The sequence below is a fragment of the Bacillus rossius genome, chromosome 16 (assembly GCF_032445375.1).
Source record: "Bacillus rossius redtenbacheri isolate Brsri chromosome 16, Brsri_v3, whole genome shotgun sequence".
In the NCBI taxonomy this organism is placed as follows: domain Eukaryota; kingdom Metazoa; phylum Arthropoda; class Insecta; order Phasmatodea; family Bacillidae; genus Bacillus; species Bacillus rossius.
Window position 1 is genome coordinate 3,051,874 of NC_086343.1, and position 1,104,151 is coordinate 4,156,024.

At 40.2% G+C, this 1,104,151-nt stretch overlaps 40 protein-coding genes and 1 non-coding gene across 65 annotated transcripts in view; 21 read left to right on the forward strand and 20 right to left on the reverse strand.

Moving 5' to 3' along the window:
• The first annotated feature begins 8,560 nt into the window (after positions 1–8,560).
• LOC134539864 (uncharacterized) lies at positions 8,561–19,093 on the forward strand. 5 transcript variants are annotated; one of them, XM_063382200.1, is made up of 7 exons: positions 8,561–8,828; positions 9,853–10,064; positions 11,698–11,990; positions 13,222–13,365; positions 14,915–15,076; positions 15,804–16,030; positions 17,949–19,093. In XM_063382200.1, the coding sequence occupies exons 1-7, from the start codon at positions 8,773–8,775 to the stop codon at positions 18,022–18,024; spliced, it is 1,170 nt and encodes a 389-aa protein (XP_063238270.1). In that variant the 5' UTR covers positions 8,561–8,772; the 3' UTR covers positions 18,025–19,093. The 5 variants fall into 5 exon arrangements, with proteins under 5 accessions (XP_063238270.1, XP_063238272.1, XP_063238273.1 ...); XM_063382202.1 differs by having other exon boundaries at positions 8,561–8,703; XM_063382203.1 differs by having other exon boundaries at positions 8,561–8,703; positions 9,902–10,064.
• A 190-nt stretch (positions 19,094–19,283) lies between these two features.
• On the reverse strand, positions 19,284–28,278 carry LOC134540281 (uncharacterized protein DDB_G0290301-like). The gene is made up of 3 exons (XM_063382938.1): positions 28,232–28,278; positions 25,313–28,176; positions 19,284–19,315 (listed from the first exon to the last, which is right to left on the reverse strand). The coding sequence occupies exons 1-3, from the start codon at positions 28,276–28,278 to the stop codon at positions 19,284–19,286; spliced, it is 2,943 nt and encodes a 980-aa protein (XP_063239008.1).
• Positions 28,279–48,540: 20,262 nt separating this feature from the next.
• On the reverse strand, positions 48,541–79,105 carry LOC134539861 (lysosomal alpha-mannosidase-like). 4 transcript variants are annotated; one of them, XM_063382193.1, is made up of 17 exons: positions 78,588–79,105; positions 73,834–73,936; positions 72,701–72,782; positions 70,470–70,655; positions 68,823–69,025; positions 67,095–67,249; positions 63,631–63,764; positions 62,010–62,220; positions 60,159–60,352; positions 59,456–59,664; positions 56,607–56,800; positions 55,654–55,834; positions 53,771–53,885; positions 52,375–52,627; positions 52,094–52,291; positions 50,024–50,164; positions 48,541–48,875 (listed from the first exon to the last, which is right to left on the reverse strand). In XM_063382193.1, the coding sequence occupies exons 1-17, from the start codon at positions 78,669–78,671 to the stop codon at positions 48,633–48,635; spliced, it is 2,886 nt and encodes a 961-aa protein (XP_063238263.1). In that variant the 5' UTR covers positions 78,672–79,105; the 3' UTR covers positions 48,541–48,632. The 4 variants fall into 4 exon arrangements, with proteins under 4 accessions (XP_063238263.1, XP_063238264.1, XP_063238266.1 ...); XM_063382194.1 differs by lacking the exon at positions 78,588–79,105 and adding an exon at positions 78,504–78,584; XM_063382197.1 differs by lacking the exons at positions 48,541–48,875; positions 50,024–50,164 and adding an exon at positions 50,174–51,132.
• Positions 79,106–81,369: 2,264 nt separating this feature from the next.
• LOC134539850 (integumentary mucin A.1-like) lies at positions 81,370–91,415 on the reverse strand. Its single transcript, XM_063382157.1, has 2 exons — positions 91,143–91,415; positions 81,370–85,183 (listed from the first exon to the last, which is right to left on the reverse strand). The coding sequence occupies exon 2, from the start codon at positions 85,171–85,173 to the stop codon at positions 83,737–83,739; it is 1,437 nt and encodes a 478-aa protein (XP_063238227.1). The 5' UTR covers positions 85,174–85,183; positions 91,143–91,415; the 3' UTR covers positions 81,370–83,736.
• Positions 91,416–95,705: 4,290 nt separating this feature from the next.
• On the reverse strand, positions 95,706–96,933 carry LOC134540185 (uncharacterized). The gene is made up of 2 exons (XM_063382751.1): positions 96,749–96,933; positions 95,706–96,245 (listed from the first exon to the last, which is right to left on the reverse strand). Exon 2 carries the CDS (start codon positions 96,231–96,233, stop codon positions 95,799–95,801), a length of 435 nt encoding a protein of 144 aa, XP_063238821.1. The 5' UTR covers positions 96,234–96,245; positions 96,749–96,933; the 3' UTR covers positions 95,706–95,798.
• A 57-nt stretch (positions 96,934–96,990) lies between these two features.
• Positions 96,991–106,718, forward strand: LOC134540186 (zinc finger protein 235-like). Of its 3 annotated transcripts, none has more exons than XM_063382755.1 (6): positions 96,991–97,086; positions 98,400–98,534; positions 99,750–99,863; positions 100,830–100,910; positions 102,366–102,461; positions 103,203–106,718. In XM_063382755.1, the coding sequence occupies exons 2-6, from the start codon at positions 98,448–98,450 to the stop codon at positions 104,106–104,108; spliced, it is 1,284 nt and encodes a 427-aa protein (XP_063238825.1). In that variant the 5' UTR covers positions 96,991–97,086; positions 98,400–98,447; the 3' UTR covers positions 104,109–106,718. The 3 variants fall into 3 exon arrangements, with proteins under 3 accessions (XP_063238825.1, XP_063238824.1, XP_063238823.1); XM_063382754.1 differs by lacking the exon at positions 96,991–97,086 and adding an exon at positions 97,127–97,276 and having other exon boundaries at positions 103,203–104,205; XM_063382753.1 differs by lacking the exon at positions 96,991–97,086 and adding an exon at positions 97,283–97,581 and having other exon boundaries at positions 103,203–104,205.
• A 3,010-nt stretch (positions 106,719–109,728) lies between these two features.
• On the reverse strand, positions 109,729–111,674 carry LOC134540209 (uncharacterized). Its single transcript, XM_063382798.1, has 2 exons — positions 111,533–111,674; positions 109,729–110,141 (listed from the first exon to the last, which is right to left on the reverse strand). The coding sequence occupies exons 1-2, from the start codon at positions 111,539–111,541 to the stop codon at positions 109,806–109,808; spliced, it is 345 nt and encodes a 114-aa protein (XP_063238868.1). The 5' UTR covers positions 111,542–111,674; the 3' UTR covers positions 109,729–109,805.
• Positions 111,675–112,109: 435 nt separating this feature from the next.
• LOC134539830 (E3 SUMO-protein ligase PIAS1-like) lies at positions 112,110–129,824 on the forward strand. The gene is made up of 12 exons (XM_063382128.1): positions 112,110–112,362; positions 115,038–115,204; positions 116,726–116,906; positions 117,818–117,971; positions 119,724–119,851; positions 120,305–120,406; positions 121,328–121,568; positions 122,826–123,054; positions 124,383–124,506; positions 126,408–126,450; positions 126,969–127,178; positions 129,325–129,824. The coding sequence occupies exons 1-12, from the start codon at positions 112,339–112,341 to the stop codon at positions 129,420–129,422; spliced, it is 1,701 nt and encodes a 566-aa protein (XP_063238198.1). The 5' UTR covers positions 112,110–112,338; the 3' UTR covers positions 129,423–129,824.
• LOC134540062 (putative uncharacterized protein DDB_G0271982) lies at positions 117,986–119,632 on the reverse strand. The gene is made up of 4 exons (XM_063382521.1): positions 119,627–119,632; positions 119,001–119,083; positions 118,493–118,637; positions 117,986–118,009 (listed from the first exon to the last, which is right to left on the reverse strand). The coding sequence occupies exons 1-4, from the start codon at positions 119,630–119,632 to the stop codon at positions 117,986–117,988; spliced, it is 258 nt and encodes an 85-aa protein (XP_063238591.1).
• A 12,929-nt stretch (positions 129,825–142,753) lies between the features above and the next one.
• On the forward strand, positions 142,754–148,708 carry LOC134539868 (GPN-loop GTPase 2). Of its 2 annotated transcripts, none has more exons than XM_063382213.1 (6): positions 142,754–142,844; positions 143,012–143,186; positions 143,964–144,169; positions 144,283–144,397; positions 146,310–146,505; positions 147,124–148,708. In XM_063382213.1, exons 2-6 carry the CDS (start codon positions 143,066–143,068, stop codon positions 147,422–147,424), a joined length of 939 nt encoding a protein of 312 aa, XP_063238283.1. In that variant the 5' UTR covers positions 142,754–142,844; positions 143,012–143,065; the 3' UTR covers positions 147,425–148,708. The 2 variants fall into 2 exon arrangements, with proteins under 2 accessions (XP_063238283.1, XP_063238282.1); XM_063382212.1 differs by having other exon boundaries at positions 142,759–142,844; positions 142,972–143,186.
• A 4,992-nt stretch (positions 148,709–153,700) lies between these two features.
• On the reverse strand, positions 153,701–202,650 carry LOC134540282 (protein MTSS 2). The gene is made up of 14 exons (XM_063382940.1): positions 202,064–202,650; positions 193,818–193,879; positions 190,995–191,068; positions 183,436–183,520; positions 182,386–182,477; positions 180,333–180,631; positions 177,997–178,311; positions 176,608–176,724; positions 175,611–175,779; positions 173,495–173,860; positions 172,591–172,730; positions 170,955–171,063; positions 162,423–162,542; positions 153,701–160,925 (listed from the first exon to the last, which is right to left on the reverse strand). Exons 1-14 carry the CDS (start codon positions 202,133–202,135, stop codon positions 160,441–160,443), a joined length of 2,505 nt encoding a protein of 834 aa, XP_063239010.1. The 5' UTR covers positions 202,136–202,650; the 3' UTR covers positions 153,701–160,440.
• A 5,598-nt stretch (positions 202,651–208,248) lies between these two features.
• Positions 208,249–217,117, reverse strand: LOC134540235 (uncharacterized). Its single transcript, XM_063382850.1, has 4 exons — positions 216,809–217,117; positions 213,530–213,709; positions 209,603–209,704; positions 208,249–208,577 (listed from the first exon to the last, which is right to left on the reverse strand). The coding sequence occupies exons 1-4, from the start codon at positions 216,950–216,952 to the stop codon at positions 208,428–208,430; spliced, it is 576 nt and encodes a 191-aa protein (XP_063238920.1). The 5' UTR covers positions 216,953–217,117; the 3' UTR covers positions 208,249–208,427.
• Positions 217,118–222,561: 5,444 nt separating this feature from the next.
• Positions 222,562–233,924, reverse strand: LOC134540188 (RNA polymerase II transcriptional coactivator). Its single transcript, XM_063382757.1, has 4 exons — positions 233,807–233,924; positions 232,028–232,099; positions 229,812–229,995; positions 222,562–222,997 (listed from the first exon to the last, which is right to left on the reverse strand). Exons 2-4 carry the CDS (start codon positions 232,085–232,087, stop codon positions 222,915–222,917), a joined length of 327 nt encoding a protein of 108 aa, XP_063238827.1. The 5' UTR covers positions 232,088–232,099; positions 233,807–233,924; the 3' UTR covers positions 222,562–222,914.
• LOC134540187 (uncharacterized) lies at positions 225,904–229,799 on the reverse strand. The gene is made up of 2 exons (XM_063382756.1): positions 228,417–229,799; positions 225,904–228,058 (listed from the first exon to the last, which is right to left on the reverse strand). Exon 2 carries the CDS (start codon positions 228,045–228,047, stop codon positions 226,536–226,538), a length of 1,512 nt encoding a protein of 503 aa, XP_063238826.1. The 5' UTR covers positions 228,048–228,058; positions 228,417–229,799; the 3' UTR covers positions 225,904–226,535.
• Positions 233,925–242,419: 8,495 nt separating the features above from the next.
• On the reverse strand, positions 242,420–246,892 carry LOC134540064 (large ribosomal subunit protein uL13m). Its single transcript, XM_063382523.1, has 4 exons — positions 246,681–246,892; positions 245,965–246,088; positions 243,481–243,635; positions 242,420–242,700 (listed from the first exon to the last, which is right to left on the reverse strand). The coding sequence occupies exons 1-4, from the start codon at positions 246,702–246,704 to the stop codon at positions 242,467–242,469; spliced, it is 537 nt and encodes a 178-aa protein (XP_063238593.1). The 5' UTR covers positions 246,705–246,892; the 3' UTR covers positions 242,420–242,466.
• Positions 246,893–260,144: 13,252 nt separating this feature from the next.
• Positions 260,145–276,242, forward strand: LOC134540371 (mucin-2-like). Its single transcript, XM_063383058.1, has 3 exons — positions 260,145–260,184; positions 270,152–274,297; positions 276,053–276,242. Exons 1-3 carry the CDS (start codon positions 260,157–260,159, stop codon positions 276,097–276,099), a joined length of 4,221 nt encoding a protein of 1,406 aa, XP_063239128.1. The 5' UTR covers positions 260,145–260,156; the 3' UTR covers positions 276,100–276,242.
• Positions 276,243–277,143: 901 nt separating this feature from the next.
• Positions 277,144–291,483, reverse strand: LOC134540373 (alpha/beta hydrolase domain-containing protein 17B). Its single transcript, XM_063383060.1, has 3 exons — positions 290,360–291,483; positions 282,368–282,500; positions 277,144–279,868 (listed from the first exon to the last, which is right to left on the reverse strand). The coding sequence occupies exons 1-3, from the start codon at positions 291,004–291,006 to the stop codon at positions 279,785–279,787; spliced, it is 864 nt and encodes a 287-aa protein (XP_063239130.1). The 5' UTR covers positions 291,007–291,483; the 3' UTR covers positions 277,144–279,784.
• Positions 291,363–306,803, forward strand: LOC134540372 (peptidylprolyl isomerase domain and WD repeat-containing protein 1). Its single transcript, XM_063383059.1, has 13 exons — positions 291,363–291,802; positions 292,777–292,879; positions 294,024–294,220; positions 295,319–295,406; positions 296,263–296,368; positions 297,336–297,554; positions 299,710–299,828; positions 301,208–301,400; positions 302,278–302,414; positions 303,147–303,244; positions 303,956–304,144; positions 305,291–305,442; positions 306,531–306,803. Exons 1-13 carry the CDS (start codon positions 291,688–291,690, stop codon positions 306,672–306,674), a joined length of 1,860 nt encoding a protein of 619 aa, XP_063239129.1. The 5' UTR covers positions 291,363–291,687; the 3' UTR covers positions 306,675–306,803.
• On the reverse strand, positions 305,680–333,403 carry LOC134540283 (protein gone early). Its single transcript, XM_063382941.1, has 17 exons — positions 333,333–333,403; positions 331,666–331,963; positions 327,180–327,285; positions 323,729–323,887; positions 321,096–321,244; positions 320,616–320,678; positions 316,855–317,043; positions 315,941–316,068; positions 314,183–314,286; positions 313,264–313,391; positions 312,793–312,888; positions 312,099–312,280; positions 310,589–310,702; positions 309,693–309,921; positions 308,989–309,084; positions 308,311–308,387; positions 305,680–307,991 (listed from the first exon to the last, which is right to left on the reverse strand). Exons 1-17 carry the CDS (start codon positions 333,401–333,403, stop codon positions 307,895–307,897), a joined length of 2,286 nt encoding a protein of 761 aa, XP_063239011.1. The 3' UTR covers positions 305,680–307,894.
• Positions 333,404–339,102: 5,699 nt separating this feature from the next.
• LOC134539965 (multiple inositol polyphosphate phosphatase 1) lies at positions 339,103–359,362 on the forward strand. 2 transcript variants are annotated; one of them, XM_063382359.1, is made up of 10 exons: positions 339,103–339,310; positions 339,829–339,999; positions 341,676–341,810; positions 342,816–342,991; positions 343,083–343,208; positions 345,136–345,286; positions 346,030–346,130; positions 355,662–355,771; positions 356,526–356,735; positions 357,478–359,362. In XM_063382359.1, the coding sequence occupies exons 2-10, from the start codon at positions 339,834–339,836 to the stop codon at positions 357,638–357,640; spliced, it is 1,338 nt and encodes a 445-aa protein (XP_063238429.1). In that variant the 5' UTR covers positions 339,103–339,310; positions 339,829–339,833; the 3' UTR covers positions 357,641–359,362. The 2 variants fall into 2 exon arrangements, with proteins under 2 accessions (XP_063238429.1, XP_063238428.1); XM_063382358.1 differs by having other exon boundaries at positions 339,121–339,272.
• An 8,025-nt stretch (positions 359,363–367,387) lies between these two features.
• Positions 367,388–374,264, forward strand: LOC134540423 (uncharacterized). Its single transcript, XM_063383162.1, has 3 exons — positions 367,388–367,541; positions 368,216–368,413; positions 373,321–374,264. The coding sequence occupies exons 1-3, from the start codon at positions 367,497–367,499 to the stop codon at positions 373,396–373,398; spliced, it is 321 nt and encodes a 106-aa protein (XP_063239232.1). The 5' UTR covers positions 367,388–367,496; the 3' UTR covers positions 373,399–374,264.
• Positions 374,265–427,298: 53,034 nt separating this feature from the next.
• Positions 427,299–430,161, forward strand: LOC134540460 (ras-related protein Rap-2c). Its single transcript, XM_063383229.1, has 3 exons — positions 427,299–427,393; positions 428,616–429,054; positions 429,850–430,161. Exons 1-3 carry the CDS (start codon positions 427,299–427,301, stop codon positions 430,159–430,161), a joined length of 846 nt encoding a protein of 281 aa, XP_063239299.1.
• Positions 430,162–444,112: 13,951 nt separating this feature from the next.
• On the forward strand, positions 444,113–481,509 carry LOC134540284 (glycine receptor subunit alpha-4-like). Its single transcript, XM_063382942.1, has 10 exons — positions 444,113–444,137; positions 447,783–447,879; positions 459,131–459,216; positions 466,133–466,200; positions 470,876–471,099; positions 476,016–476,098; positions 477,185–477,337; positions 478,430–478,628; positions 479,370–479,820; positions 481,309–481,509. Exons 1-10 carry the CDS (start codon positions 444,113–444,115, stop codon positions 481,507–481,509), a joined length of 1,587 nt encoding a protein of 528 aa, XP_063239012.1.
• Positions 468,689–468,768, forward strand: Trnal-uag (transfer RNA leucine (anticodon UAG)). The gene has a single exon. It is a non-coding gene; the product is annotated as a tRNA-Leu (tRNA).
• Positions 481,510–484,237: 2,728 nt separating the features above from the next.
• LOC134540401 (uncharacterized) lies at positions 484,238–498,171 on the reverse strand. 2 transcript variants are annotated; one of them, XM_063383114.1, is made up of 5 exons: positions 498,127–498,171; positions 494,676–494,763; positions 491,140–491,268; positions 489,336–489,428; positions 484,238–486,430 (listed from the first exon to the last, which is right to left on the reverse strand). In XM_063383114.1, the coding sequence occupies exons 1-5, from the start codon at positions 498,136–498,138 to the stop codon at positions 485,472–485,474; spliced, it is 1,281 nt and encodes a 426-aa protein (XP_063239184.1). In that variant the 5' UTR covers positions 498,139–498,171; the 3' UTR covers positions 484,238–485,471. The 2 variants fall into 2 exon arrangements, with proteins under 2 accessions (XP_063239184.1, XP_063239183.1); XM_063383113.1 differs by having other exon boundaries at positions 491,140–491,313.
• Positions 498,172–504,161: 5,990 nt separating this feature from the next.
• Positions 504,162–521,665, forward strand: LOC134540285 (sphingomyelin phosphodiesterase 4). Its single transcript, XM_063382943.1, has 13 exons — positions 504,162–504,277; positions 506,290–506,589; positions 508,673–508,775; positions 509,231–509,432; positions 510,409–510,610; positions 511,086–511,198; positions 512,180–512,308; positions 512,349–512,535; positions 514,453–514,614; positions 517,231–517,452; positions 518,917–518,994; positions 519,652–519,849; positions 521,185–521,665. The coding sequence occupies exons 1-13, from the start codon at positions 504,251–504,253 to the stop codon at positions 521,578–521,580; spliced, it is 2,319 nt and encodes a 772-aa protein (XP_063239013.1). The 5' UTR covers positions 504,162–504,250; the 3' UTR covers positions 521,581–521,665.
• Positions 521,666–524,473: 2,808 nt separating this feature from the next.
• LOC134540444 (ankyrin repeat domain-containing protein 13D) lies at positions 524,474–552,864 on the forward strand. The gene is made up of 13 exons (XM_063383195.1): positions 524,474–524,763; positions 531,051–531,186; positions 532,523–532,647; positions 533,575–533,620; positions 534,259–534,402; positions 539,299–539,479; positions 539,956–540,181; positions 541,616–541,744; positions 542,422–542,572; positions 544,321–544,482; positions 546,980–547,080; positions 547,492–547,580; positions 550,138–552,864. The coding sequence occupies exons 1-13, from the start codon at positions 524,665–524,667 to the stop codon at positions 550,385–550,387; spliced, it is 1,839 nt and encodes a 612-aa protein (XP_063239265.1). The 5' UTR covers positions 524,474–524,664; the 3' UTR covers positions 550,388–552,864.
• A 2,039-nt stretch (positions 552,865–554,903) lies between these two features.
• On the reverse strand, positions 554,904–561,333 carry LOC134540445 (arylalkylamine N-acetyltransferase-like 2). 8 transcript variants are annotated; one of them, XM_063383201.1, is made up of 2 exons: positions 561,270–561,333; positions 554,904–555,595 (listed from the first exon to the last, which is right to left on the reverse strand). In XM_063383201.1, the coding sequence occupies exon 2, from the start codon at positions 555,593–555,595 to the stop codon at positions 554,957–554,959; it is 639 nt and encodes a 212-aa protein (XP_063239271.1). In that variant the 5' UTR covers positions 561,270–561,333; the 3' UTR covers positions 554,904–554,956. The 8 variants fall into 8 exon arrangements, with proteins under 8 accessions (XP_063239271.1, XP_063239273.1, XP_063239274.1 ...); XM_063383203.1 differs by having other exon boundaries at positions 561,183–561,314; XM_063383204.1 differs by having other exon boundaries at positions 554,904–555,617; positions 561,183–561,310.
• An 855-nt stretch (positions 561,334–562,188) lies between these two features.
• LOC134539978 (serine/threonine-protein kinase fused) lies at positions 562,189–587,487 on the forward strand. Its single transcript, XM_063382384.1, has 12 exons — positions 562,189–562,438; positions 566,370–566,483; positions 567,460–567,605; positions 569,526–569,705; positions 571,355–571,499; positions 573,170–573,266; positions 574,144–574,243; positions 574,671–575,292; positions 577,867–578,069; positions 580,843–581,027; positions 583,668–583,855; positions 585,948–587,487. The coding sequence occupies exons 1-12, from the start codon at positions 562,328–562,330 to the stop codon at positions 586,011–586,013; spliced, it is 2,157 nt and encodes a 718-aa protein (XP_063238454.1). The 5' UTR covers positions 562,189–562,327; the 3' UTR covers positions 586,014–587,487.
• Positions 587,488–596,933: 9,446 nt separating this feature from the next.
• On the reverse strand, positions 596,934–951,449 carry LOC134540286 (uncharacterized). Its single transcript, XM_063382944.1, has 22 exons — positions 951,294–951,449; positions 950,597–951,263; positions 876,951–877,134; positions 852,229–852,352; positions 823,151–823,294; positions 809,055–809,255; positions 733,865–733,933; positions 691,372–691,481; positions 682,383–682,597; positions 622,384–622,522; positions 618,248–618,353; positions 605,908–605,931; positions 605,794–605,817; positions 605,680–605,703; positions 605,604–605,627; positions 605,490–605,513; positions 605,414–605,437; positions 605,338–605,361; positions 605,224–605,247; positions 605,148–605,171; positions 604,925–605,095; positions 596,934–597,125 (listed from the first exon to the last, which is right to left on the reverse strand). The coding sequence occupies exons 1-22, from the start codon at positions 951,447–951,449 to the stop codon at positions 596,934–596,936; spliced, it is 2,694 nt and encodes an 897-aa protein (XP_063239014.1).
• Positions 694,054–699,553, forward strand: LOC134540268 (uncharacterized). The gene is made up of 3 exons (XM_063382926.1): positions 694,054–694,153; positions 694,857–694,998; positions 699,385–699,553. Exons 1-3 carry the CDS (start codon positions 694,054–694,056, stop codon positions 699,485–699,487), a joined length of 345 nt encoding a protein of 114 aa, XP_063238996.1. The 3' UTR covers positions 699,488–699,553.
• Positions 704,222–716,495, forward strand: LOC134540095 (U-scoloptoxin(16)-Er9a). 2 transcript variants are annotated; one of them, XM_063382574.1, is made up of 4 exons: positions 704,222–704,337; positions 708,902–709,040; positions 714,611–714,787; positions 715,066–716,495. In XM_063382574.1, the coding sequence occupies exons 1-3, from the start codon at positions 704,223–704,225 to the stop codon at positions 714,741–714,743; spliced, it is 387 nt and encodes a 128-aa protein (XP_063238644.1). In that variant the 5' UTR covers position 704,222; the 3' UTR covers positions 714,744–714,787; positions 715,066–716,495. The 2 variants fall into 2 exon arrangements, with proteins under 2 accessions (XP_063238644.1, XP_063238643.1); XM_063382573.1 differs by having other exon boundaries at positions 714,611–716,495.
• On the forward strand, positions 769,329–779,069 carry LOC134539975 (cuticle protein 19-like). Its single transcript, XM_063382372.1, has 4 exons — positions 769,329–769,407; positions 773,124–773,305; positions 773,929–774,150; positions 778,732–779,069. The coding sequence occupies exons 2-4, from the start codon at positions 773,288–773,290 to the stop codon at positions 778,942–778,944; spliced, it is 453 nt and encodes a 150-aa protein (XP_063238442.1). The 5' UTR covers positions 769,329–769,407; positions 773,124–773,287; the 3' UTR covers positions 778,945–779,069.
• Positions 786,469–796,046, forward strand: LOC134540005 (cuticle protein 19-like). Its single transcript, XM_063382423.1, has 3 exons — positions 786,469–786,512; positions 791,746–791,895; positions 795,611–796,046. The coding sequence occupies exons 1-3, from the start codon at positions 786,501–786,503 to the stop codon at positions 795,851–795,853; spliced, it is 405 nt and encodes a 134-aa protein (XP_063238493.1). The 5' UTR covers positions 786,469–786,500; the 3' UTR covers positions 795,854–796,046.
• Positions 951,450–989,874: 38,425 nt separating the features above from the next.
• LOC134539912 (allergen Tha p 1-like) lies at positions 989,875–1,002,888 on the reverse strand. Its single transcript, XM_063382260.1, has 2 exons — positions 1,002,576–1,002,888; positions 989,875–990,473 (listed from the first exon to the last, which is right to left on the reverse strand). The coding sequence occupies exons 1-2, from the start codon at positions 1,002,772–1,002,774 to the stop codon at positions 990,289–990,291; spliced, it is 384 nt and encodes a 127-aa protein (XP_063238330.1). The 5' UTR covers positions 1,002,775–1,002,888; the 3' UTR covers positions 989,875–990,288.
• A 6,771-nt stretch (positions 1,002,889–1,009,659) lies between these two features.
• LOC134539910 (hatching enzyme 1.2) lies at positions 1,009,660–1,029,239 on the forward strand. The gene is made up of 5 exons (XM_063382259.1): positions 1,009,660–1,009,799; positions 1,013,177–1,013,353; positions 1,020,891–1,021,193; positions 1,023,329–1,023,462; positions 1,029,061–1,029,239. The coding sequence occupies exons 1-5, from the start codon at positions 1,009,676–1,009,678 to the stop codon at positions 1,029,205–1,029,207; spliced, it is 885 nt and encodes a 294-aa protein (XP_063238329.1). The 5' UTR covers positions 1,009,660–1,009,675; the 3' UTR covers positions 1,029,208–1,029,239.
• A 9,612-nt stretch (positions 1,029,240–1,038,851) lies between these two features.
• LOC134540025 (rRNA N6-adenosine-methyltransferase METTL5) lies at positions 1,038,852–1,039,821 on the reverse strand. Its single transcript, XM_063382460.1, has one exon. The coding sequence runs from the start codon at positions 1,039,819–1,039,821 to the stop codon at positions 1,039,171–1,039,173; it is 651 nt and encodes a 216-aa protein (XP_063238530.1). The 3' UTR covers positions 1,038,852–1,039,170.
• Positions 1,039,821–1,044,328, reverse strand: LOC134540026 (SOSS complex subunit C homolog). Its single transcript, XM_063382461.1, has 3 exons — positions 1,044,151–1,044,328; positions 1,041,671–1,041,780; positions 1,039,821–1,039,979 (listed from the first exon to the last, which is right to left on the reverse strand). Exons 1-3 carry the CDS (start codon positions 1,044,179–1,044,181, stop codon positions 1,039,821–1,039,823), a joined length of 300 nt encoding a protein of 99 aa, XP_063238531.1. The 5' UTR covers positions 1,044,182–1,044,328.
• A 10,112-nt stretch (positions 1,044,329–1,054,440) lies between these two features.
• On the forward strand, positions 1,054,441–1,075,048 carry LOC134540009 (vesicular glutamate transporter 2-like). 5 transcript variants are annotated; one of them, XR_010076380.1, is made up of 11 exons: positions 1,057,094–1,057,228; positions 1,058,969–1,059,195; positions 1,061,602–1,061,832; positions 1,063,433–1,063,517; positions 1,064,546–1,064,766; positions 1,065,044–1,065,190; positions 1,066,438–1,066,570; positions 1,067,604–1,067,759; positions 1,069,114–1,069,199; positions 1,069,333–1,069,532; positions 1,073,163–1,073,243. XR_010076380.1 is itself a non-coding variant. In XM_063382428.1 (10 exons), the coding sequence occupies exons 2-10, from the start codon at positions 1,059,040–1,059,042 to the stop codon at positions 1,073,373–1,073,375; spliced, it is 1,428 nt and encodes a 475-aa protein (XP_063238498.1). In that variant the 5' UTR covers positions 1,054,441–1,054,530; positions 1,058,969–1,059,039; the 3' UTR covers positions 1,073,376–1,075,048. The 5 variants fall into 5 exon arrangements, 3 of the variants coding, with proteins under 3 accessions (XP_063238498.1, XP_063238496.1, XP_063238497.1); XR_010076381.1 differs by having other exon boundaries at positions 1,057,096–1,057,228; positions 1,069,393–1,069,532; positions 1,073,163–1,073,236; XM_063382428.1 differs by lacking the exons at positions 1,057,094–1,057,228; positions 1,069,333–1,069,532 and adding an exon at positions 1,054,441–1,054,530 and having other exon boundaries at positions 1,073,163–1,075,048.
• On the reverse strand, positions 1,074,393–1,081,458 carry LOC134540287 (histone-lysine N-methyltransferase PRDM9-like). The gene is made up of 4 exons (XM_063382945.1): positions 1,081,375–1,081,458; positions 1,079,770–1,080,031; positions 1,077,873–1,078,655; positions 1,074,393–1,074,397 (listed from the first exon to the last, which is right to left on the reverse strand). Exons 1-4 carry the CDS (start codon positions 1,081,456–1,081,458, stop codon positions 1,074,393–1,074,395), a joined length of 1,134 nt encoding a protein of 377 aa, XP_063239015.1.
• A 10,773-nt stretch (positions 1,081,459–1,092,231) lies between these two features.
• The window catches only part of LOC134540288 (steroidogenic acute regulatory protein-like), a 19,905-nt gene continuing 7,985 nt past the window's right edge, over positions 1,092,232–1,104,151 (forward strand). Inside the window, exons 1-7 of the mRNA XM_063382946.1 lie at positions 1,092,232–1,092,513; positions 1,093,284–1,093,439; positions 1,095,821–1,095,978; positions 1,098,739–1,098,819; positions 1,099,975–1,100,052; positions 1,101,045–1,101,098; positions 1,103,103–1,103,235. Of these exons, the coding sequence (XP_063239016.1) occupies positions 1,093,343–1,093,439; positions 1,095,821–1,095,978; positions 1,098,739–1,098,819; positions 1,099,975–1,100,052; positions 1,101,045–1,101,098; positions 1,103,103–1,103,235 (601 nt within the window). The 5' untranslated portion in view covers positions 1,092,232–1,092,513; positions 1,093,284–1,093,342. The remainder of the gene's footprint in view (positions 1,092,514–1,093,283; positions 1,093,440–1,095,820; positions 1,095,979–1,098,738; positions 1,098,820–1,099,974; positions 1,100,053–1,101,044; positions 1,101,099–1,103,102; positions 1,103,236–1,104,151) is intronic.

Sequence of the window (1,104,151 nt, forward strand, 5' to 3'; positions counted from 1 at the left end):
CGCACAGTATCATGCCACCAAACGTACTAACGAATCAGTCCCTGGGACACATCTAGAAATCACGTAGAGTCGCCGGAGACACGGGCCTACGTGCCACTAGCCCAGTATAATAAGTATCGTGTAATAGTTGACGCCGTCGTCGGTGCTCCCTCTGAGAGCACAGGCCGTTATGTGTCCTCAACACCTGATCAGTGCTGTGCCACGAACACGCAAGTGCATGCAACGTAGTGCAGTGCCCTGAACGGCGTGACGTCAGTCCCTGCCTCCTACGTGTGCAAGGCGCCCGGCCGGGTGTGATATTGCGCAACTAGGTAGTCTGTGTACATGCATTTGATAAAACAATCAAAACTAAAACTTTTAAAACAGCCAATAATTATTGTTAATCAACTAATCATTTTGTAAACTAATATCGTTCACAAAACTGGCCGGAATCACCTTCCCACACTCGGGAGTTTCCCGCGGATTTCCTCCCCTCCCTGGCCCAGTTGCCTGGGAGAATAGTCAGTAGCGATCCAGCTCTCACCAGGGCCGGCAGCTCCGCGCACGGGGGGCATTCATCTTTCGCGCCAATCTCCACATTTAGCATCAATAGGTAACTATCTTCAAATCTTTTATCATCAGCTCCCCGGTCGGCCCTAACCGGCCGTACGATATCTCGTGCGGTCTTTCGTTAAAATGTGTGACTCGCCACCCAGTCTTCCCGGTGCTATGTCAGTCTAATTATTTAGGCGGCCCGCCGTGGCGCTTGCACCTCACACTATTAAAACTCCCCTCTGTGAACTAGTTCATCGCCCACTCGAAGCGGCACTGTGCCAAACGCGAAACAGAGTTTAATAACGATTCATCACCTAGGATGTGCAACGGTCGCAGACGAGATATCGCGCCGGATTCCGCCGCGCCCGTCCCCAGCTTAACATGGCCCTCGCCACCACGCGGACTAGCCGCCTTTGCGTGACCACCTGAGTGGGACACTTGATCTCCACCCCGAACTCGAGACTAGCCCTTAGTGACTCTGTGTAATATTTCTTAGTTAAGTGTACTGATATACCCAGCCGTTTGTGTACCCCATGTTACGTCCCGCACAAACAACTACGTGTGCAGAAAGGGCTTGCCGCTCACCCGAGCCTTCGTCTGCGTAATTCGCCGGGTTACCTACCTCTCTTAAAGTACTAGCCGCTGGGCTACCGAGCGACCGTAAAGAGTACCGCCAGTTAAGGGTGGTGTAGGCTGAGTGGGGTTCGACGAGGATGCGGCCAGTCGCGTGAGAGTGCCATATGTAACGTGGAGAAGTGTAATGTGTGCGACGTAATAAATCTGTTAAACGTGCGTGTGTGTTTTCTCTAATACGGTGACCTGGGAGGCCATAACAGCCCGGGGGGCCCTTTGCCGACGCGTCCCTGCCTGCAGCCACGAGGCCAGGAACCCCGGCAATTGACGTAGCGGTGGAACTGATGAAGAGGGAGCTACGCCCGCACCTGAGGGGGGCCGTGGACAGGGAGCTCGAGGACTTCGTCCAGCTGGCAAAGGAAATCGAGCGGGACCTGCACCTGTCACCGCGCCCGCGGGACACCGCAGCCCGCCGATGGGGGGCGTCCCCGCCACACACGACAGCCCTGGAAGATGCTTGGGCGGTGGTGCCGTACGTGAACCCCCCTCTCCCTCCCGGCACCACCCCTCGGGGGGGCGAGACGAAGGAGAGAGGGGCCACGACGCCACCTGCCACACCGCCACACAGCGGGCCGCGCGCTAATCCGCGGGCAGATGGACAGCGGGACCGGCCCCCACGGTGCCGCTGCTGCAGGGAGGAGGCCAACCATTGGCACGAGGTGTGCCCCACCCGGGCCGCGCTGCGGCAGGATCGCCTTACCAGCGCGACGCAGCCAGGAAACGCCAACTAGGGAAAAGGATACTGGTGGGCTACTGCTCCTGGATCACGGCCAGCGCATCACTTACAAGGCCAGCCCGCACAGCACCACCGCCGCCCGTCAGACCAGGCGGTGGTGCCCCACAGCACCCGTCAGCGCCCTGCACCATGTCGTCGGCGAGCGGTGCCGCGTCACTGGGGCCCCCGACGCACTCAGCACCACCTGCGGGGCCTGACCGAGCACCATCGCCGCCCGTCAGATCAGGCGGTGGTGCCCCACAGCACCTGTCAGCGCCCCGCGCCGGGTCGTCGGCGAGCGGCGCCACGTCACTGGCACCCCCGAAGCACCCAGCACCACCCGCAGGGCCTGACCGAGCACCATCGCCGCCCGTCAGATCAGGCGGTGGTGCCCCACAGCACCCGTCAGCACCCCGCACCGGGTCGTCGGCGAGCGGCGCCGCATCACTGGCGTCCCCGACGCACCCAGCACCACCTGCGGGGCCTGACCGAGCACCATCGCCTCCCGTCAGACCAGGCGGTGGTGCCCCACAGCAACCGTCAGCGCCCCACACCGGGTCGTCGGCGAATGGCGCCGCGTCACTGGTGCCCCCGACCCACCCAGCACCACTTGCGGGGCCTGACCAAGCACCATCGCCACGACTGTGACGAGCGGGGAACAACACGGACAAGCTGATGCGGGTGCCCGTCCTGCTTAATGGTCAGCCCGTACACGCCCTGGTGGACACAGCGGCGAGCCACACGTACGTCGCTGCCCACCTGGTGCCCATGGCGGACCTGGAGCAGCGGGAGGAAGGCGTCCAGCTGGCCACCTGGGGAGCTAGCACGCTCACGACGGGGCGCGCCCAGGTAAGGATCGCCGTCAGGGATATGTGTAGTCAGACAACAGCCCTGGTGGTGCCGGAGCTGTGGGACGACCTGATCCTGGGACTACCGTGGCTCGTCCAGGAGGATGCCGCCATCGACGTGAGGGCAGAATACACGTCGGGCGTCAGGGGCGGAGGACACTCTACAGTGTCAACCAGAGGGGAACAACCCCGCCAGCCCCCGCCATCACCCTAGCAGACTTACAGAATGAGGTGCCCCCTGAGTACAGGAACCTGTTCAACGAGGTGCTGGTCCAGCAAGCGCAGGTGTTCGCCGGCGCGGACATGCTGCGGTGCACCACAGTCACTCAACACTCCATCCCGACACGACTCCATGAGCCCCGCTTTGTCAAGCCCTTCGGTTTTGGACCCAGGGAGCGGGAGGCGATTCAAACACAGATCGCGGAGATGTTGCGGGACGGGGTAACTGAACCGAGTGAGTCGCCGAACAATTGCTTGGTAGTGATGGCCAAGAAGAAGGACGGGTCACTCCGGTTCTGCGTAAATTTCAAGCCCATTAACGCAGTCACCATCCCGCCCCACCACCGATCATCAACATCACAGATGCCCTAGCCGGGTTGGGGGAGGCAGGCATATTCACATCGCTGGACCTTAAGTCGGGGTACTGGCAGGTGCCCGTCTGTCCCGAGGATCGGCCGAAGACGGCCTACACCGCGCCCGACAGGCGCAGGTTCCAATTCTGCGCCATGCCGTTCGGGCTGATGGACGCCCCCGCGATCTTTCAAACCACGATGGTGCGCGTCCTGGACGGGTTCGTAGGCACGTTTGCCGTGGCCTACCTGGATGACGTCATCATCTGGTCGCGGACGTGGGAGGACCAAGCGATCCTGATAACACAATCCAGATGGGATAAAATTTCAATCCTGTCTACATGAGCCAAGTACCCCACTCCTTGCATTAAAGGTATGTTATAACCATCCAACTCTTCTACCACACCATTCTCTTGACCTGTATTTATACTGCTTACCTTATTTCATGCTAATGATTTCTCCTGTGTCTGTTGCAGAAGGCGGCAGGTGGACAATATCTTTGAATAAATAATAAATGGCCACCGTGCGATTAAGTTTCAATGCCTAGTCTGATTCGTCTTCTGCTCTCTACGTACTTGGCACGCAAAACACGACCCTGGGTGATGCTGTGCCTTTCGGCACCGCAGCAGTTTGCTCTCACCCGGTGACGAGGTCGGACACTTTGGCACCTGGGACCCTTAATAATATATTGCTATCACCCATGTAGACTCAATAGAGTAAGTTTCGTAATTTCATTTTTATCTGTGGCCGGCCTCAATCAGCCTGGACCGAAACAATTGACTATGTAATCAAATTATTTCGACCTTTTGGGACTCATTTTGCTTATTACATAAATTTTTGTACTTAGTCGAGCCACGAGATGTGGATCCGACCTCTCATGGCGTGTACTTGCCGTGAGGCTGTCTATTTAGGCCCGCACAGGGCTGCCTTCGGGCTGAAAGTGCAAACAGACTTAATTACGATTCATCCACTTATGATTTTGTGGCAGGCCAAGTACTATCTACATCTTCACCAGCCTGTAGGGGCCTACTGCTCGGGCTTCAGATCGGAAGCAGATTCTTCTCTAAAGTAACCATGGATCAGACTATTGATGAGCAGTATTTTTGTACAGTTTGTCTTTAAATTGCAAGTGTAATTTGATTGCCAGGCCTTCAGCCTGTGGCCTGGACAATTCTTGGCACCTATGATCTTTTGTATTTTGTTCTATGGTTAGGTGAGCCATGCAAAGTAGTTTATTGGGTACTTAGTAACTGCAAACGTGTGAACTTCAATCGTTCTAGGTGTCCGAAATTCTAATTAACAGTCTACGCTGCAAGCAACATTTCAACATTCTGATGTTTTTATTTATACAGACATTTTTTGTTACTGTCATCCTATGCGATGTTCTCTAGTTTCTATACTCTGCGTAGACCACTCTACATCCTCACTAGGCCCTGACGTCGTCCGACCGAAGGCCACCCTAAAGCCCGACCTGCAACCGCCAGTATTCAACCCCGCTAACGGAACGCGCCCCTAGCCATGGCCCACCCGAGTCAGGCGAGCCACCAGCAACCAAGGTAGAACCTGGCCCCACCCAAATAACCAAACCGTCATTTCAACCAACCACGTTATAAAAACAAACACAGATTATTAAACAGTATTACGTATTAATTTAAAGTTGGTTGACGAAAGTGCGACGTAGGAGTGCCTGGGCACTCATGTGTGTAATACGTCGATACGTGTGTGAGTGTCCCCCTGGCGGCCTTCTGCCTGAATTAGTCAATGAAACCATATGACATAATTATTCATCCCTCGTGTTATGTTATTACCCCCACCAGAGCAATCCGGCAAGAGACGAACAGTCGCTGGTGTGACGTTAAATTTAAATGAAATAATTTCTAAATATAATAACTTCAATTTGTAGAAGGGACGAATGACCTTGATTCAGCTTTAATAAATAATGTAAGATTTTAACGCCCTTAAATTCTATTATTAAAATATCATATCAGAAACTAACGTAATGAGGTGAACCCTGGCGCGAGGGCCACCGAGCCTCGGCCGGGCGCCATGACATGACGCCAGTACAGCGCGACTCGTGGACCGGGGCGGACGCACGTCCCACGGAGAGACATCATCCTTTGTCCACACCGAGTTCACTTCTGGTAAATATAGTCACTTCTTAATTAAAACCTCTTTTTTACTAATCTCTCCGTGCGTACCCGGTCCAATTTTCGGTCCAGGACCTAATCCGGCCGCATAAATTTAAAACCCCCCCTGCACCACACTTGGTCCGCGGGGTAGGTTCAGCATCCGGCACAGGCCGTCTCCCGAGGAACAGAACTTTAGTTAACATCAGTCGCTCCGGCACTGACACCACCCGTAAGGGAATTTTGAACAAATTTAGCTGCGGTCCGCGCGCCACTACCGTGGACGCGAGCACCACCTCGATACTTAGACTTATGGGATTGGCCGCCTCCAATCACCCTCATCCCTCGTGTGAGTAACCAGGCTCAGAAACGCCTAGTGCCACGCTAATACGTAACATTCATAAACTTGTACAATGCACCTCCACGTAACATTCGTAAACTTGTGCAACACACCTCCACGCAACATTCATGAACTTGTGTAACGCACCCTCGTGTAACATTTCTTTTGTAAACTTGTGCCACGTTTTTATCGAGTAATTTTCAAACTCATTGTTGTGTAATTGTGTAGTTTTTGTATTTTTGTGACGTCACCTGTTGTACGACGTGGCGTGTAACCAACGGAGTTGCACCCGAACCACAGTCGCCTGAATAAATGACGCACGTCATTTATTCCCTCATTTCAGCGTGTGATTACTTAACCCTACGATTCCCAACCACCGCTGAGTAGGGAATTCCTTAAACCCACGCAACATCGCCGACGGTCCTAGTGGGCCACGCAGGGCAATCGACCCCACGACTACTTACCGACTAGAACCAGAGCTAGTTTGGCGCCCACCCGGAAACATTACATTCACAGCAGCCACCCACGCTAGGAACCGCACCGGGACTCGAGCCCGAGACCCCGGACGACGGCAGCCCTTAAAGTCCGGCAGTCGTTTCAGTCGCTCATATGAATCTCAGTCACCACTTAAGACACGGTGCCCTGGGACGAAACTTTGGCTCTCGTATGAAAGTGGGTACCTAGGTGATGAAATAGCACCAAGTAGAGGGCTGTTATGTGTAATTAAACATTGACGTCGTCTGGCCGACGACCACCCCAGAGCCCGACCTGCACCCGCCAGTATACGCTCCCGCTAACGGAACACACCCCTGGCCATGGCGCACCCGAGTCAGGCGAGCCGAACAGCAATTAAAGGCAAAACCGCGGAAACCTGAGTAGACAAGAGAAGAACCGTACCCATTCCTCCTGGAACATTAAATTAGGATTTTAGCGACAATAAAATCTCTTCCAGACACACCCGTTTGGAGTTTAGCGTAATGAGGTCACGCCTGGCGCGAGAGAGGCCGAGCCTCCCTCGGACGCCATGCCAGTTCGGCAGTTCAGCGCAGCTCACGGACCGGGGCGGACCTACGTCCCACGGAGAGGCAACATCCTTTGTCTTCATCGAAAGTAACGTCCGGTAAATATAGTCACTAATTAACAGAACCCCTTTTATTACTTAACCTCTCCGTGAGTACCCGGTCCCTTTTTTCGGTCCAGGACCTAATCCGACCGCATCAATTTAAAGACTTCCCGCACCACACTTGGTCAGCGGGGCTGCTCTTCAGTATACGGCACGGGCCGCCTCCCGCAACTTACAGAACTTTATTTAAGGTCACGTGCACGGCACTGACCACAAACCCGCAAGGGAACTTGGACAAACTTAATTGCGGTGCGTGTTTCACCACAGTGGGCACAACACCCGCGCCGAGACATTTGCATACGGGATTGGCCGTCTCCAACTGTCCGCCCCCTTAATTCAGTGTATTTTTGTGTCCCGTATTTTGTATTGCTAACTTACGTTACCCGAGTAACGAGTGCCACGTAACTTGTGCGCGCCCCCTTAATTCAGTGTAATTTTGTGTCCCGTATTTTGTATTGCTAACTTACCTTACCCGAGTAACGAGTGCCACGTAACTTGTGCGCACCCCCTTAATTCAGTGTATTTTTGTGTCCCGTACTTTGTATTGCTAACTTACGTTACCCGAGTAATGAGTGCCACGTAACCGGTGCGCGCCCCCTTAATTCAGTGTATTTTGTGTCCCGCCTTTGTGTGTTACGAAATTACGTTACCTGCGTACCCAGTGAGACGTCTGAGACGTAACAGCGTCCGAGGCCACGTAACGCGGAACACAAACAATACGGCGCCACGGAATAACGAGTAAACCCCCCCCCCCCCCCCGGGGACCTCTGTAGAGTGTTGTATTGTGTACGACTCGTTCCTATGAATAAAAGGTACGACACCACCACCTCAACTCCACGTCTCTTATTTAAAATCATCTCACGCAACACCGCCGCCGGCCCTAGTGGGCCACGCAGGGGCACATACATCCACGACCCCAAACTCACGACTAGAACCGAGCTAGTCTGGCGCCCACCCGGACAATACGTAGCAAGAACCGCCTTTTCCCAATAGGAGCCACACCGGGACTCGAGCCCGAGACCCCGGACGACGGCAACATAATAGCACTATATACTCTTAATTCCTTTTATAATGACATCCTGAGCGACCTATAACTCAGGGAGTCCTTGCTGAGAAGTTCATCCGTTTTTCCCAGCCACGTGGCTAGTCACTCCCCTCCGAATCCGCTAATTGGCGCTCCTGGCACATTCGACAGTTCATTCACAGGAGAGTGCTTCTTTATCCTTATGGCAGGCTCTATCAATAATTGATGAAATAATAAAATCTATTTTATTATATTGGGAATTTTCGTCAATGTAAATTAAGCTAGAACTTTTTTCTATTTAGCATGGGGTGGAATGTTTTTTAGCTAAAATTAGTTTGGAAATGAAATTAAATCAATTAACAACTCTAATGTGTAATATTTCTAATGTTTTAAAATGTTTAGGTAGGTATATACTTCGGTTTCTTCTACATGTAATTTTTGGTTGGACAGGTTTCGTTTGGCATGGCATACTTTAAAATAATGTTATTGCTTCTTAATTTTTTTTTGCAATAGCAAAGAAAATAAGTATTGTGAAATTTATTTATTCCTTTGAAATACAATTTTTTGGTGACATTCAATATACTTGTGATATTCAGCTGGAGGCCACGGATGAAAGATAATAGTTTCCCGCTATTTTTTTTCCTGGTGGAGGGTGAGAATGATTGTTGTGCCTTGAGTCGAGTGCTGCTGGAGGGGTTGATGTGTGTGGCATGCAGGTGGCGGACTTGGATGTGGTTGCAGATTGTTGGACGAATGTTTTAGAAACATAATTTTCTTAAAAAATTATACAGGTATTATTTTATAATTTCTTTATTTTAAATTGTCTCTTATTGCAATTCGTATCTGCAGAAGGCTGCGCAATGGCGACCGTTACCGTTAATAATTTGCGCGGGAAGGCCAATGTTTTGCCGATTTGGTAAGGTTTTATTTTACGCTTCTTAAATGAAAGAGTATTGGTTTCGTTAAACTGTATGAAAAAGTTTGTACATTTGATTATTTGACTTGTCGGCTGCTATTAGTGGCATGTACGCGGTTAATATTTTCATTTTTGTTTTTTATTAATGTTATTAATGTCATGTAATTTGTTTTCAATACCATAATGAAAGCGGAGCTTAATATTTTGAATAATTGTACTAATTAGTACGTAATGAGTATTGAAACTTAAATTTAATTTGTTCATGTTCATCGGCTACAGGCCCCAACAAAATTCATTTATGCCAAATATTTGGATGTTTTTATTGTGCATCATTCAAAAAACGAAAACTGTGTGAACTAAAGTATAATTGCTATTTGCTCAACCACACTTATTACAGACTTTTTGAAGTTTTGATAAATTCCTTTGGAATATGTTTGTAAGTACTTACAGTTGTTCCCCCCCCCCCCCCCCCCCATCCCCCCTTCACACCTTTTTGTTACACACCCATGAAATGGAGTGTACATAATCGTATTGTTTTATAAATAATTAAAGCTTCTAAGCATTGTACATTACTCAAATTATTTAAAATGCTTCTAATCATTAAAAATGTGGATGCTCTGATTGAACTCACTTAAAATGAACCATCTCTTGTGCATCCACATTTTTAAGGGACTTGCCCAGTCAGGGATGTATTTGCATCGGAAAGGCAAAATGATGAGAGTGACGCTCGTTGCTTCTAGTGCGGTATCGCCTCGAAGCGCAAGGCAGTGAACTGGCGCGCAGTCTTCTCGTCACCGTGGGACAACTGTGAGATCTGTGTGGTAACCATAAGCTTATATGGCACAGAAATGAAGATAAAGTTGTCATGCAAGTTTCTTGAGTACTTTCATGAATCTGTATGAGGTGTTCCCTTGGTTACATTTCTATGAATTTAGAGAGCCAAAAATAGCAAAGAAAAAATTAATTAAACCAACAAATTGGACATGAGTTTTATTCCTGCTCATTTTTCTCTCTATGTCGGTAGCCTCGCAGCCTCTGAGTGTCTCGTGATCGCCGCCGCGTCTGTCTGGCAGCCGCTGCCCGCATCCTCAGCCATGGACAGCCCATCCAGCGACATCCAGAACGTGAACCCGAACAGGCGCGCGACGCGCAGTGCGCTGGCGGAGATCCCGGCCCGCCTCGGGTCGCTGAGCGTGCGCGACAACGGGGCCGACTCCCCGGTCATCGCTGCCACGGGTGAGCCGCTGCCGGGCCCTGCTAACATGGGTATCATTTAAAAATTGTCGTGGTTTTTAGCGTTGGCCCTTTTTGGTAGCATTTTTCAAGGTAACAGCTTCCCTTCAGTGTAAATTTTTTACGTCGCTTTGTGATTCGCTTAGTCAGTAAATTGCTTCTAAGAATTTTAACAAGTGGTTACATTTTTTTCTAGTGTCCTGAAGCAAATGTTTCAACAGCATTTGCTGGGAATGGCACAGGTCTGCTTGGGAAAAACAGGGCTTAAGTTAATCATGATTCTTCTGTACTAAATACATATATTTTTTGTCAGTCAAAATAGGAAAAGACAGCCATCTTTTGACCACCTAGCTTGCAAGCTTCAAAAAATTTTTTTGTCTCCATGTGGTTGGTTTGGTACCTTAACTTTGGGTACTTTTTGACGTCTATTTGTAGAATGGTGTTATTATTATGACAGTTGTATTCTCCCACATTAAATAATCTGTTATGTTCTCCCAGTGGTTATAGACTTGTATTTTATGAAAATAATACCATAATAGTTAGACTTAAGAAGGTACGGTTTATTTTTGAGTGTTTGTAAGATGAGTGCATAGAATACTAGAAGAGGTGAAATGCTAACTGAAAGGGGTGGTTAAAATTGGGCATTTTGGTCAATTTTATTTAGAAAGAAGGGTAAAGTTGTGATGCATTTTATATAAGAAATAGTGTGCAGGAAGTGTGAAAAATCTTTCTTTAAAAATGGACTTACGTACAGTACACATGGCTTGACTGTAGCAGTGCCAGAATAGGAATTTCGTCGTTTTATCGAACATCATTAGAATTTTCTTTAATAACGAGGATACCTATTGTGAACTGTAACCTGGTAGAGAAAGGGAAGACTTAATAAAATGAAAACAATAACGAACTCTGGGCATACTAAGAATGCTGTGAGTGCGGTCATGTGACCTAGTGGCCAAGTTCAACAGCCGGAATCCACCGGTAAAAAAAAACTGGCTGCAAGCATCTCAATGGTTTCGGGTTGCGGAATGTACCGGACTATGCAATCCCGGGTTTAAGTCCTTCCACTCCATTCACGAATATCACTGGCCAGTGGGTTCAGTAATATTAGGTGACAAAGCTGGTGACTGCTAATTAGCACTGATGCCAACTGACCAGAAGAAAAAAAATGCAAGGATCACTGAAACCAATTTAGCTTAATGCAGCTTTGAAACCTTCTCCTAAACTAGAGTTTATTTCAGTGAAAATATTTATTTTGAAGTTGGGTGGGTTCGTACGAGATAAAGGTACGCATTGTAACAGGGTCGCTACTGGTATTTAAAAACCAGGAAAATTTTGAGGTGAGTTAAAAGGTTCAAGGTGGAGGAGTGCTATGAAAAAGTCAGGAAAACGAAATGGGGAAAAAAAAGAGGAAATTTTTTGCCATTTTAGTTTTGGTCGTTCATTTTCCATGCTGATTGATACAAGTGGAAATGCAGCGTGTTTGTAGCCACGGTGGTCTGTACTGTGCAGGGTCGGCCGTGCTCTATGTCTGTATTCACGCGACGTAATCCACTGTTAAAGGTTATAGTCGGTCGGTAAAGCGGGAGGTTGAGCTGAAGTGGGGCCTGCCTGAGAGCGCCGGTGCGGGTGTCGGCAGTGACGAGCCAGACCAGCGGGCTGTGGAACCTGAGCGTGAACGTGCCGTCGGCGTACCTCAGCCCCTCGCCGTCGCCGGACGAGCTGGTGATCCAGCAGCGGGGGCGGCGGCGCGCGCCCGTCACCTGGAGCCCCGACACGGACGACCGCAAGGAGGAGCGCGGCAGCCGCACCCCGGTCAAGGCCAGCCCCTCCAAGAGCACCATCGTGCTGCGCAGCACGCCGCGCAAGCGCCTGCTCATGAACGAGCCGCGCGAGCTCTTCTCCTCCTCCACCCCGGAGAAGAGCAGGAAGGTGGGCTGCCTCTCCCGTGCTCCCGCGCGGGGCGGGGCCGTGTGTCTGTGTTCCCGCTCCTGGACGACTGGGCCAGGATCGTGCCACCCTGTACTACAGACAGGGGCGAGGCTGGGTTTCCTTGGAGCATGCCACCTTTTACTACTAACAGGCTGTCCACATTCTGGAAAACCAGGGGGAAGTCGGTGAATTTACTGGGAAACCTGGAAAAATTAACGGAAATTCCCCAGTGATAGTTGTTTGAAGGGGAAAATATGCTCCATGCTGTCATCACCCTGACTTTTTTTATGGTGTTTTAGTGTTTAATCATACACACTATAAAATGGCAAGGTCAGGTACTGGGATGGTGGAGGCTAATTTTTTTTTATTTCTTTCAAAAATTGCTAATTGGGTTAGTTACTTGAAAGAAAATAATATTCAGGGAAATTTGTAATTTTGGACATGGAAAGTCATGGAAATATTTTAGATTTGATTGGAAACCATAATAATTTCCTGAAATTGGTATTAAATTGAATAAATATTTAACAGACAGTAATATACAAACACACATGCATGTGCATGTATGTGTCCGTAAATATATAGCTCAACCTTGTCTAAGAATTTTTTTTTTACTCACCCAAATCTTGGGGTATATGGCTGAGGCTTCTTGGCATACTAGTTTGACACGCTACAGTGGAGGGTAAACCGTGATCTAGGTGTTACACAAGCTAGACAAGCATTAAAACAATTTTCTCTTAAATAGCTGAACATTTTGTATCTTGGTGTGTACTTTTCAATAAAATATAAATATTTTAGACTGTTTTTAAAATAATGGTAATTTTTGTTTTCCAAGAAAGTGTGCGAAAGTAGTGGAATAAAATAACGGTGTGACTATTATGCGATAGAACCAGGCGCGGCTCCAGAAGGGGGGCAGTGGGGGCGATAGCTACTCCCGAGACCAATTTTTTTGATTAGTGTATATTCATGTTTACTTAAATATTTAATTTTGTATGGAGCTACTAAGGTTCTGTATTTGAAACCCGTAATTTGTAAATACCTAATATTCCGAGGCCAATATCTGACCGCTTTCATTTTTTTTTGCAACTATGACCTTACTTTGTGCGATGGATCCTCCCGTAAAGTCATCCTGAAGCCGCCATTGGATAGAACACGGTATCTAAATTATTTTAGTGAATTGTTGTCCGGGCACGGGGAGGCCTGGTTGTGACGGGACGCGGCGTGTTGCCCGCAGCTGTCGCCCAACACGAAGAGGAGCCGGGTGGACAGGCCGGCGGTGCACGCGGGGCCCCTGCAGGCCGCCCTCAAGGGGCTGTCCCACCAGCAGCTGGTGGACCTGGTGCTGCTGGTGGCGGACCACCACCCGTCCCTGGAGCAGGTGATGCCTCGCGCCGTCTCGCCCCTGTGGCCAGCCTCGGCTCTTTCACACCAATTAATTTGGTCTAATTCCAAATTAATAACAATAGCTTGCTCATGATAATGTTTCGTGTGATTTACCAGAACCAAAAAATTATATACTAATCAATATTTTATCATTTAAATTATCTGAATACGTAAAATACTCCTTTAAATTAAAATAATTAGTGAAATATATTCAACATTTAAAAAAAGAATTCCTATTCCTGTGGGAAATTCCTGACTGTACTGTAAATCCCCATTCTGTGGAGGATCCTCCTCCTGTGAGGAAATACCCTTTCTCCGTTCTGTGGGTTAAGTCCCGGTCAGATGTGCGGATTTAACGGACTTCGGTTCTTCGATGTTGTCAACTTTTCTGGTTCAACGTTAGTGGCATATAGTGGGATGTTGTATGGCTTTCATTTGTGCATGCTGAGAAGCAAAAATAACTAACGTAATACGAAAACCTGGTTCAAACAAAAAAAAATTATTTTGTTTTTGCATTAAAAAAATTAAAAAACTTTTTTTTTAACCCTGGTTGTGGATAGAGATTATAGTTTCCCCGCATAGTATTTTCTTGAAAAATTTTCCAGTAATTCATAACCAGAAAATTTTGCAAAAAGTTATACTTTAGTCAACACACTCATAAGTGTTATTTTTTTTATAGACAAACAGAATCAAATAAAACATTTGGTATTTGTTTACCACCTCGTCAGGGGTGTATGTGTGTTAGTGAGGCGGGATGATAAGTGTTACGCTCGCTGTTGCTTCTAGCGCGGTGTCGCCTCTAAGCACAAGGTGCTGTGTCTTCTCGTCGTGTGTAGGACTGTGAAATATAAACAGTGCATGGAAATGTAGATAAATGTATAATGCAAGTCCCTTTAAGTGCTTTCAAGAATCTGTACCGGTCATTAATAAAGCATTTCACCACCTCCATTCTACTAGCTAAACACACTAAATAGAAAAGTCCAATGTATATGTCATGGAGTTTACAAAAGAATGAGGGTCTATTAATATTTAATACTTTTGGGAAGAATTTCCATTAAAATTTGGTGGAACTAAAGATTTTTTGAATTCCTTTTTACATTAATTTTGTTAATAAGTCTGGAAAGATTTCAACAACCCCATTAGTTTTTCTTCACTTTTTGAAATGGTTAAAATCGAGATTGGAGAGGATGAAAGGTGTTATAGGGAGATCAATGACGAGTGTGTGTAGATGAAATTGGCCGATTTCATTGAATAAACTCAAGCCTAATTTCAGTGTGTTAAATCACGTAATTTTCGATGCATTAAACAATCCCTTTTATAAGTGCTCGTGGTTCGATAGCAGCCATTGGTGCGTTAAGAGAACTATGGGCTGATCGTTGGAAGACATCTACATTACCAACAATAAAGTTGATCTGAAGGTTGAAGAATACAATCACAGCCTTTGGAAGGTTGCCAGACGTATCTCCCGGCCAAGCGCGGGTGTGTGTCGGAGGCGGGCCTGAGTGTATGTCGGAGGCGTGACGCGAGTGCCCGCCTGCCGGCAGGAGCTGCGGGAGAGCCTGCCGACCCCCGACCTGCGGCCGCTCGAGGACCGCCTCAACGAGCTCAAGAAGAACATCTTCAAGTCGCTGCCGAGCAACCGTCTGGTGTCCAAGAGCGACTCGCCCGCCTACAACCGGGCCGCCACCCACGTGCTGTCCTTCAAGGTCGGTGGCCGGTGGTCGTGTCTGGCCACACGTGGCATCACTTTGTTCTCCAGGACTAAATATTTAACTAAACAACATTTGGAGATATTGTTCAGGTCTGAAATTGGTAACATCTGAAATACTGAAATAAGACTTAATTTTCTCAAAACACTGTTATTGTAGATTTTTTTAATATATACCCATTTGACTGGAGGAAAAAAAAATTCAGGTTTTCCATTTCGTTTGTTGTTTGATAATCAGTGGGAACAATCATTTGCGCTCATTCAAACTAGAAATCGGTAGCAGCATTCAGTATCGTTATTTCAATATTGGTACATTAAATTAGAGTTAAACTTTTGGGTTTTTTTATGTTTTGATTTAACATCTTGTCAGTGAGGGCATGAAGAATTGGATAAATGCCATAAACATCAGGCGTATTGTAAGGAATCACCTCTGTATTTTCTTCAGGGTGATTCTGAGGAATCCCATATCAGTCAGGAGGATATTGGCACACTTTTAGTTAAAGTTAACATTAAACTGTTGGGGTTTTTTATGTTTTGATTTAACATCTTGTCAGTGAGTGCATAAGAGATGGACAAATGCCGCAAACATCAGGAATTACCTCTGTATTTGCTCCAGGGTGATTTTTGAGTAATCTCGTTATAAATCGGTCAGGATCCGAACCGAGAGTCGTCTCGCTTGGTCTCGACCGTCGAGCTGCAGCGGGGCGGGCGCGGCGGTGTTGCAGAAGTGCCTGATGGAGCAGGGCCGCCAGCTGGCCGAGAGCCAGCACTGGGAGTCCCTGATGGACTGGGTGCTGCTGGCGTGGACGTACGTGCGCGGCACACCCGTCTGGGACAGCCAGCCGCACAACAACGCCCGCCGCCAGTGCTTCAAGTTCCTGGCCGCGCAGGGCATGCAGGCGCTCAAGCGGGGCGCCTGGACGCCCGACCAGCTCGACGCCCTGGAGGACAAGTGAGTCCCCGTCGCCGGGGGGCGTGTTCCCGGGAGCACGTCTATACTTTACTGATCACCGCACAGCTCTTTGAGTCGGACTATTAATGTGAAAGCGTTCAGTATCTGGGCCGTTACTGCGCCTGTCCCGTCTTTGGAAGCGTCCCATCTTATGGAACCTTCCGCCCTGGAGGACAAATGAGTCCCCCCGCCCCGTTACAGGGCGTGTGCCCGGGAGCACAGCTCTTCGAGTCGGACCATTCGTGTGAGATGGAACCTCCATACTGCAGAATTCTGGGAGGGAAATACACACACTCCCTTCTTGACTTTGTTTTCGCTCTCATGTATTTTTAGCCCTTTTTTCCTTGTGGCTTGGAAAGTAAAGAGTTCAAAAAACGTAGTCCACTTGATTTACATATGCTATTTTGCGTGATTTTCTGTTTTCTAAATTGCATTATAGTTTCAAATCATTGGACTTGACCTTGAAAAGCTTCTAGGGAACCTAACTCAAAATTTATGCTTGTAGTAGCACAACTGAGCACTCGTAGACTCGCAAGATGAGTCAATTGATAAAACCCTTAAAATTGGCAAACTTGCCACCAAGAGCTGTGGTTAGGGGAGGAAGCTGTACTTGCCATTTTTTGTTTTTAATCATAGAGTTGATTTTTTGCAAGATACTAGTGGAATAACTTTGAATACTTGTTGCGTGTTAAAAACGCTGTGTATTGTTTAGTTTTGGGTTGCGGTCCCATGAAAACATTTAAAATGGGTATTTATATTGCACAAATGACTTAACCTCGACAGCAAATGATAGTATAAGGCGAACCTATGATGTATGCAATGTAAAATATTTGTAACCAATTGAATATTCGTTATTTCAAATTGAGAATTTACTTAAAATTATTTGTACATACAGTGGAATCTCAGTACTAAGTACTTACAGGGACCTCAAGTTTTTGTACTTAGTACTGAAAGTACTTAGTACTGAAACATACATACATATCATCTTTACAAAGAGAAAAAAAAAAAATTAAAAAATACAAAAATAGCGATATTGTAAGATACATTATTTTTTAGCCAACATCTGACTTCAGTTTAAACATTGGTGTGTATGTATAATTTAAGTTTAGTTACTTTTAAAAAATGTGTTATTTCAGTTTGTTTTTGAGCTTGAATGATGCTCTGTTGAACTAAATGTTCTATCTCATATTATGTCTTCGCAACTGCGACTTGCTTTTTTCCTTTGTCTAGTTCTCTGAGTATTTCCACTTTTTCCTTAAGCGTGAATTGCTTTCGTTTCTTTTTATCTCCATTTATCTCATTTTGCAGCACAAATACAATGCGGTGTCTAAATAACATAACCTGAAAATAAACTCAACAATAACAATAAAATATCCCGGCACAGACGTCAAACAGTATATTAGCGTAGCATAACACTATTGTCTAAATAATTAATACTACTCTCAAAATTCCATGTTTCGATGTATCGAATGGTGTTGTGTTGCTCACGTCGCATACTACGTATGGTATAATCTATGGTAGTGCGCGCAACTGTTTGTAACTTTGTTTTCAGGGTTTAGAGGTTAGATAATACGTTGTGGTGGTATTTGTGTATGTTTGTTCTACAACATTAATCATTTAGCTGGAAATTTATTTACCAGTTTAAGTAAATTTTGGTGTAGTAATGCCACGCTACGAGTAGAATTTATACGTTATAGTGAAAATATGATACTTTAAACTGAAACCATTTTGCATGGTGAAGATACGATTTTTGGCGGGGACTTAAAAAAAATACGTTAAAGTGAAATATACTTTATAATGAGGTACGTTGTACCGGTATTCTACTGTATTTGAAAATTTGAATATTTGCACAGGCCTGGTGTTGTTGGATCTGTGGAAGGCACACAATGAATGATTTGTTCCGTGTTCGCTCGTGCAGGCTGAGTCGCTGCAGCATCGACAGCGAGGACATGGATAGCTGCCTGAAGCAACTCACCGTCATTCGCAAGAAGTAGCCCCGCAACTCCGTCGTCGTGGCACACCTGAGCTCACGTACAACTGGCCGGGGGAAGGGAGGCGGCTGCCTCGCGATTCTTGCAAGTGCCTTGTCCGAACTGCCCCCCCCTCCTCCCCCGAACCCCTTCCGAGATATCCCGTCGCTACTTTCATGTTGCGTGTTCTGTTATATTAACAACGCTCTTTCCGTGAAATTCCCGACTCTTTACACTTAGCAATCTTTATCCAAAGATTGTGGACGGTGTATTTTATTATTTTATTCTGAAATGTGTGTGTGGCAAGAGAGTGCAGGGAATTCTAATTTTATTCTATGCATTGTTTTTAACTGCAACAATTTTTTTTTTTAAATTATTAACTTGTATTTTTTGCTGTGACTGTATTGTTGAGTGCTGAAGTGGTGAGTGTAACTTATTTATGTGTTGGTTCTTCCGACTGAGGAAGTGATGTGTCGTACAGGGCATGCGGATTTGGGATGATACCACGCAGCCTTGGCTGGTGTTGCAAAATTTGAACGAAACTTACATTTTGTAGCTTTTCGTTTGCATGCACTCTATATTTGTTCTTTGTTGTTTACTACAAACAATATGCATGATTGTTTTTAGTGTAATTTTATGTTTTATTAGTGATGGTATTTTTTTAATTGACTTGTGCACGCGCACCGAATATCAAAATATATTTTTGAAACTTTTTATTTAGTGCGAATAAATAAATCTTGGAATCCTACGAAATCAAAACCATAGATACCACCTCAGAATTAATAATTTTATATGTGATTTAGTATGTCTGTTGAAAGTTCTCTGTGAAACATGCCTCTTGATTCTTCACTAGAGTGGTAGTGAATTGAATAGTCCATTTCCGAATAGATTAGTTCTCGAAGAATATTTTTGTACTTCCAGAAATGATTGTACCATTTTGTTTGGTGGTAATGTGTACATACAAAAGTGACTGGTTATGTAAAAAAAAAAAAAAAAAAAAAAAAAAAAAAAAAATTATGTATTTGCAGCATGGAACAGTATGTATGATGACAATTTGTATTGAGGAAGAATAAAATGTGAAACATTTGGCAAATGTTTGGAGTGTTATTCTGTAAAAAAAAAAAAATCACCCAACAGAAATGGTAGCCTGTAGGTAAAGTCAAGATGTAATTACGAGGAGGGGGAAAGGTACCCGGTTTGGAAGAATGCAAATGGAACGTGGCTGATCCCAGCTCCGCATGTTGAAGTTGTCGATGACTGCGAGGTAGCTGGTGGTGGCCTTGTCACTCGTGGTCCAGCCACCCCCGGTCGGAACCTGTCCCCAGCGGCGCTCCTGCTCCGTACTCATTATTCAAGAACAAAAGTTTATCTTGTAATTCGAACTCATCCCAGGGAAATGGTGAAGGTGGAGGGGATGGGGGTTAAAGTGTCCATGGGCTAGATTGTATTAAAATTATTTAGAAACTCCACCTATTGTTTTTTTTTTGTTTGGGAAAAGGTGGGCTTGAAATAGGTTGGGGGGGGGGATGAAAATTAGACTAGAAAAATTTTTGCAGCTGGAATATGGTAAACAATAAGGATTTAGAATATTTTTCACAATTTGTTTTGTGTGTAGTTCTCCGAAGATTGGAGCTATCAAAAAAAAATTCTGTATTTTGAGTTTGACTCATGCTACTGGCCTTGTGGAATGTGAAAAAGGGGGGGGTGTTTGTCTGCAAGCCCCCATTTTCACAGAGAGATTAGACAGTTATGGCGTTTGCACTGAGATTCCAATGGGTCTTTTTTTTTTATAATATAATGGTAACATTTGATGTTGAAAGCTCTTTTTTCTAAGACAAAGAACGTAATTTCCATTGGCTGTAGGGTGGTAGACAATGTGATAAATGCAGTGTTATTAATATGACCATGCTGTGTGAAAACTTGAATTGTTTTGTGTCTGCTGAGATCTAATGTTAATGGCAGTTCAACTTCTGTTGACTTCACATGCTTTGCACAACTCAGAATTCAAATAACTTGTTTATCCATTTATTTTTAGAACAATATTTACTCCAGGTGACTTCTTCAAGTTAGTGACTCAATTAAAATGTGTGGAACATAGTTTCTTCATGCACTAATGGTAGTGGCTAGTGCCAATATTTATGATGTTATAAAAATAATTTGATTTTGTCTTGTATCATCATTAAAAATTATTTAAACAGGTGTCATAATGTACTACATGTTAAGCACAATTACATTGATCAACTGTTTCAACAGGTGATAGAAACTTAAAATTTGTATATTAAACAATATTACTACAACTAATATTAAGGACAAGTCCAACAAACATCTGCAACTAAATCATTCAATAATAAAAATTATGCAATGTCAAAAACCCGAAATCATTATACATGTACATTTTATTGTGATTTAACACCATGTTAATGATGGGTTAAACTATTAGCGCCGTTAGTTCGCAGGCCACCGCGATCTTCACTAAGCCAACGGAGAATGAAAGTAATTTGCCAGACCTATATGTATGATCGTGATCCAATGTGACCACTAAAACTCTAACTGTAAAAAATAATTGGGGTGGTAGCATTGCTCCGGGGGTCCACAGATTAAGTTTATGCACAAAGTGGACGAGTGTCTGGTAATGAGCTAGGCAGGGTGGAACTAGCCATGGCGCACAGGGGAAATAAAGGTGAAATGACTATGTAGCTGTAGTTAGCTGTCAAAGTTGTACAAGGTTCATGGTGGTTCTTGGCGGGAAACTTGTCTTAGACCGATTTTTATACAGGCAATGTTAAAGGAAGAGAAACATACTCAAAATACAAAGTTGGTTAAATAACCAACAACTGACACCAGGGGCGCACATCTGTGGGATTCTCAAGTACGACCCAGGGAAATGTCAGGGGTTTTGGGGGGAGGGGGACTACGTGCCTGAAGAGTTTTGCAAGTGGGGTTAATCGTCACGTCATCTCTGGATATGGTGCTTGCATGTTGTATACTGTCCATATTTTGGCCTACAAGCATGCAATAAGCAGAAAACTTTGAAATACAAGGAAAGTTTTCCATAAGACAGTTTTGACATCAAACATGTTTCACAGTCATGCTTTTTGCAAGTGCAGGAAGATAAACCCCCCCCCCCCCTTTTTTTTTTTCTTAGTTAATTCTTTGAAGTCTTGTTAATTCAAGGGGGAACCTGCCCCCCCCCCCCCCCCCGGATTTATTCCCATGACTTTCAAGATAATAAATGTCTACAATGTTTACAAAGCAAAAAAAAAAAAAGTATCCATCGAGTTTTTGTACGGGAATCCTTTTCACAGACGAGAGAGCCAAACCTCCAATCGTCCATCTTCGGTTTTTTTTTTGTTCATTGTAAATAAATATGGTGGTGTTGATAATTAGGTTAGGTTAGCTACATTATAAATACTTTAAAACATTGTGGACGGTTGATTTGGTTAGGCTAGCTACATAAAAGATGCGGAAAAAAAGCATGAACTTCGGGGAACTTCGGGTTTTGGTTTGTGAAAAAGAAGGCTTCCCAAGAGTTATGTAGTCGGGTAAGAGTGAGCAGGAATATTTTGAATTGTTGGCAACACTGCGGGGAAATTTGGTTATGCCTCATTGCCATCGGCTGTCGCCGATTTTCTTGGATGTCATAAGGTAAAACATAATTTTACTACTTTGTATGCAAACGTAAGACTTTTAATATAACATCTAACGTATGTTTACTTTTTTTTTTGCTTGACACTAAAGAAAAATACATAATAGTAGCTAGACGACATGAGTCCGAGCTCATTATCTGCACTGTGCTGGCACCTACATACGTATGTAGCAATTCAATAAATCATCAAGCTATTAGCCACCCTGCGTATTCATGGCTTCACAAAAGTTATTTTCGTCAATGAATATTTAAAATCGTTTTTAATACAATAAATATTATTTTGTAGGTTATATTATATTTATAAGCAATATAAAACGATTTTTAAAATTAAATAATACATGTTTAACCTTAAATCTTATGTTATATATGATTATAAAATTAGAACAGCTAGGTTTTTACAGAAGCTTTTGCTCTCTGAAATGACGCCGTATAAATGTCAACGCAGACACAGAATAAACAGTTTATTCTGTGACGCAGACTTGAAGATGCTTAGAGGAAATTAGAAGCAGGGAAGAGTATGAGATAAAGGCGCTAGAGAGGTGGGGATCAACGAATGTACATAGAGAAAAAGATTAAAAGCTGTAGATTCTTTTTCTTTTCTTATACTCGTTTCAGTCAATTTTATTATTAGGAACAGTACACGTATCATGTCATGTTCATAAGCGGGTGGAAGGGAGTAAACCGATTTAAAAAAAAGCCTGAGAAGGGGGTGATTCAAGTACATACTATGCCTAGTGACAATATACGTGTAAGGTCCCATTGGCACGCAGTCTTGTATGAAGTGTCTTGCAGGGTGTCCACAGTTAGTACTTTCGTACTAGATCTAGTAATTTTATAAATTTTTTAGCGGTCTAGTACATTTACGCTCATATCTAGTACTTTTTTCTTTAATATAATAATATTACAGTAACTCCAATATGTTTTATTATTAAGCGTAATTATTTTTAAAAACTTTGGAATTTATGTGTGAGTGGTGTGATATTTAAGTTAGAGCATGTTGCAATGTCATTACTTTCTAAATTGTTAAAACCATAACAAATTATAATCTAGTCGTCGGTCTAATTAGCAAACCTCGTAACTCCACTTATTGTCAAAAATTGGTTTTTGGTACTACTATATACTCAGTTATGTGTTCTATTACCATTCCAAATATCATAACAATAAACAATCCCTATGGGCTACAATCCTATTTTCAGAAAACCTCTTATCTCCAGCTGTCGATTTCCTGCATATTAGCATACCTCGTAACTCCATTTTGTTAGTAAACAACCACAGTGTTATTGTTGGACTGTCTATTAATTGTTTTTAAAATAATATTCTAGTTGTTTCGATATTGTTTGTACGTATGGAGCAGGTACATTTTATTATTATCTCACACTTTCTATTGTCCATCGGTTATTTATGCATACAAAACACTTATTGCAATAAATTATACTTTTCAAACTTTTGTAATACAGGCCATAATATCAAATGTTTTTGGAGGTAATGTCTAAACTATTTTATACGATTTAGCTATCCATTCTTCATTTCAGAATGTCAAGAGCCAAGAATGATTTCGGCATGGATCTCATGAGTACCCCTTGTAGAACATCATACATTCTTTACGATATTGGCACTTTCATTGTTTTCTTTTACTGTTTTCGATTTGAAAGCCAAAGATGGCTTCTGTTATCTGTGGAACGAGACTGAGAGGGGCCTTGGTTCAAATGAGTTTGCTACAATAATTTGCAACTTCATCTTGTCGCAACTACCTTTGAGGAACGATGCCGACAAATTGATACTGTATAGTGATGGTTGCTGCTATCAGAACAGAAATGTGACTCTCGCCAATGCACTCTTACAGATATCGGTGACAAAGTGGGGAACAATAGAGCAAAAGTTTCTGGAGGTCGGACACACACAAATGGAGGCAGACTCCATGCACTCGAATATAGAAAATAAGCTGAAAAACAAGACGATTAATGTTCCAGCTGACTACATTGCAACTTGCAGGGAAGCACACACAAATCCACGTCCATATGAAGTTCATTAATTGACTCACAGTTTTTTTAAAAAATTTGGTCATGCTCAAGTGTATAGCTCTATCAGACCAGGCTGAATAACTGGGGATCCATGTGTTACCGACATCAGAGCCTTCAAGTACACTCCAGATGGGGTTATTTCCTACAAGTTGGGTTTCACAGAAGAGTGGAAGAACTTGCCTATTCGCAAAAAGAACATTACTGCCAAGCCATTTGATAGTTTGCCAGCACTGTACACTGAGAGGCTGAAGATAAAGAAAACTAAATACGACCATTTGCAGTCCCTGAAAACAATTATGGAGTCAGACTATCACTTATTTTATGATAGCCTTCCTTTTCAAAACTGAAGCATTGATTTTCTTAGCGGTAATTTTTTTTCTTCCAATTTGTTGGAGTAATATTTATTGCCTCATTTATCAGTATTTAAAAGCTAGTTTTATCTTGATGTTCTTTCAAACGAATTCATAGTCAATGTTGATTTTATGTATTATACAATATTGCTGTTGTGTATTGTATACTGTCCTTACTGTTCAATATCGGAAATAACCCTTGTATTGTTAGAGATACTTTTTTATAATACACGAATAAATTTGGTGCTATAACTATTCATCTCAAAATTGTTCTAATATCAATATTAAGTTTACGCCAATAAGATTTATATCTTATCAAACCTCGTATCTCCATATTTAGTTTGAATTTATGATTGTAAAACCTCGTAACTCCATTAAAAAAAGGTTTAATAGTTAAAAACTGACACAGAGTTTATTGACAAACGTCAGGGGGTGTTTTAACTTCTATGTGATGAATTAAACACATATTTAGTACAAACAAAAAAGTTATTCAGTTTTTTGCTTCTCTTGTAAAATTTGTCTTCAGGGAGTTACGAGGTTTGCTAATTAGACCGACGTAGTACTCTTTTTTGAAATCTAGTACTTTTTCTCGCCTAAGTTGGTACGATATATTTTTTACTTGTGGACACACTGGCAAATAGAAGGAAATACTGAAGAACAGTCTTCATTATTCTATGGCACCAGGAATGTGTAGTAAAACGACAGCAGTGTTTTCAGGCCCGAGACATCCAGTGCCGTCATTGTTGAGAGCTGAGCACTGATACCGTTATTTTCGCAAGCCTAATTATTCACCGAGTCTAATATTTTGTAAAAATACATAAGAAGTTCGATGTATAACTGTAATTTTCTTTATTTGAAAAAAAAAATGTGTTGCAATGAAAGTATCCAGAATAGGTTTAATAATACAAACTTGAACTGGCTGTTCAACAGTTCAAAATTTTGTCACAGGTTAAATAACATAAATTACCAATAGCACTATCATAAGTAACACATTGCCTAAAATATAGTAGGTATTAACTAAAAAAATCTAAAATTAAAACAAAAATATTAAAAAAAAATCAAAAATCAAATTTTTACGAAAATTAAATATTAAATTAATCATTAAAAAAAACAAACAATATTTAGATAAATTCAAATTCATTTATTTAAGCACTATAAGATAAAAACAGTTTAACAGCTTTACATAATTGAAAAAAAATATTGCACAAAAAATTATATAATATTTATATTAGTTAGATTAAATTATTTATAAGAAATTTAAAAAAAGTAGTTGGGGGTTTGCCCTTGAATGTTGCCTTGTCCCTGGTTGTTTCCTTGTCTAGGGTTGTTTCCTTTTCCAGTTTTTTTTCTAGAGCTGGGGGGGATGTCCTTGTCCTGGGTTTCCTGGTTGTCCTGGGTTGCCTTGACCTGGGTTATCAGGCTGTCCTGGGTTTTGCGGTGGGTTTCCTCCTGGTTGTCCTGGGTTCTTCCTTGAGCTTGGGGGATGTCCTTGACCTGGGTTACCAGGCTGTCCTGGGTTTTGCGGTGGGTTTCCTCCTGGTTGTCCTGGGTTCTTCCTTGAACTTGGGGGATGTCCTTGACCTGGGTTACCAGGCTTTCCTGGGTTTTGCGGTGGGTTTCCTCCTGGTTGTCCTGGGTTCTTCCTTGAGCTTGGGGGAGGTCCTTGACCTGGGTTACCAGGCTGTCCTGGGTTTTGCGGTGGGTTTCCTCCTGGTTGTCCTGGGTTCTTCCTTGAACTTGGGGGATGTCCTTGACCTGGGTTACCAGGCTGTCCTGGGTTTTGCGGTGGGTTTCCTCCTGGTTGTCCTGGGTTCTTCCTTGAACTTGGGGGATGCCCTTGACCTGGGTTACCAGGCTGTCCTGGGTTTTGCGGTGGGTTTCCTCCTGGTTGTCCTGGGTTCTTCCTTGAGCTTGGGGGATGTCCTTGACCTGGGTTACCAGGCTGTCCTGGGTTTTGCGGTGGGTTTCCTCCTGGTTGTCCTGGGTTCTTCCTTGAACTTGGGGGATGTCCTTGACCTGGGTTACCAGGCTGTCCTGGGTTTTGCGGTGGGTTTCCTCCTGGTTGTCCTGGGTTCTTCCTTGAGCTTGGGGGAGGTCCTTGACCTGGGTTACCAGGCTGTCCTGGGTTTTGCGGTGGGTTTCCTCCTGGTTGTCCTGGGTTCTTCCTTGAGCTTGGGGGATGTCCTTGACCTGGGTTACCAGGCTGTCCTGGGTTTTGCGGTGGGTTTCCTCCTGGTTGTCCTGGGTTCTTCCTTGAACTTGGGGGATGCCCTTGACCTGGGTTACCAGGCTGTCCTGGGTTTTGCGGTGGGTTTCCTCCTGGTTGTCCTGGGTTCTTCCTTGAGCTTGGGGGATGTCCTTGACCTGGGTTACCAGGCTGTCCTGGGTTTTGCGGTGGGTTTCCTCCTGGTTGTCCTGGGTTCTTCCTTGAACTTGGGGGATGCCCTTGACCTGGGTTACCAGGCTGTCCTGGGTTTTGCGGTGGGTTTCCTCCTGGTTGTCCTGGGTTCTTCCTTGAGCTTGGGGGAGGTCCTTGACCTGGGTTACCAGGCTGTCCTGGGTTTTGCGGTGGGTTTCCTCCTGGTTGTCCTGGGTTCTTCCTTGAACTTGGGGGATGTCCTTGACCTGGGTTACCAGGCTGTCCTGGGTTTTGCGGTGGGTTTCCTCCTGGTTGTCCTGGGTTCTTCCTTGAACTTGGGGGATGTCCTTGACCTGGGTTACCAGGCTGTCCTGGGTTTTGCGGTGGGTTTCCTCCTGGTTGTCCCGGGTTCTTCCTTGAGCTTGGGGGATGTCCTTGTCCTGGGTTACCAGGCTGTCCTGGGTTTTGCGGTGGGTTTCCTCCTGGTTGTCCCGGGTTCTTCCTTGAGCTTGGGGGAGGTCCTTGACCTGGGTTACCAGGCTGTCCTGGGTTTTGCGGTGGGTTTCCTCCTGGTTGTCCCGGGTTCTTCCTTGAACTTGGGGGATGCCCTTGACCTGGGTTACCAGGCTGTCCTGGGTTTTGCGGTGGGTTTCCTCCTGGTTGTCCTGGGTTCTTCCTTGAACTTGGGGGATGCCCTTGACCTGGGTTACCAGGCTGTCCTGGGTTTTGCGGTGGGTTTCCTCCTGGTTGTCCTGGCTTCTTCCTTGAACTTGGGGGATGCCCTTGACCTGGGTTACCAGGCTGTCCTGGGTTTTGCGGTGGGTTTCCTCCTGGTTGTCCCGGGTTCTTCCTTGAGCTTGGGGGATGTCCTTGTCCTGGGTTACCAGGCTGTCCTGGGTTTTGCGGTGGGTTTCCTCCTGGTTGTCCTGGGTTCTTCCTTGAGCTTGGGGGATGTCCTTGTCCTGGGTTACCAGGCTGTCCTGGGTTTTGCGGTGGGTTTCCTCCTGGTTGTCCTGGGTTCTTCCTTGAGCTTGGGGGATGTCCTTGTCCAGGGTTACCAGGCTGTCCTGGGTTTTGCGGTGGGTTTCCTCCTGGTTGTCCCGGGTTCTTCCTTGAGCTTGGGGGATGTCCTTGTCCTGGGTTACCAGGCTGTCCTGGGTTTTGCGGTGGGTTTCCTCCTGGTTGTCCTGGGTTCTTCCTTGAGCTTGGGGGATGTCCTTGTCCAGGGTTACCAGGCTGTCCTGGGTTTTGCGGTGGGTTTCCTCCTGGTTGTCCCGGGTTCTTCCTTGAGCTTGGGGGATGTCCTTGACCTGGGTTACCAGGCTGTCCTGGGTTTTGTGGTGGGTTTCCTCCTGGTTGTCCTGGGTTCTTCCTTGAGCTTGGGGGATGTCCTTGTCCTGGGTTACCAGGCTGTCCTGTGTTTTGCGGTGGGTTTCCTCCTGGTTGTCCTGGGTTCTTCCTTGAGCTTGGGGGATGTCCTTGTCCAGGGTTACCAGGCTGTCCTGGGTTTTGCGGTGGGTTTCCTCCTGGTTGTCCCGGGTTCTTCCTTGAGCTTGGGGGATGTCCTTGTCCTGGGTTACCAGGCTGTCCTGGGTTTTGTGGTGGGTTTCCTCCTGGTTGTCCTGGGTTCTTCCTTGAGCTTGGGGGATGTCCTTGTCCTGGGTTACCAGGCTGTCCTGTGTTTTGCGGTGGGTTTCCTCCTGGTTGTCCTGGGTTCTTCCTTGAGTTTGGGGGATGTCCTTGTCCTGGGTTACCAGGCTGTCCTGGGTTTTGTCCTGGGTGGCCTGGGTGGCCTGGGTTCTGCTGGTCGGTCTCAGAGTACGCCTGGGCCGGTATGTGCCAGCTCTGAGCGCACTGGAGCGCCAGCAGCACGACTAGAGAGAGCACCAACACTCTCATCATGTTTCCTGAAACAGAACATGTGATCACGTGACCACTTTTGTGTCATTTTCTCTTGAGTACATAGTGCTTTATCCAAATTTATTTCACTAGACACAAAAAAATTTAGCCTTGTTAATTGAATAGTTTCATATATATTTGTTTCGTGTATTGAAAGTTAATGAAATTATGAATTGTAGACAGTCATATATTTTACTTGCGGTTAACTATTAAGTATTCAAAAAAATACATTGATCTTTGATAGCAAGGGTAAATCATTTAGCTTATTAATAAATTTTAAATTTTTTTAGTAATTTAGGTTAGCTACGCCAAATTATAATTGTATAGTATTTGACAAATCAATTTGTCATATTATTTTATCCTCTGTTGAAATTTTGTTTTGTTAATCTTGGATTGACTGATGTGATTATGAATTAATAAAGCAATACGATGTTATCTACGATAATTAATTTTCTTTGTTTTTAATTGTATTAAGTGTTTTAGTTGTTTAAAATTACTAAATTATTATTTTTTGAATAGTCTACACTATTGGAATTAGCTTGCATTTATCTCAATCTTAGGTTTTTTATTTTTGCATATTTGTATTGTTTTAATAAGTTATAGCTATGGTTTTTAAAGACTTTTTAGAGTTAAATTCTTAGCACGTTTTTGTATTTCCTTACCTAATTGTAACAAATGCATAAACAAGTTGTAAGTAAAAGTTATTTATTAGTAAGAAAGAATTTTATTTCGGATGATATGCGAGAGTATTTTTTACAGAATGTCATTGAGAATATTATTAATAAAAGCAACGACACTAAATGCACAATAACACGATGGCGTGATGCGAAGATGGCGCAGCGGCAGAAAAATATGGCGTTAGTGCGAATAAGTTTCAGGGTTTCTACCCAAGCGACAACTGAAAATACGCAATTGTACATAATATATATCTTGCTGTTACATACGCGCCAAATATAAGAACAATACATGCAGTTTTGTTTAAGGCCCTGCCGCTCTGTCAAGTTTTATCTTCCAACACCTTCCAATATGGTGTGTCAAATAAAGTTGGAGGGGTATGACGTCACTGAAAAGTCACCAGCACAACCATGTTTGTTTGACAAGTTGGATGACGAGTTTCCATAAAATATTTCGCATACTTATGGGATTGGTTCTAAAATATGTTTGAATGTTGGATGCAATCGTCAGATCAAAAAATCGCGCCTAGTGAAAATGGCAATGACACCCGTTTCCTCTTAACGATTTTCAAAATGGCGAAGAGCCATGGGCGATTAAAGAGGTTATAAAAGTAAATTAACTAATATAATGTTGAAAATGAATGTTGTGTGAAAAAAAAAAAATAATATTTTATGTGAAAAATTGAAATCATGTTTTTATAACTAGCGCTCCTTGTATCGATTACTGAAAACAAGATGGCGGCAGTGCCCTCTAGCTGACCATGTGTGTTAACTAGCGTTCCTGCAAGACCCTTCAGTGCTTTCAAAGAATCTGTCCCGTATGTTTTCATTTCTAAAAATTTGTCTGGAAACACGCGCTTTAGCAATTTTTCTCTGATAAAAATACAGCTTAAAACGAAAAATACGAAAATAGAATTACTAATCCGCCCTGAGCGTATTCATAAATGCCTTCCGTAAACAGACCCCAACTTGATATCTTGAGCAGTTTTTCAAATTGCGTGGTATTTTCTGGAGATCTGCACACCGCATGTGTGCCCGGGTAGGAGGAGCCTTCAAGTCACCGCGGATGAGCATTTACCTCTTATAGCATAGAGTAGGAACACGGAATCCAGCCTGCTAGTCAAATATACTGAGAAATGGCATAACTTCTACGGTATGTAATGCTGCTTGCAAGTGTGCGCGCAAGAAACGACAAAATATGGTACGACGCTCCTGTGATAATTTAGTTCGATAATCTGAATCTTTTTCCTAAAAACAACCAGGTATTAAATATATCAGGCTTTTATGTGGCTGTGTGAAAGTGTAGATCCATCATTATTTGCCAAAATATGTTCAATGCTAGGAATACTTACCTTCTTTTATCCTGTCAGATATTTATTGTACTGAATTCATTGCAATGAATAAATTAACATTCATGGGTACAGGCAAAATATTAAATATCTGGTATGATTTTCACCAGATTAAGAAAGATCCAAGACATGAATATGAATTAACACGAGTGAAGACAGAGAGAACCAAGCTAAGAATAGTGTGGTGTTGGACTTACCTTTTCCGGTACACAGAAATCGTAAACTAAAGATGTCGGCTGTGGCCAGGTTACAACCTTATATAGGAGGGACAAGCCACTTCATCCTTTGTTTCGCCACAAAGCCACTTCATCCTTTGTTTCGCCACAAAGCCACTTCATCCTTTGGTTTCGCAACAATTCTATCTCTCGGGGGCTCTCCAGAAACTAATGAAAAAAACCAACGATATCTCTACACAAAAGTGTTAGACTTTGTGGGTGTAATGTGCGACCTTCTTTAATCCATCCTTTTTATTGATTCACTTTTTTTTTGTTTCTATGGGAAAAAAAACACTTTATTTCACAAAGGCTGATTTTCCCTTTATATTTATCAAAATGTTATAAACACAATTTAAGACAAGTAAACTGCTTCTGTTTTTCTTGCAAACTTACCTAAATCTGAAATAAACGTAATTTTAGGCCTGAGACGCACTTAGATCTCTCTATAAATCGGACCCCTCCTAAACATAATATACTTTTATTAAAAAAAAAATTGGTGGAACAGACGTTAGAAATCATTTATTAGTGAAAATTAAAAAAAATATTCTAGATCTTCATTCAGTGAGTTTTAGTTTAAATCATCAGGTACTAAATCATGTTATCCAAGACTAAAAAAAATCTTAACAGTTGATTTATATTAAATAAGAATTAAATAAAAAAATCGTTTTTAAAAAGTTTTTAAAACGGACTAAAAAGTATAAAATAATTTATCCTAGCCCCGTAAAGATTTATAAACTCATACAGATTATCCTAAGAATATGTGATTGTTGATTTTTAACAATTATGAATTAAACTGTAAGTTTTAAATCGAAAAACGTGGTGCTCATGTGATAGGTAGGCTATTAGCAAGGAGTGTAGGTAGTAGCTGTCTTTGAGAAAACCCACACAACAGTTCATATCATTTACAGTGCAATAAAATTGTTAGTGAACTATCATGCATCTTTTGTCTATTGCATGCACCCCCACTTTTTTCGTTTTAAATCTTGCAAGTTAATTCATGCGTGTTCAAAATCAACAATCACAAATTCTTAGAACAATCTGTGTGGGGTTAGGAATCTGCATGGGATTATTAATATTTACGGGGCTAAGATAAATTATTTTATACTTTTTAGTCCGTTTTTTTGACGTGACGTCTAATAAATCGATGAACGCCGGCTTCACGCACGAAAAAGTGTCCCGTTACGCACATTGTCCCGTTACGCCGTGTCCCGTTACGCTCATTGTACGCTTGCGCCGCATCTATCTCTCTTCCACTCGATTGGAACAACCATCGATTTGATTTTTTCGAGGCACATTAAACATGAAACACTCCCATTCGTTTCCTACTTTTCCTACCATCGTGGAAGTTAAATAGCAAACATGTATAAAAGTTATAATTAAATAATCTGTTCGTCAAAGTAATAAACATATTTTAATTAATGAGTGCAAATAAAAGTAAATGTATCAATTAAATTGTAGATTTCATTTCACTCCTTCTTTGTATCCATACAAAATAGTGATAATTCAATAAAAATGATTCAATTTTATTCATTAAAGTATGCAATAATTTCATCAATGTTTTGTTATGACGTTATCACGTTAAACTATCGTCCGTAAACCGACTTTACAGACAACCAATATATTTTTTTTTTTTCAAATTGAGGTCTCCCACAAGGGGAGGATTCCTCTCCAAAAATTCATCTTTATTCACAGTAAAAAGTGCAAGGAAGAATGAAAACACATATACATGGCCTGAAGGGCTTCAGGGCGACAATGTTTATTGATACGTATGCACAGATGTAGCTCCTCCGACGACGCCATTACTGCGTGGCGGATGGTGGCTGGCTGGTGGGGCGAGGCCCTGCTGATGAGTGACAGCACGGTGGGGCGGTGTCGATCAGGGCGCAACAACAGGGGGGGGGGGCAAGGGTATATTGCCCCCCCCCCCCTGAAACCTTGAAGTGGGGGCAAACGGGGGGCAAAGAAAGTGCTGTGTAATCAATTTTTAGATAATAAAACTGCTTAAATAGCACCATTTTCCACCTTGAAATACAAATTTTTTTCCCGGGGGAGGACCCCTGGACCCCCCGCTTCAATAGGGGGGATCGATGATTCTTTATAAAAAGGTATATTGCCCCCCACCCCCCTTTAGAAATTTAGTTTTTGCGCCCCTGATCGTATCGTTACGTTACGCGTTACTTCTGATACCTCATTACATGCTATGTTATGTTAGAGCAACGAATCGAGTCGTATTGCGTACGCGTACAGTATGACGTCGCGGCGCGGCGTCGCAACATTCGTAATTTGTAGAACTCATACTTATACAATACGTACCAATCTGCGTAAGGTTAATTTTTTTTTTTTTTTTTTTTTTTTTTCGCTTTTCCGTATTTTGAACCAGACTTGTGTTGAAGTCATTCTAAATTTAATTTGATTTAATAGGTAAAGTGAACTGTTCCATATTACGAAAAATGCAGGTAGCGAAATGCATTCGTGTGTAACGTTTCGTTACTCGGTACTAGATGGCGCACCCGTTACTCAGTTCCGAATACATACGTTTCTCTACAGATCTACGTAAAAACTAAATGTGTTTGGGAGGGGTCTGGGCTTGGGAGAGACTCTTAATTGCGTCTCAGGCCGAAGCCTATACGCTCTAGGCATGCAGGTTATGAACCATGCAGGAGAGGAAGCATGCATCATGTGCTAGGAGGGGGATTGGCCAGCCATGGCAACGTTTTAGCCATGACCAACTCCCCCTCACAAACTAGACTAGACTAAAAACTAGGTAAGTTGGGCCCAGGTAAAACCTGCACAGACGCAGGGGAAAAAAACCCCTAGGTACTTACATGCGGGATGCAAAGGTTTCATGGGTTAGTAACAAGCAGGTTGGTTACGGGAAACAGAGGGATGGATGGACCATGAAAGAAGATTTGGGCAGAGTAGAAATAAACTACCAAGAAAAGGGCGGGAATCTGGACATTGCTGTCCGCATTTCATTGGGTGGCACTGGTGTTTTTTTTTTTTTTTTTTTTTCAGGGGGAGACTTTCGTCGTTTCCCGCCAGGCTGCCAGCCAGCCTATACCTAAACCTAAGTATATAATCACCAGGTAACTGCTTATCGTAGTATGCTTCGACCATGTCACGCGTTGCCACCTTGCAGACCGCCCTCTACGCAGCCGGAGTACGTTTTTTCCCCCCTGTTAACCAGGGGGCTCTGCGCAGCATGGTATCTATGCCAGGTGCATTGCTTGTTGTAGCACTCTCATTGGCCCGAGGCCCGGCGAGGTGGTCACGGCGAGAGTGATGCAGTCGTGGGTTGCAGTTGCCTTCTCGGGCAGTGCGCACCACGCGCAGGTCGGGAGGAGTGTACTGTCACACGGTCAGACTGCGGCGCGGGTCAAATGGAACCCACAGTGGCCGCATTCGTGCCACCAACTACAATTATTACCACAAATATACAGGGCCGGTGCAAGGTAAATTGGCGCCCTAGGCGAAAAACCTTAATGCCCCCCCCCCCCTCCCCAGACCCCCGCCGGACACCGCAAAAAAACTTTTCCTTTCCTCAAATTACATCACGTAAGCCTAAGATTTTGTCAACAATCACATGTAAGCAGGCTTGTATTTTTTTTTGTTTTTTACTTATTACATATCATAAACAGGTCACCGTGGACTTTAAATAATTACTTATATCAATATAAACATTCCAAACTGTTACAAAAATTCCATTTTCATCTAGTTTCAATAATCGTTAAAACATGTTGTATCAGCTGTTATGTGTCGTGCTGCGCCGCCCCCAGCTACTTGGCGCCCTGGGCGGTTGCCTGGTTCGCCTGTGTGGACGCGCCGGTCCTGCAAATATAATCAATAATTATGACAAGTTTTGATTCTCTTTTTTATTTTTTTTTATTTTTGCAAGTCCACGAAATAGTGTTTTTGACGTGATAACGTCTTATAAATCGATGAACGCCGGCTGCACGCACGAAAAATGTGTCACGTTCCGCCTGAGCCGAGCGTGCAAGAACCGGCCAACCACCGTGCGATAAAATCTTCTATAATATCAAAACAGGTTAAGGCGGGCTTTTTAACTAATTGTTCGTGATTATATTTAAAAAAAATATTTAAATTAAATTTGCAAAAAACTGTAAATGATATTTGAAAATTAAAAATGTATGCAATTTTTCATCAATGTTTTCTTATGACGTTATCACGTAAAATTATCGTCCGTAACCCGACTTTACAGACAACCCCTTTTTTTTTGTAAATATTATTACATTTGTATACATTCTGAAATGAAAAAAAAAATTACCAACTCTACACACCAATTACACTAGGCAAGATGATTTTGTATGTTTCTCTGATCTTCAGTGTTCCTAAAGGATTTTTTTTACGTAGATTCCAAATCTGCATTCCGTTTTTTCCTATCACGTACAGTTTTTTTTGCTAATTGAGAAAACATTTTTTTTTATTTTAAAGTAAATTGTAGTACTAAGGGAATTTTCATTGCGAAGGGGAAATTTTATTTCGGTAAGAGGGAATACTTGGAAACACTGGCTTAAGAGGGAAACAGTAATTCATTGTTTACATGCTGTAGTGTAGTGTTATATTTGAGAAATTAGTTCCCATAAGTGTTTAAATAACCCAAACGTGTTCTGTTATATTTGTGGTAGTTATGTAACTCCTAAGCAAAGATAAGACATCAGTAGTTTTGTGAGAAATGTCTATTATGCTTACTTCGGCATAAAGCTTCGTGATCAAGACAACATCTGGGCACCGCACAAGTTATTTCGTACATGTGTCGAGGGACTGAGACTGTGGAAAAACGGTGCAAAAAAATCAATGCCCTTTGCAATTCCAATGGTTTGGAGAGAGACACAAAATCATACTAACGACGGTTATTTCTGTATGGTTAGAGTTCAAGGTCATAACGCAAAATCTAAGAAGGACATATAATATCCGAACATTCCTTCAGCCATACGACCATTTATACATTGTGAATCTCTTCCTATCCCTGTTCCAACCTCCCATTCTCGAAAATGTGCTACAGGAGAGCAGTTCAGAAAATGATTGTGATAATGCTGATGATTACAAGTCCGAAGACAATTCTGCGCCAAAATTATTCACTCAAAATGAACTTAACGATTTAACTCGTGACTTAAATCTGACAAAGGATGCTGCTCAATTGCTTGGATGAAGATTGAAAGCAAAAATTCTCCTACCACCTGGAGTTTCGTTCTCTTGGTATAGGACTCGAGAAAAGGAATTAATAAAATTATTTAAAAAAGAGACTCTCTTATTTATTGTTGTGATATTGGGGGTTTATTGAATTTTTTTAACGTCACTTACAATCCAAGTGAGTTGGAGGTTATTTCTAAACTCGTCAAATAGTAGTCTCAAAGGTGTAATTTTACATAATGGAAATTTCGTTGGTTCATTACCCAATGCGCATTCAGTACATCTCAAGGATAAAAATCTCAAATTTCTGATAAAATGCGTGAACTATGAACAACATTCTTGGAAAATTTGTGGTGATTTAAAAGTTGTTGGTATGCTACTTGGTCTACAATCTGGCTACACAAAAAATCATTATTTTACTTGTGAATGGGACTGCAGAGCCAAAGACAAACACTGGAAGCACACAGACTGGCCCAAAAGAAAAATCCTAGAACCCGGTTCACAGAACATAATAAATTTACCTCTTGTTCAACAAAGCAAGGTACTATTACCTCCTCTTCACATTAAACTCGGATTAATGAAGCAGTTCACTAAAGCACTTTCAAAAGAAGGCGACTGCTTCTAGTATTTGGTAACAAAATTTCCGAAAATATCTTATGCGAAAATGAAAGAAGGTGTCTTTGTGGGACCGCCGATCAGAAAATTAATGAAAGTCAGTATGTTCGAAAATAAAATTAATCACGTAGAAAAAAACCTGGGTTTCTTATAAAGAAGTTGTGGTCAATTTTTTAATAGCAAAAAGTCATTCAGAGTACGACAGAATGGTTAAAGAAATGTTGAAAAATTTCATGAAATTAGGATGTAACATTAGTGTGAAACTTCACTTCTTACGTTCACATATTGATTTTTTCGCTGAGAATCTCGGCGATGTCAGTGAAGAACAAGGAGAACGTTTACACCAGGACATAAAAGGACATGGAAAAGGGAAGGTGGTATGTAAAGACGATGGCGGACTACTGCTTCATGCTGAAGGAAGACAATCGAGGAAGATAAGTTTCAACCCACGTCAGACAGATCTTGAAGTGAAATCAGCGAAGACGACGAATTAAATTGTAAGATACCATTGTGTTTTCGTAACAGTCATAGAATTTTAAAGTGAGTATAATATATTGTACTATTGTCCACTGTAATGTAAGTGCATTGCAATTTAATACTGGGTTATAAAATACACGTCTTTCAAATGAAACTTAAATAAATTGTTCACTGTCCAAAAATTAATTTACTTAATGTCATTTAGTTACCCCTGGTCTGAACAAGCGTTTTGGGATGCTAAATAGTGCATAACTTCATTAATACTTCGTTTATAATTAAGATTGAAGCAAATAATTTATATAATAATGTAAATGAATCATTAAAGGTGAAACCAATAAAACATATCACGTTACATGAGATAAAATTGGTGAATGGTGATACAGGAAAAGTAAAATCATATTTGACATCAGCATATAAAATACTTCTAAAATCACATAACAGTCTCAAAACATCGTTCCTACAAATGCTATGTGAAGTATCTGCACTTGATAATGCCCGCCTAATGTTTGCAATTTGATTTAACTTAGGTGACAAATACATTTCTGAATGACTGAAGAGCGTACCCGAGACTAATATGTGGAGGTACTAGCTATTATTATTAGTATCAGTATTTGTGTTAGGTATAGCGTATGCATGCATTTCGGACAAAATTACAAATAGCGTGCAATGTATTTTATAATGGGACCATATATTAGGTACAGGTCCATTATGTGCAAACTTCAATACAAATGAAAAAAAAGCATTTTGGTAGATGCAGCAGGATTTAAGTCAAAGTATTTGTTTCGTCCGAAGTCGTTTAAATGGGGAATTATTTTAAATAAATGTTTTTGAAGTGAAACTCCTTAACAGCGTGTATGATAAGTGGCGTCGATGACGTCATTAAAGCATATCAGAAACTAGCATAATGCTCAGAGCTTCATGGAAAGTGTACCTCATGAGATATTCCATTCTTATATTTATTATGTTTATTTGCTTATGTTTTAAATACTATATGAAAATTTAAATTAATTTAATGAACATTATTTAAAAAAAAAAATATTTTACGAATGTAGTTTGTATCTCTCTCTCTCTCTCTCTCTCTCTCTCTCTCTCTCTCTCTCTCTCTGTACGGATAGTCACTAATATTAAATGGTAAAATCTAATGGTTAGTAATTGTTTAGCTAAAAAAATACTTTAAGTTGTTCGCCAAAAATAAGTGTTGCGTTTTACTCATAGTAAGTGATCAGCATTTCAAAATATTTTTTTAGTTTACTTGCAGTGTTTCAAAACAACAGTAAAAAAAAAGCGGAAAACAAAATGAACCCAAGAATTAAATAAACATTGTTTCATCTGTTATAACTAAATGGCTGTATTCATTAATAAAATGTTTTAAGGAGGCTATAATATTATTTTAACAAGTCCTCTCACCTTTACTTTCATTTAACTAACAATGGTGCTTAGACAATACCAAAAGTTATGAATTGCTTTGTTAGAGCAGCTAAAGATAAGACCAGTTTAAGTGGTGAATGTAAGTGAATAGCCCCCCAGAGCCCTCTGTTTTACACTAATAACTTCAAAACTTATATGAAGATTTTTTTTTGTTAATCCACAATATTGAGTATTATGACTTCTGGGGAATATGGGCCTATAGATCTATATCTGTTTCCCCCCCTCCCCCCCAAGAATGTTTTAAGTTAATTATTTAAGGGTTTCTAACTGTGCGAGAAAAAATATTTCGTCATTTCAACAATAGAGGGAAGGACCTTTAATTTTCTTTCACGATGTGAATTGATGTAACTTTATGGCGAATTATTAAAATTAAAAAAAAAAATTCTTGGGTAAAAAGCCCACGGCAAAATTGGCCCATATTTCACTGAACTCCTCAGTTTCTGTGCTGCAAAGCTTAAGTTTGATACAAAATACAGGGCACGAAATTAAGATATATATATATTTTTTTCGTGAATAAAGGGATGTGTCGTGTACCATTGCGCAAGTACATGCCAGGTGGAACAGAGCGAGATATATGCGATATCGAGTAGAGCTGTAGCAAACCGTATGTATTCGTTACTGAGTAACGGGTGCGCCGTCTATATACGAGTAACGAAACGTTACACACGGCTGCATTTCGTTACTCGCATGTTTCGTATGTTTCACGCATGCGCGCGCATATTCGATGAATTTACGTTACAAAGAACGATGTTTGTTTATTAAGTAAAGCATAATTTGGAAATTCGTCGTCCAAGTTTTTTACTGTTTATTAAAGGTATTGTGTGTGTGGACAAAGTTTGAGATTGGAACAGAAACAACGAAAGAAAGTATTTTTTAAATTAGAAATATGTACGTTTTTGTTTTTTATTATCGCGAATTTTAACGTTTTTTTTTATTATCTTAAAAGAGATAATACAATAAAGCCGCTTTAATGAGATTTGTTTCTTGGTTAGCAATAACTGTTAATTATCAAATATTGTTAATTGTATATATTATATTTATTATTATTTACGCGACGTCATACTGTACGAGTACGCAATTCTACTCCATTCGTTGCTGCAACATAACATAGCATGTTATGCGGTATCAGAAGTAACGAGTAACGATACGATAGTAACGAGTACTGATTGATATAGTAACGAATACATACGGGTACGCTTTTTTTCGTTACTTTTACACCTCTAATATCGAGTGTGCCCCCGTGTGACCGTCCCTGGTTTTTCCCGAGCACCTTCTTTTTATCTTCGAGTCATCTCGTGAACACAATGCGTAGATAAACGTTCTTCGCGTTGTTTGTCTTGCACCACCGCTGGGAAAACTTCAGCGATGCTCTGGAACAATGCTATCAGTTTCCAGTCCAAAGTGACAAAAATGCTCGAGATAGGAGTCGCCGGGAAAGCGTGAGAACATTTTAATGCGCCGCGAATTCAAATTTTTTTTTAATCATTATCCTCATTACTTTCACGATAACACAGTTTCTCACACTTCTTAGCCATTTTAAAGTTCATTGAAGCAATTTTCGGAAAACTTCCGATATCGGTTGGGACGTACACACATATGTTGGAGTAAAAACTCAATATTTTTTTTCGAGGGTGCTCTGCGATACAATACACGAAAAGTTGTCTGAAACTTTGCAGAAAATAAGGTTCTAGTAAGGCTGGTGTTTATCGGTGTCTGTTTCAATTAGTCCGCTCCATTGACGATTAGAGGAACATCCTTCACTGATTAATACCGGAAACCTTCATTTCACAGACGAAAGAGCCACATCCGAAGTTCCCCGAAGTTCATGCTAGCTTTTTTTTTCCCGTTATATCTCATTGTATAAACCGGTGTGGCATTAAATTTTGCGGTCGATTAGGATAGATTAGCTACATTATAAATACTTAAAAACATTGTGGATGCTTGGTTATATTAGGTTAGTATAGCTACATTAAAAATACTGTAAAATCATTTTATGGTTGCTTAGCAAATAACTTTTTAATATGTAGCTATCCAGGGCTAGGAAACCGTTTACATGATTCCACAGTATCTTATATGTTGCTATCCTAACCAAATCAACCGTCCACAATGTTTTAAAGTATTTATAATGTAGCTAACCTAACCTAATTGACCATTAGTTATCATGAGTTGAGGGCCGGTGCAAGGTTAATTGGCGCCCTAGGCGAAAAACCTCAATGCCCCCCCCCCCCCCCTCACCAAGCCGGACAACCCAAAAAAAGTTTTCCTTGCTTCCAAATACATCACGTAAGCCTAAGATTTTGTCAACAATCAAATGTAAGCAGGCTTGTGGTTTTTTTTTTTACTTTGTTACTTATTACAAATCATAAACAGGTCATCGTGGACTTAAAATAATTACTTATAGGAATATAAACATTCCAAACTGTTACAAAAATCCATTTTCATCTAGTTTCAATAATCGTTAAACATATGATATGAGCTGTTATGTGTCGTGCTGCGCCGCCCCCAGCTACTTGGCGCCCTAGGCGGTTGCCTAGTTCGCCTGTGTGGACGCGCCGGCATTGCATGAGTTACAATGAACCAAAAATTAAAAAACCGAAGATGCACGATCGGGCGTTTGGCTCTCTCGTCTGTGAAAAGGAAGGCTTCCCGATTAATACCTGCCAGTTTGAAACCTGATATCTCTGACGCTGGAAAACTCGAAGCTCATAGACAGCGCTCTATCGAGGTTCTAGCCGCGAGCTCTGGCACACACAGCCCGCAGCCTCATGGTGTATAAGTAGGGACCGGAAAAATTGTCACGTTCCGCCTGAGCCGAGCGTGCAATAACCGGCCATCCACCGTGCGAGAAAATCTTCTATAATATCATACAGGTCAAGGCGGACAAATTTTTAACTAATTGTTCGTAATTATATATTTAAATTAAATTTGCAAAAAAACTGTAAAAAATATTTGAAAATAAAAAAGTATGCAATTTTTCATCAATGTTTTCTTATGACGTTATCACGTAAAATTATTGTCCGTAAATCGACTTTACAGACAACCCCCCCCCCACCTTTTTTTTTCCCTCTGAGTAGTTGTAGTTTGCGCTTGTGAACACGCGAATGCTGCGATCACTGATTCTGTGACTCCCGACTTCATTAGAGTGGATTCCTCCCTCCCCTTACCAGGCCCGGATTTACTGCCTGTGGGCTCAGCCTCTAAGGGCTGGGGGGGGGGGGGGTATATTGAGTATCCCCTTCCAGTGAAGTAGTGTGTGCCTCTTGCCTGGGTCTGGGTGGGTAGTTTATTTTAATTGACCTTACAAAACTCATATTTTTTTTATCAATTTTCTATTTCGAAAAAAAAATAGTTTGTTATTAAACTAGAAATTTTAACCAAACAGTATTTAGAGGTTAAGGAATTCAGTGACACCAAAACCAATGAAAATAATAGAAAATTATTTATGCAGAAGAGTTTAGTTCGGGGCAATTAATCCACACAAAACAACTGGACACTATGTCGACGCGTATTTTAAGAATATAAGAAGATCCACATCGCAGTGTCCTGTGGTGCGGGCCCCCATTTGTGGTGCGGGCCCATAGGCTACAGCCTGGATAGCCTGCGCGTGAATACGGCCCTGCCTCTTACCCCCTCTTCATACAAGAAGCCCCTCACTGAAAAAGCCCGCTTGCGCTTGCGAAATCATGACTGTGAAAAGGGCGTTGATAAACGCAAACGTCAAAACTATGTACCATGGGAAAATTTCTGCTTGTTTTAAAGTTTTCTGCTTATATTGCATGCATGTAGACCGAAAATACGGGCAGTGTAAATAAAACACACGAGCACCTTATCCAGAAATATGACTTGTGTCGTTTTGAAACACATCATTGAAGAAAATTTTTCTGCGCGACCACGTATCAGTGAAAGAGATGAAAAAATAGTGTTTAAAGATCAGAAATAATTGCATAACTACCTTAGTAGGCATAATATGAAATTCATTTAAGCTATGCTGGATATATTTCGCTGCATGGAACGTGAGAAAAATTTTAATAGATCATTTGGAATATTGGAGAACATATAGGATATTATGAACATTATGTTCTTAAAATGTTCCAGGAGTCTTGAGAAGTTTCCAAATCATTTTCAGAATAAATAGGTACTTTGAAATCTACCTACCCCTGTTTGCTGTACAGAAAATTTTATTTTTAATCACAAAAGGTTTGAGAAGTTGTTTTTGAAGAAGTGGGGAGAGGGTTTGGGCCCTGGGTAACCTGGAAAGTCCTGAGGTCATTGACCTTTACGGATCGAACATTTCCTTTGGCACACAAAAATGCTGACTTTCTGACGTCGACCGTGAATTAATCATTTTGTCTATCATCAAGAATAAATTTAAAGTTTATTAAAAGCAATTGCAACATCGGTTATCTTATCTTTCTACGCTTCAAAATTAGTTCTTTGTTGTCCCTCAGTATTTATAGTTATTTCTATTTATTCAGCGGTTGTGCGAGATGACAGCTAAAAAAAATTGATACCTCTGTATTGTAAGAATAATTTTTTTATGATTATTGGTATATTATTCTTTATTTATAAACTTCTATTTATAATGTGAGTTTTGTTTTTTAATTCAAATCCCGAGCACCAACAAAATAAATATTTTCAGCCTATGCATATTGTATTACTAGCTGCCCGACCCGGCTTCGCAGGGCTATACTAATGGAAAAAAATTAAGCTACATCTCCCATTTACAGTAATGGTAAATAAAAAAAAATCAGTGAAAATTTACTACAATGCTGTATAATTTACCGGAGAGAAAATGAATAGCACCGATGGTTTCCCGACTCGTGCACGCAAAGTACAACTGATGTACCCGTACTTCGCTACGGCAGTCTACAGGCAGATCACTCTTGCGCCGCTCATTATACATGCCCCTCCTTGTGGGTACGCCACTGCCGCGCGATGCCCGTTGCCATGGAGACGCAGAAGGCATGAACAATGCAAAATCCTGTTCTCATGCAGACAAAGTACCCACTGTTGCCTGGTTTTAACCACCCATGGGATCTAATTTTCGGAAAATGTCATCCTGCGTAACATAAGGTACATTACTGTGAAGTTTCAAGTCTGTAAAATATATATATATATTTGAAAAAAAGGGCAATTTATGATATTTAAAGTACCCGCCAAAATTTCAACGGTGATGAGGACTGCACTAACAATGAAATAGTCGTTGCCATAGAGACGAATGAAGCATCAACGAAGCAACAGCCTTTACCATGGTGATTTCCTACCAAAAACTGGAAATTTTGATATATTACGTCCCCTTAACTTCCCTTGGGTTCGGATTTCCGCAGAATCCGTTCTTAGTGAGCGTCTACATCACAAAATGAGTAACTATGATAAATTTCAAGTCAATCGGGTGTATAGTTTTAGAGATCTTATGATGAGTGAGTCAGTGAGTGGTATTTTATCCCCTTGGGGGTAGAATTAATCAAAATCCTTTCTTAGCGGATGCCTACGTCATAACATCTACCTGCATGCCAAATTTCATCCCGATCCGTCCAGTGGTTTGGGCTGTGCGTTGATAGATCACTATGTCAGTCAGTCACCTTTGAGTTATATATATTTAGATTAATTGTTTATAGCATAACTATGAAACTAATCCTTAATCAGTCTATGGTCTCTATCAAATTTGGGCATCATAAAATAATGATGTACGAGTGCACCAGTTCGTAATTCGAAATGCCAAATTTTAACGCGTAATAGTACACGATATGCATCCGTACATATCGATATGCATACACGTGGCGTTTGCCTAATGTGCGGTATACATATATACATGTATATAACTGACATGTAATAATATGTAGCACGAAAAAGACAAATCACATGCATGCAATGCAAAACAAATTATAAAATGAAGTTAATAATCGTTTCAGCTGATAGTTTTCGAATTAAAATCGATACACGTATCCGTAAGGTTCCCACCCACGGTGCTACCCAGGTAGGTTTGCGCTTAGAGCTGTGACTGTTGTCATGTTATCAGACTGTACTCAGACTGTCTCAACTCAACACGCGAGGTGATGGTTTTTACTATTTATGTAATGAAATAAAATTGAAATGTGTACTACCATTACTACACTTTCTAACACAGTTTTGTTGCACCACGATAGCGTGATTTGCGATTGGTTTTTTTACAACTTTATGGAATGACAACTTATCTTTGGTTTTCAATTTCAGCGAGTATTGTTTAGCCGAAAGTGCCCTTTTAAAAAGTGTACTTCATCTACCGAGCCAAACAAAGGGAATCGCACACAGCAGAAAGATAATAATTATCTAACCTTTATTAAACGTGACAATATTATCGTTAGCTGATAATGCTAAATAATCTAATTAAAGTTATATTCTGTTTTACAAAAAAAAAAAAAATATATATATATATATATATCACACAAAATACAATTTCTCTCTCTCATTCGCGCGCGCGCACACACACACACACACCATTTTAAATTAGGTATGTGTGTATGTATGTATGTGTATATGTATATAATAACAATAAAAAACATTTACACTGCATCAAGACATATTTACTGATAGAATTATGTTATATAATATGATGAAGCAGGTTGTTTTGAATAATGAGTATTGATATTTTTTTATTTGGTTTAAACAAATAATAACCTTGAATACGCATAGCTAAAATCCACAGTGAAATAACTGAAGGGTCGGGCTGTTGTTCCGCACTATAACCGAGACCAGTTGGGATTCATATCTCCCCTACAACTGCCCAGTTAAGAGTTGCCGGACTTGTATCCCGACAAAATTAGTTGCTCGTAATGATTATCTCTATAGTACCTAAAAAATTGGTTGTCTGTGAAGTCGGTTTACGGACGATAGTTTAACGTGACGTCATTACAAAACATTGATGAAATGATTGATCCAGAAGAAAATGAAATATCATATTCGGCCTGAGAATGAGCCGTAATAGGTTTTTGCAACCAAACCAGTTAGGCATTAAAAATATATTCTTTGAGGAAGAAATTCTTTTTTTTAATTTTTCTATCTTTTGTATGATAAAATCTACCTCTGCATACTTTTATGAATAAAATTGAATCATTTTTATTGAATTATCACTATTTTGTATGGATACAAAGAAGGAGTGAAATGAAATCTACAATTTAATTGATAAATTTACTTTTATAGTCAGCGATGCTGACCGCACGGCCACGAGGCCATATTGGAAACAATTATTGTTTCAGATGTTATATATATATTTATAAAAATGTTATTTTGTGTTGTGGAAGTTTTAAAAACGTATGTAGTCCGCCATGTTATTTCTTATAGTGGTAGAATTATAGGGAATTAATAACCGTACCGATTGTGGTGAAAATCGGTGGACGACCGTTAAATTACATAATATTAATAATTCAAACGACGAAAATATGATTGAAAAGTCAAATCGATGGTTGTTCCAATCGAGTGGAAGAGAGATGCCACGCATTCGTACAATGAGCATAACAGGACACATCCGTAGTGGGACATCCGTAGTGGGACAATGTGCGTTACGGGGCACTTTTTCGTGCGTGCAGCCGGCGTTCATCGATTTATTAGACATTGTCACGTCAAAAAAAAATCGGTGTACAAACCACACGTTAAGACGTCACAAACAAAACGCGCTCAATTTCAGAATTCAGAGTTTGAACGTTTGGTCACGGAACTGGATTTTGTTGTTCGACAAAAAGAAAAAAAGGCTTCGACATCAGCAGTACAAGAAGTGTGTGGTGATCATCCAACAAAAATTAATTGGTTGTTAAGAACATAGCGTAATGATGATAATAATAATCCATAACCGTGATCGTATGTCCAACTCACACCATTATAAATAGATTTCTCACAAAAAAAATATTTGTGCCGTTATAATGAGGTTTTGAGACAATTTGGTCTCTCAGTCGATCCAAAATCAGCAGTTTCCAGCTTCTGCTACCACGAGTCCTTCCTAGGCCTGGCCAGGGCTTATCCCTTTCGTACGACAACGTGTTTAACGATATTCAATCCATGTAATCCAATGTGTTTACACACATGAATAATCTTCAAAGATTAGATCAAAAGAAAATGGGAAAATATTTATTGAAAGTCATATACACGCTCCAAGTACTCGAACTGTTTCAGTTATTATGTGTTATTCAATAAATATACATATTCTTAGATTAGTTTTTTAAAATATTATTTTTAAAATTGAAACTTTATCGTTAAAACTTTAAATTAAATAATTATATTATATGTTACTAAAACATTTAAATTATTTTTTAACTTACATCAATGTTTTATGTCTTTATTTTTATTTTACCAAACAGGACTCAAAAAATAATACCCAAAAATCATTTAGAGTTTCTGAATTATATACGATTGCTACAGAAACCCTTAAAAAAAGGGGGTCCGAATTGACAGAGTTATGTTTGCAGTCCTGTTGGTAAATGAATAGGCCAATGTTGGTATCGCGCGTATGGCTCCAAACAGCTGGCGAGTGGTCTGTGTCGTCATCGATGGAGTCACATCGATGAAGTTACGCGGATTCATTTCACTACGGGAATCCTTTTTCACAGACGAAAGAGCCAAACGCCTGATCGTGCATCTTCGGGTTTTTTTTGTTCATTGTAAATAATTTGGCGGTGTTGATAAAAGGATATTAATGGTCAATTAGGTTAGGTTAGCTACATTATAAATACTTTAAAACATTATGGACGGTTGATTTGGTTAGGACAGCTACATAAAAGATACGGAAAAAAAGCACGAACTTCGGGGAACTTCGGGTTTTGGCTCTCTCGTCTGTGAAAAGAAGGCGTGCCTTTCGCTGCAGGCTAGACCAACTTGTTTATACACTGTAGAGCATTTTTATAAGCTTTAAAGGTCAATCCTTTGGCGAGTCACACGTGATTGGGTGACCATGTATTATTGTTGACAACTGGCCCAAGTTCCTTAAGCGGCGTGTTTACACACATCAAGGTGAAGCAAATGTATGTGTGCTTCAAGTCTACTTTGCTCTCACTCGTCTATGTATACATATATATGAAAGTGTGTTCGTAAAGGACGGGGTTTGCATAATGTATTGAGGAGAATCATGCAAAGCTAAAGCTAAATTAAATTTTAACTCATAAGTTTTTATTTAAAACGATTTTATTTTCATATAAATTATTGACACAAAAACACATAAAAAAATTATAAATTTATTTTCATGTTATCTAGCTTCTTGTACCAATACACAGGATAAAGAATGTAATTGCTGGGAGTAAATAACTTTGTCGCGTCGAATGAGGACGGTTAGAATTATTCTTCTTGAGCCCATGATATAATATCCAAACGAAATAAAAATAACTACACTGGGCCAATAAGAGATATTTTACCCCCTTGAACATACAATCGTTTTTACATGATGATTCAAAATTTTTTATGCAAACTTCAGAGGTGTATCAGGCATCCAGAAACAAATCATTGTTCAAATAGAACACAATGTCGGCAACGCAGATGTCTGATGGTGAGGGATCCACTGACTGCATGGCTTTGTCGATACAGAAGTGCTGTGTGATGAGTTATATGTGAGACAACGCAATTTATTTTCGCTACCCTGTAAATTGTCTCAAATTTGTCAGTTTTCCAAGTAGTACCAGCGGTTTATATATTTTACTGCCACTGTTGATCTTTGTTCGTAAACAATAATTACGTGATGCTTTGCAAGTGTCAACTGGGAAATGGTTCTACTTTCGAGATTTGGCAAAATTCAGACAAGTTTCATTCCACAGGCTATAAATGAAATGACTGTACCACTTAATCCTATATCGGCGAAGTTCGCGCCACAAATAATCCAGCAACGACAAATTAGACTCCCTCATTATCTCTAGCAGTCACCCTTTGCGTTTGCGACTCCACGTACTAAAACAACCTTTTTCTATATGCCTGACATAACCTTGAAGTTTATTTGTCTTAGGACTTGAGAATCATCTTATCCGTATACGTATATGGCCTTGGCTATGTGCTCCAAAAGCGTGGAGAGTCCATGGAGGGAATCAGGGTCTCAAAATTATTGTGAAGGGATATAGAAGATGGAGTAGTGGTATTCCACCCACCAAAGGTACCAGGTGCTCATGACTCAGGAGTGGTGGGGAGGTGAAGAGCACAGGAGTCCACCTACCGAGGGTATCAGGAGCTAAGGAGTGACAAGGAGGTAGGTAGAGTGGAGTCCCACTGAGGATATCAGGGGATCAGGAGTGGTGGGGATGTAAAGAGAACAGGAGTCCGCCCACTGAGGATATCAGGATATCAAGAGTGACAAGGAGGTAGAGCGGAGTCCCACCAAGGATATCAGGAGATCAGGAGTGGTGGGGATGTAAAGAGAACAGGAGTCCGCCCACTGAGGATATCAGGATATCAAGAGTGGCAAGGAGGTAGAGCGGAGTCCCACCAAGGGTATCAGGAGCTCAGGAGTGGTGAGGAGGCGGAGCACTGGAGTCCTGGTGCGCCACCCACAGGACGAAGGTCCTGATCTGCGCGGGCGCCAGGCACACGACGAAGGACCCCTGAGGCTCGGTGGCAGCGCAGGACCTCCCGCCTGGACGTCCTCCCGTCCCCCGCCAGTCCAGCCGCCGCACGTCGGACAGCCACTGGTTGCCGTCCAGCGTCGTCTCCCGCACAGAGGTCACCTCCACGGTCGAGAGCAGGTCCTGCACGACCAATCAGCTCCATCGGACAGCGGCTCGGTTAGGACAGCTTCTTCCTCCCCAGGCACCCTGGTTACAGTCCTGGTACATCCACCCTCATTCCTTGTTTACATGGCTTCCTGTAGGTCGCCTATTGGCTCGATTCATTTCCCACTACTCCAGGTCAGTATTAATGCTCATTGTCAACAAATGCACTTATTGAACATCATCATCTTATTCAAAATGGCAAAATATCGTTGGATTACTGCGTAAAAGTATTTTAATGAAAACAATAAGCCAATGCAAGTTAGCTGGTGTGTAATAAAAAATTATGAATATGTTCCGGGGAGGTCCATCCAGGAACAGAAGAGGTTTCCTTCAGATTGGTTACTACAAAAAAAAGGTTATCAATAAATCGAATGTACCAACTTTTGCAAAGAACCCAACATTATTACAATTAGTATTGTTACGAGTGGAATACTGGTGCGGAAAACGATAGCCAAATTTAATAACGGAAGTTTTATTCTTAGCTAATATTTATACTATTAATTAAATTAAAACAATATGAAGAAGACATATTGGGGACCAAATTTATTTTCAATTCTACGATTTAATTTGATAATTATGTACATACATATGTATTATTTTACTTGTATTTCTTTATCTTTTTTATATATTTTAAAATGTATTATTCCATTTGTTTGGGCACACCAGGGGTCCTCGTCCTCTTGAGTTCACTGTCCTCCCAGGTCAACCTCGCCCATTTGATACATCTGGAAAGTTCTCGCTGCCCTTCGAAGTGTCGCGTCATCAGGGTCAAAGCTCCGAGAACAATGGCCACTTGACGCGGGCGGGGCCCTGGAAGCTTGCCGAACCTACCGAGCAGGTAGAAGGTCGCCCGCTAATCGGATTACCGCCGGTCGGCGAAGGGCGGGCGCCACCTGTTCTGCGAACCTCCCGCCGGCTGGCCAGCCTCGTCACTGGGCCCCGTCGTAACATTATTATATTTCTAACACCTCGACCGAAAAAAAAATGTAATTAGTTATCCGTGTTTATAACATATCACCTCGGTGGCACACGTGCTCCTGCCTACGTTGGCAGCATTGATCTGCCCGGTGTTAGTCAGCATCATTACGCCAAGAGTGATGTTCTGTCCTCGCTCGTGCGCTGACCTTGAGGTCGACGGTGACCTCCCCGGAGAGCTGCTCGTCGTCGCCGATGTGCTCCAGCCGCAGCAGCAGCGAGTCCTCCCTCCACGGCTCCAAGCTCAGCACCTGCACGCTGTCCGGCAGCGGCGTCCTCAGGCCCGAGAACTGGACAACCAACCAGAGCACCTACGTTCCGCACGTGATCAAGACAAACATCCACAGGGACTCAGCTATCCTTCCTCAGGCCCGAGAACTGAACAACCAACCAGAGCACCTCCGTTCCGCACATGATCAAGACAAACACCCACAGGGCCTCAGCTATTCGTCCTCAGGCCCGAGAACTGGACAACCAACCAGAGCACTTTCCCCGTTCTGCACATCAAGACAAACACCCACAGGGACTCAGCTACCCGTCCTCAGGCCCGAGAACTGGACAACCAAACAGAGCACCTCCGTTCCGCACATGATCAAGACAAACACCCACAGGGACTCAGCTATCCGTCCTCAGGCCTGAGAACTGGAAAACCAAACAGAGCACCTCCGTTCCGCACATGATCAAGACAAACACCCACAGGGACTCAGCTACCCGTCCTCAGGCCCGAGAACTGGACAACCAAACAGAGCACCTCCGTTCCGCACATGATCAAGACAAACACCCACAGGGACTCAGCTACCCGTCCTCAGGCCCGAGAACTGGACAACCAAACAGAGCACCTCCGTTCCGCACATGATCAAGACAAACACCCACAGGGACTCAGCTACCCGTCCTCAGGCCCGAGAAGTGGACAACCAACCAGAGCACCTCCGTTCCGCACGTGATCAAGACAAACACCCACAGGGACTCAGCTATCCGTCCTCAGGCCCAAGAACTGGACAACCAAACAGAGCACCTCCGTTCCGCACATGACCAAGACAAACACCCACAGGGCCTCAGCTACCCGTCCTCAGGCCCGAGAACTGGACAACCAAACAGAGCACCTCCGTTCCGCACATGATCAAGACAAACACCCACAGGGCCTCAGCTATCCGTCCTCAGGCCCAAGAACTGGACAACCAAACAGAGCACCTCCGTTCCGCACATGATCAAGACAAACACCCACAGGGCCTCAGCTACCCGTCCTCAGGCCCGAGAACTGGAAAACCAAACAGAGCACCTCCGTTCCGCACATGATCAAGACAAACACCCACAGGGACTCAGCTACCCGTCCTCAGGCCTGAGAACTGGAAAACCAAACAGAGCACCTCCGTTCCGCACATGATCAAGACAAACACCCACAGGGACTCAGCTACCCGTCCTCAGGCCTGAGAACTGGAAAACCAAACAGAGCACCTCCGTTCCGCACATGATCAAGACAAACACCCACAGGGACTCAGCTATCCGTCCTCAGGCCTGAGAACTGGAAAACCAAACAGAGCACCTCCGTTCCGCACATGATCAAGACAAACACCCACAGGGCCTCAGCTACCCGTCCTCAGGCCCGAGAAGTGGACAACCAACCAGAGCACCTCCGTTCCACAAATGATCAAGACACACACCCACAGGGCCTCAGCTACCCACTCGAAGAAAGAAATAATGGGTGTGTGTACATACTCATGTATACACGCATTAGACATTATACTTGGCATAATATAAAACTAACTTTAATTTTTAATGTAAATAATTAAAATAAATAAAACGAAATTTAAATGCTAAAAAAAATTATTATGTTGAATGTTCGTTATCATTAATAATTTTAATTATTTTTTATATATATATGTTATTTTTTTATTCATGATGCAAATAAAATTAACACTTGAAAAGGTTTATAAGCACATATTATAACACTAATATTAACAATAAATAAGGTTTTTAATTAAACGGACCAGTATTTAATATAAATCACTAAAGTATAACATTTAAAAGCAAATATATAATTTTTATTTGTATGTAACTTATTTTTCATCCTGTAAAAATTTCGTTGCATGGTGCACGCGCATTGTAAAAATTCGCTCTGTTAGCTGAAAAGTGAAGCGCCATTCTGTAAGTTCTAGGGCGGGCCTGTAAGGTGAGAAGAGAAGCGGCGTTCTGAGGGTTCACCAGTGGGTGGGACCGACCTGGTGCTTGTGCGCCGGCGGCCAGGCGCCAGCGGGCGCGAGGAACAGCCAAGACCTCAGCAGCAGCTCCTGGGACAGCAGGCGCTGCCTGGAGCCCGACGCCCCTGCCAGCACGAGGTGGCGTCCTCTCGCCGGCCGGCGGTCGTCCAGGCGCTCGCCCAGCCCCATGCCGTCGTCGCGCAGCAGGCGCCGGTGCAGCTGCGCACAGGGGTTTGGTCGCGGTTGGCACAAATAAGGCCACGCAAGAAGCAAACTGGCCCACGTGTACAGGGGGGCCTCACCATCAGCTCGAGCTGGCCGTCCCGCAGGCTGCTGCCGCCCTGCGCGCGGTCCACGAGCACAGCGAGCCCCTGGCGGGTCGCCTCGTCGCGCACCTCGATGCGGCTGGTGACCGGGTAGTAGTTGCCCGCCACGGGCTTCGACCCCCGCCCGCGGCCACGCCGCCGGATCATCATCTCCCGGCCGTTCGAGTCGGTGCGGAACTGCCCACCGCTGCGCAGGTCCGTGCTGAACCGCGAGATCACATCCGTGCCCCTGCAGCCCACAAGACCAGTCGGTCTCCCATCAGCTGAGCGCTTTCCCAACACACCCTCACCCTCACAGCCTGGAGATCATATCCGTGCCCCTGCAGCCCACAAGACCAGTCGGTCTTTCACCAACAGAGCACTTTCTCAGCATACCCAACCCTCATAGCCTGGAGATCATGTCTGTGCCCCTGCTGCCAAATAGACTAGTTGGTCTTCCACCATCCGAGCACTTGCCCAGCATACCTCACACTCACATCCTGGAGATCACGTTGGTTCTCTTGAAATACTCTTTAAAGAATGGTCTCTTATAAGCTGATCACTAAACAAACATATATTACAAAGGCTACCAAGGCACACTACATTGGCCTCCTGGAACACTTTCTACTGTGTGGTATCTTGTTAACTGAGAAATTATCTGAAATGTCTTAACCACACAAGTCTTAGTAAGACGGAAGTTCTCATCTGATCTCCCTGAAATGGAGCAAGTTCTTTGTCCCTCGCAATTTGAACACTAAATTAAAATTCCTTATTCTCACAGTTTTGCTTGGAGATCAAATCGGTCCTCCTGAGATGTATTCTACCACTTGATGTCCTCAGTGATTACTGGTGAGCTGAAGAAATCCGTGCTACTGCTCACTCCACACTGTACTGTTTTACTTTGCGGCAGATGTGAGAGCCATTGTAAAGTAGTACTGCATTTGGCTACACGCCATGCGTGAAATTTTTCCCTTGCTGTTTGCACATGAATGTATATTATTTGTGTATAAGCTAAGTATACCCAGGTAGATGGGACCTGGCTCGTGCTTCAAGAGTGTACAGTCTCGAGAAAGTCCAGCCCACTTAGATCACAGATGATTTTCCTGTAATACTAACACTAATCTAACATTTTCTATTTGGTAGGGTTTTTCTCTTAGCAGCGAGCTCAAGCAAGGAAAGCCATTTCTAGCGCCTCGTTCAGATTCCAGACAAAAGGTTATATTTGATTTTAGTTGTCTTCCAACATTAGTGTCACATAATATCAGCACGACTGTTGAATATTATCTTGAACACAAAATGTGATGGACTGTTGCAATGGGGACAGAACAAAACTGAGAGATGTGACAAGAGTGTGGCTGGTGGGATGGACTCTGCCGGCCCGACGGCGACTCACATGGGTAGCGGCCCGACCAGCCACTCGAACTCCACGTAGTCCTCGTCCTTGTAGATGCGGATCACCTGGCTCGCCCACTCGCTGAACACCTGGTGCACCTCGTCCACGATCTCGCCTGCGCATTCACGCCAGACTTATCTGCATACCAAGTTATGTATGTGTGTATGAGCTACCACTATGGTAGGTGTCAAACATTTCCATCAACATTGTATCATCTGATGCTTGGTTTTAGTTGCATACACTGTGAATCAGGGGCGAAACAACTAAATTTCCAAGGGGGGGTCAATATACCTTTTTATAAAGAATCATCGATCCCCCCTATTGAAGCGGGGGAGTCCGGGGGTCCTCCCCCGGGAAAATTTGTATTTCAAGGTGGAACATGGTGCTATTTAAGCAGTGTTATTATCTAAAAATTGATTACACAGCACTTTCTTTGCCCCCGTTTGCCCCCACTTCAAGGTTTCAGAGGATGGGGGGGGGGGGGGGCAAAATACCCATGCCCCCCCCCCCTGTTGCGCCGCTGCTGTGAATGTAGACACTCAAAGATAGGATATCGCGAGGAGATGGGTCCATCTTGAACTTGAAAGCAAAGGCAATGAGTATTTATTGGTGGACAAGAAGAATTGCTGTACCCTCTCCAAGAACGTGCACATCGGAAAAGATAATTAGCAAGAGAGGGCATTAGGGCCTTGTACTTTTCCCGAAAATATTTTCAGACCAGCTGCGTGTTAAAACTTTGTAGCATTGTCTGTGTCAAATGGATGGCTGGGTTTATTTCAGGTACATGTCTACTGTCAGCACAACAATCATAGTCATCCAGTGCGGAAGCACGGCCAGACAAATGACTTCTCTTGCCGATGGTGCCCAATTACAAGGAAACAATCTCGATTGCAGACTAATAAGCGATCAGAATATTTAATGAAAAACACATACCCATTAGAATCAGATAGTGCCGATTAACAAGAACAAAAAGGTTCTCGCTAAGAAATTAGCCAATGGAAAAGAAAATTTTGGTAGAGCAAACAGAAAGCTTTGAATTTTAGCCTGACTCCAAACGAAATGCAAACACTTTATGTAGAAGAAATCACCACGGGCAGTTTTCCAAGACGTCTGGGTAAGGTAGCGAATAAGCACTGCCTTGATGGGATACAACTGTAACCTGACTCGCGGGCCGTATTCCAGAACATGTTGGAACCGAGGGGGATTTCAGTGTGCTACACGTACCAATATGGCGGCCGTTTGTTTACAAATGCACAAGCTTTACCTGTAATGGAGTTTAAATTGGAGCTAAATGTCAACTCATATCATTACATTTGTATTATGAGGATTCGTTTTTGGACGTTTTAATAGATATAAAGATAATAACCAGTGATATTTCGATCTAATTTTCTTCCGAATAGCTTAACTACAAACGCTAATAAAAGCAGGATAGAACAGCTGATGCAAATATAAACAAACGTCCGCCATATTGGTTATCAATATTTCCAGTCTTCAATATTAATTGTTGTACATAAATAAAACAAAAAAAAATGTGGTTAGTGCAAGCTGACGAGTTAAAAAGCGACGACGTTTATGCATTGTGCATCCGATGCACGGCTAACACTATAACTTAGCGATAGGCATAATTTTTTAACTATAGTTATGTATTTATAATTATGCTAAATTTGGGACGAGTTCAAATGACGAGCAAAGCTTTCGATCTTGAATAATTAGTACGACCCTAAACATTTCCTAACGTTCTTATCTACGAATATTCACTCATAACGAGCGCGAAAGTCACGTGTTTGCTTGGATGATTTAGGGTGTACGTGCGAGGCAGAAGTGGGCGATGCAGCTGTTTGAGGTTAGGAACGCCAACAATGAGCCCGGCGAGGTGGACGCACCCTTGTATACGGTGTAGGTGGCGCCGAGGCCTATGGGCGCCGCCTGGCGCTCGGGCCGGAACACGTAGGCCCCGCCCAGGTCGCGGTAGTACATCAGCTCCTGCCGCAGCGCCGCACTGCTGTCGCCGCTCACGAGGCGGCTCGCCAGCCCCGAGGAGGCATTCAGCTCCAGCCGCAGTCCCTGTGGGTGAGGCATGCCTCCCAGGTCACACACGGTCCCGTAAAGGCTATCTCTGACATAATTTACAAAAAATATATATCTTTTCAAAAGTATAATCTTATCTGATTTTAAAGAGTATTAATTTTCTTTAAATTTGTACTTTTTATGAATGTTACGAAAAAGTGATGTCTATAAGTATATCCTAACCTCACTTATATAAATATATTTGAAAGCACTCTCGGAAAAATAGTATAGACACTTTCTCCGTCACTAACATTCACAATAAATAAATGTTTTTGATGATATGGGCCAGTGTTAAAGCATTAATCACTAAAGTATATGATTTGAAAGTAATGCACAGTTTTCATTTGTATGTATGTGTCAATTATTGTTGGATGCTGCGCGCGCATCGTGAATATTATATTTTTCACGGCGCGCCTGAAGGAGTGTAAAGTTCTGTGTCTCGGTCTTCGGCTACGAGATGAGGACATGGGCCCCCACATTCGATCACGGGCCCTGGACCCAGGATCGGAGACGCTCCCCCCCCCCCCAAGGTTCAATTTTACAGTCACGCGCTACATTTATAATTGCATGGTTATTTCTCACCTACACTCTTTTTAGAATGTCATTTAAACTGAAAATACAGGGTAAAATTATGGTTACTAGTTTATAAGTCCAAACTAAGCTTTATTTATAAAATATTCAATATGTTTTTCTCGTTTGTGAACAATTGACATAGTTAAACATGTGAAAATGAACAGAGCCGTGGACCCAGGGGCCGCCGGCCACTCACGGCGTGGCCGATGTGCGTGTCCCGGGAGGCGGCGGGGGCGATGCCCGGGGACAGCTGCTGCAGGCGGTAGGCGCGCAGCCCCAGGGGCGGCAGCCGCGCGCGGAACACCAGCTCGTGGCTGGCCCCGCTGCGCCGGCGACCCGCGGCCAGCAGGGCGCGTGGCAGGGGCACCAGCTGTGCTGGCAGCTCGCGACCTGCCGCCAGGGGTCAGGCCAGTCCTCGTCACCTGGCGGCCCTGCTCGCTTGCTCGCGTTACAAACACCGCGTATCTGTTGTGGTTTATTTGCATTAGCAAATGTGAATTATTCTGCCTGTGCTATGGTCTTGAAGCATTGTATATACCTATAAATATATTATAATTTAATCATGGGCGTCTGTGACACGTAAAGTTTGGGAGGGACACAAAATAAATGTATTTTTTTAAATGCTAGTACCTCCGACGAGTTAAGTATAAAATGTTTGTTTATTTTCAAACTATGCTTTGTAGGTATGTAACGACAATGATGCGCACGAGGAATCACAAAACCAAATTAGACAAAACAAGCAAATTCGTGTGTTCTCATGTTGCAAATATACTTACAATACAAAACCCGGACCCGGAATTGAAGTAGAATCTTTTAAAATGATGTTTAGCGTGGTTGATAGACGGGAATTGTGTTTCCAAATTCCTTTTGTTACGTAGTTTCCGCTCCCGCATCTAGAATTCGCTGCCGGAGTAATTACGTCGACTTTTGAATCATTTGTTTAGCAGCTCAAATAATAGACTATATAATGAAACGGCTCCGATAAAAAAAAAAAACACTTGAAAAAAAATACGAAACCCCGGCTTTGGACGTGATTTTCATCAAGGCATTTTATTAAAATATTGCTCATCTTGTTAAAATTCATTAGGCCTAATTTGTTATTAGACTAACGTGTAAACTGTCGTAACATTTCCGAACTGTTTTGATTTGTAGGAATCTTGTATCCAAGGCACCGGTAGATCGATAAAACCATTATATTTAGCAAAAACAGTCCTAGATAAAGACTTCATATAGTTGCTATAATTGGTAGGTGTAGAGTGGATAGCTTTGAGTTCCAAGGTTGATAAGTTTTAAATTTACCAATTGTATAGATGGATTTTTTTTTCTTTTTGTTCTGGATAGGTTAAAGTTTCCAACTCTTATAAAAGTTAGAGAACATGTCATGCATGCTATCTTTGCGAGATAAATTTCATGTAAATACCTCCACGAACCTGATAACATGGTCCCCACGCCAATTGCCCTAAGTAAACAAGTCACAGAAGGTGTTCAGTAGTGTTATTTTCTTATCGATACACTAGACTTGTGTCAACAACACAGGACAAAATCCGCACTGACAGTTGTAACGTATCAACTCAGTTGTTTGTAACTGAGTAATTGAAAGTGGCGATAAAATTTTACTAACACGTTTCATGAAAACATTGAGAAAACAATCAGCTGGTCGCCAAACGACGTGAGTGGATTTAAATAAAACACTTAATTTTTTTCCATACTTAAAATATTTACGAACGGTCCCTCATAATGTCAGAGCAGCCCAAAACAGCGTTAAGCATTGCAGAGGTATTCACCACAAAGATAACATAATTAGTAAAAATTAAAATAATAAGACATCAACACTGGAGCGCATTGTCCTGGAACGAGGAAATCTTAATTTAAAAATCGATGGAAAAAATTTCTCTAATGTCCAAAAAAATATTTGTACCTATAGGGGACACGTTGAGCTACATTAGCTTTGATAAACAAAGTCTTGCGTATTGAAAGAATAAACATCATTACCTTTTCAGATTATCGCTTACTCTGGAGTGTTACATGACTAGAGACCGGAAAAATCCGAAGATTCATTTCGCGATAGTCTGAAATTCACACACGTATACCTTTAAGCTGCTTTTGCTATTGGCTCACTGTTCGTCTGGGCGACTCTGGGCCAATGAGAAACCCTCAACTAAAGAAGTGACGTATCACGGGCAATACCAGTTGAGACGACTCACAAGTCAGCAGCCAACGAACTGACGTTATTTTCCCGAGTGTACAGAGGACTGTGTAGACTATCCTGGAGGTCTTCGAAACCGCGAATTTTTCAGAAACCGCGAATTTTTCAGGTCCCTAGTTATCACGTAAAATTATCTTTCGTAGACCGACTTTACAGACAACCCCCTTTTTTATCGCGGAAAATGCCTTCCCCCTTAGCAATGTGGAAGCGGTGGACAGGGAAGGGTGGGGAAGGGAGGGGAGAGGTTTGGTACGAGTTGGAGGGAGGGGAGAGGGTAGGTACGGAAGAGGAAGGGAAGAGAGAGGGTAGATACGGTAGGAAAAGGGAGGGAAGCGGGTAGGTATGGTGAGGAAGGGAGGGGAGACGGTTGGTACGGGTGGGGGGGAGGGGAGAGGGTAGGTACGGATGGGGAAGGGTGGGAAGAGAGTAGGTACGGGTGAGGTAGGGAGGGGAGAGGGTTGGTTACGGGTGGGGAAGGGAGGGGAGAGGGTAGGTATGGGAGGGGAAGGCAAGGGAGAGGGTAGGTACGGGGGGGAAGGGAGGGGAAGGGTAGGTACGGGTGGGGAAGGCAGGGGATAGGGTAGGTACAGCGAGGAAGGCAGGGGAGAGGGTAGGTACGGGCGGGGTAGGGAGGGAAGAGGGTAGGTATGGGTGGGGAAGGCAGGGGAGAGGGTAGGTACTGGCGGGGTAGGGAGGTAAGGTGGTAGGTACGGGTGGGGAAGGGAGGGGAGAGGGTAGGTACTGGCGGGGTAGGGAGGTAAGGTGGTAGGTACGTGTGGGGAAGGCAGGGGAGAGGGTAGGTATGGGTGGGGAAGGGAAGGGAGAGGGTGGGTACCCACCGTCAGGGCCGACGACGCGGCAGGCGACCGGGCCGGCGACGGGCAGCCTCACGTGGTGCGCAACGGCGCGGCTGAGCGGGTTGTAGACCGCCACCACCAGGTCCTGCCCCGCCTCGCCGCGGCTCCACGCCTCGGACAGCTCGCAGCGGGACTCGTTGAGCAGCAGGCACGAGTCCAGGGGCGCCTCACTCCCCGCTCCCAGCAGCCGGCTGTGCACACACTCTCAAACACTGCCGTCCGTGACGAGCTACCAGCCTGCTGAGCTGGTAGCGTGTTGATGTCCTCGGCTGACCGTGAGGTCCCAGGTTTCGTTTAAGAAAAGTCGTGCATGTTATTTAAATATGACGTCGAGTTGAAAATGATAGCCATGGTTATAGTAACTTCTTGGAAATACTATACATATAAGGCATGTCAGCCTATAAAAGGGACGGGAAAGAACAATAATGTTACCCACTGTGAGTAACAATAAATTTTATAAAATAATCTTTGTGTAACCTTATGTAGGTAAGTTGCTGTAATTTTCTCGTTCTGTATATATTTTTTCCTTTAAATCCAGGAAGTGGTTGGTACCCACCCCACACGAATCTCCCCTCGATATGTCTCTGTCAGCTCTCCCTTAGAGTGGTTGGACCCAAGATGGCGGCTCTCCGACTCCAGCTCTGCCCTAGAGAGAGAGAGAGTGTGTGTGTGTGTGCACACGTACTTGAGGTTGCGGCGGGCGACGCCAGAGGCGGCTCGTGCGGCGGCCATGAGGCGCGCCTTGTAGTCGGCGGCCACGCGGCGCCGCGCGGTGCCCGTGATGGCATCGTGGTGCTGCATCACGCCCATGGCCTCGCGCAGCGCGTCCAGCTCCCCCCCTCCTCCCGCGTCTCCCAGCGCTGCCAGCTGCTTGCACACCTGCGCAGCGCACAGTCCGACAATCTTCACCCAGATAACAAACTGATATCCGTGCGGGTACCTATACGCAGGGTCTGGCAAAAATTCGCGTATTCAACGACCTCCAGGATGGACTCCCACGAGCCTCTGCAAACGTCACCTGTTCATTGGCTGCCGACTCGTGAGGCGTCTCAACTGGGAGACTCGTGATTCCATACTGCTTCGACTGAGGGTCTGTAGTCGGCGTTCAGGCCTCCAGGTCAACGGTGAACCAATAGCAGAAGATGCACGAAGGTGTAGTTATTTGCATTTCAGCGTGTCGCGAAATGAACCCGCGAATTTTTCCGGTCTCTACCTATATGCGCCCGTTACATGGGGACTGTCAACAGAAGTGAAAACTTGAAACTTTGTTTTTAAATGTGTAATATGACATCATTTCTACTTCAAATGTACGTAAGAAAATGATTTTGGTATTATATCAGTACGATGTCAGCATGATATAATTTAGCCTTACGTAATTTTTTTTTTGTCACATGAGATGTCAGTGGTATGTAAAATTACGTAAAAATTCATTACCTAGGTATGACTTACCAGTGATGTCAGACCTAGGTCATGTATTGACGTGGTAAAATTAACTTCACTTTCTGCTATTACAGCATGTCGGTGATGCGAACTCACAAGATTTTTACCCATCCAACTGGGTGGGTAACTGCTCCCTGATGATGGCGACTGCAATGTCGACCGAAACTTCGGTGAATTATTTCGCCGAGGACGTGGTTGCCGGCTTCTTCAGACAATGGTTTGTGAAAGCCCGCGAACATTATTAATGATTCGTAGAGACAGGAAAAATTCGCAGATTCATTCGGCGATATGCTAGAATTCAAACATGATTTTGCTATTGGCTTACTGTACATTTTGACAAATCTCAACCAGTTATAAACTCTCCCAAAGAAGGATCGAATCACCTAAAACACCAGCTGAGACGACTTACAAGTCGTAAGCCAGTGAACTTGCGTTATTTGCCCAAGTGTACAGGGGAATGTGAAGTCTATCCTGAAGTCCATCTAAACCGCGAGTTTTTCCGGTCTCTAATGATAGGGACCGGAAAAATTCGCGTGTTCAATTACCTGTAGGATGAAATCCATAGTTCAACCTACACTCAGTCAAATGTCACCCACTCATTGGTTGCTGTCTTGTGAGACGTCCCAACGTAGCAGCCTGTGATTCGATACAGCTTTGGTGGGGTGTTTCTCATTGGCTCAGAGTCATCCAGGTGAGTTGTGAGCCAATAGCAGAGGCAGCACTGAGGTATAACTATTTGTATTTTAGCCTATCGCGAAATGAATTCGCGAATTTTTCCGGTCTCTAGTTAGTGGAAGCACACGGACATGATTAATGATTGGTAGGGACACCTGTATTTCGCGAATACATTTCGTGTCAAGGTATTATACTAAATACTGTAGCTTTTCTCCGGTGGTTATTTGGCTGAGGTCGGTGAGAGGTGTCGTCCCGCTCTTAACGGGGCCAATGAGAATGTGGTCACCGTGCTGCTGCACCCTCACAATTTGCCATGACTCTTAGAAAAAGCTACAGTGTTTTGTGAAATACCTTGACATGAAATTAAATCGCGAAATACCGGTGTCCCTACTAATGATTGGTTGTTGTTGTGTTGGCGCACCTGCAGGAAGCCGCCGGCCAGGCGCTCGAGGTACTTGAGCGAGGGGCGGGACGAGTAGAAGCCGGTCCAGTACTGGTCCTCGGCGCTGGCGTACGGGAAGAAGTCACCGGAGTGCGCGGGCAGTTGGGGCGAGGCGTCGTGGACCGCCTTCACGTAGCAGTCTGGGGTCGAGTAGACGGCGCGCACTCCCTCCTGGCGGGCGTTCACCAGCCTGCCGGCCCGGGGGACACACGTGTCTGCAGGTCTGGGGCATGTGTCGATTTTATTGAAGGCGTTTTGCCTAATTTTAGGCAAATCGCCGTTAGGTAAAACGTCTTTAGGAAAATCGCCGTTAGGCAAAACGCCGTTTGGCAAATCGGAGTTAGGGAAAACGCTGTTAGGTAAATCGCCGTCTTACAGAAATCCGTTAGGGAAACGCCGTTATACAAATCGCCTTTAGACAAATAGCCGTTATCAATTCGACGTTAGGCAAAATGCATTTAGGCGAAATGACTTTAGGCAAATCGCCGTAACGAATTCATGTTTAGGCAAACCGCCTTTAGGCAAATCGCCTGTTACTCCAAGTCTGCAGCTGCTCCCGCGTCCGTCCTTCGAGACCTCTCCGAGCCTCGACTCTCCGCGGACGAACCGGCGGGTGGAAAAAACCTCCAAAAACCGTCAGCAAGACACCTACAGCCGGCGAACTTCACTGTCTTATAACTAGCAACCTGAAAAAATCCCGGTTTCGATAACCTCCAGGATAGTCTACTCGGTCCTCTGTACACTCGGGCAAATAACGGCCAGTTCGTTGGCTGCTGACCTGTGAGTCGTCTCAACTGGTATTGCCCGTGATTCGTTACTTCTTTGGTTTGAGGGTTTTCTCATTGGCCCAGAGTCGCCCAGACGAACAGTGAGTCAATAGCAAGAGCAGCTTAAAGGTATACGTGTATGAATTTCAGACTATCGCGAAATGAATCTGCGAATTTTTCCGGTCTCTACTTATAAGTAGGGGGCAGGCATTTTTCGCGAATATATCTGAACATCTATTTACACTGCAACAAAGGTATACCTGCACCAGAGGTTCCTTCCTTGTGATTGGCGGCTGTCTGCGAGAGAAGTCGTTGCCTTTTTTTGACCGAGCCACTCAGGACGCGTTCGCTTCCGCACTGAATTACTGATATTGGTTTTTTTAACAATCGAAATGTACCTGGAAGACATTCACCCAATCACGAAACACAGACGATGCTTGCACTGTTTTAATTTATAACAAGGCTCGAAATATTTTCGCGAAATATGCATGGCCCTACTTATAAGTGGACCGGAGAAATTCGCAGATTCATTTCGCGATAGTCTGAAATTCATACACACATACCTTTAAGCTGCTCTTGCTATTGGCTCACTGTTCATCTGGGCAACTCCGGTCCAATGAGAAACCCCTCAACCAAAGAAGTGACGAATCTCGGGCAAACCAGTTGAGACGACTCACAAGTCAGCAGCCAACGAACTGGCCGTTATTTGCCCCGAGTGTACAGAGGACCGTGTAGACTATCCTGGAGGTCATCTAAACCCGCGAATTTTTCAGGTCCCTGCGTATTCGTGTGTGACGCAAGAGGAAGGCCGCAAGGCGGAACTGACTGCTCACAGGACGAGCTTGTCGATGTTGCGGTAGTAGCGGCGGGCGTCCATGTACGTGAAGTCGTTGCCCATGGTGACCATCACGTGGTTGGTGGCGAAGTAGCGCGCCTGCTCCTTCACGTAGTCCAGGAAGGACTCCACCTGAGGACACACGGACCGCTCTCAAGTCCGCAGCGACTTCTCAGGAAGGAACAGGTAACTAACTGCTCCCTGGTGATGGCGACCAGTGGCGGATCCAGGATTTTGGTTTGGGAGGGGCTTGACCCAGCTGAGGCTAGGCTTTATCAAGGCAAACACTAAAACAATAGTGGACCCAGATGCTTTCGGAGGGGGCTTGAGTCCCTTAGCCCCCTCTCTGGATCCGCTACTGATGGCGACTGCAATGTCGACCGAAACCGTCGGTGAATTATTTCGCCGAGGACGCAGGCTACAACCCAGAAGCCAAGCTACTTGCTCGTTAGATGTCACACATCTCTGGCGAGTACTGGGAGACTCTCTCGCAATTTTTTTTTTTTGACGTGACAACGTCAAATAAATAGATGAACGCCGGCTGCACGCACGAAAAAGTGTCCCGTTACGCACATTGTCCCATTACGCTGTGTCCCGTTACGCTCATTGTACGCTGGCGCCGCATCTATCTGTCTTCCACTCGACTGTTTATGAAGTGAAGTGAAAAATTAATGTCGTGTTCACTGCTTATTACAACAACAATTTCGGCAACAAAGGTTAATTATTCTTGCATTTTAAAAATCTGATTACTAGTATAATTTCGAGTATTTATTCTTTTATTATTAAAATAAAAATGATTCAGTTTTATTCATAAAGTATGCAATCATTTCATCGATGTTTTGTTATGACGTCACGTTAAACTATCGTCCGTAAACCGACTTTGCAGACTAAAATTTTTTTAAATTGTGAATTTGAATTTTAAATATGTTGTTCAGGCAAACAAATCTTTCCATTCGCTGCTTATTGTGTCATGCGTTCACACGCGTAATCGTCTCGTCCAGTCCGTGGTGACAACTGGGGATCCAAACCCACCTCCTTCTAGCCCTCGGCACGCACGGCTTGGACTTCGTACCCCCTGCCCCTCCCCGGGGGTTGGCTGATCACTAGAGACTGGAAAAATTCGCTGTTTCAATGACCTCTAGGATAGACTCCACGATCCTCTATGTACTGGGATAAATTGCACCTGCTCATTGGCTACTGACTCGTGACACGCGTTACTTGGGATGCTTGTGATTTTATACTTCTTTTGTTAAAGGTTTTTCATTGGCTTAGAGTCCTTCAGATAAGCGGTGGTCCAATCACTGACTCAGCATAAAGGTGTACGAGTTTGGAGTCTAGCCTACCGCGAAATGAATCCGCGAATTTTTCCGGTCTCTACTGATAACACAAGAGCACGATACAAGTCTTGAAACTACGCTCATGGCTAGAGACCTGAAAAATTCGCGGATTCATTTCGCGACAGGCTGGAATCCAAACAGTCTGCCCTTCTGCTGCTTCAGTGATTGGGGCACAGTTTACCTGAAGGACTCTGAGCCAATGACAAAAACTTCAACAGAAGAAGTATCGAACCACGAGCATCACAGTTAACAGGTGTCTCGAGTCAGTAGCCTATGAGCAGTTGTAATTTTCCCGAATGCATAAAGGTTCATGGAGTCTATCCTATAGGTCAGCGAAATCGCGAATTTTTCTGGTCTCTACTCATTGCTGGAGCCCCCAATATCTCTCTGATTCACTGGCTACCAAAGTATATTTGAAGCACCTATACATCTGCTTCATGTTCGTGATTGGACTACAGTGTTCTTGACGACCCTGAGACAGTTGTAATCAAAGAGAAGAATTGTTCACCCAATCACGTGCGACCCGCCAAAGGACGTGACCAGAGACCGTAAAAATTCGCAGATTCATTTCGCGATAGTCTGAAATTCATACACTTATACCTTTAAGCTGCTCTTGCTATTGGCTCACTGCTCGTCTGGGCGACTCTGGGCCAGTGAGAAACCCTCAACCAAAGAAGTGATGAATCTCGGGCAAACCAGTTGAGACGACTCACAAGTCGGCAGCCAACGAACTGGCGCTATTTGCCTGAGTGTACAGAGAAGACCGTGTAGACTATCTTGAAGGTCAAAGAAACCGCGAATTTTTCAGGTCCCTAGACGTGACCTTTGAGCACTCTGAAAAGGCTTGATTATGCACAGGCAGTTTGAGTCCATCCTGTGGTGGGATGAATCCGCGAAATAAATTGAGGCCCTATTAATGTTATCGCATTTGTTTAATATTAAAACCTACCACTTAAACGACCATTGTAACTGGTGTAAGGAAACTGTAACATTCAGTAATTGGAGTTAACGTCGAAGTCAGGTGGATAACCACGTTGTTGAATGAAAACATGAGCCTCGTCAGTGGTGTATGTGTGTTATTGAGGCGGGATGATAAGCGCGACGCTCGCTGGTATTACAAGCGCGGTATCGCCTCTAAGCGCAAGGCTCTGAACTGACACGCGGTCTTCTAGTCGTCACAGGATAACTGTGAAATTTGAGCGGTGACCGTAACATTATATTGCGGGGAAATTAAGATAAAGGTGTAATGCAAGTCCCTTAAGTGCTTTCAAGAATCTGTACTGGTTGTTTTACGTCTAAAAATTACTCTGAAAACACGTGTTTTAGCCATTTTAACTCTTCTAAAAATACAGTTTAAAAACGTCATCCGAAATCAAAAGTACTTTTCGGCCCTCAGTGAACTCTTAAATGCTTTTCCGTAAGCAGACCCCAACTCGGATATAATTAGTTTTGTAATCGCGTTGTTTTTCCTGAAGCTCTGCGCACCGTGTGTGTGTGTGCCCGGGTAGGCATGTCAGTCGAGCACCGGCAGTTATCTTTACCTATAGGGACAGGAAAAATTCGCGTGTTCAATGACCTCTAGGATGAACTCCATAGTTCTACGTACACCCGGTCAAATGCCACCCACTCATTGGCTGCTGTCTTGTGAGACGTCCCTACGTAGCAGCCTGTGATTCGTATAAAGCTTTGGTCGGGGCGTTTCTCATCGGCCCAGCATCATCCAGGTGAGCTGTGAGCCAATAGCTAGAGACCGGAAAAATTCGCGAATTCATTTCGCGATAGGCTAAAATAAATTATAGTTATACCTCAGTACTGCCTCTGCTATTGGCTCACAACTCACCTGGATGACTCTGGGCCAATTAGAAACACGAAACCAAAGCTTTATACGAATCACAGGCTGCTACTTTGGGACGTCTCACAAGACGGCAGCCAATGAGTGGGTGACATTTGACCGAGTGTACGTGTAACTATGGAGTTCATCCTAGATGTCATTGAACCCGCGAATTTTTCCGGTCCCTAGGTATAACTATTTGTATTTTTAGCCTATCGCGAGAAATGAATTCGCGAATTTTTCCGGTGTCTACGGTGAGCTGTACAACGGAACCACTGGGGACAATGGCGCTACCACGGCCTCGGCGTTCCAGTCGCCGATGTCCGGGTCTGAGCACAGAGGGTCCCAGCAGCAGCGGGGCGGCGGGTGGTAGTGGTCCCACAGCACCGTGGAGAACAGCTCCTCCGCCCCCTGTTGCCCCTCCGCCCCCTGTTGACCCTCCGCCCGGCCTGCAACACGCGCACCGCGTCCTCAGGGCTGGCGCGTCCACACAGGCGAACTAGGCAACTGCCCAGGGCGCCAAGTAGCTGGGGGCGGCGCAGCACGACACATAACAGCTCATATAATATGTTTAACGATTATTGAAAACTAGATGAAAATGGATTTTTGTAACAGTTTGGAATGTTTATGTTGATATAAGTAATTATTTAAAGTCCACGGTCACCTATTTATGATTTGTAATAAGTAAAAAAGTAAAAAAAACAAAAAAACACAAGCCTGCTTACATTTGATTGTTGACAAGATCTTAGGCTTACGTAATGTATTTTGAGGCAAGGAAAAAATTTTTTTGGGGTGTCCGGCGTTAGAGGGTGTGGGGGGGGGGGGGGGGCATTAAGGTTTTTCGCCTAGGGCGCCAATTTACCTTGCACCGGCCCTGCGCGTCCTTCACCTCCCGACCTCTCCCATCTTCAACAGCGCAGCGGGGACGCACCACAACGCCGAAATACCACAACGCCGAACGTACAATAACGCCGAAAATCATAACGCCGAATGCCAAATTGACCGTAACGCCGACAGCTAGAAAACTGCTGTGAACCACAACGCCGAAAAATGTCATTGCAGGACTGCCACAAAGGTTAGGTGAGGTAAGGATAGCACACAAATTCATTCAAATGTTATTCAATTTTGCTCCTGTGACACCCCCCCCCCCCTTCACCACAGCAACATTTTTCGGCGTTATGGTACACAGCAGTTTTCTAGCTGTTGGCTTTGCGGTCAATTTGGCATTTGGCTTTATGGTATTCGGCGTTGTGGTATTTCGGCGTTGTGGTAACGACGGTTATAAAAGATGAAATAAATACAATTAATGTTGATATGAATGTCGCGTTTGAAATATTTTTTTTTGTAAATAGTGTTTAAGAAGTTTAAAAATCCAGGAAGAACATCATAACAAATGTTTATATATATCGACATACGACCACCCAGGAGGAGGTATATCGACAGACGACCACCCAGGAGGAGGTATATCGACAGACGACCACCCAGGAGGAGGTATATCGACAGACGACCACCCAGGAGGAGGTATATCGACAGACGACCACCCAGGAGGAGGTATATCGACAGACGACCACCCAGGAGGAGGTATATCGACAGACGACCACCCAGGAGGAGGTATATCGACAGACGACCACCCAGGAGGAGGTATATCGACAGACGACCACCCAGGAGGAGGTATGTGGACTGTCGACCACCCAGGAGGAGGTAGGTATATGGACTGACTGTCACCCAGGAGGAGGTACATGGACTTACGCCCACCCAGGAGGAGGTATATGGACTGACGGTCGCCCAGGAGGAGGTATATCGACAGACGACCACCCAGGAGGAGGTATATCGACAGACGACCACCCAGGAGGAGGTATATCGACAGACGACCACCCAGGAGGAGGTATGTGGACTGTCGACCACCCAGGAGGAGGTAGGTATATGGACTGACTGTCACCCAGGAGGAGGTACATGGACTTACGCCCACCCAGGAGGAGGTATAGCGACTGACGGTCGCCCAGGAGGAGGCACACGGCTCACCCTGGTCGCCGGCGCCCCACAGGAACTCCATGCCGCGCGCCGTCTCGCGGGCCAGCTTGTCGCGGTAGTCGATGCGGTTGAGCACGAGGCCGTCGAAGCCCATGAGCGCCAACATGGCGGCGGTCTGGCGGGAGTGGCCGAAGGAGTCTATCTGCCAGCCGACCCGCGGCACTCCGCACGGGCCCAGGCTGTCGTTCAGGCGCCTGCGCAGTGCGAGCAGCCTTCCTGTTCCCTCCGGTGGTTCTTCTGGTTTGGTTAACATAACCAGGGGTGCAACAACAGGGAGGGGGCAAACGGTGGCAAAGAAAGTGCCGTTAAATCAATTTTTAGATAATAAAACTGCTTAAATAGCACCATTTTCCACCTTGAAATACAAATTTTCCCGGAGGAGTACCCCCGGACCCCCCGTTTCAATAGGGGAGATCGATGATTCTTTATAAAAAGGTATATTGCCCCTCCCCCCTTTTGGAAATTTAGTTGTTGCGCCCCTGAACATAACCGTATCTGATTGCTTATAAAATCTTTTTTTTTCTTCCAAAAAAAGTCATTAATTATTCGTTTCTATGTTTTTAAAGGTAAATATTTATGTCATGTCCTAGCATGTATACATCTTTCGATTATACCTTTTATATGTAGCCTGTTCTTAAAAGCTAAATTTTTTATAGATCATTCATAGATTAAAAAAAAAATTAGGTATATCAAAACCCCTGAAAAAAAATAATTTTTGTATGGTTATAGATAAACTAAATTTTTATTGATTTGATTAGTTTGGTATCAAAAATAAAGAGTTATAAGACAACGTCCATACACGAAACCGATAGTCCATAACTGTCCACAACATGGTTTCACGGACTTACTTAAAAAAAATTTCCTTGAAGTTCATAATAAAAAACATTAAAATAGGACGTGTTTTGAAGAACAATGTTTAATAAACAATGAAATATGGTTATGTATTGAATTAATACAAATGATATGCAAGATAACGAAATAAAATAAGCATATTAACGTAGTATACTACACTCCTTAAGGCTCTGATGTACCCGCTCTACTGGGTTATTGCTGTTTCATCTCCATGCCGTCGTGCGTTATCCGGGACGCTTCTTTCCTTTCCCCAGGTGGACTCGCCGACGCGTGCCTGAACTGTGCTCTCATTGGCCGCACCTCATGCTGAAGAGGGTGGAAGAGGGTGGAAGAAAGCCGCGCGGCTAGACAAACCTTTCAAAGGTGAAAGTAATTGGTCGAATTCGTCGCAAGACGATTAGGAGCAATACGAAATGGTGGCGAGAATAAAACTATATGTATGTGTTCGTGTGTGTATATGTATGTATGTGTGTGTATATATATATAATTTAACAGTAAAAGGAAAGTTTGTTTGGTTAGGTGGAGGATTTTAATCTTTACCAATATTATAAGCAACAAATTTTAAAGTGCTATCGGCCAATGTGACAACCATACTTGTGTTACTATCGTAGGATTCCATTAGCGAGAGTCCATTATAGGTTTTAACTTGCTGCTGGAGTCATTCCTTCGTTGAAATAATGTTGGAAATATTCCTTCGTTTTTTTTCTAATTCTTTAAAAAAAACTGCAAGCTTAGCTACTTGGCATTGTTGAGGTCTCTCGACGGCGTGTGGGTCGGCGGCGGTACCTGAGCCCCCAGCTGAAGTTGTCGATGATGGCGAGGTAGCTGGTGGTGGCCTCGTCGCTCATGGTCCAGCCGCCCCCGGCCACGTGCAGGCGCCCCGCCTCCACCAGGCGGCGGTAGGCGGCCCGCCTCCGCGCGTCCTGCTGCCGCCACCACATCCACAGGTAGGCCGTCTCCACCTGCACGAACCTGCCCCCGGCGGCGCCACACAGTCACTGCGCCCGTTCCCACGGCCCCCCTCGTTCCATCAGGGGTTCACCCAGCCCCACCCTTGTGGGGGGCATGACCCCCTCCATGCCAGGACCCTGGACCCAGGGGTCCACCCGGCCCCACCCTTGTGGGGGGCATGACCCCCTCCATGCCAGGACCCTGGACCCAGGGGTTCACCCAGCCCCACCCTTGTGGGGGGCATGACCCCCTCCATGCCAGGACCCTGGACCCAGGGGTCCACCCGGCCCCACCCTTGTGGGGGGCATGACACCCTCCATGCCAGGACCCTGGACCCAGGGGTCCACCAGCCCCACCCTTGTGGGGGGCATGACCCCCTCCATGCCAGGACCCTGGACCCAGGGGTCGACCCGGCCCCACCCTTGTGGGGGCCATGCCTGTTCCGTACTCATCTCTCGCCCGTGCCCCATGGAAAAAGTATTTCATCCTCGTTTCTGACGAATCAACCAAAAAACACTGATACAACTGAGTTTTATTATCTATAAACAGAAGCCTGGACACCAATTTCCCATATTTACAACTTCAGAAACGACAAACATCCAAACAAACTTTCATCCCTTATTTAACTCTCTTAGGGGAAGTATTTTCAAAAATATCCTTTCTTAGTGCTCGCCTACGTTATATAAGGAACTCTTGTGCAAAATTTCATTTTGCCAGTAAGTGTGAGTAAAATATGTAGATTCAGGAAGTGTGTTATGAAGGCTAGTTGTAATAACAAATATTCTTTAGCTATTATGAGGCTACCCAAAAAAAAGTTTGTGTTAGAGTATGAATGTATGGGAAGGAGGTTTTGAGTTTGATAGACACTGGAGCTAATTGTAGTTTCGTGCAACAAGAAATTCTGGTTAAGTTGGTGAGAAAAAGGAAATATCTGGATTTTTTTTTTAACGAAAAGGGATGAAAATATAACATACTACAACAAAAAAGGCTTGTGTACATTTGAAAATAGAACATTTCTCTTCGACACGAGAGTTTTGATTAATTCCTAACCTGAATTAAGAGTTAAGGTTTGTTTTGGATTTTATTTTAGGGAAAATCAAGCTATCATTTATTCAAAAGAAGGATTTTTGAGATTATAATTTAATGAAAAGGTTACAATTGAGTTGCAAATGAATAAGGAAAAAAAGGAAAGTTTTTTTTTTGTTGGGGGGGGGGGGATGGAAGGGCTACAATACCATCTATTAGAAAGTTAGTTTCAGCAAATTCAAAAGTTGAGTAAAATATGATGTCATTACTATGAAAATAGGAAATTGTACAATTATGCCTTATAGCATAACCAGCATGGATGACAATCCTGTAAAATGTAGATCTTACTAATGTGTTCTCCCCCCTTCCCAAATGTATGTAGGCCCTATTTCATAAGGTTGTTAAAGGATTAAAGGTAAATTATATGATTGTTCCATCCACATCTAATTATGGTCCTCAGGTTTTTTAAATGTTAATAAAAAATTGGGGTAAATACCGTTCGGTTTTGGATTACAGTCTTTTAAATTAAAAGATAAATTTGGAAACAACTTCCATGGCTCTTTTTCCATTTATGCCAGCCTGTAATGATTGGACATCGGATCACGTTTGCTGCTCACTGATCACTGCTTACTAAGTTCAATATTGATTTTAAGCATACAAAAGGAACAGATAATTTGGTTGCTGACACCTTATCCAGGATGTTCGATTGCGAGGAATTTGTGGAACAAAGTGATGGCGACAGTAGTTAGTTATAAACTTGTAATGTATTAAGGGAGTTGCCACAAGGATTCACAAATTTGGAGGAGTTGCAATCTGAGGATGAAGAAGTTAAGGAAATAATATTTAATTTAGGCATAGCGAGTACAAAAAAATTTATAGATGAAGGAGGAGTTTTGTGTTGGGTTAAAGATGGGCAAAGTAGAAGTTTTGTTCCAAAGGAGTAACGAAAATGGTGGCTAAGAATCATCATGATTTGTGTGTAGGAGCACATGGAGGTTGGATAAAAATATAGATAGAATTTCACGCGAGGGTTATCTTACCTTCTGTCTGGGTTTTCTTGTAGTGCTTCGAAAACGGAATTCAGTATGGCGGAAACATTCGCATTGTGAATGAAGTTGCGCTCTGAAAGAATAAAAGTAGATATAAAAAGGCATGATGTCATGAGTAAGGGCGAGGTCATATACGTTACCTCTAAAGGAGTCTAACAGTAAGAAGAACACAGTTTTATTCTTAACGTTACTTAAAGCTAAGTGTGACTATATATGCATGGGAATAGACCCTTATAAGGGGGGGGGGGGGCTGTTATTGAGAAGCCCTTAACCGGGGGAGGGGCGAGACAACTTTCGTTTGTAAAAGCAGAACAGGTTTGATAAATGTAAACGTCAGTAATATATTTCATGGGAAACTTTCTGTATATTTTAAAGTTTTCTGTTTATTGTGTGCATATAGGCCAAAATATGGTGAGCAAACAAGTGTTCATGCAATAAGTAGAGACCGGAAAAATTCATAGATTCATTTCGCGATAGTCTGAAATTCGTACACGTATACCTTTAAGCTGCTATTGCTATTGGCTCACTGTTGGTCTGGGCGACTCTGGGCCAATGAGAAACCCCTCAACCGAAGAAGTGACGAATCTCGGGCAAACACCAGTTGAGACGACTCACAAGCCAGCAGCCAAACGAACTGGCATTTATTTGCCCGAGTGTACAGAGAAACTGTGTGGACTATCCTGTAGTTCATCGAAACCGCGAATTTTTCAGGTCCCTAGCCAATAAGCAGAAAACTTTAAAATAGACAGACAGTTTCCCATAAATAGGGACCTGAAAAATTCATGGTTTCGATGACCTCCAGGATAGTCTACACGGTCCTCTGTACACTCGGGGCAAATAACGGCCAGTTCGTTGGCTGCTGACTTGTGAGTCGTCTCAACTGGTGTTTGCCCGAGATTCGTCACTTCTTCGGTTGAGGGGTTTCTCATTGGCCCAGAGTCGCCCAGACCAACAGTGAGCCGATAGCAAGAGCAGCTTTGAGGTATACGTGTAAGAATTTCAGACTATCACGAGACGAATCTGCGAATTTTTCCGGTCTATAAACATGCGGTAGTTTATATCAGCCCCTTCCACAGTCGCTGATATGCGAATGAGAGAGAGAGCAGGGCGGGGGCTGCACTTACGCCCGAGGTAGTACTCCTCCGGGGTCTTGAGCCAGCCCACGTCGTCGTGCGAGTGGGGGATCACGTGGACGTTGAGCGCGCCCTCCTGCACCGGGTGGCAGGACTGGCAAACACAGCGCACACGCACGAATTTATATAATTTACCGATTGATTCGATCTATTCGTGTCCTCGTTCGATACTATATCGATACAGAAATATTAGTTTTACATAAAAAATATTAATTACAAAAAAAATGGGTGCGTGTACTTTAGGTACGCGCGTGAGAAGTTATACTTCTTTGGCATCATTAAAAAATAGTTTTTAATTGCATGCAAATAATTCTCCAAAGTAGCGTTATTCTCCATGGGAGCGTTAAACGTTTAACGCAACCTTGTTGGAAGTCGCGTTAGAAGTATAACTTCAATAAATATGGTGGAAAGTCCTAAAAGAGGCTTAAGTTCATCTACTACCAGCCTCCAGTAAGCCGATGATGACATATTGGCCACCATCTTAGAAATTCGTAATTATCGTGTGTGTGTCACCGTGGTACCACACAATGTCGCTCTAGCTACACTTACACCTGTACCTGCACAACGGTACCGCGACGGACCGACAGACAGTGCACAGCCTATACCGGTGGACCTAGAGATTTGAAGTCTGAAGGAAATATTTTTGAGAACCCCAGGATTGCACTGAAGAAGGATTTTTTTTAAATCCCATCCCTAAGGGTATGTAAAGCTTGTACGAAAAAAAAAAATTAAAGTAACGATGATACAATTTTGTAAAAGTACTCTTCAAAAGAATTAAAATAACGTTACATAAATTTTTTTTTTTCAAATTTATCTCCAGAAGGAGATAAAAATTCCAATTTTTTGGTCGAAAATCATATTTGGCAACGAGTGTTGCATTGTTGATGCTTCACTCGTCTCCATGGCAATGGCTATCGCATTGCCAAAGCATTCTTCATCTTAGCGGGGTGTTAAAGATGAAAATTTCCCCCCCCCCCTTTTTTTTTCTTCAAGTAAATGTCCTACAATCTTGAAACTCGACAGTGATGTTCCTTACGTTACATGACCTTCAACTATGGACGAGTTTTCCCGAAAATCAGCTCCCAAGGGTGGTTTGGACCGGGCAACGCCTGGTAATTCAGCTAGTTGTGAATAAGCAGGGAGAACGAGTCATTTATGGAACTTTTTCAATGTTACACCCTTCATCCCCCCTCCTTCATCATATTATTCCCTTTCCCCTTTCCATTTCACTCCCTTCACCGCCTCCTCGCCTTATAAGGGAATTGGGTTTGTTTCCCAGGTCAAACATCTATTGTTTATTGTTTAACATCATGATAATTTACCACATTTACTAGAGGGTTGTGTGAAATATCTGCATTATCTTTTTTTCATCCTTTCAACAGAATAATATCTAACCATAAAAATGGTACCACTACACAAGTCCAACCATCTTTCGAAAATAAAATTCTGATGCTCATTTCGGTAATGCTGCGCCTGTAAACCAATAAAAAATTATTAAATATTAAAAATAAACATTTTAAAATAATTTGGCTGAATTTACAGATTTTCAATATGGCAGCTATTGATACGTATTCCCTTCCGCATTTCCCCTTCAGACCCTTTTTGTCCTCAAGATATTCGTCGACCGGCTGACAGTTCCACAAACTTATACGAACGAAAATATAACAATCAAACCACCCAAAATTTTAAAACAATAGAACATTTTGTAAGATTTACTTTCCTGACATGTTGTCAACCTAAGTATAACCATTTTATTTCATTCTCTATTTAACTAGCAGTTTTTTTTAAACGATTTATTTCAAGAGTTCTGATGTATTAGGTGTATATGTATGTTCATGTGTATTGTATATCGTACATATATGTATGTGAGTGCTGAAATCTTCATCTGTTACAACATACATATTACTGGTATAAATTAAAAAAAAATTTACCATTACGATTAGAGACAGGAGATAAATTACAGTGCATTACAGCTACAGTACGTATTACAGTACGCATTACAGCTATGTACAGTCAGTCGCCTGGAACTCATAGCGTTTACTACTCCAGCATAACAGGCTATGTGGTCAGTGTGGTAATATTGTTGGAACTTGCGGGTGGTAACGTCTGCATGATTACATGATATTGTGCGGCCATTTTCTTTTCTTCAGCTAATTGTTGCGCCATGTTGGTTAGACGACCAAAACATTGGCTGAAATGTAGTGATTGCATTGTGTAATCAGTTTTAATTAACTGTTTTTTTATGAAAGTGACTGTTTTTAACGACGAAGATTCTAATTAATGCTTATTAACAATCATTTGACATTATAAAACACCATTTCCGCAATGTTTTGAGCGGAATAATATGGCGACGGTGAGGTTAAAGAGTGACTTCAATCACGTCACAGCACACCGTCTGCTGACAATTCCTGACTCCATGGTTGCAACATACTGGGTCGCATCATCATTGGAAATCAGCTTTCGTCTCTCCACAGCTGATAAGTCAACACAATGGTGGGTTCTTCTGTTTGTCTCAAGTAATGGATCTAGTATTTTTTAATTTTTTTTTACTGCCAGAAATAAACATTCCACTTACACTAGTCATTCTGCTATCGGCCTGTTGAGTACGTAGCGCATGGTTTCGAAATGAGACAATGGAGTGTTGCGAAATTGATCACGCGGAATGCTGACGTGACCTTGAGTTCTTGCATGACGCGTGGTTTTCCGTGCTGTCAGGTACAAGTGGCAGGCTACCCGTGTAGCAGTTGTCTGTATAGATGGGCTAACGATTGAAAAACTTAAGAACAATAACCTCAACCTGTACCTACGTCAATGGACGCGTGGTTAAGTGAATACCGCGTATATCCAATTCATGATTTACTTGGTGGTCGTGAATTCCATCTAATGCAAACGGGCGAGAATGCAGCCATATGATATTAGCATTACTTTTGTATTTGTAGACATTTCGGTTATGAATCGTTGTTGACTAATTATTTGGCCAACGTAATCTTTTTTTTTATCTGTGGTGCAATTGGTTATCTTTCTACTTGAAAAAACCAGACAGAAAAAAAATTGCAACATTTCAGCTCGCAATATAGAATTCATACACAAAATTCAGGATCACAAATATTTAACTTTAGTATGAAAATACTATTTCATGCAGGGGCGCAACAACAGAGGGGGGGGGGCAAGGGTATTTTGCCCCCCCTCTGAAACCTTGAAGTGGGGGCAAACGGGGGCAAAGAAAGTGCTGTGTAATCAATTTTTAGATAATAAAACTGCTTAAATAGCACCATTTTCCACCTTGAAATACAAATTTTCCCAGGGTAGGACCCCCGGACCCCCCCCCCCCTCTCCCTTCAATAGGGGGATCGATGATTCTTTATAAAAAGGTATATTGACCCCCCTTTGGAAATTTAGTTGTTGCGCCCCTGATTTATGATATATCATGTATTCCAAGTCACCATAAAATTTATGTAAAGTTAAAACATGTGTTAATTAATTGTAAAGACATTTTCATTGACTCGTATAATTGCTAAAATTTACCAGAAACACATCAATAATAACGAATTTTCGAAATCATGAAACAAAATAAAGATCCAGAACAGAGATATTTTTATATTTTCGGACGATTTCATGTTAAGTATATTATCTTTTCTTGCTAATCATTCCGGATTTCCTACTCCTTTCGTACCATATCATAACATACTTTCCCGAAGGAAATATTATTTTGCGCCAACAACTCATTCTACTGTGCTCTGATTGGTGCTCCTCATAATTCTTAAGGAACAAATAAAATATAACCATCTGTATTATAACTTTTAGTCAGCTTATTACTTTAGTCCACGTTTCAGTAGTTTTTATTAACACGTTTTTTTGTCTCCATTTGAGTTATTCTTATAACGTTTTAAACGTGTCGTATTCCAAAAAAAAATAAAAAATCTGAAGTAATGTCACGTACAAACAAAATGGAACGCGGTTCCGAAGCTAACGGGTGTAGGACTTGCAGAGCAGCCGTGGAGCTAGTGCTCGGGTGCAGCGCAGGGTGTCCACAAGGAAAAAATATTTCGTACCAACTTAGGCGAGAAAAAACTACCAGATTTGAAGAAAAAAAAAGTACTAAATTATAATTTGTTATGGTTTTAACAATTTAGGAAGTTATTATGACATTGCAATGCTCGGACTTAAATATCACACCACACACACACACATACATTCCATAGTTTTTAAAAATAATTACGCTGAATAATAAAACATATTGGAGTTACTGTAATATTATTATGTTAAAGAAAACAGTACTATATCTGAACGTAAATGTACTAGACCACTAAAGTACTAGATCTAGTAGGAAAGTACTAACGGTGGACACCCTGGTGCAGCGTGTGAAGTGCAATCACGCGCACGGGCTGTTGCGCAACAGGCCCTGACCCCTGACCCCGGGCGCCGCCCGGTCTTGTGGCCGAGTCAGCGGTCCGTCGACAACCCCCTCCACCACGTCACGTCCCCTCCCGACCCCACGAGATAACCTCCGGGAGAGAGCACCTCGTTGCCCTTCCAGCCATCAGGGAAGGGGATGAGATCGCGTTTTAATGTTATACGTCTTCAGGCGCGAGAGTGCATTTTTACGATGCGCGCGCAGCATGCAAACAAAAATTGACAGGATGAAAATAAAACAACTATACCTTTAGAAAATGGCAGCGAAAACCTGTGATCTTCATTCGTCTGACTTTCCTTGAGCCCTTACATCGAGCGTGGTCGAGACTTACTGCGTATCCGCAGGCGGAGTCGGCTTCCGCTAGCGCGCTCTGCAGGGAGAGCAAGATGGCAGACACCACCAGTAGCGGCTGCATGGCGGTGCTCTTCACGGAGAGACTGCAGCCACAGCGTCTCTGCCGGGGAGTATGCTCTTCACGGAGAGACTGCAGCCACAGCGTCTCTGCCGGGGAGTATGCTCTTCACGGAGAGACTGCAGCCACAGCGTCTCTGCCGGGGAGTATGCTCTTCACGGAGAGACTGTAGCCACAGCGTCTCTGCCGGGAAAGTATGCTCTTCACGGAGAGACTGTAGCCACAGCGTCTCTGCCGGGAAAGTATGCTCTTCACGGAGAGACTGCAGCCACAGCGTCTCTGCCGGGGAAGTATGCTCTTCACGGAGAGACTGTAGCCACAGCGTCTCTGCCGGGAAAGTATGCTCTTCACTGAGAGACTGTAGCCACAGCGTCTCTGCCGGGGAAGTATGCTCTTCACGGAGAGACTGTAGCCACAGCGTCTCTGCCGGGGAAGTATGCTCTTCACGGAGAGACTGTAGCCACGAGAGGGCTCGTCGCTTGCTGACGCTGCGTTGTCGGTGACCCCGCGGCCTTGACCGCGCGGGACGTCTCCACGTTTCGATCTTCATGAGGATTGTGCAACCTCATGGACCAGAGTCACAACTCACAACAATCATAATTAGAGACTGGAAAAATTCGCGCTTTCAATAACCTCTATGGTGGACTCCTTAATCCCCTACATAATCAGGAAATTACCACCTGCTCGTTATAGGTTAATAATTAGAGAATTTTAAGATGGTGGTCAAGATGGCAGACAAGATGAAAGTTACCACGATGGTCTGGTAATAAACACTATAATAAAATATTAAATTATATTATAATAAATTAAATAAATATTTTAGTATAAAATTAATTTTTTTACATCGTCCATGGATCTAACCGATAACTGGAATCAGTCGGGTCAGTCACTTAATGAGTCGTTGTTTGATTAATTTTTCCTTCCGAATTCTAGGTTAATAATTAGATATTTTCATGATGGCTGTGAAGATGGCTGACAAAATAGCGGATGTCGAGGTAATGAATACTACTTCACTCTGGCTGGTAAAAATTAAATTAATATGGTGGCAGCACTTTCTAGCAAACTAAAATAAAATACGGCCGCCATGACATCATACTGGCTGACGTATTATATGCACTCATTTAGTGCTGAAAGGCCAGTCTGCCGGTGACCTCCAAGGTGGAAGGATCCATTGCCATTTTTATTTTGTCCTCCCTGTGTTCGAAACCAAAACTCCGAGCTCCACGATGTATGTGTGCTTTATAATTAAAATTTTATTAAAATATTTATTTTTTAAAAAATTTTAAATTTTCTCGATTTTATAGCATAATAATTACAGATTTTCAAGATGGCGGCCATAACTAAAAATGCAACAATGACATCGTGTTTCAAAATGAAGGGGAAAATGGCGGAATGTGTTTTATTAAAATTTAATGATATATTTTTTATCATTAAAAAATTTTCCCAAAAATTTTCTGATAATAATTACAGTTACATCATAATTCAAAATGGCGGACAGTTTTAGAATCTAATATGGCGAATAGCAAAATGGAAGGTGTGACATAATTCAAAATAGCGTAAACCAAGATGGCGTATCCTATATGGCCGCCAGGGTCAAGGTAAAAGGTCAAGGTCATCCAATATGGCTGTCGTGACGTCACAATCCAAGAAGGCGTACACCGCCATCACCACACTTTGACTCCAGCTGCTGGAGGAACTGTTATATACTATGTACTCTTGGCCATGTTAACCAGTCATTGGAACTGCATTAATTTGCTTCAACCAAGATTAAAGTTATGCTTATTTGCGCATTTGTTTTAGAATTCAAATTTCGTAAGTATTTTTGCTATGTTTATCATTTATGCTGTAATTTTGTGTGGGTGGACGTGTCAGAAAAGAAATGTGTGCGTAAAACGTGACTAAACTGATCAGTTGGCCAATAACAAATTCATCGGTTTTTTATCCTTCTTCTTTATCTTCAACTACCTCTTGGCGATTGGCTTGACCATGGATGTGCGATGTAACGTTTTTAATAATCTATACATATCAATGCAGTACCTGTATCAGTTCATCCTTTACGTACTTGAAATTTAAAATAAAAATGAGAACGAAGTCGTGTGTTGTGCTGATCCGCGGAGGGGGGGGGGGGTGGTGGGGGGAGGAGGGGGGGGGGGACCTCTGTGGCCACTCATATCCGTTGGATCCGCGCGTGACTGCAAGCAAGTGCTGACGCAATCCCTTGTCGTGACTACATATTACACCGTGGTCAATCACTGTGTTTGTGCGTGTGCTCATCTTCAAGTCATCGGACGTAAAACTCATAAAATAAAAAAAAATAAAAAATAATGATATTACTAGGAGGGTATCATAGTTCATTTCGATAGTTGAAAAAAAAAAAGTGGGTGATAGAGAATAATTTCCCACTTTGCTTTCAAAAAAAATTTTTTTTCCCATTGTAAATGGGAATTATTTATATATTTTTTGCGGATTTTTTTTTCTTTGTTTGTGGGAAAGTTGTTGTATAAACAGCCGCCCCCCCCCCCCCCCCCCCAAACCAAAAGCCTTCTGTGGGTGCCTGGACATTAATTTCTTTAAAACAGGAACACGCAAATAGGAGAAATGAGTGCTAACGAGAAGGAATAGTAGTGGTCTGTCGCATGGAACTGTTACACTACATCGGAATCAGGATATCCGGGTCAAAAACGGTTAAGAGAAATAAATAGTCTAAGTATAATATATTTATTCACATAAATTTTCAGCTTGTTAAGATACAACTTGTGATGAAACTTTAAAAAAAAAAATTGTATGTACTTAATAACGTTTACCTGAAACAAATACATACGTTCAGTGTTAATTTCATTCTTAATAATACAACTGTATAAATACTGTTAACAGTCACTATTTTACAGTTTAAAAAAGGATTATTGATATTTACAATTGGATTTAAAAGGAAAGCCAAATTCTCAATACAGAGCTATAAAAAATATTATTTGAATTTATACTCCTAATTCAGGCTGTCACGATGTTGACACAGACGCGAAGCTACCTGCTATTCGTGGGCTATAGCGCATTTCATTTTTGGATTGCAGTGTGCATTTAAGTGTGCATTTACTCTCTCTTTCTTGTGCACGATTTATGCCAAGAGCGTTATCAGTATTTAATTTTTATTTCTAAGGAGTCGTAAACTAAAGAAGCCATCTTGGTTTCAACTGTTTTTTCAACATTTTTTTATGTCATTGAATATTAAAATATTTGCTTTTTTTTTTTTAGCAGAGCACACAATTTAATGGAAGGCCTTGTTATTAAAAGTTTCTAATTTATTAGTACTAATTTAATTGTTTTAACCAAGTGAAAGACTGCAACAACTAGTTGCTTATGTAGAATAATAAACTCATTTTTAGCATTGGATTGATTATTTTTTTCTTTCAGAATAACTACAAATGAAATAATATGTACTATGAATATACGATGTTTTATGATCTCAGAAAAATTAACAAATAGTAAAGTTAAAAAAATATATCTAAACTTACTATGCATTATTGAAGATGATAAACAAAACAAGGTTTTTTATTTTTTATTTTCCGAAGTTGGATAGTATGATTGTTGTCGCCATTACTCTATACTGCAATCTAAGCGTGGGACAGACCATAGTGTCAGGCCCACTTGTCTGTGTTCATGTCTTTGTTCGTCGGTATGTTGAAAACAAGCAGGAATAAGCATCCGAGGTCCGAACCATGATCGTGTTATTCCGAACAAGTCGACCGATATGAGCACGAGCTGCAAGAATCCGTGGCGCGTCGCGCAGTAGTGGTGTAAGCATGTAGGTCTGAGCAGGTTCGCAGGGTTCAGGCATGCCTGTGTTTGACGTGTGTGACGTCTTTGCAAAGAGCTCGGCGTGACTCGAAGAAAGCGTCGGTGGGTTCAGGACGCAAGGGTTGCGTAGAGACCGAGTTGAACGGCTGATTGGAATCTTCATCGAGGTTGACATCGCGCGGTTGCAGCATCAGTGAACTCGGGCGCTGCAGGCGGGGTTGTCATTGCAGGCGGCGCCCCTGGTGGCCGCTGGCTGAACTGCACCCGCCAGGATCCTCCCGTGGCAGACTACAGCCGAGCTCTGGCTGTTCCAGAGGGCACAGTGCCACGCACTGTCGGTCATAGAACAAGAAGTGCGACTCTTACAGTGGGATCTGAAGCCATGTTTTGCGCGACGCGCTATCTGTCGGGTAGGCCTGTTACTACTAGCAAAAAAAAACTACTTGACGACTAATTGCTTAGTAGAAGAGATTTAATCTGGACCAAAAAATTAATTTTGGTTTGTAATTTTAAAAAAAATTGTAAATATCAGTCATATTTGGCTACCAAAATAAAGTGAATTAATTTTTAACTGGTTTGTTTTCCTGATAATATTTGATGCATTGCTTCTCACGTTCATTGTAGCTATATTAGAAATGTATTATGAAAGCTATTATCTAGAGGATGAACCAAAAAATACTTAAAAAAAAATAGGTCCCAATCTCGGCAGTTAGAGTTTCTCCCCGATGGGTACAGTTGCAGGGGAAAAATTATTTGAGGGAAATTTGCATAAAAAATGGTTTGATAAAGAATGGTTGTCCGACAAAACGGTTGATGGGAGATATTGAACTCCGTTACAGATGCATAGAATACAATTGTTAAAGGGAAATTGCAAGATGGACAATGCATAAAGCATAGTTGCAGGTGCCATAGTTACACTAGGGGGATAGTTTGGCGGAGAATTGAAGTCTTTAAGAATTTTTATTGGGGATTTTTGTCTCAGTTACAGTTGCATGGGTGATTGTTGTCTTAAATACATTTGATTGGAGGAAAATTGCATGAAGGATTATTGCATGAGATAAATTTGTAGAGGAAAATTGCGTAAGTCAATTGCACCGAAGACCATTACATGAGGGACAGACATGGCATTAGTGACAATTGAATCGGGAGTAATTTCATGAGGGGGCAGTTTTGAGTTTAAAAAAATTGACGGAGTAGTTGTTGGGAGACAATGGTCTGAGATACGGTTCTACAGGGAAAAAAAATTGCCTAAGGTTTAATTGAATGAGACAGAATTTCATGAGGGACAGTTGCACGAGGGACAATTACATGGGGGACAGTTACAGGAAGGACAGCTGCAAGGGGGACAACTGCAGTGGGGACAATTTCCTGAGAGAACATTGATTGATATACATTTGGAGCGACAATCGTTTGTTGTACTATTGGCTTTAGCACTATTTCCTGAGAAACAATTACAGGGGGCACAATTGCATGGGGCACAATTGCATGGGGCACAATTACATGGGGCACAATTACAGGGAGGACAATCATTAGGGAGACAGTTACAGTTGGAACAATTGCCTAGGGGACAGTTTGTTGAAGGTGTAGGAATGGTGGTTGAGAGTTGGCCTTCTGGTGAAGTAGTTGTTGAGGGAATTTCTTCAGTGGAGTTATTGTCTATGGAAAGTTGTGTTGAAGAATCGCTGTGTATCGGAATGTTTGTAGAGGATTGGTCGTCCAGTGGAGGAGTTGTTGTGTCAATGTCGCCTAGGGTAAGGTTTGTTGACGGTTGTGTGACTACAAGGATGCTATTTGTGGTTGTGGTTTCTTTTGGTGTATCAGGCGTGGTACTGAGGCATTCGATTGTACAATCGCATATGCTATCGCTTGTTGAAGGTTGAGTGACTGTAGGAGTGATGGTTTGGTTTGTGTTTTCTGTTGCATTAGTTGAGGCACTGTTCAGTGCGTCACAGTCGCACGGGGGACAAATCGTCGTTGAATTGTTGCCCAGATGAGTTGTTTGCGTGGTGTGGTATCCGGAAGGCGTGGTTGTTGAGGCAGGGCCGTCCTGAGGCGTTGTTGGGGCATGGCCGTCCTGAGGCATTGTTGGGGCATGGTCGTCCGGAGGCGTTGTTGGGGCATGGCCGTCCTGAGGCGTTGTTGGGGCATGGCCGTCCTGAGGCGTTGTTGGGGCATGGCCGTCCTGAGGCATTGTTGGGGCATGGTCGTCCTGAGGCGTTGTTGGGGCATGGCCGTCCTGAGGCATTGTTGGGGCATGGCCGTCCTGAGGCGTTGTTGGGGCATTGTCGTCCTGAGGCGTTGTTGGGGCACGGCCGTCCTGAGGCGTTGTTGGGGCATTGTCGTCCTGAGGCGTAGTTTCTGTGGGGTGTTGTCCTGTTGTGGTAGAGTTGTCTTCGCAATTTCCATTGTGGTCACAGCCGGGGTTACAACCTATCTGGGTGCAATCGCTGCCGTTGTGACCGTTGTCGTCGTCGTCGTAGTACAATGCTTCCGCAGGGAAATAATGGTTCCGTTGTTTGTGCCCTGGGTGATTGCCGCGCGGGTTGGATCTCCTGGCCGGCGGATGCGGGTCCTGTGGATGGTCGGCGTGTTGGTCGGCGGGGAGGGGGGGACCAGCGGCTCCCCGGGGACTGCGCATGCGCCGTGCCGAGGTGCCGGTGGTCGCCAGCGCGCCGATCACCAGCAGCGCGACTAGACTCGCTGCGCCTGACATGGCGGCTCCGCTGCCGGGGAAACAAACAACAACAAAATTGGTTGTCTGATGTTATGTCATTTATAATTTCATTTACCCAAGTGTATGTCTATGTATATTTGTACCTCTATTTAATTGACACCTAACTGTGGCCTACATGATATCAGCACATACCATCGGAGAGCCACATAAGTAATATCGATTTTTCTACACAGTTTAACACAGCCCAACGTGTTACATGTATGTTTATCTCCATAGAAGTGGGGCCTATATATATATATATATATATGTATATATATATATATATATATATATACACTGACATATAAAGTGTGTGGGTTTATCTCCATACAAAAGTGTAAAGTCGGTTTACGGACGATAGTTCAACGTGACAACGTCATAACAAAACATTGATGAAATGATTGCAACCTTTTATGAATAAAATTGAATCATTTTTATTGATCTATCACTATTTTGTATGGATACAAAGAAGGAGTGAAATGAAATCTACAATTTAATTGATATTTTACTTTTATTTGCACTCATTAATTCAAATATGTTTATTACTTTAACAAACAGATTATTTTAACTATAACTTTTATACATGTTTGCTATTTAACTTCTTCCAATCTGTGTTATTCTGTTGAGGATAGGACGATGATAGGAAAAGTAGGAAACGAATGGGAGTGTTTCAAAAGTTTAATGTGCCTCGAAAAATTCAAATCGATGGTTGTTCCAATCGAGTGGAAGAGAGATAGATGCTGCGCAAGCGTACAATGAGCGTAACGGGACACAGCTTAACGGGACAATGTGCGTAACGGGACACTTTTTCGTGCGTTAATCGATTTATTAGACGTCGTCACGTCAAAAAAAAAAAAACAAGTATTGCTCCAATAAAGTTCTCTAACCAAGTGCGCATACATTGATCCGACATTTTAATCTATTATAAATCACAGGGTAGAATAAAAAAAAATTATAAATTTTAAGCAAATATGTCATTTACATCACTTTATAATGCAGTTGCAAACAACACTTCACGATTTTTTTTTCACGGAAAATAAAAATCAAAGGTATTGCTTTGAATAATGTTGAGGTTTTTTTTTTTAACAAACTAGTTATGGAAGGTTGGCTACTCGTTGTCGCCGGTTTGGTCCGGATTCACAGGACACCGCAGGGCTTAACTACACATGAAAGTGACGCAAGTGGGAGCTCCAGAGGGCCAACGGCTATCGTTATCTCGGTTTATATACTTCCATGTTTCTGTTTTCCCTTTCAATTATACTTTTTATGCGCGTTATTGAAAAAAAATATGAGACTGTGGTGCGACTCTAAAGATCACTTCATTTACATTTGATTAACTATGAACTGTGCTACGGCCTAGTTTATAGACTAGGCAAGCACGCAAGATGCAATATGTTCAGCAAAAACATTATAAGCTATGCTGGTGTAGAAACTACGCAAGCCCCGATAACGCAATGCAAGTATTTTTCAAATTCCAAATTTATTGCGTTTGGCTTGTGTTTCCGACGGCCATGTTTGAAGACAAGTGTTCCGAAAACTTGGAAGTCGCAGACTTTATTTTCATTGCTGTCCACGATGTTATTTTTATTCTATACACCATGTTTAAACTTGTTAAACTGTCACATCGTGAAAGAAAGTAATACTTTTAACTTAAATTATTGAGAATCTCTTGGTTTTTTTTTTATTTTATAAATTCGTTAAAAATTCCTAATAAACTTATTTAAATGTATATGTTTTTCATTCTTATTATTAATACCAGTCAAATATAAAGTTAAAAAAGTTTTAAAATTCTTTACTTTATTTAAATCTTATATAAAATATACGAGGGCTATCCGTAAAGTAAGATCTGTTTGGTCATTAAAAAAATTAACTCGTGAAAAAAAAAAATTTTTTTAGTTTTGTTATACTCCAGACCTATTTTTTTTACATTTTTACAAAGTTGTCATTTAGTTCAAATAACTTTTCGCAACGCCGCGTTAGTTTTTTTTTTTTTTTTTTTTAAAAAAACACTCTGCATAGAAGTTCGCCGCCTGGAATTAAAACCAGTTGATGGTCGTATTTTTGTAATGTTTGTGGTAATTGTTGACCCACGTTTCATTAAATCAACCAAAACAACGCCCTTTTCGTCACAAAAAAAAACTGTAGCCATCATTTTTCGATTCGAGTACGGCGGAGATCGCTTAAACTTTTTACGGGATGTTTACTAAGCGCCTGTACTTAGGCTACGCGCATTACGTATTCGAAGTCCGTGATGCCTATGGCCGAGGCGTCTATTTCATTCCCCTTAGCTAGCGGTGGTCACCTTTAACACCTAAACTAAACATTATAGGTGCTGGTCATAAATTTAATAACTGTTTATTTCGATAATGTTTCTGATCTCTAGTTTTAATGTACGTTGCTGGATAATAACTTTCGAATTGTATTGCAGAGCTTTTTAGTCATTAGAAATAATATTTTAACATCCCTAGTGGAGCAGTTTTACAAAAAATAATCTACATATGTATAAAAATGAATGTTTATTTGTCCCTTACGCGTTCTTAAATCATTCATCGGATTGTAATGAAACTTTGCACACTTGACCTTTGAAACACGAGGAAGGTCGCTGATTCCGATAAAGCTAATTCTTAAAGCAGAATTTAATTACCCTTGATGCTATTTCGCCATTTCATTGTTAACGCATCGTTCATACGATCTCAAAGAAATGTTGCACCCTTGACCTTTGAAACACGAGGAAGGTTACTGTCTAAGTGAGATAACGTACACTATATGGCGCGCAAGTCGTACAGGATAACTACCAGTAAATATTTTATGACAGTTCCTCTCTTCTATTGTCCGTATAATAATGGTGGCGCACGAGTCGTATCCATGGAGGCAGTGACGCAGCCAGGGGGGGGGGGTTAGGGGCTCAACCCTCCCCCCCCTAGCTCAAAATCTTTAATTTCTTATTCATCACTCAAACAAATTTCATATTAAAATTAATAAAATGTTTACCATTACATTATTTAAATTTAAGAACCGAAAACTGCTAAAATAGCACTATTTTACACCTTAAAATCCAAATTTTCCCGGAGGAGGACCCCTGGACCCCCCGTTTTAATACAGGGGGGGGGGGGGGGGCATGCTTCTTAACACCCCCCATACACAAATCCTGGCTACGCCACTGCATGGAGGTATTAATCTATGGAGCGGGTGGGTGTCTGATTTGAAGTGGAAGTCAACGGGAAGCCTTCATTTCACAGACGAAAGAGCCACACCCGAAGTTCCCCGAAGTTCATGCTCGCTTTTTTTTCCGTTCTATCTCATTGTATAAACCGGTGTGGCATTAAATTTTGCGGTCGATTAGGATAGGTTAGCTACATTATAAATATTTTAAAACACTGTGGATGGTTGGTTATATTAGTTAAGTACAGCTACATTAAAAATACTGTAAAATCATTTTATGGTTGCTTAGCAAATAACTTTTTAATATGTAGCTACCCTAACCAAATAAACCGTGCACAACGTTTTAAAGTATTTTTAATGTAGCTAACCTAACCTTTTACAATGAACAAAACAAAAACCCGAAGATGCACAATCGGGCGTTTTGCTCTCTCGTCTGTGAAAAGAAGGCTTCCCGGAAGTCAACTGGTTATCAATTGGATAGCAAAACAAATCGTAGCTGTACAAAGGCGTATACGTGTGAGAGAGAGAGCGAGAGGGGGGGGGGGTGAATTCAATAATTAAAGAAATAAATTGATGTAGAAATAACTGTGAATTTTTACAAACTGGTTCTTTTACTATTTTTCAACATGCACCCCACAAATATCAATACACTTGTCTCAATGATGAATTAGTTTTTTTATACCTGATGCAAAGAAGTGTTTGTCTTTTTGTTTGAGCAACTTTACCACAAATTCCTTGTGCGCTCCTGATTATTCATCTTAATATTTGGTTGGTTTTCTCCGTGTGCTCCTGGTTATTCCTGGCGAGACTTCTGCTGATATTATACGAGTGAATGTGGTTATTTATGATAAATAAATGTCTTTATGAAACATTTTTTTGCTTGATGATTCATGCAATTTTATTCAGAATAACATGTTATTAGTGAATTTATGTTACCAAATCAGCACTTATAATATATTTTTTTCCAGGTAGAATTCTAACAAAAAATCATTACTAATTTAAATAATATTCCTATAACACTATCATGCAAGACGAACTTCCTTCCCCTTGATGTCTTGCGAAGCCCTCCTCTTGCAATCGTGAGTGAGCATCCCGCATCCCACATAAAACACCGACTGCCGGTACGACATAGCATGTTGCAAGAATCGGGACTACTTGCAGCAATTTATTTGCATGAGATAAATTAACTCTCGCTGTTGATTGGATCTATTGTATCCAGTTACAGCCTTGTATGCTCGCATCATCTTAGCCATTGTTGCCATGTAGCCTGGTTGCCTTGCAGACTTGTAATCTCCTAGACTTGTAGCTTCGTATCCAACTTCGTAGTCCTGAAGTCTCGAAACCTTTTGCCACGTAGCCTCGTAGTCTCGTAGCTAGTTGGTGCCTCGTAGACTCGTAGTCTCATAGTCCTGTTGCCTCGTAGTAAGAATTTTTTTTTTAATTTTATTGGGATTGGAAGTGTTTTGTTAATTTTTTTACATAAATTACGGTGATCGAAACTAGGACAGAAATCAATTAAAACATCAGTTAATTAATAAGTAATTTTTTGATGAATTTTGGAATTTTTCCCGAATTTCTAGCTAAATAATTACAGATTTTCAAAAAAAATTGTTGTTTCAAATATGGCGGATGTGGAGTCATCTAAAATGGCCGCCGAGGTCCTGATCATAGTCAATGAGCGGCGGACACGCCCGAACATGACCGATTCCTCACGATTGGTAAGCCATAACTGAGTAAGCCACCATGCCATAGTCCCATAAGAATAACAGGAGGCCCGTATAGGCTATTATACACTACTTATACCTTTAAAAAAAAAAAAAAAAAACTGAATGAATCATTGAAACGCATGGCGGCCATTGCCTAATTTCCAATTAATATATGAACTGAAGTAAATACCCGGTATAATTTTTTATCCGCACTGTTAGGTCTCTTATAATGTTTTAATTGTGCAGGTTTTATAAACTTTTAATTTTTAGTGTTTGTGCCTAATAATTGCGTGTTCACAGCAACCACGGAGCTCGACATTGTGAAGTTGGCATTCAGAGACCCACAGGGCACGAATGGTCATTTATGTTTTCCAATTGTATTTCGGGTGCCGTAGTGTGGAGTTAATGAATAAATGTTTATTTTTAGAATCTCTTTTATATTTTGGCACTGCGCACCCTTTCATATTCCTCACCCCCCTTTACACTTGGGCAGTGAAACACTCCTGGGTGTTACCTCTACAAGTGTAACACAACAATCGACAGATGTGCTTCACGTGCAAGACAACTTCATCAGTAAATCGCACGAGACTAATTACCAAAGCATATATAAAAATGTCTGGGCATCAGGGGCGTAGTAACCGGGGGGACAGGGGGGACGTGTCCCCCTGAACTTTTTCGGTGGAGGGGACTATCCCCCCCTCCCCCCCAACTTTCTAGACCGTAATATTTTTATTTTATAATATTATTCTGCCCAACTTTATTTGTAATTTCTTCACTATCAAACTTTGTCTTAAGGAAACAATAATAATTTTAACATCGATGTATCCAATTGTTAGATACAAAAACTGCTTAAAAAGCGCTATTTTGCACTTTTAAAATCAAAATTTTCTGGTGGAGGACCCCCGGACCCCCCGTCTTAGTAAGAGGGGAATGGGTTTACATTACATCAAAATCATTATTTGTCCCCCCCAACTTTATGAACACACTACGCCAATGGGTATCTGTAGAGGATTCCTTACCACCTGCCACGGGTGTTAAAAAAGTACTAACATTCCAATAATTCCACAGTGAATAAGTTTTGAATAATATGGAGTCCCTTACTTTTCTGACGAGCTGAGTCCTGGGCAGACGCGCAGCTAACAGGAACTTCCAACCCAATGGAAGTTCGCGTGCGGCAATTCGTCTTACATACTTAACTCGTTGCACCTTTTAGCATTTGCCTCCTGTTACAGCCATAAAAATGTAATAGGCCGCACAGTTAAAAACGGAATAAGTGGCATCAGTTACGGCAGTTACTCTTTTACACGTTTAACGACTTTGCTTGGCGGAGTCGCATTTCGCTCGCGGCCGCGCGTGAAGGGAAACCATTTACAACGCGGAATTCTCCCTCCCTCTTCCCCTCTCCAAAACTAGCTTTGCGTGCGCACCGGAGTACACGCAAGAGAAGGTATCAGTGACATATATGTTTGGTCTCTTCTAACACATTTATGTTCCACTTGTTGCAACATGGAGAGGAAAGTATGTAACCAACACAAAAAATATAATCCCTCATATTCGACCGCCAACGACCAATGCGATATCATGTAGCCTACAATGGGACATAAAGAACTATTTGTGTTGGTCTGACTGTAGTTTGCAGTGGTAATGGTAGTCCAAGTAATAGCCCCTGTCTTGTGCGCATCGTTTTACCTTGAGTCACAATGCCGCGAGGGCATGAAAAGCTCATTAGCCAATGAAACACAAGGTCACCGTGACGTAAACTCGACAAAATACGCGCCCCCTACGGTAAATTTCTTGGACGTACTCTAAACGAAAATTTTTGCTTGGAAAAATTACATTGGATTGCGGCTAGAGTTTATGACACCATGTTGTGTAGATAAATATATGAAAATGGGCGCCACAGCAATTCAAATTTTTGACGGTTATCTATATGACTGTAAATTTTTCAAGCAAAGTGGTACAAGATTTAAAACAAGTTTTACCAATTAATGTTGAACAGGTTTTTGAGCGAAAACGTGGAATGGTGTTTCTCTGTTTTATTTATTTTTTTATTCTAGCTATGTTTTCAAACTTTTTCCCCGAACATGCTCACAGTTTACTCATGGTGGTTATGCTGCTGCCCTTCTGGTTGAACACGAAACTTCCAAAACCCACCTGAATGCTGTAATTAATTTTGCAGGACACCATAAAGAAGTATTATCAACTGACACAAGAGGGAGATGTAACAAACTCCTGGCGAGAAGTTCTCAGGAAATTGATAAGTGTGATAGTTTTTATTAGAGAAAAAAATCAAAAACTTCTGTCTCTGAGAAACGATAACTACCTGGGACTTGATTTTCAGATATTTAGAGGAACACGTCCGTGTTGAAATATTTGTACCTAACATTAACGCATGATTAGGCCCACAAAGCTAACGATATATTGATAGCCATTGATAAAGACTTTGGTGTTATCCGTGACAAACATTGAAGAACTTATCTCTAAAGTGTATCCGGATGTGGCCAATATCCATGAATAAAATTGTAAATGGGTGTGTGATAGGTCAATTTTAGCTGCCAGGAATATAAGCGTTGACGCCATCAATGACAAAATAATTTCTTAACTACCAGGCGACGGCGTAAATTACCCTCAAGATTTTTTAAATTCATTTAATCTGTGTGGACTACCCCCGCATTCGTTGAAATTAAAAATTGCCATTCCAATTATTATATTATTACGTAACTTTAGACCACCAAATTTATGTAACGGAACCAGACTTCAAGTGAAATTTCTTAGAAACAATGTCATAGTAGCTATAGTTTTGACTGGGCCAGAAGTTGGGCAAACGGTACAAATACCTCACATTCCGATAATACCCACATATTTACCATTTAGTTTTAAAAGGTTACAATTACCTGTGAAGGTATCGTTTGCAGTCACTATATATAAAGATCAAGGACAAACTTTTAAAGTAGGTATGTCAGAATAGATTTGAGAGAAAACTGTTTTTACTACGGACAATTATATGTTGCTTATCTAGATCAGGTTGCGGAGAAAAGAGAGAGAGAGTGTGTGTGTGTGTGTGTGTGTGTGTGTGTATATATATATATATATATATATATATATATATATATATATATATATATATATATATATATATACCAGTGGCGGATCCAGGGTTTTTTTTTGTTTGGGAGGGGCTTGACCCAGCTGAGGCTAGGCTTTATCAAGGCAAACACTAAAACAATAGTGGACCCAGATGCTTTTGGAGGGGGCTTGAGATTTTTTGACGTGACGTCTAATAAATCGATGAACGCCGGCTGCACGCACGAAAAAGTGTCCCGTTACGCTCATTGTACGCTTGCGCCGCATCTATCTCTCTTCCACTCGATAGGAACAACCATCGATTTGACTTTTTCGAGGCTCATTAAACTTGAAACACTCCCATTCGTTTCCTACTTTTCCTATCATCGTCCTATCCTTAACAGAATAAGTTAACACAGATTGGAAGAAGTTAAATAGCAAACATGTATAAAAGTTATAGTAAAAATAATCTCTTTGTTAAAGTAATAAACATATTTGAATTAATGAGTGCAAATAAAAGTAAATTTATCAATTAAATTGTAGATTTCATTTCACTCCTTCTTTGTATCCATACAAAATAGTGATAATTTAATAAAAAAGATTTAATTTTATTCATAAAAGTATGCAATCATTTCATCAATTTTTTGTTATGACGTCACGTTAAACTATCGTCCGTAAACCGACTTTACAGACAACCAATTTTTTTTTTCTTTTTTAGTTTTAAAGTCTTGAATCACACCTGAAAAAACTGTGTTGGAACCTGTCTCTTAACTGTACATTAATTTTACTTTTAATTTTTTGATGAGACATAACAGTACAATCTTAGGCAGGTGCCTGATAATGGACATAAATCTTGTGATTTCATAAAGAATATTCAGAGCTTAAATATTACTAGGATAATATTTAAAGAATTTATATAATTGTGTAGTGTAATATTTATAATTCTTTTTTAATAAAGGCTAACTTGTAAATAATTATTGTTGTTTTGATAGCTTCATTTGGGTTTCTTGTAAATTTTCTAGCTGGATTATGCTCCTTAATTTTTTGTAGGCTGTATGATAATTTAATTTCTGAGCAGACATCTAAATTAAAAGCTAGCTGTTAGCACATTGTATTGAAAATATTCTAGACAATGATTCTGGTGCACAGCAATAAAGTAAAGTGCAGGGATATAATTTTTCATTATATTGTTATAGCATAACATATACATTAATGCTGCTTTAATATTTGTTACAGCATTGATTTCGACATATCCTGGTGCACCAGCAAATGGAAACAGAAACGATAAGATTTTATTTTATAATTTCTTATGAATAAACTTGTGCTGGTACATAGCGTATACTCTATTACTCCGAGGTTTAGGGAAACCTGCCCAGTTACCGGGCTTGGTGAAAGTATGAAAAAATGTTCTTCTTACTCAATATGGGACTGGGAACACTCTTAGGACTCAAATTCAATCCCCATGATAGGTTACTGCAAATATTTCTGTTTTGGTGTTATTTCTTCTATATACATTTCACATGATGCACACAGAATCAGGCAAGCATTTCATCAGTGTCACACTCTAAACAAGCCCTCTCAGTATTTCAACAGATGGGCAAAGCATACATTCCAACTTACACAGTGACATTTCGAAAAAAAAAAAAAAACTTTATAAAAACATGAAATAAGCAAAATAAATAAATTTAATTAAATCCAACACTTTGGGCTTGGTTAGATTTTTGTTGCTCTTGTTTCAAATTTTCATTAATACCGGTATATATTTTGATACAAGAGTCTATAGATATCTAGTTGTATGGAAATACACTGATGTGTAAAAATTAAATGCAAATTCAGGGTGTTATAGTGATGAAATTAACACATCAACTCATCCCTGACTTTTAACAGTTAGAAGATAATTTGTGGTAAACATATAATAACCAGCAGCAGGGTGGATTCTGGGGAAGGGGGGGGGGGGGGGGAGTTACGGGGAGATAAATTCCCACCCCCCTAAAATTGTTAAAAACATGCGAGAACACATGTTATTTTGGTGGTGCAAGGTGAGCTGTACACCACCAGGAATCACAAACTACAAGCATGTTGAGAATGATTATGTAAATGTCCAAACCCCTTTTTGTTGATGTTAAGTTTTTTGAATACAATTTTTTTTCCCTTCAAATCCTTTCCCGAAGTAAATTCCTGTATTCGTCACTGACCACAAGTACATGCAGAATTTCACTTCAGGAAAAGGGGGGGGGGGGGGGGGAATAGAACCACTTTGCCCGCTGTTTGCTTTCAAATTCTTTTCTTTTGTTGGTGGGGATGATAGGTTTTAGTAGATTTTTTTAGATTTAGGAAAGGGAGGGAGGGGATATATATATATATATATATATATATGCCCTTATCTCCCTACCCCCTAGCATAAGCTCCTGATAAAAACATTTGCAACAAAACACAAATAAAAAGAACTCTTAGTATACGTAAGAAGGCCAGTATTTACGTATATAATGACATACTCTTGCTGTGCCTGGGACAAGACATTTGTCTCGCAAGCATCACAACTCATCAGTTGTTATCAGTGCCTGCTGCAGTGGGTTCGGTATGAGTATATAATACAGTATATTTTTATAAATAAATATATTTGAATTTTATACATCACAGGCAGGTAGCTACTTTGAACAATCTGTACAATTTTAACATCTAGCGCGTTTTGTTTTACGTTTTCGGGGAACTCTCCTCCGCGCTGCCACACTTGGAAGGCTTGTTCCGGAGCACCACTCGCTTGTCCGGCATGTCTTTCAGCTCCAGCTCGAGTCTGTACACGTCCCAGGGCTGCTCGTGGGTCTCGCGCTCCGCCCAGAGGTGCAGCGTCCCCTTCGCGGCCGGGCCCTTCACCGGCACCTGGAACTGGGCGCGCGTGCCGTCGCAGAAGTTGGTCCCGGTGCTGCCCAGGTTCAGCCGCCCGTCTCTGATGGGCTCGCCGAACAGCGACACGGCCCCCTGGTTCGCGCGCAGCTGCTTCATCGACTCCCTGAAGAAGTCTGACTTCTTGATGCCTTCTTCGATCTTGTTCCTCATGAAGTACCCCGACCCCACCACGAAAATTCCTCCGTAGGCCGCTATCTTGGCTAAAGTGGTATTGGAAACCATTACGACTGGCACCTACGACAAAACAATAGAAGTGATTAGTTCATAACTATTTGACATTGTCTGGTCACTCCCGAAATTTACGAATTGTAGATTTTAAAAAACTGTTAACAAAATGTGCAACCTCAGTTGTACGAAATTTCTTTCAAAATTGAAGAAAAAATTATTAATTTGTGTTCTAAAAGGCTCATTTATACTCCTCTCTATACAAAGTTTTGTACAATAATATAGAGGCTGGTATGGCTGTTTATGATCATAAGGAGGACTGAAGGACGGGATGTCCTGCACAAAGAAGTCCATAGAGGAAGAGGAAATCATGAGGGAGTGGCGTGGAGGTCGGAGAAGGAAAATAACTAATTTAATGTGACGACAGGGAAATATTGGAGGTTAGGGATGTCAAGGTATTTAGGTGGGAGATCTCCTTGCCACAGTAGTAGCACCTCAAATGTGAGATGAATAGAAAAAAAGTTAGTTTTTGAAAAGCGTTTGCGTTTGCTATTGCTTTAGAAGATACTAACCTTAATTATGCTGCCGACGTCCGTGCCAAATATGCAACGTTCGCGACGCACTTTTAAAAACTATCATAGAAGGTTTTTTCTACAATATTTGCTTTTAATATATAATTTTCGATTAAATGTCTAGACAATTTTTTTGGTTTTGTTATAATTAATCCTTACGTTTTTAAATAAACAAATCGTCACTTGTTTTTATCAGCAAATGGAGTAGGGAAATAAAATTTCACAAAATTTGTTCAATCTCTATATTTGGTAGTACTGCAGAATGGAGAGAGTTTGTGTTTATTTATTTAGAAATAGAAAAATAAAAAAATATATATAGCATTTGAATGTACTCAAAGGTAATTAAATAATCGTGAAATATCAATAAAATAGATTAATAAATTAACCAAAAAAGTTACATTTAAGTTATTAAATTTTCGCATTACGTTTCAGTTGATAAAAACGGTTCTGGTAGATACTCAGAGTGATTTAATTTTTTTTTCCTAGTCTTATGTTAATCTAAAATTGTGCGGCAAGGGTCCAGGTTAGGTGAAGACCTAAGAGTTTTTCAGGCTTATAAACTATACACCTTACTCATGCTGGGTTCAAACCATGCGGGAAATGGCCACGTGCATCTTGTGGTATTGGGATTCATTGGTCCGTCACGGGAGCAATTGGCGTCTCTGTGCACGTTGAGATCCCCTGCGAGCCTTCGCCGACGAAACTGCAGGGCACCGATCTTCATCGTGGGCGCCTGCCTTTCACTGCAGATTGTCAGAGTAACGGCCCCACCGAGCCGGCCAGTGGTCCGCGGATTGCTATTGGTTATTCGGCGAGGTCGCTGATCTCACTAGGTTAGCTTGCAGATCACCCACGCACTGCCAGCCCTCGGTAACCCAGAAGGTCGCAAGGCAGGGAGAGACTGTTACGCTCTCCGAGAGACAATAGCCAGCTCTCAGAGCGAAAAGATCTGGTTTCTGCTTAAATTAGGGTTGTTTTTTTTTGGGGGGGGGGGGGGGGAGCTCTGCTCAGTATCGATTGTTAAAATTATGAAGTTTTTCTTTGTAAACTGGTATGGTGTGGGGTTTGAAACTTGCCTCGATTACAATTGCATACATAAATGTAAATTGTGGGCTTACAACAAATAAGGATGGTGACTGTATAGTTTTAGGGCTATAAGAAAAATTAATTGAAAATTTTTTAAAAATATATAACCACCTCTCCCTTCCATTCCCCTGTCTTTTGTTCTGAAATGTGTTTCATCTTTGTGGAACTGGTGTGGAAGGCACACTTGTCTACCTGCTGCCTTTGTTGTTACTAATAATTATTATTTACCGATTTTATCATTGTTAAATGTAAAAGAAAGGAACAGGAAAGGTGGTGGTTTAATAGTTGTATTTTAGAAGCATGTTTTACCAGGTGTTTGCAAAACTTAAGCAGCACCTAAGAACACAATTTAGGGTTTTGTTGGAAAAACCCCTGAACTCCAAAATTGCCTATAAGGCTGACAGGAAATCAGAAAATCTTTCAACCATTTCTTGAAAACTCCTCCAACATTTATCTCCATCTTTTATCGCCCTGTATGAAAGGATGGCAGTGAAATGAAATAAACTGCAAACCATTGTTAGTGTACATGTTGTGCATAGTTTTAAAAAATATTGTTTGTGTTTAGTGGCTGGCGGAAGGGAACTTGTGACGAACGGAAAGCCACGGCACCTTGATGGATGCTGGCGGGATGACCTCACAGCCGCGGCTCACCGTGAAGCGTGAGGTCGAAGCGGAGATGCCCGCTCGGAGTAGCTGCAAGGTATAGCCGTTAATAAAGTCGACACTGCACCTCTTTCAGTGAGGCAGTAACTATGGGTCATGTTCCAGCCCCTGTTGTCAGGATGCAGAATAGTTTATTAATGCTGGTTTGCAGCTTTCCTTAGTTCTGGACAACCATTTCCTACAGGTTGACTGATCGCTAGAGACCTGCAAAATTCGCGGATTCATTGACCTCTAGGATAGACTCCACAGTCCTTTAAATACTCGCGAAAATGACACCTGTTCATTGGCTACTGACGCGTGAGACGTCTCAACTAGGCTGTCCGTAATTCGGCACTTTCTTGGTTTAGTGTTTCCCATTGGCTCACAGTTCCCCGGATAAAATGTGGGCCAATCGCAGAAGCGGTACGAAGGTATAGTTGTTTTGATGCTAGCCGATTGCGAAATGAATCCGCAAATTTTGCATGTCTCTACTGATCGCTCTTCACTTTGATTCAGGGTTGGGAGAAAAAACCAAACAACCTGGTTTGATTGATTTATTGATTGATTGATAGATACACTTGTGGTTGGGTTTTTTTGGTTTAAGCCAGCTTTTTTCATTACATTAGTTATTTTAGTTCTCAGCATTCACAAATGAAAGCCATACAACATCCTGCTTTCTGCCACTCATGTTGAACCAGAAAAGATATACGTAACATCAAAGCACTGAAGTCCGGAAAATCTGCACATCTGACTGGAACTTAACCACAGGAAGGGTATTTCTCCACAGGAGGAGGATTCTCCCTAGAATGGGTGTTTCCCACAGAAAGGGGATTTACAGTATAGTTAGGAATTTCGCACAGAATAGGAATTAACTATTTAATATTTTTAATTTTAGTGGAGTTATTTAGCTGGGTATGCTTGCAACTTATTCAGATAATTTAATTGATAAAAATGTGATTAGTATATAATTTTTGGTTCCTGTAAATCACAAGAAACATTAATGAGCAAACTTTTGTTACATTAAAAAAATTAAGATATTCTATTTAAAAATACATTATTAAAAAAAAAAATTTATAATAAAAATTCTTGGTTTAAACTTTAAACCATTATGGTTTAAATCATCCACTCCAGCTTTGATTAATGAATTTTTAGATGTAACGTTTAATGTGTACTACTTAGGTATTCTAATATTGTGCTTAAAATATTTTGAATTGATTTTTTTTAGCTTTCTGAAGTGATTAATCATGGTGTGGTGCCTGTTTGCTGTTTTCAGAATGTGTGTGGCGGTCCTACAGAGAATGGAAACTTACATTTTGCGTTTGTTAAGTGGACCCCCAGTGTCGACACTTTGCACGAGTCGTTGCCACTCATAAAATGTGAAAGAGAGGTATGGTCATACAACAAGGTTTTCTTTTTTAATTTTTCAGAAGATGGAAGCATGGAAGCTGTTTTGGTGAGGCGGTGGGTTCTTACAGGGTATACCTCCGTTACCCCTACCAATGCATCGTAACTTTTCCATTGCATGTTTTACTGTTTAAATGTCTTCGATTTTGAAGAGAGACTAAATCATTTATTCCTTTTGATAATGAGGTTACTGAGTGTACGCTATGGATCATTTAAAGTGTGATCACGGCAGTAGTTCCTGGTCCTGGGGTGAACCCTGACCGCCCACTCACTGGTTAGGATGTCTCGCTGCTGGCCCTACACTCTGCTCGAACCAGTGTTTGCGTTGTGGGAAAAGCCATCTGTGGTCCACCAGAGGTACTGAGCAAAGGGAAGCAGTCGAGAGATGTGAGAGGATAACGTTTTCTGTGACTTGGACGAAACTGTCATCTTGCTCATATTTTGGTTTAATTTTCATAGCAATTCTTAATGTTCTGTAGTTTCTAAATATGCTTCTCCTCCTCTCCTATTCCTCCTCCTCTTTATCCTCCTCTTTATCATCTTCTTAATATCCTCTTATTCTCCCTTTTCTTTCTCCTCATGCTACACCTATTGCCCTTCCTCCTATTCTCCATCCTCTTCCTCCTTTTCTTCCTTCTCATATTCTCCTTTCTCTTCCTCCTACTCATTTTATTTCCCTCCCTCATCTTCTTTCCCCCATTCTTCCACCTCCTATTCATCCTCCTTTCTCCTCCTATTCCTCTTATCTTCCTCTAATATCTCCCTTCCTACTCTTTCTCCTGCTATTCCTTTTACTCCTGCTCCTTTTCTTATTCTTCTTCCCCCTATTCCGCTTCCTCATATTCTTCCTCTTCTTCCTTTTACTCATCCCCTCCTCCTATTTCCCAATCACTTCCTCTTCCTCCTCTTCTTCATTCATCATTTAATGATTGTTTGTTCTTCATTGAAGGATCCGCTTGAATGTGAGCCGGAAGATGCAGGCGGCTGCGACACCCTTGCGCCAGTCTCGTGCAAGGACAATGTGCAGCAGGTACCGGTACTACCTTACTATTCATGCAATAAGTTTATCCTTCTATACTGCTGAAGACTAGGGACTAGACTTTATGGATTTATTTCTACCACAATTTAGTTTTTAAAACAGGAGATTTTGCTGTTATTGTTTTTATTTTTATACATTGTCTTTATTCATTTTAAAAAAAAAAGTTTTTTATTCAACAAATATGAATCTATAATATTTATTAATACATATTTTACTAAAATAGTCTTATTTTGATTTGACACCTGATGCACTTATACAGTAAAGTCAATAGTAATAAGTATGTCTAGAACAGAACTACAAAGGAAAATAAAAATTTATATGAAAGTTTTGTAGGTTTTAAACATGTGCCATCATTAATGTAAAAAAAAATTGTTATTAATGTAACACATGGAATATCAAAAAATATAATTTTAATTACATTCAGTGATTTTTACCATGATAAAACATTAAATTGAGTTAATTTTTGTCAAAAGGCTGATTGGTTTCATGTTTTTAGTTAAATTTTGGGCCAAATAGTGTATTAAGGCCCGTCTACAATAGCAATGTCCTAAATGTGTCCGAAGGACACTCGTCGCTGATTGGTCCACGTGACCCTCTGACGTCATGCGTCAAGTGGGCGAAGGTCCGAACCTACGTGGTCCGAGGACATTCGTTAATTTGAACTTTTTGTCCCAACCTGTGTACTTCGGACACAGAAAAAGAACATAACACTCGCGATTTTTGAATTTCCGGTTCCTGTTTGAAAACGTGGTGTTTGTTTTTGTTATTGAAGGAAATGGAAGGTGTTGTAAGTCAGTTATAACTTACATAAGTTCAATCTCAAACTACAAAGCATCAAAATAATAAACAAAAACATTTGGTTTGGCACATTTACTGCGCTCTGGTGACAACTTTAGAAATCAATACATTCGGACATCGGACATCGCAATTGAGGACAGGGAAATTTTCGGTGAGACAATGTGACGTCACTCACATTCGGATAAGGACACGGACCACGCACAGGTTCGGACTATTGCAGACGGGCTCTAAAACTCACATTTTGGTGTTATATGTAGTTTTGACAAGGTTTGTGGTGTTAAGTTGCATCGCAATTCACCATATAATCTTGTCCCTACTTATGGGCCAAAATCATGGAGGTGAAGTAATTCATTTGGAAATAATTTTTTAATTAAAGCTACAATGAATTTAAATTTTCATCTCATTTACAAATTATTTCAATCAACAAGTCATCTCCACATATATTCACTTTAATTCAATATGTTCTTAGTTTAATTTTATTCTATTGTGCCCAAAAAAGGCACTTCAAAAAAGGCATTTGAAATTTATTTCTGGAAAGTCAGGGAGAGGTCAGGGAAATTGCATTGCAGATTTGTGTGGACAATCTGTTAATTTTTTATGAAGTTCCTTTGGTTGTGTTTATCTAACTTTGTCAGTTCTGTGCTGAAGGACCCGCTGGAAGCGTCGGTCAAGTCGGAGCCGGCAGAATCCGCGGGCGACTGCGACATCCCCGCGCCCGTCGTTTGCGAGGACCTCGCGGAACAGGTAACCACCGTGGTTCTCTGGGATGCTGCGGTACAGTCACCGCATCTTCACGCTTTCCAAGTCAATTAGCCGTTAGTTCACTTCCGTCATCAAGTGGAACTGTCAGATTACAAATTTTGTAAATTTTTAGTATTTATTGCATGGTCAATTTAAATTGGGACAGGAAATTATATATTTCTTATGATTAATTAACCATGCAATATTAATTTGCAACAGACCATTCATTTTGATTTTTATTGCATACTGACGCGCAAATGACCGTATTTACCTGCAGAAGAGTTGCCCTTTCGTGTGGGTCGCGCCTATAATTTGGGTCGTAAAAATCCAACTTTTTTTTGCTGTAAGGGTTGCCTTGAAATATGAGTCGCATCAAATATCTGTCTTCAGTACAATACAAGTGAAGTTTTTGTTCGTGTTATTGGTGCTTATTGGTGTGTAAGGAAAACCAACACAAGAGAGTTATTTACACACATACTCAAGAAACACCGGTATTATAATATTATTTTTTTTACCCAAATTAATAAACTCGCACTACACTATTTAAACCAAAAATAGGCATAAAATGTGCTACCCATACGCAGGTAAATACGGTACATTTTAAGCATCGTTCTCTCTATTTCTGTTGCTCTTCCTCTCACACACACTGCTGTCAGAAGAATTTAATTGCAGCACCGAATGAAATCTCTATTTTTTTTTCATACCTACTAATACATATAACTTTGATTACTAATTATTTTTCAGAGTATGCTCTCCGAGATAAAGGCTGAGCAACGGCTCGAAGGCAGACACGACAGTGCCGCAGCGCGGAGTCCCGGTCGCGTGGCCCTCAAGAGCCGTCCTGTGCACAGACACCCGGGACAAGTTCGCGGTCGTCGCGCGAAGAACGGCACGGCGATCTGGGCCGGCAACGACTGCCCGAGCTGCGGGAGGGGGTTCGCGGACCGGCCCAGCTTCAAGGAGCACCTGGTGACCGCGGAGTGCTGCTGCGCGGGGTGCCGCGGCTGCCCCCCGCGCGCGGAGCGTGCCGGCGGCGAGGGGCAGTGGTGCTGCGAGATCTGCAGCGAGTACTTCGACCGGCAGTGCTCGCTCGCCGCGCACATGTCCGCGCACACGGGCACCCGGGTGCTGTTCTGCCGGCTGTGCGGGCGGCTGTTCCAGAACAAGGGCAGCCTGCACGCGCACCTCCGCGGCCACCTGGGCGAGCGCCCCTTCCGCTGCAACTACTGCAGCAAGGCCTTCGTGATGAGGAGCCCCCTCTCCAAGCACGTCAAGGTCCACCTGCTGTTCGGCTGCGACCACTGCGGCCGGGCGTTCGCCCGCAAGGAGCTCCTCATCGACCACATCCAGGGCCACTCGGACGACGGCCCGTTCGACTGCGACTACTGCGGCGAGTCGTTCGCGCGGAAGGACGTCCTGGCCGGCCACATCGGGGTCCACGTGGCCGAGGGCCCCTTCAGGTGCGGCTGCTGCGGGGAGAAGTTCCTGCGCAAGGAACTGCTAGCGGAGCACGAGAGGGACTACTTCGAGGAGCGCCTCCTGGCGAACCTGAAGGTGAACCGCTTGCACCCGTGCCGGCAGTACGGCAAGGGCCCCTGGGCGCGGCCCGAGTCGGAGCGCCCGGTCCCGTGCAAGGCCAGGTTCACTTGAGGCGTCGCTGCCCCCCCGGCTCCTGTGGCGGGAATTGTATTGTTTATTTCCCACTGTGACAAACTTCGCTGTCCCGTTCTTCAGTACAAATGCTATGTTTGGGGGTGGGGGGGGTGGGGGATTTTTTTTCATTCGTGTGACATGCAAAATTTTAATGTGTGGTCATCTGGTCAGTGGTAAACTACTCTATTATAAATTAATGTTTGCATTCTATGCACTTTGCGTACTTGAAAGTTTTTGTCTTTATTTTTGTACTTAGTAATTTATTTATGTATTTATTCAGTTTGTTGTTAGCTTTTGCAATGTTTTTTTTTTTTTTCCTTTAGTATATCATTAACAGATTTTTCCCAGTTTTACACTATTTTATAAAAAAAAAATTTATGAATGTTTTTTTGATATATATATCTGTGTGTGTATGTGTGTGTGTGTATATGTATGTGTGTATATAAAATAGGATGTTGGGATGTATGATGTTGATTAATTCCGACACTGTTTGACCGATCACTGTGAAAATTGGTATGCATGGATATTTGAACACGGAGAATACTTTCATAACATCCATTTTGCTATAACTCGCCACTAGATGGTGCTGCAGCGCGTCAACTTCTAAACCGTTCAACCGATCGCCATGGGTAAACAGAAAATCATAGGTCTGAGACAAACAAACAGCAGTTGTGTGCCATTTCTCTATGTCCACCACACTGTCTTATAGCGCTATCCGTTTTTCTTTAACTCGCGGACAGTATATCACCCTGTGTTCAGCCCGGGCAAGGACTGCTACTGCAGCCAGTACTTACCTAATACAAAGTGAATTGTTTATTGTGGCTTTGTAACTGGAGTTGTGTCTGCGGTGTTTCTACAACCAATGCAGTGGTTCACCAAACATTGTTATAGGATTCTTCGTGTCACTACTTTGAACAGAATGCCCTGAAGATTAATTTGATTGGTTGTTCCAGGTACCAAACAAATGGAAATGTATGCTCATTGCGTTAAAGTCAGAGTGGTCGTGCCCGTCCTTTTTTATTATCTTTGAATGATTTGTGCAATGGGAGTGCATGACTTGATAATAGCTTTTGGACATACGCCATTGCTAAGCACATGTATGTCTGTAGAAGAAAACTACAAAAAAACACAAATGACAACAGCAATTTTTTTGCTTAATTTGCGTTTTTGTCGTTTGTGTTTTTTTGTAGTTTTCTTCTACAGACATACATGTGCTTAGCAATGGCGTATGTCCAAAAGCTATTATCAAGCCGTCCTTTCTTACAGCAACTGTCTATCATCCTTAGTTTTCGGTTTGAACTTTAATGTACGATCTCTCTCTCTTTCCTATGAATCATCTCTGCCAATAGGGTCCTCCTTGTTTGGGAATGCTCTGTTGCTAGATACATACCATAGAGCACAAACATTTAAGAGACACTTTATAAAGTAATTAAAAAAAAATTTTTTTAATGTATCTGAAACTTTTTTTTTTGTAATTTAAAATTGGAATACTTTTTTCTTGTTGTATTTCATAGAGAGTGTCACAGCAAAGTTGGTGATAGAAACATGAGCTATATTCTGCCATTTGTTCTGATGTCATGTTAGTAATTTTAAATGCTTTAATTGAAACCTAACAAATGTACAAATGTTAGCCGATTTTTAATTTCTGAACATTTCTATTTTTAAAAAATTGTTTTAATTTGTTTGTTTTGTGGTTAGCTGGTGCTAAAATTAACTTATTTAAATGTCTTTGAAGTTGTATGACTGTAAACTATGAAAATATGTTGTAAAGGTCACAAAAGTTAGCAAAAAAAATGGCCGGAAATTGTCTGTAATGGTGCTGAAAGTTGAAAAACTTTAATTTCCATCAGCCTTTTTTTTAACTTACAGCTCGTTTTTAAAGCCTCATTTGAATTCATAATTGCATATTTAATATAAGCAAACTGTCCACTTTATGATGTGGTAATTATCTCTCAAATGCTTTTAGTTTTCTAACTTAAAAATCGGCACGTTCCTGTGAACGGTAGATTTATTTTTTGTTAATTTCAGTTTTACATGTTATTTACAAACAAACTGCTTTGAAGTAAAAATGATGTAAGACAATTTTATTAAAAGTTCTGAAATAGTTTTACAAGGTACGTACTGAATAAATACAAATTTCTAGTATGTTATTTTCACAGTTTAATCATAGGCCATTTTGCACTGTGTAAGGCATTAGTGATTCGGTTTTGGGCTAATACTAAATCATATTTCACATGCAGAAAAAAAAAAACGTAACTATATAGACATTGATAGCAAGAGTATCTTTAGAAAATCCTAATTTGTTATATCTTTTTATTTTTTTCCCATTTTGTTGAGACACTGTATTGGTGCCTAGTAGCCACATAAAAGTGTGAAATATTCCACTAATGCTTAGCAATTTGAAATTATTAATTGCAATAGTGATGTGACAGTGTCAAAAAAAAATTATTATTAATTTTGTTAATTTTATAATTTTATGTAATTGTATTATTTTTCAAAATTTTTTTGTTATTTAAAAATTTTATTACAATTGTGAAATCTTACTTAATGCATTGTGATTAGTGAGAGTAACAATTTTTTTATGTCTAATAAAGGGTTGTCAGTTTACATATTTGTGATTTCAAGCTGTTACAAACCATATTGTTATTATGTATGCAATTTAAATCGTTAATTTATGAACTTAAAAGTTGATATATAGGAAGACACAGTAAATTTAGGTATCATTAGACTATGAAATGAGTACCTGAAAATAGCTCCGTTATTATGATGGGCACCTCTGCAAAGAATAGAAATGCCCTATAACAACTTAGTAATGGTAGCTTCAGTGAGATACAAAGTGTGCTATGGCGTGAATTATTTATGAACACAAGGAAATTACGTATAACATGAAATGGTAAATACTCTTGACGTATTGACAACAATATCTTCTACAGCTTTGATGATAACAGGATAAGCTCAACGAATGAAACCACTGCGCTGCGAACACATAATTAGCAAACCACTATAGGCCTTAATAGTAGTGAGACACAGCACCCTTAAATCAACTGTGTTGTGACCAACGTTTGCGGAACAAGCTGTGTGCTGCGTGCACACACTGTCAGTTGATTCTACAAATTATGTGGCAACAAAAGCCAGGAATCATACAGAAACTGACATTAAAGCAGATATTTACAACGTTCTGGTTCTCCATTATAATGACTACTAAAAGTTTATGACACAGCTTGCCTCGCCATACAGAAGGAGACTAGCCACTAAAATTTTACCATGTGCATATTAACGTTGCGTAAATAAAATTGGCGAACTTTAACACGACTTTGTGTTACAATCCTAAATCTTAGTTACAGTAGTATGTAGCTACGTAAAAATTATACATTCAAATTTTCTGTAGGCAAAAAAAAAATACATGAGCAATATTATATTTTGCTCGGATTCACGTATTTACAAGTTATTGAAAACATGACGTGTTTGCAACATTAGAAACGTTAATTCCATTAATTGCCTATAAAACTGAAATGTGTGGATGCAGTGAGAACTATGTATCTGTTTCCGAGCTGATCCTTTTCTCTATCCATGTCCTTCCATCACTGCTCCATTCTCATATCTTCTCTTTCCACCATCTGTAATGACCCCAATGTCATCCAGATATTAAGCCTTAATTAATCCATTCATTAATTTTTAGTTTGTAGTAACATCTTGTTTCAACGTGGCACATCTCTTTCAACGAGAATCAGGACTTGTTACAAGCCAAATTATGTGTAAGTAAAATTATTGTTAGATATAAATGTTGGTTATATATTTATAATTTAGAATACATTATGAAAGTTTTTAAAGACCCATGAATGTGCTGTATTTTTATTTTTAGAATATTGCTGACAGTTGAAGAATTTTTTAACATCTATATAAGGTAGAGGTAAAAGTATATACAGTACCATATTTACGGGAATATAATGCTAAGACTTTTAGCAACGTTGTGGAAACTAAAAGTGGAGGTCGCATTGTAAAGGCAAACTTGTATCTTGCCACTGGGAACAGCTTGGTTGGTAAACTGCAGGCTCTGCCTGTCAACTGCATCACTTGTGCCACTCTAGCCCGGGGCTTCCTGGACGTCTGCCCAGGCGTGACACATGAGAGCTGCAGGGTTCCTCCTGCTTCTCTGTGGCTCCTGGGAGGACGCCCCCTCCCAGACGACCTTCAACCACCGTGTATAACTGCATTCCTTGCTTCCTGAACAGCACCCTTTTTAACTACAGTCATAACACAACTACGTATATTTTATTCTAACTGCAGTTTGGTGTTTCAAAAGAGACCATATATATCAGTCTACTGACGAAAGTGGCATCAGAAAAGGTCTAGTAAATATTGATTAAATTTAATAATTTTCAAGTGTCATGTATTTGCATTGCAATTTCCAATAAAAAAATATTTTCATTAAACTCGCAATGAAAAATTCTACGGTTGCATTATATACATAGTTGCATTATTTTGGGGTGTATGTTTTTGACGTGACAACGTCTAATAAATCGATGAACGCCGGCTGCACGCACGAAAAAGTGTCCCACTACGGATGTGTTCTGTTTGCTCATTGTACGCATGCGTGGCATCTCTCTTCCACTCGATTGGAACAACCATCGATTTGACTTTTCAATCATATTTTTGTCGTTTGAATTATTAATATTATGTCATTTAACGATCGTCCACCGATTTTCAGCACAATCGGTACGGTTATTTAAAAGTAATGTTGAAAAATCAAATACGTTTTGAACCAACAATGGTGTTTTACAGTTACACATAATAATTCAAATTACACCCGGGATCTTTTGCACAATGTTTTAAAAAATATTGTAACACATTATAAATAAGTTTGGTATATTTGGGATGCGTATTTGTTATAAAATCGTGTTAATATTATACCACTACTGTGAACAAAGTTTTTATAAACTATATATATAACATTTGAAACGACATTACCTTAGTATGGCCTCGTGGGCGTGTGGTTAGCGTACCTAACTCTTTGTCTAAATGTTGTCGGTTCGAAACCCGGCAACTGTGAAATTTTTTTTTGTACTTGTAAAAATAAATATGGCGCACGCAACATTTCAAAAGTAATAAATATATTTGAATTAATGAATGCAAATAAAAGTAAATTTATTAATTCAATTGCACATTTCATTTCACTCCTTTGTATCCATACAAAGTAGTGATAATTCAATAAAAATGATTCAATTTTATTCATGAAAGTATGCAGAGGTAGATTTTATCATGCAAAAGATTGAAAAATTAAAAAAAAAAACTTCCTCAAAGAATATAATATTTTTAATGCCTAAATGGTTTGGTTGCAAAAACCTATTACGGCTCAGTCTCAGGCCGAATATGATATTTCCTTTTCTTCTGGATCAATCATTTCATCAAAGTTTTGTTATGACGTCACGTTAAACTATCGTCCGTAAACCGACTTTACAGACAACCATTTTTTTTTCTTGCTAAATGTTTTGTAGTATATTATTTGTGTACTAGAGATAAAACCTTGAGAAGAGAATTTTTCTTTTCTTTATATTGTAAACTATGTTAATGTAATCGCAAGATGATGTACTTGGTTTATATTAATTTGTAATACCCATTCAAGGTTAGTTTTTGTTTATTCTAATGTATATGTAGTATAAATTTTCAATACACTTGCAGGATTTGCATGTAGAATCATCGTGGTGATGTTTGACACTGCCGATGCTGGCAGTTGACGTGGAAATGGGTTCGGAGGCCCGGGGCGAGCAGTGGGCAGTCGCGACCGCTGACGTGGTGGAGCCAGTTCTTGGCGGAGACGAAGCGCGCCCGCAGCGAGTCGCGCCAGAAGCGCGCGAGCACGCTCGGGTTCAGGAAGACGTAGAGCACGAGCCCGACGGCCAGGGGCCAGGAGAGGGACGCGACCCAGCCGAGCAGCGGGGCCAGGAACAGCCACGTGTACAGCGCGGTGGTGGCCGCGACCGCCGCCACCAACACCTCTGGCAGCAACTGCTCAGTCGGCATCGCGCAGCTCTGCAACACCGCCACGACCGCCCTGCTCACGCGTGGTGTCTTTCCCGAGAAGCATTTACAAATATGTTGAGGGTGGATTAGTTCTTTCTTCTTTCTCTATATTCTATTTTTAGGAGAGTCTGAAGGGCAGGGCCGGCGCGTCCATATAGGCGAACTAAGCAACCGCCTAGGGCGCCAAGTAGCTGGGGGCGGCGCAGCACGACACATAACAGCTGATACAATATGTTTAACGATTATTGAAACTAGATGAAAATGGATTTTTGTAACATTTTGGAATGTTTATATTGATATAAGTAATTATTTAAAGTCCACGGTGACCTGTTTATGATTTGTAATAGTAATAAGTAAAAAAGTAAAAAAACACAAGCCTACTTACATTTGATTGTTGACAAAATCTTAGGCTTACGTGATGTATTTTGAGGCAAGGAAAAATTTTCATTTGGGTGTCCGGCCCGGGTGGGGGAGGGGGGGCATTAAGGTTTTTCGCCTAGGGCGCCAATTTACCTTGCACCAGCCCTGCTGAAAGGCTAAAACATGTTTTTCTAAATATTTTTTTAGGCATGTACCCAGTACAGATTATTATGGTTCCCCCTCAAATCCTCAGTTGTCCTGTGCTCAACGAGAAGACTGCACGTCAGTTAAAAATACTTGCGCTCAGAGACGATACCGCGCTACACGTATCAGCAAGCATTGCTCCTATCACCCGGCCTCACTAACGCACATACACCTCTGACTAGGGAGGCACCTTAATGTCTGGAGAACTCAGAATTGTTAGAAATTATTATTTGAAAGTACTTATACTATAGCCACTAAGACAGATGAACAAAGCGGTGAACACCATGTGATTCGCGTGCTACAATCCCTGAGCCGGCCAGACAACGACTGGCGCTACACCGGCGGCTGCGCGCCTCCGAAGGCCGCGATTCCCGCAGTGCGCGGGGACGTTTCAGGCTGGCTGTCAAGGCGTAATCGCACAGTGGGTAATTGTAAGTATCATAAAAACTATGAAGAATGTTTAAATTGTAATTAAAAATTACTGATTAACAAGAATAAATTAAAGTCTGTTAACTATTTACGGCGCAGGGATATGCATGGCTCCTACGGAGGAACATGGCGTTTCACGTGATTAGCAACACGGGCGCCTATCGATACATCGGCCGCTGTGCCGTTTCTCTCAGTGCACTCCACTACACCCAGCTGCTCCCGGGGGTGCGTTCGTCACACACACACCATACTCCTGAGAACATGGTAACGTGGGTGGCAGTGGGAAATAACGGTTTAGGAGTGACTAGGTGGAGCACCGACAGTGTCGTCAAATAGTAAGACAGAAATTTTTTAAAATAAAAGTCATTTCTTATATTTTCTTGTTTATCTGTAGGCTACCTACTTACATTTTCCATTTCTTTGCACGGCAGAATGTACTATCATACAATAAATTGTTGAAATTTCAATTTTGTAAACTTATAATTTATTTTAAATGACTTTTAAAAAAAATCCAGTATTTATTATTTTCTATTTGTTGATTTTCTGGTCACAGATATATACATTTGGTCTATCTTGTAATGATAATATAATAGTGAAATATACGAAACCAAACCCATTTTTTTATTAAGTGCATCTATCAAGATATTTAATTAGATATTTTTTTTTATTTATCATCATTCATACATTTCACTTGTGTAATGTCACTTCTGAGATTTAACTAAAATGAACGTTTACTTGTGAAATTAAACGGTGGTCACTTAACATAATACCAAAAATATTTATTGGGTCTTATCATCTCAACCCACCTTTTCCATTCCTAAATTTTTTTTATTGTTAGCTTCATAAGATAGAATTATAATGATATAATTATTAGTTATTAAAAAGAATTATTGGGTTACTGGTTTTTATTTTTCTAATAAATTATACTTCATTCTAAGGTTTTAATAATGTCATAGAAGTAGTTTTCCATAGAGTATGTATAATAATGATAAACTTTAAGGGCTTTATTTCATTGCAAGAGAAGCCGAGTAAAATTGTTGTGGTTTCGTAATGATTTTATATACATAAATGTTACATAGACATTATTGTTTTTACTTTTTAAGATAATTGTTTGTCCTACATAATGGTGGGAATGAATTTGTGGGGTTTGAATTCTTTTTTAATTTATTTGAGAAACTAACCCGATTCAGAAAAGTCATCCCAAATCACAATAATGGCCGATATAGAAAAATTGAAGGTAGGTAGTGTGTTTTTGATGTGCTTATGTATACAAAAACTTCATTTATCTTACCACTGCTAGCAGAGCACTTGAAACTGTTTGACATTTGTGATTAGAAAACAACCATTGAATGTCATTGTGTTCGTGTAAGGTGGGTTACTAAATTGGTTTGATTGTGCTGATATAAGTTCTTGAAAATGAAACAGATTTTTTGTAATGTGGAAAAGAATAGATTTAACATCTCGTGGACATCAAGGTTAAAAGATTATTGTAGAACCATAATTATAATTCGGTTTTAGCAAATTATTGTTATAAAGTTTTTAATGTTTGGAAGATTGCAGGTTCAGTTTTATCAGCATTTATTTTATGTTTGTTTCGAAGAAACTTTGGTGGTTCGACAATTTTCCATTACGTTTAGGAAAATATTTATATATCATAAGTTGACTCTTTTTTGGGTCAAGTTCACTATATGATACCAATACTTATTCTCTGTGGGATTAATTGTAGAACTTCCAGTAGACCCTACTTTAAAACTTTTCAAATTAAAACGTTCTACACAGAATACGCCATTCAAGCACTCAAATTGATTAAACAAAATCTGAATAACTATAATAAAAATGAAAACATACACACAATACAAGAAATACATACAAGTTGAGGATAACCCAACATAACAGCTCACTCTTTAGAAAAAGTCTATTTCACTTTGGTCTGAAAATGTACAACAATTTACCTAAACAAGTTACTTCTGAAACTGATATACATAAATTTAACAATAAAATAAAATACATTTTTGTAAACCAGTATCTATATAGTGTACAAGAAATTGAAGAATATATCTTGAGCCTTTGCAAGTACAACATTAAATTTTCCACTTAAATTAATGTGTTTAGCTAATAACCATTACTCTAGTCTGCTCTATGAAGTGTCATGTGAACAATAATTGCATGATTGTAAAGTTCAATCATTGTGACTGTATAGATAGTTCATAGTGTATAAAATAATGCAAGTGAGTGAATTTTAACTGATGTGAACTACGGTGACTAATGTGAATAGGACTAGAAATGGACAGATTGATTTAATTGATCTAATGTTCAACAAACTCTGCTCATTAATACTTATTTTAATTGTTTAACATAATATCCATTATTAGAAATTCGTAATATAACTTTAATGCTAGCTAATGTATATATTGTACATATATTAGAAATAGTGTATGTAATCATTTACCAATATGTATTTCATAAATTTTGTGACCATGTTGTTCAGAGAGCCACTGCTCATCAACTGAGTCTATTGGGTGCTAAGGAAATAAATAAATAAATAAAAATACCAAAATAGCGCAGTGAAAAGAAAAAAATGTTTGATAGTGTAAGTTTTGGAGCGATAGTAATAGTTATGGTACAAGGAGGAGTGAATAAGTAGAATTGGATATCCTTATAAAGTGAATAAATAACTAAAAAATTAGAATTAAGTAGGTACTAAGAAATTTATTTGATATGTGTAGTAGTCACAAGAGAAGAGCAAGTTCAAGTTTATATTAAATTAATATACCGGTGCAGTGTAGAGGAAAGCTTCGGTTTGTGTTTTGCGATGTAGAAAAAGTTAAATGAAGGAATGGAAATTTAAGGACAGTGAACAATTATTGCCATAAAGCCAAAAAATGTAAGTGATTTTTTATGGTTTCTAAATGTAATCATGGAAGTGGTAAAACAGGGGAGAAAGTTATGGGGAGGGTGGTCAGCCAGCAAAGAAAATTATACGTTGACATTGTGATATGGTAGGGATGTTGATAATTCGTCAACTATGCTCTGCTGAAGTAATTATGACCTATATGTTATCACATTTGACTATCTAAAAACTGAATTCTGTAAGTTAAGAAATTAAATAAAACTATTTTTTGTAATATTTTATTAAGTACTTTTGCATATTTTTAATCAGACACTACAATTTTATTAAGCATTAAACATAGTAGTCAGAGTAGAAAAGTTGTTTCTTTAGAACGATGCCTTTGGTGGATACTTAAGAGTCAATATCCCTTCTAATTAATTTATTTTGGATGTTATAGAAAAAGTAGCATGTGAAGTATTTGCAAGCAGAGGAAGCATTGAGTTCCAAAGTTTGCTAGAACACTTTACTGTTTAACAATATAATACATGTAGAATTTATGCGCTAAATCATAAAATTTCAAATTGCTTCAAATTTGTGGAGGATTTTAAAGCTATGCTTTTCACACGCTATACCTTGATAGTACGAACAAGGACATAAGTGTCAAAATTTTTCTTCGAAATTGTATTACGTGGAATGGGACTGGATACTTGGATTTAACGTGATTAAGATGTGTGTTGGGATTAAGGGTGGGTTTTTATGCCTGCAGTCGATTAATCTCTCTTTAAGCTGTGTGTCTCGCCTGTTAAACTCCCTCTTCCCCCACTACACCCTTTCTCCTCTCATCGCGCTCTACCGTGAGTCAGCGTGTGGTCCTTCCATCTCTCATTCATGAGGACTGGCACCCCGAACATGTGCACTCCCAATGTCGGCAACAAGCACGTAACCACTGCACTTCCCCACCTTCCAGTGCGCTGTGTCGTTCCAACAATGAGAGGTGGCAAGCCATGTTTGCTGTCCTTCAGATGTCTAGATGTATTCATTTTTACTGTGTGCTGCTTAACTGCTGTTTTTCTGTTTTGCAGAAAATGGTTCTGAAGTTACCGCTCAGTGATCTACAAACTATACTGGACTATGCAGGCCGCAGGAAAGTCGGCAAAAAGAGAGATCTACAGGCGAGAATTATCGGGCTGCTTCATCAGCCACTGGCCGGAAGAGTCAAGAAGAAGATAAAAGAAGTTTTTGATTCCGTGTAAGCATGCAAATACATGATGTAGGTTTTTCATGCCATGGTTTCGCCCACCTCCGCTCTGTAGGCTGTTGCGATGTTTAGCCGAAAGTTATCAAAAGGATAAATACACATAGCATCACTGACAAACCTTGCTGTGTTTCCTGTACAACCTTGTAACCTGGTTAAGTAGATAACGTGACATAGTGTCGAGGCAGTATCCAACTGACAAATTACACAGACTTAATCCTCACATTAAAGATCGGGTACTTTGTAATTAGTTTGGCAGCGAATGTGGGTATGAACTCACTCGCTTCAACTTTGGAAATCAGGATTTGATTCCCGGCAGATACTTCGCAGCTGGAAAACATGGCTGACGTTGCCAGGGACTTAGTGGTTTTATCGGGGTTCTGCTGTTTGCACCACCAATTTATCCCGTTATATTACCATTTTCATCTCGTCGGCTCTCTTCGTGTCTGATGCCCTTGATGCAGAGTGCGACTTGTTTGTACCGCATGGTCACAGAACTTATGAATTTAGCTAAAGCAGGGCTGAGTTTTATGTTGGAACCATAATATCGAATACTTTTAGGGTGTATGTATTAAGATTTCAATATTGCAAATTTAGGGAGTAGTGAATTTTCAGAAGTTTGTTTCTTTCTGATGTCACTGATCTCTGTTGTTAACTGCAGTGAACATATTGCAAGCGGTGCACACTGCAGTTTTGTCTATACAGTTGCAGGACTTTTTTTTGCCTAAATATATTAGTTTAAAGCAACTTTGAATTAGTTAAATACATACTGTCTTTTTTTTACACACCCTGTTAAATTTGAACCACTTTTAATTATAGAAAGCAGGGTTAGCTGATTTAAACTAGAATGGCTTAACCATAATTTAAATCAAGTTTTTTTTAAATTTGATTATATACTAATCAAGAGCTTACAATTTAATTATCTGAATAAGTTGTAAATTATACCCTGCTAAATACTACTCTTAAATTAAATTAATTAGTAAATTATAGTCAAAAGTTAGAAAAAAAGAGGAAAAATATAAATTTGTTATTTTTAAAAAAAATCCTATTTTGTGGGAAATCCCTAACAACTGTAAATCCCCTTTCTATGGAAAATTCTCCTCCTACGGGGAAATACCCTTTCTTTGTTTAAGTCCCAGTCAGATGTTGTATTATTCTTATTTGAACATGCTTAACCAAAATAACTAATGAAATATAAAAACCTGGATTAAACAAAAAAAAACTTTTATACAAAAAAAAATGTTCTGTTTTAAACGTGTTTTTTTTTAACAAGGAAAAAAGTATGAAAAATTATAATTTTAAATTCTTTTTGAGTCCAATCGTTTCAAACTAAACAACCACCAGTATTTTAACAATTAAAAAATAATTTAATATTGATGACTTCAGAGAAAAGATTTTTGTGTGTAAATGTTTTTGAAACTACTACTTACTTGGGAGAACACATCTAGCAGCGAGCTGAACTGCCGGTAAGCGTGCCTGGGTGTGGGGCGAGGGGTGATGCGTCGACCCTTGCAGGCAGTGGCGCGACAGGCGGGGGCAGGACAGCGACGAGGAGGACGAGGATCCGGACTTCGGCAGACCGTCCCGCTCCAAGAGCAACTTGGCCCCGTTCCTCGGGCACCAGCAGAGCTCCTGGGATGACAGCATCAACATCTACAACGCGTACAACATGCTGATGGACCACCAGCGCAAGTCGGTACGCTTGCTCTCCTTACCGCCGGGAGGAGGCCGTGGTTGGTCGAGAGTAGGGATAGACGGCGGTGTCGTGTTGGTGCTCGTGTCTGGATTCATTTGAAACTGACTTGATGTAAGCTTTTGGACATACGCCATTGCTAAACACATGTATGTCTGTAGAAGAAAACTACAAAAAACACAAGTGACAAAAACACAAATTAAGCAAAAAAATTGCTGTTGTCAGGATATAAACACCACACAAAACAGCAATTTTTTGCTTAATTTGTGTTTTTTGTAGTTTTCTTCTGCAGACATACATGTGTTTAGCAATGGCGTATGTCCAAAAGCTTACATCAAGTCATGCTCTCCCATTGCACAAATCTTTCAAAGATAATATCATTTGAAACCACTTGGCTTGTAGAGTTTTGAAGCGTTGTGTTGACGGACTACATGACAAAATAATGGAAAAAATGTTGCATTAAACAGTTTGATAATTTATTTATGCGTTTAATAATTTAAAATTTTTTTTTGTTTGGTTTTTGTAAAAAAAAAACTGCAGTTCATTAAAAAGGCCATTTAAAATAACTCCAAAAAAATATATAATGTAAATATGCTGTTCGCTGTCGTGTTATACTCAAATGAGAATAATGTTTCACAATGCTGCTGGTCCGTGAATGTTTTACTGTCTCTGTTGTCAATACAGTGTGTTTGCATGTTGCTTAAAAATTTATTAAAATTACAGGAAGAAAGTAAGCACTTAATCTCTCAAAGATGGTATGAATCATTGGTTGTGCAAGTTATAGATTGTTGAGGTGGATATTATTTTTTATACATATATGCGGCATGGAACTATGACATGTGGTCATGGTTTAAAGTGTTGACTGGTTGGTACGGAGCGCTCGGCAGGTGTGTGTGTTTGTTCGTGCTCTGCAGAGGTCGCCACGGGCTGGTCTCTACCCCTACCCCGGCTACATTCTGGACAAGCCGTCGTTCCCGGCGAGCGCCAACAACACGCTGCCCAACATCGAGCTGAAGAAGTTACCGTTCTACGAGCACCTCGCGGTGCTGCTGGAGCCGACCACGCTGAGTGAGTGCCAGCTGCTACGGGGCGTCCCCCCTCGGGGACTGCCGTGTGGGAGTGAAGGGCCTCTCTCTCTCTCTCTCTCTTTTGCTCTCTCACACTCTCGCTCTCTCACACTCTCGCTCTCTCTCTTTCACACTCATGCCCTGTTTCTCTTTTGCTCTCTCACTCTCTCGCTCTTTTGCTCTCTCACACACTCGCTCTCTCTCTCTCACACTCATGCCCTGTTTCTCTTTTGCTCTCTCACTCTCTCGCTCTTTTGCTCTCTCACTCTCTCGCTCTTTTGCTCTCTCACACACTCGCTCTCTCTCTCTCACACTCATGCCCTGTTTCTCTTTTGCTCTCTCACTCTCTCGCTCTTTTGCTCTCTCACTCTCTCGCTCTTTTGCTCTCTCACACACTCGCTCTCTCTCTCTCACACTCATGCCCTGTTTCTCTTTTGCTCTCTCACACTCTCGCTCTCTCTCTCTCACACTCATGCCCTGTTTCTCTTTTGCTCTCTCACACACTCGCTCTCTCTCTCTCACACTCATGCCCTGTTTCTCTTTTGCTCTCTCACTCTCTCGCTCTTTTGCTCTCTCACTCTCTCGCTCTTTTGCTCTCTCACACTCTCGCTCTCTCTCTCTCACACTCATGCCCTGTTTCTCTTTTTCTCTTTTGCTCTCTCTCGCTCTTTTGCTCTCTCACACTCATGCCCTGTTTCTCTTTTGCTCTCTCACTCTCTCGCTCTTTTGCTCTCTCACTCTCTCGCTCTTTTGCTCTCTCACACTCTCGCTCTCTCTCACACTCATGCCCTGTTTCTCTTTTTCTCTCTCTCTAGCTCTTTTGCTCTCACACACTCGCTCTCTCTCTCTCACACTCATGCCCTGTTTCTCTTTTTCTCTCTCTCTCTCGCTCTTTTGCTCTCTCACTCTCTCGCTCTCTCTCTCACACACTCATGCCCTGTTTCTCTTTTTCTCTCTCTCTCTCTTTTGCTCTCTCACTCTCTCGCTATTTCGTTCTCACATTCTCTCTCTCTCTCTCTCTCTCTCACACTCATGCCCTGTTTCTCTTTTTCTCTCTCTCTCTCTCTTTTGCTCTCTCACACTCATGCCCTGTTTCTCTTTTTCTCTCTCTCTCTCACACACACACACACACACACACACACACACACAGACACAGACTGACTTAAGCGCTGTCCTTGTATCTGCACGCGCTGTTTGCCAGATGTAATGAGTGTTTTGAAACGGAAGGTATTGGATATTGTTCATTTATTTATCAAGTCAACATTACAATTTTCGTACAAATTTTCTATTAATAAATGTGTGTGTGAATTATTTCTTGTTTCAACTTAAAAAGAAGTTAAACCAACCCTTAACTTTTATTTAGTTAACACAGTGGTTAGCGAATATCGTGTTATGGATAATGTTGTTAAAGAGAAGATGAAAGGTAGTGACCGGACTGGGATTGGAACCCGTGACACTCAGAAATGAGAAGCCAGTCTTACCACTGTTGCCACTTTGCTCCAGTGATGGTTGTCTCACATTTCTTTATTTTCCTTTTGTTTCTTCATTTCACCACTGCTCCGCCCCAAACTCGTCTCGTCCTCCGATAACAAGACAGTTTCCTTGATAGACTGCTGCCACGCACTGAAGCCAGTGTGACCCTACTTTAGTGTGTACTGCCATCAGATGCACGATATGCAACGTTAAAAGATTTTGTGTCCAGCACAACGCGGTATTCCGTAAAACGTTTCGCGGCAGAAATGTTTTCTCTCAGTTCCCAGGAACAGCAGGCGACTCAACGAGGCAAGTTTCCACTTTTACCTCACACCTCAGCAAGCAACTGATGTGATCTCTTCGTTCACTATCGAACAAGGATTCACGAAAGCAAATTACGTTACTCAGGTAAGCTGAGATTTTATGGAATCAAATATGTTTGAGGGGCAATTTTTTTTTTTTTTGTTCTGTGTAATATGTGTCGCAAACTTGCTAGGATTTTTTGGTCCAGGAATATTGTCGGTGCTGGGCAGGATAGGAAATGTTGGTTTGGAAAAAATTACGAGCGGGAAAATATCATTCCTGCGGTAAAACAGGATGGAATTGGGAATTGTTGGAAATGTAAAAATTCAAAAATTCCTCTCATTTTACGAAAGCATGTATGTGTTATTTTTAAATTAGTGATGGAACATGGATAAGCACAGTAAATTATTACAACCTGCTAAATAACACACAGTAATGCAGAGAGATTTAAATTTTATGATATTTGCAAGAATATTTGTGAAAACCCTCACGTCTGAAATAGCTGTGAAATTAGCTTGTGTTTAAAATGGCAGTGTTTGGTTTGTGTGTGTGTGGCAGGTGCAGTTGAGGTTTTGTCGGCTGGAGACGTTCGACCAGCACGACGACTGCTTCCCGCCCGGAGTGTCGATGCGAGTCAACGGGAAGCTCTGCACCCTGCCGGTGCGTACTCTGGCGGCACCGTCGAGCGGTCTGCTTGCTGAGAACTGCACACGTGCACTGGAACCAAAGGCTTTTCAACTAGGTTGTCTGAAGATTGCATACTTAAAACATTCGATGGATTAGACCATGCTCAAAACGTAAGGCGGAATGATGGTAGTGAAGATAGCGGTAATGTTTGTCAACACAAAGACATTCTTAGAAACTGTAAAACGTTCGTGATGCATTCAAGATGTCCTAGGTTCTAATTGCTTGCGATTGAAGCCAAATTCATTGCAGTTTGACCTGTGGTTTCTGTTATGTTTCTAGGAGTTTTTTTTCTACCAAAAGCCTTTGCCAATTGATTCCGTTCATTCTCTTTGCTTCTTTCTGTCTCTAATGTCATCAAATGCATAATTCATGCTTGTGATGGCAAACGTGTGTTGTTGGAATTGTGTTTGTAAGTAATTTTTTACTTGTGAGCCATGTTGTGTTTCTTGCTGATACTTGTAAAAATGAATTGAAACATATTTGTAATGGTCTGGGCCAGTATTATACATCCATCACTGAAGTATAAGATTTAAAATCACTGATATATATATATATACACACACACACACACACACACACACACAAACAAACAAACAAACAAACCCCAAACCCCTTATTTGCACTTTTCATGAGGACAAAGTAAAAAAGTGTAATAAAAATGGGAACTAAACAGGAACTGAAGAATATAGTGCAAATAACGGGAAAACGTAAATAACGGTAACATAAATAAGGGTTTTCACTGTGTGTGTGTGTATATATATATATATTATTTGTATGTTATTTTTCTGTCCTGTAAAAATGTGATTGCATGGTGCCGAAAGAGTTAACGTGGCGGAGGGGTGTCTGTGGTGGAGCGGGGTCAGAAAGTGGCGAGCGAGTGAGTGTGTGCGGCAGGCGGCGCCCCCCGCCAGCACGGCGGGCGTGGAGCCCAGGAGGCCGCCGCGCCCCGTCGACCTGACGCCGTACCTGCAGGCGAGCGCGGACGCCGCCAACCGGCTGGACGTCTCCTGGAACCCCCTGTACGGCCACGTGCACGTCGTCACCGTGTCCCTGGTGCGCAAGCTGACCGCGCAGCAGCTGCTGGAGCGCCTGCGCGCGCGCGGCTTCCGCGAGGCCGAGTACACCAGGGGGCTCAGTGAGTGGCTCGGCGCCTGAGAATCGGAGTGTTCTAGTTCAAATAACTATGAATAGCATGACATAGAACAAGATAATATCGGTCTTAAATTAAGAACAAACATTTTTATGTGCGTACACGTGTGTGGATATAGTACAAATGAATACTAATATTAATTTCGTGTCCATAGCATAAAAAAACCTAAAAAGTGGGCATAAGAACACTCCAGTGCTCAGGCGGCGAGGTGTTGGCGCTTCCGACGCGCAGTCTTCTCATCCTGCTTGCCGTAACCATAACATTATGTGGCGGAGGAATGAAGATACAGGTGTAATGCAAGACCCTTAGGTGCTTTCTTCGAGATTCTTTACTGGGTGGTTCATGTCTAAAATTTATCCTGAAAAACACACTTCTCAGCTATTTTTTCATTCTCTTAAAAAAAGGCAGTTTCAAAACAGAACTTCCCATGCACCCTCAGCTCATCTTGAATGCGTATCATTAAACATTTAAGCCACGTGGAAGTTGTCCGCCTTTCACTAAGAAACAGCGGAACTTGTGCTGTGCAGCATTGCCAATTTCTGAACGAGCTCAGCGTTTTTCAAAACAATTTTCGAATAATTTTTTGAATAAAAGAATTTAGGTTTTTTTTTTTTTTTTGTACTTGATGAGGGAGAAGATTTTATGGTTTTATTTTAGAGCCAATTTCATTTTGAAAACAGGAGATTTCTGTTTTATGTTTCTATTGTTATACTTTGTCTTATTCATAAAAATAGTTTATTATTCAACAAATATGATTTTAAATATTTATTATAACTTATTTTACTAAAATAGCCTCATTTTGACTGACATGTGACATTTATACAATAAATAAACATTAATAAGTACACCTTTGGCGGTATCCCATTTAAGGGTTCCTTTTAAAAATACCCAAGCTGACGCTGACTTTTGAAATCTTCTGTTTCACTTCTGGGTATCTTGTGCGCACCTTTCTAGTTCATGATCCGTGTTGTGAACGTAACTTTTTTATCAAGTGGAAAACGTAAAACAAACACATTATATTCATCGCAATGTGACCCAACGTCTTCCGATGCAATAAATGGTGAAACTGTTATACCATGGAGTATGATTCCTCTGACGCAAAAGTCAGTTTCGAAGTTTGGATTTTCGTGTTACTTGGGTTTGAGGCCAACGGCATAAAACTGATGTTAAGTACGTTTTAGAAGGTTTTTGCTGTGTGGGTTTTCGGCAGTGGCGTGGAGTGTGCGGTGTGCGTGTGTGCAGTCAGGGCGAAGATGAGCGGGGAGGGGGAGATAGCGGCCACGTCCCTGCGGCTGTCCCTGGCCTGCCCCCTGGGCAAGACACGCATGGCCCTGCCGTGCCGCGCCAACACCTGCTCCCACCTGCAGTGCTTCGACGCCGCCGTGTTCCTCAGCATGAACGAGCTGAGGCCGACGTGGCTATGCCCCGTGTGCGGCCAGGCGTGCCCCTACGACGCGCTGCAGCTGGACGGGTGAGGGCTCCGCCCCGGTCCCGGTCCTTCGTCGTTCCCGGGACTGCTTTATTGGTGCTTACTGCGTATCAATAGAGCAAGGAGGGAAAATGGCACTTGTCTACTGATGTGAACCACACACTTTGTAATATACTATAGGGTCCTGCTGATCGGACCAGTCTCGTCCGAACACCGGTTACACCAGGCGGGGATTTGAAATGCACGGTGGTTTGTTTTGTATTTTAATATTCTGAATTTTAGTCACAAGGATGTTTTGTTTCCTTAAAACCTACATCGGTTCACTAGTTGAAAACTTTGGTAGTATTAAAACTAAAATTAAGTTGTTGGGTAAGTTCAATTGAGGGGAGTGGGAGCAGAAGAAGAATTTATTTTTTTTAATGTATCAGCCATTAGAAACTTGTATTACAAGCATTTCAAGGCATATTATATTTAACCCGGCCTTTCTGGTCCTGTCCCGTCTAGTCCGGATCAGCGGAAAACTTGTGTTTTTGTCGTTCAATCGAGATTAGGAAAAAAAAACAGAAATTATGTCTAATTTGTCTGTAAAGTCAAAAATAAAAACATTAGTAATGTTCGCAGGCTTTCACGGCCATTGTCTGAAGTAGCTTGGCTTCTGGGTTGTAGCCGCACCCTTGGCCAATAATTCACCGAGGGTGTGGTTACAACCGAGAAGCAAAGCTACCATACATCATTAGCTTTCACATTTTTAAAAAATATGTCTTCGGAAGTGATTTTTTTTACGGGAAAGCATGTTGAATGAAATTTTTTTTACTGGTGTAATCGTCACTATGTTTACAGTTTTTTCTTCTTTTTTTTCTTTCTTTTTTTATGAGGATATGTGTGCAAAATTGATGTAATGTATTTAAAATGTTTTATGTTAAAAAAAGAGGAAGATGTGAATAGAAAGCCTCAAATCTAATTAATGATGCTATTGCAAAGCTATTTTATCTATGCATTTATAAAACCATTACTATATTTTAGCGCGGTTTAAATTCAGTTTATGATTCATGCTACACTTCCTAATTACACATTTTAGACACACGTCTTGTAAGCAGAAACAAATTAGCCAGGAACAAATGAGTGTAATAACTTGGATAAATCAATGTTAATAAGAGGAATCATAATCAATTGTTTATTTCTGGAGAAACGTATATATAAAATTAGGCGCCCAATTTCAATAAGTAAATATCCCACGTTCTACACTGGCAAATCCAAAAATTAATTAATTTATCGATTAAAATAAATGAATGAAGTATCATGTGGTGGTGGTGTGGTCGTGGACAGCCGCAGACAGCCGCGGTCGTGAGCGACGTGTGTGCTGCCCGCAGGTACTTCCACGAGCTGCTGTCGTCCGAGGCGCTGCCGGCGGGCGTGACGGAGATCCAGGTGGACGAGCAGGGCGCGTGGTCCCCGTACATCAAGGAGGACCCCCAGGTCTCCTCCTCGAAGCCGGTGAGCTCTCGCCACCCCCCACGGCCTACTGCCAGAACAACACTGGTGAACTTACTACTAGCTCGCTGCAGGAGAGGTGTTGATGGAGATTAATAAACTGACTAAAACGAGCTTCCATTGCGCAGCTTAGGTTCCCCCCCCCCCCCTTCCCTTCATTGCGACAGAGAATTGTCACTCCCCTCGCTGTCGCAAGGAAGGAAGGGGGGAACCTAAGCTGCACAGTAGAAGCTAGTTTTCGTCAATTTTTAATCTCCATCAAAACCTTTCCTACAGCGAGCCAGTAGTACAGCAAGTAAATATGTGAGTGGGAAAAGTTTTACTTCTCCGATACCTACATGCGTGTAATAAAAAAAATTTACGCTGTGGTTTATGTGTACAGTAAAATCCCACATTCACGTTCTCTGTATTCACCTTTTCCCCGCTATTGATGTTTTCTATAGGTCTCATTTTTGTGCCATTAAATGTAATGCAATACTTTCCCTCAAATTACATCACGGGCATTACTTTCTTCCAGCTATTCACGTTTTTGTACACTTATTTATAAACTGGTTTTTGTTTTAAGGTGTTCTCGCACATTACAATTTCCTACCAAATACAATTAAATGTTTTAAATGTTTCAGACAAACAATTTTCTTCATAAGATTTACGAGTTTCTTATTATTTCCCATGTAAGAGTACCCAAAAATATAGTATCCTTGTTTGAAACTTGTTTTTTAACATTTAATCCATTATTTTTTAGGATATTAAAATTTACTGATATGTAAATTCTCTTTCAGACACTTTTTTGACTATCTGTGCCATCGCCACTTGAGAATGTAGCCAGCGCAGGTTAACATCGTGGTTGAGTTGAAGCACGCACATGTTTACTATTGATATTGATACTCGCTAATTGCATGTGGGGGAGCACTCTTATCTCGTGCCAAGTGAACTGTATTTGATAGTCCACACTCTTTCGTGGTTAGTGTTAGTCGATGATAGTTAATCAGTACGCTACGTTAGTTCTGCCTTGTGTTTGGGTCATGTTTTTGTTGTCGTCTATTTACATTATTTTTAACAAATCTAAATATATTTAAAGTACAAATAAAACATGTAAATTTCTCTTTGAGGATAAATAACGTAAACAAAAAAAAAACCTACATAAAAATCAAAGGTGGCTTAATTGACGTGTACATATCCTTACTAAGCAGGTGCAAACACTGCATTTTTAAGTTACAAAATAATCGTTTTAGGTATTAACACGAAAACTTTGCTTGAATGGTTAATCAGATTAGGTTAGAATAAATGTTATGTTTTCTATTAACAAAATGCTTTCTTAATCTGGAAACGTAATTTACGACTTGTTTATTGGATGGGCGCCTGCCAACATTGTAAGTTGTACAACTAGCGACTGGCTCGGCCTGGCATGCACGAGGTGGACTGGACTCGGTAGCTTCTGGCCTTCCTCACCAGTTGGATGTCGTCGTGTAAACATTGGCTTAGCACACATGCGTGCATGGACAATATATTAAGGAAATATTAATTTTTGTACATTTATAAAAAGGCTTAAGGAAAAAAGGCAATGTAGGAAGCGAATACCTAACTATTACGGAAAGGGTAAGCTGTCATTTTTTGATTGTTCATATTAAAATAACACAAGGTCCATTGCCATTGTGTATGCATGGAAATTAAAAATTTTTGTGAATGAAAAAGAGCACTACCTTGAATCTATGACTGTTCTACTTAAAAAAAATTCCCTAATTAATTGGCATTTTTTACTTCGAACCCGTGCTAATCGTAAAGCGATACTTCGAGAGGCGGGTGTAATTTAGTTTTTGCTCAAAAATTTTAGATTGTGGTTCACATTTTTATCTCAACTGTTTTAAACTTCTTTATGAACCAAAAAAATATGTTCTCTGTTGCAGGCTGAGGAGTTTGTTCTGGAGGAAATTGCTTTTGATGACATTGGTGAGTAGCAGGTGGAATTCATTTGTTGGTTTGAACAACTGATCCCGTGAAAATATTCTTACATAAATGTGTCAATCAGTCCTTTGGTTTTTTATCACAACTTGGTGTAATCACATTTCCATTCTTGTACTTTTATTACAAATACGAAACATTTTTTTTTTCTGTTTTATGTAAAACAGCACACACATTGTGAAGGGAAATTAGTTTTTAAAACTTTCTTTTTGTTATAAAAAACACAACTTCATAGTAATAATTTTATTGTGTGTTATTTAAATTTAAAAAAATTAATAACGCAAAATTATTCAAAGTTTCTTACTAATTGTTTACAGTTTTTTCTTTCATTGATTAATTTGTAAATCTAATGTAATTAAAACAGGTTTTAAGAAGGAATAAAGGTTGTGTGCAATTAAGTGATGTAGTCTGGAGCACAAAAGTAATTTTTATTTTTAAAGTTGTCGGGAAGTAAGCAAAGCGATGTAGGTAGGCACTTACAGCTATTTTGTAAATGTGGGTTTTAGAAGTCATCTCGATGAAACCAGTCTCAAACAAGAGCAAAAAGCCGAGTCGCCCTGAAATATTAGTCGATCTCACGAACAGCGACTCGGATGAAGAGACGAGTAGCAGCAGTTCCGATGAAGAAACGAGCAGGAACTCGGAAGAGGATCGGCCGTTGACGGAGCTGATCAAAGTAAAGTCCCAGCCCAGCACGTCAACAGAACCAGTTCCAGGTATTGCATTTCATTGGTTGGATTGTGTCGAATTTATTTCAAGAATGTCATGGTTCTCAGGTATCAAAAAAGTAGAGGATAGCATAGCATATTCGTTCAAAGATTATGCTCAAAAGAATGTTTATTCTTACTGATTTGGTTTGGTTTTGATGAAACATTTTGTTGGCGTCTTATTGCATCTTAAGCTTATGGTCCACAGTCTGCCATCACCGCCACCATTTTACCTCTTTCGCGCTTTCTGTTTTAGTAGTGAACTCTGTTTTGTTTATTTCTAGGGCAGTGCGGTGATGGTTTTTATTGGTCTGTTCGTTTCTGGTACACTTTTACATCAAGAACTTTGATTCTTGGTTCCGGTTTCAGATCTTATAAGGAAAAATATCTTGATGAATCACAAAATATAAGTGAGGTTAACTATTTCATTGTTTGCTCATTAAAAACAATCCAAAAACACAGAAGGGCTAGTAGAAAATTTTTTTAAATATTTATTTGCACTTACTGTGCAAAACCTAATCTTTAAAAATGTATTTACAAACAAGGTAGGCAGTGAAATACGTAACTTTATAATTTGGGAAGCTTAAACGATTTAAATATGTTACTAACCATTAACCTGTGGGCTCTCACAAAAACACTTATAAAAAAATACACAAAGATAAATACTAAAAATAATACAAAAAACTAAGTTCAAAGTAACTCGAGCGTGCCTCCCTAAAAAAATGCTAATTAAATTACTAAATGGTTTTAGTGATAAAACAAAAATATTAAAGTTCCACTTCTTCGCATAAGTTCACTTTGTGGGTACTTCATTCTTCTACCGGTAACTAAAATGTTCGTTAAAACCAAATCTTAAATGTTCTGTGGGACTTGCTTCTCTCAATTATAGCAGTTTGTGCACTTTTGTTTTATATGTATAGTTACTACAATTTTTTTTTTTGTGGTTCAAATTTGCACTTTTTATTGATGTGTATTACAAAACTTAGGAAAGTTCTTTATGCTTTTTTGTTGCAAAACCTTGAAAAGTCGTAGAGATAACTGGGAGAATCTGGAAGGAATTTTGTGTATCAAAAGTGGCCACCCTAATTTTAGCATTTGCCTGGAGTGAACACAGAAATCCATGGAGGTAAAGTGTCTCAAGTGCCACAGCAGAAGCAAAAGTACATTTTCCATAGAAGTTGTAGGAGGGCTTCGTCACTATATCCTCACCCTGTCATTTCTGTTGTCACCAAGGTGGAGGTATGTTAATATGTGGGTGGTTTTGAGGATTGCAGGTGTTGCTAATGTCGCTGATAATATTAATTTTGTACAAAAATCCTTAGTGTGGTTGGTGGCGTGGGATTGAATCATCATCTTACAAGCCCATCACGAGGTTAGAAAGCGGAGGCCTCTGCTATTAGGTAGAGGTCAGTTAATAAATAGTGAAATAAATAAGCAATATATGCTTTAAAATAATTTTTTGACGTGACAACGTCTAATAAATCGATGAACGCCGGCTGCACGCACGAAAAAGGTTCCCGTAACTCACATTGTCCCATTACGCTGTGTCCCGTTATGCTCATTGTACGCTTGCGCCGCATCTATCTCTCTTCCACTCGATTGGAACAACCATCGATTTGACTTTTTCAAGGCACATTAAACTTGAAACACTCCCATTCGTTTCCTACTTTTCCTATCATCGTTCTATCCTTAACAGAATAACACAGATTGGAAGATGTTAAAAAGCAAACATGTATAAAAGTTATAGTTAAAATAATCTATTTGTTAAAGTAATAAACATATTTGAATTAATGAGTGCAAATAAAAGTAAATTTATCAATAAATTGTAGATTTCATTTCACTCCTCCTTTGTATCCATACAAAATAGTGATAATTCAATAAAAATTATTCAATTTTATTCATAAAAGTATGCAATAATTATATCAATGTTTTGTTATGACGACATCACTTTAAACTATCGTCTGTAAACCAACTTCACAGACAACCAATTTTTTTCTAAGTATGCTAGGTCTCGTGGAGGCTACAATGGTAGTGTTGCCAGCGAGATCTTACCATCTTCAATTCCAGCAGTGTGCTGCGGTGCAGATGGCAACACAGTGGAACTTGTGCAAACCCAAGCATATGCCTTCGCAGAATGAGCTGTGTTTGTTCTCAGGAGCTGGAGATTCCCAGGGTGAGTGGGGCGTTGGGCGGCTGCAGCCGAGAAGCAGTGCCGCGAGTGATTCGTCGGTCATACTGATAGACCTGACCTGAACACTGGTCGCGCCGGCAAGCCTGGCGCAAGTGGCGGTGTTGCCATCCTGCTCTTCAGCCCGATGACTTTTTTTTATTGGAGGTCCACAGAGAAGAGATCTAAATGTGCAGTGTGTGATGGGAATAATTACTGTTTACAGTTTTCCATGTACTTGTTCGGTGGACACATTGACCAATCAGTAAATCCCATTGAATTTTATAAAGTATCTGTAAGACTGGCGTGATTGTGATTTTATAAAGTGGTTGTAAGCCGAGAATGAAATCAGTTTGAAAAGCATCGTCAGCTCAGTGACTTGCAAGCACTGTGTCATTTGAAAATTGTGCGGGACGTCCTTAAAAACATTCTCTTGATGTTGAGCACCAAAGCCGAAATGTATTAAAGTGAAAACAAATTTTTCATTATGTTTAGTGTCGTCATTATTTTTCTCTAGCAGTTGGCCAGCCATGCTCAAGTGCCACGTTTATTCATGAAGCAATACGTTGAGAGTTGTGCACAGGCTATGTTCATGTTTACACCTTATTAGTCACTGTTGTATTTACTTACTCAAAAATGATGTGTGGCTGAGTATAATGCAACAACATACTTGTCAGTCGAGGCATAAGGCTCTATGGAGTGGCAATCACAATTCAATGAATAGCACTTGAAAATTCGTTAAATTAGTACTACATTTATATGATATTTATGACAACTATTTTAGTGCTGCTTTTGTCAAGGTGATTTGCGTTGCCTCTTTTGGAACAACTAGCGACAGTTTGCAACTGGCTAGCAGTCACATTGAAGAGGAGAAAGTTGTGTTAAGGGGAGGGGGGAAACTCCCCTCTTCCTCACCATTCAGTGTGTTTCCTGTCCCATGTGTCACACACGTACTGAGATTCAGTAGTCTGTAAACAAGTGTGGTCACCAATGCCTTAGCAGGCTTGGGTGGCCGGCGATTAGCCATAAAAAGGAGGGGGGAAGTCGCTACTCAATTTATTTTTATTCCTTTTCTCATTTTTTATTTTTACTTTAGGATTTTAACCTGCGCTGTGGTAATAATAAGCAGAAGGCATGGTGGAAAAATATTATTTTGATTTGTTGCGTGAATAAAACCAACAAATTATGTAGAGAAACTGTTTGGGTGGATGGTGCTGTAAGACAATCGTATGGCGCAGTGATAAATGCAAGAGTTCCAGCAGTTACGTCACAAATCCCTCGTTGCAAGCAGCACATGATGCCTATTCCCGTTATGTGGATGGCACGGAGAGAAAAAAAAAGGGGAAATTGACCAATAGCAATAAAATACAGCCAGACAAAAGAAACACCATGCTGAGAGATGGGTGAGTTAAAGAAGAAGAAAAAAAAAGTGTTGTGCAGGAAAGGATTTTTTGATTCAGGAAATCTTAAGGCGGAAATATCTTTTTCCCTCAGAAGACATGAACTGGATCTGGGAAAATAATTATTGGAAATATACGCCACCTGCCAATTTGGTATCTTGTATGTATATTTATTTTTAAATATCCTTATCCACAATAAAATATAAACTAAGATGTGAAATTATTATAAATAACTTAAGATTTTTTTTTGTATTGTTTTTGGTACACTTTTTTCTTGAGCAACAAATTCCTTCTCTTAAGTGTAGGGTGATGATCTAAGTGCCGTATCAATCCAGAAGTGCTACAGTAACCTGTTTTAATAATTTTTTGACAGTCTGATTATCATTCTTAAATCATTGTACCTTGTGTTTTAAGTTTTAACTATGTTTAGTCCTGTCCCTTTGTTTACATTTAATGTAGTTAATTTATTTTTTTTTCGCCTAAAAAAAAAGTTCAAATTTTTTATGTTCTGCCCTGTTTATGCCAGATGGTAGGAGTTGGTGTGCCACTTTTTAGTACTTACCGTCTGCATGATTCAGCAGGAATTATGTTAGTTTTTGGTTGCATTTAATTTTTTTATGTTTGTTACATGCCCACCAAAAGTTGGGAAATGTATTAGGTGGGCACAACATAAAAGATACAAAGACACAAAGGCAGTGTCGGCATTGCCAGCGGGCAAGCCCTGCACTCTGGTTGGTGCCAGCTGCCGCAGGTCTGTACAGAAGTAGACCTGATCATTTCAAGATATCTGTGGGAGTAGTTCTGGTTACATAAACTGTTACCACAAAATTTAAAATTAAAAAAAAAAATTCTACTTACAGATGTGAGTATAGACTATTAGAAAACAAATTTTAAGAAATAAAAGACAAAAATGAACATTTGGTACCAACTTTTATAAAAGATGTTATTTTTTTAGTATAATTTTTTTGCATCAATTTTAGGTGTGTGCACCGATTTTTCACGCCACTTTGTGTTTTTACTCAAAAACTGCACTGTGTATTGTCTAGTGAAGAATATGGCTTAAAAGGAAAATGTGCAAAAAAAAAATTAGTAGTTATGTGTTATTTTATTGAGTGTTTTCACAATGTTTAAATTGGTTTAAGACCTATAAAAACATACAATAATTTTATTGTACTTCGTGCATTTTGGCAAAGTTCAAAACTTTATTGTGCCACAGTGGCCAAAATTGCTAACATTAGGTAATACCATGTTGTTTGGAGAATGATAAAGAATTGTTTATTATGGCTCTGCATCAACCACTCCCAATTTCCAACTCTGACGTAATAACACACGACAACGATGGTTGCTTCTGTTGCAATTGACCATAAAGAATAATTGCTTAAATTTACTAGCAACAAGCTTTTGTCAAAGCTCACCTGTCCAAAGTTGGCTTTTATTTTTGATACTTGATGATAAGAAAATATTTTCTTCCTAGCTGAGATTTATCATTTCATGGAAGGCTTTGGCCCAAATACATAACATTTTCTAATTTATTTGTAGCTGTAAAAGCCATATTTTATATTTATTTAATAGATTTTAGATTTTATTAAATTGTATACATCTTACAGGCACCATGTTTAACTGTTAAAATTCGTACCTTGCCTTAAACATACCGACTAAATAATCCTTATCTAGGAAGTGGTTTATTCTATTGGCCACTTACCATTCTTATTAAAACCACTTTAGGCACTATAAACAAACGTACATAGCTACATATTCTTTGTCGCCAAACATTACCTGGCTGCCTTCAGACTTACTGTGTGTAAGCTAGCAAACAGGTGTTAATGGCCATATGTCAGTCAGTCAAAGATGTCTAGAAGCACCATTAGCAAGTCAAATGTAACGTTCAACTTTAACAAATCAAACTTTGAATGACAGTATTATGAGTATTAAAATTCTATGTTCTTGGCTGATTATTTCGTCTTGACCTCTCACAATTTTTAAGGTTGTGTCTCAAATCGCAGGCGATGATATGGAATCTCAGTCTTTTACGAGATTCCTTAGTGGCCTCCGTGGTCTTGCTTCAAAATTATATTTCTTTTCAATGCTCGTATAGTTTTACATCATTTCCAAGATACTTGTAGAAATTATATAAAGGGTTTTTGTGTAAGCTAAAAAATATGTTTCATTAGTCTGTTTTGGAACATTTATGTGTAATCATAAAAGTGATTTAATATCCTCTACAAATGAAGCCTAGAATGTTCCACCATGTGCGTTGTGATTGCATTTCCACACCATTATTTTGGTTTTATTGCATTGCCTTTGATGTTTCACTACATAAGCATTGTATATTTTGTTACTAATTTTTTTGTCACATATACATATTATACACATGATATGTATTTTATTTAAATGTCAGGAAAGTATTTGTTATTAAAAATTTTGACTGACATATTGTATCATAGTCACTAGTGGTTTGTTTTATGTTTCCGAAGCTGGGTGGTGGATAGCAAGATTCAGTTGATGGATGACTGAAATACGTACTTTATTCAAAGAATTAAAAAAAAACTATAAAAATTAATTTCAAATTTTTGTAGGTATTTTTACTGTTGTTTGGATCTTTTAAAACCGTATGACATAACAGTCCTGTAGCCACATTTACTTATTGATGTCTGCAAGCAAATCATAGTACACTTTTACGACAATATTTTTAAAAAAGAAAAGGTGTTTATGTTTTATGTGAATCTGCATTAATGTGCTCTTGCTATGTTCCGTATAGGCAGTGTGCCGCTGTTTCAGGCAAGACGTGTGTGTCACTTCCTTACGCCTGCACGCTGCCGAGGCGATGTGGCGGAAGAATCGCCACGAGCCAGTACCAAACCTTGTCTCAAATGTTCTAGTGAACTTGACTATAAATATTTTCAAACAGAACACATTTCCTTTAGCTTCGCTTCACAGACACTTATAGCCTGACACAATCAATATAAAATATTTTTGTACTGAACACATTGGTACAGAACATCGCTAACAGCATTTCCTTTTGATTCAATCATTTTTCAGATTTTAATGACATAGAATTTCGTATAAAAATGAACTATTTTTTTTAGTGTTTGCAAGATAAAGTTTTGTTATTTGAACACGGACTTCATGAGAGACAAAGGCCTTGGGGACAAATAATTTTGTCAGACCCCTCCCCTTTACTCTTATATATGTATCACTTTTAGAAATATATTAAAAAAATGAAGCAAAAAGTCTGCAAATGTTACCATTATCATGACTGTCTTTCAACACTTTTAATGATATTTTCTTTGAATTTTTTTATATGTTATAATTATAAAAGTATAATATACAAAATATATTTACTATTCAAAGTGCTTGTTAATTTTTATGTTGGTAAGGTGAAACATTTTCAGAGAATGTTGCTGGATGATTTAAGTCTACAGTCTCCAACTATTTATATTCAGTGTGAAACTGTGAAGTATCAAAGAACAAAAACTGCTGAAAATTAAAATTTAGTGAATTCAAGCATCTTATTTTGTGATTTGTTGTGTGACTTTACTTACCATCCCTTCAATATCCTTACTGTTACGTAATCCTTTGGACATACTGTATCTGATATCTCATTTCTATTATTTTCTTTTATCTCTTCTGTACGGATACTGAAATTTTATTTTAACACTGTTGTGCTCTAGCTATCTTGTTTAGCAACTGCGCTACTAAAAGTGTTGAAAAATTAAGCCATCTATCTGGAAATACTGTATCTATTGTGTAACAGTAACGGGAAATAGCATCGAGGTTAACTTTGGGAAGTTGAAATGTTATGCTTTTTACCTATTAGTACTAATATAATTACTAAAATATAAAATAATAGGTAGCTCTGAAGGCCAATTTGTTTTTAACATATTATTGGTTGAATTACAACACTTGTAGGATGCATCATAGCTTACTGGTTCTTTGAGTCATGTAAAGCAATGGTTGGTTGGGTTATGTATGTGTAAAATTCTTTGATATAGTGTGAATGGTATGTTTGGTTAGTTTAGTAAGGCTACATTTTAAATTGATAAATTCAAACCAAACATTTAAAATAATTAAAATTTAATATTCTAAGAAGAAATTTGAAATAAAATCACATTTTTATTTCATAGAGCAATCTATATGTAGTATATATTTATAGACTTGGTTTGATAATAAAGTTTTACATGGGCCTGTCTTTGACAGAGTGGTGGTTAAGTGACGAACCTCGGTCGGTTGCTTTGCTGGTGATAGGTTGGTTGCTGGCTCGGCATCAGCTCTGTGGAAGAGCAGTCTCGCACTCTGAGGCGGAAGTGGACCGTCCGGCCCATTGTGGCTGACCGAGGATGCACCCGCTCTGAAGAACTCCACTGAAAGACACTCTTGGTCCTTGCTTTCAGCTTCATGACTAAACAAACAATGCTCAAAAACAACTGAAGCGAATGAGTGATTATAAAAGAATAAACAATAGCTGACAAAGTGCCCCACGCCCGCGTCTGGCCCTGGCAGTGGCTTGGATGGGACTGGAGACCAGGGCGCCACTTCCGTGCATGGCTGCTTTCTCACCTGTTTTTATTGACTGGAATTAATGAACATTTTTTTTTTTTAATTCAATCATAAACTGCATATTACTTAACCCTGTGCTCGTCGGCGTACGGGTTAAGATTTTGATTATTTAGTTTTTTAATAGTTAAACCACCTTTTAAGGTGCCGTCGTCCGGGGTCTCGGGCTCGAGTCCCGGTGCGGTTCCTAGCGGGAGTGGCTGTTGTGAATGTATAGAGTCCGGGTGGGCGCCAGACTAGCTCTGGTGCTAGTCGGTAGTTGGGTCGTGGGGTCGATTGCCCTGCGTGGCCCACTAGGACCGTCGGCGGTGTTGCGTGGGTTTGAGGAATTCCCTACTCGGCGGTGGTTGGGAATAGCAGGTTTAAAGAAGCGTACGCTGAAGTGAGGTAATAAATGACGTGCGTCATTTATTCAGTCGACAGTGGCTCTGGTGTAACGTTGTTGGTTACACGCCACGTCGTACAATAGGTGACGTTACAAGATACAAATTACACAATTACACGCAACTGAGTCTGAGAGTTACTGAATTACCGTAGCACAAGTTTACAAAAGGAATGTTACACGAGGTTGCGTTATACAAGTTTACGAATGTTACGTGGAGAGATGCGTCACACAAGTTTACAAAAGAAATGTTACACGAGGTTGCGTTATACAAGTTTACGAATGTTAAGTGGAGAGATGCGTCGCACAAGTTTGCAAAAGAAATGTTACACGAGGTTGCGTTGCACAAGTTTACAAAAGAAAATGTTACACGAGGGTGCGTTGCACAAGTTTACAAAAGAATTGTTACAAAGTCACTAATTATTCCGTATTATCGTGTCCCTAGGCGTTTCTGAGCCTGGCTGCTCAACGAGGGGTGAGGGTGATTGGAGGCGGCCAATTCCGTAAATCTGCGTATTGAGGCGGTGCTTGCGTCCACGGCAGTGGAGCGCGGACCGCAGCTAAATTCGCTCAAGAGTTCCCTTACGGGGAGTGTCAGCGCCGGAGCGACTGAGATTAACAAAAGTTCTGTCCTCGGGAGTCGGCCCGTACCGGATAATGCACCGACCCCGCGGACCAGGTGTGGTGCAGGGGGGGGGTGTGATATTTATGCGGCCGGATTAGGTCCTGGACCGAAAAGCTGGACCGGGTACACACGGAGAGATTATTAAAAAGGGGTTTGAAGAATGACTATATTTACCAGAAGTGAACTCGGTGTGGACAAAGGATGATGTCTCTCCGTGGGACGTGCGTCCGCCCCGGTCCACGAGTCGCGCTGTACTGGCGTCATGTCATGGCGTCCGGCCGAGGCTCGGTGGCCCTCGCGCCAGGGTTGACCTCATTACGTTAATTTCTGATCTGATAAGTTAATAAGAGAATTTAATGATGTTAAATTCTTATATTAATTATAAAGGCTGAATCAAGGTCATTCGTCCCTTCTACGAATTGAAAGTTATTATATTTAAGAATTATTATGTTTGAATTTTTACGTCACACCAGCGACTGTTCGTCTCTTGTCAGATTGCTCTGGTGGGGTTAATGACGCAACACAAGGTTTGAATAATTATGTCATAAGGTCTGATTGATTGATTCAGGCAGAAGGCCGCCAGGGGAACACTCACACGGGTATTGCTGTAGTTACACACGTGAGTGCCCGGGCACTCCTACGTCGCACTTTCGTCAACCGACTTTAAATTAATACGTAATACTGTTTAATAATTAGTGTTTGTTTTTATAACGTGGTTGATTGAAGTGACGGTCTGTTTATTTGGGGGAGGCCGGGTTCTACCTTAGTTGTTGGTGGCTCGCCTGACTCGGGTGGGCCATGGCTAGGGGCGCGTTCCGTTAGCGGGGGTGAATACTGGCGGTTGCAGGTCGGGCTTTAGGGTGGCCTTCGGTCGGACGACGTCAAAGGCGAGCGCCAGGCATCACGCCCCTATAACCCAGCGGGACTTTTCGACACTTGCGGTGATATATGGACCACATTATGAACTAGGTACATGAATGCCTTCAGTAGTTTCTAGCATTTCGTCACCAGGGCAAACCATTGCTTGGACACCCTTGTTCCTCAGGGTCTTTACTTAACTTCACTCAGTGCGCCATCTATTGACTTCGCCAAAAACTACACGACTGAGCGGCCATGAGTTCTAGAGCACCAACTTCAGGTTGTGGACCCATCCACCCTCATTTTTTACTGACCATCAAGAAGTTACTCCTTTAACTAGGTGGGGCAATCCTTCCTCAGGGGCTGTCTGTTCTTGGGCACAGACTTAATAAACTAGGTATCTCACTGTCCGTTTATGGAGTTTTCTTCTTGAATGTTCAACTGAAGAACTTTTGTTCCGACATGTAGTCTATTAATAAAGGAGTATGTTGGTATTTATTTATTCTTCCCATGTTCATTTGTGGTTTTCGGGTGTCTTCACTATCCAATAATGGCATAAATTCAGTGTTACACACCGGACACCGCAAAAGAAATTGATTTTGTAACTACAATAAACAAGCATATTATGTGCCTACAAAGAGCGAAACTACAGTTTGGTGAGGGTTATGCGGGGTGATGAAATGTACCGGGACGCTGCTGGTTTGTCACCTAGGGACCTATTCTTCTGCTACCGGAATTACTGTCTAGTTTCATTCCAATGGACAACTAAATGACTATTCTTGAAATTGCTATAGTGGCTATCATAATCTATGTTATCGGGTGGACGAAAAATCTCTACGGAAGTGTGGCAATGCTGCCATCACTGTGTGACGAATAAAATCACATCCAGTTACACAACAAAATTTTGGATAGGAAATAGCCATCTCCAATCTGGAGGGAGGGAGGTCTGTAGATACTTGCAAGTACTATACACAGTCACTAGAGGATGGACAGCTGCCAAGACAATGGAAGGATGCAGTGGTGGTGCTTATTTTCAAGGGAAGTGGAGGTAAGCCAAAACCAGAAAATTTTAGACCTGTCAGCCTAACGTCGAGTGCAGGGAAGGTGATGGAAAAACTGATAGTGATGTATATGGTAGGAAAATTGGAGAGCTGCAATGGATGGATGAGAGGCAACATGGCTTTAGGAAGGGTTTCTCCTGTGAGACACAGATGGCTGGACTGCTGGAGGACTTGGAGGCAATGGATGAGAGCAAACAGGTAGACACATCTTTATTGATTTTGAGAAGGCGTTCGATAAAATGCCACCCAAAAAGGTGATGGAGAAGGTTGATAGTCTGATAGAGAACAGTAGGGTAGTGAATTGGACAGGGGATGTCCTGAGGTATTGGAGACAGCGGGTGAAGGTGGAAATGGAATGGTCACTAGAGGGGGATGTGACATCATGGCTACTGCAAGCGAGTGTTATGGGGCTCCTGCTGTTCCTAATCGTGATGAACGATGTTGGGAGGCAAGTATTACTAGTAGAGTTAGGTGCGGGAGTGGAATGGGATCAAAAGAAAGTCACTGGATGTGAAAAGAAGAAAGTACTTGAGGAAGAGGCTTAATAAATGGATTCATAAGGGGGGGGGGAACTCCTTGCCACTAGGTAAGTGTATCAATCATTCACTAAAATATATGGGCTGGAAATTAAGGCTTCTTTTTCTTTGTTTTTTCCCACAAACCAGTAGCAGCGCTACGGTGTCCGTTTTCCACACTAAACACGAAATAAGTAATAATGTTAGGCATGGCAAAAGTTACAGTCATAGAAGTGCATACAGTAAATATTTGGTTGTTGTGTTTGTGGGGATGTAATGAATTTCGTAAATGAAGATATTACCGTTCCATCAAATGTAAAAATTGTTGGTGTTAAGATTAATGGAGTTCACACTGACATTGTCATAAACGAGTTTAGGTAATTACGCTGAAAGCTTTTTTGAGGCAAAGTACTTAAAAGATTGTTAATGCCTATGCAAGTTCTGCGCTACAGTTTATAGTTAAATAATATTTCTTCTCTTGTTCTTATTTCGTTTGCATGGTTTTTGCCAGAAATTGTTATTTTGATATTTTTTAATTTCACTTAAATGTGGTCTTCGTGATAGAAATAAAGTTACTAAAATTCTGAGATTTGTATTACTAGTTGTTGATAAAGTTACTTAACAATCCCATTTAAGTATGTGAGTAATTTTGAAGGAAAGCCAATTTGCTGTGAAAAATATTATAAAAATTCCAAAAATGTTTATTTTACTTCCTGCCATGTTTTTCAATAATTACCTTTGAGGTTACTGTAATACTTCAAATAATTTACCAGTAATTGACTATTTTATACGGTATGATGTTTTAGGTAGATTAAAAATAGTGTAAAATTGAGTTTTTGTTAGGTTATAAAATACCTGCTCACTATATGCTGTAAACCTGCACTGTGTTTGACATTGACTGATGCTATAATTATTATATTTTAATTGTTTTTTTCATGTTAAGGCACCATGTAAATGCTTCAAAATTGTGTTCAGGGGAATACTTAGTTATATATGTATATTTTTTTATTAATTTACAAAATTTTAATTTATTTCAGTGTCAAATTGACACACCAAGTTTTATTAGTTCTGAACATTCACTGAGAAGACTTTGAAAAACCTTGACAACACCTGGAACAAACCTGGAACAAACCTGGAATGGCCTCCCGGTCACATGAAACCAGTGTAGAGTCGGCAGTGGGCTGGTTTGGAAGAGAGCAGTTACCCCCTCCCTCTAAATACATTTGTTTTATTTTGAAAAAAAATGTTGTTTTTTTTCTTTTTAGCTTTATTTACTATTAGACGTTTTTTTAGGTAGGAACCTAATTTAGAAGGAGACTGACATTTTGCCAGAAAAATTTATATTCAGAAAATGGTATTTTTGAATACTACAGATTTATCCTTGAAAAGAGCATTTTGAAATTCCTACTGGATTCTGACACTAGCAAATACATCCGCGGTTCCCGGAAGGTGTTCCGTGAGTGAGGACAAGTGTCGTATGAAGCAGGCACAATTGCTGTCAAATATCTTTCTGGAGTTCGGGTTTCGCCCAAAGAAAAGTCTATCATTGTGTTCCCTGGCCGAAAAAAAATTGGGAACCGCTGTTATACACCACACAAGTATTGCTGACTTCAAGGCTGTTCTCCACTATTAAGTTTTGTAGGAACCAGCCTTTTTATGGCTGTTTTTTTTTCTCTTCTAAATTCCAAAGCAATTTAAATGTAGCTGACTAATTTTACCAACCTTTCAGTTTTTGTTATTATCTCTTCAAAACAAACTTCACCTTGGAAATTAAATGTTTTAAATTAAATTTTCTGTAATCCAGTCATTCATTTAAGTGTAATTGACCAATAAATATTGAGCAAGACATTATAAAATTCACTATTCTGTGCTTTGATACAAAAGTGGATAGAATTAAAAATATGTTTACTATGGCAATGTCGAACGTGCAAGAGATCAATTTCGCCAAATAAAAAGTTCAAAACTCATGAAATATATCACACAAAATACTGTAAATGTATGAAAAACAATAATTTTTTGTACTTAAATTATATAAAAATGTTTTTACTCTAAAACATATTCAAACTAAGGTAGTAAAAAAATTTTAAATGAACTTACTAGTAAATTTCCTGAACATATTTATTTCCTATATATTTCCTGCACTGGCTGCTTACAATTTCCGACACAATTGGCAATCAATCGCCTCAACGACATTCTCTCTCTTGAACATGTTCTATTAGTGCACCAATGTAAACACTAGTTTTAAAAATTGCGTTGTTGATATGTTATTAAATTCTTCTGATATAGCAATACTATATTACGAAATAATCACAGATGATGAAAGTTACGCAATAATATTATATATTTTTAATTTCGTAATATTTTTTCTTTGGAGTTGTCGATTAGTCAGGGATTTCCCACAGAATAGGAATTAACTATTTAATATTTTTAATTTTAGACGGGTATTCATCTGGGTATGATTTTATTCAGTTAATTTAAATGATGAGATCTTGATTAGTGTGTGTCTATATATATATATATATATAGACTATATATATATATAAATCTGCTGTTCCTGTAAATCACAAGAAACATTAATGAGCAAACTTTTGTTGTTATTAGATTGGAATAAGACCTTTCATTAAGAATACATTATTTAAAAAAAAAAAATTGGCTTTTTTTTTTTTTTTAAATTAAAAACCCCTTTTGTTTAAACTGTGGTTTAAACCATTCTGGTTTGAATCAGTCAACCCTTTAAAAATAATTTTCCCCCCCACTGAAGAGCAGTATACTGTATGTGTAGCAGCACAACTGGGGCGGAGTGCGTGGTGTGTAGAGGACGGCCGACTGTTGCAGCAACTGCATCCTCGTGAACGTGTCTCAGTGCGGGAAGCTGGGCACCTTTGTCTCCGTGGCGAAGGAAGGGGCCAAGCAACTCAACGGCAGCGAAGTCTACAGCGTCAGGTCGGTGGACCCGACTGTCAGTCACTCTCTCACGACAGACGTGGCAGTATGGTCCATTCTAGCTAGTGGGATCGTTTTGTAGTCTGTCACCAGCTACACAAAGTTGAATTTGAACGTGACCTATCTTAAAACTGATTCTAATCGCATGTTGATGAGTAGGCCCTTGACCAGAAGAAAGTGAAGATTTGATAGGTTGTACACATCAGAGTTGTGCACAGAGGCTATATATAGGACCTCCAAGATTATACCTGGGTACCAACTTTCACTGCACATGAATTTCAGGTGCAATTTCGGGTAGTGGCAGATAGTGGAATTTTTTTTGGGAAAAGGAGATTTTGAAGAAAAAAAAATTGTTTTTTAAACATGTGTGGAAGTATTGTGTTAAGAGTTTGTAGGTGGTATTACTCTTACTGAAAACATGGAACGAGGTAAAGTATGCCAGAACAATTTTTATTCGAAAACAAGCAATTGACTAGAAACAAATTCTGCATAATATTGGAGCAGCTCCAATGCTTCTCAAACGTATTTTGTAAAGTAAAATTTTGAATAAGAATTTTGGAAATGCATTTTCCTGTTGTACTTCCTCGGAAGCATATTCTGATATTAATTTCTAAGTGTTTTTGCAAACAATTTTTTTTCCTATCACAGTATTAAAAAGTTTAACTTTTTTTTTGCATTACATATACTTTTATAGACTGCCTTGTTATTAAAAGTGACTGTTACAAATAGTTCTACCTGTGAAATAATAATTTTTTTTTTCTATCAGAATGACTATTTTAATAGTACATACTTTCAATAGACACTATTTTATGGTCTTATGAAAATTAATTAAATAGTAATTGTAGAAGAAAAAATATTATAACTAGCCATGACTAACGATGGTATACTTGTAATGGCGGCAGCGTGGGGCAGGCCGGAGGGACCGACGGTGAGGCCGGTTGCGCTGTCCCCAGGACGCTCCTGGGGCGGGACAGCGTCGCGCACCAGACGGCCGCCCGCTTCCTGCACGAGCGCACGTGCATGACCAAGCCCGCGGTCTTCTCGCTGGACGTGGCCGACTGCAGCGCTCGCTCCTTGAAGGCCCTGGAGCGCGTGCTGCTGCAGCACAGGACGTGGTGAGCGTGCCGAGACAGCACGCACACCGCGAGCTTCCGGCGCGAGCGTTCCCCTGTAAGTCTGACCTGCACGTCGAAACAGACGTAAATTAATCATTGGCATTGCCATGGAAGCATCTTTGATAGGCCAAATCATTTTGAAGTTCAAATTGTCCCTTCTTGTTGTTCTCATTATGCTGCAGTTTGCACGGTTGTCGGACTGATTGTGTCGCCGCTCGGCAGCGGGGCAGAGCTCACGACTGCGTGTGTGCGCGGTCCGGCGGAGAGCGCCGGGAGATGGCGGCAGTGTTCGGACAGCTGGTGGTTGGACCGCCGGGCAGCGGCAAGACCTCGTACTGCCGCGCCATGGGCGAGCTGCTGCGCCGGCTGGGCCGGAAGGTGGCCATCGTCAACATCGGTGCGTACCGCTGCCGTCTGGGCGTTCGCGACCTCATCCTTCGTGTATCGTGTGACTGTTTTTTACTTGATTCAGACTTGCGGTCAAACTCGCAAGCAGCTGGTTCGGGATGACGCTAATTTGATAATTTTATTTTAAATGGATCTTCTAAACCTTTAACATGTATACCAGGAGCACGTCACAACTGAAATGTCATTTGATAAATTTAAAGGTGTTTTGTTGGAATAGCAATGATGGGTACCGCTTCATAGTCATAGCTAAGGATTTCCCTGTACATAAAAGGCAGTTACAGCTGTGAGCTTCGTTCACTTCATAGTGCTATATTCGTGAAGAATGAACTTGGGCATCTCTAAATTTGGGAGCGGCAGAAATAACAATCAGCAAGAGTCATGCTTGACTTTTAACAGGTCGGCTGGAAACGTCTGCGCGGTGTAGGCGTTCCATGTGACGCAGCAGACGCAGCCACAATGAATCACGTATATGTCATTTCTGGAGCCACCACGCATGCGCTAGGAACACTAGCGAGCGCTGTGGTTACCACCCCGCCTCACTGACACAAATACATCCCTGACGAGCCGGTCTCATTACTCTCTGATTCATTTATCAATTTTATTTTGGTCATTTTATTTTAAAGGTTGAGTCAAGTAAATGGTATTCTTTTATGTCAGGTAAATTAGTAGTCTGTTGTCTCCATCACTAGCAGTCGGACCGCTGGGCGGTGCTGCTGTGCCGAGCGTGGTGATGCGGCAGTGCAGTGGCGTGGTGGTGTGGTGGCAGACCCGGCCAACGACGACCTGGTGTACGAGGCGGCGGCGGACATCTCGCAGCTGGTGCGGCTGGAGGAGGTGATGCAGGGCCTGAGGCTGGGCCCTAATGGGGGGCTCGTGTACTGCATGGAGTTCCTGGAGGAGAACGTGGACTGGCTGCTGCAGCAGGTGGCCCAGCGTCGGGACCACTACTTCCTGTTCGACTGCCCCGGCCAGGTACCTCTCCGCTCGTTCCCTTCTCACTCGCCGGAGCTGTACGTCGCGCCTCCCGTTCCAGGTCATGATTTTATTTATATCGACGTAATCTTGGATCGACTTGGTGTCCGCAGGTTGAGCTGTACACGCACCACAACTCGGTGAAGAACGTCATGGAGAAGCTGTCGTCTTGGGGCCTCCAGCTGTGCACGGTCCACTTGGTGGACGCTCACTACTGCAACGACCCCGGTACGCTCACTACTGCAGCGACCCCGGTACGCTCACTACTGCAACGACCCCGGTACGCTCACTACTGCAGCGACCCCCGTACGCTCACTACTGCAACGACCCCGGTACGCTCACTACTGCAACGACCCCGGTACGCTCACTACTGCAGCGACCCCGGTACGCTCACTACTGCAACGACCCCGGTACGCTCACTACTGCAACGACCCCGGTACGCTCACTACTGCAGCGACCCCGGTACGCTCACTACTGCAGCGACCCCGGTACGCTCACTACTGCAACGACCCCGGTACGCTCACTACTGCAACGACCCCGGTACGCTCACTACTGCAACGACCCCGGTACGCTCACTACTGCAGCAACCCCGGTACGCTCACTACTGCAACAACCCCGGTACGCTCACTACTGCAACGACCCCGGTACGCTCACTACTGCAACGACCCCGGTACGCTCACTACTGCAACAACCCCGGTACGCTCACTACTGCAACGACCCCGGTACGCTCACTACTGCAACAACCCCGGTACGCTCACTACTGCAACGACCCCGGTACGCTCACTACTGCAACGACCGCGGTACACTCACTACTGCAGCGACCCCGGTACGCTCACTACTGCAACGACCCCGGTACGCTCACTACTGCAACGACCCCGGTACGCTCACTACTGCAGCGACCCCGGTACGCTCACTACTGCAACGACACCAGTAAGCTTCCCCCTGCCGCTCTGAACAGAAGTTGTAATGGTGTCTACTGCGAAGTTTCTTGCATAACCCTGTTTTGTTTGTAGTTGTATCTCGGCCACATTATATTCAAGAAATAATCAATGATGATTTAAAATTACTAAAAATATTGTGTTTTATGTTTTTTAAAACTTGCTCCACCAAAATAGGGGTAAAAAACATACATGCTGCATTTTTACGGTAAAATGACTTTTAATAAATTTGTCTTTAGCAGATACATAAAAATAAATTAGCGGCCGAGTGTTCACAGCTGACAGACGTGTGTGTGCGTGTGGCTACTGGCCTGCTTGGGCCTATGCTGAAATTATTCTGTTTTTAATTTATCTATATGGTGAATTGTCAACGTTAATTCATCACTGCAAGAACAGCAGGATTTTAAGGGGTTTTCGTTAGCCCATGAGTATGCTACAACTCTAGGTTACTGCGTGAATATGTTTAAGTCACCTGCCAAGAAAACAGTATCTGGATCAGTTACCAGCTGGTATGACCACTGCTACCAACCTTATTACGTTTCTAAATCCTATATGTAATAAAGTCACACGAACAGGGGTCAGGTGGTTGTCCGCTACTTTGATCTTGCGAAAGCTTTTAAACTTTGGTTTAAGAGGCCACTCCAGTGTTTCAGGGGCAGTACGCGACCTGCTTTAACCTCATAAGATTCAATGCTATTTTCATTTTGCTTATAACTTATTAACAAATATAATTTTGAAATGATGCTTGCTTGATATGTAAGACAACGATGCTCTTATCAAAGCCCCTTTCTTCAAAAACGTGCATAAATTATGGTTCAAACCTAGACAATACACTTATGCATATTAGTAAAGATTAGAATAAAACCACAATTTATGCATGTTTTTGAAGAAAGGGCTTTGATAAGAGCATCGTTGTCTTACATATCAAGCAAGCATCATTTCGAAATCTATATTCGTTAATAAGTTATAAGCAAAATGAAAATAGCATTGAATCTTATGAGGTTAACGCGGGTTGCGTAGTGCCCCTGAAACACTGGAGTTTCCTATTAAGTGCCAATTTTGTAAAGCGGTTCTCCAATTACATACCTTGACAACGGAATCTGTTTTTTTTTGTATCTATAAACAACTGTAAGTACTGGTGTTCCTCAGGGTGGCACACTCGTCGACGGATAGGGGATGACGGCCGTGCGTGCTGTGCGCAGGCAAGTTCGTGTCCACGCTGCTGCTGTCGCTGTCCGCCATGCTGCAGATAGAGCTGCCCCACGTGAACGTGCTCTCCAAGGTGGACCTGGTGTCGCAGTTCGGGGACAAGCTGCAGTTCGGGCTGGACTTCTACACGGAGGTGCTGGACCTCGGCTACCTGCTCGAGGCTCTCGACGACGACCCCCGCACCTCCAGGTGCGTCGCTGCCCCCTCGCATCGCTAGGGCCCGCGAGACACTGTAGCTTGATCGTGTTCTGTTCCTGAGACACATTCTTGCCTTGCTCGTCTTCGTCACAGTAGTGAAGTTACTTTGGTTACATGTTACGCCCATAGAAGTACAGAACCAATACGTTTTCTAATGTCACATGCTCGGCTGCTCATGATAGCCACCAACAAGGTGTGCATTTATTGTACCTGTTTCAGAATGCCAGCGTAGTTCAAGCCTGGTGTCAAAAGTGTAACCGAATAATAATATTTTTTTTTTTGTTAAATTATTTTTCATATTTACAACCACTAACCATATTTTCTGTTAGATTGCTTGGAATATGAAGTATGCAGGAAAGCTGGATTATATTGTGTCGTATTTCTATCCTATTCGTTGCCTGTTTGCAAGTTCTCTTGCTTTACGCACGGCCTACGCAGAGAGTTGAAATAAGTGATAATTTCCTTCATTGTAGAATTCAAGTGAAGATCTGACTGTAGCACAAGTACTCCTGGGTTCGGTGCTTGTGGGAAGATGTATGCGAGAGATGTATCGCAGTGTCGGGACCAGCTGTGTCTTGTGGCGAGGGAGAGCAGGAGTGTCGCCCGCAGGTTCAAGAAGCTGAACGTCGCGCTGGTGTCGCTGGTCGAGGACTACTCGCTGGTGTCGTTCCACCCGCTGAGCGTGCGCGACACGGACAGCCTGCTGGCCCTGAGGAGCGCGGTGGACAGGGCCAACGGCTACATCTACGGCTGCGGGGAGGAGCGCAACATCCACGCTCTGTTGTCCTGTGCCGTCGGGGCGCAGTACGAAGTCGATCGGTCCGGCAAAGTACGGGACATGGCGGAAGATTATGATTCTCGTGGTGATAACGATGGCGACGGCGAACTGTTGACACATAACGGGCGTTAATATTCTTGAACTGTTTTTTTATTATTGATTTTGCTGAATTACTTTCATATTTAAAACTAACAACATTTTGTGTTAGAAAATTTAAAATATTTTCAAAAATAATCCTTGAAGTATGCAGGAAAGCTAGATTATATTGTGTCATATTGTTCTCCTAGTTCTTATATTCAAGCAGGGTCTATGAGTTAAAATAAGTGATCCTGTCTATTGTATATATTTTTTTACCTATACCATTCCTCAAGGGAGAAATGATTTCATGCTACTATGTCTTGTAATTTTTTTTCAGTTCTTCAGTAAAAACTATTACGCCCTTTACAGTAGTACCCAAATTCTTAGTACATACTTGTTTTCCTGTTCTCTGCAATTTAATTTATACTGAGAACCAAAACTTTAATAACTCTACCTTATAAATCCTTACAACCCAACTTTTCCCAGTAAAAATACAGCAGACTCCTTGCTAAACGTTGAGGGCATAACTTACGTTCGCTCATGGCTTTTTCCCGTTTCATGGAAGAGTGATGTCATCTAGTCACAAGAAAAAATTATGTAAGCAATAATGGAAGTGTTAAGTCTCCATATCACATGCCATGTTGGTATTTTTATGTATATGACTTTGCTTTGTTTCAAGGACTGTTGCAATAAATTTATCTCACTCGCCCTCTATCTATAGTGGTAGAGGTGGGTTTTTGTTCCCAGTAAGAACCCAGTTGGAGAACACACCCTTGCTTTCAATGCAGTGTCTGAGTTTACGTTTGTTTGCATGTTTTTTTTTACGAACTTAGTTTTATTCTGAGTTTGATGAAATTTTTTACACTTAACATTCAAAGCAAGTAAAATGTCATTGCCTACATATGATTTCTTAAAACTATCCCTGATTACCTGTGCCACCCAATGGTATTTTTGAGTTCCTCTCATTCTATTTGATGACTGCTAAGAATATTGCAATATTTTGAGTGACTTAGTGATCCAATAGTTCATGTTTTTGAACAGTTAGGTGAGCTACGTTTAAAATTATGTTAAATGCTAGGTTAGCTTAAGTTAGAAACGTTAAACATACTAATAGTGTTTTTTTCGGGACAGTAGTACTCAAAAATACCATTTTCGTAGTTTTAAATTTGTATTCTAGGAAAAACTATTTTATGATGTTTTTACAAAATCAGTTACAAAATAAACAGTATAAAAAATTCAAGTTTGAAGTTAATTATTTTTCATTAGGCAAAATCAGTACTTAAATGTTTGTAGATTGCAAAAACTTGTTTTGATCATGAATATACGGTTTTAATATAATTGTGTGGAGTGTAAATTATTTTCTCAATGACAAGTTTCCAAATGACGAAGAAAATCTTTGTCTATATTGCCCATTGTTGGGGAATTACAATTTGACGGGTGTTCTTCACACTGTCTCTCCAGCCTGTTTCCTACACTTCCCTACTGCAATAGTGCTCAAATGTTGCATGTTTCAAGTAATTGTGTAGCCTTACGTGAAGTTCTAAGCAGTGTTCGAAAAAAATACCACCTTAATAATTAACGTTTTGGTTGTTAAAATAATGTATCTATGTTGAAGGCAGCTCCGTAAAATTCACCCCAGTAGTAGTGTTTAATAACAAATTATGCAAAAAAGTTTTAAATAACAAAATTGTGTTTTTCAGTTTTATTAAATTACTGTTATATATTCTGTAAATGCAACATTGTGAAAAATAATTATATCACCTACACTTAAAATGAACGGCTGGTTAAAATAGTTACATTTAAAATACTAAAACATTTTGACAGTTTGTTAGGATTGGTGAACTACATTTAAAATACTGTAAAAATGATTTGAATGGGTTGTTAGGTTTTGTGGGATTAAAAAGCTGTAAAATACTGCATTTTCAGATTGTAGATTGAAGAATGTTACATAGTAAATTTACAAAATACTGTTTTATAGCATCTCTAATCATTGTTGAAATATTTTAAATCAACTGTATAGGTAGTATAATAAAATTAGGTCAATACTCATGTGGGTATTAAGAAGGCTAATTAATAATCTCCCAGATAGCATTTATTCAGCCATTTTACTCTTATTCTACCAGGGAGTTAGAAACAAGGAGGAGGTGGTTACCTAGTTCAAAAGTGTTCAACAGATGGCAGCACCTGCCAAAAATGCAGCGCCAAACAGCATTTATTCAGCCATTTCATCCTCATTCTACCAGGGAGTCAGAAACAAGGAGGAGGTGGTTACTTAGTTCCAAAGTGTTCAACAGATGGCAGCACCTGCCAAAAACAGCGCCAAACCACAGCATTTATTCAGCCATTTCATCCTCATTCTACCAGGGAGTCAGAAACAAGGAGGAGGTGGTTACTTAGTTCCAAAGTGTTCAACAGATGGCAGCACCTGCCAAAAACAGTGCCAAACCACAGCATTTAGTCAGCCATTTCACTCTCATTCTACCAGGGAGTCAGAAACAAGGAGGAGGTGGTTACCTAGTTCAAAAGTGTTCAACAGATGGCAGCACCTGCCAAAAAACAGCACCAAACCACAGCATGTAGTCAGCCATTTCATCCTCATTCTACCAGGGAGTCAGAAACAAGGAGGAGGTGGTTACCTAGTTCAAAAGTGTCAACAGATGGCAGCACCTGCCAAAAACAGCACCAAACCACAGCATGTAGTCAGCCATTTCACTCTCATTCTACCAGGGAGTCAGAAACAAGGAGGAGGTGGTTACTTAGTTCAAAAGTGTCAACAGATGGCAGCACCTGCCAAAAACAGCACCAAACCACAGCATGTAGTCAGCCATTTCACTCTCATTCTACCAGGGAGTCAGAAACAAGGAGGAGGTGGTTACTTAGTTCCAAAGTGTTCAACAGATGGCAGCACCTGCCAAAAACAGTGCCAAACCACAGCATTTAGTCAGCCATTTCACTCTCATTCTACCAGGGAGTCAGAAACAAGGAGGAGGTGGTTACCTAGTTCAAAAGTGTTCAACAGATGGCAGCACCTGCCAAAAAACAGCACCAAACCACAGCATGTAGTCAGCCATTTCATCCTCATTCTACCAGGGAGTCAGAAACAAGGAGGAGGTGGTTACCTAGTTCAAAAGTGTCAACAGATGGCAGCACCTGCCAAAAACAGCACCAAACCACAGCATGTAGTCAGCCATTTCACTCTCATTCTACCAGGGAGTCAGAAACAAGGAGGAGGTGGTTACTTAGTTCAAAAGTGTCAACAGATGGCAGCACCTGCCAAAAACAGCACCAAACCACAGCATGTAGTCAGCCATTTCACTCTCATTCTACCAGGGAGTCAGAAACAAGGAGGAGGTGGTTACTTAGTTCCAAAGTGTTCAACAGATGGCAGCACCTGCCAAAAAACAGCACCAAACCACAGCATGTAGTCAGCCATTTCATCCTCATTCTACCAGGGAGTCAGAAACAAGGAGGAGGTGGTTACCTAGTTCAAAAGTGTCAACAGATGGCAGCACCTGCCAAAAACAGCACCAAACCACAGCATGTAGTCAGCCATTTCACTCTCATTCTACCAGGGAGTCAGAAACAAGGAGGAGGTGGTTACCTAGTTCAAAAGTGTTCAACAGATGGCAGCACCTGCCAAAAAACAGCACCAAACCACAGCATGTAGTCAGCCATTTCATCCTCATTCTACCAGGGAGTCAGAAACAAGGAGGAGGTGGTTACCTAGTTCAAAAGTGTCAACAGATGGCAGCACCTGCCAAAAACAGCACCAAACCACAGCATGTAGTCAGCCATTTCACTCTCATTCTACCAGGGAGTCAGAAACAAGGAGGAGGTGGTTACTTAGTTCAAAAGTGTCAACAGATGGCAGCACCTGCCAAAAACAGCACCAAACCACAGCATGTAGTCAGCCATTTCACTCTCATTCTACCAGGGAGTCAGAAACAAGGAGGAGGTGGTTACTTAGTTCCAAAGTGTTCAACAGATGGCAGCACCTGCCAAAAAACAGCACCAAACCACAGCATGTAGTCAGCCATTTCATCCTCATTCTACCAGGGAGTCAGAAACAAGGAGGAGGTGGTTACCTAGTTCAAAAGTGTCAACAGATGGCAGCACCTGCCAAAAACAGCACCAAACCACAGCATGTAGTCAGCCATTTCACTCTCATTCTACCAGGGAGTCAGAAACAAGGAGGAGGTGGTTACCTAGTTCAAAAGTGTTCAACAGATGGCAGCACCTGCCAAAAAACAGCACCAAACCACAGCATGTAGTCAGCCATTTCATCCTCATTCTACCAGGGAGTCAGAAACAAGGAGGAGGTGGTTACCTAGTTCAAAAGTGTCAACAGATGGCAGCACCTGCCAAAAACAGCACCAAACCACAGCATGTAGTCAGCCATTTCACTCTCATTCTACCAGGGAGTCAGAAACAAGGAGGAGGTGGTTACTTAGTTCAAAAGTGTCAACAGATGGCAGCACCTGCCAAAAACAGCACCAAACCACAGCATGTAGTCAGCCATTTCACTCTCATTCTACCAGGGAGTCAGAAACAAGGAGGAGGTGGTTACTTAGTTCAAAAGTGTCAACAGATGGCAGCACCTGCCAAAAACAGCACCAAACCACAGCATGTAGTCAGCCATTTCACTCTCATTCTACCAGGGAGTCAGAAACAAGGAGGAGGTGGTTACTTAGTTCAAAAGTGTCAACAGATGGCAGCACCTGCCAAAAACAGCACCAAACCACAGCATGTAGTCAGCCATTTCACTCTCATTCTACCAGGGAGTCAGAAACAAGGAGGAGGTGGTTACTTAGTTCAAAAGTGTCAACAGATGGCAGCACCTGCTAAATAAACACAGCATTTGTTCAGCTATTTAATTTCATTCTACCAGGGAGTCAAAAAAAAAAGAGGAAATATTTTTTTTATTAACAAATAGCATCACTTGCCAAAGAAATAAGCTTCTAACCAGATATATACATATAAATATATACTTATAAATGCAGAAGAGATAGTATATTAGCTTTAAATTACTCGTTTTATAATTTCAGAATTATGCTTGAATATATGTGGTATTTATTGCTAGTCCTATCCATTCTACCAAATTAGTCATAAGCTTAGATTTTTACCAATTAATTTACTATAAAATAAGACAGTACCAGCTGTTTTTCTTGTTAATCAACTGATGGGTTTTCAGCCCTGCAGTCTTCTAGTGTGTGTTTGAACAGGGACAGAACATGATCGACGTGGCTCCTGGACTCAACGCTGAGGTCCTGGGTGCGATGTGCAAGGGCACAGAGACCTCACTGACGCCCCACGTGCGTGCTGCCACTCCACTGGTGATTCTGGGCTCCAGTGGGGAATAGAACCACTTTTCCTCACTGTTTGTTAGAAGGAATCTATTGTTTAGGACTTCTAGTTGGGGAAAGTGTTGATAGATCCCCTACCTTGCCCTACATTACCTGGTCCTGGCCACTGCATGCACTCGCTGCCACGACGACCTGCATGGCCAGCGTCGTCGTGACACTTGACGGACCACTCAACTGGCCCCGACTGATGACGTAGGAGCCAATCCCTGGTCTTAGAGTGGGTAGCCATGACTCGGTGGGAGAACTACTGGGTAGGGATGACGAACATGATGCTCAGTAAGTCAATTATATCTTACTTGTGTAATTTGGCCTCATAATAATCATTTACAGGAGTTCTGAACTATAACTGATAAATTTTACGTTTTATTATTGCGCTAAGATTTAATATCCTGTGCAGAGTTGAACATTTTGTTCCTTCTTACAATAGAAAAATTGAGCAGCAAAAAAAAAGTTTCAAGTCACTTCATTGAAGTGTCTTTCGTTTTAAGTTGCAAATGAGTAGTATGAAAGAACTTTACCTTTAGCTCATTTCCATATCAGTGGCGTAGCCAGGATTTGTGTATGGGGGGGGGGGGGGGGTGTTAAGAAGCATGCCGCACCCCCCCTCTTATTAAAGCTGGCGGTACGGGGGTTCCCTCCCCCACGAAAATTTGGATTTTAAGGTGTAAAATAGTGCTATTTTAGCAGTTTTCAGTACTTAAATTTAAATATTGTAATGGTAAAAATTTTATTAATTTTAATATGAAAATGTTTGAGTGATGAATAAGAAATTAAAGATTTGGTGCTAAGGGGGGGGGGGGAAATTGAACCCCTAACACCCCCCCCCCCCCCCCGCTACCACTCTGCTTATCATTCAACTTTAATTATTGCACTATTTAATGAATTGGCCAAAATCGTGGACTTTGTAACGTTCCATGTTTCTTCTTTCACTGTGCGTGCGTGCGTGCGAGCATCCAGCACGGCGTGAGCGACATGGAACGGACCGGGTCCCGGTGCACGGGGAAACCAAGCACGTCGCAACACGGGCGACGTCGCACCTCGGGAGTAGAGTCCGTGCTCCGTGCCACCTAGACTTAGTGGTGCCTAATAACTTTAAGACTTCCGCTAACGAATCCCCCCGCTACATCACACTTGCTGGTGGCCCTAATAATACATTAAAATGAGTACTGCGAGGTTGTGCAAGCAGCTATGTAATGTGAATTTTAAACTTTCTTGATTGTTAAATTTTTCAGTATGTACGCTAAGTTAGCAGTTGTCACACAATGCAATGATTCCAAAAAAATATATGTTTGCCACGGTGGTTATTTATAATAGGTAGTACATATTATTTCATAATGCATTAGTAAATTTTTTTGTAATTTAATAAGGTTGAGATGAAATAACAATTCTTTGCCATTTATAAGTTTACTAAATACATAATTTTTGCATACAATTTTTTCTTAATTACAAAATTCAGAAATACAACTACCTGTACCTTCAAGTTTAACACTTTTACTCGACACTTCAAACACAGTAGCTGACCAATTTTATACAACTGCCAATGTAACACTACAACTGGACAAGCATCAAACAATTGGATGTGTGCAGGCAGGTTGAAACAGTATTGAAAGATTAATGTAAAACAATAAGCAAAATACTTTAACCAAATTATGGCCTTTAATTCCTCTCCACATCTGTGATGTAATAAGTCTTTGACAAACCTTACATTTGACTGGTATTCAAAAGCTAGACTGTTTGAAAAATGAAATATTTAAAAGCATTATGGAATAACAGAAAAATTATGTCCCAACCAAAAAAATAATGCATCAAACTTTTCCTCCTCTTTACAATACTTGTACTGATAACTAGAACCAGTTTTTTTTTTATTAACTGGATCAATCAATATACATTAGACATACAAATTTTGTTCAGTCACCTACACCTGCATTATGAACTTGTAAGTTAACCTTCGGAAAAAACAAGATTAAACTCTCTAACCGGAAATCGGGTTGAGCACTCAACCTATCGTCTGTGGTAGCAGCGTACCTCACGCCCTCTTTCTGAATCCTTCCTTCCGTCGAGAGGTGGCAAAATATCTCAAGATCAAGCACAAAGTACTTATTCAAGAGGAAAAGCTTAAGAACGGAGGATTTAGGATAAATGGGATACAGCACAAAAAATTTCATACTTGCACTAATTTCACATTTCAAGCCAGCAAACAGTAAGACCCTGTTGTAAAACTCATTATTAGAACCCGTTTTTGAGGAACGGTGAAAAATGTGTGTCGAAAAAGCAAAAATTTCGTTTTAAGCTTGTAGGGCTGCATTTCTCTTGGTGAGCACTGTATCCTACTACAGACCTGTGAGCCTGGTAACCAACTATAACGCTGCTCATCTATGCACTCTGTCTTAGCATCTGTTATTTTAACTTGGATTTGCGCCATTTCAGATATTGCTACAATGCCTCAAAAATCTTCAAGTACATCCCTTGAGCATCGACACACTTTTGCCAGCGGCTTTTCCACGACTCGAAGGCTCCCTGGTAGGCGGGTTGCGGAAGGTCCTTAAGGGTAGCTTCTTTGACGGCACTTAGGGTCGCATGGCGGTGTCCTTTGAGGAAGGATTTCAGGAAAATGTCTGCCGGTGCCAAGTCGGAACTGTGAGGGGGGTGGGGGTTGTTCCGTCAAGACCTTTAGGACGAGTTTCACGCAGATCTTTAGCATCGCCAAATTTTCAGTGTAAATCTTATCAATGCCAATTTCATCTGCGACCATACGCACGCGTAACCGACCGTCAGAATTCAGGACTTCACGCACGCGTTGAATGTTGTCGTCGGTTCTTGACGCCGACGGACGTCCAGCGCGGGGCTCGTCACTTCACAATCTCTCCGCCATTTTTGGAGAGCTTGCGACTTAAAACTGCAGTTTGCGACAAGCTTTCGTCCTTGAACACTTGGCGAACCATGCCCAACGTCTTCATACTCGATTTTCCCAGCCCAACACATTTAGCGCTTACACCAAGTCACTCGACAGGGTTCCATCAAGAACATGATCTAGCCTGAACGAATGCTCGCAGGTTACTGGCGCTTAGCTCTTGTTGAAGGTCACACCCCCCTCACCACCACCACCAAACCTGAATGGTGTGAGCATGCTGCTACGTACAGTTACGCCATGAAAAAATTAAGTCCCCATTCTCCACCAAATATTACAGCATACTGCATATACTGTAAGTATAAATTTCCACATTTAACTCTATATTTTTAAATGCAATGTCTGATAACCCTACCACTGATAATAATTCAATATATAACTTAACGTGCTAGCTTTTGGGAAAAAATTTCTTTGGCTTATGAGGCAAAAATTTATAACCAGGTAACTTTTACTATTCACACTGTAGAAAATCAACTTTGCTGACTCAGAAGGATATTCGGTTATTCTAAAAAAATGGCTCATTCCAGAAAGATTTTAAAATGGTCAAATACCGACACCTTTTTTTTTCTTTCACATATATATTTTGTAAGATAGATAACCTAATTTCAAATTACTTTCAGTACTGTTATAATACATTCCTAATATTTAAAAACTCAAATATTAAATTCAGTTAGTCTGTGTAAGAAACTGACAGTGAAGATAACAGTTTAGTTATTTTTGTCCTAACCAGGCCAAATGCTATAATTTTTTGGAACATGAATAGGTAACAGTCACATTTAAACAGATTGTGTTTTAAGATAGTCATGGACATAAACTAGGAGTGAAAATTTAGGTTATCTGCATGCACATCACTAATACGAAAAACTTCCCCCCCCCCCCCCCCCCCTAAATATTTCTAGCCCTCGCAACTCAAGCCACAAATGTCAGCTTTGCTGGGAAAGTCTATTAAGCAAAATTAAATTTCGCTATTCATTCCAACATCGTCTGCTCTAAACGATTACAATGTACAAAACATACCTATACGTGCAAACTTGAGCCAAGTTAATCTTGATTAACAAAATGCAATTATTTTGAACAGTTTTTCTTAAATTAATATTGACTATCATATCAGTCTTCCATTTTCCTAAGCTACATTAGTAAATATATACACATTGAAGAATATAGTTTTAGCTTTCTCCAGTATGCAAACAGATTGAGTTCATGTAAAAATAAAAGCATTTTCCTTTTGGTTTTCAAGTAAAGCCAATAAACCAGATCAAAACATTACATTTTTTTAAAGTTTTAAAACATGCAAGTTAATTTGTACACAGCTTCAACCTGCCTTGGTTTATCACGCTCCATGGATCACTTATTCACCCGTCAAGCTTACACACAATTATATTAAGTAGTTGCTTACAAGTGTAAAGTCATCTTAAATCACTTAAACACACACAATACTGAAAATGGGAGGAAGAGGATACATTGCCAAACTCATTAAATACACAATATAAGAAATACGTAGACACAAAACGTGGATACAATGCAACTGTATCTTTACGTTACTGCACTCAATTAATTTTATACATACGTATCTGGAAAAAGTCCTCATTTATAATTTTTCTTCTACAATACCCAGACCCTTGGAAATATTTATATTTCAGTCAAACAAATGTTGAATCTGGAGGACAAAAACAGAGAGATGAATCAACCCACTCTGAAACTGTGTCTGAAAAAATAAAGCTTTGGTGTTTTAATAATCTACTTTGCACATTCATCTCTCACATTAAATTTACTGAAAGGGCAAGGAAAAGGCACAAAATATATACATATATATTGCTGTCTGATTTTTGCTATAACTTTTATAAATTACCTTTGGATTGTATTTCCTTCTCAAGAATAAAAATTACACTGAAACAAATTTTTAACAGAATACAGCGAAACACCATTGTTACGACCCTCTCACGAGAGTGATTGGCCTGCGTTGCTTCAAGGAAAGTTTTGTCTAATAATAAAGGCAAACAAGTGGTACTTGACATTCCACAAAAATTGAAAATTATTGACAAGTTAGACATAAAATATGACACCGTAAAATATGGCCATATTTTGGTATGTACATATTGCAACATTTTTTTTTGTAAAATATGTCTAACAATAATACCTATTACGTTCAACCTTATACAGTGTTTGTCTAGATAGTTGGGATAAACATTTGTTTCAAAATGAAAAGTTTTTTTTATGACTAAGAGCATTTTGGTTATCCAAGGACCCCTAGCCAGCCATTACTGCAGCTAATTGGGAGTCTACTGTACCACAGACAAAATAAGTACTATAAATTCAAGGGTGCTACGATAACCTTTCGCATAGTTACATCCTACCTGCTTACACGAGGGATAGGGGAAATGGTTTGTGGGAAGCAATTTATTTAATTTTTCTTACACTAATTCATAATATTATGCAAAAATCAGACCAGCCCTCAGTCCTGTTCTAAGTGAAACAACAGTAACAAATGTGAACTGCCTCCTAGCTGCCACCTACTTATGTAAACACACTGAAGTAAAAAAATAAATAAAGAACTCTCTTAAGTTGCCAATAAATTACTCCCGATACCATAAACCCACAAAAACACACGCAAACTAACAGCAAAAAGTGATGCATACACACTTCAAACACGTTGATTTCCCAATACCTCAGTACTGAACGGCAAGTTTAAAAGTACAGTAATTACCGGCATATAAGGTGAGAATTTAGCTTAAAGCTGCTACTAGCCTTACTTCATCACAGGTTGTACTGCGTGATGGTGCTTACGTCACTTTCGCACACAGGATAATGAGGAAGAGTTATTTTAGAACGGAATGACAAGTTCCGAGTCTTTATGAACCCTCGTATTTATGCTTCACAACCTCCACTTGTGCTGCAGCATTTAAAACCAAGCCAGTGGAAACTGATCTGCAGTCTTTTATTTGTTTAACGGAACTGTGGTCAATAAGCTACCCTTGTCTCTCTGCTAGAGCACTTTCCCGCCATCACTGCTGCCCAGCTCCGGACTCTAGTCGAACAGCGAGCAAAACAAGTCTTATCATTATTCCCTCATACATTGCTAACCAAATTTCTTCACCCTGCACGTGTATAATAAAAGCTGTGATACTTCTATTCCTTGGACCATCTTATGTAATTGTGCCAAATTATATTTTCAAACCGTCATTACTGAAGAGGTGACATTCGTCTTATATGCCAGACACTACGGTAGCACAGTTATTTCCACTCAAAATCTGGAAATAAATTTTTTTTTATTTTATTAAATAGCTCTTTACTTAGTACTGACAGAGCTCACAAAAACGGGTTGTTTGAATACAAGAAAACATTACCCATATTATCCATTAATAATGTTCAAGCTACGTAACTCTACTTAAAATAAACTGGTTTACAAAAAAGAAAGACATTAACATTAATCATAAACTAAAAAATTTAGGTTATATTTTTCTTTATCTTTGGTTGACGTAACATTGATAGTAGTTTCAGCACTGAATAACATTTGCTACACTCACTTCAGTGGGAAGATGTGTAACTACCAGCCACCACAAGGGCCTTAATTGCTATGTTGACCAATCACAGTCTACCTCACACATCTTACACTTGCATTGCCACCAGTCAAGAGAGAGAGAGAGAGAAAGATGAGAGAAGCGATCTATAGGTGTATGTATGCTAGAAAGATAGGACCTTAAGGATTTAAGTTCCCAGGTGCATGTTGGCAGCTACAGATAAGAAGAGAGGTCGTATGGCAACAGCTGGACTTCAGGACCTGAAGACGTTTCTTAACAAGATATTTATTGAAATAAATATATAAATGTATCCTGTGATTGTCAGAATTCAATGAAATTATTTCCCAATATGTAGATTAATTCGATGAATGAAACAGAACACAATAGGCAGTTATAGAACTACTTGACAATCATTAAGTTTCAACAGACAAAACTAGAAAGATGTCTAGAACATAGTTTGTGAAATTTCCTGGCGTGGGGGGGAAACTGTGAACTGTACACCAAATATTTGAGAATAGATCACACGCAAACCTCTTTAAATGCTCAAGTAACTAGCATCGAAAAAATTTCAGTAAAATGAAGAGGAAAAGAATTTGTCTCCTGCTGATATTCTATGCGTGCACAAAGACTAAACTTTGCGTTATGAACTGACCTCTCTTGGGTGACTGGTATACCAGAACTCCTGACCATATAACCATTATATCCATGTAAACAATACTTATTACCTACACAAGTGCTGCTTCTCGCTTACGACCTAACTATGACTGTCACAAACGCGACTACACCAAGACTTACTTATTTATGTACATACAACAACAGTCCACAAGTAGTAAATGGAAAGACATGCAAAGGCTACACGTAATATATATGCATATGAACAGAACATTAATACTGAATGTCTTGAATGGTAGGTACTCTTGCTAGGAATATGTTGCTACCTCGCTACACTCCAGTCTCAAACCGAGGTCTGAGAACCTCTCAGCCCGGCTCCCCATCATTGGTATAATAATATGTGTCAATTACATCCCACAAGCTTTCTGAATGAAGGATCACGCAAGTGAGTGAACACTCGCCCTGGCAAGAAATGAAGTCTCGTACGATATTCGGCGACAGCCTATAGAACAAGTGAACTGAAAGTCTTACAGCACGGATGTTTCTGTCACTTCGAAACAAGAGATCTCATTTGTTCCTCTTCGACGTGGTTTGAGGAACCAAGAAGAAACGTCGCGTGGTACGGGAAAGTGTTGAAACTGAAGAGTTCTCCCGTGCGTCAGCCTAACATCAGCGGATGCGCGGCGCGGAGCGGTCGTTGACGGCGCCCGTGCGACGCAGCGCGGTGCCGCGCCTGATCTGGTCCATGAGCGACTCGTGGCACAGCACGGGGTCCGGCAGCGCGCGACTGGCCGCCCACAGGCGCACCCTGGCGGCGCGGCTGCTCTGCTGCTGCTGCTGCGCGGCGAGCCTGGCGCCGAGGGCGTGCAGGAAGCCCGTGTCCTCGGAGCGGCGCCGGCGCGGCGCCCCGGGGCTGGCCGGCGTGTGCCTCAACTCCGTGAGCGTGCGCACGGTGTCGGCCACGCTCACGCCGGCCGCCGCCGACTCCAGCAGGAAGGCCGGGGGAGGGGGCAGGTTCTCCGGCACGGCCATGGGCGACGCCTGGTGCTGGCGCAGCGAGATGGAGGACGTGCGCCTGACGGGCGGCGGCGGCTTCTGCCCCTGCACGGAGCCCCGGCGCAGCAGCGCGTTGTGCATCGCGCCGCACGGGTAGCCTGCACACGTCGCTCCTTCACTTCAGCTCGGTCCCCGCTCACACGATACAACTACGTATTCACTAATAATAATAATGCAAACATACAATATGACTCCCTACAACAGCTGGTTAATGAAACTACTACTGTAGTCTTCAACTACAAGTATCTACCAGTGCACAAGCATACACTACGTGAACTTACCCTGAACACTGCTCTTTAGTCTCTTTAAGTTGTTACATACTTCCTCTCATAGAGAAAAGACAGTCTAATGGCATACACACAAAAGTAATTACATAGGATTCTCTGTCCACCAACAGTTGCAAAACGGCAAGAAATAAATAAACGGCAATTCACACTACAAGATAATCTACTTTAGCAGAAAAAAATGGAGATCATCAGTAAGACTTTAGAAACCTAACACCTGACATCAATAATTACTATAAACTAATTGTTTAAGTTCACTAGCTATGCAACAAATAGTAAACCTCATGCGGAATCCAACAAGAATAAAGCTTGGAACCAGTGGCTACAGCGACGATATTACCTCAAGGTACTCGCAGATATGAACGGCCTGGATGTGTGATGTCATAAACAAAGCCCTAAAATTAATAATTTTCCAAAGCAGCAACCACAAAAAAATATTCCTTATAGTCACTAGCAAACACACCATATCTGAAATAAAATCAAGTGGTCTAAACAAAAAATTCTTTGTACAATTACAGCAAAACCTTGTTAACCAGTGCTTTTCACAAAAACTAGAACACTAAGTTATTGCAATCATGCATTTAAATAAATTTGTTTTCACAGCCCCCACTCAAAATTATCATTGCATGCAAAACACTATAGAAAAAGGGCACTGTCTAATGGGGTTCAAAATGATGCAAGTACAGTATAAATTTCCCTGAATTTTAAACAATATTTCCGAGGGTCCTTCAAAAGTACATATACTATAATGATACAAATATGCTCCATTACATAAAAATTAATTTAATAATTCTTTTATGTGTTTTATAGAAAAAAATTATTTTTTTTTATAAAAGTTATAGGTTGAAAATATTAAAATAAATCTAACACACTCATCAAGGCTTTACTGTAAACCGTCACTACAGTGGAAATACTACCAAGGTAAAAGTCATGCAATAAACCACTACCATCACCCAAACCCTACTAATCAGCAAGAACCACGAACCATCGTTGGGAGCGGGAGGGAAACAATGAAAAAAAATTTAATTGAAAGGATTTAGCCTGTTTTTTTTCTCGATATTGGAAAAAAAAATGAAGCGAATACATAAGAAAAATTATAAAACTGTAGGGACGTAATTTTCACTAAAGCAAGTTGAAAATTGAATGTCATCCTGGAATTATTTTCGGAATCTTCATTTCATTTTGAAAGTCCAGATGAGAATGTAATACACCACGAATGCGCAGTGCTGGCGTGTGTGCAGTCAGGCAGGGTGTACCGGCACAATGGATCGTGGTCCCGGCGGCTACGGCTACGGCTACGGCTACGGTCACCTGCGGCCGAGAGGGGACGCCGGCGCGGGGGCCCAGCGGGGGGCAAGGCCGGAGTCCCAGAGCGCGGCGGCGTGCGACACTGGCCGGCGCTGCCCAAACTACACACACTCAACACCACATCTGGGGCGCGGGGTGCGGGCAGCGAGCAGGGGGGGGAGGAACGGAAAACCAAACAGAAAAACACCAAACTACAGTGCGTTATCGCTACCACGCAAACACAACGGCAACCTCCTTAACACACCACTTCACTGCGATTAAGACGGAAACCCACGACACCGATCAAAGTTTGCATTTCCTGTCATGAATGCAAGCAAAATAATAATTTTGATAAACTTGATGAAATCCAAAAATAAAATAAGAACTTTTAATGTTTTGGTTTGTACAGTAATTTATGCATACATTAATTCGAAATAACAAAATATCCAAACCTGTCAGTCTGTGTTAAGGGGATTGGTGCACCAGCATCGTATTATAAAAAACAATATATTTGTGAATGATTCAGCTGCTAGAGAAGATTTGAACCATTCTGGTGTAAAATTTATTTTTTTATTTTTTTATTTTAATTAGATTATTGCTGATTTTCGGGAATTTTTTAAATTCAAGCTTTATTAAAAAACTATAAAGAATTCAGTGGTAAAACTTTCGCAGATAAATTTTCAGACACGGGAGATATGACTGTGAGCATTATTTTATCTGTAATCATTATTAATTTAACGTATTTACAATTTAAATTTTAATAAATGAGCTGCTACGAAATTGCGTGATATTCATTTGCGAATTTAATAACATTCGCGTTTTCATTTGTAATTCAAACGCCTACATATCTGTCGGCTGAATGATTGACTTTATTTTAGTCTTTAGCTTATTGCAGTCGGACCTAAAGTAAAAACGTAGCTGTAGATGTTTGAGCCGCGTGCAAGCTCGGATACGAGAAATTATGGAGCGCGCTGGACAGTAGTGACACCTTGCGACAGTTTCCCGAACTTGTTGCAGCCCGTTCCCACCCTGCCACAGCTGTCTGCTGTTTACGAAGGGGAGACGGGATTTCGCGTGAAACTGATATGAAGTCAACGTATTCATTTTCAGTAGATAAGAGAACGTGTTTGGTCTAGCTCGGCGTATAATTGAATGGTTATTCTCTGTTATTATTGAGCACAGTGATTTAGCTAGATGTTTTTTGTTGTAATCGTGAGATTTATTCAGGAATAAAATGCCGAAGAAGCAGAGTACACAAAAGAACAAAACTATCGAAAGCCATTAGAGCGCTTAGAAAAAAGAATAAAGAAAGATAAGATATTATTTTATTATAGCTTTTTTTGCCATACATTTATTTTTCAGAGTTGCGTATGTACAACGCGATGGACGCGATGCGACAACAAAAAGATGTGTAAAATTGTAAACATGTTTTTTTTTTCCAGCAATACGTGAACCATTCATAAACTATACTCAACATGTATACGTATAATTACGTTTGAATTTTTTTTATGAGAGGCATCAATGTTAACAAGTTTTTTAAGCCACAATAGACTTTTTTCAGAAAAATAAGTGTAGCAGAAAACACTCAACATAGTCTCACACAAAATCAGTTTACATGAATGCAGTTTTAAGAAGTAAGCTACGTAAATAATAGTTAAACATTATTTAATATCTGCTGGTAACGTTTCGAAAGTATCAGCTTCGCCTTCATTCACGAACAATATTCGTGAGCTTATTTATTTATTTTGCTGGCGTTTCGTTGGTGACTGTTAGGACTGCAAAATTAGTAAACATTTTTCACCCTATCCTGAGTTAAATCTAAGTGTGCGCGGTTAGATGAGGACCTAGATGTGTCTCATGCTTACGCCTTTACACTCTACTCATGCGGGTATTAACCATGCGCGTAAGGGCGCGTTGCCAATGACCTGTACGATAGTCTCAACAATCCTCTACGGACTCGAAAAATGTCACTTGCTCATTGGCTACTTGACTTGTGACAACTGTTTGTTGTAATGCCTGTGATTCATCGTTGATTTTGTTGAGAAGTTTTCAGTGATTCAGATCCTCCCATTTAACTGTAGCCGAATTGAAGAAGCAGTACAAATGTTACATGCTTGAATTCATAGCGAATGGAAACCACAAATATTTACTGATGTAGTGGTTAGTAAAAAAAAATATTATTCGTATCGCGTCCATCGCTTCGCGCCATGTTGGCTCCTATATTATATGGATTTACAAAATATAACGATTCATTTACGACACTTAAGATAAGGTGTGTAGGATTTTAAGAATTCACTTGAATTAATATTTAAGAACATATTTCAGGATAACTTGTGAAGACGCTCGTACAGACGGCACCGGTTGTGATGACTCATTGTTACCAGAGCAGGTATATACGAAGTGGCATGTGAAACCTCAACACAACTCGAAAATCACTAAGTGTTACATTGAAATGTGTCCGCTACAAATGTTCAGGAATTATAATTTTGAAATCGAGTAGAAATATTCCTGCAATTAGCATTAGGTATATTTTAATAGACATTGAAAGCGAATCATTACGTAGCTTCAAAATCCAAATACCAGAATACAGATAGTCTGTAACAAAACAGACCTCACCGACTAGATATGGTCCAGATTGTTAATACTAACACATTTGAAAAAACTGACCAGTTACTGAATATGTTTAAAATTTTTAAACCTGTTTAGATGATTGGTGATGTAATAATGTCTCTTGGAAACTACATAAGATTTTAACTGCTTTTATTTCTCCATAAATTCGCAAATCACCATGGCGGCCATTTTACGATCACGATTTAGTTCTTAAATTTTAAATTAGTTTATTTGTTGAGAGCCTGGTACAATGTGTCTGACCACTAAAGCGATCCGAGCCGCATAGTGTATACTACTGCGAGGTTGCTGAAGTAGGCTCGGGACGGGACGAATTTCGCTGTGAAGAAACAAAGGTTTTTAATACATGTAAAATTATCCCAAAGCCGAAAATTTGTACAGTAGTAGAATGAATATTTCTTAGTAACACGTCAAACGTTTACCGATGAAACCTTGTGATCACACCAATAATGAGCAGTTGAGTCCTTAATGATAATTTCTACAATGATCCACAAAAATGTTTCGTAAACTTAATAACTTTAATACTTTTTTAAGTCGGTTCTCATTATGACACCAATGTAATTTAAAAGAATGCCCTACATGGTAATTGTGATAAACACCTCAAAGTTTAAACGTCATATTATTAAATTGGTAATTTTAATCATAAAAGGTAAGAAAAAATATATTTGTATAGAAATTTGACTACATGTTACATAAATTAAATATGTTGAGCGTAGCGTCAAAATCACTTCATAAATATTGTCTGTGTGTGTGTGTTTTTTTTAAAGGTTTAAATGTGTATATTTTGAGTGTCTGGTACAATAGTCTGACCACTGATGTATTTCAAGCTGCGTAGTGTGTGTGCAGCAGTGTTAAAGTCGCTCGTGCTGGGACGTTTTTTGCTCCAGAAAACTAAGGTTTTTAATGTATGGTAATTCCAGACTGAATTTTACTCTGAAAGAATAAAAGTTTCCTAACTACAAGTGATTTTTGCTGCAAACGTAGATAAAAATCTTCCAGGATGCGATTTGCCTAGGTAAAAGTGTTAGTATGATAAATTCTTTAATTTCTAAATTATTAATAAATAACAACAATAGAACTTCCCAGAAAGTTGTGATAAACTGACGATATTGCGCGAGTAGCAGACCCGTACGTGACTACAGAGAAAGGCTATTTTCCTTGACCGTTAGGATTTCTGGGACAAACACCCTCTCACAGCTAGGGTCATAAAATACGGTCAAACTCTTGCAAAAACATCCACCACCGCTCTTTGCCACTAGCAATTCAACGAAGTAAGCTAGGCGCAGCACTCCAATGAATTAACTTAGAAAAAAAATTACTAAATATGTAATTCTATCAATACATTTTACAACACAACTTATGTATTATTTATTTTCTGGAAAAAAATAATATTATCATCCGAATTATGTTATAAAAGTGACAAAACTCAATAAGTACATTTACGGTGTATGGTTTTCTTCAATTGTTATGTAGTAAACTAATTTTATACAATGAAATATATATATTATAATATAGGCTACATTAAAATTTTGCATAGTTCTGATCGAAAATAATATAGTGTACTAGCTGCCCGACCCGGCTTCGCACGGTTGTATTTATGGGGGGGGAAAATGAGACCAAATCGAATAGCACCGATGGTTTCCCGACTCTCAAGCACGCAACGTTGTCATGGAAACGAAGTACCCACTGTTTCCCGGGCTTAAACACCAATCAACATTGATAATCAGTTTATTATTAATTATAAATTATTAAGACTATTAATCGAAATAAACACTACCCTATCTCTCAAGTTGGAAACAATTACACATAAATGCCAATTTTCATCGAAATCGGTTGACTTGGTAAAGAGTTCACTGGACCTTTTTAGAAATCAGATGTAGTTAGTAATTGTCTTCTTAATTTGAATAATTTATATCACTTTCAAATCCCGACCGACTTTGTTCTACCAGTGTATAGTTATTTACCTGTATATATCTAAAAATTGGTGGTCTGTATTTAATGAGTGATGAGGACTACACTAACAATGAAATAGTCGTTGCCATGGAGACGAATGAAGCATCAACAATGCTACAGCCGTTGCCGTGGTGATTTTCTGCCAACTCATACATACATCACATTAGAAAACTCTAAAATTATCAGATTAAGACCATTAATCGAAATAAAAACTATCCTATCTCTCAAGTTGGAAAAAATTACACATAAATGCCAATTTTCATCGAAATCGGTTAAGTGGTTTAGGAGTCCATTGAGGACAAACATTGTGACACGAGATTTATATATCGTCTGTCATTTGTAAGAAGGGGCTAACTACAAAACATAAACTTTTCAGGAGAGCAGAAAAACAAAATGAGCACACTGTAATGCATCACTGTATTTTAATTATTTATGGTTAGCCCCTGTCATATCTTAAAAACTATTAGAGATACAGTTATCCCCTTCTTACAGACCATGAAGGATGAAAGAAAACATGTATTTCTGCAGTTAACTCATTTTCAACAAAAATGTAAGATGGCCCCTTCTTACAAATGACAGACGATATATTAAGATTAGAAATAAAAAATAATTATATTTTTTGGTATTAAAATCATTTTGAATAATAAAATTTTTGTAACAAAATACGAACACACATATATATAAAACCAGAGGTCCTCTAGAATTTTGATTTACAAGTTCCAAGCAGAAATTGTTTATTATTAATTTTATTGTATCAAAAATCATTCATATAAGAAAAAAGAATATGTATATCTCAATAGATGTAACATGAATACACCATATCATATGCATTAAATATATTTTAAGTAATCCGTAAATAAGACTAAGTTTATTGAGTGTCGCAGTACGCAGCGTGTTTCAAAGCCCGCCGGCCGTGAAAGATCAGTACGGCCGCAGTACACTGCAACGCTCGGGCAGCTTTAATGAGGCAAATAATTATGCTAGACTCTTTATAAATATACTATCTTAAAGCTAAAAGTATAATTAAAAAACATTAGACATTTTTTCGCATTGGGCTCTTCAAATCGGTGTAAATCGTATTTTTATCTGGGTGGCAAAGATAAAAAAATATATGTCGTGAATTAATCGCTTTATATCATATCTTAAATATTAAAAATTTATTTATTTTCTAACATTAATGGGTGTATTACAGTTTCTAGATTATTTTGGTAAGTTTACGGACAGTCAAAATTAAAAACTGTATAAATGGGTAGCATTTTAATGGACTGATGCAAGTTGCTGTCACCTAGGACTTAAATGCAAATTTTCGGTGATAACGTACAAAGTCTACAGCGGTAAACTTTCTGTATGTTATTAAGCATAGTCAACTCTACCACAGTACAAAAATTCAGCTTTGGACAAATTTTCCACAGGTTTGTGCATTTTTAAGTCTTGGTTTCCTGGAGTAACACGAAAGTCTACGCGGGGTAGGGCGGCTACCTGATCCGAGAATGAAGGATAGGGTGAGATGGGAAGCGAAGATAATAGCTGGTTATCGCGGTTCGCTTTCCGCCCGTGTTGGAGAGAGAGAGAGAGAGAGAGAGAGAAAGGCGATATTGTGGAAGACCTTCGAAAGATTCCCGCTAGATGGCAGGCCTCAGAGCTGCGACCTTCGACAACCTCCACCCACAGAAGCTCTCTCGCCACTAACTCGCCAAATCTAACCCGCTAGCTTATATACGTGCTGGCTGGCCTTACAGTAGTAATAAACAAGCATTTATGAAACACTTAAGCTCATTTCCAACAAATTCTGGCGAATGACTGTTTTTTGTCCTGCACCAATCCCCTTAATGAGGTTTCGCTGCAGCATGCACAGAAACATCACACACGCACACACTACTGACTACTCTAAGGCACCTGAAAGCACTCCACCATCTAGTATTGCTGCAACGATATGAAATACTGAAAAACTTGCATCTTTCAGCTATGCAAAGCTTTTTACACCCCCCTCCTTCACTACCACCTAATTTTTTTGAAAAATAAAATTACTTTTCATTGTGTGCACAGAATACATCTCGTAAACTGAAAAAACATCCAATATTTAGTAACTATTTTTTTGTAATTGTGCATTAGTGTGCAGATCATAATAAAAAAATTGTATTCATGCATACAAATTACAAAACTTTTTTTAGGGAATAAATTGTTGGATTTTTGAATAATAACAGAGTTCAATAAACACAAAAGCTAATACCTTGCAAATGTCCCTTTTATCAATGTTATTTTAATAAAAATAAAGCAATTCTAAGCAAGCTTATGTGCAAACATGCATTCTTGTTAGTAAATAGCAATAGGTAACTACATAATTACTACCTTTGATAAAAGTCTAAATAATAATAATAATAATAATAAAAATTAAACTACTCTAAATAAAATATGCTGAAGTAAACAAATTTTTTCTGAATGTGCCAGAATATTTTGTAAACCAATATGCATAAGTAGAAAGAGTTTTTTTTCCATACTAGCTAATATTTTAAAACTGAATTATTACTTCTTTTAAATGAATGAATTGCAGTGTGTGAATTTATGTTGACTTAAGATCCTGATTAATGTGACGTGAATAATGTTTTATTTTGTCAATAACAACATTATAGGAGTTATAAGTCAGATTCCAGATCCTCACAAAGTTCTAAAAAATTTATATTTTTTCATCCCTGCAAGAAATTCATCAAGTAGCAATATAATGAAATAAGGTTACATCATATTAAATGTGCATATTAACATTGAAGCATCCTTTACAATGAAAACTATGCAAGAAATTATGCACACAGACGAACGACTAAACCAGAGATAATTAATGGAAAATGTTCAGATTCTGGAACTACCTATTTTAATTGAAGAGCCTGCTATTTAATATGAACAAATATTTCATAATAGATGCAGGCAAACCCTCACTACAATTTAAGTTTGATTTCTGTGGACAGACAGCAGGATAAAACATAGTTTACTAATGGGAATGAATCTAACTTTTGCGGGGAAAAAATAATAATGAAACCAAAATTTTGAAGATAAGACAAGTCTTTACTTCCGAGAGAAACTAAAGACATTCAGAATAATTTGAGATGATTCAAATTCGTGTATGGGTGCTGCGACGTATTTCACATTTTGAGAGGTTAGTAACTGTTATCAGTGTGAATAATATAGAACTATCCACAATCATGAACACACACACATGCCAGCCCCGGACAGCAAAATTTATTTTATTTATTGAAGTGAAACTTCTTTGTGTGCAACTAAGAGTAAAATTTAAAATTTCAGGGCCGAAATTTAATGCAACGTTTTCGTGAAATATTGTTATGAAATGTTTCAGACACGAAAAGGTCAGAGCATAAGTACTTGGCCAAAGAGATATAAAAGAGAGCACTATTCTATATACATTTCTGAGCTGTTTTCATTCTCCTCTTTACGCAATGATTCGTCCCCTGTCCAAAAAAAAAAAAAAAAAAAAAAAAAAACTAAGAGAGATAGACGAATGAAAGAATAAAACATAGTGTACACATACGTTTGTTCCAGAAGATAATAGGTATCATGTGCAGTCAACTGTGAATGCCATGAATTTTATACTTGCTACCAACACGCTCGCGTTCCTCCTTGTTCAACCAGCAGCGCAGAGAGCGCTGCTGATACAGTCCCTGCATTTCTCGCATAGATAGCGCTACCTGTTATGGATTTTCACATTTCGTTCACAGATTTGGCATGTTCCAAATAACAGAATTGTTTCAAGGAAACAGTAACACGCACAGTTTTTTTTTTCATGATGTATTTCAAAAAGTGAGTAATATTAATTTCGAAAATTGTCTTATTTCTCTCTTTCTGCCATTTTAAACCTTTATGACATATACTTTCAAGAGTCGAGGTTTGGATTGCCAAAGAGGATTCACTTCCATCGCGTGCGGTGAGTTACATGCGCCCTCATGCCTATCAACAGCCCAGGGCTACCTTCTGCGTGGGCGGCGTCGTCCGCGGGGATCATGGTCTGGCTGCCGTAGCCGCTGGACGACTCCACCGAGCTCTCGCTCGTGCTGCCGTCTCTCTCCTGGCCCTCCGCCTGCACACGGCACCGCACCAGCGTCAACGCAGCGGCAAGACGACATTCTGCCTGCGTGCGTAGACAGTGGCGTAGCCAGGATTTGTGTATGGGGGGGTGTTAAGAAGCATGCCCCCCCCCCCCCACCACCACCGTATTAAAGCCGGGGGGGGGGGGCGTCCTCCCCCGGGAAAATTTGGATTTTAAGGTGTAAAATAGTGCTATTTTAGCAGTTTTCGGTACTTATATTTAAATATTGTAATGGTAAAATTTTTAATATGAAATTTGTTTGAGTGATGAATAAGAAATGTAATTAAAGATTTGATGATAAGGGGGGGGGGGGGGGGGGGGGGGGGAGGTTTTGAACCCTTAACCCCCCCCCTCCCTGGCTACGCCCCTGTGCGTAGACATATTCTTCAACTATGTAACTAAACCGTGGGTACACGAGCAGGAGACACGGAGCAGGCAGAAATGTCCGAGTCAGCATGGGTCGGGCAAACCTGTTTACTGCTGGAGTATAGTCACCATGTACGAGACACACTGAACACCTGCTTCGAGAAATTCCATATCGCTACACCACACATATGGTTGTGTTATGTAACAAGCACACAATCACAGACATGATGTTTCACATTATGGGATCAAGTGTATCTGACTAGATTTTAACAGCTCAACTAATTAACTGGAGCATTTATTATTAGAGCCATTAAAGCCTACAACGTGAAACAAGTTTTCCCTTTAGTAAAAATCTGAGTTGGACCCTGCCGGGAACGTGACCCGGATTGTCTAGGAGGGAGGCCTCGACGAAAACGGCCCACAAAGCAATAATACACATTCGTAAGAAATTACCAAATTTCTAATTTTCTACTGGCAGGACGTCCACACAAAAATGTATAAAAATTTGTTCTTACTTTTCCAAGATTGAAAATCACAAATTTAAAATAATTTACTTATTTTACAAATTCCTGAAATAAAGACAATGCAGCCTCCACCATCCCTACAGCAGTAATACATACTTAGTTCAAACAGAACCTCGCACACGCCATTACACAGCATGTGTGTGTGTGGAACTATGCACTAACACACAATCGAGAGGAGGGGATTTGTTCAGTCTGAGCTATTACGGACTCTAGCACTGAATTACCATGACTTTTCAAGGTTTCAAAGTACGTAAATTCCCTGACTTCCCAGAAAGTGGACACTCCCCGAATGATCACTCTTCAAAGCAACTGTAAACTGAGTCAGCTGCAGTGGCGGATCCAAAGGGGGGGCACGTGCCCCCCCCCCCACCTGAAAAACCAGTTGTCTGCTATATTAATATTGCCGACAAAAATATGATTGTTTCTGAAACCAAAAAAATATTTTAATACAATTAATGAATTTCTTGTAGAATCATAAAATCTGGTGGTTGGATGTTATGTGTAGTGTGAGTAGATTAAATACAAATTTAGTAATTTTAAGACATTTTTTCTCTGGCTTCTCTGAAATCGTAGAGTGCTCCCCTCCGAGGTGAACCTCTGGATCCGCCACTGGTCAGCTGCGAGGTACCTTTTCCGGGGCGTCGGGAGGGGGGCCGGCCGCCGTCAGCTCCGGGGGAGGGGGAGGGAAGGCCATCTCCTGGGCCTTGCTGGCCGCCAGGCTCGCCAACTCGTGCATGTTCACGTACATGGGCGGCTGCGGTCGCTCCCCTGCAAACACACCGCACGCACCGGCTGGTGTCTGCCCCCTCGAGCCGGGCCTACCCTCAAGGGAAACTCCTCCAGCGACCACCGTTACTTACCCGCGGAAAGGTCGCCCCTGCTACGGGTCACACCTGTCATTTAAGCCATAAAAAACCCAACACTTTCTCTGCAAGGGATACAAGTGAAGTCTTTGTCCCGTTGTCTCAGCTTAATAAATACAGCACTGGTGTCAACCCTCTGTCCAATTTTTGTCCGCTTTCTGTGCTACGTTATTATAATTAGGTAGTATTCTTGCCCTTACCCTGCCCCCTCGCCAATACTTTCTTTATGACCACTTCTAAAAACAAAAAGACAAAGAAAGCTACTATTTTTTTATACCAGTGCATCCCTTCCCGGAAAAAAAAAGGCAGTAAGCTAACCTTTACTTGTCTATGTTGTTTTTTCATTCTTTCTTCCTTCACTTCTGTGAAAGTTTTTTTCATTTGATTGTTGTTATTATTTTTGAATTTATTTGAATTTCTATGGTGTCTAACACTTAGGCTCTCAAGTTGCTGCTACGTACACGTTCCCAAAATTCCAATAAATAAACATATTAAAAACCAGCGCAGGATGATTATTCACGCACACACTCAAAGACACGCTGTAATTTTAATTTTGAAAAACTCCCACTGGGGTTGCCGCTGAACTCTTTTTGAACTACGAATCAGCATAAAATGTGTGGCCCCATGCATGGTTCGAACGCCGGTCGTTCCGGGAGAACGCACGCTCACCCTTGTGGCCGGGGTGGTGATGCACGTGGTGGGGGTACGAGTGTTGTTGTTGTTGTTGTTGTTGTTGTTGTTGTTGTTGCTGCTGCTGTTGCTGCGCCTTCAGCACGTGGCGCAGCGGCGTGGCCACGCCCATGTGCGGCCCGGCGGGAGCCTTGTGGGGCACGGACGGCCGCTCCAGGGAGGAGCACCGCTCCGGGATCGGCGGCCTCTCGCAGGCCAGCAGCGCCGCCGCCGGCTGCTTCTGCGCGGGCCCCCTGCCCCCCGCCGGGGGCCCCGCCGTGGGGCTGGCCGGCTGGGAGTGGCACGCCTCCGGGGCTTGGAACGTGTACACGGTGAGCGGCGGGCGCTGGTGTCCGTGCTCGTACGCTGCCGACACACGCACGGTTGCCTTCACTGTGGCTGCAGCACACACACGAGTCCTGTACACACACTCACTGCATGTGAGCATTTAGAGATAGGATGAGACTGCGCAAAAGAAAACTGCGGCCGACGTCAACCGTGCCTACAAACACGTGACCAGGTTGAATGGCCAATCGTCATCGAGGACCTACGTAAAGATTTTGGAAAAACTCTTTTTTTTTTATCCTATAAACGTAAGGAGGAGTAACAGAACTCAACTTGTACATTAAAACTGCTACAGAATCAATTATTTCTTCTAGTATTTGTACATTTCTAGTAACGATATCTACAAACACTGCAAGTGTCAAAATACGTTTTTTTCCAAACAGGCCTAACCTTTGACTCTGCAGCAGCTCAGCACACCCCTATCATATGGCAGGGAAATGAAGATGAAAGGTATAATTCAATTCCCGTAAGAGCTTCAAGAATCACTACCAGTTGTTTCGTCCATGAAAATAATTTTTATCTGAAATCTCATGTGGTTTTGTCATTTTCACCCTTCTAAAAAATATGTTTTAAAAACTAAATCCAGAAACCGGACTACCCTCAGCGTTTTCTTAAAATGCTTTTCACAAACACCACCACCACTCGTACAGCTTCAGCAGTTTCAAATTGCATGACTTCATCGGAAGCTCTACACACACCGTACGTGTGCCCAGGTAGGGAAGGGCCTTAACTCATTCAGATGCTGTGACATTACATACTAAACATGGAGGTATTGAAATAAGTGTTAATTTTTCTCAAGAAACTCTTTTCAAATTCTTCAAAATCACGGAGCTCTGATTTTTCAAACATCATTACTTAAGGGGGTGCCTCCCATTTAAGTTCAAGATTTTATATTTACAGTAATTACAGATAAACTTGTAGACTTTTTCAATTGTTTCAACGTTCACGAAATGAAAAATATATACAGCGCATCCTTTTGCATAATTAGCTGCCAAAGTTACATTTTTAATGTTTTTGGGCTGTATAAATAAGAATTTAATTTATTACAGTACTGAAACTTTTTTGGTTTAACTGCAATGCCATTGGCTACTTCAAGAAATGGTTTGAATTTCTTACAGAAAACATTAATTAATTTCAACCGACATTTCAAAATTCTCAAATTTGTTACGATCCTTGACAGCCAAGAAGCATGAAATCAGTTTTTGTGATAGAAAATATATAAACCATATCACGAAGTAGCCAGTGAGTGGCATTGCAGTTAAATTTAATAAAAGTTTTCAGTTCTACAATAAATCAAATGCTCCTTATTTGCACGACCCAAAAATGTTAAAAAATGTAGCTTTGGCAGTTAATCATGCTGAAAAGTATGCGCTGTATATGTTTTTCATTTCGTGGAAGTTAAAGCAATTGAAAAAGTCTAAAAGGGCGTAGCCAGGATTTGTGTATGGGGGGGTGTTAAGAAGAATGCCCCCTCCCCCCGTATTTAAGTGGGTGGCCCGGGGGTCCTCCCTCGGGAAAATTTGGATTTTAAGGTGTAAAATAGTGCTATTTTAGCAGTTTTCGGTACTTAAATTTAAATATTGTAATGGTAAATATTTTATTAATTTTAATATGAAATTCGTTTGAGTGATGAATAAGAAATTAATTAAAGATGTGGTGCTAAGGGGGAGGGGGAAGGGTGGGTTTGAACCCCTAAAACCCCCCCCGGCTACGCCCCTGGTGGTCAACACAAGTATGAAATCACGACCCGAGACGGGCTGCGAGCACGCACCCGAGGAGATGGTGTGCGGGCGCTCGCTCATGATGGCGCTGGCGGCTCGCTCGAACTGCAGCGTCTCCTGCAGGTTGGGCCAGGTGGCGGTGGTGGGGGGCAGCGCTCCGCCCGCCCCCGTCCCGGCCGGGGTTCCCCCGGAGCCGGCCCCGTGCTCCGACGCCTGCAACTGCCCCGGCTGCTGCGGCCTCAAACACTCACCGGTCCGACGATTTTAAATTCAGAAATTGTGTAAATCCTTTGGAAAGTACTAATTTCGTAAGAGTTCACATGTCCTTCATTGGGCACCTTGCTGATGCTAATGTTCTATCGCAGTTTCCTATTAAATTAATTGGTAAATACTTGTACTAATCCCCGAGGTTGGTACAGACTAGACCCAGATCATTTTACTCTGGAAAAGTTATCAAAAACATTTTGTGTGTTTGCCACCAACCAGCACTGTGGGGAACATTGACAACTTTGTTATAAATACCAAGCATGACGAAAAATCCAACTTTATTTAAAATTCATATTCAAAAGAATAAGAACTGTAATATTGAAAGCTGATTGAAAGTTTTAATGATTTACATTACACATTTTATTGACTTTTGTAACCTACTAGGCATCTTGTACACGGTACAATGTAAAAACCTACATAAATATGCCAATAAAAATATTTGCTGTCTCCATTCGTAAGTCGAAACTTCATTGCCTGGAGCTTTCAGATCTGCATCCATGCATCAACCCTGTATGTAACAGTGATCACTACAAACGTTAAAGTATGTTCTGCCCTTTGGCATGTCTCACACCTGGAAATAAATTGTCAAGTCAGATCCGCCACACATTGAAAAACTGAACAGACTGATAGACAACCCATGACGCTAGTAGAACGATGTGATAAGTACCAGTTAGTGCCAAATTAATAAATTAAACAAAAAGCTGGTTACAGAAATAAAGATAACATAAAAATTATAAAAGAGAAATTAAATATAAACAAAACAAACAAAAGAAAAGATACCTGCAGCTCGCTGTGGCCACTGCGAGGCCGCACAAACAACGCGTCCTGAGACGTGAACCCAGAGTCCTGGGACGAAATGCTCGATAGTCGTAGAATACCGATTCCTTGTCGAGGTCGCTACCGTAACAAAACAAAATGTAGAATACATAAAAAAAAATATAAACACACAAAACAAGCACAAGTTAAGAACAAAATCATTTAAATGAATAATAGGCAAACAAGGTAAAAAAAAAAAGTCAATGAAACAGGAATAGTTTTGTAATTGCACTGTGAAATAAAATCCTGTCCTTTGTCTACATCTGTTGTTTTCTTACACGCCTTTCCTTAGACTGTATTTTTCACACAGATTGTCCAAGAACTGCCATTTAGCAGGTGGAGTAGGAAGAAAGCACTGAACTGAGGAATTTTAAATCTCATTCTTACTAGGTATTCAAAATCAAAATTTGTATTTGTGAATAATTTTATATTCGTATTAAATTCAAACTAAAAAAAACTAACATTCGCACAGGCTTAGTTGAAAGTAAAACTTTCTGTCAAATGTGACTCAATACAAAAAATATATATACATATTACAAGAACGAGAAAGGAAAGATAGTGAAGATGGATAGGTGTAGAAAAATGGCGAAAAGTTAGGGTTAAGTAAATTGGTGGGAGGGGAAAGTAGTGGGTGGGGAACATCATAAGTGGGGAAAGTCATAGGTGGGTAAGTGATTGGCAGGGGTGTGGTGGGTGGGGAAACACATGGGCGGGGAAACTAATGGGTGGAAGTTGTTGTGGGGTGGAGTTGGTGGGGGAAGTCATGGGTGGGAAAAGTCATGGGTGGGAAAAGTCATGGGTGGGGAAAGTCATGGGTGGGGAAAGTAATGGATGGGGAAAGTAATGGATGGGGAAAGTCATGGATGGGGAAAGTCATGGACGGGGAAAGTAATAAGTGGAGGGAAAGTCATAGGTGGGGGGAAAGTAATGGGCGGGGAAAGTAATGGGCGGGGAAAGTAATGGGCGGGGAAAGTAATGGGTGGGGGGAAAGTAATGGGCGGGGAAAGTAATGGGTGGGAAAAGTCATGGGCAGGGAAAGTAATGAGTGGGGAAAGTCATGGGCAGGGAAAGTCATAGGTGGGGAAAGTCATATGTGGGGAAAGTCATGGGCAGGGAAAGTCATGGGTGGGAAAGTAATGGACGGGGAAAGTAATGGGCGGGGAAAGTAATGGGTGGGGAAAGTAATGGGTGGGGAAAGTAATGGATGGGGAAAGTAATGGACAGGGAAAGCCATGGGCAGGGAAAGCCATGGGCAGGGAAAGTAATGGGCAGGGAAAGCCATGGGCAGGGAAAGCCATGGGCAGGGAAAGTAATGGGCAGGGAAAGCCATGGGTAAAGGAAAGTTGTGCGCACCTGCGAGAGGGAGCGGTGCCAGTGGTGGTGGTTGGGCGAGTGCTGGCGGGACCGCGTGCTGCCGCTCGACGAGCTGTTCAGGCTGCTGATGCTACACATGCTGGACTTGCGGGAGCCCAGCGAGCCGGGGCTGCCCGGCGGGGACCGCAGCTGCCAACCCCCCTCCCCGCCCCGCATGTCCGCCAGCACCTGCTCGCTGGCCGGGGGCAGCACGAAGGGGTCGGCCGCGTGCTTCTGCACCTGCTCCACCGCCTCCTGCAGGTGCGACAGCTCCGAGAGCATCGCCACCCTCCTCGTCCTGGCGACACACACGCACTGCGACGTGAGGCCCGACGTCACCCGCGGCCAGTGGCGCGGCCAGGATTTGTGTACGGGGGGTGTTAAGAAGCATGCCTCCCCACCCCACCCCACCGTATTAAAGCGGGGGGTCGGGGGGTCCTCCCCCAGGAAAATTTGGATTTTAAGGTGTAAAATAGTGCTATTTTAGCAGTTTTCTGTTCTTAAATTTAAATATTGTAATGGTAAAAATTTTATTAATTTTAATATGAAATTTGTTTGAGTGATGAATAAGAAATTTTATTAAAGATTTGGTGCTAAGGGGGGCGGGGGGGGGGGGGGTTTGAACCCCCCCCCCCCCCCCCCCCCCCCCCCCCCCCCGGCTTAGCCCCTGATCGTCGCAGAACATTACTTTAGAAACATGCTGCACTGGTGAGAGACAACTCCCTGCAAGAACAAACCAAATGTCGCAGCACATATTGCACTGCTCGGTTATGATCTACAGCCAGAACCCTTGAGAACATACCGTGTTTTATTGCATAGTCGTCGCACCATTGTTTTAGGGCGTCAAAAATTGTAAAACAAATTCTTGCATAAAAGTCACTTGATATTTTTGGTCTCGCTGTTGTTAGATCTCAAGTGCTGGTTATTGGTAGTAAACACGATGGGATAAAGCACAGTGGAACAGCATTCGGTTTTCAAGTTGCTTCCAGGGAGTTTGGTAGTTGCAATGGGAAAATACAGTAATACAATTGCAGTAAAACTTGTTTAAGAAGTACCCGCCGAATATTTTCAATTTTTTGGTCCTGCCTTTTTCTCACTAAGATATACGTTATTTTTTTCCATGTAAGAAGTTGCCCATGAACTTTTCAAAGTTTAAATCTATTAGTCTTTCGGATATTACCACTTATTTAATTAACAGAAATGTGCAGTTGTCTGAAGTGTAAATTTTTTTAAAAAGATTTTTGAAACGTAGTAACCTTTATGTGTTCGTCTTTGCCGCCGCTGTGTATCGCGTATAAAAAAGGTAGCCAGCGCTAGATGGCACCATTCATGTTTGGTTACGTTAAAGACAATACAGTGTGCACACACGTAGTCGAATATCAGTATCTCGCTGATTGCATCCAACCCGCACGCTCTGTCTAGTGCGGAGTAAACTACATTCGACAGCCCGCACTCTTTCGTGGTTAGTGTGTACTACGATGATAGTTATGCTTTTCAAGGTCAAGGTTTTCATTTTTCTATTCTAAGTTGAATGAAACATGTTTATGTTACATGACTTATTCAATTGTTTGGCATGCTTTTGCATACACTACTTTCTAATTAAACGTCCTTTCCATGCAATAGGTTTTGCTTTTATTCAAAACTTTACCTCAAAAAAAATGTTTTTTTTTTCCCCCGCACAAAAATTGCATCCCTACTTTTGAAACTTGATTTCAGTAAAAAACATGCGACGGTTTCGCGATGGAACACGGTAGGTACTCCAACAAGCTTTCAAAATCTATCTCACGGTGCCATATTTTAAAATTCATTTAATGTTCCTTCAAAAAATATTTGGTCACCAGATATCAAAACTGCTTTTCTAGTAACGGTAAAAAAAAAGTCACACAAAATGTTCACGATTAATATCACTTGCGTAACGTTGTACATGTAAAAAATTAACTTTTGGTAAAGATCAAATAATAGCTGCTAACTAATTATTATAACGGTTAAATTCCGTTTATATTTCTGTTTACATAGCAGGACATAGTGGAATATCTGTAGATCTTACTATTTTCTCATTACATATAGCTGGTACCGTAAAACGGGATGAATAGAAACAGCGGGATGAATAGAAACAGCGGGGTGAATAGAAACAGTCTGCTAAGAAGGTATTTATGAATAAAACCATTAATTTTTAAGCCTTATATTTTTAAAGTAATTTGCCAACATTGTTAGGAATGATTTTTCATTGAAGATTTAGTTTTTATGAATCTCTAAATGGACCGTTTCTATTCCACCCCGCTGTTTCTATTCACCCCGTTTTACAGTATTACATCTATTTAAGAAAAATGTTCCACCGAACGGCAAGTGCGAGAGAGCCGCTGCGATGGCGATGGTGACGGGACGGGGGGATCGCTCACCATGACGGGCTTCAGGAAGGCGACCAGCAGGCAGTAGCGGCTGCGCTCCTCGACCAGCGCGGCGCGCACGGCCTGCTTCTCCGTCTGCTCCAGCAGCTGGCGCTTCTCCGTCACGTCCTGGAGGCAGCTCTCCACGCGGCGCTCCAGCTCCCCCCCCTTGCCCTTGCGCGCCTTCTTCTGCAGGCGCAGGGTGTCTGTGGAGCGCTTCTTCAGCTCGGCGCGCGCCCGCTTGAACTCTGCAACCACCCGCTCCGCCTCACTCCCAGCCCCGGAGATCCACTGGATCACATCACACGCCTCCTCTTCCTCCATCTTTCAACTATTATTCCGACGTGACAAAGTCTAGTAAATCGATGAACGCCGCCTACACGCATGAAAGAGTGTCCCGTTAACGCTCATTGCACGCTTGCGCCGCATCTGTCTCTCTTCCACTCGACTGGAACAACCATCGATTTGACCTTTTTCGAGGCACATTAAAACTTGAAACACTCCCGTTCGTTTCCTACTTTCCCCATCGTCGTCCTATCCTTAGCAGAACAACACAGATCGGAAGAAGTTAAATAGCAAACATGTACAAAAGTTATAGTTAAAAATAATCTCTTCGTTAAAGTAATAAACATGTTTGAATTAATGAGTGCAAATAAAAGTAAATTTATCAATTAAAATGTAGATTTCATTTCGCTCCTTCTTTGTATCCATGCAAAAATAGTGATAATTCAATATAAATGATTCAATTTTATTCATATAAGTATGCAATCATTTCATCAATGTTTTGTTATGATGTTGTCACGTTTAACTATCGTCCGTAAACCGACTTTACAGACAAGCAATTTTTTAAAATATATCTGCTGATTTGGTGAAGTGACCCTTGAACAAAAACTACATTCCTTAACATGACAAACAAAATGACTTTTCGTCATCTTGCAAAATAACGACAAACAAAAACCTCGTGGAAGAAAACAGTCATCGTAATGATTATGGTGGTACTCTGTTCATGATACAGTGCAGCCCGCAACACTTCAGCCAAGGAATTTATTGTCCCTTGATTTCACAAGGTTTGAAGACCACTGCCTTAAACATAGCTATGTACACACACACACCTGTTCTGACCGCAAATTTTATTATTTGAAGTTTTTAACACTTTCTCTGGGAAAAGAAAAGCTTGGCACAAATCATCCACATTAGCTTGAGCGCTAGCTGCCTGACACATTCTCCAAGTACACTGTGATCTTGGATGTCCCGTTGTTACCAGTCTGCATCATAGCTGTGCGGCATTAGGCTCAGCTTTCAGATTACAAAAAAAAAAGTACAGTAGAACCCCTCACATCCGACCTTCCCACAACCGACTCCTCCGGATATCCGTCCTAGTCTCCGTGGTTGGCGAGCCTGTTCAGACTTGAAAAAAAAATGACGCACCTACATGTTTTTGTGTCGCAAACTGTCAGTTCAGCCATGATTGTTGGCGTAGAATGTGCTCGTACTATAATCTTGTGCTGTTCTATGTTTTTTTAACGTAACGTATTGTATTGTGGGCAAAAAAAAAAGTGGAGGGACACTTCCGCAAAATCAAAGACTGACCAAACTGAAAAAAAAAAAAAAAAAAACAACATTACTGAATTCTTTAAATAAGGCATGCTCACGTTGTGTTCATCTTCTCATTTATAATTTAACAAAAGTAAATGTTTCAAATATATACAGCAATATTTTTACAAATAAAGTTGTATTACTATACATACTGTACAGCTGGGAAAGGTGTTTCTTTTTTTTTGCTCCTACGTATATCCAACCTTTTTGGCCGTTCCGACCACGGCCCGGTCCCGCCATGATCGGACGTGAGAGGTTCTACTGTGTTGAACAGTGACTGAGAAGAAGAGTATCTCTACTGTGCAGGAGTTTGGGTGGATGATTCCTGGTTGCGCCTCACGCCCCGTGCGTTCCAGCTAGTCAGAACGCTGCCGAACGCTGGCTTGGTCGGGGGCGGGAGACGCACCTTTGGCGTGCTCCTTGTCCAGGTTGACGACGGCCTTCTTCCAGTCTTCCAGCTTCTCCTGCAGCGGGATCACCAGGCAGTCCATGATGGCGCTGCAACACCGCACGCATGCCCCCAGCATTACCGATCCCGCTTCCTACTTGCCGACAATCTCCCCGAGTTACCACGGTTTCCAACGCACCTCCTCATCCGACCGAGTTTCCCGTTCCCCAAAATTTTCCATCCGCGAGAACCCGTCAATGTCGTAACAGAACTGTTTACACGGTAACAAACATCTTGGAAAAATTTCCGCAAAGTGATGTTTATCACGTCACACTCCCGAGGTCCCAACGCAAGACGGGATTCGGTCCCACGTACGAAGAATAAAGCTCCCCTCACAGACGTTTGGCCTGCCAGGGATTGCACCAAAAAAAAAAAAACTGTAACCAATTACGATACGCGCGAGACAGTTTTACGGATTAGCGACCTAGGGCGAGCATTCGTCTGACCGTTTCATTTAGATTCCCTGATGTAAGATACATTTAGCTGGCCATTCCCCGGTTATTCCTGGAATTCTAATTTTGCTGACCATTCCAAGTCTTCCCTCATGCTTGGCACCCTGAAAATCAAATTACGAACCGACAATCAGTGGCGGATCCAGAGGTTCACCTCGGAGGGGGCACTCTAGGATTTCAGAACAGCCGGAGAAAAAATGTCTTAAAATTACTAAATTTGTATTTAATCTACTCACACTCACTACACATAACATCCAAACACCAGATTTTATGATCCTACAAGAAATTCATTAATTAAATTAAAATATTTGATTGGTTTCAGAAACAATCATTTTTGTCTGCAATATTAATGTAGCAGAGACAACTGGTTTTTCGGGGGGAGGGGGGGGGGGGCACTTGCCCCTGGTGCCCCCCCTCGGATCCGCCACTGCAGACAATATTAATTTTGGTGGTGCTACTTCCGTAATGACGAAACAAATAATCGAAGCCTGAAACCATTCATTTCCCATCTCGAGCTGCATCTGGACAGCCTCCAAGACCGCCTGTACCGACGCACCTGGTGAAGGTCTTCATCCGCGCCTCGACAGCCTTGTGTCTGAGGCATATCCGCGTGAGCGCCGTGCCGATCTCCTTCGTGGCCCCTGGAACAACCGCACGGCACGGCTAACACCCACCCCGCAGGCAGCGGCAGTGTCCACCTCCGAGGTCAAGCTTCTCCGCTTTCCTCCACAGCTGCTTCCTTGAGAGCAGACACACTTGTACGAGAGGGCCAGAGGGGAAACAAACTACCTCGGCGGGCCAATATAATTTATTACAAAGATATAGATAGAAAAAAATATTTTTTTTTTAAAATATGTTGTGGAAAGTTACAGTTAAAAACACAGCATTCTGATTCAACGTCACACGTTTTTTTAAGTGCCATATTGAAAAAATCATAAATATCTCTCAAATACCCACTACAAAAAAAGCTAACAAATCATAACATGTGATACTGAGTCAAGAAAGGCTGTGTCGTGATGTGCCTACAGGCTGGGGCCGGTGGTGGGGGGTAACCACTAGTGTGATGCATCTGGCTCGCTATAGCACAGCCATCTCTACTCGAGACTTCAGCGACCACTGTTGTGGATGCTCCGATGCCATTCCACTAACTTCTTTTTTTGTGTTCAGAATAATTGCATTACTGTTTTCAGTAGACAAAGCTAGGGACTCCTGGGAACATTTGTAAACAATGTGTGTAGGTAGTCGTCACTCAGAACTGTGTCAAGGGCCGAATCACACCACTTTGGAGGCCGGAACCAGCCAACGGACCGTACTTTGCCCACCGTTGCTTGTTGTTCGTTTTTTTTTTTACATTAATTTTTATACCCTACATTTAACGATATAATTTTTTTACACAATAGTATGAGACATGTCAAAATATAAGTTAAATGTTATATACGTATACAAAAAGTAGACATTAAAGTAAAAAAAAAAAATTAGGAACAAATATAACTACAAAAAATAAATACAAAATTTACACCGATAAAAATTAAAACAGTAATACAGATACAAATATATGATTTGCAGCCAAAAATATATCTAATTATACACACATAAAGTTAAAACAGTAATACAGATGAGATAAAGAATGTCAACACTGAAATAGTATTTAATTAACAAGAAGTTGCCCTATTTAGATATTCTGTTGTGAAAAAGTAATGTTTTTGCAGTCAAAAGTTTCCTTTGATTGTAAAAAAAATTATTTCTAAGTTTATGCATTAGATTATTGAATAGTTTCTCTTCTTAAGCATTTAATTTATTAGACTGGCACAAGCCATACAACATGCTGACTAACGTCTGCTAGTATTGTCTACTTATTTGTTTAAATTTTTTTTAGTTATTCATAACTTCATGACTTTTATTTAGAGAATCAAATATAATTTTAATGTATTATAAACAATATTTATTCATAATAATTTTAATGTGTTTACACCATAACAGTGACACAGATATTTCTTTTTTGTTAAATTGTTACGTGTTATAAACTCAGTTATGTTATAACTAGGGACAGGAAAAATTTGCGGGTTCAATGACCTGTAGGATGAACTCCATAGTTCTACGTACACTCAGTCAAATGTCACCCACTCATTGGCTGCTGTCTTGTGAGGCGTCCCAACGTAGCAGCCTGTGATTCGATAAAGCTTTGGTCGGGTGTTTCTCATCGGCCCAAGAGTCATCCAGGTGAGTTGTAAACCGATAGCAGAGGCAGCACAGGTATAACCATTTGTATTTTAGCCTACCGCGAAATTAATTCGCGGATTTTTCCGGTCTCTAGTTATAACGTGTTTAAAAATATGAAATAAAACAAGCAAAGTATTTATTTATTTATTTTTCGGCCGTTTCTCATCGGCCCAGAGTCATCCAGGCGAGTTGTGAGCCGACAGCAGAGGCAGCACTAAGGTGTAACCATTTGCATTTCAGCCTATCGCGAAATGAATTCGCGGATTTTTCCGGTCTCTAGTTATAACGTGTTTAAAAATATGAAATAAAACAAGCAAAGTATTTATTTATTTATTTTTCGGGCGTTTCTCATCGGCCCAGAGTCATCCAGGCGAGTTGTGAGCCGATAGCAGAGGCAGCACTGAGGTGTAACCATTTGCATTTCAGCCTATCGCGAAATTAATTCGCGGATTTTTCCGGTCTCTAGTTATAACATATTTAAAAATATGAAATAAAACAAGCCAATTATTTATTTATATTTAGGGTGTTTAGTTACAATAACATTAAGATAATCACACACACACTCGGGGTGAGTGACCACGGAGGTTCGGAGGTCTCGCTCTCCCTAGCACCTGGGCCTCGCACCGCCCACGGCCGAGGGACAGCTGTCCGCTCGTGGGTGGGTGCGGACACTCGCGGCTGGAGCAGCGGCAATTGGCTTAACAACGTGGAAGCACCGTCCCGCGGCCTCGCCAGCGAGAGCGAAGGTCCGAGGGGGGGTCAGGGCCGGCGGCTATATTGATCACGCGCGGCACAACGAGCAGCGACACAGACTCCCCCCGTTATTGCCCAATAAAGCGAGAGATTTTTCACGACTAAATTTAGCCACTTGGGCCGGCACCGTGCTGAAACTCACCCGTGGAGAGGAGTGTCCGGCGAGAGTCAGTGGCCTTGGCACTTGAAAACGAATCGCAACTCGTCAAACAACAATTTAAAAAAAAATTTAATTTAATTTAATACAACAAAACATCCCAACATCTTTCCTGGAGAACATATTCTCCACTTATTTATTTACTAATAATTTTAAAGTTTTTTTTTTTGCTGTAGCAGAAACCCTCTCTGCCTTATTTATTTCCCCGAGGGCATGGCTTTAGAGTAGTCCTATCACTCCCTCCCGTACCAGCGACCTGGGTTTGATCCCCGGTGCGGTAACAAAAGGATTTTTCGCAAGTAGAAATCTTTCCGTCAAAATTTCATTAACACCTCCGCCATTCGTCGTCATCTCAAACAATCTTTTTTTCCCAAGTGATATCAATCCATTGAACCATTCACTCATTTCCCCCAATGGTTTTAATCCAACAAAAGGGGGAAAAAAAAAAAAAACTGTACCTCAGAATGTTCTGGGTCAGAGTATTGTAACAGGGTACAACATTTAGAATTATTAATGGTCGTGCTGGCTTACGACTGTAAAAACAATTAAACTTTATCATCTTTAATTAACAATTTGGCTTTTGCTTAGCACATAATATAACTTTAAAAAATGCCTAATAAACCATGCTAAATTTTCCTTAATACTTCATCAAAATTAATGATTCTAATGAGGAAAAATAAACAAATAGACAAAAATTAATGTTTTTGTTATAAAATAATATTTGAAAACATTTTTGTAATTTTTTTTTGTCATTAAGGCAGTGCCATTAAAGAGGGAGCCATTTATTGACAATCTGTTTAACTAACATGCACGACAGCTGTTGAATTTGTTTTTAGATTCTTTATGCAAGAGAAGTCTATCACGTGAATAAACCAAATTAAATCAATGTTTCTTATCACACGTTATACCCATATACTTTTATAACTTAATTAATTTACCTTTTTCCTTCCATTAATTTACAGCATTTGTAACATTACATTATACTTCCCTAACCTCAATAACATTGATTTGCAGTTTTATATTTTTACTCAAGCTTGCCTTTCCAAATTACGAGAAAATAATTTTCGATAAAAGCAGACTTAGCTATGGCCGTTAATAATGCAAAAGGTCAAACGCTTCAAAGGGCAATATTATATTTACCAAAAAACTTATTTTTTTAACATGGACTGTTAGTTGTACATGGCTTTTACAAAAATTCATAATTCAGTGATACTAATTTTGTGTTAAAGACACAAAGCCAAAAAGTAAACAATGATCACATTATTACTTCCAACAATGTTTTCAAAGAAGTTCTGTAAAGTAAAGAATCTGCTTTCTAATTGATTTACAACTCAATTTAATTAATAATTACTTGCATTAACTTATTTTCCAATTATTATATATTACCATTCGGTGACCGATCAAGATAAAATGCAAATTATCCTCACAGGTCAACTAGTTTAAAAAAAATTAATGCAGAAAGTAACCCAAAGTTTTGAAACTGCGCGACTTCCAACTAGGTTCGTGGTGCCCGTGTGTAGGTACGACTGATCAAGAGTCCTGACCGCCCTGGGCTAATTATGAGGACGCACCCCCGCCAGGTGTATATGTTAAGGTCGGCCTAAACAGTAGTATATCAGTTTTGACTTTGTTTACTAGTGTGAAAATTTTAACAAGGTTCATACTACCTATAAAAGTTTTCAGATCGATCTGCAAGCGAAACTAACGTTGTCCTTTAATCTGCACGACATTCAACCTTAGGGTGGCAAACTATTTTTTTTTTTAGCGGACCGTACATAAAGGCAGAGCGCCTCCAACGCATTATACGACCAAAATCGTGGCAAGTGACTGCAGGCTACCAAGTAGAAAACCAAATCCATGTCGTGTTTTGGCCGCATGACTTGTACTGGCTGCAATGATGCTAGATTAATAGTGCATGCGGAGACACAATTTAAGGCCCCCTCCCCCCCTGATCCTCGCGCCCTAGGCTGCAGCCTAATCAGCCGAAGGGTTAATCAGGCCCTGGCTGGGCTGGTAGATGCATCGCGCTACGGAGACGAGCCCGCCAGACAGATTGAGACAGACGGGAGCCGTGGGCGGGAGCACACCGGTGGGTGTCGAGGATGTCTATCGTTAGACAACACAATCACCACTTCCGGCATCACACCCGTCGCCGCGCGATGGATCTTCGATGCTGGCCCAGCATCCTCAATGCTTCTCCTCTCCAGATGAACATGGTTCGTACCCTCTTGTGCAGTTCAAAAACTAAGGAGTTTTACCACCAAGTAGCGGCAGACCACCATTTGTGACATCAGAAAATATCTCATGAAAACAATCTTAAATAGTTAATGCACAAAAAAATAATTTTGTTGGTTATACCAATACAGATACGCCCATATTTGTCCAGTCTTATCTCTGGAGAACTTATCTAAACCCGGCGCAGTGTCTATTTATGCCTGCTAATGGAGCAAAAAAGTACCAGACAATAAAAATAATATATATTACTGGGGAAAAAAATTTCCATGGGAAATGTTTTTGATATCTAACCCCCCCCCCCCCCCATATGAAAAAAAAATTAACCAATAAAAAGCATTCAGCACTAACCTTTTAATTATTCACAAAGTCAAATATTTGAGACATAGTAAAACTAATCCTTTGCTAGCCGAGTTCTTAGAAATTGTTTTTTTTTTCAAAGACTACAGGATACATAATATGAAGATCCAAATTGATACAGAAGAGGTGAGTTAATCTCAGAAGTCTCATTTTCATTTAGAAACAGTTACGCAAGTCAATATTATGTACATAAAAAATATTTAGAAATAATTTACGACAGGGTGTCTTTAGTACATGGTGAACCAATTTCAGGACTTTTCATGAAATTTAAAAATAATTTTCTTACAACCCTTTTATATCAGAGTAATTTTTGTATATCATAAACAAAATTAAACTCAATACAAAATAGATTAACTGTTTTCAGGAAAGTGTATGTTTAGTTTATCAAGATAAAACCTTTTCCAAAGATATTTCCACGTGATTTGAGTGGACAGACCTTGGATAATGTGTGTGTGGTGTGTAAGAGTATAACAGTATCATAATAAGAATTTTAATTATATTTACATATTATTCTATTTAAAACCATACTTAATATGGTTTAGGTTAATATTTAATAAAATTTTATATATTTTGTAATTAAAATTATATTTAATATGTTTTAGATCAGTATTTAATTATATTTCAATTTTTTTATATTAATACATTATTTTTTATTGTTTATGTTAGTGCTAAGGCATACATGCCATAACTGCACCAAACAAGTCAAAATAAATAAACTGAAGTGATGTGTCAACAACAAAACGCAAGTTGGCAAAGGACTGCAAGGAAATTTAATTTTCATAACAGTCCAACTCCATAGCTGTTTATTTGGGGACCTTATCAGGACCTTTTGTGACCAGCCATTGTTACATAAAAAAATCATCACAATTATGGTGAATTCTCGGAGCTCTTCAAAAGCTACTACAAACTCACTCTAACCACAACTCCAAGGCAATCTCTACTACGCATTTAATTAATTTAATGTTAGCAAGGACTATTTTATTATTCACAAACAATTAAAATATAGCCTAAGGGCTTTTAAAAGCCAAAAGCAATATAAGGACTCACGAAGGCCTCAACACCACACATACTGGAAACCAAGGACTGTGACAACACTGCTCCGAACATTACAATGCAAACAGTACCAGTAACCTCACTAAGTGCTTACTATTTACCTTACGCGTAAATCCTTAATGATTTTCAAATTGAAATATTATGAAAAAAATATATACTGGATATTTTTTATTTATGAGAATTACAAGACTAAAAGTTAAACATATCATGTGAACACTAAACAAGTCAGCTGGTTGCAAAGCCCGCTGAAGAGTCAGTTTCACATGCCACGTCAGTAATTCAATTCCCTTGACATTAATATCAGTTAAAAACTGATCCTGTGATTTTTTTTTCCCATGACTCTTGGAAATTTGTTGTTCGGACACAAATTTTGTCGCCAGATATTCACTAAACGTTATTTGCGAGCTTAAAATGCCACACAGGTGATGAAACTGCACACATTCGAGGTGACTTTTTTTCCACTATCAGGTTAACACTTCGTATACAGACACCGTGGTTGAGTGGTTAGATGAATTATTTTCGCTGTGTTACTTTTTTACGCATACCAGAGACTTTTCCTTGTTACCAGGGCCATCGTGAATGAGAAAAAGGGGAGGGGGGCGGCAGGAGGGAGGTACCAAAATCCCCAGCGACAAGACACTGGGAAGGGGGGGGGGGGGGGATCGACAGAGGTTCCTGGTTACATTTCAAGACTTAAATGTGTGGATTTCCCCTGATAGCAGGACGTGAATCACAAGTCTGGATACCTCAAATCCATGTGATACGCCCATATCACGTTTACAGGTGTGGCCACGGTAAATTTATACAAAATCCCGGCTGGTTCGAACCTGGATTTTCCTCGCACATTGCCGTAGCCGGCGGGTTTTCTCGGCGTACTCCCGTTTTCCCCACCCGCTCAATCCATCGCTGCTTCAGGCACGGTTGGATCCTGTGAGCATCAGCCCCATTCCATCCATGAGGACCCTGCCTGAGGCGGGAAACTACACGAGGAATTTTCTGGTGACAAATTAAGTGACAAAGCAAAAATGGACGGTGTTATGTAAAATTGGTTCAACCCCACAAACATTTTCAACTGAGTAAATTGAGCTCAAAGTTGAACACACAATAACCGGTATTGTGGCAGTGCGTTGAATGTTTGGTCGCAAGATGGCATAGTAGCAAGGAATGTCCGTTAAAAAAAAAATTTAGCTTAGTTAAAAGTGTCATTTTACCTACACAATTATTTCAATAACTTTTTTTTTTCCTTTTGTTGGTTAACTAATTTGTGCATAACACCATCTATACAATGCAAGAGAGGCGTCTTGGTAAGTTTCCAAAAGACGACAGCAGAGACGGCTCACCTCGGGTGTTGGTGGCTGCGTCCGCTATCTTCTGGAAGGCGTCCAAGTAGCTGGCGATGGCCTGGATGGCAGCCCTGCAATCACACGGGAGCCGCCCGGCTGCGATGTTTACACGGCTCCGGGCAGACAAGCAAACACTGCAGCACACGTGTGCCGTCACGCTTCTGCCACGTGGCCGTGTGGCGGCGATACACACACAGACACAGCACGGGTGTCTTGTGTGGACCGCTGCCGGTTCGTGAAACAACCTGCTACCCTCACATTACATATCAATTATACTAACTCTCTCTCTCTCTCTCTCTCTATATATATATATATATATATATATATATATGATTATGTGTCATTTGTTTATGTTTTGTTTCTCTATTTTTGGACATATAAGTGACAGTTTTATCACTTTATTTTGTGATTTATTCTTCAATATGAGGTTTGTTCGATGTATATGATATATATATATATAGAGAGAGGGGGGAGAGGGAGAGAGAGAGGGGGGGGGGAGAGAGAGAGCATCAATTATCCAAATACCCAGCAACGCAAACATAAGTTAACAAGAGCAGTCCAGTCAGCAAATTCAGATTTGTGTGTCACGTAGCTCAGCTAGCGGTTGGTTCTGGTGCGAGATTCAGCTGCAAATAACAGTGTCTCAGCTCTGAAGCAAAAGACAATTTTGTACTTCATCCCCAGGAAGCTTTCTATGATGTATGTACCATTACTGTTTTATGCAAGGTATATATTTGTAAGATGTGTACTACAAAATATAAACTTTTTTTTGTGTTTAGTAACAGTGTTTCTTTGATTCGTATGTATTTTTCCTGTGACACTGGTACTAATTTTTTTTAGTAATTTATTGTTCATTCTGTCAATTATCAATTCTCAAATAAAAAAAACTTATTGTCTCTTATGACTTCGGTGTTTCACGAGACGTTCAGCCATAATTATTAAGTCAGGTGTAGTTGCCAGAGCGTGAAATAATACTTATCTCCTCCCGGCGTGTCAGTCCGGAGTCTGTTGGTAAATATAAAAAATGGCAAGGTATGAAGAAGATGATAGTGTCTCCTCACATATATGTAATAAAATATCTCTCACTTTCCCTCGACCCTAATTTCAACTAATTTGCCCTATTTTTTTATTACTAAATAATAAAAATATTTTTCAATTTTCTGAAAGAAATAAAGGAAATCCTGCTTCTTCCATACCCATCACTGGACTAGCTATATTACCATTTATACATTTCTCTTTATATTTAACATTTTTATTGATCAAAACTAATAAAAAAACAATACCTACAAAAAAAGTAATAATGCTATCATACATTAAATTAATAAACAATATTTATAAAGTCCTTGAATTCTCATTTTATACTAAAACATCATCTGGAAAAAAAAGCTTCACAATATTGTGTCCTATTTTTGTTGTCCAATTCTATGTACTTTGTTTTGATTTCATGTCTGTATACCAATGTGTTTTGTCCTTAAGTACAGTAGAACCCCTCATATCCGACCTTCCCACAACCGACTCCTCCGGATATCCGACCTAGTCTCCGTGGTTGGCGAGCCTGTTCAGACTTGAAAGTGACGCAAACTGTAAGGTCAGACGTGATTGTTGGTGTAGAATGTGCTCGTACTATAATCTTGTACTGTTCTATGTTTTTTAACGTAACGTAACGTATTATGGGCAAAAAAAGTGGAGGGACACTTCCGCAAAATCAAGTTTGGCAAAACTGAAACAAAAATACATTACTGAATTCTTTAAATAAGGTTTGCTTACATTGTATTCATCTTATCATCTATAATTTAACAACAGTAAATGTTCGAAATGTATACAGCAACATTTTTACAAATAAAGTTGTATTACTGTACAAACTGTATAGCTGGGAAAGGCGTTTTTTTGCTCCTACGGATATCCGACCTTTTGGCCGTTCCGACCATGGCCCGGTCCCGTCATGGTCGGATATGTGAGGTTCTACTGTAGATATATATTAAAGTTTCATTTTGATTGTAATTGTATATCTGTATTTGTGCCCATCAAAGGCATTCATGTGATAGATAAGAATGTTACAATGATATAAAAAAATTTAATAGCATTTGCTGAACTTATACAAGCACATGGCTAACATTCGCCAAACTTTTGACTACCTATCCTAAGCAGATTGTACCCCTAGACCTATCCCTTATACATATTAAAAGTGAAATGTAAAAAAAAAAAATATACGTTTAAAAAAAATTGAAATTTTTAATTATTTAAGATGCAATTTTCCATATTTATACATATATTCATAAAACATGCGGATGTTGAGTACTACAGAGTAAAACCATTAGGTACAAAAAAAACACAGGCAAAAAACATTATATACATAAAAAAATTTAAATAACATTTTACCAAAACAGATAAATATTCTTTCATCTTAAGCGAGTAAATATTATTTATATAAGGTGGAAATAAACACAATGGGTGACCTAACTCATCACTTCGCACCAATTAAAGAACTAACTTACGTAAAATTGAGTCGTGTAGTTCCAAAACTGGCCATCTCCCTCAGGACAGTTTCGCGAGAAATCTAGGGAAAACTGTTCACTCGATTCCATGATGCGGCATTCAAGACGGTTTGTTAAATGAATATGGCTCGCTTTTGTAACTAACTGCTCCTTATTCACTGCGGGTTACCGTGGAATCTGATTTTCTGGAACAAAAAACTTTTTTTTTTTTGCGGAAATGGCCGGTTTTGGAAATTATTTCTCCGTGTCCATTAATGGATGATTGAGCTCATGGTGAGGGTGGAAGCAGTCGATCGTGCGCGGGGGGCAAAGGGGACAGACTCACCGCAGGCAGGTGTGCAGCTTGGTCGCCTTGGCCACCAGGTCCTCCCACAGCGGGGCTCCGTTCTGGAACAACACCCCCAGTGAGCGACAACACCCCCTGCCCGCTCCGCCGGCCCCACGAGCCAGGGTGTCCACAAGGAAAAAAAATATTCTGTACCATATTAGGCGAGAAAAAAAAAGTACTAAATTATAATTCGTTATCATTTTTAAACAATTCAGGAAGTTATTTTATGACATTGCAATGCTCGAACTTAAATATCACACCACACACACATACATTCCATAGTTTTTTAAAAATAATTACGCTTAAGGGGCCCGCCTCGTCAGGGGTGTGTGTGTGTTAGTGAGGCGGGATGATAAGCGCGACGCTCGCTGGTGCTTCTAGCGCGGTGTCGCCTCTAAGCTCAAGGCTCTGAAATGGCGCGCAGTCTTCTCGTCGCCACAGGATAACTGTGAAATTTGAGCGGTGACCGTAACATTATATTGCGGAGAAATGAAGATAAAGGGGTAATGCAAGTCCCTTAAGTGCTTTCAAGGGTTTGTGTGTGTTGTTTCATGCCTAAAAATTACTCCGAAAACATGGGTTTTAGCCATTTTAACTCTTCTAAAAATACAGTTTAAAACTTTAATCCGAAATCAAAAGTACTTTTCGGTCCTCAGCGAACTCTTAAATGCTTTTCGTAAGCAGACTCCACTCGAATATCTTGACTAGTTTTCAAATCGCGTTGTTTTTTCTGAAGCTCTGCACGCCGTGTGTGTGCCCGGGTAGGCGGGCCCCTTAATAATAAAACATATTGGAGTAACTGTAATATTATTATATATTAAAGAAAAATGTACTAGATCTGTACTAGACAACTAAAAAACTTATAATAGTACTAGATCTAGTAGGAAAGTACTAACTGTGAACACCCTGCCCACAACACCCACCCCCCCCCCCCCCCTCGGGGGCCCTCTCATGTCCGTCACGAGCCGGGGCAGACCGCTAGACCCTCGGACCAGCGCGTCCACACAAACCTGCAGTGAAGTTTTCCTCACCATTTTTTTTGAAGTTATGCTTCATCAGGTGCTTCATGGAAAATTATGAGAACAAATTTTTTACTACGCACATGCAACATATATCGTCACGATGAAAAAAAGGCTCTACATACAAATAAAAAAATGACGCTTGTGCTTTTAAACGATACACATCAGTTGTTTATCGATATGCTTTTCGGTTTTGTCGCAATTAACCACACATAATCTTGTCCCTACACATTATACAAGTATCACCTGAAAAACCTCTCTCCAGAAATCCATTGAAAAACATGAGAAATATGTTTATGTTCGAATCACTGACATTACTTTTTTTTTTTTTAAATTCTGTTTCAGGTGGGATCTCACCTGCCCCTTTTTCCCCCCTTCATTTTCTCATCATTACTAACATTTATGGGCTACATCTGTAAAAATTAACAATGTAATTCTCTAGGAATTTAAACAGATATTTACCAAGTGCTGTGTAACGGGCGTAATAGGGTGCACTAGCGCGACTTTTCACAGCAATTATATAACACTTATTAAACGTATCTTGAAACAGCGACAGTTATGACAGAATAACAAATGCGAGATAATTAACAGTGTTCAATTTACAGAACTAATATATGTATTTTCTCGAAAATACGTATTTCATATACGTAGCAATAACCACAGCCATGCGTTGAACAATTTTACAATATATTTTTAGTAGTATGTATACTATACACTAAAATATACTAAACTTCATATTAATTTTCACGAAATGACATTACCTAGCCCCCTGCAATAAAAAAAAAATATTTTAACGAATGGTTCAAGTACTTTAAAACTTCTTTAACTGCAGTTTAATTATTTTGTTTAATTCTGTCACTACTTTTAACACTTGTTTCTATGGAGAGCTAGGGGATTTTTTTAAACTTTTGCATAAAATTCTGTACTTTTGTATAGGAGTAGAGATCTCTACCATACCTACAAGTAATGACGGGAAAAATGGAAAAAAGAAAATCAACATGGCGTGTAAGACACAATTTTTTTTTTTTTACATAGGTACGGAGATTATACACCAGCTAAACTCAACGCAGAGACGGTGCATTTCGACAAATTTAATTCTCTACCAATGTTGTACCAGTATCTTTGCACGACAAGTTATTTACTTATCGTAATGTATATCAAACTGACAAGCCCTATATTCTGTGAACGTACTGTTCAAAAATTGAATCTATTGGGTGCAAATTAAAAAAAAAATAAAAGATCCCCGGATGACGCCGCACACTGAACCAAGTGGCAGGCGCCAAGCGGAGGTCAGAGCGGACGCTTGCGCGGGTCACCGTCTGCTCGCACGCAGTTGTCTCCGGCCGGGGTTAAGGCCCTGCTCCACACGCCACGTCTGGGTGGTCCCACGTCTTCACCAGGAGATATTCCCAAACAGGACCACACGAGTAAAGCACTGCAACATGCTTATTCTTTGTGGCCGATTTACAATTAAATGGTACTTTTTGCTAATGCTATCTTAGCTACTTTTTCAAAACAAGAAAAAAAAGCTTTTTTTTTTCTATCTAAATTTGTTTAAAATGTCATTAATTTGTAAAAATAACCTTTGTAAAATTGCCACACGACGACTGAACTTACACTGACAGTTTTCAAAATAATTGTAACACTTGAAAGAATCCAAATCCTGCCTTCAAGTTTTTCCAGTGACCTGACTCATCTTTATATTCATCTTCGGTTTGCCTGGGACACATGTGCATGTACAATCAAATATTTTTTTTTAATGTATGTTTGTCACTTAAGACTCAAGTCTGTTGATTTTTTTTTCTTCCCATTTTCTATCATCATCATTATTATTTAAAGGCTATTTCTGAAATTCCAACTCAATATCGCCCTTACATTTTTGTTGTTCTCTAACAAATATTTTCAACGGATATTCACTAGGTGTAAGATTATTCGTGTAAAAAAACAGTGCAAGTGATAAATTACAAAATCCTGGACAACTTCAAAATGCAAGCCTAACACAATAATTCATCCAGTTGATTCATGAATTACTATAAATTAAAACCTGTAACTTAAATGTTAGCAAGCTTATTGCACTACCAATTTTTTTCACATAAAATAAATATTCGAATATTTTTTTTGTGGTTTTGATATAAAAATGCACGAACTAATTTTTTTTACAAACCAGAAATAATGTATTATTTGTAGGTATTTGTATACATTGTTTTCAGACATTTAGAATGCAAATAAGTTTTGAATAAGTCGCGTAAAAATGCTGATTTCACAATAATGGGCGCTGATTTACGAAATGGTGGATCGCGGAGGTCCGGCCAGCCATATGTGCAGAGTCGTGAGTCATCGCTTCCTGCAAGCCGCCACATGATAGCCGAGCACGGCACGGCACGGCGCTATCAGCAGCACGCCCCGGCCAGCTGTTGTGCACACGTGGCCTTGGCTCACGTCCCAGCGCTGACGCTGACCGCACAGACAGATGACGACACAGACCAGTGATAACTGACTGGCAGTCCGCGGGCCACATCCAGGGCCGGTGACGCTGTCGCCTACTAGCCATCTTTGTTCGCACACGCAGAGCATGAAGTCAGCTGACAATGTTATGAAACGCAAACAATGTATCGTTTCATGCCACTCCTTGGACTTAATTTAATTTTGTCAAGTTTTCCTTTGCAGTACCTCTTATTTGACTTACATTTTATTTTAACAACAGGTGATCCTCCTATTGATGTCAATGAGACATTTAAAAAAAAAAACCTTACAGCCGATTTTATATCCATATACCCAGAATCAAATTTTGCTGCAGCCAGGTTTTGTATTTTAGTTTTCAGCCAATGACTCATCATTAAATACTTGTATCACTTTCAGAACTTGAGTATGATTGTTTCTTACTTAATTCTAAGAGGCAAGAAGTGCCAATTTTCATTCCATCTTCAATAGTATCATTAAGCTTTGTCATATATATGGGGTGACATTCCTTAAGTTTTTAGTTACCCAATGCCTGTCTTTATTAAAAGGATTGCCAAAATATTTACCCCACGGTTAATATATTTGTATGGTATGAACTTGCACAGAGCACTTGAAACATGAATCATGTCACTGCTTTAACTCCTGATAGGTCCAGTTGTTACATTTACCATAATGAAACTATTTTAAAACTATTTAGACCTAACTTTTCTCATGTACATAAATATTTATGGTATAAAGGAGAATCAATTATTAAGACAAGTTTAAAAATAAAAAAAAATTGGTTGTCTGTAAAGTCGGTTTACGGACGATAGTTTAACGTGACGTCATAACAAAACATTGATGAAATGATTGATCCAGAAGAAAAGGAAATATCATATTCGGCCTGAGACTGAGCTGTAATAGGTTTTTGCAACCAAACCATTTAGGCATTAAAAATATTATATTCTTTGAGGAAGAATTTTTTTTAATTTTTCTATCTTTTGTATGATAAAATCTACCTCTGCATACTTTAATGAATAAAATTGAATCATTTTTATTGAATTATCACTATTTTGTATGGATACAAAGAAGTGAAATGAAATGTACAATTTAATTAATAAATTTACTTTTATTTGCATTCATTATTCAAATATATTTATTACTTTTGAAATGTTACATGCGCCGTATTTATTTTTACAAGTACAAAAAAAATTTCACACCTGCCGGGATTCGAACCGACAACCTTACAATTAGAATATAGCACTGCTGACCGCTCAGCCACGAGGCCATATTTGATAATTGATAGTTTCAGATGTTATATATACATTTATAAAAATTTTGTTCACGGTAGGGGAATAATATTATTTCGTTTTTATAACTCGAATTTATAACTCGATTTTATAACTCGATTTTATAACTCGATTTTATAACAAATACACATCCCAAATACACCAAACTTATTTATAATGTGTTACAATATTTTTTAAAACATTGTGCAAAATATCCCGGTTGTAATTTGAATTATTATGTGTAACTGTAAAACACCATTGTTGGTTCAAAACGTATTTTAATATCCAACATTACTTTTAAATAACTGTACCGATTGTGCTGAAAATCGGTGGACGATCGTTAAATTAGATAATATTAATAATTCAAACGACGAAAATATGATTGAAAAGTCAAATTGATGGTCGTTCCAATCGAGTGGAAGAGAGATGCCACGCATGCGTACAATGAGCAAAAAGGACACATCCGTAGTGGGACACTTTTTCGTGCGTGCAGCCGACGTTCATCGATTTATAAGACGTCACGTCAAAAAAAAAAGATAAGTTTTTATGATGTAACAAGTCATGACATAGCAGAATTTCCACAAGCATTGATTTTCATAAAAAAATAATTTCAATATGATACCATTGGAAGACCATCAAGAAAAATTTGTATACGACTTACTAAAGAGATTTGGTATAAAGAAATTTTTTTTTTTATGAAAATTAAAAATTTTGATTTTTGTTTTTATAAAAAATAACCAAATTGAGTCCTTTGGAAAAAAATATAAAGTAATATGATACTCTCAACTTATATGTGAAATTAAAGCCCTTGTAATTCTAAAGAGAATGGTACAAATTTGAGCTTTCTAGGACAAACTGTTTTAGAGTTACATACATTTAATATTTCAAAATGTTTCTATAAACTATTTTTTTTTTTTCAAAAATTATAGATCAAAATAAAATGTCAAAACAATTTTTAACTTTGTATTTTGGTCATACTGATGATTAGAACACAATCACCAAATATGATGTATTTTGAAAACCTCAAGGTTTAATATAATTATTATCCTAACTAATAAGGTTTCCAGTGTATTTTATTGGTAAAAGACTTTAAACTTTTGCCCTACTTCCGTGGAAAATAACACATTGAAACAACTATCTTGAAACTCAACTGGGCCTGCCGTACCCAAAAGCGAATCCAGAATGATGGTCAGGGGAGGGCCAGATTAAATTTTCTAATACAATTTTAGTACATTTACAATTGAAATGTCTAGTTCATTTTATTTGTGGTTTTCAAAACCATCCTGTTATCTACAGCAGCGGTGACCAATTTTTTTTTAGGCCAGGAAACCCTATGATCGGCTTTTCTTTTGGTGGAGCCCCAACTCCTTCAAAGAAAGTTATTTGACAATAATTGTGACTGCTTTATATGACACTATGACACTCGTCCCAACTTATGGAACCCCTGTGACCCTGCCTCGAGACCCCAGGGTTCCGCGGGAACACCTTTCAGGAACCGCTGATCTAGAGTAGGCCTACTGCAGTCAAATAATACTTAAGTAAGTTTGAATAACTATGATAAGGAATTAAAATAAAATTTAAAATTACATAGTGTTTGAGGGGGGTGGGAATGGCACTATGCCCCCCCCCCCTCCCCCCGGGAATCAGCCTGTGCCCATACCACCAGATGGCACAGTGGAAAAAATAGTCAAGTGTTTCATATTTTGTGACTGGTGCATTAAGATATGTACTTCATCAAAATACAACTTAAAAATTTAATATATTGAATGGGTAAGTTGAAAACGGTACAAATTAAAAAAAAAAATTACAAACTAAACTGAGATAGCCATGTCATTCTTTGAAGTTTTCTACATCAACTGTGTAGAAAAAAGGAACATTTTCCTTACTTTTAAGTCAATGCATCAGAGTTGGGGGAAAAAAGCAAATGGGTTGAGACAGGACATATTCCAGGAATAGGTATTTTTCCTTTTTCAACTCAAAAGCTGCATTAGTGCAGGTGATAACCACTACAGTGTTTCATCAGACAAGCTTTTGCGTCTTATGTTTGATGTTAACAGTAAAATGAACATTGTGATCATGATCATTTTTTTTATTCATCAAGTTAATTAAGTTTAACCCGAATTATTAGCGTGATTCAACACTCAGATAGTTAAAAAAATTGAGTCATGGCGAACCCAGACATAAAATGGGGAAAGATAATAAAGAGTAACACATCAGGGAGAAGGAAGAATCAGCAAGACATTGAAGTGAGGAGTTTGTAACTTCTGCAGATGTTAATGTTCCAGCCGAAAATTTCTGGTCCAAAATGTAGGGTAAGAGAAAATGTATGGATGGTTTTTGTAATGACAAAAAGAAAAATATTATTAAAAACCTATAAAGTGGCAGGCCTAAAAATGATAAAGATACGTTTTTGATGAGCCTTATTGAGAGCTTTGATGTTGCGACACACACGCCATCGAATGACCACTCAAAGCAATGTTAAGTTCTCTTTCACGTATTTTGCACTGAAAGGCACAAGTAGATTTGAAGTGTGCCGGCAGGCTTATGTTAGCCTTCACGCAATGTCACACACAGTTGTCATTAGGCTGACATGACTTTTGGCAATTGGTAAGACTCCCAGTGATATGACAGGTAAACATGAAAACACTGTTAATGCTAATCCAACCCCTGTTCTCCGGAAAATAAGTCAAGCATATAGATTCATTTCCAAAATATACATCCCACTACTCTTCTACACCTGTTACCTATCTTGATTCTCTGCTTAAAGTAGCAAAAACGCACAAACTTATCATCCCGAAATTTCCAGATTTGGAGAATAACGTATTGGTTTTACTTGGACTGAAAAAAAATGGTTTATAATTAAAATTCAACATTGTATCTATATTCAGAAAAAGCTCTTGTCAATTCACAACAGAGAACATTTATTTGGAGCATTGTGCATACTAAGATCAAGTTAAAAATATCTACATTTTGAGGTAATTATTAAAGATTATAATATATTAAATAATTCCCCCCCCCCCCCCCTTGTATAAATAGTTCAAACGAAAAATACCTCAATTTTGAGGAAACCATTTAAGTTTATATATTTATTTTTATTTTTTCCGTGTTACAAAATTTTATAATTAAGGTTACTGAAGTGATACACATTGTATTCATAAGCTAGCTAGGTTTAATAGCGTTTTCAGTCAAGTCAAAATAGAAGGGACTTGAATCATTTTCAATATCTATTTTTAAACTGATACGTATACAGAAATCACTCATGCCAACATTATAGCACCAGCTTAATTGATCCAGACCTACTGGAATACAGGTCAGCTGTTGACCTCGCCAATTAAGTAACCAAAACAAAAACACGTACACAAAAAAAAACATTTCCGTTCAACCACTATTGCTAGTTACAATGATGCAAGAGATAACACTTAAAACACGTAAAAAGAAAAAAAAGCAGAATAACGAAACAATTGATGCAGTTTATAGACTACAGAAAATATCATACCTTCATATCCGTTATTATTTGCTGAAATAAACCTCCCAGCGCACTGAATTCCCGTTCAATATTTCCTTCCATATTGTAAAGATGTGTGCTGCAATCAACACTAACCAAAACAGACTTCGTGCCTCCAAAAAAACTGAATTTTCATTTGGGTATGTGACATTTAAACTTTTCTGAGAATCGCGATTACAGAAATACCAATGAATGTTAACGGCTCAGACTTTCTACTCCTAAACCTTTAATTACGAGAGTAACGATGAGCATACGGTTGTAAACGTCAAATTACACGTTCCTTGAATTATGAAAAATCACAAAACATCTTATCACCGACTTGAGACGAATGGTTCCTGCCTGCAAAATGATGTATTTAAAGGTAACAGCTCTTCAACATAATGATTGACGAATGCCGAGGCACAGACCACCGAAAGAAATTACTCTAACGTATTTAACAAACACCCTGCACACATTAGTTCCTCAAGATTCACTTCACTGAACCGAATCGACCTCCACGATTGAACTTCATAATAATCTTTCTAATCATTACCCCGAACAGTAAACATAAGCCTAGCACTGCTCCACTTACACACCAATACACCCCATAGAGGAATAAATCGTAACGAAAGGAATTGAACGAACTAGAGATTACACACATAGAAGAAATAAAAGGGTAGAGTTGAGATTTCAGAATAATAAAAAAGCCATATTCAAGTACTAAATAATATTTTCAGTTCTATAAAATTATTGCCTCAAACTATTATTTTTTACAGCAGAATAGAATAGAACAAATAGTATCAAAATTTTTAAAATCTTGTCACCATAATAATTGCGTTGAGCTAGCTCAATATTATCAATTTTAATTTTATTTTGAAATAAAAATAATAAATCAAAAGGCTGGATTAATAATTTATATATAATTTAATAACATGTGTAAATGTAATTATGATTAATTAACATGTTATAAAATATATTTACAAGATATACACGTGATGTACTTTTCACATAAGAAATTATGTGAATAATGACATTCATGTTAACATTAACACCATACCTCCTCGGCACTCAATAAAAGCCCAGGTCCCAGCCTTGTCTTGTAACCAGTCCAACTGTTTACAGTTATATTATTATTATTTTTATTATTATTGTAACATTAATTGTATATTTCATGAGCCAATATTATGTATTTAATTATTTTATTGTAAAGAGGACAACCAAAGTATAACAGATATTACACATCTTATTGCCAGAGACAACACACTTTTAACTTCAAGGGTCTTCTAATAATTATTCTTTGGAAACTTTATTCATTTTGTCTGAGTTCGATACTCTTACACGCTAAAATCCAAGTTTTATTTCACTATGCAGTTAATTTGGTTTGCTGATAGCTATAGCTCCTTGCTTGCTAGGGACTGAAAGTAAATAGTTTGAAGGAGGAAGGAAGAAAGACCCCATCGCCATCTTGCAGCGGTAAGACGTTTCTCGGGCTGGGGTGAACCAAAGCCTTGGTTGCCGCCCAAGGAATTGAAGATTCGCGTCATCCGCGGTCGTGTACTATCTAGAATTCTCCATTCTACGAGTTGGGAGAATAGTTCTGGACTGAATAAGTCTTAGATAGGGAATATCGGCGACATCGAGTGCCAACTTCCGCGTCGGTCCCGTTTCGTCCTGTAGTGGTTCCGGACGACTGATGTCAGCGCCAGCTACGATCGGCCACGACGATTGGTGAGACCAATCCAAATTAAATCAGACTTTTTAGGACGAGAGGGAAGTCGATTCTTCAGCCAGACACCCGGCTACCTCAGATCTTCTGTAGTTCGCCAATTACAGCTTACAGCGTCCAGTGTTCCAGCGTAGCAGCAGACCACCTGCAGGTCCTGGGAAGAGAGCCTCAAGCCTCCAACAGCGTATAGCTAGACCCGGCATGGTATTCAATGTGTTCCAGTGACGTCATTTGCATTTAATTACCGACACCTAGGTTTTAACAGAAGTTAACATACATTTATATTTTTTTGGTTGTTCTCGCTTAATTACATGTTAACAGTAACTTCACGCCCATATTCAAGAACCCATTTAAACCATATGTTTTCCGGCTCTTACTATTTCATTTATAACAAATGTCAGTTAATTATAAAAATGACCTGGACATAAGTAATGCAAATTTCCACTAGTCACACAACAATACCAAATTTCCTTTTGATAAATACTCTCTGGACAGTAACACAGTGCAGTGACGTGCTAGCTGGATTATCAGTCTGGTAGTCAATCCAGTAGCACGTTCCTGATATCTACTGCGAAGAGGGTAGGCGCCAAAAACCCCGCAAGAACACACCAAATAAGTTAGTGGTGAACACACCATATTAGTTCAGAGTGGCTACCACAACTTGTGGCCAACACACATACTCCAGAAGCAGCAGTATTAAGCCACAGTGGCACCCATTATCGTGGGGCTTATACAGTTGGCCACACACAGAAGCAGGATTTAAGTCACAGTCTTCACTTTCTGTCACTGTCGGAGTGCGCCCAGTTACACCAGATACAAACTCCACTGTTCTGTATGTGTATGTATATATGTGTGTAAGTGTGTGTGTAAGGGGGGGGGGGGGGCATGTTCTTTAAAGCCCCAGATCAGCTAAATGGATGGCGAAAAATTTCAAGTGTTACTATGAGTGTCGTTTCCAGCCATGTAGATAGAGATTGGCAGCGTTCCTGGTTCTGATATTCGAGGAGCTGGCAGACAGGTGGTGCTGTCTAATGTATATCCATTCGCCAGGTTCGAGTGGGGTAAGTGAATAGTCGGTTGGGCCAAAAATTGTGCCTGCCATTGCCTTACCTGGTCTCTCTCCACTTCTATTTCCATCCGTACCTCCATCCTTACTAGGGCATCTGTAGCAGCTGCTGCTACCTGGTACTCTCCAGGAAGCCAGATACTTACAGAAATGGAGTTCAGAAGTTGTGTTGGTGCATCACCACAAACAATAAAATATATTAGGTTTTTGAATGTCCATTTGTAATGGTCATCTCCCAGATGCAGTCGGAGCTGGACCTTGATCTCCAGGTTCCTCCTGTCCATGAGTTTGGCCTGAAAGGGGTAGGTAGAGGTATTGTGATGGTCAAGATCCCACCGGCGACAGTCATACTGTCAACATTTCCCGCTGAACTGGCAGCTTTTATCGGTCAAGAGCACTCTGACGAATCTGTAGCGAATTAAGATCGCCTTGTCTAACAGGGCCGCAATGGTCCCTGCCCGTACATTAAAAACTGGGAAGGCCTCCACCCATCTGATGAATAAGAATGTGACTATTATTCCAATAAACAGCTTTCCCCTAGTGGTACTGAGGTAGGGCCATATAATATCCAAGGTAATAGTGTTTATTCAGGGGCAGAAGGATGACTGAAGGGTTGTAGTTGGTATGGAATACCTACTAGTTAAATGGAGACAGAACTTTTGTAGAAGAAAAAACTTATATCTCATGTCACATCAACAGAATTTAAATCATTCAGTAGCACTAACCAAATGTAAAATAAAATATTTTTGCAAAAAAAATTGAACCAACATTAAAGGTCAGGCACGGTCTTGAGAACATTTCTATTGCTCCAGCTAATTATTCCAGTTCTGGGAGTTATAAGGAAAGGGGGTCTATAGCCCCATCATCCTTCTTATAGGACCACCGCTTTACCTGGCTGCCATCGAGCTGGTTTCGAAAACTATACAACACATGCAACACATACTAAAGTTAAAGAACAAAGTTTTAAAATACCCCCTTGACAAAGTACACAACACGTAAAAAAAAAATTCATGGCTGCATGGCTGCTAAGTGTGTTAGAAGAGAAACTTCACAGGTTAAAACTGGTGAAGTGTGGAATTTAAAACACTGTTGTCAGTTGGGAGACCCATCAGCGGATGCAGCTGTTTGCAAATTCCAAATTCATTTCTGCTTGATTAAGTCCAGTTGGTCGGGACAAGGATGGATATCTTCTATGCTCCTAGGAGACAGGGGAACTCTATTCTGTGGTGGAATTTGCTAGTATCTCAACTTGTGTTCGAGTGATTTGAAAATATGTGTGTGTCGAGCCCGATGAAGACGTAGATGATAATGATGAGAGCAGGAGGGAGTGGAATTTGTTACCTTTGCCGTCCGCCGCAGTCTCGTGTTCGAGGTCGGGCGCAGGTCCTAGCGGGGTGGCTGGCTTTCTTAGAGATTTCTGTTCCGGGAGGGCGCCAGGCTAGCTCGGTGTCTAACCGTGTGATGGTCGTGGGTTCGTTGCCCCAGCGTGGTCCGCTAGAACCGTCGGCAGTGATGGAATTTGTTTCCTGAATAGGTTGGGTTGTTTAGGTTAATTTACATACACTGTTCTGGTTGTTCTACGGGTCGCACGTCGCGCACGGGAGGTACGGGGTGGACGTTTTATTGTTCACGATTTACACTGGTTCATTACATTGGGCGCGAGGTCTACTCGGCGGTACATGACTGCCAGTGAGGCGTTGGAACACGTAGAAGTTTTGATTACACTATTATTACAATGACACTTGACAAAATGGCACTCTGTGGTGCTTTTACGTAAACGATTACACTGCACACGTTATCTGAGAGGGACACCTGCGTGCCTCTACGTGTGTTTACTTATTAAGTCCTCACGCCAGTCGCAGTTGAGGGAGAGCTTTCGATTAGCATCGGCTAATCTCGTAATCGGTAAATTGCGACGCGCGGGCCCACCTGTGTGGACCGCGGCTCGCTACTAAATTAAAAACACGTTTAAGCTTGGATGTAGCCTGTGCCTGTGCACTGGGCGATTAACTAAAGTTCTGGGGTGGCAGGAGACGGCCCATACCGTATACTGCACGGCCCCACGTAATGCTTTGTGTGGGGCGTGTTAAATTGATGCGGCTGGGATAGGCCCTACACCGGAAAAGGACCGGGCGCACACGGGGAGTATTTAAAAAAAAGGTTTTAGTTGTGACTATAATTACCAGATGGACGTTCGGTGAAACAAAGAGATGCTGGCTCCCCGTGGGACGTGCGTCCGTCCCGGTCCGCGAGTCGCGCTGTACTGGCGTCTAGCCCTGGCGCGAGGGGAGGGGTGAGCTCCCTGTCGCGCCAGAGTTTATAAAGTTCCGTTATTCGTAAAAATCTATATAATTAACTAAATTTAAGTGGCTCTAAATTCACATAATAAAACTTAATGATTAATTTAATATCTATATATGTTTTAGAATTGACATTTAATAAGTTTGTCTAAAATAAGTTTGAATATTAGAGTCAAGCTGGAGACTGTCTGTTTCTTGATAACTACTCCAGTGGCGAATGATAATGCTAATTTGGGGCGGTTTGCGTTACGTCACACGTTTCACTACTGAATTTAGGCTGAAGGCCGCAAGGGTTGCACTCACAGCTGTTTTAGTAGGAAGCTACACCTGAGTGACCCGGGCACTCCTACGTCGCACTCTATTAATTAGGGGCTTTTGTTTGTTTTTGATTACTTTATTATTGTGTGGGGAATTTTGTAGGCACGGGGAGTGCGTTGCATGCGTAATTAAAATGGTTCGCTATTCTCTACCTTGGGCTGCGGTCCGCTCACTTGACTCAGGTGGGCCATGGCTAGGGGTGCTTTCCGTTAACGCAGCCGAGTACTGGCGGGTGCAGGTCGGGCTTTGGGGTGGCCTTCGGCCGTACGATGTCACCTTGTGTACCACAATTGAAGGCATCGCATGTTTTATTAACTGATTTTACCTACAATAGTTAAAACTTATGTTACACTTTAAAATAATGTGTCTATATAGTTCACACTTTTAAGTGAGTGACTATATCTTTCAACACGTTGTGTAATCATAATACTAGGAACAAAATTACACTTTCACAACTTTCGTTTGCTGGCCAGCTAGTTAGGTACTGTATTTGTTTCGGAACCAGGTAGTACTTCAGTTCTGATTTGAGTCATCATGCCCATTTTTAGCAGCTTTACATCGAACCTCAATGACCTGCAGTCCTGCTATGATCGACTACGTTTCTAGAACGATACAATACCACCCTGCATCGAACATCTAACCTAAAAATTGTCACAATGGCACAATATCATAACTGAGAAATTGTAAATAAAATATAATTTATTTCAAAAACACTATAGTTGTGTAAATAAATATTGAATACACAAAATGTTTCGTCAATCTCAACTTCAAGTTTTTTATAAACATTGTAATATTTTTATTAGCATTATTTACAGTATAATTAAAGAAACACAAATATTGCTTTCAGATATAAACAGGACAAATACGAACAATAATTCGTCTCTGACAATATTAGTAGAAATCGATAATCTTCCCTGAAATGTCATGTTGATCATCACATGTTATCGATTTAAGTGCAATGAGTCTTCAAATGAAAAACGACTTCCTGGGAGGCGGGGGCGAGTCCCCATCCACGCGGCTGCTGGCCGGGAGCTCCTCGTCGTCCCGTCGCCGGTACATGATGTAGGAGGCTGTAGCGCTGACCATCAGCAGAACAGCGCCCACCAGTCCCAAAGGCTGGAACAGACACAGGCATGGCTAGGGTTGAGCTGGAGCCGCAATGTCACGATCAATCTAACATGACAAATCCGATTAGACATCGTATATCGTTCCAGCACAAAATAGTTAATAGCGTAGGGTCGCAATACCACGACAATATTAACTCAACGAAATCTAATATGGTTGTTGGACAATCATTTCAAAACAAATGCGTCCGTAAAATGCATTATGTAATTTGTCAAAAACAATTTAGGACCTATATCAATATTTTATTTCATGTTGATTACTGAAATGCACAACAATACAAAATTTAGTCGTGTATAGCACAAAGTGAAATTTTTATTTTAGATATAAGGAAGCAAGCTATAGATATATTGATAAGGGACAGAAAATAATGATGTAAATAACAGTTGAAGTCACACTACAAATGTAAAAGTGTACCTAGATGAAAACGAAATTTCGTTTTTCTGCATAAACATTTAGGTATATTATATATATTATAAATATTTATGTTAAAACATTGAAATTTTCTTTAAGTATATTTACACCAAATCACTTTATGTATAAATTTCTTATACTAACATATTCCGATGCAACTTTAGAGTCGTGATTAATTTTATTAGGTGCATTAGAAATGCTTCATAATGATTGGGTTTCTCTCAAAACAAATTCTTGGCTGCCCTACTGCAATAAGAAAAGTAAAATTATCGTAATTAAAAATGTAATATTTCTGCGACATTACTGACAATTGAATGGACTGTTTATGCGGTAGGTTGTGTGGTTATATAGGAGTCAGAGAAAAGGTCATGAAGGTACTGCGAAGTTGAATTGATGGTTTGCTTTTCCCCTCACCTTTTACAATGTGAAAATCTAACAGCATCTGAATGCTGTTATATTTTACCATCGTTTCATTGGCATGGCTATAGAACACGGAATATTTGTTAGTATATAACACACATCTCAACAATCATTTAGATAGTATTAGGTGTTTAATGCACTTCACAACAGAAAACGCTTGTATTCATTGTGAATGAATTACTCACCCCAAGGATGACGTGGTGAGTGTCATTGCTACTGCACTGTACCATGGTAAGGATGGAGATGACCGCCATTAGCACGGCTTCAACCACAGTCAAACACACATCCTGGATTAGTAAATCACAGCGACACATTAGGTAAATGTTCATCGGCTCGATGTAGGTATTATTTTAATTTTATTTATTTATACATCTCATTTTTGTATAGCCATATATTACACTAAAATATTTATTTATAAAAAAAATGATTTCTTTTACAAATAAAAGCCAAACAATAGAAAAATAAACATCATTTAGACAAATGACTTAACCAGTATAAGCTCACACTTAAGTTAATAAACTTAAATTTGATTTACAAAAAAATATATATGCTACAGTGGATTACATTAAAGTTAAACAAAAAAACTAATTCATCATTTAACTTTAAGATTAAAACATTTTAACTTCTTACAGAAAAACGTTTACCACCAAAGACCCGACTACAACAGTCTGAACCTGTGGGCAGTCTGTGTAATCTCAATGTGAATGATGTCACATTATCGAATGGAAAATGGCCCATTCTACAATTGAAATGTAAGATATATTCCAGACTGTCACCAAACCAGTCCCTGTTAGGTAACAAATAAAATCAACCGTTTTAATAAACTGTGCCCTGCACGGGGCTAGGAAATGAATTCAATGCATTCTAGCGGATGTTTGGCAAACATCGATACCGTAAAACGGGGTGAATTGCAACAGGAGTGTGAATTGCAACAAAACATCGGAGTGTAATAATATCCTTCATGACGAAAAAACATATATCTTATGTGGTTTCTCGAATTCATTTTCATAATATACATAAAACAGGGTACCTAAAAAAATAATTTCCAATATGGCACCCGAATATTCCTTGGCGTGGCATTAACAGAATAAATAAGTAAAAATATATTACTTTTCAAAGAGGAAATAACTTTATCTAGAAAAATATATTCCTCGTGTTAAGTTATATATTCAATGGTAAAAAATTATTCTTAGTGGTATCTTGTCATGATATTTAACTTAGGGAAACAACGTTGGAGGCTATTTAAATAGTTGAGAATTTTTTTCTGTAAAGTTAATCAAGCTGTCTAAAAGTGGGGTGAATTGCAACAGCTGTTTGTTGTGTGTGTTTGGCTAGAGGTTATGTCACAGGGTATACAATGTTAGTAATTTGATGTGTATTGACATCATAACAATAGTAAATCAGTGTAACTCGTTTCTCTAGTGTAATTATTGTTAAAATGCCGCGCGTTTATATTCGTGATTCATGCAGCAGACAATATAGAAAACATTCACAGGAAGTGTTGCAATGTGCAATGAGTGACATTGAAAAAGGCCTAGTATGCAGTGTCAGGAAAGCTGCTTTGAAATACAACCTTGACCATACAGTGCTTTCGCGATTCATAAAAAAGAAGAAAAAAGGTGAGACAATACGACAGATTGGAGGACAACAGGTTTTACCTCCTGAAGTGGAGACCCTTATTGTCGACAGGTTAGTACAGGTGAGCGAGTGGGGTTATCCAATGGATGGCTATGATTTACGAATGATAGTAAAACATTATTTAGACAAAAGTGGTCGTCGTGTGAGCAAGTTTGCAAACAACATGCCTGGGAAAGAATTTGCTAGGTTATTTTTGAAACGACATAAGGGTAGACTTTCAGAGCGCATGTGTCAGAACATCAAACGCAGCAGGGCAGGCGTTTCCTATGATGAATTGAAGCTGTATTTTTCCCATCTTGATATATCACTATGTGATGTTCCACCATCCCACATCATAAATTATGATGAATCTAACCTACAAGATGACCCTGGTAGAAAGAAAATCATCGCAAAACGAGGAATTAAATATCCAGAACGTGTTGTCAATCACAGCAAATCTGCAACATCTGTCATGTTTGCAGCAGCAGGTAATGGTGATGGCCTACCACCCTATGTTGTTTACAAGGCACAACATTTATATGAGTCTTGGACAGTAGGTGGACCAAAAGGAGCACGTTACAACAGAACCATCTCTGGCTGGTTTGATGCCTCTTGCTTTGAGGATTGGGTGTCGGAAATTGCAATAAAATATTGTAACAAATTAGGACCTGGGAAAAAAGTCCTAATAGGGGACAATTTGTCATCACATCTCTCTCTTGACACCATTCAGAAATGTACCGAACATGATATTTCATTTGTCTTTCTTCCAGCCAATTCAACTCACTTGACACAACCTTTAGATGTGGCATGTTTTAGACCACTGAAGATGGCTTGGCGTACAATACTAACAGAATGGAAAAAAGGTCCAGGTAGGAAGGAATCATCAGTTCCAAAAACCACTTTTCCACATCTGTTGAAAACACTGATGTCCAAGATCGAACCTAACCAGAAGAAGAATGTAGTATCAGGCTTCAGGAAATGTGGAATTATTCCGATAGATGCTGAGGCAGTTCTTTCTCGTTTGCCTAACCACAGTCTACATTCTAGAGAAACCAATGGTGCTGTTGTTGATGACGTTGTAGTAAACATATTGCAGTCAATGCGGTACAATGACCTACCAAAACAACGTCAACAAAGGAAAAAAGTTCAAGTCGTGCCAGGTCGAAGTGTCAAAGGAATGGATTTTTGTGGTGATTCGGAAGAAACTGATGATCCCGAGGAGTGTGTTGTGCGTGATATATCAGAACCAATCACTGATAGAATAGAAGAGTTGATATCGGAGTCACCATCCACATCCCTAGAGACATTGGCACAACCTCACGTGATGCGAAATGGCAAGACATTTAAAAATGTTTCTAGTGTACAGATTGATTGTGTGAAAGAAGGAGACTGGTTGCTAGTACAATTTCTTAGCCAGTTTTATATTGGTGTGGTGCAAAAATCACCAGAACAAAAAGATGGCATGTTTCAGGGGAGTTTTTTGAGAGAGAAAAAAGTTCATTCTAAAGATCTCATTGGTGGTGGTCTTTTTGTGTACCCTCTAGTCTTAGATATTTGTGCATTTTCTTTTTCTCAAATTATAGGCAGAGTGAAACCTCCTTCTGTCTTAAGAAGAGGAGTGTTGAAATTTTCAACATCATCAGAAAAGTGGAATCAATAAGATGTGGCTTGAAATCTGTGTTAATTTAGATCACAAAATTTGCAGCTATATATAAATGTAAACAAGTGCAATGCGCATTTATTTTGAAATAATATGTTAACTTGTGTAAATTAGGCCCTAATGTTTTGCTTTTTTTTTTAATTCTCTTAAGTTTTAATGATGGTAATGACTTGAAAATAATTTAATAAAAATCTATTCATGAATGTACTGTTGCATTTCACCCTTCCAGATGTCTTACTAGCAACATTCATAACAAAAACACTGTTGTTGCAATTCACCCCATTCGGGAGGTGAATTGCAACAGCAAAAAATTTATTAATTTATAATACTAATAATTTTAATTGCCGCATATACATTATAGATTTAGAAACTACCACCCAAGATAAGACTATAAAAAATATATATGTTGGCAACATCATTATATACCAATGAACTTTGAGATTACAAAGTTTAAAATTGTTGCTATTCACCCCGTTTTACGGTACATTTGCTAAACCAAATATCCTACAGATAGCAGTACGAAAATTAAATGGTGTAATACATATTACCTTCCTCTACCCCCTCACTTTTCTAACCCTCGCAAGGTGCTTGACCCGTACTCAGTGGCGTAGCTAAGGTGACTGGCGCCCCTGGCCAGAACTGAAAATGGCGCCCCCTCTTGGATTAAAAGAGGATGGGGGGTTCAGTAACGCGAAAACGTCGCGGCGGCGCACCCTCCTGCTCCGGCGCCCCTAGTGGGGGCCATCCCTGCCACCCGCTTGCTACACCACTGCCCGCACTATAGTAATCTGAATAAAGGTGGATAATGCATGTGCTAGCCGAACAAGGAACTCACAGTAAGGACCCACGGTTTGGGGTTGATCTCGGCGAGGCCCAGCACGAACAGCAGGTAGAGGCCCATGTTGAGGGCTGCTGTAAACAGGGACCCAGTGGGGTACACCCAGCCGTACCAACTGGCCGTGTTCTGGCACAGAGTCGACGATAGGAACAGCGCTGCATCCGTGGTAAGTTCCGCCTGCTCCCATCACACACCCAGGCAGGGCTTACAACTCAACAAAATAACAAGTTCAACAACGACATTTGCAAATAAACATTTACAAACTATGCAAGATGGAGAAAAATAAATCAATGTCAGCAAAGCATTCGAGAGGGATTGGCTAAAAGGGGAGAGGTTACAATTCATTGGGGCCTGTCAATTTTCGAGAATTTATTTTATAATGGTTGAGTTTACCCTATGTGGCGAATGCCATACCATAAACGATGCTAGTTAGTGCTCTGCCGAATTTTTTCCAATGACTCGGCAGGCAGCTTCTGGGAAACCAAAGCTTTTTGGGTTCCAGAGGAAGAATGCCAAATAGATATAAAGGTAGCACTATGCTATATACATTGCTGGGCTCGTTTTTGTTCTTCTCTTTGAAGGATGATTCATTCTCCTACAAAAAAAAATTACCGAGGGAGATAGATGAACAAATAAAAAAACAGTGTGTGTGCATATGCACTTGTTTAAGAATATATATATATATATATATATATATATATATATATATATATATATATATATATATATATATATATATATATAGGTATCCTATACTGTCAAATGTGAATGCCTTACATTCTATATTTGCTGCCAGCGTGCAACTATACAATTCGAAACTGTAAAACATTAGAGAAATTTCCTTCATCTGTCTTCTTTTCATAAATTTTTTTTTCCCGCGAACATCTACTTGTGAAATTGTTATTAGTATTTTAATTTTGAAAGCTTCTTTTCTTATTCTGTTTAATAGTTAAATAATAAGCGAAAAAATGAATTAGCGTGGAAAAAAAAAAAAGTAAAATCGTAAACATTATGTTTGTATCTTTAGAAGTTTTCGGAACACCAACACATTCAAAAAGCGTTAACACAAGCCGAAACGCAGGAAACTGAAAATTGGCGGACGCGATCCGTTGTATTGTTGTCGAAGGGTAAGGCTGCATAATAATAATAAAAGCGAGCGCACAGCAGGTTATGCGCACGACCTGTGCGAAGTCAGTTCACAATTGAAATCTTACTGTTTATTTCAGTCAATGAAATTTCGCCATGTATCCGACATCTGTTTGCAGTGTTAGTAAGTAACTATATTTACTAAGTTACGAAATTATTATCATGTGACGACTGACCAGCATGTTATGAGCACAGTCCCCCCCCCCCCCCCCCTTCCCAACTTATAAATAAGGGTTATATACAATTTTTAACTAACCATTCTAGATTCTACCAACGAAACGTTTTTTAAATTTATTATTTTTGCTAGTGACTCATAAGTAATAGCATTAATTAATTTATAAAGCGGGAGTTACACCTGCGCATTGTAATATCTCAATCATGTCTTGCCACAATATTAATAATACATATAAACAGTTTTCTAGTTCCGCCAAAATGGCTTCTTGCTCTACGCTCATTGCTTGTTGCGCCATGCGTCCGTAATAGAAATAAAACATATTCACTTCCCTTCTATGCGCACAACCGTCCTATGCGCTATTGTGAATCAGTAGGTTCGAAACCATGGCGGTCAAATCTTACAGTTACCGTTATTCTATCAATTGTGCTCCCGGCTACAGTCGAGGCGATGACATCACCAGAGCGTACCGGTAACGGAAGTGTAGCACACAGGTGGACAAGTAAAATTGCAACGATCAGGAGCATGGCGGGGGAGGGAGCTCAAGAGTGGGGAGCTCGATGGCTTGTTTACATTGTGGCACACTGCCGTACGTGCGCACTCGCATACTTTTTCACGTGATTATGCCTTTATCCGCGTCGTGCGGTGCTTTTAATTTGTATTTATTTATTGTTTGTGTAGTGTTGTGTTAAAAATGACGGACGTTAAAATGGGAAAAGGAAAATTAAATACCTTTTCTAATTCATGAAAAACTTTAAAGATTTTACTGCCACATAAGTATAATGATGTGATCCTTAACAGAATAACACAGATTGGAAGAAGTTAAAGAGCAAACATGTATAAAAGTTATAGTTAAAATAATCTGTTCGTTAAAGTAATAAACATATTTGATTTAACGAGTGCAAATAAAAGTAAATTTATCAATTAAATTCTAGATTTCATTTCACTCCTTCTTTGTATCCATACAAAATAGTGATAATTCCATAACAATGATTCAATTTTATTCATAAAAGTATGCAATCATTTCATCAATGTTTTGTTATGACGTTGTCACGTTAAACTATCGTTCGTAAACTGATTTTACAGACAGCCAATTATTTTACTTGATTTTATATATTTAAGTACATTTGGGTACAAATAATTTTATTTCTATTGTATCGAGTGATTTAATAGGTTTCCGACTCATTTCGGTATATGTGGATTTATTTCATTTCCATTTGTATCGTTTAAGATTATTTCGGTTATTTCACATTAATATGTTCAAGTAGATAAAAATTTTCCACACATTTCTGTCCTTTCCTTTTGATTTGTTTCGTTACAACTCATGCATTTAATCATTGAAATTCGTTTCCATTAAAATACACTTATTTCGTTATAAATGGGTTCTTTTGATGTTTTTTTTTTTTTTTGAAACTTTATTGTTGAAATGGAGGTGCGTGTCGCTATGTTGGGGGTCGTCCATTAATCACGTGATGTTTTTTTTAGCAAATTTTTAACCCCCCCTCCCCCTAGTGATTTGTGGTGAGGTTTCACTTACAACCCCCCTCCCCCCCCCCCCCCCCCAATAAATCACGTGTATTTTTTTGTACAAAATATTTTTGAAAATTTCAGAATATTATCTTTAAATTCAGGTATAATCTAATTTAATTCTGGGAAATTAAGCACAGTGATAAAAATGTGATTATTTGTGATTTACGCATGTATTCGGCGCCAAAATCACAGTCTTACTGGCGACTGGCAAGCCGAGCCGGGTGGTTAATGTTGCGACGGGCGGGGATATTGTTGCCTGGCTACGGCGAGTCAAGGTCACGCGTCGCTTTTCGGTTTAGTAGAAATCGGCCGAAAAAATAAATACACGTGATATATCTCTACACCCCCCTCCCCACCCCTTTTCGAGCCTCACGTGATTAATGGACGATCCCTTTGACGAGGGCGGCTAGCGGGCAGGTGGTACTCACGACCACCAGTATCTTGGCGACGGCGGGCAGCGTGTGGTAGTACTGGCTGCTGGAGTACTTCCTCCTCAGCCTCAGCTCCTCCAGGTCCCGCGCACGGGTCCTCCTCAGCTTCTCCAGGAACATGGTGCTGCGCCTGGCCGTCATGACGTGGTCTGATTATCGCCACTGCCCGCCCGTAATCAGTGCTCGCGGGGCAGTCGTCGCCAGATTAGGCCCGCGCCTATCGGCCAATCGCCGTAATCTCTCCCGAGCAGATTGCCTTCGGGTCCGCCGTCAGCCAAGCAAATCAACCGAGCGGAAGATTACAACAGCCTGGCCCTGTCCGTGTCATCCTACTATCAAGTAGTCGCGCGGGAAACTGCCCAAACCACAATTGTAATGTCGGATGTCCGAATCTCCTGCATTCTTGAGTAGGTAGTCAATAGAGTGTAGTAAATGTTTTTTGATTGTTAATTTTTTTTTTGACGTGACAACGTCTAATAAATCGATGAACGCCGGATGCACGCAGGAAAAAAAAGTGTCCCGTTACGCTCATTGTACGCTTGCGCCGCATCTATCTCTCTTCCACTAGATTGGCCTGTGCGTCCGAGGAGAAGAAAGACAGCGGCAGCACACAACTTACATCTACACGTGAACTGTTTCGTCGACTGGTTATAAAGTGAAGTGAAAAGTTAATGTGGTTTTTATTGCTTATTACAACAACAATTTCGGCAATAAAGGTTTATTATTCTTGCATTTTAAAAATCTGATTACTAGTAAAATTTCAAGTATTTATTATTTTATTAAAAAAAAAAAAGATTTAATTTTATTCATAAAAGTATGGAATCATTTCATCAAAGTTTTGTTTGACTTTGTCACGTTAAACTATCGTCCTTAAAACGACTTTACAGAGAACCAATTTTTTTTTCAAACGGGAACAGGAAATTTCACATATTGTAAGTGTTCTGTTGTTATTTTAAGGTACCAAAGAACAGAGATTGGGCCAAAAGGTTCAGTTTGACCAGTGTATTAGGACCATCGCCCACACTACGCATGACGTCCGAGGGGTCACACGGACCAATCAGCGATTACAGCTTCTGACAACGCAAGTGGTTTATAAAGACTGGGATTAAAACGACGCTACAGCGCAGCACGCAACCAACGCAATAAACTACTCACAGGCGTTTATAAAGCACGCAGTTCGCAAAACATCACAAGCCTACTTCAGGTGTAAATCCGTAGAAAATACAATTTAACCCTGGGCTTTCTTTTATGATTCATTTGTATCACGAACACGAAAATAGGTATAATTGTAAATAACTAGAAGCAATATAGCAGACAGGAACATAGCTTGGTGGGGCTAGCGACACCCGAGATGCAACTGGCTGTGTTTCACGTAGCGAACACAGCGCTCTTGAGCGGTCGAAGCTGAGGTCACCTAAGTTAGACTGTGGGCGTTTGAAAGTCACGCACGCGTTCTTATCGCTAAAAGAAACGTGGCGGGCAGTCTGATGACAGACGTGCGCATGCGCACATCACACAACAAAGCACGTGTCTTTACGGACGGCAGATTTTGTTGAAATGGTCTTGTGATGCCGCACATCTTTCAATTTGATAGGCCTACTAACGGAACATCATCTCAATAGACTACGAAGGCGTATAGCCCACGAAAATCGAAAACTATTGTGTTTGCCTCAAAACTTCGGATTATTCAAATTAATTTATCCGATTGGTACATCTAGTTCAAATCGAGATTATTATACCGGGGTTTATTAACTAGGCAAGGATCACGACGCAATAACGCAAGATATTCACTGTAGTTTATAACGGCCCCTCTACAATTGCAATGTCCCAAGTTGTGTCCGACGGACGCTGATCGCCGATTGGTCCACGTGACCCTTAGACGTAACGGGTGGCGTGGATGATGGTCCGAAACGCACTGGTCAACTGGAAATTTTTGTCTCAACTGGCGGGTAAACTGCAAACAGACGGGATTACTATTTGTAGTGCGCTTGGAATTCATTTATTAGCATTTAGGTTTTCCTTAATATGATAAATAACTATTGCTTAACTATCACAAGTCAAATGAATATTCAAAATAAGACTGCAATGCATGAAAACAAACAAGAACTATCGGAAAAACACCTATTTTGGCATACTATATATACTCAGGGGTGCCCACAAGTGGGGGTAACGACGCAGACTGAGTCATTAAAATTTCAGGGGGGGAGGGGGGGTTGTCAAAAGACGAGAATATATATATATATATCATTTACATACTTATAGCTTCTAATGTGAAAATACGTTTCTGGTGCTTTGATAATTGAAAGGGATCTTGTATATCAAATTGGCAACCCCACACTTTCCTCAACAAAAGCAGTTTGGCATCTGTCGGTTCAGGATGGTCCCTATCCCCGCTTCGACAATAATTGCACACACGCATATGACCAAAATTACTATTATTAGAAAGTTAGTTTTAATTAATGCAAAATGTGACAAAAGGTAATACTAAAAAAGTATATTATTATAAAATCATTGAGAAAATAGCACAAAAAATTTCGGGGGGGGGGGGGGGGGGAGAGAATGGGGGGTGAGTCATAGTGTTTGGGGGGGGGGGGGGGGGGGACCTCTGATATACTGCGTCCTAGTGACTACTTTATAAATCAGTGGATTCGGACATCGCATTTGTGATATATGTCAGTTTTCATTGCAACAATGTGACAGTCATTCACATTTGGAAGACCGTTCACCAGGTTCGAACTGTCGAAGACGGGCCTTGAAACACCCAAAAACTTTAAATTTTAAAATGGTATAAAACTATTTCTTCGCCCGGGCTCCTTTGTTAGGTCGTGGTCATATTTGCACATAACTTAACTTTTCGCAACACCAATTCAAATACCGTACGGAATGAGGATACACAAAAAGTTGATAGTTGGGGGATGCTTGCGTTGGGTTTCTGCGTGCTGCGTGGTTTATAAATGAGTATTTGAAAACATTATTTAATTTTTGTGTTCCTTCCAACAATGACATGGCTGGAGCACCGACTGAATGGCGGGCGTAACAAGATACGGGGAAAAAAACTCCAGCTCACCGCAACATCTGAAGGGTTGTGGAAGTGGTGGTAGGGAGGGGGGAGATGGATCGGGGAGGGGGGAGATGGATCGGGGAGGTGGGAGATGGATCGGGGAGGGGGGACATGGATCGGGGAGGGGGGAGATGGATCGGGGAGGGGGAAGATGGATCGGGGAGGGGGGACATGGATCGGGGAGGGGGGAGATGGATCGGGGAGGGGGGAGATGGATCGGGGAGGTGGGAGATGGATTGAAGAGATAGAAAGTGGGGATAGTGGAAGTGGTAGTAGGGAGGAAGGAATACATGGTTCTTTTATTCGGAAAAATATTAAAAAAGTCATCACCAGACATGCGTTGGTGTTATAATTTCATTGCACATAGTGGTATTTTTTCTTGCAGTTAGCAGTGTTATTTCCCCCAAATTATTTTGCACTTTTATAATGATTTTAACTTTTCTTTTTAAAATACCAATAATAATTAGTATGTAATTTATACTGCAATACAGCTTAACACTAGTAGCAGCAGTATAAAGCGGCAAATATGTCCAACAAAATGATATATATAGTGAATAAAAAAAAATTGCATTACTGTACATTATTCTTAAGAATATTTTGGAGATTTTATTTGGTAGAAAGTAAACTGTTTGAGAAAGAACCAAATACTGAAGTTATTTTAAATCTTTAGGAATGTTATTCAGTAAAAAAATTATAAAATCTTTTTACTGTAGCCGGCAGTTATCTTGGCGTGTCTCAGCACGGGGGTGTGGGTACAGCGGGACCGGAGAAAGAAGAGGGGGTAAGCAGGCGACACGTAGCCGAGAGCCGTGTAGTGGCTGTTAGGAAAATATCGCCCTTCAGTGTATACCCGAAAATGGAAGGCGAAGGTGGCAGCTCGCAGAGGTGCGGTAAAGTGATACATAGCGGATAGCGGGAAATAATAAAAACTGTCATGCAGTGTTGTGATGAAGCGAAAAATAAATGTCTGCTCAATCAATTATCACGGAAAGAGAACTTCACACTTAAATTAAACAAATCATATAATATATATGAGGTTTGAAGGTGATAATATGCTTTCTAAAGTGGAAGTACAATGCAAATTGCATTTTCATTTATAATAAATAATTGATTATAGGTGCATTAAAATATAAAGCCACACATATACAAGCATTTTTAAAATGCCATTAACGTTGGTAGTCAGGTGTTTCCTTAACGACTGACATGAAGTTAAAGCAGCAAATATAACATAACAAGCTCCATGTTTACTTAAATGTACATCCAGCGCTAAATGGAACGTTTTAGGTACGGAAACCGGAGAACAATAAGGGCTAGACTGGCTCCTGTGTCATCAACTGTGAGATAGCTTTCACGCGGAGAGCTACAATTGCGTAATGTTTTGGTCGTTTGCTTTTTCTTGTAAGACTTTTGTTTTAATTAACTTTGAGAACACAATGAATTGAGAAGCATAGTTTTAAATTTATTTTACATACTAAGTGACCTAGTTATTTAAAATAAATCGTGTCTGGTTTTCGCTAGTTACTGAGTTAACATTACAATTAATTTTGGTTAGCATAATAATTAGCAGACTCCGTAAGTATATTTAATGGGACAAAGTAAAACGTTGCAGGTTTAGATAATAGTTTGTTACTTTTCCTGACAGATGAGTACAAATATTCGAGCACAACCACTGCAATTTACACAATGTTACACTTATGTAATACAAGTACAATTCATAGGATTTCTCACTTTTGGTTTGGTAACCCAGCGCTCTTAGCCAAAAGGCCTTACCGCCCTGGGGTCCCCACGGACATGGATACAGACTTACGGTAGTGTAGGAAGTCACGCGCCAAATGTTTTCTGTTCTGCTAGTACAAACCTGGCTGCTGACCTTGACAATAGGGTATTGCTTTCTCTTCGCCCTACCCTCCCCTCCAGAAAGGACTGGGGAGCTCAGACGCCAAGATATCTGCCGGGCATAGTACTAGAGGCTTGATGTACAAGTAATCCCTCTATCCATCATTCAGGAGACCAGCACACAACTGTATGACAAGAGCAGCCTTTGCTTTGGGGTGAAACTAACCTCAAAATGAGGTAGGTGGAGAAATAAAAATAGCGATCTCCAAATTTGGCAGGATCACAAACACCTTTCCTAATGACTTTTGTTTTATATTTCTTAAACAGTTCATACATCCTGTGTTCTCACTTCTTTAGAAGGCTGAGTCACGATTACAGGATTAATGATTGCCAACAGGTATTTCACTGCAATAATAGCTCAGATTACTTTCTTTTATACACTCCAGTAACAATACATTCTTTAGTTACAATTATTTATAACCATAATATAAATCTAAACCATGTTAATAAATCAAACGAACAAGAATAAAGTATCTACACAACTACAGATATATAAGAAACTTCTTAGTCAATGGTCGCTCAATTTTTGTACTCAATTTACCATTTTAATCAATACACCAATTTTACAGTTTTTGTGTTTCGAAGAGACGTCTCAGTATTTATTAAAAAAAAAAAGTGAAAAATTTGAGTTTTCTTCCAAACAAACCCTGAAGATCGCATGATTTGTGTAATCACATCAGGAGCAGCAAGGCTAGCCATTTTGTGAAATGAACTCTGCAACAAGCACAGGTACAAAAGGTCGAATCAAAGTAGACTATCCAGCCATTCAACCAATCAAAAATGTACAAACAAATTATGTTGGCATATATTTATTTATTTCCACTTACAGTAATTACAAAACTTAAAAAATTCTAAAATTGAGGAACTAAAACAGGAAGAATTAAATTTTTAATAGAAAAACTGGCATTGCTTTAAAACACTCATTTTACCATTGTATATTTTTGGCATGAACTTTTATATCTGCAGGCCAAATGATAGTAAATTGTATATTACCAGGGAAATACTTGTGTGTACGTATCATTAAAAGTAAACAAGTCTACAAACACACACAACAACCGAAGCACAACACAACACAACACAACACGTCGACATATTTTCACAATTTCTTCAGTCCCTCACATCACGGAGAAAATTTCTTTACAAAGGTTAACACTTCTCTTTCACGGCATCGTCTACTTCACTGATAATGTTCTTTAACTTTTGCCACTGAGACGTCGACAAACTGATACCTGAAAAAGAAAACAATACAAAAATATTTTGCAGCTATCTCTTACTTTAAATCTTGCATAGTTTACAACAGCTATATAGACAAACTACAACATTTTTTAAAATGCCATACAACCAATAATTTTATTCAATTTTTTTGTCAACATTTTATTTATATAGAGATCCTGTAATTTTATCATGATAGCTCTCTTCCATTTTATGTTCCATCACCAATTTTGCAAGCCAATAGCAGTAAAAAAAAAACAAAAAAAAAAAAAACAAATCACAAACATGTTTTTCATTAATTACTTATTAGAATTCATGAGACATTTACCACTCATGAATATTATTTAGTATATGTAGCCAAGACAAAATCTGTGAAGTGACAAAACTACAGGAACAGCTATAAAAACAAACAATGTAATACCACAAAAAAGAAATATCCTACATGGCATAAAGGACCAAGCCTTAAAATACTGTGTTTTCTCGTATAATCGTCGCACATTTTATTCTAAAATCAAGTTTGAAGAGTAGGGGTGCGACGATTATGTGGGAAAAATGTTATTTCTTAGGTAAAGTTATTCATTAAAACAAAACCCATTCATGGAAAGCACATTTATTTAAAAATTGAATTTTAAAAGAGCACACCAAACAATTTAAATTAATAATTCATACAACAAAAACCTTTCTTCAAATTTAAATAGAAAAACAAAATCTGTGACGTGAACGCAAGCCACTGAATCAATGACATGAACTAACGCGTAACAGTGGTAGTACACACTTGCCACGAAAGAGTGCAGGCCGTCAAATGTAGTTAACTCGGCACCTGACAGAGAGAGTGCGTTGCATGCAATAAACGAAATATCAATATTCGACTACGTGTACGCGCTCTATACAGGAAGCAACATAACCAAACACGAACCATGCCAACTAGCGCTGGCTACATGTTTATAAACAGTACACCGCGGCGACGCAGACGATCAGATAAAGGTTATAACGTTTAAAAACTTCTTTAAAAGAAAATTTACACGTCGGACAACTTCGTATTTCCGTTAATTAAATAAGTAAGTGGTAATGTCCGAATAAATGTTAGATTTCTAATTTAAAATACACCGTTTTATACGGAAAAGATACCTACACAAAGCGCTCTGAATCTAACAGCGGGACCAAAAACAACATGAAACGTTTACGCGATAAGTTTTTTTTATCAAAATTTTGACGCCCTAAAATATGGGTGCAACGATTATGCGATAAAAGAGGGTAACGCAAAGTCTACATGATTATTGGAAAATCTAAGATATACCGTATTGGCCCGAATATAAGGCGACCCCGAATATAAGGCGACCTGCAGTTTCAGGAGGCCAAACAAATGTAAAAATAATTTTTGGTAGAAATTAATGTGAAAATTCATTAGACATACATTTTGTGTTGATAAATCGTTTTTGCATTTATGTATAACAATTAATTTATATTTATCACTTTACTTATTTAAAATAAGTTTGAATGGCCTACCCTAAAAGTCAAAAGAAAACAATTAGAAAATATTTACACTTTTAAATATTACACTAGAAATTTTTTCGTGTTTACTCTAATGAAGCTGCATAATTGTCATCTTCAGAGCTGTTTATTTGTCTAGAGCTCGTTCCCCGCCGTTCCACCCATGTGTGATTGTTGATTTTTCACAGTTTACTGTATCTACGAATTTAAAATTTTTACAATGGCTATTAATCACTCTTAAAATACAGCATTTAACTTTCCGTTTGACTTAAGCTACGTATTACCACAGAACAAGGTGTATTACTATTTAGTAGTGTGTTTAACGTAAAAAAAGCAAACAAATAATGCATCTTGCCGGAACAAAACAAGTGGCTAGCTGACATGATGAAGCATACGGCCATGAATAACTTCGGTTACGTGACCGCGTATATTTGTCCATATTACTCTCTGACAGAGAGAGTCTGTTCTATGAATTTGAAAGAATAATCTATTATAATTATGAAAGGTTTTTACATAAATAAAGAGTGGATTATTAAAATAGCTTTTGAAGCAACGTACCAAATTCCTGTTAATATGGCGTCTTCGAGCGTGTTCGGCAATGTTCGTTTTACAACAAAGAAATATTGTGGAAAGACAGTTGGCAGCCGTGAATTTCCATACATTACATCCGAAATGTTTGTAAACGTAAACAATCGTTCTGAAAATAACTGTGATATTTTAGTACAAATATTTCAGTTAAAAATCTGAAGATAAATTACCGTAAATGTTAACACGCGATTGTACACAAAGTACAAATATGAATTGTGAAATAAAAGGTTGCCATTTTGAGATGCTTCAACATTCACGTTTTTACTCAAGAACAAATATTTTAATTTTCAACTTCAAACAATTGTAAATTACTGCAATATTAGGTGGATTTATTGTTTTTACCGTGTGAGGTAACAAAGTTTTAGTTACAGTCAAGTGGCCTAACTTTGGTCCACTTAACAGGATTTTGATTGTCCCAAGATTGTGAAATAAAAAAGTGGGCTAAATCTGTGTAATCATTTAGTCCATATATTGGAAAGGAACCAATTTTTGGAAACGTATCATGTGTTAGATGAATATAAATATTTAAAATGTTGATTTTTCTGGTGGAGCAAAGTTAACCAAGTCAGTGGTGTAACTTTGCACCATATTTTTATTTTGCTTTTATTTAACATGAAAAAGGTGGCTATTGCTGGAGAGTATAACTTTGCTCCACAAAGTAGATATTAATCTACACATATAGCTTACCATTTGTGCCAAATATCAAGTATTTTGTCAAGTTTTACCATAATTTTCGTTCAACAGTGATGATACAAAAAGTGAAAATGTATTTTCTAGATCTGTTTATTAATAGAAATAAATTTTGTAGGGTTAAATGAAGATGTTAAAATAAAACCATCACACATAATGTGTTACAATATCTCTATTTGTCAAAGTCTGCTATTTTATAACATCTGACATGACTTAATTGGTTATTGCATACTGTACAGTACATGCAACATGTTGGAACAGCTTTTCATATTTTTAAAACCACTTTTGACAATAGGAGAGGTTCATTAATTTTAAAATGTCCTCGGCCACTGACAGGTTCAATGTTACAAGGAGGTATCTTACAAATAACATCACAAGCTCTGTAAAAAATTTCATCTGGATGATCTGGCCAGCGCCAGTATCCACCAGATGTAGCCATGCATTTGACTTTGTACAAAAGTTCATTTTCTTCTTCAGCTATACATGTTACTGTACCAGGAAAAGTATGGCCATCATACACTACAATTACATAGTCATTAACCTTATAACCATCTGTGCGATTAATGACTACAGTACTGGTTGTGATTATAGTGTCACTGGTACAATCTTCAATCAATACAGTAGGGCTAGCATATTCACAGGTACTATCTTCCATCAACACAGTAGGGCTAGCATGTTCACAGGTACTATCTTCCATCAACACAGTAGGGCTAGCATGTTCACTGGTACAATCTTCAAGTAACATAGTAGGGCCAGCATGTATTGTTGATGACACACAAACGTCAACTACGTCCCGACTTTCTGAAGTACTAGTACATGGAATGTGCTCGCCTTCCCTAGGCCTATTTGGTTTGATAACCTTACATCGTCCTGGAAACTTCCGAACACCACCTCTAGTTTTTGGTCCTGAGCGCGCACACAGAATTTTTTGTCATAGAAAGTTTCTACTTCTTCTACTGATACACTCCTGCCAGGTTCAATAGGTAGTTTAAACTTTCTTGATCGTTGAACCTTATCCAGATCAGAAGAACGCACTTCTGATATGAATGATTTGAAACATTCACCTACATTGTCAGTTATCTGCAATGCTTCTTTAGCATATTGCGGCAATTTTTGGATAACCTTATCTTTATCTATGGGATGGATACCAGTTGTTAAAAACCCTTTCACTAGGTTACTTGATGCAGTTGGTTCACCCATATCTAGTGTAAACTTTAGAAGCTGACAAAAAAGTGATTTTGGAAGGGCAACACAACGTTTTCCTTCTCTGGTTTGTCTCCAATCATACAGGATTTTCCTCCAATTAGACTTTAGCGACGAAAAATATGCCACATCTAGAGGTTGGAGTAAATGAGTGGAATTGGGAATAAGCATGACGAAAGATATATTGTTTTCAGTACATAACTTTAAGGTTTTCAAAGTCAAGTGTGCTGACATGTTGTCTCCGATTAACACTTTCTTGCCTGGATGTTTCAAAGCAAAAGGAAGGAAGTGGTTCTCAAACCAATCGTCGAAGACATCCTGATCAATCCACCCATGAAGTGTTACATTTAACCTAGTGCCTGGTGGAGCACCCTTCAGCCAGTCACTCCATTTCTGTTTCCCTTTCAGGATAACATAAGGAGGAAGAAATTCTCCTAAGGCATTTCCACAAAACATTGTGGTAAAACAAGACTTTGTGCTATTCAAAATCAGTTCAGGGTGGCGCGACCCTCGTCGAAAAAGAAGTTTTTTCTTACTAGGCACATCATGGAAACCTGTCTCGTCATAGTTATAAATGTTACAAGGTAGTACACCCTCAATTTCTTTTTCTAAATGCACAAAGAAATGTTTTACCATGTCTTCACTGACTTGAGCCCGGGATCTTGAGATATTACTTGCGAACCTTTGACCTAACTCAGCTTTGTGACGCTTTAGAAACAGTCTACCCCAATCCACGCCTGGTAAATTGTTTTTAAACTGAGGCACTTTAGTGTTTGTTGAATCTAAGTAACCTTTTACGATAAAGCGCACATCACACATTGATAAAGGCATTCCAAATTCACTGCATGTTATAACATGGTTTACAAAACTCTGCTCTTCTATCTCGGTAAACGCCTGAGGCCTGCCTATTGCTTTTTCGTGGCATCGCTTTAACTTGTTGCGAATTGTGTTCCTTGGTATACCATACTCTCTTTCTGCTTGGCGATGACCAATTTTACCTGCTTTGATATCCTCTAATACCTGCTGTAGAACAGCATCAGTATATGATTTATATGGCCTGGTACCAGGTAACTTCTTTTTCCTCAGCTCAGACATTGTACAGTCTTCTGTAAACAAATAATACAGTACAATAAGTAATATTTTGAAATCACCGCATTTACAGTTTCAATCACTTAGGCCTAAATTAGCATTCTTTGTACCGTAAATACAGTATCTTTTTTACAATATTTAAACATTAAAATAGGCTGTGAAAAGATTTTGGTTTGTATCAAAATATTAGGTTTACAATATAATATTTGGTAAATTACACAGTCACATAGGCCTACAAAACATCTCAGAAACACAAATTGTGTGTAACTTTGAGCCGGGGCAAAGTTGCCCTGAAATGTTCTGAATTGAAGGTAAGCATGCATTTGTATTATTAGTAATTTTTTCATTATTTGTTATTCCACTTTATTTACTTACCATTAAAGTGTTAACTGTGAAACAGATGGTGCTTTTTAAGAGGTGTCTCCTTGACCATCACCCTAAAAACACTGACAACTTTAAAACAACAGTCAAAATCAACTAAAAATCACAGTTGAATTCAAACATATCTTAATATAGATGAGAGGACTTGTCTGCACTACTGCCAACTTGACAGGAAAAGTGAAATTTCAGAAATGTTTACAAAAAAAAATTTCTCTCCACAGAATAAAGAGATATTGTTAACTGTCTTTTAAAACAAAAGAAGCTAGTGGAGCAAAGTTACACCCACTGGCACAAAGTTGCCCTACATGACTGTAATATAAAAAATCGTGAACGTTTTGTTAAACAATGTTTCTACTGTAGCTTTCAGCTTGGAACTAATGTTTGCGGTTCTGACGTCTTGGGTGCGAAAATAAGGCGACTTCCAATTTTTGCATCTCTCGTTTATGTAAAAATGGTCGCCTTATATTCGGACCAATACGGTATTTTAATCAGACACTAAATACCTAAATCACTTAAAATAGCACTGGTTCAGCCCAGACAATGGAATAAGGTTCCATCAATACCACTAGACCATATAAAATATTTTATTTTTTATCAGAATTAGATATGGGTTGGTCCCAGTTCTCGGTTCCGTCTATTCTCAGCAAATTAACGAACGAGAACTTTACATAAAATCCCAGTACAGTAGAACAGCTACACCTTTGTGTCAAATAACACTGGCAATTAACATGCATACATATAAAACTACTTATATATAATGTGCAACTACCAACTGAAATGAAGATAGAACAAAAGGCTGCAAGAAATTAAAATGTAGCGACTTCAAATTTACTGTTTATTTAGTAACTTTTCCATGACTTCAGTGCCCGGTCCTTCAATTTCTTTATGTAACTTCCGTGACTTGTAGCTTTGAATATATATACTGTATAGAAGTCGCGAGTGGATAGGATTTACTCTACGTTTTTCAGAAGCGTATGATGAGCAGCTTGGGAACTTCACCGCTGCAGTGCGCTGCCGTAACGCTCTGTATCGTCTTAGGTTGTTATTTACACGTTAGAGCGCAGCACTGTCGCCCGCTGTCATTCCCCGCACCCCCCACCTAACATTCACTGCAGCTCAAGGTCGTTCAGCGGGAGGGGGAAGGGGTGTTTGAAGAGTTCTCGACACTTGTCCGCTAGGGACCACCACAAGTCGATGCCCTAGAGATGGTGGCGATTGCGGCGGTGAACTAACCAACTACCTCAAAATTGTATTAGAAATTTTAACCTGGGCTGGCGACTTCTATACAGTATATATATTCAAAGCTTGCAGACTCTGCGACGATCCGTTAGGATTATTACAAACACCTTTTCGGGCCAAGCTAAAACGGTATTTTTTCCAAGTATGTACCTTTCTTCCCCGGCTTCATCTCGCCGTCGGCCTCGTAGTACTCCCGAATGTCCACGAACACCTTGCCCCGGAACTCGCGCACCTTGACGAAGCGCTTGTTCTCGAGCGGCCAGGACGGCTCCTCGTCGTCCTGCTTCTTCGAGACGGACGCGTTGCTCTTGGGCTTCTTGGACGGGGGCTCCTTCTGCGCGTCGCAGCAAGCAACCACACCCATTTGTAATGAAATAAGGAGCGTTTTAACTGAATCGAATTACGATGATTAAATGCTCGAATTGTAACAAAATAAATCAAAGGAAAGAACTGAAATGTGTGGAAATGTTACCTAACTGTACACATTAATGTGAAATAACTTAAATAAACTGAAACGATACAAATGGAAATGAAATACATCCACGTATACCGAAATGAGTCGGAAACCTAATACAACAAACGAAATACTCCATTTACCCCGAAATGCAACTGAAAACATAAATTCAATCAGCAATTTGACACACACACCTTAACTAAAATTACAACAATTTTTATCTTTTACTATGGTAGCATTAATTTTCTACTAAAATAAAAGAAATTGGGAAAGATTAATGTTACGTTGCTTGATCTTGCATATTTTACTAGCAACAAATTTTTACTCTAATGAAGTTCGCACATTTTCTTAAAACACAAAATTTATAAAAGTAAAAACGTTTGCAATCTATTTAGTACATACATTTTGATAAAAATTTCATATAAATTACATTCATTTAATTTAATAATTGTGTGTTTGTGATATGAGTCAATAATTTAATTAAGCTGTTACATTTTGATGCTTTATGGTGTATTAACTTGTGTTTCTGGTGTTACATGGTATACAGTAGAACCTCGATGATACGTTCCCGTTTCATACATTTTCCCCTGTCATACGCCGATTAATTTTGGTCCCGCCGAAAGTACTATATTTACAATGGTTTACTTTCCCGGAACATACACTTATAAAATCACGAATTTCCCGTTTCATACGTTTTTACAAAGCGGAAAAGTCATAAATTCACAAATTTTTTTGTTATATTCCTCCTGAAAAAATATGTTTTAATGCTTTTATTTTGAAAAACGTTCATGGTTTACCTTTGCAAACGTAAGAAAATAACTTTATCGCACCATAGATATGGATGGCATCAGGAAGACTGTGCATCTATGGCCAGCACCAAGCGAGACTAGTGGCGCAAATTAGCAATGATTATGAAAATGGTCAACGCGCTTTACCAAGGCACGGATCTCATATTTTGTGCATACATTAATCTTTGAACTGAATATAGCCGTTTGTTATTGTTTTCATATGATCGGATTTTTTTGTATTGTACGTTTCTCAAGTTAACATTTTATTGAAAATTGTTCTGTTGCATAAAGTTGTTTGTAAAATGAAACAAACAAGCAAAAATTTCTGATTTTCTTTTTACAATAGCCTAATTTTTTTAATTTCTATTTTAGGCTTGGTGACCTTTCCCCCCTCCAAGAAAGGACTGCTTTACTTGGTTATGGACTGTATTTTACATTTCTGGTGGTTTTATTATATGTATATATAATGATGAATTCATATCTTTCATTAATATAATGCAATTATTTACACATTATGTATTTAAGTTTAATCAATTATTGTGCTGGTATGCTAGATTGAAAAAAAATCTTATTATTGCCATTCCCTTTTCATACACTTTCCCGCATCATACACCATTTTTGTGCCCTCCGTTGAAAAGTGTATGATAGGGGTTCTACTGTAGTGACATGCTTTTCACTTTTATTGCAATCCACCATATAATCTTGTCCGTACCCATCATCATACATGGTTGAGAACCGCGTAGTTGTAATATGGTATTTTTTGAAGAAAAAAAAAATCTGTCCTTTCTCCTGATAATTTTAAATCCATGTTGGACTTACACCTAACAGTTTTCAAGAAGTAAAGTTTACCATGAAGCAAATTTGTCTTTCGCACCTTTACTTTAAAAAGTGATTTTTTGTTTAAACAATTTTTCCACATGAAATAATTTTACTCGGTTAATAAATATTTTTTATTCAACAATAACTTCTACAGCAGGTGTGAAAATAGTATAGTTACTTTTTCAGTCTCTCAAAATATCCTGTGCCTCGACAGAACCATACATTTACTGTATTTCCTATGAATTTTAAATAGAAAATTGAACAAATTCAAAGCACTAATTGCCAACTAAAAACAACATACTTACATCGTCAGGACCTGAATCTGAGGAAGAGTCAGACTTCTTGGGCTTCTTATCTTTCGGCATTCTGTCTTCCGGCTGAAAAATACAAGTTCTGGATAGAAATCTACATCCATACTATGTATCGCGAGTATTATTTCAATGAAAAACAGCCTGTCCACTAACAGAAGTGTAGGATTAAAACCCATCCAAAAGACAGAGTTGGAAGCAGAAAACTAAGCATACCTTTAACTCCCCAACATTTTCTTACCTCGGAATAAAGATCTAGGTTTCTAAACCAAATTTACTATATAAAAAAAAAGACAATATTATTGTTGTTGCCAAGTACCAATACCCAAGTCTCGGTTGCTGGTAATTAAACAACTGTCGCTAGATGCGACTACTTTAAACTAATAGTAAAAAAAATATCACAGCTTTCTTATTGTTCCAATGTATTATTTTTGCAACAAAGAAGTAAATCAGTGATTTTCCACCCCTTTCTGATTTGCATTCACATTTTCTAAAACCCCATGGTTATTCTGTGTACACTTTTTTTTTTATTTGTTGAGGCACTAGTTGTGAATTTTTTTTTCCAATGCGACTAGTTCAAAATTGTTTATTGTTAATTATTTCTAAAGATTTCAGTTGATATTTCAGTATTATTTTGACCCACACATTGAGATGGGAGACAAGAACCCATCAAATTGAATTCTCTATTTGCACATTGTTTGGTGGGAGAATAAATTTGTGATCATTCGTAACAGATTCAGGGGTTTTGTACAATTCTATTTTCTGATGGCCGGTGTGTCTGTGTCTCGTTATGTGAGGCAGAATGAACATTGGCATAGTCTGCAAAATTTAATTATTTTGGGTACCTCACAGAATTCCAGTCTTGCCGAAGTTCTGGACGATCAAGAACGTCCATTTTCTTCTCACCGCAAAAATCAACAAGCCTTCAACATAGTTGAGTGTTCACAGTTAAAAGTTTTTTTTTAAATTTAATACCCAAGACTTGTAAATTATGTTGGCCATTTTAATTTAGTATATTGAAAATCCTGTACACTTGATAAAATGGCAGACGTGTTAACAGTTACATTACATACAAAACTATTTTAATTATTAAAAAGTAGTGTCAAGAGAAACACACAGCTAAAATGGAACTAATATTATACTGGATTGAATATATAACTATAAACATTATGCAAAAAATTAAAATGTAACACACTTGCTTTCCTGTCTCAAAATAACCACCACTACGATTAGTAGACCTATAAAAAGAAATAACTCCGTAGTCTTTATTTTCTTAGCAAAAGCCTCTAGATTAGAAAATTACAACATAATTAAAATATATGTATATTCTGAATCGTGCTCTACAATAAAATATGTAAGGCTAAAGTATATAATACCATAACCAAAAGTTAGTTTCATAAACAAAAGTTATTTTGTGCTAAACAAATCACGCGCTACTTCAGAGGTGGTCGTGACGTCAACGCCGCCATGTTGGTGACGTCAAAAATAACGTTAATGTATCGCGTTTTTACCAACACCCCACATGGTCAAATTACAAACACTCACTAAACAATTTTAAAACTAACAATTCCCAAATTAAAAAAATATATAACTATCCAAACTATAGTCTATCCAATACCCTTGAAAAAAATCAATCTAAAAAATGAAATTCACTTCTGAACCAAAAATCGAATGTAGAGTTAAAACTCTACAACAAACTATTAAATTATATTATTCTTACGAGTCAGACTTTAAGTAACTTCTATAAATTCTGTTACGGCAGTTATGTATACTTACCTTAAAGAATTTATTTCAAGCTATTAAATATACCGGCACGAAAACTCAACGAAACGACCAAATGACGAAAGAACAAGTAGCGAGCGAAAAGAGTGAAGGCGGGCAAATATCATTTGTCGTAAGTACATCTTCCGTACTACCTTTGGCTAACTAAAATATACGTCATTCAAAACACAAGAAAATAATATTGTAATGTTAATATATTCATATTTATATTTATAAAAAAACCAATGTAATAATTACTTAATTTTAATTAAATTAATCTATTCAATGGCATTTAACGTGTTGCCGTATGGGTTGTCTCGTGGTTGAAGAAGATTGATAGTGATGCCTGGTGAGTTCTCAGAGGGATTCAAGCCATTTAGCTGGAGGGGGCAGTGGTTCGTTGCTAATGAAGGAAAGTAACTCCAAATAGATTTTAATTTGTTACACAAAGAGATGGCACTTTTCTAGTTGCTAACGCAGCACTCAGCCTGCATCGTGTCGTGCATGGGCAGAGGACCCTTACATGCACGTTTCCCACGTAAGAAAAAAATAGCATACCTACATAATTTCCTTTTAACATAATAGGTTTTTAACACTAAATATTGCAAAAAAAAAAAGTGTGTCTTTATTGGACAGAACTATAATGGTAGACTTGCCATCGCCCGGGTTCTCGTGTTCGAGACTCGGCGGTGTTCCTAGCGGGAAGGCTGTTTTCTTGCGGGGAAACGTGTCCGGGAGGGCGCCAGGCTAACGCGGTGGTTAGCCACGAGGTGGGTCATGAGGTCTGAAGGCCCCTGCGTGGCCATAGGCGTGCGCACGGTAGGTGCCACAGGTGCCTTGGCACCACCATTAGGGTTAACGTTATTTTGTTTTTTACAAGCAGAAATAATACATACTTACAAAAATCCGTATTATTTCCAAAAAAAAAAAAATATGTTTTCCAATCGTGTCGAGTTACAGATATGTGCTCATAACACTATCAGTATATCAATTATCAATAGAACCAACTATACACACGGAAGCAAGCCAGGTGCAATTACTTGTGTTGTACACGCGGGCTGCGGCTACGAAACTTATGAAAAGTAAATACTTCTAGTTCTCCTCGAATTACATAGAATGCGCGCTCGGTGTCCACTGTTCACTCCACTCGGCAGGCGCACGGAATAATAGCCGCCGTCCGCCAGGATTTATTTAATAAAAGAGAGAGAGTTTAGTTAGTTAAAAGGATAGGCTTACTCGATGACTTATATGCAGTCGCCGACAAAACATTTTTGGTGTATTCCAAAAGTTAAAACTTTTGCCCACTCTTATATGTGTATTTTTATTATTTTCATATTTTAGGTATGTTACAAAAACTCCCTTGATTTGTTGATTTTAAAACTTAACATTTGAGAATGTTTTTTCTAGCATTTATTTGGCGTCTTCAGAAAACATGTAAGTACAGTTTTTCAAAGCCACCAGCATGAATTCCGTGCAAACAATTTGTGCAATTTACTTTATGGCTCAACAAAGCTTAAAACTGTAATTAGTTTAGTAGTTTTCCTGGTGATTATAACGTTCAAAGCCATAATTTGTCATAAAAAATGTTAACATTTTTACATCTGTGTATTTAATGTTTTTGTTCGGAAACACCTTAAATAGCACCATTTTGTCCTTTCAAATCCAAATTTTTCCGCCCCCGCTTTAGGCTCGGGGTCCGTGAATGACAGGGCTGTTGTGTAATCTGGCACCACCAATACTGAAGTCCTGCGCACGCCTATGTGCGTGGCCCACTAGTAATGGCGGCGGTGGTCGTGATGTTAGGGGTCCCTAATGCCTGTTGCACCACTGGCCCTATACAGCATAGGACGCTGATCCCTAACTGGATTGGGGAGATTTGCAAATAACGTACACGGTTTTGCACTATCGTTTACACGTTGCACACGGAGTGTGTGGAGTGGATGCTTAATTACGTAGTAGTTACACTTGCAATTACATTCACACGATTTCCCTACATAAAGTACACTGTCATTATACACTGGGCGCTCTGACGCGCCGTCATTAAAGTTACATCCTCACGCCAGTCGAGGTTGAGGGAGAGAGTTTGATTGGAGTCGGCCAATTCCGTAATTTGTGAACGGCGACGCGGGGGCCCACCTGTGTGGACCGCGGCTCGCTATTAAATTAAGTAAAGTCTTCGATTAGATGTAGCCAGTGCCTGTGCACTCGGCAGTTAATTGAAAGTCTGGTATGGCGGGAGTCGGCCTGTGCCGTATATTGCACTGCCCCGCGTACTGCGTTGTGCGGGGCGTGTTATGTTTACGCGGCTGGAATAGGCCCTACACCGGAAAAGGACCGGGCGCACATGGGGAGTAATTAAAAAAGGTTTCGAAGTTTGACTATAGTTACCAGATGGAAGTTCAATGAAGACAAAGGATGATGTCTCCCCGTGGGACATGCGTCCGTCCCGGTCCGCGAGTCGCGCTGTACTGGCATCTGGCCCTGGCGCGAGGGGAGGGGTGAGCATCCTGTCGCGCCAGAGTTTCTAAAGTTCCGTTATTCGTAAAAAAATATATTAATAACAAAATGTAAGTGGCTCTAAATTTACACAATAAAACTTAGTAATTAACTCAATATAAATATATGTTTTAGAAGTTAGATATAACAAGTTTATATCAAATAAATTTGAATTATCAGAGTCACACTGGAGACTGTTCGTCACTTGATGACTGCTCCAGTGGTGAATGATAAATGATAATTTTGGGCGGTTTTAATTAAGTCACATATTACATTATTGAAATCAGGCTGAAGGCCGCAAGGGGAGCACCCACATCTGTTTTATAAAGTCTATGCATATTTACTCGTAAAAAAATATTTATTCTGGGATTTAAAATGTGATTCCTTATGGGATATCCCAGTTTATTTGGGATCTACATTTTTAACACTCCAACTTTTAACTGACAATTGCGGCAAAGTTACAAGTTATTGTTATTCTTTAAACTAATACAAATCTCCCAAATAATTAGAAAATTCAAAACTTTACCCGACGTTTAAAACGAAATAGATTTATAAAATAAATACCCACACATATACAAAATTACCATTAAACATTATGTTAAGACTGAATTCTACTACTACTACTAGCGCCGTTAGTTAAAAGGTCGCCGTGAGATTCACTAACCTGACAGAAAATAAAGGGGATTTTTTTCAGACCTTGCCCTTACCAACTCTTAAGCTGGGTTTACGATTGATTTCCTTAAGAATTATAACTTAACATCGAGCACACGATTAAGTCAAAACTACATTTTCCAGTTTATGATTGAAATATAAGTCGTTAATTCTAACCAATCACAGCACAAAACACATGGTCGGCCATTGTTCGAAACGGAGAAGCAGGTTTAAAATAGGTTATTGACAAATGGGATATCTATTTTTCGAAATGGATGATGTTTACTAATGACAAATATACGATTTCTAACCCAAAATACTGCCTCGCTCGGTCCAATAATAAGACATAAACTTTCGGTTGAAAGGTTCCGGTTTGTTGTGATTGGTCGCTTCCCTTAAGTCTTAACGAAAAATATGAAATATAACCATTTGTGTTAAGTCTTAAGTCATCATATGGTTCGCACTCGACCCGTCAAAATTCACACACGACAATCATAAACCATTCCACTAGTTTACATAGAGTCATATGGTAAGTACACGACTAAGTCTTAAGTCTTAATTCTTAATTTTCAATTGTAAACCCACCTTTAGCTCACCTACTCTGTAGCTGTGTTCTATGATCTGTTTAATTTGATGGTCTGTTGACGAGACTGAGGAAAGAAAAACCAATGGCTGGTGGAAGCATGGGTTCCGTGATAAAAAGTATTATCTACGATCCTTTCAGATGGCAAGTAGTTTTATATTGACTATTTTTTTATTTTTATTTATCGGGGTGGGTATTGATGAGAGGAATTGCGATGGGGGAAGCCTATAAGTAGGAGGGAAAACACCAAGAAGGTCTTTCCCACTTCATTCTTATTTGAGGTGTCACACGTTATTTGGTATGCGTCATGTTTATAATTTTAAATACACCAGAAATGTGCAAAAACCCAACAATCCTTTTGAAACGTGATTTTATTAAACAAGGACACCAACCGAACGTCAGTAGGTAACTGCTCCCTGATTATGTTGACTGCAATGTCGACCGAAACGTCGGTGAATTATTAGCCAAGGACACTGCTACAACCCAGAAGTCAAGCTACTTTCAGACAATGGCCGTGAAAGCCTGCAAACGTTATTAACGGATTGGCTGATTTGCACATTTATTAAAAACATGGTAAATATGTAGTTGAGCGGTATTTGGGGAAAAAAAATGTTAAAAATCCGAAAATACCTTTATTAGACGCTCTTCAACTTCCTCTTTTCATTAAAAGCGGCGGAGGTAAGAAATCCCAAATACTTTAGGAGATATCGAAATTTTAAATTTCATCATATGTAGTTGAGCGGTATTTGCGAAAAAAATTGTTAAAAGTCCGAAAATACCTTTATTAGATGCTCTTCAACTTCCTCTTTTCATTAAAAGCGGTGGAGATAAGAAATTCCAAATACTTTAGGAGATATCGCCGTTCTTATTTTGCATACAAGACCTGTGTTTATCATTCGACCGTCGCCATTTTTTTATTTTGCCGTGTGTTTGTGAATGCCTAATTAATGAAAATGGTCGATTAGGTCAGGTCAGTTACATTATAAATACTTTGAAACTAAGCATACATTAGAAATAATATGAAATTATTACAATGGTTCTTTAGTTTTAAAGTATTTATAATGTAACTGACCTGACCTAACAAACCGGGACAAAGGATGAACAGAAACAACTCACGTAAAATGTTTTTGTTTCTTATTACTTGCGCAACAATAAAAAATAAGACTTTAAAATTAGAAACGTTAAAAACTCGCCTATTGTGAAAGCCACATGAACGCACTGCTATAATTGTGATGAAATTTAAAAATTCGATATCTCCTAAAGTATTTGGAATTTCTTATCTCCGCCACTTTTAATGAAAAGAGGAAGTTTAAGAGCATCTAATAAAGGTATTTTCAGATGTTTAACATTTTTTTCGCAAATACTGCTCAACTACATATGATGAAATTTAAAAATTCGATATCTCCTAAAGTATTTGGAATTTATTACCTCCGCTACTTTTATTGAAAAGAGGAAGTTAAAGAGCATAGAATAAAAGTATTTTCGGATTTTTAACATTTTTTTTCCGCAAATACCGCCCAACTACATATTTACCAAAAACATTTGTTAAATGGTTTCCATGAGACTATAAAGTGTTGTACCTGTAAAAATTTTTTTATTAAATTAAGAACATATCATTTCATTTTGCTTACAAGTCAAATCATTAAAAATATACAGTTTTGAATGTTTATGAGAGAGAGGCTGATATGAACGTACCATGCAGTTTTGAATGTTTATGAGAGAGAGGTTGATACGAACGTACCATGATAAATCCTCCATTCATATCTGCCTGAAATCTAAGGGGCAAAGATTAAAGGGAAAAAAAGAAAAATGTCTAGTTAACAAATTTACCTTTGCGGGAAGATAAAACCTATGTTACTAAAAACCAAAAAATTATTATTTTTTTAAAATAATTTAATAATTGAAAGCTCTTTAACTTATTACTACCACAAGCTAATAAATAATTAATTACATGTTTTATGATTCGTAAGATATGTGACTTTTGAATTGGCTACAAAAACCTATTATTTTTATACATATTAGAATAAAAATATGCGTGATGGTAAAACTATTTGATTTTGTAACAATTGTACAAATTCATGTGATCACAGCATTTAGGTACACAAGTCATCACGTAACATGATGATGTAACAATAGGACTTCCGCTGGGCATTACAGCATCATTCATTTGGATGTGTTACATTGCTTTGATGTTTTATAGGCAAGTATTGTAAAGCAAAACCACAAGAGTTATAATATAACTAAATAAAAAAAAAAGGTTCTTCCAATTTTGTGTGTGTCTACATATTCATATGCCATTTACAATTTTATTTTGTGTTAATGCAGTACTGTTATATCATAAGATATTGATTTTGTTTTCTTCCCACCAGGTCCGTTGTGAAGAGCGTGGCAATGTTTGCCGTAGGCGTGTACATAGCCCAAGAAAGTGTAGGGTTCGAGTTGATGCCATCGTCAGTGCCGCTGGCGTAAACCTCTCGTGGAAATGAGTTGAAACTTCTGTCAACTGTACCAGTTTGTTTGTTTGTCATGTACCATGTTCACTGTTGCTAATAAAAATGTGTAAATTCTAATGTTTACGAACCTTGAGTAATTTATTTTAGGACATAAATTAAAATGTTATCAAGGTAGAAAATAAAAACCTTATTTTCGAAGCCTATGTCAGGGTCACAAAAGTCATGAAAAAGTCCCTAAATAAGTAACAATGGTAGCTATGAAACCTAAATTACCAGCAGCATTTTGTTCATTTGAATTTTGGTTTTAACCTATCACTAAGGTGATTATTGTCACATTTTGAAATTACATAGCTTGGAAAATATATATATATATATATATATATATATATATATATAAATAAAATCAAACAATATTACTATCTTTGTTAGTTCTCAAGTCAACACATGATTTGCACACATCTTGTCGAAACAATAATAAACCATTTCACCCTCTTAATTTTCGATCTTAAACCTACCTTTCCTTCATTAACCTTGAATTATGTTGTTTTCCTCTGATGAATTATTTGTTTATAAGTAACTTCTATAACTTTGCTCAGTCTGGTTAATAGTCCTTATATTTCAACTGAACCAAAACCTATGATTATTTATCATATTTTCCTGCGTATTGGTCGTCGCAGCTATAATTTGGGTCGAAACAATCCAACCATTTTCACCATTACGGTCGCCCTTAAATATGGGTAGCACCATATATCTGTTTTCTGTAGAATTCCAAAGATACAGGTGAAGTTTTTGTTCCATCTCTGAGCTTATTAGCGCTTAAGAAATACATTAACCGTCAAGTCCTTTTTTTGTCTGCTTTCTGTGTTACTTTGTTACTTTATTACTGTACCCCCCCCCCCCCCCCAAACCATAAATCTTTACAACCACTCATAACACATAACATGTATGTATATTCTTTCCTGGCTATTGTAATTTTTGTTACCATGTCCGTTTTCCGAATTAAAAAAAAGGCAGCAAGATACCCTTTCTTGTCCATTCATTTTATAAAAACTAGTGCACACGTCTCTAGGTGGGGGGGGGGGGGGGGGGGGGCTGCAGGAACGTAAAAAGTTTGTGCTTTGAAGTGCGGCTTTCATAACCCTAATGATGGCTGCAATTTTGTCATGGAATGCTGCATTTGAAAGTTGGAAAATCTCATGGGGAAAAGGGAGGGGCGGGGGGGCAACTTTGGGACCCAGTTGTGTCTTAATCACCTGTTGACATAACCATATGAAGATTGTGTACAGTGCCAGTTCACCGACATTCAAACATTTAAACTGCGAGGGAGGAAAAACCATCTACACTGCTACATGGCCACACACACGCTCTTGTTGGATTGTTTTTTTCCCCTCCTCCAGCCAAATGACAGCCCAGCCCACAGACTTAAAATATCAGTTGTGTGTATTACTCTCTCTCTCTCTTTCTTGCACAGATAATATAATATGGTAAACTATTTGACATGCTAAACATGTATGTTACCCAAAATGGCGCTCTCTCTATTGTGCAGCAAGGTCTGCAATTGTAAGAATGGAAAAATTAAGTTAAAAAGTAATTTCTTGTGGTCCCACATTTCACCCATCCGCAACATGCGTTAATCAGCATCAACTAACCTTCTGTTAGTTACAGTAAAAGAAATTTGAGTTTGCAAGTGAGCTCATGATTTGCGATCCGCTCGTGCAAGTCGCAAGCATTAAACATTAAAATAATGGATTATTTAGTATGTATGTAGCTGAATAAACATAGAATATGTGTTTCATAAATTATAACACACACCCCAAGTGTACCAGAAAGTTGTAAGAAGCACAGTATGTGTTGCCTGCAATACCCGGGTTATCTCTCAAACAGACTGCAGATCATATGGTGAATTGTGATGAAACCGAAATACCACCGAAAATCATGTCACAACTCCATTAACATCCAAATTCAAGTTAATACGTCACAAAGTACTGAAATGCAATTTAAATCATGAAACTAATCAGTATTTTCAATCCAAACTTAACTCTAATGACAAATACGTAATATTTTACATATTAAATCCAATGAAATTATTTGTTTAGCACGACATTATTTGTACCACAAATGAGACTGAAAACATTTTTCAAACACAGAAATACTTAACAGATTATTTTTTTTTTCCCGAAAAGTTAAGATATTCATATTACAAATCATTAAAGCGAAAAAGTTCATCTTGTATCAGTCAAAACTACTCCTATTTTGAAGAAATTAGTATCATGGAACATTTAAGTAGTATATTCGTTCAGTAACGTGCTATCTTTTTTTAATAAACAGATTTCATAAAAAAAAAAAAAAAAACAATACCACCAAAATCTTCTGTTTTAAAAACAAAAAAATCCTGTATCTAGTGATGTATTGTTTAACACTATTAACCAAATAAAAATGTTCTGCGACGTGGTAACAAATACTTTTACTGAAACACTATATACATTGTTCGTTCACGGCATGACGTAGTCTTTGGGCCAGTCGACAACCTTGGGGAAGGTCTGTATCTGCTGGTCGCTGTACATGTCGAGGCGGACCGGCACGCGCCGTGTCTGCCTGATGACGCTCGTCACGTTCCCCAGCACGTCCGTGGGCACCTGGTCGTCGGCGTAGACGTGCAGGCGCTGCATGGTGTGGCGGCGCTGCAGGTTGCCCACCAGGCTCGCGTACACCGCCTTCCACACGATCTGGAGCCCACCGCCACCCGCCGTTTGGTCCAGTTCCGCAGTTAGCGACCACGGTGGGCCCTTCAACATTAATCTAACAAGTTGTTAGAGAAATCCAGATATTTAATTTTTAAAAATGTTGGTCATTTAATGAAAACCACTTGGTTTAAACATGGTTTAAATCAGCCAAACCTGCTGACACGATTTTCAGTATCATTTTGTTTTATTGCAATACACCATGTAATCTTGTTCTGATCAAATTTTTTTTTTGAATTAAAGCTTTAAAGCAGGCTCATTTATAGCACTAGGAACCACCTGCATTTACAGTCGTTTTATAATTATTGTTACCAATTGTGTTTCAAAAGTGAAATAAGTTATCCCAGGTTCTCTGCGGCGACGGTGTGCGTGTCCGAGCTAGAGCGCGAAGCATGATTCAACACTAGCGACACTAGTACTAGAGCGATACTACTAGCACACTAGTGCAGTAGCAACACTAGTACACTCGTGACACCAGTACATTAGCACGCCAGTATACTAGCAACATAGTACACTAGTGAAACCAGTACATTAGCAACACTAGTAAAGCGACACTAGCACACTGTATATTAGCAACACCAGTACACTAGCAACACTAATACATTAGCAACATTAGTACACTAGTGACACCAGTACATTAGCAACACCAGTATTCTAGCAACACTAGTACACTAGCAACACTAGTACACTAATACATTAGCAACACTAGTACACTAGCACACCAGTACACCTAGCGACACCAGAACACTAGCGACGGACTGCTACCATGGTGGGGTCCTTGTCGTGCAGCTCCCACGCCGGCGTCCACGTCGCTCCTCCGGGGAACCCCGTGTGGTGGAAGTACACCCTCTTCCTCCACTCGTCCCCCGGCAGGGCTATGTCGCGGCTGTTGATCACCACCACATGGTCGCCGCAGTCGTCTGCAACACACGGCGGCGGAGTCCACCCCGCTTCGTTCATCTTGACTTGAGTTCAACCATGGTTTAAACCAAGTATTTTTTTTATAAATTAACCAATTTTTTTTATAATGAAAGGTCTAATTCCACTACAACACAAGTTTGGTCATTAATGTTTCTTGTGATTTACAGGAACAAAAAATTATATAGCAATAAATATCTCATCATTTTAATCATCTGAGTAAGTTTGAAAATCATACCCAGCTAAAATACTCCTCCAAAATTAGAAAAATATGAAATAGTTAATCTCCAGTACACGCAAATCACTCCTCTTGTGGGCAAATACCCTTTCTGCGGCCAAGTCCCAATCACAGATATGCAGATTTGTCGGTAGCACGGCCCGTGCTATATGCAATGCCCCTACCAGCCCACAGAATGTACCGTAATAAAATTATGATTGTAGGGTGGTGAGTTGAATATAGTGTATGCAGTCTTAATTGCAATATCACATAATGAACACATACAAATGCAAGAAATTAAAATATTATTATTATTAATGGAAACAAAATATTTACTTTGAAATCTCAAAGAGGACATACGTGTATAATTTCGTATAATATTAAAATTATTAAGTTTAAGTAGCAATATGTTTACATGTAATTAATGTAAAATAAAGTATTCAAATGAGCTTCCCTTGAATGCTTGCTAATAATTCAATATTTTTAAGTGTGAATTTCTGGGTTATATGTATCAGCATTACGACAACTGGCCCCCTGTCCCCTATAGTGAATGGTTCTCTATCGTGACGTGGGCACCGGCTAGCATGAAAACTAAGGGATTGAAAAGGGTACTCACCATGTGGCTTACTACAGGGAGCCAGAACAGCGACCCCAAAGGGTGGTTTTCTTTTAAATCTAACTTCCATAACCAAAACAAAACATGAGCAAATGACATAAAACCTTTTTTTTTTGACGTGACGTCTAATAAATCGATGAATGCCGGCTGCACGCAAGAAAGTGTCCCACTACGGATGTCCCACTACGGATGTGTCCTTGTTTGCTCTTTGTACGCATGCGTGGCATCTCTCTTCATGCTCATTGTACGCATGCGTGGAATCTCTCTTCATGCTCATTGTACGCATGCGTGGCATCTCTCTTCCACTCGATTGGAATGACCATCTATTTGACTTTTCAATCATATTTTCGTCATTTGAATTATTAATATTAGGTAATTTAACGATCGTCCACCGATTTTCAGCACAATCGGTACGGTTATTTAAAAGTAATGTTGAATATTCAAATACGTTTTGAACCAACAATGGTGTTTTACAGTTACACATAATAATTCAAATTACACCCGGGATCTTTTGCACAATGTTTTAAAAAAATATTGTAACACATTATAAATAAGTTTGGTGTATTTGGGATGCGTATTTGTTATAAAATCGAGTTATAAAAACGAAATAATACTATTCCCCTACCGTGAACAAAATTTTTATAAATACATATATATAACATCTGAAACTCTCTCCTATCGAGCATGGCCTCGTGGCTTAGCGGTCCGTGGCGCTATTTTCTAATCGTAAGGTTGTTGGTTCGAATCCCAGCTGGTGCGGAATTTTTTTTTTGTACTTGTAAAAATAAATACGGCACACATAACATTTCAAAAGTAATAAATATATTTGTATAATGAATGCAAATAAAAGTAAATTGTACATTTCATTTCACTTCTTCTTTGTATCCATACAAAATAGTGATAATTCAATAAAAATGATTCAATTTTATTCATAAAAGTATGCAGAGGTAGATTTTATCATACAAAAGATAGAAAAAATAAAAAAAAATTCTTCCTCAACGAATATAATATTTTTAATGCCCAAATGGTTTGGTTGCAAAAACCTATTACGGCTCAGTCTCAGGCCGAATATGATCTTTCCTGTTCTTCTGGATCAATCTTTTTATCAATGTTTTGTTATGACGTTGTCACGTTAAACTATCGTCCGTAAACCGACTTTACAGACAACCAATTTTTTTTTACAAACTGCAGTACTGTACAGAATTTGAAGTTAAAAAAAAAGCTAAAATATTTTCAGATATAATTTCTACATGCAACTAGTAAGCTGAGGTTAAACATAAAAAAAAAACAAAACCTAAGTTAGCACACGCCTGTTGGAAATTAAAGTTGCGTGACTTCCAGCACCACTGCTGCTTATTTAGCGACTTTTTCATCACTTCTGTGACCAGTCCTTCGGTTTGCTTACTTATTCATGACTTCTGAGACTTTCGGAGACCTGTAGAGACCCTGCTTGGTTTATAATTTAAGCAGCAGAGTCTAACCGCCTACTACTACTCACTCAGAGGGTGATAGATGGGCTTGTTTATCCCCATCAGCACCTTTCGTATCTTCTGGGCTGAGTCGAATGGATTCTGCCACGTGGCATCATATATATGCCACACCCTGGCGAATGTTGCCCAATGCTGCAAAACACAGGGGAGATAAACACTGGTGCAGCCCAACAAAAAAAAAAGCAACCAAACTAAGGTCATGTACTAAACCCCAAAACAAAACGTGGCTTTTGACCAGAGAGCAGGTATTTTTTTTGTCAAGGGCCATTAAAAATACTATAACAAGAGATCATTTGTTAGGTTGTTAGCTACTTTTTATATTGGTAATTCCTAAGAATTCGTTCCAACAATTCTAAAGTATTTAATGAAGCCCAACCACATGTCAAAATTCTTAAACACAGACTATTTTAAAGTATTTTGAATGTCGCTAACCTAACCAAAACCAACTTTAATGTAGCTAACTTAACTAAACATTTTCACAGTATCACAGTATGTGTAATATGAAACTTAACCTAAGGACTTGTTAAAATTGTAAAATAATGGTAAAGAACTATTATTAAGAATGTCCAGAAGAAAAACAAAATCATTGTTATTTTACATCATTGTGTGTCAGGAAAGTGGCTCTCCTTCAGCATTACCCCTTTAAATAAAACCAAACGTTATTTTTGTCCATGTTAAAGAAACAACAGCATACTCCTATCCCCCTCTGCCAACATCAATTTACCTGGACTCGTTTTATACTGCTCATTTCTTTTATAATTAGAGCATTAATTTGTGTTTATATTGGTCTCAAATTCAACTCCAAACTTTCTTTTAACCGCCACCACCAAGTAAGCTTCTCATCCCCTTCACGGCGAGTTAAGAAAAACACAAGATGAGAATTAACCACAAATGTACGAAGTAAACACAACTATTTATAAACAATACTCTCACACAGTGTTGCCAATATAGTACAAACAATAGGAGTACATTTACCTCTACAATCAGAACTTTCGGGTACAAAAGGTTCTTAGTTCATGTGTCATTCAAGTACGAACTAAAAAAAAAAAAAAAAAAGATTAAAACTAAATATTGCTGTCTTTAATATAAATATCTAGTGACTAGAAAAATTCGCAGTTTCAATGACATCTAAGATAGACTCTGAGTACTCAGGGATATTACACCTTCTCATTGGCTACTGCCTTGTGACACTATTTTAACTGGGACGCTTGAGATAGTTTAACAGTTTATTTATTTATTTATTTTATTTGCACCCAATAGATTCAATTTTTGAACAGTATATTATTATTACTTAACCTGCAATTGGGCTTTCACCCGGTGGCAAGAACTCCCACTCACTCCCCTCTCCCCCCCCCCCCTCCATCAGCTTTCTCCTCAGCTCCCTCCCATCCCTGACCTCCACCATTTCCTCCCCCAGCCCATTCCACTCCCTCCCCGTCCTCACCAGGAAGGTGTTCCGCCCTCTCTCTGTCCGCCTCCACACCCTCTGGAGCTTACATCTGTGGTCTCTTCGTCCTCTGTACTCCCCTCTATGTACTTTGCTTCCCAATTGCCCCCATCCCCCTTCCCCCTTCAGCACCTTGAACATCCTGACCAACCTTTCCACTCTTCTTCTCCTCTGTAACGTTTCCCACCCCAACTCCTTAATCATTTCCGTTGGGCTATGTTCACAGAATATAGAGCTTGTTAGTTTGGTATACATTACAATAAGTAAATAACACATAAAAAGGTACAAGACCAAACCTGTGGCGTAAAAAATATTTTAGGAAGCAAATGACTATTTTCACCAGCTTTTAACAAATACATGAAAACAACGAATAGGAACTCTTTTATGCCAGATTTTACCAGCTTTAACTTTGTAAATACTTTTTTTCTGCAGGACCTACCATTATCTTACAATATATATCTAGATATAAGCAACAACAAAAAAAGACACAGTTTTTGTCTTTAATTTTGCTCCCATTAAACAACCCAGGGCTTTTGGTACATTCATCTCCAAAAACCTCCAAAAATAGCCTAAAAGTAAAAAAAAAGTGAATACAGTCTTTCTGGAAACCATTCCTTGATGTTACTTAATTAACAATTATCATTCAATAGTTTAAGAGTAAGTACGATCAGTAAGAGGGAGGGGGAGGTAGATTAATCGCCTCTTCCTCTTGGGTTGGTCACTGCTAATAAGGCACCCGAGCCTAAGGCAGTGTCCGAATTCACATGAAGTATTATGTAATTGTTCCCAGAAGTGATATCACAAGGACTGGTCGAACTGGAATTGAAGTACCAATGTATTCAAGCATGCAAGTGAAAGAATCTGAATACTTCTTGCATTTATACTTCGAGTTGAAAAACATCGCCTTTTCGAAAAGAAAAAAAATATTGTAGGTTACCTATATTTGAGTATTTAAAAACTATTAAATTATTCTCATTTAATATTTGGATGGTATTAATAAATTAAATAAAAATGGAATATTTAAACATGTTTATAAGGAAGTTTCAACGCAAACACATGCACACATACATAGGTACCGATCGAACTACGAAATAAAGGTAATATTATAAATTAAATAGCAGTAAATTCGTATGATACTTTTGAAGTGTTGTAAATTACTAACTTCAGTTAGACATTGAATTTACAACAAAGTTTATTCGTTGAAAAAAAATTAAAAACCTATTCGAATGGCTATACTGTTTGAAGATGCCAAACTTTGAGCTAGCCTGTATTCATCAAGTATGCCACAAGGGCGAGTGAAGTATGCAAGGTTACAAGAACACAAATGCATATTTCAATTCAACTTTTGTATGGCTCGGTTGTAAATATTGTCCACTAGCCACTATTTTGTTATATACACTCATATCCACAGGGAACCTCCGCATGCTAATATTGGACATGAACATAAGTCATTTAAAGATGTGTCTGTCGTCTGAGTTAGATTAAATAGACAACCTTAGATGGACCATATTAAGCACAAATACCTTACATGCAAGGTACTGAATAGGTTAGTATTGACATTGAATATATATATATATATATATATATATATATATATATATATCCAATGGTATTGATGTGTGTATAGACTGATTTAATATCATTGTATTCTCAGTAATTGAGCTAGAACAATATTTTAGCACACACTGATTACTAATGAATGTTAAATTTCATATACTAAGGTTGTGTTAACAATGGCGAATAAGTGAAACTGACATGTCGCAGTGTCACTAAAGATGCTGGGAATATGGTACCTAGCGATTTTAACTGCCAAACTGGATTCCAAAGTAAAGGTGAAATGTACACATACATTCATTCTCGTTAAGGCTAACGTGATTGCTGGCAAGCCAGGGTACAGAGCTTGCCAGCCGGATCTTCTCACGGTGCCGTGAACGTAGGCAACGTGGTTGTGTGGTGGTTCCAGAACACATATCTACAGGACACACATTCTAGGAAGCGCAGGGGCGAGTCCACTCTTTTATCGGATGTAAGTGTGTGCCCGTGCGCTGATTGGTCGTGGGCGTGGCTTAATTTCCTCCTCCCCCGCCCACCACATTGTTCTTTGCATGAGGGGAGGGACATTCACGCGCAGGAGGCTATTCTTAGTCCGGAAAGCCACGCCCCCAGGACCCTTCCCGTGGCGGGTGGCCCATACAGCGACGCCGACTTCCCACGGGAATGCGTGGCAACGCCCCCGGGAGCTCGACAAAACCGCGAGCTTTGTGGCAGATACAACCAGGGAAACAGGCAGGACTGGGGACCGGTCCTTTAGTGGTCGTTTCAGTGGCCGGCGGGGTTAAGGGGCACGCAGATCCTGTTCGCGGAAGGTCGACCGGACCGCTTCGGGGCAAATGTCACCTGGTTGGGCTGGCCGTCGTCGCGTTAGAACAGCCTGCTAAAATTGGCTCGCAGCTAGTGGCGCACCTTTACCACATACCCATGTTAAAAAAATCAACAGTTCACCCTAGGCAATGGGAACATGTTTTAATTCTTGCTGAGGGTTTCCTTTCGCACAAAGGTTCAAAGCAAAATAACCTTCCAAATCTTGGTGGGCTCCGAAACATGGTTACAACTATGCTTGGGAATGGTGATTCGTTTCAGGAAAATTCTACCTTTTGTTACACTTCCTTGCACACAATTATAACCATCCTCTCTTTGTTCGGCAACAGATTTTTCGGGAGGGGCTATCGTACAAAGAAGGATGCAGTTGTAAGAAATTACCTAAAATATAGATTAGACTAGAATTAGAATACTTTCAAAATAATGATTTCAAATACTAAACTTTAGTACTTTCACAAAATGTTTCGGGGAAGTAAAGTTTAAAACATGAATGTAAGTATTTAAGTAAACATACCTACATCTACCCTCTAGAGTAAAAAAGAAATAAATTCGGACTCGGAAGAGGCTATCGCTAATAACTTCCCTACATAACTTATATATATTTTTTGGAGACGTACTTGCTGTTTTGATTGGAAGATATATTTTTGATGCTTTATGGTTGCGTAAATTAATCTCTTTATTTTAATATTTTATGTTAAATTATAATTGTATACACAGTAAGGAGGAACAACACATCTACTATATTTGTTTAGTATAAAAGATAAATGCGATACTAGTAATAAAACACATACTTGTAAATTTGTTAGTGGGTTATTCAGTGAACATTTTGAGCACAGGTGAGTAAGGCACGGAGGCTAACATACGCCCCCTCCCCACCTACTTCACAGTCCAGCAGTAGTTCCCGGGACGCTCAAGGCTAGCGGGACTGTTCTTGTTTGCTGTTCGAACCCGGCAGCTGAACTTTGGCGCGGCGCGGGTCTCTGTGCGAGGCGGAACTCGTTTCAGGCGTGAGGCAGCGACATTGTTGCCTCGTGTGCTGCAGGCAGTGGTGTCGGCGTCCGCTGCGAAAACCACGCACACCTCACGTGCGGAGAAAACTTGTGATGTGTCCAAGTGTCATGCCATCTCAGAGTTCCCGCGCTTTTGCTTCACTCTCACCTCCTCCCCCCCCCCCCCCCTCTCCACGAAGAGTCTTCCCTGTCATAGCTAAAAATTTACCGCCCTGTCTCGTTGGTCCATAGATATAGGTATATCAACACACGCCATTACCAAACACACATTTCAACAAGAAAACACAACATGCAGGATTCACTATAATTTATTTTCCAGCACCAGGGCGCGTTTAATCGACACGAACTCATCTCCTGATAGGGTGCTTGTATGTTGTACCCACTTCTCATATTTTGGCCTATATGCATGCAATTAGCAGAAAACTTGGTAATATACAGAAACTTTTTATTTATTAACACAGTTTTAACGTTTACGATTATCAACCCTGTTTCACAGTCACGCTTTTGCAAGCGTTAACGGGGCCCCTCAATGGGGAGCTTCTTGGGTCGGGGGGGAGGGGGCTGCCCCCCCCCCCCCCTTCATAACTGCGCTCGTGTCCTGCACCAAATATGTATAGTTAACATCTTCAACAAAACAGCGAATGTTTTTGTACTTTAAGAAAATATTATTTTAGTTAACAGTTGTCAAGAAAGAAATAGTTTGTAATATTGCAAGAATTATTATTTTTTAATTCGTACAAAAACATTGTTATGGTTATTTTTGCAAACATGAAATACGTTTTTTGAAACAATACTGAATATTTCTTGTCGAGCTTACAATAATTGGCGCACAATTTTCAATTTTGATTGATGTTTCATACAAACTTAAACTGTGCAAAATGTAATCTAATATTCCAAGATTGGACCTTTTTGTTTTGTTTTAGTATGCATATTAATGTGGGGAGTTAATACTGGAAAGCTATTTAAAGAACGGTTTGCAAATAACTTAAACTAATGTAGTTACTGGAACGCAACACAATGCGCAAATTCCCGGGCAAGTCTCAAACCCAGTTTTACTGCGAACAATTTTATGTAGCGATATTTGGAAATGTATGATGTGCAAATAACTGCAAGTTTACATAGTTATTTCAGTGCCATCTACTAAACGTTATGTAACCAACTGTTCCGGTCTGGAAGGGGGAAAAAAAAAAAACGAATGTATTATTCTTTGGTAAAAAATTGAAACGAAACAATGCATTAATGATTGTTATAAGGCGAAAAAATTAATTTATTGAATTTTATTCTAATTTATACAGTTTTTTTTGTATCCCTTACGTGTGTGACTAATATCAGTTAAAACCGTATGCTTATTGATGACAAACGAATATATGATTAAAATACATACCGGTTGTAAGCAATTAAAGATAGGTAGTGTATAGAATGAGAAAGTGATGATATTGTCTTGTTACTAAAATATTGTTAACTTCCCTGATTTTTCCAGGTTTTAAGTCTTATTTACGCTGTGCGTTTTCTGCCAGTCAGTGTTAGAGATTTATTAAGTATAAATATATATATATTTTTTTTAAGTTTTTCTTTATGGTATGCAATTTTACGCCAACGACCATTCAAATTAACTTATTATTCACATATCTTCTTAACGATACAAACATTACATATACGCCACCATGATATCAATTAAAACTCGTATTCCTTACCAATGCTTAGATCATTTTCAAAAGAACCCATGTTCGATGTTGTAATGATGACACGACCACACTAGATGGCGGCTATGTTAGAGCTTCGTTGTATGTCCAGACTGTCGAGTGACAGCAGCCCAGAGGACATCGAGAAGATTAGAGAACAGAGCATTTACTGAAGGATTGGGATTAGTTGGGTTTGGAGAGGAAGGGGGAGGGGGGGGGGGGGTTGTAGGTTAGTCATGAAAAATATATCTCCAGCTCACGGCAACGTCTGTAACATCGTCTTCATCCTCATCATCTACATATTCGTCATATTCAACATCATCATTATCAAAAAATCACCATAATCATCAAAAGGTATTCATCATCATAATCATCATGTTCATCATCTTTATCATAATAATACAAAATAATAAGCGCCATATTTATCATCAAATCCACTATCGTCATTGAAATTAATCACCATCTTTATCAAATAATCACCATAATGATCCTAACTTATTCATCATCATAATAATAAAAAAGGGGGGTTGTCTGTAAAGTCGGTTTACGGAAGATAATTTTACGTGATAACGTCATAAGAAAACATTGATGAAAAATTGCATACTTTTTTAATTTTCAAATATTATTTACAGTTTTTACAAATTTAATTTAAATAATTTGTTTAAATATAATCACGAACAATCAGTTATAGAAATTAACTGAAATCAAATCAATGTCAATAAATTGTTTATTTGAAATGACGAAATTGGACAAATAAATCAAAATTTTTAAATTTCTGCTTTTAAAAAGTCCGCCTTAACCTGTTTGATATTATAGAAGATGTTCTCGCATAGTGGTTGGCCGGTCATTGCACGCTCGGCTCAGGCGGAACGTGACAACGAGTCATGCTTTTTTTTTTTCGTGCGTGCAGCCGGTGTTCATCGATTTATAAGACGTTATCACGTCAATAAAATCCACCGTCAACATTATCCAAGAATCACCATGAGCAGCCTCAACTGATGCATAGCCACTGGACATGACAGAAGTGACTGGTCGGCTGGCCAGAGCCGCGCCGTTGCGTCACGCGACCTTTAGCCCGGCCCGAACGCCGCGCCGGCGGGGGACAAGTCCCCCCCCCCCCCACCCCTCGCGGACCATCCAAGGCCCCCCGCTTTCTCCGGGCGGCTGTCGCCCCGCCAGACGCGGGTTCGACCCCAGCCTCCGTCCGCCGAGCTCCGCTGCCGGCGCGCCCATAGAGTCGGGCATTGCCAGAGAGACGCACAACCTCACCGTCGCCATGTTGTACCGCCCAAAACATTGTGCAAGTCGTCCTTGATAACGTCTGACGATGGTCATTAGGTTTGAATTAGAATCTCCGTCGTAAAAAAAAAAAAGGGAAAATTTGGATTTTTAGGTGTAAAATAGTGTCACTTAAGCAGTTTTCGATACTTAAATTTAAATATTGTAATGGAATTTTTTTTATTAATTTTTAATATGAAATTTGTTTGAGTGATGAATAAGTAATTTAATTAATGATTTGGTGCTAATGGGGGGGGGGGGTTGAACCCCTACCCCCCCCCCCCTTGGCTAAGCCCCTGCCAGTGCCCTTGATTATACGAAAGCAACCGCACATTACGAAGATCTCTGGGCAATTTGCAATCAGAGTCCTTCCGACAAAATTTACGACACGATATGTTTAAAAGTTCGGGACTGGCCTGTCGTTGCGAAACGAGGTCTGTTTTCTTGAACTTTCCAAAACTTGCAGGCACGATGAAATCACGGCCCCGCGGATGGCCAGCAAGACATCGCGTCAGAGCCGAGTCTTTGGCAACCTCCTTGAGCCACGCGAGTCACTTTCTAGTTGTTTTTTTAATTGCCAAGGAATTCTTCTTCGCTTGTGTTGACTCGTCCAAAAATTATTCCCCTGTCACGACCCTGGTTTGCATTTTCAGACGGCTATAATTTTTTTTCGCGGTAATAAAATAATCACTATATAAATAATAAAAAGCGTACTTTATTGAACTTTGAGAAACCTTACTCTTTAAGTTAAAAAAAAAAACTGTGAAGTACCTACTATGACAATGACTTAATTATCTCTCTCTCTCTCTCTCTTCAATATCCGCTGAACACAATTTTGTTATTTTTTTAATTTAATTTTTTTTTAACAAGAAATGCAGGCAAGATTTGGCAAGCTTTTGCTTTTATCGTAAGCCGTCTCCAATCTGCATTAAGTGATGAAAACGAATGGGCTGATAAAAAAAAACTTTAATGTGCACAATTTTTAACGTACTGAGACCCAATGAAAGAAAAAAGAAATCGAATAACATGTTTATATAACATATTTAAATCTTGGCGGGCCAAGCGAGGGCCATTGCGTCAGAGCGCCGGGTCGGCACCTCGTGGTTCGGGGACTCACAAGTCACCTTCAAACATAACCTTTCTGCAACACATTGGCGCTGCTGGGGTTCTTGGTTCCAATCCCGGATGATGTGCTTTTGGTGTCCCAGTAACTCCAATATTTGTAAACCGTTCGCTGAATACCCTTACAGTATTAATAAGCAAAATTAAACAAAATAAAGTCAATTTATTTTAATAAACGACTATCTTTTCCATTGTTTTAAATATATCATGCTTGAAACGAAACATCAATAAAAATATAAAATTTTGTTTCAATTTTTTGTAAGAAATACTCAGTGTTATTTCAAAGTACGTATTTCTTATATGCAAAAATAATAATAGCCATGGTTTGTACAAAGTTACAATATCCATCTGGTAGTATTACAAAATATTTCTTGGCAAATGTTTCCCAAAGAAATCTTTTGTAAAAGCATATAAAAGTTTTTTTTTTTCTTCTCTGTATGGCGTTTTTAATGAAGAGGCACAGGAGCTGAAAGACTCCATACTGGTTTGAACAGATTCTATGCCTTAAAAAATCTTTTAACGTTTGGTATTGATGATTGGCCTTCGTTGAGACAGAGAGCACACACTAAGAGACCTTCAAAACCGTAGCGTCTATTGACAGTGTAAGTAGGTCGTATGTAAATGGGACTCCAGTGGCAAGTTCAAGTTTGTGTTGTCGTGGATTTGGCTGCTATCTTGGATTGTGACGGCACGGTGGGAATTTCGGTGTCAAAATGTCCTTCGAAGTCCAAAATTTTTAAAAAGGCAAACCTTTTCCCCCATATTTTTTATATTTGTCATATTCGCTAGTACTTAGTTTGTAACGTTTGTTTTGTAATTGCAAGTTATTTTAATTTTCTTGGCTATAGGTTTTGTTAAGTTATGTCATATACGTTTTGTTTCATCAATTTATATGTTAGCTAATTTGTTAACATTCATGTGGTTAAGTGGAAGGAAAATAGGTGCTCCTTAACTTCGCCACATAAAAAAAACATTAAAATAAAAAAAAATGGGTGCGTGTAATTATGTACCCATGTTAGAAGTTATTCTTACATGGCTTAATAAAAAACAAAATTAATTTTGTATGCAATAAATAATATACTAAATAAAATAATGAAAGGGCTGGAGTGATATTAAAAACACGGTTGGTAAAGTATAAGTTCAATAAAATTATAATATTTAAATACGTACATACTCAGTATTCAATATTAATATAAACACCTTTATAAAATTATTTAATTTAGTAAAGTAATCGAAATAAATTTTAATTAGTAATGAAAGTCAATATAATTGCTGAATGTTCATACTACTTTATTTATTTTCATTATTTATTAAATGGAAATGTATTAATTTATAAGGCAAATAAATTATACTTACGGGAACATAACCTCACTTATATCAATACACTTGAATATTTTATAAACCTAATTTCTATTACTAACATTCACAATAAAAAAAATGTTTTTAATTAATACGGAGCATTATATATTACCAAACACTGAAGTATATGATTGAAAAGCACATATATAATTTTAATTTGTAAGTAGCCTTTTTTTCAATCCCGTCAAATTTTGTTGCAAGGTGCACGCGCATCGTAAAAATCATTGATGTAAGCTTTTTGACCCCCATTGCACAAATCTTTCAAATATAATGTAAAAATCATTCTAATAATTTTTGTCGTAATGCGCCTAAATAATTATTAACTTAAAAAAAAAAAACGCAAACATTCTTACTGGCATAGCCCAAGAGCGGGGGCCGTTGACTAATCCATTAAACATTTTGAAACTTCGGGACGTGTGACGTGAAGCGATCCGTTTACCTTCGCTTTTGTTTCTCGGTCGACCGCCGCAGACATACGCAAAGTAACGTTTGGTTTATAATCTACGCTTGAACGCAAGAACACAATATTGATAAGTTCAGAAACCACATTATAAAGTACCGATTTATAAACTATAAAAGGCGCAATAACTCAACTAAAGGATTATTCAAATGCCAACTTGCTTGCATTTTGGCTTGTGTTACGTAAGAAAGTAGCATCCTCGTGGGATAAGCCACCAACTTCTGGTCGTATCTGCAAAATTGAAAACAATGTAGAAGCCACTGAAGTTGACAAGATCGACGACATTGATGAGGCTCTGACTCGAAAATGCGGAAACGTCGTGATAAATTATATGGAATTGAGATTGCTTGCGTTTCGACCGCCATATTTGAAGAGAAGTGTTTCAAAAGTTTTAAAAGACGCATACGCTATGTGTATGAAGCCCACTATGTTATATTTTTTTTATGATATGCATCATATTTACACTTTTTTAAACTTTTTTTTAAAAATAACAATTGTAAAATCAGATTATTTGACACTTTATTTTGTTTTCATGATAAATGTCAAAATAAGCCCGGGGGAATAAATTTGTTTTCTGCAGTTTTACAATAATTTCAAGTTGTAGAGTTGGCGACGTCTTGCGACCGGGATATTCTTTCGTGCTTTGGTTGCGCGTTGCGTTGTCGCGACCTGACGTCGCGTCCCTTGTGTGGTTTGTAAACCCGGGCCAAAGCGCACTAATCGGCTTCCTCCTCCGCCGAAGGACGCCGCGTCACCTTGGTCCGTGCGACAACATAAACACAGAGAGACACGAACCTTGGACGGCGAGGGGTTCGACCTCACCTGTCTTCGAACGGGCCCGGTGACTCCTTCACACGCTGCTGGACTCTCCGCTTGCACGTAGAGGCGTAACTGCATCAGGAGAACCACCAGTCGTCGCCCTTGGTGCCTCGACTCGCTCTCACGAGAAATCCTTCCGCCGGCAAAAACACCGTGGCGTTGTTTCCTACGTGTTTGGTGTCTTCTCGCCTGCGCTGCGCTGCTCTGGACTGATTATACTCTGGAGACTTCAACGCTTGAGTAAAAGCAGAACTCTCGCTTAGTTCAACATGATCAGAAGAACCATTACATTTCGATTTAGTTTTTGTGAAATTAAAAAAGGCAACTGTTTAATTTACTAACGAGCTGTTTATTCATTGTCTTTCTTACTTAGTTTTTTTTTTTCAATTTAACCAGGTTTTCTGACTTTCAATCATCATTTTGTAATACTAGTACAGCATTATTTTCACACCCGCGCATACCAGTGTAAAGTTTATTTTTGAAGAAGTTTTTACGAAGTTTTTCGAGTTGAAGTGTTTTTTTCTAGTAAAAATATAGCAATTTTTTAAATTTTCAAATATTTCAACTTATGTTGGACAAATTTTGAAAGTTACTCTGAAGTTTGAAAAACAAGATTGCATAATCGGATTTGTTGTAACACTAAGTATATAGTTAGGCGGTGAAAAGTTTAAGGGGAAAAAAAAGTTAAATATCTCTTGAAGGAAGAATTTCTCAAAAACAGGTTGGCAGTGCTTTTTTTTTCTAACTGTACATTTGATCCCTAGAGTTTGGCCACGAGTAAATGGGACGATCTGTGTTTGAATCGGAAGGCGAGTATTAGCGGTGAATGTTGGAAAACAAGAGACGGGGCCAGACCGAGGAGCGGGCGAGGGAGAAAGCGAGGCTGGTCGCCCAGGGTCAAGAGCTGGGGTATTCCTGACACACGCGCGCAGGAACGCGACCGACGCACCAAGGCCCTGTCGCGGGCCCCAGGCGGGCCCCACGCGCGCCCAGGTCCACCCGAGTCCTTCCTGGTCGGCAGCGTCTTAGCCCTCGGCATGCGACATGTCTGGTGAGAGTGTTTCTGTCAATGCTGCCAAAGTCGAGGAACGGAAATGTGTAACAAACACGGCGCTGCCGTCTGTGGCGGAGGACACAAACCATAATTCACGAAGTCAAAGGTCAAAAATGGTTAGTATTTTAATACTTTTTTTTTTTTGGCTATAATCAGGTCCAAAGCCGGGAAAGCCATGAAATTACTCTCCCAAATGCCGTATACCGAGAGCTATGTTACGTGTATATGTACGTTGCAATGTGACGCGAGTTTGGAAGCTGCGGGAGTATTCGCAAGCGATTGGCTGCGACAGTACCCGCCCCTCCATTATCGCCTTCCCCCTTCCTACGGGAGACGACGGCCGCCAAAACCCCCTGGAGCCCCTCCCTGCCAGGCTGGAGTCTGCGCACCTGGTGGCGGGAAGGTAGGGCGGCTCGTGCGCATCGCCTCCGTGACGTCACCCGGAGTCCCGCCGCCCAGCGCTGTCCGCGGACTCTTCGAGAAGCAACCGGAGCTGCCCGACTGCCCGCATCACACATCAGGACACACCTATACTTGGAACACAGGGCATTTTTGATCTTTAACGCCCTCTTATCCCACCCTGAAGGCTGATTTTCGTACAATCCTTTCTTAGTTTATGTCTATCTGGAAAGAAAAAAAATATATAGCTATATGCGTGCTAAATTTCCAGTCTTTAGGTCTTATAGTTCCTGATAATTCGTTACGAGTCGTTGAGTGGTTTTTCGCTTCATATAAACTTTACCACCTCATGGAATTTCCAAAAAAAATCCATCCTTAGAGGGAACGTGTTCTCAAAATTCAAATCTCAAGTCCACTTGTTTACGCCGTGCGTTGTCCGTCCGCCAGTCGGTGAGAGTTTTTATCAAGTAGATTTATTACGTGCTGACTTGACCCATTGTTAATGCTTCATTGCTTTATTCCTCTCGCGTTCTCCAAAGTTCAGTTGTATTGATTATTTATTTTTGGTCCCAAAATTTATAAAATTGACTATATGCATATATAAAAGACACAATTAATTTTACACCAATTTTTTGGGCGGTTTTTTGGAATTTTAACATAGTAGCCTAATCGTCCATTTCTGACTATTCCGTGCAGGAAAATAAAATACAGGACATTGCGGCTTGTAAAGACCCATTTGAAGACAAACTTTAAACTAAAACTTATAATGTATTAATGATGTATAATACTTTATTACTTCCGCTTTTATGCTTAAACTTAAATTTTTTACAGATTGAATTGTCACATGGTTTGTGCAAAATGCTAATATGGATCTAATTGTTCTACTTTTTTCCGTGTAAATATTTGAGTTCCTGGTAAAAACATCACATTTTATCCGTTAATCAGGGTCGTCCATCATCTAGGTGTGTTATATATATGACGGGCGGGACGCTCCACGTGACGTCAGCCACCGACACGAGCCCACCTCGGCTCCTCCCACCACTGGGCGAGGAGGGACAGCTAGCTCCTCAGCGCCCTTGCAACACGGGTCGGCGAAGCGCCTCCCCTCTCCTCACCTAACGCACACGCACCGCGACTCCTCTCTTATAACTTAGTGACATAACCGCGCGGGCCGGCACTCCGACTGCGGCCATGTGGGGACGAGGGATCCTGCTCGCAGGCAAGTAGCACCTACAGCGCATGCGCGAGCCCACGCGGCCGCCATCTTGGATTCACACCTTCTCGAACATAACCTCAACTCCAGGGTTACACATTGCGGTTAGGAATTGTCAGGAGATGGCATGCCGTGACTTAAGCTGGACTTACATCCGTCCGTTGCGTCCGTCACCCGTCCGTCCGCCACCTGTCCGTTCTTCAACAAACCGAACGATTCATAATGAATCACACTTCCGTAAAATACTTTTCCATTTAACGCTGCTAAAAGAATGTAAAACTTAAATACTGGTAAAAATTTATCTTGTGTGTGTGTGTGTGTGTATATATATATATATATATATATATATATATATATATATATATAGTATTAATGATCATGAAATTAACCACTTAATAAATGATTAAACTCATTTTTTTTCGCTCTGATATTTATTAAAATACTTCCAATTGTTAAAAATATTTTTTAACATATGTTAATAACATTTAATGGAAGCAGCTAAACAATAAATAATCATACTTAAAAACCTCTTAAGGTAGTGAAGGATGCCGGCAATAGGTACCGTGCTGACATTTTGGAGGTTATTTCACCCGTCTGTCCGCCGAAAGTTTTGACGGATGGAATTTTCCGGGCCATCTGATTGGTTGAAGGTAACGTGATTGACAAGACGGACGGATGAGACAGATGATTGTGAGTCCAGCTTTAGTTGAAGTCACTTTTTAACCTCGCCATAGCCATATTGTTCCGCCCAAAACATTGTGTGAATGGTGCTTGTTAACGTCTGATGGTTAGTAAGTATGGATTAGAAACTCCTTCGTAAAAAAGTGTCCCTTTTGATTAGAAACAAATTCATGTAAAACTGTTTCCACAATGCAAACACTACACTTCAGCCAGTGTTTTGGGTGTCTAACCAATATGGCGTAACAATTAGCGAGGAAAAATAACGAGTTTACACACTGACCATGTAATAATGCAGGTGTGGCCACCCACTTCTATGCATCTAACACTGATTTGCATATACAAAAGATGCATCTGGGACCAAATGCCAATAAAAATATCAAAATTAATAATTTAAATAAAGGTAAAATTTCGGCAAAACTTAAGAAAAATATTATAAAAACCTTTGAAACGGCAGGGTCTTTTTGCTCAATATGTATTTTCTATCCTATTTTCAGTTTGTATAATAACCTCTACAAATTATTCTGTATATTTATGTAGATTCTGCGCCGTGGAATAATCTTGAAGTACTATAATGTTTTTTTTTTTAATGAAATTAATATTTCGTAACCTTGAAATGCAATCTCATTGGCTGCCAATTGTTACGTCTCCGTGCACTGTGGAAGCAGCAGACGTGATAGTAACACCTTCCGGGATATCCGTCTACGTTTCCGTGCCACTGGAGAACGGGCTGGCTTAATAACACTAAACACTCGAATACCGGAAGACTACCATAATTGAATTATTCCGCCTGGCCTCTTCGAAAAAGGCGGAAAAGTACCATAACGGAAAAGTGCCATACGTCCAATCGACGAAACGGAATTCTGCCATATTTTCTTGCACCCTCCATGGAATGAGTACAGCAGCATTGCCCTCGAAGTACTAGTGTATAGAATACTCGGTAGCTAGCGCTGTCAACCCTCTAGCTGTTTTTCAGGTTAACTTTAAAGATTACAGATAGTGCTTCTGATGGTGATAGTTGCAATAACAAATCATATCCAGATCGCGTACGAGAAGAAAGAAATGTGTCCAAAAATGTTTTATAGGTAGCACTCTATTCTTGTTACGACGATTAAAAAAAAAAAAATACATGTGGTAGTACATAACTAGTATTTCATTCTGACAAAATTTCTTATACATTCTACGGAATGAGGAAAACGGCCTTACTCGTAAATTTGTAATGCAACTAGCTTCATAGAATTGACATTTTTGCACACTGGAATAATTGAAGTAATTGGATACCATTACTTAATGAGTGCAAATCCAACGGAAATATTCAAGGATTATCTTATATAATGTCTTCATTATTAGGGTGATTGAACACAAAAATTCAGATATTAAGGTTTTTAATGTCTATAATAAATTATTTAAAGTCTACAAAATGTATTTTTAAGATTCCGAAATTCGAGGGAAATATTTTTGTGTAGTGTAGTTTGTTACCACAGGTCAAGCAGCACAGGTGCTCTAGAGGAGACATAGGCTCGTACATCGAATGTTGGTGGGCTTAGCACAAGTTTGCAGTCTTTCATAAATAAACTGTGCTAAAATTTAAGTAATTTTTATATTACGAAATAAAAAAAAATACTATGCGTAGCATATTCTGCTTCATTAAAACTGTCAGATCAAATTAAAATTAAGTTTTTTTGTGCGTTAGGCCTACAGCACCTATAAACGAATTATGACATAAAATAACAACAAAAACACACATAAATGCGACGAAACACGAAACAACACTACACACAGATAGATAAAGTTCATGTTAACCAATTTGTTACTTTGGTTTTCACAAAAATCTTAAACCGAAACTAAAATGGTGTATACAAAATAAATATGTATATTACAAAAGTTTTACAAATGAATATTTGCAGATTATTCCAAAGGAGTTAATTATATTACTAAAAATGTTTAAATTTAAATTTAAAATTCTGTAATCGCAAGTTGGAATTCTTAATCCAAACCGAGTCATTATATCTGAACCAACAAAATTGGTAATAAAATGTATATAATAAAAAGTGCATCACTGATCGAACGTCTAATTAATTGAAAATGCAAATAGGTTATATATGAATGTAGCATATTCAAAATAATTTAAATGCCTGAAATTTTTAAAAAATAATTTAAGAACTTTTTCTGCTTACTTTTATTAATTCTTTTCTAATTAAAATCATTTAATGCAGAGAAAGTTTTAAATTTAATAAGACCTAAAGATCTTCGTTGGTGAAAAAAAAAAAAAAAGCGTGGCATCCAATATAACTCAAAGGTCTTAAAAGAGGACACCACGTTTACTGTCATTACTTACTATGTGATAATTCTGATTAATTAAATTAGTGTTTTGACTAAATGCTATCGTATTTCAGAGACGTTTGTTAACTTGAAAACCAGATCCGGACAGCTGAAATATCTTGCTGAACAGTTTCACAAACATAATTTCCCAATTATATATTTTTTCATCAGCATCTTTTCTTGATCAATTCTAATTACAGTTGGAATATCATTTATTAAATATTAGAGTAGTTGAAATAAACTACTACTGTGCGGAACACATAATACCATGAAATTGCATTTGCAAATTTGACTGAAAAGCGTCAATTTGTAAGAAAATTAAAACATATATACCACACATTGCTTGGCGAGGCCTAAAATTGATAATTTTTTAATCATAAGATTATGTTGGAAAGTATCAAAAGGCTTTGCTCATGTTGAAATAAATAGAATATTTTATTTACATCTGGATTTATACTGGTACACACACACACACATAGGTATATATAAAAGCGTGTGTTAAATATATTCCTGATTGAAAACTACGTGGTTTTACAGAAATAATATTTTTAGGAATAAAATTCATGTGCCTATAAATATTTTTTCGTCAAAAACTTCTAAAATACTACAAAACAAAGGTTTCTGACTAAAATTTAACTGTCCATAATACTTCCAGAAAATATATACCGATAAATGTTTGAACACACAACATCGGTATACAACCACTCACTGACTGATATACATTTTATGTTCAAAAGCATTTTTTTTTAAATGTTTGTTTGAGCTTTAATTATAACATGTTGGAATGATAATGCTACAGTTACTAAAAAAACTAAAACGCTACAAAACTAAAAAGAAAAAATAATATATATTTGCAAAACTCCGTTCCCCCGGAGAAACCCCCGGAATGGCCACCGCATGGGGAGCCCAAGAAAAGAAACGGGCTCCCCATTTGGAAGCCACCTGGAAGGTATTTTTCTGTTCCACCCACCGTTTCTTTTGGTAGCCTGACTTGTTACAAGGGATTGTATTCCTACCAGAGAAAATGCCACCATTTTATCTGGGCAATCCGCCTTGGAGGAGCCGGGGCGCGAACCCGGGTCCTACAAGTCACAAGGCAGGCGCTCTACCCCAGAACCAGAGTGGTAGAGCGACGATCGGCAGTCTTCTTAACACTGACATGATGTTATTCGACGAGTTTACTGTAGTTTCGTGTGTCATTAACACGCGCAGTACGTGCAGTAACATCTAACCACGGTAACGAACAAATTTATGTGTTCTTACGTTGTTCGTTCAGCATGAATTATGTAATTTCATAACAGTGAAATATAATTTGTATAACTAGTCTGGCATTTTTTTAAATTGATTTCCTGCAAACAAACTTACGGTCCCGCTGTACAATAATTATATAGAAATATAGACTAGTAAAAACATATGTAAGAGCTTGCACTGTCGATGGTAAAGTTATTTTGAAATAAATGTTAGATATTAAAAGAGTTTGTTTGGTTAAAATATGTATGTGCTTACAAGCATGAAGTTATTGTATAAACATTTTATTTATTTGGTTTTAAAGTCACAGAAAAAAAATACTTTTTTTATATTACTTTTGGCTTACCGTGCTTAACATGCACAGCTAATACTGGAAAACTATTCAAACAACTGTTGGCAAATAACTAAATATTGGAGGTACTTGGGGCAACACGAAGCATAAATGGTAACACTATTTTGTAGTGATAGTTATTTTCATTTAAATGTACAAATTAACAAATATGTAAGTTTCCATGAACATTTCTGTTCCATTTACAAAGAAAATTTACTGTGCACAACGGCAAACAGAATAACTCAACGATGAAACTTAACAGATAAAAATTGAAAAAAGAAAAAAAAACCGGCTATATAGAGATGCACAAGTGAACTCAGCGATGTGAAGAAACAGTGATGACAGCACAGACGAACTCCGCAAGCAACAGTTGAGCGAAAAAACAGATATTTTGAAAACCACAACGATGATAGCGCAGACTAACACAGTATATGATTCCTAAGAGAATAGTTGCGGCGTTTCGGGAAAGATATCTATTCCCTTCTTAAGGCACAAACAGACTGAAGTTTGTCATGACATACAGTTTAATTAGTAATGGCGTATGTCCGAAACTACATTTTTAATTAATTTACCTATTATTTAAAATTTTGTTTGTCAGTGAAAATTTTATTTAATGAACAACACTGAATTTGTTGATATTCACATAGATACTGACTTTCTTTAAACAGATTTGTGTTTTGTTTGTTTTATGTGTAGATATATTTGTTTACACTTCTGTTAACAAGACACAGGTATTAGTGCAGAGAAGCTTATTCAAAAGAGTAAATTGTTTCTGTAACAATAAGTATCAAGAGCGTAGTAAAAAAAGGAGGGGGCAGGGGGCGGGAATTAGGGTTGCCAGATTTATTTAGACAAAGAATTTTATTTTACAAAAATTACAATGGCAGGAATTTCAATAAGTACTTAAGGGATCGTCAACCAACCTAAAAATGTATTTTCAAGCATTATCTTTGTAAAAGAGTTTCCGGAGGAGGGACTGGCTTCTGCCCTCCCCTTCCACAAATACTGTCTACACCCATGGTAAATGCGTAAACAAAATCGCATGTAGTTACACGCACTAGTACACGGTATACTCGAAAGACGTGAATTAAAATTTTGGAGACCGTATAATTTTTGATAGTTGTAATTATAATATTAGATGTCAATAATTTTTCAAGACATGTGATGATAACCTACATGGAGTACTATAGTCTGAAACTATGTATTTGTACTGTTATGCAATAATCGTACACTCACGCCTGTAGATACGAAAACTACAAGGCAATCTGAAGATGAGAAAAGATACACTTTCAAAGTTTATGGACCGAGTCGTAAGACTCTATATTCGTATTCCAGAGAATATAGGTTCAAATTCCAACTGGTAATTGTCATATCATTTTGACGTGAAACGTCTTAAAAATCACAGCGAAACATAGGGGTACCAGAAAAAGTCTTACGAAAAGGTCTGTATTATCTTGCTTTAACATTTTCCTAACTATATAGGCTTCGGCCTGAGACGCACTTAAGTCTTCCTTACCTACACCTCCCAAATACAATTATTTTTAATTTAGGTTTGGAAAAAAATTTATGTTGAGTGTAGCTCACGACTCAGATGTGATAGCGCGGTGATTCGTGTGATTGTGTATAGAGAACTGACAACACAGATTGTACGTCCACCAAAAAACATTAATTTTTATATTATGCCTTCGGTATCTCATTTATCATATCACAGGCCAATGTTAAACAGAATTTGTGTACTGTATGTCGAGAGCTAAATTGTTTACACATAAAAAATAGTGATGCTCGACTTTAAGAACTAAAAAAAGTTAAATATTTAAGTCCCATAACATTTTTTTTTGACGTGACAACGTCTAATAAATCGACGAACGCCGGCTGCACGCACGAAAAAGTGTCCCGTTGCGCACATTGTTCCGGTACGCTGTGTCCCGTTACGCTCATTGTACGCCTGCGCCGCATCTATCTCTCTTCCAATCGACTGTTTATTAAGTGAAGTGAAAAGTTAATGTGGTTTTCATTGCTTACTAGAACAACAATTTCGGCAATAAAGGTTAATTATTCTTGCATTTTAAAAATTTGATTGTTGGTATAATTTCAAGTATTTATTCTTTTATTATTAAAATAAAAATAATTCAATTTTATTCATAAAGTATGCAATCATTTCATCAATGTTTTGTTATGACGTTGTCACGTTAAACTATCGTCCGTAAACCGACTTTACAGACAACCTTTTTTTTTTTCAAATTTAAAACACAATTTATCACATTTTGGGATAAAGAAATTCACTATCTCAAACAGTGAGTTTTATTTTACATAGAGTACAAGATTATAAGTGTTGAAAGATAGCGACTGTTAGACCGCGGAGTACAAAAGCAAAAATGTCGTAAGGCTGGGTTCACAATTAAAAAAAAAAATTTGTTGTCTGTAAAGTCGGTTTACGGACGATAGTTTAACGTGAAAACGTCATAACAAAACATTGATGAAATTATTGGTCCAGAAGAAATGAAATATAATATTCGGCCTGAGACAGAGCCGTAATAGGTTTTTGCAACCAAACCATTTAGGCATTAAAAATATTATATTCTTTGAGAAATTTTTTTTTTTAAATTTTTCTATCTTTTTTATGAGAAAATCTACCTCTGCATACTTTTATGAATAAAATTGAATCATTTTTATTGAATTATCACTATTTTGTATGGATACAAAGAAGAAGTGAAATGAAATGTACAATTTAATTAATAAAATTACTTTTATTTGCATTCATTAATTCAAATATAGTTATTACTTTTGAAATGTTGCGTGCGCAGTATTTATTTTTACAAGTACAAAAAAAAATTCGCAGCTGCTGGGATTCGAACCGACAACCTTATGCTAACCGCAAGGCCACGAGGCCATTCTTTAAAAGCAATAGTTTCAGATGTTGTATACACATTTATAAAAATTTTGTTCACGGTAGGGGAATAATATTATTTCGTTTTTATAGCACGATTTTATAACAAATACGCATCCCAAATACATCAAACTTATTTATAATGTGTTACAATATTTTTTAAAACATTGTGCAAAAGATCCCGGGTGTAATTTGAATTATTATGTGTAACTGTAAAACACCATTGTTGGTTCAAAACGTATTTGAATATTCAACATTACTTTTAAATAACCGTACCGATTGTGCTGAAAATCGGTGGACGATCGTTAAATTACATAATATTAATAATTCAAACGACTAAAATATGATTGAAAAGTCAAATCGATGGTTGTTCCAAATTGGAACTTCCAATGGAACAGTGGAAGAGAGATGCCACGCATGCGTACAATGAGCAAACAGGACACACCCGCAGAGGGACATCCGTAGTGGGACACTTTGTCGTGCGTGCAGCCGGCGTTCATCGATTTATTTTACGTTGTCACGTCAAAAAACATAAGCAGGCCGTGCACACGACCTATGTGAAGTCGGTTCACAATTTAAATCTTACAGTTTATTTCAGCCAATGAAATTACGCGATCTATCCATCTGTCGGCAGTGTTAATAAGTAACTATATTAATTACCAAATGATTATCCGGTGACATCTGAACAGCAATTTGTGGGCACAGTTTTACGCAGGGTTATATAAAATTTCTAGCTAACCATTTTAATAGCGATATTTAATTTGTATTTATATATTTTCCTGGTGACATAGTAATATAATAAAGTATTTTTTAAAGCTGTGATCTAACCTTATAATTGAAATATTTTGACGATTTCTTGCCACAATATGATTGATAAACATAAACAGCTATCTAGTCCCGCCAAAATGGCTTCCTACTCTACTCTCAATGGTTGTTGCTCGGAATTATTTTTAAGAGTTCTACTTTAACTTTCGTGTCCGAGTTTCGTATTAAATGGGTACTAATAGCCCCCACCAAATATTCTACAATATTTGCCCCCACCAAGGAGTATAGAAGTAGAGAGAGATTTCACTCCCAGGTTGAACCTATTTCCTTATTTTTTTCTCGGATAACCGCCACTATGTAATGTAAAAATACCAACAACCAGCGTGAAATAAACCACGCAAAAATTTATTTTAAATACTTATTTTATTAATGCATAATGTTAAATTATGGTTTTAAAATAGTTTTGGAACGTTTTTTTTATTTAAGTAGGTATTAAATGCATGCAAAAAAAATTGAATTCAATGTTATTGTTTAAGAAAGAAATTTTGTTTGTCCCAATACCGCAGGATCTATGGCCCATAATGTATAGGATCTTAGGTGTAATTTATATTCCAGATTGATGGAAATATTTTAAATTACAACCCCCCCCCCCCCTCCCACTTCCCAAAATTTTTAAAAAATAGAATCTTTCGGAGAATAACTTAGGTTATCATCTATCCATCAAATTAATAACTTATTCTGAAGTCCAACAAATATACATAACCTAACAACACCATGTTTACTTGTAGATTGTCAAATATTTATTTTCAACTAAATTTTTCATATTCTTCCAAAAGTTTTCTTCTTAACTTTTTCCATCTCAAATTTTTAAATAACTCAAAGTAAAACCAAATTGCATTCGTTTCAAATTCAAACTTTAACAGTTTTAAATTTTTAAATAAACAGTGACACCAACACCTACATTCAAAATATAAAATAAATAATGTATTTAGCATGAATGATTTTAAACAAGTAAATTAAAGTATATTTCGAAAATAAAATCAGATTCCTTCATCAAAGTCAAATTATTCAACATAAAATTATTTAGTTTAAAATAGCTTTCTCATTTTGGCACAAGTCTCTTCCACAGTCTTCAGTAAGCAATCGTAGGCCCTATCTAGTGACTATCCCCTGGCCCCCACAAGGATTAGTCTGGGTGGACCCCTGGGTCCAGGGCCCTGACCCAGCTCAGCTTTATTTAAAAATATTTAACTATTATAATTTTTTACAAACTAGAAAAAAACACATGGAAATTTTTTTTAATACAATGAAATTTTAGAAGATTCTACGCCTACAGCTAATTTTATTTTTTCTGTAATTATTTTCATTTTTTTATCTCAGTGTGAAATAAATATACATACTCGCTGTGGTTATTTAAAAGTAAAATAATTTTATAAATAAAGCTTAGACTGGACTTATAAAATAGTAACCATAATTATACTCAGTATTTTCAGGTTAAATAACATTCAAAAAAAGAGTGCAGGTAAGAAATAAGCCATGCAATTATAATGAAGCACGTGACTGTAATTTTTTTTTGGGGGGAGGGGGGGGAGGAGGGCGTCACCGATCCTGGGTCCAGGTCCCGTAATCGAATGTGCGGGTCATGTGGGTACTTATTACAAAATAATTACACTCGGTGGATAAGGACAGTTTTGCAGTTCGCCTACTCCAGTATTCACCCTACGTCACACACTGTTGCGCAGGACTGCTACTGCAGCTGTGCAGCCATGGAGACGCCGCCGCTCTGTCCAACAACAGAAGGAAGATATTCCGCCGGAACTCCTCGCCGTACTTCCTGCCCTCCGGGGGCGACACGGACAACGACGTGATCTCCGTGAGGTCCGAGGTCCACATCCACCCCAACGGCGTCCACCCTGAGGACTGCAAGGACGATGCCCGTGCGGAGGGGTTCCAGCAGCCTCTGGTGTCGTCCACGACCGCCCGGCCTCTGGGGGTGTCCCTGGAGTACCCCGGGGTCACGCCCCGGTCCTTCGGGGTCACGGTCACCACGACTGCCACGGTGAAGAAGGGCCGTCCGGCAGTCCTGGACTACTCGACCGTGGACATAACCCCGAAACCAGGCGCCGTATTGCCTCTGGAGGGGCAGAGCTTTCTGGGGGACTCGGCCTTGCTCCACGCATTCCCCACGCTGGGGTCGTTCGGAAATAGGTTCCAAAAAATAGACCCCTTCGTTCCAGATGTGCCGCCCGCGATCGGACGGTACCCGGCAGACATCGCTGGCTACCCGATACCCCCCTCTTCGCTGGAATTTTATAATCTTTCTCCCGGCTCCTACAGAGAACCGCTACCAACGTTTTTTGGGAACACCAATGAGCAAGCATATCGCGGGTCTTTCGTTCCTTCGTTCACAACGGGCAGGCCATTTATAAGCACAATTACGCCAAGCCCTATTCCAGTAGGATACCCTAAAATTTCCCCGGCAGTTGGTTTCAGCTATCCAACAACTACTGTGATTCCTACGTCATCAACACCAAGTCTGGTCGAAAGCACAACCACGACACCTGTCGCAACAGGCTACCCTAAAGTAACCCCATCTGTTGAGTTTACCTACCCTTCAACAACACCAAAACCCTTTTCTTCAACATCTACTTTCACGACTCCACAACCTACTATTAGCACAGTTACTACTTCCCCGTCTATAACAGACTACCAGAAAGTGACACCATCTGTCCAGTTCACTTACCCTTCAACCACTGCAAAACCAGCTTCGCAGTCATCATTCATACCTACTTTCACCACACCAAGACCTACTTTTAGCACAACTGTAACCCCTTTAGTAACCGGATATCCTAAAGTCTCTCCATCAGTTGTATTTTCTTATCCTACTCCAAGACCAGCTTTACCATCTTCGTTTGTACCTACTTTCACTACACCCAGACCTACTTTCAGCTCAACTGTAAGCCCTTTAATAACAGGATATCCTAAGGTATCTCCATCAGTTGTGTTTTCTTATCCTACTACTCCAAGACCAGCATTCCCATCTTCGTTTGTACCTACTTTCACTACACCCAGACCTACTTTCAGCTCAACTGTAAGCCCTTTAATAACAGGATATCCTAAGGTATCTCCATCAGTTGGGTTTTCTTATCCTACTACTCCAAGACCAGCTTTTCCGTCATCATTTGTACCTACTTTCACTACACCAAGACCTACTTTTAGCACAACAGCAAGCCCCTTAATAACAGGATATCCTACGGTATCTCCATCAGATGTGTTTTCTTATCCTACTCAAAGACCCGCATTCCCATCATCGTTTCTACCTACGTTCACTACACCAAGACCTACATACAGCACAACAGCAAGCCCCTTAATAACAGGTTATCCTAAAGTTTCTCCATCAGTTGTGTTTTCTTATCCTACCACTCCAAGACCAGGATTCCCATCATCATTTCTACCTACTTTTACTACACCCAGACCTACTTTCAGCTCAACTGTAAGCCCTTTAATAACAGGATATCCTAAGGTATCTCCATCAGTTGGGTTTTCTTATCCTACTACTCCAAGACCAGCATTCCCATCTTCGTTTGTACCTACTTTCACTACACCCAGACCTACTTTCAGCTCAACTGTAAGCCCTTTAATAACAGGATATCCTAAGGTATCTCCATCAGTTGGGTTTTCCTATCCTACTACTCCAAGACCAGCATTCCCATCATCGATTGTACCTACTTTCACTACACCCAGACCTACTTTCAGCTCAACTGTAAGCCCTTTAATAACAGGATATCCTAAGGTATCTCCATCAGTTGGGTTTTCTTATCCTACCACTCCAAGACCAGGATTCCCGTCATCATTTGTACCTACTTTCACTACACCAAGACCTACATACAGCACAACAGCAAGTTCCTTAATAACAGGATATCCTACGGTATCTCCATCAGTTGTGTTTTCTTATCCTACTCAAAGACCAGCATTCCCATCATCGTTTGTACCTACGTTCACTACACCAAGACCTACATACAGCACAACAGCAAGCCCCTTAATAACAGGATATCCTACGGTATCTCCATCAGTTGTGTTTTCTTATCCTACTCAAAGACCAGCATTCCCATCATCGTTTGTACCTACGTTCACTACACCAAGACCTACATACAGCACAACAGCAAGCCCCTTAATAACAGGATATCCTAAAGTTTCTCCATCAGTTGTGTTTTCTTATCCTACTACTCCAAGACCAGCATTCCCATCATCGAATGTACCTACTTTCACTACACCAAGCCCTACATACAGCACAACAGTAAGCCCCTTAATAACAGGATATCCTACGGTATCTCCATCAGTTGTGTTTTCTTATCCTACTCAAAGACCAGCATTCCCATCATCGTTTGTACCTACGTTCACTACACCAAGACCTACATACAGCACAACAGCAAGCCCCTTAATAACAGGATATCCTACGGTATCTCCATCAGTTGTGTTTTCTTATCCTACTCAAAGACCAGCATTCCCATCATCGTTTGTACCTACGTTCACTACACCAAGACCTACATACAGCACAACAGCAAGCCCCTTAATAACAGGATATCCTAAAGTTTCTCCATCAGTTGTGTTTTCTTATCCTACTACTCCAAGACCAGCATTCCCATCATCGAATGTACCTACTTTCACTACACCAAGCCCTACATACAGCACAACAGTAAGCCCCTTAATAACAGGATATCCTACGGTATCTCCATCAGTTGTGTTTTCTTATCCTACTCAAAGACCAGCATTCCCATCATCGTTTGTACCTACGTTCACTACACCAAGACCTACATACAGCACAACAGCAAGCCCCTTAATAACAGGATATCCTACGGTATCTCCATCAGTTGTGTTTTCTTATCCTACTACTCCAAGACCAGCTTTACCATCTTCGTTTGTACCTACGTTCACTACACCCAGACCTACATACAGCACAACAGCAAGCCCCTTAATAACAGGTTATCCTAAATTTTCTCCATCTGTTACTTTTACTTACCCTACAACTTCTGTGAAGCCAGTATTCTCGTCAACACTTCTTCCGAGCCCAAGCCCAACACTCTCAACTTCAACGTTTCTACCCACATTTTCAACAACTGAACAGTACCTCACCAGTGGCTACCCCAAGGAATCACCTTCTATTCCTTTCGATTATCCTGCGAGCAAACTTACTAGCACTTCCCCAGCTTCGACCGCGTACACTTCTTCGTCAACCACAACTCAAAGGCCGGTGACAATATTTACAACAACAACCACAAAACCATCTGTCGAGACAAGCCCTGCAGCGACGTTCACGGAGAAAACCACTGCCTCAGGGTACCCCAAAGAAGAAGAGCCAGCAGTCGCCTTCTCGTACCCCACTTCGCCTAAACCTCCGTCCATAATCGTCACCTCTACCTCTGCGCCGATCGCACAAGGCTTCGACGGACAGTCTGCGTCCATATTGGTGGAGCACATCCCGGAAACAGCAGCGCCGCTTCTCAGCAACCGTTTCCTGGCGGACTACCAGCAGGTGTACGGCGGGAACGTCCACGGCGTCCCTCCGGCCGTCCAGAACCTGCCCGACTACCCGGGACTCCCCCCGCTGGATTTCGAGTTCAGGCACCGGCACACCGTCGGCGGACCCACGGCTGCCCCCGTCATCTCCGTCCAGAACAACAGCCCCGGGCAGACGAACGTGCAGGCCTTCGTGAACAGCGGGGCCGGCACCCAGTTCTTCTCCGGCTTCGCCCAGGAGGAGAGGGGGCCTCAGTCCTCGCAGCACCGCCACGGGCTCCAGAGCGCCGGGTCCCTCGTGTCGGCCGGCTACCAGGGACCTCCGCCCGGGAACGTGCTCGTCGGAGACTCCTACACGAGCTACCACCACGGTGAGTTGAAACCGACGGGGAACGCGCACCACCTAACTTACGTTATCTATGAGTTCTTCTAGTGCTGCTGATGACCGCAAAGGGTCCGGATTGGAACCAAGGTAAATCGAGGCCATTTATCACATGAAGTTATATCGAGGTTAATTAAGGCCTTGAATATATATAGCCTATATATAATGTATAGAAGTTGCGAGCCCAGGTTAAATTTTCTGGCCGGTTTCGCAGAAGAATTGTTGTAGTAGGAAGCTCCATCGCAGCGATCGCTTCAATCGCTCGGTATCGACAGCGTACGCCCCTAGCGATCTCAGGACGTACTACGTTAACCAGCCAAGTCAGGCCACCACCCTTCACATTATATATATTCAATGATTAAGGGGACATCATCTTGGATTTGTCCATCTTTTTGCCAGAATTCTAGTTTTGAACTATTCAACCAATTTTTGGCATGACATGCGAAGTGGGGAGGGGGGGTAGCGACGGCACTTGTAATCCGGCCAGGCACGCGTGGCATGTCTTACGTCAGTGGCGGCACGAACCTGGCATCGTGGTCTGGTCTCTCGCGTTCGAAACAATATATAGTAGTACACAATAAAAATTATAAAATCTTTTTGAAAATTAAGAACTACCTAAAAGATACAAGAATTTTATCCAAAATTCACGAAATAGTTATGTATACCTAACTCTGTACAATTGTAACAAACTTTTAAAATTACAAAGTATATACAAATAAAGTTTAAACATTAAAAGTGCTTCAGATTTTTTAGAGCCTTTTTGGGTCCTTGGTGGTGAGTGCCGTGTGCTCGATCCCAACACCCCCAGCGTGACTGGCTCCTAAGCACCGGGCCTGCACAGTACGTAACTGGTTTAAAAACTCGCAAATCTCGTACAGAGGCGGCCCCAGACTTGGCAAGACCCTGGGTCATTTACATTTACGAGGCACTGATATTTCGGCGAGCCTTACCGGGGGGAACCAGGTTTACGGAACAGCCCCGCAGAATAAAATGGCTCGGAGCCCCCTCCTAAAAAAAAAAAAAAATTCGAAAAATAAAAATCTTTAAAACAACTTCTTCCAAGCCAACCTGGAAAATTAATTTCAACTATGGTTTTGCTGATTTATTTTGAGAGACTTTTATCATTACAGATGCTTCTGCAGAGAGATGCTGGCACGGGCCACTCTTGCCAGAGCCCTGGGCGGTCTTCCTGTTGCCTTGTCCCAGGCATCCTGCCTCCTTGTGCCCGTGTGCCAAACCACCTGTTTTACCAAACTTAAAAAAAAAAACTTTATTAAAACATTACAAAAATATAAAACGTCAATCTGAAAATTTTCGTACAAAGTTTTGTTGGTTTATATGGATTTTTGTACCGTTTGTTTTTGAAGAAGAAAAATAACTATAAGTTTATGCAAACATTTATTGCTAGTATACATTATTGTCTTTGCAATTTAAAATATCTGACAGGAAAGTCAAAAAAAATAAGACCTGGTAATAATTTGAAATGATAAAATTTGCAACCTTTCACTTCTCTTAACGTTTGGTGGCCAATCGTTTTTGTGAATAATATCTCAATTTTAAAAATGCTAAGCCTACCAAAAACTTTAATTTACAATGCTGCAGAAAGATTCAAAGTGTTTATAGAATGAAAGCAGTGTTAAAAAAAAAAGTGTTAATCTGACTTCTAACAAATTATGCACAAACACAATGAATTACTCAACAGTAATGTAATTTTTTAAAACTCCTGCGTGGTGTTGTGTTCTAGGCGGCCCCGGTGGGAAAAAATGCTTGGTCTGCACGGATGCCAAATGAGTTCACCACGTGAACCACGAGTGGTAACCCGCAGAGCAGTCATTTGTTTGACTAACAAACGTATTTGCTTAAATCACATGTCTCTGTAAATTCTAACTTTTTTTGTATATTTTGTTACAAAATAAAGTGTTGGCTTGCACGGACTCCATTTATTTTTCCTTCAAAAATTTCCTTTTAACTTGCAATGTTAAGAATTACTTTTTCTGCCTAAAAACTTAAAAGCAGAGCTATTTGATTACTTGATCTGCCACAATCAACAATATTGTAGCAGAGACGTATGTCGATTATTGATATTTGAGATAACGATAATAAATATTAAGATTTAGAGTAAGTTTTAAGTTTATAGTAGTTTACCTGATGTGTTGCTATGGCTGTCTGGTTAAATGGAAAAGATAGGAAAGAGAAAGCACACAATTATCTTATATTGCCAAAGAAGATTCACTTGTCACATGTACTAAGTTACACGCACTTGTATTTTTATTTATTTTTTTAAATATTAATTTAGAATTTTTTTTATTATATGAAACATGCACGTATACGAATGCAGCATTGTGTAAAAATTTCAAAGCAATCGGTATAGAACTTTCAGAGATTAACTATTTTGTGCAAATGAACACTTACATTTTAATTGATATATTTTAATTATAAATTTTTTTATTATATGAAACATGCACGTATACGAATGAAATATTGTATTAAAATTTTTAAGCAATCAGTGAAAAACATTTGGAGATAAGCTATTTTGTGCAAACGAACATTTTCATTTTTATTTATATAGTTATTCAGAAACTATTCCTGTTAATTCATCATAACAGCTCTCTAGCATTTAATGTTTCTTCAAAAATTTTGTCACTAGATATTTATCAAGTACGGTACTATCCAAGATCTGTAAAAAGTAGAGCAAGCGTTTGAAGTTATAATCCTTTGCGTGGCAGTTTATGACTAACAAATATTGTATAGTGAATATTTTATGACAAAATGTTTTCATATGCATATGAGAAAGATAAAGGAATTGTTCTTATTAAAAAATGAAAATAAAAAAAATTTATCAATTGGTGTATACACGTAAAGCTTGAAGAAAAAAAAACAAAAAAACAAAACATCAATCATTGACACAAAAAAAAAATTCTTTCCAACATTAACAGAAATGCTTCCAAACATGAAGCAAAAAAATAATAACCACACATATCATTAGCACAAAATTTAATAATCCTGAATAAGCCTACCTGTACATTTATTAAATAGGCTGAATATTATACAAATGAATATAAAATACAAAACATAATATGATTCAGATTATACTTCCCACACAAGAATAAAATATAAGGTGATATACCATTTTCAATATTCTTAAGATGCTTTATCCTAGTGTGGTAACCCAAAAAATTGAAGCAATTTATACAAGGATCACTTTGTCTGTGCAGAGGCAGACTACGTAAAATATGTTATACGTTCCAACAAAAGGTGATAACAAGCTCTCGGACCTGGAAGTACCGCCGACGCCCCGCGCAGATGTGCACTCTGTCAGCTGTCGACTGTGCCTAGGCTACCGCGCCTCCGTCCACCCCGCAAGCCGTCCAACTAAAAACACAAACTACGCTACAAGAGGATAAAAGACCCAAAGTTCATCGCTACACACCAACATGTAAAAAAAAAAATGGCTCCACGCGCCGTCAAGAGTCGCGAACGTTCCAAACAACGTGGACACGCTAAACAAATCGTCACGTGAACCAATGATTTTTTCTTTAGGAGACTCAAAATTCACCTACCGCTCCCCACACACGAAAACTGAGGTGCAACGCTCACCGAATTAATATTGCGTACGTATTTACATTTCTGTTTCAGCCCGAGATAAAAATAAATCTCGCACGGCCATAAATCAACAGATTTTCATTCTTTGATACCATAAATAAAGAGTTTAAAGAAAAATTACGAACCCTACTATTAAGGGAAGGTAGCCTATTTAAGGTGTTTTAATTATACAAACATATAAACAATAAAATGACAACATAATGTATGTCAAAGTGCTTAAGGCATACATGGTTACAATGGACCAGTATCTTATAGATAAGAGAATTGGCATCGTATCGGTCCGTCAAAATATTTTAGCTGAGATTTGACGTTTAAATTTCATAAAAAAAAAATAACTGTAAATTAACATACAGTTGCAAAAAAAAAATTTTCCTGCCAAAAAATTTATGATATAAATTTTCAACAGCTGACACAGTGAGTTCACAAAATAACAAATTTTATTTTAAAAATAGTCATGAAGCACATGTGTAGCGAAAATAAATATATCATGTGAAATTCAATAATTTCAACAATATTACATTCACAATACATGTCTTTTTTATATTTCAAATGTATCAAAATTCTACCAACTACACAAACAAATTCTTTTACGTAATATCATACAACATAAAAACTCACGAATATAACAGATTTATTCAAATATTTGAATACTCCGCTGTCACCATGGGCTTCTTGAAAAATTTCTTGCAATTTTATTTTCCATTAAAAACTAACAATTTCAACACATCAGTTTATCAACAAACAGACTCGTCTTAAAAATGATTGTGTTACGGCGACACCGTAAAATTACGGCATTCCTGCAAGATACAAGGTAACAAACTGTTTCAATATTCCTAAAACTTAGTTAACATACTAGCATACAAGAGACGCTTTTACTAGCGTCTCTTGTGACGGAACAAGCATCGCTCGCTTCCGCGTTTCTTATATAAGTACAACATTCGAATCAGTTATAAAATCTTCAGCATCTGAAAAAAAATGGAGGCAACCACTAGAATACGAGGCAATAAAATTTTTGTGGGGTGTCTCGTGTTTTTAGGCTGAACTAATCTGATTGGCAAGTCTGTTTCAATCCTAGTTTCAACAACACATAGTCCTCCTGACACCAGCGCCCCTACTAGACATCGTCACACCCCATAGCGAACCCTGAGCCCCTAGCTAGAACATGGGCCTCCCAACGTTATCAGATTGTCCCGTCAGCAGGGACTTCCAACGTCAGCACGGACTCTTGCCTCCCAACATCAGCAGTCCTACCAACATCCGCAGGGACTCCCAACATCAGCAGGGACTCCCAACGTCAGCAGTCCTCCCAACATTAGCAGGTCCTCCCAACATGAGCAGGGACTCCCAACATTAGCAGGTCCTCCCATCAGTAGGGCCTCCCAACATTAGCAGGTCCTCCCATCAGCAGGGCCTCCCAACGTCAGCAGGGACTCCCAACGTCAGCAGGGACTCCCAACGTCAGCAGGGACTCCCAACGTCAGCAGGGACTCCCAACGTCAGCAGGGACTCCCAACATTAGCAGGTCCTCTCGTCTGTAGGGACTCCCTACGTCAGTAGGGACTCCCAACATCAGCAGTTCTCCCAACACAAGCACGTCCTAACATTGGCAGGGACTTTGCCTCCCAACGACAGCCAGGTCTTCTGGATGTCAGCAGGACCTTCCAGCCTCAGCAGACTCCACAGCGGATCCCGCCGCCGCCGGCTAGCACGTGGTCTCGCGCGGCAGGTCGCACGACGCGGGCTCGCCCGACGGCCCGCCGTCGGCCGCGGGGTCCGGTGGAGGGTCTGGTGGCTAGAGCAGCTTCTCCGTGACGGAGCTGGTGGTGGCGGAACTGACGGTGTGCTCCGACTCCTCGCCGGCCGGCAGTAGCTGTCAGTTGAGCAGCTCCACGCTCACAAACTGCTTCAGGCGCTCCAGGTACTGGGAGTAGAGCTCCACGTCGTTGTGGCCGGCCCCCTGGAAACACACGGCTCCCGTCGGGTTCCTCTTCCCCGACAACACAGCGCACTGCGACGGAGCGACCACGTTCCCCCACCAACAGCAGAAGAAAAAACTTTTATTTAACAACTAACATGTGTTCCACAGTGCTACAATATGGAGTGGAGATCCCTAGATCGTTCATGTCTCAAGCGTGAAGACGAAGGTGTGCAGGAGTAACACCTAGGGACAGATTGAGACAGCAAGGAAAATAATTGTCCTCGGAATTGATTAACAGGTGAGATGTTTTCTTTCCCCCAAGATAAGAAGAACCGAAGATAATCGAGATCGGAAGACGTTCCGAGCCTCGCTGAGGAGGAGGCTCCCGTGCTGCCGCTGTACAAGACCAGAAGACTTGACAGCTGTATTTCAAACGCTACTCTATTATTAAACTTCCATTTTATATTTTAATACATATCTCTTAAGGACTGGGCTAATATTTTTAAATCTTCATGATACGCATGTCTCTTTGGAATTGCAGGGTCAATGATAAACGTAAATATATTTAGGATTACATTCGTACAGTACCCTGGAACATTGTTTACTACTATTTTCGACTTATTAAAACTACCATTTATATAATGATATTTTTCATATGTTTACATTTTTATTTATGTCACGTAAATTTTCTGTTTTGCTTATGAATCTAATTGTTTACATTTATACGACTCTGAGTTTGTTTATTTCTTTCATATGAATTTATTTCACATCATATTTTCCAATTTTCGTTTTTACAACATTTTCAAATGTCATGATGTCGGCGGCACGGCGTTCAATGGTTTCCAACGGTTTGAGTGTTTGAGCGTTAGGCCTGTTGCATCATGGGAATTGGAATGCTGGGGTCCATGGTCTTAAAGTAAGTTTGTGTTACATGCACTGTGTCTGTCTGTACCAGGACCAAAACATTGAAATTTTGTGGTTTTCGCACACAAATTTGTGTGCAACCAACAACCCAAGGAATAAAGTTGTGTTGGTGACAATTCTTCAAGTGAATTTCGTCTGTGCTACGCTGTAAAGTGCCTTTTCAGTGGACCGTGTAATCTTCAGCATCCAAGGTAGGCCATCAAGGAAAATTGTTGATAGAGGTGTGATGTACATTTTAGTTAAGTACAAGTTTTCAGGGGTGAAAAGCCTGAATTTTCCCTGAAATTTGCTTTGTACTTATGAAATTGACAAATTTTTAATAATTCAGTGATTCTAATCAGTGCAATTACGTATTGTAAGACCAGTGGTCTAGGATTTCATCAAAGACTCACAAATTAGACTGAGTTTTAACCAGGGTATTTAAGTTATTTTTCTGATTTAACCCCCCCCCCCCCCCCCCCCATAATATAATATATTGTCCTTTGAAACTATAAATAATTTTCCAAGTGAGGACTCTTGTTTTATGGTATAGGTATTTTATTAATTAATAAGGAAAATATATGTGACAAGTTTGTCACTTGGTACTACAATGTGTGTATTATTTAGTATTATTTAATTTTTATTAATAAGTCCAGAGTCAAGTAATATTTAATGTTTAATCTATTTTATTGTTTCCGAAAGACTAATATGTTAAGAAAGATTATCACTTATTTAGTTGTAAAATAAGTATTGGTAATTTTCGCTACAGTGTTAATACAGTGAGTGACCAATAGTATAAGTATTTTTAGTACTATTTTGTTACAGTTAGTATTTAATAAAATGACGTGCACATTAATATTCCAGTATATAATAAAATCAACATGATAGGCATGCATTTTCAAATCAAAAATAGTGTCTATAGCAAATATTTGCCAAGCCCAATATTTAATTTACGGCATTAATTAAATTGCCAGCACCTAAATTAATGTAGTGCATCTCAGCTAATATTAAACATTTTTTATCAACTTCTGACAGTCATGCATGGCAACAACTGTAAAAAAAAATTCAACTTAAACACATCCTTAAAAGCCTTTTCCAGCTGCAAACATACTACCACAATAACTTCTATATTTTTAATGCCTTCTGGACCAAAAGTAAACAAACTAAAGTTCAGCAAGAGTTCAAAAAGGATTCAGATCAGCCGGGACACACCGTATGCACGCTGTACGTAATGCTACGTTGCGTGCGTCCCTCAAGGCTAGCTTTCTCGGCCATTACGTTAAATCTTGAGAAATAATCAGTATAATATCTTTTTTTTTACTATTTGAATGACTCTGTGACAAGCTACACAAAAAATTCAGTGCATCCCAGTAGGTATACAGTGCATACCAGAATACAGTGCTCCATGACTGGTTTGCATTTTCCAGTTGATCCGTTCACCGATTCTCTTAAATTTCATTTAACGATGAAAATGGGTTGTCAACTGCACACGTGAATTTGTGACGGAGAAAAGCAAAATGGTTTTAAGACATCCAGTTTGGTAACCAATGCATCTACGTCCAGGGTTCGGCAGACGCGCTGCGCAAGCACTACAGACTAAGACAGACTACAAGGCGCGGGGCGCGGGGCACGTACGTCCACCCAGAGGGGCTCGACGGCGCGCGGACACCTCTCGTAGATGGCCAGGCCGTGCGAGAAGTCTATCACCTCGTCCTCCGTGCCGTGGATCACCAGCACGGGCGAGGTCACCTTCGGCACCTTGTCGATGCTGCAACACACGGCCACGCGCCTCGCACACACTCGCACGGACACTGAGGCGGCCACCGTGGCTAGCTGCGTCTTGGCTTCTGGGCTGGAGCTACTGGAGCTATGCTATCGAGAAGGAGGGCGGGTAGAATCCTCGTGGCCAGGAGAAAGGGGGAGCGAATGGCTGGATTAAAATTCTTTTTTAATGCACGTGTTTACCCTGATAGTCGGACAAGCATTACAAGACTAGTTGCTAATAAAATCCACCTGGAAAAACTACAAGTTATAAAATACACGCACATCATGTGTTTACAGTTACGACCACAGTATAACATTTTTTTTAAACTGTGGGGGGGGGGGGGGGATGGTTTGAAAAAAAAAATGGGTGCGTGTAATTATGTACGCGTGAGAAATTATACTTCTTTGGCATCATTAAAAAATAGTTTTTAATTGCATGCAAATAATTAATTACAATAAAATAATAAAAGGGCTGGAAAAAGATATCAACACATTCAATAAAGTTCAGTATAAATTTGAAAAATTAAATAAATAAAATTTAGAGAATAATAAATATATATATGACATAATTTGTACTAAATATTATAAGATTCTTAATTTTAAATATTTATTATTGATTATTTAATATTTTAAAAGAAAATAAATAAATTTAATAATAAATTCAAAAATTTAATTTAAGTTTATTCATTTTTTAAATATTTATTATTTTCTTAATTTAATATTAACTTTACATTTTTATCATAAGGTTTTCATTAAATTTTTTCATTTATTTTTATAAATATTTATTTATTCAATTTAATAATAAATATTAATAATTAATATTTTAATTTGATGTTCAATTTCAATTTTTATCATAAATCTTTTATTAAATGTTTTATTAAATTTATTTCTTTATTTTGTAAATATTAAATAACCAATAATAAATATTTAACATTAATAATTTTTAGTATTAATTATATTATATATTTTAATTTATATCAATAAATAATACATACGGATAGTTAACGTCAATTATATTGGAGCAATTGAAAAAGTATAAAGGCACAATTTTTTTTACTAATATTTACGAATAGTAAATAATATTAATCAAAATATTCAATTTAAATAACTACTGAATATAACTTATTAGAACATATATAATGTGCACTTGTATGAAACTAAAACACGTGTTGTGAATGTAGAAACTAGAAACATGTGGATAAATATTATAAATATGAAAAAAGTTATCAGAGGCGACGAGTGTGCCAACATACACGTCTAATAGAGGTTCTATTTCTATTTTGTTGGTAGCTTTTTTTCGATTCTTAATGACCGGTTTAACAGGCAGCTTCAACCTATTAATTTTGTGTTACAGTGATGCGCGTGCATCTTAAAATTTCACTCTCATCATTTTTTCATAACGCGCCTAAAGAAGTATAACTCCAAAAATTAAGTAATGGAGCCATTTCCGTGAAAACGACGGCGTTCCTGATGTTTCGCCTCTTCAACGGCAATGCACACCATTTCTCTCACGGACACGACCCAAGCCCAGAAGCTACAATAACACAGTTGGCAACTCTGGCTACAAAAGCCTACGATCTAGGACCACTCTATTTGGGCAGCTAAAAAATCTGAAGACCTAACAGTCTCACAAAGTTTAGATTTTGTGAAATTATACTTTTCAACTGAGCAGAAACTGTCATTTTGCTGGTATATAACACTCGTTTGTTGGCTGATCTAATGTTCCATCACAACAAAAAAGGCATAAAAACAGTAAAACTACTGGGAAGGGGAAAGGGAGTGTATAGTCTATACTAAGGAAAAACTCTTCAAAATACAAATGGACCCACTTGAGAATTGTACAAGGGGGTTAAATGACGACACAAGCTTGACTCCACCGGGAATTAACCCCAGGTCACCTCCTTGGTGCGAGCACTCTAACCTCTCGATCATCGTAAACACCCCCCCCCCCCCCCTTTTTTTCTTTTCCATGTTCACCTAAAATAGTCTTAGCTAACACATTTAAACATACTAAATGGCAGAGATTTGGAAAAAAAACACGTAAGAGCAATGTTTAAACTATAACAGCTTTCATAAAGAACGAGGAAAATTTTGCCACCTACAGAGTGAGATCATCTTCATCTTATATTTAGTAATATAATCTGCCAGGGAAATAAAACAAAACCAACATTATATATATAATATATATATATATAATATATATATTATATATATAAAGCAGAATATCTCATTGTTATCAAATATCCTCCCCTCACCCTATTAAAAAATACTTTTCGCCTGGTTTTTGCTCTCAAGAAGTTATGTTCTACTTTCAATTATTTCCTCAAAAAAGAACGAAAAATTACTTCAAGTTCAACTTGTAAAGAGCGGCCTCCATGAGTGGTCTAGCATTAATTTTTTTTTGGTGATACGTCAGAATCCCTCCCAATCTTATCAGCACAAACATAAGAACCCCAGCTTTTTCGACTGAGTTGCCTGATTGCCATCACAGATAGCACGGCTGCAGGGCTCTCGTTAAATAAACACGCAAACAAATATTTCATTATCTAAAACCACCTATGGTTCTGCTGTGAGTGTAGCCAACCAGCAAACTCTAAATATTAGGAATAAAAGTAAGAAAATGCACTAAACACAGTTAATAACTATACCTATGTTTGTATTTTTTTTTATTGATTGTAACACAAATATTCATTCACTGTAAAACAGTCACTGTTGGTGCCTTCTTACCATTACAAAGAGTCACTTCTACAAATTAAGGCCAGTTATTAAATTCATCATAGCTCGTAGCATTTATAAGTATATAAAATTTTCTATAATTTTTTGTCACATTGTATTTTTGTATAAATGACTTTTCCATCGAGGTAAGATTATACCGCGAGTAGAGATAAAACTAACAATAAAATACATTTCATAATCCCAATGTAAAACTTATTACTATTTTATTTCTTTGTTTTGTAATTAAGTAAACTTTAGACTATAGAATTTTTTTTATTTTTCTTGCTTTTTATAAATATGCCAGAAATGACAAAAAAATATCAATTCTGTGAATAAAATTTTTAGCACACTAGTCTAGTAAATAAAAGCAGTTGGTATTTGATTCTAATCAGCAAAGATGGCTAAAAAATTACGTACAGTACAGTGAAATCTCACAAGAAAATTAAATTTGGATTTTCATTACAGTACCTAGGTAGTTTAAGGATTTTTAATTCACATTTGTAATTTTCCAAAAAGACAGTACGGTACTAATAAAAAAGGGAAATATTATTAAGATTCAATTGTAAAATATAAAACAAAGCTATCTTTATTCTACTTGTCCTACATTTCCGCCAAACTTGTATGATGCGCTAAAAATATTCAACTAGCTGCGATAAAAATTAACTAACCTAAACCCTAGTCGCTTGTAAAGCAATCAGCTAGTAAGTTAATATCTGCTGGGGCATATGCCCAGGAACCAGGTCCTAGGTGAAGACCACGAGAGATAGTTGCGGCCGCAGATAACGAGAAGCCATATTAGCTTGTGGTTAGGGCGGCCGACCAACAAACAGGAAGGAAGCCACTCAAGTGCTTACGGGCTATTGAAATACACAACTCAGCGAATAAAGTGCTCGTACATAATATATATATCAGAGTTGTAAAAACCAGATTTCTTAATAACAATAATAATAATAATAATAATAATAATATTAATAATAAAAACCACACACACCCACCACCACCAAACAACCTGTTTTTTATTTTTGTTCAAACAAACTTTTTTTTATTACATTAGTTATTTTAGTTCCCAGCATGTTCAAATGAAGGCCATTTAACCTCCCGCTCTCTGCCACTCATGTTGAACCAGAAAAGTTATATCATCAAAGAACTGAAGCCCCGGCAATATCTGCACATCTGACCGGGACTTAACCACAGAAGAGGAATTTACAGCACAGTCGGGGATTTTCCACAGAATAGGAATTTTTTAAAAAAAATAATAATTTTTTTTACTGTCTACAATTCACTAATTAATTTAAGTTTACAGGAACATTTAGCTGGCAATAATTATATTAATCAACAGGAAGAAAGCATAGGAAATCAAGTATTTTGTTTTTAAAGAACTTTAATACAGCAAGGAAAAAAAAAAGTTTCCTTCAAATTCACTGGTAGCTTGTACCTGGCTCACATGAGGAATAAATATATACTATTGTTTTCCTATTTCTCGACTGAACTTAAAAAAAAAAAGATCAATTTTTCTGGGACAAGTTTTGATTCTGGACGAACTGTACGAAAAGGGTCGATGCGTTAGCATCCTCACGAGTGTTTCTGTCCGCCTGCTTATCAGTTAACTGCTGCCCCCCCCCCCCTTCCCGCTCCCCGCACGTCTGTAACGACCAACTCCTCTTCGTTCTGGTTCCCCTCCAATCTGCTCCACTTCCCTTCCTCCCACACCACAGTCTTTCCGGGATGTTCTCGGCTCCGTCCCCACATCACCACACGCCAGATTCCATCTCCACTCGGCCATCCGAGCCAGGGCCGCAACTGGGGGGGGGGGGGGGGGGGGGCAAGCGGGGCATACGCCCCGGGCGCAAAGCTGTGGGGGCGCCGAAATCGCTTGCATTGTAATTCCTTCCTACTACAACTGGTAACTGGTAAAAAGTTATTTAAAAATGCATGCCAGGAATGTCTAATCTGATTTACAATACAACGTCTCAACATAGCACCATTTTTCCGTGGGAGGTATGGTGTGGTATGTGCATAAAAGAGGGGGGGGGGGAGGGGGGGGCGCATGAATCCATTCATGCCCCGGGTGCCAGAGACTCTAGTTGTGGCCCTGATCTGAGCACACTCACATTATAAACCAAGTAACAAATAATACATAGTTTAAATATAGCGGTGAAAAATCCAAAAAAATAAAAAAAATGTGATGAAACAATATCCAGAAATCTGGCCTATTTCTTTTATTTATACTTCTTTAGGGGTGTTACGAAATAATGATGAGTGAATTTTTACAATGCGAGCGTTACCATACAACAAAAACTGACAGAATAAAAAAAGGGATACATAAAAACAATATATATATATATATATAAATGCTTTTAAATAATGTACTTTAGTGATAGATATCTAATACCTACTGGTCCGCAAAATAAAAAAATATTTACTGCGAATAATGGTGATAGAAATTGTGATTATAAACTTTTTTTCAAGAGTATTTATGTAAGTGAGGTTATGTTCTCACATATATAATTTATTTGCAATTTAAATTATTACACTATTATCTTAATTAATTAGAATAAACATTCAGCGTATTTATTGATGTGCATTATTAATAAAAACTTATATACATTATTTTCATAAATAAAATAATTTTATAGGTACACATGTTTATATTAATATTGAATAGAATATTTATATATATTTGTTTTTGATTTAACAACCTTATTCATAATATCACTCCAGTTCTTTTTAGTAATTTATTTCTATTAATTATTTGCATGCAAAATTACAAGTTTTTTTTATCACGCCAAGTAAGTACAACTTCTAACGTGCGTGCATAAGTTTATGCAAACAATTTTTAAAAATATTTTATTTGAGTGCGAAGTGCCGGCTAACACCGCGACCCGCACCGACAACGGTCACGAGCAGGGAGTTGGAGGGGGGCAGTGCATGTCGAGAGAGGGGCAGACACCACCCTGGGAGACCCTGGGACACCATCCGCGGCGCAGACGGCTAGGATCACCCCCGCGACCCCTCGAGTGCCAGCCAGACTCACTCACTACACGGTTCGCGCCCTCTTGTGCCATCAAACCTGCGTCCAGGACCATAGAGAGAGAAACCAAGGACCCTTGAGGCAACATATTATCAGGCCCCCCCCCCCCCCCGACAAACCCCACAAAAAATATCTAAAGACTGTAAACATTAGCACTGCCATAACTATGAGCACTATCTGTGCATATCACATTACTGGAGAGTCTTTCCAAGAATTCTATTAATATACATGTGATATTCATCTTATCAGGGCAAACCTAAACAATTTAACAGTTTTGAAATTCAACCGGAGTCCCTGGGAGCCTGAGCTCCAAGGATTTTGCTCTCTCTCCCCCTTTTTTATTCCCCCACTCCTTGGTTGGCCTGTCTGTGTCAGTTTATGTATGTTTTTAATTTTTTTTTTCAACGTGCTTCAAACATCTTGTCCAACGCAAGGTCATTAGCGACAGATTAAGTTGAACAACAAAATTAAAGGGAATTCAGAAAGGAATGGACAGCAAGTATTTTTGCCCGGGGTGACGCAGGGCAAAAACGTGAAACCTGAGCTCGATAATTGTTCCGTAACACGTATCAAAGTCTATCCCTTGTTCGTATGGCATGATTCTGTACGCATTGACCCTGAGTTGAATTACATCAGGTCTTGTGGAAAGTTTTTTTTTGTGTATTTAACTATTGATTATAATTCATTTTCATGTCATAAGTTTTTTGTTGTGTCCAGGATCTTTTGATGTACTAAATTAAAACAGCAAGCATCATGTAGCACACGATCAGGCCATCAATATCAAGGGATAAAATTGGATAGGCTACGTGATTCGGAACAAAATATTTTTACCTTTATTCCTGTGCCGTAAATTTGTAGGGTTACTGCTTGAAACATTAAACATGCATATAAATTTTCCCACAAGCGACTAATAGAAAGATAGGTTTTACCGATTCTATTTCGATGCACTTTTTTTTACTTTTAAATACTAGGTACATGGTTTCACCATATATAATCCTTCATGTTCCAATGATTAAATAAGTTATGGGGTACATTCACATACATTCATACTGATAGAAAAAAACCTTTAAGTAGCTAGTTTGTCCTTTATAAATCTCATTACTAGCTTTAATTTAGACAATCAATATCATTAAGTTTTAACTCTACCCTTCATCTTGCGCATGCCACACAATACAAAACTAACAAATACTAAGCTTAAAATCAAGGTACATAGTTGTTCAAGGAAGGGAACATGAGAAAACCAATTAATTATAGGGCATTAAGATATTACAAGTAATTATAGACTCTGAAATGATTCTATTCCCCAATATTTGTTTATGTTATCGCAAACATCCCACCACTTTCTTGTCCGTACAAGGATATTCAGCTCCACATTCACAACACTTTCTGCACATGCCAGAATATTGTTGAAAATACACTAATGCAACTTCATGAGATTTCAGATATTTTGGAATTAATAATATTAATAGTTTTAACTATTTCATTTCCATTTTTCCCCCCAATGATTTTATATTGATATTTCTTTATTCAAAATTTTGCTAAATATAATTTTTAATTTGTACTGTAAATGTACACTATTATCTCAGGTTTTTTTAAATCCTTACTTTGTTATCTTCTGAAAGTAGCAACATTTGATTGGAAGTACCAAACTTTTAATTTAGTTTGTAAAGGCAGTACTAATAATGGTGCATTTTATGCTAATTTACGATACAATGTCTGTGTGAATCTGTGTGATATTTTGAAGTTATTTTAGTATTTCACTGTATTGACGGCAAGTTGCATTACAAACAATTAATGTGCGCACATGCCATGCTGATTCATTATACCTCTGAAAGAGGATAGATTTTGGGTTCACCTTGCGATCCTGTTTTGTTTTTTAATTATGTATCATTTTTCCTTTTGTATTTCTGTTGTTAACAGTCTGCAATTATTACACAAACAATTAGCAATTTTTTCCCCCCCTTAGAGAAGGTTACTACTACCCTCAACAACCAGATTGGTGTGTAAAATTTACCAAACCATAAGGGGAAAACATACACTGCCTCGAGTTTTATTATGAATTGTGTTCAAGACAGCTATGGGTACCACTACAGTGTTGGGATTGGCAGTTTAGTTACCTAGGAAAGGCATCAAAGAACCACGTCCTCTTCGTGTTGGGAAAAGCCACTCTCATGCCAGACATGAGCGGGGAGTGGAGTATCACCGCTCCTACTTCGTACCGCGATGCAAGGTCCACCGTGGGCACTGTCCCAATGCTCTGGCCGTACAGGATAATGTTCTCTGGAGAAATTCCGTACCTCGTGCGAAGCGCATGCCACGCAGCGTCTATGTCTGCGTACAAATTCTTCTCGGATGGCTTGCCAGTGCTCACACCATACCCTGAATAATCATAGCTGAATATGTTGCAATTTATCCGCGACCCCAGGCCCAGGTAGAAGCTGCTCATCTGGCCCAAATCTACGGCGTTGCCGTGCGAGAATAAAATGGTAAACCGCGCGTTCGTGCTACATCTGACGAACAAACACGCAATGCGATTTCCCCGAGAGGTCCGTGTGAAAAAACCTTCAATGTTCTCTTTCTCGCGATCCGAATACTGCCATTCCGCGCGTTCCGTCAGATTCAAGCTAAATTTCGATCCAGTCTCGTCTGCTTGGAAATTGTACGTGGATTCGGGTGGCAAAAACGCCAGTTTGGCAGCAATCCGTGTTGGACATGGAGGACAACAAAACAAACAGCACAATTCACTTAAACTCAGGCCGTTCATAATGAACTACTGCCTCACTGTAAAAAAACAAGCCTGAAATATTTCCACCTTCAACACTTGGTAATAAGTCAGCGCCCATTCGCATTGACAAAAACAATAACTCTTGAGTCATCGGACATTTGAGTCAGCCATAGCAAACTGTACATTTCGATTCACATAACATCTAACATGGACTCGTGAACGTGGCTTATGTCCGTACAGCCAGAAATACGGAAAGAAAACACAAGGAAAATGTCTATTCCTTTCCGCAAATTCACTTACATTTCACGCATATTTTAAATATTTATTAATAAATCATACTTATCGTAAAAAGTGACTACATTAGAAGCTAAAAAGTCATTAATGAATTTGCACTTATATTCAAAAGTCAAACGAAATTGATTAAAACAGTTAATTTGTGTAGATACCGACATTTCAATAATATATTTATCCTTAAACTTGTGTTAGTTATTTAAAATGATTAGTTACAAAATTATTGGTGGTTGTTACTAAGGAGAAAGTTTCAGGGTAAAGATAATAACCAAATGGAAGATAATGAGAGATTTCAGAGTTTGAGATTTCAACCGCTAGGTTAAAGTGACAGGAATTAATTTTGTTTTGGATGCTGTTGAATGAAATCACAGAATAGAAAATAGTTATTGTTGTTATGAATCCTGTGTTTACATTCGTTATTGCTTGAGGATGTCAGAAGCCACCAAAGAAAAGAGACGGCACGAAGAATCAGACAAAGATGATTCTTCAGATTCCTGGGTGGGTCCATTACCTTCTGAAGCTGCAAAACCTAAGAAGAAGAAAGGTACGAAAAAAAATAACCTTGCTAAACATAATTTTTAAAATTAAATTTCAAACACTGGGTTAAAAATGGATTGAATTGAAATGCAGTTGGGCGTCAGAGTAGTGGCAGAAAGGTTTCACTTTACCTTATTAAACTTCCGCATATCTGCAGTGAGGCCCACTCAAGTTCTGCAACCCCTGCGCGTCTCTCCCTGCACCCCCCCCCCCTCCCTCACCGACACCACGTGCCCCTCACATATCCTGCTGACATCCCCATATACTGGAGCCACGTACTCCTGCACTGCCCTAACCCGGGTGGCGTCGGTTAAAAACCCCGCCGACGATAGCAGAGTTCCTAGTTGTTTCCGACGGAACTTGATCGCCGGGTGGTTCATGTGACCCTCTAACGACATGGTAGTCCGAATCTCCCTGGTGCGAATACATTGGTCAACTTGTACTTTTGGTTCCAATCTGGGCGATATTCGTATAGCACGGCTTTTCCGTTTAAAGTAACAATAAAACTCTTAAAATTTTGTCTTTATATTCCTACTTGTTTCAGAGAAATCACATTTTTGTTGCTTACATTACAATTCCTGTACACTTACATGGCTGCAGTCATTTTTTTCTCTAATCTACACCTCAACCAAAGCAATGTAATCAGAATTATTTTAATTGAAACTTCACACATTGTTTCTGTAATTCATTCTGGGATAATTGTATTGAACAACCTTTACAATATATAGACTATAAATGTTAACTTCGGAACAAAAACAACTTTGTATTACATAATAGCCATACTTGTGTCCTAAACAAGTTACTTCGCTCTATATGTAAATGTTAACTTTGGAACAAAAACAACTTTGTATTACATGATAGCCATACTTGTGTCCTAAACAAGTTACTTAGCTCTATAGGTAACTCTTGTATAATTTTCAGGACTTTGTGTTAATGAATGTGAATATTTGTGTTAACGAGGACTTGCTGTGTGCTGTGCAGTGTTGGCTCATGAGCAGTTGTACCTGGACCACCTGCCGTGCGCGGAGTCCTACGAGCGGAGCTTCATGCACCGGGACGTGGTGACCCACGTCGTCGTCACCAAGTGAGTGGCCCCGCCGTCCCCCGTCCACCACCTCTCCTCTTCTCCGTGCTGTCACGCCCGGAACACTGTGGAAGTAGTGCTTGGCCGTGCCCGATGACGGTTGGTACAGCTGGACTCGTGATGATCCGTCGCGTCCATCCGTCGCCCGTCCGTCCTTCAGCAAGTGAGAGGTTCACAATGATCTGCCCGTCCGTCAAATAATTTTCTGTTTCGTAAATGCTCACAGACTAGAAGGCTTAAATAGTGGTGAAAATTTATCTTCTATAGATATATTAGACTGACAATCATGAAAGTTAAGCACCTAATAAATTGTTTGACTCATTTTTTATTGCTCGATATTTCGGTTGTTAAAAATATGTTCAGATTTAAGTTGAACACATTTTATATTAAAGCAGCCAAATAAATAAACACACTTAAAAACCTTTTAAGGTAGTAAAGGACGCTGGCAAAAGGTGTATTGCTAACATTTTGAAGGTTAGTTCATCCGTCCATCCGTCCGTCCGTCCGTCGAAAGTTAAAGCTTGGTAAGGTTTTCGACGAGTGGATGGATGGAAGTTTCCGGAGCATCTGATTGGTTGCTGGTCACGTGATTGACAGACGTATGAGATGGATTATTGTGAGTCCAGCTTTAGTATGAATTAGAGTCTCCACCGTTGAAAACGGTCACTTCCACAAAAAAGAGTCATTCAAAACTGCGTCCAGTTTGGCGTCCGACCAACGTGGTGTAGACCTTGAGCTGGACCGGGCTACCACGTAATTAGACGAGGCCACCCCCTGGGTGTAGACCATCGCCACGCATGCAACACAAGAGATGAAGGCAGTGGCGTAGCCAGGATTTGTGTATGGGCGGTGTTAAGAAGCATGTCCCCCCTGTATTAAAGTGGGGGGGGGGGGGGGGTCCGGGGGTCCTCCCCCGGGAAAATTTGGTTTTTAAGGTGTAAAATAGTGCTATTTTAGCAGTTTTCGGTACTTAAATTTAAATATTGTAATGGTAAAAAATTTATTAATTTTAATATGAAATTTGTTTGAGTGATAAATAAGAAATTAATTAAAGATTTGGTGCTAAAGGGGGGAGGGTTGAACCCCTAACCCCCCCCCCCCCCCTGGCTCGCCCCTGGATGAGGGGGAACCCCCGTGGTTCCAGGACGGAGTTCGTGGTGACGGCGAGCTGCGACGGCCACATCAAGTTCTGGAAGAAGGTGGAGGGGGCGATAGAGTTCGTGAAGCACTTCCGCAGCCACCTGGCGCCGGTGCAAGACCTGGCGGCCAGCTGCAGCGGCCGGCTGCTCTGCTCCGTGTCCAGCGACCAGTCCCTCAAGGTGTTCGACGTCGTCAACTTCGGTGCGCCGCAGTCTCGCCAGCCCCGGCACCCCGCCCTTCCCCCTTCTCCCTCCCCCCCCTTCCGGCACACATCTGAGAGTGCTGCTAGCATACCCACGTCGATCCGAGGGACGGCCCAGTCATGCATCGTCAGGAACATTCGTCTAACAAGACTGTCCCAAGGTCTAGGTGGTTCCAATACCTGAGGTGCATTATTTTTGGCTTTATTTCTTGGAACCTTTAAGGGCGAGCGTGCTCGGAGGGACTCCCTTTTCATCACTGTACATGTTCGTTTCATATTGCAAATATTCACACCCGCGAGCACGATCCATGCCCCGGTGGTTCGCAACCCACTGTCATCTCGGAGGTCCCGTTGCCTGACGGGGGAAGAATCATACATTATGTTGCCTCTAGCATTTCTTGTATATTCGTCACGTGCCCACCGCAGTGCAACCCTCTGTTTTCATACCAGGTATCAGGGTTACGATGGTACTTGTCGTAATAAAATTAATTCTTAATACTTGATGTATTACTGGTGTGTCGAATGTAAACTAGTATGGAAATTATTCACGTTGAAGTAAGTGAATATTTTTTTTTTCATCAAGTTGAAACGTATCCCTTAGTTTTCAGTTTTTCGAGAAGTAATGGGAACATGGATTAAAGGATTTGATGAAAAATTTTTTTTAAAAATTGCTTTATTGTTTTTTAGTTAAGCTTAGTGTGTCCTGGTTCACATACCGGCATAACAGGACCTAATAGGCACATGAAAGTAATAGGTTGCTGACTTGAGTCAATCAAGCGTGTTTTAAATTGTTTACAATTACATAGATAATCAGTATTTCTCAAGGGCACTCGTTGGTTGTGATTGTGAATGCTGAAGCATCACTCTCACGTTGCAGTTGTGAGTGTTTGACGACTTTCCCAGGTGTGGGCAATGCCCTGTCGTAAAATTCAGTTGCACGAAAGATTAAAACGAACCAGCCGACTGAAATTGTTATGAATTAAAAAAAATGGTTGATTATTGCCGTTGTTCTTGTCATTAAGAAATTACGTAGACATAATTTTCTTGTTCTTGTGCTGATGTTGGACTTGTTGTGGACTCGTGGGCGTGTTGCGCAGACATGATCAACATGATGCGGCTGGACTACTCGCCGTACCGCGCGGAGTGGGTCCACTCCCCGGGCGACGCCATCTCGGCGCTGGCAGTGTGAGTACGGCTTGATTGTATTTATGTTATTCCCACTGTGAAAGTTTTTCCAGCTGTTGTTGGGTGTGGTACAAATTTATAAATAAACTAGCAGACCCTGCCACGTGTTGCTGTGGCTGAGTGATTTAGAAAGGATTTAATAAACAAAATGTTTATAAACTTAAATTATAAAATTTGCAGGAAAGGTAGAATTAATTAATACTTACAAATTTGATGTACTCTGATTCTCTAGCTAATATTATTTGTTTTATTATTATATCTGTAGATTGATGGCTGAAGATAGATATCAATAATTGTAAACACGTGAGAAAAAAATCAAAAATAATACAAAAAAAGCGAGGTTACGTAGTACATTGATCAACGAAAATGTGCACAACATGGAGAAAAATAAAATTTGAATTGAAACGTAGCGCCATCTATGAGATATTTATGTCGGACAGTACAACAATTGTCTGTAAAAAACTGATTTAAGGCGCCATCTGTTTGAGACTTATGAAACTTAGGATTAATAACACCAATCAACATTGATAATCAGTTTATTATTAATTATAAATTATTAAGACCATTAATCAAAATAAAAACTATCCTATCTCTCAAGTTGGAAAAAAATTACACATAAATGCCAATTTTCATCGAAATCGGTTGACTCGGTGAAGAGTTCACTGGAAACAAACATCAGGACACTGGATTTATATATAAATAAATAATTTGGATATATATTTAAAATATAAAATTTATAAATCGAATATCGTGGGGCATGACTCATCTGAATATTGTTTTCTCTCTTTTAACAGCGTTCTGTTAAAGTTGTTTGGGATGTTTGCGTCTTTGAAGGCGACCACCTTGTCTGTCGCAGGTCTGACGCGGGCTCGCACAAAGTGTACGTTTACGACGGGCAGGGATCGAACGTCCCTCTGAAGGTGTTCGACAAACTCCACACCAAGCCCGTCGTCCTCATCAAGGTAACGACCGCTCACGTCCGCGCTCGAAGCTTAGCGAGTCGAGTAGATTCGGAGAGAAACCTCTCTTTACCACTCGCAGGTGCACATCTTTGTCATCTCTTGAGATAAGATTTTATGGTTTTATTTCTAGGCCAATTTATTTTTTAAAACAAGAGATTTCGAAGTTGAAGTTTTTATTTTTTTTTTATGAACTAAGTATCTTTATTCATAAAGATTTTCAGCAGATACTTACTTCACCAAAACAGTGTAATTTTTTACTGATACATGATGCACTATTACAATATGATCATTTTTTAATAAGCATGTTTAACTACTTGGAATAAAAAGAATGGCAAGTATTTGTGTAACGACAGTTGCAAGATCAAAAAAAAAATGTAAAATTATTTCTATTATTCTTAGTACATACATTTTGGTACAAATTACCTGCTAAATAAAGAACGTTAATTTGAATATAGTACTGTATTAAAATATTAGGTTTTTGTGTGTTTGAGTTAGTACTTGATTATACGTGCTGATTATTTTCATGAATTTTGTTGCAGTTCCGTGCTCTGTGGTTTATTAACTTTTATCTCTGCGTCACATGGTGCTGTGACATACTTTTCCATGTTATTTCGGTTTTTCGCAACCCACCGTGTAATCTTGCCCCTGTGTTTATAATGTTTAATCTGTAGGGACACCTGTATTTCGCAAATACATTTCGTGTCAAGGTATTTCACAAAATACTGTAGCTTTTCTCCTGTGGTTATTGGCTGAGGTCGGTGAGAGGTGTCGTCCTGCTCTTGACGGGGCCAATGAGAATGTGATCGTTGTACTGCTGCACCCTCACAATTTGCCATGACTCTTAGGAAAAGCTACAGTGTTTTGTGAAATACCTTGACATGAAATTAAATCGCAAAGTACAGGTGTCCCTAGTAGTCTGTGATTGCGAACCATGAAACGCATCGCCTCGGGTTGTCTCTACCCGCAGTACAACCCGGTGTTCGAGGCCGCGGTGTCGGTGGACCAGGCAGGCATCGTGGAGTACTGGACCGGCCCCAAGACGGAGTACCGGTTCCCCAAGTGCGCGCGGTTCGACTCCAAGCTGGACACGGACCTGTTCGAGTTCGCCCGGGCCAAGACCTTCCCGACCGGCCTGAGCTTCTCCCCCGACGGGAAGCGGTTCGCCACGCTGGCCGGCGACAGGAAGGTACCCGTGTTGCGATCCAATCATCCGAGTCAAAGCTCTTCAACTGCTCCTGCCGAAACTGTTTGGTTGCAGCATACCGTAGGGATGTGCGAGTACCCGATATTTTCGGGTACGGTTCGAATCCACAGTTACCCGAATCCCGAATCGTTGTACGTACATGGATTCGAACAGTATTACGAATATTCACAAAAGTTATAAATTAATTTATTACATCTCAAAAATATTAACAGTGAAAAATAAAATTAGGCTACTATTATGTAAGTATTTATAATATGATGTATCAAAGAAAGATATGTAAATTAAATAATTAACACAGTGACATTAAAAGAATTTAGAGATTTCGAGAGCTTAAACTATAATTACGAATTTCGTCGTATAGCAAACTATAAACTAAAAACAATTACATACCTACAAGAAAAAAGTCTTGGCTATTTATTGGAGAAGAAATTATTTTTTATTTTGTTTGCTGAAACTGAGATTTCCCTGTGGCGTGCAGTTTATTACGATTGAGTTGGAGAATCGAATATGTTTTTGTTTTCATATTTTAATGTGTTTATTATTAATTAAGTTTACATAATTATAAACATTTCAATCTCAGTGTAATAAATAATTGCCAGTAGTTACTGTTAGAAAAAAGAGAACACACATTATTTTTAAATTAATCGGTTATTTTTAATTATTCTGTGCTTAATATTCGGAGTCGGATTCATATCTCAAATATTTCCAGAGATTCGAATTGGATTCGAACCGAACTGAAAATCAAGGATTCGCACATCCCTACAGCATAATAAGCTAAAACAATCCTAAATTTTATTTTAAAGTGTACTTCCTTGAAGTGGTGATATGTGTACTGCTTTGTCGTCTCAAAGATTACATGGAAGAAGCAGCCACCGAAAGACACTGTCAAGTATTCAGAGGGTCTTAGGGGACAAGATTTTATGATTTTATTTCTAGTACAATTTCGTTTTTCAAAACTGGAGATTTCATTGTTATTGTTTTTATTTTTATACGTTTTGTCTTTATTCATTATAAAGAAAGTTTATTATTTATCAAATATTAAACTACAATATTTCTTAATACTTATTTTACCAAAAAAGCCTCATTTGAATTGACAACTTATTTAAGACGAGACAATGCAATCCGGACACGTCACCAGGAGTAAACCGAACTAAATGAACCAAAATTAAACTCAAAATCAAAAAGGTTAAACAAAAACGTAACTCTTGTCTCGCTAAATGCCCTTTCCAACTAAAGGCAAGAGTGAGATTAGCATTTCCAATGCAACATATTTAAAACTTTATATGTATTTTCATTCTAAATGTTTGAAAACTATATATTCATATTCACAAATGCCTAAAATAAAATTCTGCGTTAGTTTTGTACTTTATGTTTATTTATAACCAGATTAAAAAAACTTTAAATTTTAAATTTTTCTGATTTAAGAAATTGCATTGCCTGGTACACCCCCCCCCCTCTTTATTTTCCACTTTATTTCACCTCTTTTTGTATTGGTTTCATGTATATTACTCTCGTTTTTATTTTACTGTATTTTGGATCAATTTTTCTTGGACTCTGTGAAGCAAGGAAAAAAAAATTCACTTTATGTTAAAATTTGATTAGAAAAATATTTGATATTCATGAATATTGTGATATTTTATTCAAAATTGGAGTCGAATGAAAAAAAAAACGGAATCCTATAAAAAAAAAGGGGGTTGTCTGTAAAGTTGGTTTATGGACGATAATTTTACGTGATAACGTCATAAGAAAAAATTGATGAAAAATTGCATACTTTTTAATTTTTCAAATATTATTTACAGTTTTTGTTTGCAAATTTTTATTTAAATAATATGTTTCAAATATAATCGCGAATGATTAGTTTAAAAATCCCCGCCCTTAACCTGTTTGATATTATAGAAGATTTTCCTCGCACGGTGGTTGGCCGGTTCTTGCGCGCTCGGCTCGAGCGGAACTTGACAATGGTCAATGAGTCGTGCTTTTTCGTGCGTGCAGCCCGGCGTTCATCGGTTTTATGAGACGTTATTACGTCCAGAAACGTAATTCGAACAAATTGGGAAAATGTGAGTTGGAGCAAGTGGGTTTGAAGCAAGGCCGCGGGGGGCGTGCCGTGTCTCCAGCGGACGTTGTGCCCCTCCAGGTGAGGGTGTTCAGTTTCCTGACGGGCAAGCTGAGCCGGGTACTGGACGAGTCCCTGCAGCGGTTCTCCGAGCTGCAGCAGGTGCGCCAACAGCTGCCCAACATGGAGTTCGGTCGCAGGTGAGGTCGCGTTGGTGGCTTCACTGCCCTTGTTTGAGTCCTGTCGTTCCAAAACTGTGGCCGTCTCCCTCAGGACAGTTTTGCGAGAAATCGAGGGAAACTGTTTACTCAATTCCATGATGCGGCATTCAAGACGGTTTGTTAAATGAATACGGCCGATTTTGTAGTTAACTGCTCCTTATTTGACTGTGGGTTACCGTGGAATTTGATTTTCTAGAACAAAAGCCATTTTTTTTCTTTTTCTTTTTTTGTAGAGAATGCCGGTTTTGGAAATATACGACTCATTTGTTCGTTTATTTGTAACACGCCTATCAACAGTTGGACATGACGGGTCACAATGGGCTAACGCGGAGTACAGCTGAGGGACAGTCTTCTCTTCTAACCCCTAGTTGCTCTAACAACCACCCTTCCCTCTGCGTTGAAACAACCCCCCCACCTTGTGACAGGCACTGAAGTCTTGCGGAACGGCCAAATTACACTACTTTAACTTTAAAGATGGGCACAACATAAATACAGATACACAATAGACAAAACATATGACTAACTGACAGGTCTAACAAAAAAAAAAAAACAAGACTATGTTGGACACTGTAATGTAGGGCAGGCACTACCCATGAGAGGTACCTCCAACTAACAATACAAAAAAAAAGACACAAGACAGGCATTCCTGTAAATCTTTCATAATCATAATAGCAGATCTTTTCATTCATTCATTCATTCATTCATTCATTCATTCATTCATTCATTCATTCATTCATTCAATTTTTCTTAGAAAATTTATTTTTGTTGTTGTTTGTGTTGTGTTTCACCTGGTGTTTATTGTGTCATTTTTTTTTTTTTTTTAAATGTATGTGCCATCAACGTATGGAGGCTGGTCTCGATCGCGAGCAGACTTCTTCAATTTTGCGTTCCTCCGCCGGAAAAACGAAAAAATTCATTTTTCTCCATCCTCTGCGTCAGAACGTTCTTCTCGCAGGACCTACACGTATTGGCGGCCAGCTGCCCTTTCCTATCAGTTTCTTTTATTAAAAACTGGCACTGCGCTGCAGTCGGCGAGGAATTCGTGCGGGAGCTGAAGAACGTAGAAAGCCGGGCTCCGAAGTGCAGCGTTCGAAGCACCAGCAGTGGCTGTTAGTTTTTGTCGTGGGATCGTGGGTCACTGCCTTTAAGAAGAATAGGTTCTACATGTTCACCAGGTAATTGTATCAGTTCTTAGCGCTGTACAATGTTAACTGATGGGGTAGTGGTTCTATTTTTTTTGTAAATTCTTTGTCAGCGTGCGTTCTTATTTATGCATTTAAGCTCTGTTTGCGGACTGTCGGAACGCACGGGCGGGGGGTGGGTTCTGGGCGAGCGAGACGACGACGTGTGCCCCGCAGGATGGCGGCGGAGCGGGACCTGGAGAAGTCGGACGCGGTGGGGCTCGCCAACATCGTGTTCGACGAGAGCGGGCACTTCGTGATGTACGGGACCATGCTGGGCGTGAAGGTGGTGAACCTGCACGGCAACAAGCTGGCCCGCGTCCTGGGCAAGCCGGAGAACCTGCGGCCCCTGCAGCTGGCGCTCTACCAGGTGGGTCAGCCCCCCTCGCTGGAAGCTCCATTCCTGTTCTGCAGAGCGAGTCTCGCGTCACACTTTCAATAATATTTGCACAGTCGAATCGAATATTGCAAATATTGTTCTCGGCGAAGTTTCATAAAATACAGGATTGAATTAAAAAAATTCAAATTTTGAATTGAATATCACATTCTTCACGAATATTTGATATTTTTACAATTGAATTTTAACATATAATATTTTTTTTTTTCCGCACACTTGACAGGAGTCCTAGAAATATTGATCCAAAATATAAAACCCGATAGTAATATACATGGAACCGTAACAAAGAGGTGGAAAATAAAGGAAATAGGAAGAAAAAAACCTGATGCTGAATTTTTGTTAAACCAGTAATTTTTAAGTTTGAAAATAATAGAATATTATTAATAATTTTAAATCATAATCACTGATTATTTATTAAATATAAAACAATGTGTGAATAATGTTGCAGGAAACAAATCTAAATTTGTTTACAAATCATCTTAGCCTCATGCATTTTACTTTTTTTTTTTTGTGAATGAGTCTGACATGGTAACAAATAATTTGTAAAAAATAATTCAGTTTGAAATGTTAAATAAAGTATCAAATTATTTTTGAAAATCAGATTTTTTTCTAGTACTAGCAGACCTAATAATAAGTAATTTTTTTCTTATTGTGTGCTAGGGTCATATTTATTTTCATGTTTAATAGAACTTGCTGTGTTATTGCATGGGTGTTGCACCATTGTAAGAGTGCATTCTTATTGGAATATGCAATATGGGTATTAGTTAATTATTGACTATCATGGTCTCTTACTAAACTTACTTGGCATAGTTTGTAAACGTGCCTCCTAACTTACGTTATTTTCACACAGGGTCGAGCAAGAAGAACGAAAGCTGCTGTTACCGTTGAAATGGAAGCGTCAGAAAATCCAACGTTGGATTCGATTCAGTCAGACCCAACCCTCTTCTGCACTGCCTTCAAGAAGAATAGGTTCTACATGTTCACCAGGTAATTGTATCAGTTCTTAGCGCTGTACAATGTTAACTGATGGGGTAGTGGTTCTATTTTTTGTAAATTCTTTGTCAGTTTGCCTTTTTATTTATGCATTTAAGCTCTGTTTGCAGAGAGTAGACGTGCCCCCTTGCCATTCAAATTATGAAAATTTAATATTTGAGGAAAAATATAAAAAGTAAAATTCAGAAATTCAAACACCAACATTCTAATCTACAAGAACTATCAATCCAGTTTTGTGTTTGGCACTGGCTAAAGTGTCGTTCAGAAAACATTGTGACAAATAAAAAGAACTCTTCGTATCCTGAACATGAATCAGTTTCAAGTATTTGGCTTTTAAGTTCTTATTCGGAGCATCGAAAAAGATACCACATATATCATAAATTAAGGCATAATAGATCAGAAAACTAACATATCGAGACTATACTGTGGATTCAAGGGAAAAAAAAACCTGGTTCACGCTACATAGTTGATTCACTGTAAAAATAATTCTCTTTCATTCTCCTCCTTTGATCAGTGACATAAGCACTGTCACATAAGATAATCTGTCATGTACAATGTGTTGCAGTTTCCAGTTCTCTAATCTGGGCAAAAAAATTTTCGTCTTGTATATTTCATCATGTAATTACTTCCGAGAAGTGTTAAGTTGCTCCGGCATCACTAGCTGTCTTTGAGGAACAATATGATGTACATATGTTATGTTGCACATTAACGAATGGTTTGTAACAGGCGTGAACCTGACGACACCAAGAGTCAAGATGCTGATAGAGATGTATTCAACGAAAAGCCTTCCAAGGAAGATATTATATCGGCTACTGAAGCATCAGGTAAAACATTAAAATTCCCACATTATTTAATTCTTAATTTAAATATTATGTTTTTTTTTCAAGGTTTGCAGTTTAGCTAGAATTACAAAAACTACAGTGCTGTTGTACAATATGTTCTCGGCTATGGTAAAAGGGGTTTTATAATGGTGTTTGTAGGCGAAATCATACCATGAGAGTAGATGTAACTGAAAGATGCCATCTCGGTTTCAACCATTTTTGTTCAAAAGTTTTTGAATCAGTTAATAATAAAAATTTTGGCTCTGTTTCATTACAGAAAATAGGTAATTTAATGTGATGCCTTATTATTATTAGTGATAGACTGCTACAAATAGTTGTATATTTTAATTTTTCTTTCATCTGACCGATTAGAAAATTAAAGTCACTTGCATTCCTATTAATAACAAACTCTTCAGGTAAGTCTTCATCAGTACGTACTTCCTTCAGACTGCAATTCATCTTCTGGTAGCTTCAAAACTGCTGCTACTTTTGATTTCACTTTACTTTTGAAATCAGCTATCTTTCTTTTACCATACTTATATATTCAAAATAAGTTTAATAATACTGTCGATAGACACTAGTTTATGGTCTTCAGAAAAAAAATCAAACTTGCTGTAATTAACAATGGTATACTAGCTGGGTGCTATCAGTCTGGTAACAGTGGGTGCCTTGTGCTGTGCACTGCGGTCTAAACATGCCCGTGTTGGTCCTCAGGCATGCAGCGCCTGTACGAGAGCGCCGTGCTCCACACGACCCTGGGAGACGTGCACGTGAAGCTGTTCGCCAAGGAGTGCCCCCGCGCCGTCGAGAACTTCTGCGTGCACGGCAAGAACGGCTACTACAACGGGCACGTCTTCCACCGGGTCATCAAGGGCTTCATGGTGCAGACGGGCGATCCGACCGGTGAGCAGCGGCCGTCACCGACACGGGCGGTAGATTTCCAGGGGGGCCAGGGGGTAGGGGCCCCCCCTGGAATCAAAAAGCTCCTGTCTGAAGGGGTCCACTTGTGCTGGCATAATAGTAACTGAGAAGTTGGAATCATGAAGGGAATCCCGCGGGAGTCCTGCAGATTTTCGCTCATGCTACATACACGCGGTTGCCTCGGCCGCAGCAGAAGTTACTGTGTTGAATAAATATTAAGGGGGAAAGACAAAGGACACCAGTGCCGTTTCTTACGCGGAAATAAGCTGAGACACAGGCCGTAAAGACCTCACTTGAATCCTACTGGAGACAGTTGTATGGTGCGACTCATGTTCGAAGGCAACCATTACGGTGAAAATGTTAGATTTTTTTGGCCCAAAATTAAGGGTGGGACCCATACGAAGGGACAACCCTTCGGCGGGTATACACTGTAATTATTTACTCGTTCAAATAATAATGTAAATGTGCGTAAGGTACTAACAGAACCGTGACAAGTACATGTGGCTTCCTTCACTTGTGTAAAATGTGAAGTTGATTTTACTGTTAATGATCCACGGTGTCCTTCTATGGTGTTGCAGGGACATGATTAGGATTTCAGTTCCCTTCAGAACCTAAGAAGTGCTATTCTATGCTCGATCTGAAATGAACAATGCAAGGTAAAGCATAAATAGTATATGAAGTGCAAATTTAAAATCTAAAAGGGGGTTGTCTGTAAAGTCGGTTTACGGACAATAATTTTACGTGATGACATCATAAGAAAACAGTGATGAAAAATTGCACACTTTTTAATTTTAAAATATTATTTACAGTTTTTGCAAATTTCATTTAAATAATTTGTTTAAATGTAATCACGAACAATTACTTAAAAAGCCCGCCTTAACCTGTTTGATATTATAGAAGAGTTTCTCGCACAGTGGTTGGCCGGTTCTTTCATGCTCGGCTCAGGCGGAACGTGACAATGAGTCATGCTTTTTCGTGCGTGCAGCCGGCGTTCATCGATTTATAAGACGTTATCACGTCAAAAGTAACCTAATTTGTGTGTGTGTCACTGTGGGGGGCGGGGGGGAGGGGAAGTGGTTGCATCCTCAGGGCCGCCCTCTTGCACGGTCGTTGGTCTCCGTGCCGCAGGCACGGGCACGGGCGGTGAGAGCATATGGGGAGGAGAGTTCGAAGATGAGTTCCACTCGTCCCTGAAGCACGACCGGCCGTACACGCTAAGCATGGCCAACGCTGGCCCCAACACCAACGGCAGCCAGTTCTTCATAACGCTGATACCGACGGTAGGTTCCCCGGCAACAGCGTTCGGACGTTTAGAGCTTGAAAACTTTTAGTCGCAAAAATATAACCTTGTTTTATCGCATAATTGCAGCGTGTTTTATGCTAAAATCAAGTTTGAAAAGTAGGGGGTGCGACTCTAATGCTAGGAAAGTAGTTTTATCGAGCTAAAGTTAAGTCATAAAAACAAAACCTATTGAGCAGAATGTAGGTATGTTTTATTTAAAAAAAACAGAGTATACAAAAGCATGCCAAACAGTTTAAATTAAACAGTTTTGAAACAACAACATATTTCGTTCAACTTCAAAAAGAAAGAAAGAAAACAGTGACCCAGAACTAATGCATAACTATCGTCATAATACACACTTACCACATAAGAGAGTGGGTTATATTCAGATGTAGTTTACTTGGCACGAGACGAAACATGCGCATTGCGTGCTATCAGTAAGCTATCAATATCAGTACTCAATTACTTGCATGCTCTCTATATACGGGCATCAACATACCCAAACATGAATGTTGCCAACTTAGCGCTGGCTGCATTTTATGCGGTATACAGTGGCGATAACTTAAGTTTTATTTAGGCTTGTTTAGAGTAAAGAATGACTATAGCACTGTACTGAACTAAATCACTGTTCCAGCAAAACCTATAATGCTGTGTTTAAAAAAAAAAAAAAATATGTGTAACTATATTTCGTGGGCGTACAAGGAAAACCCACTAAGTCCATAAGATATTCATATGACAAAGTCCAGTTTAATGTGTATCATGACAAGTTTATTATATGACAAGTATATTACATATTGTGTTAGATTAAACATGTTTCAGTACTGTATATATTTTACAATATTTTAAAAAACCCATATGAATATAAAAATCTCAATTTCATTATATGGACATAAAGGGTTTCCCTTGTACGCCCACGATTTATTTTCACACGTGGGCTTGCATCTCTGCTTGCTGAGGATTAGTTATGTTCAGATCATTTTTAAAATCAAAATGTTACGATGACACTTAGATTAATTGATAAGCTGCAGATAAGGCAGGGCGCGCTCGGCGCTGGAATATATTGTCTCGTGCGTGTGTTGCGCGCAGCCGTGGCTGGACAACAAGCACACGGTGTTCGGGCGCGTGGTGAAGGGCATGGAGGTGGTGCAGAACATCAGCACAGCCAAGACCAACCCCAAGACGGACAAGCCGTACAACGACATCCAGATAGTCAGCATCAGCCTCAAGTGACCCGTCGCTCGTCGCTCTCAACCAGCTCGTCAAGAAATTTCTTTTTTTTTCTTTTCCAAAATTTGGTTTTAAATTTTTTCTTTCTGTATCTCATCACATAATAAAGATTATTAATATTTTTTACCAGAATGGGTTTCAGAAATTTTTTTTAATTAAAGCCACAGATAAGAAAAATAAATACATAAAAAATCTTATTAGCAGGACTTAAGTATTGGGATAGTACATTTACTCATTAAATCAATCAATATTTTTATGCTGTTAGAAAATTTAATGAGTGATTTTTATATTGTGCATTTACTTACACAATAATTAAAAACTATGATTTCATATTTTAGTTTGGCTACCTTCGTAGTTCTAAATAAATGAGTTCAAAATTATTAGTGGGTACACTAAAAATTAAGTGGATTTTAACTTAAAAAATTGTTTATTTCAAACTTTTACATTCCTTGAGTTGATGAGAAATGACATTGAACCAATTTCCTACGATGTTAATAAAAAATGCAGAATATTCCAGAATGTTTTCTTTTTAGACCAGAAATACCTTGTTGTACAAAACTAAGTTCTGTGACTGCATTGCTTTTGTGCGTACAGATGGTGCCTCTTCCATAGATTTTGAGTCTGTTTCAGCCCAATGAAAACAAACTTTTATAGCCAAAAGTACAACCAATAAGTAAAAGTATTATCGTAATTCAATCCAGACATGGATTAGGCTTGTGGACTTGTAATATTTGAGACTACATTATTGCTTTTAGTAATTAGGCTCTTAAATCTGGCACATTTGAGACCATAGCTGCCAGATTAGCAGTTTTGCTGGATTATCGAATGTCAATTTAGTTCTAACAGGAATACCAAAGGAAATTTATGTATATTGTACTCAAACGAAAACTGACAGTCTAAATAAATACCTAGTGAAACGTAAAAGCAGGCCTGCGCAGTGGTGCAGCCTGTTAGTTTAGGTCAAAAAACACTCAAATCCACCAAAAAAAAAAATTACAGATGAGAGTACCTAGATCTAAGCTGGATTAAGGATAGTCCGGAATAAAGAACGCAGACTGTAAGTATGTACTTTTAACTTTCAACTAAGCAATGATCACCTGAATGATGTACCAAAACACACCTTTTCGACACTGGAGTAAGTAACTGGCAACCACATAAATCATGTGGGAATAAAAAAAAATATATATCTTTACATATTTAGCTGATGAACATGGCCAGAATTCCTACAAAATTCTTTTGCACTTCTGGGAGGTAGAATATTCTTCATTCTTGCATTTGAAAGTTTCTGTAAACTCTCTATTTTTAAGCAATAACTCCAACCTGTGAACACATGAATATGCTTTTTAATAATAATAGTTTAAAGAAATACCAACTAGGTAAAAAAATATTAATATTAATTTTTTACAATCAAGCTACTTTCAATTTACACATCTAAGTGGTTTTAAAAATTTTAATCAACAATTTTTAGTACAAGTAAGTGAATGTTTGATATATTAAGGATAAAAATTTCAAAAAGTACACGCAGAACTTTCTATACCTATACATACAAAGCATTAATCAACATAAATTGAAAGCTGCATCTAAAAATTAGTAAGTTTTGGCAAATATATTATTGTTATGAATGTAACACAGCACTTACATGTTCTTCTCTGTAAACTGGAAAGTTCCTGTATTTCCAGAATATTCTTGCCCGGACTCTGGCCTGGAGCATAAACTCTGGAACGATAGAGAAGAACTTAGTAGTGCTATAGCTTGATATCATAGTGCAAATACAGGCAGCAAGAACTGTAAACTTCAGTACACTTTGAAGATGAAATGGGTTGCACAAAAAAATATATATTTTATTTGCAAAGGAATCAAAAACTATTTTTTATGTAAAAAAAATTTTATCACGTGGCCCGAAATTTGCCAATTGTACTGCGCATGCGCAAAGCTTTCTTCGCTGCCAAATCAGAAAGAAAAGAGAATTAAAATACTCACATTTATTCATTACTTTCAATCTGTCAATTTTTATTAAGGATTTTTTTCAAAGGTTTCTTATTGAAATTTACGAACCTTTAAGAGACCTTGTTCAGTTAAAGACAAATTAATAAGGCGTAGGAACCCTCTGTTGGATAGGAAATGTTCACCATTTAGATGATTTAGAATGAGCTTAGGACTCAAGACAGCACTGGAATCTCGGATCACGGACTGCTTCGGGCAGACGGACAGAGGGTTTCATGCACCGTACACCATTGTGCGTGCAGAAGAGACTTATGAAGATGGTTGAAGATGCCATGGTGTTAGTTGGGCAATATCTCACCTTGTCTCTACTAACCTGCGCATAGGCTACGAAGAAAAGAGCATCGTCTTCAAGATTTTCCAGTGCTGGCTGATGAATGTGATCTAGCTGTTGAACCGCCTTAGTGCAGGCCTAGAACAATATATTATTATGTACTTCCAACACTTAAATGATATCTACTGCCTGAAAATGTCAATGTGTCAATGTGACATATCTAGACTTTAAATACTGTACTACTGGCAGTCCTCCCCCCCCCCCCCCTTCCCCCCAATAACACTCTCTGGAACTAAAAAAAATAAACTGTAGCAAAAACACCAAATAATCTACTTCATATCCTTGATGAATTACGAAGATGAGTAATATGTGTTGAGATCGCCTTTTAATGAGCCTGTCATGTTTTTAAAAACTTTCGGACTTGCCATTAAACTGGGCAGTAAGTAGTCCATACCACTATAAACCCTCCAAAAATTGCCCGTTTGCTTTTAGTATTATTTTGTATCTAATTTCCCAGAAGCCACTACACTACACTACACATTTACTTTTTCTTTCAATATGTGTTTGTTAATTGTGATAAAAACATTTTTTTAGTGGAATTCTAATTCTTGCTAATCAAATTCGATGTTCATATTCGAGAATAATTTGGTATGTATTTGCATTCGTAACTAACACAGATAGACACATGACTAGGCGGGCCCCTTTGTCATTCATTGCGAGGTGGTGAAGGCACTGTTGCCACTCACGCGAAAGGCCAGGCGGAGGGCAGCCGTCTCCACCAGCAGACGCAGGGCGGCCCGGGGCGCGGCGTCCAGGCACTCCTGCGCGGCCCTCGCCAGCCGCGCCGTCGCGTTGCCCACGGCGCCGTGCGCCCCCACCAGCGTGCCGTCGCTGGCGTGCAGCGCGTCCCACGGCAACACGGCGGTCACTGCCGCGGCCGCCAGCTGCGCGCCCGCCCGCCCGTACAGCACCGCCCTGGGAGCACACTGCCGTGAGACCTAGCACGGCCTTCTCCAGCCTCGCAAGGCAGCCGAGGCAGTGATGTTGCCAGACAAGTTCTCGGGGAAAAGCCGAGTAACCCCAGACCGAACCGTTGCCACGGTGCTCAGCATAGTGACCCTGGGTGCATGGGTGCCCGAATTTATAAAAAGGTTTTTAAAAAGGTTAAAAAAAATCCTTTCAAGTTCACTGTTCATCTGGGCGACTCTGGGCCAATGAGAAACCTTCAACCAAAGAAGTTCTGAATCAAAGGAATGCTAGTCGAGATGACTCACAAGTCAACAGCCGTAGAACTGGTGTTATGCCCGAGTGTACAGAGGAACTGGGCAGTCATCCTGAAGGCCAGTGATGGTGTGAGTTTTTCCGTCCCTACTTACAAGTAGTGCAGTGTCAAGTGCAGATCACATTTACAGTTTAGTCCATTATAACATTTAAGAGTTTTTTTTTTTTTAACAAAAAAATACAAAAAAAATATTTTAGTTAAAATAAAAAAAATTAAAATAAGGAATACGTTAGGAATTGACAAAGTGTGACTGAGAGAGTTAATACACCACAAATTAATGAAATGCAATTAAAATTCATGAAACTACTCGGCGTTTTCCTGGTGGATGGGACCTCCCAGCAAAGGACCGTCGCCACTCACGGGGGGTAGCCAGGATGGAAGTCCGGCGCCACCAGCAGCCTCTGCGGAACCACCACCTTGTTGGACGCTGGCACGTAGGACACCGCGTCCACGTCGGTCATTGCAGACATCCACCTGGGAACAGGAACACTCCATCACTGTCTGTCCATCACCGTCCGTGAACACTGTAACCGCTCCAACTAGTACTGCCCGTCTTTGCTCCAGAATAAATACAAATGTCACCGTGCTTTCAGAGCACATGCTAATTCCCTTTTAAGGCATATCAAGAAGTAGCCTAATGAAAATTGCAAAATAAATTCGTCAAGGACATTGTTTTATGTATTTTGTTTTATATTGGGGTACTCAGTTACTGATATTTAAGAACATAATTGTTTTTTATATATTACTAAATAATGATTTAACAGGAGCTCTAGAACTGACCTACGATCGCAGTCAAGAGCGTATATGAAAAATTTCATCTCAGGGAGGAAGGGGGTGAGAGGACAGAACCTATTTGCTTGCTGTTTGCTTTCAAATTCTTTCTGTGCGTTGGTGGGGAAACAATTTTTTTATTCTTAGGATTTCAGGATGGGGAAGGGCCCATTTTCAAAGTAACAGGCAAAAAATAATAAAAAAATTCCTAACAGATGAATAAACAAAATAGTAATTCAAGTTTATTAAATTTTAAATATTTGATAGGTATTGTTAAGTCAAGGGTGCAACCAAAATTTCATGCTAATAAAATTGCAATTTCAATCATTATTTAATTACATATAAAAACAATTTTGTTCTTAAATATCAGTAACTGAGTACCCAATACAAAAAAAATTACATAACAATGTCCTTAGTGATTTTATTTTGCAATTTTCATTTACTTCTTGATATGCCTTTAAAGGAATTAGTACCTGCTCCGAAAACAGGGTGACTTTTGAATTTATTCTTGAACAAAGACAGAAAATACTAGTTGAAGAAGTTACAGTATTAACAGACAATCATACAAAACAAAAAAAAAAAGTATTAACTATCGGTAGTTCCACCTGTGATGTCAATGAAATTTAGCATTGAATTCATTTTTGGGCATGACCACAACTGTAATAATATTGTCAATAAACACTATTACATGGTCTCGGACGATATGTTAATGTGCGATTTCTGGCTTAAGGAAGGTAAAAGTAAAACAAAAAAAAGACTAGAGGAACATAACCCATGAGCAAACATTAAAATTAAAGAACCAAAAACCCCTCAATACATAGTTAAAAGATAAAATTCCTCCCAATACCAAACCTATATGAATTACTGAAGAATACGCAATTAAATCACTTTGGACGAAGACAAACAAGACTAATAAATAAACCATTTAATAAACTAATTCTAATTCATATAAAATTGTGAAAAAATCCCAGAAATAATTAAAAAAGAAAAAACACGTAATAAACCATAACCCCACCCCTAATTTAAGCAAACAATAAATATCGCAACGGCACAAAAATCCGCTGAAAGCAATATGGCCTCTTGTCCTCTCTGGCCTCACGTGTCCTCCTCGGCCGGCGTCAGCAGCTGCGCCTCCTCCGCGGCCCGCAGGAACGCCGCGCCGTACCGCACGTTCTGGAAGAAGTTGTTCCTCTGCACGGACAGGTCCGCGTAGTGCTGCTCCAGGAAGGCGTCCGACTGCAGGCGTGCCGGGAGGCCCACCTGCAGCGACATGGCGTCCACCTGCCCCCGGGGGGGAGACGGCCGCCGATCAGAGTCCCTCCGCTATTCAGCGCTTCGTGTGTTTCCAGAAATAAAACTGGTAGTTTTCCCCTCAAAACAGACAATTTTTCCCTCGAAACAGGGAAATTTCTAGGGATTTTGAGTCATTTTTGAGGAATTTTGAGTCTTTTTGAGTCATTTTTGAAGAATTTTGAGGAAATTAGAAACCAAGATGGCCGCCGTGATGTCACAATCTAAGTTGGCTTCACAGCCTAGAAGCCTTGGCGAGAAAATACATTCATGTACTACTTTAAGCCAACCTGAAAAGTAAAATTTGATTACGGTGTATCTAATTCATCCCGAGATATTCCAACACATGTGCGTTGGTGACGACAAGGAACGGCGCGTAGCCAGCGAGCCCGATGCTTGCGCTTGCTTCGCCGTGCGTCGGACGAGCGCGCACAACTGCCCCGGGAGAGAGACTACACAGGAAGGACGGGAAACACCTATCACAGGGTCCACGCCCTCCTCACCTTGTCGAGTGCGTACCGCCACATCTCGGCGTAGAAGCTGCTGTCCCGGATGGCCTCCTTCAGGACGGCGTGGACGTTCTCGAACATCGCGTTCACCTGCGGGGGGCGGGCGAGCGGACCAATCAGGCTGACGGGGAGCGCCAACAGCGAGGACACAGCGTTCACCATTTAGAGTTCAGTAAAAAAAAAAAAAAAAAAAACTATGAATAGATTATAAAAAGGGTTTTAAAACAAAATTCACAGATAGAGGGGATAGGAAATGTGTAGGACTTAAAATGCAAGAAGTATTGTCATATACCGTCCACTAAATAACTTATACTCGACTCTTGGGCTGTGTCAAACAGCACCAGCCAAGTGCTAATTAGTTAGCACACAATTATGAAGCTGAATTAACAAAATTCTTCACGAGCACAGCGTGCGGTGTGCTCGACGCGACCACTCGCCGGCCGGGCCAGGAAGGGACTCACGCACCGCCCGCCCACCCGCGCTCCTGGTCTCCGCCGGGACGCTCCCGTCGTGCAGCGCGGCGAGGGCCAGCCCCATGTAGCGGCGCAGCACGCGCACGCAGGTCAGCCAGCGCGGCGGCGCCTGCTTCCTGCCTGCCGGCACACGTCACTTCTCCAGGAACACACCACGACTACACACAGGGGCGCAACAACTAAATTTCCAAAAGGGGGAGGGCAATATACCTTTTTTTTATAAAGAATCATCGATCCCCCCCTATTGAGGCGGGGGGTTCGGGGCTCCTCCCCCGGGAAAATTTGTTTTTCAAGGTGGAAAATGGTGCTATTTAAGAAGTTTTATTATCTAAAAATTGATTACATAGCACTTTCTTTGCCCCCACTTCAAGGTTTCAGAGGGGGGGCAAAATACCCTTGCCCCCCCTGTTGTTGCGCCCCTGACTACACAGAACAGCCATCACTTCGGCAGCATTCACAACTCTCGTGAGAATACTCACTAGGTACTTGGAAACATGCAACCTAGAAATGTCGTGGCTCAGAACGTCGTAACTTAGAACTACCACAATTTGGAAACGCACAACTCAGAACTGTGGGGCTGTGCCGGGACGCACGGCCGTTGGTTTAACGTGAAACGTCTACGTTTGCGAGTCGCTCCTAGTGTAATCTTCACTCGATACGTCCAGTGATGCAGGTACAACAGTGGTCAGCGTGCCGTGGCAGACTTACGCCGCTCCGGAGGCAGTCTCGCTTCGCTCGACGCCGGACACTGGGGTACCTGCCCGCGGCCCGTAAACTCCCGACTTTCCAGGTGCAACACCCTTGCAAGAACACTACTCGGCGTCAGAGACGACTACACAGAACTGACTGTGAAGAGCTGAACACAGCAACTATCTTAACTATTTGAAGTGACGGAAGACGGCAGACAGCACCTGTCAGTTCCTCCTGGAACAGCTGGACGACGGTGCGGTAGGCGGCGGAGAGGTGGGGCAGCATCTGCGACGCGTAGTTCCACATCATGTAGTTGTTCAGGACCCTGGCGGGCAGGCACAGGCAGGGCGGGCTCCAGAACACCCATGGCTACAAGGCACCTGTTACTGTACGGCTTGATTATTGATGTGTAACATCTCAGCTCTCGGCATACAGCATTTGGAACGGAAATGTGTAATCACGGAGCTGCCATCTGTGGCAGTGAATTTTCAACAAGATGGAAAGTATTTTTATAAAATTTCTCATCAAAAATCAGGTCCAAATCCGGGGTTTAGTATTTTTTTTGTCGTTTTTGATGTATCGGAGCCGTTTTCGATACATAGTCTGCTAATAAAATGATTCAATAGTCGACGTAGCTGCTCCGGCAGCGAATCCTAGCTGCGGGTGCGGAAACTATGTGTGATTCGAGTCCGTAAATACAGTTAAAACACAATTTACGTATATTTGTCACGCTTGGCATTATTTCCAAGTATTCTGCATTAAATTTGATGTCCGATTTTCGTATAATATTTGTGTTTGGTGCGCGAGAACACACGAATGTGCTCGTTACCGAGGTTAGATGTTACACATCTCTGGTGAGTACTGAAAGACTTCGCTCACTTTTTAAAATATTTATTTTATATGACATGACTTTTCTGATAATTTCGTACAAAATTTTACACCTTAAACAGATCTAATATATGAGGGTGTCAGGGAAAGAAATTTATTTTAAACATAAGTAAATTGTGTTAAAAATTTTTTAGTGAATTTTCGTTTGCACATATTAAGAGAATTCATATAGTACTAGTTTGACGATTTTTTTTTGTTCTCTCTTGACTGATCTTCTGGACACAGATTCTGATTTCTTGCAAGCAGGAACTTGACGGGCTTCGTCATGAGAGTTTTCTCAGGGAGCTCCTACTCACTCACCGCTGTCATTCTGTAATTTACACCCCCCCCCCCAAAAAAAAAAAAAAAAAAACAACACACTCGAGCATTCCAGAAAGCTGTCCGGAAAAGCTTGGACATGTGTTCGTAAGTTCCCTGTCCCGGACGAAGGAACACGAGAACAGCTTGTAATGTACAGCGTCCTACAAGAATGTCTCAGTTTGTGGTATGTCATAACAGTTTAATTTAGACTATCTACAACAAATCATACATAAAAATTGAAAGTAAAAATAATCTATTATTTTTTTTACAAATGTTTAACTTTAGTTATACGGCACACATCTAAACTAAAGTCTAACTCTTCCCACATTTTTGGTTAACAATTCTGTGTCTCAAACCTGGAAAATCATTAGGTTATGGCACAGTAGACACAATCTTTTATAAAGTTCCAAAAGAAAAAAAAATAACATGGCGTTTTATGTCAGGTGAACGTGAAGGCCAGCGAAAAAAGAGCTCTGTACAAAATTTTGACTTTTCTGTACCTATATTTATTTATTTAAATAAAGACATGAAGCCTTTGATTCATTAATTCATTCATTCCAGATGATTTAAGGGTGTGTACACATCAGGTGTGAAAAAACAATGTGATGTAAACCCCTTAATCCTAGCTTTACATTTAACTGTATGTACAGTGTATAACAATGTGTATGATTTACTGCAACTACTCTGCACTTGATAACTGAAGCACTGGTGAAAAAAAAGACACACATACTTTTGTATTTAAAAGCTATTTAAATAAAATATTTTAAAACTAAAGTCTTGTGCACACTTACTCTCTGTCAGATGAAGTTAGTATATTTGATATCTGAGTTAGATATGAAACAGATGTAGCTAAAACCACGGTGGAATCTTCAATTCGGGCATTTGGGTATTTCGCTGAAATAATGTCGTGAAGTGGAATCTGAAAGGAAAAAAAAAAAATTTCATTTAATGTCTTACCGTTTTTTGAGAAATATCCAGAAAAACAGAAAAGTTTGACATTTGACCTTGAATAACATTTTTTTTAGCACACATGGGATCTATGGGGGCTTTTGGCACTTTATTTCTACTGGTGTACCCAAGGTCTCTACCAAAATTCAGCTGTCGGAATTTTTGAAGCGAAAACTTCTTTAGCAGCGTTGAGCGATTTTTGGTAGGGGCAAAATTTATGGGTTCGCGTCACCGACATGCTAGTGACGTGTTGCGCCAGACTGACGAATCGCAGCAGCCTGTGTACATGTATACGCATACATACACTAATACATCGTAAATAATCGACTGTATCGTGTGCGTGTTGGACTTTTTTTGTAGGATGGGTAAAATCATGTAAGTTCGCATCACTGACATGGCTGTGGTAGCAGTAAGTGAAGTTAATTTGACCATGTGAATACATGACCTAGGTCTGACATCACTGGTAAGTCATAGCTAGGTAATGAATTTTTACGTACCACTGACATCTGTTGTGACTAAAAAATGATGTAAGGATAAATTATATCATGCTGACATCTTACTGAAATAATACCAAAATCATTTTCTTTATGTACATTTGACGTAGAAATGATGTCATATTACACATTTAAAAACAAAGTTTTAAGTTTTCACGTCTGTTGACAGTCCTCATGACGCTGTATTGTTATTTTAAGTGTGTATTTTGGACCGGACCAGGAGTGATCCTTGCCGCCGGGTGACGACGAGGACAAAGACTCACGGAAGGGGCCTTCTCGGCCAACTCTGCCAGGCTGAGCCGGTGCAGCACGGGGCGGTCGGCGCGGGGCGTGGCCTCGGCCAGGCGCTTCTCGAAGTGGAACACCTCCTCGCCGAAGGAGCTCGCGTCCGCCGAGGTGGCGCCCAGCTCCTGCACGGCGTTCTGCAGGAAGCGGCGGTACACGGCCTCCGTCTGCGCACACGGGCGGTCCTGTTCCCTCCGTGCGACACCCGGCACCTTGCGGTGCTCTCCTAGTGCTGGGAGCGACACCCGGCACCTTACGGCGCTCACCTAGCGCTGGGAGCGACACCCGGCACCTTACGGCGCTCACCTAGCGCTGGGAGCGATACCCGGCACCTTGCAGGGCTCACCTAGCGCTGGGAGCGACACCCGGCACCTTACGGCGCTCACCTAGCGCTGGGAGCGATACCCGGCACCTTACGGCGCTCACCTAGCGCTGGGAGCGACACCCGGCACCTTACGGCGCTCACCTAGCGCTGGGAGCGATACCCGGCACCTTGCAGGGCTCACCTAGCGCTGGGAGCGATACCCGGCACCTTGCAGGGCTCACCTAGCGCTGGGAGCGATACCCGGCACCTTGCAGGGCTCACCTAGCGCTGGGAGCGACACCCGGCACCTTGCAGGGCTCACCTAGCGCTGGGAGCGATACCCGGCACCTTGCAGGGCTCACCTAGCGCTGGGAGCGACACCCGGCACCTTACGGCGCTCACCTAGCGCTGGGAGCGACACCCGGCACCTTGCAGGGCTCACCTAGCGCTGGGAGCGATACCCGGCACCTTGCAGGGCTCACCTAGCGCTGGGAGCGATACCCGGCACCTTACGGCGCTCACCTAGCGCTGGGAGCGACACCCGGCACCTTGCAGGGCTCACCTAGCGCTGGGAGCGATACCCGGCACCTTACGGCGCTCACCTAGCGCTGGGAGCGACACCCGGCACCTTGCAGCGCTCACCTAGCGCTGGGAGCGATACCCGGCACCTTGCAGGGCTCACCTAGCGCTGGGAGCGACACCCGGCACCTTACGGCGCTCACCTAGCGCTGGGAGCGACACCCGGCACCTTGCAGCGCTCACCTAGCACTGGGAGCGATACCCGGCACCTTGCAGGGCTCACCTAGCGCTGGGAGCGACACCCGGCACCTTACGGCACTCACCTAGCGCTGGGAGCGACACCCGGCACCTTACGGCGCTCACCTAGCGCTGGGAGCGACACCCGGCACCTTGCAGCGCTCACCTAGCGCTGGGAGCGATACCCGGCACCTTGCAGGGCTCACCTAGCGCTGGGAGCGACACCCGGCACCTTACGGCGCTCACCTAGCGCTGGGAGCGACACCCGGCACCTTGCAGCGCTCACCTAGCGCTGGGAGCGACACCCGGCACCTTGCAGCGCTCACCTAGCGCTGGGAGCGACACCCGGCACCTTACAGTGCTCACCTAGCGCTGGGAGCGACACCCGGCACCTTACAGCGCTCACCTAGCGCTGGGAGCGATACCCGGCACCTTGCAGGGCTCACCTAGCGCTGGGAGCGACACCCGGCACCTTACAGCGACACCCGGCACCTTGCAGGGCTCACCTAGCGCTGGGAGCGATACCCGGCACCTTGCAGCGCTCACCTAGCGCTGGGAGCGACACCCGGCACCTTGCAGGGCTCACCTAGCGCTGGGAGCGACACCCGGCACCTTGCAGCGCTCACCTAGCGCTGGGAGCGACACCCGGCACCTTGCAGGGCTCACCTAGCGCTGGGAGCGACACCCGGCACCTTGCAGGGCTCACCTAGCGCTGGGAGCGACACCCGGCACCTTGCAGCGCTCACCTAGCGCTGGGAGCGACACCCGGCACCTTGCAGCGCTCACCTAGCGCTGGGAGCGACACCCGGCACCTTGCAGGGCTCACCTAGCGCTGGGAGCGACACCCGGCACCTTGCAGCGCTCACCTAGCGCTGGGAGCGACACCCGGCACCTTGCAGCGCTCACCTAGCGCTGGGAGCGACACCCGGCACCTTACGGCGCTCACCTAGCGCTGGGAGCGACACCCGGCACCTTACGGCGCTCACCTAGCGCTGGGAGCGACACCCGGCACCTTGCAGCGCTCACCTAGCGCTGGGAGCGACACCCGGCACCTTGCGGCGCTCACCTAGCGCTGGGAGCGACACCCGGCACCTTGCGGCGCTCACCTAGCGCTGGGAGCGACACCCGGCACCTTGCGGCGCTCACCTAGCGCTGGGAGCGACACCCGGCACCTTGCGGCGCTCACCTAGCGCTGGGAGCGACACCCGGCACCTTACGGCGCTCACCTAGCGCTGGGAGCGACACCCGGCACCTTGCAGGGCTCACCTAGCGCTGGGAGCGACACCCGGCACCTTACGGCGCTCACCTAGCGCTGGGAGCGACACCCGGCACCTTACGGCGCTCACCTAGCGCTGGGAGCGACACCCGGCACCTTACGGCGCTCACCTAGCGCTGGGAGCGACACCCGGCACCTTACGGCGCTCACCTAGCGCTGGGAGCGACACCCGGCACCTTACGGCGCTCACCTAGCGCTGGGAGCGACACCCGGCACCTTACGGCGCTCACCTAGCGCTGGGAGCGACACCCGGCACCTTACGGCGCTCACCTAGCGCTGGGAGCGACACCCGGCACCTTACGGCGCTCACCTAGCGCTGGGAGCGACACCCGGCACCTTACGGCGCTCACCTAGCGCTGGGAGCGACACCCGGCACCTTACGGCGCTCACCTAGCGCTGGGAGCGATACCCGGCACCTTACGGCGCTCACCTAGCGCTGGGAGCGACACCCGGCACCTTGCAGGGCTCACCTAGCGCTGGGAGCGACACCCGGCACCTTACGGTGCTCACCTAGCGCTGGGAGCGACACCCGGCACCTTGCAGGGCTCACCTAGCGCTGGGAGCGACACCCGGCACCTTACGGCGCTCACCTAGCGCCGGGAGCGACACCCGGCACCTTGCAGGGCTCACCTAGCGCTGGGAGCGACACCCGGCACCTTACGGTGCTCACCTAGCGCTGGGAGCGACACCCGGCACCTTGCAGGGCTCACCTAGCGCTGGGAGCGACACCCGGCACCTTACGGTGCTCACCTAGCGCTGGGAGCGACACCCGGCACCTTGCAGGGCTCACCTAGCGCTGGGAGCGACACCCGGCACCTTACGGTGCTCACCTAGCGCTGGGAGCGACACCCGGCACCTTACGGCGCTCACCTAGCGCTGGGAGCGACACCCGGCACCTTACGGCGCTCACCTAGCGCTGGAAGCGACACCCGGCACCTTACGGCGCTCACCTAGCGCCGGGAGCGATAGGTATACCAAATGCTGACTGGGTAATGTCAGAAACACCAAATGATTGATAACTTTAGTTTAACTTGATAAGTTATATCGACTGACAAAACTTACAACACCTTACGGCTAGTGCTAGGAGAACAAGTAAACACAGGTTTACCCGGGTTCACTTAGCATTATCCATCTCTGTTGGGTGAAGACTGAATAGTCACTAAAATAAATCTGAATCCGGCATTTACCCGTGTACACCTAGGTATACCCAACGCTGACAGGGCAATGTTATAAACACCTAATGATTGATAACTTTAGTTTAATTCGATTAATTATATTGACTGACAAAACATACAATAAAATTATTCAATAAACTATCTAATTTGTAGCACGTTTATTTTAAAAGTGAGTAGGAGGTTCGCTCTACTGAAAAACTGCCTGATATGCGTAACATTGTTACTCACCCGGTTGTCATGTTGACTGTAGTAGTAGCTCCTGTCTGGCAACCCAAGGCCTGCTGGCGATATCTAAAACAAAAAATAAAATTATTAAAAAAAAAAAAGTGAGTCTTTCATTACACGCCAGAGATGTGTATCATTTAACCTCGGTAACGAGCTAATTCATGTGGTTCCATGTTGCAAATACACTTATAATCAAAACGCGGACACAAAATTTAACATAAAGTAATGCCGAGCGTGATAAATATAAGCAAAATGTGTTTTCTACTACATATAAAATAAAGATAAAATTAAAAACTTGTTTTTTTAAAAATAGAATAAATTAAGTTCTATCCTTGAAATATAAAAAAAAAATTAACACGTCACGTGACCGTGTCGATGACGATTTACATGAATTTACTCCCTATCCAAACCTTCCTATAGAAGTTATCACTTAAAAAAAATCCCGAAACACAACCGGGCCCCCTCGCCCCTCGACCGGCTCACCTGCACGATGGCCCGGGAGGGTTGCTCCGGGTCCGGCACGACCGCGACCTGGAAGAAGGGGCTCGCGCCGTGCCGCGCGTGCAGGCTGACCAACTGCTCCCTGTAGCTCCACGACAGCACGGAGAAGTCGCGCAGCACGCCCCAGCCTCCTGCACGGCCAACACATCCCTTCGCACACACCCAAACACCTGGGACTTCTGGGTTTCTTGAACTGCACATGTGTGTAACTGTTCTCTAAGAGGCCCGCCTACCTGCGCACACACACGGTGTGCAGAGCTTCAGAAGAAGACAAGCGATTTAAAAACTGCTCAAGATATCCGAGTGAGATCTGTTTACGAAAAGCATTTATCCACTGAGGTTGGCTTGGTAGTTCTGAATTTCATTTTTAACTTTTTTGGTTAGGAGTGAAAATGGCTAAATCGTGTTATTTCAGACTAATCTTTTATACATGAAGCATTCAGTAAAGATTCTTGAAAGCACCCAATCGCCTTACATTACACCTTCATCTTCATTTCTCCATCTAATGTTATTGTCACCGCTCAGATCTCACAATTGTCCTGTACACGACGAGAAGACTGCGCGCCAGTCCAGAGGAGACACCGCGCTAGAAGCACCAGCGAGCGTTGCGCTTATCATCCCGCCTCACTAACACACACACATACACCTGGGTGTTATATTAAATTAAGGGGTACTAACTGAAAAAAAAATGATATACTGGTTTTAAATGTTTTTAGGCCTTGACCATTTTCTGTTGTTCGATTTTCAAAAACTTGGCTTTGTTTTTAAGTTTAATTAAATAGAATGCCTGAAGTTTAAGGTCGCTAGCTGCGACAAACATTTTCCCTAAAGTCGACGGAGTTAAGTATTTAAAACATTTAAAGATTCTGAAGCCAATATGATGTCTTTTAGTTCCTTCATCTTCCCTTAAACTTTTTTTTCCCCATAGACGGATATTGTAAGCATTGGCGTAGCTGTGTTCATAAAGTTGGGGGGGGACAAATAATGATTTTGATGTCTTGTAAACCCATTCCCCTCTTACTCTGACGGGGGGTCCGGGGGTCCTCCACCGGAAAATTTTGATTTTAAAAGTGCAAAATAGCGCTTTTTAAGCAGTTTTTGTATCCAACCATTGGATACATCGATGTTAAAATTATTATTGTTTCCTTAAGATAAAATTTGAGAGTGAAGAACTTACAAATAAAGTTGGGCAGAATAATAATATAAAATAAAAATATTACAGTCTAGAAAGTTGGGGGGGACAGTCCCCTCCACCCAAAACGTTCAGGGGGACACGTCCCCTCTGTCCCCCCCGGTTCCTACACCCCTGATTGTAAGAGTCTTGATGCAACAGGTGCTCAAAGTGAAGCCAGACAAAATTACCAATGCCAGGAAATGACCGGAAAATGGTTGTTTCTAACATGATGGTCAAAAAGGTCCACTTCCTATGAACAAAACTGGAAAGAAAAATAGTCTTTCATATATGACGCAACAGCTCTATTTTCTCTCCCGTCTTAGCTTCATTCGTCCCCTCCTCTCTCTGCGATAATCCTGATTTAAGAAGCCCGCCTAGCCAGGGGTGTATCTGTGTCATTGAGGCAGGCGACGCTCGCTGGTGCTTCTAGCGCGGTGTCTCCTCTGGACTGGCGCGCAGTCTTCTCGTCGTGCACAGGAAAACTGTGAAACTTGAGCGGTGACAGTAACATTATATGGCGGAGGAATGGAGATAAAGGTGTAATGCAAGTCCCTTTAAGTGCCTTCAAGAATATGTACCGGTTGATTTATGCCCAGTATTTACTCTGAACAGCCGTTTTTAACACTTCTAAAAAAATACAGATTAGAAACTTGATCCGGGAAAGCCAACTACACATCAGTCCCCAGCGTATTGTTGTAACCAGACACCAGAGGGGTGTGTCCGGTGGGCAAGGCACGGGAGTGAGTGCTGACGACATGGGCGTCGCAACCGGGGGGGGGGGGGGGACACGTCCCCCCCCCCAAATAATAAAAGTCTTCAATTTCGTCCCCTCCAATAATATATTTACTTTCGTAGTTATATTAATAATATGATTTCTGTGATACAACCCATATGTTGCGCATGGTGCATTTAATCCAAAACGTGGTGATGTGAGCACTTTTTTTAATTCGATCTTCGTGTAAAATCAAAATCAGGTCCGATACCGAGGAGAGATACTATAACAACAGTGAATATAATCACTTTATTACTTACGTTTGTGTACATACATGTGCGAAATATTCTTAACACTGCTGCGGCATTTAAGTGTAACATCCAGGTTTCTCCTGATGTTCAAATTAATGATTTTGTGTGGTTTTAGCACCAGCAGATATGTTAAACTGTTTTTTTTTTTTTTTACAAATTTGTTCTCTGAAAATATTTTTTTTATAAATGAGAAATTATATATTGCAACCAACTATAATTAGAATATTTAGGAAAGAAAAATGCCTAAGAACCATTTTTTTTTGCATCTTCAAACCGCAAATTTTCCCGGGGGAGGATTCCCGGAACCCCCCCCGCTTTTTTTTTTTCTCCCAGGGGATGGATATTTCTCAACAACTAAATCAATTGCAGTCCCCCCCCCCCCAAAAAAAAAATATATATATATCCTTGCGACACCCACCCAGCTGCCGGACGAGGGCTCGTAGCGGGCGGTCGCCGTCCGCCTCGACTGCGTCCAGCGCCACGCACGACTCGTAGAAGCGCCTGGTCTTCCAGGCGACGGCGCGCGTGCGGCCGGGAGGGACCGCCCTGCTCAGCAGCCTCTGCAAGCGGGCCTCGTCTGTCGACAAGCACACGCTGCTTCCAGGGCCGGTGCAAGGTCAACTGGCGCCCTAGGCGAAAAAACCTTAATTGCCCCCCCCCCCCCCCCACCCGACCCCAACCGGCCAGAACACAAAAAAAAAAAATTCCTTGCCTCAAAATACATCACGTAAGCCCTAAGATTTTATCAACAATCAAACGTAAGCAGGCTTGTGTTTTTATTTTTTTTCCACTTTTTTTTTACTTATTACAAATCATAAACAGGTCACCGTGGACTTTAAATAATTACTTACGTCAATATAAACATTCCAAACTGTTACAAAAATTCCATTTTCATCTAGTTTCAATAATCGTTAAAACATATTGTATCAGCTGTTGTGTGTCGTGCTGCGCCGCCCCCAGCTACTTGGCGCCCTGGGCGGTTGCCTGGTTCGCCTGTGTGGACGCGCCGGCCCTGGCTGCTTCCAGTGTCTTTCCGGTGCACACACGCACAGAACAAGCATTAAAACAAAATACTGCTGTCTTACGTTCTTCAAATGATTCGCGCAATGGGGATTTTTTGATTTAATGCAGTTTTTTTTTTTTTGGACATAAACCATTGCAGTTTTGCACCGTTTACCATGGAAAAATTAAAAAAAATATATATATATATATTATTTGCGGAATTTTTCCACGACAAACGATGCAAAACTGCAATGGCGTATGACCAAAACGCTGCTTTACCTAACTATCGCTGTCTTCTTTAATACATATATCATAAACACTGTTCTGGTTAAATCTCATAATAGCGTTACAACAACATAAAATTCTATAGTTTAAATGCAATATTGGATCTTCAGCTATGGCCCGTGCTTAGGATCTTAAAGTGTGTCTTGCGTGTTTGGATTTGGGAAGGGGAAGGGGATGGGGGTTGTAAACGTTCAATACTACTATTCCAGCCACAGAGATAAGAAGTAGTCCATCTGCATGTGAAAAATCGTATTTTTAGGTTAAAGGCTGGTATATATATTGTTATTATTACTTCTAATATAAATATAGCATCATAAATTTGCGTTGTATTAAATTTTGTTTTTGCCGAGAGACATTTGTTAAACTGATTTCACCTTCCTTCTGTTTACTTGATATTACATGCAACATTATGCTGTAGTTCTCCTGAGATACTTAGAATTAAATCGTACACGAGGTTGACAGTTCGTTAAGAATGGTTTCTTACCTAATTGTTATTTTCCATTCCAAGTGAAAATTGTTCAGTATTTGAACATCACAAGCACCCAGTATTAAACCCAGGTAGAGGAATTCCCCGATTGGGGTTCGAACCCGGGCCCTTTGGCCCGTCAGCCAAACACGCTAACCACTGTACCAAGAGTGCGGACGCTAACTATCTTCACTTGATACATGCATTGAATATATATAATATATATTCAATGATACATGTGCAGACTTCAGAAGACACCATTTTCACAGAAATACTTAATGTTTTTTTTTTGGTTCATGTAATCTTATTGTTCAAAGGAATTTTTTTTATATATATATTTAGCGCATATTTCCCGTTACTTCATCACATGCCACAAATTTTATTTTCAGCTGTACCGAACATAGGTATATGATATATAATAATAGTTATACAAATTACATGACTAATTAATATATTATGTATGGCCCTGGGATTAGTTTAAAAATGACATGTGGCCCTCGAAAACTGTTAAGTTGGCCTTCACTGGGCCACGTCCTCCGTAATAATCTCATTATAATTTTTTTTGTTTACAAAAAAGGCCTGTGTTAATAAAACTGAAACTCTGTCACAGTCGAACAGTGAAATAGAGCAATCGAACTAGTATAATATATGCAGGTTAAGTTTGAATAACGTAACACTTATGTTAATATTACTTTGAGCCGACCTCCTGTAGACGAGTTTCCTTCGGAGAGAATGTCTGGGTTCACAGTTGGTCTTGTTGACTATGAGCAGGGCAGGGATCATTTGTATGGCTTTATTTTTAGACTAATTGCGTTTTTAAAACAGAAGATTTCGGTATAGTTTTTTTTATTAATTATCTACATTCATTAATATAGAATATTTACTAACAAATATGACACAAGTTGATTTTGACTAATATATCACTATTAAAATATAATAATTTTTAATAAGCACGTTTAACTAATTGGAACAATCTGTGTGTTTGAAAACGGTACCAACGCCGCAACGTAAAAAAAATAAAGTTACAAGATCAGGAAAATAAAAATTAAAAAAAAAAAAAACTTCCAATCTATTTAGTATTTAGTACAAAAATTTGGTACGAACTTCCTGGTAAATAAATAATGTAATCTGTATTAAAGGATTAGGTTTGTGTTAATATTTGATTATAAATGCTGCTTGTCATGATTTTTTTTTCTACATTTCGGTATTATATGGTGTTTTGGCTTGCAATTTCTGTGTTTCATGGTGAATTAGCACGTTTTTCACGAGCAATATCACAGCTCTCTGTATCGGGCATTAATTTCGTGAATGAAACGGAAGTCGCATGGAACGGGAATGCGTAACAAACGGTGCTTCCATCTGTGGCGGATGGCGCAGAATAAAGTTCACAAAGCCAAAGGGAAACCTAATCGAAAATCAAGTCCAAAGCCGGGTTTGGTTTGGTAATTTTTTTAGAAGTTTTATTTTCGCTTTTATCGGTGCCGTTTCGTTATATTGTTAAAAATTTCGGTGTGGCGGATGCCGGGACTGAGTGCGACTTTCGTCAAGACTTGTGGTCTGTTAGTCACGCTCGGCATTGTTGTTTTGAAGCGCACTGCGTTGAACCTTTGAATATATATACTGTATAGAAGTCGCGAGTGGATAGGATTTACTCCACGTTTTTCAGAAGCGTATGATGAGCAGCTTGGGAACTTCACCGCTGCAGTGCGCTGCCGTAAAGCCCTGTATCGTCTTAGTTGTTATTTACACGTTAGAGCGCAGCCCTGTCGCCCGCTGTCATTCCCCGCACCCCCCACCCATCATTCACAGCAGCTCAAGGTCGTTCAACGGGAGGGGGAAGGGGTGTTTGAAGAGTTCGACACTTGTCCGCTAGGGACCACCACAAGTCGATGCCTTAGAGATGGTGGCGATTGCGGCGGTGAATTAACCAACTACCTCAAAACCGTGTTAGAAATTTTAACCTGGGCTGGTGACTTCTATACAGTATATATATTCAAAGGTTGAACTTGGTGTCCGAGTGTTCGCGACACCGAGGAAACACGAACTCGCTCGTTCAGGGAGGGTTGCGCGTGACGTGACACGTCTGGGGCACTCACACACTCACACTCACACTCACACGAGTCGACGAGCAGCTCAGGAGCCGAGGGCGGACTCCCGCCGCACGCGAAGTCGCGGAACTCCAGGCACGGCTCGGCTGATGTCCGGTCCATCGCCCGCACCACCTGCACAGTGTACTCTGTGTACTCTATGTCCTCTGTGTCCTCTGTGTCCGCCGCAAGGAGGTTGCAAGCAAGTGTTGGCCGCGCCGTGGGCTTCGAGCGACGGGGAAGCCTTCATTTCACAGACGAGAGAGCCAAAAACCCGAAGTTCCCCGAAGTTGATGCTCGCTTTTCTTTTTCCGTATCTTTAATGTAGCTATCCTAACCAAATCAACCGTCCACAATGTTTTAAAGTGTTTTTAATGTAGCCAAACTAACCTAATTGACCATTAGTACCATCCTTTTATCAACACATTTACAATGAACAAAAAAAAAAAACAAAAAACGAAGATGCACGATCGGGAGTTTGGCTCTCTCGTCTGTGAAAAGAAGGTTTCCTTCGAGCGATGCTTCCGACCAGGGGAGCAAACGGTTGAAGAGACGAAAATGGATCTCTGACCGAATTGAATTTTGTTTTTAGGTGTACGGTAGTGTCCCTAGAAAACTGTCCAGTTCATTGTTGACAACTTACCACTTTCCTGCTTGAGAAAAAGTCCTGAGTTCAACCTCGTTGTGAAACAAACAAAATTTTTTTTGGTGAAAAAAAAAAAGCAACCTCTCAAACAATGGCGGATACATGAATTTTTGTTTTCCAGAAGGGATTTAAAAAAAATTGGAAAAATGGTTAGGGTACGTGTATTTATGTCCGCGCATTAGAAGTTATACTTGCTTGGCATAATAAAAAACTAACACTAATGTATATTGCAAAAAATTAGTAGAAATAAAATAATAATAAAATTACTGGAGTGCTATTATAAATACCATAACATTTTTAATAAATACTCAGTATTCGATATTAACATAAACATGTATATGAAAAATTATTTAATTTAGTAAAAAAATATAGATAAATTTGAATTAATAACGAAAATCAATAAATATGCTGAATATTTATTCTGATTTAGTATCCTTAGTTATTTATTAAATAATAATGCAATAATTCATAATGTAAATAAATTATACATACGAGATCATAACCTCCCTTACATAAATACACTTGAATGAATTAACAAGTTTATAAACACAAATTCTATCACTATTATTCACAATAAATTAATGTTTATTTTTAATTAGATGAACCAGTATTCAATATCAGTCACTAAAGAATAAGATTAAAAAGCAAATTTATAATTTTTATTTGTATGTAGTTTTTTTTTCTATCCTGTGAAAATTTTGTTGCATGGTGCGCGGCTGCGTATTGTAATAATTATCTCTCATCATTTAGTTGTATCTTAGGAATTGACAAAAGTGTGACTGTTAGGGTTAAGCCAATGTGGAACTTAATTTTGACGACGTTTTTGTTGGTTGAACAGCAGCTGTGGCTTGCTTACGCCTGCCGGAGGCCTCCCTTGGAGGGCTGTGGTCGCGCTAGCAGCCACGCAGCCACGCGCACCAGCCGAGGTCAGCCGAGCAGAGCCGAGCAGAGCCGAGCAGAGAACAGTGTCGTCTTCCCTTCGGCAACCCGACCCGGGGCACACACGCGCGTCTCGCGCTACGGTCTGACTCACTCACACAGCACGTGGCGTTCATTGTTGTCACATCCACCCAACCCGGCTTGTTAACATCAAATATATCATCCAAGTTATACGTCCTTAGATGCGTTATGAAAAAATGATGAGCGTGAATCTTTACGATATGAGCGCACCGCGGAACAAAATTTTTACACGATGAAAAAGGCTGCATAAAAATAAAAATTGTATATGTGCTTTTAAATCTCATACTTTAGTGATTTATATTGAATGCTGGAATATATAAAAAAAACTTTATTTAATATGGATATTAAAGATAGAAATTGTGTTTATAAACTTTTAAAATGTATATTCAAGTGTATTTATAAGTGAGGTTATGTGCCCGTATGGATAATTTATATGTAGAGACCGGAAAAATTCGCGGATTCATTTCGTGATATACTAACATTCAAACAGTTATACCTTTGTGCTGCTTCTGCCATTGGTTCACTTTTAATCTGGAGGACTGAGGGCCAATTAGAGACGCTAAATCATGGAAGTATCGAATCACAGGCTACCCAGTCGAGACGACTCACAAATAATCATCCAATGAACAGGTGACATTTTTGGAGGCTATCCAAGAGGTCATTAAACCCGCGAATTTTTCCTGTCTCTATTTATAAGTCATATAAATAGGGACCTGAAAAATTCGCGGTTTCGATGACCTCCAGGATAGTCTACACAGTCCTCTGTACACTCGGGCAAATAACACCAGTTCGTTTGGCTGCTGACTTGTGAGTCGTCTCAACTGGTTTGCCCGTGATTTGTCACTTCTTTGGTTGAGGGTTTCTCATTGGCCCAGAGTCGCCCAGACGAACAGTGAGCCAATAGCAAAAGCAGCTTAAAGGTATATATGTACGAATTTCAGATTATCGCAAAATGAATTTGCGATTTTTTTGGAGATAAAGATGATGTATTTCCGTTACGTTTCCTTAGAAAAATAGAATTTTATTTCTTTTGATGAAATACGTTTAAAAAAAAAAAGTATTTCCAAAGTTCATAATTCACTTTTAAAGATGAATTTTTGAAGTACATTTTAAAACATTTTCAAAGTAAAAATGTTTCTAAACTCTTTTGTGCTAGGCATATATCTGGCAACAGAGCACAATGAAACAAGTACAGCGCTAATAGCAGATATAGTGTACTGGAAAAAGAAAGTAAAAATCCCATTTAAATTCGCACTGCAATCTATAAGAAAGGGTCTCGCTATAGATCCGACCCCAGCACTTAACGCCACATCATACGAGTACAAACAGTGCCATAAACAGCTTTTTTTTTTTATCTCTCCCCCTTTTGGTGGGAGCGTGGGGGATGAGTGAGACTGGAAAATAAGAAACATTTAAAATTTAACACTTGTATTAAAATAAAAAAAACTGACGTTACATTAAGACTAGAAGTTCAAAAATCACATGCAAATATTTATAACTAAAACCACAACAAACTTACGACATTCCTTCGTGACGAGCAGATAGCTGGAAAAGTCCTCGCATGAAATTCCACTTGTAGAAGTGCTAATAGGTTGAAGCTGTCAGTCCTCGAAAGAAACAGGCATGGCGTAAATGATCAGATTGTGGAAACTGTCTTATAGTTTGTCATCGGGCTTGATAACGCGGTTTCTCACACGGCGCAAATATTGGCGGAGTTGTAACAGTTCACCTCGCATCACCCAGAATAACAATATTGTCTTCACTGATCTTGATGTAAGCTTTTGGACATACGCCATTGCTAAGCACATGTAGCCTATGTCTGTAGAAGAAAACTACAAAAAAACTAAAAGACAAAAACACAAATCAAGCAAAAATTGCTGTTGTCAACAGGATATATACACCACATAATATTCAATAACAGGAATATGGTCAACAAACAAAGAAAAACAAAGAAAAATGGACTAAGAGAACGAAAAAAACTCCACGAATGATTAATTGAACCCCCCCAAAAAAATCCAGCACAACAGTTGAAACGAGACAAAAACACAACAAAACGAAAAAAAAGAAGAAAAAAACGATACAAACACAATAGTTTTGGTTTTTTTTTTGTAGTTTTCTTCTACAGACATACATTCATGTGCTTAGCAATGGTGTGTAGGTATGTCCAAAAGCTTACATCAAGTCATGCACTCCCATTGCACAAATCTTTCAAAGATAATGTCTTCACTGATGTTTTTGGAAAAATTATTTCTCCCAACTTCGGGGGTATCACACCCTTTATCTGTGACCGATGCGCATCACGGCCGCACAAGCCCATGCCTTTTCCCCCAGGCAGGGTGCGCAACAACCTAAATTTCCAAAAGGATTTGTGGGGAGGGGGGCGGCAATATACCTTTTTATAAAGAATCATCGATCCCCCTATTGAAGCGGGGGAAATTTGTATTTCATGGTGGAAAATGGTGCTATTTAAGCAGTTTTTATCATCTAAAAATTTATTACACGGCACTTTCTTTGCCCCCACTTCATGGTTTCAGAAGGGGAGGGGGGGGGGTAAAATACTCTTGCCCTTGCCCCCCTGTTGTTGCCCCCCCTGCCCCTGGGGGCTGGGGGGGACATAAGTCACGAATAAGGGTTTCCCCCCCTTTTCTTTGGTAACCCAGCGCTCTTAGCAATAAGCCCTACCGCCCTGGGGCCCCCACGGGCGTGGATGCGGATACGCAACCAGGAAGAGTGTTAGAGCTTTTGGCTATGCAAAGGGACTGAGGCTACCCATCCCAGCATATGCACCACCTCCGGCCCCCCACTCCACTCAGCTAACCAGAAAGTTGGATGCTCCCTTAGCCCTCCGGAGTTGTCAACACTTCTGGCGCCTACCACCTGGGGGGGACAGCAGGCCGAGGACCACTGACCTGCGCGGAGGCCAGCAGGCAGGCGGGGGTGCGGCACACTGGGGTGTCCTCCTGGTGCGACCTGGCGGGCCAGCAGCACAGCAGCACCACCAGCACCACCGAGGCCAGCAGCAGCCCCAGCACCGCCAGCTGCCCGCCCCTGCCCAGCCGGGTCCACTCGGCCAGCGCCGCCCTCCTGGTGGCGCCGGCGTCCATCAGCGCCTCCCTCGCCTCGGGCGCCTTGTCCTCCGCCGCCTCCTTGTGCGGCTCCATGGCGCGGCTCCCCGCGTATCCGCTCAAGACACCCAACACCGCTACCCTGCAATCACACGTGCCTGCCTTCTTTTATCTGAACCACTTTACCGCCACCAACCTACCAACTACCATTACACACTCCCCATTTTCACCACTTCTTTCTTCACTCTTAAGGAAACAATAATAATTTTAACATAGATGTATCCAATGGTTAGATACAAAAACTGCTTAAAAAGCGCTATTTTGCACTTTTAAAATCAAAATTTTCCGGTGGACGACCCCCGGACCCCCCGTCTTAGTAAGAGGGGAATGACATGACATCAAAATCATTATTTGTCCCCCCCCCCCCCCCCCCAACTTTATGAACACAGCTACGCCAATGGTAATACTCACATTGTTTCAGATACTTTTCAGAAACATTCCTATTGTATTACAATGTTTATGAAGTGTTATACAGCTGTGTCTTACACTTAGTACTGTATGGGTGTGAAGCTTGTTGAGTTAGGAATTGTCAAAATATGGCCTGCTGTGTCTTAGAATTCTCCCTGCATCGCCATAGTCAATATTTGAACCACCAAAATGGTGCTTCACTTTGCCTGGTGATGGATAATATCTATGAATTAGAATTTTGAAGTGAAATCATCTTTAGCCGCGTTGAACGATTTTTGAAGTGAAAATTTATCTAACCTCGTTGAGCGATTTTTTTTATTTAGTTAATTATTGAAGTGAAAACTTCTTTAGTTGAGTATCCTTTTTTATAATATTTAATGAAATGATTGAAAGTACAAATGATCTAGGTATTGTTGTACTAAACGTAGATAATGGTGCTAACAATGAAAATAAAGTTCCTTAACATCTATGTAAATACAAATACAGAGTATTAATAATATAACTGTATAATAATTATTATTTCAATTAAGTTGTATTGAAATTTTGCACTGGACTTGTGCAGCCTACCATATGTTTTGATTAATAAATAAACTATATGAAGATGTATATCATTATTGTTCGGAGTACCAAAACATTTGAAAACCAGACTAATGTTAATAATTTCAATTTACAAATTAATTAGAAATTTTAATTATTTTGACTATAATTAAATTAAAAATTCAAAAATAAATTCAAAATTGATTTTTATTTGTTGACTTTTTTTGACTGACTGCTACTTTACTACAATGAAATCTAAGCTGATGTATACACTGTTCCACACAAGTAAACTTAGAAGCCTTTTAAAGTACCACATATATAAATAGCATGATTTTAATATATTGTATGTTGAAATGGTTGTTATTTAAGTGCACCAGATTTACTTATGGAACGTGTTTATTCTAGTTGACAGGGCTCTTGATTAATGAAAGGAAGTTCCTGGGTTCGATTCCCAGGCTGTAGTAATTTATTTTCAAAGGTTCGGGGGCTTGATTTCCAGCAGTTACATCATCTCTATGCTGTGGAAGACGATGGCGAATCTTCGCATAATCGTCACATCAGATCTGCCCTTGTTCATGTCCCTGGATAACCACAGTCTCCAAGCTGATCATTCCATCATATGCTTCGGGCGGGATTCCCACAAAACTTAGAAATTCAACAATTAGAACAGCCATATCTAGGAATTCTTGAATGAATTCACATAACTTAGAACAGTCATCAATTAGAACAATCATTACTTAGGAACACATAACTAAGAAACATCATAACTTAGAAAGTTATAACTTATAAATATCTCGAAATAGAAACACGCGACTTAGATCAATCACAACGCAGAAACACATGTACTAGAAACTCGCAACTTAGAAACATCATAACTTAGAACTATCACTACCATAGAAACACACAACTTAGAACTGCCATAACTTAGAAACACACAACGACGAAACACACTACTTAGAAAGTTATAACTTATAACTAGGGGCACGCAGATTTCGCGAAAAGATTTCGGGACTAGATGAAAGTTATAACACTGTAGCATCGTCTGTGTTTCGTGGTTGGGCGAGTTCCTCCCAGCTACATATCGATTGTAACAACACCAATCACAGTGATTCAGTGCGGAAGTAAACGCGTCCTGAGTGGCTCGGTCAAATAAGGCAACGACTTCTCTCGCAGACGGCCGCCAATCACGAGGAAGAAACCACAGGTGCGGGTATACCTCGTTGCAGTCTAATAAGTGTTCAGATCTTTTCGCGAAAAATGCCTGCCCCTACTTATAACTGCTTATCACAACATAGAAACACACGACTTAGAACAATCACAACGTAGAAACACATAACCTAGAAACTCGTAACTTAGAAACATCATCACTTATAAACACGACATAAACTTAGAAATTCATGATTTGGAACCGTCATAATTTGGAAAATTCTATTTTGTGTGTTCCTAAGTGATGGCAGCACCCCGCTTCGAGCCTCACTCCTCCAAGTATGGTCTCGCCCGCCTGGAGTGCGGACAGCCCTGCCCCAGCAGTCTCCCCGCCTGCGCCTGGAGACAAGCTGTGTCTCTAGAGCTTAAGGTACCAGCTCCTGAGTCGCTTGGGTGCGCTCCGGTGCACTTCGCTCGTGGCGTGAACACAACAAGAAGGCTCTCCTCCTTGCGTCACGTAAATCCGTATATTGTCACGGCGCGGATCAAATAAAACACGAAAACATAAAACGTAGATAAATACTAAACACAATGCATGAAGACCCCATACTTTAAAGCAGAAGTGTTACGGTTGACACTAAAAAATCTAAGACGTCCTGTCTTAAAGTAACTCACCACAAAAAATATCCACATCTTCACACAACAAAAGGGGGGGGGGGGGGGGGGGGGGAAAGTAGCTTAAATTTTTTACTTCTCGAAAAAAGTTAAGAGTACCTACATCTTGTACAAAAGATCAGCTGTGTAGCAATTCTCGTGGACCCTTGAAAGTGAAAAAATATAGCTTTAGTTCTTCCCACTGCTCCAAAATTCTGCGTACAGCTGGTTTAATTGAAAGCTTAACAGACTGCACAGACTTTCAAACTTTTAGTGGCTGTTTCTAGCAATTTATCGTCTCATGCATCTTTTTGTATTCTTGTCTTTTGAAACAAAACAAAAAAAAAAAAAACATTGTAGGTTTCCCGTACAAGAAACTTTGTTTCTAGGCATGGTTTTTACCGAGGCGCGTGAAACCGCAAGTTTTAGAGAATGACGTATGCAACGGATCAATACCAAATTTTTTAAAACAGGTTTTCTCTTGAGTAGTTTGAAATTTGAAAATACCATTATTTACTCTGGTCATTACAGAAGCTTTATCTGTGCCAATTACTACCATATTAGCGATTGTAATTTTGTGATATTTTAAGGAATTAACAAGAACAGCAGCCAGAGGCGAGCTTGAGAAATGCTGGTATAATGGTTTGGTATTTTACACTATAGTACCGTATAACAGTTCCTAGTGTTTTTGAAATTGATATATTTGTGGATTCATCTGTTAGTACACTGTATTTTTGATTACATCTATTTTCAACCTCTGATTGTGTAAAATATGGAGTCAAAATTTCACTTATAATGTTAGTACACTTTGTACGATGTAATTGCATATTTTAGCGCCCTCATCACTAGAAAACATTTTTTTACACTGTGCGCCTAAATTATATACAGCTAAAAAAGAGCACTGTTTATCAATGAAAAAAGAAAGGATACCTTCCGCTCTGCTTGATATTCTAACCGTAGTTTTCGGGACAATTTTCATTGGTAAAATGGCTTGAATTTTTTTTAATCAATTTTTTGTTTATGCTTATTAAATTTCGAATGTTTTCTAATATCTCTCAGTTTAGCATAAAACTCTGTTACACATTTTTGACATCTTACCTTAGATAAGTCTCAAAAGACTGGTTTCAGCCACCCCTTGAATTCAGGCTCTGCTTCCCACATATCTAGATATTTTTGAACGTACTGATCCTTTTTCCGGAGTAAATCCATTATTCAAGCCACAACACAAGTTTGAGCAATTAATAATTACTTAAAATGAATTAAAAAGTGAGAGATCTAGAAGATATAAGTACTTAGTGTATAATAGTTGGTCCGGGGTCTGGGTTCCGGGTGTAGGAGTGGCACAGAAGTTCGCCATATTGGATGACCTTGACGGCCATATTGGATCTGTTGGATACACCATCTTTTAATCGAGCGCCCCACTCACTAATACTGCACATTTATTTATTTATTTGTATTCCATTGAGCTTTCTTTTGGTAGAAACATAAGGCTATGGAACATGTCATTTACATATTTACAATTATACATTTCGTTACGCCCACCATCTTGGATATGTATGATGTCATATTTGCACTTTTTATTACGACCGCCATATTGGATTATAGAACAATGCAATTTTCATTATGGTCAACATATTGAATTATAATAAAATGTCCGCCATATTAGATCTGATTTCATAGCCACTTTTTTCGATTCTGACATCATGTTTGCCATCTTGTTTTCGTCTGCTGGAGGCCTCCAGTATTTTATGGGGTAAACACCCTAAAGGTATACTACTAATACTCTTAGAGTCTAGAGGTTTGTTTTACTCACAGTCTCTTTTGATCCCTAGGGTTGTAAGAGTTAGGAGCAAATTAATCTAGGTCAAACGAATTGGTAACTCTCATATATGCGAAGAGAACGACTTGGAGTTTACTTATTTATTTTTTACCTTTTTTACATGGCACAAAAACAGACCTCTTAAAAAATACAATTGCGAATTAAGATTCGTCTAAAAGTGAACTTGCTTAGGCAATACCTAATATCGTGTCAGAAATAATGAGAGCTTAATCAAATTATGTTGTATGCTTTTCAATGTAAGATCGTCAAAACCAATATATTTCACATAACATTTAGTAATGAAATAAAAACATGTTGACAAAATTACTTTATTCAAATATCATGATTTAAATAATGCCAACATCATTGTAATTTGTAACTTGATACATAAGTTATATGAGGCACTGACATTGAAAGGGAGGTAAGTGCCATTAATGAAATTTTTCAGGAGAAGCAATAAACCATCTAGCCATAAAATGACAATGAATAGGAGGTAAGGGCCATTGATGAAATTGTTCAGGAGAATAAAAAAACAAAACAAATGAGGAGTATAAATTGAGACAAAATAAATATATAGATAAATTTACATATAAAATATATATAGAATATAAATATAGTATATTGAATATATATAATATATATGGAATATAAATATATATAGAATATAAATATATAATATATAAATATACATAAAATATAAATATGTAGAATAAATGAATATCGACATGCAGGTTTTTAGGAGCCAGCTGCCCTGTCTGAGGGACTGAACTGTCGTTTCAGACACACATGTAGAATGGTGACAAATATTTATTACCCTTAGTATTTAAAAACTAAACGAACATTTTTGAAACATTATTTACAAATGTCTTGATAAAATTTGTGGTACTTTTGGTCCATGTATGGCAGCATCTTCAGAAGATACTTCTTTTTTCCTTCATTGAGTGACAGAGATTTTTCTTGCATGTGAAACTCACTTATGTCTTTAAACTTACTGTACTTTCCCTTCTTGAAGATGATGATGTTCTCCCAATTTTCCAGCTCATTGAAGCTCTGTTTTGTTTTTATCTTGGGCAGATCTACCTCAGACACTCTTATCCAGGATTTCGAAGATATCTTCAATGAAATTGTGTTTATGAAATTGTCACATGCTTTTCCAACATCAAACAAATCACTTCGGAACCACGATAAACGGTTTTTGAAGTCTTGATTGAATTTATTCTGGCACCATACACTTACAAACCATCTTACTTTTTTCAATCACACCAAATTCGCGATCGCAAGGCATATAAGAGTGTCCAGAGACCAAAAGTTTTAGGTCAATTTCTTTAAAGTGCCCAGGATTCTTTCCACGACCATCTTTGAATACCACATAACCTTTCTTCAAACGTGTCAAAAGATTTTCATTTTTATTTTTGGTAATCATGAATATCTCTCTAAATGTTTTGTTGCACACCAGTATGTTTCCACCTTTTGATGGAACATTTTATGTTGCGGATGTTTGTCTTCTACTTTGGGAAGCATCGTCATATTTACCGTGACGCCTCCGTGATATGTTCGTCAAATTAATGCGACTCATTAGATATGTACCTTGTGCTTCTGGTGTTAAACTGCAAAACTCAGAATGAAGAATCCGAAAATCATTCGTTGTAAGAGAATGACACTTGTAGCGACATTTGCAACTGGCCTAAAACAAAAGTGTAAAAATCTGTACAGTTGACTGTTACTTATATTTGAATACAATACAGTGGAACATACGTACAATGAATAAAACAATATTTCCCTTACACTTACCTTATTTGGTAAACGGTAATCAGTTTTCTTTCGTGCCATCTTCAAGTGAAAGGTAAACATGTAAACATACGGTATTGATATCATAGATAATGTAACAAGGAAGATGTCACATTAAACGTAAACAAATCGGTATCACAGATAATTAATAAAGTAGGTGAACGTGTAAATGTCATAGATACCATTATAAATACAAACAATAACTGTGGCATGGAGGTTATTGCTTGTTAGTTGTGTTATGGCACTTACCTCTTTCTCTATGCCAACTGTAATGGAGTTACCTCAGTGTCTCTTTACGACTAATTGAATACAAATAATGAAACGTCATAGGCACTTACCTCCTTTTCAGAGTTATTGGCCTTGTGACTGGAAATGATTTCCTGGGTAAATGTCATTTTGGTAAAAAATGGCACTTACCTCCTTTTCAATGTCAGTGCCTCATATATTTCCCTAAAAAATCGCAATATACTTAGCATTTCGAACAGCAAAGAAGTAGATGATCTTACCGAAACCACCAGCAGACGCCTTGCCCTCGCCACTCTTCCTCGAGAGGGCATGACTTGAGTGACCTGAGAGTATCTTGCTCTTTCGAGTAAAACTGCCTTCCGCCATACTTTTACCGGCATTTAAAACGGGCAAGGCGCCCCGAAAGTTCGAGTAAAACAAACCTCGTGTCTCATCTCGAAGTGAATTTCCCAAGTTGTGCCCTCCTCTTAGGTTCTACCGAAGTTGCACCCAACGACCATACCTGCGAGAGGCGAACTTCGGCAAACTTCGGAATTGTTCGAGAATCCAAGTTACACGAAGTTAATTATTCGATTGTTGCGAAAAGACTTTCTGAAAATACTTTCCTGATTTTACATATTGTTTTGTTCCCGCCAAACAGATGATGCGCATTGTTAGCGAAAACATTTTTCTGCGAATAATGTGCAAAATAATTATTGTTGTTAAACAATAGGAATTTAATTCCTTGCTGTTCTGCTACATAATATAGGATTTTTTACAGCGTGTATATTATGTACAGACTACAGACATTACTGTAAGCTCGTTTTGTAGTTACATTGTTGTAAATTTAAGGTAGGTATGTATGTTATAGTATAGAATGGGGGTACCAATTAGGTTCGGTCTTGGTATAATAACAGCAGTAAAGGGTTGGTTAAGTTAGCGATATTTATAATTCTGTATAATCGTCAAAATGCATAGAAATTTTACAATTGGGTTTATTTATTTCTACTGGATTTTGGAAATTATCGGTAGTTGTAAAGGGCTTTAAAGTCAAGGATAATTATGAGATTTACTAAACCAAAAACATGTGAATATTGATGGGTAATTAATTACATAGCTCTACATTATTTTTGGGTTAGGTCGAAATCTAGATACTCTGAATCATCAATATTGTTAATTTTTTGGTGGGAGAAAAAAAAAATGTAGGGGAAATATGTTTATACATGTGTATAAAACTCAAGGTGACATTGGTTAGAAGTTGTGATTCTTACCTCGATCACCGAGGCTCGTATTTATGTGGCATGGAGGCTAGTGTCGCTCAAACCAATTCGTTGGCTTGAAAATGAAATTTTTATTTGATACTTTGACAGATGCGATGGAGTGGATGAGCAAGCTCGTAGTGTTGGTACTGGCGTGCAGTCCAATGGAGAGTTTGAGCGAGACGGACTTCTGCCACAGCAAAGGGATGAATCTCCATCACTTGGCTACGAAAACTCCATACCGCTTCGTAAGGCATGACGACTCCAGCACTAACTACCCAGGTAGCTAGTTTGTTGGAACATGAATTTATTTTCTGTGCATGCAAGGAGCTAATTGTGTGTGTTGAAAGATTATTGGTTATAAAAATATCATGCACTTAATTCAGTTAAAGAGTATAACTCTTAAGACATCACAATTTTAGAAAAACTTGAGTTAAATATAATGTTGCTAAAATTATTATTTTTATATTATTATGTTTTTCCTTTTCTTCCATGAAATTAAAGTAAGTTACTTAGAGCAAATGACAATGATGTGAATTATATGACAAAAAAAAATATTGTTTAATGCTTGGTTGTTTTGTGAAAATCTATACTTTTAAAGGAATTGTGGATAATGTTTAAGTAATGTTAAGTTAGGTAAAAAAAAAGAAGTTTATTCCCGCTAATCCATTCTAGATGGGACTTGAACATGTTTAGATCTTGGAAAAATTTGGAGCAATAGAATTTGCTTTAAAATGCACGTAATACAAGCTTTAGATGGATAAAACTATAAAATTTGTTGGTAATATTCTTACAGTGAGGCTTTTCCATGAAGTAATGGTGAAATTCAGAAAATAGTCAATTACGTTAAGTAGTTACATTAAAAATACTTGAAAACAGTCTGAACGGTTGGTTGGTTTAGTATAGCTACATAAAAAATAATGTGAAATCATGTGAACGGTTGGTTAGGATAGCTACATATAAATTGGTAACTCATTAGCAACCATTGAAAATATTTTACGGTATTTTTTAATGTAGCTGTACTAACCCAACTGTGAAGCAAAGTCCCACATAAAATATCTGTCATAATTCTTACCCATATTTCACAAAAACAATATTTACTTTACAATAAACCTTAGAGTTTAATTTTATACAATAATCTTGTAACAGTCCAGTAGATTCAGATGAAATTGTGCTTTAAAATACGTAGTCTTTACTACACTGCTCACCAATCAATCTTTTCAGATTGAGCTAAAACTTCCAACTAAACATTCCAAACTAAGAATGTATATATTTTTTAACATTTTTTTTCGCAAATACCGCTCAAATACATATTTACCAATACAGGAACGCCTCTAGTGTTTTAAAAAAGTATTTTCTGAATTATATTATTGTTTCATGGAAAAGCAGCGCTGTGAGAATATTACAAATTTTATATTTTTCTTTATTAACAGTACTTTTCGTACAGCTTAATTTTTGTTTTAATAATACTGTGTACATATACATGAGTTTTTAATCCGGATTAACAGGATGTCAGGATGAGCGGACAGATTAGTGGGACTTCTGTGTTTTATTTCTGTTTCTCGTAAGTTCTTTAAGACAGGGTGGATCGGAATGTCATTTGCCTCAAGTGTCATCATTGTTTTGGGGGAACTTCGGTCTAGTTTTGTTTAATATTTTACAATATATTAATTTTGTAATGCCTATAGGCATAGAGGCGGGGAGGGAGGCCATAGCATGGCAAGGATTGAGGAATGGTATTTGATTGCGCAACAACATTGAGTCAGTGAGCAGTGGCAAAAACACCGCGCCACAGAGGCTTAAGAGATGCGGCGATCCTGACGCTACAATTTAAACATACAATATATGCAATATATTAATAAAATATTTTACAATATTTTAATATTTTTGTTTAATATTTTACTGTTTTTGTTTAATATTTTACTTAAAGCATGTTTCTGTTGTTTGGTCCCTCCCAGACTGCGAGCCCGTGCGGGCGTGGATGATCGTGAGGCACGGGACGAGATATCCGGGCAGCAAAGCCATTCAAAAGATGGTGCATTCTCTGCCGCTGCTCCGGAACAGAATACTAGCTGCTAATAAAGCTGGGAAAGGTAAACATATTTGGCTTGTAGTCCAAGAGTCATTATTAAGGCATATGGATATTATAAACCCAGCCAACTATGAAACATAACTACATAAGACAATGCTACAGAGTTTTAACATACCCCTGATCTGAAAATCTTTTTTTTTTTTAATTGCATGGCCTTACTTGGTGGACTCTTAATTATGTGTCATATAGAGATGTGAGTGGGGAAATTTCCTGGAAATACATAAACCCCATATTTTTCTGGAAAATAATTTCTTTTTCCGATACAAACGTATAAGGTTTGTCTGGTAAGTTTGTATAAACAATTGGAAACGCTTGGAAACAGTGGGTAGGAGCGCCAGATTGGTCTGTCCACTCAAGTTTATGACACATTATGTCTTTCGTTACTACCTAATGACTCCCTTTTTTTTTTGTTGATAAAATGTGTTTGTTACTATGAAAGTACAACTGCTGGAAAATTTTCCGGTTAGGCAGAAAATTTTCACCAAAAATACTTTTCTGAAAACAGACATCTCTAACATTACTTAAAGCCACATTTCCTGAAAACTGACATCTCTAGCGTCACTTAAAGACACATTTCCTGAAAACTGACATCTCTAGCGACACTTATAGCCACATTTCCTGAAAACTGACATCTGTAGCATCACTGAAAGCCACATTTCCTGAAAACTGACATCTCTAGTGACACTCAAAGCCACATTTCCTGAAAACTGACATCTCTAGCGACACTCAAAGCCACATTTCCTGAAAACTGACATCTCTAGCATCACTTAAAGCCACATTTCCTGAAAACTGACATCTGTAGCGTCACTGAAAGCCACATTTCCTGAAAACTGACATCTCTAGTGACACTTAATGCCACATTTCCAGAAAACTGACATCTCTAGCAACACTTAAAGCCACATTTCCTGAAAACTGACATCTCTAACGACACTTAAAGCCACATTTCCTGAAAACTGACATCTGTAGCGTCACTGAAAGCCACGTTTCCTGGGATGTGTGGTGGCAGGGTCGCTCTGCCGGGAGGAGGTCTCGGCCCTGGAGCGCTGGGCTTGCGGCGTGGAGGAGGCGGACGAGAAGCGCCTGGCCCACGAGGGCGAGGACGAGATGCTGGAGCTCGCGGAGCGGTTCCAGCAGCGGTTCCCGCGGCTCTTCCCCGGCGACTACCGCAACGACACCTACAAGGTCGGAGGCCCCCACTGTGGCGGTGCATGCGGTCTGCTCGGGGCGCGCGCCTCGGAGCTGAGCTCTCACGTTGTCTGGTTCTCCTCCGCAGTTCAAGCACACGGCGACGCAGCGGGCCGGCGAGAGTGCCCGCTACTTCACGGTCGGCCTGTTCGGGAGGCGCGTCAGCCGCCACGTCTGGTTCCCGGAGGCCCTGCACAGGGACCCCATTCTGAGGGCAAGCAAGTTCACACCATCGGCTTACATGTGTGCGAAGACTTCTTTTTTTTTTTCCAATTCAAATCAAAGTCGGAAAACGAATGCTGAATTTTGAATGTTGAATCCAGCTTTTGACATATTCTGCTCTAAGATTTTTGGAATCTTCAAAGTTTTTTTTTTTTTTAAATTTTCCCAACGATTAAGACAAAGAATTTTATTCTTTGATTTGGTTTCGACTTTAGCTTCGCACACCCCTAATATTTTTGTTCTTGTAAAACTAGTTTAGTGGTATGTACTTTTTACTTTTGTTATGTTTTTTCCTTGTTCATTTGTTCGTAATTACTATGTAACCATTGTCGTTCGGCAGTGATATGTAACCAGTGCTGATTTGAGCTATCCTAGCATGCATCAATTAAGTAAAATGATACTGAGTCGATAACAAAATATTTAAAATAAATTTTAGGAAAAATGACAAATAGTTTTTAAAACGGAAAAAAAAAGTAGAATAAAGTGATTGAAGAATTGTGTGAGAGTGAAAAAGTGACTGATGATTTGAGGATGATTGAGAAAGTGAGGATGGAAATGTGACTGAAAGTGAGATTAAAAACACAAGTTAAATACGTAGTGTGTGAAAGGAGGGTACCATATTTACGCGAGTTTGGGTAGGGTATTTTATGTCAATTTTTAGTGTAAAAAAATGTACTGTGATCCATATGCAAATTTTGGGGTAGAAAAAAATTATATTGTACTGTGTGGTTGAATATGCGTAAATAACTAACCTATGTTGGTTTTTAAAAAAATATAACTCCATGAGTAAGAGTAAATTGTTTAATCAAATTATCTCAGCGGTCAGTCGCGTAAAGCTCTGTGAACAGCGCAGTTATTATACGTGTGCCGTGTCATGGCGCCGGCAAATGACGCGTCTGCTGCTCTATGAGGAAGAGGAGAGGAGGGGAAAATCTAAAAATATAAACCAGCCAGAGGGCGAGAGCAAGAGTGTGTGAGTATGTGTGTGCGTAGGATAGAGAGAGAGAGAGAGAGAGAGAGAGAGCAAGAGAGAGTGAGCATGTGTGTGCATAGGATAGAGAGAGAGAGAGCGCAAGAGTGTGTGTGCATGAGGCCATATGGCAGTGTTGACTGTTTTCCCTCCCTCACTTCTTTGTAAATGTCCCGTGAACTAGCACCCACACAACGTGTCTGTCTTGACAGGTGTTTATGATGCAACTGTGCCCAATCATCAGTGTTTTCTTTGAATGAGATTCCCCCACGCTTTCAACTGAACATACCAAGACAAAAACTGCAGCCATCGCTGTTGTTTATAAGAGCACCTTTCACATTCTTCCAACCTCTCGGTAAACGTGCTACTGACAAAGAGTAGCCTCTCTCCTCTTCTTTCTCCGTGGCAAAGGGATAGGTAAAATAATAAAATACAATGGAGGAAAGGTAAACAACTGTATAAAAAAATAGCAATCTTTTCCTTTGTCTTGTTAGGAATTGCGGGAATTGGATGTAAACAAAGAAGTGCAGAGGGTATATGCCAGGTCATATTTCTTACATACCAATAAGCTGAGAAAAGGAACACTTCACTTCTATCCACGGAACTCTAGTGAAGACATATATGGTGCTGCGATTCATACACGGGTGACCTTTATAGTGAAAATGTTAGATTTGTTTTCCCGAAACTAAGGGTGAGATCCATACGAAGAAATTTTCTGCAGGTAAATATGTTAAAACATAAAAAGAGAGAAAGGAATAGAGGCTCTTCACACACACTGTGATAGACATATATACTAGAGAGAGAGACTTGCAGAGTTCATATATGCCATTTGATTTGTGAAGTTGGATCCTTTTTTTATCATGGATGCTAAAGCCACTCATTATTTTCCTTAAATAGCTTAAATAACTTCCTTAAGTAGTTATAGCATTTTTTCATCAATTTTTTGTAGTTCTACAAGGCATGTCCTCGCTGGAAGAGAGAGGTCGACAAAAATCCAGATTCCGTCCAGGAAAGAAATAAGTTTGCGCGGGGCCCTGAAATGAAGCAGTCTTTGGAAGAAATCCGAGCCCGCCTGGGCTTGGATGCTTCTCTTGAGTTCGGTGAGTACTGACTGCTTGCGAGCCAACCACAGCAGAGTCGAGTCCAAAGAGGTTTTTAAAAAAGTAAAGAGTTAAAAAAATAAACAAGCCAAGCAGTCTTGATCATTGACTTCATCATAGTTTACCACAGTCTCACGTCATGCCTCAATTTACCAGCCTCTCTTTCCATCCATGCTGACCCTACGGTCTGGTTTTTCAGGTAACTGGGAAGGAATTAAACTTTGCACTTCTTGTTATAGTCCTTTGAGGGAAAAAGTTGCATAGCAAACCAATGTGATAAGATTTAATTGGTGTTTAATTTGGTTCAAAATTGCTCCTGAAGTTTCTGAAGCATAGGGGTACCCAGGAGGGATGTTTTAGGGATTCAAACACCCCTCCACCCCAAAATAAAGGCAAGAAAATTTTGAATGCTCATGTCATTCAAACTCATTGTCTGAAGTTTCGCATCGAGCGAATGGCGAGATAACGTCACCGAACAGCCCAATTGGTAAGCAAACCTTAAATAAAGTCGAAACACAGTGGTTGGTTAATGATTGGTCAGTCTTAATTCTCAAATCATAATTGGTCTATGTACTCAGCACAACTCAACTTTGAATATGTTTTAGATATGCTTGACAGAAATGGGCATCGGGTGGCAGTAGTTATTGCAACAACTGCGTTTTAATTTAGAACGAAACTACATAAAACTGTGAAAATATGAAAAAAAAATTGATTGATGTATTTTGTATTGTCCTCTTGACTAGATGACGTGCATCTGCTGTACGTGACGTGCAGTTTCGAGACGGCGTGGGACAAGCGACGGCCGTCTCCATGGTGTGCAGCGTTCTCGGAGAAGGACCTCCAAGTGAGTGAGGAGCGTGTTCCAAAAACAGGCTTGCGACACTTCCGGTCACTTCTCGACCCACGCCAGTTCTGCGTGGTCCTTTCACAATGGCTCAACTGCAAACCCAGTGCGAATTGACACTAAAGCTACGGTGTGCCCAAGAAGCTTTCTAGTGGCCGGTGATTCTCCTGTGTTAGCGCACTTGTTGAAGGTGTTGCTGCCATCAGAAGGAAATATAAACCATAAAAAATTGGTTGTCTGTAAAGTCGGTTTGCGGACGATAGTTTAACGTGACAACATCATAACAAAACATTGATGAAATGATTGCATACTTTATGAATAAAATTGAATCATTTTTATTTTAATAATAAAAGAATAAATACTTGAAATTATACTAGTAATCAGATTTTTAAAATGCAAGAATAATTAACCTTTATTGCCGAAATTGTTGTTGTAATATTCAATGAAAACCACATGAACTTTTCACTTCACTTAATAAACAGTCGAGTGGAAGAGAGATAGATGCGGCGCAAGCTAACAATGAGCGTAACGGGACACAGCGTAACGGAACAAATTGTGTAACCAGACACAGCATATTATCTTTGAAAGATTTGTGCAATGGGAGTGCATGACTTGATGTAGGCTTTTGGACATACGCCATTGCTAAGCAATGGCGTATGTCCAAAAGCCTACATCAAGTCAGATACAGCATAACTGAACAATGTGTGTAACGGGACAATTTTTTGTGCGTGTAGCCGGCGTTCATCGATTTATTAGACGTCACGTCAAAAAGTAAATACTCAATTAGCAGTTTGAACTTAGAATCTCTTATGGTGCTGCTGTCACTAGGTTGTTGAGTCATCAATAGTGTACACACTCAAATATTGTGTTGGTAAAATATATAAGGGTTTATTTTTTTAATCCAGGGATTAAAAGCTGATTTTTTTATTTGTAATACAATATATATTTCTAGCCAGTTTCATGCATATTCAAAACCACGAGCACATCCAAGGTATGAATCCGGTGCGGAGGCCATTTAGTAAATAACTTAATTTCAGTTTTTCAGTCATATTTGTGAAAAAAATAATGAGTTATTCAGCTCTGGGTAAGACTGTTGGTGGTTGGAGGAGAATTAATTTAATTTAACATTTTGATTAAATGTATATTTTAAGTTATGTACGTAGTGGTTGATTTGGAGGGTATGCTGTGAAATTATCATAATTTTATAGGGGTTATGTCTGGAAGGGTTTTTTATAATGGCTTTATTTGAGCCTATGTGGTATTAGTATTAAGGAGGCTTTGCTAAAGATTTTAATTTTGCTTAATAGTGTGTTATTACTAAAACAGATTATTGATCAGTCACACACTCTGAACGTCTTACTATGTCATCGAGTGAGAACTATATTGAATAAATAAGGAAATGACTATGTTGACTATTGTGCATGGTATCCTTTTATTTTGTTCTTATGTTTGCACATTTTCCAAAAGAATCACAGCTACACATTGAGGGCTGATCGCGCATTGCCGGTGATTTCGAGATGTTAACTATGGGCGCCACCACGTGGAAGGGCACGTGGACCCGGCGGAGTCTCTCACTCAGGGCGTGACGTAGCCCAAGTGGGGACGAGTTACCAGCCCTTTCTATCCTAGCTACCCAGACCTGGCCCGCTCTAGGCGTCGGGCACGCCACACTCCTAGACTCACTCACCACGTGATTAAATAAGTACTCACTTTATATTTATTCTCCAGATTTAATTTCACTAACACGTCTCTCTACACGCCCGTTACACGTTACACATTACACGGTTAAAAAGCCTGAGGCACGAATCGGTTTAGGTGAGGGCATGGTCCACACACGTGGCCATGCTGCAAAGTATACTTATTACACGGTGATGAAAAAACTCGACTGAGACAATTAATTAATTAAACAGCCCGCTGGCCGAGAGCTGCCCCGAGGATGACGAGCGAAAGAGATTCAGAAATACTTAACGAGACAGAATTACTTGGTCAGTGCAGAACAAAGGTGAAGTCCCCGGGGTGCTGGCGCGTCTGCTCTCGGTCAGTGATGAAGATGGACTGGGGTGAGCTCATCGCTCGCAGGTGGCAACATGGCGCCCTTCGCGCCAACACAATTACCGTTACTGTATTCTACGACTCCGTGCCCCGGCGAAAGTTGAGTAAATTACAGATAAACATTAAAAATATATAAAAATTACTGACAATGGAAAGTTTGTTACTATTTACTTATTTAATGATAATTCATATAAAAGCATTCCTATCCTCGTCCAAGTCCGTGCCTGTTCGGGTCCGCCCGGGCAACGTCTATAGTTATTTAAGGTAACTTATTTAAATTAAAGAAACACAAGTAAACTACACAGCACTGGGGCGAAGATGGATGAAAACAACAAAAAGGCTTACAATTAATATTAACATAGCAATTTTAGGGATCGCCGCACTGCTTCTAAGCGCCCTCTTGTGGTAGTTCGTGGCGCGCAATTCAAACACACGACTACGTACATGGCGGTACAAATGCCGGGGAAGGGGAGAGGAATGTTGAGGAAACGGAGACTGACTAGGCTCATGGGGCGTAGCCCCGGCTGACGTCAATTGCCCCCCCCTCGAATAGCCGGTCATGTCGACGTTTCCGCTGGGTCGCCTGTGGGCGTGGTCGCCCCCTTATCAACAACAGCTGTGCTTCCTCGCGATCCCTCGGGGTCGTAGCGTGTATCGCGGAGCCGGAACTGGGTCTTGTGACGCCCGGTCTCCCCTCTCTTCCCGCGGTGTTTCGTCTTCCTGCGGTTCGGTTACTGTCACCCTGAACGTGGAGTCTGCCAACGAGTAATGCAGCGGCCATAATGGCTCGTCCGGCGAACCCGGCCTACTCTCTACTTCCTCCGGCCACCTTATCAGTGGTTGGGATGTCGACTGGCCCTCCGTCACTCCGGGCGTGTCCCTGAGAAATCCCCTGAAAGGCGAGACGTCACTCCCCGAGTCTTCGAACAGCCGCCTCGGCCGGACATCTGTGACTGCGAGGGGCGTCGCCTGTCCCGCCCCCAGGTCCGGGAAGCCTCTGAACCCGCCCCCGTCTGTTGGGGTGGACGTGACCAGCTGTGCGGCCGCCCTCCCGTCTGTCTCGTCCGCCGCCTCCGTCTCTCTCTGCCGCGTCCCTGCTCCGTCACGTCTCGTTCCCGTCTCTTCCGCCCCGCCCGCCGCCTCCGTCTCTTCCTGCCCCGTCTCCGCCTCGTCCGCCGCCTCCGTCTCTTCCTGCCCCGTCTCCGCCTCGTCCGCCGCCTCCGTCTCTTCCTGCCCCGTCTCCGCCTCGTCCGCCGCCTCCGTCTCTTCCTGTGCCAAGCGCACATCGTCCCGGTGATATTTCGCGGCCCGGCCTGAGGGTAACTTTATCACGACCGCCGTGGGCCCCGCCTTGACCACCGCCACCGGGCCAAACCACTTTGGCGCCAGGCCGGCGCAGAAGTTGCGTCGGCCGGAGGAGAGGGGGTAGAGCCTCGCGTAAACCAGCTGGCCTGGTTTCAGTTCAGGGGGCGGGCGGGTCGTCTCGGGTGTGCGTTGTGCTTGGTAAGCTGCCTGGTTACGTCGCGCCCTATCGTGCGTCTCGGCCAATCGCCTCAGGCGTCCTTCGGGGCTCTCTACGTCCGGGTCCGTTTGTTGTTGCCGCACGTGATATTCCCCGGGGAGGGTGAGGTTCCGCCCCTGGACCATGGTGGCTGGTGTTTCGCCGGTTGCCGCGTTCACCCGTCGCCGGATGCAGTACAGAACGTCCGGGATGTGCGTGTCCCATTGGGCGTGGTCATCCGCGAGCCTCAACCGCAGTTGAACCTTCACCTCTTGGTTGCGTCGTTCCGTGGGGTTCGCGCGGGGGTGGTACACGGGGGTGGTGTGTAGGATTACCCGCCATTTTCTCCCCAGCTGCGCCCACCGGCGCCCGACAAATTGGGTGGCATTGTCCGACAACAGGACCCGGGGGTACCCCCACCTAGGAAAAAACTCCGTTTCCAGGCTGCGTGCAATGGTGCCGGCGCGGATGTTCGCCAGGGGGTAGGCCTCCACCCAACGCGTGTAGCAGTCTGTCACCACCAACAAAAATCTTTTCCCTCGGGGCGTGCGGGGATATGGTCCCATTAGGTCTATGGCGACTGTATGGAATGGCTCGGTGGGCTGCCTGGGTACCTGCTGGGCTGCCCCGTCGGTGCGGCGCGCCTTGTGCCTCTGGCAATGTTTACATCTCCTCACGCAGTCCCGTACAAACTTGTTTACCCCTGGCCAGTAGAACTGTTCCCGCAGATCGCGTCGCGTCTGGTCTGCGCCGGGGTGTCCGGCTAGCCTGTTCACGTGATACATGTCAAACACCTCCCGGCGGGTGGCGGCTGGCGCGAACGTCCGCCATTGGCCAGCTGTCCCCTTAGGTCGCGCCTGCAGTGTCCCGTCCAATACACGGTAGCCTTCACATTCTCCGCTCCCGCAACGGCGCACGATCTCCTGTGTGTCTGTGTCCGTGAGTTGGGCCGCTCGCACGTAGGCGTCTAAGTCATCAAGCTCCGCGCCTGGCGGTAATGTCGGTGTGACGTTAAGGTTTAGGGCACACAATGCGGCTTGGGTTGTCGGGGTGCGCGGGGTCCTGGGTATGCGCCCGCTGGGTGGTGGCAAAAGCTCCTCCCACTCCGCATCGTCACAGGCTGTGACGGTGACGTCCGGATCTCGCGACAGCTCGTCCGCTAGTTCGTTCTGTTTTCCCGGTACATGCTCGACTTCGAAATCTAAGGCCTGTAGAAGCATGGCCCAACGCGTCAGCTTCGAACGTCGCCCCTGCATCGTGGCCAGCCATTTGAGACATTGGCTGTCAGTTCTCAGTACGAATTTCTGCCCCTCCAGGTGTGGGCGGTAGCGTCTGAGGGCCCAAACTACGCCTAGACACTCACGCTCGTTCACGCTATACCGCTGCTCGACGTCGCCGAACTTGGCGCTTGCATATTCAATCACCCGAGGCTCGCCGTCGTCGCCGAGTTGTAACAGGATGGCCCCGATGCCCTTCTCGCTCGCGTCTGTTTGTACGATCAGGGGTCTGCCTGGGTCCAGCCGCGCGAGTAAGTGGCACTGTTGAAATCTGCGTTTTAGCTCGTCAAAAGCGTTCTGGGCTTCCACGGTCCACCTGAACGGACGTTTGGGTGACAGCTGTTCTGTCATCGGCGCCGCTACTACCGAGAACTCTGGGACGAAGGCTCGCAGCCAGTTAGCTAGCCCCAAGAACTTTTGCAGTTGCTTGCGCGTGCGTGGGGGCTCCTTGTTGATAATTACACTCAGCTGTTTTTCCGTGGGTCGGTTTCCGTCCGCGTTAACCACTAAGCCCAGGAAATCTAGTTCTGTGGTCCCCAGGTGGCATTTTTCGCGATTGCATGTCAGACCATGGCTCGCCAGGCGTTCCAAGACTAATGCTAAATGATGCGCATGTTCTTCCCACGTCTGAGACCAAACAATTATGTCGTCCAGATACGCGGCCGCAAACTTGCCCGAGTAGTTGTCTAAGACCCGTGTCATCATCCCTTGGAAGGTAGCGGGGGCGTCCTGTAGGCCGAATGGCATCGCGCAAAACTGAAATCTCCGCCCGTCTGGGGCTGTGAACGCCGTCTTGGGTCGGTCCGCCGGACGTATCGGCACCTGCCAATACCCAGATTTTAGGTCGAGGGAAGAAAATATCTTGGCGTTACCCAGGCCTGAAAGTGTGTCGGCCATGTTCAGCAGGGGGGGTGGGGCATTAATTGTCACTCTATTGATAGGTTTGAAATTGACACAGAAGCGTAGTTTCCCGTCTTTTTTTTCTGCCAACACGACCTGGAAATTATACGGACTTTCGCTAGGCTCAATTATCCCGTCATGCAACATGTCCTGAACCTGGTCTAGGATGGTCTGTTTACCAACGTGGCCGTAGCTACCGGGTGGGATAAACATTGGCTCGTGAGGATGGGTCGGGATGGCATGCTCAGCTATGGTGGTACGTTTCAGCGGGTCCGCGGACGCAAACACATTACACTGATGATCGAGGACCTGCTGGATGGTAGCACGAAACTCGGGGGGAACTCCGTGCTGGAACTCGTCGAGACTGACCTGGTTTACTGCTGGTGGAGTAGGCTTACCCAGCCCGTGGATGGTCCGCCGCCCCTGGGTGCCGACGTGGACGCAGCCGGCCCGGATGTCGATGGCTGCGTGCTGCTCGTAGAGCCAGGGTAGCCCCAGAATGACGTCATCACGTAACTGCTCCACCACCAGCGCCGTCGTGACGGACCGTTGGTCCCGCACGTCCACCTCCAGCGTCGCGACGCCCTGGGTGTAGCAGGCGTCCCCCGTGGTAGCCAGCTGGAGTTGGCCCGGGTGGTACTCGAAGTTGTCACGGCCAATCACGCGTGCCGCCACACAGTTGTGGCTGGCGGCGGTGTCAACAAGCGCGTGGACTGCGCGCCCGTTGACAACCACCGGAATGCGCAACAGGTCGGCCTCCGCCGCTCCCACGTGACCCAGGAGAGGCCCCGCCGCCGTAGGTCTGTTGTTGTTAGGTGAGGCGGGGGAGGTGGGCTGTCTTAGCGCGCCGCCCCCTGCCGTCCGTTTCCCGACGGCTGCTGCGCCGCGAAGTCAGGCCGGAACTTGTTCCTCACCGGGCAGTTCTCGTGCCAATGGAACGTGCCTGGTGGACACGTGTGGCACTGAGGTGGTGGGCTGCCGCCGGTAGTCCGTCTCCGCCATGTCAGCTGCGCGTGGCCGCTCGGTCCGGGTTCGTCGCGCCTAGCTTGGTCTCGGGTGGGCGCCGTGTAGGGCACCAGCGCCTTGGTGTCGGCGGGCGTCGTGTCTTCCTGCTTGGTGCTCAGGGTGGCGTGGATCCTGGTCGGTCTGACAGCTCGTAGGTCCTGCTCTAAGACGCGCGCCTGTTGGACGAACTCCTCTGCCGGACGCCGCGTCATCGGGCGTAAATACGGGCGAAATTCCGGGCGCATCAGCTCAACTACCCGCTCCAGCACTCCGGTAGGTTCTTCTCCGGGAAACAGCCGCTTGTACAGACGTATTTTTTTCATGATAAACGCCTCCGCCGCCTCCGTCGCGCCTTGCTCGAGACAATACAGCTCCGTCCGCACTCTCATCTCTGTCTTCACGTCCGCGAATCTGGCCTCGAACAATCTCGCGAACTCGGTCCACGGCATGTCATACTCCTGGACGATCTGCCACCACGTCTTGGCGTCGCCTTTGAGCGCGGTGCTCACCCTGTTCGCCCACTCACACTCCGGCACTCCGTAGCGATTCAGGCGTTCCCGACACGCGTGTACAAATCTCCGCGGATCGTCGCTGGTTCTGCCCGCAAATTCCGGTAGCTCCACGTGTCCTATGAGAGGTACCCTGCTCCGTGGTGTGTCGGCGGCGTCTCTCACCGGGCTGCGGCCTGACGGGCCCGCTATTCTCACGTGGTGGCACCACTGGCACGTGTACCACCCGTCTTGAAAGGAGATTATTTCGGACTTCGCGAGACACGCCGTGTGCTTGAACGCGCGACAGTTCCGGCACCAGCCTCCCTCCCGCGTCTTGCCCTCACACTCCGCATCCGTGCACTTCCCGTGTCCCGCCTCAAACTGATCCGCCCGTTCTGCCTGCTCGTGGTTCGGCTGCGCTTCATACTGTCCTACGCACACGCACGTGTCCGTCCACGAAGAAATCGCCGTCCCGCTCACCTGGCGCGGTCGCGCGCACATAACACAATATAAGCTATTCTTTTGAAACAACTCACTTGCCTTAATCGCGCCCGGATTTTTGTCAAGTCCGTGGTTGTCCGACATGGTGTTGTGGTGGTGAGGCCGGTCGATTGCCCCTCTTCCCTTCGCTACGCGACGCGACGCGGATGGCGGTACACACACACACTGACCTGGCCCGGCTGCTGTTGTCGCGAGGAATGCGGCCACCTGGCTGCTCGCAGCGAATTCCTGGAAGCGCGCGCCCGGCTGGTCACGTGGCCGGCGCGCCAGAGTCCCGCTATGCGCTCCGCGCGAACAATAGTTCCAGCGCGAACTTTAGTTCCGCGCGCTCCGCGTAACAACCGCCTATCTCACACGCTCGTACAGGTCTGGTTTTCGCGGAAGATGTAACTCGCCCCACGCTCTTGGGCGCCATTTGAGGGCTGATCGCGCATTGCCGGTGATTTCGAGATGTTAACTATGGGCGCCACCACGTGGAAGGGCACGTGGACCCGGCGGAGTCTCTCACTCAGGGCGTGACGTAGCCCAAGTGGGGACGAGTTACCAGCCCTTTCTATCCTAGCTACCCAGACCTGGCCCGCTCTAGGCGTCGGGCACGCCACACTCCTAGACTCACTCACCACGTGATTAAATAAGTACTCACTTTATATTTATTCTCCAGATTTAATTTCACTAACACGTCTCTCTACACGCCCGTTACACGTTACACATTACACGGTTAAAAAGCCTGAGGCACGAATCGGTTTAGGTGAGGGCATGGTCCACACACGTGGCCATGCTGCAAAGTATACTTATTACACGGTGATGAAAAAACTCGACTGAGACAATTAATTAATTAAACAGCCCGCTGGCCGAGAGCTGCCCCGAGGATGACGAGCGAAAGAGATTCAGAAATACTTAACGAGACAGAATTACTTGGTCAGTGCAGAACAAAGGTGAAGTCCCCGGGGTGCTGGCGCGTCTGCTCTCGGTCAGTGATGAAGATGGACTGGGGTGAGCTCATCGCTCGCAGGTGGCAACATGGCGCCCTTCGCGCCAACACAATTACCGTTACTGTATTCTACGACTCCGTGCCCCGGCGAAAGTTGAGTAAATTACAGATAAACATTAAAAATATATAAAAATTACTGACAATGGAAAGTTTGTTACTATTTACTTATTTAATGATAATTCATATAAAAGCATTCCTATCCTCGTCCAAGTCCGTGCCTGTTCGGGTCCGCCCGGGCAACGTCTATAGTTATTTAAGGTAACTTATTTAAATTAAAGAAACACAAGTAAACTACACAGCACTGGGGCGAAGATGGATGAAAACAACAAAAAGGCTTACAATTAATATTAACATAGCAATTTTAGGGATCGCCGCACTGCTTCTAAGCGCCCTCTTGTGGTAGTTCGTGGCGCGCAATTCAAACACACGACTACGTACATGGCGGTACAAATGCCGGGGAAGGGGAGAGGAATGTTGAGGAAACGGAGACTGACTAGGCTCATGGGGCGTAGCCCCGGCTGACGTCAACATATAAAAAAATCATGCAATACTTTCTGTTGGAGAAAAATATATTTTCAGATGTCATTTCAAAATTTCTGAGCTATTATGGATTTTGTTTTGTAAACAATTTTTTTAATTTAATTATACCATATGAATGACTATAGCAGCATTAATTTTGAGCAAGCTAAAAAAACCAAAATAAGCAAAGAAATGGAGTAGCTTAGATATTGTAGCCATTCTAAATGTGTTCTGAATTTTCTTGCATAGTTTTGCTGGAAAGCAGGTTATTTCACAGGTACGTATGTCTTTCAGGTGTTTGAGTATTTTGAAGATTTGGAATACTACTGGATTGATGGCTACGGTTTTAACCTCACGTACAGACAAGCATGTCCTGCTATCAGGGATATGATGAATTATCTCCAGTAAGTGGTATATTAATTACTTTATTTATATTTTTAGATTCTGTATTTGTACTTAAAATAGTACTAAATTGATTTTTAAATTGAGTTATGTGAATTTTGTAAGAAATAGTGTATTATCAGTTAAAGCTTCAATAAAAACTCTAGCACTTTTCTTCTTTTCTTCAAAAATATTGACATATCTGTCAATTATTAAAAAAAAATATAGAAAAAATTTGTAATTTTGTTCATAGAAAGAATAGCAGGGAAATTTTATTTTCTTTATTTGTAGGCCTGTGCAAACATTTGAATTTTCAATAATCAAACCAAATACTTTATTATTCGTATTTGATTTGATTTCGAAGCCAACACTTTGAAAAAAAAAAAAAAAAAAACCTAATATTCAGTCATTTACGAATAGGGCTATGTGGGATCCCGAAAATCTGGAAAAATTTCGGGTTCACGGAAGATTTTATCGTTTCAAATTTTTTTTTTCTTCAGATCTACATCATATTTAACTGCATGCTAAAGCTGCTCACTGTACATTATTTTTGAACCCATATTATAGAAGTTTCTTCACGCATAAATAAATTTGGTATTAATATCGCACAAATGAGTTAAACTCGCGAGGTATACTACTTATGTTAAGTATTCGTAAGCAAACAAATTACTTGTTGTTTCGAAGTGTTGGTACGTAGTCGTATCTGAGAACTGGAGTGTTCGCACAGGCCTGGTGTTGTGTGCTGTGCTACGTGCTGTGCTACGTGGCGTCCCGCAGGACTGGACGGACGCCGGGCTCCCAGCACTCCCCCCGCGCCGTGGTGTACTTCTCGCACTCGGGCAGCCTGCTGAAGATCCTGGCCCACCTGGGGCTGTATCGGGACGGGCGGCCGCCCCGGCACGACAACTACCGCCTGATGGGCGAGAGGCGGTGGAGGGTGTCGCACATCGACGCGTTCGGCACCAACCTGGCGTTCGTGCTCCTCAGGTCAGTGGCGATCCTCGCCGGAGTGTAGCTCGCACTCGACACGCTCAGGGCCGTCCATGGGGCTGGGGGGCCGAGCACATATTTCAGTTCCGGGATTTTTTTGACACGTAACATCTTAGCTCTCTGCATATTGCATTTGGTACGAGTAATTTTCATCAATGGAACGAAACTCCAAGGAACGAACATGTGTAACCGCGGTGCCGCCATCGGTGGAAGCCTCGCAAATCCTTGAAAAGACGTCGGACCCTTGAGATTCAACTTTATTATAGTATTGCTTTCACGAAAATCACATAATTTACACGGTACATAGATATTAAAAAAAAAATGGGTGCGTGCACTTAGGTATGCGCGTGAGAAGTTATACTTCTTTGACATCATTAAAAAAATAGTTTTTAATTGCATGCAAATAATTCTCCATGGTAGCGTTAAACGTTTAACGCAACCTTGTTGGAAGTCGCATTAGAAGTATAACTTAAAAAAAAAAATAAGCCTTTATTATAGTAAAACTGTCCTTTAATACATTATGTAATAATTGGAATAAGTAATGACAAATTGAAAATTAGTACGATAGAATCTTGGCATCGCAACCCTTAGTTAACGTTGAAATGTAGAGATGGTGCATGGTTCATCATACTATCGAGTCAGAAAATTGCTAACCTGCATATATTGAATGCAGTGGAAGATAAAAGGATTTTGTGATGAAGTTGTTACTGGAGCGTGCGGTGCTGTGTTGTGTCGGCAGCTGCGGCGGGGAAAGCCGGGTGCTGACGCTCCACCAGGAGCGGCCGGTCGCGCTGCCCGGCTGCCCGGCCTCCGGGGGGCACTGCCCCCTGGCCGCGCTGCTCCACACGTACCACGCCAGCGTGCACGCGTGCGACTTCGAGGGCATGTGCCGCGACAGCTAGCGCTGCGCCCGCTCGGCGTGGCTCTGCCGGCAGGGGGACAGCGACACACCCCAGAGGATCAGCTTATGATTAGTATCTGAATGGGGCTGTTCCGATACGCAACACTCGAATAGGATATTGGCCGATATTCAGCTCTCGGCCAATGACAAGGTATCGGGAAAAATAAATATTTAGGCAGATTTGTTTTCAAAATACTTGTTATTTTTTTGTTTTTTTGTTTTCTTGATTGTTGTTTACCTCAGAATCTCTTTGCTGCCTGATAATGGAAACCAACTAGTATTTTATTTTTCAAAGGCAAATCTTAAAAATTGTACAGAGGCTAACTATGAGTACACCAGAGAATGTTCGCCTCACAAATATGTGATGTAAAGTTTTTTACAATGAGCTTGCTTTTATTTTAGTTTTAATAATAAAATTATGGTATTCATCACCAACAAATTTACAAAAAAAATTACGTTTCAACTACTACTTTAATGTGTGGCCAGTAGTTATAAATTTTGGTTTTAGTATCAGGTGGTGTCGATATCGAAACAGCCCTAATTTTAAAATACAGTAGGGTCTCGATTAACTGAGTTAATGTGGACTGCGACAACCTTTGATGAGAAAAATCTCGAATAACACTAGTATAATTTGAAAATTCTCTTGGTTTTCAGTTGGCCGAGTGGCATCATTTTTCAGGGTAGCATTTCTCCAGCTTTTCTTAAGTGAAGATCCTCCCATGTCACTTCATGATTATCTTAACCAGTGAACTGCATCATTGAGGTTAATTTTATGAAGGCTTTCGACAACGGTCAGACCAACTAGGTCCTCAATTGGTCTGACATTCTTTGCCGGAAATGCCACTTTAAGTCCACTCGTATATAATGAAACTTCGGTTAGTTGAATCTCGGTTACTCGAGATTCTGTTGTACTTATGGTTAGAAATAACAAATAGTTACTCGCGTTCACTGTATAGTAAAAACTCTTTAATCTGGCTCCGTTGGGACCACAGCCACGCCGAATTAGTGATTCTGCCAGATTATTGAACATCAGTAAAGTTTAAACAGGAGTACCAAGTAAAAATTAATATACGGTGTAATAAGTATGTAAAATATTTTTTGTAAGCGTGATACGTAAACCACATTGTGATCGAAAGTGCTGTATTCTAAAACTAAGCTGACATGTTCCGACTTTGATCGTAAATTTCTATTTATTAATTAGTTACAGTATTTGGTTGTTATCTTCTTTTGTTGCATGGAACTGTGTTAATGTTGAAATTTTACAGAAAATTTTGTTTGCCATCTTAAAGCAGCTTTGCTAAAATATTTCTTACAATTGTAAACCAAGGTCAAACAATGTTTTTACAACAGTCGAACAGTGCAAATGTTTACAGCAATTTCTTTTTGTTAGAGCTGAACTGATTATTAGTTGTTTGTGTGTGTTATCATTTTCAGTGTAAAATTGATCAGTATTATTGTGAAAATGTGAAGTGTGTGTTGGTTAGTGCTGTTAACAGGGACTAAGATCTCGTGAGAATCACGACTAAAATCTGGTATCCATGTCAAAAAAATATATTAAGGCTTAGCCTTGGCTCAGCCAATTTCATAGGCTTTAAAAATGATGATCCTAAAAGCATAATGTAGAAAAGTCTGTCCTAATTAATTCTAAAAATAATTTTCGTGCCTTGATCTTGCCTGTATGTATTAAAATATATATTACATTCAATAAAATAGTTTAAAAAAATTTACTTCTTTTTTTTTTAAATTTACAAGCATGTGTAATGACTAACTTTTTAAATTAAATTGGAAAAAGAAACCTAAATGACTTTCATCTTTCACCCATTTTAACTGTTAAAGGTGTTGAACTTCTTTGAGTCCAGGAGGAGAAATTTTTTTTTTTTTTATCATATTGTTCTAATAAACTACTGAAACAAACACAGAGTTTATGAAATAAAATAAGGTAAGTGTGTATTTAAAATATTTAAGTGCTGTATACAACTGTGAAACTGGAATATCTAGGGCATACAATAGGTTGTTTGAAACGAATTAAATAATTAATTACCCTTCAATTCTGATGTGGGAGACACCAATTTGAGGAACCGTTAATCATTAGTACGTAAATCCTCTTCACAATACGCTATACATTAGGGAAATTAGAGACAGTTGCTTGTACTTAAAACAATTCTATCATGAAGCATGCGTTATGCTAGTTTCTGCATTAAAATTATGGAAATGCATGTCACAATCATGCCTTTAATGTAATCTTATCAAAGAATTTTGCTTTTTCATCATCCCTTGCAAATCAACCCTTTTTTCTCTCCCCCAACCCTCCTAGTTTCTCTGTTAGCATATACACATGTACGCATATAGACATATATATGAATATATATGTGTATATGTATACATGTGTTTGTACAGATTGAACCGCTGTTGACCAGCCATCTGCCGTTGGACTCGGTGGCACGTAACGCTCAGGAAGTTGTCTGTTGGCGCAGGCGCCATGTTTGCCAACCTGCTTCCGGGCCAGCGCTGCGACCTGGGACCAGTCAACACCTCAACGACCTCGCCGACAGATTCTGTCCATGTGTGCGGTGTGGTGGGAGGGAGGGGCCCTAAGTGAGGGGCGGTAGCCCCCCCCCCCCCCCCCCCATCAACTCAACACCCACAATAACCACTAGAAATCAAACACATAAACTGGAGTGATCATAAAAAATGATCTATTCGAACCAGCACCTGACATTTGAATTGATTCTTTGTAAAAAAAAAAATGTATTTCTAATGGTAGGTAGGTACTGGTTGAAATCAACTACTGTAGGCATGATGTCATAACTCATAAGGTGTTAAAAATAGCATATTAAGGGGCTATTATTTTTTTCTTCTTCTAAATTTTAAACTCTCCATTAATCCGAGAGGTATTTATTCAGTGACACTTGAAACCCGCCGGGCATTCACCCCTCCCAGCATTCAATTCAAAATTTTAAATTCATAAGTCTTTATTCATGCTTTTTTTTTTTACACGGATTGTACAATAGTAGTTGGTACTCCAGCACTCAGTGCTCTTTTACCAAAGGACAAAACATATTTTGTTAACATTGAACCTATTCTCACATATACATACATTTACATTATTTACATGTTGTACAGGACAATCTTGAAGGCAAATTTTAAAAAAACCTTTCAAGCTGGCCAAGAAGGGAGAGTGCAATCCTGGTTGCGTGCGAGCGACAAGCTGTGTTCCGTTAACCAACCAAAGACACAAACGCACAGCAAGTGCAGTGTGTGCCCAAATTCTGGTAAGTCATGGAATTTCCCCAGCGATAAGTAATTTAAGGGGAAAATGTCATACTCCCAGTCTGACATCACCTAGACTGTGAAAACATTACCCCCCTCCCCCTCACATTGTGTTAGTGCATTGTCACATTTACTATAGAATGGGGTATTCAAGGTTCTGCGAGGTACGAAAAGCAAGAATGATTGTGAAGAGAGAAATTGGTCAGTTATAGGGGGTGGTGAAGGCTGGATTTTCTTTGTCTTTAAGAACATTTTAAAATACTAGGTAAATTACTTTTAAAAAGTAGGGAAATATTATTATTCTTGACGACCCCTTACTGTATTGGTCCGAGGTTCTGACATAGCCAGAGTAAACTCTAGAAGGAAAGGGTTGGGGAAAAAAAGGGGATAAAACATCTTATTAGGCAGAATTCTGGAACCTTGCAGTTATCGGTTCATATTTTGGGAAGCTTAAGTCTGAGGAGGCTTTTTTTTTAAATGACATATCGCTGATGGTGTGTAACAGTAAAGTTTAAGAATTCCATTAGCTATATTCTCATGATAAATCCTTAGGTTGTAGTTCCTGTGACTTCTCACAGGTGATACAGTGTCTGTAAGTCGTAATTAGTTTTTTTTTTTCTTTCACAGTGTTGAAATACAGACAAACATTCCTTGAAATAAACATTTAGAAATTTGTTCTTGGTACATATTTTATTTAATTAAGTTTTTTTTTCAAATAAAGATCGCAGGTTTTAACGGCCATTGTTTGTATTTTCTTGGCTTTTGGGTGCAGGCAGAGTCAGGTAATTGTCTTGTGATGTTTCGGCAGTTGTTGCAGCTGCCATCATCAGGTAGACTTAGTCTACCGAAACGTAGACTAAGTCTACCTGATAATGGCAGCTGCAACGACTGCCGAAACGTCGCAAAGACAATCACCTGAACACGGCCTGTACCCAGAAGCAAAGAAAATGCACATTTTTTTTTCCCCTCTCACTTGGGAAGAGTGACTCGGACCCGCCTTGGCTCAACTCTTGTTATGCACAGCTGGCAGCTTCGCGCCTGGTTAGGTACAGGCCCCGGTGATCGTGAGCAGACGCCCCCTGCTAGACATCCCACAAAACATCCTGTGGCTGTTGTCGTCGCCTCTGCGGCCCTGCCAGGAATACTCTTCTCTCGGGAGCATGCTGGCGGGTTTTGGACTGCAGGGAGCGCACACAGCAAATTTTAAACTATCATTCTGTTGATCGAACGACTCAAAGCATGCGTTACAAACTACGCATAAAGTTAATCACGACGTTTTTCAAACTCCACTTAAAACAAAATATTCCACAACATGCAAAAAACACAAACGCAAACCTCGCCCATCTTTCAACTACTTCTGCCTTCTGAATTTAAAGATAAATGTTCCAAAAAAAACAAAATTTCAAGATGCAGACTTTTGTGAGTAAAAGATTTAAGATTTTATTTCATCACACAGTAAAATCAATTTAACGCTTTTTAAATCAAACAATGTTGTAGAAGAGCCTACTTCACACTGGCTCGTTCTACGTTGACACGGAAATATGCTCACGGAACGGATAACCTACTATGGCACGCAAGCGGACACGGCCCGTACTAATTAGATTGGCAATGATCTACTCTTCCGCTTACGTTACGTATTCCGCGCGAGTATTTTCCCGCGGTGGTGCTTTTTAATGACGTGAAAAATTGTTTCTAGTACAACAATACATACCTAGCGTTCTATCATTACTTTGTGGTTTATTTTTATTGTATAGGTAAATCATGAACGTTATTTGTTGTCAGATATCTATTTTTTCAATTAAATGAAATTTTCGTTAGGTATCGTGAAGTTCAAAATCTATATCATTGTTTCCGTGTACTAATTCAAGTTGTAGGGTTTGTTATGTCTTAGGCCGGAATTACAATAGCCCGTCGCCTCTGTTCGCCCGTCAATCACGTGACCCGTAGCCAATAAGATGGCCCGGAAAATTCCAACCGTCCATCCAAAGCTTGGTAACCTCATACTTTTGACGGACGGACGGACGGGTGAAATTATAACCTCCAAATGTCATTTAGCTGTTTGCGTGTTAAATAGTAGTATATTAGAAGGTATTGAAGTTTGTTTCATTGTTAGGTTGCTTATTATTTCTTAACTTACGTTTGAACTCATTTTAAAAGCCGTTTTTTGAAACAAAAATGGCCTGAGTCACAGGAGTGTATTAATTACGCACGGTTAACACTGTAAAATAAATACGAGTGAAAAAAAAAATCGAGTTAAATGAGTTATAAGCATTTAGTTTACATGATTGTTTAACTAATATATAATTACGTAAGAGAATTTTCCCCCAAAATTTTAAGTTTTCTTAACAGTTGTCAGCATTGAAGTGGTAAAATACTATGACGGACGAGCAGTGTGTTGTATATGACTATTTCTAACTCCATGGTTGTATATCACCCGCCGACCTCCGTAGCGTGGTTGGATCTTGAGTCGGATGCACACCAGCTAACGATGCGAGGGGTTCGGGGTTCGAGTCCCGGGTGAGGCATGGGCTTTAATCAAATATCGATACATGTATGATAACAAAAGGCCTCGACAAAGTACAGTCATCTATTGCTGCTTGTGGGCGGAAGCCAATAAAAACCAATCAAACAATTTTAAGAAAAACACTTAAAACATTCGTAAATCACTCGCCGGCTAATGGATGGACACGACAGGCTATTTTCATTCAGGCTTTTATGACTAGCGTGTTTTATAAATTACCGTAATTTGAGCTCTTCAGTTTCTTGCCAAGTTTAATAATTCAGCCAAACATCTTCAAACTTATAAAAAAAAATAACGCAGGCTAATTTCAAAGAGATTTTTACACGCTTTCGGCGCATCTGGAAATTCCATTTCTCCTTGGCCTACGGCGCAGGCGCGGGTATCTTTCTCGAGGGAAGCCTTATTTCACATACGAGAGAGCCAAACCACCGATCGTGCATCTTCGTTTTTTTTTTTCATTGTAAATAAATATGGCGGTGTTGATAAAAGGATACTTTGGTCAATTAGGTTAGGTTAGCTAAATTATAAATACTTTAAAACATTGTGGACGGTTGATTTGGTTAGGATAGCTACATTAAAGATACGGAAAAAAAGCATGAATTCGGGGAACTTAGGGTTTTGACTCTCTCGTCTGTGAAAAGGCTTCCCCCTTTCACGAGGCGTGGCCAGCGCTACCTACCAGCGAACTCTGGAACTAAGATGGCGGTGCCGTAATTAACTGGAATCTTCGGGAACATCTGGCGGAACAGCGCGGGCGTTGTTATTCTCGCCGCGCTCGCTTTGTTTACGTTGTTTTGTCCGCACCACCGCCAGCCGCGAAGACCAGACTGACCGAGCGTTAAATAAAAAATAAAAAAAAATCTCGAATCGGGAGCGCCTCCGGCAAAGTAGGCCATCCTTTGAAAGCCCGTCAGCTGTTTTTTTTTTGTCCTCCCAAGTATTTTAATCTACGTTATTCTTGCACCGCGCGGGTTCGAGTCTTGCGAACGCAGATCAGAGGACTGTGAGATGGAACACGGCTGTCGAAACAAAATTTCTGGCATCTTAAGGGCCCGCGCCCACCCGGGCACATACACGCGGTGCGCAGAGCTTCAGGGAAAACAAAGCGATTTCAAAACTACTCAAGATATCCGAGTGGGGCACAGTTACGAAAAGCATTTAAGAGTTCGTTGAGGGCCAAAAAGTACTTTTGATTTCCGATTAAGTTCTTCAACTGTATTTTTAGAAGAGTTAAAATGGTTAAAACGCATGTTTTCGGAGTAATTTTTAGGCGTAAAACCACAAGAACAGATTCTTGAAAGCACTTAAGGGACTTGCATTACACCTTTATCTTCAGTTCTCGGCCATATAATGTTACGGTCACCGCTCAGATCTCACAGTTATCCTGTGACGACGAGAAGACTGCGCGCCAGTCCAGAGGAGACACCGCGCTAGAAGCACCAGCGAGTGTCGCGCTTATCATCCCGCCTCACTGACACAGATACACCCCTGACGAGGCGGCTCGCTCTGCAATGTGACGGAAACTTCAGACGGATCACAGGAACAGAGATTCTACGTTAGCACGCAGACGGAGATGGCCCCGCACAAGGAGTATAGAAGTAAATATAGTTTCCACTCCCATTTTAAATATGATTCCTCATTTTTTCTCTGAAATCAGTCACTAAACGACTCTTGACACTACCAACCAAACAGCATAAAACCAAAGAAATTTAGTTTTGTCCTGAATAATATCAGGATCTAGGGCCTTTCAATTTTGCTCGGGTTCAGGATCTAGGGTTATAAACGTATATTTATGTGTTTTAATAAAATATCGTCTAATTTGTTTTGTTGTGTCTTGATATTCATGACAAAAAAATTAAAGAAATTCGTAAGATTTTTTTTAGAGCTTAAATATTGTGTTCGTTGGTCTTAAAGAATGTTAGGTTAACATAGTTGTTCCACAATTCATAACCATCATTGGCACCTAAAAACTCTATATTAAATTACATTAAGGTCCATTTAATGCAAAACACACAAATTGTATTTATTTAAAGTGGTAGCTATAAACACGCAAATAGGAATGTACAATTGGTGCCTTCAAAGAATCAACTATTACATTCAAACACACGTGGGCCCACAAAACTTAACATAAACGTTGGTATTAAAAACACATTAACCGAGATTTCCCCTATTCTTTTACAATTGTAGTGCTACATGCAAAACTTTATAACAGATGTGTGTATAACGTCTGTATATTTGTTATCCTTATAAACTAAATGTAAACAAAAAAAATTCCGAAAATTGTTATTTTTCTAAGCTCTGCACATATTATTTTCTTTTAAAATTTATATTTCAGTGTATAAAAAATGTTCACTTAGAGGTTAGCATGTTCTGAATAAGTAATATGTAAATATTAAAAGACGTGACTTGATGTAAGCTTTTGGCATATGCCCAAAGCTTACATCAAGTCATGCACTTCCATTGCACGAATCTTTCAAAGATAATATTAAAATACGTGTACCTTAGTCTTACGGTGTCAACCAGAAACAAGGCAAATTACCCGCCAATGAACGCAGTGCGTGAGCGGGAGAGGGTGACGTCATAGCAGTGACGTGGCGGCCGGCAGTTCCGGAAACTGCCGTAGTTTGTTTACGCTCTCGGCGGTTTCCTCCAAGCCGCTGCCAGGCGTACCACAACTACCGCGCGCGCCCGAGGATTACGGGGCGTGCTCGCGCGGAAACATCGTACCGCTGGACGCCGTACCGCAACTTGCTTCCCTCTCGTTATCAGAATAGAACCCCGCCGCTTTCGTTCGAAAAACTGAACAGTCATGAACTCGATCTCAGTGTTTGTTTCCCCTCGGAGTTCGCTAAGCTGATGGTACCCAGTTAATGTATATTCCTTTGGAAAGCAGTTGCCAAGAAACAGTTTGTATTGTAACTTTGTACAACACATACAAACATTGCTATGGTTATTTATTGCATTTATGAAATACGTCTTTAGAGATAATACTGAGTATTTCTTGCGAAAATTAGCCCATTTTAATGTATGTTTCAAAGAAAAATATTAATCGAATATTCAATAATTCCAGTTGATTTTGTTTTGTTAAGCTCATTAATGTGCGCTGTTTATACCTACTGGAAAGCTGTGTTGGAAACGGTACTGGGTCAACACACGGCATGAATGCCCGGGTAAGAATCTGAACCCAGCATTACTGCGAACACAATTATGTAGCGGTACAGTATCTGTAAGGTGTAGATTTTTGAACCATTTACAAAAAAAAAAGTCGGTTTACGGACGATGGTTTAACGAGACGTCATAAAAAAACATTGATGAAATGATTGCATACTTTATGAATAAAACTGAATCAATTTTATTTTAATAATAAAAGAATAAATACTTGAAATTATACTAGTAATCAGATTTTTAAAATGCAAGAATAATTAACCTTTATTGCCGAAATTGTTGTTGTAATAAGCAATGAAAACCACATCAACTTTTCACTTCACTTCATAAACAGTCGACGAAACAGTTCACGTGTAAATGACTTGTAATTAATTTTAAAAAAACTGGCGTTTAGCCATAAAGTTTAAATATAATTATGAACAAGTTTTCACATAAATAAAACTGTAATCAAATATCTATCATCGATTATATGAATCACCATAATTTTTTTTAGTCAATTTTAACATAACCTATTATTACTGCACTCGCCGACAGCGTAACTGAACAATGAGCGTAACGGGACACAGAAGTAACGGAACAATGTGCGTAACGGGACACTTTTTTTTCGTGCGTGCAGCCGGCGTTCATCGATTTATAAGACGTTATCACGTCAAAAGAAAGACCATGCGGCGGAAAACACTGGTGTGCGCGCTGGTGGCGGGGGTGGTAGGGATGGTAGGGGAGACCGGGAGACCTGGAGGACGGTACCGGTACCGGGAAACCGGCGCGTCGCGGCGAGACTTGGGTACCCCCAGTAGACGGGCGGGCCTCTTCAGCGGCGGTCGCCTGCTGTCCCCCGGAGCACCGCGGCCCATGAGGCGGTCCTGGGAGTGCCAGCAGGAGCACACACCCCGGGGCAGCCATGGCGCAGGAGGCCTCGCCGGTCGTCCAGGACCCCGCCAAGTGGGTGAGTCCTGCCTGCCGCCACACAGCTCCGCGTCCCAGCGGGGTCAGCCTTCTGTTCACAGACGAGAGACCCAAAACACGAAGTTACCCGAAGTTCATGCTCGCTTTTTTTTTCCGTTCTATCTCATTGTATGAACCGGCGTGGCATTAAATTTTGCGGTCGATTAGGATAGGTTAGCTACATTATAAATACTTTAAAACATTTTGGATGGTTGGTTATATTAGGTAAGTATAGCTACATTAAAAAAAAAAATTTGTAAAATCATTAAATGGTTGCTTAGCAAATACCTTTTTAATATGTAATCTATCCAGGGCTAGGAAACCGTTTACATGATTTCACAGTATCTTTAAAGTAGCTATCCTAACCAAATCAACCGTCCACAATGTTTTAAAGTATTTATTATGTAGCTAACCTAACCTTTTACAATGAAAAAAAAAAAAAAAAACCGAAGATGCACGATCATGCGTTTGTCTCTCTCGTCTGTGAAAAGAAGGCTCCCCCCCCCCCTCCGAGGGACAGATCTAAGCAGGAACAGCAACCGTAAAAAAAAAAAAATTGTTTGGTGAGATTTTTTTTTTCTACTTGGTATCTGCTTCTAGTCGCGTGATAAAATTGTGGGAAGGGCAAGTGAGGCGACAGGGAATGGTGACAGGGGGGGCGTGTGCCCGGGACAGGACACCACCAAGGAGGAGCGGCGCAGCACGGGCCGCTACGTGGTGCTGGTGGTGGTGGTGTCGGCCTGCGTGCTGGGGCTCTACCAGGCATGCCTGCAGCACAACGCCGTGCTGGCGGGGCTCATAGTGCCGGCGCTCATCATGGTCATGTACGTGGCCTGGGTGCTCTACACGGCGCGCAACTCCCGGTCGCACCAGGTCAGTATACTGTCCCGGTACCAACAACAACACAACATAGAGGTGGGTTGTTACAGCAATTTTGGGTATTCGTTCCAACCTGTTACTGATACTGTATCAGCTCCAGCAGTAGCGATCCCATAAAGCAACAAGGTATCAGCATTCTCGTTACAGGTCACACATCCTCCGTGCCGTCATCACCAGCGTAAAAAGATATCAGTTTTCTCTTTCCACGTTCTTCGTAGTCGAAAAAAGGTATCGGTGTTCTCTTTCTACGCCTTTCGTAATCGGAGTCTTCAATCTTTGCAAGGAGCACGCACTGCGCACTGAGCGTACTTTGATGAGAAGCCTAAGATGTACATCAAGCTCTGTCCCTGCCCGAACACGCCCGAATATTCACCTTCGGCCAACTTCGGGATTTGTTTCATTTTTTTTGCGCAGAAAAAAAAATGAATTCAAATATTGAAAGTGGTCGGTTAGGTTAGCTACACATTAAAACACTTTAGAACACTATGGACGGTTAGTTAGGTTAGTATAGCTACATTAAATTAAACAGATATATATATATATATATATATATATATATATATAAACCCGAGGTTGGCCGAAGGTGAATTGTTCGGGTGTAATCGGGAATGGCAGAACTTTATGTGCATCTTAGGCTTCCCCTCTCCCTCCTTGCTTCCGTGCTGGCCAAGTACCAACTGCGCACATCAACAACACAACACCAATTACACAAGCGCGGCTCCAGAAGGGGGGGGGGGGGGGCGATAGCCCCTCCCGAGACCAATTTGATTGATTAGTGTATATTTATGTTTACTTAAATATTTAATTTCATATGTTAAAACTTTTATCTCATCAAAAGTTGCATGGAGCTACTAAGGTTCTGTATTTGAAACCTGTAATTTGTAAATAATATTCCAAGGCCAATATCTGACCACTTTTATTTTTTTGCAACTGCGACCTTTCTTTGTGCGATAGCCCCTCCCGAAAAGTCATCCTGAAGCCGCCATTGCAATTACATTGTTAAAAATGAAATATCCAATTAAATTATAAAACTATGCGTCATTCTTGTAAGAAATACTCACCAACCATTGTTGCACAAAGTTACAATATATTTCTTGTAGTATTAAAAAAAAAACCATTGTTGCACAAAGTTACAATATATTTCTTGTAGTATTAAAAAAAACCACTGATTAAATTTTTTTTTGTAAAAGTACAGAAAATGTTTATTTCCCCCCCCCCCCCCCTTGTGTATCATGGGGTTTCTGAAATAAAAAAATAATGTTACGTGCGACTTATTTATCATGTATAGACTGGTGCACGCATTTGAAGTTGACGGTGACCACTGGTTTGTTTCAAATAATATAAGAAGTATTTAAGACCAGTTAAACTGTGCGTCCGAATAAAGTTTTATCGGATATGGTTCTACAACCACCGCAAAACTTGTCACCGTCATAAAAAAAAAATCTCATTGAATTAATTGTTAAGTAATAAATATAATTCCCACACATTTTTTGTTACGTGTTTTTTTTTTTTAACTTATTCTGTTTCCTGATGAACCTGCAGCTAAAGTTTGTTGAATTCAGAATCAGCCTGTATAGGTACTACAGAATAAAGATGAATTTTGATGCAATGATTAAATGTTTTTCTTAGAGAAAAAAACGGAATAAAAAAATATTTATGGGTTATTCAATACACTTAAGTAAAGAAATGAATAAAATAAGTATTTTTAAAGAATTTTTATCAAAAATGAAATGGTTTATTTACCTACATAAAATGATAAATGTTATTCAGTTACAAGCTCATGAAATATTACTTTAAGAAGAAATTCATTTTTTCCCCTGAAAAATCCCATTTTACAAGACTTTGGATTATTTATACTATAAATTGTTATGACTTGTTCTTAAATTATGCTTAGATTATGGAAAGAACTAATAATAATAGCAACGATAACATTAAGATGGGTTATAGCTGTAACCTTACATTGTTGGAAACATAGGTTAAGAAAGTATTATCCATATAGTCTGAAATATAATATCAGTCATGCACGATTCTTAATTAACAAATTAGCACCGAAAAAACCTATCTTTATTACAGAACGAAGGCAAAAACACGACTAATCAGAAAATTTTGGAGGTTAGGTAAATCTGTGGTACAAAACTGAAAACTCACTCAGCTAATTGTTGAGAATTTTGTAAGATGGTTAAAACTAAAAAAAAATATATATATATTTTTATAATAAAATAAAATAATTTAATTTTTAATATTGGACTATCTTTTCCATGTTTTTAAAAAAAATATGATTGTATAAAACACCAATACGTATGTAAAGCTATGCAATTAACGTAAGCACGACAAGAAAAATGCAGTAGGTAATGTTAAAAAAAAAAAAAGTATTTCGTATGTGGAAAAATTACGATTAAAATTTTTGACGTGACAACGTCTAATAAATCGATGAACGCCGGCTGCACGCACGAAAAAAGTGTCCAGTTACGCACATTGTTCCGTTACGCTGTGTCCCGTTACACACATTGTTCCGTTACAATGTATCCCGTTACGCTCATTGTACGCTTGCGCCGCATCTATCTCTCTTCCACTCGACTGTTTATAAAGTGAAGTGAAAAGTTAATGTGGTGTTCATTGCTCATTACAACAACAATTTTGGCAATAAAGGTTAATTATTGTTGCATTTTAAAAATCTGATTACTAGTATAATTTCAAGTGTTTATTCTTTTATTATTAAAATAAAAATGATTCAATTTTATTCATAAAAGTATGCGATCATTTCATCAATATTTTTTTATGACGTTGTCACGTTAAACTATCGTCCGTAAACCGACTTTACAGACAACCAATTTTTTTTGGGGGGGAATTGTTTTCCAACAGAATATTTTGTAAACGTGCACAACTGTTTCTCCTGTCCGAGGCGCGAGCGAAGTTACGCCCCGCGCGCGAGTTATCGTCGCCAGGCGCCGCGCTCATTCGAAACATAATAAAGTTTCTAAAACGATGTTTGGATCCGCGTGGAAGTTGGCCTTCCCCCCAATCCAACACTGCTCCCCCCTTCTCACCCATCCTCCAGTCGACGTTGTTGCCTGCCGCGCGGATCACCAGCATGTCATTAAAGATGGAAATAGAACGGAATAATGCCTCGTTTATTAGTCCCCCCCCTATCCCTCGCGGACACCCTGAATCCACTGCAGTTTACACACCCGCCGCAGTTCAGACTCGACGAGCTAAAATAAACCGCAAGTGAAGGTTAGCCCGTAACGTTGCTGGACGCACAGGAAGAATCCAGTAATTCCCTCCACATCCTTCAACTCTACACCGAGAGGAAGGTTTGATTGCCTCAACAAAATATTTGTTTGTATACGGCGAAATAAATATATTTTGTTAATTCAAAAAATATATTTTGTATTAGGAAAGATTCTGTTGATCCAACAAAATGATTTTGTCAACTCAAATGTATATCTGGTTAGGTGTAACAAATCATTTTTGTTACTTACTGAGTTTGGTTGAGCTAGCAAAATATTTTTTTTCCACCAAGTAAATATTAGTTTCGGCGTTTATAAACAAATATTTGTTTGATTCAAACAAACCTTTTTCTCTGTGTACCTTCTTCCCCGAACCAACTCTTTGGTGTTCCGAAACAGCACGACGGGGCTCTGAACTATCGTGATTCAGGTGAACACGTTTAACTTTTTCCGTGCAGTTACACACACAGTCTGAACGTGTGTTTTTTTTTTTTTCGTTCGAGGCCATTACTCATTCAAACCTGAACAGGTTCAATTCGTTATCTTTAAAACAATTCTGGTTGAGTGCGGAATCCAATACATACTTGGGGGGGCATAAAAAAGGTCTTGGGCAATAAACTGAAAGTAATTTCGACGTATTCACAAATTAAAATTTCACCTGGTATGCATTCCATTTGTTTTGCAAGATTCGGTTCTTAGGAGGTTAATTAATTTAATTAAAAATGGTCATGAACAGTTTTAGATAGGCAAGCTATCATAGGCGTGTTTATAAATCAAAAATATTTGATAAAAGATGGGTCTCATCTGGTTGTCAGGTGGGTGAAGGTCGATCTCCCACGGGCTCTGAGACTGCCTGAGGCGGACTGACGGACGCAGTTTACTCAACTCGGCCTCTGGACACGTTCTGAAACCCGGGCTGGAGTTGCTTCGCTCGTGGGTTCCCGCAAGCGTCGAAGGCGGAGGGAGATCCCACAGACGTTTCGGTCGACCGTGCAAGCAACATCTTCAAGGGTAGCTGCGGACACGCAGACGGCGACCGCAAAGTCACCCGAGACGCTGGGTGAAATCTTCGTCTTCCAACTCACAAGCCAGGCAACCACGAACAATGTTTCAGTTTTTTTTGGTAACTTAGTATAGGTTAAAATTTACATAAATATGGAGAATCTGCAATGATAATTTTTTGACGCCACAACGTCTAATAAATAGATGAACGCCAGCTACACGCACGAAAAAGTGTCCCGTTACCCACATTGTCCCGTTACGCTGTCCCTTTACGCTCATTGTACGCTTGCGCCGCACTCTTCCACTCGATTGGCACAACCATAAATTTCATTCATAAAACTATGCAATCATTTCATCAATGTTTTGTTGTGACGTCACGTTAAACTATCGTCCGTAAACCGACTTTACAGACAACCAATTTTTTTTATCTTGTTAAATATTTTAGGTAGTACACCGTTTTGTCTTGTGTTTACAAGAGAGAGAAAAAAACATATTCCTGTAGGAATGTAGGCCCACTTTCTCAAATGTCTCATTAATGGAAGAACTTATGGCAAACGAAAAAAATGTATACAAAATCTGCATTGCTAGTTGTGGTAAAGCACTCTAATATGTGTAATCTAAGCTTTTAGGAAAATAAACCATTCATTTTTTGTTGTTGTTTGTTCGCAGTGGCTAGCGGCCGCCATCATACGGGAAAGAGCACCCAACCAGAAGTCTGACAGCCAGAGCGGCGAACAAGTGGTTTGAGCTTCTTCGAGAGCCTTCCAGAGTCTCCTGTGGTCTTCCTGTGCCTAGCTGTGCTTTCCTGTGTATTATACTGACTTATAGTGCCTTTCTGCACCGTCCACTGTGTGCCTGGCTGTGCCTAACTCCGGCACAGTTTACGCCATACGTGCCTTACCGCACCATTGGGCCATTCCAACACCTTCACTTGCACTTTAGTTCTTACCAACATCTTTCCTGTGCTTTACTGTCTCATGCCGTCATAGATTTTTACAGTGCCTTTTTGTTCATTATAGTCCCCGACTGCGTGCGATGTTCTGCTGTAGACAAGAACACTCACTCCCACAGAACCGCATTAACTTTACGTTTAACCGACTTGACCATGCAGAAGGATTTAGTACAATTTCTACAGCTGTTCTCTAATGTTTTATAAAGTAAAGTTTTTACTTCTTTGAAGAGAAATTGTTATTTTTATATGTGTTGCCTACATTCCAATTGTTCTAAGGCCCATTACACAAGTAAAACAAACATCTTGGTAGACCAATTTTTTCCCCCCCAGTATTTACATTTTTATTTTAAATTGTTATATTCGTCAGCTCTTGAATACTTGATGAGTGAAATGAAAATTTCACCCGAAAGAGTTGGTTATGGGAGGGTAAATATTAGTTCAAGAATAATTTTGACCCACTGTGAACATTTAGTTACGTGCCCTGCGAAATGATTGTTATTTGTACAATTGAATTGTAAAAAATGTATTAGTATGTAATTTTTTTTTTAAAAATGTGACCTGTAACAATTGATTATAAGCATTTTGTTTTATTTAGTTGTGTAGATGTTCAAATGATGTGTTAAAAATATAATATATTTAAAATAAAGTTCTTAAACCATTGTCCAAGAATTTTAGTGTAAAACATATGTGTGCATTGTATATCTATGGCAATATTCACATTGTACAATTTCTATCCAGTACCAAACAACTGAGCACTTTCCCCTCTCTATGGTTACACTGGGAGAAATTTCTAGGGACAATGAATTCATAGACAAAAGAACATGTATAAAATCTAATAAAATTAATGATATCTTATTGGGTTTAATAAATTATCAATATATATGGTCATACACTAAAAACAAAATTGCCAGGTACTTTTAGTCAGCGATCCTTGAATTCGTTTTTCTTTTTAATAGTTTTTTTACAATATAGTTGATACGATCAAACTTTTGAGCCACATGGGAAAAGTAAATGCAATGCATACAAACTTAACACAGCTGAACGCGGCGTTCTGTTTTGAAAAGTAACAATAATTTTAAAGTTTTTTTTTCACTTTATTTTTTAAGTGTATGCGCATGTATTCTTTAACTACTGCTAAGAGTAATGCGTGGTATTTTTAGTTTATTTTGTTTTAATGTAATGAAACTTAATTACGCTGGAACGTTTACACGGTTAGTAGTATATAACAGTCGGAGCTGGACCAGGATCCAGGCTGTGTGAGGTGGGGTCAGTGACCGACAGACCTCTGACGTAACGACGGCCATCTTTGTGTCAAATATTTTCAAAATTCCTCAAACATTACTCAAAATTCCTAAAAAAAATTCCCAGAAATTTCCCTATTTCGAGGGAAAAATTCCCGTTTCGAGATAAAATTTCCCAAAACGAGGGCCTGTAATGTCGAAGCCCCATTTGAGAGGGTAGCCACTGACATTGCTGGACCATTTCCCAAGATTACTATGGTAACTGGTGTATCCTGGCGGCCACTGACTATTCCAGTAAGCAACCAGGAAGCCACCGCACGTGGATGTACCCGTCGACAACCTCATCTGCTGGAGCTGCACTCAGACCGAGGCTGCAATTAAAGAATCGACCAAACTCGAGGAGCGTCGGTTACTGGGAACGAATGAACCAGGACCACTGCCACAATCCTCAGGTGGATCACCTTTGCGAAGGTTGTGGCTGACCATCAACAATATTGGTGAATCATCACAGCCAGTTACTTCTGATCGCATATAGGAAGAGAACGGAAAAATTCGCGGGTTCATTTCGCGATACGCTGAAATGCAAATAACTGTACCTTCATGCAACTCCTGCTATTGGTTCACTGTTGACCTGGAGGACTGTGGGCCAACTATAGACCCTCAGTCGAAGCAGTATCGAATCACGAGTCTCCCAGTGGAGACGCCTCACGAGTCAGAAGCCACAATGAACAGGTGACGTTTGCCCGAGTGTGCACAGGATCGCGGAGTCTATCCTGGAGGTCGTTGAATACGCGAATTTTTCCAGTCCCTACATACAGGGCGGTATCTTACAATTTGCTGCCTATACGAACAGGTTGTGGAAGTTATCGACCGCCCGTTATTGAAACAAGCCAGCCAGACGGCTGCCCCCTGCGCGGCGGACAGACTGCAACCGAGCCGAGCGTGGCGGCGAGGCGGGACGGTCTACCCTGGCAGGCGCAGTATTTAATGGCCCGGTCAGGGGCGCGCGCTGCCCATCAAGCATGCACGCGACACTCCCGCGGGAGATAGGTCGCTGTCCGCTTCCAGGGATTTATCTGCGGGGAGTCGCGGTGGTTTTTTTTTGTTTGTTGCATACATCGCGGTCTCGGAGGTCGGGACGCCTTATCGAGCCGAAGAACCTTCCCCCTCCCCTCCCCCTGCTGCTGTCCGCCGTCACTCCGCGGGCAGGTTCCCTTTCTCGCTTACGTTCAACTGTAAAACATGTTTTCAATTAAGTATTGTGACTGATATACGGTATTAAAGAAACCGAATCAAACCAAACAAATGAATAATAAATAAAAGAACTATTCACAAAAATTAAATAATTAAAAATACTGCGACTGACTTTTAAAGATTAAAACCGTAATTAAAAAATTGACATAATTCAGAAAACTCAGAATAGCCTAAATAAAATTTTTAAATTGGCCTGGTGGCCACAGTATGTAGCTCCTTATATGTAAATATTAAATATGCAACTCATAAAAAAGGGGGGGGGGGTTGTCTGTAAAGTCGGTTTACGGACGATAATTTTACGTGATAACGTTATTTCAAATTTTTTTAAATTGCTGCTTTTAAAAAGCCCACCTTAACCTGTTTGATATTATAGAAGATTTTCTCGCACGGTGGTTGGCCGGTTTTTGCACTTTTGGCTCAGGCGGAACGTGAAAATGAGTCATTTTTTTCGTGTGTGCAGCCGGCGTTCATCGATTTATGAGACGTTATCACGTCAAAAATTGTCGAAGCATTTTGTATGAATCTTTGTGGAATAAATATAAAGCGTCATTGGCACTATTGTGCGGCCATTTTGGTGTGTGCCAAACAATGGTTAGGAAGGTTAAAAAAACAGAAATTGAGCGTTTAAAGTTAAGCAATGGGGATCTATCTTAAACACGACCCGCGAGTTAGGTTACGGTCGTGTACCAACAAGGCAGTTCTTATTCGCTACCTCACCATCATATTAATATTGATTTTCATCACCGTTATCATCATAATCATCCGTAGCATCATCCTTATCATCATCATAATCATCATATTATCATAATAATCATTAATAACCGTGAACTAATTTTGGGAAAGATTTTCGAGCTTAAAATAAAGCTCGTTTTATCTTTATATCCGTGCTCCGCGTGGACTTCGAACCCTGAACCTCCTGCGTCGAAGGCAAGATGGCGGCCGAACTGGAGGCCGCGGGGAAGAAGGGCTTCGAGACGGCGCAACAACGACCCGAGAACAAAACAGAGAAACCCTCTCAAGAAGTTACAAGTCCCGGAGCTCTGTGGGGTCTCGTTTCAACTTATTTAAACACCCAGCTGCGTAATTCCACCCTTGTTTTTAAGGACTTTCCTAGTTAATAATCATGAGTATTTTACACCTCTTCCTCTTCAGAATTACTTGAGAGGAATTCTCTGTGTGTCTAATTAACCATGATCAAAGTTATGGGCAAGGTTTTGTTGGCCTTTTCCGTTTTCAAAAATAAGCTTAAGTTGCTTATTTATTTTAACATACAGTAATTATAACGGTACTAAAATTTGCTGTATGAAAATGCGACGAAGATATCGTTCACATTATTATTATTATTATTATGTGCACATTATATTGTAAAGTTTAAGAAACGTACTTAGTACTGCGTATTAAGAAGGTAGGTAGACATGTTATTTTCTAAACTTGTTTTAAATTTATGTAAAAAGTAATGCATGTGTGTTTATGTATAATATGTTATTTTTTGTTGGCATGGTATATGTTCCGGAGCGTTTGAATACATGTGTACTCAAAAGAAAATATTGAATAAATAAAATATACACCAACCTAAGGTTTTAAGTTTAATATTAATCAGGATACTAACATATCTTTAGATGATTCACGTGTTCCCACAAGACCCAAGTCCTCTAGCGTATGTGGCGCTGCTCAGGACTGTTATGTGGGGTTCCCTTGCAAATTCGAGTGTTTCTAACAAAATTGTGATCACGGAACTTATTTATAACCGATCTCATTTGAAGCACAATTGTCTTATATTGTTATTCACTATATTTGTTTGCAGTTTTTTGTCGGTATGACATTACGTTTCCCCATTAGTTAAAATTTTCGTATTTCCAACGTTTGTGATGGCGTTTTGCGAAGGTGTGTTGTATGTTAGCGAATGCAATGCAATATTGAAATATTTCTAGTTAAAAAATATCATTTTTCTAGTTAAGTAAATGGGTTATTGAACTAAAATTTCTCTAGTTGTTAGTCCAGCTCATAAATTATTTCTAAGAAAAACATTATTCGAATCTGTTGCAACGTTCGGACGTGATTGGAAGATGATAAAATTTTATAATTTCTGAAGTTATAATTATTTAGGCACGTTATGAAAAGAAAATGACGAGAGTGAATTTCCACGAAAGGCACCATTCAGCCATACAAATAAAAATTATATACGTGCTTTTAAATCGTATACATTATTGATTGAAATTGAACACTGGTTAATACCGTTAAAAAATGTATTTATTTGGAATATTAATGTTAGGAATTGTGTTTATAAAATTTTTAAATAACATAGTATGATATATTTGTTTATATTTTAAAGCACGTTAATTAAACAATGTTTAAAATGACACATGTATGATAGTTGGTTGTTTGTAGTGCCTTGTTAATCTATCAGCGACGGGTGGAAGCTGTTAGTTCGTAGACACAAGGAAAGCCGTGGAGGTGGCAAGCCTGTGGTGGGGACCTAGATCCTGGATGCCGGGTCCCAGGGACCTAGATCCATATCTGGGGGGGGGCGGAGGTCCCGACGAGGCCTGGGGAGCTGTCCGGGTGCAGGTTCGATCTGGGACAAGCACCTGGTATCACCTATCGGCGCTGCTGCTGTCCCTGTTCGGGAGAGCCCGCCCCTGAGGGGGTAGACTGTACGGCCGTACACCGGTGTGTTGCGGATTGCTGCACGCTACGCCCGTCCCGCTTTATAGTTAGAGACCGGAAAAAATTCGCAGATTCATTTCGCGATAGTCTGAAATTCATACACGTATACCTTTAAGCTGCTCTTGCTATTGGCTCACTGTTCGTCTGGGCGACTCTGGGCCAATGAGAAAACCCTCAACCAAAGAAGTGACGAATCTCGGGGAAAACAAGTTGAGACGACTCACAAGTCAGGGCCGTTATTTGCCCCGAGTGTACAGAGGACCGTGTAGTCTATCCTGGAGGTCAGTGAAACCGCGAATTTTTTCAGGTCGCTATGTATTAGGCCTCTACAACCTGCAATTTCAAATATTTTGATTCCGCTTGCAATGAATATTCTGTGCCAATTGTTTTCGCTTGACATGACATAGTAGGTACTTAGCTTTGGCGTGTGAACTGGTGTGGTTATCAAGACAGTTGTAGTCGCCCGAGCTGAATAATAAGTTATTTCCTCGCGGTGCTCACAGACTGGAGCCTGTTAGTGAATGTGTGGTTGCAACAGGTTATAGAGAGTCTGTGAGATGTGATTTATGCTTTCACATGCCAAACATTGTGATAAATAGTAAATTTTTTTCAAATTATAGCAAAATGGAGGGGGAAAACAAGATGGCAGGGCCTTACACCCCTTAAGTAACTTGGTCACAGAAAAAAACACAACTAAAAGTCAGTCATGGGGACTGTCGACAGAAGTAAAAACTTAAAAATTTTGTCTTTTTAATGTGTAATATGAAATCATTTCTACGTCAAATGTACGCAAGAAAATGATTTTGGTATTATATCACTAGCATGTCGGTGACGCGAACCCATAAGTTTTGCCCCTACCAATAAAAACTTTAAAACTAGAAGAAATGAAGTTTTTTCATTGAAAGCATAAAAAATATTAACTTAAATCTACAAATAATCAACATTTTCTCTAATAAATCAATAACCTGACATTTGAACAAATTCACATCGTAAATAAATAAACAAAAGAAAAAACATAACCTCAACTTAACTACCTACTAAAAAATATCCAATTCTCGCAATATGTACCACACAATAACGTTAAAATTTCCTTGGAAAATAAAGATAAAATTAAAAACTTGTAGCTTTAAAAATAGAATAAATTAAGTTTTATCCTTGAAATATAAAAAAGAAAAACACGTCACGTGACCATGTCGATGACGACCTACATGAATTTACTTCCTATCCAAAACTTCCTATAAAAGTTTTCACTTAAAAAAAAAATGCTGTATGAAATTTGGCCAGAGCTCAGCGCAAGCTAAAATACGTGATCCTTGAAGTAGATTATTTGAATCCAGCGAACGCGCGCGAAAGCAGGGGAGGGAATTTTTTTTTTTCGGATTTCCCGGCAGAGCTTAAATCGCTTAAGGCGGGAATGAAGGAATTTTTTTTAATTATCTTCGCCGAAACCACCTGTTTGTGAGTTCACGGAGCCAGGAGGACGGCCAATCGTTAAGCCCTCTGGGCTGATTGCTTATCTGTACTCATTAAGGCCTCTCGCGCGATGACATTAAAGCCTTCGCCTGCTGCGGTTCTGCGCAGGAAAACACATGTGACTGAAATTGTGTCTTGTGACAACTATTAATACAAAAAGTTTAAATAAACATTTTTTACATCTATATATTATGCTCTGAAATTGTTTGAGATAGTAAAAAATAAAATATCGTGAAGTTACACAAAAATTGGTTAAGTTAAGATTCTTGAAAGCTCGTGTTTCATAATATCTTAAGTAAAGAAAGGATGTGGAAAGCATTCTTTTTCTTATGGACGTGTGTAAGACAATAAAAAGTTGTTAGGTACTAACAGTTTTATTTCGCTGTTGATAGAGGAAAAAAAAGTTTATATTTATGATGGTGACAAAATTTTTTCATACACCTACGTTGTTTTGATCGGATTTTTTAAAAATATTTTTTTTAAACCTTGCCAGCAACAAAACCAAATATAAATGTTACAAAATAATTATGCAGTCTGTGTGAAAAAAATTTAAAATTATTTATTATTTAGAAAACATGAATATTTAATAATAAATACTTTTGCTTTTCGCCAGACAACTCTATATCTACAACCAGTAGGTAGTTTATTCAAAGCGTACGAATTATTAAAGTAAAGCAAGGCAATCAAATTATAACTAGTAGTCTATTAGATACCATAAAATGAATATCTTTTACTATAAGCTGAAATCATATTTTGTGTACAGTTTAAATTTTTTTAAAAGATTTTTAATTAAAAAAAGAATAATAGTTATATTAAAATAATTAATATTTTTACTATCTATAGTAATTTAAGTGATTTTTTTTATTTTTCATGTTATAGGAGGCATTGTCACCAGTTTTGGACGACGCAGCGATCCGACTAAGTGGACATTCAGGTCGCCAAACTGAATCATGTTTCCCCGTTGATTTTCCCGTTTTCCCTCCAGGGAAGCGCAGGGTTGGTTTTCTCCATGAGTAGAGACCTGTAAAATTCGCGGATTAATTTCGCGATAGGATAGAGTCCAAATACTTTTGACATTATTTTGCTCCGGTGATTGGGCCGCAGTTTATCTGAAGGACTCTGGGCCAATGAAAAATCTTTTAACAGAAGAATTAGCGAATCACGATCATTCCAGTCAACAGGCGTTACGAGTCGGTAACCAATCAGCAGATGTAATTTGCACGAGTGCATAGAAGATCATGGATGGAGTCTATCCTTTAGGGATTTGAAATCGCGAATTTCACAGGTCTCTAACCACGAGCCACGGCCATCCGCGCACAAGAGTTGTTCTGTCACGACCAATAATAAAAAAAAACTAAAAACAAACTGAAGCAGAAATTAATAATAATATATTTAAAAAAAAAATGACCACGCGGTGCAAACGTACGTACGTGGTCCAACCCTGAGCGACCGCCGGAACGTGTTGGGTGTTCATTAGCATAGCTGGAATACCGCGCGACCACAAAACAAAAAGAGGGACAGAGGTAAAAAGAATTAAGGGGGTGGCGCAGGGCGCCTCGCCGCGGAGCTTGAATGAGGAGGGGGAGATAGGAGGAGGGGGAGGGGGAGCCCCGGGCGCGGGAGACTGCCCGCACGGCGCGTGCGCGGCGGCCAATCACAGCCCGGCGCTCCCCTCCCCGGGGGACGCAGGGTTGCTAGCCCGGCAGTGACGCGCTACTCCGCTCCAGCCAGCACAGAGCACCTGTTGGCGCTGCAACCCGCCAGGCTGCCTCGAGACCCGGACAGCAGGTGAGAGCACCCTTAAGAGCTGCTGTTCCCTGCAGACGTGTCTCCTCTTCGGCGACCCTGGGGAGGGGGAGACGGGACGGCAAAACCGCAATAAACAGCGTTTTTAGCTTCGAGAAGAAAAAAAAAAGGAAATTGTGATGTAGACAAAAAAAATTGAAAAAAAAGGGGGGGGGGGGGGGTTTGTCTGTAAAGTCAGTTTACGGACGATAATTTTTACGCGATAGCGTCACAAGAAAACATTGATGAAAAATTTGCATGCTTTTTTTAATTTTCAAATATATTATTTACAGTTATTTTTGGCAAATTTAATTTTTAATAATTTGTTTGAATATAATCACGAACAAAAAGGCTCGCCTTAACCTGTTTGATATTAAAGAAGATTTTTCTCGCACGGTGGTTGGCCGGTTCTTGCACGCTCGGCTCAGGCGGAGCGTGACAATTTTTTTTTCGTGCGTGCAGCCGGCGTTCATCGATTTATAAGACGTTATCACGTCAAAAACCTCTTTTTTCAGCAGGAGCATATTGGATTTCCCGAATGGAAAAAGTTGTTAGAAAATAAAACAGTTATTGTATCTGTTAAAAAATAACATACATACAAATAAATAGAAGGTACATTTGAAAATTTATAAATAAGAATGATGCAAAAAAAAGTTGAGATATTTTGTTTGAATCAAACGAATATCTGTTTGTGCATCACGAAACAAATATTTAATTGCTGTAACAAAAAAATGTTTTGTTGGCATAACCAAAGTTGTTGAGTGACAAAACTGAGTTGTTACACCAATCGAAATATACAGTCGCTTTGGCGAAATCATTTTGTTGGGTCAGAAAAATCTTTCCTACTGCAAAATGTTTGCTTTAATCAACAAGATACTTTTTTTTTCGCCGTAAACAAACAAAAAATTTCTCAGTGAGCTGTGATGCGTGAAAGAATGGCGTGTCAGAATTTATATTTCGAGGTTATCGTGTCTAAAATTGGGGGCGTAAGTACACTTTTTCGCAGTTATAAAAAATTTTTTTTTCGGTGTTAAAACTACAAAATAATACTTATATACGAAACTATAGAGTCCATTTTTATTTAAGGGTTATTTATAAAACGTTTTAACTTGAATATGTTTTTATTTTTGCCATAAGTAATTATTTTTACTTGAAAATAATTGGTGACATAACAACAAATGCAAGGGAGATATGGAATCAAAATTTTAGAAATGGATTTCAAATAAAAATAAAGACGAAAACATGGGGGAAAAATGGAGTGTGCTACTAATCTCATAAAATTATTTATAACGAAACATCATTTTATACATATAATAGAAACATTAATTTATAAAGTCGGCGAATAGTTTGGATGCTAGGTACTTAGGTGTTTTACGACACAGCTATGAGCAAAAATTAAAAATAAGCAGAAAAGGTGGTTTCCTAGGCCTAAGTGGAGGCCGAGTTGTTAAATAAATGAGTCAGTGCCAGTTAAGAATGTTGTTTCATGTGAGCTTGACTCAACACCACGACACCCAGCACCGTGCAGCCTCTTGAAAGTTGGTGAATAATGAAGGTTGACGTAAAACAACTTCGCCATTAATCGCCTTCACTTGTTAGAAGTTACAGTAAATTTACAGAATTTTCAACGAATAACTCACCTCGCAAAAAAAAAGAAAAGTTCCTTGTAATTTTGTATAACTGAAGTTTCGTAGATGTTTCGAGTTATGGTTTTTTAAAGAATGTTTTTGCAGCAGTCTTAAGTGGGTTCTCCTAGTCAGGGGTGTACCTGTGTTAGTGAGGCGGGAAGATAAGTGCGACGATCGCTGGTGATTCTACTGCGGTATCACCTCTAAGCGCAAGGCTTTGCACTGGCGCGCAGTCTTCTCGTCGAACAGAGGACAACTATGAAATTTGAGCGGTGACCGTAACATTAGATGGCGGAGAAATGAAGATAAAGGTGTAATGCAAGTCCCTAAAGTGCTTTCAAAAATCTGTACCAGATTTTTATGCCTAAAATTACTTTGAAAACATTTTTAGCCATTTTAATTCCTCTAAAAAATACAGTTGAAAAAATTCCTTTAGGCACAGTCTATAGGCGTAGGTAGCTTTAGGAGTACCTGTTTCTTCTGGAAATGTTTTAGAAATTTCTATAAACTACTGGAACATTTTAAAACTCAATGTACATAACGTTCTACATGTTCTCCAATATTACAAAACGATTGACGGAACATTTTCTCATATTCCATGCAGCGAAAATATCTTGAATGTTTTTAACTTAATGCTTCCAGCATTAAATAGCTTAGAACGAATTTCATATTACGCCTACTAAAACGTTATGCATTTTTTTTTACCTTCAAACACTACTTTTCATTCCTTACACTAATATGTGGTAGTATAAAAATTGAATTGAACCAAAGTTTAAGAAAATATTAAGATGGTTGAAAATAAATTTGAACGAATTCGATAATAATGAAGTTTTTATTTGTTCGTTTTGATTGTTTGATAGTTCGTTTCATCAAGAATTGTTTCAGCCAAAATCTTTAGGTAAAGTTAAGGAGTTTTACAAAATTAATATGAAATATTTGATACATCTACTAAAAAAATAATGACTTTTTTGACTTTATACTCTTGTTATTTTCACCCATTACAGTAATGGTCAGTTACATAAAATTTACTTTATAAAATGGTTTTCTAAAATATTAAAAAATTGAACAAAAATAAACTTTAGATAAATTAAATGGTAGAGAATTTTTATTTCGTTTTTTATTTCAACTTCAAGTTTCTTCAACCTCTTGCAGTAATGGTGTGTATTATAAAAAAATTGTTTCAGACAAAAGTTTTAGATAAAAAATTATTAGGTTTACAAACAATGTGAATGGATTTGATGGTATGCCTGCTAAGGAAATTATTAATTTATTTTTGAATTTTAACCCCTTTTCATCCACCGCACGCAGAAATGTTTGGTTTAATCAAAATTTATTTAAGACAAATGATTTTATAGTAATTATAAGGTTTACAAACAATATTTGCCATTCAACCCTTGTTTATTCCACCCATTGCAGTAATGGTTGGTCGTATAAAAATTAATTCAAATGAATTTTGTAGATAATAATGTAAGTTTTTACAATAAAACAGAACGGATTTAATAGTGTGCATGGCACGGAAATAATGATTTTTTTTAAATTCTATGCCTTTAATTTTACAACCCCCTGCAACATTGGTTGGACTTATACAAAATTGTTTCAGACAAAAGTTTTTGAAAAAAAAAGTGGAAAGTTTTACAAAAAATTTGAACGTATGTGATAGTGTACCTACAAAGTGAGTTATGATTTTTATTTTTATTTTAACCCCTTTTTCTTTTCAACCCCTTGCGGCAATGGTGTAATCATAAATTGTTTCAGACAATAATTTTAGATACAAATAATAAGATTAAAAAACGCGAGCGGCTGTGATTTGGTGCCGGATTACTAGGGACTGGAAAAATTCGTGGTTTCAATGACCACTAGGACAGACTCCACGATTCTCTTATGTACTCGAGCAACTATCACCTGGTCATTGGCCACCGACTCGGGACACCTGTTTACTGCGATTCTTTATGATTCGATACTTCTTTTGTTGAGCGTTTGCCATCGGCTCAGAGTCCTTCAGGTAAATTGCGGTCCAATCACTGACGGAGCATTTTAGCTAAACGAGTTTGGATTCCAGCCTGTCTCGAAGGGAATCCGCGAATTTTTCTGGTCTCTACGGATTAAAAAATGAGCTGAATCATGGAACGTCGGATGAAAGTCACCACCCTCCCCCCCCCCCCAAACGGGCCGTAAACACTCGTTCCGAAACAACCTGCACAACTCCGTTCATTCCGCGGTGTGCTCCGGCCCGGGTGGGGAGGTGGGGGGGGGGGGGGGGTTGGGATAATTATCGCAGTCAGCTGCCCGCTCCGTGGACTGCCGGCGCCCAATTGGCGGTCGCTTCCGTTAAAAGCCAATTGGCGGGCGTGATTGGACGCCATGTCGCTCGCCGCGCCAATCGCGTGAGCGACGGACAAGCCGCGAGAACACTGCGCTGTTGAAGCGTGTGTGTGTACAGCGTGTCCCGCATCTCCACACCGAGCCGACAACAGTTGAAAGGCCAGCGCATTACGGCTCTGAATTTAAAATGAAGAAAGAAAGTCTTCGTTTCGAGTTATAGGTATAGGGACCTGAAAAATTCGCGTTTTCGATGACCTCCAGGATAGTCTACACAGTCCTCTGTACACTCGAGGCAAATAACGGCCAGTTCGTTGGCTGCTGACTTGTGAGTCGTCTCAACTGGTGTTTGCCCCGTGATTCGTCACTTCTTTGGTTGAGGGTTTCTCATTGGCCCAGAGTCGCCCAGACGAACAGTGAGCCAATAGCAAGAGCAGCTTAAAGGTATATGTGTATGAATTTTAGAATATCGCGAAATGAATCTGCGAATTTTCCAGTACCTACCTATAACTCCATTTCGGCCAAAAGTGGACATGTGTGGTGTTTCTCAAATGACGGATTCAATTCCAGGGAGCCCAGAAACCCCCCCCCCCCCCCCGGTATCTACGCCCAGGGGATGACTTCAATAATTAAGCTCATATATGAGCGTCGGGGACTCATGTTTCGCGGTGTAGTTTCTGCACTAGCCGTCGCTACTTACACCCCCTCGCCCCCTCTGCCACGGGGAGCGAGGAGATAAGATAAGGGAGGATAAGATAAGACAGGGAGACCTGCCCATGGCCTCGGCCAACCATCTGGCGGGCGAGCGACCTCTATCGATCACCGCCATCGGCGATAGGTCGATAGGTCGACCACACGGACGCGGGTCGACCTGGGCTCGTCGCAGATGTGCGACCTCAGGTTCCTTACCGTCGGCTTCACCAGGTCAGGGGCAAAGTAAACGTTTGTTTTTTTGTAAATATTCGTGTGAAATTACAGATATTTGTAAACTTTTACATTTGCAAGAAGACAATTTTATCACTAATACTTAGGGACCTGAAAAATTCGCGTTTTCGACGACCTCCAGGATAGTCTACACGGTCCTCTGTACACTCGGGGCAAATAACGCCAGTTCGTTGGCTGCTGACTTGTGAGTCGTCTCAATTGGTATTGCTCCGTGATTCGTCACTTCTTTGGTTGAGGGTTTCTCATTGGCCCAGAGTCGCCCAGACGAACAGTGAGCCAATAGCAAGAGCAGCTTAAAGATATGAATTTTAGACTATCGTGAGACGAATTTGCGAATTTTTCCTGTCTCTATTCATAACATCCTGTCTGATCTCCTTCCTCAGAGGACCTATATTCATCGGTGAAATATTCAATCTTACAGCTTGTAAGGGCTCCTGTCTCCTTGAAACAACCCAAATTTTCGTCTTATATTAAAACCAACTATTTCAAAAGCATCATTTTTTTAGAAGAGTTTTTTTTTACATTTTATCGTGTGTCCCTACCAGCAATACAATATCATATTGGGAAAAGGGGGTTGTCTGTAAAGTCGGTTTACGGACGATAATTTTACGTGATAACGTCATTAGAAAAAATTATGAAAAAATTGTATACCTTTTTAATTTTAAAATATTATTTACAGATTTTCTAAAATTTAATTTAAATATTTTGTTGAAATATAATCACGAACAATTAGTTAAAAAGCCCGCTTAACCTGTTTGATATTATAGAAGATTTTCTCGCACGGTGGTTGGCCGGTTCTTGCACGCTCGGCTCAGGCGGAACGTGACATTGAGTCATGCTTTTTCGTGCGTGCAGCTGGCGTTCATAGATTTATAAGATGTAATCACGAAAAAAAAAAAAAAAACAACGAAACACACGAAATTGTATGACCGTATTGCGACTGACATAATATTTAAAAAAAATTATAATGTATCGTGAAAAATCCACCACAATAGAACAAAAATAGTTACACGTAAATGAATAAATCCGAAACAAATAGTCTGTATGAATGTTCACCGAACAGCGACCTCACACGAACGACCGAACGGAAACGTTTAACCGGAGCCGAGCGGTAGGCTAATTGGCCGTTGTGTTTCTTGGTGATTGGCAGAGAGCTGTTCGGTTCGTCTAGTCCCCGACTCCCCCCTCCCTCCACCCCCCCCCCCCACGCGCGGACCCTTCCAGAGACTAATTCCTGTGTAAGGACTTTTCCAGCACTCTGGCGTTCGGTTCGAGTGCTTCACTTTGATCCTCCTGACTCCAGGCGCGTTAAGGGGGTGCCTCCCATTCCAGATCAAGATTTTATATTTACAGTAATTACAGATAGAGACAGGAAAAATTCGCAGATTCATTTAGCGATAGTCTGAAATTCATACACATAAACCTTTAAGCTGCTCTTGCTATTGGCTCACTGTTCGTCTGGGCGACTCTGGGCCAATGAGAAACCACTTAACCAATGAAGTGACGAATCACGGGCAAACACCAGTTGAGACAACTCACAAGTCAGCAGCCAAACGAACTGTCGTTATTTGCCCCGAGTGTACAAAGGGACCGTGTAGACTATCCTGGAGGTCATCGAATCCCGCGAATTTTTCAGGTCCCTAATTACAGGCCTACCCTGTATTTTCAGGTTGAATAACATTCTAAAATGAGTGTATGTAAGAAATAACCATGCAATTATAAATGTAGCACGTGACTGTAAAGTTGAGGAGGGGGAAGGGGGCCCGTAATCGTATGTGGGTGCCACGACACTCGTATATCTGGAGCTCTGCGCACCTACTACTAGCGCCGTTAGTTCGCGGGACTGCCGTGAGCTGCGCTGGGCCGGCGGAGACGCGCCGAGGCAAGGGACAGGAAGATTTAAGTTGGCTGACCTGTCTGTACGCCCATGCTTGTGGGGAAGCCTTCTTTTCACAGACGAGAGAGCCACACCCGAAGTTCATGCTTGCTTTTTTTCTCTTCCGTTCTTTCTCTTGTATAAACCGGTGTGGCATTAAAATTTGCGGTCGATTAGGATAGGTTAGCTACATTATAAATACTTTAAAACATTGTGGATGGTCGGTTATATTAGGTAAGTAGCTATAGCTACATTAGAAATACTGTAAAATCATTTTATGGTTGCTTAGCAAATAACTTTTTAATATGTAGCTATCCAGGGCTAGGAAACCCTTTTTCATGATTCCGCAGTATCTTTAATGTAGTTATCCTAACCAAATCAACCGTACACGATGTTTTAAAGTATTTATAATGTAGCTAACCTAACCTAATTTACCATTAGTTATCATGGGTTGTCCAAAATAAACATTCACGGAATATGGGGCCTTCCGAGAATATTTGTGGAAGACAAAGACTTCCTATATTTTATACGGTATGAAAAAATATACAAATCCACGAAGAACGTTTCTTCAATTAGGTATTTTCCTCTAAAAACAATTACAAACAAATACCGTTGCCTTGTTTATGGTCTTTCCTTTTATCAACACCACCATATTTACTTACAATGAACAAAATAAAACCGAAGATGCACGATCGGTAAAGACCGGAAAAATTCGCGGGTTCAATGAACTTCAGGATAGACTCCGATATCCTCTACACACTCGGGCAAATACCAACTATACATTGTCTGCTGACTTGTAAGTCGTCTCGACTGGGTGGCATGTGATTCGACACTTCTATGAGTGAGGGTCTCTAATTGGCCCTCAGTCCTCCAGATTAACAGTGAACCAATGGCAGAGGCCGCACTAAGGTATAATTATTTGAATTTTAGCATAACACGAAACGAAAATGCGAATTTTTTCAGGTCTCTAGCGATCGGTAGAGATTGGAAAAAATTCGCGAGTTCATTTCGCGATAGGCTAAAACACAAATAGTTAAACCTCAATGCAGCCTCTGTTATTGGCTCACAACTCACCTGGGGGACTCTGGGCCAATGAGAAACACCCAACCAAAGCTGTATCGAATCACATGCTGCTACGTTGGGACGTCTAACAAGACAGCAGCCAATGAGTGGGTCACATTTGACCGACTGTACGTGGAACTGTGGAGTTCATCCTGGAGGTCATTGAACCCGCGAATTTTTTCAGGTCCCTAGCGATCGGGCGTTCGGCTCTCTCGTCTGTGAAAAGAAGGCTTCCCGTGCTCGTGCCGGCGCGAACAATGGCGACGCGGCGCGTCACGTGACCCACATAACCCTGGCTCTAAGAGAAGATGAGGCCTGAAACAAAGGAACATCGTCGCGCACTGCGCATGCGCAGACCCTGTCGAGCCTTCCTCCACTGCGAGCGCGCGGCGATACGTGCTGCAGAGAACAACTACCTAACAGTAGGTAGAGACCTGCAAAACTCTGGTTTCGATGGCCTTCAGGATAGTCCACACAGTCCTCTGTAAACTCGGGCAAATAACGCAAGTTCATTGGCTGCCGAATTGTAAGTCGTCTCAACTGGTATTGCCCCGAGATTCGATCCTTCTTTGGTTGAGGGTTTATAACTGGTTGAGATTCGTCCACAAGAACAGTAAGCCAATAGCAAAATTATCTAAGAGGTATATGTGTTTGAATTATAGCCTATCACCGAATGAATCCGCGAATTTTGCAGGTCTCCATCCATAGGGACCTGAAAAAATTCGCAGTTTCGATGACCTCCAGGATAGTCTACACAGTCCTCTGTACACTCGGGGCAAATAACGCCAGTTCGTTTGGCTGCTGACTTGTGAGTCGTCTCAACTGGTATTGCCCTGAGATTCGTCACTTCTTTAGTTGAGTGGTTTCTCATTGGCCCAGAGTCGCCCAGACGAACAGTGAGCCAATAGCAAGAGCAGCTTAAAGGTATATGTGTATGAATGTTAGACTATCGCTAAATGAATCTGCGAATTTTTCCGGTCTCTAGCTATATAAAACATGAGGATATTATTATTTATGTGACCGTACGTACGTGTACATAATTGTAATCTTTGTCAAGAAATTACTAATATTGCAGTTTATCGGTGAAAAAAAACTAGTAATATTTCTAGATACAAAAGGTTGGTTAGAACAGTTTGTTTGGATACAACTATAAGTAGGGATGTGAAATTGTAAAATGCTCTACTTACAGCTATATACATATATTGATGGTTATTTTATTATTAAAAAAACAGTTTTTGCTGCGTTTGATTTTCGAATTTTAAATCCAGAATATCTAACCGTCAAAGTAGCCCTGGTAGAATATATGACCGGTAAATGTAAGTCACGTTAGATGTTATAGGTACTTACTTGACGCGGTAAAAAAAAATAATAAAAAAAATAAAAACTTGTTTAATTTGCATGAAAAAAAATTAATATTAATAAAATAATAAAATGAATGTAGTTCTATTAAAAATACGGTTGTAAAGTATAATTTCACTAAAATAAAAAATAAAAATTAATACTCTATTCAATTAAAAAATTACATTTGTATGTAATTAATTATTTAATTTAGTGTTATATTCTATATAATTTTAATTAATAATGAAAGTAAAAACGTTGAATGTTTATTCTAATTTATAACTGTTATTCATTTAATAAAAAATATATATTTGGAGAAAACTTATACATACGGGAACATAACCTCACAAGCACTTCCATGAAAACTATTAAACCCTCTACAGACACACCCTGCTAGCGACAATGGAAGCTTTCAAGCAACCTGACATCGTTATACATACGGGGACATAACCTCAATTACATAAATACACTTGAAAAATGTTTATGAACACAATTTCGATCACTAATATTCACAATAAATACAATTGTTTTTTAATTATATGGACCAGCATTCAATATAAATCACTAAAGTATATGATTTAGAAGTACATATATAATATTAATTTATATTTAACTTTTTTTTATTTCGTTTTGTGGTGTGCGCGCATTCGTTATTTTTTTCATAACGCGCCTAAAGCAATATGACTTGAGAAATAAACAAAGCACAGACTTGTCCTCTGCGGCAGAAGTGGGGTGGGGGCGGGCTCGCGCTAGTGCTGCGCCAATGGGAAGAGGTCTGCGCGGGCGTGGCGGAAATTGCCGCGGCGTCACGCCTTATCGCCGTGGCTTCGGCTGATAACCGCAGCGGCAATATCCGGCCGCGACTAGCGCCGCCATCTCCCCAAGGTGTCCACAGTTAGTACTTTCGTACTAGATCTAGTACTTTTATAAGTTATTTTAGTGGTCTAGTACATTTACGCTCAGATCTAGTACTTTTTTTTCTTTAATATAATAATATTACAGTAACTCCAATATGTTTTATTATTAAGAGGTGCCGCCGGCCACCGCGGGAGTTCCGGAGGTATGCTAATTCAGCGAAGAGGGCGGGAGGACGCTTCCTTTGCGGAGAGACGGGTCCGTGCGAATGTGTGACAGAGTGGCGCGAGACTAGATGTATGTGTGTGTGTGTGTGTGTTTGTACACGCCCGCGGGGTGAGGGGCGAACCACTGTTCAGCCCAGCTCCAGTGAGGAGTGGGAACTGTGTACTTGACATATTCCTTACTCCTTATATCCCACACTGGTCGAAGAGTGCGATATAAACTTATGAACTCCTCCCAAAAAAAACTTTATTCTTAGAGACCGGAAAAATTCGCGGGTTCAATGACCTCCAGGATAAACTCCAATATCCTCTACACACTTGTGCAAATGCCAACTGTCCATTGGCTGCTGACTTGTGAGTAGTCTCGACTGGGTGGTCTGTGATTCGACACTTCTATGTGTGAGGGTCTCTAATTGGCCATTGGTCCTCCAGATTAACAGTTAACCAATGACAGAAGCCACACAAAGGTATAATTATTTGAATTTTAGCATAACACGAAATGAACCCGCAAATTTTTCAGGTCTCTATTTATTGTAATTATTAAAAGACACGATGATGCGACAACAGACAGCACACTCGCTGTGGGCTCGGGGCGAGCATGTCGGAACCTGCCACACACTGGCGATATGCTCGGTCCGGGGCCCGGCTCGGAGGGAACTGCCATCCGACGGCGAGCCGAGCATGCTCGGTCTGACAGAGACCGAACCAGACCACACACTGGCGGATATATGCTCGCCGAGCCAAGTCAGCGAGCAAATCCGCCAGTGTGTGGGGCGCTTTAGTGATTTGTGAACAGACGTTAAGTGTGGTGATTTAATTAGTAATGTGAAATATTAGTAACAAATAGAGACCGGGAAAATTCGCAGATTCATTTCGCGATAGTCTGAAATTCATACACATATATGCTTTTGCTATTGGCTCACTGTTCGTCTGGGTGACTCTGGGCCAGTGAGAAACCCTCAACCAAAGAGGTGACGAATCTCGGGTAATACCAGTTGAGACGACGCACAAGACAGCAGCCAACGAACTGGCGTTATTTGCCCCGAGTGTACAGAGGACCGTGTAGACTATCCTGGAGGTCATCGAAACAGCGAATTTTTCAGGTCCCTAGTAACAAATAAAACTGTATTAAAGTAATTGGGATAGCCTTAAGAACCCTTTTACCCCTCCCCCTTCCTCGTATCAGTATATACCTCTGCAGCCTCCAACAACACTTCTTTCGTTAAGTATTATTTTTTTCTGAAAGAAATTGAACCATATCACATAGAAGCCAACACTAAAAACTTAATTGCCAAATAAGAAAATAAAATGAACCAACAATTATTGTGTATGTCCAAAAAACATGTTCTAAAGCTGGTTTTGTGTAGCTGTGTTGTTAATCGTCTCTAATGGACTGTGTGACAACGTCGAGGAGTTGAGTTAAGCCTGAAGAAAAATAAATATACAGCCCTTCCCTCTACAAACATTTCACTCCTGTTCAAACCCCCCCCCCCTTCCAGGGCACCAGAAATTCCAAACCCCTCTAACACCAACTCACCCCTCTTCGCCAAAACTTGTGTCGCGCTGAGCCAGGCCTGCTCGCTGGTCGCCGTCATTTAAACACACGAGGGACTTCGGTCCAATTTGTTCCCTTGGGTTGGTGGTGGGGGGGAAAGGTTCGTGTGCTGTTAATGCACGAGAAGTAACGAGGAGAAGGGGAAAAAAACTTTTCGGCGCTTAAAAAATTAATTCGCCCGGGTTTATATTCGCGAATGGCGATAAAGATTTATTAGGGTGTGTGTCACGTTTCAGGATATTATTCTATATTTATATTTACGTTCCATACGCAGTTAAAAATTGCCAACTTTTTTTTCTCTCGAGTGGCTGAACTTTCACAAAATGAAATAAATAAATAGCCTAAATACATACATCTATATAATTCTTTTTTTAAATAAAAAAAAAGCTGGAAAAGTGGCCTTTTGAATCGTTTTTTGTGCAGTAGTATGGATAACGAGAATGAAATGGAATAAAAAAAGAAAACAGGAAATTATTTGGGAATATAATTTTACGATTAGCACTCAATGGCGTATTTTTTTTATAAAGAAAACACATGCTGTTTAACATATTCAAGTACTTTTACAAACACAAATAATTATCTGGAACAAGTTACGAACATTATTTTACACTACCCACGAACTCAATAGTAAAATTGCAGAATTTATTTTCAGCTATGCAGGAAAAAAAAAACAAATAATAAATAGTTTCAAATAAAACGTCAGTTTTTTTTCCCTGTGTAGACTCATCGGCCAAGACGTGGTTTATGTCTACTTCGAGTTTCGTTTGTGCCCGAGTAGACCATCGCAATGGCTGCCGGGCAATATAACGCGCCGGCCCATGAATATTAATAGTCTGGTTAATGTTTCATGAATCCCAAATGTATCTGGGAGTCCCGGCAAGTTATATGTATTTTTTTTTTCACGGCAGGGAAACTCATTTTGCAATCAGGCGCTCGCTCACGCATAAACGCGTGACGTCAGCGGTGGGAGTGGTATCATCCCCATCAGCAAGGGGGGGGGGGGGGGTTGCGATGAAACGTCCCGAACAGCATTACCAACTTATGAATACCTCGGCGAGGTCGAAAGCGTTCAGTAAGCACATGCAAATAGCTCAACCGATGGATCCGTCCGAAAAAGCGGTTGCCATTAACGCAGGTTCGCAAAAAAATATTCCAGAGCTATTGTCGACTGTACTTCACCATACGTATAAAATATAATTGAATCCTTTATTACTGAAAAAAAAAATAATTGAGTGATAAATACTAACACATTACAAGCTTGATTAAATGCTGCAAATTAAAAAAAAAATTATTCTACTAGGATCTCTTAAATCTTAAAATATACAGCTTTATAACAAGTTATACTTCTATAGGTGCGTTATAAAAAAAAGAGATGAGAATAAATTGTTACGATCCGCGCGCAACATACAACTGATGGGATGATTAAAAGAATAGCGTATTATATGTGCGTTTAAATAATATGTTTTAATGATTGACATTAAATACACGTCTATTTAATTAAAAATATATTTACTGTGAATGTTAGTGATATCAATTGTTTTTATAAACTTTTATAAATGTATTTTCAAGTAAGTTATAGTTACAAAAGTGAGGTTATGTTACCGTATGTATAATTTATTTGCATTATAAATTTTAAATTATTACTCTATTTATTACTAAATAAATTAATAAAATTAATAATTTAGAATAAATATTCATCAGTGTAATATCAATTATTTATAAAAATTTATCACGATTATTTTACGAATTAAAAAAAATTAATTATACACACATGTTATTTTAATATTGAATACAAAATGGGGTTGTCTGTAAAGTCGGTTTACGGACGATAATTTTACGTGATAACGTCATAAGAAAAACATTGATGGAAAATTGCATACTTTTTAATTTTCAAATATTATTTACAGTTTTTCCTCAAATTTAATTAAAATAATTTGTTCAAATATTATCACGAACAATTAGTTAAAAAGCCCGCCTTAACCTGTTTGATATTATAGAAGATTTTCCTCGCACGGTGGTTGGCCGGTTCTTGCACGCTCGGCTCAGGCGGAACGTGACAACGAGTCATGCTTTTTAGTGCGTGCAGCCGGCGTTCATCGATTTATAAGTAGAGACCTGTAAAATTCGCGGATTCATTTCGCGACGGGATAGAGTCCAAATACTTTTTACATTATTTTGCTTCAGTGATTGGGCCACAGTTTATCTGAAGGACTCTGGGCCAATGGAAAAATCTTTAACAGAAGAATTAGCGAATCACGATCATTCCAGTCAACAGGTGTTACGAGTCGGTAACCAATCAGCAGATGTAATTTGCACGAGTGCATAGAGGATCATGGAGTCCATCCTTTAGGTATTTGAAATCGCGAATTTTTCGGGTCTCTATTTATAAGACGTTATCACGTCAAAAAAAAAATGTTCTGCTGTAATGTTTGTCGACGGTGAAAAAAGGCGGTAATTCAGCCATCCACTCCCGCATTGTGTCTCGAGATGTTAGCAAAGACACGCAAGATAAAGGGTTGATGGGGTGTTGCGGAGGGTGTAGTGGGGGTGGAAAAGGGCGGGGAGGGGGAAAGACTCTCCAGACAAACAGTAGCGAGACGACGAAGCAACAAGTGCGTAAATCTGACCCTCCTCCTACTCCTACTCCGAGCCGGGGAGAAGTTTTCCTTCGCGCAGCAGGGGAAGCACTTCCTCTGTCTTCGCGGAGGAATATAGTTCCTTCCCAAGTTCCGCCAGCACTCCCGCTAGAGACGTCGCACGAGTGTTCAGACACAAGATTGCTTCAAGCAGGCGTTACCACTGCACGATAAAAAAAAATTGGTTGTCTGTAAAGTCGGTTTACGGACGATAGTTTAACGTGACAACGTCATAACAAAACATTGATGAAATGATTGCATACTTTTATGAATAAAAATGGAATCATTTTTATTGAATTATCACTATTTTGTATGGATAAAAAGAAGGAGTGAAATGAAATCTACAATTTAATTGATAAATTTACTTTTATTTGCACTCATTAATTCAATATGTTTATTACTTTAACGAAGAGATTATTTTAACTATAACTTTTATACATGTTTGCTATTTAACTTCTTACAATCTGTGTTATTCTGCTAAGGATAGGACGATGATAGGAAAAGTAGGAAAAGAATGGGAGTGTTTCAAGTTTAATGTGCCTCGAAAAAGTCAAATCGATGGTTGTTCCAATCGAGTGGAAGAGAGATAGATGCGGCGCAAGCGTACAATGAGCGTAACGGGACACATCGAGACGGGACACTTTTTCGTGCGTGCAGCCTGCGTTCATCGATTTATTAGACGTCACGTCAAAATAAAAGATTCCTTCGGAAACCATCTGCCAAAAAAAAATAGTTTTTAATTCTACGAGAAACATATTGTAGCTTTGTACAAAACGTGGCTTATGTTTATATATGTGTAATACGTTTTTTCAAGATAATAGCAAGTAATTCTCACGAAAATTAGCGCATAATTTTATATTTTAATTGATATTTAATTCATGCATAAATTTATTTTTTAACCATGGAAAAAGATAATCCATTACCATTATTAAACAATTTTTTTTTTCATATTTTGTTCTATCATGCTTATTAATGTTATTCAGGGAAAGGTATAAAAATAATTTTAACTATTGGAGGTACTGGGACAACCAAAAGGCGTAAATTCCCGGGTAACAATCAGAACCCATTATTACTGCGAACACATTTTTGTCGTGAAACAGTCGTTTTTATGTAAATGTACAGATTTACAAATATACGCCATTACAAAAAAAAACATGAAGGTATAGTTATTTGCATTTCAGCGTATCGCGAAATGAATCCGCGAATTTTTCCGGTCTCTAGCTCAAACATACAATTTGGTAAATATCTGGTGAGAAAATTTTGTGACCAACAACGAACGCAAGAGAACCATGAACAAACGTACAAGTAACTCCTTTAATTTATAGCGATGAAAAGAAAATTAAATTAACAACTCGGGGTGCGAGAGAGAATCTTCCGACGCGAACATTCTGCGTGCGCAAGACGAGCACGAGAGAAATAAATTGCGAGGGAGAAGACAAGTGGGCTTACTTCGTCACAAGAATAACAGATGGCGCTGCGGCGCTGTGACGTAACGAGGTGACGGGGAAGGGAGGGGGGAAGATTAATGGTCGCGAGCCAATCGGAGAGCGGAACACCTGGGAAGGAAAATAACGTCCGGAAATTACGGTCTGGGAAAATAACCCTGGAAACTCCGAGTGCCCGTGTGACAGCTTATTCCAAGTATGTTACAGATAAACCGCTTACACCGAGAGGAAAGTTTATTTTAAACATTAAATCCTTGCTATACAAACTGTGGGAAAATGATAAACTATGATAAATATAAATAAATTAATGGATGCATCTTGAAAAATATAATAATATTACAAAGACACGGTATGAAAAAAATTAAAGTCAAGGAAATAAAAATAATTAAAATGTTTAACCTAATATATATTTTAATTGCGCTAATTTGTAAACTTTTAAGTGAAGCAACCTGCAAGCCATAATAACTTGCCCGGTTAACACGCACACAATTTGAAGAAACATGTGCGAATAATGCTGAAGGAGAAATTAAAACAGATACATTTCTCCCTTAATGTTTTTTTTCTTTTTCAGTGCATATTACCGGATACATCTTTAATTTTTAATTCGCCCTGGATTATGATTTAGTCGGGAATAGTATTTTTATTTCATTCCAGTCCGGAATTACACTATGTAAATGTATCTAGCAAAGGTCTTTATTTAATTAAAATGTTCCCAGTCTATATTTTAAATTATTATAAATTTCAGTCTCCAATAACTGCTTTGCCAACCACCATTATCCTTCATCTTGTAGGAATATATTGTTATTGTTCACATAATATATGAAAAAAATCCATTTTCATTATTTATACCGTGAGGAGTGAATTAATACAATACAACCTTTTTAACCACGTTTTTTGACCGTTAATTCCATTAAATATTTTAATATAATTGTAAATAAATTGTTTCTGTCTCTGTATTATCGCAGTACATAAATAATGGAGTGGCTTGTTATCAATAGTGACCGACTATTACAAATAGTTTCTCTTGTGAGGTGATAATTATAAATTGGTGTTTTCAATTGGATATTTTTTTACTTTCAGAATGTATACATTTGTAATAATTAGAGACCTGAAAAAATCGCAGATTCAATTCGCGATATGCTAAAATTCAAATAGTTACACACCAATGCTGCTTCCGCCATTGGCTCACGACTCATCTTCAGGACTCTGTGCCAATAAGAAACACTCAAACAAATCTGTAACGAATCACAGGCTACTACGTTGGGACGTCTCACACGACAGCAGCCAATGAGTGGGTGACATTTGACCGAGTGTACATAGAGCTGTGGTGTTCATCCTAGCGGTCATTGAACCCTCGAATTTTTCCGGCCCCTAGTAATAATAATGTGTGCATGCATGTAAGAATGCGAGTGTGCAAGTGTGCGAGAGTGAAAATATGCTGCGTCATTTCCACCTCTCCCCTGACCTATTCACCACTACCGGTTCCCTCACCACATACCTAACTGTTCCCCTCCTCTACCTAAATATTCCCCTCATGCGATATGAATTTTCGCACTGCTCTAAAATTGTAGTCAGAAAATAATATTAACTTCAAAAATATAAAAACTTATTATAATTATCGATAATATTCTTACAAGTGGATAAAAATGTTCGTAAGGACAGCCCAATTAATCGTGTACAGTTTTATTTGCTACTATAAATTCACATTAATAATTTAATCATAATACTTAAAAACGTCCTATGACCAATTACTCGCACTATAAAATGTCTGCTCTCAAGTCACTCAGTGTGTGTCAAGTTCCGCAGTTCGCACTCCTCACTGGAGCTGGGTTCGACAGTGTTTCGCCTCTCACCTCGCGCCTGTCCACACACACACACACACACACACACACACACAGTCTCGCGCCACTCAGTCGTACACGCACTTCACTCAACTCGCCCGAACGAACTCTCGAAATTCCCGCGGAGGCAAACACGTCGCCGCTTTTATACCCATGACAGTCTTTCTGGAACCGACTGGAGTGGTTGTGACGTGTCGCGTCATCTCGAGACGACACGACGCTCGAAGCATCCAGAATAGCGACATCTCATTCTCGCCACTCCACGAGGAATTCCCAGGCCGCCAAGGGATAGATAACAGCGCAGAGGAAGGGTGCCGCGTGGTCAGGGGGGGCCGCTATAATCCCCGAAGGTATGCGCGTGACGTCAGTAGCCGCGCGCCCCCCGCCAGGCGCCCACCTTCGTAACAACGTGGAAAAAAAATAATGTTCGCAGGCTTTCACGGGCCATTGTCCGAAGTAGCTTGGCCTCTGGGTTGTAGCCGCGTCCTTGGCGAAATGATTCACCGACGTTTCGGTCGACATTGCAGTCGCCATTTGCTGAGTAGGTATAACTGCTCCCTGATGATGTGGCGAATAATTCACCGACGTTTCGGTCGACATTGCAGTCGCCATCTGCTGGGTTGGTACTGCTCCCTGATTATGGCGACTGCGACGTCGACCGAAACGTCGGTGAATTATTCCACCAAGGACGCGGCTACAACCCCAGAAGCCAAGCTACTTCAAATATGGAAAATAACATTTTTTAACAACAACAAGCCAGACGGTACATATTAATCTGGCAACGCTGGGCACAATCTGCTCTGCAGCGAAGTGCAGGGGAGCTGAATTGTTGCCCCTTGGATGGGCAGCAGTTCAGGATTTTTCTGACAGTGGTTAGTTTAGTTTAGGTTAGGTTAGGTTAGGTTAAGTTTGGTTAGGTTAGGTTAGGTTAAGTTTGGTCACTTTACAAACTAACCACTCTTAGAAAAATCCCGAAGGGCTGCCCACCCAAGGGGCAACAATTCAGAAAACCTTTCAAAAACACTACTGTCAGAAAAATCCTGATGGGCTGCCCTTCCAAGGGGCAGCATTTCAGTCGCCCCCGCAGTCCAAGCGTAGTGTGACGGACTATAGGCGCCGCTCGCTTCAGACGAGAGGTCGTCTGACGTCATTAGCTTGTCCGCTGAAGTGTTCGTGACGCACCATGGGTGCACCGCGCGTGGCTGGTTGGCGAAGGGGAGGGGGGGGGGGGAGTCGCGATTATTTATGGACGAGACCCGCGTACACGACCCACTGCACGCAGATGAATGAACAGTCGCGGTTTTGAAACCGCGACGGGGGCGGAACAAAAACAAAAACAAAACACGTCCGAAATCGCCAAAAATACATCGGAACAACGTTCTACGCGGGAGGCGGGCGCCTGTCGTGATTTGTTTTGTTCGGCGCGCGAGGCATTGTTACTCCGAAGGTAATTGATGACGGCGCTCGTCGCACCGAACATTATTACTATGGGAACAACTGAAACAACGACAATACTTTAACAATCTGCTGATAGCACACCACACATTAATAAATGGTTAGGTATGTCTCGATTAGGATATTAGTTCAACATTACTCTCAGGTTTATTTATTTATTATTTCTAACCTCGCACGTGTCTAAATATTTAATGTATATTGAAATGCCAGACGTGTTTATCTATTAAGTACTACATGGATCTACCTTGATCTACTTTTAAGTATGTAATGTACTTAAAAATACTTTAGGTATGTACTTTTGCATTCAAAAAGGTAAAATTTTCTGAGACTGGAGCTCGCCTAGATGCATTTCAGTCGAAGCTTTTTTTTTCTTTATTTCCTCAAAACTTCACCATCCTTAAAAGAGTTTTCATTTCTGAAAGGTTACATGCAATTCAGTAAACATATTATAAAGTAGTAAATGCAACCGTGGCAACGACAAAGCTTTTTTTTATAAATTTTTAAAGTTTGAAACATTACAAGGTTTAAAGTAGGTAACGTGTTGGGCTTCTGATATTGGACCAATGTATGAAATTCCAAAACCACTTTCAAAACTCCGAATCAACTTATATATTTTTTGAATACCTACCTAATAAACGGCCACGACGTGGAAAAGATGTTTAAAGGCTTAAGACATATCTGGCATCGGACCCAACATCGAACACGTTAGCATGATTGCTGGCTGTTGGGGAAGTTGGGTTCTCTGACAGGCCAGTTGGTTTCTCTGATAGGCCAGTTGGGTTCTCTGACAGGCCAATTGGGTTCTCTGACAGGCCAGTTGGGTTCTCTGATAGGCCAGTTTGATTCTCTGACAGGCCAGTTGGGTTCTCTGACAGGCCAGTTGGGTTCTCTGACAGGCCAGTTGGGTTCTCTGACGGGCCAGTTGGGTTCTCTGATAAGCCAGTTGGGTTCTCTGACAGGCCAGTTGGGTTCTCTGACAGGCCAGTTGGGTTCTCTGACAGGCCAGTTGTGTTCTCTGACAGGCCAGTTGGGTTCTCTGACAGGCCAGTTGGGTTCTCTGACAGGCCAGTTGGGTTCTCTGACAGGCCAGTTGGGTTATCTGACAGGCCAGTTGGGTTCTCTGACGGGCCAGTTGGGTTCTCTGATAAGCCAGTTGGGTTCTCTGACAGGCCAGTTGTGTTCTCTGACAGGCCAGTTGGGTTCTCTGACAGGCCAGTTGGGTTCTCTGACAGGCCAGTTGGGTTCTCTGACAGGCCAGTTGTGTTCTCTGACAGGCCAGTTGGGTTCTCTGATAAGCCAGTTGGGTTCTCTGACAGGCCAGTTGGGTTCTCTGACGGGCCAGTTGGGTTCTCTGATAAGCCAGTTGGGTTCTCTGACAGGCCAGTTTGGTTCTCTGACAGGCCAGTTGGGTTCTCTGACAGGCCAGTTGGGTTCTCTGACAGGCCAGTTGTGTTCTCTGACAGGCCAGTTGGGTTCTCTGACAGGCCAGTTGGGTTCTCTGACAGGCCAGTTGGGTTCTCTGACAGGCCAGTTGGGTTCTCTGACAGGCCAGTTGGGTTCTCTGACAGGCCAGTTGGGTTCTCTGACAGGCCAGTTGGGTTCTCTGACGGGCCAGTTGGGTTCTCTGATAAGCCAGTTGGGTTCTCTGACAGGCCAGTTGGGTTCTCTGACAGGCCAGTTGGGTTCTCTGACAGGCCAGTTGGGTTCTCTGAAAGGCCAGTTGGGTTCTCTGACAGGCCAGTTGGGTTCTCTGACAGGCCAGTTGGGTTCTCTGACAGGCCAGTTGGGTTCTCTGACGGGCCAGTTGGGTTCTCTGATAAGCCAGTTGGGTTCTCTGACAGGCCAGTTGGGTTCTCTGACAGGCCAGTTGGGTTCTCTGACAGGCCAGTTGGGTTCTCTGACAGGCCAGTTGGGTTCTCTGACAGGCCAGTTGTGTTCTCTGACAGGCCAGTTGGGTTCTCTGATAAGCCAGTTGGGTTCTCTGACAGGCCAGTTGGGTTCTCTGACGGGCCAGTTGGGTTCTCTGATAAGCCAGTTGGGTTCTCTGACAGGCCAGTTGGGTTCTCTGACAGGCCAGTTGGGTTCTCTGACAGGCCAGTTGGGTTCTCTGACAGGCCAGTTGGGTTCTCTGACAGGCCAGTTGTGTTCTCTGACAGGCCAGTTGGGTTCTCTGACAGGCCAGTTGGGTTCTCTGACAGGCCAGTTGGGTTCTCTGACAGGCCAGTTGTGTTCTCTGACAGGCCAGTTGGGTTCTCTGACAGGCCAGTTGGGTTCTCTGACAGGCCAGTTGGGGGCAGAACAAGGCGAGGGCCGGGGGATGTCACGTGGGAGTGATATCTCTCCAGCCACGAGTGAGACGGGAAGACAGCGCGAAGGGAGACGGCAAAAACACATACGCGTCAGCCACAACTTCTGACGGGAAGACGGATGCCGAACTCCCCTGCGACTTCCAAGTTCTCAATGAAATGTGAGCATGAGTCCGGAGTTGCAGGGTATCAAGCCGAGGGCTGGAAAGACAAAGAGAGCTGGCAAAACAAACACGCGTGTCTACTTTGTCTCAGCTTATCGTCCGGACATGACTCCATCAGTCTTTCTGTCCCAAGCAAAAAGTTTTTTAAATTTGCAGTCACCGAGCAAGATAGTTCACTTCAGAGGCCCCATTCTTAACGCCGTCGGAATAATTCCGCTAGCGGAATTGCTTCATTCCGACAGATATTTGGTAATGGTTAAAGACCTGAAAAATTCGCGGTTTCATTTCGTGTTATGTTAAAATTCAAATAATTATACCTTAGTGCTGCTTCTGTCATTGGTTCACTGTTAATCTGGAGGACTGAGGGCCAATTAGAGACCCTCACTCATAGAAGTGTCGAATCACAGGCCACCCAGTCGAGACGACTCACAAGTCAGCAGCCAATGAACAGTTGGCATTTGCCCGAGTGTGTAAGGATATTGTAGTCTATCCTGGAGGTCGTTAAACCCGCGAATTTTTCGTGTCTCTAGTAATGTTTTTTACACACTACGTACGTCCCTAAATTTACCCTCAATGAATGTTTTCTCTTAATGTCCTATCCTCTGCTAATAATATTTTTAACCAATTTGCGTAATATTTTTTGTTCATAATTAATTGGCAATCATATTTCTTTTATTATGCATAGGCATTTAAAGTATTTTGATTGTTGTGAAAGAAATATTAATCAATCATCATTTTGAACACTCGCTAGCGGAATAATGTATCGGAATTACGCCACAAACTGTCGGAATTATTCTGCCACCTCCTTTGCTGGAGGAATCACGATTCCGATAGGGTTTTGAGAGTTCGTTGTTTTTATTGGGACTTCGATTTGTTCAAAATGGACGCTGTGTTATGGTTATGAAATACTTTAATATCGCGTGGATGGTTGGTTAGGTTAGGTTAGCTACGTTTGAAACCAGGTATAACTTATTCACAATTCTTATATTATGATATGGACAAATTCAGATATAAATACGCGACGTGATATAGTAGGCAGGCCTATCACAAAGTCGTAGATTGTTTGTTTTAAAGGTAATTTATTTCTAAAGGAAACAAAAACATTATTTATATAAACTCATATGGGATGTGTTTAAGAATATGCCCAATTTACTGTATTTACAAATTGAATCACGAGTGCCATTCCAAACTTTAAATTACGAAAAATAGCTTGTAATTGAACTACAATTTAAAGTAGACGAATATTAGATTTGTTTCTGTGATTGGCAATGTCAGTTTCTTAAATATTAGGTAACGAAAGTTATAATTACAATTTTTTTGTTACTCAATATTTTACCTACTGTGCTTGAAAAATATTGAAATTTTCACTGTGTAGAAATTTGATTATTTGTTGTGTTTTGTGATAAGTAGGTACTATTACATAGTTTCAGCATAACATAATTCGTTTTTCACACTAAATATTGTAAAAAATTGTGAATAGCTAATGCGCTGGCACCATAAACTATGGTGCACTCGTAAAGTTGTCAAATTCCAACTTCAAAGGTGTGTCATAAGTCTTGGATATCTTTTCATCTGAATGTTTTTTTTTTTAGGTGACGTCTAATAAATCGATGAACGCCGGCTGCACACACGAAAAAGTGTCCCGTAACGCACATTGTCCCATTACGGATGTCCCACTACGGATGTGTCCTGTTATGCTCACTGTACGCATGCGTGGCATCTCTCTTCCACTCGATTGGAACAACCATTGATTTGACTTTTCAATCATATTTTCGTCGTTTGAATTATTAATATTATGTAATTTAACGATCGTCCACCGATTTTCAGCACAATCGGTACGGTTATTAATTTCCCGCCTACCACTATAAGAAATAAACATGGCGGACTACATACGTTTTTAAAACTTCCACAACACAAAACAAAATTTTTATAAATATAAATATATATATATATATATATAACATCTGAAACAATTGTTTCCATAATGGCCTCGTGGCCGTGCGGTTAGAATCGCTGACTACCAATCCAAAGGTTGACGAATCGAATCCCGGCCGCTGCAATATTTTCATTGTTGTACTTGTAAAATTAAACACGGCGCGCGCGACATTACAAAAGTAATAAATATATTTGAATTAATGAATGCAAATAAAAGTAAATTTATCAATTAAATTGTAGATTTCATTTCACTCTTTCTTTGTATAGCAGTATTATTGTTACTATTGCTACTGCTGTTACAACGACACGACGTAATTAGGCAAAAACCCTGACATTAGGAACATCCGTCTGACGTTTTACGACAAGCAGATCAAGTGTGGCATGTACGTGGCGGACACCCACCCCCCCCCCCAAAAAAATTTTTTTTTTTTTAAAGTTCTATGCTTACGATGTGATAGGTATAAAATGTTCTAGACGATAAAAAAAATAATAATGGAATTGTAATAATTGCAATCACCCAGCATGGCGGGGATAATAAAGCTCAGTTATAACACACCCTCGGTGAATGAAAAATAAACCACCCGTTGAGTTCTTTTTTTTTTTTTTATTATTTTCCTTCACGAAGAAGTTTCTTCGCGGATCTAAAAATAAAATGAAAATAAATAAAGCGGCGAGTGACATTTTTACTCCCGCTGAAATCTAATATGATTTCACTTGCTAATGCGGGCGGACTTTTCCTGGCGAGAGTGAATGAAGCATGGTCCAGGGGTGTTGGGAAGGGGAGGGGAGGGGGGATTTGTGATGTAAATGGCGCGACGCTGAGGCTATATGGGTGGACGGTAGAAGGATGGGGGGAGGTGAGATTCCACCCCCTTTTAAGCCCCCACTAAACTCCCGCCCCCACCCTTCTCACGCAACGACGGTGTTTCCAATCAGCTCAGTAAATATTTACGAGGTCGGCGCCAGGGGATGGTTTAGAGCAGGGGTTGCCAACGTTTTAGCAACGGCGCACCTCTCAAAACTTTCTGTAAACGTTGGTGCACCACTAGGCACCAGGCCTGCGTAATGTTTTATTTAGTTTTAGATATAATCGTTATTTTGACGTGATAACGTCTTATAAATCGATGAAAGCCGGCTGCACGCACGAAGAATTGTCACGTTCCGCCTGAGCCGAGCGTGCAAGAACCGGCCAACCACCGTGCGAGAAAATCTTCTATAATATCAAACAAGTTAAGGCGGGCTTTTTAACTAATTGTTCGTGATTATATTTAACCAAATTATTTAAATTAAATTTGAGAAAAGCTGTAAATAATATTTGAAAATTAAAAAGTATACCATTTTTCATAAATTTTTTCTTATGACGTTATCACGTAAAATTATCGTCCGTAAACCCACTTTACAGACAAACCCCCTTTTTTAATTTAGGAAATAATTAAATGTCTACTGCAAAATGACAGTTTTATTTATAACACATAACTCTGAAAACAAAAAAAAACTAATAGACATTTATTCAAACTGAACAATATTATATTAAAAAAAAAACAAATTTAATCAATTATTTCAAATTGAGTCGAAAATTCAACATTCATAAAAAAAATCAGTTAATTATAATGGGAAACTTGTTGCTGTTTGTTCATTATCAATTTTTTTTATATATCAGGGTCTGTGGAACATATTTTGACCCTTTAATTACCTACTCATCAACACTGATTCTGTTCTTATGTTTATTTTTAATGTTCCACCTGCAATGTTGCCACGTACCACCGATGGCAGGGTCGGTGCAAGGTCAATTGGCGCCCTAGGCGAAAAACCTTAATGCCCCAAACCCCCCCCCCCCCCCCCCCGGCCGGACACCCGAAAAAAATTTTCCTCGTTCAAAATACATCACGTAAGCCTAAGATTTTGTCAACAATCAAATGTAAGCAGGCTTGTATTTTTTTTTTTTTACTTTTTTACTTATTACAAATCAAAAACAGGTCACCGTGGACTTTAAATAATTACTTATGTCAATATAAACATTCCAAACTGTTACAAAAATCCATTTTCATCTAGTTTCAATAATCGTTAAACATATTGTATGAGCTGTTGTGTGTTGTGCTGCGCCGCCCCCAGCTACTTGGCGCTCTAGGCGGTTGCCTGGTTCGCCTGTATAAACGCGCCGGCCCTGATCGGTGATCACTTCAGACCGTATTTTATCGTGAAGAACCTGCTTTCGAAGTCTGTCGTATGGACACTTTTCTTTTTATACCACATTATCGTGCATTTACCGTACGTTTTCATAAAAACAATTCTTCGTTAATTTACGGTTTGTTAATATTTTTTTTTTTTTTTTAGACGTGACAACGTCTAATAAATCGATGAACGCCGGCTGCACGCACGAAAAAGTGTCGCGTTACGCAAATTGTTCGGTTACGCGCTGTGTCCCGTTACGCACATTGTTCCGTTACGCGGTGTCCCGTTACGCTCATTGTATGCTTGCGCCGCATCTATCGCCCTTCCACTCGACTGTTTATAAAGCGAAGTGAAAAGTTAATGTGGTTTTCATTGCTTATTACAACAACAATTTCGGCAATAAAGGTTAATTATGCTTGCATTTTAAAAATCTGATTACTAGTATAATTTCAAGTATTTATTCTTTTATTATTAAAATAAAAATGATTCAATTTTATTCATAAAGTATGCAATCATTTCATCAACGTTTTGTTATGACGTTATCGCGTTAAACTATCGTCCGTAAACCGACTTTACAGACAACCAATTTTTTACTCGGACAGATGTTTTAAAAAATAAAAACTATAATTCATGTTAGCAGTTCCGGGAAAGGGCTGAGCTGGGAATTCGCGTGCGCGAAGCGACGCCACGCAGATCTGGTGCTTGGGAGACAAAGGCTTATAGTCTGCGGCTAAGCACGTCGTATACCGGGACTGCCTGCGACCGGGCCCGTGGAATTACGACCTGCTAGACCTTTTCCCGGGTTCCCGCCGTTAGCTATTTACGACGTGACCCTGAATGCCACGTGTCGAATATGGCGTCGTAAAACTCACGCGACGACGGCGTAACTCAATAGGATATTATTAAGTTAACAGACAATAATAAAAAAAATCCGTAATAGATATCCCTACTCGTCCCTACTTTAAAATCATAAATGAGAAAGTGTGTTTGTCATTCTATCACACAGCGACGATGATTTTTTTTTTTTGCATATAGATAGGGCCCCGAAAAATTCGCGGTTTCGATGACCTCCAGGATAGTCCACACGGTCCTCTGTACACTCGGGCAAATAACGCCAGTTCGTTGGCTACTGACTCGTGAGTCGTCTCAACTGGTATTGCCCCGTGATTCGTCACTTCTTTGGTTGAGGAGTTTCTCATTGGCCCAGAGTCACCCAGACGAACAGTGAGCCATTAGCAAGAGCAGCTTAAAGGTTATGCGTGTATGAATTTCAGACTTTCGCAAGATGAATCTGCGAATTTTTCTGGTCTCTAGTTATATATATATTTTTAAAACAAAGCCAAGCTTAGAAAATACGGACACTGAAACGTTTGGAATATGTTATGGGTAGAGACCTGTAAAATTCGCGATTTCAAATCTCTGAAGGATAGACTCCACGATCCTCTATGCACTCGTGCAAATTACATCTGCTGATTGGTTACCGACTCGCAACACCTGTTGACTGGAATGATAGTGATTCCCTAATTCTTCTTTCAAAGATTTTTTCATTGGCCCAGAGTCCTTCAGATAAACTGTGGCCCAATCACTGAAGCAAAATAATGTCAAAAGTATTTGGACTATATCCTACCGCGAAATGAATCCGCGAATTTTACAGGTCTCTAGTTTTGGGCAAAACAATTCTGTTGAGACCTAAAATGGCGACTTTCTGTCGCTATCTCGCCTCCTTAACTTAAGCGTCTGGAAGTCTGAGGACGGCTTTGTGAGGTGGAGTCTCGCTGGGTCCAGAGAAGACGGGAGGAGAGAGAGAGAGAGAGAGAGAGAGAGAGAGAGAGAGAGAGAGAGGAGGAAGAAGATTTACGCAGCGACGGCATGTTGTGGGAAGAGCAGGAGAAGAGGTTTTTTCTTCTATCCGGGGGAGCAAAAACCGTGGAGCTGCGCTGGTGAGAAGCGTTGTTCTCAACCTCCCCTCTCAGATACCAGGAGGGGGTAGTAGACTCCGGGGAAGAGAGATCCTCGGTTATTCCGTGCGAGAGCATGTTCGCTAACCGTGGGCGAAGGGGAATAATAAAAAGGGAGGGGGCGTAACTGTTTAGTCAGATTATGGCCACTATATATATATATGTGTATGTATGTATGTATGTATGTATGTATGTGTGTATATATATGCGTGTGTGTGTGTGTGTGTGGTTGAGAAATTCCAAAATAATAAATTAACTTGATGTAAGCTTTTGGACATACGCCATTGCTAAAGCACATGTATGTCTGTAGAAGAAAACTAAAAAAAAAAAAACACAAAAGACGAAAACACAAATCAAGCAAAAAATTGCTGTTGTCAACAGGATATAAACACCACATAATATTCCATAACAGGAATTTGGTCAACAAACAAAGAAAAACAAAGAAAATAATATTCCACAAAAATTCATAAATTAAGTTTCAAATATGAGGAATATACACACTAATCATTAAAAATAATAACATAAATATAAGTAAAAGAATATTTACGAACACTCTAGGTGTTAAGAAATTACGGAATGGTGCATTGTTTGCAATGACAAAATATTATAATTTTGAATATTTTTTTTGCCAAATATTTAAATTATTTTTGGAAGCAATGAAATAAGAATGGCTGCAAAACGAAGTCTTGTGTGTGCTTTGCTCGTGTGTGTGTGTGTGTTTTTTTTGCTCTAGAAACTAAGGGTATGATTTTCAAGCACTCAAACTTTGTGGCTAAGCAGTTTTTTTTAATATCTGAAACAAAATATAAAGCGCTTTAACGTAGTATTTTGGTTGTTCTTTAATGAAAAATAAATAAACTTAAACTTAATAATGTTAATATTCCCATCAACAAACGACCGCAAAAAATTATAAGTTTGCTAACATTTAGTAGAAAATTCTAATAGAAAAATGATAACTAATTTGTTCGTTTAAAAATTTTTTAAAATTAATTTGATCATATATAACACTAAAAGTAAAAATATGAAAAAGTATTCGTTTAAAGGTATGTGAGAAAAATAACGTTTTTGTTTGTTTAAATAAATATTTAATTGTGTCTTAAAATAAGTTGATTTTTAAAACACTACAATTCAAAATAGTATGTAAGTAAAGAATGATAAATGTTTAAGAGAATAATATGTTTTTGTTTGTTTAATTTTTTTTGATTTCTAATGAATAAGCTTAGTTAATTAAGTCCAAAGTTATATTACCTATTAGGTACCTAATGTTAAAATAAAGGCTGATAAAATATATAATTTGCCAGGTTACCTTAGGGAAAAAACTGAAGTATTAACTTTAAAAAGGAGTAAGAAGATACATTTTGAAAAAAATAATAATAAATTAAATTAATAATATAATAATTTTTGTAGTAGTTAATGTAATTTTCATATTAAAAAATATATAAATAAAATACATGTATAATATATATAATTTTTTTTCTGATATTCGTATTCGCAAAATATTTGCATGAATTTTGCGAATTAGAATGTCCAGAAATACGCAAATATTCGCGAATGCAAACGCACATATTCATTACACCTCTTCTCCATAACTATGCCCTCGGCTTCTGGTTAAGAATCATATAATTAAAACTACTTACTAATTTTTTTTTGTTAAGACCACATCCGATTAAATCATGAAGTTCCCGACGACTCAGTTTGTTAAGAAGGAGTTCTAAACTTTATTCCACCGGCTGTCGGTCAAAAACATTAAATGTTTAAATCTCCAGAGTTAAATAAAAGAACCTAATCATGTAGTATATAGTTTTTTTTTAAATCAACCATTTGTGAGTTTACAATTACCACAAAAATTTTCAAAGTAGTCATGATTACTGCCGACAGAAGTGAAAACTTAAAACTATAAACAAATAGTTGTTCTATTTGGATTGTCAAATTAATTGTTTGATCTTAAATTAAAACTTGTAAACCAAAGTAACTATTATTAATATGGACAGGAAAAATTCGTGGGTTCAATGACCTCCAGGATGAACTCCATAGTTTTACGTACACTCGGTAAAATGCCACCCACTTATTGGCTGTTGTCTTGTAAGACGTCCCAAAGTAGCAGCCTGTGATTCGATAAAGCTTTGGTCGGGTGTTTCCCATTGGCTCAGAGTAATCCAGGTGAGTTGTGAGCCAATAGCAGAGGCAGCACTGAGGTATAACTATTTGTATTTTAGCCTTTCGCGAAATGAATTCGCGAATTTTTCCTGTCTCTAATTATTAATATTAATAATAGAATTAAGAAAATACAAATATAATTAAAAATAATAAATACTAACTTTGTAAAATAAAATTGTGTATCATTAGGAATTTTTTTTTGATAAAAATCAGAGAATTTTTCGCAATGTTTACGAAAAAATATTATCACACAACAAATTTGTTTTATCACGTTAGTAAAATAACTCCTAAATTACTATAAAATAAGCATTGCATAGTAATTGTAGGTATTAAAAATAAATATGATGTTCTTAATTTTTAGGTTATATTGCTACAAAGACTCCGTTTTCTTCGTTATTCAAACTATATATCTATATGAGAATATCAATATATTTTATACTCACTTTTTACTGCACAGTAATCGTATACTTAAGATTTAAAAGCGCAATAAGTAAAGACCCGTGAATTTCGCGGATTCAATGACCTCCAGGATAGACTCCAATATCCTCTACACACTCGGGCAAATGCCAACTGTTCATTGGCTGTTGACTTGTGAGTCGTCTCGACTGGGTGGCCTGTGATTCGACACTTCTATGAGTGAGGGTCTCTAATTGGCCCTCAGTCCTCCAGATTAACAGTGAACCAATGACAGAAGCAGCACTAAGGTACAATTATTTGAATTTTAGCATAACATGAAATGAATCCGCGAAATTCACGGGTCTCTAGCAATAAGTTATACTAATAGGAACATATATAGTGTTATCGTTAACACGTCACGTGACCATGTCGATGACGACTTACATGAATTTACTCCCTATCCAAACCTGCCTATAGAAGTTTTCACTTCAAAAAAAGTAATCTCATACCACGGAAATTCCTTTCGATAACCGGTAACCGTTTCTCTTCGCGAGTTTTAGGTGAACACTATTTTTTTTTTTCAAACTGCGGTTGTAAATTACGGTTCATTTCAACTGGAGTTCGGTCGCCGCTGTCGGGGCAACTGATCGCAGAGCTGTTCTTCCGAGCTGGTGGGCTGGCAGTTGGCTGCACTGCTCGCGCGCCGGGAAGCGTGGGCTGGCAGTTGGCTGCACTGCTCGCGCGCCGGGAAGCGTGGGCTGGCAGTTGGCTGCACTGCTCGCGCGCCGGGAAGCGTGGGCTGGCAGTTGGCTGCACTGCTCGCGCGCCGGGAAGCGTGGGCTGGCAGTTGGCTGCACTGCTCGCGCGCCGGGAAGGTGATAAAGAGCGTCATCAATCGTCGCTGGGAAAACAAAAAAAAACCGTGAATGTAGGGGGGGGGGGGGAGCAGGAAAGTTTCCGAGATAGGGAGCGACGCTGAGCGATCGACGAGACGGCCGCGTGTATATAAATAAATGTATGTATGTATGTATGTGCTTATGTACGACGACCATATGTCTGAACGTTCGGAAACTCAACGTTTTTCTGTACCCCACAATACACTCGCCGACTACACTGCCGTCTATGAATAGAGACCAGAAGAATTCGCAGATTCATTTAGCGATAGTCTGAAATTCATATACACATACGGTATGTGACATTCCTTTAAGCTGCTCTTGCTATCGGCTCACTGTTCGTCTGGGCGACTCTGGGCCAATGAGAAACCCCTCAACCAAAGAAGTGACGAATCACGGGCAATACCAGTTTAAACGACTCACAAGTCAGCAGCCAAACGAACTGGCGTTATTCGCCCCGAGTGTACAGAGGACCGTGTAGACTATCCTGGAGGTCATCGAAACCGCGAAATTTTCAGGTCCCTACGTATAGCAGTCTTGGGAAGGACTTGCACCATTATGTAGTGTTAAATGCTCTCAACTTATTTTTACCTGACTAACCCCCCAGCTGCAATGTCGCCGTTGGAACCCCGACGCACCCTGGATGTGCGCGCGCCAGAGACCTGCGGTCCAGCGAGGATGGTGATTACAGCAGCAGACTTCCCTAATGACATCTTCCATCGCACACCACCGCGCGCCCCGTGTGCGCTGGTGCGGAATATTAATAACAATCGAGACTAATTCCGAAAGTTATTCAACCGTGGAAACATGACCCCTTGATCTCTCTTTCACAATTAACACTATAGAGTTCAAACGATTTCACAAACAGCCCACATTTGCTTTTTTTATAATTTTTAAAGATCACATTAGTTTAATTTTGGCTTTATTTGCTCGTGCTCTTTATAAGACCTAACACAAACTGTACACATGGCGAGCATTGGGTGAAAACAAATGAGTCTAGAAATTTGAAATCAATATGAGAAATTTAAACATATAAATGAATAAAATTAAGTCAGTGTTTTGGAAATGAACAATAAATACGCCATCAACTCGACAGTAGTTTGAAACTTTTTCCTAGAAAGTTTATTTTCTGTAAAACAAATTTTTTTTGTGAATCGATACCAAATGTATATTTTTAATAAATTGGACGTTGAGACCAAACCACACAATATATTAGTGAATGGATACTATTTTAACTAATTACTTACACGAAATTAGTGTCATTTATTTCGTCTTTAAGATAACAAAAACATTTAAGGTTAATATTAAAAAAAAAATCACTTTCGGCACAGCATACAGGCGTGGGTAGATTTCGAAGAACTATTTATTCTGGAAATACTTTGGTAAATTTGATATAAACATTTTAACATCTGGTACATTTTTAAGAACTTAATGCGCATAACATATTTATGTTCTCCAATATTACAAGAACAACATTTAAAAAGAACGGGTTAAGACTAGGCCTACTGCAAAAAAAATCACGCTCATTTCTTCTACGTGCAAGTTATCCTGTGTATATAATAAAAAAAAAAACAGCATAATTCGAAACCTAAAACGAGGCGTAGATTCTGCGAATACACATTTTCGTGGAATTACGAAGAGCTTTTCGTTTATTACAGGCCAATTAATAGAGACCGGAAAAATTCGCATATTCCTTTAGCGATAGTCTGAAATTCATACACGTATACCTTTAAGCTGCTCTTGCTATTGGCTCGCTGTTCGTCCGGGCGACTCTGGGCCAATGAGAAACTCCTCAACCAAAGAAGTAAAGAATCTCGGGGCAATACCAGTTGGGACGACTCACAAGTCAGCAGCCAACGAACTGGTGTTATTTGCCCCGAGTGTACAGAGGACTGTGTAGACTATCCTGGAGGTCATCGCATCAGGTCCCTAGTGATAATGAACGCTGGGGGCTCGGTCGGCGCCCTAACGACAAAGCGTGCCGAACCAAGGGATGCCGGATGAAAGACCGCCAGTGTGGACGGGAACCCGGGCGAAGCAGGTATGGGTGTGGATGCTGGAGGGTGTTGGTGTAGAGGGCTCCTGTACCGCGCGTGCTGTAAGTGCCGTTACCATGGCGACCGACAGCTTGATCACAGAGACGCTACCCCCACCCTTCACTTCTCACCCCCCCCCCTCCCACTCCATGGGCAAGGGTCTCACGTGACCACACCTCTCTAGTTTTAGGTGCTGACTGGCAGCGGAGTGAGTGGTCAGCTTTGAATATATATACTGTATAGAAGTCGCGAGTGGATAGGATTTACTCTACGTTTTTCAGAAGCGTATGATGATCAGCTTGGGAACTTCACCGCTGCAGTGCGCTGCCGTAACGCCCTGTATCGTCTTAGTTGTTATTTACACGTTAGAGCGCAGCGCTGTCGACCGCTGTCATTACCCGCACCCCCCACCCATCATTCACTGCAGCTCAAGGTCGTTCAACGGGAGGGGGAAGGGGTGTTTGAAGAGTTTGACACTTGTCCGCTAGGGACCACCACAAGTCGATGTCCTAGAGACGGTGGCGATTGCGGCGGTGAATTAACCAACTACCTCAAAACCGTATTAGAAATTTTAACCTGGGCTGGCGACTTCTATACAGTATATATATTCAAAGGTGGTCAGTGTGGCCGCTCACCGCCAGGGGCGCTTGCGTCCCTGGTCACTAAATCCAGCCCTGTATAAGATACAGAGCGGACTACGAGTCCAAGTGACCAACCCCCCCGCATGGTAGACTCTCTTCCACTCTGTCCAACTCTCCATCCAGACCATCCTCTGTCTCCTGTATGCTCCTACACTTAATGCATGCACCCCGCATGACAGTGCCTAGGGTTTTCCCTGTGTCTGTGCAGGTTTTACCTGGGCCCAACATATCTCTAGTTATAGTCTAGATTTATGAACATGGCGCCAATCGTTGCCATGGCTGGCCAATCCCCTCCTAGCACATGATGCATGCGACCCTCTCCCTGCATGGTTGATCCCAGCATGACTAGGCGTATAGGCTTCGGTCTGAGACGCAACTAGGTCCCTCCCCTAACCCGGACCCTTTCCGAATACACTTAGTTTTTAGTTAGGTTAGGAAAAAAATTGTGTCCACACCTCGCCAGACCTCTCCGAGAGAAAGCCTAGCGGTCTTCAAACCATTCACTCAGAGGGGAATATTGACTTAATACAATTTCCTGGGCAAACAACTTTGAAGTTTTGCACTGCTCGACACGGAAATAATAAATTTAAAAAAAGGGGGGGGGGGGGGGGTTGTTTATAAAGTCGGTTTACGGACGATAATTTTACGTGATAACGTCATAAGAAAACATTGATGAAAAATTGCATACTTTATAATTTTCAAATATTATTTCGCAGTTTTTCTCAAATTTAATTTAAATAATTTGTTTATATATAATCACGAACAATTAGTTAAAAAGCGCGCCTTAACCTGTTTGATATTATAGAAGATTTTCTCGCACGGTGGTTGTCCGGTTCTTACACGCTCGGCTCAGGCGGAACGTGACAATTTTTCCTGCGTGCAGCCGGCTTTCATCGATTTATAAGACGTTATCACGTCAAAAAAATATGAAAATTAAGAATTAAAAATGAAATACAAATCCACAGAGAAACATGCCTAAATCAGCTGACGTCAAACAGATAAACCCCAACGATGAACCTAAACCGGTATTGCACGGACAACACAACAGACGAAAACATTCAAACTTAAATAACAGACAGCACAAGAATTAAAAAAAAAAAAAAAACATTTTACCTTAATGCTGCTTCAATGATTGGACCTCTGTTAATCTGAATGATCCTGAGCCAATGAAAACACTTAAAAAAAAACAACTAATAATCACGAGCATGCCAGCTAACAAATCTCACAAGCTAGTAGCTAGTGAGCAGTTGGCATTTGTAGTTCATCCTAGAGGTTATTTAACCCGAGAATTTTTCCATTCCTTAGTAATAAACCAAACACGTATTTTAACCAGATTATACAATCATATATTAACATGTGATTCAAATCCAATTTTTTTCTACCCATTATTCCGCGAAAAAATCTTAGCTCTAAATATAAATATATTTGTTGATTCATAATTTTTTTTCAACACTGCAAAAATTCTGTGTTTTAAATTGAATTTTAAAGGAATAAACATGTGCCCGACGGGAAAGTATTTTATCCTCATGTTTGATGAATTTTCACAAACGCTTATACGACTGACTTTTGTTCTTATGAACAAAAAGCCTAAACACCAATTTCCGTATTTCTATCTTTTAAAAAAAAATGACAATTTTCCATACAAACTTTAATCTCATATTTAACCCATTTAGGGGATGAATTTTCAAAAATACTTTCTTGGTGCTCATCTACGTTATATATATTGTCAAATTTCATGCTTTTCTAGACCCATCGGTTTAACTCAGTGTTAAGAGTTGTGTTAAGTAGATAAATCGCGCGTAGCACTTTCCTTTACAACCCCCTACCCTTGCCCAAATAAACAATAAATTAAAAAGCTGGCTACATCACTTGAGTTCCCTTGAGTGAACACGTATTTTTTTTGGAGTACAGCCAGATGCCATGAAAAAAAAAACAACGGTGATTCAGCATCTCTTTGTTGATGGTTTTCGCGCTTCACAGCAGCTGAGCAGCTGAGCAGCTGCAGCTGCGTGGGAGACAGTCCGGAAATGCGCTGTGAAAATGCTTTCTTCCGCGAAGCGCGGGGGCCTCGGGCCGAGGAGAAAGGAGAAAGGAGAAAGGAGAAAGGAGAAAGGAGAAAGGAGAAAGGAGAAAGAAGGGAATGAATAGAGACGAGAGGAGTTATTACATCCCGGCACACACGCCGTCGCGCTTTGTCGTAGGGCTTAGGAGAAAAGGAAATAAAAAAATAAAAAACCCTCCAAGCATTTCTCCGCTCCGACAATGAGATGTTGTGAGTTTTCTTTACTAACTGCGGTTCACAGGTTTTTTTTTTTGGTTGCAAGAATTATGAGGCGGTGAAACGCTACAGGACTTTTTCCGCACTTTTTGTGCCGCGAGCAAGTTAGCCCAATCTTAAAATGTTTCGAACAGTCAACAATTTTTTTTCTACTACGCTAACCAAGACAGACTATCAATTTACTTTATATACATAATTTAAAATATAGTTATAGATATATAAGAACTAAAAAAAAACATCAGTTACAGTGGGTTGCAGTCAGCTGAAAATTTACCAACTAAAGTTTGTCAGGAAACATATTCGTAGTATTTATATAAAAATAATTGTCAGTTTGTCATATTCAAAATTATTATTTTTTTGCCAAATTTTTAGGGACTGAAATAATTCGCGGTTTCAATTACTTCTCGGATAGACCCACAATCCTTTGCCTAGACGGGCAAATTCCAACAGCTCATTGGCTAACGATGTTGTGAAACCTGTTTACTGCGATGAATGTGATTTGATAATTCACGTGTTGGAGGTTTTTCATTGACTTACAGTCCTTCAGGTAAACCTTTTTTTCCCAATCACTGAAGTGGCATGAAGGTTAACTTGTTTGGATTCTATCCTAATGCTAAATGAGTGAACGATTTTTTTCCGGTCTCCATAAATTTATATTAGCTTTCCTTATAGATAGAGACCTGTAAAATTCGCGGATTCATTTCGCGATACGATAGAGTCCAAATACTTTTGGCATTATTTTTAGAGAGCCGTGAATTTCGCGGATCCAATGACCTCCAGGATAGACTCCAATATCCTCTACACACTCGGGCAAATGCCAACTGTTCATTGGCTGTTGACTTGTGAGTCGTCTCGACTGGGTGGCATGTGATTCGACACTTCTATGAGTGAGGGTCTCTAATTGGCTCTCAGTCCTCCAGATTAACAGTGAACCAATGACAGAAGCAGCACTAAGGTATAATTATTTGAATTTTAGCATAACACGAAATGAACCCGCGAAATTCACGGGTATCTAAAATGCTTCAGTGATTGGGCCACAGTTTATCTGAAGGACTCTGGGTCAATGGAAAATCTTTAACAGAAGAATTAGTGAATCACGATCATTCCAGTCAACAGATGTTACGAGTCGGTAACCAATCAGCAGATGTAATTTGCACGAGTGCATAGAGGATCATGGAGTCTATCCTTTAGGGATTTGAAATCGCGAATTTTACAGGTCTCTACTTATAGAGTATTTCCATAAAATAATATCTTGGTTATAAAATTTAATTGCCAAAAGGATTTTTTTAGGTTTGAAGTCAATTTTACTGGCTGCTATGTGATATGGTTTAATTTCTTTCACAGAAAAAATATTTAATTTTACTTCACCTTTTAAAATCATCAGCATTTTTATGATATTTAAAGGCTGAATAAAAGTGAATAAATATTTCCGAAAGAATTTTAAGCCTTACCACGCAGTAGCCATCAGCATTGCCTTTAAATCCAAAAAATTTCATTTCAGGTATTCCATTTGGTTCTTCTTGTCCATATTGCACAAAAATGTTAAAAATTTAATTTTTCCAGATTATTATGCTGTAATTATGCACTTTATAATTTTTCTTCTTACTCAAAAAGTCTACAATTTAAACAGTGTTAAACGTAAAAAAAAAAGAACAGGAACGGAAATAAATCCTTATCACTTTACAAAAATGGTTAAAACATTCGCATATCAAATTATAATGCATTATAATATTAGACTATATTTCACATGAGAGCGGCGTTTGTTATTATAAAGTATTTTAGTAAAAAAAATAAAACTGCATAAAACTTATTTTGAGTGCTCTAAAACGACTAAAAAAAAATCATGATTTCATTTATCATTAGTAATGAGATATCACGTTTCAAAGAGAAAATCCGAGAAGAGTGTGGTGTGTATTATGTACGTCTTCCGCACGATGTTAATTAGTCACTGGATCCTCTAGTAATGCACTTTGTTACTGTCATAATAATTTATGGAGAGTCTTAATGGCTGCAAAGATTCCATGCATATTATATTCAGGGGATTATGAAAATTTAAAACAAGGAGGTGCCGGAGAGAATGAAAATAGTCATGTTACTTATCCAGGCGAGTTTAATGAGAATTAACGTATTTCTGTATTTAGATATAAGAAAATGTTTTTTTTTTTTTACTTAGTTGGACTTATACAGTACGTTGACAAAATATATAAAATATATATGTATAAAGCGTCAGAATAATCCCAAAATTGCAATTACGGGCAAATAGAGGTGCGGAAATTTCGCCGGTACATTTGGTTGCAATCTACAATACCAAGATTCATGTTCTTTCGCTGGGTTCGCGATTGGACCGCAGTTATTAGGACACGCCCCTCTGCGACCACAAGCCAACGATGCCCAACTAGGGGAGGAAAGTAAGCGAATCAGTAGGGACCTGAAAAATTCGCGGGTTTCGATGACCTCCAGGATAGTCTACACAGTCCTCTGTACGCTCGGGCAAATAACGCCAGTTCGTTGGCTGTTGACTTGTGAGTCGTCTCAACTAGTTTTACCTGTGATTCGTCACTTCTTTGGTTGAGGGTTTCTCATTGGCCCAGAGTCGCCCAGACGAACAGTGAGCAAGAGCAGCTTAAAGTTAGACGTGTGTGAATTTCAGACTATCGCGAAATGAATCTGCAAAATTTTCCGGTCTCTACCCATTTTTTTTTGTAGCAGAACAACAAATACAAGAGAGGCATCGAGTAAAAGTTTTAGAACTATACGTTAAAAAAAAGTAAAGACGCAATTATGAGAAAAAAAATAATCAAAATGGCGACTAGGATCAGGCTTCATCAGCTCCGGCCTTCGCGCGCGGGACTCTGGGAACTAATAAACCGTTATTACAACACGAGCTCATTAAGTTCGTCTGCGACCCTCGATCACTACAATTCCGAGCCTCGCCCTACGCCTTGCCCGCGATATTAACTTCCGCGCTTCCTTCCGCACGAGCCAGCCACGTGATCCGCTGTGTTACGAGCGGCAGAATTATCGAGCTAGAGACACGATTACACAGCGTGTCCATAAAAGTATGACCCGGTTATAATAATTTGAATAGCATCAACTGAATGATCTGTAGAGTGTTTTTATTTTAAGGTCAAAATTAAAGAGTAGCCTTAAAAGTTTCAAATAAGAAGAGACCTGAAAAATTCGCGGATTCATTTCGCGACAGGCTAGAATCCAAATAGTCAGGCCTTCTGCTGCTTCAGTGATTGGGCCACAGTTTACCCGAAGGACTCTGAGCCAATGAAAAAAACTTCAACAGAAGAAGTATCGAATCACGAACTACACAGTTAACAGGTGTCTCGAGTCAGTAGCCAATGAGCTTATGTAATTTTCCCGAGTGCATAAAGGATCATGGAGTCTATCCTATAGGTCAGTGAAATCGCGAATTTTTCCGGTCTCTACAAATAAGCCCATGCGCGAGTACTGCTTTTTTTTTTTGTTTTCTCGCTTGCAGCGCGTAAGAATGGCTCTTACCCCAATTAGTAGAGGGTGGACCTGTAAACTTCATTTGGCAACATGATGGAGACCCACTCTACATTTTAATACTTTTGTTCTTAAAAATATTTGAACTCCAAATTTACGCGACGTATTCACGATAAAAAAAATTGCAGTAATGTGCCTACCCAGACTGACCTCCAATTCCCACTGCCACCCCTCTCCCCTCCCTCCCAAACACCTCCATCCTCCTACCATTCTACTTTCTTCCCTCTCGATCACCTCTCCAACCCCTCCCTCCTTTTTCACCCCTTCTATCTCCCTCCTTTCCAACTCCCTTCCCCTCCCTTCCCACTCCATTTCCTCTCCCTTACCAAACCCTTTCCCCTCCCTTCCCGCTAAACCCTTCACACTCCCTTCCCCCTCCCAACCCTTAATACTGCCTTATTCATCCATCCCGCTCCCTTTCACCTCATTCCTCCTCCCTTCCCCTCCCTACCCAATCCCTTACCAAACCCTTCCGCCTTCCTTCACCCTCCCTTTCCCCTCCATTCACCTTCCATGTGTGCCGGTGTGTTGTCGCGTGGCGGTGAAGACAGGGGAAGAAAGGCAAATCTAAACACACAAAAAAAAACCTGTACTTTTACTGCATATTCCCTAAGGAAACCAGTTGCCAAGAAATAGTTTGTAATACCGCGAGTAAGATATTGTAACTTTGCAAAACAAGTGGCTATGGTTACATTTGCATTTATGAATATTACTGAGTATTTTTTACGGCAATTGGCACACAAAATATTATTATTTTAATTTGTGTTTCATTCAATCATGATAGGTAATATTTTAAATAACTGAACATTACTTTGTTTTTTTCACGCTTGATCATGTGCGCAGTTAATACCGGAAAGCTATGCAGGGAACGGTTTACAATATTGAAGATAGTGAGACAACACAACCCAGTAGGTATTGCTGCGAGCAACTATTTCGCGGTGACGCAGTTGTGTTCATGTAGTTGTAAAAGCTGTAACTTTACATGAATATTTCTGATCCGTTTACAAAATTAGGTACTTACGTATTGACGCCACCCAGCTGCAGTTTTTGGCGGTTTTTAAGTGCCGCCAATCTAACCCCTAAAATTTTTCAATACCTGTGCATTGCTGCTGCAGTCGCAAAAAAATTATTTACCCGTGTATGTTTGTGTGTTTGTTTTGATGAACTTTATTCAAATAATGTGAATGGTAGATTAGGTAAGGTTAGCCACATTAAAAAAAAATATATATAAAATATTTATAATGGTTGCTTAGGAATTACAAATTTAAGATGTGGCTATTCTGACCTTCGGAATCCTATTTATCAGAGTTCATATGGCGACAGCATCAGGCGAAAGAAAACAGAGACTTTTTTGAATCTACGTTAAACTCTATAACGGCCCATTTTCAACCGAAATCCTATTGACTACTTTGTTTTTAATTATTTTTTTTTTAAATTTTTAATATTTTTTATTTTTAAATAAAGTGTTTTATTTTATGATTTGTCGCAAAAACTTTTAGGTGTAGATTGGCGGCACTTAAAAACCGCCAAATCAGTAGGTGGGTTGCGTTAATACGTAAGTACTAGGGACCTGAAAAATTCGCGGTTTCGATGACCTTCAGGATAGTCTACACGGTCCTCTGTACACTCGGGCAAATAACGGCCAGTTCGTTTGGCTGCTGACTTGTGAGTCGTCTCAACTGGTGATTGCCCGAGTTTCGTCACTTCTTTGGTTGAGGGTTTTCTCATTGGCTCAGAGTCGCCCAGACGAACAGTGAGCCAATAGCAAGAGCAGCTTAGAGGTATACGTGTACGAATTTCAGACTATCGCGAGATGAATCTGCGAATTTCTCCGGTCTCTAGTAAGTACACGAGATTAATTAACAGTATAGGGAGTCAGAGAGAGAGAGGAGGGGTAGAGAAGGCCAGAGGTCAGACCACGCCTGTTGACTCAAGCCCGGAGCCCAGGGAGCTCTCTTGGGTCGTTGGCACAACCCCGGTCCCCCCCCCCCACTCCACCAGGTGAGAAAGGTCAAGGAAGTGCGCGACCCCAGCGCACACTCGACGCACCCGGCGCGGCTGCACTCAAGTGCACTTTGACCCGGACACCTGCACGAGAGAGACTGGAAACACTCCCCGGGTCCACTCGCCTCCAGGACGGACTCCGCAGGTCCTCGTATTCCTGGGTGGGAGTCCACGTGTTCATCGTTAGGGAACGGAAAAAAAAACACGCAGATCATTTCGCGATAGTCTGAAATTCATACACGCATACCTTCAAGCTGTTCTTGCTATTGGCTCACTGTTCGTCTGGGCGACTCCGGGCCAATGAGAAACTACCTCAACCAAAGAAGTGAAGAATCTCGTGCAAACATCAGTTGAGACGACTCACAAGTCAGCAGCCAAACGAACTGGCGTTATTTGCCCCGAGTGTACAGAGGACTGTGTAGACTATCCTGGAGGTCATAAAAACCGCGAATTTTTCAGGTCCCTAGGCATAAGATAAAAGGACAAGTTGGAATGGCTGTCTTGGTGCAAAACATCTTCACGATAAATCAACACCTCACATCTACATACGCCATGTTTTGTTGCAAGGTACTTACGTGTCTGCCCTAAAAGGTGATCGGAGCCCATGAATACTTCCAGCATCTCCCCATAGCTCGTAAAAAAACGTAGTAACCGTTGGTTTTTTTTCCCGAGTATCTGCCAATAAGGTCTTAAGAGGTCGTAACATTCTGCGTTTATTGAAAACTGTTCGTGTTGAAGTTAAAACGTAATCTTCGTCTTCTTTTTCTGGCTTACCGAGGGCGAATTTTATGAGCTCTTCACCTGCGATATTGAAGAAATCTTCCTGCTAGAACACCGAAGCTTGTGACATTCATTGGTTTCTTGGTAGCTTTAGTGGGTCGTCAGGCATCAAAGTTTTTTTTACGAGGATGGACAACATAATACCGATTATTCGATACATTATTACAGCCACGATAATTCAAGGATGCATTTCACTACAGACTAAACACAAACTGCTTATACATAGGGACTGAAAAAATGTTGCATGTTGAATGACTAGGGACCTGAAAAATTAGCGGTTTCGATTACCTCCAGGATAGTCTACACAGTCCTCTGTACACTCGGGCAAATAACGCCAGTTCGTTGGCTGCTGACTTATGAGTCGTCTCAACTGGTTTTCCCTGTGATTCGTTACTTTTTTGGTTGAGGGTTTCTCATTGGCCCAGAGTCGCCCAGACGAACAGTGAGCCAATAGCAAGAGCAGCATGTATCTGCGAATTTTTCCGGTCTGTATCAATGACCTTTGGCTGTAGGATATAATTCCCAATCCCTTGTGCTCTCGTGTGAAAGTCACACGCTCATTGGCTACTGGCATGCAAGACTTATAAAACTGGGGAGCATGTGATTGGATAATTCATTGGTTGATGGTTTTTATCATCGGCCCTGAGTCATCCGGATAAACTGTGAGCCAATAGCAGAAGCATAAAAAAATATGTATACCTATGTTTGAATTTCAACCCATCAAGAAATTAATCTACTGTACTACTTTTTTGCTGTATTTATATTATCATTACTAGATACCTGAAAAATTCGCGGATTCATTTCGCGACAGGTTAGAATCCAAACAGTCTACCCTTCTGCTGCTTCAGTGATTGGGCCACAGTTTACCCGAAGGACTCTGAGCCAATGAAAAAAACTTCAACAGAAGAAGTATCAAATCACGAACTACACAGTTAACAGGTTTCTCGAGTCAATAGCCAATGAGCTTATGTAATTTTCCCGAGTGCATTAAGGATCATGGAGTATATCCTATAGGTCGGTGAAATCGCGATTTTTTTTTCCGGTCTCTAATCATTACCATAAGTGAACAGCAAAAATATGATAATAATTATATATATATGTAAACGTAAATAGTAATCCAGAATGTATAAAACAGTACTAATACTGGTCTTAGAAAAAATCATTAAATAGTCAAATAAAATAAATTTAACTTATTGTAATTTATTGTAATGAGAATGTGGGTTCGGACGCGGCAGTCCAAGCGGTGGGGCAGAACCGCAGTGGTTTGTTTACTCCGTGGACGGGAGTCCTTGGACTGGGCGACGGGGCGCGAAGTGGGGGTCACACAGGCGCCCCTGGCGGCCGGTCGATACATTACCGCGCGGAGCTTGCTCGGCCGAGAGAGAGAGAGAGAGGGAGTGAGGGAGGGAGGGAGGGAGGGGGAGGCACGGGTCCACGCCGAGATGCGCTAAATATAGCCGCTCCCAGAGTTCCTCCCCCACCACCGACCCCCGTCTCCTTCACCGAGGCACGTGACGTCTTCGGCGAGGTCTTCGCGAGCAGATCCCACAGAGCAAGGAGGGAAATAAAGAAGTGCGACTCTTACAGTGGAAACTGCAACCATGTTTCACGCGACATGTGTCGCTATCTGTGAGGCGGGCCCATAACTAGAGACCGGAAAAATTCGCAGATACATTTGGCGATAGTCTGAAATTCATACACTCGTACCTTTAAGCTGCTTTTGCTATTGGCTCACTGTTCGTGTGGGCCACTCTGGGCCAATGAGAAACCCTCGACCAAATAAGTGACGAATCACGGGCAAACCAGTTGAGACGACTCACAAGTCAGCAGCCAACGAACTAGCGTTATTTACCCGAGTGTACAGAGGACCGTGTAGACTATCCTGGAGGTCATCGAAACCGCGAATATTTCAGGTCCCTAGTGATGAACCTGCAGCACGAGGTTTTTTTGGTTGAATTCAGACACACTCTGTATACACGTTCTTTGAATGATTCTTGCAATGGGGAAAATTGATTTAAGAACGTTTGTGGACACCAGCCTTTGCTGGTTACACTGTAGGCCTATGTCATTATAAACCTCAGTAACGGACATTTAAAAAAAAATAATATGCTAACACACAGAAAACAAGCCAAAATAAGCCAATCTGATAAAAAAAAAATTTTTCACGAAAAATACCTACTCTTGTGCATAAGTAGACACGGGAAAAAATTCGTGGATTTATTTCGTGATATGACAAAATTCTTCTATTGGTTCACTGTTAATCTGGAGGAGTCAGGGCCAATTGAAGACCCTTAATCAAAGAAGTATGGAATCACGTCACCCAGTTGAGACGCTGTATACGTAGGGACCTGAAAAATTTGCGGTTTAGATGACCTTCAGGATAGTCTACAAAGTCCTCTGTACACTCGGGGCAAATAACGCCAGTTCGTTGGCTGCTGACTTGTGAGTCGTCTCAACTGGTATTGCCCGAGATTCGTCACTTCTTTGGTTGAGGGGTTTCTCATTGGCCAAGAGTCGCCCAGACTAACAGTGAGCCAATAGCAAGAGCAGCTTAAAGGTATACGTGTATGAATTTTAGACTATCGCGAGATGAATCTGCGAATTTTTCCAGTCTCTATTTATATGTCAGCAGCCAATGAACAGATGTCGTTTGCGCGAGTAGGCAGAGGATCGTGGAGTCTATCCTGGAGGTCACCGAACCCGCGAATTGTCCCAGTCCCAATGTCCCAACGTATAAGTGAGAGTGAACTGTGAAACACGTGAACACGACAGCAGTGCAGTTGCGTGTGCGATGTTGTCCGCAGGGTGACGGGGGGAACCATGAGGAGCGGACATTGAGCGCCCGCAGCGAGGCGCCATGAAGGGGCGCCACCAGTTCAGGCGCCGCTTCAGCCTTCAGCCGTCCTCCTTCCTGAAGGAGGAGCCCGAGGACGACCCCAGGCACCTGGCCAGGTAACCAGCGCGACATTCCTGCAGGCATTCCGCATGGCCAGATAACCAGCGCGACATTCCTGCACGCGTTCCGCATGGCCAGGTAACCAGCGCGACATTCCTGCAGGCATCCCGCATGGCCAGATAACCAGCGCGACATTCCTGCACGCGTTCCGCATGGCCAGGTAACCAGCGCGACATTCCTGCAGGCATTCCGCATGGCCAGATAACCAGCGCGACATTCCTGCAGGCATTCCGCATGGCCAGATAACCAGCGCGACATTCCTGCACGCGTTCCGCATGGCCAGATAACCAGCGCGACATTCCTGCAGGCATTCCGCATGGCCAGATAACCAGCGCGACATTCCTGCAAGCGTTCCGCATGGCCAGATAACCAGCGCGACATTCCTGCACGCGTTCCGCATGGCCAGGTAACCAGCGCGACATTCCTGCAGGCATTCCGCATGGCCAGATAACCAGCGCGACATTCCTGCACGCGTTCCGCATGGCCAGGTAACCAGCGCGACATTCCTGCACGTATCTGGCCAGGTAACCAGCGCGACATTCCTGCACGCATTCCGCATGGCCAGATAACCAGCGCGACATTCCTGCACGCATTCCGAATGGCCAGGTAACCAGCGCGACATTTCTACAAACATTCCGCATGGCCACAGATGTATGGTTGAAGTTATTGTTGGAGATGCTACCAAATTTTAGGAAGTAACCATGTTTTAACGTTGCTGCTGTATCTGTGTGCAATGCAGGTATTAATAGACCTACCATGTATAGGGATGGGATTTCCTCTTGCATGCCCACCACGGGGATATGTTAAATTCATGTTTCGGAATGTACCCATGTTTTCACGTTGCTGCTGAAACTCTGTGTACAGCAGGTAGTACTAGGCCTACCAGGTATAGGTATGGGATTTCCTCTTACATTCCCCACCACGGGGATATGTTAAAATCATGTTTCGGGATGTACTCATATTTTCAAGTTGCTGCTGTATCCGTGTGCAATGCAGGTATTACAAAACCTACCAGGTATAGGTATGGGATTTCCTCTTACATGTCCTTCACGGGGATATGTTAAGTGCCGATGAGATCATCGTTCACTGTTTGGTTGTACGTATCTTCATTACTAACTGATGCTATGAGAAGTAAATGTAAGAGGTTGTGTTTGTGATAAAAAATACCAACAGTAATTTGAAAAGTACTCAAGTTGGGAAAGCGACGTGTTGTCGCAGGTCCGAGCGCCACGACCAGTCCCACCAGGCCGGGGTCCTCGCCTCAGCCGCGCCCACCACAGCGGCCCGCCACAAGATCGTCGTCCTGGGCGCAGCCAAGGTGGGCAAGTCCTCGCTCATCACGCAGTTCCTCTACGGCACCTTCTCGCCCAAGTACCGGCGCACCATCGAGGAGATGCACCACGGAGACTTCAGCGTGGGCGGCGTCAGCCTGCGGCTCGACATCCTCGACACGTCGGGCGACCACGAGTTCCCGGCCATGCGCGCGCTGTCCATCTCGTCGGCGGACGCCTTCGTGCTGGTGTACGACGTGACCGATGCCGCCAGCTTCGAGGAGGTGCGCGCGCTGAGGGACCAGATACACGAGACCAAGAAGAGCACCGCCGTGCCCATCGTGGTGGTGGGCAACAAGCTGGATCTGGCCCCCGAGTCCCGGGAGGTAGGTGCCCTCCAGCAGTCTCCAGGAGCCCGTTCTGTGTTTATACTGTTCGGAACCACGTGGATGGTGACTGTTATCCAGTAGCACATAGGAGGTAGGTGCCCTCCAGCAGTCTCCAAGATCACGTTCTGTGTTTCTACTATTCAGAACCACGTGGATGGTGACTGTTATCCAGTAGTACATAGGAGGTAGGTGCCCTCCAGTAGTCTCCAAGATCACGTTCTGTGTTTCTACTGTTCAGAACCATGTGGATGGTGACATTTATCCAGTAGCACATAGGAGGTGTGTGTCATCCGGTATCCTGTTAGTGGTGCTTGTCATTCAAGGGCATTTTGGAGATTTCTGATGTACAGAATCATGCGAAATGTGTCTTTTACCCAGTATAATATAGGTGGTAGGTATCCTCCAGTAAACTATTTATGGGATGTGCTATCCAAGAGCATGCTCTATGTTTCTGTTGATTCAGAACCACATGGATGGTGACTGTAATCTAGTAGAATATAGGAGGTAGGTGCCCTGCAGTAACCTGTTGGTGCTGTGTATCATCCAAGGGCATGTTGGAGGTTTCTTTTGTTCAAAACCACAAGAAAGGTGAATATTGTCCAGTAGCTTTAAATACTGCATGATTTTGGGTGTTTACCAGAAACATATCCAAAGTAGCATATATGAGGTGTGTGTTGTCCAGTTACACATGGAAGATATGTTACATCCTGAAGCATATGGGAGGAATGTAACATACACTAGCATGTAGATGAAGCCCTAGCTAACACTGACCTTACCTGGCGGCTGTTGCAGGTGGAAGTGGACACGACAGAGTCTGTGGTGACTGTCGACTGGGAGAACGGCTTTGTGGAGGCGTCGGCCAAGGACAACGTGAACGTGACGAAGGTGTTCAAGGAGCTGCTGGCTCAGGCCAAGGTCAAGTACAATCTGAGCCCGGCCCTGCGCAAGAAGCGGCGCCAGTCCATGGCGCGACACTCCATCTCGGAGGGCGCGCACGACCCTTCGGCCTCGCACGCCATCCCTTCGCCCGCCCAGCTGGAGCACCTCGAGCAGATACGCGAGCGGCACAGCGGCAGCAAGCGCAACTCCTGCATTCTCTCGTAAGGGAGTGCAGTCTTCCCAGCTATCTTCCACTCCTCCAGTTGATGATTGTCTTTTTGGGATCAGAGCATGCTTTACATTTTCGGAAGACACGTCAAATACAAGAGCGCACAGTGGCAGCAGATGCAACTCCTGCATTCTCTCGTAAGGGAATGCAGTCTTCCCAGCTATCTTCCACTCCTCCAGTTCATGAATGTCTTTTTGGGATCAGAGCAGGCTTTACATTTTCGGAAGACACGTCAAATACAAGAGCGCACAGTGGCAGCAGATGCAACTCCTGCATTCTCTCGTAAGGGAATGCAGTCTTCCCAGCTATCTTCCACTCCTCCAGTTCATGAATGTCTTTTTGGGATCAGAGCAGGCTTTACATTTTCGGAAGACACGTCAAATACAAGAGCGCACAGTGGCAGCAGATGCAACTCCTGCATTCTCTCGTAAGGGAATGCAGTCTTCCCAGCTATCTTCCACTCCTCCAGTTCATGAATGTCTTTTTGGGATCAGAGCAGGCTTTACATTTTCGGAAGACACGTCAAATACAAGAGCGCACAGTGGCAGCAGATGCAACTCCTGCATTCTCTCGTAAGGGAATGCAGTCTTCCCAGCTATCTTCCACTCCTCCAGTTCATGAATGTCTTTTTGGGATCAGAGCAGGCTTTACATTTTCGGAAGACACGTCAAATACAAGAGCGCACAGTGGCAGCAGATGCAACTCCTGCATTCTCTCGTAAGGGAATGCAGTCTTCCCAGCTATCTTCCACTCCTCCAGTTGATGAATGTCTTTTTGGGATCAGAGCAGGCTTTACATTATTGGAAGACACGTAAAATCAAATACAAGAGTGCCAAGTGGCAGCAGATGCAACTCCTGCATTCTCTCGTAAGGGAATGCAGTCTTCCCAGCTATCTTCCACTCCTCCAGTTGATGATTGTCTTTTTGGGATCAGAGCAGGCTTTACATTTTTGGAAGATACGTCAAATACACAAGCCCACAGTGGCAGCAGATGCAACTCCTGCATTCTCTCGTAAGGGAGTGCAGTATTCCCCAACCTCTTCCGCTCCTCCAGTTGATGATTGTCTTTTTGGGATGAGCGCATTTTTCACATTTTCGGAAGAAGCATTAAATACACAAGCAGCCTAGTGGTGTCAACTGCAATTTATGTGTTCTGTCTACTGTAATGCGGGCTTGCTCACTTACTCCCTTATCTTTCAGTTACTTATAATATTTTTTTATATTAGAGCAGTTCTATACGTATTAAATTTTTGGGGAGAAGGGTACGTCAAAACAAATGTTCGAGCAGCATGATGGGATCAATAGCAAATCCTGCATCTTTTATTAACATAGTATGGTCTTTCTCACTCACTTCGTATATTGCAGTTACTAGTTATAATTTGAATTAAATTTACATCTAACGATTTCAGAGATGTTCAATACACCAAATTTGCCAGCGGCATTGTGGCAGAAATAACAACTCCTGCAATTCCTGTTAAGGGAATGTTGTCATTAAACTTACATCTAGTCCTGCAGTGACTGTTCGTTATTTTGAAATGAAGCTTCATAATTTTTTTTTACTATATTTACTTGCCAAATTTGAATATTTTACATTTATGTTTTTTGATTCAGATATAATTATTTAAAAGAAGTGTACTTTTTTGGTTTATTATTTACCTGCAGGAGTTTTTCCTTCTTTACAAATGTATTTTTTTCTTCATATGCTAATTAAGATTTCAAAACATTTTTATTGATCGAAGCCATTCGTACTTTCAGTATTCATGCAAATGTTAACTGTTTGTAAGCGACGATGAATGGATACAATTTAAAAGGAAAATACTCCGAACATGCTGCATTTGTTCTGATGACAAGTTTTTTACTATTAGAGTGTCAAACTGAAGTGGGAATACTATTCTAATTATTGAGATAGGTAGGCAGGTTTATATTGAGTGAATACCAGTACTGACACATTCTGCATTATATTTAGAATAATTCTGAAATAATTCGTGTTATTTTTAGATTTTTCAATGCCACTTCAGTTCTTACATCAGCAAGTAAGTTTCTCTGCGCTCTACTTTGTAAATATAAGAACGACTTTTTTGTTTGTTCTGTATGGTATGCTAAGTCATGTGTGAATGTCAATGATAATATAAGAAATAAATTTTTGTGTGGTTTTGTCATTTTATTTCATAATATTATGAGTAGTGTTCATGATAGATGAAGAAATATTTAGTCTTATAACTTAGAATAAATGTAGTTTAGAAATATAGATAGATAAGTTAAAGTGAGTGTATTTCACTATACACTAGTCCTGCTAAGTGTTATATTAATTTAACTTATACAAGTTATATATGTTAGGAAAGTGATTACTGCATAAAATATATCTCTTAAATATTGGCAGTGTTTTGTGTAGTAAAATTCATAACTTACTATATACATACATATATTAAAGCCAAATTTCAATTACTGTTTAGATAAAGCAACTAATTGGTACGAAATATTTTCGATAAAGTGTTCCTCCTTCCTTTCAAAACAATATACATGAATTTTGACTACGATTGGAGAATGAATGCCTATAGAATTTATTGTATAAGACTGAATAACATATTCCGTTCTGTTCCTCTGGATAAATAATTTATGAATGTTTCTGCTATAAGTTTCTGCCCAGCTTTACACAAAAAACTGACTTAATTGTTTATTTTTTCCCCCTAAACAGTCGCTTAACGGATTATTTTCTTTCATTATTTTCCACAAAGAGCGGGGGGAAATACTTAAATAAATTTAGCGAAAATTAATTAGCTTAAATGTTTTTTTATTTTATTTAACAATAAACATTGATAACAGTTTCCGACATTTTAGCAAGTTTAAATAATATAAAATTAAAATACAACAGACATGAAAGAGCGCGCGTAACATCGACAGAACATCGCTGTCAACCGTAAAACTACTTTAAATAAACTTTAATGCTCGGTCATTTAGAAGAAAGTTGATTTTATTTTAATAATTTTATGTAATTTATAAGTTATACGTATATGCATGTTCTATAAAATAAAGAAGTAGTTTAAAAATTTTATTTTAGTATATTTAGCTGAACATGTGTGTGAAACCTGGATACTATGAAAATACTTCACATGCTATGAAGATGAAAATTGTTTCAAAGTGAAATTTAGAAAAAAAATTTTTGTGTTTTATATATGACTACAACAGTATCTCGGATTAAAAATTATAAGGATATGTGTAATTTAATAATGAACTTTTTATTGTAATTGTTAATTCATAGTCACGCCATTTTAATGAATTCATATTACCTTTAATAACGTTTTTACTACTATTTAAAAACGAAAAGTATTTTCGTAAATATTTTTATCTGAGGACCAACATATTATTGACTGATAAAACTTTATAGTTTGGCTTCTAGGCGTTTCTGTAAGTAAGTTAATTCGTTAGTTTACAGTATTCCTTACTATTTTCCAAAAGTAACATATTTTCTTTATATCTTCAAAGGAATTACTTTAAAAAAATTCAATGATTGCTCACATAGATATAAGTTTTATAAACAGTAATATATTAAATAAAATGTTTAACAGGTTTAATAAAGCTTTTTATCATGGCAAGAATTTCGAAAAACATTGTATCATAAGTCCAATTAGAAATCTTCCATGTATTTTGATTTTAATGCTAAGTGATGAAAAAGTGAAAAAGCTATATTTTAATAACGTTACTTACTTAAACACTACCAACGAACTTACTTAATAAAACATACTCATAAAATATATATTTAGGTAAACATTTTCATAATAAATAAATATCAATCCTGATGCTCACACAAGAGACTTACCTAAAAACTTACTAGTTCTAATGATAAATATGTGTATATTGTGCTAATCCATATATAATAGAATGTTGGCAAATAGGCATAAAATTGATAAACTTCGACACCGTTTGACCAATCACCACGAAAGTTGGCACATCGAAGTGGATTTTCATGGAGAATGTAATTATGATATCTAATTTATTTTTTTGGAACTTGCCGCTAGATGGCGCTGTTTCACAACTTCTCAACAGTTCAACCGATTGTCATAGCCTAGAGACCTGCGAAATTCGCGGATTCATTGACCGCTAGGATATACTCCACAGTCCTTTAAATACTCGTGGAAATGACACCTGTTCATTGGCTACTGACGCGTGAGACGTCTTAACTAGGCTGTCCGTAATTCGGCACTTTCTTGGTTTAGTGTTTCCCATTGGCTCACAGTTCCCCGGATAAAATGTGGGCCAATCGCAGAAGCGGTACGAAGGTACTACTGGCTCGCTGTATGAAAGATTTTGATGGAGATTAAAAACAGACGAAAACTAGATTCTACTGCGCAGCTTATGTTCCCCCCTTCCTTCTTTGCGACAGAGAATTTCCGTCACTCCCCTCTCTGTCGCAAAGAAGAAAGGGGGGAACCTAAGCTGAGCAGTAGAAGCTAGTTTTCGTCAGTTTTTAATCTCCATCAAAACCTTTCCTACAGCGAGCCAGTAGTATAGTTGTTTTGATGCTAGCCTATCGCGAAATGAATCCGCGAATTTTGCATGTCTCTACCTCATAGGTAAACAGAAAATAATCGGTCTTAGACGTACAAACATCAATTTTATGTCATTTATCTGTGTACACCCCACTGTCAAATAGCGTTATCCATTTTGCTTTAACTCGCGGGAAATATATCAGCCTGTGTTCAGCCCGGGCAACGCCGGGTACTGCAGCGAATATTATTTAATGTAACAGTTTAAACGAAACGCTTTTATGTGTACTGAACATTCTGGGACATTAATTTTTTTTTTTTTAACTCTATAAGTGTACCAGTATTCCTGCTACTGTCGCGGTGAATATTATATTATTCCACATATAAAATTTCTAAAAAATATATTTTTAAGCTTTATGGTTTATGAGCAGTTGGCATTTGCCCGAGTGTACAGAGGCTCGTGGAGGTCATCCTAGAGGTCATTGAACCCGCGAATTACTCCAGTCCCTACTCAACCCTGAAGATGTCTGCTGCAATTCAGCGCGAAACGTCGGCACAATCTGCCATTTCGACGCTGCTCAAACATCAAAAGCCATAAATAGTTTTGATTTGGAATTAATTATTTTAGAGAACTTTTAATTACCCCACGATGTTGCCAATATAATTTAATACATCTCAAAAATCATTTATTATAGACTCTTGCTCAAAATGTTAAAATTTAATTTTTTAAGCTAATATTACAAAAAAAAATAAATAAAATTGTAACCTAAATGGCTTTAGAAACCTGCAAACAACGGAAATTAATTATATACTTATATTTATAAACTATGAAATTAATCTTTTAAACTCGTTTGTAAGTGGTAATAATTGACTTTGGTTATCTGTTGGTAGAAAATATAAATGTTCGTATATTCAACAGTTTCTAGTTATTATCCAGGCGATAAACCCACAGACATAAACTCGTACAACCAAATTTTACAGTTTTGTTTGTGAAATATTTTTCCTGAGTTAAAAAATCAACAAGGAATACTCTTATCGATATTGGTGTTTAATTGCAACGAAACATTGTAATTCACTTGAAAATGTTGTTAACAAAATATCAGAAATATAAATTTTTTCATAATTTTTTTAGTCTCCTGCCTAATTTTTTTTTCTTTGTATGTACTAAATTTAAGAAGACTAAAAGTTACTAAACATATAAATTAAATTGAGCATTGCCTTCTTAGACCTATTATTTGAATTAAGGATTTTATATTAGTCCAGGGAATGTGGTTGAGATAAAATATAGCGAAAAATTATTTTCCAAGAAAAAAAACATGAAACACGTCCTCATACTCCACATCTGTTTTCTTTGTGGAAATAGTTCCACAGATAATGTTCTATGTTTGTTGTAAAGGTAGTGTCAAGTTTAGTTGGTTAGTGTGATAAGGACAATCATAAAATACTGGATAATGTGGTACTTTAAGGAACGGTATTTTTCTGAATTACTCTGTCTACATCATAAACATACTTTTTTCTGGTTAATATTCCTCAGTAAGGAACCAAATAATTAATTTCCGTTTCAAAAAAATATTTCTGTTAAAATTCACAAAAGTGAATTAATAGCTTAAAATTTCATTCATTACATCCTAAATTTACTGTTCGTAGAGATCCTCAGCATATTTTATTACACGTAGGGATGTGAGTTTATTGTTTATTTTATTTTTCCTAAAATGTTTAACATCAAACAAGTAAAACACTTTATTTCAAGATTGTACACAATATATCCAGTACTGGTTTAATGCTTTATACGTGTCAATTATATAGCTGTATTAAAAATAAAAGAATTTAGGTAATGTAAAACAAATTTAAGTACCGTGTCATTTTCATGTGTATGTCATGAATGTTATGAATATAAAAAATAAAATTGTTAATTTAATTGTTTTGTGGCCTCGTCGAATCATTCATTTGCAGTTTATTTGTGCATAAAATGTATTTATTTCGGAAATAAATAGTATGCATTTGTTTTACCTTTGTTATCATCATTATTTCTCCATTCGACAACAACCATGAGTGATTGAGACCCAATTATTTTTCGAGAAAACTCCTTTCCTTCTTAATAATAATCAAATGTTAAAACTAGAAGTTGAAAAAATGCGCAGATTCATTCCTGGATATGTTAAAATTCAAACTTGTATACTATTTTGCTACTTCCGCCATTGTTTCAAATTTTAATTTTCAATTTTTCAGAAAGTTACATATTTTCTTTATATATTTAAAGGAATTACTTCAAAAAAAAATTATATGAGTGTACACAAGATATAAGTTTTTAGAAACAGTAATGTAGCATATAAAATGTTTAACAGTTTTAGATATTTTAATTGCTGTGAACATAACAATGAAGCACAAATAGTCGAAAGGAGTGAATTTTCGAGAAAGAAAAATCACCCTTATTTGGCATTAATTTACTTTTTCAAAATTTCTTATGGATATTATCAAAATGCGCATTTTAAGTTGGCGCGACGACCTTTCAAAAAAAATGTTTACGCCGCAAGAAAGGAAGGTTTTTTTTTGGTAGTAAAAATTAGAGAGGCGTACCTTCGAAATGGATCTCTTAAGGGTTGTTTTTGCTTCCCTCAGACATTAGCGAGGAGAATGTTTAGCCTCTTGTTATTTTTATTTTTTTTTTACCTCAGGGCAATACCAGCCACGAACGACCCAGTGTTTTTTTTCCTCTAGAGAATAACAAGAAGGAAGAATACATTAAAGATAGCCGTTAGCGAGATGGGGCCGTGTTACAACCGCCAACATTTTTGCATTAAAGATTGTAAGAGGGATGTAGTATTCCGTACGTAACTCGCTCCACGGTAATATTTTTATTTCGTGTTTCAACGTAACAAAGCTAGCACAGAGGGACCTAAAACATAGTGGGCTACCACTATCGCTCATAATTAGGGGCATGTTTGAAAATGGGCAGACAGTGTTTTCGGTAGCTGTATGTATTTATCCAGATCAACCAATTAAAAAAAAAAATCATAGATTTTCTTCATTTTGAGTTTTTGCCATGTACCGAAGATGATTGAGCTCGTTTGAAAAAAATAACCATTTACTTCCCATGATTCTAAGCGGTGATTTTAAAGTAAACTTCAGTACTTCGGAAGGTGAACCGCTGATAACTTTCTTGAAGAAGTGAAACGTGTAGATGACTGACTCCAAATGGCACCGTTATTAACGCCGTATTCCCACGATTCTTAAACACACTACAGTCATAAGTATGCGTATCGTACTGCAGTTACCATAAACCAATTGTTTCATCTCTACCGCAAATCATGCAGCCGTGCTCCCCCCTCCCCCTTTACACACCCCCCACCCCCCCCCCCCCCTCGGATTCTCGAGGTCGCCTCGAAGTAGGGCAAGTGATTCCGAACAGTCTCTTCGAGTCGAAACAGAAAAAAAAGTGGGGTGGGGGGGGGGGGGGGGGTTGAACACTCCCCACTGCATACATTTCGTGCATAAATTTCATTGAAAAATTCGGCTGGTAAGTTTGCCACCACGGCAGTTACTTCCAGCCGCTCTGCATACATAGTGCGGGCCAAACGTTTGTGTTAGCTGCGAGGTTCACAAATAATATCCTTGGGCGCGGCGTTTTTACTTCGAGTGCATAGTGGGTCATCATCCGGAAGTTTACGATTCACATAGCCTTCGGTGCACAACCGAATTCTTGTATTCGTGTATCTTCCGGATTAATTTATTTTTGACGTGACAACGTCTAATAAATAGATGAACGCCAGCTGCACGCACGAAAAAGGATGACTCATTGTCCCGTTACGCTCATTGTACGCTTGCGCCGCATCTATCTCTCTTCCACTCGATTGGAACAACCATCGATTTGACTTTTTCGAGGCACATTAAACTTGAAACACTCCCATTCGTTTCCTACTTTTCCTATCATCGTCCTATCCTTAACAGAATAACACAGATTGGAAGAAGTTAAATAGCAAACATGTATAAAAGTTATAGTTAAAATAATCTGTTCGTTAAAGTAATAAACATATTTGAATTAATGAGTGCAAATAAAAGTAGATTTATCAATTAAATTGTAGATTTCATTTCACTACTTCTTTGTATCCATACAAAATAGTGATAATTGAATAAAAATGATTCAATTTTATTTATAAAAGTATGCAATAATTTCATCAATTTTTTTGTTATGACGTTGTCACGTTAAACTATCGTCCGTAAACCAACTTTACAGACAACCGATTTTTTTTAAATTTGGTTTGAGGAGGGAAGGGGGGGGGGGGAGAGAGAAGGGCGGATTAAATGCAAGACATAAAGGTATCAAGAGACGTAACACAGATACTTAATCAGTTAAAAACGAGAAAAAATATTGATTTGAAAACTTATTACGTATCTTTTGTTACGTCACTTGATACTCTGATTGTCGAGTCCTGTTCATTCGCGAGAGAAGCTGTTAAGAGTGTGGCGGCGACTGCGTTTTTGCGCAGGCGCGTGCGTTAACAACGGTTAGTTACACGTGAAGTTCAAATATTCCCCACGAAGACTTGTGTTCGGGCATCATCCATAGGTACGTAACAAACGGCATGTCATTATAAGAGTTGAAACGTGACCTATGTTTGTATCCGCCGGTCTGTTCCGAGTTCCGGGACTTTTGGCCTGCACTATAGAATGAAACTCAAGATTCCTGTGGTTTTGGGAAAACCTAACCTGTACTCTCGCATCCGTTCACTGGCACTTTTTGACACCTCTTTTGGCGTTTTATTCCAACGTTCGCTTTGATAATACTTCTTATCCGCTTCTGCCTTTTTATTATAATTTAAGCCTTATGTTAATTCACGATCTCCAGCTGAATAAAATTAAGGAACAAACATACACTCTAATCGAAAATAAATTAGCCTACACTTATGAAATGTATCTAACAGTCTACAAGTCACATTTCAAATCACAGTGTTCAGACATACCAAAAATGAATTACACTTATAAATTAACCTCTCAAGTCTATTAGTTTTTTTTTTACATTTATAATTGCGCAAATCAATAACTCTTTTCCACGTGGATAAATAAATTGTAGATACTTATAATAAAAGAAATATGGTAGCATGAATCGTTAGCCGTTACGAAAACTGAGGAGTGGACAAACACAAGCAGCGTTACGGGAATTCTGTAGCATCGCTGCTGCGTCATTTCTACCTCTGCCCTGCCGTCTCCCGTTCCGGCCGTTACATTTAGCATATAATTATGTAGAATTATACGGTACGTACCTATCCTCTCCGCTTTGTCCTCTTCCCATTCGACCGTTAGCACATATGTTGTAGTGGCGTCGCCGCTGACTCACTCTCCTCCTCTGCCGGTTCCCCCAGCCACGGACCTAACTATTACCCTCGTGCGATATGAATCTTCGTAACGCTCGAAAATTGTTGCCCCTTCAAGTATTAGAGCCCTGATTCTTTTATAAAAAAAAAAAAATTCTAAATACTAAGCATACTAAACCAATCATAAAAAAATTGATAGATTAAAAATATTTGATTTATGTTTTTAAGGTAATAAATAGTTTTAAGAGGCAACGTGCCTGATTTTAGTTTCCTCTAGTTTTATTTTTCGCTTTGGAAAACAGGATCCATTGTTGCGCCCCGCTCTCAGCCAGGCAGATCGCCGTGTTTTCCTTGGCGCGACTCGTGCTGCTATCTAGCGGCGGACGGTGGAACCTTTTCCAGCAGCTGGCGGAGGCGTCGTTCTAACCGCCAACGGCTTCTCTGCCCTGCAAGAAAAATACGGCGCAGACGCAACGACGACAATGTTTTGTGGCAGAGTCATGGCCCCCACAAGGGTGGGGCTGGGTGGACCCCTGGGTCCAGGGCCCCGTTTATTTTTAAATGTTTAACTATTATAATTTTTTACAAACTAAAAACAATTTCTTTTATCCAATGAAAATTTAGAAGATTTTACACACCTACAGCTAATTAAATTTTTTGGTAACTATTTTCATTTTTTACCTTAGTGTGTGAAATAAATATAAATACTTTCTGTGGTTATTTTAAAGTAAAATAATTTTATAAACAAAGCTTAGTATGGACTTATAAAATAGTAATCATAACTATACCCTGTATTTTCAGGTTTAATAACATTCTAAAAAGGAGTGTAGGTAAGAAATAACCACGTAATTATAATGTAGCGCGTAACTGTAAAATTGGAGGGGGGGGGGGGCCGTAATCGAATGTGGGGCCATGGGCAGAGTACTGGCAGTAGTGTTAGAGTTATGAATATACAAACATAACGTATATACATATTTAAAAAAAACATTATTTTTATTTTCTATTCCTATAATATGAACCCATTTGCAAAGTATTTTGGAATGCTTGGAAAATTATTTCTAGGGTCATGCAATTTATCGCGAAAAAAAATTCCAGACCAGCTATTGTGTTAAAACTTTGTAAAATTGTCTGTGTCTCGTGATTGGCTGGGTTTATTTCGGGCGCGTGTCTATCGCCAGCGCACCAATCACAGCCATCCAGTGCGGACGGCCGCCAATCACAGGTGGGCAGGTCTTATTGCAGACGTGAAAACCGTTAAAATGGCATTTTTAGGGGCTATTATTTTTCACGTTTTGAACTTCCCATTTATCTCGGAGGTGTTCCATATCACTCTAAATCTTCCAATCATTCGGAACTCCCAATGATCGAAGCTGGGTCCGTTTATGAATACATTGCAGCTTCGTTAACAAAAATTAAGTTTCCAAGCTCTCTTTCGAGGTATTCAGCCGATGCTCAGACTGAACGCGGTTTGAAATAAAGCATACCTCTGTTGAATTCGCTCGTTCGCGCAAGTATAACGTCGCGTCTTTGTTTCAGGAGAATTAACGAAGTTTTTTACTTTTATGTTGATCTCTTTTATGTTCTCGTACTGTTTGGGTAAGTTTTTTTTTTCTGGTGTCGAATAAAAATAAAAATAAAAATTTAAACGAACCACTTTTCAAAGCATATTCCCCAGTTTTGTTTCATCTTTGAAGCACAGCCAGAAAAATTTTAATTCAAAGCGTGTGATGTGTCTTCAAAGGAAGAATAAAAATTTATGTTTCTCTCGCAGAGTTAAATATATCACAACAGAAATATTTCTGTGAGATTTTTTTTCTGTTAAACTTTTTTTTTTTCATTTGAGGCCCAATTACACAAGTGTGTGTGTGTGTGTGTAGTAGAGTCTTTGCCAAATACATGCATGTGTGTGTGTGGTAATGAGAATGGCGAATCTTTTCGTCATAGCCTGTTCTGTCTTGTATGACTGTAGCACGGTCCTGGTTGTTTTTTTCTAACAGGTTGTACTCTGGAACCACCGGGAGAATATAGCAAAAACATTTAATGGCAGCGACCAGGACCGTCATAATCATCACCCCAGCCCACGAACATGGAACTTCGACCCATGGAATGCAATACGGAAGCTGTATTGAGCGCTGCGGCTTGTTACTTTAAAAAAAATGGGGGAAGAAGTAATAAAAACCAAGCTGACAGGAGGTAATCCCTCATGAGCGAAGAGTGTGTGTGTATGTGGGGTGGGGGGTTTATGGCGTACAGCTGGACGCTGCTGGTTGAATGGGTGGAGTCATTTGGGCTTAACTGTGCTGGCATGCACGGCCAGCGCCTATTGACGAGGGGCCCAGCGAACACGGATACGATACAGGATGCTTGGAGCTGCCTCCGTCTATCTCTCTCTCTCTCTCTCTTACACACACACACACCTTACTCAAAAACTCCGAATAAGCCCGTGTGTGGGCTCACGTGAAGGTAGTTATGCGAGCGGGTTGGTGAATGCTGGTGGATGGGAAGGGGGGGGGGGGGGTAGAAATTCAATATCAACACTCGCAAGTGACACGTGTCACCAACAATCATGCTGGCACTTTTTTTTCCCCTCCCTTCATTCCTTTGCGTACAACTTTATTCTCTCGGTGCGTAACCGGTGATGAATTTCCTCTGATATATACGCAGGGCGCTCGTTTATTATTATTATTTTTTTAGCGAATTACGTCACGACATGAGTGATTATTTGTGTGTCATGGAAGAAAATATGAAGGACAAAGAAAAAAATGTGAAAGGAACACACAGAAAAAGATAACAAGCAAAATTCAGACGATGTCAAATGTTAAGTGCATAAACAAAAAACTTTCATCTTCTTGCGTTTCTCAAATGAATTTGTTTCGAAAACTTTAAATAATGCAGACGTTATGCATGTAGAAGACTGCTATTTTATCTTTTTCACACGCTACCGCGTTTACGTTACTAAACTATGACACAGTGAAAGCATATGCCGCTTTCAAAACAAATCATTATGAATTTTACACCTTTTCTCAGAACTATAAAACGATTACTACTTATGAAACGAAGTAGGAAAATTGACATCGAATAACGACTGCAGTATAACAAACTTGCAGTGTTGAGGGATATATATATACATATACACACATATTAAACCAAAAAAATGCCATATTGAGTTCAAAAGTTTGTATGCCAAACAAATTTTCATCCTTTATTATTGAAAACTTGCATTCGTTGAAATATAGATCACACATAAAGAGATTTAAAAAACACATGTTTTTTATTTACATTTTTATTACAGATGCCATTTACAAAACTAAATTAAACACTAAACGCCACACAGACTTACAGCATTTTCAACAACCAGTCATTATTACCTTCTGGAATTATACGGTATGCCTATAAAAAAAGATGTCCCAGTTATAGAATCAACTGTAAGCGTTGTGGATGGAGTTTTGGTTCAAGGTTACAATTAAAAAGTAACTAAACAATTGTTTTCTCGCTTGCAGCGCCACCTAAGCTAAATGGCTACTCCTGAACGAAAAGCGTTTCGTGTTGTGCAATTTACTAAGAGTGAATATGTAATTTCAGTTCAACGTACGTTTCATTTAATGCTTGATTGTGATCCCCCGAGTGACGTAACTACCCGCCGATTGTCGCGACGAGACAATATTTTGTCACTGGCCTCCACGTTCACTTTATTTATCAAGCTTGGCATTATTTTAAAGAATTCTGCGTTAAATTTTGAGTCCAAGTTTTGTATTTTTAGTGTATTTTCAACATGAGAACATATGCATTTGTTGTCTACCGAAGTTAGATATTGACACATCACTGGCGAGTAATAATTCTCCGGAATTGTTAAGTACGGGAAGAATTGTACTTTATGTCGGATGTGAGCCGTATAACTTCAGGTGTACATATTGAACATTTGTAAGAAAAAAATAGGCCAGTTTACCTCCTATTTCATGTATGATTGTTGTAAAAAGTATAAATTAAACTGTTACAATATACCATTGAATCTGGGACATTATTTTATGGACACACCGTGTTAAATTTCATATTATGATTTAACGAAGTTTTAAAAATGAAAGTTACAAATTTCTTCTAATGTAAGAAAAATTTTTTAAATCATGTTGGTGTCTTTCGATTCCTCAACCGTCATGCAAGCACATCATGAGCACGGAGGTAGAAAAGCGTTGACAAGAAGAGATTCAGTTCACTCGATCGTTGCTGAATGCTTGCTGCTGGTCTCTCTGCGACGGCAGTGAATGGACGAGTGGAATTCAAGTGAAGGGACTTGGAGATCTGCTCTTCTTTTGCGAAAGGTCTTCGTGGATGTCGAGAGAGCTACAATGGGATAGTTTACTACCGTGACGCGAACTCGGAACTTGGCAATCTGCCAGTTTATATCTATTCGTGCTCCTCGTACGATAAAATCTTTTCCCAATACACAGGCATGTTCCAAAGAGGTTGCATGGTGGCCTTTCGATTGTACGCTGAAATGGCTAAAAGAACAATAAAATGTGATCGGGAGTTCATCCCCCCCCCCCCCCTTCCTCAAGGACAGCAACTTCACGTTGTAGTGGTCAAAGCACCCAGCAGGGCTAACTAAACCTCCCACAAACACTCCCTCATATAAACATACTTTAAAATGTTTATAAACATAATTTATATAATTGATATTCACAATATATAAATGTTTTAATTATAATAATTTTCAATTATTCATCAAAGTATAATATTTAAAAACACGTATATAATATTTACTTGTAAGTAGTCTTTAAAAATGCTGTCAATTTTTAATGTTTAACATCTCAACTCTCCGCATACAGCATTTAATTAAACGGACATGTGACATCTGTGTCAGATGGCAGTGGAAAATTTATAGAATTAACTGTTTAATTATAATAAAATCCAAAGTCGAAAATCATGCCCATACCCGGGGATTTAGTATTTTTTTTTATGTCTTCGTCGTTTCTACCGACTTTCTTTACTAAGTTTACAATTTAGCGCTGCAAATGGAATAATTCGATAGTCGACGTAGCTGCTTCGGCAGCGAATTCTAGCGGCGGGTGCGGAAACTACGTGTGATTAGCGTCCAGAAATGTAGTTGAAATCACAATTTACGTATATTTATAAAGCTCGGCATTATTTTAAAGAATTCTGTGTTAAATTTCGAGTCCAAGTTTTGTATTTTTAGTGTATTTGCAACATGAGAACATATGAATTTCTTGTTTACCGAAGTTAGATGTTACACATCACTGGCGAGTAATAATTTTTTAATGTCCTACATATTTGCTTCCCAAATCAACTACCAGAAATAAACACGTGTGAATAACATCTTATCAGTGTTAAGAAGACTGCCGATCGTCGCTCTACCGCTCTGGTTCTGGGGTAGAGCGCCTGCCTTGTGACTTGTAGGACCCGGGTTCGCGCCCCGGCTCCTCCAAGGCGGATTGCCCAGACGAAATGGTGGCATTTTCTCTGGTAGGAATACAATCCCTTGTAACAAGTCAGGCTACCAAAGAAACGGTGGGTGGAACAGAAAAAAACCTACCAGGTGGCTTCCAAATGGGGAGCCAGTTTCTTTTCTTGGGCTCCCCATGCGGTGGCCATTCCGGGGGTTTCTCCGGGGGAACGGAGTTTTGCAAAAATATATTTTATCATCCCTACACGTATACTTATTTTTTATTCAAGACACTTAACTGGCTATTGTAACGAAAACATGTATAAATTAATTCTTTTATTTAATACAATGTTTGAAAAAAAATCAGTAAATTGTATTCTAATTCGTTAATTGATTAAATTACTAATTGAAAAAAAAAATATATTCATACGGGAACCTCATACATCATCAGACGTTATCAAACACGATCTCAGCAATATTTTGAGCGGAACAATATGACGATGACGAGGTTATAAAATGACTTCAACTACGTCTTTTAGTAGGGTTTGTCAACGACATATCGATAATAATCAAAGTTAATATCGAATGATTATACCTACGTATGTGCGATGTACGTTCTTTTCGGATTAATTTTATTTAGGTGAGGTGGCGCTCAACCCATTAACTTTTTGACGTGATAACGTCTTATAAATTGATGAACGCTGGCTGCATGCACGAAAAATTCTCACGTTCCACCTGAGCCGAGCGTGCAAGAACCGGCCAACTACCATGCGAGAAAATCTTCTATAATATCAAACAGGTTAAGGCGGCCTTTTTAACTAATTGTTCGTAATTATATTTTTACAAATTATTTTGATTAAATTTTGCAAAAATACTTTAAATAATATTTGAAAATTAAAAAAGTATGCAATTTTTCATCAATGTTTTCTTATGACGTTATCACGTAACCCCCTTTGTTTTTCTTTACATGAGTTGGAGCTTCACCTCTATGTATCGATTTAACTAGTTAGACTCGATAGTATCGATAGAGTTCAAGTGTTGTATGGTGTCTTGTTGTTAGTGACCGGAAAAATTCGCGGGTTCATTTCGTGATAAGCTGAAATGCAATGCAATAACTATTCCTTCATGCAACTCCTGCTATTGGTTCACTGTTGACCTGGAGGACTGTGGGCCAACTTTAGACCCTCAGTCAAAGCAGTATCGAATCACGAGTCAGCAGCCAATGAACAGGTGACGTTTGCCCGAGTGTGCACAGGATCGTGGAGTCTACCCTGGAGGTCGTTGAATACGCGAATTTTAGGGGCAGGCATTTTTCGCGAATTTATCTTAACGCCTATTAGACTGCAACAAGGTACCTACACCCGCACCAGAGGTTTCTTCCTTGTGATTGGCGGCCGCCTGCGAGAGAAGTCTTTGCCGCTCAGGACGCATTTTCTGCCGCGATGAATTACTGTGATTGGCGTTTTAACAATCGACATGTACCTGAAAGAAAAACTCACCCAATCATGAAACACAGACGATGCTACAGATGTTTTAACTTTCAGCTAGTCTCGGAATCTTTTCGCGAAATATACATGGCTAGAGACCTGAAAAATTCGCGGTTTCGACAATCTCCAGGATAGTCCTACACAGTTTTCTGTATACTCGGGAAAATAACGCCCAGTTCGTTGGCTGCTGACTCGTGAGTCGTCTCAACTGGTGATTTGCCCGGAGATTCGTCACTTCTTTGGTTTGAGGGTTTTTTCATTGGCCCAGAGTCTCCATTACTCATTAGGAAAAACCGCTTAAAGGTGCATGTGTATGAATTTTAGACTATCGCTAAATTAATCTGCGAATTTTTTCCGATCTCTATGCATGGCCCTGGCGAATTTTTGCCAGTCCCTACTTGTTGTTGTTGTAGGTCGGTGTACCTACACACCGCCCCCCGGGGCTGGAGGCTTTGAATATATATACTGTATAGAAGTCGCCAGCCCAGGTTAAAATTTCTAATACGGTTTGAGGTAGTTGGTCGATTCACCGCCGCAATCGCCACCATCTCCAGGGGCATCGACTCGCGGTGGTCCCTAGCGGACAAGTGTCGAACTCTTCAAACACCCCTTCCCTTGAACGAACTTGAGCAGCAGTGAATGATGGGTGGTGTGGTGCGCGGGAAATGACAGCGGGCGACAGTGCCGCGCTCTAACGTGTAAATAACAACCTAAGACGATACAGGGCGTTACGGCAGCGCACTGCAGCGGTGAAGTTCCCAAGCTGCTCATCATACGCTTCTGAAAAACGTAGAGTAAATCCTATCCACTCGCGACTTGTATACAGTATGTGTATTCAAAGCCGGAGGTCGGCGCGTGAATGGACGAGGGGGTGGCTTGGACGGGTCGATGCCAGGGGGTTGGAGGGGGTGGGGGCAGGTTGTTCGTGACGCCCAGGCGGTGCCCCGCCGTGCCGGCGTCCCGACGCCGCCCTCCAGTGCCGAAGACGCCGCGCCATGGGCTCGACGGCTCGCCTCGCCCTCTGCCTGCTGAGGTAGCTACTAGTGCCGGGGGGCTTCGCGACACTCGGCCCCTCTCGTACCGTCGGACACGCGATAGTCTTCGCGAGTTCGTTCCGCGTCAAGGTGTTTCACAAGGGGGTTGTCTGTGAAGTCGGTTTGCGGACGATGAATCTTTACGTGATAACGTCATAAGAAAACATTGGATAAAAAAAATTGCATACTTTTTTTTTAATTTTCAAATATTATGTAATCACGAACAATTAGTTAAAAAAAAAAAAAGCCCCGCCTTTAACCGGTTCGATGTTATAGAAGGATTTTCTTCGCGCGGTGGTTGGCCGGTTCTTCTTGCACGCTCGGCTCGGGCGGAACGTGACAACGAGTCATGCCTTTTTTTCGTGCGTGCAGAAAGCGTTCGTAGATTTATGAGACGTTATCACGTCGAAATTTTTTTTTTTTTTAACTGCAGCTGTTTCTCGTTCTTGTTGGCTGTGTTCGTTGACAGGTGTTTCACCCGCCGTCGACGCACCGGGAGAAAAGTTTTGTTTGTCAACTCGACTTTACATTTTTTTTTTGTTAGGTGTTGGCAAACAAACAAAAAAAAAATTGTTATGGCAAGTAAGTATTTGTGTAAACAGATGTTCGTTTCGTTCGAACAAACTTTTTTTTTTTTTTCTCTCTGTGCGCGGGACCGATGGGAATGTGGCAACCGTACGCAACTCTAGGGAAAAGCTGGAGTTGTTCTGTGAAATACCTTGACGGGATGCGTGATCACGGAAATGAAGGCTTCCCTGGTGATCACGTGTCGTCACACACGTGTGTTCAGTTTCGTTATCGTCACGTGATTTCCGGCTCCCAGTGGAGGTCTTGCATCTCCAGTTGCAGTTGTTCAAAGCGGTGTTTCTCAAAACATCGCGGCGCTAAGATGCGCGACGAGATCTCCAAGATGGTGGATGAGAAAGTGTTTTTATTTTTTTGGAATCGTGTGATTTTAGTAACGGTTTCTGTGTTGAAGACGTCCAAAAAGGAAACCACTGGAATGGCTCTGCAGGCCTGCAGCTCGCGCTGTCTATGTCAGTGTCACGTGTCTTCTCTTTGACGTAACGGCGAGACACCGACTCAGGTCCGATCACACTGTAGATTTTTTTTTTTTGGTTGTAAATTGAACAGAAATATTCACGTAAAATTACATATATTAGTAAATTTGCACATTTTCATTAAAACACCTGTATCATTACAAAATAGTGTTTTCGTAGTAACACCGGCTTCGGTTTTTTGCACAGGCATTTATGCTTTTTGTTATCCCAGTACCTCAAATAGTTAAAAGTAGTTTGTAAGCCCTTCCCTGCATAGCTTTATAAAGCATAATAAAGATCCCAATTTATTAAATATTTGATTACCTTTTTCGTGGTTTAAAAAAAAATATGCTTGCTGAAATATCAATTAAAAATTATGTGCCAGTTTTTGTAAGAAATGCTCAGGATTATACATGAGTATATACCGTATGTGTTGTACAAAGTTACAATGTCTTTCTTGTAGCATCACTAATTTTTCTTGGCAACTGGTTTCCAAAATAATATTTTGTAATACTAGTACAGAACAACTGTGAAATTAAAGCGGTGACCGTTACATTATATGGCCGAGAAATGAAGATAAAGGTGTGATGCAAGTCCCTTAAGTGCTTTCAAGAATCTGTACCGGTTTTCATACGCCTAAAAATTACTCTGAAAACATGCGTTTGAGCCATTTTAACTCTTCTAAAAATACAGTTTAAAAACTTAATCCGAAATCAAAAGTACTTTTCGGCCCTCAGCGAACTCTTAAATGCTTTTCGTAAGCAGACCCACATTCGGATATCCTGAGTAGTTTTGTAATCGCGTTGTTTTCCCTGGAGCTCTGCGCGCCGCGCGTGTGCCCGGGTGGGCGGGGGACTTAAGGCCCTTCTCCACCCGCCTGCTCGACGCAGACTCCAGGGGGCGATAAGGTCGACAGCGGCTCGCGGACACACGGGCCGGTGGCCTCTACGCGCAGTCAGGCAGGGCTTCGCTCGCCGTGTTGGCTCGTCGCGTCCACCTGTGTTCTATCATGTCGTGTTTCTGCAAGCACATCGTGTGCTGCTTGTCACCCGCTGTCGTTTACGTTACTGGGCTACCACTGAATTATTACCAAGTCCGTAACTGACTTGTATAATTTGCGGCCTCTCTGACCGCCTTTTTCGGGATCCGTGCGCAGCTTGAAGACCTCAGCGGGCAGCCTTTCGGCGTCGATGATCGCAGGTGCGGGTCGTGGTCACCGCATTATTCACGCAGCCGGTTGAGAGAAGACTCTGTGGAACTCGTGCTAGCAGCCTGCTTATATACTCGCTGCGCTCCATACTAAAACAGCGAGGAATATTCTGGACATCCTGAATCGGAAACGCGGCTCGGAAACTTCCGACCACGTCCACGTGCTCCGATCAAAGGCGATTCGGCACGAGTGGACCCGAGGATCTGCTATCCAACGCGCATCAATTGAAATTCGCGCGCCGAGTCCGTGCAGTGTATGGCGGGTGGTATCCCACTAGCCCGCAGGGGCGAGTTTCCTCGTTACGCAGTACCAACCTGCGTAACAATTTTACAAATTGAATAATGGAATAATCTTATCAAATTAGTGTATTGTCATAGGTCCTCGATAAATCTACAAAGTTGGAATGAAATCTGGCTGTTTGAAGTGGGTCAAAATCGCACCCAAAGGAGTCGGTTACAAACATACAGGTGAAGCTAATATAAAGCGTGTAAAAATAATCACGGCACTGACGAATACAACGGGTTGACAACGATGAGACGTTAAAAAAAGCACACATACTTTTTGCGCCGCCACCCATTAAAATTGGCTGTCTAAGTCGTAAACGTTGCTTGCCACAATCACGCGCAGACAGCAGCAGGAAACAACCGGGCATTTTGAACTATTAGGAAATGCTCCGATAAAACCCCGGCATTGGAACTGATTTTTTGGACAAGGAATTTCAATTAAATACTGTCCATCCCGTTAAAATTCACTAAACAGCGAACGGTTTACAAGTAAATTTAACTATTGGATGTACTGGGAGAATCCAGTATTACTGCGTAGTGATGCAGATGTTTTCATGCAAATGTAAACATGTGCCAATATCTTTGTAAATTTACGTGTATATTTCTGTTTCCATTTACAAAAAGAAAATTAAAAAAAAAAAAAAAAGAAAGCCAGTGTGCTCTGGAGACCGGAACTGTTCTACGTCCGTCCCTAGTCTATGGTTCTGACGGTTGGTGCGAGGAGGCTGCGTGTGATTGGTTTGCAGGCCGCCATATTGAGTCGCCCGTACCCCGGCAGGCCGCCATCTTGAGTCGCCCGTGCTTCTCTCGCCCGGCACTTGCACGCTCTCTCACTCGCCCAAGACGAGCACGGGACCAGCCAACTGCCAACTGCCAACTGCACTGCACTCGCACCTGCCCGCCACCATGCAATGTACACTCGCCAAAACTTACTTGTAAATAAAGCCTCAATGTTTATGCTATTGCAATTTTTTTTGTTTGTTAATTTATTGGTTATGCTTGAATGGCACTAATCCCCACACTGTATGCAAGATTTCTTTTTTCCCACAACAAATGGTTTTTATCACGGCAAGCAGCATTTGTTGCGGCACGATTAATTCACGGATTCATTTCCCTCCAGACCTATCTATTTTCACAAATAAAAACGTAACTTTTTGTTCGCACAAAATAGCTCTTCTCCGAAAGTTCTTCACCAATTGCTTTGAAATTTTGACTCAATGTTACATTCAAATAGGCGCGTGTTTTTTTATACATATGTCACACCTGTGACAGGTAAAATATACATTAAATATAGCAAGAGTGGCATATATAGAAATATAGAGAGATGTTTAGATATAGGTATATAGAGAAAAGAGATAGAGATATATACAGGGATAAAATATATAGATTGAGAAAAATAAACAGATAGAGAGATACAGAGTTATACATAGAGAGATAGGTAGATAGATAGAAAATTAGAGAGAGATATATAGTGGTACTTTGTATATAGTGTACCTACTTCAAACAAATTACAAAAAATATTTATTTGGGCATTTCAACGCATGAAGGGCATTAGCTAGTAAAAATAAAACCTTTTTAAAGTGCTCATTGATCGATAACAGTTACTTATTTCGGTGATTAGGTAACCACTTCTCCTCCTTCTTTGTAACTTGCTCAGGGTCGTTCAAGAGTACGTAGTCCAATCATCAAACTGAAGCAGATGTATATGTTATTCAAGTCTACTTTGCTAATCAAGAAATCCGCGAAATATTTTTGGCTCTAACATTTGTTGAAATATGAACCATTGAAAATTAACGCTACTATGTCATTAAAAGTAAAGGTAGTAACTATATTTGTAGAGAAGTTAAAGGCTTTTGCTAGAACGTAAAACTTGTGTTACAAGACAACGTATTGTAAGCTTAAAATGTATAATACGAGACAAAGAAAGGCATTTAATACATTTTATTTAAATGTAAAATAAAACATGTTTGCGCATAATGGGCTTTAAACCATGAACTCATTGCCGTAAATGTGGTACAGTGACTACCACTTGCAATTCCGAAAAAAAATTGCTTAAAAAAATTTGCCATATTTTGTCCAATAACATAAAAAAAACATTTATGCTATTATTTAAAAATGCTGCAATAATACTTTCTTGTCGAAGATTGTTTAAATAATTGCTTAGCGAACCATCACTGCTAATAATTGAACTGTAAAAATGTTACTTGATATATTCGAAGAGAAAATTTTATCTTTAAGCAGTTCACAAATAAAATATTAGTTGACTAGTGTCGTATTTTTCAGGAAAAGTTTTGCAATTGCTAATAAACAAATTCGGTGAATATCGATTCGCGGCTTGTAGATTCACCAAAAAACAAACTTTCTAAATGTATCTACAAAAATTATATATATTTAGACTAACTACTGCTACGTGTCATAAATTTGATGTCGAAAAAAGTAGGATAAAATATCTAACTATCGAGTTTTTTTCCTAGCCTAAGTTGTGCTAAGTGTACCGGGTTGGAAGGGGTCCGAGTTGTAGAAGACTCTGAGTGCGTCTCAGGCCAAAGCCTATACGCCTAGTCTGCATTCAGCGGAGTTGTCAGATCTGCCATAGAAAAGCCCTAGCATCCACGCAGCATCCAGCCATCGAGTTCGAGCTAAGAACTGGCAAATAAACAACTCATACTACTTATGTCGAAAGCATTGCCAGCGTAATTATACGCTGAAAATGTTTTTTTTTTGTTGTTGTAAATGGAAGTGATATTCATGGAAAATTACAGATAGTTATGAATTCTTACATTAACAAGAAAACAACTGTATCACTATAAAAAAACGTTCGCAGTAATACTGGCATTTATGCTTTGTGTTGTCTCAGTACCTCCAATAGTTAAAGATGTTTGTAAACCGTTCTGCGAATAGCTTTACAGTAAACATTGTAAAACAGAATAAACTCAAAATTTTGAATATTAAATTATCTTTTCCACAGTTAAAAAATTTTTTCTTAAAATAAACATCAATTAAAATATGAAATTATGGGATATTTTTTGTAAGATGTTATCAGCAACATTTCGTAAAAAACGTATTTCATACATGCAAAAATAACCATAGCCACGTGTTGTACAAAAAAATTGGTTGTCTGTAAAGTCGGTTTACGGATGATAGTTTAACGTGACAAAGTCATAACAAAACATTGATGAAATGATTGCATACTTTATGAATAAAATTGAATCATTTTTATTTTAATGATAAAAGAATAAATACTTGAAATTATACTAGTAATCAGATTTTTAAAATGCAAGAATAATTAACATTTATTGCCGAAATTGTTGTTGTAATAAAACAATGAAAACCACATTAACTTTTCACTTCACTTTATAAACAGTCGAGTGGAAGAGAGATAAATGCGGCGCAAGCGTACAATGAGCGTAACGGGACACAGCGTAACGGAACAATGTGCGTAAAAGGGACACAGCGTAACGGAACAATGTGCGTTACGGGACACTTTTTCGTGCGTGCAGCCGGCGTTAATCGATTTATTAGACGTTGTCACGTCAAAAAAGTTACAATATATTTCTTGTAGTATTGCTAACTGTTACTTTGCAACTACTTTCCGAAGTAATCTTTTGTAAAGGTAAAAAAAAAGTGGTGGGACACAGAACAGTACTGTCACTGGCTTCTGGAACGCTCCAGTATCTGTTCCGTAACGTCCTATCTCCAGGTGAACTCTCGCTGTTCATGGTCTACGTCACACCTGTACTCCCGGGGCAGTCCCTGGCATGCACGCCAACCTGTTAAAACCATTAAGCAAAGTGAGGCTGCATCGCTCGCCTGCTGCCGCCAACTTCAACAGTTGGCCAAACTGTTGCAAACATGGCACGGCTGGGAAACAGCTCGCTTTCGGAACATAACTTCCCGGAAAGTTCCGTCCAAAAGGAAAAAAAATAAAAAAATTCACTTGATTCTTTTCGAAAAAAAAAAAAAGAAAAGAAATTTCTCTCGTTTCCTAGTTATCGTATTTAAAATCCATTTTAATAATTTCAGCAGTACAGGAAGGACTCAAGATTAACTACAGGAAAAAAAAGCAGAGAAATGCGCAGCTACGTCGACCGTATTGAATCATTTTATTTGCAGACCCAAAATTTCAAACTATATAATAAAACGGTTGCGATAAAAGCGAAAAAAAAAACCTTGAAAGGGGGAAAAAATCTAAAATACTGTGTAAGTTGTTAAAATTCATAAATCAGTAAATACTATAAAGTTTCCCGTTTCCCTTGGGCTTTGCGAACTCGGGTTTCGCGACATCCACACTGCAGATGTCGCTCGTACATACGAAACGCCCGCTCACCCAGAGCCAAGACAGTCTGACGATGCGGGCGCACCTTCGGCTCGGCTGCAGGCAGTGTCACGTGACTGCACGATGGTGGAGGGGGGGCCTGCAGAAAGCCTCGCGTGTGATTGCCATCAGCCCCTTGGCTGCCCTGAGCAGGGACTGGGGGGGGGGGTGTAGGGGGGAGGGGGCTGGCCGTGGCCTGACCTTGCACCCCCAGCACAAGGGCTGGGCTCGCACGGGGTAGCTTGTCGCGTGCGCCTCGCCCCTCCCTCCCCCTTCCACCCTCCTCCGACTTCCCCCCCTCTCCAACCCGACATCTTGTTCCCGCGAGATCCCCCACAACGCCGAACGTACAGTAACTCCGAAAACCATAACGCCGAATGCCAAATTGACTACAACGCCGACAGCTAGAAAACTGCTGTGTACCACAACCCCGAAATACATTAACGCCGAAAAAATGTCATTGCAGGACTGCCACAAAGGTTAGGTTAGGTAAGGTTAGGCTATGTTAGGTTAGGTACACAAATTCCTTCAGTATTTTTTTCATTTTTGCCCCTGTGACCCCCCCCCCCCCCTTCCAAGCAGCAACATTTTTCGGCGTTACTGTATTTCGGTGTTGTGGTGCATAACAGTTTTCTTGCTGTCGGCGTTGCGGTCAATTTGGTATTCGGCGTTATTGTACGTTTGGCGTTGTGGTATTTCGGCGTTGTGGTGACGACCCGATCCAAGTTGCCGAGAAAAGTATTGAAACTTTGAGCTACGCATGGCCACGGTTATATTTTCGCACCCGTGAAATACGTCCCCCCCCCCCCACCCCTTTCGAGACAATATTAAGTGTTTCTTACGATAATTGTCGCGTAATGGAAATCCATCCCTGGGAAACGGTTCAAAGAAATAACTTTTTAACAAATGGAGGTACTGGGACAACACAAAAACCTTGAATGTCCGTGTAAGAATCCGAACCCAGTATTACTACGAACACTAATTTGTACAGATACATCTGTTTTCACGTAAATGTACGAATTTACAAATATCTGTAACTTTACAGGAATATTTACGTTCCATTTACAAAAAAATTACAGTGTGTGTTGAGGACTGTTGCCGGCTGCTCTAGCGACAGTCTGCGGCGTTGCACTTTTCGTTACGACGGACTGGTTCACACCTCGGATACTGACTGTGGCGTAAGCCCCTTTAAACATGTTATTTCATGCTCCTTGAAGGACTGGAAGACAATGAAAAAAAATTGTTGTCTGTAAAGTCGGTTTACAGACGATAGTTTAACGTGACGTCATAACAAACATTGATGAAATGATTGCATAATTTTATGAATAAAATTGAATCATTTTTATTGATTTATCGCTATTTTGTATGGATACAAAGAAGGAGTGAAATGAAATCTACAATTTAATTGATAAATTTACTTTTATTTGCACTCATTAATTCAAATAATATTTTTATTACTTTAAGGAAGAGATTATTTTAACTATAACTTTTATACATGTTTGCTAATTAACTTCTTACAATCTGTGTTATTCTGTTAAGGATAGGACGATGATAGTAAAAGTAGGAAAGAATGGGAGTGTTTCAAGTTTAATGTGCCTCGAAAAAGTCAAATCGATGGTTGTTCCAATCGAGTGGAAGAGAGATAGATGCGGCGCAAGCGTACAATGCGCGTAACGGGACAGTATGCGTTACGGGACACTTTTTCGTGCGTGCAGCCGGCGTTCATCGATTTATTAGACGTCACGTCAAAAACTCCTGAATATGATATTTAACAAGTAATGCGGAATATATCTTGGCATTGAAATCCAACGCAAATCTCTCAAGTCTTTTGTGATGAGACACACTAGTCTGGCTCATAAGGCGATGGCCTGTTGCCTCATTCATGAGATTCAAGTTGTTTCGCCAAGTGGTTCGGAAAAAAAACGTTATGGTCCAGGCAGTTCCATTTCATCGTCTCGTATTTCTTCGTATAGCTGTGCGAATTAAGAACCATTGCTTTATCCCACTTACATTGTTTTAGTTTGAAACTTGGAGACGCTCTTCTGAAATTTAATATCGATGGCTTCTTGGCGAGGGGAAGTGGAAGGGGAGGATACAGTCTTAGGTTGACGAATTCTTTCTTGAGTTATTGCTTCGAGTTGGGGCTTTTTACTTCTGTCTTCACCTATTTTCTGTTTCTCTCCTTTCCGCAAACTTCCCTGATCGATCTGCTCAGAGTTCTCTCTCTCTCTCTCTCTCTCTCTCTCTCTCTCTCTCTCTCTCTCTCTCTCTATACAGCACATCAAATGCCAACAGTTTCAGCAGCAATATCGTGACCTCCCCCTGAAACAGTTTTGCTCAGCCTCCTTTAAGTGTTTTTATTTACCGAGTTCGTTTGTTCACCATACGCAAGAGTATTTATTGCTTTCATTAAAGAAAAATTCATTAATTCTGTGTCTGTGTTAAAGTAAAAAGTGTTTGTTTCAGTTATCCTATTTGAATTATTCAAATAAACGTTAAAAATTACTTAAACAGACTGGACTATTTTTGTCTTAAACAAATCTTTAATCAAACTACCTGCAATGTTTTTTAAACATTACTGCCAGTGAATGCAAACGTAGAAATACGATTTTTTTTTTGCAAAATATGACAAGTTTTGCTTTAAAAAACTGACTTGCAAATGTTATTTCTCTTTATGCACTTTGAACAAAACGTTTTGTTATTTTTCGTTTTTTTCGAAATCAAAGTACCAGGCAAATAATTACTTAAGTCTAAATTATATTTACTGACTATCAGTAGTATATAATAGTTCCTCCTGCTACAGGCGCAGAGCCTGTGGAGCCGAGCGCCATTTTGAAATTATGACGTCATGGCCACCAGCTTGTATGATGTTTACCTTGATATTTGACCCCGATGGCTATTTTGGATCTGACGTCCTGGATCCCTTAATTTTTAATTATGAAGTAACATCACCCATCTTGGATTGTAGAACATTCCGCCATCTTGGAATTGAATGTCCCACTCTTCAACGTTGCATTTTTCATTACGGCCAACATCTTGAAAATCCGTAATTATTAAGCTAAAAAGTGGTTGCGTCGAAGGAGAAGCTTTCACCAACGTTTCGGTAGACTTTGCACTCGCCATATTCAGGGTATCAGTTACCCACAGACCAAGGAACTATGTGTTAACAATAAATGGTCAAGGAATTAGTTTTAAAATAAAACGTTCCGCTACCCATACAGTAAAAAAGGGCGGAGGTCGTTCTGTTTTTGACTCAATCATTAGCATGGCAAAGACCTGGTTAGGATACGGTTGCAATGGATGCTTGTTCTGAGGACAAAATGTTCTGACGAGCTCGCCAGAACAATCAAACAGTGCGAATGAAATGGAAGTGTTTACAACTGCCTGAAACCAGCCCTGCAGATTACACACGAACATGTAAGAACTGGTTGGTCGTTCAAACCAGTTTGGTTTTTCTCATTTAGTTGTGACGTCCACGTGCTGACTGTAGGTTAGTCAGTGGGTCATAACAATGGATGTAGAAAAATTAATAAGTCTTGTATTTGATAAATTGGATATAAGCAAACTTGTATCAGAACACGCCCGAAAATAACCACTATGTTTTGGCGAACAGATCTGAGCTGTTCTAACGAATTCATTTTCGTCGTAATGGGCATCCTCTTGTAGCCGTAGCCTGAAGGAAGGGCATCCTCTTGTAGCCGTAGCCTGAAGGAAGGGCATCCTCTTGTAGCCGTAGCCTGAAGGAAGGGTATCCACTTGTAGCCGTAGCCTGAAGGAAGGGCATCTCTTGTAGCCGTAGCCTGAAGGAAGGGCATCCTCTTGTAGCCGTAGCCTGAAGGAAGGGTATCCACTTGTAGCCGTAGCCTGAAGGAAGGGCATCTCTTGTAGCCGTAGCCTGAAGGAAGAGTATCACTTGTAGATTGAAGGAAGGACATACACTTGTAGACTGAAAGAAGGGCATCACATGTAGCCTGAAGGAAGGGCATCACTTGTAGCCGTGGCCTGAAGGAAGGGCATCACTTGTAGCCGTGGCCTGAAGGAAGGGCATCTCTTGTAGCCGTAGCCTGAAGGAAGAGTATCACTTGTAGACTGAAGGAAGGACATACACTTGTAGACTGAAAGAAGGGCATTACATGTAGCCTGAAGGAAGGGCATCACTTGTAGATTGAAGGAAGGACATACACTTGTAGACTGAAAGAAGGGCATCACATGTAGCCTGAAGGAAGGGCATCACTTGTAGCCGTGGCCTGAAGGAAGGGCATCACTTGTAGCCGTGGCCTGAAGGAAGGGCATCACTTGTAGCCGTGGCCTGAAGGAAGGGCATCACTTGTAGCCGTGGCCTGAAGGAAGGGCATCACTTGTAGCCGTGGCCTGAAGGAAGGGTGCTGCTCTCTGTCGCAGCGGCTGGTTGAGCCCCGAGAGCTGCCTGGGCGCGAAGGAGCTGTACGACCTGGACGTGGACTACAACAAGAACGTGCCTCCCCCAGGTGAGTGCCCGGACAACACTCTGCTGTGAGGACAACACTCTGCTGTGAGGACAACACTCTGCTGTGCTTGCTCACAAGATCCCTCGGGACACCACTTGCCAATGAACAGTTTGCAATGCTACAAGTAAGATATTGTAACTTTGCGCAAATCATGGCTGTGTTTTTTTTTTGCATATTTAAAATACTTTAAAAAAAAACCCAGTAATACTTACGAAAATTGACGCATAATTTTATATTTTAATCGAGGCTTCATTCAAGTATGATTTTTATGAACCAAGGAAAAGATAATCTAATGTTCAACAATTGGGCATTTTTTGTTGTGCATGCGCAGTTAAATTTTGAAAGCTTTTAAGGGAACGGTTTGCAAAAAGCTTTAACTTTTGCACGTAATAGGACAATACAAAACATAAATACCCGGGTAAGAATCTAGACTGTGTCTAGAGCTCTGTGGTCCAATCACCATCTTGATGCATGTGTGTAAGTGCTTAAATTCTACGTTTCTACATAATGCATTTATTAAATATTCGTGTCAGTAACTGAATAGAAAAAAATTTCTTTACTTTTACAAAAGATTCCTTTGGGGACCAGTTGCCAAGAAATAGTTTGTAATACTACAAGAAAGATATTCTCATTTTGTACAACACTTGGTTATGGTTATTTTGGCAAATGTGAAACACGTTTTTCGAGATAATACAGAGTATTCTTAAGAAAATTGGCACATTTTTTTTAATACGGAAAAAATATAATCGAATGATTATTAATTGTACTTCATTTTGTTTTATTATGCTTATTAATGTGCGCAGTTAATACTGGAAATCTATTCAAGGAACGGTTTGCAAATAAGTTTAACTATTGGAGGTACTGGGAAAAGACAAATCATAAATGCCCGGGTAAGAATACGAACCTAGTATTACTGCGAACACTGTTTTGAAGTGATACAAAATGTACAAATATACAAATTTCTGTTATTCCATTTACAAAAAAATTGCATTGTTTATTCAGTTCTGATACACTGAGAGAGTAAGAATAGTTATTTAAGGACCGCATTTCTGGACCACAATCCATGTAGGCCTAGAGTTTTTGTTTAGGAATATTCACGTGTCGGGTTTTTGATGCCACACGATAGCGCCCGCGAAATACGATTTGTCGGCGGTAATCGAGTTGGTCAAATCAAAAATACTACACGCACTGAATACCTACTCTATATGACGTTTGTTATTTTTCTGTGAATTACTGATCTGGCATCCCTTCAATTGCTTTATCGGGATTCACGCTATTTTTTAATTTCGCAAGCAAATTTCGGGTACGTGACCTTTCAGGGAGCCTGCTTCGCTCGATCGACCGAGCAATATAATGTCACGGGTCAGACATGAGACTTTGCTGAGTCGCCAAACGAGCTGTTTAACATCAAAAAAGAAATATTATATTCTACGGAAATTCTTTGGTGGGGTCTACAGCGACAAATAAATTTTGTTGTGGTCACAAAAAAAAATTTACTGAAACTTTTTTACAGTCGGTAATGCAATATCAGAGTCACAAGGTAACGGTAGTGCCTAGGCAACGGAGTTAACGTGTGTATTTATGTAACGAATATAGTTTAATGTATTTTATTCTCCTTTTTGAAGATTTGAATGGAAACAATTTTACAGCTAGTTACAGGTGGCCTTTACATACTTTTTCAATACATTTTATATTTGGCATAAATTTGCATACTTTCGCGTACTTTCGCAACTCGTACTTTGTAACTATAAACTATCAAATCTGGGATTATATCCCTTGTTATCATTGCTTCAAGGTGTATAAACATTGAAATTTGAGTTATTATCATATTTTACTAATAAAAAAAACCTGCTGATGACATGTGTTCATTGGCTGCTGCTTTCTCTCCGGGTAGCGCGCGAATTGGTCAGATGATTTAAAGTTTTTCCACAGACTATTTCGAATAACCCGATATGCAATGACAAGAGGCATTCAACTGTACACACGCTTTCTATTGAATTTCATCAAGAGCATCTAATGATAATATTCAATTCTTACTCTTAAGGAAACGTAACTGAACGTCTCATCTTGGTTTCAACCGTTTGGACTTATTTTTTTTTAAATATCGTTTAATATTGAAAATTTTGGCTCTGTTTGACCAGCCTATATATATATATATATAGTTACGCTCATCAATCACTGACTCTGTAACTCCAAAGATATATGTATACCTTGGAGACAACCGTATAATGAAGCACAAATATTAGCCCACTTCATACAGATGTGTATAATATGGAAGTGTAACAATAGAGTAACATTTAAAATACAGCTACATAAGTGGAACACGCCTTAATTATTAAAATTAAAGTGTTCGTTGTATTCATGATTTTTCAACGGGTGCCTAGACGCCTTACTACCTCCTATTAGTACATAACGATTGCAATAAATTGTTATGATTGTGACCGACTCCTATAAATAGTTTTCTCCTGTGAAATAGCCATTACTAATACTGTCATTGTATTAAAAATTATAAAATAAAACTTCCTATGATTATGGATAGTTAAAGACCTGAAAAATTCGCGGATTCATTTCGTGTTATGCTAAAATTCAAATAATTGTACCTTAGTGCTGCTTCTGCCATTGGTTCACTGTTAATCCGGAGGACTGAGGGCCAATTAGAGACCCATCACTAGAGACCTGCAAAATTCGCGGATTCATTCGGTGACAGGTTAGAATTCAAACACATATACCTCTTAGATAATTTTGCTATTGGCTTACTGTTCATCTGGACGAATCTCAACCAGTTATAAACCCTCAAACAAAGTAGGATCGAATCACAGACAAACCAGCTGAGACGACTTACAAGTCGGCAGCCAATGAACTTGCGTTATTTGCCCGAATGTGTACAGGGGTATGTGCAGTCTATCCTGAAGGCCATTGAACCCGCGATTTTTTTTCCGGTTTCTATCGATAGCATACAAAATGATTATTTAGATGTTAACAAACCGGGTGTTGCGGATCTGGCGAGGGAACAGAGGTTGCCATCAGCGAAGCTAAGGAGATTCCAGGACCGGGTTCTAACCGGGCCTAAGCCCCTGAACCAGGGTAAATCCGTGTTCTTCTTTTATTTTCTTCGCTCCTCTGTTGTAAACTTCTCGCGTTCGGAACGCGAACTGCGGGGAGCGGCGCGACCTCGGGGCCAAACCGGATTCCAATTCGTGTCCCAACTCCACCCCCCCCCCCCAACTCGGAGTCGACCTCGTTAAGGAACCTTCAGATCGATCCGCCGCCACCCCGATCAAGTTCGGGGGTTAAGATTGTTTTTAAGCAAGGAGAGGGGGAGGGGGGAAGGGAATTTGATGAGGTTTTCTTCCCCGAAAACGGGAAAATGCGAGAGCTGAACTTGACCATCTGGTCTGTTTCGCGAGCACTGGGCCTAAGTTTTATCTCAAAATCCACGTGAGTAAGGATCGCAAGCTTTCGCGACTGTTGTCTAAGGTTGCATATCTTATAGGTTCCTACCACTTGAAAAAAAAAATACTGACAAAAATATTATCCACGCAAGGATGATAAAAACAATTGTGAAGTTAATTGCATATATTGCTTTGGCCTTAAACACCCCGAACGATTTATGTGAAATTTAATGGTATTCTCTTTGTGCAATATTTTTTTTCTAAATTTTGACACCAAAGAATATGGATTTTTTTTTAAAATATATGTTGGTTACTGATACATATATATAGCGAAATATTTATAATGGTAACTGTAAAAATGTCCATAACAATTTAAGCCTGTCTTTCACAGCACTCCTCAAATAAAAAAAAATAAAGTTACATACAGAGCTTTTTTAATATTGAACTATGTTATAAAGGCATTCACCATATTTGAAGGCCAAAAATTCAGTGCTTTAAAATGTTCCGCTTCGTAGCTGAAAAACGCCTACCCTTGACATTATCATAACTTTCGATCAAAAAAACACCTTGCCGTGGATTCGAACCGCCTCGCGACCTTGGAGGTTAAAATTAAGCGGCGCCGCTCGCCGCCGTGTGTGGCGGGTTGCGGAAGGCCCAGGCGCGGCGGCGATGACGTCACGGCGCGAGGGTGGGAGTAGTGTTGGTGAAAGGGGTGAAGGAGGGGAGGGGTAAGCTACTCCGCCTGCGCGGGTAGGCAGCCCCGCGGCGCGGTCGAGCGTTGCGGGTTGCGGGACCGTGCAGACGCTGCCCCCACCACCCTCCTCCAGGGGCGCACCTTGTAGCAGGAGGGTGGTCGAAGAGGGGGGGGGGGGGGGGGGGTCCTCATCTGCAAGTCAGAGCAGAGAGATAAGCGGGCCCCGGTGTCCTTGCCTTGGCCCGCCCTATCCCTTATTGTCCCGGGGACTTCCACACGCCTTCTTCGGCTGCAACCCCTCACTCTAGTCTCTCCCCACCCCTTCACCCGGGGCCACACGCGGTGTGCAGATCTTCGGAACAATCCACGCGATTTGAAAACTGCTCGAGATGTTCGAGTGGGGCATGTTTACGAAAAAAAAAGGGGGTTGTCTGTAAAGTCGGTTTACGGACGATAATTTTACGTGATAACGTCATAAGAAAACATTGATGATAAAATTGCATACTTTTTTTTTAATTTTCAAATATTATTTACAGTATTCGGGAGCTGTCAGCTCGTTGATTACATACACTTCGCAGTTGCATGAAGAAACCAGCCAGCTTCGAAACGAATTGTCGAGTGTTTGAAATGTGGTTGGTTGAAGTTATATTTACCTGCTGCTCTCTGGTCATTATACTTTAATGGTTTACAAATTGCATCAGCTAATATTACATTTGCTCTACGATTCATATATATATATATAAATAACTGCATGTTTTATGCTTCAAGTAATCCTTAAGCTTAAAATTAAAAAAAGTGCGTTTTTAACCATAAAAATTAATACTATAAAGGCAACGTAAGCAATAAAATATTTGCAAGACATAAAATATAAATTTAGAATGTATGTAAAATTATAATGTAAATCAAAAAGCGAAATAAAATTTCACTTGCATTTTTTAAAAAGCGTTTGTTAAGCTATTGCTCAAAATATCGTTATCGTGTTCTCATCAAGTTTGGTAGCTGCGACACACTTTTTTTATTTAGTAGGTGCCACACCATTTATTAATTCAGTTACTTTTACTTCTTATTGTCTTATGCTAATGGTCTACGTTGTACTGATGCGAAAGAATAGATGAATAAATCAACGTTTTTAATTCGTCCAATCTCTGAAGCGCTTTTAGAAAACTGTAACACACTTAAAAAAGAAATGTTTAGCTTGAGAAAATAATATTAAAATGTTATAGATATATTTATAAACAAAATAATTAAACACTTGTTATGACAACTAATGTGAAGGGGGGGAAAAGATGAAAAATATGTTTACTGGGGATTCATTCTAGTATAACGGCGTTAATAATACATTTTAGGAATATTTGTTATTATAGATAAAATATTACATTTATTTTTCATTATAAAATTCATTTAATAATTATTTTTTTATAACAAATTATTTTATGAATAATTCTCAGTCTGTCGGAAGGTTTTTTTTTTATTCGTGTTTCGTTGCACCTGATCTGCTATGCGCTGACAACCTTCATGGATATTCAGTAGTAGTGAAATCTTTCAGACGCGTTTCAGCAGAACGAGAGGCCGTCAATTTTTTTTCGTCAGCGACGCTTGACGGTACATGTACTAGCCTAGCCGAGGGTGAGTGCGTCACGTGACCTCCTTCGCCGCCGCAGCTAGTGCGTCACGCACTCATTGACGTCACCACCTGCCGCAGAATGTCTCCCCCCCCCCCCCTTGCCGCTTGCACGCACCCCTGCGTCAGGACCGGAGTCGAGACTGCACACTCTTGTTTGTAGGTCAATCTCGCTTCTCGAACGGCAGATTTCAGCGTTATCGTGTGTTCAATTTTATAAAGTCTATTTATCCAACAAATATGGGAACAAAATGTTTCTTAATGCTAACGTATTTCAACCAAAACTTAATTTTTTGTGGCGATATACAACTCATATTTGCAATAAAAAAGTAATTGTAATTTTCATGCTTAAGACAGACCATCTCTGATCAATAAAAATAGATCAGCGATCATTTTTGTGTTGGAGAAATGTGCCAACATCAGGAATGTCAAAAAAAATTAAGTAACTAGAGTAAAAATAATATATCAATTTTGTCCACACATTTTGGTACGAAAATTATTCTAAAATACATGACATTAGTTGGATTCAATAAATTGAAAATTCAAATTTATTTAACTTATTTTGTTTTGTTATGCTTATTGACGTACACAGTTAAAAATACTGGAAAGCTCTAATACTCAGGTACTGCGACAACACGAAGCATAAGTCCGAACCCAGTAGGTATGGCTGCGAACATTTTTTTGTTAGGGTTACAGTTCCTTTGGTGTAAAGGTACAAATGTACAAAACCTGTGATTTCACACACTGGTGGTTTCAGTTACGTTCACAAACACACGTCGCGTTCACAGGCTTTCACAGCCATTGTCGGAAGTAGCTTGGCTTCTGGGTTGTAACCGTGTCCTTGGCGGATAATTCACCGACGTTTCGGGTCGACATTGCAATCACCGTCATCAGGGAGCAGTTACCTGCTGCCAGTTGCCAGTATCTTGGCTCCTGGGTTGTAGCCGTGTCCTTTGGCGAATAATTCACCGACGTTTCAGGTCGACACTGTAGTCGCCATAATCAGGGAGCAGTTACCTACAGCCAGTTACCAGTAGGTAACTGCTCCCTGATGATGGCGACTGCAATGTTGACCCTAAACGTCCAGTGAATTATTTCGCCTAGGATGCGGCTGCAACCCAGAGGCCAAGCTACTTCAGACACTCATCACATTGTACTCGTCGCCAGAGTGACTCGGAGGGCTGGACTGTGCTGCTGCTGTGTTCCCAGGCGGAGTGACGGAGGTGGCCATATCGCTCTTCATCAACCGGGTGTCGGCGGTGGACGAGAACAAGGAGGTGAGTGGCTTTCCTCGGGTTTCTGGGTTTTCCGTGACCGGATTGGCTCAGCTCGATGACAAATTTTGGTACTTAAGTATTAACGCCACCGCAGCTACCTTTTAAATATTGTGGACGGTTTGTTGGGTTAGTATATAGCAACATTAAAAATACTGTGAAATCATGTGAACTTTTGGTTGGATCAGGATAGCCACATCTTAAATTGGTCATTCCTCAGCAACAATAATAAATATTTTATAGGTTTTTTTTTAATGTAGCTATACTAACCCAACCAACCGTCCACAATATTTAAAGGTAGCTGCGATGGCGTTAATACGTAAGTTACCCAAAAGTCAGTGCGTGCTGGTTGCGTCTGTGCCTGCCGGGTGATGGAAACCTGAGGCTAACTCTTCACTGTGAAACTCTGTGGGTCGTTACCACAACGCCGACAGCTAGAAAACTGCTGTGTACCACAACGCCGAAATAACAACTGAATGAATTTGTGTGTGTTTCTTAAATGTACCTTAACGCCGAAATACCACAATCAAACCTAACCTTACCTAACCTAACCTAGCGTAATATAACCTAACCTAACTTAAACTAGCCTATCCTATTCTAGACTAACCTAGTCTAACCTAACCTAACCTTTGTGGCAGTCCTGCAATGACATTTTTCGGCGTTAGTGTATTTCGGCGTTGTGGTACACAGCAGTTTTTTAGCTGTCGGCGTTGTGGTCAATTTGGCATTTCGGCGTTGTGGTAACTCGGCGTTGTGGTGCGTCCCCAAACTCTGTCCATTGACTTGCGTAGGCAGTTGGCGGTCCGCAAGTCGGACAGAGCGGAGGGGACCTTGTTTTCCGAGTTTGATTCAGATGTTGGGCTCTGGATCAAATGAGATTGGAAAGACGAATCCTATTCTACCCTAAAAGGGCGCAGACGTAGGAGGGGAGGTGGCCTTCGGGCCAGAAAAGAGTGTACTGGGATGCATGCCGCGATTGTAAAATGGGCGTATCTACTTCCCCGGTTCTCAGAACCCATGCCCGGTTTGGACTTTTCCGAACTTGGACGTGTACATAAAAGGTTTGCTTGTCTCCCAATCGGATTATGCCCTGAGGGTATCAGTTGCCGAGGCTGTAGATCAGCGGTTCCCAACCGGTGGGTCGCGGACTCACTAGTGGGGTCGCGGAAGATGTTACAGGTGGGTCGCGACTCGATCCTAAAACTATCAGAAACCATCGAGTAAACCATCAGAGAAGATAAGAAAAAATCGAAACAAATCGAAATGTGTGCAAACACATATGTATTGTTAAATAAATAACTGTTTTGCTACAAAATTCTTATATTTTGTCAACCATTTTCAAATCAGAACACAAATTGTTTTTCAATAATCAATCGGTATCTTAAAATAAAGCATATATATTTATTTACAATATTTTTTTGGTAAATTATATATATATACATAAGGAAGGGATACGATGCAAATAAGGTTTCTTATTACATCCCCATGGACGATAGACCGTGAAAAGGTGGGTCGCCAGCTGAAAAAGTTTGGGAACCACTGCTGTAGATCGTTTGCATATGCCGTGCTGGGATGCACTTGCGGTGAGGGAAGGGGGTCTCCTCTGAGTCAACCACAAGTCAGCCGAGAGTGGTCCAGAGGACTGATGCTGGGACGGGTTGCCTCCCACTCCCTCCTCAAACACCACCGATTTGCGACGAAAAGGCAACTCAGTTTCCCTGCGCCTCTAGGGAGCTTGTGTAGGTAGCGACCCGGCGGGAAGCCTAAGATGTACATCGAGTTCTGTCCCTGCCCGAACACGCCCGAATATTCACCTTCGGCCAACCTCGGGGTTTATTTATATATATTTATATTTCTCTGTTTATTTTAATGTAGCCATACTAACCTAACCAACCGTCCATAGTGTTTTAAAGTGTTTTAATGTGGGTATCCTTAACGACCACTTTTAATAATTGAATTAATTTTTCCTGCGCAAAAAATAAAACCAATCCCGAGGTTGGCCGAAGGTGAATATTCGGACGTGTTCGGGCAGGGACAGAACTTGATGTACTTACATCTTAGGCTTCTCGTGATCCGACAGCCCTCAGCGGAGTTGCTGAACAATTGCCGCATCTGCTGATTGACTTGTGCTGATAGTAGATAGTTATTTTTCATTACACTGCTGTCTACATGATGGGTCAGGATTCGACCGACCGTCTTCGAATGCACGTCCAGATTGAGAAAATAAGTCGAAAACAGACATTACTAACCTAAAGTCTAAAGTGATTCCCAAGACATGTATACGGCTTTGATTTGGAATTGAAAAACTACATATCTAATTGTAAATTATAGAGAAAGTAAATTTAATGTTAAAAAATGAGCATCCAGATGGTCTACAACGACCACAAAACCTGTCCTGTTATTTCAATTAAATCAATTTACGACATAAATAGATACAAATGGTACTACTTCTGATAAATCTGTTTAAACTTGTTTCATAGATCTGGCATAAGGTAGCGTGGCCGAGCGGTCTAAGGCGCTGGTTTTAGGCACCAGTCCGAAAGGGCGTGGGTTCGAATCCCACCGCTGCCAAACAACATTTTTAAACAGTTATCGTTAAAATATTTAATGTTTAGTGAATTTTAACAAGATTATGTTTTTTCTTTGTTTGTTTTTTTCGTGCTGCAAACTGCGGTTGTTGGTGGCAAGCAAAGTTTACGATTCAGGCAGCGAATTCTAGCGGCGGGCGCAGAAACTAAGTGTGATTCGCGTTTAGAAATTTTGGTGCGTAGCTACTTGGAAAAGCAAATATTTTATTGATCAGTATATTTATCAAGTCTCGGAATTATTTTAAAAAGAATTCTACGTTAAATTTCGTGTCCGAGTTTCCTAATATAAGTTTATTTTCAACATAAAAAAAACACGAGAACACATAAATGTACTCTTTACCAAAGTTATATCTTTGCATATCGCTGGCTAGTACTGAAAGGATCTCTCAAATTTCCTCTATTTTTCTATCACTCTTTTTCCCTCTTTCTTTCTCTATATTTCTTTATTTTTCTCTCTTACTCTTTCTTTCTCTCGCTTTCTTTTTTATATTTCTCTCTTTCTCATTCCTTTTCTATCTATCTCTTTCCATATTTCTCTCTCTCTTCTTTCTCCTTCATTTTCTCTCTTTATTTTTCTATATTTCTTTCTTTCTCGTTATTTTTACATCTTTCTTTTTCTATATTACTCCTCTTTCTCTTTCTTATTCTGTCTTTTTTCCTCTCTGAGGTAAACGACTCGTGCGGTCGATTGTATTCGGTGCTCGCCTCGGCGAATTAAGTGGTGTTAAGGCCGCGCGCACGCGAGCCAAAGGAAGCCGCCCCGCTAGACCACCCTCATTTGCACATTCGACCTCGCCAGTGCTGCTTACCACCCCCCTTCCCCCCCCCCCCCCGCCAGGGGACCTTGTCCCTCACGTGTCCCGCTACACCGGCGTTCCCAACCTTGTTCGGGTCACGGCAAGCAGACCACGAACTGCTACAATCTGCATTGACGTGTACGAGTGTGTGTGTGTGTACACAAGTACACAAATACAAAACGCATGTTACGTTTTAACCTCAGACTCAGTCGCTGCCCGCTAAACTCGTGGCTTTTGTTAGTTCGGTGTTTTCCTGTAATTTTTGTTAGTCATGTTCGGCGATTAAAAAAAGTCAGTTTAGAAAACAAATGATATAAAAATTATGTTATATCACCCTATCCCATTTTTTTTCCTCATATGCCCATCCCCCCCCCCTTTTTCTCTCTCTCTCTGCCTTGCCACCTCCACACTCAAAACACTCACTCAGTGGGTGTTTTATAAACGCGATCTCACTGGACATATTCTTAAATATAGTAGATGGGTTCCAAAAGAGATCCCACTGGATGTGTTTGCGAACGTGGTGGGTGTGTTCTAAAAGCGATCTCACCGGACATGTTCCTATATACGGTTCGGTGGGCTCCAAAAGAGATCCCACTGGATGTGTTCGTAAACGCGGTGGGTGTGTTCTAAAAGCAATCTCACTGGACATATTCCTAAATACAGTAGGTGGGCTCCAAAAGATTTCCCAATTGATGTGCTTGTGAACGCCGTGGGTGTGTTCCAAAAGCGATCTCACTGGACATATTCCTAAATACAGTAGGTGGGCTCCAAAAGATTTCCCACTTGATGTGCTTGTGAACGCGGTGGGTGTGTTCCAAAAGCGATCTCACTGGACATATTCCTAAATACGGTAGGTGGGTTCCAAAATAATTCCCACTTGATGTGTTCGTGAACGCGGCGGGTGTGTTCTAAAAGCGATCTCACTAGATATAGTCCTAAATACGGGAGGTGGGTTCCGAAAGAGACCCCGTGAACGAGATGGGTGTGTTCAAAAAGCAATCTCGCCGGACATATTCCTAAATACGGCAGGTGGGTTCCGAAAGAGTTCCTCCTGGGTGTGATCTAAAAGCGATCTCATTAAAAATGTTCCTAAATACGGCAGGTAGGTTCCGAAAGAGACCCCGTGAACGCGCTGGGTGTGTTCCAAAAGCGATCTCGCCGGACATGTTCCTAAATACGGCAGGTGGGTTCCAAAAGAGTTCCTCCTGGGTGTGTTCTAAAAGCGATCTCGCTGGACATGTTCCTAAACACGGCAGGTGTGTTCCGAAAGAGACCCCGCTGCGTGTGTGGCAGGAGATATCGCTGGACGTGTTCCTGAACGTGCACTGGAAGGACCGGCGCGTGCGCATCGCCTCGGAGGCGCTGGAGTTCATGGAGCTGACCTGGGAGCAGCGGCAGCTGTTCTGGATCCCGGACCTGTACATCCGCCAGCTGCGCGAGATGCGCGTGTTGTCGCTCTTCCAGGAGATGACGTCACTGCGGCTGTACCGCAACCAGACCATGCGCATCAGCATCGGGTACGTGTCTCTCTCTCTCTACCGACCTCGGCTGTGCCTTTCTTCTCGCCGTCACTGCTGTTCACCCACCGTGTTCACTCAGTTTTGCCTTTATTCAGGTTCAAAATTTTTCATAACGTAATATTTTGTAGATGATAACATTAAAAAAATATTGGGTGTCTGTAAAGTCGGTTTACGGACTATATCGTTTAACGTGACGTCATAACAAAATCATTGATGAAATAATGATTGCATACTTTTATGAATAAAATTTAATCATTTTTTATTTTAATAATAAAAGAATAATTACTTGAAATTATACTAGTAATCAGATTTATTAAAATGCAAGAATAATTAACCTTTATTGCCTAAATTGTTGTTGTAATAAGCAATGAAAAAAACATTAACTTTTCGCTTCACTTTATAAACAGTTGACGAGACAGTTCACGTGTAGATGTAAGTTGTGTGCTGCCGCTGTCTTTCTTCTCCTCGGACGCATAGGCCAATCGAGTGATAGAGAGATATATGCGGTGCAAGCGTACAATGAGCGTAACGGGACACAGCGTAACGGAACAATGTGCGTAACGGGACACTTTTTCGTGCGTGCAGCCGGCGTTCATCGATTTATTAGACGTTGTCACTTCAAAAAATATTTTTTTCATGTGTTAGCTAGCTGTGGAAACTTATCAAATCAATTTTTAGCCCGTAAACATAACAGAACTACTCAGGCGAAAGTTTCATTCATGAATATTACCTTGATTATTTTATATAAATAGCAAAAAAACACTTACATTGACAAGCTTGATATAATTACCGGTGCTTTTATATGTGGTTTCTGAAGAAATATTCTATGAATAATAACATGCAATGATCAAACACGGCGGGTTAAATAGAGCCTGAACATTTATTCCTATAAATAAATCAAGTTGGGTATTTTTGATTCGTTGTCTGGTTGCCAATCGTACATTAAAATAATGCTAGTTGTAAATAGCCACGCAAGTAATCGCAATCATGAATTCTTGCCTAACGTTTTTACAGCTGTAAGAAAAGAAAAGTGAATACTATCTGTCGAAGCAAAAATGCAAGAAAGCCATCGAGATAAATGTATAGGAATTTCTCTTAAATGGTAGTAGTGACGAGGAAGTGACATAACCGACATGGCTTTGAGGGAGGGAACCTTATTGTCTCGTTTTTTTACAGAGGTAAGAGATCACAAGAGCGTGAATCGATGCTAGTGGTGTTTGAGAGAGAATTGACACAGTTAAATTACATCACTGTCTTTCCTGGTCGTTACACTTTACGAAATTCTCTGAGCGCTACCCTTTTCTTGTATTACCTACACCACCTTTTCGTTATGCTCTGATGTCATCGCCTCAACTGACCTTACCAATTTATTTTAAAATAGGTTTCTCTTAAAAACAATTGGTGAGATAACTTGCCTCCCACAGAGGCGTGCTTCCTATTCCTGGCTCACAATTCTCTGTATTCTTACACTCGGAATGAAAAAAGGCAGGCTCCACTCTTGCTCAAAATATGTTTTACATTCCCCTCACAACACACGTCCATTGTGATGAAATAAACACAATGCATTACGTACTTGGCGCAGGGCAGGGATTATCTTTCCTGGGCTGGTTTTTTTATTTTTATTAACTGTCATATCCGAACTCCTTTTTTTTTTTTTTTTTTTTTTGCGGGGGGAGTTTATGGATCGGGAGATCGTAAAACTCTGCGATTGCCGACTGTAAAACAGTTTCTCGGCCGACTGGTGTGCCGTTTTCGTTCTTCGACTGCGTGGCTCTGCCTCGCGAGACCTGGCTTGAAGCTGCGGATAACCTCGCGAGCAAGGAATATAGTTTGCGAAAGTCTCGTTGTATTTCGCCCGTTACGACCCCATTTCCGTTTTATTTTTGTTGGTAGTGACTTTAACTTGCTAGCTATCCTATATTATAAGCTTGTAAATACCCACAGTGTGAAGTATAGTGAGGAGAAAAAATTATTAATGATATTTTTTTTTGTTAAAAACTAAATCAATATGGTAACAATTTATAACTGTAATTGTTAGTTAATTATAAATATTCACACGATTTCAGCATGGTAAAGAACCGTTCCAAGCATTAATCTGAAGCTATCTTGCGCGAACATGCAGGAAACCGAAATCAGGAGTGCTGTCACGAATTAGAACCCAAGACCGTTAGTCTGTTAGCTGTCCAGATAGTCTGTTAGTTGTACATAGTTGCAAATGAAAAGATAATTTATTGCCACACCTAAATCCCAGGGAATATCTATTAGAATTTTAGATCCCTTGAAAACCTGTTGCCGAATCATTTCTTAAAATTTCTCATCGAAAATCAGGCTCAAATCCTGTGTTTGGTATTTTTTTTTTTCAAGTTTTTATTTTTTTCGCTTTGATCGTAGCCGATCTGCTAATCAAACGAGTCGATAGTCGACGCAGCTGCTCCGGCAGCGAATTCTAGCGGCGGGTGCGGAAACTACGTGTGGTTCACGCCAAATAAATGTAGTTTTTAAAAATAAAATCACACAATTTTCGTACGTTTGTCACGCTCGGTATTGTTTCTTATCGCGAGTGCGTTCGCGACGTGAGATCGCGCGGGGGATGTTTCTCGTCAACCGAAGGTGTGTTTCGCTTGTGTCGGCGAGGCTGGAACACGCGCTAATCACCGCGATTAAGCCCCTCGTACCTGGTCGATGGGCCGGGGGGAGGGGGGAGGGAGGGAGGGATGCGTGTTCTCACGGCCCGGGACACGCCCAGCCAGCCGTCCAGAACCCGCGACGGGGCAGCAGCCGCCGGCCCGCCGCCCAATTTGTCAGCATTAGCAATATGAAGGAACACGCCCGATAGCGCGGACGTGACGCTATAAATAGCTCATCTACCCTTCACCCCCCCAGCAACCCTCACAAACCCCCCCCCCCCCAAAAAAACCTTTCAAGGCCTTTCGCCATCGCCAGCCACGCCCTGTGGCGGGTCTCGCATGGATGCGCAGAACTTCCTTCTTGTCTTCTGCGCATCACGCTCTCATTTACCAACCACATCCTCAGTATCGATACTATCGAGTACTCACCGTAAATGAAACACCAATATTATGAAAATTTAATAATAGCAAAATAACAATAATTACGCTCCTAACAAAGGCATTAAGATATCAGAACGGCCTGGTGACAGATAAATTTATTCTTGAAAAAGCACAACAAATACCAGTCTAAGTATAGTATTTTCTGCATAACATCTATCGAATTTCAAGCATCATAAAATAAATAGGTCTTCTTTTAAATTACAATGTAACACCTTGCCCTTATTCGAGAGTGAATTCATAGTTCTCCTAATTTAACTGTAATGTTCTAATTGGATTACCATTTAAATACACCAATAACCTTCAAAGTTATAAATAAATTTAACCTTCATGCCTTAGTAAATTTATTACACCATTTAATTTACAATTTAATACAATATAAAACCCATAATAAAAGAAGGTAGTTTTACTCATATATAAATTTACACTTTGTTACCTGAATTCGGCCACTTTAGCTAATGAGACGATGATCATTATCTGCTAACCTTCAGATGGGCAAACATTTACACGTTCGTTTGTTTACTTTTTTAATATGAATTCTGTATATCCCACATGATCTTGGGCTCTGGAATACTGAACAATTCCCGTTAATGCGTTACATATATATATATATATATATGTAATTTTATTAAATCACAATAAAAATTAGTTTGAGATTAAATATACACTCGTCAACTAAATTCACATAAACCACAAATTACTATCACTTTACTACCAGTGAATGAGTAATCAATGACTAGTGAAACAAAATCCATGCAAAATACTAAACCAAAAAAATTGCATCACAATTCGGAACACACTTTGAGGTAATTTATTGTGTTTTGAAAACAATTTTTAAACATCATGTTATCTTTCCCATGGTTTAATAATCTAAAATTATGCGTTTATTTTCTTCAGCGCGACAAGAATAGGTAATATTCAGTATTTCATACAAGCAAAAATAACCAAAGTGTTGTGTTGTACAAATTTGCGATGGTAATAATCATGTAGAACTACAAAATATTTCTTGCAACTGGTTTCCGATTGAATCTTTTAAAAAAAAGTACAAAAAAAAATACTTTTTCTTCTGTAGTGAATTATTTTCAATAAACTTATTACGAGTACCCGTGTACCCGAGCATAAGCTAGTTTGAGCCCCTGCTAGACGGTGATACTGTCCCGTTGTGCTTTCCTGCACGACGGGACAGTATCACCTTATAGCAGGGGCTCGGACCCGCATGTGTTCAAGTACTCGTGTAGCCGAGCACAAGCTAAAATGAACCCCTGCTGTACAACGATACTGTCCCGCCGTACTCTCCTGTACGGCGGGACAGTATCACCATCCAGCAAGGGCTCGGAGGCGCATGTGTCCGGGTTCGGAAGCCTAAGATGTACATCAAGTTCTGTCCCTGCCCGAACACGCCCAAATGTTCACCTTCGGCCAACCTCGGGTTTATTTATATATATTTACATTTCTCTGTTTATTTTAACGTAGCTATACTAACCTAACTAACCGTCCATAGTGTTTTAAAGTGTTTTAATGTAGCTAACCTAACCGACCACTTTTAATATTTGAATTCATTTTTCCTGCGCAAAAATAAAACAAATCCCGAGGTTGGCCGAAGGTGAATATTCGGGCGTGTTCGGGCAGGGACAGAACTTAATGTACATCTTAGGCTTCCCGTCCGGGTAGCCGGGCACAACGTAACGAACTTCAGCGCACAGTCCTTCCGTGAATGTCCTCGGCAGTGATTCCCGCTGGTTCACATTTAAGTTCCGTTGGGTTTTCCGTGTTTGCGGCGAATCCAGTCGGTGGTCGCCGGTCGATGTTCATATTCCCTTTCCCCCCCCCCCCCCTTCTGTGTTCCAGGGCCACCGTCATCATCAAGTGCGACATGGACTTCGTGCTGTACCCCTTGGACGTGCAGAAGTGCAAGGTGGACTTCAGCAGCTGTGAGTGCACGTGACAGTCCTGAAGGTTCAGTTTCATCCTTCACGTCACGAGTAGCCAGAGAGCTTTCAGATCTATGATAAAGAAATACGTTTTCCGACAAAGCCTACGTACGTAAAAACGGTTCATTCAAACATATATAAAGTTGTCATAGTTCATGCAAGGGTTCAGTATAAATTGTTCTTTAAAGTTTTTTAAAAGTAAATTAATTAACACTTACTGAATAAATAAAAAAATTACATCCGGTACCGTGATGCATTATTTAATTTCAATATGAGGTCAAAATTAAAAAGTGTGTGATAGCCCAGACATAAAATATACTTTAATAGTGTGACATGTTTTTTGAAACATACTTGAGGTAATCTGTCCAAGTGTATTTGATGGATAAAATTGGAAAACCATTTTTCCGTCAAATACTAACCCTTCCCACTCTTTTGTCAAATATAGTTGTGAGACGACTATTTGACAGTGTAGCCTCTGCCGAGGTCTAAAACTTGGATTTAACATTCCCTTTGCATCATAAACATCATACTGAAAAAAGCAAAAATACATGATTTGATGCATCGTTCACCCCTCTACCGTGTCTAATACCTGATTTGATGCATCGTTCACCCCCTACCATGTCTAATACCTGATTAGATGCATCATTCACCCCCTACCATATCTAATAACTTATTTGATGCATCGTTCACCCCCTTACCATTTCTAATACCTGATTTGATACATCGTTCACACCGTTACCATGTCTAATACCTAATTTTATGCATCGTTCACCCCTTTACCAAGTCAAATACCCGTTTTCATGCATCTTTCACCCACTTACCATGTCTAATACCTGATTTAATGCATCTTTCACCCACTTACCATGTCTAATACTTGATTTAATGCATCTTTCACCCACTTACCATGTCTAATAACCTGATTTTATGAATCGTTAACCCCGATTTCATGTATAATACCTGATTGTATGCATCTTTCACCCACTTACCATGTCTAATACCTGATGTGACGCATCGTTCACCCCCTACCATGTCTGATGTGACTGTGACGCTGGAAGCGGCGGGAGCAATGGGGGTGTCTGCCCGCAGACAAGTACACCACGAGGGACATGGTGTTCCGCTGGCGGGGAACCGCCCTCAGCTTCCCCAACGACTTCGAGGAGGACGGCTACCGCCTGCCCAAGTACGTGGTGTCCTTCACCACCGACAAGGATGCCGGCCAGCAGGTCTTCTACGGCGAGGGTACGCTACCGCCGCGGTCCGCTACCGCCGCGGTCCGCTACCGCCGCAGTCCGCTACCACCGCAGTCCCCTACCGCCGCAGTTCACAAAGTTATAACAAAATATGAAACTTACTCCGGGTATTAAGGGCCCCGCCTACCCGGCCACACACAGCCTTGGGTTCAATAGGGGTCATATTGGAACAAAAAACCACGTGGCACGACGCGGGTAATCTACCTAATGTCCCGGGACACACACCGGGTCAGCGCTGCAGAAATGTCGCCTTAGGACAGTCTTCTCGTCGTCGCAGGACAACTGTTGGAACTTGAGCGGTGACCGTAACATTACATGGCAGAGAAATGAAGGTAAAGGTGTAATAAAAGTCCCTTAAGTTTCTTTCAAGAATCTGCACCGGTTTGTTTTTACGCCTAAAATTTTCTCTGAAAACACGCCTTTTAGCCAAATACAGTTTGGAAACTTAATCCGGAAACCAATCTACTTTTCGGTACCTCGGCGAATTCTTAAACGCTTTTAGTAAGTAGAATCCACTCCGATGTCACAAGCAGTTTTGAAATCACTTTGTTTTTTGACGTGATAAGGTCTTATAAATCGATTAACGCCGGCTGCGAGCACGAAAAATTGTCACGTTCTGCCTGAGCAGAGCGTGCAATAACCGGCCAACCACCGTGCGAGAAAATCTTCTATAATATCAAACAGGTTAAGGCGGGCTTTTTAACTAATTGTTCGTGATTATATTTAAACAAATTATTTAAATTAAAAATTTGCAAAAAACTGTAAATAATATTTGAAAATTAAAAAAGTATGCAAATTTTCATCAATGTTTTCTTAAGACGTTATCACGTAAAATTATCTTCCGTAAACCGACTTTACAGACAAACCCCCTTTTTTTTAGTTATAAGAGGAACGGCAGATCATGCCGGCATGCCAGAAACTTGAGTTACTGGACAGTTTAAATATTTTTTTTCCGACAAAGTTGTTCATGAGGTACTTGTATTGCTGAACGCTTCAATACTAAATTGTAATTGCCAGCATGTATTCCAGCAGAGAGACTACCAGCTAGCAGCAGGGGACAGAGTCTGTGCTGTCTGTGCAGGCAACCACTCGACGGCGCGCATGCACATCACCATGAGCCGCGAGCTGCGCAGCTACCTGCTGGAGAGCTACCTGCCCAGCTCGCTGTTCGTCATCATGTCCTGGGGCAGCTTCGTGGTGATCCCTGAGATGGTGCCCGGCCGCATGGTGCTGCTGGTCACCACGCTGCTCTCACTGGTCACCATGTTCGACACCGTCAGGTCGGTGCGCGCGACCCTCTGCCACGTGCTCCCGGCGTGATCTTCCTGCTCTTTCCCATCTCCGCCATGATCCTCTTCATCATTTACACTCTGCCACACGCTCCCGCATGATCTTCCTGCTCTTTCCCATCTCTGCCATGATCTTCCTCATCATTTCCACTCTGCCTGGTGCTCCCGACGTGATCTTCCTGCTCTTTCCCATCTCTGCCATGATCCTCCTCATCATTTCCATATCCACCATGTTGATTATGCTGTCTCTGAACAATTCTTGCAATGGGAGATACTGAACGTAAGAAAAGACAAAACGATTAAAAAAACACACAAACACATAGATAACATCATACTATCAGCTGATGACGAAATGTTGCATCCCAAAACCACAAAGAGATGTCCATGGTAGGAATTCGGCAAGAAAAAAAAGGAGAAGTATAGACCAACACAGTGAGCTGACAATAACATGCAGTAAATACAGACAGACAGAATCACACAGAGGAACCCAATGAAAAAAACTAAACATATTATCTGGACAAGAAAATCATGACAGAACAGATGGACACAGTAGGATTCCTAAGATATTGAGGGCTCAGACCTGGAAGGGCTATATGAAAACTAAAAATAAGGATGTTTAGGAATAATTAGGCACACACATACTACTACACTCTACGGGTTAGAGAAAAGGGTACTAGAATTTAGAGGGTTAATTGCGAGTAATTCCCGGATGTTTTTTCTCCGTGCCCGCAGGAATAACTCCCCCAATGCGCTGGAGCTGAAGTGCATCGAGGTGTGGATCATCTCGTGCACGCTGTTCGTGTTCTTCGCGCTGATCGAGTACTTCGTGGTGCTGTTCGGCATCCGCTACGACAAGCACTGGCGCCACAAGAAGAAAGACCTGGAGCGGGCGGACAGCGACGCCGCCGGCGCGCCGAGCCCCAAGCGGCCGGCGCTGGGGGACGTGGTGGCCGCGGCTGCTGCGGCTGCTGCGGCGACCGGCAACAACAACCACCACCACATGGGGCGGCACCACCCCTCCTCGACGCAGCTGCCGCCGCTCGTGCTGCACCACCGGGTGGGCGGCAGCCGCATCGACAACCTGCGCATGTTCGGAACCAGCAAGGTCGGCCCGCAGGACGATGGGGCGGGCAAGGACACCGCCGCCGCTACAGCCGCCCACAACCGAGCTTCCATGGTCGCGGTGAGTACCCACATCTTCACTTACTCCTTCCGGGTGTACCACAGTCTAGATGAAGGGAGAGGATACCTGCTGATCTCGAAAAAATTCTTTTTCTCCACTTCCTTCCCAGTCAACATGGACGCAAGCAACCGGGTGTACCACAGTCTAGATGAAGGGAGAGGATACCTGCTGATCTCGAAGAAGCTCTTTCTTCACTTTCTTTCCAGTCAACATGGACACAACCGGTTGTGTCATAGTCTAGATGTAGGGAGAGGAGAACTACTGATCTCTAAAAATCTGTTTCTCAACTTCCTTCCCAGTCAACATGGATGCAACCGGGTGTTTCATAGTCTATTTGTAGGGAGAGGAGAACTACTGATCTCAAAAAAGCCTGTTTTCACTTCCTTCCCAGTCAACATGGATGCAACTGGGTGTTCCATAGTCATTTTGTAGCGAGAAGAGACCTACTGATCTCGAAAAGGCTGTTTCTCAACTTCCTTCCCAGTCAACATGGATGCAACTGTGTGTTCCAAAGTCATTTTGTAGCGAGAGGAGACATACTGATCTCGAAATATGTTTTTCTTTGCTTCCTCCCCAGACACAAAAACACAACTGGGTGTTCCATATTCCTGTTGAAAGGAGGGGAGACCAACTATTCTCCAAGAAGGAAAGAATATCATTCATTAACTCTTTAGATGTCGGGGATGTACCGATTGTTCTAAAATTATGATCAAATTGGTCTTAGAATCGTACAGAACTTGTCAGTAACCAGATGACAGAGAAAGAAACTGGATTCATTTTGCAAGGGAATGGAATCTAATATTGATCCATTTTGATTGTTTTTTTTTTTGGTTTCCCCAAAATTACTCCTAACAACTCGTTACTAAAAGGCTATGACAGATTTCTTCCTCCTTATTCTTGACTTGTGTCGTATCTAATAGCTTCACTGTCTGTAAGACGGGAGGCCAAGATTAATAAACTTACTTAAGGTCACTTTTCCGTACTTCGGATCGCTGTTAGTTTTAAAGGATATTGCTATACTATACTTCAGCTAATATGAAAGGTACTTGCTTTCTGGGCTATAACATATGGAAATTAAAATTTTGTCTTTGTGGCTTTGTGGTCAGATCACTTGCCTCTCTCATAGACTATCTGGGTTCGAGTCCCCGTGTGGTCTAACCCGGAATTTTCGCAAGTGAATAGAGCCTTCTTTTTATCCCAATGGTACTGCTGTTTCCCCCAGTTATTTATATGGCCAAAGCCCTACCATCATATCATTATTCTTAATTAGATTTCATGATCCCCATGCCGACAACATTAAACCCAATTCATTCATCCCGTGGATGGGTACGACGCCTGACGAAAGGGTTGAGATGTTGTGCCCCCCAGGCACTGAGACTTGTAGTTAGGGTTGTTTCAGTTGGGACAGGATCCCGAATGTTGCAGGAGACCCGCGTGATGACACAGCGAGGGACCCCTGCAGTGAGGACAGGGTCCCGCATGTTGCAGGAGACCCGCGCGCAGACACGGGCGAGGGACCCGGCGGCCCGCCGCAGGTTCCAGCTGGCGGCGGAGCAAGTGGTGCTCTACTGCGGCTCCCAGCGGGGCATGCTGGACCAGGTGTCGCTGATACTCTTCCCGGTCTGCTTCTTCCTGTTCGCCATCGTCTACTGGATATCATACGTCAGCGAGGCTAACCTGCAGCTCTAGCCGACCCCGCTCGGCCGGGCGCTGCCCGCCGCCTTCCCCTGGCTGTCCTGCATCCTCAAGGCCAGCTCGTGGACTTGGGTGGTCCTGGTCTTAATTCCGTTCGAGGACAATCACTGAAGATCCTTACATCAGCAAGGCCAGGGTCCGTTCTTAGATGTCACTGGTCTACAAACAGCTCGCTACCATCTTCGGGACGTCCTATGTATAAAGTGTCAGGGTGTGGTTTTCGATCTTTTTGGTCGACTTACAACAGCAAGACTAGGCTTTTACTTATCTCTTCTTGGTCTTCATGCTGCTCTCTGATATCTTATTAATTTCCAAAAAAAACAGTGAGGCCGAGCTTGGACTTTGCTCTTCCAGACCTCCATGCTGTTTGTTCCCTGCCATATTCTAATATTCAATAACAATGTGGTCGGACTTTAACATAGATCTTCCCGATCTTCGTTCTGTTAGCTGCTATGTTCTTGACATTTTAAGTGAAAAAGCCAAGGCGTGGGTTTTTCAACTGTTCCTCTTTTTTCGATCTGTTCGATATCACCTATTTGCTAACATAAACAGCAGGGTTAGGCTTTAACGTATCTCTTCTTGGTCTTCGTGTTGTTTGTTCCCATCTTCTGATGTCCAATAACAATGTGGCCTGGCTTAAACTTAGCGACATTCTAAGTAAAAGAGCCACGGTGTGGTTTCTGACAGTTCCTCTTTATCGATATGTTCTCTGCCGATTGTGTTTGATCTACAAAAGCAATGCCATGCTTAAACATTGATCTATAGATCCTTCTCTTTCTGTTTGCCACCATCAGCAGGACATCGTGCAGTGCACTGGAAAAGCTGAGGAATTGGTTCTTCTTGATCTAGCTGTTCGTTTCTGGGTGTCTACTTGATGTCCAATATTAGCTATGTCAGGCTGTATTTACATCGTCGAGAGAAAAAAACTTCGAATACAATTAACTGGCACATTCTGTCGGTGATCTAGCTCCAAAGACCTAAGTAACAAATTACTAAAACGGCGGAGGGGGAATTATATATACATGAAGCTATTTCGTAAATCTTCACCGATATTTAAAATGCCATGTTCGAATTCAGCTAGCAATCTTTTTAGTGCTATTTACTACAAAGAAAATTGAGCTTATAAATTTTTCTGTAAACCATATGCCTTATCACATGTACACCAAGTTTATGAACTCTTTCCTACTGGGTGTAACTAGCCAGACTTGTGAAACAGATATTCTGAAGTGAAAATTAGTTTACTAGTGAGTATGAATGGTGTATGAAGATATATTATGAGGATATAAAGTGCCTGTTGAATTAATTATAAATGGGCGGACATGCACTACTTTTCAATGAGGCCTACTGTAACTGTACAAATTACTTTAAATGTGAATATCATTAAGTATTACATTGTGATAATTTTATCTGCGCATTATCTTATTTGTAAACGTTCTTTAGCTATGAAATAGTTATTTTCTATGTTGCAAAAATTTAGTTATTTCTATACATGGGACATATACTATTGATTCAGTTTTTTGTTGATTAGTTCTCTCCAACTTAAACACTATTCTGCCATTATCGCTTAGGCCTATCACTTCATAAATTTCCTTCAGAAATATATTTTTAAATATTGTAAACTAAAATATGTAATATGACAATTAATTTATTGTATTTCAATGTAGTTAGTGAAATAATATACATAGCATTGACATAGACTATCTATGTGGGATGTAGTTAGGCGATTGTTTTAAAAATGAATGTAGTTTTTTTATCTCTGAGGCAATCTTATAAAGTGAAATTCCTGGTTCTATCATAATTGGATTTTATCCTATTCAACTACATTCTTCTACAGTAGTAAATGAATTTGGGAAATCATTGCTTTGAATAAATAAGTTTAGCTCACTTATTCGTAAGCCCTAAAAACATAGGAAAATAAGTTTTTCACGTTTGAAACATGTGTTTTATAGCTATTATCTATCAACACGTTATTATGATATTATACATAACATCATGTAAATATTAATTATACCAAAAAGTGCCAAATAAACTAGTACAAGATATGTCAATTTGTTAAATATATTATATGGATTTTATGAACTCGCATAATATAAATTATATCATAATCTGCATATCATAGATAGTTAAATTTTTGTAAAATCTGATGCAATCGTTTTCTTGTTAAAAAAAAAACCTGTTGTAATTAATTATTTTGTTGGGTTTAGTAAGTTTGATGCATTCAAAAGGTTTTCTTTACATGTCCTACTTAATAATAGTATTTTGTAATCTATAATTATTTGTCATTGAATTACATAAATGTCTTCAACTGAAATATTGTATTTTATTTTACCTTATTCCAAAAGATCTTTTCTGTAGTATATAACTTATTTCTTTATAAGTAACCTATGTTAAAATGAAGATTTTTAGCATTTTAATAATTGTCATTTTCTCAAAAAAAAATTCCTCTTTTTCGATACAATAATAAAGCTTATTATCGTTCATCTTTGCTCATTTATAAATTTTGAATATAAAACAAAACATTTTAAGGTGTGGTGAAAGTATTTCTATGTGGTGGATATTATGACATGCATACGAGGGGAAAAAATCTTAATCTTAGTATGTTTTTTTTCTCAACGATAGCTACTCACTACACTCCTTACTATAATATGGAATATAATATTTATATTTATATTATTATGTATTATATGAATATAATAATTCAACATTCAATAATTAGACTGTATTTTGATTTTATTATGCTTTATTAGTGTGCGCATTTAATACTGGTGATCTATTCAGGGAATGGTTAACACATAACTTTAAATATTTTAGGCACTGTTACAACACAAAGCATAAATGCCCGGGTTAAAGTCCGAACCCAGTATTACTGCAAACACTATTTTGTAATGGTACAGTTGTTGCCATGTACATGTACAAATTTACAAATATCTGTAATTTAAAAACAAATTGCAGTGTACTATCAAGTGACGTGCCAAAGATACTTGCTGCAATTTTTACATTAATATTTTTCTCTAAATTAATGGTTTAAGTTTGTTTTGTTTCCTTGATACATTTATGTCGCACTTTCAATCAACGAGATTTGCTACTTGAAAAAAAAAATACGCGAAGATACACGTACCTACACAAATATTCGGGCGTTCAAGGAAGTATTTGTGAATCGTAGGCTGTCCGCAAGTGAAGAAAGGGCCACACCACTGCTTCACCCAAATACACTTATCACTATACTTATAACATGAAACTCTAACACGAAGTTTATCATAGTAATATTAAAAATAAATATTATTAATAAATAAGGTTATACGTACGTATCAGATCGTTTACTATCACAAGGAAAGTATCAGATGGTTTACTATCACAAGGAAAGTATCAGATGGTTTACTATCACAAGGAAAGTATCAGATGGTTTAATATCACAAGGAAAGTATCAGATGGTTTAATATCACAAGGTAAATATCAGATGGTTTACTAGCACAGGGCAAGTATTAGATTTTAAGAGCCCGCCATGAGCTAAAAAAAAAAAAAATCTATGTAAGGACCTTGCCTGCCATGTGCTTAGACTGTTGAAACGTGTTTTGAATTAGTTATTGTCCTCAAAAACTACTAAAAAGTATTAAATATTGTAAACTTACGAAAACTTCGACAACAGTATGGTATTTCTAAGGCAATACAGATGTTGGAAACATTATATTTTGAACGTTTCATTTTAGTCAGAAATTGTATTTTTTTTTTCATTATATTAAAGCATACTGAATGCATGCATACTAAACTATAATAGCTAACTGCATTTAGCTTTGTCACTGGATAAATCTGTGATATTTAGTTTTAATATAACTTAAGGGTATACTGTTTAAAAAAAAATTATGGCAAGTGGGTGACAGCTGTTACTGCAGTTTGCATCGGAGTTACCGCTTTAAAGTTGAAAGACTTCCAGGCAATGTGTCCTTCTCGACCATTCATCAGGTCTGTACCGGTGAGAGCGCTGCCGGATTACCGCGGAGACCATGCCTTCTTTCCCCGAGCTTCATGGTCGTGGTGGGGTAAGCAGCCAAGGTCACCTTGGTATAGCTCGCAGTCTGCGGCTTCTCCGTCGCAGTGGTGGGGGTACCCTCCGAGGTGACCTTGGAATGGCCCGCCCCCTGAAGCTTCTCGGTCGCAGTGGTGGGGGTATCCTCCGAGGTGACCTTGAAATGGCCCGCCCCCTGAAGCTTCTCGTTCGCCGTGGTGGGGGTACTCTCCGAGGTGACCTTGGAATGGCCCGCCCCCTGAAGCTTCTCGTTCGCCGTGGTGGGGGTACTCTCCGAGGTGACCTTGGTATGGCCCGCCCCCTGAAGCTTCTCCGTCGTCGCCGTGGTGGGGGTACTCTCCGAGGTGACCTTGAAATGGCCCACCCCCTGAAGCTTCTCGGTCGCCGTGGTGGGGGAACCCTCCGAGGTGACCTTGAGGGGCTCCCCCGCCTGGGGCTTCTCGTTCGCCGTGGTGGGGGTACTCTCCGAGGTGACCTTGGAATGGCCCGCCCCCTGAAGCTTCTCCGTCGTCGCCGTGGTGGGGGTACTCTCCGAGGTGACCTTGAAATGGCCCACCCCCTGAAGCTTCTCGTTCGCCGTGGTGGGGGTACTCTCCGAGGTGACCTTGAAATGGCCCACCCCCTGAAGCTTCTCGGTCGCCGTGGTGGGGGAACCCTCCGAGGTGACCTTGAGGGGCTCCCCCGCCTGGGTCTTCTCCACCGCGAAGCCGTCGGCGCCGAAGCGCACGCAGTCGAAGGACACGACGAGCAGCGGTATGCCCTGCAGCTGCGCCTCCAGGTTGATGCAGGCGTGCACGTTGTTTCCCTCGAGCCGCACGTCGTAGAGGCGCGCGCACAGCATCAGCAGCGGGAACTGCGGCACGGGCACGCAGATGGGCGGCGGGTTGCGACCTGCCGAGTACACCAGGTACCGTGTTGGGGGACGCACCGCAACGCCGAAATGCCAAATTGACCACAACGCCGACAGCTAGAAAACTGCTGTTTACCACAACGTCGAATTACCACAACGCCGAAATACACTAACGCCGAAAAATGTCATTGCAGGACTGCCACAAAGGTTAGGTTAGGTTAGACTAGGTTAGGTTAGACTAGTTTAGGTTAGACTAAGTTAGGTTAGGCTAGGTTAGGTTAGGCTAGGTTAGGTTAGGCTAGGATAGGCAAGGTTAAGTTAGGTTAGGTTATATTACGCTAGGTTAGGTAAGGTTAGGTTTGATTGGGCTATTTCGGCGTTAAGGTACATTTAAGAAACACACACAAATTCATTCAGTTGTTATTTCGGCGTTTTGGTACACAGCAATTTTCTAGCTGTCGGCGTTGTGGTCAATTTTGACATTTGGCGTTATGGTATTTCGGCGTTGTGGTAACGACCCCCGTGTTGCCGACTGCACTGCACGCCGGCACCGCTCGGCCACAGCTGTTGCTATTACTACAATGATATATAACAAGTAAGTAGCTAGCACGTATTTTCAACACACCTTTACTATCTTCACTTGTAACTACGTAATCAAATCTTGGAAGTCGACACTAACCTACTGCGTATTGTCGTATCGATTTTAAACTTTGGAAGTATACGTAACCCGGATGACAGTAGGGGGAGGATCATAGGAGCAAAAAAAAAACTATTATCAATTGTAACTATGTAAGCAAATTTTGGAAGTATATTTTAACCTACTTCCTACTTCTCATTGTATCGATTTGAAACTTAAGATAAGATAAGATTATTTTTTTTTACATTTTAGTTCATACAACAAAAAGGTATGTTTGTTTAATTTTTTAAAACATAATTTTATTTAGTACCTGGTGACAAACTTTTTTTTCTTCTGTTTGGGTATTTGAAGCTCTGGGAGATTATTACATACAACAAAATAAAATTATGTTGAAAAAAAAATGTTTTCCTTTTAAAAAATATATTTTTTATATATATGACAATTTGGTTTGCAGTATTTCATACAAATGAACTAAAAATAATATATTAATTTGTTATTGACATCGTGGTTTTATGGACTATTAAAGGAGATGAGTTGATAATGAAGCACTGATGGGACAGGACAGGCTCAAGGCAACGTGGTGAACGTGGAGGCCAGCTCTGCCGTCTCGACCATCAGGGTCTTGGACATCCAACCACCCTCGCATCGAGACATTCCATCCTGTTACCAAATAAAGTTTACAGGGGGGTGGGAAGAGCCATTCTCTCAATGTAGGTGGCGCTGCAGGCGAGAAAACAACAAAGCGATTCTCACTAAAACTGTTTGAGTTGCTCTTCGATTGTGACCTTGAACCAACAATCTACAACGCTCACAGTTGATACTAATTGAATATTTAAAACTGGGACATTCTTTTCATGTGCGTCCTGTGTCTGGTGTCGTCGAGTCATACAGGGACGTCGGAACGTTTTCATGAGTGGGGGGGGGGGGGGGGGCGAAAATATATATCACATTTACTTCAGTCCTAGAGCGGAGGGTCGGGGGGGGGGCCTCCCCCGGAGAAATTTGGAATTTCAGATGCAAATTTGTGCTATTTAATGAGTTTCCGAACCAAAATATTAAATATACCATTCCAAGAATTTGAATACGTAGTATGTATTAAATATGGATTAAAATATCGTGGGTAGTGAATGATAAATAACCTTAACCCATGTGATCTACCCCTCATCTTTCGGTCTTGGAATTTAATGTCTATATATATATATATATATATATATATATATATATATATATGATTTTCTAATTAATGTGATCACCAATGCAACGTTTGTAACTACTGGTTGAGAAAAATACTACTAGGACCAAACATTTATTCTGGGAAAAGGAGGGGGGGGGGGGCGAAATGCTACTCTCGTCCCCCCATGCATAACAGCACGGGGGCGACTCGCCCCTGCTGCCCCCCCCCCCCCTGTTCCGACGTCCCTGGACTCATATTAGGCTTCAGAGGCAGAGTTTACCAAGGTGACTATATGGTGGCCGGTGAAATGTTGCAAGCCTCTGCCGAGCTTCTTGACTGAACTATGTTGGAACGCAATAGTTTGGTCCCTAAGGCGGCCAGAGGTTTACTAATCCATGTAAATTTTTACCGTTTCACCAACACGACCACACGATTATATGCCTGCGCGAGTGTCGGCCAGAACTACCTGTTTCGTGCACTAATGGGCTAACTACCCCTGCATGTTCTGTGTTCCCAGGGGTTCGTAGGAGCGGCTCGCACAGCTTTGCACTACACGCCACACCCGAGTTTAACTAGGTCACTTGCAAATACAGCACACTATCAAGCCTCTAATGCACACCAACATGACACTACATCACGCCAGCTAGCCGATCTAGCTGGTGGGGAGCTTCACTCCCCCGCCGAATTAGGTACACGTAACTTTTATAGCATTACACAGCCTACCAGCGCACACACAGGCCCGTGTGCCAAACCTATCCCACAAGACACGCACCCGCGCCGTCGATTCAAGTGATTCTTCACCAGTGTGGGGTGCACCTGATTTACTATGCACTTAGCGAGTTGTAGAAACTTCGGTTTCTGGCCTCGCCCACGCTTACTGCCCCCGGATGGCAATATGATGAATCGGCGGCGGCGGCTGCGGCTCGCCACCCAACACTCTTGTGGGGACGAGCCAGATGTGGACTGGGCCCACATGGCTACCCGGGCGGGCATTCCATTGGCCATTGCGTCAGCCAGAGAGCAGTGCGATACAAGCGCTGGGTGAACAATGGTGTGCTCTTTGCTAAAAAAAGTTACCGCTCTTACAAATATAATCATTACGTAACATGCTGGTTTCAAAAAAAAAATATTTGACCTGAAATCTGTTGCTGGAACACTGTTTTGTTGTTGAGGTAAACTTTCATCTTCATGGACAGGTTACTTGGGTCCACCGACAGATTGAGACAGCCTGTAAATAGAAAAAAAAACAATAAAACAACAGGAACATTTGGACTGGTTGTTAACTCCATGATCTTGTACAACTAAACATCAGTCTTGAAGGTATATTTGGTTATCACCGGCGCCACAACTGGAAGGTCGTAAGCTCTGACAATTATTCACGTGTCGCCTTCTCTTGTTACAGCGAAACTAAAAACATGTTTTTTTTTCGGCGTTGGTACATTTTTCTAACACAGAAATATTTGCCAATTTATTTGTATGGTTCATAATAGTTAAACATGCTAAATGAAAATTATTATATTTTAAAAGTTCAATGCATATTAGTCTGTAAAGTTGGTTTACGGACGATAGTTTAACGTGACGTCATAACAAAACATTGATGAAATGATTGCATTATTTTATGAATAAAATTGAATCTTTTTTTTTAATTATCACTATTTTGTATGGATACAAAGGAGTGAAATGAAATCTACAATTTAATTGATACATTTACTTTTATTTGCACTCATTAATTCAAATATGTTTATTAATTTTAACGAAGAGATTATTTTGACTATAACTTTTATGCATGTTTGCTATTTAACTTCTTCCAATCCGTGTTATTCTGTTAAGGATAGGACGATGATAGGAAAAGTAGGAAACGAATAGGAGTGTTTCAAGTTTAATGTTCTTCGAAAAAGTCAAATCGATGGTTGTTCCAATCGAGTGGAAGAGAGGTAGATACGCTGCAAGCGTACAATGAGCGTAACGGGACACAGCGTAACGGGACAATGTGCTTAACGGGACACTTTTTCGTGCGTGCAGCCGGCGTTCATCGATTTATTAGACGTCACGTCAAAATGTCACGCAAAACATGGCCTCAGTTTCCACAGTAAGAGTCGCGCTTCTGTATCGCTCCTTGTTCTACGCGCGGTGCTTCCAGCTCTGTTCGTGGTTGTTGCTGGACTTGACGGATTGCAGGGAGAGCACCGTAGTTCCTTCTAACATTCATTTCCCTCAGAACAGCGCGCGGACCGCTGGTCCAACCAGAAACACCGAGACCTGGCCACGTTTCGCTCATCCACTCACGTCGTTGGTTGCCTGATCAACATTTCATCTGAATATATATGGCTCAATGCACTCACATGGTTATCGTTTTCCATACCACACAAAAAATGTTAAAAAATGCAACTTTGCCAGCTAATCATGCAAAAATTATTAATTATTATCATTTTTTTTCATTTTGAAGGTGTTTGACCACTTGTATGGGAAGCCTTAAGATGTCCCTCAAGTCCTGTCCCTGCCCGATTACATTCGAACAATTCACCTTCAGCCAACCTCGGGTTTATTTAGATATAGGTATTTATATTTCTCTGTTTATTTTAATGTAGCTATACTAACCTAACTAACAGTCCATATTGTTTTAAAGTGTTTTAATGTAGCTAACCTAACCGACCACTTTTAATATTTGAATTAATGTTTCCTGCGCAAAAATAAAACAAATCCCGAAGTTGGCCGAAGGTGAATTGTTCGGGTGTAATCGGGAATGGCAGAACTTTATGTACATCTTAGGTCTCCCCACTTGTGTATGTGGCCAAAAACCAACCAAAAAAAACGTTTAAACGTAAAAAATAAGATATTGTCCTGGAACGGTATGTTCTCCCTCGACGACGGAGATGTTGAATCCACGCGCACCGACCGTCGCGACACAAAGTCCCGGGGCTCCGCGTGACGTCACTCACCTCTCTGGCTGAAGTTGAACCGCTGGACCAGGATGGTGGCGCAGCAGCCGCACTCCCTGGTCTGGCACGAGCAGGGCTGCCTCTGGAAGCGCAGTCTGTCTGCGCCGGCGGCCCTCCGCGTCGCTGCGACTGGAGCAGGGCCCAACCCCCTCTCTGCCTCGTCTACTCCTCCGCCTAGAGCGGCCGACACAGACCACTCCAGCTCGACCACAAGACAACACCAGTGTTGCCAGACTGGCGGACCTCGTGTGACTCCGCCACATCCATCCACCAGCATCCCGCCACAATCCACCCGCTACCACACACTCCAGAACCATCTACACCCGGACGCAACAGAAACGTGTACGCACAAGACACAAAACAAGAGGTAACACGCGACCGGTCGTCACCACAACGCTGAAATACCATAACGCCGAATGTCAAAATTGACCACGACGCCGACAGCTAGAAAACTGCCGTGTACCACAACGCCGAAATAACAACGGAATGAATTTGTGTGTGTGTTTCTTAAATGTACCTTAACGCCGAAATACCACAATAAAACCTGAAGTTACCTAACATAACCTAACCTAGCGTAATATAACCGAGTCTAACCTAACCTTTTGTGGCAGTCCTGCAATGACATTTTTCGGCGTTAGTGTATTTCGGCGTTGTGGTGATTCGGCGTTGTGGTACACAGCAGTTTTCTAGCTGTCGGCGTTGTGGTAAATTTGGCATTTCGGCATTGTGGTGCGTCCCCACACGCGGCCTGGGACTCTTTGCGAGCCCCCCTGGATCGACGCCACGGACAGGCACAGACAAGCACAGACAAGCACAGACAAGCACAGACAAGCACAGACAGGCACAGACAAGCACAGACAAGCAGTGACGACAGTGTCAGTTCCACCTTTGAATATATATACTGTATAGAAGTCGCGAGTGGATAGGATTTACTCTACGTTTTTCAGAAGCGTATGATGAGCAGCTTGGGAACTTCACCGCTGCAGTGCGCTGCCGTAACGCCCTGTATCGTCTTAGTTGTTATTTACACGTTAGAGCGCAGCGCTGTCGCCCGCTGTCATTCCCCCCGCACCCCTCTTCCATCATTCACTGCAGCTCAACGTCGTTCTACGGGAGGGGGAAGGGGTGTTTGAAGAGTTGGACACTTGTCCGCTAGGGACCACCACAAGTCGATGCCCTAGAGATGGTGGCGATTGCGGCGGTGAATTAACCAACTACCTCAAAACCGTATTAGAAATTTTAACCTGGGCTGGCGACTTCTATACAGTATATATATTCAAAGGTTCCACGATGCACTGGTCGCCGACTGTGCTGTCCGCGTTAGCAACTGATCTCAGCCTTCCCCACGATCACGTGCGCCCTCATGAGCTCAACCCCACGGGCTTCTCCGGCAAGGGGGAGGGGGGACATGGGGGACAATTCCTCCCCCCCCCCCCCGATATTTGTAGAGAACGGAAAAATTCGCGATTCATTTCGCGATAGTCTGAAATTCATACACATATACATTTAAGCTGCTTTTGCTATTGGCTCGCTGTTCGTCTGGGCGACTCTGGGCCAGTGAGAAACTCTACAACCAAAGAAGTGACGAATCACGGGGCAAAACAGTTGAGACGACTCACAAGTCAGCAGCCAACGAACTGGCGTTATTTGCCCCGAGTGTACAGAGGACTGTGTAAACTATCCTGGAGGTCATCTAAACAGCGAATTTTTCAGGTCCCTATCCATTTGTATTTTATTCATACCGTCTTCATGTTTATAAAATACGTGTATTTACAGTGATAGCATACAGTAGTAGATCAAGGCGTCAAACAAAAAAAATAAAATAACACATGAAGCATAGTTAGAAAATGAACACAGACATTTTATACTTATCTCGACGGAGGTACTGGAATTTAAATAAATAAATTTATTTCATGCCCCCCCCCCCCCCCCCCCCACAAACTTTATGTGCCAGAGACGTCCGTGCTTACTCTTACTTCATATCGACGCACACCTTATCTGACATTGAACCACGTGACACCAAACAACGTAAAATAACTTACATCCATGCATTAAACGTAAAATTGCATACAAACGAATTACAAATTACAGAAATCACTGATGCATTGAGATCCGAAAAATTCGCGATAGTCTGACATTCATACACACATAGCTACCTTTAAGCTGCTCTTCTTATTGGCTCACTGTTCGTCTGGGCGACTCTGGGCCAATGAGAAACTCCTCAACCGAAGAAGTGACGAATCTCGGGGCAAACACCAGTTGAGACGACTCACAAGTCAGCAGCCAAACGAACTGGCGTTATCTGCCCAGAGTGTACAGAGGACCGTGTGGACTATCCTGGAGGTCATCGAAACCGCGAATTTTTCAGGTCCCTACTAATGCATCATCTACCAAATTTAACTTACAAGTTAAGTACAGCGCGAACAAAATAAATCAATTTAAAACGTGATTTAAGTCGTTGTGTACGGCTGACAGTGCTGATAGGTAGAGACCGGAAAAAATTCGCCTGTTTCGTTTCGCGATTGGCTAGAATCCAAATTCGTTTAACCTTTCGCTGCCTCAGTACTGGACCACAGTTTGCCTGAAGGACTCTGAGCCAATGGACACCTCTGAAAGTAAGAAATATTGAACAACGGGGCTTGCAGTTAATAGGTGGCTTGGGTCAGTAGCCAATGAGCAGTTGGTATTCGCCCGTGTGCATAGAAGATCGTGGAGTTTATCCTAGAGGTCGCGGAAAACGCGAATTTTTCCAGTCCCTACTAATATGCTAAAATATCTTAACATATGTTATTTGAGGAGAATGTAATTAATAACTGATTATAAAAAACGGGGGTTGTCTGTAAAGTCGGTTTACGGAAGATAATTTTACGTGATAACGTCATAAGAAAACATTGATGAAAAATTGCATACTTTTTTAATTTTCAAATATTGTTTACAGTTTTTTTTGCCAAAATTTAATTATAAATAATTTGTTTAAATATAATCACGAACAATTAGTTTTAAAAACCCGCCGTAACCTGTTTGATAATATAGAAGATTTTCTCGCACGGTGGTTGGCCGGTTATTGCACGCTCGGCTCAGGCGGAACGTGGCAGTTTTTCGTGCGTGCAGGCCGGCGTTCATCGATTTATAAGACGTTATCACGTCAAAAAGGCTATGGGTAGGGGCAGGCATTTTTCGCGAATAAATCTGAACGCCTGTTAGACTGCAACAAGGTATACCCGCACCAGCGGTTTCTTCCTTGTGATTGGCGGCCGTCTGCGAGAGAAGTAGTTGCCTTATTTGGCTGAGCCACTCAGGATGCGTTTGGTTCCGCAATGAATTAACGTGATTGGCGTTGTAACAATCGACATGTACCTGAAAGAAACACACCCAATCACGGAACACAGACGGTACTACATTGTTTTGACTTTCAGCTAGTCTCGGAATCTTTTCTCGAAATATGCATGGCCCTAGCTATGGGTTTAATACTGCTTCCTTATCCATCTGTTTCATGAATCAAGTAACCCTGAACTCGACCGTGTTCACTGGCTCACCTCGGTTGCTCGAAACAGCCGCTCCGGAGGTTCTCAGCAGCACCGACACAGCCACAGCCAATAGGAGCGCAGTCGGCCACGAACGGTCCTGCAACAGCGACTTGTGTAGGTCACATCCGCTACAGCGCCAAACTGCGTGCAAGTCCGTCATGGTAAGGGTGTTTGGTTGCCATGATTCCATTGTTTGATACTTAAGGGTAGAGACCGGAAAAATCCGGAGATTCATTTCGTGATAGTCTGAAATTCATGCACACATACCTTTAAGGTGCTTTTGCTATTGGCTCAACTGTTCGTCTGGGTGACTCTGGGCCAATGAGAAACCCTCAACCAAAGAAGTAACGAATCACGGGCAATACCAGTTGAGACGACTCACAAGTCAGGGCCGTTATTTGCCCCGAGTGTACAGAGGACCGTGTAGTCTATCCTGGAGGTCAGTGAAACCGCGAATTTTTCAGGTCCCTACTTAAGGGTGTGACTCCCATTTCAGGTCAAGATTTTATATTTACAGTAATTACAGATAAAATTATAGACTTTTTCAATTGTTTAACTTTCCACGAAATGAAAAATATATATAGAGTGCATACTTTTTGCATAATTAGCTGCCAAAGTAACATTTTTAACGTTTTTGGGTTGTATAAATAAGGAGAATTTAATTTATTGCAGAACTGATTTTTTTTTTGTTTAACTGCAATGCCAATGGCTACTTCAAGAAAATGTTTGAATTTCTTTCAGAAGATATTAATTAATTTTGCCTGGCATTTCTAATTTTCCAATTTGATACGATTTTGACAGCCAAGAAACGTGAAATGAGTTTTTGTGATAGAAATGTAAACCATATCATGAAGTAGCCAGTGGCATTGCAGTTAAACCAAAAAAAAGGTTTTAGTTTTGTGAGTCATGTTTAAAGTTGTTGAATTTTTTTTAATAAGGTTATTTCCAAAAATATTCTTCATATTGTCCACAAAATAATGTCCTAGTTTCAATAGCATGTTATAACAGTTTTATTTAGACTATTTACAACCACTCTACATCAGAATTGAAGGTTAATGAATATAGTTTTTCTTACAAATGTACAATATGTGCACCTTTAGTTATACAACAATTCTTTCCATACTTTGGTTAACACGTCCGGAGAATGGTAGCAATAGCCTCTTCAATTCTGTGTCTCAACATATCATTAGTAGGGGCAGGCATTTTTCGCGAATAAATCTGAACGCCTATTAGACTGCAACTAGCTACACTCGCACCAGAGGTTTCTTCCTTGTGATTGGCGGCCGCCTGCGAGAGAAGTAGTTGCCTTATTTGGCTGAGCCACTCAGGACGCATTTGTTGCCGCCATGAATTACTGTGATTGGCGTTTTAACAATCAACATGCACCTGAAAGAAACTCACCCAATCATGAAACACAGGCGATGTTACAGTGTTTTAACTTCCAGCTAGTCTTGGAATCTTTTCGCGAAATATGCATGGCCCTAATCATTAGGTAGCGGCGGAACGTAGACACGATCTTTTATAAAGCCCCAAAGGTAAAAAAAAAATTCGCATGGCGTTACGTCAGGTGTACGTGGAGGTCGTTTCGAATGGCCTATACCATCGGCGGATATTTTTTGCCACTCGGGGGATCACAATTTATAAACTTAAAACGGAACGCACGTTCAATTTAAATTACAGATTCACTCTTAGTAAATTGCAGTGGCGGATCCAGAGGTTCACCTCGGGGGGGGGGGGGGGGGGGGGGGGCACTCTAGGATTTCAGAATAGCCAGAGGAAAAAATGTCTTAAAATTACTAAATTTGTATTTAATCTACTCACACTACACATAACATCCAACCACCAGATTTTATGATTCTAAAAGAAATTCATTAATTATATTAAAATATTTTATTGGTTTCAGAAACAATAATTTTTGTCAGCAATATTAATGTAGCAGACAACTGGTTTTTCGGGGGGGGGGGGGATTACTTGCCCCTGGTGCCCCCCCCCCCCCCCCCCCCCCTTGGATCCACAACTGATTGCAGAACACAAAACGTTTACACTCAGGAATCGCCATTTTGCGTAAGTGGCGCTGCAAGCGAGAAAACAACAAAGCAGTACTCGTGCATGCGCTAATCTAAAACTGTTTGAGTTACTCTTTGATTGTGACCTTTAATCAAAACTCTACAATGCTTACAGTTGAAACTATTAAAATTTATAACTTATACATTATTTTATGGACTGTATTGTGTACTAATAACAAAATTGTTTGAAGTAAAAAGTATGTATGTACATGGGATGAAATGATGAAAAACTATTGTAATTAGCTATGTTAGTTAGTGAGAACTCAAATGATAAGAATTTTAAAAGGCTATTCATCAGGTGTATGCCAGATATGTGCGCTGATTTTTGTTGGGTGTGTGTACTTATGTTCGCTCGTTTAAGTTATGCTTGCTGGGCGTAATAAAAAACATCCTTAAATTTTGCACGAAAATAATTAATAGAAACAGATAAATAAAAGGACTGGAGTGATATTACAAATACGTTTATAAAATAACATTTAATCGAATTTAAAAAAAAAAAAATAAACCTGCCAACAGCGCTTTCCAAATTGTTTAGTTTATATTTTGTTTACTTCAGTCGTGTTTTAATTTGGTAGAATAATCGAGATGGATTTTAATTTGAATTATTTCTTAAATAATGTAATAACTTATAGTTGATAATACAAATAAATTATACATACCGGAACACAAGCTCATATTAAAAAAAAAGTTTATAAATAAAATATATATCACTAATATTCACGGTAATTTTTTTTTGAAAACAGCCAAACAATTAAGCGAACTTCAATACCTTCAAATATAATAATATTTGACACTCAAAAGTCTAGCAGACGTGAAGTTGAAGTAGCTTGGCTTCTGGGTTGTAGCCGTGTCCTTGGCAAATAATTCACCAACGTTTCGGTCGACATTGCAGTCACCATCATCAGGGAGCAGTTACCTACTGTACCTACCAGTAGGTAACTGCTCCCTGATGATGGTGACTGCAATGTCGACCGAAACGCTGGTGAATTATTTTCCAAGGACACGGCCAAGGGCGCCCATATGAAAGTTTGTAAAAGGGGGGGGGGGCAGAATTTGTAGGGGGATGGGAGACAAACCATCACAAATGACAAAAAAAATGGCCAAAAATGTCCTTAAAGGACTCAAAATTTACCCAAAATGCTCAAGAACGCCTAATTTTTTTTTATTTGCCTGAAAGCTAGGGGGAGCCACGGACCCACCCTGCCCATAGGCATGGGCGCTCTTGGACGCGGTTACAACCCAGAAGCCAAGCTACTTCAGACAATGGCCGTGAAAGCCTGCGAACATTATCAAACGTGAAGTTTGCCAAAAATTTTGACGGACGGACGGACGGATTTAACTGATGCGGCCACCTGATTGGCTGACGGACGGGGGGGGGGGCGAGACGGGCTTACCTCGGGGTCCATCGTCGCCGGACGACGCGCGGACTGCTACTGCCCGCGACGGGAGGGCGGGCGAGGCCATGGAGGACAGTCCCCGTGCGTGCGGCGACCGCTCAATGAGACCACGCCGCAGCGCGCGGCAGCAATCATCCCGGGTTACCCGTCCACCCCTGCATTCCAGTCTCCGAGCCCCGGCCACGCGCGCGCGCTCGCTCGCATTCCGTTACCCGCTGCGTGCGCGCCCGTGCGCGCCGACCGAACCTTCGCTTCCGACACCTTCCAGCACGTCACGTCACTAGCGCATCCGTGTTGGACGACGTGGGGTTGCCATCGAACATATTTTGCATACAGGGTGGATTCTAAAACGTGTTGGATGCCGAATACAATCGGTAGGGACCTGAAAAATTCGCGGTTTCGACGACCTGCAGGATAGTCTACACAGTCATCTGTACACTCTGGCAAATAACACTAGTTCGTTGGCTGCTGACTTGTGAGTCGTCTCAACTGGTATTGCCCGTGATTCGTCACTTCTTCGGTTGAGGGTTTATCACTGGCCCAAAGTCGCCCAGACGAACAGTGAGCCAATAGCAAGAGCAGCTTAAAGGTATATGTGTATGAATTTCAGACTATAACGAGATGAATCTGCAAATTTTTCCGGTCTCTAACAATCGGCCGTTCGAAATCGTGTCTAGCAACAACGACACTTTGTAATGGCGAAGGACACATGGGCATTTATAGAGGTTATGAAAGTGGAATAACTAAAATGGTGTTAATATGTACCTATGTCGTGTGAAAAAATTTATGTTTCTATAAAGTTAAAAGATCTCTGAACATCCGTTTTTATTATGTAACAAATATTATTGTGAGTTAAATTTATATATGTTCGAAAATTTAAAATATGCACAAAAGTTGAGACGAAACTTAACACGAGAGAGAGAAAGTTAGAGTGATAAATTAAAAAAAAAAGTCTTTAAATAAGAAATGACATGATAATTTGGAGTGAGACCGAGCCTAAACTGCGAGCACTAATTTCGTTTTGTAAGAGCTTATCGCTACAACAGCACCGCCCCTACACGAGCATGGTTCACTGGCCTGTTGTGTTCACTTAACTGTTGGGTTAACTTAACTAGTCACCCGTTGGGTTTACTGACCTGTTGGGTTCACTTAACTGTTTGGTTCACTTAAATCTTGGGTTCGTTGAACTGTTGGGTTCACTTAACTGTTTGGTTCACTTAAATCTTGGGTTCGTTGAACTGTTGGGTTCACTTAACTGTTGGGTTCACTTAAATCTTGGGTTCGTTGAACTGTTGGGTTCACTTAACTGTTGGGTTCACTTAACTGTTGGGTTCACTTAACTGTTGGGTTCACTTACCTGTTGGGTTCAATGAACTGTTGGGTTCATTGACCTTTTGGGTTCAATTAACTGTTGGGTTCACTGAACTGTTGGGTTCACTCCAAGTCCTCTGCTCTCTCTCTCTCTCTCTGGTTGATATCATCTGTCCACGGCCTGCAGCCTGCGCGAGAGCGGTGCTGGAATGGCAATCGGCGACGGGCGCGACGCAAATAAATAACTTGTCAGATTAACATTACACTGACGAGCTATCCACAACCATTTGTGCGGCATAACCTTCGAAATGTTACAAAGAAATTGTAATTTACTTATAATTTGAATCATGTGTCATATTCTTGGTACCTACCTTTAGAAATTTTTTTCGCTTTCGTGGAAATAATATTTATTACAACCCAATAAATTAAATTAGCTAATTAGAAGTATTTTATTGTTGTCGAACTAATTTGGTTAACGCTATCGCCTTCAACAAACGTGTGATGTCAGCGGGACAAAATTCGCTAGGCAAAGTTTTGATTGGCCGATCGCATCCAACATCAAACTTATTTTAGAACAGTCCCACATTCAAAATATTTGATGAAAACTCTAGTCATCCAACTTGTAAAATAAACATGGCTATGCTAGTGAATTTTTCGGTGACTTCATAGCCCTCCAACTTCCTTTTACAAGGTGTTGGAAGAGAAAATTTGACAGCGTGACAGGTTTTCTACGGACAGCAACTATTTTAAAACTAGGGAAACGCCAATTAAGTCCTCAAATACCATCAAATCTTAGTTTTCGAAAATTTTATTTTCAAGGAAAAAAAATTTAGAAGAAAAATATTTCAGGAAACGAATTTCAGAAATTAAATCAACAGCACCTGTGTAGTTGTCAAAGACTTAGGTAAATTATTTACCTGTACAGGAGATAAAAAAAATAAATGTTTGTATACGCCACTAGCTAAAAAGCTCTGGGAATGTTTGTTAATCACTTCAGGAACATTTTTATTTCTGTTCTTAACATGTAAGCAATATTTAAAAAATATATATATTATTACTTCCAAACTTAAATTTTGTGTTTTTACTTATATTACTAGATACGAATTCTAAGAACTCTTCACTCTAAAAAAAAAAAAAAAAATGTGCTTTTACAAGGGAAATTCTTGGAAACCCTGTTGCCAAGGATATTTCCAGAGCCTTGCAAAATCGCACATGGTACAAAGCTCTGCCTTGTAGTTTTATAAGTAATATCATTAGCAACAGGGTTTCCAAGGATTATCCTTGTAAAATATACAAACATTTATTTCAGTGTTCTAATACCGGTAATCGAATTTCATATTCAGATATTTTTTTTTAATTCGCTGCTATCCATCACTACTAAAAAAAATACTCATAATCGCATTTGATGAACCAGCCACACGAGCCCTCATTTAGAAACACGCTGGCCAACTCATCATTTTATTCCGCTGGGGATCCAGCGATACTGGCACAGTTTCGGAAGTAGTTTAAGGGCAATCAGTAGCTCGCAGCTGGTCGGATGAGGCTTGTTACTTCCGCCACGCCTTAGTTACCGCTACCTCCATTGCGTGGACCGACCTTAATACCGCGCGCTATACTGACTCCCTGCCCCCCTCTTCTTTGTCCGACTGTGGGTCGAGTCAGGTGCGGCGCTTTAAGGCGGTGGCTAGGGCGCCGCGCCGTGGTTACTGATGAGCTCTTCGCTTCATTCGACGATGCAGTTCCAGTTCAAGTTCACAAGGTTTATTAACACCAAATATACACTAGCAATACAAAACAGATACAAAATTACATTCATGCCTCAGCCTGAAGCTCTTACACGAAAACAAAATTAACGTATACACTGAAAAAGGAATTACACAAAATAAAGCTGCCTAAAAACATGAGAAAAACCACGGAAAACCCACCAAATAATTTAAGAAGTAATTAATAGAGAGTGCAAAAGCACTGAAATATAAACAAATGTATTGGTGCATAACTTTAAAAGAACAAGACAACTAGCCCAGGAACAATGAGGATAAAAGCGGGAGAGATTCCGACATAAGACTAAATAACAAGGCGAGAAAGAACCCAGACGATGAAGTAGAGAGAGCGTGGGGCTTCTGGTACAGATTCTTGCACTCTATCACTCCGGTCTCGTGGTGGCCATCTTGCTTTACTGCAATTCCATTTTATCCCTTAAAAAAACAGCTTTTTCTACATCCCTTAATTTAAGTAGAGGGAATATAAAGCTTTAACACAATATCTTGCTCCGTCGCTCCACACTCTGGTGGTTGTCATTTTGTTCTCCCATCATTCTATTTCCAAAAAAATATATATATCTCATACCGCATAATTTTATTCGACACATTAGTAAGAGCCATGTAAATTTTTTTTTAACAAAGATCCTCATTCTCCAGCATTCTACTCTGATGGTGGCCATCTTGTTTTCTTGCCATTTCATTGCCCAAAAACATCTTGTTCCACATCCTTTCATTCGACATGGCAGTAGAGAGTGTGTGAGGCTTCCAGCACAAATTCTCGTCCTCATTCTACTCTGATGGTGTCCATATTTATCTTCTGCTAGTCCATTTCCTTCCATTATATATAATGGAAGGAAATGCACTAGCATGAGATTATATATAATATTATATATAAATATTATATATATTATATATATAATATCTTTCTACATCCCTTTATTTGGCACAACAGCAGGAGAATTGCAAGGTTTATGGTACAAATGCTCATGCTCTACCATTACAATCTGATGTTGTCCATTTTGATTTCCTTTTTACAACCGCACCAGTAAAAAAAAAAACACATTCTCTCTCCTTCTCACTCTCGCTACTTTTCCACCATCTCTCTTATGGAATTAGAGAAAAATATGTTTCATGTTAAATCAGATCTAAGTGGGGGAACTAATGACCACTTTACTCTGCCAAACTTTCTGTCAATTGGCTTCAAAATTTAATTAATTCAATAAATATGATAGTTTGTGATGTTATAAAGATGTGATTGTTCTATGATAATTTGTAGCAGGCATATTCACATATTATATATATATAACTTTCCTTATAATGGCCGCAAATGTGATATTCTCACATTTTCCTTACACCCAGAAAAAAATGGACTTTGATTTAAATTGCCATGCAGTGATATTTGACCTTTTTTATATTTGGTGGCATCCCTGATCGAGTTTGTTCTTTTGTATTTTAATTTGACTTTTAACCACTTAAATTCTAGGGCTTTGTATCAACTTTATATTCCTACTTCAACTTGCAGGTTTTGTGTTTACTTGTTTTTTCGGTGATGGGTTAGTGTTAACCCTGAGTTTGTACAACAATTAATAAATACACTCTAGTATGTATGTGTATTTCCATCTGGTATTATTTAATTAATTTTCTATTTCATTCTAGTTTGACGTATCCAGAAATTCATGTCTGGAAGCAAACAATCAAAAGAAGAGCTGGCCCTTGGTTGTCACACTTGTTGCCCTGTTTGGGTGTTTTCTCAGAGTGGAGAGTGCTACCTACTACCTCCTGACAGGTGACGATGTCAGGACCCTCTCTTGCTCCCCCAACCCTGAGTCAATTCACAGAATTTTTACCTCCCTTTCAGAAATTGCTCAATTTATTAAAATCCCACCCCTAGCTCAATATTCTCCCTGATTTACTAAGCAAGAATCCATTGTAGACGATAGAACAAGAAACTTACTCTAGACTTGAAGGTTTGAAAAGGTACATTTGTTAACCTAGTACATATTTTTTTATTATTAACAATCTCTTTGTCGTACCTCTATGCCCTACTAATATGACATAATTAATTTCCCCTCTGTTTTTCTCAAACAATCAGAAATCCGGTATCGTAAACCAGAGGTGCCCACCCCCCAAACACTATAACTCACCCCCCCTAACCTAATGATGCGCCACCCCCCCCCCCCCTCCCGAAATTTTTTATGCCATTTTCTCAATGATTTACTCAATTATTTTATAATATTATACTTTTTTAATATTATATTTTATCACATTTTGCATTAATTAAAACTGGTTTTATAATAATAATTTTGGTCATATCAGGTAATATTTCCATCCTGAACAGACAGATGCCAAACTGCTTTTGTTGAGGAAAGTGCGGGGTTGCCAATTTGATTTACAAGATCCCTTTCAACTATCAAAGCACCAGAAACGTATTTTAACATTAGAAGCTATAAGTATGTAAAAAATATATACATTTTTCTCGTCTTTTAACACCCCCCCCCCCCTGAAATTTTAATGATGCAGTCTGCATCGTTATCTCCCCTTGTGGGCACCCCTGCGTAAACAATACTTTACCAGAAGTTATAATGGCTACGTCAACCAACGTCCGTAGCGTAGTCGGATGCACACCGACCGGCTTACGGTGCGAGGGATTTTGGGTTCGAGTCCCAGTTAAGACATGGGTGTTAACTTACGTACAGATATTTGATTGATGATGTAATAATAAAATGGCTTGACTAAGAAAAGGCATCAAGTGCTGGTTGTGGGAGGAAACCAATAACCATTCAACCAATTAAAAAAAAAACTGGTTGTGTCAATACCGCCACAAGAGTCTAATGATACTAAAAACTCTTGTCATTTAAATACGATAACTGTAGTGTTTATGATCAGTTTCGGAACATGTCTTATTAAGCAGAGAATTTGAATTTTCAGTTGGTAGTTGTGCTGTGTTCAAATATTTTGGTTGGTGGCCGGTAAATAGTTTATCATTCGAATGGCTTGAAACGAGTTTTATCGTTGTTGCCTTTTTATATGTTGAGATTTTATCTCTGCTGATGACTTCTCCCAGCGAAGGAATTGATGTATGTCAACATATAATTGTAGTGTTTTTTTTTTTTTTTAAATTTAGTTATTATTGCACTGAGTTGAAACCTGTGAACAGTGCTTTCCAAATTGTTAAGTTTATATTGTTTACGTCAGTCGTGTTTTACCTAATAGGTTTTGTTTTGCTTCTGTTTATAATTTTTTTAAACTGTTAATCTGCGTAAATCTAACCTCTGCTTCATTGAGAGTGATCTGGTTTCAAGCGCAGGTTAAACCTGCATACTTGCCCAGTTTTCTCCCCCGTTAAGTTTTAAAAGATACTTATTTTATCATTGTTCTGGATTTATCGTAGAAATGTTCAATGAGGGAGAAAATGAAGCAAGTATCCAGGAGTACCTCAGTGCTCGCCTCACTTAGCTATAGGAAGAAAAAGCAAAGTTAACGCAGGTTCGAAATAACATGTAAAGGGTAATATTTCCGTATCACCTACCCAAGTTTATTCCTTCATCCTGATTGCATGATCGTCGGTAAATTGTTCCCATAAAAAAAAAGTATATGAAATTCTAAATGGTGTTTCTGAACAGTACAGACGTTCCACTACCTTGAAAACAGCATTTCAAAATTAATACTCATTTCTAAGAAATTGCCATCTATAGGTTACCATGGGTAGTCTGTGCAGTGACGTGTTGTCATGTTGTGTTTTATTAGCATTGCCGAGACTGTTTTCCACTAGAAATTGGCCGATTGTTGTCGCAGCTCTACTGTTTACTTAATACTAGCTGCAACCTGATCCTGTGTTCCTTAGGTATACAGCATAGCTGATACTGTTTTAAAAAAAGACGGGGATGTTTAATTGTCCTATGGTTATCAAGAGATCCTTAGCAAAGCTGAAACTGTTTAATAAAAAAAAAATGTTTTATGTCAGTGTATATTACGTCCAGGGGTCAATACTGTTTTCCACTTTATTTGTTTTTCAACCCTAACTAGGCTCAACTAAGTTGAAAATTCAATTAGGGTGGCAAACAGTCTTGGCCGTGGCCGTAACGTACTGATATTAAATATCCCTGACTTTTTGAAAACAGTCTCGGCTACCTTGTATCCCCAAGGCTCTCTGGAGAGCCACGGGATCAAGTTGCAGTGAGTATCAAGTAAAAAAAGTAGAGAGGTGACAACAATCAGGCCAATCTCTTAAAAAACTGTCTCGACTACTCTAATAAAAAAATGCACAGCATTGCGACGGCCGCATATGCTACCTAATGTAACACAAAAAACTGCAATTTCTCAGAAACCAGTTCAATTTTGAAACTTTGTTTTCAGGGTAGATAGAGGAACGTCGGTAGTGTTCAAAAAATAAAATTTGGGATTTTATATATATATAAAAAATAGCTAGGCCTACATCACAATTTACCTGATTGTGTATATATTGATTGGCCAAACAAAAACTTGAATATCACAATCCAAACAAATTTTCAGGTATTTTCATAATTAAGTGATATCACAATACAGTACACTCCCAATTATCCGCGAAATTAAGTGGCAGGGCCACCGCGGATAGTGAAAATCGTGGATCATCCGCAAAAGAGCCGAAAATGGGAAACAAAAAAAAGAAACATTAATTTTAACTTAAAAAAATCTAAAAATTTATGTACAGTAATAAAAGTTACAATTAACAGTAAAAAAAATTGAAATGGTGCTAAAATTTCAGTATTTTACTAAATAATGCAACCGTACGACTAGAAACAAATCGCGAACGGAGACAAAAAAATAGCGACGCATGCCAGCCTACTGCGCGAGTTCCGAGAAGGGCCTGTTGCGTTTTACTGTATACTGCAAAACGTTACACTCGTCAGTAAGAGTTCAAATTTTCTCGCTTGTAATGAAATACAGATTTACATAAGTGCTGTATTTTTTTCGTAGCATGCGCGGATAATAGGGAGTTTACTGTACTTACACATTGGTTATGTCCAGGATTTTTCTATGTGATAAAATAAAACGGCAAGCCTCGCCTGCCACGTGAACCATGGATGGAGGAGAGGAATGTGGTCTCCAGGCCTGGCTGGCCGAGGCGGCTGGCCTGCCGCTGAGGCGACGCTGCGCCGAGGTGGGGCGACTCCTGGACGAGTGCCGGGAGCGGGACCTGGAGGCGCTGTTCCCCGCCGTGGTGGGCGACGTGTTCGGGGCGGGCGGCTCCCGCGACTGGGGGCTGCGCTCCACGCTCCGCAAGTACGCGCCGGCCGACTTCGACGCCCTGGTGGGCCTCCTGGGACCGCAGGGCCCCGTGTTCCGGGCCTGCTACCGCCTGCTCGCCAACTGCTACCTCAAGTACCAGTTCCCCCTGGCGTTCCTGCCCGTGAGTGGCTCGCGTGGGGGCCCGCCTGCGCCCGGGACCGGGTTGAGCTCCCAGGACCCTCCTACCCTGACAGGACGAAAATTACAATTCTCTTGTTATTAGAATAATCATTAGAAAACATTACAAGTAATGCAAAAAGTACAGTTCACATTTACAGCCATGTCCACATTAATTTTTTGGATTCTTTGATTTTTTTTTTTTCTCGTGGATATGGAAAAAGTTGAACGTTAATTGAATGGATGGGGGGCCCGAAAAAATTAAATTGCCCCTGGGTCATGTCGATGGCCCTGCATGTCGATGGTTTTTGTTTAAAATTATTCAATTGTTTGCCCTAATTAGTTTAATTTAGACCTAATAAACATTTTAAATAAAATGGAGGTTGGTACAGATATTAAATAAAATATAAAGGTTTTTATTTTTTTCTTTTCTTTTTTTTTTTATTTTTTTCATCAGAAAATACAAGTGTTTTCATGCAATGGTATCGGACACATCACGTATCACAGGGTTCGTACACCTCCTTAATAATAAAAAAAAAAAAATCCTTAATCTGTCTTAAATTGATTAAGCACCCACAAAAGTCCTTAAATTTCAGTAGTAATCCTTAAATATTACTTTTTAAATGGTAGATTGCAACTAATGGATAAATGTGAGAAAACAAGAGGACTTAGCAGCAAACAATACTTTTTGTATGGCCAGTACAATTTTGGGTTATGATATTAAATTTTATATATATATATATATATATATATATATATATATATATATTTATATATATATATTTTAACTTTTCAAGTAAATATAATTAGTAATCATAGTAAATGGTTGGGGTGTAAAATTCAGATACACTGCTTGTGCTAGATGTGTTCCAGAGATAATTCTGGACAGTAGGGGCTTATCTGAAAGAGTGAATCAACCAACTAAATTATTTTTTTGTACTTTAACTACTAAAAATTGTTTGCTTGAGGTACATTTGTGATATTACAAATGGTTTTGTTCCTCTTGATAGTGATAAAGGCGAAGTAAAGGGGACCTTAAAAACTCTTTAATTTTTGATAGCACAAGCAGGTACGAACCATTTATCAGTAATTACTTACAATAGTTTTATACAAATAATACAAAGACATAAAAATAAAACAGTATGTGATTGTTATATTGATAATGCATGTTCTGCACTACATGATAAATGTTAAGATAAGCCTGCCATTTCTTAAGCTTTTTCTCTGCATAACCAGCAGTGTCAGTATGGACTATAAACTTAAGTACATGTGTAAGTAGGTATTCCTAAAAGTAAAAACACTAGTTTTTTTCTTCAACTCGCATCCTTACATAGTGAGTGTACATACGTATATACGTACGTATATTCATGCGAATATCTAGCATGGACTTTTTTTTCTTCTATTGGTTGAGAGAATGCAGTCTCTCTTTCTCATGAATTTTTGCCATGCATGCTTTATCCATGCAAAATACCAGAACAGTAAGTAACTCCAATGAAAATAAAATCATGCCATAAAAATGTTTTTCGATTTAATTTTTTTTATGCATTCAAGAATGATAGTTTGTAGGCGTATATATGTTCATTTTATGTTTGATCGTTATTTTCTGAATATTATTTGCTTTGGACTTTATTTTACTTATGGCTACCTCAGAATTCATTCTTCGGAAAAATGCTTTCTAGAGTTTGGTTGCCAAATTGCGATGATAATTAATTTTGTTGATTTACTGCCATTTTTATAATTATTTCATGTATTGACATGAGGTGGATACAGGAAGGATGATGGAAGTCTTGTTGAAGATCCCCTTCCGAAATAAAATTTTGGGAATGAGATGTAATTAATATCTAGATACTAAAAACTTAGTCTACATATTATATTCAGGCTAATTTATTAATAGTTATACATCCATTGAATGTAAAAATAGCCCAATAATTACTTAAGAATAATTTTATCCGTTGTATAACCTACCCATGGGTTGGGAAGAGGGGAATATCACCCCCCCCCCCCCTTCATAATTCTCTATCTCTCTCTCTCTCTCTCTCTCTGGATTTGCTTCTGTGTACCGAGCAGTATTTGTGTCATTTTTCCAGCCGAAAATCAAGAAACTCATTGAAGATGGCTCGGTTCCCCCGTTCTACATGGACAAGGTATACGTCGACCATCAGACCAGGATGGTGGCAGCTCTCCAACTCAGTATCCTTATTGTGCATCTACCTTGCATCGTTGGGGGGGGGGGGGGGGGGGTAATAGGTATCATTTATAAGTGCTTAGCGTAAATGATCGTCAACGTAATAAAACTTTACAAAAGATATTTTCTAAAATTTGAGCCTTCTAAGTCAGTTGGCAATATAAAAAGTAGGAAAATCATTACGACGGACGGACGTACGAATTGTTAGGTATTTTTTTGGTCGTAAATATCACTATGTAGTCTTTTCTAAGTTACAATTGAAATACTGTTTTAAAAAAAAAGTTAAGGTAGAATCTGGGCCTAAAATTTACTAAGTTTTTTATTTTACAAAAGACGTTAAAATGTCAAGAAAAATAACTTTCTCTCTGTGAAGTTGGCGAACGAGCCCTGCGTGAGTGTGTGTGTGTGGGGAGGGAAGGGGGAAGCGTGGCGATGTTCCTCCTGAACGGCGAGCGCGCAGACCCGCTGGAGCTGTACCTGTTCCACTTCGCGCACCGCCTGGTGAACCCCTGGCTGCAGCGGCCGGACGAGGCGTGGCGGCAGGGCGACACGCCCTACGCCCGGCTCCTCGAGGAGTACCTGGGCCACCTGCTGCCGTGCGAGGGCCCCGTGCAGCCGTGCCCGCCCCGCGCCGTCGCCCCGCTCCACGTCTCCCCCGCCAGGTTGTCGCCCCGTCAACACTTGGATCACCTCTACTGTCTTTCTGTCCCGGCCGGTCCGGCTGGATGAGGCTCAACTGTACCTTTGAATATATACACCGTGTAGAAGTCGCCAGCGGATAGGATCTACTCCACGTTCTTCAGGAGCGCGTGATGAGCAGCTTGGGGACTTCACCGCCGCAGGGCGCTGCCGTATAACGCCCTGCATCGTCTTAGGTTGTTATTTACACGTTAGAGCGCAGCACTGTCGCCCGCTGTCATCCCCCCGCCCCCCCGCATACCCCCCACCCATCATTCAGTGCAGCTCAAGGTCGTTCAGCGGGAGGGGGAAGGGGTGTTTGAAGAGTTGGACACTTGTCCGCTAGGGACCACCGCGAGTCGATGCCCCTAGAGATGGTGGCGATTGCGGCGGTGAATTAACCAACGACCTCAAAACCGTATTAGAAATTTTAACCCGGGCTGGCGACTTCTATACAGTATATATATTCAAAGACTGTACCGAGTGTTGTGCGTATAAAACAGGGGGGTTGTCTTTAAGGTCGGTTTACAGACGATAATTTTACGTGATAACGTCATGAGAAAACGTTGATGGAAAATTGCTTACTTTTTAATTATCAAATATTATTTACAGTTTTTGCAAATTTAATTTAAATAAATTGTTTAAATATAATCACGAATAATTAGTTATAGAAATAAACTGAAATCAAATCAATGTCAATAAATTGTTAATTTAAAATGACGATATTGGACAAATATTTTAAATTGCTGCTTTTAAAAAAGCCCGCCCTAACCTGTTTGATATTATAGAAGATTTTCTCGCACTGCGGTCGGCCGGTTCTTGCACGCTCGGATCAGGCGGAACGTGACAATGAGTCGGCGTTCATCGATTTATGAGATGTTATCATGTCAAAAAATTTTGTTGGACCAAGTTCAAAACTGAGATGAAGCAACGGGGGGCTGTGTGTGTGTGTGTGTGCAGGCCGGCTTCGCCCCCCAGCCTGCTGCGGGCGTCCCTGCTGCTGAGCCAGGCGTCTCCGGCCGGCGCGCGCCGCCCCACCTCCCCCATCTCCGCGCACCCGGCCGCCGGCCGCACCGAGATCTGGCGCAGCGAGACCGCCGTGCAGGTGTTCATGGACTACTGGCTGGGCTGCGACGCCGGGGACTCCCCGCCGGCCCTCAGGGTGTGTGTGTGTGTGCGTGCGTGGACCGCCCGGCGCGGGTGCTCCCGTTTCAGTGGCGCTTATAGCGCGGTGTCTTTACTTCGTGCGTCGAGCTACTTAAAGATCTGAATAGTAACCATGTGTGTGCGAGCTTTATGGGAAAAAAATTTCAATCAGCATGAAGTTATATACATATCTGCAAAAATTCGTGCTTTTAAATGTGACCCATAAGCAGGGACAACCCTTCTGCGGTAACTACAGTATAAATATGTTCGACTCCGCCATTCGGCGTTCCGCTCCATATCGTTGTTCTTTTTTTTTTGTCGCCCTCCGGGAGTTAAACTTTAGTTATGCTCTGATGACTTCATTGACCTCAGCCTACTTTGATGGTTTGTAAGATTCATCTCAAAAAATTATTAATGTGGGATTTGCAAAGTCAAGTGAATTTTAACTTCGATGAGTGGCCAGCATTCTTACGACAGGTTGAATGTTCCAGGGCTCGCTGCCGTGCTTGGAGCACGTACGCATCGTGCGGCACTTGATCAAGTACCTCCATTATTTCGCCAACAGTGCCTCCGACGAGGTGACTGCCCTGAACGAGCTGAAGAGGTGAGCTTCGATTTGGTCCTCTGTCTAAACTTGATGTGGGGTGGGTGTTTTAGTGCGTATGGGGTCGTCCATTAATCACGTGATGTTTTTTTAGCAAATTTTTAACCCCCCCTCCCCCCTAGTGATTTGTGGTGAGGTTTTAGCCCTTTCCCCCCCCCCCCCCCCCTAATAAATCACGTGTATTTTTTTGGTACAAAATATTTTTAAAAATTTCAGAATATTATCTTTAAATATAGATATAATCGTATAATCTAATATAATTCTGGAAAATTAAGCACAGCATGTATATTCGGCGCCAAAATCACAGCCTTACTGGCGACTGGCAAGCCGAGCCGGGTGGTTCATGTTGCGGCGGGCGGGGATATTGTTGCCTGGCTACGGCGAGTCAAGGTCACGCGTCTCTTTTCGGTTCAGTAGAAATCGGGCGAAAAAATAAATTCACGTGATATATCTCTACACCCTCCCCCTCCTCCTTGTGATATTTCGTGATTTTTCCCGAACACCCCCCCCCCCCCCCCCCCCCTCCTTTCGAGCCTCACGTGATTAATGGACGATCCCTATGAGACACGGATACGCAGCCCCATTGACAGAAAAATGTCCAATAAACTAACATTTTAAGGTAAATTCATTTATTTTTTCCTTTTGAAATAATTGTCAAATGGACTTGGCATTCGTTAAAATATACAGGTGCGCCACGGATTGTGCCATGTTTAATATCGTTTTGGTGAAAGTTGTTGGTCCCATATGCCTTTCTGATTATCTTTCTTCAGAAGACTTCTACTATTAAATTTAATTTATATTTCATTTTGAAAACTTGCCAACTTTTAAATTCTGTTTAGTTTAATCGGTGTCTGGACAAGCAGGATGTGGATTACTGGGACTCTACTATGTTTTTTAAGGTATTTTATTCTTGTGATGAACATGCAGCTGAAGATACTCGGTCAGATCCTGACTCGTCCTGCACGTGTCCTGTGCTCCCAGGATCATCCTGCCGTCCTGCCAGGGCAGGATCTACTCGTTCCTGCGCTGCACGATCCAGCAGTGGCCGCTCGACTCCTCCTTCCGCCTGATCCTGGAGACCTGGCTGAGCTTCGTCCAGCCGTGGCGCTACGCGGACTTCCGCGCCCGCGCGGGGGCCGGCTCCCCCTCCCCCCCCGCCGCCGCATCGCGCGGCGGACGACGACGACGGGCCGGGCGCCGTCGACGCACGCTGGCTGGGCTTCGTCGCGCAGAACCTGCTGGCCTACACGGCCGTGTTCCGGCAGCTGCTGCCACGCTTCTCGCGCGTCGACCTGGCCATGCCCAAGAACGCCTACATGCTGTACCGTGTCACCAAGGTGGGCGTCACCTCTGCCTGCGACCGCGGTCCCTCTCGCGAGATCAGTGTCGCCAGATAGATTCCACCCCGCACGGATACGTTAAAATTCTTTTTTTTTTTTTCTCTGTATACGATTTATAGGGCTGTGCATATTTCGCGAAAAGATACCGAGGCCAGCTGAAAGTTGTAATGCCTATACGCATTGGGACGGGGTGGGACGCCATAGCATGGCAAGGATTGAGAACAGGTATTAGTAACACTACAACAACAAATTTTTAACAATAATAAAGTTTTAATAAAACCAAACACTTTTGCTGTGTGTGTGTTAAGCACTTCAAAAAAACCATATTGGTTTTTTTTGTTACGTAAATGATCACCTTGTTATTTATTTTTGTTTAGTTTTATTAAAACTTTATTACTGTTCAAATTTGTTGTTGTGTTACAAATACCCGTTCTCAATCCTTGCCATGCTATGGCGTCCCACCCCGTCCTAATGCGTATAGGCATTACAAAGTTAAAACACTGTATCATCGTCTGTGTTTCGTGACTGGGCGAGTTTCTCTCAGGTGCACGTCGATTGTTACATACACCGATCACAGTGATCCAGAGCGGAAGCAAACGCGTCCTGAGTGGCCCAGGGTCAAACAAGTCGACGACCTCTCTCGCAGACGGCCGGCAATCAGATTGAACTATCCGGTGGTGCGGGTGTACCTTGTTGCAGTCTAATAGGCGTTCAGATTTTTTTTTCCGCGAAAATTGCCTGCCCTAACGACTTATGATTATGATAAGTTTTAATGTACACATTTTTTTTTTAATTTTACAATTTTTATTTTATTTTCCTATTTACAAAAAAATAGTGTCATTTGACATTATTATTTTTACAGTATTATGGTGTCTGGAAGAAAAGCTATCAATTATAAATAAACACCGCTCATTATTTCACAGTTGGTCACTATTAAAACCAAGGTACAGTATCCTATTCAATATATGTTATGGTCAAAAACATGATCTTCTGTACTTTGCCAGCGTCACCCACGATAGTAGGGGCGTGTGAAGTTTCATAATCCGTTTGGAAAAAAAATTTCATAAAAATTAAATAACTTAAAAAAAAACTTCCCGAATAACTGTTCAGTGTAGAATACAGTAAAAATGTGTGTACAGGTGAAGAAAGTCACTAAAAAGGAAACATAAGACAATTAAGAAAAAGTTCCGATATAAACAGTAATTGGTGCTGAAGTCATTAAAAAATTTTCCCAGCAGTGTTTTTACTAACTTGCTTCATTTTTTATAGTGGGGTATCTGCCATTTAGTTGGGTAACTGACTACTGTGTTAACTGTTGATTAGTGCAGTATCTGCCTATTAACGGGGGATTGCCAGATTAGTCAGACTTAAATATTTATAGTGTTTACAAATGAAGTTTTTTTCACGTATTAAAAATAAAAATCCAAATTCCTATATTGTGCTGTAGGGGAAGAATCAACCATCTCCTATTCAGAAGCCATCGGAATCTGTAAAAATGGCCAATTCCAGAATTGAAATCGACCCTGCGCTAATTTTTATCCAAACAAGTTTTACAAAAAAAAAAAATCTTTGCTAAAGTTCACCTCTTAGCAACAATTTTTTCCAGAACTGTGAAAAGTGTGTATTTTTTAAAAATTTTAATATAAAAAGATTTTGTTTTTAATTTAACCCTTCACAGCATTGTTAATCTGTGAGTGAGAATTGGGGGAAATAAGGTCAGTGGTTCGGTGGGTTTTCTGGGCGGTACTTCCATTTCCCCCCATGAATGCATTCCTTCACTGCCACATGCCGATCACTGCTCCCCTTATCTTCTACGTAGACCTGGATGTGTGTGTGGAATGTTAAGACCCTGCAGTTTGTGCGGTGTTTGAGCTGGTCGAACGGAGACTGACGGCGTGTGACCGGGGCGGGCAGGTGTTCTCCCAGCCGGGGCTGAGCCCCATGGTGGCGGAGGTGGAGCGGGCGCTGGAGGGCCAGGGACACAAGTGGTCGGCCGTGGTGCGCCAGCAGGCCCTGGAGCTCGAGGGACCCGCCTTCGTCTACGAGCCCTTGTTCTCCGCCAAGATGGCAGCGCAGGTGGGCGACATATCCTAGCCGAAGAGCCTGCGATGCACGTTCCGTACTGCACAGACCCGAACAAGCCCGAATATCTACCTTCGGCCTTCAGTTTTTTTGTTTATTACTTTACAAAATTGTGGATGGTTGGTTATGTTTAGGGACGGTGATTTTTAGTTTTTGCTAAATAGATGCTAAAATATGCTAAATTATATTTTTTCCGCTATAAAATGCTAAATCTAGACTATTCCGAGATAAATGCGAAATCAAGGTAAAAAACGTAGATTCGTCTTCACTCTACACAATTTATTTACCGATTGTATTTTGTTTTAGTTCAGTATCAAAAGAAACCATCATTTTATGGCGTATTCAGCACAAGTATCTTATTGTCACGTCATTCACAACTACTATTGTTCGTAAATATTGAATGTAGAATGGCCATCCGTGCCTCGCGATTGTAAACAAAGCAAAGAACAACTAGCTGGAAGATTGTCCGTCATCTTGCAGAGTACAAGTGTTTAGGCCACCATATTGCGACATCTCTGCTTCGTTGCGCTAACAATTGTAAGTCCCATTTTCTGACTGTGTTTCACGTGAAAGCCGCGTTCTTGTGTAGTCTGTGGAATGTTGCGTGTTTACAAATACGTGCATACTCGTGAATGTGTTGTATACTGTTATTTCTCGTGGTAAAAATGGGACGAAACGTCATTTCCATTCGCAATTGCATAAATGTTATACGAAAGTGATACAAATATTTTAATGCGCAATTTTAATTTATGTAATCGCCATCTGGAATGGAAAAAAAAAGATTTACTTGAAAAGCACATTAAATCTGAGGGACATCAGACTGCAAAAAAAAAAAAAGATTCACCGAGAAGTCGGTTGAAGAAAAAAAGTCGGTAAAACGGCAAGCAACGGTTTCTTTTTTAAAAATATACTTTTCTTCAGTAATGTAAAATGAGAGAATTGGCTAAATTGTGTTTTTTAAATGCTACAAAATGCTAAATTTCAAATTCAAAATGCTAAATGTCATTATTTTAAATGCTATAAATCACCATCTCTAGTTATGTTAGGTTAGTGTAGCTACATTGAAAATACTGTCAAATCATTTTAATGGTTGTTTAGGAATTTCTAATTTAATATGTAGCTATCGTGACTTAACAAACTATTCACACAATATCCCAATTTTTTTTTTAATGTAGCTATACTAACCTAATTAACCTCTTATCTCCACAAAATGTGTTAAATAAAGGAAATTTTGTAGCACGAAATAAAAGTATTGCCGATTTTTTTCATTTTTTTTTTTTTAAGGAAGAGGGACTAGTCGAGATAATTGCCCCTTCAACATTAATAATCAGTTCGTTTACGTATCCATAAATTCAAACTATGCCTTCAACCTTGAATACTCGTGTTAATATTTTGAGTCTACGGAAAAAAAAATTATCCCGAAGGTAGATATTCGGGCTTGCTCAGGTCTGTGCAATATACAGAATGTACATCGTTGGCTTCCCGTCCTAGCACACTCGGTCCGTTCTTACCGTCGCCAGAGATGTCAGTTTTCCACTGAAGTATTTTTGCGAAGCTTTTGTGGTAAAAAAAAAAAATGTTAGCAGGCTTTCACGGCCATTGTCTGTAGTAGCTTGGCTTCTGGGTTGTAGCCGCGTCCTTGGCGAATAATTCACTGACGTTTCGGTCGACGTTGCAGTCGCCATCATCAGGGAGCAGTTACCTTCTGGTAATTTATAGGAAAATTTTCCAGGTCGTATTTTCACAGAAACGAATATTTAAATCTGATAGAACTTTTATAAGAACACTACCTGAAATACCCGGCATTGCCCCAGCTAAATACATCTTAATGTATGGAACATCACTAGCGAGTTTCAAGTCTGTAGGACGTACGCTAGAAAAACTGGAAATTTTGATTTTAAAGTCCTGTTTATTGCACAATTTCGGGGCATCAAGGCTCTCTCTCTTTCTCTTTTATTTCCCCCTCCTAGCATTCTAAAGTACGTACTATTTTTAGTTTCATATGTCACACCCATGCCTAGAGGTTTAATGCAGTAAGAAGCAGAGTGACCGTAAGTGGCATGAGTGACATGGTTTGGATGCGAAGCGCATAGTTTTTCAACCAAGCCTCTGCCTAGAGCCCAGTTTGCACGACCCAAAGGGTTTGGAATTGGAGTGAAAAGTGCAAAAAACGCCAGCACGGCTGGTCATTTTGGAGATTTATCAAAAATATTTAAATAAATAAAAAAAAAAACGAAAAGTACAGGTAACGACTTTTTATTGCTCTGATGTAAATTTTGCAAAACCATTTTTTGTATGATTTTTTTTTTTCTAAATTGAACCGTTTACAAACATGTTAAATTTATAAATATATATTTTTAAAGGTGTGAGAATCTAACTTTGGACTAGATATTTCTTGATATCATTTGATTGTTACAAATTATTGAGTAAGTAGTATGATCACGGTGGTTCTGGAACTGGTGCCGGTCGGACCGCCATCTTGGATTGCGATGTTATGGCCGCCGATTTAGATTATGCATATGATGTCATGAAATCTTCCCCACGCGGTCCGTTCTGGTTCGGTGAGGGATTTGGGAAGTGTCGAGGGGCGACCGGGTGACGTCCCTACAGGTGTGCCAGTTCGTGGCGAAGGTGCAGGAGGCCCAGCGGACGGCCCAGCGCCTGGCGCGGGCGCGCGAGGCGGAGGCCCTGCGGCGGCCGAGCGGCCTCTCCGCCTGGCTCCGCGAGCTGCTGCTCGGCCGGCCAGACTCGGACGAGTACTCCGTCGAGGACCGCAGGAAGGTGCTCACCTACCTGGACCTGTCCCGCCACCACCTGCTCGCCATGTTCCAGGTGAGCCGTGGTTAGTCATTAACAAGTTTTGAGGATCTCTCCTATTTGATAACCCAGCCTTCATGCCTAACAGGATTTTAAGGCTGGGGCCCCCATGGGCTTGGATGCGAATACGCCGCATACGCAACCAGGAGGGGCGTTAGAGTCGTTAGCTATACACAGGGGCTGAGGCTACCCACCCCAGCATATGCACCACGGTTAGTCATTAACAGATAAAGACACAATATTCAATTTTTTTTTTTAATTATATTTCTCAAAATCCGCCTTCGCCCCTCCCAGAAAAGGTTTGCGTACCCGCCAACTAGTCGGGCAAGACTGGCAGCTCGTGTTTCAGATAAGATGCCCATTGCTTAACTTCAAAACGCTTGATTTCGTTTTTTTTTTTTTTTTTTACATCCTAACCATTGTTTGGCACACGCAAAAATGGCCGCACAATGGTGGCCAATGACGCTTTGTATTTATCCCGCAAAGACTCGTAGAAAATGCTTGGACGATGTTTTGACGTGATAACGTCTTGTAAATCGCTGAACGCCGGCTGCAAGCACGAAAAAGCACGGCTCGTTGTCGCGTTCCGCCTGGGCCGAGAGCGTGCAAGAACCGGCCGACCACCGCGCGAGAAAATCTTCTATAATATCGAACAGGTTAAGGCGGGCTTTTAAACTACCTAATTGTTCGTGATTATATTTAAACAAATTATTTTAATTAAAATTGCAAAAACTGTAACTAATATTTGAAAATTAAAAAGTACGCAATTTTTCATCAATTTCTTATGACGTATCGCGTAAAATTGTCGTCCGTAAACCGACTTTTTTTTTAGTCCAATTTTGTTTTTAAAACAGAAGATGTCAGTGTTATCATTTTTATTTTTTGTGAATTCAGTTTCCGTTATATCTACTCAAACCAAAATAGTGTAGTAGTCCAAGAGCCCTCATTCAGCTTGAAGTCATCGCTTTGGAGCTCTGTTCAGATCCATGTGACGTATGACGTACAAAATCCCTCGTAAACATTTTTATATATATATATATATATATATATGTATATTATTTTACAGTTTTAGTTTTTATTAGTAATGGTCATTGTTCCAAATAAAGATTTCTTTTCAACAGATTATTTTTTTGTTTATACAGTAACAAGAATATATACTCAACTGCACCCTTCAGAATTATTTTTATCTGAGAGGTAGGTGAAATTGATTATTACATCCAATTCGTCAAAATTAGCTTTTAGGATTGCAAGAAGAAAATTACCTCATTTTATTTTTGTGCTTGATGGCTAAGTATGAAATATGTTTTTAGTTTCATTAAAAAACTTTTAGTGTAGTAGTAGTGGTAGTGTTAGTGGTAGTAGTTGTAGTTGAATGATGGTGAGGTTGGAACCAAAATTTTAATTTAAAAAATCATATGTGAAAACAAATATTTAGAGCATATTAAATGTGATTGTTTGTGGTAATGTTTCTGCCCTCAGCTAGATGCGTCGCAGGTTCCAGACTTCGGGGACGCAAGCCCGCTAGGTTCTCCAGGTTGTGATGAGATCTTCCGCACGGTAAGTACTTCTCTTGTCACTCCAGCAGCGCTGCACATATTTTAACCACGTTATCTTTCTGGCATTATGTTACCGTAGAACCCAAATCAATGATCCACACTTTTCTCAAGATGAATAAATTACGTAAGTGCTGAAAAGGAATGTATAAATGAAGAAAAACAATTTCAAGTTGGTTGGTACTTGTTGGTGTGAGTTATTTAAAAAAAAAAAGGGGGGGGGGGGTTGTTTGTAAAGTCAGTTTACGGACAATAATTTTACGTGATAACGTCATAAGAACATCAATGAAAAATTGCATACTTTTTAATTTTCATATATTATTTACAGTTTTTGCAAATTTAATTTAAATTATTTGTTTAAATATAATCACAAACAATTATTTAAAAAAAAAGCCCACCTTAACCTGCTTGATATTATAGAAGATTTTCTCGCATGGTGGTTGACCTTTTTTTGCACGCTCGGCTCAGGCGGGACGTGACAATTTTTCGTGCGTGCAGCCGTCGTTCATCGATTTATAAGACGTTATCACGTCAAAAAAAAAAATGTTTCCGATGCCAGTAGTAGGTATTGGAACAACACTAGATAGGTATGTCCTGTATGATTACTGATACTTCGTGGGTCCTGGGTATCGGACGCTGGTTTGATCCCTGTGCCCTCCAGCCGGACACGAGCGCGCGATGGTCGCCGGACGGCAGCGGCCAGCGCCGCGCCAGCCCGCGCATCTCGCCGCCGCGCGCCCGCCAGACGCCGGCGTGCCTCGGCTACGAGGGCGACCCAGACCTGCAGCCAATCAGGAGCTTCGAGATCGCCTTCCTGGTGCGCTTCCTGTACCAGGTCTGCTCCAAGATAAACGAAATGGTTCGTATGCTCGGAACGGGCTGATGTTATCACCTTGGACACTGAAATCATGTTAGGATTTTTTTTTTTTTTTTGTAATACATAAAAAATGAGGATCAAATACTTTCCCATCAGGCACATGGCTAGTTATAAAGTCTGAGGTATGTTAAAAAAAAATCTTTCTTCCTTTCAAATAATGTGAGTAAAACAGTAGTGAATGAGCTGGTCATGAAAAGCATATTGCCCTGTAGTTGTAGTCTTGCATTGAGCAGGGCAAAACTGTTCCATTGTGGGAAACATAAAAATGTTGCTGCCATGTTAAATTTTTCTGATGCACAGAAACGGTCAGCAATTTCAGCAGAATTATTTAATCAGATAATTACATGTAAGTAACTAGTAACTACCTTTATTGAAAGGTTGCCAACCTAACTGAATGTATACCAGAGCGTTTAAATTTATTGTGCTGTAAATTTTCTTAACTGGGATATTCTTAATTGGATTTCACTTCAGTATGCTACATAGTAAGAATGCTAGAAATTTGTTGTCGGTGATCGACAATGCGAGCAGATGTTTTTCTGCTGAAGGAAAGTTACTGCCCACGTATCGTACAAAATAAAAAAAACTGCAGGACATACACCATTGCTTGTTAATGCTGGTTTTCTTGCAAACAAACCCAGGATTTGTCTACAAGATGAATACTAATATTGACTGGATTTCTGTGTGTGTATTCGTCTTGTATCCTAAAGTTATTTTTTTTGTGACAACTAGCAATGGTGTATGTCAAACAAACGTGTTATTTCAGTCTTCTCCAGACCAAGAACCATTAAGAGGAAATAAAACTTCCCTCATGTTTAATCCGACACATTCTTTAAGGCTACTGGCCTGCGACATCGAACTCCCCCGGCTTCTAATCCCGTTAGGGCGTACCCGAGTTGGAGATAAGATGGATCTTTTACATGTCCTGTTTCCTATGTTCGTATGCAGTGGCGTAGCCAGGATTTGTGTATGGGGGGTGTTAAGAAGCATGCCCCCTCTTCACCCCCCCCTGTATTAAAGCGCGGGGGGGGGGGGGGGGGGGTTGCAGGAAAATTTGAATTTTAAGGTGTAAAATAGTGTTATTTTAGCAGTTTTCGGTACTTAAATTTAAATATTATAATGGTAAAAAATTTTATTACTGTTTAATATGAAATTTGTTTGAGTGATGAATAAGAAATTTAAATAAAGATTTGGTGCTGGTGGGGGTTTGGGGGGGGGGGGGGGGGTCTGGCTACGCCCCTGTTCGTATGTCTGTGTATATTTTCTATGTTCTATAAATGTGTGATCTGACAGTGTTGATGTGGGTCGCGCGTGTCGCAGTACGGCGTGGAGATATTCAACGTGTACCACCGCGGGGATGTGTGGGGCCGCATAGCACGCCAGTTCCTCCAGCCGCCCCTGCGCATCCGCGTGTACGACAAGAGCGCGTCGCACTGCGGCTCGCCGCTCGTGGAGGAGGTGCTGCCCCCGCGGCTCAGCCTGCGGTCGCTCGCGAACCGCTGGACCGCCGCGCGGCTCGCCGGGTTCCTGCTGGCGGCGTGGTGGGCGCTGGGGTGGGGGCCATTCACGTCCGCGGTCCTCCTGCTGGCAGCCTGCCTGGCCTGGGCGTCCGCCCGGGCGCTGCTGGCGCCGCTGTTCGCGAGCGAGCCGGCCCCTCGCCCCCGGGCGCCGCTGCCGGACGACAGCTTCGACGAGCGGGCCTTCCTGTCCTCCTGACTCCCGCCCTCGGGAGACTCTCGGCGAGACTGCCGACGCACCGCGTGTTTTTAACTCAAATTTCAATTAAACGTTTCCACAATTGCTCATGGTGTCTTATTTTACTGTTGTAATTTTTTCCGAACCCCCTGCGAATCAAGGCTGATGATCGATAATGCTTGCACGAATATTCGGTACAGTAGAACACAGGTCAAATTTAATTCCTGCAAGCAAATATCCTGAACAGAAAATTTTTAACATCTACAAAATGGGGTTGAGATTTTAATGTTTTTAATTTTTGTCAGTTTTCAATTTTAAAGTCAGATTTTGGTGATAATTGTTTTTATTTTTATACATGTTGAGCTTATTCACAAAAATAGTTCATTATTTAACAAATACGAAACTAAAATATTACTTAATACTTATTTCATCAAAATAGTTTCATTTTGACTGACATGATGCTGTAGAACGATAATATAGGTTGGAAGGTGCCAGCCCTGTCAGAAAATCCTACTTGGTGGAAGCTAGTGCATACACCGGTTGGCCCACGAGAAAACAGGTGCTCGCAAGCACGACCATACATCTGCAGAAAATTGCGCCTCTCTGTCCTAACACAGTTCAAGGAAAAAAATCAATCAAATGACTACTCATAGTTCTGTATAAACAGTTGTTGGTTTTATTGCTGTCATGGTGCACTGCCGAAGACACAGAATTTTGAAGATCGCAAACTCTCACAACACTTCAGTCTGGAAAAAAAAACCTTCAAAACACAGCTGTGGTCACAAGGCAAAACAAAGGTCCAGAGTTGGCCAATACCGTATAACACACCCAGCTGAGTGCCATGTGGCACAAGGCTCGTGGTCACCTGCTCAAAAATGTCGGGGCACTCGTGGAGCTCGGAAACAAATGGTTTTCACAACGGATAATTAACTACTGAAAATAACGATCAATGAATACAATAGAAATGCTGGATTCCTGCGATGCAGTCTGTTCCCTACGGTGGCCCGACCTGGACTGAAGTAGGTGCACAAGACGGGAAATTACGTCGCACACAACAATCAAATTTAAAACCTCTCTCTGCTAGTCTGTAATGCTGTTTAAAAGCACATAAAATACCATAGTTACTTATGCTGACTGTCTTCCTTCGCAAAATAAACATAACAAATAAACAAATAAACACATGAACACTTTAACGTCTGATGCCAGCGGTGTTGCCGGTGGACATGTTCCGCTAGCATGACGAGGTATTGGGACCCAGGTTTTTATACTACCCAGTGAATTGCCATGTAAGCCCCGTACTTCTTCACTAAAAAAAAAATAGGGCATGCCCAGGTCAAGGGTCTTTATGCTCTAACTGGCTCCAGGAACCTTAAGTCGCAATTCCCCACTGTAGCCACAGTTGGTAGGACCGCCTTTCTTATTTCAGACTCATCAGTAGGGCTCTGTCCTCTCGGGTGCCATACACCAGTGCGTCCAGTTCCGAGCTTGTAGCATAATCTGCCATGTCCATGTAACGTGAGTCTCGGTGCTGACATATCTTTAAGTGTAATAGTGTATTTTTTGTATAACTGAGCCTGCCCAATATTATTGTCCAAACTTTTATGTGGGTCCAGCTGCCTCCCTGTGTAGTTAAGCATGGAGCACAGGAATTCTTAGGGGGTGGCATTCGCCATGTGGCTGGTGATAGTGGCGGATCGGCAGTAGGGCTCCCTGAACTGATTAAGCTGTTCAGGATGCCCGAGTTTGGAATACAGCCCAGATTATGTGACGTGTTTATTGGTAACACACCTTTACATGGTGCTATCTACGTCCTAGCCTGGTTCACTTGGATTCGGTGAATCATCTTAATGGGCGGGGCAAGCCAAGTCCATGGGACTACATGACAGGCACGGCACAAGCAAATATGGAAAGTTCACTGAGAATCAACATAGGGAACACAGACATGGCAGATGGTGCTTGACATTAAGTTCATGGAGTCACATGATAGTCGTAGTACAAACAAACTAGGAAAGTTCACCGAGAATTAAAGGCCGAAAACACGAAGAAAGATGCTTGATGGGCTGCTAATCTTAATTACATACCTACAAATTACTAAGGAAATTTTAACTCATGCCGACACTGCACGATCGGCACCGTAGAGGAACACCCGAGGCCCGTTTTAACTAATGAAATTAAGTGAACCTAAAACATTTCTTGGAGAAGGTAAGTATAAATATTTAAGTAACAGGTGGTGTCTATCATAGTCGAGAGAGGCCGGCCACGGAATAGATGAAACAGGTTTGAAAAGTCCTCCACAATTACTGCTAATCAGTGATGGCAGGAGGATGAAGGTTCCATGGTACACAGACGCGGCCAGCCTCGGCACCGGGTGAAGGTCGACTACTGACTCTACCAGGAGGCGTGCTCAGCCCGGGGTATTTTTCACACGGAAATGAAATCAGGCCAATAATTAGACGTAGTAGCATGGTGAATCAACATTACATTATTAAACTGTTATCAAATCATTATTACACGCCATTTAAGAATATTGGAAATTACATGAAGACGGAAGCATACAGCCATACCAGGTGGAGTGATACATTTTTGAGGTCGATAGTCACGCGTGCGTTTATCGATACGTCGGCGGCGCGGGCCGTTTGACAAACAACACTGCACGCACAGGTGTGTTCGTCGCACACGAACTGTTGAAGTTTTGATGTGACATTACGGCTTGTGCGTCCAGAGGGAACACCGATGATCGGCGTCAGCTTTTACACAAATATAATTTCTGAGGGGTATAATAAATTAAACTTTGTGTCTAAAATACTGTCTTAAGTATTTTTAATTAAATAATTATTTTTAATAATATAGGATTGAGCCACAACATTTATAGAGTTTTTTTAAATTGTTTACTCTATGAGTCCGCCATGTTTGTTTGAAATCTGTTTCAGAATATTGTCGTCTGCTGTCAGACATGTAATTAAATTTATCAATTATTTATAATGGTCTGTGACGTTAGAACGTTTTAAATGGGAACAGTTAAAGTTGAATGTGCACAGTGTGTTTACTTGTGACTTCTTATGCCGTTTAATATTTTTTAAACTGTGAAATTATATATGTGTCAAAATGCCGTCTGTTGATTTTATAAAAACAGAATATCCATTACACTGGTTAGTGTGGAACAATCAGTACAAAGAACTGGACAAGGAATTGTGCAAAAATGAGGTATGTCGTTGATACATTTATGGTGGTGCAATATTAAACTTTTCAAAAATATATATATACATTAAGCCTAGATTCATATAGGTGGATTCGGGCCACATTTATTTAAATTTATTTTGTTCTTTAATGTCACTAAGTCATTAGTATTTCATATCACTCTTTAAAACAAGAGGTTAGGTCAGCTACATTCATAATACAAGCACTAGAATTTTTTAAAAAAATTTTTTTACGTACTATTAATGTAACTGTTAATACCCAGAAGGACCGGTTCTTCAGTTCAAAAAAGAAACATATTGAAAATATTGATTTTGAGCACTGCAGATGCACCTTGATTTTTCCCGATAAGGACGTTTCCAAATCCATGCTGAATTCTGAAATACTTGCTGCCATGAACAGCAATGAAGTCCAGCAAAAATTTTTTGTAAAAGCAATTATTTATAAACTGAATAATATTTATTTGAAAATCATAAAACAGCTGCATTTATTTTTTTCTTATTTCATAACTTGCTAAATGACAAAGTTTCTGCAGACTTCAACATCATTCTCAGGTAATAATGAGTTTTCTGGAATCCAATTAGAATATATATATATAAAAATAAATACAGGAAAATATATTTCTTAAACAATTTCAAGGTATTTTTAATGTACCTTACCTAAACTAGCCAACCTTTCAATTTGTTTCTATGTCCTACCTCAACGAGCGCAAAACAAACTTAAATTTTCCGATATATATTAAACTAGGAAATCGGATATACACTAAACTGAAATTCAGAGGGCACAATGATGAAGACCCTTTGCCAAAATGTAATACAAACCACACAAATATAAAATGTCCTAATATAATTACATAATAATTCTAAACCGTAATAACGTTTCTGTAAGAAAAAAATTTGGAGCAATGATTTTTATTCCAACATGTTTTCCTATCATTCTCCAAGGGGACATTGTGATACTTGGAGTAGTTTACCATTTTACAAGTGATATGTTAGGTTAAATTCAGGGGTGAAGCCGGGGGGAGGGGGGGTTAGGGGTTCAACACCCCCCCCCCCCCCCGTAGCACCAAATCTTTAATTTATTTCTTATTCATCACTCTAACAAATTTAATATTAAAATTAATAAAATTTTTACCATTACAATATTTAAATTTTAGTACCGAAAACTGCTAAAATAGCACTATTTTACACCTTAAAATCAAAATTTTTCCGGGGGAGGACCCCCGGACCCACCGCTTTAATACGGGGGGGGGGGGGGGGGGGGGGGGGGGGCATTCTTCTTAACACCCCCCGTACACAAATCCTGGCTATGGTTGAATTAGCTTCATTAGAAATACTATGAAATAGGGTGAATAGTTGGGTAGATAGAATAGCTACATTTAAAATACAGTAAAAAAAAGGGTAAATATGTAGAGTAGCGGTATATGTGAAAAAAATGCTAAAAATCCGAAAATACTTTTATTATATGCTCTTTCACTTCCTCTTTTCATTAAAACCGGCGGAGATAAGAAATTCCAAATACTTTAGGAGATATCGAATTTTTTAATTTTGCAATATAACACCTGAACAACCATTTGAACGTCGCCATTTTTGTTATTTTGCCGTGTGTTCGTGAATGCGTAATAAATAAAATGGTCGATTAGGTCAGGTCAGGTTCGTTATTAATACTTTCAAACTAAGCGGACATAAAAAATAATGTGAATTAATTTTAATGGCTGTTTAGTTTTAAAATATTTATAATGTAACTGACCTGACCAAACAAACCGGGACAAAGGAGGAACAGTAGGAACTAAAATGGTCAATTAGGTCAGGTCAGTTACATTATGAATACTTTCAAACTAAGCGTACATTAAAAATAATATGATTTAATTTCAATGTTTCTTTAGTTTTAAAGTATTTATAATGTAACTGGCCTGACCTAACAAACCCGGACAAATTATGAACATTAACAACTAACGAAAAATTTTTTTGTTACTTATTACTTGCACAACAATATCCAAATAAAAAATAAGACTTTAAAATTAGAAATGTTAAAAACCCACCTAAGTTGGAGGCTGGTACATTTCCTTTGCCATTAGAAGGAAATGATGTAGTCGTTTACCTACGTCGCGATACCTCCGACGGAACATTAATAAATAAATAAATAATCACGTATTGGTTCATTTGAATACTGGCCAATCACGGAACTGTCACGTGACAAAATTGTCCAATAAGAAACATAATAGATACTTGTAAACCAGATATCTCCTAAAGTATTTGGAATTTCTTATCTCCGCTGGTTGATTTGAAAAGAGGAAGTGAAAGAGCATAGAATAAAAGTATTTTCGGATTTTTAGCATTTTTTTTCGCATATACCGCGACTCTACATATTTACCAAAAAAAGGATGAATGGTTGGTTAGGTTAGCAAGAGTTGTGGTAATTATGTAGTTGATCTAACCAAAACCAACTTTTCATGACATTTTACATTATTTTCAATGTAGCTAACCTAAACAAACAGACTATCCACATATATATCCTATTGTGATATTTGAGTTTTTGTTTGGCCAGCATCTGTCAACATACCAAATTAAAACAGCAAGCGTTATGTACCACAAGATCAATATACTCAGGATAATGCTCAGGATCAAGGGATGAACGTGGATACGTGATACGGAACAGTTACCATCGCTCCAAGCATGTGCTGGGAAGGTTCGTTTACAACAGGCCATGGCCAAACATGCCCCCAATATTTCCGGTCAGCGTTTAAGCCTTTTCTCCTCTGATTACCTGGTCAGTAATGTAGATCAGGAAATAAGAAAAAATAATATTTATTGAGTTCAGCACCAGCCACACAGACTTAAAGTGCAAAACAGTTTGGCATTATAAAAAAAAACAGGCAAAAAAGCAAGCAAATTTAACACAAATTATACATTAATAAATATTGTATGTACGATGGTTTGACGCGGATATAGAGGCAGTGAGTGAGCTCTCTCGTCACATTGCAACACAAATAAAGTTAACCTAAAAAAAAAAAACTCTGTCCAGATACTAGCCTGCTGGATCACTTAGCTAAGGGATCCACTAAAAGTTCATCTTGGTAAGTGCGACCGCTTCCGAATTCTCGTAAGGGATGCCGACGCATTCCAAAATGCGCCCGCTTCACTTGAGAGTTCCAGGGATGCGACACTCGCATACACTGATGCGTCCCTACGTCCATTAGCTTCGGAATCGTGTTGTGTTTTGTTTGTATTTAATATTACTTCAGATTTTCTGCATAAGATTTGTTTAAAACGTTATAAGCATAAGTGATAACTCCATTAGAGACCATTTAAGACCTCAATAAAAATATTTGGAAGACAAATTTAAACTGGGGTATTTGATGCCCATTATAAGTTTTTTTTTTTTTTTTTGAGATTCATAACAATAGTTTTATTTGGATCGCTAACATTTATAACATCCATGCTAAATTAAATTTTTTTTAAATTGGTCATTGTTATTTACTTTTAGCTGAATTTTTTTAGATATCACAACTCAAAATGGCTACGTAAACCTTAATGTGACCAACGTTCAACAGGTGGTGTTAGCCAGTGAAAAAATTTGGATACCATCCATCCCTTAGAAATGCATCCTTTACATTCAGGCTGTATTTGCTAAGGGATGTAGAGATGTGTGTGCTGTGGATGCATCCCTATGTATTCGGATACAACCAATAACTCATACTAAACATAAAAAATAATAGGTGCTATTAAAAAATGATAAGTTTGATTGGTAGTGTCTATTAGTGTATGTGTGTATGAATCTTTGATTTTTTTTTATTGCACCTATTATCTGTTAAACCTGTTAAGTTCAAACATGCTATTGGATGGATGTTGAGTCATTCGGCTGAGAAGAATAAAAAAAGTGTTGGTAATTATGTTTTGTGGGGCTGAACAGCCGGGCGGAAGGTTTCGGGAAACCTTACGTGTGCCGTCAGGTGGCAGCGGAGAAAGCTCGTTTAAGAGAAGCCATACATATAAACTAGGGAAGAGACGGAGACCATGTATATTCATCGGTTCTTGGAAAAGAACAGGAGATATTCATTATTTTTTTTAAATTGATGGCCAAATTGTCTTTGTTACACTTGCTTCTTTTGTCTTAATTCATTTAACTGCTGTAAATATTTATTTTGTATTTTTTGTTTTACCTTCAGTAAATTTGACAAATTATCGGTGCCAGTAATGACCTCTTTGACAATACCTTAAGCCCCGTTTAATAAATAAAGTTTTCTTTTCAGGGTGTCCATATTCTGGAGAGTCAGGGAATTTACTTGAAATCCTGGGAAATTCATGGAAATTCCTCAGTGATAGTAATTTGAAGGGAAAATTAATGCTCTAGTCTGCCATAAACCAAACTTTGAAAGGATTTTTTTTTCCCAGGTGGTGTTTTAGTGCATAGTCACAAACATTCTATAAAATGATGTATCAAGGTTCGGTTTGAAATAAAGAAAATGGTGGGAGATGTTGAAGAATGTATTTTCTTAATTTTTTTTTTTTATAAAATTTTAAGATAAGTAGGCAGATAATTTTAAAACATTAATCAGGGAAATTTGTAATGTTAGTAATGGGAACTGTCAGGGAAATTTTAATACAGTTTTGTGTGAACACCTTGAAATAGGGCAAACCTGGAATTTAAGTTGCCCTGTGCCGGTGAGTTTTATCGGATTACATCATGTTCCCCCCCCCCCCCCCAACCCATCGAGTGATTAATTCTCATATCGTCTCCAATGACCAAGCCTCTACCAAATCTCAAAATTTTAGAAGCCAGGCACAAAATCTAGGAGCCGGTCTCACATTATTTTCACTTATTTAAAGATTATTCCTCACACCTCGCGCAACTGACAAACAACAGCACAGCTCCAGAGCAGTTTCGTGCCCGCCCCGCTCGTCTGTTTTCTGCTTGCACTGTCGTCTAGTCGTAAGCATGCGACGTCGCCACGTGTTTGGGGCACACTGGAGTTGCTTTTGCGGTAAGCTACTCTGTCATGGGGGGGGGGAGGGATAGATGGATTCTGTCAACCAATCCATACGAAGTACTTCATTTATCTATGAGCTCATGTTGTGCTGCGTAGATGAAATACATGACGCGCACCGGGGTTCGAATAACGTCCCGGTTTTTGGGACTCTTGTCATTTCTGTACCACAAGATTGCTAGGGTTTTCAAATCCACGGTGTAGCAATATCTTGGCATCTCGGCGGAAGTTAGTCGCCAGCGATGGCGTCCTGGTGCCTGGGATGTGTGGAGCCCGGCCGACGACCCCAGGGGCGGCTCAAGGAAGACTTTGGGAGGGGCCGTGGTGCGAAAAAAAAGTAGTGCAGTCCAGGGTGTCCACAGTTAGTACTTTCGTACTAGATCTAGTACTTTTGTAAGTTTTTTAGTGGTCCAGTACATTTACGCTCAGATCTAGTACTTTTTTCTTTAATATAATAATATTACAGTAACTCCAATATGTTTTATTATTAAGCGTAATTATTTTTAAAAACAATGGAATGTATGTGTGTGTGTGGTGTGATATTTAAGTTCGAGCATTGCAGTATCATAATAACTTCCTAAATTGTTTAAACCATAACAAATTATAATTTAGCACTTTTTTTTATTTATTTCAAATTTGGTACTTTTTTTCTTGCCTAAGTTGGTACGAAATATTTTTTTTTCCTCGTGGACACCCTGGTGCAGTCGCAAAACATGTCGTTAAAGAAGTCGCATATCGGCGTTGGAATTTTTACATATTCACCGTCTCAAATACGGAACACTAATATATTGAAGTATTCAAGTAAACGTAAATATTACCCTCCAACATTGGCGTAGCTGTGTTCATAAAGTTGGGTGGGGGGGGGGGGGGACAAATAATGATTTTGATGTCATGTAAACCCATTCCCCTCACACTCAGACGGGGGTCCGGGGGTCCTCCACCGAAATAGCGCTTTTTAAGCAGTTTTTTTGTATCTAACCATTGGATACATCGATGTTAAAATTATTATTGTTTCCTTAAGATAAAATTTGATGAGTGAAGAAATTACAAATAAAGTTGGGCAGGATAATGTTATAAAATAAAAATATCATTGTCTAGAAAGTTGGGGGGGGGGGGGGTGCAGTCCCCTCCACCCAGTCCCCTCCACCCAAAAAGTTCAGGGGGACCCGTCCCCCCTGTCCCCCCCGGTTCCTACGTCCCGGCCCTCCAAATTAATTCAAAAAACATTCCGGGCCTGTAAGCCCTCACGGCAGCTTGCAGCTTCCCGGGAGCTCTCGCCCCCTGCAGCAGTCTCCGTGGTTGCCCGCAGGCGGACAAGGAGAAGAAGGACGTGCGCGGACGCACGCCGCTCATGCTGGCCGTGACGCTCGGCCACCTGGAGTCGGCCCGCGTGCTCCTGCAGCACGCCACCAACGTCAACACGGAGAACACGGACGGCTGGACAGGTCAGCGTCGCCCGCACTATAGTCGCAGTCCAGGGCACCCGAATGTCGAGCGCTCTTGCTGCGTTGACACCACACGGCTTGCATTGGCGTAGCTGTGTTCATAAAGTTGGGGGGAGGTGGGACAAATAATGATTTTGATGTCATGTAAACCGATTCCCCTCTTACTAAGGCGGGGGGTCCGGGGGTCCTCCACCGGAAAATTTTGATTTTAAAAGTGCCAAATAGCGCTTTTTAAGCAGTTTTTGTATCTAACCATTGGATACATCGATGTTGAAATTATTATTGTTTCCTTAAGTTAAATTTGAGAGTGAAGAAATTACAAATAAAGTTGGGCAGAATAATATTATAAAATAAAAATATCACGGTCTAGAAAGTTGGGGGGAACAGTCCCCTCCACCCAAAAAGATCAGGGGGACACGTCCCCCCTGTCCCCCCGGTTCCTACGCCCCTGACTGCTTGTCAACGTGAAGTCTTATTTTGTATGCCATAGTTATTTATTATAAATAAAAAAATTTTTAATTTTAATATTACTTGAATTTTCTAAGACAATAAAACAGTGTCTATTGACAGTACGTGTCAAGTATTATTACGTTTTTTAGTCATTCCGGAAGGAAATGAAAAGAAAAAAATTAAATGCTAAAACACTGATTATTACTTCATGGGAGAAACTATTTGTAGCAGTCGATCACTGTTATTGATTAGCCGTTTCCATAAAAGTATGTGTACTTTAAGAAACAAAATTTTTCAGATAACATTTAAAAAAAAAATTAAACTATATTACAAGGTTTTTTTTTTTGAAACTTTTGTGCTCTATGGAGTACATTTGGCATCAGAGCACACCGGAACAACGGCAGCTTATAGCATAGAAGAGAGAGAAAAGGGGGGGAAGAGAGCTAGATAGATATAGATAGAGAGAGGGAATTATACAGATAGAGATATAGATAGAGAGAGATATAGATCTAGAGAAAGATTGATATAGATAGAGATAGATAGGTATAGATAGATAGAGGGAGATGGATAGAGATCAATATAGATAGAGAGAGATTGATATAGATAGAGATAGAGATAGATGTAAATAGATAGAGAGAGATAGATGTAGATAGAGAGAGAGAGATATATAGAGAGAGAGAGAGATATAGATAGAGAGAGATAGATATAGATAGAGAGAGATTGATATAGACAGAGATTGATATAGATAGATAGAGATAGATGGAGAGAGATATAGATAGAAATATAGATGGATAGATAGAGAGATGTAGATAGATAGATGGAGAGATAGATAGAGAGATATAGATAGAGGGGGACGGTGGTTCTGGCAAGTGCTGTCTGGCGGCAGTTGTGCAGGAGGCGGTGGCGACGGGGGACCCCGAGCTGCTGCAGCTGGTGCTGGAGAGGCGGGACTACCAGCGGTACACCAGTCGCATCGGCGGCATCCCGGAGCTGCTGCAGAGGCTCAAGGAGGTGACAGCCCCGTCCTCAATGCACCTGTTTCACACCGATCACTGGGGACCAGAAAAATTTGCGGGTTCAATGCTCTCTAGGATGAACTCCATAGTTCTACGTACACCCGGTCAAATGTCACCCACTCATTGGCTGCTGTCTTGTGAGACGTCCCAATGTAGCAGCCTGTGATTCGATAAAGCTTTGGTTTGGTGTTTCTAATTGGCCCAGAGTCATCCAGGTGAGTTGCGAGCCAATAGCAGAGGCAGCACTGAGGTATAACTATTTGTATTTTAGCCCATCGCAAAATGAATTCGTGAATTTTTCCGGTCTCTAGGGCTATTAAAACCGAGGTTAAAAAAATATATAGTCTAGTTTTGAGGTGTTGTATATATATGTACATAGGTCACCCTATAGATGTGGTCAGATTTTTTTAGGACAAACAATATAGCATTAATGTAATTGCGTGTTTTATGTGATTGTTTTGTACTTAATATTGGTGTTCATTGAAAACACATTCTTCTTATTGTAGCGATATTCTACTGCAGTGTTTGACGATTTAGATTGCTGCGAGCATTATGACATTTTATTTCACGCAACTACTTGGTGTTGTGTAAATTCTTACCCTTATTTACATAAAATTACATAGCAAATTTTTTTAAATCTAAAATTTTTTGATCAGGGTGAGTAGTTAAAAGTATAATATTTTAAATGCTGAAAGTATTTAGTAATTTTGAAAAGACGTAAAACACGTGAGGTTGTGTTAGTTTAAGTAAGTGTAAAATAGAAAATTTAATTATGTTCTCAAATATAAAATTAATTGTGTTTTAAAAGCAATATTTTATCGTGTAAGTAATTGTATGATTTGTTCTTGAAGTACTTTATGTTATGATTCATGGACCTTCTTTTACAATAGAGATCTAATAACTGAACCTTTGTATTTTTCAGGCACCAGATTTTTATGTTGAAATGAAGTGGGAGTTCACAAGTTGGGGTAAGTAAAGTATTTTACGTTATCACTTGATCACACTGAATGCTATTTTCATTTTTATGGCATTTAATTAAAGCTATATGTAGCAGAGAAATCTTACCGGATGGTTAGTTACTTGCTGTTTTTCTTATTCTTGTAGTTGGTTCAAATAAGCTGATGTTTTTTGCCATGGAAAAAGATAATGTAATTACAACGTAAATTACAAAGCCTCGTCATATGCGTATGATGCATTGGCAGTGAAGGCTACAGTAATGAGTTATGTATGCAGGGATATAAAATGACCCTGTTGAATTATGTAAGTAATGAATTAATTTTTATTGCTTCATAATAATAGGTTTGACCTTTTGGCTTGGTGGTCAGAGCTCCTGACTATTGGGGGAAGGTCCTGGGTGATTTTAACTTTTGGAAGATTTCTTTCCCGGGGTCTAGGACTCGTGTGTTCTGTTGTCCATTTCTTAAACTCCAGACAGCAGAAGGCAGTGGAACTCCACTGCAGTATCGTCTCGTCTAGCATGTCTTTTTAATGCTAAGGTGCTGGCGTGATGTTAAAATCACCCTTCCGGCCACAGTAGGACACTCACGTGGCACGCTTGTACTTGCCGTGCCGTCCGGTGACGCAGGCCGCGGGGGTGTTTTCACAGTTCCGCTGGTGTCGCGCATGTGCCCCAGCGACACGTACAAGGTGTACAAGCAGGGATCGAACGTGCGGATCGACACGACCCTGCTGGGCTTCGACCAGACCAGCTGGCAACGAGGCAACCGCAGCTACATCTTCAAAGGACAGAGTGAGTACCTCGACCCTCGACGGTTGCCGAATTGTGTGTTTTTGTGCTGTCTTGAGATGTTGTGCATTGTGCGGTTTGAGTATTACTTTTTTTCAGTGAGGCATTAATTGTTCCTTCTTCCAAATCGAAGAACACTTTCTTGTATATCTTGCATTGTATATTGCAGGAATGATTCCCCTAGTTTATAAGTGGCCGTATGAGAATGTGTCCACATTTAATTGCAAGATAGAAATTCTTGTTGTTTATGTACAAGTCTAGTGTGTAGATGATGTAAATTTTTACTGTGGTAGTTTTTTTTTTTAATTTAACTATTTTCATACTGTAAACACTATAATTACAGGGTAATTTTATTTCTTAGTGGCATGATCGTAGCTTTTACTGGAAAAAAAAAAAAGCCTGTGTTTATGATATTTTTATTTTATGATTTTGTAATGTATGTCAGAAAAAATAGATTATGAAATAAAATAAATATTTAAATTAAATTAGTTTATATGAAAAATTTACTAAACAAAAAAATATTAACTGTAGTACGTACAGTGCCTGTAACTCGCACTGTGTATTGTTTTGATAACTGGTGGGAAGTTTTTCACTCTTGTGCTCAGAAGAGAAGCTAATGGCCCAGTGATGAGATCATAGTCGTTACATCAATTTGTCTTTTTTTTTAATACGTATATAGCTTTGCAGTTCCAAAATAATTTGTGAAACAGACATTTCATTTGGGAAGCATTCATTTTATTCATAGTTTTACAAAATTTTATATTCTTTAGGTCAGAACCCAAGACAGGCTTTTGTTGAAATCCTTTGTTCAGGGAAGAGGACTTCGTTCTGTTTTAATTTTCTTAGCCTTTAGCAGCCAAGATTTAATACTAAATGAAGTCGAAAAAATTATTGTAAAGGCATTGACAGATGGCAGGAATTCTCGAGAAGTAAGAATAAAAACAATTAGTGGATGAACTTTTACATTGATTTTCAAACAAGTCTGTCTGTGACATACTAAACAGATTTTTCTTTTAAAGTTAGTCATTGAAGAATTGGTAACTTAAATGCAAAGGTCTCTGCCAAACTCTCTGGCCTCAAAGTAGCAAATTGTTGTGACAGTTAGTTCTCTAAATTTGTTGTCTTACTTAGATGGTTGTTCTGAATTCATAGTTATTTTGGATTCAGATGAACGCAGATGGGTGTGCTGAAATTATTTTTATTTTATTTATTTATTTATTTATTTATTTTGGAAAATGTGAACCGTTAATGTGTAGTTTTTAATTCCAACAGCCTTCTCACCACCCACAGTGATTCGCTGTCAGAGAAGCTATATTTTCAAACTTCGGGCGACGGAAACAGGTGAAATAAGAAAGATTTCCCGTATTGGACCTTCGTTCTATCTTTCAAACACTGTGTCGCTTCTCGTAAAACATTTTTTTTTGCAATTTTTTATGTTCTTGTAGATCACTGTAGACCAAAATGCAGCACTCGTTGGAATTGTGGACGCCTGCAGAGAAAACAAGACCTCGACCCAGCCGGCTTTGTAAATTTATTTTTCCATTGGCTGTCATTAAAATGTTCTGTGTCAAAATCCAGCATCGTCTAAGCCGTGATCAGTTTTTAGAGCTCAGCTTCAACCTAAGTGGAGGTTTTTTCATTTTGACGTCATTTCTTATTGTGTTGTTTACTGATGTTTCACTGCATAAGCATTGCAAAGTACTGTTTGTTGTTAATTTTTTTTGTGCCATGTGTGTTGTACAAGTTATCTGCTTCTTGCAAAAACTTGGACAAATTTTCGCAACTTAAAATTTTGCCATTACTCATTGTGTTATGATAACTAGCTAGAAGTTAATTTTCTGCACGTCAGCAGCTGGGTTAATGCATTCAACTTTACATCTGTAGTCCCATTTTTAAAATATTTCTTCACAAATATTTGGAGTTAGCAAAGAACCAAAATTTCATCTTGGTGTATGAAGCAGTTTTTTTTTGGCAAGAACATTTTGATGGCAGCGTGGGTATTACTTCCGTTAAGTTGATCACTCATTCCTGTGTGCTAGCTTTAATCTTTTATTTGCCATGTCTTGCAGTAAAACCCTTTTGAGATGTTAATTTCCTTTTACAAGAGAAAATCATCCGTACAACATAAAAGTTTAAAAATATCTTATATTTAATATTCACTTTAAAATGTGAGTTTATCCTAAAGTGGAAAGGATTGAAGTCATCAGTTTTGAAACAATTGGTCTTGACAGGGTTTTCTTTTGTTATACTTCTTTGGTAACGAAAATTCTCTTCTGCAAAAGCATTCACATCGCCTGGAAAATAATTGTGTGTGTGTAGATTTCTTCAGTGATTTCCTTTTGTTTTATTTATATCCTGTAGTGATAGTTTCAGTTTCTAGTTGTTGAAATGAGTTTTTCATGAGGTGTTTCTTTTAATCGTAATCACTAGTTTTAACGAAAGTGTTCATCTTATGTTTTACACTTATGCCGATATGTGCCATCTGCCGTGAAGCTCTGATATAGCTCCTTGTGGATTGTAAAGATTTTTGAAATTAACTTTGTGAAGCTCAACACCAGATTCTACTCATATTAGTTTACTTACTAAATCTCTCCAAAGTCACAAAACTCAACAAAAAATTCAGATAATAATATTCCGTAGGTATGTTAGTTCATTTTTAAACGTGTCGTAGCGCAAGTTTTTTAAGAGTTGATTATTTTACAGTCTTAATTTTGAAGTAAACCTTTTTAAAATTGTCATTTATTTTAATAATTTTTGATTATTATAAGGACCTAAAATGTTTTCTGAATTTTTAATTGCAGTTTTTTCATTTGTGTATAAATATTTTGGCTTTTGGCTATAGGTCACTTTTAAAACAATAAAAAAATTTATACAAAAATTACACCTCAGATTATGAGGAACATAGTGGTGTGAGTCAAGAATTTTGCAGTGTTGAAACTTTCAAGTTATTTTTTGGTATGGAAAAAACAAATATGCAAAATTTTTGACTTAACTTTCTATTGTCTGGAGCCCCTCATATGGTCTCAGCGTTCCACATTTCTGGTAGAAAAATTAGTCCCCATCGAAATAGGCTCGGAAGTTAAAATTTGTATGCTTGATTTAGTATTCTTAGTGCTAGAATATTTCAAATATTTCCATAGCCCTTACCTGTATATCAACACTTTAAAGTAGTTGAGGCAGTGGTGATTTTAGTTGGAAGTAAGTTGCAATGAAGTACTGGACATAAAATTTAAGTAATTAAGTGTTTTTATTGCACCCTTTTTTTTGAAGGTGGCGAAATGAAGTATGCATACCTGCCAACCGTTACGTTTTATGTGTAAATTTGAAGTAGTATTGTAGAGTTTTACAGTTTGACGCAAACACGTTATTTTTTACGCATCTTAAACATATCATAATCAAAGTTATATTTCTGCACTTTGTGGAAATTTCAAACTGATCAAACATTGACTGAATCTTTGCCGTGGAAATTTATGTCACTCATTGGCTGTTGCTAACCAATGAGAAATTTCGTTTACACCTACCTTATTTCCTTTAGTTGTCGATGGAGCAGTTGGCTTACCTGTAAGATTTTTGTTGGGGTATCGAGAAAATTGTGCTTTCATGATCTTCACTCAGTGACTCAAGAGTGCTGTTTTTATGTCTTTTTATTTAACAACTGGTTGAAGATGAAAATCAATGTTTTGTGGTATGTTCTGACAGTAATTTCCAAGATCACGTGTGATTAGATATTTGTCATTAGATTTAAGTTTTGTTTGAAAATTCTGATTAATTTCATAATTTTAATTGCAATTCGGAGCTTTGTTGTGTATAACTTGAATTTTGGTGTTGTGTGGTGTGGTGTATTGACCATGCTTTTCGGAGTTATCGCAATTCACCTTACAATCGTGTCACGTGTAACTAGGGGAAACTGCCAGAATGGTCACAAAAGTCGAGAAAAAGTCTAAAAATAAAACAGTAATGGTGTTGGGAGTAGAGAAAACTTTAGTTTTCAGTAGCCTTTTGCTAATTTGTATTTTTTTTTATATACCGTACTTCAGTTCATAGTCTTAACATTAATTATTAATCATGGGAGACTTTATGCTTAAATGATGTGGAAATCATCTCTGAAAATGTTTTAGCTTTCTAACATCAAAATCTGCATGTTTCAGCTAATGGCAGATGTGTTTTGTATTGAGTTTACTTGGTTGACGTAAAAATTACCCTGTTGTATAAAAATATTTTAAGAAAATTTTTTATAAAAGGCCTGGAAAAATATTGTGTGTTTGGTTCACCATGTATGTGTTTACTCTTTATAATTAATAGTTTTCATGGTGGGATTGGGCCGCTGAAGCTTGAACAAAAATGTTTTGACCAAGTCGAAGAGAATTACTTGACTCTATTTTCATTAAAAACTGTTATACTAACAAATTGAACTGTAAATATATACTTGACAACACCAGTTTAAGAGTACCTCCTTTTAATAGTCGTTTAACTTCCACTTTATGTACAGTTAACAGAAACAATGATCTTATCTTTAGGCTAATAACCAACTTTAATAAATTTGATAAAGACTTTAATTTTTTTCCTTAGTTCTTAATGATCATGTGTGTTTTAGTTCTGTGTTGTCTAGATTGTAACATTTGAATTTTGTTTTATTGTCTTTGTTATGTGTGTTTTGTTTTTATATTGTATTGTTTTGTGTTTTTCATTTTATGTTTATTATTGTGAGAGTATTTGTGTCTAATTGTGTGCCTTCCATTAAAGGCTTTGTCCTGTTAGTTGGCATGTTACAATTATAAATAAATAAATAAATAAATAAATAAATTCACTGCCGGAGGAAGCGTCGGCGGCGGCGAAGTGCCTCTTGTCTCTGGTGCGGCTGTCTCGTCTCGTGTGTGACGCGGCGACGCGTGGGCGCAGGCGAGTCCGCCGTCATGATGGAGGTGGACCACGAGACGCAGCAGGTGTACGTGGAGACGATGCGCGTCGTCTCGCCCGAGGACCTGCAGGTGCTGCAGCCCAGCGACGAGGTCGTCTCGTCGCGCCTCACCACGCCCATCGTCTCCACGTACGTCGACACGGACAAGATCAGCTTCGAGAGGTGCGTCCGTTCCCCGTCAGCTGCCTGTCTGCATCAGCAAACTTCAATATATGTAGTTTTAATGAAAATGAAAAAAAATATATATACATTACTAGGCCTGTGCGAAGCTGTACCCAATCAAATCAATCGAAACTGTTTTTAATATTTGATTTGACTACGCCAGGAAATTTGAAGCTTCAGTTGTGTTGCAAAGCTTTGCGTTCTGATGTGAAGCTTTCGCGTTTGTTGCTATGCTTCAAAATATAGGAAGCTTTAAGATTCGCTCATGAAAATATTTTTATTTGTTTAGCATATTTTTTGCTCGAATAAAGTTTGTTCCTCGGGGGGGGAAAAAAAGTGACTGTGTTTTGTTTTGTGAATGCTCAATCGAGCAAAAATGTTATGTTATGTTATGTTTAATATAAGTTTGTTTAATCACTGTACAATGTTTAGTTGTTGTTTGAATGTTTGACCGCTGGTCGTGGTGTTGGCGGCAGGAACAAGTGCGGCATGTGGGGCTGGCGCTCGGACAAGAGCGAGCAGGTGAACGGCCACGAGTGCAAGGTGTTCGGGGCGAGCAACGTGGAGCTGGTGACCAAGACGCGCACGGAGCACCTCACCGACACGGACAAGAGCCGCGCCCGCGCGCCCAGGACGCCGCTGCAGTCCTTCCTGGGCATCGCCGAGGTGGAGGAGAAGCAGGCGCTGCCCGACGGCCAGGACGTGAGCGATCTCGGGCGCCGGGGGGCGGAGCGTGCTCGGATGTATCCTGACGGGACATTAATTACTATTTATTAGGCACGACGGGAGAGGGGTGGAGCGTCGATGGGCGGCGATGTGTCCAGGGCCGTGTCAAGGGAGGGGCACCAGTGGCCAGAGGTGTAGCCAGGATTTGTTTTTGGGGGGGGTGTTTAGAAGCATGCCAAAAAAAAAAAACCCCAACCCCCCCCCCCCCCCCCCACCCGTATTAAAGCGGGGTGGTCCGGGGGTCCTCCCCCGGGGAAAATTTGGATTTTAAGGTGTAAAATAGCGCTATTTTAGCAGTTTTCGGTACTTAAATTTAAATATTGTAATGGTAAAAATTTTATTAAATTTTAAAATAAAATTTGTTTTTAGTGATGAATAAGGAATTTAAATAAAGATTTTGGTGGTGAGGGGGGGTTTGAACTCCTAACCCATGGCCCCCCCCCCCCTTCCCCGGCTACGCCCCTGACCAGGGGGTGTGTGCTCGGATGTATCCTGACGGGACAAAAATTACTATTTATCATTGAAAACTGTACGTGTAATGCAACACGTGCGGATGACATTTTTACAGTTAATGGCCACCGTGACCAGATTCCAACTGTTGGGTTTGAAAAGTTTTATATTACACAATAGGGGCTGGGCCCACGAAATTATTTGCCCCTGGACCCTTGGTTTCTCTCGGTGGGCCCGAGAATAGGGTGGGAGAAACGAGAGTGCCCTGAGAAAACCCGCCGGCCTTGGAAGCATCTGTCGTGTTTCCCCCTCGCGTAGATTCCTGATTTGACCCTGCCGGTAATCATACGCCGTGACCTTGATTTGGACCTTGGATCCCATAAAAATAATTTATTAAATCTCTTACTACCATCGCCTGCCATTCCACTTATTCTGGGGCTTCGTTGAGAAAGAGAAAGCTGGTTCCATTTGGAGCCAATTGGAACAGGCCTATGTCTTCAGGCAGACTGAAAACTAATAACTGGCTGTGATAGCAAAAACAAATTAAAAAAAAAAAAAGTGATGAAAAAGAAGACGCCTAGAAATTCTGAACATTTATACTTCAGAGATGTCAGCTGCCTCACTCTTTCATGAAACCATGTCAAAACATGTATGGTTGTCAACCAGCAACTTAGTCAAAAATAAAAATAATTTTTTTTAAACTGATATTTATTTTTGTCATAACAAGCTTGCTGATTAGCACCATGACTATTCTTTTGGAGTTGAAATGTGTATCTTAATTTATAATTAATTGATAAAGAACTGCTAAAGTAATTCAAAATCAGAAAGGCTGGACTTGAATGTAATATCAAGTTGTTAATTCGTACGGTGCTGAGATCTAGTAGTATAAATTTAATTCATGTTGTCATTACCAGATTTTTTAATTTTTTTATTTAATTTTAAAAGTCAGTTGATTTGCAGGAGGAATACTTCCACCTGGGCAACCCGTGCAACATCTCACCCGAGGAATACTTCGACGAGACTGCGGACCTCAAAGGCCGGGACATAGGGCGGCCGAAGGAAATCAACACGAAAATCCAGAAGTTTAAGGTGAGCCATCGGACTAACAAGTCTTCTGGATCCTTTGTTATTCACAAAGTATTTTCTCGAGATTGTGCAAATGTTCGGTGCCGTTCGTTATGGGTACCGTAAAAACTTAGAGCATTCATATTTGTGATTTTGGTAAAAAAAAAAAAAAAAAGAATTGGTTAGCCAGTCGTATATTACGGAACATCCGACTTAAATGAATATTCAAGTGCCCGACTAAAAAAATTATTTAGTTGTAACGGTTCGTTATATACAAAAATAAAAAGATCTTAAGCGCCAGTTGTAGGTTTTGTTTTATTTTTCAAAATAGAATGCTGCACAGACGAATCCAAACACTTTCAAAATTTTTCTCACTCATTCCATTCGTCTTGCAACGTTACATAGTTTACCTATATAAAATGATTATGCAAGTTAAAAAAAAAACTATTCTTCACTTAGAACAAAAATTGAAAGCTCCAAAAACAATTGATTGTATTTGTCGATATTTATATAAATAAAGTGAATGACTTAGAGTATAAGTCATGTGTGTTTATATTTCAAATGAACAATGAACAATTCTCATGTAATTTTCGTGAAAATTCAGTATAAAACTGTGTGAAGTTGAGTGTTAGTCAAGTTGAAGGACAGCGGAATTTGCTGGACCTTGTGTTTGTTTGCCGCGCCCGCGCCGGTGGTTCCAGGCGACTCTGTGGCTGTGCGAGAACTACCCGCTGAGCCTCCAGGAGCAGATAATGCCCATCGTGGATCTCATGGCCATCTCCAGCTCCCACTTCGCCAAGCTGAAGGACTTCATACAGATGCAGCTGCCCGCCGGCTTCCCGGTCAAGATCGGTGCGTGGTTGGCGAGCGTCCGGGCGTCGGTCTGCCGTCTTCGGTGATGACACGGCGGTCTTCCTCGGACGACTCACATTTTTTTTCCTCCTCCCATTTTCATCCTGAAATTTCGGAAAAATTTCCCCAGAAATTTCCCGGTTTTGAGGGAAAGTTTATCCTTTTTTTAACACGCTTTTATTAGCTTCACTTGTAACTAACCGTGTATTCAAATCTTGTAAGTCAATTTTTAACCTACTGTAATATTGTCGTATCGATTTGGTACTTTGCAAGTACATGTGATCCCGATGACAATACAATGATTTCTTGGCTAGATTCGATATGAACTAAAAAGTAAAATAAAAAAAGTTATATTTTAAAAAAACAGAAAACCCACTTTTAGTGTTGTATGAACTAAAAATTAAAAAAAAAAAAAAAAATCTTTCAATTTAAGTAATTTGTTCAACAGCAACAGAATTAACTACAACTCTGTATAACAAATTTTTTTAATAAGCTAAAAATAAAAAATCAAGTAATAAACAAAACTATTTTAATGGAAAAAAAGCATGGGATTCTTGACATCAGTTGTCTTAAATGTTTTATACTAATGTCTATTCGTTAGGACGGGGTCATTATGAAAATGGAAAATGAAAGAAGAGAGCACCTGACTCTTTTGTTCTTGGCATAAATGTATTACACTTATTTAATAAAATGCAAGAATACTGTCTCCAATGACCTAGCTTTAGCCGAGATGTTTAGAAAAAAAAAGAATTTTTTAACACCTTTAGTTAACTGGTTGCATTTATGGATATTGACTAATTATGTTACTATTAGACACAAATTTTGTTTGATTTTTACGTAAATTTAATTTGATTTTTAAAAACTGTGTGGTCTGTTCGTAATATAATTAGATTTTTTTTCTTAAAGACATAGTATTTAACAAATATGACTCATGCATAGTTTAAGCAAATTGTATAGTTTTGACCAATACATAATTAATTTTAACTACAAAATAATATATAATCATATCTACAACACTAAGGACATTAAAAATAAATCAGGATGCATTTGTGTGTTTGCAAAATGAACCTTGTTGATAAGAGAAGCAAAATGAAAGAAAAGAAAATTAAATTTCCATATACCTAGATTTTGATGCAAAGTCATGCTAAACAAGTTACATATTCATTTAATTAAATATTTTAAAAGAAACAATTATTTTCAATTTCAATTGCATTTTGGTTTTGTATGACATTCACTCACATTTTGATGTATGTTTGACTTTGGTATTGATATACTTTTTGGAGTTATTTCGGTTTGATCGCTATTCACAGTGAAATCTTGTGCCTAGTTAGTTAGATTGATGAAAGCTTGCTTGTGATTTGATGTAAGCTTTTGGACACACACCATTGCTAAGCACATGTATGTCTGTAGAAGAAAACTACAAAAAAACACAAAAGACAAAAACACAAATTAAGCAAAAAGATTGCTGTTGTCAACAGGATATAAACACCACATAATATTCCAAAAACAGGAATATGGTCAACAAACAAAGAAAAACAAAGAAAAATGGACTAACAGGACGAAAAAAAAACCCACAAATGATGACATTACAAAAATACCGAACCCAAAAAATTCAGCACAACAGTTGAAACGAGACAAAAACACGACAAATCGAAAAGACGAAGCAAACACAATAGTTTTCTAAAACAGAAACAGGCTATCAGGCTTGTGATAAAAGCATGTTGGATATTTTTTTTTTTGTTTTCCAGAGATACCTTTGTTTCACGTGTTGAACGCGAGGATCACGTTCGGGAACATATTCGGGTTGGATGAGGAGATCCCGGGCGTGACGAGGATACACGAGGACGAGAGAGTGTCCTGCGTGCTGGAAGACTCCTGCTTCGCCCCGCCTGCCGCTTACACCAACCTCGGTAACGCATCGTCGCAAAGTCCGTAACCGTGGCGTTGATTTTTTCATGAGTAGCTGCCCCTTATTTTGTAGCAGGTGCGGTTATAGGTAGGCTTCTTAACTTCTTCAGCCAAGTCGTGAAGAAATTATGAGAGTGAATTTTGTACGATGCAGCGAAGTGATCACAAGATGAAAAAAAAAAAAAAAAAATGGCATACAAATAAAAATTATATCTATATGTGCTTTTAAATATTATGCATGCCTTTGCATTTACTATTTCCTTCATTATTGGTTTGGCATCAGTGGTCTATATGTATAGTTTTACTATGAAATTTCTCTTAAAGTGATAATGTTCTTTTGTTTCTCTTTTAAATAATTCTTTTTTTAAATATATTTTTGAAACAAATTTTTGTGCAGAATGATATTAACTTATAGAAATATTTGACTTAAAAAATGAGTGACTCTCTGCTCAGAACTTATTTTTTTTGTATCTATTCGTTAGTTTGTTACATTTGTGTGTACATATTTGTGTCTCTTTTTTACTAATTAAATGTTTTAAACACACAAATTTCTGTCAGTTGTAAGTTTTGTTGGGTGAAGTTACCGCTTCTTTAGGGAGACTAAACATAAGGACATCATCAGGTAAAATTTTGGTCATGGATTAACTTTCAGTGGTAAGAAAGAAAATTTTACAGGTAGGGTAAATGATAATGTTAATTGTAGTATTATATGAATAAAACTTTGACATGTTGTATGTTCATTCTGCTACAGAAGGGTTTAACTTAGTGATGGCCCGATATTCTATATCCGATATCGGAGATCGGTAATATCGGCACATTTTTCAATATCGGACATCGGTAAATACTTGCGATATTTTGATAACCGATGTTTGCTCTCGCCAATAATACTTCTCACATTACCTTAACCGTGATTCCAAGCTTATTTTCCGCGGGCGTAATTTATCTTTCTTCACGTCACCATATAACCTAGTAATTCCAAGCATATTTTCCACAGAAACAATTTCAAGATTTTAAGCCTATTTCTTCATTCTGATACTGCAATGCATCCCGACGGTACAATTCTTCCATGTGTACACAAATCCCAGTCATTAGTGCATATTTATTCGTTTCAGATATTCGCAAAATGTTTTCGCTTGATGAATTTTCGAAGTTCACTATGTGTACATAAATTGAAAACATAAACAAAAATAATTACGATATTTAATTTAATAAGTGGTGTAGCCGTAAGTAAACATGAAGAAGAATTAAAGTTGCTGCTTGATATAACAGAAACAGACATTTTCTTTCCGTGTCGTTTCATGGTCGCCAACTGCTGTTCTATACAAAAACATTACGTAAGTATTTACAAAAGCTAAAATATGAAACGTGTTTACGTAGGGCAAGTTGCAGCAAAGGTGGTATGTTGGCTATATTGAGTGCATTGAAAACAACATAAATATAGATGTGTGGTTTTATAAACTCTGCAGTACGTTTCAAAGTTGTATTGAAATTACTTTTCACGTATTTTTAACGTGTTTTCGCACCAATAAATGGAGTGATACACTTGAACAATGGTCACAAAATTTGCTACTTGAAGACCTTCCTTTCTAGCGTGTCGTTTACCGTGATGAAATTTTACAAAGGGTACAAAAGTTGGTAAAGTTTGATGTTTTTCGGCGGTAGCCTACAACTCACGTAGTTTAGGTTCCCTACCACGTTCGTGCAACTTCGGATTTCTCTCAAAAATTGAAATTTAAAAAAATCGAAGTGTTAGGTTAGGTCAGTCACAACATGCTTGAACTTCTGATTTAGCGGCTGAAGTGGCGTTAATAAACTTTGGAAATCTTCGAAAATTCTTGCAGGGAACCATAAACTACGTGAGTTGTAGGCTTCCCGTTTTTCGGACTGTATTTTTCGTAGATTACAGTTGAGACACTGGACTCAGTACATGCAGTGGCTTGTAATTCATACATTATAAGCAAATACACTACAGACTAATACCGGACAGCTACAATATTTTTCAACATTTCTCCACAAAAATCTGAAATTTGTTTCCTTGTAGTTACAATATGTTTTTTGCATACTGTAGGTAATACCTACACCAGAATATTGCTTTATCTGTCCTTGAAAAACAATTTAAATTTTTAAGACCTTGAATTTAGAGAGCTTATTTATAGGCCATTATAATAAATTCATTATTAGCTTTCATTTAATGTGAATTTACTATATTTTACTATTAATAAAAATAATATACATTCACATATGTATGTTTTATTAATATTTAACATTTTTCATTATTGTCTCTAACAATACTCCAGAACCACAATTTTATATAGAATCAGTGTTAGAAATGAGATAGGCCTATTATCGGAATATCGGGTATCTGTTATCGGATCGGTAAATTTGGAAATATCGGTATCGGGTTTTTGGATATCGGGCCATCACTAGTTTAACTCAAGAGGTTTTGCTATGATTCATTAAGTACCTCTCGGTTTCCTAACCGCTGCAACTGTGCCGAAGGTGCGGAAGTCAGACGGCAGTTCAGCATCGAGGAAGAAGACGACCTTCTGCAGTTCGCGATTCAGCAGTCTCTCATCGAAGCAGGCAGCGAAAAAGACGAGGTTTGTAAACACCGTATTACTTCCAATTCGGTTGCACTTTAGAATTGATTTTGCGAAAACAGTTGTTGACAACCAGCACATTTTAAAAATATAATACACTGACTTCTGATTTGTGGAAAATGAGTAGAAAGTAGGATGGTGCCGGAACTCACAAATGCTTGCAATCAAATTAGGTGGAATAGTTCTAGTTTTTTAATTAATTACATTCATCATATAATTTCTCATGGCCCTTTGTTTCGCATACATGTTTTTTTCCACTAAAGAAATTTATTTTTTTTACTCAAGAATTTTAAGATTTGCTACTCGAGAAATTTCCTGGTCTATTCATAATTTCTATTTGGTGTTTGGTTGCTACACTGTAAGTTGTTGGTGATAACTCAAACAGCCGATTGCATGTTGGTAATATCGCAGGTGGACATATGGGAAGCCTTGCGAGCGCAGAAACCATCACGACCAATGACGCCCGGCATTCAAGCCGAAGAAGAGCGACAACTTCAGAAGTGAGTACTACACTTTTATTTTATACCATGCTGTAGTGTCATTAACTCATTATTTAATGCTTAAGTTTGGCCATTAATGTGTTGTGTATTCATAAAATTCATGCACAGAATGGTAATTTATAGTGGTGCACCGATATGACTTTACCGATTAGGCGATTACCGATTTGATTACCGATTATGAGAGCAATAATCGGCAGATACCGATTCAGTTACGGATTATAGTGAACAAATTTTTTTAAGTGTAATAATGCACACAACAATTTTTATTCCCATGTGAATTTAATATTAAGATTACGTAAAATTGAGAATACAGTTATAATAACAGTATAAAAATATCTAAAATACACTATTAAGTCATTGCAAAGTGTAAATTAAATTAACTTCTATTTATATTTGTTATTGTAAACAACTTGAACTACAGTCTAATAATTGTAATTTACAATGGGTAAGTTTTTGTTGCAGAAAACTAGCATTATTATAGACTATCACATAAGGTTGCATCGAGAAATTACCGTTTAAAAATGTAAACATGTTGCTTTATTTTGTTCACTTGAGTTAATAGAAAAATGTTTCCACACTTCACTTTTTTTCTCCCTACTCGCCATCTCACTATAATTATATAAAAATGACTCCAAACCAATTCTAGCACATGTGATTTTATTTATGTTGACTGAATATATAAAATTATAAATACTTTTTCACTTTTCACGTCACATACAAATAACACAACAACGGATAATTTTACCAAAGACACCCATAACGAGTTTGTAAAACGCAGTGATAAACTCTTAGAAGGTATCGGGACCACAATTTTGAACCGCTACTACGACTCGAAAAGATTGATTGTCATAGAATCGACTGCAGCTGCTTGTATTTTGATTGCGTGCCATCTATTTTACGTCTCTGGCTATATGTAATGTACAAGGCCACTAAACAAAAGCCAGAACAAAAGACGAAACGTAAATAAACGTGTAGGAAAAATGTACTTTTTATTGTTCAAAGCAATGAGATTTATTAATCTTAACGAAATATCTGTAATCATGATATGACAGAGTTAGGTGAATTTTGTAATATATTATACAAATATTACCGGGTTTCGTCCTAAAATGTGTAACAAAATATTACACGGTAAAAACCTACTTAATTGCGCCGGGACGTAGATAATCAGCAAAGTAATCGTTAAGATAATCACCGATTACGATTAATCAGAAAGTACCCATAATCGCCGATTACGATTCATCGGTATCCGCATCGGTGCACCACTAGTAATTTATGATGTTGGGGGGTGGAGGTGGGTGGAATTGGGGGTAGTGGGGTGAGAGTGTGTGGTTGTGTTTGGGGGGGGGGGGGGGGGGGGGGGGTTCAAATTTTTAATGGCGATAATGGTTTTCTTCTTATTGGTTACTTGCTGCATGATACGTAGTTACATTTGGTATTAACGTGTTGTCTTTATAATAATTACTGAAAATAAAATGGTACAAAAGACTTGTCTTGGCTACAATATTTGCAAAATAATAACGTTTTATTATTTCAGTATGTAGTTTCCACATGGTCATGCTGCTTTGCTATTTCTATTTCATTGAGTTTTTCCAGTACCATATTAGTACCAGTCAGCAGTCATTGTCAAAATTTACTTAATCATTAATTTGTGCTTGTTTGTCAGTGTAATGATATTGTATGTTATCAAGAAATTACTTATAAATTTTTTTTTTTTCCAACAGGGATAGGAACGAGAGTAATTAGAATTATGGTGGCTTCATATTTATTTTTACATAAGTACTTATATAATAATGGACCAGCCTACGTAGTTGCAGCTGTATTTGCTGAGCATAACTACACATTAATATGATGCTAATTTATTAATAATAGTTTCTGTATAGTATTGTTATTAATTAGCTCATGCCATGCACTACTAAGCTTGTTAGATTTTTAGAGTTATTGTTATTAGTGCTGCAGTAATTTTCGAAATAATTCAGTATTAGTCAGTGCTGTAACCATATTTACCTGAATATAATGCCATGATTTTTTATAAAAAACTGGGGAAGTTAAAAGTGGAGGTCGCATTATAATCCTAAACTTGTATCTTGCCACTTCTTTATTCCTTCACTTAATGTTTCACTTGTACCACTTCTGATCGCTGTTAATTACAGCTTTGGATGGCACCGGTTTGGTGTTTCGCGATGTAGTGGCTTAATTTAGCGGTTATTTCCAGTATTTTATCACGACGTTATGTATTCTGAAACTGGCTTTAGTGGTTACGAGCTAGTGTGATACAACCGTTTTCCCCCGAGTCGTGCTGATGTCGTAGCAGTGTGTCGGCGCTCCGTAGGTTTTTAACCTGATTAACAGCTGTTTACTTTGGATGGCACCTGTTTGTTGATGCAGTGGCTTAATGTAGCTGTTTCCAGTATTTTATCGCTACGTTATGTACATATTCTGAAACTGGCTTTGGTAGTTACGTGCTAGTGTAATAGAGCCCTTGTCCCCCCCGAGTGGCGCTGATGTCGTAGCCCCGTCCTGGTAAGCTAGACGCTCGTCGCGCGCTCCTGTCCGCCAGGGCCATCCAGGCCAGCCTGGCGCTGTACGCGAGCGACGGGGGGCCGAGCCCGGCCCCCCGCGGGAGCCCCGACGGCGGGGAGGACGACGCGCCCGGCGGCGGCCCCCGGGTGCCGGACGACCTCGACGACGACGAACTGCGCGCGGCGCTGGCGCTGTCGCGGCGCGAGCGCGAGGAGGAGGAGCGGCGGCGCCGGCAGGAGGAGGAGATGCTGCAGCGGGCGCTCGAGCTGTCGCTGCAGGAGAAGTGACCCCGCGCGCCCGACGCCGCTCGGCCCGCGCGTGCCGGCGACCTTCCCGGCCGCTGTCGGCGGCGAGGACTCCGCCTGGTGATCTTCCCGACGACCGCCGCGGTTCTCAGATCTGCTATCGGCGGCGAGGACTTCCAACTCCCATCGCAAACACGTCTTAAATAATTTTTTATTGATTCCGAAATAAACAACTTGTGTGTGTGTTCATCCATCTGAACTACCTTTTTAGAAATTGTCCGAAAGGGGATGGAAACAGCGAAACCTCATTAATTCGAACCGGCCCTAAAGTAAAATCGCAGTTTTGAAAAAAATAAAAAATAAAACTGTTTTGTCGGCCCTGCCGAATGAATGTTCTGTCCACCGCGGTCCCGGCCGGCTGTCGGCGGCGAGGGCTTCCGCCTCCCGGCGCAAACACATCTGAGATAATTTTTATTGATTTTGAAGCAAACAACATGTGTGTGTTCGTCCATCTGAACTACTTTTTTAGAAATTGTCCGAAAGGGAGTGGAAACAGCGAAACTTCATTAATTCAAACAGGCCCTAACGTGAAATTGCAGTTTTGAAAAAGAAAATGTTTTGTCGGCTCCGCCGAATGAAGCTGATCGTCCGCAAAAAAAAAAAATTCATCTCAAGGTGGCATCGCAGCAAGTGAAACACTGTCCCAGAAATGTAAGTTTCTTATTCCGGTACACAACAGAAACTGTATTTTAAGTTTCATTGTTAACACCTTCTTTTTTTGATGATGATGATGATAATAATAATAATGAATGAATTCATATTTTTTTATTATGCATGTAACATGTCTGTGAGAATCTGCAACCTGAGAGAAATGTAAGGAATGTGGTCATATTCAATTGAACACTTGAAAATTCTGTGTACAAGTCATTGTTTGGTGGATATAAGTATTTTGCAAAAGTCCCTCAAAATTTAATTAATGAGGTTTCGTGTTTTTTTTTTTTTTTTTTTTTTTTAACTGTGTAAACATTGTCGTGTGGGCCACAGAAAATTTTAATGAAGAAGCTGGCATGTAGGAAGGAAGCCATCACTAAACAGTTTGTTACGCTTATTTTAATTTTTATTTTTGTTATGATTTTTTTCCGTTACGTTGTTCAGATGCGGTAGCTTCTCAGAACTGATATTCCTGTATTTGGGGCCAGCAATTCTTTCAGAAAAAAAAACATGTTACTTTCAACAGTTATCTAAACACTTCAGTAGCATAGAGTGCAAGTTGTGTGCTGGGTAGAAATGAGTTTGTACTTGAACAATTGTTTACTTCTCTATGGTTGTAAATGAACTCTTAAGGTAAATATATACTATGTTTTTTTTAAAAGTCACTGATAATTTAAATATTGTATCTGTGATTGTAGACTCCGTTATAATATATATAACACAGGCATAGCTAAGAAAAATAAAATTTCTTACAGGGTAATAAGGGAATTCTTAACTATTGTGATTCAAACAGGTAATATATTTATAATTCTTTCTTGTTAGTGGAGCAAAAGCAAAATTAACGTCAAAAGCTGAAGCACATGTTTAGTTTTTTTCGTATTAATGTTGATTGGTGACTAGTCACAGAGCTTTATTTACATGTATGAGACTAACCTTACTACATACTATGTAGGTACCAAATACCTATGTTCATTATAAAAATATTTTACAAATCTTTGCCTTTCATTCAAATTATGTACCTACTGATTTAAATAAATTTACTATGAAATGTAAGTTAAAATCTAAATGTAAAAATTGGATCCCATTGTAAAAATTTTCTGCGTAATCACTGTCAGAGCATATTTAAAGATTAGTGTTAAAAATTAGACTGACAAGTGGTTTTTTAAAATAAATACTATGTACTTTATGAAGTAATTTACCTTTACATTTTTTTAGTATGTAGCACATCTTCCATTCTGCACGTTAATGTAAATATGTACTGTGATAAGGCATTTGTTTTGTGACAAAAGTATTTTTTAAAATTGTGTGTGCAAATGATATTTTCTTAGTGTTTCAGTGTATGCACTAATTTTCTTGGCGAAATCTTCATCTTTAATGATTACATAGTACATAGTGTCTTTCAGCAATTACGTATATTGTAGAGTAAGATAATCATAACTTATTTTTTTTTTTGCTTTGTTCTACAAAAAGTGTCAAATATAAATTATGTTGTTTATGTAAAAATTGCAAATACCAGTATTTCTAAAAGATCTACACAATGTATTTAATGTAAAACAAATGTGTATTTTATTTGAAATTTTGTTATTCCTATTGTTGTTGGTTTATGGAAACCTTCCAAACGTGTAGAGCTATGTTTAGGAAACTTTGTGTGGTATCTCCGATGTAAGGCAAGCAAAATTATTACTGTAACATCACACATTGAACCTGTGCTGCTGTTTTGTGTAGCAGATGTTAATCTGTTGTATAAATTTTAGTAATTTTATGTTTTGTGTAAAATCTTTAAAATGAGAGAACTTTTTCTTACCGAGTATATTTATTTCTTTTTAAATCTATTTAGTTTCACTATTTTGAACACTAAAAACATTCAAATAATTGGTACATTAAATCTGGCATTCTTTGATTTAACATAGTCTGTGAACTGGCAACAATCAAGCCGCTTACTTTTTTTTTTTGGGTGTTTCTTTGACTACGGAAGCAAAGTGATACAAGAAAATAAGATAGTTTTCATTATTTTTTCCTTGATATTCCCATTCAGAATTCAGCAACATTCGATAATCCAGTAAAATCATTAATCCAGCTAGGCTGTGGTCCCGAACTTTCCGGAAGTAAGAATGTTTACTGAATAAGTGGACGCACTATAGGTATTTTTTTTAAACTAAAAATCGGCATAAAATGAGCTACCCGTATGCGAATAATGTAACATAACTTAGCAAGCTTCTGTTTGTTTATTTATTTATTTTTTTAATTTGTAATATTTGCTCTTGTATAGTCCCTCAATTTTAAACAAATCTTCAGGTTAAGAATTGGGGAGTGCGACTGCACACGGGACTTGCTACGTGTGTAATGTAGTACTGCCCACAATGCCGTGTCCGGGCAACTTTCACTCCGCAGGTATGTTCCCGCCGTTCGCGCGCGCTGGTAGAATCGGTACTCGTCGCCTCGGGCGGAGCTCGGCCACCGCAGTCCCAGCGGGATGCGTGAGCGTGAATTCTGTTGCGAAGCTTCCTCTCTCGCTGCTCGCTTCACAGACGCCCGTCTTGGTTCTGCCTTGTCGCCTCGCGTCTGCTCTGCGGGTGTTTGCGTGAGGACGCAGCAATCCCCCAGAACTGTAGCGTCTCCACCCGAGGCCGGGTTGCAACGTAGGCGAACCATTACGTGTTTGTAGAGTCTAGCGCAGTTGGTTGAATCGCCAGAGAATCCTAGGCGTCGGAGCGTGTACCATCCTGTGGCTGTGCTCCCGCCAACAGCTAGCCGGCGCGACGTACGTTAACACGCGACCTTGATGCCCAAGTTAACGAGTTAGTGCATTTATTGATGTGTAAACAGCATTTGGTCGGAGTAATTTTTCATGAATGTAACGGAAGTTGCACGGGATGGAAATATATGCCCACAGTGCTGCCATCTGTGGTGGATGGCGAGCACCGAAGATCACAGAGACAAAGAGAAACATTATAGTATTAACAGTGAATTTTTAAGAATTAAGAAGATGCACTTCACTTACAGGAATTAAATAGCTGAATAAATATGTATTGTATTACGAGATAATGAGAAAGTTATTGCATCCCAGACCACCCGACTAGCAAATGGATTGGCATAGGAGTGGACGTAACATGTTTCATAAACTCACAGAACTGAAATGTATGATGAAGAAAACTTATGTTTAAGTTCCAGACTAACTATTGCTGCAGAGGATTGGTTGCTGAAATAATGTCTCTTTCTCGCTTGTTCTTACGCAACAGGCCAACTATTGCATCGGCTTATTCAAACAAAGAATTGTGGTGAGAAAAAAAAAATGTACGAAGGAAAATTACATTACCACTATCATTTATGAACAAAGCAAAACAAGCCATACTTAACTGTATGTGAAGGCACATAAAAATGTAAATACACAAACTGCTAAAAATAAAGCCTACTGACTGTTTCACTATTAAAGCAAACAAATGGTCAGAATAACTTGCAATTATATTAATTGTGATTGTAAAACATAGGCAAACCATATTAATACTTCTTAGAAGGCAATAACAAAATGTTATTTGAGATCAGAAAACCTAACCGTAGTACTGAATAAAGGACAACATATTACCACTTTGCAAATGGGAAGGGCAGTAAACCGAGTTGTTACAAAGTAAATTAATAGAAAATGATTGTGTGGAAGTTGTACAAATTGTTTACTACGAGCTTGTTTTTGATCGGGTTCAGAATGACTAGACAGGCGAGTTAAAATGGAAGAAAAAAAGTCTACTTCATCCATTCTTGTAAATTTTTGGTTTGTTTACATTTGTGTGCTAAAATGTTAAACATAATCTTTTCTTGTGTTTGCATATCTTTAAAAGAAACTTAAAAGTAATATTTTTCATGCAGTCACGTGTATTGCTCGCAATGCAATTATTTATTGTTCCGTCACAGCTTCAAGAGGAACAACTTTAGCTCGGTGTGGGGCGCAGGTACGTCGAACACCGGGTTCCCGTCGTCGCCCTTGTACTCTGCGTAGGCTATCCTGAAGACACACTCCATGCCCAGTTGCTCTGCGATCCGGGCGGAGTAGAACCCCGTGCACTCCATGTGCACCAGCTGGTACCCTCGCTCCCGGGCTATCTGTAGGGACCTCCGCACCAGGGCCTTCCCCAGCCCCTGGCCCCGGGCGGAGCGGCGCACCGCGAGGATGCGGACGTCGAAGAACCGGTCGACGCCGTACCTGCCCCACACGCCGACCGCCTCCTCCGCCTCGTCGAGGAGCGTCAGCACCTTCCTCGTGTGGGGGTTGGTCGAGGTCTGCTTGGTGCGGGAGCGGTCCGCGTACAGAGCCGGGGTCCCCTCCGTGTTGATGCACACGCCCGCGACCGATCCGTCCCCCGCCGCGGCCACCAGGGAGAGGCCACTCCCGAGGAACTTCAGGGAGTACAGCTCGGACGGGTCCATGGGGGCCGGCGCCTGCGAGTTCAGGGGCTCCTCCGTCACGAAGGACCGTCGCAGCAGCTCCACGACCGAGTCCTTGTCGCAGTCCGTCGCGATCCTTACTGAGTATCCCTCATTGCTCATCTGTCAACAAAATATATTTCCCCTGAAAAGAATTAATTTTTTTAAACTGTAAGCAAATTCCTAACCAGCAAAGGTTATTATTGATTATAGGGACACCTGTATTTCGCAATTTCATTTCATGTCAAGGTATTTCACAAAACACTGTAGCTTTTTCTAGGAGTAATATGAAAATTGTGAAGGTGCAGCAGTACGGTGACCACATTCCCATTGGCCCCGTCAAGAGCGGGACGACACCTCTCACCGACCGGAGAAAAGCTACAGTATTTTGTGAAATACATTGACAGAAATGTATTCGCGAAATACAGGTGTCCCTAATTATTAGTTTACTTACCACCGCTAAAAAGTTTGTAATTTATATTTGTCTTAAGAGTAACCTGAGAAATAATTGACTATTCGGTTAAAACAGTAACTAGCCTAATTTTTGCAAGGGAAATTTCTCTTGGCAGAAATTGTTTTTTTAGGTTTGGGTTTTGTTTAATGCACCTAAATTACTCATGTCTGATTAATGTTTATTGACAGCCACTCATAATATATTACTTCTTACATCACAACCTCCTGCTTATCCAACTTACTTAAGTATTCTATAAAATGTTTCAAAATATATATTAAAGATATCTTAAGTAAAGAATACTTAAGATAAAGTAGGTATACTTAACTATTCAACTGATGTTTATCAACAGTCCTTAACTATTCAACTTAAGTTTATCAACAGTGTAATTGGAGATCCTAATGATAATTTATAATTGTGAATTTAAAATCAAAATAGTATTGAAATGATTAAAACTTTAAGTTTTACACACAGAGAATTTTTAAAATGGAAAATAAAAATTTTAATTAAAAGGGGGGGAAAATTAGCGAAAGATGCAGTTTGTGTCCATGTAGATTTTCCTTGAAAAAGTGGGTATAAAATCATAAGTGTTAAGTATTTTAAAATTCCTTTCGGCACTATCTTTCCTCAGACTTGCATTTTCTATCATAGCAAGCATATGATGAGTCACATGAGACGACGTCTTAAATTATTTTGTCATTTTCAGTTTTAACATGTCTGGCGAATATTTTTATTGTCTTGCTTTAGATTCTAATAGTGCTCTACAAGCTCACTCTTGACGACACCTGAATCAGTGCCCTGGCTAAATGCGTTTCCACACTTCATTAATTTATAACTTCACACAAAGCACGTCACGGGCAAAACAAATGCTGTGTGACAAAACACGCACAGACTTGATCTGTCTGTTGTGGGCTCAACCATTGTTAACACTTTTCTAATCTCTTGGTTATTAGCAATCCAAATCTGATGGTATTCTGTTACACAAAGTTGACTATCACTGTAACGAGAGAATAGAGGTTTTCACGACACAAGTAATGGAATGAAATTACTTGAAAAAGTAATTGGCTTCCTGTAAATAACAGATTGATTTAGTTAAGACACTTACTTCTTGCATTATTTTCGCTTTGTCTCGGCGATGGTGATGTTGCTGAAGACAAGATGCATGCAACTGCACGTCTAAGGTAAAATTAGGGCATAATCAGCGATGCCATGTGGTTTGTAGGAGCGCTCTTGGTATTTCCCTGGCTTCATTTCAGGAAACATGGCAAACTAAAAGCAGGATCACTGTACCGGGTTCGAAGCCAGGTCAACAGAATGGAGTCCCAATGTTTTGCCATGTATAGGTAATGTGCTTACTTGGATACAAGCCATTCAACTGTTCAGTGTTTATGAATGAAACTCAGATGTGTGGCATAATCTGGTGGTGGGCGGAAGTGACTTACTTACCTTTGATTATTTTAGCTGTGAGTTTCTTCTGACTAAATGTTATGCAGCCAAATGATAACAGTAGTCAGTAAGTAAGCTGGATGTTTACCTGGCGATGGACAGTCCCAAGATGAAGTCAAGATTGTTTGTCCTTATCAAAAAAGATTGTAAATTACCTCTGTTATCTAGATATTATCAATGTTGTTAACGAGTACCTACTTAAAAGTAGTAATCAGGGTATTCAGATTCTGTAAAATCAGGGAATTTACTTTCAAACCTAAAGAAGTCATGGAAATTCCTCATTAATGGTAATTTGATGGGAAAATGTCATGCTCCAGTCTGACATCACCCAGCATTATAACACATTCATTTTGTTTTCCAGATAAGCTTTTAGTGCGTAGTCCCACACACTGTAAAGTGGTATATGCAGGGTAATGTTCAAATACATAGTTTTTCTATAGGGATGGAGGTGGCTAGATAGTCTTTATTTCCTTCAAAAAATTGTAAAACAGGTAAAATTTTGTAAAAAAAAAAATTTGGATTGTATGGTATGGAAAGTCATGGAAAAGCTTCCTATCATCTAATCTTTAAAATCCAAGAAATCCTCACGACGCTCAAGCAAATCCCTATTTAGCCTAATGGGTTCCCCTACTATAACCCCATGGTGGAATTGTCACGCAGTGAGGTAAAGTTAAAGATGGCTGGGTTATGCCCTGCACCATAAAAATGACCTAGCGATGAGTGGAGAGTAATAAGGAAAAGGTTTAAGATCATATTAAGAATCGATGAAATAAGGATGAAAGCTTCCCATGGAATGGTGCGTCCACCCTGTGTCGCAGTCTAATGAATACCTACTGCCGGAAGGGGTTGATACAAGAAAGGGGGACAATTCCACGTTGTGCCAAAAAACACAAAAAAAAAAGTAAATATTATTATGTGAATCTTACAGACTAACCACAATACAATTCTCTTGAATAAATTACTTGAGTGTAATACAAATGATTGAAGACTTAAATGTGGTTTCGTAAATTGCAATTCAAATAATTAGTTTTAAAAATATTAATCAAATTGGAGACAGTTTGTTGCTGTAACCACTACTATTATTATTGTAAGGCTGTCGTAATATTAGAAAAAACACTCAGTTGGCAACATAAATTACGTTCCGGGCTGCAAGGACAAATAAGGTATTCATTAAGCATGGTGCCCTTAAGAGACTAACATACCGTCAAATGGGGATACTTGAGCCACTTCAGAATGTTCAGCTTTGCATAAATGAGTACATTTTAATTTATAAAATACACTGTACAGGTTATATTTTGAGTAAAGCTATATAGAATAGACCCCCATAATGATATATTGCCCGAAGATATTTAAAATTTATTTATATTGATTTTTATGTATGGCTCAAGTTTAACAGGGTTTAGGGTAACTTGAGCCACCCATTCAGAAATACAGTTTGGTACATGTTTGACTTACATTGTCTAACTTTAACCACATAAAATATGATCGTTATTAACAATTACTACTACTATTAAAATTTGTAGATATAATTTTGTTTACATCAAAGGTTTATTAGATAAAATTTAAGGCATTGAATTAACACAAAACTATTATGCAAATTTGGTTATAGATCCACATCATAAATATTGAGATTATTGGCATTCAATTAATACCGTAATCTTAGGTGAGTAGGTAGTTACTACAATACCTACTAACAAGTTCAACCATCACTGTAAAACAACAGAAAAATTACACTTGAATTTATGCCTTCCTCTAACAATGGTAGGGGATGGCAATACCACAATAATGTCTTCCATTTTGAAAGTCCACTGATCATCGACAGCAGGGAAGATAAATGTTTTATCACATTTTGCACTTTTCCTCAACAGTTTACACTGATACTGACCTTGAAGCTCTAAGTAAATTTGACCGACATAGTATTTGTCCACCATTTTGTTTGAAGGGCCAGCAAACTTGATTCTTACCACAACAAAATCACCAACTTGAACATCTCCTGTGTAACTAACTTGGAGCGTATGTTCTTCTGTCGCTCTGGTTACTGAAACTGGAGTATTGCCTTCACCTTCTGAAGATACCAAGTCAGGAGTGTCAGGATCATCTTCTGACTGGAACGATGTTCCGCTTACACTCTTCCCAGGGACAACACTCAGTCTTCTTCGTTTTTGCTTTGGGGTGGAAGTGGCATTTCTAGACTCTCTCAAATAGCTTTCCAATGATTTCGAGAGTCCATCAGAAATAGACATATTCCCAATAGTTGTAGCAGGCAGTTTTTTCAATACTTCCTCAGGATTGTAAGGATAAACTCCGGTCGCTCGAAATCCAGACTTCAAGTTCTTTTCAATTGATGGAGACAAACTCTTTAATGTACTTTTCAGGAGACGTGGAAGGACATCTTTTGGTATAGTTCCCTTGTGTTTCATTTTCCAGTCCATAAGAACTTGACGCCAATGACACTTTAGCGGGCGAAAGAAAGCCACATCCAAAGGTTGACAAAGATGAGTGCTGTTGGGAGGGAGCAGGATGAATCTAATATTGTACTCCTCACATTTTTGGATGACACTGAGAGTCAAATGGCTTGATAGATTGTCCCCAATCAATGCTTTCGGCTGGTCTTTAGTTGCTACCTTCTTGAAGTAGGCCAGTGCAACTGTCTCAAACCAGTCCTCGAATAATGCTGAATCAAACCATCCACTTTTTGAGGTATTATACCTTGCCCCTTCTGGTCCTCCTTCCTGCCATGTGTTATATAAGTGTTCCGCCTTGTAGACAAGGTATGGTGGAAGAAGAATTCCACTTGCTGTCCCTGCGAACATCAAGGAACTGGTCGCCTTACTGGAATCCATGATGCGTTCAGCACGTTTACAACCTCTCCGCACTATGACTTTGGATTTTCCAGGATCATCAACCAAATTTGTTTCGTCATAGTTTATTAACAGTTCAACAGGTATGTCCTGAATTGAATTTTTGAGGTTAGTGAAATATTCCCTCAGTGTTTCCTCATTGACCTGTGCCCTACTGCGCTTGATGTTCTCACTCAGCCTTATGGTGAGGGCATCTTTATGTCTTCCCAAGTAGGAACGACACCAATCTTCTCCAGGAAGATTGTTCTTAAAACGAGATACTGTAACACCTTTTTTGTCCAAATACTGTTTCACAATAAATCTAACATCTAAACATGAAAGGGGAAAGCCCCATTCTGCAGCTGTTATGATACTCTTCAGTAGAACTGCCTCTTCATCTTGTGATAATGCTGGTGGTCTCCCATATGGCTGAACATGAACTCCTTTCAGTTTTCGATTAAGTGTACACCTGTTCACTGAATATTTTTCTGCAGCGCTTCTGATTGATAATTTACCTTCGCTTACTGCTTTCATCGCATCTTCCATCGCTTTATTTGAGTAAGCAGCATATGTACTTCCTGGTTTCCTTGCATGCTTTCTGACCATTCTGGAACATGAAAATGTATAAAAGTAATTAAGTTGAATTTTATAGTCTATAATCTGCACCTAATTACTGGTCAAAATATACCTAGTATGTATTTTAGTAATTATTTGTATGATAATGCTTCAAAAACTAAACAAAATGTGAACATAACATCAGATTTTATATAATTTGCGATTTTCATGCTTGTGGCTCAAGTAACCCCATAAGTGTCACAATTACAAACATTGTTAGCTAAAACAAAGTACATACAAATTAAGCAGGATGTATAAGCAATATGATATCATGCATACACCAATATGTTTTGGAAAAGTAGCCATCAAACAGTAAGCATATTAGTGTTTGTTGTACATAACAAGTTATTTTACTTACTTTTTATGGTATTTTACAAGAAAATACTAAAAACTATGCAGGAAATATGTTAAACACAATTAAACAATATTATCAATTTCAAAGTACCTCTTTAAAATGTGAAGTACTCAGCCATTATAAAAACATATGATTATGTATATTTTCAGCAGAGCTACCAACATGAAAAAAAAACTAATCTTAAATGGCTCAAGTTTCCCTGCTGTCTCAAGTATCCCCATTTGACGGTATGTCTTATATAGTACTTTACCTTGTGGGCTGGATTGGGATGAGATTAATTTAATTACTTTTTTGCGGGAATTGTTTGTGAACGCATTATGAAGGGCAAATAAAGTACGGCACTTATGTGTCTTTGCATGTTTGCACAGTTGTGTTCTTGACTCGTGCGGACAGGATGGGAGGGTTTTTTTCCGCCAGCGGAAACTGGTACAGACACGGAGAGAACCAGACTTTACTGCCACAGGAGATTCGATGTCACAAATGACCAACATGTCTGCCAATAGGCATATCAAAACAGTTTGATGGCACCTGTTAGTGATCCCTGTGCTCGCATAGGCCGTTATTCTAACTAGATGCCTCAGGGCGCGTGAGTGGCGCAGACGGCGCGAACGAGTGCAAGTGCAAAGCTATGGAGCGAGACGAACGTTGCCACAATTCACATTGTAGTTTGAGTGGCAATCGACTCGCCTCCTAATGGGACTTGCAAAGGCCCATTTTAGGGAATCCATTAAACGTTAGACATTCTTTGTTACCAAATGCAATTAATTAAAATTAACACAACTTAATGAATTCACGCGACTACACCTGAAACATGGCTTGACCTAATATATGACCGAATATGACTTTTAATATGTATAAACATATAGTCAGAAATATTTTGATTTAATTTTCTTCCCAACAACTTAACTCCCGTAGTTAATTAAAAGCAGGCTAGAACAGCTGATGCAAATTTAAACAAAAGTTGCCATATTTCTGAAAATGAAAAAAAAACAAAATGGCAATGAAACGGCTTCACGTGTGATGGCGTATGCATTAACTGTCTATGAAATGTTTCTGTGGTTCTGTTTGTTTTGATTTTCTGAAAAAGAAATGATGGGAGAAGGATGTGAAATTATGTGTAAAATTTGAAGAAAGTTTTATGTGTAACGATGGATAAATACGAAATCTTGGAATTGATTGGTGAAGGTTCTTTTGGACGGGTGTATAAAGCCAGAGTTCGAGAGGGGTCTGAAGTGGTTGCTTTGAAAATTATACGAAAGGTTCGTGAGGGTTGAATCTATTCGTTAATTTTTAAATTTACGAGGATGAGGAGGAGGAGGGTATAAAAGAAAATCTATTGGTGAAAGCAGCGGGAGATATGGGTTCATAATGATTACAAGAACCTGGAGGTAACCCTACAGAACTACAGGACTGAGGAAATCTGATACAGGGTCGGAAAAGTTCCTTGAAGTGGGTTGGGGTGAGAGGGGAAAGAGGCTTATTAGAGATTCCAACATATAACTGTACGGTGGTTTGGGAAAACATGAGCCAATTTTTGGTATTGCAAAATCTTGTACGGAAATGAATGGGGTACAAGAAACCGGAACCGTAATTAAATTAAAATTGAATAAGTTTACTATCAATAAAAATTAAATTTAGATTGCGAACCATAATACAAGTCATCCCAGGAGCCCTGAAGGCCTCCAACATGTTTTTTTTTTCATGCAGTATTTCAAAAACATTATTTTTTGACGTGAATACGTCTATAAAATTGCTTCCATAGTGGGAGGCAATTAAAAAAAAATTGGTTGTCTGTAAAGTCGGTTTACGGACAATAGTTTAACGTGACAACGTCATAACAAAACATTGATGAAATGATTGCATACTTAAATTAATAAAATTGAATCATTTTTATTGAATTATCACTATTTTGTATGGATACAAAGAAGGAGTGAAATGATATCTACAATTTAATTGATAAATTTACTTATATTTGCACTCATTAATTCAAATATGTTTATTACTTTAACGAAGAGATTATTTTAACTATAACTTTTATACATGTTTGCTATTTAACTTCTTCCAATCTGTGTTATTCTGTTAAGGATAGGACGATGATAGGAAAAGTAGGAAACGAATGGGAGTGTTTCAAGGATGATGTGAAGGAAAATGACTTACCCAACACCAAGATGGAGTCAAAAATAATATATTTGCGCCACGGACTCTGCAGCAATGCTAGGAGGAACGGGTTAGCAAAGAGCGATGAAAATGTTACATTGAAATGCATGAAAACAGAATTACGCCACGGACTCGATTGCAATGCTAGGAGGTTCAGGTTAGCAAAGAGCAATATAAAATTAGCGTAATGGGACACAGAGAAATGGGACAATGTGCGTAACGGGACACTTTTTCGTGCGTGCAGCCGGCGTTCATAGATTTATTAGACGTCAAGTCAAAAACGAATAACAAAATCGGGGGATACCTTTTGCGTGTTGCAGCTAAATATCTATCTCCTCCATCCAAAGTTTAATTAACCACTGGATAGCTAAAGGATCAAAGAATTCGTTACGCTAAGTGGACTGACGCATCGCGCGCTGAGGAGTGTTGGGTGGGGGGAAGCGCCGTCATTTTGCTGCGTTTGAGATTTCCATTTAGTATAACTTTTGATTTGGATAAGCTACGACGTTCGTTTGAGTTTCAATCGTCAGCTCTCGTCAAAATCTATCGATTACATATATAAAACATTAGTGTAAAATAGTTACAGTGAATATATATGGTGTTAAAATAAAAAACAAATAGCGTATTTTATATTTTGTATAAAAGTATTACCTGTTACGAACACGGCCGTGTCTTATGACACAGCCACAGCCCATTTTTTTTGCCCACTTTGGCCACTGGTACCGATAGAGCTGGTACATAGGTACCTTCCTACATGTACAGACTTTATAATAAAATATAAATAAGTGGGGAAACAACCGTACAGGTTGTACCAGGAGCCCTGTAGGCTTCCATGTACCAGCTATATCGGTACCAATGACTAAAGTGGGCGGGAAAAAAAAAAAATGAAATACTCCTAAAAACAACAAATTAGAGGCTAAAACAACCTGTACGACAATTTGCCCGATAATTTATATTTTATTTGAAAGTCTAAACCTGTAGGAAGTTATCAATGTACCAACTCTATCGGTAGCAATGGCCAAAGTCAGCAAAAAATTTTTTTTTTGTGATATACTCCATGAAAACATTAAATTGGAGGCCTTAAAGGCTCCTGAGGCAACCTGTACTACGGTTCGCACTCTAAATTTTAATTATTATTTATAGTACACACATGTATGAAGGTCGCCGTGTAACTGCTCTAACGTTATCTTTGCACATTTTGTTGTAAAAATATTAAAAAAAAACTCAGTTGTAAATTTGCCTTAGTTGCGCGGAATGACAGGCCGTTGTTGTCCCAAGCTCTCTGTCCTGGACGGCCGGATAGAGCCGGTGGATAGAGCTAACTTCAGCTCAGTAGATTTGATGGTTTTCAAGTATATCCGCTAGCCCATCATCTAGTTGTTACCTATTTGTAATTTAATTGTTTGTTATCTTGGTTTTGAGTCTCTTCGACAGCATTAGAGACGGCCATTGCTGCGTAAGTCTGCACAGGCGTCTCCAGGACAAGGCAAGCCGGGCAACCGCTCCGGGCCCCGCGTCAGTGTTTTTAATTTTTATTTATTTTTGACTGTCCAGTGTTTTGTTAAAAGCATGGGCACTAATGGAAAAAGGAAAATTAAATTTTTATTATCTTGTAACTTAATGTGCTGGTCATTACTTATTTCAATTCTTATTGAAAAAAAAAAAACTTCCGAATATTCTATTGCCACTTATAATCATGCGATTCCACCAGAATTTGATTGTATGCATTTATAAAAGTGACCCGAGGATAATTTATCAGGGATGAAATTTAAGATTTCTGAGGATGTAGTAACAAAACCATCTTTGAATCTTAAAGTTCCAAGTTCGCTTGAAATTTTGTTTTGGAAGAAAGTTTTTTTTCTCCTAATCTACCATAAAAGTAAATAGCCCAGGCCCCCCGCAGAACCACATATGCCAGTCGGGAGAAATGGTGGAAGGTGACCCTGACCTATCACTAGGTCTATCACTTTCTCAGCACAAAAGTGGTTAGGAAACCATTGTGACTGGGGATGAATTTAGATTCTTTAACATTGGCATAGCATGACCTTAAAAACTTATAATAAACAGCAGAGTTCCGCTAAGCTGGACGAAGCACCTGGCTAATCCGGACGGGAGTTTTTTTATAAAAAAATAAGAATTTACTTATTATTGTAGATCAAAAACTTAGTAGGCATATACGTATTAAAGCTAAAACTAGGCTTTAGGAAACATATTTATGAAAGAAAGAAACATTGAATTTTTTCAGTGTTACCCATCTAAAACATGTATTACATGTGTTTTAAGGCCAATTGCATTTAAACAGGCTCTAATCTGGATTAGCAGGGCTCAAATTAAATTATAATTTACTTATACGTTTAATTATATATCATATTCCTTGTGGTTTTATTTTTATATTTTTTCATGGAATTTATATTTATTATAATGTAGTAAATTAAATGTGTTAACCTGTAGTAAATTAATATTATTGAACTAACTTTGTTTAGTTCTGTGAGTTTGTGAATTTTGTTAAATTTTTGTTGTTTAATTAATTGTATTGTGTTTAACGACAATGAACTTTTACATTTATTTTGTATGTAACATATTAACTTGACTTGTTCTGTATCCAAGAGTTAGAGATAAGATTTCATGATTTTATTTTCAGGTCAATTTAGTTTTTAAAAGAAGAGATTATAACATTATTGGTTTTTATTTTTTATGAAATATTTTGGTTCTAAAAGATAACATACTACTACTGAACAAATATGACACTTAAATGTTCCAGATATTAAATTCTCCAAAACGGTGTCATTTTGACTGATACGTGATGCACTTTTACAATAAAATGATTTGAAGTAAGCATGTGTAACTATTTGTAACAAGTAAAATAAAACTAATAAGTATCTTTGTGTTTGAAAAATGTCCTAACATTATAATGTAAAAAATTAGTAACTAATAATATTTCGAAGATGAAAAAGAAGTAAACTTTTTTCTAAAATTACAATTTTTTCATTTAAGATTTTTAATGTATGCCCATTTAAATTTTTTTTTTTTCAGCGTGGCAGGTCTGAAAAAGAATTGGCAAGTCTACGCTTGGAGTATGAAGTTCAACTGCATTTGAATCACCCTAATATCATTCAAATGTTAGATTCATTTGAGACTGAAAATGAGGTAAGTATTTGAATCAGATAGTGACAAATTGGATAAAATACAATTCAAACTGATCAAAATTATAAACCTAAAACGTAACATTAATCTAAATGTGGATTTACACTCCCTTTTTGGTTCCGTATTATTAAGAAGATAAATATTAGATGCATTATTTGTACACAATTGTAACAAAAATACAATTAATTGTAATTATTTTCTTCACAGTACTGGAATTAGAATACCTACTTTCAATAGTCGTAAGCAATCTTTAATGTGTACGTAAAGTAAAACAAATGATCTATTATTCAGAATCACTAAAAATTACAATAAATATGCAAGTTTCTTTCCTGTATTAGATAGCAAAAATAAAATTTAAAAAAAAATACAACTATTCCTAACTTATTTTTTTTTTGTGGTTAATAATCTTATTCTTATTTCCTAAATTATAAATTTGTAAAGAAATTAATTTACTAATTGTTAAATGTTGCATGTTGTGTGTATTGTTTTTGTTTTTGTTGTCTTGTATTTTGTATTGTTTCATTCTGTCAGCATGCATCTGTGTTGAATTATTCGTGCCTACCACCCAGTGGTGTAGCCAGGATTTGTGAATGGGGGGGGGGTGTTAAGAAGCATCCCCCCCCCCCCCCGCCGTATTAAAGCGGTGAAAATTTGGACTTTAAAGTGTAAAATAGTGTTAATTTAGCAGTTTTCGGTTCTTAAATTTAAATATTGTAATGGTAAAAATTTTATTAATTTTAATATGAAATTTGTTTGAGTGATGAATAAGAAATCAATTAAAGATTTGGTGCTAAGGGGGGGGGGGGGGGGGGGTTTGCACCCCTAAACCCCCCCCCCTCCCTGGCTGCCCCTGCTACCACCCGAGGCCATTAAGCTGTAGGTAGGCATGCAACAAATATTAAATAAATAAGCAAGTAACTCCGATGCGAGCCCGGGCCTCCAGCGACACGAGGGAGACGCGAGCGCCCTGTGTTGCCAGATCGTCGTGGTGACGGAGCACGCAGACAAGGAGCTGTACGAGGTCCTGGGGAAGGAGGGCTACCTGCCGGAGGACCGGGTCAAGGGCATCGTGTGCGACCTGGTGTCCGCTCTGCACTACCTCCACTCGCACCGGATACTCCACAGGCGAGTGCGCACTGCGCCGCGAGAGCCCTGCACCGCCCGTTTTTATACTTGTTACCTGCCCCACCAACAGTCACCAAGGACCTTGACGGTGGGCGCGACAAATGAAACAAAACACGGGACAGACACAACAACAGTTACGAGACAATTATAGTCACTGCAATAACGAGGCCGCCAACAGACAGCACACACCAGGCAGGCATCACTTGGAAAGGGGTAAAAACCCCTCACGCAGTCACTACCGATACTTAGCGAACAGTGCAGCAGCGAAGGAAAAAAAAACGTAACTGTGGGGTCTCCACGTAAATGCACTTTTTTTTTCTTTTTTATCTGCTTCACACAAAAAAAAAATTATTGACATTAGTGGGAAAAGGAAGCATTAAATTGTTATTACTATGCACTTCAAAGTGCTGGTCCATACAGTTTGGTTTTCAGTTCATTTTTCATGATTTCGTATTATTAAAAACTTTCAAAGATTTTACTGCCTCTTTGTAATGATGCGATTTCACCGATTTTGACCTTTGGCATTTATAAAACTTACCCGTTAATAATTCATCAGGAAAGAATATCAAAATTTTACCAAGCAAATTTCATTGTCGAAATTGAACCAAATTGAACCAAAACTTAATTCAAATTATAAATAAGTAATCTTTGAATGTTTTAAATCCATAGATCAGAAAAATTAATCTTATTTGTTTTACTGTGCATCTCATATTGAATCACTGATATCCTATTGAATTCTGATATCTGTTTTACACCATTTTATTACAAATTTTTTTATCGTAAAAATGCACCACTATTTTGGTAGAGTAATTATAATAAAGCAGCATTTATAAAAAATAAAACCATAAAATCTTGTCTCTAGCAGTGAGACATCACTCTACTAAGATACAAGTTAATTGACACTACTGATGGGAAATGTCTTTTCCTTTCATGTAAGTGTAAAAGGCTTGTAGCAAATATTGTTCATTTCGCCTGTTGTTATGTTTTTTATCAGTAAAGAATAACACTGTACGTAGTGATGTACGTCTCTGCTCTTGGTAATTTTGAAATATACATATATATAAAAAAAATATGTTTTAAGTGTCACGCGGCACAAGTTTAATAATAATAATAATAATAATAATAATAATAATAATAATAAATTTATTTCCAATTTTTTTACACTTTGTTAACAATATTCACTTAATTAAAACCAGGAAATTTAGCACTCACGAAAGCAAGCTTGTATGTGAGTGCATCTAGTTACTTCAAATCACATGCGGTATTTTGACGATTGTAAACATTTGTAAATGTATAATTACTGAGAAATGAATATATAAAATATAACCTAAGAAACTTTTCATTAGTTATATAAATATGAAAGTTAAAAAAAACAAAAAAAAAAAAAATTTATTAAAATTCAATACTATGTTGAAACAAAAACGTATAAATTATAATATTATTACATGAATAAATGAAAATATAATTAAATAAAAATTAGTATTTGAGTAAAGTACAGGTACAAAGTTAACAATATATAAAACTTACTTAAATACTAAAGCCATCTCTTCATCAGTTAAATTATCTAGCCAAATATTAACATATTTTTTTCATTTGAAAATAATTTTTGGTTTTTAATTTTCTGGGATGAATAACAACAATTTTTGGAAGCAAAAATTCTTAAGATCTCTGAGATATTGTTTTATGAAATAGAGGTGATTGGTAAATTTATGTTCTGTCTATGCTGTGTAGGATAGTTATGATCTACAAAATTTAACTGATTTTTTCCCTATGATACGTATTAATTATTGCAGCTCTAAAAAACAATCTTTTAATATCGCTGGGAATCCCAACCCGGACGTCGTACCCCCTTCCCGCTCCCCCGGGGGTTGGCTGATGGCGCGGTGATGTGCGACGTGCGTGTCGGTGTGTGCCGCGCAGGGACCTGAAGCCCCAGAACGTGCTGATGGCGGCGAGTGGCACGGCCAAGCTGTGCGACTTCGGGTTCGCGCGCAACATGAGCGCGGGCACGCACGTGCTCACCTCCATCAAGGGCACGCCCCTGTACATGGCCCCGGAGCTGGTGGCGGAGCGGCCCTACGACCACGCCGCCGACCTCTGGTGACGCCCCGCGCAGTGTCCCCTGTCCTCACTCGCCTCCTCGCTGTCTGTGTCTGTCCTCACTCGCCTCCTCGCTGTCTGTGTCTGTCCGCACTCGCCTCCTCGCTATCTGTCTGTCCTCACTCGCCTCCTCGCTATCTGTCTGTCCTCACTCGCCTCCTCGCGGTCTGTGTCTGTCCTCACTCGCCTTCTCGCGGTCTGTGTCTGTCCTCACTCGCCTCCTCGCTGTCTGTGCCTGTCCTCACTCGCCTCCTCGCTATCTGTCTGTCCTCACTCGCCTCCTCGCTGTCTGTGTCTGTCCGCACTCGCCTCCTCGCTGTCTGTGCCTGTCCTCACTCGCCTCCTCGCTGTCTGTACAGTTGTTCCCGGTCTGAGTCTTGTACGCCAGGTCATGTCGTTGCCATTACAGTATGTCTACTGCAAAGTGAATGTCGTGGGCTTAGTGGAAAAAGTTGGTAAATCCACTTTTTTGTGAAAATGAGTTAACTTCTCAGATGAAGTTGTAAGGGCAATATCTTCGCCAAGAAAACGTTTCGTAGTCAAAATAATGAATGATTGTGGACGTTTTCTTCTAGCTTTATTTCAGCAAGTCCATTATAACGTTATTCTAGGCAAGCAAAACTTGGTAAGTGAACTAACAGTCTTTTTCCAGAAATTGGACTTACTGACTTTTTCCACTAAGCCCACGGTATGTACGTATTATAATTATTGAAATGCAGATTTCTTAGATATTTTAAAACTTGAGATTACTTTTTACCATTTACTATTTTGATTTACCAAATACTACCATCATAAAAGTTTCATTTTGTACACCAATACGTTTGGTGTGCACCCTAATGTTTAAGAATGTGACTACATACTGGCTTATTTTGCTATGCGTGGGTCCGCCATCTCTTTTTGTCGCATTTCCGTTCGTCGACTACCGTTCCATTTTCAAGAAATTACTCATACCAACTGCTGTGTACCGAGAGCTAACACGGTTCAGATGTATCATTGGGAGTTTATTTTCCTTTTTGTAACACCATAATTAAAAATACAATATTATGTAATAATGTTGAATTAGTTCAGTAAGGTTAAGGTTTGTTTATAGTAATTATTTACTGATTTGATTTCAGTCATTTAAGCGAAAACAAATATCCAATCATATACTTAGTGTTTATTATATGTGTTTTAAATGTCTCAGGTTAATATTTTAGTAATGCCATACAAGTATAACTTCTAACGTGAGTGGGGAATTAAAATTATTAGCTGTTTAGTGAATTTTAACAAGATGGGCAGTATTTTAATTAAATTCAGTCTCGAAAATCAGTTCCGAACCCGGGGTTTGATTTATTTTTCAAGTCTTTTTTTTTCGCTTTTATCGGGGCCATTTCATCATATATAGTTTAACCTTTCACTCTAAAAACCGAATTTGTGTATATTTATCACCCACTGCGTTATTTTGAAGAATTCTATGTTAAATTTTGTGTCTTGAGTTTCGTATCATAAGTGTATTTGCAACGTGAGAACACATGACTTCGCTGGTCACCGAGGTTAGACGTTCGCACACCACTGGCGAGCACCGAAGGACCCGCTAACATTGTTTTCGAACTGTACTGAAGTGTGTTTGCACGATGGAGGTTGACGGCCGGTGTCGGGACCACATGCAGGTCGCTGGGCTGCGTCGTGTACGAGCTGCTGGTGGGCTACCCCCCCTTCTGCACCACCTCCATCCTGCACCTGGTGCACCTCATCAAGAACGAGCAGGTGCTGTGGCCCGGCTTCGTCTCCCCGGAGTGCAAGGACTTCCTGCAGGTGCGGGCGAGTGCCCCCCCCGAGGCCCTGCTCCTGAGAAATCCGAAAAGAAAAAATCCCTAAAAAAAATATTCAAAAATCGGTTGTCTGTAAAGTCGGTTTACGGACGATAGTTTAATGTGACAATATCATAACAAAACTTTGATGAAATGATTGCATACTTTTATGAATAAAATTTAATCATTTTTATTTTAATAATAAAAGAATAAATACTTGAAATTATACTAGTAATCAGATTTTTTAAAATGCAAGAATAACTAACCTTTATTGCCGAAATTGTTGTTGTAATAAGCAATGAAAACCACATTAACTTTTCACTTCACTTTATAAACAGTCGACGAAACAGTTCACGTGTAGATGTAGGTTGTGTGCTGCCGCTGTCTTTCTTCTCCTCGGACGCATAGGCCAATCGAGTCGAAGAGAGATAGATGTGGCGCAAGCGTAAAATGAGTGTAACGGGACACAGCGTAATGGAACAATGTGCGTAACGGGACATGGTGTGATGGTACAATGTGCGTAACTGGACACTTTTTCGTGCGTGCAGCTGGCGTTCATCGATTTATTAGACGTTGTCACGTAAAAAATCTATTATTTCCACCAACAAAAAGGAAAAAAAAAAATTGGAAAACAAACAGCAAGGAAAAATGTTCGATCCCCCCCCCCCCCCCCCCCTCCCATCCCAGCCATGTAATGAAATTTTGCGTACACTTCTGGTCCTGAGTTTGGTCCCAGTCGTCTGACACGAGGTGCCCCACTCTCTTCCTTCAGTAATTTTTTTTGTTTTCTACATCCCATCTACCTCCCCCCCCCCCCCCCCCCAACCCAAAACCCATATCATCCGTGTATCTGGCATGATAATAGATTATTACCATGTACAAGTTTGCAACTTTTTTTTTTTATGTGACGACCACGTCCAGTCAAAAAATAGATAAAATACATTTGTTCAATGAAGCTTGTGTTTCATTAATGTTAGTGATTAAGATCGTTAATGGCTCTCGCTAATTTGTAATCAAATACACGTTAAGTTGAAGACATTAAGATACTACCTGGAATGTAAAAATTAGTGGTCTGTGTTAGCAATGGTTGATTTCCATGTGTTCTATAGGTTTTTTAAGACACCTTTTTAGTTCCCTGAATTTTCTCTGGTTTCCCAGGAACCCTGCCGGCTTGTAGGGAACCCCCCTGAAAATCTGGGCATGTGCTTTTTTTTTTATTGAAGGAAATGACAAAACAAATATGACAAGGAAATAGTGTGCCACCTTTTGTCTTTTTGGGAAGGGGACGGGTAAAAAAAGTAAACAATAGATGGGAAGGGAAACATGAGTATAAAAAATATTATTCTTATCCTTTATAGCGATAAAAAAAGGGCCAGGGGGGGGGGGGGAAGGAAGGGCCAATAAGGATGGATAGGAGAAAGTCGAAGGACCGAGGTCAACACCAGTGTCGCGTTTCTTATGCGGCAATAAGCTGAGACACAAACCATAGAACTTCACTGTATTGTACTGTAGATAGATACACATATAGGGTGCGAACCGTATTCGAGAATAACCCTTATGGTGAAAATGTATGACTTTTATGTCCAAAATGAAGGGTGTGTGACCCATACGCAGGGGTGATCATTTTGCGGGTAAATACGGCCAGTGAAAGGAGTTTTATTCTTTTGTTGCTAGGGACTGCTGGAGAAAGATCCGAGCAAGAGATTGTCGTGGCCCGAGTTGCTGGAGCACCCCTATTTGAAGAACGAACGCCTCAATCTGGAACACAAGGGTGAACGAACATTTTGTGAGATCCATACTTATTACCAGCTTGCACGCGTGGTTATCATCTCGAAGGCTGATATGATCCCACGTAGCTAGGTACAAGATTGTATGGTGAATTGCGATAAAACCAAGACAACACCAAAAAGTTGTCAAAACACAGCATAACGCCGAAATGAAAGTTAATACAACATATAGACTGAAATGCAAGTTATATCATGGGTTTAAAACTTAATTGAGATCATAAAAAAAGTTATTTATTAATGTTTGAAATTCATGGAATGTCATTTCCAGATAAAAAAATTGTACCAGAGTGCATGGATCAGAAATTTAATTTTTTTTATTGCACATTTCTTATTGAATAACTTTTAAACCATAAATGCAGCATGTAAATTTACCACTATTTGGTGTAGTAAGTATTTCAAAACAATAAAGTATTATAAAAACAATAAAACCGAAAACATGTGTTTTAATAAATGAAATTACACTAAAAATAAAATGATAAAAATCTTTTCTTTAACAATAAAACACCAGAATTAAAGTTAATACTTTACAAGGCACAGAAATCCAATCAAAATCATGAAACAATCAGCATTTTAAATCAAAACTTAATTATAATGACAAATTCCTAACAGTTTAAAGTTATTTTATTTTTACCACAATTGAAATCTTGTCTTAGTTGTGGTGTCTTGTATCATTGTTTAATCTGGTTTATTTTTGTTATTTCGGTCATTAGTTTTGTGTTCTTTCTTTTTCTGTATTTTTTTGGTGCGTATCACTGTACTTTAACTAGCATTAAATTGATAGGCATGTCACAAAAAAAAAAATATATATTTTAAGTTTTAGTTTTGGGATAATGTACCAGTGTACCACTCGCTCGTGTTCAGGTGCAGAGACTCCGTTCACGGATCGGCCAACCGCGTCGCAGGCCAGGGAGAAGGAGTTGCAGAAGCAGGAAATCGTTGAGAAGACGGCAGGACAGACAAAGTAAGCCCCGCGTGCTTCGCCGGTCCTGAGCAGGGTCGTGCCTAGGGGGGGGGGGGGGGGACGAGCGGGACCGGACCCCCCCCCCCCGTGCTAAAAATATTTTAATATTATATTCATAAAATGAAAAAATATATATATATATATATATATATATATTTAGTACGATATTAAAATAAATTCAATGACACAAGCATAAATGTTTAATTAAACAGTATTTTTAGACAGCCTAAATCAGCAATGTTGAACAGGTGTTTTTCAAAATTTTCCCCGGGGAGGATCCCCGGACCCCCCCCGGAAAGAGGCCCTAGCCTTCTGCCTGACCCCCCCCCCAGAGCAAAATCCTGGGCACGCCACTGGTCCTGAGTGCCACGCGAAGGCGGGGTGGTGCGTTCCTAACCAGACCCGCGATGCAAACTGCTGGTTCCAGGATGCTGGCGAGGACCATGAAGCAGGTCGAGGAGCACGAGAGGAGAGCGAAGCTGCTGCAGGAGCTGGACGCGAAGTTCTCCCCCGGGAACAACCTGTGCTGGCGCGGCGGCGACGACGACGCGGGGGAGTCGGCGAGCGGCAGCCCGGCGCGCCCCGAGGACCGGGGATCGCTCTCGCCGGCGGGGGTGGACGGCTCGAAGGCTGGGGGAGGCCCCGCCGAACCGGAGGCGTCGGAGGAGGACCCGGATCGCGTCGATGACGGCGGGGCGGCGAGCGACTCGCAGGACGGCGGCGGGGACGGAGAGGAGGCGGCCCCCGGCCCCGGGGGAGCCCGCCCCGGCGACGCCAGCCCGTGCCACCCCCGGCTCTCCGACGGAGGGAGCAGCAGCGACCACCCCATCGAGAACGACGAGTGGCTGGCGTTCCTGCAGCAGTCCATGGAGGAGGTGATGGCGGGCGACGTGGGCTCCGTGCTGCAGGCCAGCTTCGTGGGCATCGTGTTGTCGCCCCTGCAGAACCCGGGCGTGGGCTGCCGCGTGGTGGAGCACGTGGCCAGCCTGCTGTGCCTCCCGTTCGTGGTGCAGGGCGTGGCGGAGGAGGACGTCTCCAGCATACTGAAGGTGCGAGCTGCAATCTGGGTCACAGGAGTTACTCGTAAAAGATAACGAAATTGACTTAAGAATTCCTGAATTTTCAACATTTCATTTGTTTATTTGTAAGGGTTTCACATTCAACAGAAGCTTAAGGTCGTATTGGACTTGGAACCACTTCATTACTGACTCATGCCTAAATTTGAGTCACATGTCTTAGGGCAAATATATAAAATAAATGGCAGATTATTATCAGTACTGTCTGTTATTTAACATTTGATTACTGAAATTTAATTTCTGCAGCCTTAATAGACGACTAGTTGAAGGGCCTAAGAATTTTACATATGAAACCACAATATATACTGAGCTATGCAAAAATGTTGTCATATAAATATATTTATTTTGTATGTAGGATCATAAAAAAAATAATTGAGGTTTTGGAAAATGAATTTTGTTTTCACAACAAACATCCATAAGTTAAATGTATACATACTGCACTGGGTTGAGACCACTTTCGTGAAGTAGATTGATTGCCCAACATTTTGGCTTGCCTGGCAACTGCGTGTCAGTCGCCCTTGAAGGTCCGCTGAAACGTTGAGCAATCCTTCTTTTCTAAAGAAGCCATTAAGTAAAATAATATTGTGTTTATCTGAGAAGGGTCGCCTTTGCGTACGGGTTGCACCGTATATGTCTCCAGTAGAATACAAGTGAGATTTTTGTGGTCAGTCTCTCAGCTTATTGCCACGTAAGAAACACAGCACTATTCGTCTCGTCTCTTTTCATCCTTTATGGCCCACGAATACAATTTTTCATACTCGTGTTTTACTTCCCGTATATGTATTGTATTTGTTTTTTACCCGTCTCCTTCCCCATGAGAGAAACAGAGGCACGTTGCTCAATTTTTTTTTTTTTTGCAAGTTCCTCTTATAAAAAAAAAACACCCTTTTCAGCAGTTTCGTCATGGAATATTGCAGTAGAAAGCGTGGGAAATTTCACGCCAAAAAAACAATGTTTTGTATACAGTTGAATCACAAAAACCTGTTGAGGTAGACACGTTATGATTGTGTTCGGTGCCAATTCACGGACATTTACAACGATGAGACAGGGAGTACCGCGAACAACGCTGCGTGGTCGCACATGCACAATCCCCCCCCCCCCTTTCCCGGGCCAAAATTTCTCTTTCGTAGTCTGTGGCTGGTTTATTTTTAGATTTTCTACACCATGCCGAGCTCCAGCACGGTGGTCACTTTTTTCTGCAGACACAGCTTAACGGTGCAGTTCGTGATGCTTCACACTCACTGCCGAGATGTTATAACTGAACAGTTTATACTTACTCCTTACATATTTTTGTTAAAAACCAACAAATGCTAGTTATTTACGCAGATATTCGACCACACAGTGCAGTGTTAATTATTTTCACTCAGAATTTAAATTTTTCATAAGCATTGCATTACATGTTATTAACAAAAAAATCGGCATAAAATGTGCGATCCTTACGCGGGTAAATACGATTATAATGATAGCTACTCTAATTTTAGTTAAAGTATTTCAAGGGTAGTTTTAATTTTTAACTTATGCGTGGTTAAACTCTGCGATGTTCACGGAAGCAATAGATACGGTTGAATCACACGAGTCCGCCATCATTTTGAGGTTACCGAGACTTCCACGGATGGCAACACCGCATTTCTGTTCATTCGACCTCCGTTCCGTTCTCGAATATACTTCCACCAAATGCCGTGTACCGAGAGCTAAATTGTTACACATTAAAAGAAAATTAGCTTCTGAACACTAGTAAATAAAAACTACTCGTTCTCGACTAGGGATGTGCGGATCTTTGATTTTCAGTTCGGTTCAAATCTGATTTGAATCCCTGGCAATATTTGATATATGAATCCGATTCCGAATATTAAGCACAGAATAATTAAAAATAACTTATTAATTTAAAAATAATGTGTGTTCTCTTTTTTCTAACTGTAACTACTGGCAGTTATTTATTACACTGAGATTGAAATGTTTATAATTATGTAAACTTAATTAATAATAAACACTTTAAAATAAAAAAACCAAAACATATTCGATTCTCCAACTCAATCGTAATAAACTGCACGCCACAGGGAAATCTCAGTTTTATAAATGTTTCAGCAAACGAAACCATTTTTTCTCCAATAAATAGCCAAGACTTATTTTCTTGTAGGTATGTAATTGTTTTTAGTTTATAGTTTGCTATACGACAAAATTCGTAGTTATAGTTTAAGCTCTCGAAATCTCGAAATTCTTTTAATGTCACTGTGTTAATTATTTGATTTACATATCTTTCTTTGATACATCATATTATAAATACTTAGGTAATAGTAGCCTAATTTTATTTTTCACTGCTAGTATTTTTGAGCCGTTATAATTAATTTATAACTTTTGTGAATATATTCGTAATACTGTTCGAATCCATGTACCTACAACGATTCCGGGTTCGGGGAATTGTGGATTCGAACCGTACCTGGAAATATCGGGTACTTGCGCATCCCTATTCTCGACGTTCCACGAGGTTGCGGATCGCGGGGGTCTCGAGAGGCCAGTGTCTCGTCAGCGGGCGATCTCTCGCCGCAGGTGTACCTGGAGGCGAAGGTGGTGCCCAGCCTGATCTACGCCTGCAAGCTGTTCCTCCGGCGCAAGAGCTACGACAGCACGGAGCTGGCGGCGGGCGGCGACGCGGCGCGCGCCGTGTCGGAGCTGAGCGCGGGCGAGCTCCACGCGCTGGAGTGCATCTTCCTGGTGCTGTGCCGCCTGGTGCACGCGCACCTCGACTTCAGGTGCCGGTCCCCGGGCACCGCCCCGCCCGCGTGTCTCTTGCGACCTCGAGGCCCTTGTCTTGCAGGCCATGTTGATTTTTTTATGTTTTGTTTTGTCATTACTAGGGACAAGATTATACTGTGAATTGCGATAGAACCGAAATACCGCCGAAAAGCATTTCATAACACTGCAAAAGCACGGAAATGCAAGTTGTTATACCACATAGCACCAAAATGCAAGTTATATCAGGGAATCAAGTAGCATTCAACCAAAACATGATTAAAATTAATCAAGTAATCTTTTAATGTTTGAAAATCAAGTAATGTAGTTAGTTATTTATGGACAAAAATTTTATACCAAAGTGCATGGATCAGAAAAAATGAATTTAATGTCTTTCATTGTGCATCTCTTATTTGAATCAATTTTAAACCGTAAATGCTTGTTTATTTATTTTTTTTATTGTCTGAATGTATCTGTTTTATAACCATTTATTGAAAATTATTTTAGGTACCTTAAAAATTAAGCATATAAATTTTACCCCTATTTTGGTTGATTAAGTATTTCGAAACAGCTTTTATAAAAGTAAAAACAATAGCACAGAAATCCTCTCTTTTAAAAACAAAATTAGACTAATAAAACCATAATATCTTGTCTCTAGCCATTACTTTTATTTAAGGACTACTATTTCTGAAACTTCAGTTTGATACCTGCCTGAAATTACGTTTTGCTGTCGTTATATCCGCATTTAATCCTTTCTCTTTATTCTCTTTCGTGCATTCAGAGCACATAGCGCTGGCAGCTGTTTCAAATCCTCTGTTGTCGGCCCTTACGATACCTTTTTCCCTACAGTTTGTAACAGTCTCTACAGTTGTAAAACAGTGTCTCACCATGTGTCTGCAGTAATTTGTCATAAGAAAGTATTATTTTATTGGCAAATGGAAACCCAACAAGAATTTTCTACTAGCGAAGTGATAAGTGAAAAACTTGAAACTACAACTTTTGATGAAAATTATAAAATAAAAAAAAATTCACCACTGCTCTTCATTACGCTTTTTAAATTTATAAAGAAAGTCACGATCACGACAATCCTCCTGCGTCTGTGGGTCCTGTAACAATAGACATGGGTGAAGCAATTGCAAAGCAGGTTATTGAAATTATGAACAATAATTTCGTAGTAAATGATGAAGATGTGATAATAAGCAATGAACTTGTTATTTGACTGTTGTAATATATTTAAATTCTGTAATAAAAGTTATATATTGCGTGACATAAAAAAAAAAAATTAACTGAAAAACAAAAAACTGCAGCAGTATCGAACCCGAGTCGGCGGATTGCCAGACCGCTGCGTCACTCCGCTGACTTTACAATTCATGAAAAAAAATATCCATCAAACGTTACTTTAAAATCTTTAAAGAGCTTTTTCTCGCTTCCTCGGGCCCTTTCGGGTGAGATAGTTTAGGATGTTGAAAGGGGCACCTACCTGCTTCTACTCTCACAGTTCAGGCTAAATCGGCGGGCCCCGACTCTGACCCTCCCCTTGCCAGGAATAAAAGCACTCCAGAAAACAACACATTAGAGTGTCTGATCACTCGTTTCCCACCAAGAGCGAGCCGGGTTTGTCTCCACTGTGGTGGACATGGCAGTGGGCAGATAGGCTTCCCCCGGGGTCCTTCTGTTTTCGCCGTCTTTCCGCCTGTAGCGACCTCGAGTTAGACCAGGGCGTTAAGCATCCCGCCTCGTCAGGTGTGTGTGTGTGTTAGCGATGCTCACTGGTGCTTCTAGCGCGGTGTCTCCCCTGGACTGGCGCGCAGTCTTGACAACCAAGAGATTTGAGAGGTAACCGTGACATCAGATGGCGGAGGAATGAAGATGAAGGTGTAATGCGAGTCCCTTCAATGTGTGTTGTTCTAAGGAGAACACATTTTAGTCATTTTCAGTCTTCTGAAAATACAGTTTTGAAACGAAATACAGGAACAGGCCAACCCGCCTGTCCTCAGCGCGCTCTTCAGTGCTGTTCGTAAACAGACACACCACTCGGGTGTCTGGAGCAGATTCTCCCGGGGCTCTGCAACGGGGCGTGTGCTCGGGTGGGCGTGTGGGGCTCCTTCACCCCTGATCCTTCATCCTCGTGTAGTGGGTCACTGTCCAGTAATAAATTTAATAACGCCCAACTGCAAAGAAAAACTTTATTTTCACCACCTTTTTCACAGCTTCTTCCAATTCACCGTTACATGCCTCTCTCTCTCGCTCCAAAGACAAAGTTACATATCCTTCCGCGGTCAATATTTGCACTTATTTCAAAGTAAAACGAGCTTAACAAAAAAAAGATACAAGATTTAAAACCACAAATTCATTTACTTTACCATTATGTAACAGCTTACAATAACTTCTGGCAACCTATAAAGAAATAGTTCCGGCACAATATGGCGGCAGCCTACAGCAATTTTCTCCCAAATAAAGTGAAAACGACACTTGGCCAATCACAGCTAACTAGGTTAACACTTTCAAACACCTCTTGGCGCCAGCTGGGCGACCCTTCCTTACTCATTCTTCCCAAAATGCGGCTTAATCTTGAATTTATAATCACCTCTGCCAGAAGTCCCCAAAGAAAAAAAAAAGGACTTATAGAAAAAAAACATCTAAGGAATGCAAAGACAAATATTGCAAAATCAAACATAACACAAGAATAAATATTTTTTATATTCTCAAAAACCCCACGTTACAAGAATCAATGTTGAGGGTAGGTCAGGGCCTAACCTCCTTACACTGGCGGTCGCCGCGCGTGTGTGCCAGGCTGCAGTTCTGCGACGCCGTGACGGTGCTGAACGCGCAGACGCTGCTGCAGGACTTCCTCTCGCTGGGCCGGCGGAAGGCGCGCGTGGTGGCAGACCTGCTGGCCATCCTAGTGCACTTGCTGCGGACCCTGCCAGAGAACGCCAGCCTCGTCGAGAAGATCGTGTTCAAGGCCTCCGCCGAAGGTGATCAGTTGAGGCACTAGTTACCACCTGCATTCCTCCCGCGCAACACCGCGTCATTACTGTCTCCTCTGCGTTGCGTGCTTCCGATCATCGCTTATTTAACTCCTCTCGGAGACTTGCAGGGCGGAGCACCTCGCGGACCAAGGTTCATTACGGGAGCGCCTCCCATTTCAGATCAAGATTTTATATTTACAGTAATTACTAGGCACACCTGTATTTCGCGAATACATTTCGTGTCAAGGTATTTCACAAAACACTGTAGCTTTCCTCCTGTGGTTATTGGCTGAGGTCGGTGAGAGGTGTCGTCCCGCTCTTGACGGGGCCAATGAGAATGTGGTCACCGTAACTGCTGCACCCTCACAATTGGCCATGACTAGAGACATGCAAAATTCGTGGGTTAATTTCGCGATAGGCTAGCATCAAAACAACTACACCTGCGTACCGCTTCGGCGATCGGCCCACATTTTATCCGGGGAACTGTGAGCCAATGGGAAACACTAAACCAAGAAAGTGCCTAATTACTGACAGCCTGGTTGAGACGTCTCACGCGTCAGTAGCCAATGAACAGGTGTCATTTCCGCGAGTATTTAAAGGGCTGTGGAGTCTATCCTACAGGTCAATGAATCCGCGAATTTTGCAGGTCTCTAGTAATTAGACACATCTTGCAGTTTTCTTGGTTTTTGATTTATCATCGCACAGTTATTGTACAGAATCTTAAGAATCTGTCTCACACGCACAGCTAGATAATTCATTTTCTTGTCTTTACTATTAATTAGTGATGGGTCGATTCTCAATTTTCTGGAATTTGAATCTCGAATTCGAATCCCAAAGAGCGCTTCAAGTATACCCCTCGAACCTGTATCTAGGTCTCAAGGATCCAAAATAAAATAATGTACAGTAAAAGAAAATGTTAACTTTGATGTTGAAAAATGTAACCTTTTCAAATGTCTTATTCATGAAATAAGTTTTCAGAGAAAATATATAGTATAATTTTATTTACATAGTTACATGTTAAAAATACAATATCTTGGGGAATGGTAACAGGATAGGTATAAAGAAGAAAAAAAAAATGACTTGGTAAAATTGAGAGGTTATCAACTTATCAGTGTTCATTTTTTAAAATTTTTTTATGTTTTCGTGTAATATTTTTCTTTGAATACTGAATCCTTCTAATACTAGGGATTTTATGGTATATGAGGATTTGAGAACTATTTAAGACTCTAAATTATACTTTCATAACATTTTGCCTATTTATGTTCTTAACTCCCTAGAATCTATGCCCTAATAGATACATTACTATTTATACTAATAAAAATAGAATTTATGACCATGTTTCAAGTCTATTAAATGTCCATATAGGATTTTGGTGATTATTCAAAGTTAAAGTACAATTAACTTTAAGAGTTTCTGTAAGCATAATAGCATTCTCGCCTTCTCGATATTGACATCTGCGGGTTATTGTTTTAAGCACACTTTATCATTGCCACCAGAGTGCTATTAAATGAATCAATATTTCCAGTAAAAATTTTTTTGCAAATACGTACATGTCTGTAAAGATATCAGGCAGTAAATATATGTTATTTAGGGATTAACTGGGAATGAAACCATGTTCACCGTGATGCAAGTAAAAAAATTCAATGAATGTTAAAATGGCTACTGATCACAGTCGCTTTGTTTACTGCAGTGAAGTGTTATTAACATTCCAGGCATGAAATGACTTAAATAAAATAAATGCTATGTTACAGAAAATATAACAAAATAAATTTGTAAATTGCTTAAGAAGCACACGCAACAAATTATCACCTTTCAAATAAAATTTTTATTCCAATACACCATCACTCAGAAAAGAATCCTCCCCCCCTCCCTCCTCAAGTCGTGTACACAACTTTCCATGACAACATACTTTCTTCATGATATCCCATTTCCTGAGCCTTTTTAATCATCGTAGGTTATTTTTCAGCGACCGTTGATGACTGCAACCACAATCAATTCTCACAGAAACATACAAAAACGACACGTTTTTAATTTAGCAGTATTAGGTTATACAACCTTGGAGTTGTCAAGTTTAGAAATGGGCCTTACACAATGCTTTTCCAATACACATTAAGTGAAAAAATTGTGTGCTGGTTGTTCACGTAAATAAGGTATTTAGTAAATATATGTTAAAATTTGGTGTGAAACAACGAAACATAATGGGCAAGAGCATGTTTGTGAAAATACACTGGAAGCCAAGAGGCAAACGGTGATCCTGGCCCAGGAAACCTGTTATCTCGCAAGTAGCTCCTCATTAGTAGGTTCAAAGATGTTCTACTGCGTAGTTTTTGTGTTCACCCTACCACTTTGAGTCCGTGTTGAGTCCGCGTTGAGTCCGTGTTGAGTATGTGTTGAGTCCGTGTTGAGTCCGTGTTGAATATGTGTTGAGTCCGTGTTGAGTCCGTGTTGAGTCCGTTTTGAGTCCGTTTTGAGTCTGTGTTGAGATCATGTTGAGTCTGTTGAGTCTGTTGAGTCCATGTTGAATATGTGTTGAGTCCATGTTGAGTCTGTTGAGTCCGTGTTGAGTCTGTTGAGTCCGTGTTGAGTATGTGTTGAGTCCGTGTCGAGTCCGTGTCGAGTATGTGACGTCTGTTGTGTGGCGCACAGGCGGGGGCAACCTGGTGGACTCTGCGCGCATGCTGAGCCACGGCAGCGCGGTGCTGAGGGCGCGGGCCTGCACGCTGCTGAGGCTGCTGAGCCGGCACAGCTGCCCGAGCCTGCGCGCCGGCTGGAACCGGCGCCTCAGCAAGGACGTGGAGGCGCTGACCCGGGACCAGGACGGCCTCGTGCGCAAGGTGCTCGCGACGCTCCGACCTCCGGACACCCTGGCGCTCCCCAGTTTCCATGCTCCACAAAATAAATACAAAGAAAAATACAAGTGGTGATGGTTTAACTTGATGTAAGTTTTTGGACACACGCCATTGCTAAGAACTTTTTCTGTTGAAGAAAACTAAAAAATAAAAAATAAGGAAATAAATAAATAAAAATACCCAAAAAAGACAAAAATAAACACAAATTAAGCAAAAAATTGCTGTTGTCAACAAGGATATACACACCACAAAATAATCGGTAACAGGAATATGGTCAACAAACAAAGAAAAAAGAAAAACAAAGAAAAATGTACTAAGGTAACAAAAAAAAACAACCCTACAAATGATGATGATACAGAAATATTGAACCCAAAAAAATTCAACACAACGGTTGAAACGAAACAAAAACACAACAAAACGAAAAGACGAAACAAACACGATAGTTTTCCAAAACAGAAACAAGCGACGTTTCGGGAACTGCTATCTGCTCCCGTCCTCGGGCAGAGACGCACATGGTACGGAAACACATTTATTTTTTAGTTTTCTTCAACAGAAAAAGTTCTTAGCAATGGCGTATATCCAAAAACTTACATCAAGTCATGCACCCCTATCGCACAAATCTTTCAAAGATAATAGTGATAGTTTAGTTTTGATAGATTGAGTCATACTAAAATTGCATATTTTTCCAGCCGGAAAGCTGACAAAAGTTTACGCAACTCACCTAGCACTAATATAAAAAAAAATGCTGTATGTTATTTTAAGGTTAGATCACAACTGCAATCACCTATATTTATTTATGTAACTAGGTTTCTGTACTTGCGGGGATAACATTGTAACCACATTTCAATGTAATAACTTTATTTAATAAATACAACATTAATGTAAAGTTTCCCTCCACTTGTAAAAATACTATCATCTTTCACTTGCAACATCAACCAGCAAATATGACGCCATGTTGAAGTAAAGGCTGGACAACCGTATTGTTCATGAACATTTTAGTTTTATTTTGTCATTTGTATACTAGAACTAATATCTCGTTATATTTTTGATACTTTTACGTAAATATTTAACAGTTGGATTTAAACTTATATAAAAGTCCCTAAATTGAATGCCATTGATTTATTGTTTGTGAATAATAAACAGCGCATAATAAACAGTTCACGTTGCTTATCTTCACTTCACCTTATCAGCAAGAGCATCGGCATGATGTAACCTATTTTCTTTAAGCTCCAGACAACTCCTAAACATTCTGCTGTTTAGTGCACAAAACCAGAAATTAAGCCACAGAACTGCTAGCAACTTGTACAACAATTTTAGCTCAACCCAACGCAATGTTTATTGCGTTTGATCACCGACTCAAAGGCACATATCAAATGAAGTTTCATATGCACATAAACACCCCAACAACTGGTGTGTGTGCTAAAAGCCCATCTAAGGAAACATTAATGGACACCGTGAAAACACTCCCAAGTCTCGACGCACAGACTGTGACTGAAAAACTTGATCTCGATAGATCAGCGTAACGAGATGACACAAATACAATGCACAATTACTGGTGAATATCCAGCCCGTGTGGACCAAATATTCTTTGTTTCAATGACTTTCTTCTGTAGGATAATTTTGGGATCGACAAACGATATAAATGTCCTTGAACCCTGCCGACACAATAAAAGGCATATGTCACAAAGTACAAACATGCTTGATCATTATTATTTTGGGTTGTTTTATGTCACATGTTAAGAACTAGTTCAGTGTAAGATGGCAAACAAAGCTAAATAATATATGTGTGTGTGTGTGTATAAAAAAACCATAGATACATAAACAAAGAAACTCTAGTACTAATTTTAAATAGAATGATGCCACATCTTAATTTAGTTTTGTGCACAAAACTAAATTAAGATGTGGCATCATTCTATTTAAAATTAGTACTAGAGTTTCTTTGTTTATGTATCTATGGTTTTTTTTATAGTTCTTTAGACAGAATCTGTGATATTGGTCTTTGTAAATCTTTTGTTTTTCAACTTTAGTGTAGCTGATTTAAAATAAAATTATTGTTTTGTTTATTTGTTTCATTTAGGCTGCAAAATATGCTGTCGACGAATTGAAGAATTTAAGCTTTTTGAATCAGAGCGGTGCCAAATAAGTGATTTCGTACCTGTGTTCAAAACAAGACTGAAGGGACGATTTGTGAATATCGTGTTTGTTGTGGCTTGACATGTTTTATGCTCGAGTTTTGTATTTTATACTGCTGTCTTATTTTATATTTTATACATTTGTTATGAAGAGACTGAAAATAGTAGACGGTTTTTAGGTTTTTGTAAAATGTTGATTAATAGTTATGTAGAAAAAGCTGTGAGCTGTGAGCTTGTAGCTACATCCACAGGTTCCAAGGAGTTAACAGCTCGAAATCGAAGGGCTTCAACCTTTATCATAGGGAAGGATTGTTCACAGGACCATACAATTATAAATATTAAAAGAACAATTTTTTGTTTAAAAAAAATATTGTTTTTTAAAAAGTGATTTGTGATAATTAGTTACAAATTTTCTCTAACTACAGGCTTGCTACTTGTTTTTTGAAGTGAAACTTCTTTGGGCACGATGGGAGTAAAATTTCAAGGCCGAAATTTGGTGTCGAGAGAAATTATTAGTGTTTTTTTTTATTGAACAAGTGATAATATTTGAAAATAGTAAGGATGCAGGTATGATCTCAAATGAAAAAAAAAAAAAAACTGATAAGTAGACAAACACAAGCAGCGTTACGAGAATTCCGTAGTATCACCACTGCGTTATTTATACCTCTCCCCTGCTGTCTCTCCTTTACAACTAGCACATACCATGCTACGCTGTATACCTCCCTCCTTGCTGTCTTCCCATTCGACCGCTAGTGCATGTGTTGGCGTGGCGTTGCCGCTGACACACTCTCCTCCTCTACCGGTTACCCCACCACGGACCTAACTATTCCCCTCGTGCGATATGAATCTTCGTAACGCTCGAAAATTGTAACACTCTCAGCAAAGAAGTTTCACTTCAAATAATAGGTGCATATTGCTTTAATATGTGTTGCAACAAGGATGTATCCAGCTCAGAACAGAAGTTGAGGCTTTTTTTTGGAAGAGTTGTAATCTTACAGGTGATGCAGTGTGTCTATTTGTTAATCAGTTCCTTTCAAAGTGTCAAAATAGCAACAACCAACATGTTAATAAATTATTTAGAATTTTGATGTTTATATTAATTTTTTTGTTTTATTTTTTTTTCCCCGTAGGGGAGCATAGTTAAGATTGTTGTCATATGATTTTGGCTGTAAACTAAATTGGTTGGCTTTATAACGCCTGCAAAAATGTAGACTCCTTACACAAATTCATTGTAAAACATTTATTATATTAATTTTAATGTAATTTTGAAACCTTGGTAATGTTGTCAATGTCTGGCTATTCACCTGAATGTGAGCAAGTATAAACGTGACACATTCACTTAGATTTTTATGCTTTACTTTTGCAATTGTGTGCCTAAAGATTGTTAGTGAAAAGAGTTGATGTCTGAAATGTAATGTCAAGAGTGAGCTTGGTTTCTGATGTAATTTTTTTGTAGAATTTCGGAGAATACCTACCTCAAATGTTTTTTTTTGTTTTAAGATTTTTATTTTTCAAAAACAAGCGGTCCCACTTGTGGTGCAGAAGTAAATTAAGTGATTTGTATTGATGCAAATTGTACTGGAGCAGAGCTCAATGCACATTCAACAGAATGGATCCAGATGTGTGGCATATCTGCGCTTTCATTTTCTTGTATTTAAAAGTACACGCTTGACAATACCAACAAATGTGTTCAGCTCTGACAGAGAGAGATGGCACAAACTTGCGATGAGATCAAGTTTGTGCGTCCAGCACTGAACATGAAGTATTTTGTCGTAAAATACAGAGTCACTCCCAACACTAACTATACTTTCAAACTTGATGTTGAGTTGTGCGACAATCGATAAAATTGCACAGAAGAATTCTGTGCCATTTGCAGTGTCCAGTTCTTTCACACAACTCCCACCAACAACTTTTGGTCACTGGTACTACTAGCAAGAACCTGAAATAGAAGCGCAACTTTCTTGTTTCCTACTGCTTTCTTCACCACGTCAGAACTAGGTAGATAATGCGTACCTTAATACCCGAGCAGTTGGAGTATCTTCAGCACCTGTGATTATAAAGGAATAAATTTTATGTTGCAGTTTGGACTAAGAGAAGACAAATACATACCTATTTCTAGAATCTTTGAGTGTTACCTCAGTTAAAACACTATGCATAGCTGGGCCTACTTACCAAGTATGTACATACTTTTAAAGCCAAGCCTGGACAGAGTCATTATATCCCTTTTCTGCGGGTATGTTGGCATCTAACATGTTCGTGAAGTCTTGGCTGCTCAGGCCATGATTAGTTGCACCTATATTGCTGCGATGGTTCCTTTCTGTGGTAGGCGTGTGTTATACCGGGCATGTTTATTTTTCCAATCTATTGTTTCGAAATGAATGTGCTATTATTTAAAAAAAACATTAAAAGAAAAAAAATTATAAGCTCTAAGATGCATGAATTTGACTAATTCATTTAATAGTACAACAATTAAAGTTGAATTAACAGGAACGAAATAAAGTAAAAGTTTCCTACTTAAAAAGTCATTGCTGAACAAACAAAAATGATGCCTAAATGAAATATGTAAAATTTTTATTTATTTTTTCTCCTCAATTTTATAGTGTATGAAGATCAGAAAATATTTTACTCTGCACAGGAAAACAAATCTCTTACTTGTAAAGATAAATTTCTAAAAGTTATCATTAGAGACCCGTGAATTTCGCGGATTCATTTCGTGTTATGCTAAAATTCAAATAATTATACCTTAGTGCTGCTTTTGTCATTGGTTCTCTGTTAATCTGGAGGACTGAGGGCCAATTAGAGACCCTCACTCATAGAAATGTCGAATCACAGGCCACCCAGTCGAGACGACTCACAAGTCAACAGCCAATGAACAGTTGGCATTTGCCCGAGTGTGTAGAGGATATTGGGTTCTATCCTGGAGGTCATTGAATCCGCGAAATTCACGGGTCTCTAGTTATCATTTATAATTATTTACACGAGCCTGAACTATGATGAAGCCAAATTACACAAGTAAGATGTAATTGACTTATTTGAGCATCATGTTCATCATCCCTACCCAGTAGTTCACCCACGCTAAGACCTGGGATTGGCTCCTACGTCATCAGTCGAGGCCAGTTGAGTGGTCCGCCAAGCGTCGCAACAACACTGGCCATTCAGGAGGTCGCGGCAGAGAGTGCATGCAGTGGCCAGGATCAGGTGTGTAGGGCAAGGTAGGAGATATATCTCCACTTCCCCAAAAAGTCCCAAAAAAAATATTTCTACCAACAAACAGTGGGGAAAAGTGGTTCTATTTCTATTTCCTCCCTCCTCATTCAAATAATATTCTGCACACGCTTGAGGCCAGGACCACAGAGGAGTCGCATCTCGTCTGGCAGCACGCGTGTGGGGCGTCAGTCTGTGCCCTTGTACATCGCACCCAGGACCTCAGCGTTGAGTCCAGGAAGCAGGTCGATCATGTCCTGTTCCTGTTTAAACACACACTCCAGAATATTTCAGGGCTGAAAACCTGTTCAGGTAATTTACTGCCCGATTGATTTATGGCTGGCATCTGTGTGTGTGTGTTCGGTAGGTACTGTCTTTTATTTTACAGTAAACTAGCAGAACCTGACAAAGATGTTGACCTGCCAGTTTTTTTTTATTTACTTCTATGTACTTATCTAAAATGGATGGTTTGCATGTAATTTTACCACAGTCTCAATCAAAATCAAATATTTGTTGTTACTGAGGATTAAGTGACAGTAAAAACCACAATAATACCAATTTTCATGGTAACCGGTTGAACAGTATAGAAGTTGCTGCGCTGTAGCGCCATCTAGCGGCAAGTTACAACAAAAAGGATAGCTTTAAAAACATTATCCATTAGAAAACACTGTGATGTGCCAACTTTCATGGCGATCGGTCAGTGTCTGAGTTTTAACGCAATAAAAGCCAATTTTCAAGCAAGGATTTTATTTCACAAACGAGTATTGTGAAGCTAATATACTACCTACCTCTTCTACATTTATAACCTCCTGGTCGGATGCGTGTTTTTGACTGCTAGTACTGGCCATTTAGCAATGTTTAATTAATAACACCACCTCCTTATTTCTGACTCCCTGGTAGAATGAGAATGAAATGGCTGACTAAATGCCGTCCGTGGTTTTGGCGCTGTTTTTGGCAGGTGCTGCCATCTGTTGAAAACCTTTGAACTACATAACACCTCCTGCTTGTTTCTGACGCCCAGGTAGAATGAGGATAAAATGGCTGACTAAATGCTGGATTGGCGCGGCATTTTTGGCAGGTGCTGCCATCTGTTGAAAACCTTTGAACTACATAACACCTCCTGCTTGTTTCTGATGCCCTGGTAGAATGAGGATAAAATGGCTGGCTAAATGCTGGTTTGGCGCGGCATTTTTGGCAGGTGCTGCCATCTGTTGAAAACCTTTGAACTACATAACACCTCCTGCTTGTTTCTGATGCCCTGGTAGAATGAGGATAAAATGGCTGACTAAATGCTGGATTGGCGCGGCATTTTTGGCAGGTGCTGCCATCTGTTGAAAACCTTTGAACTACATAACACCTCCTGCTTGTTTCTGATGCCCTGGTAGAATGAGGATAAAATGGCTGACTAAATGCTGGTTTGGCGCTGCATTTTTGGCAGGTGCTGCCATCTGTTGAATACTTTTGAACTATATAACATCTCCTTCTTGTTTCTAACTCCCTGGTAGAATGAAAGTGAAATAGCTGAATAAATGCCGTCCGTGGTTTTTTTTTGGCGCGATTTTTGAAAAAACACCGTCCACATTTCATGTATTTTTCGCTCTTTAGCCTACCTATATAAACCCACACGAGTTTTGATCCAATTTTATACAACTTACTACATATATTTATACAGTTAGTTTCTCATAGGCAAATTTCCCAACTATGGTTAGAGATGATGGAACATAGCACTTGTAAATGTACTTAATAGCATTTATTTTTAAGTTCTACAGCGTTTGTATTAGCATTTATAAATTTTTCAAACATTTCAAAATGCTTCTCTGTATTTATGTGCGTTTGAGATTTTTTTTTTACTCAGTTAATAAAATGAAACAGGTTTACAAAAAAAATATGCTTCTTAAATGGAAATACCCTAATTTTCTTTCCAGTACATAATGTTATATATGTACAAACTTTAATACATTATCCTGGATTCATGTTTATTATATACTACAGGAAAGGAATTAAATGTATTGGGCAAATTCGGCAAAAGGGACATTTTAATTTCTAGTTGCATGGTTGTTCTATGCATATGAGTGACATAAAAAATATTAACTTTCCACGAGAAATATTAAATTTATATTATCGAATGTAGGTATATGTGCTGTCATATTTGATTTTACTCATAAGAGGTTTCAAGAACCATTTAATCAGCAATAAATTGTTATTGATCTTCATTCTTGAAAAGCTAACATGCTTCACAATTTTAGTGTTTAAATGGACAAGTTTAATGACAAATTTAGTGCTAGGTGCTAAATAGTTTTGAGAATTCTGTTGTAAAAGTAATTTCTTAAAGCAGATTATATATCACAAAAAAAATCTGAATTTTCTTTATACAGCTATACATAGATAGCATTTACAGAAAAAAAATATTTAAAACTTTTTCGCATAATTCTTGGTTATAAGACTTCTACCGGGGTTTTCTTTCAACGTAGATACGTGATTTTTAACAACCAAAACGTTAAATCATTAAAGTGGTATGTTTTTCTAACACGATTTGAATCTTTACGTAGGGCTGCACATTTACTTGAAACATGCAGCGGGATGTGAATTGTTCAACTGTTAATGTTGCGGTGGGACAGTATAGGAAACTCAGGCCTTTCAACACGGCGAACGCTGGAAACACCCCGACTGCAGCGATCCTAGCGGCTCAGCCTGAAATCCCCCTGTGTTGCCAGGGGGTGTCCATGTCTGCACGATTACATGCTAATTGCGCGAAGCCGTTTTTTCCTTTAGTTCATCGTTGCACCTTATAGGTTATACGCCCAAAACATTGCCCGAAGTGTAGTTTTTGCATTGTGGAAACTGATTAAATGACTTTTTTTCAATGAAAGTTACTGTTTTTAACTAAGGATATTCTAATTCATTCTTACTAACGATCATCAGACGTTATCAAGCACAATTTCCACAATGTTTTGGGCGTACACAATATAGCAATGTAGATGTTAATTAATGACTTTACCTACGTCACAGCATGCCGTCTCCTGAAAATTCTTAACTCATGTTTGAAAACTTGTTGTAGTAGTTGTTGTTGTTGTTGATTGTCCGGGAGGAGGCCATGCTAGCTCATGCGTCCAACAATACTGCTGTTGCATGGGTCGTCTGCCCCAGAGCGGTCCACTGGGCGCATTACTATTGAATGAAAAGAACCAGCTGTTTCCGTGCAATTATGTATGTTTTATCGTGTGATTTTGTCGTGTATGCTCTTTTCATCCTTTTGTATTCACTCATTTCACAGTTTGCAAGAGACTGTATCGTCTGGCGTTGCAGCTTGTATTTATTGGAAATGGTTTGTCGTGTATTCTTATTATTGAAGTATTATTGGCCCCGGCCCCTATGTAATGGATTTTCTCATTGAATAAAAGAATTTTTTAAAAAAAAATTGTTGTCTGTAAAGTCGGTTTACGGACGATAGTTTAACGTGACAACGTCATAACAAAACATTGATGAAATGATTGTATACTTTATGAATAAAATTCAATCATTTTTATTTTAATAATAAAAGAATAAATACCTACTTGAAATTATACTAGCAATCATATTTTTAAAATGCAAGAATAATTAACTTTTATTGCCGAAATTGTTGTTGTAATAAGCAATGAAAACCACATTAACTTTTCACTTCACTTTATAAAAAAATCGAGTGCAAGAGAGATAGATGCGGCGCAAGCGTACAATGAGCGTAACGGGACACAGCGTAACGGAAAAATGTGCGTAACGGGACACTTTTTCGTGCGTGCAGCCGGCGTTCATCGATTTATTAGACGTTGTCACGTCAAAAACAAAACAAAACTAGGCTGTTGTCGCAGATGCACAATCCCGTGGCAGATTAGTACGCTGATTCCTAGGAATGCTAAATGAAAACTGCCAAGTGTTTTTGGAACGCTTAGTTTTCACAGCACACAGCTCTGGGTCTCAACGAACGTGGCTTGCCCCGACAAATGACATTGTTGCGCTTCAAGACACGTTACACGTTAGGGTTAGGCATAAACGAGGACCTAGCGGCAGCCTTGATGGAGGGGGGGGGGGGTGGCACTGAGATTCGGTCTCAGCTGTCAGAGACGCGAATCTACGTTAATTGCATTGAAATGTCTCAGGCGTAGGCGCTACTTATTAACAAAAAAAATCTATGATCGCTGGTTTCGGCCAGTCCCGCTACTCTCTACGTACGACTCTACTACTTCACTACTCTCGACTACTACTGGCACTATTTACACTCAGGGTGTGCTCCCTACTCATGCGCGAAACATCCAGAAAAATGCCCAGCTGCGCTTCGCTATGATACGTGTACAGTTTTCATGGCCTACTAATATTTAGAACAAGAACATTATTCTTTCTCTCTCTCTCTCTCTCTCTCTCTCTCTCTCTCTATCTCACAACAGTTTTCGAAGTTATTCTAGTTTCAGGCAATAAATAAATCGATTGCACTCGGAAACACATCCTTACGTTTAGAAAATAATTATATTTCCAGCGTAACAATAAAGTTATTATGGACCCTGGGTTCAAAAGATCATATACAAATTGACATGATTATTTAAAATGAACAAATAGGCTACCACATGGTCACGTACAATAAATAAGAACAATTTGCCAACATATATTATGAAAAAATGTACAGTAATTATTTGTATTGTAAACATAATGTACATGTAGCTGAAATTTTTTAACCAGTTCTTACCAAACATTAACAAATTAATAAAGAGCTGTATTTTACACGAGACACAATTCACGCAGTACTATGCTGTGTTCCTTATAAATAGGAAATTTGATCGATGTTTCTTTCAAGGCATCCAAAAATCATTCAAAGAGTCTCACACAATGTCCACAAGTTTTTTTCTCTTGCATTTACTCATCAAACTGACATTACAGTACAATCAATACCGTCGGTACTTGAAATAAAACAAAGCATACATATTTATTAACATGTTTTTCAATATCATTTCAGAGTTAACCAGGCGGGGCTCAGTACCAGCTAACCTCTAACATGATATTTGAATCATCTTTCTTACTTTGTTATTAAATAGTTAAAATTTATTTGCTTGGTCTCTTTATTTGAAACAAATCCAGTGCTCACCAGTTTATTGTTATCCGCGGGATATCAAACAGAAGTGCACACCGATTTGAAATATTTTATATACAGAATTTCACACATATACTCAGATTTATTTTCTCTTAAGGACAAGATCTAAATTAGACAATTTTTTCTCCCTTAAAAAAATTAGTTTGTCCACAGTTTTCAAATTACACTTCAAAACTATTTTCTCTCAGAACTGTATATTACATAAAAGTACAGGAAATAACATGGATGAAGACGTAGATATTAATTAGTAATGGAAGAAAAATTAAACTTTTTAGGAGAAACTATTAACAATATTTGATAACAATTGAAATATTTTTTTTCTCTTATATACATTTACGTTGTTACTGTCCATTCGTTTGTCTCAATTTTTCTCAATAACGAACCACAAATACTAAAATATTTGTTTTCAATTCGAAATATTTTGAAAGTGATGGTCTTTTTACAACCTGAACACAAACATTATCCTGCAAATAGTTTCACAATAATGTAACAGGTTAATAAAAGGTCTTTCCATCTGAAACGCATTAAAAAAAGTTCAATTTGCAAACAACAATTTCACACGACAGATAAAAGCTGAGCTGTAAGTTCAAATGTATTTAATACACATATGAGATTCATAATCATTTGTCAGAGGAGTTCGTCAACTTCGCAATGGTAGCTCATTTCCAAGCCACTGTTGCAACTGATTTATGGTCTCTGCACCCCTAATTCAAATAACATAAGTTTCTATTCTGTTTATTTGAAATGTCAAAAAATAAATATGAAGATGTTAAAAAAAAAATGCTGAATACAAAAATCAGCATGGCTGGGAAGAACAGGAGTCATTTTGAACAGTCTTTTTGCAGGAGCCAATTTTTTGGCTTGTACTGTGAGGAAATTACCAACGTAAAACAATGACACAAAGAGCTGACAACGCACGAACACAGATATCACTTGCTTGAAGCAACACAACACAGAGCTGTCTGTTGCAGTGGGCGATGTATCTTTGTCTCGTTCGGCGAGTTGGCCATGTCCGAGCGAGCGTTCCTGGGCCTTCAAGCCCAGGTGGCACGAGCAGTAGTTGCAAGCCCAGGTGGCACGAGCAGTAGTTGCAAGCCCAGGTGGCACGAGCAGTAGTTGCAAGCCCAGGTGGCACGAGCAGTAGTTCCAAGCCCAGGTGGCACGAGCAGTAGTTCCAAGCCCAGGTGGCACGAGCAGTAGTTCCAAGCCCAGGTGGCACGAGCAGTAGTTGCAAGCCCAGGTGGCACGAGCAGTAGTTGCAAGCCCAGGTGGCACGAGCAGTAGTTGCAAGCCCAGGTGGCACGAGCAGTAGTTGCAAGCCCAGGTGGCACGAGCAGTAGTTGCAAGCCCAGGTGGCACGAGCAGTAGTTGCAAGCCCAGGTGGCACGAGCAGTAGTTGCAAGCCCAGGTGGCACGAGCAGTAGTTGCAAGCCCAGGTGGCACGAGCAGTAGTTGCAAGCCCAGGTGGCACGAGCAGTAGTTCCAAGCCCAGGTGGCACGAGCAGTAGTTGCAAGCCCAGGTGGCACGAGCAGTAGTTGCAAGCCCAGGTGGCACAAGCTGTAGTTGCAAGCCCAGGTGGCACGAGCTGTAGTTGCAAGCCCAGGTGGCACGAGCAGTAGTTGCAAGCCCAGGTGGCACAAGCAGTAGTTGCAAGCCCAGGTGGCACGAGCAGTAGTTGCAAGCCCAGGTGGCACGAGCAGTAGTTGCAAGCCCAGGTGGCACGAGCAGTAGTTGCAAGCCCAGGTGGCTCGATCAGTAGTTCCAAGCCTAGGAAGCTGCTTAGAAAATTACTTCTTAACTTACGAATGAACACATAAAAAAACTGCGTTTTGAAACAAAAATGATCTAATCACAGAGTGTTAACCATGTTAACTCTGGTAATGTGAAAATAAATACTATTGTGAAAACAAATTGATTTTAATGAGTTATAAGTGCTTAGTTCACATGATTGTATAACTAATATAATTACACAAGAGAATTTTCCCTCCAAAATTTACGTTTACTCAAAAGTAATCAGGATTGTAATGGAAAATAAAAATATTATGAAGGACGAGTGGGGTGTTGTGAAGATCGGGGCGGTTGACGGAATTACGTACAGGCTACTGTAATTCAGGCTTCAGCCTTATGGCCAAGCTGTTAATCATCACGTAAGCGATTACAGAACTTGAACTTAGTTCTCGAATTATCTCAGATATCAGATAACAATCAGTAACATTCTGGCGATTGAATTATAAAACAAACCTACAAACCTATAGAGTCAAAATTTAACAGGAACATCCTTTAAATAAAATTAATAAAAAAATAAAATTTTTAAAGAGCCCAACATGGCGTATGAAACTGAACCTCAGGCAACTTTAACACTCGCCAGTACACGTTTGTTATAAATTTCGTTTGTTTTTGCTACACGTATTTTAGGGACAGAGAAAAATACCAAACATGAGTGTTTTCATATAATCTAGTTGTTTGTCGTCTCTGGCTGTTTGCAGACGAAGATGCTTGCAGAGGCCACGTCCAGGCGGGCTCGGCCAGGCGGGTTCACGTGGGCGCACTGGCTTCAGACGGTAGACCCCTGGCGCGCTGACAGGGTCCCGGGGCTAGCACACCGAGGGGTCACACGGTCGCCTCCTCCGTGGAGCCCGGGTCGGCGGCGCGCGGGGGCGAGGCCTGGGGAGAGGCCCCCGGGGGCGGAGACCCCAGAGCCTCCCGCACGGCGCTCAGGCGCGCCAGCAGCGCCGGACACCCGCTCCTCGCGGCCTTGTCCTGCAGCGCTTCCAGCTGCGCGCACAGCTGCAGGAACTCCTCCTGTAACTCACACACAGGCCACTCACACAACACTCACAGGCCATTCACACAGCAGTCCTGCGCGTCCCTCAGCCAGGGGAACCACCGCCAGACACGGCCTTCTTCGCAGTTGCTTCCCAACTCTCACGACGCATCAGCTATAGAGACCTGCAAGATTCGCGGATTCATCTCGCGATATGGTCTGAAATTCATACAGCTCAGGGCCGGCGCGTCCACACAGGCGAACCAGGCAACCGCCCAGGGCGCCAAGTAGCTGGGGGCGGCGCAACACGACACACAACACCTCATATATGTTTAACGATTATTGAAACTAGATGAAAATTGATTTTTGTAACAGTTTGGAATGTTTATATTGATATAAGCGATTATTTAAAGTCCACGGTGACCTGTTTATCATTTGTAATAAGTAAAAAAATTAAAAAAAAAAACCACAAGCCTGCTTACATTTGATTGTTGACAAATTCTTAGGCTTACGGGATGTATTTTGAGACAAGGAAAATTTTTTTTCGGGTGGGCGTCCGGGGGGGGGGGGGGTGAGCATTAAGGTTTTTCGCCTAGGGCGCCAATTTACCTTGCACCGGCCCTGCATACACGTATACCTTTAAGCTGCTCTTGCTATTGGCTCACTGTTCGTCTGGGCGACTCTGGGCCAATGAGAAACCCTCAACCAAAGAAGTGACGAAACTCGGGCAATCACCAGTTGAGACGACTCACAAGTCAGCAGCCAAACGAACTGGCCGTTATTTGCCCGAGTGTACAGAGGACTGTGTGCACTATCCTGGAGGTCATCGAAACCCCCGAAATTTTCAGGTCCCTTTGCATCACCTACACGCGTCCTGGGATGCGACACTCGTCCCTATACGTCCGTTAGCTCCGGAATCCCGTTTTATTTTGTTTACACGTAATGTTACTTCAGTTATTTTGCATATATGTTTTGTTTAAAACGTTATACGTGCAAATAATAACTCAAAATGGAAGGAAATAACAACGTTAATAAAAATTTACCGAAAGGCGAACTAAATTGATTTGGGTATTTAATGCTAATTTTAAGCATGTTTAACATCTTTAAATTAATGGGCTGTTAACATGCATAACATACACGCAACATTACTTTCTTAATCTGGTGGTTGTTATTAATGTTGTGAATATCACGACTAGAAATGGCTACGTGGACACTAACTATAACGACTTAATTTCAGAAGGTGGATCTATCAGTAAACTGTATTCGGATGTCATCCATCCGTTAGAAATGAGTGGATGCATTTGCTAAGGAACGTGTGTGCTGTGGTCTCGCCTTATCTGGAACCAAGTGTATGGTTCGCCTACGTTCCCATTGGTGGAGACAAAGGATAAGCCGGGTTCCAAGGAACTCACTTCAACCCCTCCTCCCCTCTTCCAGAATGCACCACGTGACGCGTGAAATGCAGACCGGTGGGCTTCAGGCAGGGGACAGGGGGGGGGGGGGGCAGCTAGCACGTCGCGACGGGAGACGCCAGCCAACCAGAGAGCCGCATTTGCCGCGCGGACGAGCGAGAAAGCCCCGCGGGCTGGAAAAGGGCGATAAGGCCCACGTGAGCAGCCTGCGCAGCGCCCGAGGTGGCCTCTATACGCACGGGTTGAGTCTGATTCGCGACGCAAAAACCTCGCCCGCAGGTTCATCCAGGAAAGAAAAAAAAAAAAAGGGGGGGGGGGGGAGGGTGTTGTCTGTAAAATCGGTTTACGGACGATAATGTTACGTGATAACGTCATAAGTAGAGTCCCGGAAATTTCGCGGATTCCTCTGGCCTCAGGATAGAATTCAAAGTTATAGGTGTGCTCGACCCATGTTTACTTTTCCATTGGTTAATTTCTTAGCGAGAACATTTTTATCCTTGTTATTTGGCACTACCTGATTCCCTTACTTCTCTCCTAGCTGGACATCGTTGGCTCACGGTCGTGTGGAGGGGCGTGTCCAGATAACTGCGGTCCAATCAGGAACACAGTGCGAGAGTGTGGAGGTTTGCATTATAGCTTGCGACTAAATGAATCCGCGGAATTTCCGTGGCTCTAGTCATAAGAAAACATTGATGAACAATTGCATACTTTTTTAATTTTCAAATATTATTTACAGTTTTTTTGCAGATGTAATTAAAATAATTGGTTTGAATATAATCACGAACATTTAGTTAAAAAAGTCAGCCTTAACCTGTTTGATATTATAGAAAATTTTCTCGTACGGTGGTTGGCCGGTTCTTGCACGCTCGGCTCAGGCGGATCGTGACAATGAGTCATGCTTTTTCCGTGCGTGCAGCAAGGCGTTTTATCGATTTATAAGACGTCATCACGTCAGAAACCCTTCCAGCAGTCGCCAGATATGTGTGCCATCCATCCTCGGTGACGAAAAAACTCACGTGTTCTCGTGTTGCAAACAAAGGAAACTCGGTTCACGGAATATAACGCACAATTCTTTAAAATAAATGCCGAGCGTTATGACTACATACGCAAATCGTGTTTTCCACTGCATTTCTGGACGCTAATCAGACGTAGTTTCCGCACCCGCCGCTAGAATTCGTTGCCGGAGAAGCCACGTCGACTATTTAATCATTCGATTTGTATAGACAGAAATTTAAAACCATATAATGAAACGGCTCCGATAAACGAGAAAAATACTTAGATAAGTACCAAACCCTTGCTCTAGACACGATTTTCGGCAAATGAATTATATTAAAACACTGCCCATCTCGTTAAAATTCACTGAAAAAGTTCATACCACGAAGTTTTCCTTTGGCTTTGCGAACCTTGGTTCGCGCTATCCGCCACAGATGGCAGCACTATGGTTACTTATTTCCGTTCCGCAGTCACAAAACTGCTCCTACCAACTACTAGTTTAAGGCAAGTAACAGTCAAGTATTTGAGATTGTACACTGAGCGTATGGATAACGCTTTGTTGAACGAAGCTCTACGAACAGAATAAAACTTGTCGAAGTCGAAAAATGATTTTTTTTTTGACGTGACAACGTCTAATAAATCGATGAACGCCGGCTGCACGCACGAAAAAGTGTCCCGTTACGCACATTGTTCCGTTACGCACTTTGTTCCGTTACGCTGTGTCCCGTTACGCTCATTGTTCCGTTACGCTGTGTTCCGTTACGCTCTCGGCGAGTGCAGTAATAATAGGTTATGTTCCAATTGACTAAAAAATTATGGTGATTCATATAATTGATGATAGATATTTGATTACAGTTTATTTATATGAAAACATGTTCAACATTATATTTAAACTTTATAGCTAAACGCCAGTTTTTAAAATTAATTACAAGTCATCTACATGTGAACTGTTTCGTCGACTGTTTATAAAGTGAAGTGAAAAGTTAATGTGGTTTTCATTGCTTATTACAACAATTTTCTACAATAAAGATTAATTATTCTTGCATTTTAAAAATCTGATTGCTGGTATAATTTCGAGTATTTATTATTTTATTATTATAGTAAAATGATTCGATTGTATTCATAAAAGTATGCAATCATTTCATCAATGTTTTTTTATGACGTCACGTTAAACTATCGTCCGTAAACCGACTTTACAGACAACCAATTTTTTTGTTTTTGTTTTGTGTTCTTCAAACAACTTCCCTGCAACAACTCCCCGTCCGCAGGAACTCCCGGCTCTGAAAGGCGCGCACGGCGGAACGCCAACTGCGGCGAGGGTGAAAGCGGTGCTTATCGCCGCTGATAATTAAACTCCGGACGGAGTTGCAGAGACGACTATCGCGAGGAACTCCTCGCAACTCCTGCGCGGGAATCAAAGCTACCGGAAGTTAACGCAACACATCTCCCATCAGCTGCTCGTCTGAGCAAACACATGGTCGCGTGGAAGAGAGTCGTCAGCGCGCGCTAGAAGGCAGCAACGAGAAAGTTAGACTCATTAAACCTAGATATTTTAATTAGGTAAGTTTGACTTTTTCCCACGCCTAACAAAACAAAACAAAATAAACTCCATTAATTTTATCGCATGTGCATCTTTGAAAAAAAAAAATTAAAGAACTCTTTTTCATTAGTTTTTAACTTGTATAAGTTAACATTCAGTCCTACAGAACAACGAAGGGACGGATTTTACCAACATTTTACGATTATAATTAAAAATTGATATAATAGTATGATTTATGCACAAAGCAAAGTTGTAAGAAGATTGTTATCTGTAAATTAAAAATATTCACTTAGATGCTAAACCAAGTACCTACTAATAACTTTTTGAAGGAAAAAACCCCGTAGTATTTTATTTGTCTCCCATAGATAGACATGAATGCCGGAGACGTTAATACAACTTAATAAAAATTACAAGAAGTGTCTTAAAGTAATCACAAAATATGCTTTGAAAGATAATAAAAGTTTCAGTTAAGCACTGAAACACTTGGAATGTACGCCGGTGTCTCCCTTAAAGCTACTTTTATAGTTCATCAAGAGCGAAGTAAGTCCATGCCATAACCTCAAGCACAGATAACCTCAAGCACAGATTGGAAGTAAAGTCAAACATTTTATCTATCATAAATACAGCATTTTTTAACATATTGTGGTTACGCATATTCAAAATTACTGACTCATTTTAGAGCACATCTGGTAAAAGTGAAAACAGAAACCCTCCTTTGTCTAAAAAATAAAGTATTAGGAGGCTGTTAAGTATTTTAATATTAATAGTTGCTGCCACATTTCACAATGTCAGGCTGCTCATCACTCGAAGTGAAATATGATGTTTATTATTGTTGCATAATCCTTCAGGCGTGACAAATCAACTGCGAGCCAATGAGTAGAGACCGGAAAAATTTGCGGGTTCAACGACCTCCAGGATAGACTCCAATATCCTCTGCACACTCGGGCAAATGCCACCTGTACATTGGCTGTTGACTTGTGAGTCGTCTCGACTGGGTGGCCTGTGATTCGACACTTCTATGAGTGAGGGTCTCTAATTGGCTCTCAGTCCTCCAGATTAACAGTGAACCAATGGCAGAAGCAGCACTAAGGTATAATTATTTGAATTTTAGCATAACACGAAATGAACCCGCGAATTTTTCAGGTCTCTACCAATGAGCAAATCTAGACAAATGCACAAAAATGTTGTCATGCTTGTTTATCGTCGGGAGATAACTGGCAGGCTGCACATTTGATATTTCACGAGTGAAACCACTCGCGCTACAAACTTCAAGGGTCCGAGCTCCCACGAGCATTAGTCATGTGGCTTCCGCGCTCCAGAGAATAACGAGACATTCTAGAGTGTGGAGTTTAGAGCTATAGAGTAGAGTGACTTGATGTAAGCTTTTGGACATACGCCATTGCTAATCACATGTATGTCTGTAGAAGAAAACTAAAAAATACCCAAAAGACAAAAAAAAAAAACAACACAAATTAAGCAAAAAATTGCTGTTGTCAACATGATTTAAACACCAAAAAATATTCCATAAAAGAGGAATATATGGTCAACAAACAAAGAAAAACAAAGAAAAATGGACTAAGAGAACGAAAAAAACACCATAAATGATGACAGCACAAAAATTATTGAACCCAAAAAATTCAGCACAACAGTTGTAACGAGACAAAAAACACGAGGAAACAAAAAGACGAAACAAACACAATAGTTTTCCAAAACAGAAGAGAACGAAAAAAAAAAAATTCAGCACAACAATTGAAACGAGACAAAAACACGTCAAAACGAAAAGACGAAACAAACACAATATTTTTCCAAAACAGAAACAAGCGACGTTTCGGGAACTGCTATCTGCTCCCGTCCGTTTTTTGGGTTCAATATTTTTTGTGCTGTCATCATTTGTGGGGTTTTTTTCTTTCTCTTAGTCCATTTTTCTTTGTTTTTCTTTGTTTGTTGACCATATTCCTGTTATGGAATATTATTTGGTGTTCATATCCAGTTGACAACAGCAATCTTTTTCCTTGTTTGTGTTTTTTTGTCTTTTGGGTATTTTTTAGTTTTCTTCTACAGACATACATGTGATTAGCAATGGCGTATGTCCAAAAGCTTACATCAAGTAATGCACTCCCATTGCACAAATCTTTCAAAAATATAGAGTAGAATGTTGAGATAGAATATATTGTCTTGAAAGTATATCGTAGAGTGCGTAAATAGTGTAGAATTAGATTATGTAGGATAGTATGTAGATTCTAGAGGGCAGAGTGTAGAGAGTGAAGTCTATAGATATAATAAAGTGTACACAGAGTACACACAGAGAGTAAAATGTAGAGGCTAGAGTGTATAGAGTGGAAAATAGAGTATAAGGAGTGAACCTTATAATTTAGAGAGAATGTATAGAGTGTAGACAGTATATATATAGAGAGTAGATGATGGATAAAGAATGTAGAGGTTACACTCTAGAGCTAAAGTGTAGAGTGTAAAGAGAAGTGCTTGAATGTATAGTGTGGAGACACGAGCATAGAGTGTAGAGTAGAGAGTAGAGTGTTGATTGAAAAGAAAAAGAGCACAGAGAAGTAATCACAGATGGTAGAGTGTACAGATAGTCTAGGCAGTAGAGTGTAGAGGAGGGAGTATAGTGTGCAGAGATAGAGATGACTCCTGTGTTGAGTGAAGAGAAAAGAGTGTACTGGGTGTAGAGCATAGAGTGGAGTGTACCGATTATTCCGACCTTGCGGCCGGCATTTCTCACGTTCCCCTCCCACATCTGCGCCCTTGAAGGGTAGTGTGGGAGTATCTTCCAGTTCTCTTTTAGAACATTCCAGAGCTTTTTATATACATAACTGTTAGGGATCGCTGCCTGTTGTTTGATCGGGAGGGTATTAGGGCTTCGGCAATGGCCACCAACCCAGCATAGCCACCGCCTCAGCCCCTGTAGCCACACTCAGCTGACCAGACAGTTGGCTGTGTCCTGAGCCCTGAGACTTTGTCAGCACTGCTGGCGCCTACATCACACCGGGATCCCTCAGAACACCCAGTGAACCCGTGGTCCGGTGAGAGTGTAGAGTGTAGAGCAGGGTAGATCAGGGTAGATCAGGGTAAAGCAGGGTAGAGCAGGGCAGAGCAGGGTATAGCAGGATAGAACAGGGTAGAGCAGGGTAGAGCAGGGTAGAGCAGGGCAGAGCAGGGTAGAGCAGTGCAGAGCTGGTAGAGAAGGGTAGAGCAGGGTAGAACAGGGTAGAACAGTGTAGAGCAGGGTAGAGCAGGGTAGAGCAGGGTAGAGCAGAATATAACAGGGTAGGGCAGGGCAGAGCAGGGTAGAACAGGGCAGAACAGGGTAGAACCGGGTAGGGCAAGGCAGAGCAGGTAAAGCAGGGTAGAAAAGGGTAGAGCAGGGTAGAGCAAGGTAGAGCAGGGTAGAGCAGGGCAGAGCAGGGTAGAGCAGGGTAGAGCAGGGTAGAGAAGGGTAGAGCAGGATAGAACAGGGTAGAACAGGGTAGGGCAGGTCAGAGCAGGGTAGAACAGGGTAGAGCAGGGTAGAACAGGGTAGAGTAGGGTAGAGCAGGGTAGACCAGCTTAGGGCACGGCAGAGCAGAGTAGAGCAGGGTAGAACAGGGAAAATCAAGGTAGAGCAGGGTAGATAAGGGTAGAGCATGGTAGAGCAAAGTAAAGCAGGGTAGAGCAGGGTAGATCAGGGTATATAAGGGTAGAGAAGAGTAAAGCAGAGTAGAGCAGGGTAGAGCAGGGTAGACCAGCTTAGGGCAGGGTAGAGCAGGGTAGAGCAGGGTAGAAAAAGGTAGAACAAGGTAGAACAAGGTAGAGCAGAGTAGAGCAGGGCAGAGCAGGGTATAACAGGGTATAGCAGGGTAGAACAGGGTAGAGCAGGGTAGAGCAGAGCAGAGACCTGGACGTCGCCGTCGGCCAGGCGGCAGTCGAGGCCCGCGGTGGAGGAGTTGGTGGAGGGCGCGCCCTGCGAGTTGGCGCCCTTGGGCCTGGCCAGGAACTTGGCGGCCTGCGGCTTGGAGGCGCTCACACACGGCTCCTGCTTGCCCTGGCCCTTCAGCACCATGTAGGCCTGCAACAACACACCGTGCCCTTCAGCACCATGTAAGCCTGCAACAACACACCGTGCCCTTCAGCACCATGTAGGCCTGCAACAACACACCGCGCCCTTCAGCACCATGTAGGCCTGCAACAACACACCGTGCCCTTCAGCACCATGTTGGCCTGCAACAACACACCGTGCCGTTCAGCACCATGTTGGCCTGCAACAACACACTGTGCCGTTCAGCACCATGCAGGCCTGCAACAACACACCGTGCCCTTCAGCACCATGTTGGCCTGCAACAACACACCGTGCCCTTCAGCACCATGTAGGCCTGCAACAACACACCGTGCCCTTCAGCGCCATGTAGGCCTGCAACAACACACCGTGCCCTTCAGTGCCATGTAGGCCTACAACAACACACCGTGCCCTTCAGCACCATGTAGGCCTGCAACAACACACCGTGCCCTTCAGCACCATGTAGGCCTGCAAAAACACACCGTGCCCTTCAGCGCCATGTAGGCCTGCAAAAACACACCGTGTTCTTCAGCACCATGTAGGCCTGCAACAACACACCGTGCCCTTCAGCGCCATTCATGCCTGCAACAACACACCGTGCCCTTCAGTGCCATGTAGGCCTGCAACAACACACCGTGCCCTTCAGCGCCATTCAGGTCTGCAACAACACACCATACACTTCAGCACCATGTAGGCCTGCAACAACACACCATACACTTCAGCACCATGTAGGCCTGCAACAACACACCGTGCCCTTCAGCGCCATGTAAGCCGGCAACAACACACCGTGCCCTTCAGCAACAAGCAGACCTGCAACAACACACCATACACTTCAGCACCATGTAGGCCTGCAACAACACACCATACAAATCAGTATCACACAGGCTTGCAACAACACACCAAACACTTCAGTATCACACAGGCTTGCAACAACAAACTCTGTAAGTAGTGGGAGCATGTATGTTCTGCCCCACACAAAGCATAAGCATATCACAGTGACACCTTTTCCACCCCTCTGTCAGTTATCAATCATTTGCTAAATTGTTCTCTCCCCTCTACCTCGGTGTTCCCCTTCTCCACGCTTAGCATTCCTCTCCCCCAATGGTTGGTAAGCCTATTAATAATTATTTTATTTACTTTTTCCAGATGATTCATTGGTGTAAGTGACAGGTGTACTCCACCCTCCTACTACTCTATCCTCCTCCCCCTATTCACCCCCTCTTCACATTTTTTTTTTAAATCCTGTTGACTTAGTTGAGAATTTGGGACATAGTGTCGCTGTTGTCGTTCATCTCGGATGATGTCACACTTATTTGAGGAGTTGGAAAGTAGGTAGCGCCACAGCACTGGGTTATAATTTTTATTTTTGAAATATTTTGAGGTCGGTGGCTGCATTTAATAGATTTTCAATGACTATGGTGTCTTATTGACAGTGTTATTATAGCTGTAGTCATTCCCATAAATTAATTCAATACTAGATGGCAATGATTTCATAGGATTAAGAATAAGCAAATCACAGTCATATGAAGAGGTCAGTTACAATTGAGAGGGATAGCGCTCCACCATTTTGAATTTTTTTCCATCTTTTTGCTATAATTCTATATTTAAACTATTTATCCTTTGTTTTGTCATTTCAAGACATAAAACACATCTCCCAGACATTCTATACTTTGTTGCAACCACACATTTACTAACAGGCTCCAGTCTGTAAGCGCAGCGAGGAAATAACTAATTATTTCAAGCGGGCGTCTACATCTGTCATGTTAACCACACCAGTTCAAAAGTGTTGACTTCAACCAAAATTTATCACGGAAGCTTTAGCGCAAGCGGCATCAAAATATTTGAAATAAAAAGAGTGGCGTGGCCTAGTCCCCTCTTAACTTCAGAAAATCGTCTATAATTGTTTTATAAGATTCACAGAAAGAAAAAATGTTAAGAATAAAGCGTAGTAAAATTTTAAGTATTATAGGATGTAAAATGTTAAGAACTAATCTTTATAAAATGTTAAGATTTAATCATTAAACATTTTAAGTATACTATTAATCGATGTAAAAATTTTAAGAAATAATCAATGTGAAATTTTAAGATCTAATTAATGTAAAATTTTAAAGAATTAATCGAAGTAAATTTTTTTTTAAGATTTAGTCGATGTAAAAAAATTAAGAACTAATCTACGTAAAATTTTAAGAACTAATCGATGTAAGATGTTAATCGATGTAAAGTGGTAGTTTGGCTTGTAAACGGTTGTAACCAAGATGGCTTCTCTCCCTCAGAGCAATACGCGGTCCCCGCTGCAGCTCCGATTGGCCGGTCCCGAGCACCAATCAGCTCAGCGGGACGAAGGCTTGAGTCAAGTTGCCTGTAGAGGGGGGGGAGGGTAGATTGAACGCGGTCCTCGCAAGAGAGAGAGAGAGAGAGAGAGAGAGAGAGAGAGAGAGAGAGAGAGATGATTAATTCCGAAGCCAAGCGAGCGCCCGTGTCGCAACGACGCGGCTGAGATGAACTTGTCCCCAGACGCCATTACTGCGAGAATTACAGGAGACGGCCTCGCACAGATGAAAAAAAAAAAAAAAAAAAAGGCTCGTGAACTTGTAAACTCGCGCTAGCAGAATTACTACTTTTTTTTTTTTATTCGGGACACTTAACTATTTCGAAATTTACTGTAACACAAATTAATAAAATAAATACTTAGTATTACATATACTATAATGAACACGTGTACAAAATTTATAATATTTAAGGCAAATAAAATATACATACGGGAACATAACCTCACTTATAGAAATACACTTGAAAAACTTTAAAAAACACAATTTCCATCATAAGTATTGAAAATTAACAACGGTTTTTAATTATATGGACCAGTATTCAATATAAATAATATGTATACGTTAGTTATATTATTTAAAAGCACATATATAATTTTTATTTTATATATAATTTTTTGTCTTTCGTTGCATGGTGCACGCGCATCGTATAAATTCACTCTCATAATTTTTTTTAATACGCGCCTAAACAAATATAACTATATTATATATTCTAAGTAAGCAAAACAGTTTTGATTATAGGCCCCGTAGATCTGACACCGAATAGTTACAAAAGAAAATTCGATGCACTTGGAAAGTACCTTTTTTTTAGAAACACATTTTCTGCCTCGCTGGAAGGACGAGTGTATTACCAAAATTACAAAACATAAACTTTCGATCTAAGAATTTTTTTCCAGAGGAAATTAAGATAAAAGTTTTCTAATTAAAGATATATACTACATGAAAGTACTCCTCAGAGTCATTAACGTAAAGAGTTTGTATTTTTCTGCGAGGCTTCTTTTATTGCGTGGTAGCAGGAAGCACGCGGTAAAATATTTCTGGAGAGAGAAACGCTATTGCGTTTGAAGGACTTGTCAATAAAATAATTCTATGAATTGCAATAAAACATAGTTAAGAACTATATGAAATAAAAAAAATAAAACATTTATCTCCGTAAATGGAAAGAAATAAGTTTCTACCTTGAAATTTCTTAATAACAAAGCTTTGTGAAAGAGCTAACAAAAGTAAAGTAATTTCTCTCCATTCTGTCAATTTCACAGCTGGCGAGCAGAGAAATTTCTTTATCCTAGAGCTCTTTCTGTTACATGTAATAACATAGACTTATGAGTTTTGTACACACTTGTTCGCAGGTGGAACAGTTATCACAATTCACTCTCCTTAAACTTTGTGCCGCATATTTGAGCTTAGATAACAAATGCTCTATGAATTTCAGCTCATTGATATTTACATAAAATACTGTTTAGCTTGTAGAAAGTTCATATGACGTAATTTTCACGAAATGAAATATCCATATTATTTTGGCGTATTGGTGTTCTACCAAAAGAAAGAACTAAATGACAAACAGGTTTGGAATCATTCTGGTTGATAGAAAAGACTATCGCTTAATTTCTAACATAGTTAAGAGTTTCTCTAAAACATATTTATTTTACTTTATTCAGGTGCCAAAAAGCTTTAAGTTACTCCACGTGAACTGATTTAAGTAAACACGTTCAGTCAAACAGACAAATGCGCTAACATTTTTTGCGAAGTCACAAGAGACTCGAAAAACATTGATAGACTACGAATTTCACGCAATGAAGTACTTAAAAAAATTAAAAATAAATTACATATTTATGCTTACCACGCCCGTGGGCGTTTTTTTCAACAGCTCATTTTATATATAAAAAAATTATCATTCCCGACACATCTAAGTACCCAGTTCTGTTATTATCGCCGTATTGATACAAATCATGACGGAGGAAAAAAAAATCCAAACTTTTCAATAGAGCACGGAACATTTACGATGAACTCAGCAAGAAACCAGGAACTTAAGCACGTATATTGGTCAGTTTATACACAGAGGGAATTTATTTATTTGCCTTTATGTACACTTTGACAATAAAGAGGATAATGTAGCACTCACAACAGCAAGATTGTGTGTGAGTGCATATAGTCACTTGTAACACGAGGAAGGAAAGTGCTTGGTACCATATAATAATAAAAAAATAACAAAAGAAGAAAAAAATATTTGCTCACAATTTAAAAAAATGGGGTTGTATGTAAAGTCGGTTTACGGACGATAATTTTACGTGATAACGTCATAAGAAAATATTGATAAAAATTGCATACTTTTTAATTTTCAAATATTATTTACAGTTTTTGCAAATTTAATTTAAATAATTTTTTTAAATATAATCACGTATATAAGTTAAAAAGCCCGCCTTTAGCTGTTAATATTATAGAAGATTTTCTCCCACGGTGGTTAGCCGTTTCTTGCACGCTCGGCTCAGGCGGAACGTGACAATGTTTCGTGCGTGCAGACGGCGTTCATCGATTTATAAGACGTTATCACGTCAAAAGTTTGTGAAGATTAGTTACAAATTTCCTAACTTTATCTTCTTGCTTCTCGTGTTTTTTATTTTATTGCCATTCCCTTTCCCAAAAAAATCTCATTAATTTGTAATACGTCGTAAAATTAAGTTTTTAGGGCGCAGACATGACGTACCTTGACTTATACATGACTGATTATCAAATTAATGTACTGCAGGATTGTAGGTCTTAAAAAGACCTAAAAAAAGTCCGCAATAGTATTTGTCTGTCTATCTTCTAAGGATGATCCATAGTTAGGGACTGGAAAAATTCGCAGGTTCGATGACCTCCAGGATATAATGAACAATCCTCTGTCTCTACTTGGGCAAACGTCACCTGTTCATTGGCTGCTGACTTGTGAGGCGTCTCAACTGGGAGACTCGTGATTCGATACTGCTTCGACTGAGGGTCTATAGTTGGCCCGCAGTCCTCCAGGTCAACAGTGAACCAATAGCAGGAGTTGCATGAAGGTACAATTGTTTGCATTTCAGCATGTCGCGAAATGAATCCGCGAATTTTTCCGGCCTCTATGCATATGCACATAGGATAAATAAGGGTGGGGAATCAAAAAGGCGTATCAAAGGGAAAACACTCTCGAGGGACAAAATTGCTTTTCAAAAACGAAACGCCAGGACCAGTTGCTCCGAGTGGAATGTTGGCGCTTTTGATTCGCAAAGAGCTTCTTTCGAGGAACTGGAAGTATGTTCGTGACAGGGGACAGGCCAATGAGAAAAAATATTCTCCTGCGAGCATAAACACACGGAGGGAGGGGGGGCGGAGATACAGTTACTTCAGTGTGTCTGTGGAACAGACGTGTTCATAAAATAGCACAGAAATAAATTTAAAAAAAAATTATTAACCATCATAAAGTAAAATAGGAGGGAGGGAGGTCCACACTCATTATGCGAGGCGGCTTTCAGGAACACTTGTCTCCTTGGGTCATGGATTCCCCCGGCCCGACTTCCACCTACCCTTCAGAGCGGTATCCGCAATTACAGCGGCCGGCGACGAGGCATCCGTTTAGGCCCGCCCGGCGCCAGGACTCGCAGGACGAAGGAAATTGTACCCCGAAGGTCCTTGGAGGACCTACCACCCCCCCCCCCTTTTCCCCCCCGGTCAAGGTCCGTGTGCGCCGGAGGTAGAGAGACCGGAAAAATTCGCCGATTCATTTCGCGACAGTCTGAAATTCAAACACGTATACCTTCAAGCTGCTCTTGCTATTGGCTCACTGTTCGTCTGGCCGACTCCGGGCCAATGAGAAACCCTCCAACCAAAGAAGTGACGAATCACGGGGCAATACCAGTTGGGACGACTCACAAGTCAGCAGCCAAACGAACTGGCCGTTATTTGCCCGAGTGCACAGAGGACCGTGTAGACTATCCTGGAGGTCATCGAAACAGCTAATTTTTCAGGTCCCTAGCAAAAGGAATGATTCGATAGTCGACGTAGCTGCTCCGGCAGCGAATTCTAGCGGCGGGCGCGGAAACTACGTGTGATTCGCGTCCAGAAATTCAGCTGAAAACTAAATTTTGCTTACATTTATCACGCTCGGCATTATTCCATGTTAAATTTCGTTTCCATGTTTCGTGTTATAAGTGTATTTGCAAGACGAGAACACATGAATATGCTAGTTACCGAGGTTTGTTACGACATATCTGGCGAATAATGAAAGACTCGCTCGCATTAATTCTATCAAGGAACACAAAAACTGACTGAAGCGAGTATGTTTTTCACAAAAGGAAAAATAACAATAGCTAATTCCAAGACTTCAGATTAAAACAAAAGGGGCAATCAATCGCATTAAAAAATTTCCTATCGCACAGAATATTTTTCGTCAACTGCGCCTATAAACGCATTTGTTATAATATTGCCAATTGCCAGAGAAAAAAGAATGATATTTATTAATTGCTTCTATTTGTTCCCGAAAATCATTTCAGCGTGTAATAACGAGACAAAAAGCAAATATAATCAATCAGCCCGTTTGATCATGATAAATTAAAGAAGATTAAGCCTCCTGGTTATTTCCGTAGCGTAATAATGAAAATCATTTTGTTTATTTGGAATAGAAATTTGTATTGTGTAATATTCAAATGAGAATATTACGTGAATTAATTTAAACCCATACCAATACCGCGAATAAAATAATTCGTTACTGTATGTTTTTTTTTATATTTGAATTTAATAATTTTGGTAGCTCTGCGCCTGAAATATACCTACATATTTGCACGAAACACTTGCCGTGTTCACAATCTTCTGAAGTACATACTCATTCGCAGTAGTCCTTAGGACTGTGTTCAGAAGGCTGTCGTGATACGTTTGAGCAAGCAAGAAAATGAACGTGTATATTTATCGTGACCTTGAAGGTTAAATAATTCGGATAATGTTCGCAGGCTTTCGCGGCCATTGTCTGAAGTAGCTTGGCTTCTGGGTTGTAGCCGCGTCCTTGGCGAAAATAATTCACCGACGTTTCGGTCGACATTGCAGTCGCCATCATAAGGGAGCAGTTACCTACTCAACCGTAGGTGTTTCGCTTATAAACTGTATTCTTAGGAGAGCGAAAAGGGCTAAACGCGTGTTTTTAGAATACATTTTAGACACGAAACGCCCTATAAAAATTCTCGTCAGCACTCGGGGGCCTTGCATTATACCTTTATCTTCATTTCTTTGCCGCATAATGTTAAGGTCACCACCCAAATTTCACAGTTGTCCTGTGACGACGAGAAGACTGCGCGCCAGTCCAGAGGAGACACCGTGCTAGAAGCACCAGCGAGCGTCGCGCTTATCATCCCGCCTCACCAACACACACACCTCTGACTCTGGGCCAATGAGAAACATTCAACAAGGAAGTATCAAATCACAGACTACCAAGATGGGACGTCTAATAAATCTGCAAAGAACGAACGGGTGATATTTTTAACGGGTATGTAACGGACTATGCAGTCTATCTTAGAGGTCACTGAAACAGCGAATATTTCCGGTTCCTAGTAATACCATTATATTCCGTGTATTTTAAAGGAATAAATACGTTCACGTTAAATGTTTCTTTTTTCTCGAATAAATATTGATGGTTAAATAAATAAAACTCATGCAAGCGAAGTAAATCCGGGCATGTAAACACCGGTGACTGACGTGAGCAACTGCTATGGGACAGGAAAGTTTCGAGGGTTAAATGATCTCCAGGATAGACTCCACTGTCCTATGCTTACTCGAGCAAATGATGTCGCCGACTTGTGAGACGTCTCCAACGAAGGTTGTCCGTGATTCGATACTTCTTTCGTCAAATGTCTCTCATTGGCCCAGAGTCCCACGGATCAACCCGTATCAAATAGTAGACGGTTTGGCGGAGGTATAAGTAATTTTTAATTCTAGCCCATCGCGGAATGAATTCGCGAATTTTTTTCCTATCCCTAGCAATTGGAAGGGGGGGGGGGGGGGTTGGGGGAATTGCGTTTATTTCCAGTTGTGGGTTTTCTCTCAGTCTCCGACGAGGTTTGAAATCAGCGTCGCTGGCGATGAGGCGGTGTTGTGTTGCCGCGCCGCGCAGACCGACCGAGTGTGGGGAAGGTGGAGGAGGGGGGGGGGGAGAGCGAGTCCCTCGCAATTAGCGAGATGATAGCGCAGAGCCCGCGCTGGACCGACGCATTGAGGTCAGCGCGTTGACCGCAGAGCCGAATCCACCCCACCCCCCCCCCCCCCCCGGTCACTATACTAGCTCCCAGCGCCACCGACTGCACTCCCGTTGTTCGACGGGAGGACGTCAGACCGTGTTGTTTGCGTCCTCGAAACACCGCCGACAACCCCCGGGCGCTCTCTACGACAAGGGCCGCTCCCCCCCCTCCACCACCCAGTTACGAGGCTACGCCCATTAGTGGTAGTGCCTGCGGGGATGGTTACATCAGACCAGCGACCACGCGCTCTTAGGAATCAGCTAGAGACCTGCAAAACTCGCGGATTCATTTGGTGATAGGCTAGAATTCAAACACATATACCTCTTAGATAATTTTGCTATTGGCTTACTGTTCATCTGGACGAATCTCAACCAGTTATAAACCCTCAACCAAAGAAGGATCGAATCACAGACAAACCAGCTGCGACGTCTTACAAGTCGGCAGCCAATGAACTTGCGTTATTTGCCCGAGTGTACAGGGGTATGTGCAGTCTATCCTGAAGGCCATCTAAACCGCGAATTTTGCAGGTCTCTACCAATAAATAGAGACCTGTAAAATTCGCGGATTCATTTCGCGATAGGATAGAGTCCAAAACCTTTGACATTATTTTGCTTCAGTGATTGGGCCACAGTTTATCTGAAGGACTCTGGGCCAATTAAAAAATCTTTAACAGAATAATTAGCGAATCACGATCATTCCAGTCAACAGGTGTTACGAGTCGGTAACCAATCAGCAGATGTAATTTGCACGAGTGCGTAGAGGATCATGGAGTCTATCCTTTAGGGATTTGAAATCGCGAATTTTACAGTTCTCTACCAATAAATCAAAGATATTCAAACACTGAAACTAAACTGTGCGATCTCACATATTCGAGTGGATAAACTTTAACAGTTGCGCAGTCAAATCTCAGTCATAACTTGGAAGGAAATTCTCACAATTTCGAATACAGAGTGTGCGAGCACGTACTTCGAAGGGTGGTTATGAAGATTTTGTTTTGGAAGTACCTGGCGCGGCATTGTCTGGCTCGACTTTATTCCCTCGAAGGATCAAAACAAGCATAGCCCCGGTGTTCGGCGGCTGCAAACAATCAAGTCCGAACAACCGGAGAGGTTTCCTGCCACAACAGAACAATCGTGCTTCCGTTTCCCCGGTCTTCCGTCCCAGCTGATCGCCAATTGTTCACCGGGCACAATGCAGTTCGGGAAAAAGAACAAACAAGAGTTTGGCGATCGATAGTGTGAGACAGAGAGCCGAGAATCTGGAAGGAGGGGGAGCGCTAGCGGGTGTCCTAGAGAGATCAGATAAGCCAGATCGCCGTGTAAGAAAGATCACCAGATAAGTCAGATCGCCGTGTAAGAAAGATCACACAGATAATACAGATTGCGGAATAAAATTAATAACCAGATAACACAGGTTGCGGAATAAAAGCAATCACCAGATAATACAGATTGCGGAATAAAATCAACCACCAGATAATACATATTGCGGAATGAAATCAACCACCAGTTAATACAGATTGCGGAATAAAAGAGATCGCTGGATAGTACAAATCACCCGGTAAGGAAGATCGTCAGGTATGAATTATCGCCGGATAAGAGATTTGCCTGATAAGAGAGAGATAGTACGATAAAGAAAAGAGAGATCGCCTTATAAAAGAGAGCTAACTATTTAAAAGAGGCCACTTGATTACATATAAAAAATGTGATTTGAGAGATAACCAGGTTGAAGAGAGATCACGTGATGTGAGATTGCTGGATAAATCATATCACAGGTTATGATAGATCGCTGGATAAGACAGAATGACAGATAAGAGAAATTGCAGATAAGAGTAACTAAGGATATCAGAGATCACGCGGCATGAATGATAGCCGGATACGATTGAACGCCCGAGGATAAATATCCCCCGATTAAGACAGATCACCAGATAAGAGATTTCCAGATAAAACAGCACCGGATAAGACTTATCGCTGTATAAGAGAGATCTCCAGATAAAATGGATAAGAGTGATGTCTTCATTCGGCCACAGGTTGAATTATGAACATTTATAAGTTCACGGAACTTTCTTAACTGTATTGTATGTTATATGACTTATCTTACAATACTACGACACGACAATAAACCTCCCAAAAAATAAATCGTTAATATGTGTAAGCTATACTTAATCGAATGAAAAAAAAAATTAAAACGGAAGGCCAATGAAAACGAGTAATTTATAGAGGTTAGTTTATACTTATTGAGGATAGAGTCTAGCCTTAAAATTACTGGATCATTTAAAAAAAAATCAATTCTTTATGACCATCGCCTTTAAAAAAGCCAGCTTCAAACCCAAAAACACTCGCAGGGGTTTGATAGTCAGCGAGTATGAGGAATTAGTTAGTGCCTATTCGGAGAGCGAGTTAATAAAGTTTGACAACCTAGTAATAATTCACTAACTGGTATTTAAATAAAACAAAAAGGACGTGATTAGATAAACCAGTTCTTAAACGGATAAGTTTGCTTTGGAGCCACAAGTTGTTAAATGAAAATTTGAAAATTTTAATTAAAACTGAGACAGCGCTGTCAGTATTCTAATGTAAAATCTTTTCTATGGTAGCTCTTTGGAACCCATGGCGTACTTTAAAGATAATATTCTTGTTGTTAAATATAATTTTTCATTCTATGAATGAGCGCCTGGGTTGGAAGATAAAATTATATTTTTATTTTTTTATGTTTCTTGCCACGGACGGTCCAGGCTTAGAGTTGATAACCAGAGCCATTTATTTCTCGAGAAAAGATCTCCAGAGCAGATGTTTGTTAAAACTTTGTGGCATTGTCTGTGTTCTGTGGTTGGCTGGGCTTATCTCAGACGCACCAATCACAGCCAAGCCGGCGCGGAGGCAGCTGCGACCTGAATGGGCCCGGCCCAACGGGCCAATCACAACAGCGCGGGCATGCCTTGTTGCAGTCTGATTGGCTAAACGTGCATGTCCCCACTGATAACTAGGGCCCTGAAAAATTCGCGATTTCGATGACCTCCAGGATAGTCCACACGGTCCTCTGTACACTCGGGGCAAATAACGGCCAGTTCGTTGGCTGCTGACTCGTGAGTCGTCTCAACTGGTGTTTGCCCGTGATTCGTTACTTCTTTGGTTGAGGGTTTCTCATTGGCCCAGAGTCGCCCAGACGAACAGTGAGCCAATAGCAAGAGCAGCTTAAAGGTATATGTGTATGAGTTTCAGACTTACGCGAAACGAAACTGCGAATTTTTCCGGTCTGTACTGATAACAAATCTAGGTATTGAATAATAACGGCCTTTAAAAAAAAAAATTTCACCTGACTGGTTCTCTGTATTCTGATTTCCTGAAGTCGTTATCGTTGTGTAAACACAACATATATAGCAATACTGTCATAATTTTAATTTTGTGAAAAATAAAAGGAATGACTTAATTCTAATACAAAATATAAAGTTTTAAGGTTAGAAATTTATAAAGTGTGACTAAAAGGATTAACAAAGCAAAAGTAAAAAATAGAGCGCGTGTAACTCAGTACACGTGATATAAGAGAAACATTTTTGGTAGTTCAAACCTCGACTCATAAGGGCTAAAACAGAGAGAGAGAGAGTGAGAGAAAGAGAGAGAGAGAGAGAAGACAATTTTCTAAAAAGAACTTATAGTATTAATATAATTAAAAAAAATATTTAAAGGTTCAATCAGTTTACTCAAAATATCTGTTACTTTTTATAAGTTTGTTTCCTCGATATTTAATATTATAGCTTTACAGTAACTAAAATATGAAACGTACGTAAGCAACCGTTTACACGTTGTTTACAATATTTTTAACGTAGCTGACCTAACCCAACATTGCGTTTACACAAATCTGTAATATTTTAAACGTCACTAACATAACCCAACCAAATCATTAAACTTTTAATTATTGGTAACCTGCTTGAAATATCGAAATGCCATTTTACACAATGGTTAGAAACAAGAGAACGAAAACGAGCCCAGAAAAAGTATATGGCATAGTGCTCTCTTTATATCTCTTTGGCCAAAGCACCTATTGCCTGTACTTTTCGAGTCAGAAACGTTCCACAAAACGTTTCGCTAAAATTCGGCATTGAAATTATACTCTCGGCGCTCCAAAAAAAAAAAAAAAAAAAAAAAAAAGTTTCGCTTCAAAAAATAACGATGGAAAATCTTAAACGAAGATGGCTTATTTCTAGGGCCATGCATAGGGCCATGTATATTTCGCGAAAAGATTCCGAGACTAGCTGAAAGTTAAAACACTGTAAGCATCGTCTGTGTTTCATAATTGGGTGAGCTTCTTTCAGGTACACGTCGGTTGTTGCAACACCAATCACAGTAAATTAAGCGCGGAAGCAAACGCGTCCTGAGTGGCTCGGTCAAACACGGCGACGACTTATCTCGCAGACTGTCGCCAATCACAAGGATGAAACCTCTGGTGCGGGTGTACCTTGTTGCAGTCTAATAGGCGCTCAGATTTATTCGCGAAAAATGCCTGCCCCTACTTATTTCTGATCCTTTATCTTTCCCCCCACTAGGAAACACAGCCAAGTAAACTTGACGGGACAAAATACGCGACTGGTGTGTAGCAACACGCACCTTGCTCCCGAAGATAAGGCAGAGGAGCAGCGTCGCCGTCAGCTGCGTGTGGCAGAAGAAGATGATGAACAGCAGGTCCGGGTTGGCCGGGGACTGCAGGAACAACCTGCAACAACACGACACAGCAATGGGAGCCAGTGCACAACAGTGTGGGTTGTGTTGTCCCAGTACCTCCAATAGTTAAAAGTAGACACTGGAAAAATTCGCGAGTTTAATGACCTCCAGGATAGGTTACACGATCCTCTTGCCTACTTGGGCAAACGGCGCTCGTTCATTGGGTACAGAATTTTGAGGCGTCTCAAGTGGGTAAGTTGTGATTGGATACTTCTTTGATTGATTGTCTCTAATTGGCCCTCAGTCCTCCAGATTAACAGTGAACCAATAGCAGAAGCAGCACAACGGTATAATTATTTGAATTTTAGCATATCACGAAATGAACCCGCGAATTTTTCCGGTCTCTAGTTAAAAGTTATTTGTAGGGACCTGAAAAATTCGCGGTTTCGATGACCCCAGGATAGTCTACACGGTCCTCTGTACACTCGGGGCAAATAACGCCAGTTCGTTGGCTGCTGACTTGTGAGTCGTCTCAACTGGTGTTTGCCCGAGATCCGTCAGTTCTTTGGTTGAGGAGTTTCTCACTGGCCCAGAGTCGCCCGGACGAACAGTGAGCCAATAGCAAGAGCAGCTTAAAGGTATGCGTGTATGAATTTCAGACTATCGCGAAATGAGTCTCTAGTTATTTGCAAACCTTTCCCTGAAAAGCTTTCCAGTATTAACTTCGCACATAACCAGCACGACTGAACAAAATAAAGTCAAATTGTTTGAATATCCAGTAATTTTTTCCACGGTTAAAAAAAAAAAAAAAAAAAAAAAAACATGCTCGAATGACACATCAATCAAAATATAAAATTTTGCACCCGTTTTCGTAAGAAAAGTCCCAAGATAAAACAGTGCAAAACTGCAATGGCGTATGTTCAAGAAATTGTATTAAAACAAGAGATTTATAGTTTCGAAATTCCAAAAGTATCTCTTAGAGGCACGGCAAGCCATAAATACGGAGTGAGCTAACTTCCATGAGAGAAAAATGTAGAGTGGATATATTCAGACCACAACCGGCAGCCCAGTATGTGAAACATGCGGTGAAACGCACAAAGCAAAAATAAACTTATAAAACTACATATTGATACGGTATAAACCTCGTTAGAGACAAATACTAATGAAATATGATTTTTTTTACTACAAAATATTTCCCTTCATTATGTGAATTGATTCATGCTCGAACTAATCATCGTATTATGAAATCCATTAATGGCATTTGCACCAATTAGGTTGGATTGTCAATTTTTTTTTACAATTTGAATATGCAAAAACGAAGCTTTCAATTAATTAAAATGTTAATTATGATTCTTTGTAGGAAAAAACGTACAGTAAATTATATTACAGGTAATGAATAGCTAACTATTTAAATCAAATTACATTTTTTATACCAAAGTGTTGTAAATTTCCATTTAAACTTAATTAAAACTCGATTGATAAAATTTCTATACCCAGATACGTAACTGCAGTGATATAAACGTCATGATGTCATAGAATTTTTTAAAAATTATTTCTATCGAATGTTTGAAAGAAAATATTTTTTCTGCATTAAGTACGCTTAAGATGCATGAATGGAAATTAATGAAAAAAAAATTATATGTATATAAAAGTGAGCTCAGCCAATATGACGCACCGAGGTTATCTCAGACAGACGATTCTACTATGACCAGCAGTTGACTTCCGCTAATTGAAAACCCTGGCCTTATTCGAGTGGGGGAGGGGGGAAGGGAAGAAACTTTGTTTTAAATATTTGACAACCCCTCAGTGGGGTAGTAGGTCAAACCTGCTCTCTGTAGGAAAAGAATAAAGATCTTAATTAAGATATTTAGAAAAAAAAATAACTGCATTTAATTGGATATTACAAAAATAAAACATTGATTGAAACGACTAGTTATCTGTAAAGTGTCTGACCCATGACTAGAGACCGGAAAAATTCGCGAATTCATTTCGCGATAGGCTAAAATACAAATAGTTATTCCTCAGTGCTGCCTCTTCCATTGGCTCACAACTCACCTGGATGACTCTGGGCCAATGAGAAACGCCCGACCAAAGCTTTATCGAATCACAGGCTGCTACGTTGGGACGTCTCACAAGACAGCAGCCAATGAGTGGGTGGCATTTGACCGAGTGTACGTAGAACTATGGAGTTCATCCTAGAGGCCATTGAACCCGCGAATTTTTCCGGTCCCTACCCATGACTGCAGCTGCTGCTGGTTAGAAATGCGCGCTAGCTTCGAAGATATTCCACTGCCCCGCCTAAAACAGCAAGGTCCCAAAATGTGTCCGAGGATTGGTCCACATGATTACCTGACGTATATCATGGCGTGGAGAGTGGTCCGAGTATTTTGTCCAGTTTTGAACTTTTTGACCCACTCTGGATCCTCTGGTAGCATAAAATAACAACACTCACGATATCTGCGGTTTCCGGTTCCCGTTACAAAAAAAAAGTGCTTTTAAAACAGAAAGGAACTCCAACATTTTTCACAACTTAAATGAATAGGTATTCAAAACTTAGATACGTACTAATTTACAATGCGTGAAACAGAATAAGCGAAAAAACACTTATTTTGGCGCTGTATATTAACTGCGCTCTGGCGACTACTTTATAAATCAGTAGATTCGGACATCGGACTTCGAAATTTTAGACGGGGAATTTTTCCGTGAGACAATGTGATGTCATTCACATCAGGATGACGTGGATCGCCCACAGGTTCGGACTCTTACAGACGGACGTTTAATGGAAAAATGTCTCTCTTATGCCCAAGACTGAGTGTGAGTTGTCGTTTCACACCCCTTCTGTGAAAGGCAGTGACAAACCATTATAACATCATCTCAACTGGATTCGAACCAGCCTCCGCGCCGACCATCTCATCACCATCATTATCCGTGAAACACTACTCGACTCCCCAAATCGTATAAAAATTTTTTTCCCCCCCTTTTTCGACCACGAAAACGGAAAAGGCACTAATGAACATTGTTTGCGATTCTCGATCGATTTATTCGCGATTCCCCCGGCGCTGTCGACTAATATCGCACGACCTCGTTATCACTGTGTTTGTTTTGTCCTTTCCAGGGCGCACGTTAATTGACTTCGTGCGGTCTCCGGTAATTTTCAGAAGCTTTCCCCTATACCCTTTCCCACTCACCCCTTCCTCTTTGCTCTCGTTGTTAATGCTATTCCTGATTGCGTTAAGTCCCTCCCGGGAAATTAGCTAATTCCGCCGCTGTAAATGATTCGACCGCATGTCGATTTTCTCGAAATGAAATTTCTGCGCGACGGATCCCATTGGGCGGAGCTAGGCACACAATGGCGACACGACCAATGAGATCTCCTCCCACGCTGATTGGACCACCCGGCAGTCGAACGGGCGAGAAATAAAAGACGCACATCATCTGTGCTGCGGGTGTGGTTTCAAGTTGGTCAGCGCCAATTACTAGAGACCTGAAAAATTCGCGGATTCATTCGGTGATAGGCTAGAATTCAAACACATACACCTCTTAGATAATTTTGCTATTGGCTTACTGTTCATCTGGACGAATCTCAACCAGTTGTAAACCCTCAACCAAAGAAGTATCGAATCACAGACAAACCAGCTGAGACGACTTACAAGTCGGCAGCCAATGAACTTGCGTTATTTGCCCGAGTGTACAGGGGTATGTGCAGTCTATCCTGAAGGCCATCTAAACCGCGAATTTCGCAGGTCTCTGACAATTACGTCTGCTCGAGACCTTGCGCATGGAAGGTACAGAAGAACCCATACACAACATACACAACATAATACGTACGTAAACGGAACGTGACAATAATTTTAAATTACTTCACGTTTAACACGACGTTACTGCCAGAATTTAAAAAAAAAAACTGAATCATAATTTTGTTGCCATTTTATGCATCACTGCCGTAAAAAATCACAGGTTGATAAATAGAATATTGAAATTGTCACAGGTAAGTACCGCTTCGGGAATGATGACAACTGTGGTGACACTGTCACTTGGCACGTTGACAACTGCCAACAGGTACAGGCACTCGAGTGACTCACATGGACACGTTCAGGAAGACGGAGAGCAGGAACTCGTTGTAGATCGCCATGGAGATGAAGCGACTCTCGTTGAACTCGGACGGGGCCTTGCGCACCACGATGCACAGCCGTATCCCCCACACCAGGAACATCACCTCGACTGCAACACAGGGAACATCACCTCTACTGCAGCACAGGGAACATCACCTCGACTGCAACACAGGGAACATCACCTCGACTGCAAAACACAATCTGACTTCAACACCAGGAACATCATCTCGACTGCAACACAGGGAACATCACATGACCTCGACTGCAACACAATATGACTTCAACACCAGGAACATGATCTCGACTGCAACACAGGGAACATCGTATCAACACCAGGAACATGATCTCGACTGCAACACAGGGAACATCGTATCAACACCAGGAACATGATCTCGACTGCAACACAGGGAACATCACATGACCTCGACTGCAACACAATATGACTTCAACACCAGGAACATGATCTCGACTGCAACACAGGGAACATCACATGACCTCGACTGCAACACAATATGACTTCAACACCAGGAACATGATCTCGACTGCAACACAGGGAACATCGTATCAACTCCAGGAACATGACCTCGACTGCAAAACAAAATCTGACTTCAACACCAGGAACATGATCTCGACTTGAAACACAAGGAACATGATCTGACTTCAAAACAGGGAACATAACTTCAACTGCAACATGAGGAACATTAAACCCAACTGCAAAACCAGTGTCATGACCTCAACTTCCACCCCAGGAACATTATGCGAAGCTTTCAAGTTAAACTCAGTAAATAGATAAAAAACAACTCTGAATTTACAAAACTATACTGTGTTAACAAACTGCACCGATCTATTGCCACCACTGCCCAGACACCATGGACAGAGGTATAATTTACGATACAAAAGTTTCAGCACCCGAAATTCGGTGCTTTGAGGATCAGAAAACAGTCGCCTTAAGACTACCCAAGTTCTCGTCCCACCAGCTGATTGTCAGGTCTGACAATACACTTCATGAGTTGGCAGCATCTCGAAGCTGACTGGCAAATTGTTCAGCTCGTTCTCGTGCGCACACAGCTTAGGAACAAATCCAGGAAATCTTAACTTCAATCTTAACTTCGAGACACTAAGTGGATTACACTAAGACTTCTCACCCCGCAAACACCCGTCCAGCCCACACCAGTCACCCTTGCAATCTTCAAACTTCACCGAGTCCGATACGGCGATGACGCAAGGCATTGCGAACGCAAAAGTAAAAATTCGCCAACGGCGCTGAAACTTAACAATGTCGTGCAGCACAGTCAACTGATAACATTGCCGCATGGGACTTATCCTTACGTTTACGTAACGTAATCATGATTTTTTTTAACGTAAATATCTGTTCGTACATGTTACGTCGAAACGGCCGACCGAGTGGTAGTTTTGCAATGCACAAGATGGCCGCTCAACAGTTTCGCGCTTCTGTAGAAGGCAGTAACATCTTGAAACGAGTTAAGTCCTTGGGCGATCTCTTCACAAACTAAGTCCAAACTGCGAAAATTACTAAGGTCCTCTGGCCTTTCGAAAATAATCAGAGTCCCACTGACTAGAAGATATTCTGTCACCAAAGGGGGTTCTTCCGTGAAATATTCCGAGTCGAACTTCTGCAGGAAATATTCTATCAGTAGGGACCTGAAAATTTCGCGGTTTCGATGACCTTCAGGATAGTCTACACAGTCATCTGTACACTCGGGCAAATAACGCCAGTTCGTTGGCTGCTGACTTGTGAGTCGTCTCAACTGGTATTGCCCCGTGATTCGTCACTTCTTTGGTTGGAGGGGTTTCTCATTGGCCCAGAGTCGCCCAGACGAACAGTGAGCCAGTAGCAAGAGCAGCTTAAAGGTATATATACATATATGTGTATGAATTTCAGACTATCGCGAAATGAATCTGCGAATTTCCTCAGAAATGCGGCTAGGTTCCACATATTCTTCGTTAAACTTGTATCAGCCGAGTAACAATACTATGTGAACGTGGACACAGCGAGGTCTTCACGGCCTGATGACGGTGGGCGACATGGAGCGAGGGGAGACCTAAGATGCACATAAAGTTCTGCCATTCCCGATTACACCCGAACAATTCACCTTCGGCCAACTTCGGGATTTGTTTGTTTTTTTTGCGCAGGAAAATCCAAGTGCCCAACCCCCGCATGGTAGACTTTTTTCTACTCTGTCCAACACTTCATCCAGACCATCCTCTTGTCTCCTGTAAATTCCTACACGTAATGCATGCCAATTTGCATCCCGCATGAATGTGCCCAGGGTTTTCCCTGTGTCTATGCAGGTTTTACCTGGGCCCAACCTATCTCTAGTTATAGTCTAGATTTAAGAGTGAGGGGAGTTATTCATGGCGCCAATCGCTGCCATGGCTGGCCAATCCCCTCCTAGCACATGATGCATGCGACCCTCTCCCTGCATGGCTAATCCCAGCATGACTAGGCGTATAGGCTTCGGCCTGAGACGCACCTAGGTCCCTCCCTAACCCGGACCCCTCCAAAATACACTTAGTTTTAGTTAGGTTAAGAAAAAAAAATAAAAAAAAATTGCGCAGGAAAAATTAATTCAAATATTAAAAGTGGTCGGTTAGGTTAGCTACATTAAAACACTATGGACGGTTAGTTAGGTTATTATAGCTACATTAAAATAAACAGAGAAATATAAATAAACCAGAGGTTGGCCGAAGGTGAATTGTTCGGGTGTAATCGGGAATGGCAGAACTTTATGTGCATCTTAGGCTTCCCTGGAGCGAGGTAGCGGCCTACTTCTTCCGGAAAGCCTTAATTTCACAGACGAGAGAGCCACACCCGAAGTTCCCCGAAGTTCATGCTCACTTTCTTTATTTTCCGTACCACAACAGGTGTATTTATTTGGGATGTAGCTTACTCATACGTCATACGCCGTTCTATCTCATTGTATAAACCGGCGTGGCATTAAATTTTGCGGTCGATTAGGATAGGTTAGCTACATTATAAATACTTTAAAACATTGTGGATGGTTGGTTATATCGGGTAAGTATAGCTACATTAAAAATACTGTAAAATCATTTTATGGTTGCTTAGCAAATAACTTTTTAATATGTAGCTATACAGCGCTAGGAAACCGTTTACATGATTTCACAGTATCTTTAATGTAGCTATCCTAACCAAATCAACCGTTCACAATGTTTTAAAGTATTTATAATGTAGCTAACCTAACCTAATTGACCATTAGTTATCATGAGTTGTCCAAAATAAACATTGACGGACACACGGAAAACGAAAAATATGACGGCGTACAGATACATACCGTTGCCTTATTTATGGTCTTTCCTTTTATCAACACCACCATATTTATTTACAATGAACAAAAAAAAACCGAAGATGCACGATCGAGCGTTTGGCTCTCTCGTCAGTGAAAAGAAGGCTTCCCACTTCTTTCACTCGGACGTCGATTGTTTTGTTTTTTGTTTTGTAATGCTGCACGTAAATCTCCCAAATCTGAAAGCCCTCCTTAGTCACGCCGAAAATGTTCCCGGCGTTAAAACTTAACTAACTCATACACAGAGAGAAAAAAAAATTTCAGCACTTTAACAAAAGATTCCTTTGGAAACCAGAAACTACAATTGTGCCTTTATACTTTTTCAAGTGCTCCAATATAATTGAGGTTAACTATCCTTATGTATTATTTATGGATATAAATTAAAATATTATTTAGTATAATTAATTCTAAATATTATTAAATTAAAATGTTAAATATTAATTATTGGTTATTTAATATTTACAAAAATAAAAAACAAATTTAATAAAACATTTGATAAAAAATTTGCGATAAAAATTAAAATCGAACATCAATTCAAGATATTACTTTTTAATATTTATTATTAATTGAATAAATAATAAATATTTATAAAAATAAATGAACAAATTTCATGAAAACTTTTTGATAAAAATGAAAAGTGAATATTAAATAAATTAAGAAAATAATAAATATTTAAAAAATGAATGAACTTAAATTTAATTGTTGAATTTATTATTGAAATTATTTATTTTCTTTTAAAATAACATAATAATCAATAATAAATATTTAAAATTAAGAATATTATAATATTTAGAAGAAATTATGTCATATATATTTATTATTCTCTAATTTTTTTTTCAAATTTAAACTGAAATTTATTGAATGTGTTGACTATCTTTTTCCAGCCCTTTTATTATTTAATTGTAATTAATTATTTGCATGCAATTAAAAACTATTTTTTAATGATGCCAAAGAAGTATAACTTCTCAGGCGCGTACATAAGTAGGTACACGCACAAAACTCCGCGACCCCGGAGAAACCCCCGGATGGCCTCCGCATGGGGAGCACTAGAAAGTTTAGTTGAAGGGATGTTTCAGGAATATGTTTAAAAGTATTTTCGAGTCAAAGGGCGTGGCTTAGTGGTCAAGCGCCTGGCACGGCTACCTGCCGGTCAACAAATGTTTACTTAAGGTTCGCCGGCTTTCACGGCCATTGTCTGAAGTAGGCTTAGCTTCTGGGTCGTAGGCCGAGTCCTTGGGTAAATAATTATCCGGCGTTTCGGTCGACATTGCAGTCGCGATCATCAGGGAGCAGTTAGTTACCTCAGTAGGTAAACTGCTCCCTGATGATGGCGACTGCAATGTCGACCGAAACGTCGAAGAATTATTTTTTTTCCCAAGGACACGGCTACAACCCAGAAGCCAAGCCTACTTCAAGTGTTCGGTTGAGAGGTATTTTAACATTAGCTTCTTATCTTTGAGATTGAAAACTTTTATGATCCCGGCACCGACGAAGAATTGTGAGAACACGGGAGGTTCATTCTGAAGAGCGGGAGGTCCCGTCCTGCCTCGACACTCTACTCTCTATGATCCGAGTAGACTCGCTTCTCCATAGCGAAGACACTCCACGTCGAGATAACGTAAACTTGCTTGCTAAGCTACTTACGTAATGTGCGAGTAGCTTTTCAGGTCGGAAAATTTAAAAAAAAAAAAAATCCAGGAGGAATTTTTTTTAGGAAGGTTCAGCAGTTTGAACGACCTTGAAGAGGTATTTAAGTTAAATACTTTCGTCCACGTTCGTGATAAAAGAAGCTGTAAGTATCCGTCGACGGTAGGGGTTAAGCCTCAGTTTCTTGAAATAAGCTTTTCGCGCACTAAGCTGAGTATTATTACTTAGCGTGTCTACTTCATTATGGAACTAAAATAATTTTATTGCTAAAATTTATTCACAGAAATATGGTTATGATGATCGTACACGAAATTTTATACACACACACACATATGTATATATTCTCAGCTACAACAAAATATAAATGCAAACAAGATCTTTTTATGAGCTTTTGAACATTTTCACGTTTAAACCTACGTATAAAAAATATACAGTCCAATTCTATTGCTTTCTGTAGTCATTTATCTGTCACCATGTTACCATTATATAGATTTTACATATTTACATAGATGTTACGACTTCAAACAATCTGGTGACAGATACGGAACCGCGAGTTATACAGTCACACAAACTCCCGACACAAATTTCTCGTAAGCCCAATACATTTTTTTAAATAAATACTACTTAAAATACATGAAATTTTATTGTAAATTGGTTACAACTGCATAATCTTAAAAAAGTACATTAAGAAACTGTCTGTTAGCTGTTTTTTTACTATTATCTGACAGATTTAGATGATCCATACATATACACAAAATAACGTGGACAGCGAGAATACCACCCCCAAAACATATTTAATTCAATCACCCTGACGAGTATAGGCAATCTATTTTTTTGAAATGAAACATATTTACAGTAAGTATGGGAAACCGAGGCGATGTCTTCATTTGGGGGCAATGGAAGTTCATCGCTAATACATCAACGAAAAATTGCAACGATAAGGATTGGGTTGCACGATTACTTTTTTTTTTTTTTTGCCTTATTGCTCACTCGCACATACTTGCGCAATTGCATACTTGCGTGCTCGTATTCTCACGCACTTGATTCCTTGAGAAAATGCGTACTTGCGCTTTCGCGTGCTTCCGCAGTCGCTTACTTGCGCACTTGCATTCTTTAATACGTGATCAACTGAATACTTGAGCACCTGCGTGCTTGTGAAGTTGCATTATTTTCGCACTTGCATTCTTGAATACGTGATCAACTGAATACTTACTTGAGCACCTGCGTGCTTGTGCAGTCGTATACTTGAGCACTTGGATTCTTGAATACGAGATCAACTGCATACTTGAGCACCTGCATGCTTGTGCAGTCGCATACTTGCGCACTTGCATTCTTTAATACGTGATCAACTGAATACTTGAGCACCTGCGTGCTTGTGAAGTTGCATTATTTTCGCACTTGCATTCTTGAATACGTGATCAACTGCATACTTGAGCACCTGCATGCTTGTGCAGTCACATACTTGAGCTCTTGGATTCTTGAATACGAGATAAACTACACACTTGAGCACCTGCATGTTTGTGCAGTCGCATACTCGAGCTCTTGGATTCTTGAATACGCGATAAACTACTTTTTTGAGCACCTGCATGTTTGTGCAGTCGCATACTCGAGCTCTTGGATTCTTGAATACGTGATAAACTACACACTTGAGCACCTGCATGCTTGTGCAGTCGCATACTCGAGTTCTTGGATTCTTGAATACGTGATAAACTACATACTTGAGCACCTGCATGCTTGTGCAGTCACATACTCGAGCTCTTGGATTCTTGAATACGTGATAAACTACATTTTTGAGCACCTGCATGTTTGTGCAGTCGCATACTCGAGCTCTTGGATTCTTGAATACGTGATAAACTACATACTTGAGCACCTGCATGCTAGTGCAGTCGCATACTAGAGCTCTTGGATTCTTGAATACGCGATAAACTACATTCTTGAGCACCTGCATGCTTGTGCAGTCGCATACTTGAGCTCTTGGATTCTTGAATACGTGATATACTACATTTTTGAGAACCTGCATGTTTGTGCAGTCGCATACTCGAGCTCTTGGATTCTTTAATACGTGATAAACTACATACTTGAGCACCTGCATGTTTGTGCAGTCGCATACACGAGCTCTTGGATTCTTGAATACGCGATAAATTACATACTTGAGCACCTGCATGCTTGTGCAGTCGCATACTCGAGTTCTTGGATTCTTGAATACGCGATAAACTACTTTTTTGAGCACCTGCATGTTTGTGCAGTCGCATACTCGAGCTCTTGGATTCTTGAATACGTGATAAACTACATACTTGAGCACCTGCATGCTTGTGCAGTCGCATACTTGAGCTCTTTGATTCTTGAATACGTGATCAACAGAATACTTGAGCACCTGCATGCTTGTGCAGTTGCATATTTACGCACTTGCATTCTTGAATACGTGTTGAACTGAATACTTGAGCATCTGCATGCTTGTGCAGTTGCATATTTACGCACTTGCATGCTTGAATACGTGATAAACTGAATACTTGAGCGCCTGCATACTTGTGCAGTCGCATACTCGAGCTCTTGGATTCTTGAATACGTGATAAACTACACACTTGAGCACAGCATGCTTGTGCAGTCGCATACTTGAGCTCTTGGATTCTTGAATACGTGATATACTACACACTTGAGCACCTGCATGTTTGTGCAGTCGCATACTCGAGCTCTTGGATTCTTGAATACGTGATAAACTACATACTTGAGCACCTGCATGTTTGTGCAGTCGCATACACGAGCTCTTGGATTCTTGAATACGCGATAAATTACATACTTGAGCACCTGCATGTTTGTGCAGTCGCATACTCGAGCTCTTGGATTCTTGAATACGTGATAAACTACATACTTGAGCACCTGCATGCTCGTGCAGTCGCATACTCTCGCTAACTCGTGAGGCCGGACACAGCTCGGACGACTCCCCCCTCCACGTGGCAAGGCACAGCTGCGACAACTCCTCGTAATTAAAAAGTAGCGCACCTCCGCACTCTCGCGGGAAAGTAATTGCGCCCAACCGTCGCACGAGAAAATTTACTGCCGCCTGGCGCTACGATTAATGGGTCCTTCCTTGAACATTCTGTTTATACCTACCTATATCCTGAACTCACAGCTATATTAAAATGATACTTTCTTTTAATGTTTTTTACACTAGGGTTTATTGATTCAAGATTTTTTTTTGTGGAAATACATCATTGCTGGTAACAACGTAATTCATAATAAACCTCAATAACAGAGGATATCGCAACAGTTTACTGTTGATGAATAATACCGCACTCTAACGGGTGAAATTAAACTAACATGGTGGTAGCTACTTCTAGCAGACGAAAAGAAAAAAAGTGTCCTCCAGCAGACGAAAACAAGATGGCGGACGTGACGTCATAATGGCTAACGCAATATAGTCCATGGCATTTGTGGTGGGGGTCGGTCTGCCAGAGGCTTCAGTGGAGAAAAGATCTGTCACCATTTTTAATCAATTGACCTTGCCGGGTTTGAACCGAGTACTCCAAGACGTAACTGCGTGTTTTTTAAATTGTTTTATTAATTTTTTTTTATAAATTTCACATTTTTCCCGAGTTTTTAGCTTAAAATGTACTGATTTTAAAGATGTTGGTCGTAACGATAAGTGCAACATTTCTAGAATCCAAGACGGCAACCGCAACGAAAAGTGCTATATTAGGGAGTGAGGTACTAGATTTCATGATGGCAAAACCCCAGTTGCCAGAATACAAGATGGACGTCGGGGTCAAGGTAAAGATCAAATTTCTAGGTCAAGGTAAAAAAGTCAGTGAAACGGCCAATATAATTTCAAGGTCAGTTGTCAAGGTCAAAGACCAAAGTCAAATGCCAATATCAAAGGTCAATGTCAAAGGATGAGGTCATCCAAGATGGCCGCCGTGACGTCACAATTCAAGATGGCGGACTTCAGCTCCTGCTACAGACCCTGGACACTGCCCCAGGACCGGCTGGTGTATACTACTAATTACAGTTGTGAATACAAAAACCAAAATTCAAAGAGGATCCGTTTATTCGAGTTAAAGGCATTTTTTTAAAAAATATTTTAACACTTCAAACTTGCATCAAATTATTAGATATTGTGGTCAAAACATTTGCTACAACATCATAAAAAAAACTGCTATTAATAACAGTTAAGAATAAAATCAAACATGCTATTCTTTAGGGGGGGGGGGGGGATGTTTGCGTAACTAACGCAGAAACAATTTTTAATCGGATAACTTTAGCTATTCACACTGTAAAAAAAATTGATAACTTAGCAAGATATTTACTTCAGTTAACGATGTTTTAAAATAACTTGCTAAGTTAGCAAAAAATATTATTTTCACAGTTTGACTAGACAAATTTACCCGATTTTTTTTCCCGCGTAAGTCTTCCAAATAATCTCTCTCCCCCCCCCCCCCCCCCAAATGTAGAGCATGTTTGATTTTATTTTGAATTGTGTTTCAATAATAGAATTATTTATGAATGTGTAGCAAAACATTTTAGTCTCAGTTTCTAATAACTTGGAGCAGGTCGGGGACTTAAAATATATCCAAAAAGAAACTCGCCTAAAACCCGAAAATTACTACACTTTTTAATTTTCTTTATATTAAAAACAGCAATTTACTGGCCTCGGCCTGACGTTGAGTTATGGGACATCCTGTACATAGTTGAATAATTGTCTGGAACTATAGTCCGTCCCACGCTTAGACTTCAGTACACAGCGCCTGTTGTGGTCCCGCACGTACTATCCGGCTTATTAAAATTAAAAATATTATTTTGTACACAATTATAGTATAGTAAGTTTTAGTACATTTTAATTTCACCTATTTGTTGGTTTTTTATAAACCCATAAAATAGTGTCTTTAATAGTTTATTTACAGTTGTATAGGTAAATTGAAAAAGAAAAAATACATACATAAATTATTAACACCATTTATTATTTTACAGGTGAAACTAATTGTACCAGTTTGTAACTATAAATATCAAGGTATTTTAAAAATAATTTTTAATATTAAAATACATAAAAAATTACGTCTTTCGTGGTGCATTTACTTAGAAGATAGAAGTTATTATCAGATCAAGCTATTGGTGAAATATAAAAAGAAAATGTGTTTCCGAAATTTTCTATTAAAAATAATATTTTAAAATTCATTTAAAAAAAAAATTTATAAAGTTGTGTCTGAAACTTTCGTGCTCTTTGCATGTGTCTGGCAGCAGAACACGGCGCTAACAGTAGATATCGCGAGAGAGTGAATGCCGGTTTAATATCAACCTGTAGTCTAAGACCCCTGCCCACCCGGGTACACACACGCGGTGCGCAGAGCTTCAGGGAAAACCAACGCGATTACAAAACCACTCAAGATATCCGAGTGGGGTCTGCTTAACGAAAAGCATTTAAGAGTTCGCCGAGGGCCGAAAAAGTACTTTTGATTTCGGATTAAGTTTTTAAAACGTATTTTTTTTTTAGAAGAGTTAAAAATGGCCAAAAACGCACGTTTTCAGAGTAATTTTTTTAGGCGCGTAAAACAACCGGTACATATTCTTGAAAGCACTTAAGGGACTTGCATTACACCTGTATCTTCATTTCTCGGCCATGTAATGTCACGGTCACCGCTCATATGCACTGGGAGAAGACTGCGCGCCAGTCCAGAGGAGACACCGCGCTAGAAGCACCAGCCAGTCCCGCCTCGCTAACACACACGCACCCTTGACGAGGCGAGGGGCCTTAAGGATGAAGCACGCTATAGGAACGACCCTTCGTTAATTCAATGCCCGCAAGGAAATTGTACTTCCTCGTCAGCGTGGAGATAGATGCGCGCGCATCCTTTGATTCGAGATCGGAAGCATGTTCCCGTGGCTGGAGGGAGGGAGGGAGAGAGAGAGAGAGAGAGAGAGAGAGAGAGAGAGAGAGAGAGAAAGAGAGATGGTTCGCTCGTTGCCGTAGTAATAACTTCGGCGCTACACGAAGAGTCCTCGCTCGCCCCTTCTTGTTGGTTGAGAATCACTTCTCGATCTCTCCGTCCGTCATTATCCGAGAGACGTGTTTCCGCCCTGGTGACGTCACTCACACTATCACTCACGTGACGGAGCGCATTCACTGTCTCCTCCCGCCCTTAGCCTCCTTCTTGACTCCCCGCGCCCTGTTGCCGGGTACAAGCCATAGAGCACACGACCTGCAGACTCAACTTCCTGATGTGACAAACAAGCAAACTTCTAAGTAAATGCACCACGAGAGGCGTAATTTTTTTTAATGTATTTTAATATTAAAAATAATTTATAAAATACCTTGATATTTATAGTTACCAACTGGCACAATTAGTTTCACCTGTAAAATAATAATTTATATATATTTTTTTTCTTTTTCAATTTACCTATACAACTGTAAAACAATTATTAAGACACTATTTTATGGTTTAGAAAAACCAACAAATCGGTGAAATTAAAATGTACTAAAACTTACTAGTACTATAATTGTATACAAAATAATATTTTTAATTTTAACAAAAAATAGGGGAAGGGGGGGGGGGGGGTGTGTTTGTCTGCAAAAGTCGGTTTACGGACGATAATTTTACGCGATAACGTAATAAGAAAACTTTGATGAAAAATTGCATACTTTGTTAATTTACAAATATTATTTTACAGTTTTTTTTGCAAATTTTAATTTAAATAATCTGTTTAAAATGTATAATCACGAACGATTAGTTAAAAAGGCCCGCCTAAATCCTGTTTGATATTATAGAAGATTTTCTCGCACGGTGGTTGGACGGCTCTTGCACGCTCGGCTCAGGCGGAACGTGACAATGAGTCGTGCTTTTCCGTGCGTGCAGCCGGCGTTCGTCGATTTATAAGACGTTATTTCGTCAAAAAAAGCATCAACTGATAATATTCAATTCTTACTTAAAAAAAAAAAAGTTAACCGAATGACGACATCTCGGTTCAATCCATTTTTGGCATAAATTTTCTTAACTAAAAACGTCGGCTCTGTGTGATAAGAGTACGTAATAATTATTCGGAATGTCTTGCTGATAACAGTGTTTTAGAACGCTGAAAATAGTTTCTCCTGTAAAATAACATTGATTTTCAGAATTTATGTATACAAGGTGGGCATGAATATGTGTTACAAACTGATAGGGATGGTAGATGTAGATGTGTGGAAAACATTTTATTAAGAATTCCATGTCCGGAAATGCATCCTTATACCTGAAAACTGCGCAACAAAGTAACAGGGGTAGGTAGGCAACCTGGCAGGGACAGTGACGTCTGATGTCAATAAAAAACACATGGGTATCTGTATTTATGCAGGTTTATTCGTACGCTTTAGTACATTTGCTGCTCAAAATGTTCTCCTCCACACCCGATACATGCAGTGCAGCGCCTTAACAGGTTGCGTCGCACATCGGCGAAGACAGCTGGTGTGTTTCCTATGGTCTGAAACGCAGCATGTATCCTGTATTTTATATTATATATATATATATATATATATATCTTTCAGTCTGTAGGTAAACAATTCAAATTATATTGTCAAAAACACAATTTTAAGGTTCTTTAAAAAAAAAAAAACAAGAAATAATATAATTGTACTATAGTTGTCTCATCATATAAGTACACAAACCGGGCATTATGAATGTGACGACAGTGTACTGTACTGCCATCGAAGCGTGAGACAGGCTATAGGTCCTGTATTCACAGCTCGTCTGAGGGGACTGTCGGGTTGTCGGGTGTGGGCGCACCGCGCGGGAAGGGTAGGAAGAAGAGAGAGAGAGAGAGAGAGAGAGAGAGAGAGAGAGAGAGAGAGAGAGAGAGAGAGAGAGAGAGAGAGAGTATCTTCTCGTTGCCTGCGGGAGGTTGTTAAAGCCCACCGTATAGAAGCGCTGTATCCGCGACTATTCTCTCTTCACCCCTTCCCCATCCTCCCGCATCGCACAATCACCCTCTCTCTATCTCTCTCTCTCTCTCTCTTTCTCTCGAGAGGGCGCAACCCAGTACCTCCCGCAACTCGTCCAAGGGCAGCGCTAGAAGGTCGCTCGGCCCGCGGTTTCCCGACCTCGTCTGCCGATAGCTGAAGAGTTCAGCGACCCTTGCCTGCCCCCGTGGGACTGTAATTCGGGGTCGACGAGTCAACAGATGAAGCGAACAAAAATATTTGGCCGTCCTGGAGTCGCCTTGTCATGGTAGCTTACGCCTACCTAACGATTTTGCCCCCTAAACGGCAGGACATCTGCGAAACAAGTACAATTCGAGAGGGTTGCACAACACCCAGGTATTGACAACTCGTAGCTATAGCTACAAGAGGATCGCTGTAGGCCACGTGCTCGGCAACAGCTAGGCGAACGGCCATTGGTCGCTGATGCGGTCATCCACCCGAGATCCGCGATCGGATACGAACGATGTCATTTTTCTCTCGAAGAGAGCTGCGCTCCAGGAGAGAGATAACAACAGCCCGACTTCCGTGCGTGGTTCCAGGGCCGCGCCGACAGACGACGTTTCGGTCGACCTCGCAAAGACGACCTCCATCCCCTCTTCTTGCGACCCTGAAGATGGGCGAACGCGAGGGTCGGCCGAAACGTCGCCTCGGACGTGGGACTTCGGTGACCCATTCGATCCGTGACACGCGTCGCGCATGTGCGTGGATCCTTAGACGGTCTCCGCGGTGCCCGTCGACCCAGAGGCAGGGAGGCGTGTGACGCGGGAGGAAGGGAGGGGAGGGGAGGGCATCACAAGGGAAGATAATTCGAACGGATGGCGAGCACTACGTCTCCGGAGGGAACTTCCCCCCACATCCCCACCCCCCCATCCGAAACCCCCGAGCCCAAATTGATTTAGATCCAGCCGCCGCCGTCGCTCCAGCAGCAGGCGAGGAAGCTACCGATGTCGCCAGTGAAAGGAGTCCGAGGTGCGTGGGGCCTTAACCCCCACCCCCTTCTCCGCATCTCGAACAATAGCGAGCAGGAGGTCCCATGCCGCTGACGACAGAACCGCCCTACTTCCACAAGGAGACGTCGTGAACTACACCTTTGAATATACATACTGTATAGAAGTCGCGAGTGGATAGGATTTACTCCACGTTTTTCAGAAGCGTATGATGAGCAGCTTGGGAACTTCCACCGCTGCAGTGCGCTGCCGTTAAGGGGCCCGCCTCGTCGGGGTGTATGTGTGTTAGTGAGGCGGGATGATAAGCGCGACGCTCGCTGGTGCTTCCAGCGCGGTATAGCCTCTAAGCGCAAGTCTCTGAACTGGCGCGCATTCGTCTCGTCGTCACAGGAAACTGTGAAATTTGAGCGGTGACCGTAACATTATATGGCGGAGAAATGAAGATAAAGGTGTTATGCAAGCCCCTTAAGTGCTTTCAAGAATCTGTACTGATTGTTTTATGCCTAAAAATTAACTTGAAAACACGCGTTTTAGGCATTTTAACGCTTCTAGAAATACAGTTTAAAAACATGATCCAAAATTAAAAGTACTTTTCGGGCCTCAGCGAACTCTTAAATGCTTTTCGTAGACATACCCCACTCGGATATCTTGAGTAGTTTTGAAATCGCGTTGTTTTTCCTGAAGCTCTGAACACCGTATGTGTGCCCAGGTAGGCGGGCCCCTTAACGCCCTGCATCGTCTTAGGTTGTCATTTGCACGTTAGAGCGCAGCACTGTCGCTCGCTGTCATTCCCCTTGCACCCCCCACCAATCATTCACTGCAGCTCGAGGTCGTTCAACGGGAGGGGGAAGGGGTGTTTGAAGAGTTCGACACTTTTCCGCTAGGGACCACCACAAGTCGATGCCCCTAGAGATGGTGGCGATTGCGGCGGTGAATTAACCAACTACCTCAAACCGTATTAGAAATTTTAACCTGGGCTGGCGACTTCTATACAGTATATATATTCAAAGACTACACTGAGAAAAAGGGTTGGTTCTAGGAACCAAACAAATTTGTTTGTATACCGGTCGTTTCATTGGAACAATATTTGTTTGATTCCACCAAATATTTATTTATTCATACTAAAACTTTAGAAGCGCCAAACAAAACGATAAGTGTTGGCATGAATAAATTATTTGTTTAAAATTTATTTTGTTGTACCGACCAATTATTTGGTTGGGTGAACACTTTAAACGAATATTTAGTTCAGCTTAATAAAAAAAAAAAAAATTGGTTGTCTGTAAAGTCGGTTTACGAACGATAGTTTAACGTGACAACGTCATAACAAAACATTGATGAAATGATTGCATACTTTCATGAATAAAATTGAATCATCACTATTTTGTATGGATACAAAGGAGTGAAATTAAATCTACAATTTCATTGATAAATTTACTTTTATTTGCACTCATTAATTCAAATATGTTTATTACTTTAACGAACAGATTATTTTAACTATAACTTTTATACATGTTTGCTATTTAACTTCTTCCAATCTGTGTTATTATGTTAAGGATAGAACGATGATAGGAACAGTAGGAAACGAATGGGAGTGTTTCAAGTTTAATGTGCCTCGAAAAAGTCAAATCGATGGTTGTTCCAATCGAGTGGAAGATAGATAGATGCGGCGCAAGCGTACAATGAGCGTAACGGGATAATGTGCGTAACGGGACACTTTTTCGTGCGTGCAGCCGGCATTCATCGATTTATTAGACGTTGTCACGTCAAAACGTAATTAAAAAAAAAACTACACATCAGCCCTCAGCGAATTTTTAAATGCCTTTCGTAAAAACAGACACCACTCGAATATCATCAGTTATTTTTTTTAAATGGCTTTGTTTTTTCTGAAGCTCTGCGCAACGTTTGTGTTAGCAGGCAAGGCGGTGCCCTTAAGGGCTAGTTCCTTGCAATACGCAACTGTCCCCGATATTTGACCGAATATCCGATTTTTTGTATCGTTGTATGTTACCGTGTAGGTAAAACGACCTCGCTACTGATGAGAACATAAAACCGATGAACATAATAATAATAGTAAAAACATTTTGGCAGCGTGGGCAGATTTGGAACATGGCGCACAATGCTAACTCTATAGCCGCAATCAAACCAACTATGTGTTGGTCCCAACGCTGAATGGTTTTTTAAACGGTAACTGTTTAAAAATGCGTCAAACGCAGTTCGTTGATGATTGACCATTATTTTACGTTACGAAGCCTTAACGCTCGTCACCTGTACGTCGCCCTAGTTACAATACAAAAAAAAAAAGCCAATCGCTAAGTGTGCAAATTGAACACGAAACTATTTGTGGTTAGTTATGAATTCAAATACATCGCTGAAATTCGGTATTTACACATCGTAATGAAAATACGTTTCATGCATTTCAGAGAGAATAACCATGAATTCATGATTACATTTTTAATAAAACAATCAATATAAGTTCTAATTAATAATGTAAAGCAATAAATTGATTGATGTGAATTCTAATTTATTCATATTAATAATTTATTAAATAATTATGTAATAATTTATCATTTATAATGCAAATAAATAATACATAGGCCTACAGGAAGATAACCTTACTTATATAAATGCACTTGAAATTTTTTTTAAAACACACACTTTCTATCACTAGTATTTGCAAAAATTAAATATTTTAAATATATGGACCAATATTCAATATCAATCACTAAATTTCTGAACGCGACTCACACGTAGTTCCGCAACCACCGCTAGAATTCGCTAACGGAAAAGCTACGTTGACTATAGAATCATTTTTTTTGCAGAGCGAATGGTTATAACTATATAATGAAACGTATCTGATAAAAATGAAAAAAAAAAAAAAATGACTTGAACAAATACTACACCCCGGCTTGGAACTAATTTTTGTCACGGAAATTTATTAAAATGATTCCCAAATTGTTAAAATTCATTGAAAAGTTAATACTATATTGTTTCCGCTCACGTTATGTGACTATTAATTATTAAATATTGAAGGTTTGTTTGACTTATAAAAGTTTTTTTATTTCATACCTACGCGAATTCATGGAATTTCATTATATAACTAACTTAATTAAGTTATTATTATTGCAAGTAAACATGGAAGATATATGCCTATCTAGTATGAAATAATCATATAAACTGAGCTATGTATTTAATAATATTATAGAAAAACGTTAAATAAATCAAATGTGTTCATATGCATTTGCTTAAATCACAATTTTTTATAGTCCAGTAATATGTAATTTGAAAAAAAGTAAAAATAAATTTCTTCGCCGAGTTTTAAACCATCTTCTTTTAGTTCCCTAACAGCGTACTATAAAAACTACGCTATGAGGTCTGACAGAAGGATAACAGGATAATATTCATTATATTTACTGTAATACAAGTTTACTTAGTATTTTTAACACTTGAATTCACTCTTTACTATGTTCATACACGAGGGATCCGCCATCTTCCTGTGAAAATTTCGTTGCACTGTGCGCTCGCATCGTGAAAATTTCACTCTCATAATTTTTCCATCACTTAAAATAAATAAATAAATAAATTAAAAATACATATAGTGGTCGAAAACTGGATTCGCTTTCCAGATCGGCCTTCGTGATGTAGATTTCCCGCGCGAAATCATTCCAGGCTAATCCTGGACTGTTCCACGCCAGAACGTCATGGCTGAGTGCTGTCACAAGATCCTCGCCTGTTTCTCACCGACACTGATTATCTCGACTGGCTACGAGACGTCAAGCCAAACTAAATAAATAAATAATAAATAAATAAATAAATAAATAAATAAATCTACGTGGAAGTAAATTTTTGACGTGACAAGGTCTAATAAATCGATGAACGCCGGCTGCACGCACGAAAAAGTGTCCCTTTACGCACATTGTCCCGTTACGCTGTGTTCCGTTACGCTCATTTTATATTGCTGTTTGCTAACATGAACCTCCTAGCATTGCGACCGAGTCCGTGGCGTAATTCTGTTTTCATGCATTTCAATGTAACATTTTCATTGCTCTTTGCTAACCCGTTCCTCCTAGCATTGCTGCAGAGTCCGTGGCGCAAATATCTCTCTTCCACTTGATTGGAACAACCATCGATTTGACTTTTTCGAGGCACATTAAACGTGAAACACTCCCATTCATTAAGAAGTTGAATAGCGAACATGTATAAAAGTTATAGTTACAATATCTCTTCGTTAAAGTAATAAAAATATTTGATTAATGAGTGCAAATAAAAGTAAATTTATCAATTAAATTGTAGATTTCATTTCACTCCTTCTTTGTATCCATACAAAATAGTGATAATTCAATAAAAATAATTCAATTTTATTCATAAAAGTATGCAATCATTTCATCAATGTTTTGTTATGACGTTGTCACGTTAAACTATCGTCCGTAAACCGACTTTACAGACAACCAATTTTTTGTGTGTGGCCGATCTGAAAAGCAGCGAGAACGCAGCATAACGGTTCCGCGCTACGGCTACCGGATGAGAAAGGCGATTGGATTATTTTTATTTTTTTGCAGTAATGACCTTGACAGACGTACATTCTCCTTAATTGCTAGATGGAGAGTGAAAAGCGATGAGGGAGGGGGGGGGGGAGACTCAGAGTGGAATCGTTCTCTGGCAGTATCTTTTTTTTTTCTTTTTCTTTTTTTTTTTTTAATCGTTTCCGGATCTAGCGCTCGATTGTTTGCACCGGGGAAATGGATTGTTCGTGCCGGCAAAGTGCTCGGTCTAGCGTCTGACTCAGCCTCCAGACCCAATTAGGTCCAACCTGCCCTGTCACGGCAAGCTGTCTGTGTACCAAGGTCGCCCGCCTGTGGAAGGAATGAAGTCATCAGACAGGGTCCATCACAAACAGACACCTGCCGAACCGATTTCAACGACTTTCCGCAGGGAAATAAATTTTCGACGTGATAACGTCTTATAAATCGATGAACGCCGGCTGCGCGCACGAAAAATTGTCACGTTCCGCCTGAGCCGAGCGTTGCAAGAATCGGCCCAACCACCGTGCGAGAAAATCTTCTATAATATCAAAAAGGTTAAGACGGGCTTTTTTTTTTAAACTAATTGTTCGTGATTATATTCAAACAAATTATTTAAATTAAAATTTGCAAAAACTGTAAATAATATTTAAAAATTAAAAAGTATGCAATTTTTCATGGATGTTTTCTTATGGCGTTATCACGTAAAATTATCGTCCGTAAACCGACTTACAGATAACCCCCTTTATATATATATATATATATATATATATATATATATATATATATTTACGATGGTTTTGGGCTCTATGGACCATTAAACAAAAAACTATGTAAAAGTTTTCTGGAAGTCGCACGGTGGTGGTGGTACAACAGGTAGTGTTTCTTTGACGTCTACCTAAAAATGAAAGGAAGGTCGGGGTAAGAACATGCAGTCTCCTAGTCGCGAGCGAGGTCAGTTCCAGCCGCAGCCGCCAGGGAGCGCAGGCCGACCACAGTCCAGTCACGAGCCAATCACAACCCTGGGCCAGGGGGCAGTCATGCTCTCGTGCAAGGAACCTCACAGCGTCACACACGGCCTCCACATTCCACCACGGGAAGCCTTCTTTTCACAGATTAGAGAGCCAATACCCGAAGTTCCCCGAAGTTCATGCTTTTTTTTTTCCGTATCTTTAATGTAGCTGTCCTAACCAAATCAACCGTCCACAATGTTTTAAAGTATTTATAATGTAGCTAACCTAACCTAATTGACCATTAGTATACTTTTATCAACACCGCCATATTTATTTACAATGAACAAAAAAAAACCGAAGATGCACGATCGGGCGTTTGGCTCTCTCGTCTGTGAAAAGCATGGCGCCCACATTCGATTACGGGTCCCGGACCCTGGATCAGATACGCTTCCCCCCCCCCCCCCCCCCCACACACACACACATAAATATTTACAATCACGTGCTTTATTATAATTGCATGGTTATTTCTTACCTGCACTCTTTTTAGAATGTCATTTAACCTGAAAATACAGGCTATGGTCATGGTTACTATTTTATGTAAGTCCAAACTAAGCTTTCACTTATAAAATTATTTTACTTTAAAATAACCAAAGCGAGAATGTACATATTTAACTCACACACACTAAGATAAACGTTAAAATAGCCACAGAAAAATAAAATTAAGATCTATGTAAATCGTAGACACTGGCTACAAAATAAGACTAACTTAACTTAATGACAGTTTTTTCGAGCATTCTTCAGCCTAAAATCATCAGTTACATCGGGAAAGTCAAGATTCGTGGCCAATTCCTTCTCAGTTGCTAAATTGCTAAATGATGATAGTTAAACATTTCAAAATAAACGTGGCTGGGCCCTTTACGGAGGGTTCCACCAGCCCCGCCCTTGTGGGGGGCATGGTGAAAGGTCATGCGCATGATCACAACTTCGACTGCTTGCAATCTTTTTTCCACCGATATTGCGATTTTGGGAAAATTTTGAGAGGAGACGAGTGGCGAAACCGATCTCGAGTTTTTGGAAGGAGCGAAGTACTTGAGGGTTTTGGGTGGTATCCATTACATGCCATTTCCATACATAGGGAGTCCGATCAATTATTCATAAATAATAGCCCTATAAAATACTGTTTAAAAAGCATTTCCTACTTTACCAAAGAAGTTTAATGAATCACATGTTCTGAAAAGGTAAAATAATATATTTAAAACAAAAAATAAAACAAATATAAAGGTAGGTGTAGCCTGGATTAGAATTTTTTTTCTGCTTGTCACTACATTTTTTTGAAGTGAAATTTCTTTTTCTGAGGGGACTACAATTTTCGAGCGTTACGAAGATTCCGATCGCACGAGGGGAATAGTTAGGTGCGTGGTGGGGGAACCGGTAGAGGAGGAGAGTGCGTCAGCGGCGACGCCACTCTAACGCATGAGCTAACGGTCGAATGGGAAGACGTCAAAAGAAGGGGGGACAGGTACATATTGTATCATGCTCTATGCTAAATGTAACAGCCGGAACGGGAGACGGCAGGGCAGAGGTAGAAGTGACGCAGCAGTGATGCTACGGGATTATCGTAAACGTTGCTTGTGTTTGTCTAGGTTCGGTTAGGTTAGGTTAGGTCACTTTACAAACTAACAATTGCTAGAAAAGTCCTGAAGGGCTGCCCTTCCAAGGGGCAGCATTTCAGTCACCCCCCGGGCCCAGCCCTTTTAATTTTTAATTGTTTAACTATTATAATTTAGCAATTTAGCAATTGAGTATGAACTGGCCACGAATCTTGACTTTTCCGATGTAACTGATGATTTTAGGCCGAAGAATGCTAGAAAAACTGTTATTAAGTTAAGAAGTCTTATTTTGTAGCCAGTGTCTATGATTTACATAGATCCTAATTTTATTTTTCTGTGACTATTTTCACGTTTATCTCAGTGTGTGAAATAAATATGTGAATACTCGCTGTGGTTATTTTAAAGTGAAATAATTCTATAAGTGAAAGCTTAGTTTGGACTTATAAAATAGTAACCTTGATCATACCCTGTATTTTCAGGTTAAATGACATTCTAAAAAGAGCGTAGGTAAGAAATAACCATGCAATTATAAATGTAGCATGTGACTGTAAAATTGAAGGGGGGGGGGGGGGGGGGGTCGTTTCCGATGCTGGGTCCGGGGCCCGTAGTCGAATGTGGGGGGCCATGCCTTTCACAGATCGAACACAACGTTAAGTAAATACCTGGTGAGAAAATTTCCTACAAAAAAAAAACACATTTTAAATAGTAAAGACCATAAAATGTAACACCCAACATGTTGCCCGCGACCGAGCCTTAAGAGGGCAGTTTCCCAAATAAGTTTACTTCTTGAAGTTTATATATTCACCAGTAATTTATATTGAAACAATAAGATAACTATAGTTGATAGTGTATAAATGGCTTAAACACTCCAAGTACTGATATTTTATAGTTTTAAGAACCTTAAAAGCCAATTTATGTTTAAATCCTAGCATGAGATTATGTATTTCCAATTTAAAATTTTACCTTTTCTCTGTAGCTTTTGTGTAAAAATTATAAGGATAAAATTCGTAAATAAAAAAAATTATTTCCCAAATTAAGTGAAATTTTCTATTTTTTTTTTGTGATTTATTGATTTACGAATGATTTACTAAAAATAAATATTTTAACAGCATAAGCCACATAAAAATGTTTTATTCAAAACCTTATACCACGTGGTTGCATGTTTTTTCGTTTATGCACAGGTTTAAACATAAAATTAATGTTAAGTTCCTGAAAACCCAAAATATATAAATTATTGTTATGTTGGTAAAAACTATTAACTAAAAATTGTCCGTATTTATATTATGAATCTAATTATTTGAAATGATGACCAAACACATAAACCTAATAATTAAGGACACATCCTCCTTAAAGTATATGCGCAGCAGTAATGCCGAACGAAATATGTAAAAATAAAAAAACCTGAGCTTTTCGTAAAAAAAAAATATATAAAAAAAAAGCGAGGCTGAACCACCTCACACCTCTGACTACCGTAACACGTGTTCCAGGTCTGTGACGAGATAAACACTACGGCTCAGACTGCTTGCCCCGACCTCCGTTTGATTTATCTGCCGTAGCTGTTCCCAGGGATTTGCGGCCAGTGGGCAAAGCCCCGTTTCGCTGGCGGAGTGACAAATAGCACCCCCAACCCCCCCCTCCAACCCTCCCCCATTAAACCACTTTCTCATCCAAACAACAAGTCACACCACACACAGTTCGCCAACAAAGATATCTCGTCACTGAACTACCAGGATCTGTGGGAAGGGGGGGATTATACATAGATATAAAATACACACAAGCAGAGAAAAGATTTCCTGTACTTTTACAAAAAGGATTCCTTTGGAAAACCAGCTGCCAAGAAACAAGAAAAGATATTGTCACGATCCACCTTCAGAGGGGGGGGGCGAGAATCGTAGCTCTTTACATAGAAACAACTCGCTTGGCATCAACTAGTCTTAACTTCATAAAATACTTTACTGTACCTAGGATCATAGGTTCGTCATCCCGTACAGGATGTCTGGTGAGAGCTGAACTAAGGAGATTTTGCAAAATAACATAATACTTAATTAAAATTATTTTATTCTTAAAGTCAAATACTCAACATCATTTTAAAGAACATTTAAATAGCGGGATTACAATTTAAAACAATAATCTCTTTACTTCCTTAACGATTGAACGACCTTACAAGAGAGAGAATGAGAGAACTTCACTAAACACTTCCCTAGTCCTTCCGAATACCTCAAATCATAATTAATACTTAAAATTAAAACAAAGATAAGTCCATACTCACATTTTCCGAAAAGCCTTTCCTGATCGATTACTTTAAAAAAATAACGTAGGGGCCTCTCCTGCCCTTGAAATCCCGAACGAACATTACATTTTAAAAACTATGACGCGTGACCCCTGACGAGGGCCATAGCCTCCGCCCGAAAGCTTGACGACTACATTATGACCTAACTTAAATTAAACGACTCGTGGCCTCTGGCGTCGACCATAGCTTCCGCCCGAAAGCTTGAATTCCTACATCACGAACGAACTAACAACTCGTGACCACAGGTGAGACGCATAGCCTCCGCCTGAGTGAGCCTGAATTCCTACATCACGAACGAACTAACAACTCGTGACCACAGGTGAGACGCATAGCCTCCGCCTGAGTGAGCCTGAATTCCTACATCACGAACGAACTAACAACTCGTGACCACAGGTGAGACGCATAGCCTCCGCCTGAGTGAGCCTGAATTCCTACATCACGAACGAACTAACAACTCGTGACCACAGGTGAGACGCATAGCCTCCGCCTGAGTGAGCTTGAATTCCTACATCACGAACGAACTAACAACTCGTGACCACAGGTGAGACGCATAGCCTCCGCCTGAGTGAGCCTGAATTCCTACATCACGAACGAACTAACAACTCGTGACCACAGGTGAGACGCATAGCCTCCGCCTGAGTGAGCCTGAATTCCTACATCACGAACGAACTAACAACTCGTGACCACAGGTGAGACGCATAGCCTCCGCCTGAGTGAGCCTGAATTCCTACATCACGAACGAACTAACAACTCGTGACCACAGGTGAGACGCATAGCCTCCGCCTGAGTGAGCCTGAATTCCTACATCACGAACGAACTAACAACTCGTGACCACAGGTGAGACGCATAGCCTCCGCCTGAGTGAGCCCCGAGTCACCACTCACTTGCGCTTAAATTCGCGCGCCCTGCCGCGCCTACCATAACAAAAGCTCGTTATTGAAGTCAAATTTACTAAACAACTAACTAGAACATCTGGGAAGACTACCCCCCCTCTACCCCAATGTGCAGGCCACACCGCGCGGCTTGTTACGACAGCGCGCCCCAGTAACTGCGGCCCGTGGCTGCGCCAGCGCGCGGCCAAACAAACAAACAAAATTCTGCAAGCCCGCAGCGCGCCGCGCCGGCCCCGTGCCCCAATTACATGGTCACGCCACTTGCGCTGACGAGTGAACAGAGCAGCCAGCCCAGAGTCCCGTCAGTAAAGTCCCTAAATTTGATTTCAACAACCCTGCAAAATTTCAACCCGCGACATAACCCTCCCCTCACAGAGCTCGAGCCCCATCGAGCTACCTCAAAATTACAAATTGTCTTTTTCCATTAAACCATAACTATAAATTCCTCATTTCACAAAAATAATAATTTTCTTAGTTCCTTGCTGTCTGAACATACATCTAGATTCTGCATAAGATTTATTTTAAAACAACAAGTATTCATAAAATTAAATGTAAAACTTTTATCTGGTTTGTTCTCACAGGAACCTTCAGAGGCTCGAGTTCTCAATTCTAAAAAAATTGTTCTGTTAGTGAAGCTCTCTTTACAAATTAAATTACTGTTCTTAGTTTCTCAGTATTCGTTAAACAATGTGCAAATTCTTGATAATTATTATTATTTTTTTTTTTCAGTTTCCGTTTATTACCATACTTCTTTCGTTCTTCAAAAAAAATTAAGTGTCCTTACAGTGTTTCAATTAATTAAACTCTTATCTCGTGAAGGTTGGTGCAACTCCTCGAAGTCAGTGTTGTCGAGAAGAGTAGCTCCCTGGGCTGGCCATCAGCAAACACCACTCAACTCCAACAGCTACTGGACTGGCTTCCAGGGCAGCTCACAACTTCTCCCCACATCTGCTTCGGAGTTGTGCCATCCTCATCACGAACAGATTACAATTCTGAAACATCATCAACAGGCATTACCATCACGCCTGACAAATACAAAACTAACTACTAAACTGCAATCGATGGGCAAGGATGCAAACACACAAAAAAATAAAATTAATTAATTCAACTGCTAACATAAAGTATCCCACCCTTAGCATAATCTAATCAGGCAAATAATTTGATAGGAAAAACTTAAGGAAGGGAAACATGACCTCCAATGATTTTCCCTAACTCTTGAGTCTTGATCTTCTCTATACAGCAAATAGTCCCCACGAAGTAACTGGGTTGAAGGTCAGTTCACATGACCCACCCATAACCTCTTCTACTCTTCTTTTCTTCTGGGGGCAACCACAATGCCCACCAATCTCTCTCCATGGTGCCGAACCAGCTATCCCATGAGAGTAAACAACGTAGTCAATAGAAGCGCAGAGGGGAAACACCAATCTCTGGCTTGTCGAGTCATAAAACTGCTTTATCTTCTTCTTCTTCTGAGTAAAAATATCTGACTAACCTTGCTACTATTCTTCCCAACAATAAAAAAAAAGTTCATCAGGTATCTTCATAAAAAAACATTCTAACTAATAATAAGTCTTCTTTTTCTTCTTTTTTTTTTCTGTTAGATGTAATAGAAGGCCATGTTAGGGAGGTTATAGGGAAAAAGAGTGGCCAATTCCCACCCCATCACCCACCTAGATCATGACTAATTAACTTTTAAATTTTCTATTTCAAACAAATTAAAAAAAAACCATTTTTATTCAAATTTTTAAATTATAGCTACTTTTCCTTCATAACCTCAAAAGCAAATCAATAATTCTAAATGAAATTGTGATTTACTGCATCCTTGTTCCATCCGATCTGTTTGTTTATAACCTTTCTTGTAAAGTATAAAATTTTCAAACATTACTAATTCAAAAAAAAAATTAAATTCTGGTGTCCTTTGAGTTACAATTAAATTTACTATTTCTTAGCTTGAAATAATTTAAGTTTTCAAAACTATTTCATTGTCTAATTCACAACACCTAAAAATCAACTCAAAACAACAAATCATCAAAATCAATAAGATCATCTGACCTACCTATCAGTACTGTGAACTTGAACTGTTCGTACACATTTATAATAAGCTATTGTATTTAAATTCCAACCTAAATAAGGTTTTAAAAAAAAACTACTAATCCCTCTGTAAATTAAGAAAATTAACTTTAAAAATTAAACTTAAGGTATTAGTTCTTTTTGACAGCTACCACAACTCACTAGTTCCATTACATTACTATAACCTAAAAAGTTCTGTAAATAATGTTTATAACAAAAAAAAACTCCAGTTACTGTCTTCCATAAAAAAAAATAAAACTTTACATGACCTTATTAATCTCCACTTGTAAGTCCATGGCTGCCAGCTTTCTCTTCTCTTGAATCTTCAGTCTTGGCTCTTGTTTCAGTGATCTTGTATCTTGTCTCTCGAACTCTTGTCATCTTGTAAACTGGACTGCTGCTCAGCTCATCTTAAGGAATCTGTAACAGTTTCAAAAATACATGTTAATTTAAATTACATAATTCCTGTTCTTTGGTCCTAAAAAAAAATTGTATTATTAGTACACATTACCCTGAAACAACATTATTATTCATTGTTTATTACTTAAAAAAAAATGCTTTACCATAAAATCCTTTTTTGTTCTTTTCATTAGGCCTATTTATTTTCCTTCTTCTTAATTAAATTCTGCTTCAAATGTTAATCCTAACTTAAGACCTACCATCTATTTATTATTCATTACCTACATTATTTATGTTACCCTAAAATTCCCATAAGTTTCTAATACTTCCTATCAAAGACATTCTCTCTAAAAAAAAATTTACTTGTGACTCTTAACTTAACAAACTTAAAAAAAACTTTTACACTAGACTTAACTTATTATTCATTCTTAGTTACTAAATTTCTATATGTAAACTTTAGTACTTACAAACAAAAACTGCCTATTTCTCTCTACCTCTTAATCTCTTTCAATTATTACAATAATAATGTTACCTTGCATCTTTAAACTTTCTTCTTTTCAATTAAATTAGACATCTCATAACAATAAAAATTCTGCCTATACTCTTCTTATGGGTGTACAAACCAACAACAAAATTTCAAATTCTCAAGTTTCCTTATATTTAAATTATGCAATACAAATAACCTCTGTGGTGCCTGTACCCTTTTAGGCCTACCACCTTCTCCTCTCACATCATGACAACTCTTATTCCTCGGGGTCTGTATTCACTGTTACAAATCAAATATCTCAAAAAAATTAAAAACAAATTTATTATTTTAAGAAAACAAAAATTTACATTGAATTTACTATGGAGCCTGGAAATCTTAATGTCTCACAGCAGCTAACATGACTAAATCCCATGGAACCCCAGGTTTACCTAACCTGTGCCCAAAAATTTAAGCATACCAGGCTTTCCCTGCACTGGTTTTACAGCATCACACACTATTTAGGGCCCCTGATCTGCCATCAGTCCCAAGGAGTTTTCCCACAACCCCTCTCTACACAAGTGCCTACCGCATTCCTCTCAATTGGCTATCGGTTTTACGGCATTCTTTTGGGATCCGACCATCAAGTTAGGGCTAATCGAACACTAAACCTCCATACTTCCAAACTAATGTAAATCAATTAAATTTTCTCTGTAAATTCTAAAAATCAAAAAAAATTATTCCAACATGCCAAAGAAACTTCCAAAAAAAATTCATAATCTTATCTTCAAACCATTAAAATAAAAATAAATAGATTACTCTGTTTTCTCCTTAATAACTGTAAACTGTCAACAAATATCATGTCGTAAATTTTAACTATGCTTACTGACTCTTAATCATAAAATCTCATTTGTCCTAATTAATAAACAACCGATTTCCTTAAAATCTCACTGTATCTCTCACACTCAAACTTCACTGGCTGAATATCTCAATAAATTCAAAAACAATTATCTAAACTCTTAAAGAAACTCCTCCCCAATTATTCAAATAAATTACTTCACCTTATTTTATTTCATTACTTAAAACACCTTACTCAAAAAAAATTAATTAATTATCTAGCTATCTTCCATTATTATTTATTTACCGAACAAAACTTTCTCCTAAATTAATTTAGTAAAATTCAATTTCACATTAGGCAAGTACACTAACTCTCTACAGCAATGTTTCTCATTTCCCTCCTTCCTAACTGAATCCAATCTTACTTAACCTCCAGGGAATTTACCTCACAAAATAACCAAAAATTTCACTGTAGTGCCTATCTGCTATACGCCCACTACACAGGGGGCTCTAACCCCACCAACAAACTTCATTGAAATGGTACCCTATCCCATACAGGATAGCCACTTCGGTACTACCATGGGGAACTCCTGCCCCAAACTACTCACAACTCTCAGGATTCTCCTGACCCTTAATTCCGTAGTCAGCCCATCTCCTATGGTCTGCGCTACAATTCCCTTTCTTCCCAGGGACACAACGCCTCACCTTAGGGTCCCTCGCCCTAATGAAAACATTAATTTTGTCTCTCTGTTCTTTTGGAGTAAATTCCCTCTACACACAAAATCTAGCCTTCCCAGTTTTCTCAATGCTTATCGATTTTATAGTGTACCTCCTTAATAATGTTTACAAATCCCAAAAAAATATTTTTAAAACCGAGGTAGAATTTAACTAACAAAAACATAAACAACTTACAACGAAACACTTCTAGCCTATACATCATACACTTCTTGAATTAAATTACTTACATACTGAAAGTTCCTCTTCTTCTAAAACACACTTAAATTTAAATTTATTTAACCAATAGTCTATTTTCTTATCGCTAAGTTACCGTACAGCTGATCAAAACAAGGTCACGGCCTGTCCACGTCTCCGTATGAGCCCGTGACGTCACCGAATTCCATCAGGTGCGCCAACCCTCGCTTGCGGTTCCTCCGTTCTCCGCTAGGTCTCAGCACCTCCCCGTCACGTGTTCATTCTGCCACGTCCACTGACGTGTCGTTCTGAAACAACTCTCAACATTTTTCTAATTAAAACAAAACATCACTATAAATTCTATAACTCTCTTTTACATAAACTCTCGTTTTCTCTTTAATTCCTTTCTAACGTTTATCCTTCCCTCGACTGATTTAATTCGTACGTCTCGTCTCCTACGCGCACGAAAACAAAACAAACTTCTCTTGAAAATAATTCCTATTTACGACAAAAATTTTTATTTTAAATTATAATTCTCTTAACCTACAATCTTAAAATGAACTTCAATTAAATTAAACCACTTGCATTATCTCTAATAAGCATTTAACTTATAACGTATTCTCCTCACGTAATAATCCCCGATATAAATCTACAATAAATTCAACGACTTAAAACAACTTATCACTATAAACTTTATCCTTACAAGTATACTCAAATAATCATCTGTTACGTCAAAAAAAAAATCTCAAAGACTTCCTCCACTTAGATTAAATTCCGTAATCCTCTCCTCAAGTAAACTCTTAATAACCTGCTATCAGAAGCTGAAACTAACTTAATAATAAACATAAAAATCTACCTCTCTCTCTCTCCAGAAATAGAACCTATCCGGCGAACTCTACCATTTCTGTCACGTGCACCTACCCGGCGCCTCCACCATTTCTGTCACGATCCACCTTCAGAGGGGGGGGGGCGAGAATCGTAGCTCTTTACATAGAAACAACTCGCTTGGCATCAACTAGTCTTAACTTCATAAAATACTTTACTGTACCTAGGATCATAGGTTCGTCATCCCGTACAGGATGTCTGGTGAGAGCTGAACTAAGGAGATTTTGCAAAATAACATAATACTTAATTAAAATTATTTTATTCTTAAAGTCAAATACTCAACATCATTTTAAAGAACATTTAAATAGCGGGATTACAATTTAAAACAATAATCTCTTTACTTCCTTAACGATTGAACGACCTTACAAGAGAGAGAATGAGAGAACTTCACTAAACACTTCCCTAGTCCTTCCGAATACCTCAAATCATAATTAATACTTAAAATTAAAACAAAGATAAGTCCATACTCACATTTTCCGAAAAGCCTTTCCTGATCGATTACTTTAAAAAAATAACGTAGGGGCCTCTCCTGCCCTTGAAATCCCGAACGAACATTACATTTTAAAAACTATGACGCGTGACCCCTGACGAGGGCCATAGCATCCGCCCGAAAGCTTGACGACTACATTATGACCTAACTTAAATTAAACGACTCGTGGCCTCTGGCGTCGACCATAGCTTCCGCCCGAAAGCTTGAATTCCTACATCACGAACGAACTAACAACTCGTGACCACAGGTGAGACGCATAGCCTCCGCCTGAGTGAGCCTGAATTCCTACATCACGAACGAACTAACAACTCGTGACCACAGGTGAGACGCATAGCCTCCGCCTGAGTGAGCCTGAATTCCTACATCACGAACGAACTAACAACTCGTGACCACAGGTGAGACGCATAGCCTCCGCCTGAGTGAGCCTGAATTCCTACATCACGAACGAACTAACAACTCGTGACCACAGGTGAGACGCATAGCCTCCGCCTGAGTGAGCCTGAATTCCTACATCACGAACGAACTAACAACTCGTGACCACAGGTGAGACGCATAGCCTCCGCCTGAGTGAGCCTGAATTCCTACATCACGAACGAACTAACAACTCGTGACCACAGGTGAGACGCATAGCCTCCGCCTGAGTGAGCCTGAATTCCTACATCACGAACGAACTAACAACTCGTGACCACAGGTGAGACGCATAGCCTCCGCCTGAGTGAGCCTGAATTCCTACATCACGAACGAACTAACAACTCGTGACCACAGGTGAGACGCATAGCCTCCGCCTGAGTGAGCCTGAATTCCTACATCACGAACGAACTAACAACTCGTGACCACAGGTGAGACGCATAGCCTCCGCCTGAGTGAGCCTGAATTCCTACATCACGAACGAACTAACAACTCGTGACCACAGGTGAGACGCATAGCCTCCGCCTGAGTGAGCCCCGAGTCACCACTCACTTGCGCTTAAATTCGCGCGCCCTGCCGCGCCTACCATAACAAAAGCTCGTTATTGAAGTCAAATTTACTAAACAACTAACTAGAACATCTGGGAAGACTACCCCCCCTCTACCCCAATGTGCAGGCCACACCGCGCGGCTTGTTACGACAGCGCGCCCCAGTAACTGCGGCCCGTGGCTGCGCCAGCGCGCGGCCAAACAAACAAACAAAATTCTGCAAGCCCGCAGCGCGCCGCGCCGGCCCCGTGCCCCAATTACATGGTCACGCCACTTGCGCTGACGAGTGAACAGAGCAGCCAGCCCAGAGTCCCGTCAGTAAAGTCCCTAAATTTGATTTCAACAACCCTGCAAAATTTCAACCCGCGACAATATTGTAACTTTGTACAACACATGGCTATGATTATCTTTGCATAAATGAAATACGTTTTTCAAGATAACACTGAGAATTTCTTACGAAAAATTTGCGCAAAATTTTATATTTAAACATACAGTATATTATATATATATATATATATATATATATATATACATATATATATTACAAACCATAGGAAAGGTAATCGAATATTCAACACTTTGATTTTATTTTGTTGTGTCATGTTTATCAAGTGCGCAGTTAACGCATGATAGCTATTCAAAGAACGGTTTTCTAAATAAGTTAAACTGTTGAAGGTACTGGGACAACACAGAGTATAAATGCCCGGGCGAGAATCCGAATCCAGTATTAATACGAACACTAGTTTGTAGTGATACAGTTGTTTCAATGTAAAAGTACACTACACTCTCTGTCATTTTACAAGAATATTTCTGTTCCATTTGCAAGGAAAAAAAAATTACATTGTATACACGCAAACATACAGGGTCGAGTATGAAACCTAGAGACTTCATCCCTATCAAATAAGTTGACAACATTCATACGAAATTTTACACATACTGACACTGATGTTTATAAAATCAGTCGTAGCTTACAGTAGAGACTAATTAATTTTTAAAATTATTTTTGGCTCAACAAGTAACAGGACCTAGCTTTGAACACTTTTAGAAGACAATATTGGGACCTGTTGTAATTATTACTTCTTCAGTCAATTGCATGGTGTAATTATTTATCTTCTGCTAACGGTTACAAGTAAATAACAACGTAAATGTCTTATCGACCAACGATTTCTATAAAACACTAGCCGAGGAAAACGCGCTTCTCTGGGTTTCTTTGTGATGCATCTGCGCTGTTTTTTTTTCCTTCATCTAATATGGAAGACGTGCATTGCATGGAGCGTTGCTTTTCTGTCTGATTATCTCTGCTCCGTTGAGAATTTCCTCGTAGCATTCCTACATGTGCTTCTCTTTCTTCTTCGGTTTCATTTCTCCGGGCCATATTTCGTCTTTGCGATACGATGCGAGGTCACGAAAATTCTCTTTTACTCTTTGGAAATTTTTTTCTCGTTATATTTTCAATTTTAATACTTCACTATCCACTTTTCACTTTCTACTCTTCAATTTTCCTTCATCCTTAACCTTTTATTTATAAAACGCCAATTAAGTGTAGTAAGCAAGTAAAGCTTCGCCCTATGTAGTGTCAATGATTAATATAATGAAAAATATACTTTCAGTTGACCAAGCAAATTTTCTGTAGAAATAGAAATACACAGTTAGTCCAAAACAAAAAAAAAGTGTGACTCTTTTGACACGTGGTTCCAAGAACATTTACACATTTGACGTCTGAATGCTGTGACACACAAAATAAGACAAACACAGACACGGGCGACAAAATAATAGCTGCTTATTAATAAATTATTTGATAATTCTGTAAAAAAATTATGCAGGTATCGACGTTTGAATATTTTCTCAAGCACACGTCAAAATAGGCACACCGTAATTTTTAACACAGATTACTTGTTTATTTCGAAAAAAAAAATTGTTAAGAGTTGTGTTTCGAAAAGTGTCTCCAATCTGACAAGTACCCTTCTGCTACTGTCTGTTGTTTGTCGACGTGATAACGTCTTATAAATCGATGAACGCCGGCTGCACGCACGAAAAAGCATGACTCATTGTCACGTTCCGCCTGAGCCGAGCGTGCAAGAACCGGCCAACCACCGTGCGAGAAAATCTTCTATGATATCAAACAGGTTGAGACGGTTTTTTTTTAAAAGCAGCAATTTTAAAAAAAAAATTGATATGTCGTTATCACGTAAAATTATCGTCCGCAAACCGACTTTACAGACAACCCACTTTTTTTCCCAGGAGAGTTTGAGGAAAAACCTGCAAGTGGTTGTCAGTATCCGCCAGCGCGCACCTTCTGCAAGTGACATTTTGGTGCCCGGTGGCTTGAAATCATTGAGGACTTGCCCTGATTTCAGACGAGCAATTTTTTTTTCCTAACCTAACTACAACTAAGTGTATTTTGTTTGGGAGGGTCTGGGTTAGGGAAGACTCTAGGTGCGTCCCAGGCCGAAGCCTTTACGCCTATTCATGCTGGGTTTAAGCCATGCAGACAAGGGAGCATGCATCGTGTGCTTGTTCGGGGATTGGCCAGCCATGGCTGCGATTGGCGCCATGAATAACTCCCCTTCTTAATACTAGACTATAACTAGATAAGTTGGGCCCAGGTAAAACCTCCATAGACAGAGGGGAAACCCTGGACACTTTCATGCGGGATGCAAAATTTCATGCATTAATTACGAGCAGGTTGGTTACAGGAAACAGAAGGATGGTTCAGGAAGAAGAGTGGGTCAGAGTAGAAAGAGTCTACCATGCGGGGGTTGGGCGCTTGGACGGTTGTGTCCGCTTGTGTTGTTTAGGGGCACTGGTTTTTTTGGGGGCGACTTAGTCGTTTCCCCCCAGCTGCTAGCCAGCTGAAACTTAAGAGCGCTCCGGCCACTCCTCCCCAGCCGAGATGAGTTATGCCCTTCTCGCACCGAGGCAGCAGGGGCCTGTCTTCCTGTCGTCTCCCAGTGGAACACACACACACGGACACAGGACACACGTAGACAGAGACCAGACAAAGGAAACACGGCGGAAATGAACCCGCGACACAAGGGAAAACAAAAAAAAAAAAAACCCACCAGGGCGTACAGAGAGGTCGTGTCTCCAGAACGGATTGCAGACGCATGAATAAAACATACGCCAGCTCTCCCGTGTCAGCTCTCCCCGGCGCAGGCTGCAAGACTACCTGAGGTCCTCTGAAGCGATGATCGCTGGCGCTGCTGTGGCGAAGGTCGCGTGTTCTACACTTGCCCCCCACAAGGGCGGGGCTGGGTGCACCCCTGGATCCAGGACCCAGCCTAGTTTATTTATAAATGTTTAACTGTTATAATTTAGCAATTTAGCAACTGAGAATCAATTGGCCACGAATCTTGACTTCCCCGATGTAACTGATGATTTTAGGCCGAAGAATGCTCGAAAAAACTGTCATTAAGTTAAGTTAGTCTTATTTTGTAGCCAGTGTCTACGATTTACATAGATCTTAATTTAATTTTTCTGTGGCTATTTTAACGTTTATCTTAGTGTGTGTGAATTAAATATGTACATTCTCGCTGTGGTTATTTTAAAGTAAAATAATTTTTTAAGTGAAAGCTTAGTTTGGACTTATAAAATAGTAACCATATAATTTTACCTTGTATTTTCAGGTTAAACAACATTCTAAAAAAGAGTGTAGGTATGAAATAACCATGCAATTATAAATGTAGCACGTGACTGTAAAATTAATTGGGGGGGGGGGGGGGGGGGAGGGGGTTGCCGTATCCGATCCTGGGTCCAGGACCCGTAATCGAATTTGGAGGTCATGGTTCTACACCGACACTTCAACCCCTTTCCGCACGTACCTCACACCACTCTGCATACCAGAGATTTTCCCTTGCATACACACACACACACACACTCACACACTCACACACAGCGTCATAATTTTTGTGTGTGAGATCTTAGCTCTCGGTATACGTTATGTGGTGGGGGTAATTTCGTGAATGGAGTGGACACTTAATTCGTTTTAATGGGTTCTTTTGATGCTTTTTGTTGTTTTTTACTTAATTTTATTTATTTAAGTACATCTGGGTACAAATAATTTTATTACTATTGCCGCCGATCAAAGTTCACAAAGCCAAAGGGAAACTTAATAGTATTAACTGTTTAAGTTAATTTTAACAAAATGGACAGCATTTTAATATTTTTTTTCTTCAAAAATCAGGTCCAGTATTTTTACAAGTCTTTTTTCGCTATTATCGGGGAGCCATTTAATTACACAGTTTAAAATTCCGGTCTGCCAATCGAATGATTGAATAATTCAAATAACTGCTCGGGCAGCGAATTCTAGCGGCCTGTGCGGGAAGTTACTGTGTTTCGCGACCAGAAATGTAGCTGGAAACACATTTTTTTTGCGTGTATTTAACACGCTGGGGCGTTATTTCGAATAGTTCTACGTTAAATTTCGTGTTCGTGTTTTTGAAGTGAAAACTTCTATAGGAAGGTTTGGATAGGGAGTAAATTCATATAAGTCGTCATCGACATGGTCACGTGATGTGTTAATTTTTGTTATATTTCAAGGAAATTTTAACGTTATTGTGTGGTACATATTGCGACTATTGGATATTTTTTAGTATGTAGTTCATTTGAGGTTATGTTTTTTTCTTTTGTTTATTTATTTACGATGTGAATTTCTTCAAATGTCAGGTTATTAATTTATTAGAGATAATGTTGATTATTTGCAGATTTAGGTTAATAATCTTTTATTCTTCCAATGAAAAAACTTCATCATTTCTTCTAGTTTTAAAGTTATGATTGGCAGGGGCAAAACTTATGGGTTTCGCGTCACCGACATGCTATAGTGATATAATACCAAAATAATTTTTCTTGCGTACATTTGACGTAGAAATGATTTCATATTACACATTTAAAAACAAAATTTTAAGTTTTCACTTCTGTCGACAGTCCCCATGACTGACTTCTTTAGTATACTTGCATCATGAGAACACACTTGTTTTATCGTCACCGAGGTCACATGTCACGCGTCTCTGCAAACAGATGATGGGCTGGCTGGCAGCCCGGCGGGAAACGACAAAAGTCGCCCCCGAAACAAACCAGCGCCACCCAAACCAATGCGGACAGCAATGTCCAAGCCCCCAACCCCCCCGGCATGGTAGACACTTTTCAACTCTGTCCAACTCTTGTTCCAGATCCATCCTTCTGTCGCGGGTTTTACTAAGGACAAAGGAAAACCCTAACAAGAAGGAAAAAGGGACGTTTGCGGGTGGTTATGAAATTAGTTGCTAAGTTAAATTCGATCCAATAACCATTTATTGACAAACTTAATAACACCAAAAGGAATTGCATTGATTCTCAAACTGACATAACACCTAAACAAGTCGGGTTCTCGTGGAGACGAACTGCTGTGGTAAGTTCCCACTAGAACACAAAACGCACGAATTAACGCTACGTGCTCGATTCCTGAACAATTAAAACAAAACAAAACAATACCCTTAATTGTGGCGAGCCGTGCGGCCGTCACAGCTAACGATCAAAACGCCGTCAATTTCAACTACTAAGGCTATACCATTTACAAAGTTGTACAAAGTTACAAGGAACATACCTAATCTTAATATTACTCAAGGTTACACGTAATGTAAATACAGATAGTTAATACCAGAGGTTACAAATATATACACGCAACTAGTCGTGTAACGCTGCCAATGTTTATGGGTAGGTTTTCGTTACTCTTCCCCCGGTACCATGTGAAGCTCTCTCCGCATTCCCGTAGTAACGCGTAAGTCCGTTATCTTGTTCACTGTCTCTTGAGGCTACGATTCTTCGTGACCGGCGGTTGAGTTAGAGTTCAAACTGTGTAGCGATCTGGTCGCGATAGTGTCCTGATAGTGTCGTGATTGTGTCAATACTTCCGCTCGCTCGGCCCTCACGGAGTTTGCTAATGCCCGCCCTCTTTGCCCTTGTGGCTGAACCGTCGTTTTTAGCTAATGTTCGTTCTGAAAGATTTTATGCTTAATCCAGCGACGCTTCCACACGAACTGTCTATATCCTGGGTTACAACTCGGAGAGGTCTCACCCAGTCGATGTCTTGTGGGTCCTCGGGCGGCAGCAACTCCGCGGCGGTTGACGGTGTAGGCCGGCGAGCGGTGTCGGAGCAGCGTAGCAGCCTGCTGGCTGGATGTCCCAGTTGTTCTGCTTATCGATAGTCTGGGCGCATGCCTTTTTATACTAGCAGGCTTCCCTGACGAGCTGGAAGAAGAATAGTCTCGTCTATTCGGGGGAAGCCTGCCCAGCTCACTGTGTTGCAGGTGGTATGCCGTGCAAAGTCAGGGGTACAATACTTTGCAAGTGTACGCAGGTACACACGTTACACTTCTGTTTTCCCGTAAGCCTCCTGCTTGATATTAACGCATGAAATTTTAGCATCCCGCATGTCAGAGCCCAGGTTTTTTTTTCCCTGTGTCTATGCAGGTTTTTATCTGGGCCCAACTTATCTAGTTTTTAGTCTAGTCTAGTTTGTGAGGGGGAGTTGGTCATGGCTAAAACGTTGCCATGGCTGGTAAATCCCCCTCCTAGTACACGATGCATGCTACCCCTCCTGCATGATTAGAGCGTATGGGCTTCGGTCTCAGACGCACTTAGTCTCCCTCCCCAACACACTTAGTTTTAATTTAGGTTAGGAAAAAAAATCGCATTGCACCCAGGCCGTCGGCGGGCTTTGCGGCGGGCGACGTCAAAGGGAAAAATAAATAAATAAAACAGCGCCGCGTTCAAAAGCAGGAATCGACGAATTAGCGAAGCGGGCGGGGGGGGGGGGGGGAAATAATCGATTTATACGGGCATCGCGAGCGATTACTGCCGTCGATAAATCGCACTTTTGCTCTCTCACATGACCAGAAGAGCTGGCGAGGAATCCCGCAATTCGTTCAGGGAAATTGGATCCCGCCACGCAGTATTTTTAATTTTTTTTTGTTTCATTTTACTCTAGTTTCAATTTTGAGTTATTTAACCGCATTTTATGGGTTGAAAAAGCTTACGCAACATCTCACTAGGGTTTTTATATCCCGTTAGAACCTGACCGTTATTTACGAGTTAAATACGCCGACCTTCGTAGCGTAGACTGGTGCACAGCGGCATACGGGGGGAAGGGTTCTGTGTTTGAGTCCCGGGTAAGGCATGGGTGTATATTTGTAAACGTTTAAATGTGTCATCGTTTTGTCAAAGTCAATAAAACTGTCGAGTTATAAGGAATAATAAGTTAATAAAGGGGGGATTATTTGCTGGTGGGTGATGAATATCACCAGCCAGCCAATTCAAAAAGGGGGTTGTCTGTAAAGTCGGTTTACGGACGATAATTTTACGTGATAACGTATTAAGAAAACATTGATGAAAAATGGCATACTTTTTAATTTTCAAAAGTTATTTACAGTTTTTACAAATTAAATTTAAATAATTTGTTTTAATATATAATCACGAACAATCAGTTATAGAAATAAACTGAAATCATATCAATGTCAATATAGATTGTTAATTTGCAATGTCGAAATAGGACAAATAAATAAAAAAAAATTGCTGCTTTTAAAAAGCCCGCCTTAACCAGTTTGATATTATAGAAGATTTTCTCGCACGGCGGTTTGCCGGATCCTGAACGCTCGGCAAAAGGCGGAACGTGACAATGAGTCGTGATTTTTCGTGCGTGCAGCCCGGTGTTCATCGATTTTTAAGTCGTTATCACGTAAAAAAAATAATAATTAAAAAATAAAAATAAACATATTGAGCGGGTGGTGATGTGATCACTGTACTCACATTCCAGAGGACTCGTGTTCGAATCCTGGCTCAGGCATCCTGGGATGCAGTGTATATATATTTTTTGACGTGACAACGTCTAACAAATCGATGAACGCCGGCTGTACGCACGAAAAAGTGTGCCGTTACGCACATTGTTCCGTTACGCTGTGTCCCGTTACGCTCATTGTACGCTTGCGCCGCACCCACAGAAGTGAAAACTTAAACCTTGTTTATATATGTGTAGTATGAAATAATTTCTACGTCAAATGTACGCAAGAAAATGAATCTGATTACTAGTATAATTTCAAGTATTTATTCTTTTATTATTAAAATAAAAATTATTCAATTTTATTCATAAAAGTATGCAATAATATCATCAATGTTTTGTTATGACGTTGTCACGTTAAACTATCGTCCGTAAACCGACTTTACAGACAATCAATTTTTTTGTAAATTGAACATAAATATTCACGTAAAATTACAGATTTTTATAAATGCCGTTAATTTACATGAAAAAGACTGTATCGTTACAAAATCGTCCAACACATTCTGCGTTTCCGAAAACGATCGATCAATTAGCGATCGGATTGTTTCGGTCGGATCCGTGAAAATGTTTAAATTATATCAGATACTTTTTTTCAACAGTAATGCTCATGTGTATTTTTTTTACCTTGCCATAGATCAGTTGATTACACATTGTTTTAAATGTCATTGAACTTAGTACAGGTAAAATAGTACCAAAAACCATACTAAAAAAAAATTGGCCCTTTAGCGAGTTTTGGGCAAAAACGTTTCATTTTGCAATAGAATGAAGATCGAAAGAGTCAATAATAAATTCTCTAGGGTGTAAAATTTTTTTGGAAAGGGGGAGGGGGATGAATTTAGATTTTTGAAACTAAAAAATAAAAATAATTTCGGTAAAAATATAGGCATGACTCATGTAGGTATATTATTATTTTTTGAAAATTTATTGTCATTCGACAATCTAACAAAATTTGGTAATTCTTCATTCGGATCTGGTCCCGAGAATGCCGAATTAAACAGAACCCAATATCGTATTCCTAGGGCCATGAACATTTAGCGAAAAGATCCCGAGAGTAGCTGGAAGTTAAAACACTGTCGCATCGTCTGTGTTTCGTGATTGGGTGAGTTACTTTGAGGTGCATGTCGATTGTTACAACAACCAATCACACTAATTCAGTTGTGGAAGCAAACTCGTCCTTGGTGGCTCGTGCAAACAAGGCAACGACTTCTCCCGCAGACGGCCGCCAATATCAAGGAAGAAACCGCTGGTGCGCGTATACCTTGTTGCAGTCTAGTAGGAATTCAGATTTTTTTTCGCGAAAATTTCCTGCCCCTACGTATTTCACATGAAGGCAAAAAAATAAATAAAAGAAGAACGTTTTCTCGTGAAGATGATGCTGGGGTTTGGAGTCGGTCTCATCTTGACTTCAATCATCAACATCGCACGCACCACCTCCCTGACTTAGTACCCCCGTGGATTATCCCCACCTCACCCCCCTTTCTCCAGGCGACGGGCGAAATAAAGTCGCGGGTCGTGACAAGAAGAAGGGGGAGGGGGTTATGATCTCCCAGCGGGATTGGCCGGGTCCTGCTGGCAGTGGTAAGAGAAATGCTAGGCTCCGGGTCCAAGTGAGAGGAGGGAGGTTTTGTCTCATTAGCGAGACGGACCAACAACCCCCTCTCCCCAGCATTCCCCGCGGACCAGGGGAGGGGAGAGAGAGAGAGAGAGAGAGAGAGAGAGAGAGAGAGAGATAGAGAGAGAGATAGAGAGAGCTCTAATTAAACGCGGTCGACTCGGCGGGGACTAATGACGTTTTCCGCCCGCCTCGAGCTGCTACGGGCGGCGCAAACACAACCCCCTTTCCAAACCCTCCACCAACCAAACAGCGTGCTTGCCGGGAGGATTCGAACCCACAACAAATATTGCAACAGGGGAGAATATGGGAAACTGGTAGGAAATACGCGAGACAATAAGTGTCGTCGGCGAAACCTGGTGGCGTGGAGTGTAACTACGTTTTTTTTTTTTTTACGTGATGAACGTCTTATAAATCGACGAACGCCGGCTGCACGCACGAAAAAAAAATTGTCACGTTCCGCCTGAGCCGAGAGCGTGCAAGAACCGGCCAACCACCGTGCGAGAATATCTTCTATAATATCAAACAGGTTAAAGCGGGCTTTTCAAAAGGAGCAATTTAAAAAAAAATTGATTTATTTGTCATATTTCGTCATTTCAATTTAACTATTTATTGACATTGATTTGATTTCAGATTATTTCTATAACTAGTTGTTCGTGATTATATTTAAACAAATTATTTAAATTAAATTTGCAAAAACTTAAAATAATATTTGAAAATGAAAAAGTATGCAATTTTTCATCAAATGTTTTCTTACGAGTTTGTCACGTAAAATTATCATCCGTAAACCTACTTTACAGACAACCCCCCTTTTTTCCCCCAACCATTTCAATGGAGCTATAGAGTTGAAATTTTAGAAATAGCCCTTAGAAAAAAAAAGTCATGAAATAATAACCCACAAAAAAAAATCAACTTATACGAGAACGAGCTATAACTTAATAATAATGCTTTAATTTTAGAATGCAACGAACTGTTCGTGATATTATCATACCGTGTTGCTTCAGGGCGCAGTACACTGGCATATATAGAATGCCTCGTCATTTCAATGTTTTCAGTCTGTCGACCGATGCGACACTAATCCCGTGCTTAAAAAAACAAAACAAACAACAACATAAAGCATCGTGGTTTTTGGTGTTTTTTTCACTCCTGAACCCGAGCCTGTGAATGTATTATTCCGACACGTTTTTTTTTCTCTCTCTCCCCCCCCCCCTCCCCTGCGGCATAATTCAAACTTCGGACACTGGACGTAACCGCATCCAATATGCATGGGCTGACCACCAGCTTTATGGAGTAGAGGTAAGGGGGTGAAGGGTGGAGTGACGATGACCGCAGTTTAGAGATGATTAATATTGCACCGTTAGCCCTGGGGAGTGGGTTAACAACCCCCCCCCCCCCCTACATCAGCCCTTCCTGGCCGCGCTTCCCCTGGGGGACATTTCGAGCTGCTGAATTCCCCATCACTAGGGACCTGAAAAATTCGCGGTTTCGATGACCTTCAGGATAGTCTACCTACACGGTCCTCTGTACACTCGGGCAAATAACGCCAGTTCGTTGGCTGCTGACTTGTGAGTCGTCTCAACTGGTGTTTGCCCCGAGATTCGTCACTTCCATGGTTGAGGGTTTCTCATTGGCCCAGAGTCGCCCAGACGAACAGTGAGCCGATAGCAAGAGCAGCTTAAAGGTATACGTGTATGAATTTAAGACTATCGCGAGATGAATCTGCGAATTTTTCCGGTCTCTAGCCATTATGCCATTAACTGCGTTTTTTTTGTATCGCTGTTGCAACGGAAAAAAACTAATCTTGCCAGTATGTAAGTATTTAATAAAATATTATTTAATGTAGAAATAAAATAAAATATGTGCAAGAATACATTTTATTATTTTTAAATATTGACACGTTATAATTGCCTAAAAATTAAAAGAAATTATGTTGATTTAGTGATAAATCTTCTTTTTTAAACCCAAAATTAAAATATATTATAAAATATATAATTAATTTATTGTTACAAATACATATATAAAATAACTATCCTAAAATAAAATTATTGAAATTACACAAAATCATATTTCACTGGAAAAAAACAACTAAATTAAATAAAACAACAAAATTAAATATTTTAGAGGACCTAAAACAATGTGGTGAACCATGTACATACATGTACATACATGTATTTTTTAATATAAAAAGATGAAAATAAGTTTCACTCAAAAAGCCTATTTTTCGAATTGTTAGGTAACACATACTGCAGGCGCACGCGCGCACACACACACACACACACACACACACACACACACACAGAGAGAGAGAGAAAAGGTTAGTTTGTTCAGGTTATAAAAACCAGCCGTAAATTTCGAAAATCACATATTCCAGACGCAAGGGATTCATTGACACAATATGGTTTGCAAACCTACCCCACCCCCCTCCTAATTTTTTTTTCTGTGTGAAATCACGTAGCACACCATGCGGGATTTGAGCGCCTCGTCACGCAGTGGCCCATGGGAAATCATGGTGACCATCCAGAGGTTGAACATGGGCCACGACACAGAGAAGTCTGCAGTTCACAGCGATGAGACCCGTACTCGGAAAGTCCCGAAAGTTCTCCGAAGTTTACCGATCGCTCGGTGAAAAGAACATCACATTGCAAGGATTTATATGTATATATTTTTTGACGTGACAACGTCTAATAAATCGATGAACGCCGGCTGCACGCACGAAAAAGTGTTCTGTTACGCACATTGTTCCGTTACGCTGTGTTCCGTTACGTTCATTGTACGCTTGCACCGTATCTATCTCTGTTACACTCGATTGGCCTATGCGTCCGAGGAGAAGAAAGACAGCGGTAGCACACAACTTACATCTACACGTGAACTGTTTCGTCGACTGTTTATAAAGTGAAGTAAAAAGTTAATGTGGTTTTCATTGCTTATTACAACAACAATTTCGGCAATAAAGTTTAATTATTCTTGCATTTTAAAAATCTGATTACTAGTATAATTTGAAGTTTTTATTTTTTTATTATTAAAATAAAAATGATTCAATTTTATTCATAAAAGTATGCAATCATTTCATCAATGCTTTGTTATGACTTTGTCACGTTAAACTATCGTCCTTAAACCGATTTTACAGACAACCAATTTTTTTTTCCTGTCACAGTATTTTAAATAACGCTAACCTAACAAAACCTTTCGTTTTAGTTACGCTAACCTAACCTACCCTCCTGGAAAAAATTAAACTAAAGAAATATGATGTATTACACTGACTGATTCTAACCTAACATAACCTCTTTCACTTCGGTGAACTTCGGAACTTTTCGGGTCGTGGTTGCGGCCCGCGATCCACCCTAGCTGCGAGGGACGGAGCTCGAAACTTTACTAACAGTGAAAACGTGTCTTGGCGCGATACTGAACTTCGTTCTGTTCACGGGAAACTATTGGTAAAGTTTGGAGTGAGACCTTGACCTTGAAACACAGAGGACGATCTCAAGGGTCGGTCTGCCACACCGTGGGGATCTTTTGCGTCATTACTTTTTTTTTAAGGGCTATCGCAGATAATTATTTTAACTTGATTCCTCCCTTGCGTTCGTTGTTCTGTCACGAATATTTTCGAAAGATATTCACCAAGATAGGACATCAAAATCCGTTCCCTAAAAATAAGTAACATCCATTTGTTTTTGTATTTTGGAGTACGGGCTTTAGTCTGTGTCACCGTGGTGTCTCCAATCAACTCGCTGTCCGTGAGACAAGTCCCTAAAAAAAAAAAAATGCTGTCTGTAAAGTCGGTTTACGGACGATAGTTTAACGTGCCAACGTCATAACAAAACATTGATGAAATGATTTCATACTTTATGAATAAAATTGAATCATTTTTATTTTACTAACAAAATAAATTAATACTTGAAATAATACTAGTAATCAGATTTTTAATATGCAAGAATAATAAAACCTTTATTGCCGAAATTGTTGTTGTAATAAGCAATGAAAACCACATTAACTTTTCACTTCACTTTATAAACAGTCGAGTGGAAGACAGTTAGATGCGGCGCAAGCGTACAATGAGCGAAACGGGACACAGCGTAACGGAACAATGTGCGTGATGGGACACTTTTTCGTGCGTGCAGCCGACGTCAATCGATTTATTAGACGTTGTCATGTCAAAAAAATAAAAAATAAAAACTATTCATGGGTTTCCCAAACATGCTGTTCGCACTCGCAGAAGCCAACTTGAAATATATATATATATATATATATATATATATATATATATATATATATATATATATATATAATACCATACACTTGTACTTCGCAGATCATTGTAGGCGTGGCAAATATCTTCGCAACCCCTCTTCATCCCCCCACTCCAAACAAATTCAAATTCCGTGAAATGGGCAGAGTCGCGCGTCTCCCAGGGTATATGCGCTGCTCCGTATAATTTAGTCCGCCCGTTCCCAGTGCTGCAGATTTATTAGGCAATTCCGGGCGGGGCTTTAGTGCGTGTGAGTCCATGACCCTTAGTGATGGTCCGGGGGGGGGGAGGTGTCATATTTCACCGTGGGGGTGAAAATACCTGCATGCCAACCCCCCCTTCCCCACCACCATCCCTGTCTTTTTATCTTGTTTATCGTGCCCCCGAGTTGTCCGAGAGATACATCCTGATTTCGGCACGTGGACCGCGCCATATTGAATCTGAAAAGAGAACTGAGAACTCAACCTGCAATTAATCTCTGACTCTAAATGAATTCGCGCTTGCAGACGTTGAATAAATTTTTTTTTGCAGAAATTATTGACCACAGTCGCAATATCACAATTTTGAATCATGAACACATGGCGCAAATTCTGACAGATACCTATTTCTCGCCGTGGTCAGGAGAATGCATAAATATGGCAACCATCGACGGTAACACAAGCATGTTATGAATGTTCGTTGAAGCAACGTCATGAAAAAGGACAAGTTAGCTCTATCAGAATGTAGAAGTTTTATATTTTCTGTTTTCATGTTGCGTGTTATACAAGTTTTTTTTTTTTTTTAGTTTTTTTTTATTTCTTACATCTTAGCGCTCGGTATAAGGCAGTTGGTGAGAGTTATTTAGTGAATGCGAATTAATGTCAAGGAACGGAATCAAGGAACGGAAACGTGTAACAACCACGGTGCTGCCATCTGTGGCAGATGGCACGAACCAAAGTTCACAAAGACAAAGGAAAACTTTATCGTATTAACTGCTTAATGAATTTTAACAAGATGGGTAGTGTTTTAATAAAATTCCTTGTTGAAAATCAGGTGCAATGCAAGGGTTTTGTATTTTTTGACGTGACCACGTCTAATAAATCGATGAACGCCGGCTGCACGCAAGAAAAAGTGTCCCGTAACTCACATTGTCCCTTTACGCTGTGTCCCGTTACGCTCATTGTACGCTTGCGCCGCATCTATCTCTCTTCCACTCGATTGTAACAACCATCATTTGACTTTTTCGAGGCACATTAAACTTAAAACACTCCCATTCGTTTCCTACTTTTCCTATCATCGTCCTATCCTTAACAGAATAACACAGATTGGAAGAAGTTAAATAGCAAACATGTATAAAAGTTATAGTTAAAATAATCTCTTCGTTAAAGTAATAAACATATTTGAATTAATGAGTTCAAATATAAGTAAATTTATCAATTAAATTGTAGATTTCATTTCACTCCTTCTTTGTATCCATACAAAATAGTGATAATTCAATAAAAATGATTCAATTTTATTCATAAAAGTATGCAATCATTTCATCAATGTTTTTGTTATGACGTTGTCACGTTGAACTATTGTCCGTAAATCGGCTTTACAGACAAACACTTTTTTTCAAGTCTTTTTTTTTTTTTTTCGTTGATAGGAATCTTTTCAATACATATGTAGTTTAAAATGTCAGTCTGCAAATCGAATGATTCGACGTAGCTGCTCCGGTAGCGAATTTCAGCGGCGGGTGCGGAAACAAGTGAGATCCGCGTCCAGAAGTGTAGTTTGCGTGTATTTATCACGCTCGGATTTTTTTGGAAGTGAAACTTCTTTAGGCGCGTTAAGAAAAAAAATATGAATGTGAATTTTTACGATGCGCGTGCACACATGCAAAAAATTTTCACAGGATGAAAATAAAACGGCTACATACAAATAAAAAAAATTTAATCTTATACTTAATTTATTGATATTGAATACAGGACCATTATTTAAAAATATTTATTTATGGCGAATATTAGCGATGTAAATTATGTTTATAAATTTTTTCAAGTGTTCTTATGTAAGTGAGGTTATGTTCCCGTATGCATAAATTATAAGTCATTACATCATAATTTACTAAATAATAAAAATTATTGATAAATTTATTAAATTTCATTATTAATTAAAATGTATCTCTGGTATTTTACTAAATGAAATAATTAATTTAATACAAGTGTCAACAGTAATATTGAAAACTTGGTGTTTATTTAATTAATTAATTTTTGTTACAATAAAATTCAAAATAGTTCAGTGTCTTAGATCAAAAAAGAAGTGTAACTTATAACGCGCGTAAAATAAATATATATATTTTTTTTTGCCTAAGGCGATGTCGCGAAAGGCGACTAGGTCAACGTTGAAGAGCAGGCACTCGACGAAGAGAAGCCTAAGATGTACATCAAGTTCTGTCCCTGCCCGAACACGCCCGAATATTCACCTTCGGCCAACGTCGGGATTTGTTTTATTTTTTTTTGCGCAGGAAAAAATGAATTCAAATATTAAAAGTGGTCGGTTAGGTTAGCTACATTGAAACACTTTAAAACACTATGGACGGTTAGTTAGGTTAGTATAGCTACATTAAATTTTTGTTTATTTTATTTATTATTATAGAGTGCCTACCAACAGTCAAAGCCTTTAACAGGTGGGCACTTAACAAATAAATACAAAAAAATAACAATAACATACACAAAACACAATAATAACACAACAATAAAATGGGACAACACAAACATAAACACATAACAAAAGACACTTAAAAAAATATAATAACTAAATTTGACAATTTTAAATTAATTCATTATCAATGAAATAACAATAATACATTATTTACATCAGAAATTATCTTAACTGCAAGAAAATTAAGGAATCAAAATGTCTTTCATTGAGTAAAAATGTCTTTCATTGAGAAAATGTCTTTCATTGAGTCAAAATGTCTTTCATTGACAATAAACAGAGAAATATAAATATATATAAATAAACCCGAGGTTGGCCGAAGGTGAATATTCGGGCGTGTTCGGGCAGGGACAGAGCTTGATGTACATCTTAGGCTTCCCCTCGACGAACACCAGGCACATACACACACACACAGAGAGAGAGAGAGAGAGAGAGAGAGAGAGAGAGAGAGAGAGAGAGATAGGTGTGACGTCACAGAAGACAACGGAGATATCACCCGGGGATTTTCTCCCCCAAGACGCAAGTCATGCAGCCTTCCGCCGAACACGAGAGCCCAAGGTCAGCGGATTGAGATCAAAGATGACCGGCCCTTCTGTCTTTTTCCCCCTCCCTGCACACTCCCTACCCCAACCACCAGCCCCTATCCCTTTAAGGGACGCCCGCGTCTCCTACACACAAGGAAAACAACTTTCTGTACTTTAACAAAAACAAAAAATATTTTTGCAATAATACAAGAAAGATAGTAACTTCGTACAACACATGGCTATGGTGAAGCAGCTCGGCTTCTGGGTTGTAAACCGTGTCCTTGGAGAATAATTCACAGACGTTAGGTGAATAATTATTCGCCAAGGACACGGCTACAACCCAGAAGCCAAGCTACTTCAGACAACGGCCGTGAAAGCCTGCGAACATTAATTACACGGCTACGGCTATTTTTGCAATTATTTTTTTCTCGAGATAATACACTGAGTATATAATACGAACAATATGATCGAATATTCGATCATTGGACTTCATTTTGTTTTATTTTGCTTATCAGTATGTGCAGTTAATACAGGGAAGCTATTCAGGAAACAATTTTACGAATAACTTTAACTAATGTAGCTACTGGGACAAAACGAAGCATAAATTCCCGGGCAAGAATCCGAACCCAGTATTACTGTAAACACTATTTCCAAGTTATTTCCATGAAAATATAAAAAAATTACATATATATGTAATTTTACATGAATATTTCTGTTCCATTTATGTACAAGCAAACAAATTACAGTGTGCATTGCAATTTTTTTTTAAATTGGAATTACTATAATTACTATGCAAAATCACACATATCCGTAAATTTTTACATTTACATAAACGCAAATGTTTCGCCCCAATACATTTATGTAGCCCCTGCCTCCGGCAGGAGATTTCATGTCGATTTTAGTGTATTTGTAGTTGGTGTGCACATACATCAGCCGATTGGAAAACTAGAAAAGGAAGTCCTTGAAATTTTTTTTGAATCAAACCGCGTTTTGCGAAAAATAATTTCAAATGTGTGCATAGATGTAAACATTTCTTACAATAATCGTCGTTTCATTTATTGGTTTTTCACTCTTAATTTTGGTTCATGTTAAATGATGGTCATTTGTACGATGAAGTGGTAATAATTGGTGAAAATGAGGCAAGACTTAGCACTTAAGTGTAAATGGTAATTTAAGCAGAATTAAAGTGAAATCAGAAACGGAAAACAACATAATCATGCGTCTGAAAATTTTAGAAACACCCCAATATATATATATATATATATATATATATATATATATATATATATATATGTGTGTGTGTGTGTATATATATATATATGTATATATATATATATATATATATATATATATATATATATATATAATAAAGTTTTTTGTTGTTATCTTTGCCGGATAAACGTACTGCTGTTCAGTTTTGTCTTAAGAAATAAATGAATATCCAATACAAGAAAGTTAATTCGGAACACATGTTACTTTTTAGAACTTTTTATGATATCATTCTGCGATTAGGAATCGTTTACGCGTGTCAGTGCGTTTATGCGCGCGAGAAAATAAAAGACAGCTACAAGAAAAGGAAGGAAGAACGAGTGAATAAATAACAGTTCTTCTAAATGAAGGCGCACTCTCGGCAAAGTATCTGGTAGTAAATTTCCAAGGTGATTCTGAGAATTTTTTTTTTTCAAGATACGAGCCATTTCGTAAGATTTACTGTAGCCTAAATCACGCGACAAGATATTCCTAATGGAGAGAAATAAAGCTTAATGTTTTTTCCCCCTTCAGATTTTTACATCTTAAAAAAAAAGAAAAGAGAATAATAAAATAACCATTATGCGAGAAACCTTCATACCGCAAAGCAAAAGTTAAAACGTTGATTGTGTTACTCGGACTTCTGATGTTCAAAAACTTCCAAAGTTAGACTTGAAGCACATGTACATTTGCTTCATGTGGATCCCTGACAACCCTGAACCAATCATAAACAAGAAGTGGTTACCTAATCACTAGAGACCTGCAAAATTCGCGGTTTCGATGGCCTTCAGCATAGACTGCACATACCCCTGTACACTCTGGCAAATAACGCAAGTTCATTGGCTGCCGACTTGTAAGTCGTCTCAGCTGGTTTGTCTGTGATTCGATCCTTCTTTGGTTGAGGGTTTATAACTGGTTGAGATTCGTCCAGATGAACAGTAAGCCAATAGCAAAATTATCTAAGAGGTATATGTGTTTGAATTCTAGCCTATCACCGAATGAATCCGCGAATTTTGCAGGTCTCTACTAATCACCCGAGACCGTAAAAATTCGCAGATTCATTTCGCGATAGTCTGAAATTCATACACGTATACCTTTAAGATGCTTTTGCTATTGGCTCACTGTTCGTCTGGGCGACTCTGGGCCAATGAGAAACTCCTCAACCAAAGAAGTGACGAATCTCGGGCAAACACCAGTAGAGACGACTCACAAGTCAGCAGCCAACGAACTGGCCGTTATTTGCCCCGAGTGTACAGAGGACTGTGTAGACTATCCTGGAGGTCATCGAAACCACGAATTTTTCAGGTCCCTAGTCATAGAGAAACCATAATACGTAAAAACACTCAGAAAACAAACCGAAATCAGTCGATGTCAAAAAGTTAAAACACGTAGACAGCACAGAGAGATTTCCTTGGAAGGAATTAGCCGCAAACGAATATCACAACACAGACAAACAGAGAGCTGACAGCATCGAGATAGTTGTACAGAAATAAAAAACAACCTTTGACAACACAGCTGCAGACTGTGTGTGTGTGTAACATTCGACGCCTGATGATTTCGGCTTGTTTGCTGTGTGTTAGTGTGTTCATTTTTCTTGTTCATTCGCGTGGTTTCTCTTTGACACAGTGAAACCCAGCAATGGTGTATGTGACATGAAAATCTTTTAAATCAAACAACATTAAGTTTCTGAATTTTCGCGCGGGATTTAACTCGTCACTGGTTTCGCTGGCTTGTACTACTCTCCAAATGTAAAAATTTTTTAAAACTACTGCGTGCCCGTGTGATTTCACTGAAAATAACGGTTTAAACTGCTCTGAACAAATTTAAAATGGAGTAGTTTAAAAATACTGATTCACAGTAGTTTTTAAAATATTCATTTCTGAAGTGTTGTCTTAAATAACCATTGATCCAAACTTCAAACGTGAGCAGAAGCATAAGAGGGACGGGGTATATATACTCCTCCCCCCCTTCCCGAAACCATAAAACCTCTATCTATCTATTCCACCAACAAATGCAAGGAAATTGAAAGCAAACAGCGGGGAAAGTGGTTCTACCCTATTCCCCCCCCTCCACCCGAGGGCTAGAGAAATAAAGTTCTCCGTACGCCCTTGAACGTGAGGTCAACCTATTACTTCGGTCTGAGTTAGGTTCAAAATAAATTGAGGCGGTCAAAGCAAAGGGGTGTAAGTGAATCTAGGATAGTTTGGAAGCTTTCAGGATTTTTTTTTCTCAATAAAGAATAATCATTTTGTTTTTTAGTTTAAAAAAACTTGCTACGTGGCAACATAAATCTTAGACTAAACAATATATTCCCTTCAACCATCCAACTTCCATTTGCCTACAAACAGTTTAATTTTAACATTCAATTAAACATAAATCTATTATTTTGCCTCATACACCCCTTTGATTCTAAATGGTTCAATTTAGTCTAGTCAACTTTAACCCACATAATGTTGCAACGAACGCGAAAATTAGAGGCCTGCAATGTTTTTTTCCCTTCAAATAAAATAGTATGTACAATTAAAATAAACTTTGCAAAAACATATTCGGTGACAGGGTGGTTTAAATAACAACTGTGGCGTGTTCACATAGCTTTCCAAGTGGGCTCCCAAAATTAACCAACACACACGCGCTCCAGATAACTCGGGACTCAGTAATGAGCCAGAAAAAAAAAAAGCGGGAACTAATCATGTGCAGTGCCGGCTAATCTAATTAATATACTGTTTTGTCACGAGGGCTGTGGTAAATTAGCGAGCATTAGCAAGCGACAGCGGATCGGAAACACAGCCGGGTTACGAAGGCTCGGCTGTAATTGAAACCCACTAATTCATCCGGTCGCAAGTATCTAATGAACAAGGCGACAACTTGTTGCGCGCGACGAACATCTGTTTTAAGCTGAGTTGCTCGCCGCCGGCATGTATGAATCATCAAATTATTTGGCATTCGCTGTAAAAAAAATATTCAGAAACCCACCCCTAAAAATCATGTACCCCAAAAAATTTTGAAAAAAAAGTTTATATCTATATTTTTTTAGCTTTAATGTTTAAGATAAAATACCTATGATCTTACTTCTCATGTTGACAAGAATTATGTTTAACGTGGCATAGTTATAGTCTGGAAATTTTGAGTATTTAGAAAAATATAGATCCTAAATTGTTGTTAGTCCATAAAAGTTGGGAGCATTCTGTTACGAACGCGAGAGACCAGACCGCGACGCCAGGTTCGGAGCTGGCTGCCGGCCCCGCACGGCCTCTGACGTCACGCACCGTGTCACGTGCCGTCCGCTGACGTAAGGCATGCCACAAAGGTCGTCGCTACCTCCTCTTCACCCCTCCGCTCTCCGACTCATAGTCCTTCCTCGGCGCTGTTATTTCGCTGAGCGGCCTTGGGAATTCTGCGGGCCCACCGCGCGGAGTGGCGTGAATGGACGCCGCCCTTCTGGACTGTTTCGGGCGTCGGGTGTCGGTTCCGGGACGACGCGACTCGTCACAGCCGCTCTCGACGGTTCGAGAGTAGCGACTGGGTCTGAAGTGATTCGTAAAAGGAAAAAAATCAGTATCAGTCGGTCAATAATCATAATGAAAGGCAGAAAATTGGCACAGCGGTTTGATTCTGAACCTACATTCCAGAGAGACACAATTGTGGGTCAAACATCTTGATTTTTGTTTAATATGTTTTTTTTTTTCAGAAATTACTTCAGGAAAATTCTGGAAATGTTCCTTAATAACGAAAATGTACGAATACAGAACATTACTGAAGTACATATTTGAGTGCTTATATTATTTTCAAGTAAAACGCTTGGTTATAAACTATGTATTTCACAGTAAAAATTATTCATATTATGTATATGTATATATACCACAGACACAAATCATGACTGAAAGAACGTAAATATAATGACTTCTATCTCTCCCACAGAAAGTGTTTCTGCATAGACATGTAAGTTACAAAATTTTCTCTTTACATATATTTTCTTAGCTATTTTTTAAAGAATAAATATTGGTAATATTTTATTTTATAAAATTTAATTATTTCTGTGTGCGTGATTTTCAAGCCACTCAGTTCTAAGTCATATATTTACCTGACTTATTTGTATCCTTGCAGTCTCTCCGACATACCTGTCTTATCTTCGCACAGAATAAAGCACCCAATGACAGAATATAAAGCGCCTGTGACTCATGAAACCAGTCATGCTCATACAGTACAAAGTCTTTGAAGCTTTTATTCACCTAGGTTTTAATAAGCTGCTCACAAGTAAACGAAGATAAAAACCCAATTCCAGAGTTCGGCATTGGATAACTTTTTTTTTGCACAAAAAGGTTTTGGACAATGGAATCTTCAAGGCTGTTGCGAGCTACAAAGCTAAGTCTGTCCGGAGATAACAATGCTTGAGAATAATGAGATGCGTGTTTGAGGCTTGCAAGTAACCGACATATCATCGCTGGCTGATGGTGTCTCTCGTTTTCATGCAAGTCTTCTCTGACGGCACAGTACACCCCCACCCTGCACCCGGCCAGTCACAAGCTCATGGAAAATATGATTCCGGTTCGAGAATGCCATAGAAATTCTGCGGCAATACTAACTGCATCTAATATAAGACATTCGGAACAATTTGGCTGCTGGGAGTATAATAAAAGTTTTGGAGTATTCGAATACTTTGTAATAAAGGAGGTTTATAAAACTACCCAGATGTTTCCAAAATTTGACCACAGAAGTATGAACTTTGAAATTTACCTGCATCAGCAAGACGGTTTTTTTTTAAAAAATCATTGACTGACTTTCATTTTCGTGTTATAGCATGTAACGCATAATAATACATGAAAGCTAATATAAAATAATATTAGGGCCTATTACTAGTTATACCTTAAATAATAGTTTAACATGTAGAAGGAATATAAAATGGTATTATATGCATTCAATTATTATTACGGCTAAATTTTCAAGTGGAATTTAAAATTTGGATTTTTTTTCCGGTATACCGCAAGGTTACCTGTTGGGTCTGGTTTTATCTCATTAAATCGCGACAAACGCAACGCACATGGACAGGTAATCAACTCGGGACATCGCACCATTAATTTGGATTACTTACAGCACAGCGGGTCTTCGATCGTTTTCGAGGGATCATTATGGTGCAAATTAACACAGCGGTGGCCCCTGATCCCTTACCACCCTCGCGCGACCGGACCCGCGTGGCACGGAAGTATGCACGGTTGCATAACTAGCCGGGCGTGATTGACCCGGTCAAGGGGGGGGGGGGGAAGGGGTCGTCCCACTCTTTTGGTGGAGGCGCCGGGTACAGCGGCACAGACATCACACGCAGCGAACCAGCCATCTGGCGAGTGTGTTTGCAAAGAGGTCCAATCATCATCATCATCATCATCATCATCATCATCATCATCATCATCATCATCATCATCATCATCATCGTCCACGCACGACATGCCCCGGGGGGGGGGGATATTTCTCGTCTGCCGTGTTAGTTGCTGACAGGCCCGGGTGTTCAAGCCAAAGCTACCGGAGGGGGGGGGGGGGTTGGGGGGGGGGGGGTGGTTGGGGGGGGGGGTAGGTGGGAGACATGGAAGCAGGAAGCAGATGGGCATTTCATTTACACATAGCAGCTCTTACGGCATGATGCCACCACAGTTTACGCTCCTGTTGATGCAGGGACCATGTTTCAGGAAATGTGTTGGTCAAAAACAAGTTAGTCACATTGCGTTCGTCACAAACCTATACAATATGTATGCATGAGATAAAAATGGATATAAATCTGTGTGTAATATTGTCTCACACATACACAGTGTTCACCGACGAGTGGAAGAGAACTTCTTTGAACCATAGCCCACTGTCAGATTCCTACCACATTAAAAAAAAAACAATGGTTAAAAATCGTACGGAGTGGCACTAAGGTAAATAATTGCTGTCGCATTATGAAGGATCTGGATTCGAATCCGTGCAAATCCGGTTTTCGGTTCTTACCTCGTTTAACATGGAATCGCTCCAGACGAGTTCTGGATGGTTCATCGTCTTAGGTCGAGCTCGAACCTTCTCCAGCTTCCTTGAGCTAAGATGTTGAGTGTGTTCGTCCCTAATGACTATAAGCAACTCCAGGGCCGGGTAGTTGCCCACGGCCTTACGCAGGTCCTTTTATTATAAACACTCGTGTGATGCAATATGTTTGTTATTACATTTTAGAATAGGCCTACTCTTCATTGTGTAATGTAAAAATAATTTATCCGGTTTTTAAATAATGCTAAATATATATTTTTGTTCTTTTTTTATGGTATGCTTTTAATATTTAATAATATTACCTTAACAACTGTCGAAATAAAAAAATTTTTGTTTGCTAAAAATTTTATAAATGTTTTTTTTTTTTTTTTTTTTTTTTTTTTTTTAGATTTCCGGGGGAGGCCACCCTAGCCACCCCTTTCCACTGGGTTCTATCCCATATCCCACAGACCTCGCGGAAAGGCTACTCACGAGAATATTAAGGTCTCACAAAAGTAAATGGCCCAAGGTCCCACAGAGTCCAGGGCCATCACTGGCTCCTACACTGTTAAAAATGTTCACCTTAAATTTACAAAGAACGCTGGTTACAAGTTATCCAGGGAGCTTCCAAATTTACCGTTATCTTCGTAAATTTACGGGTACTAAATTTATTGGATTTCAACATGAATACACCAAAATAATTACGGTATTCTAGCAAAACATTCAAAAACTTGTTAAGACTCCTGCAAAAACACTCCGTTTTTGTGTGTATCCTAAAATTAGAAATCGCAAGTCGAAATTCGACGTAATTTCTACGAACAACCAGTTAGTAGGAAGAAAGAAAAACGTAGAACTTTTCGTTTATTTGAGGTGAATTCTTCATTAGAAAGTCAGTAAATTTACTGCAATTTCTAACAGTGTGCCAGGCATCAAAATAATTTTCAATCCTAATTTTCATAATCAAACTTAATGCATGATGTAAATGGTGTGAATTAAATCAGGTTCATTGACAGAGTAATGTCTCCAATGGTGTGACCTCAAGGCTCATGTACTGTCAGCCAATGAAGAAAATATATTCAAAAAAAAAATACTGCAAAATTTACAAGAATTTTGTTTGTGCTTTCACCAGCTCATGTAAAATAAATACTTACATCGTAGTGAGACACAATTTATTTACACGTCAAAAACTTATGTATGTAAACTTAACTAAAACATTTTGCAGAAGATTGAAATAGGATATATTTGTGTTTACAAAAAAAAATAGCTACCTCGATGATTTACTTCAAAAATTTCCAATGAACCGTAACGTAATAAGTTTTACTCGACTTAAGTTTTTAGCCTGTGCCTAAAAAAAACACATAGCTAAAAACAGACGTTTTACGAGTATTTTTATCGACAATATTCAGCGATTCAATAGAAATCGGAAATTTTGTTCGTATTTCTGCAAACCATGTTGTTTTTGTCGCTGATTGTAGTGAGAAATAAAACGTTTTTTTACTACACATTTGGGAACAAGTGATCTTATTATTTCACTGGGTGGAAAGTATCACACCCATGACACTACTAAATATATAGTAACATAAAAAATTCTCAACTTGGCTCCCTTATACGTCTCATTAAGTAGCAAACAATCTGAAGATAATTATAAAAATGATAAAATATAACAAAGTCTTTAAGTTTTGAAGACTTATGTTCATAAAGTGGCGTGGATAAATTGTAGTAAATGCGTGTCCCAAAGTTTATAAAATTCGGGAAATAATGAATGGATTATAATAATTACTATAGTTAAAATATATAACGTTGTATTATTCTTTATTAGGGTTATTAAATTTCAAACAATATTCCCATTTGTATTAAATCAACGAGGTAAGATACAACTGAAAAATTGAGTTCAACTGTCACACACACGAAGGTGGTATTATTACCCAATTAAAAATTTAAAAAATCAAGTGCCCGGAAAATGAAAGGGCATATTCGCCGCAGGAGACCGCGGGTCTTCCCTTCCTAAGCTTTTTAACCTGTCAGGTACAAAATGGCAGCAGCTGGACATTTACCACTCCTCCCGTACTTAAAAAAAAAAAAAACAGGAAGGGAGGTGATGTCAGATTCTGCGGCATGGCGCGCGGAGGGAAATAATGATGAAATAAAAGACAGTGCGATTGTACGGACGGGTGTTTGGGGGTACGGGGGGGTGAGGGGTGGGGGAGGAGTGATGTGTGGAGGGGGGGAGTGGGGGGTTCGACACCGCGCACCAGCGGTTTATCGACTCTCGATGCAGGAGGGAGCAGGGAGAGGTTGAATGAAAGAGTTAGAAGGGGGGGGGGGGGGGAGGCGGTGGGAACGAGTCACGTCCCCCAACCCCTCCTACCGCGGCCCCATTTAACTTTCTCCCCAACCCCCCTGCCCTTTTCACCCCGTCCGCGCGGTCGGCCGTCAAATTGCGCGGCCAGGCGGGTTGGTCGTGAACAGGGCTCGCTAGGCCTGGCCACGGTGAGGGGTGGGGGGCGGGTGTGGCACTTGTAATGGCTCATGGACCGGAAGATTGTTTTGAATACGCTTTAAAAAGGGCACGCGTACCTGTGTACGCCCGTTAGAAAATATACTTAATTGGCGTCATAAAAAAAAACCTTTAATTTTGCTTGCAAATAATTTAATAGAAATGAAATAATAAAACCAGTGGACTGATGTTAAAAGCGTGGTTGGTAAAGTAAGATTTAAAAAATAATAATAAAAAATGTCAATAAATGTTTAGTTTTCTATATTAATATGCACATGTGTATAAAATAAATTATTTCATTTAGTACAATACAACATATAATTTATTAATTTAAGATATTTATTAACAATAATATAATAATTTATAATGTAAAAAATAATACATACACATAACATTTTATTTAAATTTTTTTACAGTGTAAGAGAGATGAGCTTGAAACGCTTTTTTTTAAAAGTCGATGCAGACCTTTTTCGTAGGTTCATTGTGGACGAACGGTAAACACGCATGAAAACACGGATTAAACCGTCGAATAAAATTTGGTTTAGATATAAACTTTCGGTCTCGTAAATTATCATATCTACGTCAGCAATACCAATCTTAAGTACCTGTATATAGTATATTTTCTAAATTTTTTCACGAATGTTTAAAATATTTTCCATGCTTAATTTATGGTTTTCCTATAGAAATTAATGAGATTTATCATTTCTGTTCCATTGATATTTACGGTAGCATCAATGGTTATAAGTTAAGATTTAGTTATAGAAATGGTTTTTTGTGTTTTTTACCCAGTTTTATTTTTTTACCCATGCTTATGCGGCTCCTACTTTCATTAAATTTAGCCTATTTTATGCAGTTGTAAGTGTGCATATTCCTGCTAAATTTAACGACACCACCTGCTTTATAATGATGTAAAAATATATTTTATTTTAAGAAATATGTAAAACACACAACATTAATTTTCCCATTTAATATACCCCCATGTGAGGGTCTGGGGGTAAAGCTCTTAACGAGAGGAAGCTTGTTTATATATATATATATATATATATATATATATATATATATATATATATATATATATATCACAAATATAATCCACTAGCTGCAGTACCCAGGGTTGTCCAAGCTGAAAACAGGGTGAATAGGACTTTCTTCTAAATCATAATATGTAGGCAGTAATTGTCTCCTTCGGGTTTCACCAAGGTGAAGAATAGGAAGTTGCCAAACCTTACTATATGACCGTGTGGCGGACATATAGAGGAAATGACACACACTCACTCTCTGTACGTCTATGACCTATGATTTTCTGTCATAAAAATTGAATTTACCCATGGAGATCGGTTGAATGATATAGAAGTTGATGCGCTGCAGCACTATCTATTGGAGAGTTAAAAAAAAAAATGGGTATCATGAAAAACACTCTCCTTGAATAAAAAAAAACATTTTGATGTGCCAACTTTTATGATAATCGGTCAAACGGTGTTGAGTTTTTCAATATATATATAAAATCACCAAAATCCATCTTTATATAGTAAGTAATCCGTAAGAATTAAATTCAAACAAGTGTGATCATTAGAGATCTGGAAGATGGACTGTATTTATCGGCGACAGCCTAGATTGCAAATTTTGGTGCAGGGGATGAAAAGTGGGTTATTCGTTACCCTTGGAGAACCAGCAGCCATGAGCAGCGATACGAAGACAAAGTGAGGAGTGGAGCTGTGGAGTCACGCCCGAAGCCAGGGACCAGCGTGAACGCCACAGGTCTGTGGTGACGACGTGGAAATGCAACACTCCATCTTGCAGAAATGAAACAGAGGTCTCTCATGCCAAGTATCTTATTAAATATCACTGTCAATGCCGTTAATTAAAGAATGTTCCTGAAAATACACAGAAAAAATAACTTCCCTTGACTTTAACAAAAATGTATCTATATGGAAACAAGTTGCCAAAAAATATTTTGTAATATTACAAGAAAGATATTGTTACTTCGTACAATACATGGCTGTGGTTATTTATGCATATATTATCTCGAGAAACGTATTTCATGCATGCACAAATAACCATAGCCATGTGTTGTAGAAAGTTACAGTATCTACACCCCATTTTTCGGGCAACTGGTTTCCAAAGGAATCTTTAATAAAAGCACACCGCACGCGTATCTCAGGCGGGGCGAGCGAGACAGCGCAGAGAGCGCACAAGTGGTAGCAGAGCGTGGCAGCTCCGGGCGAGGCACTCACGCGTGGTGAAGGCGTGGTCCCACCAGTCCGTGCGGCAGAGGTAGGCCTTGAGGTCGTCGGCGGTGCGGCCCACCACGACGCGCGGCGGCGCCACCAGGGTGCGCACCAGCAGCAGCACCCCGCACACCCCCACCACCGCCCCCAGCCGCTTCAGCAGGTCCGCGTCCGTGATGCGCACCGCCTTGGCCGAGCGCACCCGGAAGATCACCGAGATCCTGCAGCACCACCACCACAGAGATCCTGCAGCACCACCACAGAGATCCTGCAGTACCACCACAGTGATCATCCTTCAGCACCACCGAGATCCTGCAGCACCACCACCGAGATTCTGCAGCACCGCCCAGATCTTGCAGCACCACCGATATCCTGCAGCACCAGAGTGATCATCCAGCAGCACCACCGAGATCCTGCAGCACCACCACCACAGAGATCCTGCAGCACCACCACAGAGATCCTGCAGCACCACCACAGAGATCCTGCAGTACCACCACAGTGATCATCCTTCAGCACCACAGAGATCGTGCAGTACCACCGAAATCCTGCAGCACCACTGCCGAGATCCTGCAGTAACACTGCCGAGATCCTGCAGTACCACCACAGATATCCTGCAGTACCACCACCGAGATTCTGCAGCAGCACCACCACAGAGATCCTGCAGTACCACCGAGATCCTGCAGCACCACTGCCGAGATCCTGCAGTACCACCACAGATATCCTGCAGTACCACCACCGATATTCTGCAGCACCAGCACCACAGAGATCCTGCAGTACCACCATGATCCTGCAGCACCACTGCCGAGATCCTGCAGTACCACCCCAGATATTCTGCAGTACCACAACCGAGATCCTGCAGCACCACCACCACAGAGATCCTGCAGCACCACCGAGATCCTGCAGTACCACCGAGATCCTTCAGCACCACTGCCGAGATCCTGCAGTACCACCACCGAGATCCTGCAGTACCACCACCGAGATCCTGCAGCACCACCACCGATATCCTGCAGCACCACCACATAGATCCTGCAGTACCACTGCCGAGATCCTGCAGTACCACCACCGATATCCTGCAGCACCACCACCGATATCCTGCAGCACCACCACATAGATCCTGCAGTACCACCACCGAGATCCTGCAGCACCACCATGAGCCTGCAGCACCACTGCCGAGATCCTGCAGAACCACCACCGAGATCCTGCAGTATCACACACCAAGTCCGTGGGCGAGGCCTGTTCCCTCCGTTCACACACACTCACCCCTCAGGCCCGCCTTCACCTGGGCCGGTATTCCAAGACACAGTGTGTTGAGTACGCTACACTTGTACCCCGACCATATTCCTAGTGGACGATAGGACAAGGCCAGTCCCTGGGATCACCACATAACTTAGAACTACCACAACTTAGAAACACATTTCTTAGAACTTTCATAACATAGAAAAAACTTCAATGAGAAACACTCAATTTATAAAGTCATAACAGAGAACTATCACAACTTAAAAAACATAGCTTAGAATGGTCATAACTTAAAAAAAACATAACTTAGAAACACACAATACTAAAACTTCATAACTTGGAACTGTCATAACTTAGAAAATTCTATCTTATGTGTTTCTAAGTTGTGTGTTTCTAAGTTATGACGGCACCCCAAGACCCTTATTTATAAGGAACGGATTTTTGTGTCTTATCCAGTGCCGATCTTTTTCCAGAATTCCGCGCATGCGCAAAGCTCACTTTTTCATTGATTTCGTTCAGATGTCGGACCCACGCGACTGACTCGTATATTTAATAATTTATGTTATTTTTTGTGATCATCCGGGAATGTACCAAGCGTTTTGGTCCTGTGAACACTCTCTTGTCCTAAAAGTTGTTTTATCCCGAAAAACTGAACGCAGAAGTCGTAACGAGGCCTAGTTTCCGTGAAGATTAGATTGTATGTAATCACGGATAACTCTAAGTTTTATCTGGGGTGAATTTTTCTTTAAAAAGTCTGTAAATTTACTGCAATTGATAAAAGTGTAGAGCTGCCTCTCGCACTGAACTCAAATACATCTGTGTCCGTCTCGAAGTAGCGCGCCCGCGGGTTCATTGAGAACCTGAGGGAGCTCACGTCCGTCTTCCTTCGGCGGAGTTTTCAGCGCGCGAGCTGCTCCCATCCTCCCAAAGACCATCACTCGCGAGACACAACCAACGAGAAGCTATTCCTTTACATCCTGCTTGCGATGACAGCTTGTCCAGAGAAAAATCACAAACCGAATATCCTGACCTTTCCCTCACTTCTCTAGAATTAAAAAAGTTTTTTTTTTTTCCGCTGACAAAAACATGCAATAAATTCTTTAAAACAAACCTATTTTTGTTTCAGAACCATTTTCTAACACTTGCCATAGGCACAGCGTGATTGCGTATTCTTCAATGTCGTTATTCTTCAATATCATAGTTTCAGCACCACTTTATAACACTATCCATAGTCACAGCATGATTGCGTATTCTTAAATGTCGTGATAAAACTGCCCTGAAAGACTAACAACAAAGCCCGTATCTGCAATTGACAACTGTTTGATACGTCAATTTGCAAGGCACTTCCACGAACGAAATTCAGCCTCAAACAACACATGACGATAAAATACGACTCTGATAAAATAATATTTTGACGGAAACACAATGTGCGATTTCACAGTTAATGGATTATCGGTGTAGGTTGAGTCATTTTTTTACTGTTTAATTAAATTTCTCTGACATAACATGTGTTTCCAAACGAATTCCCTGATTTTCCCTGTTGTCCCAGTACCTCCAATACTAAATGTTATGTGTAAACCGTTCCATGAATAGCTTTCCAGTATTAACTGCGCACATTAATTAGCATGAGACAACAAAATAAAGGTCAAAATGTTCAATATTCGATTATCTTTTCCATGGTTTAAAAAAAATGTTTAAATGAAACATTATCAAAAATATTAAAATTATGCGCCAATTTTCGTAAGAAATACTTTGTATTATCTGGAAAAACATATTTCGTGTGTGAAAAAATAAACACGATCATGTGTTGTTCAAAGTAACAATATTATTCTTATAGTTTTGCAAACTGTTTCTTGGCAACTGGTTTCGAAAGGAATCTTTTCTTAAAATACTGACTTTTTTTCTCTCTGTAAGACACATACCAGTAGAGAGACAGATTAGAGAACAAAAAATTCAGAATAATTTTATCACCAAAGTACGGCAGGGTCTTACTTAATTGTTTGCATAATCGCCAAAACGATTGAGGCATTTGTCACCTCGAAACACAAGCTTCTCGATGCCTTCTTGGAAGAAGTTAGCCGCAAGTGAATAGAGATACAGGGCCAGCGCCTGTATATCCCTCTTCCTCGCGACGCCGCTGTGAGGCGGGTGGACTAATCGCGCTGCGCCTTTTGTCCCGCACTATTTGCATCTCTTGCGATATGTCTTGACGCGGGATCTGAAAAGAATATTCTTGGCATATTAGCAAAACTTTCAAAAAAAAAATTACTTCTTTTGTCTGCATTTTATTTTCAACGAAACATACAACTCCGAAAGTCAAAACACGGCGTAGTTTATTCGAAGATTCAGGTTATTTGAAATCACGAACAAACTCTTCGTTTGTTTCTATTGTATCATTTATTTATTTATTTTTGAGCACGAAAGAACTGAGTCAGCTGGAGCGTGCTATTTTCTTGGCTGTTGTGTTCTTTTGTAACTATGTATTTTACTGCTGAAATAAATTAATTTAAAACTAAAAAAAAAAAAACTTCGTTTATTTGAGTTAAAATTATTTGTTGTAAAGTCCCGCAAAACTTACTGTTAATCTCTAACAGTGGCACGCAGCATTCTTCGTGAGTTGAAGTTGAAAATATCTAACGGTGTTAAGGTAGAGAGATGGATGGTGACTGCGTGTGTCGGGAGAGCAGGCGGGTGAGAAATGGTCATTCTTCAGGCTGGCTGGAAGTACAGGAGCACGAGGGCCGCGGGAAAAAAGCAATGAGACGGACGGAAAGGAAAAGAGAGAGAGAGGTGGGTTATGCGGGGTCGGCACTAACGGGAAAGTTAGACCCAGAGACGAGCGCCATCTCACATGTTACCGAGGAGAACTCCCCCGAGCCTGGCCGAAGTTGGGCACGAGACGGCATGACCCAGCTCAAAGTGATATTAAGGGTCGTTTTACGACCCGCGCGAGGGAAAAACCTTTCCCCCTCCCCCTCCACACGGAACAGAGATTAAATCAACTACGCAGTTCGTCGGAACTATGTAAGAGATCGGAACTGCCAATCCCACGACCCGTCAGCTCTCGCGTGAAGCATATTAAGTAGATGAATGCCGAGGGTTAGGGAGGGGGGGGGGAAGATGGGTAGTTGGTGTTTCAAAAGTACGATTATCACTAAGATTAGTCGAACAGTCCGTGATTCAAGGGAGAATGCTTAAAATTCTAAAAAAAAAAAAAAAAAAAAAAAAAAAAAAAAAAAAAAAAAAGCTATTCGCTCAAGTAATTTTTTTGAAGTGAAAACTTCTTCAGCCACGTTGAGCGATTTTTTGGTATAGGGGAAAAACTTATGGGTTCGCGTCACCGACATGCCAGTGACGTGTAGCGCCAGACTGGCGAATCGCAGCGGCCTGTGTACATGCATACGCGTATATACACTATTGCATTGCATATACTCGACTGCATCATGTTGGACTTTTTTTTTTTTTTTTTTTTTGGATGGGTAAAATTTTATGAGTTCGCGTCAACGACATGCTGTAGTAGCAGTACGTGAAGTTAATTTGACCACGTGAACAAATGACCTAGGTCTGACATCACTGGTAAGTTATGGCTAGGTAATTGATTTTTACGTAATTTTTACATACCACTGACATCTGTTGTGACTAAAAAATAATGTAAGGATAAATTATATCATGCTGACATCGTACTGATATAATAACAAAATCATTTTCTTACGTACATTTGACGTAGAAATTATGTCATATTACACATTTAAAAACAAAGTTTTAAGTTTTCACTTCTGTTGACAGTCTCCATCACTGGAGTGACTTCAAACGTATATAAAACTGTGCGGTGGAGAGAGACAGGACACCTGGGTTTTCCCGAGCGCTGCTGTGTTGTTGTGTTGTCCTGTGTGTTGTTTCTTTTGTATTTTACAACTGTCTCGTTGTTGTGAGTCCACTGTCTGTGCCGCGACATATATTTTGACGTGACGACGTCTAATAAATCGATGAAGGCCGGCTGCACGCACGAAAAAGTGTCCCGTTACGCACATTGTTCCGTTACGCTGTGTCCCGTTACGTTCATTGTACGCTTGCGCCGCATCTATCTTTCTTCCACTCGATTGGAACAACCATCGATTTGACTTTTTCGAGGCACATTAAACTTGAAACACTCCCATTCGTTTCCTACATTTCCTATCATCGTCCTATCCTTAACAGAATAACACAGATTGGAAGAAGTTAAATAGCAAACATGTATAAAAGTTATAGTTAAAATAATCTCTTCGTTAAAGTAATATACATATTTGAATTAATGAGAGCAAATAAAAGTAAATTTATCAATTAAATTATAGATTTCATTTCACTCCTTCTTTGTATCCATACAAAATAGTGATAATTTAATAAAAATGATTCAATTTTATTCATAAAAGTATGCAATCATTTTATCAATGTTTTGTTATGACGTTGTCACGTTAAACTATCGTCCGTAAACCGACTTTACGGGCAACCAATTTTTTTTACTGACTAATTCCTTCCACGTAATTCCCTGAGCCATCTTTTCGTGGAAAATACATGCCCCTACCCATGCGTCCAGAAGTGGAACCAGCCTGTTCATCGTGTGGTTCGGTTGCGCTCGCCGCCAAAATGGCGCGCAACTAGGCCAGGAATACAGAGGAACACAACCCGCCAATCATAGCTCAGGTGTCAGGCCCGGCCACTGTGAGATCTTCCCGCTTGGCCAATGGATGACCGAGAACATCCATTTCGCCCTCTGAACCCCCTCAGTGGTTTGCGTCCTGGCCGCTAGATGTTCTCAGACCTGATGACCAGCTACATGCAAGATGCACCTTTATTTCCTGGCACCAGGGTGAACTCCATAGTCATATGCACAAACCAAGTCGATGAGTGGAGGATGCAGAGAGGGGGACACTTAGGACATATAATTAGAGTCCCGAAAATTTCGCGGATTCCTCTTGCCTCAGGATAGAATTCAAAGTTATAGGTGTGCTCGACCCATGTTTACTTTCCCATTGGTTGATTTCTCAGCGAGAACATTTTTATCCTTGTTATTTGGCACTACCTGATTCGCTTACTTCTCTCCTAGCTGGACATCGTTGGCTCACGGTCGTAGAGGGGCGTGTCCAGATAACTGCGGTCCAATCATGAACACAGTGCGAGAGTGTGAAGGTTTGCATTCTAGCTTGCGACTAAATGAATCCGCGAAAATTCCGTGGCTCTACATATAATCACTAGAGATCCGAAAAATTCACAGATTCATTTCGCGATAGTCTGACATTCATACACATATACCTTTAAGCCGCTCTTGCTATTGGCTCAACTGTTCATCTGGGCGACTCCGGGCCAATGAGAAACCCTCCAACCAAAGAAGTGACGAATCTCGAGGCAATATCAGTTGAGACGACTCACAAGTCAGCAGCCAACGAACTGGCGTTATTTTCCCGAGTGTACAGAGGACCGTGTAGACTATCCTGGATGTCATCGAAACCACGAATTTTTCAAGTCCCTAATTATGGCGTGGTTTACATCGGCAAAGTATTCCGAGGCAAAGATCTCAGGCTTTTCACGGCCATTGTCTGATATTTTATTGGCTTCTGGGTGTAGGGCCGCGTCAGGTAAAAATGTCTTGCGACCGTTTCGGGCAGTCATTGCAGCTGCCATCATCAGGTAGACTTAAGTGGTGTCTGACTGACTGATGCAGAGGATGCAGGTCCTTTCACACCCTGGTGTCTGGGTGGCTGTTTTCTGGTTGGCTGGGACTGGTCGACCAATGACTAGGGACCGGAAAAATTCGCGGGTTCAATGACCTGCAGGATGAACTCCATAGTTATACGTACACTCGGTCAAATGTCACCCCACTCATCGGCTGCTGTCTTGTGAGACGTCCCAACGTAGCAGCCCGTGATTCGATACATCTTTGGTTGGGTGTTTCTCATTGGCCCATCAGAGTCATCCAGTTGAGTTGCGAGCCAATAACAGAGGCAGCACTGAGGTATAACTATTAGTATTTTCGCGAATTTTTTTTTTCTGGTCTCTACCAATGACAGTCAGACTCGGTCTACCTGACTGATGGCAAGCTGAAATGCCTTCCCGAAAACGTCGTACCTGACACGGCCCTACACCCCAGAAGCCAAGGAAAGTGTATCCTGTCGCTATAGCGTCGCCTCTCCAGAAGGGCGGGAGCTCCGACCCCCGGGGGAGGATGACGTCACGGGGCGCGCTCCGAAAAACGAGCCCCGGGATCTCGCCGCTAGATGGCAGGCCTTGTCCTCGCGACCCGTCCTGACGAATTGCCGGCCCGGGGATTGGCGGAGAGATTTACAACCGCCGCCTTCGCACGAGCTGCCGGAAGAAGGGAATCGAGGCTGGGAAGAAGTGAAGAATGAGACGGGAGGACGGAGGAAGGGGGGGTTATCTTCCACAAACCACAAAGCGAGTCTTATGAACTCCCCCGCCGAGGTCCCCGCGGGACAGGGTTGGAACTCGCTGTGATGGCGAAACAAGAAAAGCACAAAGAGATTCACCGGCAGCCAAGGAGGATATAAACAACGAAGAAAGAATCCTTTATGTTCAGAAAGTGGAAATTTCTTGTCATCGTGAGAGACTGTAGATTTTTTCCCCCTTACTTTAGTAAGAGAAGCAGTACCAGCAGCAGCGGCGATAACAGAAGCAGCTGTAGTATCCGCAGAAGTAGCAGCAGTATTATCAGCAGAAATAGCAGCAGCAGTAGCAGCAGTAGCAGCAGTAGTATCAGCAGAAGTAGCACCAGTAGTAGCAGTAGTAACATCTGTAGCAGCAGCAGTAACAGCAGCAGCAGTATCAGAAGTAGCAGCAGTAGTAGCATTAGTATCAGCAGCAGTAGTATCCGCAGCAGCAGTAGCAGCAGTAGCAGCAGTTAATGTCACTTTAGGAGAAATTTCTACATTTCACAATTGAATGATCATTCGTATTGGATCATGGGCAATTTTACTCACCCTACAGGACTTGAAGCAAAAAAAAAATCACCTTACCGAATCATGTGTGATAGCCGGAGATGAAGTGAACTTGGCATCAGTCAGTGAGCGCATGGCATCGACTTTATTGAGTGTACATTTGTGGAGTTCAACCTGGAGCCAGAAAAGTAATGTTCAAATTTCACATATCTGCTAGGCAAGCGTCACTGTAACTGTTACTCCAACAACATACGAATACAGCTGTGCATTTTACATCTGTACATATAGAAAAAAAAATAAAGTTTCTCCATTGCTCGAGCTGTTGTTTGTCGGAGAGGAATGGTTATTATTTGCAAAATAGCATAATATTAGCAAGAGTATTTAAATGCTGTTTTTGACGTGATAACGTCTTATAAATCGATGAACGCCTTTCTGCACGCACGAAAAAAATTGTCACGTCCCGCCTTCTGCCGAGCGTGCAAGAACCGGCCAAAAAAACCGTGCGAAAAAATCTTCCATAATATCAAAAAAGGTTAAGGCGGGACTTTTTTTAAACAAATTGTCCGTGATTATATTTTAAACAAATTATTTAAATTAAATTTTGCAAAAAAAAAACTGTAAATAGTATTTGAAAATTAAAAAAATATATGCAATTTTTTCATCAATGTTTTCTTATGACGTTATCACGTGAAATTATCGTCCGTAAACCGACTTGACAGACAACCCCATCCTTTTTTCCCTCTATTATCTACTATTGCCAGGGTCGGGGAGGAAAGGCCCGTGGAATGGAGGAACCAGCAAGAGACAGCTGCGAGGGAGCGGCTACCTACCTCCAGGTCTTCAGCATGAGGGCGCCGTACGTGAGTGAGAAGCCGACCTCCCTGAACCACACCCTCAGCGTGCAGGTGTAGATGTTGGGGCGAGGGTACATGACGATCGTCTGCAAGCAACAAGCAACAGTCCTCCTCACCTCTGGTGTCTTATACCTCTGATGATGAAGACGATTGCGATGATGAGGATGAGGCTGATAATGGTGATGTTCATGATTAATAGGTAGGGACCTGAAAAATTCGCGGGTTTCGATGACCTCCAGGATAGTCCACACGGTCCTCTGTACACTCGGGGCAAATAACGGCCAGTTCGTTTGGCTGCCGACTTGTGAGTCGTCTCAACTGGTGTTTGCCCCGTGATTCGTCACTTCTTTGGTTGAGGCGTTTCTCATTGGCCCAGAGTCGCCCAGACGAACAGTGGAGCCAATAGCAAGAGCAGCTTGTAGGTATATGTGTATGAATTTCAGACTATCGTGAAATGAATCTGCGAATTTTTTCTGTCTCTATTAATAGGATGGTGTAGATGAGTATGATGACGATGAGGAAACTATGAGTATAATGATGACATGTTAAGCATGATAAGGATGAGGATAAGGATAATGATGATTATGATGCTGATGACGATAAGGATAATGGATGCTGATGCTGTTGATGACGATAAGAATATAGATTATGATGGTGATGACGATATTATGGATATGATAAGGATGGTGATGATGATTATGATGCTGATGAAGGTGAAAATACTATGAGCATGAGGATGGAAATATAAAGATGATAAGGATGCTGATGATACTGAGATCGATATTATGAGGGTGATGGTAATGATGATCATACACAGAGAGTATCATACTAAATCTAATTATACTGAAGACTTAGTTGAGTAATGAGCGCACATGCCCACCATGAACTTAAAATCCACTACCAGAATATTCAAAAATCGACCCATAAAAAATAATTCATGAGTTGGAGAGCATTATGTATTTCAATACAAACATTGTTTTGTTGGATGTGGAATGAAAATTTATAATCTGGCGCAGTGCATAGTTCAATTGGTGATGTAATAACAAAAACACATTTTGAATATAAACATGGACTTAAAAAGTAATTTGATATTTTTATAATATGCCGTTATATCTAATTTCTATATTCTACTGTTTATTCAAGCCCACTAAGTCTATTTAGATAATAATATTTACAGCTTTAATTAAAAAAAAAGTGGTCAGAAAAATATGAGTAGGTTAATTTTAAATATTGGTATGTTTGTGCTGCCTCAGCAACAGGACAAACATTGTTATACACCTGGATATTTTGGGTCCAATTTTCATCATCTACCAGAGACACCTTTAGAGATATGATTCGGGCCATGTATTATTCGCAAAAATATCTGAGCGTTCATTGGACTGCACCAGAGCCAGCGGTTTCTTCCTTGTGATTGGTGCAAATACGCAAGAAAAGCCATTGCCTTATTTGACCAGGCCATCCGCACTGAATGGCCGTGATTGTTGTGCTGACTGCAGACACGTGCCTGAAAGAAACCCAACCAATCACGAAACACAAACGACGCTACAGTGTTTTAAAACTCAGCTGGTCTCGAAATTTCTCCATACATGGCCCTATGTATGATTATGGAACTCCATGAGTGTCCCAAAAGTTAGATTGAATGGCCTAACTGGAGAGCTGAGAATTGCTGAGAACATGTTACCTTGCACGATAAACTTTACAGCAGATAATTAAGGTCGACGATTAATTTTCGTTTGTAGTCACACTTTTGTTCTTAGGGTTCTGAATAAAAATTTTTCCACAGGATTACCAACACTCAGGAGTTTGAGGTAGCAAACGACAGGAAGCACACAGGAAAAAAAAAATGAAACGTCACAGACACAGTAATCAACGGGTATTCTGGTAGTAAATTAGACGTAGTAAAAATGGTGAATATAAAAATACAGAAACACAAAAAACAGACGAATGCAATATTCACGTTATTTCCAGATACCAGTTTTAACACCATGCACTTGTACACAACAAAAACAAGTTGTCTGTTGTCTATTGGCTGCTCCCGTACCTTACCTTCCAGTCGGATTGCATGTGATTGAATCATTTGAGTTTCTGCAATGCTGTTATTAGTTTCTTCTCCTTCTGGGCGTGCTAAAAATAGCCATGGTCCAATGAGAACTACGACTGTTAAGTTTTTACCGCGTAATTAAAAAATTATTATTTATAAAATGAAACACCTACATTAGTTAAAGTTAAAGTTTTTAGTAAACCGTTTCCTGAATAGCTTTCCAGTATTTACTGCGCACATAAAAATAATAATACAACAAGTCCAATTATTGAATACTCGATTAACTTCACCCCCCCCCCCCCCCCAAAAAAAAATTACGCATGAATTAAACACCATTTAAAATATAAAATTATGCACCGATTTTGGTAATTCAAATATCTTTATTGTAGTATTGCAACTGGTTTCCAAAAGGAATCTCCGTGCGATGAAGTGACGAATAAGTCGGTGACCAGCAGCGCGAATGTTGTCAGTCGCTATTCATAGTAGCGCGAGTTGCGTCGACGAGACACGCTGGGGCGAGTGAGGGAGGGAGGGAGGGAGGGAGGGAGGGAGGGAGGGAGGGAGGGAGGGGACTATCAGCGGCGACCCACATCTCGCTCGCCCGAGCAGACGCAGAGATGGTCTGCCCGTGGCTCGCCGTCGTGGCTCTGCTGACGGCCTGCTCCGTGCAGGTCTCTACAGCAGCCACCTTCGCCTACAGTCAGGAGGAGAAGCCAGGTAGGACACCCCTGGGCTCTGGTGGCCGGCTTCCACACACCCACTCCACACCCCTGGGCTCGAACAGCCAGTTTTCCTTTCCCACAACTTAACTATAACTAAGTTCCCCACACCCCCTCCACACCCCTGGGCACAAACAGCCAGTTTTCCTTTCCCACAACTTAACTAAAACTAAGTGTTCCTTGTTTTTGTGGAGTCTGGGTCAGCGAAGACTCCAAAGGCGGTATTCCAAGACACGAATCACAGCCGTGCTGTGACCGGAGCAGACGCGTCCTGATTGGCCCGACCAAGATGAGGATTTGCATTCTGTTGCAGATGACCGCCAATCACAAGGGCCAGACTGATAAAGCAGTGTCACGATTGCCTGTTTTTTTTTAAAAAAAATTTTTCGAGCACCGAGGCCATTCGTAGAGGCCTGCGATATTAGCGTTTGGACCCATGCGACAGCGCTAGACTGCAAACACATTTGTACACGTTTGAGGCTTTGTTTTTCCCTGGAGCTCAGCACAACACGCGTGTGTGTTCAGAGCGAGGGAATTACACTGTCTTTTACAAAAATCACTATGAAATTAATAAAAAAAAAGAAAACAAATTCCTGCAGTACATATTTGTAGAAGTAGATAAATTTTAAATATACCTAAAAAACCACAATAATGTTATTAACTAGTTGAGAGCCGCGGTGGTCTTGGTGGGCGTGTTGCAGAGCGGCTCGGCCAGTGCTACCACGGCGGCAACACCAGCCTGCTGCTGGGGAACGGCGACGCCTGGCACCCGCCCGGCGCCTGCGAGCGGCTAGTCTGCGTGTCCGGCCCCAGGCCCGGCCGCATGACGCTGCTGCACTTCACGTGAGTCGCGAGTCGTGAGCCGTGAGTCGTGAGCCGTGAGCCGTGAGCCGTGAGTCGTGAGTCGTGAGCCGTGAGCCGTGAGTCGTGAGTCGTGAGTCGTGAGCCGTGAGTCGTGAGCCCTGAGCCGTGAGCCGTGAGCCCTGAGCCGTGAGCCGTGAGCCGTGAGCCGTGAGTCGTGAGCCCTGAGCCGTGAGCCGTGAGCCCTGAGCCGTGAGCCGTGAGCCGTGAGCCGTGAGCCGTGAGCCGTGAGTCGTGAGCCCTGAGCCGTGAGCCGTGAGCCCTGAGCCGTGAGCCGTGAGCCGTGAGCCGTGAGCCGTGAGCCGTGAGTCGTGAGCCCTGAGCCGTGAGCCGTGAGCCCTGAGCCGTGAGCCGTGAGCCGTGAGCCGTGAGTCGTGAGGCGTGAGCCGTGAGTCGTGAGCAGTGAACCGTGAACCACGAGCCGTGAGCCGCGAGCCGTGAGCCGTAGTCGTGAGTCGTGAGCCGTAGTCGTGAGTCGTGAGTCGTGAGTAGTGAGTAGTGAGTCGTGAGCCGTGAGCCTTGAGCCGTGAGTCGTGAGCCATGAGCCGTGAGCCGTGAGACGTGAGCCGTGAGCTATGAGCCGTGAGTCGTGAGTCGTGAGCCGTGAGTCGTGAGTCGTGAGCCGTGAGCCGTGAGACGTGAGCCGTGAGCTATGAGCCGTGAGCCGTGAGTAGTGAGTCGTGAGCCGTGAGTCGTGAGCCGTGAGTCGTGAGCCGTGAGCCGTGAGTAGTGAGTCGTGAGCCGTGAGCCGTGAGCCGTGAGTCGTGAGCCGTGAGTCGTGAGTCGTGAGCCATGAGCCGTGAGCCGTGAGACGTGAGACGTGAGCCGTGAGCTATGAGACGTGAGCCGTGAGCCGTGAGTCGTGAGTCGTGAGTCGTGAGCCGTGAGCCGTGAGCCGTGAGTATTGAGCCGTGAGCCGTGAGTAGTGAGTCGTGAGCCGTGAGCCATGAGCCGTGAGCCGTGAGTCGTGAGTCGTGAGCCATGAGCTGTGAGTCGTGAGCCGTGAGTCGTGAGCCGTGAGCCGTGAGCTATGAGCCGTGAGCCGTGAGTCGTGAGCCGTGAGTCGCGAGCTGTGAGCCGTGAGTCGTGAGTCGTGAGTCGTGAGCCGTGAGTAGTGAGTCGTGAGCCGTGAGTCGTGAGTCGTGAGCCGTGAGCCGTGAGCCGTGAGTCGTGAGCCGTGAGCTATGAGCCGTGAGCCGTGAGTCAAGAGCCGTGAGCCGTGAGCCGTGAGCCGTGAGCCGTGAGCCGTGAGCCGTGAGCCGTGAGGCGTGAGCCGTGAGTCGTGAGCAGTGAACCGTGAACCACGAGCCGTGAGCCGCGAGCCGTGAGCCGTAGTCGTGAGTCGTGAGCCGTAGTCATGAGTCGTGAGTCGTGAGTAGTGAGTCGTGAGTCGTGAGCCGTTAGCCGTGAGTCGTGAGCCGTGAGCCGTGAGTCGTGAGCCGTGAGCCGTTAGTAGTGAGTTGTGAGTCGTGAGCCGCGAGCCGTGAGCCGTGAGTCGTGAGCCGTGAGCCGTTAGTAGTGAGCCGTGAGTCGTGAGTCGTGAGCCGTGAGCCGTGAGTCGCGAGCCGTGAGCCGTGAGCCGTGAGTCGCGAGCCGTGAGCCGTGAGCCGTGAGCCGTTAGTAGTGAGTCGTGAGTCGTGAGCCGTGAGCCGTTAGTAGTGAGTAGTGAGCCGTGAGCCGTGAGCCGTGAGTCGTGAGCCGTGAGCCGTGAGCCGTGAGCCGTGAGCCGTTAGTAGTGAGTAGTGAGCCGTGAGCCGTGAGCCATGAGCCGTGATCCGTGAGTGTGAGCCGTGAGCCGTGAGCCGTGAGCCGTGAATTTTACAAACACAATCCATATCTTTAATATTCACAACAAATAATTGTTTTTAATTATATGGACCAGTATTCAGTATCAATTATTAAACTATAATATTTAAAAAATATATATATTAACTTATATATGTATATTATCTTTGATAAATGTGTAGTATTTTTTTTTCATTCTGTCATTTAATAGATGTAATTTCGTTAATTGGCATCTGTGGCGGTTGGCAAGGGAATTTTAAATTAAGGTAAATAAAATTCACTGTCGAAAATTATGTCCATAGCCGGGGTTTAGTATTTGTTAATGTCTTTATCGCTTCATATATTAAAATTTAGCTCTGCAAATGAAAATATTCGATAGTCGACGTAGTTGCTCCGGCAGCGAATTTTAGCGGCGGGTGCGTAAATTACGGCTCGACATTGTTTTAAAGAATTATGCGTTAAATTTCGTGTCCGAGTTTCTTATTATTAGTTTATTTTCAACATGAGAACACATGAATTTCCTGTTTACCGAAGTTACATGTTACACATGACTGGCGAGTATTAAAAAACTTGCTCACGTATTTTTTTTTTAATATCCTACATAGGTACATAAGTACATATTTGTTCCCAAATAAACTGCCAGAAATAAACACGTGTTAGTAACTACAGTCCACTCTTGGAATAACATCATGTCAGGGCTAAGAAGACTGCCGATCGTCGCTCTACCACTCTGGTTCTGGGGTAGAGCGCCTGCCTTGTGACTTGTAGGACCCGGGTTCGCGCCCCGGCTCCTCCAAGGCGGATTGCCCAGATGAAATGGTGGCATTTTCTCTGGTAGGAAAGAATCCCTTGTAACAAATCAGGCTACCAAAAGAAACGGTGGGTGGAACAGAAAAAAACCTTCCAGGTGGCTTCCAAATGGGGAGCCCGTTTCTTTTCTTGGGCTCCCCATGCGGTGGCCATTCCGGGGGTTTCTCCGGGGGAACGGAGTTTTGCAAAAATATATTTTATCATCCCTACACGTATAATTCTTTTTATTTGTATCAAAAATAAGTTTTTTTTAAATTTTATGCAGTAAATTTAAATCAGTAAATATACTGATTTTTAAATTATATTTCATTAATTGATGAAATTTCTAATTACACAAAAAATAATTCATACAGTAACTTCACTTATATACATAAATGCATTTCTATAAGTTTATATACACAAAAACGAAAAATTATAATCTTTAAAAAATAATACTTCATTGTTTTTAATATAAGTTAGATAATTTTGATAAAATATTTTTGTACGCTTTCTTTCTAAATATGAGAGTAATTTCTGTGAAGTGGACATCTTACACACGAGTTAAAACGTTGGCACTTTAGGTGACAAGCATAAATAAAATAATTAATTTATACGCATTTTTGTTACAATGCCATATATTTCATACAAGAAGTTATATAGATTATATTATGGCTAAAAATCTTAAAAAAAAAAAAAAAAAAAAGCTGTGGCAACAGTTGCTGATTGAGATAAATTAACAGTGTTGCCTACTGGTTTCTCGTCTCACACTCATGCACTAAGCCTTAAGGGGCTGCCTCGTCAGGGGTGTATGTGTGTCGGTGAGGCGGGATGATAAGCGCGACGCTCGCTGGTGCTTCTAACGCGGTGTCTCCTCTGGACTGGCGCGCAGTCTTCTCCCAGTGTACAGGACAACTGTGAGATCTGAGCGGTGACCGTGACATTATATGGCCGAGAACTGAAGATAAAGATGTAATGCAAGTCCCTTAAGTGCTTTCAAGAATCTGTACTGGTTGTTTTACGCCTGAAATTACTCTGAAAACATTTGTTTTGACCATTTTAACTCTTCTAAAAATACAGTTTAAAAATTCAATCCGAAATCAAAAGTACTTTTCGGCCCTCAGCGAACTCTTAAATGGTTTTCGTAAGCAGACCCCCACTCGGATATCTTGAGTAGTTTTGAAATCGCGTTGTTTTTCCTGAAGATCTGCGCGCCGTGTGTGTGCCCGTGTAGGCGGGGGCCTTAACACGACAGCGGCTGGGCCTGAATCGAGGGAACTCGCCTCAGCAGCCACAGTCGACAGTATGGCGTTATAAATACTAAATTTAGTTCGAGGCTAAATTGCTACATAAAATGCTGCGGCGTATCTATATTAGACATTTGAAAGTTATTGTCGATGTTTGAACCCCCGCAAGTAACCAGATACTCATTCCTTCTACTGTTAAGTTGTATGAGATGACAAACGTTATGTCATGTGAATAAGTACTTTCATATATACAAACACATAACCTGATCCCCTTTCCTTTCCTCGTGCGGTTCCCCCACCCCGCGTTTATCTCCCTCCCTCCCCTCCTACTCAGGCGCGGTCAACGAGAGCGCAGTTCAGGCACGCGTCGGCGAGTCAACCTAGGGTTTGGAGATTCGCTGCATGGGGTAGGCAAGGGCCTTAAGCCGCAAGCCAATGAAGTGGTGAACTCGATCAGAAGTTTCACCCTGGCGGGGGGACAGCTCGCAATGCCATTGGCGGGGCTGGAGGCGGTTGAGCGGGAGCGGAGGGGGAAACGGGTCTGTTGCAGGTGCGACGCGGCAGAGCCTGGGACCGGGTGCGTGCTGCGGCCGGGCAACCACCGCCTCCGTTTCCCCTACTGCTGCGACACCGCCGAGTGCCCCGAGGACTAGCCGAGCCGAGCTTGTGCAAATAAAAGTAGAATTGTTCTTTTAAAAAAATAAAATTATTTTCACCCACCCCCTCAACTCGAAACTACACAGATAAAAAAAGGTGTGTGTACTTACTTATGTACGCGCGGTAGAATTTATACTTCTTAATGTTTTAAAACACCAAACAGATTATGATTTTACCGTAACAATATATAAAAAAAATTATAAATATTAATACTAACACATGTATAAAATAAATTATTTAATTAAGAAAAAAAAATTGAGATAATGTTTTATTATTAATGATAATCGATAAATATATTATATTATCATTCTAATTTATTATTTTTAGTTATGTATAAAATAGTATAATAATTTAAAACGCAAATAAATGATACATACGGGAACATAACCTCACTTATATAAATACACTTGAAACAGTAAGTTAACTCAATTTCTATCACTAATATTCACAATAAATTAATTTTTTATGTTATGGGCCAATATTCAATGTCAATCATTAAAGTATATTTGTATGTAGCCTTTTTTCATCCTGTCAATTTTTTTGCATGCAGCGCGCATATCGTAAAAATTAATTTGTATTATTTTTTCGTTACGCGCCTTATAAAGGATAAGTACTATTTTTTAAACTTTAAACTATTGAAAAAATTCCTTTGAAAACCAGTTGCCAAGAAAAAAATTTGTAATACTACAAGAAAGATATTGAAAATTAGAATAAATAATGACTATGGTTATTTTTGCTTATGTGAGATACGTTTCTGAGACAAAAGTGATAAATTTTTTTTTAAATTGGCGCATAATTTTATATTTTAATTGACTTTTCGTCAGGGGAATAATTTTTAAACCATGGTAAATATATTAGAAAATGCAATAATTGGTGGAGTTTATTATACATATATATATACACAAACACACGTATCAATGCAGAATATTAATAATAAAAAAAAAGAAATTTGGTTTCACAGTATTTATAAATAGTTTGCCTAACTAAACTGTAATATTTTCTTTTATAAATGGAACAGAATTGTTCATGTAAAATTACAGATTTTGTACATTTACATGAGAACAATTTATTGTTTTACTACAAAATAGTGTTAAAGGTAATACTGGGTTTGGATTATTATCTGGGCATTAATGATTTGTATTGTCCCAGTATCTCCAATAGTTAAAGATATTTGTAAACTGTTCCTTGAATAGCTTACCAGTATTAATTGCGCACCTAAATAAGCATAATAAATCAAAATAAAGTCCAATAACTGAATATTCGATTATTGTTCTCTATGGGTTAAAAAAATTATGCCTGAATGAAACATTAAATAAAATATTAACGTTTACGCCAATCTTCGTAAGAAATAATCAGTATTATCTCGAATTCCATACATGCAAACATATATAATATACTTATAATAATATATATGCAAAATAAGCCATATCCATGTGTTGTACAAAGTTACATGATCATTCTTGTAGCATTAAAAACAATTTTTTCGGCAATTAGTTTTCTGTATACACGTCTCACCTGAATATATAAATCATTCTCATGCAGTGATTTTTTTCCAAGTATTTGCTACTGCTGTTTGCAAATGCCTGAACGTGACACTTTTATCAATCACTTACGAACATGAGGCTCGTTACAAAACAATTAAGGTCAATCTAAAAAATTTTGATTTTTTTTTTTTACACATAGGAGGTTTATAATCATTTATTAATGATTTTAAAGTGGCCGCGGTTCTGCATAAGTCTAACCATTCGCTCTAATCCCTTTAATACGATTAGGGTTAGTTTCCTGGTGGGATAATTGGTGTTCTGCTTTAAAGCATTCATTCATCGCAGTATTACGGACATCTATGGGTTCCTCATAAAAACAATAAATTACTCATCAATTCAGTAAGTTTTCTCCGTACAAGTCAAGGAACGGAAGTGTGTAACAACCCGGATTTTGCTATCTGTTACGGATGACTGGGACCATATTACAGGAAATACAAAAGGGTAACTTCATATTACTAACTGTTTAATAATAAGAGGAGAATTTTAATAAAATTCCACGGTTCTGCCATCTGTTATGTATGACGGGAACCATATTTCAGAAAATAGTCTGCAAAGGGTAATTTTATATTACTAACAGTTTAATAAGAAGTGAAGAATTTTATTAAAATTCCTTGTCGACAATCAGGCACAAAGTCAGGGGTTTTGGTATTTTTCGATTTTTTTCTACACAATTTTTCGGAGCCGTTTTATGATAAAAGTTTCAAATTTCTCTGTGTAGATCGAATGTTTCGATAAATCGAAGTGGCTTCTCTGACAGCGAATTCTCGCGGCGGGCGAGCAACTATGTGGGATTACCGTCAAGAAATTGTGTTGATAATACCACCTGGGTATATATTTATCTTTCTCAGCATTATTGTAAATATTTCCACGTTAAGAGGCCACTCCAGTGTTTCAGGGGCACTACGCAACCCGCGTTAACATCATAAGATTCAATGCTATTTTCATTTTGCTTATAACTAATTAACTAATATAGATTTCGAAATGATGCTTGCTTTATATGTAAGACAACGATGCTCTTATCAAAGCCCCTTTATTCAAAAACGTGCATAAATTATGGTTTTATACTAATCTTTACTAATATGCATAAGTGTATTGTCTAGGTTTGAACCATAATTTTTTGCACGTTTTTTGAAGAAAGGGGCTTTGATAAGAGCATCGTTGTCTTACATATCAAGCAAGCATCATTTCGAAATCTATATTAGTTAATAAGTTATAAGTAAAAGGAAAATAGCATTGAATCTTATGAGGTTAACGCGGGTTGCGTAGTGCCCCTGAAACACTGGAGTGGCCTCTTAAGTTTCGTGTCCGAGTTTCGTATTACAAGTGTATTTGCAACATGAGAACTCCCGAATTTGCTCGTTACAGAGGTTAAAATGTTACGCATCACTGGCTAAGAATACTGGAAGACTCACATAAATTAATTTTCTTAATTTTAGCCTATTAAACTAGTTTGGAACCAATCTATTCAATAGGCTTTCAGTTCACGGCCACAGTCACTAAAAAAATTTCCTTGCTTCTGGGAAAAGGCCACAACGGGGGAATGATGATGTGCCTGACGTTTCGGGCGTGCCTTGTTGCAACCATCTTCAACTGAAGCCTGGAGTTCCGGGTACTGTCCTGGAGATCAACGTGAGACGAGAAAAGTTGAAAGGCAAATCAATCACGGGTTAGTAGTATAACTGACGGGCTCCTGGGACAGGAGTTGGAGTGTGGTGCTTTCTGCAGGTCCGCCATCTTGGATTGTGACGTCACCGTTGCAATTTTTCATTTCGATTTTGACCTTCGTAATAAATTTGAGAATTTTGACATGCCAAGAAAAATTAATTAATATTTTCTGAAAGAAATTCAAACCATATTTTTAAGTAGCTATTGGCATTGCAGTTAAAACTAAAAAGTTTCAGTTCTGCAATAAATTAAATTCTCCTTACATTGTATAACCCAAAAATGTTAAAAATGTAACTTTGGCAGTTAATTATGCAAAATGTATGCGCTGTATATATATTTCATTTCGTGAAAGTTAAACAATTGGAAAAGTCTAAAAGTTTACCAGTGATAAATATAAATATAAAATCATGACCTGAAATGGGAGGCACCCCATTAACATCAATCATTTTTGAACCCTAAGATAAATAATGTTAACCATCCGATGCGAGCAGTGAATAATGGAACGTGAGACCTTCGCCAATAACAAAAATGAGGAATACAGATGAGGTTCAGGAAAATTAATTTCAATATAAATTTGGTTTGTTCAACGAGACCCGTAAATTGCAATGACCATTGTGCGTCGGAACAGGCGTATTACATAATTTGTCACCTGCGCGCGGGTTTGAATTTCACGAATCCGTCACGTGACATTTCGTGTTTTTTTTAGAACTCCTGATCCTGTATAGGCACCTCACTGATTAAACTTTACAAACAGCTGTTATTTTTGGATATACAAATTAATTTTTGATAAAAATCAAACCTCTTTTCCGCAATTTTTGCGAAAAATATTATCACACAACAAATTTGTTTTATCACGTTAGTAGTACAACTCCTAAATTACTATAAAATACGCATTACATAGTAATTGTAGGTATTAAAAAAAATAATGATGTTCTTAATTTTTAGGTTATATTGCTACAAAGACTCCGTTTTCTTTGATATTCAAACTATGTATCTATATGAGAATATTAATATATTTTATACTCACTTTTTACTGCATACACACATTCGATTCACATATGCACAGCACTGATGTACAGGGACTGAAGACGCGTATTAATAAGATATGTATTGGTATATGTCCGTGTGCATTACTTATCGACCTGTGTTATGTGTACACAGCTGACGTCACGTGACTATGTCGATGACGACTTACATGAATTTACTCCCTATCCAAACCTTCCTATATAGAAGTTTTCACTTCAATAAAAACATTTATTTACGAAGGCAATGTGAATTTGAGTACTGTACTTCTTTAAGTTTCAAGTAGAAAACTGTAAACATTTTAAAAGCCAGTAAGCTGTTAGCTTGTCCTTTATTTGTTAATAGTTTATAAAATTATTTTAAAAACTAGTTACATTTACATTAAACTTGAATAATAAAAGACCACCTTCAGTCGAGTCGGATTATTTAACATCTTCAGTTGTCAGTCCAGTCGCCAAGTTCTATATAAGGCCGCAGACACAGAGGTTGGACTTAGTTCATGAGTCGACACTCAACTGGGTGCAACATGAAAGGCGTTTGTGTTTTGTTTCTGGCGCTCTGCCTTCACCGGACCAGCGGAGCTGTTTACATGGAAATCGTGAACGAAAATCCTGGTATGAGATGTTTTTTTATTATTTTATCATCGCTGTTTTTTCAGGTCATTAGTCTGGTTCGAGGCGTGCATTTGACAGATTCCTATCCTGCTCTAAACTTTTCATCTACCCATAACGTACACGACTGACATTTACATAATTTTAATTATTTCACTATGCATACACACAGTAAAGTGTAAACAAACTATTAAAAAAAATGTTCATTTAAAGTTTTAACGTTTTTATACTTCTACCCGATTTGGGTCAAATTACCGCAGGTTATGAAGGAATTGTGTCATAAAATTAAAAAAAAATAATAAAGCCTTTGATATTGAGTAGCAATTAAATAAATGTACAGGTTCACAAAGTTGTATTAGAACAGTTAATAAAAAATGGGTGCGTGTACATAAATACGCGCGTGAAAAGTTATACTTCTTTGGCATCATTAAAAAATAGTTTTTAATTGCATGCAAAAATAGTGCGTGGAGTCCCTCCGCGCGGAAGAAGTGAAACTTCGTAATGTGGAAATGAAAATAGGAAGGGGTAGAAATTGATTTTTAGTGAAACCATATTGTATCAAATCAAACTAAAAAAATAAAGGAAATAAATTTGTAACGATTCATAAATTGATTTTCAGAGAGAGAGAGAGAGAGAGAGAGAGAGAGAGAGAGAGAGAGAGACTTATCGAATGTCTATAAAACTAACTTTTTTATGAGAGCAGATTTTCATGAAATAAATCATGAAATCATTCAACGATAAAAGCTGTTTATTTAAGTAAGCGGACGGGTTCGCTCCAAGGAGAAAATTGACGCGGCGAGACCTCGTGGACATAGAGAAATGACACACACTCACTATTTAAGTGTCTATGAAACATGATTTTTTTCTGCAATTTAAATTGTAATATACAAAAATTGTATTGAAAATTGAAACAAATATGGCGACACTACAAACTGTCAGGATCTTAATTTTTTTCTTACTCTCTACTTAGTTCCTTACAATAGCATTCACTCTCTCTCTCTCTCTTTCTATTCCCCCTCCCCAGGAGCGTTAAACGTTTAACGCAACCTTGTTGGAAATCGCATTAGAAGTATACCTTCAAAAATTATTTTTTACAGACGTTAAAAATTTTATTCTTTACAATATGAAATGAGCTCACTGAAGAATTAGGGAGACGTCAGGGTTATGTCAGGTGAACGCGGAGGCCAGCGAAAAAGAGATCTGTCTTCTCGAACTGCCTGTACCATCTGCGGATGTTTTTTTGCCACACGGAGTGATCGCAAATTAAACTTTAACGAAACGCACGTTGAACTGAAATGACAGGTTCGCTCTTAGCAAATTGCAGAACACAAAACGCTTTACGCTCAGGAGTAGTTATTTTAGCGTAGGTGGCGCTGCAAGCGAGAAAACAACAAATCAGTACTCGCTCATGTGCTTATCTTAAACTGTTTGAGTTACTCTTTAATTGTGACCTTGAACCAACACTCTACAACTTTTACAGTCGATACTATAAAAACATTATTCCTAGGACATTCTTTTACGGAGATATTTTACAGTGGATTATATCTTACAGGCAAATAAACTCGTGAAATTTCACAGTCACTATCATTTTGCAAACAAATAGTTCAGCTGTGAGTGTTTTATACAGATCGGAAAATTCACAGTACCCGATATAAGTTGCACAATCTCCAACTCGGCGAAATGTGAGTAAATGTCTTGGCCTCTTTCCACGCGTTATCAGAGGTCAAAGTTGTCGACCTCTTGGAGATCAGAGAAACACTTCGCAATATGTGTCCGAGGAGTTGAGCTCAGAATGACCTAATTAAAATACAACGATTAAAGTAAAAGTCATATTCAATGCAGTATTCTTTCATGAATTAGTCTGTGAAGTTGACTTTCCTTGATTCTTCCTAGCCTACATCCCGTTATATAATAAAACATCGCCGTTTTAATATTAAAAAAAATAATGGAAAATACCACAAAAAATTATAATTGATTAACTGCTTTAGTAATAATTAATTATAGTTAACATCACCTTAATTATCTGTAATGGAGTTTTCTGCGAAAAAAAAAAGTTTATAAATCGTATATTTTTGTCGCTATAGGAATTGGCCATATTCCTTCTATCAGAAACTATTTCAGTGATTCAGGGAAGCCACGAGAAAACAGGATAAACAGGGGAAGCTTTTGAAAACCAGGGGAACTCAGGGAAAGCCAGGGTCAAGCAAGGGAAACCAGAGAAAACCATGGTAAACAAGGGGAAGCTTTGGAAAACCAGGGGAACTCAGGGAAAGCCAGGGTCAAGCAAGGGAAACCAGAGAAAACCATGGTAAACAAGGGGAAGCTTTGGAAAACAGCGGGAACCCAGGGAAAGCCAGGGTCAAACAAGGGAAACCAGGGGAAACCATGGTAAACAAGGGGAAGCTTTGGAAAACAGCGGGAACCCAGGGAAAGCCAGGGTAAAACAAGGGAAACCAGGGGAAACCATGGTAAACAAGGGGAAGCTTTGGAAAACAGCGGGAACCCAGGGAAAGCCAGGGTCAAACAAGGGAAACCAGGGGAAACCATGGGAAACCATGGTAAACAAGGGGAAGCTTTGGAAAACCAGCAGGAACCCAGGGAAAGCCAGGGTCAAACAAGGGAAACCAGGGGAAACCATGGTAAACAAGGGGAAGCTTTGGAAAACCAGCGGGAAACCAGGGAAGGCCAGGATCAAACAAGGGAAACCAGGGAAACCATGGTAAACAAGGGGAAGCTTTGGAAAACCAGCAGGAACCCAGGGAAAGCCAGGGTCAAACAAGGGAAACCAGGGGAAACCATGGTAAACAAGGGGAAGCTTTGGAAAACCAGCGGGAACCCAGGGAACGCCAGGGTCAAACAAAGGAAACCAGGGGAAACCATGATAAACAAGGGGAAGCTTTGGAAAACCAGGGGAACTCAGGGTCAAACAAGGGAAGCCAGGGAAATCCGCGTAAAACCAAAGTGGCCTGATCCTCTGAAACTCGAGAACAACGTCTGACCAACGCATCATCATGTTCCACGTTTCCCAACATGCAAAAAAAATCGGTATTCGACCCATCATGGAGTCTCAAGCCTTGGTGAGTGGCGGATCGTCTGACCACTCACTCCCGTCCCACCGAGGTGAGAATGGACTCCACTCTAACAAGAAGAGGGCGCGAAATCGGATCGTCGATTTTGACCTCCCTGTGCAAGAGTAAAGTACTTCCCAATAGCAATACATGTATACCCTATCAAGGAGAAAACCCAACTCTCAATTTCGTTCTCGAGATATAGTCGATCGAAAAAACATTCCCCATAACTAGGGGCAGGCACTAGAGACCGGAAAAATTCGCAAATTCATGTCACGATAGGCTAAAATACAAATATTTATACCTCAGTTCTGCCTCTGCTATTGGCTCACAACTCACCTGGATGACTCTGGGCCAATGAGAAACGCCCGACCAAAGCTTTATCGAATCACAGGCTGCTACGTTGGGACGTCTCACAAGACAGCAGCCAATGAGTGGGTGGCATTTGACCGAGTGTACGTAGAACTATGGAGTTCATCCTAGAGGTCATTGAACCCGCGAATTTTTCCTGTCCCTAGCAGGCACTTTTCGCGAATAAATCTAAACGCCTATTAGACTGCAACAAGGCATATCCACGCCAGCGGTTTCTTCCTTGATTGGCGGCCGTCTGCGAGTGAAGTCGTTGCCTTATTTGACCGAGCCACTCATGACGTCTTTGCTTCCGCGCTGAATATCAGTGATCGGTGTTCTAGCAATAGACATTTACCTCAAAGAAACTCACCCAATCACGAAACACAGACGATACTACAGTGTTTTAACCTTCAGATCGACTTGGAAATGTTTCGCGAAATATGCATGCCCTTACCCATAACGTATTTCTCAGAACCGGCAAGACAGCGGAGACCAGTGGTTGGTGTAGAAGACTTGTTGCAAGACAACTCGCTGTCCCGATCCATGACATTAACGCGGAAGAAACAAGCTTGCCTGATTATTCAGTGTTTCCCACTGTAAAACGCAGAGCTATAGTCCGGCTCACAATGCACTTGTTTGACTTTATAACTTACACATCCGAACACCTTATTTAGAAACGTGAATTTGTAGACAAACTTCGTAGTGCCCGATGGACTGAGATCAAAAAACTAAAACTCTTGAACCAAGGTTCCGGCCTTACGTCTTTTTTCTTTTGATCCGTAAAAACAACCATGCAATCTTGGGGATCTTGGGCATGCGCTACTTGAGCCTCTTCCCAAAAAAAAATGGTAGTCGGCTTACAGATAAATTTTTATACATTCCAAATCAAGTAATACTAAGACAAAGATGTCAAGGGATTACTCCCCGCAGGGACCAGGAAGGTATTAGAACCTATGCCATGACCAGACTAGGACAACCCAGCATAGTTGTCACCTTAGCCCCTTGCCTCACTCAGCTAACCAGACAGTAGGCTGTGTGACTTTGTCAGCACTGCTGGCGCCTACCCCGATCTCCCACGTGCCGTGCTAGTGACATCTAACGGGCGGGCCGGGAACTACTTGAAGGGAACGAGAGTGTTTGGCCCGCAGGCAGCCCGGGCCGGTGCCGCGACCCCATGGACAACTCCCTGCACGCCGCGGGCAGCAGCTGGCTCCGAGAGGGAGTGTGCGAGCAGCTGCTGTGTCTGCGCGGCGACTCCCGGGGCAAGATGATGGTGCAGCACCAGGGGTGAGCCTGCCGCGCGTCTCGTCCTCCGGGTACTGACCGTCGTACAGCGTTCCAACCACGACAGAGTTGATAGCGTAGGGTCACAATACCATGACTTTAAAGCTGGGGTCACAATGCCACGACGAACATGACCTGACAAACCCGACGAACCAACGTACAGGAGCCCTAGTATGTCAGATTTGATAGCGTAGGGTCACAATGCCGCGACTAACAGGACTTGTAAACCCGACGAACCGTCGTACAGCATTCCAGAACGACATATTTGATAGCGTAGAGTCACAATACCAGTCACGACAACATTAAAGCTGTATGCAGGCATTAATTAGAGGCCAATATAAATTTTGTAATGTCAAGGAGCTGGGTATCATGAACGTGGCAACAGTGGTCGCTATCCACTCTGAAGTGCAGTCTGAGCATGAGACAGTCCATATCGGCGCGCAGCTAACAAGGAGCTCCATAGCTCCAGGTCTCCTGACGACCCTCCCTTCCCCTCCACTTGCTCGGACGAGTGTCTGCAGTTTCCGGTCGACTGGACCACCTCCTTCGGGAACTTCTCCGTCGGGGCCCCCTGGGTCCTCCTGACCTTCCCGCCTCGTCTGACCTCGGCGGTCCTTCAGCTCTGGAGCCAGCCGGGGACGAGGGGTGTTCAGACACACTCACCCCATGCGCCAAGGCACTAGGCCTGAACAGGCACTAGACCCCGAAGGCAATAGACAGAAAGTCATTTGACCGGAATCTCTGAGGAACGAATTTCGGTTCAGTGCCTTTCGGTCAACTGCCTGTTGCCAGGGTAAAGACATATTCCCGTCGAGACAAATTTCCAAGTTTTCAGCCTAGTGTATTTCGGTCTAGTGCCTGTTCAGATCTACTGCCTGTTTAGTTCTAGTGCCTTTCGGTCTAGTGTCTGTTCAGTTATAGTGTCTTTTCGTCTAGTGCCTTTGGGTAAGCAGTATGTTGTCAGAGTTAAATAAATATTCCTAGCGGGATAAACTGTCAAGTTTTCGGCCTAACTCCTTTCAGTCTAGTGCTTTTTGGCCTAGTGCCCTTTTTGCCTAGTGCCTTTCGGTGTGATTCCTTTTCGGTCAAAAGTCTGTAGCCAGAGTAGTTTAAGATGTAGTTTAAGACATAGTCCCAGCGAATAAAATTTTCAAGTTTTCGGCTAAGTGCCTTTTGTTAAACTGCATGTTTTCAGAGTTAAAGATATATTCCCAGTGACGTAAATATTCAGGTTTTCGGTCTAGTGATTTTCGGGCTACTGCCGTGTCCCCGGCGATGCATGGACGCGATTTTTCTCAACAGGCAAGCGTGGAATAATCAATTCTCAACTTCCATCTCGTGGCTCCCTTAATAGAAAAAAAAGTTGCCATGTTATTTTAAGACATTAAAGGGTATAAACAATTTCAGGTTTATATTGTATGGCACAGAGAAAACCTAAAAAATGGACAAATAAAAATGAATAAACAAACCTACAGAAAACAAGCCCAAATCAGCCTATATGAAACAGCACAGACGGCACATATGATTCCGTGAAAGGGATCAGAACAATATATCACAGCACAAACGATCAGAGTAGACCTCCGGAGACAAAACAGTTGCGTTTGTACTAACGTCGTTGTATTTTTTTTTCTCTCTGTGTTGATCAAGTTGTTATTGGTCATAATTTTCTGTTCTTGTTGCGACTGTCTCATCGTTGTCAGCACCCACTGTTCGTCTGTGCTGTGTTTTTTATGACTAAATCATTGTACTGAATTCCCTTTACTTCTATGCTTTTAAAATTTGACATCTGCTTATTTTGGCTTTTTTTTTGTTGTGTTTTGTGTATTCATTTCTCTTTGTCCTTGTTTCAGGGTTCCTCTATGACATAGAGTGTAGGCGAATCCAAGCGGCGGATGCAGAAACTACGTGTGATTAGCGTCCATAAAACACATAGTGTATAGTATCTATCAAGATCGGCATTACTTTAAAGAATTCTACGTTAAATTTCGTGTCCGAGTTTTCGTATTGCAAGCGTATTTGCACCACGAGTATACACGAATTTACTTGTTACAAAGGTTAGATTTTCCACATCACTGGCGAGTGAGTACCTGTTGTAAGCAAACGTTCACGTATTTGCGCACACCAGCTGGTATCGACAGTTCTGTCAGCGAATCGCAGTTCGATATTGCACCAGCGCGAAGAATAAGGTTGGATCGGTATGCATCACAACTGCAAGTCCATGGGTTGCCCCTCCACGAATCACGACTTGCATTTGCCGAGTCCTAGCTGTCCCCTTTTTTACAAAGCGCGTGACGTGTGGAAGACGAACGTAGTAGAAATGATGCTTCTTTCCCGAATTCATGGATTTCCTCTACGGAAAGCGTTCAACATTTTAGCTCTCCCAGAAAACTTCGCTAAAATATACGTACACTGTTAGAAATTACAGTAAACATTACAGGCTTTTCCACAAATAAATCGAATCAAATAAGCGAAGAGTTATTCATAATCTCGTTGAAACTATACCCCGTATTTCGACTTCCTAGTTGAATTTTTCGTTTTAAACAAAGTAAACACACACGTAGACAAAATAAGAGTAGACCTAATCAGTTTTTGAAAGTTCCGTTAATATACCAAAAGTATTATTTCGAAATCCTTTTTAAATGTAAGTAAACTCAGTGTCCGTGAATCTACGAAGATAGCCGTAATTTACGAAGATTCCTGGATAATTTGTAACCAGCGCTCTTTGTAAATTGAAGGTGAAAATTGTTAACAGTGTAGTGAGCTTAAATTTTAAAACAAATAAAGAATCTCATTAGGACGCCATGAATTAAAAACTTGGTTTAACTTGAAAATACTAATCAGGGTGAAAATAATTTATGCCAAAAAATTTTTTCCGCTCAGATCGTAGTTCAGTATACGAAGAACGCTATATTCGAATTATCCAGGCATCTTCGTAAATTTACAGCTATGTTCGTAAATGTACGGACACTTAATTCACTTATTTTTAAAATCAATCTAAAAGAATATTATCGGTATATTAACAAAACATAAAAAAAAAAAAACATTCGTAGCCTACAGACTGTGAGGACACTCATCTCTTGTCCACGTGTGTTTTTACCTTTGTTTGGACTGGAAAATACAACTCGCAAGTCTAACTACGGCGTAGTTTTCACAAAGATTCAGTTATTTGAAATTAAAAAATAACTCTTTTTTTTTTTAAGTTTAATTCTTTGTTAAGAATTCGTATAATTACTGTAAATTCTTACTGCAATTTATAACATTGTAGCCGTTGTTTTAGGCCAAACGCGTTCTCGATGATAAAATGAACAAATAAATAAATTAAAAATTAATGTCCAAGAGGGCATGAAGAATTAGAAGTGTTAGGACTAAGCCACGGACTTCGAGATACAAGGCGATACCAAACTGAACTCGAATCTCATCTTCTTGGTACCGCATTCATGTGAGACGCAAAAAGCTCGTAAAATTTTTAACCCCGTAAAAATAAAACACGGCCCTGTTTATACATTATTTTCTCTCTCTTTGTTATATAACATACTATATATAGGCCTATATTAACCTTTTGATGTATAGTATAATTAATTAAAAATTACTCCGTCACTATCTAAGAGTAGATAATATTTTTATTTTGCCAAATACCAAAGTGTTTTTACGATAACAAAGCAAAGGACTGTCGAAAAAAAATAAATATTCGTTGCAGAGGTCAAAATGAGTAATCATATTTTTTTCCCATGATTCGGTCCCTTTGATCTCCAAGATCAATAAGCTGCGAGGTTGAGGACCAAAGGGCAGCGCAGCCTTTGAAAGGGCGGCTAATGAAATTCCAATCTCGAGACCACTGCGTTGATTTGCGAGCGGAAATATTCGCACGATCTGAAATTTTGAAATTCGTGTCGTCGGGTACTTAATACTTACGAATAAACAAATATTTCGAAACTCAAACAGTTACGTACTCTGAAATTAATTTTTTTTTGGGCGGAAGGAAAGGTTTCTGTTTCTGTTTTTCGAAACTGTGTCCACAAATATATATGTATTTTTTTAGAAAATAATGTGTATTTCTAAACTGTATTCCAACATCTTAAAATGACTAAACATTAATAATACTTTTAATTAGTCTACATGAAACACTGCAAAAAATAAAAAAATAAAAATTTATTACAAATACAGTTTTCTTTGAAGTAGTTTGGCTTCTGGATTGTAGCCGTGTCCTTGGCGAATAATTCATAGACGTTTCTGTCGACATTGCAGTCACCATCATCAGGGCTCAGTAGGTAACTGCTCCCCGGTGATGGTGACTGCAATGTCGACAGAAAAGTCGATGAATTATTCGCCAAGGACACGGCTACAACCCAGAAGCCAAGCTACTTCAGATAATGGCCGTGAAAGCCTGCGAACATTATACAGTTTTGGTAGGAAATGTAAATATGTAAGTTTATCTTATTCTTCAAGTGCTATCCCCTCTAAGAAGGTTGAAAACCATAATGGATAGCCGGGGTAGAACCCAACTATGATGATTTTTCCTGGGGATATCAGCGACCATATTTAATGCATTGGTTTCCTGTTGCCTTGTGCATCCTATGCCGTTTACCATCAAGTAGTTAATCCGCCTTTCGGGCATATTTCTTCTTCCCAAGGGCAAATGTCTGGCCTGTGCCTCTACCCACACGTCGGTCCTACAAGAGGCCGTTGGCAGTCGGTGAACAGAAAATATGTTTCTGTGCTCTCATAATACATACGTAGAGACCGGAAAAATTCGCGAATTCATTTCGCGATAGGCTAAAATGAAAATCGTTATACCTCAGTGCTGCCTCTGCTATTTTGGTTCACAACTCACCTGGATGACTCTGGGCCAGTGAGAAACCCTCAACCAAAGAAGTGACGAATCTCGGGCAATACCAGTTGAGACGAGTCACAAGTCAGCAGCCAACGAACTGGCGTTATTTGCCCGAGTGTACAGAGGACTGTGTAGACTATCCTGGATGTCATCGAAGCAGCGAATTTTTCAAGTCTCTACTCATATACATGGTTATTTTTGCGTACTTGAGAAGCGCTTTTCCGAGATAATACTGAGTGAACATTATTTGAGAGTCACATTATTGAATATTCGATTATTTTTTTCATGATTTAGGAAACAGGCATCAATGAAACGTCAATTTAACTCTGAAATTGTGCGTCAAATTTTCGTAAGAAATACTCAGTATTATCTCGGAAAAGCGTATTTCATGTACGCATAAATAACAATGGCTATGAGTAGGGACCTGAAAAATTAGCGGTTTCGATAACCTCCAGGATAGTCTACACAGTATTCTGTACACTCGGGGCAAATAACGGCCAGTTCGTTGGCTGCTGACTTGTGAGTCGTCTCAAATGGTTTGGCACGAGATTCGTTACTTCTTTGGTTGAGGGTTTCTCATTGGCCCAGAGTCGCCCAGACGAACAGTGAGCCAATAGCAAGAACAGCTCAAAGGTATGTGTGTATGAATTTTAGACTGTCGCGAGACGAATCTGCGATCTAGCTACAACCCAGAAGCCAAGCTGATTTGACTGCGTGGTTGAGTCTCCGGTGCTGTCCACAGCTGCGGCACGGTGAGGGCAGAGCCGCCCTGCGAGGTGATCCCTGTGGATCTCAGCAGGCCCTACCCGCTCTGCTGCCCCAGCGCCGAGTGCCCCCGGGACATGGAGGACGAACACCAGGCCATCCTGAAGTAGCGCCCGCCCTGCCTGGCCACGCCCCTCTCACCACTGGTTGGCTGGTGGCGCCCCGCCAATCATCCGCTCGCGGACCGTGGTTGGAGGACGGTGTCTGCCAATCACCCGCCATCAGTTACCGACTGCACGGGGAGGGGGGAGTGGAACCTCCTTCCAGGCAACCGCAGGACCGCTGGTTGGCAGGTAGCGCACCGCCAATCATCCGCTCGCGCATCGTGATTGGAGGACGGTGTCTGCCAGTCATCCGCCATCAGTTACTGACAGCAAGGGGAGGGGGGAGTGTAACCTCCTTCCAGGCAACCGCAAAACCGCTGGTTGGCAGGTAGCGCCCCGCCAATCATCCGCTCGCGCATCGTGATTGGAGGACGGTGTCTGCCAGTCATCCGCCATAAGTTACTGACAGCAAGGGGAGGGGGGAGTGGAACCTCCTTCCAGGCAACCGCAGGACCGCTGGTTGGCTGGTGGCGCCCCGCCAATCATCCGCTCGCGCATCGTGATTGGAGGACGGTGTCTGCCAGTCATCCGCCATAAGTTACTGACAGCAAGGGGAGGGGGGAGTGGAACCTCCTTCCAGGCAACCGCAGGACCGCTGGTTGGCAGGTAGCGCACCGCCAATCATCCGCTCGCGCATCGTGATTGGAGGATGGTGTCTGCCAGTCATCCGTCATCAGTTACTGACTGCAAGGGGAGGGGGGAGTGGAACCTCCTTCCAGGCAACCGCAAAACCGCTGGGTGGCAGGTAGCGCCCCGCCAATCATCCGCTCGCGCATCGTGATTGGAGTACGGTTTCTGCCAGTCATCCGCCGTTAGTTACGGGACTGTCGGAGGGGAAACAAACACCCCACTCCCCGCACTCCCCTCTAGGCCAGTCAACTGCAGGGCCGGTTGTGATTGGTCTGACGCTCCTTGCCAATCAGCCCGTGGCTTGCGTCTGATTCGCGGACAGCGTTCGCCAATCACCCACCGACAGTTACGAGGCTGTGGGAGGGGAAACAACCTTCCCCGCCCCCCCGGGTCAGTCAACTGCAGGGCCGGTTGTGACTGGCCTGACGCTCCCTGCCAATCAGCCCGTGGCTTGCGTGTGATTCGCGGACAGCGTTCGCCAATCATCCGCTCGCGGGACATGGACACGGCCTGCCGATCAGCCACTGACCGCTGATGACTTGGTTGGAGACGGTCTCTCCGACCAGTCAGTGACACAGACTATACACAGCCCATCTACACGGAAAGTCAAAAACAGTGTTGACCGAATTTTCGTACTATATATAAAAAAATATTATGAAAACAGTGGCTTTAGACATTTTCACCAATTTGCTTCTTCCAAAAAGGCATACTAGTAACTAAACGACGAAGTGTAAACTACAATGTGGACGTGAAGAAGGAAGACCACCCAGTGGACGATGTCGGGAACAGACGCTCGCCTGTCAATCAGCTGACGTGCGGGGATCAACAGACAGCACCTCCCAACGATAAGACCCTGGCGGCAACTTGCTTCCTCGCCGCTCACAATACACCAAACTCCTCCAGCAAAAAGTTCAACCCACAGAGACCAACATTCGAGTGAAATGTTTGCTCGTGTACCAACATAAAACTGCAGAAAACATAACCAAGTTCTGTACGTTGGCATGGATATTATAATTAAACTTCAAATAGTTGTTAATAAACACGAACGAAAAAAGCAATTCCTTCACTATAACTTCTTTATAAATGGCATATAAATATTACACGAGGAAATAAAAGCACGCAACATTATTTATCTTGTGTTTTATTGTTTTATGTTAACTAGATAGAAATATCATAATTAAAGTTTTAACATAAAAGTTTCAGTAACTGAAACGTAAAGTGTCAACCATTATGCACTTGAATTCTTTAAGACAAAAATAATTAAATCTAATATGCTACATAAATTAAATAACATTTAAACCTGTGTCATAGAAAAACATTAAAATATAAAATTAAATTTTTTCTATAGGTACCAAATCTTGTAATACCTAGTTGATAACATTCAATACATATAAGAATACCATAAAACTGAACGGACTCCACATATAATTTAAAAAAAAATATATATATATATATACTCTTGAATCTCTGAAATCATTAACTTTTTAGGTTTCTGTTTTTATACATGTTTAAGAAAACTAAAGACTATAATTTTAGGACTGTATATATAAACTCTTTTATAGTTTCACAATACTATTTAATTTGTTAGTTAAACAAAATTTTATTTCTTCACACATATGGTAGTTTAATTTTTTTTGGTTGTCATATTTATATTGAAAGTTATGCTTGAGTACGATTGACTTTCAGGGCCAAAATCTTGCAGATAACAAAACCACTAAAGACTAGCGAGTTGATAAAAATAAAAAAAAGGTAAGGGATCATCTCTATTGAAATCTTGAAAGTCCCGAGTTCATGAAACTTTCTCCTGAATGTTATGAATAAAAAAATTCGTAACTATAAATTCGTTTGTTGACGTGATAACGTCTTATAAATCGATGAACGCCTTGATGCACGCACGAAAAAATTGTCACGTTCCGCCTGAGCCGAGCGTGCAAGAACCTGCCAACCACCGTGCGAGAAAAATCTTCTATAATATCAAACAGGTTAAGGTTGGCTTTTTAACTAATTGTTCTTAATTGGATTTAAACAATTTATTTAAATTAAATTTATTCATAAACTGTAAAAAAAAAAACATTTGAAAATTTAAAAAGTATGAAAATTTTTCATCAATGTTTTCTTATGACGTTATCACGTAAAAATATCGTCCGTAAACCGACTTTACAGACAATGCTTTTTTTTTTTTTTTTACTGGTGTGAGTTACAGGGAAAGTGGGAAAAGTCAGACGGTTTTTGATCTGGTTATTAAACTCTCTCTCTGTGTCCCTACCTCTCTGTTCCGCACCCAACAGATAATCACATCACAGCACCTGTTGCAGCCGGCCCGATCCCTTTGAAGTCCCGTGAAGGTTCAGGCCTCCACTGAGCCCCACTCAGGTGATGCTGCCGACACCTGCCGCTGTATCCCGACTCGAGTAATTACCGGGGAGCCTACGATTCACTCGTCCTTCTGGACATACCCGAATACTCACGTTGGCAAGCCTTCTTTCAACAGACGAGAGAGCCAAACGCCCGATAGTGCATCTTCATTTTTTTTTATTTATTGTAAATAAATATACAACTCATGATAACTAATGGTCAATTAGGTTAGGTTAGCTACATTATAAATACTTTTAAACATTTTGGACTGTTGATTTGGTTAGGATAGCTACATTAAAGATACTGTGAAATCATGTAAACGGTTTCCTAGCGCTGGATAGCTACATATTAAAAAGTTATTTGCTAAGCAACCATAAAATGATTTTACAGTATTTTTAATGTAGCTATACTTACCTGATATAACCAACCATCCACAATGTTTTAAAGTATTTATAGTTACTTCTTGCTGATTTTAAGAATGACATCTTATAAGTTAAACCCGCGCATTTGGAGAATAAAAGTCCGCGATTTTTTTCCCCCCCAAATAAATACATCTGTTGTGGTACGGAATAAAAAAGCGAGCATGAACTTCGGGAACATCGGATTTGGCTCTCTCGTCTGTGAAAAGAAGGCTTGCCAACGAGAGTATTCGGGTATGTCCATAAGGATGAGTGAATCGTAGGCTTCCCGTAATTAACAGCAACTCTGCCCGACTACCTGACGGCACAGCGGCGAAGCATCTCTGCACGGGAATAGCTAGAGACCGGAAAAATTCGCGATTACCTTTTCGAGACAGGCTGGAATCCAAACTCGTTTAGCTTAATGCTGCGTCAGTGATTGGACCGCAGTTTACCTGAAGGACTCTGAGCCAATGGCAAACACTCAACAAAAGAAGTATCGAATCGTAAAGAATCGCAGTAAAACAGGTGTCCCGAGTCGGTAGCCAATGACCAGGCGATAGTTGCCCGAGTACATAGAGAATCGTGGAGTCTATCCTAGTGGTCATTGAAACCGCGAATTTTTCCAGTCCCTAGGAATAGCCTACAACTTCTGTACTTTCACGAAACATCCCTTCGGAAACCAGTTGCCAAGAAATAGTTACCTAAATATGAGTTAATAATGAATACAAGATATAACAAAAAAAAAAGCCAAATAATATTTTTTTTAGATGTTTCTTCTGTTTGATCTTTTTTTTTCGGAATAAATTAAATTTACTGGATTCATTAAGAAATTACAGTAAGTTTAAATGCAGTTTGTTTTTAAATTATTTAATTTTTAATTTCAGTGTGATAAATGTTTAAATGAGTTAACACTACGGTTTTATTGAAATGTTTACAAGCTTTTGAAGTGTTAATATTAAAGTCTCTTCGCAATCTATTATAGAATCTTGCCTCCAGTGATAAAAAATATCTTTATTATAATCCATACAAATTGTTAATCAATCAGGTATTTTTCAAAGATTTCTTTTTTCCGGAAAGAAGGTTTGCGCTTTGTAGCTGGTTGCTACTGTTACTATATATATATATATATATATATACATATACACATACATACACACACACACCTATATATATATAGCCTGTAGCAGAATTTCTTCCTCCCGTCTTTCATCCCCAATGGGAAAAACAAATCGTTTGGCTTTCTAGCACACCACTTCTCTCACGAGTGATGCAATCTGAGAAGAAGGTTACATCCCCCCCCCCCCCCCATATCACGTCCCTGCGGAGCACGCTCCATATTCAGTGGCCGATGAGAGACGATATTCCTATTCCCCCCCCCCCCCACCAAAACTGCCTCTCCCTGGGGGAACATCGCATGCAAAGAATCTCCTTCGGTAAACTGATACAACGAGCAGAAAGATGACAACAGCACAGTTGTGTTGCAGTTTCACAATACAGCAGTTATCATCCCCGACACAGTGGTTCGTGCACAGAACGTTCTAAATCATACGCAAAAAATAAATTTTCTTGAACTTTTACAAAAGATTCCTTTGGAAAACAGTTGAAAAAAAATAGTTTGTAATACTACAAGTAGAGACCGGAAAAATTCGCGGATTCATTTCGCGACATGCTGAAATGCAAATAATTGTACCCTTGTGCAACTCCTGCTATTGGTTCACTGTTGACCTGGAGGACTGCGGGCCAACTATAGACCCTCAGTCGAAGCAGTATCGAATCACGAGTCTCCCAGTTGAGACGCCTCACAAGTCAGCAGCCAATGAACAGGTGACGTTTGCCCGAGTGTGCACAGGATCGTGGAGTCTATCCTGGAGGTCGTTGAATACGCGAACCTTTCCCGTCCCTAATTACAAGAAAAAGATACTGTAACTTTGTACAACATGATTATTTTTTGCATGCTCTAAATGAATTTTTCGAGATAATACTGAATATTTCTTGCGGAAAATGGTGCATATTTCTATATTTCAATTGATGTTTTATTCAAACATTTTTTTTGAAACCATGGAAAATATAATCAAATATTCAATAAATGTATTATGCTTATTAATGTGCGCAGTTAATACTGTAAATCTATTCAGGGAACGGTTCACAAATATATTTAACTTTTGGAGGTACTGGGACAACAAAAAGCATAAATGCCCGGACAAGAATACAAACACAGTTTTTCTGCGAGCACTATTTTGTAGTTCTATAGTCGTTTTCATGTAAATGTACAAAATTTATAAATATGAGTAATTTTTTATGACTATTTCTGTTCCATTTACCAAAAAAATATTTGCAGTGTATTTTTGTACATATGAGCCTAACAACCCGCATATACCCGTTAGTATGTTATCAGTCTATATGGCTTGTGGATACCGAAAATATGTTTCTGTAGGCAACATTTTCACCTGCCGGTCGAGCATGGTTCTCTTTTTCGCCCGTCATAGGGATGACGCGTCATCGGTATGACGCTTCGCTTCTAAAAGCGAGCATGGATCTTTTTTCGCCTTCTGTAAGACGCCTTAGCTACGACATGCCTGTCATAGGTAAGGCGGGATGGTTTGCCCGTCGTAAGGCCGTCATAGCCGTCATAACCCCGTCATAATGCCGACTACGTGCGTAACTTTCATTTAATACTGGGAAATAATTCTTTCAAATCAGTTAAATAATATATTTTCGTGAAACTTAAGGTTTTGTCTCAATTCTATTTACTCATAAATTACGTAGGCCTATGTGAGATATACGACGTATCTCAAAAAAGGTTATGTTTTTCTCTGAACAAACTTCGAAACAACTTGTTTCCGATAATAATCACGCCGCATAAATAAATAGTTTCCATGTTTCGTGTGAATGAGACACATTAATTATTTTTTTCTCGATATTTTTAACTGCAGAATACTCAGTTTAACAAAATATATCATACTAAAAAAACTGCCAATCTGCCTACTTTTGTCATATCACATAGTAAAAAAAATAAAGGTCAAGACAAAATAACGTAATATTTCAACAAGATAGAAGAAAACATCACATTAGTTAATTATTCTGTATAAAAGTTAAGTGTAAAACACCTATAAGCGTGTGGTTTATTAAACTTCTAAAAACAACTAATTTTACCTTCAGCTTCCTTATGTGTAATAAAAAAAATCACTTGTAAAAATAAAATACATGCATTGATAAGGTTGAAAATACGCAAGAATGCCGCTGATTAATACATAGTAGTCTGATGGTTATTTTAAACCTTCGTTTTATCGCATTTTAAACAGAAAGCATTTCCTCACATGATTTAGTGACTTTTAGGTTAGGCCTACTCCCCACCCTCGTTGGTGGCTAGGTTTGCTCCTGCTGTATCGCATATTGAAACGTATTTTATTCACCTAAGATTCGCTCAAGTACTGTCAGTATGATAAAATGGTAACAATGTAGGAATAATAGTGTCTCATGTAGAATTGAGGGGTTTCGTGTTTATAGTTAATACGAAAATCGTAATTTGTGAGAGGAGCGGCTTGTGTGAAAAGTAAATAATTCCGTTAAAGGGTATTTTTAGTTCCTCTACTCTTCTGGTTGTTATAAACTGCACACACAATACTGTCAACTACAATTTACTTAATAAATTATATTCAGGCATTTAATTAACAACACCGACTTCGTGTTATATTGTTTCAAGCTTGAAAGATGCTAAATAAATAATATTATCAGCGTATTCATCCAGTACATATGCTACGGTACAAAATAGTGTGAATAAAACTTGCAGTGTACTAGAAAATATGCTATAAACAAGTCTAAGGATGTAATTAAATATATAACAGTAGTATTTTTTTAACAGTCTTTAAGGGACGTATAGCACACCGAGTTGTTTCGGTACCTTCAAATCGGCAAATTAACTTGTTTGGTGACGAAAATTACCAAATAATGATTAAATCAGGTCTAGTATTGTAATGTTTCACGTCGAGTCACAAGAGTGTTTTTAAATTTTTTTTTTTTTCATCATAATGATCTTAAGTAGTAACAACTGACCATTGAAAACAAAATTAATAATAACGGGCAACACGTTTTATAAGATCTCTAAATAATATTGTCCTATTAAAAACTACAAACCTTCACAGTTTCTAATACACTCAACCTTTTTATATACTATTTAATAATCATAAACGACTTTGCTATGTAAAATTATTTTATTATATTCTGAGACTGAGACGTGACGGGTGTTTTACTGGGCAAAAAATAGTCTGTAAAACTTATATTTACGGAAAACCAACAGGCGTACAATGAAAAATGATATAAATATTGAATATAGTTGTGGAAAACATATAATTCGATAGACACATGCCTAAGTTTATGAATGTCCACAATCTTGTTTTCGTGTAGGTAGTTTTCTATTGGCTGTAAATTGCTAGCAGATACACCAACTGCCAAATAAAACACATCCTTTCTGTAAATTCACTGCCAACCTCTGCATATTATCGATTGGCAAGCCGTCGTAGGTAAGGCGCCTTAGCGATGACGGGAGAGATATGACGATGGGATCCGTGCTCGCATTTTCACGCGGCCGTCATAACTCCGCCGTCATACCGGCGACGCGTCGTCGCTATGACGGTGCCGAGGAAAAGAACCATGCTCGACCCGCTGGTATAGTTGTAAATCGCCACAAGTTTCTTAGTATCATTTCAAAAAAACCATTCATAAATTAAATCATTTTCTTATAAATGAATGCAAGCCAGCGGAATATTCTTCAGTGGACTATCGATCCTTTGGTATGCTTAGTCTATTTTCCTGAACAAAATAATTTTATCGTGCTACTTATTACGTCCAAGATAAACCTAATATTCACCACATGATATCTGTGGGAATCCACTTACACAAAAGTATTTTGTGGAAATAGTTACAGCGCATGTACAGTATAAGGGAATATACACAACATATTTGTTTGAATGTGCTGAACAAAATGTTTCGTGGTGAATACAAAAACTGTCTTCAAAAGACCATAAAACTGAATTTCTAGTACAAGCATTAAAAAAAGAACATTACCTAAGTGTAAGGACAATTCAATAGCAAAAAAAATCTTTAGGTCTACATAGAGTCACTCAACTAATATAATATATTACTTTATTCACAAACGACCTAATATCCAATCGACCTAACATACAATTTTGAGGACAGCATAGATGTAATAGTGTAAATTTTTTTTTTATATTGACCACGAAATTATTCATTAGTATACTAGTTAGAAATCGTGGGTTTATAATTATACTAATTGGACGCAACAATTCGAGGCTTACCAACACAAAACATCTGAGCAGGTGTCAATTAATTTAGTGAGATTTACAATTAAATAAAAATATTTTTACTCAGTTTGGTGTGTCTAAATGGTTCTGCTAGGGGTTTTGATAATTTATAGTTTAAAACTGATTGAGACATCCACGTAAAATTCACTAAAGTAAAGCTCTGCAAGTTTTATTTTAGTCAATATACTTCTGTGTTGCACGGAGAACGTTTAGACGATATTCCATCCCTTGCCACGATCTGCGGAACATGTTTGCTGGAATATTCCAGATCACATTCCTGATAATGATCTTCAGATCAAGAAGTGCACTGATCGGTGTTCGAAACACACCGGCCGATCTTCACGTAACCCCACAGGTGCGATGTCAGGAATATGGCAAGGCCAAGGTAAGAACACGTTTTCCTGGAAATGTTATTTCCAGTTAGAACACTGGTAGTTCGAAGTACAGCAAAACCATTGATGTTGGGAACTTATTTCTAACCAAAGTACGGTATAATACTAGATTTTGGAGGATGGTTAGTGACCTCTAATGACAGGACTGTGCTTAGCCTAACACCTCTACTAAATAGCAGTTATCAGGCAAGCTAGTTGGATTACTACAGCACGAAATACGCTTACACCAGACATCTAGTATTAGCACAAATGAATCGTTGATCCGAACACATATTGCAAGACGGAGCAGACCCTTACTATATGACTGTGTGGCGGACATAGAGAAATGACACACACCCACTGTGTATATGTCTGTGACCTATGATTTTCTTTTATGAAAATGAATTTACCGATAGCGGTCGGCTAAACAGTACAGACGTCGATGCGCTGCAGCGCCATCTAGTGGAGAGTTACACAAAAACCTTCTACATGAAAAAAAAAACACTTCGATTTACCAACTTTCATGGTATTCGTTCAACCGGTGTCGGAGTTTATTAACGTCTTATGTATCAACATCCATTTTTACATAAATATATAGATAGATAACATGTTAAAAGAAAATAAAGATCGTAGGCTTTCACGGTCATTGTCTGCATTTTCTTGGCTTCTGGGTGTAGGTCGTGTCAGGTAATTGTCTTGCGACGTTTCGGCAGTCATTGAAGCTGCCATCATCAGGTAGACTAAGTCACAGAAGCCAAGAAAAAGCATGTTAAAAGTACACTATCTAAGGGAATAATGCCAATATAGGTATAAAGGAAGGAAAAAAAATTGACGTATTCAACTGTAGAGGTTGTCAGTGTTGAAAATTTTATTAAATTTATTTCCTGTAATATTATTCCTTGAATCTTTCTCCTGGAATATAGAATCCTTGAAATAGGACAGACCCACATCGGGGAGACACGCAAGTGCCCCATTGCGGCCAGGGGGGTTGGAGGGGAGGGGGGTGCAAGGGAAGAAGCACTGCCGCAGGAAGGAACTAGGTGTGTGACAAAGGTGCGGATGTCGGAAGATGGAGCTGAATGCAGGGTGGAAATTGCACCGCGCTCACAATGCCACAAATTACACTGAATTCACGGAGTTCCTAACAAAGAACGAAAAAAAAGGGAGGGGGGTTGTCAGTAAAGTCGGTTTACGGACGATAATTTTACGTGATAACGTCATAAGAAAACATTGATGAAAAATTGCATACTTTTTAATTTTCAAATATTATTTACAGTTTTTGCAAAATTTAATTTAAATAATTCGTTAAAAAATATAATCACGAACAATTAGTTTAAAAAAAGCCCGCCTTAACCTGTTTGGTATTATAGAAGATTTCTCGCACGGTGGTTGGCAGGTTCTTTCACGTTCGTCTAAGGCGGAGCGAAAAATTATTTTCGTGCGTGCAGCGGGTGTTCATCTATTTATAAGACGTTATCACGTCAAAAAAATACGTAAGCTGGTCTTTTAGTACTCCCCAGAGATGTGTAACGCATAACCTCTCGTCGCAAATAAACTTACAGTGCAAAACTCTTGACAGGAAATGCAAAGCAGAATTGTTTAGAAATAATGCAGAGCGTAAAAACAAACTGATAAACGAAATATTCGCTTTTAAAATACCAAAAATATCCGGATGCGAAATCACACACTTACTTTCTGTGCACGCCGCTAGAATTCGCTGCCTGACTCGTAAACGTTGCTTGCCACCAACAAATGCAGATAGCAATTTAGCAGCACGAAACTACAGGACATATTTTTACTATTAGAAACGGCTCCGATAAAAGGGAAAAGACTTGGAAAAAATCCTAAACGCCGGGTTTTGGACCATTTTGTTAAAATTAATTAACAGTTAACACTATAAAGTTTCGGCACACAATATAAGTTAAAATTCTATTACATTTTGAATTTTTAAATTTAAGTATTCATATGGCTATTTTTATGTTGTGTTGTGTTGTCTTGTATTTTTGTCCTAATATTTGTTTTGTTCTTGTAATTGTTTTGTTCTAGTATTTGTTCTGTTCTAGTATTAATAATGTTACTGTATTTGTTTTGTACTTGTCCTAAACGTTGTACCCACCGTTGGAGCCTTGTGCTGTTGGTGTGGCATGTTACAAATTAAATAAATAAATAAAATAAATAAATTACTAAAATAACCTTAAACATTTAAAAAAAACTTTATTCTCGCTGTAACGTGTTTTTTTGTTAAGTGTTACATAAAAAAAGACATATTGATACGAACGCGACAGACCAGACCGCGATGCCAGGATCGGAGCTGGTACCACGTGGCCGCCACTGACGTAAGACATGCCGCGCGCGCCTGGCAGGATTACAAGGGTCGTCGCTACCCCGTCTTCATCCCTCCGCGCCCCGCTCATCGTCATGCCTCGGCGCCGTCAGCCATCGCTGAGTGGCCTTGGGAATTCCGCGGGCCGCCGCGCGGAGTGGCGTGAATGGACGCCGCCCTTCTGGACTGTTCGGGCGTCGGGTCTCGGTCCGGGATGACGCGGCTCGTCACAGATGCTCTCGTCGGTTCGAGAAGGACGCCCCTGGGTGCTTGAGCCGCGACAGTCCCGAGCGGATCCCGACCGAAGGGAAGTGCGACAGCGGCGAAGAGGGTGAGAGACCCCCCCCCCCTCCCCCCCGCCTGAGAGTGGCGCGACGCGGAGTTTGACACGGCGACGGAGTTCAGTGACGGAGTTCAGCAACGGTGAGTGCCATAAGGAGTGCAAACTGCGGAACTTGCAAAACTTTGAGTGACTTGATAAACATTTTTTTTAAGTGTCATTGATTTGTGTTTAGTGTAAATATTAGTACTTAATCAATAAAACTGTGATTGGAAAACTTAAACCGGGAATCATCCCTTACGAACCCCTACACACGTTATTAGGCGCCATGCACATTTCGCGAAAAGAAACCGAGGCTAGCTAAAAGTTAAAGCATCGTCTGTGTTTCGTGATTTGGGCGAGTTTCTTTCAGGTACACGTCGATTGTTAACAACACCAATCACAGTAAGTAAGTGCGGAAGCAAACGGGTCCTGAGTGGCTCGGTCAAACAAGGCATCGACGTCTCTCGCAGACGGCCGCCAATCACAAGGAATAAACTGTTGGTGCGGGTAAATCTTGTTGGAGTCTAATATGCGTCCGGATTTGTTCGCGAAAAAATGCCTGCCCCTACACACATTATTAAATCGTATCAATGTGTTTCCTAAGCTGCTGTGTGTTATTCACTGGTCAGCGCGCGAGATGGAGGTTCGTGTTTTTGTTTCGCGTTTTCGCGCGGTCTGCGAGATTTGAGGCCTCGCGGTAATCTGATTCCATTTTCTCGAACGAGCGCTTCGCCAACGACCCGTAATTGGCTGAGCCGCCAGCGCCGTGGTTTCGAGTTGGCGGGCAACGCATCACCCCCTCCTACCCCCCCTCTCCCCCAACCATACCGTCTGCTCGAGCACCCGTTAAATTCAATTTTCCAGGCTTTCGAAGGTGCAGCCGACCTTAATGCATAACATTTCAATGAACAACCCTCTCTGACGCTGCTGCCATCTGAAGCGTGTACCATAAAAGCATTCCTTTTTAATTTTTTTTTTTCGCACACAAAATTTTTAACTGCCTTGTGAATTTCAATGAACGTTTCACATTGCCCAGCACGAGTGAAAAAAAAAAAAATACGAATTAGCGAACCAGTTGAATAAAAGTACCTCAAAGGATAAACAAAGAAAAACAATACTTTTGAATTCTATAAAGTCCCTGCAGTCCAATACACACAAAACAAATGGCAGAAACGACAACAAAAGGTGTATTCGAGATAAATTTAGTTTAAGACGGTAAATCATTTAACAAACTAAAAAAAAAAACTATATAGCAAAAGTAAAACAATAAAAAAAACAATGTTTTAACTAGTATTATTCACAGTAAACTATTTTTTTAAAGTCTTGTTCTAAGGGCTCTTAAACTATCTCGCCTCTATTATACAAACACATTCCCGACGGATGAATATATATAATATCACAAGTACAATGTTCTTTCACTCTCCTTATCACAATGAACTTGAGTCTCAATAGTTGCAAATGTAAAACTCGAAACATTTTCTATTTATTGTAAAAAATAAAATCCGTCGTATTTATACTCTCACCAGTAGGCTAGATACAGAAAAGTAAGTAACATAAAAAAAATATTAATGCATGAGATGACCTCCAACCTGAAAACCAGTTACGTTCAATTAAATCGTATAACAAAGTGTATAAAAATTTACTTGTGACATTATTCTGATTTCATGCGGTTTTAAAAATAATGGCTAGACCACAAAATAATAATAAAAAGTGGTTGTCTGTAAAGTCGGTTTACGGACGATAGTTTAACGTGGCAACGTCATAACAAAACATTGATGAAATGATTGCATACTTTTATGAATAAAATTGAATCATTTGTATTGAATTATCACTATTTTGTATGGATACAAAGAAAGTGTGAAATGAAATCTACAATTTAATTGATAAATTTACTTTTATTTGCACTCATTAATTGAAATATGTTTATTACTTTAACGAAGAGATTTTTTTTACTATTACTTTTATACATGTTTGCTATTTAACTTCTTCCAATTTGTGTTATTCTGTTAAGGATAGGACGATGATAGGAAAAGAAGGAAACGAATGGGAGTGTTTCAAGTTTGATGTGCCTCGAAATAGTCAAATCTATGGTTGTTCCAATCTAGTGGAAGAGAGATAGATGCGGCGCAAGCGTACAATGAGTGTAATGGGACAATGTGCGTAACGGGACAATGAGTAATCCTTTTTCGTGCGTTGAAAAATCAAAAATTCACGTCCTTGTTTCCAACCTAAGAAATTTTAGTCTAGAATTTCTGAACATTCTGTATAAGGAATAAACGTGGGAGAGACACGCGAAGACAGACATAATTTATTCTCGACGGTGCCTCGTCCGAGGGCGTAAAGGAGGCTCAGCAGGCGACGGCGGTTAACCATCGCGCTTGAAGCTGTAGCACATATCCTTACGGGACCCGCCTCGTCAGGGGTGTGTGTGTGTCGGCGAGGCTGGGATGATAAGCGCGACGCTCGCTGGTGCTTCTAGCGCGGTGTCTCCTCTGGACTGGCGCGCAGTCTTCTCGTCGTGCGCATGAGCGGCGACCGTGACATTATACGGCCTAGAAATGAAGATACAGCTGTAATGCAAGTCCCGTAAGTGCTTTCAAGAATCTGTACCGGTTGTTTTACGCCTAAACATTACTCTGAAAACACGCGTTTTAGCCATTTTTAACTCTTCTGAAAATACAGTTGAAAAACGTAATCCGAAATCAAAAGCACTTTTCGGCCCTCAGCGAACTCTTAAATGCTTTTCCGTAAGCAGACCCCCGCTCGGATATCTTGAGTGGGTTTGTAATCACGTTGTTTTTCCTGAAGCTCTGCACACCGCGTGTGTGCCCGACCGGGCGGGGGGCTTAAGTGCGCGACATTTTAATGGACATGATCCTCTCTCACCCCAGAGCGCAGCACCTGCCGTCAGCTAGCGCTGTCCTTGTGTCGGCGCGGCTCTGATGACAGACGTGCGTCATAGAGCACAACACGTTTTAGACACAACTTCATAATTTAATGAATTTTTTTGAAGTTATACCTCTTCAGGCACGTTACGAAAAAAAAAATTGATGAGAGTGAATTTTTAAGATGCGCGCTCACCATGCAACGAAATTTTTCACAGGATCACGAAAAAAAAAGGCTACATACAAATTAAAAAGAAATTATAGTTAAATCATATACTTTAGCTATTATTATTGATTACTGGTTCATATCATTAAAACTTTATTTTTTGTGAATATTTGTGATGCAAAATATGTTTGTAAACTTTTTCAAGTGTATTTATATAATTAAGGTTATGTTTACTTATCAAAAAATTATTTTCACTATAAATTATTAGAGTTTTATTTAATAAATAATAAAAATAATAAATTTAAATAAACATTAAGCATATTTTTTTATTTGTCATTGAAATTGTTATAGAACTTGACTTAGTCTATACATTACTGAAGCGTCTTTGTAGAATATTATAATATTAAAAATAATGTAATTTTATTCCAGTCGATTTTTTTAATTCAGTGTGTACATACCCATGTGATTTATTCGAATTACAGTACATATTCAATTTAATAACTGATCAATTTGTCCAGCTGTTGTTTTGATAGTTAGCGTGATCAAGTCGGAAGTTGACGTCACTTCTCTTTTTTTTTATTTTACGACAGTTGACACGAACAGTGATTTAAGACAATATACATATACTTAACATATACATAAACTCGAAACATTCCACGGTCACCGTATTGATTAAGTACACACACACCGTCGACTGTTTCAACAGTTGTAAGCACTACTTGTGCATGATTTGGGAGTAGAAGCGCCTGAAATTTCGCTGGTAAATTGTGTAGTTTGTGTCACAGCCAGTTAGTAAGCACAGTAAAGGTGGAAATGGACGGTATAGCGATGCATAGGTGTCTGTGTGTGGGGAGGGGGGTTGGGGGGGGGGGGGAGGCGGCATCGTGAAGGGGACTCCCCTGTATCTCCCAGACGCGCGGGATTCACCGGCAGAAGGCGATCCTTCCAGGCCGGCGAACCTTGTGATTGCGATCGACGTCCGATCCCGCCCAGACTCCGCCCTAGCAGCGCCCGGCCACCGGAGTGATGACTTAAGGCCCCTGCCCACCCGTGCACACACGCGGTGCGCAGAGCTTCAGACAAAACCACGTGATTTGAAAACTGCTCAAGATATCCGAGTGGGGTCTGTCTACGAGATGCGTTTATGAATTCGCTGAGAGCCAAAAAGTAGTTTTGATTTCGGATCAAGTTTTTAAACTGTATTTTCAGAAGAGTTAAAAATGGCTAAAAAGGCGTGTTTTCAGAGTAATTTTTAGGCGTATAACAACCCGTACGGAACCTTGAAAGCATTTAAGGGACTTGAATTACACCTTTACCTTCGTTTCCATGCCATGTGATGTTACGGTCACCGCTCAGATCTCACAGTTATCCTGTGACGACGAGAAGACTGCGTGCCAGTTCAGAGCCTTGCGCTTAGAGGTGATACCGCGCTAGAAATACCAGCGAGCGTCGCACTTATCATCCCGCCTCACTAACACACATACCACCGACTAGACGGGCCCCTTAAGGCTGTTTCATGGGAAAAACTGGTATTTAAAATTTAAATTTTTTAAATTTTTTTTATTTAGTTTTATGATCTGTAACATATTTAACATATGGGATTCCCGTTAGTAATTTTGAGGAATATATGGAGGTTAAAATAATTTATGTCGGTCACTGTGTTAATATTCCATTAATTTTAAATCATGATGACAAATTCTGTTCGGTTAAAAAAGATTCCTTTATAAACCAATTTAGTTTGTAATATTACATAGAAGATAGTGCAACTTTGTACATCACATGGCTAGGGTTATTTTTACATATATGATAACAGGTTTTTCGTTACAATATTGGGTACTTCTTATGAAAATTGCCGCATAATTTTATATTATAATTGATGTTCAATTTAGTCATAGCTTTTTACACCATAGATAGAGACCTGTAAAATTCGCGATTTCAAATCCCTAAAGGATAGACTCCATGATCCTCTATGCACTCGTGCAAATTACATCTGCTGATTGGTTACCGACTCGTAACACCTGTTGACTGGAATGATCGTGATTCGCTAATTCTTCTGTTAAAAATTTTTCATTGGCCCAGAGTCCTTCAGATAAACTGTGGCTCTATCACTGAAGCAAAATAATGTCAAAGGTATTTGGACTCTATCCTATCGCGAAATGAATCCGCGAATTTTACAGGTCTCTAACCATAGATATTAGAATCATCCATAATTAGCGATAATTTAATTTAATTAGGGGTATTATTGCGTAGTTAATACTGGAGAGCTATTCATGGAAGGGTTTACTTGTGATGGTATTGGACAAAACAAAGCGTTAAAGCCCGACTAAGAATCCGAACCCAGTATAACTGCAGTGATACTGTTGTTGTCATGTAGATGTACACATATCTGTAACTTTACATGAATATTTATATTCTATTTACAAAAACAAATTACAGTAAATGCACACTGTTATAATCTATTTCTCCTCGGTCAACCTTTTCCATAATCCTATAGCAAGTTGTTTTCAAGTACCATTATTTTATTTAGGAACACGCTAGACTACTAAGTACCTGCAGAACTATCCACCACTCCGCAATTTTTAACGTGAAAACGTCTTATAAATCGATGAACGCCGGCTGCACGCACGAAAAAGCATGACTCATTGTCACGTTCCGCCTGAGCCGAGCGTGCAAGAACCGGCCAACCGCCGTGCGAGAAAATCTTCTATAATATTAAACAGGTTACGGCGGGCCTTTTTAACTAATTGTTCGTGATTATATTTGAACAAATTATTTAAATTAAATTTTGCAATAAACAGTAAGTAATTTTTGAAAATTAAAAAGTATGCAATTTTTCATCAATATTTTCTTATGACGTTATCACGTAAAATTATCGTCCGTAAACCGACTTTACAAATAAACCCCTTCCCTTTTTTTTAAATCGCTCTGTCTGGTGTGACGTCAGGCGGGAAAGACACTCGCTCCAGGCTCCCACCTGGGGAGTCAGCTTGCTAATAATTAATTAGATGCGGTAGGACGCCAGCCATAAGCCCTCCCACAGAAGACGGAGGGCGTTAATGTCCTCTGCATAAGTAATCAGGTGCTAGTGGCCTAAACTCCGCAAGCTGGATCCCGAGAAGCCTAAGATGTACATCAAGTTCTGTCCCTGCCCGAACATGCCCGAATATTCACCTTCGGCCAACCTCGGGAATTGTTTTATACTTGCGCAGGAAAAAATGAATTAAAATATTAAAAGTGGTCGGTTAGGTTAGCTACATTAAAACACTTTAAAATATTATGTACGGTTAGTTAGGTTAGCATAGCTACATTAAAATAAACAGAGAAATATAAATATATATAGGTATAAATAAACCCGAGGTTTGCCGAAGGTGAATATTCGGGCGTGTTCGGGCAGGGACAGAACTTGATGTACATCTTAGGCTTCCCCTTGAACTAGGCTCCAGCATACATTGCCGCCAACCGCAGAGAAAAAAAGAGAACTAAACGTCTCCAAATGTCGGGACACAACCGTTAACTTAGCTCGCGGGACGTATTAAATAACGTGTTCCAAAACCGAATCCCAGAAAGGGAACAAATCGGCGACCGTTTTGATAAACTGTGCCCTGCGCGATGCTAGAAACAGGTTTCAACTCATTTCAACTCGTTTTCGCAACCATCGATACAATTTTTTTACGGGGAAAAAATAATTACTAGAGATGGCAGCACCATCGCTTTTTAGACTTTTCAGTTCAAAAATATCACCGCGCAGACGAACTCAGTGGGCTACCACGACGACGAGATGGTTGCAGTTCATACGTGTCTGTGGTCACTTGTGTTGTCCAAATCTGTTGTCTTTCTGTAGTTGCTGTCCTTGTTGCGACGAAGCCTCGTCGTTGTCTGCCCCACACATGTGCAGACACGACCCCGTCACAGCATCACCGCCCGGGTATGTCTATTGATTGGGGCACGCAGATTTCGCGAAAAGATTTCGGGACTAGATGAACGTTAAAACACTGTAGCAGCGTCTGTGTTTCGTGATTGGGCGAGTTCCCCCCAGGTACATATCGATTGTAACCAACACCAATCACAGTAATTCAGTGTGGAGGTAAACGCGTCCTGAGTGGCTCGGTCAAATAAGGCAACGACGTCTCTCGCAGACAGCCGCCAATCACAAGGAAGAAAACCACATGTGCGGGTATACCTTGTTGCAGTCTTATAAGTGTTCAGAGCTTTTTCGCGAAAAATGCCTGCCCCTATACTATTGAACAGTTGGGTTGTAAAACTGGTCGGTGTTGCCTGGGCGGGGAACACACGTCCAGGTGTGTCAGCGCGCACGAGGACGTACGTATGGACGTATGAGCTCGGTCTACTCACGGTGCAGTAGATGAAGAAGGCCCCCAGCACGATCACCCTCAGTAGAACAGGGCTGGCCGCTCTGACGACCTGCGAACAAGAACCAACCTCATTGGTGCCCGAGAACAACTGAACCAATGAGTAGAGACCTGTAAAATTCGCGGATTCATTTCGCGATAGGATAGAGTCCAAATACTTTTGACATTATTTTGCTCCAGTGATTGGGCCACAGTTTATCTGAAAGACTCTGGGCCAATGAAAAATCTTTAACCGAAGAATTAGCGAATCACTATCATTCCAGTCAACAGGTGTTACGAGTCGGTAACCAATCAGCAGATGTAATTTGCACGAGTGCATAGAGGATCATGGAGTCTTCCTTTAGGGATTTGAAATCGCGAATTTTACAGCTCTCTACCATTGACACCACGGTGGGCCGAATAAAATAACTAAGATTATAGTGGGGAAACGATAAGTCCTAAATTACCCGGTGCTGTCCAGGCTGAATCACCCTTAGTGAGCTGATTTTTTTTTTTTGGGAAATCTCGTCCTCAGTTAGTTTGTATGTTATATATACTTATATATAAAAAAACACCCCTGCCGAGTTTCAAGTCTGTAGGACATATACTTTAAAGACGGGAAAATTTTAATTTTTTTTAACCCTCCTCCCCTCCCTTACGCGTCACCATAACATTTCTTGGTAGCTGAATAAAATATGAAAAATGAGTAAATAATTAAGAAATAAAAGACATCCCCAGGAGACGCAAGAGGCATCGACAATGCAATAGTCGTTGCAATGAAGCCGAAGAAAAAAAAAACATCAACAATGTAATAGCGTTGAAAAATAGTGAACTTTTGATCTTTAATGTTTGGGAGCTGATTTTCGTAAACTATTAATTTTTTTCCCGGTGGATGTCTACATATCAAAAGGAATACACGTGCCTAAATTTCAAGTCTGTACCTAGGTCTTTACAGTAACGGAGAATTCGAATTCGTGATGACTGATGAGTAGAGACCTGCAAAATTCGCGGTTTCGATGGCCTTCAGGATAGACTGCACATACCCCTGTACACTCTGGCAAATAACGCAAGTTCATTGGCTGCCGACTTGTAAGTCGTCTCAGCTGGTTTGTCTGTGATTCGATCCTTCTTTGGTTGAGGGTTTATAACTGGTTGAGATTCGTCCAGATGAACAGTAAGCCAATAGCAAAATTATCTAAGAGGTATATGTGTTTGAATTCTAGCCTATCACCGAATGAATCCGCGAATTTTGCAGGTCTCTACTGATGAGTTATTCACTGAGTGGTATTTCACTTCATACAAACTTTACCACCCTTCCCTTCAGGGAAGGAATTAAAACAAAACAAAAAATGAACCTAGGGCACTTAATGAATATTTCCACCAAATTTCAAATTTCTATATGTCCACTGGTTTCAGCTGCACGAGTTGCCGCGGAACAGTGTTTCTTAGGCGAGTAGGTTGTTTCCGCTTCCGCTACCGTGGCGCGCGCATCCTTCACAGGCCCCGGGGCAGCCGGATTTTAGCAGCAGGATTTTAGCAGCCGGATTTTAGCAGCAGGATTTTAGCAGCAGGATTTTAGCAGCCGGATTTTAGCAGCAGGATTTTAGCAGCAGGATTTTAGCAGCAGGATTTTAGCAGCAGGATTTTAGCAGCAGGATTTTAGCAGCCAGATTTTAGCAGCAGGATTTTAGCAGCAGGATTTTAGCAGCAGGATTTTATTTAATTTAAATAATGTCTTAAATCCAGGCGGCGCCGTGACTCACTTCCGCGCGGACTTCCGCACTGAGACTTCACCCTCCTCCCGACCAATCACCATCCCCCTGCGAGACAGTCACCTCCCATGGGGCAGTAAACCATACCGCGAGGTCGCTGCGGCATTGGGGAAGCCTTCATTTCACAGACGAGACAGCCACGCCCGAAGTTCTCCGAAGTTCATGCTCGCTTTTTTTCCCCCCGTTCTATTTAATTGTATGAACCGGTGTTGCATTAAATTTTGCTGTCGATTAGGATAGGTTAGCTACATTATAAATACTTTAAAACATTGTGGATGGTTGGTTACATTAGGTAAGTATAGCTACATTAAAAATACTGTAAAATCATTTTATGGTTGCTTAGCAAATAACTTTTTAATATGTAGCTATCCAGGGATAGAAAACTGTTTACATGATTTCACAGTATTTATAATGTAGCTAACCTAACCTAATTGACCATTAGTTATCATGAGTTAATGAACAAAAAAAAAAACAACCGAAGATGCACGATCGGGCGTTTGGCTTTCTCGTCTGTGAAAAGAAAGCTTCCCGCGGCATTGTAGCCACTGCTTGTTTGTTCACTTACAGGCGTTACGTTTGACCTTAAGTTTCGACTCCACGCGCTGATAATTTTTTTCTTCTGATAGTTACTTTTCATTTAAAATTTATTCAGATATCTTTCTTGGATTCGCTATTGTGTGAAAAAGTTCATAAAAAGATATTCACTAAACTTTTTTTCCGAGATGTAAAAACTCACGCAATTGATTATAACTATTACAACCTAATAGAGCTTTATAGGTAACCTTCAGTAAATATCGGATGGAAAAAAAATTTTGAAACGAAAAATAGTACACTGTAATATGCATGTAAAATTAGAGATATTCGCACGAAAACAGCTGTCTCACTACAAAAAACTGGGTTCGGATTCTTACCTGGGCAATTATGCCTTGTGTTGTACCAGTACCTACACTTTTTCTAAGTCAATTCAAATAGTTAAAATCATTCAATAGCGTTTGCATTGAAGCAAAATTAAAATGAGTTTAAGATTAAAGAGTGCCGTGGACGTATTTAAGGTCAATAAGGGTGAGATGGCGCTAAAGACTACTATGGCGTGCGAAACTGATGCTTCATCGCCTCTAGGCTCATCAACTAAACTGGTGCAAAGTCTTCTCGTCAATGCCGTAACTCGAACAGTAGTTTGAGAGACGAGGTTGTCTTATCAATGAGTGACATCATAGTAAACAGCGCGATGCATTTCCCTTCTAAACGTTGAATATTTTTTACTTACAAGACATTTAATTTAAAAAAAGGATGGTAAAAATACCATTTTTATAAATTTTTTACGCTAAAATAGAGCTTAAAAAAGTATCCCAAAAAGCATTCGTGATGAATCAACATTCTAGCATCCTAAGAAATAACTAAATACTTTTTTTAAAAATTTAAATACACAATGAATTTCAAGGTGTGCATTTACAAATGTTATTGTAACCACATTTTTTTTTTAGATCTTTGCAATTTTATAAAACACTAAAAAGACCTACGATCATTAATATATACATTGTATTATATAATATTTAATATCAAGAGAAAAATATTCGAAACAAGTATTTAAAAATAATTGCTGCGATATTTTTTGTGGATAAACTGAACGAATTATTAGATTTGTTCAGATACTTTTGACTTCAGTTTAAAATAATGTTTGCATTATAAATGGCAAACCAAATTATCGAGGCAGATTAATTGTGTAACACCGGAACTGTTCTCGAAGATAGGTAAGTCTGGCCGATCAACTGGTTCGTGAACATAGACGTGCATGTTTGAGTGGAGGAGAGGCGTTTAAGCTCTCCGTTAAGGCCCTTGCCTGCCCGGGCACACACGCGGTGTGCAGAGCTTCAGGGAAAACAACGCGATTTCAAAACTACTCAAGATATTTTAGTGGGGTTTGTTTACGAAAAGCATTTAAGAGTTCGCTGAGGCCCGAAAAGTACTTTTAATTTTGGATCATATTTTTAAACTGTATTTCTAGAAGAGTTAAAATGGCTAAAACGCATGTTTTCAGAGTAAGTTTTAGGCGTAAAACCACCAGTACAGATTATTAAAAGCACTTAAGGGACTTGCATTACACCTTTATCTTCATTTCTCCGCCATAAAATATTGCGGTCACCGCTAAAATTTCACGGTTATCCTGTGACGACGAGAAGACTGCGCGCCAGTCCAGAGGAGACACGGCGCTAGAAGCACCAGCGAGCGTCGCACTTATCATCCCGCCTCACTAACACACACACACCCCTGACGAGGCGGGCCCCTTAATGAGCGTGGGAGATGAGGAAGGACCCAGATATAGCCCCGACACTGGAGCGCTATCTCACTCGCACTCGCACGTGGTGCCTATAGTCTGTCTCGCTCTTAGATAGCAGTATAGAACACACGCTGTTGCCAGACTGATACCATCTAGCCCACATACGCTATCGATAGAGACAGGAAAAAATTCGCGGATTCATTTCGCGATAGGGCTAGAATCAAAATGCGTTTGCATTTTTATCCGCATCAGTGATTGGGCCACAGTTTATCTGAATGACACTCGGCCAATGATAATCTTTCAACAAAAAGAAGTATCGAATCACTAGTGTCCCAATTAACAGGTGGCACGAGTCAGTAGCCAATGAGCAGACTTAATTTTCCCGCGTGCATAGAGGATCATGGAGTATATCCTACAGGTCATTGAAATCGCGAATTTTTCCGGTCTCTAGCTATCGATAGGGACAGGAAAAATTCGCGGGTTCAATGACATGCAGGATGAACTCCTCAGTTTTACGCACACTCGGTCAAATGCCACCCACTCATTGGCTGCTGTCTTGTGAGACGTCCCAACGTAGCAGCCCGTGATTCGATAAAGCTTTGGTCGGGTGTTTCTCACTGGCCCAGAGTCATCCAGGTGAGTTGTGAGCCAATAGCAGAGGCAGCACTGAGGTATAACTATTTGTATTTTAGCCTTTCGCGAAATGAATTCGCAAATTTTTCCTGTCTCTAGCTATCGATATCATGAAAAGTGCTGGTATATTAAATTTTCCAATTTTTTTGAAATTCAACTTCTTTGCTGAGCGGGGGCTACAGTATTCGAGCGTTACGAAGATTCATATCGCACGAGGGGAATAGTTAGGTGCGTGGTGGGGGAACCGGTAGAGGAGGAGAGTGCGTCAGCGGCGACGCCACTCCAACATATGCGCTAACGGTCGAATGGGAAGACGTCAAAAGAAGAGGGGATAGGTACGTACCGTATAATTCTACATAATTATATGCTAAATGTAACGGCCGGAACGGGAGACTGCAGGGCAGAGCTAGAAGTGACGCAGCAGAGATGCTACGGGATTATCGTAACGTTTTTTTGTCTACTCCTCAGATATTTTTTTGAGATTATACCTGCGTCCTTACTATTCTTAATTATTACCTCTATTTCAATAGAAAAAGTACTAATAAATTATATCTATATACACCTAATAGGCAAGATGTTTTATTTCTGTTGCACGTGGACTACACGTACACTAATTTATTGTTTATTTACATACCATAAAAGTGTCTTTAGATAGTTATTACAGTTGCATAATAAAAATCTCAATTCTGAGCACAGATAATTATTTTAAAGGAGAAACTGTTTTTTTAGCAATCGGTCACCATTAATAACAAGTAATTTCTTTAATTAATTTCAATGTAAGAATGATTTATTGAAAGATATTGAAACATTGATGACAAATGTTTGAGACCAATATGGCGTCTATCTGATAAATTTTCTTAGAAGAGAGAATTTAATGAAATACAATAAGAAACTGTATTTATTTCAAATGTTACTCTAAAAAATAAAAATATTATTTAAAAACCTTTTTTTTAAAATAATTACAATTAAGGACCCGGAAATTTCGCGGATTCATTATGTCGCAAGCTAGAATGCAAACCTTTACACTCTCGCACTGTGTTCCTGATTGGACCGCAGTTATCTGGACACGCCCCTCTACGACCGTGAGCCAACGATGTCCAGCTAGGAGAGAAGTAAGGGAATCAGGTAGTGCCAAATAACAAGGATAAAAATGTTCTCGCTAAGAAATTAACCAATGGGAAAGTAAACATGGGTCGAGCACACCTATAACTTTGAATTCTATCCGCGAAATTTCCGGGTCTCTAATTATAATGTTGTGTCTAAATCTTTTGTGCTCTATGGCATACATCTGGCAACAGAGCACGCCGGAACCGGAAACAAGGACCGCGCATTGGAAAGAGAGGGTAAATGCACACTGCAGTCTGGGGAAGAGACGCTCTATGGATGTCGTCACCCACTCCAGACAGGCAGTGAGTGGGTTGTAACGATCCCATTCCAGCGCCGTCCTGAGAGGTTATTGACCGAGTTAACATGGCTCTTAGCCGAGCCACGAGCTCAATTAATAAACCAAGCACCTCCCGAGTACCTCGAGGTTATTAACAAACCTCTAGTTTCAGGAGATGAAATTTTATTCTTCTTTGGTTTATGCATTACCGCCGGTAATTTCGTATATATTTGGCTCATTACTAGGGCCATGCATATTTCGCGAAAAAAATTCCGAGACTAGCTGAAAGTTAAAACACTGTAGCATCGTCTGTGTTTCATGATTGGGTGAGTTTCTTTCAGGTGCATGTCGATTGTTAAAAACGCCAATCACAGTAATTCATTGCGGCAACAAATTCGTCCTGAGTGGTTCAGCCAAATAAGGCAACTACTTCTCTCGCAGGCGACCGCCAATCACAAGGAAGAAACCTCTGGTGCGGGTGTACCTTGTTGCAGTCTAATAGGCGTTCAGATTTATTCGCGAAAAATGCCTGCCCCTACTCATTACTCATAATTTTTTTTCAGGAATGACGTAAGATAAAAAAAAATATAGCTTCTCAAGCTTTCTGAAAATTTTAACTGCATGATGTTAGATTTAATGGACACTTTCCACATTAAACATAGGCTGCTCCAGACACTTCATGCTCTGTTGTCCTGAGATCTGTTGCCGTGTGGCCCTAGCAGCCGACGGAGGACGTAAATACTCGCACAAACCACACTGTGCTTCATTTCGTGACGGTTTCTATCTATTAGTTATTACTTTATTAGTATTGATGATGATGTATCTCTAGTGACAAGAAAAAATCACGGTTTCGATGACCTCCAGGATAGTCTAGACAGTCCTCTGTACACTCGGGCAAATAACGGCCAGTTCGTTGGCTGCTGACTTGTGAGTCGTCTCAACTGGTATTGCCCCGAGATTCGTCACTTCTTTGATTGAGGAGTTTCTCATTGGCCCAGAGTCGCCCAGACGAACAGTGAGCCAATATTAAGGGCAGCTTAAAGGTATGTACGTGCATGAATGTCAGACTATCGCGAAATGAATCTGCGATTTTATCCGGTCTCTAGTAATTAGGTGTTAGTTGGTGGGGATTGTTCCCGAGCAAGGCTGCACGTCAGCATTCTTCCGCACAGTAATTAAAGCAGTTCCATAGCAGAGTCATTAAAATCCTTGGCAGGAGTCCAATGGGGGTTCTTACCGAGGGTAGCTCGTTTAAATTAATTGAAAAGGATGTGAGTCCATTCCTGGCGCCTGTGGGAGGACGCAACCAGACAGGATTAGAAAGCCGTTAAGGGGCCCGCCTCGTCAGGGGTGTACGTGTGTCGGCGAGGCGGGATGATAAGCGCGACGCTCGCTGGTGCTTCTAGCGCGGTGTCTCCTCTGGACTGGCGCGCAGTCTTCTCGTCGTCACAGGATAACTGTGAAATATGTGCGGTGACCTTAACATTATATTGCCGGGAAATGAAGATAAAGGTGTAATGCAAGTCCCTCAAGTACTTTCAAGAATCAGTACCGGTTGTTTTACGCCTTAAAATTACTCAGAAAACATGCGTTTTAGCCATTTTAACTCTTCTAAAAATACAGTTTAAAAACTTATTCCGAAATCAAAAGTACTTTTCGGCCTTCAGCGAACTCTTAAATGCTTTTCGTAAGCAGACCCCACTGGGATATCTTGAGTAGTTTTGGAATCGCGTTGTTTTTCCTGAAGCTCTAAGTAGCCTTAAGGCCCCCGCCTACCCGGGAACACACACGGTGCTCAGAGCTCAAAGCTTCAGGTTAAACCACGCGATTACAAAACTGCAGAGTAGCGCCTGTTCATGAAAACCATTCAAGAAAAGCCCAATCGTGAACGAGCGTTTCTCTTTCCGTATTTTTGCAAGAGTGAGAATGGCTGCAAGACGTGTTTTAAATAACGATTTCCAGGCATGTGACACTCCGTGCAGATTCTTGAAAGCACTTAAGGGACTTGCATTACACCTTTATCTTCATTTCTCCGCCATCTAATGTCACGGTCACCGCTCATATGCACTGGGAGAAGACTGCGCGCCAGTCCAGAGGAGACACCGCGCTAGAAGCACCAGCGAGCGTCGCGCTTATCATCCCGCCTCACTAGCACACATACACCGCTGACGAGGCGGGTCCCTTAGTAGTAAAATATTTATACGCTGTAGTCTGTATACGTGTAGTGTATATTTTTTATGTTCTATGACAGACATTTTATACTACATGTAGTAAAAAAAAATATGTTACTAATATATTATAGTACAGGTAAAACACTTTGAAGTTAAAGAGTTGGTGTAGAACTATGGAGTATGCCCATATGTATAAAGTACATTTTATCCTTTTTTTTATCATCCGGTCTCTATTTTCAAGACGTTATCACGTCAAAAAAAACTTGATGTGCCATAGACGCCCATGCGATCGTGACTCCGGGTTGCGGATGCAAGAGGTCACTCAAGACAAGACCACTCTCGAGCTGCTGGTTCCGCTCACATCACAAGACGAGTGGTCGCGGTGATGGCGACTCGTGGCGAAGTGACGTCACGACCAGGGTGTCTGCTGCCCCGACCAACCCCCGGGTAGAGAGAGACCGGAAAAAAAAATTCGCAGATTCATTTCGCGATGGTCCGAAATTCATACACGTATACCTTTTAAGCTGCTCTTGCTATCGGCTCACTGGTCGTCTGGGCGACTCCGGGCCAAATGAGAAACTCCTCAATCAAAGAAGTGACGAATCTCGGGGCAATACCAGTTGAGACGACTCACAAGTCAGCAGCCAAACGAACTGGCGTTATTTGCCCGAGTGTACGACGTATTTTCTGTACGATCATAATCGTCCAGAGATAAGGTATGGCCTGCATCGTCCTTGTATGGGACGCTAACGTAATTTTTACCGTCAACTTCATTGAACATTATTAGGACAAACTTTAATATTTTATCAAATTACGAACCGCAATTTATTCACACACAGGTTCAGAGGTCCAGAAGCTAGGAATCTAGTGTAGTGTAGACTATCCTGGAGGTCAGCGAAACCCGCGAAATTTTTCAGGTCCCTACCCCCGGGAGACACACTCAGGGCCCACCAATAGCACGGCTCGCCAACCACCCGGGAGTGTGGAGGGGGGGGGGGGACGGGAAAGTGTAACCCACCAACGAGGAGGCCGGACGCACCGCGGAACCGTTTGTGCCCGAGAATTTCCCCGGGGAGCTCTGTGCTGCTGAGACGTTCATTAAGGCCCTTTGGCGCGCGCCGCCACGCGCGTACCTCGCTCCCTTTGTCCGTAGTCGCACTGCGCTCGCCGCGTGTGTGCGTGTGTGCGTGTGTGTGTGTGTGTGAGAGAGAGAGAATGGTTTGTTTCGGTCAACGGGAACATTCCGACTTGTAGCGCGGGATAAACTTGGTTAAAACTGAAACCAAAATTTCAAACGAGTGGGGGGGGGAGGGGGGGGTTGGGGGTGGGAAATATTAGTTCGCGGTTTCGTCAACTCATCTTTAAAAAAAAAAAAATGTTTTAGACAAATATATTTATTCATATTTCTATTGAACATTTTATTGATGAGTTCAGAAAGTTACCGAATTATAATTCAAAATTATGAAAGTTGATAGGCCAATTTATTATGGTTCCGAAAAAAAATTTTTTAAAGTCTCGTAGATTTTTTTAGTTAATAAAATTTGATTTATTTGTTCAGTTTCGTCATTTCAAATTAACAATTTATTGACATTGATTTGAATTCAGTTTATTTCTATAACTATTTGTTCGTGATTATATTAAAAAAAATTATTTAAATTAAATTTGCAAAAACTGTGAATTATATTTGAAAATTAAGAAGTATGCAATTTTTCATCAATGCTTTCTTAAGACGTTATCACGTAATATTATCGTCCGTAAACCGACTATACAGACAACCCCCTTTTGTTTGTTTTATTTTTTTATTTTTAATTTTGTCATGATGGCTCGTATGTTTTGAGCCCCGCTGGTGTGAACTTGGATGAACTGCAGTGAACTGCAGTGAGCGCTCTTCAGTGCACCTCGTGTTTGAAACTGAGCTACTGTCGCGCAGTTTCGTCTAGAAGTGTCCAGACGGCGCGACGTGCCCTTTGATGTGGCGCCGGTGGAACACCGCGACGAGCAAGTTCATCCTGTCGCGCCACTGCGCGGCTTGTCGTGGCGGCCGAACACGACACGACACGGGACGGCGTCGCGTCACGACACGTTGTTTGCATGTCGGGACCTGCCTCAAGGGTGCACTCCGGTCCCGGGTCATTATTTTACATCTACGTTCCACGCGGTTAAGACAAGTGCGGTGGCTACTGCGTGGTAAGGTTTTTAAATTATGTCAATGAAAATTTATTTATTAATAAATAAAATTTTGACGTGACTACGTCTAATAAATTGATGAACGCCAGCTGCACGCACGAAAAAGTGTCCCGTTACGCACATTGTTCCGTTACGCTCATTGTACGCTTGCGCCGCATCTATCTGTCTTCCACTCGACTGTTTATAAAGTGAAGTGGAAAGTTAATGTGGTTTTCATTGCTTATTACAACAACAATTTCGGCAATAAAGGTTAATTATTCTTGCATTTTAAAAATCTGATTACTAGTATAATTTCAAGTATTAATTATTTTATTATAAAAATAAAAAGTTATTAAATTTTATTCATAAAAGTATGCAATAATTTCATCAATGTCATGTTATGACGTTGTCACGTTAAACTATCGTCCGTAAACCGAGACTTTACAGACAACCAAATTTTCTTTCTGATAGAAGTAAACCTTATTATAAACCAGTAAAACTGGCTTTAAAGCCAGTTTCATACTCCAGTTCATTATCCTCATCTACAAAACCTTTTAAAAATGCGATTTGACCAAACAATTATGCAAAAAGTTCGCGCTGTGTATACATATTTTTCATTTTGAGAAAGTTGGGCCGCTAAAACGTCGGTTAGGCACAACCGTGTGGAACGTAAATATGAAATAATGACGTGGAACGAGTCGTACATACACTCCTGCGGCGTGAGGCACAGAGACGGATGACATCTGCGGGCAATCAGACAGAGTGCTCGCCGCCCGAGTGTTTGGGGGGGGGGGGGGGGGTTGCAATATACTATTACGTCACAGCCCCGGGCCCAAGGACCGCTCTGCAACGACAATCATCCGGAGAGTATCTCCCGGAACAGAGTTCCAACAACAACACGCAGACGGAGACGGATTAGCCCCGTTGATGCCGAGCTGTTACGTTTACGTCGCTCCGTGGAGGGACCGACATAAGCCGAGTACTCGGGCTGCGGTGGCAGCCATGTTTGGTTCATGTTGTGCAAACACGTTAAAGATCGTTTCAATAACGTTCGCGCAGGCTTTCACGGCCCGTTGTCTGAAGTAGCTTTGGCTTCCAGGGTTGTAGGCGCGTCCTTGGCGAATAATTCACCCGAAGTTTAGGTCGACGTTGCAGTCGCCATCATCATCAAGTAGGTAACTGCTCCCTGATGATGGCGACTGCAACGTCGACCGAAACGTTGGTGAATTATTCGCCAAGGACACGGCTAGAGTAGGTAACTGCTCCTTGATGATGGCGACTGCAACGTCGATCGAAACGTTGGTGAATTATTTGCCAAGGACACGGCTAGAGTAAGTAACTGCTCCCTGATGATGGCGACTGCAACGTCGACCGAAACGTTGGTGAATTATTTGCCAAGGACACGGCTAGAGTAGGTAACTGCTCCCTGATGATGGCGACTGCAATGTCGACCGAAACGTTGGTGAATTATTTGCCAAAGAAACGGCTACAACCCAGAAGCCAAGCTACTTCAATAGTTTCAATAACAAGAATATCTAGTGTTCTAATATTACTCTGTCGTTTATTTTTTTATTATTCATATGAATTCTGCCCATGCTAGATTTAGAAGCATAATATTTTTTTTTAATTAAACTAATATTTTTTTTAAACTTAGAAACGCAATATCGTTGGTTGATATTTGTTACGTCTCCGTGCATTGCGAAAGCAGCAGACGCTATGGTGAAATGTTCCGGTATATCCGTCACCTGTTAACGTGCCGTCGTAGAACGAGCGTAAGGCCGGTTCTATCGACCACGCAAAAGCGCAGGTTCACCAGACGCAAAATGTCCAATGTCCAGCAACCAATTTTCTGAGTAACAGTTTATAAACTACGCAATGCGCAATAGCAGAACTCAATTATTTCCCAACGTCCAACTTTATGGCGGTTTTTTTTTTCCCTTGAGTTTCCTACGACCATACTGGAAGATAATTGTTCCGAAAACGCAGAAGTTTTGTGCATGAAAACCCACGATGTTCTCTTTATGATATACGCAACGTTTTCAATTGTAAAAAAAAAAAAAAAAAAAACTTTCACGCAGTGGAATAAATACAACTTAAATCAAATTCCTGACACTACCTTTTGATTTCATGGTGAACATGAATTATTATCGAAATATGAACGGGCGGAAATTTCTCTTCTACTGTTTCACAGGGTTTGTGGCGTTTTGCAACTTGCGTGCATCATAAAACAACGGGTATTTTATTTTCCATTGGTTGCGTGCGTAGTTCATAAACCCGGCCTAAGTCTGTTAACGTACAGTACGGGCCAAGCATCTGCCGAGCTGACGGAAAGCAAATAGGATTTACAAATCCTTGCGTAACATGTGCGACTATGTTTAAATATTGAAACTATGTGACTTTCAAAAATATCTTAATTTAATTTACTACATACAGTTAGTTCTAGACATAAAAAAAGAATTATCAAAATTTTTAGCTAATTATATTCAAACGATTGTAATATGACAAAATTCTCCTGGCTATAGTCTGTCTCATACGCTTAGATATCAGTACAGATGGAATACGAAGGAAGTCCGTAAATTACATAAGTACCATTATTTAAAAAAGGGGGGGGGGGGGTTGTCTGTAAAGTCGGTTTACGGATGATAATTTTACGTGATAACGTCATAAGAAAACATTGATGAAAAATTACATACTTTTTAATTTTCAAATACTATTTACAGTTTTCGCAAATTAAATTATAAATAATTTGTTTAAAAATAATCACGAGCAATTATTTAAAAAGCCCGCCTTAACCTGTTTGATATTATGGAAGATATTCTCGCACGGTGGTTGGCCGGTTCTTGCACGCTCGGCTCAGGCGGAACGTGACAATGAGTCATGCTTTTTCGTGCGTGCAGCCGGCGTTCTTCGATTTATTAGACGTTATCACGTCAAAAACTATTGAGAAAAAGTTTTTATCGACAGTTTTAGTTTGCTACATATCTACTCCACGTTTTCCCATAGTCACCGCTGGGTTCCAAGCACTTCCCGTAAAACTGCACCCGTTTCTTTAACCCCTCTGCATGGAAGTTCACCGCTATTCGTTAAACCACAAGGGCTCACAAAATAACATCCAATTAACTTAATGCGCAAAATAATTAAATTATCAGTAATTTCATGCCCCACACAGGAATCCCACTCACCAGTTTTCTAAATTAAAATGCAAACTGTCAAAGACACAGATGCCTAATTCCCTATAGTACAAAGACAAATTATCATTATCATAATGTATGTCTGTGAAATAATAAAAGGAGAATAAACCTATTATTATTATTAATTAACGTCTCTTTGATCCATCAACATCAAACGAAAGAAAGAATAAAGGAGATATACCGACCAAAGAATTAAAATAATGAATTTCCAGTTCAGTGTATGAAATCCTACGCGTAAAAATATGGATGCCGCTGACAGATAGTACTAACTATAAACGATTTATTTAAATGACAGGTAAGAGCCTATTGACTTTGATGGAAAAAATATAACAGTAATGTCAATGTTGATGTTTTAATAGATGTCATATTACTATATAGGTTCTAAATTCAAGTGTTAATCTTAACATGCCGCTAAAATCTTTTTGCTTAAAATTTAATTAATGATGGTCAGAATTTTTTTAAAAATATTTTTGATAAAATTATATATTCTGGACAATTAAAAACTTCATTAAGGCATCTCTGCAACGCACCAATGATTAGTTCACACGTTAAAGAGTATCGTGAGTAGGCCAAATAAAAAAAGTTAAAAATAAGATGGGTTGGGGGGATATATTCCCCCCTGAAGTTATGAAAAAATATGCGAGATTTCGGTGAAGGCTTTTATTTTTTGAAGCGATGCACGGTGAACTGTACAACACCTGAAATCACAAACGGAAATTCAGAAATGTTGAGAATGACAATGGAATTGTCTTGTTGAAGTGAGATATTTTTTTTTAAATACAAAAATAAATTATTTTATTTTATTTTTCAAATACCCTCCAGAAATAAAATCATATATCAGTCATTGAAGGCAAAGTAAACATTCTTCTTTTTTTATGTTACAAAGAACCACATCGGTGTATAGCGAGGTGCCGTAGTGCATTCCAGAGGACATGAGTTCGAAACTCGGCCCAACTTTTCTGATTTCGGATTCCCTCGGTTCTTAAACGATCGATCGGCAATGATCGATTCCTCCCCAAATCTCGTTGACCTGCAGTGTCGAAGGTATTAGTGTTTAATAACCTCGCAGACGACTATATACTGAAATACATGGGCCAGTTACTTTACAGCGTTTAAAGAATTGGGTAATAGATGAAATTTTATCGTTAAAAGATTATCTTCAGATTTTCACGTAGAAAAAAAAAATATGTTTCACCATTAATTGATTTAAACAGATTATTTATTTTATGAATTTGGTAAAACATTAAAACTAATTGTTCTTGAAGTAAAAACTTTGTTGTGGACAACTTATTTCCAAATCTTCAAAGCCCAAATTGTATATATTCCTGAAAAATTGTTTGTATGTATTTTGTGCTACACTATCCCTATATAAAACAGCTAATCCAATAATGGAGGGTTTTGAACATTTTAACTTGATAAACTGAAAAAATCAAGGAACCCATGATTCTGCGTGATTTGAGCAAAAAATTTGAACCAGTGTGTAGCAGGATATTTTTTCGCGTCCCGAAGAAAAAATAGAAAGTTTTAATAAATTCAAACACCCACTGAGATATTTTAAAGGTAAATTCAGCCCAATCAGGAGAATCTGCAAGGTAATGATCCCTTAGACATCTGCTTTGGCATTTTGATGGTCTTCATCAATACTGCGACAATTTGAAACACCTATTTTTCCGTCTGTTTTGTGATTGCAGACGTAAACTCCAAGAATAGATTGGAAATGCTGCTTATTTGTGAAGGAAAAAAAAAAGCAAATTGGCTGGTAATTTTTTTTGAAGAAAGAATTGTGGGACCAAAAAAAAAGGTGGGAGGGAAGGGAGAGGGAAATGAAGGAAGGTAGGAAAGAAAGAAGAAAAGGAGGGTAGGTTACGACGATTGGAAGTTTGAAAAACCTAACACTAAAGATCTCATGCTCTGACTTGATAGAGTTCAGAGAACATTAAATTTTTGTCTTCCAACTGCCAAATATAAAAAAAATAATTAGAAATCCATTGTAATTTTAATTTAAGTTTTATTTTCCAATATAATTTAATGTAATTAAGTTTTCGTCTCACACGCAATTTTGGTTTTCGTATTTACTTATTTTTAAAAGGGATTTTTTTTTCTAAAATTTTAACTTGATGTCTCCTTTGGGTTTGTTGCTCTGTCACAAATATTTTCAACACATATTCGCTTAGTGCAATATCATGGATGTACAAAGTCGCGCAAGTGATTCGTAACTATGAAAACTTTCACATTCCGGCTCTCATGATATTTATTACACTTAGTGAATATCCGTTGAAAATATTTGGGGCAGAACAGCAAAGGCAAGGAGATATCGAATTAAAATTCTAGATATAGTTCTTTAAAAAAGGTAACAAGAAAACTAAAAACCTAACATGGTGTGTGTGAACGAGCCTAATATATTTTTATTACAGAATATTTAATTTTTGCAGTCTCCTAGCATTATAGCTAAGAAAAAGAAATCAATAAAATACTAAAACTAACTTTATAAACATTAATGTGGAACCTACGCGGTCCTAAAAACATGGACACGTGACATTTAGGCAAACTACTTGCATTATTAAAAATGTAAGAATTAATTTAAAACCAGCTGAGCATGGATGTATATACAATGTTTATTTTGAGAAAATATAAAATGGCTAACATTAATTTTTACTGAAAAATTATTAATAAAATAAATCATTCAAATTTTTATTAAAATTAAAACCAAATACTTCTTTTTATAATTTTAAACATAAACTATACCATGAAGTAAAAAAAACAACATTAATTCACTGGTAATACAATTCGTGAACAAAATCGTCAAAAACTTCACGTGGTAGGAAAACCCGATATTCGTGATTAGATTTCCATTAATTTAATTTTTTCAGCTCGTCATACCATGAGAGAGTTGTATGTCATGCAGTGTTGAGTAAGATGGTCTAACTCAAGAAAAGAATATCATAATATGGTTTTACGAAATAAATCATTTCCTAAACGAAAAAGTGCTAAAGTAAAAAAATAAATAATAGAAACTTATTTTTTGTGAACAAAAGATTTTATTTTGTAATATTAAGGAGGTTTCTGGAAATGGTTTCCCAGCACTCATATCATTTAACGGATGAAAATGAAGTGATGTTTATCAAAAGAGTATTTTAAGTGTGTAGTTTCAGTGAAAATGAACTGCTGTATGCTGCATACCAGGTAGTCTGAACATCTCAGCCGGTCTGAATATTTCATAATCAACGTTTGACAATCAAGTACGTACATACATAATGCCCAACTGGCAACTCATAAGGAAGGAGTAATTTGAAAATTCTAACATTTACATGACCGAAAGAATAGACTGAATCAGAGTTTTAAAGTGCTCACGTTATCTGAAATTCTCTATATAAACGGTATTCAACCCGCGGCCCGCGAACCACTTGCAGCACGTCTAATGATTTCTTGATGTGTACCATCTTAGCTCTCGATATACGGCACTTGGTGGGAGTGATTTCATGAAAGGAACGGAAGTCTAATGAAACGGAGATTTGTAACAACTACGGCGATGCAATATGTGGCTGGAGAGCGTGAACCAAAGTTCACAAAGCCAAAAGGGAAACATTATAGAATCAACTTTTTAACAATATGGGCAGTATTTCAATAACATTCCTTGTCGGAAACCAGATCCAAAGACGGGTTTAAAATTTTTCTCCCGAGTATTTTGACGTGACTAGGTCTAATAAATCGATGAACGCCGGCTGCACGCTCGAAAAATGATGACTCATAGTCCCGTTATGCACATTATCCCGTTACGCTGTGTCCCGTTACGCTCATTGTACGCTTGCGCCGCATCTATCTCTCGTCCACTCGATTGGAACAACCATCGATTTGACTTTTTCGAGGCACATTCAACTTGAAACACTCCCATTCGTTTCTTACTTTTCCTATTATCGTCCTATCCTTAACAGAATAACACAGATTGGAAGAAGTTAAATAGCAAACATGTGTAAAAGTTATAGTTAAAACAATCTTTTCGTTAAAGTCATAAACATATTTGAATTAATGAGTGCAAATAAAAGTAAATTTATCAATTAAATTGTAGATTTCATTTCACTCCTTCTTTGTATCCATACAAAATAGTGATAAATAAAAAAAATGATTCAATTTTATTCATAAAAGTATGCAATTATTTAATCAATGTTTTGTTATGACGTTGTCACGTTAAACTATCGTCCGTAAACCGACTTTACAGACGACTAATTTTTTTTTTTCGCTTTTGTCGGAGGACTGCGGTGGAGGTAGCCTGATACACATCGCCTAGAGGCGAGCTCCTTGATCGGTGCCTGATGGGCGTAGCGGACCGGATCAATATCCCAGCAGGGCTGTCCGGCGGAGGTAGTATCTCTCAGCTGAACAGGCTGGGAGTGGTGGAGGCGAGCAGGGTAGCAGAGAGAATTTTTTTTTGGTCTCTTTTACAAAAGATTCCTTTGGAAAAAAGTCACCAAGAAATAGTTTGCAATACTACAAGAACGGTGACTTGATGTATGTAAACTTTTGGACATACGCCATTGCTAAGCACATGTATGTCTGTAGAAGAAAACTACAAAAAAAAAAAACCCAAAAGACAAAAACACAAATTATGTGGTGTTTATATCCTGTTGACAACAGCAATTCTTTTGCTTAATTTGTCTTTTTTTCTTCTTCTGCAGACATACATGTGCTTAGCAATGGCGTATGTCAAAAACCTTACATCAAGTCATGCACTCCCATTGCACAAATCTTTCAAAGATAATACAAGAACGGTATTGTAGCTTTGTACATATAACACATGGAAATATAGTTATTTTTACATGTATGAAACATGTTTTTCATTCAAGCTTGATTTTTTTTTTCAACCATGGAAAGTGGAATCGAATATTTAACTATTTGACTTTATTCTGTTGGCTCATGCTTATTATGCGCGCAGTTAATTTACAAATAACTTTTAATTATTAACGGTACTGGAGCAACATAAAGCATAAAAGCCTGGGCAAGAATCTGAACTCAGTATTCCTGCGAACACTCTTTTTTTTAAAAATATATATACGTGAAAATTAACAAATGGTTGTAAAAATTTACAGTGTATGAGAAGATAAGTGCGTGTGGTGTGTGTGTTAATGCTAGGTTTCATGTTACCGTGTTGGTTATTTATTTCATTTTCCTGGCATTATTATTACTAGAGGCTGAAAATATTCGCGGATTCATTTCAGGATAAGTCATTGAACCCGCGAATTTTTACAGTCCTTAGTCATTACTATTAGATGAGGTCTATTGTTAGGGACACTCGGGCAAATAACAGCCAGTTCGTTGGCTGCTGACGTGTGAGTCGTCTCAACTGGTATTGCCCCGAGATTCGTCACTTCTTTGGTTGGTCATCGGCCCAGAGTCGTCCAGACGAACAGTGAGCCAATAGCAAGAGTAGCTTAAAGGTATACGTGTGTGAATTTCAGACTATCGCGAAATGAATCTACGAATTTTTCCGGTCTCTACAGTGAACCAATACCAGAAGCAGCAGAAATGTATAGTTATTTGAATTTTTTGCACATCACGAAATGAATCTGCGAATTCGTCCGGTCTCTCTTGACTGGGCAACCGCTTATTCTCCTTGTTTACAATTGGCTCAGAGTTTAAGGGCGTGTAAAGTACACTGCAGTCTAATCATGGACGTGGGGCTGATGTGTATTCTATCAAATGAATACGAACTGCCATATAAATAAACAGTATAAGTACAATAAATGTTAGTAAACAGAATATCCATATTTCTAACTTAATTGAAAATGTTCATTTACCCGTAATAAATTCTCGGGGAAAATTACAATGGCATAGTGCAAAAGGAAACTATGTTTAAACTTCAAAGTTATAATTTAAAAACAATTCCCTTTGCAAAAAAAATACAAAGCGAACTCATAACAATCTATTACCGTAATATACGTTTGAAATAGTTTTTGTCGGTTAACTGGCAAAGCTTATATTTCCATCTCGACAAAATTTAACAAAAAAAAACATTTCTTCCATTTCAGGAATGCGTTTGAACAGAACAAGGCCCACAAACAAAATTGAATATGTATATCTTTACCTCGGTGGCATAAAACACTATGTCACAAAAACCATATTTTTCAAGAGAGCAGTTTAAAGAACTTTAAATAGAGCCTCACCAATGTACTCAACTATTTTATACCCAAAATGTGTGAATTTTTGACATATCGTACATCTTAGAACAAAAAAGATAAACGGTGGTCAGTTTAGCTTTAAAAGTGCATTTTGCCCAAAAGTGGACATTGTGTCTTATGTCTTCGAGGTGTGTGTGTTTATATATAATATAATTTTGTAAATGCGAAAGTATGTTTGTCTGTTTGTTCTTCTTTCACACAGCAACGAAGCAACAGATCGAAATTATTTTTCGCATATAGATAGTTTATTGGCCGGAGAGTGACATACACTAAATATAATTATGAAATTCCATACCTAAGAGAGTGAAAAGGGGGTAAAACAGTTTTATAATATAAAATCGTTGGAGGTAGGTCATAGACACACAAACAGTGAGTTGTTGTAATTTCTCTATTTCCGCCACACGGTCACATAGTAAGATCTGGCATCTTCCTTTCCTTCTACCTTGGCGAAACCTATCTGCTTAGTGGAGCTCGCGGCTAGCGAACTAAAGAAGCTAATAAGAGTTTAGTTTAGAACTTCGTCAATAGATGGCGTTGCCTTGAATTTATAACATGCTATCGTTTGGTGCGTCCGTCACGTCTTGCCTGGAGGTTACCTGCCTTCCCACAAATTGAAGCTGAAGATTGGCGTCCCGGTTTTGCTGATGCGTAGCCTTGATGCAACGAGACTATGCAATTAATAGAGACCTGAAAAATTCGCGGATTCATTTCGCGACAGGCTAGAATCCAAATAGTCTGGCCTTCTGCTGCTTCAGTTTACCTGAAGGACTCTGAGCCAATGACAAAAATCTTCAACAGAAGAAGTATCGAATCACGAACTACACAGTTAACAGGTGTCTCGAGTCAGTAGCCAATGAGCAGATGTAATTTTCCTGAGTGCATAAAGGATCATGGAGTCTAACCTATAGGTCAGTGAAATCGCGAATTTTTCCGGTCTCTAGCAATAAATGGGACTTCAAAATCAAAACTTTCCGTTTTTTCGTGTGTATGTAGGTACAACATGATTGAAACTCGGTAGTGATGTTCCTTATATTACGATGTGTTTAGCCAGAGAAACGATGGCGTGTATACATATAAAAATTGAGTTTTGTTCAATTGACACTGGTGCTAAACAGACGTTTCGTTCCCACATGGTCATTTCAAAGGTTAAACGGCAGCATTGTATACAGCAAATAGTTTCACAACAGTTCGTGCATTTTTGTTTGGGGATCAAAAAGTGTATTAATTTATCAGTTGGACCTAGCTTCTCGTCGCCAACAAAGTCATCTGAGTCGGTGGCACTCCGTGACGCAATTCAACAGTGCACTGGACGGAAGCGGCTAAGACCTACGAAGAGGAAACATCCGAGTAGTAATTTCGGGAAACAATCGAGAATCGAAATCAAGACGGTCGGACCGGGATTAGAAACAGGTCCTCTGGAATGCGAGTCCGGGGTGACTGCTATTCACAAAGGCTTGTCTAGCGCCCAAATGAATGTTTACCTTCGTGTGACCAGGATGCCCGAACAGTTCCGAAGTTTACCGAGGTTCGCCCCCTTCGTTCGGGCAACTTCGGTAGCACCAATTATAAGGCTAGTAAAAGCAATTGATTACATTCATTTACCTACATTTAAATTTTTAATTCCCAGCCGCTGTATTTTTAACGTACCTAATTCAACCTAACCAACCATTTAATCTTTTAAAAGTTTTTTTCTTTTTTTTAATTTAGCTACCCTATCCTAACCAATCGTCCACAAAATTAAGAGTATTTTTAATGTAGCTAACCTTAACTTATCTAACGGACCATTCTCCCGATATCACAAATTTAAAATATTTACACCTAACCTGATCACTTGTTAAAATGGTAATTTATTAACATTTTGAAATTTTTATTTTTTGTTTCCAACAAACAAAGTGGCTTTCCTTCAGAATCACCGATGTTTTAACCAATCAACATAAAACTTACAACAAAATAAAGCACACACGTTATAAATGAAATTTTAGATTAAACTCCTTGAAGTTTTAATTTAAGGTAGAGAGAGAGAGAGAGAGAGAGAGAGAGAGAGAGAGAGAGAGAGAGAGAGAGAGAGAGAGAGAGAGAAACGTGACGGGTTCTGATTTTAAAGTCTCTGTAGTTATATTAGCAAGCTGTTTCCAAGTAAGTTTACATCAAGGACGCATAAAAATGAGCCCAAGTTTCACGATGATAAATATTCGGGCGTTTCGAAAACACTTTGTGAAATGTAGGTTTCCCATGCAAGCCCACCTTATAAGTATTACTTAACTTTTTTTGATAGTTTATTTGAATATGGCATTATGTTTTAGTAATTTAGAAGATAAAAATGTGCGATAATGCCTTATACGGTTCCACCCTCATTTAACTCCGCTACGAAGGCCAGTTTACACTAAAACGATTAACTTGAGCTTTGAAGGCCTTCAGTGAACTGGTTCCAACGACCAGACTGCTATGCTTGTAAAAGCTCGACTAAGCCTAGCTTCAACTTGATAGTTAGGGGTTAAAATTGAGGTGAGCAAGTGTCAATATGCGTTTAAATTTATTATAATTTTTTTGTAAGATTTATTTGCTACAATGTAACAATCGAAAAATTTGAATGTCCCTCGGTTGAATCATGCTGTCGTTTTGACGACGTGATAACAGAGCTCTACATTCATACATTATTCATTTAACATTTTTAGGAGAGTGCGTATACTGCCTAATGAAGATACACACAATTTTCCTGAGTAAACACTACAGAGCAAGCGTTGGCTTGATTAATAATACACAAGTGTTGGACGAGGCAGTGTAGATTAAACCGCCTTGCACACACTAAACACAGGTACAGTTTGTGTCATATAGCTTGTCTAAATTTGACAGCTGTAACTTGCAAAGTGTCACATTATGTTTGTTTTCAAACACCGCTGACAGAACAATAGTGGAAATGGTCTCGTTGACCACTGGTATTACTTTTGAACAATGTCGAATTTTAAACAAGTTACTTGATTTAGACTATATACAGATTTCCTTCCATCAAAATGCCCTTAATTGTGGCTCAAAGAATGAGTCGCGATTAATTCTCATGTTCACAACAACATATATTTTTTATGCCTGTTAGTTTACATTTTTATTAATTTGAATTACTGAAAGTATTAAAACAAATAATAATATTCAGTTCATTTCTGTACCATAATAAATTTAATTTAAGAGTTATTGACATTTTTATATTTCGTAAAAGTAGTTTATATTGAAATTAAACATTATGTCAGCAGACTTCCATATATGGTTGGGACCACACTCTAGACTGAATCGAAACAAAACAACTGAAGCTCTGTTTGTTTATGTAATCATGTCCAACTGATACACTTAAAAACTTAGTGAATTCTGATTAAAAATATCAACGTAAACAGTTAAGCCATATTTCCACACGTTTCTGTGAGTCCATACCGCACGGATAAAACTTCCTAATATGTTGATAAGTGAGTCATAATTTGCGATATTCCAAGATCATAACTTACTGGTCTCTGATTTTCAGAATTTGTCAACTGCAAGAGTTTGTCATCAAAGAATTGCAAATAAATACTATTGCATTATAAATATAACAGTTACATCAACTCAAAACAAGATATTTCCCATTGTAGACTTTCAATATACGTTATTTCAAACAAAATAAATACTAAAGGCCTTCAACAAGCTCGAGAAGGTTTTCCATCTAAAAGTTGTAAATGTAGAAATGGCTTTCTTTTAAGCGTTTGACAAGGAAATACGACTTCTTCTTTGTAGCACTGCTGAAATAAGGACCTTTGAAAAGTTGGCCAGTAAGGCGTGAAGGGAACTCTGACATCTGGGTATTGGAAGGGCAGAAGGAGATAAGATATACGGCACAAGTAAGAAATGGAGAAGGGTACAAGTTGAGCACGTGACAAATTATCGGAAAGAGATAAAGAACAGGGTATTGGCCAGTGATGAATTATTTCCTTTTACACGCAGCTCCCACACTGGAATAAAAGCGGATGAAAAAAAGAAGAAGATTAATATTTCAAATGGTGTATGAATTCAAAAAAGATAAATTATTGTTTGAAAGCAGACCGAATATACAAAAAAAATAATCATATACATACCAAGCCTTGGTTTTAAAATGTGTGCGTAAAGTTCATACGTGACTGAAGTAAAACTACACGCTTATTATATTATTAGGTATAGAAAACACATTTCTCTTTGGCTGAGGTCGCAGATCAATATATATATATATATATATATATATATATATATATATATATATAAGCAAGTATGCCAGCGCTTAATTATGCTACTGCGCAAGTATGATAGTGTTAAGTATGCAAGATTGCAAGTATTCTGAGTCATTCCTACCTCTCCCCTGCCGTCTCTTCCTCTTCCGGTTCCCCCACCACGTATCTAACAATTCCCCTGGTGTGGTAGGTATTTTCGTAAACCTGAAAATTGTTACTCCCTGCAAATTAGTTTCACTTCAAAAGTATTCATTTATGCCGCTTTTCACCTCTTTGGTTATTCTTTAGATTGATCGGCCGTTTTTAAAAATATTTTTACAAGATTTTCTCTATGGACCATATTTTTCCATTCTTACCTTAGTTTTGAAGTTATACTCTTATACTTACTTCTTTAGGCGCGTTGAGGGTGAAATTCTAGTAAGCAACAGGAAATGAAACGGAAGTACGCGTTTCTCCTGCAACCACGAGCCGAATTGTCCAGGCAGCCAACCGCATCCGGCGGCATTAACCTGTATATATTCGCTTCCGTGAACATCAGGGGACGTACCAAACTTATAAGTGGGCCCAACTAATATTCGCGATAGTGAAACTATCTTGTGATACATTTCATGAAATTTGATAGTTTTGGAAAGAAATAATCGCAACTTTAAAAATACTTTTTAACACTGGGATTACAGCACTGACAATAAGGTGTAATGTAATTATTATTATATATATTTTTTGGAATGAATTATTTTTCTTTTGTATCTATTCTCATGTATTTTAAATATCTAAGAGTATTTAAATTATTAGGAAAATTAATAAACATGCTGGACTAAAGTGAAACGAAAGGCTATCTGAGAATGGGGCTCAGAGGAAGTGTTGGAGAGAACTCCGCAATCTACAAGCTCTATGGCGTGTGACAGCGAGTAGTCGGGCTGTTGGCGGCCTCTCTTTTCTATGGTTGGAGGCCGGGAGAGGCAGACAAATTTTCAAAATGGCGCGCTGCTAATCGCGCCTGTAACCCTGCAGTGATTCGTTTATAGCCACGTGTTCTTTGACAGGGATTGCTTGTTTGATGCATTTATTGCCATTTATAAAATACTTATTTGTTTTAACGCGTCTAAGGCAACCGTTTAAAAATATTGTATAGGCTACAACAAACACTTTTAATTGAATATAGACTAAATATTTATTAATATTCAATTAAATTTGATATTATGCATATTGAAATTATTTCTGATATATAAATATGAAATTATAAAAAATATTTGACAATTTTTTTTTTGTTTTAATGAAGAACCTCTTTTAAAACTGCATTGGGTGTTAATTATATCTGGTCATTCAATAATCAGCCTTGCCGTGAATTCGTTACTCTCTCTCGCTCTCTCTCTCGCTCTCTCTCTCTCTATCTATATATACATATATATACATACACATACACACACACACACTCCAGGATGGCAACCATATTGGGAGTGCGATTCGTATGAAGGTGCTCAGTTAAGTAGAGTTCGCAACAACATTAGCATGCTACACTACGAACGTGCCTTAAACATCTATTCGCGATCATTAATTTAATCATATCATTAGCGCAATTATATTAAACATATATACGCGGCCAAAACGTGGCAAACTAAGCCACGGCTCGCTACTTTATCACTGGAAAATGCTGAAACCATCGGCCTCGTCAATATATATGAAACTATATGCCCCCATGCATATTATCTTTGCGGCACGGTCTCGGCAGTAATGCTACAGGAGGAACAGGATAGCAAAGAGCAATAATGAACATGTTACACTGTAAGCGCATGAAAACAGAATTCACACAGCTTTACAGAGTCGGTCAGGCAGTCAGTCAGTGATGAGCGTAATTATGTTATTTACTTTTTCCGCAATTTTTTTTAACATTCTGTATTTAGTAATAACTGCATATAGAATTTTCTTCTCTCAAAAGAGTAAGTAGAAAACCACGAAAGAATAATTTGTAAAAGTAATTTTATTTCAGTGGAACCGCATAAGTTTGGAATGGAAAAGGGGGGGGGGGAGAGATAGAGAGAGAGAGAGAGTTAGCAGAGACAATGGCAAAAACACACTCGCATAAAAATATAGTTTAACTTAAGGGTTTTAATAAGTTCAAAATGTCTAATTGTAATATGCATCCGCAGGCTCTCTGGACATACAAATAAATAGGAAAATGATTTGTCAGAGTTGAAAGAACAATTATATAATTTCATTGTTGTAGTACGTCCATAGTGGAACTTCATGGGAGTCTTTTAAGCTATCGGAATACAGATGGGAAAAAAAATTCGTTTTATTTAAACTCTAAAACGCATCTCAGAACCACAAAAAAGGCGAGTGGGCAGAAAAAATCTGATTTTCCTCTTTCAGAAAATTCGCTGTAGTGCACTCGGAGAACAAAGCGACACACAACAAGGCAATTAACTTAATTAATTGTTCGCTTCGCTTTGGTGCGGCAGAAACGTTTTCAATGAAAAGGGGAATATTTCGGGTAGGTACAGAAATTCATTCCTATTGTTATTTTACTCTCTGAAATTTAAATATACTTTTAAAAATTGAATTTTGTGATTGGTTGAGACGTTTCGCTATCAAACAATGGCATTTATAGTTTTGGTCTGTCACAGAACGCATTACGTAGCGTGGGGGTTATTGAGCTTTATACAGGATGTGCAGAGCTTCAGAAATTAAAAAAGGGCGTGTGCACGCGCCTTAGAAGTTATACTTCTTTTTGATTGAAGACATTCAACTATTAAAACAAAATTGTAACAAAAGATTATATAAATACCCATTATTCGATATCAATATAAACACGAGTCTAAAATTATTTAATTTAGTAAAATAATCGAGATAATTTTTAATTAATTATTAATAATATCAATAAATATGTTTAATGTTTATTATACGTTATTAAATTTATTTAAATATTAGATAATAAAGTAATAATTTATCATTTGCAATGCAAATAAATTATACATACGCGAACATAACCTCACTCACATACCTATATACATAATAAATAGTTTATAAACCCGATTTCTATCGCATGATACTCAGAGTAAATGAATGTTTTTAATTATAACGACCAGTATAATTCGACATTTAAAAAAATTAATAAATACCGGCTCACACGTAGTTCCGCAACAGCCGCTGGAATTCGCCACCGGAGCAGATACGTCGACTATCGAACAATTATATTTGCAGAGTATTTGAAGGAGAAGAAAGATAATAATAAACCCCGGCTACGAGCTGATTTTTGAAAGAGGAAATTTATGAAAATATTCCCCACTTACATGAATATTCTCGCTACCGAGGTTAGCTGTAACACATCTCCGGCGAGTATTGGAAGACTCGCTTACGTGTTTTTTGACGTGACAACGTCGAATAAATCGATGAACGCCGGCTGCACGCACGAAAAATTGTCCCATTACGCACATTGTTCCGTTACGCTCATTGTACGCTTGCGCCGCATCATCTATCTCTCTTCCACTCGATTGGAACAACCATCGATTTGACTTTTTCGAGGCACATTAAACTTGAAACACTCCCCCATTATTATTATTTTTAAGTGAATACTTTCATAGGAAGGTTTGGATAGGGAGTAAATTCATGTAAGTAGTCATCGAAATGGTCACGTGACGTGTTAATTTTTTTATTTTTCAAAAATAAAACTTAATTTAACCTATTTTTTAAGAAACAAGGTTTTAATTTTATATATATTTTCCAAGGAAATTTTAATGTTACTGTGTCATATATATTGCGAGTATTGGATATTTTTTTAGTAGGTAGTTATTTGAGGTTATGTTTTTTTTTCTTTTTTTTAATTTATTTATGATGTCAATTTCTTCAAATGTCAGGTTATTGATTTATTAGAGATAATGTTGATTATTTGTTGATTTAAGTTAATAATTTTTTATTCTTTAATGTTATTATTGGTAGGGGCAAAACTAATCGGTTCGCGTCACCAACATGCCAGTAATATAATACCAAAATCACTTTTTTTGCGTAGTTACATTTGACGTAGAAATGATTTCATATTACACATTTAAAAACAAAATTTTAAGTTTTCACTTCTGTCGACAGTCCTCATGACTGACTTTTAATTGTTTTTTTTTTTTTTTTTTTTTGACGTTTTAACGTCTGATAAATCGACTAACACCAGCTGCACGCACGAAAAAAACATGACTCATTGTCACGTTCCGCCTGAGCCGAGCGTGCAAGAACCGGCAAACCACCGTGCGAGAAAATCTTCCATAATATCAAACAGGTTAAGGCGGGCTTTTTAAAAGCAGCAATTTAAACAATTTGATTTATTTGTCGAATTTCGTCATTTCAAATTAACAATTTATTGACATTGATTTGATTACAGTTTATTTCTATAACTAAATGTTCGTGATTATATTTAAACAAATTATTTAAATTAAATTTTGCAAAAAAAAACTCTAAATAATATTTGAAAATTAAAAAAAAAAGTATGCAATTTTTCATCAGTGTTTTCTTATGACGTTATCACGTAAAATTAACTTCCGTAAACCGACTTTACAGGATCTCCCCCCCCCCCCCCCCCCCCAATTTTTTTTCCTTCTGAACGATTGACTAAATAAAACTGTAATTTACCAAATGTTTTGCAAAAAAAAAAAAATTTCGTTATGTTTTCAACTGTGGAAGTGATTTTCCGAGTTTGGCCAACGACACGAGAAATTAGACGTCCCGTTGAGATGTTGGTGGCGGCTCCTGGCAAACGGCTTCCAGAGTGCGCAGGGTGCAATCACCTGGCAAACGGCTTCCAGAGCGCGCCTGAGTGCAATCAGACCCTCCCGCCCGATAGCGCGGGGCGATTAGCGCAGCCGCCAGACACCGCTGGTGTCGGATATGGCTTTGTGCGATCGACGGGGACGCTAAGCGAGGCGGCAATTAAAACCCGTTCGCAGCGCGCGCTCGACCACATCGCACTCGTCAGCAGGGGTACTCAGACAATAACAGCTGCGCCTCTTGCCGCGCGAGACCTTTGAATATATATACTGTATAGAAGTCGCGAGTGGATAGGATTTACTCTACGTTTTTCAGGAGCGTGTGATGAGCAGCTTGGGAACTTCACCGCTGCAGGGCGCTGCCGTAACGCCCTGTATCCTCTTAGTTGTTATTTACACGTTAGAGCGCAGCACTGTCGCCCGCTGTCATTCCCCGCACCCCCCCATCTATCATTCACTGCAGCTCAAGGTCGTTCAGCGGGAGGGGGAAGGGGTGTTTGAAGAGTTCGACACTTGTCCGCTAGGGACCGCCACAAGTCGATGCCCCTAGAGATGGTGGCGATTGCGGCGGTGAATCAACCAACTACCTCAAAACCGTATTAGAAATTTTAACCTGGGTTGGCGACTTCTATACAGTATATATATTCAAAGGCGAGACTGCTAGCGTCGGCCTGGTTGGGTTGCTGGTAGTTGGAGCACGTGTGAGTGGAGAGAGGGTTAGCTACCTGCCCATCCCCCCCCCCCCCCCCCGCCACTGTGCAGGTGCGAGGCACGCGAGCCTTCAGTATTTCCGCGGAGACAGGTCCGCCATGTTGGATGCTGACGTCACAGCGGCCATCTTGGATGATAACCTTTGACTTTCATCTTCAAAATTTGCCAGAAATCGCAAAAAAATGACTTAAAATTTCCAGTTTTCAAGAAAACAATATTTCCTCTAAAAAAAATCTGAAAAATAAAAAAATTCGCTTTTCAGGGAAAATTTCACCAAAGAAACTGAAATTTCCCTTTTACTAGCCTCCAATAAGCCTCTGGAGGGAACTTTTGACCTTGACTTTGACACCGGCGGCAATATTGGATTCCAGCATTATGAAATTATGACATCACGTCCCCGTTTTTGAATAATAACTTCACGTCCTCGCGGTTTTGTTTTCCAGACTTTCCCGCCAATTTGAATTGTGACGCCATGCCCGCCATCTTGAAAACCCGTAATTATTAAAATATAAAATCGGGGAACCTTTTTTAATTCATAAAAAAAATTAATTTAATTGAAATTTCGATAAAATATTCATTTAAAAAAAAACGCGCTTAATGTCATTGAGTCCTGGGGTTTTAATAAATGTTTTATTATATTATACAGTTGTGTCTGAAACTGCTGTGCTCTATGGCTCAGTGGAACAAGGACCGCACCAGTGGCAGGAGAGAGAGAGAGATAGAGAGAGGAAGAGAGAGAGAAAGGGAGAGAAAGAGAGAGAGTAAAAGAGAGAGAAAGAGAGAAAAAGAGAGAAAGAGAGAGAGAAAGAAGTAGAGACAAAGAGAGAGACAAAGAGATAGAGAAAGAGAGCGAGAGAGTGAGAGATTAAGAGAGAGGAGAGAGAGAAAGGGAGAGAAAGAGATAGAAAAAGAGAGAGAGAAAAAGAGGGAGAGTGTCCGCTGAAATCCGAGGCTGAGACGGGGTATAGCAGCCTGCTAGTGTTGGTGTGAGGGGTTGGATTGGGGGGGTTGAAGCTGGCGTGCTGCCAGGCGGGCCTAAAGCCTGGCTCAGCACAGTCCCGTTGCCCCAGGGGAGAGATCTGGTCCAGAGAGCGTCCCCCCTACCCCCCAACCACCGGCCAGCATCACCTCTGGGGAGGGGCGTGTCTCGCTTCAGGGGCCGCCCAGAAGATGCATAGCCGCTGCTGATGGCGAGCCTTGTCCCTCGGGCGAAACGGCCACAGCATTCTAAGACCACCCCTTCCCCCCCTCCTCTCCCCCATCGACCACACCTGAGCACACACGTGGTGCGCTTACCCGCGGAAGAAACAACACACGTGATTCGAGAACTGCTTGAGGCATCCGAGTGGGAACCGCTTACGAAAACACATTCAAGAATACCCCGAGGGCGAGTGAGTAGGCCTACGTCTGTTTCCAGATTTTTATTTTTTTATTTTTTATAATATTGTACTGAGTTGAGCCTGTGTTTTCGTACCATGTGCGTCTTTGCCTGAGGACGGGAGCAGATAGCAGTTCCCGAAACGTCGCTTGTTTCTGTTTTGGAAAACTATTGTGTTTGTTTCGTCTTTTCGTTTTGGTCGTGTTATTTTTTGTCTCGTTTCAACTGTTGTGCTGAATTTTTTTTTTTTGGGTTCATAATTTTTGTGCTGTCATCATTTGTGGTTTTTTTTTTCGTTCTCTTAGTCCATTTTTCTTTGTTTTTATTTGTTTGTTGACAATAGTTCTGTTATGGAATGTTATGTGGTGTTCATATCATGTTGACAACAGCAATTTTTTTGCTTTATTTGTGTTTTTGTCTTTTGGTTTTTTTTTTTGTAGTTTTCTTCTACAGACATACATGTGCTTAGCAATGGCGTATGTCCAAAAGCTTACATCAAGTAATACTGTAAATGGCTATTCCACGTGTTTTCAGAATTATTTTCATGCACATAACACCCGGCACATATTCTTGGAAGTACCTATGGGACATGCATTAACAATTTGTCTTAATTTATACGACATATTATATTACGGTTATCCGCTCAAATCTCATGGTCGTCCTACGCAGGCCAGTCCACAACCTCGCGCTTAGAGGCGATACTGCGCTGAAAACACAAGCGAGCGTCGCACTTATCATCCCGCCTCACCAACCCAAATACGCCCCTGGCTTGGCGGGCCCCTTAAGGTAATAGTATCCTTAATTATATTTATTCTATAAATTCATATTTTTTGCAAATATTTTTAAAGAAATTCGTCACAAATCTATAGTTGATTGTTTATAAAAATATATATACCTAATTTTAACATTGGTTTATTAAACGTTTTTACGGTGTTAAATGCAATATTATTTTTTTTTAATTTAGCATTAATTGAGAGCATGATATTTTATACCTGGTATAAGTCTTAAATTATTTTTTTTTTTATGTGTAACAACAATCTCTCGGTATACGGCATTTGGTAGGAGCAATTTCACGAATGGAGCGGAAGTCGGTTGGAACGGAAGTGTAAACACAGTGCTGCCAAATGTGGAAGTCTCAGTAATCTCGAAAAGATGGCGGACCTGCGTGATTCACCCGTATATATTGCTTTCGTGAACATCGCACAAGTTACACCGCACGTATGTATTAAAAAAATAAAACTTTACAACAGTGCAACTATAATTTAATACTTTATTCTGTGATTTACAGTCACAAAAAAATAAAGACAACTTAAAAAATTCTTTAGAATCCTGGCATCACAATTTTGACAACCTTTGGTTAGCATAGAAATGTAGAGATGGCGAAGCGTTCATCGTAATGTAGAGACGCAACAAATTGTTAGTCATATATTTCGATATGGCCATTTAGGTAAAACATTAAATGTCTGATATTTAATCATCGAAACTTGTGTTTTCCGGTGTTTTAGGAAAATCAAAAATTTTTGTTGACTTTCGAATTATATCTTAAAAATTAAAACGTGTTAATGTTCGCAGGCTTTCACGGCCGTTGTCTGAAGTAGCTTGGCTTGTGGGTTGTAGCCATGTCCTTGGAGAATAATTAAATTGGTGAATAATTCGCCAAGGACACGGCTACAACCAGAAGCCAAGCTACTTCAAAAAAACGCGTTGTTGACAAAGCCTAGGTACAAAATGTTTCGGGTCGTTACCACAACGCCGAAATACCATAACGCCGAATGTCAAAATTGACCACAACGTCGACGGCTAGAAAACTGCTGTGTACCACAACGCCGAAATAACAACTTAATGAATTTGTGTGTGTTTCTTAAATGTACCTTAACGCCGAAATACCACAATCAAACCTAACCTTACCTAACCTAACTTAACCTAGCCTATCCTAGCCTAGTCTAACCTAACCTAGTCTGACCTAACCTAGTCTAACCTGACCTAGTCTAACCTAACCTAGTCTAACCTAACCTAACCTTTGTGGCAGTCCTGCAATGACATTTTTCGGCGTTAGTGTATTTCGGCGTGGTGGTAATTCGGCGTGGTGGTAATTCGGCGTTGTGGTACACAGCAGTTTTCTAGTTGTCGGCGTTGTGGTCAATTTGGCATTTCGGCGTTGTGGCATTTCGGCGTTGTGGTGCGTCCCCAAATGTTTCCACGGGTGGATTCGACCCGACTGCCCCCCGCTCAAACTGCGCGAGCACACATCGACTCGCATGGGCACGAGACATGCACACACTTCGGGTCGAGACTCCGTGTATCAGTAGCACACATTTAGGGTGTCCGCCCCTTGAGACAGTAAAGCGATCTGGCCACCCAAATTCCGAGGAAAAAAATTTCAAAGCAGTCATGAGTAGAGACCGGAAAATTTCGCAGATTCATCTCGCGATAGTCTAAAATTCACACACGTTTCACTGCTCTTGCTACTGGCTCACTGTACGTCTGGGCGACTCTGGGCCAATGAGAAACCCTCAACCAAAGAAGTGACGAATCACGGGGCAATACCAGTTGAGACGACTCACAAGTCAGCAGCCAACGAATTGGCTGTTATTTGCCCGAGTGTACAGAGGACCGTGTAGACTATCCTGGAGGTCATCGAAACCGCGAATTTTTCAGGTCCCTAGTCATGAGGACTGCCGACAGAAGTGAAAACTTAAAACTATAAACAAACATTTTTTTCCTAAACTTATAAGGATAGAATTAATAATAATGATATTAATAATAGAAGTAACTTTTTTTAATATCAATATTATAATTAAGAAAATACAAATATAATTTGCATAAAAGAAATACTAACTTCGTAAAATATAATTGTGTAACATAAGAAAATATTTTTTGATAAAAATCAGACACTTTTTCGCAATTTTGACAAAAAAATATTATCACACAACAAATTTGTTTTATGACGTTAGTAAAATAACTCCTAAATTACTATAAAATACGCATTGCATAGTATTCGTAGGTATTAAAAAAATAAAAAAAGATGTTCTTAATTTTTAGGTTATATTGCTACAAAGACTCCGTTTTCTTCGTTATTCAAACTACATATCTATATGAGAATATTAACATATTTTATACTCACTTTGTGCCGCACAGTAATCGTATGCTTAAGACAGCGCAATAAGTTATACTAATAGGAACAGATATAGTGTTATCGTTAACACGTCACGTGACCATGTCGATGACGACTTACATCAATTTACTCCCTATCCAAACCTTCCCAAATAAGTTTTCACTTCAAAAATGCTTTCGAAAATATAAGCACACAATTTATGATGCTGGCGTAGAGACCAAGTGGTAAAGTACTTGTCGCTCTCACACCCATGTTTTCGATTCTCGCTGACGGTTACTTATAATTCCTTTATTTTTAATAAATCCACTGTTCGCACATGTTATTAATTTAAATATAAATAATTTTATTTAAAAAATATTAATTTTGTTATTTATTAGTTATTACAACTATTATTAAACATATCATTAGTTTATATTTGTAAGATTGAATCAATATTGCAATTTAAATAGCAAGTAATTTAATAAATAAAACATTTTTTATAAATAAAATAACATTGTTAATACTTAAATTAACATTATTTGTAAACAGTATATTTATATATAAGTTAGTTACTAGCTGCAGTTGCCCGGGCTGAACGCAGGCTGATGTATTGTTCGCGAGTTAAAAGCAAAATGGACAGCGCTACGTGACGGCGTGGTGGACACAGAGAGATGACACGCAGTTGCCGTTTGTTTAACCAACACCTCACTCTCCGTCGTGCCAAACTTTCGTGGCGATCGATCAAACGGTGTCGGAGTTCATCAACCCGACATCCGTCACGGAGAATCAACACCCGCCAGTGGCAGACGCGCCGTCGGCCGTAGCGAACCTCGTCAGGGGCGTGTGTGTGTCGGCGAGGCGGGATGATAAGCGCGACGCTCGCTGGTGCTTCTAGCGCGGTGTCTCCTCTGGACTGGCGCGCAGTCTTCTCGTCGTGCGTATGAGCGGCGACCGTGACATTATATGGCCGAGAAATGAAGATAAAGGTGTAATGCAAGTCCCTCAAGTACTTTCAAGAATCAGTACCGGTTGTTTTACGCCTTAAAATTACTCTGAAAACATGCGTTTTAGCCATTTTAACTCTTACAAAAATACACTTAAAAAAAACTTAATCCGAAATCAAAAGTACTTTTTCGGCCCCTCAGCGAACTCTTAAATGCTTTTCCGTAAGCAGACCCCCACTCGGATATCTTGAGTGGTTTTGTAATCGCGTTGTTGTTTTTTTTCCTGAAGCTCTGCGCACCGTGTGTGTGCCCGGGTAGACTGGGGGGCCATAAAGGGGTTTTTCTCTGGGAGTCGACCGGCCAAGCGCGCGTTGTTGCTGTCGTCTCGTGGGAGGGTAACGCCCTAAAGGTGCACTGCCGGTACACAAGGGTCCTGTCCAGCAAGAGGACTCCCCAAGTCATGTCCTGGCCTCGCTGCGGCGGAGGACTGGGAGGACAACACAAGCCTGCAGCTCGCCGTGAGGTGACCACCACCGCACCACGAGGCGCCGGCTGCGATCAGCTGCCGATGCGGACAGCGCAGTCAGCGGAACTGACTCTCTGTCGTCATTGCCTGAGAGATCGAACGGTGTCCCCGCTGAGGTTTCCTCCGAGGCCCTGGATTCCGAATTTCTAAATATGGTAAGTTAACGATGTTCACATGCGCAGTAAATAAGTTGATTAATTAAATGAAAAAAAAAAAAGTATCATGGCAGGGTTCAAGTTTATCAGGAAATGCAGCGTGTTTTTTGAGTTATGATCGCACGTTTGTCCACGTGCGTGTATAACAAATTTGAGAATTATGATTTCAATAAGTGAACAAAATTATTTTTACAGTCACAAATAAATAACTTTTCCAGTAATGTCTCGGTTAATTCCCACCAACGCACAACAACCACGCTTAATTTAATCAGAAAAAAAATTGCCATCATTAGCTTTTTTTTTTAAAAAATCTACGTATGGATAGTTATCGCTACAGACTATAGAAACGGACGTCATTGGTACGATTCCTGGTGGTGCTCCGATCGCTTGGAGCAGGCTCCAAGGGTTCCCTAGCCCGATGCGGAGTCGACGTGGTGAGCGACGACACAGCTCCGGTGCTAGCCCGGACAGCTGGCAGGCCTCCACCGGACCACGGGTTCACTGGGTGTTCTGAGGGATCCCGGTGTGATGTAGGCGCCAGCAGTGCTGACAAAGTCTCAGGGCTCAGGACACAGCCAACTGTCTGGTCAGCTGAGTGCGGTAGAGGGGCTGAGGCGGTGACCATGCTGGGTTGGTGGCCCCAGCCGCTGGTCATTGCCGAAGCCTCTAACACCCCCCCCCCCCCCCGATCAAACAACAGGGAGCGATGCCTCTGTTTACTTTAAAAGCTCTGGAATGTTTAATCAAAGAGAACTGGAGTGTAACTCCCACCTTGTCCTATTAGGGCGCATATGTGGGAGGGGAACGCGAGAATGCCGGCCGTAAGGTCGGAATAATCTGTCACCATTGCCGGTAGCGAGCCGCCCTGTCCACACGCCTGTCTGTGCCTGTCTGTGCCTGTCTGTGCCTGTCTGTGGCGTCGATCCAGGAGGGCTCGCCAAAGAGTCCCAGGCCGCATTATGCCGCCCGTTCTGTGTCTGGTGCGCGTACGTTTCTGTTGTGTCTGGGGTGTAAACAATGGCGGCTCCAGGAAGACCTCTCTGGCAGGGCTCTCACACACAGGAGGATGCAGCTAGTAATCATGACATTGCCCTTCGGGATATTCACAAAATATATGGTCTCGAATACTGAAATTTAGTATTTTCGTACAGATTTCGATTTAAACAAGAGTTTAGCACATTAACGAAAGTTTTATAGTTAACATTGATATTCCCTACAAAGAGATAAGATGTGAAATTTGGGCTCGGAAGTGGCTATCGCCCCCCAGCGCCCTTCCTCTGGAGCCGCGCTTGGGTGCAGATGGTTCTGGAGTGTGTGGTAGCGGGTGGATTGTGGTTGCGTGGATGGATGTGGTGGAGTTGCGAGGTCCACCAGTCTGCCACCCGGGTGTTGTCTTGGAGGCCCCGCAGGGACAAGGGGGAGGAGTGTTGGTAGGGGGCAGGGTGGGGTGGGGGGGACGGGCGAAAGTCGTTCACGAGACCTCACGAGTTCGTTACCGTTCACAGACCGACACTTTTTTTTTCCTTCCTTCCTCTTTGTGTCACAGGGGAATTTCCGATAGTGCCGGCCGGTGGAAGGCCGAACTAAAAGAAGGTGAAGAAGGGGAAAAAAAGGAAGTAACGATCAGAGAAGCAGGTGAATGAAGGGAGGAGGTGAAGGGGTTCGGAGGTAGTGTTACGACATTTCGGGAGTGGAGTCACACTGCCCCTGTACTTTCCGATCCTTTTATTTTCCTGCGGCACACATTTTACCTGAGGTCACACCAGGTCTCTTTTTTTTCTTTAACTGTTTCAGCGGTCTTGCCGCCCGGGACACAGTGCACGCTTACCAACGCGGAGAAAGGAATAAAATAATTGTATAAAAAAAGTAATAGTCATAATCCAAGAGAAAGACACACTGAAATTCTCGCTTGTGCAATCGGAAAGAGCCGAGAATTTTTTTTTTTTACGTCGTTACTAGCTGCGCCATGCGGTTTAACAGTTACCTACATTTAACAAGAGCGAGTCGGACTCGCGCACGAAGGGTTTCGCAACTCGACACTACGCGGCTCTTAGCTCGAGTCCGACTCGAACTTGGCCGAATGTTATTATTTTTTGTCACACTTCAGAGTTCGGACTGTGATCACACTAAGTATGACTGTTGCATGTATCACCGTTTTTACGATAGAGCTAAAACAAAACAAAAAAAAAAGAACAACACTTCAAGAAATGGTTTTAATATCTTTCAGAATATAAAAACTAATTTGACCTGGCATTTCAAAATTTTCAAGTTTATTACGATTTTGACAGCCAAGAAACAAAAAAAAAAAATGAGTTTTTTGTAATAGAAATGCAAACCATATCCTGAAGTAGCCAGTGACATTGCAGTTAAACCTCAAAAGTTTCAGTTCTGCAATCAATTAAATTCTCCTTATTTGTATAGCCCAAAAACGTTAAAAAAAGTAACTTTGGCAGCTAATTATGCAAAAAAAAAAAACTATGCATTGTATATATATTTTTCATTTCGTGAAAGTTAAAACAATTGAAAAAGTCTAAAAGTTGATCAGTGATTTAATTAATATAAATATATAATCATGACCGGAAAATGGGAGGCACCCCCTTAACTGCGCCAAACTGAAGTCTAAAATAAAGAAATAAATATTTAAGGTCTGGAGGAATGATCATGCCTTGACTTGCTTAGGAAAATCGGGATGATTGGTTTCAAAATTAGAAATATCCAAAAAATGGCGGGGGGAGGGGGGGGGGCTGGTCCCCTGCGAGGCGCGCCGTCGGATCGAAAGTTAGCGGCCGAAAAGAACAAGGAATTTTATTAAAATACCCTTCATCAGGTTAGAAATCTCTAAACAGTTAATACTATAAAGTTTCCACACACGTTAGAGAAGTTGAACTTCTATGGCATTACTAAAATATTAACCTGTAACATTTTAATACACATATTATCATACTAAATATATGTTTGTATATATATTTTTGCTTTAACTACTGAAATCAGTCCGTAAACACTAAACTACGGACACACAGTAACCTTATTGAGACGATTCAATATTATTATTATTTTATAATGTTATTAATACTAAAAATGGGGGAAAAAATTAGTTGTCTGTAAAGTCGGTTTACGGACGATAGTTTAACGTGACAACGTCATAACAAAACATTGATGAAAATATTGCATACTTTTATGAATAAAATTGAACCTTTTTTTTATTTTAATAATAAAAGAATAAATACTTGAAATTATACTAGTAATCAGATTTTTAAAATGCAAGAATCATTAACCTTATTGCCGAATTGTTGTTGTAATAAGCAATGAAAACAAAATTAACTTTTCGTTTAAATATAGTTATGAACAAGTTTTCATATAAATAAACTGTAATCAAATATCTAACATAACCTATTTATTATTACTGCACTCGCCGACAGATGCTACTGTTTTTTAATAATAAAAATAATAAATACTTGAAATTATACTAGTAATCAGATTCATTTTCTTACGTACATTTGACGTAGAAGTTATTTCATACTACACATTTATAAACAAGGTTTAAGTTTTCACTTCTGTCGGTGTGGCGCAAGCCGTACAATGAGCATAACGGGACACGGCGTAACGGAAAAAATGTGCGTAACGGGACACTTTTTCGTGCGTGCAGCCGGCGTTCATCGATTTATTAGACGTTGTCACGTCAAAAATGACGGTGATGTCTGAACCACGCTATTTAGGGTTTACTGAGCACGCGCGAGGTTGTTCGGTGCCTCCGACCCTGAGCACCCGGCGACGGCGGGAAAGTCCGCGGTATAAAAGGCGGCGGGCGCGTGTGCACAGTCCAGTAGCGGCCTGCAGTCCAGCGAGCACACACGTCCATCTGCCTGCCAGCCCGCCGACCATGACGACTTCCACTAAGGTGAGGATCCATCGGGAGCCTTCACTGTTCGTCTGTGTCCGGAACACACGTGGAGATGGCTTGATGTAAGCTTTTGGACATACGACATTGCTAAGAACAGGTATGCATGTCTGTAGGAGAAAACTACAAAAAAACCCAAAAGACAAAAAACACAAAATTGCTGTTGTCAACAGGATGTAAACACCACTTAATTTTCCATAACAGGAATACGGTCACCAAACAAAGAAAATGGCGTAGGTATGTCCAAAAGCTTACATCAAGTCATGAACTCCCATTGCACAAATCTATCAAAGATAATAACACGTGGAGATGGCGTCCGCAGCACACACACGCATCCCCACAATCCCTTGTATTGGCAGACACAGCCACAATGTATAGAGGACGCATTTCTAAAACATGACGGCATATAGCATCCGAGTTCTTTCACTGCTCAGCACAACCGCTCTTTTGTAATAAGTGGAGCATATGTGTATAAAAGACCGATGTATCGAAAATATCGATTTTTTTTCAGGTCGATAGTTTATTGGAATCGATATATATATATATATATATATATATATATATATATATATATATATATATATCGTTGCCTTGACAAGTTTAACCGTCTCTGTGTTGGGCAGGTGTGCGCAGTGTTGTTGCTCGTGGCGGCGGCTTGCCGGGCGGGAGTCCTGCACGGAGGAGCCGTCAGCTACGCCGCCGCTACGCACGGTCTGGGCCACGGCTACGCAGGTCTGGGCCACGCAGGCCTGGGCCACGGCTACGCAGGTCTGGGCTACGGCGGTCTGGGCTACGGCGGACACGGCCTGGCGCTGTCTCACGCCGCTCCTGCCATCGACTACTACGTGAGTACCTAACTTAGGGATGGCAACGACATATCGATACGTGCGAAATATCGATATCACAAGTTTAAACCATCGATAATATGTTATCGATATATTTTAGTGCCTATATATAGAGACCGGAAAAAATTGGCGGATCCAATTTGTGATAGCCTGAAATTCAAATAGTCACCCCTCAGTACTGCCTCTGCTATTGGCCCACAACCCACCTGATGGACGACTCTGGGCCTGTGAGAAACACTCAACCGAAGCTACGTTGGGACACCTTCACAAGACAGCAGCCAATGAGAGGGTGGCTTCTGACCGAGTGTACGTAGAACTGTAACGTTCATCTTAGAGGTCATTGAACCCGCGAATTTTTCCGGTCCCTACCTATATATTTTGATATCGATATTTCGACTAGTCAGCTATGAACACACTACCTTATGCCTGTTTTTACAATTTTTGAGGTGAATACGTCTTTAAAATTGCTTCCATACTGGGAGGCAATTAAAAAAAACGAATGATAACAAAATCGGGGGATAAAGTTTGGTGTTGCAGCTACATATCTTATCATCTCCATCCAAAATTTAATGACACCACTGGATAACTGAAGGATCAAAGAATTCGTTACGCCAAGTGAGGTCTGTGACGCATCGCGCGCGGTGGAGGGGGGAAGCGCCGACATTTTGGGGTCATTTTGCTGCGTTTCTGAGATTTACATTTAGTATAACTTTTGACTCAGAGAAGCTACGACGTTCGTTTTGGTTTCAATCGTCAGCTCTCATCAAAATCTATCGATTTCATATATAAAACATTAGTGTCAAAATAAAAAATATCGTATTATATATTTTTTATAGAAAATATTACCTGTTACGTAAACGTATTCACGTAGAACACACGGCCGTGTCCATGACACAGCCACACCACATTTTTTTTTAAATTTTTCTTACGTGTAAACATCTTAGCTCTCAGTATACGGGATTTAGAAGGACTAAAATCGTGAAAATGAAACGGGAGTCGATGAACGGAAAAGTGACAGAAAGATGGCGGACCCACATAAAACCGCGCATAGTTGAGTTCTTAAACATTAGGGGACATTCCAAACGTACTGGTGTGCCTTATGAAACTTTATGATAGTGAAACTACTCCAGGGATGTATATGTTGGAACTAAAATAGTCATAGTAAAATAGTAACTTCAAGTTTTAAAATACCTAAGAAAGCTGCCATTGCAATGATTATAATTAGGGCCATGCATATTTCGCGAAAAGATTCCGAGACTAGCTGAAAGTTAAAACACTGTAGCATCGTCTGTGTTTCATGATTTGGTGAGTTTCTTTCAGGTACATGTCGATTGTTAAAACGCCAATCACAGTAATTCATTGCGGCAGCAAATGCGTCCTGAGTGGCTCAGCCAAATAAGGCAACGACTTCTCTCGCAGGCGGCCGCCAATCTCAAGGAAGAAACCTCTGGTGCGGGTGTACCTTGTTGCAGTCTAATAGGCGTTCAGATTTATTCGCGGAAAATGCCTGCCCCTATCCATACTCGTTCCAACTAAATTAAACCCTTGAAAACTGTAGATTTCCCTGGTCTTAAATGATATCTAGCAACTGGAAAAATTCGCGGTTTCACTGAAACATAGGATGGACTCCACAATCCTCTATGTACTCAGGTACGTTCCAACTGCTCATTGGCTACTAGCTTGAGAGACCCATTTGCTGGGTTGCTTGCGATTCGTTATTTATTTTGTTGAGTGTTTTCGTCGGCTCGGATTCTTTCATGTCAACAGAGGTTTCAGTCACTGATGCCGGTTGAAGATATAAAGGGTGTTGTCTGTAAAGTCGGTTTACGGACGATAAATTTACGTGATAACGACATAAGAAAAAACTGATGAAAAATTGCATACTTTTTAATTTTCAAATATTATTTACTGTTTTTTGCAAATTTAATTATAAAAAATTTGTTTGAATATAATCACGAACAATTTGTTTAAAAAAAGCCCGCCTCAACCTGTTTGATATTATAGAAGATTTTCTCGCACGGTGGTTGGCCGGTTCTTGCACGCTCGGCTCAGGCGGGAACGTGACAATGAGTCGTGTTTTTTTTTTTCGTGCGTGTCAGCCGGCGTTCATCGATTTATAAAGACGTTATCACGTCGAAAGTGTTTGGAATTGTGACCCATACAGTTCCGGTCTTCAGTGATGCCTTCCGCCTCGTTGCCTTCCCACGCGAGCGCGCACCCTTCCGCTAGCAATATTGTCGCAGCTATAGGGGGCTGATGTCCTGTAGTTTCCCCGACAGCTAGACGTGGCTGTCGTCCTGCTAAGTGCGCTGTCTCGCAGACCTGAGAACTACCACAGCTGACGGGTAAAGGGGAGGGGGGGGGGGGTGATAATGACAAATAACCGAGATGCCGAGAATGGTTCTCAGAACTACTGAAACGATCGCCGCCCTGAGAGATCCTCACTCTGTCGTAGAGTAGAGTAGCTGTCGAACGACGCCTCTTTCCTTCGAATTAACATTCCCGGATCAAGTTTGCAATTATTATCTCGCTAGCGTTGTGTCCCCCGTTTTCTTTTTAATTACCACGTCGTTTAGCAGAAAAGTTATCAATCGTGAAATAGTTGTTATTGATTGCGACAGGACAAATAAATTAGATTATGCATGCGGTACATAATGGATGTCGGTATTATTTTTGGAGCTCGCCTTGCAGTGGTTTCATTTGGTTGTGAAGAAATGTGGTGTTATTTGTTATATTTCCTGCTCCAGTCATTGTAGCGAGATAAAATATACACCAGTTTTTAAGTATTGTCATAATCATTCAAACACTAAATGGTTCATCAAAATTGGTCCATTAGTTTTCTCGCGATACTTGTACAAACAGACAAATAATCAATAAGTATATAGAAATCCAATAATAAAATATTTTAATATAAATTATTATAACTTGAACAATTTTTTTACTAAATAATAAAAAAAAATATCTATATAATGATACCAAATTATTTTTCATTAACTGCGTGCTTATTGAGATCTTATTGTGTTAATATATATTTCTATATTTAAAAAACATAACAAGAACAGCCGGAGACTTGGATGACAAAGAACAACAGATTAACGGGATTATGATATTCTATAATTTACTGTACACACGCGTTTGTTCGACTCGGATAGTCGAACACGGATATTCGAGGATTCCACCGCGACTTCGAGTCCTGTTTAACCGTCGAACCTCCTGACATCGCAGCTCGGATAATCGATTCTTTAACTAGTTTCTTGATGCGGTCTCAGTTTTGAGATAATGAGGATAAGCAGGGACTGGAAAAAAATTTGCTGGTTCAGTGACCTCTGGGATATAAATCTCATACCCTTGTATTCTTGGGTGAAAGTCACGTGTTCATTGGCTGCTGGCCTGTGAGACGTATAAACTGGGGAGCATTCGATTGGATTACTTATTTGGTTTGTTGATTTCCCGTCGGTAATGAGTCACTCATATGAACCAATAAATAGTAGATGCAGCAAAAAAATGTATACATGTTTGAATTTTAACATATTCAGAGATTAATATGCGAATATTTCTGGTCTCTAAGGGAAAAAATCATAAAAAAAAACAAAACAAACAACGCGAGATGGATCATACCATGGAACAATGAATTATCGGGACTAGGACATTAAAATATTTTTTGTACTTTCGTATTCTAATGGTCTTAGAAATACCTATAGGACGTCACATGAGTGGGGATAAGATTATTCTGGGAATAGCGATCAAACCAAAATAACACCGAAATTCATGTCAATACATCATATAACACTGAAATAAAAGTTAATACATCGTAAAGCACATAATTGCAACTAAAATTACAAAATAATCAGCATTTTTTTTATCAAATCTTAAGTCACATAACGTAATTTTTTTATGTATTATATGCGATGAATACAATTTATTTAGTATGAATTTCGTACCAAATTATTAGAACTAAATAAATGAAATTTTTTTTTTAGTTGTTTTGCCCTTCAACGTTGGACCTTTTTCAAGGGGCCTTTTCATCGAGGGGGCTATTCCACAACATCCCTTTTTTTCATATTAGGAGCTTGAAAAAGTAAATGGCCAAAGGCCTCTTAAGGTCTATTGCGAACACTGCCAAGTTCAGGACACGATATGAATTACTTGCTGTCAGTCCAGCGGGTCGAATGGTGTTTTCGCTTTGTTCCGCACGTGACGGGGACAGACACGTGTGATGATGCGTGGCTATAGGTAGGCACCTGAAAAATTCGCGGGTTTGGATGACCTCCAGGATAGTCCACACGGTCCTCTTGTACACTCGGGGCAAATAACGGCCAGTTCGTTTGGCTGCTGACTTGTGAGTCGTCTCAACTGGTGTTTGCCCCCGTGATTCGTCACTTCTTTTGGTTGAAGGGGTTTCTCATTGGCCCAGAGTCACCCGGACCAACAGTGAGCCAGTAGCAAGAGCAGCTTAGAGGCATACGTGTGTGAATTTCAGACTATCTCGAGATGATTCTGCGAATTTTTCCGGTCTCCGGCTGTAGACGTGGTGGGGTGTGAGCGTACAGAGTTGCAGGACGTGTTCCCTGGTGGTTGCAGGCGCACCCCAAGTACGGGTTCGAGTACGGCGTGGCGGACCCGCACACGGGCGACGTGAAGAGCCAGTCGGAGCAGCGCGACGGGGATGCAGTGGAGGGCCAGTACTCGCTCGTGGAGCCGGACGGGAGCACGCGGCTGGTGCAGTACCGCGCCGACGACCACAGCGGCTTCCAGGCCGTCGTCAGCAGGATCCCCCACCACGGCTACCACTGAGACTACCCGCCTGCCACCCGCCCGGCCTAGCCACCGAGACCACCTGCTGCCGACCTGGCCACGTCTTGTATATCTCACTGTTAACCATCACAAATAAACATTATATATATATTTTTTTCCCAGTACAATTTCTTATTTTTGCTAACAATAGTACTATAGGTACCCTACTATTTTTTTTAAAAAATTAAAATGTTCCTAACCTAAATATTACTACAATATAGAATTAAAACATATATATATATATATATATATATATATATATATATACCAGTTACCTACTCCTTGACTTGATGTAAGCTTTTGGACATACGCCATTGCTAAGCACATGTATGTCTGTAGAAGAAAACTACAATAAAACACAAATCAAGCAAAAAATTGCTGTTGTCAACAGGATATAAACACCACATAATATTCCATAACAAGAATATGGTCAACAAACAAAGAGAAAAACAAAGAAAAATCGACTAAGAGAACGAAAAAAAAAACACCGCAAATGATGAAAGCACAAAAATATTGAACCCAAAAAAAATTCAGCGCAACAGTTGAAACGAGACAAAAACACGACAAAACGAAAAGACGAAACAAACACAATAGTTTTCCAAAAAAAAGAACAAACGAAAAACCCCCACAAATGATGACAGCACAAAAATATTGAAAAAAAATAAAAAAATTCAGCAAAACAGTTGAAACGAGACAAAAAAAACACGACAAAACGAAAAGACGAAACAAAGCACAATAGTTTTTAGTTTTTGTGTTATTTGTAGTTTTCGTCTGCAGACATACATGTGCTTAGGAATGGCGTATGTCCAAAAGCTTACATCAAGTCATGCACTCCAATTGCACAAATCTTTCAAAGATAATACCTACTCCTTGATGATGGCAACTGCAATGTCGTCTGAAACGTCAGTGTTATTCGCCAAGGACGCGGCTACAACCCTAGAAGCCAAGCTAGTTCAAAAAATGGCCGTGAAAGCCTGCTAACATTAATATATAGGTATATATGAATGTTTGTTTGTTTGTCCCGTATACGTTCCCACACGATTACAATGAAAGTCGGGTGAGTTATGCGCATACCCGCGAAGGTTTTTCCGAATCATTGCAATCTGTTAACAGTGAGTTGGCGCGCAAGTCGTTTCATATATTATTTTTCTGGCAGGTCGAGTGTTGTAAGACGTACGTTGAGCGCACGCGCATGACCGAATTGGCCGAGTTGAAACTTTGCGCACTTGACCGTCGAATCACGAGGAAGTTCAATAATCTCTGGGCGATATTTTGAATTAAACCAACCCTTTTGAAACAGAATTTAATCTTTTTATTTTTTTATGAAACTTCACCATCGCATTTTTAATGCTTTCTTCATCTCCATGGCAACGGGATATTTAATTGTTTTTATGCCTTCTGCTTATCCATGGCAACAAGCAATGTATTTTTACACGCTTTATATTAGCTTCACCTGTATGTTTGTATGCGATTTTGACCCACTTTAAACGGCCAGATTTCATTCAAACTTTTTAGATTTATCGAGGACCGATGACAATAAACTTATTTGATAAGATTATTCCATTATTCAATTTGCAAAATAAGATTTTTGTCATTTTATATAATTTCACAATATTTAGTAGGCTTTGTTTATATCGCGCCAAAGACAAAATGAAAGAAAAGAGTTTGCACATTGTAAAGAAAACCATTTCGCTCATGTGCGAACTCTTTTCTTTCAGTTTGTCTTTGGCGCGATATAAACAAAGCCTACTAAATATTGTGACATTTAATTAAATGAAAAGTGAGAGTGGGTTATGATTATTGTAAACAATATACTTTCTTGAAGAGAATATTATATATATTTGTAAAAATATAAAAAAATCCCTGAAATAAGGTCTTTAAATGTTGTTTCTTTCGTTAAATAGAGAAACACAATTACGTCTTTGTTTCATTTTACCAACTAACCAAGAGTGAAACATTATTATAAAACAACATTATAAAACACGCTATATTGGATATATATTTTAGAAGCAGCCAATATCTACTCAAATTCACTTTAATAGTAAAGTCATGTAATAAATAAAAAATTGAGCCACATCTAGAGACACTTCTGAGATAAAACAATATTTATCGATTTTATTTTAACTGCAGCCAATATCTATTCAAAATCTACTTTAATAGTAAATTGATGTAATAACTATCAAGTTTTTTTACTTTGTTATAAAATTTCTTTCAAACGTCGATAAAGAAGTATCGCTTTAAATTATAAATAAACCAAACTAAAAGTAGAAAATAAATAATAGTTTAAAAAAATAAAAAACACGCTTTATATAGAAAACCAAACTAAAATTTTTTTTAATAAATTTGAATTAAGAATAGTGTAATTTTTTTTAATAAATATAAATTAATAATAGTGTATACAAAAAAAATATTTTATTTAAAAAAAAGCGTGGGGTGCATGATGTCAATAGTTATAAATATTTTATTGACATATATGAGTAGAAGGATTATCATTTCGATAATATCTTAAAAAGCACCCCACGCTTTTTTTAAATAAAATACATTTTTTTCTTATATACACTATTATTAATTTATATTTATTAAAATTTTTTACACTATTCTTAATTCAAATTTATTAAAATTTATTTTATTTTTTTTTTTTAGTTTGGTTTTCTATATAAAGCGTGTTTTTTAGTTTTTTTTAAAACTATTATTTATTTAATTTTTCATGAAAACACCTGTACTGTATTAACACATTTGCAAAGACTGAATTTAAGAAGGCAAAATCACATAGGGCGTTGATTATACCTAATTACTTGTGGGATATCTTCGGACATGATTAGTGAAGCCCTACTCATTGAAAAATTTCAACTCACATGGAAATTAGTAAGCGGCGTGTGAACACGACTTCACGTAGGTACGCGGGGACATTTGTTAATGAGTTGGGACCTGAAAAATTCGCGGTTTCGATTACCTTCAGGATAGTCTGCACAGTCCTCTGTACACTCGGGCAAATAACGCCAGTTCTTTGGCTGCTGACTTGTGAGTCGTCTCAACTGGTGTTTGCCCCGTGATTCGTCACTTCTTTGGTTGAGAAGTTTCTCATTGGCCCAGAGTCGCCCAGACGAACAGTGAGCCAATAGCAAGAGCAGCTTGAAGGTATGTGTGTATGAGTGTCAGACTATCGCGAAATGGATCTGCGAATTTTTCCGGTCTCTATTAATGAACCGAGACCTGTAAAATTCGCGGATTCATTTCGCGATAGGATAGAGTCCAAATACTTTTTACATTATTTTGCTTCAGTGATTGGGCCACAGTTTATCTGAAGGACTCTGGGCCAATGAAAAATCTTTAACAGAAGAATCAGCGAATCACGATCATTCCAGTCAACAGGTGTTACGAGTCGGTAACCAATCAGCAGATGTAATTTGCACGAGTGCGTAGAAGATCATGGAGTCTATCCTTTAGGGATTTTAAATAGCGAATTTTACAGGTCTCTATTAATGTCTTCTCTGCGGAGCAAGATACATTCGTACTTTTCAAATCTTCATTTTCACGTGACTTTCGCGGGACAACCGGGAACAGACGACGCTACACGAGTTCCCCCCCCCCCCCCCTTTAACATCAAGCGGCTGGGAGGTGGTGCTCAGACTGTTTGCTTGCAGCGCCTCCACACTACGAGACAAACTCTCTTTTGGATTACATATGCATAGCTCCTTCACCTCCACATGTGCGGAAGGTGATGGGAATCCACCGCATATCATCTCGCCCCGGGACTATGTCTATATACCAGTCTCTCGGATAAACTCAAGGTAATCATAATCACACGTCGCAAATACCTACAGTTATGTAGAACCACATATTTTTTTGGCATTAAATTATTTAATGACCATTTACTACACATCAATTCCTTTTGTTATATTCATAAAAACCCAAATCATAGGTCTTTTAGCAAAATACATTTTTTTGTGTGTACCTTCGCCGTGCTATGTATTTTGTGGAGCCAGCAAACCTTTAAAGATGTCAACACAGACCATTTGTCAAGACAAAATTCTATTAAAGATTTGTGTCAGCCAGTCTTTTTTTTTGTCAGTGGTGGTGTTTTTATGCATCATTATTTAAAAGTGATGGCCGTTAATTTAAAAAAAATGAGAAATTACAAAAGAAACTAATAAAAAAAAGTTTCTTAAACAACAGTCTGAAAAGTAGGTCTGCCCAAATAAAATAAAAGCAAGTGAGTTACAAAAATTGACATATTAGACAAAAGGTAGGTAATTTAAAACAACGTCAAACGTTTTAAAGGTTTTTACTCTGTCTCACAACTTAAGCATGGAAAATTACTTGCCTGTTCTTATCGACACCTCATAGACCTCCATAAAAATTTTCAAATTCATAACTAGCTTAATACCTGCAGCTTCACTCACGCAGTATCAGATCATTGCTAACATCTTACTATTGAAAGAAAAGTATGTGATTGATTCTAAACATTTTTACAAAAGAAATAAACACAATAAATTTGTCAAGTACATAAAAAATTATTTTCATAACAAAACCGTTTAGTAAAAATATTTTTTAAGTGTATATGCGTAGGCCTTTGTAATTTTTAGTATAGATCAAGTATCTGATTATAAAACTTTGGTTTTGAGTGTTTGGGGAATATCTATTTAACCTTGAGGAAATCACACCTACTTTTCATTTCATTAGGTACCTACACAATTTAATTTTTTTTTAATTCGCACATTTTAATTTTGATTATGCCATCGTTTACACTAACACTTTCATTTAATATTTTTAAAGCAATGCTTAGAATAATTAAATAATTTAACACACGAAAAGATATATAGACAAACAGACAAAAAAATTTAAAAACTGTATTTTTGAGTCCTTAATAACGTAAATAGACATTTCAAATAGTTTTAACATAGTTTCGTCCAATGTACAGACTTTTTGCCCCGAACAGTTTTAATATTAGTGTAGAATTTAAGACTAGATAATTTTAATTTTTGGACGAAACATAATTTTATACTTTTGGAAGAATTTTTTTTTTGTGAAAAAAAAAATACACTGCAATAATGGTAGTGTTGAAAAGTTTTTGCTACTAGCTTACAGAGAATAATTTTTTTTGTAATAATGCGAAAAATTTACGACATACCCTTGACGTAATTATTCTCCATTTTGGCGTGAATGTGTCGCTGTTGCTAGCGTGTTACGTATATACGTGGTTTCGCTGTCACGTAGCACACAGATTGGCGCGGCATGAAGTACTCGTTACTCACAGGAGTTTTTCGCAATGCGCAGAATTTAACGAGAGACATTCACGTGGCAAGCAACTCTGTTGTTAAAAAATATATTTTTTTCTCGCTCATACGTAAAAGTGACAACACCAAAACGTCATAAACATTCTTCCTGTAATAATATCATCACCGAACCTGATTCTAAATTCCCATCAAAGAAGAAACATTTGTCACAAAATAACATCAGGGAAGCAAGCAAGCATAGAAAAGAGAGGGAACATTTTTTTTTCTTACGATGAATAGGTAAAGCAGTAAAAATATAAATAATAAATAAAGGTACAAATATGTATTATTCTAACTGCTTTAAACGTATGCATACTGTCCACACGATTTAAAACATTAGTTCAAATATAAACCTTATTAATTAAAGAAACAAAATATTTAACACTATTAAATCTCTTCTTACACTATTTACTAGCTAAATATACGAATTAATACTAGGAAACTTAATTTTTAATTTCATAAATAAATATAGTAAAAATATTTAAAATTTCTAAAACCAAAACCTTTTTCGGCCTTAAATGTTCGGGTATCATACAATCAGTCATCCAAGATAGCTGTTCCGTTTTTGTTAAATTAATTTTGCTTGATATACGTATCCTGAATAAATAACCAAAATTCTATAAACATTGAGAAAAAAAATTACCAATTACCATAATATATATATTTATTGCCGAAAGTAAACTCAAATTAATTACACTTCTATTTATTTATACTTAACGTTTATTTTCATACAACTCCTAATATTTGGCATGTCTTTACTGAATGATAAATTCACGTATAAGAAGTCTTGAAAAAATGTTCACCGACTTTTTTTTGTTATGTCTTCATGGTCGTCACACCCTAAAGTTTATAAGTGACTTGAGTCACTGAAACATTAATAAATATATTTATTATTAAAATGCTATTACCTTTAAAACAATCAATTATATTTAAATTTAGTACAAAATTCCATTAATGCATTCAAGGAACGAAAAAATAGAATTATCAACAAATAATTTCACTTTCAACCTGTAACACACTCAGACACATTTGAAGGCAAAAGGAAAAAAATAGTTCGAATGCCATAAAGTTAAAAAAAATTAACAGCTTGAATATTACAATTGTGGCTAAAACCTTTGATTTCTGTTTTATTTTATGACTTGAATTTGGGGGGAAAAAAATTAAATATAATTCAACGTGTATGATTCCAACGATTCAAATCTCTCGCGCAGTCACTTATAATTCATTAGCCCAGGAATTTTAAGATACAAAAAAACACACATATATTCTTTTGACTTAGAGTGGATTCCGAAATACTTGGTGTCACCAAATAGTTTCTTGAAAATTAATTCTTGCCCTTGATAGGGGGTGGGGGACAAATAGACCATATACCTAGGGCCATGCATTTTTTCGCGGAAAGATTCATAGAGTAGCTAGAAGTTAAAACAGTGTATCATCGTCTGTGTTTCAAGATTGGGTTAGGTTCTTTCAGATACACGTCTACTGTTGCAACACCAATCACAGTAACTCAGTGCGGAAGTAAACACGTCCTGAGTGGCTCGGTAAAAAAAAAGGTAACGACTTATCTCGCAGGCGGCCGCCAATCACAAGGAAGAAACTGCTGGTGCGGGTATACCTTGTTGTAGTCTAGCAGGCGTTCAGATTTATTCGCGAAAAATGCCTGCCCCTAACCATCACAAAAAGGGCGTTATTCCTAGAAACACAAAAAAAAATAATTAAGGGAGGGGTCAGGGAACCTTTTGGAAAACGTGTCTGCTCAAAGGTGTTTCGGGGCGCTAATCCAGCACGGGGTCAGTAGCGCCACCACGCGGCATTGCGAAGGAAGCAAACCTCAGCGACCATCTCCCCTCCCTCCCCCCCCCCTTATGTGCATACGTCCGGCTTCACCCCTCCGCCCGCGTGCGCCGCGCGCATCCCGTCCCAATTAGGGAGATCTCGACGTACGTTAAGGCGAGGAACCCTGGCGACGGGAGAAAGTCCGACCACCAGCAGCCTTGTCCCGTTCACGCTCCGGGACACTCCTGGAATGGCCGGGCCTGGAGTGGGAGAAGAATAAATAAAATAAAAAAAAAGAAAATATATCGAAAGAAGGAAAGGGAATGTGTGTGGTAACGACGGCGACCAGAGGTTGTCTGCACGTCCGGACACCCTAGGGACCTTGAGTGGAGTCCCCCGCTGGCCTGGCGGGAGGGGGGAGAGAGGGGGCGCTGGTATAATAGGTCCTGCCCCGGACAAGGCCTGCTTCAGACGACTCGTCGACACCAGAGACAGACCATCAGCATGGCTTACAAGGTGAGACCTTTGAAAGATTTGTGCACTGATGAGTGCATGACTCGATGTAAGCTTTCGGACATACGGCATCGCTAAGCACTTTTTTCTGTAGAAGAAAACTAAAAAAAAATACCCGAAAGACAAAAAACACTAATGCTTAATTTGTGTTTTTGTCTTTTAGGTATTTTTTATTTTTCTTCTACAGAAAAAGTGCTTAGCAATGGCTAGAGACCTGTAAAATTCGCGGATTCATTTCGCGATAGGATAGAGTCCAAGTACTTTTGACATTATTTTGCTTCAGTGATAGGGCCACAGTTTATCTGAAGGACTCTGGGCCAATGAAAAAATCTTTTAACAGAAGAATTAGCGAATCGCGATCATTCCAGTCAACAGGTGTTACGAGTCGGTAACCAATCAGCAGGTGCAATTTGCACGAGTGCATAGAGGATCATGGAGTCTATCCTTTAGGGATTTGAAATCGCGAATTTTACAGGTCTCTAGCAATGGCGTATGTCCAAAAGCTTACATCAAGTTACAAGGTGAGCTGAGCTCCTGCAGGAAGCTAGCTCGCATCCTGGGCTCGACACGCAGGCGAGGACCAGGATGGACCCCACAGTCGTCCGCAGCAATGCCAACTGTTCATTTGGCTCTTGGCCAGTGAGGGGGTTTCAACTTGATGGTCTGTGATGTTTAGAGACCGAAAAAATTCGTGGATTCATTTCGCGATAGTCTGAAATTCATACACGGATACCTTTAACCTGCTCTTGCTATTGGCTCACTGTTCGTCTGGGCGACTCTGGGCCAATGAGAAACCCCTCAACCAAAGAAGTGACGAATCTCGGGGCAAACACCAGTTGAGACGACTCACAAATCAGCAGCCAACGAACTGGCCGTTATTTGCCCGAGTGTACAGAGGACTGTGTAAACTATTCTGGAGTCCATCGAAAACCGCGAATTTTTCAGGTCCCTAGTGATGTTACAGTTAGGGACCTGAAAAATTCGCGGTTTCGATGACCCCAGGATAGTCTACACAGTCCTCTGTACACTCGGGGCAAATAACGGCCAGTTCGTTGGCTGCTGACTTGTGAGTCGTCTCAACTGGTATTGCCCGAGATTCGTCACTTCTTTGGTTGAGGGTTTCTTCTCATTGGCCTGGAGTCGCCCAGACGAACAGTGAGCCAATAGCAAGAGCAGCTTAAAGGTATACGTGTATGCATGGGCGTCGCAACCGGGGGGGGGGGGGGGGGACACGTCCCCCCAATAATAAAAGTCTTCAATTTCGTCCCCTCCAATAATAGAGGAAAGTGCCCAAAAGTGGACCCCCATTTTGTTTTTTAATAAAAACACAAAGTAAACTGTAAAAAAATATGTTTTTAAAGCATGAAATATTTACTTTGTTAAGTTGTTAAGCATTTACATTTGTAATTTTGGAAAATATAATTAAAAATTGCTTTAAAAAAATTATTTACCAAACCCTTACACTTTGACGATCTTAAAAATAGTTGCCTAAATCGGACCCCTTGTAAAAACTACCAAAATAACACAGAGTAAAATAACAAATAAGGTATTAAATCAAAGAAAACATAATATCTATTGTTTCAAAATATACATAATATAAACAGTTACTGATTAAGTTTCAAATAAACCTACAGAATGCCAAGATACAGAAGTTATAAACAGAATTACATGATTTAGCGACAAAAGTCGCAAATATAAACGTCCTGTTCAGCCCCTGCACAATCCTAATGGGCCCACAGTAAGCACATAACACACATGACCCAAAGTTCCCCTTTAGAATCCTCCGTAAATTTCCTGTCACAAAACGTACACGAAGTATCATCATCTTTTGATGGGGAGACTCCCGGAAGAAAGTCCAATTCGGATCTTCCAGATGACATGCTGTTTTCATCTTTGGTGCTTGATTCTTTCACATTTCTCTCAAAATTCAAATGCCTTGTCACGAGCACTTTTCCTTTTCTTGATGGCTCTGTTCCTGAACCACGTCCCCGGCCACGATTCCTTTTGCGTCCTTGACCATGATTTCGTTCTTGCTGTTCTGCTTCCTTGGCTTCTTTAGATTTTTTAGCTTCCACTAATAATTGGGTTTTGTAAGGAGTGGATGTAATGACCGTAGAACTGCAGGCCTTTCGTCCTCTGTTCGAGGTCCTCTTTTTAATTTTTGGGATGGGAGTGATGTCAAATGGGCTTGTCTTAGAAGATGTGGAACTCTGAGGATCCTCAGTTGTAGCTGATGGCCGCGGAATACCATGACCTGCCAAAGACGTTGATGGTTGACTTGGTTCAAACTCTACAATAACTCATGGTTCCTCTGTGTTACGTTCTTCTCTGATCTCTCGATAGCTCTGATTTTCTGCAGTTTGTTTCTTCAACACAGATTCGTAGAAACTTGAATCTCGTTTTTTGTTTGTCTCTTCAATGTATTCAGCATCAGAGAACAGCTTCTTGTTCAAGGAGTATATGCCTGATATTTTAAATCCATTGATTTCTATTTGAGCAGTTTGGCATCTAATATAGGCTTTGCCAAACAATTCCACTACATCAAAAGGACTGATGGCGCGCTCATTGTGCCTTAACCACTGCCTGATTTCCTCACTGTAATAAGCTTTGAGAGGACCCATGAAACTTATATCCAGCGGTTGTAGTTTGTGCGAGGAGTGAGGTGGCAGCGACAGAATGGTAACATTATTCGCTTTTGCCAAGTCGATCAGATCAATATTCTGTGTGTGGCTAAAGTGGCCATCCAAGAGCAACAGCACAGGTTTTTCATTCGTAGATGGGCAAACTCGATGAAGTGTCGAAACCACTGAGTGAAGGAGTTGGTTTGGATCCACCCTGAAGGGTGCGCTGCAAAGATTGTTCCTGGTGGAGCACCCTTTTTCAACTGTTCACTCATATTTTTCCTCGGAAAAATTACTAAAGGTGGTACAAATGAGACACTAGCATTTATACAAGCAACAATTGTTATAAGTGCCCCACATTCTCCTGATGTCAAGGTAGCAACCTGTTTTTTACCCTTAAGGCCAATTACTTTTGCTACTTTACTTTGTACCACTGTAATTCCACTCTCATCAACATTGTAAATTCTGTCAGGAGAAAATTTATCTTTCTCATAAATATCTTCCAGAACATTATAGAATTTTCTGTATTTTCTTTGCTGAACCCGAGAGCCTGGCTGTAGGATGTTCCAGTAGGCTTCCTTTCTGACTGTTTGGTTTTGTGGCGTTTAAGAAAAAGTTTTACCCACTTTTTCCCAGCAATTCCGTCTTTGAAAGGATGTTCAATGTCATTTCTCTCTGCCAATTGTACAGCAATTCTTCGCAAGTCATTACGAGTAAGTCCAAAAAAAGAAGCTTCCATAGCAAGACAATAATGAACAAGCTCATGTTCAAGATCTTCACCCAAAACTGTAGGTCTGCCTCTTTTTGTCATTGCTGCTTCCTCAGGAGTACCGTACTTCATGTTGGACAACCTCATTAGTGTGGTTTTCGGAACATTAAACTGTTTACTGGCCTTCTTCCAACCCATCTTTTTTTTCCGAACTGCATCAATAGCTTTAGTCATTTTAGATGGACTCCACTTTCTTTGATCAATTTTCCCCATTATCCTTTTGGAATCTGCAACAGAATTCCAAAAGTATAAGAGTATAAACAAATAGAAGCCGATATAAGACATGAATATGTAAGGGGTCCGGTTAAGGGAACAAGGGGTCCGGTTTAGGCAACTGAAGGGGGTCCGGTTTGCGCGACTGTAGCTAACAATTTGCTAACCCAATAAATTTTTAATCAAGCATCTAAATGAAACGGGTTCGATACAAACATTTACAGTACACCTTACCATTAAAAAATATATAAAGGTCCAAAGGCTTACCTGCCAATATCTTGGAGAAATGATTAATTATGTAGCACACTGCAAAAACTTTTTACACTGCCACAACACACAATGGCGGGTGGACACGCTACAAGTGAAGCGAGCGAGGTGTACGCTCCGCTACCGCGTGGCAGAAGCCTGGACTACTGTTTGCACTCGGTACCGCTAGAGTTCAGGAGAATGCAGAGCCAGGAGACCGGGGGTCCGCTTTAGGGGGGGTAGTCCGGTTTTGGGCACTTTCCTCTATAATTAGTTTCGTAGTTTCGTAATTTCTCCTGATGATTAAATTAATGATTTTGTGTGGATATAGCACCAGCAGATATGTTAACTATGTTTTTACAAATTTGTTCTCTGAAAATATTTTTCATAAAAAATATATAATATATTGCAAGAAACTATAATTAGAATATTTAGGAAAGAAAAATGCCTAAAAACCACCTTTTTGCACCTTCGAACCCCAAATTTTCCCTGGGGAGGACCCCCGGACCCCCCCTCCCTTTTATTTTTCCAGGGGTTGGATATTCTTCAAACAACTAAATCAATTAAAGTTCCCCCCCCCCCCAAAAAAAAAATTTCCTTGCGACGCCCATGCGTGTATGAATTTCAGACTATCGCGAAATGAATCTGCGAATTTTTCCGGTCTCTAATCATTGATGATTGTCCAAGAACGGCTGATGCCACGGAGGTGAAGCACCACGTTGCTCCTGGGGGTGATCCTGCGGTGGGTTTCCACAGCCTTCCGTCCCATTTACAGTCTGGACGAGGAAAAATAAATTTCCAATAAGTGGAAAGGAAAAAAAAAAGACACTCTGGCCCCGAAGCGGGACTCGAACCAGGGAAGTCAGGCTTGTCAGCCAGGATCTCTGACCACTTATTTTTTTTTTTTTAAATCAAAGACATTTTATTTCATGCAAGGATGATAAAGCTCTATAGTTCTCTTTATAATAATTAAATATTTTAGTTTCTCACAAATACGTGAAAATATAATTTTACTAATTTCTGGTTTCATATTAAACATAATATGATTGTATTATAAAACTTAATTGCTACCTTTCTTTATTTAAAGAAACGGGCTCCCCATTTGGAAGCCACCTGGAAGGTTTTTTTCTTTTTTCCTGTTCCACCCACCGTTTCTTTTGGTAGCCTGACTTGTTACAAGGGATGGTATTCCTACCAGAGAAAATGCCACCATTCTCTCTGGGCAATCCGCCTTGGAGGAGCCGGGGCGCGAACCCGGGTCCTACAAGTCGCGAGGCAGGCGCTCCACCCCAGAACCAGAGTGGTAGAGCACCACTGGGCTGCAGGTATGTCGCACCATTGCGGCCAGGCTGAAAAGGTGTACATCCGTCCGCTCTGTGTTTGGCAGGTGTGCGCAGTGTTGCTGCTCGTGGCGGCGGCTTGCCGGGCGGGGGTTCTGCACGGAGGAGCGGTCAGCTACGCCGCCGCTACGAACAGTCTGGGCCACGGCTACGGCGGTCTGGCGCTGGCTCATGCTGCTCCTGCCATCGACTACTACGTGAGTAACCTACTTAGGGAGGGAAGCCTTCTTTTCAAAGACGAGAGAGCCAAACTCCCGATCGTGCATCTTCGGGGCATTTTTTTTGTCCATTGTAAAAGGTTAGGTTAGCTACATTATAAATACCTTAAAACATCGTGGACGGTTGATTTGGTTAGGATAGGCTACATATTAAAGATACCGTGAAATCATGTGAACGGTTTCCTAGCCCTGTATAGCCGCATATTAAAAAGGTTATTTGCTAAGCAACCATCAAATGATTTTACGGTATTTTTAATGTAGCTATACACACCTAATATAACCAACCATCCACAATGTTTTAAAGTATTTATAATGCAGCTAACCTATCCTAATCGACCGCAAAATTTAACGCCACACCGGTTTATACAATGAGATAGAACGGGGGGAAAAAAGCGAGCATGAACTTCGGGGAACTTCGGGTGTGGCTCTCTCGTCTGTGAAATGAAGGCTTCCCACTTAGGGATGACAACGACATATAGATATGTCGAAAATATCGATACCACAATTTTAAACCATCGATAATTTGGTATCGATATTTCAGTGCCTATATGTTTTGATATAATTTTTTTTGTTCCGGTTATATCGAATTTGTTTAAAATGGAATTTTTTCAATTAAAACAATTCTATTGAAATTATATACATGTAAATTAGGCATAAAAATAAAAATAATATAAAGATGGCTTCAATATATATTAATATATAAAATATTATTTCTCTCTGGAAATTTTTTTTTCAATATAAGACTTTATTTATGTAGTAATGCTATGTTTTATAACGCTTATAAAATTTAATAAATAAATTAAAATTGTTTCAAAAAATTGATAAACACTATGCAATTATATGATTAAAAATATATTTTTGAAGTGGTGCAGCCAAAATAATAATATTTAAACACACAAAGAGAATATTGGGAACAATAACAGTCACATTGATATAAAGTACATGCGGTATAATTATCTTGTCAATTTTAAATATTTTGCCTGTAAAAAAAATAAGATAAAAAATCACTAGGTTTTTGCTGATTTTCCCCTTAATTTTTTTTTCCTTCCATTATTAAATTCGTTTGCATAAAAATTACTGCCATTTGGTTGTTTTCACGTTAGTGTGTAGTTGTAGTCTTGCCCTTCATAAGGGTTTGAAGGGGAAAAAAAAGTCCATAATACCAAATGATGTTGTGACATTAAAATAGTATAAGCAACACTCCTAGAAAGTTATTTTGTCTGTTTTTTTTTTTTTTTTTTTTTTTTTAGAAGCTATTTGGAGTCTCGTGCAGAGTTTTGTTATGTGGCAGCCCAAAGAGGCTTGCAAGTTTACAAAGTCTTCAAAGTAGACCGAACCCAGTTGTCAGTCAAGCACACGGCAGCCACTCTTGGCAAAGCGAAGACACTGGCAGGGCTGGAGGCGTGCAAGTGTGGAAGTGTGGAAGTGTGAGAAAGTGTGAAAGACCCTGGCTTCAGCCGTCAAAGCCTGTATGTCACCACCGATCGTATGAGGCTGTCGTCAAAAGGGTAGAGAAAAGGTAAAAAAAAAAAAAAGGGGGGGGGGAGGTTATTCGCCCTATGATGAACAGCTCTCCTGAGCAAAAACCTTTCAGGGAGAAAATTCGAAAACTAAAAATAAGGTTACCTAAGAGAAAGTAAAACGAAGTATTTTGTGGCACGATAAAGGGGAATATGGTATTTTTTTAAGACTTTAACACACATGAATGATTTATTCCAAGATTTTGCAAATCTTAGAACAGCAAAAATTGATTTCCGATGACTAAAATGCAATAACTGAATACCAAAACAACTATGGGGTGGTTCTCTAATATAAGGGTAGACAGTTATTAGGACGTCACTAAATAAGTTAGCTTTAATGATAAAGTTGGGAGGAAAAAAAAAGTGGAAATAAAGAAACAAAATGTTTGGCGACAAACATTTATCGGGCACCAAAATTCAACTGAATAAGAGTCACTAACTTATCCGTGGCTTCTGAGTTGAATCCTCGTGTGCCCAACGTTTCGGCATGCCTTGTTAGAGCCGTCTTCAAGGGTAATAACAACTTGAAGATGGCATCAACAGGGCATGCCTTGTTAGAGCCGTCTTCAAGGGCAATAACAACTTGAAGATGGCATCAACAGGGCATGCCTTGTTAGAGCCGTCTTCAAGGGCAATAACAACTTGAAGATGGCATCAACAGGGCATGCCTTGTTAGAGCCGTCTTCAAGGGCAATAACAACTTGAAGATGGCATCAACAGGGCATGCCTTGTTAGAGCCGTCTTCAAGGGTAATAACAACTTGAAGATGGCATCAACAGGGCATGCCTTGTTAGAGCCGTCTTCAAGGGCAATAACAGCTTGAAGATGGCATCAACAGGGCATGCCTTGTTAGAGCCGTCTTCAAGGGCAATAACAGCTTGAAGATGGCATCAACAGGGCATGCCTTGTTAGAGCCGTCTTCAAGGGCAATAACAACTTGAAGATGGCATCAACAGGGCATGCCTTGTTAGAGCCGTCTTCAAGGGCAATAACAACTTGAAGATGGCATCAACAGGGCATGCCTTGTTAGAGCCGTCTTCAAGGGTAATAACAACTTGAAGATGGCATCAACAGGGCATGCCTTGTTAGAGCCGTCTTCAAGGGTAATAACAGCTTGAAGATGGCATCAACAGGGCATGCCTTGTTAGAGCCGTCTTCAAGGGCAATAACAGCTTGAAGATGGCATCAACAGGGCATGCCTTGTTAGAGCCGTCTTCAAGGGTAATAACAGCTTGAAGATGGCATCAACAGGGCATGCCTTGTTAGAGCCGTCTTCAAGGGTAATAACAGCTTGAAGATGGCATCAACAGAGCATGCCAAAACGTTGGGCTCTCCGTCACTTAAACAAAGTGGTCTCAGACCAGAAACCAATATGTGGTGAATGTATCAGGTCACCAAAGCCTGCGATCTAGTTTGAATAACGGTGGCAAAGCTGTTACCAATAACATAGCACGTAGTAAAAAAAAATTGTGTGCGTCATGAGTGAAAGAATTAAGAGGCCCGTCTAGCCAGGGGCGTATCTGTGACGGTGGGGCGGGGTGATAAGCGCGACGCGGGTCGTTACCACAACGCCGAAATACCATAACGCCGAATGTCAAAATTGACCACAACGCCGACAGCTAGAAAACTGCTGTGTACCACAACGCCGAAATAACAACTGAATGAATTTGTGTGTGTTTTTTTAAATGTACCTTAATGCCGAAATACCACAATCAAACATAACCTTACCTAACCTAACCTAGAGTAATATAACCTAAACTAACTTAACCTAGCCTATCTTAGCCTAGCCTAACCTAACCTAGCCCAACATAACCTAGTCTAACCTAACCTAACCTTTGTGGCAGTCCTGCAATGACATTTTTCGGCGTTAGTTTATTTCGGCGTTGTGGTACACAGCAGTTTCCTAGCTGTCGGCGTTGCGGTCAATTTGGTATTTCGGCGTTGCGGTGCGTCCCCGCGCCTGACGCTCGCTGGTGCTTCTAGCGCGGTGTCTCCTCTGGACTGGCGCGCAGTCTTCTCGTCGTCACAGGATAACTGTGAGATCTGAGCGGTGACCGTAACATTATATGGCGGGGAAATGAAGATACAGATGTAATGCAATGTCCAGAACCCCTCGCCCAGAAAGTCCGCGAGTGGGGGTCGGCTCTTGCAGACCAGTGTGTGGTTGGTTGCAGGCGCACCCCAAGTACGGGTTCGAGTACGGCGTGGCGGACCCGCACACGGGCGACGTGAAGAGCCAGTCGGAGCAGCGGGACGGGGATGCAGTGGAGGGCCAGTACTCGCTGGTGGAGCCGGACGGGAGCACGCGGCTGGTGCAGTACCGCGCCGACGACCACAGCGGCTTCCAGGCCGTCGTCAGCAGGATCGGCCACGCAGCGCACCCGGCGGCCGTCCACCCGCACCACGGCTACCACTGAGACTACCCGCCTGCTACCCGCCTGCCACCCGCCTGGCCTAGCCACCGAGACCACCTGCTGTCCGCAGCTAAGGGACACCTAGTCCACGGCAACCAGAAAAGACACGGCGTCGCTACTCTTGCGACGTTTTACACACGACTGTTATTTCAAACACATTTTTTTTTAAAGCAATAAATACATTTTAATACAAAAATTAGTGAAAATTTTTATGTCCTTTTAACGCTGGCCTATTCTAATAATTAATGACCTGAGACCTGTAAAATTCGCGGATTCACTTCGCGATAGGATTAGAGTCCAAATACTTTTGACATTATTTTGCTTCGGTGATTGGGACACAGTTTATCTGAAGGACTCTGAGCCAAAGTAAAAAAATTTTAACAGAAGAATTAGCGAATCACGATCATTCCAGTCAACAGGTGTTACGAGTCGGTGACCAATCAGCAGATGTAATTTGCACGAGTGCGTAGGGTATCATGGAGTCTATCCTTTATGGATTTGAGATCGCGAATTTTACAGGTCGCTATTAATGACTGCTGTGTAAAGTAGAAATGGGAGTTCAGCACCTTTTACTGGTTGCAGTTGTTTTTTAATATATGTGGTAGTTATTGTTAGGGACCTGAAAATATTCGCGGGTTTCGATGACCTCCAGGATAGACTACACGGTCCTCTGTACACTCGGGCAAATAACGGCCAGTTCGTTTGGCTGCTGACTTGTGAGTCGTCTCTACTGGTTTAACCCGAGATTCGTCACTTCTTTGGTTGGAGAAGTTTCTCATTGGCCCAGAGTCGTCCAGACGATCAGTGAAAAATTGCAAGAGCAGCTTAATGGTATATGTGTATGAATTTCGGACTATCGTGAAATGAATCTGTGAATTTTTCGGGTCTCTAATGATGACAAAGATGGTTACAAAAATAATGGATTAATATCCGGATGATAACGAGGCATCAGCAAAGCAGTAGTCGTGGCCATGAGGAGGATAAAGTTTCTACATAGAAACGGCCGTTGCCCTGAAGATCATCGGGAAAAAAATAGTCAAAAATCGATAAAAAAAACAAGTTAAATTAGGTAAAATCTCTTCGATATATCCTTTGGAGTATCCACGTATACCTCTCCGTATTCGCACTGCGCGAAAAAAAAACAGACGTGCAAACTCTCGCCTTTATCAATTATAGATTCACGAATCATCAATCGTTTTATTTTTTTCGAACTAAAATTCGGACAGATGCAGTACTTTTGCAACGAGTCGCTTTCACGAAACAAAACAAAATTGACGGGGTGTTTTATTTTATTTGGGAATATAGCTGTTCTTTGTCGGGGAGGGGAGAGACTGTGTTTGGGAACATCCAACCTGCGCTCTACATCACGTATTCTCTCTTCGGCTGCAATGCTCGTCTCTTTTTTTGGGGGGGTGGGGGGGGGAGTTTGAGGGGGGAAGGGGGTGTAGACCGTAACAATACCTTAGAGAGACGCGGACAAAGAGCGGACCACACACACACAAGCACACACACACACACACCGCCGGATCACAATGACGGAACTGTATTACCTCGCGGGCTAACCACCACGCCGCTCTCGTTAACGGCTTGCGGTTTCGATCCCGCGGCAAAGCGTTCCTAATGGGGCTCGCCGGCTCGTGGGCGATACATTTCCAGTGTCTGCCCGGTCCGGTGAACAGCCATTTACCGCGGGACCCGCCCCCCTGTGAAACACAAGAGCTTCCCCATTCCACGATCGTCTTCATTTCCCGTCATCAACCGTCAATATTGTCTGTCGTGCGCGGTTTTCAGCCTCGCCATCAGAACCTTTTTTTTTTTAACATTTAGTTACAGAAATAAACTGAAAGCAAATCAATGACAATAAATTGTTAATTTGAAATTAGGTACGAAATTGGACAAATAAATATAATTTTTTTTTAATTGCTGCCTTTAAAAAGCCCGCCTTAACCTGTTCGATATCATAGAAGATTTTTTTTCGCACGGTGGTTGGCCGGTTCTTGCACGCTCGGCTCACGCGGATCGTGACAATGAGTCATGCTTTTTCGTGCGTGCAGCCGGCGTTCGTCGATTTATAAGACGTTATCACTTCGAAAGGATCTGTCCGAGAAGAATTCAGGATCGACTTGTGATAGCGGCACCGGGGGTGGATCGGTTGGATCGGTTGGATCGGTGGATCACTAAAGTGTCTGGACGGCTCTGTAGATCGCCAGTGTTGTGTCGGGAGGTCAAGAGCTTAGTACCAGCAGCGCGACCGTGGCGAGATGGCCTTCAGACGGGGAGGGTGTATATTTTTCTCGCTCCACGACCTGCCATCTGTGAGGAACTAGCAGAAGCTCGAAGTTTCATCCAACCACACAGCCGATACGGGGAAGCCTAAGATGTCCATCAAGTTCTGTCCCTGCCCGAACACGCCCGAATATTCACCTTCGACCAACCTTGGGGTTTATTTATATATGTATATTTATATTTCTCTGTTTATTTTAATGTAGCTATACTAACATAACTAACCGTCCAAAGTGTTTTAAAGTGTTTTACTGTAGCTAACCTAACCGACCACTTTTAATATTTGAATTCATTTTTCCTGCGCAAAAACCAAACAAATCCCGAAGTTGGCCGAAGGTGAATTGTTCGGGTGTAATCGGGAATGGCAGAACTTTATGTGCCTGTTAGGTCTCCCGCCGATACGGTTCTGTCGAGGGCGGAGGAGGAGAGGAAGACTTGCCAGCTTTCTTTGTCGCCAGTCATTAACTTCCTACTGGAGGTGGGGGGGGTGGTGGTAATGGTGGCAGTGTGAAGGTCCTGGTCTCCGCTGGCCACGGCTGAGACAGCGACAATCCAGTTCGTGTGTGACGTAATCAATAGACGACGCTCCAGTCGTTTCAACAAGTGTGTTTATTACAAATAGTTTTTGAGGCAGTGCGTGTTTTTTTTTTTCGTTGTATGAGTGCCCACGCATGATAGAATTGAGTTGAATAAAATATAAAAGATATATATACATATATATATACATATACACATATGTATATAAAGATATATAGCTAGAGAGATAGAAGAAAATGTATAGAGAGATAAAGAGAGATAGAGGGAGACAGATAGAGGCATAGAGAATGAGATAGAGGGATGGATAAATAGATACATAGATATATAGAGAGATGTGTATATATATATATAAAGGAGAAACATAGAGATATGTAGCGAGAGATAAAGATATATATATATATATATAGAGAGAGAGAGAGAGAGATGCTTTGTTTTAAGTGCACCAACTTCAAAAAAATTACATGGGAAAAAAATTGAATGATTCAATGCAATCCATGACGGGCATTATCTAATAAGAATATAAAAGTATGCGTCAAATTTTTGTAAGAAAATTGTATTTCATATATGCAAAAATAACATAGCCATGCGTTGTACACATTTACAATATAATTCTTGTAATATTACAAACTATTTCTTACCAACTGAGTTCCAAACGAATCTTTTGTAAAAATTTACAGAGCATTTTTGTTTCTGTAAGGCTGCAACCGCGGAGTAAAGGCCCAGCTGGCTGGTGCGAATAAAACACTGTAACCGAATCCGGACAATTTATAGCCTGACTGCCCTTCTCCCCCCCCCCCCTTCCCCCCCCCCCCACCCCCGGAGGCCCTGAGGCGTGATTGTCGTCTGGGATTGTCCTCGGTTCACCATAAAAAAAGTTTCCTCTCCTGCCTTTCCTCGCCATAAAACACGTCCGCCATGCACAATGCCTATTCCTGCAGAGACGTCTCAACTGCGGGGCCAAATTTTCTAGAAGGCTCCATCTTTGGTCCTCGCGAAATCTCGGACTGAAATCCTTCATAGATAAAAAATACTTTTCTGCACTCATACGAAAATTCCTTTGAAACCAATTGCCAAAAAATTATTTCTAATAGGTACTACAAGAAATATATTTTAAATTTGTAAAAATTGGCTATTGTTTTTTTTTTGAGATAGCAAGAAGTATTTCTTAAAAATATTGGTGCATAGTTTTATATTTTAATTTATGTTTTATTCAAACATTAATTTTTAATGTAATATCGCTGGTGCTCGGGAAAAAGGGGATATGCCAAAATTACTTAAATTAAGATATTAAACATTTAAAGTTCTTCCAAGCATGTAAGATCAGCAATTAATCATTCCACAATTCAGCGCCATAGAATAACACCACACAAGGGTGCTAGACTTAACCCATTTGGACCATTTTGTAGAGCTTGTTCTCCTTTATTTCATACCATGAAAAACAATTTTTGCCTATATTTGACTTATCCCCTTATTCCCGTGCACCCGCGATATATAATCGAATGTTCAATATATTTTTTTATGTTACCGTGATTATTCATATGCGCAGTTAATAATGGACACATATTTAGGAAAAGGTTTGCAAATAATTTCAACTACTGGAGGAACTGGGATAACGCCAACAGTAAACACCCGGGTAGGAATCCAACCCCAGTATTACTGTGAACACTATTTTGTAACTATACAGTTGTTTTCATATAAATATGTACAACTGTTCAAATATATAAAATTTTAAATAAATATTTCTGTTCCATTTACAAAAAAAAATTAATTGTAGTAAGTCAGGGTTGTACCTGCCGCTACGCTGATGATGGCGACTGCATTGTCGACCGAAACGTCGGTGAAACCTCCGCCCTCGACGCTGCTAAATGCCACAAATCAAGAAACTTCAGACAATGGCCGTGAAAGACTGCGATTTTTTTTGTTCAAACTGACCTTTGTTTTAGTTAGACAAATAAATTACGAAACCTTTTTTTTTCGAACATCCGATGGGCTATAAAAAAATGATAAATTTATGGAACATAATAATTAAATTACCAAACGTTCAGTAGAGTCTCTCTTATTTGCCTACAAAATCGCCAAAACTATCGAGGCATTTGTAATATCGTGACGCAAGCTTCTCAATGCCTTTTTGGGAAGAAGTTAGTCGCCAGTGAATAGAGATATAGGGTCAGCGCCTGTATATCCATCTCCCTCACAACGCCGCTGTGAGGCGGGTGGACTAATCGCGCGGCGCCTTTTGTCCCGCACTGTGCGCATCTCATGCGATATGTCTTGACGCGGGAGCCAGTGCATACTGTCAAAAAATATGCTATTCTAACTTAACAAGTTATTTTAAAAGATTGCGCATTTAAGAAAATAATTCGCCAAGTTGGCACAGTCAACTTTTTCACAGTAAGAATAGCCAAAGCTACCAAATTAAAAACTTTTGCCACATAGGTCATGCAAAGACTTTTATTCCCTCGAAATTATATGACGTTTATTTTATTTAGAATCGTCATCAATAGAAATGTTATTGATGATTAACTAACAAACACGTGTAGTAACAGTATCCAATAATTTGGAGCAGTGTGGGGATTTAAAATCTTTTGGGGAAAAAAATGCCCATAACTCTAAAACTAAGAGACTGCTCGACTTTTGGTTTTTCGATTTCAACCGTAAATAATTGACCTATTGAATGTTCGTGGCCTGACGGTGAGTTATGGGACATCATGTTGGAGTATTTATTGACATGTTCTATATCCCGTTGCACCTGACACCGTGTGGGATTCACATGACAGAATAAATAAATTAAAAAACATAACTCGCCTTAACACGCAAACACCCCCTCTCTCTTTCCCACGAGCACATGGAGTCCATCACAATTCATGTTTGCTGCAGATATGGCAGACACGGATAAATTGTAAAATTATGGCAGTTTGAAAGTAGCCAGGAAAATCTTCGGTAGGTCAGAAAAACCATTACTTATGGTTTAAAATTTGATTGTTTTGTACAATGTAGGCCTAAACTAAATAATTCCACATGTTACTATAAACTTCATTAACAGCAACATCAAAACCCATGGGAGACAACAAAAAAATGGAGTTTTGAGAGGAATATTAATTTAATATCATGTAAACATTACAGTCTAGACGCGTGAACAAATATATATATATATATTTTTGCTTTTAACAGCTCAACATAATGAACTTTATTGTGGACTTAAAATAAAAAAAAAATAATTACAGATATGACTAGACATCTTTGTCTTTTTTCTTGTCAGCGAAGCCTTAAAATATTATGAAAATTTCAACATGACTAAAAGTAAAACCATAATAACGAAAAAAATACATAAAAAATTTCTCTTTTTCAAAACTAGGTCAGGCAACCATTTTGTTTAAAAAAAAATCTCCGGGTAGAATACGACCCCGCTTTCATCCTCTCTCCGTGGAAATTTGGCCTTTTTGGGACGCATCACCTGGGGCATTTGTTTCTGCTATCAAATAGACCGCTGTGGCTACTCCGTAAAACTCTAATTCCCTTTCATTCGTACGATAAAAAAAACGTTTTAGCCTTTCTGCATGTTTCCAAAATCCTTTTTTGTTTCACATGAAGCCATTAAATTGGAACTGCCCACGATCCACTCAGCAAGACGGACATTTTATCTCGCTCTAGATTGGATTACAGGTTCTGAAATAATTTTGGGGGATCGGGTTGAGAGAATTTTGCGAAATACACACACAAAAAAGGGTGTTTATGTTTTTTTTTTTTTTTACTTCACTCTCCCTTGCTGAAATCCGTTTCATGTTGCTCCGAACATTCACTTCACCAGTCGATGTTCGGTAAATAATGTTTTGCGCTTTGCGTGAATTTCTATGAATGGTTCCAGGAGTGGATAGATCCTTCGCAATTTGTTTAAAATCGAAGGTAGCATAAATTAACTAGTTTTCATCTGTTGTGGTAAAATTTGCAGCAAGGTAAAACATTTTCTATCTTTGCATCTTAGCGAAACATAATTCACACTACTCGCCATTAGAAGTCTTGATAAAACACCGTCACAGTTAATTTTTTTACGCTTAAAACGTTAGTGTGAAATAAATGGTTTAAGAATTTTTTTTTCGGGAACACCACATGTAAATTATCTTATTCGGCAAATTGCAACATCATTGATTATCTGTAAGCTAAGCAAAACGTTCCTTTCGCACAATGACCAAGATTTTTTGCAAACCATACCAACAATACGTCACACGCATTAGAAGAGAAATTTTACGCTTCAATTATTCACTTGAAAGGTGACACAAACAAGGAAATGTGTCGTGCGAGCTGACCCGAGTGTGTCAGAGGAATTTTACAAAAATAATGTTGCGTGTTTAGGTTGGGGGTTATGGGGGGGGGGAGGGTTCGTAAGTTTTGTCCAATTAATTTCATTCTTCTTTAATGACTACTAATAATTACATTACTAATTAAATCACCACACTTAACGTCTGTTCAAAAATCACTTAATGTCCGTCCAGTCCAAAGTTCTCACTGGGCTCGACCCTGCAACTTTATTCGACACAAACATGTTGGAAGGTGTTCTGCGGATGTTCGCGGATGTTGTAAATGTACAAATTTACAAATATGTGTAATTTTACATGACTACGCAAACAAAATGAGTAATAAGTGAAGGGAGAGACGGTTACCTCTCAGCGACCGACTGTAAGATGTGGTCATAGCGTCCCTGAGGTAGCGCGGTTTACTGGAAGGAAATTTTTTTCCCCAATTCCAAGGTGACGTAACTACCGGTGGACGGGCGACGGGGAAAGGCATGCAGCCTACCAGCAGGTAGCTACGCTCGTTTGTTTTCTCTGCATAGCGACAGGCGCGCAGAGACGTACTCGACACAGCATGTTCCATAAAAGAATGTCCCAGGAAAAAAAAAATGTAATAGTATCAACTGTAAGCGCTGTAAAGTTGTTGGCTCGAGATCACAAATAAAGTGTGACTCAAAACAGTTTCAGACAAGTTCATGCGCGAGTGCTGCTTTGCGGTATTGTTAGAGACCGGAAAAAAATTGCAGATTCATTTCGCGATAGTCTGAAATTCATATAAATATACCTTTAAGCTGCTCTTGCTATTGGCTCACTGTTCGTCTGGGTGACTCTGAGCCAATCTCGACAAAAAAAACCAGTTGAGACGACTCACAAGTCAGCAGCCAACGAACTGGCGTTATTTGCCCGAGTGTACAGAGGACCGTGTAGACTATCCTGGAGGTCATCGAAACCGCGAATTTTTCAGGTCCGTACGTATTATTAGGGACAGGAAAAATTCGCGGGTTCAATGCCCTGCAGGATGAACTCCATAGTTCTACGTACACTCGGTCAAATGCCACCCACTCATTGGCTGCTGTCTTGTGAGACGTCCCAACTTATAGCAGCCTGTGATTCGATAAAGCTTTGGTCGGGTGTTTCCCATTGGCCCAGAGTCAACCAGGTGAGTTGTGAGCCGATAGCAGAGGCAGCACTGAGGTATAACTATTTGTATTTTAACCTTTCGCGAAATGAATTCGCGAATTTTTCCTGTCTCTGCGTATTATGTATTATTTATTTAATTCGGCATGCCTACCAACGACTAAGCAATAAGGCCGAATCTTACGCGTGTCGTGTCAGTGATACGGGAAGGTGTGACGCTCGCTGGTGCAAACAATACTTCTAACTTGAAATAGTGCTCTGTACATGCATGGTGATAAGTAGGGGCAGGCATTTTTTGCGGGAGAAAAAATATCTGAACGCCTATTAGACTGCAACTAGCTGTACCCGCACCAGAGGTTTCTTCCTTGTGATTGGCGGACCGCCTGCGAGAGAAGTCGTTGCCTTTTTTTTTTTGTTTGACCGAGCCACTCAGGACGTGTTTGCTTCCGCACTGAATTACTGTGATTGGTGTTGCAACAGTAGACGTGTATCTGAAAGAACCTGACCCAATCACGAAACACAGAAGATGGTACAGTTGTTATGGCTTTCAGTTGGTCTAGGATTTTTTTTTCCGCGAAATATACATGTCTCTGGCAATGAGAAGGGACCTGGAAATTTCGCGGTTTCGATGACCTCCAGGATAGTCTACACAGTCCTCTGTCCACTCGGGCAAATAACGCCAGTTCATTGGCCTGCTCGGGGCTTCGCTAAACTGCCAGAGTAATGTTTACTATGGATATTTACTTGAATATCGCACAGTTAGAACACAAAAAAAAATTCCGAAGGGCAGATTATCTGAATTATTTGAACTGAAAAAAAAATACATACACGTAAAATATTTAATTATAAACCTAGTGCTTATCGCGTACTAACAAACTTGCGATGTGTTAAAAATTAAATGAATGAATACAAATAAATCTTTATATTTAACGTCTAATTTGAAGCAAAAAATATTTGGAATTGTGTAGTGGAATTAATATGTGATATGAGATGTTGTCGGGAAATGTTTTGGTTTGGTTGGTTTGGATAGAAAAAAAAGGGGTAGGGGGGGTGCGCCGAAATGAGTTCTGGCCCCGCGTTGTAACTAGTTCAGTTTCGTCCCTGATGTGAACATGCTTCCAATTCTGTTTCATAAAAAAATTTCACGTTCGGTAGGTACTTTACCTCCGGGTTACAATTACCATTTAGGTTAAAATAATGTTTTTTTTTTCCTTCCTTTCAATTGTGTTACTTTGACGTTGAAAGGTTTTTTTTAGTGTATGTATGTTTGTTTTTTTACCCAGCACGCAAACGTTGTTCTTGTTATTTAAAACAACAGAAACACAACAATGACGCTGCGTCGCGGAGGGATATAAGGTTACAATAACTGTTGAGATGTTTTTTTTTTGCGATACACACGTTTCACTTTCTACTCTAAAACGAACAATATAGTTACAAAATGATCTTTTTCTTTTTTTTTAAGCTTGGTGCTAAACAACATGCCTCCACAAGACCTCCATAACCTCACCCGGTTGTTCGAACATTTCCGAAGTGTTTGCGGGCCAGGGTTATAAGTATTTATTGTTTTGTTTTACACGCGAAATGACCAATCAACGGAGAGCCTGTTTCCCTCTAGTGGGCAGAACGCCTACTCGTGTTTTCTGGACTTGCGACAGCAAACATGAACGAGTGCAAAACGATGCGACGGCGACAACAGAAAAACAAAACTCTCAAATCGTTCACAAGAGAACAGCTGCCTGGCAGAACTATGGAAAAATAAACACCCGATGTTTTTGGCCCGAGGTGGTGTCAACACGGATAATGTTTTCGAAACGAGGCGAGACAAATTCAGTGGAAAGGGTAGCTAAATATTATTTAAAAATAAGTTTAAAAAAATAGTTTTTTCGTTACAAAAATATTTTAAGAAAAATTAATTGAAGTTTTAATGGTTGTAATGACAGACTACCCATCGTAATATGTAGAGGGATGAATCATGTCAATTAAAAACAACTATCTTAATGAAAAATAGATATCTTTCTTTTAGAAAGTAGGCCCCGTTACGCTTTGATTATGTATTTATTGCAAACTAGTCTAAATTACAAATAAACTTTACACAATTATATACAAAAAAAATTTAGCTGGTATTTAACTACAACTGCGTCTATGACGCTATGTATATTTTAGTTTTCAGTTTGTAGAAGAAGTTTTAAAATTTACTGTATTCGTGCTTACCTCCTAACGCGAGTTATTTATTTATTTATTTTTTTCTTTCAAGTCACGCTTTGAGAAAGAAAAACGATTTGACTGCCAAGTTTAAGGAAGAGAACATTTTCCGGAAGCTGGGACCTGCATGCTCAATAGGCAGGTGCAGGGACTGTACCTAAACACGTGACACGCTGCAATCCTATTGGAGGACTTCTCCCCGTGACGTTCCTGGATGCCAATGCATACAGAACACGTATTTATCATCCCCCAGCTTCCAGGGGCTTTTGCATCCTCGGTCAATTCCGACAAGGCAAAAAAAAAGTGCCGTCTTTTTATGCAATCCGAGAACCAACATGCGGGAATGTTTGCTCGGTCGACGGGGGCGAAACATAAATATGTAGAGACCCGAAAAATTCCCAGATTCATTTCGCGATAGTCTGAAATTCATACACGTATACCTTCGAGCTGCTCTTTGCTATTGGCTCACTGTTCGTCTGGGCGACTCTGGGCCAGTGAGAAAACCCTCAACCGAAGAAGTGACGAATCAAAGGGCAAACTCAGTTGAGACGACTCACAAGTCAGCAGCCAACGAACTGGCCGTCATTTGCCCCGAGTGTACAGAGGACCGTGTGGACTATCCTGGAGGTCATCGAAACCGGCGAATTTTTTTTTGCAGGTCCCTAGTGATAACGTAACAAGGCAAGAAGTTTCAGTGGATGTCGCGCGTTGAATCCAGTCCACGCACGCAATTATTTATGTTCAGGTTCGCAAACCCCACGTGTTTCTCAGTCAGGGTTCTGCTAGCGCATGAAGGGGCCACCCCATCTCCCTTAACCATGGGACTGCTTGATGCTCGAACCGTGGGTGGGGGGGGGGGGGAGAGAGGAAATGTTGGGGGGCTGCCCTTCCCCCCCCCCCCTTTTGCACACGTGATCTACGCGCATGGCATTGATCGCCCACTCTGCTCCAGTTCTGTCACAGCCCCTGAAGGGGAGGGGGGGGGGCGAGGTGGCTGGTTGTCTGTCAGGCAGAGCTGGGACAAGCTCGTTCCAGGAAACAAACGACGGCGCACTGCAATGGCTGCCGCCCGTGGAACTACGGGTACAACACCCGCAGCACACTGACACACACGCGCGCGCGCGAGCGAGACGGACTGTAGTTTCGTGTTCCTCTGTTCGCCTGTGACGTTGTTGCGGAGCACTCGGCCACTCGGACGGGAAACTGCGGAACTTACGGGCGCCGCACGCAAACAAGATGGCGTCGATCATTGTTCCGGCATTTTCCCTACTTTCAGAAAAAAAAAATAACTTTGCAACAACACATGCCTATGGTTATTTTCGCAAATGCGAAAAACATTGGCGCAAATTTTTTTATATTTTAATTTATGTTTCATTCGAGTATATATATTTTTTTTTGTTTCGTTCAAAAAAGATAATCGAATGTTGAACAATTTACCGTACTGGAAAGATTTTCAGGGAACGATTTGCAAAAAAAAAAATTTCAACTATTGGTGGTACTGGGACAACACAAAGCATAAATGCACAGGCAAGAATCTGAACCCAGCATTACTGCGGGGGAAAAAAAATATTTTGTAGTGATACATTTGTTTTTTTTTCTTTTAAATGTACAAATTTACAAATATTTATAATTTACTATAAAAAAAAATCACAGTCCACGGAAGAGAGAGGCCAATCAGACGCCAGTCCGTTCCTGCAGCCTTGATTCGGCCAATAGGAGAACGAGTACGCCTGGGTAAATGAAGCAGCCACTCCACTTTGCTTATAGGCAGGGGAGTGCATTTTTTCGCGAAAAGATTTCGACACTAGCTGAGAGTTAAAACACAGTAGCATCTTCTGTGTTTCGTTGATCGGTCGAGTTTCTTTCAAGCACGTGACTACTGTCAGCACACCAATCACAGTTATTCAGCGCGAAAGCAAGCGCGTTCTGAGTGGCTCCTGGCTCGGTCAAACATGGCGACGGCTTCTCTCGCAGACGGCCGCCAATCACAAGGAAGAAACATCTGGCGCTGGTATAGCTTATTGCAGTCTACTGGACATTCAGATATTTTTTTTTCCTCACGAAAAATACCTGTCCCTACTTATAGGTGCCTAAGGACGCTTTCGAATACTTGGTTCATAATTTTTATTGTGTTTTCGAATTTTTGACGTGACAACGTCTAATAAATTGATGAACGCCGGCTGCACGCACGAAAAAGTGTCCCGTTACGCACCTTGTTCCGTTACTCTGTGTCCCGTTACGCTGTCGGCGAGTGCAGTAATAATAGGTTATGTTACAATTGACTAAAAAATTATGGTGATTCATACAATGATGATAGATATTTGATTACAGTTTATTTATATGAAAACTTGTTCATAATTATATTTAAACTTTATAACTAAACGCCAGTTTTTAAAATTAATTTCAAGTCATCTACGCGTGAACTGTTTCGTCGACTGTTTATAAAGTGAAGTGAAAAGTTAATGTGGTTTTCGTTGCTTATTACAACAACAATTTCGGCAATAAAGGTTAATTATTCTTGCATTTTATAAATCTGATTACTAGTATAATTTCAAGTATTTATTCTTTTATTATTAAAATAAAAATGATTAAATTTTATTCATTAAAGTATGCAATCATTTCATCAATGTTATGTTATAACGTTGTCACGTTAAACTATCGTCCGTAAACCGACTTTACAGACAACCAATTGAATGAATTGCTCTGAAATGCACTGTAAACACGATGAGGCACGGAAGACGCCCGGGCAGGCCTACCTTGACGCCGCCGTACTTCCAGGTGAAGAAGGCGACGATGGGCAGGCAGCCGATGACGACGCAGCACAGCACCAGCAGCGCCGTGCGCATCACCCAGTTGAGCGAGGCCACGCACGGGCTGGCGTTCTCGCACGACTCGCAGCCCTCGGCGCACTGCAGGCACTCGTAGGCGCCCGCCGCGCTGTACAGGCTGTCCTCGCCCTGCGGCACCACGCCAGTTCCGCTACACCACCGAAATTATGGTACACCACCGAAATGATGGTATAATACCGAAATAATGGCACGATACCGTAACAACGGTAAACTACCAAAATTATGGTACGCCAACGAAATAATGGTACAATACCGAAATAATGGCACGGTATCGGTTCAATGGTACACTACCAAAATTATGGTACACCAACATAATAATGGTATAATACCGAAATAATGGCACGATACCGTAAAAACGGTACACTACCAAAATTATGTTACATCAACGAAATAATGGTACAATACCAAAATAATGGTACAACACCTAAATAACGGTACGATACCGGAATAATAGTACACTGCCAACATTATGGTACACCGTCAAAATATTGGTGCAATACCGAAATAATGGTACCTTACCGGAATTGTACTTAGTACCTAAAATTGGTACAGTACTAAAAGATTAAATAATTGTTTGCTAAAAATAGTGGTACAGCAACATAATAATAGCACACTGCTGAAATAACGATAGACTGCCAAAATAGCGGCACAGTACCAAATTAATAGTACGATACCAAAATAGTGGTATGCTACAAAAACAATATACTGTTGAAAATATTGGTACACCACCAAAATAATGGTACAGTACTAAAATAATTCCACATTACCACTGAAAGAATGGTGACTACCGAAATAATGGTACACTGCCAAAATAATGGAATAGTACCAAATAACTGTATGCTATCAAAATAATGGTATGCTACAAAATAAATGTTGCTGAAAATAGACACTTTCAAAATCATATTAAGCTACTACAATGATATGTCTCTTACCAAGAAATGATACTCTACCAAAAACAACGATACACTAACAAACTAATGTGAGGCGTGTGCCCCGCCTCACGAGAGTTTAACTTTGTTTTGCTACTGTCATTTAGGACGTATTTCTTTCTTTAGCTCTGGTTGACCTTTAGTTGCATTGCCTACTGAGCAGTATTTTGTGTTTAGTCTGTTTTTATTATACTGTATTCATATTCATTTGGGTAACTTAATTTACACAGAGACGTGGGCGCAAATATTTATTATTTATATATTTATCCTCCGCTGTTTGTTTTACTCTGCTTGTTTGCGTGGGTGTAGACAGCGCGTTTATTTTTTGTGAGATTACAGCTGGTCTACATCCAATATTTAAGTTGAGGCCCACCCTGTGGGGTGGTTTAAAGCCTCAAATGGTAAATATGATTTATTAATAGGCTAAAAATTATTTCTACGCGATTAACTTGTCTGTCGTGTGTAAAAACAAATTGTTTCAATTACTGTTTATTCTACATTTAGTTAACAATAGTAGGTTCGTTTAGTTTATTGTCACTAAAATTAAAAGTCTTGGTTAGGTTATCATTACTTAAAGTACTCTATGGCAGAGACGTACATAAAATCATTGCAATGCTGGCTTTATGGTTGTTTTTTTTGTTCCACGAGCGCTCGGTAAACTTCGGAGAACTTCGGAACTGTTCGGGTGTGTCTCTCGTCCTTGTGTAGTCCGGGCTTTTCACGAGGGGAAGCCTCCTTTTCACAGACGAGAGAGCCAAACCTCCGATCGTGCATCTTCGGGTTTTTTTTTTTTTTGTTAATTGTAAATAAATACGGCGGTGTTGATAAAAGGAAAGACCATAAACAAGGCAACGGTATTTATTTGTACGCCGCCATATTTTTCGTTTGCCGTGTGTCCTTGAAAGTTTATTTTGGACAACTCATGATAACTAATGGTCAATTAGGTTAGGTTAGCTACATTATAAATACTTTAAAACATCGTGGACGGTTGATTTGGTTAGGATAGCTACATTGTTTCCTAGCCCTGGATAGCTACATATTAAAAAGTTATTTGCTAAGCAACCATAAAATGATTTTACAGTATTTTTAATGTAGCTATACTTACCTGATATAACCAACCATCCACAATGTTTTAAAGTATTTATAATGCAGCTAACCTATCCTAATCGACCGCAAAATTTAATGCCACACCGGTTCATACAATGAGATAGAACGGCGTATGACGTATGAGTAAGCTACATCCCAAATAAATACACCTGTTGTGGTACGGAAAAAAAAAAAGAAAGCGAGCATGAACTTCGGGGAACTTCGGGTGTGGCTCTCTCGTCTGTGAAATGAAGGCTTCCCTTTCACGAGTTAGTTGACGGAGACGTCGTCCGGGGGGGGGGGGGGGGGGAAAGCGGGTGATACGTCCAGTTTCACTGGTCCTTGACGGCTTCTTGTGGGGGGGGGGGGGGGGGGTGGAAAGGGAAGGGGGTATGAAGACCGTGGCGATAAACTTGTTAACGGACTCCAGCGGCAGTCGAGAGCAGTTCGACCGGAGGACTGGCAAATGGTTTATAAACTACGTGAGACGCAATATTACTGTTCAACTTACAACAAAGAAAAAAAATTCTGTACTTTTACAAAAAAAATAAAAATAAAAAACTTCGGAAACCATTTGCCAAGAAATAGTTTTTTTTTTTTTTTAACTTCAAGAAATATAATAATGTTCGCAGGCTTTCAACGGCCATCGTCTTAAGTAGCTTGGCTTCTGGGTTGTAGCCGTGTACCTTGGCGAATGATTCACCGACGTTTCGGTCGACATTGCAGTCGCCATCAACAGGTTGTAGCTGTGTCCTTGCCTGATCTTGTCTGATATTCACGACGACTTTTATGATATAGAAAATTCATATAAAATTTCCAGTTTATTTAGGCGTGTTTGGAGTCAGAATGGTAAATTTTTACCTTTGAATTACATGTTACATTGCAGTAGATATCTATAAAAGATCTTTTTTAACTAGATATATTCCTGCTGCCATGACTGACAAAAATGTTTGTGATGAAATAAGCTACAGGAATTAATGAAATTATAATGTGTACACATGCACATAAAACATCATGTGTGTCATTACCATGGGCCAAGTCATCCATCACAGCTAACGTACATCAATTTTAGCCCTTGAAAGTAGTATAATTACATATCAAATAAATTAAAGGCATTTAAACAATCGTAACTACACAGACAATCATCAAACCAATCTCGTATTCTAAAATAATATTATTCTTAAAAATGATTTACGCGCGTTTGAAGTGGCGTAATAAAAACAAACGTTTATATTGCGTGTAAGTAATAATTGTAAACAAAATAATAAAAGGACTATTAGTAATCTATAAATTTAATCAGCATAACTTTAAATAAATACTCAGTATTCAATGTTAACATAAATGTGTATCAATTTTAATTAATATTGAAAATCAAATAATCCGTAGAGTATTTATTTTAATTTATTAAATCTTATTATTTATTGAATAATAATTTAATATTTTTTAATGAAAAAAAAATTATACAAACTGGAAAATAACCTCACAAACACTCCCATGAAAACGGCCAGGAGACTGCTAGACCTTCCACAGAAACTCACTGCCAGCGACAATGGAAGCTTACAAGCAACCTGACAACGTTATACATACGGGAACATCACTTATATAATTACACTTAAAAAATTTTACAAACACAATTCATATCATAAATATTCACAACAAATAAAAGTTTTTAATTATATGGACAAGTATTCAGTATCAATTACTAAACTATAAGATAAAAAATATATATTTATATAGTCATTTTTCATGCTGTCATTTTATAGATGTAATTTCGTGAATTGACATCTGTGGCGTATGGCAAGGGAAATTTAAAGAATTAGCTGTTTAAGTTAAATAAAAATCACTGTCAAAAATCATGTCAATAGCCGGGATTTAGTTTTTTTTTTCATGTCTTTATCGCTGTGTATATTAAAATTTAGCTCTGCAAATGAAAATATTTGATAGTCGACGTAGTTGCTCCGGCAGCGAATTTTAGCGGCGGGTGCGGAAACTAAGGCTCGACATTGTTTTAAAGAATTATGCGTAAAATTTCGTGTCCGAGTTTCTTATTATTAGTTTATTTTCAACATGAGATCACATGAATTTCCTGTTTACCGAAGTTAGCTGTTACACGTCACTGGCGATTAATAAAACACCCGCTCATGTATTATTTTTAATATCCTACATAGGTACATATACATATTTGTTCCCAAATCAACTGCCAGAAATAAACACGTGTTAGCAACTACAGTACACTCTTGGAATAACATTTTGTCAGTGCTAAGAAGACTGCAAGTATCCGCTCTACCGCTCTGGTTCTGGGGGTAGAGCGCCTGCCTTGTAACTTGTAGGACCCGGGTTCGCGCCCCGGCTCCTCCAAGGCGGATTGCCCAGATGAAATGGTGGCATTTTCTCTGGTAGGAATACAATCCCTTGTAACAAGTCAGGCTACCAAAGAAACGGTGGGTGGAACAGAAAAAAACCTTCCAGGTGGCTTCCAAATGGGGAGCCCGTTTCTTTTCTTGGGCTCCCCATGCGGTGGCCATTCCGGGGGTTTCTCCGGGGGAACGGAGTTTTGCAAAAATATTTTTTATCAAACCCTACACGTATACTTCTTTTTTTATTTCTATCAAAAATATGTTTTTTTAATTTTATACACTATAATAAGTGAGTTAGTTTTAATCAGTAAATCCGAATTCATTAATTGATAAAATTTCTAGTAGGTACACTTCCATAATAAATTCTATCACCAATACGAAATAACGAAAAAATCTTGAAAAAAAAAACTAATCTTCAAAAAATAATACTTCATAGTTTCCGCACACGTTTCACCATAAGGTTTGTATTAAATAGGAAGTATTAAAAACAGTTATACTTTTACAGTGCTTTGTTTTTACCTATGCGAAACTTAATTAAATAACACTTTATTAAAACACGTTTTGTGTGTTCCAGTAATCTGTAATAAAAAAAAATTCCACCACAGAGTTATAAACCACGTTCCTATTGTTTATTAAGTCTCACCGTATCCACTACGTTACGAAGCCTGATGGAAGTTTTTTTTTTACTTTAAAGAATATTTTGGTTTACCAAATATATTCAAAGGTAGTTTCAAGAACATAATGTTTCATTTGGCACACCAATACCTTTGGTACAATGTTCATACACACATACATCTTCCTATGAAAATTTCCTTCATGTTGCGTTGCATGCGCATTGTACATATTCACTCTCATTTTTCCATAACGCGCCTGAAGAATATACCTTCAAAAAATTAACGAACAAACAGCTGTTAGTAATATAAGGCGGATAATTTTAATAAAATGTTTTTGTATCCTTTCGTTATTTTTATGAAGTAGACAGCTTACATAAAACGGTGGCATTTTAGAATACAAGCATAAATAAAATAATTACTTTATACACATTTTTGTTACATACAGTTAGATACAGAATGTTAAATGGGTTATATTAATGTCTAAAAATCGTTGTTGCTCATTAAGATAAATTAACAATGTTGCATTGTTTTGATGATATGCATACTGGTTTATCGTCTCACTCTCAACAATCATTAAACAGTTAATACTATAAAGTTTCCCTTTTTTCCCTTTAGTTCGCGCTATCCACCACAGATGGCAGCACCATGGTCACACATTTCGGTTCCATTCATCCATGCCGTATACCGAGAGCTAAGGTGTTTTACATTAAAAATTTTTTATTGTCTGTAAAGTCGGTTTACGGACGATAGTTTAACGTGACAACATCATAACAAAACATTAATGAAATGATTGCATAATTTTATGAATAAAATTGAATCATTTTTATTGAATTATCACTATTTTGTATGGATATAAAGGAGTGAATTGAAATCTACAATTTAATTGATAAATTTACTTTTATTTGCACTCATTAATTCAAATGTGTTTATTACTTTAACGAACAGATTATTTTAACTATAACTTTTATACATGTTTGCTATTTAACTTCTTTCAATCTGTGTTATTCTGTTAAGGATAGGACGATGATAGGAAAAGTAGGAAACGAATGGGAGTGTTTCAAGTTTAATGTGCCTCGAAAAAGTCAAATCGATGGTTGTTACAATCGAGTGGAAGAGAGATCGATGCGGCGCAAGCGTACAATGAGCGTAACGGGACAACGTAATGGGATAATGTGCGTAACGGGACAATGAGTTATCCTTTTTCGTGCGTGCAGCTGGCGTTCATCGATTTATTAGACGTTGTCACGTAAATAAAATGTAAAGAAATTACGTCGTTTAAATTTGGTGGTCCTAAAAGGACTGGAATATTTAGTGAAAATCTGCAAAAATTATAGTTATCTCAAACACCGTGATTTACGAGTTCTGTGCCCCGTGTTGAAACAAGGTCAACATGCACGCGTGAATAGACAGGAGTGGGTTTTCTGTGAACTTACAAAGATAGATATATAATAATAAGATGACAGACTTAAGTAAACGCATTAGCAATAATTTGAGGAATATCTGTGAAGTATTTGCAACCAGTAGTATTCGTAAATTTACCGTCAAAGTTTATTTTATTTATTTAATAGAAATATGTCACTGAACCACGACGTCCCTCATCAATACAAGCTAAATAAACAAAAAAAACATTAAGTACTTATAAGATAAACAAAATATGAAAACATGTATAGTGGTAGGCCTATACATGATTTGATGCGTAAAAAATAACTGAATTAGATTTATTTGTCCAATTTCGTAATTTTAAATTAACAATTTATTGACATTAATTTGATTTCATTTTATTTCTATAACTAATTGTTCGTGATTATATTTAAACAAATTATTTTAATTAAATTTGCAAGAACTGTAAATAATATTTGAAAATTAAAAAGTATGCAATTTTTCATCAAATGTTTTCTTATTACGTTATCACGTGAAATTATCGTCCGTAAACCGACTTTACAGACAACCCCGTTTTTAAAGAAAATTATGCTGTGTAGTTTTGGACTTCCGTCTGATTTCAGCCACGGAAGTTGGTCGTATCAAGGAGAAACGTGGTCTCGTGTCTTAAAACGGACGCATCTGTCTGCTTGTTCATAACCATTATAAACTACGCCACGTAGTGATTCGCTGTCGCTCTTTGTGCCTGAATAATGGCGACCATGACAACCGCACAAGGCAGGGCGATAAATCGCCGGAACTCGTTAACATCTGTGATTAAACCCGCCGCCGCCAAAGTAACCTTTGACACGACAGCTTTTGTGGGGTTTATTAGAAGCCGTGTTAACATCTCATCACTCCAGCATCGATAACTTGTACCTACCGGACGATCTACACGAGATAGCAGCCTGCATTGAAACTGACCAGACAACGTATCAAACATGCACTGATGAACAATTAGCATTCAAGTTCAACAATTATTTTAAAATAAGCAATTTTTTTTGACGTAATGTTGAGCGAATAACGAAGCTCGGACAATCTGCGGAAGACGTAACGGTGATTGAATGATGAAAATGAGACAAAATTCCAAAGAGTAAATTAAAACACCTATGGAGATTATAGATTAAAATGATAAAATCAGAAGAAAAAAAAATTGTTGATGTAAAAGTAAATATGTGTTATTGTAGTGCTAAAAGTAAAATATTGTAAATTTTCTGACAAATTTGCATGGTACTTGCAATGCAGGCTATATATAGTGTAACTCCCTGCGTACCATAATTTGGAAGAGTACAATAGTTGCTCTTGTCAGATAAATCTATGGTTTAATATATATAACACAGGTATGAATTATGATATTTAAACTGTTTTATTTGTAGATCTATATGAAAATATTTTGGTATTTTTTTCAAAAGAATTTCTTTGTAAAACTCTATATGATAATTAATTCTGTACATGACGAAAGACTAAGTAAATAAAAGGACAATTTTTTTTATGATTTGTAATTGCTATATAATTATACATTATTTGAAGGGCGTTGGGGTTAGAAACTATGATATTCATTTATGTGGTTGGCTGAACTGTAGTAAAATATTACAAAATTATTAGAATAAAAAAATAATTCTCAGACCTTGCAGATACATTTTGCAACTGGTTTTCTGACCGAATGAAATAAGCCAGTGACTTCGCACTTTCGCAGAAAGTCGTGTTTTTATTTGGTCCAGTTCCCACCCGCTCTTCCCATTTGCCCTAACCGCGTTCAGCGAAAGGAAACAGCCCTTCCGAAGAGCACACGAAAAGCACAAAGGCTGCGCAGGGCCCTAACCGCCTTTTGCCGTGAGTGGTGTCCTTTTAACTCATTGCGAGATGCGTTCCTGTTTGTTGCCCCCGTCTTCTGAAACCTGGCTTCATCATTATTTTTTTTCTAACTTCCTGCTTTCCTGCGTGTAAGCGTTATTTTATTCTTTTATTTTTTTTATTTTTACTTGGAAAGGCGAAGAGTTGGATGCTGAGCCGATAGCCGTCCAACGTTGGCATGAAGAAGGCGCAGAAAACAGACAAACCCAAATGGGAAAGTTTTCCCAGGAGGAATAAGCTCTAAAAAAAACCCACAAACCATGAAGCCTGTCGTTTTCAAAAAAAATTTTAACCACGGCCCAAATTCTGGAACCTTTTTATATTAAAGGAAACTGAGTACAAAAAAATAAGATGTTTTCTTTGCTGCCTTTGAAAGAGACATAAAAATAATTTAACTTAAATGGTGTAAGTTGAAAAAAATAAACTTTGTCTTAAGAAATCTCTCACGGTTTTGTTGTCTACAGCATAAGAGAACACCCAATTTTTTTTTTTAATTTTTTGGAAGAATGGACACACTCTAAGTTTCTACCGAGCGACTGTGGAATTATTCGGTTCTTAGAAACTTAAACTGGTACTTATATCCTGAAACTAATTTAAAAAAGAAATTAATTAATTGGCCAACAGGACCTTAAAAATATTAAATCCAAAGAATAAACATTGAATTGAGAATTCAAAAGGAAATATTACGCGTTCATAGAGCTGGATAGAATTTTGAACCACAGTAAAATAAATTAGAACACAAAATAAAACTTTAAAACAAATGCTATCATGTGACTGTGGTTATAATACTCCTCTCAACATAAACCTTTAATTAATGTACAATTATGTTAATAAATAATAAATATAAAAAAACTATATACTTGTTATGGCATGCTTCCTTTACATTACAATGACGAATTTAAAGCTTCATAGTAAACGATAATCATTTTTATAATAAATAAACATTCCAAATTAACTATTGGGAATTCCAAAACCACCAGGATTTTTACAGATCAAAATACTATAGACGAGTTTTTTTAAATTTTATTTTGATGTTTATATATAAAAGTTTAAAAAAACTACACCCTTAAAACTTTGAAACGGCTGGAATGTCATGCTCTGGAAATAATATGCTGTTTAAAAAACTCTCTTGTTTCAAGTTTTATTTTTCTTTCTCCCATCGAGGTGATGTATTGTTTTTTCGATCCTGTATTCACAAAGTTTTTTTCCTTCAGAGTTTTTTTTAACGAACTCTGGAGTTTGAAGGCGACCAAGATGGCGCAGGGGTGCCTCTCATTTCAGGTCATGATTTTATATTTATATTAATAACAGATAAACTTTTAGACGTTTTTTTTTAATTATTTAACTTTCACGAAATGAAAAAAAATATACAGCGCATACCTTTTGCATAATTAGCTGCCAAAGTCACATTTTTAACGTTTTTGGGTTGTACAAAAAGAGGAGAATTTAATTTATTGCAGAACTGAAACTTTTTAGGTTTAACTGAAATGCCACTGACTACTTTATGATATGGTTTGCACTTCTATCACAAAAACCCATTTCATGTTTCTTGGCTGTCAAAATCGTAACAAAATTTTGAGAATTTTGAAATGCCAGGTAAAATTAACTAATATTTTCTGAAAGAAATTCAAACCATTTATTGAAGTAGGCAGTGGCATTGCAGTTAAACCTAAAAAAGTTTAATTTTCTTCAATAAATTAAATTCTCCTTATTTGTACAACCCAAAAACGTTAAAAATGTAAATTTGGCAGCTAATTATGCAAAAAGTATGCGCTATATGCATTTTTCATTTCGCGAAATGTTAAACAATTTAAAAAGTCTACAGGTTAATCTGTAATTACTGTAAATATAAAATCTTGACCGGAAATGGGAGACACACCCTTAAAGGTTCACAGCCTGTTTGAGGAGCTGCAAAGTCGACGTCTGAATCTCGGAAACGGCTCCAACGATTTTCATGAAATTTAGTACGCAGGGGGTTTCGGGGGCGATAAATCGATCTAGCAAGGATTCATTTTCAGAAAATGTCGTTTTATCCGTGTTTTCAATAATAAACTTTATCGATAATCAACTTAAACATAAATTACTCTTCCTGACATCTATTGGCGAGTAATAATACAATTTTTTTTTATTGGGAGCAACTAACTGCTTTAACGACACAACAACACTAAAGCTACTCCAGTAGATGGCATTGTTAAGCAACACTAAGACAATGAGTGTTTGGTTTGAGGTTAGACGAATAAAATCAATTGTTTACTTGTATTATTTGTGTCTTTTTAACTCATGTGTTCACTTAAAAATGCCTAAACGATCTTTGAAAAAAAAAAAAAACTCTCGGAATTTTTCTTGTAAATTGTGTTTTTGATAAATGATATTTAAATACGAATTACATACTGATGAAATGATGAAATATGAATAGTATTTTTCGATCTTACCGACAAATAATAAGCGTTTTTTTTTTTAAAGATCGTTTAGGCATTTTTAAGTGAACACGTGAGTTTATATATATATATATATATTTATTTATTTATTTATATATATATATATGTGTGTATATATACCTACATACACACATATATATATGTATATATACCTACATACACACATATATATATACCGCCTAGAGGCTAAGCAGTACGCACTGACAGACAACATCGGCGTGATTTTCATTGCTCTGGAACTTTCTTATTTAATTTATATTTATTTAAGATTCTTTTTTTGTTGCGAAGTCAAGTTTTTTCTCTTCCTCTTATAATGAAACACGAACATCATATGCACGAAATTGAAGATATTGCATGTATTACAATATGAAATTTGAAGTAATATCAACTTAACGTAGCAAGAAATCTTAAAATAAAATTAAAAAAAATATGTCCATTGTTTGGAATCCACGCGCGACAGAAATGAAACTTCTTGTTTATTATATCACTAGGAGGTTGTAAGGCGCCTAAGTCGCCCTTTGAAGAACGGTTAATCTAACAAACACTTTAATCTAATATACACGAAAAGTTTTAAAAAATTCAACTCCTTTTAATACTGTGCAAATGAAAATTATTGCTGATATATAGGGCCATGCGTATTTCGCGAAAAGATTCCGACACTAGTCATAAGTTAAAACACTGTAGCACCTGTCTGTGTTTCGTGATTGGGTGAAGTTCTTCCAGGTACAATTCGATCGATGCAACACCAATCACAGTGATTCAGTGCGGAAGCAAATACGTCCTGAGTGGCTCGCTCAAAAAAGGCAACGACTTCTCTCAGACGGCCGCCAATCACAAGGAAGAAACCTCTGGTGCGAGTATAGCTAGTTGCAGTCTAATAGGCGTTTAGATTTATTCGCGAAAAATGCCTGCCCCTATTGATATGTATTTATTTATATATGTAATTATAAAAGAAAAATTGGACAAAACATTATATATATTTAGTGCATCTGTTCTATTGAAAGATAATTTTAGCAGCACGAAATTAAGTGACCAAAAAAAAAGAAAATAATTATAAAATTTAAAAACATAACTACAAAAAGCAAATCTGCCAAAAAACTTATATATAAAAAATATTATAATTACGTAGTAGCATTAATTGATTTTGCAAATTTCTTCCATGTATTGCAGTAAAATTATATCGTATTCTAATCAGGAGGAAACTCGAATAGTTAGATAGGTATTCGAACAACATTTAGAAACATTTGCATGGTTTGCCTCACTTTAGTATCAACTTGATTCAAATTCTGTTCCGTCCATTTTTTTTGTTTGTTTTCTATGGTCATCAACGGTTATTCCATCCGATAAGTTTTAATGATTTATTATAACATATGTCTGTTAAATTCAAAAGTAATAAAATGCTAATTTTTAAGTCAATTTACAAAGTCGTAATCTCAACATAAAATATGTGATTTTTTTTTATAATTACCAATAAATGACTGAATAATAGTCGAAGATAATTAGCAGAGCAAACACACTGCTTTTTGTAATTAAATTTGTGGTAGGTAATTCATCCAGTTTTTTCAAACATAAAAAAAAGAGTAATTATATGGATATAAAAGGCAGAAATAAATGTATTATATATTTTACCGTTTCATGGTTTCGTTTGAACTTAGCAGCAGATTAAAAACCTGCGGTTTGAAACCCCGTTTGCCTCACTTTAGTATCGAAACCGCAGCGATGAGTGGAACTAAAAAAAAAAAAAAAAGACGAACGAAATGGTCAATGGACGTGATGTGGGAGAGGGAAAAAAGGGGGGGAGGGTGGTTGCTAGGCATACTTTTCCCGACCAAACTGGACGCTACAGTTGCCTCCCGTCCAGCGCCGAACCACCCCCCCCCCCAACCCGCCCGCACCAAGTCATTCACGTCTACCCATCACCCAGTTCCCCCTCCACCCGCAGCGAACATCAATCGGGCGCGGTCTGTCGCCCCCCTCCCCCCTAACAGACGACCAGCGGTCTGCGGTGACGTCACGTCACGTCACGGCTCGAGTGGCCCGGAATCTCCCTGCTTTCTCTACTCACCGCACATACGCTCCTGGCGCCGCTTCCACGGGGAGTGCTTTCGTTCCCAACTGCTTTTCACGCGACGTATCCACTCTATTCGCAACCAGCTCAGCTCTTTCATTAGAACACTAATAAATAGAGCCACTACCAATTCGCGGATTCATAGGCGCAGGATTTTTTTCGCGAAAAAAACCTGAACGCCTATTAGACTGCAACTAGCTACACCCGGACCAGAGGTTTCTTCCTTGTGATTGGCGACAGCCTGCGAGAGAAGTCGTTGCCTTTTTTTTTGACCGAGCCACTCAGGACGTGTTTGCTTCCGCACTGAATTACTATGATTGGTGTTGTAACAGTAGACTGAAAGAACCTAACCCAATCACGAAAAACAGACGATGCTACACTGTTTTAACTTCCAGCTACTCTCGAAATCTTTTCGCGAAAAATGCATGGATCTACGGATTCATTTCACTCCAGGCTAGATTAGATTCAGCTTGTCCATACATAATGAAACCGTTTAAGATTGCTGGTTGCAAAGGTCACATCCTTTCGGCGGGTAACACGTGTTTGGATTGTGTTTACATCTGGCTAGGTGGGCTCCAAGGGCAGACTATGTTGCCTAGTAGCATCACTCTGGAAAAATTGCGTGCCATTCACTCAACTAATAGTGACTGGAATTTTTTTTGGATTAAGTCCTAGTTGTGTTCAACCCATGTAGAGAGACTGGACGAATTCGCGTAGCATTTCGTAATATGCTAAAATTCAAATAACTATACTTTAATGCTGCTTCTGGTATTGCTAGAGACCGGAAAAATTCGCAGATTCATTTCGCGAAAGTCCGAAATTTATCCACGTAAACCTTTAAGCTGCTCTTGCTATTGGCTCACTGTTCGTCTGGGCGACTCTGGGCCAATGAGAAACCCTCAACCAAAGAAATGACGAAATCTCGGGGCAATACCAGTTGAGACGACTCGCAAGTCAGCAGCCAACGAACTGGCGTTATTTGCCCGAGTGTACAGAGGACTGTGTAGACTATCCTGGAGGTCATCGAAACCGCGAATTTTTCAGGTCCCTAGGTATTGGTTCACGGTTAATATGGAGGAATCTGGGCCAATTGCATACCGTAAATAAAAAAAAAAATTGAATCACAAGTCACCCAATTGAGACGCCTCATACGTCAGCAGCCAATGAACAAGTGACGTAGGCAGAGGCTCGTAGAGTCTATCCCAGTCGCTACCCGTGTAGTAGTGCCGCGAACTCACCAGCATGAGCTTCTCGTACTCCTCCTCGATGACGGAGCCGTTGTAGTAGCGCTTGGAGGCGTGCAGGCTGGGGAAGTAGAAGCCGCGGCGACACACGCACTTGTAGCTGCCTCGCCGGAAGCCCAGCCCCGGCAGCGGCACGCACTGCAACAAACACCAGACATAACCTCATTTCGAGGAGCGGCACGCACTGCAACAATCACCACACATAACCTCACTTCGGGGAGAGGCACGCACTGCAACAAACACCAGACATAACCTCACTTCGGGGAGAGGCACGCACTGCAACAAACACCAGACATAACCTCACTTCGGGGAGAGGCACGCACTGCAACAAACACCACACATAATCTCACTTCGAGGAGCGGCACGCACTGCAACAAACACCAGACATAACCTCACTTCGAGCAGAGGCACGCACTGCAACAAACACCAGACATAATCTCACTTCGAGGAGAGGCAAGCACTGCAACAAACACCACACAAAATCTCACTTCGGGGAGAGGCACGCACTGCAACAAACACCACACATAATCTCACTTCGAGGAGCGGCACGCACTGCAACAATCACCAGACATAACCTCACTTCGAGCAGAGGCACGCACTGCAACAAACACCAGACATAACCTCACTTCGGGGAGAGGCACGCACTGCAACAAACACCAGACATAACCTCACTTCGGGGAGAGGCACGCACTGCAACAAACACCACACATAATCTCACTTCGAGGAGCAGCACGCACTGCAACAAACACCAGACATAACCTCATTTCGAGCAGAGGCACGCACTGCAACAAACACCAGACATAACCTCACTTCGAGCAGAGGCACGCACTGCAACAATCACCAGACATAACCTCACTTCGAGGAGCAGCACGCACTGCAACAATCACCAGACATAACCTCACTTCGAGCAGAGGCACGCACTGCAACAATCACCACACATAACCTCATTTCGAGCAGAGGCACGCACTGCAACAAACACCAGACATAACCTCACTTCGAGCAGAGGCACGCACTGCAACAATCACCAGACATAACCTCACTTCGGGCAGAGGCACGCACTGCAACAAACACCACACATAACCTCACTTCGAGGAGCAGCACGCACTGCAACAAACACCAGACATAACCTCACTTCGGGGAGAGGCACGCACTGCAACAAACACCAGACATAACCTCATTTCGAGCAGAGGCACGCACTGCAACAAACACCAGACATAACCTCACTTCGAGCAGAGGCACGCACTGCAACAATCACCAGACATAACCTCACTTCGAGCAGAGGCACGCACTGCAACAAACACCAGACATAACCTCACTTCGAGCAGAGGCACGCACTGCAACAATCACCAGACATAACCTCACTTCGAGCAGAGGCACGCACTGCAACAATCACCACACATAACCTCATTTCGAGCAGAGGCACGCACTGCAACAAACACCAGACATAACCTCACTTCGAGCAGAGGCACGCACTGCAACAATCACCAGACATAACCTCACTTCGGGCAGAGGCACGCACTGCAACAAACACCACACATAACCTCACTTCGAGGAGCAGCACGCACTGCAACAAACACCAGACATAACCTCACTTCGGGGAGAGGCACGCACTGCAACAATCACCAGACATAACCTCATTTCGAGCAGAGGCACGCACTGCAACAAACACCAGACATAACCTCACTTCGAGCAGAGGCACGCACTGCAACAATCACCAGACATAACCTCACTTCGAGCAGAGGCACGCACTGCAACAATCACCAGACATAACCTCATTTCGAGCAGAGGCACGCACTGCAACAAACACCAGACATAACCTCACTTCGAGCAGAGGCACGCACTGCAACAAACACCACACATAACCTCACTTCGAGGAGCAGCACGCACTGCAACAATCACCAGACATAACCTCACTTCGAGCAGAGGCACGCACTGCAACAAACACCACACATAACCTCACTTCGAGCAGAGGCACGCACTGCAACAATCACCAGACATAACCTCATTTCGAGCAGAGGCACGCACTGCAACAAACACCAGACATAACCTCACTTCGAGCAGAGGCACGCACTGCAACAAACACCACACATAACCTCACTTCGAGGAGCAGCACGCACTGCAACAATCACCAGACATAACCTCACTTCGAGCAGAGGCACGCACTGCAACAAACACCACACATAATCTCACTTCGAGGAGCAGCACGCACTGCAACAATCACCACACATAACCTCACTTCGGGGAGAGGCACGCACTGCAACAAACACCAGACATAACCTCACTTCGGGGAGAGGCACGCACTGCAACAAACACCAGACATAACCTCATTTCGAGCAGAGGCACGCACTGCAACAAACACCACACATAACCTCACTTCGAGGAGCAGCACGCACTGCAACAAACACCAGACATAACCTCACTTCGGGGAGAGGCACGCACTGCAACAAACACCAGACATAACCTCATTTCGAGCAGAGGCACGCACTGCAACAAACACCACACATAATCTCACTTCGAGGAGCAGCACGCACTGCAACAAACACCAGACATAACCTCACTTCGGGGAGAGGCACGCACTGCAACAAACACCAGACATAACCTCATTTCGAGCAGAGGCACGCACTGCAACAAACACCAGACATAACCTCACTTCGGGGAGAGGCACGCACTGCAACAATCACCAGACATAACCTCACTTCGAGCAGAGGCACGCACTGCAACAAACACCACACATAACCTCACTTCGAGGAGCAGCACGCACTGCAACAAACACCAGACATAACCTCACTTCGGGGAGAGGCACGCACTGCAACAAACACCAGACATAACCTCATTTCGAGCAGAGGCACGCACTGCAACAAACACCACACATAATCTCACTTCGAGGAGCAGCACGCACTGCAACAATCACCACACATAACCTCACTTCGAGGAGCAGCACGCACTGCAACAATCACCAGACATAACCTCACTTCGAGCAGAGGCACGCACTGCAACAAACACCACACATAACCTCACTTCGAGGAGCAGCACGCACTGCAACAATCACCAGACATAACCTCACTTCGAGCAGAGGCACGCACTGCAACAAACACCACACATAATCTCACTTCGAGGAGCAGCACGCACTGCAACAATCACCACACATAACCTCACTTCGAGGAGCAGCACGCACTGCAACAATCACCAGACATAACCTCACTTCGAGCAGAGGCACGCACTGCAACAAACACCACACATAACCTCACTTCGAGGAGCAGCACGCACTGCAACAATCACCAGACATAACCTCACTTCGAGCAGAGGCACGCACTGCAACAAACACCACACATAACCTCACTTCGAGGAGCAGCACGAACTGCAACAATCACCAGACATAACCTCACTTCGAGCAGAGGCACGCACTGCAACAAACACCACACATAATCTCACTTCGAGGAGCAGCACGCACTGCAACAATCACCACACATAACCTCACTTCGAGGAGCAGCACGCACTGCAACAATCACCAGACATAACCTCACTTCGAGCAGAGGCACGCACTGCAACAAACACCACACATAACCTCACTTCGAGGAGCAGCACGCACTGCAACAATCACCAGACATAACCTCACTTCGAGCAGAGGCACGCACTGCAACAAACACCACACATAATCTCACTTCGAGGAGCAGCACGCACTGCAACAATCACCACACATAACCTCACTTCGAGGAGCAGCACGCACTGCAACAATCACCAGACATAACCTCACTTCGAGCAGAGGCACGCACTGCAACAAACACCACACATAACCTCACTTCGAGGAGCAGCACGCACTGCAACAATCACCAGACATAACCTCACTTCGAGCAGAGGCACGCACTGCAACAAACACCACACATAACCTCACTTCGAGGAGCAGCACGCACTGCAACAATCACCAGACATAACCTCACTTCGAGCAGAGGCACGCACTGCAACAATCACCACACATAACCTCACTTCGAGGAGCAGCACGCACTGCAACAATCACCAGACATAACCTCACTTCGAGCAGAGGCACGCACTGCAACAAACACCACACATAATCTCACTTCGAGGAGCAGCACGCACTGCAACAATCACCACACATAACCTCACTTCGAGGAGCGGCACGCACTGCAACAAACACCAGACATAACCTCATTTCGAGGAGCAGCACGCACTGCAACAAACACCAGACATAACCTCATTTCGAGGAGCAGCACGCACTGCAACAATCACCAGACATAACCTCACTCCGAAGAGCGGAACACACTGCAACAAACACCAGACATAACCTCATTTCGAGGAGCAGCACGCACTGCAACAATCACCAGACATAACCTCACTTCGAAGAGCGGAACACACTGCAACAATCACCAGACATAACCTCACTTCGAAGAGCGGAACACACTGCAACAATCACCAGACATGACCTCACTTCGAGCAGAGGCACGCACTGCAACAATCACCAGACATAACATCACTTCGAAGAGCGGAACACACTGCAACAATCACCAGACATAACCTCACTCCGAAGAGCGGAACACACTGCAACAAACACCAGACATAACCTCACTTCGAAGAGCGGAACACACTGCAACAATCACCAGACATAACCTCACTTCGGGGAGAGGCACGCACTGCAACAATCACCAGACACATACCCTCACTTCGAGGAGCGGCACGCAATGCAACAAACACCAAACATATACTCTGTTTCAAAGTAAGTGAACACAGTGTCCGTTAATATGTAGGAAGATTCTTGGAAAATTTGTAATCAGTTTTCTTCGCAAACTGAATGGTGAAAGTTTTTGACGGTGCAACTCCGACACATCAACAGACGTGACCGCGCCACGTGGCAATGTCCTCTGGTCTCCAGGCTTGGTCCCCGATGTCCGGCCAGAACTTCGGCCCTGTGGGAGTAGGAAGGGCTAGGGAGGGTCAGAGTGGGCGATGGACGAGGGCAAGGGAGGGGGGGAGGGGTGAAGAATCGAGGAATCTAACTGCGAACTCGATCAGACTCGGTTCGCCGCACCCGTCAAACTCAGGGACTGGATTTCTGCGCGGCTTGACACGTCCCTAGACGACCACAGCGGGAAGCAGGATTTCCCTTGCGCCCGGGGAAGATGTTATGATTATAACCCCCTCTCCCCAAATCAAACTTTTACCCTTTCCAACCATATTTTGTTTTGCATCCGAGTACCTACATAACATAAAAAAATTTTTAAAATAAATTATCATACCACTCGTGTACTTACCCGTGTTTAAGTGTAGGTACTTTTTATTTTAAATTCTGTATTTAATGAAATAAGGTCAAGATCAGGGTTAAACGCTACCTCAAAAGATTTTTAAAAAATGAACGAGTACTTTTAATCTTGTTACATGTTTTAATTACAATATATAAAATTTACTCGACAAAATACGAAAACTACATTTACTTTTACTGTTGTAATACATTAATCATACCTATACATATTCAAGGTCCAATTAAAAATCTTATTATACAAACGTAAAAATATTATATTAGGTAATTAGGACATATATAGTACCTTTTCAGTCACTTTTTAGACATTATTTATAATTTTTTTGTAATATATATCACATTTGTAGAGACCTGTAAAATTCGCGGATTCATTTCGCGATATGTTAGAGTCCAAATACTTTTTAAATTATTTTGCTTCAGTGATTGGGCCACAGTTTATCTGAAGGACTCTGGGCCAATGAAAAATCTTCAACAGAAGAATTAGCGAATCACGATCATTCCAGTCAACAGGTGTTACGAGTCGGTAACCAATCAGCAGATGTAATTTGTACGAGCGCGTAGAGGATCATGGAGTCTATCCTTTAGGAATTTGAAATCGCGAATTTTACAGGTCTCTACACATTTGTTATAGCATACAAAACATTTGTCGGGCCTTCCTGTCCCGGCCCTTAAAAGCCTGCCTCCCCTCCTTTCACCAAGTTCCGGTCACAACATTTCATACGTTACTCACGTTACCCGCGGTACCTACACACTTCCATTATCTTGATTCTGATAATAACCCACCAGCTGTTATGAAGCGTCGCCGCTTTTATACCTGTGGCGGTCTTTCTGGAACCGACTGGAGTAGTTTGTGACGAGTCGCGTCATCCCCGGGCCGGACCCGACGCCTCGAAGCATCCAGATATAGCGGCGCTTATTCACGCCACTCCACGCGGTGGCCTCGGTGAGCCCGTGGAACTCCCTGGCCACTCAGGGATAGATAGCAGCGCAGAGGAAGAACAGAGTGGTTGCAGGAGGTGATTTAGCGCGGCCGGGCCGCTGTATTCTCCCGAAGGTTTGCGCCAGTGACGTCAGTGGCCGTGCAGGGCCGCCAGCCATCTTCGAAATTGGCGCGCGTCACGACCTTGTCTCCTGCGTTCGTAACAATATTGACCAGTATTTTAATAACAATAACTTAAGTATAAGCTTCGAAAGCACAAATATAATTTTAATTTTTTGACTTGACAACGTATAATAAATCGGTGAACGCCAGCTGCGCGCACGAAAAAGTGTCCCGTTACGTACATTGTTCCGTTACGCTGTGTCCCGTTACGCTCATTGTACGCTTGCGCCGCACCGATAGAAGTGAAAACTTAAAACTTTGTTTATAAATGTGTAATATGAAATAAGTTCTACGTCAAATGTACGTAAGAAAATGAATCTGATTACTAGTATAATTTCACGTATTTATTCTTTCATTATTAAAGTAAAAATTATTCAATTTTATTCATAAAAGTATGCAATCATTTCATCAATTTTTTGTAATGACGTCACGTTAAACTATCGTCCGTAAACCGAATTTACAGACAACCCCCTTTTTTATATATATTTTTTTATCCTTTGAAAATTTCGTTTCATGGTGCGCGCGACATAAGAAATTCAATCTCATCATTTTTTCATAACGCAAGTATAACTTCAGAAAAGAAAACATTGACACAATACGTGAGGCTTAAATAAGTGATCTCAGCCTTCACGTAGTGAATTTTCAAGGCCTACAGTTGTGGGCGAAATTCAGACTCATCTCCAGCCGGTTTTTTTTCAATTTTCGTACCCGTTAGGAGCTATAATTCAGTTAAGGAGATAATCAATTACCTGTCATGTAAATGAAGATACAGTTAGCGTAACGGTAGCATCGTAATTGACTCACTATGAGAAAATTAAGTTATTGGATGTGTAATGCTTCTTCCTCTGAAGGCGGAAAGCTCTCTCGGTAAAAGCAGGTGGTTTTAGTTCGTCATTAATTTCGCGAAGAGGCATTATGCGTTTAGCAGCTGCTGCAAGTTCACTGAAGACAAAGCCCAACAAATTACTTCGTGGTTTTCTTTATTAAAGTTGTAAGTAACTTGAGAGAAAGTAGCTTAACGTCCTGGGTAATTACATACTACTAATTATTTTGCATTGGCAGGGACAGAATCCTATAGATATACCAAAAGTCTTTCAGATAATGTGCTCTTCACTGTAATAATAATTATTTTTTTTACTTATTTATTAGGAAATTTTTTGGAAACCCAGTTGCAAACGATATTACTTGTAAAACTGCAAAGCAGAGCTTTGTATTTGTAGAATTAGATAAAAATGTAGTATAGTCAAAAGGGATGTTGGATAACTGAATATTTTCATATACATACCTAATTTTTTTGGATATATTCTAGTCTACTGGAGTCCGTAGTAGTAATTGAATTCAGGTGTTGTTTGCGGAATATTTAATAAATTTGATTAATCCTAAAGTTCTGGAGGTACTTCTAAGTAGACTATCCACATGCTGATGAAAATAAAGTTAAGTATCTAATACGCCTCCCAGATCTTTAAGTGATCCACGCGTTTAGTGTCGATACTTCCGACTTGGAAATTATAGGTAAGAAGGCAGGTTTTCCTTGCGGAAACAATACAAAAGATTTTTTCATAGTTAAGTGACATACAATTGCTAGAGCACCATGCCCGAACAGCTAAAATATCATGTTGAAGATATTCACAATCATTATTTCTAATTATAGTTTTGTACAATTTAATTTCGTCAGCATATATTAATAACTTAGAATTTTTTATTACACTTATAATATCATTTATGAAAATATTAAAGGGAAGTGGAGATAAGTTACTGACTTGAGGAATGTTTCGATGGAATGGACTAGTAGTATTTGTGAGTTGGCTTAGAGACTTTGCATAGTAGTATGTCTTGATGTAATACAAATATTTGTTTTAAGCAAGTATAACCAGCGGTACTTATGTTTACACACGAAATATCCCTGTTTTGACTTGTTTACATGTCTTAAACAATTTTGTTTGCCAGTTAATAAATATTCTCATTCATACATCGACGTTATAATTAATTCTTTTGAAACTAAATTGAGTTGCGATATTTTTGTTCACATGGGAATTTTTCCGGTTGCAACCTGTTTACACGTCTTCAACTTTTTTTTTTTATGTTCCCTGCCATACATTGTCATTATAATTTATTCTTTTAAAGCAAGCATGACTTGAAGATTTTATTTTTCCGATACGTATAAGACAGTGAAAATTTAATATGTTTTTTTTTTTTCAAGCAGAATGCGTGACTTTTGTGTTACCTATTAACTATTATTATTTTGCTTGCCATGATGTTCTGCGTAGAATTTTGTTCTATGCTTCGGAAGAGAAAGTGGTGTAATGTCTTTCCGAGCCTGCCGAGTCCCGCTGAGCTGCTATAAGAATTATTAGTGGTTGAAGTAGCTTGGCTTCTGGGCTGTAGCCGCGTCAAAGAGAATTCCATGAATTTCACGCTTCCTAAGAATTCTTGCCACTTGGTCTGATATTCCTTTGACGAAAGGAAATGAAAGCTTTATTAGGAAGATTCCCTTTCTTTTGCTGTTGAGGTGGCTTCATGGCTTTACTAATTTCTGATTTTTAATAACCGCTTGCTTGAAGAGCACTTGTTAGATGCTTCGTTTCTTCCTTCAAAATTGTCTTCTTCGCAGATGGCTCCAGCTCTGTTGACCAAAGTTGAGATGACTGTTCTCTTCTGAGATGGAGGAAGCCTTCTTTTCACAGACGAGAGAGCCAAACGCCCGATTGTGCATTTTTGTTTTGTTCATTGTAACTCATGATAACTAATGGTCAATTATGTTAGGTTAGCTACATTAATAAATACTTTTAAAAAAAATTGTGGACGGTTGATTTGGTTAGGATAACTACATTAAAGATACTGTGAAATCATGTAGCTAAACAAAAAAGGCGAGCATGAACTTCGGGGAACTTCGGGTGTGGCTCTCTCGTCTGTGAAATGAAGGCTTCCCGCGAACTCGCCTGTGGATACCTGTCTGTGTGGGTTGGCTTACTGCGAACACTGTGGCCTGATGTGTTTGTCCTCTCCTCTGGTGCCCAAGACATCCAGAAGAGGCACATTTTCCCTTCTACTTCTACTTCTTGGACGCGGCTACAACGCAGAAGCCAAGCTACTTCAGACAATTGCCACGAAAGCCGACGATCTTTATTATTGGTTGTAGTTTGCAGCGTTTCTAGAGAGGAGGGGTTAATGACACCGTTCTTGTAGGGTGGGCTGATGGGAACTTTGTTCGGAATGTTCCTAGGATATATTTCCAACGTATTTTCCCGGTCACAGCCTACTGGGTCGCTAGTGACGGCCTGCAAATCATTCTGCTTCTGAACCTTTTCCTGACCCACAGCTAGGGACCTGAAAAATTCGCGGTTTCGATGACCTCCAGGATAGTCTACACAGTCCTCTGTACACTCGGGCAAATAACGCCCAGTTCGTTGGCTGCTGACTTGTGAGTCGTCTCAACTGGTTTAACCCGAGATTCGTCACTTCTTCGGTTGAGGGTTTCTCATTGGCCCAGAGTCGCCCAGACGAACACTGAGCCAATAGCAAGAGCAGCTTAAAGGTATGTGTGTATGAATTTCATACTATCGCAAACGTATCTGCGAATTTGTCCGGTTTCTACACATAGCTACATCCAGCGATAGCGACAGCAAATTAGCACATATATAATAAATACACAGAACTCAATTATAGCACTATGAATGTACGATGTAGTATTTAAAATAGTTGAATTTTTTTTTTTAAATTTTTGTTACAATATTGTTATTGAAGTAAAAATTTCGTACGTATACATAAAGTAGACTAGTAACATTTGCACGTACGCTTGATTTTTTTAGTGTTTAATTTCCCGACAGAATCTTGTGTGGCTGTGTAAGTGATGTGTTAAAAAAATAAATAAAAATTTATTTGAAGAGAAAATGCCACTTATTCGTGACGAACATCAAGGTGGAAGCTGAGAGCAGACACGTGCAAGCGTTGCGAACGATCTTACCCCTCAGGCTGCCGCAGTCCACGGAACCAAAGTAACGTTCTCGTGGCGAGGGGGGAAGTTTTGTTTGTGCGGAAGCATGTTTTTTTTTTGGAGGGGGGGGGGGAGAGAGAGAACTCGCGGAAACAATTCGCAACCTCTTATGTGACATTGCAGAAGTTCCCAGAAGTAGGGTAGTGGGTTTTTTTACCCTTGCAACCTTCCCTTCCGGTTTTTTTTCCCCTTTTTTTTCTCCCCCTTTTCAAAACTCCTCATGCGTTAAGCCACGAATCCGTCAGCTCATGAATTTTTATCGGGTGGTGCCCCGCGGAAAATAAAAAAAAAAACCGCACGGGTGGTAATTAGATCTTTCTTCTTTTTTCGCGGTGGCCTACGTAGGGGCAGCTCGTAGCAGACTTGCTCGGAAATTGAATTATCTGGTGAGTTTCGTTCGTTCCGACACAAGCGAACCCCACTCCGGAGATAGTGTACCCAACTGTCGGCGAAACGAGGTCGCGAACAGCGACAAAACATTTCCAGTGGCAAGGACGTGAGAAAACAAGCTCTCCAAATACAATTATGAGACTACAGTTTTGTAAACACGAAACTATCTCTCTCTTACACACACACACACACACACACACACACACACACACACACACACACACACCTGAAACGAAGTGAGGCTCTTAAATATCATCGGATATTTGAATACTAAATTATTATTATTATTATTGACGTGATAACGTCTTATAAATCGAAGAACGCCGGCTGCACGCACGAAAAAGCATGACTCATTGTCACGTTGGCCGCCTGAGCCGAGCGTGCAAGAACCGGCCAACCACCGTGCGAGAAAATGTTCTATAATATCAAACAGGTTGAGGCGGGCTTTAAAACTAATTTTTCGTGATTATATTTAAACAAATTATTTAAATTAAATTTTGCAAAAACTGTAAATAATTTTTGAAAATTAAAAAGTAGGTATGCAATTTTTAATCAATGTTTTCTTATGACGTTATCACGTGAAATTATCGTCCGTAAACCGACTTTACAGACAACCCCCTTTATTTATTCGGTGGTATTCAAGACAAACATATATTAAATTCAATGAATTTATTGTATTCAGTATGAAGATTGTAAAAATATATGTATTTACAATGTAGACTGAAAAAAAATAATTATTTTACTATTTTTTGATCTTAGAATTCTTATTAGTACCTAACTAATTTTTAAATTACGATATTGGTACATTTGTCAAACAAGTATACTTGCTGTTTTATTTCTATTGTTCCAAGTGCATCATTTATCAGTCAAAATGACACTGTTTTAGTGAAAAAATGTATCATAAAACATTTATTTGTAATATGTGTTCGATAATATGGTACGTTTATGAAGAAACATAATTTGTAAAAAAAAAACAATAAGAACGACACCTCCTGGTTTAACAAAAAACGAAATTGGTTAAAAACTAAACCATAAAATCTTCTCTCTATTCCTATGCATGGCGAGAAGAAGACATCGCGCCAGTTCATAGCCTTGCTCTTAGGGGCGATACCGCGCTAGAAGCACCAGCGAGCGTCGCACTTATCATCCCGCCTCACCAACACAAATACACCCCTGAGTAGGCGGGTTTCATAACGCGCCTACCGAATTATATATATATATATATATATATATATATATATATATTACTGATGTAAATAATGTATTATTGTTATTTCATTAATTAATATAAAATTGACAAATTTAGTTATTATATTTTCTTAAGTGTCTTTTGTCATGTGTTTATGTTTGTGTTGTCCCATTTTATTGTTGTGTTATTATTGTGTTTTGTTTATGTTATTGTTATTTTTTTGTAATATTTGTTAAGTGCCCACCTGTTAAAGGATCTGACTGCTGGTAAGCACTCAAATAATTATAATATATATATGTATATATACATACCTATTTTCATTACTAATGCATGCTTCAAAGCATATTCACATCCCTGCGCCAGAGATTAGCCGGGCTTATTTGTCAGGATTTTAACATGCAGTAATCAACGAGACAGAAACGAGCATATTTTTACAGCCTGTGCGGTCAGTAATGTTATTGGTGATTCCCCTCGCAAATCCCATTATTCACGTTTTAAACTTTTTGCTGTGATCCTAATCCGTGCCAACAACGTGGTTTCGGTATTAAAAGCAAAGCTTATACGGCGCGTTTCAAAATTTATTGTGAGAAAAACAGCAAGACTGGAAAGATTTTTTTTTTATTTTTTTTTTTTTTTAGAATCCTGGAAGGGTGAATCTTGTTTGCCTCAATTACCCAACGACTTAAAATGGTGACAAGGGTCTGTAGGCAATAGGGGTATCAACTATCTGCGAAAAACTGCCAGGTCGTGATAGTGAAAAAACTGCACAATGAAAATGAAGAAACATCGCATAAACGATACAGATCACACCAAGAGTTTAATACCATTACAGAATTTAATAGAATAATATTTGTTTCTGAAGTTCTGGTAGAAATCTCTTCTTAAAATCAATAAATATTTTGATAACTACTGTTTAATAGCTTTTGAAATTTAGTTAGCAATTTGATATTCAGCCAAATAAAGGCGATAAGAAATGTTCCTCAGAACAGATGTTCGTTTATGAGCATTTATTTACTTTTGTTTTAATCCCCGTATTCCTGAAAGATGGATTTTATTTCACTAGGTAGAGGTTTGTCTAAATTTACAAACATTTTTATAAACTCCATTATTTGAAAAACTTTAAAAGCATTAGTAATTTTTATTATTAGTGCTATAATATATTGTTATTAAAATTTTACTATTATTTATACTATTAAAAGTTATTAAAATTAATCATTTATGTAGACCAAAAGTTGATAACAAAAAAATTATGATCTTCAATTATCTGCAAGAATATTAAAATAACAGAAGTCGTGTATATAGGGACAGGGTTATTGATTTTTGTAAACAGGGTTTGCAACAGTAAAAAAAAATTGGGGACAAAAAATAACTAAATTCATTACATGGAAAAAAAATTTGTAACGCACTGCTTGGACATAGACAAACTAAAATGCTGAATATTAGTAAGCCTGAAATAGTGGCTTTATTTTAAGTGGGAAAAAAGAAAATTCTGTAAATACACCATTGATAGAGCGCGTCTAACCTTTAATTTGCTGTGTACAGTGTAACTGACATTCACTTTCTATTTATAATGTACGATTTCTGCGTTGATCTCTTTTGCAACATAAAGGCCATTGAGCACAAACGTTTTACCTACAACTTTGTAATGTCACAGAAAAATTACGGTTCTATAAGGTCATCAAACGTTTAAAAAAAACTCTGAACTATTGTATGCTTTAAAAGAAAATTTTAAATGATAATTTGGGAAATAATGAATCTTTATGTATAATTTGGTTAAAAATATATTATAATTTTTACTTATGGGAAAACAACACCGAAGTTGCTCTTTTTGTTTTATATTCCTTTCTCAACAATTTTTTTCTTTACAATTTAATATAATATGTTTGCTCTGCTGGAGCATATCCCATGATTCAATAGAATGCAGGTTACTACATATAGTTTCTCGTGTGACATATTTAATATTGAATCAAGGTTTTCGAAATTAATAAACTGTAATCATACTGTCAATAGTCACTATTTATTAGTCTTTAAAAAATCTTAAAAACAGTAAAATAAAAAATAAATATTATATACTTTACGATGACGTACAAACTAAAAACTGTTTGAGTAAATACGTCATGTGATTAATTGTTAGTGGAATGCAAGTAATATATGTCACCGAGTAGCAGACCTATCACTATGGCGACAGTGATCAACATTCACTATGTCATGCGCGCTGCGAGTGAGACGCTCTTTAGCGTAAGTTAGGCTTATCTTATCTTATCTTATCTTTGCCAAGCGTAGCTTCAAACAAATCTCTGCATGGGCTGCCATGGGCGCGCCTGGCCCGCCGAAATGTCCAGGATGGCGAAGTAAAACCTCGCCTTTTTCGACGTGCGCACGTACACGGAAAAAATTTGTTGTCTGTAAAGTCGGTTTACGGACGATAGTTTAACGTGACAACGTCATAACAAAACATTGATGAAATAATTGCATACTTTTATGAATAAAATTGAATCGTTTTTATTGAATTATCACTATTTTGTATGGGTACAAAGAAGGAGTGAAATGAAATCTACAATTTAATTGATAAATTTACTTTTATTTGCACTCATTAATTCAAATATTTTTATTACTTTAACGAACAGATTATTTTAACTATAACTTTTATACATGTTTGCTATTTAACTTCTTTCAATCTGTGTTATTCAGTTAAAAATAGGACGATGAAAGGAAAAATAGGAAACGAACGGGAGTGTTTCAAGTTTAATGTGCCTCGAAAAAGTCAAATCTATTGTTGTTCCAATCGAGTGGAAGAGAGATAGATGCGGCGCAAGCATACAATGAGCGTAACGGGACAATGTTCGTAACGGGACAATGTCTCATCCTTTTTCGTGCGTGCAGCCGGCGTTCATCGATTTATTAGACGTTGTCACGTCAAAAAAAATTATCTGTACTTTCACAAGATCAGATGCCAAGAAATATTTTTTTTTTAATACAACATCAAATAGATTGTAACTCAAACAACACACGTCTATGGATATTTTCACACGTATGAAATTAGCTTTCGGAGATAATACTGAGCAATTTTTAAGAAAACTAGCGGATATTTGTTTTCACTTCAATTTCATGTTTCATTCGAGCAATTTTTTTTTAAACCACGGAAAAAAAAATGAAATATTCAATTGATTGGACTGCGAACACTTGCAGTGATACAGTTGTTTTCTTGTAAGCGCGGAAAATTTTCAAACGTCTGTAATTTCGCGTGATGATTGTGTTCAATTTACGGCTGGGCCCTTTTCAGTCCTGGACAGTGCGTCCTGATTGGCCCGACGGTAGACGCGTGCGTGTGAATCCGGCTCCACGGCCCGTTGCACACGGACAAACTGCGGTACGGATTCTCGGATTCAGCAATCCTTTAACGCGAACGAACCTTTCATTCTCTGCCCCTCTCCCCCCCCCCCCCCCCCCCCACTTCTCCTACCTCTTTTTCATTCACCCCTTGCCGATGGCAGCTGAGGATATATATATATATATATATATATATATATATATTCCGGAACGGTACGTAAACGTGGCGAATAGCTGTTGCGGTGCGGTTAACGTGGGCCTGTGTATTTTTGTTTTGTGGAAATTTTTTAAAAAAATGCTGAATTTGTAAAAAAAAAAAAAACTTTGCGCACACGCCCCGATTATTTCTCTCTCTCTCTCTCTCTCTCTCTCTCTCTCTCTCTCTCTCTCTCTCTCTCTCTCTCGCCATTCACCACGCACTCGCAATGGTTCCTGGCCTTCACAATCTCTCAACTTGGGGGTTCCAGAGGCCGCAATACGTGAGTAGCCGTACCATTTCGCTTCTATACACTTAATTTTTTTTTTTCGTTGTAAATGGAACAGAAATATTCACGTAATCTTAAGAATGGATATATTTGTGTTTGTGTGTGTGTTCATTTCACTACAAATTTGTGTTCGCAGTAATACTGGGTTCGGATTCTTAACCGGGAATTCATGCTTTGTGTGGTCCTAGCAAAGTTCCTTGCATAGCTTTCCAGTTTTAACTGCGCACATTAATAATCAGCATAACGAAACAAAAATTAACTCCAAATATTGAATATTCGATTATATTTTTTTCTTGAAACGTGCATTAAAATATAAAATCATGGGCTAATTTTCGTAAGAAACACTCAGCATTATCTCGAAAAACGTATTTCATATGTAGAAAAATTACTAAATCTGTCCACGTGTTGTTCGAAAGTTGCGATATCTTTCTTGCAAACTGTGTCTTTGCAAATGGTTTCCAAAGGAATATTCTGTTAAATTACAATCTGTGTGGCGCTACTTGTTTTTGGACTAGTGGAGAGCTACACTTCATAAATTACCGTAAATTACGGACTTTACAACGAAAAATTCACCTCAAATAAACAGAGTTCCACGTATTTTCAAATAAATAACTCTACGATGGATTTCCACTTACTGTACATGTTTAGTGTTCAATTGCATTCTGGGTATGTAAAAAAAAAAGAATAATGTTTTGTTGCTATAAAATTGATTTTTGCTTGGTTTCCAATATTAATTCTCGTGGATTCATGTTCAAAGTTAAGAAAGCTATTTACTAGTAAATTTACAAAGATCCCTGAATAATCTCTGTAACCAGACTTCTCAGTATATCTAAGGTGAAAATTTTAATAGTGTAATTATTTTTATTGTTTTCGTAAGAAATATTCATACATGCCCCTTCGGATGTATAAATTTTTCCCTTTAATATCTGCATTGTTTTTGATAGAATATCTCGCAACACAGGCTGAATATAAATCTTTCCTGAATTATTTGATTTTGTTAGATTTTGTTGTTTAACACGCACAAGCTATTTACCAATGAGAGAAAATAAGGGATATTCAATTGCGCAACTATAAAAGCGATTATAAATACTAATGCCGATCCCAAAAAAAAACCATAATCTACTGCAAGCAAAACACTATTTACCAAATATTCAACTCTCATGGTAAATCTTGCTTGTTCAGAGATGGGGCCTAATATGCTTACTTATAACATAACTGAAAGGAAAAATACCTATGTCTAAAAACAACTTTGAGGGGTTGCAGAACACCCACAACAGGATAAATTAATGTTTGTTTTTTTTTGGATATTAATTTTATCTTTCTTTTCGTTTATAGCCAAAGTATGCATCGTAAAATAGAGGCGACTTTACAAAATACATTTATCTCTGTCTTCAAAATCTCAGGTACATATGCTTTTTTTAAGTTATACTTCTTAGGCGCGTTATGAATAAATTATGAGAGTGAATTTTCACAATGCGCACGCACCATGCAACGGAATTTTCACAGCATGAAAAAAATATATAAAAATTTCATATATTTTAAAACTTATACTTTAGTGATTTATATTGAAAGATAGTCCAAATAATTTAAAAAAAAAAACATTTTTGTTGTGAATGTTAAATATTGATAGAAATTATCTTTATAAACCCTGACTTTCACCAGATTTCTCCAAGCTTTTATAATTTTTCGCCAACCAAAACATGTTTTATTTCTTAGAAATAAAAATCAGTATTAATTTTCGTACTTCCTCCTAACACTACAATAGTAGCAACGTACGGACGGATTCTTTAACGGCGTGTGAAAAAGTGGTTACACTATGAAAAAAAGCCCGGGAATAAATAATAAAGTGAAGTTACGTCACACCCCGGGTTGCAGTTGCGGGCTGAATCCAGCGTGACCGGGTAGCACAGGTAGCTTCCATCTCCACGTGTCGAATCGGTCCTTCGAAAATGGCTACAGTTCAGCTTGTACTTTAATAAACAAACATACACCAGTCACTTAAAAATACTAAAATTCGCGATGAACGGACACAGCCGCGTATCTTCAAAGCAACGACGCGAATGTATCTTCACATGCGACCCACTAAACCCATTCGCGAGAATGTTTCGTCGTTATTTAAACGGAACATTTATCTTTCTCTGTGACGTTTAATGGTTTGAAGGTAATGAACGATTAATGTTTTTTTTTATTATGGTGCTTGAGGCAAAGAAAGTGTTGCAAAAGGATAGCAGTGGAAGTGGGAAAGAGAAATCAGAAAATAACTGAATGTTCTAAAATAAGTTACTTATTCTGATTGCTCTTACAAACAGTTATATATATATATATATATATATATAAATTGAATATAAATATTCATGTAGGATTACTGTTATTCGTAAATTTGTACATTTACATGGAAACAACTGTATCAAATTAGTGTTAGCAGTAATACTGGGTTCGAATTCTTACCCGGGAATTTATGCTTTGTGTTGTAACAGTACCTAGAAAAGTTAAACTTATTTGTAAACCGTTTCCTCAATAGCTTTCCAGTACGAACCACGCACATTAATTAATAAGCATAATAAAACGAAATGAAGTCCAACTGTTGGATATTCGTTATCTTTTCCAAGGTTCAAAAATATATAATTATATATGTGTATATATCTTTATATATATTTCTTGTGTGCGTGTGTATGTCACTGAACTCCTCCTAGACGGCTGGACCGATTTTGATGAAATTTTTTGTGTGAGTTCACGGGGATTCGAGGATGGTTTAGATTCACAATTGGATATTTTATCTCGATTCTGAGTTAAGAAAAAACTAAAAAATATAATGTGTGTCATAGATATACAAACTGTTAGTGTCATTCCTCTATGTCTGCCGAGCAATAGCTTTCAAGCCATTACGTTACGTTTTGCTATTGTAAGGAACTAAGTAGAGAGTAAGAAAAAAAAAAGCTCTTGACAGTTTGTAGTGTCGCCATATTTGTTTCAAATTTCAATACCGTTTTTGTATATTAAAATTTAAATTGCAGAAAACAATCATGTTTCATTTTCATAGACACATAAATAGTGAGTGTGTCATTTCTCTATGTCCACGAGGTCTCGCCGCGTCAATATTCAGCATGGGGCGAACCCGTCCGCTTAATTAAATAAACATGTTTTATCGTTGAATGATTTCATGATTTATTTCATGAAAATCTGCTCTCATAAAAAAGTTAGTTTTATAGACATTCAATAGGTGTCTCGCTCTCTCTGAAGATCAATCTATGAATCGTTACAAATTTATTTCTTTTATTTTTTTAGTTTGATTTGATACAATATGATTTCACTAAAAGTCAATTTCTACCCATTCCTATTTTCATTTCCACATTACGAAGTTTCAATTCTTCCACGCGGAGGGACTCCACGCAATATTTTTGCATGCAATTAAAAACTATATTTTAATGATGCCAATGAAGTATAACTTCTCATGCGCGTACCTAAGTACACGCACCCATTTTTTTTAATTTAATTTATTCTTTATATATTTTTTCCCTACCTAGGAAACTCATAATTCTTTTAAATTTCACGTGTATGTTTTCAATGTCATTCGAGTTGTACAACTATTTTTTTTGTCAAATTGGTCATTATTTATACTTTGTTTCATTTTGGAAACATACGTATTTTAGGTATTATGACAAATAAAAAAAAAATAGTTTCACTAACATTCTTAGGTTTTTATTGTGTGGATAGTTTCAAGTTTAATATTATGTAGGTACATAAATTCTTAAACTTATAAATTTCTTCGAAATTTATTCATAGGTAGGTAGGGCCTACTAATATTTTCTATTTGTCAATATTGTTATTTTTTTTACATTACCTACTTATTTGCAAGGAGTTTGGTTTAGTGTTTATAATTTATCTGCTGAGCGTCAAGAGTCTTAGGGCTGCTGAGACCGAAGACCAGAAATATTTATCAATTATGTAATATATTGTTGAAAAATTTGAATTTAACTATTTCAGGAAAGTTGATTTTTTTTATTAATTAGAATAGTTACGTGTAATTGCCATCTTCCTTTATTTCATATTAAACATTATGTTTGGTTGAGTGTGAGATAATTTTTTTATGTATGTTTTAATTTCATTTAATTTCTTATATATATATATATATATATATATATATATATATATTCTTACCTACCTACTTCTATTAAATTTTAGGAGGATGTTAACATTCTCATTCCAGTTGTATAATTTTTTTGTCAAATTAGTTGTTATTTATACTTTTTGTTTCATTTTGGACTATGTTTTTTTTATACTTAATTCAAAGATTTGTGGTGTGTACAGTGAGTGATGTCTCTATTAATTTTTATACTCCTTTGGATAAGCGGAATATTTCCACCACAGTTTTACATATAAAGAAATCCTACAGATGTTTTAAACATTATGACAAATAAATATAGTTTCACAAACATCCTTAGTTTTTTTTATGGTGTGTATAGTTTGAAGTTTAATATTATGTATGTACGTAAATTCTTAAACATAGAGTTATTTATTAATTTATTTAGATAATTATTAATAGGTAGGTTATAAGCTTTCTATTTGTCAATATTGTTATTATGGTAGATAGGAGTACAGTAAATGCCTACATTCTTATATTCCTTTATATCTCTTTCGATTTGGAGTGTTTCCGAGCCATTCGGGGTCCTCAAAGTCAACCCCCCCCCCCCCCCAGGTGGTTAAAGCCCCAAAATTTCGAAAGTTTAAAAAATTTGAAAAATCTATCTCTTTCTATTTTGTGTTTTCGAGCCATTCAGGGTCCTCGAACCCCCCGCCCCCCTCTGGGAACAAAGCCCCAAAATTTCGACAATTTCAGAAATTTCAAATATCTATTCTTTCGAGACGGAGTGTTCCAAACCATTCGAGGTCCTGAACATCCACTTTCCGCAAAAGTGAAAGCCCCAAAATTTCGAAATATAAGAATATATATAAATTGGATGTTGGCATGTATGTCGTCGATAAACTCTTACACCGTTTGACCGATCGCCATGAAAGTTGGCACATCGAAGTGTTTTCTATCACGGAGAAGGTTTTTATGCTAAGAATTTTTTTTTTTGTAACTTTCCGCTTGATGGCGCTGTAGCGCATCAACTTCTAAAACCTTTCAACCGATCGCCATGGGTAAACAGAAAACCATAGGTCACAGATACACAAACAGTAATTATGTGTCATTTCTTAATGTCCACCACACTGGACATATCGCTATCCATTTTGCTGTAAATCGCGGACAATATATCACCCGGTGTTCAGCCCGGGCAAAGCCGGGTACTGCAGCTTGTATACATATATATATGTATATATGTATATATGTATATATGTATATATATTAATATATATATACACACTTGAATGAAACATCAAATAATTATATGTATATATATATATATATATATATATATATATATATATACTTGAATGAAACATCAAATAATTTTTTGCCGATTTTTGTAATTAATACTCGGTAAAATTATTATATATATACGAAAATAACCATAGCCATGTGTTAAACATCTTGGCATCTGTTTTCCAAAGTAATCTTTTGTAAAAGTTCGGAAATTCGTTTCTGTGTAGACTCGCCATCTATGGTAGCCTCATAGTATGGCTTCTTTTGATGACGTCATGTGTTTACTATTAAAAATGTATCGATTGTGATATCAGTAATTTGTAATTTAATAAGCATGAATCCTGCTTCTTTACTTGCTATTAATTACTTTGTTTATGTGGTTTGTACTGCATTTTGTAAGTTTTTTTTTTTCACGTTCTTGTTTACTGTCTTTTATTTAGGTTAACTAACTTAGTTATGTAAGTTTGTTTTTCTCTAACTTGAAATTTAATTTTAACAAATGTATGTGGTTAAGTGGTAGACAAAGCAGTACGTCTTAACTTAGCCACGTAAAATAGGTCGACAAATAAATAAATCAACGCCATTGACATCACAAGGGAAACTATTTTTGTAGAATCGAGTCACTGTTAACTTCAGGCATGTCACATATTTATGAACTATGATCTAATGAATCAAAATTTTGAATACTGAATAATAAAAAAATATTACGCTATAAAAACAATTGAAACCAAAATAGCATTATTTTGCTTCTAATAATTCGTGTTTTTGCACATGAATTGAAATAAATTTATATTATAATCACGTTTAATTGATTGTAAAAAGTGGTTTCTACTAAACAAGTCCTTAATTAATGGTTTTTATGAACTTAAAAGGCAGATATATGTCAGTCCTAGCATGTACTGACAACAGGAAATTACGTGTTATACAGTCTTCGTCTTAAAACTTTTTATTTTTAGTACATCACTCATTAAACCAATAAAAAAAAAAGGTTTTACCAAAACCCCGGAAAAAAACTGACGTTTATATGGTTTTGGGGAAACATAAATAAATTTATTGATTTCATGAACTACATACCTACTCAAAACAAATTGTTTGAAGACGAAGGCAGAACACGAACGGCTAATCCAAAACCGTAGGCTATACCATGCCAAGACTGACTTCAAAATTTGCCTGTAAGTTTATAAAAACCATTAAATAAGGACTTATTAAATACAGTTGTATTATTTAAAGCCATGTGAAATAACACAAAATATTACAATGAAAATAATTAAGGGTACTACACCTTAACATTAACACTTCGGTCCAATTACATCATTATTTCTCATTATTTTGGGAAGTCATTCAATAGGTTGAAAACAGGACTTTGACAGCTAATTATAACCAAAAAAATGTATACATAGGTTTTTAATATTTTTCATTGAAAAAAAAAACATTGCTGAAAGCCTGCAAGTAATATGTTTGACGTAACTCGGAAATAATTAGCTTCCAGTTGCCAAACGCCCTTAAAGCAGAAAATGAGAAGGGTGGATGAGAGAAGGGGGGAAAGGGTATTACATCATTAAACATTCAGGGCGTAGACCCAGGCTTCGTCGTGCGCCAAAGCTGTGCGTAGAACCTGTTATCAGCTCGTTGGGATAATCGAGTTTCCAAAGGTTTCACCGAGTTACACGATAAGAACGAAGATAAGACTAGTTACAGAATGTAGGCCTAGGGATACATTTATACAAAAAAAAAATTTACTTTTTTTTTTTTTTAGTTTTAGTCTTTGTTCGAGGAAACAAAAGTTAGATTATTCTTGACAGGGGCGCAACAACAGGGGGGGGGGCAGGGTATTTTGCCCCCCCCCTTCTGAAACCTTGAAGTGGGGGCAAACGGGGGCAAATAAAGTGCTGTGTAATCAATTTTTAGATAATAAAACTGCTTAAATAGCACCATTTTCCACCTTGAAATACAAATTTTCCCGGGGGAGGACCCCCGGACCCCCCGCTTCAATAGGGGGGATCCATGATTCTTTATAAAAAGGTATTGCCACCCCCCCCCCCCCTTTTGGAAATTTAGTTGTTGCGCCCCTGATTCTTGAGGCATGCACAAACTTTCTAATCACGGAAATGATATCGCATTCCAAGTATAAATCTCAATTTAACCAAAAATTTGTTTTTTTTGTTTTAATAGAAAATTATCGGTTTTTTTCCTCAATCTACAAACACTGTGGGAAAAAAAGTTTTTATTAATTTAATGAATTATTTACTAAACAAATATTTTAAATCAAAAGCTACATACTATATTTTGAAAGTGTTAAAAAAAATTAGGTGCATGAAAACGAAATAATAGAGACCGGAAAAATTCGCAGATTCATTTGGCGATAGTCTGAAATTAATACACACATACCTTTAAGCTGATCTTTCTATCGGCTCAATGTTCGTCTGGGCGACTCTGGGCCAATGAGAAACCACTCAACCAAAGAAGTGACGAATCTCTGGAAAACCAGTTGAGACGACTCACAAGTCAGCAGCCAAACGAACTGGCATTAGTTGCCCGAGTGTACAGAGGACCGTGTAGACTATCCTGGAGGTCATTGAAACCGCGAATTTTTCAGGTCCCTAATAATTAGAGACCGGAAAAATTCGCGAATTCATTTCGCGATAGGCTAAAATATAAATAGTTATACACCTCAGTGCTGCCTCTGCTATTGGCTCACAACTCACCTGGTTGACTCTGGGCCAATGAGAAACGCCCGACTAAAGCTTTATCGAATCACAGTGGCTGCTACGTTGGAACGTCTCACAAGACATCAGCAGCCAAATGAGCGGGGTGGCATTTGACCGAGTGTACGTAGAACTGTGGAGTTCATCCTTGAGGTCATTTTGAACCCGCGAATTTTTCCTGTCCCTACTAATAATAGATGTAAAAAAAAGGTCAGGTAGCTAACGCGCTTAACGAACAGGCTGAAGCAGGTAAACTCCAGAAGGAATTCCATCGGCAGTCCCACTCGAGAGGATGTTTGATGGCTAGAGACCGGAAAAATTCGTGGTTTCATTTCGTGATAGGCTGAAATCCAAACACGTGTAGAATTCTGCTGGTTTTGCTATTGGCTCGCAGTTTAACTTGACTTCTCTGGGCCAATGAGAGACTATCGATCAAAGAATAATCGAATCACAAGCCACCTGGTGGAGATGCCTCAAAAGTTAGCACCCAATAAACACTCGTGTTTGCTTGAGAAATGCAGAAGGTAATGGGTAGAGACCTGTAAAATTCGCGATTTCAAATCCCTAAAGGATAGACTCCATGATCCTCTATGCACTCGTGCAAATTACATCTGCTGATTGGTCACCGACTCGTAACATCTGTTGACTGGAATATTCGTGATTCGCTAATTCTTCTGTTAAAGATTTTTCATTGGCCCAGAGTCCTTCAGATAAACTGTGGCCCAATCACTGAAGCAAAATAATGTTCAAAAGTATTTGGACTCTATCCTATCGCGAAATGAATCCGCGAATTTTACATGTCTCTAGTAATGGGGGCTATCCTAGAGGCCATTGAATCCGTGAATTATTCCGGTGTCTACAGATGGCGTAACTGGCCGCGAACTGCACGACTGTTTCTTCCACAAGGGTTCGCAGCTGGGTCCCGTGGCTTGCAGAACTGCGAAGTTCCGCGTGGCTCCGGACCGCATCCAAGATGGCGCGGGGTGGTGGTGAGGGGGTTGGTAAATGGTAAAGGGGGGAGATGATCAGTCTTGAAGTCGAAGCGAGTACAAGGAACTAACTATACTCCCCAAGCTCCGCGGAGCACTGCGCATCCGGCGCCTCTTGGGTGGGGGGTTCGACGGAGCCAGACCGCGGTTTGCGGGGAAACGTGGCGGACGTTGCCGTCACGCTCGGAAGTGCGCGTTCCTCCAGCTAACCGCTCCTGTCCCACAGATGTCCGCTGTCTCCGTCGACCCGGAAACAAAATAGCGGACACTATCACTATAGGGACCTGGAAAAATTTTCGCGGGTTTAGACGACCTCCAGGATAGTCTACACGGTCCTCTGTATACTCGGTGCAAATAACGGCCAGTTCGTTTGGCTGCCGGGTATTTCCCCCGAGATTCGTCAGTTCTTTGGTTGAGTGGTTTCTCACTGGCCCAGAGTCGCCCAGACGAACAGTGAGCCAATAGCAAGAGCAGCTTAAAGGTATACGTGTATGAATTTCAGACTATCGCGAAATGAATCTGAGAATTTTTCTGATCTCTAGCTGTCACGCACGGCGCGACAACACTGTATATATATATATATATATCATATATATAAGAACACTCTTATTGGCCTGCCTGTCTCATGGCCTCCACATTCGATCACGGGTCCTGGACCCATGATCAGAGACGGCCCTGCCCCCCTTCAATTTTAGTCACGTGCTACATTATGATTGCATGGTCATTTATTACCTACACTATTTCTATAATGTAATTTAACCTGAAAATACAGGGTATTATCATGGTTACTATTTTATATAAGTCCAAACTAAACTTTACTTATAAATAGAGACCGTAAAAATTCGCGGATTCATTCCGCGATATGCTGAAATGCAAATAATTGTACCTTTATGCGATTTCTGCTATTGGTTCACTGTTGACTACATAACCTGACATTTGAAGTAATTCACATCGTAAATAAATAAACAAATGAAAAAAAAAAACATAACCTCTACAACTACCTACTAATAAATATCCAATACTCGCTATATGTACCACACAATAACATTAAAATTTCCTTGGAAAATAAAGATAAAATTAAAAACTTGTATCTGTAAAAAAATAATAAATTAAGTTTTGTCCTTAAAATATAAAAAAATTAACACGTCACATGACCATGTGGATAACAACTTACATGAATTTACTTCCTGTTCAAACCTTCCTATAGAAGTTTTCACTTCAAAAAAACCTTTCTGCATAATGAGAAGCACAAATTGTATTTTTTCTTCCTTTTGAGTACGCCTTAAAAACGAGTGATATGTTTCTGACAGGTAATTTCAAACAAAGTTTTTAGTTCGACAGCTCGTCCATCATTTTTTGGGAGGAAATTTTGGCATATGTTTGACTAGCCTAGTTCTCTGGCTAACAAAGTACTTTCTTTTGTTAAATTTGAAAAATTTATGTAAATGACAGCTTTTTTTTTCCTTTCATGAATCCGTCAGTAAAGTGCACTCGTTCACGAAGATCACATACTTCGGACGAGTTTGATATCCAATTTTGTAAAAAAAAAATAATAATAAACAATAGCTAGAGACCGGAAAAATTCGCCAATTCATTTCGCGATAGGCTAAAATACAAATAGTTATACCTCAGTGCTGCCTCTGCTATTGGCTCACCACTCACCTGGGTGACTCTGGGCCAATGAGAAACGAATTGATTTCATCGACTATAATTTTGTGAATTTCATTCATTTTTAATATGTCAATTAAAAAAAATCATTCGCGAGGAACGAATTTTAATTAAAACAATCGCTCTGAAGGAATTAAAATTAAAGACAGTATTTTTTCTCCGGTACATTTCATAAGATCTGAAAGTTTAAAATACCATTCCAAGCACTTCATCATTAAGTAAAAATAAATAAATAAATAAATACTTGCACGACCGGTTCGAAAGTGAGAAGTATATGAAGTTCAAAATAACGCCGTTAACAAACTGGAGGTCCAAGACGGGGGTCCTGTTCATTACAATGTTTCCACAGGAAAGTTAGGGAGCGAACGAATGGCTCTTTTTAATTAAATTTTCGGCGCTAACTAGGGAATCTCATCAAGCGGAGATACGCGTAATAACTTCCGTCCGTCGGGCAGCCTGTGTACCCACAAGGAGGGGGGGGGGGGTGGTCAAGGGCTGGAGGGGGGGGGGGAGTATAAGACGGAGAGTTGATGCATACTTCATCAAGGGACCTGAGAAACACACGAACCCCCCCCCCCCCTACCCACCCACAAACACACACACACCAAAGCAATCCTCTGAACGGAGAGAGTATTATACTAAATTACTTGGCATCGCATCTAACATTTAAAGGTTTTTTCAAAAAAATGATATCTAATGAATTCATAATGTAACCAAATTAAATTGTGTTAACTGTGTATGAAATGTATTTTCTACTAACTAAGTGCATATTTAATAGTTCTCCACGAATAAAGATAAATTGTTATGTCAATCGTAACATATAGGTACTATGAGAACGAAATCATGTGAGCATACAGTTTCGTATTAACCGTTCGTATATGTAACCTTCGTCGGAACTGATTTTTATTTATTTAATTAATGGTATACTAAAAAAGAAAAGAAAGTGCATATGAACAGTTAAAACAAATGGCATTGTTATGACTTGTGAGATAGACTTTATAAGTGTGATTTGTGTTTAATTCGAGTGTTTATTTTTTTGTTCCTTTATTTTATACAGATGTAGGTCATGATTCAACATAATAAAAAGGCAGAAGCAGATAAGAGGTATTATCAAAGGCAAAGTTGGAAGAAACCGCCAAAGAGGCGCCTAAAAGCGCCAATGAACGGATGCGAGAGTTCAGGGTGCTGATAAAGGCATTTTTTTAAATTTGATATCATACCCGCATACATAATGTTCTCGATTATTATCTCTTATTCAATAAAAAAAAGCCAATACTTTATCTCTATCTATACCTAATTATAATTTACTAGATTACAAAAAAAATGTTACCCTTTCCATAATTTATGTTTGTCCTAATTACCTAACTTTATATGTATAATATATATTCTTATAAATTTTTATAATTTATAGAGTATATATGTAGTACAACATTAAAATAAAGTAGTTTCTGTGCTATGTCAAACATGTTTTCTTCAATATTGTTATTAAATAATGTAAAACTAGTAAATCAGTGTGTGTTTTATCCATTTACTATTCAACATTTAACTATGTTTTAATAAATAAATAAAATAAAGTTACTCTTAAGCACTGGTAGGTTCACAGGGTTTGACCGAATTCAGATAAAAATTTTGCTGAATACATGCAAAACAAAATTATGCATAATTATGGACAGGAAAAATTCGCGGGTTCAATGACCTGCAGGGATGAACTCCATAGTTCTACGTACACTCGGTCAAATGCCACCCTCTGATTGGCTGCTGTCTTGTGAGACGTTCCAGCGTAGCAGCCTGTGATTCGATAAAGCTTTGGTCGGATGTTTCCCATTGGCCCAGAGTCATCCAAGTGAGTTGTGAGCCAATAGCAGAGGCAGCACTGAGGTATAACTATTTGTAGTTTAGCCTTTCGCGAAATGAATTCGCGAATTTTTCCTGTCTCTATGCATAATACATTTATTTCTGTTGTGGAAGAGGAGGGGGAACGCGCAAAACACAATTCGTGTCCCAGTCCCAAGTAAAGTCTATATCCGTCCTTGCTTGCATTCCAGAGGAGACGGGTTCGATTCCAGCAAAAAAATATTTTGTGAGCGGGAAACGTGACGAACGTTGAGGTTGGCCAGTTGGTTTCCTCGGGGTTTTTGCAGTTTCCTCCACACATTCATTCCGTTAATGGTCCATTTTCTAATCATCACTAGGGACACCTGTATTTCGCGAATACATTTCGTGTCAAGGTATTTCACAAAAATACTGTAGCTTTTCTCCTGTGGTTATTGGCTGAGGTCGGTGAGAGGTGTCGTCCCGCTCTTGACGGGGCCAATGAGAATGTGGTCACCGTACTGCTGCACCCTCACAATTTTCCATGACTCTTAGAAAAAGCTATAGTGTTTTGTGAAAATACCTTGACATGAAATGAAATCGCGAAATACAGGTGTCCCTTAATCATCACCTTTCACTGTCACTATGACCCAGAACGACGAGGCGACTCTGAAACGTTTTATACGCGCGTTGGCGTTCGCGTTTCTTCGAACGCTCTAAGTGCACTTGGGTGGGGTGTGTGCGGTAGTCACGTGGTCGGGGGGGGGGGCTCACCTCGGTGGTCTTCTTCTTGCACTTGTCGGAGGCTGCGAAGATGTTGAGCTGCGTGCTGTCGGACGGCAGAGGGCACTGGTCTATGTCCACCCGCCGCAGGTCTATGTCTATGCCACTCGTGCCCCTGGAACAGTTCACAGACCCTCGCATCCCTCGCATCACAGGCTTCACAGACCCTCACATCCCTCACAGCACAGCCTTCACAGACCCTCACATCCCTCACATCACAGCCTTCACAGACCCTTACATCCCTCACATCATCACCTTCACATACCCTCACATCCCTCACAGCACAGCCTTCACAGACCCTTAAATCCCTCACATCATAGCCTTCACATACCCTCACATCCCTCACATGCTACTTATAATGAAGAGGTTTTAGAGAGCTAATTAGTAGAGACCGGAAAAATTCGCAGATTCATTTCGCGATAGTCTGAAATTCATACACATATACCTTTAAGCTGCTCTTGCTATTGGCTCGCTGTTCGTCTGGGCGACTCTGGGCCAATGAGAAACCCTCAACCAAAGAAGTAACGAATCTCAGGCAAACCAGTTGAGACGACTTACAAGTCAGCAGCCAATGAACTGGCGTTATTTGCCCGAGTGTACAGAGGACCGTGTAGACTATCCTGAAGGTCATCGAAACCGCGAATTTTAGGTCCCTACTAATTAGTAGGGGCATGCAGATTTCGCGAAAATGATTCCGAGACTAGATGAAAGTTAAAAAACTGTAGCGCCGTCTGAGTTTCGTGATTGGATGAGTTTCTCCCAGGTACATATCGATTGTTAACAACACCGATCCACAGTGATTCAGTGCGGAAGTTAACACGTCCTGAGTGGCTCGGTCAAACAAGGCGACGACCTCTCTCGCAGACGGCCGCCAAATCACAAGGAAGAAACCTCTGGTGCGAGTATATCTTGTTGCAGTCTAATAAGTGTTCAGATATTTTCGCGAGAAATACCTGCCCCTACTAATTGGTCGATAACACGGTCACATCCTTCGGTGGAACAGACGTGATCAGGTACGCACTTCTTCTCCGTGTTGATGTCCGGCCTACTGTCGTCGAAGACGTGTCAAAAGAAATTCAGTCCTATCATCGACGTAAAACTTATATACAAATATATATGTGCCACATGTCAAATCTCCTGCAAAATTCATCTGCGAGATGTATATTTTGTTACGAGAGAGAAAACGGGTTCGTAATGAGAGCTCAATGAATTTTTATACAGTTTAAATTATTACTAATATTTACATCACTAATTCAATCAACACACTTAATGTCTGTTCACAAATCACTGAGTATCTGTCCAGTCCTCACTGAAGCTAGGCTACACAGTGGTTCGCCCCTCACCCCGCGCCTGGCCACTCACACAGCCTCGCGCCACTCAGTCGCACTCGCTCGCAAGGAGTGTTTCTCGTCATCCTCGCCGAACTCTCACTTCACTCTCAAACTCGCACTTTCGGAACATCCCGCGGAGACCGGGCGTCGCCGCTTTTATATACCAGCTGGCCGTCTTTCTGGAACCGTCTGCCCGAAGCATCCAGAAACGCGCCGTACTCACGTCATCCCGCGCGGCGGCCTCTGAGAGCCCGCATATTTCCCAGACCACTTAGGGGCGGATGACGGAGTTGAGGAAGGATGGAGCCCGGGGGGCAGGGTGGGTGGGGAGGTCGGGCCGCCCTAATGCCCACAGGTATGCGCGCGTGACGTCAGTGGCCTTGCGGGGCCGCAGGGGCCAGACAACAGCTGGAAGGCCTGTTCAGGCATCTGGCCTTGCCTACTAGTGCGCAGGTAAACAAATATATATCGCATCTTTTTTTTTCATAATTAGCTCGCAAAATTATTATTTTTTTTTACCTTTTGTTTTGCAGTAGGTATGGATAAGGAGAATAAATTAATAATATAAAACAATAACTTTTTTTTCTAGGTTTAAAATCAATATTACCGGCTGCGATGAGATATTGTTTAAATTATTTCAGAATAAAATAATTTAATTTTATCCGGTCCTTTCGAATAATCAGAATTTTTATAATTTTTAAAATGCTAATTAAAATTAAATCATTTCTTTTTCTGAAGGGGTATTAACCCATGCCACGCAGTAGACACCAGCCTTGTTTTTTATTAAGACAAAAAAATGTTTAATTATTTATTAAATTTTATGTTTCTCTTTATCCATTATGCACAAAGAAAAATTAAAATTAAAACTTTTCCAGCTAATTATGCGAAAAATAGACACTTTACATTTTTTTTTCTTCAATTTGTTGAATTTTGGCAAATCATAAATTGTACAAGAATGACTGTGTTGAATGTAAAATTTAAAAAAAAAAAATATGAACTGTAACGGGACATACGCCATTAATCCCCGCGAGCACGACAAGGGGGAAACGTATCAGTGGTGGGGGGGAGGGGGGAAGCAAACATTTGCCATGCAAATTAAGATCGCATCCCTCTCTCTGTTGGTTCACATTTCGCGAGGGAATTTTAGATTTATGGTGAGCGCTGTCCTACAACGGCACGGGCAAAGTTTGCAACGAGGAAATTGAACGCACGAGGTAATTGCAGCGATTCGCTTGCAGGGTCGTGAACCCTGGCTACAACACACACGTCGCCATGTCTGTCGACAAACGTAAATCTCGCGAAATTAACGCAAACATCAAGACTAGCAGTTTTGCGCTACTACACTATATTTTTTCTGACGTGACAACGTCTAATAAATCGATGAACGCCGGCTGCACGCACGAAAAAGTGTCCCGTTACGCACATTTATCCTTTACGCTGAGTCCCGTTTCGATCATTGTCCCGTTACGCTGTGTCCCGTTACGCTCATTGTCCCGTTACGCTCATTGTTCCGTTACGCTGTGTTCCGTTACGCTGTCGGCGAGTGCAGTAATAATTGGTTATGTTACAATAGACTAAAAAATTAAGGTGATTCATATAATTGATGATATATATTTGATTATATTTTATTTATATGAAAACTTGTTCATAATTATATTTAAATTTATAGCTGAACGCCAATTTTTAAAATTAATTACAAGTCATCTACACGTGAACTGTTTCGTCGACTGGTTATAAAGTGAAGTGAAAAGTTAATGTGGTTTTCATTGCTTATTACAACAACAATTTAAGCAATAAAGGTTAATTATTCTTGCATTTTAAAAATCTGATTACTAGTAATATAATTTCAAGTATTTATTCTTTTATTATTAAAATAAAAATGATTCAATTTTATTCGTAAAAGTATGCAATCATTTCATCAATGTCTTGTTATGACGTTGTCACGTTAAACTATCGTCCGTAAACTGACTTTACAGATAACCAATTTGTTTTCGTAAAAGGAGCAGGAATATTCACGTAAACGTACAGATATGGATAAATTTCTACGTTTACCTGACGGCAACTGCATTTCAACAGAAAGGTGTTCTCAGTAATACTGGGTTCGGATTCTTTCCCGGAGACATTTAAAGTTACTTGTAAAATGTTGCCTGAATAGGCTTTTCCAGTATATATTTGCTGCGCACATTTAGAAAGTACGGTAAAACAAAAATCAAGTCTAAACGCTGAATATTCGATTACGCTCGGATGAAACAATCAATTAAAATATAAAATTTACGTGCCATTTTTCGTAATAATGGGGTTTAAAAAAATGCGTGGGAGTCTTCGTATTTGTCATCACTTACGCGAACGTTTACCCCCGATATATTAACACTCGGTGAGTTTGTGTTGGAAATAGTCGTGGCACAGGAGCGAATGGAAGGGAGGTATTGAGTTGAGATTTATTTGAAATATCCCTTAAATAAAAGCAGGGGGAAAAAAAATTGGTTGTCTGTAAAGTCGGTTTACGGACGATAGTTTAACGTGACAACGTCATAACAAAACTTTAATGAAATGATTGCATACTTTTATGAATGAAATTGAATATTTTTTTTATGAATTATCACTATTTTGTATGAATACAAAGAAGGAGTGAAATCAAATCTACAATTTAATTTATAAATTTACTTTTATTTGCACTCATTAATATAATATGTTTAATACTTTAACGAACAGTTTATTTTAACTATAACTTTTGTACATGTTTGCTATTTAACTTCTTCCAATCTGTGTTATTCTGTTAAGGATAGGATGATGATAGGAAAAGTAAGAAACGAATGGGAGTGTTTCAAGTTTAATGTCCCTCGAAAAAGTCAAATCGATTGTTGTTCCAATCGATTGGAAGAGAGATAGATGCGGCGCAAGCGTACAATGAGCGTAACGGACAAAGCGTAACGGGACAATGTGCGTAACTGGACAATGTGCGTAACTGGACAATGTGCATAACGGGACAATGAGTCATCCATTTTCGTGCGTGCAGCCGGCGTTCATCGATTTATTAGACGTTGTCACGTCAAAAAGAAATCGACTTGGCGAGTGGTACAGACTGGCGAGAGGTGTTCGAGTTTTGGGAACCAGGCGTCGTGACGTCACGTGGGCGCCGTCTACCGCCGCGAGCTTCTCCCCCACGCCGCCAGAGCGCTGCCCCGGCGCCGAACCCCGCGGGATTCATCGCCCGCTTCCGGTTTCCGGTTCCGCATCCGCCGCGACAGGCATTGTCAGCAAAGCCGCGAGGGCTGAACCACCCGGGAACTACCGTAAACTACCCGGCACTATCGTAAACTATACCCGGCACCATCATAAACCACTCCTGCTGTAACGAAGAGAGAAGGGTGCCGTGGACTTCATTTACCTACCTTAATATTACGTTTGTTCCAAGTAAGCTCGTAAACTACAGGACCGATTTCGAAAATATTTTTCAATGTAAACATACTGATTTAAGATTTTAAAAAAAACGCTATTGCTGTTCACACGGTATATGATATAATACCTTAAAAACAAACAAAAAAGATAAATATGCAAACACAAAGAAATCAAGACGAATTTAGTAGAACTCAAAAGTTAAAAACATAGGCAGCAAAGAAAAATTTTGGTGGAAAGAAATAATTTTAAAAAAATTATTACAGCGCCGACGGACGCAGTGAGCTGAATAAATAAATAAATAAAGACAAAAGATGACTTTGCACAACAAAGTGGCAAACAGTCGAACAATATCGATGGTACGACACACGTAATTTGGACAAACATAACGACAACACGAAGAGCACAAACGGTGAGATGAATCAGATATTCTGAAGAAGAAGAAGAAAAACAACGAATAAAGCACAGACGAACACAGTAGCATGTATAAGACAAAACAGTTGCAACGTTTCGGGAACTGAGATCTGTTTTCGTTATCAGGAACAAACAACAGGCGCATGTCAAAAAAAATCTTAAATTAATTTTTTTTCCAATTGCGCGAAACATTCAAAGGATTTACTTTTACTGTTTTGCAACTTGTTAAAAAATAAAGAACCTTTGACTCTGCCTTTAGGCGCAGGTAGATTATGAAGTTTTGTATATCTGTACCTTGGAACAAAAAGCTACTACGTCCAATTTAATTATATGTCAATCCTTAGAGTAAGGGTTTTGTAGTAGACAAAAATAGTATCAGGCAAAGTATTTAAATAATAATTAGAATGTTTACAAAAATTTGAACGGATTTAATAACGTGTCGCTAAAGGGAGTAATGAATAATTTTGTTTTCCTTGAACACATAGTTTTTACACCTCTTGATATATTTGTTTTGTTAATAAAAAAAAGCATGAAGGGAATAATAGTTATTTTTTTCAGTTTATTCAAAAAACGTTTCCCTTTTCCAACCCATTTATCTGATATTGTCCATTAACGAACTCGACCGAGATATTTTATATTTATTTTTTTATGAGTCAGTTTGGAATTTATTTTTGTGTAAAACATGGTAGTTGTTCTGTGTCCCTAAAAACTTTATGTATAGTACCTATATACATGAATAGTGGACGATGTTTTTGGTGTCTAGGGACCATGGAACGTCAAATATAGGCGGGACCTGAAAAATTCGCGGTTTCGATGACCTCCAGGATAGTCTACACGGTCCTCTGTACACTCGGACAAATAACGCCATTTCGTTGGCTGCTGACTTATGAGTTGTCTCAACTGGTTTTCCCTGTAATTCGTTACTTCTTTGGTTGAGGGTTTCTCATAGGCCCAGAGTCGCCCAAACGAACAGTGAGCCAATAGCAAGAGCGCAGCTTAAAGGTATGTGTGTATGAATTTCAGACAATCGCGAAATGAATCTGCGAATTTTTCCTGTCTCTATAAATTGACCCGTAAGCTACGACTGCAACAGGTGGTCACTAGCCGAGGACTGCCTGGAAGCGACTAGCTTTACCTGGAGATAGGAGCTCTGTCACCAGACTCTGCACTTTGCCCTTTGGAAACCAGTTGCCAAGAAGCACTTTGTAACACTACAACGTAAATAACGTAAATATGTACAACACATGTATTAATTACTTTTTTTTTCGAGATGATACCGTGTATTGTTTACAAAATTTGGCGCATATAATTTAAATTTATGTTTTCATTCAAGCATTAATTTTTAAGATAATCGAATATTCAACCATTGGACTTTATTTTGTTGTATCGAGCTTGTTTCATGTGTCGCAGTAGATACTGGAAAGCTATTCAGGGAAATACTGGGACAACACATAGATGAATTCACGGGTGATAATCCAAACCCAGTAGCCTATATTTTTTTTTTGTGGTGATACAGGTGTTTTCATGTAGATGTATTAAATTCAAAAAATATATATAATTTTGCGTGAATATTTTTGGTTCATTTACAAAGAAAAAAAATTGGTTGTCTGTAAAGTCGGTTTACGGACGATAGTTTAACGTGACGTCATAACAAAACATTGATGAAATGATTGATCCGGAAGAAAAGGAAATATAATATTCGGCCTGAGACTGAGCCGTAATAGGTTTTTGCAACCAAACCATTTAGGCATTAAAAATATTATATTCTTTGAGGAAGAATTTTTTAAAAATTGTTTTATCTTTTGCATGATACCTACCTCTGCATACTTTTATGAATAAAATTTAATCATTTTTATTGTATTATCACTATTTTGTATGGATACAAAGGAGTGAAATGAAATGTGCAATTGAATAAATAAATTTACTTTTATTTGCATTTATTATTTCAAATATATTTATTACTTTTGAAATGTTGCGTGCGCCGTATTTATTTTTACAAGTACAAAAAAAATTCGCAGCTGACGGGTTATGAACCGACAACCTATAGTTTTAGAATTAGGTACGCTAACCACACGCCCACGAGGCCATAAAGTAAAGTAGTTGTTTCAGATGTTATATATATATTTATAAAAATTTTGTTCACGGTAGGGGAATAATATGAACACGATTTTATAACAAATACGCATTCCAAATACACCAAACTTATTTATAATGTGTTACAATATGTTTTAAAACATTGTGCAAAAGATCCCGGGTGTAATTTGAATTATTATGTGTAACTGTAAAACACCATTTTCAACATTACTTTTAAACAACCGTACCGATTGTGCTGAAAATCGGTTGGACGATCGTTAAATTACAAAATAAAAACAATTCAAACGACGAAAATATGATTGAAAAGTCAAATCGAAGGTTGTTCCAATCGAGTGGAAGAGAGATGCCACGCATGCGTAGGCCCTACAATGAGCATGAAGAGAGATGCCACGCATGCGTACAATGAGCAAAAAGGACACATCCGTAGTGGGACATCCGTAGTGGGACACTTTTTCGTGCGTGCAGCCGGCGTTCATCGATTTATTAGACGTTGTCACGTCAAAAATTGGAGTGCTCTCGCTCTGCCGTGCGAACGGAACGCGCCGCGGAGATAGCGCTGAGATAGCGCGGAGTTAGCGTGAAGATAGCGCGGAGATAGCGCGGAAATAGCGTGAAGATAGCGCGGAGTTAGCGTGAAGATAGCGCGGAGTTAGCGCGGAGATAGCGGGGAATTAGCGTGAAGATAGCGCGGAGATAGCGCTGAGATAGCGCTGCGATAGCGTGGAGATAGCGCAGAAAGCGCTGAGATCGCGCGGATTATTTCCCCGCGGGTCTCCTCACGTTGTCTCTTTGGGGAAGTGAGGAGGTACTAATCCCGCCGAAATCCCGCCATTACGGGGCCGACTCCCTTCAAGAAGACGGAGATGGAAAAGGAAGGATTGGGGAGGAAAGGGGGCAGAAGGGGAAGGACATAATCCCAGCTCTGAGATCTCCGGGAGAGGACATGGGTGCTCCTTTAGCTCCGAGGAACGCCAGGACATTTATCAGAGTCAAAAACGTTTCGCGGCCATTCGGAATGTCGCAGAAACTGAGGCTTCGGGGGGATGAAACAGGAAACGGGAGGCAAAAAAATAAATAAATCCAAAAACAACCCATAACGTGTTGCTGTGTGGTGTTGAAGGGGCAAGTTGAAAAAGAAAATACAAAAAAAAAAACTCAAGATGTTGACGTGGTTCACATCGTGGGGTTTTAGCCATCCTGTGACATTGCTGGAGTCACTTAATACCTCTCCATCGTCGTATTACCACACCAAAAAAATATTTTTTTTTTTTCGCAAAACTTTTATCAAACGCTTGGGCAAGCAAAAACTTGCGCGAACTATTGCACACTTTAACAAAAACTATTGTGTACTTTTGCGCAATCACTTTCAGTAATATTTTCTTAGAGGCATGAGCAGTTACCTAATTCATAGAGACCTGCAAAATTCACGGGTGTCATATATGCCTGACGAATTTTTTTATTTTTTTATTTTTACGATAAACTCGAATGTCTATGTTTCCGGAGGCTGTATAAGATCAACACAATGTGTAGAGATCTGTGAATTTCGCGGATTCATTTCGTGTTATGCTAAAATTCAAATAATTATACCTTAGTGCTGCTTCTGTCATTGGTTCTCTGTTAATCTGGAGGACTGAGGGCCAATTAGAGACACTCACTCATAGAAATGTCGAATCACAGGCCACCCAGTCGAAACGACTCACAAGTCAACAGCCAATGAACAGTTGGCATTTGCCCGAGTGTGTGGAGGATATTGGAGTCTATCCTGGAGGTTATTGAATCCGCGAAATTCACGGGTCTCTAACAATGAGTTAACCAACAGGAGAAAAATGGCCTGGCTTATTTCTTTGATTAAAGACATATGGCTACGCGGTACCTGACTAGATGCTTCTTAGGCAATGGTGGGAAAACTGTGGGACGCCGTATTGCCTGCCAGCTAGTATGTCTTGTTGGTGGGTCTTAAAACTATGCAATGTTAGGACAAAGGCTTCGTACAAACCATTGGTTCAAAACTGTATGCTATGTGAATGCATGTTCCAGGTATTTATTTAGTTGAAAAAAAGAAGTTGTCCTTTTCGATTTTCAAAACTAGTAAAAAACAACGGTTGCGATGGTAAAGAATTTATAAATAATTATAATAGCGACAAATTATAAACAGATTTATAGTACGAATTTAATTTAAATTACCTCGCGTCTATTTGAATTCAACGTTGTGTCAGAATTACAGATCAATCGGCGAAGAACTTTCGGAGATTTAAAATCTTCCACAAATAAACATTTATAGGGATAATATTTAATTTGGCTGGATCTTCGCGTGTTGATTATTATTGTTATTTGGTTGTATCTGTTGTAAGTCAGCTTCAGCATATGCCCAGAAATTGTTTGAAATCATTCTTCCCCATTGCGAGATTGATTAAAAGAATGATGGGTGACTCAAAAACCATAAATTCTTTTTCTACATATTAACAGCAATGAGTTCAAATTGATAAAAAAAATTATAAGTAGAGCTCATATATTATATACATGGCTTTTTAGAAGTAGTAATTAAAAGAGTATCTTCAGAGAATTTTTTTGAACGTTAGTAAATCAATGTTTTTAAATTGTTCCACGTTGGAGGACTTAACTATCATTTTATATCTCGTACGGATGAAACAGGAGCGGGGTAGGTACTTCCAATAGCAGTTGCGTGATCTATTGTCTCGCAGGATATTGCGCCACACACTTTGAAGCGGTCTTTTCAAACCCCACGAGAAAACAAAGAGTTTAATTTCCGGTCACAATGCGCTGCCGCAGAAAAGAAAAACGTATACCAAAAGAAGGTCCACAGTGAACTCCCTAGTTCTACATTTGTACGGGTACGGCGTGATAATAGGGCCGAGATTCCTTCAATGTTAAAAAATTTTCACTTTGATCTTACAAAGAGCGCTGGTTACAAATTATTAGAGTCCGGAAAAATTCGCGAATTCATTTCGTGACAAGATGAAATTCAAACATGTGTACAATTCTGCTGGTCCTGCTATTGCCTCGCAGTTTAACTGGAGTTCTCTGGGCCAATGAGAGACTATAGACCAAAGAAGCATCGAATCACAAGCAACCTAGTGGAGATGCCTCACAAGTTAGCACCCAATTAACACGCGTGTCTGCTTGAGAAATGCAAAGGATAGTGGAGGCTATCCTAGAGGTCATTGAACCAGCGAATATTTCCGGTCCCTACAAATTATCCAGGAATCTCCGTAAATTTGCAGCTATCTTCTTAAATTTTCAAACACTGAGTTCAATTATTGAGAACATGAATCCACAAAGAATTTTCCTGGCAATTTAACAAACCATTAAAAAAGGGCGAGTCTATTGCAGGATCATTCTTATTTTACCTACGTGTGTGTTTACATTTGTTCAGAATAAAACATATAAATCTCTGGAAGTCGAAGCACGGCGTAGTTTCTAAGAAGATTAAGTTATTTTTAGAGATACGCAAAATTCGCGGATTCATTTCGCGATAGGCTAGCATCAAAACAACTATACCTTCGTACCGCTTCTGCGATTAGCCCACATTTTATCCGGAGAACTGTGAGCCAATGGGAAATACTAAACCAAGAAAGTGCTGAATTACGGACAGCCTAGTTGAGACGCCTCACGCGTCAGTAGCCAATGAACAGGTGTCATTTCCGCGAGTATTTAAAGGACTGTGGAGTCTATCCTAGAGGTCAATGAATCCGCGAATTTTGCAGGTCTCTAGTTATTTTTAATTACGAAGAACCCTTCGTTTATGTGACGTAAAATCTTCTTTAAAACGTCTTACTGTAATTTTAAACGGTGTGGGCAATTCACATGTACTCTTGGCCGTATAAATAGAGCCACGTTTTATTTGAAGAATTAATGTCACTAAAGGGTAGACTCAACTCATCTATAAAAAATATATACTAGACCTTTTTTTTACAGTTCTTATTTATCTATAACAGGGTCACACATTCTAGCGGAAGTTTCGCAACCATCGATACAATTATTACTAGGGACCTGAAAAATTCGCGGTTTCGATTACCTCCAGGATAGTCTACACGGTCCTCTGTACACTCGGGGAAAATAACGGCCAGTCGTCTCAACTGGTATTGCCCCGAGATTCGTCACTTCTTTGGTTGAGGGTCTCTTAATTGGCCCAGAGTCGCCCGGACGAACAGTGAGCCAATAGCAAGAGCAGCTTAGAGGTATACGTGTATGAATTTCAGACTATCGCGAAATGAATCTGCGAATTTTTTCAGATTTCCTACCTATAAGGTTAGGGTACAGGTGAAGCATATTCAAAACCCGAGCCCTTATTTTTTGTCTCTTTGAATACCGGCCCGAGTTAAAAGACAAGCCTGCTCGAAGGGAAAAAAAAAAGACTCCACACCAACTTCTTTCCCTCTTCTTCTGGGGAAACAGCCGAGAGGCTGGAGGTAGTCGATACCCGCGCCTCGCGGACGGGCTTAAACGGATCCGGGTGGGAGTTGAATGGGGCGAGGCTTCTGCGACGGCTTGCGCCGTAACCGCGCCGATGAAACCATCCCCCCTGCCCTATTCAACCCCCTAACACTCCCCTTCCCCCCTCGACCAGCCACAACAACTGCGGCGCCCACCCGCACAAGAATCCGCTATCGGATGAAGCGAAACGTGCAAAAAAAAAGAAAAAACAGAGACGAGGATATTCGCCAGCTTCTCGCCCCCCGAGGCGCGGCTAAAAAGGCACGGTTCTAAAAGGGGTCCTTTTTTTTCCAAAAACTCGCACGCGCCTTTAACAGGATGCTGAGAGACGTGTTTTCACGGAAGCGGATCAGTTTTTTTCCAGGGACCAGCTCTGTGTGTTAAACACTTTGTGCCGTTTTCTGTGCCTCGGGGTTGGCTTGGTTTTTTTTTTTTCTTTCTGGGCAGACCAATCACAGCTCTCCAGTGCGGAGTTACCGCGTTTCGACTGGACTGGACAAAACAGGACGACGCCCCTTCTTGCAGTCGAACGCCAATCAAGGGCGAGAAACATCGGTTTTTCAAGCATACCTAGAGATCGGAAATACTCGCGGATTCATTTCGTGATATGCTTAAATGCAAATAATTGTACCTCTATGAAACTACTGCCATTGGTTCACTGTTAACCTGGAGGACTGTGTGCCAACTAAAGGTAGGGACTGGAAAAATTCGCGTGTTCAACGAACTCCAGGATAGACTCCACGATCCTGTGTACACTCGGGCAAACGTCACATGTTCATTGGCTGCTGACCTGTGAGGCGTCTCAACTGGGAGACTCGTGATTCGATACTGCTTTGACTGAGGGTCAATAGTTGGCCCACAATCCTCCTGGTCAACAGTGAACCAATAGCAGGAGTTGCATAAATGTACAATTATTTGCATTTCAGCATATCGCGAAATGAACCCACGAATTTTTCCGGTCTCTAACTATAGGCCCTCAGTCAAAGCAGTATCGAATCACGAGTCTCCCAATTGTGACGCCTCACAAGCCAGTAGCCAATGAACAGGTGACGTTTGCCCGAGTGTGAACAGGATCGTGGAGTCTATCCTGGAGGTCGTTGAATACACGAATTTTTCCCATTCCTAGGCATACCTCGTGGCTACAGATTGTAACATTTTGCATTTACGATGACATTCAGGATAGACTCCACCGTTCTCTACATACTCGGGGGAAATGTCACCTGTTCATTGGCCGGTGACTTGTGAGACGTCTTCAGCGGTTATTCTCTGATTGGACATTTGCCTGGTAGAGAGTTTCCCATTGGCTCACAGTAGTTCGCATGACCTGCAAGTAGGGCCATGCATTTCTCGCGAAAAGATTCCGAGATTAGTTATGAGTTAAATTCTGTAGCACCGTCTGTGTTTCGTGATTGGGTGAATTTCTTTCAGGCGCACGTCGATTGTTACAACGCCAATCACAGTGATTCAGTGCGGAAGCAAACACGTCCTGAGTGGCTCGGTCGAACAAGGCAACGACTTCTCTCGCAGACGGCCGCCAATCACAAGGCAGAAACCTCTGAGTGCGGGTGTACCTTGTTGCAGGGAAACTGCTCCCAGATGATGGCAGCTGCAATGTCGACCGAAACGTCGGTGAATTATTTGCCAAGGACGCGGCTAACCCGAAAGCCAAGCTACTTCAGACAATGGCCGTGAAAGCATGTGAACATTACTAAAAGCATATACATAATTTTTTTTGTATGTAGCATTTTTTTAATGCTTTTAAAATTTCATTTCCATGGTGCGCACGCGTCCAAAAAATTCAATCTCATCATTCTTTTTTTTCCATGACGCGCCTAAAAAAGTATAACATCAAAAAAAATTTAAAACAAAAAACATTGGTTGACTGTAAAGTTGGTTTACGGGCGATAGTTTAACGTGACAACGTCATAACAAAACATTTATGAAATGATTGCATACTTTTTTTAATAAAATTGAATCATTTTTATTGAATTGTCACTATTTTGTATGGATACAAAGAACGAGTGAAATGAAATCTAAAATTTAATTGATAAATTTACTTTTATTTGCACTCATTAATTCAAATATGTTTATTACTTAAAACAATAGATTATTTTAACTATAACTTTTATACATGTTTGCTATTTAACTTCTTCCAATTCGTGTTATTCTGTTAAGGATAGGACGATGATAGGAAAAGTAGGAAACGAATGGGAGTGTTTCAAGTTTAATGTGCCTCGAAAAAGTGGAATCGATGGTGTTTCCAATCGAGTGGAAGAGAGATAGATGCGGCGCAAGCGTACAATGAGCTTAACGGGACAGCGTGCGTCACGGGACGCTTTTTCGCGCGTGCAGCCGGCGTTCGTCGATTTATTAGACGTTGTCGCGTCAAAAAAAACCTCGACATGTCGCGTGAGACCGGAGACGCAAGTCGTACCGCAAACACGGACTCGCCGTCGGGAGACGGTAAATAAGACGAGTCACTTCTTTCCCGTCCGACAGCGAGACGCTAAGCCCCTCCGAAGCGGCGGTGGTGGTTTGGGAGAAGGGAGGGTGTGGGGAAAGGGAAGGGAAGATCCGTAATTGATTCCGTGAAAGTCCCAGGCACGGGTCCAACCTTGTTAGCTGGGATCAAGTTAGCGGCATCGCGAACACAGCAACAAAACCTCCCATCTCCCCCCCCCCCCCCCACCAACGCCCTTCTCCAACCCTCCCATAAGCCACCTAGACCAGGTTTCCGCCGGAGATTCGCAAATGGTGACTTCCTCCCCTCCTCCCCCTTCTCCAAGTTTCGGAGAGTCGGCTACTCTTTCTGATCGCGCGGGTCATTAGTGGCGTCGGTACTACACTGGCTGGAGGTAATTAACTAACTCGGCGAGGCAAGAATGCATTTAACGGTGGTCTACCCTCCCATCTTTGAGTACCAAAAAAAAAACTGTTCATTTGTTTCTTGTGATTCCTCCAAAAACTGAAACACTAATGTTTAGAGACCTGTAAAATTCGCAGATTCGTTTCGCGATAGTCTGAAATTCATACACACATACCTTTGTGCTGCTCTTGCTATTGGCTCAACTGTTCGTCTGGGCGACTCTGGGCCAATGAGAAACATTCCATCCAAAGAAGTGACGAATCTCGGGGCAATACCAGTTGAGACGACTCACAAGTCAGCAGCCAACGAACTGGCCGTTATTTGCCCGAGTGTACAGAGGACCGTGTAGACTAGCCTGCAGGTCATCGAAACCCGCTAATTTTTCAGATCCCTACTAACGTGAAGGGACTGGAAAAGTTCGCTAATATGGACTCAAAAATCCTATACATACCTTGGAAAATTTCACGTGCTAATTGGCGACTAACTTGTGAGACCTATTATCAAGGTTGATTTTGATTCGATACTTCTTTTTCGTTGAAGGTTTTTTTTTTTTTAATGGGCTCGGAGCTCTTGAGGTAAACTGTTGTCCAAAAACCGAAGCAGTATAGAGGTAAACGATTTAAGGATTCTAGCCTATCGCGGAATGAATACACGAATTTTTCATGTCTACACGCACAAGTAAACTATCATTACACATTTTACTACTACAGCGATTTTTATTTATTTAATTTTTTTTACTTACGAAGACACCTTGATATTCAGTTCATAAGGGGGATAAAATTAAAGAAAACACTCAACAAAAGAACTATCTAGAGGCAAGAAAAATTATCGTATTAATTTCGTGATACGATTAAATTCAAATAATTGTTCTGGCATTGGTTAACTGTTAATCTAGAGGACTCTGGGAAAAATTGGAGATGATTAATCTAAGAAGTATCGATTTTTTTTAAGATGAAGGGTTATAAAAATTTTGATACTGTAAAAAAAAAATCCGTAAAATCAATTATTTTCATTGATGCAATACCACGTTTTATCGCCTTTGTCATTCGTAAGTAGGTACGTAAGTTTTCCGAGAGTGAAGAGAATATGTGTTCTCGGACGCCTTTCATCGTCCTTATTTCCCTCTCAGGGAAACTCGAGGGTAAAAATAAAGTGTGTGTGGGGGGGGGGGGGTTAGTTTATAAAGCGGCTAGAGGGGAATGACGCCGGACGTGGATGATGTTCACGAGTCGACGTCGAAACCACGACTCGAGCTATCGACTCGAGCTATCGACTCGAGATATCGACTCGAACTATCGACTCGAACTATCGACTCGGACTAACGACTCGAGCTATCGACTCGGGCTAACGACTGGAGCTAACGCCTCGAGCTATCGACTCGAGCTATCGACTCGAGCTATCGACTCGAGCTATCGACTCGAACTATCGACTCGGACTAACGACTGGAGCTAACGCCTCGAGCCAACGTCTCGGGCATCTGTTTAATCCAGTTTTAAGGACGTCTCGGTGCCGTAATATCGGGCCACTTATTCCGTAATCGATTACGTCCGGAATCGATTACGTGAACCGGTACGACAAGAGAGCTCGCACCATAAAAAGCTTTATATCGGAGGGTTCAGTCTGATGAAGGCTTAGTTATTACTGTGCGAAATCAATAATATTTGTTAAATATCTGTGCTATAATACTTCAAAACCACCGTGCGTTAGTACAGAACACAATTTAATCAAATGTCCGAGAAATTTCTGGTTAAAGTTCCTTAAAAATCCGTTTGCAATACTACCCAAACTTAGTATATTTCACGACGTTTTTATTGTGTTTTCCATAACTTCAATAGTTTGTTTTTATTAATTAACAAATTGTAGTTATAAATTAAAATTAAAAAAAATAGTTCTGTCTATCTAGAATAAATAAAAATAACATTACCTTAATTTTTATCTGTGGTTTCGACTAGAAAACTGTCAAAAAATTTAGCATTATTTCGAGAGTGATAAAAATTTAAGATCTGCAAAATGGTGTACATTTAACCACTGACATTTTATGTATGTAGAAATATATGTAACTGAAAAAATGTGTGACATGACATAATTTAAATTTCTTTAAGAAATAAAAATATATAACTGTTGTAACCTCATTCAAGTTAAACAAAATAATACACCTAAGATAAATCATAATGTTGTGAAGAAGCCATAGTATCGATTTTCAGCGAGTAAATGTTTCAATTTTGTACTTAATTTACTTAATTTTTTTTTTTTGTTGGACAGAGAAAATATTTTTAAAAGATTTTTTGACAGCTTTTTATGGAAAGAATACATTTACTTCATCGAGAAGCCTACATTTAAGTAGAGCCATACTTACCGTCAATATTAAATAATAAGGTTTGATAGCTGATAACGAAATTCAAATGAATCATTGCATAGACATGCGACCGTAAAAACTTATAAAACTGTACATTGTAAACAATTTTTGTACTTTTAACAAGGAAATTACATGGGAATTTAGTTGCCAGCGGTATCACTTGTGAAACTTCAAGGCAGAGTTTTGTAAAACTACGCATGGTACAAATCTCTGCCTTGAAGTTTTACAAGTGGTATAGATGTCAACTGAGTTTACAAGGACTTTCCTTGTAAAACTACAAAAATCGACTTTTTTACAGTGTGCCTCCCCTGCACGATTTCAGGCACGGAAGTTTTTCGAAAGTTTTTGCTGTTTGAGAGGGTATACATATATATATATATATATATATATATATATATATATATATATATATATATATCGGTGATGCGACGGTCGAAGAGCATCATGTTTAGAAGAGGGGGGAGGGGGGAAAATAGAATGGAAGAGGCCAGGAGTGGAGTTTAAAAGTTGTTCCGATGTGAAATACTTGGCACGGGGAACAGCAGTCGTGGAAAATCGATTATCGTTGTTCCCCCGTCGAGAAAAGTCGAAGTTGGGAGAAGTCGATTGCTGGCGCCCGATTGCAAATTGCGCTACCGAGCGGAAACTGTTCCGCAGTGTCGTGTGAAGGTGGTTTTACTGGGAAATAATCGATTTAAACTAAACAATCACAATTGCAAGGATTTATGTTTTCGTTCATTTCCGCGTGCTCGAAGCGACAAATAGGTCAATACTAATTATGTATAGTGAAATTCGTGCATTACTTTGAAGCATCGCGAAAATTAATTTATAAAAAAAATGTTTCACCAGGAATAAAAAGAAGAAAGTAAAGAAGTGCAACTATAAATCAAACAAGTAATTAATTTGTTTTAAAAAAATACGCACCTTTCAAAAAAAATTAATGGCATTCAATATCTCGGTCACATTTTCCTCAACGAAAAACCCGTGAATAATTTCATAAGCGTAATTAATGGTTCCAAAGAATTCTACTAACAAAGTTTTCTAAGTATACGAAAGCAATATATTTTAACTTTAATTTCCGGGGGAAGTATACTTAAACTTTGACTTGTGTTTTCAAACTATTCGTGGAATGTTAAAAAAAAAATTTCAATGAGAAACACAAAAATAATTAAAAGTTGTAATATTAATATAGATCAGATACCCTACAATATTGGAAGCCAGATAAAATTAAGCGCGCATAACGTGATTAAAATTAAAAGCAAGCTGTTTAAAGTAGAGAACAAAACCCTACTGTAAAGTTGTTATGCATTGAAAATAGTTTAAGGAACCAATTTAATTAACTATAACACACATTTCGCCGTACCAATAAAATTATGATAGAATAACATCAACATAGCTTAAAGAACCTCAGGCGAATTTTATGCATTTTGTCGGTTATAGAAAAATCCCGGAATATAATATTCTTAATACTATTAATTTTTTACAAAAGAAAATTAAAAGGCTAATTATAGGCCACTGAAAAATGTTGCCCTCGTATTCTTAAACAAAAACATGCATAAGAAACATTTTGAAATGAACTTTTCACTTGAGACAGCCAATATATAATCGATACATAGGGGCAGGCATTTTTCGCGATTAAACCTGAACGCCTATTAGATTGCAACAAGGTATACCCGCACCAGCGGTTTCTTCCTTGTGATTGGCAGCCGTCTGAGAGTGAAGCCGTTGCCTTGTTTAACCGAGACACTCAGGACGTATGTGCTTCCGCACTGAATCACTGTGATTGGTGTTGTAACAGTAGGCATGTATCTGAAACAACCTAAACCCAATGACGAGACATAGATGCTGCTACAGTGTTTCAATTTCCAGCTAATCTTGGGATCTTTTCGCGAAAAATGCATGGCCCTATGATACCTTTTTGTAGAGACCGGAAAAATTCGCGGATTCATTTCGCGATATGATGAAATGCAAATAATTGTACCTTTATGCAACTCCTGCTATTGGTTCACTGTTGACCTGGAGGACTGTGCGCCAACTATAGACCATCAGTCAAAGCAGTATCGAATCACGAGTCTCCCAGTTGAGACGCCTCACGAGTCAGCAGCCCGAGTGTGCACAGGATCGTGGAGTCTATCCTAGAGGTCGTTGAATACGCGAATTTTTCCAGTCCCTAGTGATGTATATTGACACCTGTATTTCGCGAATGCATTTCGTGTCAAGGTATGTCACAAAACACTGTAGCTTTTTCTTAGCGTAATGGCGAGTCGTGTGGGTGCAGCAGTATACGGTATCCGCATTCCCATTAGCCCCGTCGAGTGCGGGAAAACACCTCTCGCCGACCACAGCCGATAACTACAAAGAAAAAAAAAAATCTACGGTGTTTCGCGATGTACCTGGACACGAAAAAAAAAGGTATTCGCGAAATACAGGTGTCCCTAAGTCCACTTGAAGTGGGACATTATGCCGTGGACATCCTGCGTGTTTGTGACGCATGATCCCCTACGGCTCGTTTTTTTTTTCCTAACCTAAGTTAAAACTAAGTGTGTAAGGGAGGGGTCTAGGTAGGGAAGACTCTAAGTGCGTCTCAGGGCAAGCCCTATACGCTCTAAACATGCGGGTTTTTAACCATGCAGAAAAGGTCACGTGCATCATGTGCTAGGAGGGGATTGGCCAGCCATGGCAGACGTTTTCGCCATGACTAACTCCCCTCACTCTTAATTCTAGACTAAAACTAGATAAGTTGGGCCCAGGTAAAACCTCCATAGACAGAGGGAAAACCCTGGGCACATACATGCGGGATGCAAAGGTCATGCATTATTACAAGCAGGTGGATTACAGGAATAGAGGGATAGTCCTGGAAGAAGAGTGGGGCGTGGTAGAAGTTCTACTGTGCAAGGGGTGGGCAGCACTTGGACTTTTAGTCCGCATTGGTTTGGTCAGGTCTGGTCTTCTCGTGTGGCTCGTCTCTGGCAGGGGATGAAGGGGGGGGGGGGGGCAGGGCGGTAGTGTCTCCGGACGCCGCGCCAGAGACGTGAGCGCTGCTGGAGGGCTCTGCCCCCTGGAGTCCTCCCGAGTCCCGTGGGTAGCTCGCCCCCGAGTAGACGACGCCCGTAGCGTCTGGACGCCACGCCCACCACCACCACCACCACGACGTCGTCGTCGTCGAAACAAGTTGTCAGGGTTGCCGGTCGTTACGGTCTTTTTTTTTTTTTTGACGTGACAACGTCTAATAAATTGATCAACGACGGCTGCACGCAAGAAAAAAAAGTGTCCCGTTACGCACATTGTCCCGTTACTCTGCGTCCCCGTTACGCTCATTGTACGCTTGCGCCTGCATCTATCTCTCTTCCGCTCGATTGGAACAACCATCGATTTGACTTTTTCTCGAGGCACATTTAAACTTGAAACACTCCCATTCGTTTCCTACTTTTTCCTATCATCGTCCTATCCTTAACAGAATAACACAGATTGGAAGAAGTTAAATAGCAAACATGTATAAAAGTTATAGTTAAAATAATCTCTTCGTTAAAGTAATAAACATATTTGAATTAATGAGTGTAAATAAAAGTAAATTTATTTATCAATTAAATTGTGGATTTCATTTCACTCCTTCTTTTTATCCATACAAAATAGTGATAATTCAATAAAAAATGATTCAATTTCATTCATAAAAGTATGCAATCATTTCATCAATGTTTTGTTATGACGTTGTCACGTTAAACTATTGTCCGTAAACCGACTTTACAGACAACCAATTTTTTTTTTTCCACCTTCGCGGCGGCGCAGCTGCGGACAGACTGCCCCCGGTGTTAAAATTAATGAGCACAGCACAAGGAACCGGGTCTCCAGAGAGAGAGGAAGATATTGCGCCCCGCGTGTATTATACGTCCTCCGTCTTATTATATTCTCCTTTCATTTCTTTCCTTCATCTTTTCATCCCTTTTTTTGATGTTCATGGCCGCTTCCGAGAGTTGGTGGGGGCTACGCTAAGCAAATCTTCAGTGGGGTTCATCTCCCGCCTTAATGAACGCTCAGGTGCACTTGGTTTTGAGAAAGAAAAGATATAAAAAAAATACATTTTTTTTTTTTTTTTTTAACAGGTTTTAACAGTCGTGAAGGGTTTTTTTTCTCTCGGATGTTTGAATGCGTCTACGAAAGGACTTACAGTTTGGGATATTGAGGAAATACTTAGGTACTGCAAGAAAATAAATGTTACGTGTCCAACATCCAAATACGTATGTAACGGGTGGGTTGAAATGAGTAAAACCTCTCCCATAGGCCCATTGTACAATTATATAAATTTCGTTTGAAATTTTGTCAGATGGATTTTCAAGCAATTATTCTAAATGCTAAAATGAATCTCCCCTGCAGTATCCATTTTTTTTTTCATTCGCCAAGAAGTAAAGACAAATAAAAAATTTAAAAATAAATTTTGACTGTAAAGTCGGTTTACGGACGATAGTTTAACGTGACAACGTCATAACAAAACATTGATGAAATGATTGCATACTTTATGAATAAAATTGAATAATTTTTATTTTAATAATAAAAGAATAAATACGTGAAAATATACAAGTAATCAGATTTTTAGAATGCAAGAATAATTAACCTTTATTGCCGAAATTGTTGTTGTAATAAGCAATGAAAACCACATTACCTTTTTCAATTCACTTTATAAACAGTCGAGTGAAAGAGAGATCGATTCGGCGCAAGCGTACAATGAGCGTAACGGGACACATCGTAACGGAATAATGTGCGTAATGGGACACTTTTTCGTGCGTGCAGCCGGCGTTCATCGATTTATTAGACGTTGTCACGTCAAAAATAATGTTAGCGAGTCTTCCAGTACTCGCCAATGATGATCGTTCATTCGATTTCCGTTCCATTTACGAATCTACCTCTGACAAATGCCATAAAACGAGCGCTAAGATGTAGTCACATTAACAAAAATCAATCCTAAAGTGGATTTTTTTATCAACCTATCTTGAATAGGTTGGAGAAAAAAATCTGAGCTCAATTTTAGTTCCATAATTATAATTTTAATATTTGTTTTTTGGCTCAACGAACCATAGGATTGGCATCAGAAGCTTGTGGAAGTAAATGTACGTGACCTGTGTTGGTAAATATTTCGCCACCTATTGTGATCGTATAGAGACCTGCAAAATTCGCGGTTTCGATGGCCTTCAGGATAGACTGCACATTATCCTGTACACTGGGAAAATAACGCAAGTTCATTTGTTGTTCACTTGTAAGTCGTCTCAGCTGGTTTGTCTGTGATTCGATCCTTTTTTTTACTTGAGGGTTTATAATTGGTTGAGATTCGCCAAGATGAACAGTAAGCCAATAGCAAAATTATCTAAGAGGCATATGTGTTTGAATTCTAGCCTATCACCGAATGAATCCGAGAATTTTGCAGGTCTCTATATCAGTCGTTTACTCTGGCAATTACATACTCATACTCGTGACTGTTCGTTAATACAAGAATATAACTACGTAAATACCTGAGATTAAAAGATTAAAATGTTTTATTTCGGCTCTTTTTTGCCAATAATTGGTAATAAATTATTTCATCCTAAATTATAGTAAAAAATCAAATATGGTGGGTTGAATTTGAAAATTAGGAAAATTTTTAAACTTTTTCCATGACCGACTATAAATATGTGACTGGCCACATCGAAAAAAAAAAGATTGCTTTTAACGGTCAGTCAATAATTTTTATTTAATTAGCTGTTTTGCTTTGCTGGATGAAAATAATTATTCTTTATTTTTAACTTTGTTAAACCAACAGAATATTTTTTAAAAGCTTCGGTGTGCTTATTCGACAATTAAAATGTAAATGGTTTTGTAAAAATAAAACTTACCCTTGTTATTTCAAGTGTAAATAATTACCGCACGCTCATTTTTTTGTCCCCAATTTAAAATTTCTGGAACATTTGTGGATTCATTAAACAGCAGATCTAATTTCAAAAATGTACTGTAAGCTTGAGTAACTTTTTCTCTTCAACTGTAGCTATATACAGTTCCAGTCACGTAATGTTTGTCAAATATAAAAGCTCTCATCCCTACTATTCCTACTAATATTGTAAATGCGGAAGTGTGTTTGTGTGTTTGTCCTCCTTTCACGCAGCAAAGGAGAAACGGATCGACATGATTTTTTTTGCATATAGATATATTATGGGCCGGAGAGTGACATAGACAGCTTATAACTATGGAATTTCATTCCTAAGGGAGTGGAAAATGGGGTAAATTCGGTTTTATGATAGAAAATCATAGAAGGTAGTTTAAGAGACACAAGCAGTGAGAAGTGACGAATCACGGGCAATACCAGTTGAGACGACTCACAATTCAGCAGCCAAACGGACTGGCCGTTATTTGCCCCGAGTGTACAGAGGACCGTGTAGACTATCCTGAAGGTCATCGAAACACGCGAATTTTTCAGGTCCCTACCAGTGAGCAGTCGAAAGGACTCGATGTTGTGAATACGCATTGGAGTCTAGCCTGAGTCGGAACGAACAGGCCGAAAGAGCGGGCTCATCCGCCGAGGTTTACATTCCTCCGCGACGAAACGCAATTAATTACGTCGAGTGATTCATTACGTGATGTCGCCGCGCTGTGAGAGCACGCCCGGTAATTAATTAACCGGTAAATGGTGTGTTAAACGTGCTACACGTGCACTAGCCTGGGGGAGGGGGTGGGGGCTGACGACACCACATAAACTACCCGTCTGTGGTGTGAACCTCACAGGTGCCTTCTCACCCAGTGGCTGCCCTTTCAACCACGCGCTTCCAGTTTCTTTTTTTTTAAACCTGGCAGCAATGGTTCGTCTCATCAATAGGGACCTGATAGGAACCTGAAAAATTCGCGGTTTCGAGGACCTCCAGGATAGTCTACACAGTCCTCTGTACACTCGGGGCAAATAACGGCCAGTCCGTTTGGCTGCTGAATTGTGAGTCGTCTCAACTGGTGTTGCCCGTGATTCGTCACTTCTTTGGTTGAGGGTTTCTCATTGGCCCAGAGTCGGCCAGACGAACAGTGAGCCAATAAACAACAACAGCTTAAAGGTATACGTGAATGAATTTCAGACTATCGCGAAATGAATCTGCGAATTTTTCCGGTCTGTACCTATAAGTAGAGACCGGAAAAATTCACGGGTTCAATTACCTCCAGGATAGACTCCAATATCCTCTACACATTCGGGCAAATGCAAACTGTTCATTGGCTGCTGAGTTGTGAGTCGTCTCGACTGGGTGGCCTGTGATTCGATACTTCTATGAGTGAGGGTCTATAATTGGTCCTAGGTCCTTCAGATTAACAGTCAACCAATGACAGAAGCAGCACTACGGTATAATTATTTGAATTTTAGCATAACACGAAATGAACCCGCGAATTTTTCAGGTGTCTACCTATAAGTAGAGACCTGCAAAATTCGCGGATTCATTCGGTGATAGGCTAGAATTCAAACACATATACCTCTTAGATAATTTTGCTATTGGCTTACTGTTCATCTGGACGAATCTCAACCAGTTATAAACCCTCAACCAAAGAAGGATCGAACCACAGACAAACCAGCTGAGACGACTTACAAGTCGGCAGCCAATGAACGTGTTTTATTTGCCCGAGTGTACAGAGGTATGTGCAGTCTATCCTGAAGGCCATCGAAACCGCGAATTTTGCAGGTCTCTACCTATAAGGAAAGGTGGGTGGAGCTGAAAAAGTTTGGGAACCACAGGCTCGAATGTATACGTGTATGAATGTCAGACTATAGCCAGATGGTCTGGGATCTAGCAGGGCGCTCACTCACTTGAAGAAGTACTGGCCGTCACGGAAGCCGAAGAAGGGAACCGTGTAGGTCAGCATCCAGATGTTGCCGCCGCCGCAGTCGTAGTAGGGCTTGCTCCACTTGCCGTCCTCGTACCTCACGCTGAGTATCTCGTCGGCCACCCGCTCCGTGTGCGCCGAGTCGTTGTGCGTGTACGTGTGGTAGCCTGCCGGACAACAACAACAACCACACTGCGTCACCTCGCGTCCGCGCGCTTGGCCGCCGACCACAGAGCAAACACATCACTGTCTTGGGTCGTCCCAACAACAACAACAACAACAACATCAACAACCACACTGCGTCACCTCGCGTCAGCGCGCTTGGCCGCCGACCACACTGCAGTCTTATCTCTGTCTTGGGTCGTCCCAACAACAATAACAACAACAACAACCACACTGCGTCACCTCGCGTCAGCCGACCAAACTGCAGTCACATCTCTGTTTTGGGTCGTCCCAACAACAACAACAACCACTATACTGCGTCACCTGGCGTCAGCGCGCTTGGCCGCCGACCACAGAGCAAACACATCACTGTTTTGGGTCGTCCCAACAACAACAACAACAACAACAACAACAACCACCACACTGCGTCACCTCACGTCAGCGCGCTTGGCCGCCGACCACAGAGCAAACACATCACTGTTTTGGGTCGTCCCAACAACAACAACAACAACAACAACAACAACAACCACCACACTGCGTCACCTCACGTCAGCGCGCTTGGCCGCCGACCACAGAGCAAACACATCACTGTTTTGGGTCGTCCCAACCACAACAACAACAACAACAACAACAACAACAACCACCACACTGCGTCACCTCACGTCAGCGCGCTTGGCCGCCGACCACAGAGCAAACACATCACTGTTTTGGGTCGTCCGAACAACAACAACAACAACAACAACCACCACACTGCGTCACCTCACGTCAGCGCGCTTGGCCGCCGACCACAGAGCAAACACATCACTGTTTTGGGTCGTCCCAACAACAACAACAACAACAACAACAAAAACAACCACCACACTGCGTCACCTCACGTCAGCGCGCTTGGCCGCCGACCACAGAGCAAACACATCACTGTTTTGGGTCGTCCCAACAACAACAACAACAACAACAACAACAACCACCACACTGCGTCACCTCACGTCAGCGCGCTTGGCCGCCGACCACAGAGCAAACACATCACTGTTTTGGGTCGTCCCAACAACAACAACAACAACAACAACAACAACAACAACCACCACACTGCGTCACCTCACGTCAGCGCGCTTGGCCGCCGACCACAGAGCAAACACATCACTGTTTTGGGTCGTCCCAACAACAACAACAACAACAACAACAACAACCACCACACTGCGTCACCTCACGTCAGCGCGCTTGGCCGCCGACCACAGAGCAAACACATCACTGTTTTGGGTCGTCCCAACAACAACAACAACAACAACAACAACAACAACAACAACAACCACCACACTGCGTCACCTCACGTCAGCGCGCTTGGCCGCCGACCACAGAGCAAACACATCACTGTCTTGGGTCGTCCCAGTCGTTACAATCCCGGTAATCCAGGCTAGATAAGACCGGATTAAAAAATTATTGCCTTAAGACAAGTAAAACTATTTTTTTTTTCAAAAATGCAATTTTTTTCTATAGATAAATTTAAGTTAACACTACTACGAGACCTAGTTGTTAAAGTGATCACCGTTTGGTCACTTATATATATAAACTCGTGAGAAAATGTTCTTTATTGGCAGTTTTTTTTAGTTTAACACTTATCTACTTCACATTTTCACAAAGTCGCCATTCAGTTCTAAACATTTTCCGTAACGCTGCACCAGTTTCTTTAACCCCTCTGCATGGCAGTTTCCCGCCTGGGAATGGAGTGGACACCTTTGCCATACATAGCCATCACGGACTTCGAATACGCAACGCTCAGTAAACATTTCCGGAAAATGTTTAAGTAATCTCCGTCGTCGACACGAAAAATTATGGTTACAGTTTTTTTTTTTGGAGGGGGGAAGAGGACGGAAAGTTCGTCATTTTGGTTAAATTAATGAAACGTGAGCAAACAATTACAGAAAAAAATTACAAAATCACGATTTTCAATTCGTTTAGTTACCAGAGGGGTTAAAAAAAAAACTAAGTGTAGGGTTGCAAAAAAGTGCTCGGAACTGAATGACAAATAATGTGAAAATGTAAAGTTCGTCTGTAATAAACTAAAACTGTCAATTAAAACTTATTCTCACAAGTTTATTTTTAATGATGACAAAATTAAAACTTACTTTATGAATAGCTCTCGCATAAACGTAGACCTGTATCAAACCTACGAATTCACGTGTAATTATGTACCGGAATAATTCGCGGATGGGCTAGTAATAGTTAGAGACCTGTAAAATTCGCGATTTCAAATCCCTAAAGGATAGACTCCATGATCCTCTATGCACTCGTGCAAATTACATCTGCTGATTGGTTACCGACTCGTAACACCTGTTGACTGGAATGATCGTGATTCGCTAATTCTTCTGTTAAAGATTTTTCATTGGCCCAGAGTCCTTCAGATAAACTGTGGCCCAATCACTGAAGCAAAATAATGTCAAAAGTATTTGGACTCTATCCTATCGCGAAATGAATCCGCGAATTTTACAGGTCTCTAATAATAGTCAAAGAACTCCGCCTTCTGTTGTTTTTGCTATTGGTTCACAGTCCACTGAGGAACTTTCAACCAAACAAGTATCAAATCACAGACCACCAAGTTGAGACTTCTCGCAAGTCAAGAGCCAATCAAACAGGTTACATTCCTCCGAATATACAGGTGTCTGTGTAGTCTAGCTTGAATGTCGTTGAAACCGCGAATTCGTCAGGTCTTTATGTAGGATTAATAGACACCGGAAAAATTCGCAGTTTCATTTCGCGATAGTCTGATATTCATACACGTATACCTTTAAGCTGCTCTTGCTATTGGCTCACTGTTCGTCTGGGCGACTCTGGGCCAATGAGAAACCCTGAACCAAAGAAGTAATGATTCACAGGAAAAACCAGTTGAGACGACTCACGAGTCAGCAGCCAACGAACTGGCGTTATTTGCACCGAGTGTACAGAGGACTTGTGTAGACTATCCTGGAGGTCATCGAAACCGCGAATTTTTCAGGTCCCTAGTAATTAATATTAAGAAATTTTTTTGTTTGTTAGTTCAAGGGAAAAAAAACCACAGTACTCTTTAAGTCCCTTGCGGATTAACTGTGGTCCAAACTGGTGGGAATCTATTACTTTTCTTCTTCTGGGTTGTACAAAATTGTTTGGCTGTGTTGTTCGTAAGCGTGTTGCAAGCCGCGACGGGTTGTACGCTCTACAGCGCGCGCCAGGGACTGTACAGTCCCGTCAGGAGCACGCAACTGTTACGCCCACCGCCACTGGTTGCTGGCTTTGTAGTCGGAAGCACGCACACAGCAACCACGTATTGTTCCCCGCATTCAATTACCTGGGATCCGGGAAAACTAGAAGCTTTAATTACATCTCGGATGGATTCAACTATATCCTCTGTAAGCCCGGGAAAATTACCACTGCTCATTGTTCACTGACCCGTGACACTCGTTCAACTAGGATTCTATACTTCTTTCGTCGAGGGCTTTCCATTGGCTCATAGTTCTTCAGGTGAACTGTGGTCAAATCACTGAAGCAGCGCGTAGTTGAAACTGTGTTTGCATTCCAGCCTAGCGCGAAACCAAGCCGCGAATTTTTCCGGTTTCTATATAAATTACTAGAGACCTGTAAAATTCGTGATTTCAAATCCCTAAAGGATAGACTCCATGATCCTCTACGCACTCGTGCAAATTACATCTGCTGATTGGTTACCGACTCGTAACACCTGTTGACTGGAATGATCGTGATTCGCTAATTCTTCTGTTAAAGATTTTTCATTGGCCCAGAGTCCTTCAGATAAACTGTGGCCCAATCACTGAAGCAAAATAATGTCAAAAGTTTTGGACACCATCCTATCGCGAAATGAATCCACGAATTTTACAGGTCTCTATCAATTGTATTACAAATTCTACAACATCAGTTCCATTCCATTCCTATCTTGACTCTAGAATGCGGAAATATATTCACTAATTGCGATTTAATGGGTGTTAAAAGTAGCGCAGGTTATAATAATTTCGGAATCTTTCATGAGTAGAGACCGGAAAAATTCGCAGATTCATTTCGCGATAGTCTGAAATTCATATACGTATACCTTTTAGCTGCTCTTGCTATTGGCTCACTGTTCGTCTGGGCGACTCTGGGCCAATGAGAAACCCCTCAACCAAAGAAGTGACGAATCTCGGGGCAATTCAGTTGAGACGACTCACAAGTCAGCAGCCAAACGAACTGGCGGTCATTTGCCCGAGTTTGGCCATCGAAACCGCGAATTTTTCAGGTCTCTATTCATGAGGTTTTAGACCCATATTACACTTCGTATAAATGTGTGTGATAGATACACACGTGCTAGAGGAGTCTCATATTACAATTAAAGTTTTAGCCCTTAAATAAATAGTAACTAAGAAAAAATGTCAAATTAAAACATGGTCTGTAAGACCGGGTCTTGAGTAATCCGGTAGGAAGTTACGGACTGCATTTTCAACAATTTTTTTATAATAATTTCGTCCAGGTTACTACTTATTTAACATGTTTTTCGTGTTTCTTTAACTATTTTATTTTTTCTTTGAAATCCCATACATGTTTGACTTTCTGAATACTTTTTGCAGCTGCACTTAATCTGGTGATACTAATAAAGTATTAACGTCAGCAGAACGTAAGAGGGACACACTTTTTGCACACACACTTTTTGCACACACACTTTTTGCTCGCAATGAAGCTACAGCCCATAAAAAAAACACGCTTCTGTTCTGTCCTAAAGACCTTAGAAACTTGTCTCATTCGAAACCTCTTAAAGTAATTAACTTCCTTTAGAGCGAATCCCACTTTAAGTAATTGAATTTTTTAATTTTAGTCGGGTATTGGTTTTTTTTTTGTACAATAATTCCAGCGAACTTGGAATTCCGCAAAAAAAAATTGTTAATTAAATCTACTCCGTAATATATTGACACGGAGGAAAATTAAACAAGATTCGTGAAATTGAATTGAACATTAATTAATGTGAATTTCTGTTTAGTTTAAAACATTCGTGTTTATTACACGGCAGACGGATACAGTTCAATACAAACAGAATCTGAAAGTAGTGTTTCAAAATTTATGAGGGTGATTGGGAAAATGGTTGCAGAGATACTTAAGGAGTATATTTTTGTACACATAAAACAATTTTCTGTAATTTTACAAAATATACCTTTATAAACCATTTGCCAAGATATAGTTTGCAATACTAAAAGAAAGATATTGCATTTTTGTACAACATAGAGCCGAATATGGTTATTTTTGCATGTATGAAATACGATTTTCGAGTAAATACTGAGTATTTCTTACAAAAATTGGTGCATAATTTTATTTTTGAATTTATTTTTCATTCAAGCAACATTTTATTCAACTATAGAAAAGATAATTGAATGTTCGAAAATTGGAAATTATTATATTTATATCATCACCGGAAAGCTGTTCAGGGAACGGTTTACAAATAACTTTAACTACTAGAAGTAGGTACTACTTCAGCAAAGCAAACATTCCCGGTAAAGAATCTGAATCCAGTACTACTGCAAAAAATATTTTGTAGTGATACAGTTGTTTTCACGTAAATTTACAAATATACAAATATCTGCGAATTTTCGTGAATATTTCTGTTCCATTTACAAATAGAAATTACAATGTAGTGACATTTTGACAAAAAAGCATCCGTATAACTACAAATCTGCGAGTGGAAATCATAGATTTAGATAGAAAACAAGCGTATTTGATAATTAGTAGAGAAATACTGTGGGGTCGGGGACACTAACATAATGGGAACAAAAAGCAAGAGATTCCACGGAGAATGCAGTGCTTTCGTCACTCGTCACTACCGTGTCTATCGATGTGCGTATTTTTAATTCGCCGACTACCACGTCTGAAATATATTTATTTTACTCTGGACGCGCCAAACGATTGCGCGTTTCAAATACAAGGCAACGCCATCTACTGACGAAGTTCAAAACTAAACTGTTCATTAGCACCGATAGTTCTGCAGCCGACGCGAGGTTCATTAACCGTTAAGGGACTGGCCAGGCCCAAACGATAGGAAGTTTCCAGACCGTACTATATGACCGTGTGGCGTTCAAAGAGAAATATCACACACTCACTGTTTGTATGTGTAAGACCTATGATTTTCTGTAATAAAAATAAATTTACCTTGTTCCATTCCGTTAGGGATGGAATATCATAGTAACATGTGGCCTATGTGTTAATCCGGATATGAGCTATCGGTGTGCCAAATCTCATCCATATCTGTTGAGAGGTTCGGGCATTATTGAGTTACAATCATCCAAACATAATTATAAAAATATTACTGCAGACTAAAACCGGACAACCGCAAGATTTTTGTCCGATAAATGGCAAACCGTATGCCTGGTATGAACTATTGATGTTTCAGTATACTTCTTACCTCCGTGGTATGAATAAAACCTTTTATTTTCTCTTAGGAATTTTTTTTTTATCATCATACAGATTTATAGTGGGAACATAAATTAAATTTTTTTTTCAAATTGCTTAAAATTAAGCCATTTAATTTTGAAACCAGATTATATAATATAATATCTATAACATATTTCTGTGGTCACACGTCTTTCTGCTAGGTTATTTTTTTGACGCTCTCACCTGTGTTGTTAGCACAGAGCGGTCCGGTGTTACGTCTCCAGCGCACTTGTTCAAAACTTCCACATCTGTAGTGTTGGCAGGATTCAGTTTCAACGGATGCACGCAGACGCAGAACAATTTCGGGAAACTAACCCCGCTTGACCCACAGTTGCGTGGAGAGAGGCACGGGGCCGCCGCTATTGGCCAGCGACCACCCTACACTATAAAAAAAATTTGTACTCTTACAAGGGAAATTATTGGAAACCCTGTTGCCTAGGATATTTCTTGAAAAACTACAAGGCAGAGCCTTGCAAAATCGCACATGGTACAAAGCTCTGCCTTGTAGTTTTACAAGTAATATCCTTTACAACAGGGTTTCCAAGGATTTTCCTTGTAAAATATAAAAAAAAAATTTCTTTCAGTGTATGCTCCCATCGGTTTGACCTACGTCTTCCCTTGCACTTATTCCTTCCATCCCATCTTCTCCCTCCCTCCCCCCCCCCCCCCCCAGCCAACGTGTCCTGTCTCGGAGACGCGGACCAGTCGATGGAGATTGGTCACAAGCTCTCCCCCTCCAACACCCCCCTCGGGCGGGCTGTTTTTCCTAGCTTCCTCCCTGGAGACAGGACATCGAATTCTCTCCTCCCCCCCCCCCCCCCCCAACATCTTTCGGGAGCGCTAGAGGTCAGCGATGGGGGGGTTGGGGGGGGCTTTGCGGACCTCGTGACTCCACCACATTCATCCACGCAACCACAGACACCAACATTCCGCCACAATCCACCCGCTACCACAGACTCCAAAATCATCTACACCCAGACACGACACAAAAGGTACACACAGACACATGCCAAGAGGTGACGGGCGGCAGGCATACTGCGGCCTGGGACTCTTTGCGAGCCCCCCACAGACAGGCACAGACAGGCACAGACAGGCGGACAGGGCAGCTCGCTTTTGGTTGAAACGATTTTTTGATTAAATAAACTGTCTTAAAAACAGGGGTTCAAATTTTAAAAAAAACTCAAAATTTTTTTGTTATTAAATTGGTTTGAATTTACTTCAAACTATCTTAATATTATTTTAAACCTTGGTCCAAAGAATTTTTTTTATATACTATCACGTATTAGTGCCAGAGATGCAAGTTTTTAAAGGTGATAAATGCATAACTATCTTAGTAGGCATAATATGAAATTCGTAGAGACCAGAAAAATTCGCGGATTCATTCAGCGATAGTTTGAAATTCAAACAATTGTACCTTCATGCAACTTCTGCTATTGGTTCACTGTTGACCTGGAGGACTGCGGGCCAACTATAGACCCTCAGTCAAAGCAGTATCGAATCACGAGTCTCCCAGTTGAGACGCCTCACAAGTCGGCAGCCAATGAACAGGTGACGTTTGCCCGAGTGTGCACAGGATCGTGGAGTCTATCCTGGAGGTCGTTGAATACGCGAATTTTTCCAGTCCCTAGAAATTCGTTCTAAGCTATTCATTGTTGGATGCATGATTTTTTTCCTTCATAAAGGCAGCTGCCAACAGACAAATAACAGCTAGAGAACACACAAACCTACGAAGTCTAGTTCACAAAACTGTAAAACCACCGAGTTATTTAAATGTGCAAATTCAGAAACTAGAGAGATGCAAGTTTATGATTCCATTCCAGGGAAGGGAAGTGAACAGTTAGTATTTCACATACAGACTAGACAATTAAAATACAATTTGCAAAACAAATGATGAACATAGAGCGCAGCGGAAAAAAAAAATTCCATCAAAACTCGGACAAATAAAAAAAACACCTTATATACCTGGTCATCATATATTGATTAAATACTTTTTTTTTTGGTTCTGGAATAGCCTTCATTTGAAGGTATTCAGGGAATTTACATACTGCATGAAAAAAAAATTTCTATTCCAGCGCTGAAACTAAATATGTACGTTCTTAAATGATACGTGCGTTGGGGAATTTTAATTTAATGCAATTTCTGGGACAAACACCAATGCTGTTTCGCACTGTTTGTCATTGGAAAACTCACAAATGTAAAATAAGAAATCTAAATTAAAACATAAACCTACTGATTGCAAAAGTTAATGTACGTTTCTGTTTGAACGTGAATATTTTCATCACAAACTACTGTCGCTGGTAGAAATTATTTTCAATTTCATATGTAACTCAAGTTGTTATGCATATTCAGATTTCCTTATCTTTTTTTTAATATTATTTTATAAAGTCTCGTTGAGTAAAAAAAATGACAGTTTTTGATATAACACTGCCTCTGAACCAACTAACCCTATTGTAAAACTGTATATAATGGAAACACCAACATTATTTTACCTTGACATGCATCGGACTCGTTAGGAATTGGGGCATCAGATATTCACGTCTCTCCAGAATATTGCAGGCCGGCGCATTCAAAAAAAGTTAACATACTAGGTTAAAAAAAATTGAAGAATAATAATAAATATAGACCGGAAAAATTCCCGATTTCACTGACCTATAGGATAGACTTCATGATCCTTTGTGCACTCGGGAAAATTAACATCTGCTCATTGGCTACTGACTCGAGACACCTGTTAACTGTGTAGTTCGTGATTTGATACTTATTCTGTTGAAGTTTTTTTTTTTTTTTTTCATTGGCTCAGAGTCCTTCGTGTAAACTGTGGCCCAATCACTGAAGCAGCAGAAGGGCAGACTATTTGGATTCTAGCTTTTCGCGAAATGAATCCGCGGATTTTTCAGGTCTTTAATAATAAAATCGGGGACCCAGATGTTTCTGGATGAGCAAAAGAGAGAGAGAGAGTGAGTGAGGGGTAATTTCATTCTTTTCTTTTTTTTCCTTCCCCCTTGTAGCGGCAGATGATGCCGGGGTTCTCTGGTAGAAACATGTGGGGGGGGGGGGTGTTCCCCTATACACCAACCGGCCCCCCCTTCGCAATCCTAAATAAGTAAGCGGCTTTCACTCGCAGACGCGCGCCCGGTCTGGAAGCGACCCAATTATTCATGCCGGCGAAGTACGGATTAAACTGTGGCTCTCTTGCCTTTCCCCCCCCCCTCCCACTTAAACATCCCCCCACCACTCCTCGTGTCACCAGGAGCGCTCGCTTTCAGCGTTTATCAGCGGGAGCCTAGCGGGCGTACGGCGCCCGCACGCCGAGCCCGCTGCGTGCTACCAACTCCGGGAATAAAAATTTCCCACCCCACACTTTTCCTTTCTCTTCCTCTCTTCCTACGTGCTTCCATCAAAAATAAATGAACCAGAAAAAAAAATGTCCAGTTACAGAAATTACGTTATATACCTACATGGATACCGGAAAAAATTCGCAGATTCATCTCGCGACAGTATGAAATTCGTACACACGCATGCCTTTGAGCTGCTCTTGCTATTGGCTCAACTGTTCGTCCGGGCGACTCCGGGCCAATGAGAAACCCCTCCAACCAAAGAAGTGACGAATCTCGGGGCAATACCAGTTGAGACGACTCACGAGTCAGCAGCCAAACGAACTGGCCGTTATTTGCCCCGAGTTTACAGAGGACTGTGTAGACTATCCCTGGAGGTCATCGAATCCCGCGAATTTTTCAGGTTCCTACTTATGACTAGGGACCTGAAAAATTCGCGGGTTCAATGACCTCTAGCATGACCTCCCTAGTTCTACGTGCACTCATTCAAATGTCACCCACTCATTGGCTGCTGTCTTGTGAGACGTCCCAACGTAGCAGTCTGTGATTTGATGATGCTTTAGTTGAGTTTTTTTTTTCATTGGCCCAGAGTCATCCAGGTGAGTTGTGAGCCAATAGCAGAGGCAGCAGTGAGGTATAACTATTTGAATTATAGCCTATCGCGAAATGAATCCGCGATTTTTTCCGGTCTCCACTCATGACTGCTTTGAAATTTTTTTTTTCTTTGTGCGTTGACGTCACTCCACCCCGCGTCTGGGAGCTGCGAGCAGCTGCGGCCGTCTGCGCTTCTGTAAGCCCTCCTGCTCTGTGTCCTCGCCCTCCGAGTGGGGCGAACCCTCTTTGAAACGGTCAACAGAACCTGCCGGAGAGACCGTTATTGGTTCCTGCGGTCTGTCCCGAGCGGGCGTCTCACACGAAGGGATGTTCGCATTTCGTCCGGCAAACAAACGGTCTCCTCGGATTGCTTCCGTTTTACATTTCCGTAAAGCCCGGAATATATTGAAAAGAAAATGTGTTGCAAAAGAATATTTTTTTTCACCACGAACGTTTCTTCAAATAAAGGTCATACCAGTGTCGGTACATGACCCTCAAGAAAATCTGCGACGTATCGAAAACTCAGTTTCACGTAGTTAAATAAAAGAAAGGAAAAAATTTAAACTTTGTTTGATTAGCAACATTTGTGTTCACAAAATCTACAGGCAAATTCTTGGTTGTATGAAAAAAAAAACTTATCTAATTCCGTGCATTTGAGTTTGATAAGAACATCCCTGCACTGATATTCCGCTGATGTTGACGTACACCGAGCCTTAAGGCTAACATAAATGTAAAAAAAATTACATTATCAAATTGTTTTTTTTTAATTTAATACTGTTAGTTTATTGATAAATACAATGTCTTAAACACAGGATTAAAAAAAAATACAACGCATTTAAACTGTTTGCATGATTAGCTACCAAATTATATTTTATACGTTTTCAGGGCGTACAACAAAGTAAAATAAATTCGCAATTTTTGGCAAGAAATGTTTATGGTTGGTAAAAATATTTTTCCATCAAGAATTAACCTTGGGACGAATAGCGGATGTTCTTTATTGCAGTGTGTTAGTTTTTCTCAGTGTTTAGTTAATATTGTGGAATGAATCTTGCTAGCAATAATTCACCATCTCTAACTATGATTTACCGACAAAAATATTTAGTTTGAAAAACTTTATAACATTTTTCAGGCATCCATTGAAAGAAAATATTTAAAAGAAAGTAGTTATTATCAGGAAAATCCTGGACATTATATACCTAATACAGGAACTGCATTATTATTGGCCCACCCTAGTATAAAAGAACTTCACATACACTAATTAGAGCTAAATATAATGCTCATGTAGAAATAGAAGTTCCTTTATTTTTTAATTAGTAAAAAATAAACTTTAAAACAATAAAACATTCATTTTAAAGAAACACTCAGTAAAGTAATTGAATAGTTCGGTACTTCCAAAAAGCTTTTCAGGAGCAACACTCGTATTTTGTGAATAATTAAATGAAAATAACTTTGATCGCAAGAAAAAACATCAAAATTCTGTGATTAGCTTTCATTTTTTATTTTAAATTTTAAGCAAATCTAAAACAAAGCTGCAAGATTGGTTTTTCAATTAAAGTAAATTAATTACGTTTTTAGATTGGAACTAAGTTGGAAATTTTATAATTATTACATGCGAAAGTAAGCATTTAATTCAGATAAAAATATTCCCTGAGATTATTATTGTCGAAATGACCCTGAAATATGGACACGCCTGAGACCTGAGACAAAAACCTATCACGTATTCGCAGAAGTACCTAATTGTTAGGCTCGGACTTTTACACCACGATGGATGTTTCATTTTTTTTGTCATTACTATTACATTAAGGATTTTACTGTTTGACGGTCCGTCTCAAATTTTCTCAACAATTATCTACTTAATATTATCTGAAAGCGTTAAAAATATGACGCTAGTGTTCATGAGTATTATTACATGCATGACATTCTACAGTTCAAAAATAAAGTGAATTAAATGCTATCGTAATGAATTGACAGTAAAATCCCTTGATTAATGGGAATGACAAGAAACGATAAAAAAACACTTTAGCGAATGTGAAATTTTTGGCTGTTGTTACAAGAAGTGATGACGTATTTTCCAACTTGGTCTAAGTATATGTCATTTGAAATAGCAGCGTCACGCCATGTCTTATTCGCATGCTTATGTGACTCTTTTTTGACGTGACAACGTCTAATAAATCGATGAAAGCCGGCTGCACGCACGAAAAAGTGTCCCGTTACGCACATTGTTCCGTTACTCTGCGTCCCGTTACGCACACTGTTCCGTTACGCTGTGTCCCGTTACGCTCATTGTACGCTTGCGCCGCATCTATATTATCTTCCACTCGATTGGAACAACCACCGATTTGACTTTTTCGAGGCACATTAAACTTGAAACACTCCCATTCGTTTCCTATTTTTCCTATCATCGTCCTATCCTTAACAGAATAACACAGATTGTAAGAAGTTAAATAGCAAACATGTATAAAAGTTATAGTTAAAATAATCTCTTCGTATAGTAATAAACATATTTGAATTAATGAGTGCAAATAAAAGTAAATTTATCAATTAATTTGTAGATTTCTTTTCACTCCTTCTTTTTATCCATACAAAATAGTGATAATTCAATAAAAATGATTCAAAATTAATTCATGAAACAATGCAATCATTTCATCAATGTTTTGCTATGACGTTGTCACGTTAAACTATCGTCCGTAAACCGACTTTACAGACAAACATTTTTTTTTATTGTGACCACTATACTATTCTTTGCTAAAGCTCTTACTGCAAAACGTTTTGTAGCGAAAACGACATTTTCAGCGACCCTTAAAACTGAATGGAAATAATCGCAATGTTATTAACAAAAACTATCGTCAATTTTTTTTTTTTTAATCTGTAGACCGTCACGGCAGAATAAGGTAAGGAAATTTTTAAATAGCTTATCGAAATGACCAGGAATTTTTTTTAATTCTCTTCTTTTTCTGCCCCCCCCCCCCCCCCCCCCCCCACCGAAACCAAATACTCTCCAGTTTCCGCACAAAATAAATTCAGTTGAATGAACCATGTAGTTGTTGACGAGATATAGCCTGGAGAAATACTCGCAGCAACAGCCAATTAGCGATATCGTATCCTGTCCGTTTGGCCCCCACTAACTTGGGACCTCGCTGTTTATATTCGGCTATTGGTTGAATTAGGAGGGGGGAAAAATACTACGCCAATTAGTGGAGCCACGACTTTAGGAAGAAAACTAAATACTCTTCCGCTGTCTTCTTATTCCAGTTAATTGGCAACGAAATGGGCACTGAAATATCATGTCGATCTGAAGTCTGTGTATCACTACCCCCCCCCCCCCTTTTTTTTAAAAAAATGACCTACTTAAAACTTGATATATCATTTTTTTGAAAGAAAAAAAAATAATGTACAACCTTTAGGTTATTTTTCTTGCTCCGCTAAAATCTATGGATAGGGACCGGAAAAATTCGCGTATTCAATGACCTCTAGGATAGCCTCCATTATCCTCTGCACTTTCAAGTAAACACGCGTGTTCATTGGTTACTAAATTGTGAGTCTCTCCACTGGATACCTTGTGATTCGACGCTTCTTTGGTCGATAGTCTCTAATTGGCACAGAGAGCTCCAGTTAAACCGCGAGCCAATAGCAGAACCAGCAGAATTATACACATGTTTGAATTTCAGCCTATCACGAAATGAATCCGCGAATTTTTCCGGTCTCTATCCATGGATTATTTCATTGGCTTCACAACACAGCACTGTATCTTGTTTTTGGTAAATGGAACAGTAATATTCATGTAACATTAGAGATATTTGTAAATTTTGTGCATTCACATGAAAACAAAAACAACTGTTTCACTGAAAAATAGCGTTCGTACTAACACTGGGTTCGGAATCTCGCCCAGGCATTTATGCATTGTGCTGTCCCAGTACCTACCTCCGATAGTAAAAGTTATTTGTAAACTTTTCCCTGAATAGCTTTCCAACATTAACTGCACACGTTAATAAGCACAATAAAACCAAATAAAGTCCAATTATTTAATATTGAATTATCTTTTTTCATTTAAAAAAAAAACATGTTTGAATGAAATATCAGTTAATTATAAATTTTGTAAGAAATACTCAGTATTATCTCGAAAATCGTACTTCAAAAACATGTGTTGTACAAAGTTACAATATCACTCTTAAAGTATTACGAACCATTTCTTGCCAACTGGTTTACAAAGAAAACTTTTATAAAAGTACAGGGAAAAAAATTATTTTTTTTGGTGAAGTCTGCAAAACAAAAAAATCTCAACGGTGGAGCATCGCAAACAAAGACGAACAGACAACTTCTTGAGAGTCCTAGAGAAGTTTGTACTTGCGTGTTCAACAATGTGTATGTACTCCCTCCGTCCGAAGAAGAGAGGCATAGTGAAGGTCGTCAATGTTGTCGGGGGGGATAAGAAAGATGATCATTAATTAAAACCACGATACCGAAGTTTTAATTGCATTTAGATGGTTCAATGATGTAGATTTCACCGAACGCTTCGAAGGAAAACCCCCTGCTTCGAAACTTCCCTTCGTGTGTCTCTTCCACTCGTCTCACCTTCCGTGTTCTCGCGTCGAGAGACGAGCGGAACTCGTCGAACCTCGCGGGCAAAAATAAACAGAGGAACGACGTAATTGGATTGCCATCAACTACGTCACACACTTTCTACGTGAAAAAAAAAAAAACAGCACTTTGATTGCAGTTAATCTGGAAGGCTATTTCAAAAGTTTTTTTTTTGACGTGACAACGTCTAATAAATAGATGAACGCCGGCTGCACGCACGAAAAAGTGTCCCGTTACGCACATTGTCCCGTTACGCTGTGTCCCGTTACGCTCACTGTACGCTCGCGCCGTAACTATCTCTCTTCCACTCGATTGGAACAAACATCGATTTGACTTTTTCGAGGCACATTAAACTTGAAACACTCCCATTCGTTTTCTACTTTTCCTATCATCGTCCTATCCTTAACAGAATAACGCAGATTGGAAGAAGTTAAATAGCAAACATGTATACAAGTTATAGTCAAAATAATCTCTTCGTTAAAGTAATAAACATATTTGAATTAATGAGTGCAAATAAAAGTAAATTTATCAATTAAATTGTAGATTTCATTTCACTCCTTCTTTGTATCCATACAAAATATTGATAATTCAATAAAAATGATTCAATTTTATTCTTAAAAGTATGCAATCATTTCATCAATGTTTTATTATGACGTTGTCACGTTAAACAATCGTCCGTAACCCGACTTTACAGACAACCAATTTTTTTGTCATAAAACTTACTGCTTACACTGTTAAAAAAATTTCACCATCAATTTACGAAGAACGCTTTTTACAATTTTTTTTAGATCTTCGTAAATTTACGGCATTCATCGTAAATTTACGGACACTGAGTTTACTAACTTTCATTTCAAAAGAATATTCTTGGTAAACCAAGAACACATTAAAATATTTATGCATAAGTCTACAGTAAGAACACACATTATTTTATCCCAGTGTGTGTGTTTACCTTTTGTTTAGAAAGAAACATGCAATCCGGAATTCGAGATACGAAGTATTTTCCACGAAGATTCGTTATTTGAATTTACCAATAAATCTTAGTTTCTTTAAGTTAAACTCTTTGTTGAAAAGTCCGTTAATCTTAATTAGAGACCAGAAAAATTCGCGGGTTCATTTCGTGATAGGCTGAAATTCAAACATGTGTACAATTCTGCTGGTTCTGATATTGGCTCGCAGTTTAACTGGAGCTCTATGGGCCAATGAGAGACTATCGACCAAAGAAGTCTCGAATCACAAGCTACCCAGTGGAGACGCCTCATAATTTAGTACCCAATGAACACGCGTGTTTACTTGAGAAATGCAGAGGATAATGGAGGCTATCCTAGAGGTCATTGAATCCGCGAATTTTTCCGGTCCCTAATCTTAAAATATATAAATCCAGTGTCCTGATGATTGTTTCCAGTGAACTCTTCACCAAGTCAACCGATTTCGTTGAAAATTGGCATTTATGTGTAATTTTTTCGAACTTGAGAGATAGGATAGTTTTTATTTGGATTAATGGTCTTAATAATTTATTATTAATAATAAACTGATCATCAATGTTGATTGGTGTTTAAGCCCGGGAAACAGTGGGCACTTCGTCTCCATGACAACGTTGCGTGCTCGAGAGTCGGGAAACCATCGGTGCTATTCGTTTTTTCTTCGGTACATTACAAAGCATTGTATTAAGTTTTTGTCAAAATTAATTAATTTTCATTTTATTTCATTTATTATAACTGTAAATAAGAGATTTGGTCTCATTTTCCCCCCATTAATACAACCGTGCGAAGCCGGGTCGGGCAGCTAGTTTACTGTAATTTCTAACAGTGTATAATTTGTCAACCCCAGTACATACCATCTCTACTGTGCTCTTTAAAATATATATATTACAAAGCGCTTTAAAAAAGAACAGCTAGATGCGCATTTTACTGCTACTGACAGATATAAAATCTTTCACTATACTAAATAGTATAAAAAATGAAACTGAATAGACCAATTTTAACATTGAATTTTAAGAAATATCTTTCATTTTTGCGCAAATTATTTTAGGTCGAAATTTTTTTTTAAATTACTTTTTTTTTTCAAGGAAAAACCAAGTTATCTATAAAGGTTCGGTCCTTAATCAACAAATGTAAAATAAATATTATATTTTTTTATAGCTCACATGAATATAAATTTTCTGTTTTTATTTTTTAATAACTCAACTATGATGATTACTATTTTATTAATTTATTTTTTAAAATAATTCTACTGTAAACAAATATGGTTAATTTAATTATAAATTATGTTTTTTTTATAATTTCTCAGATAGGTTTTTTAAATTTATATGTAAATTACAGCAATAATAAATTCGATGATGAAAAAGTCGTTAGAATTTTTATTTGCAACTATTATTATTATACCCATTACAATTAAAAATTTGAAATGATTGAATTATTACTGATAAAGTAAGATCTAATAATATCTTTATTAAAAATGAACTATTAAAAAAACAAAAGTGACGGTGGGTGGGAATCGAAACACGAGTGCGCGGGCAGTAAACAAGTAAACAAGTACCTGGCCGTTGCGCCCATGTTCGGTAGTTATTTGCTGTAAACAATATAAAGTATTTGAATAAAAAAAAACGTATTGCAAAGCGAATTTGTTTTATTTGTATATTTATAACTAACTAACACTTTTTACACACAGAAAAAAGTAAGAAAAATTTCATTGAATATGCAGTTAGACGAGTTTTGTCAGGAACTCTGCAGAAAATAGGCAGTTGTGTTCCTGGGCTGCGCTGGATTCAAGAGACGACAGCGTGTGTGCTACTTGTAGAATTTCTTGTCCACTTGCATGAACTCTTGGGCGATGACTATGTTGAACGATCTCGCGACTAGGTCCGCAAAGTCCTGAGAACTGTTGCCATACACAGTTCTTATCGCTTCTTCCATGTGGGGTATTTTCGTACCTTTCACTTGGATGCTGTCCAACTTCCTGGGGGAAAAAAAAAGAAACAACCATCGTCACAACGATACGTCTGCAGGATGCGCTGCGTGCGTTATTCACTACGTGCCATGTTATAAACAGAGACTGCAAACATTCGCGGATTCTTTTTTTGCAAAATTGTTTGAATTTTACCTCTGTGTTGTTTTGCTATTAGTCCGAGGTTTGAAGGGAGGACTCTGGGTCGTCGAGAAACCCTCGACCAAAGAATTGTCGATTACATTTAAAAAAAAAAAATTCAAATTCTGCATAAACACATTTAGATACTTAAGATAAATCTTAATTTAAAAGAAGTGCAATCGCTATTAGTGGAACCTAGTACCGGGTGGACTGAATTTAGAACCACAAGCGCCGGACATTTACAAAACATATTGCATCGATCGCTAGGGACAGGAAAAATTCGCGGGTTCAATGACATGTAGGATGAACTCTATAGTTTTACGTAGATCTACACTCGGTCAAATGCCACCCACTCATTGGCTGCTGTCTTGTGAGACGTCCCAACGTAGCAGCCTGTGATTCGATAAAGCTTTGGTCGGGCGTTTCTCATTGGTCCAGAGACATCCAGGTGAGTTGTGAGCCAATAGCAGAGGCAGCACTGAGGTATAACTATTTGTATTTTAGCCTATCGCGAAATGAATTAGCGAATTTTTCATGTCTCTATCGATCGCATATGTAGGCATCTGAACGTTCAGGCATGTCTGTACGTGCTTCATGAGCCCATCCATGGCAGATGGAGCACTGTCACCAGTCTTCATCGTGGTCCTCTAAGCCGACTACGCAAGTATCTCAGATATTTGAGTTAATGGTTCCTTTTGCTTAGCTTTATCAGGACTTCCCCGTAATAATTTCACTGTCACAAAAATAATTAACAAAGCATAATTTTTTTCCATACAATACAGGGAGATATGACCAGTTTAGGATAAAGTTAGATCCACAAAAAAAGCAAATTCATTGGGCAGCAAAGTAGACTTAAAACACATGTACAATTGCTCAACATTGATGATAGGTAGACACAGGGAAAAAATTACCTAAATTAAAGTATAACTAGAGACCAGGAAAATTCGCGATTTCAAATCCCTAAAGGATAGACTCCATGATCCTCTATGCACTCGTGCAAATTACATCTGCTGATTGGTTACCGACTCGTAACGCATGTTGACTGGAATGATCGTGATTCGCTATTTCTTCTGTTAAAGATTTTTTTCATTGGCCCAGAGTCCTTCAGATAAACTGTGGCCCAATCACTGAAGCAAAATAATGTCAAAAGTATTTGGACTCTACACAGAGAAAAAAGGTTTGTTTGAATTAAACAAATATTTGTTTATATATGGCGAAACAAATATTTACTTGGTGGAACAAAAAATTTTGTTAAGTTTAACCAAACTCGGTAAGTAACAAAAATAATTTGTTACACCTAACCAAATATACATTTGAGTTGACAAAATCATTCTGTTGGGTCAACAGAATCTTTCCTTCTACAAAATATTTGTTTGAATTAACAAAATATATTTATTTCGCTATATATAAACAAATATTTTGTTGAGGCAAACAAACCTTTCTCTCAGTGTATCCTTTCGCGACATGAATCCGCGAATTTTACAGGTCTCTAAGAATAACTGTTACAACCATCACCATAGATGCAATCTCACAGGCGTTCAGTTTTTTTTTTTTTTTCCCCCGCGAGAAAATGCCTGCCCCTAGTCGTGGCTCTTGGCTACAGACAGACGCACCCTTGGCTCGTGGCGTGGCCGTGGACGAAGCGCGTGTGGACGCCGGAGCCCCCCTCCACGACAGCTACGGCCACGAGCAGCCTGAGGCCGGACACCGTCAAGGTCACCTGCCCTCCCCGTGCGTCCGTCCTCTCCGCGCCGGCTCCGGACAAGTTGTACGTCAGCGACAACTGCGAAGGGGGGGAGCCACCAACCAATCCTCACTCATTAACTCCTCAACGGTAAAGAAAAATTACTACTAGAGAAATAATAAAAGTGTACTAAACCAAAAAGGTTAACTATTTAGTAATTTGACTTAGTTCATTTATACCGTGGCTCACTAGTCTCACGGATTTTAATTAAATGCACGTCACGTATTGCCTATAATTAGAGACCTGAAAAATTCGCGGATTCATTTCGCGACAGGCTATAATCCAAATAGTCTGCCCTTCTGCTGCTTCTGTGATTGGGCCACAGTTTACCTGAAGGACTCTGAGCCAGTGAAAAAAAAACCTTCAACCGAAGAAGTATCGAATCACGAACTACACATTTAACAGGTGTCTCGAGTCAGTAGCCAATGAGCAGATGTAATTTTCCCGAGTGCATAAAGGTTCATGGAGTCCATCCTATAGGTCAGTGAAATCGCGAATTTTTCCGGTCTCTAGCCATTGTTTAAATTTAGTTCGTGCAAAATATTATGTCTTGAAACTAAACTTTTAAGAAAAATAACCACTGCTTATAAGATCAAAATATTGAAAATTTGCACAACCATTTAGATAAGAACTGAGTTGAAAAAATTTCCATATCTTGCTAAGTTATCTGAAGTGCAGGTAATGTTTGACTTGATGCAACTGAAGCATGTCAAAGTCTTGAATTTGTAAACATTAGAAAAAATAATGTGGACATGATAACTACAAACTAATGTTTATAAAAAGCCTTATCTGCGCATGGAAATGTGTCGGGTACTCTGTGGAAATAAGAATTTCAGTGAACTACATAAATGTGTACAATGGGAATAAATAAACTTAAGAAAAGAGCTTACGTATTTTCAATTTTAGGCACTAGACCGATACCTCAGTAATTGGGCATAATTGTGAAACATTACACTATCAGCTTAAAGAATATGTGTTCCGATTTAAAAAAGTTGCATTTGAAAAATTTCCCAAGGCGATTGTCGAAATTACAGCATAATGTTACCATATAAATTATGCGGTTAAGGGAGGTGGTATATCGAAAAACCAACAAACTTTTTTTCCTCAACCTCTGAACATAAATGATTATATAAATAAGATAATATTAACAAATAATTTATTTACCGAACAGATTATTGTGTGCATTTACGAGAAATGGTACCCATTGGGGTATACTAATAAAATAAAGCTCCCACCTAACATGTGGAATGCTAGTAGACTGTTTAGTGACGAGCAAGTTGATTTAGATTTCCTTGTCGGAATTAAAGTCAAGTTAGGCTGTTAGCATATATAGAGCACATTTCAGTTTATATGATCATTTTTAATTCTTTTTAGTGTTATTTTTCATTGAAATGATGTTAAAATTTTAACCATGCTGTTATAAATTACTGTATATTTACAGACTTTTTTTTTCAGGGAATTCACCCACAAAAAAGTTATTCGTAGTTCTGGATAACTTTGAAAAATTATCTTTATTTGATTTTATTTTAGATGTAGACATGGTAAAACTTTAATAGTTTTTTTTAAGGTTTTAATTATATATCATATTTCTTTTGCGCCAATAGACAATGTGAGCAAACTCACTATCCGTAGCTTATGTTTGTAAAGAAATCCATAAAATTATGAAGATCTCATGGTTAACTTGTAACCAATGTTCTTCGTTATTTTTAAAAGTGTAGACAATTAACGTTTCTCATTCTCATTTTATGGTTACGAATTTGCAAAGACAAGCGGGGCCCCTTTGATATCTACGCCCATTGGGAGGAATCCAAGCCAATGAGAAAACTTCGATCAATTATGTGTCAAATCACATTCTACCATGTTGAGAAGTCTCACAAGTCTGAACCCAGTGAACAGGTGGAATTTGCTAAATCACGCAGAGAACAATGGAATCTATTTGTCATCATCACCTTCCGCAGTATATGGAGGTGATGAACCCACTCACAACCCGTCCTGTACCCAAGAAAAAAAATTTGACACAAGTGTAAAATCTCCATACAAATGCAATTTTTTTTTACCAAAAACCAAATACCAATTGACTACCTGAGTTCGAATTCGAGTATTCCCACACTCTGACGTCAGCCAATTTCCCTTGTTGTCCCTGACCCACCTAACTTATTTTACTTGTCTCATCAGTAGAGACCAGAAAAAATTCGCAGATTCATTTCGCGATAGTCTGGAATTCACACACGTATGCCTTTAAGCTGCTCTTGCTATTGGCTCACTGTTCGTCTGGGCGACTCCGGGCCAATGAGAAAACCCTCAACCAAAGAAGTGACGAATCTCGGGGCAAACACCAGTTGAGACGACTCACAAGTCAGAAGACAACGAACTGACCGTTATTTGCCCCAAGTGTACAGAGGACCGTGTAGACTATCCTGGAGGTAATCGAATAACCGCGAATTTTTCCAGGTCCCTATTCATCAGTCCGTCTAGCTAGTAAACAGATGAATTGCAATACATAGGGACTGGAAAAATTCGCGTATTCAAAGACCTCCAGGATAGACTCAACGATCCTGTGCACACTCGGGCAAACGTCACCTGTTCATTGGCTGCCGACTTGTGAGGCGTCTCAACTGGGAGACTCGTGATTCGATACTGCTTTGACTGAGGGTTTATAGTTGGCCCACAGTCCTCCAGGTCAGCAGTGAACCAATAGCAAAAGTTGCATAAAGGTACAATTGTTTGCATTTCAGCGTATCGCGGAATGAATCCACGAATTTTTCCGGTCTCTACTCATCAGTCCATCCAGCTAGTGAACAGATTGTATTGCAATACAGCGAATTTTTTTTTCCTGTTCCCACTCGCAAACGTACCTTAGCTGGCTCCAAGCTGTACGTCGTGACGAGACCCGGGTGGAGAGACTGGTCCACTGGATCGACGTACAGGTCGCTGATGACGTCCTCGTGGGTCGCCTGCCCCATTTTCTCGACGACGCACCGGCTGAGGGAGAGGCTGGTCCCGCTGCCCTGGAGCCGTCAATTGGGGGGGGGGGGGCGAGGACGTAGTGTGCAGTTTGCAGTTCAGGCGGATGGGACGTTCGTGGATCTCAGACATCGGTGAAATGGGCCAAAATGTTTTATTGGTAGTAGGGCCATGATATTTCGCGAAAAGATTCCGAGACTAGCTGAAAGTTAAAACACTGTAGCATCGTCTGTGTTTCATGATTGGGTGAGTTTCTTTCAGGTACATGTCGATTGTTAAAACGCCAATCACAGTAATTCATTGCGGCAGCAAACGCGTCCTGAGTGGCTCAGCCAAATAAGGCAACTACTTCTCTCGCAGGCGGCCGCCAATCACAAGGAAGAAACCTCTAGTGCAGGTGTACCTTGATGCAGTCTAATAGGCGTTCAGATTTATTCGGGAAAAATGCCTGCCCCTATTTATTGGGTGCGATATAGACCAGGCGAATGACATTTTTTCCCCCCGAATGAACAGCAAAAAAAAAAAGAACTGGTTTTAGAATACAGATGTTTTTAACGGTTACTTCACAAGGCACTTAAGTCCCCATAAAATGATCCCTGTATCACATGATTCTCAAAATAAAATTATCTTTCTACCAGTCAGATATTTTATTTTTATTTTTTTTATTTTGCAACATTGTAATTAAGATATCAAATTTAATTCGTGATGTATTTAGAGACGAGGAAAAAAATTCATGTTTTTATTTGGTGACAGTCCAGATTGTAAATGTGTGTTCACTGACTGACCCAAGCCATTCGATCACACGTTAATTTGCCATGCCTTGAAGGACTAGAAGCGAATGATCAACATCTTAAAATCATTTGACTGAATCACGTGCTGCCTCAGATAAAAGGTGATGTTTGGTAGCAAACAACAAACACGTGGCATCGACTTGATTATGCACAAATTTGTAGCATTTGATTAAAAGCTTAAAAGGAACTCGATATGACGAACAGTAAATTTGCCATAATGAAGCGAGTACTCCTGAACAAAGATGTTTAAAAACACATCATCAAGGATTTAGAGATGCTATAGGGCCGTGTATTTTTCGCGAAAAGTATTCCAGACCAGCTGCGTGTTAAAACTTTTCAAAATTGTCTGTGTTTCATGATTGGTTGGGTTTATTTCAGGCGCACCAACCACGGCCTTCAAGTGCGTCCTGAAAGGGGCCCGGTCAAACAGGGTGATGGCTTCTCTTGCATACGGCCGCCAATCACAAGAGAACAATAGCCAGCCCAGTCATAACTTCTTTGTAGTCTAATGAGTAAAGACCGGGAAAATTCGCGATTTCACAGACCTATAGGATAGACTCCATGATCCTTTATGCACTCGGGAAAATTACTTCTGCTCATTGGCTACTGACTCGAGACACCTGTTAACTGTGATGCTCGTGGTTCGATATTTCTTCTGTTGAAGTTTTTTTTTTCATTGGCTCAGAGTCATTCAGGTAAACTGTGGCCCAATCACTGAAGCAGCAGAAGGGCAGACTATTTGGATTCTAGCCTGTCCCGAAATAAATTCGCGAATTTTTTCAGGTCTCTACGTAATGAGCGCGATTAGATTATTTCTCCTTGAATTTTTTTTTTTTGTTTTCAAAATATTTGAAACAATCGAGAGGGTCGTTCTCATTTTGAATTCAAGAATCAACATGGAAACAATTGGAACCACCTGTTCACTTACCTCGTCCCATCCTTGCGTGAAGCAAAACGTAGCCTTAGCAGAGCTCACCTCGATTCCCGACGTGTACATGTTCGACCAGTCGCTCGCGTACGTCGTGTGTTTCTCGAAAACGGTGTTCAGTTTGCAAGTGACCTCGTCGAAGTAGCTCCCTCCGTCGATAGGGAGAGCGCCGTCATCGTCCCTGGTCCAGCGAGAGAAACTTTCAAACGACGAACACCGCAGATGTTTAAAAAAAGGGGGGGGGGGGGTTGTCTTTAAAGTCGGTTTACGGATGATAATTTTATGTCATGACGTCATAAGAAAACGTTCATGAAAAATTGCATACCGTAACACCTGTTTGGTATAATAGAAGATTTTCTCGCACGGTGGTTGGCCGGCCGGTTCTTGCACGCTCGGCTCAGGCGGAACGTGACAATGAGTCGTGCTTTTTTCCGTGCGTGCAGCCGGCGTCCATCGATTTATAAGACGTTATCACGTCAGACAATTTTCACCGTAATTTAAACGAAGAACGCTGGATACCAATTATCCAGGGACCTCCGTAAATTTAACCTTATCTTATTGAGTTTTTGGGTATTTAAGACCATGAATCCGCATGAATAATTTTGATTCATTAGCAAAAAAATATCACAAACTTATTAGGACTTCTGTAAGAACACTTATTTTTATCCACGTGTGGGCTTAAACGGTTTATTAGTAGGGCCATGTATTTTTTCGCGAAAATATTCCGAGAGTAGCTGGAAGTTAAAACAGTGTAGCTTAGTCTTGTGTTTCGTGATTGGGTGAGGTTCTTTCAGATACATGTCTACTGTTGCAACACCAATCACAGTAATTCAGTGCGGAAGCAAACACGTCCTGAGTGACTCGGTCAAAAAAGGGCAACGACTTCTCTCGCAGGCGGCCGCCAATCACAAGGAAGAAACCTCTGGTGCGGGTATAGCTAGTTGCAGTCTAATAGGCCTTCAGATTTTTTTTCGGCTATAATGCCTGCCCCTAGTGATAGCAACATGAGAGCAAGCAGTACGGTATGTACCGATGTATGTCATTAGTCCATGTAGATAACCGTGACAAACGATTGTAAACAGACGTATACAAAAATTATCGAAGTAATAATCTCTTTTGATTTATAAAATAATGTTACGATAAAAAATAGTAGCAATAGTTTAGATAAGCTTAAAGTTATATTTTATTCCTACAAAAAAAGTCAGCTTGGGGCATCCAAAATATTTAGTAAATAACACATAAATTTTTGAGTTATGTGGATCAAAATTTATCATGACTTTTTATTTAATCCGCAATAGCGATTTAAAAACACCTCCAAATAAAATATAAACAAGTATGTACAAATATTTAAATTAGGTTGAAATCTTCCTATCACGTAACCTTGTAAGTATTCGAAGTAATTTCGACCTAAAATAATTTTTCGTAAATTATTTGTAACTTTTATAAAAATAATAAATATCATTACAGATGACTAAAGTTACTTTCAAACAATCTGTGAACTTTTTTTTTCTGAACGTACTACGCAAAAGAGAAATCATTTAAAAAATAATGATTTTTTACTTTTTTAAATTTGATTTAACCATAAAACACGCATAGCAAGTTATAACTTGTGCACAAATAAAAATTTTCATAATTTTTTTTAAACAAAGGAAAATATAATTGAATATTCAATAACCGAGAACGGTTTACAAATAACTTTTGAAACATAAAACTTTTTAATATTAAATATGATGAAAGACCTAAAATTTTTACTGTTTTTTTTTCAGTTTTTACGTCTTTGTTAATGTAATTATAACAGGCAAAATTTTCGCACTATCAGAGAACAAATCTTTACCCGCCTACTTTTTGTGACCATTAACAACCATCCATTACTAATTAAAAGCTTGGTTTACTCATTTTATAAGTTTATTTAGTAATTAACATCCATAATATGTATAGATTACTAGAAATAAGTTAAGAAACATGATAAATAAAAGTATTTAATTCATTTAAATAATAACACATAAAAATTTGATTAAAATCTACACGATCGTAGCTTGAGTAAATTCCTAGTTTTTTTTATATAGGCCTATATTGAACTGAACATATACTTACCCACATGTTCCTACTGAGAAAACTCCCAGAAATACAATCATGAATTTCAAAACAGAAGTATTCATTTTTACTTTGATATAGAAAAGTATTATATCACTTCCTCAGTATTTCAATGCTAGCTAAATTCAGTGTTTATTTTTTGTTGACGAGTGTTTATATAACTTTTACTGGAAATGTCTACTCAAAAGTGTTATCTTTGAGGCACATACAAGTGCATGTTAAATAGAGGTGCAACAGTGCATCTAGTGATAAGGTGAAACTTAAGTTGCGTGTTTCCCCCCCCCCCCCCCCCTTTTCCCTCGAATAGATCTGTACTTGTGTTACTGAAAAATAAACTAGCCACCTCTCTAGAAATTTATTACTTGATCAGATAAGAGAGCCTTAAGAACAAAAAAAAATTTCTTAAGCCTACTCTCATTAACGTTAGTATTATTACAAACTTTGCCGTAATTCCTTCAAAAAATTTCTTCAGAAACTTTAGTTCAAACAACTGTTTTCAACATCTCGCGTTAGCAAAAAAAAAAAAAATATTGAAATCTTTAATATATTATAAAATGAAAATAACTGTCTAAAACTTCATAAAAACCAGAAATATCTGTATTATTTTTTTTACAAAATTACAATACTGAATTACTTCAATTAAACATAAATTTCTGAGAAAATTTTCTTTCCAAACCTCGTGGTTCAATGAATAATTTTAAATTTATACAGCCAAACTAGTAAGTTGTCAAATCAGAAAAAAATATATAACTACGGTTTTCTATCAAATAAAACCCTCCTTGTTAATACGCAACTTACTTAATGTTACTTAACAACTTTATTGACGGTTATCTTCAATGCGGTATTGTAAATACCCCGCAGAGATAAGATTTAACATAAGTTTCTTCGTCGCAGATTTAAGAACAACTGACAATACGATATAGATACGGAAACTTATTCTTAGCGAAAGTAACCTGAAAGTTAAGTGGAAAAAAAATTGAACAAGTCTTTAAGTCTCCCCAGAGATGAGAAACATCTAAGATCGATAACGAGCGAATTCATGTCTCATGAAGTTGCAAATTCACTTACAATTAGAGACCGGAAAAATTCGCGGATTCCTTTCGCGACATGCTGAAATGCAAATAAATGCACCTTTATGCAACTCCTGCTATTGGTTCACTGTTGACCTGGAGGACTGCGGGCCAACTATAGACCCTCAGTCAAAGCAGTATCGAATCACGAGTCTCCCAGTTGAGACGCCTCACGAGTCAGTAGCCAATGAACAGGTGACGTTTGCCCGGGTGTGCACAGGATCGTGGAGTCTATCCTGGAGGTCGTTGAATACGCGAATTTATTCCAGTCCCTACTTATACTACGATACTCGGACACAAAAATTTTAACGTATAATTATTTTAAAACAAAACCCCGAGCGTGGTAAATATACGAAAATTGTGTTTTCAACTACACATCTGGACGCGAGTAACACTTAGTTTCCGCACCCGTCGCCAGAATTCGCTGCCGCAGCAGCTACGTTGACTACTGAATATCACACCGACATTTTAAATTGTGTAAAGAAACGGCATTTGTGGGCCGCAAGTGCCGGGTCCCACACGTCACTTAGAAACACACAGCTTAGAACAGTCGTAACTTAGAATTCTCGAGAGAAAAAATCCACTTTACTGAGAACTGTCACGAATTAGAACGATCATAAATTAGAAACACGGAACAAAACGAATCATAACTTAGAAATGTTATAACTTAGAAATAAGTATCTTAGAAACACACAACTTAAGGCAGTCATAACTTAGAATTCTCTTTAAAAGAGCAAACAAAACTTAGTACTTTCACAAGTTAGAAAAACACATATCTTAGAAACGTCATAAAAATGAATTCAAAACGTATAACTACCATAACTAAGAACAAAACAACTTATAACTGTCTTAACTTAGAAACACGTAGCTTAGGAACACACAACTTTGAACAGTCATAACTTAGACATCTCGAAAAAAATCCACCTTACGATCAAAACTTAGAAACACGTAAATTAGAAACGACGTAACTTAGAAACATAACTTTGAACCAGCATGACTAATAGTAAAATACCTTAGAAATGTCATAACTTAGAAACACACAACGCCAAAAACCACACCACGCGGAAACGTCGCAGCTAATAAAAACCACCCAACTTAGAAATGGCGTAACTTAAAAATTACGAAACTTAGAAACAGGTAATTTAGAACAGGAGTAAGTTATATAAAAATAATTGGTTATCTGTAAAGTCGGTTTACGGACGATAGTTTAACGTGACACCGCCATAACAAAACATTGATGAAATGATTGCATACTTTTATGAATAAAATTGAATCATTTTTATTTTAATAATAAAATAATAAATACTTGAAATTATACTAGTAATCAGATTTTTAAAAATGCAAGAATAATTAACCTTTATTGCCGAAATTGTTGTTGCAATAAGCAATGAAAACCACGTTAACTTTTCACTTCACTTCATAACCAGTCGACGAAACAGTTCACGTGCAGATGTAAGTTGTGTGCTGCCTGCTGTCTTTCTTCTCCTCGGGACGCATGGGCCAATAGAGTGGAAGAGAGATAGATGCGGCGCAAGCGTACAATGAGCGTAACGGGACACAGCCTAATCATTGAATGTGCGTAACGGGACACTTTTTTTCGTGCGTGCAGCCGGCGTTCATCGATTTATTAGACGTTTTCACGTCAAAAGACTCCGTCGTGTGTTTTCCGAGCCGCGACAGCCCTCATACCAGCGACTGTTCTCGCGGCTGTCGGACCCCCCCCCCCCTAACCACCCCCCCCCTCCCTGGGGAAGTGCTAGGGGGTGTCTCGCGCCGGCTCACCCGTTCCCCCCCCCCCCTCTTCACCACACCTCTTCCAGGGGCTCATCTCTCAGGGTTGGTTGTTGGTGAAGGGGGGGGGGGGGGGGGGGGAAGTCGGGAGAGTGGTATTGTTTCCGTCGCTCATAACGCTCTCCGCGCCCCGCGGGTTTCTGGCTCTCGCCGCATCAACGCAATAACAAGCAAAAGAGAAGAAAACCTCGACGTGTTCCGTCGTTTGATTTTTTTTTTTTTTCATCCGCGCGTAACGGTACGCGTCGTCGCTCAATAGTTCTGATGAGTTTCAAACAAAAACAAAATTAAAAAAAAATGGAGGTTCTTCGAAACACTGCTCTCAGCATCATGTCAGTGTGAATAAAAGTGCGTGTCCTTGGTAAAACTGTAATTTAACGGTGTATTTGACCATGTACAACATGTACAACTACAAACAGTTCGGGATGACACTTTTGCGTCCTGTTGCTGTTTGAGAGGAAAACTGCAGTGGCGTTGCATTCCACCCCCCGCACTGTAGATTCTTTTTTTGTGTAATTGGAACAGAAATATTAGTAGTTCATAATAGCCGGAGTTGAGACAGGCTTCAGAAATGGTTACGTCATATTTCAAAATGGCGGGTGTGACGTAATAAATTGTTTTATTTTGTTTTTTTAATTGTATTTAAGAATTTTTTTTTAGTTTAATACTTAAATTATATGTTTACTATCGCCGGGAATCGAACCAAGGACCAAAATCAATTAAGTAACTAAACATTTCAAGTAAGCTTTTTTTATATAATATGTTTTTTTTATTTCGAATTTTTTTTAGTCAAAAATTAAATATTTCTAGTTTATTGTCAAGGTCAAGGTCATGCATGACCTCGAAGGCTTTGGCGAGCTTGTCGGAGAATTTAAGCCACATTAAGGACATTTTGGTTTTTTCTAAGGCAAAAGTCTTTTGAGGTTGTTCGAATTCCGAATTTTTGAATGTTCAAAAGAAATACAACGAGAAATTTTCCCTGAAAACTGGAACTATTCCTCGAAATGCAGAAATGTTTTATTTTTCAAAACTTTTTTTTTTCAATAAACTGGAAATTTTACGGAGTTTGACGAATTTTGGGCAAATTTTGAAGGTCAAAGTCAAGGTCATCCAAGATGGCCACCGTGACAACACAATCCACATCCTGAACCCCAACACAAGGCACCACAGCCTGAAGTCTGTCCCAACTGTAGCTACTATACACTACTAATATTTATGTCAAATTACAGATATTTCTAAATTAAAACAACTGTTATCACTTCAAAATAGTGTTCGAAGCAATACTGGGTTCAGATTCTTACCCGGGCATTTATGCATTGTGTTGACACAGTACCTTCGATAGTTAAAGTTATTTGTAAATGGTACTCTGAATCAGCGGCGTAGCCAGGATTTGAGTATGGGGGGGGGGGGGGGTGTTAAGAAGCATGGCCTCCCCCCCTCCCCGTATTAAAGCGGGGGGTCCGGGGGTCCTCCCCCGGGAAAATTTGGTTTTTAAGGTGTAAAATAGTGCTATTTTAGCAGTTTTCGGTACTTAAATTTAAATATTGTAATGGTAAAAATTTTATTAATTTTAATATGAAATTTGTTTGAGTGATGAATTAGAAATTAATTAAAGATTTGGTGCTAAGGGGGGGGGGGGGTTGAACCCCTAAACCCCCCCCCCCCCCTGGCTACGCCCCTGCCCTGAATAGCTTCCCAGTTTTCACTGCACACAATAATAAGCATATTTAAACAAAGTAAACTCAATTTTTTTTAGTATTTGATTATGTATTCCATGGTTTAAAAAAGTGTATGCTTGAATGATACATCAATCAAAATTTAAAATGAGGTGCCAATTTTCTAATAAATACACAGTATTAACTTTTAAAAAAAGTAGACTATTTTATTTAGTCAAAAATAACCATAGCCATGTGTTGTAAAAATTTACTAAATATTTGTTTTAGTATTACTACCTACTTTTTGGCACCTGGTATTCAAAGGAATTGTTTTATAAAATTAAAGATTTTTTCTGTCTACAGTCATAACACTCTCTCACTGCTCATTATGCATGAATATTGCGATTTAATCCCCTCCTAGTGGGTGCGCCACTACAGCGCCTCCAATCTACAAAAACTTAATCGAATTGTGACCATCGCACTTTCTCATAATAAATTTTTTTTGTTCGAACTAAGATAACTGGAAGTAAAGCAAATCAAAGACGTTATCTGGATTCAACAGTTTTTAAAAGCCTTCAAATTCACATTTGTGTAACCAATGCTGCGTCGGTATGATAGCAAAGATAGTTAAAGGAAGACAGGATTAAGATCCGAACGTGAATAAAGCACTGACGATGAAATAGTTGTTGCCAGGGAATTATCTAAAATATTGTAGTCGAAAATTACTATAAAAAAAAACCTATTCGAATTTTGGAAGAAGAAAAAAAGAGCGTCTGTACCTCAGTAGGTACACGTGATAGAAGTGAAATTTCTTTGGCAATTCAAACCTAGACTTGTAAGTATATCGTAAGAGGTAAAACGGCAAAGAGAGAGAGAGAGTGATAAAGAAGACTATTTTCTAAATAAACATGAATTTAACAAAATTACTACTCACTTCAAAATAACTTCTCTGGATATAAATAAGTATTGATCAATCAATAATAATTAATTAACAATAAATGTTACCCAAAGTTGAAATAATCACACCATACCTAACATGTTATATTCAAATTTCAGGACCCCTACTATAGCAGGAAAACAATTCTAACTACCATTTATAGACGTTTGAAAAAGTTAATAAATCAACTTCTGTAAATTTTATTCTCAACCACATTTATATTATTACTCAGCAAAACCATTTATACAATTTGATAACAAGATAATACAGCACGGGGTTTTTTGGCTTTCATATATTTTTCAAGTATTTAAGAGTGCTAATCATTTTTGTATTTATATAAATTTGATTTCAATAGAAATAAATTAATAAACGTTAGTTAGCAAAATTATTATTCTCTTCAAAATAACAGCTCAGGATATAAATAATAATTCATCAATCAATATTTTTTATTAACAGTAAATATTTCGCACTGTTGAAATACGCCAAAACTAAAATTAGTTTAGGAAATATCAAAGCTGGGATTGATTATAATAAATTACTTTTTTAATTTTATTTTATATTATGTATGGTTTAGATGTATTCGAGCATTCTTCTATGCTGATTTTGTAGTTCTGCAAATATCGCCGTATCATTGAGTAATAGTGCATTAGATTCTGCCAATAGGCATACTGCAATGTCTTCATAGGCATCGAATGAATGAACAATGACAACATGTCCGGCGCTCCGCGATGTGAAAACTAAACAGCACGGACTTTCCTCACAGTAATTCTTTACATTATATAACCATATTGCCACAAAGATAAAATAAAAAATAATAATATTCCACGTACGATATTTGTTTGAATTTCTTTTAACTAGCATATTCTCTTTTTTGACTTAAAATATTTACTCGCTCGTGGGCTCATAACTAAAGTACGGTGTGTGATTTAGCTAATCAAATAATAATTCGTGACAAATAATAACCAACGTCAAACTAAAGTAAGAAAAGTATCATACCGGCAATGAATATTTAGTTACACAGCTAAAACAATACTCATACAACACTGTTTAAATATACTGATTTACACTAGTAATTAAAATAATACGTACTTGTAAGAACGCCATTTCCTTGCGAAGATGCTCCTGTGGCGCGGTGCACAACAATAAATAACCTCAAACCCCGCAGTGTTGTCGTCTGCCCCAAGCCGTTGTGTGGCGACATGCGCAGGCGTGTTCCAACCGGCGCGACCCGCCTATACCTGCAGCATGGCGGGGTGAAACCTGAGACGTACGCCACCACGTGCCGGCCGAATTCTCTGTACCGTCCGCAACATACCAGCGCCGGAAATCTTTTCACAATCCTGCCTAGTGAAGTTACATAGAGTACAGAAGAAGAGCGTTCGTATCGCGACTGATGCACCTGTGTATTTCCCCCGTCGGGGAATTGCACAGAGAGCTTAAACTCGAACTTCTGAAAGATTTTTATGTCAGAACTGCTAAAAATAAATTAATAATTTTACGATAAATGTGTCATAAGCAGAAACCCGTACTTTTCAACCCTAGGGGAACAAGATCCCGAATTACATCGTTAAATATGAATTGCCCGCAGACCTCCGTAGTGCGCTGTAGTTGGCTGAGCGATCGGCCAATAGCAGAGCTCTGCGGTTTTTTTTTTTTTTTCACCGCGAGCCCAGCCCCGCCGTTGTGAACAATAATAATCTATTTTGCTAATTCAAAATGGCACGAAGTACGCAGGTGTATGGTCAGGACCCGGGAGGAATTTCTTCCTGTTGTGTCAGGGCTGACTCTCATGTCTGACGGGCATGGCCCGCCTGGCAGGCCTCACCTCCAGTGCCGGCCGTGTTTCTGAAAGACATGGGATTTTGAATTTAAAGCCTAAGAACTTATATCATAATACCAGGGGCGCAACAACTAAATTTCCAAAGGGGGGGGGGGGGGCAATATACCTTTTTATAAAGAATCATCGATCCCCCCCTATTGAAGCGGGGGGGGGGGGGGTCCGGGAAAATTTGTATTTCAAGGTGGAAAATGGTGCTATTTAAGCAGTTTTATCATCTAAAAATTGATTACACAGCACTTTCTTTGCCCCCGTTTGCCCCCACTTCTAGGTTTCGGAGGGGGGGGGGGGCAAAATACCCTTGCCCCCTCCCTGTTGTTGCGCCCCTGCATAATACGAATGTATCTCTGACCTCGTTTGCTGTGGCTTGACACGCTGGCAGTTCAAACATCATACTTAGTTATATTATAGTTATATTATACAGCTTAGTTATATTTAGTACTTAATAATTACCTAATGTACCGTGCCGTGCGGAGCTCCCTGAAAAAAAAAAAAACAGGCAAATGAAACTCCGGCTTTAGGGAGGTGGCCTACAGGGCAGCACAGCATGGTACTTTAGAATAAGCATATTAGAATAAGCATTGTTCTCAGCATATATAGGCCTACCATGCTGCGCGGAGCTCCCTGGCAACAGGCAAATCAAACTCCGGTTCCAGGGAGATGTCCTGAAGGCCAGCACTGTACGGCATGTTAGAATAAGAACCGAGTTAGCATTGCATGTTATTATATAATAGCCTTTAAAAATTTGCATAAAACAAAATCAAAATAATATAATTAAGTATTATCCATGGATTTTTTTTTTTTCAATATGCTTCCGCCCTGCGCGGCGTCATGTTTCTTTATTTTGATATATTGTTTGTAAGTTGATATTGAAATTCATTTCTTTAGTCTTTAGTTTTAGGTGCTGACTGGCAGCAGAGTGAGTGGTCAGCGCAGCCACTCACCACCAAAAAAATCTGCAAGTACAAGGCGAACGAAGCCTTATGGAAACACAAGGCCAAACCTCGTAAAAGCACACGGTAAAGCTTAGGGAAATTACAAAGCAAAGCCTCGCAGAAATACCAGGGCAAAGCCTTGTGTATTTCCAAAACAAATATTTGTAAAAAAAAACACAATAGCAACATTTGTATTCGGTACAAAAGCTCTGCCTTGTATGTTTTACAGGGTTTCCAAGGATTTTCCTTGTAAAAGTACATATTTTTTTTTTCGGTGTATGTTTACTCGCAGTCATTAAAACCATGTCCTTGAACACTCAAGGTGTTGACGTGGTTTACGATCGGACGTTATGCGATAAACGCTCACGTTACGACTTTACGACGGACATGACGTGTTATCAATATAAGGATAAAAACAATTTTTATTGCAAACATATATAGCAAAGCGCACTGAACCGAATTGGGGATATTTACTGTAGCGAGTCTGACGAGCGCTTGGGCTAGTTTGTCTTCGACGTGCAAGTTTCACGGAGAGAATTACGGAAGTAGTCGTAACTCGTGGGCACCCTTCGCGCCGCGGCCGTATCTCGGGCAAAGTGTCGATGCGTCCGCCTGTCAAGTGTTTTACGACACCGCTGCGAGGGGAATCTCTGTTCGGACCCGCGGACAAGCATGATATATAAATTGCAAACCGTCAGCCTCATTTGCGACGGCAGAAGAATTTCGAGAGGCCTTGGAGTAACGTTTGGTAGAGACCGGAAAACTTCGCAGATTCCTTTAGCGATAGTCTGAAATTCACACACGTATACCTTTTAAGCTGCTCTTGCTATTGGCTCGCTGTTCGTCTGGGCGACTCCGAGCCAATGAGAAGACCCTCAACCAAAGAAGTGACGAATCACGGTGCAATACCAGTTGAGAGGACTCACAAGTCAGCAGCTAACGAACTTGCGTTATTTGCCCGAGTGTACAGAGGACTTTGTAGACTATCCTGATGGTCATCGAAACAACGAATTTTTCAGGTCTCTAACGTTTGGTCTAGATCAGCGGTTCCCAAACGGTGGGTCGCGATCCACTAGTGTGTCGCCGAAGGGTTACAAGTGGGTCGCGACTCGATGCTAAAACTATCATAAACCATCGAATAAACCTTCATAAAAGATACCTAAGAAAAAATTGAAGCAAATCTAATTGTGTGCGAACACGTATCTATTGTTAAATAAATAACTGATTTGCTACTAAGTGCTTATATTTTGTGAACTATTTTCAAATCAGTTTATTTTTAAAATTGTTTATAAATAATCAATCGGTATCTTTAGAGAGCATTTAATATTTGCAATATTGTTGATGGTAAATTATGTATACATAAGGAAGGGATACGATACAAATAACGTTTTTTACTCCAGTTTTATATCAAGAATCATATTTCCTAGAAGCCTAAATAACCATAGATATGTGTTGTACAAAGTTAAAATATCTGTCTTATAGTATCACAAACTATTTCTTGGCAGCTGATTTCCAAAGTAAAATAACTTTTGTGTTCAAACTGTTGAAAAATGTATTAATTTTAAATTAATTTTGCTTGTGAATAAAAAGATGATGTATAGGCCTAGTGATTCTCTAGAGGGCACTGCGTGAAAACAGACAACTATCAACTACTTTGATGTTTTTGCACTCTGGCGGAACATTACGAGGTGGGTAGAGTTCGATTGAAGTTGGCGAAATATAATTTCGAGTGAGGTGACTTCACAGGGATTGCTTGGAAAGGACGTAAAAAAAACCAAGCAAAAACAGACATCCAATGCTGGAACTTTAAATCAAGAACTTCTGTGACTGAGTAATTACCTACTCTTTTTTTTTTTTTTTTTTTTTTTTTTTTGCTGCCTTCGTGGTTCTTTAAATGGGTATGTATACGAACAAAAAATACACATTCTTATTTATAAATTACTGACATTGAACATTGGCGCAATCTTTTGTGATACATTTTTTTTCGACCGTAATTTTTATAAATATATTTTTTTTAAATAAATTTAAATATTGAAATCGGTTATTTGGTTCACAAGTTACGAAATTTCACAGGTTTTATTAAGGCATAATTTTATCGTTTACAAAAATATGTAGACACATACGTTTTCTGGTGTCTTAGTGTTTTGTATTTTTAATTACCTCTTTATTTGTACAATATAGTAAAATTAAGAAAAAGAAGAAAATTAGCATATAGGTTTCTTATTATATTGAGGGAAAAAAATGTTTTTAGAAACATTAACCTTAAATTTTCCGAATTACAAAAATAGGCTACATATTATCTTTCATACAAATTAAGTCAATTCGATATACAGTTTGAGTTAGTTTTTTCCAGCTTCATCTATGTATAAGTATTGAAAGTTTGAATTTCTAAAAATTAAAAAAAATTAAAATGTGTGATGTGCCTGTAATGAAATGTGACATTCTTCCACAAATATTGTCCACTGTGAAGTCATTGGCGTTTAGTATTGAGTAAATAATATTTTTGAGAATGTCTTCAATTTAATGATATTGCCAAAATACACTAAATTTAAGTAGGCCTATAGGAAAATCTCTTCAAAGTGACGTATAATTTTATATTTAAAAAATTTTCAACCATGGAAAATATAATCGAATATTTAACAATTGGACATTATTTGGTTTTACTATTCTTATTAATGTGCGCAGTTAATACTAGAAAGCTATTTAAGGAACGGTTAGTAAATATCATTATTAAAATTAACATTATTTTGTAGTCATGGAGTTATTTTTGTGTAAAAGTACAAATTTGCAAGTATGACATGACTAATTTGACATGAATATTTCTGTTACATTTACAAAAAAAAATTTTGATGTGTACTACAGTTTACAACGAGACTTGCGATAAATGTATTAATATTTGACGTTCACAGTGTCTCAAAAACACAAAGCCACATCGAGCTCTCCACTCGTGTGTTGTTCGGACGTGCGTGTGAGCGTGCCTGTTCGCTCCGCAGTTCGCTGGCGAAGCGCTACGCACAACGCCACATCGAGCTCCCCACTCGCGTGTTGTTCGGACGTGCGTGTGACGATTAGCTATACGCAGCGCGCACCTGGAACGGGAAAGGCGATTAGTTCCCAGTTACGTATAATCTGTTTGCGATGGCCTGAGAACAATAGCGGTGCTCCCGCGGCTAATGGAAAAATCGATTTGTTTTTTTCCTGTTCTCGTTTCCACGCGGGCTCGCTAGCCCAACACCAACAGCCGCATTGTCTGTCGACGCTCCATCAGTGCGGATGAATACAATGCGCCAAAGGGCGTCCGTCCAGTGGGTAGGGATGATAGCAATTAGTTCCCTCCCATCTTTCATTCTCCAGAGAAGTTACATGGCTAGAGACCTGAAAAATTCGCTATTTCGATGACCTCCAGAATAGTTTACACAGTCCTCTGTACACTCGGGCAAATAACTCCAGTTCGTTGGCTGCTGACTTGTGAGTCGTCTCAACTGGTGTTTGCCCCGTGATTCGTCACTTCTTTGGTTGAGGGTTTCTCATTGGCTCAGAGTCGCCCAGACGAACAGTGAGCCAGTAGCAAAAGCAGCTTAAAGGTATAATATGTGTATGAATTTCATACTATCGCGAAATGAATCTGCAAATTTTTCCGGTCTCTATACATGGCCCCTCATTTGGGAGGCGATCCAGCAACTTTCAAGTGTGAAACGGGGATGGGGGATGACACGCCAAAAGCTATGTTTAAAAAAAATTAACCATTAATTTCTTATCTTATTGCTTCGATGTGGGCCTAGAACACCAAGTGAGATGTTCGTCGATTAACCCCGTTGGAAAAAAAAAAAAAAAATTAGAAGGGAAAAAATTCCATGGCCTTTCACCACCCCAAAGCTAACGAACATCACGGATTAGCTACTTTTAAAAACAATGTTATTCGTAAATTTAGTTGAACATTTTTAGCGGTTAATAGGCACAGGCTTCAACTTTAACATTAATTCAAACTAAACAAAATTACAAAAGAAAAAATAATAATTTTAGACAATTATTTCAATTTTGAGTTCGAAATTTAAAATTCATAAAAAAATAAACGGTAATTTTAGCGGGTAAATTGTTGATGTTTGTCCATTATAAAAACTTTCAATATCAGGGTCAATGGAACTTGACTTGAGAACATTTGATGACGCACCGCCTGCAGTGTTGCCACGTGTCGGGTCGTTACCACAACGCCGAATGTCAAAATTGACCACAACGCCGACAGCTAGAAAACTGCTGTGTACCACAACGCCGAAATAACAACTGAATGAATTTGTGTGTGTTTCTCAAATGTACCTTAACGCCGAAATGCCACAATCAAACCTAACCTTACCTAACCTAACCTAACCTAACCTAGCGTAATATAACCTAACCTAACTTAACCTAGCCTATCCTAGCCTAGCCTAACCTAGTCTAACCTAACCTAGTCTAACCTAACCTAACCTTTGTGGCAGTCCTGCAATGACATTTTTCGGCGTTAGTGTATTTCGGCGTTGTGGTAATTCGGCGTTGTGGTACACGGCAGTTTTCTAGCTGTCGGCGTTGTGGTCAATTTGGCATTTCGGCGTTATGATATTTCGGCGTTGTGGTACACAGCAGTTTCCTAGCTGTCGGCGTTGTGGTCAATTTGGCATTTCGGCGTTATGATATTTCGGCGTTGTGGTACACAGCAGTTTTTAGCTGTCGGCGTTGTGGTCAATTTGGCATTTCGGCGTTATGATATTTCGGCGTTGTGGTACACAGCAGTTTTTAGCTGTCGGCGTTGTGGTCAATTTGGCATTTCGGCGTTATGATATTTCGGCGTTGTGGTACACATCAGTTTTTAGCTGTCGGCGTTGTGGTCAATTTGGCATTTCGGCGTTATGATATTTCGGCGTTGTGGTACACGGCAGTTTTCTAGCTGTCGGCGTTGTGGTCAATTTGGCATTTCGGCGTTGTGGTGCGTCGCCGTGCGCGTATCTTCCTCTGGGCCGCGCGCCCAGCTAGACGGAGGGGGGGGGGGGGTGGTGTGACACGTGACTCACCACACCGCAGTCGGCGCGGGAGATGGCGTGGTACGTGCCCTCCGCTTCCCGAAGGGGGGGGGGGTGAGTGTGGGAGGGGGGAGGGGGCACTCGACCAGCACACACTCGCGAGCCTCGTAAAGCCCATTCATCACGACCCCCGCATCACGCCAGTCAGCAGATCTGCCTGGGGTGGGGGAAGGGAGGCTTCCCTCCCCTCCTTGCCTACAGACAGCTGCACGTGACTGGTCTAGCATCGCGCTGCGAGCCAGCGCGCACACACACACGAGTTGCATGTCCCCAGCCCCCCCTTCCCCCCCCCCACCGCGGCCGATCAGGATTAAATTTTGTCAGTGGTTTGTGCACAGTTTGTGCTAGTTTGTGCCGCAAATATTAGAGTTTGTGCTAGTCTGGTTAATGTGCTATTAATTAATTAAAGTGGGGGGGGGGGGGGGGGCTTGCGACATGCACCCACACACACGGGCCCGTGTGCCGAAAAAGACACGCAATCTCGCCAGGGTGCCAATTTAAGCGAGGAAAAAGAACTAGATTTGAAAAAAAGTACTTAATTATAATTTGCTATGGTTTTAACAATTTAGGAAGTTATTATGACATTGCAATGCTCGAACTATAAATATCACACCACACACACATACATTCCATAGTTTTTAACAAATAATTACGCTTAATAATAAAACATATTGGAGTTACTGTAATATAATTATATTAAAGAAAAAAGTACTGAGCGTAAATGTACTAGACCACTAATAAACTTATAAAAGTACTAGATCTAGTAGGAAAGTACTAACTGTGAACACCCTGAATCCCGCCCGTTGATCGGAGTGGTTCTAACAAAAGTGTGGGGGTGTCGTCTTGGTTTACAATGCACCGAGCGAGTTACAGAAACCTCACACACACACTAAATGCCCCGGATGGCAGTGTGATGGATCGGCAACACGACTGGACCTTCCTCTCTCTGTGCGGCATTTGGGGGGGGGGGGGGGTGATCTCGTGGGACATTTCGGAATTCGAAAATAATCAACCAATAGAGAAAAAACCGCGTTACAACAAAGGTAACCGAAAGAAATATAAACCAGAGACACCATCTTGGATTCAACATTCTTCAAGAGCACTTCAAACTAGCATATTGTGTCCATATTGGGATAAAGATGTTTACAGAAAGGCTGAAAAATCTCTTCGAGTTGCAAACGCATCCCCACACCACCATCACCCCCGCCCCCTTTTTTTATTAATAATGTACTAAATTTAAGGTATTTAGATCTTCCCGTCTTCGCGTTAAGCTAACTACAGACAGACCCATCCCTTTATTAATATATTTGTGCACCAGCTACCCCCTCACTTTTTCTTCTTCTTATTTTCCCCCCTACATACTTCCACTGTCTAATCGGCCGGCCAAATTAAAAGCGAATGCGTCAAACGGTTTGGCGAGTGAAAGGAAAGAAGGGAAAAAAAATACACAATGGCACGTTCCGCAGATGTTCGCAGTTGCCGCGCGGCCATTCCATCGAGCTCCCCGCTCGAATCAGTATTCTGCAGATGTCGCCGCTGGTGCTGCACTCTCGCGGACGACGAGTTGAAACGCGCGTCTTCAAAGGGAACTCCCGTCGAATACCCCATTCGAGTTTGAACGTCTTTTAAAACTCTCGCCCCCCCCCCCCCCTTTTTATTATTATTATTATTATTATTTGAAATCTTGCATTCCCTTTTCTCCCACTTTGGAAATGGCGTTACGTCGTAAAACGACCAATTTGTTGCTGAGCGCTGTTGGGGGGGCGCGGGAACTCGGACGTATCAGAGCGTCGCTTTTCCAAACCTCGTCACGTGTCTGCCACCCCCCCCCCCCTCATCCGGGGGACAATCCTCGCAATGCGGCGCCGGCTGCAACACTCTCTCTCTCTCTCTCTCTCTCTCTCCCCTCCAACCTCCCCCCCCCCCTCCCGCAGGCGCGCCAACAGAACGTAGCGCGTGGTGAAATATCCCTCCACAGAGTTGCGCCGAAAGCCTTTCATTCCAGATTGAGTTCCCCCCCGCCCGTTAAAGTTGCACCTACCTTACCCCCTCCACCAACCATCTTCACTCCAATAAGGGCTGCTGTTCGCGTTTCCAAATACCTACGTGTTTGGAAAGACTGCGCTCTCTGGCTCTCACGACTATTGGCCATTCGTGGAAAAACCAGGATTTTCTGGAATTTTTTTTATTTTTTTTATTTTTTATTTTTATTGGTCTGCAGCTTCATGCAAATTAAGATGAGAGTAAAAACTTGCCAAGGTCGAATTTTTTAATGCAACTTTCCCCGTGAAAAAAAAAAGCTGTGAAACGTTTTGCCGATAAAAGGACAGAGAATAGATACTTAAGATAGCGCTACTCTATATAGCCTACTACGTTGCTGGGCTCGTATTCGTTCTCCTCTTTATGTGATGATTCGTCCACCGCCCGAAAAAAAAAAAGAATAGAACCGAGAGAGATAGACGAACGAAAGAATAAGACCGAGAGTGTGCTTATTAGCTTGTTTCAGAAAATAGATATAGGTATCCTACACAGTCATCTGTAGAGACCGAAAAAATTCTCGGATTCATTTCGTGATAGGTTGAAATTCAAACATGTGTATAATTCTGCTGGTTCTGCTATTGGATCGCGGTTTAACTGGAGCTCTTTGGGCCAATGAGACTATCGACCAAAGAAGCGTCGAATCACAAGCCACCCAGTGGAGACGCCTCACAATTTAGTACCCAATGAACACGCGTGTTTACTTGAGAAGTGCAGAGGATAATGGAGGCTATCCTAGAGGTCATTGAATCCGCGATTTTTTCCGGTCCCTAGTCATCTGTGAGTGCCTTGGATTTTATATTTGCTACCAGCGCGCTCGCGTTTCCTCCTTGTTCGACCAGCAGCGTAGAGAGCGCTGTTGAGACAGTCCCTGCATATCCCGCATAGATAGCGCTACCTGTTACGAATTTCGTATTTCGTCCAGAGGTTTGGCTTTTTTCCAAATGGCAGAATTGTTTGAAGAAACAGTAACACGCACAGCTCTTCTTTATGGTGTATTTCAACAGTGAGTAATATTTACTGGTAATTAATCATTATTGACTGGTCATAATTATTAACATATTGAGCAGTTATTTTGAAGTGAGTAATAATTTTGTTAATTCATTTATAGGGCCTATTACCAAAAATTACAATTTATTACCTAATATTTATCGTTAAAATAATTTTTCACCGACAAATCTGCAATTCACTTAAAAAATTGGAATTTTTTCCCAGAAATTATAGCTACATAATTATAAATTTCCAAGATGGCGGACATAAAAGCCTTACTGAAGGATGGTTTTATGTGGAACTTAGGCTACTTTGAGCCGTAGTTAGTATTACAAATTATTTTGTCATGATGTAGGTACCTGCGGCCGATATTTTGTCGGTGGAACCCGTGCGTGTCAAACTCAAAGCCTGTGTATAATGGAGTTTGATCACGCATAATTAGGAACGTTATAAATAGGCCGGTATACTTTCTCCCGGCGTAGGCAAGTTCTAATTTAGGCCAAATTAGCTGGTGGGACGAGAAGGTGGGCTCGTGCCTGTTGCGGGGGTGGGGGGGGAGGGAGGGGGGGGAGGATGGTGGAAAGGAGGAAGGGGAGGGGTGCATGCAAATCAGGTCAAGATCCACTTAACGGCTGGGAAAAGGAAGGGGAGCCTCCAAATTTACGGGGACGACGCGCAAGCCGGCGACATTTCCCCCCCCATAAACTCGGAAGGTCCTCTGTGATTGCCTGTGCGGGGCCCAGGTTTCAAGCGGAGATTACAATAACCGCAACGCGTTCAGGAATTCCCTCCGGTTCCTTCGTTACACGTCCGTAATCGCTCTCTTGAGCTGTCGGCGGCTCAGCGAAGATTTCGCGCTCAAAGCATTATTCAAACCTAAGTAAAGCCATAGGTACTTCCGCTTTAAGGCCCAGGCTCATCGCTAATTTAGAACTATCTCATCTCCGCGTTAGTTTCCTTTTAATTGTCAATTTTAACGTGATTACATCTCATGAATCCGGATGGCAGTTTTAAAAGTTTAGTGTTAGGAAAATAAGATATAGGCTAATTGGAAAACGTTATAAATAGAGACCGGAAAAAATTCGCTGATTCATCTAGCGATAGTCTGAAATTCATATACACATATACCATTAAACTGCTCTTGCTATTGGGCCAATTAGAAACCCTCAACCAAAGAATTAACGAATCTCGGGCAAACCAGTTGAGACGACTCACAAGTCAGCAGCCAAACGAACTGGCCGTTATTTGCCCGAGTGTACAGAGGACTGTGTAGACTATCCTGGAGGTCATCGAAACCGCGAATTTTTCAGGTCCCTAATCATAGCGTGGAAGGAGGGGGGGGGGGGGAGGTTTAATACGCGAACGCACAGAAAACAAGCCAGCACCAGCGGATGACAATAATTGAATGCAAAGACCGCGCGGAGATATCTGTGGAAAAAACCTGACAGAAATCAACTACACAACGCGGACTAAAACAGTATGACGAAGACGAGACAGTTGCAACATGAGCAGTAAACAAGGACAAAGCTAGCCCTCGCGACAGTCTGTGTTTTAAATTTTTGTGCGCTTGCACGACCCTAGTTCTAGAAGACCGGAAATATTCGCGTTTACGACGGAATCTAGGATACACTCCACAGTTCTGGGAAACATTCGGAGAAATGTCAACCTGTTCATTGGCTCTTGACGCGTGGGACTTCTCAACTTGGTGGTCTGTGATGTTATACTTCCTTGGTTGAAGGTTGGGTAAACCATGTGTAAACCGTTACGCTACTTTTATGTATAATATTATATGCGAATCTCAAATATACTAAGCCAGGTTTATACTTTATAAGTAGGGACCTGAAAAATTCGCGGTTTCGATGACCTCCAGGATAGTCTAAACAGTCCTCTGGTGTGCTTGTGTTACGGGAATTTCGTTTGAAATAATTAGTTGTTTTTTTTTACTGAATATCCCATGTTTTCTCTTTTCTTTTTTGGTAAACCAAGAAAAAAATATTTTTTTTTTTTTTAATTATAAATTGACTAATTCTAAAATCTGGTCCGGAATCTCGTGGAAAATGTGGGAGAAGGGGTGGATTTCGTTCAAAAACATTTCTTCCCCAGTTTTTCCGAGAAAATATAATTTTATTTAGTATAATTTGAGATCATAAAATAAATGGCTGGAGTTTCAGTCTTTAAAACGTCGCCTACCCCCACGCACGAGGGTATACAACAGTTGTATAATAGGAAGTTACAATTTTCCTAATAAAATACGTATCATGAATATAGTAGAAGTTTGAAATTGTTTCCCAGCTATGATACTTCTTTGTAAAGAATAAAATAAAATACCTGCACAAGCAAAATTTGACAAATAAATAATTTTAACCTAATAAACGAAAATGAGAAGTTGAAACATCAAAGAAACAGAAAATAAAGTGAAAAGTATTTCCAGACGATAACTCCCAGTTGTAATCAGGTGCAGTCAGAAACCCTGGAGAAGGAATTGTGAAAAAAACACGTTTTCTTTTTTTCCTTTTTCGAGGGAAAAAAACGATAACTCATCGATAAAAATTTCGTTCCTAGCTTCATAGGTCTAATAACATATCAGTATTTTTTTTGCTAGGTCTTTTTTTTTTTTTTTGAGACTTGAGTCTTGAGTTTCCTTTCACGACGAGACCTCAGCAAACGTCATCCGCACGTTCCTATCGAATGGCGTCTCCGGAGAAAGAACCTTTACGTCAAGAGAACCGCGCGTTCTTTTGTCACGTGAGATTGCTATTCGGCACCACCTCGACCCAAAAGCCTTTCCTCGCGAGGCGGCTGAGAGAAATAATAAACCCGCACGCTACACGTTTCTTTCCAAGATGTGAAGGGACCTTTAAAAAGACTTGACGTAAGCTTTTAAAAAGAAGTTTCCCGAACCAACAAAGAAAAGAAAATATTATAACCTTGCCACGTCCTCCGTGTGTCTGAAGCAGCGAAAATTTCATGACCAAAGAATTTTTTGAAATTGTATTACTTCTTCAGGTAGTACAACAAGTGCGCCAATTATTAAAAGTGCCCATCATGGTCTATACAAAACATTTATCAAGTAGCTTGGCTTCTGGGTTGTAGCTGTGTTTTTTTGGCGAATAATTCAATGACCTTTCGGTCGACATTGCAGCCGCCATCATTAGGGATCCAGTTACCTACTGTAGTTAACTGGATCCCTGATGATGGCGACTGCAATGTCGACCGAAAAGTCGGTGGATTATTCGCCGAGGATGCGGCTACAGCCCAGAAGCCAAGCTACTTCAGACAATGGCCGTGAAAGCCTGCGAACATTACTTACAAACAAACAGTTATGTTATGGACTGATGCCGAGAGAAACGATCTTCGAACAAGGAGCAAGCGAGTTAAGAACTGTTTCAAACAAGCCCCCGGCGAGAAATGGATATTTGGGTAGGTACTTGGTGGGCTGTGGAGTTTTCCCTGCAGATCACACCGAATTCGCAAATGTAGTCAAGTTACAACAACAACAACAACAACAACAACAAATAACTTCCCAGTCAGTTAGTAAAATATTCTACTGGAGGTGCTACTAAAAAGTTTCTCAAAGTTAGCTTCCAATTATTTCGACAGAATTTAACATTCCCTCTTCTCAGAAAGGGAAATGACGCGCTGATACTTCGAGAATGGCCCTCCAGATGTTTCCAACTTTGAACAGTCGAATAAGGCTGGGAGGTGTGGGGAGTAAAGAGGCGGAATTACGGGGTCGCAGGAACGCCTGTTAAAATGTTAATGTCGCTCTCGCTACAATTCTGGAGTCCACTTGCTTCGTGAAAGAGAAACGGGGCTCTTTGTGCGCTAACTCCCGGGTTCGCCGCGGGGAAAGAAGGAGGCGCCACCGTGCAATTTGGGCTGGTTGTCGACTGCATTAATGTTGAGTGTGCGAGGCCTAGCGCTTTTATGTTCAGTCTCACTCCACGGGTACGTCATGCTGTGTTGACACACCGCGGGTGGATGTGGTGAGGGATGAAAGAGCTTGCAAAACAAAGACCATGCATCAGACCGGGAACTAAACATTGTTTTTGTTTCTTCACTCGCATGCAACCACCGACTGCACCGCCATCTATGAATTTACAAATGAAAGTAACTAGAGACCTGAAATATTCGCGGATTCATTTCGCACCAGGCTAGAATCCAAATAGTCTGCCCTTCTGCTGCTCCAGTGATTGGGCCACAGTTTACCTGAAGGACCCAGCCAGTGAAAAAAAAAAAACTTTAACACAATAAGTATCGAATCACGAACTACACAGTTAACAGGTGTCTCGAGTCAGTAGCCAATGAGCAGATGTAATTTTCCCGAGTGCATAAAGGATCATGGAGTCCATCCTATAGGTCAGTGAAATCGCGAATTTTTCCAGTCTCTAAAAGTAACATGACTGAAAGTGCGTACCGATGTAATAATTCTGTGCTTGTTGCGTAAAGGGGGGGTTAAGTCAAAAATAGTTTTTAAAAAATGAGTTATTATCACAGGCAAGTTTGCGAAATTGATAAGGGAGATTAGAGACATCACATTAAAACAATTAATGAGTTACCGAAATTCTAAAGCAGTTAATTAAGCTTAAAAAAAACTGACTTCCAGAAACCTGATAATTTTCAATCGCGATTTTCTCAAAACTATGATTTTGGACTTAACCCCTTTTACGCAACAAGCACATAACATATAGTGAAGAAATAGATTGTCAAATATTTTTGACGTGATAAAGTCTTATGAATCGATTGACGCCGGCTGCACGCACGAAAAATTGTCACGTTACGCCTGTGCCGAGCGTGCAAGAACCGGTCAACCACCGTGCGAGAAAATCTCCTATAACATCAAACAGGTTAAGGCGGGCTTTTAAACTAATTGTTCGTGATTAGGTATATTCAAACCAAAAATTTCAATTAAAATTGCAGATAAACTGTAAATAATATTTGAAAATTAAAAAATATGCAATTTTTCATCAATGTTTTCTTATGACGTTATCACGTAAAATTATCGTCCGTAAACCTACTTTACACACAACCCTCCTTTTCTTTAAAGGCACATTTTCATTGGCTGAATTTCATCCAACACCCAAAAAATATATACATGAAAACCTGTTCGACACGCGAAGTATTTGACGTGATCTCTCTGGTCCAACTCGTCAAACAAAACATGGCTGCGCCGGTGTCGATTTTCGGTGACGTCGTACTCACGAAAGGAGCATTGCAAGGTTGCTTGGAAGCGAACGTTTTGACAGTGTGGCAAGCGCCCATAGGGCCCCCCGCCTCGTCAGGGGTGTATGTGTGCTAGCGAGGCGGGATGATAAGCGCGACGCTCGCTGGTGCTTCTAGCGCGGTGTCTCCTCTGGACTGGCGCGCAGTCTTCTCGTCGTCACAGGACAACTGTGAGATCTGAGCGGTGACCGTAACATTATATGGCCGAGAAATGAAGATAAAAGTGTAATTCAAGTCCCTTAAGTGCTTTCAAGAATCTGTACCGGTTGTTTTACGTCTAAAAATTACTCTGAAATCATTTGTTTCGACCATTTTAACTCTTCTTAAAAATACAGTTTAAAAATTTAATCCGAAATCAAAAGTACTTTTCAGTCCTCAGCGAACTCTTAAATGCTTTTCGTGAGCTGACCCCCACTCGGATATCTCGAGTAGTTTTGAAATCGCGTTGTTTTCCCTGAAGCTCTGCTCACGGTGTGTGTGTGCCCGGGTAGGCAAGGGCCTTAAGCGCGACGCTAATCCGCAGCACGTGACGCGTAATTACCTCGTCCACGCGAATGCGTACCCGACAAAAAAAAATGACAAACAGTTTACGATCTTACGAGCGCGAGACGCAGATTTAATTATGCCGATATTTCATCGTCGGATTGTCGACCTGTCGAACGAAACGCTCCCGCGCGCCTGAGAGGAAAGAAAAAAAAATTGCGAGCGGTAAAACAAAATCCCCACGACCATAAAACTTTTCGCCAGTAGTTTACGTTCCACGGTAAAGAAACTATAGGATATATGTATATATTACACGGCATACGTTGATATGCCTCTTTTTTTTTTTTTTTTGTAATTTGTTTGAAGTAGTTACAGATATACAAAGCATCACTCACTATCGTTCTATCTCTCTCTATCTCTCCATACCTCTCCCTATATATCTATCTCTCAATGACTATGTAATTATATATATATATATCTTTACAAAACAGAAGATGAACACAAACACTCATTTATGTGTTCATATTTAACTATATACATTTTTTATCTATAATTTTACTTGTGACAGGTGTGACGTAGTTATATAAAAACACACGCGCATTTGCATGCAACGTTCGGTAAAAATTTCAAAGCATTCAGTGGAGAACTTTCGGACATTTAAGATTTTGAACGAACGTTTACAGTTTTATATATAAAACGGAAGTATGATATATTGGATCACTGTGGTTTAGTTTTTAGACTAGCGCTAAAATTCTTGCCCCAGATTATCAAGACTAAAAAAGGTTATGCTTTGGCGATACGATCAGTAAATGGGAAACAAACTTTCATCTCTCGTCAAAGCGCTCTCGCAAAATTTAATAAGAAACAAGTTTTGGCTTGGTTAAAGTACGCAGCGTGTCTTTGAAGTTAAAAACCTGTCGGCATGTTGTTTTAATTAAAATATAACGCAATCAACAGAATTGTTTTCTATTAATTCATTAATTTTACCATATTTTGGAATATTCATCCACGCAAACTATTATATAAAAAAAAATAATTTCTTCTTTGTAAACAATTTAAAATAAAAATTGATACTAATATTAAATTAATGAAGTATATTTTATACTACTCTGCTGTAAAGTACACAAATCTAGTAGCTACTCTACGTCCAAACTATATTTGCTTTTTCGGACAAAATAGCTAAGTACAATGTAATTGTATATTTTCTATTTTTTTTTGTGAAATTGTATATTTTGTGTTTTTGTTTTTTGTGAAATTGTATTTTTTTGTTTTTTGTGAAACTTTATATGTAAGCCTATATATTTTTTTCCTATATGTATTTGACTTGTATCATACCACAGAAATGGGGTCAAAGGATATGAAAATAATAAACACAGATAAATTCAGTTAACATAAACTTAATATAAGAATGATAATGGAACCAGGAGAGCACCAGTTTGACCATCTGTCGAAAAACTGAATTCTGACCCCGCGATTTCAGCCCCGCTGCGCCCGAGACGTGCGTGGCGACGTCGGCCATTTTGTCGCGACGTGTCGGCGGAGGGGGGGAATTGGAAGGCTGGTGGTGAGGAAGAGTGTCAACATCTCGGGGGGGGGGGGGGGTCCCAGCGCCCGAGCATCTCTCTGGAGGTAATCGGCTTGCGCGGCGATAAGCCAGCCCCGCAGGAGCCGACTTCAACATCCCCGGGAGCTTTTGTGCCCATCCTTGAACACTCCCGCCACCTGGAGACGTTTCGTCGCCCCTCCTCAGTCGCGCGCAACAAGGCTGCCAACTGTTCGCATCCGCGCGCTGCCAACTTGTGTCATCACACCAGAGACCGAAAAAAAAAAAAATTGCGGATTCATTTTGCGATACGCTTGAAATAAATGAATAATTGTTAGAGACCCGTGAATTTCGCGGGTTCAATGACCTCTAGGATGAACTCCATAGTTCTACGTACACTCGGTCAAATGCCGCCCACTCATTGGCTGCTGTCTTGTGAGACGTCCCAACGTAGCAGCCTGTGATCCGTATAAAGCTTTGGTCGGGCGTTTCCCATTTGCCCAGAGTCATCCAGGTGAGTTGTGAGCCAATAGAGGAGGCATCACTGAGGTATAACTATTTGTATTTTAGCCTATTGCGAAATGAATTCGCGAATTTTTCCGGTCTCTGATAATTGTTAGAGACCAGGAAATTTCGCGGATTCATTTAGTCGCAAGCTAGAATGCAAACCTTCACACTCTCGCACTGTGTTCATGATTGGCCAGCAGTTATTTGGACACGCCCCTCTACGACCGTGAGCCAACCATGTCCAGCTAGGAGAGAAGTAAGCGAATCAGGTAGTGCCGAATAACAAGGATAAAAATGTTCTCGCTAAGAAATCACCCAATGGGAAAGTAAACATGGGTCAAGCACACCTATAACTTTGAATTCTATCCTGAGGCCAGAGGAATCCGCGAAATTTCCGGGACTCTAATAATTGTACCTTTATGCAACTCCTGCTATTGGTTCACTGTTGACCTGGAGGACTGCGGACCAACTATAGAGTCCTTGGTTATGATTTTCTAATGCGCCCGCGTTTCTAACAATAACCCTTCGACATCAAGGTCGGCACGGCAGCTGTGCAGTCAACGAAGTGGGGCGTATTTTATTTAATGTTTATTCAACGAGGGACGCGAGGCAGCATCTGTGAAAGAGCACACCCACAGTACATTAGCTATTCTCACTTCGCCACGGAAGAAGAAGGAAGAAAATATGTCGAGCTGACACAACTTCTCCTTGGAACCGGGGGGGGGGGGGGGGGGGGGGAACGTTCCCGCCAACTTCTTGCCAACTGCGCAAACTCCTGTGAAAGAAATCGTCACTCGCATTTTGCAAGTGGTTTTCCGATAGACGGGGGAGTCCTCTCGAGTTTTGGAAGCTGAAGAAACTCTTATCAATTCCCAACGAACATGATAAACGCAAACCACGAAGTCATCAGCGAGAAAACCTCGCAATTGTGGATGACGAGGGGGGGGGGGGGGAGGGTGGGGGGGGGGGATGTACAATAGCAGCACAAACTTCGTGCCACCAGCGTGTATAAGCCAACGCCGCATATTTAATGCCATTCGTAATTTTACTCTATTCTTATCAAAAATTGAAAATTCATTTCATTGAAACTAATAAATTTCCAAAGACAAGAATTTAAAATGAATTTTCTCTCTCTCTGCTTACCTGGAAAAAAAAACTGGTTTTTGCATCCTCTTTTCGCATTCGGCGGCAATTCATTCGGTTGTCACCGACATTCATAACTTCCCAGCTCTCGGCGTCTCTCGGAGGCAATTTTCGTTCATTTATCATCGTCTTCCGCGAATGCCAGCTTCCACGGCCTCTGGAGAAGGGACCAATTACAGCTCGTGCCTCAATGCTCAGTAAATGAAAAACCACGAAGTTAGAAAGCCAAGTGTAATTAGCAGCAACGTGAAACTTTTGGGGAAATATTTTTACTGTGTTTTTTCGCCAACATAATTATCTTACTTCGAGAAATTTACCTTTAAACACCAAATATATATATATATATATATATATATATATATATATATATATATATTCTTTCCATTTCCCCCCAGATTTTTTCATAAGTAATAAGTTAAAGTAAAAATTAAATTAATTACTTCCTTGAAAATATTATTTTTATATTTCTAATTAGAGGAAAAATTTTAATGGTACTTTAAAATATTGTTTCCAAACTACACAGCTGTAATATGTGAGTATAATTGTAATAAAAGCGAATGATTGCAATTAAGTTCAATGTAGAGGTTCGTGTTAGAAGGACGAAAAACCCACTACAGATAGGGAATCGAATGGATTTTCAACTCTAGAGCGTATCTTACATTTGTTTTATACAAAATAAAACATTTTTAAATCGGAATTTCCACTTCATCGTTTGTATAAACCAATTGTTAGCCAACTTACATGTTTTGATCTTTCATTTAGAAACAATTTTTTTTTTTGAGATGGGGGAAAGTCAAATTTGTGTTAACTCTATACTGTAATTAGAGATAGTTAGAATTGTGCTACTATTTATTTTAATTTTACAATTCGGTGTATTAAACAGCACATCAGATTATATATTGATGTAAAAAGATTGTCTTCGTAATTATAATAGTTGGTATAAATAGCTCACCCCATCATAATGAACACAGAACTAAACATTTATGCTTGTTTGAATATTTAAAGACTTTAAAAATATGTATAGGTAGCTTACGATAGCCTCACTTGCCAGTATTATTAGTAGGAGTGTAGACGCAATGGAGTTCTAGCACATATTGTCATTTTTTTATGGACTAGAAATATTCGTGTAAAATTACAGATATTTGTACTTTTTTTTTACCTTTACATTAAAACGGCTGTATCACAACAAAATAGCGTTCGCAGTAATACTTAGTTCGGATTCTTACCCGGGCCTTTACGCTTTGTGTTGTACAAGTACCTCCAGAAGTTCAAGTTGTTTGTAATGCGTTCCCTGAATAGCGTTCCAGTTTTAACTGCGCACATAAATAAGCATTATAAAATAAAAGAAATTCCAATTACCTAATGAATATTTTATCTTTTCCGTGGTTTAAAAAATATGTGCTTGATTGTCACAGCAATAAACATATAACATTATGCCCCAAATATAGTAGGAAATACTCATTATTATCTAGATAAACTGTATTTTATTTATGTATAAAATAACCATAGTCATGTGTTGTACGAAGTTAAATATCTTACTTGCAGTATTACAATTACAACTATTTCTTAGAAACTGGTTTCCAAAAATAATTTTCTGTAAAATTAAGCCATTTTTATTTATCTTATGGGGTCACGAGTTTGAGACCTTTCCCTGCTTTCGGGCTTATCTCGCGGGGAGGCGCCTCGCTTAGAATCTCAGCACAAGACAAGTACAGTCTATTTGATACCTTTTTTCGACTTACGCCATTGCAGTTTTGCACTGCTTGTCGTGGTAAATATTCGAGAATGCAAAATAGGTAGGGACCTGAAAAATTCGCGGTTTCGATGACCTCCAGGATAGTCTACACAGTCCTCTGTACACTCGGGGCAAATAAACGCCAGTTCGTTGGCTGCTGACTTATGAGTCGCCTCGACTGGTTTGCCCGAGATTCGTCACTTCTTTGGTTGACGGATTTCTCATTGGCCCAGAATCGCCCAGACGAACAGTGAGCCAGTAGCATGATCAGCTTAAAGGTATATGTGTATGAATTTCAGACTATCGCGAAATGAATCTGAGAATTTTTCCGGTCTCTAGGCATCTGTTCCCGTTATCAGGCATAAAACAGACTGAACAGTCAGACAATCAGTCTGTTTGTGCCTGATGGGTCCATCTGTTCTACATCCAGGCTCTTTCTCTGTGGGTTTATGTTTTCATTTTTATTTATTTTTTTCTATTTTTCATTCTTGAAAATTTTTTATGACAAACATGAAAAACTGCAATGGCGTATGCTAACAAAAATTGTATCTAATACAAAATTCCCCGTCGCGTGAATCATTTGTAGAAACGAGTACACTCACTTCCTCATTAAAACATACTGACTGAATGATGAGTGAGTACTTTTCATCAACTGCAACCAACGATTCAACTTTATTTTGCGATGATATTCTAAACGGTGGCGCAACATTTCTTTTTTCGAGTCGTCTCAGTTTGTAGTTGCGTAATCCTTCGCTTTAGACTGAATAAAGTCTTTTCGATGGCCTTCTTCTCCTCGAAAAAGTTCCCACACCGAAAAAAAAAATGTAAAACGAAATGTCGCTGACAGAAAGTAAAGACAAAAATGTTTTTTTTCCCTCCGAATGCTTTCGTAACTTCGTTTAGATAATTAACAGGTTTTCCTCGCCAGAATCTAAAGGTATATTTTATTTCTGGATTACGTTGTTAAAATTGTAATGAAGGAAAAACAGATAACGGAGGTCATCCTTAGAATGTTCGCGATACGAACTGTCATTTTATTTTTGTCAGGGACTAACGAGAAGATTGCGTCACTTTTGAAACAGTTGAAATGTGTTCGAAAATAACTAACTGAAGAAAATTATACATCACATATAATTCTAAAAAGAATTTTCCAACATTAAAAATAAATGATTTTAGATAGTAGCTACTCCATCCATTTATTTTATATTTAAACTTTATAATTTTTGTGCATAACATGTTATTAAGTAATAATTTAAGAATATTTTAAGATTATAGTAACGTACCTTAAAATGTCAAAAAATGCGTAATTTTGACATATTCATAAAGAAAATGTTGGACAAATAATTAATAATCAAGTTCCATGTTTTATTTTAATGTACTCAACTTCTTTTAACCTACCTGTATATTCGCCTTAAGTATAAAAATTTAAATGTTACAAATAAACCTTCTGAAGGAATTTATTTTAATCTAACTAAAGAAGATAAAAATGGGACTGTGATTCAACTTACATGTTTTATTTACAAACCAAAATAAAAAAATTTTTATTTGTGTTACAAAGACTTAAATATGCCAGTGATATATTTACAGACTATTTCAGAGAATGTATTTTTTTTTATTTTACTGTACTTACAAAAATGAAGACAAGAATGTTTTTCCTAAATTCTTTTTTTTTTTTTAAACTCATGCCTTTTTCACGAAAAGATCCCGAGATTAGCTGGAAGTTAAAACAGTGTAGCATCGTCTGTGTTTAGGTTGTTTCAGACACATGTCTACTGTTGCAACACCAATCACAGTAACTCAGTGCGGAAGCAAACACGTCCTGAGTGGCTCGGTCAAATAAGGCAACTACTTCTCTCGCAGACGGCCGCCAATCACAAGGAAGAAACCGCTGGTGCGGGTATACCTTGTTGCAGTCTAATAGGCGTTCAGATTTATACGCGAAAAATGCCTGACCCTAGAAATGAGGTTTTAGTAGGACCTGTGATCATTCTCGTTTCAACGAACGGAAAACAAAAGGAGTTCCGAAGGTAAATATTCCCCCGGCTGACGATCGGGCAAGCGACAACATTGCGAACGAAGGCTGACAGGGAAAGACGAAAAACAAACAACGTGAAATTTAAAAATAAAATAAAAATTATCACTTTTTTTTAAGCTGTGGTCGGACGTGAATTCCAATGCAAATCAAACATCGGTGACGACATCATGGTGTAGTTATGGGGCCCGCCTCGTCAGGGGTGTGTGTGTGTCAGCGAGGCGGGATGATAAGCGCGACGCTCGCTGGTGCTTCTAGCGCGGTGTCTCCTCTGGACTGGCGCGCAGTCTTCTCATAGTGAGCCAAAAAGGAACTTTAAATAATTAACTGTTTAGTGAATTTTAACAAGATGAGCAGTATTTAAAAAAAAAATTGGTTGTCTGTGAAGTCGGTTTACGGACGATAGTTTAACGTGACAACGTCATAACAAAACATTGATGAAATTATTGCATACTTTTATGAATAAAATTGAATTATTTTTATTGAATTATCACTATTTTGTATGAATACAAAGAAGGAGTGAAATGAAATCTACAATTTAATTGATAAATTTACTTTTATTTGAACTCATTAATTCAAATATGTTCATTACTTTAACGAAGAGATTATTTTAACTATAACTTTCATACATGTTTGATATTTAACTTCTTCCAATCTGTGTTATTCTGTTAAGGATAGAATGATTATAGGAAAAGTAGGAAACGAATGGGAGTGTTTCAAGTTTAATGTGCCTCGAAAAAGTCAAATCGATGGTTGTTCCAAACGAGTGGAAGAGAGATAGATGCGGCGCAAGCGTACAATGAGCGTAACGGGACACATCGTAACGGGAAAATGTGCGTTACGGGCACTTTTTCATACGTGCAGCCGGTGTTCATCTATTTATTAGACGTCACGTCAAAATTCATTGTTGAAAATTAGGTCCAAATCCGGAGTTTAAAATTTTCTTCGAGTTTTTTTTCGGAAACGTACCACTGTAAGGTTAATAATTTTTGGTTTGCAAAACTGAATTATTCGATAGACGACGTAGCTGCTCCGGCAGCGAATTCTAGCGGTGAGTGGGGAAACTACGTGTGGTTAGCGTCCAGAAATATACTTAAAAACACAATTTCCATATACATTTATCACGCTTGGCATAATTTCGAAGAATTCTTCATTAAGTTTCGTGTCCGAGTTTTGTAATATAAGTGTATTTTCAACATGAGATCGTGTGAGTTTGTCTGTTACCGAGGTTAGATGCTACACATCTCTGGCGATTACTGAATTACTAGCTTAGATTTTTTGAAGCTATACTATAAAAAATGATGAGTGAATTTTTCCGATGCGCGTGGACCATGCAACGAAATTTTGACAGCAAAAAAAAAAAGTTACATACTTAAAAAGGCTACATAAAAATAAAAGTTATATATGTGCTTTTTATTGTAAATAGAAGTGTTAGAAATAGTGTTTAAAGTATAATTTTTTGCAAGTGTATTTATACAAGTGAGCATATGTTCCCGTATGTATAATTTATTTGCATTATAATTTATTTCAATGCTCTTTAATAGATGATTTAAACTAATAAATTTTAATAATAATTGATAAGCTACTTATTTACCCTGATTATTTTAATAACTCAAATAATTCATGTCATACACATGTTAATATTAATACTGAATACAGAGTGTTTTTATTTTAATTTGATTGAATTTATACTTTAACAACATATTTATAACACAGCTCCAATCCTTTTATTATATTATTTTTATTAAATATTTTCGTGCATAAATTAAAGTTTTTTTTTTAATCCCGCCAAGTAAGTGAAACTTCTAACGCGCACATAAGTACACGCACCCGGCCATTAGTAGACACAGGTAAAAAATTCGTGGATTGTTTTCGTGATACAATTAAATTCAAATAATTATACCTTAGTGTTGCTTCTTCTATTGGTTCACTGTTAATATGGAGGACTCTGGGCCAATCGGAAACCCTTAATCAGAGAAGTATCCAATCACGAGTCTCCCAGTTGAGACGCCTCACGAGTCCAGCAGCCAATGAACAGGTGACATTTGCACAGGCTCGTGGGAGTCTATCCTGGAGGTCGTTGAACACGCGAATTTTTCCAGTCCCTACACATAATGTTCTGGTTACCTCTCAAACCCCTTAGTTGCCCTGGAGAAGACTTGCGCTTAGAGGCCACACCGCGCTGGAAGCACCAGCTTGCGGCGCGCTTATCTACAAGAAAGCCCAAGTAAACAGATCGTCCTCGAATCAAGCGGACGTGTTTGTGTGTGTGTGTGTGTGTGTGTCTGGAGCCGCGCGCGGGAAATGAAGCAGTCAGCGCGGAGAACAAGTTCGGATTGTAACTGACGGCTCTTTTGAACGCGAGCTCCGCCTGGCTCCCTTATTGGTCCTGTACGTCTTGCTTTGGCGCGAACACGAGCAGGAGAATGGGGTTTCGCTCGCTGCAGCCGTCACTCTCGGAAACTACCCCTGACAGACAGTGTTCCCAGCCCCCTGCGAGCAACTCAGGACATTCTCGCTTCCAGAAGAAGAAGAAGAAAAAATAATTTGCACTCCAGCTTTTCTCTTTTCTCCCCCCCCCCCCCCCCTTTCCCCACACGAAGCTGAACAAAAGCATTCCTTCAAGAAAATATATTTTTTTCATTTGAGAGTAAGACGTAGCCGTCAAATTTAAATTATTTATTTGTCAGTACATTAGAAGCACATAAACAATTTATTTAAATCTATAAAAAATTTGTTTTTGTGCATGTACAAACGATATATATATATATATATATATATATACACACTCACTTTAGATGAACTCAAAATTTAATCTACAATTTATCCGAACTTGAAAATAAACATCAATTTAAAAAAATAACTTTGATTTTAGGTTTTTTTTAAAGGAATAGATATGAGTTATACAAACGATTGTTAGTAATGTGACAATTATTTCAAATATAGTACATATTCTATGTTGTGTATTTTAAAATGAGAACTAAGAATGCAGCCGTCCAAAATACTTTGCGGTTTAACGGCACGCCCTGTATAACTGTAGGTAGTAAATGGAAATATTTTCGGAATCATATCGCAATAGGATAATATTGATATAATAATACATTACTACATTAGGGTTTGGTTTACTAATGGCTAGGGACACCTGTATTTCGCGAATACATTTCGTGTCAAGGTATTTCACAAAATACTGTAGCTTTTTCTAAGAGTCATGGCAAATTGTGAGGGTGCAGCAGTACGGTGACCACATTCTCATTGGCCCCGTCAAGAGCGGGACGACACCTCTCACCGACCTCAGCCAATAACCACAGGAGAAAAGCTACAATATTTTGTGAAATACCTTGACACGAAATGTATTCACGAAATACAGGTGTCCCTACAAATGGCTAGGGACCTGAAAAATTCGCGGTTTCGATGACCTCCAGGATAGTCTACACGGTCCTCTGTACACTCGGGCAAATAACGGCCAGTTCGTTGGCTGCTGACTTGTGAGTCGTCTCAACTGGTATTGCCCCGTGATTCGTCACTTCTTCGGTTGACGGGTTTTCTCACTGGCCCAGAGTCGCCCCAGACGAACAGTGGAGCCAATAGCAAGAGCAGCTCAAAAGGTATGCGTGTACGAATTTCAGACAGTATCGCGAGATGAATCTGCGAATTTTTCCGGTCTCTAGTTATAAGTAGCGGCAGGCATTTTCCGCGAATAAATCAGAACGCCTATTAGACTGCAACTAGCTACACCCGCAGCAGCGGTTTGTTCCTTGTGATTGGCGACCGCCTGCTAGAGAAGTCGTTTCCCTGTTTGATTGAGCCACTCAGGACGCGTTTGCTCCCGCAATTAATCACTGTGATTGGCGTTGTAACAATCGTCATGTACCTGAAAGAACTTCACCCAATCACGAAACACAGACGGTGCTACACTGTTTCAACTTATAACTGGTGTCGGAATCTTTTCGCGAAATATGCTTGGCCCTAGTTATAACTACCCATTGACGATGTAACACATAGGACGGTCGAGCCTAGCCTGGTCGTGTATTCTAGGCTGCAGGAGCACGGGACACGGGGTGAGCGAGGGGGGTAAAGGGGAAGGGGAGGGGTGTTCCTGGTCGAGGACCTCGTGCCCGGGTGGGGAAATAATTAGCGACGAAGCAGCCGACGTATTCATTTGTCTGCCCACTCCTCTTCCCCCCCCCCCTCCCCGTCTACCACTCCATCGACCCGCGCGCCAGAGCACAAAGGCTTTCTTCTTCTTCTCTCCTCCTCTTCATCATCCTTCTTCTTCCTTGTCCTGCCACTTATTGGGCTCTCTCTTGCGCTGGATATTGGCCGTGGTGCGGGTGGAAGGAGGGAGGTGGGGGTCACTCGTCCCCTCAACCCCCCCCCCCCCCAATTAAACCAAACCACGCCAGATACGGTCGCGCAAGGTCCAACCCCCCCCTTCCCCCCCTCAAACCCCTGGCACCCGGCTCAAGGCCGCCACTGAGGAACTGCAACACCTAATGAGAAAAAAAAAAAGGGCGCGTGTTATTCCGTTCACGTGATCGAAGTGAAACTTCTCTGGCAATTTAAACCCGTAGTCGGCGTTACATCATAAGTAGGGGCATGCATATTTCGCGAAAAGATTTCGAGGCTAGCTGAAGTTAAAACCCTGTAGAATCGTCTGTGTTTCGTGATTGGGTGGGTTTCTTTCGGGTGCATGTCGATTGTTAAAACGCCAATCACAGTAATTCATTGCGGCAGGAAACGCGTCCTGAGTGGCTCAGCCAAATGAGGCAACTGCTTCTCTCGCAGGCGGCCGCCAATCACAAGGAAGAAACCTCTGGTGCGGGTATACCTTGTTGCAGTCTAATAGGCGTTCAGATTTATTCGCGAAAAATGCCTGCCCCTAATCATAAGGGATAAAACGGCAGAAACAGCTAAAGAGAGAATGAAGACAGTTTTCTGAATAAACATGAATTAACATAATAGTTTACTCACTTCAAAAAAAAATAATTGCTCAGGATATTAATATTAATAATAATTGATCTATAAATAAATTATCAACAAATAATAATATTAATTGCTGTTGAAATACTCGCACCACAAAAAAAAAAAGTGTGTGTTATTGTTTCTTAAAACAATTCTGTCATTTTGAACACACCAAATCTCTGAACGAAACATGAAATTCACAACAGGTAGCGCTATCTATGCGGGAAATGCAGGTACTGTCAATACAGCGCTCTCTACGCTGCTGGTTGAACAAGGAGGAACGTGAGTGCGCTGGTAGCAAATATAAAATTCAAGGCACTCACAGCTGACTTCACAGGATACCTTTATCTATTTTCTGATACAAGCACATGTCCACACTCTCTGTTTTATTCTTCATCTGTCTCTCTCGGTTATTTTTTTTTTTGTGGGGGACGAATCATCACACAAATATGAAAACGTAAATGAGCCCAGGAACGTACATAGCATAGCACTATCTTCATATCCCCAAGTACCTATTCACTGTTCTTTTCGTGTCAGAAACGACTCACAGCAATGTTTCACTAAAACGCTGCATAAAAATTAGGCCTTGTAATTTTATTTTCATCGTTTTCAAAGAAGTTCTACTTCAAAAATTGCTGCAGCGATTTCCCAAGTTAATTACAGATTTTCATAATCAAATATCACTAGAGACCGGAAAAATTCGCGGTTTCATTTCGCGATAGGCTAATATACAAATAGTTATACCTAAGTTCTGCCTCTGCTATTGGCTCACAACTCACCTGGATGACTGGGCCAATGAGAAACACCCAACCAAAGCTTTATCTAATCACAGGCTGCTACGTTGGGACGTCTCACACGACAGCAGCCAAGTAGTGGGTGACATTTGACCGAGTGTACGTAGAACTGTGGAGTTCATCCTACAGGTCATTAAACCCGCGAATTTTTCCGGTCCCTAAATATCATCCGCGGAGCGGATACCTTGCAAGGGACTTTTGAAGACCATAGTTTTTGTCTCCCTCCTAATGACTAGAAACCGGAAAATTTCGTGTTTTCGGTTACCTTCAGGATGGACTACGCGGTTCTCGAATTACTCGAGCAGACAATTTGTTCAGTGTTATTTATTTACCTCGCGAGTCGCTCAACTGTGTTGTCTGCGATTCGATACATTTATTTTTTTTGGTCGAGGGTTTCTCGTTGGCCCAGAATCGTCTAGATGAACAGCGAGCCGTTAGCAGAACCTTCTCACGGGTATACTTGTTTGAAGTTTAGCCTATTACCGAATCAATCCGCGAAATTTTCCTGTCTCTACTAATGACTAGAGACCTGCAAAATTCGCGGATTCATTCGGTGATAGGCTAGAATTCAAAAAAACATATATCTCTTAGATAATTTTTCTATTGGCTTGCTGTTCATCTGGACGAATCTCAACCAGTTATAAACCCTCAACCAAAGAAGGATCGAATCACAGACAAACCAGCTGAGACGACTTGCAAGTCGGCATCCAGCGAACTTGAGTTATTTGCCCGAGTGTACAGGGGTATGTCTATTCTATCCTGAAGGCCATCGAAATCGCGAATTTTGCAGGTATCTACTAATGACACGTTGTTCATACCTAATTTCTAGAGACCTGCAAAATTCGCGGTTTCGATGGCCTTCAGGATAGACTGCACATACCCCTGTACACTCGGGCAAATAACGCATGTTCATTGGCTGCCGACTTGTAAGTCGTCTCAGCTGGTTTGTCTGTGATTCGATCCTTCTTTGGTTGAGGGTTTATAACTGGTTGAGATTCGTCCAGATGAACAGTAAGCCAATAGCAAAATTATCTAAGAGGTATATGTGTTTGAATTCTAGCCTATCACAGAATGAATCCGCGAATTTTGCAGGTCTCTACTAATTTCTTGTAGGCGGCAAAAAGTTATTGTATTAGAAAAATATGAAACAGGCTTATTAAAAAATTAAACAAAATAAATTATCAAACAACTAAATAAAGTACGTACCACGATTTCTTGTCGTTTTAAATCGATTTAATAGTAATTGTTTTAAACATTGCGAATTTTGCTAAATGACTACGTTGAAACACAATAAAAAAAAATAATTCTCTGTCGGTGAAGTTAATTTGTAGCCAAGGAAAAAATAAACTGCTTCTTTCGAGCTCGCCTTTGTTGGCTTCGACTTTTAAAAGTCTTTGAAGACCGGGAGGACAATCTTCTCTTCAAAGGTCGTAGTACAGTTCGCGAGCAAGAATCACGTCCCTGCCAAACACAGAGAGAGAGCGTGAGAGAGAGAGACACACTCATAAATAAATTACAGGTGACGGTACGGCACCCATGTTGATCCAGGGTAAGCCCTTTTGTTGGATTGAGTCAAGGAGAGTGCATGTTCCAGCGCATGCAATACGAACCTAGACGAGAGGAGGAAATAAAATACACACGTTTCCAGTCCAGAATTATCTGCCTGCTGAAATTCGGTCTTTGGTAAAAAATATATATATATATATATATATATTATTCTCTCTCGCCCTTTGTTTTTGCTGTCAGTACGAAGGACGAAGCGGAGGAACGAAGCAGCAATGTGGAAGTGTTTCCAAATTGCTACGTGTAATTGGCACAGTAACATTTTTTTTTTCGCAATCCTAGCAGGGAGCTGCTACGAAAAAAAAAAAAAAAAAAAAAAAAAAAGAACCGAAAGTACAGGACGTGTCAAACAAAGAAAAAAAATTCACATACTCAGGGGCGTATAGGAGAACCGATGTGATTTGCACTTAAAAAAAAAATTAGATCTCGACCAAATAAAAGCTACAAATTTTTTACTGAGTTCCGACTGTAAATTGGCATGAAGAAAGAATTGAATATTTGGACCGAACAAAGCATTTTCATAAGAAGAAAAAATGTCACATGTTCGAGTTTTTTAAAACTTTTCTTTTTTACATACGGTGAGACTTTGACAGGAATTGCAGTCACCTGTTACTAGGCCCTTCCCAATTCCCCATAATGTTTTTAATGAATAATTTAAGGTGTTTCATTTGTGAAGCAAAACAAGTTTGGATATTTTAAACCCATAAATTTAAACATTTATTTTTATATAATTATTAATGTAGGTAACCTATAACTAGAGACCGGAAAAATTCGCGGGTTCATTTCACGATACGCTGAAATGCAAACAATTGTATCTTCATGCAACTTCTGCTATTGGTTCACTGCTAACCTGGAGGACTGCGGGGCCAACTATAGACCCTCAGTCGAAGCAGTATCGAATCACGAGTCTCCCAGTTGAGACGCCTCACGAGTCGGCAGCCAATGAACAGGTGACGTTTGCACAGGATCGTGGAGTCTATCCCGGAGGTCGTTGAATACGCGAATTTTTCCAGTCCCTAGCTATAACGTCATGGTGTCAAATTTCCCTATAATTCCTCAAAAATGACTCAAAAATCCTCATAATTTCTAAAAAAAAAAAAAAAAAAATATTTCGAGGTGAAAAATTCCCGATTTTAGAGAAAATTTCACGTTTTATTCCTTTCAGTTAAATGACTTTCAGCCTAGTGTCTTTCGGCTAAATGACTTTCGGCCTGGTGATTTTCTGCCTACTGCTGCGTCCCTGTTTGTACTCCCCTCTGTATCTGCCAGGACACGCCGCGCAGACAAAGAAGAGCGCAGATGTAAACGCGACTCATGTGAACTGCCCTCTTGGGATAAGCGTGTTCTGCAAGGCCGCGAGATAGCACGCGAGTTGTGTGTGTTTCAGGAGAAGAGGGGGGGGAAGTGCAGACTCTTGCCTTTTATCACAGCGCTGCCTCAACCCACCAACTGCATTCAAAACAAACAGTTATCACTAGAGACCGGAATAATTCGCAGATTCATTTCGCGATAGTCTGAAATTCATGCACGTATACCTTTAAGCTGCTCTTGCTATTGGCTCACTTTTCGTCTGGACGACTCTGGGCCAATGAGAAAACCCTCAACCAAGGAAGTGACGAATCTCGGGCAATACCAGTTGAGACGACTCACAAGTCAGCAGCCAACGAACTGGCGTTATTTGCCCGAGTGCACAGAGGACTGTGTAGACTATCCTGAAGGTCATCGAAACCGCGAATTTTACAGGTCCCTACCTATAGTCTATAGGTAGGGATTATCTATAGGCTATAGATAATTATTTGAGGCATGAGTTTTCAACGATAAGTCATGCTCGCGCCAGCGGTTTCTTTCTTGTAAATGGCAGCCGTCTGCAAGAGAAGCTATTTGCCTTATTCAGACAGGGCATTCAAGAGCGCGTTTGCCTCCTCGCAGATTCGATGTGATTGGTGTGTTCATAATAGACGACACGCGATTTAATGGTGCTTTAACGTACAGCTAGTAAATAAATTTAAGATATTGCAAAAAAAAATATATGTAAATTATGGGTGAAGTACGTTCACTAAAGTATTGGAAAGTATACTTAATCATTAAAAATCTTTTTTTTTTCAATCTCACGTGATAGAGAAATATTCGTTGAAAACGTCTCATACGTTGTATATATTAACTCAGTTACCTACACGCTTCCGTTACGCTGTCATTCTGATATCACTTTCCCAGATTTAAAAATAAAAATAAAATCCTTCAAACCATAACCGTAAGAAGAGGTTAGAGTGGATCGAATACTATCCGGGCGCAAAATATTCGCTGGATAAATCCTCGCGAGGGAAGAGGACCTATTTTTCTTCCTTTCGACGACACACAACGCTGGGTTGAGCTTCGCCCCTGGAGCGTAGGCAGCCCAAGAGGAACAGAGAGAGAGAGAAGATGTCAAGCGGGTTGCGTGATATCCGAGCGATTTTTTTTTTCATGCATGATAAAACCGCCCGGGTGGAAGGAAGAGAGAGACAGAGAGAGACTACGTGACCTCACGCCCCAAGAGGTGCGAAAGAGACGGGAGAGACCTATGCTCCCCGTGCCTCGTAGCTCATGAGCGGTTAAATGAGCTCAATTTCGAAACCGAGCTCCCGAAGAGTTCTGTCCGCGCCCGTTTAAGAGGCCACTCCAGTATTTCAGGGGCACTATGCAACCCGCGTTAACCTCATAAGATTCAATGCTATTTTCATTTTTCTTATAAATAATTAACTAATATAGATTTCGAAATGATGTTTGCTTGATATGTAAGACAACGATGCTCTTATCAAAGCCCCTTTATTCAAAAACGTACATAAATTATGGTTCAAACCTAGACAATACACTTATTCATATTAGTAAAGATTAGTATAAAACCATAATTTATGCAAGTTTTTGAAGAAAGGGGCTTTGATAAGTGCATCGTTGTCTTACATATAAAGCAAGCATCATTTCGAAATCAATATTAGTTAATTAGTTATAAGCAAAATGAAAATAGCATTGAATCTTATAAGGTTAACGCTGGTTGCGAGGTGCCCCTGAAACACTGCAGTGGCCTCTTAAGGCCCCTCACTTCACCTTCCATGTTGTTGAGTTCCTGCATTTCGAGTGTTCAAACCCCGATGTCAAGCCGATAAAAGTTGATTGGACGATTACTAGGGACTGGAAAAATTCGCGTATTCAACGACCTCAAGGATAGACTCCACTATCCTGTGCACACTCGGGCAAGCGTCACCTGTTCATTGGCTGCTGACTTGTGAGGCGTCTCAACTGGGAGACTCGTGATTCGATACTGCTTCGACTGAGGGTCTATAGTTGGCCCACAGTCCTCAAGGTCAACAGTGAACCAATAGTAGAAATTGCATAAAGGTGCAATTATTTCCATTTCAGCATGTCGCGTAATGAATCCGCGAATTTTTCCGGTCTCAAACAATTACTGACGGTTCTGGATAGGAAAAAAAATTAAAATATATAAATTTTCATAATCATCGAATTAAATTATTAGAGGTACTGGGACAACAAAAAGGCATAAATACCCGGGTAAGAATCCGAACCCAGCATTACTGCAAACACTATTTTCTAGTGACAAATTTGTGTTCGTGTAAGTGTATACAAGTGTAAAAAAAATATTTGTAGTTTTTTAGGGACCTTAAAAATTCGCGGTTTCGATGACCTCCAGGATAGTCTACACGGTCCTCTGTACACTCGGGGCAAATAACGCCAGTTCGTTTGGCTGCTGACTTGTGAGTCGTCTCAACTGGTATTGCCCGAGATTCGCCACTTCTTTGGTTGGAGGGTTTCTCATTGACCCAGAGTCGCCCAGACGAACAGTGAGCCAATAGCAAGAGCAGCTTAAAGGTACATGTGTGTGAATTTCAGACTATCGAGAGATGAATCTGCGAATTTTTCCGGTCTCTAGTAATTTTACATGAGTTTTCAGTATAAAGAAATACGTTGTACTTGCGAGAAATTGATTCGACCGACACGGCCCGTGAGACCTTCTTTATGCGCGTCGCTTTCGACTGGCTGCCTACCTACCGGCGGTTGCAATCCATCATGGCTGTTGCCCTTGAGCAGTCGGCGAGAAGTCTGTGCGAGCGTTGAGAGCAATCCCCAACGAAACAAAAGTTTATCGCTTACCCCCCCCCCCCTCCCTTTTTTTCTCTCTTTAACGTCAGGAACATTAACGCTGGAATAGCTCCATTCTCGCCCGAGCTTGCGATCACGATTCATCATTCTCCAAAACGAGCTAAAACAGAAACTTCTTTTTTTTTCTCGCGAGGATGAAAATGCAGTGGTTATTCCTCCGCCGAGCGAGGAACTACTTGTTACGCCAAGGAGCCAGATGGCGGGAGTATTTTTTCTCTTCATGCAAAAATAAATTAATCGAGTTTTGAAACAGCGCGGTAAACGCTCCCATACTCTTTCTCCGCATTCTCTCTGACTCGGAAGAAAACTCGCGTCTCAATTTTCCCTTCTTCCTTCTTTCCTTTTTCCTTTGACAACATTCTCCGAAGCTTTGACAGAGACCTTGCTGTTTTGTGTATAGTTCGAAGCCCGCGCTAGAGTTCCAAAGAATATGTAACCTAATCGCTAGAGACCGGAAAAATTCGCGAATTCATTTCGCGATAGGCTAAAATAAAAATCGTTATACCTCAGTGCTGCCTCTGCTATTGGCTCACAACTCACCTGGAAGACTCTGGGCCAATGAGAAAACACCCAACCAACGCTTTATCGAATCACAGGCTGCTACTTTGGGGGCGTCTCACAAGACAGCAGCCAATGATTGGGTGACATTTGACCGAGAGTACGTATAACTGTGGATTTCATCCTACAGGTCACTGAACCCGCTTGAGGTGATGATTTATCGCGAAACAGTTACTTTCACCGACGTAGTCTGCAATCCACTTTGATTATTACTTACTTTAATATTTTAAATTATTATAAATTTTTAAGGTGGATCACGGATTTTCTGTATTGCAATACGTGCCTTCTAATTGGCTGAGGTAAGATACTTCAATACAGCCAAAGTTTGTCGAAAGGTAGCAAACAGTCAAATTTTCCCCTTCATTAATTATCATTTCGACTTATTACTGGAGAACGGAAATAAAATTCTCGGATTCATTTCGCGACAGACTAAAATCCAAATACTTTAAACTTCTTGCTGATTCAATGATTGGACCACAGTTTATCTTAAGGACTCTGAGTCAATGAAAAGAAGTATCGAATAGCAGGGAAACCAGTTGAGACCAATCACAAGTCAGCAGCCAATGAACTGGCGTTTTTTTTTTCGAGTATACGGTGGACCGAAGTATCTATTCTGAAAGTACTCTCAACTACGAATTATTTTCAGATGAAAATAGAAGATTCGTATGTCCTTGACAGTCCGATGTTAAAGTATTTATTAATGAGTAGTGAAGAAGAAAGACGATAAAGGAGAATATCAAATGTTTCCAAATACTAGACTAAGTAAATTTTTTAAGTAGCTTGGCTTCTGGGTTGTAGCAACGTCCTTGGCGGAATAATTCACCGACGTTTCAGTCGACATTGCAGTCGCCATCATCAGGGAGCAGTTACATACTGATGATGGCGACTGAAATGACGACCGGAACGTCGGTGAATTATTCCGCCAAGGACACGGCTACAACCCAGAAGCCAAGCTACTTCAGACAATGACCGTGAAAGCCTACGAATATTATTAAGTAAATTTTTTCTACAGCCATTGTTATGACTAGGGATCTAAAAAAATTCGCGGTTTCGATTACCTCCAGGATAGTCTACACAGTCCTCTGTACACTCGGGAAAATAACGCCAGTTCGTTTGGCTGCTGACTTGTGAGTCGTCTCAACTGGTTTGCCCGAGATTCGTCACTTCTTTGGTTGGAAGGGTTTCTCATTGGCCCAGAGTCGCCCAGACGAACAGTAAGCCAATAGCAAGAGCAGCTTAAAGATATACGTGTATGAATGTCAGACTATCGCGAAATGAATCTGCGAATTTTTCCGGTCTCTAGTTATGGCCCACTGACTTACCTACAGCTAGCACTTGGACGTAACAACTAAATGGGAAAAACCAAACTGGTTTTAACGACAAACTAGTTCTGACATGTTCGTGTGTAATCTGCAGAGGCGGTTTCAGGCAGTTGTAAACATTTCCATTTCATTCGCACTGTTTGATTGTTCTGACGAGCTTGTCAGGACCTCTTGTCGTCAGAACAAGCTTCCATTGCAACCGTAGCTTCAGGCAGCTATATTCCGAGCGGCAATCCGTCTTTTCGCTAAATCCAGAACTTGAGTTGGTTGGTACCTGAGGTTGAGGTTGTCATATCCTGCTCAAATTTTTTTTTAGCCAACTTCCCAGTTTATGTTTGTCGGGTGTTTCGAAACACATCTTGGGACGCGTGAAAAACGATTGTGGCGGAAATTGGCAACGTTCGCTGGAGGAATACCAGAGAGATGCCAGGGTCCTTGCCGGCCGAGGGTTTATTCCGCAGGACGCGGTGATGTGATGAGTTTTCATGAATTCCCGAGTTTCCAGGGCCGACTCACACGCACCACACATGCGCGGGTCTCAATTCAACTCTTCCTTTCTTCCGCCATCTGCTCTTTGTGAGATTGTGAGATTGTGAGATTGTGGAGATTGTGAGATGGTTCCGCGCAGGCGAGTCGCCAGTCGGACGCGTCCTGATCGGGACCCTTTCTTCTTCATTTGTCTCTTTCTTCCCACCCCCTTCTCTCTCCTTCGCCCCATCTCTCTCTTGCTCCTTTTCTCCAAACTGCCGACGTCGCGTGCCCTTTTGGCCTTTTTCGCTCTCTTCCTGTTCCTGCTCCGCCCCCGATCTGCGACTGGGCAACGAACAAACGAACACAGCTTCATCGGTAAACCTCCCCCTCCCCCTTTTCCTTCCCCGCACCCTCCTCCTCCTCCTACTCCGGATGGGAAACGTAATCCGCGATGTCTTTTCCATCACACACCCCCCCCCCCCAACCCCCTCGGACGCCAGGAATGCGCGATCTTAAATCATTAGCAATCCAAAGTGGATATCCGATTCTTCCTATACGAACACGGTCTCTGTTGATTCTTAACCGGGCAACACTCGTAATTTAAAGCCAACTTTCAATTACTCCTTTCTTTCTTTGCGTTTATTTATTTTTCTATCATCCGGGAAAGTCTTCGGGGCGAACTATTGGTGAAGGGCCCGGCGGAGAATGGGGGACTTAGCTGCACCGCGATTAAAAGTTGAAGTCTCTCTACACAGTTACTCTTCTTCTCCCTGGATTCGGGACTTTGTGTTTTTTTTGTGACGTCCCTTTCACTTTTATCTCACGGAAGGCAACTTAATACCATCCGGGGCTTATCTGACTCGGAGAGAATAGGAACGGATTCAAACTTATTTCTGTCTTATTTAAATTTTTTTACAAAACTAAGCATATTCTGTACTTTTGTCATATTTTGTAATTTATTTGATATATACTTTTTTTCATTATTATGGATGATATACCTAAAATTTCGCACATGGTAATAATAGACAAGTAGCGCTCACATACAAGTTTGCCTGCGGGAGTTTTAAATTTTCCTGAAAAAAATTAGTGTGGTTTTTTAGGGAGTGAAATATTTCACGGTTTTGATGACTTTGAGAATAGACTACACAGTCATCTGTATACTCGGGCCAATAACGCCAGTTCATTGGCTATAAAATGTAGCCCAATCCCTGAAGCAGTAAAATAGTTAAACGTATTTGAATTCTAGTCTATCAAGAAATTAATCCGTTAATGTTTCTGCTCTCTAATAGAGATTGTGAAAATTTCGTAATTATTATCACTTGTGCGACATTTTACACATATTTTTTAATACTCAGAAAATATTCGTTCAAAATATTTCTGACAGGAAAATAAACGCAATAGAGATAACGTGTTGAAATCACAGAAATATCCCTTTTAACAATAAAAATGTTGATTAAAGAAAGAAAAATAAGTTGGCACATCAGACCCCATTCAATATCAACTAAAATATAAAAATATGCACCAATTTTCGTAAGAAATACTCAGTATTATCTCGAAAAATGTATTTCATACATCCAAAAAAAATTCCAGTCATGTGTTGTACAAAGTTACGAGATCTTTCACTGAGTACTACAAACTTTTTCTTGGCAACTGGTTTATCCAAAGGAATATTTTGTAAAATTAGAGGATTTTTTTTTATCTGCTTTATATCGTAGGTCTTCACGTGACGTGACGGAATAAACAACATTTTCCTTTCTAAAATATCAATGAAAAACCAATAATTAGAGACCTGTAAAATTCGCGATTTCAAATCCCTAAAGGATAGAGACTCCATGATCCTCTATGCACTCGTGCAAATTACATCTGCTGATTGGTTACCGACTCGTAACACCTGTTCACTGGAATGATCGTGATTCGCTAATTCTTCTGTTAAAGATTTTTCATTGGCCCAGAGTCCTTCAGATAAACTGTGGCCCAATCACTAAAGCAAAATAATGTCAAAAGTATTTGGACTCTATCCTATCGCGAAATGAATCCGCGAATTTTACAGGTCTCTACCAATAATTTTATAGCCTGGGCTAATAGTTCCTCTCCGCTGTAGCTTCGCTGCTCTTCACACCTGAGCGCTATTCACACTTACGTCACCTGCTTTCTTTGTCTCTGTTCAGCTGCGTAGGGGGGCACACGGAATAGGAGGGGGAACAAACATTCTTCTACGGCCTTATAATTAGAGACCGGAAAAATTCTCGAATTCAATTACCTACAGGATAGACTTCAAAATCCTCTATGCACTCGGACAAATTATATATGCTCATTGGCTACTGGCTCGGGACAACTATTAACTAGAATGCTTTTGATTCGATACTTCTTTCGTTTAGGATTATTCATTGGCTCTGAGTCCTTCAGACAACCTGTGGTCCAATCACTGAAGCAGCAAAAGGTTAAACACATTTGGATTCTAGCCTATCGCAAATAACTGTACCTTTATGTAACTTCTGCATATTGGTTCACTGTTAATCTGGAGGACTGCGGGCCAACTATAGACCCTCAGTCGAAGCAGTATCGAATCACGAGTCTCCCAGTTGAGACGCCTCACAAGTCGGCAGCCAATGAACAGGTGACGTTTGCCCGGGTGTGCACAGGATCGTGGAGTCTATCTTGGAGGTCTTTGAATACGAGAATTTTTCCAGTCCCTACTTATAAGTACGAGTATTTAGGGTTTCCTATCAAAAGGGACCTCCAATCTCTCTGCCTACTCGGGCAAAAGTTCATTGGCTGCTGACGTATGAGGCGTCTCAACTGGGTGACTTGTGATTCCGATACTTCTTTGAGTAAGGTTCTCCAATTGGCCCAGACTCCTCCAGATTAACAGTGAACCAATATCAGAAGCAGCTTTAAGGTTATAATTATTTGTATCTTAGCATATCACGAAATGGAAAACCCGAGAATTTTTCCGGGTCTCTAAATATCCGTCATCCGAAAGGCACCCATCTGTAGAGACCGGAAAAATTCGCAGATTCATCTAGCGATAGTCTGAAATTCATACTACCCATATAGCTTTAAGCTGTTTTTTGCTATTGGCTCACTGTTCGTGTGTGCGACTCCGGGCCAATGAGAAACCCCTCAACCAAAGATGTAACGAATCTCAGGCAATACCAGTTGAGACTACTCACAAGTCAGCAGCCAAACGAACTGGCGTTATTTGCCCGAGTGTACAGAGGATTATGTAGACTATCGAAACCGCGAATTTTTCAGGTCCCTACCCATTTGAGCAAAACCAGGACGCGACAGCCAGTAGTTTCTCTCAGTTGCAGTCTGTTGCGGCGAGACATTCCGCTGCTATTGTGCGCGGCGGTCTCTGAGGTAAACTAGTAACTACAACTCTCGGCTCGTCGGTGGGAGATTCAGGTGGTGAACGGGTGTGGCCAGGATTAGTTTTCCAGACGTTCCCTCGACAATTCCGCTGTCGTAAGGCGGAAATTGTTAGAGATCAACTGTATTTTTTGACGTGATAACGTCTTATAAATAGAGACCTGAAATATTCGCGGTTTCGATGACCTCCAGGATAGTCTACACAGTTCTCTGTACACTCGGGCAAATAGCGAAAAAATTTTTTCCAGACTTTATAAATAGGGACTGAAAAAATTCGCGTATTCAACGACCTCCAGGATACACTACATGATCCTGTGCACACTCGGGCAAACGTCACCTGTTCATTGGCTGCTGACTCGTGAGGCGTCTCAACTGGGAGAGTCGTGATTCGACTCTGCTTTGACTGAGGGTCTATAATAGTTGGCCCACAGTCCTCCAGGTCAACAGTGAACCAATAGCGGAAGTTGCCCAAGGGTACAATAATTATTTGCATTTCAGGATGTCGCGAAATGAATCCGCGGTTTTTTTCCGGTCTCTAATAATAGGGTACTGGGAAAAATTGGGTCTTCATTGGCACAAATATTTTGTAGCGGCAACAAAACAGTTGTTTTTTTTTCTATAAAATTGTTCTAGAGAAAATTTTGGGCCTGTGCCTCAGAAGAAGCCGCCGCAGATTCCTTCAGCAGTGTCTGTGGGCTGTACAACTGATGGTGAGTGCTTGTAGCACACCAAGTGTAGGGACAGGCAGCAGGACGGCACTCACCGCGGCTGAACTGGCTGTGGTTGCGGATGACGTTCTCCGCGTTCCTGCGCGCGATGAAGAACCACTCGGACGAGTTGCCCAGGTACTTGTACTCCACGGCCAGGTCCTTGGCGAGGATGGGTCCCTCGGGCAGGCGGTGCGCGTACGGGCAGAACAGGCCGTGGCCCTTGTACTGGCCCTGGTCGTAGCAGTTGCCCGCCGCGAAGATGTCGTCGTCGAACTCGACGACGGAGAAGAGCGACGCGTGCAGCAGGTACTCGGAGGCGAGCACGCGCGGCTCGGCGTACTTCCAGAGGCGCGTGAGCCAGTTGGCGCGGTTGACGGCCACCTCGGCCTCCAGGCGGAAGCGCTCCTGCGCGTAGCGGTCCACCACCCCCTCGCCCAGGTGCAGGTCCGTGCCCGCCGTGCAGTTGTCGCCCAGCAGGTGCTGCGACTCCACGATGCGCAGGAAGCGCGTCACCACGTCCACGCCTGCCCCATCTCCTCCCCCGCCAGCCTCCTCCTCCTGGTCCTCCGAGGTCTCCGTCGACGGCGGGTCCCCCGGGTCTCCCAACACCTCCTCCTGCTCATCCTGGTCCACGAACCCGGAGCTCCCCGGCCTCCCGCGGGACCTCCTAGGGTTCCTGACGTCGTCGGGAGCCGCGGACAAGGCGTCCTCAGAGCCCGCCTCATCACCCGGGGATCACAACACCCTGGCCTCCCTGCTCTTGGACCTGCCGTGGCGGATCCCGAACCCGCCCTCCGGCTCGAAGCCGCCGACGTCGTCGTCGTCGCCGTCGTGGTCGTGGGACGCCCTCAGGAGGTCGCCGGACGCCGACAGCGCGACTAGCAACAACCACGACGAGGGCCTCATCCTCCGGGAGACACGTGTGTCTGTACGCGCGCGAGGATCAGAAGAGAGAGGCGGGAGAGAGTTGCCAACACGGGCGCCGGCGGCGGACTGGAGACGCCTGGCGCCCGTCAGACCGCGTGACGCCTGCCTCCCCCCACCCCCCCCCCCCCTCCACCGAGGGGCGCATGCGCCGCGAGACACACACACCCTCATCCCTCACCCCCTGGCGCGCCAGGGGTCGCAACCACAGTCCGCCGGTAGCCGCGGGCGGGTCCACAGACGCAAGGAGAGGGAGATAAAAGAAGCACGCCACTCTTTTGCAGTGGAAACTGTAAACCATGTTTCACGCGACACGAGTCTCTATCTGTTGGGCGGGCCCGTAACTACCATTAGCAAATAAAAAAATCGGAATATATTTTTTTTTAATTGGGGAAACTACCCACCCCCCCCCCCCTCCCCCTAGGGGGTCCGCCCCGGCAGAAATTCGCTCTTTATTTGAAAAAAAAAAAGAGAATACAAATTGGTTACATGAAAGGGGAACATTCGGTACATATACATTAAAAAAATATTTACAATAAATTATGGATACATACAACAATTTTTGTCCCTTCCAACATTCAAGTCCGGGGGGACTCGGTGATTTGTGTGTAGTGAAATTGTTTTAGTTACGAGTGATGGTGAAGGTGGTGATGATGTGGTGGTGTGGCCAGGCCACGTTTGGCTCGGGTCTGGTCTGTGCAGAAGGCTTCGGCATGATGTATCGGTGGGGTGGTCGTGGTGAGGATGGTGGAGTGCCGTGAATTGTTTGTCCCGCAGCGGTGTCCTGTAGAGGTGCTGGTATCCTGGGTTAGCCGCCGGAATAGAGGTTCTCATCTTTTTGGTTACTTATATTAAGTTATCTCCTTGGCGGCGCAAAACTAATTTAATCGATCCGAAAATACTTAATGCTGTTTTGTAATAAACAGTCATGTAATAAATAAAGGAGTACGAGGTGCAAAAACTCATTGTATTACACACCACAAAATTAGTGACTTGATTTAAGTTTTTGGACATACGCCATTGCTAAGAACTTTTTCTGTTGAAGAAAAACTAATAAATAAAATAAATAAATAAAAATACCCAAAAAAGACAAAAACACACAAAATTAAGCAAACAATTGCTGTTGCTGCTTAATTTTGTGTGTTTTTTTTGTCTTTTTTGGGTATTTTTATTTATTTATTTTATTTATTAGTTTTTCTTCAACAGAAAAAGTTCTTAGCAATGGCGTATGTCCTTAAACTTACTTCAAGTCATGCACTCCCATTGCACAAATCTTTTAAAGATAACACAAAATTAGTGGCTACCTAAATAGAGTGAATTTTCGCTGGTTTGTTTGCCTGATAATAGTTTATACATTACTTCTCCTAATAAATTAATGTAGTTATGTCAGCAATATATTATGAAAACTGCTATCTAACGGACGGGCCCATAACTACTTCAAAAAACTAGGTCTCAGTCTCGGTAATTAGAGTTTCTCCCCCCCCCCCCCCCCCCCCCCCCCCCCCGTGGGTGAGACGTCCTGAGCGCGCCTGTCCTTGGTTTCTTCCTCAGAACCATCCGTGACAACCCGTAACATGTGTTACGTGCTAATGTGTAGTTTAAGGGGGTTCCTCCCATTTCAGGTCATTATTTTATATTTATATTAAATACCTGATCAACTTTTATACTTTTCCAATTGTTTAACTTTCACGAAATGAAGAATGTATATACAGCGCATACTTTTTTTTTCCATAATTAGCTGCCAAAGTTACTTTTTTTTTTTAGGTTTTTGGGTTGTACAAATAAGGATAATTTTAATGTAGTGCAGAACTGAAACTTTTTTTTTTAAATTTAACTGCAATGCCACTCACCTGCTACTTCAAAATATGGTTTTGCATTTCTGTCACAAAAAAAAACTCATTTCATGTTTCTTGGCTGTCAAAATCGTAAAAAATTTGAGAATTTTTAAATGCCGGGTAAAATTTATTAAAAATTTCTTGAAAGAAATTCGAACCATATCATGAAGTAGTCAGTGGCATTGCAGTTAAACCTAAAAAGTTTCAGTTCTGCAATAAATTAAATTCTCCTTATTTGTAAAACTCAAAAACGTTAAAAATGTAATTTTGGCAGCTAATTCTGCAAAAAGTATTTGCTGTATATATTTTTCATTTCGCGAAAGTTGAACAATTGAAAAGCCTACAAGTTTATCTGTAATTACTGTAAATATAAAATCTTGACCTGAAATGGGAGGCACCCCCTCAACTATCGATCGTAACAATGACGCAAGTGTGCAAGTATGATGCGTCATTTCTACCTCTCCCCTGCTGTCCATTCCTCAAACCGGTTCCACCCACCCCTCATGCGATCGGAATTTTCGTAACGAACGAAAATTTTAGCTCCTCTCAGCAAAGAAGTTTCACTTAAAAAAAATAATAATAATGTTGACTACAACCCCGCGGGCCAATGATCATCGAGAGACACTCGCCCATGAAGCAAGGGACTGAAGGTCGTTGTGCTCTTTGCAGGTCCCTGCAACTAAGCTTGCCCCCTGCCGGCGTGCGAGATACGTCCACGGAGAGAGGCTGATAGGTCACGTGACGCGACCTGGCAGACGTGAAGCGCGGACTTACAGGTCTGGCGCCAGGCATGTGTTGTTTTGCTTAAGGCGTTTTGCCTAATTTTCGGCAAAACGCCGTTTAGCAAAACGCCGTTAGGCAAAACGCCGTTAGGCATAACGCCGTTAAGGAAAACGCCGTTAGGCTAATATAGGCAAAATGCCATTAGGCAAAACGCCGTTAGGGAAAACGCCGTTAGGCTAATCGTCATTAGGCAATTCGCCGTTAGGCAAAACGCTTTTTCCTCTTTTAGGCCAAACGCCATTAGGCAATTTGGCGCTAGGCAAAACGCCGTTAGGCATATCGCGGTTAGGCGAATCGCCGTTAGGCAAACCGCTGATAGGCAAAATGCCATTAGGCAAAACGCCGTTAGGGAAAACGCCGTTAGGCTAATCGTCATTAGGCGATTCGCCGTTAGGCAAAACGCTTTTTCCTCTTTTAGGCCAAACGCCATTAGGCAATTCGGCGCTAGGCAAAACGCCGTTAGGCATATCGCGGTTAGGCAAATCGCCGTTAGGCAAACCGCTGATAGGCAAAATGCCATTAGGCAAAACGCCGATAGGCAAAACGCCGTTAGGTTAGGTTAGGTTAGGCAAAACTCCATTAGGCAATACGCCGTTTGGCAAATCGGAGTTAGGCAAAACGCCGTTAGGCAAATCGCCTTTAGGCAAATAGCCGTTAGGCAATTCGACGTTAGGCAAAACGCTTTTAGGCGAAATGACTTTAGGCAAATCGCCGGTTACTCCTGGCGCCTCCGCTCCGAGCGCCCAGACGCCGCGGGGAAACCCGGTCACATGGCCAGAGATGCCAACTTGAGGGTTTTCCCCCCAAATTTAGGGGATAACCAAGATGTAATGAGGTTTTTTTATGGGGTGCATTTATTTAGGGGGATTCTTTAGGGGGATTTTTTAGCGGGTACAATATTCAAGAAATTTTTTGAGGGCGTTAAATTAATGTGTATTATATCTTGAAAATGAAGTGGAAAAAAAAAACAGCAACACAAGTGGCGCTGGTGGCTGAATTTCGCACTACGACCAACAACTTGCTGGTCAAAGAGAATTTCGTTTGTACTTTGTACCGTTCAACGTTTTCACGTTGTAAGTTGTCTGGTTGAGGTTGTGTCCGTTAGTATGTTGTGTACTCGCGGGTTTTATTGGATTGCAAAGTAAGTCTTTTATTTTTTTTCTGTGGTGCGAAGGAATTAAAAAAAAAAACAAGAATAATAATTAACTATTCGTGTTCAAATCTTTTCCAGAATGCATATATATATATATATATATATATATATATATATATATATATATCAGCAAAAATATACGAAATGTTGGGAGACCGATCCGGAACCGATTCGTACATATATAGAATTGTAGATACTGAATATTATTTTTCAAAATTATATGCTCTGTTTGGGCAAAAAAAATAATATAATAATAATAATTTATTTCCCTATTTTTATGTAATAAAGGTAAAGGCAATAATATGTGATAAGCTGTCGTTAAATAAACAAACACACGATCGGCTTATTTTGGATCAGTTCGACAACTCCCGGAATAATATGCCAACAGTGACCAACAACATGTACCAACCCAGGATTTGAAAACTGAATATTCATATTCGAATTAGCATTCGCGAATCTTTAGAGAGGGCGACTTGTGGTTGGAACTGCTGGCATTCTATAAATTTTATCCATATTTGAAACATTAATCACTTATTTGCTAATAAAGGCCGAAAAGCTCATTTCCGCACATAATTAAGCCAAAAAGGCGTATAGAACGTTTGTCATTCGCCCTGAAATAACCACCTATGTAATGTAAACATTATTTGTAACAACCATAAGATTAAAAATAATTTTCAGAAGATTGCAGACGTCATTGGTCAAAATCTATGAAAAAAAATCTATAAATCTATAAATCTCTAATCATTTTCTGTTTAGTAAGTCACACCGCTAACTCAGTCAGTGCCATACCATCGATGATATCGACAAGACCACACATTATCGTGGTTTACGGGATTAGTTTATTGTCATACTAATCCAGAAAACGCTTATTCGGAGTCCACAATGATCAGAAAATAGGAAATTTCGCGTATTAATTTGGGTAAAGATAAACTAGCAGTCCTACACTGAACAAAAAAAATAATAATGTACTTTTAAAAAATATATCTTTGGGAATCAATTGCCCAGAAATAGTTTGTAATACTACAATAAATATATTGTAACTTTGTACAAAACATAGCTAAGGTTTTTTTTTTTTTTGCCTGTATGAAATACGTTTTTGGAGTTAATACTGAGTACCTATTTCTTTCGAAAACTGGTGCTTAATATTTTAATTGATGTTTCATACTAAACCATGGAACAATAATTGAATATTAATGGTTGCACTTTATTTTGTTTTACCATGTTTTTTAATGTGCGCACATGATACTATAACGCTATTCACGGAACGGCATACAAACTTTAACTATTGGAGGTACTGGGATAACTCAAAAAATTAATGCCCAGGTAAGAATCCGAACCCAGTATTATTGCGAACATTATTTTATAGTAATACAGTTATTTTCACGTGAAAAACAAATTTACAAATACATGTCATTTTACAAAAAAAAAAAAAAATATTTTTGTTCAATTTTCAAAAATTAAATTTACAGTGTATGTATTCTATACCCACATCTGTCTTCCTATTGGTTGCTTTCTCACTGCGATACCTCTCCTTATTGTGGGTGGGTCGAAGTGTTTCTGTCACTCTTCTGCTGTGTTGTAGTTTATTCGCACAGTCGTTGAAAAAAGAGAAGAAACAATTGTGATCCAGTCACTAAAGCAATTCTAAGGTTTGCAGTCTACCTTGCGACCAAAATAATTTGCGAAATTTCCGGGTCTATCTGCAGTTCTGGAGAGCCTGCCACTCCAACTATTCGATTGCACGACCGAGCTACGCGGAGCTCTTAATTTATCACCATTATGTTAGCTTTTACAGCCGAGAGAGAGAGAGAAATAGATTTGTTTGAGAGCCGTTGGAAGAGGGAGAGAATGAAAACTCAGCGTCACAATGCCCGCGGCCACAAGAGAAATGAGAGAGAGTGAGAAGGGGGGGGCGTATAGAGAAGCGATCCAAGGAGGGAGGATACTTTAAGAAAAAAAACGATTGCTCGTAAAATCCGACCCGAGAAGTGGCGAAGATTACCGCCGGAAACCCAGTTTAAAAAGTCGTGATTTAAGAGGTTGTGTCTTAAGGCGACCGGCCATTTCCCCAGTTCCCCTTAAATCTGAGCCTATCTCTCTCTTTCTCTCGTTCGGGGCTTAAGCTGGCACTTGAATCTTTTTTTTTTCTTCCACTCGTGGAGGGAGTGTAGACTAGGCAGCGACCTCGAGTGTAGACTAGGTAGCGACCTCGAGTGTAGACTAGGTAGTGACCTCGAGTGTAGACTAGGTAGCGACCTCGAGTGTAGACTAGGTAGCGACCCCGTGTGACATGCACTCTATGGGATATATAATAAATTCTAAATCTTAACGTCTAATTCCACCGGGGCTTTCCATAACTACATGTGTGGCTGACCTTTGGTGACCAACCCTTCGTACTCACCCTTACACCCTTACACCCTTCTGGGTCCCCCAGCCCCGGTCGGTGATAGCTAGAGACCGGAAAAATTCGCAGATTCATCTAGCGATAGTCTGACATTCATACACACATACCTCTAAGCTGTTCTTGCTATTGGCTCACTGTTCGTCTGGGCGACTCTGGGCCAATGAACCAAAGAAGTGACGAATCTCGGGGCAAACACCAGTTGAGACGACTCACAAGTCGGCAGCCAAACGAACTGGCCGTTATTTGCCCCGAGTGTGCAGAAGGACCGTGTAGACTATCCTGTGGAGGTCATCGAAACCGCGAATTTTCCAGGGGTCCCTAGTGACAGCTGGCATCTGGTCGCGAGCGGACAGACTGTGTGTGAGGGACATGTCCGCGGGGCGGCTTGTTCCCCGGCACAGCTGTCGGGACCAGGGACCCCCGTCATGCTCTGGACTGATGGAGTGGCCGTCGCGCGCGAAGTGAGTGATGGCCGCGCTCTGCCCGCCGTCGCCGTCGCGAACTGAAACAACACACCACTGCAACAGCGGACTAGTGCTTATTTATAGAGACCGGAAAAATTCGCGAATTCATTTCGCGATAGGCTAAAATACAAATAGTTATACCTCAGTGCTGCCTCTCTGCTATTGGCTCGCAACTCACCTGGATGACTCTGGGCCAATGGAGAAACACCCGACCAAAGCTTTATCGAATCACAGGCTGCTACGCTGGGACGTCTCACAAGACAGCAGCCAATGAGTGGGTGGCATTCGACCGAGTGTACGTAGAACTGTGGAGTTCATCCTGCAGGTCATTGAACCCGCGAATTTTTCCGGTCCCTACTTATTTAGTAAATGTTTTGCTCCCATTGTACAGACCGCGTCTATGAATTCGACCCGTCAAACTTCAGCTGCTAGTCAGCTGAGCGAGTTACGGGGGCTGAGGCGGCGACCATGCTGGGTTGGTTGGCCCCAGCCGCTGGTCATTGCCGAAGTTCTGATGATACCCTCCCAGGGAGTGTGATCCCTAACAGTTCTGTTTTAAACAAGCTCCGTGAAAATTTCCCGGGACTCTTACTATTTGGCCCAGAGTCCATCTCGTGAACTGTGAACCTGTAGCAAAAATAAATAAATAAATGCAGAGGTAAATTTATTTCAATTTTAGCTTACCCACGAACTGAATCCGCGAAATTTCCTCACTTAAAGCTTTGAATATATATGCTGTACAGAAGTCGCGAGTGGATAGGATTTACTCTACGTTTTTCAGAAGCGTATGAAGAGCAGCTTGGGAACTTCACCGCTGCAGTGCGCTGCCGTAACGTCCTGTATCGTCTTAGTTGTTATGTACACGTTAGAGCGCAGCACTGTCGCCCGCTGTCATTCCCCCGCACCCGCCCATCCATCATTTACTGCAGATCAAGTTCGTTCAACGGGAGGGGGGAAGGGGTGTTTGAAGAGTTCGACACTTGTCCGCTAGGGACCACCACAAGTCGATGCCCCTAGAGATGGTGGCGATTGAGGCGGTGAATTAACCAACTACCTCAAAACCGTATTAGAAATTTTAACCTGGGCTGGCGACTTCTATACAGTATATATATATATATATATATATATATATATATATATATATATATATATATGTATATATATATATGTATATGTATATATATATATATTCAAAGCTTGTAGCGATGCTACGGCGCGCCCGCATCTCGGGCCTGTCTGGACACGCAGCCAGCCAATCGCCGTGCTTGTCCGCCTGCCCGCCCATACCCCCTCCCCTAAAAAACTCTCGACAACAGCGTCGATAAAACAGCGCCGTCACATTTTCCGTCGGCGAGGAGTGCCGTAAAACATTTCCAACCCCCCCCCCCCCCCTCACTCACCCCCTTCCCCCACACACCGGAGGTTCTGAAGCGCTCTGTAAACCGCTACGTTTTATCGGCTCGCAGGTTATGACGCCATCAATAGTCGCGGTCTGAGCCGGCAGCCAAACAACCCCCCCCCCCCTCCCCCTCTCCCCTTATCCGACACCTCGAACCACTTCCACTTCCCTCCAGCCCCGCGGCGACAAGAATAATCCGCCGATAATCCCGCGGGATGAATCCAGTCCCTCCCCAGCGGGAGGATTTTGCCGATATTGATGGGGTGGGAAAATTGAACGATCCGAATACTCGGTTGGTAATCGATTCTGTGGAGGGAAGTTTCGAAAGTATCATTCGAAATCCGAGAGCAACAAAATTTTAATTTTAATTTTTTTTTTTTTTTTTTTTTTTTTTGCGCTTACATCGTGTGTTCATAATGGCCGAGTGCCATTTACGAATTTGCTTTTCCGGAAGATTACTGCTAGCATGGGAAATTTGGCCCCAGTCAGAAGTTGAACAATTACTAGAGACCGGACAAATTCGCATATTCATTTCGCGATAGTCTGAAATTCACACGCGTATACCTTTAAGCTGCTCTTTCTATTGGCTCACTGTTCGTCTGGGCGACTCTGGGCCAATGAACCAAAGAAGTGACGAATCACGGGGCAAACACCAGTTGAGAAGACTCACAAGTCAGCAGCCAACGAACTGGCGTTATTTGCCCCGAATGTACAGAGGACCGTGTAGACTATCCTGGAGGTCGTCGAAAACGCGAATTTTTCAGGTCCCTAATGATAGGGGGAATCGAAGATGTTGAGGAAATCGATTATCCCTAAGTACAGCGAGGGGAGGGGAATGTGGACGTTACTGCGACCCAGTTCCCTCAGATTCGTCGCGGCTAGCTCCGCCGTCATCACAGTCCTAATGGCGGGGTGGATGGGGGAGGGGGTGTCTGCTCGCGGCATCTGGGTCACGAGCGTCTGTCGCCGGAAGTGGTCGTATCATCGCGCCGGCTCCTTCCGGTGCTACGCGGTAGCGACATCCGGCTCTCGAACACCGAGTCATCGCGAGCAGGAAACATGGCGGGCGTTACCGTGAGACAGCCGGGTTTTCTCGGATTGCTTCCGTTTCACTCCCAACCATTCATTCCGTTTAAGCTCCATCTTCTTCATCATCATCTCACCAACGACCCCGATCTCGACGAGAAGTTTAGTCCCAATATAATTAATTTTTCTTTTTTTCACCATCCATAACTAGAGGTACATACAGATACGTATTTCGCGGACTCATTTTGGTCGCAAAGCTAGAATGCAAACCTTCATGATATCCCAAGTTTTGGATAGGCTTCTTACTGCTGTGTGCTGCATGCAAACGCATTTATTGTGTGTGTAAGATAAAGCAATATGCTAATTAAATATACGTGGAACATTTACGTAGTTTGTGATCAAAATAAATTGAATCTTCATAAGCTGCCAGAGAAAAGATAAATTTAAAAAAAGAAATAAAATCGAATAATTATAATAAACATTTGATGGAGGTATGTTAAAAAAAAATAGCTACAGTATTTTTGAAGCAAAAATTGTAGAGAGCTCGTGTCGTATTGTTTTAGCGGAGGACAGACACATGGAACAGGTTCTGACGGCGAATCTTAAGCCAATGGCAGGCTCGCGCGCAGAAGACGATAACCTGTCTGTGTGTGGCGTCCAGAAGCGCGAAGGGGAATTCGCCTATACACCCGGCACAGAGCGAGGAGGTGGGGAAGCTTTGATCCCCCGGGTTGGCAACCCTAGCAGGATCACACACGCGGGGGGAAAAAAAGAAAAAAAGAAACATCCGTTGCGCGTCCGAAAGCGTCTCTTCCTGTTGAAGCAGCTTTCAGCACAAAAGGGGAAAAGGGGGGGGGGGGTCACGGCGACTCAAAGCGATGGCTACGATGCTGTCCCGTGTCTGTCCCCGCGCGGACCCGCTGTGGCGATCTGTGATTGGACCTGACTTCCCCCCACCCAACACTCCTCCCCCCGTGTCACCCGCTCAAAGCACTCCACAGATCCAGCGATTCCGTCGCCGCCAGAAAATCTCCGCTCCTGGCGCGGAGCAGGAATTCCTAACCTAGAAATCCAGAAACGAATTCCAGTATTCATAAAATAAAAAAACCAAACCACTTTAACCATATTCAGCTAGTCCAACGCTTAAGATTTAACGGTAAAAAAAACTTATCTTTGAAATTATTGTATTCAATATGGCGTCGAATATATTTACGTCTCTCAAATGAATAACGAAATTGGGAATTTTGATTTAATACAATTTTTTTTTTGAACAAACGCCATACCAGTTCTGCACTGTTTGCCAGGTCTCCAAAGCAGCTTAAATTCCCCGTCTACCAGCCATCAGAAAACCAATGTTTTCAAATTGGGAGCCATCTTTAAAATCCGAAATAATTTTAAAACTATAGAACAATCTAAAAAAATCATTAGAAAATTAATTAAATGTAAATGAACTATGAAAAGTCTGAAGTTAATAGTGAACAGCTGCCACAAAAAGTTAACCCAATGGTTTGATGTGTCAATCTATTTTTTTTTAATGACTGCAACAATAAGAACACTATAAATAGACACTATGTTATGGGCTCTGTAAATCTCTTAATAAGTGATCTTTACTTTAACGAAGACAAATTTACACTATTAAGGCTTGATTATTTTGTTTTGGCATAAAAACTGTCAAAAAAACGATTATTAAATGTCTGCTATTGGACAAGCCGTGACAAAAAATTAAATTTTTGCCACAAAACTGTGGATAAAGCTATATTTAAAAGTATACTATAAATGGTTTTTGGTTTTTAGGCCTGTCATTTATTAACCTATACACTTGTATTGGAAATTGACCCTAGAGATATGGTACCTTATCAACATATTTTTGACAGAAAATAGTCAAATACATTGAAAATGTATTATGCGATTGTACTGGTTAAAAATGTTCATAAAAATTTTACGAATGCTACGAAAACGTTTCATGGTGTAATGTCATGGAATTTTTTTTCTGTTAATAATTATATTTACGCATAGTATCATTTATACATTATGGTTCAGACTTTCGCATAAAACTAATTCATTATTAATACGAAAATGTATTTTTGTTTTGTTTAGCTGTGGAATTTAATTTATTTCCAAATATTTTACGACGGTATTGTTTTTTTTTCCCACGTAGCAAACCACACTACACACATTTTTTTAAATTTTTTTTTTTTAGTTTTTGTTCATTTATCTGTCTGGCATTGTGCCAGTTTCCAGTGACACGATTTCAGACAGATAACGGAGCAGGATAGGTGAATATTCAGAAACGTGGCCTGCTTTTGTTTCTCTGGGAAGCCTGGCGCTATGAGTAGAGACCTGAAAAATTCGCTGGTTCAATGACCCCTAGGATAGATTCCTCGATCCTCTATGTACGCGGGAAAATTACACCAGCTCACTGGCCACTGACTCGGGACACCTGCTAAACTGGGATGTTTGTGATTAGATACTTCTTCCGTTGAGGGTCATTCGTTGGTTCACAGTCCTTCAGGCAAACTGTGTTCCAATTACTGAAGCGGCAATAAGTTACACGCACTTGGATTCTAGCCTATCGCGAAATGAAACCGCGAATTTTTCCGGTCTCTAGTTATGAGGAGTGGCTACGAGAGATAACACGTGACACGGCTAACGCAAGCCAACGACGGCCACATGTAAGAACCAGCACACTGGTGGCATGGCTTCAACGGATTGTCCCGGAGTTCGCAGTCGCTGCCGTGGATCAATTCCTCCGTACTTGCTTTTTTTTTCCCCCTCAGAGTTATTTCTGAAGCTATACTTAGAGACCGGAAAAATTCGCAGACTCATTTCGCGATAGTCTGAAATTCTTACACGCATACCTTTAAGCTGCTTTTTCAATCGGCTCACTGTTCGTCTGGGCGACTCTGGGCCAATGAGAAACCCCTCCAACCAAAGAAGTGACGAATCACGGGGCAATACCAGTTGAGACGACTCACAAGTCAGCAGCCAACGAACTGGCGTTATTTGCCCGAGAGTACAGAGGACTGTGTAGACTATCCAGGAGGTCGTCGAAACCGCGAGTTTTTCAGGTCCCTAGTTATAGGTACTTCTTTAGACGCCTCGAGAGTGAAACTTTAGCGAGCAACGAAAAGGCGACGGAACGCGCGCACAGGCCCGTAAAGGGAAATTTTTAAAGTTTGAAACTCCAATCCGCATGCGCGTTTCGGCTGTAGCCACAATATGGCGGACCTGTGCGTGTCAACATGCACCCGTACGTAGTCACTTTAGTGAAATTTGGGGGATGTAGTAAGTAAGCGTATAGGTGCATCAAACGAAACTTTATGATGGCGAAACTCTCCCGGAGTACACTTTGTAAACTTGAATAATCATAACAAGACATAATTGCAACTTCAAACGTACCTATAATTAGTGACTTGAAAAATTCGCTGTTTCGATGACCTCCAGGATAGTCTACACAGTCCTCTGTACACTCGGGCAAATAACGCCAGTTCGTTGGCTGCTGACTTGTGAGTCGTCTCAACTGGTATTGCCCCGTGATTCGTCACTTCTTTGGTTGAGAGTTTCTCACTGGCCCAGAGTCGCCCAGACGAACAGTGAGCCAATAGGAAGAGCTGCTTAAAGGTATATGTGTGTGAATTTCAGACTATCGCGAGACGAATCTGAGAATTTTTCCGGTCTCTACCTATAATTTATTTGTAGAGAAATATTTGTTTTTTCTGGAAGAAACATGGCGTCGAATATTCTGAACTTTTTCTTTGTTCTCTTTAGCGTTACGAACGCTGCGTTAGGTGTCACGTGTTTTTCTAACTGGACGTTTCAATATATTAGACACATTATAAAACTAAAGAAAACAATAAATAAACGTCTAGCGTGTATATATAAGTATATACATGCAGCGCGAACAATTTTTTTTTATTACATGCGACACGTTTAATTCTGCGGAGTGGAAATCTGCTGTTCGTCGCATCCGCTGTCGAAGAGACGGAAGCTCGTAGCGGAAGACCGACATGGAGCGCTGCTACCGCAATCCCCGCTCGCGATAATCGAAAAAAAAAAATATCCATTAGTCGAATTAATCGCTCGCGGGAGAAGAGAGAACGGAAAGGGGTTGACTGCAGACGCAAATTAAATACGCCATGACTGAGTGCTCTATATTTTTTATTTGTTTGCACGTCACGCCACACCACGAAGTAAGCGATTACCGCGCTCTGCGCCATTTCCGTCGTGTATCACGTGTATCAGCTCTCGGTTTGCAGCATTTGGTGGGGGTAATTTCGTGAATGGAACGGAAGTCAAAGAACGGAAAAGTGTAACAACCACGGTGCTGCCATCTGTGGTAGATAGCGTAAACCGAAGTACAAAACAAAGGGATGCCTTAAAGTACTTCACTGCTTAGTGAATTTTTAACAAAATCGGCAATTTTTAAATAAAATTACTTGTCGTAAATCAGATACAAAGCTGGGGTTTATTATTTATTCAAGTCTTTTTTACCTTTTACGGGAGCCGTTTCATTATGTAGCTTTATTTTTAGCTAAACTTGTGTTGGACATGTACTTTACTAAAATAAACACTCCAAGCTGTATTAAAAACTGCATCCACTTAAAATCTCGTGTCCAATTGAAACCTAGGTCGGACCACCTATATATTTTTTTTAGTTATAAATAAGGCAATTAAACTAATTACATGTATTAAATATCCCTTTTGATTTATTTTAATGGAACTCAAACTTCCATAAACGTCAACATTTGTTATCAATCGCCGTTTCAACAACATGCAAGCACAGTTTAACGCACATTTCCATTTAACCAACTAAACAAAGTGTATCCAGATTGACGTCACAAATTGTTAGACAGAGACAGAGATAGATGCGCAAAAGCAACACCGTCATAGTTTCACGATACTTGCTATAAACGAATATCCATAACTTACTTTACAAAAATTGTACTTATTTTATAATTAAATTATTTTATATCGAATATAAAAAATGAACGATTTTTGAAGTGAAAACTCCTTTAGGAAGGTTTGGATTGGAAGTAAATTAATGTAAGTCGTAATCGACATGATCACGTGACGTGTTAACGATAACACTATATATGTTCCTATTAGTGTTCAAATTGTGGTTTTGTTCAATTTTTATTTTAAATCTTAAGTTTAAGATTACTGTGCAGTAAAAAGTTAGTATAAAATATATAAATATTCTCATATAGATATATAGTTTGAATAACGAATAAAACGGAGTCTTTGTAGCAATATAACCTAAAAATTAATAACATTATTATTTATTTTTTTAATACCTACAATTACTATGCAATGCGTATTTTATAGTAATTAAGAAGTTATTTTACTAACGTGACCAAACAAATTTGATGTTTGATAATATTTTTTTCGTAAAATGATTTACAAGTTTTAATTTAAGATCAACCAATTAATTTAGATATCCAAAAATAACAACTGTTTGTTTATAGTTTTAAGTTTACACTTATGTTGGCAGTCCTCCATGACTGCTTTGAAATTTTGAGATTTTTTTTTTTCCCGTAGAAACTTTTAATGAAGGTTTTAATTGGTTCGGGATTTTGGTGATGATGGTATGTGTATTTTCAGCATTCACCTGTGCATCGGTGTTCATTCCACCTGGCGACTGCTGTAGTTAGTGAGTTCCGCACGCCGTGTGTTCCCAGCGGCGAACCGTGGAAGGGAACTCTCTTCAGCCGAGCGAAGGGCGACAAGCCAACACACACACACACACACACACACACACACACACACACACACACACACACACACACAGCCCGAGAGACGCCACGTGCAATGATGCCAACTCCTGCAGAGTGTTTCCCCCTAGCACCAACCTCAAATCCCTCCTAGATTTTGATTAAAAAACCCCTACAAGTTTTCATCGGACAACCTGTTTGAGAGCGAAAAAAAAAAAAAAACATTTTCCTCTTGAACCTTACATATCCTTCATGTAACAATGTTATAATTTATACGTTTTTATTTTGTTTATACATTATATTGACTTTTAATAAATTGCTTTTTTTTAACTTTCATCTTTATAAAACTAATGTAAGGTTTGTTAGGTTATATTTGAGATATATTTATTTCTCAGTTATTATACATTTATAAATGTTTATATTTGTCAAAATACCGCATGTGATTTGAAGTGACTATATGCACTCATATACAAGCTTGCTTTCGTGAGTGCTAAATTTCCTGGTTTATTAAGTGAATATTGTTAGCAAAGTGTAAAAATGTTAAAGTAAAGGCTGATAAAAAATATTATTGCAAATTATCTTAGTGAGAAAATTGAAGATATTATTTTAAAAAGGAATAAAAATCTTTTCTAATAAAAATGATAAGAAAGTCATATTTTTGTCTTATTTAATATTGTTTTCACATTTTTTAAAAATTTTCACTTTTTTTCTGATATTCATATTTTAAAAATATTCGCATGAATTTTCCGAATGCGAATGTTCGTCACATCACTGCAGTCATCACATCACTGCAGTCGTCACATCACTGCAGTCGTCACATCACTGCATTCATCACAACAAAGTCCAACTGTCGAGTCAGTCGTCTTAATCAAGCCCTTGGTAGCATCTGTCTAGTTTCAGGGTGCCTGGTTCCTTTGAACGAATTAATAAATATTTGCTAGAAACTACGTATGTTATACTTGTGGACCTCTTAGCAAACCATACGTACTTTCAGTAAATAAAAAAGATTAAGTTGGATATATTTGAATAACTAGGTGTAACATTTACAATAGCATTTCGTTAGCCTTCCAAAAATAACTGAATGGAGATCAGAATTGTAACCTTCGGGCAATGTCCCCTTTCTGCTGCATTGTAATACTATACAGAGTATGTCCCATAACTCAACGTCAACCCGAGAAAAGTTTATAGGACAATTAATCAGGGTTCAAAAAGTGTCAAAGTTTTCGCGTTATAGGAAATATTTTTATGTCTTCACCGTGCACCAGATTATTTTAATTATTTACTAATTATTTTGCTTTATCATCATAAATAACCCTGCCATTAATAACAATTAAAAAATATATCCTATTCTTTTGGGTAAAGAAAATTCCTTACACGACATATGCGGCAAAAATTCTTAATAGGTTAACTTTGAATAGTCACACTATAAATAGCATTACTTTTTTTTAACTCAGCAAGATATTGGCTTTAATTAGCCATATTTTGAAATAACGTAGAAAGTTAGCAAAGTAATTTGTTTATAATGGGACTAATAAATTTTACCAGAATTATTTTTTTTGCAGTGTTAAGTCTTTCTAATAATGTTTTTTTACCTAAAAGTTTTGCATGATCGATTATATTCGTAATTGTTGTCAATTATAGGGTTATTTATATGGATCTGAAAAATTCGCGATTTCGATGACCTCCAGGATAGTCTACACGGTCCTATGTACACTCGGGGAAATAACGGCCAGTTCGTTTGGCTGCTGACTTGTGAGTCGTCTCAACTGGTGTTTGCCCCGTGATTCGTTACTTCTTTGGTTAAGGGTTTCCTAATTGGCCCAGAGTCGCCCAGACGAACAGTGAGCCAATAGCAAGAGCAGCTTAAAGGTATACGTGTATGAATTTCAGACTATCGCGAAATGAATCTGCGAATTTTTCCGGTCTCTAGTTATAAATGATTGCGTAGCATAAATTCGTATTCTTAGTCTCTAATGTATTAGTATCTAGCCTACAAGGTGGAGATTTAAAAACGTTTGAAAAAATACCTTAACTAGAAAATTACAACATTTTTTTTTTTAATTTTATTCAGGGTCGTGATGATTGACCTATGATCCGTTCTCGACTTGACGATGAATCAGGGGACGTAATGCAAACGTGTCGCGTGCATGGATCTGTCCTCGACACCTGTTCAGATGTGAACGTCTGCTCTAGACGTCGAGGAACGGAACGGGCGCGCAGACGTCACGTTCTAGTGTCACCAGCAGCTGGTCAAGTCCGTCCGTCACCCGTGTGTCCGTCACACTGCCGTCCGTCACACTGCCGTCCGTCAGCGCCGCGTGACACGACGTCATCCGCCGGTCGAAACAATTCCCCAGAAACAGTTCCGCCAGCAACCCGTGTTATCACTTATCAGTCTTGGAGATCCACCTCGGTAACGCTTGCTGTTTAGGGCCTCGCTACCCGAAAAAGTGCGTTTTTTTTATTAAAATGTTATTCAAATTAATTTTTTTATTTAATAAAATAAATTTTTCCCGAATTTCTAGCTAAATAATTACTAGGGACACCTGTATTTCGCGAATACATTTCGTGTCAAGGTATTTCACAAAACACTGTTGCTTTTTCTAAGAGTCGTGGCAAATTGTGAGGGTGCAGTAGTACGGTGACCACATTCTCATTGGCCCCGTCAAGAGCGGGATGACACCTCTCACCGACCTCAGCCAATAACCACAGGAGAAAAGCTACAGTATTTTGTGAAATACCTTGACACGAAATGTATTCGCGAAATACAGGTGTCCCTAATAATTACGTATTTCCAAGATGGCGGACGTGACGTCATAATTTCAAAATGGTGGGCGTTACGTCATAATTTCAAAATGGCTGAATGTTTTTATTAAAAAAATTATTATATATTTAACTATAAATCTTAACACTTTTCCCAATACTTTCCGATAGTAATTACGGATTTTCAAGATGCCAACGATTCAAAATGGTGGCAATTACATCCTATTGGATGAGGTCAAATTTCATCTGAAGTTTAGGGGAGGTTTCTAGATGAGAAATTTAGGTATCTTCGAGGACATTTAAAGCCTCTGGCATTTTTTTTGAGAACTAAAACCGGAAGTTTTTCCCTTGAAATAAGTAAATTTTAATTTTGCTGATTTTTTTATATATTTTTTTGGCGGGATATTTTTCCTTACAAACTGGACATATTTGTGATGTTTGGCGAATTTTTGTCAAATTTTAAGTCATTTTTGGCGGATTTTGAATGTCAAGGACAAGGTCAAGGTCGAAAGTCATCCAAAATAGCCGCTGTGACGTCACAATAAGGATGGCGAACGCCGACACCACACCCAGAACCCAGGCGCTGGACCGTCCAATATATACTAGTTACATAATTTCTCAGGAGAGATGTTGAATGAAACAATTGTTTTTAGCGTTTGAGGGATAAACATTTCTGGCATACGCTTGACCGTTTTTTTTTCTAAATCGCTTATTATCTCACAGCCCATAACCTACATATTTTATTTTTAGTTTCGCGTAGGTATGTAATATTCAAATTACTGTTTCGACATTTCACTTAGCACAGAAACAAAGTGAAATATAGCCACGTTTAGTTCACGGATTCATTTCACTCCATGCTAATGTCAATCTGCGCATACAAAATTAAGCTTTTTTACAGTGTTCAATGGTCGATAACAAGGTCACATTCTTTGGTCGGTCACACGTGAATGGGTAAACACTTCTTTCTTTTATAACTAGAGCCCAGAAAAATTCGTGCGTTCATTTTGCGATAGGTAGAGACCGGAAAAATTCGCGAATTTATTTCACGACAGGCTAAAATACAAATAGTTATAACTCAGTGATGCCTCTCCTATTGGCTCACAACTATCCTGGATGACTCTGGGCCAATGAGAAACACCCGACCAAAGCTTCATCGAATCACAGGCTGCTACGTTGGGACGTCTCACAAGACAGCAGCCAATTAGTGGGTGGCATTTGACCGAGTGTACGTAGAACTGTGGAGTTCATCCTAGAAGTCATTGAACCCGCGATTTTTTCTGGTCCCTAGCGATAGGTTATAATCCAAACACGTTTACCTTCCTACTACTTCAATGATTGTACCTCTGTAAGTATGAATGATTCAGAGCCGATGAAAACAATCAACAAAAAATTGACGTACCACGTACATCAAAGCTAGAATGTCTCACAAGCCAGTGGCCAATGAGCAGTTGGCATTTTCCCGAGTGCATAAAGGATTGTCGAGTTTTTCACACAGTGTTAAAATTTCTAATTAACTATACATAATAAAATTTTTAATCAAACCATTCGGCCATTTTGAAATTATGACGTCTCGACCACCATTTTGAAATTTTGACGTCACGTCCGCCATCTTGGTAATTCGTAATTATTTAACTAGAAATTCTGGAATTTTTTTTAAATTCAATAAAAATTAATTTTAATAACATTTTAATAAAAAAACGCACTTTAGTGTTTCCAGTCTCTGATTATAACTGGTCCAAGGTCGTCAAAGGCGGGTCAAGAGGACTGTGGTACAATCGTAAAAGTGGAGCTGATGTGTAGGGACACCTGCATTTCGCGAATACATTTCGTGTCAAGGTATTTCACAAAATACTGTAGCTTTTCTCCTGTGGTTATTGGCTGAGGTCGGTGAGAGGTGTCGTCCCGCTCTTGACGGGGCCAATGAGAATGTGGTCACAGTACTGCTGCACCCTCACAATTTGCCATGACTCTTAGAAAAAGCTACAGTGTTTTGACAAATACCTTGACATGAAATGAAATCGCGAAATACAGGTGTCCCTACTAATGTGTATATGCTTCAAGTCTACTTTGCTGCCCGATGTATCCGCGACATAAGCTTGGGTATAATTTTGTACCAACGAACGCAGCGTTTCCCTGTGCAGCGACTTCTCTGCCGCTCAACGAGTGATTATGCGAGTCTCTATAATTACCAGAGCCCTCTGGGGTCCCCTCAGGCACTCAGGCAGACAAACAAGATGGCGGACCCAGTGCTCACAAACCAAACATCCCGTGAAAATTAGCTGTGAATAGAGCTCCGCTTTTGCGATCTCTCTGTTGATTTACCGCGTTCTGCGTCGTGTTTTTGCGCAGGCGTGTGAGCGTGATTTAAAACAACAGATACTATTGTGACTTTCAACCACAACATTCCAGTCATTTTGCAAAACTAACACAATTATATATTATATAATATACATGATAAACATAATTCAAAATAATTGAAGATGGTAAACAAAAAAAATGTCCGCGCAAATGTGATATTACTAGGGACTGAAAAAATTCGCAGGTTCAATGACCTCCAGGATATAATGCACGATCCTGTGCACACTCGGGCAAACGTCACCTGTTCATTGGCTACTGACTCGTGAGGCGTCTCAACTGGGAGACTCGTGATTCGATACTGCTTCGACTGAGGGTCTATAGTTGGCCCACAGTCCTCCAGGTCAACAGTGAACCAATACCAGAAGTTGCATGAAGGTACAATTACTTGCATTTCAGCATGTCGCGAAATGAAACAGCGAATTTTTCCGGTATCTAGATATTACTATGATCATACAAGAAAAAAGACATTCTAACAAAGAAAATAAAATACAAACAAAATTTAATTTAATTACTTTGTTATTCTTTTCTCTTGCAGGACACCTACGCAAAATAGTGACTCCTGAGTGTAAAGTGTTTTGTGTTCTGCAATTTTCTAAGAATGAATCGGTAATTTCAGTTCAATGTGCTTTTCGTTTAAATTCTATATCGGTTAAAATTGCTAAATACTTTAAATCCACATGACCTTTATATTGGTCGTAATGTTCGAGACAACACAGCTCTTTTCCGCCGGCCTCCCCCTTCACCTGGCATAAACGCCATGCGAACATTTCCTTTGGGGCTTTATAAAAGATCGTGTCTACGTTCCGCCGATTTGCCAGAGTGTTCACAGAATTGAAGAGACTATCGCTTCTATTATTTTCTTTGAAAGATTTGTGCAATGGGAGTGCATGACTTGATGTAAGCGTTTGGTCATCGCCATTTCTAAGCACTTTTTTTCTGTTTTGTCGTGTTTTTGTCTCGTTTTTAACTGTTGTGCTGAATTTTTTTGGGTTCAATATTTTTGTGCTGTCATCATTTGTGGGGTTTTTTTTCGTTCTCTTAGTCCATTTTTCTTTGTTTGTTGACCATATTCATGTTATGGAATTTTATGTGGTGTTTATATCCCGTTTACAAAAGCAATAATTTTTTGCTTAATTTGTGTTTTTGTCTTTTGGTTATTTTTTTGTTTTCTTCCACAGAAAAAGTGCTTAGCAATGGCGTATGTCCAAAAGCTTACATCAAGTTTTGCTTCCATTACTCCGGACTTGTTTACCAAAAAGTGTGGGAAGAATTTGACTTCAGGTTGGATGTGTGTCGTTTAACCTGAAAGTGCACAAATTGAACATTTGTAACATCTTTAGCGTGAACCAGGTTAGTTTAACTTCAATTTGATGTATGATTTGTGGTAAATAGTCTAACTTGAACTGTTATAATAAGCCATTGAAACTGGGATATTCTTCTATGGACACTGTGTAATATGTAGGGACCTGAAAAATTCGCGGTTTCGATGACCTCCAGGATAGTCTACACGGTCCTCTGTACACTCGAGCAAATAACGCCAGTTCGTTGGCTGCTGACTTGTGAGTCGTCTCAACTGGTTGGCCCGAGATTCATTACTTCTTTGGTTGAAGGGGTTTCTCATTGGCCCAGAGTCACCCAGACGAACAGTGAGCCAATAGCAAGAGCAGCTTAAAGGTATACGTGTATGAATGTCAGACTATCGCGAAATGAATCTGTGAATTTTTACGGTCTCTAGTAATATGGTTCTTGTAACTCCGTGTTTTTTGACGTGACAACGTCTAATAAATCGATGAACGCCGGCTGCAAGCAGGAAAAAGTGTCCCACTACGGATGTCCCACTACGGATGTGTTCTGTTTGCTCATTGTACGCATGCGTGGCATCTCTCTTCCAGTCGATTGGAACAACCATCGATTTGACTTTTCAATCATATTTTCGTCGTTTGAATTATTAATATTATGTAACTAAACGATCATCCACCGATTATCAGCACAATCGGTACGGTTAGTTAAAAGTAATGTTGAATATTAAAATACGTTTTGAACCAACAATGGTGTTTTACAGTTACACATAATAATTCAAATTACACCCGGGATCGTTTGCACAATGTTTTAAAAACTTTTGTAACACATTATAAATAAGTTTTGTGTATTTGGGATGCGTATTTCTTATAAATTCGTGTTATAAAAACGAAATAATATTATTCCCCTACCGTGAACAAAATTTTTATAAATATATATATATAATTATATAATATCTGAAACATTATTATTTTCAGTATGGCCTCGTGGTCGTACGGTTAACATAGCGGACTAAATAAACTTTCTGTCCAAACATTGTCGGTTCGAATCCCAGCAGCACTAAAAATTTTTTTTTGAACTTGTTAAAATAAATACGGCGCACGCAACATTTCAAAAGTAATAAATATATTTGAATTAATGAATGCAAATAAAAGTAAATTTATTAATTAAATTGTACATTTCATTTCACTCCTTTGTATCCATACAAAATAGTGATAATTCAATAAAAATGATTCAATTTTATTCATAAAAGTATGCAGAGGTAGATTTTATCATACAAAAGATAGAAAAATTTTAAAAAAAATTCTTCCTCAAAGAATATAATATTTTTAATGCCTAACTGGTTTGGTTGCAATAACCTATTACGGCTCAGTCTCAGGCCGCATATGATATTTCCTTTTCTTCCGGATCAATCATTTCATCAATGTTTTGTTATGACGTTGTCACGTTAAACTATCGTCCGTAAACCGACTTCACAGACAACCAATTTTTTATTTTTTTTGGTAAGGGGTCACCGAACCCCGGGTGGTCCATGTGTGGCGTGCACGGACTGTACCCGCGGTCATTACGCGTGATCCAGGGGCCCGGCTAATCACCCGCCGGCAGCAAACAAGCGGCCAATGGCGCGCCGGCTGATAAGCCCCCCCGCGGGGACTGATAGTGTCGCTACAGTGACGCGCCGACAGACCCACGTGACACGTCACTGAGGGGGGGGGGGGGGGGCTACCTTCACGCCAGACCTCGTCGTCATGTCCTGGATTCCCGTGAAGGACACGCGCGGGTTTCACCACCTGCTTTTATATTTCATAATTTGTTAATTTGTTCACTAACATGAGAATAGCTGTATCACTACAAACTAGTGTTACCATTTATGCTTCGTGTTGACCCAGTACCTCCGTATTTAGTTATTTGCAAAAAGTTGTTTGAATAGCAGGGATCAGCTTTGCATGTTAAGCACGGTAAAACAAAAGAAAGCCAAGAGTAATATAAAACAGTTAACTTTTCTGTGGCTTCAAAAACCAAATAAATAAAATGTTTATACAATAACTTCATGCTTGTAAGCACACGCTTATTTTGACCAAACACACTCTTTTAACATCTAACATTTATTGTAAAATAACTTTACCATCGACAGTGCAAGCTCTTACATATGTTTTTATTAGTCTATATTTCTATAGAATTGTTGTACAGCGGGACTGCAAGTTTCTTTGCAGAAAATCAACTAAAAAAATGTCACACTAGTTATACAAATTATATTTCACTGTTATGAAATTACATAATTCATGCTGAACGAACAACGTAAGAACACATAAATTTGTTCGTTACCGAGGTTAGATGTTACTGCACGTACTGCACGTGTTAATGACACACGAAACTACAGTAAACTCGTGTAATAACATCATGTCAGTGTTAAGAAGACTGCAAGTATCCGCTCTACCGCTCTGGTTCTGGGGTAGAGCGCCTGCCTTGTGACTTGTAGGACCCGGGTTCGCGCCCCGGCTCCTCCAAGGCGGATTGCCCAGACAAAATGGTGGCATTTTCTCTGGTAGGAATACAATCCCTTGTAACAAGTCAGGCTACCAAAGAAACGGTGGGTGGAACAGAAAAAAACCTTCCAGGTGGCTTCCAAATGGGGAGCCCGTTTCTTTTCTTGGGCTCCCCATGCGGTGGCCATTCCGGGGGTTTCTCCGGGGGAACGGAGTTTTGCAAAAAAAATTTTTGTAGTTTTGTAGCGTTTTAGTTTTTAGTAACGGTAGCATTATCATTCCAACATGTTATAAATAAAGCTCAAACAAACATTTTAAAAATTTTTGCTTTTGTACATAAATATTTTAATTAAGTGTGCATCAGTCAGTGAGTGGTTGTATACCGATGTTGTGTGTTCAACCATGTATCGTATATATTTTCTTAATGTATTATTGACGGTTAGATTCTAGTCAGAAACCTTTGCTTCGTAGTATTTTTTTACAAAAAATATTTATAGGCACATTAATTTTATTCCTAAAAATATTATTTCTGTTTAACCACATAGTTTTCAATCAGGAATTCGTCTTTAACACACGCTTATATATGTGTGTGTGTACCAGTATAAATCCAAATGTAAATAATTATTCTATTTATTTCAACATGATCAACATAATCTTATGATGAAAAAATTGTCAATTTTAGGCCTCGTCAAGCAAAGCGTGGTATGTTTTAATTATCTTACAAATAGACGCTTTGCAGTCGATTTTTCAAATGCAATTTCATGCTATTAGGTGTTCAGCAAAGTAGTAGTTTATCTCAATAACTCTTTAATATTTAATAAATGATATTCCAACTGTAATCAGAATTGATCAAGAAAAGATGTCGATGGAAAAAAAAAGGTAATTGGGAAATATGTTTGTAAAACTATTCAGCAAGATATTTCAGCTGTCCGGATCTGATTTTCAAGTTAACAAACGTCTCTGAATTACGATAGCATTTATTGTATAACCTTTAATCAAAAACTAATTTAAGTAATCAGAATTATCACATAGTAAGTAATGACATTAAACGTGGTGTCTTCTTTTAAGACCATCGAGTTATATTGGATGCCACACTTTTTTTCACCAACAAGTTTATAATCTTTAGCTCTTATTAAATTTAAAACTTTCTCTCCATCAAAATATTTTAATTAGTAAAGAATTGAAAGTATGCAGAAAAAGTTCTTAAATTAATATTTAAAAATTTCAGGCATTTAATTTATTTTGAATATGCTACATTCCTATATAATTCTATTTATTAGACGTTCGATCAGTGATGCACTCTTTATTATAAACATTTTATTACCATATTTGTTGGTTCAGACGTACTGACTCGGTTTGGATTAAGAATTCCAACTTGCAATTATAGAATTAGTGACTCTTTTAAAACTATTAGTAACTATAAAATGTGTAAAAAATTATAACTCATTTTGAAAAATCTACAAATATTCATTGGTAAAACTTTTGTAATCTATATATTGAACGAATTTTGCTTAAATAATCAATCGTACATCTTCAGTCTTATATTTTATCGCCTCTTTTAGACATATAGTACTCACAAAAATAAAAATAAAATAATTTTCAAACAAAATATTTCTTTATTTACTTATCTATAGTATGACTAGCCACTACCCGCTGCTTCAGGGTATTGATTGTCCTCTTTTGTTTATCTGCGAGTGAGAGAGCGAAAACATTTACGATGCTTCGTTTGCCTGTCTTTTTCAGTTCTTGTTTGTTTGTTCAAAATAGTTATTTATATTACCTTTTTTTAATTCTGATTTTTTTATATTGCTTGTTTTTTTTTTGCTATTTATTATTTTAAAGTAAAAAAAAATTACGCTACGTTTCTAAGAAATAGCAACTACTGAGCACAGCTGTCCGAGGCTAGGTAAAATTTAATGATAAATCAACAATGGGAGCTGTTAATGATCTTTTTTTTTTCATGATCAACTACATTGAATATAAACTCATTTCAATGACTGATTTTCGGAATTGTTGTCGGGAGGAATCTAGAATGTCATGAAAGTGCGTAAAGAAGTAAAAATATATATATATATATAATTTTTTTTCCTCCATATTTTTTTCCCCCTCTTCCCAAAGAGTAGTTCCCTGGATAGGCATCGTATTGACAGGAGTTTGTCGGCGCGCGAGAGGCGGATCTTCTCGGATCAGTGAGCTGTGTTATTGCGTCATCTGCTCCTTTCCCCGACTTCCGGGCGCCACGGGCGCGCGCAGACTCACTTCCGGCGCGGCGGCTCCCACTCGCCCGAGAACTATATACCGATATATCGACAAATATCGATATCTCATGTTCGAAATATCGATAGTTACGATTCAGAAGCATCAAAATCATCGATTAATAGAGACAGGAAAAATTCGCGAATTCATTTCGCGATAGACTAAAATAAAAAAATAGTTATACCTCAGTGCTGCCTCTGCTATTGGCTTACAACTCACCTGGATGACTCTGGGCCAATGAGAAACACCCAACCAAAGTTTTATCGAATCACTAGCTGCTACGATGGGACGTCTCACAAGACAGCAGCCAATGAGCGGGTGACATTTGACCGATTTTACGTAGGACTATGGAGTTCATCCTGCAGGTCATTGAACCCGCGAAATTTTCCGGCCCCTATCGATTAATAATGTTCGCAGTCTTTCACGGTCATTGTCTGAAGTAGCTTGGCTTCGGGGTTGGGTAACTGCTCCCTGATTATGGCGACTGCAATGTCGACCGAAACGTCGGTGAATTATTCGCCAAGGTCACGGCTACAACCCAGAAGCCAAGCTACTTCAGACAATGGCCGTGAAAGCCTGAGAACATTATTACTGTGATGAAGCACCTAAAGCTGGCAAGATCGAAGACTGCGATGAATCTCCTGAGACCAAAACGATGGAATATCCATTTACGTACGTGTTTATAAACTATACGTTGGTTGGAGGTTTCGCTTGCTCGACGGAATCATGTTATGTTCCTACATCGCGCGCAAGGATACGCGAGGAGGTAAAAAAGACGAGAGTCAGAAATTAACCGTGGCCCAACATTATGCGCAATTTAGCTTCATTAAAATATTCACCCTGTGTGATAAAGTGCAGAAAATTAAATAGAAAGGAAAATTGTGTTCTGTTTTAGTTCCTCTTTCCCGTCTTTGAAAGTGGCGCAATGCTTCAATCCTTAAGAGAAAAAATATTTCTAGCAACATTGTTCTGGCTCCCTTTAAGCTTTCAGTTTTACGAGAGAGAAATTTTTCTGTATTACTTTTAAAAGCGTGTATAAAGCAGTTTAGAGACGAAATTTCTTTTTTTTTTTTTTTTTGATCGCTCGGACACATAAAAAAAATATTTACCAATAAGCGTGATCGCCAAAATGAAAAAAAAAAAAAAAGAAGAAGAAATTACGTGATCCTGAAAATAGCTGTAGGACGGCAGGATTTTATTGCTCATCCGCCTTTTCCCATTTTCTCTCATTCTTTTCATATAGCATTCGCCAGAAAATATGGTACTGCATCTAAATATGGATATTAGCTCTGGGGCGATATTTCTCAATTGTTACGTACGCAAAATCTTTCTCTCTATCTCTTTCTATCTCTCTTTCTCTCTCTTCCCCCCCCCCCGCAATTTGCCTTTCCTTTTCATGCCTGTACAACGTGACGTCAGAGGTAGTACATAGTCTACATTTTTTTATAAACAAACTGCCTGAGTGACATTTTGTATTGTTTACGTGTGCTGTTCTTCAATCGCAAAAATACACACACGCACGGGTTTATATGTGTGTTTTACAAACACTTTTTTTCTTATTTTAGCCAAACTCGTTGTATAAATATATATATATATAAATTGTTTCCAACATTTATTTTGAAATATATACCATAATTTATACATAAATAACTGTTTGTTACTAACAATAAAGTAGATTAGTTAATAATTATTAGATTTAGACAAAAGTTTCATAAATTTTACAGCCACTTGTTCGAGAATACTATATAAAAACATTTTCAATACTACTTATAAACGATCAGATTAGCTGTTTTAGTGAAGGTGGTTGTTTCCTAAATTAATTTGTTTCTATAATTCTATAATTTAGTGTTTTTATCATTACTTTAAACCAATTTTAATCAATCTAATTTTTTTTAAATGCAAATTCACATTTAACTCAGGCTATTAAATCGTATGGTATACAGTTTTGAATTAACCGTTAATTTCGAGTTTATAACTAAAAAATCTAATATATATTTTTTGTCCTGAAATCATAGAAACCTGTACAATTAATATATATTTTTTTTAGTGCCACGCTCCTTAAAAACTTGGATTAATTGAAACCTCAGTCGATCAGCTTATTATAAATTGAAATATATTTTTTTAAATTGTTGAAACAGACTAATTGTCAGTTGAAAACAAAAAAAATTATTCATAATTTATATTCTCCAGTTTTTTTTGACGTGTTGATCGTCAAATTCGCCGCAGCTGAAGTAAAGCCCTGGCTGGCTTCAGACAAAACATCTGATAATGAATTTTTCTGCATATATATATATATATATATATATATATATATATATATGAAAATATTTCAATTTTTTAGTCCATTGTTTTGTCTTCCAAGCGGCGAAATGAAGACAACAGCATTTTTCGGGCCAGCATCACGTCAGGGAGGTAACAAAAAAAAAACATGCGGTGGATTTGTCAACGTCGAGATAAAAGCCTTCGCCCCTGCATTATTTCGCACACAATACGTTGACGGCGAGTCGTTATTTTTTTTTTACAGCGCCGGATTATGTAATCGCTTCGCACGCTAAAGTTCATATGTTTCATACGCCAGTTTATCTCCCGCGTAGCCTACCATTGTTCCTCGGATGATGCTCGGGGTCACACGGAAAACTAAATAGTTAAAAACTTGCACTTGACAACGGTAAATTTTTAAAACTGCATTCTTTACCCCCTGTCCATCCATTACATCATTCAAGAGCTGTGAGACGTGGCATTGCTATCTTTCCAAGAACGATGAACTCACCGCTATTCACTTCTCAAACAAAAGACTTGGAAAATATCGGAGAACGTAATTCCTGTCACACGGTTAAAAATTTTCACCGTCAATTTACGATGAAAAAAAAAACGCTGGTCGCAAATTATCCAGGTGTCTTCGAAAATGTACGGCTTTCTTCGTAAAATTACGGACATTTGATTTCAATTACTTTAAACATGAATTCAAAACTACTTAAACCTACAGTAAGAACACTCTTATTTTGTCAATGTGTGTGTTTATTTTTTTTTTGGAACGAAACTTCGAACTCTTTGAAATAACAAAGAACTTTTAGTTTATTTGAGAGTAATTCTGTTTTGGAAGTCCGTAAATCGACTGTAATTTCCAACAGTGCAGCTATCCCCTGAAAAAAAATTTTAAATGGGCTGTTTTCGAATTTTATATATGTTTTTTTATCCATAACATACCTTATAGTATGCACGCACCAAGATGTGACACAGTAAATGTATAAAAAAAAAATTCGAAAGTCAACGTTTTCTGGGATAAAAGCATCGCATGTAGGCTACTTGTATGGTATGCAACTTGAAGGTTATCTAGCTTGTTGTTGACGCGTGTTTAATGTGAAGTTATTGTAGTGTTCTTGAACGCGATGTTGATCTTATTGGAGGAATCACCTTTTCATGTGTACGCCTAGGTATTTTACCACGTCTTTCTATAGAAGTTGACCGTTCAAGGTTATTTGTGGCTTGCGAATTAACATAATTGCTTCTTATTTGGAATTCAGTTTAGTGCAACTTGCAATCTGCTTGTGGCTAGTTGAATATTGTGTGACCTGCTAAATAGCACCTTGTCGTCTGCATAACAGCCTGTGTGCGGGGCGTGGTATGTCACTTGCAAAAATTTTGCTAAAAAGCAAAGGGCCTAACAGATGCCTTGTGACACCTCTGCTCTGATCTGGTTTGGGTCGGAGTAGCCCCATCAGTGGATACTCTGAAAGGTTATGAATGACAAGTGTGATGTGATCAATTTGAAGTAGCTGTCCGGAAGATTTGCCTGATAGAGATTATACAGAAGCCCTGCATGAAACACTCTGTCAAAGGATTTTTCTGCGGTTAAAAACATCACAACTACACAGTCATGTACGTCGAAAGCACTTGTAATTTCTTCGGTAAGACGAACTAACTGGTGTACTGTTAAATGAGTACTGCGAAAGCCGAACTGTTAATCTGACAGTATGTTGTTTTTGTACGTAATATTTAGGGGCAAGCATTTTTGGCGAATAAATCCGAATGGCTATTACACTGCAACAAGGTATACCCGCACCAGTGGTTTCTTCCTTGTGATTGGCGGCCGTCTGAGAGTGAAGTCGTTGACTTTTCTTGACCGAACCACTCAGGACGCGTTTGCTTCCGCACTGAATCACTGTGATTGGTGTTGCAGCAATCGTCATGTACCTGATTGAAATTCACCCCAATCACGAAACACAGACGGTGCTACGGTGTTTTAACTTATAACTAGTGACGGAATCTTTTCGAGAAACATGCATGGCCCTAGTAATAATAATATTATACACTCAGCAACTTTCGCCACTGTACATAATGGGCATGTAATTCTAGAGCAGTGCTTTAACCTTTCCCGACCTGTGGAACATTGCCATTTTAGCTTCATTTCACTTGGGGGGGAGGGAGAAAACAATTTACGATGAACAATGCATTGATGCGTGCAGCTAAATATTCAAGGGCCTCATCTGCGAGTTGTTTGAGAACAATAGCATCTATGCTGTCGTTCCCAGGTGCGGTTCGCTGCTTCGTTCGTTCTTTTTGTTTGGCTCGCTTAACTGCGTGTTCCTGAGTTGGCCGGGCACGGAAACTGCGTCTGTTTCAATTAACACGAAGTTCGCAGATAAATTTGCGTTGTAGATTGCCTGTCACACGGGGGCAGGTTGCGAGGCAACTCCGAGCCTGGCAGCTGGGTCTCTGGACGGAGCCCAATGAGGCTGGGCGGAGCAGTTTGGCCACACCACATCACCTGAGTTGCCCCGTGGGTACGACAGACGCTGCCAGACTCCAGTCCGAGTTGAAAAGTTCGTGACTGCTCCAGCACATTCATGAAGTCAAGTCAGTTTGGTCGCGGGGCAGTTGGCAGCACTGGGAACCGCCTCTCCCGCCATGTTGGCAGCACTGGGTGGTGCGTCTCCCGTCATGTTAGCAGCACTGGGTGGTGCGTCTTCCGCCATGTTGGCAGCCAGGGGAAGGGGGCAAACAACACTGGCTACAACCATCCAGGGTATAAATTTCGGGTTTACTGAGTTTTATTTACATTGAACACAAACTCACAAGGTTCATCTTTGAGGATTAAAAAATTACTCAAAAAAGTTCTTAAATCCACAGAAGATACGTTCTTCTTCCCTCTATGTGTTTGTCCTGTTTACAATAGATCACAAGAGTTCTGAAGTGTGGGAGATAGTGTTATCTACACTGTATTTTTATTTTTTTTGGTTTGTAAATGGAATAGAAATATTCGCGTAAAATTACAGACATTTGAACATTCACATGAAAACAACTGTATCGCTAAAAAAAGTGACTGCAGTAATAATGGGTTCGGATTATTATTCTGGCATTTCTGCTTTGAGTTGTCCCAGTACCTCCAATAGTTAAAATTATTTATAAACCGTTCCCTGAATAGCTTTCCGTTATTACCTGAGCACATTAATAAGCATAATAAAGCAAAATGGAGTCAAATTATTGAATGTTAGAAATATTTTATTGATTCTATAAAAATTATGCTTTAATGAAATGCCAGTTAAATATAAAATGATGTGCCAATCTTTGTAAGAAATAGCGTTATTGTCTCGAAAATCATTTTTCATGTATGCAAAAATAACCATAGCCATGTGTTGTTTAAAGTTACAATATATTTCAGTAGTATTGCAACCTTATCATAGGAAACTGGTTTCCAAAAATAATATTTTATAAGAGTACAGAAAGATTTGTTCTCCTTTGTATAACTATCGTTCATTGACGTGACAACGTCTAATAAATCGATGAACGCCGGCTGCACGCACGAAAAAGTGTCCCGTTACGCATATTGTCACATTACGCGGTGTCCCGTTACGCTTATTGTACGCTTGCGCCGCTACTATCTCTCTTCCACTCGATTGGAACAACCATCGATTTGACTTTATAGAGGCACATTAAACTTGAAACACTCCCATTCGTTTCCTACTTTTTCCTGTCGTCGTCATATCCTTAACAGAATAACACAAATTGGAAGAAGTTAAATAGCAAACATGTATAAAAGTTATAGTTAAAATAATATCTTCGTTAAAGTAATACACATATTTGAATTAATGAGTGCAAATAAAAGTAAATTTATCAATAAAAATTGTAGATTTCATTTTACTCCTTTGTATCCATACAAAATTGTGATAATTCAATAAAAATTATTCATTTTTATTCATAAAAGTATGCAATCATTTCATCAATGTTTTTTTATGACGTTGTCACGTTAAACTATCGTCCGTAAACCGACTTTACAGACGACCAATTTTTTTAGGTGCATTTTTTCTTTGAAAAGTTGGTAAATTTACTAATAAAATAAAGTTGACATTGTACTTGTTTAGCTTCAGTGGTTGTCAGGTATCACATCATATGACCCTCACTCCCTCTTTTGTTTAATTAATATTCAAACATGAAAAAAAAGGTACTTTTACTCCTTCACCGCGGACTACGTAGATCCCAATAAACGCTTGGCTGAGCTTCGACCAATTGTTTCCACGAGAAAAAAGCAACCGCAATATTTTTTTCCCCCGAGGCATGAACTGTAGAACAGCTCTTTCGCGGATAACCACGCTTTGAGCGCAAATAGATTCATCGTAATAAAAAATTAAATTTTTTTAATGCTGATTTAAAAAAAACGTTTTTCTGTCTTGAGGTTTTTTGACGTGATGACGTCTTATAAATCGATGAACGCCGGATGCACGCAAGAAAAAGTGTCACGTTCCGCCTGAGCCGAGCGTGCAAGAACCGGCCAACCACCGTGCGAAAAAACCTTCTATAATATCAAAAAGGTTAAGATGGGCTTATTAACTAATTGTTCGTGATTATATTTAAAAAATATTTAAATTAAATTTGCAAAAATTGTACATAATATTTGAAAATTTAAAAAAAATGCAATTTTTCATCAATGTTTTCTTATGACGTTATCACGTAAAATTATCGTCCGTAAACCGACTTTACAGACAACCCCATTTTTATTTATTATTTTCTTTAAAACATATTAGATTTCTGGTGCGGTAACACTTACAAAACTAAATATATAAGCAGATATTGAAATAAGTATTAGTCAGTAATTTTTGAAATTGTCAAAAATTTATTTTAAGGACCTTATCATCAAAATCAAGCAGAATAAAAAAAAATTCATATCAGTGTTATAGCTGTGTCTGCAATATCTACAATGTCAGTATCTTGGAACTCAAAAACTACAAAACATTTGTACAAAACCTTTTTCAATGATTGCCATAAAAATATTATGTCTAGTAATTTTCAAGATCTCAGGCCATCTGGTAGTAAATGTGTTGATTGGGCTTTTAATTAAGTTTCGATTACCACCATTATCCGTAAAAGTACTTAAAGAAAATTCAAAAAATAAATACAAAATATTAATTTAAACTTCATTTTATAGCAACGTAGCTTTCAGTTGAACTATATTTGTCGTGAGGTTGCAAAACGCAGTTTTAAAACCACAATCAGGTATTCTTTATTTAAAAAGGTAGCATCAAAATATCATAACTGAATTTTATAGGAAGAAATATTACTTATTGTTCTAGGTTTGATAGCATCTAATTTCCCGTTGTTTCATTGAAGTTAGAAAAACTGTTTTATGAAACCATTTAACATCCTTTTCATATCGAAATTTTACTGTTATTTACTTAAGCAAAGGGCTAGTAAAAGTGTGTACCAGCAGACGGAATTTTCAACTGTCTTCTTCGTAACATATTTCACGTCTTCCTTACTGCACTAAAGGGTGCGTTTTTAAGAACTTTTTTTTCTTTAATACAAAACGTTTATACGAAAAAACTTGGGACATAAAGATTGCAATTGTTCGTTCGTGTTATCAGTAACTTACATTAGTAGCTGAATGCGAGCGAACAGTTAACTGTAAATCACATCTTGTTGATGTTAACCAACAAAAACTTTTCAAACCGTATAAATAGTATAATATAATTTCACAACACATTTTTGCTGAAGTTCAGCTGTACATTTGGCAATCTAGTAGGGCTTTCACTTTAAGTAGCGTCCATACACTTAAACTAGTTTTTATTCATTGTTAGCAACTTTTTATTTATCGTCACAGTTTTTATCATGACTAGGCAACAACTTTAGCTTCTCAAATTTGCGGTTTGGTATTAAACAATAGTTGCTAACCTTAAATCACTCAATAATAAATACAAGTTTTTTCCAATAGGTGACCATGTGTATATGTCTTAAAAATATAACTTAAAAAATACTGCAAGGATAATTTTTCATTAAAAAAAATACAAGATATGTGGAATAAATTTCTCTTTTTTTAATTTGTTATTTACTACAAAAGTTTTTTTTTTCTTCTAATGTACATTGTACAATGTATGTATTATCGTATATTTCATTTCGTATAAAGTATTCGTATGATACTGTTAATATCATATTTGTTAAAATGGCTGATCCAATAAATCGTACAGAAACACTTCCCGGATGAAACAATAAACACACTAGCTAACTAGCATTAATATCAGTCAAACAGGGGGGGGAAGTATCACGATGACCGTGTGCGCCTGCCGGAGAGATAGAACGCAATCCCGCACAGCAGCTGTGTGCTGCGTGGGAAGGCTCGCTCACCCGGCAGGCGCATCGCATCTGACTCGGCGATAATCCGGACTGCGGCGCGAATGGCACGCCCCTTCTACCCCCCCCCCCCCCCCTTCACTCCTTTACCCTCAATCCGAGAGGATTACTAATCGAGAAGATAGATTACAACCACCCCCTTACCCCTCCCATTATCACTGCCGGATAGCACCCCACCCCCCTCCCCTGCACCGAAGGCAGCTGGCTTCGATAGGGGTCGAGGAACAGCTATCACATCCACCCGTCTACTATAGCTTCTGTGAGTTGGGCTGGATTCAACTATGACCCGTCCACTTCCGCCGTTACATTTCTGATACGTGGATGCTGCCAACTGACGTATAAGGCTATAAGGGGGTTGTCAGTAAAGTCAGTCTATGGACGATAATTTTACGTGATAACGTCATAAGAAAACATTAATGAAAAAATTGCATACTTTTTAATTTTCAAGTATTATTTACAGTTTTTTTGAAAATTTTAATTTAATAATTTGTTTAAATATAATCACGAACAATTAGTTAAAAAGCCCGCCTTAACCTGTTTGATATTATAGAAAATTTTTCTCGCACGGTGGTTGGCCAGTTCTTGCACGCTCGGCTCAGGTGGAACGTGACAATTTTTCGTGCGTGCAGCACCGGCGTTCATCGATTTATAAGACGTTATCACATCAAAAAAAAACCTATCTTGTAAAGGTTTGATAGTTTTCCATGATCATGTACTCTTAAGCACTTGCGATCTAAAAATATTTATTTAAATTTTATTTCCGAGTACTGTGATTTACTAATTACACTTTTCTGTCTCAGTTTTTTTTTATTTCAAATACACAACTTAAAACTTGTTCTTAGGGAAGTTTGAAGACATAATACGTAAGCAGATAAACAAACTAACGAACTAAAAAAAATCTTGTTAAAAAAGCAGTGCCTTTCAGTCATTTTTGAGGTTATAATTTCATCCTTCCGTCTGTAGAAAGTTGAAGCTTGATAAGGGTTAGACGGGGGGAGGGGAAATTGAATTTTTGGGCCACGTGATTGGCTGCAGGTCATGTGATTGACGGACATATGAGAAGGATGATTGTCAGTTCAGCTCTAGACGTATCAATATCGATTCGATACGTCGCTCTTTGAAAATAACCGGGTGGGGGAGGATATTTTACACATCAAAAATACATATCTTGTAACTTTTATAACACAAATAGTGTATAGAAAAAAACTATATAAATAGAGAGAGAGTGAGAGAGAGAGAGAGAGAGAGGGAGAGAGAGAGTAAATAATTCTCCATTAGCAATATTTCAAAGATTTATCGAACAATTATCGATACATCGACGTATCACATATTTCCTTGTGACTATTCCCTGTCCTTTAAGTTCCACATTATATTTTTTTCATAACTTATAATTTGAACTATTTTATCTCAATTTTACATCATAAAAAGGGGGAGCGGCGATAATTTTTGTATCGCGAGATAATTTTACTAATGTTTGGGCTACAATACACTTTGTTCATATATATTAACAAATTCTGCAGTTGCCGGAAACAGGAAATGGTTCCGCCCTTGACTGCACCAATGAGAAAGCATCTCTCGCACTGAACATTATTAGCGATTTGTGGCATAAAAATCATGAAGCTGTCCTGTATTGGTGATCTACCATTAACAATATTTTATTTAATCGCACGTTGTTTTGATACTACAGGCACTGATTTTACATACAAATGATTTTATTACTTACCATAGAAAACAAAACAAAAAGATCCGGATTCATCGCTACAAACGTATAACTTTATTTCAGCAAAATCTGTGTTGTAAAATTATATATCTATAAATAAAACGTGAGATCTGTCAAAAATTGGACATCAATCCATGCTCTCGTTCCTATAATCCATTTGAAATGGAGATAGACGACAAAAAAACATTAAAAAACTTACTGAATTGTAAATTAGGTAGTTCAACTAATATTTGTTTCAAATTTTTCGTCTGCTTCATTTTCATGGAAACAAAGCTAGGATAAACTAAAAACTTTTTGCCGTAATTGCTGTTTGAACAAAACGAAAACTCGTTTAAAGTGCATTTCCCTACACCTGCTCAAGCAAAAAATCTCCTGAGTGACTGACTTTACTACGCGTTCACCAGAGATAGATATATACGGGCGCAAGATCACGCCATTAAATTTTCACGATGTGCAGATACCCTTAAATCTCCCAAATCCGTTTTGAGTCAACATATAGTTCAAAGAATTACGTTTGCTCCAAAAACGTTTGTTTTTTCATTGGCTGATTTCTTAGCGAGAATTATATTTTTTTTTTTTGCTCTCATTAATCGGCCCTACGTTGTTAATTTAAATCGTTGTGAAATTTTTTGTAAATTGAACTGAAATAATCATGTAAAAATACAGATTTTTTTTCATTTGTGTATGTATATGAAAGCAACTGTACCACTACAAAAAAAAGTTCGCAGTAATATTGGGTTTGGATACTCGCTCTTACATTTAAACTTTGTGTTGTCACAGTACCTCCGTTAGTCAAAGTTATTTGAAAACCTTTCCCTGAATATATTTCCAATATTAACTACGCATAATAATTAGCATAATAAAACCAAATAAAGTTAAATCGTTGAATATTACAATATCTTTTCCCTGTGTTTTAACAAATATTTGCTTGTAAGAAACTTCAATCAAAATACAATCATGTGCCAAATTTCATATATACGACAGAAATATTTTGTATTGTAAACAAATAAGTATTTAATATATTCAAAAATACCCAAAGCTATGTGTATGTAAAAATTCACAATATCTTTATGGTATTTGTGGCCACCAGGCCACATTAAAATTTTTGTTTTGGCTATTCTGATTTTTCTCAATTATTTCAATTTTAAATTAACGTTTTAATCTTGAAAAGTCAGTCGCAGTATTTTTAATTATTTAATTTTTGTGAATAGTTCTTTTATTTATCATTCATTTGTTTGGGTTCGATTCAGTTTCTTTAATGCTGTATATCGATATTGGTTCTATGACCGGCTACTGGGCGCGGTATCGTCGCTTCCCGGTCTGACGTCACCAGCTGGGAGTCAGCGATGGACTGCGAGTCGCCGCCGACGCACGTGCGGAGGAACTACGCCGCGGGCAGAGGTGTATAATACTTCCACACAGCGCCAGGCAGTCCGTGCTTTACTTTACTTTACTTTTTTTTTTTACAAAATATTCACTGGCAACTGGTTCCAAAGGAATCGTTTGTAAAAGTACAAAAATAAATTTTTGTGTGATCTCCTAGCTGGACGTCTTTGCCTCATGGTCGCAGCTGCAGTCCTATAGTGAAAATTGTTACAGGGTATGAAGACCTGCACTCTAGATTGCGACCAAGTGTATCCGCTACATTTCCGTACTTGTATAGGTAACTGTTCATAATATTTTTCAGTGTTTTTTTTTTACACGTAGGACAGTGTTTACACTATGAATCCTAAAAAAATAGAAAAATGAACTTCATGAATAATGAGTCTACTAATTTTAATAATATTTTTGTATTTTATGCTTTACCACAAGGCTAAATACAATTCTGAGTTGCTATTACTAATCTACTTTAAGCAGCACCACATTTAGGTTAAAACTTAGTACAACTAGTATTTTGCAGTAGATAATGTAACACTAAATGGATTTTTCACTTTACATTTCTTAGTACCATTTTTAATCGTTATTCCTTATTATTCTTAAATCAAACAGGATTTAAAAAAATCCAATAGGACTGAAAAGTAACAATGATAAAATTCAATTTCAATTCTTTTAATTAAAAGATATAGTAGGATGTGCTTGAGTGTGATTTCCTTTTTGTAACAATAGGTGAGTAATTAAAATGTGTAAATTATTTTTCAAGTGATTTATTTTGTTTAATATATACATAAGACATTTAACCAAGCTGTTTATTTCAAATTGGTGTGCTTTTTCAAACACATTGTAATTATATTTACATAATTTTTTTTTTTTTTTTTTGGAAATGTAACAGAAATATTCATGTAAAATATCATGAGAAAACAATTGTATCACCACATACAAAATAGTGTTTGCAGTAAAACTGGGTTCGTATACTTCCCCGGGAGCATCTATGGCTATGAGTTAAGTCATCCAGGTAGCTACAATAGTTACACGATACAACATGATAAGGTCAAAAGTGTTGGATGTTCCGTTACTTTTGCCGTTGGCTTGAAATGTGAAACATGGCGCCGATGTTCGCGCCGTCTCGCGGACAGAAGGTTGAAGGGCAGGAGGGCGGGAGGTCTCACAGGCCCTCCAACTCCTTCTGGTACTTGCTCTCGTACAGGCCGCTGGGGTCGTACTTGGTCTTCATCTCCTGCCACAGGGCCGGGTGCTTGTCGCGCACGTCCTTGATGACGGTCTTGGCGCCTTCCTTCTGCTTGTCGCTGCACTTGGCGCAGCCGTTCGTCAGCGCGTCGGGGATCGCCTCTGCAAGCACGGGACACGGGCCGTCACGTCTCAAGCACGGGACACAAGCCACGTCGTGTGCAAGAGACACAGGTCGTCACGTGTCAAGCAAGGGACACAAGGCCGTCACGTCGTAATGCACGGGATACAAGGCCGTCATGTCGTAATGCACAGGATACAGGTCGTCACGTCGCTAGCACGGGATACAGGCAGTCACAAGGCCGTCACGTCGTAATGCACGGGATACAGGTCGCCACGTCACTAGCACGGGACACAAGGCCGTCACGTGGTAAGCACGGGACACAAGGCCGTCACGTGGTAAGCACGGGACACAAGGCCGTCACGTCGTAATGCACGGGATACAGGTCGCCACGTCACTAGCACGGGACACAAGGCCGTCACGTGGTAAGCACGGGACACAAGGCCGTCACGTCGTAATGCACGGGACACAAGGCCGTCACGTGGTAAGCACGGGACACAAGGCCGTCACGTGGTAAGCACGGGACACAAGGCCGTCACGTGTCGAGCACGGGACACAAGGCCGTCACGTGGTAAGCACGGGACACAAGGCCGTCACGTGTCGAGCACGGGACACAAGGCCGTCACGTGGTAAGCACGGGACACAAGGCCGTCACGTCGTAATGCACGGGACACAAGGCCGTCACGTGGTAAGCACGGGACACAAGGCCGTCACGTGGTAAGCACGGGACACAAGGCCGTCACGTCGTAATGCACGGGACACAAGGCCGTCACGTGGTAAGCACGGGACACAAGGCCGTCACGTGGTAAGCACGGGACACAAGGCCGTCACGTGTCGAGCACGGGACACAAGGCCGTCACGTGGTAAGCACGGGACACAAGGCCGTCACGTCGTAATGCACGGGACACAAGGCCGTCACGTGGTAAGCACGGGACTAAAGGCCGTCACGTCGTAATGCACGGGACACAAGGCCGTCACGTGTCGAGCACGGGACACAAGGCCGTCACGTGGTAAGCACGGGACACAAGGCCGTCACGTCGTAATGCACGGGACACAAGGCCGTCACGTGGTAAGCACGGGACACAAGGCCGTCACGTCGTAATGCACGGGACACAAGGCCGTCACGTGTCGAGCACGGGACACAAGGCCGTCACGTGGTAAGCACGGGACACAAGGCCGTCACGTCGTAATGCACGGGACACAATGCCGTCACGTGGTAAGCACGGGACACAAGGCCGTCACGTCGTAATGCACGGGACACAAGGCCGTCACGTGGTAAGCACGGGACACAAGGCCGTCACGTCGTAATGCACGGGACACAAGGCCGTCACGTGTCGAGCACGGGACACAAGGCCGTCACGTGGTAAGCACGGGACACAAGGCCGTCACGTCGTAATGCACGGGACACAAGGCCGTCACGTCGTAATGCACGGGACACAAGGCCGTCACGTGGTAAGCACGGGACACAAGGCCGTCACGTGTCGAGCACGGGACACAAGGCCGTCACGTGGTAAGCACGGGACACAAGGCCGTCACGTGGTAAGCACGGGACACAAGGCCGTCACGTGTCGAGCACGGGACACAAGGCCGTCACGTGGTAAGCACGGGACACAAGGCCGTCACGTCGTAATGCACGGGACACAAGGCCGTCACGTGTCGAGCACGGGACACAAGGCCGTCACGTGTCGAGCACGGGACACAAGGCCGTCACGTGTCGAGCACGGGACACAAGGCCGTCACGTGGTAAGCACGGGACACAAGGCCGTCACGTGTCGAGCACGGGACACAAGGCCGTCACGTGGTAAGCACGGGACACAAGGCCGTCACGTCGTAATGCACGGGACACAAGGCCGTCACGTCGTAATGCACGGGACACAAGGCCGTCACGTGTCGAGCACGGGACACAAGGCCGTCACGTGTCGAGCACGGGACACAAGGCCGTCACGTGGTAAGCACGGGACACAAGGCCGTCACGTGTCGAGCACGGGACACAAGGCCGTCACGTGGTAAGCACGGGACACAAGGCCGTCACGTCGTAATGCACGGGACTCAAGGCCGTCACGTGGTAAGCACGGGACACAAGGCCGTCACGTGTCGAGCACGGGACACAAGGCCGTCACGTCGTAATGCACGGGACACAAGGCCGTCACGTCGTAATGCACGGGACACAAGGCCGTCACGTCGTAATGCACGGGACACAAGGCCGTCACGTGGTAAGCACGGGACACAAGGCCGTCACGTGTCGAGCACGGGACACAAGGCCGTCACGTCGTAATGCACGGGACACAAGGCCGTCACGTCGTAATGCACGGGACACAAGGCCGTCACGTGGTAAGCACGGGACACAAGGCCGTCACGTGTCGAGCACGGGACACAAGGCCGTCACGTCGTAATGCACGGGACACAAGGCCGTCACGTGGTAAGCACGGGACACAAGGCCGTCACGTGTCGAGCACGGGACACAAGGCCGTCACGTGGTAAGCACGGGACACAAGGCCGTCACGTCGTAATGCACGGGACTCAAGGCCGTCACGTGGTAAGCACGGGACACAAGGCCGTCACGTGTCGAGCACGGGACACAAGGCCGTCACGTCGTAATGCACGGGACACAAGGCCGTCACGTCGTAATGCACGGGACACAAGGCCGTCACGTCGTAATGCACGGGACACAAGACCGTCACGTGGTAAGCACGGGACACAAGGCCGTCACGTGTCGAGCACGGGACACAAGGCCGTCACGTCGTAATGCACGGGACACAAGGCCGTCACGTCGTAATGCACGGGACACAAGGCCGTCACGTCGTAATGCACGGGACACAAGGCCGTCACGTCGTAATGCACGGGACATAAGGCCGTCACGTCGTAATGCACGGGACACAAGGCCGTCACGTGGTAAGCACGGGACACAAGGCCGTCACGTCGTAATGCACGGGACACAAGGCCGTCACGTGGTAAGCACGGGACACAAGGCCGTCACGTGTCGAGCACGGGACACAAGGCCGTCACGTGGTAAGCACGGGACACAAGGCCGTCACGTGGTAAGCACGGGACACAAGGCCGTCACGTGTCGAGCACGGGACACAAGGCCGTCACGTCGTAATGCACGGGACACAAGGCCGTCACGTCGTAATGCACGGGACACAAGGCCGTCACGTCGTAATGCACGGGACACAAGGCCGTCACGTCGTAATGCACGGGACACAAGGCCGTCACGTCGTAATGCACGGGACACAAGGCCGTCACGTCGTAATGCACGGGACACAAGGCCGTCACGTGTCGAGCACGGGACACAAGGCCGTCACGTCGTAATGCACGGGACACAAGGCCGTCACGTCGTAATGCACGGGACACAAGGCCGTCACGTGGTAAGCACGGGACACAAGGCCGTCACGTCGTAATGCACGGGACACAAGGCCGTCACGTGTCGAGCACGGGACACAAGGCCGTCACGTGGTAAGCACGGGACACAAGGCCGTCACGTCGTAATGCACGGGACACAAGGCCGTCACGTGGTAAGCACGGGACACAAGGCCGTCACGTCGTAATGCACGGGACACAAGGCCGTCACGTGGTAAGCACGGGACACAAGGCCGTCACGTCGTAATGCACGGGACACAAGGCCGTCACGTCGTAATGCACGGGACACAAGGCCGTCACGTGGTAAGCACGGGACACAAGGCCGTCACGTCGTAATGCACGGGACACAAGGCCGTCACGTGTCGAGCACGGGACACAAGGCCGTCACGTGGTAAGCACGGGACACAAGGCCGTCACGTGTCGAGCACGGGACACAAGGCCGTCACGTGGTAAGCACGGGACACAAGGCCGTCACGTGGTAAGCACGGGACACAAGGCCGTCACGTGGTAGGCACGGGACACAAGGCCGTCACGTGGTAAGCACGGGACACAAGGCCGTCACGTGGTAAGCACGGGACACAAGGCCGTCACGTGTCGAGCACGGGACACAAGGCCGTCACGTGGTAAGCACGGGACACAAGGCCGTCACGTGGTAAGCACGGGACACAAGGCCGTCACGTGTCGAGCACGGGACACAAGGCCGTCACGTGGTAAGCACGGGACACAAGGCCGTCACGTCGTAATGCACGGGACACAAGGCCGTCACGTGGTAAGCACGGGACACAAGGCCGTCACGTGGTAAGCACGGGACACAAGGCCGTCACGTGTCGAGCACGGGACACAAGGCCGTCACGTGGTAAGCACGGGACACAAGGCCGTCACGTGGTAAGCACGGGACACAAGGCCGTCACGTCGTAATGCACGGGACACAAGGCCGTCACGTGGTAAGCACGGGACACAAGGCCGTCACGTGGTAAGCACGGGACACAAGGCCGTCACGTGGTAAGCACGGGACACAAGGCCGTCACGTGTCGAGCACGGGACACAAGGCCGTCACGTGGTAAGCACGGGACACAAGGCCGTCACGTCGTAATGCACGGGACACAAGGCCGTCACGTGGTAAGCACGGGACACAAGGCCGTCACGTGGTAAGCACGGGACACAAGGCCGTCACGTGGTAAGCACGGGACACAAGGCCGTCACGTGGTAAGCACGGGACACAAGGCCGTCACGTCGTAATGCACGGGACACAAGGCCGTCACGTGGTAAGCACGGGACACAAGGCCGTCACGTGGTAAGCACGGGACACAAGGCCGTCACGTGTCGAGCACGGGACACAAGGCCGTCACGTGGTAAGCACGGGACACAAGGCCGTCACGTGGTAAGCACGGGACACAAGGCCGTCACGTCGTAATGCACGGGACACAAGGCCGTCACGTCGTAATGCACGGGACACAAGGCCGTCACGTGTCGAGCACGGGACACAAGGCCGTCATGTGTCGAGCACGGGACACAAGGCCGTCACGTGTCGAGCACGGGACACAAGGCCGTCACGTGGTAAGCACGGGACACAAGGCCGTCACGTGTCGAGCACGGGACACAAGGCCGTCACGTGGTAAGCACGGGACACAAGGCCGTCACGTGTCGAGCACGGGACACAAGGCCGTCACGTGGTAAGCACGGGACACAAGGCCGTCACGTGGTAAGCACGGGACACAAGGCCGTCACGTGTCGAGCACGGGACACAAGGCCGTCACGTGTCGAGCACGGGACACAAGGCCGTCACGTGGTAAGCACGGGACACAAGGCCGTCACGTGTCGAGCACGGGACACAAGGCCGTCACGTGGTAAGCACGGGACACAAGGCCGTCACGTGGTAAGCACGGGACACAAGGCCGTCACGTGTCGAGCACGGGACACAAGGCCGTCATGTGTCGAGCACGGGACACAAGGCCGTCACGTGTCGAGCACGGGACACAAGGCCGTCACGTGGTAAGCACGGGACACAAGGCCGTCACGTGTCGAGCACGGGACACAAGGCCGTCACGTCGTAATGCACGGGACACAAGGCCGTCACGTCGTAATGCACGGGACACAAGGCCGTCACGTCGTAATGCACGGGACACAAGGCCGTCACGTCGTAATGCACGGGACACAAGGCCGTCACGTCGTAATGCACGGGACACAAGGCCGTCACGTCGTAATGCACGGGACACAAGGCCGTCACGTGTCGAGCACGGGACACAAGGCCGTCACGTCGTAATGCACGGGACACAAGGCCGTCACGTCGTAATGCACGGGACACAAGGCCGTCACGTGGTAAGCACGGGACACAAGGCCGTCACGTCGTAATGCACGGGACACAAGGCCGTCACGTGTCGAGCACGGGACACAAGGCCGTCACGTGGTAAGCACGGGACATGGGCCGTCACGTCACAAGCAAGGGACACGGGCCGTCACGTCGTAATACACGGGACACATACTTTCACATCTCAAGCACGGGACGCAGGTCGTCACGTCATAATGCACGGGACGCAGGTCGTCATGTCACAAGCAAGGGACACAAGGTCGTCACGTCATAATGCACGGGACACAAGCCACGTCATGTCGCGATCACGGGACACAAGCCACGTCATGTCGCGATCACGGGACACAAGCCACGTCACACTGTGTTAATTCTTATGTCTCGATGTCAAATATGTTTTCCTGAAATACAAATGTATCTACTAATATCTATGGGCCATGTATTTTCCACGAAAAGATTTAGTGACTAGTGTGTTAGAACAATGTGTAAGCATAGAGTGTGTCTCGTGGTTGGTGCAGTACAATAAATTGGTGGAGTGTAATAAGATTTTAAATATTAATATGTTTTCATGAAAATATACGAGATTAATTAACTCACTTAATAGGCACTACAAAATTTGTTCGTTGTCAACATAAAATATTTATCCATATCGACTAAAGTGTGTTGTGGCGACCAAGGCACTTTATTTATTTAGTGGTATAGTGTGAATTAGGTAATTCCTAAGCAAGCGCTCATTAAGAATACTCTTATTCCGGAAATTGTGTTTTTGAGTACTGCTTGTCCCTAACCTAGCCTAAACAATCTTTCACGCTATTTTCCGGTATTTTTTTAATGTTGCCAACTTAATCCAAACAACTGTTCAAATTGTTAAAACTACAGGTAAACTTCTTGAAATACTGTAAAGCCGTTTCATAAAATAATTAATTACTATAAGAAGAACTCAGAAAATACAATTTTCAGAGTATCATGTATATTTTCTCCCGAAGAGCACATGCTCTATATAAATTACTAACAAAGTGGCAGAGAGAGACTTATCACGTATGAACTGTAGGTTTTTTTTTTGAAAGGAACAGATATTTGTACATTTCTACGTTTATATGAAAACAACTGTAAATCTACAAACTATTTGTCGCAGTAATGCCTACTGGGTTCGGATTCTCACCCGGGCATTCATGCTCTGTGTTGTCCCAGTGCCTCCGATAGTTAAACTTAAATGTAAACCTTCTCTAAACAGCTTTCCAGTGTTAACTGCGCACATTAATAAACATAACAAAACAAAATAAAAGGTAATTATTGAATATACGATTATCTTTGCCATGATTTTAAATTGAGATATATTTTTATGCGGCAATTTTCGTAATGAACACTGAGTGTTACCTTGGAGGACGTACTTCACACGTGCAGAGATAGGTTCAGGTAGCCTGGTTCCCAAAGGAAAGGGAGACTCGAGGGACCTGGAGACCCGAGGGACCTGGAGACTCGAGGGACCTGGAGACTCGAGGGTCCTGGAGACCCGAGGGACCTAGAGACTAGAGGGACCTGGAGACTCGAGGGACCTGGAGACTCGAGGGTCCTGGAGACCCGAGGGACCTGGAGACCCGAGGGACCTGGAGACCCGAGGGACCTGGAGACCCGAGGGACCTGGAGACCCGAGGGTCCTGGAGACCCGAGGGACCTGGAGACCCGAGGGACCTGGAGACTCGAGGGACCTGGAGACCCGAGGGACCTGGAGACCCGAGGGACCTGGAGACCCGAGGGACCTGGAGACTCGAGGGACCTGGAGACTCGAGGGACCTGGAGACTCGAGGGACCTGGAGACCCGAGGGACCTGGAGACCCGAGGGACCTGGAGACCCGAGGGACCTGGAGACCCGAGGGACCTGGAGACTCGAGGGTCCTGGAGACCCGAGGGACCTGGAGACCCGAGGGACCTGGAGACTCGAGGGACCTGGAGACTCGAGGGTCCTGGAGACTCGAGGGACCTGGAGACCCGAGGGACGTGGAGACTCGAGGGACGTGGAGACTCGAGGGACGTGGAGACTCGAGGGACCTGGAGACTCGAAGGACGTGGAGACTCGAGGGACGTGGAGACTCGAGGGACCTGGAGACTCGAGGGACGTGGAGACTCGAGGGACGTGGAGACTCGAGGGACGTGGAGACTCGAGGGACGTGGAGACTCGAGGGACGTGGAGACCCGAGGGACCTGGAGACTCGAGGGACCTGGAGACCCGAGGGACGTGGAGACTCGAGGGACGTGGAGACTCGAGGGACGTGGAGACTCGAGGGACCTGGAGACTCGAAGGACGTGGAGACTCGAGGGACGTGGAGACTCGAGGGACCTGGAGACTCGAAGGACGTGGAGACTCAAAGGACGTGGAGACTCGAAGGACCTGGAGACTCGAGGGACGTGGAGACTCGAGGGACGTGGAGACTCGAGGGACGTGGAGACTCGAAGGACGTGGAGACTCAAAGGACGTGGAGACTCGAGGGACGTGGAGACTCGAAGGACGTGGAGACTCAAAGGACGTGGAGACTCGAGGGACGTGGAGACTCGAGGGACGTGGAGACTCGAGGGACCTGGAGACTCGAAGGACGTGGAGACTCAAAGGACGTGGAGACTCGAGGGTCCTGGAGACTCGAGGGACGTGGAGACTCAAAGGACGTGGAGACTCGAGGGACGTGGAGACTCGAGGGACGTGGAGACTCGAGGGACCTGGAGACTCGAAGGACGTGGAGACTCAAAGGACGTGGAGACTCGAGGGACGTGGAGACTCGAGGGACGTGGAGACTCGAGGGACCTGGAGACTCGAAGGACGTGGAGACTCAAAGGACGTGGAGACTCGAGGGACCTGGAGACTCGAGGGTCCTGGAGACTCGAGGGACGTGGAGACTCAAAGGACGTGGAGACTCGAGGGACGTGGAGACTCGAGGGACGTGGAGACTCGAGGGACCTGGAGACTCGAGGGACCTGGAGACTCGAAGGACGTGGAGACTCAAAGGACGTGGAGACTCGAGGGACGTGGAGACTCGAGGGACGTGGAGACTCGAGGGACCTGGAGACTCGAGGGTCCTGGAGACTCGAAGGACGTGGAGACTCAAAGGACGTGGAGACTCGAGGGACGTGGAGACTCAAAGGACGTGGAGACTCGAGGGACCTGGAGACTCAAAGGACGTGGAGACTCGAGGGACCTGGAGACTCGAGGGTCCTGGAGACTCGAGGGACGTGGAGACTCAAAGGACGTGGAGACTCGAGGGACGTGGAGACTCAAAGGACGTGGAGACTCGAGGGACCTGGAGACTCAAAGGACGTGGAGACTCGAGGGACGTGGAGACTCAAAGGACGTGGAGACTCGAGGGACCTGGAGACTCAAAGGACGTGGAGACTCGAGGGACCTGGAGACTCGAGGGTCCTGGAGACTCGAAGGACGTGGAGACTCAAAGGACGTGGAGACTCGAGGGACGTGGAGACTCGAGGGACGTGGAGACTCGAGGGACGTGGAGACTCGAGGGACCTGGAGACTCGAGGGTCCTGGAGACTCGAAGGACGTGGAGACTCAAAGGACGTGGAGACTCGAGGGACGTGGAGACTCGAGGGACGTGGAGACTCGAGGGACGTGGAGACTCGAGGGACCTGGAGACTCGAGGGTCCTGGAGACTCGAAGGACGTGGAGACTCAAAGGACGTGGAGACTCGAGGGACGTGGAGACTCGAGGGACGTGGAGACTCGAGGGACCTGGAGACTCGAAGGACGTGGAGACTCGAGGGACGTGGAGACTCGAGGGACCTGGAGACTCGAGGGACGTGGAGACTCAAAGGACGTGGAGACTCGAGGGACGTGGAGACTCGAAGGACGTGGAGACTCAAAGGACGTGGAGACTCGAGGGACGTGGAGACTCGAGGGACCTGGAGACTCGAAGGACGTGGAGACTCAAAGGACGTGGAGACTCGAAGGACCTGGAGACTCGAGGGACCTGGAGACTCGAGGGACCTGGAGACTCGAGGGACGTGGAGACTCGAGGGACGTGGAGACTCGAGGGACCTGGAGACTCGAAGGACGTGGAGACTCAAAGGACGTGGAGACTCGAAGGACCTGGAGACTCGAGGGACGTGGAGACTCGAGGGACGTGGAGACTCGAGGGACGTGGAGACTCGAGGGACGTGGAGACTCGAGGGACGTGGAGACTCGAGGGACCTGGAGACTCGAGGGACCTGGAGACTCGAGGGACGTGGAGACTCGAGGGACGTGGAGACTCGAGGGACCTGGAGACTCGAAGGACGTGGAGACTCAAAGGACGTGGAGACTCGAAGGACCTGGAGACTCGAGGGACGTGGAGACTCGAGGGACGTGGAGACTCGAGGGACGTGGAGACTCGAGGGACGTGGAGACTCGAGGGACGTGGAGACTCGAGGGACCTGGAGACTCGAGGGTCCTGGAGACCCGAGGGACGTGGAGACTCGAGGGACGTGGAGACTCGAGGGACCTGGAGACTCGAAGGACGTGGAGACTCAAAGGACGTGGAGACTCGAAGGACCTGGAGACTCGAGGGACCTGGAGACTCGAGGGACCTGGAGACTCGAGGGACCTGGAGACTCGAGGGACGTGGAGACTCGAGGGACGTGGAGACTCGAGGGACGTGGAGACTCGAGGGACGTGGAGACTCGAGGGACCTGGAGACTCGAAGGACGTGGAGACTCGAGGGACCTGGAGACTCGAGGGACGTGGAGACTCGAGGGACCTGGAGACTCGAGGGACCTGGAGACTCGAGGGACCTGGAGACTCGAGGGACGTGGAGACTCGAGGGACGTGGAGACTCGAGGGACGTGGAGACTCGAGGGACGTGGAGACTCGAGGGACCTGGAGACTCGAAGGACGTGGAGACTCAAAGGACGTGGAGACTCGAAGGACCTGGAGACTCGAGGGACCTGGAGACTCGAGGGACCTGGAGACTCGAGGGACGTGGAGACTCGAGGGACGTGGAGACTCGAGGGACGTGGAGACTCGAGGGACGTGGAGACTCGAGGGACGTGGAGACTCGAGGGACGTGGAGACTCGAGGGACGTGGAGACTCGAGGGACGTGGAGACTCGAGGGACGTGGAGACTCAAAGGACGTGGAGACTCGAGGGACGTGGAGACTCGAGGGACGTGGAGACTCGAGGGACCTGGAGACTCGAGGGACGTGGAGACTCGAGGGACGTGGAGACTCGAGGGACGTGGAGACTCGAGGGACGTGGAGACTCGAGGGACCTGGAGACTCGAGGGACGTGGAGACTCAAAGGACGTGGAGACTCGAGGGACGTGGAGACTCGAAGGACGTGGAGACTCAAAGGACGTGGAGACTCGAGGGACGTGGAGACTCGAGGGACCTGGAGACTCGAGGGACGTGGAGACTCAAAGGACGTGGAGACTCGAGGGACCTGGAGACTCGAGGGACGTGGAGACTCGAGGGACGTGGAGACTCGAGGGACGTGGAGACTCGAGGGACGTGGAGACTCGAGGGACGTGGAGACTCGAGGGACGTGGAGACTCGAGGGACGTGGAGACTCGAGGGACGTGGAGACTCGAGGGACGTGGAGACTCGAGGGACCTGGAGACTCGAGGGACGTGGAGACTCGAGGGACGTGGAGACTCGAGGGACCTGGAGACTCGAGGGACGTGGAGACTCGAGGGACCTGGAGACTCGAGGGACCTGGAGACTCGAGGGACGTGGAGACTCGAGGGACGTGGAGACTCGAGGGACCTGGAGACTCGAGGGACGTGGAGACTCGAGGGACGTGGAGACTCGAGGGACGTGGAGACTCGAGGGACGTGGAGACTCGAGGGACGTGGAGACTCGAGGGACCTGGAGACTCGAGGGACGTGGAGACTCGAGGGACCTGGAGACTCGAGGGACCTGGAGACTCGAGGGACGTGGAGACTCGAGGGACGTGGAGACTCGAGGGACGTGGAGACTCGAGGGACGTGGAGACTCGAGGGACCTGGAGACTCGAGGGACCTGGAGACTCGAGGGACGTGGAGACTCGAGGGACGTGGAGACTCGAGGGACGTGGAGACTCGAGGGACGTGGAGTCTCGAGGGACCTGGAGACTCGAGGGACGTGGAGACTCGAGGGACGTGGAGACTCGAGGGACGTGGAGACTCGAGGGACGTGGAGACTCGAGGGACGTGGAGACTCGAGGGACGTGGAGACTCGAGGGACGTGGAGACTCGAGGGACGTGGAGACTCGAGGGACCTGGAGACTCGAGGGACGTGGAGACTCGAGGGACGTGGAGACTCGAGGGACGTGGAGACTCGAGGGACGTGGAGACTCGAGGGACGTGGAGACTCGAGGGACGTGGAGACTCGAGGGACGTGGAGACTCGAGGGACGTGGAGACTCGAGGGACCTGGAGACTCGAGGGACGTGGAGACTCGAGGGACGTGGAGACTCGAGGGACGTGGAGACTCGAGGGACGTGGAGACTCGAGGGACGTGGAGACTCACCCCGGAGCAGGCTGCCGTCGGCGGTGCACGGGCCCTTGTCGAGGATGCAGTTGGCGTAGCTGTCCAGCAGGCGCTTGTTGGCCAGGATCTCCTTCAGGTCCACGTCGTCGTACTTGGTGGAGTACTTCTCTCCGGCTGGCTGGGCGGAGGCCAGCAGCGCGCAGCCGCACGCGGCGGCCAGTAGCAGCAGAGGGGTCATGTCTTCGGCTGGCGGGAGGGTCTCTTCGGCGGTCGGATGCGAGGTGTGCCGACCGAGGTGGGAGGCCTAGCCTCTTATACGCCCTCCGCGCGGGACAAACCCGGCTGCTTGTTGCTCCTGGAAGTGTTGTTGTTTGCCGCCTCACTTGTCCCTCCGGGAAGTGAAGGTCACTCGCGCTTGGACCCGTCGGCCTCCGTCAAGCAGGTGTGGAAACCCCCTCACCCCTCGTGACAGATCGAGCCTGGCTCGTAAACTTCACAATAAACGAGTGCACGGCAGGCCACGCACGTGGCTATTCAATTGTCTTATGCAAAATCGCATCACTATTGACATCTTACCGTCAATTTTCACCCCCAATGAAAATTTCGTGAATCATCCAAAACCTGTTGGTAGTGCTGGTAAGAAACTGTATCAACTTCCGATCGACAAAGCCGTGACATCTAAACAGCAGTTCGTGATCACATTTTTTTCTTCATGTATATTAATTTTGGTTACGTACAATGTTTAGTTATTTCTAACTAGCAAACTTTTTTTTTAGGTAGATTTCGGAGAAAGACTACCTGTTGTAGCCGTTACCAAGGTGTTACTTCCGGGAGATTTTTATAATTATAGATTTTCGTTTCATTGTCCATTGACCCCGAAACCATTGCCAAATCAAAAATTATTTGTTGATGGTATAATTTTTACCTAAAAATTTTTTTGTCTGAAACAATTTTTGATACAACCAACTATTGTTTTAATGGGTAGGAAAAAAAATTAAATGTCAAAAAAGTGATGACTCCCTTTTTAGGTAAACTATAGGATATAATAGTTAACTGTAAATATTGTAAAAATTAATACGTTGGTCTCAAACTGTTTTTGATCGATCGAACCATTGCTGTTAGGAGTTGAAAAAACAGAGGTTGGAACATAAATATAAATAAAACTTCTGTACCATGTACACTATTTAATCCGTTATTATTTCTTTTAACTTTTTCTATATTTGGTATAAACCTGTAGTCTAAGGTAAATTTTTATGTAACCAACCATTACTGTAAGGGTTTATGGACAGAAAATATCAAACCTTTTAATTAGGTATATTATAAATTCCGTTATAATTTATTGTAAAAATCCTTAACATTTTCTTAAACTATTATCTGAAATAATTTTTGATCAGATAAACCATTACATTAAAAGAATGGTATGGAACTACTAACTATATATAGTTTATATTCATAGAAATAATGATATTAAATATATCATATTAAGCCTCTTTAAGTAATAATATAAATATTAAAAATAATAAAAATGGTGTTTTTTTATATCTAATTTGACTCTCTTACAAAACTCTACTAGTGATTTAAATATCTATAAATGAATAGAATTTAAGAGTCATAGTGTTTAAACAGTGTTGCAGCGAAAGTTACTTTAAATTAAAGAAAAATTGTTTAAAATTATTTTACTGGTATCTGAACTTGTGTTTCAATGGTGACAATGTACTTATTTACATTAACATTCAAACTTACATTGCACAAGACAACTATTCCCACCTTACATGTATTACAATATATGATATGTTAGTGAAATCATTGGTTTTATTTATTAAATGATATCTCTGGTATTTGAGTCATTAATTTAATTCAAGTAAACTCAAAATCAATAAAGTAAATACTTTTTGGTTCGATTAACAAATTTGACGATAAATTACAACTTGTTATTCAAATATCACTATTTTGTTGTTTTTAAAAAAACAATATTTATGCCCACTAGTGCCTCAGTCTTTACTTTAGAGCAAAAGGGATCCTCTGGTTTTGGAACTGATTATTATTGTCATGACTCGATGGGCTCATTAACATTGTCCTTTACTGAACATCAGTTAAATAAGAAAATATCTCAATGAAACAAACTGTGGTGACTTTCTACGACATAACACTTAAGACATCATCATTTACTTATGCAAAATTTCCTTTTGATTAGCTTGTTAGTGAAATAAGGTACTTAGTGTCGTAAGTTTTACTCAATTGTTAGCACAGAATCCTTGTTGGGCAACTTCGAGTAGTTTGGGGTCGGAAGACAAACCTCAGTGATCCGTGTCTCGATTTGGAACTGATCGAGAATACATTACTTATCGGTGGTTTCCTTCTGTCTTGCTGGTACGGCAATCACCGCTGTATTTCCCTAGTCACGGCTCTGGTTCTCTCCTTTTCGTAACGGACGTTGATCGACCCGCGTAGTCGTGGTGGATGCGGCACTCCGGGGTCCGGGGTTCGCGTCAGACCGGCATCCTTCCTTCAGCATTGGGGTGATGTGGGCGCTGAACTCGGGTCTACTAGTCCGCAATGCATCCTTCCTTCCGTGTCGTGGGACTGATATTCTTCTTTTACTTCGTCGGATTTGAATACACTCTCAAATATGATGCCAATTACTATTGCTTGTATCACGTCGATCTTGAAGTATGATTCGTCAAGGGCGGTCACTACCTCTTCTCAAACATCGTAGTGCCGACAAAAATTAAATCATACAAAGTATATTAAATCTCTGTTGAAACTCCTTTACCTTAATCTTGAAGTTTTACGACGATCTTTCCATTTCACTTTCTCTATCTTCTGGAGCTTAGCTATAATGAGTCTAGCTCGGACGAAAGTCGAACAAAAACTTACTTTCCAAATTTCAAACAGTTCAATATTCTGTGTCCTTGCTCGGCGATATATCGCTCGAAATCATAAAAAAAATGTAAAAAGGAAAATTTATTCCACATCTAGCTGCCAATGAATTGCGATCTATTAAGTGTTATATCGTAGAGACAATACAGAATTGTAGTAACGTAATTTTTCATTGGTCATTACCAAACAAGGCATTAATAAAATTTTACTCCGAGAAAGTAATAAAATTACAGTATAAGACAAATTGAAATACTCATAGAGAAAAAGGTTGCAATTAACTTTTATAATAAAGCAAAGATATATATCATAGAGGGTGAAAATAAATCATGTGAAACCAATATTATACTTCTATGGGTGCTTTCCAAAGTACCTCTATAATGGTAAGTTGTAATTACAAAATATTTAAACTTCCTTACTATCAAATTTGCCAAACTTATTTTGAACCGTGTTAATATTATTCTAAGCCTTGGTCTGAAGCAAATTTTTATACGCCCACATATTAGTGCAACGGATAATAAATAGTGTTTGATCAAAAATATTACAACTGAATTAGTAGACGCAATATGATAAATCGTTCTAAGCTATTCAATGCTGGATGCACTGAGTAAAAAATACGTGTACGTGGCCCGTGACTCTATGGCCAACGAGGATCCGTTACGTGGTCCGTGACTCTATGGCCAACAAGGATCGTGTACGTGGCCCATGACTCTATGGCCAACAAGGATCCGTATACATGGCCCATGACTCTATGGCCAACAAGGATCTGTTTACGTGGCCCGTGACTCTATGGCCAACGAGGATCCGTCTACGTGGCCCGTGACTCTGTGGCCTACGAGGATCCGTCTACGTGGCCCATGACTCTATGGCCAACAAGGATCCGTCTACGTGGCCCGTGACTCTATGGCCAACAAGGATCCGTCTACATGGCCCATGACTCTATGGCCAACAAGGATCTGTTTACGTGGTCCGTGACTCTATGGCCAACAAGGATCGTGTACGTAGCCCATGACTCTATGGTCAACGAGGATCCGTCTACGTGGCCTATGACTCTATGGCCAACGAGGATCCATCTACGTGGCCCGTGACTCTATGGCCAACAAGGTTCCGTCTACGTGGCCCGTGACTCTATGGCCAACAAGGATCCGTCTACATGGCCCATGACTCTATGGCCAACAAGGATCTGTTTACGTGGTCCGTGACTCTATGGCCAACAAGGATCGTGTACGTAGCCCATGACTCTATGGTCAACGAGGATCCGTCTACGTGGCCTATGACTCTATGGCCAACGAGGATCCATCTACGTGGCCCGTGACTCTATGGCCTACGAGGATCCGCCTACGTGGCCCGTGACTCTATGGCCAACGAGGATCCGTCTACGTGGCTCTTGACTCTATGGCCAACAAGGATCTGTTTACGTGGCTCTTGACTCTATTGCCAACGAGGATCCGTCTACGTGGCCCGTGACTCTATGGCCGGCGCTATCCACGGGAACTCGCCGACCTTGGACCTGCTGCAGTTCCGCGGAAACGCCTGTTTACGTCACCCTGCAGCGAGGGAGAACCAGTCGGCGAGACTCCGACCGGCTCTGGCACGGGCGTTCTCCCTGCAAGATGGCGTCAGCGGTCACGGGTAGTTCTCCGCAAGTCACACCGGTCACGACACGACTCCATGGAATTATACCGCAGCGCATATCATCTTTTTTTCTCTCTATTTTGTACTCCTATAAAATATTCCATTGGAAAGTTCCCAAGAAATAGTTTTCCATGCTACAAGAATAATATTGTAAATTTCCACAGCGAATTGCCGCACATTGGAAATCGTTCTTTTCAACAATACCCGAATATGTCTCGTTGCGCTTACGACAATTGTCACATAATTTTTTATACTTACAAGCATAAATTTCTAGACCCGTGGACCTGAATTTCGTAATAGAATTTTTATTAAAATACTGTCCATCTTGTTAAAATTCGCTAAACAGTTAATACTAGAAAAAAAAATTTGTCTTTGTGAACTTGGATTTATGTCATCCGCCACAAATAATTAAAAAAATAGACCTTTATTCTGTACTTTAGTGCGCAGTTTATACTGTAAATCTATTCAGGAAACTATTTACAAAAAAACTTCGTAACTAATTTTGTCGCTGGAACAACACGAAGCATAAATGCTTGGGCAAGATTCCGAACCCAGTTTTGCTGCGAACAATTTTTTGTAGCAATACAGTTGCTTTCATGTAAATGTACAAATTTATCTTACTCAATTTTTTATTTGACCAATCATAATTTAAAAAAAAAAACAGCGTTTGAAGGAGGTTTCAAGGACAGAAAAATTCATAACTCTTTTAACAGGCACACTATCAAATATGTTACAATTAATTTTTAATCTTGTATATAGTATCTAAGACTTTAGTCAAAAACAATTTTCGATAAGAAGAACCACTACTGCAAGGGATTAATAAACAGGATTTAATAACAACAAAAAATCGTAACTCCCTTAGTAGGCACTGTATGACATTATTTTTAATTTATGAAATGCTGGATGCATCAAATTAAAAACATTCAAAACATTTTCGCTGCATGGAATACGAGAAAATGTTTCATCGATCATTTTATAATACTGGAGAACATGTAAGCTGCTATTTACATTAATTACTAAAAATTATCTACGAGTTTCTAGAATGTTCCAGAAGTATCAAGAACGCCACAGAAGTAGAAAAAAAAGGTACTTCTAAATCTACCTGCGCCTGTAGGCTATGCCGAAAGTGATTTTACTAGATTTGACGAATAAATAGTGTTGCGCTCCCAGTAACATATGTATTTAAATTTAATGCAGTTTTTTGGACATACGCCATTGCAGTTTTGCACTGTTTGTCATAGAAAAATTCCTAAAATAAAAATAATAATAAATATGACAATAATTTTTTTAGATTATAAAAGTTATAAAAATATAAAAAAATTTAAAAATAAAAAATTTCACATGACAAATAGTGCATAACTGCAATAGCGTATGTCCAAAAAAACTGCATTAAATCAAAATTCCCCAGTGCATTAATAATTTAAAGAACACATGTATTTTATACGTCTATATTAATAAACTGTAGGTATATTAAAATACATTTTACTCGATATCCAAAACTTTTCTGTCATGACACTTGTTTAAAAAATTTTCTTTTAGTTTGAGGGCTTGTGTACTTACTCGACACAACAGCACATGTCGCTCGCGAGTGCTCACACTTCGCCAAGCTGCAAGGTGGTGTAGCATGTCTGCTACCCCTAGATTATTTATTTTTATTTTGGCTTTGTAAGCCCGGAACTCTTTATTAAATCATTGGTATTTTGATAACGTATTTAATCTTTAAATTTCATGCTCAACTATTTTATAGTTGTATAAATGTACGTTCCGGGTAGGGAATATAGGAAATCTATGGTAGGAAGTAATGATATTTATATGGAGTGTGGCAACGAAGTTGGACTAAATATAATCTCATCTATACTATATAAGGAATTTATGTATTGCCTAATACGTTATTGTAATTGGATCAACTTATTTATGCGACGTGCTTTACGTAATGTAATGTTTTTCTCAGAACACGTCATATTTTTGGCAAAGTAATAACTTTATTTTTTAGGAAAATAAACTTTAGATGCTTATCTTTATTTCGGTTGTAGTTTTTCTTAGCTGTACCAAACTGGCCCTATCTCTTATTTTCTGCTGTAAATAATTTTTTAAAGCTTTTGAAGTAATTTGGATATTAACATCTTGTAATATTTTCTTTAAGTCTGCCCCCGTTCTGATTTGTGGGTTTTTAGACGTGGTTAGTATTTTGGGCAGAGCAATTTTTCTGCACTTAGATAAATTTTTTATACACGTTAGTACCCAGCTGGGGGCGGGTAATTGTGACCTTTGGCTGAAAGTGATGAGCAAAGGTTGCAGTGGGTGGACACATCATTCCTTGTTCTGCGGTGGATGGACACGCAACGCTGAAGGAAGGTAGCGCACGACACACGTCGTAATTACATGCAAGTAGGTGGATGTGTGATCCGAGCCGAGTCCACTGGCCGCTTATCGGAGCGCGTTCGCGAATAACCAAGTTGCGTGGGCCCTCCCTAGTTTTCACTTTCCCGTACGCGCAATCTAATCTTCCCCCTGGGAGCTTCCTGCTTGGGCTTGCTACGTGTTCGGGAAAGCATTGGGCTATCCCCAGCCCACTCTATAAATGTACCCGGGAGACGGGGTCTCCCGACGAGACAGGCCCAGGCAAGATGGCGGCCGCGGGGGTGTTGTGTGTGGTCGCGGGCGCGCTGCTGGGACTCTGCGCGGCGAGGAGACACGGCCCCCTGCACCCCGCCCACCCGGGGGTCACCAGGAGCTCCGACGACGAAGTGGGTGAGCGAGGACATGTTTCAACACCTGCCCCTACTGGCTACCGACTTGATGCATCCATTTATTTTCATTTATTTATTGCAATTGTGACATGCACACCAACACCTCATAAAGAGGGTACTATGGTGTGCACGGGGGTACTATCTTTGAATATATATATACTGTATAGAAGTCGCGAGTGGATAGGATTTACTCTACGTTTATCAGGAGCGTGTGATGAGCAGCTTGGGAACTTCACCGCCTGCAGTGCGCTGCCGTAACGCCCTGTATCGTCTTAGGTTGTTATTTACACGTTAGAGCGCAGCACTGTCGCCAGCTGTCATTCCCCCGCACCCGCCCATCCATCATTCACTGCAGCTCAAGGTAGTTCAACGGGAGGGGGAAGGGGTGTTTGAAGAGTTCGACACTTGTCCGCTAGGGACCACCACAAGTCGATGCCCTAGAGATGGTGGCGGATGCGGCGGTGAATTAACCAACTACCTCAAAACCGTATTATAAATTTTAACCTGGGCTGGCGACTTCTATACAGTATATATATTCAAAGGTACTATGGTGTGCACGATGGTGCTAGGGTGTCCTGGACACTGAATAGACAGCTCTAGCCACCAACTGGGTGCCACCTTGCCACCTACTGAGTACGCACCTGGCCACCAAATGGATGCTTCTTTCCCACATACTGGATTTGGCGATGCTTGCGACTGAATGAACGAGCCTGGCTACCGACTGGACGTACTTTGGCATCAATTTCATGTGTGGAGCCGGCTCCGACCAGCACAATCTCTCAGAGTGTCTGCTTCCGTTCATGGACTGCTATTTCCTTCCGCACCCTCGGCTGGACTATCCACACAGATTCCCTTGCTACGTGAAAAAAAAAATCACGTGATTCCCTGTCATTGGCAACATTGAATATACCTGCTCCGATGTAGAGATAAACCGTCTGAAAGTGCCCTAGGGTTTTCTCTAAGTGTATTTGGGAGGGGTCCGGGTTAGGGAGGAGACTAAGTGCGTCTCAGGCCGAAGCCTAAACGCTCTACTCGTACTGGACTTAAGCCATGCAGGGAGATGGTCGCATGCATTGTGTGCTGGGAGGGGATTGGCCAGCCATGGCAGCAATTGGCGCCATGGCTAACTCCCCTCACTTCTTAACTCTAGACTAAAAAACTAGTAAAACCTGCATGGACAAGGCAAAATTCTTCGCCACTTTCATAATGGGATGCCAAAAAACATACATTAATAACAAGCAGGTTGGTTACAGGAAACAGAAGGATGGTTCCGGAAGAAGACATGGACAGAGTAGAAATAAACTACTGAGCAAGGGAGCGGGAACTTGTGCATTGCTGTCCGCATTAGTTTGGGCTGTGGTGGTTCGTGGAGAAGGGGGGAGGGGACATTCGTCGGTGCCCTGTTAGAGTACAGAAAACAATTTTTCTGTGCAGGAAATTAAATTGTTGACTCTTAAATCTAAAACAACTACTTGCACAGTACCTTTTTTGACGTGACAACGTCTAATAAATCGATGAACGCCGGCTGCACGAACGAAAAGTGTCCCGTTACGCACATTTTCCCGTTACGCTGTGTCCCGTTACGCTCATTGTACGCTTGCGCCGCATCTATCTCTCTTCCACTCGATTGGAACAACCATCGATTTAACTTTATCGAGGCAAATTAAACTTGAAACACTCCCATTCGTTTCCTACTTTTCCTATCATCGTCCTATCCTTAACAGAATAACACAGCTTGGAAGAAGTTAAATAGCAAACATGTATAAGTGTTAAAGTTAAAATAATCTGTTCGTTAAAGTAATAAACATATTTGAATTAATGAGTGCAAATAAAAGTTAATTTATCAATTAAATTGTAGATTTCACTTCACTCCTTATTTGTATCGATACAAAATAGTGGTAATTTAATTAAAAACGATTCAATTTTATTCATAAAAGTATGCAATCATTTCATCAATGTTTTGTTATGACGTCAAGTTAAACCGTAAACCGACTTTACAGTCAAACAATTCTTTAATATGGCCTTACATGCACAACAATTCAAGCAAAGCACGTAGCTAACTGGTATACTTTAACACGAACTGGTGGATTGCTGGAGGCTGGTACTCCCACCTGGGTCCCGGGGTAGACCGCGACCCTGTCCTGGCAGTCTGCCACTGGGTCGTACAGCCCAGTTGCAGTCGGCGGTGTCCGCTCTGGGTCGCTTCATTAAGCAATAGTTCCGAACCAGCAAGAAAAAACTGGTTGTCTGTAAAGTCGGTTTACGGACGATAGTGAAAACGTCATAACAAAACATTGATGAAATGATTGCATACTTTTATGAATAAAATTGAATAATTTTTTATTGAATTATCACTATTTTGTATGGATACAAAGAAGGCGTGAAATTAAAGCTACAATTGAATTGATAAATTTACTTTTATTACTTTAACGAAGAGATTATTTTAACTATAACTTTTATTCATTGTTTGCTATTTAACTTCTTCCAATCTGTGTTATTCTGTTAAGTACAGGACGATGATAGGGAAAAGAAGGAAACGAATGGGAGTGTTTCAAGATTAATGTGCCTTCGAAAAAGGTCAAATCGATGGTTGTTCCGATCGAGTGGAAAAGAGATAGATGCAGGCGCAAGCGTACAATGAGCGTAACGGGACAATGTGCGTTACGGGACACTTTTTTTCGTGCGTGCAGATGGCGTTCATCGATTTATTAGACGTTGTCACGTCATAAATAAGGCTTCGACTACGAAAAGGCATTGTTACCGGTTCCGGTAAGTTTCTTCATTGTTTAATTAGCTGTTACCTACGTGAGTTTGTTTTCTTTAAAGAAGTATTTATTTTTGTGTTTAATTAGTGATATTCATTTTTATTGGATTTTTTTTTTTTTTTTGCCATTTTGTTAAAGTAATTTCGTCAGGATGCTAAAATGAAACTGAAATCGTTTGCTAAATGGACGCCAAGTTTTGTGTGGGTATTGGGTGTGCCGAGCAATCCCGAGGACGGTCGAAGGTTCCCGACGATGGCGTGGCGGAGTCGCGCAGGTACCGGTAACGGGAAGCCTACAACTCACGTAGTTTCGGTTCCCTACCACGTTCGTGCAAACTTCGGTTTTTTCTTTCGAAAAATTGAAATTTAAAAAAAAAAATCGAAAGGTTAGGTTTTAGGTTGGGTCAGTCACGACATGCTTGTTTTCATTGGAAACTTCCGATTTAGCGGCTGAAGTTGGCGTTAATACCAAAACGCAAAACTTCGTGAAATCTTCGGGAAATCTTCTTGCAGGGAACCGAAACTACGTGAGTTTGTAGGCTCCCCCGCCGGTAACAGCGTCTAGTGCTGGTCGCGGCACGGACTGGGGCGTGTCCCCGGGTGTGTGTCCGCAGAGAGGCTGGTGTCCCAGTGGAGCCCCGCGGACCCGGTGAGCGCCTGGGAGCTGAGCGGCCTCTTCGAGGGGGACATCATGCTGGACGGCGACGGAGACCCCAGGAACGCGCTGCAGGACGAGGCGGTGCACTGGCTCAACGGCGTGGTGCCCTACGTCATCGACAAGGAGCACTTCAGTGGGTGACCATCGGCCTGGCACTCCCGGTGTTCACTTCGTGTGTCCAACTTCCCTTTCACCAAAGTTTGTTTGAAACTATTAATAGGTAGGGACACCTGTATTTCGCGATTTCATTTCATGTCAAGGTATTTCACAAAACACTGTTGCTTTTTCTAAGAGTCATGGCAAATTGTGAGGGTGCAGTAGTACGGTGACGACATTCTCATTGGCCCCGTCAAGAGCGGGACGACACCTCTCACCGACCTCAGCCAATAACCACAGGAGAAAAGCTACAGTATTTTGTGAAATACCTTAACGCGAAATGTATTTGCGAAATACAGGTGTCACTATTAATAGGTAGAGACCTGCAAAATTCGCGGATTCATTCGGTGATTGGCTAGAACTCAAACACCTTAGATAATTTTGCTATTGTCTTACTGTTCATCTGAACGAATCTCAACCAGTTATAAACCCTCAAACAAAGAAGGATTGAATCACAGACAAACCAGCTGCGACGACTTACAAGTCAGCAGCCAACGAACTGGCCGTTATTTGCCCCGAGTTTACGGATAACTGTGTAGACTATCCTGAAGGCCATCGAAACCGCGAATTTTTCAGGTCCCTATTAATAGGGACTGGAAAAATTCGCGTATTCAACGACTTCCAGAACAAACTCCACGAGCCTGTGCAAACGTCACCTGTTCATTGTCTGCTGACTCGTGAGGCGTCTCAACTGGGAGACTCGTGATTCGATACTGCTTGACTGAGGGTCTATAGTTGGCCCGCAGTCCTCCAGGTCAACAGTGAACCAATAGCAGGAGTTGCATGAAGGTACAGTTATTTTCATTTCAGCGTATCGCGAAAATGAACCCGCGTATTTTTCCGGTCTCTTAACTATTAAGATGCCCCGCCTAGAGGCGGGATGATAAGCGCGACGCTCGCTGGTGCTTCTAGCGCGGTGTCTCCTCTGGACTGGCGCGCAGTCTTCTCGTCGTGCACAGGACAACCGATGACCGTAACATTATATGATCGAGAAATGAAGATAAAGGTGTAATGCAAGTCCCTTAAGTGCTTTCAAGAATCTGTACCGGTTGTTTTACGCCTAAAAATCACTATGAATAAATGCGTGTTTTAGAAAATTTTAACAATTCTAAAAAATACGGTTTCATAACTTAATACGAAATCAAAAGAAAAAATTTCGGCCCTCGGCGAATTCTTGAAAGCTTTTCGTGAGCAGACTCCACTCTGATATATTGTGTATTTTTGAAATCGCGTTGTTTTTTCCTGAAGCTCTGCGCACCATGTGTACGCCCTTAACAAATGTTAATTTTCCTAGCCTAGGTTAATCTAAGTGTGTGTGGGGGGGGGGATGTTTCATGTTAGGGGAGGACCTAAGTGTGTCTCAGGCCGAAGCCTATACACTCTACCGTGCGGGGTTTTTAACCATGCAGGACAAGGGCGCTTGAGACGGTAAATGAAACGAAGCCTCTCTCTGACATATCCAGGCTCCATTACACTGGGCCACTCGAGACGCACAGGAATTGTCTGGACGCGCAGAGCCAGCTGCCGGCACAGAAGTGGACTCGGAGGAAGCAAGATCCACTGTCTGTGTTGTTGATACAGCGGGAGACATGCCGGAAAAACAGGATATATTGGATTTACAGCATCCTTTGTTGAGCAATAACGTAACGTTTCCTAACCAACACTATTGTTGTTTTTTTTATTTTTTGTATTCCCTCGCAGGCATGTCCCAGATCGCGATTTCCTCCTGCTCTTACAAATTAAACCTTCCGGTGCGGAAACATGATTCTGCCATCACTCTAAAAAGAAAAAAAAAGTAGCTACGTTGCGGGAAGTAGCTTGATTAAAAACGCGCCGGTGAACGCGTGTGAGTAGCTAGCTCTGTTTTGTTTCATGTCACCGCTGTGTGGCGAGTTTCTATTGGCGCGCCCGCATTATCTAATGTATTAAAAAAAAATATTCATGCAAGAGAGTGATTAATTATTTTTAATGCATAAAAACACATTGTAAAATATTAATAAAATAATAAATGGCATGTGTTACACTTACAGAATGGTGAAATTTGAATCTTAAACCAATGAACTCCAAACTTTGAAAATAGCTTAATAAACTGTAACATGGTACAGCGAGGCAGCCTTAATGTCGTGTTTTGCAACTTCAGCCTTTATGAGAGGGATAACCCCTGCCACTCAGTACGGTGTTTTTTTTTTTTTTTTGTTTTTACGTGAATACGTCTTTAAAATTGTTTCCATAGTGGGAGGCAATTCAAAAAACGAATGATAGCAAAATCGGGGGATACAGTTAGGTGTTTCATCTATATATCTATCATCTCCAGTCAAAATTTAATCAATTCACTGGATAGCTAAAGGATCAAATAATTTGTTACGCTAAGTGACGCGCTGGAGGGGGAAGCGCCGCCCTTTTGAGGTCATTTTTCTGCGTTTCGAGTTTTCCATTTAGTATAATTTTTGACTCGGAGAAGCTACGACGTTCGTTTGAGTTTCAATCGTCAGATCTCGACAAAATCTATCGATTGCATGTGTAAAACATTAGTGTAAAATAGTTACAGTGAATATATATATGTGGTGTTAAAATAAAAACATTACCTGTTATGTACACGTATTCACGTACAACACACGGCCGTGTCCATGACACAGCCACACCTCCTGTTTTTTTTTTTTTTTTTAATGGAACATATGTATTCATGTAAAATTGTACATCCAAGTATGAAAACAACTGTACCACCACAAAATATTTTTCGCGGCAATACTGGGTTCGGATTCTTAACCGGGCATTTATGCTTTGTGTTGTCCCTAGCACCTCCAATGGTTAAATTTAAATGTAAACCGTTCCCTGATTGGCTGAACAGTCGTGGCGGCGAGCGGCCACGCCACCAGACCTGGACTCCGATCCCGCGGTCGGGAAATGTGGCGGACGTTGCTGCGAACCGGGTGGGGTTTTTTTCGGTGTGCTCCCGTTTCTCACAACCCTGCCCCGTGCGTTTCGCCGTTGCTCCGTTCGCACATCGACACCCCACACGTGGCCTCAGACATCAGTGGTCGGCCCCCCTCCACCTGTCCTCCCAAACATGCGCCCTTTAAGGGTAGGTCGGGAGTCAGCTCACAGATCACTTTTTATACATTCCAAAGCAAGTAATATTAAGACAAAGATGCCAAGAGATTACTCCCCGCAGGGACCAGGAAGGTGTTAGAGCCTATGCCATGACCAGACTAGGACAACCCAGCATAGTTATAGCCAGAGGCGCAACAACTAAATTTCCAAAGGGGGGCAATATACCTTTTTATAAAGAATCATCGATCCCCCCCTATTGAAGTGAAGGCTCCCCCGGGAAAATTTGTATTTCAAGGTGGAAAATGGTGCTATTTAAGCAGTTTTATTATCTAAAAATTGATACACAGCACTTTCTTTGGGCCCCGTTTGCCCCCACTTCAATGTTTCAGAAGAGAGGGGGGGGGGGCAAAATACCCTTGCCCCCACCTGTTTTTGCGCCCTTGGTCATAGCCTTAGCCTCCTGACTCACTCACCGGACAACCCGATACAAGCAGGGCCTTGAGACCCCGGATTAACCAGGAAAACACCACGGGCCCCCACATTTGATCACGGGCCCTGGAGCCAGATAGGACCCACCCCTTACCCACAAATTTACAGCCACGTGCTACATTACATTTTCACGGTTATTTCTTACCTACGCACTTTTTAGAGCGTTATTTAACCTGAACCTAATTCATAAGTCCAAACTAAGCTTTGTTTATAAGTATTTATATTTATTTCACACACTAAGATAAAATTTAAAATGGTTACAGAAAAATAAAATTAGCTGTAGGTGTGTAAAACCTTCTAAAATTTCATTGGAAAAAATAATATTCAATTTTTTTTTTTTTTTTTAGTTTTTAAAAAATTTTACTAGTTGAACATTTCAAAATAAACAGGGCTGGGTCCGGCTCCTTGGCCTAAGGGTCCACCCAGCCCCGCCCTTGTGGGGGCCATGGGCACAGCGTGCAGAGCCTCGGTGTTTGAAAATCTGCTCCCAACAGATCGGTGTCCGTTTACGGGAAGCTTTCCAAGAACACTCTGAGGGCGGGTGAGTAGATCCGTTTACGTATTTCGTTTTTCAAACTGTAGTCTTAGAAGAGCTGCAATTACTAAACCGCAAGGGTTTTTTTTTTCCCCCGTCGTGAAACAACCGGTGCAGATTTTTCCAAAGCACTCAAGCAACTTTCATTTATCTTCATTTCGCCGCCGTGCACTGTTAGACAGTCACCGCTCAAATACGCACCAAGAGAAGACTGCGCGCCAGTCCAGAGGAGACACCGCGCTAGAAGCACCAGCGAGCGTCGCGCTTATCATCCCGCCTCGCCGACACACACACACCCCTGACGAGGCGGGGTGCCTTAAAGCCCTACTTCATCCAAATCATAAGTTCATTTATGACTTGTAATTTTATATTACGTGTTAAACTGAAGGTTTTATAGGTTTTACTAGTTTTACTTAAGTCTATAAGATTTATTGAAAGTTTTCGTTTTTTTAAATACAGTTTACTAGGGATAAATTTGGATGGTATTTGTCACTTTTTTCAGTAAACAACAGTTATAAAAATGCTTGTTTAATTATCGTACACTGTGTTACTCAACTTCAACACTCGCTCGACGCTCCAAACAAGTTCTATTTCCTTTTTCTCTCGTCAGAGGGCGAACATTTGCCGGAACGCAGTCTCCTACAATGCTCTCCAGCGCTGTCTCGGGAGTAGCACAAAGCGACGGTCTGCTGCTTCCCTCCCCCCACCACTACCCTACCACTCTCCACACGCCCAATCAACCGGCAGGATGCGGCACAAGGCGTAAACTCAGCTCTCGCGCGAATATCACTGCGGCACAGAGCTTCGCTGGATCGGTAAACAACCCCCACGTCTCGCTGGATCTGTAAACAACCCCCACGTCTCGCTGGAAATGCGTGGGATTGAACACCGATACTTAAAGACCGGAAACATCCGCGTATTCATTTCGTGATGGGCTGAAATTCAAACATGTGTACAATTCTGCTGGTTCTGCTATTGGCTCGCAGTTTAACTGGAGCTCTCTGGGCCAATGAGAGACTATCGACCAAAGAAGCGTCCAATCACAAGCTACCCAGTGGAGACGCCTCACAATTTAGTAACCAATGAACACGCGTGTTTACTAGAGAAATGCAGAGGATAATGGAGGTCATTGATTCCGCGAATTTTTCCGGTCCCTACCGATTCTCATTTCGAGACCTCCTTTCGGTAACATTCTCCACGTACTGCTACACAGAGCACGTGTCAAAATTATTGGTACATGCGTTACAATGTGATACATACAACTACACAAGCCGGCAATACAATATACTATTGGGGCGATACAACAACACAACCAGACAAGCCGCAATACAATATACGTTCGGAACTCAACGGGTGAAGTGCAAAAAAAAAAATACATTATGTTTAAAAAATATTCTGGCAGCTAAGGTCAATAAATGCCCAAATCCAAGCGGAGAAAAAAAAATTCGGACGCGAGCGGCTCAACCAGTGCCGGATTACAGAATGTGCCGAAAAAAATGAATGCCGAAATAAATAGTACTTGTCTCGATTTTCTTCGAACGCTGATACTCATCCCACGGCATCTGAGCTCTGGATAGAAGAACTCTGAACACGGCTGAAATACAGACTGCGCGCTGTTCTCTTTATTGCACATCATTAGTCACTCCAATCATTTTAATCTCCGTGCCCTTTCAAGATTTAAGTTCTCTCATTAAGATAATTGCCTTTTTAGCTAAGGGCGTAACGAAAAGAAAGTCGCTGCCAGTCTTCTGTGACATTATTATCTTCGACATTGTTAAGAAGTTATAATTTGTTATCAAATATGTAACAAAAAAGAACTAATAAAAAAATTTGGTCAGAAAAAAAAGTTACATGTCAAAAATCTGAAGTTATGTATGACAGAATTGTCCGCGTGGCCTGATGAAGAACTATAATTTAATGGTAAGTGTCCCTGTTAAAAAAGAATAAATAAAGAGGCAACGTTGTATTTCCAGACACGTGAATCAAACAGTGATAAAGTTGCATTCAAATTCGTAATTCATTAAGTAAACTGTCATCCGACTACCCCCAACGCAATAGACAATCGTGTGCGTGGTTAGGTGGGTACCTACTCCAGATGCTACAATCGAAACAAGCTTAAAATTGAAACCCAACCGAGTGACGAGAGAATAACTGGCATTTAAGTCAAGATACAAGTAAGAATAAACTTCGCGGCCTATGCTTCAAAGGAGTTATTTGGGGAGCAGATTAAAATAGATAAATAGACATCAATGTTTGCTTTTAGAAGAAACTAATTGACAGTATTAAATATTTGCTGTGTTAACACTTTAAACCCAGAGAATTCTACCTGACCATTTTTCCCAGAGGTGTCTGGTTCTGCCATTCCAAGGATGCAGTTGCTGGTCCGATGGACAATTCTGGCATGTAACAAATCCTTAGCACTGGTTGTGGTTGTCATAGTTCCCGGTGGCCATGTTATGTTTCCAAATGTTCCAGCCAAAGATCAGCTGCCATTTCAAAGGTGCAGTTGCTGGTCCGACAAAAGGCCAATTCTGGCATGTAACAAATCCTTGGCACTTGGTTGTGGTTGTCATAGTTCCCGGTGGCCAAGTTATGTTTCCAAATGTTCCAGCCAAAGATCAGCTGCCATTCCAAGGGTGCAGTTCCTGGTCCGACAAAAGGCCAATTCTGGCATGTAACAAATCTTTGGCACCGGTTATGGTTTTCATAGTTTCCCGGTGGCCCGTTATGGTTCCCGCCAAAGATCAGCTGGACGTGATACACGAGGGTATCCAGGAGTTCCACCAGGAGACATTTTCTGCTCTAGGCTACACCAAAAGATGGATTCTACCTTACAATTTTTCCCAGAGATGTCTGTTCCTGCCATTCCCAGGGTGGAGTTGCTGGTCCGACAAATGGACAATTCTGGCATGTAACAAATCCTCGGCACTGGTTCCAGCCAAAGACCAGCTGGACGTGATACACGAGGCCATCAAGTAGTTCCACCAGAAGACATTCCTCTGGTTCTAGGCCACCCCAGAAGATTGATTCTACCTGGTCTTGTCCTGCCATTCCCAGGGTGAAGGATAATTCTGGCATGTAACAAATCCTCGGCACTGGTTCCAGCCAAAGACCAGCTGGACGTGATACACGAGGCCATCAAGGCGTTCCCCCAGAAGATATTCCTCTGGTTCTAGGTCACACCAGAAGATGGATTCTACCTGGTCTTGTCCTGCCATTCCCAGGGTGAAGGACAATTCTGGCATGTAACAAATCCTCGGCACTGGTTCCAGCCAAAGACCAGCTGGGCGTGATACACGAGGCCATGAAGGAGTTCCACCAGAAGACATTCCTCTGGTTCTAGGCCACACCAGAAGATGGATTCTACCTGGTCTTGTCCTGCCATTCCCAGGGTGAAGGACAATTCTGGCATGTAACAAATCCTCGGCACTGGTTCCAGCCAAAGACCAGCTGGACGTGATACACGAGGCCATGAAGGAGTTCCACCAGAAGACGTGCCTCCGGTTCAGGCCGCACAAGAAGGCGGACGAGGACTACGTGATGTTCCGCGGCAACCGCTCCGGCTGCTGGTCGTACGTGGGCAAGAGGGGCGGCGGCCAGGTCATCAACCTGCAGACCAAGGGCTGCGTGCACCACGGCATCGTGGTCCACGAGATGCTGCACGCCCTGGGCTTCTACCACCAGCAGAGCGCACCCGAGAGGGACGACTTCGTCACCATCAACTGGCAGAACATCAAGACTGGTAAAAGGTCCCTCCCGTTTGAACTGAGGCTGGTGGAAGAGGCTTTCGTTAGTGAGCATCCCGCATAAAAGAACTAAATAATATTTACCTGTAAGCAACATGTGGTGTCGTCTGTTGACAATAATCGACACTACTTTAAACAGGTTATTTTGCATGAGATGAATTAACTCTCACCACTGAATGGTGCTAATGTAGACAGTTAGAGTCATGTAGTCTCGTAGCCATGTAGCCTCGTGTCCTGGAAGCTTGGTAGTCCTGTAGCCTTGTGTTCTGGAAGCTTCGTAGTCATGATGTCTTGGAGCCTCGTAGACTTGTAGCGTAACCAATACATGTAATTTTTTTTTTCCAGTATAAATGTTTTTTGAAGTGAAAACGTCTTTAGCCGCGTTGTGCGATTTTTTGGTAGGGGCAAAACTTATGGGTTGGCGTCACCGACATGCTAGTGACGTGTTGCGCCAGACTGGCGAATCGCAGCGGCTTGTGTACATGCATACGCATATATACACCAATACAATGTATGCACTCGACTGTATCATGTGCGTGTTGGACTCTTTTTTGGATGGGTAAAATCTTGTGAGTTCGCGTCACCGACATGGCTGTAGTAGCAGTGAGTGAAGTTAATTTGACCACGTGAATACATGACCTAGGTCTGACATCACTGGTAAGTCATAGCTAGGTAATGAATTTTTGCCTAATTTTGACATGCCTCTTACATCTGTTGTGACTAAAAAATTATGTAAGGATAAATGATATCATGCTGACATCGTACTGATATAATACCAAAATCATTTTCTTACGTACATTTGACGTAGAAATGATGTCATATTACACATTTAAAAACAAAGTTTTAAGTTTTCACTTCTGTTGAAAGTCCCCATGACTGGCTATTTTTTTTTTTGTATTGTTCAGGGATTGAACTAAGAATATGAAACGATGGAATAAATCCGTAAATTAACTAAAAAAAATTTTTTATGAATTTCTAAATTTCGGCCAATACGGTTGACAAGATGGTGGATGTCAAGGTAAAAAAATATATATGAATGCACTTTTGAAGGCATAATGCATGTGCGAAACAAGATGGACAGGCGGTACTGTTTAATATGCATCCTGCACGTGTCTTTCAGTAACTTGTCTTATCTGCGGAGGCATGTGGGGCGTGGCTGTAAGTTAACTGTGAGTAAGAAGACACATATCGAAGAGTTACTGGAAACCATGGTAACTAACTTATACATGTTCAAGAATTCTGCTGTCAACAACGATAAAAATGTATCTGATTGAATTTTTTAATATCGGGAACTTCCGTTAGAAAAATGCCTTGCGCTCCCTGGTTTCCTTTGGACTCAGAACCCGTTCTCTTGGCATTGGTTATTAAACCAAAAAAAAAAAAACAGATTTCATCAATTGGACTTGAAATTTTTATTAACAACCCCACGATATTTATTTGTTCATAATTTTTTTATCGTGGCTCATGAAGTGTTGACAAAGTGAAATAAATATGAGAATATTAATATTTTGATGGAGAAGCAAGCAAAATGATATTTAATTTATAGAGTAATGAAATTCAAAACTGTCATAACTGAATTGTGAGTGGGTCTGTTGGAATATAAAATATTAGCAAATGCATGTGACATTGCCATCAAATGAATTTGACCGTTATATTTAGCGAATCGCTAGTCAATAATAAGCACACCGTAAGGCAAAAAACATTAATTATTCATATCTTTTTTTCAGCTGACATCTCAACCCAAAAAAGCACAAAAATGCTCATTTCGTGATCATTTATAGTTGAATCGGCACATGCTAAAAGGGCCTCAGTCACAAAAAAATGTCAAAGTGAGTTAAGCATGAAACTCGCATGTTATTATGATAGCTTCAACCATATATGCTAAAAGGGATTGAGTCACACGCGCGGGTTAGCTAATACGTATTAGCTAGGGAAATTCTTAACGTACGCTAAAAGGGTTGCTTGGAGACAGATTTATTCGTTTTTCTCAAAACTTGGTTGCTTGGACTGAGGCCCTTTTAGCATGTGCCGATTCAGTTTCAACAATGAGTATTTCAAATCATGGAGGGTGATCCAGTACGATTGTAATTTTTTCTTCTTCTATAATTGTCGGTGCCTGTCTTGTTCCCAGGCAAAGAGCACAACTTCCAGAAGCACAACGCCAGCAGGGTCACCAACTACGGCATCTTGTACGACTATGGGAGCGTCATGCACTACAGCGCGCATGCCTTCTCCAAGAACGGAGAACCGACCATCACCCCTCTGGTGAGTACTGGGGGCCTGGTCACTCCCGTCACGTGTTCAAGTCACCCTGACGTAGAAGGTGTTTCAAGCCAAACTTCTGCACTCACGAAATGCTCTGGTGAACTCTGCGACTGCGCTGGTGTTTAGCGTGCTGGACTTGACGGCAACTGCTCTCTAGTGAGAGCTGAATCATCAACAACACGAGCTCCCCAGAGCCATCGGGAAATGGATACGCCGTTTGATCGCGACTTGGAAGTGTTTGAGGAGGAGCTACAGTGAGAGGCTGAGGAGATCCATCCCAGAATCACCACCACCACCAGGGGCGCAACAACAAGGGGGGGGGGGGCAACGGTATTTTGCCCCCCCCCCCTCTCTCTGAAACCTTTAAGTGGGGGCAAACGGGGGCAATGAAAGTGCTGGACCACCGGACCCCGCGCTTCAATAGGGGGGATCGATGATTCTTTATAAAAAGGTATATATCCCCCCCCCTTTGGAAATTTAGTTGTTGCGCCCCTGACCACCACCACCACCAACATTCAGCTAACCTGTGGTTGGCCCGGAGTAATCCCATCCTAAGAGTGTCACGAGGCGCTCAACCAAGTCTGTCACAACTCCGGGGCCTCCTCAGACAACCATATCAAACATGGCGACGAGTAATATACAACGAGCGCTACAGTTGTATGACTCTCTGCTTCATTATCTATTCACCCTTCTCCCTTTCCACCATCAAGCAAAACCCAATCCTGAGTGCTGCACTTTTCGTTACGATCTGATGAGTCGTCACCTCGACTTGACCTGCCGGTTGTCAAGAAGTTTCGCTTCAAAATAACACTGAAGTCTCTTCATCCCTGAACTTTGTCCCCGCAGTTCCTGAACATCCTGATTCCCTATTAATATTATAAATGCGAAAGTGCGTTTGTTAGTTTGTTGGTTTGTCCTTCTTGCACGCAGCAACGAAGCAAAGGATCGACATAACTTTAATCATAGAGACAGCTTATTGGCCGGAGAGTGACATTGGATAATTTTTTTATTCAGGAGAAGTTCCTGTGGAGCCTGATTCTGTGGAATTGAAGTTTTATTTGTATCCATGGTAACGGGCTTTTGCATAGTTGATACCTTCTGCGTCTCCATGGTAACAGTCATTGCATTAGTTGCTTACAATTCGGGTTGGTGCTCTATTGAAAAAATCATTTTTGTTCTTTTTTCTTACCACAGGAGCGATGCCCACTCACTGACTCACTCATCACGAATTCTCAGTAATTGTAATACTTACAGACTTTGAATATTGCACGTGAATTCCGGATTTTACGAAATTCATCTCCCAAGGCTGTTGCTTTGTTGATGCATCCTTCACCTCCATGACAACGGCTACTGCATTGGTGATGCTATTTTTGTCTCCGTTAAAAATTTTTGGACTCGTTAAAGATCAAAATTTTACTTTCTTTTTTCAAGTAAATGTCATGTCCTACAGCCTTGAAACTCGGCAGTTATGTTCCTTATATTACTTAGCCATCAAATGAGAACGAGATTTTCCGAGAATCAGTTCTCAAGGGGGGAGAGGGGGGGGGGGGTTTAGCCCGAACGACGCCGGGTTCTGTATACGCACTTCACAAACAAAAAAATCTTCCCAGCTCCGCTGAGGGTATTTCGGTCCGCGGCGGTGTTTGCTTTGGCGCGAATGAGCGGGAGATGGGAGGTGGGTTTCAAACGCGGCCTCCCCTCGAGTTTTCAATGAAACGCGAACTAGTTACAGCTTGTATGAGCCCCCGCGCACGGCCAAGGTTGCCAACTGCGGAGGGAAAACCCAAGGTCCGTTTGGAGAGTTTGGATCGATGAGGAGAAGGAGTTTTGTGTTACGGGCTCGAGCTGACGTACGCAACATGTAGAGACCGGAAAAATTCGCGATTTCACTGACCTATAGGATAGACTCCGTGATCCTTTATGCACTCGGGAAAATTACATCTGCACATTGGCTACTGACTCGAGACAACTGTTAACTGTGATGCTCGTGATTCAATACTTATTCTGTTGAAGGTTTTTTTTTTCATTGGCTCAGAGTCCTTCAGGTAAACTGTGGCCCAATCACTGAAGCAGCAGAAGGCCGGACTATTTGGATTCTAGCCTGTCGCGAAATGAATCCGCGAATTTTTCAGGTCTCTAGCAATATGCGATCCAGCTTCAGCTAAAACTTCCGACAGAAATATGAATGTTTTTAATTTCTCGGGGTGGGTGTTACCTCGACTGAGCATTCGAACTATGGAAGCTACAGAGTCTTAGCAGAACAGACTTTACTTGTGGTCGTTACGTGTGACTAACCCAGTGATACTTTGTAGCGATGACTTCATGAGCGTCGGTGGGCAGCGTCGAATTGAAGTCAGCGAGAGCTGTGACTCCGATAGTAATAGACCTATTTGTAGGGACCTGAAAAATTCGCGGGTTTCGATGACCTCCAGGATAGTCTACACGGTCCTCTGTACACCCGGGGCAAATAACGGCCAGTTCGTTGGCTGCTGACTTGTGAGTCGTCTCAACTGGTTTGCCCGAGATTCATCATTTCTTTGGTTGAGGGTTTCTCATTGGCCCAGAGTCGCCCAGACGAACAGTGAGCCAATAGCAAGAGCAGCTTAAAGGTATACGTGTATGAATTTGAGATTATGGCGAAATGAATCTGCGAAATTTTTCCGGTCTCTACCTATTTGCGTGATATCAACTTCAATTTTTTTTTCTTCGTGTGTGAGCACTTCAATAAGCAGATTTAAAACACGAGCTTTTTTTTTCTCGTTAAAGTAGCATTGCAACGTATCCCGGAGAACAGCTGGTTCAATATCAAATTGCTTTCCTACACATTTCAGTCTCCATAGTTATCACTTTCATGGACACTGCGTAACCAGCACTGTCATTCCGAAAGAAAATATAAATAAAATTCGTTTAATCAAAATTTTAAACGGTACATATTTTATTGTTATCAGACGAAAGATTGTGCAGTTTTGATTGTACTTCAAACGAACACACAGTTTCTTGTGTCTCTTACGTTTAATTAATGTTGGTGATAGGAATCATTAACATCGCACAACTTTGTGATAAAAATGCACACCAGGTTTCAAGATATTAATTAATTAAAAAATACAGTTATTGTATTGTAACTAAGATATTACAAAATTTCTAGGTTTAAAAAAAATACTTTTCATCTCAAGAGTATTTCTTTCTTTTTCAGAATTTTTTCGTCTGTGGGAACTCTGATAAGTTTTCAGCGAACTACAACCCTGTTTTCATTTACTTGACTAGGAAATTTTGCCATTTTTTTTTTGCAACTATCGCACGGGGTTTTTTTTTTTTTTTTTTTGCCAATACGTAACATTGAGCTGGGCGGATTTTCAGAAAATATTCGTAACTGCCAGATAACTTCCCACCCTTCTCTAAACACGCAAGTTCGCTCCAAACGTGTTGACGGCTCCGAGGAGGAACCTCGCCTACGTAGCGATGATTTCCTGTAACGAGATAAAGAACTCGCTCTTGAAGTTGAGCGGAAAAGTTATAAGAATTTCCCCAATATTTTTTTTTCTCGTCCCAAAAAAAACTCTCAGCGCCTCTGGCGGCCAGACGAAGTACTCCCACTACGCAAGTTACTTTTTACATCGTGCAGTAAGGAACTAGGAACTTCCTTTTAAACCTCAAAACTCTGACAGGTCTAAGTCGCGTCTCTTCAAGGAAGTTAAGGCACAGCAGAGATAGAGATTCACAGCTAACCGATCCATAGGCCTTGTTAAATTTCTTGATCTTGCGTGCGTTTAAAAGATTAGCCCAGTGGAAAGTTTCATAACTACGTAAATTCACTTGGCAGCAAAAAATTAATCTGAAAAAGGGGGATTGTCTGTATTACGGACAATAATTTTACGTGATAACGTCATAAGAAAACATTGATGAAATATTGCATACTTTTTAATTTTCAAGTATTATTTGCAGTGTTTGTAAATTTAATTTAAATAATTTGTTTAAATATAATTACGAACAATTAGTTCAAAAGCCCGCCTTAACCTGTTTGATATTATAGAAGATTTTCTCGCACGGTGGTTGGCCGGTTCTTGCACGCTCGTCTCAGGCGGAACGTGACAATGAGTCATGCTTTTTCGTGCGTGCAGCCGGCGTTAATCGATTTATAAGACGTTATCACGTCAAAAAATAATAATACTTGACGGAGACAAAACAGTGTTTTATTTTTAATAGAGCCAAACAAATTACACCTAAAAAAATACTTGTTTCAATCATTGAGGTAGCTTACAAGTCTACAGAGCGGATGTCTGTTCTGAAGTTGAATTTATTGGATAGCAAAACAAGATGTAGCTGTATAAAAGCCAATATGCGATAAATTTGTTCGATAGCTTGAAAATATCTCTCCAGGAAGGATCGTAAAGATACCATCGTGTAGTGAATACTACTGAACAAACATAGTACGAACAAATCTGCAAGAAATTAGCGTTAACTCCATTATGAACAATAATTGTTAGGCCATGCGGATTGGAAGAGGGGGGGGGGGGGGGTTCTCATTTTTATTTCAAATATTAGCATGGCAACGATTGTACATACCAACATCCTTACTTCTTACCACCATGGTTTCAAATACATGAAATGGAAAAAAAAATGAATCGGGTGGCATAGAGAACTTTTTTTTGTTGGTCAAAGTTTGTTCGGTTTTAAATATCAATATATACATATATATAAACAATCAAGACTATTTTTTTTAATCCTTTTCAAGCAAAAACCACGCAGTTAATTCATACAAATTTGTTATCATTATATTGATTTTTTATTACTGATTTAATAATAGTTTAACATTGCATTTATTTTTATTGAAATTCTATATTTTTTTACTGAATAATGGCATGTTGGTTTGTTTGTTTGTTTGTTCGAGTATCACGCAAAAACTACTGGACAGATTATTGATGAAACTTGTTTGTGTTTGAAAGCTTATGATTAGACTTAAACAGGTGTATATTTCATCTCGTTTTGATGAAGGGTGGACAGTGTCACAATTTGTATGAACTTGTATCACGCAAGGATGAGTCAGGAGATCCATTGTTGTGGACAGTGTCATACTTTGTAGAAACTTGTATCACGCAAGGATGAGTCAGGAGATACATTGTTGTGAACAGTGTCACAGTTTGTATGAACTTGTATCATTTAAGGATGAGTCAGGAGATCCATTGTTGTGGACAGTGTCATACTTTGTATAAACTTGTATCACGCAAGGATGAGTCAGGAGATCCATTGTTGTGAACAGTGTCACAGATTGTATGAACTTGTATCATTTAAGGATGAGTCAGGAGATCCATTGTTGTGGACAGTGTCATACTTTGTATAAACTTGCATCACGCAAGGATGAGTCAGGAGGTACATTGTTGTGGACAGTGTGTGAACTTGCATCACGCAAGGATGAGTCAGCAGATACATTGTTGCGGACAGTGTGTGAACGTGCATCACGCAAGGATGAGTCAGGAGATCCATTGTTGTGGACAGTGTGTGAACTTGCATCACGCAAGGATGAGTCAGGAGATGCATTGTTGCGGACAGTGTGTGAACGTGCATCACGCAAGGATGAGTCAGGAGATGCATTGTTGCCAGGACAAGGAGGCGGAGATCGGACAGCGGGACGGACTCAGCGAGAAGGATGTGGCCAAGCTGCACTACATGTACAACTGCATGGACGACGACTCCGAGGAGATGTACTGGGAGCTGCCCGAGGACCGTCTGCCCCCCAGCTCCATCTAAGTCAATAAAAAAATAAAAATATTTGGATTGAACAATTGCAGTATTTTTTTAAGGAACTAGAACAGTGATGGCCAACTCCCCCCCCCCCCTTTTTTTTCGGGGGGCAAGATATTATTTTGGAACTAATCGAAAAGCATGACAGGAATTGTTTAATATTAAACTCGTACAACATTTTTTTTAATGTCGAATTACTTTGTGGAAAAATAGATAAATACAACAATTCCCTTAAAGATAGTGTTTAGTGTTTACAAAAAAATATTAACTCTTCAAAATTTAAGATTAAATCCATGAAATACCTATTTTTTCGTAAAACTTTTTAGATAATAATTAAAATATTTTTATGATTTTTTAATGAATTTTATTCTGTGGCTATTCAGGATATTGGTTTTTTTTTTGTGACCCCTTTATTTCAACCTCCATCTGTAACAGTTGTTCTTATCAATAATTGTTTCAGTTAAAAGTTGTATATAATAATATTAAAAGTTTTATATAAATATATAAATAATATATATATAAATACAACAATTCCCTTAAAGATAGTGTATAGTGTTTACAAAAAAAAAAATATTAAATCTTCAAAATTTATGATTAAATCCATGAAATACTACATAGATTAAAAAAAAATTTCTTCTCTACTTCTGTGAGAATATCGTGGCTTCGGAATAGTGTCATCTGGATACCAATGAATGTAAACAAATACGGCTTATACACGACATATATATTATCTGGTGTCAGATGTGATGATCTTTTTTAAGATATTTAAAACTGGAAGTTAATTTTCCGCCATAAACATGTATAATGATTAGGAAAGCGTTTTTTCTAAGAGAAAAGAATTATTTTTCATGGTCATTTGTCATCATGTTGGTACCATGTGTATCAGACAGATACATCGAAAGAGCCTATGATGTACATTCTGTATTGCACAGACCCGAACAAGCCCGAATATCTACCTTCGGCCAACTTCGTTAGTTTGTTTTTGTTTATTACTTTACAAAATTGTGGATGGTTGGTTATGTTAGGTTAGTATAGCTACATTAAAAATACTGTCAAATCATTTTAATGCCGACATTGTCCGAAGGTAGATATTCGGGCTTGTTCGGGTCTGTGCAATACAGAATGTACATCGTTGGCTTCCCGATACATCGTTCGTACTGGACATACCGTCAGCCATCTATCGGACTGACGTCACAACAACGCTAGGTATTAGTCTTTATTGTGGCCGTGGAAATAAATTTGCAAGAAAAATCTGTTTTAAATTTTTTAGAAGCCATTTTTTTAACTCACGGATGTCCTTGCTAACTCCAAGCTGGTTAAAACAGCACCCTCTTCTTCTTCTTCTTCTTCTTCTTCTTCTTCTTCTTCTTCTTCTTCTTCTAGGTAGCCTAGTAACATTCCAGACAGGTCACTTTTAGTCATCGCAGAGTAGCCACATACAAAAAATTAATAAAACAATTAAAAATTGATTTAAATTTTCCAAAAGTAAGTTTCAAAGATTAAAAAAGTAGCATACTTCAATCTGAAAACTGATCACATATTTTTTTTAACTTACTCTTCTTCCGTATATAATTCCTAAAATATTTGATTATTTTAGAGTTTTTTCTCCAACACCTTCCAAAATTAATATGCAATACAGTTCCCCTCGCAGTTAATGATTTAAATGTTTTCCCCGCCTTCTTTCCCACTAGCAGTCTATTAAGAAACTTGGAAATAAGTTAAATGAAGAGATTCATGTTGTTTTTTTTCTCACTTCATATTTCACATTCAATTCTGCGCTACATATAAATACAGGGACTTAAATTTCCTAGTTAAAAATATTGACAATTTTTGCAAACTTTTTTTTTCCGCGGTTGGTACCAGCCCTCTGTGATTCGTACAGTGTTTAGAAAACTTCGCAATTAAACTTTTTTTTTTGGTGTGGAAGGAAAATGAAGCGACTTCTGAAAACATAAGCTCCGAGTAAATGGCCGAAGTTAACTTGGGTTTCTCTTCGCTCCGGTAATTACAGCTGAGGTTCTGTGGTGCTTTTCCTCATTAACATCTTGATGCGAAATCTGGAGCCTTGTAACTTCTAGAGGCGTTCATCACACACCACACAGAGCGTAACACATTTCTCTCTCATTCACGGACTCTTCTGGAAAGGGGCAGCCTACATTAGGCGCAGGGTTAGATCGGTCGAAAAATTTTTTGTAGACTTCAAAAAGTGTGAATTAAAAGGCGGGTGGTCTGTAAAGTAGGTTTACGGACGATAATTTTACGTGATAACGTCATAAGAAAACATGATGAAAAATTGCATACTTTTTCATTTTCAAATATTATTTACAGTTTTTCAAATTTAATTTAAATAATTTTTTTAAATATAATCACGTACAATTTGTTAAAATGCCCGCCTTAAACCTGTTTGATATTATAGAAGATTTTCTCGCACGGTGGTTGGACGGTTCTTCCACGCTCGGCTCAGGAGGAACGTGACAATTTTTCGTGCGTGCAGCCGGCGTTCATCGATTTATAAGACGTTATCACGTCAAAAATGAATATAAATTTTAAAATATATATGAGCAGGTTTTTCAGTACTTGCCAGAGATGTGTAGCATCAAACCTCCATCCGTAACGAGCAAAATTCATACGTTCTCATTATGCAGATACGCTCATAATGCAAAACCCGGGCCTCGTAAAAGAAACTTAAGGTGTAATTGTTTAAAACAATGCCGAGCGTGATAAACATACGCAAATTATTGCGTTTTCAACGAAACACACGGAGTTTCCTCACCCGCCGCTAGAACTCGTATCCGGAGCAGGTACGTAGACTATTGAAACATTTCATCATCAAACTGAAATTTTAAACTAATAAATGAAACGGTTCCGATCGAAGCGAAAACGACTTTAAAAATAAAATTATATTCGTCAAGGAATTTCATTTAGAAGAAAAAATGCCGATCATTTTAAAATTTAATACACAGTTCATGCTATACAAAGTTTCTCCTTTTGGCTCTGTGAACTTAGCCACAGCAGAATTTTCTCCGTCGAGAAATTTCTATATTCTGCCTCAGATATTTTACAGCTTCAGCCTTCTTACCCCCCTCCCCCTTATGAAAATCCAACAACAAACTCGTTTTTCCCGCCTTCAGACCCTGGGGCCCGGGGACCTAACCTCCAGCAGATAAAAGTGTTTGAATTCGTCACTGTCGAGGGAAGACTTTGGAAGACGACCAGAAGCATCACGAGATTGAATATATATGAGAGCTCTTTTCTCCTCGCGCATCCTTGGCTTGCGCAGTCAATGTTCTTTTTCTTTTCTTTGTGTTGGCAATAAACTGATGCCAAGCACGCTCCGCCGGATAACTCATGAAGTAAAGTGTTTCCCTTTTGTACAAATTAATACTGTTAGAAAATTGTGGATATTTACATTACAAAACAATTATGTTTTTCACGATTATTTATTTATTTATTTTGACGTAACAACGTCTAATAAATCTATGAACGTCGGCTGCACGCACGAAAAAGTGTTTCGTTACGCATATTGTCCCGTTAAGCGGTGTCTCGTTACGCTCATTTTATATTGGTCTTTGCTAACCTGAAACTCCTAGCATTGCGACCGAGTCCGTGGCGTAATTCTGTTTTCATGCATTTCAATGTAACATTTTCATTGCTCTTTGCTAACCCATTACTCCTAGCATTGCTGCAGAGTCCGTGGCACAAATATATTATTTTTTACTGCATCTTGGTGCATTTTCCTTCACATCATCCTTAAAACACTCCCATTCGTTTCCTATTTTTCCTATCATCGTCCTATCCTTAACAGAATAACACAGATTGGAAGAAGTTAAATAGCAAACTTGTATAAAAGTTATAGTTAAAATAATCTGTTCGTTAAACTAATAAACATATTTGAATTAATGAGTGCAAATAAAAGTAAATTTATCAATTAAAATGTAGATTTCATTTTACTCCTTCTTTGTATCCATACAAAATAGTGATAAATCAATAAAAATGATTCAATTTTATTCATAAAAGTATGCAATAATTTCATCAATGTTTTGTTAATACGTCACGTTAAACTATCGTCCGTAAACCGACTTTACAGACAACCAATTTTTTTTTGTTTTAGATAACTGTAGAGAATTTTCCCCGGTGTTAACAAAAAAAGTATAAAACATTAACATCATTGTCGTAGTGATTTTTTCTTAAAGGGATGGCTGAGTTAATTTTTAACAGCGTGACCAGTTTTCAAACCATCTGTTTACTGATGTTATGATTCTGACACTGACATTTTCAAAATAAATAAAATGCATAAGTTACAGAAATTATATAACACAATATTCCAACCGACTACCTACTTAAAAATAATAATAATAATAATAATAATAATAGGTTTAGATTTTTTTTTTAGACGTGTGGTGAGTACAAACGAACTGTAATATAGTGCGAAAATAATTTCCAAACAAAAGTTTTAAATATGTGCCATTTTGTTCAATATTTTTCCCTCGTTAAGTTACTTTTAAACTGAAAACGAAAAACCCGAAAAAGTAAATTAAATGATAAATATATGTAGGCATGGAAATAACAGATTTTCTCCAAATATATATTAAACTCTTATTTACAATTGAAAAAAATAACAGTATAGGCCTTGCGCACAAGATATGACCGCCATGTTTTCAAACCTACTGATTCACAATAGCGCATAGGATGGTTGTGAGGATCGACGGGAACTGAATTGTTACGGAAGTATGGCGCAACGGCCAATGAGAGTAGACGAGGAAGCCATTTTGGCGGGGCTTGAGAACTGTTTGTATTCGTCAATCACACTGTGGCCAGAAATCGTCGAGATATTGCAATGCTCAGGTGTGATTCCTGCTTTGAAAATTAGGTAGTTAATGCTATTACTTATTAGTCACCAGAAAATTTTGTGAATAAAAAGTGTGTCGTGGCTAGAATGGTGAACCCAAAAAATATATATATCCTTATTAATTGATATATTGAAAAACTGTACTAACAAATTGCTGGTCAGATGTCGCGGGATAATCAACTGGTAGTTAATACAGTCACTTACTAACACTGCCAACAGATGTCGGATTCATCCCGAAATTTCTCAGGCTAAAATTAACAGTAAGATTTCAGTTGTGAAGCCGACCTCCGTAGCGTAGTCGGATGCACACCGGCTTACTGCGAGAGAGGTTCTGGGTTCGAGTCCCGGGTAAGGTATTGGTGTTGATCTAGTACGGATATTTGATTAATGATACGATAATAAAAAGGTATCTCACGCTGGTTGCGGGCGGAAACCAATAACCACTCAACCAAAAGTTTAAAATATATAGGTATTATTTCAGTTGTGAACTGACTTGGCACAGGTAATGTGCACAGTCATGTGCTTGGAAGTAACCTGATGTACGCTCGCTGGTGTTTTTTAATTGGGAACCCACCCTTCGTGGACCAGTTGCATGAGACAAGTGAATGTGGCATGTTACTACAGAGCGGGGCCGGATCTACTGCCTGTGGGCCTCTAGGCTGAGTCTGTGGTGCGGGCCCTCTCTAAGGGGAAGGGTGGGTATATTGAGTATCCCCTTCCAGTGAAACAGTGGGTGCCTCCTGCCTGGGTCTGGTAGTTTATTTTAATTGACCTGCAAAACTCATATTTTTGATCAATTTTCTATTTTTGAAAAAAAAAAATAGTTTATTATTAAACTAGACAATTTAACCAAACAGTATTTAGAGGTTAAGGAATTAAGTGACACCAACCGTTGAGTGACACCAAAAGCAATGAAAATAATCGAAAATTTCTAAATGCTGACACAACTCATATATCAGCTTTCCACAGAAGAGTTTAGTTTGGCGCAATTAATCCACACAAAACAACTAGACACTATGTCGACGCGTATTTTAAGAATATAAGAAGATCCACATCGCAGTGTATATATATATTTTTTTTTTATTTTTTTTTATTTTTTTGTGTCGTGTGGTGCGGGCCCATAGGCTACAGCCTAGATAGCCTGCGCGTAAATACGGCCCTGCTACAGAGTCAAGTCACCAGACCATACTGCATGACCGCAACACAGTAAGACAGATCAGACACACACGTGACTGCCTTAAAAGGCCCTGTCAAATTTTCGATTCCTACACCTGTCAATTTCCTGTCAAATAAAGTTGGAGGGCTATGAAGTCACTGAAAAATTCACTAACACAGCCGTGTTTGTTTGACAAGTCGGATGACTTGAGTTTCCATCAAATATTTCTGTATAAGTATAAGATAGGTTCTAAAATAAGCTGGATGTTGGATGCGATCGGCCAATCAAAATCGTGCCAAACTAAAATGGAAATGTCATCCGTTTCCGCCTCCAAGATTCTTTAAAATGGCGAAGGGCATAAAGCCGATTAGAGAGGTTAAAAAGTTAAATAGATAACTAAAATAATGTTTAACTTTAAAAAAATCTCTTAAAATGTATTTCATTAAATAACAAATATTGTGATTTAAATTCATAATTGTTCAAAAAAAAAATGCAATGATACAACAATTAAAAAAAATTTCATCCAGCACTGACGCATTATTTGATTTCAAAATTTAAGAATTTTCTGACAAGTTTGCGATAGCTCAGACAAAAAATAAAATTTGATAGTGTGATATTATTGAGATAATCTGTCTAAATATATTTGATAGCGAAAATTGGAAGCCATTTTCAGTCCAATACTTCCCCTCCATATCTTATTGTAAAATATACTGGAGACAGATAGTTGGCATTGTGGCAGGCCATAAGCAGTGTCATCTGCTAGCAACAACATCCTACGGGTGGCTGATACACCATCCCAGCGAAAGCAGCGACCTCGTTGGGGTGACTGTGGACAACCCCTGGCCCACAAATTCAATTACGGACCCTGGACCCAGGATTGGATACACTCCACCCCCTCCCCCCAAATTTTAGGTACGTGCTACATTACAATTGCATGGTCATTTCTTACCTACGCTCTTTTTAGAATGTCACTTAACCTGAAAATACAGGATATAATTATTGCTTACTATTTTATAAGTCCGAACTAAGTTTTATTTATAAAATTATTTTAACTTTTAAATAACCTCAATGAGTATGTATATTTATTTCACACACTGAGATAAAAATGAAAATACAGAAAAATAAAATTAGCTGTAGGTGTAGAATCTTCTGAAATTTCATTGTATAAAAAAATATTCAAAATGTTATTTCTACTTTGTAAAAAAATTATAATAGTTGAACATGTAAAAATAAACAGGGCGGGGCCCGGGACCTGGACCCAGGGGTCCACCCAGCCCCACCCTCGTGGGGGCCACGGAACCACCAGCAGCAGTCAGTTGACCACTGGCCGGCTCGGCGGGGTGGTCACCCTGGCAGGGAGCAGGGGATCTCGATGCGCCCTGGGTGCGAAGTGTAGCGAGCTGCAACTCGAGGAATGTGTCGGTGCTGTGAAGGAGGACAGCTGGGACCGTCTTCGGCCAGGGCCACTGCAGTCTGGAAGAGGTATCCCCGAGCGGGGCGACGCTTCGACTGTCTTGGGGATTTTGGGGACTTGAGGGAACGTGCCCCATCCCCCACTTTTACAGGGAAAAAGAGACGGTTCTTGACTGCGTGAGACAAGAATGGGGCATCGCCGGGATGTCTGGAGTCCCCGCACCCCAGCCCCCAGGGCCGGTATTCCAACACACAAAAAATAACGGTTTAGGTGTCTAACATGCTACGTCTGTACCCTAACCGTACCCCTGGTGCACGATAGGACACTATCGGTCCCTCACTTTTAGGGATCTGACATCAGCGTCCCATCCGTTACTGATCTGTTGCCCAAATTCCACACATGCGCAAAGCTCACTTTTTCGGTCATTTTGTCCAGATATCATACCCATATCTGGCACCATTAACTCGTATATAGTCACTTTTGTGATCATCAAGGAACGCATCAAGTGTGCCAAATTAAACTTTATCGCGAAACTATCCAGAAATGAATTTTCTGCACTTTAATGGTCAAAAAATAAATAATCGCAAGTTAAAAAGTACCTACTTGAGAAAATTAGAAAAGTAGTATTTTTGCCATAACAATTATTGTATCGATGATTGCGAAAGGTCCGCTAGAATGCGTTTAACCCAGTTAGTAGTCTCGCACAGGGCACCGTTTATTAAAGCGGCTGCTTATCCGTTAACTTACTGGGATACAGTTTGTACACGTTCTGAAACACGGCTCGCAAGTTAGGTTACGGTCGTGTCCCAACAAGGCAGTGCTTATTTGCTGTCTCACCGGAGCATCTTGGAATACGAGTCGGTTTACTGGCTCGTCTGCCCACCGCAGAGATTTCTATTAGTATTTATCTTGCCCAAAACTCTCAAGGAAAGAAATCTACCGCACTGTCCTCTTTGTGATGTCACGTGAACCAGGTCTACAGGACAAGAGAATGTAACATGGCATGCTACTACAGAAAAAACAAATCAGAAGCATGGACAGACAACATGGCTAGGCTGATCAGACGCGACTGCGTGAATCTGACTGGGCATGGGCTTATTTTAGCTCACTAGTCATAATACAAGTAAATACTACATTCATCTCATAAAGACCTAGGTTACTTTATTCTTCTGCACATTTCAAGCCACTTAATTTTTTATTACTTTTTTCTAAGTAAATTATTATTAAAAAACATTTTAACTAAGACAACCACCAAACAGTGGAAAATCAGTAATTTATGTCACAAGGTATGTAACTAGAAACTAGTGAAAATATGAGCTGTAATAGAAATAAAGTATTATAACATGGACAAAAATTTTAATTTTAATTCAAGCTCAAAATAAAAACCATTTGCTAGGTACTAAATTTTACTTATTTTTCACCAAAACTGCTACCTATAAACAAGCAATAGGGCCATTCAATAAGGTACAATGCCCAAATTTTTGGAAAAGAAACAATAGTTTCAATATGAATTGCTTTTGTATTAATCAATTAAACATAATTATAATAACCTTGTACATTACTACAGTTCTTTAAGTGTTGTGAAATGTGGCTGGCAAATTTGTAATGAAAATTTCTTTTGACAATTCCAGATTTTGAAATTATTTCCCTGACCACTGATATTATTTAGTCACCAACAACTACCAAAAATCCAAATTCAAAATCACGACTCATAGGCATACCACACTTCACTATTGCAGCAGGCAATTATAAATTATTTTATTCTCACACTATCAATAGCACTGAAGTCAATATGAGTTGTCAGTCATAATGCTCATATAAGTACTTATGAGCAGAATTAAAAGGGATGAAAACTTTTTGTAACACTTAGATATGTGTTGGGAATGGGGAAGACAGGATGTGTACATGGAACCAATACAAATAAAAATAATTATCTACTGTAACTTTAACTTTCCATTAACTTTGAATAAAAAATAGTAATTGAAAATATCCCTTGACAATCTACAAAAATCCTGATGTTTTCCTGAAATTTCCCTGTTGCTGAAAGTTCCCTGACTTTACAAGGTTTTATCTGTTGCTAGGCACCCTGTGTATTATTTAAAAAATGTGAACTTTAAAACACATTTTTTGCATTGTTTTATTGACTATGCCTGCCACTCTCAAAATCTACTCAGTCTGATTTCTATTTTTGAGAAACACAAAACATTTCAAAAAAAATTCCAAAGAAAATATCTAATCAAATTTAGCTTTACATTTTTGGTCAAAAATTACATAAAAGAACTACATTAGGTAACTTTACCATAAAATAAACATCACCATTTTTCAATATAAATAAGCTATCAAATAAGTTCAAAAAATTATTTCCACTAATATTCCAGAGTACTTATCAATATTTCACAACATAGAGGGTTTCGAAAGACTTAAAAGATATTTTTTTTAAGTCACAAATAAAAATCAACTCACTTTGTATATTGTCAAATAAGAAGGAAATTATATTCACACCTGATAATTATCCATGATCATATATCATTCGTTAACAACAAGTACCGGTCACTTATTCTTACGAGGGAACCACACCCGCACAAAGTCCACACGCACGTCGACCGACTGTCTCTTGTGGAACTTGTAGGACGCGGGGAGGTCGAACCGCAGCTCCGCCAGGACCCGGGCCTCTGCCCCCCAGTCCGCGGCCTTGCGCAGCACGTGGGCCCGCGTCGACGTCTTGTGCAGCGAGTACACGGCACACGTCGCCAGGCGGAGCCCCGCCCTCAGGAACTCCATGTCCAGCCCCCTGTTGCGCTTCGTGCCGAACGGCGGGTTCATGACGACGGTGTCGAACCGCCAGTTGAGGACGTCGTCGTCGGCCGCGGACAGGAGCCGGACGTCGCACTCCACCAGGTCCACGTTCCCCAGCTCCTCGACGTTCGCGCGGGCGACGCGCAGCGCGTCGCGGTCCACGTCGAAGCCCACGCACGCCCCCGCCCCCAGGAGCGAGGCCCCCGCGGCCAGCACGCCGCAGCCGCAACCCAGGTCCGCCACCACCTTCCCCTCGACGTCCCCGTAGCACGCCTGCGCCGTGTGGAGCAGGCGCGCCGCGATGTGCGGCGAGGTGGCGTACTGCTCCAGCGACACCTTGGGCGTCTCGAATGCCTCCAGCGCCTGCAGCCGCTGCTCCAGGGCCTTCAGCTTGAGCCGCGACATCACGGCTTGGGCTCGAAGCGGGGCAGCACCGGGAGGATCAGGTTGCCGAACGACGAGTCCTGGGTGATGAAGAAGCCGTACGACTGGCTGTTGGCGTTCTGGAGGGCCGTGCGCTGGGCAGAGGACATCATGTGCGCGTCGGGGGTCAGCCCTCCGCCCTGAGCAGAACACAACACAATCACCCACAGACCTGCGAAAATACCCGTTATCATTAACTGGTGACAATCGGGCTGCAAATGTACAATATTTAAAACTCGAATGATCTTTGTCAATGGAACACAGGTTATTCAACACGGCCTCAAGAACTGTAAACCAAAGCCAAACACCTTGAAATCGTCTGACTGAATCTTAAATCAAATCGGAGATAGCGTGATAATGTGGCGGCAGTCCATGATCACATAGCATCAACACGATTATGCACATTTTTGTGGAGTTTTAACCCAGCAACCAGACAAAAAGTAACACAAAGTCTGCAGGTCTAACAATCACACAAATGTTAAAGCCACAATAAATAGTTAAGTCAAACTACATTGAAAGATTTTAAATTCTGCACTTTCGGGTTACGGCCACGTCGGAATAACTATTTTTTTCTAAATATAGTTTAATTTTTGTCTCATTTCATCTTTTCAACATGTGGAAGTTGCTGACAAGCTACTTGTTACTGGGCCAATGTCAATATCACAAAATAAAATGACTATATTCTGTGTTTAATTTGTTGTCTTTGTATCATTGCATTAGGAAGATTTCAAATAAATACTACTTATCGTAGCCGTTACCACGGTGTGACTTCCGGAAAATATTTATATAGTTTTTCGTTTCATGGTCCATAGACCCCAAAACCATAGTCAACTCAAAAGTTTATATATATAATCATAATTTTTTGGACACGATAACTGTCACAATTTTTCTCAAATCACTTCCAAACTGACATAAAATCTAGTAGTAGAAAATCTCGGTTGAGTTTGTTAATGAGCAATATCCGACCAAAGTGGTAGAAATGGGGAAGATTTTTTAAAAAATAGTTAAATTGTTCTAACTCTTGTAATATGGAAAATATAACATCTGTTTGAACATTTTTTATAACTTGTAGGGGTAATGCCAAAATCGTTTGAATATGTTTTTGATACGACCAACCATAACTTCAAAGGTCTGTAAAAACAAGGGTTGGCAGGCAAAAAAAAAATTACCTTCATAGGCAAAAATTAGAAATTGTACAAATTATGTATTAATCTTATAATTTATACCTAAAACTTTTATCTGAAACATTTTTTTTTAACAAACCATTGCAGCAAGGGGTTGAAAAATTAGAGGAAGAATTTTAAAAAATTCTTAACACCCTCAGTAGATACACTATCAAATCTGTTCAAATTGTGTATTGATCTTATAATTTTTATCTAAAACTTTTGTCTGAAACAATTGCTTCAGGTTGTTGAAAAATGAGGGGTAGATTTCACTTTGTAGGTACACTATCAAGATCCATTAATATTGTTTGTAAATTTTATAATTTTTACCTAAAACCTTTGGCAGGAACAATTTTTGATGAAACGAACTATTGCCGATAAATGTAGGAGTGGCGATGTAACTTATGTCATGTTGGTGACATCATAAATAATGTTCTGGAAACAAAATGCATACTAGTCCCAAAAAAGATTTAATGTATGCAAGAAACTAAACTAAACTTTCAGCCACTAAAGTTATGTCTGAATCATTAGACCATATAATCAGCAACTTCGTTCCGTAGTCTAATGGATTCTACCATAATAAAACGCTATACGGAATGTATTAAAGACTAACGATATGAATAAATGTATACATATGTAAATTAAAGTCTTGAAGGAAACATGTATACCATCGGGATTGATGACAAATTCTGGGAACTCAAAGTTGGGGCCACTCCTTGCTTTAGTAACATTTGTTTTTTCAGCTGTAACTCTTCAAGAATTTTCCGTGTTGCCATCTCTGGAAAAAAAAAACATAGTTAAGAACAATGGCTTTTCTTAAAAAAAAAATCAAATTATTTTAGGATGCTGATGTAAGAATGTATCAAAACCTCAAATGCATTATTTTTAATTTTAAAAAATAATAATATATTTTTTAATTCTTAATGTTTCCCTGTAGCATGGAGGAAGAAAGTACACAGGGGGAGGGGGGAGAGATAATAGAGATATAACCCCCCTCCACCCCCCCCCCCCCCCAAAAAAATCCTAAAAACTCATTCATACCACCAACAAATGGAAAGAATTTTGTGAATAATGCAACTTTTTTAAATCTAATGCTTCTAAAATTACAAAATACTTGTATTGGTATTTTGAAACACTATTCTGTTGATTCGTGGGTAACTCTGAAAGAGAACCAATTTTTCTGAAAAAAAGATTATTAAAAGTTCCAAATTCATTTTTAACTTCCTGACATTTTTTAGGGTTCTGTGATACTTCAAGTAGTTTAAAGTTGTTTACCATTTTTACTAGTAAAAAGATTAGGTTTCATGTTATAAAAAACTGTCATATCAAGAGAATGGTTGATTAACTTAGGTTAGCTACTTGGTAAAAGTCTCATGTTGTGGCTTTTCCATAAATAAAAAAATTAAAATTCAGAAAATACATTTTTCGAACACAAAAGATGTTCCTCTATTTACGCTGTACACAGCGTTTCTTAATTCCTACTGGGTTCTGAGAAATTACTGTTTGTAGGGCACATTAGATAGCCTATGCAGTCAAGCAGCTGTCGCCATCACCAGTATCTTAAAGCTGAAGTCAAAATGCCACAAAGGCCAGACATACTCAGCAACCAATGAAATACAAGGTCACAGTGACATCATCCCGACAAAATACACGCCCCGACAGTCCACTAGGAATTGATTCTATTTCTAATTTTGACGTGTCGCCCGACAGAAAGTAAAACGGAAATGGTAAGAAAAGATTAAAAAACTAACTTCAAAAATATTTGCCTACTTGGTAAATCTTTATGCTGAAAAATGAAATTTCATTTTACATGTGGGTACACATGAATATTTGTAGCTTGCCTTCGTATGTTTATACAAACGGATATCATCGTGTTTATGGTCAATATTATATTGTAGATTTAATTTTAAAAATGGACAAATTCACTAACAACTTGTAATTAATAAAGTTCACGCTCATGGTATTCTGTATGACATTGGGTTGAAGGACTACAGAAATCAGCCAAAAATGAAAATGCATGGGCTGAGATAGCATGTTCTATTTCTCTTCTACATTGTTTTTGGCGCATTCTATACTACATTTTATGGACGTACTTGGCTTGGAACGATTCGCCGACAGGCAAATCAGAAATTGTCTGTTTAATCTTGTCGTGGTATTGTGACCCCACACTATTAAATCTGTAGTTCTGGAACGCTGTACTACAGTTTGTCGGGTTTGTTGTGTCATGTTCATTGTGACACTTACACCATCTTAAATATAACCTAAATATTTTGTGGAGTTTGATTAATTAGTTTCTTCACAATGACCGAGTTTATTTCGCTGCTGTGTACGGCATATCAAGCGAGAAGCTAAGCCAGCCTACTCCAAGTGATGTCAGCTAGACACGATGTTGGAGGGGGGGGGGGGAAACGTGGCAACCAGGAAGAGACCCGCCTGGGCAGTCCACATAGCAACAATTTAACCTATAACATACGAAGTTTAAATGGAATTGCATTGTATTGACTATTACGCTTGCAATTGAGCTTTCGCCCGGTGGCAATTCCTCCCTCCCCCTTAGCAAACTCCTCAGATCCTTTGCATCTTTCACCCCTACCATCTCTTCATCCAACCCATTCCACTCTTTTCCTGTCCTGCCAAAAAAAGAGTTCCTACCCCTTTCCGTTCGCCTCCAGTCCCTCTGGAGGCGAACTCCACACTCCATCACTGGCCTGACCAATGTGGCGTATGTCTTCTCCATTACTTTACTCCCTGCCCCCTGCAGGGTCCTGACAAACAGCCCCAGAGCCCTCCTACCCTTACTAACTACCTGCTGAACAGATTTTACCATCCCAGGTTATTTTGTACGGTCGCCCTTAGATAGTTATACTCTTCAACTGTCTTTATCTCCTGCCCCTTCCACACATACACTTCCCTCGTGATCCTAACCTTCTTCGTCTTTTCAAAATTCAGCGACATCACATTCTGCTCCGTCCATTGTTCGAGTCTGCTCATGTCACCTTGCAGATGAACCCCTAACCCCACCACCTCATACACTAAGCAATCATCCGCAAACACTCTCATCCTGGTCTCTATCCCCTCTCCAATATCATCCATCATTATCTTGAACAAAAATTATGAAAATAAACTAGAAATCAATGTAAAGATATACCTTGACGTACACTTGGTGGTTGATAAGCCATCAATAAAAAGCTTTGCTCAATTCAGCGATGTAGTAAGGGCAATATTATAATCCCCACGTAACTGAAACTTTATATTTTTAGATAACAGCAAACCGAATTGAAAACAATAAGATCATAGAAACAAATATTTCATAGAACCGAACAAAAGTTGACGTTGGTTTTTATGTCTATGGACCATGAAATGAAAACTATATGAAAGTATTCCGAAAGTTGCACCACGGTAACGGCTACAATAGGTGGTATTTCTTTCAAATCTACCTAACACATATTATGCATTATAGTGACTGCTAATAAATCTAAAATATAAATCTATTTCATTGTACTGACTGCAGTTCCAGTATAAAACAAAAATCTAGGACTATAACCAGTAATTCTCCTTACATCTGGCAAACCATCAAGAGTTTATATTACGGTCAAATATTTAAATGCTACATAACTGCAACAAACGCACTCGCCCTATCGATGGCTTAGAATGAAAACCTCGTATCTCAATTTTTTAACGAAAAAAACGTTTTTTTATGTTTTTGGCTAGAAAACCTTGTATCTCACAGAATGTTGGCCTGAAAGAAATAAAATGTGCATCCTACTGCTTTCTATCGGGAAAAAAATAAACCACGGATATCAGTAGCACTCCATATTGTAGAGAGAAAACCTCGTATGTTCGGTAAGTTTGCTTGGTCTGTATTATAATGTTTTGAAGTTGTTCATCATTTTATCAGCAGTTTTACTGTGCAGTCAACTACTCTTACGTAAGCCAGTCAGTGGCGTAACAAGCGGGTGGCAGGGATGGCCCCCGCCAGGGGTGCCGGAGCAGGAGGGGGCGCCGCCACGACGGTTTCGCATTACTGAACCCCCCCCCCCCCCTCTTTTAATCCAAGATGGGGCGCCATTTTCAATTCTGGCCAGTGGCACCAGTCACCTTAGCTACGTCACTGAAGCCAGTTAGTTAGTTCTTGTATTGTGATAATATTTCTAACTATGACAGTGTTGATGTAGTCCCGACCATGGCATCTAACCCTGTGCTCCACACCACTAGTACCCAGATCCCATTTTCGGAGCGCACCCCTAGCCCAGCGGGAATGAGTCAGGCGAGCACCTCGGGTGTTATCCCACTAGACTCCAATAAACTTCAGGGCACGAAACCCCGGGGGCTCGACCCCATAAAACAATTAAGGAACAAGACATTAGGACACAAGGCATTAAACAAGTGCGTCGTAGCTAGACAACGAACCTCATTACCAGTCACCACGGCCACTGGCCTTAATTAAAGTGCCTGTGACAATGATCGAGTCAGATTAGGAGAAATCCAACTAGAACAGTTCACAGTGAGACAATATGTTAATAAATTTACAGTCGCCAACTTGATGCCATAATTCAAATAATTAAATACTATAAAACAGTTGTTTAGCCTTAAGCACCCAATTACTAGGTTCTACCCTTTAATTGAGCACCTGATACATGTTTTTAGCTTATAATAGAGCAAATTAAGTTGATATAACTTTTGGCGCCGACTCACAAAGGAGGTGAAAGTTTCTCTCCCTTGCGAGGCGACCTATTTGACAGTCTCCAACCACTCCGTGCCGTGTCAAACCGTGTGTCCGCAAGCAGCCTTTAATTTTGTTCCACCGATCGTTTACTCTGCTCTTGATTTAATAACCAAACCTTTTTAATTCATTGCTGCTCATGTTTACTCGGCGTGCATTTCACGGATCACGCAATTTACGGCACTGCCCGACTCCAGCCAACTCGTTTTCGTTAAGATCGCCGCGCATACGCCTGCCGGCTACAACCTCACGTAAGTGTAGAATAGAATTTATGATCACACTCATTGAGCCCTCCTAAGACAGTTAACTTTCGGTGCTGGTCGTCTCCAGCTAACTAGTAATCACGTCCCCGCGAGACTGCCGCGGCAAATTCATAGTGTTATGTTAGTGTCGTGTTTTGTTTTGTAATCAGCGTGTGTTAGTGTAATTGAACAACGCATGCTACATTATAATTTCATGGTTATTTCTTACCTACACTCTTTTTAGAATGTTATTTAGACTGAAAATACAGGGTAAAATTATGGTTACTATATTAAAAGTCCAAACTGAACTTTTGTTTATAAAATTATTTTACTTTAAAATAACAGCTCACACACTGAGATAAGAATAAATGTGGCTGGACCCTGGCTTCACACAGAATCCATAAATACATGGATGCGTAGCCACCAACTGATGGAAAGTACGAGTGTTATGATTTAGATCCTGTCACCAAGTGAATCCAAAAGTTTTTCTTGTGCCTACATAAAATAAAAATAAATTCTCTTTATGTCTTGTTCCAGGCCGGGGCGATGTCAGCGTTCACCCAGCTAATGGCCGTAGTGTGTGCCATCGGCTTGTCTGTTGTCTTCGACTAGCTGCTGAAGAAGGGGTCGCTTTCCCAAACGGGAATCAGAAAGTTGGCCATCGGGATGGGTCAGTTCTTGATGACACAGCTTGGACATGGTTTCCCGAGACAATTACTTACCACGTGGATTCTTTTCATAGGCCGAAGGCTATAGAAGATTCCTTTCCCAGGGTTCTTGACATGTGAAACTGCTTTCGTCTTTAATGACCTGTTCAGATGTGACATCAATCCTCCAGATAGATGGATTTGTTTGACAGGGTTGTACATAGCATTATTATTCACAGAGACTTAAAGGGGGGTTAGACCTCGTAATTTTGCAATTTCAAATATTTTGATACCACCTGCAATAAATATTCCATGATATATTATATATATATATATATATATATATATATATATATATATATATGACGTGACAACGTCTAATAAATCGATGAACGCCGGCTGCACGCACGAAAAAGTGTCCCGTTACGCACATTGTCCTGTTACGCTGTGTCCCACTACGCTCATTGTACGCTTGTGCCGCATCTATCTCTCTTCCACTCGATTGGAAGAACCATATATTTTACTTTTTCGAGGCACATTAAACTTGAAACACTCCCATTCGTTTCCTACTTTTCCTATCATCGTCCTATCCTTAACAGAATAACACAGATTGGAAGAAGTTAAATACCAAACATGTATAAAAGTTATAGTTAAAATAATCTGTTCGTTAAAGTAATAAACATATTTGAATTAATGAGTACAAATAAAAGTAAATTTATCAATTACATTGTAGATTTCATTTCACTCCTTCTTTGTATCCATACAAAATAGTGATAACTAAATAAAAATGATTCAATTTTATTCATAAAAGTATGCAATAATTTAATGAATGTTTTGTTATGACGTCACGTTAAACTATCGTCCGTAAACCGACTATACAGACAACCAATTTTGTTTTCTGGATGTGAATCAAACGTAGCTTTTGCATCGAGCCTGGCCACACACAAACAGTCTAGCGCCACTCAGTCGCACTCTCTCGATCCCGTCGCTCCACGTCGCGCCACTCTCGAGGGGGTCTCTCACCCTCTTCGCCGATATCGCACTTCCCCTTCACTCGCGGAATCTCTCCGAACTCTTGGAAATTCCGCGGAGACCGGCGTCACTGCTTACATAACCGTGGCGCCCTTCTCGAACCGACGAGAGCGGCTGTGACGAGTCGCGTCGTCCCGGGCCGACCCGACGCCCGCAAAGTCCAGAAAGGCGACCCTCAACCACGCCACTCCATGCGGCGGCCTCTGTAAACCCGAAATTACCAGGCTGCTTACAAAGTGACTATAGCCCGAGGCGGAATGTTGCTGTGGGGAGTAGAGAGGGGGGAGGGTAGCGAGGACCATTGTAGTCCGGTCAGGCACATGTGGCATGCCGCACGTCAACGGACTGCGCGTGATGTCAGTGGCCGTGCGTGCCCACCAGCCAGCTCCGAACCTGGCGCACGTCGCGGTCCTGTCTGCGTTCGTAACAATACGTATTTTTTACAACTTTGATAAAATATTTGAAGTAACATCTGTAAACACGTGCACGCCCCAATGCTTTACAAACACGTGAAGTTGACAGCTATGTGAGCGTAAGGTTCGGCCTCTTGCGCAGGAGACAATGACGTGTCAAAGGTCACATGCCCAGTGTGTGTGTGCCCGCAGCAAACCACTGCAGCGTGGCATCGGGTGTTCCTGGTGTCGGCGGCCATGGTCGTGCTACCCGACGTGCTACACCTGTTCTTTGGCACCTCGGAGCTGCAGCCGTGGAACTCTCCCCGCGTGCCGTCCACCGAGTAGCAACAACTGCAGGGCCTCAACGCCCCCGGGGACATCAAGGAAGAAGAAGCGGAGAAGAAGTAGCTGATTTGAATATATATATATATATATATATATATATATATATATATATATATATATATATATACTGTATAGAAGTCGCCAGCCCAGGTTAAAATTTCTAGTACGGTTTTGAGGTCGTTGGTTAATTCACCGCCGCAGTCGCCACCATCTCTAGGGCATCGACATGTAGTGGTCCCTAGCGGACAAGTGTCGAACTCTTCAAACACCCCTTCCCCCTCCCGCTGAACGACCTTGAGCTGTAGTGAATGATTGGTGGGGGGTGCGGGGTATGACAGCGGGCGACAGTGCTGCGCTCTAACGTGTAAATAACAACTAAGACGATACAGGGCGTTACGGCAGCGCACTGCAGCGGTGAAGTTCCCAAGCTGCTCTTCATACGCTCCTGAAAAACGTAGAGTAAATCCTATCCACTCGCGACTTCTATACAGTATATATATATTCAAAGGTAGCTGTCCTCCTGCGCCGCGGAGAGACTTCCACTGGTTGAGAAGAGCGTCAGTTTCATCTCCGTAGCGCGCTCTTGCGTCTGCTGCGCGTTCTCGCCGGCTGGACTACGTAACACGTTGTTGCTCGGAACGTAACAGCAGAGACAAAAAAAAATTGGTTGTCTGTAAAGTCGGTTTACGGACGATAGTTTAACGTGACAACGTCATAACAAAACATTTATTCCATAATTTTATGAATAAAATTGAAACATTTTTATTGAATTATCACTATTTTGTATGGATACAAAGAAGGAGTGAAATGAAATCTACAATTTAATTGATAAAATTTACTTTAATTTGCACTCATTGATTCAAATATGTTTATTATTTTAACGAAGAGATTATTTTAACTATATATAACTTTTGTACATGTTTACTATTTAACTTCTTCCAATGTGTGTTATTCTGTTAAGGATAGGACGATGATAGGAAAAGTAGGAAACGAATGGGAGTGTTTCAAGTTTAATGTGCCTCGAAAAAGTCAAATCGATGGTTGTTCCAATCGAGTGGAAGAGAGATAGATACGGCGCAAGCGTACAATGAGCGTAACGGGACACAACGTAACGGTACGCTTTTTCGTGCGTGCAGCCGGCGTTCATCGATTTATTAGACGTTGTCACGTCCAAAAAACTTTCTAAAAAAAGGGGGGTTGTCTGTAAAGCCGGTTTACGGACGATAATTTTACGTGATAACGTCATAAGAAAACATTAATGAAAAATTGCGTACTTTTTTTAATTTTCGAAATATTATTAACAGTTTTTTTTTCAAATATAATTTAAATAATTTGTTTAAATATATTCACGAACAATTAGTTCAAAAGCCCGCCTTAACCTGTTTGATATTAAAGAAGATTTTCTCGCACGGTGGTTGGCCGGTTCTAGCACGCTCGTCTCAGGCGGAACGTGACAATTTTTCGTACGTGCAGCCAGCGTTCATCGATTTATAAGACGTTATCACGTCAAAAAAGATCCTAACTTGACAAAGGCTACTAAGGTTAAGAGACTTAAGTTCAAAGATTTCTTTGAGCCAGACCAACGTAAGTTCAGATACGAAATTATGTTCCTGGGGCTGTTGAAAAAGTTTCCCATTTTAACTTTTCCATTTTATAATAAATTAACCATAAGTTCCTTCTTGCCGGCTATGAAGCTTGATGGAAAACATGATATAGAAAGAGCAGTATTTTACTATCGTGTACAAGTACCTAATTGTACTTAGGCTCTTTTGTATCTGAAGCACGGAATTTATTTCTTCAGAGTGTTCATATTATCGAGCAGATAACGAATCAGAACTGTGTGGGACAACCATCGCTCATGGAAAAGCATAATGTTTAGTTCACTCTTTTGAAAGTCGTGCTAAATACAAGTAATCCATTTTCCAAGAAATTGTCTATTATTTGTGCCACCTGGAAAATAATGTTCGTATGCGACCAGTGAGTTATTTTAAGTGCATAACATCCATTTTTATCACATTGGATTTAATAAAATATAGGTATAATGTAAAAAATCTAAATTAAAATATCACAATTTCCGCTATTTTGCTTTTGTACATTTAACCATTTTAAAGAATTATATGATTTAATTTTCTAATTAATAATTATAAAAAATTGTAATGTTTCTATTTTTTTAACGGTTAATTGTATTTTATCAGTTTTCCTTTTGTACAAATATATTTTCTTACAAAGAATTTCACACTTGTTTATTACTGTCTGTACCTTGTAACTTTTAATGAATATTACCACATGCTAAATATATTAATTTGCTTTAAGAGCAGCATTTCTAGTATCGCTAAATCATTTTAGAATACCACAAAAATGGTAAACTGCCTTTTTATTAATCTGAAAATACTTGTTTCATAAGAATACTTAGGTCAAAATAAACTAATGCGATAGTATTATGCAAATATCGGTCATATAATTACAAATGTATATTCCATGTCTTTCTCGGCCATATTTTATTTTGATGTATTTGAATGGTTTACATCATATAAATTTAACTAAGTTAATTAGTGATAATAAAATTTTAAAACAGAACCTTTAAAACGAAACTTCTGTGGTATTCTTGAAACACTACTCATACTTCATGCTATAGTTTGCAAATATCGACGTCAAACTTGTGAAAATATCAGTTAATTGTATATAAGCCAAGCATATCTTAACGATTCTACCAGTGACCATACTCGATAAGCTTTACGCCACCCAAGAGACTTTTTTTTCAAACCTGTACGTCAAGTTTAGTTAGGGCGTAGATCGTGTCTGAATCAATGGTCTGGTGATTTGTTAAAAATCTATATTTTTCGCACTGGCATTTTAATGCTGTTTAACTATGCCTGAATTAATTATTTGTCAGAGCTACTAATCACCCGGAAGAACTCTAGAGTTTCCGGTATATTTCTCCCAGTAAAATGAATTAGGCTCGAAAAATAACTCAAGTAATTTTTTTCTAATAGGAATTAAGTGTTTTGCCATTCTTATATATATTTTACCAAAGTTAGTGTTTAAAAAATATGTGAGTCTTACAGTACTAACTATAGATATGTGTAACAACTAACTTCAGTAATGAGCAAATTTATGTGTTTTCATGTTGCAAATCTTAAAATACGTAACTCGGACATAAAATTTAAAATAAATACAAGCGTGATAAATATATGCAAATTGTGTTTTTAACAAAATTTCTGGACGCGAACCACACGTAGTTTCCGCACCCGCCGCTAGAATTCGCTGCCGAAGCAGCTACGTCGACTATCGAATCATTCCATTTGCAAACGAAATTTTTTAACTATGTGATGAAACGGCTACGACAAAAGCAAAAAAAAGACACGGGGAAAAAAAACTAAACCCCTGCTTTTAGCGCGATTTTCGACAGTGAATCTTACCAAAATACTGCTCATTTTGTTGAAATTCATTAATCAGTTAATTCTATAAAGTTTCCCTTTTGTCTTTGTGCACTTTGGTTCGCGCGATACGCCACAGACGGCAGCACTGTGGTTACACATTTCCGTTCCAGTCGACTCCCGTTACTTTCACGAAATTGCACACTCCTACCAAATACCATGCGCCACGAGCTAATTATGTTGCAAATCACAGAACAAACAATAACGTGCCGCTGTGCTCGAAGTCTCCAACAGAAGAACGCACGTGTTGTAAATTCTCGTGAACATGTTTGCACGGCCCGGGCGACAATGGGGGGTACCCCGTGCGCCGGTAATTCCCTGACCTTCATGTGTCGAGGGCGCGCTATCTGCGAGTACAACAATCAGTGGGAGGGGCGCTCGAACAGCCGGTCTCTACACGCCGCTTCTAAGGCGGCGCTTTAGTCTGCCCCACGCTTAGTTTGCCCCACGTTTAGTCTGCCCCACGCTTAGTCTGCCCCACGCTTAGTCTGCCCCACACTTTAGTCTGCCCCACGCTTAGTCTGCCCCACGCTTAGTCTGCCCCACACTTAGTCTGCCCCACTCTTTAGTCTGCCCCACGCTTAGTCTGCCCCACGCTTAGTCTGCCCCACGCTTAGTCTGCCCCACGCTTAGTCTGCCCCACACTTTAGTCTGCCCCAGGCTTAGTCTGCCCCACGCTTAGTCTGCCCCACGCTTAGTCTGCCCCACACTTAAGTCTGCCCCACGCTTAGTCTGCCCCACGCTTAGTCTGCCCCACGCTTAGTCTGCCCCACGCTTAGTCTGCCCCACACTTTAGTCTGCCCCACGCTTAGTCTGCCCCACGCTTAGTCTGCCCCACACTTAGTCTGCCCCACGCTTAGTCTGCCCCACACTTTAGTCTGCCCCACGCTTAGTCTGCCCCACGCTTAGTCTGCCCCACGCTTAGTCTGCCCCACACTTAGTCTGCCCCACGCTTAGTCTGCCCCACACTTAGTCTGCCCCACTCTTTAGTCTGCCCCACGCTTAGTCTGCCCCACGCTTAGTCTGCCCCACGCTTAGTCTGCCCCACGCTTAGTCTGCCCCACACTTTAGTCTGCCCCACGCTTAGTCTGCCCCACGCTTAGTCTGCCCCACGCTTAGTCTGCCCCACGCTTAGTCTGCCCCACGCTTAGTCTGCCCCACACTTTAGTCTGCCCCAGGCTTAGTCTGCCCCACGCTTAGTCTGCCCCACGCTTAGTCTGCCCCACACTTAAGTCTGCCCCACGCTTAGTCTGCCCCACGCTTAGTCTGCCCCACGCTTAGTCTGCCCCACACTTTAGTCTGCCCCACGCTTAGTCTGCCCCACGCTTAGTCTGCCCCACGCTTAGTCTGCCCCACACTTTAGTCTGCCCCACGCTTAGTCTGCCCCACGCTTAGTCTGCCCCACGCTTAGTCTGCCCCACGCTTAGTCTGCCCCACGCTTAGTCTGCCCCACACTTTAGTCTGCCCCACGCTTAGTCTGCCCCACGCTTAGTCTGCCCCACGCTTTAGTCTTCCCCACACTTTAGTCTACCCCACACTTAGTCTGCCCCACGCTTAGTCTGCCCCACGCTTAGTCTGCCCCACACTTTAGTCTGCCCCACGCTTAGTCTGCCCCACGCTTAGTCTGCCCCACGCTTAGTCTGCCCCACGCTTAGTCTGCCCCACGCTTAGTCTGCCCCACGCTTAGTCTGCCCCACGCTTAGTCTGCCCCACACTTTAGTCTGCCCCACGCTTAGTCTGCCCCACGCTTAGTCTGCCCCACGCTTAGTCTGCCCCACACTTTAGTCTGCCCCACGCTTAGTCTGCCCCACACTTTAGTCTGCCCCACGCTTAGTCTGCCCCACGCTTAGTCTGCCCCACACTTTAGTCTGCCCCACGCTTAGTCTGCCCCACGCTTAGTCTGCCCCACGCTTTAGTCTTCCCCACACTTTAGTCTGCCCCACACTTTAGCCTGCCCCACGCTTAGTCTGCCCCACGCTTTAGTCTGCCTCACCTTAGTCTGCCCCACGCTTAGTCTGCCCCACACTTAGTCTGCCCCACGCTTAGTCTGCCCCACGCTTAGTCTGCCCCACGCTTAGTCTGCCCCACACTTTAGTCTACCCCACACTTAGTCTGCCCCACGCTTAGTCTGCCCCACACTTTATTCTGCTCCACGCTTAGTCTGCCGAGAAGAGCAATTGGCACCCGCTGTTCCCAGATCGATACGACCCAGCCTTTCAAACATAACATTATTACCGGGCGAGATGAGAGCACATTTTCCAGTTTCAATGCAACGTTTTCGTGAAACATGCAAAAAAATACATATAATTGGTACTTGCCTAAAAATATGAAAATATAACACTATGTTATATACGTTTCTGGGCTCTTTTTCGTTTCCTCTTTGTGCGATGATCCCAAAAAAAGTTAAAGAAATGGATGAATGAAAGAATAAGACATAGAGGGTGCGCATGTGCTAGTTTCAGAAAATAGATATAGGTATCCTACATAGTCAGCTATAAGTGTCTTGAATTTTATATTTGCAACCAGCGCGCTCGCGTTCCTCCTTGTTCAACCAGCAGCGTAGAGAGCGCTGTTGAGACAGTCCCTGCATTTTCCGCATAGATAGTGCTGCCTGTTTTGACTTTCGTATTTCGTTCAGAGATTTGACTTGTTTCAAATGGAAGAATTGTTTGAAGAAACAGTAATACGAACAGTTTATCTTTATGGTGTGAGTATTTCAACAGTGAGTAATATTTATTTAGAAACATATCTTTTCTCTCTCTCTCTCTCTTTCTCTGTCTGCCGTTTTACCTCTGACGGTATACTTGTTTGAATTGCCAGAGATGTTTCACTTCTACGTGTACTGAGTTACATGCTCTATTTTTATATGTAATATTGATTATAACGATAAGTTTTGGATTGTTATATATTACCTTTTTTTATATTTGAGACCATAAAATATGGCCTTTCTGATAGTTATTGCAGTTTTATAGGTAAGTACATTATGAAAGAAAAAAATTATAAATAATAAACATCATTTATTATTTTACTTTAAAAACTATTTGTAGCAGTCAGCCACTATTAATAACAAGGCATTCCATTAACTACTTTGTATGGTCGAACAGAGCTCAAATTTTTTTATATCGAAAAATATAAAAAACTTATGAAAAAAATGGTTGTAAACGAGATGGGTTCTTTCTGATTGATTTTCTTACAAGAGATAATTGAAGTTTATCAGATGATGTTGTTGATTAAACACAAGAGGATACCTGTATTTTCAAAAATTCTCAACGCAAATTTTACTTATAAAAATTAAATTTTTCCTTCTTACATTAAAAAAATAAATTATAAAGTTATGTCTAAAACTTTTGTTCTCTTTGCGTATAACTGGCAACAGAGCACGCTGAGCGCTAACGGCAGATATCATGTATTGGAAAGAGAGGGTGAATGCAACACCGCAATCTACAGACGGGACGCGCTATTGCTTTGTGTTCGCATCCCCAACTCGACGGAGGTGAGCGATTTGCGTCCTTCTCGCCCGGGTTGGTTCGAATTGCGAAACGCGGGCGCTGCAATTCCTTTGATTCGACCGCAGGTCAGCTGAACGGTCAGGGGGAGGAGGGGTGTTAGTGATGCTGGATTGGGTTGCCTCAGTCTCTCGCTGTAGTTTCTCGAACTGGAGTGGCGTATCCATTTCCCTGCGAATCTGCGGAGCCCTCAGAGGGAAGCAGTTGCCATTAGATACACCACGTTAAACAATCACGCAACGGTAAGGGCTCTGTCGCACTCTCAACCTTCTTCAGCTTTTCGCTTCCAAAACCTTCCAATTACGTGAGTGTGTGTCGAATAAAGGTGACGATTATGACCAGTGGCGTAGCCAGGATTTGTGTATGGGAGGTGTTAAGAAGCATGCCCTCCCCCCCCCCCCCCCCCCGAATTAAAGCGGGGGGTCCCCGGGAAAATTTGTATTTTAAGTTGTAAAATAGTGCTATTTTAGCAGTTTTCGGTACTTAAATTTAAATATTGTAATGGTAAAATTTTTATTAATTTTAATATGAAATTTGTTTGAGTAATGAATAAGACATTAATTAAAGATTTGGTGCTAAGGAGGGGGGGGGGGGGTTTTGAACCCCTAAAACTCCCCCCTGGCTACGCGCCTGGTTATGACGTCACTGAAAACGTCACCAGCACAGCCATGTTTTTTTTTACAAGTTGGTTTGCTCGAGTTTTCCAATCAAGTTGTTTTTTTTTTTTTTTCATATAGGACAGGTTCTGAAATATGTTGGATGCAACATTGAGAGAAAGGTTATATTTCCTGTCAGACAACCTCATCTATAAGCATCACGTTCAGTTTTAAAGAAATTGGCGTGGGTCAGTTAAAAAAAAAATTGGAAAATTTTCAAAACTGTAATTAACGTTTGTTCATTTGCTGGATAAAAAAATATATACTACTACTACTACTACACACCAAATTTTACAAAAAAAAAAAAAATATCATCTAATGGACTTAACACTGGTGTACCAGATACGAAAATGATGTTGTATTAGGGTTAAACAATGATGATTTGATGTTATAAAACGTGAATAGAAACGAAATCACTAAGCATGTGGCTAAGATCAGTTGCTTAATGAAGCAAACCCGAGCAGCCGTTGCTGCTTCATCGCCAGTAGCGGACCCCAAGGGCCGAGCACCCCAACTTGGCATCGAACCCCGAGGCCCGCTGAATGCAGCCCCTAACCTCATGTTGTGTGCCTATGAATAGAGACCGGAAAAATTCGCAGATTCATTTCGCGATAGTCTGAAATTCATACACGTATACCTTTAAGCTGCTCTTGCTATTGGCTCACTGTTCGTCGGGGCGACTCTGGGCCAATGAGAAACCCTCAACCAAAGAAGTGTGGAATCTCGGGCAAACCAGTTGAGACGACTCACAAGTCAGCAGCCAACGAACTGGCCGTTATTTGCCCCGAGTGTACAGAGGTACTGTGTAGACTATCCTGGAGGTCATCGAACCGGCGAATTTTTCAGGTCCCTACCTATGAATAATCAAGTTTTTGACGGGGGTTGTGAAATAACTGAAGCGAAGCTCGCTGACTACAAATGGCCTGAGCTACCAAACCATGTGTGGATAACATAAGACGTGTAAGAAGTGAAGCGTACGAAGGTCCGTTGCCGTCGGCTGCACAAACACGCAGACATACGGTCGCGCGGTTTAAGCGCGGGGAAGATAACAACCACGCACGTTTGTGAGTACTCGCGACACATTTATAGATCGAGGACGCGTGCGAGATGTTTGAAGCTGACGTAAGTCACGCGCTTTTTAACAGTAACAGCTCCATTGTGGCCCTGACAGAGCGCAATCTGGTCTCGGTTCTGACGCGACGAGCAGGCTGACTGCGGGAGGAAAGAGCCATGGCCAAAACAGGTGAGGATCTCCGAGGCGCTGTTGGAGCACTTAAGCCCCCCGCCTACCCGGGCACACACACGGTGCGCAGAGCTTCAGGAAAAACAACTCGATTTCAAAACTAATCAAGATATCCGAGTGGAGGTCTGTTTACGAAAAGCATTTAAGAGTTCGCTGAGGGCCGAAAAAGAACTTTTGATTTCGGATTAAATTTTTAAACTGTATTTCTAGAAGAGTTAAAATTGCTAAAACACATGTTTTCGGAGTATTTATTTAGGCGTAAAACAACCGGTACGTTTTCTTCAAAGCACTTAAGGGACTTGCATTACACCTGTGTCTTCATTCCTCGGCCATCTAATGTTACAGTCACCGCTCAGATCTCACAGTTATCCAGTGACGACGAGAAGACTGCGCGCCAGTCCAGAGGAGACACCGCGCTAGAAGCACCAGCGAGCGTCGCGCTTATCATCCCGCCTCACTAGCACACATACACCGCTGACGAGGCGGGTCCCTTAAGGGCGTTATGGTCCGTTTCAGGGGCATCGTTTTACATTTACGTTCCCACGTGGTTAAACTTGCCAACGTTTTGAATTATTCAAACTTTCACAAATTGAAATATATATGTATCTCATACTTTTTGCATAATTAGCTGGCAACATTGCATTTTGATTTTTTTTTTTTTGCCGTGCGGACAAGGAGAATGAAATGGAATACCAAACTCGAACTTTTAAAGTTTAAAGTAAATTTTACTGGCGGCGATGTGATATGGTTTAATGTCTTTCAGAAGACAAAAAAAAATTGTTTAATTTTTCCCCTGGCCTTTTTTAAATCATGAGAATTTTTTGATTTTAAAAGGCTGAATAAAATTGGTTAAATAACTAGTTTAAAATTTTGTACAAAATCTTTACAAAATAGTGTTGTTCAATTTTTTTTTATGATGTTCTTCCTTTTGGTACTCGTCAGCGCTACCACTGGTTGAGGTTCCGTGAAGATGTAGAGACTTGTAAAGCTGTACACAGTGTGACACCGGTTCAGCCAACAGTTACGTAGTCCTGGAAAAATGAGTTCTTACAGTGTTGGAGGTAATGTTTTATAATCTATGTAGCTTGGCTTCTGGGTTGCAGTCGCGTCCTTGGGGCGAATAATTCACCGACGTTTCGGGTCGACATTGCAGTCATCAGGGAGCAGTTGTCAGTAGGTAACTGCTCCCTGATGATAGCGAACTGCAATGTCGACCGAAACGTCGGTGAATTATTCGCCCCAAGGACGCGACTGCAACCCAGAAGCCAAGGTACTTCAGACAATGGCCCGTGAGAGCCTGCGAACATTATTGTTTGTTATTGTATGATACCATGTAGCCTACCCTTTCTCCCCCGTGAAAGAAGTTGCATCACGGAAAAGTCACCCCGTTTGGGTTGGGTACATTGTTGGTACATTGTTGGTACATTGTTGGTACAATGTTGGTACATTGTTGGATCATTGTTGGTACATTGTTGGTACATTGTTAGGACATTCTTGGGACATTGTTGGTACATTGTTGGTACATTGTTGGTACGTTGTTGGGACATTGTTGGTACATTGTTGGGACATTGTTGGGACATTGTTAGTACATTGTTGGGACATTGTTGGTACATTGTTGGTACAATGTTGGTACATTGTTGGGACATTGTTGGGACATTGTTGGGACATTGTTGGTACATTGTTGGTACATTGTTGGTACAATGTTGGTACATTGTTGGTATATTGTTGCTGTGGGGGCAGACTGGGTGTCGGCCAGGACGGTGCTGTGGTGGCTGGTATTCACCGGCACGGCCGTCAACTACGTCATCCGCATGAGCATCAACATCGCCATCATCGGCATGGTGCGGGACCGCAGCTCCGGGCCGGACTCCCTGGACACGGCCGAGCGCTGCTACAACGCGACTGCCGCGCGCGCCGCTGGGAACGCCACCGTCGCGCGGGCCTCCAGCCTCGTCGACACGGTCGAGGTGCGGCCATCTTGTTCAGAGCCAGTCATCACACGGGGTAGCCTTCTTTTCACGGACGAGAGAGTCAAACTCCCGATCATGCATCTTCTGGTTTTTTTTTTTTGTTTTGTTCATTGTAAATAAATATGGCGGTGTTGATAAAAGGAAAGACCATAAACAAGGCAACGTTAATTTATTTGTACGCCGCCATATTTTTCGTTTGCCGTGTGTCCGTGGATGTTTATTTTGGACAGCTCATGGTAACTAATGGTCAATTAGGTTAGGTTAGCTACATTATAAATACTTTAAAAAATTGTGGAAGGTTGATTTAGTTAGGATAGCTACATTAAAGATACTGTGAAATCATTTAAACGGTTACCTAGCGCTGGATAGCTACATATTAAAAAGTTATTTGCTAAGCAACCATCAAATAATTTTACATTTTTTTTCAATGTAGCTATACTTACCTAATATAACCAACCATCTACAATGTTTTAAAGTATTTATAATGTAACTAACTTATCCTAATCGACCGCAAAATTTAATGCCACTCCGGTTTATACGATGAGATAGAACGGTGTATGACGTATGAGTACCTAAGCTACCTCCTAAATAAATACACCTGTTGTGGTAAGGGAAAAAAAGTGAGCATGAACTTCGGGTGTGGCTCTCTCGTCTGTGAAATAAAGGCTTCCCTAGAACACATACACAATACAGACCGAAGAGTTACAGATAACCTTCTTTGGCAAGTTGCTCTGGTTGTTAATGTTTAAGTGTTGACATGTAGCTGGTTTTATTTATTTATTTTCAATAAGTTATGTGCTTTGTATTTTCTGACTGAAGTAGGTAAAACCAACTGTTTATTTAAATGTACAGTGGCTACCAGTTTATATGAAAAGTGCATTGTAAGACTTTTATTAATTCTGTGTGTCATATAAATTCATACACAAGACAAGAAGATAGTTCTTAATATTGCTGACCTTCCTGGTAAAGAAAATGAAATTCTGCTTTGGAGGATAGATGTATCAACACTGCATTCAAATTCAAGTACTTAGGCCTATATGTTCACATCACAATGCATAAATTAAAAAAAAATACCGTTTTATTTATTAACTACTGTTTACTTTTTTTATTAAATTATAAAACTTAAAATCTATGTCCCCAAATTAATCACTCTTTCATTCAGTCCACAGTTTATCCTCTCCTCCCTACTGCTGGTCTCTTACCTCGCTCCTCTGTCCAGACACACTGCCTCACATTACTCTCTCGTCCGTCGCATACGACACAGTCCCGATGCACCATCCCCACTCATGAAGCCACTCACCTGAGGGGTCACTCGTTCTCTTTACGTCACTGCCTCGGAGACTGGCATCAACGTGTTTATACCCCTCAGCACCGTTCTGGAATGGTCTCACACACCTTTGAAGTGTGGCGTCATCAGGGGTCGACTAGATACCCGAAGCCAACAGAAAAATGGCGTCCTAGTTACTCCACTTCACGCAGGTGTGGCTCTGGAAACATGCCGAACCCTCCAGAGCCGCAGAAAGTTCTCCGGTTTCAATGAGCAAGTGCCATGGAAAGGATTGGAGTTGGGGGGGGGGGGGGGAGGGTAGGTATTTGGCGCTGTTGCTAATCGGATTAAGCGTGTAGCGCTAACGGACCGCGCCCCTCCCGCAAGCAATCACGTGGTCTGGCTGGAGAGATGATCTGTATGGTTGTCTCGCATTAATTATTTGAATATTTCAAATGTCAAATATTCAGTTAACTAAAAACTGTAACTTTATTTTTACTTAAGCTGGATTTACAATAGCCCGTCGCCTCCATTTGTCCTTCATCCGTCCATCACGTGACCTGCAGTCAATCTGCCCGTCTGTCCGTCTGTCCGTCAGAAGCCTGGAAAGCTTTAACTTTTGACAGATGGACGGATTATATCTATGGTTTGGTTGCACCAGTCAACTGTCGCAATAATACAGACCTGTGGAGGTGTTTTTTCTTTTTCGTTCAGTTGTTTCGCGCGGCATTTCGGTTGTTAAAAACTCACGTCCAAACAATTCATTCACGACTCTGAATTCTCCCGAAGTTATGCTAATGCAGCACATATACAAGACGACAAATATGGCAAACATCATCGATTTAAATCTCTGAGATAAAAAAATCATGAAATGTTGGCAGCAGAGTTTTGGTAAAATAACGGATGGATGAAGTCATGTTGTTTATCGTTTGAGTCGAAGCGTGGTGTAGATGGAGGATGGAGGCGACGGACTATTGTATTTCCGACTTTTCACCGCTATGTTCTAGAGACGTTCGTATGTTTGTATTCGTTTTTTTTTCATAACCAAATGTATCAAAACACGAAGTGGTTTTTATTTTTGATCATAATGTCATGTCTCGGACATGATGTGTCTAGCAGGTGTGTGGTCTGCGCAGGACAAAGTGGACTGGGACGAGTACCAGCAGAACCTGGTGCTGGGCGCGGCCTTCTGGCTGTACTGGCTGACCCAGGTGCCCGGCGGCGTCCTCACGCACCGCTACGGCACCAAGGTGGTCCTCGGCGCCGCCAACTACACCATGTGCCTGCTGGGGCTGCTCATCCCGTTCGCCACCTTCAGGAGCTTCCACCTGCTGATAGTCATCAGGGTGCTGCAGGGTTTCTCCGGGGTGAGTGTCAACATCTTGTTTCCATGGGGATGGTAATTGGTCATCTGTCTGAAGTCATAGTCATCATCAGCATCGTCTTCGCCATCAGGGTGCTGCAGGATTTCTCCGGGGTGAGTGTCATCATCTTGTTTCCATGGGGATGGTAAGTGGCCATCTGCCTGAAGTCATAGTCATCATCAGCATCGTCTTCGCCATCAGGGTGCTGCAGGGCTTCTACGGGGTGAGTGTCATCATCTTGTTTTTCCTGGGGATGGTAAGTGCCCATCTTCCTGAAGTCATAGTCATCATCAGCATCGTCTTCGCCATCAGGGTGCTGCAGGGTTTCTCCGGGGTGAATGTCATCATCTTGTTTCCATGGGGATGGTAAGTTCCCATCTGCCTGAAGTCGTAGTCATCATCAGCATCGTCTTCGCCATCAGGGTGCTGCAGGGTTTCTCCGGGGTGAATGTCATCATCTTGTTTCCATGGGGATGGTAAGTTCCCATCTGCCTGAAGTCGTAGTCATCATCAGCATCGTCTTCGCCATCAGGGTGCTGCAGGGTTTCTCCGGGGTGAGTGTCATCATCTTGTTTCCATGGGGATGGTAAGTTCCCATCTGCCTGAAGTCATAGTCATCATCAGCATCGTCTTCGCCATCAGGGTGCTGCAGGGTTTCTCCGGGGTGAGTGTCATCATCTTGTTTCAATGGGGATGGTAAGTGGCCATCTGCCTGAAGTCGTAGTCATCATCAGCATCGTCTTCGCCATCAGGGTGCTGCAGGGTTTCTCCAGGGTGAGTGACGACCGTGTGTACTGTCATTATATTGTATTCGTGGGGATGGTAAGTAGTCATCTACTTAAAGTCGTAATTATCAGAATCATCAACAATATAAACATTATCAAATTATCTACTTAATCTTAAACACCTTCGTCATAATCATGTGCATGGGCAAAAAAATTAAATTCTTGTATCTTCAAGTGATGGAATATAATTATATGCATTTATTTTTAATTTTGTTCTGTATTTTCCGATTGTAAAACGAATCTTAAGGCACTTTTGTTTCGTAATCTTACTTAAACTAAGTGTATTTGTCTTGGAGGGGTCTGGGTTAGGTGAAGACTCTAAGTGTGTCTCAGGCTGAAGCCTATATGCCTAATATAGCTGGGTTTCAGTCATGCAGGAGGGGTAGCATGCATCATATGCTTTGTTTGAGAATTGGCCATCCATGGCAGAGATTGATACTGTGGCTAAATGACTCTCTTGCATTGTGTTATTATTTTTATTTCATTAAAGCAAGACTTCTACCATGTGCATAATCCTGACTAGCCTAACCACTCTTAGGAAATGAGAATATTTTGTATCTAAGAATATAATCACATTTACCTTTATGGCTATTTTATTATTTATTTAATGTAATTTTTTAGTTGCAATTAAGTATATTTGCCATTTCCTACCATCTTGAGAGTCTTGGTACTATTTTACTGAGTACCTACTTCGCAATTCCATGAACGTCGATCTAACTGCATTACGATCATAACAATGATACAGTTATATGTCTGGCTGGAATGTTGTTAACAGAATTACAGGCGTGTGCTTTCACAGTCACCCCTCGTGCCAACAGGGCTTCGTCTGGCCAGCGCTACATGCCGTGACAGCGGCCTGGATTCCTCCGAACGAGAGAGGGAAATTCATTTCGGCCTACACAGGTGAGCTATCGTACACACAATTAACTTCTGTTATGCCAAGTAAAATTATTTGTGAATGTTTTCACGTATTGTGCCGACTAGAGTTGGTGTCGGTGATGGATTTTGATTGCTGTGTGAAGTGTCACCTTAGAAGATAGGTGTTGATAAAGATTTTTTTTGTTGCTGTAATCATTTTCGTTAATTCATTACATAATTTAATGGAACTAGAATAAAATTAATTTGACTTTATAATTATGATTTAATAAAATTTCTTGGACATATGCCATTGCAGGTTTGCATTGTTTTTCATGAAGAAAATTCAAGAACGAAAATTAACAAATAAAATGAACAGACCTAAATCAGCTACGTCAAACAGATAAACCCAACCGTGCACCTAAAGAGGTATTATGGACAACAAAATGACGACAGCACAGACGAAAATGTTCGAACTTAAGTATCAGACAGCACAAGAATTCCTTGGAAGGAATTTAGTCATAAAAAAATGATAGGTAATAGCACAGTGAGTTAACAACGACGAGACAGTTTCAAAAATAACAGCAAATTCAGGCAGAAAACAAAACCCTAACAACACAGCAAGTAGACAAACACAACGATGAAGATAAACAGATATTACGGACAACCAACGCGACAATGCCGACGAATACAGTTGGTTTCATATGGCAAAACAGTTGCCTCTACTGTGTTTGTCGGTGTTGCCGTCGTTATGTTGTCCATATTACCTGTTTAGATACATCGTTGTGTTTATCTGTTTGACATAAATGATTTAAACTCGTTCTATGTATTTATTAATTTGGGTTATTGAATTATTTTTTCCCGTGATAACTGGAATGGCATGTGTCCAAGAAATGATTCGTATGTGGGCTCCGTACGCGGGCTGAACTCGGACTGAACTCGGACTGAGCTCGGACTGAGCTCGGACTGAATTCGGACTGAAGTCGGACTGAACGCCGACTGAACTCGGACTGAAGTCGGACTGAACTCGGACTGAATGCGGACTGAAGTCGGACTGAACTCGGAATGTTCGGCAGGCAACTCCCTTGGCACCGCGCTGACGTTCCCGCTGTGCGGGCAGATCGTCTACTGGTTCGGCTGGCGCATGGTGTTCTACATGACGGGCGTTCTGGGCACCGTGTGGCTGCTCGCGTGGTACCTGCTCATGTTCGACTCGCCCGCCCAGCACCCGAGGATATCGCAGGCCGAGCGGAGGTACATCGAGGAGAGCCTCGCCAGCTCCCACACCGAGAAGAAGGTTAGAAGCCATAGATTCGCTCTAGCAATAGAAGAGAATTTGTCTGATTGTGTGATCCTGTAGGTCACGTAGCACACGCACAGTAAGGCCTAGAGTCGTGAAATTTGGTACATAGATTCTCCAGGTGTGTCTGTTACTTCGCATAATGTACTGGGGTATTTTTTTTCATCAATTTGAGATCAATTTTCACTGCTTGAAGCAACATGAAAAGTCTGTTCAGTGCCATAAAAAAAAATTATTCTCAAGACTTGTTAACTGTTAATTTGTTTTTTTCCAGTTACGAACACCATGGAAGGCCATTGTGACGTCTGTCCCCATGTGGTTGTTGATATTTACGCAGTGGGGTAACCTATGGTGTCTGAACCTAGCTCTTACCCAAGCACCGACTTACCTGTACACCATCCATGGCTGGAACATACAGATGGTGAGTGAACCATCTCTGTGTGGGCAATCCTGTTATCCTGTGGCGTGCTACATTGCACAAAGTGTGTTCAAAGCTGTGTCTGTACTAGAGATGTAACGAATGTAAATTTTTAGGAATTCGCGAATGCAAATACTTTTCAAATCCTGAGTTGGTACGCATTGTTGGAGCGACTGCCGCTCGTCCTAGAGTCACCCACTGCAAGCTTCGGAGCGTTTATTTTGAAGTTTAAGATTCTTCTACTCAGTTTGATCATTAACTTGTTTTTGACAATTTAAAAATAAAAAATATATATTTTTTTTTATTTTGAACACTAAATTTCTAAATAATGTGTAAGTAAATACTTATGAAATTTTAAGAGAAGAATAGGTCTTTGTTCGTTTAAATTAAATATTTTTTTTTTGTTTTATAGTGAAAAGTTTATTATTGATAATATGACGTCTGAAACTTTATTACATATTACCAAAGGTTTAATTAAAAGCTGATAAAATATATAATCACAAGGTTACCTTAGTGGAAAAAAACATATGTTATTTCTTTAAAACGAAGTAAGGAAAAACTTTTCAAATAAAAATAATTAATTCATATTTTTATTTTTTATTTAATTTTATCTTCACATTTTAAAAACATAATTTTTTCTGATATTCATAAACACAATATTTCGCATTAATTTTGCGAATGCGAATATTCGTCACCTCACTAGTCGTCACATCACTAGTCGTCACCTCACTAGTCGTCACATCACTAGTCACCTCACTAGTCGTCACATCACTAGTCGTCACATCACTAGTCGTCACCTCGCTAGTCGTCACATCACTAGTCGTCACATCACTAGTCGTCACATCACTAGTCGTCACCTCGCTAGTCGTCACATCACTAGTCGTCACCTCGCTAGTCGTCACATCACTAGTCGTCACATCACTAGTCGTCACATCACTAGTCGTCACATCACTAGTCGTCACATCACTAGTCGTCACATCACTAGTCGTCACATCACTAGTCGGTGCTCAGCGCGAGGCTCACCCCTGCCTTGTCGCCCGAACACAGGAAGAAAACTTGTCGAAAGCGAAACACCCCAACCAGGCCGGGATTCGATCCTGCAATTCTCGGCTGACCGCCAGAAACTCCAGCCACTAAGCCAACAGATTAGACTTCTACTACATAAAGTAAGTGTGTTGGACCTTTCATGAGTCCTGAACTGACGCCATTTGAGCGGTGATGGTCGCTGTGAATTGTGGGACTGCTTCCAGACGGGCGTGATGTCCGGAATACCCCACATACTGAGGATCGGCTCCGCTATTGGTTCGTCTGTGATCTTCGACATGCTCCTGCAGAAGGAACACCTTTCACGGACGGCGGTCCGAAAATTAGCTGTAGCAATATGTAAGTCACTACCTACCATGGATACACAACGAACATATGAATTCATTATTTACTCAATTTTGTATAAAATGCCAATTCGTATATAGACCTGTGCATTTCTGATCAATCAGATTGAATTCCGGCCTTAATTGAAAGTCACTCAGGCATAAATCAATAACTTGTTTGCTTACTTTTAAAAAAATTATTTTGACTTAGGGTATTTTTAAATGTTTGGGAAGACACTGAAAACAAGAAAAATATTTGTCATTTGAATTCAAATGGATGTTGCGCATTCCCTCACATTATTTAAAATTAAAAAAAAAAATAGGGCAGCACACCAGAACAAAAAAATTATGACAAAATAAAGTTTCCAGGACATATCGACCTATATGATACTCATGTATTTTTCACAATTTTATTTTTGTTCTGTGGGTTCATTAATTTGGATTATTCTGTATTTAGTTATTTTGGATATTGTTTGACAATATAAAACATCCATTTAATTTCAAACAAACTGCCTTCATTACCCCACATTGATTAAAGTGAGATGACCAAGGTCAACAAAACTTTTCTGTAGTATATTTATAAGATAAAAAGTAGGCAAATATTCAGTACCAGCCACAGTTCCACATGTTGAAGTCACAATTATGTACCTATGATGCCTCTACCTTCAACCCAGCTTATTGTTTGTTGTGTAGGCCTAAGAATATAAACAACTATAGATTGTGTGTGGGCCTACTGAGTTTCGTTACAACAATCACATACATTTCTCAGCGCAGGTCATCATTATCATTATCATCTTCCAGCCTGTGGCTTGGTCAGCAAATTAAAATTCCTCCATTTTCCTCTGTCTCTCCGCCATTCCTCATTCACCACTTTATTCCAGTCTTCTCCTCTCTCCTGCACGCCTTTAACCATCTGCTCTCCTCGCCTCCTCCTTGGTCTTCCATTGGAGACTTCTTCCTGTGACCTTCAACACCCACCATTTTCCTGGGCAACATGTATTTTTCCAATCTCTGGACATGCATGTGTTCTGTTCTATTCCTGTGTCCAGGCTGCATTGGGCAAGGACTCGCGATGGTGGGAATGGCGTTCAGCGGCTGCAATGCCGTGATGGCCATGGTGTTCATGATGATAGCAATAGCCATACAGAGCTTGGACTCCTCGGGGCAGATGGCCAGCTTCGTCGACCTCAGCCCCAACTTCGCCAGTGAGTGACAGGGAAGAATTGAAACACCACAGAAAATTTCTTCACCGAAAAAAAAAAAACTGCAGGGATTGCCATAAATTGTTCAATCAGGGCTGTTCTTCTCGTCGACATACTTTGAGACTCCCTGTCAGCGACAATAGAAGCTTGCAAGCTACCCGACATCGTTATACGTATGGGAACATAACCTCACTTTCATAAATACACTTGAAGAAGTTTATAAACACAATTTCAATCTCTAATATTCACAATAAATAAATTGTTTAAATTATATCAAACAGTAATCAATAACAATCACTAAAGTGTATGATTTAAAAGCACATGTATAATTTGTCGCCGGCAGGGAGTGTCTCCTGGACTTTTTCATGGGAGATTTTATGAGGCCATGTTCCCATATGTATATTTAATTTGCATTTTAACTGATAAATTATTACATTATGTACTATTTAATAAATAATTATAATTAATAAATTAGAATAATTATTCAGCATGTCTATTGATTTTTAATTTTTAATTAAAAGTTATATCAATTATTTTACTAATTAAATGTTTAATTGATACACATGTTTATGATAATATTGAATACTGATTATTTATGTTATTTAATTTGATTGAATTTATATAGGTATATTATCACTCAGTCCCTTTATTTGTATTAATTATTTTCATGCAAAATTAAAGTTTGTTAACTACCCCAAGTAAGTATAACTTCTAGCATGCGTGCATGAGTACACACACCCTTTTTTTTAAAGATGAGTGGCATAATGAAAAGTTTGACAGTCACCAGCAGGGGCGTAGCCAGGGGGGGGGTTTAGGGGTTCAACCCCCCCCCCCCTCCCACCAAATCATTAATCAATTTCTTATTAATCACTCAAATTTCATATTAAAAATTAATAAAAATTTTACCATTACAATATTTAAATTTAAGTACCGAAAACTGCTAAAATAGCATTATTTTACACCTTAAAATCCAAATTTTCCCAGGGGAGGACCCCCGGACCCACCGCTTTAATACGGGGGAGCCATGCTTCTTAACACCTCCCCATACACAAGTAAGCCAATCATCTCGCTGTATTTTATTTTATGCAACCCCTAGTCGTTGTGTCGTTGTAATTGTTTGTTTATTGGTAACCACCAATGAGATGATTAGGACAAGACAAATTATATCCATGTCTTACCCGGGATCCGAACCCAGAACCCCCGCATCGTAGCCCGGTGCGTTGCCGAATACGCTATGGAGGCCGGCACCACTTAATCATCGTAGATTCTCTCTTGATTTAAAAAGTGTTCGTTTTAGCTCAGTGTCCGTTTGTTAATGCATGTGAATAACGTGTTTCTTTTTTTATTCTTATTTCAGGTATACTGTTAGGGATTGCCAACGCAGTGTCTGTCCTCACTGGATTCGCGGCACCCACACTTGTTGGGCTGCTCACAAAAGGAAATGTAAGTGAGCGGTTAACAAGAATATTAATGGCCATTATCTATAACAACACTTTAAAAAATGTTTAACTGGCTATTCGTCAGGTGCTTGGTAAAAAAAAAGCACTTAGTGTAGTTCTTTACTTGACTTACTTAGGGCGGTATTCCAAGACGTTCGGGTGAGATAGTGAATAACAACACAGCCTTGTTGGGACAGGGAAGCCTACAACTCACGTTGACGTCGTCCGACCGAAGGCTACCCTAAAGCCCGACCTGCAACCGCCAGTATTCAACTCCGCTAACGGAACGCGCCCCTAGCCATGGCCCACCCGAGTCAGGCGAGTCACCAGCACCAAGGTAGAACCCGTAAACAGTATTGAGTATTAATTTAAAGTTGGTTAACGAAAGTGCGACGTAGGAGTGCCCGGGCACTCACGTGTGTGATACGTCGATACGTGTGTGAGTGTTCCCCTGGCGGCCTTCTGCCTGAATTAGTCAATGAAACCATATGACCTAATTATTCACCCCTTGTGTTACGTTATTACCCCCACCAGAGCAATCCGGCAAGAGACGAACAGTCGCTGGTGTGACGTAAAATTTAAATGAAATAATTCCTAAACATAATAACTTCAATTGTAGAAGAGACGAATGATCTTGATTCAGCTTTAATAATTAACGTAAGAATTTAATACCCTTAAATTCTCTTATTTAACATGTCACATTGGAAACCAGCGTAATGAGGTCAACCCTGGCGCGAGGGCCACCGAGCCTCGGCCGGACGCCATGACATGACGCCCGCCCACGTGGGAAGATAAGAGTCTAGCGGCAGCAACGCTACTTCCTGCAACTGGCTGCAAATGACGCACCGCTCACGCTCGTTCCGGGGCCGGCGGCGTGATCCTGCAACGGGAAGCCTTCTTTTCACTGACGAGAGAGCAAAAGGTCCGATCGTGAATCTTCGGTTTTTTTTGTTCATTGTAAATAAATATGGAGGTGCTGTTAAAAGGAAAGACCATAAACAAGGCAACGGTATTTATTTGTAATCGTTTTTAGAGGAAAATACCTAATTTAAGAAACGTACTTTATGGATTTGTATATTTTTCATACCGTATAAAATCTAGGAAGTCTTTGTCTTCCACAAATATTCTCGAGACGCCCCATATTCCCTTGCAATTTTACGCAACTTGTAATTTTCAGGTAAGGACATGATAACTAATGGTCAATTAGGTTAGGTAGCTACGTTATAAATACTTTAAAACATTGTGGACGGTTGATTTGGTTAGGATAGCTACATTAAAGATACTGTGAAATCATGTAAACGGTTTCCTAGCGCTGGATGGCGACATATTAAAAAAGTTATTTGCTAAGCAACCTGAGGGTGTACCGGTGTTGAGGTGAGAATATCGGTGGAAATTAATGGGCGCCACCACGTGAGTGGGCACGTGGACCCGGCTGAAAGACTCTAACTCAGGGCGTTACGTGGCCCGTGTGTGGCGAGATATTAGCCCTCCTGATTTTTTTACATGGCTCCTGTCCCTACCTAGGCCCGATCTCAGCGTCGGGCACGCTCCTAATCATCGCAGTGGGCTCTCAGGGCATCCCACATGCCACGAACCAGGTTAAGGACCCACGTGGTCCCCCCGAACACAAAACACGCAACTCAGTTAATTGGTTTTTATTCTACTCACGGTACACATCTTTGCACGATCCTCCGTTGATACAACTATAAAACGCCCGAGGCACGAATCAGATTAGGTGAGGAGGCGAACCACGCACGTGGCCGCCTCAAGCCGTTACTTAATACACCGATGAGATAAAAACTCCGAAGAGTTAATAATTATTACTTATACAGTCTCTCCGACTGAGAGAGGCCCCGAGGATGAAAAGAAAACGATTTGGATAAATTAATTTACAGAACTATTAATCGGTGAACCAACGGTGATGTCCTCGGGGTGTCTGCAGAGACGTCCGCTCTCAGCCGGCTGTAGAAGGAGACTGGGAGATGAGCTCATGGCTTGCGGGTGGCAACATGGCGCCTTTCGCGCCGAACACAATTACCGTTACAACTCAGCTGTAGCGTGCCCCGGGTTACTATTAAAAAATACATAAATTCCTTTACAATAATTATTAAATTACTTCCATGTCTAGACCATCTGTAATAATTACTTATAAGAATAAAACATGGTTCAAATGAGTTGCATGCTAGTTCCTCCGTCGCCCGCTAGGGAGCGTCCTTGTTCGTGCTTGCACTTATTAAATAATAAAAGATTATGAATTTGTTAAATAAAAACACATACATGCATAGCCATTGTTACACTGTTTTGGGGCGGAAAGAAAAAGAATTACAATATGAATTAATATATATTAGGGGTGCGGCGCACTGCATCTAAGCGCCCTCTTGCTGGGCTAGCAACACACGCACACACGAGCGGGAGGTTTGAACAGAGATGGTGGTTGGGCGGTGTCATATCGGGCTCAAAGGGGCCGCAGGCCCGGACGACATCAAACCATACAATGATTTTACAGTATTTTTAATGTAGCTATACTAACCTAATATAACCAACCATCCACTGAACAGTCTGTGTGGCTTTTTTATACTGGAGAGAAAAAACGCGCGCGTAAAAATAAAAAAAAACATCCAGGGGGTAGGCGTTCCCGATCGGCCAACTTCGGAAAGGTTCGGCATTTACAGCCAGTTGCAGGAAGTAGCGTTGCTGCCGCTAGACTCTTGTGGGAAGATATCGCCGGCAGGGAGTGTTCGAATGTAAACAAAAGAGTTTTTGTGCCGAGATTTTTATCCCTCTTTTCACGAGCAGACAGGTATCACCATTTCAACTATAAGTATACTTATAGAAAAAATAACACAGGCTCAATATACTTTTTAAAACTTATCAAAAAATAAACTGCCAAGCTTTAAAGTTGTTTTTCAGCACTCAAAACAAAAAATTCCTTTGTTCTGTCCACGTGCCTTACCGCAAGACCGTCAAGGCCACAAAACCGGTACTTCACACCACAATCTCTCATTACTCCTGCGCTGGCTGGCCGAGTTTTTCCAACACTCCCTCCCCTTCTTCATTAGGAAGTTTTTCCCTTCAAATGCCCTTCTGACACGCCTGGTCCATCCCCAGCCTTCATCACTTCCACCCCAGTCAACTACTTTTTTACCAGCCACAGATTTCCAAGCCAAACGACCCAATGATGATAATAATTCCATTATTCTGAAGAGTTGGGTTTTTGCAAGACAAAGGATCCTTTCATTATTTAATGGATACAACTATCTATTCACTTTTATTAAATACCTTTTAAAAATAACTTGCCTGAAATTATTTTTTTTGTGAGTCGAATTATTTTTTATATAATTTTAATTTCATATTTATATAAATTAACATGTCACTTGGTTTGTTGTGTGTCCTTTAACTAAATAAATGATGATTTGATGTCTGTCACCCAAAAATTTTAATTAAAACTTGCTATTCAAGAAATTATAAATTAACTATTGAATACACGGTATTTATTAAAAAAAAATTAGTTTGATTAACTTTATTTATAATATCACTCCAGTTCTTATATTATTTTATTTCCATTGATTGTTTGCATGAAAAATTAAAATTAGTTTTTGACGTGATAAATGTCTTATAAATGTACGAACGCCGGCTGCACTCACGGAAAAGCATGACTCATTGCCACGTTCCGCCTGAGCCGAGCGTGCAAGAACCGGCCAACCACCGTGCTATAAAATATTCTATAATATCAAACAGGTTAAGGCGGGCTTTTTAAAAGCAGCCAATTGAAAAAAAAAATTTGATATGACGTCATCACGTAAAAATATTGTCCGCGAACCGGCTTTACAGACAACCCCCTTTTTTTTTATTGTGCCAAGAAAGCATACCTTGTAATGCGCGTACATAAGTGCACGCACCCCATTTTTAATTGAAGTGCTTGAAAGGGTGCGGTGCTCAGGGGCCATATGTTCGCTCGTGCCCGCAGCAAACCACGGCAGCATGGCAGCAGGTGTTCCTGGTGTCAGCGGCCATGGTAGTGCTACCTGATGTGCTACACCTGTTCTTTGGTACCTCCGAGCTGCAGCCGTGGAACTCTCCCGAGGCCGACGGCACCGAGATGGCGGACGTCAAGGAGGAGCTGCAGAAGCTCAACGTCGACGCAGAGCTCAAAGAAAACGACGGCGAAGAGAAGAAATAGCAGCTTTGAATACATACACTGTATAGAAGTCGCGAGCGGATAGGATTTACTCCACGTTTTTCAGGAGCGTGTGATGAGCAGCTTGGGAACTTCACCGCTGCAGTGCGCTGCCGTAACGCCGTGTATCGTCTTAGGTTGTTATTTACATGTTAGAGCGCAGCACTGTCGCCCGCTGTCATTCCCCGCACCCCCCATCTATCATTCACTGCAGCTCAAGGTCGTTCAACTGAAGGGGGAAGGGGTGTTTGAAGAGTTCGACACTTGTCCGCTAGGGACCACCACAAGTCGATGCCCTAGAGATGGTGGCGATTGCGGCGGTGAATCAACCAACTACCTCAAACCGTATTGGAAATTTTAACCTGGGCTGGCGACTTCTATACAGTATATATATTCAAAGATAGCAGCCAGCGGTGTCGAGATCCCCGTCCTCGCTTTGCAACCCAGCTGTTGTGAACGCCCGGGGGCCGTAAAGACGTCACTGGCTTGCGTGTCCAGTGTCACCATCACCTCTATGTGCAAGGTTGTGCTTGTTTGCGGAGTGTGACTTTTTCTCTGATGACTATGTCGCCTCGGTGCACACGACCAATGAATGCCTTCAATCGTTTGACGTTCTTATCTAAAATCCCACCTATTTTAACATACCTACGCACTTAAGAGGAAGAACAAATAAACTGGCACAGGTCTAATTTCATGCATGTGATGTTTCTTAAATGATATTTTAAAGCCAGACTTCACAGTACAGTATTTGGTAGAGCTTAAATAAAATATGGAGTTTTAAAATTCTACACATTGATGTACCATGGGTAGGTGGGTCCATGTGGCAGTGTGTTGGAAATATACTTTGAGTGTTCAGATAGTAATTAAATTCAAAACAAGCTCACAGGTTTGAAGAATTAACTGAACATATTAGAAGCATTTTAACATGATCAAAAAATTTTGTTTAGGCTACTTGTACCAGCTGGATACATGCAAATCTATGATGCACAATTGCAATTATATTATTTGTACTACAGCAGTTCAACCTGAAACCAACCTCCGTGGCTTAGTCGGATGCACACCCGCACGATGTGAGGGGCTTTGGGTTTGAGTCCCGGACAAGGCATGGATGTTAATCTATGTACTGATATTTGATTAATGATATGATAATAAAAGGCTTCGACTAAGAAAAGGCATCTAGTGCTGGTTGTGGGCGGAATCCAATAGCCATTCAACCAATTAATAAGAATAATAAGATAAGTTCAACCTGAAATTATAAGGTCATCACTTTGAGACGATTGCTGCACATTGCCACTGCACAGAAGACATACCAGTTCAGAGCCTTGCATGTGAAGGCGATATCGCAACTCCATCCTCATCATGCTTTGAGAATCAGGAGGCGTGTGCGAACTCGACCAAAGAGCGTAAACAGTGATTCCTAGCCGACAGTACACCCAACTCTTTGAGTTTAGTATGACTCTTCACATATAGGTAACTGCTCCCTGATGATGGCGACTGCAATGTCGACCGAAACGTCGGTGAATCATTCGCCAAGGACACGGCTACAACCCAGAAGCCAAGCTACTTCAACAGTGAATTTTGTTTGATAGCAAAGAGATTAAATTTTCAGTTTGTTGTAACTTTAGCATTGTTCACTATCAATTAAATTGCAAGAAATAAAAACTGATTCAAACATATAGGTTTTTTTTTCAAAGATTTAATTTTATGAAGTAAAATAAATAATAATGCAATTTTATAACAAGAAACATACATAAACAGATTTATACATACATGCATTTAAGTACAATATTACTTAAAACTTAAAATATATAGTACAGAACCACTGTTAACATCTTGTACAATATGACTGTGTTTAATACTGATTTCCCGCTACTACAAAGCTTTGTTTCATTTTGTATGAAATAGTAATAAAATATACCTAAGAAAAAATAATTTATAACAACTTGACAAAAATTTATACAAATGGCATAAATTTCAAAAATATTTAAATTGCAAAACAAATTTAAATTAAATCTTTAAATAATACATGTATAAAACAAAAATAGAAACAAACATAGTATGTATGACTATATAACACTGATTTTTACCTACTACGTAATTAAATTAGCTATTAAATTTCATCATCTACATTAGGATTGAAATCATACAATTGAGTACATTTTAACAACAAACCCACATTACTCAGATTGCAATGCTTATGTTTATGCTTCTGTTGGCCACACACTTTGTCATTAAAAGGAACTTTTTGTTGCCAGTTGAATCATTATTTTATGAGAATGTTTTAAATTATTGAACTGTGCAGAGTTTCACGTAATAAAGACACAATGACATTCAATTTATGTACACATTTTAATTCTGTTCCTTCCATGATGATACGTCAACTAAGAACTTAAATATTTGTTTCCATAACAGTTTTTTTTAGTTTCCAGTACAACTAGCCCCATTCACCTCCAAACAAGTCCTTCAATTTCCGTCAAGTAATAAATGTTTGTCTGCTCTACATAATTCTAAGCTTTAACTTTATCCATCAATGCACAAGTGTCTAGTTGCAGACGTATCCAGGGCCGGCACGTCCATACAGGCAAACTAGGCGACCGCCCAGGGCGCCAAGTAGCTGGGGGCGGCACAGCACGACACATAACAGCTCATATAATATGTTTAACGATTATTGAAACACGATGAAAATGGATTTTTGTAACAGTTTGGAATGTTTATATTGATATAAGTAATTATTTAAAGTCCACGGTGACCTGTTTATGATTTGTAATAAGTAAAAAAGTAAAAAAAAACACAAGCCTGCTTACATTTGATTGTTGACAAAATCTTAGGCTTACGTGATGTATTTTGAGGCAAGGAAAATTTTTTTTCGGGCGTCCGGCCCGGGGGGGGATTAAGGTTTTTCGCCTAGGGCGCCAATTTACCTTGCAGCGGCCCTGGACGTATCCAGACACTTGTGCATTGAAGGATAAAGTTAAAGCTTAGAATTATATAGAGCAGACAAACATTTATTACTTGATGGAAATCGAAGAACTTGTTTGGAGGCGGTCACTAAGTAAATATGGTCTAAAAGGTTTGGTTGTAATCCTTCCTGTAACTCAACATGCTATTTCTTGTAATTTTGTTATCATCAAATGGAACTATTATACATCCCCTAGTTCTTAAGTTAATTTTTTTGTTTAATAGTAATGTTGAGACACGTAAGAATATGACTGCGGCAATTAACTTGACTTCACTCTGCTGTGTAACTAAGTCATTAGTATTGCAATGGTGCTGAATCGAGCATACAAAGGAATTGGTAAATGTAATGGTTTTTGCAGTTTATACAATAAAGTGGCTCTCATATGGCAGATTATGCCATTATGGATGAGATTACTGAAGTTGAACTGTACCTTTGGCTACTACAACTGGGCTACACCTGCCATATTGAATTTTTAGTATTTTGCTAGTTTCGGAATTTTAATTAGAAATATTTTTAAAAGAAGAATGTAATAGATAATTTTTTTTTTTTTTTTTTTGTAAAAGCTAATTTTTTGTTACCCAGCTGTTTGAAACCCAGATAATGTAGGTACTTCTAGGGACTCATAAAATATAATCAATTAGGCAAAAAAAATTTAATAAAGAATATTTTTTAGACTTTGCAAGTACCGGAAACTAGTAACAAATATCTTATGTCCCAAATTTTTACAACAAAAAAAAATACACTGCATTAACAATGAAGCATGCATAGAAATTGGGCTGGATGAGCGATAATGGCTTGAAAATAACTAACCCAAAATAGTAAGTGAATCAGGCTTTAAAGAGAATATATTACCAATAGCTATACAGATTTTTCTTTGGAATGTGAATAAATATACTTATTAAGTAACATTTTAAATTTTGTTTTAGTTTAAAAATTAATGTATGTAATTTTACAAATTCTAAAATTTATATGTTTTAAGCCATTTCACTAATACTGCTCAATGTTATGAGATAGCGTGCAAAGCTGTGTTCTGGAACCAACCAAACAAAACTTTGTAGAAATTCAAATAACACACATTTTTGAAGGCCCTATGTAGTTATTTGAGTCAACTTGTGTAAATGATATGAAACAGCAAAATTATGTTTACCATCAGGACAACATTCACTCTTCAGTTCATGCTAATTCAATGGTAAACCATTCTGTCACTGCCCTTGTATGTATTCAAAATATTATAAATAATTTTTGATTATTGTTATCTGCTTAATGGGCATAAATACTACGAAAAGTTTACTGTAATGTAAAAGTAATAAAAATCTTGATTTTCTATGGAAAAAATTAAATTTTAATTTTTTCAAGTTAAATTGATCCTCAACTCAATTCTCTAAAACCATTTTTAGGTACTTACATAATTTTGTGTCTGGACAACATAAACATAAATTTATATCAATAAAATGTTCATACTAAATCTACACTGACAGAACTTTTGATGGAGTGTATGTGAATATGTTTTGTAAGGCAATTTTTCCATGCAAAGCAACTACCACACTGCTGACACTTGTATGGCTTCTCTCCTGTGTGTGTTCTCATGTGACTTGAAAGGTGACTTGTTTGTGCAAAGCAACTACCACATTGCTGACACTTGTATGGCTTCTCTCCTGTGTGTGTTCTCATGTGTCTTGTAAGGTTACTTGTCCGTGCAAAGCTACTACCACACTGCTGACACTTGTATGGCTTCTCTCCTGTGTGTGTTCTCATGTGTTTTGTAAGGTCACTTGTCCGTGCAAAGCAACTACCACACTGCTGACACTTGTATGGCTTCTCTCCTGTGTGTGTTCTCATGTGTATTGTAAGAGTACTTGATTCTGTAAAGCAACTACCACACTGCTGACACTTGTATGGCTTCTCTCCTGTGTGTGTTCTCATGTGTATTGTAAGAGTACTTGATTCTGTAAAGCAACTACCACACTGCTGACACTTGTATGGCTTCTCTCCTGTGTGTGTTCTCATGTGTCTTGTAAGGTTACTTGTCCGTGCAAAGCTACTACCACACTGCTGACACTTGTATGGGTTCTCTACTTCTGTGTGTGTTTGAGTATTTGTGTGATTGGCAGACTTCGCAATGCTCTCATTGTACTCACGCTGCATAGTTTCAGATGTTGTCGCCAGATCTGTAATGGCTGATGTGTCAGCTACTGGGATGAAGTCCGGAACACTGGTGCCAACTGTGGTACTCCGAGGTTTCTTACGACAGAATTTACTGTGTTTGCTGAGGTACAGGGGGCTGCTAAAGCTGGTACTGCAGTACCCGCAGGAAAATGCTTCATCTGAAAATAACACACATAACGTTAAGTTTTGCTATCAAGTATGAAAGGTAGTAATAGAGTTTTATAGTCATGGCAAATTAATATCATATGTTGGTATTATTGTCTTTAAATTAAAATATTAATAAAATAAAATTATGTACTGAATTTGTTTATTTGAAATATAGAAATGATATAAATTAATAGTGATCAAACAAAATGTTGCATAAAATACATTAAATTATTAATTTTAAGTAATGACTTTTAAGCACACAAATTTTTTTTGATCACACTGATATATGAAATGTAACCTTCTACTCTATACATTTATTACTCAATTTACCCACTGCCTGTGGTGCTTTTTATGTAAATTTTGCTTAAAATGCTTATGTAATTTTACTTTGAAATTATTTCCCCACACAACTCACAAGTATTAAAGACTTGTGTGACTGCCAAGCCTGTACTCAAGGCAAAGTCTGGGAAGAGGATCTCTGTATTCACACCCTCTCGAAATTGTACTGAGCAAAGTTACTTGTGGCTTTTGAAGTCACACTTTAATTTTTTTTTTGTTGGTTTTGTGTTAAATTATTAAAAGTGTAATATTTTAGCTATTAAATTAAAAATAAATGGCCTTAAAACCTTACATTATTGTGCTGGTTCTCTTTAAATTGATTTTCCAAGAAAATCATGTAATCATTCATAATTTAATTCACATGAGTTAAATTGAGTTATATTTTACGGCTAGCAAATTACTTTTTGTAAATCATGGGTATTCTTCCGAAAGTGACTTGTGGCAAAGATGAATAAGTTGACTACATCAATTTTTTACTAACAATATTTTATTTATTTATACTTGTTCAAAATAGAAAAAATTTAATTCCTTTGTCTACTGATTAAGATAAATGACTTGGGCATTTTTGCGAGTTATACTTTTGTCCTTTATTAGGCAGATTATAATTGAGTCTCATTTTTGCCACTTTATGACTGGTCACTTTTGGCTGTAGACTAATGAAATTACAGGAACAATCCTTAAATAATAGTAGTGATGATGGTAAAATCAAATCGCGAACATGGCATGTGGGAACGAGCCTTGTGCTATCATAGAGCTTCCCGCTGGGAAGTGCAGTCCTGTACTCACTGCTGATTGGTCCGCGGTCGGGCCGGTGGAAGGCGACCTTGCCGATGCCCAGCTCCTGGCCGTACTCGTCTCCGTACCACACCAGCAGCTCCGTGTGCGTCGGCACGTCCTTGAACGTCCGGTAGTAGATCTGCTTCTTGTACTGGAAGGCTATCAAGTTCTGCTCCTCCTCGTAGCGGGCGCAGTTCACGTATCGCATCCAGTTGGACACCCTGTGGTCCCACGCGTCCACGCAGTGAGTTGAGCCCTGGCTGAGTTTGATCTGGAAATCGCGAAGGTATGTTATTTAGGTATTCATTCTCGGGTGTTAGCTTTTTCAATGACTGCAGCTACGTATAAATGGATGAGAATATCGCCAAAAACATTTTACCATCATCAGAGCAAGTTATTCGCCGAGGTTTTACAGGAGACGAGAACAGATCAAATCACTTCTGGTGTAGATTTTATGGAAGCTTTCATTTCAGTTTCTGAATTATTTCGTAGTCTGCATACACTGAACCTAATTGTCTTTAAAATAATGAGGTTGCTTCTTGCTAATGCTGACAGTTGCACCATACTTTGTTGGATATGTGTTTAACATTTTGAACGTATTAAGTTACATTTAATCCCAATAAGTTTTAAAAATTTATCACCTGACATATGTAAGCAATTTCACTCTTTAAATAATATTTCCCATTAAGTATTAATTTCTAAGATACCTCAAGAAACCACTTAAAAGGGATTTACTGTGTTGAGGGCACAAATTGTAAAATCTTTTATTTCTTCCTACCATTCGGCGAGTGTGCTGGAAGAAAGTAGAAGTCAATATGTGTGTACACACATTGCTCTATGTGGCCAGCTTGGAGTATCATAACTAAGCTCGCCAGACTGAAAGATCTGGGACATGCAGTTTCACTTTTGTTTTATTGTATATGTCTGCCTGTGATCACCACCATCATTCATTCTCCTTCCCCTCCTATCTTACTTCTTTATCAATCCTTCTTTTTTTCTCCTTCTCCGCTATTTTCCCTGGCTTCAAGTTCACAGCTTGCATCAGCGAACTGGTCTGCCATTTTCCAGCTGCTTTGCTTATGTTCTACAGTTCAATACAAGACAGTCATATTATACATTGTTGTTGACTCATGCTCTCTAGTCGTTTGATCCCTATGTGCTAGGGCAAAAACTACCTATTTTGCTGGGATAATGTTGTAAATGTGATTGTGAATTATAGATTAACAAAGTTTGCTGTTTAAAATTTCAATTTTTTTTTTGACGTATTAATGTCATAAATTGATGAACTTTGGCTGCACTCACGAAAAATTGTCACGTTCCGCCTGAGCCGAGCGCGCAAGAACCGGCCAACCACCGTGCGAGAAAATCTTCTAAATTATCAAACAGGTTAAGGCGGGCTTTTTAACTAATTGTTTGTGATTATATTTAAACAAATTATTCAAATTAAATTTGCAAAAATATGCAAAAAAAGTATGCAAATTTTCATCAATGTTTTCTTACGACGTTATCACCTAAAATTATCGTCCGTAAACCGACTTTACAGACAACCACCCACCCCCCCCCCCCCCTTTTTTTTCAACATAGATGTTTATTTACAAAACAAGGTCCACCTACCTGCCAACCATAGCCGGTCTTGTTGTTGAGGTCGGTAATGGCGCCTTCGTAAGGTCCGAACATGATTCCTTTCTGCAGCTCCATCGTGGTCCAAACGCCTTTTCCTCCGCCGGGTATCGACGACACTGCGATAGCCACGCAGGCAGGAGCCGTTTTCTCTGCTCGCTCCATGTCTGTGTCGGATTTCGGTACCTGTAGCGTCGTAGGCAGGCATCATACAGTGCTTACGCATTCAGTCACCATGCTGCAGCATTCGTGCTAATCTGATTCTTACTGTAAATTTTTTTCATTAATTTGCCATTATTTAACAGAATTTAATTTTACTTAACTCTAGTTACTGATTATAAATTTACCAAAAACCAAATGATAGAAGAACCTTGGTTAACAAAACATAGGGAAAATATGTAATATTTGCTAGACTGTTTACACCTGAAAGTGTTCAATTCTGAAGATCTAACTGTACGGTAGCTCAGTAAAAGTGTGCTGATACTCACCTGTACGTCCTGAATGTGGACCAGCGGACCATGAACAGGGCAGTCGCCCTCCCACTCGCGGTCGCAGTCGTCACAAACTGGCGGGGAAATAACCACACATGTTCGGTTTCTTAAGGCAAGTGAGACGACTCAACACAATTTAAGTGTATCATGCGTGAAACGAGGAACCCATTGTCAGTGCACTTTAACTTCAACATTCAACAAGCTGCATTGTCTCTTTACATATTTACTTAATTTGATTCTTTAGTTATGATTTGTAAGCTTCTTTTTACTTTTTTTTTTTTAATTATGGATGAGAACTTTGAATTATTATTATTGTTGTTGTTGCTGTTGTTGTTTTTGTGGTGGTGGTAGTGGTAGTAGTAGTAGTAGTAGTAGATGCTATGGTAAGAAAAGTCTTCAAAATATTTTTTGCTGTGTAGAGTCATGACTGTTTGTTTGAAATTAATCTCTATAACTACCAAAAACCAAATAAATACTACTCTTGTACAGCATGATGCTAATCTGACAATGTCCGCCGCATGGTTTATTGAATACACCTTTGTCTTATTTGTGTGTGTGTGTTTTTTTTTTCGTGCAATGCCATTAACTTGGCTGGTGTGACACCTCTGATTTGCTGTTGCCTGAAATGAGTGTTGCAGTTGGTACTATTGGCAGAATATCTGTCATGTGCTTTATTTCATTGCTATCTCAGGTTGAGCAAAAACTACAGTTATAGAGGCCAGCTTGATCCAAATAAATTTAAGAAATTTTAGTAAGTTAAGTTGTATTACATTTGATTAAACTATAATACTTACACACATAATCATCATCCTCTGGAACTGGGTCTTCATAGTAATTTTTATGCTCTTTTGTTCGAGATGGGTATCTCTTAACTGAAATATTAAACTCAGTCAAAATTAACATTAATACTCAGACACAGAAAAGATACTTTGCTGCTTTCTTTTATTTATTTGTATAGGGCTGCTTTTTTGATTATATTTTTTGGAAAAAATTTCAAATTTTTTGTTGTTGTGTTATTGTGTTTTATTAACTTGTGTCCAATAAAATTTATAATTTTTCTTTTGTTGCTATTAATTTACACTGCTTGAACTATGCAAGAAAATATTTTTAATCAAACTAGGTATAGTAGTCATCAAAAAGTATTTCCTAATCAAACATGAATTTATTATATTTAGTGGTACATTATAATTATACATAGTACTGTAATAAAGTTAAAGAAGTAACTGAAATATTGACTTATATTTGATCTCTTACCAGATTTGTAATTTCCTTTGGATTTGGAATCTCCTAAAGGTATGAATATCGCTGTTTCATCACTGTATGAGAGCAAACTGAAAATAATTATTTGAAAAAGTGTTAGGCAAAAATGAGGACAAATGAAATATGTTATTTTTCCATACATGCAAAAAAACCATGAAAACACTTAGACACACGAACAGTAAATAAAATTCTATAAAACAATGAAATTTCTGCATTCAAAATGTAAATTTCATGAGCAGATTTGAATATCCAATCAGTCAGTTACTGTTAGCGGCCGCGATTTTATTGATGACGGACATATTGATGCGTACTCCTCGCAACTCTTATGGTATCACGACTGCATTAATTTTGTTTCTTTCCTGCTAAACATAAGTACTGAACGTCGACCAACATGGACACGTCACTAAGTGAAGAACCTGAATTTTTGGGATTCTGCAAGCCTCTCGAACTTGATAATGAAATCACCATAGAACTAGCTCAGGGTGCCAGTAAGAACATGTTCCGGTCTCCGATAATCACAGGTCCATTGGAGTCTGAAAGTACAAAGGAATTAAAGATGGATACATGTAAATTGGATGATTTAATTAGTATGGCGAAATCACCAGTTAAACAAATAATAACCTTAAATCTGAAGATTTTGCTTTTAAAGTCTCAATTATTGGACTCTAGATCTGAAATACCTGGGCTACAAGAAATCCCCCAAATAAAACAGGAATCTAGGAGAGAATAACGGCTGTACAAACTCATTCAGTCGAGCTCTCTAACAAGCTTCAGGGAATTCAAGATCCAAACGTGTTTGACGAAAGCTGTCATGTCTATCCTGGTCCCTAGGCCCGCTGTTCCCCATAGCCGTCCGGTCCGGGCATGAGTGTGACAAAGTGCTTTGAGTGGTGCTTCGAGCGGTGAGCTCACCCGAGCACGGCGGCTGGTGTGACGAACGACAGTGCAATCTGACCCGGACCGCGTACTGTCTCTCACGCATCTCGTGCGTCCCCCTCCCCTGCTTCCCGCTCGCCGTGCGCCGGTGCGAGGGAGGCAGTCGTAGCTCGCCTTTCATCCGCGACGGACGCGTCTGAGCGCTGCTCCGCGTTTCGCCGCTAGCGACTCGTGAGTGGTTCGTCGTTTAGCAGCCAGTGCCTTAACGACATAGACCGAACTAAGTGGCGTCCCGAGCGGCCGACAGCTCGAGGGGTCACTGTTGTCCTGGCCCCCTGTTGCAAGCCACAGGGTGAGAACCCGTTCACTCCCTGAGTTCTAGGCTGGCCGGCGCTCTCGTCACGACAGGGAATCACTCGCAACAGGGGCCGGAGAGCCAGGTGTCGTCAGTGTGTCAACAGCAACAGCGGTCCGCGGGAACACGTGGCAACATCTGGTGACAGCGGTGCACCCGCTGACCTACGTACGACTCAGCGGTGTTTGCACGGCTTCGTCAGTTCCCATAATGAACAAAATGTAGATGATCAAGACTTTACTTCAGTTAAATGCACACACAAACCTAACACAACAGCAATACGAGTCTAACACACTTTTAAAATTGAACGAATAAAATTACCAATGAAAGCAGGAGCTAAAAGCTCTACTGCATTAAAAACAGTTTTTTTTTTTTAAATTTGCATTTGTGACATGCCCACCAACAGTTATGATGCTCTTTCATGGTGGGAACAGAAAAAAACAACTAAAATCCAAAATACAGAAAACAAAAAAAAACTTATAGCAACACAAAAACACAAATACATACACAATACACCGATGTATAGCAATAAGAACAAATACAATAATAACAATAAATAAACAATAAAAACTAGGTCAGTAACCAAAATAAAAAGCAAATACCAACATACATAATACTGACATAAATAGAGCCAACTGAGGGGGAAAAAAATATATGAGTACACATAGAATATACCTGTACATCACTATCATTTTATAACAATGCTGTAAGAATAAGAGCAGAAAGAAACAATGTGTATTTATAGTTGGGCAGATGCTACAACGTTTTGAGATTTATTTTATTTTAGAAAGTTTACTTTACACTTTGTAATGTTTAGAAAATCAGGGTTGTTAATACTATTCCATATTATAGATCCATATTCTAGTTTGGATCTAATTAGAGATATATAGAGAGATATAGCGGAATCAACATTAGTAACATTGAAAGTAATATACTTGATGAGACCGAGTATTCTATTAGAATTACATATAAGTAAAATATCTAGGTATTTTACATAATGAGATTTTTCAGTAGGATGATTATTGATTATTCAAAAGTAATACAATGGGGTTTTGAGAAAGTTATGATAATGATTTTGTCTTTATTAAGTTGAATTAACTTGAAATTGCACCATTTAACAATTGAAGAGATGTCTCTCTGAAGGTAGGTCTTCCTTAACTAACGGACCAAGGACTTTTCTGACTGAACAGTGATCCAAATTAGTAAAACAAATATTGAATAACTGATCAGTAGGTTGAGAAAAGTTGAACAGTGTTAAACCCATAACTGATTTTAAATTTATCAGAGTCTGGGCTTTAAATTTGATACTAGACTGTAAAATATTCAGTGTGCATATTTGGCCAGTCAACCCCTGAAAAATTGAAGTCACCAACTAATGATTGTCTTGAGAATTCACAATAATATCTTCAAAGTACAATGCATATGTTGAAGGTGTTGTTTGAGGACGAATGTAGATGTTACCGAGTGTTAAAATTTTGGTTTAAGAGATTTTGATTTTTTACCCAAACAGCTTCAATTCCTGGGCGGTCAAATTCTTGTTTTGGCAATGCAGAAATAAATTTATGTAGTAAGCGCTGGCATAGTGCACTGTCTGCTGGCCCACATACAACGTGAACTTTAATAAGGTCATTTCACATTGTGCAAAAATCACAATTTTCCAATTTCTTCTTCAATTCTGCCACGTATGAGTCAAATTAGTCTCCCCGCTATGAACATGTTAGGAAGATGTGTCTCTCATACGTAAGATTACTTCGGGGAGAAAAAAAAACATCATTTGATCAGCACAGTTTTTAGATTTCGCTGTTCTTCCACACCAAACTTACCAGTTCAGAGCCTTGAGCTTAAAAGGCTATACTGCGCTAGAAATACCAGCGAGCGTCACACTTATCATTCCGCATTACTAACATACATACACTCTGACCAGACTGGCCCCTTAAGCTTTACAATAAAATATATAAACACACACATCTTATTGTTCCTATGGTTTTAGATTGAATTTGCAGGTATTTATGCTCTGTTACTATAACGCAGGTATATGATATAATCATGGCGGAAAAAACACTGTTGCTACAATCTAAAAGTACAGGTAATTTTTCTTGAATACAACTAATGAGTACGGTAGTTATTTCTGTAAGATGATACCTGATGGAAAATAGAGCACGAAAATTTGGACATTTGTCTGTAGGCAATTTGTTTGGGACTTTCTGAGTTTTTGAAAGTTGTGTATCAAAAATGTTTTTGACGTGATAACGTCTTATAAATCAATGAACGCCGGCTGCACGCACGAAAAAGCATGACTCATTGTCACGTTCCGCCTGAGCCAAGCGTGCAAGAACCGGCCAACCACCATGCGAGAAAATCTTCTATAATATCAAACAGGTTAAGGCCGGCTTTTTAAAAGCAGCAATTTAAAAAATTTGATTTATCTGTCGAATTTCGTTATTTCAAATTAACAATTTATTGACATTGATTTTATTTCAGTTTATTTCTATAACTAATTGTTCTTGATTATATTTTAACAAATTAATTAAATTAAATTTGCAAAAACTGTAAATAATATATTTGAAGATTAAAAAGTATGCAATTTTTTACAAATGTTTTCTTATGACGTTATCACGTAAAATTATCGTTCGTAAACCGACTTTACAGACAACCCCATTTTATTTTAATTTTATAATATTACAGCTCTAGCCAATGACATTTGATTATGCGTATCTTCATACAAGAAATAACAAAACAATACCAAACTTACCGTTTGAAACCTTGCTGTGAGCTGGAGAAACCTGAAAAATCCTGAGATGTATCGCTGCCCCCCTCACTGCTACTATGGTCGCACACTTTCTGCAAAATAAAAATAATTTCTTAAGGAAGATTTTCAATCAGCTAAATGAAAGTGATGAATGACATCTGATGAAAAGGTTTTTCTTGTTTTAACTCTACGAGTGTGGTGACATGAAATATAACACTACCTCTTGAATCAGATAGGCCTACTCGTACACAAGACGGTGGATTCGCATGTAATTTTTCACAGCAAGTCATCTTAAGAGTACTTAATGGAGTGTCTTTAATAGTTCATGACATGATGTTTGGGATGAATGTGTGATAAATTTACATAAACAAATTTGTATTAACATTGTCCAGGGATATCGCCTGATAGAGATTCACTTCTCCACCCTTTCTCTCCTGCCGACATATTTTCTCGTCTAAGTATGTGAGTATGTGTGTGTGTGTCTGTATGCAAAACTATTTGAATAGTGTACCCATGATCCTGTGAGGATGGTGAGGGGGGAAGGGCATTAGAGCCAGTGCTCTACACCCAAGCGGGAGGTTGGATAAGGTGAAAGACTGTATTTTTTTTGCACCGCATGAGTTTACCTTGATAGTAGGACCTTGATAGTTAAGTGATGTGCACTGATCACATTTACAGTTATGGCCATGGTAAAGTTTTTCAAGAAAATCAGCCCTGGTCAAAAGTTATGATAACAGACTGCAAGATAAAAGAATGCAGTTTGATCCATATTATATTTATTAAATGAGGAGGAGAAACATCTGGTTATCGCTTGGCGATGGAATTTTAAAGACCTGATAATGCAAGGAAACATATGCCGGCAATGACAGGCAGTGGGAATGGAACAGTGATGTTACTCAAAGATTGTGGTTTGGAAATTTATCACCTGCCACAACTACACTAAATTTACACAACTAATACTTCCATGTTTGCCTTTAGCTTGAGGTGTTAAAACTTAAAAGTCTAATCACTCAATGGGAAGAACCGCTCATGTTTAAATGGCAGGGGTAAAGTGTACTGCAAAATGACAGGGTCTCCATGTATGAGCAGTTCATTGTAATCTTACTTATTTGCTTTGAATGTTACCTAAATAACATTTTTTGTACAAAGCACTGCTTGTTACAAACAACGCATTAATAGTTTCGTACTTACGAAAGCTTGTGAAAGTCCAATGTTTACTCCCGGGCTCAAGTCTTTCAGTTGTGGAGCCATCACAACCATCGTCTCAGACTCAGAACTGTCAGTTTTATGTTGTTTTAATTCTTGATTAACATCTTTCATGGGAGAAATAAATTTAGCCCTTTTCTTTTTCGTGACAGGGGGCACCCACTCGGCGTCATCTCCATCCCTGCGTCCAGTTTTACCTCTCGATGATGACTTTTGGCTTATCTCCTTCAATTTTACAAGGTAGTTGCCATCCTGATCTTTGTCGCTGCCACTTCCGCAATTTCCAGCTTCTGGACTCTGTGGGACTTCAACCTTCCTTTGCATGAAAGCAGGTTTTGGAGGGTCTATTCCTGCATGGAGCGAGTGGAACAAACCATATTTCACATTTAAAAATAATGTTACTCAAAATATTTTACAGTTGTTAAGTACAGCACCACTTGCAATTTCAATTTTAATGTCACTACCAGTGTTGAACGAGGATTGATGTTTTAGTACACACTTGTCATGCATCCTGTACGTCATTCCTAGCCAGCAGTTCTCCCACTGTGTCATGGATACCCTGAGACCGGGGACCCTGGTGCCTATGTTAGCAGCCAGGCTTAATAAATGGCCGGACCTCGCCTCCTACTGCACACCAGTGGTGCATCCGGGCCGAACATTCCCAAAACCCCATTGAGGTACGACAAGGTTCCCACACACTCACTCGAGCTGATAGCCTGAGTTTTCCTGATTTCCTTTCATCCCACCTTACCATACTACTTTTCCTTGTCTCATCGGTCTATCTGGCAAGATAACAGATATATTACAATACACTAAATAATCAAAACCTATTTCTAACAGTATTCAACATATTTTACATGCACAGGCATGCAACTAGAGGAGGGCAGACAGGGCTTGTGTCCCGGGCACCACATTTGGGAGGAGCGGGGGACATTAAACTGGCAGAGTAATTTTTACAATGGCTATTTACTTTAATATTGTAGTGTTAGATCACAAAAAAAAAATGTTGGGAGGGCTGATGAAGTGAATTATTTGTATTGAACAATACAATAAGCGATGAACAATATCGTCAAATATTTAAAAACTGATAATTTTTACGAACTATCCAACTTGCAGTGTATTAAAAATTAAATGACTGCATATAAATCTATTTATTTAACATCTAAGTTTAATCAAAAATATTTGAAATTGTGGAATTAATTTGTGGAAGTGCCATGAAATGTTGTCTGGAAAGGTTTTGGTATGGTTGGATTAAAAAAAAAAAATGTAGGGGTGGTGCCAAGATCAGTTCTCTCCAGGGTAAAAACTATTCTGGTTACGTTCCTGAACATGCAGAACTGACTTTAAATTATTTTCATACACAATACCTAGTTTGCGGTGTTACCGTTTCCATCAACATTCAACACTAAGCAACTAACTCTGCCAGTCTGATAAAAAAAAAAAAGGAATATATTTGTTTCATCAAACTTTGGAAGTTACATTGTAAATTTAATCAGGTAAAAAACTGATAATATTTTATTGTGCTTCAAATTAATAAGAAATGTTTACAAAGTGTGATGACTATTAAAGTTAAGGGGGTGCCTCCTATTTCAGGTCAAGATTTTATTTTTACAGTAATTACAGATAAACTTATAGACTTTTTTAAATTTTTAACTTTCACGAAATGAAAAATATATACAGCGCATACTTTTTGCAAAATTGGCTGCCAAAATTACATTTTTTACATTTTTGGGTTGTACAAATAAGGAGAATTTAATTAATTGCAGAACTGAAACTTTTTAGGTTTAACAGCAATGCCACTTACTACTTCAAGAAATGGTTTGAATTTCTTTCAGAAAATATTAATTAATTTTACCTGGCATTTCAAATTCTCAAATTTGTTACGGTTTTGACAGCCAAGAAACATGAAACGAGTTTTTGTGATAGAAATGCCAACCTTATCATGAAGTAGTCAGTGGCATTGCCGTTAATCCTAAAAAGTTTCAGTTCTGCAATAAATTAAATTCTCCTTATTTGTACAACCCAAAAATGTTAAAAATGTAACTTTGGCAGCTAATTATGCAAAAAGTATGCGCTGTATATATTTTTCATTTCGTGAAAGTTAAACAATTGAAAAAGTCTAAAAGTTGATCAGTGATTAATATAAATATAAAATCATGACCTGAAATGGAAGGCAACCCCTTAAAGTGTATGCATTATCAAGCTGAGGAAATAGAGAAAATTAACTTACAGAGAGTGACCATTGTAAAATTTTAATGAAACAAAAATAATTATGAGTACTTGTTTTTTTTACAAATAGTATGTAGTACCTATGTAGACAGGGGCATATGCAGGGGGTGGGGAGATGACAGGGATAGACTTCCTCCACTTCCCCCCCCCCCCCCTCCTTTATGAAAACCTAACAAATCCAGTGTCCCCACCAACAGAAGAAAATAATCTGAAAGCAAACAGCAATCAAAGAGGTTCAATCCCCCCCCCCAACAATATGAAAGTCTGTATATATGCCTGTATGTAGCATATAGCTGACATTACATTTGCCAAAAAAAAATTAAGTGCAATGCTTATATAAGTAAAACAGTCATAGAAAAAGTATTTAAACATAAACAAAACTAATATCATGAAAATCAGCCGGCCCACAGAATAATGACTAACTTCATTTAAACTTAATGTTAACCACTGTGGCAAACTGTGTACTTTCAATATTGTAATTAAACCAAAAATCAAACCATTTATAAAATTTTGTTAATCAGTGTGTAATTTGTATGGCTCCATCACATTCCCTGGCTACTTTAACATTTATCACAAAAAAACCTTGTGATTAGCTTCAGTATAAGTTCCAGGTAGTTACTGAAAATTACATAAATTTTTTTAATCTTATGTTCAGTTTGGATTGTTGACTTATAGTAGGTATAACAATGGAAACATCAAGATCAGGTGATGCAAACAAAATTACTTGAATTTGTCTACATTTTTTATTCCATCAAACCCACTCTTTTGTTAAAAAATTTTCCATATGTCGTTGATTAAGTTTTATTTTTAGTGTACTAGATACAGGCCATCATAAATTCTGTGCACTGAAAGTGAGAAAAGTAAAGCAAATTAAATAAATATTCTTTGGAATAACTAAACTTAATAACTGTTAGCGCTGTGTACGAATGATTAACTGTAATTTATATTACATTGATATGATTATTTCACCAACGTGGACAAAAGTACATACCTAAACTTCGTAACATATTATAATTTTGCAAAAGGTTTATCTTAACATTTCTCTCATAATCACTTAATTCATCCCATTCCCGTAGAGAGAAATATTTTTTGGTTTCAAATTCAAAATCCATTTTTGAAACTTAAAATGTGAGACCTATTTTTCTTTAATTACACAAATAACTCTTCAATAAGCGTACAGCCGGTTTGATCGAGGCGGCAATTCTTATCTCAAGGCTGGAACGTACGATTCAAATGTTTAAACTGCAGATGAAACGTGATTGGCTTGAACATTTTTTGAAGTTATTTGAAATATAAAGAGAATAGTTTGAAATCACACAATAACCGAAACGAATTCTGCTATTATATTATTTATTATCCTATATTAAAAACATTAATATTGTTATTTTTCAGCAAATAATTTAGGAATTCATAGACACAATGCACAAAATCGCCAAACCTTTGATTTAATTCGAATAACTTATAAAAAATCTAGAGTGTTTTTTTTACTAAAGAGTTAGAAATTACTTTAAATAGTATATATTAAATAAGTAAAGCAAAATATATTTTGTGGATTAATATTGTATTTATTTTTGTAAAAACATTAAACCTTACAAAGGACACATTTCAATTATGTCACTTCCATTTGGAACTGTCACAACGTTTCTGTAATATTAACCTTTGTTCGTTTAGCCACGTATACAACTTAAAATTATTTTTTTATTCTTCCCAAATGCAAAATTTTCGAAGTGGTGCTAAAGCGAATTTTCTCATGAATTTTCCTGTCTTGTAACGGTTGAATCGTTCCTACCATAGAGCACAGTAAATAAAAAACTAGTTTTAATATAAAAACGACAAGCTATTCAGAATTTTAGTCATATGGTGATGCATTTTGAGTGTTTGTATTATTATATAGAAGTTTAGCAGTATTACGTTTTTCTTAATTTAAGACATTTTGCAGAACGTCTCAATGGAAATGAAATGTCCCGGTAGGTAGAAATTTGTTTACTTTTCAACAAGCTTTTTAACTGCTCATATCGCAAAGATAAGATAAGTTTTAACTTTATGTTGAATACAAAAATGAAATTCTACAAGACCTGACATAATTTGTTTGTATTGTGTTATTTTTGTTATGTCCAATATCTTTCAACGTACTAAATTAAAACAGCATGCATCATGTATCATGGGAAAAATTATACCGGATCGTTCGATCAGTATCATAAGTGATTCAGAACAATTAACTTTAAAGTTTCGCAATGCTTCGTGTTTAGTTATTTATTCTTTATTACCTAGCTCCCGTGTCTCATGTACATTTTATCTTGTTGACGTTTGATGTCAAATAGGTGACGTCATGCCAAGCTGTTTGATCAGTCGGTGAAGTATTTTTGTTTATTTGCTTGAAACTAGTTACTTTAAGCTCGGCGTTTAGCTGCTAATGCTTTTCATGGCTCAGCTCTTCACAAATACATCTGTCTGACAAGGCTGATTTAATTATAGCAAATTCCAACACATTAGTACTTAATATATAGCCCAGATAAAATAATTACAGTGGTAATAAAAAGGCAGCAATTTTTTTATTATTGTTTAATTTTCTGTTATTTTAGGCCAGTATTTTTTGTATTCTAAAACTAACTTTGACTCGACTAGGCAAGTCAAAGCCATTCAAGTTGGAGTTGTGGAGTCTATGATTTAAACTACTTATTTATCCTGTTTTAACCTGTAAACCAAAGTTCCTACCTAGATTCCTTGTCGGTTCCAGGCGTGACATCTGGCGCGCGCAGATGAGCAGATGAAGTGAGCTGCGACGACCCCCTCAGCATGTCCGCCCCCGAGCACGAGATCCGGGCGGCAGCCGAATCGCTGCTGGGCAGTTCCTCCAGCTACCAGCAGAGACCCTCCCCCAGTTCGAACCTCGGTCAGTGCAGGAGGCATCTTCCTCGTTACTTGTTAGCTGTACAGTTGAGAAGCTTATCCGAAAAAAAAAAAATATAAAATGAAATTTTGTAAAAAATTTATTTTTAGATTCTGCTAATGTTTCTTAAACATGCTTAAAATAAAAAAAATTTTAAAAATAAGCTTTTAATTCCTCAATTTTTTTCCCCTCAGTAATTTTATATGTAAATTTGTGCAACTGTTTCCTTGAGTGCAACTGAAATTAGCGTAGAGGGGAATGCACACCCACTTGAAAAGTTTTAACCCTGTTTTGAATGATCAATTTTACATCAAATTCTCCAGATTTTGCAGAGACAGTGTGACACATATTTGAAAAATAGAATTCATCTTTGCTGGATAACGAGAAAACTTTTGGCAGAATCGTGGCTTTTGGGAAATTAGGAAAACGGGTAGGCTACTAAGTGTATGTAAGGTTGGTGATATCAGGTCAGCTCCAGTAATTTGTATTTGTAAAATTTTAATAAAGATTTTGTGTATTTTTGATTAAGTTAACCTAATTTAATCATCCTTTCTCTGATTGACTACTTTACGTATTCCCCAAAAATTACACTGTTCCAAATAATAGAGCAATATTCTTGTTTAGAGCTATTTAAATTATTCCTCTAAATTCTTAAAAAAGCTGGGGAGGGCCAGGTCCTGCAATGTTACAAGTGAAGTGTATCAGCTGTGTGTTGATTTAATCTACAGGTTTAATATTACACGCTAGGACCGGTGGTTGCATAACATTGATGGAATTGATAACAGAACAAATTGTGTAGCGTGCAGGAAAATATTTTTTATGGTCAGTTTGACAAGGTTGCGTGTGCTTGGAATAGGTATGTTTAGGTACGTATTTGTAGTGTAATATATTTTATGTTATTTTGTAAGTTTGATTGATGAGTTACAGGGAAACTAATGTTTTGTTGGACAGGGAAATAGTCTAAAGCAGCGGTTAACAAACGGTAGGTCGCGACCCGATCTTAAAACTATCAGAAACCATTGAATAAACCATCAGAAAAGATAAGAAAAATCTAAACAAATCAAAATTTGTGCAAATAACTGTTTTGCTACACAGTGCTTGTATTTTGTCAGCCATTTTCAAATCAGACCACAAATTGTTTATCAATAATCAATCGGTATATTAAAAAAAAAGCATATATGTACACAATATTTGAGGGTAAATTATATATACATAATGAAGGGATACAATACAAATAAGGTATTTTACTCCACCATGGACAGATGGACCGTGGAGGGGTATTCCTATAAGGAAAGGTGGGTCGCCAGCTGGAAATGTTTGGTAACCACTGGTCTAGAAGTGTGTGAGAGTAAGTTTTTGTGTATCATCACTAATGGTCTTCTTGTTGACGAGACATAAGAGGGTGCCTCCCATTTCAGGTCAATATTTTATATTTACAGTAATTACAGATATACTTGTAGACTTTTTTTAATTGTTTAACTTTCACGAAACAAAAAATATATACAGCGCATACTTTTTACATAATTAGCTGCCAAAGTTACATTATTAACGTTTTTGGGTTGTACAAATTAGGAGAATTTAATTTATTTCAGAACTGAAACTTTTTTAGGTTTAACTGCAATGCCATTGGCTACTTCAAGATGTGGTTTGAATTTCTTTCAGAAAATATTAATTAATTTTACTTGGCATATCAAAATTCTCAAATTTGTTACGATTTTGACAGCCAAGAAACATGAAATGAGTTTTTGTGATGTAAATTCAAACCCTGTCATGAAGTAGCCAGTGGCATTGCAGTTAAACCTAAAAAGTTTCAGTTCTGCAATAAATTAAATTCTCCTTATTTGTACAACCCAAAATCGTTAAAAAAGTAACTTTGACAGCTAATTATGCAAAAAGTATGCGCTGTATATATTTTTCATTACGTGAAAGTTAAACAATTGGAAAAGTCTAAAAGTTGATCAGTGATTAACATAAAATATTATACATGACCTGAAATGGGAGGCACCCCCATAAGTCATGAATAGAGACCCGGAAAATTCACGGGTTCATTTCGTGTTATGCTTAAAATTCAAATAATTATACCTTAGTGCTGCTTCTGCCATTGGTTCGCTGTTAATCTGGAGGACTGAGGGCCAATTAGAGACCCTCACTCATAGAAGTGTCGAATCACAGGCCACCCAGTCGAGACGACTCACAAGTCAGCAGCCAATGAACAGTTGGCATTTGCCCGAGTGTGTAGAGGATATTGGCGTCTATCCTGGAGGTCATTGAACCCGCGAATTTTCCGGGTCTCTATTCATGAAGTAAAATAAAAGAAAAATACAAATTTTTATTTCGACGAGGGAGGGCCGACCCCGTGAACGGCGCAGTTGGCGTGCCTACAGGGTACAGCGTCAACAGCCGCCCCGACTTCTTGCTGCCTGCCGACCTGGTGACCGGCTCGCGCCAGAGCGGGCGCATGTCCGTGGTGCGCCGCTTCTTCTGCCTGTTCGTCACCTTCGACTTCCTCTTCACCGGCCTCATGTGGCTCGTCTGCATCATGGTGAGCCCCCTCCCCCTCCCCCCCGCGACTGGAGAGTGCCGCCGTCACTGGCTAGTCGTCACACGACAGTAAACATATTTTTTATTGACTTATTTTATGTGGCGTTCCCACTAATAATCCAAGTAAACTACATATTGAAGAAAACTGTTTTTTACAAACCTTTAAAGATGTTACAAACATTTATAAATGATTCGATCAGTTTCCTGAATATACTGGAAGGCTTCTTGTGATAACTCATAATACTTATTAAAAAAATATGGTAAATAAAATAAATATTCATTTAAGAAAAACTTTTGAAATGGTATTAAAATACTTCTATAAAATTATTGGCCCTAATAAACCTATTCACTGCCCGCCCAGTGTATACCAAAACAGAACCATACAAAAAATTATATTACTTTATAATGTTCATAAAAATGGGAGGCGAGTGATTTGTAACCAAGGCTACAGTCCCTCTTGATCTTTTACTTAATCACGTTAAAGTTTTAATAACTAAATGTAAATTTGAAAAAAAAAAATTAAACTTACTCAAGTAGGAAGTTAACCTAAGTGAAAAAAAAATGACCAAGAAGTTAGTTTTTAACTTACAAATACAATACAAACTAAATATTAGAGCTGAAGAGATTCACAAGATTTTGCCGTTGTGCTGACTCAATTTTGCCGATTTGCTGATTTTTATTTTCGAGTTTGCCGATTTACCGATTCTGAACTGTTGCTGGGGGAAAAAAACCTTTTGGTTAAAACATTTGAAAAATTTATTAAATTACCCAAAATGTCTCATTCTTAGAAAAGCATGCAATGCAAATGCACATATATTTGAATTTTAATAAGCAAAAGTTAATTAAAAAGTAAGATACATGATCAATTCAAAGGGTTAATTTTTTTTTTTTAACCAGCAGTATTATAAAACAAAAATTGAGTGCTTGCCTAAAGGGTTTAAACATTTTACAATAAACAATTCAACACCATTTAATAGTCATACATTGGCTCACTATATAAAACATTTAGCTAAACTAGCACCAATTGCAGAATTCCCTGATTTTTATTATAAAACATTCTTAATTTTTCAATGACTTAATGTCATATAAATTACACTTGTGCTGAAAGGTCTCTCAGGTGTAACATAAGTTACACACAGGTACTTTGCAGCAGAGACATAATTACTGTTGTACAGAAATTACTTATTTAATTGTATTTAATTCTCTAAAACTGTTATTTGCAACTGCATAATTGTGTTTAGCCTGTTCACAAAACAAACATTTTCTCTTCTTTTAAATCATATTTTTAGTTTGTTTTCATTTGTTTGTTACCAACCTGTTTATTGCTTAATGAAACACAAATTCACAAATGGAGACTGGAAAATTTAATTATTTAATATGTAATTATATAAAATAAGATAACTTAATAATAGGTAACTGTGAAAATGTTGATTCATGAAAGACAAAGTTTAAAAGAGAATTTTAAATGTTCAAGATTACGAGATTCTATCACCAAAACTCATTTCATGTTTCTCGGCTATCAAAATCGTAACAAATTTGAGAATTTTGATATGCCAGGTAAAATTAATTAATAATTTCTGAAAGAAATTCAAACCATTTCTTGAAGTAGCCAGTGGCATTGCAGTTAAACTTAAAAAGTTTCAGTTCTGCAGTAAATTAAATTCTCCTTATTTGTACAACACAAAAAAGTTAAAAAAGTAACTTCAGCAGCTAATTATGCACAAAGTATGCACTGTATTTATTTTTAGTTTCGTGAACGTTGAACAATTGAAAAAGTCTACAAGTTTATCTGTAATTACTGTAAATATAAAATCTTGACCTGAAATGGGAGGCACCCCCTTACGACTGGCACGCGTAGCTAAGAAATTATGAGAGTTGAAAGTATTGTTACGAACGCGAGAGGCCAGGTTCGGAGCTGGCTACAGGCGTCACGGCGCGTATCGCGTGGCCGCCACTGACGTGAGACATGCCACGCGTGCCTGGCCCGATTACAAGGGTCGTCGCTAACCCTTGTTACTGTACTGGGTTGCCTAGCCGGGCGAACCTGGAATGTAACAGTATTTCTTTAAAGTTTAAATGACGTTTAAAGCCGTATAGTCTAAATTTTATATTTCCATTACCACACCATGGAATTGTACGTGACTTTACAAACTTTAAAAGCTGATTCGTGGATTGTGCATTACCTTTACTCCAGTTTTGTCTCCAATTTAATAATAGGTCAGTAAACCACTGTCCCGTTGTCTGGTGAGAGCTAAAGCAGTGATTGGTGGGGGTTTGTTGTGTGTTGGTATCGGCACGCCCATAGAGTGTGTTGTGGCTCAGCGTCGTCTTTGAATATATATACTGTATAGAAGTCGCCAGCCCAGGTTAAAATTTCTAATACGGTTTTGAGGTAGTTGGTTAATTCACCGCCGCAATCGCCACCATCTCTAGGGGCATCGACTCGTGGTGGTCCCTAGCGGACAAGTGTCGAACTCTTCAAACACCCCTTCCCCCTCCCGTTGAACGACCTTGAGCTGCAGTGAATGATGGGTGGGGGGTGCGGGGAATGACAGCGGGCGACAGTGCTGCGCTCTAACGTGTAAATAACAACTAAGACGATACAGGGCGTTACGGCAGCGCACTGCAGCGGTGAAGTTCCCAAGCTGCTCATCATACGCTTCTGAAAAACGTGGAGTAAATCCTATCCACTCGCGACTTCTATACAGTGTATATATTCAAAGGTGTCGTGTACGCGCCGGGTGTGTTTCTGCCCTCGCAGCTGGTTGGTGGGAACATGGTGGACACACTGTCGCAGGAGATCGTTCGCTACAACATCCACACGTCGCTGTTCGACGTGGTGGTAAGTTCGCACGCCGGTGCTGCCAAGCGTTGCCAACTTTCTGTAATTGTTCATGGTTCCCGCAGGCAGGAAAAATGAGAAAACCGGGGAAGGTTCTAGAGAGAAAAAAATTGAAAAAAAAAATGTCTTCCAAACATGTAAAACACAGGGCAATTGTCAATATCCAAGTAAAAAACAGTTTCAGTAATTTTTCATACTACCTATGTAGTTTCTTAATGTCTTAAAACCAAATGTATATTATTCATAAATTCAATGTGCTGTTAGTAATCCGTATTAGATTTCCACCAAAATCAATTTAATTGTAAAGAATGCAAACTACTCGCTGTGTATTTGAAGCAGAATCAAATATCTACAGGCTTATTCTTCCCAATCTAATCCATTTATCACATTTTTTTCATGCTTGTTTTGTTTTATTGAATGTTAATTGTGATAACTGATTGGGTGCACCTGGAAGTTGGCAGTACTGCAGTGATGTGGAAACATAGTGTTACCACATTTACCTGCATAAGCCCTGCCGTTGCGTATGGTTCGTTTTCTTTAATGTTCTAGCTGAATGTTCCAGTTGAGCATGTTTAGTGGTCTTGGCCTTGCTATGAACACCGCCTTTATTGAATACGTTCATTGTCTGTAGTGTGAGCCGGAACTGGTATCTACACAGGATGTTTATATACAGAGAGATACCTTAAATGTCAGGGAATATCCTAGCTGTATTATGTATCTTCTGGAAGCCTTAGTGACTAAGGACACAATTTCTGTACACTGAAAAATAACCTTGCTAACATTTAAATTTTTTTGCTTATTTTGGAACACAAAACTAATGATTTTGTATTAAAATTGCAAAATAAACCTAAGTGGCAAAAATGTAACACTTAAAGTAAAAAGGGGTTAAGAAAGCCTATCAGAATTTTCTCGAAATTGCAAAATATTTGTATAAAATTACTGAGGTTGTGTTAATGATAATATAAAGAAAAAAATACAGTGTGTGTGTGTGTGTGTGCGTGTGCGTGCATTTGTGTACCTGTACATACTACAAAACAGTGTTTTCTTTGCGATTCTCGGCCAAAATGTGGAGTAAATTCTGGCGAAAGAAAACCGGAATGTATAGAAACCTAATTTCAAACTCTACATTGACACAGCTTTGTAACGACTTCGCAGCTCGCTGCGGCCAGTCGCTTCACGGTGCTGCTGCTTTTCTACGGGCTCGTCTACATCAACCACTGGTGCATCATCGCGGTGAGTATTCCCCCCCCCCCCCCCCCCCCTTCCCTTTCCCGGTGATTGTCTGTGGGCTTCTCTCGCGAGTGTTTCCGGTTTAATTTTCTTATTGCTACCTGAACTGAAACATACTTTTAAAATGTGTTTGTGTTGGATTATTTTTTGTACGTTTCTGTTACTTTACAATCTTTAATTTTAACGTAACCTTTATCCTGCGTAAAAGGTTATAAAAAAAACACATTCTTTCAATGTTACCTTCATCATAGGATGTAATAACTGTATGCCGTAGATTATAATTGATCTACTTCTACACGTATTAAATTGGTAGTACTGTTCATTAAACTTGTTGAATGGTCAGCTAACTTAAAAAAAACAAACAAATTATGCCAAAAATAGTGTTGTTAACAAAGCATGTTAAAGCTGTAGACCAAGATAAATACAAAACGAAAGTAAAAATGTATAAATGAGTTCTGATAATGTTGAACAACAAAAATATATAATGTATTTTTGCCATAAATATCTGGAAGTCGGCTGTAATTGGTAGATTAAATGGTTTTAGATTTGTTTTAAAATTAATTCAAGAAATAAATTTTTATGCTAGTACTAAGTGTGTACCTTTTTTGGGTTATTTAATCATTTTTTATCACCATTTAATGACATGTGAAATGACAAACACTATTAGTATTTTTAGTTAAGCACTCTGTAATTAAATCTTTTTTGCTATAAAGGAACTGGAAACCAAGGTTCTTGATGTAAAACTGCACATCCCTAGTATCAGTATTTTTGAATTCTGCAACCTGGATCAACTTATAATAAAAATTGAGTGTTAAGAAAAAATTTAATCTGAAGCCAAAGTTGAGCATTAAAAATACATATTTTAATATTCTATTTCCTAGTAGACTTTGTGCTTTTGAAGCTTCATCCACTCCTAGTTTGTAGTACTTGCTATTGAAACCTGTAATATTTTTGTTGGTTGTGGAGTGATGCAAAGTTTGTGTTGTGAATTTCAGTTGTCGACTGCGGGTACATGCTTGTTCCTCATCGCCAAGGTGTACCTGTACAATGTGAGTATCGCACCCAACCTTCGCTTGCTTTTGCGCTATTGTTTGCGATAATTATATTACATTAACTCCAATATGTTTTATTACTAAGCGTAATTATTTGTAAAAACTATGGAATGTGTGTGTGTGTGGTGTGTGATATTTAAGTTCGGGCATTGCAATGTCATAATAACTTCCTAAATTGTTAAAAACCATAACAATTTATAATTTAGCGCTTTTTTTTTTTTTTTTTTTCAAATCTAGTACTTTTTTTTCTCACCTAAGTTGGTACGAATTATTTTTTTTTCCTTGTGGGCACCCTGCGCCCTGGCTTGCTGGAAGGAATCTGAGCGTGACACCTTTGAATATATATACTGTATAGAAGTCGCGAGTGGATAGGATTTACTCTACAGTAGAACCCGTTTATAGTGAACCCGCCTATAATGAATTCCCGTTTATTGTGAATTTCCGTCTCAGTCCCGGCAAAATGATGTGAGGTTATGTATTAATTTATTGGATATAGCGCACAACTTTTGTCAATGTTCATACGTTTTCCCGTGTACTACGAACAAATTTTGCCGACATAATGCACATTTATCTAAAATGTTTTCATATAATTACAAGTTTTTTCACAAAACGTCTATTCTGGATCACTGAAGTTTTTCTCCGCAATACGCTACTCGATTGTCCACTGTTCATATTATAAATAAGTTGTATTCGAGTGGCCTCGGTAGGCTTCGTGTAGCCAAAAATGGTGATCAGTTTGGTGAAAATAAAAAATTGTTTTCCCTGCATAGTTAAAGAATGGGCGAACGTGTGTACATTTAATATGTTATCAAAATTAAACATAAATTACCGCCACACAAATACGTATGTACATTATAGCAGCAAATTCAATATTTTTACGTCTCATTTTTATTGTTCACGTTTCGGACATTTTGAACGAGTAAGGTTCGTAAGACTACCACTAGATAGAACTCTGTGGACTAAATTTTTCCATAGAAGGTGAGAAAATGACGTTCCAGCTTTAGCAACTGCGACACTAAATGATACGTAGTGATCTTTGATGCGCCAGACTCGTTATTTTTCGTTTATTTACTTTTGACGGTAAAAAGAATTTTGTTTTCTTAAGCTGCAAATGTGCTTCAATAAGAAATACGTACATAAAAAAAAGGGTGAAAAACGCGGTAAAAACGTAAGGCATTATCTGTGCGAGATAAACTGGACATTATTGAAAAGGTAGACTCCAACCCCACTGTCCCGCACATGTTAATAGCAAAGGAACTGGGAATTGCAACATCCACATTAAGTACAAAATTAAAAAAAGCTGAACAATCTTCTTTCTCAAGCTGCGAAAACGTCAGAGAGTTATAAATGCCTGAAAAAAGGATAATACGCCGATTTCCAAGGACCATTAGGTAATAGAAAGTTTGTACATGTGTAGTTCATTAAAAATAATAACTGCATTTGCTCATAAAACTGTTGCTTTGAGTATTTTCATTCGTTCTTTTCTTGGCTTAGGCCTATGTGTAGTTAAGATTTTGCTTTTGAGTATGTATTGCCAATATAAAAGTTTTCCCAGATATAAAGTTTCCACTCTATAGTGAACATATAAACTACTCCCTTCAGATTCGTTATAACTGGGTTCTACTGTATGTTTTTCAGAAGCGTATGATGAGCAGCTTGGGAACTTCACCGCTGCAGTGCGCTGCCGTAACGCCCTGTATCGTCTTAGTTGTTATTTACATGTTAGAGCGCAGCACTGTCGCCCGCTGTCATTCCCCGCACCCCCCACCCATCATTCACTGCAGCTCAAGTTCGTTCAACGGGAGGGGGAAGGGGTGTTTGAAGAGTTGGACACTTTTCCGCCAGGGACCACCACGAGTCGGTGCCCCTAGAGATGGTGGCGATTGCGGCGGTGAATTAAAACCAACTACCTCAAAACCGTATTAGAAATTTTAACCTGGGCTGGCGACTTCTATACAGTATATATATTCAAAGGTGACGTGGAGGGCCCTTGGTTGGCAGTGGTCGGAGGCCTCCCAGCCCGTGTTCCACGTGCTGCTGATCCTGGTGTCGTTCGTGATCGCGTGGGGCGAGGCCTGGTTCCTGGACTTCCGGGTGCTGCCCCAGGAGCAGCAGGCTCAGCGCTTCCTGCAAGGTGGGTGTGTCGCGACGCCCTCCCCCGCTCCGTCGGCACCCTTGCAGGTGGGGACACGCGTTCCCTGCCATTTCGCATCCTGTCGAATCGCCGCGTAGGAGCTCGTTGCCCCGTGAAAGGTAGAGCGTCGGCTCGCGACAAGTGCGGGAAACGTGGGGAATCAAAAAAAATAGTTTGTTTTAAATCCTGGGAAACGCTTGAAAATTGACAATATGTCTTGGTTATAAAAAAAGGGGGGTAGTAATTTGTCTATGTACTCTCTTTGAGACTTAGAACAGGTTTTTTTTTTTTTAATCTAAAATTTGTGTTTCGGTATTGATCCGTATTTAATTTTTTTGCTAATATTAATCATATTTACGGGATAGAAAATATTGTGTATTAATTTCAAACAAACTCATATGTCATTTGCTTTTTGTCCGATCACCAAAGATAGGTTACGTTTCAAATTTTGATCAAAAAAGGAACTTTGAATAAATACTTGTTATATTTTTAAAACATCCTTTTTGTTGATATTTTTGATTATGAAGTCCCATTAAAACATCCCAAAAAAAAAGTATTTATATCGCATAAATTACTTAACCTCAAAAGTGACTGTTGGTATACAAGAAACTCATGAGGTATACAATATCAAATTTTTTTTTTAAGGAAACGAATGTTAATTATTTCAAAATGTTAGTATTCGAAGTCGAATTGAAACAAATAGTTTATTATTTGTAAATTTGAATATTCGCACAGTTCTAACCAAAACGCTGTTGGAATTGCTTCTTTCAATGGCCATAGCAATGGAGTTTTCTGTGTTTTGTGGTGTTGTAGTCCATGTTTGTTGACTTTTTTTATTTTCTTCCTTTCTTTGTAAACCATTATGGTACATGTGACAAAGTGGTCTATTAATATATTTTTTTTTTTAATTTTGAAA

Excerpts from the sequence above, each read along its gene's own strand:
- LOC134540401 (XM_063383113.1), bottom strand. Across the intron at positions 491,314-494,675 it reads GGCTGTTTCGAGCAACCGAG|GCGGAGGAGTAGACGAGGCA; the intron begins GTGAGCCAGTGA and ends CGGCCGCTCTAG. Across the intron at positions 486,431-489,335 it reads GTTCCAGCAACAGATTTCAG|GTCGCAACCCGCCGCCCATC; the intron begins GTCAAATATTTT and ends TGTACTCGGCAG.
- LOC134540025 (XM_063382460.1), bottom strand. The coding sequence starts at position 1,039,821 with ATGTCGCGGCTCAAGCTGAAGGCCCTGGAGCAGCGGCTGCAGGCGCTG.
- LOC134539910 (XM_063382259.1), top strand. The coding sequence starts at position 1,009,676 with ATGGCGGCCGCGGGGGTGTTGTGTGTGGTCGCGGGCGCGCTGCTGGGA. Across the intron at positions 1,009,800-1,013,176 it reads GAGCTCCGACGACGAAGTGG|AGAGGCTGGTGTCCCAGTGG; the intron begins GTGAGCGAGGAC and ends GTGTGTCCGCAG. Across the intron at positions 1,023,463-1,029,060 it reads AACCGACCATCACCCCTCTG|GACAAGGAGGCGGAGATCGG; the intron begins GTGAGTACTGGG and ends CATTGTTGCCAG.
- LOC134540283 (XM_063382941.1), bottom strand. The coding sequence starts at position 333,403 with ATGAACAAGGGCAGATCTGATGTGACGATTATGCGAAGATTCGCCATC. Across the intron at positions 327,286-331,665 it reads GCCTGCTGGCCTCCGCGCAG|GTGGTGCGGGCGATGGACCG; the intron begins GTCAGTGGTCCT and ends TACACTGTGCAG. Across the intron at positions 312,889-313,263 it reads GGAGCGCGGGTGGGCGGGCG|GTGAACGCGATGTTCGAGAA; the intron begins GTGCGTGAGTCC and ends CGCCCCCCGCAG.
- LOC134539978 (XM_063382384.1), top strand. The coding sequence starts at position 562,328 with ATGGATAAATACGAAATCTTGGAATTGATTGGTGAAGGTTCTTTTGGA. Across the intron at positions 567,606-569,525 it reads TCGCACCGGATACTCCACAG|GGACCTGAAGCCCCAGAACG; the intron begins GCGAGTGCGCAC and ends TGTGCCGCGCAG. Across the intron at positions 571,500-573,169 it reads AGTGCAAGGACTTCCTGCAG|GGACTGCTGGAGAAAGATCC; the intron begins GTGCGGGCGAGT and ends TTTTGTTGCTAG.
- LOC134540026 (XM_063382461.1), bottom strand. The coding sequence starts at position 1,044,181 with ATGGCTTATCAACCACCAAGTGTACGTCAAG. Across the intron at positions 1,041,781-1,044,150 it reads ACCACCAAGTGTACGTCAAG|AGATGGCAACACGGAAAATT; the intron begins GTATATCTTTAC and ends TTTTTTTTCCAG. Across the intron at positions 1,039,980-1,041,670 it reads ATTTGTCATCAATCCCGATG|GGCGGAGGGCTGACCCCCGA; the intron begins GTATACATGTTT and ends TGTTCTGCTCAG.
- LOC134540444 (XM_063383195.1), top strand. The coding sequence starts at position 524,665 with ATGCCGTCTGTTGATTTTATAAAAACAGAATATCCATTACACTGGTTA. Across the intron at positions 539,480-539,955 it reads GACAAGATCAGCTTCGAGAG|GAACAAGTGCGGCATGTGGG; the intron begins GTGCGTCCGTTC and ends TGTTGGCGGCAG. Across the intron at positions 542,573-544,320 it reads CGGCTTCCCGGTCAAGATCG|AGATACCTTTGTTTCACGTG; the intron begins GTGCGTGGTTGG and ends TTTGTTTTCCAG.
- LOC134540235 (XM_063382850.1), bottom strand. The coding sequence starts at position 216,952 with ATGACGGCCAGGCGCAGCACCATGTTCCTGGAGAAGCTGAGGAGGACC. Across the intron at positions 213,710-216,808 it reads TCGCCAAGATACTGGTGGTC|GCGGAACTTACCACGGATGC; the intron begins GTGAGTACCACC and ends TGATGGGAGCAG. Across the intron at positions 208,578-209,602 it reads CTCACCACGTCATCCTTGGG|CCTTTGGGACTGGTGGGCGC; the intron begins GTGAGTAATTCA and ends TGTCTGTTCCAG.
- LOC134540445 (XM_063383196.1), bottom strand. The coding sequence starts at position 560,815 with ATGGTCAGAAAGCATGCAAGGAAACCAGGAAGTACATATGCTGCTTAC.
- LOC134539861 (XM_063382193.1), bottom strand. The coding sequence starts at position 78,671 with ATGCAGCCGCTACTGGTGGTGTCTGCCATCTTGCTCTCCCTGCAGAGC. Across the intron at positions 69,026-70,469 it reads AACTTCAGCTGGGGGCTCAG|GCGCCTGAACGACAGCCTGG; the intron begins GTACCGCCGCCG and ends CGCACTGCGCAG. Across the intron at positions 56,801-59,455 it reads CCGCGTCGTCGGCCCTGACG|GTCGCGAGCTGCCAGCACAG; the intron begins GTGGGTACCCAC and ends CCCTGGCGGCAG.
- LOC134540286 (XM_063382944.1), bottom strand. The coding sequence starts at position 951,449 with ATGAGGCCCTCGTCGTGGTTGTTGCTAGTCGCGCTGTCGGCGTCCGGC. Across the intron at positions 605,932-618,247 it reads GCCTTATCTTCGGGAGCAAG|GCCTACATGGTGCTGAAGTG; the intron begins GTGCGTGTTGCT and ends GTGTTGTTGCAG. Across the intron at positions 605,362-605,413 it reads ACATGGCGCTGAAGGGCACG|GCCAACATGGTGCTGAAGGG; the intron begins GTGTGTTGTTGC and ends GTGTTGTTGCAG.
- LOC134540285 (XM_063382943.1), top strand. The coding sequence starts at position 504,251 with ATGACTTCTCCCAGCGAAGGAATTGAT. Across the intron at positions 504,278-506,289 it reads CTCCCAGCGAAGGAATTGAT|GCCTGGCTGGCCGAGGCGGC; the intron begins GTATGTCAACAT and ends TGTGGTCTCCAG. Across the intron at positions 512,536-514,452 it reads TGCTGTACCGTGTCACCAAG|GTGTTCTCCCAGCCGGGGCT; the intron begins GTGGGCGTCACC and ends CGGGGCGGGCAG.
- LOC134539850 (XM_063382157.1), bottom strand. The coding sequence starts at position 85,173 with ATGTCAGGCGCAGCGAGTCTAGTCGCGCTGCTGGTGATCGGCGCGCTG.
- LOC134540064 (XM_063382523.1), bottom strand. The coding sequence starts at position 246,704 with ATGAGCAGTATAAAACGAGTCCAG. Across the intron at positions 246,089-246,680 it reads GCAGTATAAAACGAGTCCAG|CATTGGGCAACATTCGCCAG; the intron begins GTAAATTGATGT and ends TGTGTTTTGCAG. Across the intron at positions 243,636-245,964 it reads GCCCATCTATCACCCTCTGA|ACGACTGCGGCGACCATGTG; the intron begins GTGAGTAGTAGT and ends CGTGTGTTGCAG.
- LOC134540460 (XM_063383229.1), top strand. The coding sequence starts at position 427,299 with ATGAAGGGGCGCCACCAGTTCAGGCGCCGCTTCAGCCTTCAGCCGTCC. Across the intron at positions 427,394-428,615 it reads GACCCCAGGCACCTGGCCAG|GTCCGAGCGCCACGACCAGT; the intron begins GTAACCAGCGCG and ends GTGTTGTCGCAG. Across the intron at positions 429,055-429,849 it reads TGGCCCCCGAGTCCCGGGAG|GTGGAAGTGGACACGACAGA; the intron begins GTAGGTGCCCTC and ends CGGCTGTTGCAG.
- LOC134539864 (XM_063382200.1), top strand. The coding sequence starts at position 8,773 with ATGGCGACCGTTACCGTTAATAATTTGCGCGGGAAGGCCAATGTTTTG. Across the intron at positions 8,829-9,852 it reads GCCAATGTTTTGCCGATTTG|CCTCGCAGCCTCTGAGTGTC; the intron begins GTAAGGTTTTAT and ends CTATGTCGGTAG. Across the intron at positions 13,366-14,914 it reads ACCACCCGTCCCTGGAGCAG|GAGCTGCGGGAGAGCCTGCC; the intron begins GTGATGCCTCGC and ends GCCTGCCGGCAG.
- LOC134540268 (XM_063382926.1), top strand. The coding sequence starts at position 694,054 with ATGGTCTGCCCGTGGCTCGCCGTCGTGGCTCTGCTGACGGCCTGCTCC. Across the intron at positions 694,154-694,856 it reads CAGTCAGGAGGAGAAGCCAG|AGCGGCTCGGCCAGTGCTAC; the intron begins GTAGGACACCCC and ends GGCGTGTTGCAG. Across the intron at positions 694,999-699,384 it reads ATGACGCTGCTGCACTTCAC|GTGCGACGCGGCAGAGCCTG; the intron begins GTGAGTCGCGAG and ends GGTCTGTTGCAG.
- LOC134540095 (XM_063382573.1), top strand. The coding sequence starts at position 704,223 with ATGAGTCGACACTCAACTGGGTGCAACATGAAAGGCGTTTGTGTTTTG. Across the intron at positions 704,338-708,901 it reads AATCGTGAACGAAAATCCTG|GCAGCCCGGGCCGGTGCCGC; the intron begins GTATGAGATGTT and ends TTTGGCCCGCAG. Across the intron at positions 709,041-714,610 it reads ATGATGGTGCAGCACCAGGG|CTGCGGCACGGTGAGGGCAG; the intron begins GTGAGCCTGCCG and ends TGCTGTCCACAG.
- LOC134540281 (XM_063382938.1), bottom strand. The coding sequence starts at position 28,278 with ATGATGAGAGTGTTGGTGCTCTCTCTAGTCGTGCTGCTGGCGCTCCA. Across the intron at positions 28,177-28,231 it reads GTCGTGCTGCTGGCGCTCCA|AACCCAGGCCACCCAGGCCA; the intron begins GTGCGCTCAGAG and ends ACCGACCAGCAG. Across the intron at positions 19,316-25,312 it reads AGGAAACAACCAGGGACAAG|GTTCCGACCGGGGGTGGCTG; the intron begins GCAACATTCAAG and ends CGCTGGGGACAG.
- LOC134540282 (XM_063382940.1), bottom strand. The coding sequence starts at position 202,135 with ATGGAAGGAAATATTGAACGGGAATTCAGTGCGCTGGGAGGTTTATTT. Across the intron at positions 193,880-202,063 it reads AAATAATAACGGATATGAAG|AACGGAGCCCCGCTGTGGGA; the intron begins GTATGATATTTT and ends GTGTTGTTCCAG. Across the intron at positions 180,632-182,385 it reads GGACAAGGAGCACGCCAAAG|AGTTCAAGCGGGCGCGCGCC; the intron begins GTGCGTCTCCCG and ends GGGTGGTTGCAG.
- LOC134540187 (XM_063382756.1), bottom strand. The coding sequence starts at position 228,047 with ATGTCTGAGCTGAGGAAAAAGAAGTTACCTGGTACCAGGCCATATAAA.
- LOC134540423 (XM_063383162.1), top strand. The coding sequence starts at position 367,497 with ATGGCGCAGGAGGCCTCGCCGGTCGTCCAGGACCCCGCCAAGTGG. Across the intron at positions 367,542-368,215 it reads TCCAGGACCCCGCCAAGTGG|GACACCACCAAGGAGGAGCG; the intron begins GTGAGTCCTGCC and ends TGCCCGGGACAG. Across the intron at positions 368,414-373,320 it reads GCAACTCCCGGTCGCACCAG|TGGCTAGCGGCCGCCATCAT; the intron begins GTCAGTATACTG and ends GTTTGTTCGCAG.
- LOC134539912 (XM_063382260.1), bottom strand. The coding sequence starts at position 1,002,774 with ATGACCCCTCTGCTGCTACTGGCCGCCGCGTGCGGCTGCGCGCTGCTG. Across the intron at positions 990,474-1,002,575 it reads CGACGGCAGCCTGCTCCGGG|AGGCGATCCCCGACGCGCTG; the intron begins GTGAGTCTCCAC and ends CCGTGCTTGCAG.
- LOC134540373 (XM_063383060.1), bottom strand. The coding sequence starts at position 291,006 with ATGAACGGCCTGAGTTTAAGTGAATTGTGCTGTTTGTTTTGTTGTCCT. Across the intron at positions 282,501-290,359 it reads TTCTTTGATGCCTTTCCTAG|CATCGACAAGGTGCCGAAGG; the intron begins GTAACTAAACTG and ends CGTGTGTTGCAG. Across the intron at positions 279,869-282,367 it reads TCGAGCCCCTCTGGGTGGAC|GGGGCCGGCCACAACGACGT; the intron begins GTACGTGCCCCG and ends GTGTGTTTCCAG.
- LOC134539830 (XM_063382128.1), top strand. The coding sequence starts at position 112,339 with ATGGCCGATATAGAAAAATTGAAG. Across the intron at positions 115,205-116,725 it reads AAAGAAGTTTTTGATTCCGT|GCAGTGGCGCGACAGGCGGG; the intron begins GTAAGCATGCAA and ends CGACCCTTGCAG. Across the intron at positions 127,179-129,324 it reads GTCAACAGAACCAGTTCCAG|GAGCTGGAGATTCCCAGGGT; the intron begins GTATTGCATTTC and ends GTTTGTTCTCAG.
- LOC134539965 (XM_063382359.1), top strand. The coding sequence starts at position 339,834 with ATGGAGTGGATGAGCAAGCTCGTAGTGTTGGTACTGGCGTGCAGTCCA. Across the intron at positions 345,287-346,029 it reads GGATGCTTCTCTTGAGTTCG|ATGACGTGCATCTGCTGTAC; the intron begins GTGAGTACTGAC and ends CCTCTTGACTAG. Across the intron at positions 356,736-357,477 it reads CTGGCGTTCGTGCTCCTCAG|CTGCGGCGGGGAAAGCCGGG; the intron begins GTCAGTGGCGAT and ends TTGTGTCGGCAG.
- LOC134540372 (XM_063383059.1), top strand. The coding sequence starts at position 291,688 with ATGTCAGAAGCCACCAAAGAAAAGAGACGGCACGAAGAATCAGACAAA. Across the intron at positions 296,369-297,335 it reads AGCCCGTCGTCCTCATCAAG|TACAACCCGGTGTTCGAGGC; the intron begins GTAACGACCGCT and ends CTCTACCCGCAG. Across the intron at positions 297,555-299,709 it reads CGCTGGCCGGCGACAGGAAG|GTGAGGGTGTTCAGTTTCCT; the intron begins GTACCCGTGTTG and ends GTGCCCCTCCAG.
- LOC134540284 (XM_063382942.1), top strand. The coding sequence starts at position 444,113 with ATGCAAGCACATCATGAGCACGGAG. Across the intron at positions 471,100-476,015 it reads ACCATGCGCATCAGCATCGG|GGCCACCGTCATCATCAAGT; the intron begins GTACGTGTCTCT and ends TCTGTGTTCCAG. Across the intron at positions 477,338-478,429 it reads GCAGGTCTTCTACGGCGAGG|GCAACCACTCGACGGCGCGC; the intron begins GTACGCTACCGC and ends CTGTCTGTGCAG.
- LOC134540188 (XM_063382757.1), bottom strand. The coding sequence starts at position 232,087 with ATGCCGAAAGATAAGAAGCCCAAGAAGTCTGACTCTTCCTCAGATTCA. Across the intron at positions 229,996-232,027 it reads CAGATTCAGGTCCTGACGAT|AAGGAGCCCCCGTCCAAGAA; the intron begins GTAAGTATGTTG and ends TGCGACGCGCAG. Across the intron at positions 222,998-229,811 it reads GATGAAGCCGGGGAAGAAAG|GTATCAGTTTGTCGACGTCT; the intron begins GTACATACTTGG and ends TTTCTTTTTCAG.
- LOC134540287 (XM_063382945.1), bottom strand. The coding sequence starts at position 1,081,458 with ATGGAGCTGCAGAAAGGAATCATGTTCGGACCTTACGAAGGCGCCATT. Across the intron at positions 1,080,032-1,081,374 it reads AGACCGGCTATGGTTGGCAG|ATCAAACTCAGCCAGGGCTC; the intron begins GTAGGTGGACCT and ends CGCGATTTCCAG. Across the intron at positions 1,078,656-1,079,769 it reads CGACCGCGGACCAATCAGCA|ATGAAGCATTTTCCTGCGGG; the intron begins GTGAGTACAGGA and ends TGTTATTTTCAG.
- LOC134540009 (XM_063382426.1), top strand. Across the intron at positions 1,066,571-1,067,603 it reads AAAATTAGCTGTAGCAATAT|GCTGCATTGGGCAAGGACTC; the intron begins GTAAGTCACTAC and ends TCCTGTGTCCAG. Across the intron at positions 1,067,760-1,069,113 it reads CCTCAGCCCCAACTTCGCCA|GTATACTGTTAGGGATTGCC; the intron begins GTGAGTGACAGG and ends TTCTTATTTCAG.
- LOC134540185 (XM_063382751.1), bottom strand. The coding sequence starts at position 96,233 with ATGGTTTCCAATACCACTTTAGCCAAGATAGCGGCCTACGGAGGAATT.
- LOC134539975 (XM_063382372.1), top strand. Across the intron at positions 774,151-778,731 it reads CTCCTGCCATCGACTACTAC|GCGCACCCCAAGTACGGGTT; the intron begins GTGAGTACCTAA and ends TGGTGGTTGCAG.
- LOC134540186 (XM_063382755.1), top strand. The coding sequence starts at position 98,448 with ATGGATGCTGGCGGGATGACCTCACAGCCGCGGCTCACCGTGAAGCGT. Across the intron at positions 98,535-99,749 it reads CCGCTCGGAGTAGCTGCAAG|AATGTGTGTGGCGGTCCTAC; the intron begins GTATAGCCGTTA and ends TGCTGTTTTCAG. Across the intron at positions 102,462-103,202 it reads GCGAGGACCTCGCGGAACAG|AGTATGCTCTCCGAGATAAA; the intron begins GTAACCACCGTG and ends ATTATTTTTCAG.
- LOC134539868 (XM_063382213.1), top strand. The coding sequence starts at position 143,066 with ATGGCGGCAGTGTTCGGACAGCTGGTGGTTGGACCGCCGGGCAGCGGC. Across the intron at positions 144,398-146,309 it reads TCACTACTGCAACGACCCCG|GCAAGTTCGTGTCCACGCTG; the intron begins GTACGCTCACTA and ends TGCTGTGCGCAG. Across the intron at positions 146,506-147,123 it reads GACGACCCCCGCACCTCCAG|GTTCAAGAAGCTGAACGTCG; the intron begins GTGCGTCGCTGC and ends TGTCGCCCGCAG.
- LOC134540062 (XM_063382521.1), bottom strand. Across the intron at positions 118,638-119,000 it reads AAAAGAGAAACAGGGCATGA|AGCGAGAGAGAGCAAAAGAG; the intron begins GTGTGAGAGAGA and ends AGAGAGCAAAAG. Across the intron at positions 118,010-118,492 it reads AAGAGAAACAGGGCATGAGT|TCCCCGAGGGGGGACGCCCC; the intron begins GTGAGAGAGAGA and ends CCCACACGGCAG.
- LOC134540371 (XM_063383058.1), top strand. The coding sequence starts at position 260,157 with ATGTGGGGACGAGGGATCCTGCTCGCAG. Across the intron at positions 260,185-270,151 it reads ACGAGGGATCCTGCTCGCAG|GACTGCTACTGCAGCTGTGC; the intron begins GCAAGTAGCACC and ends ACTGTTGCGCAG. Across the intron at positions 274,298-276,052 it reads CTACACGAGCTACCACCACG|GCGGCCCCGGTGGGAAAAAA; the intron begins GTGAGTTGAAAC and ends GTTGTGTTCTAG.
- LOC134540005 (XM_063382423.1), top strand. Across the intron at positions 791,896-795,610 it reads CTCCTGCCATCGACTACTAC|GCGCACCCCAAGTACGGGTT; the intron begins GTGAGTAACCTA and ends GGTTGGTTGCAG.